At 39.3% G+C, this 1,153,433-nt stretch overlaps 14 protein-coding genes, 1 long non-coding RNA gene and 3 pseudogenes across 17 annotated transcripts; 7 read left to right on the top strand and 11 right to left on the bottom strand.

The window, feature by feature from the left end:
* Positions 1-6,378: 6,378 nt before the first annotated feature.
* gorab (golgin, rab6-interacting) lies at positions 6,379-19,007 on the bottom strand. The gene is made up of 5 exons (XM_042484045.1): positions 18,818-19,007; positions 18,377-18,692; positions 15,795-15,896; positions 15,524-15,664; positions 6,379-9,895 (listed from the first exon to the last, which is right to left on the bottom strand). Exons 1-5 carry the CDS (start codon positions 18,870-18,872, stop codon positions 9,439-9,441), a joined length of 1,071 nt encoding a protein of 356 aa, XP_042339979.1. The 5' UTR covers positions 18,873-19,007; the 3' UTR covers positions 6,379-9,438.
* Positions 19,008-66,043: 47,036 nt separating this feature from the next.
* Positions 66,044-79,763, bottom strand: ntmt2 (N-terminal Xaa-Pro-Lys N-methyltransferase). The gene is made up of 4 exons (XM_042484206.1): positions 79,435-79,763; positions 73,673-73,845; positions 68,739-68,991; positions 66,044-66,644 (listed from the first exon to the last, which is right to left on the bottom strand). Exons 1-4 carry the CDS (start codon positions 79,634-79,636, stop codon positions 66,388-66,390), a joined length of 885 nt encoding a protein of 294 aa, XP_042340140.1. The 5' UTR covers positions 79,637-79,763; the 3' UTR covers positions 66,044-66,387.
* Positions 79,764-85,272: 5,509 nt separating this feature from the next.
* On the top strand, positions 85,273-135,178 carry kifap3a (kinesin-associated protein 3a). The gene is made up of 20 exons (XM_042513200.1): positions 85,273-85,375; positions 87,322-87,453; positions 87,603-87,748; positions 87,848-87,906; positions 89,341-89,482; positions 91,420-91,519; positions 93,370-93,494; positions 93,666-93,764; positions 94,746-94,924; positions 100,055-100,217; positions 105,913-106,013; positions 109,629-109,737; positions 109,832-109,944; positions 111,351-111,516; positions 112,709-112,834; positions 114,647-114,745; positions 115,424-115,509; positions 121,274-121,463; positions 121,592-121,682; positions 132,603-135,178. Exons 1-20 carry the CDS (start codon positions 85,335-85,337, stop codon positions 132,700-132,702), a joined length of 2,367 nt encoding a protein of 788 aa, XP_042369134.1. The 5' UTR covers positions 85,273-85,334; the 3' UTR covers positions 132,703-135,178.
* A 105-nt stretch (positions 135,179-135,283) lies between these two features.
* Positions 135,284-190,043, bottom strand: niban1a (niban apoptosis regulator 1a). The gene is made up of 14 exons (XM_042513191.1): positions 189,909-190,043; positions 162,546-162,676; positions 160,966-161,094; positions 160,750-160,864; positions 154,476-154,646; positions 151,683-151,798; positions 147,129-147,233; positions 146,608-146,770; positions 146,294-146,481; positions 144,566-144,712; positions 143,021-143,131; positions 140,121-140,228; positions 138,738-138,849; positions 135,284-138,649 (listed from the first exon to the last, which is right to left on the bottom strand). Exons 1-14 carry the CDS (start codon positions 189,961-189,963, stop codon positions 137,352-137,354), a joined length of 2,949 nt encoding a protein of 982 aa, XP_042369125.1. The 5' UTR covers positions 189,964-190,043; the 3' UTR covers positions 135,284-137,351.
* Positions 190,044-191,481: 1,438 nt separating this feature from the next.
* trmt1l (tRNA methyltransferase 1-like) lies at positions 191,482-212,124 on the bottom strand. 2 transcript variants are annotated; one of them, XM_042484235.1, is made up of 16 exons: positions 212,064-212,124; positions 210,371-210,478; positions 210,150-210,212; positions 209,239-209,352; positions 207,410-207,474; positions 204,006-204,162; positions 203,585-203,708; positions 203,312-203,391; positions 201,682-201,934; positions 200,593-200,805; positions 200,319-200,509; positions 199,685-199,751; positions 197,270-197,433; positions 197,115-197,180; positions 194,301-194,427; positions 191,482-192,059 (listed from the first exon to the last, which is right to left on the bottom strand). In XM_042484235.1, exons 1-16 carry the CDS (start codon positions 212,122-212,124, stop codon positions 191,876-191,878), a joined length of 2,037 nt encoding a protein of 678 aa, XP_042340169.1. In that variant the 3' UTR covers positions 191,482-191,875. The 2 variants fall into 2 exon arrangements, with proteins under 2 accessions (XP_042340169.1, XP_042340170.1); XM_042484236.1 differs by having other exon boundaries at positions 191,487-192,059; positions 203,585-203,705.
* A 1,169-nt stretch (positions 212,125-213,293) lies between these two features.
* LOC121962858 (interferon-induced protein with tetratricopeptide repeats 1-like) lies at positions 213,294-218,166 on the top strand. Its single transcript, XM_042513179.1, is given in 4 exon segments — positions 213,294-213,370; positions 216,302-216,339; positions 216,342-216,836; positions 216,839-218,166. Coding segments are annotated over 4 exon segments (1,290 nt in total). The 5' UTR covers positions 213,294-213,362; the 3' UTR covers positions 217,588-218,166.
* Positions 218,167-218,446: 280 nt separating this feature from the next.
* On the top strand, positions 218,447-219,764 carry LOC121962781 (annotated as a pseudogene).
* Positions 219,765-221,895: 2,131 nt separating this feature from the next.
* LOC121962853 (interferon-induced protein with tetratricopeptide repeats 5-like) lies at positions 221,896-225,075 on the top strand. Its single transcript, XM_042513167.1, is given in 4 exon segments — positions 221,896-222,050; positions 223,627-224,074; positions 224,076-224,562; positions 224,565-225,075. Coding segments are annotated over 4 exon segments (1,308 nt in total). The 5' UTR covers positions 221,896-222,042; the 3' UTR covers positions 224,930-225,075.
* Positions 225,076-227,237: 2,162 nt separating this feature from the next.
* Positions 227,238-239,459, top strand: LOC121940958 (annotated as a pseudogene).
* On the bottom strand, positions 231,775-233,863 carry LOC121940959. Its single transcript, XR_006105716.1, has 2 exons — positions 233,690-233,863; positions 231,775-231,919 (listed from the first exon to the last, which is right to left on the bottom strand). It is a non-coding gene; the product is annotated as an uncharacterized LOC121940959 (long non-coding RNA).
* Positions 239,460-240,717: 1,258 nt separating the features above from the next.
* Positions 240,718-248,949, bottom strand: prpf38a (pre-mRNA processing factor 38A). Its single transcript, XM_042483733.1, has 10 exons — positions 248,761-248,949; positions 247,195-247,354; positions 246,717-246,838; positions 245,864-245,949; positions 245,677-245,787; positions 242,652-242,764; positions 242,511-242,537; positions 242,324-242,415; positions 241,452-241,500; positions 240,718-241,164 (listed from the first exon to the last, which is right to left on the bottom strand). Exons 1-10 carry the CDS (start codon positions 248,888-248,890, stop codon positions 241,119-241,121), a joined length of 936 nt encoding a protein of 311 aa, XP_042339667.1. The 5' UTR covers positions 248,891-248,949; the 3' UTR covers positions 240,718-241,118.
* A 1,450-nt stretch (positions 248,950-250,399) lies between these two features.
* On the top strand, positions 250,400-270,493 carry orc1 (origin recognition complex, subunit 1). 2 transcript variants are annotated; one of them, XM_042483850.1, is made up of 18 exons: positions 250,400-250,663; positions 252,061-252,188; positions 252,274-252,446; positions 253,182-253,617; positions 254,671-254,935; positions 256,621-256,731; positions 256,995-257,057; positions 259,310-259,417; positions 259,499-259,754; positions 259,836-259,942; positions 260,656-260,757; positions 261,974-262,145; positions 263,550-263,657; positions 265,319-265,468; positions 267,386-267,505; positions 268,435-268,604; positions 268,686-268,773; positions 270,184-270,493. In XM_042483850.1, exons 1-18 carry the CDS (start codon positions 250,569-250,571, stop codon positions 270,376-270,378), a joined length of 2,847 nt encoding a protein of 948 aa, XP_042339784.1. In that variant the 5' UTR covers positions 250,400-250,568; the 3' UTR covers positions 270,379-270,493. The 2 variants fall into 2 exon arrangements, with proteins under 2 accessions (XP_042339784.1, XP_042339785.1); XM_042483851.1 differs by lacking the exon at positions 256,621-256,731.
* Positions 270,494-271,158: 665 nt separating this feature from the next.
* LOC121962773 (NLR family CARD domain-containing protein 3-like) lies at positions 271,159-282,955 on the bottom strand. Its single transcript, XM_042513069.1, has 9 exons — positions 282,926-282,955; positions 280,724-280,824; positions 280,187-280,404; positions 277,674-279,474; positions 277,137-277,310; positions 276,159-276,332; positions 274,917-275,090; positions 273,755-273,928; positions 271,159-271,228 (listed from the first exon to the last, which is right to left on the bottom strand). The coding sequence occupies exons 1-9, from the start codon at positions 282,953-282,955 to the stop codon at positions 271,159-271,161; spliced, it is 2,916 nt and encodes a 971-aa protein (XP_042369003.1).
* Positions 282,956-286,068: 3,113 nt separating this feature from the next.
* si:ch211-247n2.1 (calcium-activated potassium channel subunit beta-2) lies at positions 286,069-316,834 on the bottom strand. Its single transcript, XM_042484193.1, has 5 exons — positions 316,789-316,834; positions 288,044-288,151; positions 287,202-287,372; positions 286,862-287,057; positions 286,069-286,522 (listed from the first exon to the last, which is right to left on the bottom strand). Exons 2-5 carry the CDS (start codon positions 288,091-288,093, stop codon positions 286,238-286,240), a joined length of 702 nt encoding a protein of 233 aa, XP_042340127.1. The 5' UTR covers positions 288,094-288,151; positions 316,789-316,834; the 3' UTR covers positions 286,069-286,237.
* A 112,114-nt stretch (positions 316,835-428,948) lies between these two features.
* On the top strand, positions 428,949-492,678 carry tbl1xr1a (tbl1x receptor 1a). Its single transcript, XM_042513136.1, is given in 18 exon segments — positions 428,949-429,235; positions 453,820-453,885; positions 473,744-473,845; positions 475,713-475,858; positions 476,006-476,231; positions 476,723-476,855; positions 477,797-477,899; positions 477,901-477,939; positions 478,558-478,621; positions 478,995-479,092; positions 480,014-480,026; positions 480,029-480,073; positions 480,159-480,280; positions 480,661-480,735; positions 481,757-481,884; positions 482,495-482,660; positions 483,396-483,497; positions 487,847-492,678. Coding segments are annotated over 16 exon segments (1,545 nt in total). The 5' UTR covers positions 428,949-429,235; positions 453,820-453,885; positions 473,744-473,787; the 3' UTR covers positions 487,874-492,678.
* Positions 492,679-495,340: 2,662 nt separating this feature from the next.
* Positions 495,341-498,199, bottom strand: si:ch211-51h4.2. The gene is made up of 3 exons (XM_042513058.1): positions 498,131-498,199; positions 497,915-498,018; positions 495,341-495,617 (listed from the first exon to the last, which is right to left on the bottom strand). Exons 1-3 carry the CDS (start codon positions 498,197-498,199, stop codon positions 495,407-495,409), a joined length of 384 nt encoding a protein of 127 aa, XP_042368992.1. The 3' UTR covers positions 495,341-495,406.
* Positions 498,200-599,778: 101,579 nt separating this feature from the next.
* Positions 599,779-626,673, bottom strand: LOC121962746 (annotated as a pseudogene).
* Positions 626,674-633,201: 6,528 nt separating this feature from the next.
* LOC121962737 (inactive N-acetylated-alpha-linked acidic dipeptidase-like protein 2) lies at positions 633,202-1,131,233 on the bottom strand. The gene is made up of 16 exons (XM_042513024.1): positions 1,131,193-1,131,233; positions 1,092,773-1,092,949; positions 1,090,720-1,090,897; positions 1,082,977-1,083,138; positions 993,195-993,462; positions 968,778-968,897; positions 959,101-959,233; positions 908,866-909,009; positions 885,995-886,087; positions 872,591-872,778; positions 871,801-871,929; positions 818,264-818,410; positions 747,832-747,921; positions 681,161-681,254; positions 651,073-651,271; positions 633,202-633,448 (listed from the first exon to the last, which is right to left on the bottom strand). Exons 2-16 carry the CDS (start codon positions 1,092,939-1,092,941, stop codon positions 633,202-633,204), a joined length of 2,361 nt encoding a protein of 786 aa, XP_042368958.1. The 5' UTR covers positions 1,092,942-1,092,949; positions 1,131,193-1,131,233.
* Positions 1,131,234-1,153,433: the final 22,200 nt, after the last annotated feature.

The following is a 1,153,433-nucleotide window of genomic DNA, read 5'->3' as shown; positions in this document are numbered from 1 at the left end:
AAAATGTAGACTTGAAGTACAAGTTAACTTACAGTATAGTTCCAAGTGTAGCTGCAGTAAAAAATAAAACTTACACTGTAAAAACATACTATTTGTTTTAACTTTAAAAATTCAATGGCGGGGCTACCTTAAGTTTTTAAGTTGAATCATTAAAAATGTACCTCAACTTGTCTTCTCTAATTAAGTTTACTAAAAATGTTTAAACCTTTTAAAGTTAGAACAAATACTACTACAATGAGATGAAAATGTGTTATGTACTCACAGTTTACTACTCTTCTACTTCAAGTACACTTATAAGTACATTTTTAATCCCAATAGTAGCTCACATATCCACTGATATTAGTATACTTAAGTGTGTTTGAGAAACAAACTTGAACTTTAAGTATACTTAATAGAATGAGCTTGCAGTACACTTCTTTTTGGTAAGAGGTAGTATTTGTACACCGTGTATTTAAAGGGCTCTAAAAACTTCTCCTAGCCGACCTGTCGATCAAACTGGGTGCATTAAAATAATTTGCTGCCTAATGTGCTTCCTCTCTCTGCCAGTTCTGGATCAGCTCAGTCCCTTTGTGCAATCCTGGCCCCGGGCTGAGGATGATGAGGATGATGATGAGGGTCCGGGGCCGCCGCCCTGCCGCCGCCGCTGTCCACTGACCCCTGGTGCTGATTGGAGTAGCGTTTTTGGACCCTGTCCTGTTTTATTTCCCTAATTGGAAGTAAATGGCCTCCTTGTTGACTCTCTCCATCCTGAGCAGGAACCACATGGCGCGGACACGCTCCCTGTGCGCCGCGCTGATTGCAGCGGCTGCGCCGGGATTTGTGACTGCTGCTGAGCTGCAAAGCTCTCACACACTCCCTGAGCTGATTAGAGCTTTCAGAGGAGCCTGGCAGCGGATCAGGACTCGGGACTGGAGCCGACTCACAACACTAACATGTCAACTGCTCAAGTCATCTGATCTGATGGGCTGAGGTTAAACGTTCAGGAAGTCATATCCTTCACTTTTCACATTTTACTTCTGTCTCTTATACTAAATATGTAGACCTATTATGCACCGATATTCGGTTATGTAAATATAAATACATAAAAAATAAATATAGTAATAAGTGCATTTACTCAATGCAGTACTTAAAACAAATTGTGAGGTTCTACTTGAGTATTTTATAATTCTTACTCTTTATACCACATTTTTAAAAAAGCAATACTGTGACTTTAATTCATCTACAGGCTGTTTCTTTTTTGTGTGTTTTATTTTGCATCACAAAACGCGTGATCACATTATTAAATGTTTCACCTAAAGCAGTAAATGTAGTTTAAACAAACCGTAATAGGGCCTAAACAGGCCGAAAATTAACTCCAACTCTTAGCATTAAAATGCCACTTACCTGATTATGCACTCAATATCTATAGGCCTGTCACATTATGATTATACTTCTCCTTAAGTTAAGTTTTAAACGTGGTGCTTTTACTTGTAAACTAGTATTTTTGCAGTTTGATACTTACAGGATCTCAACACTACTCCCACCAGACCTGTCAATCAAAATGGATGCATCTAAATCAAAGCTTTCCTATAATGAGCTGGCCTACTTGAAATACTTAAAGTATTTTTTTTTAATGATTTTTGTAGGACGTTTTTACACTGTGGTATTGAAGTAGGATCTACACACTTTTCCCACCAGACCTGTCAATCAAACTGGGTGCATTAAAATAAAAGCTCCCCTTTGGTCTTAATATCAGTGTATCACAACACTGACAGGATCCTTCTGTATAATGAGTACTTGTACTTTTAATACCTAAAGTATGATACATTTGGCTGTATGCTTAAGGCTTTGAATGCCTACATTTTACTTGTAGATGATTTTATATTGTTTGTGACTGAAAAGACTCCTTTTCATTGCTGCTTTGTCACTCTGATGTGGAAGATCAGGGAGAAACTATGTGCATACTGATTTAAGGTTACACAGTTTATACTGCAGCCTAGAGCTTTGTATTTTTTTTATTATAAATAACTCATTTGTTTTGTTTAATGTAGCTGTGACCTGCTCCTGCACCGACCTTGTTTGCTGTGATACTTAATTGCTTTCTCGTATTATCTAAAATATGCTATAATGAAGAAAAATCCAGTTTGTCTGAACTTGAAAGATCAAGTTAATTCTGGTTCTGATGTAAACCTATTACAATGGAAAAAACAGCCCATTTAAGATAAAAGTTCTTCATTTAAAAAAAGACTTAAATAATAAGGCTAGTATTCATGAGCGTACTTGGTAGTATATGATTGCTAAATGATTGATATGATTGATGCATTGTGATGTATAAATAAAATTAAATTAACATTAAGTAAAATAATCAAATAAAAATTCTCCATAATTGGAGTTAAGAGTTTTCCCCACTTTTTTTAAATCTTGTATCTTGCACATGTTCTCGCGCATCCAGTTAAGTTGATGGATCACGTGTTCCTCTGGACTGACAGAAATAAAACTCTACAGCTGATCTTTGAGATGCATCTTTGTCATCGAGCTGAAACGACGCAGGGAATTTAACTTTTTGGAGGAAACAGCGATGTTTTCTAAACTTATCTCAGTCTGAAAATGAACTCCAGCTGTCAGACAAAAATATGTGTATAAATACTACCCCGCCAGTAATTGTATTTAACTGTGAGTAAATGTACTTCTATCTCTTTCCATTTTACGACTGCTTTGCTGTAGCTGCAGTTGTTGCAGGCGGCTCCCATCACTGCACGGCTGGAGCTGTAAACGGTCTGTGGTGTTCCGACATAAAACAGCAAATCTGCTCCTGATTAAAACAACACGCAGAGTTTACAGAGCAATGGCCGTGTGAAATTAATTCAGCCGCACTGATTCTCATTATTACAAAAGCCCCAAAAGCCGCTCAGACACACCGTTTAACACCGCAGACACACTGCACAGCTCATCATCAGGACGTGGGGATAGAGGCATCTGTTAATTTGTGGCTTTTCTTCTTTGGGATTTGATTCAGTTCATTGTCAGGTTAAAGATTGGCCAATTTTACATTTAAAAAGTGGGTAAAATATTTTCCAAACAAGTCTAACTCTTCTTTTTATTTGTTTTTTTATTATTGTTTTCAGCTGAATAAAAACATCCGCAATTATTTTGGTCGATTGGAATTCATCTTCCATCGAAGATTTAATGAGACGTTAATGAGTCATTACGCCAAAGTCGTTTAAAATTTCGTTTTTTTCCCCTTTCAAATAGTATAGTTTTCCATGTATTGCCCAGATTTATGTATTTCGAGTCAATTTATTGGTTCATATGGAAACCAACGTTAATTCGGCTACAATAGTGAAGCTCTTAGTCAAAAGTGAAAATGAGATTAGTTAACCCTTTCGACATCACTTTTTTGTGCTGCGTTCAGACACCTTTCACAAGTATTACAACCTTTGGGGCCCCGAGAAAATTGGTCTGATTTCTTTTGAATCACGGGGAAAAAAAGACATGGTGCCACTTAGTAAGACATATCCTGAAAATTGCACAAAAAAGTAGATTTAGAATATTTAAAAAATAATAATAATTACATATTTAAACATAATAATTTTTAATTTTAAAGAATTCTTTTCAGGTCATATTCCCTTTATATATATATTATATATATATATATATATATATATATATGATTTTCAGGGACTTTCTTGTTGTTTTTTCTTGGTAATTTGGGGGTCATTTCTTCTTAAATTGCTCGTTGTATTCTTCCCATGTTTTATTAATTCATTTATTTTTTTTAAAAAAAATCCATCGAATTCACTCAGATTTTAAAGGGTTAATTCATTATCCAGCAGCAAATTTAATCAGCGCAAGATTTTAATTGCCTAAGAAAAAAAAGAGGAGGATGAGCGAGTTCCCTGCAGTATTTTCACATTAAAACAACATTTAAAAAATGATTCCATCCCTCCTCTACTTTCTGTCGCTTCACAGTTGCACCGACACCGAGTTCAGAGTTCAGCCGATACGGAGGTGAAGCCCGGCTCCTCCAGATGGCTCAGATTCTCAGCAAAACTTGATTTTTTTGTGTGTTTTTTCTCTCGGCTCTCGGACTTCTCGGGTTTCAGGGTCTTTCTCGACCTGTCGAGGGACGCCAGCGCCACATAAATCACACTTTACTTTATAAACCCTCCGCTCTCTGAAGTCCAGCCCAGCACCCAACACATACACACACACACACACACACACTGCAACCCCAATGGAAATGCATTTAATGTAGAAGCCATTTGTGCAGATTGAAGCCCGGTTGGATGCCTTAATCTCCGCTGCCTGCATCTTCTCATTTTTCTTTGTCATAATCCAGAGTACAGTTTCTTTTCACAGGGACCCCCAGAAGAGCTCTGTCAAAGGATCCTGACTCTTATTATTATTCCCCTTTAGAAATGAAGCAGTGAGCTGGATCATGTGACAATTTAGAGGGTACTTTAAAATCACTTTGCACTATTTTTGGTTGGTTTTCTGCATAATATTTCATTTAGAGGATGGGTTGGTACTAGTTAATCAAGAAAAAAGTCCTGAATGGGATGTTGTCAGTGGTGGAAGAAGTTCTCATATCCTTGAAGTTAAAATAGTAATACCATAAAGAGAACTAATTAATCATGTTTAAAAGATCTGCATTCAGAATCTAACTCAATGCATTTAAGGGGTTAAAAGTAAAAGTGTACATTTTGGTGAATGGCCCTTTTCTTACTTTAGGGACTGTTTGTCATTTATAAGTTGGTAGGAGTGGTGCAAAAGGGGGAAAGCATGTCTAAAATAATGTAAGCACCAGGAAAGTTTTTTTTTTTTTTTTTTTTTTACTCAGGGGAGGGACATACAACTTCAACCCACTGAAACCTGGATCTACATGGATACTCTTGTTCTGTGTTCAGATGCCTTTCATGCCTTTCATGCATATTTCAGGAAATAAGCAGATTTTTAAAAATCATTTTCAAAAAGCTATAGGGAACTACATTTAGAGAATGATCATTTTGTGAGGTCTTTTTTTTAGGTAATTTCCTTGTTTGTTTTTTACTTCCTGTTTTTATTGCAAATTATTAGCTAATTTCTTCTCATGAGTTGCCTATTCTTGAAAAAAATAAGCCAATTTGCTCACATTTCAATGGGTCAAATGATTGTGATTTGTATTTATTTTAAATACCCTGTGAACCCCAATACCCACCAGTTTGGAGGGCATGTTTTCTTAAAGAATCGCCAAAATTACACCATTTATAATAGCCAGAAATAATGAATATATATATATAGATGAACATAGAAAACTTTTTTACTTTTTCAAACTTTCGACAGTCATTGAAGACATCATGTGTGAAAACTCTTCTATGAGAAAAGAAATATAACCACATCTAACCTAAAATTAGTATTATTTCATCAACATCACATTATTCTACATGGCTCATTTAGAAGTGAGACAGCCATTTACCCCCTTTTGATAAGTAAAGAACAGCCCCTTACATGAGACCTTTTATTTTTGATGCATTTACATTTAAGCAGCACTTTAATGTTTTAGCTGGTCAAGCCAAATATTATATTGTAAAGATAAAAGTATTTATCTCCTGAAGACAAGTGAAAAAAATCACTGCAAAGAATTCCTCTTTTTATCTAAACTACTTGAGTGAGGTTTCCAACAGAGTCTGCAGGTTGCTGTATAGCTATTATGAAAATTAAACTTGATTTTTAAAAAATAGTTTAACAAGTTGATTCACACTGAAAAAAAGTCTATATTTAACAAAGTGGAAAATTTTCTCATTTTTTAAAAAGGAAAATTAAGACTTTTATGAACTCCACTGCAGACTAAAACTACTTGGTATTACTACAGTCATTATATGAGGAGTCTGAATCTGCAAAGTAACCACAGTTAACAAATAAATGGAATGGAGAAGATGTATAACTTTGCATAAAATGAAGGAATGTAACTGAAAACATCCTCGAATGAAAGTACTTAGTGACATTCCAGCAGTGGATTTTGTTAAAAATTACATAATCATGTCCTTTTTTATTTGAATGCCTTTATAATTTGGTCACACCTGATGTGAAATCTGCTCCTAGGGACATCAAACGCTGACCTTGGAGGTTGTGTATGAACAGGACGGTGGTCACTCTCCCTCTGTCAGCTTCCACCTTCCAACTGATTAAAAAAGCTGCTTTTACGGCCTCTCCTTCAGACGGCCAGATGTGACCGGAGTGCTGTAAAATCTCAAAGCGCTTTACAGAAACACTTACTGCACTTTTAAAAACGACTTGCAAAAGCAACGAGAGTCCCAAAGTGCTCCCCGTGTAAATTCCTTCCAGGAGCACGAGCTGCAGTCCTGCAGATAACTCATTACTGAAAAGCTAAAATGATGAACACAAGATCAAAATGCTCTCTTAAGAGTTTATTTTAGTAAAATATCATACTGTAATGTTTATCTAAATATCACCTTTTTAAATATTAACCCCGTTTAAATAACTTTTTATAAGTGACAGTCTTCTGCTTCAGAACATACAATCAGGCTTTGGTCAGGCCCACATATATAAAGTTTAGCATCACTGTCATATATTATTTTTGACACCATGTGCAGCGAGAGAAAATCAACTGTGCAGAGAGACATGCAGCTGAAAGCATCTGTACATACATTAACAGATATCGTCTTACCATTCAGGAGGCCCGCTGCAGCTCCGCCGCACTGACAACACCAGAATTAGCTTTGTGAAATGCGAGACCAGCGCCAGCTAACATGTTCATCTACAACACACAAGACAGCAGGCTTTATGTTTGGAACAGAAATGGATTCAGGCCTCTTTCCATCTGCATGAAACTGAGACTTTCCAGGAAGTAAACAGGACCCATCTTTCACTGTTGCCACAAAGAGACGACAATCAGAAACAGTCATCTTCTGAGCATAACCTTTGCTCAGAGAGAGTATTCACATATGATGAAAAACCACATGTTTGGAAGAAGAGCTGTTTTTTGGAAGCACACACATAATAAGCCACCGATCGAGGAAAACGGCTGAAAAAGCTCAGATTTTCTCTGCAGCTGAATGTGATTCTGTCAGATCCTGCAGGTACACGTGTTGAGGGCTGGGGTGGGAAAGTTTTCAATACTAGTACTGATAAGGTGCTCATGTTTCACAAAAACAATACCTTTTTCTCTACAAAGTCTTTTCTTCTTTCATTTCACAAAAGAAGCCAGGAGTTCTTGAATATCAAACGTCTCAGTAAAAGCAGCCAATAAGAAGTTGGCCAAAATAACATACTGTCTAAAATTGTCAAAATTTTGACTCAAAACAGTAAGGATCTGATAAAAAAAAAACCCGTAAACGAAATTATGAATCCGACCCAATATTTGACGGCAATTTTAGATTATTGACAATTCAGTAATTAATATGTTTAAATACTACTGAAATGCAACAACTAATAGCTTTCGAAGGACATGCCCAGATAACATTTTTTTAATCAACACAACAAAGCAATGTTTATAACAAAATCGGCAACAATAAAGATGTACCGATTCAACAGATCCTCCTTGAAACTGATCCAATACAAATGCAAGCTGTTTTCTTAACTTTAAAGGTCCCATACTGTGCTCATTTTTAGGTTCATACTTGTATTCTGGGTTTCTATTAAAACATGTCTACATGCTTCAATATACAAAAAACATGTTGTTTTTCTCACACTGACTGGTTGAATGTACCCGTATACACCTTCTGTCTGAAACGCTCTGTTTAGTGCCTGTCTCTTTAAGGACACCCCCTTCACAAATAGCCCAGTCTGCTCTGATTGGCTACTGTTTTTTTGGGCCTTCCACACTAGTGCTCTCGACAACTTTGCACCGTCATGTGAGCTGGGGTAATGACTGTAGTGGCACTTTCCACCTTTATAGATCATTTAAACTGCATTGCTAGGCAACATCTTGGGTCCCTCTTTACTTCCTGTCAGCTGATGTCATTCACATACACTGTAAAAACCTCCCAACAGGAAATACAAAAGGACCCATTTATAATGTTTATGTTTTAAGTTCGACACCAATCAATATAGTATATTTGTGACACACAAATTATATATACATATATATATATCACAAATTCCTGGAAATCCTGATGGCTCGTTTAAAGGCACACTTTCTGAATACAGAATGTGTGCATTTCTCTGTGGACTGAGCATTTTGACACTTTCACTGTATTAATATCACACCTATACCTGCTTTAAAAAGACAAGGAAATATGATTTTTTAAATATTATGGGATCTTTAAAATCTGTGGCAGCTATGTCACTGTTACAGCTCATTAAGAAAAATGCAACAAAACTAAAGGCTGCAGCCAACCAAGCCCTTGGTTGGCTAAGCACGGACATTCCAGACAATGCTCATGATTCCACCGGGCGCGCCTCAGTGTGTCACAGGAGTGGCTCCCCGCTCTGCTCTGTGAAAGTTTATTTTTGCCGGAGGCAGACAGTAGTCGTGTCAAACCACACGGAACAGATCGTTCCAGGCGGGAAGGCAAGCAGCAGTTCATCCGATCAATTTTGAAAATAAAGCACCTTGCATGGACTCAAGATCATGTCTCATTTAACTAACGTTACATCAACAGTATCTTCTCCTCCTTCCAGCATTCCTCTGTATTCTGTCCTGCAGGACAATTAATGAAGACAGAAGGCAGATCATAATTAAGAACAGCACTGTAGTTTTAACAAAAACAGTTAAAATCTACTACTTACCCATTTCATTTAAAACATACTTATTATTAATCTGTATAATTATTAAGATGGATATGTTTTTAACTATCACAGCCACAAATCTTAAATCAATCCATGGTTTTTGTTTTTTTTAACTGATCTGTATAATTATTGAGACGAGCGTGTCTTTTTGACTGAAACACGGTCAAAATTCTTTGATCTACTTGGTTCCTGGCTAGACTGCAAGCTGCAGCACAACAAAGTGGGTTAAAACATCAATAAACAGAATTTAAACAGACAGAAAAGTAAAGTATATATGTAGCCTACTCTGCCATGGTAGAATCAGAAGAATCAAGGAGAAATTGCCAAAAAAACAAGGGAAAATGACAAAATAAGCACAATCTAAGCAAGTCTAGAGTATCAGCCGGCAGGACACTCTGCTTCTGAGACACTCCCGGTGGAAATAAGAGCCGCGTGGAGGACGGAGCAAAGCAGCACCACAGACGTAATGTCGTCATCATCACGCTGCTGGTGGAATCAAGGCGTAAGAGTGTAATATCTAGGTGAAGAGGGTCGCTTGAGCACATTTTAGTCGGTACCAAAAACATGCTGTTTGATCCCCAGCCCTCGACGTGACAGCACTGACAGACAGCATAACTTCATCTTGTGGATATTATTAGTTTAAACATTAGTGTTTTATATGAATCCCTACAGTGCAGTATGTGTGTAATGTCCAGATATTTTACAGCTCATATCTTTTTCTTCTGAACATCAGGAAGCCACAATTTCACTCTGAACACAGTTTCCTAGTGTTTTACAGTCTTGTTCGCTCTTTGGTGCCTCAGTCATCGGGTGGTGCTCTTGCTGGCCGTCACCTCCCTTGTCCTCCCTCGCAGTCTCTCCCTCTGTGGCTCCACAGTCTTTGGTTGATTGCACTGTTCCCTCCTGATTCTCCACTGCACCATTTCCCTGTTTCCCATTCCTCTGCATCTCCGCACAGCTTCCTTTCTTCCTCTCCTCCTCCTCCTGCTTCTGCCTCTCCAGTTCCTCCTCAGTGGCCTGAAGCTGCAACTGCTGCATCAGCTCCTCCAGCTTGTGGGCTTTGCGCAGCTCGTTCTGCTGGATGATGGCGCAGAGGTGCTCCGTCAGCTGCTCCTTCACTTCCGTCTTCTTGTGCAGGTCCAGCTTGGCTGCTACGTACTCCACCTCTGCCTTATCATAACGCTTTCTGAGAGAATACGGAGAGAAAAAGTAAACTAAACTAAACAACAGGGCCGGACAACTTCACATCCATGCTCAGTGCACACAATATTTCACTTTTTGATATGATTAATTACTTTAAGATTCTGTGACAGTAGGAGTGTTTCAGTTCAATTAGAATATTTGCTGCAACAAATCAAAGTACTCTCGTCTGCTGAGAGTATCCAATATGTTGAGTGCACATCATGCAAAATATTCCTCTTTTAACACCTGCTTTGTGTCAAAACTTAACCACGAGTATAAATGAGGATGGTTACATAGCTGATTGCTATTAAGTCCAAAAGACAGGAAAGAATATTGGATAAATCCACTGAGGTGCGGGTTGGCTGTAGTCTATGTGGGTAGGCATGAGCAGAAAGAATCAATAACGTCAAACCAAACTCATCCAATCAACACTTTGTTTGTTTGTTGTACTGACTTTTTGTTTTTCTTCCTTTTTTTAAGCAATTTTATGTTCATTATTGTTATCACGTTCTTACTTTTATCCAATATCCAATCCCATCTCAAAAAAAAAAAAAAATTAAATTAAATTAAATTTAAAAAAATAGCATGTATTTTCTCCAAATGCCAAATATGGTATAAAAAAAGTAACATCATCAGGTGGAAAAAAGTACAAATGGCAAATTCCAAGGCAAAAGCCCCAAATAACACACAGAAATTATACAAAGCATGTTTTTATGTTTTGATGGCTGTGGGATCAAAAATGTCAATTTGAATGGGTTTCAGTGGAGCATTTTCTACACTTAACAGTCTGACTGCAACAATTTTGTTTTCACGGTGTATTTTTGACTTACTGAAGGAGCTGAGCTGGAAATTCAAAGATTAAACAAAAGTACACAATCTTGCCGAAATTCATGCCATACGCATGAACAAAGACAAAATTATCAAAAACTGAAGAATAAAAAGCACGTAAAATGCACAAAACAGTTCTCAGCGGTTAAAGGTTTGGCGGCTGAAGTCGTGTAATAATGTTTGGGTTAAGACATGTAAACAGGGCATTACAATAATCCCGATGAGAAGTGATAAAAGCATGAATAACTTTTTCAAGATCAATAAAATAAATAATAGATGTAATTCTAGCTACATATCTTAGACGGAAAAAAATAAGACTGAGCAACCTTTTCGCATGGCACTCGAGATTGGGGCTATTTATTTATTTATTTTTTCAAAAATAACCCCATGTTTCTAAACAGTAGGAGCACCGTGTTCCAGTAACAAGAGCAGACAAAACTTGGCCCCAATAAGTACCAAAGGTTGGCATCGAATGCCTAATCACAATTATCTTGTTTAACAAAGTTTAATGAAAAAGATGTTTAACATGTGAACACTTTGGCTTCTTTTGTTAAATGCAGAACACATCTTGATTTAGCAAAACATCTTTAAATTTTGGGGAAAAAAAGTATTGTTTGGCATCTGAATTCAAACAGGGGTATTTTATTGGCACAAACCGCCACAAGTCCAGCCCCGGTGTCTGAACGCAGAAACATTGTTATAATTGTGAAGACCAGAACATCTCATGCTGTTTGGAAAGACTGCAGTAACTAAACAGATGATGTCAAACATTTCACCTCGTGGGGTTTTATGTTGTACCTCGGCGAAATCTCAACAACTGATTATATCAACATAATCATAACAGAATCCAGTGTAATGAGTGTGTGAAGGTCAGGTCCTCTTCCCGTTATACAAACATCTGTAATGAAGAGTGTTCATGACATGGAGCTACTCTCACTACACAAGAGGCTGTGCAGGGAAATCACAGCCACAGGCAACAAGGTCAAACTCAGATTTACTGGATCTGTGCTGCTAAAAAAAACAGTGTATTGTAAAACTATTTATAATCTTTAGAACTTCTAATTTTTATGGCTTTAACTTGTAATCCCCTTTTGTTAATAAGTGTCTGTGTGTTGAAGCAAAGTTTGCAGCACATCTGAGCAGTCTGAGCAGGACTGTGTCTGCTGACACTGCTTCAAAGTGTCTGAGAACACATGTGGGACACAAGTGTTGAAAAAGGTTACATGAATACTGGAAGCAAGCTGCAGGGGGCAGCATTTACAGTGGATGTACAGTTCATTACCTGGACACTTTGCTTTGATGTTTATCTCAACACTGTGTTTTTAAAAGAAATGTAAATCAGGCTGACTGGGTTTTCGGCGTCAATATTAATATGATTTTATAAAGCTCTGAGAGCTTAATGGGCCTTAACTGACATATGTCTCAGTGTGACTAATGTCCAAGCAATCACCAAACTCATCTGTCCACATGTAGAAGTGTCTTTGAGCGAGACGCTTTGCTTCCAAAGCCCAAGCCAGTGCTTTCAGTGAGAGGCATGGTGACGTGCTTTGTCCTGATGAGGAAGTAAAGTGCTACAGAAGTGCAGCCCAGATTATTGTTGCTCTGCCTTCTGTGGCACCAAACGCCTTTTCCCTGGAGTCTATGGGAGGGAATATCAAACTCAAACAATTGCTGCAGTTTTTTTTTAATTTCAGGCACTTCAAAATATGTTGACATGAACTCAATCTGTAGACCTGCTGCAGCCTCAATCAAAGTTTGTGAGTTCAAATTGAACTGTGACATGCCGTCAACTCTTTCTACTTACAGCTACTCAAAGCCTCCTGCAGCTCCTGCAGACTGTGAGATTTTTGCAGTCTTATAATTTCAGTGCAGCTACACTGTGCGACATGGATCTTAATAAACTGGGTATAACACCAAACTTGATGTATGCAGACTGTGTGATGACATCATCACTGAATTTCCTGCTACAACCTATGTGCATTGACATGCATGAACAAAACGTCAACGTGTCATCCATCTACGCCGCTGTAGTGGTAAGAGCAAAATGCAAAAAACAAACGAAGCCCTCGCTGTAGTGACATTTATGTGTCTCAAAGTCATAAAAGAGGAGGAGGAGAATGTGGATGCAGTTGTGGCTGGGAAAAGAGGCCAACTTGGCATGCTGACTTTTTAATGAGAGCTCAAAGTATGTATTAGTATCTACAAGTATTTAGCAGCGTCGCGGTGATCACTGCATCATTTCATGCTGCATTTTCATTGGTTGGTTAGCAGATGTAGGTCAGCATCCACACGGTGAGATGGGCATCAAAAATTTGTGACAGTCAGAATTTTATCCTAGGCTGTCTTTGATCGCACAACAGTGACAACAGCAGAACCTCTCTCACTGTGCCACGTAGGACCACCATTTTAGAGCCTCAACCCAAGATATCGCCATGTTTCTTTCACAATGGTCATCTTTTATCTCAGAAAGCCCAAAATCACACAGTGTATACTGGGCTTAAGGCACTCCCTTCAGGATGTTGTGATGTTGCGATTGTAACAATTACCCCAAATTCAACTAGTTTCCATGGAATCTGAAGGCCCTCGCAATTTTGACCAATTTTTGACCACTGCAATTTTAACGCAAATTTGGCTTTTTAAAACTTTTTATTCACTCATCCCCTCTCTCACTCTCTTTATCATAAGATTACTGCTGGCTCTGGAGCTCTGTGCCTGGGAGTCACACACACAGTGACAGGGCTAAACATCAGCATCACACAGCTTAAGTTACCCAACGATTATTGACAGGTTTAACAGAGTTGAACTGTTGTATAGTCAATGTGACATTAATGAGTCGGTGACGGATGTTAACCGCTGCTGCTGGGCTTCAGCCCAAGATGCAAAATATGATAAGTAGGGCTGAAATCATGCTATGCTGTGTTAGCTCCTGCTAATCTGGCAGAGAGAGCAGTAGCAGAGCGTCTCATGGACTCGGCCCTTCAGCGCTGCATCGATTGGCAGCAACAGCCGATCATCAGCAATCAACTGTTGCTATAATCAAAATCATTATATATAAATTCTATTTCTGTGGGAAATACTGCATATTCAGAATACTGAGCTCAGAATCTGTGACAGTATAACAACTATTTTTTTTGCCATTTTCACTTTCCTGAGTAATTTCATTGCAAAAACAAGAAGAAGCCTATAACCACTGCAACATGCATCACAACTGTTTTGGAAAGGTGCCATGAAATCAGGCGTTTTAGGGCGCAACAACCTCAAAAACAGCCTGCAAAAGCCTAAAAGAACTGTTAAGAGTTCACAGTTATGAAAGAAACACAGTGAAATCTTTGACTGTCAATCCAAAACTAGATAGTAGTAGTAGTAGTAGTAGTAGTAGTAGTAGTAGTAGTAGTAGTAGTCCTAGATCACACTTTGACCCATTTTCCCCAACAGTTGATTGATACCAAAGGCTTCAAAATCTAATGGTATCAGAAATTGCAACCAAATCCTCTGAATGTGTCAGCTGCTACGACCAACAGCTACAAACCAACCATTCAGAATACAACATGAGATCATACAGAATACACTGGTTAATGCTACATTAAGAGCAAATTGTTTATAAGTGGCAGATAGATAGATTTTTCTGTTCTCAAGGAGGAAATTCTTTTCTACAGCAGATGTATAAAAAGCACAGGCAGGTAAGACAGACAGAATGCATATCACATATACATAAGACATACAGAGTTAATTGCATTGGTATTTTATCTTAATGACCACTGACAAAACAAATAATTAAAAAGTGCAGAGAAAGTGTCAGCATGGGAGGAACTTTTACTTTGTAAAACCTCGGGGAGCTATTTTTATTCATTCATTTTTTTTTTAAATTTAAATTTCACCTGACCTAATAAAATAAGTTGCTGGTGACTTGCTGTTTATGATGTTGAAAGTTTCGATTTTGATTAAATATCTGATAAAGGAATTTAAACAAAGTTTTGTGTTGGAGTTTGTTATATTCCAAATTCTAATTATTTACAGAGGGATATTCATTTTTATTGTAAATGCATGTCAGTTCCAAATATCAGTTATCTGTGTTATCGACTGCTAATAATTTGTATCAGTATTGGCCCTGGAAAACCATTATTGGTTGTCCACCAGAGTTAATACACAAGAGACAAAATGGATTGGTATACGACACACCTCAGACTGAAATTCCACAACAAAGAGGGGGGTTAGTTATTAAGAGCTTGAATGGTGGTGAGAACAAAGCTCTTGCTGAAATGAGAACTTCTGCACATGGGAGGTCTATATCTCTGTCCAGAAGGAACAGGAACGAAGTACTGGTGGAGTAGTGATCTGGATCTTGAGTGATAGTGAATGCTTTGGTGATCAGTGATGAGGTGACACACTCAGATAGGTTAGGGGAAGGAATACCTCTGAAATTGCTGCTGGCTGAGTGAATTTTCGTAAAGAGTTGATTGCATCATTTTTTCTATTTCTATTGTAGTGCTACAATTCAACAGGCATTTAAGTCCTACAAACTGATATGTTGAAGTTTAATACAGATTGTAACCAAGATTTTATTGTCATCATCTGTGTGACATGAAATCAACCTGCAAGCTCACTATTATCAAACAGTGTGTAGGGGCCTTGGAGCAAACGTGTTAAATATAAAGCTACCTGTTTATTAATTCACAAGTAACAGTAGAAGCCTGTTTCTCACCCTGACAACTGAGCTGCTGCTTCCTTGATTGAGGGTTATAAAAACAAGATAAGAGCATTTACTATTTGTAATCCCTCATGTTCTTGTGTTGTCTTACTCTACCTGGCAGCGGAGTAGTCCCAGCTGGCTTGTTCTATCTTGCCTCTGAGGATGCCGATATCATTGGACACCATGTCATCGAGGGCCTGGAGCTCCTTCTGGATTCTCTTTAGCTTTACAGCCTCTGCCTGAGTCTGTTTAGACCTGTGGACAATAACAAACTCGTAAAGGTGAATTTTGTGTTTTGGACTGCAGTTTGGCCTTTTTTTAACATTATTACCATCGGTCATAAAAAATATATTGCTTACTATATTACCAAGACAGCCATACTTACTTCTCAGCAATAGTTTTTGCCAGCAGAGCTTTCTTGCGCTTATTCCTCTCTTCGATTATCTTTTGCTCTTGCTGCAGTTGCTCTAGACGCGTCTTTTCCCGTCTGTGGTCAAACACAGAGGGAATTAAATACACACAAATGCTCATCAAATTCAAAAAGACAAAAAAAATCCACATAATGGAAGGAGTTTGATGCAAAAAAACATTTTTAAAAAAGTAAGTAAGTAGGCAGTTATTAAAATGATCACAACACTCATAACATTCAGTGTAAAGGTTAAGTGCAACATGTACCTCAAATTACGTGGGAATGTAAAATCTGTGGTGAAACACTTGCTTATCTCAACGTATACTGCACATAAAGAGTGCAAGCAGCAGTTGAATAAAATATCTGTACATGTCCCAAATATCAGAATATCTCCAAACTTTGGGTTCAGCAAAAAATAGTGATTTAAAATTTTAAAAAATCAATCAATCCGTGATTTGGTGCTGGGCTGTCACTTGTGATTTGTTGTCTGTGACCTGTGGCACTCTGTCCACTACCCTGTGATTCAGTCACAGAGTGCAACATTGTGAGAATAAAAAACATTTATTTATTATGTTTCTATAAACTATTATCTCACTGAAGGGTGCATGGTCAGATGGGAGTTTTGGGATCTCAGAGATGTCTACAGTCTGCCCAAGAAGATGAAATGTTTGTTTGCGGCAAAACTAATTTAAATCCAACATTTGTAAAGAGAGCACCATCTACTACCACAGGACACATACTTCCAGCAAAAAACAGAGCAGTACAGGCGGTGAAAACAGTGGATTTAAAAGCACGGCAGACAGAAGACCTTTCTAAAAATATCTTGGATCAAACAACCACCAGCTGGATAAAAAGTGAAATGATCTTTTTTTCTCGTATTGTTTGCAAAGGTTACAATATGGTACCAAACCATGGAACAACATACAGAGCTGCAGTCACATACAGCTATAAGCCTAAACAAAGTGGTATGTAACTAACATTTAATGAAGTACTTTGTCTGACTGCTTTAGTTACCTCTCAGATTACATTTTTTTTATTTCCTTCCTGTCCAGTGAAAACCACGCACCACCAAATGTGTTGATTTCGTATGTTTCGGATAAACTGACAGATAAAATGTTTCTTCATGAGTTGAGCACATTCTCCTACTTCTGAAGCTAAAGAAATATTTTTTAAAACATCTTGAAAAAAGCTGCAAAATGCATCTTCACAAAGGTGAAAACAGGGCTGTTTTTCTAACACAATTCTTATTTAGAGATCCATGGTTCTCACAGGAAGGCCAAGCTACAAACATTTGATGATATAGAATATAATGGAATGCTGAAGGTTAAACTATCCATCAGTATATAAATGAGAAGTGATGCACAGTAATATTGACATATCATTTGTAGATACTGGCTTTAAATATGAAATATCAGAATTGGCCAACACAATGATTTCTACTGATATCACAAACCAATTTCTTTTTTAAACTGAACAAATGCAAAAAAAAAAAAAAATAAATCAACCCTAAATTCAAGTATTTTCCTTGTTTTGCAAAAATGAATGACATTAAAGAGCATTTTATTTCATGTCTCCATCTGCCAGTGGGCCACCATGATAAAAAACATGATTAATATGTTAATTCCACTTCAGAAGAGACTTGATGATCACTAACATTAGATGGGGAAAAAAGTGTATATATCGAAATTAGTTTCAGTTATTGGTCAAATCAGTCTGTATATATTGGCATATCGGATATCAGCAAAAATCCAATATTGTGCATCTTTAATAAGGAGTTAAAATGAGCACAACCTTCATGCATCTTCAGCTGTAAAATGCAACATACATATTCATGCAGCAGTGATAATGATGCAAAAACAACAGGGAACAGTTTGCTTCACAGTGAATACTTTTGCTTTCATAGTGTAAGTACATTTAGCTGATGATAATTACGTATTGAGGTGTATTATGCTCAGTTTCTTAAGGTTCTTATTTCGGTCAGGCAAGGAGGCCTCGAGGTCAGAGGTCTAGGGATGGTTAGGCCTGGGAGCCAAGTGTGCAGAATACTGGCGCCAGACTAAAAGTAACATGGAATGAGGCTCCTTTCACAAAAGGACATATATGTGGGGTCTTGTGATTGATCACAGCAGGTGAGGAGTTGCTTTACTGACAAATGTATTGATGCCTGAACCTATATACTTGCATGAGCTGTAAGAGCGAGAGATTCGCATTGATCCTGAATCCTCTCCCCAGGCAGACCATGGTGCCTGGTGGATGCTGAACTTTGTTGTAATAAATTGATTCTAATGCAACCAAGTCGGTGTCAGCGGAGGTTTCTTCATCTTCTACACATCATTGCTACTTAAGAAACAACTACAGTATATTTACGTGAGGTTTTAAATGCACTATTTCTACTTGCATTGTGAGTACTGTCTCGGTGTGGTACTAACTGATACTTTTATTGAAGAGAAATGATCTGAACTTTTTTACCACCACTGCTCAATCATGAAAGTAGCAAAATGAACAGTAAAACATCATTGAAGCCTCACTGATGAATATGATATCAAAAACATACTAACAGTGCCACCTCTTGCTTCTCCAGCTCCTTAATGTCCGGGGTCTCCTCCTCTGCAGGAGGCTTCATCTCGCTGGGTCTCTGCTGCACCTCCAGTTTGACAGCCGGAGCTGCTGGTGGAGCAGTGGGCTGAGGAGGAGGCTCTTCCTTCGGTGGCGGCGGTTTGGTGAGCTGTTGCTCGGGTGCGAGGCCAGGAGACCCGACTCCAGCGTTCCTCTGAGCGGCTAGCTGAAGGGCCCTCTCCCGCTGTAGCTGCTGCCGACTCCGGTTGGCTGGAGCCTGTTTACGCCCGCGGGTTGCTGCTGCGGGTACTGCTGAGTCTGAAAACAGCCAGAGTCATGCTTACTGTCAACGAGTTTGATTAAAAACATGTCGACCACTGAGGAAGCTGAGGCAGAGTCAGATGCTAACTTATCCGGCTAACATTAGCAGTCAGGAATGTTACCTTTCTGCTGCATCTTCCTTAACTCCTCCTCAGAAAAACCGGCCCAGCCGCTCATTTTACAGCTTTACACCTATAGTTCCCCAAAGGATATAGCAAAAACCATATATATAGTAAATATAATGCTTATTGGCTTAAGATAACAATTCTAAACTCCTTCATTTACAGAAAAACTCCGCAAAGCTCTAAACGCCACCGCCATCTTTGTTTATTAATGCCACGTTAAGGACCCTAAAAAGACCCACAGGCTTTAAGTTGCAGATATCGCCTGGATAAAAAGCAAACACTAACGTGAAATATAAATTTAAAAAATACAAATTTTGATTCTCCTATACATAAATATTTTTGTTTTACAAATTAAATTTCATTATGACATTTTTTATGCATCCTTCCACATAAATATGACTTCGCGAGTAATCATGCAGAAGGCATGTTTATGGTGTGCTACATACCAGCCCCATAATAAATCTCTTTGAAAGTTTCCTTGAATTAACTGATTTGGCATTCCTGTACCGATTCGGCCTTATATAAACGACGTATTCAGATCCTTTACTTAAGTAAAAGAAGTAATACCACTCTGAAATAAAATACTAATACGTAAAGTAATAGTCCAAAGTCCTCTATTGAAAGTGTTACTCAGCCTAAGTAAAGCATGTAGCCTAAGTATAATCAGGAAAAATGGAGCTACTTCAAGCAGTAAAAGCAATCTATCCCCTGTGACTGTTATACCATTAGGCCTATACATAAGGCTATATCATGAGATGATTATTACACAAGCAGTGGCTTAATGTAAAAGCAGGATTTTACTGTGGTTGGATGAGATGGAGCTAATTTTTCTATTAACGTATAGTGAGTATTTGGGACACTTCTTGAAAATTTGCCTTCTGGAGCAATTTGCAGAATTTTCCACTTATCTGAGCTCCAAACATGATATCACTATATAAATGTCAACCCTTACTACAATATAAAAAAAAAAAAGACAAAATTAGGAATAATTAACCACAGAATCAATTATTCCATCTCAAACACAATATGTCCCGAGACCACTTTTTTACAGGTGCTACTGGCAAAATTGGACAATTTGGGCTAAAATGGGATTATGATGTAATTATGATATAAAAGCCAGAGATATTGAAGAGGTGAAGTCATTTAAAAATGTATTGTCTATGTACCTTTAGGTCACTTCCATGCTTGAGCCAGCAGTTGTAGCTTTGGTACTCGCCCTGCCTCTGATTGTGCTTGATACTCCAAAACTGTCCCTGTCATCCTGTTTTCAGGCCACTGGTTGTACTTCTTTCCTTGCCTTATCCTTGCTGTTGCTTCTCTTTTCCTGTCTTTACTTGTTCCCTTCCCTATGTCTGCCATTGCCCTGAAATGTAAATGAATGTTGATGTTTTTAAACTATTTATATTCTTATTTGCTTACTTATTTAACAAGTTATTTAAAACATTTCTATATTTAATATTTATTAACAATGATATACATCTCAGTTCTGCTCTTTAAGAATTACTGCCTCTCTCCTTTGTAGGGTAGAATACCCAGCTGGAGCTTTTTGAATTAGGCTTGCTAAAACACAACAATGCTAGCCCTTCTCCACTTAGTTCCAGCAAGCTAGCTAATATATTTATCACAAATATATTTGATACATTTTTTATAAAAAATGATTATCTGAATATAGCAATTGTTTATGAACGTCAAGAAACAGTTTTTCCCTCTCAAAATGTCAAAGAGTAGTGTCCCATCTTGACATAAAAGCATGTCCCATTTCAACAGTAGACAACTGGCAAAATAGGACACTATCAAAATAACCTTTTTACAAAATGGGAAAGGGTTTTAGAATTGATACATTTTTAGATTTTTAAAAGCTGAACAAGTTTTAGGTCAGAACACTATGTCATGTCAATTACTATTGTGATTATTGTAACAGGTGTCACTGCATGCAAAGTCAGGCCAACAAATATGATGTCATATCTAAATGACCTTTTTTTCTTAATCATATACCTGCCAAGCAATGCATAGATACCTGTATTGGGTTATTTTGTGTATTCCTTGAAAGTATAAGTCATAGCAAAGTTTAACTGTCTCATTTTGCCAGTGTCCCATTTTGACAATACTCACCCCAATTACTATTTTCATTTTTCATAATAGTGAGAAGAACCCCAAGTTACACCTTCACAATGTTTGTTTCCATCCAGCAGACGGTCGAAACCTCAACATTAATCAACACAATATCACGGCAAAGCGTGTAATAGAACAGCTATTCTAATTATTCCAGTGAAATCAGCAAATCTTTACATTTGTGAAACATGGAACTATGAAATGTTTTACATGAAAAATGAGCTAAACCATCAAAGTTGCTGATTCATTTTCTGTAAATTGTCTGATTGTTTCAGCTGTACTTTCCATTTTTATATGTTTTATGTGCGAAACTCGTAATTTGTAATGTAACCGAGGCTGTCAGATAAATAGTAGAAGTAGAAAGTGGCACAATATAGAAATACTCAGGTAACGCACAAGTACCTCAAATTTACATTTAAATAGGCTGCAGAGCTTGAGTTAATATACTTGGTTATTTTGCACCCCTGAGGGCTTCTGATATCATCCTAAATATTGGCTGATGCAAAGAAGGGTGTTAGTTTCAATTTTTGACCAATTTTCCAGTAATTCCCCATTCACTCTCTCGTCCAGCTTGTTTCTTGTCGGGGGGACTACCCATGTGTCAGAGGGGGCAAAGGTTAATTAAAGAACTACATCATGTGAAAGCAGCATGCAATTTAAGTGGTTGTACTGCAGGTTGGAGGGCTAGACACACCCTGTGTCAAAGTGTGGCTTATTTAATTTATTCCATATTTGCGAGCAGGCCAATTTATATGATACAGATATTAAAATAAACTATACTGAACAAAAATTTAAACATTACACTTTCATTTTTGCTCCCATTTTTCACAGGTTTAAGATAAAGATCTAAGATTTTTTTCATTAACTCAGTACACATACGTCTCACAATTTTGGTTGCAAATTCCTTAAAATCCATTTTAGTGAGCACTTCTCCATTTCAAGATTATCCATCCACCTGAGAGGTGTGGCATATCAAGATGCTGATTAAACGGCATCACAACTACACAGGTGTGCCTTGGCATGGTCACTGTCAAAGGCCGCTCTAAAAAGAGCAGTTTGATCACACAACACTATGGCACAGATGTGATTTTTGAGAGGTCATGCTGTTGGCATGCTGACTGCAGGAATGTCCACCAGAGCTGTTGCCCTTGAAATTAATATTAATTTAACCATCATATGCCTTGATTGGCTTCTGTTCATTTGGCAGTACATCCAACCGATCCACCAATCGCAACAAGTTGGCTGTGTTGTAATGATGTTGTTTATTCAGCATCTTGATATGCCTCACCTCTCTGTTGGATCTTGGAAAAGGAGAAGTGCACACTATCATGGATTTTAAAAATATATCGGTTGAGTGCATAAAAAAAGACTCAGATCTAAACTTAAACCTGTGAAAAGTAAGAGCAAAAGCAACAGTGCTGCGTTAAAATTTTTCTCCGTAGCAGAATTAACCGATCAATTCAGCAGTCAAATTCTTCCTTTTAAAGTTCATCGTTAAACCACAGATTTCCAGCAAGGCTGCAAAATCGGGGCCTTAAAATTGCTTTTTATTTCAAATTTAACATTTGATTTGCTGTGTTTTTTTGAACTGCTGTGCAGCTCTTACCAGACACACTTCACTCTGATTAACCAAAATATGTCTTCTTTTAACCCACAAGAAAAGTTTGCCTGGAGTGCAGACAGTTTTAATAGACGTAGACAACTCTTTTTTATAGAGTGTAAAGTGCTTGCTTCCCATCTCATCAAGAAAAAAGCTGTTCTCTAAAATTTTTTCAAGCTGACTGGCAAACTCGATATGAAGGAGAGGATTAGAAAACACAGTTTGCTTAATAGTATAGCATGTACTCATCCCAAACCGTCGCGTATCGCGGCTTTGCAGTAGACTTCTGTGTCTACATATTACGCTCTAGATATCCTTCCGTGTCTGCTATTGACGTTCATATTGTTATGTTTAAGCAAAAAAAAGCAGGACGTCAACAAACACATGCTGGCATGAATAGTCAGGTTTAGGCAAAAGAAGCACATAGTAATCTGCAGAAAAAAAGGAAAAACACTCTGAGACAGGAAGTGACCACCTGACTCGTGCATGAAAGTCTACAGTTTGTGGAATCCATCCACCACCCCTCCTACCCGCCCAATAGGGACCTTTGCGCTCCTTATATTACATCGTTACAAACAGCATTTCAACCTTCCAGCAGCGTATCATGCGGACATGACAGGTTATGTCCACCCACATTCTCAATTGATGTTACCTGTCCATGAATCACGCTGTCGTTGCAGATGCCATTTGGCTGTCCGGCAGCATACAACAACAACATGAAAGGTTCTGTCCAGCTGCGTTCTCAGCTAACGCCATCCTGCAGTGTATCATGCAGACATGAAAGGTGGCTTCTGGTGTCGAGATCTTACACCAAAGGCACTGCAAAAGCAACGGTATTTGATGACTTCAGAATGAGAACAGGCTGTGGTATACTGCAGAAATACCTCCTTCTTCATGATCTTGATTCATCAGAAATGTGTGACTGCATATGTAAAGCATGTTTTCGTAGAACTTTGTTGATAGTAATGCACATGCACCAATCACACATGCAGCCTGTTCCAGTTGCTTCTGCTCATTTTCTGTCTTTTTCCAACTTCCCAACACATTTCTGATCTTGATTTGCCTCTGTATCACAATGTACCAATATAGTGGTCTCATTGGACTGAATTAGGAGGCTGCATTTTTTCATGAATTGTCAGTCTTAACATTGCTTTCAAACAGGTTCCACCATTTATCACTTGATGGGGTTACACTTTTAAATAATGTCTGACTTTTTAGCAAACATTCTCAGCTACCCAGGAAGCAGTAAATTTCTTATTCACTTTTTTGAGAATATGGCATGAGAGTGTATATAAAATATTTGTATGAATATGTTAATTCATACTAATTGACAGCCGGCTTATCATGTCTGGTGAGTCAGTGGTGGCAGTGGAGGTGGAGGAGGGGTCTATGGACAGGAAACAGGACATAAGGTATTTCAGGACTTTAGAAGGAAAGTTCTGAGTCCATACAATTTGTTTTTTATAGCTTCCTTTACCACTGTCACTGAGCACACACCATCACACACTGCCTTCATTCAGCTCAATATTCCATCATTACCTCCATTTATGTTTGACTTTGTATGGTCTCCTTATTTCATCCAGTAATTGCTCGTCATAATACAGACATAAAGCATGTCTTTTTAACCTTGGCAGTGCTTGAGGAGTTGGAGCGATGCAAAAACAATGACCTCTGCTTGGCAACTAATAAAAACTGGCCTCCACATCTTCTTTGCATCTGGGGGCCAATTATGCGCAAGTTAAAAGGCGAAACACCTCAGGAGGGCATAAATCGCCGGCAGAGTGGAGACAGGGCCAGGCATGGAGGCCAGATGGCAGAGAGACAACTGCTTTTGGTTCAGAGTATGTTTTGCTGCAGCGGCGTCGGGCCGAGGATGGGACGGCCTTGGATCCCTGATTAGTGAGCGCCGGAGGGGACCACATGGCTCATTACTGAGGTGACCTGTGGAGGCACATTGGGGTTAGAGGTGGGGGAAGTGTATAAATCCCCTGTGGGAATGGGTGGAACTGATAGTAGAAAAGGAGGTTACGGTGATGACTGCATTCAGTTCAGAAGTTCAATATGTCAGGGCTGTTGTCCACGTGTGTTGAGACACGTCTTCGAGGAACCGGAGAAAGTTCTTTCTGTCTCCTACACATCAACAAACATCAACATCACCACCTGTTAGGCAACTGAATTGTGCCTCCAATCACATACAATGCAAGCCAACTTTAACCCTTTGAAATGTAAGTAAAGTGGCTTGATTTCTTTCTAAAACATGGGAGGAAGGCAATGAGCAATGAAAGAAAAAAATGACCCAAAATTTAACAAGAAAGCTCTAAAAAAGTACAAGAAAATTTCTTTTAAATTCATTTTTTTTGAAAACATGCTAAAATATGGAAATAACCTGGAAAATTGCTTGAAAATTATCATAATGGTGTAACATAATTTTAAATGTGTATTAATGATCATTATAAAAATAGTTTTTCCCTAGACATTTTTCCCTAGCTTTTTTTTTTGGAATATTTCCCCAAATTTTTTTGCACTTTGTGGAACACTGATTACCAAGTTGCTTATTGCCTTTTGCCTGTGTTTTTGAAAGAAAATGGACCAATTTTCTCAGGATTCACAGATTTAAATACTGAAAGATGTCTGAAAGCAGCACAAGATAAGTGATGTTGCTCCAGGTTTCAAAGGGTTAAAGATCTTAGCTATTGTTTCTGCATACTGTATTCCATATATACGTTGTATTCTGCCAATCATTTGTCCAAGCATAATTATTTTGGACATCCAGGGGTTATATATAAAACTCTTATTGAATCATCAGTAAAAAGTTAAACAACTGTGTGAGAAAATATCTGGTTCTTTCAGATAAGTCAAAGTCTGTGGACATACTAAAACTGAAGGAGAGAAGTCAACTACAACTCTAAAGGTGAAACATTCAATCACAGAGCTTCAAAGTGTCCTGTGCATGGTGCTAACAGTGATTGGAAGCACAAGATCACACTCTGTAGAAACCTGATAAAACATTCAAATGTTGAAATCGGGTTAGTTTGGGATGAATTCAGCAATACGGTGATGTTTGTTTCCACATGCTAAACCCCTCCACTAAATACCAACTGTCCATTTACACCTTAACAACTGTCCAAACTTTGTATCCTTCAAAATTTAAAGGCATGTACTGTACATCAAGCTATACTGTACAATGACTTTTGAGGGTTGTGTTTCCAAAAAACGGAAACACAAAGCAGTCTTTAATGAAAATGGATTAAAAAGTTTCTCCTGTGATGTAAGCCACTGATGTTAGCAAGCTCAAGTTCCCAGTTTCCTATGTTCCCCGTCTGAATATCCTCTTCAGCATTAAGAGGACCTTTCAGTGGGTTTTTGATTCTCATCAATTGTTTTCTCAAGGGCCACATTTAGAATGGCCCAACTAAAAAAGTTACTCCTTTGCATTTTTAAAGAAATCTGCGTTTATAAAACATTGTGAAAATGATTCTCATGTACACAGATCCGCAAAAACAACCAACAAAGCTGTAGTGTGCATGCCAAGCCGGTAGTTGGCGGTGTAACATTGTAATGACGTGCTCTAAAAGAACATCACGCACATGTGTGAAGTGCAGTGGTGACATCATCGTCCTCACAGGATCTGCGTATTGCCAATGAATGATGACAGAAGGGTTGCATTTTCAAAAGATTACATTCTGAAACCCAGCTTCAAAAATTTGTTTTCAAGCCCCCAAAACGCCATTCATATGTGAATGAAAGGCCAAACCGCAACAAAAGTGTGGTTAGCGTTTGGGCTAATGTTAGTGGCTCCATCCTTGCAGTTTTTGGTAAGTTTACACTCCAGCAACCCCAGCTGAACCTGTTACGGAGAGAGAATTACTTTTTACGATAACGATTTACCAACTCAGATACTCTGACCTTCCGGCAACACATGAATGCAGCAATAGTTACTCTGAGAGCCAGAGTTTACCAAAGAAAGAAGCAGATGGTTTCAGAGTCCTGCTGGATAAACTGTTTGGTTATTCAGAGCACCAGACTCCCAGATGGAAGAACATAATTTGGGCACTCTGTCTAAAGGCACCGAGAAGCAGAGCGCTATGTGTTTTGACTTAATAATTGATAAATGCATACAGAAATAAAGCATTATATGAATATATATCCCTGAACAACAGAGCTCTCATTTTAGTGCAGAATGCCAGATTGGATTTACAAATGCGTCTATTGCTCTGAATCTGCTACAATTCTGACTGTCCTCCTCTCTGTGGTAACTGTAGCTGAAGCACATGGGTATTGTAATATTTGTAGCCATGTGCAATACCAAACTGATAAGACATTACTGCTAAGAAATAAAGTTAAAATGATTATCTGATATAACAAAATAAACCATAGTATCACTAATGACCCCTGATTTATGTGGACAGGGGTGTCTATACATTTGGGAGACAGGTTTTTTTGTGAATACAAGGTTGACTGCCTGTGGTGGTGGGTGATTTACCATGTGTAATAAGTGTGTGCATCACCTTTTGCCCTACATGCTATCCATAAAGACACAGAGCCTGTGGTACTCAATCAAACAGGAAGCACTGTGAAAAACAACCAATCTGAGGAGACGTGTATCAGAGTCAGAGCCTGAACGAAATTGAGGATGATTGGGGGTCAGGCCTTCGCCGTGGCTCTGAGTGGGAAGCTGGAGGAACTTCTAATTGCTGTTTTTGAAAATCTGTATGCCGAGTCCATGCTGACCCTCATCCTGGTCAGGGCACCTCCTCTCCCCCTCAGCTGCTGCTCTGAATTTGTTCTTTAATTTCCATCCCTGACCTCTCGTCCCGCCATCTGCAGCCAGTTTGCAGCGCTAAACAGCGGCCTGACATCATGCACTCGATCTCCCTTTATCTTTCACTCTTTTCACCTGCAGCGTCTGTCTCTCAATTTTCCTGAGCATTTCTCCACTCTCCATGTTTTCTCTTAAAAACAAAGCGCTACTTTGATTCAGTCTTTTGTTTTATCTTTGGCCTCTTAAAGGTTATGTTCTCTCGTTTGTAACCTCTCAGGATTTCTATTGATGTTTTTCAGCTCTTGAACCTTGACTCTCCCATTTTACTGTATTTTTTGCTTTATTCCCTTAAGTTGTGTTTTTTCATTCTGTTTGAGAATATCACACGTGACAATGTCAGTTCTAGGTAACATATTGGTATCTTTGAAAGCTCATGGGAAACCTCTTTGTTTAAATGCAGCTTTGGCAGGTTTTACCAAAGTTCAAGGTCAGTGTAACCTTGTGTTATCATTGTCACTGTAATGTCCCCTAACCTGCAAAGTACTAAGAGTACTAGCCCAAACCTTCCAACTCTAACCAAGACTATGATATTTGCGTAACCAAGCAATTTTTTTTGTACCTAAACCTAACCAAATCTTAACGGTTGTCACATTATAAAACTGATTTATTTCTTGACAGTGAACAGTTTTAAGAGGCACACACATATAATGTCCTGCTGATAGAGGTGCCAATTAGAAAATACTTCTACGCAGGCTTTGACCGGCTGGTCTGGCATTTTTGGCTATTGCCAGATGGGCAAAACCCCCCAGAAAGATCTGTCAGCAGCAGCCCACTTGATGCTGGGACAGCTCATCTGATTAGGGGTTACACGGCCCCAAAAATGTAAATAGTCCACCTATGTAAGGCAGATACAGTGGTACCGGCTGTTGTCACCTCCCCCACAGCTTGAAGAGGAGTGGTCCATCATGTAATGTCAGAGGTCAAGCAGGAAGTAAATAAAATCTAGGCAGATAGAGTGATGTGATTGATATAACAAATTAGATGGAGATGGGAGCTAAAAATGAAAAGGTGGAGAACATCTTTGTATTATTAAAGACAAAATCGTCGAAAATCTTCATTAGTGGCAGTAATGGCTCGAGATTGGCATTTTGACCATCACTTTTTTTTTCAGAGCCAGGAGTGACCATATTTGGACAAGAAGGTCAAGCTTTGGAGGAGTGAGGAATGGATCTGACCCAATGTGGCCCATCCTTAAATACGTGTGACTTTTGGCCTCTATAAAATGTGAATGACTGAGTTGTTAAAAAAATCACCCCTGTACAGTTGTCATGTATGTTGAAAGTAGCTGTAGTGACCAAAACCATTTTTTGTACCAGGCTGTAAACATGTTTATTTCTGTTGTAAAGTTGAACATTTTAACATGTATTGCCAGCCTAAATTGGCCGTTCAATGAACAGTGTTTTTGGCACTTCCGCATTGGCTTCATTTTTCAGCCTGGGAGGGTGTCGCTTGGTTAAAACATACACAAAACCACAGAAATCATCACTTAATTCTGCTAAAGCTGAAGACTATGACACCTCAGAATAACTGAACCACCTGAGCTCCTCTACCATCATTACTATTTCCTCCAAACTTGGCTTTCAGTCCATGTCCTGCCAACCCCATGCTAAGCCCTCTTAATATTCTTGGAGAGCGTCCCTGATTTATCTGAACAGAGGTCTGTGCTGCAGGCGTGGAGGAGTCTCACCTGTAAGGGGGAGACACGGGACCAAACAATGCCTCCCTGTCTCACCTGCCTCTTGGCTCTGTTTCCCCTGGCAGCGCCTTTGCTGTGCGGGCCCTTTTGTATGCACCGGTGAGCTCTTTATACAGCGTTCTGGTTTTCAACGCTTTTCAACAGGCCCTTCAACAGTCTGATGTCCAGACGTGCGGGCTCGTCCCGAGAGCCGAGCCCCAGCTGGAGCCCGGAGCAGCGAGCAGGGCGGACGGGTGAAAGTCAGGAGTGGAGCCAGGCTGTCAGTTTGTGTTGAGATGAAAAATACGAGCAGTTAGATAAGACAGACACTCAGACACGGAGAGGAGAACAAAAGGACTCGAGGGAACTACAACAAGTGGAAATAAGGAGCCGGCCTGAGGCAGACATCATCTATCATGGGGATCTCAAACAAACTGCAAGCATGAACTTTCTATGGGCTCCTCTGTTCTTTTGTTCAAGCAAGTATTGAAAATAATGTGGGAAATATGCTTGTTTGGTTTCTTACTGAGGGTCAGATGAAAATATGGACTTCAATTCAGTCTCCATCTGTCCTGTATAGTGAGTGGTCTCAGTGTAGCATATCTTAGGACAAACACAGGCAGCAGGTTGAAACAGCTTAACTTAATCAAAAGTGTTTTTCATCATCTCCATGCTGCATCTTGTGTACATACCACAGCTGACTGTTGGCTGTTCTCATCAAACAAAGGACGAAACTGCTTGTTCCAATGCTAAAACAAACTATTCCATGTCGAGCACCGCCTTGTAGTCGTGAATATTCTGACTGTTGTCACTGACAAACCGCTAGCAGTGTTAACATCTGTTACCTCGTTGGCTCATTTCTGGTAGTTTGTCAAAAGCTTTGTGGAGATTTTCATTGAGAGAAATTAACTTTCTGATCCCATCATGATTTCAGTGTGTACGCAGCCAGCGGGAAAAATATGGGTTTACACTTTGCAAAGTATCCTGTCATAAGACATATTTAACAAAAAAAACAACAACAACAAAAACATAATTAGGCCACCATCGTTTAATACAAATACATATATTGTCATGTATAAAAGAACAAACTCTTTGACAAACCACTTTAATATTTTAAGCAACTTATTTCAGCAGCATTTGTATTGGAACTACTCCATGCTAAGCTTTTGATCACTTTAACCGTTACCTGTTTCCACTGTATCTAGATATGTTGCACAGAAGTACAACTGCAAGATTAAATAGTTATAGCGCATAACACGTTCCCATCCCAACTCGTCACATGGTAACACTGTCAGTGACCTACATGTGATGTTTTTGGTATCCTTCTGCGTCAGCTATTTACGCTCCAGGATGCCGCTACCATGATGTCAATAAATGCACATGGTGGGATGACGCAGCACAGTCCTTATGTTTACACAACAGCGCTTAGCAGTCATCCAGACTATCATGACGGTTAGGATTAGACAACAAAGTCACAGATGGTGAGGTTTAGGTAAAAAAGGCACATGGTAAGGTGAGAAAAAACCCACATAAGAAAAAAAAAAAACCCATACACATCCAAATGCGAAGCAAACTCCCGCACAAAAGTAATTTTGTGGGACCCATTCACCTCACCCCACCCACCTGCCCGCTCTTTGAGCCCACTCATGTACCTTATATGAAGTCATTACGTTACGTTCTCAACTGACGCTGCCCGTGCGCATTGCATGTGGACACATCCAGGTGATGTCCGGCTGTCCGCCAGCATATAATAACAACGCCACCAGTTCTGGCCGAGTGTGTTCTCATCAAGCTACATTCTGGTTGGACACAGAAAGTGGCTTTTGGCATCACGCTTGTTGGCCAAAAGCACTAACGGAGCAGAGTGATAATGGGATGCAAATCACTTTCCCTAAAACCACGAGATGAAGTACAGCTTGTTAAGATAATGATAAGATAAGTCCATTTTAAGTGTTCTTTCGTGGACCTTTTCACTTTGAAAGAGTCAGGCTAGCTGTTTCCCACTGGTTCCAATCTTTATGCTAAGCTAGGCTAACCACATCCTGAAACTTAACAGACAGACATGAGATTGATAGCGACCATTTTACTCCCTCTCAAAGGGAAAGCCATCATTTTTACCCCAAAATGAAATATTCCTTTAAATTCCATCACATTTGGGGGCAGTTATCAAAGAGTTTTGCGTCCTCACTGAGATCTGTGATGGATGAAAACGTCAGAGAGCTGGAAACACTTGTTGATGAAGGCAGGTTATTGGCTGAAGAGGGCCGTGTTTTGAATTTGGATTGACCTTAGCTGAACCTGACTAAACAGAATCAGAAAGTTTGGTACTTTTTAAACAGGCAATCACACGTGATGACAACTGATTCATTAGACTTCTAGCTTTGCCCAGAAATCCCCATAAAAAGACCTCGATCGAAGTCTCGGAGAAGCTCGTTAGGAGGGAAAATGTGGTCTCACACACCAGAGCTCAAATAAAGACACAGCTGTCTCCAGCATGGCCTCGAACAATTTGGCCGCCGAATCAGATTCTTAATCAAATTATTTTTAGCTATGGCACATTTAATCCGCTGTTGTTTTATTCATTAGCCGTTCCACGAATTTATTGTGGCTCTGGCGGCCTCGCTGTCTCTCATCTCAGCCATTTCCCAGAGTGTAACACACGCACATCTGGTCCCAATCAGCGAGAGAGAGATGGAGAAAATGCCTATTAGCAGCCTCTGGCATAGGTACGCGGTGAACAGTGGTGCCCCGTCTCCCCTGGAGTTTCTGGTAGTCCTGCGCTGTATACAAGCTCTCAGTCAGCTCGTTTGCCACGCCCTTATTACCTGATTTCATGAGGAGGGGAACCAAATGAACAGGAGTCATGGATATGGGCTTTTGCTGGCAGTGCTGGAGGTAAGGAGCCCCCGCTGAGAGCCGAGTATAGAAATTTATGGCTGAGAAATGCCGAGCCTACGCTGACTTAATCATATTAAATCCAAGTATGTGTCGTGTTTGTGGATATGCAAAGCAATAATGACTCATTGTTCCAAACAAAAAAAGCTGTGATAATTGCACTAATTTATTACCTTCCCTTTTAAGGCTTGTATATGTTCTTCATTATCAATTACATAAAAGTGAACTTTCTAAATTAGATTTCATTACTGGGATTGGAGATATAAACAATGCAAATTTGGTTAAACAAGAGGTCATACATTTTTATAGAGAACTCCAAATAGATTGATAGAAAGCATTCCTGTAAACAAGCTTTTATTCAAAGTAGCAGCGAGTTGGTAAAAGAACCCTGATGCTGTTTTGCCTTTGAAACATCTGTTAGGATTTGAAAGGGTTTTTCAAAAACTTGTTTTGATTTCTCAAACAGAGAATTGAAACATGTTTAAGTCACTCCAAATAATGAAAGTTTTGATGGTGATGAACTCTTGACCCCCCAAACACCACAGTGACCAAAACCACAACCACCATTACACACATCATTCATTCTCTAAACCTCAGAGGACTTGACAAAATGTCCTCACTTTGCCCTAAAAGTTCTAATTTTCCAAAAATATACACATTCCAAAAGTTTTCACTTTTCAGTAAGTCAACTTTGAAAATAAAGTTTCACTTTTCCTTGTTTACATGTATTTTGCCCGTAAATTCCCAATATGTTAAGTTTTTCAAAAGATGGCCTTATTTTCATGTCCTCCATTTCTGAAAATATCCACACTATGCCATCATTTTTCTAAGATGTAAAAAAAATCCTAATTTTTCAAAATGTCACCACCCTGTCCTCACTCTCTAGATTGTCCTCACTTTCCAAAATATCCTCACTTTACCACTTGTCCTCGTGTACCAAAATGTCCTCTTTTCCCAAATGGTCCCCAATTTCTGAAAATTGTTCTGTCTGTCCAAAGTGTCCTTTAAAAAACAAAAGTCTCTACTGTCCAAAATTGTCCTTACTTTACATTTAGAAAAATACCTTTACTTTACAAAAATTGTCGTCATTATTTAACAATATTGACCCTCTTGGAAAAGCCCTCACTTTGTCCTCATGTTTTTAAAATATCCTGACTTCCTAATACGTCCCCATTTTTCCAGAAATTGTCCTTATATTCATTAATTATCCAAAACCTCACTATGTCCTCATTTGTAAAAACTGACCTTCATTTCTTAAAAATTGCCTCACTTTCAAAAAGTAAAAAAATTTTTTAAAAAAATGCATATATACATTGTCCTTACTTTTCAAAAAGATCATTATGTTCCAGAATGTCCTCATTCAATGTCTTCACAAAGCTTCCTCCCTCTCCAAAAAAATGTTTTCTGAAAATATGTGTCACACTGGACAAAAGCCAAATGTATGCAATATAAATGAAATGCAAAGTCTAAAATAGAATCACACACATCCACTCACTCTAAAAGAAGCACAGTGGAAATTACAGTTGTAATATGCACAATATGTATACTAATATATTATTTTTCAAGTCTTTCATGCCTTAGATCCTAAATCATTGTCTACCAAAACTAGCAAAAACTTAACTTTTTTACTGTTCACTGCAAGTAATGCTATTTTCATACAGTTTACTGCCACACTTCTCAACTCTGACTTGAGTAAAAGAACTGAAAGTGTTTAAATTTAATTGAGCATTTTTATATTTCTGTGTTGCTGCTTGTAGCTTCCATAAAGGAGCACATCTTCCACAGCTGTTACTTGCTAAACAAAACACGAAACCCCAAAAAAAGGGTATCTGAGGGGATGGTACACTGGAAGGGTACATTGTCTCTTTCTCTCTCTCTCTCTCTCTCTCTCTCTCTCTCACACACACACACACACACACACAGAGTCTGATCAAGACATCCTCCCACAAACACACAGTTAATGAGATCCAGGGACTGAGCCGCCAAGCTATTCCCCTCAGAAACCACCTCCATATTTTGTGGGCCTGATTCTAAACATCCTGACGCTTTTTGCTCTGGGTGACACATTCCTGAGCTGCATCATCAAACCACAACAGGCCAGCTGATACTGGAGGACTGGGAACATGGTGGTCTGATACAATGGGAACCAGTTACACACATATTCATGCTGTTACACTGGAACACAATAGACACAAACAAACAGGATCGGGCACCTAGTTTGCTCATGCATTGATATCGCTCTAAGTGGACATCATGTGTACTGTACATGCACTAAACATGCCAACGCGTTAGAGTCAAACCTTAAAATACAGCATGTGTACTGTACTTTTAGGCAGATGTGCACAGTCATTCAACATGCATTCATGCTCTTAGTTAGATGCTGCAGAAAATCAGTTTGTGAAAAAGCTCAGAGGTCAAACATGGCAACAGAATAAAAGAGGAATGTGAGGTTGCGAGAATGTTTTTCATTTTTTTGTTTTCAATGTTTGTTTTCTGTTTGTTTTCTAGTTTTTCTGCTTGTGGGAAGTTTTCTGGGCAGGGATGGTAGGTGCAGTTTGGTTTCTGCTTCTGCACGTCCTGACCTACCAGCCAAAAAATCAGTAATGCAGCCCAAATCAAGTTGTTTTAACATTCAAAATGGGTCTGGTGTTGTGCCCACTGACCGCTGTTTCTCTGGTTGGAGAAAAAATGGAGCAGACCAGACCTTTGCAGTCAAGATTAAGAATGAGGTTGTTGTATATCTGTGCCAGAAACAGAAAAATGGTCAAGTATGGATGATATAGATGCAGCTACCTGCAGAGAAACCAACACTTAAATCAACTTTTTTTTTTTTAAATTGATGTGACAATAGTAACTGTTCCTACTAAACAACAGCTTCTGTCAGCAAAAAAACTCACCAGCTGGAGCAGGTAGTCTCTCACTTCTGATTGGTCAGGGCACAACAACACTCCCCTAACTCTGAAAAAACACCAAGCAGTGGCAAAGTGCGACACAGCCACTCCAAACTGCAGCCGTTTGATTCTGCAGCAAAGTGCTGTCAACCTAAAACAAGGATAGTTTTAGTTTTAGTGGTGAATTGCAGCAACAGAATTTTCCATAACCAATCATTAATCAGAATCGTGTGACTCCTATGACATGCTGACCTACATTGCGAAGTATTTCTTCCTGCCTGAAACCCTGGAATATCCCCACCCCAGAGAAATGGGATTATTGCAGTGAGACACACATTGTCGCTGCTTGGTGTGTTTTCAGCATAAGAAACACAAAAACAGCTAACAAGACCACAATGTCAGACTGAGTAATGAGGGCAAAACAACAACAAGAAAAAACAAACAGCGATCCAGTCTGGTAATCAGGCTACAAGAAAGTTGCTAACCCCAAGGAGAAACTGTTTGTGAGAGTGAAAACAACCTAATCACCAGAGAACAGATACATATATATTTGGTGCTTGGTGTGTTCACAGCATAAGACCCACAACAACAGTGTGTGTGTGTGTGTATATATATATATATATATATATATATATATGTATATGTATACGTATGTATAAATGTATATGCCTTGTACCAGCCCACAGTCAGGCTGACATGGGCCCACTTCCTATGATACACTGAGCTCCTCTCCCCTTCTTTCTTTTTCCATTTGCAAACATTCATGTCCCATTAATCCATGTTACTTACTTCTTTCCCTTTTTTGGAGGGAGTTTTTCCTTAACCACTGTAGAGAGAGGGTGTTGTATGTTGCAAAGCCTTCTAAGGCAAATTGTGACTTGTGATACTGGGCGTTATAAATAAAATTTAATTAGTTGACTTTGTCATTTGGAGGTGGAGGGGATGGTGGATGGCGTGATATGTAGGCAAGATGACCACTGTTTGACACCAACAAACAACAAAACCAGCTGTTCTTCAGTGATCCATTACTGTGTTTCCAACTGGGATTGTGCCACCAAACTGGGTATTTCGAAGTTAAAAAAGAAAAAAGGAAAAAAAAAAACATCTTTTCCGCACCACAACCAAGTGGTTTATGTGCCGACACTGTTCAAAGAAACTATTTGTCTTAACGTACAACATTTTGTGTCAGGGCTGCCTTAAAATTTTAAGTTGACAGAATTTGAGAACTTAAATCATTACATTCCCTCAACCTATCTTCTCAAATTCAGTAAATGTAAAGTTTTAAGGTAGTTTGACACTAACTCTTTTAAGTGAAAACAAAACGTTAGTGTAAACAAAACCACATGTAAACAACAGCATTTGGAAGTGCAAAAAAAGTAAAGTTTAAGCATATCTATCCGCTATGTAATAAAATACAAATGTGATGTAATCACGGTTTGCAGAAATGTACAATGCCAAAATTTACTCTGGTGATTTGATTGTGAAAACACTGTTAGCTAGAAATCAGCTATTTGTTGTTTTGACACATATGATGTTAAGTGAACTGGTGTTGTTCATTTATCATGTGAGTAAATAATAGCCTGCATGACTGATCCTTTTGCGTGGACAGCTTTAAAGAGTCTACCATCTTCACACGGAGCAGCAGTCGAGCACAATAGACAGCCGAGTAATTTGATTTCTGCCGTTTGTTTATCTAATTTGAGTTACAGCCTTATAAATGTATCTGCTGTCGCCACCACAGCAGTTTCTCCTAACGGCCGTCTAAATTTATTCATGAAATGAGGCGTTTGAATCTGTGGCCAAACTCTTTCATCAGTGCGTTTGTTGGTGTTGATCATTTCTCAAAGCGCTTCTCCCTCTTTCTCTCTGTGTCTGTCTCTGTCTCTTGGTGACATGATTACCACGGCACCACATCAGAGCCCCAGTGCCGTTATACGTCCCACATTTAACGTAAACATTAGGGGTTGCTATGGGGAGGCTGGCAGGGCTGCCCGTCTTTGCCCACTTTCTTTCCTATCATCATCATTATCAGGCACCTCAAACGTTACAAAACACTCTGCTTTCCACCACAGTACCCGCCGCAGCTACACAACCCTTACTTATTATTTATGTCAATCAAATACTCCTGATACAGACTTTCTCTGATCCAGCAGGCCTCGAAATTCCCAAATGCCAAAGCTGGATCTGGTATTATCTTGTCCTGTCACTGTTCATGTTAACATGACCTTAGCTGACTCCATCGCATGTTTCCACTCATTAGGGCTTGTCCAAACTAATGCAGACACATTTAGAGATGTATTTTATATGTTACAGTTCTGCATCTCCACATTTGTTTTTCTAGAGATCCCAAACAACTGAACAACAGCTAAATCTCCTCTACTTTCCACCAGCATCTGGAAGAAACATGGCCCATTCCTCGACTTGGTTTCTCAGCAGGACGAAGCTTTGTTCTGTCTCCTCCAACTCTCTGTGATCTTCGTCTGTCTGTGATCTTTACTTTTTAAATACAGCCAATAACACATTACAGGTGTTGTCAATAATGTCTTATATGTCTGTGGTTGACTATCACACACGAGCGAACCCCATCCTCTCCACTGTCTTTGGAACAGCTAATCTTTGTTCCTAATTCATGTAATAATTTAGTTTTTCCGCAAATGCACAGCAAAAAGAAAAAAAAATCCATATGTGCATTTCACACCATCTATACCATGAAAATGTCAATGACGCCAAAAGCCACCTTCCACATCTAACTGGAATGTAGCTGGACGGCTGGACAGCACCAGACACATCCATATGCAAGGCAGACAGGCGGTGTCACTTGAGAACGCGGCCAGACAGAACCTTGTGCCTAAACCTTAACATCCGTGACTTTGTTTCTTAATCCTACTATTATGATGGACCATGTTGGTTGCCATCAGGTGTTGTGTAAACATAAGGACCATGCTGTGTCATTCCACCGTGTGCTTTTGTTGACATCAAGGTAACGACATGCAGGATTTTAAACAGCTGATGCATAAGGATACCTAAAACCACATAAGCAGACGCACATCTGGTCACTGAAATAGCGGCACCATGTGATGAGTTGGGATGAGAACGTGTTGATTATACAGTAAGTTACTTAATCCATTTCAATAAACCACCATTGCTAATGTTTTTCTCTGGATGAAAGCTTCAGAAAGCTAATTTTTAAGAATTATAGGTGCCTGCTTTATATTGAGGCAAAACCAACAACAAGAGAAAAAGATGTATTCCTACATTTATCTGCATTATGTAAACATGGCCTTACTTGCATAGTGTTACACCTTTTTTTCTTTTTACACCCTTGAACATTACTCTCTCTCTTTCAGCCTCTTTTCTCTCATCACGCAGGTCCCCTGGAGCCCCATTAATAAGCATGTGTTTGTAATTACTTCCCTCTAGCCACCAGTGACATAGAGGTGCTCTGGCACAGAATCACTGGCAGCCAGTGCCTCTGCCTTAATGTTTGTGCCCCCTCCCAATCCTCAGCACCCCACCTCGCCAACCCCTGTGCCCAAAATAGTTTAATGAGGAGCTCTTTAATGCCTTTATTATGGCAGAAACTGGCACTATGTACCAAAGCCTAATTCCACGCCGCCCCCACCTCAGCTCGCTAACTAACCGCCAGAGGTAATACTGTGCGAGCGCCTTACCCTCAGAATTGGGGAACATTTAAAGCCTGTGTTGCCATTTTGTTTTTAATATGCTAACCCTTAACCACACACTGCTGCACGCACCTACCTCTGCATTAATCTTGCTTGCACGCAAAAACGCATTCATGCACAAACACACACTTATACAGCTGTGCAATCAGGCATCCTCGGGGGCAGTGATTTACTACCCGGGACTATTTTATTAATTTAATTACACATTTACAATCATTCTTCTCAGAGGAAAACAGGGAGAAAAGTGCTGCCTGTGTGTTTTTTTGCGGAGGCAGACAATCTTGTTTTATTTTATGGCCAAGAGAGAAAGATGTAGTTTTATTTTATGAGTGGCCCCGAGGTTTCCTTAATGTGTTAGAAACACAAAGGGTGTGTCCTGTAAAGCAGGTTTTAAATGCACTTTCTGTTTGTTTGGTTTCTTCTCTTTAAATTTCCACGAGCACGATGAGGGAAACAATCACTCAGCGTAAAACAAACAGGGAAACTTTTTTTTTCTATTTCATTTTTTAAACCCAAGCTGTCTGTCAAAAAGAAACTGTAAAGAAACAATGCCAGGCCTTCATACTGAACCGCGAGAATCTGCTTTCTGTTCCACTGTGTCATTATTTCTTAAACGGCAGATCAAGATGGGCCATTAGTCTGTGTCAGACAGCTTTCCACATGACAAGAGTCAAAATGAGCCTTCGCTAGTTTGGGTCACAGCAGGCTCAGAGATGAAATTTGTAAGTTTTATCCATGAAGGGGAAAAAAACTGTCACAACACTGTTGCGCCAACAGGATGAAAGCTGCATGACAAACCATGAAATAATGCAGCAGCTCAGGAAAGCTCTTTGCCAAAGTAACCACAGATCTTCATGCTAAACTCCACACAAAACTTTTTAATACCCCTTTCGCACCAAAATAAAACTGCTAATTATAGGCTATATCAGGGATACTATACTTGCTTTGCTTGGGGGCCACTTTTGCAAAATGACAGAAAGCCAGGGGCCAGTTGCAGCAGTCTAATGCATGCTGGATTCTATGACATTTCTATGATTTTAGGACATTTCTAGGAGTTCAGTATGCTTTCAGGATTTTTGGACATTTCTAGGATATTAGGATGTTTCTAGGATTTTACGACGTTTCTAGGATTTTCAGACATTTCTAGGATTTGACGACATTTCAAGGAATTTTGGATGTTTCTAGGATTTGGACATAACTCGGATTTTAAGAACATTTCTAGGTTTTCAGGACATTTCTAGGATTTGAGTCTGTTTCCACGATATTAGGATGTTTCTCAGACTTCATGACATGACTAGGACTTACGGACTTTTCTAGGATTTCAAGGACATTTTTAGGATTTTATGACATTTTTAGAATTTAGTACATTTCTAGGATTTCACAACATTAGGGGCTTAGCTAGGACCTCTGCTGCAGGTTGATAAACAAGTTCTATTTTGATGCTGTTTCATGCACTCCTGCACCTTATGTATACTAAATATACAAAACAACTCCCAGTGTGAATCACTTTATTTTTATTGTGAATTTGAAAATGGCTGGGGGGTGGGGGGGCAGTAGACCAGAGCCGAGCACACGGCTCTGCTACAGATTAGTGTGCCTTTGTGTGTGTGTGTGTGTGTGTGTGTGTGTGTGTGTTTTATGTTTCACGTTCGATGTCTTGGCTGGAAAAAAAACAGTTTAGTAGACAGTTGAAAAGCAGCATGGATGGAGGCCTGTGAAAACTTAACAGTGGTTACTTCTTTTTATTTATCTCTTACATATTCAGTCCCTCTATCAGTGCAGACTAATTTTGATCAATTTTAAGGGCTTTTTGGGCAGAAACAGAGGTATATGATGGTTGTGCATCACTGTATTTTATCGGTGCATTCACCCATGTGTTGTGTGTTTATCAATGCTGATCAGAGCCACAGGCAATAAATACCTGTGACCACTGCAGTCATTTGACCTGGGTGTAAATGCAGATCGTTACCTCTACTATTAAATTAAAAAGCCAGATGTGTTAGCGGGTTTTTTTGTGCAGTGGGAAGGGGCTTTAGAGACTCCAATCCAGAACCACAAATTCCGTAAGGTTACAACATTCAAAAGACAACTTCTAATATATGAAAGTCAGAACCTTAACAATAAATTGAAAACATATCAGTGTAAAGACTTGATATAGTTTAGCGCAACACGCTGTCGAGGCCCTGCTCTTGTCAAGTCATTTGACAAAAGCAAGCTCCATTTTCTTGACTTGAAATTTTCAGAAACACTACTGTATTCCCTCAGAGCTTTTAACTTGTTCCTTGTTTCCCCCCCCAATTGCCATTCTAAACCACTCAAGTCACATTAACACATAATGATATTACAACAGGGTTTGACAGTTGAGAGTTGTTGAAGAAGTTCAGACACAAAAGTCTTACGGGTTAAAAAAAAAAGTGTGAGTGAACTTGCGGCGACACTGCTTGTCCTGAAGGCGTACTCTCTCCCTTGTGTTGTAATCTCCACCAAAGAACACACAGTACCAAATCTCAATACTGCACTGCGTGGTGACCTCGAACTGAGAAGTTAGTGGGCGTATCACGCCAATCATCTCATCACCTTCCTCTATAGGGGCCGGTCAGAAACGTCGCCATTTGCATGCATGGATCTGTCGTTAGCATACGGCCGTCAGCTCTCAGGGAGGTTCGTCTGCGGTGGAAAACATCAGTCAGCCGCCAGCGTCTGACAGAGCTCATTACTCACGTTACCGGCTGACGATGGCAAGGAGCCTCGGCTTCAAGTCAAGACATCCAGCATCGCCTGTTATTTGGGCCCTTCAAGTGCCGGGGCAGAACACACACAGACAGGACTAAACACAGCCAGCGTAGCCACCAGGAATGTGTTTTTGCCTTATTTCTGTTGACGTTTAAGAGCAGCGAGGGAGAAGCATCTGTCTTCATTTTCCTTGAAACTCTATATATGCAGAACAAGCCTTAATGCTGTCATTACACGTACTGTCTTATTGCTGCAAATCAAATCCATGGTCATGGAATTGGTAATAGATATGGCTGACAATCACGGTGTGTGTATGTGTGTGTGTGTGTGTGTGTGTGTGTGTGTGTGTCAACTGCAGAGGTGTGTACAGAATCTCAAAGGGCCAAACTGGAGAGGGGCACCTCTTATGAAATAGGCTCAGGGTTACCTTGAGGGTAAGTTAATCTTTGCCCTAAGATCACACCAGAGGGGCACCTGTAAAGAGTACTTGAGCTCACCAGGGGAAGGTTTGTGGTGCTTGGGTTGACCAAAAGGGCACTGAGGCCGACTGGGGGGCACTTGGTGACTTGGTGTATCCAATGGGGCCCTTGAGCCAACCACAGGATTACTAGGGCAAACAGAGGGTCACTATGGCAGGCCAAAATTAAGCAACTCAAGGTGTAAGAGTCAATCAAAGGAGCACATGGCCATGAAGAGCGGCAGTGGGGATGATAAGAGCAGTGTTGATTTTGTTTACAAAAAACTAAGAAAATGTTTGTCAATGATCGTTTTCTATGATGGAAGACAAGATGTTGACAAGCTAAAAATACATGATGAAATGTATTTTGTGTGGGGTTTGTGGGGTTTTTTTGACTAAAATGTCAGTGGTGGGCTATCGCGCTTCCAAACTGAGTTTTAAAAATGAGCTTTCAAAATGAGAAGAGAACAAAATGATATTGATTATTAATGATAATAATAATGATTATTTTATGATACCTGAAAAATGTTTTTAATTAGGAAAATATTCTATACTAGAAAGCCAAGAATATGCGTGTGCTCATGAATTATCCTTTAAACTAGTCAAAAACTCTGTTGGAGAAATGTTTGTAAATACGTATTCCTCTTTGTAGAAAAAAGTCTGAATAAAATTTCAAAACTTGATACAATCTGTTACAGTGATTCTGATTTCTGATACCTTTCATTCATTCATTTTCCGTAATGGCTTGTCCTTGCAAGGGTCGCGGGCGGGGCTGGATTTCTGTTACCTGTATTAGCTTAATTGAATAAGTAAGAAAAAAATTTGACAACAAGTTGACTGAAATTTAATGACCTTTTGTCGACTAAAACTGGACTAAAACATTTTGAGATGTAATAAGCATTTTCATTAAGTAAATATCAAATAGATACCAAAATTAACACTGGATTAGAGGGCCACTAGAGGGCCGAATAGAAGAACCATAGGGACACCTCCAAGACGGGCAAATACAGGAGCACCTGGTCACATAGTTTATCAAAGTGGCAATTTGAATTAATGAAAGGGACTTCACAGCAAGAGTAGTTGGGCAGACCAAAAGGACACAGGGGCCATTAAGAAGGGCACTTGCACTACAAGGGGACACATGGGCTATCAAGAGGAGCATTAGGGACACCTGAGCCAGTAAGTGAGGCACTTGAGCCACCTAGAAGAGCACTTTTTGCAGTCAGAGGGTCACTAAGTCTAGCAAGGTACTTTTTGGCCTCTAAGTTGTCCCTTAGCTGTGACACCAGACAGCATTAGGGAAAAGAAGCGGGCCCCATTTAGGCAAAGACAAAACATTATTTTCAAAAACAAGGCTCTGTCATATGGCAAATTAGCTGCTCACTTTAACACACACAAACACACACAAATGGCACACATAAGCTCCTCCATGACTGAAATAATGATTACACTGAACTACGACACCTGTTAACATTCATGTCTGCTAGTGTGCATGAGCATGGCCTGAATTATGGTGAAAAGAAACAATTTCCCACCACCGCCACCTCCGCTGCCGCCACTGACGCTGCTGAGCTTTGTACAATAAGTTGACTAACTTCTGGCCTGCAGAAGGCAGATTATTACAAGAATTTGGCTTAATGAAAACAGACACACATACATTAAGCCATCACAGGAAGAATGACTTGCAACGGAGATTACAGCATCCTCTGTGAGTCCAATGTGTGATACGCTTCATGAGGACGAGGGAAAACAAAAAACACATGGAGCTACTTTGATTTTATAAATGGAGGATCTGTTGGCTTAGTAGTGTCCAAGGTCGTGACACGCACATGCACAGAACGTATACAGATATACATACACACACACACATATACACACACACTCTCTGAACCCATAATCAGATCTGAAAACCATTTATGCCGTAAAATATTTATGATTGCTCACACAGGCATTTCATATCCAGTATGAGAAACGTGTGTGTGTGTGTGTTTGGAAGAGGGGATGGTTCCAAATTAGACTGTAATTGAAAACAAATCCACATAGTAGTTTTTTTTTTGGAGCAGTAATGAGGTTAAGTCACTGTTTGCCTCCTCCAGTCCGTCAGTCAGAGTGAGGAATCATGTGAGACAGAGACATACGAGTCGCTGCCCTGCGCCTTGGCTGCTCCTCTGTCATGGGAGAATAAAGCCAGCATCACACCTCATCCATCCAACTGCTCGCCAACTAACACACACACACACACACACACACGCACATGCGCGCACGCACGCACACACACACACACACACACACACACACACACACACACACACAGAGGTACTTATTTACACAAAGAAGTGCACACTGTGACAGGGCTGGCCCTGGCATTTTTGTGGCCCTAAGCAACAAAATCTAATTACATTTCAAAAATATTTGTCTTGAGTCCTAAAATTACGTACTGCAACCCTAATTACGTAATTTGTTATTATTCTAAAAACATCCTAAACCCAAAATGTTGAAGAGCACACCTTGAATTTGTCATTTTTTTAATAGAGCTCTTAAAGCCCCAATTTTTTTAAACCCCAATCCTCAAATGTATTCTTTGTTGTACTCCAAAAGTTTATTATTACACTTCAAACTTGTTTTTTTAATGATAATTACAAACTTTTTGGGAAATCTCCAAATCCATAATTTTGGAATATTACTATACTATATAACTGCAAAATTTCTTACTGTGGTCCCTAATCCCAAAATTTTAATCATTTACTATAGCTGCAAAATTTCTTACAGCAATCCCCAAATCCCAAAATTGTTACAACTGAAAACTTATTACAGGAGTCCCCAAATGTAATATTTGTTATAAATTTTCAAAATTTGGTATAGCTTGCTTTGAATTTGTTTTGTCATTGTCTATTTGTTTTAAAATATCATACTGTGGCCCCAGACTTTTGTTGTGTGTTGCAGTTCCAAAATTTGTTATCACACCAAAATGTGGTAACACATATCACATATTAAAATGAAAATATATTGAAAGAAATCTAAAAAAAGGGAAAATAAGAAATAATCCAAAAGAGAGAGTTAACATTCTTTATTTCTGTGGGGCCCCTGGTGGCTCATATGGGTATATTTTTACCCTAATATGTACACTTGATGGTTTGCTGTGCAACAGTGGCCCTGGCCTGAATGTGTTGTTGTGTGTGTATATACACGTGCAGTATATAGTCTAAAGTGTGCGTTGCATGCTAGCCGGAATAAAACCCCAGCAGTGGTAATACATCACACTGGCGGGAGTCTATTCCTCACCACATCTCCTCTGTGTTGGAGGATCCTCTGCTCTATGATATTAAACCCCGGTGCGGTGCGTCATCATGAAAAACCTACAATGTCTGGCAACCTTGCAAAGCGCAGCATTGCCCCCTTATTTTAACAGAACAAAAGCTTTGAGCTGTCAAAAAGCACCCATCTGGAGCCAAAGAGAGAGGCTTCATTGTTCTCCCTCCCTCCACCTCTCCTCCACGACCCCATCTTCCTGTTGTGCTGGCTTGGCGGCGAGTAGGGGATTTTTATTTTGGTTTCTCTGCTGGAGGTCAAAGTTCCCTGGGATGTGGAATCAGAGGAGACGTTGCCATGTTTCCCCTCCCTCGTTTTTCAACCCTTCCCAGCGGTCCCTCTGGAATAGCGAGCAGCGCATTTCATCTTCCATGAGAAACGGCAGCAAGCAGCACAGTGGAGGCGGCGGTGGTGCGGAGCTGCATAATCACACGGCATGCAGAGGTCTGTGCAAGCACGCAATACCACGTATGATGCGTATGCAGGCATGCGAGCAAGCACATGTGCTGCTGCAGATGATTTCACACACATACACACACCCAGATGCTTAGATATTGCTCAATGCTCACTATTAATTTCTGTTTTTTTACAACCTAGGTGATATAGTAATTTTTATCCAGAATTTCAGATATGAAAGAATTTTTTTCTTTGGCTTTAAAGCAGAAACCAGGATTCGATTCATATTTAAAGTCAACTTTAACCCTGTTAATCAAAGCTCTCCCCAGGAAGAACAGTGTCTTGCTCCCCTTTTCCACCAAAGCTAACATGTGCACACAGGCCTTTTAAACAGGGAGAAATATACTAAAAATAAGCAATAGACTCCTTTACCATTGCCAGGAGATGAGTGGGCTATTAATTTCTATGTGTCTGTTTTGGGTATTTTTGGTGTGTCACGTTCAACATCAAGGACAGCTCGGACAACAGGTTGGTAAACAGAAGAAAGCAGCATGGAGGACATTGTAAATGTAACAGTGGTTACATCTTTAATTTACATCTCTAAGGCTGCTTATTCAGTCTCTTTCAAACTCTGTGCTGACTAATTTGGAAATATGTTTCAGCACTTCTTGAGCGGAGGACGGACAGTATTTAGTGGTGGTGCATCTTTGCATCTTGCTGGTCAAGGGGCTAAAATTAGCGTGTGTACGGAAGTTTTTAAACACCGGTAAACCCACCATTGTGTGCAGAGGAGAGCAATGTACACAGTCCTGCAACAGATGAGTTTGCTTTTCTGTGTGTGGGTTGGTTTTTTTTGCTGGTGCAGGGGCTAAAATTTATACATTCACTCAGATGTTGTGTTCCCATCACTGCCGATCGGAGCCAGAGCTAATAAATACCAATGAGTACTACAGAGTGGTTTGATGCAGGTGTGAATGCCGGATGCTGTGAATTGTAACCCTTCCCATTACATACAAAAGCTAGATGTTAGCAGGTGTCAGTGCATTTTGGAAAAGGGGCTTTAAGGTTGTGCAATGCATTTCAAAACTATGGTAGTTATGGTAAGTTAGTGTTGCACCATTGCTCTGAAATCCAGTGGACATGTACACTAGACATTTGGGTAATGATCAAAAGTCCACCTTCATTTGAACCATTAATATCTGTGTTTAACTTAATGGTGTTAAATTGGACCATGTGGCGATGCTCTGTGGACATTGTAAAGCTGTGTTCCTGTGTCCCTGCGATTAAGCTGCTGTGCAAAATGTTATCATAACCAATAAGAATAATAACTAAAACCACAAAAAAAGACCCAAACTTTTTCTTCAAGTCTGGCTGGGCGTGATGGAGCTCTTTAGGGGCCCACGTCAATTACACGATTATCTTAACCAAGCTGACTGAGAGGCCTTGAGACCTTTTTCTCAAAACGCAATCAGACGAACATTCATCACAAAAGCCCTCTTCTTTTCTTCCTTCCACCTCTTTTTTTATTTTTTTGCAGTCTTTCCTTTCTGCACATGAGTCAAAGCGGAGATGTTTTCATGACACACCTCCATGTGATGCCAGGTAAGCATCTGACACAGTGATGAGTGGGCCGCAGATGCGTCCGTCAGCAGCAGCGGGAGCCGCGGCGTTCCTATGTTTCTGGCCGACAGACAGACAGCAGAGATGACTCTCCCTTGTTGTTGCGCGGCAGAATGATGAGTCATTAAGTGTTTTTAGGAGGCCTTTTTAGATGTCTGTCCCCCCCACCCCACCCACTCCTGCCTGCCCGGTTCAGCCCGGCTGTTCACTGCGAGTTAGGGGGGGTTTAATATTTTCCGTGCACTGTGTCCAGGACATTTACAGTTGGCGTCAGGGTACGCTGTTGGTCTGAGGAGAGGCACTTTGGAGTTTTTGCGGTTCCCCCACATCTGCAGGCAAGATGTGCGTAGGGGGCTGGGGGTTCGGGGGGGTTGGGGGCGGTTCAGAAGAGGGGGAGGAGAGTTTCTGTCGGTGCTCCTAATGTCATGTGACAATGAACAACATCCCTTAACTCTTTCCAAGGATTGCTCGGTGGATCGGAGAAGCCCATGGTGGTGCGCTCGTTAAATTCTCATTTCTCATCGGGAAATGTGTGCATGTTTTCTGCTGAGAACCAAATGTGGCAGGCATCATGTGTTTGTGTACACACACAGACAGGGATCCTGTCCACAGGAAGAGGAGGATCGTGAGGCAGGGCTGAGAGAGGGACTTTCCCAACATGTGCTTTTTATGTTGTCAGGGAGGTGTCTCTGCTATAATGTTGATGAATGCCTCACATTACTCCAGCATTTAGCCTCAAAAACAGAACGCCGGCTGAGTTGATTAAATGCTTGTTAGTACAACTTTGCAGGATCATTATTTTTAGTTTGTTTTACACAATCTAAACATAGACCCAAAAAAAAGCTATAAAAACATCAGCATCATGTTTTTTTAAGTCCAACCACAGGGCAGGGGTGAAGCCAGGGTGGTGCCGCGGTGCCCCATTAAACCGTACTGCGGTACCCGTTAAACCCCTCGTCAGACATCGGTTGTCTCTCCTCTTCTACACAGCCCAAACTTCACCCTGTGAGCCGCCAAAGCAAAGTGGAACGTCTCTACAGAATTAAGCCCCCGCCGCAGGGACATCGGTTTAATCATCAGTTTATGGAGCTGGATTTTGCTGAGCCCATAGTCGCCGCGCCCACAAGTATTTTCACATTTCATTAGCTCGCGAGCTTTGCCAGGGTGGCGGCAAAGGAAGAGGGAGGCGGTGAGCTGGTGTTGATCCCCGCGTTGGAATTTTGACTTCTTCATTTTCCACACTTTTATTCTGCCATATTCCTCTCCCTCCCATGCTTCCAGACGCCGGCCCTGCCATTTGCAACCATTATTAAAGTCATATTTCACAGCTTAGTTCATAAAATCGACTCAACTTGCTTCAAATTAGGAGGATTCCCCCCCCCCCCCCCCCCGTTCCCCCTTGGCTGCCCCTGCAAAGCATCGGGGAGAATGATGGGTTAGCACTGGATTTCACACAGTTTCTGCCATCGAGCTGCAAGCTGCCACCTCAGGTCAGGATCTCCTGGCTCACATCAGGTTCAGGTTTGAGTCTTGGCTCCTGTACACATGGAGGCAAATTTCCTCACACCATAAATACTGCAATGATTGAGACTGTAAGTGTGACGGTCTCTGCCTGCACAGACACAGGCTCACTGCTGCACTACTGTTAACCTGCTGCATGTGGGGGAATATGTCTACATGAAAGTTTTCTGCACTTTGCATCATTTTAGTAAATATATTAAGATGATAAGACAGAGGGTTGAGAACAGGTGTTTTTCTGCAGTAGACCAAACTTGAGCTCGTACATATCTAGCCTACGTGAAATTAGCAAGAAAAACATTAGAATTTAATATTCATCTACAGGTTAAGGCCTTAACCTGTAGGCGTTAACTGTTGCACATTTAAAAGTAAATACAACCTCACATTGCATCATTTAGGTTACTTGCAGGGCAAACATGTGAGACAAGAGAGAGAAATGGGGCCCACAGTATCATTTCATAACTCAGGTAGCCATTGTTAAATGGGTCAGATAATAATATTCAGGTGGATGATGATGACGAGAAGGATGCAAGGATGACAGGCTAGCTTTAGAGACCAAAATTGTTTTTTTTTTACCAGGCAGTGAACATTTCTGCTGTAAAGTTTGGCATTTTAACATGGGGATCTATGGGGATTGACTGTTTTGGAGCCATTTTCAAGGATTTTTTTTTTGCACTTTGCATTGGCTTCATTTTTCAGCCTCCGAGGTTGCTGCTTGTTAAAGCCTACTAATTTCCCGGAAGGACTGTTGTATATCCATGTTCAGCTCATTCTTATTTCGACCTTGTAAAATAGCACTGCTATTTCAGTGCTTTTGGCGTAAGAGTATAACACCAAAAGGCACCTTTTGCATCCCCATAAAGTGCTGCAGTGTCAGGTGAGAACACAACTGGACAGAACCAGTCACAGTGCTATTATATCCCGGCAGACAGCCAGACAGCACCTGCCTGATCCACCTTTTTGTACACCTTAGCATATTCCTCTTTCCCATAACTCTAACCATTCATGCCAGCATGTGCTTTGGTTGGATGTCCTGACATTACTTGCCATGTGCTTTTGTTGCCTAAACATAACCACATGCAGTGTCATCCCACCATGTGCATTTGTTTACATCACAGAAGCAGCATCCCATAACGTAAAGAGCAAACGCAGAGGTTTACCTAAGACATAACATTTGTCACAACTTGGGATGAGAATGTGTTGCCATGTTGAGTAAGAGCTTGCTCCACTGCCCCCAAGTGTCTAAAGAAATCACTGAATGCAGATAACTTAAAGGTAACGATGTTCACCATTTACTGTGTGCAGCTGCAGAAAAAAATCACGAGAGCATCAATCTTCTGGTTGTTTTTTTTTTTTTTTTACTTTTTATGTACATTTCTTTTTTCTACATTGACCTATAGCTGTTGCTGCTGCTCTTCAGATGCTGCATGAGTGAACTTTCAATTCCTTTCAAACCCTGTGGGTTTTTAATGATTCTTCCACACATTCCCCTTTTTTTACCAGCACTGGATTTTTCCTTTAATTCTCTCATATGTGTAACTAAGCAAACAAACAAATAAACCTCTTTTGAGTGTTTCAAGAAGTAAATGGTGATAGAAGGCCAAAAAAGGTATTTCCCAATCACATCAACTGAAGTATTTTAAGTGAAACACTTCCATTCATGCTTTTACTTTATCATTAATTACCTTTGATGTCATCTATCATCTCTTTTCCACACAAATAACCTCTTATCCTATCCTCTTTCCTTGGAGCAGTCAGCCCATATGAGGGCCAAATTACTATTAGGTTTGACTAAAAATGTCGCCCATGTGAGTCCAATAAATTTCCCCCTCACATCTTAACCACCGGGGTGTTTCAATGTTCCCCTTGTATACAAGCCCAGGAACACGACTGAACAATGTCTCCCTCCATCATAAACTCCTTTAGTGTGGTCTTAAAAGTTCACATCCTGTTTTCCTCCAAAATGCAAACACCCTGCTTGAGGTTGAGGATCTTCGAATGGCTTAAAACCAGGAGAGGAAAAAAACACACACATAAGAAGCTCAAAGATGCTGCTGCTCTTTCCTGTGTGGGAAGAGAATAAGGAGTCACTTCAGACTGAGAGGTGTTTACTGTCTCTTCCTCTGTCTCACTGCTTGTTGTAGCAGATGCATTAGGAACACTGAGACTGTCCTCACCAGCATTGGTTGTTTGTTCAAATGCCTAAAATGACCTGGATTTATGTTTATCTGACAGGTGACCTCTCACAATGAATTATAACTTTTGTGCTACACAAGAAATTTAGAAGGAAGCAGAAAATATGCATGTGACTTTGACGCCTAGTGACCAACATCAAGATTACTGTAATAACATAAGGGGGGGGTTCACACGGCAACCTTGTTTTGCATGAAACATGAAACTTTTGTCACGGTTTGGTCTTTAGTTTACACAAAAACAGCGTTTATGGGGCCTGAAAACGCAAACTTTAGAAACTGGGTTCCAAAGTGAATTTTTTTTAAAATGCCACCACTTCTGTCACTGTGTAAACTGGCATGTGCAGATCCTGTGAGAACGCTGACCTTACGGCTGCACGCCACGTATGCAGATTATGTATCATGTACTACACTTAAAGAACTCTAACCAGGAGAAGTTGGTTGCAAGTTGGAGTCAGCTAGTTGAAATCGGCAGTCCTCACCACTAGATGTCACTAAATCTTACACACTGGACCTTTAAACTGCAGACCTGTTTGCACCTGTGTTCTTACAATGATGGATACCATTGTCCTCTTAAACTAAAACGGGTGCCAGTCATTTGAACCTAGTTAGATTGCAAATGCATGAACACCTCACAAATACCTCATAAAAGGGCTTGAGACGCTGAGGCATCGCGATTTGGTTAGTTGACTGCCGTTTCAAAGCCTGGAGTTTGGCGTTTTGTCCATCTCCATCTCCATCTTGGTTTGACTCAGGGGTGGATCTGACTCAGACTGAGGCGACGTCTCGGAGATAGTCTGTCACTCAAGCAGCCCCACTGTTAAATGTGCATAACTTTGGCCTTAATACAATGTCAATGGTTGAGTTAAAAAAAAAAAAAAAACGGCCCACATTCAATTGTATTAAATGTTAAAATTAGCTATAGAGACCAAACTGGTTTTGTACCAGGCTGTAAACATGTTTATTTCTGCTGTTAAGTTGAGCATTTTAACGTGGAGGTCGATGGGGATTAACTCTGTTTTGAAGCCAGCCTCAAGTGGCCATTAGAGGAACTGCAGTTTTTGGCACTTCAGCATTGGCTTCACTTTTCAACCCTGGATGTTGCCTATCTATTCTGACACCTCTGTTCCCAAATATACATAGTGTAAGAGTACCTGTACATCTGTGTGTAATCATGTAAGAAAGTCCTGTTAGAAAGGTTAGAGCAGCACTTTTGGCCAGGTTTGCCAATGCACTAAATGTTGCCTCATTTGTGACGCCTTACAAATGAGATAATGGTGCACTCTTACACATTTTACCATGTCTATACACGTCAATACTGAAAATCGTGTTTCTGGAAATGTCCCTAGAGAGAGTTTTACAAAAGGACCATTTTCAGGGCCCTAAAACGCAGTTTGTGTGAGGACAAAAGGCTAAAATGCGTGAATAAACCTGCGTTTTCAAATATACTTACTTTCTTCCTATACTACACTTATTTGAAGAAAACAAAAGCTGCTGAGACCTTTTTGTGGGTTTGACATCATTCGCATTACACACAGTCATTTTGTTCACTGTTAATATTCAAGATTTGATTAGTGAAGTGTTTTTCTTTATGATAACCGCACCTTAACCGTACTGCAGTTGTTATGCAGGAATATCATGGGAATAATTGATTTTATGAAATTGGCAGTAAACATAAAAAACATTGCCAAAGTGAAGTTTTACAGAATCGTCCAATTACATTAGTTGGCAAATGGGCTGCAAGCTCTCACTGTATAAATGGTAACACACACACACACATGCATACACACACACACACACACACACACACACACACACACACACACAGGGCTCTACAGAATGAAATTGAATAATAAACTGTTGGCATCAAACCACAACTTATTATGAAGGCCGAACCCCCACCGGCAGAAATGAGCTCTGCCTCCCAAAGATCAAGAGACAGGAAATACCTGCCGCTGAAGGGCCGGCTCTCTCAGGTCCCTGCAGATTTACTGGAGCAGCTAATGGCTCCAGCAGCGGGGCCTGTTTCTCTGCCCTCCTTCTCATGAATACATCACATCACACTCACACACAGGCCAAACACACACACACACACACACACACAGGGAGATACACATACATGCACACATAGGTATTTTATGCTTAATGTGCAATGTGTAATGCCTGGCCACATGCTCCGAAGAAATGGGGGGCAACATTTCACTGACCTTTTGATCGTACAATCTAAATTTACAGCCACTGATCAAATATTGAAAAAAGAGCTAATTACTAACTAAAAGCATGGTGAGAATACACAAAGTTTGACTCATCTGTCAAAAAAACACTATCATATAATGTTTGCGTGTAGCATTGGCATATAGTTCATGTTACAGCTCGCCAAGCTCAGTTTTAGTAAGACTTAAGTAGCAAGAAAACTGACACATCAAAGCCATGTCCTGACACCATTGGAATGTTTTTCAGTAAAGAATTGTTTTTATGTCATTAGTTGCACTCAAGATACATTTTGCTGAAAAGCCCATGTTGGATGTTTCTTACAGTCTAAAAGAAACGTTAAGAGTTCATTTTAAAACCTAATTTCTTTATACGCAAAGACATGTCTCCAGCATTGGAGAGACCCACCAATGTATACTCTGGTTTTACTGGAATATCTCTTCTCTTTGCTGGCGAATGTGGCAAGTAGCCGGCAGCAGATTGTGACAGAGGTGGCTATTTAAAAAGTTATGCATTTTAAATCATATTAGCGTGGATGTTTTTACTACATAGTGTATAATAATAACTGGATACCAGAACCCATGATAGTGTCTATTCAGTTCAATGGAGCTGCTTGCCTGGGGCATAATACCAAAAAAATGTAACTTCCAGTGGTATGCAGAGCTTTGTGCTGGCATCAAGTTCAATTTTTTTTTTTTGCACTTAACACTTAACAAACAACATTTTTGTTTCCACCGTATATATTATACTAATTGAAGGAGCTGAGCTGGAAATTCCAAGATTAAACAAAAATACAGAAATGTGCCAAAAAATGTCAAATGCATGAACAGTGCAAAAAAACTTACTTTTCTTACTATTACTGATAAGACGGTTTCTTGAAATAAAATTTAAAAAAAGATCTTTTGAGTTCCTATTGCCTGCTGTCTTCTGCATTTGAGCCCACCTGCTCTGCATCTCATGAAAGACAAAATTGCAAAATGGACCTTTTTCACAGCAGACACTTTGACTTGTAGTAAGAAAGGCACAAGTGAAATGGATTACACAAACAATGGCTCAGCTGCATTCATTGTCCTAGTAAGCTATTCCACTAGGCCAGTATGCACAATAAAATGGAATGCAGCCATTATTAATGATGTTGAATATACCTGTGCTTTTTCTGCTATGTTTGTCAAAATTTCTGCTGTAAAAAAAGGTATATCAAAATATAAATGGAAGTGTGTTAACAAGGTGTTAACAAGCATTCATTCATTCATTCATTTTCTGTAACCGCTTGTCCTCGTAAGGGTCGCGGGGGGGCTGGAGCCAATCCTAGCTGTCATCGGGTGGAAGGCGGGGTACACCCTGGACAGGTCGCCAGACTATCGCAGGGCCAACACATATAGACAGACAACATACACGCTCACAGTCACACCTAAGGACAATTTAGAGTCACCAATCAACCTGAGCTGCATGTCTTTGGACTGTGGGAGGAAGCCAGAGAAATATGTAAGGGGCTGCTTAGGTGGGGGCGTGTTGATTCATGTATTAATGACAGAATGACTTTGAGTATAGGAAGTCCAGTTTGTATAACAGTGAGTTTGAAGGTTTATCAGTTAGCAAATACTGCAAGACAAGATTTTAGCGAAGTTATCACAGTGGCACTCATTTAATCTTTCATTACATAAATTCATTTTTGCTGCATTCCAGCAAAGATTGAGCTAGATTTGCCAACTTTTTTGCGGACGACCCTTACTTTTTTTTTCTTTTCAAGATCTCTTCTTGACAGGGCAGCTGGCATGTCAACACTGTGGTCTGTCTCACTGAAATGACAACACATTCTGATCCCAACTCATCACATGTTACCACTCTGTCAGTGACCTTCTGCGTCTACTTATGATGTTTTAGGTATCCTCCTGCGTCAGATGTTTACACTCTGGGATGCCGTTACGGTGATGTCAACAAATGCACGTAGCGGGATGGAGCAGCATGGTCCTTATGTTTACACAACAACATGGACTGTCACAATGGTTGGGATTAGGCAACAAAGTCATGGATGATTAGGTTTAGGCAAAAGGAGAAAGGAAGAATGGAAAAAGGAAAGGAAAGTAAACCAAAGAAGTAAGGAATGATTACAAAAGTAGAAGAGCGAGAGAAAATATCAAGAACAGAAGAAAAGAAACATTTAAGATGAAAATATTGATAAATATTGATAAAAATATTTTATTTGTTTTTCTCATGTTGAATTAAATAAAAAACTTACGTTATCAGATAACTGTACAGGAAAAAAAGTGCAATATTTCCCTTTGAAATTTAAAGGGATTTTTTTTTTTAAGTAATCAAGTAAAATACTTGAATTTAAAACTTGAGTAAAGTTCTAGTTACTTTCTCTGATGCTAAATCGTTCAACACACCCATATACACACTTGACTCCCCAGACACACTTGACTCCCTGCAGACACACAACACGCTCCAAACCTCTGCCTCGCCTGGCTCTCTGCTCTGACTCACGTAGGAAAAAAAGATTTAATCATGGGAGTAAATTGGCTCGGTGGAAAAATGATTCGTCGGGGCATAATGTGCATGTGCGAGCCATTTCGACTCATTACGCCGTGATCTGAAAGGTTATGGAATTGAAACCAGCATGAGGGACGAGGCTTCCAAGGGCACAGAGAGCGCCGGGCCCCGAGAGCGGCTCCACATGCTGTCTGACAACATGCTACCACGGCAACACTGAAGGGGGGCGGCGGCTGCATGAATTGTGGGTAAATCTAATTGGGTGGCTCTGCTCTAAAAACCTCAGTCAGATGAATGAAATGAGGTGTTTGTTGTTCCAAATTGCACTGAATTAATGTATACACTTTCACTTACCACACACACACACACACACACACACACACACACACACACACACACACACACACGGATGCCATCATATGTGGTGTTTGTTTCCAGCTGTTATGTGCTGTGTGTTTGTTTACAGGGGAACATACGCCACATGGCCATGTGGACACCCAGACGTTCCACTCATGTAATAGCTGAACATGTGAGGTAACATTATGAGCATTAATAGGCCGCTAAAACAGCCAGTGCTCCTCTGATGTTAGGCTCCTTATCACATTTTGGAACAAGGCCCCCATATTAAATAACAAAATACACAATTTGTCCTTGTTCTCTAAAAACACACAAGTAAGTGTTTTCTGACCTGACTACCCTATCGGCAGAACAGCGTATGTGCCTTTCCAGAGCACTAATGGAAGCATATCAATGAAAAAAAAATAAATAATTTAATGCAAAAAGTTTTTGCACTTGCATCAAACGATTCAAAAAAGCCATATTTCAAGAAACACTTTTTTGGCTTTTCTAGGTCAAATGATGTTATGGCTATGTGCTTGTCAGTAGGAACTGGCTCCCTCATGATGCAGCAGGCGTTACAAGAGGTGTTATTGCATCAAATAACTCTCCAAAAGTTGAGTGGTGGCTGCAATAGAAATAAACCTGATAATGTTTTCGACATCCATCGCCATGCTTCTTGGAATGTTATTGCGAGAGGAGAAGTCACAGAATATCACTCAATGGAAACGCAGTCATGTCGCAATCAATAATTCTTGCATCAGTTGTTGTACTGTTTTAATGCACACTCGACTTGATTCTCCATTGCACCTTTTGTATATACATTTTCTGTCCTGCATATTCTATTTTTCATTTTATATTTCTTCTATATTCTATCTTATATCTTATTCTATTCAAAATGACTATATTTCTTTTATGTTTCGTCTATATAATTTTTTTGGCACCAAAACAACAAGTTATATTCCTTGTATATGTAAATGTACTTGGCAATAAAACCCTATTCTGATTCTGAACTGTGTGTTATTTAGAAAATATCGCTTAATCTTTTACACATATCTGTAATGGAAACCCACCTACTGTCACCTTCTGAATAGTCTGACACTGGGTGTAACACCAGCACCCACGTTCCCTATGGTGTAACACTGTAAGTAAAACCAACATTCTTGTTCTCTATACAGTGTACCACAAACACTTTTTTATTCTCTACGACAGTGGTGTAGGTAAGTAATAAAGGGCCCCAGTGCAGGCCATTATGATGGGCCCTTAGTAGAGCTGCACAATTAATCGAATTTTAATCATGATCACGATTTTGGCCGCCACGATTAAATTACCCTGATCGTCTGCGATATTTACATTTGAAATGAGGGCTCTGCTACATAGCTAATCAAGCACTTTCTCAATCAGTCGTCAGTCAACCACCAGGGGGCAAACGTATGGTTAAGGCTTCATTAAGCTGCCTAAATAACAAGCGAGCGCACCCTGAGGCAGGAGCCTTTTGTCACACCGTGGACTGACGAAAGTGAGTCATGTTGAGATAAGAAAGTACAGCAGGAATTAGAGAGGAGCATCACGGTGAGGAGCTAGTGCCTCAAAAGGGATCAACATCTGTTGTCTGGACCTGTTTCGGATTCAGGGCAAGTGACGTTAAACAAGTAGTAGTCATATGTAAAGAGTGCAGCAGAGTTGTGTCTGCTCCACAGGGTAACACAACTAATCTGTTCAACCATCTGAAAACATCACGAACACAAACACGAGGAATGCATCAAGGCCAAAGCTAACGTTTCTTCACACAATCCCCGTCCGTGTCCAGCGGCAACCCAGACAACAATAAAAGCGACCCTGCACCGGGCAACACTGTATCCATCTACCTCCGAAAGACACGCTGAAATAACAGACGCAATATCGTTTTATTTGGCCAAAGACATGTGTCCAGTAAATACAGTAAGCAACGAGGACTTTAGAAAAATGTTCAACACACTGGACAAGAAATATGTGATCCCCTCGCGCAATAATTTTCGCCAAAGTGGCACTGTCAGTGTTTCTTTTGTGAAGCCAGTCCTCCACCTGTTCAGCTCCTCCATCCTCACAGTAAGTGATGATGTTCCAGACCTTACCAACATCATCAAAACCAAAATCCTCACTTACTTGGAAGAAAAATACAAGGATGCAGAAACACAAGAACTGCTTGATATGGCCTCTGCTCTTGATCCACGCTTCAAGCTGAACTACGTCAGTGAGGACAGACCAGCACCAATCCAGGCCAGACTCATATCTGAGATGGCTGCTTCTGCAAGCATGGTTAGTAATAATTGTGAATACATAGATACAGAATTTATAATAAATTATAGATATTACATATATTAAATGTGTTAAAAGGTCATTGATGTGCTGTAATCTGAATATGGATGTGTTTCTGCTCTGAATATATTTCATACAACCGATTTTGTTTTTCTTATTTTATTTATCATGTTCTTTTCAAGGAAAAGGGCCCAACTGATCCATGTGGAGGGACTGCAGACAGTGCAGAGGATGGACCCAGTACATCTAAGAAAAAGAAGACCTTGGGGAGCTTCTTCAAGGTCTCTAGGGCAGCAACACCAAGATCTCCACAGCAGAAACAACAGGCTGTAGCCTCTGAGCTTCAGTCTTACCTACAGTGTGCCAACCTTGTCAGTGAAGAGGACCCCTTGGACTGGTTGAAGGAACATCAGAAACTCTACCCACGACTTTTAAAGCTGGCAAAAAAGTACTTGTGCATTCCTGCAACAAGTTCCCTGTCAGAGAGGGTCTTTAGCACTGGGGGAAATGTAGTGACCTGCCTTCGCTCACCTCTCAAGCCAGAAAATGTTGACAGGCTGGTGTTTCTTGCCAAAAATCTGTAGGCCTAAGCCTAATATTATTGCCTTTTCTGTTGAAGCTGAAATTGTTTCCATTGAGTTGCACTTCGTGATTGCGCTCTGTAATAGCATATTTATTCAGTTAGCCCTTGGTAAATTTTAAATTGCTGGGTAATTTTTTATTATTATTTATCATGTATTATTATTTAAAGGTTCATTTTGCACTGAAAACTGTTTACATATTGTTTGTTGAGAAGTAGTGCAATAAAAATACAGATGTTTTCCCTAACATGATGAATAATCGTGATTAATAATCTTGATTACAATATTGATCAAAATAATCGTGATGAACATTTTGGCCATAATCGTGCAGCCCTAGCCCTTGGGAATTTTTAGTTAGGAAGCACACACACACAAGCACACACTTTGATAGGCACATATACAAAGTACCGACCATATGTTTGGATTTTATAGTGGCAATGTGTTTCCTCGACTGTTGTATTTGCAAAGTACAGAGGTCAAAGACAGAGTGATCAGAGGTATGGATCGTACTATGACAGCCAAAGTTCACAAACGTGACAACAAGCAGCTGAAAACAGAGCCGCTAAACATTTCACTGTCTGCTGAATTGACCATAGACTTTTTCAGGTTTTTTTAGTACAACAACCTCATGACAACTGCTCTCCGTCACATAAAGTCAAGAGATGATAGTAAATAAGAGACAAGAGAGCTACAACACCATGTCCTGAAAACTGTCCAGTTATAGCAGCATGCACAGTTTAACCACAAAAGAACACACACACAATGACAATATGTTTCAAAAAAATAACGGTTAGACTATCTAATGCTAGGGAACAGCTAGCATCTACTTGGCTATTAGTTGGCTTACCATGATAATTCATTAGCCAGCTATCCACCTGGTAGAGACATAAATTTATTAGTAGCTTACAATTTAGCCTAAATTATAAACCTGTGCCTTATTATAAAATTTAAGTTTAACACGACAGCCAAACATTACAATTATTCAGACTAGCGTTATTTAGCTTGCTGCTAGCGTTAGCTTACCTGCTACATGTTTTTTGACACACAGAGAGCTGTGCGAGGAGCTTGTCCATGAGCTGGCAACTGCTTGTAAAAACTTTATCCAATTTAGAGATCCTTTCAACCTCCTGTTGCTGTTCTTCTCCCTCCCGTCTTTTCTTGCAACCGCTTTTGTGTTTGAATGCTGGCCTTGCCTGTATTTTCCTAGCTTGTCAGCCTTGGCAGATTTTCGCTTCAACTTGCCCAGTCGCATTGTCTTGTCACGTGATCAAATAGAGAGTTATGATTGGACAACAACATAGACACACACACACACACACACACACACACACACACACACACACACATACCCAGCAATCACCATTACATTCCAATTATCTGTACATAAATACCTAAGAAAATATTCATTTGATTGAATACTTTTAGTAGTTTGTTGACAGTTTTTATAGTTTATGTAGAATGAGCCTATAATTTTGTTAAAGATTAGTTGGTACTAACTTTTCTTGGACACCACAATAAAGATGGCTTTACATAATTGAGGGTATTTAAATCAACTGGACACACTGCAATAAGACAGTCTCAGATATCATATTATTTCTTTTTAATCCAAAATGTGATAACTTAATTTCATTTCAACTGGACTACTGATAAAGTGCTTTAGTTCTCTTACCCCAATTTATACCTAAAGCAATTGATTATGTGCCCCAATCCTTAACCAAATATCATGAAGAAGAGCTTCACTGGAACCAAGAAGCAAAGGGCAAACAAACCAAGACCCAAACTGACAAAAGCACAAAGAAGTAAACTGTCTGTATACTTTTAACTTTTGTGTTTAAGGTTTACTTTCCTAGTTCAGGAAAAAAAATCCCCAAAATCTCCAGTTTTGTTTAGGATCAGTTGAAGAAGAAATAAAAAAGACAGAAATACAGAAATAAAAAAGATGGAACTTCCTGTATGTTTAAAGGGAAGGCAAGTTATGGGAAAAGGGAACAATATGAAAAAAGAACAAGGTGCTGCATGAAGGGAGGATATTCTTGTATGGTTACCATCTTAAAGACATTTTTTTGGTAAAAAAGTTTTATAGTTTAATGCCGTGTTTTCAGTACAACATATTTGAAACAAACAATAGCACATTCCAACAAAAAAATGTTATATACAAAACTGTTGTTTTGTGTTGTGTAATATATTTGGAAGACAAACGGAAATGCACATACATGCGCACACGCACACACATGCGCGCACACACACACACACACATGCAGCAGAAATGTTTCACCAGTCTTCAACACTGTGTAGGCCTCAGGGTCTGGCTCCACACACACCAGTATAGCCATGCACATACTGGCCATTATAGTCATGGTGAGTAACACACACACACACACACACACACACACACACAACAGCTCCAGATGGGAATAAATTCCTCATTTTGTTGTTGTGAGCAATGCTTTCCATCAAACTCTCAGCCGGAAGGTCATTTTTGGGAAGAAAAATGATTCCTCTTCTTGGTATTGCACAGTTTCTTTTCCAGCAAGCACAGTTTCAGAAATCATTGGGTATATTGAGCTAAAGTCTGGACCTACTATGTGGATGTCGTCATTTGTCACCCTTTGCTTGGCTCAGGGATTAAACCTTTACAGTCAGCAGCACCTGATCCAGGCTCCAAACCCACATCGCTGCATGAAATATGACATGGTTGGGGCCGGGCCTATAAACGGTCTGTGTAACTAATCCCTGCCCTCTGAGCTGAGGAGAGCTGAGTGGTGGGGGGGGACCCACCCTCAGACCCTTGACGGCATGCTGAGAGAGAGTTAAAAGCCTGAACGGGCAGCCAAAGAAAAAGCAACCCAAAAATCATCAGTTCTATTTTTTTTTCAGTGACATGATTTACTATGAGAACTGGAGATGAAGAGAAAGCACATTCCTCTTGTGTGGATTCTCCCAGGGAATGGAGGTTAGGTTTACTCCTCTCTCTGTCTCGGTGAAACCATCCCGGCTCCAGAGACCAACTGAGGTTTCTGTCCGAGGCAGATTCCACAAAGACTCAGTGTGTTCAGGATGAAAGGTGCAGGCTGTCTCAGCTGATGGCTCTGCTCTGGAGAGTGAACCCTCTGCTTCTTCCCTGAGGGTGTGTACTATCTACACATGATGGTGGAAGCCATAGTGTGACCATCACTCTGCAGACTGCATCTTCACAACAGCAGGGAAGAGGCTAAAGCTCTGTTAGCACCCCCTACAGGCTGCAGTGCTCACAACATCCCATAATAACAACGCTTTGCTTCCAACACACTCTCATCCCAACTGGTCACATGGTACTGCTCTGTGACCTTCTGTGTCTAACTATGACGTTTTAGGTATCCTTCTGAGTCAGTTTTTTACGGGATGCCGTTACTGTGATGTCAACAAATGCGCATGGTGGGATGACGCAGCACGGTGCTTATGTTTAAACAACAGCACAAGTCAATCAACAAGGACCATCACGATGATTAGGATTAGGCAACACAGTCATGGATGGTTCGGTGTGGGCAAAAGAGTCCCACGATAAGGTGTGTTCAGAAGGTCAGCCATCCACCTTCACAGTGGGAAGGCCTGCACACGCATGCTCCTTGCTTGAAGCACTTTGTGTTACCATTCATTTGTATGAAACATGCTACACAAATAAAGTCTGACTGAATGATTGATTGATATATAATTGTTGTGTATTTTCTGACTGTTTGATATCGAGGTTCAATAAAGTTCGTTATAAAAAAAAATCCTGCCAAATGTGACTTCTGCGCATGCTCCTGTGGAGATGTCTCTTACACCCCTGCTGTGTCTGCAGCCAGGTGCCTCTTGAAGTTTTAGCTGTTACCTTGAGAAACACGTATAGACGACATCAGTTTTATTCATTTTAAAGTGAAGAATTGATAATGCTGATGGCGTACAGAGCACATGTCAGATGGGTCTGGGGATTCTGAGCAATCCAAATTAAGTTTTTTTTACTTTGTTTTCTTCTATAGTTGGAGTTGTGGTTTTAAGTCAAACGGTTCCCAGCAATGTTTTGCATGCTGAGGTGATCACACTTTAGTGTCGGTCACTATGTCCCTTTGTGGTCTCTGTCTTCCTGCTGTCTCTGCGAGCTGTCCGACACACACTCTGTCTGGAATCAGGCCCAAAGCTCTGCTCTGCTGACATGACTGGACAAATTAGTGTTACTCCAGCTAATATATTCAAACTGCTGCCGAGCGGCTGCAGAGGACATTGAGAAGTATTAGAAATGATAGCCTTGACTGTCAGCGACGCTAACCACTCCTGAAAAGGTGACAGCACATTTGGCTGCTATTTGCTGCGGGAGAGGAAAAAAAATACCTACAAGTTTAACTTTGGGGCATTTTGATCTTTAATTCATACGGGATGTGGAAAATGTGTTTGGTCTATTCATGTCTCAAAAGAGTCATTCTGACGAGAGGAACATGCTGTGGAGATCATCTCACGCCATCGCGCCTTCAACACTTTGATGATTTTGTGCTTTCTCAGTGCCAGTCGACTCATTGACAAACTATCCTTTCATAAAAAGCTCAGGGAGGAACAACTCCGCACCGCTCCCGTCGAGCTCTTACGCACGCAAATGCTGAATATTTGAGGCGACTCCTGGATGTGTTTTATGCAGACAACATCTGACAGGCTTGAAATGAAGCCAGGGCAGATATGAAAGCCGGCACTGTCTGTCAAAACCAGGAAATAATCAACCCCCCCATCCACCTCAGGGTCCCAGCTGAAAGTCATTAGCCCAAAACAATGTGCTGCTTCTACTGTTAGTCTGAAAAAAATAATAATAGTAATAATACTTAGGAGAATTACCATAACGATCTGAGAGGATCTCAATTATCTGCTGTGTTTTCAGCCCACTCTGGAAGATTGCAGCGCGGTCACTGTCAGGGGTGTGGACAGCCTGTGCTGTAGGAATATTCAGGGAAAATTGGTCAGCATTTATGTTCCAGCCTTGATTATAATAGCCAACAGTGATTACCCATCTCTAATCCTATTAGCCTTTGTTTGGAACACAGGATGAAGAACATTATGTATGAAAAGAGCACTCAAAAATCATAAAACTACATCCATATGCTTTCCAAGTTTGGCATTTTTTATTTTCGTAAAAACAATGAGGCTAAACTTCTTCAGCTACATTTAAGCAGGCATACAGTAAGATGCACTAAGATGTGTTGACGCTGTGCTGCAAAGTGGAATTTAACCCTTTGATACTTGTCAAACTTGCTCAATTTCTTTTAAAATTATATAAAGAGGGCATCAAGCAACATAACAATAAATGGCCCAAAAAATAATTAGTATAAAGTTACAGTAAAGAAGATTACCTGAAAATGAACACAAAAAAAGAAGAAAAATAAGAAACAAACAAAAACAAAGAAAAAAGGACAACAAAATTACTTAGAAAAAGTGCTAAAAATGTGAACATATGTTTTTTTATTTTTTCTGTAACATAATTAAAAAATGTAATAATAATACAGATAATAATAATAATAAATGTAGTTTTCTGAAATTTGTTCCTCCTGTTTTTTGACATGTAATCTCCCCTTGCTAATTGTCAGGTCAGTTCCTTCTTAATTTCCTCAAGTTCCTTTATTATTTTTTTGTTGCAGTTTGTGGGATATTACTTACTTGTTTTTTTTCCCCATGTTTTTGAAAGAAATCAAACCAATTTTCTCAGGTTTCAGAGGTTTAAATGTGCTTGAAAGGTATGCAAGAAATGTAATGTTGATCCAGGTGTTTATGGGTTAAGCAATTCCAACAACTCATAGTCTAAATTAAAGCAGAAATCAATATAAAAAGTACATATCTATTAACCTGCAATATTACAAGCAAAAGTATTAAACATATACTTACATAAAAACAAATGTAATATTTACACCTGTGCTGAATGCAGTGAATGGACATTATCTCTCCTGCAGTTTAAAGCAAATGCGAACTACATACTGAAAGGTGACATTAAGGCCTCAGCTTCACCTGGTAGTAACATGTGATCTGTATCTGGATACCTGCTGCGCATGTTAATCCAGACTGGTCAGACTGCATCTGGGGGTGTTCTTGTCTAAATGGAATCTGCAGCCATATTCTTAAGAAACAAAATCTGTCGAACAAGTAGAAAAGTCACCTGACTGCCTCTCGTCCTACTCAAGCTGCCTCTCAGAAAGCTGCAGATGAGCTCCTCCTCTTCCTCTGCAAAGACAGGTAGACACATACACTTTTGAGGTATGGGCTAGGGTTAGGGTTAGGTCTGCCAACACAATCACCTGAATAAATATTGGCATTGCACATTTCCATTTTCAGATGAGAATGCACCCGGACAGAACCAGTGGCGTTGTTATAAGACACGGATGGACAGCACCAGGTGCACCCTCATGCAATGCGCATGGGCAGTGTCACTCGAGAATGCAGTCTGACAGAACCAGTCGTGTGCGTATCCAACGCGGAAGGGCAGTGACAACGAAATATAAAGAGCCCAAGTGTGTACATAGGCTGTGCGGGAGGGATGGTGGATGGGTCCCACAAAAAACAGATTTTCATGGGGAGTTAGCAGTGTGCTTCCTGTGTGGCTGTGAGGTTTTTTTCCTACACCTTATCATTTGCTTCTTTTGCATAATCCTAACCATCGTGTAAGTCCAATTTGGTTGCCATGTGCTCATGTTGTGTAAACCATGCAGCCTCATCCTACTGTGTGCATTGTTGTCACGGTAACAGCATCCCGGAGTGTAAACAGCTGACGCAGAAGGACACCTAAAACATCATAAGTAGATGCAAAAGATTACTGACAGAGCGACACTCATGTGATGAGTTGGGCTGAGAACATTTTGGCAATTTTTATCTAATTGGGTGGGCGCCATCTTTGAGTTGACTATCCGGTTCTTATAAAACATCTATATCATGACACAGCGTAGCTTCAGACAGGTGTGCAATGACCTGGGACAAAGGTAATATAACCAAGGCTGACATACACGTGCTCCTCTGACTTAACTGATCACTGAGATCTGATCACAATGCAATTAGAATCAAGACAATAAGATATTATTACTAAGTGTAAATGCACTGGCCTGTGATCAGTTGTCTTTATCCAGATAATGTATCCAGATACAGATCATATGTTTATCATATTTTAAAATATAAATCAGTGTTGTTGCTTTTTAAAGAAATCTAACCTGACACATCATTGCTGATGATATGTTGCACTTATGCTGTAAAATGTCAGATTTCATCAAAAACAGATACAAATCATTTACTTAGAGGAGAAACCTTCTGAATCCAAATGTTATTCCAATGATCCTCCTGGTGCAGGCAGGAACAAGCTCCTCCCACAGCTCCACTCCAGAGGGTTGATCTTTGATGTCATCAAGAAACAAACCCCCCGAGCCCAGAGGTAGTCGGCTGACGATATATTACAGTCCAGCTTTGCGGACGTACAGAGTGCTTCTGTAGAAGTTCAATGTCCATGTAAAAGCTTTATTTCATTTCAGCGCTGAGCAGAGAAAGAACTACTGTCTCCATAAAATCACCCCGGGTGCCATCATGCCGTCCACACCGCCGACTCAGAATTTATCTCCTGATGACATCGTGAAGTTTTCACGTTGTGTTGTGGTTTTCAGATACATGATCACAAATCTGGACTTAAAAGAGTGATAAAATGCGAATTCAGGTCGGTTTCTCCTCCAAATTTAGCATTGATAATCTGAACCTTTTTAAAATAGATGTCACTTCTATTTCATCGCAATCATCCAGACAGGCATGATAATCTCTGGGAAGCCTTGCTGCCTCTCTACATCCAAGATCTCCAGGCCGGCCTTGGCAATGATGACCCTCATGATGTCCAGGTGGCGGCTGATGCTGCTGTCGATGGGGTCCAGCTTACAGCCCTGCCGCGCCATATTGTCCTTTATTATGATGACGCCGTTCGGACGCAGACTCTTCTTACAGCGAAACAGGAAGTTCACCAGGTCCTTGTCCGTTAGGTGGCCTGAAGATAAAGAAGGATAAGTTATGAAGACAAAAAACAACTACTCGCAACTGAGTTTCCTGTACCTGCAAGGATCTTTGTTTCCTATAGTTTTCCTGCTGATGCATGCCAACATTAGTCAATGGCTCTTGACATGAAACAGGTAACAATGTATCTCGTGGTCAAAAACGGAACTGACGCGAAAAAGATTATCTTTTTATTTCTTCTACAAAACAGCAAACAAGGCCGAAGGTCCTCATCCGCAGCTCCTCCTGAAGGATCCAACGATATTCCAGGGCCTGACAAGACAGTATCATTCAGGATATTGCAATCGCAACACCTCACGCAAATTTAACACAACCCCTGTGAATTCTGCACAACCTTGCAATTTTGTCAAACCACCGCCACTTTTCCACAGATTTTCCAAACTCACATCCTTTTTTCTGGTTGTGAAGATGCAGACGTGATGCAAATGTCTCATATTTACAAACAAAAATTACTGCTGAAAGACGTGCAAAGTAATTCCCCAATCTTCTGCAGGAAAGTGGGGGTAAACTGCTTTGCACCAAATGCAACATTGTGTTGGAAATTAAATGAAAGTCATTGATTGATAAATACTTTTCTACCACAAAACACACCTGGAAATTGTCTCAAACTTGAGCAACAAACAAACAAATTACCATGACAGAGGTTGGCTTCCATCTATTGTATGTACTGAAAGAATCAAGATAAGTGAGATTGAATATGCATGGTCTGTGGTAAACTCCCACCAGTGTAGTTTTATTCTCACAGGAACAAGTTGCCTTTGATTTTTAACCCTCTGAAACCTGGATTGACATCAGCTGTCTTGTGTTGCGTTCAGATGTCTATGCTGTATGACCTTTGCAAATCTCAGAAAATTGGCTTGATTTCTTTTAAAAACATGGGGGAAAAGGCAATTACCATCAAGAAATGTCCCACAAATTAATCAACTATTAATATAATACATTTATTTTTAAATTTAAATATGCAAAAAAATATAATGAAATATAAAAACAAATACTTTTTTCAGCACTTTGTCTTAGCTCATTTTCTTTCTTTCTTTCTTTCTTTCTTTCTTTATTTTTTCTTTAAATTTCAGGTCATTTTCTAGTAACTGTTTTACCATTTTTTTCTAATCTGGGGGCCATGTCTTCTTAAGCAACTCGTTACCTTCTCCCATACTTTTGAAAGAAATTGCACAGATTTTCTCAGGTTTCAAATAGTTAATAAATTATGCAAAAAAATGAACTATTTTTTTTTTAAATTTCCACTTGCTCCCACAATGTCATTGCAAAAGAATGCCTAAAAACATTGCAGCATGCATCCCATTTTTTTGAGAAGCTGCCATAAAATTGGGTTTTACAGGTGGCAACAATTTTTTAAAAAATCCTGAAAGTAGTGATTATTTTGTGTTGTGTACTTAGGGATCTGGGAGGTTACCCAATTGGAAGCTGAACAGCCTAAACTGCAGTGATGACAGTAGTTGTACTTCTACTTCTGGTTGTTAGAGATCCTCATTCTGCTTTTAAGCCTGAGCTCAGACGCCAAAGGGAACTTATACTGGCCACTTTAATCCATCTTATGTCTTATGTCTTACACTAACTGAAGCTCTCAACCAGAGGTGAGGGTTGGAACTTAGATCAGCTGGTACATTTTGAGCATCGCCTTCCAGATCAGCTCTTTCTTTATCATGACAGTCCTTTGATTTCATGTTCTCTCTTACCCTCACTGATATACAAAATCCTGATATACTTGAGTTCATTCATTTGGGGTTGCAGCCCAGTTCCAAATATAGACTTTGGGCTGTCAACAATGTCCAGATTATTCCACAGGAATTAGTAAAGTAAAAGTACAATGATGGCAGCTAACTTCTGAGGTTTATCCAGCTACTGATGGAAGAAAGGGGAAGAGGCAATACCTAAAATATTCCATCTCTGAGGAGTCACTCCTGTTAGGAAACTAGTCTGACCTAATGGGAAAGAATTCCTTGGAATTTCAATCACATTGGTCAATTCTGCAGCAATCCACATCCAATTCTAATGAGCGGTGTGCCCTTGTAGTAAGTAGTAAATAATGAGCAGAATATAAACTTACATGCCACCCACTGCATCCAGATGACGTCGTACTTATTTTTTGGAGGTGTGAACTCTTGCAGGTTGTAGCAGTAGTAGGTCTCGATGCGGTCGGCGTCGTCGCCGAGGTACTCCTCGTGCGCATGGAGCAGGAAATGCTCCATCATGTCCGCCATCTCCATTTTCTCAAACACAGGAAGGAGGACGCCTTTGGTGACACGGCCGATCCCGGAGCCGCAGTCCAGGGCGCAGTGTGTGCCAGCCTTACCGGGCCCCTGTGTGTAATAAACAAGGATGAAACACTAACAGCTGGGGCAAAATATGACTTTAAGTTGAGGTAAAGTCAATAACATTCCTCAATTGAAGACTGTCTGTAGGTAGCCATTACTAATTTATGAGATTTTTGTTCCCCAGAAAACAAAATGTATATTTAAATGTCAGCTTCCCTGCAGCATATTATTAGCGTATCTATAAGTCAGGGATCCAGACTTCACTTTTCTGTGTTGCCAGATGTCAGGCCTCTGCACCTCAAAAGAACCAACAGCGCAAACAAGTCGACCTCAGCTCCTCAGGGCAACCAAACTATGAACTTCACCACCAGGGAACAGAAAGTCACTTCTCTTGAATCATGCTGCTTTTTCTTTCTTTTCATTTGGTATTCTGACCTCACTCCAACCCCAACGCATCAGGGGCCCCACTGTGTGATTGTATGAAAGATGGGGCCCTGAGGAGCTCTGAGCCTGTTACAGGAGGCTTCCTGGTTTCAGTGAATTACTGCCATATTGCTCTGTGCGTATGTAGCTCAGTTTAATCTGGATGTATTCTAAATCTTTTCCTTCCCCAACTTGTTTTTAATGGAGATGTCAGATTTAAACAGGAGCTGTTCGCAGCCAGTGAGGAGGATGTGACACTTAGCGCACATTTATGGAAGAGCTGGTGAAAGAAAGAGAGTCCTTTGGTTTATTACTGTCTTCATGCCCATTTCACATTTTTATATCAAATGAAAAACAGCAGTGCACACAACTCCAAAAATCTCAAATGATGTATACAGTTGTGTAGTTTTAGTGAGAATACACAAATAAGCAAAACACAGGCACTATTTTACTTAATTTGGGGAAAAAATTAAACTAAACGGACGCGTTTCAGTTGCAAAAAAATGATCAGCGGTCTAGTTTTCTATCTGGTTTTACTGATTTATTTATTGATTTTTGTGAATTTGTTGTCTTGGCTTTATTAGTGTCATAAAATGTTGAATCTCATACAACCGATAAGTCAGTGTAACATAAAAGGCAATTCTTTAATGATGGAAAGAAACTGACGTAAACCAAAATCTTTAGGCTTTGTACTGGTTTAAGTTTTATTTAAGAAGGTCTTTGATGGCCATTGCCAAAAAAATGCACTGCAATAAGATGAAAATCTGATTTCCCACTGCCTGTCAGGGCTCTCAGAAGTGAACAGCTATATTCCTCTTGAGAAGATAACTTACGCACTCAAGAATATGATACAAATTTTTGTTAAATTTAAAATATGCCAATATTTTATCAACTACATGGAAAATCCCCCCAGTTCAATCATTATATGAGTTAGTTATTCTAATGTAAATTGGTGTTTTTGTAACTGTGTTGTTTATATATTCAGAAAAAAAAAAAAATATATATATATTATATATTTTTAAAAGTCTTTGATTTGTATCTTTATCATTCATCCTGTTTGGAGATGTAAGTATTAGTCAGTAATAACCATTTTAAACTATTAGCAAACTCATTTACAAAGCAAATGTTTTTTGATTCATATTTCTCAAATGGTTGAATTTGCTGTTTCATTATCAGTCATTTTTCTATATTTTCTGATATTTTATAGACTGATTGATCCAAAAACAATGAACAGATTAATCAATAATGAAAACAATTGATAGCTGCAGCTCTAATCATGACTGTAATGATAACTGAATGAAGCACATCCTGTAACCTGAGATGGTTACACGACAGACAGAGCTGAGTGCTGAGAATAGCAAACTGACATTTAACATGTTATATGTGCTGTATTGTATCAACCAGTAGTGAGCAGCTGTATCACAGCTGAGCTGTGTTAAATCAGAGCTTGTTGTGTTTACATTAGTACTAGTGGAAAAGTAGTCCACTTAGCTGCCTGCAGTTTCTTTAAAGCATCCGATCTTAGCAGTTTATAATTAGAGCTCCTGTAAAACTGATCCTCGAAATAACCCCGGCTCTGGGCCAAAGCCGTTCCCCTGAATTAGCACTTGGGCTCTCCCAGCATTTAAAAAGACACCTACCACACTGACACACACTCACATGAACACATAAAGATACATGTGTCACACATACGGAAATAGAGACGTGTGAGTATGAGTTTCTAAAATGCAGAAGATGATACATTAAAGGAAAGGTTACACTTTTTGAAGCATAAGCTTTTTTTTCATGCCATAAGTTGAAATAAATCAACTGGAGTGGAAAAAGTGGAAACAGGAGGAAACAGCTAGCCTAGTCACTGGTTTGGACCAAAAAAATGTCCAGTACGTACCAGCCCATAGAAACTGCAAATTGTTGTGTTTGTGTGGTTTCTGTGCAAATTAACCTCCTGAAGCCTGCACAAATATGCTTGACCTCTTTCAAAAACATGGAAAGAGGGCAAGAATGACCAAAAAAAATTTGCAAGAAATTAGTAAAATGTTACATGAAAATTACCAGAAATTATAAAAAAGAAAAAACACGTGCATAAAACACACACACACACACACACACACACACACACACACACTATATGTGTGTGTGTGTGTGTGTGTGTGTGTGTGTGTATTATTTTATTTAAGCAGTTTTGTTTTTGTTCTTTTACTTTTCTTATTTTCTGATTTTGATAATTTCAGGTATTATAAATGTATTATTATTTTTTATTATTATTATAATATTAATATTTTTTTTCTGTAACCTGTTTCAATATACAATTATAAATGTAGTTTTCTTGGTATTTTTTCCTAGTTATTTAATCATTTTCTCTAACTTTTCAGGTTACCTTTTACAATGGTTTGGGAATTTGTGGGACATTTCATGCCAAGTGGCTGATTCCCCCATGTTTTTGAAAGATATCAAACCAATCATACCCAAGGTGAAAGGAAAGGTTAGACTTGTTGTTTCTTTTGTCTGTGAAGTCAAAACCAAAACAATCCAAGGCACACTGTTTAAAGACACAAAGAGAATTTTTTTCTATTAACCAAAGCCCAAATGAAGAGCTGGACCACGTTCCATATCTGAAAAAAAAATGTTGTGATGTGATAGTGTGTACAAATTGTGTATATTTTATTTATTTATTGATGTTTTGTGTGTAAATATGTGACCTGTATCTGATGATGTTGGCTGTGTGGTGAATTTGCTGCTCTTGAGCACACTTTGTTGAAGATGACCTGAGAGTGTGCTCACTCGCTTCATTGATTGGACCTGTGACAATTATCCGGTGCTGCTCTGATTGGCTGACACCTGACATCAGCCTCAGCTCTGTGAGTTGCCTCTTGTTTTTACAGCCCTGATGGAGACTGTAAGTTGAAAAGTGTAGGTGTCATGCGTATTTATTAAAGGCTTTTTAACTTTTGCAAAACAGTGAGCCTTGGAAATTTTTGGTTTTGACTCATTGAAAAAAGAAATAAGTCTAACCTCTCCCTCTGTTTTTGGTCATTTTTGTTCTTAAATTCCACCTGTTTTTGAAACACATGTGAAGAAGTGCTCCTTGGCCAAACATTTTTATCAAACCAATTCAATTCAAAGGTTTAGGCTTCTGAAAGTCGCCTAAACACAGCACAAGAAAACTGATGTTGATCCAGGTTTCAAATGGTTTAACAAACAGGATATAATGCATTAATTAGTGAGCTTTGGAGGCTTTGGAGAGACATAGCTGATTCCCTGTGTTTTCAGTCTTCCAGTTAAGTTATCTAGCTGCTGCCAAGCTTTAAACTGACTGTACAGACATGAGAGAATCTTCTCATCTAACTGCCAGCAGGGAAGTGAAGGAGCTTATTTCCCAAAATGTCATACTTCTCATGCATCTGCTTAGCTAAATTATACACCACATTGTAGTTTATGAGACTTTAGATATTTCTCAACACAAAAGAGTAAAAATATCTCCTCCTCCACAGTGAACAAATGAGTGCTTGTAAAAAGTGACCATAGTACAAAGTGATTGACAGCTGTTGGCTCAGCTTGTTCTGTTTGGGTGTTTATGAGGCTGACATCAAGGCTGAGCTACTATTAGCTCTGAGGTCTCCTCCCACATTTAAAACAAGGTGGCATTCTTTTTACGCATCCAGGAAAAAGAATTCCTCACCCAGAATAGATTGTGACATGAATATTGAGAGATAGCTATAGCAGTGGATAGCAGGCGGGAGCCACAGTGAGGTGTGTAAATGATAGAGACGTCTTAAAGCCTCTGAGAACCCAAATCACCAAAACCTTTCTAGATATGTAATTAAGGGTCTTACATGCATAATGAAAAGCATAACTCTGGAACAAGCTGCCCAGTATGGCTTCAAACTATGTGACAAACTCCTTCTCCTGGCTAGGAGGTGTATTTTAAAGAAGTGGATAAGTGACAAACCTCCCTCAGTCGCACAGTGGCACCACGAAACTTGTAACATCTTACCATCAGAAAGACTAACAGTGCAAGTCTATTTGGGAGAACTTGGTAACCTTTCTTAATGTATCTGTCTTTTTTGGTATAGATGGTGGGGGTTTTTCCCCTTTACTTTCTCTTTATTTTAATTATTGTCATTTCATTTTTATTATTTCATTCTTTGTCTGTTTTTAATCTGAGATGTATGTCTAATCTGGAGAGCACTGTGCTGTTAGTTAAAAAATAAAAAATAAAGAAAAAGAAAAAAACAATCTGAGTGCTCTTTCCACGGCTGTCCGTTTCAAAAAGCTGAATGTGAACTGGAATGTCATTACCCACCACAAACCTCTTCAGAAACTGCCGGGAACCCTCCAGATCAATGTTGCATATCTCCACAAAATCTCCCAGCATGCCTTCCTCCGAGGCGGGGACGTCCTCATAGAACTTCTGAGCTCTGTAGTAAAATTGTTTTTCTCCTTTGATGTACTCACAGGTGACTGGAAACAGCTTCACTGTTGAGACACACGGACAAGAGAACAGAGGCAGTTAAAGTGTTGATCTAGCAGAAACAGAGATTTCGTCATTTGTATTCAGACACTCTTTTTGTAGTGATAAAAACACTGCGGCAGGTGCTGTAACTGGATCCCAAGTGCCCAAAACTTACAGTTTGTTCACTATCTTTGTTTTTCTTTTTTGGAGGTGTGATCCACATATCCATGGCATGAAAAAAAAGGAAATTTGAAGTTTTTTTGCTGCAGTTCAACGGAGTCTCCACTGTTGGCCACATTGTTTTTTCCTCCAGAGCTTCGTGCCAGTCACATGACTGAAAACTATGAATAGAAATTTGGGCTTCAGGTTTTTAAGCATGGACTAGACTCACAGACCAACTAGCACCATCATCACAAAACCATAGTAACAGATTATTTCCAACAATAGATGAGATATGATAAGAGACTGCTCTGTAAGGAGAGGAAAAGTGTTCACAATCTCAAAGGAAATGAAGAATGATAATTTGATTACCAGAAGACTATAAATAAGAAGTTACTGCTCTACTCTTACACCCTGCTCAGCTGTTACATGCTATAAAGTAACAAGCTGGTTGATTCATCTCCAGTGCTGTGCATTCACATGCTTTTAGGTTACTAATTAGCAGAAAGTCTATATTTACGTGATGCATGTGATTCTCAAAAGGACCCCTCTGTAGCCAGGACCAGTCATAGAAGATATGTCAGTCACAGAAGATATTGTTTTGTAAGTCTTCACTAATATGCTGTAGTACAACACTATTCTTTCCTAATATGATGTCGATGACATACTGTGACATTAAAAAACTTAACAGCTGGCTTCATTAACTATCCCAAGCCTTCACTGGGTCAGCTCCGCTGAGCTGAAATAAATCCTTAAGAATGAACGCAACATTTCCAAAGGCTTAGATGACACGTTCCTGCCGTAGAGGGGGAGGTAGGAGGTGGGGGTCATGGGTGCATGTCCGTCCGTTTGTCAAGGATGTCCAGTGGCAGAATTCATGACACCAAAGTGAAACATTGAGAGGGGGGATTTATTTACAACTGGACTCCTTCCTGCGGGCTAGAAACATTGGGATGAGGCAGGGAGCCAAAAAAGGGAATGAATCATTCAGCACTTAGAAGTCATGCCAAAAAAAAAAAGAAATAGCTGTGACTTTCGTGACAAGTGCAGCACCTGGTTATTAGATGTTTGAGGATCTTGTCCTGGCATCACATTTGATTGGAGCATCTAAAGCTGGCAGTTACATGTCATGTGACCCCTCAAGGAGGCTTTTTAGAGGAAGGGTAATTATAGAAACATCGAGCCAGACCAGGATGAGAGGAAGACAGCGTGACGACACACACGTCTGCCAAAAAAGTGTCAATCCAGTGTCACCATGTTCCTCTATCTCACACCTTCAAAGTGGACCAGCTCATTAGAAGCTGAGACTGACTTTTAACCTACCATGTAACAGAATAACATCTAATTAAACAGTACAGATTACTCTGAAAATTAATGTTTAATCCCAATGTGAAATTAGTTAAGGTTTCCTCCTTTTGTTTGACATTTTCTATATTAAGACATAAGAAAGACAGAATATATGTTTCATTCTTTCATCTAAAGCTGTCACTGCTGTTATTAAATAACCTGAGCACAGCCGTCTGACAGTCATGTATCGCACTGACTGACATGAGTTAGAGCCGTCATGCTTGACGTGCCATGCCATTAATGGTCTTTGTATCAAGTTATTGGTAAGAAAGTAAGGTGTCTCTGAGCCAGACTGGCCAACCGGACAGGGTCTCCTGTTTCCGCAGCCTGAGGTGTGCACACCCTGCAGAGGATTGAGTTCTTTCTACAACCTACCAAGAGTACCTTACTGTCATGATGACGAGCTCATATAGAGCTGTGTGTGTGTGTACATATATATATACATATACTGTAAAACAGGCTGACTCTGTCAACGTCTCTAAATCTCACTAATCAACATGTTTTATCTTGTCCATCTAACTTGTACACAAACAGAAAACAAACACTGTGTGCATCTTTCCAATGTCTCGCATTGCAGTGAGGTTGCCAGCTTTGTTAAATCTTGTGTGCACGGAAGCCAAAATCTGTGGTAACAGACCATATCTGACAACCAGTAAAAGCTGCACACTAGTGCTGGGCGGAGGGATACACTGCTGAGTGTATCAAGAAACAATTCCAGTATGTCATTGCTTCAAAATGACAAACAGTGGGCCTCATTCACTTACTGTTCTTCAGGAGAAATTTCTTCTTAAAACCCACTTATGCACTTTTATGAAGATTCTGACATTCACTAATGTTTTTTATTTGGGATTTGTTCTAACAGAGTCTACACACACTGAAGAGCGCTCTCATGCACATGTAAGTGCTGACATGTTTGAGCAAAATAAGTGTTTATTGCGTTTTCTTCCATTCTACAGTTGTATAATATGAAATTACTTAAATTACAAAAATAATTTTGTAATTTATAGTAATGAAGGCGCTGACTCGGGGCCCAGGTCTCTGTCCGGTCCTTCACCTGACGGCACACCTGATAGAGCCGTCTCCAGTGCTCTGCATCTGAATTTTGTGTGTATGTGTAATGTATTCTTTTTTTTTGGTGTCAGATTTCAAATTAAACAACTTCTTTTTAATCTCATCTGTGCTGCACTCTGCTCAAGATACAGCATTCACAGAGTGAGTGATTGCATATATATGTGTGTGTGTGTGTGTGTGTGTGTGTGTGTGTGTGGTAATTTCAACTTTCCAGGTGCAGGTGTTTACTTATGCTAATTATCATCATCAACCTTCCACATAGCTTTTCATGTGAGTGTCTTCAAAACAACTATAATCATTTCCAATTTTTGGGGGGTTTTATTGCATTTGGTAGTAACCTTGAACACATTCAGTGGCAGAATGACAATAAGTAAATCTACTCAAGTAATGTACTTAACTATGAATTTGAGGTACATATACTTCCCTTGATACTGTTCTTTTCATGCCACTTTATACTGCTACTACAAGACATTAAAAATTCTGTGTTTTTTTTTTAATTTTACTACATTTATCTGAAAGCTTTAGTGACTAGTTATTTTACCAATAAAGACTTCTGCATAAATATTAGACAAGTTGCTTCCTGGTGTCTGACTGCAGTGCAGGTCCTGAGGCCCACTCCTCCATGTCAGTGAATGGGACACAGTCCAAAACTAAAAACTCGAAGTACACGCCAAATACATTATTCCCAAAAATGATTTCTGACACTGAAGGTAGTTTTCATCACCCTGATGTTTGTTCAAGTGTTTATTTTTATGATAAGTTCGGTTTTAATTAGTTATTAAATTACACAAAAGGGGGCTTGTCCGCCATGATTGACAGCTGTGACAGCCAATACGTGTGCTCGCATTCAATGGTGCTGCTCATGATTGGTCGGAAGGGTGTATTGATGGGAACTCCCCCACCGCGGAGATCGCTACTGCGCAGATGTGGGCTCTCAATGACACAACCCTAACAAGGTGGCAATGGCCATGTCCCGGATATTTTAACCTCACTCCAGCATGGCGGGAATAAGTGGTGGGGTGTCAGCCATCTTTAAATACAGTCTATGGATAGCACTGTTGGAACTGGATCAGAGAATATCAACTGACCATAAAATGGACTGAGAAATCACAGTTTAAACCTCTTTGATCTAACCACTGAGTAGACTACAGAGGCCACAAGGGAAAAAAACACACTAACAATATTTAGAGCCTAGTTGCACCCTTGTGGTTCAATAATGATTTAGGGCTACTCATGCTTTTCTGGACTGGGAAACTAATTCAACATCAGTTCTCCCAGGTCTTGCAACACAGTGGGGACACTGACATAATAATAGCTTGAATCATTTAAACTTTCTTCTTTTGGGACCAAAAGTATTTTAAATGTAAATAATAATTGGGGCGGCAGTAATTCAGTCCATAGGGACCTGGCTTGGGAACCGGAGGGTTGATGGTTTGAGTCCCTGTACAGATCAAGTATGGACTGTATACTGGTATCTGGAGAAGTGCCAGTTCTCCTCCTGGGCATTGCCAAGGTGCCCTTGAGCAAGTCACCAAACCCCCAACTGCTTCAAGCAGCCCCCTCAGCCTGGCATCTTTCCATTTAATGCATGTGTATAGGTCCTGATTGTGCGTATGTGTGTCATTTCAGGCCTGTGTATATATATGATAACGAGTGACAAACTGAATTTAAATTAAATGTAAATATTATGCAATAGTTAGCACAAGTACAGCTTAAACAATTAGCCAATTCAAAGAAAATTAATTGGCATTGATTTTTGATCAACATTTAACCCGCTTTCTAATTTATTTTGCATAATTTTTTTGTTTTTCTGTATTGGGTACTTTTGCTTTTTATATTTTTAAGTACATGTTGCTGCTTGAACTTAATTAGTCTTACTTAAGTTAGTAAGAGTAAGTAGGGCTTTCAATATTAACAAAGCATTTTTAACTTTTTGAAACCTATGCAGACAAGTTTAATTTCTTTCGAAAACATGGGAGGGAGGAAATGAGCAACTTAACAGGAAATTGCCCAAAAAATCAGTTAGTATAAAGTTATAAGAAAACTACCTGAAAATCATCAAAAAAGAGAGTAACCCCCACCCCAAATAAACAAAGAAATTATCTGAAAAAGTGCTAATTTATATTACTTATACTATATATTTTGTAACATATTTTCAGAATATAATTTTAATAATCATAATTTATATAATTTTTGTCCATATTTCTCTTAAATTACATTCTAATTTCTCTCTCTGTCTTCTTTTTCAAACGTTAATTTTCAGTTTTTTTTCTTGTAATCTTTTATCAATTTCTCCTTTTCCCATGTTTTTGAAGAGAATTAAACATTTTTTTGCTCAGGGTTCAAAGTTTTAAACTGTGGCATTGGTACTTTTACTTAAGTAAAGGATGTAAACACTTTTTCTCCACCACTTCACACATTACACATTACATTACTGCTGAACACCATGTAAAACAATAATTTTTTTTAGATTTCTATTTGATTTCTATTTTAAAGTATTTTCCTAATGTCCAGGTAGCCATTGTTTTCAAGTAATTTCACTGTAATATTGTCACCTTTGATTAATGAATTGAATAATAATAATTGAATTGAATTATTAATTGAATAATTAATAATTGAATTATAACGTTCTGACATTTTGGTCAAAATTGAATAATTCATATTATTATATTCTTATTCCATGAAAATTTACTAAAATTATGTGAGGTGTTTTTTAAAAGTTATACATATACATATACATATGACTTTAAAAACATGTTTGCTGAGCTGTGAGCTTAAAGCCATGATTTTTCATGAATGGAAAAAAATGAAAAGCCGCTGGAAAGAAATCATTTTACTGCATGTGGTATACCATTCAGAGAAATTCCATAAAATAGTGGGTTCGTACTCTACCAAAACATGCAAAACCGCTGGCATGCTTCTCCAGCTTTGCCCAATCCTTAATGGAGTCAAGGGTCAAGTAAAGGTTGTAAATGTTGACCTCCTGACTGTGACGCTGCTGTGAGGTTGGGCCTCTGTGCGGCCCTTCTTCTTACCCAGAGGAATCTTCTCCACCAGGTACAGGTAGCTGGCGAAGAACTCGCTCCTCAGCGAGTGGTGCAGGTGGAAGGACATGCTGTGGCGACACATGGTGTCATCTGTCTCTTTCCAGCGGTCCCTGAATGCCTGGTGAGCGCCCTTGTATTCTACATTGGGTAATGATGAGCCGCCATCGTCATCTTCAGGTGAAATCTCCATTCTGGCTGTATGTGGCCGTGTAGCACCTCACGGAGCGGTGCTGTTACCCAGAACCAGTTCGCTTGAGTGAAGGCAGAGAACACTCAGTGTGAGACACTGTTACTCCAGCTGCTGCTATATCTGTCTAGCTGAGTGTTCAACACGTCTCTGCCAGCTTTCAAATGATCGGCAGAGATCTTTTTCATGGGGCGGGTCTCAGGACGCCCCGCTTGATTTACACATCACCTGCTATGGACGCTGACTTTGGGGTAGGAAAGGGGGAGGGAGGGGGTTGCGGCTTCTCAGGACGAAGAGGACGACAGAATTTCAGGCTGCAAATTCCAGCAGCACATGAGAGTCCATACGTCCGACCTCCAGGCTCTGTTGCCATATAGTGTGGTCCTAAAATTAGCAGCGTCTTCTCTTGTTTGTATACATGACGCCTGTTTTGTTCTGGCACAGCTTCTCAGACACCAGAGAACAAAGAGTACAATTTAGGTTCAAAGTCATCTTATTCTCTTAGTACACTGACCAAACTGATGCTTTTTTCCACTTGTGTAATAACAGTATTGATCAGATCAGATGCTCCTGGATTTTCCCAGAAGAAGGAAGAAAAACAGTGATGACAGAGCATTTGTGGTGGCTGCCCCTAAACTCTCCAACAGCTTTCCAATACAAATTCAAATTGCTCTCACAATAGAGACCTTTGGGGTGCTACTGACGACCTAGGATTGATCAAAGCCTGACAACTTCAACTGATTTCATCTCAGTTGCGCCTCATCCTTTGTTGTTCCTCTGCATCTGCATTTATCCGTTTTATATTTTATAACTGTAAAGCACTTTGGTCAACTGTGGCTGACAAACAAACAAACACACACACACACACACACACACAAACTCATAGAAAAACATAGTCAACACTTGCTAAGTTGTGACTCTATTTCTTTATCCAAGCAAAGACCTGTATCTCACCTATCCTACTTTAAATTAAAAAAGATGGAGTATGAAGCGCAGAGGAGACACAAAACTTTTGCTTCACAAGTCCAAAGTCAAGTTCCAACCAGTCCCAAGTCAAGTCCAAGCCTTAAACTTTGTGTTTTGATTCCTTGACTGCCCATCACTTAATTTCAACAGGGCAAAAGTTGGCATAGTAAGACGTAATGATTAAACTATACATTATCCTGTTATTCCCTGAACACAGCTACAATTATTTGTCATTTCTAAGCTGACTATTTTACATGCAGAGTCTTTACATCTGAATGTGATAATCTGACATCATGGTTTTAACTGACACACCTTTCTCTATTACTTGTTTGTGCATTGTGACTGGCTGCTGTCAGATTTATGGTCATGAAATTAAAGAGTTGATCTGCTGGAGACTTTTATTTTTTAATCATCATATTCTCAACATACAATGTATGTGTCATGTTTTTTGCATGAGGAGGATATCAAATCTGTTCCAAACAAAAGATTAAAATCCAAGTGCAGTCATGTGGTGTTAAAGTCAAGGTTGAATTGAAATTCTTTTTTAAATTTTGTCAAATGGAGTGTTTATCATGCTCCGATTCAAATGTAATAATTATAGATGAGAGGTGAAAAGTACTTTGTGGTACTTCAAATTTTGTTTAAGCATTTCAGTAACCATGAACTACTTTTCTAAACTGTTGCTAATTTTTGCTTTGAAGCTTCGCCTCAGTTATGTCATGTCTATACTTCTGAGTCTCTGCAGCCACCAGTGTCACTCTTACTGACATTTTAGGTTGACACCTTGACATTTGACCTCAGTATGAGTTACAGTATTTCAGTAATATAGGTGGCTGTTTGTAGTTCCCAATTTTGACTTAACCCTTCTGGCTCACTGTAATATTAGACATTCGTATTGCTCTGTGCACAAAATGCGCTTCACAAAATCGGGATATAAAAAATATTATACATTTTAGATGTTCTACTTTCACTGAGATAATTTATGTTTACCAACATCAGTCCTTCTCATTATTATCAAATATTCATTAATTTTAAGAATTTTAACCCTTTAAATGCCAGGTTTTTGTAATGAGGAGAAAAAAACAATAGAAAAAAATGAATTATTTTCAATATACTGCATGCAGAGTAGATTTTTTTTTCATATGTATATGATTTGCAGCTACACTGATTGTGACAGTGCACCTAGTGGAAATAGTATGTATTTTCTCCATATGCCAAATATGGTAAAAATGATGTCATCAGGTGGAAAATAGTAATAATGAATAGTAAAGATTACAACTTCCAAGGCAAAAGCCCAGAATGACACTCAGAAATAATACAGTGCATGTTTTTTTATGCTTTGATGGCTGTGGGATCAAAAAATGCATGCAATGCATGTTTCAATTGCACATTTTTTGCATTTAACAGTATGAATGTTAAAATTTTCTTTACATAGTATATTTTAGACTTATTGTAGGAACTGACCTGGAAATTCCAAGATTAAACAAAAATACACAACCTTGCCAAAAGTTATGCAATATGCATGAACACAGCCAAAATTACTAAAAAAAAAAAAAAAGAAAAAGAAAAGAAGCATGAAAAGCGTGCAAAATACGTCAAACAGTCCTTAAGGTTTAACATATTAAAAGGACAACTCTGCAGATGTTTAGACCACAATAGCTGCTGGTGTCAATTTAGTGGAGGAAATGTATGCATCTAAATCGTCTATCGTCAAACAAAAACAAACGTGTCCTTGTAGCACTGGCAATCATTCAACCAGTCAACAGGGAATACCGTAGGCTATATTTTTGACCCGCAACACAAATAATATTCTGATCCGTCCATCACGAGCCACAGGCTAAATTTAGTGCGGTGACATCAGCTGTCACTGGTGCTGAGACAAGCAGATAGTTTGTGGGGAGCAGATTTACCATGTTACAGTATTGATTACACCCACTGGTCATTTGTTTTTTTCTCACTCATAATTAACTAGATACACAGCTGGTGCAAGTTCACATGGGAAATTAAACAGGTTTATACAGTTTAAAATTCCCTCCCCCAAAACAGAAAAAATCTTGAAAGTTGTTTGTAATTACAACTAAAGAAATCTGTAAGCAAGCACATAACAAAAAATAAAAACAACACTCGTGATAATGAATTTTCTATAACTGTTATCACTGTTATGTTATAACTTCTATAACTGTTATAACTGTATATCTTGAATTTGGTGTTGTGATCTGCCTTATTCTTCTGCCTTCATTAAAAAATACTGATACTCATTTCTAATTAATTTTCATTTTTGAGAAGCAAAACTTAATAGGACTCACAAAAGGGCTTAGCTGGACTAGATCAGAAAAGTGGAGATTTTTGCAGTTTTTTGCAACCTCCTTCAGTTTGAACACTCAGTTCTTGCTGAATGCATCAACAAGCAAAACCTTAAGTGGAAATGAATAAATATAACAATGAAGTATATTAGAAAACACTTGCTAGAGTCACTGTAAAGCTTTAAATGATGAACAAAAGTCAAGAAATGTGAACTTTGAAAGATCTACTTGTGGGGCTGAAGGTACATGCATAAAGTATAAATAGTCAAAAGAAAGTTAAAACCAGTATCAGGTTGCATAACAAGCACAAAACATCCCAAAGTTCACAGATCCTTTTTTACCTTACATAACTCAGAGTTATCTAACCCCAACTCACCCTGTGGCATCCAGACCATCATATCTGCAGACACAGTCCTCTCTGAAAGAGAAACAACTGCTTTATCCAAACTGCTTTATCTTTGTAAAAACACTGAAAGACTCTCCATATTTTGACAGGAATATTAGTTGCACATAAAGAATTTTAAAAAGTGAGTGTATGTTTGATAATTTGAATATGTGGTTTTGAACATGTAATACTCTCAGTTAGCAATACAGTTAGGCATCGTTTTCTGTTGCCCAGTTGCTTATATTCATTGCCCACCACCGGCAAAATAACAAACCACTCACCAGAAATTAAATTTGACATTATACGTTCCTGGTGACCAGGTAAAAATTCAAGAATGCTATGGTCAATGTGCGGTTAGGTTTAGGCTCAAAACTACTTGGGTAATGTTAAGAAAAGTTGTGTTTTGGTTTAAAATACCTGCTTTTGGCAGCACAATCCCCGCTGGAAAAGCACTGATGTTTCTGTAAAAGGTAACCACATTTTGTACCACTATTACCACTGGAAAAAGAGGATATATCGTTAAAAAAAAAACATGTCTGGTGCCTAAAAAACAGCAGGAAACTGTTTTTTTTTTTTTGGTCATACAGCTTGGCAGGCATCTGGATGAGGTACCACGCTATCCACCATACTCCCCACCTCCTAATAACAATGTCAGCTTATATATAGTATATAGTACATAGCAAATGTGCAAATGTGACTTATTTGTGATTTGCAAAAATGTAAAATAGCAACATTTCGAGTGGGATGAAAATAAATGTATGTATATATATATATATATATATGGGTTTTTGTACTATAGTTAAACAGTTACACATGCCCAACAATATGGGTATTTCTTTGAATTCTTTGTCCATCTTGGTCAGCTAATTTGAGCACAATGTCTAAAGTAGTGGTTAAAAAAGAGCAGCACAAAGCAGCTTGACAGCAGCAGTTCACCCCATAAATAACTGGCTTGACAGTCAGATGATTCATAAACATCCTTCAATTCTCAGCAGTTATCAAAGCATCATTATCTAGCATTATTAGCTAACTTAGCTAACTTAGCTTAATGTCTACTTAGCTAGCTAGCACCAATGAAACGTTTTCACGCAAAATGGCGATTTAAAAAAAAAAAAAGATGTCATAAAAGACAATATACATCTCTTTTCCTCCTCCTCCTTTCCCCCTTTTGCTGAATTGTGCACCTGAAGGTTTGGACCTTTTCATTTTATATTTATATTTTTAAAGGAAACATATATAGCCAATAACCTACCTGCTGACATATATCAAATAGGCTTTTCTCTCTCTCTCTCTTACCATAAGTGTACATCAGTAATTCCTGCTCAGAAAGTGGAAAATACAACGATGGCGGACGAGGGCTCCAGCCAGTGGTCAAATGCAGAGGTTACCTGTCTTTTAAACCTTTGGGACAAAGAAGTTGCCTCAGCGAAAACACAGGGTTTGTATTGACATAAACCACATATAACTATATAGAAAGAAAGATACAGTATTACAGTTTATGGATTTGACTAACCTTTAAGAGTAGATGTAAGCAGGAGGTTTAAAAAAAAATCGGATATAGGCAATAAAGCCCAATTTCTTGAATTGGGCGTAAAGACTTGTAGTGTAAATCCAGCCTTAGTTATAACAGAATGTCATATTTTATAAATTTGCATGTTTTTGTGTGTAGAAATCTGCAGACCAAGTAGTAAAGTAACTCAAGCTGTCTGGTTAAATAGAGTGATGTAAAAAATGGGCTAACATATTCCCTCTTACACATACGGGAGTAGAGGTAGGTACTTAACTTCAGTGGTTTTGTAAATTGTAAGTGCACTGAACACACATTTAAGTAGCTGGGCCATGTCTGCAGTCAATAGAGCAGCCTCACTCTCCGTGACTGCAGATGGCAGCAGCGCTAACTAGCTTAAGCTACAGTGCATGCTGGGGGCTGGGTCGCCGCCCTGGCAACAGGCTGCAGAGAAAATAACATCCGCCCTGTCCTCATCAGCATCAGCAGGTCCCGTTTTGGGAAGGACAGTTTTAAAGAAGGCTGTCTTTCTCATCTAAAATGGACAATAAGCAAACTGAAGATGCGCGGTATCTGAAAAGGTAACGACTGCTAACGCTTGCTTGTTCGCGTTTGTACCGCTAACGTTAGCTAAGTTACAGGTAAATGAAGCCGACTCTGGCAGGGTGCTCAGTTGTTAGCACGACAGAGCACAACAGACCATGTAAATGAATGTAAAGCCAACCGACGACACTCTTACAAAGGTGTATGATAATATCTTTTTTCTGAATACGACCTGCTTCAGCTAACGGTAGCTAACAATAGTTTCATTTAGCCTTATGTTAGCTAACTTGTATGCTTGCGCAGGGTGTGTGACGTTACGTTAATAAAAATCGATACACCAACAGCCACCATCAATTTATGTAGCTGGTAACTACTGACCAGTGATGGAAAAACTAGTAATACTACGCTGGAAAATACTGATATTAGAAAAAAGTACTTTGTATTTAAGTCATAGAGAATGTTGTTGTGTAGGGAGGGTCATACATTTCCCCCAGTCATCAAGGGGACTCAAGAAAACATATTAGAAGCTCGGGGAAGGGTCATTATATATATATATATATATATATATATATATATATATATATATATATATATATATATATATATATGTTCCACTGTCCAAGCATATTTTCTACCGACCAAAATACCAGCAGTGAGCATTAAATCGGTGGCTGGTAATAATTTATTTTAGGTCAAACATGCTTATTTTACTAGCCCAAATGTATGCATATTAGTTATGACTTTAGTTTTTAATTATTTCAAAATACTGTTGTTAAACACTTGAAAATGATTACAGAGATACTTTGGGACCTGTTGAACAAGAATATTATGGGTTTTGCTGTTAAGAACTTGATTTGATTTTTAAAATCAGAATTTTAAAATCTGCCTATGTAGAGGTGAATTGGATATTGTTAGGATTTTGTCATCTAATAATGAAATTGCTCTTCCGTTTTAAACAGCCGTCAAGGCCATTCGAGTATAGATCACTGAGTTTACAAAGTGTACTTGAATGCACCGTAGTCTGCGCTGACATGCTTTGCTGTTGCTGTGTTAAACCCATCTCCAACACACAAACCCACCACAACGGTAAATGACACCAAAATGCCATAGAGACTCTCAGCATATTAAAAAAAAAATATATATATTATTATTATTATTATTATCATTATTATAACTTAACTATTTTTGTACAAACATTTACCCACCAGTGTAGCGGGCAGCCCTCTAAGATTTATTTGCCAAACAGGAAATCTACCCACATTTGGCACTTGGCTGGTGTTAATTTTGGGCCCTGTTTGAAATGCATGTTTTCTTTAAAAATCTTCAAAATCACACCATTTATCATTGCCAGAAACTGTGAAATATTGTTATTTGTGGTGAAGGGCGCATCATGCATTTTCCCCCAGTCGCTCAAGGAAAAATATTTGAAGCTCATGGGGAGGGTCATGATATTAAAAATAATGGTAATAATAATAATTTAAAAAAAAAAAAACGTAGTCACACCCCAGCAACCCCCCACCCGGTTAAAAAAGCACCATCCCTTACTTAAGTGACATTGCAAAAGTAGTATATGAGCATAAAAATTTAAAGTAAAACCAAAAGTAAAAGCACTCTATATTTAGAATTATCCATTTCAGACTCATATTGTGATATTAATGGATTATAAAACATGAATATAATAGTGTTCACTGTAAAATTTGATTAATGCTGCAGGTGGAGCTCATTTTATTCATTTTATCAACTTTACTGTTAAGCTCAATCTACTCAAACTATAATAATATACATATTTTTGTTGGGTTTATATTTTGCATTGATAATCTGACTCATCAGAGCTTCAAAGAGCTTCAAAGCTGTCAAATAAGTGTGGAAGATTAAAAAGTACAATGAGGCGAATTGAACTACATAAAACCTGAATGAATATTTCGTGTAATAATCTTGGGTGAATAAAATGTTTTGCTTCCTTTTGTTTCTGTATGACCAACAGGAAAGTGAAGGGCTGCACTCTTGATGTCCACCCCACTGAGAGAGCCCTCGTGGTTCAGTATGAGGTGGAGGCAACTGTTTTGGGAGAGCTGGGGAACCCGATGGTTGGAGAACGAAAAGAGTGTCAGAAAATGTGAGAAACACACACTTTTAAATGTGTACAATATTACATCAGTCATATTTCTGTACCATGATCTTATTTCATACCTTTCATCTGAAATTAGGTGCCCAAAAGTTTGGCTCAAAAGCAGTAATTTTACGCGTCTGTATTTTGTCCTTCAGTATTCGCCTGAAAAGCCTGAACGGCCACACAGATATATCGTCTTTGGCCCGGAAGGTCGTGGAAGAATGTCGGCTGATTCACCCGTCCAAACTCAGCGAGGTGGAGCAGCTGCTCTTCTATCTGCAAAACCGCAAACAGTCAAATGGTATTAAGAAGTTTATTTATTGACTGCGTTACAAACAACATTGATGTGTTCACAATTAAGTGTTCCTAAAGGTTAAAGAATGCATATTACCTTTCACAGACAACCAAGAGAAGAAACACATCTCACCTCGAGACTTTACACCTTACGCAGGAGTGGAGGTAAGAACAAATGTGTGTTTTTACAGTACAATATGTGTATGTAGTAATGTACAGTATATATAGGGATGGCTTACAAATATAAGGATTTGCCAACATGAAGTGTCTTAGTATGGAGTTAGGCCACCACGAGCCTCCAGAACAGCTTCAGTGCTCCATGTAAAGTCTTTTGAACTCTGTTGGAGAGAACAACATTCCTCAACAAGATATTCCTCCATATTTATATGTACAGCCTTCTTTTAATCAGGTCGTCTTATTAGGATCAAGATCTGTTTTGCAAGTGTTACGCCCCTCCCTCTGTCTTGGAGGCTGACATGGGCGGCTTCATCAAGCAGCATGCTGACACAGGAGGGTCGTTCACTTGATTGCGCTCACTTGGTCCCTCTCCAGCTGTTAAACCTGGCCCAGGTGTTCACTCACTCCTTGTCTCCCTCTCTCCCAGCAGAAATCCACCCTGCAGTGTTGGTTTTGATTTAGTTGGTGTTCTTTTTAGTATATTTTATTATTATTTATTTAAATAATATTTTATTAATTTTACATTAACAAACTGATAACCAGACAGCATAGATCTTGCCACATTACAAAAGAATAATAATGTACATGGGTTACATTAACACACCTTTGATCATATCAAATACATAATTGTTTGCATTAGAGTCATGTCAAAAGAAGAGGTTTAACAGTCTTGACTTATTTGTGAAGACAAGGTGTAGGTGCCCTTTTGCAACAGCTCAACAAGATCACTGGTAAGATAATCAAGAAGGGGTTGCCCTATATTATAGAAGACAAAAACCCAAAATGTTTCTCTGTACCACTGTATAATAGAGGGAGGCCTCTCATGAATCCACTGGAACAGAATACATCGCCTTACTAGAAGCAGAAGTTTACACATTAAAGACAGCTGTGCAGTGGATAAAGAGAGCTGTCCCATAGGTATACTGAGAAGAAACAATACAGAGTCTAATGTCATTGTTCAATTGAAAATTGACCTAAGATCCTAAGCAACTTTTTTTGTGTTTTATCTTAATTAATTATAATAGTTTTTAGTAAATCTCTTGTGTGGACTCCCTCCCTGTCAGATTCCAGTCACATCCAGTTTGTGACACGAAAGACTTGAGTCCAGCAAATCGAAGGAAAAACAAACACAAAAGTGACAGTTGCAGACATCACTAAATAGATATGAAAATGAACGTTCATATTATATTTTTTGGTCTTACATTGAGGTGGTGGAAAATAGCATTGATTTACACGTTGGTCCAAAATTTTCTTTAGGTGTTCAACTCGCTTGAGATCGCATCATTTGCATACTTAGCAAACCATTCAGTGAGCCCCGTCCACAAAAGCATCTGCATTTTTAGGTTATTTGTTTAATTTGTCCCCTGATGCTGAGGACATTTCCCAGTCCTCACTGTGTTGACCCATTTTATTTTCTCTCAGCTGGACGAGGAGGCGAGCATCAGCAGCATCGATGAGTATGTGGAGCTGCTGTATGAGGACATTCAGGAGAAGATCAGAGGGGCCACACTCATCTTCCAACTGGCTCGTAACTCGGACAATCTGGAGGAGCTCATACAGAATGGTACCCTCAGTTCTTAAATAAAGAATGACTTTATTTAGCTTGAGGGGAAGAAAACATATTTCCTTAAAAAAACTCTTCCCCCTTACCCTTAATTTTCCATAATAATGTTGGACTTAAAGATGAACAGATTAGAAATTGGTGGTCAAAGGTCACTGTGACCTCCCAAAAACTGTTTTTGGCCATAATTCAAGAATTTATATGCTAATGATGACAACATGTTACACAAATGTCTAATTTGATAAAATGATGAATGATGAATGACATAACCATAAAGTCAACTTCCCTGTGACATCATAATGTTCTGCAAAAACACATTTCTGTCCACTACTCAAGGTCATAACTCAGGAACAGTGCACAATGCAAAATGGAGGCAAACAGCAGTGGAAGAACTTCTGTTCTGTTATTACAGATATTTGTTTTTTCCCCTAAAACAAGCAGCAAGCACCAACTATTAATGAGATCATGGCACACTTTTTTTTCCTGACTCACTTGACTTCTCCACTGTTGCCTTCTCCATCCTCTTTCCAACCTGTATAATATGACACGCCCTCTGATGTCGTCGCAGTTTGCGCTTTAGGTCAAGAACAATCAATTTTTTGCTCCCAGCTTAGAAAATCGTTTGGATTCTGAATTGATTTTTGGTGGAAATGCCTAGAAAATATGGTGTAGTAACCAGATTTTTTTAATCCCTTCAAAGTCGTCGCAACATATACTATGAGTCAAGACACTGATGTAACCTGCAACTTGACTGGCTGGCAGAAGTGAGTAGTCATCAGTTTTTGATCTCCTGCCACTCTATTGAAAATGGAATACAAATCGTATGCAGTTCTCAAATTCACATTATATTATATTATATATATATATATATATTTGCTACAAATCAACCCTGCAATAATAAGATTGGGCCTGATTACTAGTTATTAGTTATTCAGAATTTTATTCCTGAAACTTTATTTGGAGCCTTCAACAGCATTTCAAAGTCTTCCTTAGCAGACCTGAGTTCACTCAGGTGATCATATAAGGAGGGAAGGTGGTAGCCTCTGGCATATGAATGGCCTCATTGATTTTTCATGTTTTTTTGGGCAGTTTAATGGCTTTAGTTAGTTTCGTCAGTTAAATGGCTTTACTTGCAAGCTATCTGTATGACAACTGAGCCAACTCCAACTGCAAAGGGTGACCTTGAGATGCGATTGACAGCTCTTGAAAGGTTAAGGATGAACTTTTACGCTCTATTATTCAACATGTGTACATTTTCTGAGGATAATCTCTTTCTGTCAAAGTGATTCCAATCAGTTAGATGCAAACCTCAGCCTTATTCAAAATTGTCAAACTTAAACTAGATTTGGATAAAAAGGGAGGTTTTGTTTTGCTTGAGTGTAGAATCTGTTGGCTTTTATCAGCTCGTCCTCTCCGCTCCCCTTTTAAAGAAAACAAAGTTCGGCTCCAGTTCTGCTCCCTTCCGTGACAACTGGCCTGTTTCTTCCACAACAGCACAGAGCCATCATCCTCCGCAGCCGTGGTGAGATGGCACAGCTTCATTTGTATCTGTCACAGTGCGTCGCCGGCTCACTCCGTCTGCCGCGCTGCATCAACCGCTCCGAAGTTGATAAGAGCCGAGCGTTCGTGTGAACCGAGAGGCCTGGGGTCAGTGTGGAAAGAGGAGACGAACCCTGGGACGCACGTCTTTGTGTTGAGAAGCACCCATAGCTCAAAATCCTCAGGAGCCTCCGACCTCATCACATTCCCCCACGCTTCTTTAAATTAACCTCCAGCTGCACCTCTCTCTGCTCACTCTGACTCTGACTGAATTCCAAACACAGACACTTTGAGTTTAGTTTTTTTTATCTCATCGTCATTCCTGTCTTACTGTCTTTTCTGTATCTGCCTTTGTGGGCTTGTCATTACTGAGTTTACTGTGTTTGTGTGTCTGTGGTTAGAGGCGGCCCTCGGAGCCCTGGCCAGAGTTTTGAGGGAGGACTGGAAGCAGAGCGTGGACCTGGCAACAACCATCATCTACGTCTTCTTCTGCTTCTCCAGGTAAACCAGCAGCTCCTAACTTGAAACTCATATAGAGTGCCACAGGTTTCTGCATCTGACTTTGTCTCTTTGTTCCAGCATTTTATTGACATAAGGTTTTAAATCGGGCGATTTTGGAGCCTTACTTCTGTGTTTTATTGCTTTGATCTCCTCATGCTTGTGTGTTAAACGTCATGCCCGTTATGCCCATCATGCCTCTTTTGATCGCAGAATGCCGGGATGCAGTGTATAATCACACACTGGAGCGGTATGATGCAGCCGTTTGGTTCTGTGTGAAAATGCAGTGGCGGTTTAAAGGGGGGACTTTGTTGCAGCCTTATAGCTTCATCTCTGTGTAAAAGCGGCCATAGCATACTATTCCAATATTCGTTTTGTCAGTATTAAATGTAATGCGGGTCTTTTGCTCCAGTTTAGAGTGATGTCTTCTGGGGAGTTTTAAGCTGTATTTATAGTCTCCAATTCTGAATGGCTGCAAGGGCCTGCATGATGTAAGTTTTGTCCTGTGCCCATCCCTGCAAGGACTGTCCACATGCAGCCAAAATGTATGCTCGCATGGACAGTATGTGGTAACACATGAAAGTAATCAGACATCCAGCATAGTAAGTAATGTGCTGTGAGGTCAAAGCCAGGTTAAACCTAATAATAAGTTTCTTCTTTCACTTTATGTACACACGTGTGCACAGGCACGCACACACAGCGTTGGTCAATATCAAGCAAGTTCTTATCAGCGATGACAAAGGATTCACTTACTCTACAAGAGCAACATACAAAATAACTGCTTCTGAAATGTAACTACTGAGGACCAGTTGCTTCTGTCGGTCACATCGGCCAACTATGTTTCTGTCCTGCGTTTAGTTAGCACCAATAACACACACTGGTCAATTCAATATGAAGCCAAGCATAAATGAACACTGACTCACCGCTGTCTGTGTTCCAGTTCATCCTAAAGGTGTTCGATGGGTTTTAGGTCAGATCTCTGTGCAGACCATACAGTCTCCTCCACACCAAACGGGAAAACAGTTCTTCTTTATTGAGCTAGCTTTGTGCACGGGGACATTGTCATGTTGAAATTGGCAAGGGACAAACACAAAAAAACATCATTGTTTGAAATATCACTCCATACTAGAGATTTCCGTTCACTGGAACTAAGGAGCCCGAACAAGGAGAAACAGACCCAGATCAACAGTAATCACAAAATATTTCTACATACCTCTGGCTGTTTAGTTTATATTGTCTTATCTTTTAGGTTCAGATTAGCAGATTAAGTCACTGAAAACATTTTGCCAGCTGTATGGTTGCCTCCTTGTGTGCAGTATTTGTACATTTCAGTTGTAACAGAACTGACCCTCGCAGCCAGTCGCCCCTGCTCTCTTCTGTTTTCACTGCTCTCCCTTTTCCTTACAGTAGTTATCCACCTTTGGCAGCAGACCTAGTACTGAAGTTTCACTCTCCAACTGGGGGTTAGGAAACACTAAAATTAGCTCTCACTAGAATAATACATAAACGTCTGTCAGAGCTGATTTAGGCTGCGAGAGGACGTGTACGTCTGAAAACTGATCGTCACTCTTGGCTCGGGTCCATCGCCATGTTATGCTGTTTGGATTGTGAAACGGTTCAAGTTGGACTGATTATAAGTCGGACCAGGACATACTGTTTGACTGAATGTGTTTTGACTTTGACAGTTTACTTTGTAAACTACTTCAGGGGTGACGGATTGGGTCATTTTAATGACAGCTCCCAGCTGGAATCACCAATCCCCAAAAAAGTGGATTTTTAGTTTTGAAAATACACTTTTGGATAAATGGACGTCTTTTTCTCTCTCTTTCTGCTTCTTAATTTCCCTCCTCTAGTTTCTCCCAGTTCCATGGCCTGGTCACACATTTTAAAATTGGGGCCCTGTGCATGAATATCATTGAGCATGAGCTGAAGAGGTACGACCTCTGGCAAGACGAACTACAGAAGAAGAAGAAGGCCTATATCCTTTTCCAGGAGTCATTCAATGGGAAAATCTTCAATCTAGAACACAGCCTAAATAATGTTTGTATAGAAAGTATGTTATTTAAGCTGAGCACAATAGTCAGTTTGGTGAGTTTTAATGGAACAATAAAGAGGACAACATTTAATATTTTTTCTTGACTTATTTCACATGAAGAATTCTCTGAGAACCAAAATCTGAAGAAAGAACATGAGAAGTCTTTCAGAAAGTACCAGAGCCTTCTGACCAAACAGGAGCAGCTCCTCAGAGGTAACTGTTGAAACTTCTTACTACTTAATGATGTCAAAGTCATCTGTCCTACATTTTCCATCAGGCTATGTCTGCATCTTTTTCTGGCTGTTGCAGATACTGGAGTTGTGAGGGTCAGTGTAGTCTGTTTGTAAGACTAAGTTGGCCGTTTCCTCCAGAGTTAATTGAATATGGTGTGCTCTCAGACTGCTGTTGAATAAGGAGCTATGAGCAAACACCAGTCTATTCCCTGTGACTCCAGGTCCGTTTATTTAACCTTTCCAGCCCCTCTTTCCTGCCACGGGGGCTATCGACAAACTTAAATTAAAATGTTGGTGGAGATCCCAGAGTTTCCAGAGTTATCAGACCAGGTTTCCAAAATCATCAGGCAAACCTTCTACAGTTATCAAAGTTTCTAGAGTCATCGGAAAAAGTTTCCAGAGGTATAGGAAAACGTTTCTAAAATAATCAAAGTTCAAGATATCACATTTTCAAGAGTTATCAGGCAAAGTTTTCACAGTTTTCCAGATATACTGGACAAAGCTCTTAGAGTGACAGGGTTGGAAATTAGCACCAGTCATCAGTCAAATGCTGGTAAAATATGTGAGTGACTGCTCAATTTGCTTCAGTCACCAGCCAAAAATGCGATGGCAATCAATTGAGTGGCTGGTAGATTTTGGAATCTATTTGCCACGGTGGCAAGTGGACAAAAAAGTTAATCTCCAACCCTGGAGTTTTTGGACAAGGTGTCTCGAGTTATTGGATATGTTTGGCAGAATTTTTGAGAAGTTTTAACAAAGTTATGTCTAAGACATTTAGACAACTAGACAAGATGTGTTTAATGTAAATATGTGGACATTTAAACCTTCGCTGGAAAAGCGCATTCCACATATTCCTCCATCTTGAATCCATAAGTGAGTTTCAGCTCAATGACTGTAAAAGAAATGATCATTATGAGTCCTCAGGCTGATCCTGTTGTCTCTGACGTTTTTGTCTCTGTAGTCGCTCTGTGTCTGCTGCTGAACCTGGCTGAAGACACACGCACAGAGCTGAAGATGAGGAACAAAAACATCGTCCACATGCTGGTGAAGATCCTGGACCGGGAGGACAAGGAGCTGCTGCTGGTGGTGGTGTCCTTCCTGAAGAAGCTGTCAATCTTCCTGGAGAACAAGAATGACATGGTGAGACAGGGTGGGATGGAATAAAAGGGAAAGGGAGAGTTACTGGAGGTTTTAGATATTATAGTTAAACTGTAAACATTACAAAAATGTGTACTAAATATTTATTTTTCACAAAAAATGCTTTTAAAACACCTACCTGCTTCTAACAGTGTTCTTTTTTAATGTGCACGATGGCTTCTTAATCGAGCAGACAAGACGCTCAAGCAACTCAGGCAACCCATAACCATAGTAACTCACTCAATCCTGCCCGAGTGCACGAGAGGAGAAGGAGAGAGTGCGGCGTGAGGGTGTGTGAAAAGTGTTGGTTGCGTGTGTCAGTCCTGTCAAGTTACTGTATTCAAAATTTTTGCGCATGTCACACAGCTGCTCCATTAACATGTATCGGCCCATGTAAACACATCGTATTAGAGGACCTCCCATGTGAACAGTTTGCCCAAAATCTTCAATCAGATTAAGAAAAGGTGTGTGTGTAAACGCAGCTCATGTTTGACCTCACTAATGCTCCTTTGTCTGAATGGGAGAAAATCCCTGTAGCCAGGTTCCAAAAACTAGTGGAAAACCTGAATTATAGGGCCCCAATACACCAAGCCAACAGTCGGCTGTCGGTCAATGTCGGCCGTCTCTGAGTGTTCGTTGCTGTAGTTTTTGTAATGCATCATTGGTCGGCCGTCGTTTTTCGGCCAATTCAGCTTGTTGAATTGCACGTTATCAGAGCCGGTGGAGCCCACCATCTAGTGGAATCACTCTGATTGGCCACTCAAAGCAGTACGCAAGAATCGAAACAGAAGTGTTTAGAGGGCATGAGATTGTGTTAGTGTTCACTGGCACACTGTGAACATCGTTTGTTCTGTAATCATCAGGTTGTGTTGTTAATATTCTGACTGTCATTTTCCTTTTTTAATGTCAAGTACAAACTACGCAGCCTGCTGGTACAGAGAGTTATTTCCTGTCACACAGGTACAGAACCTACATGCTGGTTGGCTGTGTACTGCAGTCTTTGCGGTGTGTTCAAGTGCAACTTTTTGGCCGACGCACAGGCGACTTGAAGCAACGCAACAGTCTGCCTTTGTCGCCGCTAGTTCTTTGATGTCAGTTTGGTTTTTCTGGGCCTGTAAGAGTGGAGGCTGTTACAGCAGCACATGCTCTTACTGCTGCTTTTTTGTTTTAGGGCTGGGCGATATGGCTCCAAAGTAATAGTTCAATATTTTTAGGCCCATATGCTGATACACAATATATATCTTGATATTTTAAAAATCTCCTCTAAACTGCTGTTGACTACTATAACACAAAACTATAAATGAACAAGTAGCTGCTGTCATAATAATAAAGTTAAATAAAGTCTTATGACAGTAATTTTGAATAAAATGCTGTCATAATCAAGTCACATAAAATATTGTTATTATAAAATAAGTCAAAGTGGAACCACCTTTAACCACTTTTATTTTGAATCACCCGCATCGCCTTGGGCTGGAAATGTTTGTATTTTTGCAGTGAAGTTGAAGCTACCAGTCAACAGTTTGACGTACACAGTTAGCTGAGAGTTAGAGTGCTGCCTTTCAGCTTGAGGATTTATTCACTGTGAGCAGGAAACACTAACGGCTCTCCAGTTTATACATTAATAGTATTTGCAAGTGGCAGTGGTGCTCTGTAGTTGCAAAATGTAACTAAATGGTCTTCATTAGAGCTCTGCAGATACAAAAACACACTGCCCTGTCTGCTCATGCCAACATTAAACTCATTTAAAGTGCCACTGTCAAACATGAAGAATTATTCACACAATCTTCACTTGCTCAAACACAATCGCCCAGGAGAAAGTGGTCTGGATGTGGGTATCTCTCTTAGTCTCTTTGTGTGTATGTCTGTGAGAGGGAGAGAACCAAAACGCCAAAGCAAATCTCATGCCAGTGACTGAAAAAAAAGATGGGACATTTTATACTTGATGTTTGCGATATAGTCATTTTATGTATCCCGTGTGGAACAAGTCGTGATACATCGAGTATTTTCAATATAGCGCTACCCCTAATTTGTTTACATGAGAATGACATTTTTTCCTTTTGTTTGTTGTTGCTCTTTTTAGTTTCATCTTCAAAATTGAGGATTGTTGTGGATTCAGAATTTTAAACCTTTTAATTGCTACACTGTTGTGGCCCACAAGGGATTTACTCAAGTTCCTTTAACTCAGTGTAATAACAAACATAACATGAATCATGGATTTGTTCAGCGAAATAAGAAAATAATCCTGCAAATATTTGGATTTAATGTTTAATTAATGAACTGCTTGTTGGATTAGCTCACCCAAAGTGTTCATTGTTTAAAATTCATGGCGTCTGTGTGTTTGAGGTTTATTTCCTTCCAGAAGAATCAGTCTCCTAAATTAGACCATCGTTACGTGAATGTTTTTTTTAAACAACATTGTCTTGAGAAATTTAAACTAAATTAGTCAAATTTAGAGGATATAATCATTCTTTATTTGTTCCGTAAAACTCCCAAAGTCATTTCAGTCATCTCGTGTAGAAATGCCAGTTAAAACTGCGCTTATCAAATTTCAATTTAATAAACGCTTAGAAGACTCACTCGGCCACGTGTCCCACAGCGCTCGTACAGGAACCTCACCGCTCCGACTTTCCCTAATTCAGACCCACCTGGTTCCAATCTCACTCCGTTTGTGGTTCTTTATCAAAGCCAGACCCTGTTAGGAACTGGTTTTATCTCCATGTTTCCCCTTCAGTGTATCTTTGATTCAGATTAAAGGACCCTTCAGGGGGATTCGACCCACTCAGGCATGTGCCCAGCAGGAAAATAGTCATTTCAACACTTCCACTCAGTTCAGTTTGCACAAGGGAAAAGGGTTTTTATTTATGGACATGGATGTTTAATTGATTTAAAGAAAAGGCTGATCACTCAGTGATTCTGTACTGTATGCCATCGGGTTTTATTTACTCAGCAAACATGTTGTGATTTTCTCCAAATCAGATAAGATGTCAACACAGTCTGATATGTTCTTTCCCCTGCTGCTGTCACTAATGGAAGGGGAATGTCAGTGGTAATTGACACAGGCTGCAGTTGATTATGCAGCTTGAGGTCTGGTTTGAGATGGTGCGACTGGAGCTGGTTTCGCACACAGTAGCAGCGAGTGCGTTTTTTAACTGGGAGCAGGTTGCGTCACTGTGATATCTGGCTGTGGGGGAGACCACAGGAGAGGGGAGACAGACATGTTAACAAGCAGCACTGGACTCTGTAGCAGCGCTGTGTCACACTGACACTCACAGTGACAGCATGCAGTCTAAACACCACCACGCCGCTCACAACTTCACACATCAGTGATCCCTCAGGAGTCACAGTCACAAGTTTGTGTCTGAGTTTTGTTTGGTGTCATCAGCTCAACACCTCCACCTGCCTGTAGGTCATGTGAACCTTCTCCAGACTTAGACCCCTGGCTTTAAAATGGAAAAGGAAATGTGTCCGAGTTTAACTCAGATGTTTACTAAATGTGATCTTAGTGTTCAAAATATTTCCACATAATCATGACAAAATGACAGATGTGTGGGGTGCCTAGTGGCTTAGTTGGTAGGGTGGGCGCCCCATGTACAGAGGCTACGTCCTCACTGCAGCAGCCACAGGTTCATTTCCAGCCTTGGTCCTTTGCTGCATGTCACTCCCTCTCTCTCCCCCTTTCGAACTTAAGCTGTCCTATCTCCAGTAAAGGCGAAATCCAAAAAATAAATCTTTAAAAATGACAGATGTGTTACAGGGTGGTAGAACTGACGGATTGTAACCCAGTCAAGATTTATATTTGATCCACATTTTCTCATTATTATTATTATTGTTATTTAAATGAAGTACAACTGGTTATGTTATAAATGCGGTAAAGTTATTCCATTACTTTACATTGTCTTGATGTTTTTTCATAAGAAATTACATTAAGAAAAAATCTCAGCAAAATGATTTTCAATTTCAAAATAAAATCGATGAATATGCAGGAAAATTCCTTTTTAGAATTAATAGTGTTGTTCGATTGTTGTTATTAATGCATTAATGTGTAAATTCCAGCATCACAATGCTGGAATTTCTAACTTCCTCAAAATACCTTGAAAAATGTCAATATTTAATACCATATTCAATATCATGGTAAAAAATTGAAGTTGAGGACATACAATTGAAAGTTTTTAAGTAAAGATAAATGTACTAAGGCTATACATGGTAAAGATGACTTTTCTAAGCAGAGAACAGCAGAATGACTGCAGTAAACATTAAAAAGCTGAGACCGCCGTGTTGACACTGCGGAAAAACAATATTAAAACCATAGCAAATATTCAGTATCAATATATGTTGATAAATTGATATTTTTGACAACACTATTAGCTATTTTAATCTTGATAGTTACAGTGTAATTTATCATTAAGATTCACTTTGACCCATTCAGTTTGAGAGAAACATTTAAAACAAATGATGTACAATTTAAGAAAATCAGTTATCAGTTAGAGCGTAACACAGGATACATTATATACAAAAATACAGCACTAAACTGAGATAAATAACTTTTTTTCAAGCCATACAGGTAAATCCATTCCTGCCCCATTCTTTATTCCAGACCAGTGACAAGAAGAAGCCGAGCAGTCTTTCTAAAAAGTGAAACATGTTGCTGTGGTTTAAGATAAATTAATATCTGCTGCAGAACAAAGTATTACAAATTAAAACCTTTGTGATTTTAATAAAGCAGTAGACAGTTGATTTTCCCTTCTCCTGTGGAGTGTGTAAATTGTGCATCATCTTAACTCTTCCTCCCTTATCCACAATATCCGCCCGTGCTCTGTACAAATGTCATCATTCAAGCATTTGGCTGTTAGCTGTAAAAAAAAAAAAAAAACTGGCCTCAGTGTGTTCATGATTGTCTTTGGTGTTCTTGGAAATAGTGTTCATACAGGCTGCCAAAAACAAAATTATTATTTAAACCACAATTTAACATTGTTTTGTAAAGAAATGTACAACCCAGGGTTAGACACATACTATAGTGGACCACATCGGTAGAGGTTTGTTGTGGAGCTAGATTTTCAGTAAAATGTGTTGTTACAGATGTCAGCTTGCACTTGGAGCAGAACTTGTTTTACTTGTTCTGTTTGTTGTCTGCAGGCTGAAACCTTTACCGTGGAGAAGCTGGCTCGGCTGGTCCCCTGCAAGAATGAGGAGCTCCTGAGCACCAACTTGCGCCTCCTGCTCAACCTCTCCTTCGACACGTCGCTGCGCAGCCAGATGGTCCAGGCAGGACTCATTCCCAAAGTCTCCTCACTGCTCGGTAATCAATCTGACCGCGTGCTGATTGTGTTTGTCCCGGTGGATATGTTTCTACTAGTTCACTGTGTGTGTTTACAACTGAGGTTGTATGTATTTGTCTTCGCATCAGGGAAACCAAAGATTTCATGTTTTTACTCACAGAAACAGACAGATTTTGAGAAACACGCATCTCTCCTGAGCCAGCTGCAGAGCCTCTAATTTGTTATTTCTGAGGCGTATGTGCAGGTGCAGTTTTTACACAGCACCCAGGCCTCGAGCTGCCTCTGGTGACCATTAGAGCAGTGACCTCCTGCAAGCTCCGGAGCACTGCAATTGGTGCGTCGTCTCATCCGTGAGGTCGTGTGACACGGTCAGAAGCATCTCTGACGAGCCTTTTGAAGCCTCTCAGGGGGAGGCTCGGGTAACGGCGCATAATTAATATAATATATTTGTTAGAATAACATGCCAGAGCCTCTGCACAAATGTTGTTTTTGCAGGAGCAGGCCGGAGAGGTGGAGAGGTCTTCAGAGATTTCGGGAAGGCTGTTTTTTGGGAAGTGGCGGGTGGGGGTTGCTCACTCAGGAAGCGAGGCGCACACATAATATAAGTTAACACTGAAATATTACGCCTGCTCACAGTTTTGACACTGTTGAGTTTGCCTGTATTGGTGTGTTTGCACGTGTGTGTAATGCTCTCTGTATGCCAGCGGATGTGTCATTAATCATCTCTTTTCACTGCTGACTGTCCTCTTTTCAACGGACACACTCTGCACGAGGACTCTGGTCTTATCTCTAAAGAGAGAGGAGAGTGAGGGGGCGTGTGTGTCAGCCTCCACTCTCTCCATCCAGACCTGACCCGAGGTCGTGACCCCTGGTGATAAGATGAAAGTGGAGAGAGAGCCTCCACTTGTCATCATCACCTTCCACTCAAACCATCCCGCCGCCAGCCAAACTCAATAGAATGTAGAAAATTCCTCCTTATTACCTGCATCCTCATTTTTGCATTTACAGGAAATGCATAAATATTTTTTTAATTAATAGATCAGCAGACTATAACTCATCATGTATCAAGTATATAACGCCAAACACACACTGCTTTCAATATCGACTTTTGCTGCTTTTCTCTGTTTTATATCACAGTAATCTGAATATTTTTTGACTAATTTACATCCGTAGTCCCTTGGCAGGTTACAGACAAAGGAAATATCAAGAAAGAAAGAAAATAGAAAAAAAATAATTCATACATAGGATAATAGTGCAGTAACAGTATCAATGTAAACTGTATGGTATGAAGTACACAGTACAAAGTGCCTTATGTATGTGCAAGGTCCAAAATTCAGTACATGTTGGTTGCTCGCATGTATCATGGATCTGGACAGTTGGCTAGACAAAATGAGACATTTACAGATGTTGCTTGGACTCTGAAAAACTGTTTATCTCTTTTCTAATATTTTATGAACTAAAGGTTCCAACCTCGTAACCCATTCTTCTGATTTAAGTTTTGTCATCTGACCATGTTCAGGAAACTTCTGGCCGAAGTCAGACTTCCTATATCCCCCCCATGTGCATAAACAAAACTCGGTCTGATATGGAGTATGTCAGGGCCATAAAGACTGCAGACTTGAAACATGGAGTATAAGCGCTGTCTGCACATGTGCAGATATTTTTGAGTTTTCCAAAACATGCTTTAGCAGTAAAGATAGAACTGCATCCACTGTCTGTGTCTGCACTCATTTTGGAGTATTCTGGTCGTTGTGTGTGGATTTGAGATGCGAGCAGTTCAACCAGTGTTTCACAAAAATCTGAGTAAAGTCAGAACAAGTGTTAAATCCTTAGCTTAAAGGGACAGTTCGCTTCAAAATCAAGCATAAAAAAAATCCTCTTACCTGTAGTGCTGTTTATCAATCTAGATAGTTTTAGTGTGAGTTGGAGAGTGTTGGAGATATCAGCTGTAGAGATGTCTGCCTTCTCTCAAATATAATGGAACTAGATGTCACTTAGCTTGTGGTTCTTAAAGCGCTGAAAAAATAAAACAAAAACTCAACAGCACTGTGTCTTTCTAAAAATCATGACTAGCAGACTGAGCTAGCAGTAGATGCACGCTTCCTTCTTTGCAGTGATTCAGTTTATTGGTGTAGTTAAGTAGAAAGAAAATAGTTCCCACATGAAACTGCGCACAACGAGGTCTGTGGATTATCTTGAGTAACCGGGCTGTGATTTCTGTGAAGAGACATTGCTGTTGAGTTTTTTCATGTATTTTTTTGGCCATAAGCTAAGTGCCAGCTAGTTCCATTATATTGGAGAGAAGGCAGACATCACCAACACTCTGCAACTACCACCAAAACTATCTAGATTAATAAATAGCACTGAAGGTAAGAGGAAAAAATGCTTTGTTTTTTTTCCAGATTATTTTTGGGCTTTATATACCTTTATTTGATATGACAGATGTAGCGTAAAAGGGGGAGGAGAAGGGGGAATGACATGCAGCAAAGGGCCAGGGTTGGAATTGAACTCAGTGCCCCTGCAGCAAGAATACAGCCTCTGTATGGGGTGCCCATCCCAACATTGGAGCTAATGGGGACCCCAAAAATAGGTATTTTTGATTTGGGGTTGACATGTGCCTTTAAATCCCTTATCAGATTTATGTTGGGACCCCTGTCTGGTACCACAGTTAAATACTAAACAATTAATTGATAAAGTTAAGAGGATTGGCAGATTAGTAGATAATATTGATAACCTTGTCAGTTAGAGAAACGATTAGTCGATCATTTTGCAACAGTTTTGGTAATTCATCAGCTGTGTAGTTTTATTTATGAAGGAAGTAAAAGAAGAAGTTAAAGAAGTACTGAAGATTCTAGTGTCAGCTTTTCAAACTGGTTGCTTTTGTCAGTTTTCATATCATTGTTATTTAAATATGCTTGGGTGTGGACTGTTGTCAGATAAAACAAATAATTTCAAGATATCTATAAACATTTTATAGACTGCATAAAAGATAAAGATCACATATTACTCAAAAAACCTAAAAAACCCAAGAGATTAGCTTCATTGATAATGATGTTTAAAACACTATCATTAGTTGCAACATCAGCTCAGTTTTTTTTTCTGCCTGTGATGCAGTATGCTGTCTGTCATGGTATCGCAAAGACAAATTAGGAGACTTGAGTGGGTAGTGGACCTCTTTAAGAGCATTGTGCCCTATTATGTGGTGTGTGATGTCTCCAACGACCAAACCCAACTTGCTTATTTATCCAGAAAATGCAATAACAATGGAGCGGTGCTGTCCGCAGAGCGGGCCCAGACGCCTCTTAATGTGCGCGGGTGTAATTTTACGAAGGTTAGGCGGTTTTAAATCAGGTTGGGGTGTAATTGGAGTTTAGCTCTCCCACTAACTGCCCCTGAACAGTCTAGTTAATTCTTAACAGCTCCCCTTCACCCTTTTTTTCTCTCTCTTGCCCCAACCTGAGCAGTGTTTTGAACATTTAATGGGATCTCTCTCTTCGCCCATAAAGGATCCTCCATGTTCCTACTAGCAAAGTGAGGGAGTCCACAAGGTCTGGAGGAGCTTATTGCCTGTGTGTGTATGTGTGTGTGTGTGCGCGCGCACTTGGTTGTGCATTTTAAGGTATTGGTTGAGGTAAAGGATAGCTAATGAGAAGCACATGTTCTGGCCAATCGCTGGCTGCGCTGGAAGGTCCAGAGCAGCGTAGCTTTAACTTATTAAAGGCAGTAAAATTGATGCTTCCTCCTGTTTTCCCAATTAAAGCTAGAAGCCGTCTCTCCCTCCTGTGATTCCAGGGCTTCACTGAGCACATCTGGATCTAATACTCGGCGATAACGCTCCCTGTACGGCCAGTGACCGAACACGGCTGGGACCAGTTTTAACTGGACCTGGTGGGGGCGTCTGAAGGCTGGTGGGCATTACAGGAGGTCTGTCGGTGGTTCTGGTCCAGCGACGAGCCTCTCTCTTAACACTTCTCTTAATGAAAAGTTCCTGGGTCAAACTCTGGTCTGAACTCTATTAATTCTCCCTGGCTGGCCCCTCCTCTAGGCCTCCACAAACCCCCCAGCTCTGGTCAGAGGTCAAACTCATAAAGGTCCTGGGCTCACTGACAGTCTAACACTCAATCCATTCTGTCTTTATCTTCTGCATGCTGCTGCTGACATTTGATAAGCTCACAAAAACAGAAGTGGCAGGGAATTTAGGCATTTTAATGGACAAATATTAAAGGGTCAGTTTACCCAAATTACAAAAACACATTTTCTTTCTGCATCTATCTGTGCAGATTGTTTTCGTTTTATTTGTCCAGATTTTGATATTCTTGATCTTTTGTCACGTCACAATACAACTGAGGTGAATAGAATTTATGTAGCACTGTTTAAATCTGCATTTATAAGGAGCAGCTTTTGGGGGGTTTCCAGCATATTTTGCTGCCTCCAAGTAGCAAAAAAAAAATATGAATGCAGGTTTTTAAAAATTCAATATGAATGTGTCTTTCCACAAACAGTGTCCTGGTCTCTAAGGATAATCCACAGACCCCAGTGTCCACAGTTTTCATTGGAACTGTTTTCTACCGTGGAAGGAGAACCTATGTAAAGTGTTCACAGCGAGGTCAGTGGAGGATCCCAACTACCAACTGGATCACTGTTCTTGGAGGCTGAAGAGATTTTTCTTTAAATGATAAGACTGGCTTCATTCTGTGAGTTTCTTATTGACAACAATTCCCAAAGACTAAAGATATAAATCTTTAGATATACTATATGTAAGATTTGCCAAAAAAACAATGTACTGAATCATACAGTAAGTAGCAGTCACTCTCAGTCATCACTTTTGACCCACTAGAAGTGTATGTCTGTGTATTTTTCTGCAAAGTCTGCCCTCTGACTGTTTTTTTTTTTTTCATTTTTTTCTATTTGTTTGTGATGTAAACAGCGCTCAGATGAAGCCGGGGCTTTATAAAAATGTAGCAACCAGGTGCGGGACTGTAAACAGCAGGCATTTAAGAGACACATTGCTGGCTCTAGTGAGTAGTTGTTGCAGCAGGACGATTTATGTGGGATTCAGTCAAAAATAAATTTGTGTGTGTTCATGGTAATAAAGTTACACCTCACCTAGTGTCACTCGCTGATGATTATTTTAATAGTTTTTTAATAAAATGGAGTTCTGTGGCAGAGATAAACAAGATATATCAAGCTGTGATACACAAAATACTTTTCAGTAGATAAGTTGGTTTGGCTCTGCACATGAGATTCATTTATAATGAAAAAAATACAGAATATCTCAAGACTTATCCCTAAATGTTGTGATCAGAACTAACAAAATTCCATTAGCTTCCACTGTTTTGGGACTGAAATCTGGAAATCTCAAGACCTGCGCAAATAAGGTAAATATATTTTTGTAATGCAGCATGAAAAGCTTGCCCTTTTCCAGTCAGTAGCCTGCTGCAGTTCCACATTTAACCTTTAAATGTTGTTTTTCCTCTGGTTAGCTGTCCGTGAGACACGACAAACTGAGAAACTGCAGTCGGCCGGTGCTGAGTGTGCAACGAATGCCATTTGAACTCCAACAGGCATCGCTGTTAAAAAGGCCATTCAGCTCATTAATATTTTCAAAAAACACACAGCTCTCCTAGATGTGGTCATTGGCATCCCGCGGAGCGTTACGGCACAACCAGTCATTCATCCATTGACTTTCCTCCTCCTCCTGTGTTTATGTTGCAGCTGACGAGGGCCAGAGACAGCTCAGCATGTGCATTCTGTACCACATCAGCATGGACGACAGATTCAAGTCCATGTTTGCCGACACAGACTGCATACCGCAGGTAAGACTGGCTAATGTACACCGCCAGCAGACCAAGACAGACACATTAGCATCGGCAGCTAACGGCACCCGGGAATTAATGCATGAGAAACAGAGCAAGAGGGAGGGACGCACGCCACATCTGGACCCAAAAACCACCAGAGGACTGCTGCTCAGTCTTTGCTCTCGTTGTGATGACAAGTCTCCTTTTTCATCTTTCCTTTTTTTTCCTTAAAACAGTCGCAATCCATTTCATCCTTTTCTGCATCTTTTCCGCATATTAGCATCTTAATTAGCATTACTAAACTGGGAACTGTTTCTTTTTTCCAAAATTAAATAGAGTTGTGATCATGAAAACTAAGTTTGCCGCTGATGTTCAAACCCCCTCAGGCTCATTTCTTGGTCAACATTCGATCACAACATTTTTGTCAAGTTGCACTCCCTCCTGATTGAGTTGACCCGGTCAGTCGCTCCTCTCATCATCGGCGATTAGCTAAATGCACGTTGTGTTTGTTTGTTGAGATTGGGTGTAAATGTGGGCCAGATGTGGCCAGGAGAGTCTGCTGTTTGTTCAGTGGGTCACGTCAGCAGCAGATCTGAACCCCAGGCTCCCCCATGGTTGAAAGGATGCTGGCGAGCAGCATGACCAGGATGTGACCTCTGACCCCGCCCTGAGGCCGGCTCACTCTCACTCACTACCCTCCTCTGCCTCCATTTCTCTTATGTTGTCCATCCTTCTTTTACTCAGAGCAAGTCCACACTGAGCTAAAAGTGAAGGTGCATCTTTTTCTCTTCTGCTTTGGCCTTTTTGTTCCACCAGTCCATATTGAATAAATACGTATGTAAATCTAGCCTTGTGTTTTAGTGTCAACGAGAAAAACAAGGCTTTTGGAAAACATACAAGACTGATGCCCGCTCAGTCAAGGTCAGAGTTCGTATGACATTAAAAATAAGAAGGCAACTCTCTGAATTTGAAGAATCTAATAATAATAACAAATAGTTACATTCTACAGTTATATACAAATTAAACAGGCTAATTATGACCTGTTCTAATTACACTGGACAGTTTTTAGGAAAAATAAATAATAAATATTTTAAAAAATAAAAAGATTTGTTGTTTTCCACAAGAGCTACATAAAACTCCTGGCTCCATAATAATTTGGAGCAAGAAAACTTGCAGAAGATATCATTCAAAAAGTAAAATAATTCCAGTAAAATGTCTTAAAATTGTCTTAATACTCTATCTAAATAGGTTGGCATTTTTAAAATGCAAGTATTAGTCTGGCCTGTCATCACTTATTTTTAATCACCAAAGTAGTTGATCACTCATTAACTATAAACTGTAAAAAACAATGGCTGTAGCTACCATGACATCAAACATTTGTGGACTGGAGATTGGAATTTCGGTCATCGCCATCTTGTTTTTTTAGAACCAGAAGTGACCATATGCAGTGGAAGTGGATCTGATAGAAAGCCTAGGACACTGTAGGCAGACAGCCTGATATTCAAAGCAGTCACACTCTTACTTATATATAACTTTGAACTCAAATAAAATGTAAACGAGTGAGTTACATAAAAATTCACCCCAGGTACAGTTGTCATAAATGTTAACATTGTCTATAGAGTCCAAACCTTTTTTTTTGTACCAGACTGTAAACATGTTAATTTCTGCTTTAAAATTGGGCATTTTCATATGGGGTCTATAGGGATATATTATATTTTTGGTTTTGGTTCTTCGTGTTGGCTTATTTTTCAGCCTCAGAGGTTGCCGCATGACATGAACATTTATAAATACTGATTTTATCAGACTGACAGCAGCACAACATGGGCTATGTTTTTATTTGGTAAAGATGTAGTATCTCTGTAGCTGTGGTCAAGTAACTACTTTGTGGTTGTTCAGTGTCATGGCAACCGAAAAATCTGAAGAAATAAATGTCAGTTTGTATAGATGATGATGCAGCCCAAGACTGTCTGTCCCACTGTCCACCAGATGTTTGTTGTGGTGAGCATTTCATTGTTTTCGATTAAAAAACATTTTGAGTGCTATTTTCACACTCAAATAATATTTAACATTTGAGCCAGTTTTATTTGGACACAGTCTCAGTGGTTCATTTTTATTCACCCTCATTTTCACCAAAGTCATTGTCCAATTTAACACACCAAAACCTTTTTTGGCCTTTAACTACATGTTCCCTTCGTTTCCCAAACATTAATTTATTTGTCGCAGATGTCCACAATTATAAAATCTGCCACCACAAATAGATTTTTTATTTTGGGAGCTGGACTTTTTATAAGGAGTGCTGTTGACTACGGTTCAGTTATTCATTGCACCACACTTTTGGAGCGCAAAGAGTAGTCTGGGCACAGACGGAGCAGCAAAACATCAGAAATTATCTGTTCATTCTGCTGGGTCTAAAAGTTTGCATTCACTTGCAGCAGCTGCTCCTCTCATCTATTGACATAAGCTCTGCGTGTGCTGCATTCACTGACCCAAAAAGACCTTAGAATTTAGCGAGGGGACACAGAATGATAAAAAGGGACACACACAGTTTAAAAGGAAAAAAACAGAAACTTTACACTCATTCTGTGGGAAAAACTGCGATCTGTCGTGTTTGTAAAAATACATCCTTAACAAACTGCTTCACCCCATTTCCCACCTTTTCATCCTCTCTCACCTATTTCATACTTTTAAGACCCCTCTGTTTTATCACTTTCCCAAGCTGGTGGCTGACCTGCCCCTTTCCCCTTCTCCAGCTTTTAATGGGGTCACTGTTTGGTGCTAGATGTGGGGTTTCCAGATCGGAGATGTCAGTAGTGAGGGAGGAGAGGAACAGAGGTGGAGGTGGAGGTGAAGAGGGGGGGTGGAGGTGGCTGCGTTGGTTGGACTGCTGTGCGGCTTTGGGCCCTGACTGGGCCTCCGGTGGCTGTCTGTGGTAAATAAGCAGAGGCAGGTGCCAGAGAGTCTAGACGGGGCTGATTTGGGGTGCGGGGCCCCTGGTATGTGATACCTAACCCAGGCCCGGCCCAGCCTTTCTCTCTCTCTCTCTTTCTGATTCCTGGCTCCTCAGAGGGAAGCAGTGCACCTCTGCCACCCCGCCGCCCCCTCTCAGCTCAAAGCTTTTCCTGTTTAATGTTAAATCAGTGCAGGAGAGGGACAGACAGACGGAGGGAAGGAGGAGGAGGAGGAGGAGGAGATGGTGGGTGTTTGGGAGTTTGGGAGTTGAAGAATGATGCTTGCCTTCACTTTATCTCCAACACTCTTTCTCTTCCTTACTCAGATTGACTCTTATTTTTTGAAATGAGTTTCTGATTTTGTTTCCTCGCCCTCCTTCACTCTCCAGGACTCAGACCCCAATGTCTGTCATGATTGGAGTAGATTTCAGGGATGCTTTTTAATTTTGAGGTTTTTCAGTGACTAGACGCACACACACACACACACACACACACACACACACACACACACAAACACACATGTTGCCTGTCTTTGCTTTATTGTAGCTCACATCCGATAAGGTTGAACAAAACAAATCCACTAAGATGCTGCACTGTATGGGTTAGGTTTTTCTAACATGACAAACACATGACTACTTCTGTGGTTAACTGTGGTTAACTGACATTTGGAACTTGTGATTGACAGCTGATGAGGATGGTGTTTGACTGCGGGGAGGAGAAGATGGACGTTGAGCTCATCTCTCTCTGCATCAACCTGGCTGCCAACAAGAGTAATGCAAAGGTCATCTGTGAAGGTATGAGCTCTAAAGAAAGGATAAACACAATATATGTGTAAAAAATATGTCATCCCGTTCTATAGTGTTAAAGTCTTTGTCCCTGTTGTCACAGGTAACGGTCTGAAGATGCTGATTAAGCGTGCTGTGAAGCTGAAGGATGTTCTGGTGATGAAGATGATTAGAAACCTTTCTCAGCACAACGGACCCACCAAGGGCCTCTTCCTGGTGAGTGCGTTGTTTGTTTGTTTATTATGATCCCCATTAGCTTCTGTGTTAAGCAGTAACTACTCTTCCTGGGGTCCTCATTATTTTCATTAACAATATTTCATTGACTAGATTACATAAATACACACTCATACACACAGTTCGACTGTTCAATATCTGTAACTCCTATAGATACATGTAAAGTAACAAATGTTTTGAGCTAAGAATCATACATTTGTCCTTTAAACTCAAACAGTTCTGGGTTTCCTTGTGGATGAGCATTTAAATTCTGTAGCATTTTTGAGAACTTTCTGACGAAATGTCAAGTCTGTATGGCTGATTTTGGAGCATATTCATCTAGATGTTAATTATTTCATGGTTACATTACAAACAGGAACTGCTAATGGTACGCAATAACATCACTTTTCATGATGCAGATTCAAAGAAATACAAGCTTTAGAAAGAAAAAACAAATTTAAGCTCAGGTGTAACCCAAAGTTAACCCAGTGATTCTACAGCGACATTATGGGCCTTTACTAAACTCCCTCCTACATCATCTCCCTACCCACTTCTACTGTTTGTGCATTCACATGGAGGGTTTGCCACATTAAAAAAGTATTTCACTCACTGCTGGGAAGTTGGTTAGTCTTTAAATAAAACTAAGCCATCTCTGCAGTAGAAAGACTCAAATATTTTTGAATGTGGTGCTATATGAAAACCTAGAGAAAACCTACTGATACCAGAATGCACTGCAAAGCTCCCACTGGTGAGTGATGTAATGCGAGCTCATCCTTATGACACAATGGCAGGTGGCTGATAGCAACCAATCTCATATTACATATAAATGGTTTACTAAAACAAGTTTCTGAAAACACTGGAGGCGATAAATATGCAATGCAGTAACAGTACTCCTTGCACTTTTGCAAACAAGGAAATTACATGATACAGAGTGCGGAAGGACAGTTTGGAAGAAGCCCTCCATTTCTTCTTTATATTACTTAAGGAATGAAAATGTGTTCATTGATAAGGAAAAGACACAATACAAGTGATTTAAATCTATGAAAATTAGCTTTGATAGTATTACAATTTGGCATGTCAAGTCACCTTTATATAGTCGCTAGAACACCAACGCTGTTCCCTGTCCACTTATATAATGAGAGGTTTACTCTATAACATAAAACATATGGCATACGTAGTAGCAATAATGCCATGAGCCTCTAGATGAAGGTGAAGAACTGGAAAAAAAACAGCTCAAAGTGTTAGAAAAAAATGACAAGGGAATTAGGCACAAAAGTAAAATCTGTAGTTGAATTGTGTTTGTCAGGTTTGTCTATATCTGTACCTTCATTTTAAAAACTCTCATTAATGTGTGTGTGTGTGTGTGTGTGTGTGTGTGTGTATGTGTGTGTGTGTGTGTGTGCTGGTAGGACCACGTCGGCGACCTGGCAGCTCAGATCAATGAGGAGGAGGCTGAGGAGTTTGTGATCGAGTGTCTGGGCACGCTGGCCAATCTCACCGTCCCCGACCTGGACTGGGCGCTAGTACTCACAGAGTACAACCTGGTACCCTACCTGAAAAAACGACTCAAACCAGGTGTGTGTGAAGAGTTTTGTTGTTACATGGTGAAAATGATTTTGGAATATCTTTAAAACCCACTGTTACCGAACACACAATAATGTTTCCGTAAATGCTCCAGCAGGTTAAACCTGCCACAGTTCTTTCATCTATCTCTTTTTAAAACCAGAGACCAGGTCTCTCCCACGCCCTGTCGTAACCTCTAACTCCCTCTGTAGCACACTATCAGTGAAGTGTCACTGGTGGATGATGTGAGGACAGAAAACCGTCATTAAGGGTCTAGTCTTATCTTCACCTTTGACCACTGACCTGCTGATCCTCACTTTTTGTCTGTATCACAGCAGAATTACAAGTCTAGTGTAACATTAGGTCATTTAATCTACACAGCATGATAGGGAAGAATGACCGAAAAATTGGAAGGACTATTGAGAAAGAAAACTGATTATAGAAAATGAGGGTGTTCAGTGTGGCTGAAAATCACCAGCACAACCTTCTTCTTGTTTTTGTTAAGGCCTCTGGGAACCCAAATCACCAAAAACTTTACTAATATGTAATTTAGGGTCTTACATGCATAATAAAAAAGCATAAAAAAAGATCAGACATTATCCTCAATTTGAATTTGAAATATTGTCTTTTTTTCAGTTTCCTTCAGCTGAGTTGACTTGGAGTGGTAATCCCTGATCCATATCACGTAATATGGATAAAGTTGCTCAAATATTTAAAGCCAGCAGTCAGTTGATACTAATTTAAAGGTACTGCAGTTTTTGGTACTTCAGTGTTGGCTATATTTTTAGCCTCAGATGTTGCTGCTTGGTTTTACACCCATGGTGATGGTGTTCTGCGTAGTAAACCAGCCATCTGTCATCCACCACTGAACCCTTGATGAGTCATTGATTGATCTTGAAGTGAGCCACTGGGAATCCTTTTAAACTAAATAGATGTCTTCAGACACAAATGGCAAACAGCCATTTTATTTAAAGCCTGATATTCTCTAAGCATAGTTTTCCAGATAGCTTTGGCTAAAAGTCAGAAGCAGTCAGAGTCAACTCCATCAGCTGAGTCTGGTCACACACATGTGAACCCATATAGTCAAAGAACATGGATGTTTTCCCTGGCTCAGCACTCTGCTGTTTCGGTTGCTATTCCGAGGCCAGATGTTTGTCTTTCTTTGTCAGTCATGCACTCAGCTTGTACTTTTCCCTGATGTCAGGTTCTGCTGAGGATGACCTCATACTGGAGGTGGTTATCATGATCGGCACCGTGTCCATGGACGACTCTTGTGCAGCCATGTTGGCCAAGTCCGGCATTATTCCTGCTCTCATCGAGCTGCTCAATGGTAAGAAGCAACTCCCGTACTGAAACTTTCAAAAGCATTATGAAATATATTTCTACTTTTTTTTTTACATTTTTTATGCTAGGGACTACTGGTCAGGATATCTTGCCATCTGCTACACAGATATTGACTGTTCTTTTTCAATCTGTCTCTCGCACATCCCTCAACCTTTTGGATGTTAAACAATACATTGCTGGGATACACTTTTAAAAGTTATTGTCTTATGTTCTCCTAAAAATAATAACCTCGTTTAAACCACAGTAAAAAAAATAAAAAACGAAATAAATAAAACAGTGTCATTTTATGTGATCTGATCAAATGATCATGTTGCTCACACCACAGTACTACCAGTACTACATCCACTGTATTTATTTCCTTTTCTTTTTTTCTTTTTTTTTAGTTTAAAAATGATATATACATTTATGTAATTATGTTAATGACAATAGTAGGTCTTGGCCTTTTCCAGGAGAAACATATCCAGGAGACTTTTTAATTATTTTGTAAAAAAATATTCTGATCAATTTATGTTATACATGTACATTTTATTGACTAACTGACGTGATGCACATTATTTTTGGGAATATGCCACATGATATACAGTCTCTAGAAGGGTATGATTCAACGTTCATCTATTGTATATAAAAGGGGAAAAAATGCAATGAAGTAAGACTCTTTGCAGATAAATACACCACCACACACTTCTAGTCATGACTGAGAATGATTACTTCTGTAAATGTATAGATTTATTTTTTTATTTTATTTTTTTCGGAAAATCCTGCAAAGTATGTATCTAAAAATGACAATACATACTGAATCAGCACCCAAGTATTTTTAAAAGTATAAAATCAGGAGATGAGCATATTGTCACACTCCTAGGATCTGGCGAAAATGCGTTTGAATTAGGGATGTGCGATATGACGATATTAGATTAGAAGAATTAGAATGTTGCCACGATCTGCCGTCACAAAGAGATAATTGTATAGTGCTACAGTGCACATTCTGTCTGTTGTAGTTCTATGCTCATACACGCGCGACAACCAAACTTTTTGGCTGGACTGCAGAATGGGGCAGACGTAGTGATTTGGTGGCCTGGGGCCATAGGCACATTGCCTTATTTTCAACCTTTCTCTTAATCTAATATGAAATATCCCTGAAAATATGCCTTAAGTGTACTCAGTGATAGTAAATAAGTCCCTGAAGGAAAAAGGCTGGGAACCACTGTACACGGTCCAGCCATATACTAGGTCTTAACCTAGTCTTGTTTTTTTTCTCAGCAGAAGCACACTATTTGCTAGGGTGAAAATGAAAACACAAACGAGTTTGCCCTCCCCCCCAAAAAAATTCAACATCTATATTATTTTACCTGACAAAATATATGGTTCCCATCAAAACAGTGGAAAACAAAATTGCACACACAGATTAAAGTCTATTAAAAAAGATACTTTGGCTTAAATATTCTGTTATTCTTTTTTACTTTAGGGCTATATTTTTTAAATTGGGAAATTATCTTGGTTGTACTGTTCAGTAACATGCACAAAAGTCTTAAAATCCAAAATGAGAAAGAATTGTGATAAAAATCAGGATCATGATCCTGCCTTAAAAAAAATCATGATATGATATTTTTGCCATATCGCCCACCCCTAATTTGAATACATTTTTATATGTAAAGAAGTTGTTTGAAACAGTATGTTTAGTTGCATTTTATAGCAGCGGTTGATATGACTATACAAACAAAAAACAGCTTAAAGTTTAGTTTCGTTAAACCGAATGGATGAACATTAAATTCTTTTCCCACTCTGCCTGTTTCCCCTTCAGCCCAACAAGAGGATGATGAGTTTGTGTGTCAGATTGTCTACGTCTTCTACCAGATGGTCTTTCACAAAGCTACCAGGGACGTCATCGTCAAAGACACACGTATCCTTCTGCTAATTTGTAAAGAACTGTAGACATTTCTGTTCCATTAGATAAGATAACTTTAGAGACACAAGACATCAACAAAGTGCTACAGAGCTTTCACCACTGTTATTTTCACAGTGGCTGTGTATAAAGTTTTTCTGGCCTTCTCCAGAATTACTTTATTTTCAGTCTTTAGTGTATGTCTCTATGGCAACTCATAGCACTGCCTGTATCTTTCCTCACAGTTTACTCACATCTGCATCTCCATAGCAACCTCTTTTAACCCCTTGATTCAGTTGTTTTTAACCCTCCGGGTATTCTAAGCTGCCTGTAATTGTACACAGTTGTGGTCGGTGGCGGCGGCTTGTGTCAAATTACAAATATGCTCTCTGTCAGCATGTTCTGATTGATGTTTTTCTTTCTGCGGGAGGAATATATAGAACAGGAATATCTGATGTAAGCGCCGCTGTGGGAGGAAAGTGTTCACTTCATCACAGGAAATGTAGACAGCGGTTCCTTCAGCCGCAGGGCACCTGTCTTTTGTCTCTTTCTTTCAGTGAAAGAATAACCACAGGACCACCACATCCCCATATTTCCCCCTTTGATCCATTCAGGATGCACAAACACTTGATTGAAGTGTTTGTGCATTGAAGGAGAGATGATGAAATGTTTTCATTCCTTGAGTCTTGCTCTCAGAAGCCCCAGCATACCTCATCGACCTGATGCACGATAACAACGCAGAGATCCGCAAAGTCTGTGACAACACACTGGATATCATCGCTGTGAGTAACTGATGAGGCCACATAAATAATATTTCAACACTTTAATTGAAGGAATTAAGGCACTGGTCCATTTTCTATTTATTACTTGAATTAACTCTTAGTATGAATCATTTTAACTGACAAAGTTGCAGGACCTCAGACAATAGTTTTAGATAGAAATTCACACTAATTCAGTAGTGTTTTTTCTGCAGATGTACTGTAAGCATGGTTGAATTAATTTGTGTAGGGCCTGAAAGGCTGCTGGACCTTCCATTTTCTATGCAAAAGCAAACAGTATTTATATAACACCTGTCAAAACCGAACTTACAAAATGCTATGGATGAAGGGGAGTTGAAATAAAAACAGAAAAAAAGCAGAGAAGACTGAAGTTTTATATTTTATAGAATAAAGAGAAGCCAAAGAAAACAGCTTGGTTTTATTGTTTTCAAGCATTATTAGTTTTCAGGTTGTCCATCCCTCTTTACGTCCTTAGGTCTATACATCCATACGTCCCATTATCGTGAATGCATTATCTCAAGAACGCCTTGAGGGTATTTACTCAAATTCGTTGCAAAAGTCAACTTAGTCTCAAGAATGAACTGCTTAGATTTTGGTGGTCAGGGCTCAGGGTTACTATGACCTCACAAAACATGCTTTAACTGAGGAATTCATATGCCTATTATAACAAAATTTCATTTAAATAGTTATTAGGATAAGATAATGAACTTATGACATTTAATATCCAAAAGGTCAAAGGTTAGCTTCACTATGACATAATGATCTGCAAAAACACTTTTATGGCCATTATTCAGTGTCATAACCCAGAAACAGAAGGGGAGACATTTTGCAGATACTGAATTGGTGACACAAATCTTGGATGTAAACCTTAAAACTATGATGATTGTGGAGATCTTCTGTGCTTGACAGGAGGAGGATTTGTGCAAAGCATCCTTTTTTTCCACAGACATGGATGTAATATTTTTTTTGTTGATATTTCACAGGTAACATCCATACAACAAAACAAATACACAACTGACCCCCCTCTCCCTACATCCTCTTGTGATTACTGTACAACTTATTCAAGACAAATTAAATCCCTTTCTCAGCAAAATTAGTGCATGCATGCAGGTTTTTAAACACAGGTAAACCCACTAAACCCACTGCCAGTAAAGAGCACTCCAGCACACGAGTCTACTTTTCTGTCAGCTGGCATGTGTGTGTGTGAATCGGTTTGTTGGTGTGTCCATGCAACATGACGGCCAGGCAGGAGAACAGGCAAACAGTAGACAGCAGTTGGAAAAGAGGTCTTTGAAAACTTTTCAGTGGTTCCATCTCCTCTATATATTACATATTTAGTTTCTCTTTTAAACTTGGTGCAGACTAAGTTGGAATAATGTTTGATCGCTGCTTAGGAGGAGATGGAGGGTAATTAGTGATGGTGTGTCACTGCATCTTGCCTGTTGAGCTGAAATGTCCACGTTCAGGTGGATGTTTTGTTCCCATCAATTCCGGTTGGAGCCGGAGGCGATAAAATCCCATGTCTACTGCAGAGTCATTTGACCTGGGTGTGAATGCTGATCATATGAATTTGCATTGCATTAAAAAGCCAGATGTTAGTGTTTTGTTTGTGCAGTGGAAATTAGGTTTTACACCTGCAGTAACTATCCCATTACAAAAAAGACTAAGACAGAGTCATTATCTGTTCAAGGCCTAATCATCACAGTCCATTATGTCCTTAAAATTATTGTAATAATTTGAAAAGGGACTCTATACAACATTGTTTTTGGACTCTCTTCTTTGTAGGGTGTATTTTATTTTAACCAACTTTAAGTGAAACTTAAATTGTTGTGAATGAGTAGTTTTAGTTTTAAAGATGTGCACTGATTTGGTTCCTGTTTGTTGAAGAGAGACAACATAGATGAGTATAGGCACCCCAGCCTGGTTCGCTGTTGCTTATTTGATGAAACACAAATATGCACCATATCAGCTAAAATAATCAAAACGTTGTTGTACAGCAAGATTTTGACACTTCAACACAGGATCTCAAGATCAGTTAACCCCTTGAAACCGGGATAGAAACTTGTTTTCCTGTGCTGCGTTCAGGAACCTTTCGATAGTCTTTTAAACCTAAGTAAACAGGTTAATTTCTTTCTAAAACATAGAAAAATGACAGGCATATGGGTAATTTGGCAATACATTTCCCACAAATTGAAAGAAATTAGTAAAATGTAATAAGAAAATGACCTGAAAGAGAGAGAGAGAGAATAAAAAATATTATAACTTTAGATTTAAAATTGTTACTTTTCTCTTTTTAATTTTAGCATTTTTTCCAGTTCATTTTCAGGTTTGTTTTCCTTTTCTTTTTCTTTTTTTCATGTAATTTACTTGTAGGTTTCACTAATTTCTTGCAAATTTTTGGATCATTTCTCGATAAGTTGCTCATCACGTTTCCATGTCTTTGAAAGAAATTAAGCCAATTTGCTCAGGTTTCAAACGGTTAATAAAGACAATCCTATTGTGCTCAAGTTTTACATATTCCCAAGCAAACTTACAATTGATCAGCTTATCACAAGAGGTTTGGCCCGCAGTGAAACGGATACTGTCTGGGGCTTTTTTGGGGTCAGGAAAGTTCCCCTCTTTATTGGGTTGGTGAGACAACTTTGGATAGGAAGTGTTCAAAAACCTTTTGGAAGCTATTCATTTGCACCCACCCTTGAATAATCCAGCTGCAGGTCATAAAATGAAATGTAAGATAAATCAGATATGAATTAAGACTTTGAATTCACTTCAGATTATTTAGAACAACAGATGGGTCATCCATATTCTTATCCAGCTCGTTTCCATTTCAATACAGACATGAATTGTTTTGACCCCCTCCACAGTCTCGCCGTCTTCTCCTGATGTGCCCGAGTCAAATCTGACATCAGCGATTAACGAAGCGATGAACTCCTGAATCACCTTGTGACTGACAGGTGTGGTCAGCTCCCAGTCACTGCCTGATCACTGCCAGACCTCAGATCAGCGTAATTAGCTGTAGATTATAGCCAGGCAGTGCAGCAGGGCAAAGGAAGTGTTTCATTGAAATTATCAGTGAGACCTATTAAGCTGTGAACCACATGAAAGGCAGCCGGTGGGCTCTGGAGTGTGTCAGTGGCTGGACAGCAGAGGTGAGAGAGAAAGCAGAGCCGTGGACACAAACACACACACACACACACACACACACACACAATCATTACTGCTCGGGTGCTTTTGGCAGCACACGTCTTCAGTGTGCAGTCCTGAAATGTTTCGCCTTTGATCATCGCGGCCCTGCTCATGTACAAACACACGTGGCCTCACACAGATCTTTGTAGATGCTCCAAGTGGGACAGAGGCCTAATTCACAGTGATATTCTTAGCCGGGCCACATTTCCACAGGAATATGTTGAAAAGCTCCCCAAACTGTCGTGCACTTCCTCACCCCCGCTGTGATGAGCTCATGCTATCATGAGCTCAGCTGCTAATAACTGATTAGTCATATTAAACTAATATAAGAGCCAAATTGCTGAGTTAAAACCATAAGTCATGATGCTGTTTTAGCCTCTGATGAATCGGCCCGCTGACAAAGCATGTCACTGTCACCACCAGCATTTGGGGCGGGGGGCTCTGTGTGATGGTCAATAGGCCGGTTAGAGTCCCGGGATCTCGGGGTGGCTGTCAGTGCCCACGGGCCTCTGTTTTGCATCTGAATGATTAATCTTTCAGGCCAGGGCGTCGCAGTCTCAAAGGCTGCCTTTATCGCTCCCCCTTCAGCCCCCGCAGAGAAAAGAAAACACAACTCTGTGGTCGTCCTCCGCCCGAGCTATGCACGCAAACAGTCGAGACAGACGTACGCAGGTTTTTATTACAACACAGTCATACATACGTTTACCTGAGACACTTCTGATATGGAGCTGTCAGTTTTACGTGTATATAACTGTAAATTACTGTCTTATGACATATAGCATTTTTGCCTTGATAAGCCCACATTGTGAACCCTCCCCTTTATATTAACAACAAATCAGAAAAGACTTCTGGTTCACTGCTCTTAACTCACCATGTGTTATGTTGAATTTGTGAAGAAAACTGTTTTTTTTTTTTCAAATTTTGTTTGATTTTCCACATAATTACAAAGTATCAGTTTGTCATTCATTCAGTAAACAATAATTATTATTTATGAACAGCCCCACTATCACCACCGATACATACCCCACAAAGGAAGTACAGAATTGAAATTGAAAAGTACAGCATCAATAAATGAATTAAGCAATAACAATAAAAGTACAAAATTTGAAAAAACATATAAAATGAATAAATAAATTAATTAAAAAAAGAAAATAAATAGATACAACTAGAGAGCAAGACCACTGTGTTCTGTGTTTCACTGTGGTGCTATTGACATATGAAAGAAAGAGATTCCAGGTCTTTATAAATGCATAGGAAGTGCCAAACAGTTTTTTTTTCCAGTTTATGAAAATACAGCACCTCCTTAACCCAGCTAGCATGAGTAGGTGGAACTGAGGATTTCCACTCGAACAATGTCAGTCTCCGAGCTAACAGAGTTGTAAATGCTATCATGTCTGTATCAGCAGAAGAGAGATTAAGCAAAGCACACTAAGACATTTGTTGCATTAAATCAGGAAACACTTCAAGTAGAAATAAACCTGAAGCTATTTCGAAAACTGTAAAAAGTACTTCAACCAAAAATCACAGACGTATTTCCTGAGCAAAATAATAGCTCTGAACGTGGCAACTAATATTCCTCTCGTCCTGACAAATTTAAATATTCCAGTTTTCATATGGGTTATGTAAACAGCATATTCTGTTGGATATTCCAAATAAGGCCTTATTCTGAATTTAATATGAGATATGATATTATCCATTTCAAGGTGCATTGTTGGACATGTATAAAAAACATTCAGAATATCGAAAGACCTGCGGCTCAGTCCCCAGCTCTGCCAGTCTGCATGTTGAAGTAGGCAAGATATTGAACCCCACATTGCTGGGTTAGGGCTGTGCCGTCGGTGTATAATTGTGTATGAGTATGAGGTTTGAATTGTGTAAGTCCATTCATTTGTCTCAAGTGGGGTTTTTACTGCAGTTTGTGACACACTGCCTCTCATCTGTTTACGGTCAGCTCTGTGAGTTGTCATGGATACATTGTACACCATTGTACACAAACCTAACTAGCCAACAGTGTGCAATGCTTTGATAGAGTTGCATTCCCATATAACTCACATTTCCAAATTGAAGGAGAAAGACAGCTACTTTTAAACAATATGAAAGACTTAGATTTACAGATTTTTTTATATATGCAAATACTGCAAAACAGACCATTTTAAAAAAGGCAGCAGAAAGAATAAAAAAAGGAGGCTGTCTTTGTACTGTCCAACCGTTCCGCTACCAATGTAAAACTCTGAATAAATCCTATTTTAATGCAAAGAAGCAAAATAGCCCAATTAGCTCCAGCTGTTCCTCTTTTCTATATTTTATTTGTGATTTACATTAATCGGAGCTTGCACAGCTGCATGTAAACACGATTATTAGAATATCAGTAGAATATTTTTTACTGTTAGCCATGTAATCAGCTTAGTAAATATATTGTCATTTTCTGTATACTGGAAACAAAAATACTAGTGCAAACGTAGTCAGTGTGTCAGTCAGACGTGTCATTGAAGTTGTAGATGCTAAACTCAACCTAGAGTAGAGAGCCTTGGATCTCTGACTCCCTCCTCCTAACCCTTTCTGTCCTTCACTTTCTCTCCAGGAATATGACGAGGAGTGGGGGAAGAAGATCCAGAATGAGAAGTTCCGCTGGTACAACGGTCAGTGGCTGGAGATGGTGGAGAACCGTCTAATGGATGACACAGGAGAGCCCTTCTTGTATGGGGAGGACGGAGACTCCTTCAATGGGGACGGAGACATCCTGGAGAGACCTGACCTTTTCTACAATGCAGGTACTGAGGGCTTTAAAGGAATAGTTTTTAATTTTAGAAAAAAGGATCTGTTGCTTTTTGTTTCTAAGGGCGAGATGGGGAGATAAGTTATTGTGTATATTAAGTCGTGTTTGCGTTGTCTCATCCAGATGGGATCTTGTCAGCAGACGGTGCCATCAGTCCAGACTTCTACACTGACTTCCAGAATGGAGAGCTGGGACAGGCCGGATACCTGAGCAGGTATGGAGCTCCCCATTTGCTTAAGCCAGCACTAAGGGTGGGGTTAAATATCACTTTACCTAATCTGAATCCAGTTCGACAACCTTAATCCTTTTCAGTCATATGTTCATCATTGTTAATGACATATGGAATACACAAGGTTCAGTTAAAGTAATAATTCAACCCCCAAATGACCGTTTTTCTATCAGTTACTCAGCCTTGTGAACCATTGAATTTGTGAGGAAAACTTTGTTTTTCTCGCATTTCTCCATGATGGACAGTGTTTGCCCTAACATTTAATTAAATTATTAATTAAATATGCCTATGTTATTTATCAAATTTATGTTTCAGTCTCTAAATTAACAATAAGGTGCAAATCTTTAAATATATGCAGTGCAAAAATAAACCCTAAAAACCAATCCTGCTGCCTGAATGTTTTGTGTGTTGCTCTTTGCTATAAGACATTTTGTAGCCGCTGAGCTTAGTGAATACAGGCAGTTAGACAGCCTGGGGCTGGATGCAAAACTGGGCCAGCTATCAGACTCCATCCCAGCCCTGCACTCTGTGTGTCTGCATTATGATAATGAATGTTAGTGTGTGATGGAGGCTGTCAGCAGGGCAGGTTGTCTTTGTCCAGAAACACTGGCTGTGTCAAAGAGGAAACACTAAACTGTGAGTGTTTACCCTCAGTCGGCTCGTCCAGCAGCCAGCACTCTGCCCTCTCATATTGTTTTTCTGAATCACTATTCGCTGATGTGTGTTATTGAACCAGGCCAGGCCTGAGTCAACAGGCCTCGCCAATCCCAGAAGGCATCGCTCCACCCTCAACAGCAGTACTCCGGTTTGGAGAACTAACACTCTCCGGCTGTCTGTCTGTCTCCATGTTCTTCTTGTTTCTCTCCCTCTTTGTTTCTCTCTGTGGCTCCAGTATATCAGCTACTTTAGTCCCAATACGCCGCTGACATTCCACAGAGAAACATGAAACTGAAGCCTGGGAATTAAAAATCAATCCTGTTATCACTAAAAAGGACTTTGAGTCTGTGTTTTAGTCCCAATATCGAGCGGCAGCTAATTCGACATGCAGCTGAGATGATGAATAGTTGAGGAAATAGAGAGTTTATAGTGAGTAATTTGTCTTATTTATTATCTAACTTCTCCTTGCGTGCGATAAAGCTCGTGTCGATGGATATTTTTTTCTCCCCCCTTGCCGGCGGGAATGTTTAGTTTGGCTGCTGTTGAGAGGCTGGCTGTGACGGGCTGAATCCACGACATTCAGTCCAACGAGAGAGAAATCCCAATCTGAGTTCCCTTCACTCATTTATTTATTGTCTGTTTCTCTCTCTCTCTCTTTTTCTCTCTCTCTCACTCTCTTTCTCTGCTTTGTAACGGATACCTTTTAAATATACGGAGAGCGCTGGGGGAGTCGGCGTGTGTGAGACTGTTTTAATTTGGCCGCTGTACTCTGAGTGATCCAGGTTAACACAATAATCAAAGCCAGCTCCGCTGCTTATTTTAAACTATGTGTGAAACATGGTGTGAATGGGGCCTTTTGAAAATTGAAGTAACACTGTACAATCACCTGTATCTGAATAAAAATCAGAATAAGCTTTTATACCAAATTTATATAATGAAGAGCCTGATCGATACATTGGACAAAATTACCAGTTAATTTAAGTGTATCATATCAATTCAGTTCAATTATACTTATAAAGCCCATTCTAGCAAATCACAATTTGCCTCAGAGGGCTTTACAGCATAGGACACCCTTCTGTCCTTAGACTCTCACAGGAAGGACAGAAATGCAATAGATGTGTTTACAGAACACATCAACTAATAAAATTACAGTAATCCATATTCCATATGACAAAATGATACAGAGACAGTGAGAGACATTCATACTGTTAAGTGCAAATATGCACCACTGAAGCCCATTTAAGGCACAATTTTTGATCCCACAGTCATCAAAGCATAAAAACATGCATTATTTCTGGGTGTCATTCTGGGCTTTTGCCTCAGATTTTGTCATTTATACTATTTTCTACCTGATGATGTCATTTTTTAACCATATTTGGCGAAAATACATGCTATTTCCACTAGGTGCACTGTTACAGTCAATGTTGCTGCAAGTTATTAACATATCTCTGGCTGTAATTATTAAAAAACTACTTTGCATGTAGTAAATTGAAAATAATTCATTTTTTGTTGTTTTGTTTTGAGGTTTTTTTCATCTAAAAACATAGTGGCATCGTGACAAAAACCTGGTATTTAAAGGGTAAGAATTCTGAAAATTAATGAATATTTGGTATTTTTGATTAGGACTGATGTTAGTTTAAAAAAATGAACTACTTGAAAGTAGAAAATCATTTTAATGTATAATATTTTAATAGCCTGATTTTGAAAAGCGCATTATGTGTGCAGGGCAGTATAAGTGTGAGTATTTGACACTTTTTTGTGTTTTTTTTCCATGTAAAAACATGGTGGCATCATGAGAAAAAAACTTGCATTTAGGGTCAAATTCTAAACAATAGTTTAGGAATATTTGATATTTATGTTTAGGACTGATGTTGGTTAAAAAAATGAACTCAATGAAAGTACAAAATAATATCAATACAGTATTTTTAAAGCTTGTTTTGAAAAATGCATTTTGTGCACAGGGCGATATTCGGTGTGTGTAATATTAAAACAGGCCCTAAGGGTTAATAAGTATTTGTGTGTGACAGTAATAATCAGTTGTAGTAGCATGACTAATAGTCATTAATGTTTAGAGTATGTGCGGCTGCAGGATTTGAGAAAAATATAGGATATGCAGTAAGGTTGAATATCACAATAACAATTTCACAAGTGCACTTAGTTCTACAATTCTACAATTTCATTTAGCAGACGCTTTTATCCAAAGCGACGTACAGCACAAGCAAGAATTTAGACTTAAGGAAAAAACCCTTAGTAAGTGCAAAAAGTGCTTCAGGTGTGATTGGTCACAGGTATTGCCGTCTAGTGGCAGAAGAAGTGCCGCACACCCCCCCCCCCCCCCCCCCTTTTTTTTTTTTTTTTTTGAAACCAAAGTAATAACCAGTAGCGATCGCAGCATCTGAGATTCAACAATCTCAGTATCACTACTTACGATGACAGTCAATATACAACATCACACAACTTTGTCAGTGCTAGATAATCATTAGGTGCTGGGTTTTGGACCATCTGACTTAATCTACCCCAAAGGGCAAAGCGGAGAAGAGTCAGGTTAAGTGCCTAGCTGTTCTCAGAACAGATGAGTTTTCAATTGTTTCTTAAAAGTAGAAAGGGACTCAGCGGACCGCACAGAGTTTGGAAGTTTGTTCCACCATTTGGGAACAACAGAAGAGAAGAGTCTGGCTAGAGATTTAGAGCCGTGCTGGGCTGGAAGCACCAGACGTCTTTCGCATGCAGAGCGTAGTGGGCGAGAAGGAGAGTAGACCTGGATCAGGGATTCCAGGTAGGCTGGAGCAGTTCTTGTGATTGTTTTGTAAGCCAAGAGAAGTGCTTTGAATTTCATTCTGGCTGCCACTGGAAGCCAGTGAAGAGAAATTAGCAGCGGGGTGACATGTGCTCTTTTGGGCTGGTTGAAGACCAGACGTGCTGCTGCATTCTGGATCATCTGAAGAGGTTTGAATGAGCATGCAGGGAGGCCTGCCAGAAGAGAGTTGCAGTAGTCAATGCGTGAGATCACAAGAGCCTGAACCAGAAGCTGTGTGGCCTGTTGGGTCAGGAAGGGTCTGATCTTCCTGATGTTGTAGAGGGCATAACGGCAAGACTGAGAAACTGAGGCCACATGAACCTTAAAGGTCAGCTGGTCATCACTCATGACACCCAGGTTTCTGGCTGAGTTTGTGGGCACAAGTAGGCTCGAGTCAAGTTGGACACTGATCCGAGGCTGAACAGATGGACAAGCTGGAAAGACCATGAGTTCGGTCTTAGACAGATTTAGCTGAAGGTGGCGTTCCTTCATCCATGTGGAGATATCAGCCAGACACGCTGATATCCGAGCTGAGACCGTTCTGTCATCAGGTGGAAAGGAGAGGAAGAGCTGAGTGTCATCAGCATAGCAGTGGTAGGAGAAACCGTGGGAGCGGATCACTGCACCGAGTGAGGGGGTGTACAGAGAGAAGAGTAGGGGACCAAGCACCGACCCCTGAGGAACCCCTGTCGATAGGCCATGTGACCTAGACACCTCTCCTCGCCATGACACTCTGAAGGATCTGCCTGTGAGGTAGGACTTGAACCACCATAGGACAGAACCTGAGATGCCGATGCCTGAGTTCTGCCTTTCTGCTACTTTCACTATACTCCTGAGATACAAACAATTGCTTGTTGAATTAAAAAAAGTAAAAGGAAACACTTTCCAATATTCTTTAATTGAACAATTTGAGTATTGAACTGAACACAAAAGGCAGCAATAAAAAAGGTGATAGTTACATTTTAAAGTTCAGTTTTCTGCTATAACGGACAAATTGACATCACGATAAAGATAAAAAGCGATATATTGTTCAGCCTTAATTTTCAAGAAAAGGTCCAGGAATATTGTCAGAGAACTGTAAAATGAAATTTAAATTCATATGTAAAGACAAAGTGGGATCCCTCCTCAGTTGCTCCTCTTGATGTTTTTCCATTTTTTCTTCATTAAAAGGACTTTTTAGGGGGAGTTTTTTCTCATATGCTGTGATGGTTTTAGGACAGAGGGATGTTGTGTGCTGTAAAGTCCTCAGAGGCAGATTATGATATTGGGCTTTATAAATAACACTGAATTGAAATTGAATTGAATTCCTTTTTTGTGTATAGTTAGAGGACACTAGTCCAAGACACTTGAGGGAATTGTTGGTTAATAGTGAGGCCACTGCCACCATTGGAATAAGTGTGAGGCACACTGTAAAATGCTATCAGTAAAGTGTTTAGAAATCCAGTCCATGTGGTCTTTATGATGACTTTCAAGTGCAGAAATATAGTTTATAATTAAGGTCATTTAGAAAAAGTGTCACTGTCACAACTAACAAGTTTATTTTTTCATCGTAAAGTGTGAAGTTAACATATTTTGGCGCCGTTTTCGTGAAGAATGTCAGTGATCTTTATCAAAAATGTTTATCACGTGTTTTATGTTTAAACAAACAAAAAAAACTACGAAAAAAACATTTGGTCGATACATCATTATATCTGTATCACAATCTGCCTCAGAAATCCAGCATCACCTTTATCCACTTTGATGACATGCTATTTAAACCATTGGAAATTCATTGAATGTTCATTATACTGTGCACTACCTCTACCTGCTAGTATATTTAGTATTTTGTTGTGGTATTTGGTGGTAGTTTTTTTCAAACCAATTTTGGGGCTTTTATAGTAATTGGGCAGTTGATGATAGTATATTGACAGAACAAAAACTCAGTGGAGAGAGACGTGGTATGGCAGGAGCCCAGAGATGTTTTAGTTTTATGAAGTGTATCTTAACCACTTACCACCTGTGTTATACATTTAAAACAGTTTGTTCAGCTGTAAGACATCCAGTTCTACACATAATATGAAGTCCTTGATGATCAAATTGAAGGACTCTTTAACAAAATAACGTCAAATGTACATGAGATTTTGTAAACTCTAAATTTTGTCTCAGTATTAAGGCCTGCTCTGAATAAGTGGGCCAAATGCTGCTGTGTGAGGACAGAGGGACAGATTGTCCAGGTGTGAATAATGCTTTAGTCAGGCAAAGCAGCATGATGTCCAGTAGAGAGAGGCGTGATGGACAGACAGTGTGTGTCTGTGAACATGTGAACAATAGAGTCAGTAAGGCTGACTGTCAGGACGTGACGGGCGCCGGGGAGATAACTGAGGTAAAAATGAAGGAAGTGAAGGAACGCCATCACAGTCAGGTGAGACGTGGAGATACGTGTGGACTGTGGAGGATGCGGGGCCGAGACCTGGTTCTTTACCGGGGTCGGCGTGTTGGTTAGCTGTAACCTGAGCAGTGACAGCGGTGAGAGATCAAAGTGGGGTCCGGCTGGGGGCCCTGGAAGAGACAGATGCTGGGGGGGCAAAGGGTCACGCCAAAGGAGGAAAAGGCCTGATTCCCTTTCCTGTTCACCAGCAAGGAATGTTCTCTGCGGGATGGGACGTGTCCCCGCCGCCTCCTGCGGCCGCTCCTCTGGGGCCAAACCGGCATTTGTGGGAACACCAGGCGCCTTGTCTCAGAGACCCCCACCCACCCTCTGCTCATTTTGTCGGCGTGTCACAACACACACTGACACACATGAGGTGAGGAAGGTGACAGACAGTTTGATTTACATGTTTCAGAGTGAGAAATATCAGAAACTGTGTCAGGCGTCGTCTCTGGTCTCCAGACCTGCTGAGCTTAACGAATATTCATGCAGGTTTTACAATATTAGTTTTTTAATTGCCTTTGTTGTGAAAAGACTTAACTGTTTTACTGAAGAACAAACAAAAAATCACAGAAAATTCCAGATTGACAAAACACCAAAAACAACAAAACTTACATCTAAAATATATAAAACTTAAACTTAACTTAAACTTAATTTTTTTTAAAGAAAAACACATTAGTATGCACAGACTTTTTGTGTAGTGCTACAATTAACATTATATTATTAGTGTTAGATTAGTATTTGTTAGATTTAACCTGAGCTAACTGATGAATACCCCTGATGGTTGAGGATATGCAGCACTCACCTGTAAGCTTTAAAAAAAAACACTACTGAAATTTATTGGCAGTCAAGTGATGTTTAAATCTGTCAGACAACTGACATTTTTACCAACCCCCCGCAATATAAATCTGACAGGCTGCAAGATGAATAACGGGATAGGAAAGTAGAAAAAACACACTTAAGTTACACCAAATTTTTATTATTATATCTCTCCTTTTTCAGGTCTGATATAATTCACCTGCCTATCCCCCCTAACAGTTTTCAGATAAAATAATCTGAGAAGAAAGACTCATGATGTGGTTCCATTTTTCACAACCTGTAGAGTAAGGCCATATTTAGACATGAGCGAAAAACTCTTTCCTTTGTGTCTTTAAAAAAAATCAGTGTTCACATGACAACATTGTGAAAATTATCCTTGTGTACACGGATCTGTAAAAACAACTGAAAACATGGTAGTACTCATGCCAGGCCAGTAGTTGGCGTTGTAACTTTATAACGACACAATAGAAGAACACCAGGTGCTTAGTGTGGCCGTGTCGTGAAGTCACCGTTCTCACCAATAGATCCACGGTTCTCACAAGATCCACAGATTGCCAGTTTACATGGTGACAGAAAGGGTGGCATTTTCAAAAGATTACACTCTTGAAGCCAGTTTCAAAAGTTTGCGTTTACCTTGTTGTGTGAACAAAAGGCTGAACTGCAACAACATTTGATGCAAGAACTGCTGCCGTGTAAACGGCCCCTTAGTCGAGAATGGAGGGACTCCCAAGGCCTGAGGTGACTTCACTGATATCAGACGAACTGTCAGGTCATTCACTCAGTGTCCATCTTCAGTCCAACATTCCACTCTAACCTGTTTCTGTGGGGGAGGGGGTTTCAACTTTCCTTAACTAGCCACCAGAGACCCATGTATCCACCTGCATCTAATGTATCACCACGCCAAAATGCTGGATTTGTCAGCGTTTTAAGAGTAAAGCAGAGTCAAGAACAAGAAACTGGAATGTCAGGGGATATAGAGAAGACATGTCGATGTAGAGCAGTCTCAATAGCAGTGTCTTCTTGTCCCCCGTGGTGCTGATTGGCTAATGATTAGTCTCTCAGCAATGCTCATTGGATCTATTTCTTTTGCATCTGAAAGACTACTGTTTCATGTCACTATACAAGACCAAAAGTCAACTGGCTGGAGTGGGCTGATTCAAAGGGCTGGACTAGGAATAACAATTAATCATCAATCGATTAATGAGTCATTTGGAATGTAATCCAACATGTGAAATGCAATCGATTAATCAATAGGCTATGTAAAGCTATCAAAGTATATGCAACATGTTGCTGTGAGCTTAGATTTAGGGGAAAGCCACATCTGTTATTGTTTGAAATAAGTTTTTATTATTTATTAAAAACAATCGGTTAAATGTTTATTATATTTACCAATAATTCATTAAGGAAAGTGCTTACAATTTGCAACCCTATTCTGGTACCAGCCAACCAGTTGATATCTTTAAAATTGAATTTATGCACCTATTTCTATATAAATGTTTTATAGGCAATTAATGTAAATAAATAAACACCTTAACAGAAGAAAAGTCGGTAGTGCATGATGGATGATTTGCCCCTGATCAAAGCCTAGCATATGCTCAGACATGTTTTGTACAGTGTGTTATTTTTTCACCGTTACAGCTGTCCAGTCGTAAACAATGGCTGACATCAGGACTCGTACAAGTCCAGCACAGATCCTGAAGTCCAGGCCGGGGTGTGACCAGTCAGCTGTAGACACAGGCCGCCATGCAGGCAGGCAGGCAGGCAGGCGGATGGTGTGACTCAGAGCTCCAGTGTTCCTCCAGCCTCCTTTAGCCTGGCTCTCAAATCCCCCCTGACAGCCGTAGCGTGCGGAGAGGAAAAAGACATATTTCTGCCCAGAGAGGAGGGAGAGGAGATGGTGGTAGGGAGGGAGGCGGCAGGGGGTGAAGGCAAAACAGAGAGGAGGAGGAGATGAGGAGGGGGTAGCGGGTGGGGATATGCTGCAAGCTGTGTAACTGATCGCTGGAAGTGATTTGGCTAAAAACAACACGTCATTATAGGCGCTTGCAGGGGCAAAGCAAACAGCTCGTATTTTAGAAGGCCGGGAGAGGACGACGGGCCGGGCAGAGGGGAGAGAAAGACGGGGATACGTGTGAGACGCTGTGTCATCCATCAGAGCCCAGTTTATCCATCAACCACTCTGTCCCGACGAGGTGACCCCAGCACCAGATACAAACTCTCAGCAGCTGGTCAGAAGATGGAGCGTGAAATCAGCCCCCACCCTCTGTATCCACATCCCCATAGTAACTGATTTATACGGTGTAGATACAGGCCTTTTATCATCCCCCGCTACAGGCCCCTGTAGCCGGGCGGAGGGCAGCCAGGTCCTCTAGGTTTGGCCGTCAGCCTCCGCCCTCGTCACGGCGCTGTGTTTTGACATCTCTCCGTTTTTTATGGCTTGGCCGCTCTGCTGTTTACCCCTCCAGCTATTAGCAGTCTGTAACTCACACAGTCATTGTGGATGTCCAACACCTGCACCAGGGCAGATGAATATTACATTAACTTTTATGAGTGTTTTTTTTCTTTCACCCAGTGCTGTGACTGAGTGATTGGTCGGCCCCGGGGTGGGGGGTTTCCACAGACATGTCTGGTGTCAGAGCTCCACCTGCTGGTGGTGCTGGTGTTTTCTGGTTTCAGTCTTTATTCCAGATGTTTGGAGTCCAGCTGCAGGGACTTGCTCCCATTCAGGCACAAGAGCATTGGTGAGGTCCAACACTGATTTTGGGTGATCAAGTCAGTTGATGTTCCAGTTTATTTTTTATTAAAGGTTTTGAACTGGGTTGAGGTCAGGGCTCTGTGTGACCCTTTCTCTACTGTGCTGGCTTCGTATACAAGTTGAAACAGAAGAGAGAAAACGTTTCCATCCTGCTTGGATCTTTGTCAGATCAGAATGCAAAATTGCAAGTAAGTGTGCAGGCATAAACTTCTTCCTCATGGAAGTTTTTTTGCATCTACATGATGTGCGTATAACTACCCTTTTTTCAACAGGAGAGAGATGAAACACAGCTGGAGGCTCACTATTATAGGAAGAGAAAGTATGTGAATGCGTCCCGTCTTACTCCACCTGCACAGAAAGAAGCAAAAATATTACCAATACTGCCTCTGCCATGTTGGTCTGGTGAGGTCATTTGGAGTCAGTAACCACTTTTACACAGAGATGGTGCTACAGGGCCACAACCCCACCACACACAGAACCAAATAATTGTGGCATCATTCTGCTCAAGTGTGCGATTATACACTGCATCACAACATCACGGCATCCTGCAATCGAAGGAGGCATGACGACCGTGACGTTTAACACACAAGCATCCGCCTCTAGCATGACATAAAACATATGCATTAGCAGCACTTTCTAAACTATAACAAAGGCGTAACATGTCAGTCATAATCATTTATTGTCTGTGTTATGCGGCAGCTGATCCTGTGTGGAGGGCAGCTAGAGATTAAAAAGATGCAGGTGTGAGGTTCCCTGGGAACAGAAGCCTCTAAACTGCATTGCTTTATCTAAAACACGTCCTACTAACATGTCTCAGTGAAACACTGTAACTTTGCTCGACCTTTTGATGGTCAGGTCGAGGTTTAAAACAACTTGTAACATGTTACACTTATTGTATATATTCTTATTTTTATTCTTACTTATGTATATTTCTGTTGTTCATTGTCACATTGCACACATATTTATATTTTTATATTACATACTAGTTTTATACATTTTATCATCGCATAAGGCACAATTTTATATTTTATACACGTAACACACTCAGCACTTTATCCATATTATATTTTAAATATTCATACTCGTGCTAATTGTCTATTACTGTATTTCTACATTTTTACACACCTACATACTGAGCATACTTTACATACATTACTTTAAATATTTTCATACTAGTGTTGATTGTTTACAATTACTGTATTTCTATTTCTATTTTTATATACTTGTGATTCTTGTGATAATTCTCTATGCTGGCATCAGAGCGACTGTAAGGAACCATAATTTCCACTCGGGGATCAATAAAAAAAATAGACAATAGTTTTATAAAGACTATTGTGGGTTATATGAAAAAGAAAAGTATACTCTGTGATTCCTCATCATTTTTTTGTCTCCTCCTTATCTCTTGCTTTTGTAATTCTGTCTTTGTGTATCAGATTGTTTACATTATTTTTCCTTTTTTTGTCTTGACAGTGTGTCTGAGCAGTTCATCTCAGCAGAGCGGCCCGTCAGCGCCTACGGCTTCCGCCCCGATGAACCGTTTTTCTACAACTTCAACACTGCCCCCCGGTAAACCTAAAACCCCTCACACATATATGCTGCACAGCTGTTGTGTCCCTGATGTCCATAGCGTGCTGCTAAAACTGCATTTAGATTGTGGACCAATAGTTTCAACACTTGTCTTTTCTTTATGCATCTCTCTGCACTCAGCAAAAAAATGGATGTTAACCATCACTCAGTCTGTTAATGAGGCAAACAATCACAAGTTTTCACTTGTTTTTCTTGATAAATAATCTGTTTTATTTAAATATATGCTGACACTCATTCAGGGAAATCTCCTGCAAAAAGAAACTGAAAGCATCATCCTCTAAGTGAAAGTACGTGACTCATTAATATAGAAGTTTATGTAGAGCTTTAACCCTTACACATCTATAAATTACGGTCAGTCTTAGATTTCATTTTACCTCGACTATGAATTTGTTAATATTTTAACTTTGCTTAGTTGATTCAGGAACATGTTGTGTAACAAAGCTTAGTGTTTTTTTCAGTTTTGTGATAAACTAGGCAGCTGTAGATTTAACACTGAAGTGCACTCAGATTTCTCTGGTTTAAACGGCCAGTTTGATACTACAGAACACATATTTTGTTTCAGTTTTCTTAGTAATGTCCTAAAACAGCTCCTCAGTGTAGTTTTTACCAAACCAAAAGAGCGGGAGAAAATAGTGCATTTGTTGGGGACAATTTCCAGCAGCGAATTAATCGACATTTGGGGCTCTAGTGAATATTTGTTGCAGCAGGACGCTTTATGTGAGATCGAGTCAAAATATTATACAGTGTGTGTTCATAGATATGAAGCAAAATGTCACTCAGTGCTTAAAGTGTTCCTCATTGATGGATTTTAAGAGTTTCTGGACAGACGAAGGAGATATATAACTTATTAGTAGATGCATTTGTTGTTGGTTCGGCTCTTCATGTGAAAACTTTTAGTATCAACAGACTTTAAAGATAATATTTCAATGATTGAAAAAGTGGCCCCGGTCACCGGCTTTTTTTTTTTTTTTTTTTTAGAGGCTTAAAATTTGGAAGTATCCAGTATCTGAAAGGAAAAAGTCCAAAATGAGAGAAAACATCATCTATTATATCTACTTAATCTCTTGTGACCTCTCAGATTTATCTTTGGTCATGATAGGGGTTCCTGCCCACAGTTTATGCTGCAGGTCTGCATTTTCTTTAGTATTTCCCAGAATGTTTAATGATAATAACTCTTATTGTAGGGGAACTATAGACACCGTGATCAACTGTCTCTCAGTTGAATTACTTTCAGTTAATGCTAGTATAACACGGAGAGTCATCTTACAGCACACAGTAAGTCAAGTAGATTTGCAAATATGAAATTTGTCTACAGGAAAGCACACATTTTAACATGTAGAATACAGTTTCCATTAATAAATGTAAACTTGGAACTTTGCTTATAAGGGAATTACAGTTAGCAAGACTTCTGCTCACGTTCAAAACTTAAAATAATATTATTATAGTATTTTGAGAAAAAAAGTTGTGATAATACAAACATGAACTTGTGCATTAATGAGAATAAAGTCATATTGTTTCCAGCAAGAATAGCTGCCCAATAGTCCGCTGTGCGATTTGTTACTGCTTTGCTGATGTGGCAGACGGTCTGACAGAAACAGATTCCTCTTTGGGACTCTGGAGGAGGCAAAGTTTAAGCAGCTGTGTGTTGCTCTTCATCAGGTAGAATACTGAAACGAACTGAAAACACTTCTGTTCAGGCATAATACAGGATCATTTTGCACTGTCCCTTACTGAATCCATATGCAATTTGTCCATTTTTTTTTTTCGTACACAGAATTGTTAGATTTAGGATAATGAGAACGAGATCGCTCAAATATTTGCAGAGACAGTTCTGTATGCAAACCCACGGCCTTGTTATAACCTCTTAAAAACTCCAAACAACTGACAAAGCTAAATTGTCTCAAAGCATTATCTCTATTTACTCTATAATAAGTACCAAATGGCACAATTCTTTCAAGGAAACCTCATGAAAAAAATTAGAAAATTATGGATCATAAAATAAAGAGGAACCATTATTTTGCCTTTGCACACAAACAGTCTCTCACTGGAAGCTCTGCAGTAGACTTGAGAAAAAAAGAAAACTGAGGAGCTGGATTAGGATGTCATTTATCTTTGTTTTTTTGAATGTAATTTAAGAAGAAATGTTAACTGCCTTTATTGTCTTATCTTGAAAAATGTGTCTTAAATATGAACAAATGTAAAATAATGAACTTTTATTCCTTATCTTGTCCGTGATGTGCCTGGAGCTCTGCCGGCCCGCTGAAATATGAGATAGGTTTTTTTTGTGGTGCAATATATCAAATAAATGGAAGGCATATTATCGTAGTCCAACTGTATTTAGTATTTAATGTGTCACACATGTTGGATTACTCGCAGCTCTTTGATATTTCTCAGCACGCTGTGTCTGTGATTGGTTACAAGAAAAAGTTGTGGAGCATAAATAAATAATGGAAGCCTCATGATGTATTTGTTTTATTGGCAAATAAAAGCATTTATTGTTTGTGTTGTTTTCCCGACATTGAAACCAGAGTGAGGAGTTCACACAGAAATCATTCGAGGGTATGTTTGTTTAATAGACTTATTTTATTGTTCATATTTCCACACAATGTTTCCATTAACAAACACTCATCTGGTGGACAGTAAGTGGTGGAATGTTGTTCCCTGGACTCACACTGTAAACTGTCCTACTAACCATGTCTGTGTCAGAGGCTCTACACAGATAAAAGGCACAGGTGTTCAGACTGTAAACCGGTCTCTACGGCAACTGCATCCACATGACGGAGGCTGGTTTCCTTCATCATGTTAAGTAAGACACGTGGAGGCACTTGTAAAGGCACTTTGATGAGCTACTTCTTCAGTTTCCTTTTTAGTTGAAAAAAGTCCTTCAGTAGGTCAAAAATAATCACATTAAGGAGAAAAAATGTGCCTGAATTCCAGCTTTTACATGAATTTGGAAGTGGTCCACTGAATGTAGTCCAATATATTATAATATCTATTATTGTGATTTCTAAACAATCTAAAACTCACTCATTTAAAAAAATACTTTGTGACACAACTGAAGAGGTTATCTCATGTAGACTGTTTACAGAAACAGTTCCACATTTTGGGTGATTATTTATTTATTTATTTATTTATTTTTCCCCAAAGAGTGAGACATTCAAATGGATATCAATCTCATATCTGTTAAAGGCAGAGCAGGATTCAGGGCGTGTTGAGCTGAGATTAGCAGGGTGAAACAGCTAGACTGGTTCAGTCTTAAGTTCAATAATACACCTTATGACACCTCTACTGGTCACTAATTAACATGGATCTTCTTTGTTTAATCTGTAAAACAAAGTGGTCTCAAATATGTAAGTACAGTTACTTCACTTTGTCTAGTATTTTATTATTCTGTATTTATTTTTGCCAGTTTATACATTGTATTTGACCACATTTCAGAGAAATCTGGTTGTTAAAAGTACATTTGGCTGCGGTTAATTAATGTCTGCAGGACTTTTACTTGTAATGCTGCATTTTTATACTGTGCAGGGTTTCCTACACATTTATTTGTGGTGGCCAGCCATCATTAAAACATCTGCTGCCACAAATAGATTTTCTATTTCTGCGGCTGGGCCGTTCAGTAACGCTTTGTAACTTTGTAATACACCACAGACAAACACAACGCGCATGTGCACATTGCCAGTTTACATGGGGACAGAAGGGATGGCATTATAAAAAAATTTCACTCTTGAACCCCATTTCAAAAGTTTCCGCTTTGGACCCCCAAAATGCTGTTCTTTGAATGAAAGGCCATGCAATAACTATTGCCTTGTAAATGGCCCTTATAGAGGGGATGATACAGTTATACGAAGGGACACACAGGCATATAAAAAAAAATAAATTACTGTTATCGTCGTTGTTCACCCCACCACCCCTTTTTTTTTCTTAAAGTTGTAAGCCTTCACCAAGAAATAGTTTCAATATCTAGCTCCCTATAAAAGCTACTTATGTATATATTTTTTTTACATTTCTGTTTGTGTAGAGATTAAAGAAGCATATATTACAGCATGTTATCACTGAACTTAGGTATGGGTGAGCCAGGCTGCTGTCACTCTTCATGCTGAGCTAAGCTACATCCTGACTGCAGCTCATGTACAGACCTGAGATTGATATCCATCCTCACATTCTTCTCTCAGGAAGAATGTAAGTGAAACTTTTAAAATGTATAACTATTCCTTTAAAATATATTTAGAATCTACCAGCATAATGAAATTTCCAGAAACTTCTTCACAATCTTTATAAAACAGTTCCACATCAAGGTTTTTTTTTAAAGCAATTTGGTGCTAAAATAATCGTAGTGTTAAAACAAAAACATCTAGTGACTGAATAACAGACCTGGTGGTTTCCTACACCTGACGCAGCTGATATATTGATTTGTGTAAATGATTAGTATAAATAATTTACCATAATTCATGCATATGTGTTTAAAAAAAGGGTTCATGGAAGCTTTTGTGAATTTCTCAGGAGTCTTTTCCATTTTCTGCTCTGAGAGGAAAAAACTCCAGGTCAGTTTGAGGCAGTGCAGATGGGAGCGACTGTTCTGTTCTGGTAATCATTTGGTTCCCTTCAGTAGAACATCCTACTTATGATGCTTCATTCCTCCAGTTTTGGAATTCCACTTGGGTAACGCTGCACCAGCTCCTCCACCTCGATCACCTCTGACACCAGGTCACGGATCTCCTTGATGCTGTCAATGGGCTGCACTTCTGGGCTGGGGGGTGTTTCCTCTTTGGCGAGCTGAGAGCTTTGACCATCTGCTGCCTCCACCGATGGCCCCACGCTCGCACCTGCCTCAATGTCCCCACCGACCTCGCCGCTCACAGCCTCTGTCTGGGCCCAAGGAGACGGCTCATTGCTTGCAGTTTTGTCCTCGTTGGCATAATCTGAGCTCACGGGTGATATGGTCGTTTCATCCTCTAAGACGTCGGAGGTCGTTGAGACTTCGTCTTCGCTGCTCTGCGTTGTTTTCACACCCTCCATGGACTCCACATCCGATGGAGGCGACTCGCTTCCTACAGACACGTCCAGGGAGTTCGGGTCTGAGACGGTGACTGGTTCTGCTTCCTGGTGCTTGAGGTCCAGGCTGATCTGTGCAGGTGTGAGTGCTGGCGTTTGACCACTAGAGGGAGCCTCTAACTTGATTTCAGAGCTGCGAAAGTGTGTCTCCTCTTCAGTTTGGGAACCAGTGTTTTCTGCTGAAGTGTTAACCGGATCATTAGTAGGATCAGGACTTGGTACAGGAGCTTCTGTCTGTGCTGCTGCTGCTTCTACGTCTGTCTTTATGCTTTCTACGACAGTCGGGCTTTCTGACAAATTGATTTCCGCCTCTTTCGGAGTGTCTGCGCTCTGTATCAGAGACTCAGCAGCCATCCTGACTGTTTCTGTTTTGACAGAAATGGCTTCCTCTTGGACCACAGTGTCTGGAGCTGCTTCTACATTAACTTGCTGTGTCTCATTCTGGTTGGTTGTGTCTGCTACAGCTGGAGTCTCAAGTGCAACCGGAGTGTCTGCTTTCACAGTTTGGACGACCTCTGGTTTTGGTGCTTCCACCTCCTGACTGATGGCGACACTCTGAGCTGCATCTTTTTGTTCAACCTTCCCCAATGGTGTTTCAGTGATGGTCACGTCTGTTGTGGTTTCACTATGCAGCACGCTGTTCTCCTTCTCCTGCTGCTCCTCCTTCTCAGGGCTGGACGACAAACCGTTGACCGTGAGTGGAGATGGGGGCTGGGGCTCAACGGAGGTTTTGGCGGGGGCGGCGAGAACCATGGCGGGACTTCCCGGAGTGGAGACAGGAGGGGAGGAGAGGCTGGAGCGGCTGGACTGACTCAGCAGGTCTCTGCTGTCATTGAACAGGTTGTACTTCTTCAGGCTGGCTGCCTCCTTCACCACTGCAGGAGAACACAGGAAGGATTAGAGGCGTCTCTGTGAGGCACAGTGTGTTCTGATAGTCAGAGTTCTGTCATCTTTGTATCATACCTTTGGTGACCTCCTTGTCCAGAATTTGCAGGAGGATGTTTTCATAGACGTTGTCAACATGGATGAAGTTGGAGTGGTCGCCATCGATGGACTGCTGGAGACTCTGAAGCTCCTGTACAGAGAAACATGCATGAGTCATCCTCTGAAACTCGTCACTAAGTAGATTTCCATGACAGATCTGCTGAAAACGTAAGCAATATTTTTGAAATGTCAATAAAACACAACTGCAAGATGACTGCATTTCCACTGAGTGATGTTATGCGACTTGTTCTCTCGTGATAACACTACCACAATGCAATTCTATTGCAGCCACCGCACTAGCCATCATTATTTCCAATCGAAGACGACATAGGCATGTTTTGTGAGTGATAATGGAAAGGTGGCCCTCTTATACATGAGAGCAGCAACATATGAGGGATTTCTGGGAGGTGATAGTCCACGATTTCACAGAGGAATTGTGGATTCAAAACTTCTGATGTGATCCGCTCAACTTTTGAAGAGTTATGTGATGCAATAACACCTCTTGTAGCTCCTGCTGCATCATGAGGGAGCCAGTTCCTACTGACAAGCACACAGCCATAGCATCATGTGACCTAGAAAAGCCAAAAAAGTGTATCCATTGCAGTTTTGCGAAATATGGCTTTTACCAATTGCCTGAAATACCACCAATTGCGAGCACAAAAACCTTTTTTATGATAAATGGGAGTTGTTTTTTTTAAATTGACATCTTTCCATCAGGCATATTTCATATTTGCAATTTTAATGTGCGCAATTTGAGGGTTGATGGAAACCCACCTATTGTTACAAGTCTTGAGGAATGTCCACTAGAGCTTTTGCGTGTTAACTGAATGTTCATTTCACAACTATAACAAGGCATGTCCACTATATGTGACCAATTTGACTTAATTTGCGTCTGCTCTGCTCCGCTGGTCGCTTGTGTTCACCTACAAGCCCCTGCTACCTGCTTTACAAGCTCCACACAAGAGTGTTTTCTTGGAAAATTGCAGTTGTGAGGTTGTTGGTTGGATGTACTGCCAAACTCATGTTAACAACATTCCAGATGGTTTATGGTAGTGAAATGAGCATCTAGTTCACAGGTAACAGCTCTGGTGGCATGAGTCACTGCTCATTTTTTGTGACTAGGCACACCTGTGTTGCAATGATGCTTTTTAATCAGCATCTTGATATGCCACACCTGTCAGGTAAATGGGTTATCTTGGAAAGCAATTTAGAACCAAAATTTGAAAAAATATATTTATTGAGGGCAGAAAAAGTCTTAGGTCTTTAACATACACCTGTGAAAAATGGAAGCAAAAACAAAAGTGTTGCATTTCAGTCTTTCTTCAGGGTACAAACAGGATGTGTTGTGAGTGTGAGACTCACTGTTTTGCAGGTGGGGGCCAGGTTCTTCTTGATGAAGGGCAGAGTGATGGAGACGAGAGCCTCCCTGGAGATCCTCTTCCTCACTGTGCTGCTGTCATAATCATATTGCTGCAGGACACACAAAGAACAGACAGGACTCATCACTTCATGTTCCAAAGGTCTTTGAAGATTTGTCCACTACTTTTCACAGATAAGACCATCAAAATCAGCACCTAAAGTGACAAAATGCAACACAAAAAACCTCATAGTATAGTATGTATTAAAAAAAAATCGAATTATTCATTTTATTTTATTTATTTTATGTATACACTGTAGTGTACTTTGTAAAAAAAGAAAGGAAAAAAAGTCAAAGCATGTTTTAACAATGCAAATAAAAGTCCATAGTATACTTAGTAATAAAAATCAATCAAAAAATCATATTAAAGCATGCCTTAGATATGCAAAAAAGAACAACAAAAACATTTCATCATAGTATACTATGTAATAAAAAAAAAGAAAAAGAATTCATAGTTTAACATGTCTTAAAAATGCAAAATAGCCCTGACTGTATGTATGAAAAAATTAAAAGCATTGTTTGGCCTTAAAAATGAAAAAATAAAACTCCATCAACACATCATTTGCTATAAAAATTACAAAAAAAGTCAGAGTATGATATGTCATTTAAACAACGCAGGGAAAAATTCATACTATGATATTTCTTCTAAACGCAAAAAAAACCCCAATGTCTTAAAAATGCAAAGGGAACCTAATTGTATAAAATACAAAAACAAAACAAATTCACAGTATTGTATGCTATAAAATGCAACAAAGAGGTCATAGTATAGTGTGTCATAAAAATCTGGACAAAAACATTATAGTATAGTTTTATGAATGTGAAAAATCTCAAATAATGTCTAATGTCACAAAAATGCAAAAAAAAAATGTAATGTATAAAAAATGAAAATGAAAAGAAATGTATAAAAAAATGTAAATGTATAATATATAAAAAAAACTTTGTCTCCAGTTGACCCAGTATAATATGTCATGAAAAAAAAAAGAAGAAAGCCATGGCATAGTATCTTATGTCATAAAAATCAGAAATCAGTTTATGAATGCAAAAAAAACCCTTATTGTGTAGTATGTAATAAAAATGCAAAAAAAGTCATTGTATAGTATGTAAAAAAATGCAACAAGAACATTATTATATACTATAAACTGTACTATTACACTATACTGCTACTAAATATACTATATAATATTGTATAGTTCACAATACAGCTGCTAAAAAAAAAGGCATGTATAGTATGTCATAAAAACTGTCATAGTTTAGTTTGTCATAAAAATGCATAAGAACATCAAAGTGTAGTATGTCATAAAAATGTGAGAAAAAAATTGTAAAGTGTTTATTAAAAATGCTAAAATGTCATTGTATAATATGTCATAAAAATCAGGTGGAAGACATCATGGAAAATAGTATAGTACATCGTACAATGAAAAATAATCACAACAATAATAATAAGGTCACACTATGGTATGTCAAAAATTCAATTAAAAAAAAATCACATCATCAAAAATCAAAAACAAAATCATCAAAATGCAAAAACAGTCTTTGTATAGTATTTTAAAAGTCCTTGTGTACTATGTTATAAAAATATCATCAAAATATAGTGTGTTTTATGAATGCAAAAAACCCTCATAATATGTCATATAAATGCAAAACGAATGTCAATGCATAGCATGTAAAAAAAAAGAAGCATAGTTTAACATGCAATAAAAAAGAAAAAAGTCATAATATACTGTCATAAACATCCCAAAAACACATAGTATTGTATGCCCTAAAATTCAGAAAAAAAGTAATTGTATAGTACGTCTGAAAACTGCAAATAAGTCATGCTATACTGTGTCATAAAAATCAGGACAAAAATCATATGCACGAAATGCAAGAAAGAAAGTCTTCATAGTATTTTTAAAAAGTCATAGTACACTTTGTCACAAAAATCTTCAAAAATCATATCATGTAGTGTCCTAGGAATAAAAAAAACACATCATAAAAATGTAAAACTAATGTCAATGGCAAGTCTTTAAAAAAATGCAAAAAAAGGTTCATAGTATAGTGTATTAAAATGTAAAAAAAAAAAAAAAAAAAAGAAGCACAGTATAGTAAGTAATAAAAATCAGGTAAAAATGTCTGAAAAATGAAAAAAAAATCATTGTATAGTATGTCATAAAAACAGAAAAAAGTCACAGTATAATACATCATAAAATTGCAACAAAAAATATGCTGTAGTATGTTATATGATCAGAGAAAAAAAAATCATAGTATAGTATGTAATTTTTAAAAAGTAAATATAATTATTCATTAAAAATTGAAACAAGTCAGAGAACAGTATGTCTTCAAATGCAATTTTAAAAAAAGTCAAACTGTAGTATGTCATAAAATCAAGAAAAAAAATCATAGAATAGATAGGATGTCTTAAAAATGCAAGACAGCAGAAAAAAGCCATAGTATGCAGTGTCTTATGAACGCAAAAATAAGCACGATATATTCATAAAGTGCAAAAGAGTGTCAATGTAAAGCATGTTATGAAAATGCAAAAAAAAAACGTTACAATATGTCTTACAGTGAACAAAAAAAATAGTACAGCATGCCATAAAAATAAAAAAAAGCTAGTATTTTTTTGCTTAAAAGCCATAGTACAGTATGACATAAACTTTTTTTTTTTAAAAAAAGCTCATAGTATAGTACGTCATAAAAATCTGAAAAAAATCATAGTATAGTGTGCCATAAAATATTTTTTTAAAGTCATACTATATTATGTCATTTAAATCAGAAAAAGATGTCACGGTATAGTATTTTGTGAGGTACTTTGCCACTGTGTGCTCTCTGCAGAGAGTCCCAAAAGAATGAAACAAAAACTGACCTTGAGCACTCTGTGTTTGGCTTTTTCGATGGCAGAGCCGGGGTTTTCTGGGTTGTCCTGGATGGCTTTGTTGAGCAGCTGCTCAAATGTGTAGGCTGCATTCCCAATCAGCTGAAACACACACACACACACACACACACACACACACACGGGATGAGATGAGATCAGACGGTAGTTTAATGCTCCAAATACAGAGCGGAAAAAAGCAGCTGGAAATCCCATTAGTGTGAAATATCATCAGCAGATTCATCTGATTCATCATGTGTTCACACAACTGAGTTTTTCATTATTTTCAACCCTGAAGTGCAGAGTCAATGTACTGAAGGAATATATATTACAATCACAAGTGGGCCATAAATGTCAGCTAATAAAATGAGTCAGTCAGAAAAATCCCTGCACCAAATCTGTCTGAGGAGAAATATGAGAGCTGAGCTGTCTGAAGGAGGACAAAGTCAAAGAAAATGTGTCAGTGCTGTACAAGGTCTATAAAGTACAAGTTTCAGTACAACTACGCAAAATATTGTGTTACAAGTACAAGTAATGTTTCCATAATCTCACTTGAAAGTACAGAAGTATTATCACTTTTATGTAAGTATCAGCAGCACAGGTACAGAGGCAATTTATTCATGCAGTTTAGGCAGCAGATATAAAAGTGCAGAATTATTTTCAATTCAAAATGATAAAAGTACATTTTGTGCAGTAAAATTTTTCCCGTGACAGATATATGATTTTGTGTAACATATTAGATTGTTAATGATGCCTCAGTGTTGGAGCAGTGTGACTGGTGTAGCTGCTCAAATTGGAGCTAATTATAACTAAATATACTATATACATATACTTAATATACAGTGAGGTCAGTCCAGTGGTTCCCAATATAGGGGTCAGGCCCCTCCAAAGAGTCCCCACATAAATCTGAGGGGTCATGAGATGCATAAACTGGAAAGAAAAGATGAAGAAACCAAGGTCTGTTTTTGGATTTTTTTTTTTAATATTTGCTTTTTTTGTAAAGCATGAGGTTATTATAAAATCGATCATTAAAATCAAACCATATGATAAGTTTAGAGGGGATGCGTCTCTTTGGTGGGAATGAAAACAACTTAAGAGACATCTGAAAGTGCTGAGGCCACACATGTTGTGTTTATGTTTTCGAGTTGTCTGTCTGTCCCATTCTTGTGAATGTGATATCTCAAGAACACCTTGAAGGAATTTCTTCAACTTTGGCACAAATGTCCACTTGGACTTAACAATGAATTGATTAAATCTTGGACGTCAAAGGTCCAGGTCAATTTGACCTTGCATCCATTGCATGAACACAATATCTCATGAAAATGTATGTGAGGCATTCATGTTTTATCAGACATGGATGTAAACAATAACTGTAACTTGACTGGTGAGTCTAATTTTTAAGAGATCACAAGCAAAATCTGTACTTCTGTACAATACCTGAGTAAATGTAGTTAGTTACTTTCCACCGTGTGTATGTGTGTGTGTGTGTGTGTGTGTGTTTGTGTGTGCGTGTGTGCGTCCGCGTGTGCGTGTGTGTACCTGCTGCAGGTCAATCTGAGCGCTCTGGATCACTCCTGTGATGTTGGAGAAACCGAATCTCTGCTGCAGGTGCTGCAGTTTCTCCTGCAGGGAGCCGATTTTCTGGTAGCAGCTCAGCAGGTTCGGTCTCGCCATGTCAGTAAGACCCTGAGGAAGAAAGGGAGAGAGAGGAGGGGGTTAGGAGGCTAAAATTATCTTTGTATCAGGCTGAAATTAATGTCAAGCTAGTGTAACAACAGGAACTAAAATTACATGCTTCTGTCTACTTCAGTCAGTAATAAAGGAGCACCCAGGGAGGCAGCTGCTGTGTTCTGGAGCTGAGGTGACCTCAAATACTGAATAAATAGAGAGGTTTTCCTCTTTCTCTGTGACCCCTCCACAGTTTTCTTTACAGTCGTGATGCAATGTTGTTGCAAAGTTGTAGCAACACTGTCCAGCTTTAGCTGCTGTAAATCAGCTCATGCAGCACTGTGGAGACAACTGCACCACAGTTTTGAAGTGCTGCAACACACAATTATTAATATAATCAATTCATCTGGTTCTAAGGACACTGTGTTGTGTGCTGTTAGACTGTAAGGTCTCTTAATAAAGACGACTTGACTTGAATCTGGCAATTATTTTTTCAACTAATCTTTTCAAGTTATTGATTGTCATGTATACAACAGTTACAGAGACAGTCATTAGCAATGAAATGATGAATGAAATAACATGATAAAAATTTAGTAAAGGTTTACGTGTAATGAAATGTACAAAATACATATATACACTTAGTAAGCACGATGTGATCTGTAGAACGTCAGAAAATAATGAAAAATGGTAATTACAGTTTCCTAAAGCCAAAGGTGACCCATTGTCAAAAAGCTTGTTTTGTTCAACCAACTGTCTAAAAACTAAAGATATTCACGTTACCATCACCAGGGTCTCTGCTGGTCCTTAAAAAGGCATAACATTTCTTAAATTAAATTTTATAAATATTCAGCCTTATAAGTCATTAAATATTTTTAAATTGAATTTGAATTTTTCAGGTCCTAATTGCCACGAACATTTGATTTGATTTCTTTTATCATTTGTTCATTTATTTTTGGTAAAACCAGTCAATTTATCAAAAAATCAGTCTTAAACTTGGTTAATAATTACCCTGAAAAAGTCTGAAAAAAGCAGAAATTTCAGTGTCTGATACATATAGACACCTGTAGATCACACAAGACAAATAACTGGAATTTTTCATCAATAATCAATAATCGGCTGATAATTTCAGCTCTGTAACTGTTTCGATTTGTTTTGGGCAGAGATTTACTTTAGATTTCTGTCAGTTAATGCTGTGGTATTTTTGATATACCATATTGTTAGAGCGTAAACAGGAGTGTTTTTTAAAGAACATAAATCAGTCATTTGAATATGATTTGTTTTTCTTTGTTACTCCTGCTGGTCGCCTGCATGGAGGTTTGACACGTTCAGATTAAGCCTCCAATTGAATATTTATGGAATAATATACTCGCCTACATTTTTTTTTTAAAGATTATTTTTTGGGGGCCGCTGCAGAAGCCTGAGGCATATGGGGCACACACTCTACCCAGTGAGCTAGAGGTCGCCCCATAAATTTGCCTATTTATAGAGGAAAATGAAATATTCAGCCAACAGAAAACTGCATATTGATGTGAAGGGATGAGATAATGGTTTCTCCATTCATTCGACCTGCGTAGTCACTCATTTCTTGTTACAACAAACCTTTCTGAGTTGCTCGTTGTCTGCGAGCTGCAGGACGTCCTGACACACCTGATCCATCATGGTTTCACTCAGCTGCCGTCCCTCCTGGAAACCAGAGCTGACCGGCTCCATCAGCTCCTCCAGGACTGAGCCCAGGTACGGCTGGACCGACTCGGAGCACAGCTTCTCTGCTGGCTCCGCTACTTTGGCTAGAGGAGGAGAATAAAGTCTCACAGATCTCATCCACCCAGAGCCACTTTCCTCCACATTTATCACAGAGGAATGCAGCTCATCCTGTGTTTGACAGCACAGCAGTAAAAGTCAGTATCAGTTACCTCGGACTTTTTCCTCCAGCTCCTGTCTGGAGTTGAGGATCTGGTCCATGTCGGAGTGGATGAGCACCTCCTGTTGCCGCACTGATGATCGACATTCCTCCTTTAGAGCTGAGAGTCCCTCAAACAGATGCTCCTGGATCAGGATGTACGCCGCTTCCACCGTCTGGGCACGAACGGTGAATTAATTAAACACACATTTAGAAGTTTTCCAAATCAGCAGCTCTCATGATTTCTTACTGCTTGACTAAATAAAGTTGCTCCATTTAAGATTTACAGCAGAGCCTTGGTTTACTGCAGGGAATATCCACAGCATGAATGCATAATGTATCATTTCACATGCAACTGGGTTAAATCCATGAGCCCATTAAACTCCATTAAATGTCTCAATAAACGTACGTTTACATGAAGTTTAAAATACTTTTCATGTGCAAATGAAACAGTTTCTTGTCATCTGCATTGGTGAGGACACAACAGAAGCAGCATCAGTTATAACGGATATAATATTTAAAAGTGTGACTCACAGCGAACCATACTCTTTTCCTCTCCGTCTTCTTGGCTTTGAGGCGAGGCAGCATGTCTTTCTCAAGAGACGGCAGCAGCTGCTCCATCACCACGTTGGCCATCACCTGCAACCACACAAGCAGACTGATACTAGTTTTTTTTTTTTTCAACAAATCATTCAGTCTTTAAACTGTGTGAAATATTACAGGTTACCAAATTTGTATGTCATTTTAAAACATGAGGTACATGAGAGGGAACCAAACCACATACACAGGTCCCTGGTAGAAGCAGCAATGAAACAGGACACTAGAATCTAACACTAAGAAAGGATAAAAACAACACAAATTTAACAGTGAAAATGAGCCTTACTAAATGTAAGTATAAATAGTCAAGTATTTTTTGCATATAAAGGCCCTAAAACTAGAAGAAAATGCACTTTATAATAGAGCCGGACCCAAAAATTGGCTCCTATTTTATCTTATTAGAAATAAATACATGTTTATAGAACAAGAAACTGCAGCACAGTAATGCTACAGTAGGTTGGACGTCATTTAGAAACAGTCTCCATTATGAAGCTGGTCCACCACACCACACAAGTTTTTGACAAGTTTCTTTATACACTTTGAAATCCCCTACGTAGAATGAATCTTGGTCACTTATCTAAACAAAAACAAATCTAAAGGATCCATATCACAATTGTTTATGTTTCTTACATACTAAGATTACCACTGAACAGTTGTATGCCTTTGCACAACATTCAAGTTGCACTTTCAGTTTACATCTATATCTGTGAAAACATGAATGCGTCACATAAATGTTTCTGCCCACGGCACAGAAGATCTCTGCAATCAGCACAGTTTCAAGGAGGGCACCAAAGATCAGTGTCACCAGTTTTTTTTTTTTGCAGAACATAATGTCACAGTGAAGTTGACCTTTGACCTTTTAGATATAAATTGTCATCACTTAATCATTTTATCCTGTAAGACATTAATAGGACTTTATAAGAAAATTAATGTGAAATTCTTGAGTTATGGCCAAAAACATATTTATGACATCAAAATAACCTTGACCTTTGAACTTCAACCACCAGTTTCTAATCAGTTCATTCTTGAGTCCCAGTGGATGTTTGTGCCAAATCTGTGGAAACTTCCTCAACTGCCTTCTTCAGATATTGCATTCACGAAAATGAGATTAACACAGTCACAGTGAGCTAGACCCTTGACCAACAAATTGTAATCAGATCACTGTTAAGACTAATTGGACGTTTGTGTCAAATTCCTTCAAAGTGTTCTTGAGATATCACATTCACAAAAATGAGACCGACAGGTCCCAGTGACCTTGACCTTTGACCTATGAGCACCAAAATGTAGTCAGTTTATTACTGAGTCCAAGTGGATGTTTGTGCCAAATGTGAAGAAGTTCTCTCAAGAAATTCTTGACATATTGTGTTCACAAGAATGAGACAAAGAAACAAAGGAATCAAGGAGCGGAGGGACAGACATCCCCAAAGCATAATGTCTTTGGCGGCGTCTATCACTGGCATGAAGGTATAAAAAAAATATATCCACATTCCATCACTTTTTGATTTTTGTCAGTCTCAAAATGCAAGATTAAACAACTGTGGGGCCTTGGGGTAAAAACAAGTTAGTCTGGTTATTATTTGATTTGATAACATCAATTAATATGCACTCTGTGAGCAGCACTTGACAGAGGTCAAATGTCTTAAAACTGGAGTTTAACACAAGATAGATTCTCAGGATCCACCTCAACAGTTTACCATTTCCATTTATAACGTGTTTTTCGTTGCGCTAACAAACAGATTTGGAACAAGTTAAGAGAGACTGTCCATGTGCTCAGTGCTGCAGCTGTGGTAACTAAACTCAGTGAAACTGTTCATGTTGTTTCTACTGCCAACATTTCATTCATTCCTCTCATGTCTCAGCTATGACTCGTGGGCGTGTGTGTGTGTGCTTCAGATGAGAGCTATGTGCGAGATTAAAAAAAAAAGGCCGGTGAGTGAGTGCAAGCATGTGTACTTTGGTATGTATTTTTGCTACACGTTTATGAACAGCACGCTTTGAGAAAACAGGAAATGTCTAACTTATTGCTCAAACAATTTGACTTGAATTGGTGTGTGTGTTTGTGTGCTTCCTGCAAATCCAACTTCCTCACCTCTGACTAACTGTGACTTCACACAATATGAGCAGACAATGGAGCATTTACATTATGTGGGAGGTTTCCTGCACCGCTTTAAAGGGTACAGAGGAAAAGAGCAGGAAGCCCAGCAGCGGAGCAGAGAGCACGGGGAAAGAAGAAGAGGGAAAAAGAGTGAGGAGGAGAGTGACTGAACAAAATTTCTCTTTTTTTTTTTCTCTGCTGCTGGAAGATTAAAGCAGGGTGTGAGAGGATGCACATGAGCCATGACTGTGATTAGTGCACGCCCTGTATCCTTTCATCATACATGAAACAGGCAACAGGAGATGCTTTTCTGTTGTTTTGTCTCTGAACAGCAGCAAATTATAGACTTGGAAGGAAACAAAGATGATGCGGTTTTAGGGCTGAGTAAAAACATAGAAAAATGACTAGAAATACCGCCTCAATGTTGTATGCCTCTGTGCAGCGTACAATACAAAACAATACAATACAAAACAATACGATATATATATAATATACAATATGCACAATCCACAACATATCAAGGTGGGAGTTCATCCTGAGTTATGCTGTTCAATAATGGCCACAAAACATATGATATCAGTGAAATTGAGTTTTGACCTTTTGGATATAAAATGTCATCACTGGATTATTTTATCCTATTGGACATTTGTGTGGAATTCTGTCATAATTAGTGTATGAATTCTTGAGTTTTTGAGTCACAAAAACACGGTTTGTGAATTGACCTTGACCTTTCACCACCAAATTTTAATCCCTTCATTCATGAGTCCAAGTGGACGTTCATACCAAATTTTAGGACACCCTCAAGCCTTCTTAATACATACATGAGAATGAGACAGATGTGATGTCACACTGACCTCTGACCACCAAAATCGAATCAATTTTTTCTTGTTTCCAAGTCAACGGTTGTGCCAACTTTGAGAAAATTCTCTCAAGGTGTTTTTGAGATATTGTGTTCACAAGGATAAGACAGATAAGGTCACATTGACCTTGCCTTTTGACCTATTGCCACCGAAATTTTTTTCAGGTCATTGTTGAGTCCAAGTGAACATTTGTGCCAAATTTAAAGAAATTAAAAAGTTCTTGAGATACCTCATTCAAGAAAATGAGATGGACGGATGGATGGATAGATGGATGGACGGACGACCCAAAAACAGAATGCCTCTTGCCAAAGCTATTGCCGGCATGAATGCATTAAAATTAAATAGAAAGAACTTTGCTGGATATCACCAAACAGATGCATTAAAATGTTAACGATTAATAAAAATGTGTGTACAAACAAAGACAGAAAGGACAGTGAGGATAATAAGGCCATATGTAAACAGAATTCTGTGATCACAAACTGTGTCTGGCATCCTGCACTGTGGCCCGAGGACACTGCACAGAGTGGATACATACACTGTTGTTCAACAAGACATAGTTCTAACAGGTAACTCTCCCTAAAACAACAATCTGTTTTTTTTTTTTACTTTTACATTTCTATTTGTGTAGTTAAACAAATGAGATACAACACATTAATCAGTGATCTGTAGCTGTTTGTCGGTTTATTATTGAGCTTTGGACAGAGCCAGGCTAGCTGCTTCCACCTGTTGCCAGTATTTATGCTAAGCTAGGCTAACCACATCCTAACTTTGTACTTTACATGATTATTATTTCACAATATAATAATATTTTGATCTTATCTGGAAAGAGAGAAAATTAGCATGATTTACAAAATGTTGAACTATTCCTTAATCATTATAATCCCACACAATTACATCAAAACCAAACATCTGATAACATCTTAGCTACACAAAGGCTTTCTGTTAAATAAAAGATAAAGAGGGAAATGCTGATAAGGAGTTTTCTCTCTCTGTTTCATCTCCCTTCAACTTTACTTTAGATCTCATTTCACTAACTGATGAAACATGAACTGTCTGTCAAACAGTCAAACTCGATCCTGCAGACGACTGAAAAATTCATGACACTGATGTTAAGCACATTTATCTACGGAGCAGCTCATTAAGGCTGAACTGATGATGATGATCACCATCCTCATCGTCAACATCACGTCTCTACTCTTTAACACACAGATATTAGATTATTATTAGTCCTCTCATCTCAGTCTTTGAAAGAAAGCAAATACTGTGAGGGCAATACCCAACTGTGTTATGTGCTGTATGTAGTTCAGCTTTCATTTGTTGATACAGTTTTTGCTTTTTTTGTAGACCACAGGATTGTTACAGTGACATCTGCTAAGGATCTAAAAACACACACAGAGCAGGCGCCCCATATACAAAGGCTGTGTCCTTGCTGCAGTGGCTGCAGGTTTGATTCCAAACTCTGCCCTCTGCTACATGTGTCAAAAAACTATCTTAAAAAAACAACAACACACACACACACACAAACATTGGACGTACCCTGGCATCACTTCCTATCAGCATGTCCCAGGCCTCGTATTTGTCTTTGTCCTGTCTGTAGAGCTGAATGGCTTTGAGGAAGGCCTGCACCTCACACGTCTTCTTCTTCAGGAAGTCTGACAGAGAGGGAAGACATGGAGAGATTAAAAATATATGCATGCACACAGGTAGGTTAAAAACTAAATAAAGGGACATACGTCTCTGGTGTCTTCTCATTATTTTAAAGCAGCAACACACACAAAAAATCAAAAACACATATTTTTCCTCTTACCTGTAGAGCTATTTATCAGTCTCGATAGTTTTGGTGTGAGTTGCTGAGTGTTGGAGATATCGGTTGTAGAGACGTCTGCCTTCTCTCCAAAATAATGGAACTAGATATCACTAGGCTTGTGGTGCTTAAAGTGCCAAAAATATACATTTAAAAACTCAACAGCAATGTGTCTTTACAGAAATCTGGATCCTGTTACTCACGGTAATCCACAGACATTGATGTGAGCAGTTTCATGTAGGAACTATTTCCTTTCTACCGAACTACACCCCACCAACCGTATCACTGTGCAGAGGGAAGCATCTACTCATAGAAGAGAGGCTCGTGCTAATGACAGCACAAGATGTAAACATTAATGGCGTCCTCTTGGGGTGAGCTGGATCCACGCTTCCTTCAGAGCAGTGATATGACTGGTGGATATAGTTCTGCAGAATAAAATAATTCCTACATGAAACTGCTCACATCAAGGTATGCAGATTATCTTGAGGTCATGATTTCTAAAAAAAGACACATAGCTGTTGCGTTTTTCCACTCACTCGTTTTCCAACACTCGGCAACTCACATCAGAACAAATTAGACTGATAAATAGCACCACAGGTAAGAGGAAAAAAAAAAAGGTGTTTTTCATTTTGGGGTGACCTGTCCCTTTAAACTGCGCTGTGAATTAAATAAAGCTTCATTAGCTCGCTCGGCTGCACAGAGCAGGGATGTTCTGCTTCAACGTGATTATAGAAAAGGATTCGTCTCTGATCCTCGGAGCTGGTGTGGTGAGTCTGTTGCCTTGGTAACTGTCGAAATGGGTTCAAGTGATACTATATAACCCAAAGTCTGTCTCTCAAACACTCAGCTCTGAACAGTTTCAGTTCATTAACTTAGTGAAGTGATGAAGATGATGATACAATGCGGTTATTGCTGCTGCTACAACGTGATACATTTTTACAGATTCTAACACAGGTAGTCAGTGACCACCTATTGAGTTATTAATGTAAGTCATTTTTAATCAATATGACACTATAGGTAGGACAATATTATACCATGCTAAAAATTGTTTAATGTTTTATTAATCGGCCTCTTCTTTTTTATTTAACTAATTAATAATTTAGTCTACAAAATGTCATATAGTGAAGTCCATCCGAAATGTCTTTAAATGTCTTAACTGCTCAAATCTCCACATTTGAAAAGCAGGGACCAGTTTGGCATTTCTGTTTAAAAAATTACACAAAACTGACTAATCGGCTCTATATTACTCTGTTATGAAGATATTGTTTAAAACCAAGAGGTTTCAGTGTAGATCCTCTGTGTGACGTAAATATTTTTTGGTTATCACAGCCTAGATTATGTGAATGATTAGCAGCAACATTGACTTTTTATACATTAGCATTTTTGTGCAGTGTCAAACACTCACACTCAAAACACAAAACCAACATAAATATCAAGTATTCATTTTTAGAATAATTTTCAGAATTTTAACTCTTTACATGTCAGGATTTTGTCATGATGTTTTTAGATGAAAAAACTCAAAACATGAATTAATTTCAAATATTCATACATGCTTTTTTGGTTATTAAAGTCTGGTTTATGTCAACAATTTGCAGCAACATTGACTGTGACAGTGCACCTAGTAGAAATAGCTTGTGTTTTTAACAAATATGGTAAAAGATGATATAATCAGGTGGAAAATAGTAAAAATTACAAATTCCACCCAGAAATAATACAACGCATGTTTTTATGCTTTGATTGCAGTTTGAATGGGTTTCAGTGGTGCATTTTTTGCACTTAACAGTATGAATGTAACAATTCTGTTTACACAGTGTATTTTAGACTTATTGTAGGAGCTCTTGTCAAAATGTATGCCATATGCATGAACACAGCCAAAATGATCAAAAAAGTCCCTAAGGGTTAAAGGAGCTGCATTCATCATTTAGAGTGAATCTATGATTCAGTGTCTGATTGAGATTGTTTGCACTTTGCTCTCAACATGGAGGTGGCCGAGGAGGGACTAAAGGGTGGGAGCTATGCTACCACACTGCTGCTATACAAGTATCAGCACCAACCACAGTATCAGTGCAGGGCAGAGAGGTACTGATCAACTAATAGTGGCATACACACAAACACACACAAACAAGAGAAGCTCAGATTACATCACAGATAGAGGGAGCGTGAGTTCATTCTCTGCTCAGGATGCCATTACTCCACTATATTTTTACACAGCAAATAGTTGTTTGCTACTATATTAATGCTCTGAATGTCGTATAGATATCATTTAAGCAAATTTTCTGCAGATTTAATTTAGTCAATTTGAGACCTTTGGCTTCTTTTGGTAAAATGAAAAAATGATTTTGTAGAAAAACAAGTTTGGAATTCATAAAGCTATAAAAAAAAGCAAAGAACTAAAACTCTGATGTATCACTGTCACCAGTTTCTAAAAAATGTCAAATAATACCCCAGAAGAAGACAGCTGCCATGGTTGTATTGTATCAGAGGGCATCTATTGGATCTACTGTTTTTTTTCCGCAGTGTCTCACCTTGGTTCTGGTGTCGGATGCAGTCTGACAGGATGGAGAGGAAGGCAGCTTGTTTGGCCTGCTGTCTGAAGCAGAAGTAGGAGTCTCTCCTGTAGGGCAGACGCAGGTAGACGGGGAACTGTCCCGGCATCCCCGACAGAGGAGGAGCAAAGTCCTCCTTTACATCTGTTTCTGAAAGCAAGAAGAAACCAGCTTCATGTTTGGTTGGTCAGTTTGAGGGTTTCAGTCAGAGTGAACAATATCACCTATCATACTGGTAATACTACTAATTCCATGGTGAAAAAAAGAGATATTTGTTGGTATACTAATATATTATAAGCATTAGAATGGGACATGGTATGCAATTCAGATTTTTTCTTTCTGTTTTACCATTACCACGAAAGGCCATCTCAACCGTTCAGTAGAGGCCTATATTTAAAAAACTATAGGGTCTGTTTAAAGTAAAAAATATTTTTGTTAATACAGCCCCGAAAAATTAAAACAATGTAATGAAAAAAAAATCCCATTACTTTTTTTCTTAGTGAGGACATGAAAGAGTTAAAGTGATGACCACATTAGTGCAACAATAATTCTAATCCAGTATCATAATATATATATACTATTCTGAAATCGAACATTCTGCATTATGAGTACTTTACTTTTGGTAGTTTAAGCTTAGTTTAATTCTTATACTTCTGTACATTTATTTAAGTAAAGTTTTGAGTCTATGCAACAGAGTACACTGTCATATGCAGTAGTCCCGGTGCTTCTTCCAGCCCTGTATGGTACAAACTGGCCAGTAAGTAGTCTAAATACTGGTTACTGAGTTAAACATGGGCCTACAGTAGCTTACAGTCAGGGAGTGTGTGTTATCTAACTTCTGCTCTAAAATTCTGTCTTCAGCACATTTAAGCATTAACACTTTATTACACATCAGTGTTCAGAAAAGCTCCAGCGGCTGTGAACTTCTGTCTGTAACAGACTATCTGAGAGGAAGGAGATGCACGAATGACTCCTGAGCATTTATACAAAATGTTTCCAAGCTGAATAAGAGGCCCTCAGGTCAGACTGCAGTCTCTCTGCTATATTCCAGTCAGACACTTGCATCAAAGACATTTAATAACGGTTATATGGTTAGATTTGAAGCTGTGCCCTTTGAGACTCAATAAACACATACATGAGCATTAAACGTTAGTAAAGTCAATGACAGCAAAAGCTTCAACACATAAGGAGAAGATGAATGTGGTTGAGAAAGCAAGCAGTGTGACAGTGAATGAATTAGATGATGCTGTGCCTGAACTATCCCTGTGCTTTAAAAAAAAAAAACCCAAGGTATTTTGGGAGTTGTTTTGTTTATCAGTCCCCTCTCATTGCCTTTTATTAAATTTACCTGTTCTGTTCACCAAAAATGAGCTGCACTTCATGAAGAAAATGTGGTCTAAGGTATATGAAATGAAAAAGTAATTATAAGCTGTACAATCTGGGTCTTCAACATGGGGTCCATGACACATAGCATATGCTCACAGTTACTGCAGGGGACCCGCCAAATTAGCCTACCTCTTGATAATGTCATTATTATAATTATTATTATCATTTATTTTATTTTTTTCAAAAAGTGAAATGTGTTTGAAAATATATATAAACATGAATCGACATATTATTGGCAAAGACAAATTCTGTTAATTCACAGCACACATCAACAGAGTGCCCTAACATCTGGTAAAAGTTGTCATTCTAGCACTCCCAGTTCCATCATCTCAAAGTCAATTCAATTTTTTGAATGTTTATTTTGGTCTGAAATAAGGTCTGTGGTTTCGCAAGCTGAACAGATTTTCACACTTTGCTCTACGACATAAAATACATTAGTAAGCGCCCCACTCATTAACTTTGAAGCTGAATGTGTCTTAAAAAAGGTGGTTACTAACAAGTGGCTAAATGGGACTACAGAGCACGTAACATGGCTTCATGGTCCTGTTGTGGTGGCGATGTTAGTTATGCGACCGTAGTGCAATTTGTTTACAGCTTAATATGAACTTTTTACCTCTGTCTATTGCATTTATCCTACAAAAATCATAAACAATGGTATTCATTTTCAAAGATCATCTTGCTGAACATATCATAAACATTTGATTACCACAGAGCTTATTTTCTACAGTAATCGAAAATCCAATGGTAAAATCACATCTTGATGAGGGAACCAGGGTGATGCTGACTCCTGTGTTGGCCTACAGAAAAACATCATTCCTAGAGCACTTCATAATCCAATAAATAACCCCAAACTTGGGGTGAACAGTCAAATTTGAGCCTTTATATTGAAATCTTTCTGAGGTCCATAAAAGAGGTAGTAGTTTTATTATATTGCATTTACTGTGTCTGTCATTAACTACAAACTCCTTAACCAGTTCTGAAAACACATTTAAGAGCATTAGTATATTGCACTCCATTAGTTTATCAATAATTTATTAGGATAACCCTATTATCGATGAAGCCAGATGAAACTGATCAGTACCCTTAGCTCCTTTTCTGTCTCTTGCTCCCTCCATCTGCAAACACTCTTGTCTGTTTAATGCATTACACTAACCCATTTGCCTCTCCGGAGCATTCGTGCTCCCTTGTTTCATAGTCTTCCTGGATCCTGGCTGCAATCTTGGCTGTGCCTGGATCGTGCTGATGGCTGTGCTGGGGACTCTTATCAACACCTACAATATTTGCACGAAACATCCCATAATATCATAGAGTGCATTTAGTAATTTTACATCTATCACTATTGTTATATGACATACTATTGTTACCATTATTTCTGTGCTTCTCTACCCCTCTCTCCCTCTCTCTTTCTCTCTCTGTTTCTCTTTCCTCTTTGTCATTACTGTTATTAATTTACGACATCTACTGCAAGTCTGTCCGACCTGGAAGAGGGATCCCTCTTCAGTTGCTCTTCCTGAGGTTTCTACCATTTTTTCCCCCCGTTATAGGGTTTTTTGGGGGAGTTTTTCCTTAGATGATTTGAGGGTCTAAGGGCAGAGGGATGTCGTATGCTGTAAAGCCCTCTGAGGCAAACTGTGTTTTGTGATAATGGGCTTTATAAATAAAATTGAATTGAATTGAATTAATTAGACCCTAAATTATATATTAAGAAAGTTTTTGATTTGGGTTCCCAGAAGCTTTAAGCACAACTCAGTTTCATACAATATATGTAGTAGGGAGTCCCTGCTCTATCTCTCTTTGAGGTAAGGGGTCCTCGGCCTGAAAAATGTTGAAGACCCCTGCTGTAGAGTAAAATTTTGGTTATGGTTTGGTCATAAGTTACTTAGTAAGGCTGGGCGATACAACCTAAAAATAAAATCTCCAATTTTTTCACATCAAACTTGATTTGATTTTTTTTCCAATTAAATACTACAAACGACAAAGAAATTACCCAAAACAAGCATTGCTTTGCTTTGATTTGATAATGAATTCAAACACAGGTCAAAAAACCCTTTCTAACACAACAGGAGGACAAATAAGCGAATTTATTAATTATCCACTGAGTTGACTGGTATATCTGACCTGCTGCCCTTAGTCTGGTTTGACATCAGGTAAGTGAAAGCAGGGCAGATCAGGTATGTTGACAAAGGTTAATAAAGGTGAGCCCTTTGGTCTGAAGGAGGCAGTATTCGTGGTCTGATCCTGTCTGCCTCACATGACTGGAACTAAACAATCAATCCTTTGGAAACAGACTGGAACAGAGCCAGTTCAAACCTGCCTGCATTTACACAGGAAACCAGTTCTGCAGCTGGGCACTCAGCACACTGATGGGTACGATTTAAGACGTATTCCACCAGAAAACTCATGTTATTAAACACTCGATGTCTGCCAGTTTGAAGGGTGGACCTGAAAACATATATATTTTTTAAGGCTCATTGCTCACTTATTTCTAACTTAGAAAAATCACGTTTTTAAAGGAAAAAATGATTTAAACTGGATTACATGATATATCAATGCTGTTTCATGGTGGTGGAAAACACTGTTAAGTGTCCACAGAATTAAAATAAATTACAGTTAAACTACATGAAGTGCTTCATAAATTCATGTTTTTAAATTTCAGAATTAACAGATATTTTTTGTGGGGCTTAATCAATCATAATGATTAAGTCGTGCTTCGCGCTTTTGTCTTAAATGTTCCTATTAAATTCCTTCAGTCCTCTTTGGCTCCCCAAACTCCCACCTGAGCTGCTTTTAGCTTTGTTGAGCACCCGTGGGTGGGAGTTTGTTGTTGAAGATCACAGTAGGAAACACTTTAGGTTTCTTTTCTCTCAGATTAAGATGCAAGGCTGAAACAACACAATCTAATCAAATATATAGAGATAACAGCGAGTGCCACTTTATGAGCTGCTTTGTATTCTATGTGTGCAAAGAACTACTTGAATGGAAAGTGACGGCGTGAAAATATGTTTGAAGTTTTTCTGATAGATGGTGATGATTAATAAGAAAGTAAACTGCAGCTGTGAAATCGTACATCTAAATTTGGAATTTGATTCTTTGAAAAACTTCGAACATGCATATTTTATGGAGTAGTAAAGAAATATTTCAGGATGATATCTAAGTGATGACACATTTGAATTCTGCTCAGTGTAACAGAGTATCCTTTTCTGAAGGTTAATCTGCATCAGAGTTATGAACATGCGGCGGCTTCCTTTCTTTTTTGTAATCTCTAACGACCAGGTGGATAAAGCAGACAGGGAAAGAGCATGTTTGTGTGCAAACAGCCAAATGTTCCCATTACGTAGGAAGCTCATCCTCTGCAGAGGTTAATGTTTACTGTGAGCACAGGTATACGTCTGTTTTCAAACACCTGAGGCTGAAATGATCCTGACAACTGGGCCGTGGTCAAATACCCGCAGAGACATGTTATGCCCTAAAAAAGCAGATAAAACCTTTTGGACAGATGATCAGGAGTAGGACTCTAAAGCCTGCAGACACATTAGTAGCACTGTAATGGTCCCTACAGCAACAAACAACTGTTGGGTAGATGGCAAATTGAGAGACAATTTCTGTTAGTGAAAACTAAAGGGGAACAGCTCTTAAATTTGAATCCCAATATGTTATTTCCATTGCCTCAGAAACAATAGCTGTATAGTACTGTATCACATCATATATTGTGTCAAATAAATGTAGAAAATAAAGTATTCCCTCTGAGATGCAATGAACTAGAAGTATGGAAGTTATACTGTTGAAAAGTGTAGTGCCAAAGGAAAGGGCTGTGTGATAGCGGGTAAAATAGTGAAAATACTCTCAAAACAGCATCCACTTAGACTGTGGGGATGGGGATCATCAATTTTTTTTATATTTATGCCAGTATCAAGAGTCCTTAATAATCCAAGTCTTTATCGATACCATTATTGATACTTTTTTATTATGTGGTAGAAAGGCGAGGCGGCAATATGTGTTTAACAAAACTGGGTTTGTTTTTATTGCTTAAAAGTCACTTTTTCTTTTATATTGCTGAGAAAACAAATTTCTCAACCAAACAACTGTAATATTTAACTTTCTCGCCAAAAACTAAATTTTCTTTTTCTTGATGTTACATTTGAACACATCATGATGATGTTTTATTGACCTTTTCCTAACAGTAATTTTACTGAGCCGACCTTGAACACATCACAATACATCTTATGGAACCTCTTTTATTTAGCTAAGCAGCTCTTATCCTGCCGATTTAAACTCAGATTTGAACATTGTATTACTATTTTTAACTGATGGGACTTGCTTCAAAGTTTGGATTCTTACCACTGCTGTTGTGAACTGACGATGATGAAGACTGTTTGGCAGCAGCAGCAACAGCTCACAAAGTTGAAGGAGTAGTTTTTGACAGTCAAAGGCACTGCATTTAGGTTTGATTTGATGTATAATCAATGCTAGGGGACCAGTGAGTGGATTTAAATGATGTAACTGGACTTGAGATGTAATGTTACATTATAGGACCCATGGGACTCAACAGCAGTATTTATAAGGTCAAACATTATTGATTTTCGGGTTTTGAAAAAAGCCGAACCGGGTCCTCAATAGAGGTGGGTTTGGATCCCCATCCCTATTAGACTAATACTGATCTTTTTTGGGTAGGCCTTTTTTTAAAATGGCTGAAATACATTTTGAGATCAACCCTTTAATACAGCAGTGTAATGCTGAGCTTTGAAGACGGTTTCTTTAAACAGGGAGCAGGCCAACTGCCAGATACTGTTTGAAATACACTGACTATAGTATCTCATACAGCCCCACATCAAAAATCCCAAACTAACACTTTACGTCTTTTACTCACTGGTGTCATCAGGGAAGCACTTGTCCACCATGGCCATGTATTTCTCCTCTGTGGTGAGAACAGTGCCCCCTGTAGGCAGCAGCTTCTGGCGTGGAGGGATTCCTTTAACAAAAGTCTGATGGAAGAAAAAAAAACCCAACAGAAATGATTTTTTCTTTTTTATGGGAGTGTGGATGTGATCAATGTCACCAGTCTGCATTAGACTGTCACCCTCACCTCCAGACTGTCGTGGCACTCCAGGCAGTAGTTGGCTCTCACCACCACGTACCTGTCCTTCCATTTCCTGGTCTCATCAAAGTAAAGGACGCCCTCTTCGTACAGCACCTCGGCCTCCTGAGGAGCCTCCTGATCAAAACACAGAACACATAACATGAACAGACGAGCTAAAAATGTGGCAAGAATTTGTTCCTGGTCTCTAAAGCCACATTTCCATCAAAAGCTTTCATTATAGTAAATTTGGAAGCAAAAGTAACACCAACGTAGAGGTACCTAGACCCTAGATCTGTGTAGTGTTTCCACAGCACACAGTACTTTTACATGTGGGCGGGGTTGTTGTCACGGGGCCAACGGCTGCTGTGAGAGTCTCTCTCTATGGGATATTTTTAAATAACGGGTTTGTGCCTTGACTCCTTGTCAAGGCACAAACCCAGGCAAGAGTGGGGGTTTATTCTGCCCAAGCACACCAAACGAAGCTGCGACAGTCCAACAGGTTGTTTTTCTCCAAGTAAGGATTATATTCCACCTTAACAGCTGCCAGCAGTCAGCCAAGTGGATTTAACTATTTTTTTCTTAGTCTCCAGCTGATGCTTAAGGCTGAAAACATCATTTTATTTTTGTAATTATAGTTTAGTGATGTTTTGTATCTATATTACCTTTCTCACCAATGATATAGTGGAGTCTGCACCTCGTTTATCATCCCCAAAATGGGGCTGCACTGCAACATTTTCAGAACAAAAAAGAGCAGGCTACAGTGAGTGTCCTTTGATGATAAAAAAAAAGTAGCCTCGTCAGTCTTCCCTGACTGAGAGAAAGTTGAATTGAAATGGTGTGCAGCTGTTATTTCTCTGTTTAATAAGGGAGATAGGTGTTAGTGTGAAAATATAACTTTCCTTAACATTTGGTGGGTGTCTTTTGTGTATTTATAAGTCTGAAAAGCTGAAAGCAAGTGCACGCGCCATCAAGGGAGGACTTAGCGCTGCACACTTAGACAGTCATACACCGTATACCCTGGTGAAATTTCAGGAAGGTATGGAGGTATGAAATATTACATACCCCCCAAGCCGAATCATAAGGTGGATAAAGAAAATGTTTCTGTATTACTTTCATTAAGTTTGGAAGACAGGACATTTGGTCTTGGCAGAGGTCAGCACTCTCGTTAGTTTTTGAGACAACTGACTTCTCTATAAATAGGCGAGGCTGGTTTGGATAACTGGCATAAAGAGTGAGCTTATCATGTTTGTTTACTTTTACTTTTGTTCATCATTTCTGGTGGCTTGATTTCTATTAGTCCTTGTGTTAGTGAGTTTTGAGTGAAGTCCTTCTTGGATCTCATCCTGCTGTTGGTTTCTCTCTAAATACTACCACATGCTCCTAAATGTGTCTTTGTAATTTAGTCTGACTCCTCTCTGTGTCACACAGCTGGATAAAGTCACAGATGTTAGTCACACCTGCATTTGTGCTTCATGGTGCAGTTTTTCTGTCAACCTGTAACCAAACCTCTGATTCATCAGAATTATTTTTAAAGAGTGAATGCTGATTGAGATGACTGGAACCAGTTGAAGCATTCAGACATGTACCCTCTGTTTGAGCAGCTGTGTGATCTTCTCTTTGTGCTGCTCCAGATCATCTTCTACCTGAGAGAAATGAGCCACAGAGAACTGCTTCCTGTAGTACAGACTGAACTCCTTCAGCTCAGCCGCGGCCTGGCCTGCAGGAACACAGAGAAAGAGAATGATCACTGGCTGGTTTTATTGGGAAATTAGATGAACAATAAACTTTAAAAGCACTGGTTATGCTCAAGGATGGGTGTTGATTGCTGAGCCCAAGTACTGAAGTTGGACTCCTGATCAGGTTTCAGCCCAACAATAAGCTCCGGTGTGGGCATGTTGTTACAGGTAGAGAATGAAATACAAACCAGGAAGTCCAGTTTGAAAGATACTCAAACACATTTGTGCTTCCCTGAGACCAGATCCTACGAAGACCATTCATGGTGCAATCTGTATTGCACCTGAACAAGTTACATGCACCAAGGAAATCAATCAACTATTCTGATCACTGATTCAGTGTTTAAGTCAGTATTTATCAAAAGTGGTGTCACACATGACCAGTGGTAAAACTGTGGATCTTTGAGTCATTTGGTAACAATACACACCAGCAAGGCGATGACATTCTCACTTCGTCATTTTTACTGCAGCAAAATGTGTCTAGTGGGCATAAGTAAAAATGCGATCAAACGCATGAAACAAAACAGTGCAGAAGTTAAAATATGGGGAAATAGAATATAAATAGCTGAAAAGATAAAAAGTAATACTGCTTTTAGAGAGAGGGATTTGGGAACCACTGCTTTAAATCCTTGAACATTCTCTGGTTTTAGCCTCTCCAATGGGAGGATTTGCTACTTCTCTCCATTTTATGTTGTTATAATATGAATGTGTTTTGTTTTGGACTGTTAATATCACAAAACTAAGAATTCTTGATCTAACGTGTTATAGACCACTGTAAATGGTTAATAATTCATTATTTCTCAATAAATTGCAGCCGTGCATTTGACCTTGCAGACAAAACAGTTAATTAGTGTCTCCCCCTGCTTTAAAGTCTTTATGGTGACCTAGTTTGACTCCAGCAGACTCAAGATTAACATCCATGTGAACATCTCACTCTCAGAGAGTATTTCCCAGAATGTTGAAGTATTTCTTTAAGATTCAATTGCATAACGAGAATCATGCTCAACTACAAAAACTAAAAACAAACCACAAGAAGTTAGAACTGAATTTGACAAAACTGCTTAAAACTTTTTGGATGTCTGTACAGTGCTGCATTTGCCAAAAAACTCTAAAAACAAAAACCTGAGCTCATCCATACACTGATTTTCCATCTCTTCCTCAGTGCTGAGACGTGCCAAATCTTCCTCCAGCCTGGATGACAAACACCCGATGAAATCATACTGTACCGAGGTGATCTCTGCATCTTAATGTAATCAGGTCACTGAGGCCGCTCTTAGTGTCTCTCTGGACCGTGTCAGTAACTTCTATCCACATTACAAATATCCAATCTGACTCCATGTTTTTGTCCAAGTATCTGAGGCCATTCTTACAACCAGATCCCTTTCACGTTGCCCCCACCCTTCTAGTCCCTCCTGTGGTCTGTCAACCTATGATTCGCTGGCAGAACATCCACATGACTACTGAGAGAAAAGAGAAAACTCTGATTTCACTCTGATTCTGCTTAAAGCAGGCCAGGTTCCTGACGCGCAGGGATTCAGTTTCTTAGGAAAAACAAAACAAAGAATAAAGCTCTGTCAAAGTCACTGAGTTAAGTTCCACATTTCTGTCTCCTCTCTGCACGGCTGCAAACCACATCACCGAGAGAGAGAAAAAAAACATTAAACGAGTATTTACGCAGCCTTAAATGCTCAATATCCACAAACTATTAGAGGTAATTCCCAGTGACACATCCTCCACTTAATGGATCAACATGCCCGAGCATGTGGCTGCTGTTTATCGTCTCGCTCACTGTACAGTCATTTCATGTCGGAGGTCGATGTGCTCTGTCATTATCCCGCTGGGATGTTTTACAGCGTGGCACGGCGCCACAACAACCAGCTCATGTCACTATGGAAACAGAAGCTGTATGTCTGGGTTACAGATGAATTCAAAAAACAGAGTCAAAAAATGAAAATACATGTGGCTCAGTTACAGGGCAGAGAAACATGAATCAAGTCTAATGTTGATAATTATTTTTACCTTAAAATTCCACTATTTTATTGAAAAATAATATTGCATTAAAGTATTAATTGGAAGTTTACTGGGGATAATAATGAACTTTTATATAGTTAGATATCTTTAATTTTAAATAAAAAGATGAATAATAGATAAATTAATACTTACAATGGGACCTTTATCTTTTGATTGAGGCCAAAATTTTCACCCCTTAAAAACCTCTTGAACCATGAAGATCCCTATAATACATCCATGGAAGAGCCAATCTTAGACATATTTTAGAGTGCTGCAGTAATGAGTCACAAAACCCAGAAATGAGTTCGCATTTTATCACTTCCAGTTCCCTTGTCTCAAAGTCATTGGGTTTTTAAATTATGTCTCAAAGGATAAAACTTCGTCAACATCCGTTTTATATAATAAAATAAAGTTTTCAGTCCGTTCAACTCACTTGTTATTTTTTTGGCAGTAATATGTATCTTTTGGATTGAAAAAACAATTGATTTTATTATTCTAGCAGGCTACCAAAAGAAAAAAAAAATATTTGTGATATTAATATTTTGTATGATTAAAAACATTTGATACTTGGCATCCCTGTAATAAAATAATAATTGCCACATAAAAATTTTGCAATACTATGATGTATCTATTTTTTACCCAACCAACTTTGATCTTTTTGTGTCTTAAAAAAGGCCAGTTGCTAATGAGTGTATACATGTGACTAAAGCACATCATCAGTTACATGGTTTTACAGGATTGTTTTGGTGGCGACATTAAATCATGCGGTTAGTTTACAGCCTAACTAGCTTTTCCCTTCTGCCGAATGCATTTACTCTTCAAAAATCCTAAAAGTGGTGTCCATTTGTGAAGATTATTACTGAATAAAACGTATAGTTATCATATAGTTTTATTTTTCCCACAGAGCTTCCTCTGTACAATAATCCAAAATCCAATAGAAAAATCCCACAGGCTTTTTGGCGAGAGAACCAGAGCAACGCCGACTTCAGTGTCCGCCTACAGAAAAACATCATCCCTGGGGCACTCTGCACTCTGTAGTCCAATAAATAACCCCAAAGTTAGGGCAAACATTTGAATCTGAGCCTTTAAATTAAGATCTTCCTAAGGCCCATATTTGAGGTAGCTGTAATATTATATTGCATTTACTGTAAGAGTCATAAACTACTTAAAAAGTCCTAAACTAATTCAGGAAACACATTAAAAAAACATGAATACAGTGTAATCCATTAGTTTATTAATAATTTATGAGGATAACCCTAATTCTGACTAATTATTCCTTAATGTGTCCTAATTGAAACTTGAAAATATTTCAGAGCCTGAATATGAACTCCCAACTTTATTAACATCACAACTTGTGTAAAATTTGTTCATTTGTATATTTAGGGCCTTGAAATTAAGGTGTTTTTAAGACTTTACACCTTTTCAATTAAAAGGAAAAATAAATGGATCTCTGCTCCCCATACCGAACATGTCGTCACACATTTAGATGAATGTGTTTGCTGTGTGTTTGGAGATGAATGAAAGATGAATGAAGGGTATTCTAAAGGGTTGTTGTTCACAGTGAAGCAGAGGGTGAGAGGTTGTTCCTTCTTCAGCAGCTGCAGTCTGAAGCTTAATGGAGAATCTCAGGAGACCTCCTTGTTTTTTCCTCAGTTCTAAACAATGCAACGTGTAAAAGGTTAGCTCCGGGTCTCAACTCCCTGTTGACCCTGACAAGGACACCCCCCTCCCCACTGATCAGCTAATCAGGGTGTATATCCTGTTTCCAGTCATTGACATTTCCATCTCCTGAACAGTTACACTCCAAAAGGGACTGTATTTCAGTGAATGATGATTTCAGAGGGTCCGCTGTTTGTCTAGACATCCAAAGTTCCCAAAGTTTGGGAACCACTGGCCTGAACTAACCCTGTGACCTCTGAGATGTACTTGGTCATGGCACAGTCACAAAATACCACAGGATATGCCAGCATTATATAAATTGGGCTACTCAGAAATGGCATAAATGTACAGTTTATGAAGAAATTATTTCATGCAGTTTGATATTCTCTCAGTTTTTTTATCTGCATGTCCACACATTTTCAATACAGTAAACACCTGCATATGAATGGACAGAAGAGAGTCACTGTAAAGGATAAAAAAAACAACAACCAACAAACTCCAAAATCTGTCTTTTCCCTCCATTTTGGGGTTAACTGTCTTCAGGTCTCAAGGTTGTCTTTGAATGACACAAACAGGATTTTATCAGCAGAAGACGTCAGAGAACCAGCCATTACTGGAAAGAGTAACTCACAATAATTATAGTAATAAGTGTGAGACCTCTGGGTGTTTCAGTTTGACTTATTCATGACTCTGAAAACAAAGCTAGAATTATATTTCAGTAATGATACATGTAAACGACTCTCAAAAGATTGATACAATCAGCACATTATGATGTCAGTGAAAATGACCTTTGACTTTTTGGATATAAAATGTCATCACTTCATCATTGTATTCTATTTGACATTTGTAAAATTTCTGTTGAATGTAGCATAGGAATTGGTCAAAAACATGTTTTTTAACATCACAGTCACATCAGACCACCAAAATCTAATCAGTTTCCTCAAAGAGTTCCTGAGATATTGCGTTCATGGGAATGGGATGCACAGATGGATGGACAACCCAAAAAACTAAAGCACAGCTACAGTTGTCGCCAGCGTGGAGGTATATAAACAATATACTGGGCATCTATAAATAAAAATATAATAATAATAATGAAAGAACAGCCACACAAGTGTTTTTTTTTCTCACTGAAGTGCAGATAGAGAATAGATGGTCCAACCAATGGGCTTCGATTTTTCATGCAAAACACTCAGGGATCATTTTATGCAAAGTTTGCTGCATACTGAAGTCTTGTCTTGCTAATGAGCTAATAGTTTTTTCTGCAGCCACAAACTTTACATTTTCATTACTGCTTCTGGTTGGGATTTAACCTATTAAACCTTGAACCTTGGCTTGATATCTTTCAAAATTATAGAAAGAAGGCAAAGGACCAAAAGAAATTAGCAAAAAAAAGAAGAAGAAAAATGAAGAATAAAAGCAGGAAATTGCCTGAAAAAAATGCTAAAATAAAAAAATATATACATTATATTAAATATAATTACTAAATGGTTTCTGTAGTCCAACTTTAAATATATGATTAAACATATAGATGTTTCTTTTTTTCAATTTGTGAGACATTTCATGCCAAGTTGCTGATTGTATTTTTCTACCATGATTTTGAAAGAAATCTAACCAATTTGCTCAAGTATCAATGGTTGTGAAAAGCATCCAATGCAGCAAAAAGAAACTGATGTTAATCGAGGTTTCAAGGGGTAAAGGAGAAAAAAAATGGAAAAGGCCATTCAACACTGCAAAAGTAAATACCATGGCAGAAAATACATTGTACTGAGAAAGGCAAGAAAGACACCATAAATGATCTCTGTATGCAAACCATTCACCATCCCCACAGACATTTCCACTAAGACAACACCCAGTCCTCCACAGCCTCTGAAACAAAGATTCTGCTTATGTAACCATCAGTGCAGCCAGCTGTCCTCAGCTCAACAGCATACAGCCAGGTTGGAGGTCAACCTTTTTTCCAACAAGCTGTAAGTCACTCAAGGATGATCAGAAACTCTTACACATACTAGACAACTTTTACTCCCCTGTTTCTGCTCTGCAGCTCCCAACTCTGGATGGACTCGGCACAGAAAATGGGTTTTCTTTGTCAGCTGGTTCGGCCCTTCAGAGGCTTGCTGTGCTCTGGTTGCCAGCTGTGAGACACATACGCTCTCTGATATAATTGACTCATTGTCTGCAATCTGAGAAGCTGCTGCTCAAATCCAGGGTGGAGGAGGAACTACTTCTTCTCCAGTGATTCCTCCTGTGAGTTCATATTGGTTCACGCTGCTAAGAGCTGATTTGAATGGCCATGACGTCAGCCCCTCATCTGATCGCTCTGCTGCTGTTTATGCAAAAATATCCCCAGCCGCTGTTTGTTTAATATATTCTCTTTTTCAGGTTAAGTGGTTATGCAAACACAGAGAGGTGGCAAGAGATGAAGTCATCAGACACCTTCAGACGACGGACGAGGATTGTTATTTATTTTATTGATATTGATACCATTATCAAGACTCCTTAATGATCCAAGTCTTATTAATTCAATCAACACTTTTCTATTATTTGGTGGAGAGTATTTAGTATTAAGATGATAAGAGCTTATGATAAGATGTTAAAAGGTTGTAATTCCATCTCTACTATCCATTTTGTATTGCTGGGCAAACAAATTTCTCACCCAAACAACTGTATTATTCAAGTTTCTCGCCAAAAACTTTCTTTCTTTTTCTTGATGTTACATTTAAACACATCGTGATGACTATTTATTGACCTTTGCCTAATGGTCATTTTACTAAGCGAACCTTGAACACATCACAATGAAACCTTATGCAACCTCATTTATTTAGCTAACTAGCTGTTAACCTGCTGATTTCAACTCAGATTCCAACATTTGATTACTATTTCTAACTCATGGGACTTGCCACAAAGTTTGGGTGTGCTTACCACTGCTGAAGTGAGCGGATAACGATGAAGACTGTGCCCGCTGCGCCACAGCAGCAGCTGACAGAGCTGAAGAAGTTTTTTTTTACCTGAAGACAGTGGAAGGTTCTGCATTGAGGTTTAAAAAGACAGATGCAAGGTCACAGTGACCTTGACCTCTGACAACCAAAACCTCATCAGTTCATCCTTGACTTAAAGTGAACGTTTGTGTTAAATCTGAATAAAAATTTGCTCAAAGCATTCTTGAGATATCATGTTCACAAAAAAGACACAAACAAGGCCTCAGTGACATTCACCTTTGACCTATGACCACCTAAATCTAGTCTGGTTATTGTTGAGACCAAGTGGATGTTTGTGACAAATTTGATTCCCTCAAGACCTCACAAATGCACAAATGGACTTGCAATCAGCAACTCAGCATGAACTGGAAATATATCCCACACATATACTGTGACTGTATGATATTTATAATGTAAATGTGTTTTTATGTGTTTTTTATTGTTTTATGCTATGTTAATGGTTGGGAGCTTGAGGATGCAAGATACATTTCCTTGAAAATCAACAATAAAGTATCCTCCTGTCTTATCTTATCTTGTGACATTATTGAAATATCGATTTCACAAGAATGGGAAAGATGGACGTACAATCCCAAAAAATAATGCTTCCAGCCACTCGTGATATGGAGGCAGAAAAATATATAAGATTTGCTTATCTGAGGACCAGTGATATCAAATAAGATCCGTTTTAAGAAACACAGAATACACATACATCCAGGAGTGACTGATATGGATAATGTCCTTTCTTGCAATATAATATGTCATTTTACCATTTAATGGCAAATGTTACACAGAATCAATTGAGAAACTATCATGGAAAAAATCTCTAAAAAGTAGTGCCTGTTTTTGACTTTGTGCTGGTGGGAAGGTTTAAAGTAAATTTTAAAGATGCTGGGGACTGTGAAGCTTTTTCTGAGAAAAAAAAAAAAAAATAGAAATAATAAGTCTATCCCCCCTGCCCACAGTCCATAAGAAATCAGTTTGGGCTCGGATAACTTGATGACTTTATATACAAAACAATCAATTATTCATTGATTACTCAGGATTACTGTTCTGTGTTGTTGCCGTTTTTTGAGGAACAGCTCAGCATTACTGTAAATGAGCCAGTGTAAGCCATCTGCCTGCTTCTTGTTTGCCGTCCCCTGGCTCATTAACACTGTGTGTCATGCAGAGTGGCGAACACACATTGTAAAGACATTATATAAAGCAAAACAGGCAGAGACAAACATGTCATAAAAGCAGCACAACTGGGTCATTCAGAGCAAATTAACCACAGCAGACAGGCCTCGCCTCAAAAAACAGACACATCACACAACAGCAACTAGCACATTAACCCCTTAGGGCCCGCTTGAATAAAACGCACAAAATGTGCTTTTCAAAATCAAGCTATAAAAAGTATTATACATTAATATATATGTTTTTATTTGAAAAAACACACACACACACACACAAATAATTATGTCCAACATACTACAAGCAAAGTAGTTTTTGTTTTTTTAAGTTTGTTTGTTTTTTGATGATCATAGCCTGGGATATGTCAGTGATTTGCAGCAACACTGATTATGACAGTGCACAAAGTGGAAATAGCATGGATTTTCTCTAGATGCCAAATATGGTAAAAATGACATCATCAGGTGGAAAAAATTAAAAATCCCAAGGCAAATCCCAAGGCAAATTCCCAGAATGACACCCAGAAATAATACAATGCATGTTTTTATGCTTTGATGGCTGTGGGATCAAAAACTGCAGTTTGAATGAGTTTGAATGGCGCATTTTTTTCACTTAACAATATGAATGTAACAATTTTGTTTACACAGCGTATTTTAGACTTATTGTGGGAGCTGAGGTTACTAAAGTGATGGAAAGGTGGAACCTAAGAATGATTATGTGGCTGATATCACGTTCACATTTGCTGTCAGATATGCCAGTTTTCTTTTCTTGTTACTGGAGGGCGATCCAGCCTGTAAACACTGTTGGTGCACTGTGAGGACTGCATGTTTTGTTCCAACATGGAGACAATTCATTCAAAAGAAAATTGCTAAGATGCACTTTATCTTCTACTGCATCCCAAAGCCCTATCATGGACAAACACAGCTTTTCTAGGCTTCAAGTAGGTTTTATTTTTAATAAATGTGTGTGGTTTCAAAGATCTGATGGATGCTGAGCGACTTTCTCTCAGATATTTGGTGCTTTTTAGTCACAGTAAAGCCCCATATAGTCATATAAGGTCTCACTGGTTAAAGTCATTAATTCATGTCTCATGTAATTAAAAATATACCCTGTCTACTCCAGGCCTAATAATTAGTCACTCTCATATTCACAAATACAAGTGGTTTAAGCCTTTGAAACCTAAACATTCTGGCTTGATTTCTCACAAAAACATGGAAAGAAGGCAGTGAGTTAAAGTATAATAAATGCTCCAAAAAAAGCAAGAAATTAGTACAAAATCTACAAGAAAATTACCTGAAATTAGCAAAACAAACAATAAAGAAAAATTATAATGATCATAATTCTTTTTTATTTTTTCCCAAGTTATTTGATGATTTTCAAATGATTCTCTCTCTCTCATTTAAAGCTAATTTTCAGGTCATTTTCTGCCATCACATCTTTTTTTAGCAATTTGTGGGACATTTCATGCACAGTTTCTGACAGCATTTTTTCCCATTGTTTTTGACACAAATCAAGGGTTCAAAGATTTAAGTGCTTGTGAAAGGCATCTGAATGCAGTGCAAGACAGCCGATGTCAATCCAGGTTTCAATGTCTTAAAGTTTCCAGTTTATTTCAAGATGGACCTTTAAATCATTGAAACCTACCGGACTAAACTCCCTGACATAATTTAGTCTTGACAGTCAGAAAAGAACACACACTGACTGAAGAAACACACTGAGTGACAGGTAAGTTGTGCCATTGGGTACCCTTAGGGAGAACACAATCTCTGCCAATTTTGGAGCACCAAACTGTAAATGGACATCCATCAACAACAGTTTATCTGGCTAATTTATGCAGCAATCTGTGCAGAGAAAGAAACAAAACAGTAAAACAGCTGAGTTGAGACGAGAGGACATTCTTACTCACTACACCCCACGCTGCTTTCTGCAGCTTTCAGACAGTTTCAGACATCTTCCACTACAAGACATCAACAGTCCAGATTTTAGTTGTAAATGTCGAACATGTTTAAAATCATCTTAATGAGAAAACTGCATGCAAACATGCATTAAGGTCATTTGCGTGGCTGTCATTTCGCAACATACACTTTTTTGAGTTTACCTGCCTCATCACAAGAATCAATTAGCTTGCTTGACACTTTCGTCTGCACATTGTATTGCTGAGATGTGGATGCCAGCTCCTCTGCAGGCAAATGAAACCTGCTGTTACCCATAACACCCTTCTGTGGGTAGACTTGTAGAGACATTTATGTGTATTCTCAGAAAACCATAGCTCCTTTCTAAATACATCCATGGTATTAACTATTAACTCCAGCTATGATTCTTTGTCAATACAGTTCATCACAATATGGGAGCCACCCAACAATCTGATTGCTTGGTGATGGAACTTGACTGTCCCTACTGTTTGTTTATTTATTTCTCAACTTAGGGCTACAAAACTTCAAAGATATCCTTGAGACAGAAGAAGACAGAATTCAGAGAAAGGTCAGAGGTAATGAACTGCTCAACGGCTGGGTTATAACCCCTGAAAATAACCCCTTTTTATCTGTGAGGGAAACCTAACATGAAGTCTGAGTTTATGGTGATGGTTTGTGGTGTTTTAGCTGAGTAACAACATTAACTAGACATACCGCCTGACAATATGCTTCTGCAGAACAGTTGCAGTTATATACATGTCTGTCTAGACTCAAATGTAGCTACAACAGTTGACAATGCTTTGTATATGGATGCAGAGAAGCTACATATTGAGCAGCGTGGATACTTCACACACATCTTCAACCAGGCCAACAACCAAATCTAATCAGTTCATCCTTGTGTCTGAGTGGACTTTTTTGCCAAATTTGAGAACATTGCTTCATGGTCATCTTGAGAAATCACATTGATTCTAGAATGAGACATAGTGACCTTTGATCCCAAGCATTCAAACCAGTTCATTGAGTCCGAGTGGATGTTTGTGCCAAATTTAAAGAAATTCTCTTGATGTGTTTATGAAATATCTTGTTCACAACTAATTTGGCCGTTTAGGTCAGAGTGACCTTGACCTTTGACCACTAAAATCTAACCAGTTCACCCCTGAGTCCCAGTGGACATTTGTGCCACATTTGAAGAGAATCCCTTTCAGGGTTCTTCATGCATTGCGTATACAAATGAGACAGACAACCAGAACACATAACGTCTCCAACAACGTTGATCACCGATGCAGAGGAGTAAAATTACTACAGGAAAATATCTGACTGTGTGCAGTATGTTACACCTGCTGCACATGAAGAAAAACATAAGTCATGAAGAACCACAACTGCAGACTAATCCATGCTGTAAGTGTATCCTAACAGTGAATCCACAGAATAATCCCGCAGTGTGTAAAGGCTTTCACTTTAAATATACATCCTAAAAGGTAAATTACTGTAGAATCTGTTTAAATAAATATGGTTGAAAAGTTAAAAAAGCAAGCTTATTACAAATTTGTGTCTTTGTGTTACAATTCCTCCACTTCTCAGCCAGTATAGACAGAAACAATGATAACAATGACTAATAATTCTTCAAGCTACTGACTTGTAAGTATTATGTTAAGACAAGCTTGAAAACATTGACCTATCCTCTCACTGAAACCTATGTTGGTATGTGAGTGTTTGGTATGTTAAGTATGAGTGAAAGTTGTGTGCGGTGATTCAGCAGCTCGACTACAAACCCCTGTTTTATGAGAGAGACCTGCACTCATTCACCTTCAGCATTTAGAAAGTCAGAGAGCAGAAAATAAAATGGTTAGTGCACTGAAACAGAGTTGCTGCAGGTTACATCACCATATTGTCAAGTCTTCTAGAGATCTTTAAATTGGGCCAATTAATGAAGAAAATAAGGCCAATTTAATCAATGAAGGGCAGAAAGCACTCAGAGAGCTCAGTCTCTACCAAGGCTGCACAGTTCTCAACATTCATTTTGATCATAGAACATATGTAGATAATTTAATGTGAAGCTGCATCAAAGTGCAAATAATGATATATATATATATATATATATATATATATATATATATATATATATATATATAAATAAATATATAACATGGAAAGAGTTATTAATGGAAATGTGCAGGAATTCTCTCTTATAAAGTTAAGAAATTTGCACCAACAACTAATCACTTGTGCTTGGGCTCTTGAATTTCAAAATATTTAATTGAACCATTGGCTGTTGACTGTGGTGCATTTTACGCGTTTTTCATTCTTCATTTGTTGATAATTTTGGCTGTATTCATGCATATGGCATACATTTTGGCAAGATTTCGTATTTCTGTTATAATTTGGAATTTCCAGCTTAGCTCCTACAATAAGTCTAAAACTGTGGAAACAAAACTTTGACATTCATACTGTTAAGTGCAAAAAATGCGCTGTTGAAACCCACTCAAAGTGCAAATTTTGATCCCACAGCCATCAAAGCATAAAAACATGCACTGTATTATTTCTGGGCTTTTGCTTTAGAATTTGAACTTTTTGTTTTACTTTTTTTTCACCTGATGACCTCATTTTTACCATATTTTGCATATGGATAAATTACATGCTATTTCCATTAGGTGCACTGTCACAATCAATGTTGCTGCTAATCACTGACACATCCCAGACTGTGGTATTTTTTTTAAATAAATAAATCTACTCAGCTTTAGTATATTAATAAATAAATCATTTTTTGTGTTATTTTTTCATCTAAAAACATAGTGGCATCATGACAAAAACCTGGCATTTAAAGGGTTAAAATTCTGAAAATGAATGAATATTTGATTTTCATGATTAGGTCTGATGTTGCTTAAAGAAAAGTAACTCAATGAAAGTCAGAAATAATGTAAATGTATAATATTTTTGATAACCTGATTTTAAAAGGCACATTTTTTTTGCGTAGAGCGAACAAGTGTGTTTAATATTAAAACAGAACCTAGAGGTTAAATCTGTCATCTGATATTAAGGACATCCTGCAAACAAACAAAGAAATAAACAGGGCTAGAAATATTCTTGCATTTAGAATGAACTGAATAAAAAGTTTCCTGCAGTGTTTTATCACAGAGGTAGACCCCGTAATAAAACATCAGGAGATGCTACGTCACACAGGAAATGCTGTAATACTGAATGAGTGGAGCTATTCAGGCCATCATCTACTACACTCATGTCAATATCAGATCTGGATGATTCACCAAACAATTCCATTAGGGGAACTCTGAAAAGCACAAACTACATTACAATGAGACACAGCATCTTGATAAGCTCTGGGTCCAAAAATAGTGAACTTATCCTTGAATGCCATTAGTTTTTTGACCTATCCAGGATTTCGCAAACACACGCAACATATGCAGGGCAGATGTGGCACAGCTGGTACTCACACACACACGTAACTTGTATCACACATCACAATTGTTATATGATATACCACTATTGCTGTTCCCCCTCTCTCTTTCTCTTTCTGTTTTGTCATTATTGCAATTTAATTTTTATTTAAGTCATCTATTGCACGTCTGTCTGTTCTGGAGTTTTTCCTAAGGCGATGAGAGGGTCTAGGGCAGAGGGATGACATATGTTGTAAAGCCCTCTGAGGCAAACTGTGTTTTGTGATAATGGGCTTTATAAATAAAATTGACTTGACTTGACACTGACTAAAGAGGTTTTACCTCCAAAAATATGCAGCGATTTCGGTTTGTGGAATATTTTTTTAACACCTACATCAAATATGAACAAATAATTTCTGCATTAAAAATGATTGAAATCTAAAACTGACACACAGATAAATCACAAAAAGGTCAAAAACATCTTTTTATTTTTGGTTCATAAGAGTATGATGTCGTCCCTGTGTTTGTCTGAGGGTGTGTGTGGAACACGGACATGTCAGCACATGTCATTTGTGCTCTGACACACACTCTAACATGCATACACACAATGACAACGTGAACGAGAATTTACAAACAATGGTGGCAGTTTCAGAACACTTTCAAGTTTACACACAGTTTCATTCACTGCAAGAACTGATATGACAAGTCAGATCTCTCTCAAAAGTACAATAAGATCAATAAAACAATCAGGAATACTAATATAATATTTTGTTCATGTATGGGCACTATGTTGCTGCTCAGAGGAGTTCACTTATGAACTTCTTTGTGTTGTCAGTCAGAAAATACCCGAGACACCGAGCAAGTCACTACAAGGCGGAAAAATGTCAGCCAAAGAGACAATTTTGTGTGTGCATGTTTGTGTGTTTGAAGAGGAAGGGGCTGTGTGTCAATGACAGAAAGTGACAGCATTGTGCATTTGTTGTATTTGGTTCCTTGTCTTGTAATTTTAAGAATGCACATGCACAACAAGGTACAGAGCAGAGAGAGTTTCAATGCAATGAAAATCAAACACACTCCTCCAGTTTAGCTTCATTCACTCCCCAAATAATTTCAGGTTTTCTTGTCTTCATCACATTCTCTCTCTCGCTCTCTCTTTATATATATAAATATATATATATATATATATATATACACACACACGTGCATGTGTGTGTGTGTGCGTGTGTGTGTGTGTGTGTGTGTGTTTATAATTTATATACGTAGATGTAGCTGATCCATTATTCATGTGTAAATTATCATAAGATAGAAAAATTTACTTTGGATCTCAAAAGCTGAAATGCTGGCTAACTGAGAGCATCGACCACCAGCTTCTGAATGTAATACACTGACAACCCACAAATATCTTATACAGCCCAACTCCAAAAATCTCAAACTATCCCTTGAAGTTAGCGGAGCACTCAATCGAAAGTAGCCAGCTCATCCCGCAAAGTCTCTAATTCACCTGCTCTATGGGCTGAATTATACAGAAGCAGTGGCAACCGTAATTTCATACTGTGGAAACAGAGTTTTGGCTTCATGCAACACTGAGCACCAATGAACAGGGTCCTGCCTCGATTGCTGTATCCAGGTCTGTTAATAAATCCATAGGGTGGTGGAGGCGTGTCAGCCTACTCAGTGAGAGGTATCACGTTCACACCAGCATTAATAGGATTGAACATTACTGATCAGGTGGGTTCCAGACAACTGAGGAATGAGCCATTGATGGTGAGGAATGATTGAATGAAACTCCTGATGCCATTCATGCTACATTTCTGAAGGTAGAGAATCACAAACACTCATTTATCTGCTGCAAAAAAAAGGAATTTTAACCTGTTTCCCAGGTTACAACTCAATGTTTATACAACAGAATAAATATTGTTTGTAAAATTCTTAAATAAAAATGAAAGTGTAACTGACACTGACAATATAATTGCTAATTACACTTTTTAATTATAATCTCCAGCCACCATATGTTAGGGAAAAGGATAAAAATCTTTTCTTATGGTGCAGCAGATAGACTGGTTTTTTTTCAGTCCAGATGGTTTAAAGGGTCTGAGGATTCTAGAAACTGAAACAGTGTTCAGTGTTGTTAAAAAGGACCATGTGGGTTTTTCACAGATGGTCAGAGATCTATCTTTCAGACAAATGGATGCGCGGCGCAGTGGTTTGTTTGCAGTGAGATTACATAAGAGACACAAAGCAGAGGGGGAATAGTCAATAATGATAGAGAGCGGCACTTGGAAAGGTTACTTCAATAAACATCCCTCATTGAGCTGACAGCTTTTACTGCTGATGTGATTTCACTGACAGTCTCTGCATCTGACTCTCTCTCTCTCACACACACACACACACACACACACACCCTCATAATGAGAATAGAGTAGCTGCTTCAGATGGGCGTCGCCATGTGGGAGCTTTTCCGAAACAAGAAGCTCATCTGTCAGTTAGTGACTTACGAGCTGCAGAGCCTGTTTGACGCTCACATACCATCATACCTGGATGATGAAGATTAATAATGTCAAGGTCTTGACGCCCCGCTCTGAATTTCTGCCTCTATTCCTCATGTTTACACTCAAAATATGCTGTATGCAGATGTGAACTTTCACCTGCAAGAACGAGAAAAACCCCATCTACACTGAGCTGGAAGCACAAAATGTGCCTGATGTGAAAAAACTGAATATAACCCCAAGGACACTGACTGCATCTTTGCAGCTGAGCTTCCCTTTTAAACCATAACACTTCACTTAAAAACAGGCTGACATTTTGGGAGATATCAGTGCCTGAATTGGATCAAAAAGGTGCCACCACTCTAATTCAGAAGTTGCATGGCATGATGATTACGTGCTATATTTATAATTATGAGGCTCCAATCTCCATTTTATATGCTTTATATGCTTTCAGCCAATGGTGCCGTCCTTTCCTCTCACACATAAACATGAAGTTGTTCGAATAGCCGCAGAATTTGCAATTCTTTGCATTGTGTTCAGTCTGAGTAAACAACAGGTGGGTTTCCAGCAGAGAACCAGAGACACAGCAGCAGCAGCTTCCTCTCTTTGTGGAGAGCAGATCTACAGAGAGGAAAGTCTCACAGTCTCTGAATATCTGAGGGATTGTGTAATGGCAGCTGGAGTGACACAGCATGATGAACTGCAGCCTGACAACAAAAACTAAGACAACTTTTAGTGGCCATGACACTGAAATCTAAGTTACAATGATTTTTTTCCAACTAGGAACAAACTGTCTTGCATTTTCATTACAAGCACACACATGATGATGTTTTTATGGATGGCACATATACCATCCAGACAGATGATGAAATGCTGCACACTGAGCCAAATGCTTTCTTTGAAGCCATTGGGAGACTTGCAAACACAGTCACTAGGCGGGTTTCCATTAACCCTCAAATTACGCCAATTGAAATTGCAAATATAAAATATGCCTAATGGAAACACATCAATATGGAAAAAAAACTCCCACTTAATGCAAAATACTTATTGCAAAATCCCTCATCAAGGCCACTCCCACATATGAGGGGTTTACTTTTCTATTATCGCTCGCATAACATGCCTACATCGCTTTTTATTGGAAGTAATGACAGCTAGTGTGATGGCTGCAATAGAAATAAACCTGCTAATCTGAACACTCATCACCATGCTTCTTGGAATATTATCGCCAGAAGAGAAGTCGCATATCATCTTTCAATGGAAACGCAGTCATCTAACCCGCCTACAGTTTCACTCCACGAAAGAATCACATCCATCAGACTCTAAACAAACACAGTGACCCACTGTACTGTTTGTGCACAGGTGGTCAGCTGCTTCAAAAATAAACTAAGACAAATTATGGCATTTAAGAGCAGAAGTTCCATGCTGAATGTTGGACCTCTGGTGATTCATGGAGGGGTTTATTTCCTGCATAAGCACTAGAATGCACATGCATGCTTGCACATGCAGGTGATGCAATACACATTCCTGCATTCCACCTGTAGTTTCATACTACAAGTATCAGTAACATGCCAAGTAACACAGCAAGTCTCCTATAAATATTGACGCATCTATTTGGAAGCTGCTTTATCCTTGAGTGCACAAAAACATAATATCTGAAGTGACAAATTTACTTTCTTATGACACCGAGGTCGTTTGGAGCAAACAAAAAGATCTGATTACTGTTTTTCTGATATATGATGCAGAGTTTTGCAGTGCGGAATCAAGGCACTGCACAGCTGTCTTTCTGTTTGGCTTGAAGCTCAACTGGTTAGACTGCTACGCATCTGCTCAAAGATTGTGGGTCAAATGCTTGAGTCAAGTTTCCAAACTGCACATACTAAAAGAATGTTTCCTCTGGCTGCATCAGACCCCTTTTCACATTTTATCTGAAGAATATCAGTCCCACAGGCTTCACTGGACAGGTTTAAGAACTGCTTTGTTTCATAAGTATGTCAAAGTATTAAATCAGTTTGGGTTCTCAGTGGACCTCAGTGTAGCGACGTCAAACACTGAATGTTAAAGGGAGACATTAAATTAATTGTGCTGCATTCCCTTATTCATATGGTCTGATGTAATATATGTACACAGTATTGTTTTGTGCTTTGGTTAGACGTTGGGTTTTGCATCTCAGTGAAACAACGTACGTCTTGGGACACAATAGAAAAAGTCTGATAACTTCAGATAATTATATTACTTTACTGTTATGCACTTACACTTACAATTCTACAACATCCAAAATCTAAGATGATACCTTGTCTAATATTACAATATGAATATAATATTAATATACTCAGCCATACCCAGCCCTGCACTGCATCCACTTATTTGTAATGTCTGATGTAATTCATATTTGTAGATTTCTATTGTTGTTAGATTCATGATAGTGTTGGGATGCCAAACAAAGTTCAGAAAAAATATCCTGCTAATAAAGTCAAATCAAATGAACCACTTGGATGTATACAATTTTGGACATAGAATATTTTTCTATGTATTTTTTTCAGCTTTGCAAAGGTTTTAAGAAGAAGAATATGTCTTCAACATGTTTATTAGAACTCAAGGCTTAGGTGAGTAACCTCTAAATTCCACCGGGTCCATCGGCATCATGTTACGGCCACGGCATGGCCTCTGAAGCCGACTGCAGACATTTTAAACAATGCTTGTGATTCCACCAGGTGCGCCCCAAAGCGGCCCAGACGTGGCTCCCTGCTCTGCTCTGCAGAAAATACGTGCAAGTCTATTTTTGCTGGAGGTGGACAGCAATGACATCAAACTGCACAGAAAGTCAAGCAGAGGTGTATCCTGTCAGTTAAAAAAACAAAAATAAAAAAAATGCCTTGCACGGACTCCTGATCATGTTTGACTTATCTAATGATACATCAAGGGTATCTGGACCTGCTCTTTCCAGCTGCAATCTGTATTCTGTCCATCAGGAGAATTAAAGCTCCTGCTAACAGCCACTGAATAAGAAAGAGACAGAAAATAGATCATAATTAACAACAGTACTGTATTCTAACAAAAACACAGTTAAAATCTACTACTTATCTAGGTCTATTTCATTCAGAATTTAATTATTAATTATTCATCTGTATAATTATTAAGATCGATATATTTTTTAACTAAAACACAGCCAAAAATCTTTAATATATTCCATGTTTAACTATATTGATCTGTATAATTATCATGAAGAGCGTGTTTTTTGACTGAAACACGGTCAAAATTCTTTGATGTACTTGATTTCTTTTTGGACTGCAGGCTGCAGCACAACTAAGTAGGTAAAAACATCATTAGACAGAATTTAAACAGACAGAAAGGAAAGTGTTTATATATGTCGCTTACTTCGCCATGGTAGAATCAAAAGAATCAAGGAAAAATGACCACAGAATCAAGGGAAAATGAAGAAATAACCACAATCTCATAAAGTCTACAGTATCAGCCAGCAAAACGCTCCGCTTCTGAAACGCTCATGGACACTCCTGATGGAATATAGAGCCATGTGGAGGACGGAGCAAAACAGCGTTGCAGACATAATGTCATCGACACACAGCTGGTGGAATCAAGTGATAACACTGAATGTAAACAGAACTTTAGTCAACTTTATAATAAGTTGTGGTAGTGTACTAGCCTGCAACTGTGGTGTTATAGTTTTAGCTGTGTCCATGCACTTTGATAGTTAGCTCACTCCTGAACGCATTTTAACCTGAATGCTATATTGTCCACAGAATGTAAACACTACTGCAACCTAGCGGCATGATCACAGTTAGTAAAACACTGTACGTAGGGAATGAATTTAAAGTAAATATTTTAAGTACTAGTGAAACAACTCAGTACCAGAGAAGTTTTCCAGATAAACACATACTGCTTTCAACCAAGCAGCAACCTCCACGGCTGAAGCCACCATGAAAGTGCCAAAAACTGCAGTTCTTTGAATGGCCACTTGAGGCTTCAGAACAGAGTAAATCCCTATAAACCCCCTTGTGAAAATGCCCAACAAGTTTTTGGCTATTGAATGCAACGTATGATTGGCACACTACAGCAGCGACAACCAGAACAGTTTAAGTGTGGTGAAGTTAAGGGTGTGGTGTTTGATGGAGTAGGACATCCAGAGATGCCACTAAAGCGTTCAAAAGTACAACTATGGATGGTGTACAGAGAGCAGCTACAACCGCTGTATCTGTATTCTGGTTCAAACCAGTTAAGAAGCCTGTTTGGTACCCATCCCTACACATGACTCACTAAGTGGCCATGATGAGAGAAACAATGATTTAAAAGAAAACGTATCAAACTGTTGAGTGATGCAGAATATCCTCGAAGCAGACAGCAGAGCAGATGTAGCGCCCTGTGGAGCTTCTCTGTTTGCCCTCTTCGCTGAAATATTCTGAGGACAAACATGCGTCACCACTCTGCCAGATGTTAAAGATGCTCCAAAACATCATTGCTGGAAATAACATCTACACCAGTGGTTTAAGTACATTCCTTTGCTCAGGATCCACATGTTCAAAGTCTCTTACAGTTGAACTGTGTCTCACAAGCTGTTGGATTTTAGTGTGGAAAATATCCCCCGAGGATCCATGAAGCCAAACAGACACATGCTGGAGCAATTAGTGAAATGTGGCCCCTGTAACCTCATTACCAAGTATTTAAAGAAGGAGTTGTAGATCACATTTTCTGTATCTGCACAGCCTCTTTCTTTTCTCTGATTTATTTGGAAACAAAATCAGTGCCAAATCAAATTTTGCAAAAAGAGATTAAGAAAAAAATCTGACAATGTTTCCAAGACAGCCACTGTGTTTTCCAGTCCAATAATTGGAAGCTAGGACCACTAGCAGACCAGAGAGTGCTGCATTTAATCAGCTAGGTGTAGGAAAACCATTAAAAGCTAACATACACACTGACTGCAAAGTCAGAAATTCAAAATCATCAGTCAGAGACCCTCAGTCGACTGAGATTCCTTCAAGTTCAGAAGTCTTTTCTTTCTGTGCAGTTTAGCCTACTTCTGGGGATGTTTTGGTCCCCAGATTTTGCTGCGGAGTGAGTTCTCTTGATTTTCACACTACTTTTTGCAGCTGTGAACACACTGCAGTGGCAAGGAGGGAAAGAGAAGGCACCCTAAGGAGACAAAGTGGTGAATTTACAACGCATTACACGTTAATAGAATACAGTCTCTGGCTTTTGTTGATATCATTGTGCACTTGCGATCTGTCATTAGTGCCATTAGCTTGTTTACCATATTATGGGAATGCTGCTGTCACACTGAACATCCCACAGAGCCCATTCAAACTTGTGTGGGAAACAAAATGAATCAGCAAATATTGGTATTGAACAGCCAAATCAGATTTGACTGGCATAATTCTGAGTCAGGTATAGCCCTAATACACACACACAGATTTTCTTTCTTTGTTTTTTTAATGAATGCATCAGTTAGAGGTTTAAAAATTGATAGATTTAAATGTTCCAATTAAAAAGGTTTTCATTAAAACACCTCCTACAGACAGCCTTTCACCGTGTCTGTTTTTTAAAAACCGGTCTTCTTTGTCAGATGGTTAGAAATCTAAAAGAAGGTATATTTTACACCATGCAGCCCAAACACAAAGGGGACAAATGTGTGGAGGGATCAGCCTCCACCAAAACTGGACCGTTGTCAACTCATGAATCATGTTCACCTCATCTAACCAGCCTGCTCAACAAAAACCAGACATCCAACCCAGCCCACTAAACGACCACACATTCAACAAACTCTCCCATACACACAAACCCCACCCTACACCCTGTACACACAAACACGCAAGCGTTTTACTGCTGCAGGCTGAGAGATAGGAATGTTTTCACCATGAGAAATGGATGCACAGTGTCACTGCTTTGTGCTCGCCCTCATCTTAAATGACCAGCCAGGAAAAATTGACAGGGCAAACATGAAAGCACCAACCCGTCCCGCAGTCTGCAGACTAAAGCTGCTGCTGCACACAGAGAACTATCTGAACTGCAGAGATAAAGAGCACCCAAAGGACCACATTAAAAGCTGGTTTCCTCCAACCTTGACCATATACAGCGCGTTCTTTACAAGACCCAGCAAACAGACATGATGACAGAATACACAAAAATAAACACATTTTTCCACTTCGCAGGACACGTTCTTGGCACAGTGTGGCACAGGATCAATATTTTCACTTTTCCATTCTCAACATATAATACTCTGTCCAGTAACCACGGCAACAGCAGAGGCAACTGGTGTCAACATCAACAACACGCATGGAGGTATGTTGGATGATTATTTATCTTTTTTGAGTAACACAATATAATCTAAAAGGGGGACCAGATTATTCTGCGTTCTGTGTCCATTTGTGTCTTTGTTCTCTTTTGTTTTTTGCTTCACCTGTCTCTGACTTTTCACCTCTATTTGTTTGTTTACAACAGTGTGGTGTTACTGAGCATTGACCCTGACTGTTGTTATGTGACCCAAGAAGCATTAGCGGCTATGATTCTGCACACCAGGTTTCTAGACTCATGTCAGACTCATGAATGAAGTGCGAGAACTATCTGATCACCAATGCAAACAGCAACACAGGGCTACTGATACAAGTGCAGCTGTTCAGTATCAAATATTAAAGCTGTTCAGTATACAATCTACCATTTTATTACCCCCCATCCCACCCTAGGGACCCCTTGCCCCCTGTGAAAGTCATGTCAATTTTATTTAATTTCATATGTAGCACCAGATCACAAGGCGGTCATCTAAGGTCACTTTTCATATAGGTCCAGACCATGTTTTTTTATTAACTAATTATGCTTATATTATTTATCTTACATTTCAGTCTCTACTGGATCTCTAGGCAGGCTTCCATGAACCCCCAGACTGCGCAAATTGAAACTGTGAATATAAAATACACCCAATGGAAACATGTCAATTTTGAAAAAAATCACAACTATTGCAAAAAAAATTTTAGGCTCGCATGAGGTGGTATTTCAGGTGATTCGAAAAAGCAATTTTTCGCACAAATGCGATGGAAACACTTTTTTTTGCTTTTCTAGGTCACGTGATGCTATGGCTGTGTGCTTGTCAGTAGGAACTGGCTTCCTCATGATGCAGCAGGAGCTACAAGAGGAGTTATTGCATCAAATAAATCTTCAAAAGTTGAGCGAATCATGTGGAAGTTTTGAATTCACGCAACACTCATGAAGGTCACTTTTGGCCACGCGCACATAGCCCAGCTCCACAACCCAGCTCCACAGCCCAGCTCCACAGGCACTCCGAGCTGTTTTTCCAGATGCGCTTCCAAGGTTTTTTTGGAGCAGTCACGCCTGTCTGCCGACAACCGCATTCGGCACACAGAAAAAAAGAGACTCTGTTTCTAGATTTCTAGACGTGCTGCAGCTGACAAGCAGCTGAGACAGGCCTGAGCAGCACTGCTCACGCAGGCAGTGTAGCTGCTCTAACTTGTTAACGTTGGCGCCAAAAAAACAGATTCCGTGATGCTCATGCGCTGCTCACGCAGGCAGTGTGATCCAGAGAGGAAATACTCCTTCTGGCTCTACAAGACTGAACTTTTTAATTAACTAAATAAATGAATAAGCAAGCCATAGATTTATACAGTATTAAGAAAATGAATGGGGAATTATTTTAGTTTTTTTTTTGGTTGGTAATAGGAGCAGCGGGGAGGGGTTTCACAAGGACAGAGGAGACCATCCTCATCCAGCCTTATTGATAAATAATAATCAGCAATGTGGATATGATGACTAAGTGGGTAATGGCAAATAAAAGAACTAGAACGATCTGATAAGTTCAGAAAATTACATCCCTCTACTCTACTGCCTCCAACCAGGGAAATACAATGATATCCTAAATCTCAGACAATACCTCGTCTCTTATCAGGATATTGATATTATATCAATATACTGCAGAGCCCTAGTCTGATTAAATTCTAAATTATGTGACTCTAGCCCGCACCTCTGTTAGTATTTATATGATGGTCTAAACAGTCTGCTCACTCCTTTAATATGTGGCCTTTGCTGTGTGAATTGGTGCATCTGCTTGTGTCCCTGAAACTCTTAAGTTTCGTACAAATATGAAAATGTCCCCTCACTTTCACTGCAAAGCACCAAAGGAGGCGGTGTACATACTGGCAGACACCTCCCAAATCTCAACAACACAGCTGATCCAGATTTGACACAGAAAAGTAAAAACATGCTCACATTCCCCCTAAATTTGTGCAAGTATTAAACCAAGAGGTGCATGAATGTCTCCAAAAACACCCCTCCACACTGCGTTTTTGCATTAGCCCAAACACTTAGAACACAGCAAACACTTATTGATTACCTGAGAAAATGACAGATGAATCAATTATGGGAGTAATCATTAGTTGCAGGCTACCCAGATCCATACATACTCCCATAAAACACACAAGTACTGTGCTGGCTGTTCAGAGGACACAACACTGAGCTGCATCAACAGCTCTGCAAATGCCTGGTGTCAGAGAGAGGTTTCTGTGCTGCTGGACTGAAACTATTCTTCAAGAATGCCTTTGTGTTGAACCGCCAGTATCAACTTAGTCAAATCAACTTTTCACAAACGTGGAAAATGCATATAGACCAGAACACTCCCAGCCTAGCTCCAGTTTCAGAGCTGAAATTGTGTTTTTAAAGTCAAAAGATAAATAAGAAAAGTGAGAAATAGAGCTCTATTAATCCAAGTGAGGAAATACTGGATTTATGCAACTTGAACCAAAATTTGAAACTTTTATGACCAGGCATGCAGCTGCAACAATTAGTTGTTTATCAGTTAGTCAATCATTATACAATTGATTTGCAATTGTTTTCATACTAGATTACTCACTTTAAATAATTTTTAAAGAAAAAAAGCCAAAATGTTCTCTGGTTGCAGCTTCTCCAGTGTGAGGATTTGCTGCTTTTCTTTGTTTTACATGACAGTAAACTGAATATTCTCAGGTTTTGACAGTTTATCCTACAAGACAAGTCATTTAAAGATGTCACCTTGACTGAGATGAACATTTTTCACTGTTTTCTGATTTTTTTAAAGATGAAATTATTCTATTACCGAAATAAAAAAAAGACACATTGGTACTGAAAACGTAAGTTGCAGCAAGTGGCGTTTCTAGGTTTTGAGGACACTGGGGACTTAGCCTATAATGACAAAAATGTTTAGTTGTATTGTTAATAATTAGTATTGAGTACGGAGTACTTTACAAATAATATAATAAAATATTTATAGATTCAAGCTGGAATTTTTATTAAATGTATGTATTTATGTTTACAGTGCAACTAAGTGCATTTATTCAAGTATGAGTGGAACAACAAATTATTAGGTTTTGGGGATTGTTTTTTATTATTCGACCAATTCTTATTTTTTTAACTTTATAGATTTTGATCCGAGGCAATTTATTAAACATTTCGAGCTGAAGTTTCAGACACCTGGACCTAACACTGGCCGCAGCCCCTACTGTCAAAACTGTGTTAACTATCTTTATGGTGAGCAACACTGTGACTGAAATATGATCCCAATACACCTGCAGCACAGATGGCAGCCAAACAAACTGAGGGTTAACCACATGACTCCAATGACTCTGCTGGTAACCAAACATCCTCCTTATTCATCTCTTTAATGAGCATTGAAAGGTCCAATGTGTATGTATTATGGGGATATATTGACATAATAAGTGTGTTTTCATAAGGGTATGATCACTAAAGAAAATGTTGCACCGCCATGTTTCTGCAGTAGCCCAGAATGAACAAACCAAACACTGGCTCCAGATACAGCCAGTCACTTTTTAGGGGTAGCTACCAAAATAACAATACCAACCACAGAGAGCATCCCTGGAGTTACGCTGTTTGTAGCATCATACTGCTTTATTCAGTGTTTCTATTGATTTAAATCACTGGATCTGTTTGTTTTGGAGAGGAAGCGACCTGTGGATAATCTTGTTTCCGGTAAAAACATCTGGAACATCTAGATCAGAAAAAAATGAGCATGCACTAACTTATGCACAAAAAGAGTTGAGCATGTTGTGGGCGAGAAGCCCGTCTCCAAGATGCCAAACCATGTTGGAGATTTACCTGTTTGTAACATGGAACTGCTTTATCCAGTGTTTATAGCTGTTTTAATCTCCTGATTTTTTTGTTTTGAAGAGGAGGCAACCTTCGCGAAATATTCGGTTTCCGGTGAAAGCCTTCTGAACGTCTTGATCTCAAGTTATCAGAGAAAAAAAGGTGACTTCACATAAGCATGTGCTGGAGTAGCTGACATGCCAAAGAATGTGGGAAATAATCTGATTTTTGTCCTCAAAATGCTTTATTCACGCCTGTTTGTTTTGGAACGTTGGAGACCTCTACGAATAATTTGTCTCACAGTTAAAACTTCCTGAACGGCTGTATCAGAAAAAGATGAGCGCACATTAATTTATAAGAGAAAAGGGGTGTTGTGGGTGAGCAGCCCATCTCCAAACTGCCAAACTGTGTCGGAGATTCACCGATTTGTAACGTGAAACTGCTTTATTTGGTGTTTATAGCTGTTTTAATCGCCTCATTTGTTTGTTTTGGAAAGATAGAGACCTCTGTGGATAATTCGTCTCCCAGTAAAAAAACCTCCTGAATCATGGAAACTTAAGGAATTCTGACCTGGAGAAGTTTTAGATGGCTGCATTTGCAATTCACCGCTTGACACCGACAAATCCCCCTAAATTTTACACACTTCACCATTACAGGCAAATTTCACAAATAAAGAAGCTAAATTAACATATTATCATCATCTTCATTAAAAGCAACTTTCTGCTCTAACTTGGCACCAGCATCCCTGCATGAGCACCTGTTGGCATCTCCACCTGTCTATCGTACTGTGTGTCATTCACACACAATGAAAACAGGAGCAGCACCTTTTGTCCTCTCTCCACATCCACCCAGGGACACACCCAGGAGCAGAGGACACACAAGACAAAAGAAGGGGGACAGGTTTTGGCGTTCTCTCCCATCTCACTTTTCTTTTCCCCTGCAGGACTGGAAAGGCAGGAGTGACCTGATCAGCCCCGCAGATAAGTGAGCTGAAAACACTGACAGCAGCATTAAATCCCCTCCTCAATTTATTATCTGTCAGGCAAACAAAGTGCCAGGGGAACGTGAATTTTTTAGGGAATATTTCTGTGGAAAGATACAAAAAAAACAAACAAACAAACGGACAGGTTCCACAGCAGCCTGCCTGACAGATTCACATCTCTGGAAACAAGTTGGAATTTAACAGCTGTTTGTTTCCACGGAAACTCTCAGCTGTGGGAAATCTCCAAGTGAGGACAAGATTTGGATGATTCCGATCAATCAGGGCATGGACAGAAATTCCTCCGAAGCGTAAAGACAAACGCGCGCTTCTCGGTGTCATTTACAGACCTCCATTCATCACTAACAGTTGAACATTAAGCCCCGCAAAAACACGCAGCTGGAGAAGTGCAAGTTTACTGCTCAAATCGACCCCGACGTGTGTTAAAGGAAACGCGGTGAGAGCGCGCTGCGTCCTCGCCTCTCCGCTCCAAAAAACGCGCTCCAAAAACGTGAATGTCTGTTGGTGTTTGTTTTTTACCTTTGATGTAGTTGGATTTGGTCTCATCTAGCAGACTGGATGCGGAGATCCCCATGGTGCTGCTTCGGGGGAGAGGATCCACAGGTAAGGGTTCAATCCTCAGGTACTAACACCGTCACATCGATCTGCAGCGGCAGAGAAGGAGGGAGGAGAAGGAGGATGAGGGCGTGTTCCTCCTCCTTTTCCTCCCTCCTCCTCTTAACTCACTGTGTCATGCGGTGACGTTTACGCAGAAAACAAAAACAGCTTTTTTTCACTGCTAAAATTACCCATGATGTCATTAGGTGATGTAATTATGCCATTCAAAAATTATTCCACACCATTCTATGTCTTTGGGTCAGGGTGATCAATTATTAAATTACTAATACTATTAAATCACTAATCTGTGCTCTCAGATCAAAGCAGCAAGTATAATACCCCCATGAGTGCCAGTAGCAAAATGTTTTGGTTACTTTTTTTTTTTCTGTTTATTTTACATAATTTAAGTTATTGGGGTGTATGACGCGAAGATGTTTTTACTCAAAAATGTTATCTATTAATATTTTATAGCATGTCCCTCATAGTGGACATCAGTCCAATCTTTGCCAAAAAAAAATACATTTACATTTAATTACAATAGCCTACAGTAAATTTACATTGTAAAATTAAATTCCCCTTTAAGAAATGTAACATTTAAGGTATTGTGCATGCTTTTAATTGGTTTACATTGTTTGTGTACTTATGCGTGAGTGCAAATTAAAAATAATCTTTGTTTACCCTTCCTTGAATGTGCAAATAGCTTTTAACATCCAGCACTCATTTTGGATTTAAGGTAACTTGTAAAGCCTGTTCTGACAAGGAAGTCAATTCAGTTCCCCATTCATGCTCTTGTTAAAGCCACCAAACGCCATTAATAAATATAGCTCTGGTCAGTTACACAACAATGTAAACAAATCCTCTGATCAATGCAGCAGTAGACCAGCAGCTACTGTGTTCAGCAATGTTAAATCGCTGTTTTTCTCAATGGAGTCTGGCTTTGAAGACAGCGATAGGGCTTCGTTTCCCCATTGAAAATCACTGCCAGGCATTAAGGTAAAGCAGTTAAAATGTTCTAAATATAACATGCACTTAAACTGATATTGATTTTTTTAGGTGGCTGTAATATGTTTTGTTGCTGACCCCTCAGTAGATTGTTTAGATTATTTGTTTGACTCCAAATTGTTTCCAAATTGGGGGCATGCAGACTGTCATCTACTGTATGTAATTTACTGTCTATGGATAAGTACCTCATACAACCATACTTCAAAAATCTGACCTATTCTTTTAATGCCTTTTATATCTTATGTTAAGCACTCTGAATTCACTCATTGTTGTGGGATTAATTACTTATTTAATTAATACTTCCATTGAACTTATGCCGTCGCTGTAAAATGAGAACTACTGTGATTGCTCTGCACTTTATGCAACTAAAAAAGCATTGACATTTTAACATTTTATCTGTGAAACAGATTCTGGTGTGTACACCTTGAAAGCTATCTGCACATTTCACTCATTACAGAATAACATGACATCAAATACCTGAGAAAGATAATTCCAGCTTCGCAGAAAGATTTTATTATGTTTTCATAATACATAAGAAACAGACAAAGACAATAAACCAGCTAAAAAAAATCTAACAAACAAAGATTTTCAAGAGAAATCAAATAAATAGAGAAACAGTGGATAAATTGGGCTCATCTGTGCTACAGGATCAGTTTGGTTTGCAGTTTAAATACAAATCCACATAAGTTTTGGTTTGATTAAAGAGTTAATATTTTGTTCTATTAAAAGCGTCCCGATGGAGAGCGGTCGGTGGGTTTGCTTTAGATATCAGTGCAGTCAGAACTTTGTTTTGACAAAAGCAGTGGAGGTAAAGTAGAAACAAGATGAACACACTGATTTTGTTTTCAAAGTGTGGAAAGCTTCATTTGAATCAGCCTTGTTTTATCTCACACCGCCTTCTCCGTGTTCACACTTGTCTGAGTGGCGGTGGCGTACGTGGGGACACTGTACTTGGTGAGGACAGATTTAAACTGCTCCAGCGTGGCGTCGGTTCGAACCCCAGTTGGGTCGAAGTGAGTGCGACTCACCCTGAAGCCGGCCTCCGTCAGGTACTGAAGAAACTTGTTCAGCCTGTAAAAGGAAAAAAAAACATTATGGTGGTATTATAAATACATATATATATATTATATATATATATAATATACATATATATATATATACATATATATATATATATATATATATTTTTTATATATATATATATATATATATATATATTTTTTTATATTTTTATATATATATAATTTATTTTTTTTTAATTCAAACAACAAAACAAACACAGCTTAAACATGGTATCAGTCTCCCATTTCCTAACCATTGGATCATTAATAACTTTACAACCACACAAAAAAGGAAATAAATAAATAACAATAAAAAAGTTTCAATAAAATTAAGAAAATAAATAAATAAATAAAATAAAATAAAGTAAGCAAATAAATATGGGTTAAACAGTGAGGCCAGAGATATAGGCTGTGTTTAAAACCATCGCCTCATTCACTAACTCACTCTTCACTATGTAGTGTGTATTAAATAGTGCACTATATGGGGAAATTTCGGACACTATGTAATTTTTTCCCCTCGGAAATACACAGCTGCATTGCATTGTGGTATACGGGAGTTAAATGTAGGGTACATCATATGTATACTCAAATTTGCTGTGCATTGTGGGTATTTTACAGAGCACTATATGGAGTGGTGAACGGATGACGTATTGTTGTAGGTATGTTTTAAAGGTATTATAAACAGAAATGTACAAGTTCGAGTGCGAGTCTGTAAAGCTGTAAAGGCGGACAAGTGGATTTAATGAGTTTCTGTGTCCAGTGTGATGACGTCTAACATTCCCGACAAACACTGTAGTCCCATTTAGTCACTTGTTCGCAACCACCTTTTTTAAGATGAGTAAAACTTAAAAGTTCAAAAATCTGGTTTAAGCAGACATATTTTATGTTGCAGAACAAAACATCTAAATATCATTTGCCTGTGTAAACCACAGACTTTATTTAGGGCATTTAACCAAAAACCCATTCAAAAACCCCATAGACTCTAAGACGAGGGAACCGGACGTGCTAAAAGGCTGACGGACTTCCGCGTTGTAGGACTCATTACTTCACCACTCTATAGTGGATGAAATTCACCGCTGAGGACTCGAACACCACTACAAAATGCAAACACACTATGTAGTGCACTATATCCGTGATAGGGAACAGTTTCGAACACAGCTATAGTTGCTGTTAACTATTCATATGCATGATGGCTGCCATCCGTCCCTTGCGTCAGTTTGGTGCGTCGACTGTACGAATCTTAAAAAATTAATATGACGCAACCCAGATGCAAGATGCAGTATGTATATAAACAGCAGGGGCAGTGTAGAAGCAGAGTGGATGTGACAGCGTAAACACAGCTGCTGGGGTTACAAATGGCAGAAAGATTAGAAGCTACTGGGGTGCCCAGTAGATCAGTGGGTGGAATGGGTGCCCCATGTGCAGGGGGCCATGTGCTTGCCGTGTCGGCTGCTGGTTCTTTGCTGCATGTCGTCCCTTCTCTCTTCCCCATTTCATGCTCACATCCTGTCCTGTCTAATAAAGGCAAAATGCTAAAAAAAAATCTTTAAAAAATAAAGATTAGAGGCTCTTTAAAGGATATAGGCGATTGGATGATGATTTGGAGGCCTTTTTCACCACCAACATTGTCACCGCTGTCGCCTTTTCTGGCTTGATCCATGTCTGTTGTTTACATCCCACACATCTGGCAGTTGTATATGGCCTGAGCTCTCTCCTGCACCCTCTGGAGGTATCCTCCAGTAACACACGTCGCATATAGGCAAGTATATATAGCTTGGATAATATAAGCTTTCAGGCCAGCAGAGAGCAGAAGGCCATCATATTTATACGATACCCTATGAGAGGAGTATCTGTAGCATCTGGAGTGCAATTAATAGAGAAGGGTCTGCTATTTTTCTACAAATACCAGAAAAGGTCTCAAAGATGGAGTGCCCAAATCTACACAGATTAGGGCAAGACCAGAACATATGTAACACTGTGGCTGTGGCTCATTTGCATTGGTCACATTGTTTGGTCAATATCTGTCATAATATTTGATCATTTATCCTTGGAACAATGAAGACGGTGCACGATTTTAAACTGAATTGCAGCATGCCGAAGGCAAACAGAAAAGCAGCGAATTCTCTGATTCATTTTTCGCCAGATTTCCTCTGGAATCATTTCATCAAGGTCTATTTCCCGTTTATGTCTGAGAGAGTGCAAATGTGATACTTCATATTTTTGAGGATTTCGGAGGTCAGAGGTCACTTACTTGGGCATGTTCATGCCTCTGATGCTGTGACGGTGGATGCTGTAGTAAAAGGGTGGGTGATCCAGTGACGCATCGCATTTCAGCTTCTTCACGACGTTCCCAGGCTCTTCTCCCGTCTTCCTCTTCCCTGCAGAAAATAAAATAAAAATCAAAGATCAGATCTGAACAGAAAACTGAACTGTTCATATCAAACATGTTTAACTAACTTCAAACCCTTGCAGCTTTATTTTAATTCTAATGGAGATCTCAAAGTTGCCAAAGATACCGAATCTGCCAGGCTGAACTAAATTCATATAACATAATGCGCAAGACATCTAGAATATTTCAATTTATTTTGATGCTGCAGCTGTAGAAAAACAGTAAGTTTTTGCACCTTTTAGCTTCAGCAAAGTGTTTGAACAAGCAGATATAAATTGCAGAACATGTTCCTGTCACACAGTGTGGGAAAAATGCTGTTCTGTAAGTAAAGAAACTTACATTGTCTTAGGGGTCAAAAATGACCCGCCACTATGTTTAACAGCATAAAAAAACCCCCAAATTATCTTTTTGAACTTGAAATTCAATGACTTTTCCAAGAACTACCCAACATGAGAAAAAGTGAATCACTGCCTTTGGTCATATTTCCATGAAAGCTGTACACAAACAGAGTAAAAATCTGGTCTGAGGGTTCATTTTTGATCTGCCAGTTATAAAATTATTTTCATATCACACACACACACAAAAAAAAAACATAAAACACACACATACACACGCAAAGAGAGCGATAAATAGGTTCACGCACACTAGGTCCATGCATACAAACTTGCATACTGTCCTCATTGTACAATATAATGTACTATGTTGTTGTTGGTCCTTACAATAAAATGGATTCAAAACTACTTTTTGGACATTTCTTCTACTTTCTTAGGCTACATATTTAGCACCTATACAGTACCTTTAGCAATAATAATAACAACAACAATAACAACAATAATACTTCCTAATTATGACGGGTGTGTTGTAATAAAAACGAGTGGATTCCAGTGATTACATGCAGTCTTTCTGCACTGTGAAGAGGGAAAACCATTATTCACAAAGTTTGTGATGCAAAATAGATTTGGGGTTTAACATTCAATCAAGCTGCTTTATTTTAGGGGCTTAGTGAGAGAGGTTCATTTTTGACTCTTTGGACAATTGGTGTATACAGAAAGTTAAGACAGCACCAGGACTAAGAGGATGAAACTTGAATAAATCATTCAAATGTAGCTTTTCCCTGCAGTTTCTTTAATGTTGATTCTCTGTTGAGGGGAAACAGATTTGGGCTACACTGCCCTCTAGAGGACAGAGGTAGAGCTTCAGTGAGTGGATCAGGTCATTTTGAAACTTACTGTCTTTTATCTGGCTTTAGTTCAGTACAACCCCTGGCAAAAAGGATGCAATCACCAGTCTTCGAGGACCATTTTCTACAGTTTTCACCAGATTTTCAATAGGATTGAGATCTGGACTATTTGCAGGCCATGACATTGACCATATGTGTCTTTCTTCAAGGAGAGTTTTCGCAGTTTTTGCTCTATGGCAAGATGCATTATCATCTTGAAAAATGATGTCATCATCCCCAAACATCCTTTCAACTGATGGAATAAGAACAGTGTCCAAAATATCAATGTAAACTTGTGCATTTAGTGAAGATGTAATGACAGCCATCTCCCCAGTGCCTTTAGCTGACATGCAGCCCCATATCATCAATGACTGTGGAAATTTGCATGTTTTCTTCAGAAAGTATCTTCATAAATCTCATTGGAACAGCACCAAACAAAAGTTCCAGCATCATCACCTTTACCAATGCAGATTCACGTTCATCACTGAATATAACTTTCATCCAGCCATCCACAGTTATCCGTTAAGGTGTTAATGATGGCTTTAGTTTCACTTTTCTGTATGTAAATCCCATTTCCTTTAGGGGGTTTCTTACAGTTCGGTCACAGACGTTGACTCCAGTTTCCGCCCATTTGTTCCTCATTTGTTTTGCTGTCCATTTTTTGTTTTCAAGACATATTGCTTTAAGTTTTCTGTCTTGATGCTTTGATGTCTTCCTTGGTCTGCCAGTATGTTTGCCTTTTTGTACTTGGTCCAGATTTTAGTCACAGCTGACTGTGAACAACCAACATCTTTTGCAACATTCCCTGATGATTTACCTTCTTTAAGAAGTTTGATAATCCTCTCCTTTGTTTCAACTGACATCTCGTGTTGGAGCCATGATTCATGTCAATCCACTTGGTGCAACAGCTCTCCAAGGTGTGAGCACTCCTGTTTAACTGCAGACTAATGAGCAGATTTAATCTGATGCAGGTGTTGGAAATTGAAATTTACAGGGTAATTTCATACTTTTTTCCTCAGAATTGAGTGATTCCATAATTTTTTCCCTCTGCTTGATCTAAAAAAGCAATTGTTATTGACTACCACATTTTTTTTCTTGCTTTCTTTTAGTGTTTCTTAAAGCCAGAAAGTTGCCATTTTAAATGACTTTAGTTTTGTGGCATGTCTGTGATCTGCTTTTTTTCTACAAAATTAACAACTGAATGAACATCCTCCAAGACTGGTGATTCCATCATTTTTGCCAGGGGTTGTATTATTGCTTGGCTCTTATTGTTATGTTACCTCTGCAAGAAACCCTGCTTGTTTGTGCTTTGCCTTGTCAAAGCACTTTGTAAACTAGGTTTTAATGGTTCTTTATAAATAAAGTTATTATTATTATCACCATCATCATTATTATTATTATTATATTTGAACAACAAACCTGAATGTGATTTTGATTAAAACCTGAGACTGACTCACCAGACTGCTCAGCAGGAGCCGGCTCCTCTCCGCTCTGTAAGGTCTTGATGACAACTCCACACTCCACTGTAGAGAAGAAACATGACTCTGTAAACAAGGTGTTGGGTCACACAAACATCAGACACAGGTCACAGATGAGAGGTGGGATGTTTCACCCTGGTTGGTGAGGGCGGACGGCCCGTGGACCAAAGACTTGAGGGTGGTGCACTCAGACTCGCAGATCAGAGTTTTGACCAGCGGCTGGATGTCGTCCATGCTGTGATGCACCGCCGCCGACAGCATCCTCCTCAGGAAGCCCGTGTTAAACAATGGGCCAGACCTGGAGACACACACACACAGCTGTTGAAAAGCTTAAAATCAGCCATTATATTTATGTTTTTCTCCTTTCATTCAATAACAGATATTTTAAAAGAGATAAAAAAAAAAGCATAATTCGGACACCAAGTATGTTATTTGCATTTGAAACAGTTTGGGCACAAATACGACGAGAATCAAACTTCTATTGAGTCCATGTCCCCATCCTCTCCTTTGCACAAAAGGGGAGGATGCTGTTGTAATTTTAACCCTTTGAAATCTGGAGCAACATCGTTTTTCTTGTGCTGCTGTCAGACGCCTTTCACAAGTATTTAAACCTTTGAAGCTTGAGCAAATTGGTGTGAATTCTTTGAAACATGGGGGAAAAAGGCAAAGGGCCTCTTTGTAAGAAATGTTCCATGAAATTGCAAAATATAATTAGATTTAGACAATGATTTCAAAAAAGCGAGGGGAAAAAAGGCAACAAAAAAAAACTATATTTAAATGGTCATAATTACATATTTAAAATTATGTCACAGATTTTTTAAAATACATTTTTTAAATGAATTTTAATTTCATTTTTTCAGTTTTTCCCCAAAACATTTCTGGTAATTTTCTTTTACTCTTTACTAATTTCTTGCAAATTTTTAATGAGTTGGTGCGTTGTTGTGCCCTCTGCAGCCTGCTCAGTGGTTAGATTGAAGGCGTTTAAACTGTGATTGTCAGTCTATAGTCTCTGATTCAGTCCAACAGTAAACCCAGAGTAACCTTGTGTTTCTATTGTCAACTTTGAAGAAGAGCTAAAGCAACACATAGTCTAGTAATTCTAGCCTCTTATAAACATTATTGTGCACCTGACACTGAAACAGGAACCTGCTCCTGTTTAAATCTGCTCACATTTCAATGCTAAGTTTCCAGTTTCTATCACCTATTAATGTTGATATTTTTCTGTTCCCTTTTCAAATGTTGCTCAGAGGGATCTTTGTCTTTCAGCGGCCAGTATGGTTCAACCATTTTACAGTGACTTGTTCTCCATGTGCAACCAAAGCCTTCATACAAAATAACATCTATTTTTAAAGACGACTTTCTACAATGTAAAAGCATCAGCGACTATTCAAGCATATATAGATTGGTCCAAAAAAGGAGGGGGAGATTGGACTTGTTAACTGTGCAATTTATAGGAAATGAACTGTGCAATGTACTATACCAGCAAATTCTACTGTCTTGTATACGTGGTATGATGTGTTTTTTTTTCCCTTCATGAAATCTTTCCCTCACTTTTAATATATTTTTTTCCTTTTTTTTATAGTTAGTTTTTGAAGCATTGTTTTTTATTCATATTTACTGATGTTTGCACTTTACTGTTTTGCATTTGATACGATTTGAATTTCGTTGTACATGTACAATGACAATAAAGATATTCTACTCTATTTCTTCAATAAAAAAAACAAACCTTTTTGTAGAATTGAAAACTCATCTAAACTGAACCGATCATAAAAAACAAAGACTTGAACAAACATCAGGGTAATGAGAACTACCCTCCATGAAAGAAACCATCTTTAGGAAAAATTTGTTTGGTGTGTACTTTGAGTTGCCCATCTCATATACAGTACAGTCTATGGGTGCAATGAATAAGAATATAGGAATATATTCCGGTACTATTTGGGTTTTCGGAGCGTTGTTTGGAGATGAATACAGACCATTCAGGATATGCCTCAAATGCATTTTACAACACACACACCTGATCCGCTTACAGCTGGCTCTCTCTCTCTTGGATATCATATCGGGTTTTTTGATATGTGCAAATATCAGAGAAATGACCTTTTAAAGAAGGTGGTTATAAGAGGCAGGCTGTGTTTGTTTGGTCCAAGTCCGTCACCAGTGGGAAATTTTAAACAATCCTGGCACGACAGCAGTTCCACTTTTTAAAAATATTTTTACATGATAAACACCATATTAGGGCATGCTGATCAGAGTATGCACTGCTGCATGTAACTGGGAATATTAGTGGAAAATTCATTTTCATTAACCATGTAAACAGCTTCGTAGGAATGAGGGCAAAAACAGATTTTTTGTCCATTTAAAGAAGTCAGTGGAAGCATATTTTAATAGTCTTCATTTTTTAAATGCAGGTTTCTGTTTAATGGATATATCAGTTGGTTCCAAAATTAGGTTTTCTAGAGTAGATGCGGCATTCAGTGACCTTTCCCACAGCTCAGTGAAGTGTGCCTGTCTGTGATTTAATCTGCCATGATACGTGGTGCTGAGAAGTTTACCATAACGGCCCCAGCTGCACGGCTGTCTTTCCAGGCAGACTTCCATGGCAGTTACAGGGCAGCGAGTCTGCAGAAAACACAAGAAAGGACATGATTTATTGTCTATATCTACTATATCTAGCTTCTCGTACTCATTCTCTGCAGAGAGGTTGCAGTGACCTTGTCCTCTTACCACCAAATTCTAATCAGTTCATTCTTGAATCAAAGTGGACATTTATGTCAAATTTGAAGAAATTCTATCAAGGAGTTTTTGAGATATCACGTTTGCAAGAATGAGACAGACGAGCTCACAGTGACCTTGACCTTTGACCAACAAAATCTAATCAGTTTATTGTTGAGTCCAAGTGAACATTTATGACAACTTTGAAAAAGATTAACCTTGAGGAAAGTGTTCTTGGGATATCATGTTTACAATAATGAGACAGACGAGGTCACAGTGACCTTGACCTTTAACTTATGACCACCAAAATCTAATCAGTTTATCATTGAGTCCAAATGGACGTTTGTGCCAACTTTGATGAATCCCCTCAAATGCTATGAGATATCATGTTCACAAGAGTGGGATGGGCAGACAACCTGAAAAAATAATGCCTCGGGCTTTGGGTGTCGCTGGCGCAGAGGCATACAAACTCACCGTCCACCATGTTTCCCTGTTTAAGGAACACTCTCTCCTCACACCACTGACAATGGACCAGTTTCCGTAACTTCTTCGCTGACTCGTCAGCCTGTGTGGGACCTCTGAGGACTCTCACCACCACCAGGACGAAATGCTCCAAGGCCACCGCCAGCAGCACCTCGATGCCTTTGTTACAGCGGGCCGCCGCTCTGCAACAGACAACTCCAATTAAACTTTCTTCAGCCTTAGTATCACATGAGGACAGACACACATCAAGAATTTAAAGTCCTACCTGGCCACAGTGGCTACGACCATGCGTGCAGCCAGCTCTTTGTAGTACTCGGTGCGTACGATGTGACAGCCGTAGTGACGCAGGGTGACGTTGGGAGACTTGGCGTACAGAGAGCCTGTGTCTGTAGACGTCACAGAGATGATGCCCAAGTTGCGGACGTTTCTGAAGGCGGCATCCAGGTAGTTCACTGCCGTCCCGAATGGATCCAAGTGACTGCACGAATGAATGAATGAATGAAAGTTTAGCTTTAAGTTATAACTGCATACATTGTAAATTAAATAACCCTATATATGCATGTCTCTATCATTATTTTCATTTTGTCGTTGTTGATAATCTCCGTTTTTTTTCACTTAACGATACATATTCCTATTATTATCGTTCAACTTATCATCAGTCACTTAAATGCGCTGTCATCTGTCATTTATGTTTCTGTCAGCTTTCAGTTGCCAACCAGTAGTCAACATCTGCCACTGCGCAGGGGATTGTGGGTAAGAATGGCCAGAAAAGCATGCTGGATTGCATGCTGCAGAATATGACCGGATGTAGTAGAACGTCATGGTATTTTTGGCACACTGCATTTGTTATACTATGATACTGAATCTTTTTGCTGTACGACATTATGATAGCATGGGTGTTGGAACGCACTGAATGTTTTAGTCCTGTTCTGCAATAATCTCTGACTTCCTGATTGTCTGTGAGCCACAAGCCCACTGGTTCCTACTAAGGTTGTAAATCATAAATGAAAAGTTTAATTTCTAAAAAGGGCTCAGCGATTTCCTAAAACAGCTGCTCACTGTAGTTTTTATAGAACAAACAAGTGAGAAGAGTGTATTGGATGGGGACTATTTTCAGTGGCGGATTAATCCACATTTGGTGCTCTGGTGCTGTAGGAGGAAAGCGCATGTGGAATTGAGTCAAAAAAATTCACAGTGTGAACACTTTTTACAGTTATTCTTATGGACTAAAGGCTAAATTATATTTTCACTCTTTTCCAGCCATCCACGTGTCCGAAAGTATTGATACATGACTCTAATAACCTGATCAATGAGCTAAATTGATTATAAAGTTGATAAAAATCCTACTACTTACATGTAGTCGAAAGACCACAGGTGCATGGTGACATTGGCGTCCATCTTGGCGACCTCCACTGTAGCGATGGGCGCTCCGTCGCCTTCACTGCCGGCTCCGTCAGGTGCGCGGGGGCCTCGAGAGCCTCCGTCCACCCGGATGTGGTTGAGCTCGCAGTTTTCTTTGATCATTTTGACGCATGTGTCACTGATATCCGTTATGGTGACTTTGACTGCGTTACGAAGGTGCTTCGCCCACTGAAGGCCCATAATCCCTGAGAGAGAGAGATGATGGAGGTTTGAGGTTGTGATAAAGATCGAGGAACATTTCCTCAACCAATACTTTCAAGACATAATGTAAATTTATTCTCTCTGCTTCTTGCACATCTCTTATCACTGTAAAACAGATGTTTAACAATTTTCTTTATTGTGTTTTTAACATTTTTCTTATATTTAAGATTCTTGACTTGCAGTGCTCGTTTCCTTTTGCTTTAATTCTTACTTAATATCCAGGAAAAGTCTCTATATGTTGAATAGCTACATGGCAGAAACCTAATTTTGATCGTGATTGGTTAGACTTGATAATCAATCTTCACTGCAAAGAAGCATTAACCCTTTGAAAACTAACTAATTGGCTTGCTTTCTGTCAAAAAAGGGGAAGAGGAGACAATCAACTTATCAAGAGATGGCCCAAAAATTTGTGGGAAATTAATAAAAATTAGAAGAGAACTTCACTCATCTTGAAATAAGTTTTGCTGTTGTTGAAATAATTATCTCACAACAGTAGGAAGACCTTTTTCTGTTTGTTTTTAGAAAATATTTGGGATAAATTACAGCAATTATTAATGAATAACATCACAGGTTTATATTACTGCAAAAAAACGGTGGGACTTATGTCATAGGAAACGCAAAACTAAAACTACTAAAATTAGTTCTTCTAAACCAAGACAAGATGAGGCGAGACAAGATGAGATAAGATAAGATAAGATAAGATTAGCCATTATTGATCCCCAGCAGGGAAAATTTGTGTAACAAATACAAGTAATAAATAGAGAAAGTAAAACACAATAATTAAACACTGTAATACAAATTAAACGCAAAACAGAAAATACAAGAGTATTAGGACATTAAAGTGTCAGTGATGTGATTAATGATGCAATAATCAGTGTAACATATTAACCCCTCCACACCTGGATCTACATCAGTTTTCTTGTGCTACATTCAGGCGACTTTCACCAGCATTTTAACCTCTGACATGGTTTAATTTATTTCAAAAACACAGGGAAAAAAAACATAAAGAGCAACTTGGCAAGAAATGTGCTGCAAATAGCAAAGAAATAAAAAACAAAAAATATGTAAAAGGCGACAAGAAAATTATTGAAAAATGAATTGGTTGGGATTATTTGATATGATCAAAAAGTGAGTTAAAATGTCCAGAAAACTAGATATATAATTCTTTCACTTATGAAAAAAAAAATTAAAATTTAATATTAAATAACATTTAATTAGTTTCAGGTAATTTAACATTTCACACATTTCTGATGTTTGGTTGATTTCTTTTTGAGACAGCTTCTCCCCATGTTTTTGAAAGAAATTAAACCGATCTGCTCAGGTTAACATAATGTAGTATAAAATGGTAAATTCAGTCTCACCTGTGGCTCCAAAAGCGTCCAGACACTCGAGCGGGCTCCTCTCCTGCGCCAGAACAGCCAGCGAACAAAACACCAGCTGTCTGAAAAACACACACACACACACATATATATACACACACACACACACATACATATACACACACACACACATACATATACACACACAAACTATGTTTAAATAAATGTTGGTTGGTTTGTTATCAAAGTTTACATAAATCTGCACATGGATATATACTGTATCGATAAAAACTCATGTCTCGTGAGTGAGCAGACCTGTTGGTCTTCATCTTGCGGTTGAAGTAGGTGTCGCTCTTCTGCGGGGTGGTGTGGTTTGGGAGGAGCTGGACGTTGGTTCCAAGTTCTTTCATGATTTCATACGCCTGACCAGACGGAGCTGCTGACACATGAAACACATTAAATCACTGTGAAGTCATCATGGTATGATTATTTTTTGCTTTTGTTGGATAAGGATCTATAAAGGACTCTCTGAATATGGAGCAACTCAAAGCTCAAAGTGGCGCCTCAACAGAAGGGACGACTGAGGCAGGATCTGAACTACAGAGATCTGGAGCACATGGTTGGAGCTTAACCCAAACAGGAAACTGCTTTAAATTTGACCTTTCTTTTTGAATATGTCTCCACACATCTATCCCAGTGGAGCGTGTTGTACTGAGATGGTGTCAGTGTTTATTACCCGGCTCCTCAAACGGCACGTCTGAGCTCCCCGAGTAGCTGGCTTCAGTCTCTCCTTTGTTGACGTGTCTCTTCAAGTGGCTAATCATGTCCGTCTTACGGGCGATGGTGACAGAACACACCACACAATGGTAGTGAGCCACGTGTCTCCCCGATGCCTGGACAGAAAATATCAGTGAACGATGGTAAATATAGGGGTGAAAGGAGAAAAAAAACTGCAGATACTTTGAGGTATTATCATGTGGCCATGAGTGTTACTAAGCGCACAAATCATACAAAAATCTAATTTTTTTTCAGTGTCATCACAAATGACATCAAACTATTAAATAATAAATGTAGTCGATTGTAATAAGTGTATTGTCTTTGTTTTACATACACAGTAATTACAAAGTTCTTCGTTTGCACCAAAGTACCTAAATTACTAAGAAATAACATGACCCACAGACTGTTAGCTCTTATCCACTTTCCGTATTCAATAAAGGACCCACACAGCTATAATGATTGGATAGCAAACTGTTTTTAGAGAATTGGAAGACACCTGAAGCGCCTCAAGAATAAGAAAGCTACTGCACAGATCTATATATCGATGGTGCATTTGCCTCATTCATTCAGTTGAAACAGAAACATCACCTTTCTAACAACCAGTTTTCCAAGTACATGCAGGTTAGAAATTTAGCTCGAACCAATCTCGCCCAGTTCCCTTATCCACCACATAAAAACTTGTTAGATAGTATTCTGGCTATTAACCCACTTGGAAAGGGTGTGGTTACTCACATACACTGAATTATTTCTCATCTTGATTGTCCTTCCTTGACTAAAATTGCAAATAGATGAAGACACATAGGATTCAGTTCTGAACAGGGACCACTCCTCATGTATCTGCACTCAACATGGACTCATACACTTTAAAATTCTCCATCACCTTCACTCCACTACAGAGAAATTATCAACAATCTAAGCTAATGTGAATCCCATGTGCGCTAAGCGTAAAAATCGAATAGCATCTCTAATCCACACTTTCTGGACGTGCCCTCGACAGGGATATATGTTCAAAACGCTCTCAAAGGTGTTTGCGACCCCTCTCCATCAGTCTCCACTGACAGCAGTATTTCAAGTGGTGGTGGCTGAAGAAGCCAAACTTCCAAAATATAAATTATCACCTTTGCGTCTCTGATTTTTAGACAATGAATTCTTCCTAAGTGAAAGGAAGAGACATCCCACCCACACTCACTGGATTAGAGATAGAATTATAATAATAATTAATAATAACAATAATAACTAGAGAAAATGAGATCCACTCTGAGAGGCTCTACTGACAAATTTTAAACGGTCTGGCAGCCATTCATCCCACATGTTAAGAACTCTAAACTGGATATGACACTATAATTATGTCTGGACTTGAGTGTTACTGGGCTGTGCAAATTTGATTAAGATTTTTTTTAACCTTCTTTCTCTCTCTCTCTTTTTTATTTTTTCATTTTATTTATGTTGTTTTTCTTTTTTGTTGTGAGGCGAGGGTGGGATGGGGGTATTTGATCTGTTGTTTAGTAAGTTTAGATGACATGTTCACTGTTGCATCAGTTGTGAATACTGAATAAAATATTAACAATAACAACAATGATAATAAACAAAAATAAATAAATGAAAAATAAATATTTGTTTATTATTATTGTCATTACTGCTGTTGTTGTTATTATTATTATTTTATGTATTGATTATTAATCTATTTTTATTTCTTTAGGATTTTAATACTGTTATTCTGTGTCTTAAAAATGTTGTCTCCCCCTGCTGGGATGCACTGTTGGCGTTTTCATGTATGGACTAAAAATTAACAGACCTGTGGCCTTTCTTTGTGATATCGTCAAATTTACACGCTGAAGAAGAGCGTCTGGCTGTATATCTGTGAGATGCCTCTCATTTTTACAGCCCTGAAGAAGACTGTAAGTTGAAACACTCAGGTGACAAGACCACTTATGGCTTTTTCACTTTTGCAAAATGGTGTGCCTTGGAATTTTTTGGTTCTGACTTACTGACAAAAGAAATAATTAATCTAACCTCTCCCTTCTTTTTTGGTCATATTTGTCTTTGAATCCAAAGAGCACCTGTTTTTGAAACCTGCACATGTGTAGTAGAGGCCCAAAGCCATGACAAACCAGAGTTGGGACCAGGGTGCTGAGTCGCAGTCTTACACGCTTCTCTGAGCTTCCTCTAGCACAGTCACACACCCATAATGTAAATGTTATAAAAACGGTGTCTCTCCCCCAACCACTTCATTTGTTTAAAGCTAAAATAAACAAAAGGGGAGTTGTACAAGAAAATCTCATAAAAATTAACTCATCTCCTGTCAAACAGCATCATAACAGGAGAATTAAATGCAGACTCTTGAACATTAGATCCTTATCAACCAAGGTAGGGAGGCAGACACCATTTCAACTTTTAAGGATAGACTTAAGACCTTCCTCTTTGATAAAGCTTATAATTAGGGCTGGCTCAGGTTGCCTGGACCAGCCCCTAGTTAGGCTGACATAGGTTTAATCTGCCGGGGGACTTCCTATGATACGCTGACCTCCTTTTCCTTCTCTCAATGCCGCCATGGGAAAATCATGCATGTCTGTTAACTGCATTGCCATTTGCAAGCTTAGCTTAGTAGTTTAGCTCAGTAGTTTAGCTTAGCCTAACATCTGTGATAGCCATGTGGTACTGTCACTACCTTGGATTGCAATTACAGAGCCTGGGTCTGTTGAACTGCACTACACTAATCCCGTTGCCTCTCGGGAGCGTTCCTGCTCCCTTGTTTCCTAGTTTTCCTGGATCCTGGCCGTAACCTTGACTGTGCCTGACCGTGGTGATAGCTGTGCTGATGCTGTGACCCTGCCTTTGGTTGTGCTCGTGCTGTGGCTGCACTGATACTGTGCCCCCCGCTCGCCCTGATTGTGGTCTGGTCCTGGTTGCGCCGATGTTGTGATCTTGCCTTTGGACACCTCCCTATCAGCATATGCATGAGACTGTTATCATCACCCTCAACATCATCATAGAGTGCAATTAATAATTTCACAACTACCGTTATTGTAATATGACATGCATCTGTTTCTATTACTATTACTTCTATTACTTATTTCTATGCCTCTCTCCCACTCTCTCTTTCTCTTGTATTTAATTTGTTATTTATGACATCTATTGCTCGTCTGTCCGTCCTGGAAGAGGGATCCCTCATCATCCTCTACCACTCTTCCTCAGGTTTCTTCCTTTTTTTTTGACTTGACTTGACTTGACTTGTAGTAGCACTCCTCAGCTAAACTTTTTTAAGAAGAAATTTAAAAGTGTAAGGTGATCAACATGAAGCCACAGTGTGCACTATTATTCCAAACTCCAATCTGCAGACAATCTGTGTGTCTAATTCCTCACCGGATCTCCATTGAGGCTGGGCTTCAGGTTTCTGCAGGGCAGGTGGCAGATGCACATCCTCTGGCCTGTGAAAGGTCAAAAGTCAACAATTACATGGTTTAAATTAAGATCTGATGATTGTCTTCACTCTCAGCCTGACTTAATGAGACCATTCATTCATCCTCGTAAGGGCTGTGGGGTGGGGTGGAGCCAATCCCAGCTGTCATTGGGCGAGAGGCAGGTTACACCCTGGACAGGTCGCCAGACTATCGCAGGGCCGACACATACAGACAGACAACATACACGCTCACAGTCACACCTAAGGACAATTTAGAGTCACCAATCAACCTGAGCTGCATGTCTTTGGACTGTGGGAGGAAGCCGGAGACCCCGGAGAGAACCCACGCAGACACGGGGAGAACATGCAAACTCTGCACAGAAGGGCCCCCTTCCAAGGTCAGAACCTCGTCCCAACCCAGGTTCGAACCAGGGACCCTCTTGCTGTGAAGCGACAGTAAGAGGGTCCCTTAATGAGACCAGACCAGACCGTGCCCCCCTTAATTAGACCAGCAGATCAAGAAATGTCACATTCACACAAATATTTGTATGTTCAAAGATTTGTGGGGTTTTTTTTAGCTTTGTTTACTTTTTCAGACATCCTAGACCTGTGCAGGCATCCTACAATACATGGCCAAAAGTATGTGGACTCCTGTACTGTGCAGTGGCTGTGGCTAAGGAGGCAGAGACAGTCGTTCACCATTCATAAAATTGGTGACTTGATTCCTGGCTCCTCCAGTCAAGTCTAGTAGACTCCAAATGTGCATGTGTGAGTGCATTAATATTTAACTGGTGAGCAGGTATGTGTGGTAGTTTTAGCTTATGAGTGAATGTGATATGTGGTGCAAAAGTGCTTTGAAAGAACTAGTTAGAGCTAGAACTAGTTAAGTACAATAGAAATGCAAATTGGAACTGTTGTTGTTAGTGTTGTCACGATGCTGGAATTTGAAACTTTGAAAAAAAAACTTGAAAAATATCAATATTCAATACCATTTTCAGTACCACTGGGGAAAACTAAAATCAAGCGCATACAATTTTAAACTTTCATTAGATAAATCTAACAAGGCTATGGCATATACATTTTTCATTTCTTGGTTAGCAGCAGAGAACAGCAGAATGAAAGTGGTAATCATTAACTATAAGAGAGAGCGAGAAAGCCCAGATGGTGCTGATGCATCCATACTGTGAAAAATGAGTATTGAAACTGTTTCAAACATTCAGAATTGTTATCTATTGATTGATCGATATTTTTGACACCACTAGTTCTTATTGTCTACACTGGCTCGCTAACAGTATGCATTTACTCTAAAATGTATCCATCTATCCAATCTATTCATTGCATTCAGGTTTTATTTACATTTTACACAGCGTCACAGCTTTTTGTACAACAATGTGAAACAAAATAAGCAGAAAATCCAATGAATCTTGACAAGAAAATTACATGATGAACTCATTATTTCAACACTAATTGTCACTGGTAATGTTTGCTGGATGTGAATGTGAATAATTGTTTGTTTTTAACCAGAAAATGTATAAAACCTTCAGACAAACAGTGTTCTTCTAACTTTGTGTCAACAGCTTGTGTTTATTGTCTTTCCTGTTTTAATATGACAATACCACGCTACAAAAGACGGTTCCATCATGTTTTTCTAGTTTGGTCTGAAGGAGCTTAAGTGATCTGAAAAGAGCCTTGACCTCAACTCCAATCCAACACCTCTGGGATGAACTGGAGCTGTGAGCCAGATCTGATTGCACAACATCAGCGTGTGACTGCGTTTTTTTTACATTCCTACCTTCAAACTCCACATAGACTTTCCAGTGGAGGTTCTGCAGGTGTCGGCGGAGCTTGTGGCTATAGCAGGCTTTAAACTTCTCCTCAGGACACAGAGGACACGACTTGCGTCCCGCTGATGAGTGGAAACACAAAATCAATGACATCATGAAGAAGAAGTATTTCAAATGTCAGAAACTGGTTAAGACACTTGTCACAGTTTTCTTCTGACAGATATGACATCTTGATATTTTGTCTGTAAAACACTCCAAAACACAAAGATGTTTTATTTATCATCACATGAAACATAAAAATTCTGAAAACAAAATCACAAACTGAACTTGAGCAGGTTATGTTTTGGCATTTTAGCATAAAAAATGACTTAAACAGTTTATTGATTATCAGTAGTTTCTGATTCATTCTCTATCACTTGACTAACTGGTTAATCAACTAATCATCACAGCTCTAAAGGACAATATGCCTTACAATTCTTCTACTACGTCATCTGATTTCTTTTACCAAAATAAGAAAAACTAGGGATGCAAAATGATATCGACATGTCATCGTTATTGGCAGATTTTTGCTTTGAAATTAAATATAAGAATCTGCCAAAATGCTCATTTCTGCCAATATCACTTACCTATACATATATTTTTTACAAGGTGAACAAAAAATCAAGCCTAAATTGAAGTATTTTTCTTATTTTGCACAATGAATATATACATATTTCATACACTGAAAAGCATTGCATTTTCTGTCGCCATCACCATAATAGTACGCATAACATAATACAAGAGACTTGATGTTCACTAAAATTAGGTGGGATAAAAAGTTGATATATCAGTATATCGGCAAAAAATCTGATTTTGTGCATCCCTAAGAAAAACAGAAGAGAAGGCTGGAGAAGATTTACAAAAAAACAACTGAACTTACCACCGTTGAGGTCGACCAGCGCCTCAAGGCCCTCCAGTTTGGTTTGGATGGAGATGTGTCTCTCTGTTTGGAGAAAAGAGAGCTTTGATGTGAAGTCAGAAAACACCTGCAAAGTTTTAGTTCACCATCTTGTCATTAAAATTTCCTGCAGATGGTATGAAACCATTATTGGTGTTGACCAGTCAATAACCAATACACAGAGACAGCCTTTATCAAATCACCAGTAGTTGTGGTTGAAGGTTTAGCGTCGCTGTCTGCAGCAGCTTCAGTCTTTACTGGCTGTTCTGCAGCTTGGTTCCCAACTGACGGCGCCTCGCCACCATCGCCATCTTCACACATAGACAGGAGGTGAAAAAACAGGATGTTTTAGCCATTTTGATTATTTCACTGAAGGCACCAGCTGGAGGTTGTCAGCTACATGTTTCATTAGAAGAAAAGCAGAAAAACTTGTCAGTTTAGCTTGACTTGTTTAAGGAGGTTCCTGTTTTGGCTTATCGGACACTTCTCAAAACCAGTTTGATTCCTTTTACTTTTAGAAGTTGGAGCTGGGAAAAAGCCAGGTATCAAAGCTTCTGCAGCAGCTTATGATTTATTGATTAAATAGTTCATTTTTCATCTACAAAAAATCAAAAAATAATGAAATGTAAAATAATGATCAACAGCCCAAAACTGAAAGACATTCACTTTACTGTGATATAAAATCCAAGACACTGGAGAGACTTAAATCAAAAAAATTTTAAGACACAAACATTTATTTAGAGCCTCTAATTTACAGGTAATATAGTTTATACTGAGAACATGACCTCTACTATATTAAAACTAGACATGACCCTGACCGTGGGGGAAGTACATTTACTAATATACAATATACAGTGCTAATTGACAATTTCAAAATAATTAAGTTGCAATTTCTTTGCAGACTCAGATTATTAATACAAATTGGGAATAGAAAGATTTACAATGTTGCGATAAAAATGCAATAAGTTGTTTGTGGTGAATTTATTGGGATAATTACAAATATCATGACCAGAAGCATCCAAGATATGATGCCTTTTCAAATAGGTGAACTGCTGGATTGTTACGATCGTTTGCCCCCCCCCCCTTAACCATTTAACCATTACTTCAGTAGAAGATCTGACTAGCCTATTCTTTCCAATATTGATTTTAACAGTTACATGGCTAATAAAATATGGTTAATATTCAACTTTGGGGGGAGGGATTTGGTCTCGTGGCTCCAGTATTTTTAATATAGGCTAGCTACTTACTACAGCCCTTCTCTGTTCCCATTATATATTTACACGACATATTAACATTATTGTTAAGTGAAACAGCATATTAACATAATTTATAGACAATAACATTTTAGTATGATGCATTCACGCACAGCATCTTCTTTTTCTCACACTTTATAATCACACTAGGAAGTTCAACTTAACGCTAGTCGATTGTTGTTTTCTGTTGTAGTAAAACTGAAACCAGCGTCTCTGGGCTAACGGCTCTGTGGATGCTAACCCCTCAATACGCTGCTAGCTACTAAACGGACAGTTGATGTCCAAACTGAACGGCCCTATTGTGCAGCTCCGTGATGAGACCGTGTCATATAAAACGATAGTACAACCCAACTCCTTACACACTCTAATAAAGCCTCTGCGAAGATATACACATTTGTGTGCAGCAGCTAACGACAACCGTTTAGCTAATGTTAGCTTACAGCGCTTTTGTCGCTGTTTTTGTTGACTATTTAGGTCCTGTGGCGGAGCTCCGTGGTGAGGCCCTCGTTTAGTTTAGCAGTTACAAACTCAAATTCTCCGCGAATACACCGAATAGCGCTGATGATGACTACACTACAATTTATTATGCACTTCACGGTCCCAAATTTAGCGTTCACATGGCAAACGGGTACAGTTAACTTACGTTTGATATCGACGTCCTCCTGGTGAAGCTGAACAGCGTCTGCTTCTTTGAGCTCCGCCATTGCTAACTACAACAACATACGCAGGAAATGTTCAGAAGCACGTACTTTACGTAAACTGCGCAGTTTGTTAACGTACGTTTGTGTTGCATTTCACAAATAAAACACATACAACCGTAGGGCTACTTACCTGACAAAACCATCTGCCACATAAAAGGGTGACAGGTGCTTATATTATATTATATTATATTATTATGACGATAATATTTCCTTATTTACTCATTTTTGTTTGTTTGTTTGTTTGTTTTTTAGATGACAGAAAGTGAAGACACACTTCACCTTACAAAGTTAAGGTGTATTGTGTTATGGTGAAAGTATTGCTAACAACTGATGGTCTTCTTTGATTTTATATGTAGCCTTTTTAAATATAGTAGTCTGTATATTTTTGGGCCTGCATTTTAATATTTCTTTAAATATTTCTCCAAAAATATGGGCCCTATATAAAGTCATGTCAGTCAAATGTCATGACAACACACAGTCCCTTCCCATGTGACTTTTACATAGCCCATATAAATACAAGTGTTTAATGTAGGACTTGGTTATCCCTCGGTTGTCCCACAGATATATAAAGGTTGTCCTATGTCTGCAGAATCAATTTTTCAAGTTTGTTTTTTTATTTCTAGGACGCGAAGGCATGACCTGGCCTACTCTGCCTCTGATTGGCTTAGGCAAGAAGTATGAGCCGATCAAAGGGAGCGTGGGCGGGCTATGTCTTCACCATCTTAATAAATAAACTTTAGCAGCGTGGATAACTCGATAGATGGCAGCAGAGCGTTAAAATGCAGGTGTCAGTGTCTGTGTCTCCATAACGACCATGAAAAAAACAGCTACAGCTTAAAGTATCCACACAGAAGTAACCTAAGCTACATACATAAAATATATATTATACATTAGCAATATAATAGTGACACCTTAATATTCCCATTTGATGGGAAGGTGGAATCAAAAGAAATATGACTTTGAATTTAATATTTCACTCAGTGTGGCTTCAAGAGGGGGGATGTGTCTTCCTTTAAGTCATCTTAAGAAAAAGATAGAAAAACTAAATGTGATGAGTTCTGTTTTACTGTTTTTCCAGACTAGTTTGCATTCCTGGAAAACAAAAGTGAAGAGCTGAGAGAATATACAAATGCACACAACGTACCAAATGCCCAATCTCTGATCGCCTCAGTGTGAACACTCAAACTGCGTGCTCAACATCATCACATCAGTTACTGCAAAGCAGTCAAGAACACAGCTGAATGATGAGGTCAGTAATTTTCATATCACTGTATGTGTAAATACTGAGTAGGCTGTGATCTCTTTAATATCTCTTGATGGAGTCCCAGAGTCAGAAATATAACATAATGGATCCTACAAGTCAGAATGATGATGTCCTCAATAACCTCCCTAATGATCAGTGTTCTCCATTTCTTCCTCTTTTTTGCCCCATTCCCTTCTTTCTTTCTACATTTTTTTTTTTTTAAATTTAGGCTGCTTTTCTCTCCTTCTATGTTTATTCCTCTCTCCTTTCTTCCCTTTCAGACAAGGCCACAGTGAATTTTATATATTTGTATTTTATTTACGCCTACTATATTTTTTTTTTTATAACTTATTTTTTATTAACATTTTCTTTGAACAATTACAGTGAGAAGGTGTATCCTGAATAGTTCATTAGACAGTTATAGTTTTCTCAAAGTCCTTATTGTCCAGTGGTAATGGTGGTGTCCTCTTCCTGGCTTCTGTATTCAGTCCATTTTTCCCATTTTTCATTAAATTGCGTCTCCTGCAATCTCAATTTATGTGTCAATTTTTCCATGACAAATAACTCCTCCACAATGCACAGCCACTGCTCCTCAGTTGGTGGATCCACTTTATACCATAGTCTTGTAATTGCCTTTTTGCTTGCCGATAACAATATTTTAAGTAGATACTCGTCCTCTTTTTGTACTATATCCTGTATCAAATTTCCTAGATAAAATATCTTACATGATTTGGGTATCTCATACCCAATTATTTTTTTTAAGGCCTCGCCATATTATTTCCCAATATCCTTTTATCTTTTGGCAAGACCAAAATATATGTGTGTGACCTACATCCATGTGTCCACATGCTCTCCAACATGGCTGCTGGTTAGATAACAATTCCTTCCTAATTTTTGGAGTAATAAAAAATCTAGTCATATTTTTCCAGTTGAGCTCTCTCCAGATCTTGGAGCTGGTGGTCGTGCACTGCGTTTTACAAATAGCAAACCATTCTTCTTCAGTTATTTGTTCCTTCAACTCTTTTTCCTATTTTTCTTTGATATACAAAGAGGAAACCTTTCTACATGTCATCAAACCTTTGTATAGAGCTGAAATCACTCTGCATTTTTTGCCCTCATAGGCTTTCTGAAAAACCTCAATAACTTCATTTGTTGTATCTGTTTTTATCTCCTTTTCATAATAATCCCTTATTTGTAAATATTGAAATCGCTCGTGTTCATCTAATCCAAATTTTTCCTTTAATCTTTCAAAACTCTGCAACTTGCCCCGTTCAGTCATTATATATATTGCCGTGATGCCTTTATTCCTCCATTTCTTAAACCCTTTATCATGAATACCGGGTATAAACCTTGAATCATCTGCGAACCAACTCAAAATCTTCGTCTCCTTTTCCAGCTTATATCTTTCAACCACTGTGTTCCATATTCCAATTGTAGTTTTAGTTATTAGATCTAAATGATTACTTAATTTGCCCAATAATCCTTTATGTGTTATTAAATTTCGTACTTCTATGTCCTTTATCCCTACTTCTAAATTTTTCCATCTTGCATTATACCCGTCCTTGCACCAGTATATTAAAGGTCTGATCTGTGCAGCGTAAAAGTATTCCTTAAGGCTTGGTAAAGCCAGACCTCCTTTATCTTTAGGGAACTGCAGAGTTTTGTATCTAATCCTGGGTTTCTTTCCTCCCCATATAAACCTTGATATCCACTTATCCCATTCTATAAATTGTTTTTGTGGGATCATCACTGGAAGCGACTGAAACAAATACAACAGCCTTGGTAAAATATTTATCTTAATTATCTCTATCCTTGAGCTAAAATCCAAACTAGTAAGTGACCATCTCTCCAAATCTTTCCTAATTTCTTGATTTATTTTCATATAGTTTGCATCATATAGCTTATCTATTCTTTTTGTAATACTTACACCTAAATATTTTATAGAATTGACTTCTTTGGCTTCGTCGTTCCACTCTTCCAACTCTGTAATCCGGCCCTGCGCTTCAGTAATATCTTGCCGCTGTTGTTGTATTTCTGCGATGTTTTGTGTCATTTTTCGGTTCATTTCCTCTTTAAAGCCAGCGAACTCTCGCCTCACGTCCTCTTTGAAATCATCTTTGAATTTTGAGAGGTCCTCCTTCATCTCCTTCTTGAGGTCCCGTATTTCTTTTGTGATAGCTGTGAGTCCCTCTAGCAGCGGGTCGAGTTGTGTGCGTTCGCCATTTTCTTCGTCTGCCACCTTGCCTTCCGACTCGTGTTCTTGGTCTTTGGACATCATTTTTTTCCTTATACTTCTCAGCTTTCGTCCCCCACTCATTTCGTGTCAGTTTAGAAATCGAGTTATCATTCCTTCCCTCCGTTTGGGGGGGATTATTTTCTAGTCGACTCAGGAGCTCTACTCTATGCTGCCATCTTGCTCCGTGACCCTTAAAAGAAGTCGCCTGCTATATTTTTTTAAAGATTATTACGCCCACTGGTCGTTAACGGTCGTTAAGAATTTAATCCAACATGTGGAATTTAATCTCTTAATCAATAGGCTCTGAAATGCTTTCAAAAGATATGCAATATGTTGCTGTGAGCTTTGACTGAAGATTAAACACAGTTGGTATTGTCTGAAGTAAACCAAGTTTGTATGTTTTTTCAAATAACAATTAATCGATCGTTAATTTCGCCAATTAATTGATTATGGAAAGTTGCTTACTAACAATTTGCAACCCTATAAAATATATATATATATATATATATATATATATATATATATATATATATATATATATATATATATATATATAGACAGGTTGTTCCTTGGCAGGTTATAGACAGGTTATCCAAAACAAATTGCACTTCAAAGCATACTGTATCAACCTACTGATGATATGCTTTAATATTTGCTTCTTCTTTTCTTCTTCTTTTTTTTTTTTTTTAAATCTCCATCAGTGCTGCTCAGAGTCAAACAACACTGGAATCCAAACTGGAGGCCTGGAGTGCCACTTCACCTGGGATCTGGACCCCAGCAGGTCCAAGCTTCTTCGCCTCAGGGACAAGCTGGAGGACATTGGCACTGAGGAGGGAAACAGTTGGCTGGGTCACATTTACAACCTGCCGGGGTTTATTCAGTACAAGCTGGGGTTCACCCATGATGCCCAGAGTCTCTTCAACAAGGCTGCAGAGGCCTTCCACCAGATGAGAAACACAGATAACGGTCCCTGGTTGGTGGTGAACTACGGGAACCTGGCTTGGCTGCACCATCAGCTGGGGGACCAAGAAAAGAGTCAAGCTTACCTGTCAAAGGTCGACGCCCTGATGAATGAATACCCATCTCCATCCCTGGAAGAACTCCATGCAGAGGTCTGTGCTGAAAAAGCCTGGACCCTGATGAAGTTCAGCACAGAAAAAAAGCTGCTGGCTGCAGATTACTTTGAGAGAGCCATCAGGATGCAGCCGGACATGGTGGAGTGGAAAACCAGCCATGTCTTGGGTTAGTGAGTGCTTTCAAGCACAGTGAAACAGGGCTGCCAGCTGACCTCTTGGAGAAAATGAGAAGTGCCAAGGAACAAGATCCAGAGAACTTGTACCTTGCTGCTCACTACCTTGAGCAACGTGCTAAAAAAGGAGAAAGAATTGAAGATGAAGCACGTGAGTTAGCTGAGCAGATTCTGAGAAATCCTGTCAGCAGCTACAGTGGTCTGAAAGGGTTACTGAGGGTTTTTGAAAGCCATGTATCAGTTGATGACGCCATTGATTTGGCAGAGGAGGCTCTGAAAAGCCATCCAGATGTACCTTATTTGAAGAGATTTGTTGCACTCCTCTACAAATGGAGGATCTATAGCGACCGCTCACCAAAGCAAAGCATGATAGACAGAGCAATCAGTCTCCATGAGGAGGTGATTTCTCTTTACCCTCATTATTCTCTTATGAAGAAGATATCGCTTGCAAATATTTGCGCAAAGTCAAATGAGAACCAGGCTAAAGCTGATCAGATTTACCAAGAGCTGCTAGAAAGTGATCTGGAACTTGAAGACAAACAGTTGCTTTACAACTGCTATGCAAAACATCTGTACTTCATTCATCAGAGGCCCCAAGAGTCAAAAGAGTATCACATGAGGGTGATAGCCATACCGTACCAATCCCCCTTTCGTGACAACAGCATCAGAGCTCTGCAGAACCTTGCAAACAGAGGCGACACAACACGTGAGTTCCTGGCAGAACTGCAGGAGCCATAAAGCACTTGTAGTGACTAGTCCTATAAGTAGCCGCTACCGGCTGATAGTGGGCATGAAGTTATTTGGACGTGTACTCAGTTTAAAAACCAAAACGAACCGTCAGAAGTCACTGTGATTTTATTCCACTGCGTTTAATTCCACTCATGGTTATTCCTTAGGCTTCCAATAAGCCTTTGAACGTCATAAACACAATTACAAAACAAACAACCAAGCACAGTCGAAAACTGTTGGGCTCCTTCCACTTCAGCACCCTTGCACATGATTAACACAAACTTATAGCACCTGTAGTCACCCTCAACCCGCATCACATGACACCTCACTGACCTCTTGTGGCTCAGAAACCACATCAACCAAGGTGAATACACAGCTCTTACGACACTGGTTCTAAATCTAGGCAAAGATGTAGGTAGTGTATGATGCAAAACAAACAAACAAACAAAAAAAAATCTCTGTGTAGCTCTCAACTTGAAAACAAATACATTCGCAAAACCTGCAGGAAAGATTTAGGGCAATTACCAAAAAGAATAATTCTTAGAATAAAGTCAAAAAGGAAGTGAGAAACTCAGTGCTGAAGACCTGCTGATTGTGTGTGTGGCAGGAAGTAAAATTTGGCCCTATTAATTTCAAATAACTAAAGCAGATTTACACTGTCTCTGCAGGTGAATCCTCTGATGCAGATTCCATGCAATCAGCTTGATTTCTTTGCAAAGTTTTGCCATTATAATTTTCCGCTGAACAATTTAGGAATTTTTGTGATTTTTTGAGAGCAATGTTGCCATTATGATTTAGTATGCAATTCTTTTCAGGTTGTTGTCTTCCTCTATCTTCTTGCATATCTGTATTATTATGAAAAATAAATATGAATCTTAATCATCTTCCGTCAGCAACAGCAATGTAAGAAATCCCTTAATTTTAATTGTTCACTGCTAATACTTCCTTACAGGATTTTGCAGGCTTTTTTGGGGGGATTGTTGTGGTCAAAATGGCTCATTTTATAGCAGTTTAAATTGTGGGAGCAGGTAAAAATGACAAAAAAATAGTTTTGTAGTTTTGGAATGGAAAACCAGCCATGTCTTGGGGTTAGTGAGTGCTTTCAAGCACAGTGAAACAGGGCTGCCAGCTGACCTCTTGGAGAAAATGAGAAGTGCCAAGGAACAAGATCCAGAGAACTTGTACCTTGCTGCTCACTACCTTGAGCAACGTGCGAAAAAAGGAGAAAGAATTGAAGATGAAGCACGTGAGTTAGCTGAGCAGATTCTGAGAAATCCTGTCAGCAGCGGTCTGAACGGGTTACTGCGGGTTTACAGATATCATGTATCTATTGATGAGGCCATTAATTTGGCAGAGGAGGCTCTGGAAAACCATCCAGGTGAGCGTTACCTCAAGAGATGTGTTGCACTCTGCTACAAATGAAAGATCATCTTTTAAGGGAAAGTCGCCCAAAGCAAAGCATGATAGACAGAGCAATCAGTCTCCATGAGGAGGTGATGATTTCTCTTTACCCTCATTCACTTGTGAAGAAACTAGACCTAGCCATTATTTACGCAAAGTCAAACAGCCAGGCCAAAGCTGAGCAGATATACCATGAACTGCTATAAAGTGATCTGGAACCTGCAGACAAACAGATGATTTACAACAACTATGCAAAATATTTAAACTTTAACTGACAGGATCACAACAGGTCTATAAAATATCACATGAAGGCAGCAGATATACCGCAACAATCCTTCTTTCGTGCAAATAGCATCAAAGTTCTGGAGAGAAGATTAAAGACAGAGGCAGAAACAGAATGTGTAAAGAAATAGGGGAGTTTCTGGCAAACCTGCAAGAGCCATAAAGCACTGACCAGAAAAAAATAATATTGCACAAAAAAATATCTGTCCATAGGCCTGCTCATGAATTTGTTTACAAATTTGGAAAAAACTACAAGACAAATTTGTAGAAACTGGACAAAAAGTACTTCTTAAAATAAAGTCAAAATTGAATTGAGAATCTGACAGTGAAGACCCTCTAATAGTGACCAGACAGGCTGTATTAAATGTAAATTAAAGCAGATTTAACCCTCTGAAACCTGAGCACATTGGTTCGACTTTTCTCAAAAACATGGGTTGAAAGCAATGATCAACTCCACAAGACGTGGCCCAAAAAATTGTTTGTTTTTCCATTTTAGAAAAGTTTGAAAAAATGGAAAAATACCTGAAACAAGCACAAAAAGTATACAACAAAAACCTAAAAAAAATCCTTTAAAAATGAAAAAAAGTAAAACTATTCCAATATATAATTATACTCAAATATAATTTAAAAAAAATATGGTTAAAATAATTATACATACAGTTTTCTGGACATTTCTTCCTAGATTTTTTAAATTTTGATTTAATTATTTTCTTGTCAACTTGTACTATTTTCTTGCAATATGCAGGACAGTTCTTGTCAAGTTGCTCATTGCCTTTTTGCCCATGTGTTCGAGAGACATCAACCTAGTTGGCTCAGGGTTCAAGAGTTAAATATTTTGTGAAAGGCATCTCAATGCAGCATAAGAAAACAAATTATGAATTGATGATTAAATCAAATTAATTTAACCATAATAAACGCTAGCATGGTCGTGCCTTAAATGAGACAGCAGGCTTTGCTTAAAGTGCCTGTCAGATAATTTACTTCTATGGAATCGCAGCAATCATAGGACCCGTAGGGGTGACGTAAATCTTATTTTTTCACATTGAGTTTAAATGCAGCAAACTTGGATGCACAAATATTTGTGGTCAACCAAAGAAAATATGAAATTATTAATTTGCTGTATAATTTGAATGTTATCAGCAGATGCAGTTGATTGCATGTGTGTAAGTATGCCTATTGTGGCTGAGTTGTACACAGTGTAGGCCTTGCATGTATTATATATATATTCTCACAGCATCTACAGCTCTCATCATGCCGAGTGCTGGATTGATAAGTTTGTAGGTTGCTATTAAGTTCCCTGTTGTATGTTTTAAAACACAAAAGGCATTTTTTTTTTTGTTGTGTCAGTAATGTGCCTGCTTATGTTGGATATTGTAATATTTCTGTTATAGTTTACACCATCAGTAAGTGGGTGGTTGTGTATCATCACTCCAGCTGTATGTTATCATTGTGGTTTTAAATGTAATGCTTCCTGTATTGACTGGCAATAAAAGGGTGTCATCATATGATAATAATACTGTTCAGTCTTGATCATTGTTACTGCGATAAGCACTAAGAAATCATTTTGATGTTATTTGAGTTGGTGGTATATACACAAGAAATTAGTATTCTGCATACAATTTTTACAGTACCATTCAAGTATGCAGCACTACTATGATGCTGATGGACATTAATCCATTCACAACTTTAAAAAGCAGCAACTGGCAACTTTTTTTTTACTTTCAACTTATTAGTCAACATGGCTGACAACACAAATGACCACAACTGAAGGACAATATCTGAAAGGTCATGGATGTACAAGTGAAAAATGAACAAACAAGCTTTTGTGTAGTGAAGATGTGTTTTTCAGTCAATAAAAAATATGTCTGTGCAGTTGTAAACAAAGACTATATAAAAAGATGATGACAGGACAGTGTCATGGTGTCTGACTGCAGTATAGGTCATAAAGCCCGCCCCTCCATGTTAGTGAATGGGACATAGGCCAAACTAAAAACTCAAAGTACACACCAAATAAATGTTTCCTGAAGATGGTTTCTGTCACTGAAGGTAGTTCTCTTCACCCTGAAGATTGTTCAAGTGATCTTTTTTTTAGTTTTTTTAATCAGTGATACAATTCTACAAAAAGGGGATTTTCTGCCATAACTGACAGCTGTGACTGCCAATTGATGCACTTGCATTCAGTGTTGCTGCTCACAATTGGTCAACGAATGTTTTGGCAGGAAGTCCACCACTGTGGTTATCGCCACTGTGCAGACTCTGGTTAGAGGCATTTCTTCCTTTAAATAATCATAAGAAAAGGATAGGAAAACTAACAGTCATGAGTCACGTTTTAGTGTTTTTCAGATTAGTTGCTATTCCTGGAAAACGAAAGTCAAGAGCTGAGAGAGAACAGACAAAATGCCCCGCCTCCGATCACCTCAGTGTGAACTTTCCAACTGTATAGCAATATAATAGTGACACCTTAATATTCCCATTTGATGGGAAGGTGGAACCAAAAAAATGTGACACCTTTGAATTCAATATTTCACTCAGTGTGGCTTCAAGGGGGGGGGGGGGGGGGTCTTCCTTTAAATCATCTTAAGAAAAAAGATACAAAAACTAAATGTGATGAGTTCTGTTTGTGTTTTTTTCCAGATTAGTTTCCATTCCTGGAAAACGAAAGTGAAGAGCTGAGAGAGAACACACAAATGCCCCGCCCCTGATCGCCTCAGTGTGAACACTCAAACTGCGTGCTCAACATCATCACATCAGTTACTGCAAAGCAGTCAAGAACACAGCTGAATGATGAGGTCAGTAATTTTCATATCACTGTATGTGTAAAATTACTGAGTAGGCTGTGATCTCTTTAATATCTCTTGATGGAGTCCCAGAGTCAGAAATATAACATAATGGATCCTACAAGTCAGAAAGATGATGTCCTCAATAACCTCCCTAATGATCAGTGTTCTCCATTTCTTCCTTTTTTTTGCCCCATTCCCTTCTTTCTTTCTTCATTTTTTTTTTTAAAATTTAGGCTGCTTTTTCTCTCCTTCTATGTTTATTCCTCTCTTCTTTCTTCCCTTTTCAGACAAGGCCACAGTGAATTTATATATTTGTATTTTATTTAGGCCTGCGATATTTTTTTTTTTTTAAAGATTATTACGCCCACTGATCAGTTCTTTTCTAAAAGTTTCATCTCAATGCCAGGGCTAGCGTATAGGCTCATTCTAGTGGAAAGATTGGGGAAATGCTAAAACCATCTGTCTTTTCAGATTTGGATAAGTGAAACAGAAATGAATTGGTGTCTTTTATTTTAATTTTTTTCCCCGACATGCTTTTATTTAACATATTATTGTATTTTTTTACATTGTCTTATTTAACAATTTATTTTACTTTCTTATTGTTATGTAAAGATGTGTTTGTTATTATTACACACACACACATGGCATATAATATTTATATAATATATAGATAGATAGATATTAGGGTTGATTAACCGGTCGTTAAGAATTTAATCCAATATGTGGAATTCAATCTCTTAATCAATAGGCTCTGAAATGCTTTCAAAAGATATGCAATATGTTGCTGTGAGCTTTGACTGAAGATTAAACACAGTTGGTATTGTCTGAAGTAAACCAAGTTTGTATGTTTTTTCAAATAACAATTAATCGATCGTTAATTTTGCCAATTAATCGATTATGGAACGTTGCTTACTAACAATTTGCAACCCTATAAATAAATAAATTTCTCCTGCGTGCTCAACATCCACATTTACAGCAAACAGCAAAGAGGTCCAAGAGAAAAGAATATATATATATATATATATATATATATATATATATAGAGAGAGAGAGAGAGAGAGAGAGAGAGACATCTATTGCACATCTGTCTGTCCTGGCAGAGGGATCCCTCCTCAGCTGCTCCCATTTCCATTTGCAGTTTTCTTCCCCGTTACAGGGATTTTTTTCGGAGAGTTTTTCCTTAGATGATGTGAGGGTCTAAGGATTTATGAGTCATATATTTACAATTTTAGAAGTTTGGACCCCACAGTGTCTCCTTCGGAAAATATTCCCTTGGACAAATGTAATATGTGACCCCTGCTCTAGGGGGATTCTAGGGGCTCCTCCATTCGGATTTCTTTTCGTTGTTTTAACGAAAAGCTCTATTTTGAAGCTTTTCTATGCTCTCTGGCGTATTATGGTACAAATATTAGTTTTTAATGATTAGTATTGAGTAGAAAAACCCAGGACACTGTTGCTTCCTCCACCTGAGATGAAGACAGGTTATCCAAAACAAAGTGCACTTCAAAGCATACTGTATCAACTTACTGATGACATGCCTTTATATTTGCTTCTTTTTTTTTTTTTTTTTTTAAATCTCCATCAGTGCTGCTCAGAGTCAAACAACACTGGAATCCAAACTGGAGGCCCTGGAGTGCCACTTCACCTGGGATCTGGACCCCAGCAGGTCCAAGCTTCTTCGCCTCAGGGACAAGCTGGAGGACATTGGCACTGAGGAGGGAAACAGTTGGCTGGGTCACATTTACAACCTGCGGGGGTTTGTTCAGTATAAGCTTGGACTCACCAAAGACGCCCAAAGTCTCTTCAACAAGGCTGCAGAGGCCTTCCGCCAGATGAGAAACACAGATAACGGTCCCTGGTTGGTGGTGAACTCCGGGAACCTGGCTTGGCTGCACCATCACCTGGGGGACCAAGAAAAGAGTCAAGCTTACCTGTCAAAGGTCGACGCCCTGATGAATGAATACCCATCTCCATCCCTGGAAGAACTCCATGCAGAGGTCTGTGCTGAAAAAGCCTGGACCCTGATGAAGTTCACAGACAAAACAGCTGCTGGCTGCAGATTACTTTGAGAGAGCCATCAGGATGCAGCCGGACATGGTGGAGTGGAAAACCAGCCATGTCTTGGGGTTAGTGAGTGCTTTCAAGCACAGTGAAACAGGGCTGCCAGCTGACCTCTTGGAGAAAATGAGAAGTGCCAAGGAACAAGATCCAGAGAACTTGTACCTTGCTGCTCACTACCTTGAGCAACGTGCGAAAAAAGGAGAAAGAATTGAAGATGAAGCACGTGAGTTAGCTGAGCAGATTCTGAGAAATCCTGTCAGCAGCTACAGTGGTCTAAAAGGGTTACTGAGGGTTTACAGAAATCATGTATCTATTGATGAGGCCATTAATTTGGCAGAGGAGGCTCTGGAAAACCATCCAGGTGAGCGTTACCTCAAGAGATGTGTTGCACTCTGCTACAAATGGAAGATCATCTTTTTTAGAGAAAGTCGCCCAAAGCAAAGCATGATAGACAGAGCAATCAGTCCCTTAAGGAGGTGATTTCTCTTTACCCTCATTCTTCACTTGTGAAGAAAATAGACCTCGCAAATATTTATGCAAAGTCAAACAGCCAGGCTCAAGCTGAGCAGATATACCATGAACTGCTAGAAAGTGATCTGGAACCTGCAGACAAACAGATGATTTACAACAACTATGCAAAATATTTAAACTTTGATCGACAGGATCGCAACAGGTCTATAAAATATCACATGAAGGCAGCAGAAATACAGCAACAATCCTTCTTTCGTGCAAATAGCATCAAAGTTCTGGAGAAGATTAAAGACAGAGGCAGAAACAGAATGTGTAAAGAAATAGGGGAGTTTCTGGCAAACCTGCAAGAGCCATAAAGCACTGACCAGAAAAAAATAATATTGCACAAAAAAATATCTGTCCATAGGCCTGCTCATGAATTTGTTTACAAATTTGGAAAAACTACAAGACAAATTTGTAGAAACTGGACAAAAAGTACTTCTTAAAATAAAGTCAAAATTGAATTGAGATCTGACAGTGAAGTCATAAACCCTCTAATAGGGACCAGACAGGCTGTATTAAATGTAAATTAAAGCAGATTTAATCCTCTGAAACCTGAGCACATTGGTTCGACTTTTCTCAAAAACATGGGTTTAAAGCAATGATCAACCCTCCACAAGACATGGCCCAAAAATTTGTTTTTGTTTTTCCATTTTAGAAAAGTTGAAAAGAAACAGAAAAATACCCGAAACAAGCACAAAAAGTATACAACAAAAACCTAACAAAAATCCTTTAAAAATGAAAAAAACAAAAAACTATTCCAATATATAATTATACTCAAATGTAATTAAAAAAATATGGTTAAAATAATTATACATACAGTTTTCTGGACATTTCTTCCTAGATTTTTTAAATTTTGATTTAATTATTTTCTTGTCAACTTGTACTATTTTCTTGCAATATGCAGGACAGTTCTTGCCAAGTTGCTCATTGCCTTTTTGCCCATGTGTTCGAGAGACATCAACCTAGTTGGCTCAGGGTTCAAGAGTTAAATATTTTGTGAAAGGCATCTCAATGCAGCACAAGAAAACAAATTATGAATTGATGATTAAATCAAATTAATTTAACCATAATAAACGCTAGCATGGTCGTGCCTTAAATGAGACAGCAGGCTTTGCTTAAAGTGCCTGTCAGATAATTTACTTCTATGGAATCGCAGCAATCATAGGACCCGTAGGGGTGACGTAAATCTTATTTTTTCACATTGAGTTTTAAATGCAGCAAACTTGGATGCACAAATATTTGTGGTCAACCAAAGAAAATATGTAATTATTAATTTGCTGTATAATTTGAATGTTATCAGCAGATGCAGTTGATTGCATGTGTAAGTATGCCTAATTGGCTGAGTTGTACACAGTGTAGGCCTTGCATGTATTAAATATATTGTCACAACATCTATAGCTCCCATCATACCGAGTGCTGGATTGATAAGTTTGTAGGTTGCTATTAAGTTCCCTGTTGTATGTTTTAAAACACAAAAGGCATTTTTTTTGTTGTGTCAGTAATGTGCCTGCTTATGTTGGATATTGTAATATTTCTGTTATAGTTTACACCATCAGTAAGTGGGTGGTTGTGTATCATCACTCCAGCTGTATGTTATCATTGTGGTTTTAAATGTAATGCTTCCTGTATTGACTGGCAATAAAAGGTGTCATCATATGATAATAATACTGTTCAGTCTTGATCATTGTTACTGCGATAAGCACTAAGAAATCATTTTGATGTTATTTGAGTTGGTGGTATATACACAAGAAATTAGTATTCTGCATACAATTTTACAGTACCATTCAAGTATGCAGCACTACTATGATGTTGATGGACATTAATCCATTCACAACTTTAAAAAGCAACTGGCAACTTTTTTTTTACTTTCAACTTATTAGTCAACATGGCTGACAACACAAATGACCACAACTGAAGGACAATATCTGAAAGGTCATGGATGTACAAGTGAAAAATGAACAAACAAGCTTTTGTGTAGTGAAGATGTGTTTTTCAGTCAATAAAAAATATGTCTGTGCAGTTGTAAACAAAGACTATATAAAGATGATGACAGGGCAGTGTCATGGTGTCTGACTGCTGACTGCAGTATAGGTCATAAAGCCCGCCCCTCCATGTTAGTGAATGGGACATAGGCCAAACTAAAAACTCAAAGTACACACCAAATAAATGTTTCCTGAAGATGGTTTCTGTCACTGAAGGTAGTTCTCTTCACCCTGAAGATTGTTCAAGTGATTTTTTTTTTGGGTTTTTTTAATCAGTGATACAATTCTAAAAAGGGGATTTTCTGCCATAACTGACAGCTGTGACTGCCAATTGATGCACTTGCATTCAGTGTTGCTGCTCACAATTGGTCGACGAATGTTTTGGCAGGAAGTCCACCACTGTGGTTATCGCCACTGTGCAGACTCTGGTTAGAGGCATTTCTTCCTTTAAATAATCATAAGAAAAGGATAGGAAAACTAACAGTCATGAGTCACGTTTTAGTGTTTTTCAGATTAGTTGCTATTCCTGGAAAACGAAAGTCAAGAGCTGAGAGAGAACAGACAAAATGCCCCGCCTCTGATCACCTCAGTGTGAACTTTCCAACTGCATAGCAATATAATAGTGACACCTTAATATTCCCATTTGATGGGAAGGTGGAACCAAAAAAATGTGACACCTTTGAATTCAATATTTCACTCAGTGTGGCTTCAAGGGGGGGGGGGGGGTCTTCCTTTAAATCATCTTAAGAAAAAAGATAAAAAAACTAAATGTGATGAGTTCTGTTTGTGTTTTTCCAGATTAGTTTCCATTCCTGGAAAACGAAAGTGAAGAGCTGAGAGAGAACACACAAATGCCCCGCCCCTGATCGCCTCAGTGTGAACACTCAAACTGCGTGCTCAACATCATCACATCAGTTACTGCAAAGCAGTCAAGAACACAGCTGAATGATGAGGTCAGTAATTTTCATATCACTGTATGTGTAAATACTGAGTAGGCTGTGATCTATATCTCTTGATGGAGTCCCAGAGTCAGAAATATAACATAATGGATCCTACAAGTCAGAATAAAAAAAAAAAGATGATGTCCTCAATAACCTCCCTAATGATCAGTGTTCTCCATTTCTTCCTCTTTTTTGCCCCATTCCCTTCTTTCTTTCTTCATTTTTTTTTAAATTTAGGCTGCTTTTCTCTCCTTCTATGTTTTTTCCTCTCTTCTTTCTTCCTTTTCAGACAAGGCCACAGTGAATTTATATATTTGTTTTATTTAGGCCTGCGATATTTTTTTTTTTTTAAAGATTATTACGCCCACTGATCAGTTCTTTTCTAAAAGTTTCATCTCAATGCCAGGGCTAGCCTATAGACTCATTCTAGTGGAAAGATTGGGGAAATGCTAAAACCATCTGGCTTTTCAGATTTGGATAAGTGAAACAGAAATGAATTTGGTGTCTTTTTTTTATTTTTTTTCCCCGACATGCTTTTATTTAACATATTATTGTATTTTTTACATTGTCTTATTTAACAATTTATTTTACTTTCTTATTGTTATGTAAAGATGTGTTTGTTATTATTACACACACACACACACATATAATATTATATATATATATAGATAGATAGATATTAGGGTTGATTAACCGGTCGTTAAGAATTTAATCCAATATGTGGAATTCAATCTCTTAATCAATAGGCTCTGAAATGCTTTCAAAAGATATGCAATATGTTGCTGTGAGCTTTGACTGAAGATTAAACACAGTTGGTATTGTCTGAAGTAAACCAAGTTTGTATGTTTTTTCAAATAACAATTAATCGATCGTTAATTTTGCCAATTAATCGATTATGGAAAGTTGCTTACTAACAATTTGCAACCCTATAAATAAAATCAATATATATATATATATATATATTCAGATAGAGAGAGAGAGGAGAGAGAGAGAGAGAGAGAGAGAGAGAGAGAGAGAGAAGAGAGAGAGAGAGAGAGAGAGAGAGAGAGAGAGAGAGAGACATCTATTGCACATCTGTCTGTCCTGGAAGAGGGATCCCTCCTCAGCTGCTCCATTTTCAGTTTTCTTCCCCATTACAGGGTTTTTTTTTCTGAGTTTTTCCTTAGATGATGTGAGGGTCTAAGGGCCGAGGGATGTCGTATGCTGTAAATCCCTCTGAGGCAAACTGTGTTTTGTGATAATGGGCTTTAGAAATAAAATTGAAATTGAAATTGATATAGACAGATTTATGAGTCATATATTTACAATTTTAAAAGTTTGGACCCCACAGTGTCTCCTTCAAAAAGGGGACACTGTCCCTTGGACAAATGTAAAATGTGACCCCTGCTCTAGGGGGATTCTAGGGGGCTCCTCCATCTGGATTTCTTTTCTTTATCTTAATGAACAAGCTCTATTTTGATGCTTTTCTATGCTCTCTGGCATCTTATGGTAAAAATATTTTTTATTTTTATTTATGTTTTTTTTTTCCCTACATGCTTTTATTTAACATATTGTTGTGTTTTTCACATTATCTTCTTTTAACAATTTATTTCACTTTCTTATTGTTATGTAAAGATGTATTTGTTATTATTACACACTCTATATATATTAGTGAGTGGGCCTACACTGAGTACACAGTGTAGGCCCACTTGAGTAAACCCACTTGGGAGGGCAACTGGCATGGGGCGATTATAAAAGCCATGGACAATGGACAGCAGACATAAAATACAATGCTTTTCAAAAGAAAAAAATGTATTGCTTTGTTCATTGCATATTTGAAATAAACATTTCAATCAATTCAATCAATCAATGTCAATCAATGTATGTAATATTCATTCATTGTGCATGTATTAAATATATTGTCACAACGCCTACAGTTCCCATCATGCATGGCGCTGGATTGAAAAGTTTGTAGGTTGCTATTAAGTTGCCTGTTTTATGTTTAAAAACACAAATGGCATTTTTTGTTTAGTATCAGTAATGTGTCTGCTTCTGTTGCACATTGTAATGTTTCTCTTTTAGTTTACACCATCAGTAAGTGGGTGGTTGTGTATCATCGTGCCAGCTGATTGTGATAATAAAAGGCCGTCAGCATGTGAAACTGTTTCTGTCTTTTCCTTGAGAAATGTTTCCAGTAAGCACTAAGAAATCATCTCAAGGTTACTTGAGTTGGTCGTGAATACAAAGGCCATTAGTATACTGCATACAATCTTGCAGTACAATTTACACAGCATAAGTCTGATATATATATATATATATATATATATATATATATATATATATTGTGTGTGTGTGTGTGTGTGTGTGTGTGTGTGTGTGTATATATATGTATATATATAATGTGTATATATATATATATATGTATATATATATATATGTGACATCATATTCTTTGTTTCCTTCAAAACCAAGCAAAAGTTTCTAACCATAAATCAACTTAACAAAAATTTAATCACACAATTTGATGAGTGTATTATGTCAACATACCTTGCTTTTCGTTTCTCATGAATGGCAACCTAAACCCCAAGCTCCAAAGGAAATTTGTTTATACAGAGGAGTTTGAGCACGCCCTTCCTCTTGCAGCTTTATCTACTTCAGCAAGCTGTGAATATGGCATTTCTCCTGCGTGCTCAACATCCACATTTACAACAAACAAGAGCAAAGAGGTCCAAGAGAAAAGAGAGATCAAAAAACAGCCTAATATTTAGAGGAATACTGAGTCAAGGAAACAGCTGAATGATGAGGTGAGTTGTACATTTCATATCATTATAGGAGTAGTCTATGATGATGTATTAACATGGTATTAGAGTACCAGATCTCATAATAGTAACATTATAAACCTTACAGGTCAATGGCCCTATTTTCACTCCCTCTTATTCTTTTGCTTGGCTCTTCTGTTTTTTTTTTTTTTTTTTTGTTCTGGAATTTTATAATTGGTATTTCATCTTTTATTGTTACAGATTGATTGTTGTCTTGAAGTGTACTATGTTTGTATGTTGGGCCCATGTGAGACTAAAGAATGGACCCTGTGTGGGATAATCCAGGGGTTTCATAACCATCACCCTCATGGATGGGTTTACCCAGGTGGGCTCCAGATAAGATGCCCATTTTGGGCTGATACCCACTTCGTACCCAGGTAGCCCGAGCATGCATATGGGGCCCACTTGAGAAAACTTACTCACGAGGGCAACTGGCATGGGGTGATTATAAAAGCCAGGGACAATGGACAGCAGACATAAAATACAATGCTTTTTAAAACAAAAAAAATGTATTGCTTTGTTCATTGCATATTTGAAATAAACATTTAAATCAATTCAATCAATCAATGTCAATCAATGTATTTAACATTTATTCATTGTGCAAAAGAAGATAAAGCATGTTGGTCAATTTTCACAGCCAGTGTTGGCTGATCCCAATGATGTTATTGGTATGATATTGGTATGTTAATATGATGTAATAATAAATATGCATATACCTAATAAAAATTAGTAAAACATAGAAATTAATAAAAATAAATAAAGTACAGATACCACTAAAAATATGTAAATATTGTAATAAAGTGTTATTTCTTAGTTATATTACACCACTAACCAGTATTATCATAGTATGCTTCAAAGGATAACATATTAATGATGTGTTTAATATTTGTTATTTTTGATTCTCCATCAGTGCTGCTCAGAGTCCAACACACTGGAGGTCAAACTGGAGGCCCTGGAGTGCCACTTCACCTGGGATCTGGACCCCTGCAGGTCCAAACTTCTCCGCCTTGGTGAGAGGCTGGAGGACATTGGCACAGAGGAGGGAAACATGTGGCTGGGTCACATTTACAACCTGCAGGGGTTTATTCAGTACAAGCTGGGGTTCACCCATGATGCCCAGAGTCTCTTCAACAAGGCTGCAGAGGCCTTCCGCCAGATGAGAAAGAAACACAGATAACGGTCCCTGGTTGGTGGTGAACTACGGGAACCTGGCTTGGCTGCACCATCAGCTGGGGGACCAAGAAAAGAGTCAAGCTTACCTGTCAAAGGTCGACGCCCTGATGAATGAATACCCATCTCCATCCAGGGAAGAACTCCATGCAGAGGTCTGTGCTGAAAAAGCCTGGACCCTGATGAAGTTCAGCACAGAAAAAAAGCTGCTGGCTGCAGATTACTTTGAGAGAGCCATCAGGATGCAGCCGGACATGGTGGAGTGGAAAAAACCAGCCATGTCTTGGGGTTAGTGAGTGCTTTCAAGCACAGTGAAACAGGGCTGCCAGCTGACCTCTTGGAGAAAATGAGAAGTGCCAAGGAACAAGATCCAGAGAACTTGTACCTTGCTGCTCACTACCTTGAGCAACGTGCTAAAAAAGGAGAAAGAATTGAAGATGAAGCACGTGAGTTAGCTGAGCAGATTCTGAGAAATCCTGTCAGCAGCTACAGTGGTCTGAAAGCGTTACTGAGGGTTTTTGAAAGCCATGTATCAGTTGATGACGCCATTGATTTGGCAGAGGAGGCTCTGAAAAGCCATCCAGATGTACCTTATTTGAAGAGATTTGTTGCACTCCTCTACAAATGGAGGATCTATAGCGACCGCTCACCAAAGCAAAGCATGATAGACAGAGCAATCAGTCTCCATGAGGAGGTGATTTCTCTTTACCCTCATTATTCTCTTATGAAGAAGATATCGCTTGCAAATATTTGCGCAAAGTTAAATGAGAACCAGGCTAAAGCTGATCAGATTTACCAAGAGCTGCTAGAAAGTGATCTGGAACTTGAAGACAAACAGTTGCTTTACAACTGCTATGCAAAACATCTGTACTTCATTCATCAGAGGCCCCAAGAGTCAAAAGAGTATCACATGAGGGTGATAGCCATACCGTACCAATCCCCCCTTTCGTGACAACAGCATCAGAGCTCTGCAGAACCTTGCAAACAGAGGCGACACAACATGTGTGAGTTCCTGGCAGAACTGCAGGAGCCATAAAGCACTTGTAGTGACTAGTCCTATAAGTAGCCGCTACCGGCTGATAGTGGGCATGAAGTTATTTGGACATGTACTCAGTTTAAAAACCAAACGAACCGTCAGAAGTCGCTGTGATTTTATTCCACTGCGTTTAATTCCACTCATGGTTATTCCTTAGGCTTCCAATAAGCCTTTGAACGTCATAAACACAATTACAAAAAACAACAACAAGCACAGTCGAAAACTGTTGGGCTCCTTTTCCACTTCAGCACCCTTGCACATGATTAACACAAACTTATAGCACCTGTAGTCACCCTCAACCCGCATCACATGACACCTCACTGACCTCTTGTGGCTCAGAAACCACATCAACCAAGGTGAATACACAGCTCTTACGACACTGGTTCTAAATCTAGGCAAAGATGTAGGTAGTGTATGATGCAAAACAAACAAACAAACAACAAAAATCTATGTGTAGCTCTCAACTTGAAAACAAATACATTCGTAAAACCTGCAGGAAAGATTTAGGGCAATTACCAAAAAGAATAATTCTTAGAATAAAGTCAAAAAGGAAGTGAGAAACTCAGTGCTGAAGACCTGCTGATTGTGGTGTGGCAGTAAGTAAAATTTGGCCCTATTAATTTCAAATAACTAAAGCAGATTTACACTGTCTCTGCAGGTGAATCCTCTGATGCAGATTCCATGCAATCAGCTTGATTTCTTTGCAAAGTTTTGCCATTATAATTTTCCGCTGAACAATTTAGGAATTTTTGTGATTTTTTGAGAGCAATGTTGCCATTATGATTTAGTATGCAATTCTTTTCAGGTTGTTGTCTTCCTCTATCTTCTTGCATATCTGTATTATTATGAAAAATAAATATGAATCTTAATCATCTTCCGTCAGCAACAGCAATGTAAGAAATCCCGTAATTTTAATTGTTCACTGCTAATACTTCCTTACAGGATTTTGCAGGCTTTTTTGGGGGGATTGTTGTGGTCAAAATGGCTCATTTTATAGCAGTTTAAATTGTGGGAGCAGGTAAAAATGACAAAAAAATAGTTGTAGTTTTGTTGTTAGTTCATTAAAAACCAAAAGCAGCTTTGAGTTTGTGATTTATAATACACTTATGTTCGCATTATTGTAACTTATGATTCTGTTAGCACTTACAGTAGATGTGGATGCTGTGATGTTCTCACTAAAGCGTTTGAGTGTTTCAGCTCAGGGCGAGCTAAACTGCACTCCAAAAATGACAGAGTGGTGTAGTAAGCTTGACCATTTACTGAAGGCTCTTCATTTGGTCTACGGTCATGGAGTAAAAACTGAAAACAAACATAAATGCAACAGTGTGTTACATGCTGTCTTGTCCGGTAAAAACTTTTTTTAACTACTGCAAAACAAACGTTTTAACATTTATTTATGATCTGTTTTTTATCCTTGACTAATTTATGCAACATAAAATGTTACTCACGGCATTGCCTCCTTCGTGTTGGTATTATTTAAATGAACTGAGAGCCGAACAACGATCATCTGATATCTTTTCTGTCTGCACCGCGTCTCCACCACACTTCCAGTTTCTCTAACAGAGAGCCCTTCAAAATAAAATGCCTCCGTGTGGAGCGCTTATCAAAATCAAAAGTTTGTTAAAGAAATGTCTAAACATTACAAAGTTTATGAACAAACATGAAGTAACAACACAGATGCAATAGATGTCTTGTCTGTGGTCAGTGTGTTTCAGGCATATTGCTGGTGTGTTTTGCTGTAGGAAAGTGTTTATCATTTAAAACAGTTTACCTCTGATTTCATTATCTTCATTATCTTACACAGTCTGTATTTGTGCTTTTTGTTGGTAAAAGATACATAGCCTCTTTAAATATCGCAAGACAAACTGTTTTCTGTCTGTGTATAGACCACATGTGTGCTGTGTCTCAACTCTATTAAACATCATGTACATTAAGAAGTCTTTGTTAAGTTTTTTTTTTTCATTATGGAGTTGGCTGTTACTTTTTTATAATATCAGCTGTATTTTTGCTGAAGGGTTTTGAAAACTCTGATGTTGTGTAAATGTTATTCATTGATAGGGACCTGAAGTTTTTTAGTCTAATTTCTTGAGGTGCAGTCATTAAGAAATGGCGGAGTAATACTTTAAAGTGATGAGGAAGGTGTGCTGTCATGCTGATTTGAGTACATTCTGAATGTCTCTCGGTGATCAGATTGCCTGCTCGGAACTATTTGTTGTATAATAGATAAAAATCCATTACTTACTACTGCCAAATTGAATTTATATTTACTTTCAGCTTTTAGTCAACATTGAAGAGCATTAAACACATATGACTGTAAATCTCCAAGGCTACGAGTGAAGTAGAAACGAAGTGTTTTTCAATTAACCCATGGTAACCTGAGCAAATATGCTGGATTTCTATCAGACACATAGTAAGAACGATATGAGCATCGTATAAAGAAGTGGCCCAAAAATTAACAAGATATTAGCAAAAAGTAAAAAAAAAAAAATTCTGAAAATAATACGAAATAAAAGTACATTTAAAAAAACAAAACCAAAAAGACCTTAAAAAATAGGTAAAAATCTGTAATGTGATTTTCAAATATATATTTATACGGATTATAGTTTTTGTATTTTTTTTGCAGTTTGAGGAACTTTTCTTGCCACATTCCTCATTGCCTTTTTCCATGTTTTTTTAAATAAGAAATTAAACCAAATTCCTTTGGTTTTCAGAGGCTTAAATGCTCGTGAAAGGTGTCTGAATGCAGCAGAACCCTGTCAGTTTGAGGCGTTAACCAGACACTAACCTTGTCAGGCCGATAGGTGGCAGCAGTGCGTCATAATACAGGTACCTCCTGGTAACAATGCCACACCCTGCACACAGCTACTGCTTAGAGTGTCCTCATATACTAAAAATGATGAATATGTGTAAAATAAAGCACGACACCTTTATATTTCTATTTATATGTTCACGTGTACATGTCATCATGCACCGTCACTGTGTCTATATATATCCTACATATACTGGACATGGAGCTTAGGTATGAATATACTGCTCATATCCAACTGTTTGATATTTATATCATTGCACCAATTTTAACCTTTCCAACTAATAGAATACAAAAGAAAATATAGCAAAATATACAGAGATATTTTATGTATTTTGTTGGTTATTGGTGCTGTATATACATACTTATCAGTATATCTATACTACTATTTTTTTTCACATAGGCCCCATTCATGTACATAATAGCCTTGTCTGATCGTTATACTATAGCTTCAAGAAGAAATTTTTTCCCCCCAAAATATTAACCCTTTGATTCCAGGATCGACATCAGTTTTCTTGTGCTGTTGTTTGCACACTTTTCACAAGCTATTTTAACCCTTTGAAACGTGAGCAAATTGGTTTCTTCCAGAAACATGAGGAAAAATGCAATGACCACTTGGGCAAGAAATATACCTCAAATTGCAATTTGTACAATGTGACAAAAAAAAATCAAAATACTTAGTTTAAAAAAGGAGGGGAGGATTAAATCATCCAAAATATATGGGAAAATTCCCCAAAATCTATATTTATAATAATTTAATATTTAAAATTAGATTACAGAAAGTGTTTGAAATATATTAACATAGATACTTTTTTGTTGCTTATTTTCAGGTAATGTTCTTTTAACTTTCTCACTAATGTCTTGCAAATTTTTGGGCCATGTCTTGTTAACTTAGTTGTTTCATTTTTTCCCTGTTTTTGAAACAGATCAAATCAAACAAATTTTCTGAGGTTTCATATCACAAAATCTGATGATGATTCATGCTTTATTTTTCAGATATGTGACGGTAGGTTTCTATTGCTGCTTCACACAGAAATGCCCCGCCTCTACAGGTCACTGTGACATCAGTGTGAACATTTAAAGCTGTGCACTCAGCATCTCATTTAGAGCGAACCACTTTAAACCTGCGAACCCAAAGCAGAGTCAAGCCCAAAATCCATCTCAACTATCTCCTATTTATCAAACTACCGAAGGAAGGAAACAGCTGAATGATGAGGTGAGTAGCTGTTTCTGCATTTGATATAATTGTATGAATAAACAAAAGATTCAATACGATTTATGTCTTATTATTAAGTCCCAGAAAACAAAATATTAACATTATGGATCCTACAAGTCAATGATGGTGTTTGCATTCTCTCCCTCTCGTCTTCATTCTTTACTTTTGTCTCCTCCTTTCTTTAAGGTTCAACATATTTTAAAGATATTATATATTGATTGATTGATAGATAAAATCTCCCGTTGTGGAGTCAGTGATCCACCGACACTTTTTTTCCGCAGGAGATGTGCGTGGCTTGCGCTGCCACACAGAGTGTCCCAGGTGTCAAAGCAGACAAGTGCTATTTTGGGGGTTAAGCTGGGTTGGGCTGGGGTTCAGTACTGTGAGAATATGAAGAACTCAAGCCCTTTCTACCTCGAGTCATCCTGTCCTTATATAACCAAAATGAAAGCTCTGTCTGTATTCTTATTGTAACTCAAACATGTTCTCAGTGGGTGTTAGCCTTCGCAAGGGTTGACCCTTGTCACTGGTTCTCTGTGTAATTTTTATGGACAGGATCTCAAGGGGCAGTTGGGGACCTAAAAAATACGTCTCTGCTCTTTGCAGACCATGTGGTTCTTTTGGCTTCATCATGACATGACTTTCAGCACGCTTAGGGCGGTTTGCATTGGAGAGTGAGGCAGTCATGAGAGTTGACAACTCCAACTCTGAAACTATGGGCCTCTGCTGCAAATTGGTAAAGCACTCTCTCTGGGTTGGGAGTGAGCTGCTTGCCCAAGAAAAAGACATAAGTATGTTTGGGTCTTGTTCATGAATGACAGGCAGATTGATGTGGCGTCCGCCTTGATGTTGGCGTTGTATCAGATCACTGATGAAGAGGGATCTGACATGGAAGGCACAGCTTTCTAGTCAGCCACATTCAAACTCTAACCTATGGTCATGAGCTTTGGGTAGTGACTAAAAGAATGAGACTGTGGACACAAACAGCTGAGATGCCTCGGTAGAGTTATTCGGCTCAGCCTTAGGCGTAATGTGAGGATCTCACACATCCAGCCAAGTGTTCTATTAAGGTGGTTCAGTCATCTGATCAGAATGCCTCTTGTATGCCATCCTTTGGAGGTTTTAGGAGACCCCAGGTTAGACCCAGATTATGATGGAGAGTTTTTATAACTCATCTGGCATGGCAATACCTCAGGATCCCCCAGGAGGAACTGGACAACGTTGCTGAAGAGAGGGAATGGAAAATGGATGGTTGTTGTATTTTCTATTTCTATTCCTTTTTCCTTACTTTGTTTAATTTATGTCTATTCAATCCTCCTGACTCCATTTCCATCTTTCATGCTTCCCCCTCTCTTTACTTAGATGAGATGAACTGTGGTTATCTACACATAGTACACTTCAGAGCATAATACATGAACCTGCTGATGATGTGTTTTAATATTTGTTGTTGTATTCTCCATCAGTGCTGCTCAGAGTCAAACAATACTGGAGTCCAAAGTGGACACACTGCAGTGCCACTTCACCTGGGATCTGGCCATCAACAAGTCCAAGCTTTTACGTTGGACTGACTTCCTGAAGGACATCAGCATCCAGAAGGGAAACATGTGGCTGGGTCACATTTACAACCTGCAGGGGTTTGTTCAATACGAGCTGGGGTTCACCCATGATGCCCAGAGTCTCTTCAACAAGGCTGCAGAGGCCTTCCGCCAGATGAGAAACGCAGATAACGGTCCCTGGTTGGTGGTGAACTACGGGAACCTGGCTTGGCTGCACCATCAGCTGGGAGACCAAGAAAAGAGTCAAGCTTACCTGTCAAAGTCGACGCCCTGATGAATGAATACCCATCTCCATCCCAGAAAGAACTCCATGCAGAGGTCTGTGCTGAAAAAGCCTGGACCCTGATGAAGTTCAGCACAGAAAAAAAGCTGCTGGCTGCAGATTACTTTGAGAGAGCCATCAGGATGCAGCCGGACATGGTGGAGTGGAAAACCAGCCATGTCTTGGGGTTAGTGAGTGCTTTCAAGCACAGTGAAACAGGGCTGCCAGCTGACCCTTGGAGAAAATGAGAAGTGCCAAGGAACAAGATCCAGAGAACTTGTACCTTGCTGCTCACTACCTTGAGCAACGTGCTAAAAAAGGAGAAAGAATTGAAGATGAAGCACGTGAGTTAGCTGAGCAGATTCTGAGAAATCCTGTCAGCAGCTACAGTGGTCTGAAAGGGTTACTGAGGGTTTACAGAAATCATGTATCTATTGATGAGGCCATTAATTTGACAGAGGAGGCTCTGGAAAACCATCCAGATGTACGTTATTTGAAGAGATGTCTTGCACTCTGCTACAGCTGGAAGATTTTTAGTGACCGCCACCCAAGGCAAAGCATGATAGACAGAGCAATCAGTCTCCATGAGGAGGTGATTTCTCTTTACCCTCATTCTTCACTTATGAAGAAAATAGACCTCGCAAATATTTACGCAAAGTCAAGCCGCCAGGCTCAAGCTGAGCAGATATACCATGAACTGCTAGAAAGTGATCTGGAACCTGCAGACAAACAGATGATTTTCAACACCTACGCAAAGTATTTATACTTCTATCGAAAGGATAGCTACAAGTCTATAAAGTATCACATGAAGGCGGCACAAATACCACTACAATCCTACTTTCGTGACAACAGCATCACAACTCTGAAGAAGAACAAAGAGAGAAGCCAAATGTGTAGGGAAATACAGGAGTGTCTGAAAAGCCTGCAAGAGACATTATGTTTTTAAAAGCACTGGTTCTAAATTTATTCTAAAAAAAAGTAAGTATTTCATCAGCAGAAGTAAGCGCTACATACATTAATTTGACTAAATACCCATACAGAAAACCAGATTTTTTTTGTTGGTTGATTCAAAGAGCAGCAGCACCTTACTCAGAACATGTAATGTATGATCAGCTCATTTCATCAGGTGTTTTTCTGTACTTAATGTGAACATAGTGTTCGTTATATCTGTTTATATATTTGCACTGTATTTTAAGTTTATGCAAGAACATAAAACACTGCTTTGCTGTAAACTTCAGGGTAATAAAAATAAAACTCTGATTGGTGATGTAATAGTAAATTTCTTGTATGACCTGGATATTGTGGCTAGATGCTGCCGACCGTTATTAACTTGTTCCCACGAGATAATAACGGTCTAAGCTGCGTTTAAGCTGTACACAATAATTTATACTATTACATATACATTACTTACACAGTTGTTTTTTAGTAGTTGCAGTTCTCAAGGACTGTACACATGGCGCTGATGGAAGTCAGTCACACTTTTGAAGCTACTGCTGACATTTAATCTGGAATTTATTAGAGAAGCAAAATGTTAGCTTTATCATTTATTTTGTGATTTCCAAAAAAATAAAAAAAAAAAATTAAAAACACACAAACAAAAAACAGTAACACTTTGTCATGACTGAGATTTCAGAATAATTCCCCAAATAAGTTTCTTGGAAATAATAATTTGGTACTAACTGTACAGGAGACATATGGAGAGCTCTCAAATCCCAAAAGGGGATTTTTTTTTTATCCTGTGCACACAAGATAACTTTTTTCTAGTTTGGACAACAGCCTAAGATTAAAAATTTGTTCCCATACGATAATAACATGTAACCTTATAATAATCAACTTCTGCTTCTACTTATTCTCATATAATTAACTAATTTCCACACAATAATTAACCTGTTTCCAAAAGATAACTTGTTTCCACAAGATAAAAGCATTTTCACACAAGGTAATTGTTTCCACAAGAAAATAACTTTTCTCCACAATATAATAACTTGTCCTAAAAGATAATTCACTTGTTTCCACAAAATAGTAAATCATCCTTCCCATGAAAAAAAGGAATTTCCTTAAAAGAAAAACTTATGATTAATGTATTATTTATTAATTACTAAAAACTCCTTTTGGAGGCATACAGATATCACATAATTTCTCAAAGATTTTTTTTTTTGCATGTTCAGCTTTTTTTTCCTTCTTTTTGACGTGACATTAAAACAAAAAAACATAACTGCAATTTGTTTTAGCATGTGTTATTTGACCTGACCAAAAAAAATCCTAGGAATATCTAACATGACTGGTGGATCCTCAGTTTCCTCAGGAATGACACAAACTTCCAAAAACACACATCTTAAAGAATCAGGGGCTTTATTTCTGACAAATGTCAGGTCAAAGTGTGAAACTCACATACAGACAAACATTTTCTACATTTACACAGATCCAAAAGTTATCACTGATGGTTTTTATCTATCTGAAATTGGGGAGTAAAATTAGATTTCTCTCAGTGTTTGAACCACAGAATGAGGCTGAGAGAATCAGGAGTTAATAATTAGATACTGTCCATACGCACTGCTGAAACCCGAGGGATTTACACTGTAGCATCTTACAGACACCTCAGTGGTCCAACACCAAGACTGAAATGACTTGCAATATAAAATTTCAAAAACTCAAATATCATACAAGTTTTAGAGGCAAGAACTCTGACGGTTTGGTGTTAAAAAAAAAAAAAGGAAGAGATCATTTTAAAAAAGATCACTCGTTTCCTCTCCGACTCTTCTTGTGACTCTTTTTTGAACTCCTGTGAAGTGACAGAAATAGAATAACATTGTATGAGAATAGTTCAGTAAGTGGTGGTACAGAAAATTATCATACTTGTGTATCTACAATTCTATGAAAACTGGGCAGACTCCAAGAAGATGGTCATGTGACACTGTAAAGGGTTCCAGATTGTTGTAAAGACTTTGTGTTATTGTTGCTTTGCTACAGACTAAAATGGCACATATCAAAAACCGACAAGTACTTAAAGTTGGTGAATGTGAATGATTAAAAGCATGTTTTAATATCAGTTATGGCAGAACCACTCACCTCTCTTGGGACTTTGAGTGGCTGCGATGTCTGTGGCTTCTGTGGTGACCTGGTTAAAAAATAACAATACAATAAGTGTCAAACTATCATAAAGGCAAAATCAGAATCAGATATACTTTATTAATCCCAGTGGAGAAACTGTGGTTTGTTACAGTTACTCTGATCCCAAATATAGAGAATGGAGAAATGAGTACCAGCACAATGTTTGCTAAAATACAAAATAGAAATATAGTAATAATAAGAACCAATTAGCACTAATATGCGAATATTTATATTTAAAAAATATAAATATGTATAACTTCTTAAGTGTGTAGAAATATAAAATATAAATACAGTAATAATAAGAAACAATTAGCACTAGTATGTGAATATTTAAAATTATCAATATGTAATGCACTGAATGTGTTAAGTGTGTAGTAATATAAAATACAGATAGAAATGCAAGTACAGTAATAAAAAAACACCAGTATGTGAATATATAAAATTATAAATGTGTATAATGTACGGAGTGTGTAAAAATACAAAGTATAAAACCTGTATTTAAAGTTACAAATAGAACACATGTATGATGCCACAATGTACAACACAATATATACAAAAAGAAAAATAATAATACAGACAATATATACAATATGTGTAACAGGTTAAATTATCCCTACGTTCAAGACTTGAAAGAATACTGCACATTTGAATAATTGCACGGAGGACTGCTGTAGCTGAAATTTTGCAGTTAAGACAGCGCATAACAATGACTGAGCCTTAAAAACACTAATGCACATTTGAAATATAATAAATAAATAATGTAATTATAATTGAAGATTGATGAATTAAATTAAATAATGCCATCATTTACAATAAGGATTTATTTATACCTGGGGATTTGGAGCGGTGGCGTCTGTCTCTGGACCGGCTGCGGTGACGGCGTGGGCTCTTGCTGCGATGGCGGTCTCTCCGTGGCGATGGGCTACATGAGCACAAACAGCACAAGACATCAATGAGTGTGAGCTACAAGTATTATATTTAAATGTAACAAAGGGTGTCACCTAAAAGCGAACATACCTTCGCCTCTTTGGAGATCGGCTCCTCCTGAGAAAAACAACAATAAACCCACAAAAGATTCCATTTAGCGGTGAATTAATCACTTTACAAAAAGTATACATGTAGCTGTTTTTATTACTTTTGGATGAAAACAACACAAACCTTCTGGGTGAGCGACTGCGTCTGTAGCGAGGTGATGGAGAGCGACGAGGTCTGTCGTTGTCTCGGTAACCGTCACGGCGTCTGTGGGGCTCGGGGGTCTGCAGTCTCTCCGGCTGCAGGTGGAAAAAACACAGAGCACATTTATAACAGTGGAGGTGGTTGTGGATTTATAGAAGAACGCAGTGTGAGCCGCCCCGTCCCCCTGTGTGACTCCCCAGTCGACACGGTGGAGTCTTTCCATCATCACCAAGAGCTCATATGAGAACTGATCATCAGCTTCCTCGTTGAAAAAGCTCAGCAGAGGATCTACTTCCTATAGCAGCTCAGCCCGCCAAACCTCAATGATGGTGCTCTTTTACACTTTTATCACTGAGCTCATCCGCACCTCCTCCATCACCCTTTGGTGCGCAGCTGCCACTGAGGACAAGGCTGCATGGCAGATAACCAATATTTGAAACCAATATGCATTTACAATAACAATGAAAATATTTGTTGACATTTAGACTTTGGAATACAACAAATTCCAATGCAAATCTTTCTTTACCTGCACCTTCCTTTTTTTTATAAAGTTTAGTGAATATTTAAATAAAAAATGAATAAATGCAAAATAGCTCCGTGAGGTTTTACAAAGTAAAAGTTCCTGTCATGCTAACACTTTCTTTGCATGTATTGGAGATTGCCTTCTCTAGTGTTGGTTGAGTGTAACACGCATGCTTTTTTATTAATTAATTTTAGCGGCGATCATTTAAATAAAATGCAGGTACAGATTATCGGCAAAATTCCCCATATCGGCTTTGATAATTGGCCTAGCTGCTAATCTGTCGACCCTGCTCTAAACTGTCCGTAGGTGTGAATGTGAGTGTGAGTGGTTGTCTGTGTCTATGAGTCAGCCCTGTGATAGTCTGGCTACCTGTCCAGGGTGTACCACGCCTCTCGCCCAATGACAGCTGGGATAGGCTCCAGAAATGAAGAATGAACGTTCTATTCCATGTTCATGTTCTTGACTGTGTAGCAGTACCTACCTTTATTTTTACTTCCTCTAAATGTTTATTGTATGTTTACTGATGCACCAAACACCAAGACCGATTCCTTGTAAGTGAAACTCTGATTCTGACCTGAGCTCACAGCATGATGATCATTACAAAGTTCACGCATTCCTGTGGAGTGACTCGTCTTTTATCTGATTATGGTCTGAGGGCTGAAATGTTGATTATGAACTGAGTGCTAGTAATCAGCTGTGTTCAGTATTTTTGGCCCTTTTAAATTTCACTGGCGTGTCCGGCCACATCTGAAATATAAAAGGTGTTCTGAACAGCAACACAGGAAAGATGAGAGAAAAGAGAGAACTAGACAGAAGCCAGGTTTCCTTCCACATGTGGCACATTTGACCTGAATTTAGGGGAAATCTGCTAGAGAAGATGTGAATTTATCTGCATTTCAATCTACTGCCACTAAGTGAATATTAGAAGTTAAGCAAGACAGCTGGTGACACCACTTCTCTAGTTGGGCGCCTTTAAACCATAGCAGAATAAGTGCATATGACATTTCATCACAGTGTGAATGTTGGATTCTCGGCCATCACTAAGTTTGGAGACAGGAGGTTTCAGAAGTGATTTAAGCGTTCGACCAGCAGTTCTGACGGAGACAGAAGTGCCACAGTATGCTGTACCTTGTACTGTACTCCAGGTGACACATTGGACACCCCCTATCAATAAACTAGATAACGCAGGTGCGTCATGCTGAACTCATAGTCATTATGATTAGGAATTTGAAACTATCAAAGAAGTGATGAAGAAACATTTCGGTTTTGACACCATCGAAAATCACGAATGAGGAAAGACTGTCTTACTATAACACACATCTAGGTTTCACCCAAGGGAGGAATCCTATGATGTTTTGATGTTTGATAAGTTTTCTTTGCTTTTGAATATGTTTTAACAATTTCAGTTTTCTGTTCTCTTTCATTTGAACTGGTTTCACTTTGACAGAATACAGTCTCTCTAGCTGTTCCACAAACGAAAGCCTAAATCTGGGCTTGTTTCGGATCACCTGAACACATTGTACAGTGTTAGATATGATGCATTATATAATAAACCGGATTACAAGGAGTAAAAGGAAACCAGCACACTTGTATATGGAGGTACAGATACCAAAAACTCATGGTACTATACCATCATGATAATAAGTCCATGATACGATATTCATCAAAATATTAAAATAACAATAATAATTTTTAAAATACCCTTATTAAATAATATATCTGATGTTTACTTTCCACATTTTCTCACTGGCTCTGAGGCTTATTTTTTGTCTCTGGCAGGGATACTTAGGTTGCTTTGGCAATCAGACTTTTGCAAAATTACAGGTGACCATGGACCAGTTGCAAAAGGTCAGGTGTACTCAGGGGCCTTTCTTGCATCAGAGGACATTTGGACTCGGCCCAAACGTCTGTCAGGGATCTGAGGGATCTTCCTCTGGTACTTTTTTTTTGGTAAACGGGGCTCTATTATCATAATTTTTATGCACACTGACACCCTATTTACAACAAAAGTGCAAAAAATATTCTCATGGTAGAACAACTTATTTTCGTTGTGAATTGGAAAATGGTCGGGGGGGCACACAGCGCCCCTTGGTGGACTAGATTTGGCCACTAGTATCACTGGTCCTTGGTCTGAGTCTATTTCTCTTTACTAGACTGCACCCTCTGCTGTCCAAACAAAAATATAATACAAAGCTTGACATTAAAGGGGAACACCACCTAAATCAGTGACTCCAGTTAGTTTAGACGTGTTAATGTCATGTTCTGACCATTTTCACCGGTAAAGATAATAAACAACAGCTAAACTGGTGAAATAAGGATGTAATGTTTTAGCAGATTTGTCACAGTCCCGCAACAGTATCAGGACTTTTTTTTTTGCAATATTGCAAATTTAATATATGGTTAGATCCCTACTTGTGACACTGTCTTGCATATGTAAAAATGATTAACTTCACAGAAAACCACCAGGTTTATTAAATGTCTTACCTTCTCTTCTTCCTCATCTTCCTCTTCACTGCTCTCCACCTCGTCCAGATCTTCCTCCAGAGCGCTGATACGAGGGTCTAACATCTCAGCCTCCTCGAGGACGTGTCTCTTCTGCAACACAGCTTGGTTTAAGTATCTGTACCAGTGATTGTGTGTCTGTGTGTGAACACACGTGATGTAAGCGTACCTGAAGCCGAGGCAGAATGATGTCACACATTCTCTCTGCGTGAAGAAGCCCGTCGATGAACTCGTCCACATGCATCAACTCAAACTCTAAAACCAGAGATGAAGATGAAGAGAAAGAAAAGCAAGATGCATGATTTCATTTTGGACTCACATGCAATTCAGACCAAGTCCAAAAAACGTTTGCTGGAATTTCATTTTGTCTCAAAAAAAGCACCAAATGAATGAAACAACGGTTGTGAAACGAGTCTGTTTTCAAATATAAGTTTATTAAAACTGATGAACCTCTCACTGTACTGAACAGCATGATTCATTTTCACAAAAATATTATTGTGAAGTTAACTCTTTAGTTCTGTTAGTTCTGTGGGCCACTCACAGGCCTTTATTCCAAAAGGCTGGTGGGAATATTTGCATGGCTCTTCTGCAGTTGGGTAAAATACAGCCCCCCGCTGTGAAAACCTTAATCTCCTTAAACCTTATTGTTTCGTTTATTGTTTCATTTCTATTCTCTCCTTTTATTGCATTATCTTTGATTAATGACAAGTTCTAGCGTATTTTTTTTAGAATAGTTATCTGTAATAAAATCTGCAGACTTCCACAAAACACAACCTATTTACAGAAAATAGGCTAAATAACTGGAATATTAAACCCCTTTTACAGTCACATTTTACCTCTGTATGTATCTTACATGAAACATCTTTTTTTTATTGTCACGTGTAAGTGCAGCATGGGGCTGAGCTGGAGGGGTCTGACTGTTTTTACATTTAAACTGTTCTGTTGTCACACGACGGATGTGTTTTGTAACATTGTAAGCTTTGTGTTCTGAGATATAATTAAAATGTTTTTAAAAAGCTTACCTCCATTTCTGTTCTGACTTTTGACTTTTCTGTAATCGTTGTACAGCGGCTCCAAGTATTTGTAGCAATCCACGGCAGTGCCAGTTAGCCTCATGTACATCGCTCCAAGTAAACGAACATATCTACAAAAAAACAGATATTATAGTGAAACAGTTGAAAAACCTGCACAACAAACCCAGTATGAGTAAGCAGGTAACATTCTAGCTTGACATGTATGTATGTTGCTTAAATGGAGAACAGAATTCCAGAATTTTACATTCTTTCTTTTTTAAACTAGAGTTACAGTCAAATAACAACATCATTTAGTCTTCATAGATATTCCTCACACCTCTGGATTTATGATAAGTTGATCCCTTTGTGGCCTGGAAAATGTCAGTCAGTGTGCAGGCATTTTTCCTTTTTTTCTTGTTTGTTTGATGATGGTTAAACAGAACCAGTGTTTCTTTTATTCTCACAATAGGTTGAAAAAGAAACTCACTTGAAATCTTCATTTTTTATGAACTCAACAATGATGTCTTTTTCAGGTTGAATCTGCAGCATCTTCAGAGTGAGGCAGAGGAAAGGAGTGGGCTTGATGTTGCCTCCAAAAACACCACCGACAAATTTCAGCTCCATGGCTTTGTCGACAACCAGCTCGGCTGTGGGTAACACAACACACACACACACACACACACACACACACACACAAACATCATTAACAGTCATTGTGAAACACAAAAGAATATATGTAATGTTAAAATCTCCTTTCACTGTAAGAGGAAAAGAAAGAACACACTAGTATGTGGACAGAGTGTCAAAGAAGTTTTAGTTTTGTTCATTCAAGTAAAAAGAAAACATTAAACCTTCCCTGAATGCAGAAAAAGGTGACAAAAGAGTGGGCCAACTTTATTATAACTTCATCATTTTAGTCTCAACAGCTAGAAATATCAAGGTTATGATGATTACAGCTTTTAAAATGTGGAGGTTTTCTACTTATGTTTAACCCTTTTAAACCTGGATTGACATCAGTTTCCCTGTGCTGCATTCAGACACCTTTCACAAGCTTCACAAGCTTTGACTCTTTAAATCTGACGGAAATAGTTCGATTTCTTTCTATAACAAGGGGGAAAAGGAAAAGACAAACTTGACAAGAAATGTCCCAAAAACTGAGAGAAATTGCTAAAATATAAAAAGGGGGGAAAATTATAAATATATATAATAACATTAAATTTAAAATTGTTTTACAGAAAAACATAACAAATATATACATGGACTTTTTATTGCAAATGTTTAGGCCATTTTCTTATTTGTTTCTGGGTGTTTTTTTTTTTTTTTTTTGCTTAGTTTCAGGTATTTTCTTTTTTAAAATAAGTTTTGGCTAAATTATGGGAAGAAAATGAGTTTGATAAAGAAATCAAACCCATTCGCTCAGGTTTCAAAGGGTGAAATACTGAATACAAAATAATAAATACAATATCCAAACTTGGGGGGAAATTTCCAGAAAACTCTTTATAACTAATACAATTTTATGTTTAAAATGATGTTACATAAAACACTACATTTTTGTAACTCATTTTTTGCGTGCTATTTTGTTAAAATGCTCGTCGCTTCTCCTCATGCTTTTGAGAGATATCAAACCAATTTGCTCAGGTGTCAAATGAATTCATAAATACATCATGAGTAAGGAATCTGCATATCAATACATAGTGAATTTAATGGTTAGTTGCAGCCTGGATAAGTCTGACATTGTTGCATGTTGAATAAATTTGGGTTTTTAGCTTTAGATCAGACAAAATAAACAGATCTGTGAGTTAACTTTGGGCTGCGGTAGCTGCAGCTTTAACACATTTTTTAATTTAGCTATTTCTAAAAGACCTAAAAGAAAACATAACCCAGACTTTCCTAAAGTAACATCTATGGACCCGTTAACAGCAGGGACAAAAAATCGCCACATATTTTACATATACCAAATTATTTTGAGTAGAGAACAGAGGGCTGAAAGCCGCCGAATTGTGTGCTTGAGTTTTTCAGCTACCGTTAGCTCGCTGGCTAACATGCTACTCACCGGTGAGACCGAAGCACTCCTCCTTCCAGTACTTAGACTCGTATATTCGAGTCCGGATGATTTTCTCCACCAGATACTGCGGGTTGGTCCCGTGTATGCTGTTAGCATCTTTGACGGTTCTGTTTGCCATCTGAATAAAGGATGAGTGACTCTATTAGCATGGATGGACACAACAGCAACAGCAAGGGACCTAGCACCGGAAACGTAAATAACACTTCCGGGTTCGTGTTTTTCTTCTTCTCTGAATAAAAGCGTCATTCTCCGGATTGGTCTCCAGGTGTCGCTGAACCGCACACTGAAACTGAGCAGAGGCGCACTGGTTTGAGTTTTGTAACTGTAATAACTCATAATTGTATTTCATCTTTTTAAAAATATGAGGTGGTATTTTATTGCAAAATCAAAAGAGAAAGGAAACAAACAAGAAAATGAGAATAAAAAAGTAAACATGTAAGGAGAAAAAATAAGAGCAAGGTAAGAGATACTGTAAGAGACATACAGATAGAAGCTGAGGATCACGGTGTTTGAGTGTGTGTGGGTTCGGGGTGGTTCCCACGGGAGTAGGCGTGTGTGTGTGTGTGTGTGTGTGTGTGTGTGTGCATAAAGGTGCGCGCTCACCGGGTGGTACAGATGAGAGAGAGAGTCAGGGTTGGCAGCCGTAATTTTTTGTTGAACGCTCTTGCCATTTTATTCACTCATTCATCACATTTTTATCAGTTAAATCCGCTGGTTTCCGTTTCTTCCATATATCCACCTTGTAGCGCTGATAGCCTGATGTTTTCTGCACAATAAATGCACGGAAAAGCGTTTTGGATCTCAGCGTTATGTGTCGTAATAAACTATAGCGCGTCACACAAATACGAATCCAAGGATCCAACCTCACACTCTCCGGCGGCTAAGGTAAATGTTGGTAGCCGCAGCAGATACTAAAAAATAACAACCTAAATGTACATATTTACAGTATTTGGCTTTATTGTTATTTTTTCTCCGTATGTTTTAGCGACTCGAAATAGCTGGCAAAGTTATTTATGAATACAGGCAAAGAGGGAATACATCCTGTCCACTTACACGTATGATTGTGATATTTATCCAAAATAAACACAAGACTAATTTTATCTGAAATGTCCGCATCTAGGTTGTCCATATCTATATCTATAGATAGATAGATAGTTAGTTTATAGATGTCTTTCACAAGTATTTAAACCTTTAAACACTGAGCACACTGATGCCCCCCCAAGAAAAATGATTTTGCAAAGCTGGGAAAACCCCCCAAAATATTTCGGGAAAAACGTATTTATAATAATTATAATTACATATTTAAAATTATGTTACCGAATACCGAATTATTATACATTCTTAAGCACTTTTTCCATGTCTTTTTTATTTATTTATTTTACAAATTTTCGAGTAATTTTCTTGCACTTTTTTCTTGCCAATTTTCTGGTGATCTCTTTAATTATTCGTTGACATTTCCCCATGTTTTTGGAAGAAATCAGGGTAATTTGCTCTGGTTTCAAAAGGTTGTTACCCAGAATATGGACTCGTGAGTGTTATACCCCCTGTACAGTAGGGGGCAGCATATACCTTTCATGTTGCTTTGTTGCCCGCCATTAAAACTGAAGAAGAAGAAAACGGAAGCAACGTAATTTTCGCGCGAAATGTCTCTGCCGTCGTATGCTGTCTGAAGACTTTTGTGTCTAATATTTCTTTTTTTCGATGCGGATAACGAATCACATTCACACGTAAACCGGACAAACAGTTTTTTCATATCGATTATTGTTTGTGTTGTTGTACCTGATCGCGGAAACAGGATGGAGTATTTCACCAGACTGAGAGTCAGACGAGTTTACAAGTGGCGTGGAGATCCTATTAGTTTCAACAGGAAGTTAAAAACCTATGACTATGGGTGAGTCCTCGTTAGCACTCTATAAACACAATTTTCTCCATATACATGTTTAATTTTTGGAATAATAATCAAACATATCACGCACAGAGCTCAAAATCATGTACTACCTAATAATATCGGCAGTTGTTTCAAATGAAAAACTTCATGATATCAGAGGAATTTGTGTGTCCAGATACAGTTAGGGAGGACTAGAAAAATATCATTGTATTACAGTCAAAGAGGTTCTTTTATGTAACAGCTGTTGTGTTTATATACTCATTTATATACACCTACATGCATGTATGTTAACATCAACCCTGTATAAAACAAGGAGAGATGCATTGTACCAGGTATTAGCAAAAATGCTATTTTCTGCTCATAGTCCCTGGGCAGGTAGGTGGATCACATAAATAAATGCCAGAATTTGATTAAATTAAGTATAAAGCGCCAGTTCATCGAAGTTTTACAAACATTATTATCACCCTATCCCAGCCCACCTAATCACGATAAATCGCACATTTGTGCAAAATAGCAGCTATAAAATGATCAGGGCACAGTCATTCTTACATCCTAAAACCAGTTTGCCCCCCTCCCAACCCCCAACATTCACAAATATGCACAAAAAACAAATTTAGTGCAATAAAAATTACACACACAAATTCAAAAATATATACAAGTTTGCCATGACAGTATCTATTTTGTCAAGCATGACAAGATTATACAGTTTGTACATGTTATTAGCTCTGTTGGAAGAATATTCCACTGACTTATGGCCACAAACAAAAAGATGATCTCACGAACAAAATCTAATGTTTTGGAATACAGTACTCTCCTCTGGATGCTGACAGAGAGGCTTTTGTTGTTTTTTTCTGAGCTTAGTATAACTTTTTTTTTTCAAAGGAGGAGCAGCTGTATAATGAAAGATATTCAAGAGTAAACAAACATCTGAGTGCATGATTAAATTTAAAAAATGTACATTATTGTATCTGGTGAGTATATGTCAGAGGTGATGCTGACATGTTTCTTTTTTGTCGTGAATCTTAAGGGAACTTTTATATAATGATCCAAGTGGTCTCAAAGCTGTTTTACATGCCTGAGACCAGCTTGTCATGCAATCCAAAAAATGTGGAAGAATGCATGCATTCAGAGAGGTCTTTGATGCCTCAACAGTGGGAGAGTTTCTTATGTGTCTAAAGTTTGCGAGATTAAATTTGAGCTTTTTGACACAAGTTTTAAAGGTAAGAGTTGGATCAAGGGTTGGACACCCAAATATTTGAATTCATCCACATTTTTGATTTTTGCCAATTTACTAAGAGATCAGGACAGTCCATAAGTTAGCAAAAATATATATACTAAATAAATGGTTAGAGTCTTCTTTTAAAAAAATAAATAAATAAATGAAATAATTTGTGTGTCAGCTCTCTGGCCATCAGTGTGGAGGGCCTCCCAAAGACCACTGTCATCAGCACAGGCCAGCACATCTTCATCGAGGGAGACGATGAAGACAACCCGTACGTGGCCAAAGTCATCAGGCTGTTTGGTGACGGTGAGTCACAATGACTTAATGCTACACTTGACCCTGTCCTCAAAGACCTGCAGCTTAACGCCTTCTCTCTCTCGCCATGTGTCAGAGAGCGGGAAGCAGAAGAAGGCGGTGGTTCAGTGGTTCGTTCGTGTGTCTGAAGTGCCTGTGAGCAAACTGAAGCTGCTGGGCAGAGAGCCTCACCCTCAGGAGGTCTTCTACTACAAGGGGCGCAGCTGTGACGACGAGGTGGACGTCGGGTCCATCCTCAGACCTGTGAAGGTAAAGGACGCTCCCTTTCAAGTGTGCTTTTTTAAATTGCATTTTAAAGGATCAATTCTCCCAATTATAACAACATATTTTCACTCTCACCTCTATTTCATTTTACATGTGTTTATTTTAGGGATCTATGAATCAACACAAAAACAAAAAATTTGGCATTTACACAATGAATGTACAAATCCAATTGCACAGTAACAATAATAATAGCATTACATATAACAATAGTAATAGGCATAGAAATTAATGAATGGAATTTATGATATCATGTATATCATACAAATATTGTAGTTTATGTATGTGGAAATAGCAGTCATATGTGTATAATAATAGTGGAGATATGACTTATAATAATGGCAGTAGTGGCTGACTCTGAGCATCAGTGTAACTATGACCACAATCCAGACGCAGCCACGACCCGAGAAATCTACGCGACAACGGACACAAACGCAGTGAAAAAGCATCACAAATGAATGTCTTGATTTTGTTGCAAATTAGAAACAGAATTATCAAGATATAAAAGATAATGTTTATGTAACCTAAGTAAGCAAGAAAAAAATTCTTTCCTTCTCCAATACTGAAAACAGAGCCGTTGTCGTCGGAGCAGCACTCTGGTCTTTAATAATTCAGCCCATTTAATACAGTTTTTCAGTACCCATCCCTAACTAGAGGTGAGCGGGAACATGTTTGGTGATTTAGGTGAAATAACCCTTTAAGTCTCTCTCTCTTCTCTAACAGGTGAAGCACCTGGATGGAGCAGCTCCGTTCCCGGACTCTAACGACAGAGACACCCTGTACGTCAAGCTGTCCTGGGACTCCAAGACCTTCAAAATAGTGGAGCCTGAATCTGCTCCAGCTTCCCCCCTGCCCCCTCTCCCCTGTCCCAAACCCTCCCCCCCCCCCTCTCCACCATGCTCCCCGCCCGCAGCAGCTCCTGCGACTCGAGGGCCTGCTCGACGCGCCCTGCCGACCCCGGACCCCACCGTCATGCGCCGGGCTGCGTCGGGGGAAGTGAGATACAGCAGGGCCACCATGAGCGCGGGGAAAGCCGGGACCGCAGAAGCCGAGTCGCTGCACTCCGCTACCAAACTGTCGGCCTCCAAAAGTCTGAGCACCAGGAGGAGGAACGCCTCGGCCAGGACGCCCGGCGTCCGCAAGAAACTGGAGCTCAACAGTGAGTGTTTTAAAAACAGACAGCATTCAGAGTGAATTCAAAACGTCATACAGCACCTCTGTAACGGATGTGGTTCGGACGCAGAGGGAGGCCGACACCAAGTCCGCTTACTAGCAAATTTGGTCTGCAGAAGACAAAAATGACACATAAATTACCTTCTGGTCTCACTTTCTGCACCTCAACTCACTCAGAAATGCAGAACAACACATTGTGAGGTCATTTTTCAATAAACAACGCATATGATTTAAAAAAAGACACTAAATATGTTAATTTATTAAATACACAAATTCATTGCAGAGTGCAACCAAAATTCATTGAAACCTTTGTCAAAGGCAATAACAAATGACCTAAAGCATATACAAGGGACAAACAGTGACACCTGGTGGACAAAGCTGAAAGGCACACATGAAGGCTGACTACACAGAAACTACAGAAATAAATAAGTAAATAGATAACATAGCTGCAGAAGACAAAAATGACACAAATTGTCCTCTGGTGTCACTTTCTGCACCTCAGCAACAGATTTTACACATGAATAAAGCTCTATCTCCTCAGCTCTACATTCATCTTGTGACATCTGGCGGCGCAAATAATTACAAATCGTGCCAAAACAGTGATGTGAAAACACTGTTAGAACTCATATTTAACCATCCAGAGCTGCACAAAACCTCTGGGTAACATTAAAATAACTACAGTGAACAATGTTAACCAAGATTTTACATCTTAAAGTATTCAGTTTTCAACATTAACAATCAAATAATGCAGGAGTGCTTTTCCACACATCTTCCCCTCAGCAGCGCAGCGCAGCACTGTGAGGAAAGTAAGCACATGCTTACTTCACTGACCTCTGGAAATCTCAGCACTTCATCACAACAACAGTCATCTTATCTCAGCTATTGTCTTTGACAATAACAGATCTAACAGTGGCAAAAATGGCAACAGTAAAAAACTGTTGTGAACACAGTCTGTTACAGTAAGTTTAGCTCAGATATTAGGTTTTATCTTTACTATTTAAAAACCCACAGGTCATGTTTTCTGTCCTCGTCCTCTCAGGTCCGGAAAAGTCGTCTATGATCCGCGAGGACGTCTTGAAGCTGCTGCTGGACGAGGAGCTGGAGTCGGAGGGGGCGCTGGCTCGCAGGCTGTCATCGTCATCCTCTCCTCCTCAGGCCCTGCCCCTCACCCACAGCCTCACCCCCTCCAGGAAGCCCCACAGGGCCCCCAACGCTCAGGGCTCCTTCCCCCTGAAGACCGCCTCCGTTGTCCTCCACAAAGCGTGTCTCTCTGAGAACAGTCCTGCAAGAGACGACTCCAGCAGGTCAGAGTCCTCTCTCTCTCTGACAGCGACAGCGTCCACTCGGTCTACAGTCAGCTGGTTAGACACGGCTGTGAAGCAGCCATGCTCTGGTCAGGCTTTTTGCAGCATCCTGGTTCTTTGTTTCTGCTACAGCAGGGACATTTCCACAAAAAATCCAGCAGTTATTATAAAACATCATATTTTTAGCCACAGCAGCACCTCTCTTAACCCTTAGACCCTGTGTAAATGTCGTATCACACAAAATGAACTTTTAAAATCAGGCTATAAAAATCTTATACACTGATATGACTTTCTACATTCATTGGGTTTATTTTTTTAACCAACATAAGTCATGATCATAAATATCAAATATTCATTCACTATTAGAATTTAACCCTTTAAATGCCAGGCTAAAAGGAAATATTTTCAATACACTACATGCAAAGTTGATTTAAAAAAGTTTTTTTATTATTACAACCTGGGATGTGTCATTGATTTGCAGCAACACTGATTTTAACTGGGCAGCTAGTATAAGCAGCATGTATTTTCATGAAAATGATGTCATCAAGTGGAAAATAGTAAAAATTACAAATTCTGAGGCAAAAATAGAAATAATGCAATGCATGTTTTTATGCTTTGATGGCTGTGGGATCAAACATTACAGTTTGAATGGGTTTAACTTAGCACTTTACAGTCTGAATATAACAATTTAGTTTCCACAGAGTATTTTAGACGTGGTGTATGAGCTGATCTGGAAATTCAAAAATTAAACAGAAATTCACAGCCAAAATGATCAAAAAATGAAGAATGAAAAGCACATAAAATGAGCCAAACAGTCCCCAATGGTCAGCTAGCAAATGTTGCATGCTAACAGGCTAAACTGACTTGGTAAACATAAAATTTAGCAAGAATAAATAAACAAATATATATAAACACAAGAATACAGAAATAAACAAATCAAATAATAAGGGAATAAATAAATGCCTAAATGAATAAAGAAACAAATAAATCTAATAATAAATTAATAAATAAATGCATATATAAATATGGAAATGAATAAATGAAAATATTAATTGCAATAAAAAATACAAAAGTAAGTAATGGAATGCATATTTAAATAGGCTGAGTTTAAGACCTCTTACCTAATTCATATGCTGCTGCATAAATAAACAAATGCATACAATAAGTACAAAAATAAATGTAGATATGTAGAAATGTAGCTAACAGAAATTACATTTTGTACATTTCACCATCTATATCATATTGAATTATCAACTTTATTCATGCATTTATTTCAGCATCTATACATTCTTTTTAAAATTTAATCTATATATTGATACTTGAGTCATTAACATCCTGTACAATGTTAAGGAATTACGTCGTGTCCTCAGAAGTTCTCAGAAATCAGAATACTGTAGCATGTGAGCACCTGATCCAGGGTTCTGGATCACTGTCAGCCACGTGGACTGATGTGTCATGCAGTAGTTAATAATAGTAATAAATTAGAATACAAATATATGTAAGCAATTCAATAAATGTGTACACACTGGCATGAAAGGTAGTAAAGGTAGTGTGATGTCACAGTCTTCCTCGGTCGCCTAAAGCTCGTGAGTAAAGAGCTTTGAGTTAAGATTATTTAAAGTGGTTTAAAGAGATCACCTGAATCAAAGTCCAGGCTCACTGGTGCCTCTTGTGTTGGATCAAAGTCCTCAGCAGGGTGATGATGTGACGGATGCAGGGTTACCGCCCGGCTCGGTTAAGACACCCAGAAGAAGAAATGCCACGCCGAGGAGGCAGTACGCCATCAGGGGGCAGAAGTGAGTCAGACACTGCAGACCCGGGGTTTCTAATACCTGTGATGTAATGTCTGTGAGTCCTGGAGCACGACAGAGTGGTGTGTGGGAGCCAAGACAGTAACTGTAGCTGACACCTGTGAGTTTGTGGTGATTTAGATTTTCTGAGGTGTGAGTCTGCACAGCCGGGTGAAGTTTTAGCCAGCGTCTCCACAGTGTTTGGGTTTATTGTTCTTTTACTAAACACAGTGATTTAACCCCAGAAAATTAAATGTGTCTTCAAACAGAGCCACCACTCCGTCTCGAAAAAAAGATCAGAAATCTCTGATGGAACCAGCCCTGGGAGTGCTGTGAGTACATACATATTTACTTTAAAAAGTACAAAATAAATAATACTTCTTTTGTTTAGGTATGACTGAGTCATAACTCAGTCATATTCATACTCATACTTTAAAGGATGTTATCTAAGATGTTCATTGTGTAAGAATGTCTGTGATAAATAATTCAGCATACTTTCAAAGGTGACATTTTGGCAAAAGGAAAAAAAGAATGCTAAAAATCATGGAAAATGTAGTTCCATGTAGTACTGAAGCAGTAAAAATAATTATGATAATGATAAATAATAATAATGATAATGTAGTGTCAACAAAATGAATTAATGAACTCTTCAAAATTAAAAAAAAAAAAAAAGTACCAGTCAAAGGTTTGGATACACCTTCTCATTCAAAGGTTTTCCTTTATTTTTATTATTTTCTACATTGTATATTAATACTGAAGACATCAAAACTATGAAAGGACAAATATCGGATTAAATAGTAAACAAAAAAGTGTCAAAGAAACCAGAATATGTTTTATATTTTAGATTCTTCAAAGTAACCACCTTTTGCTCTTATGACAGCTTTGCACACTTCTGGCACTGTCTCCATCAGACTCATGAGACAGTCACCTGGAATGCTTTTCAGGTAACAGGTGTGCCTTCTCAAGAGCTAATTTTTGGGATTCCTTGCCTTCTTAATGTGTTTGAGTTATCAGTTGTGTTGTGCAGAAGTACGGTTCGCACACAGTTCTATATAGTGAATAGCCCTATTCAACTACTGTTCTAATCCATATTGTGGCAGGAACCACTCAACTAAGTAAAGAGAAACGACAGTCCGTCATTACTTTAAGACATGAAGGTCAGTCAATCCGAAAAATTTCAACAGCTTTGGATGTATTCACAAGTACAGTTGCGAAAACCATCAAACGCTATGATAAAACTGTCTGTCATGACGACCGCCCCAGGAAAGAAGAGCAAGAGTTACCTGTTCTGCAGAGGATAAATTCATTAGTTACCAGCCTCAGAAACTGCAAATTAACAGCAGCTCAGATTAGAGCCCTCATCAATGCATCCCAGAGTTCAAGTAGCAGACACATCTCAGCATCAACTGTTCAGAGGAGACGGTGTGAATCTGGCCTTTATGGTCGAATTGCTGCAAGGAAGCCACTACTGAGGAAGACCAGCAACAAGAAGAGACTTGTTTGGGCCAAGGAGCACAAGGAATGGACATTAGACCGCTGAAAAACTGTACTTTGGTAGGATGAGTGAAATTTGAGATTTTAGATTCCACCCGCCATGTCTTCGTGAGACGTAGAAAAGTTGAGCGGATGGTTTCTACATGTGTGGTTCCCACCGTGAAGCATGGAGGAGGAAGTGTGATGGTATGGGGGTGCTTTGCTGGTGACACTGTTGGTGATTTATTCAAAATTCAAGGCACATGTAATCAGCGTGGCTACCTCAGCATTCTGCAGCAACATGCCATCCCATCTGGTTTGCACATCATTTGTTTTTCAAAAGGACAGTGACCCGAAAAAATGTCAGGGCTATTCGAGATGGAGAGTGATGGAGTGCTGTGTCAGATGACCTGGCCTCCACAATCACCCAAAAGGTGGCTACTCTGAAGAATCTAAAATATAAAACATATTCAGGTTTCTTTGACATTTTTTTTTACTATGTAATTCCATATGTGTTCTTTCAAAGTTCTGATGTCTTCAGTATTAAAAAAAAACATTGCATGAGAAGGTGTGTCCAAACTTTTGACTGGTACTGTATATACACACACACACACACACACACACACACATACACACACATATATATATACATTCTATATCCACATTTTTGTACTGAAAAGACTATACTGAGCTAAAACCCCTGTGTAATCACCATTTGTAAGTGTACTTTAGTTACATGTCTTTTTCTAATGTACTTAAACTGATTGCAATTACATTTATTTTGTAATTTGGTTACATGTAACTAGTTACTCCGTAAGCCTGTATATAACAGCAAAAATGAAAGATCTACACAGCCACACATAACTCTGTCAGACAGCGTTTTCAGCGTTTGAAGACATTTCAAATGAATAAACATAACGAATGTGCAACTATGTAACCTAAGACATATTTTAGCTGATTTCTCCAGTTTGTGTGGTGCAGAAAAGTAGGCATACATAACCGACATTTTATCTTGGGTGTTCATCTTGGATCCTATTCTTCATTTGTTTTTTTTTTAATGGCAGCTCTGAAATGTGAAATGACTTGAACTGTTGATGTGTGATGTGAACAGGGCTGAAGTGGATGATGAAAGCTCTCCGATGCTGCCGGTCGCCGCCACACCGAGGAGCTCCAAGAGGAAGTCGGCCCAGCAGGTGTCGTCCCGCATCAGAAAGCAGCTGTGAGTGCAGAGACAGTCATTTTTCAGTCGTTTTCATCGTTTCAGCACTTTGCAAACTAACTTCACTGTCTGTTGGATCAGGAATCTCCTAGACAACAAACTGGATCTGAACTCAGACGGAGAGGACGAGGACGAGTTTGTTCCATCCAAGAAGGAGCTGCAGAGCAGCAGTGAGGAGGAGGATGATGATGATGGGGTAGAGGAGGCATGGCTGGACAGTGAGGAGGAGGGGGTATCTAAAAAGAGCAGAATTTCTGCTACAGCGTCTCGTACTCCTCGTTCGAAGCAGAAAACTCGCTCATCCACCCGAACGCCACGAAAAACTCCAAACAAGAAGGTGTGAGTCCTGGAAATGTGACAGAATCTCCTCAGTGTTTTTCTTTTCATCACTTTATTTACCTCTTTCCTGTTTGGACAGATCACACCCAGCACGCCACGGACTCCTCATCGCGCCACTCCCAGCATCCCAAGCAGGTCGCTGCCGGCCCGACAGCCTGCTAACGTTCTGGAGGAGGCCAGAACGAGGTGAGACGCAACATCAGTCACTTCTAACACTCATATTTCTATACAGCACCATGGCTCCTACTGTGATTTATTCAGTTATAACAATACTTTTTCAAGAATTCCATTATAAAAGATGATAGATAGATACTTTTATTTGTCCCTGTGGGGAAACTGGTTCGCAGCAACAATAACTTGACACTTCCATTTATCCACATAACATAAGTGAACACATCAGTAAACAAACCAGACACTTCCATTGCACCTTGAGTAGGAATGAGATGGAACCGTACAGAGGTAGATGTTTTACCAGACCAGCTGGTCCCACTGCTGGTTATCTGTGTGTAGTTCTTTATTTAACTTCCTTATAACCATGATTTATTAAATGTGATTATAACAGTGTATTAAGCTTAATTATATGACAGTAGCAACTTTATTTAATTTTATTGTAACTGCAGTTGATTCAATAATTGTATATTTTAATATTTAACAGTAGTTTGAAGGACATTTAAAAATATCAAGATTTATATCAGGTATTGCGATTTAGCCTTAAAAATATCCCCCAGCCATGGTCCTGACCATGGTGTAAAGTTGCTAGAACAATGTTAAAAGAACTGACTTCTTTATCCTTCTTTCCAGAATCCATCTGTTTCTCAAAATTTTATCGCTAATGTGTTATAGGCAGCATGAATCATTTGTGTATGAGTGTTAATAATTGCGTGTGTTTGTGTCATCAGGCTGCATGTGTCCTCTGTGCCGGAGTCTCTGCCCTGCAGGGAGCAGGAGTTTCAGGACATCTACAGCTTCGTGGAGAGCAAGATCGTAGACGGCACAGGGGGGTAAGATCCACATCCGCCTTTGTACATCTTCAAATTATATTAGGCAAGGGACTACCGATGAAAACTAGCTCCCCAGCTAACTCGGGTGTAGTTACATTTGTTAAAATGTGCATTAATGCACATTGTCCCTTTTTGAATAAATAAATTACAAATAACAAATCCTGATACTGGTCTTGAAGTCTTTGACTTGAGGCCCTAAAAACCTCCTCACATCGATTTGGGTGTCACACAGAATGTTTTTTTCAGACCAAATCCATGATGTAACACATGACTCTGAGCCGTGAGCAGTCTTTTCTTTTTTAAAATGCCTTCACGCTGATGATAGCTGCAGCTGGAGGCATTATGTTCGATTCCATCGCATGAATGGAATATTCCAATATCTCGAGAACTCCTTGAGGAAACTTCTTTAATTTGGCACAAACATTCACTTGGACGCAACAGTTAACTCGTTTAGAATTTGGTGGTCAAAGGTCAACGCGACCTGGCGTTCATTCTTGTGAACCATGAACTGATTAGATGTTGGTGGGCACAGGTTGAGTTCACCGTGACCTTACAAAACATACGCTAATGATGAAAATTCCAGCCAAATTTCTAGCTGGATAGAATGATGACATTTTATATCAAAGAGGTCGGAGGTCAGCTTCACTGTGACGTTATAATATTCTGCAAAAACTCTTTTCTGGCCGTTACTCAACACCGTATCTCAGGAACAGGAGGGGAGACATTCGGTCAGATACTGAACTGGTGATGTGTTTGTGGAGGCATACAACCACAGCGCAGTACTTCTAGTTTCATTAGCTTTTATAAGAAAACATGGAAAAAAAAAATATTATCAATGATTATCAATTTTTTAATCAAATGAATTAATCACTGACCTTTAGGTTTGGGACAATTTGAAGTAGAAGGTATCATTTCAATAATTCTCCAAACCTAAATTAAGTGATAGAAACTTAGTAAAGCTACAGAGGTAAGATCATCATCTTCTCTAAATTTGCAACCAAAAAATGCAACTATTGATTTGCTGACATAAGCTCATAAGCTCACATAAGGCTTTTATTTATCTCTTTTTAAATATATATATATTTATGTCTACTCTCACAGAGAGTTGAGAGTAATGCAATTTCAATCCTCTGTTTGTCTTGTACATACTGCAGAATTGACAATAAAGCTGACTTTGACTTTGACTGTGTTTCTCCTGCTGTTATTTGTGTCTCAGGTGCATGTACATCTCAGGCGTGCCAGGCACAGGGAAGACGGCCACAGTCCACGAGGTGATGCGCTGTCTGCAGCACGCGGCCGAGGTGGACGAGATCCCTCCTTTCCACTTCATTGAGATCAACGGGATGAAGATGACGGATCCTCATCAGGCCTACGTCCAGATCCTGCAGGTGAGAGCAAGTTTCACAAGGACAGATATGCAGGCGGGCGTTAATGTCGAGAGAAAACAGCTGTTCTGTGTTCATTTTAGCAGCTGTTTTAGATTTAGTCTGAGTCTTGAGACGAAAATGCTTATAAGCTTTAGTCAAATTTTAGTCAATTTCATCCTTCATAGTTTCAGTCTAGTTTAGTCGACGAAGATTTCTGACATTTTAGTCAACTTTTAATCAAGGTGTTATTTTTTTCTCTTTAAACTGATCCAGTCAGGCTAATACAGGTCCCAGGAATTATGATCAATGGGACAGGTTGTATAAAAATGTCATTTAAACTTTCTTTTTGTTTAATACAACTACAAATAATTTCTACACACTCATAAACTTGTATTTCACCAGCAGAGTTTTTTTTACAGGTTTAAAGGATGATTTACAGGAACCACTCACTGATCATCATTTGAAAAGCTTAAAATGTCTATATTTATGGCCTCTAAACATTCTGACACCACAAATAACTAATTTGAGACAACTGAGATTTGTCCCCAGTGTCACTGTAAACTCTGACGCGATCTCACTCTTAAGAAGCAGAAAAGTAACTTTATTTCAGCCTGAATTTTCTTATCTCGTCAACTAAAGAAATCTCATAGTTTCTATTATTAAGATCTATTTTTAGCTTGTCACAGTCTTGTTTTCATCATGGTAAAAAGGTTGTTGACGAATAATGTTCATCATAGTTTTGGTTAACAAACAATGCAGCTGATGGATGTCATTTAATGTCTGTCTTAAAATTCATTAAGCTGAGTGGAAATAATTTGACAGCGAAATAGATATTATGTATCTGTGTATGTATAATATGATAATGATAATAATAATAAACTTTACCTCTTAAGGGACTCTACTTTAAATGGAATGTCCAGCTGGGAAACTGTGTCAGCCTCCTGCCGGAAAGGAATTAATAATGGGCATGACCAGAACAGTGATAGTGACTGGCATCTGAGAACCCACATTGTCTCCAGCAGCTGGTACATTTGGTAAAGCACCACCCTTTGGAGACAGAGTAATGACAAGACTTTTCCAACAAAACTCTCTTCATAATATTGAACATGAAGTTTTTCATTGTAGTTAACATAATTTCTCCCACTCCTCTTCAGTTATACCCAAGTTTCCCTCCTTTTCCATTTTTGTTTTACATTCAATAAATTACATTTTATTAGCTGTAAACCCATATGAAGTCTTTGAAGTTTATTAATTGTCAACATGGTTCTGAACTTGGAGAAATCTGTAAAAATCACTATTATTTAGACCAAGCTGCATCTTCCGATTTTGAAAATTCATCCTGGATCCTTGATGAAGATAATTTCCCAGGTTGGTTAAAATGTCGTGGTGCGTTTACTGACTGTCTGGTCGGTCTCGTCTCTGCAGAAGCTGACAGGTCAGAAGGCTACAGCCGACCACGCAGCAGCTCTGCTGGAGAAGAGATTCAGCAACCCTGCACCCAGGAAGGAGACCACTGTGCTGCTGGTGGACGAGGTAAGAACTGTGCTTCATATTAATGAGATTTTATTTTTTGGGAATGCCTCCTGGCACTAAAAGAAGAATTTCTTCAGTGTTCATTGTTCAAGGGGTTTTTACCGCAAGATGATTTACCACGGAGGTCTCATCCTCTCCAAAACAAACAGTGATTTAACCCTTTAAAAGCCGGGATCGACACCACTTTTCTTGTACTGTGTTCACATGCCTTTCACAAGTGATTAAACCTTTGAATGCTGTGAACTGGTTTGTCTTTTTTAGAAAATATGGGCAGTGGCAGTGAGCAACTTGGTAAGAAATATAAAGAACTGAATACAAAAAAAATAATAATAGTAAATTGTAATCATATATGAAATATAACTACATAAACTAAATAATAAATTATAATTAAAATTATGTTATTATGAAGATATAAGAAAATAAAATGACATTAAAACATTATATATAATAAAAAAGCTAGGGAAACATATCCAGAAAAATATTCTGCAATTATCATGAATATATAATTAAAATTATGTTACAGTATTGCGATTATTTTGAGCATTTTCTTTTAGGTCTTGTCCTTGTTGGCTTTTGACTTTTCTTTTCTTTTTTTAAATTGGTATTATCTTTGCAGAATTTTACTTTTTTAAATGTTTTGCCACTTTTGATTTTCTTCTGAATAAATCAAGCCAATTTGCTCAGGTTTCAAAGGGTTAAACAAGTAAAAATACTGAATAAAGCAGTTTCACCTCAAAATGTTCCTTGGGCACTGTTTTGCACGCCAGGGGCTGGAACAGAGTTGCCCCGCTAACATTTTTGAAACACCAAGACCTAAAAAGTGGGTTGTAAAAATGTGGCTTAAGACTGGAACAAAGTCAAATGACAGATGATCATGGACTACTCCCTAGATCAAAATGGACAGATCTCTCTGTTTTGGATATTGTTGAAACCATTTGGGATAATGTCAGTACACAACTCAACAAAATATAAAAGCAGGTAACACGATACAGAAATGGTGCCAGGCTTTATCAGAACACACAAGTATCTTTTTATTTTATTTTATTTTATTTACAATTTTTTTTCAAAATTTACTAAAAACACAGTTCATATTGACAGCAAAAACCCCACCAATTTACATGACAAAAAAATTAAAAACTAATTATCAGACAATAAAATAAATGTGCATGTAAGGATTCACATAAAAATGTAACCAATAAAATTAAGGACAATAATACAATAAAAGGAAAAAAAGGGGAGACAGGATAGCATTAACCATAATAAAATGGCCTATTATAACACTGGTGTGGTGAAAATAGGGAGATCATGCAGGTCATTATTCAGTCATATGGGATGCGAGATTCTCCATGTAGTTGATAAAAGGTTGATAAAAGTTGCCATATTTTATAAAAAAAATGTCTTTTCTTCTGAGTAAGTTGTCTCTCTAGAGGAATACAGCCGTTCACTTCTGAGAGCCGCAGACTTGTATATGAGTATATATATGAGTGTCGTTTTGATCATGTTGTTAATTCTGTCAATTATAGTCAGAAGAAATTCTATATGTTTATACCATAAGATAAATATGCTGAATGTCTAACAGGATTTTTGAAGCTGTTTTAAACAAGATGTTATCACGTGACAGCAGAGTAAATCTTTTTAACCCTTTGTGTTTTGGACCGCAGTTGGACCTGTTATGGACCAGGAAGCAGAACGTCATGTACAACCTTTTCGACTGGCCGACGCGCCGTCACGCCCGCCTGGTGGTGCTGACCATCGCCAACACCATGGACCTGCCCGAGAGGATCATGATCAACAGAGTGGCCAGCAGACTGGTGAGGGGGCCCGGCCCTGCAGCCCTGCACTCATGGGCCCTTTAGTGTCAACACAGTGATCAGGCTGCTCTGTCATCCTGTTCTGATAAACACATACAGTAGCTGGTGCGTACGATTCTCAGGTTTCACAAAAACAGTGTGAGAAAATAGTGAAAAATGTGGAAATGTCTCATTTGTCCAGCAGTCCAAAACCTAAATAAAGGCAGCAAATTCACACATTTAATGAGCTGAACTGGCAGAATTTTATATTTTTTTAGGGCCATTAACTCTTTGATGTACTAGACTAGCATGTTTAAGCGAATTCCATGCACATTTAAAGACAGTATACCAGCGCTAACATTATTCAACACCTTTAGCCAGCTTTTTACCAGTGGCTAAACAGTCTGTTTGGGTAAAGCATTAGATTGTTTTTGTTTAACTAGAAAAGGCTCCAAAAATGCCTTCACCAAACCCAGCAGACTCCATTTAAAGAAGTATTTCACTGATATACAGAGAGTCTTTGCACAAAACGAGACTGTCTCTGCAGTACAAAGACGCAAATAGCAGAGAAAACATAAACAAAGGGGGCTTTTGCTCGAGAGTTCAAAACCCTACAACTACCAGAATGCATCATGCCTTCCCCGACGCTCCCGCTGGCTGGTGATTTAATGTGGACTGGTCTGAGTGAAACAATGGCTGCTGGCAAACTCAGTGACAGAATCTTGGTTTATATTTGATCAGAGCTGCTTAGTTTTACTCTCTGATCTCAGTTTTTCAGCCCACAGGAAGCAGTGTGGCACCCACTTCCTGTTAACAATCTCTCGCCATCACAGTTACCGTTTCCGTCGACTTTGAAGGAAGTGATTATTTTTAATGGTCACAAAATCACTGTTGATTTGGACAGAGTCTGGTGGGTTTGAGGATAGTGATTTCAGGGCTCTTACTATTTAAACCAGAGGGATCTTACTCTTTAACCCTTTAGAGCCTGGATCAGCATCAGTTTTCATGTGCTGCACTCAGACGCCTTTCACAAGCATTCAAACATCTGAAACTTGAGAAAATAAGGGTTGATTTATTTGGATAACATGGGGAAAAGGCAATGAGCCACCTGAAAAGAAATGACTTAAAAAATTGCAAAAAAAAAATAATAGATAAAAAATAATTAGTAGTAAAGGGTAACACGAAAATGACATTAAATTAGCTGTGGGGAGATGATTACATATTATTCCAAAAAAGCTACATTTATAATTCTTATAATTCATATTTTTAGAATTATGTTGCAGATTTTTTAAAATTTTACTTTTTTGCACTTTCTCAATGTCATTTTCTTGTCTCTGTTTGTTTTTTTCCTCTATTTTCAGCTCATTTTCTTGAAACTTTTTACTAATTTCTTTCCAAATTTTGGTCCTCTTCTCATTCAGTTGCTCATTGCCTTTGTCATATTTTTAAACAGGAAATACAGCCAATTTACTTAAGTTTTAAAGGGTTAAAAAGGGCCTTTTCACTGTAGGGATCCTTTGAATAATGTTGTCAGACACTTATAACCATTTGAGTATTTAAGTGGCGAAAAAGAAACACTTTTAGATGATGTAAATTGGTACAAATACGTGTCTACATTGCACCTGGTGGCTGCCCTCTCCCAGTATTGGACCAGCTTCAGCTGTTGCTCCCATTAGTCCATTAGACACAAAAACATAGGGAATGATGGTGCAAGCTGAAAAGCACGCTCTAACTCTGGATTTTCATATTTTTTATATTTTTATCCACCTTGGTATAAGAGGATGTGACGTTTTGTGGGCGTTCCCAAAAACACCAGCCGTATCACTGAGTTTAAGAGCTGTTTTTTGTTGTAAATTTAGTTAATGATTTTGAAAGATGGGATCGAGATGATAATTTGCACGAAACTTTAACGGTTCAAGTTTGTCTCGATGCTTGCAGGGTTTGACCAGGATGTCGTTCCAGCCGTACAGCTTCAAGCAGCTGCAGCAGATCATCATGTCCAGGCTGAACAAGGTGAAGGCGTTCGAGGAGGACGCTCTCCAGCTGGTGTCCAGGAAGGTAAAACAAGCGGGACATCTTTCACACCTTCTCCCCTGACACGAGCACTTTAACAAGTCCGACTGTCAGCAGTGTAACGTAACTATGTGTATTTACTCAAGTACTGCTCTTGAGTGCAAATTTGAGGTATTTGATTATTTTCCTTTTGTGTCACTAGGCGGCTTTCCATTAGAGATTTATGCAGAACTTTAGTGATATTTCAAAAATGTTGATATCAGAGAATTGTGAGATGTTATGCCGCCTCTCCTCTCACGATAGCGTTGTAAGACTGCTTGTCTGAATATGTTCCAACCCGATCTCTCACGTCTTCAAGTGCTGGCCTGCTTAATTCACCAAAAATGAATTACAAAAAGTAGCGTTCTGTTTTTATGCACCAGTGGCCTGGAACAGACTGCCCATTCTGTAGACAGTTTTAAAAAGCAGCTCAAGACCCATTTTTACTCTTGCTTTTAATTAACTCCACCCTCTATTTATTATTATTGCATGCTATGGCTGTCATTTCTTATAAACTTGTTATACACTTGTTATGCATGTCTACTGTTTTGTCATTTACTGTTTAATATTTCTTTTATATTAATATTTCTTTTATTTGTTTTCCAACTCTGGTCTGTTTGCAGATTATGCTTGCAGAGTTATGGTATCCAGTGCTGTATGATGATTTGATTTGATGTATTGTTTAAATTTTAGCACTCTCAGCTGCATTTTATGTGTGAAAGGTGCCATACAAATACAGATTAATATTGTTATTAATAGTTTAACAGTCACAGTGGACACACTGGATTTATATGCTTTTAATATGTAAACCATATTTTCTGTTTTTGCTAGTTTTACTAGTAAAACTACTAGTACTTACTACTAGTAGTGTACTTTTACTGAAGTAAAGGATCGGAATATTTCCTCGATCATTCAGTCTTCCTCTCCTCTCACAGGTGGCCGCTCTGTCAGGAGACGCCCGCCGATGCTTGGACATCTGCCGCAGAGCCACAGAGATCTGCGAGCACTCTGCCGCAAACCCTTCTACCACAGGATTGGTGGGAATGAGTCACGTGATGGAGGCGCTGAATGAGATGTTTTCTTCCGCCTACATCACCGCCATCAAGTGAGACTCTCTCATTGGTCACATTCATGCTGGAGTTGAAAAGGCGTGATATGATAAAGTAACTAATGTTTGTGTCTTCAGGTGTGCATCAGTACAAGAGCAGCTCTTCCTCAGGGCGGTCATCGCTGAGTTTCGGCGGCTGGGATTGGAGGAGGCCACCTTCCAACAGGTAAATAAAAACACACAGAGAGGAGCAGTTTTGCGAGATTGGACATGTTAAACTATCGTACCAGAGGCTCAAAATAATCATGTTTTGAGAAAAATGATCGTACGCCAGTCACAATCACAAGAACAAATAGGTTCAATTTGTAACTTTAGTAAACAAGTATTTAAGCGACTTTTTGACACATCTACAAATCTACGCATACCCACTGCCTCAGAGAGAAGCTGTTTCTCAGTCTGCACAGCTCAGCCCGCAGCTCAACATGCTGACTGTGCCAGCGGCCGAGTCTTTTCAAAAACACGGCGGCGCGTACTGTTTTTGGGTCACCAAACACACTTGGCTGTAAGGAGATCGTGTGAGAAGTGATGCGTTAAATGAGTTAAAATGAGATGCGTAAACTAAAGTAAGTGCTTAAGTGTCACAATGGTCAAATTTTTGTACATTACAGCAATTTTGAAATTATTGATTGTAAATCGCAAAATTATCTTACAAATAAGATAATTATCGTACATCTGGCGACACTGCCCTGCTGAAAAAACTGCTTAAGATGGTTAAGATGGTTGACTGGCTTTTTTGGACCAACTTAAGCTATGTTTTCTCATTTGGTGGTTTAGCTGGTTCTACCAGCATGTGATCACTCTATCTGGTTTATCCATTGAACTTCTAGTAAAATCGAAATCAAATAAGAGTGTCATGAGGGGAAAGTATGAAAAGCAAAAGGCATAAATCAGTTAAGTCTTCTGTCAAGTGACTACAGGCACCTGACAACATTACATTTCGGCATGTCAAAGGATGATTTTAGTATCTTATGTCCCTTGCTTTATCTCAGAGAAATGATCCCAAAAAATAGTCAGAAGTGAAATACTTTGATATTCACAACTATTTGATCGAATAACAAGGTAAGATCATCATTTAACCTTAGAAAGATCCAAACCAGGCTTTACATAGCTTAGTTAGCTTCAACCACTACAGTTTGTCAGGTCAAATTAGCAAAATGCTTGTACAGGGCATACTGAGTGTCAGGATCCCACAGGTATTTAAATTCGTATCTATCTGTTTGTTGAAGGTTTATTTGTTTTTTATGGGTGTTGTTGCTATTTTGCCTGTATTGTTGCGTGTTCTGGGTTTTTTCTGGCTAGTTTGCTTGCCAGCTTGATGGGTTGCATATGGTGCAAACTATTGATGTGCTTTCTTACTGTACTTGTAAACAATAAAACTTGAGGAAAAAAATGGATCCCACAGTTTTTCTTCCTGCTGATGCCTCAAAACTGCGTCTACTTTTGTCCTGTTAAAAATTAAGTTTTTCGGTTTGACAGATTGTAAAAAAAAAAAAAAAAAAAATGTAGCAGTGGAGTAGAAATATAAGACAATAAATTTAAAAAAAAAAAGATTAAAAAAAGATTTTCTGTGTCCCAGGTGTTTGTGCAGCACCAGGCTCTGTGTCGGGTGGAGGGTCTGCAGCCCGTCAGCGTGTCGGAGGGCCTGGCGGTGTGTCAACGTCTGGGAGCCTGCAGGTTACTGCTGCTCGAATCCAGCCGTTTGGGAGTCCTGCAGCGAGTCCGCCTCAACGTCAGCCAGGATGACGTGCTCTACGCCCTGAAGGCCGACTGAAGGAGGACCCACCTCAGACTCATTTATCAAAACCATGAGACATTAAAAAGTGATATTAAACTGTTTTTAAAGTTTAAATTAGCTACAGATTTGGAGTCATTTGCATTTGATGGTATTTTTTCTCCATACATCAGTTTGTCTTTTTTTTTTGTTATTTTAATTTTTCTTTAATTATTTTTAACATTTTATAGTGCATCTTATTGTTTGTTTCAATACATGAATATGCAATAAAACTCCATCTTTAATGAGAACCAGACTTTAATTATTTTCATTGCAATGATAGTATTCATTCATTCATTAACAACATTCAAAGCTTTATTTAAGAATCAGGAAATCATTGTCCCTCAATGATTTCCTGATTCTTAAATAAAGCTTAATTAAAAATAGGGGTCTCCCTGACCCCCATTTTTAATTATGCTAAACATGAACAAGACATTCAGAACATTAAACAAGCAAACAAATAACAGTTTAAAAAGAGATAGAATCATACAAAGCAATAAAAGCAATGTAAAGAGCTCAAGATAAAAATGCAGGATAACAAACATGTTGAGGTGTAGAATTATAAAGAAAGCCATTTACACTCAATTAAAACAAGATCTGAAATAAGGCATTTGAACAGCCATAATGGTGGAAGTGTCCAAGTTTAAGTTCTTTTGCAGATTATTCCATGTTTAAAGTGCACTGTATGACATTTTTCGCAAGATTATGTGAGTTCAGAGTTAAAAGGGATGATTTATAGGGAGGAAGCATCTGTTTCAAAGCTTTATAGATGAATAAAAACTAGTGCTGGTCCCACCTCATGGCCAAATGTGGCCAGCTGATCTTTTGATAAAGATGGCAGTAGTAGATGCTGTAAGGATCACCAGTTATGAACCATAGGGCTGAATGGTCTACAGCATCCAGTGACTTTAACAAAGAGGCAGCAGCTTTTCCATAAATGACATCATCATAATTTAAAACCGATAAAAAAAAAAAAAAACTGATTGAAGTATTCTTTTTCTGTAAAACAAAAACAGGAAACAATTCTTATTTGCATATAAAAGTCAATTATTGTTCTCAATTTATTGATAAGGGTGTCAATATGTACTTAAAGTTAAGTTTATCATCCAGCCAGATACCAAAGTATTTGTATTGTGTTACTCTCTCTGTAGATGCCATTTCCAGAATGAATATTTAAAGATTCTGAATGATTACAATGATGGGGATGAAATAAAACTGTGTCATCCGTGTAAAGATGAAATTTCCAAGATTACAAGAGCTCTGTTGCATCATTAAAAATAAATCTCAATTTAGGTAAACCAAGTTTATTGTATATTCAGAATTTAAACTGAGTAAGAATCATGTCAAATAATATAATGAATAAATAAACAAAGAAACTTTCAAAACTGTTCAAAATCAGCATGCTATATGTAATTATGATAATAATACATGTTTTTCTTCCCACTAGCTTGTTTTTTTACCTATCTTTTTAAAAATTGTTTTCCGGATCTACATATTTCTTGTAATTTGTGGATAATTTCTTACTAAGTTGCTTGTTGCATTTCTCCTCATGTTTTTAAAGAAATCACACCAGTTTGTTCAAGTTTAAAAAGGTTGCATACATGCAAAAGGCATCTGAAAGTAGCACAAGAAAAGTGATGTCGCTCCAAGTGTCAAAGGGTTAAGTTATTGTAAATATAAATTATACTATCCTATCCAGTAGTTATCTGTGGAGTAATATGCAGCTAATCTGAATGAATCAAAAAAGACAGAAAAAATAAAAGCCAGACTCATGTCCAGGTTCAGGTCGGGGGAGGTGGCTGAGTGTGCGTAGAAGTCTCAGTGTTTCTGCAGAGACTGTGTAGCAGGACAGAGCAAGGGCAGAGCAGCGGCAGAGCAGCGGCAGAGCAGCGGCAGAGCAGCCCATAGTCCAGTCACATCCAGAGCAACACACCAGGACCACATAGAACTGGACATAGTGTCTGAAACATGGAACTGATCTCAGAGCAGTTTCGGTGGTAGCACTGAGCCTTGTCTTCAGTTCTTGTGATTCCCCTGTTGGTCCCCTGACTCACACTCTGAAAGGGGTTACTGCCACCAGCTATTGAAAGAAGAAGAGAGACAACAGAAGTCAAAAATCCAAATGGAAACACGTCAGTTAAAAAAAACCCCATGTATCGCAAAAAAAATGTTATGCTCTTGTGATTTGATTATGATATGATTTGAAAGAGCCATATTTCACAAAACTGCAATGGAAACACTTTTTTCGCTTTTGTAGATGATATGATGTGAGACACCAGGTGGTGGAAATGCAACTTTATCAATGCCAACTGCCATTAAACCCAAAGAAGGAGAAAAAGTACAACAAAGTCACATGACATTCTACAAAACATGGCTAGGTGGACAGAAGAAGAGATCAAAATCTTCTTCACTCTTACACGAGACAAAGAAATTATGGCGATATTAGAGTGGCTTTATTGAGTAACTGCAATAGGAATGAACCTACCAATGTTTTGGATATCCATCGCCATGCTTCTTCAAATGTTATCACAAGAGAAGTAGCATAATATCACTCAATGGAAACGCAGTCATCTAGCAATTGTATTTCATCAAAATTCTGAAACTTTTGCTTAAGTTTTGTGCAGTTTGTAATGGAAACCTTGCTACTGTCAGTCCAACCCCTTTCCCACCAAAATTAGCATGTGCACGCAGGTTTTTTTCAAACACAGGTAATCCCGCTAAATATAGGCGAGAGCCTGCATTTCCATTGCCAATGAACACACTACTGCAGCACATCTGCACGTCTGCCTCTTGTTTGTGTGTGTGTATGTGTGTTGGTTGGCTGACTGGCTGGTTGTTTTGTTGGTGTGTCTGTGTGATGTCACAGACAGGCTGGAGAACAAATAAACAGTCGACAGCAGCAAGAACAGAGGTCTTTAAAAACTTGTCAGTCGTTTCTTGTCTTTATTTGCCTATTACCTATTCAGTCTCTCTTTCAAACTCAGTGCAGATGCATTTGGATCAATGTTTAAGCTACTTAGGAGGAGACAGAGGGTAATAACTGCCACCTCATCATTGCATCTCACCAGCTGAGAATAGTGTGTTCACCTACATTTTGGTGTTCTCATCAATGCCGATCTGAGCCAGAGGCAATAAAAATCTGTGTCTCCTGCAGTCATTCGACCTGGGTGTGAATGCCGACTGTACGCATTAAACAGCCAGATGTTGGTGGGATTTTTGTGCAGTGGGAACGAGGCTTCATTCATGCAGCAAACTTAGTATAAAGGCTCGTGTGGCCGTATCTCATGAATATGGTAAATACAATATTTCCATGTGAGGGCAGCTTTAGTATAATACTGCTAAAACTAGCAGGAAGTGACTCCAACCCTCTACTGACCTCAGAATCTCCAGTCTACAATGTGCACTCTCCACAAGATCAGACAGCAGCTTCACGTCTGAATGCTGCAGATTGTTGTGGCTCAGCTGCAGCTCTCTCAGATGGGAGGGGTTGGACTTCAGAGCGGAGGCCAGAGAGGTACAGCTTTTCACTGACAGCCTGCACCAGCTCAGTCTGAATAAAGACAAAAGGATAGAGATCAAAATCCAATAACTATATTTGTGTTTAGGCTTTAAGTATGTCTTCAGCAATGATCTATAACCTAAAATGAGTTAAGTGACCATGTCATCATAAAGACATCATCCAAACATCACCACAACATTCATACACCTCTTTAACAAAGAGTAACCCTTTGAAACCTGGAGCTACATCACCTTTCTTGTGCCTCTTTCAGACACCTTTCACATCAATTTAAATCACTGAACGTTGAGGAAATTGATGTGATTTCTTACAAAACCAAGGGGAATGGGCAACTTGGTATGAAATGTTTTAAAAATTGCAAAAAATAGCATATTTAAAAAATCATTAAGAACAAATAGAGTAAAATGTCTAGGGAAAAAGAAAAAATGCTAAAGAAAAGCTACATAAAATAGTCTCCCAGCAGGTTTGAGGTCTGTGGATTCTGTAGAGTTTAAAACCCTCTTATTCAGACAAGCATTTGAGCAGCATACAGTGTTTTAATCATGTGCCTTTACCTACTCTCACTTTGTATTTCATCTAGGTTTTATTTTGACGTATTTGCTTTTATATTTTTGTGTTTGTTAAGCACTTTGGGACTGGTGTCTGTGAAAGTTGCTATATAAATAAATTTTGCTTGCTTTTGCTATATTTATAATTCTAAGTGCATATTTAAAATTATGTGACTTTTTTAAAATAAGTTATTTAAACATTTTCTTGTACTGATTTTCAGGAAATTTTCGTCTACTTTTTACTAATTAATTATTATTTTTACCAATAACTTTACCTTCAGATTTAGCAGTGGATGTTTCTACAGTTTCTTGAAGAAACAAGGCCTTTTGTGACTGAATTTAGTACAAGAAAATATTGATAAATGTGAAGTAGTGCACATTTTTATGGATGTATATTGAATTATGTATATACATAAATTAAACTGTAAAGTAAAGATACAAGATGTATAACAGTGACAGAGAAGTGAGCTGACCCCAGAGTCTGCAGTTCGCAGTGTGGACTCTTTAGAAAACCACACAGCAGCTCCACTCCTGAATCCTGCAGGTTGTTGTCACACAGCTGAAGGTTTGTCAGATGGGAGGGGTTTGACTTCAGAGCAGAGGCCAGAAAGGCACAGCTCATCTCTGACAATTTACAGTCCCACAACCTGAAATAAAGAATAAATGATGCAACTTCAGAAGGCTGTGTTCCTGTTTGAAATGATTAAACATTCAGAAATTTCTTGAGAGCTGAAGAAGGTTGAGGAAGGTTTAGGAAGTAGTTGAGAAAAGAAAAGTCAGATCCCAACAAGATGCAAGTCAAAAACAGCAGAACACAAAGAGTGAAAAAGAGCCCTCATTAGTAAAACCAACATACTGCTTTCAGTAAAGCAGCACCACCGGTGACTTCATCTATACAAACTCTCACACACAACAAGCAAAAAAATAATAATTGAAGGTCTGACCAAAAGTTTCCAAAGATGCCAAATATGTCAGGCTGAAATTGGGAAAAAATGTCAAGTCAAGTCAAGTCAATTCAATTTTATTTATAAAGTTATAAAGTCCATTATCACAAAACACATTTTGCCTCAGATGGCTTTATAGTATACGACATCTCTCTGCCCTTAGACCCTCACGTTGTCTAAGGAAAAGCTGAGGAAGAGCGGCTGAGGAAGAGTGGCTATTGAAGAGTGGCTGAGGAGGTATCCCTCTTCCAGGATGGACAGACGTGCAATGAATGCTGCAAATAACAACTGAATTATAATAATGATAAAAAAGAAAGATAAAGATAGGGGGACAGCAATAACAGTAACAACAGCATGTCATATTACAACAACAAAAAGACATTATTATTAAACAGTGTAAGCATCAAATAGTTGAAAAAATGTTAGTAAAAGCAAATACTGTATTCGTTTTTGTCTGACAGTTCAACTACATGTGATTTATTTATTACTTATGTGCACTTTTTTAGTAATCACTTATTTTAGGACCCAAGGGAAAATTAAAGATGAAATCAAATGGTTTACAGGTTTACAGCAATATCATGCAATGCAAGATTTTTCTCATGCATGTTAAGTTTTAAAATTTTGAGCTCAAAATTGCTTTGAACAAAAAAGAGACGCTACATTGAGAAACTCAACGTGGATCAGTTTAATACCAACTTTATGTTTGTGTTTTAGTGTCACCACAAGTTTCACATATTCATCTCAGCACTGGAGTAAAAAGTGGTGTCTGACCTCAGAGTCTGCAGTCTGCAGTGTGGACTCTCCAGGTATCCACACAGCAGCTCCACTCCTGAATCCTGCAGGTTGTTGTGACTCAGCTGCAGCTCTGTCAGATGGGAGGGGTTGGACTTTAAAGCGGAGGCCAGAGAGGCACAGCTGATCTCTGACAGCCTGCAGAAACTCAATCTGAATAAAAAATAAATGACGTAGATAAAAATCAGTGTGATGTGTTCAAGTTTTAAATGTGTTGCTGAAAACACTATATATATATTTACTACTATGTATATATATATATATATAATATATATATATTATATATACATATATATAATTCAAAGCCACCTTCAACTAAAGTAGTAGTATATATATATATATATATATATATATATATATATTATACTAGTACTAGTTGACTTTGAATAATTAGGCATTATTACTCTACCAGTTGTTCAGCTTTTGCATTTCTTAATCTTTCCTTAACTTTTTAACATTTTTAAATTTCAGATTTGTGCTCCACCAAATCCCAAATATGTATTCACCAAAAAATTTGAAAGCTTTGAAATATCACTGATATTTAGACTGAACATATAAAGCTAAGGCACCAGGAGAAAATGTAGGCATTAAACACACATGCAAACCACAAATATGATACATTTGTATGTTTCATACAGATCATAGCAACATTTATAATGTAACACAGTATATAAGCAGACTTTGTCATCAGGAGGTGGAGGATGGAGGATGGCGTGTCACCTAAGCAGCACGCCTGCCTGCTGATGTTCCAGACCAACAAACAACAAAGGTGGTTGAGATTTAGTGAATCATCACTGTGTTTCCAGCAGCTTTTAGGCACCAAACATTGGTGTTTTGTAGCGACCTGACCCTGTTTTTCAAGCAGCTTTTTGGGCATCAAATATGGGCGCCAACATTTATTCTGGCATCTGGGCTGACATATAAAAAAAACACATAACCTACAGCCAGTGAACTGACCTCAGAGACTCTAGTCTACAGTTTGGACTCTTCAGCCCAGAAGACAGCAGTTTGACTCCTAAATCCTGCACATAGCTGTGACGCAGGTCCAGCTCTCTCAGATGGGAGGGGTAGGACTTCAGAGCGGAGGCCACAATTTCACAGTGAGTGGCTGCGATCCCACAGCGAGGAAGTCTGTCAAAACAAACAAAACAACAATTACAAAAATAGTGTTGTAACAATTTATATTTATTTCATGTGATGACAAAACAGTTTGACATGTCTTTCTTCAATGGACTGAAAATAGTAAAGTATGAAAGAAGAGAATTAGAAGTAATTAAAAGTTAATTCATAAAACAATCTGGAGCACACACAAATGAAGATAAATAGAAGAAAACATACAGAATTTAACTGTTGCTAAAAATAAAAAGAAGTACTTTTTTGGTAACTTGGCAGCTATAAACATGAGCCACTAAAAAATCCACATATCTGCACTCACAGCATTCAAAGCAGCAACTAATAAACACTAACTAACAATGTTAACACATCTGGACCTACAGAGCCTTTCTGCAGTTCCTCACAGCGGGAATCAGTCTCAGTTGGCCCCCTTCTGTTGTGTTATATTTCTCCAGGTCAAACACATCCAGAACCTCCTCTGACATCTGCAGGATGTGGGCCAGAGCTGAGCAGTGGATCTCAGAGAGTTCCTTCTCTGAGCGGGTCTTTGACATCAGGAACTCTTGGATCTCCTGATGTACCAAGAGGTCATTCATCTCCAACAGACAGTGGAAGATGTTGATGCTTCTGTCGGGAGATATTCTGTGGGTGTTCATCTCCTTCAGGTTTTTGATGACTCTCTGGATCGTTTCTGGACTGTTGCCTGTCGGGGCCAGCAGACCTCCTAAGAGTCTCTGGTTGGACTGGAGAGAGAGGCCATGAAGGAAGCGAGCATAAAGATCCAGGTGACCATTTTCACTCTTGAGGGACTTGGTCATTTCCCACCGCAGGAAGATATCAAGACATGGATTGTTTTCACACTCCCTTGCATTTCCAAGGAAATCCTCCAGATGTGTTTTCTTCCTGTTGGTGTAACAGTGGAACATGTAGACTGCAGCAAGAAACTCCTGAATGCTCAGATGAACAAAGCAGTAGACTGTTTTCTGGAAGAATACACTCTCTCTTTTAATGATCTCTGTACAAACTCCGGAGTGCATCGAAGCCTCTGTGACATCAAGACCACACCGCTCCAGGTCGTCTTGGTAGAACATGATGTTTCCTTTCTTTAGATGTTCATACGCCAGCCTCCCCAGCTTCAGAAGAACTTCTTGATCAGCCTTCGTCAGCTCCTGTGAACTTGTCTCATGCCCCTCAGCGTACTTCTGCCTCTTCCTCTTTGTCTGAACCAGCAGGAAGTGTGAGTACATGTTAGTCAGGGTCTTGGGCAGCTCTCCTCTCTGCTCTATAGTCAACATGTGCTTCAGAACTGTAGCAGTGATCCAGCAGAAGACTGGGATCTGACACATGATGTGGAGGCTCCTGGATGCCTTGATGTGTGAGATGATTGTGCTGGACAGCTTATCATCACTGACTCTCCTCCTTAAGTACTCCTCCTTCTGGGTGTCAGTGAAGCCTCGTACTTCTGTTACCCTGTCAACACATGTACCAGGGATTTGATTGGCTGCTGCAGGTCTGGAGGTTATCCAGATGAGAGCAGAAGGAAGCAGATTCCCCTTGATGAGGTTTGACACCAACACACTGACTGATGACTTCTTTGTGACATCAGACGCAAACTCATTGTTGTGGAAATCCAGTAAAAGTCTGCTTTCATCCAGGCCGTCAAAGATGAACAAAACTTTACAGACAGCAAGCTCCTCTGCTGTGACTTTCTGTAATGTTGGATGGAAATCATTGAGCAGCATGAGAAGACTATACTGCTCATCTCTGATCAAGTTCAGCTCCCTGAACGAAAGCAGAATCACCAGGCTGACATCTTGGTTTTCCAAACCCTCGGCCCAGTCCACAGTGAACTTCTGCACTGAGAAGGTTTTTCCAATGCCAGCAACGCCGCTCGTCAGAACGACTCTGATGTGTCCCTGTTTGCCAGGTAAGGCTTTAAAGATGTCTTGGCACCTGATTGGAGTTTCATGGAGGGTCTTCATCTTGGAAGCTGTCTCAAGCTGCCTCACCTCATGTTGGTTATTAACCTCTTCACTCAGCCCCTCTGTGATGTAGAGATCAGTGTAGATCTTGTTGAAGAGGGTTCCACTTCTTGCTTCATTGATTCCTTCAGTGACACGTTCGCATCTCCTCCTGAGACTTAACTTATGTCCATCTAACACCTCCTGCAGACCACTTACTGCTGAAAGAGAAGACAAAATGTGACACCGGAGAAAAAGCTGGAGATTATTTTCATCACCAACCATGCTGTAAAACCAACAGGTTCTCATCCCAAGTCATCATATATTGCCACTTTGTCAGTGGACTTCCATGTCTACATATTATGCTCAAGGTATCCTTCTGCATCTGCAGATGACATTCCTGTATGCCGCGACCAATGCCAGGATGTCAACAAAAGCGCATAAAAAGGTTTAGAGAACTGAAGCCCGTGGTTAGGTTTAGGAAAAAACATCCTGGTTTGGCTCAACATTCACACAGAAACAAAGGCCAACCTTCCAGGTGAAAGTCCAGAGTTTGTTGGACCCATCCACTGCCAACTCTATAGGAACCCTCCGCATATAAAGTCATTACAGGGAGCATATCAACCTAAAGCTGTCTGGTGATGTATCATACAGCTACAATTGGTTCCGTCCATCTGCATTATCAACTGATGCTGCCCATCCACCTATCATATAGCCCTCGCAGGTGCCGTTCAGCGGCGTAACAAACTAACACCACCCGGTGATGTTATGATATCGCTGTTGAAGTTGACTTTTGGCCTCGGCATCTTACACTGACAGAGTGGCAGTGTATGATGACTTCAGAATGAGAATGGGCTGGTACAGCACATCTAAGTAACCAAGACAAAAGACTATCAGACACAATCACATCGGCTGTAAGATGTATAGTCTTACTTTGTACAGTGTTGGTCTGACTGGCTGTCTGCAGTTCAGTTTTGGGCCTTTTTCCACACTGGGGACATGAGGAGTCTCCTGATGAATCAGAGGTGATGCACTGTCTGCAGAACCTGTGTCCACAGCTGGTAGAGACTGGATCTCTCAGGACGCCCTGACACAAAGCACAGCAGGACAGTTGTTCCTTCACAGAAACATGACTCCTCTTTTTCATCTCTCTGTGAAGATGAACACAGTCGTTATAAAACACAAGAGCACCTAAGACCTTGTTTTTCTTCAAGTGTAATGCATGCTCTGTTTTTAATCTGGTGTACACGTTAAGAAGAAATAAATAATCATCAGAATTCTGATCACTTGCTTTTTTATTACCAGTGTTTACTTTTACTTTTATGTTCAATACTTGATTACATTTAATTAAATATAACTACTTTTGACACTTAAGTATAGTAAATATTAGGGACCGTATTCCCATAGTTTCATAGTACAAAGAGTTGCTCCTACTGACGAAATACGAAAATTCTGACGATAGTCTCTTACTTTGTGTCTGAAGGTCCAGGTTCATTACTGAAAAATGGTGGATGCTCTATGGAAACATCACTCTTTATAGACAGACAGCTGGATATTGGAGAATCTGCTCTCTGTCTGTGGAAACAACATATTTACACATATCATTAGTACTTGCAAACAGCAGTGGGAACATTAACATGAATGCAGCAAAGATAAGGACAGCACTCCAGTTATAACTTTTGTATTGCCACACAGACATTAAATTCCAGATGCCCTTCTCCATATTACATCCCAGCAGGGAGCCAACATTTGTTCAAGACACAGAATCACAGTAATTTGTCAAGTCATATGTATTTACATCATAAAGAAATAAAAAAAAAATGCGTATATTAGATGAATTAAAAAAAACTATTTAAAAGAAAAGGGCTGTTTCTATGTGTGTATATACTTTTAAATGTGATTCAGTTTTCCTTGGTGCTTTTTTACTTCACTTTATTCTATTGCATGATCTATTTTTATTTAAATATTTAAATACATTTGAATGCTTTCTGTGTGTATGTGTTTGTGTGTGTGTGTATAGCCTAAAAACAAGTCATGACCCAGTTACTCAAGATAATCCACAGATTGTGTTGTGAGCAGTTTCATGTAGGAAGTATTTTCTTTCTACCAAACTACACCTGTCATCCGTATCACTGCCCAAAAAGAAGCTAGTTAACATTACAGCTCTGCTAAAGAGGATGCCATTAAAGTTTACATCTCGCACTGTCCTGACCACAAGCCTCTCTTCCATGAATAGACGCATGCTTCTCTCTGCGCACTGATACAGCGTGCAAGTGTATTTCATTAGAAAGAAAAATAGTTCTTTCTTTTTAAGATTATTTTTTGGGCTTTTATTGCCTTTAAATAACAGTACAGCGCCAGTGTGAAAGGGGGAGAAATGCAGCAAAGGGCTGAGGCCAGATTCATACTCGCGGCCGCTGCAGCAAGGACACAGCCTCTGTACATGGAGCGCCATGCTATCCACTGAGCCACCAGAAAAACGGTTCTTATACGTAACTGCAAACAACAAGGTTTGTGAATTATTTGGAGTAACTGTATGATGATTTCTGGATAGAGGCATGGCTGTTGAGTTTTTCCAACATTATATTGGAGAGAAGGCAGACGATGTCAACGGTATTTCCAAAACTCTGCAGCTCCCTCCAAAACAATCAGGACTGATAAACAGTGCTAAAAGTAGGAAGAAAATATGTATTTTTTTATTTAAAGTTGAACCGTTCCACTAGCATGATACATCCTTATGATTTGATAATAACAAATAATTCGGTTTATTTCTTTCACAACTTAATTATACTCTGCAATGCTTCTTTACTGTTCTCTGCTGAGTTTCTTTCCTGGAGCCTTCTCTATTTGTGTCTAACAATCATATAAGGAGAGAGGCTCAACTCTGTAACACTACTACACAATCACAATGTGTCTGTAGTTCCAACAAAGTCAGAACTCTTTTCTCTACCTGATAGTGCCATATCAATTTCAGGGGTCACATTCTTTTCATTTTAAGTCATATCAGATCAATAACTAAAGCTTATCAACAGATTTTTTTTAAACCAAGATCTTCAGATTGTACATATTTTTTGTGTGCATGTGTGAACAGCAGGTATAAACATAGCTGGCAGTTTCAAATTTCACAAATGTTATTTGGTATTCCTTCCTTTCTGTTTATACAATCTTACTGTGTGTGTATGTGTGTGTGTGTGTGTGTGTGTGTGTGTGTGTGTGTGTGTGTGTGTGTGTGTGAGCTTGGAGCAAGACACAGCTGCATGTTACTGTGTGATCCTTGTATTTTATAACAGCAATAAAGTCGAACCTTAAACCTTAAACTACTGCTTGGATCAAGTATCTCATGAAAACTGAGGTGTATCAGATCAACCTTTGAAACCTGATCCAATTGGCTTTCTCTCTTTAAAAAACACGTGAAGAGAGTGACAAGCAGCTGAACAAGGAATGGCACCAAAATTAGCAAGAAATTCAGAAAAGTTACAAGAAAATTAGGCACCAAAAAAGAAGGAAGAAAAAAAACTACTTCAAGAAAGTGTTAATTAAAACATGGTGTTTTTGTGTAGACAATCAGATGATATTAAAAAGTGTGTCATCTTCAGGTCAGTTTACAGTAGAGCCAGTCTCTTACTTTGTGTCTGAGGGTTTATCTTTGTGCAGGTCACTCAGACGCTCCGCTCTGCCCTCCTCTTCCTCCAAACCACTCATATTCTTAAGTCTAGGAGGTACACCACTGGAGACACAGACACCTGCAGAGTAACATTTAGTCAGTGCTTCACCTACACAGATTTTTTTTTAACACACTGATTTCATACTGTGTGGGTTTTTTTTTCTGACATACAGTATAAAAGACGAAAAAAAATCACGAAACAAAAAGCAGATTAGTCAATAACAAGAGTAATTATTATTTGTAGATCTAGTATTAGCACTTACCCTGTCTCAGACATCCTTTGTTCCTCTGACTGCTCCGTCGAGTTTAAAATGCAACCTGGACTGACTTTTTATTTTCACTTTCATAGCTCTTCCTGTTTGTGCCTCCTCTTATCATATTTATATGCTTTTATGAGTGTGTGTATGTGTGTGTGTGTGTGACAAAGAAAGGGACAATGATCTCAAATTGATGGTCCTTAATAAAAATATAATGTTATGGTTATCACATGGAATGGAATTATAGCCAGCATTTAACTGACAGACAGTCTGTACTCTTTATTACGTATTTAAGTTAAGTTATTTAGTAATAGGTTATGAATATTAATAACCAATTTATTGACCCTAAAGCATTCTTCAATGAACTGTAATTCATTATTCGATTTGTTTGTGCAGATGTATATACTGTAGAATCATCTTCATACATTGCAATGGTGGCATGATCCAAAATTAAAGGTAAATCATTTGTGAAAATTGAAAACAAAAGTGGCCCTAAACAACTTCCTTGTGGCACTTTACACCTATTGCTCTTACCTCAGAAAATCTACCATTGAAATGTCCAGTATATTCCCTTTTGGTGAAATAGCTTTTAATCCATTCAACAGCAGGTGTTTTAAAGCCATAACAACTCAACTTATCAGTACAATTTATACTTATCAATAGGCCTAATAACTTATGATCAAGTATGTCGAATGCCACACTCAAGTCCAACAATACAGTGCCAATTAGTTTTTTGTTATCAATTTCTTTCATTTAGCCATCAGTTATCTGAGTTAAAGCTGTAGTTGTAGAGTGCCCCTTTTTATATGCATGCTGGTACACTGTATTCAAATCATTTTTAGAGAAATATGTCTGAAATTGCTCATAGACTATTCTCTCCATAATTTTATTTAAGGTGGGTATCCTATAAAGTTGTTCACTTCATTACAAGAATGTTCAACACATCCATACCTGCCAATACTCAATTCATGCAGGAGTCTCCCTATTTTTACCATAAACTGTACATAAAAATCTTTATATACATCTTCAATCTTTATATACAGTGTCTGATTTAACCCCTTCTCCTGTCCTTATATTTCACAATTTCTGTCTGGTTGAAGCTTCCTGCTTTCATGAACATTCACCCTGTGTTTCACGTGCCTTTGCTTAAATTTGTTTAAATGTGGATAAATGTACATTGTCCCCACTCAAACAAATAAATTACATAGAACATTAGTTTAATTTTGTTATGAAACACTTACGGGAAATGCAATGTATTTGTCAGTGAGATTAACACTGTCATTGCTACTGTGGTCATTTTCAGCATTTATTGACAGTAGATCAGTTTAAAATGTTGCATGGAGTAATAAAACAGTCAGAAGCAGCCACTGTGAGCAGTTAGATGAAGAGCTGCAGGCCACAGACTACACACTTCTAACTTTCACTCTGCCCTGCTGTCTGCAGAAACATGCCGTGTGCAGCATTAAATCAGATTACAGTTGCTCACAGAATTATGGAAAAATCCCAATTATTGTCTGAATTCCATATGAAAAACAGCAATAGTTTATTTTGCTTCCCTAGAACTCTGTGCCCTATGGTGTTAAACCACATTTGCTGTTACCAACAGCAAATACAGGTGTCAAAAAATCAGCAAGGACTTAAAGCTTCGAGATTGCCATTTTAGGCATCAGAGAAGGACAATATACTGTGTTAAGTGAGCGTAAAGTGGAATAATGCAGCTAATCAGTCTCTTTTTTTCTTTTTTTCACACTTTCTGCATCCAGTATACACACTTTGACCACGTGGTTGATAAATCTTTACATAAACAACAATCCTTTCATCCTGAGACAAGTGCAGTATCAGTAGCCTTTGTAACACGAGGACCCAGAAAGCCCAAAATGCACTTTTTGGTGCTAAGCCATAGTTATAAAGGTTTGACTAAGAATAGTAAAAAGACAGAGTTTTACATTTTGGAAAACACACCTCATTTGCTTTCTTGCATAGAGTTGGTTAAGAAGAAACCACCTGGTATGTTGACATGATGTAAGAAAAAGTGGAATAATTGTGTTAGTCAGACAAAAACTGGACTTTTAAGATATACATTAACATGTTAGTCCGACTGAAATATGACTAAGTCAGATTTGTCCAAGACGGACTAACACACCTAGATAATGCAGTCTGACGTCTATTTACTATTTCATGTAGATGCCTCAGTTGGACCTGAACTGGCCTTGGCATTTTGAGCATGCTCCATAGTCCCTGCATTGGGCTTTGACCCAAAAGTCAAACAGCATAAATTTGTAGAAGAAAACCAGAAAAAAAGAGAAAACAAAACAAGATTATGGAACCAAGTAAAGTGTAATTTATAGACCTGAAAAGTTATCCATGTTTTCACCGTTTGACATGCAACCTGTTTGCTGCTTTCTAACTTGTATGGTATGAGACGTAACAGGTCAACCGGCAGAAAGTCCAACAGCAACTAGCTGAAAGGGGACATATCACTACCTACCGTGGTGAGTTGGACATATTTCTGTCAATAAATTGATTCTTTCCTGGTGCTTGTATACTGGGACAAGGACAGTAGTCCAGTTAAATGACCTAATCAAACTATAAACACAGATCCACTTAACTGTGCATGTAAACTGATTATCATTTCTAGAATGATATCAATCTTTTCATTTTATGTTAAACAGCTTGTAAGGTATGGAAGAATGCAGAATATTACACTTGTATGACCCATTTTCATTTCAAATTACTGACTGGCCAACAAAAACAGTGGAAATATTCATTTTTAAAAATTGTTACTGAGCTGCAAACACCAGCAGGTCAGAAAGCATCAAGGCGTAATCCAGAATAAGCATATATTTAAATTTTGGTTTCAATTCTGTTCCAAACATATTTGCTTCTAGCTCCTTTTAGATTCTCACTGATGCGTGAATTATACCCAGAATTCCAGCTGTGTCAGACAGACCACATCTCTGCTTTCCTTCCTCTTTGACCTTCAGTCTTGGCCCCATGTAGCAGCTTCAGTTGTCCCCACGTTCATTTAAAAGGGAACTTGCTTTCAGTTTACAGCCGTACCTTTCACCTTTTAATGCGGCTTAGTCTCTCGCACATGATGGACAAGTACTGAGTCAGCTTCACCATGGCAATGATGATGGTTCCTCCAATCAAGGTGCAGGTTGGCCAGAACAGAGAGTGGAAGACGGCAACTGGGCCATAGAGCTGTGTCAGGATGGCAGCGTCCATTCTGTCTGTAGGGTCCACAAAACACTGAACTGTGTGTTTAGACCTGAGACGCTCCGAAATGTTCTGAACTATCACATGCGTGGCTGCGTAGTCCTTACGGCACTTTGGGGTGTAGAAGCACTGCAAGAAAGAATAGTAAAAGAGAAAAAGATGTTTTCTTTGTGTACAGCTGCCTGGTCATGTGGTTTTCCAAGTGTTAGGTCACAGGTAGGTACATCGGTCATTCACTGTCAGGACTGGGTTGCAATATCAGTGTAGTCAACGCTATATTTAGAATATAACAAGCTCAATTACCAATTACATTATCTAGGTGTGTCAGTCAGACTTCAAGAAATTCAACTTAGTATGATTTCAGTCAGACTAACATGTTTACATGTATTTTTAAAGTTGGTTTATTCGGACTAACAATAATTGCACTTTTTCTAACATCATGTAAACAATCTATGAATTGTGGTGTACCTCAGGGTTGCTGTCTGGTGTCTCTTCATTGTGAAAAAGCCGTACCACTTTTCCTGAAGAGTTGAGGCTCACATAGACCTGAAGACAGGGGTACCGGGAACTCCTCCAGCATTCTGCTCCACAGCTGTATGAACAGTTCACGTCCCACACGATGGTGGAGTTCATGATCGTGCAGCTAGCCTCGTCTGTCCACACACTGCAGAGAAAGAGCAGTTAATTCCTATGCATGATATAAACACACTCAGTGGTTTGGGCTTAAAATATTACAATGAAGTTACACAAAAAACACGGATTTCTGTTTGCCAAATTGAATCAGTCTGTAGGTGACTTTTTGCTTTACCGGTCGGAGTAGGAGCGCAGTATGGTGATTCCCAGGACAAAGTACATCATGACAGAGAAGAAGACCATGCTGAGGCCCAGTAGTATGGCTCTGTCCTCCCCTGCCCTCAGAGCGGTCACCGTCTTCCTCTTGTCCAGGACTTCATATTCACGGATCTTCTGGTAAATGGATCTGGAAAAAAAACAGAGACGTTCCAATCACTAAATAATGCTGAAGCATTTGATCATCAGTGGAAAGAAAATAACTACATTATTTGATGTGCAACCAGTCAAAATACAGGCTATTTCCACTGGATGCACTGTCTCACTCAATGTTGCTGCTAATCATTGACATGTCCCAGGCTATGATAATCAAAATAAAATGAATAAATAAAATCTACTTTACATTTAGAATATTGAAAATATTTAGCAGTGCTGAAAGAACTAATGGTGTTGACATGAGGAAACCTGGAGGTGAACGTTATGGTTCCCTGACAACACCTTTCGGCTGCCCTCAGTCCTGGGTCGGCTCACTGCACTCTTAGACATATTAAGGTGTAATTTCCAGCAAGTTACTTTCCCTAGAAAATGTTGTTTTTTAAATTTATTTTTTGGTGATTCGTTGATTAGCTATTATGCTACCAAACCCTGGAACAGCCTGATGGAGGATCTGAGAGGAGCTGGAAATATCGATACTTTTAAACATAAACTTAAATGTAGTGTCTCACTATCGCAATTTTATGATTTATACTTATTCCATTTATGTATATGAAATTTTGTATATGTAAATTTGATTGATTCTTCTAGTTCTGACATATTTTTGCATGTACACTGAAACAAAGTAAGCAGGGCAGTATTTAATACCTGTGGTCACTTCTTCCATCTGTTGCTTTACTTCCTGCCCACAGAAACATCCTATCTGAGGAAGATGGTAACTGTAGTCCACCGTTGCTGCCAGGGGAGCTGTCCCACCTGCAAAATATATGAGACAGTTATTCAACTTCTACTCAACTTCTGTTGTCCTGGTGAGTCAAGAAAAGTACTATGGCTCAGATCCAGTGGAGGAAAAAGTACTTAGAGCTGTTACTTCAGTAAAAGTAGTAATACCTCAATGTATAAATACTCAGATACAAGTAAAAGTAAATGTTGAAGTGCTCATAAATTCTCATTATGTAGAATAGCCCATTTCAGAATATTGTATGCTATATAGTGGGATTGTCATCGTTGGTGGGTAGTGCAGTGGTTAGCCCTCCTTCGCCTTTGAGCAGGGGGACAGCAATTTACCCCTTGCACTAAGCCCCGCCCTCAAATGCCTTAAGCCATTCACATTTCGTGCAGCTACACAATGCACTCAAACATCCTGCTCATAGACATTGATTTTTCTGCGCTTTTATTGAAATTTCTGCTGTTGTAACCTAAAAATGGTCAAACAATGTGCATGGGGTACATGCAACACTAATACGAGGTATTCTGGGAGGTTAGAGAATGGAGTGTATTTTATCCTGTACCCTAATGCTGTGTTCCAGTCAACTCAGAAGTGGGATCTTTCCGAGCTGACTTCAGAGTGTTCCAGAGAAAATTAAACAGTGATAATGTCAGCCTTCTGGCATATTTAAATGAAGAAGATGAGATGAAACAACATATAAGGTAAAACGCATACGTTGTATTTGTATTCTCAAACAAATTGCCTTCTACTAGTACTATATATATCTATATACTACTATATATGTAGCTTACAAACACTACTGTAGCATTGCTGTGGCTTTTCAGTGGATGCTGCCATTGTTGTGTGACATCAGATGAGCAAATCTTGGTGAAGTCGGGCTAGATTTTTTTCTCTGACTTTCCGAGTCGGAGCTCCGACTTCATTGGCCGTTTCAGTGCACTTTTTCAAGTCCGACTTCCGAGCTGATTGGAACGCTGCATTAACCTCACAGAAACAGCGCAAAGTGTCTCCCTTGGATTAAGCTGTGTGGTATGTCTAGAAAAAAAAAAAAAAACAAGGATGTCCACATTTGTTCAAAGGTAGGGCAACACACTGTTGCTGTAAAGTCACAAGTATATATACATTATGTCGGCAACATTGTGTAAAACATCATTTTGCATCAAACTTTACTGGGTAACGTTATTGCCAACTTCAGCTTCATAACGTTAGCTCATCATGTCATCTGTTTAATTCAGTCCTAGTATTTTTGTTCTTTGACAATTGGACATCAGTGTTAATTGCAACACAAGGTTGTAGTTAAAGCCCACCCAAATGAAAACCAGTAACGCTAACTGTAACATTACAAAGAAAGCAAAGGCTGGCTAACGCTACCACCACGGCATAGTGAAGACCCTTTTGATGGCTTCTGTGTGAAATAAGTAGCTTCTGACTCTAATAGTTCTGTATAGCATCTTTGGATAATTCTTTGATACTGACAGCTGACATTGTTAGCTTAGGCAGCGCACCGATTGTTTGTCTGAGTGGGCTATGGACTATAAAATGGACGACACGCCCCCACTTAACTCCCGCTATGCTGAAGTGAGGTCAAAATATCCCGGATACAGGCATTGCCATCTTGCGATGGTGATGTCATTGAAAGCAAGATTCTGCGCAGTAGTGATATCCAGAGTGGGGGAGTCAAAACACCCGTCTGACCAATCGTGAGTAGCCCCATTGAATGCATTTGGCTGTCACAGCTGTCAATCATGGCTGAAAATCCCCCTTTTGTGGAACTGAATAACTAATTAAAACCAAACTTATAATAAAAACAAACACAAAAATAGACATCAGGGGGTGAGAACTACCCTCAGTGACAGAACCCATTTGGGATTCATTTATTTGGCGTGGATGTGGAGGGACGGGCTTCATGACCTATACTGCAGCTAGACAGTGGGCGATCCAGATTGAAAAGCTTCACTGTAGGTGAACTGTCATGTTTTCCATCTTTATATACAGTCTATGGAGTGAGCTAAGGGGGCGGGGCTTGGCAATGGGCTAATGGGTCGGGCATAGGGACTACTAGAAAATGTGCATAATTCCTTTCTCCAGCGTTATTGTGTAAAATTGTCTGTTCTTTAGTTTTATGTCATTTGGATTATTGCTCAGTGGTCTGGTCATCGGCTTCTAAAGGTCTTCTCAGAAAACTACAGATAGCTAAAAACAAGGCTGCCAGATTTGTTCTGGGCTGCTTCTACAGGTCTGATACAATAGATATGCATAATTGTCTTAATTGGCTTAATGTTAGTAAAAGAGTACAGGATTATCTTATTTTATCTTATGATAAGTTCAATCAAAGGAAAAGTAGGTTTTAAACAGATATTAAGATCTTATTTATGAGTACAGGACTTATTTTGAGGTTTGATCGTACATGGATCATTTTGATTTGCAGGTTGTCATTATTACTGTTTTAGTCTAGTCTAGACCAAGGGTGTTTCTGGGAAGATGTATTGTCGTCTTTGTGTAGCTGTGGTGTGTACTATTTTCAGTGTAGTTGTATTGTTATATTACTATTACTATTATTATTACTATTTCTTATTTATGTATCTTGTTTTATTATTATTATTATTATTATTATTATTATTATTATTATTATTATTATTATTATTATTTTATTGATTACTATTTATTTTTATTACTTGTGTTCTGTTGTGATGTAATGCCAATGTTGTCTTGGACCCCAGGAACACACATTACATTTCTACCACAAAACACTAAATCTGATATACTGGAGTGCAGACACTATAGATAAGATCAAAGAGGCTAAAACACCCTTGCTGTTTGTCAAAATGAATGTTTGTATGTCATCACTGAGCTGGCCCAGCATGCCTCACAAGTATTTACTACCCAGGATTAACAGGCCCTCACTCTCTCTGAGAGGGTACAGTACTGTCAGCTGTGGTGTGTGTGTGTGTGTGTGTGTGTGTGTGTGTGTGTGTGTGTGTGTGTGTACTGTATATGCGTGTGTTTAGTCTGTACACATAGTTGTGGTTGACTCTGTAGGCTCATAAACAGGCAAATCTGATAACTGTGGTTTTAATATTTTCCTCTCTGAATCACATCTCTGCCTGATGAAGTATTCACTGTCTTGTAAACTTGTGTATTGTCAGATGCAAAGTAGCATATTTCCTGACTGGGGGGCTGCACCACTGAGGTGGCTCAACAAACCCTGAAGCCTCAGTCAGTGATAAAAGGTACCAGGGAGGTGGTCATCAACTGTCTGCAGGCGGGTTTCCATCAACCCTCTAATTGCACAAATTGAAACTGTGAATATAACTGGCTCTCTCATGATGCAGCAGGAGCTACAAGAGGAGTTATTGCATCACATAACTCTTCAAAAGTTGAGCAGATCATTCGGAAGTGTTGAATCCACAATTCCTCTGTGAAATCGTGGACTATCACCTCCCAGAAATTCAAATCCCAGAAATCCAAATCCCACGTATAAGGGGCTCGCCTTTCCATTATGGCAATTGGAAATAATGAGGGCAAGTGCAGTGGCATCAATAGAAATAAGGCTGCTAATGATCTGAACATCACCATGTTTCTTGGAATGTTATCGTCAGAGGAGAAGTTGCATAATATCACTCAGTGGAAACATAGTCATCTCACAAATATGTTTTATCAACATTTTGAAAATAATGCTTAAGTTTTGAGCAAATCTGTGATGGAAACCCGCCTACAGACACCTCATTTTCTCCAGTCACCTCACTCAGCACATCTTCACCACCTGCACATATGGACTATGTAAACAATGACAGCCCTCACACAATCCTTACACACCATGTCATCATAATGAAGCCTAATCATGATGCAGACCAAGATTGCCAAAACAAAATAAAGTAAAACATGATTAGTGTTTACCTATCAATATCTGACTTTCATCTTGAAATGATATCTCAGGTTTGGGGATACCACTGATCATTGCAATCATTTTGGCAAACTGTGAAACAATCGGTCTGACAACTGTAAACATATAAACACCGCAATGTCACTCAGTTGTTACCATGATTGCACGTCTGTCCATCCTGGAAGAGGGATCCCTCCTCAGTCGCTCTTCCTGAGGTTTCTATAATTTTTTCCCCCCATTACAGGGTTTTTTGGGGAGTTTTTCCTTAGACAATGTGAGGATCTAAGAGCAGAGGAATGTCATCTCTGTGGAAGAGGACCTGCTCCCTATGTAGATACAAACGGCTCATTCTAAAGTAACACATGCAGTGTGACAGCATATCAATCTGCCTGTGTCTTCCTGTTAGGGTGGAAAAACATGTAACCTTAGTGTGAGGCTGACACTTTGCATTTGTCTTTTCTAAGAACACGTGTTGGTTTGATTTATGTGTGATGAGTGTGTTGACTGACTGCATTCCTACACGGGTCCACATATGTGTCTTTGACTGTTATATTTGTGTTAAGAGAGTTATCTTTGTAAACTAATGGAACCCCCCCCCCACACACACACACACACACACACACACGAATGCTATGTGGACACGCTGTGTGAGACACATAACTCTCATTCCTTTGCATTTTAAGACCTTTTTAACATGTGGATAGCATGATCAGACAACACAGTCACTGGTCACACACCAACATAACAGCTATATAATGATAACTCCAGTGTGGATTATTAAGCAATGTCTATAAAAAACCCTGTAAAGCAGAAATATGAAACACACCTCTTGCTACCTCCAGCCAAAGCATAACCTTGTAAATAGTAGAGAGAAAGACCACAGATATGCAAGTGGATGGAGCTGCGTTAGTGTGTTTGTGTAAATCTAAGCATAAAAGGGCTGCTAATAAATATTCATCAACTGAAACATATAGTTTTCAAAATCACCTTTGCTTCAAAATCCAAAAGCACATCACACATTCCAAAAAAAAAATCACTGAAAGCTGTGGCCATGAAGTTCAACTCAGAATCTTTATATTTCCTTTGAGCTGTTCAGAGAGTGTATATAAACTGATGTTTTGGAAGTAACAAGCTTCAAACATGAACACGGCATCATCAAATAAAGTTGATATTAACCAACAGTTGCATATTTACACATCCAGCAGATGCTGAGCTGCCAGCCTGTCCTCATTCTGAAGTCATCAAATATGGCCGCTTTTGGAGAGCCTTCAGCGTAAGATCCTGATACATAAAAACCACATGATATGCTTTGATTCTTAATAGGAGCATTTAAAACTGTACATTTTAAAGGTGTCCAGCTGATGGTGCTGTTGATGATTTTGACAGACCCCAAGTCTATGAAACAAGACTTTCAGCATCAGATTCATGATCAGATGTCTCTCTTATATTTGTCAGCCCTACTAAAAACATCAACATAAAAGAAGAAAAATACTTTTATTTGAAGTTAACTTATAATAAAAATAAAGTAAAAATAGAAAGGTATTTTGAAATGGGAAGAGTAACCAAGATCCAGAACCAATACCAAAATGTAATATTACTCTGTTACCAGTAAATGTCCAATAAGTAAAAGTACATAAGTATTATTCATGTACTGGACTACAAGTATCAAAAGAAAAGTTACCTGTTTGAGTGAAATGGCACCTGTGATATTATATACAACATCATTGAAGTATTAATACTTCACTGAAGTATTAATACTGAGCTAGACTTAACCACTTTGTTGTCAGTCTGGAACTGGAGACTACTCAAAAGGATCATAAGATAAAGTTTAGTTACACACACACACACACACACACACATCTTTGGTAATGCATTGTATTATAGCATTAATAGTAATAATTAAATTACAGTTACTTATCAAAATGACGATTACAAAGGCGTTACATGTGATGAAAATCTTCTCAGTAAAAAGTTTATCTGTGGACAAAACATTCATTCTGTTGCTTTACGTCTATTTTTAGCCCTGCAGAACGGCTTTCTCTTGGCTCACTTTTGGACAATGTGGATCAACAAAGCTGTTGAAGGCAACAGCTGTGCACTGATGTTTTTAGGTCTTTATGGTTTTACTGCCTCTTTTGAAGCATGTCTTAGATAAGTACTAAAAAACCAAACAAATGTAGTAAGTTACATTACTTGGAGTAAGGTATCAAAACAGTTGCGTTATTACGTTTTAACAGGGTAACTAGTCATTTGTAACTTATTACATTTCAAAAGCAACCTTGCGAACTCATGCTCATGCTCTCTTTAAGTAAAATCTTCATCTGAAAAGTAACTAAATGCAGTGGAGTAGAAAGAAGAATATCTCCCTCTGAAATGTAGAAAATTAAAAGTACAAAGATCGATACTTAGTGCTGAAATACTCAAAATACAAGTACATCATAACTGTACTTTGGTACGGTACTACAATAAATGTGGGGTACATCCTCACCATGAGTGTTTGAGTGTTCACATGTCCCCTCAATATTTTCAATTTCAATGGCTTTTGAAAACTGTTTCTTATCATCTAACTGCATGGCAAACACAAACCATCAGGTGAGACTTCACAGTGGATACATTAATATGTTAAGGTTAGTTCTTGCCTTTTTAAAAATATTTTCTGCAACCTAGAGTCTCGTGCATGTGTTCCATCATCAAAATAATTATATAAAAACCAAATACATAATCTGTCACATTATTTAGTGACACTCAGTAAACCAATACAGTCTAAAGAACCTCCAACACTCAGATTAATGTTAGATGCTTGTCTTTAAATTCACTGTCAATGATGAGGCACATCTGTTTATGTATAAACAAGGTGCATGACTGCTTGATGCAGTGATCCTCTCTGATATAAAGAATTATCAGTTCACTGAGCAGCCAACACTGACGTTAAAGTATTCAGACAAGATGAAATTGCTGTTACTTCCTTCAGACAGCCTGAGGATAAGTTGGCTTTGGAGTTGAGCAAACATGAGAGCCAAACATCAGGAAGCTGTTGGCACCTGGCTACTAACGCAGGAGCACTCAACCCGACAGGACTAAATATTGACTGAAGCATGCTTCGCTGCACACTCACACACACACACTCACTCGCTCTATAAAAGTATTAGTGGCATGAATGACGGCTGCCTGAGTCAATATTTGCTCATCCTGTGTGTGTGTGTGTGTGTGTGTGTGTGTGTGTGTGCGGGCGCTGTCTGCTTGGTTGTTGTGAATGCTGTTTCAGACGCTGCAGATCTCAGTAAAAACTGGACTTCACTCAAATCTACAACGCTGATAAGATGCTCAGTGGCTCCAAATGTCAACACAAGTCAGGACGAATCAAAATGTAAGACAAAGAAAAAAACTGTATCCTATGCCAATGGTTTCCAACCTGGGGGTCGAGGGCCTTCAAAGGGTCACAAGATTTCAGGTGACGAATAATAACAAGGGAATTAATACATAATTTTATTGAACAAATTATGAACATTTTTTAAATTTTGAATCTTTAAACATGTTTTTTTTTTTTTAAATTTATTTGTTTATTTAGTTAGTTAGCTTTCTATATCATTTTATCTTTTCAAGCCTCTAATAGTTAAACAAATGAAACAAGAAAGGAGCATGTTTGGTTAAATTGCTCACAGCTCAGATGTATGACGAAGGGTTGCAAGCTGACACTTCTTTGTGTCATAAATCTAAAAAAAAAAAAAAAAAAAAGCCTTGACATCACCTCACAGGTTTTCTGGGTAATGAAGTCTTAAATTTAGTTAATACCACTTGTTAGCTTTTTTCTTTTTTAAAAAAGATTTTTGCATGTGTCTCACTTTTTCAAAAATAATTATGTGCCTTCGCTTTCTAAATTAATTGTTGTGAGTCTGCTGAACCAAGATAAGAGAAACACACCGGTGTAATTTAAATGGCAATTTAACTCATAGGAAAAATCATATCTGTATATTTCCCATAAATTGTTGAGCCCTGTTCGGATGTTTGGTCCCTTTAACATCAGGATATCAAATAATGAAAAACAAAACAATAATATTACATGAAAATGAATGCTAATTAAGAGATAATGTTGTATGTTTTGTGCTTTACAGAGGAACAACTGCTCAGTTGTTTTTTTTGTAAACAAATAAATATTATAATGGATATTTAGATCAATTTGCTACTGCAGCAGAGGAAGACAAAAAGAAAAAAAAGAAACAGGTTCAAACAGGTGCACAGGTTCAAATTCTTATTTAACAAATGCTCTTACTCTAGTAATCCTATATGCAATATTTGGTGCAATATTATTTGGTGCAATATTTCAACTACAGCAGTCCTCTGTGCAGTTATTCAAATGTGCAATATTCTTCCATCTCTTGAATGTAGGCTATATGTAACATTTTACACATATTATATATATTTATTCTTATTCTTATTTTTAATCTTACTTATGTATATCCCTGTTGTTCACTGTCACATTGCACACATATTTATATTTTAATATAGCTAGTTTTACACCTTGTATAGTTTTAGGTACAGTTTTATGTTTTGCAAGTGCTAGTTGTCTACTACTGTATATCTTACATTTATATTCTTCCACTTGTACATACTCAGCATATTATACATACTCTATTTTTTTAATATTCAAATACTTACATTCTGTGCTAATTGTTATTACTGTATTTCTATATTTATATCTATATTTTTATATACTTGTGCTGGTACTTTTTTCTAGTTGTGATAATTCTCTACATTGGCATCAGAGCAACTGTAACAAACCATAATTTCCCCCCCCGGCATCAATAAAGTATTTCTGATTTCTGATCATATTAGTAGAGTGGTGATGAAATGGAGCTCACCTGATTTCTGATGGTGGTGTCGGACAACAGTCAATAATCAGACTGTTGGTGCAGTTGTCCTCTAGCATGGCACCATCACAACTCCCCCACCCATGGGCTCACATTTACCTTCATCCAAACTACTGCTGTCATTTAATGCACTTAAAAGTTTGAACTTCTGCCTGACAGCGAGCTCACTAGCCTTCACTTTAATCTGCTAAAGCAACAAAAAAGACATTTTTTGTCGTTTAATTTCCTCGTGTCACAAGGCTACTTAGCAGAATGAAAACAAATAAAAAACAGAAGAAAAAACAGGAAGCAGTCAGTGATGATCCATCATCTGGAGTCATTCTCCTGTTAATAACTCACAGACTGAGAGAAGCCGCTGGTTGTGTGTGTGAGTGTGAATGTGTGTGTGTGTGTGTGTGTGTGAGGTGTCAGGTCTCTGTATGAGCAGTGTAACTGACTCTGGGTCAGCCTCATCAGCATCTGTCAGCGCGGATGTGGGAGGGGGCTGGATGGTGTGGATGAGGTTTGACAGAGGAGAGACATAACCACCACTGACAAAAATAACTAACAACTCTGCAAAACAAATGTTTGTATATGGATAGAGCAAACTATATTTAGTTTTATTCGAATTTGTTTATTTTTTTTTACCCTGGGACAGAGCCAGGCCATGTCTGTTACCCTGTTCCCTGCCTTTACACGAAGCCGATTGCCTGCTGGTTTTATGCATACTGAATATGCATGTTTTGCAGAAATGCTAAATTATTCCTTTAAGGTTAAACAATGGTTAAGGTTTGGTAACTAAAACACTTAATGTTTGGGGAAAATGGTGGTTAATTTAAAAAAAAGAAAAGAAACCAATAACGGCCACCGAGTGAACACAAATTCTGATCATACACAATAAAGTCCTGTATGCATCCTGGCCGGTCCCCAGACTTCACCTCAGTACTTTCCTCTTTGCTACAGAAAAGACACACAGAGGTTTTTATAGTTAACTAAACTGAAAGCAAACACTAGATGTGAACAAAACATTGAAGTTAACCCTTTGAAACCTTTTCTTGTGTTGCTTTCAGATGCCTTTAACAAGTATGTAAACCTCTGAATCAAAAACATGTGGAAAAGGCAATGAGTAACTTGTTAGAAATGTTCTACAAACTGCAAGAAGTTAGTAGACTGTCAAAATCTCCATTTAAAAAAAATCTAGGGAAAATGTCTAGGGGGAAAAAAGAAAAACTCAGGGAAAACTGATTGCATATTTAAAAATTCTATTACAAAATTGTTAATAATTAATAATTTTAAGCACTTTTTCAAAGTAACTTTCCTTTTCTGTTTTCTTTTTAAAATATTTTAAAGTAATTTTCTTGTACTTTTTACTAATTTCTTAATTGCTAATTAAAAAATGTTTATTATTTAAATTAAAATTCAATAAAAGCTAGAGAAAATGTTTAAGATCTAAGTGGGATCAAAGCGTTGTCTTTAATAAACTTGTGTACAGATGCTACCTTTTATCCTAGGGAAAAAAGAAAAATAAGCTTGGGAAAAGTAACATTTATAATGACCATAATTTCATATTTAATTATGTTACAAAATTATTATAAATTTGAATCCCTTTTTGTGGGTCATTTACTTTTATTATTATTATTATTATTATTATCATTATTATTAGGAGAATTTCTTTCTCTTCTTTCTATTTTATTTTTCAAAATGTCAGGTAAGCCAAAAATAGAGCGGGTTGCGCATGCGCACTTTGATCCTGTATTCTACAACATCAACGCCTAGATCCATGCAACAAGCACAGCATCTGTGCGTTTTTACGTAAATATTCCAGAAATGCCGTTTTTTGTATGATACGTATATTCCACATTAGAAACGTACGCAGTTGGACGTGAACGTCACTACGCCAGAGCTCGTTGTAGCTAGTGCACTAGATTAAAGGGCTCTGATTGTAACTAAGGTAGCTCAATGTCAGTGTTCTTAGGGCTGCGGCCGCGGACAGCTCGGAACCACTCCACAAGTTAGGAAACTGGATTTTTAAAGCTAAACAGGACATTAAATATCGAGAGGGAGGAAGTGCTCAAAGTTGTAACCGACCAACGTCAACAAAAGGGACAGAAAAGTGTTCTTAAACGGACTGGTACGAAAGCTAAGCTAACAGGACGCTATTCCACCTGTAAGGAGTTTTACATCGCAGCTTTAGATGTTTTCACTGGGAGAGACCAGGATGGATGAAATTTAAAGTAGCTGACATCCACACATTTGTGAGTCACTGTTCATTTATGTTTGTCTTCATATTGAATTGACCAGTGTGTTTTATTGTCGCCAACTAAACGCATAGAAACATAGTGCCTGTGGTGGATGAAGTACCTGTGAGCCGTACTAGAGTAAGAATACCATACCAGAAAATTACCCAAGTAGAAGTTAAAGTTGCCTAAGTTAAAATTACAAGAGTAAAAGTCTGAAAGTCCTGATATATGCTGTATTTAAGTATCAGAAGCTATTTTGTCATATCGGATGTACTTAAGCATTGAAAGTACAGGTGGGTCATTCCAGAATTGGAGGCGTTTTCTGTCCCACTCATGAATTTTCAAATAATACATGCTCATTATGAAAAAACAAATGCTCTGATTGTGAATGTTGAATATATTTTGGAACACATTATAAATACAATGGCAAAAGTGTAGTCTTATAATATCTATCAAAATAACAAACACCTGTGTACCCCCTAAAATGGCCTAGCCTATTTCTTTTGTCCCACCTTGTTGATAAACAATTAGCATGTCAAATATAATGGGTTGCATAAGTTTTAAATGTCTTTAATCATTTTTTTAAATTGTTAAAACGTTGTTATGATAGTGAAAAATATCATTAACTTATTATAAGTCATTGTAATTATGCATTGAAATTGTGTCCCACAACATGCGCACATGTCACCAAAACCTATTAAACATCACAAAAGAAGAAGAAAACCACCAAATCACATGCCACACAGGTCATGACACCATTGAGCCATTTGCTAACAGCATGGGCAGACAAAAGTTATTTCTGTTCTTCTATTTTTTAATTTTTTTTTCAATATTTTCAGTCTTATCTGACTCCGTCACTCTTACAAACGCAACTCTGTTAATTATTTTATCAGAATAGGAAATATTGAATTCAAAGTTTTCTTTATTTAATTATATAATTCTGTTTGTCCTTTACCATGTCAGTGACATTGCATACCACAGCTTTTCCTGAGATAAAGCTTAGCATTGATTTGCAACCCTGTTACTTCAATTATGTTAACAGGGTTTCAAGTAACATTGTTGTAAACATGCTTATGCTAGCTTTTGCCAAAAGAGACACATATTTGTAGTGAACAACATCCATGTGGTTCTGAGTATATTTGTTACATTTATGTCATGATCTGCTTTCAGAAGTAATGTATTCTTTCAACCCTGCAACTGTGTGCAAACCTCTAATTTCAACCCTGTTACCAAATAATTGTTACAAAAAGTATTTTAAATAAATTGCCTCAGCCCCTGCATGTTGAATCTGTTGTGCTTTTAATAGTGAGGAATCAACATGGTTGTGACTTTTTCAGTCTTTGATAAAGGATTAATTTAAAACAAGGTGATAAAATGCACTTTTTCAGATTCCTGTGTATTGGTAACAGGGTTGCACCCAGCATAATACATAACGAATAAAAACACCTCATAAAAAGTGCACCATTGATGCCTGAGCTGGTTGAAATTAATTTTCCCGATGGTTTATAAGTCATTTTTCCCAAAACATGACCGAAAATTACAAAACAGTTTTGATGTTTAAGTTGTCCTCCAATTCTGGAATGATTCACGTATAATGCTGTCGATAAAACACATGCAATATGAATTTGGAAAAAAAGTTTATATCTTTTAGGGATGCACAATATTGGATTTTTTGCCGATATGCCCATTTACAACAATTTATTTGGCCAATAACCAATACCGATATTGATATATCTGTCTTTTTTCCCCACCTAATTTTAGTGATCATGGAGACATGAAGTGCATTGCTTTTCAATGTATGTAAGTCATTGTAGGGGTCAACAGATTATCGGCCTGGTCGATTGGGTCAGATATTGATATTTTGCAGATTATCTGTATCAGCGTTTTATTGTAGTGAACACGGATAAAAAAAAAAAATCATTAAAAAGTGCAAAGAAAGTGTCAGTATGGGAGAAAATTTTACTTTGTAAAGCCTCAGGGAGCTATTTTTATTAGTTTTTATTTAAATCTTCACTTGAATTAATTGATTTTTAAATTGACTTTTAATTATAAAGCCAAAATCTGCATATACTGATGACATGCCCGTATTATTGTGCATGCCTAATTTATTTGTAACACAGGCCTTCACTACCTTAAAAATGTAGCCTACATTTCACCTGAAGAAAGACAAAGTTTTTAATACAGCATAAAGGATTTAATGAACAAAATCCAATTTTTCCTTCCCTCTCAGTCCTTCATTCATCTGCCCGTCTCCCCCTCTCTTCCGTCTTCCTTCCCTGTTTTGTAGAAACTTACTAAAATGCTTTGATAAATGTATGGAGTAAAGGTACGCTTTGTAGTTTTTTTTGGGAAATGTTGTGCAGTTAAAGTGAAAGTTGGCAGAAATATAAAAACTCAAGTAAAATAGAAAGATTCCCAAAAAATACTTACACTACATTGTAACATAGTATTATTACTGCGGGCTATAGTAGGTTCCATAAAATGAGCAGATTCTGCCTGATAGAGAGTGGGCCTCTGACAGAAAGGTAATAATAAAGTTTGAGGAAGTTACCACCTTCAGAAGTTCTCAGTAGACAAAACTGTGATTCCAAATGGTATATATGCCCTCCAGTGAGCAAACCCATCTGTCACAGTGAATAAAAAAAATCAGTGCTGAGCAAACAATGAGAACATTTCAGGCTTAATTACAACAACTATACATAAGCTATTGAAACTGTACGTTGTTGTCCAGTCTTAAGTTTTTATTTTATCTCGTGACAAGATGACAAGACTCCAGCAAGGTGAAGCGCAAAATAGGTAATGTTGGTCTAAATAATTGTAACGTTAGGCTGTTATGTTAGATGTCAATTTTAAGACATGCACTGTATAGGTTAAGCTGTAGGCTGCTAATAAATTAATGTCTCTACCAGGTGCATAGCCAGCCAATGAATTATTTTGGTAAGCTAACTAGCATTCTATCTGTAACATTTAATTTTTTTTTGGTTGCAGACCTAACCAGTCAGAGACAGAGTCAGAATCCTTCAAATAGGTGAGTAAAAGTGCTTTATTCAAGGGGATTTGGGGTATCTGTTGGGCCACCGTGCCCCTGTTTAAAAGGTTATTATTTGGGAGTCAGGTCGCCGCTGAGCACCTGTGTCATTGTGTGTGTGTGTGTACTTTTGTGGGTAAACTGTGCGTGCTGTCGCAGCTGGCCAGTTTTCTGGAAAGGGTTTTTTTTTTTGTTTTTTTTGTATTGCAGCTCTCTTCTGTCTTATTTACCATAATCTCTTGTAGGCATGGGTGGTATCACAGTATTATAGTTTTATTCAAAAACCTAACAGTATGATTTTCAATACTGGCAACAGTACAGATTCTCATCCTTCTTATTAATCTTATAGAGAGCCTGTAATGAGGATTCTTGCATGTAGTGCACATCTTGCACCACCAGAGGTCAGTGTGGTGCAACTGGCAGCTGAGCTGTCTGCTAGAGGATGTACAGTTGTCTTGTTTTCACATCTTACTCTGTCAGTTACTGGTCAATTAAGGGATTATTTTGACCAAACCAGAGTTAGTGATTGTTGGAAAAGTGGGCTATCTACTTTGCTTTACTATACTATACTGGACTGTATTTTACTTTACTAAACTTAAATGATTCTATACTGTACAGTACTACACTTTACTAAACTGAACTATACTATACTATATTATACCATAATCTTCTCTACTGCACTCTACTTAACCAAACTATCCTATCCTATCCTATCTTATATTTTATTTTTTCCCATTAGGAGGTAGAAGCAGAGCAGAGACACTGGTCTTCTCTGAGTAGTAAAAGTGGTCATCTTAGCAGTAAATGTGCAGTGAATCACTATCAGGTAAAACCAGAATCAGGTTTTCAGTTAATAAATGCTGCTTCCTCTCAAGACCGAGTGGAGCGCCATGTGTTGCTTTCCAGCTGCTGGATAAAGTGAAGGGAGTTAACCCCAAAGTTACTTCGGCCCTGGAGGTAAACAAATCTCTGCTGTACTCGCTGACTGTGGCCGAGGAGCTGAAGCAGGGAGGGTTAACAATTGGTTAGATTAAGGGTAAGAATATTAGGCAGCCAATCAGACACAGAGGAGGGCGGGTCCTGCCGCCTGGTTAGCGCTCTGCTAACTTAACTGTTGATAAAATAATAGAATCGTGAGACTTCTCAAGACTTTCCTAAGTGCATAGATTAATCTCTGATTAGGGCTGGGCGATATGGCCTAAAAATAAAATCTCTGATTTCTTCACACCAAACCCAATTTACAATTTTAATAATTTATTTTCCTTCTTTAAAACAAACTGCAAATGACAAAGAAATTCCTCAAAACAAGTTTTGCTTTTGATTTTAGCAGTAAAAATTAAAGGCAAACTGAATTTCCCTTCTTTTAATATAGTAAACTGAATTTCCCTTTTGGGGTGAAAGTGCAAGCTGCTGAAACTTGTCTTTAACACTGAAGGCTGCAGTTAATTCACAAAACATATTTACATGAGTTCATTTGTATCATATCTTTAGCAATATGCAGCTCAACTGTGTCAGTAACAGCTTTCAGTGTTTATGTTATGCCCTGTCGAGGGGTGGCCAGGACACAACATATAAACCCATTTAGTGATTAGTGTGTGTGTGTCAGCTTGTTCTTGGGTTCTCTTGAGGCCAAAATGGCATTTTCCAATACAAATGCAGTGTATGTGAACTACAATACTGCAGACTGACAAATAATAAAGATGGCAATTGACAATACAGCGTGTGGAATCTGGAGTAGGAGGAGAAAAGTTTCAACCCTTTGAAACCTGAGTAACGTCACTTTTTTTGTGCTGCATTCAGATGCCTTTTCACAAGTATTAAAACCTTTCAACCGTCAGCAAATTGGTGTGATTTCTTTCAAAAATATGGGGAAGGCAACAAACAACTTGGTAAGAAATGCTCATCAACAAATTGCAAGAAATGAGAAGATTAAGAATTTAAAAAAAAAGCTAGGGGAAAATGTTTAGGGAAGAAAGAGAAAGTAAAAGCTAGTAAAAAAAGTCTTAACATTTTTATAATTACATATTTATTTTATTTTATTTTTTATTTATTTATTAAAATCTTGTAAATTTCGGTGGTCTTTTCCTTTTTTCCTCCCATTTCCTTTTGCCCATTGTTTAAAAAAAAAAAAATCAAGCCAATATGCTGAGGTTTCCAAGGTTTAATATCAGAGTTTTCAGCTGTTTTTTTCAGAGGATGGTTTTAAATTCAGATTGCATTGCTAGCCGTTATCTAACGTCTGGCATCAGGCTCCTGTAATGGCGGCAGTCTGAGACACACCGCCTTTGGCCGTTAATGGATGATAGATATTTCAGGTAATAGCTTAGTGTGTATATGTGAATGTGAGACTGGTGTTTTCAATGGCTTTAGTAGCACTTCACTGTACCAAATGTTGTGTCACACTACATAATAACAAAGATGATGTAACTTGTACAAGAATGTAAAAAAAAAAGAGAAAGAAAAGTGATGATTCATCTTTGATCTGAGTGGTGCCTTCTGTAACTACTGGCACAGCAAAGGTTATAACCTGCAGTCTACATGTGTTTTATTAAAAAAAAAGGTGAGCTCAAGGGTTTAAACATGTCTTGATAAAGTACGTAGACACATACTCACAGCTATTTATTCTCGTTTCTTACAACTGTTCTAAAGGTCATGGATAGTGTGTCTTGTGCTGTTAAAACCACATGAGGAATGCTCTCTGATGTGGTTTTACATCCTTTGCCATCAACACATACGCACGCACTGTCCCCTACTGCATCCTGAGACATCAACATAGCCACATACCACACACACACACACACACACACACACACACACACACACATGCACACATGCACACATACTGGCTTTATATCAAGCAGTCCATAAGCTAAACCATTTGTCTGTCTTCAAAACTTAAAGCTCACGGCTTTCCTGGAAGGTGGGATCGTCAGGTGGCATGCTGAGGGCACAGGTGCTGTCGTTCTCTGTGACAGGATTAGACTCACTGACACACATGCGCACACACACACACACACACACACACACACACACACACACACACACACACACACACACACACACACACACAGTGTGTCTCAGCAGTGATGTCATGGTTCTGTTTGTGGAGTGGATGGCATGTGTTTCAGTGTTTGTAGCCTGCAGTTGTGTTGTGCCACCTGACGGGACAGACAGTGAGAGTCTGGCGCAGCTGTTCAGCCTTGTTTAGAATCAAAGAGCTATAGAGCAGTTTACACAATAAAGCTGCAGTAAAATGAACTCACTGTTATGCCTGAGACACACGTGGGGTGAAAAAAACAGCATAGTGCCTTATCACTTAATTCACCCTTTGCCTTCACTGCTGTCGCAGTGCATGCAACTTCTCCTTGTTTTATTCCCAGACAGTATTTTTGGCTGGGAATAAAATAAAATAAAACTCATTCAAACTTTAAACATTAATTTTATTATTTCTGGGTGTCATTCTGGGCTTTTGCCTTGGAATTTGTAATTTTTACTTTTTTCCATCTCTTCCGTCTTTTTTTTTTTTTTTTAACCATATTTGGCATGTGGAGGAAATTCATGGTATTTCCACTAGGTGCACTGTCACAATCTGCAAATCTGTGACATATCCCAGGCTGTGATCATCACAAAATCATCGTTGCATGTAATAAATTGAAAACAATTCATTTTTTATGGGTTCTTTTTTCATAAAAAACATGGTGACATCATGACAAAAAACTGACATTTAAAGGGTTAAAATTCTGAAAATTAAAGAATATTTAATTTCATTTGAAAGCGGGCTCTAAGGGTTAAAGACAGACTTGAAATTTTGTGAATCTATCTTTGAAGTCAAACAAAGAGATGGTGTAACTACATATATGTAATGATATTGTTTAACCAAAGCATATTTACAACCACTCTGTGGTGATTAAAGGAAGCGCCAAATGACATGTTTTTAAGCTTTTAAGCCAGTTGTGTTCCCATCAATGCTGATTGGAGACGGGGGCCATAAAAACCCTTGTCTACTGCTGAGTCATTTGACTCAGGTGAATGCTGATTGTACGCATTCCCATTGCATTAAAAAGCCAGATGTTAGCGGGTGTTAGCCAGTTTTTTGTGCAGTGGAAATGAGGCTTCAATAGTGGCAGGAACCAGGAGTTAGTGGCATCCACAGCTTAATTTTGCCATCTAGTGAGATTAATGTCACAGCACCAAAAACATGAGTAAGAGACATTTGGTGGAACAACTGTCTAAGATAAAAACCATCTACCACAGCATCTCTGGTTTGATTCCAACATGAACTTGAGTTTAACATTAATTTATCCAAAGATAGAAATACCTGAAATAAACAGGGGCTTAATTTCCTTATTATCACTCATGTTCAAAAGTTTGTGACCGACAGTATGGCTGCCAAGCGGTATTTGACATCACCTGAGAGACCACTCTATTGTAGCTGGTAAGCAAAAATATGGTACAACTGACTCATAACACTGACTCATTGGTACAGGTATCTTTTTCTAAAAGTACAGCCACTATGGTAAATTGGCAAACTTTGTTTCCTTTCCCCTTTGTTTCTTTGAGACTAAAAACGGAAGCACATGCAGAGAGTTGGAAAGACAGTGTGATGGACTGTAGATGGGATTAGAGTTGGCTTGTCTGGGACATATTGGCTGAAAGTGTTAGAATGAGTGCTAATGGCAGAGAGGTAGAGGCAGCTGCTGTTAATGGCTCAGACCAGACTTGGTGGCTCCCCACAGTGAGGTACCGTTAATGGAATGATCCAGACTGCTGGGAAGTCATTTCAGTACATTTAATTAAATTATCAGATGAACTACAGTTTACAGTAGCTCTGCTGTAGGTTAACTGAGTTCAGTTTCTGACAGTGTTTCAAGACTGCAACAGCTATTGTTTACAAAACAAACCAACCGAAAGGTATTTGTTTTTTTCTCTCCTTTTGTTGAAAGGGTTGAAAGTGTAAATGAAAATAGCATGTTCTACATATATCTATTTCACACAGACTTTGTCATTTGCAATGTTACATTAGGATTTTGTAAAAAAAATTCTCCACTGTGATTTGTGACCAATCCACTACTCCAAATTTGCGAATCCTAGGATTGGTTTGGCTTAGGTTAAGCAAGTCAGGGTGAGCCTATAAGAGGTAAAGTAAGACCAGCTCGTCTCATTCTGAAGTTGTCAAATACCACCACTTTTGCAGTGCTTTCGGAGTAAGAAATCCACACCAAAAGCCACCTTTCGCATCTGCATGATACGCCACTGGAAGGCATCAGCTGAGAACGCATCAGGGCAGAAGCGTTCACAGTCTTATATGACGGTGGAGGGCCAGACGGCACCTGTTGTAGCAGCATGATACATGGAAAGTTGGCATCAGTTAAGAATGTGGCCGAATGGAGCAAATCGTGTCTGCATACGCCACTGGACTGTGTCAGGCTGAAACACTGCCGGTAACATCGTAACATAAGGAGCACAAATGCCCCTAGGTCGGTGGATGGATGGATCTAACTGTGTCTGCCTCTTGTCTGAATGCGATTTTTTTACCTGATCCTAACCACCCGTGCTAGCATGTGCTCTTGCTAACATCTTGACTTTCATTACCATGTATTTGTGTTGTCTAAACATAACCACATGCAGCATAATCCCACCATTAGCTCCTGTTGGCATCACGGTAGCAATATCCCAGAATGTCAACAGCAGATGCAGAAGGATACTTAGAGCGTAATATGTAGATATAGAAGTCCACTGCAAAGTGACAACATGTGACGACTTGTGGTGACAATGTATTCGTAAGACGCACCATTCCTTCACCATCCAAGGATTCACAAATTTGCTAACTGGACAGCTAGGGACTGCTTCCTTCTTTACTCCTGTCAGTGCTGTGGTCATGCAATCGCAGCCTGTCAAAATACAAGGGTATGCACAAATTACTAGCTCACGATTACGTAAAATATGTCTTAATTTTGGTGCTTTACTTTTTGAAGGAAAATGCAGGAACAGTGTGTGAGAGGAGCCTGAACGGGTAGCTACTGCGCACCTAAACACACGTAAAGGCTACTCACACACACATACGCACACCGGCATGTGTGGCTTTTGATAGCCAGACACAAGTGAAGCAGTAAAGGGTACAGTGGATTTTTAGAGCAGCAAGAGTGAGACAAAACAGTAAAGATGAGGGCCAAAACAATGAGCTGAGAGATGCTAATATACTCAGGTGAGCAGAGGAGGATGATAATTGGGTCATAATTATCTGTAGGATTGTTACTGCTTGTGACCTGTACAGTAATTTGGTGCATTGTCCATAGGGTTGGGGTGACGCGTCCACGTAATTGATTACGTAAATACATGGATTTATGTAATGTGTGTAGAGGTGTCGCAAGGATGATGTAAGTCCCGTTTCACACAGCACGTGTCATGCGATTTCACGATAACAAATCCATGGAGTCATGAGCGCCGAGCAGCAGTGTGTTCTGGTGTGGCGTTCACACATACAGCTTTGTTTTAATGTCGCTGCTGCATCACTGCCTGCTGCTGTAAGTGCTGTATATCTGTATCGAGCACAAGTTCTACTCATTTATGAAATCATGCAAGCTCCTGCACAAACAACAACCTGGTCCTGAAAATGTTTCAAAGTAAAATGCATCAAAGGGTTTTTGTTTTGAAAGGCAAGCTGCGTGTCAGCTACAGCACATCTAGAGAAACGGTGGCTTGCCGTTTTTACCACTTTTTACTGCAGTTTAAAGTCTCTCTGTCACAGAGATGAGGAAATACAAAGATGTTTGTTTTACCTCAACTTCCTTTCTTCCCTTTCAAAACAAAAGCCCTCTGACAGCGTCTCTGTGGACAGAATCTCATCAGTTGCTGATACAATGCATTTTATTTTGAAACATTCACAGGACGGGGTTGTCAGCTGTGCTGGAGCTTGTATAACTTCATAAATGAGTGGAATTTGTGCTTGTAAAAATAGAAATACAGTACTCATAGCAGCAGGCAGTGACGCAGCAGTGACGTAGCAAAAACGCAGCATGTGTGAACACCACACGCATGAAACACACTACTGCTTGGCGAGGCTGATGTTTCGCGGTCATGACATGCGCTGTGTGAAACAGGCCTAAGGCCCAGTTAAGGCTGGACTATTTTGATGCAGAAAGAATGTACTAGTTATCATTATTTCTGTTTGAGAAAAGTTATAGTGTTATTCAAATTGCAATAATTTTACTGTAAGATGTTTTGTTGGACTGCTATATTTGAGGTTTGTTACTGTAACAAAACTTTTTTGTAACTCCTCCTAAAAGTGACTTCAATTTGACATTGTTTTATTTATTTTGCTGTTTGATTGTTAGATTGCATTACATTACTTTTACTTGTATGGAACAATCTCTTGCATTAATTTTATTTTTATATCAGACTGTAAAACACAGATTACCAGTTAAGACTGGGCTATGTTTTGTTGGGGAATAAGTGTATACTCTGTCATGACTGAAGATGATTGAATAAAATATTGAAATATAAATGACAAGAAAAAACAACAACAATAGATTAATCGATTAATCGAAAAAAATAAATGATAGATTAATCGATTAAAAAAGTAATCGTTAGGTGCAGCCTTAATCGTCCAAAATATACATTTATAATATAGCCAATATATATACAAATATTGGTTTGTATCAGCTTTAAAACCAAAAGTCTCCTGTGTGTCCAAAGCGGCCATCTTTACCGATTGGCGAGAACAATGGTTAGTTCTGTGCAAACAGCTTTGCAGAAACATCGTAGCAATGAGCTTTTTAATCATTATAATGACGGCAAAGATAGATGACAGACTGCACTGATTTTGTTTTCTTATTAGTGACTGACAAAGACAGCTACTACACAGCAGAGCTTCACTGAGTGGTGGAACTACTCTTACATTAGTAGTCTTCAACCCTCTCAACTGTTGAACACCAAAATGATCAGAGGACTCTGCTCCACCAACGGGTTTCTGCCTTCTCTCATTTTGTCAAACTGTGAAGCTTACCTTCAAATGCTGCTGATGTCAAAAAGTTCCTGGCTGCAGGTGTTTACATTGTATTTTAATCCCATGGCATGTTGAGAAATGTCCTCGAAGCTGAGCCAACATGTGATATTGTGTCTCTCAGGGACGGAGCAGCCCTCAGCATGCCTCCAATACTGCAGACTGAGGGACAGCCATAAAAAGGACACTGCCCCTCACTGCTCACACTCATAATCAGTGTGTGATGATGACAGTCTGTGGGGTTTGGAGGTGGGGTGAGACAGGGTTTGGTGCAGAAAGGAAAAGAGGAAAGTGAAAAGGAAGGGATATGATACTGTAGGAGCTTAAAAAAACAACAAAAATATCTAAAAGAAAACGCATAACTAGAGACTGTCTTGCGATGGGATCACACCAGTTACGAAAGAGTGACCCACAACTTAAAGGTGAACGCCATGTAATTAATATTTCCAAAATATTGCTATTGTTTCAGTGGCCTAGTAAAGTTCAGTCAATAATTGCGAGCTTGAGCTACTCTCTCAAAAAAGCCATAGACCAGAGAAGGCAGTGTCAAAATGATGACATTATAGACTAGAGTGTAAAGTCTTCAGAAAAAAAACATTTGTTTGTTTTTTTCTCTTAATCAAGTCATTGCTGTTTCAAACCAAACACTTGTGTTTTTGAAGACCTGTTGCTGTTTTTCCAGTTGAAATAGGGCCACAAAAAGCAGTTGTTTTTGACTGAGACATCACTTAATTTTCTGTAGGACTTGTGCCCCACAAGCCGCTCATTCACATTGCAAGAAATAGTCCACTTTCTATCTACTACTACAAACCAAGGAGAGCTCTGCAGCGCTCAGTCCTGACAGTTGCTCTGTTATAATGCTTCCTCTGTGTGGAATTTGCATGTTCTCTCGAGTCAGCGTAAGTGTTCTCCGCATTCTCTGGTTTCCTCCCAGTCAGAAGACATGCGGGTCAACTTGTGACTCTAAATTGTGTGATGTGAGTGTGGATTGTCGTCCGTCTCTATGTTTCAGCCCTGTGATAATCTGGCAACCCATCCAAGGTGTACCCTGTCTCTTGCCCAATATCAGCCGGGATAGCTTCCCCCCATGGCCCCTTAATAGGATTACAACTAATAAGTGAATGTTTGGAGTCTGGTGCACCTCTGTCTTTAGACCTTTATTTATTTATTTTGGACTTATATTCGTCTTATTGTCCTTAATCTATTCCGTGTGTACACATGACCTTGCAGTCTCATGTCCTTTTATGGGGATTTGCGGGCATTTGTGTTTGTAGAGGGTACTGGCATACACTTTTTTTATGAGGACAGTATGATTTTTCATCATATGAACACAGGTGCGAACAATTCTGCGGTTTAAGAACACGTCATGAATCTGACCTTTTCTGAGGTCCTTTCTTAAAAACAAATCTAAGAGGAAAAGTGGCCCATTGAGAGCCACTGAAGACAGGAGACTTCTTTTTTAGTGGCTAGTAGTGACACAAAAATGAGCTACCAGCGCTAACAAAATGTGTTATATTAGTTAAGTTAAGAGTGTTAGGACTTTTAGTGATATGTCTGATTCAGTACCAACCCTTAAACTTCCCCTTTCTGGTCAAGTAATTCATGTAATGGTGGGTGGATGCTTTATTTCCAATTTTTGTTTTGCAAATTATACAGATATCCCTGTGATTAACATTAGACATGGTACTTTGAACTATAGTAGCTGTAAAGTTACTGACAGGTTTGACCTGCACACATACACACACACTCATGTATGCATGCATACACACATACATGTATACACACACACACACACACACACACACACACACACACACACACACACACACACACTCACTAACTACAACTCTCCAATGTAGTGCAGTCCCATTTATGGATCAGGGATTCATTAAAGACTCTCCTGACCCTCTTCCTTTCTGCTGTGGTACAGTTAACTCTGTAATAACTCTGTGTGGCTGGCTGGTCGTCCTTGTCATGCTGAATTACATCAATGACTCCGTTCTCATGCATCGTGTCTTTGGTGGCCTCACAATAGTTATAAAGTACAACACAGACACAGACAACAAAGGAAAGGTCATTTGGATTAATGTTCATTGCCCCACTCGATGCTCCAAACCTTGCTTACAGTCTGCCAAAAGCACCATTCTCGCTCCACACAAGTAGGATTTCCAACCAAATTTGGTACAAATTTTAACCAAATTTTTAGAAAATCTGAAGAACAAAATACAAACTTATGTGCGTTTCCATCCACTACTGTTATGCAAAGCTGTCTCGAGCACTTCTCGTTCGCGGAACTGTTTACTGTACAAGACCTCGGCTAATCATTAAACTATCATCAGCCGCTGGTCTGCTGAGAGCTAACGCTGCGTGCATACTAATGAAGGTTATGAGATATTAAGACAGAGGCCCCGTAGTTTGAACCATCACGGCAAACTCTTTTTAGCTCTTACATCGACAGCAACAGTGCAGTAGCTTCACTTCTTCCATTCTTACCTTTCACAATAAAAGCCCTAGACGGATACACAGCATCACAGCTTGCGAGTGGGTACTCATTTACACACAGAGGCTGTGGTGATGAACTGTTGAGACTTTGCTTTGGCCTCTTCTCTAAGTTTGCATTCATTATGATCTCAAATAGGTTTACTAAAATAAATGTATGTATGTGAAACAAAAAGAACAGTTTATTATTTTGGCTGGTAAAAAATAATTTTGACTGGTAGATTTTTTCTACCAAATTGGCTGGTGAATCAAAAAGTTAATTCCGGACACTAACTGTCACACTGTAATGCCTTTGCAATCTTTCGAGATTTTCAAAATTTTGGCGTTTCTGTTTTTTAAGTACAAATTAAAAATGCACATAAAAATGTGGAATATATATATATATATCAATTATCGCAATAATTTTGGTCACGGTTGTCGTGATATGAAAATTTGATATCATTACATCTCTAACGGTATGTCAATTTATTTACTGAATCTGTTTGCATTGCACTAAGTCACGTTATCCTTTTATCAATATGCCAACCTTTCCACCTCACAAGCAACAAAGCTTCATTGCAATCTTTCGAGATTTTCAAAATTTTGGCGTTTCTGTTTTTTAAGTACAAATTAAAAATGCACATAAAAATGTGGATGGTAACGCTCAGTAGCTCAGTTGGTAGAGCTGGCGCCCAATGTACAGAGGTTAACCCTTAATTTCCAGCTCCGATCTGCCACGGCAGACTGAGCAAAGAGAATACACTCTGGTCTATGTGTTAACTTCCACCGGCTCCACTGCGTTGTGGATTGACTTGGCAGTTCGGAGGCTTGTGGATCAGATACGCAAGGCTCATGTTTTTTTCGGACGCTGGAGCACTTCGCATCAATTCAGCCAAATTTAACACAGAGCAGCGACACATAATTAAAACATCCAGTTAATTTTCAAATAAAAAACTAAGTGTTTATGTCTGATCGTATTTCACTTAACTACATCAACAAAACGTCATAATGAGCAGATCCAGGTCTGGATTCATCAGGTCAGAGGTTTTCAGAGGTCATTACCAACAACATGGACCAAGAGAAGCTAATTATGGAGATGGAAAACCACAAAATTATTTATGGCACCACACATCCTTTTTATAGGAACAACCATAGAAAGGAAATGGCGTGGGAACAACTTACTGGGAGTTATGGGAGTGAATGGAGTTATTGCTTCTTCTTCTGTACTGATATAATGCGCGTAATTCTGTAATTACCGTGGGAATTCTTCGGTCTCACCACTCCAGCTGATCTGGCAATGCTGCGCATTAAACTGCAAACAGTGGGAGTTGATGGATGAGGGAGCACGGAGCAAAACCGCAGTGGAGCCGTAACGCAACGCACATGCCAGCGGTGGAAATCCTGGGAAATTCCTCACTGCAGCGGCTGCGGGTTTGATTCTGGCCTTGGCCCTTTGCTGCATGTCTTCCCCTCCCTCTCCCCACTTTTACACGTAAACTGTCCTGTCAGAATAAAGGCAAAAGCCAAAAATAACCTAAAACAAAAACAAACAAACAAGTGGATGGACATGCACCTAAAAGGACAGTCCAAAGTACTGTTCACGAACAGTGCTGCCCCCACTACCAGGCAGGAAGGCAAAGGGTATGCTGGATCCCCAAGATGAAAACTTAAATGGTCTCTGCATTTCCAAAATTGTGGGAATCATGTGAATTTTCAAATTTTGTTAGGAAAACGGGTTTTGGGATCAGGGCAGGCCATAAAATGACAAAGCAGTGTTCAGAGTAAGTTGTAATAATTTACAGAGACATTGTGTAAAAACCAAATTTACACCTTCTCTTCCCGTCTTCTCTGCATCTCTCTCTCACACACTCTAAAAGCAGCTTTCTCATCAGCAGTGCTGCTTCGCTCAGGCTCTCTGATTTGACCTTTGATTAGGAAAATCTTTTGAGGTCCAACATATTTATATCTCTTCTGTCATAATGTTCTGTTTGAATATTTCCCTCTGCAAATACAGTATGTAGCCTCAACACTGTGTTCTTACAATAAACAAGAGTCCCTTTGTCCACACTGACTTTGTTAAATATGCACCTCTGTAACCTTATGTAAACAAACCATGTTGGTTATCAGCTGTGCGCCTGTGATCATATACTGAAGACATAGCCACTTCAAAGATGGGTGAGTGGTTACTGTCTTTGTCATTTGTACAATTTAAAACAGAAAATGCATGTTTAAATGAGGGAGATTTACTGGAAACTTTAAGCTCTGGTCTGGGGTTCAGGTCATTGATTAATGCACATGTGTACGGGTCGGGTTGGCTTTCATAGCGGGCCTGGTCAGGTTGGGATTTAGAAAAACCTGAACCGTGTATCACTAGTACGCATATAATTTGCAATGTGTGAGTGTCATGGATACTGCTAAACCATTTCACTACAACATAAATTAATAATTATTAGAAGTCACAGGTGGCTTGTGTTTTAACAGAAAACATTTTCTTCCTGTTCAAGTAAAGTGCATCTGGGCAGTCCCATCCATGGATGCCGTGGGCTAAATGAAACTCTGCACAAGTTCCTCTACTTCAGACGCAGTGACTCTATTAACACAGGGCTCAAGTTAATCGTAGTTGCTTCACATTCTTTCCTCACTATTTTCAAAACCACCTGTCTTGAGAATCCAAAGGCACCAGCCCTTTAATGTGTCAGCAAAACAAACTCACTCAAAGACAACAACCATTCGTTTGACATATAGACATTTTCTCGCCATTCTTCAGCAACAACACTTATTCTCCATGTTCTCCTACCAACTACAGGTCTAACTAGGTCCCATCTAGAACAGGAGACATTGGTGGTGGGGTCTGTGTTGTTGGACTGTTGGATTATTTGTCAGTGATCTCTACATTCTGACCCCTTTGTTCTTCAGTATAATAGAGGAGTAACTGTACATTCATATATAAAGATTTTAAGTCTTGTTAGGAGATTAGATCCAGCACTATTTTGCCTCATTTTTGATGCCTTACAGAGGAGATGAAGACACACACTAAACAGAACTTAGGTAGATGAGACACATTCTTAATGCATAAACCTTTTGCTCGCACTTGAGAGTGGCCTTCACTACACTACACTGTACATGATATATTACAAACCGGTATAAATATGATGATGATGATCAGAGCAGTACAAATCTTTGTGTACTAAATCAAGTGGCCTCCGTCTTTGATTGAGCTACAGTATATACGTATGCTGCAGGTGTGGTTTAATGTGACAAAGTGACCCCTAGTGGCAGCTACCTGGTTCATACAGGACACAGAAGCCAAAGTTCAAGCTAAAACACAGCAAAAGCATTAAATTACAGCATCTGAGGACAACATGATGGTGTCTCAGAAACCAGAAATGAAATAATTTGTTCTACATGAATTACGACATTATGAGAAACCTGCTAAATTGTTTTCTTGCCAGGAGTTTAAAAGGAAGATTGATACCACTCTCATGTCTTCATATCTGTAAAATATAAACATTAATTATAGTCAGGTTATAGTCCCTCTGCTATTGGCACTGTGTAGAATATAGCAATTGCAGTTCAGTACAGAGCATTTTGCAGGTTAAAAAAGTTGAATAGATGTTAAAAAGAAATGATTTTTAGAAGTATTGCTCAGAACGGCTACATTTTCCACTGAATGTCTGCCATAGTGTTTTGTAAAACAAAAACCCCGCTTTACTTTTTTCAAATTGTCATTTTCAGGAAAGGTATAAGGTCTAGTGTGTTGGATAAAGCAACCTCTTGTGGTGAGGTTGTGGATTGCAACCAACTGAAACTTCTCCTATGTGCCAAACTTGGAAGGTGGAATTATGGTGGCCAATGCAAAAACACAAATGGCCTGGATATGTTTGGTTAGTCTGTTCTTGGCTACTATAGAGACAGCATGGAGGACTTTGTGGAGGAGGGCCCCCTTCATATGTAGATATAAACAGGTGACTCTGAGGTAACGAAAACACACGAGTTCTTAGTTTCAGATCATTATAAACAAATGAAAATATTGTTATAAATACTCTATTCCATTTCTAATGTATGTCCCTAAATCCTACACACTGGACATTTACGCATAACTCCTTGTTTTTAAAAATCAACCTGCAAGTTGCTCTTTAAGTGTTAAAAAGAAATAGATGACGAGAACAGGCTAAAACAGCTCACCCTGGGGTGCAATGGGTGCCGTCGTTCTCGAAGCTCCTCTGGTGTGGTTCACTGTTGCCTAGTTTATGTCTGACTGTGACTGACTGATTACTGCCTCCACGCGCACACACACACACACACTCACTCACACACACACACACACACACACACACACACACTCACACTCACACTCACACTCACACACACACACACACACACACACACACACACACACACCAGGACCACAGGATGAAGTGCAATCCAGAGAGCAAACAGAGAGAGAATTGGAGGAAGTGCTCAGATTTCCTGGTGGCGGGAGAGGGCGGCTGCCATTAGACCTTTCCATCCACTCAAGCTGTGGCTCAGTTTGAACTTTGACTTTCTGGAGGCAGTTGTTGACAGTTTTCTCATGTTTATTGAAATTTTATTGACACTTCAAAATCACAAAAGGTCATTTACTTTAACCTTTTATTCATGTAGAAATATTTTATTGTAGGTTAATTGTGCAGCATTTTACTGTATTTTTTTAATGTATTTTTTTTAAATTATTTTCAGAACACAAGTCTCACAGTGTTACAAAACCATCATGTATATGTACAGCAGTTAAGAGGTATATTCAGTCAGACCCCTCCACCCCAGCCCCACCTCGCACAGGTATGTAACATAAAAAAAGAAGTAAAATAACACAGAGGTAAAATATGACTGTAAAAACATGGTTAAAATAACAATAATGATATTAAGTCAAGTCAAGTCAGTTTTATTTATAGAGCCCATTATCGCAAAACATGGTTTGCCTCAGAGGGCTTTACAGTGTACGATTATTATAAAAGAAAAGGAAGAAATTAATGAAGGTAAATAAAAAATCATAACAAATTATGATTATCTATTAATAATTTACAGTGAATTCTCAATCATCACTGAGTTACATTTACATTAAGCCAGGGTCGAGGGTGTGGGCTCTACTGGGGATAATGGAGACTTTGCCACCTCACTTTTCAAAATCCACTATTGCAGTTTCCGTTTACTCACACAAATTTGTGTCCAGGGTTTTGCTGTATAGCTTGTAGGTGCTGTACCCAGCCTAACAAAATAATCTGCTGAAACAAGTCAAGTGAGTTTTATTTATAAAGTCCATTATAACAAGTAATGATTTATCTTTAAAGTATATGACATTCTCTGTCCTTGGGCCCTCACAACAGATAAGGAAAAACTCTCCCCCAAAAAAAACTTTGAAATAAGAGTCTACAGCCATGCTAGTAGATTTGTAAAACTTCATACAGGTGCAGTTCTGCTTCAAATGACATGTGAAGTCAGCCTGTTAACATGCTTACTGTCTTTATTCTAATGTGTTAATGTTTAGCAGATATAATGTTTACCATGTTTGCCATCTTAGTTTTACATGCTAGCATGCTAACATCTGCTAAATATCCCTAAACACAAGCTACCACTGAGGCTCATCAGAATGTCTTTAGTTTTGCAGGCATTTAAATCTGAATACTGGACAAATTAAATTTAAAAAAATAAGGGGTCACAAATTTTTTTTATTAGATTAATCATTTTAAAGCTAAACATTAATGTCTGTGCTAAATTCCATGACAATCCATTCCATGGCTGTTGAGACATTTCACTAAACATCACAAATATCAACCTAATGGAGGAGGTAGAGTTAGAGTCAGGCGATCACCAAAGTCATTAGGATTCATCCTCTAGGCACCATGAATATATTTACCAAATTTCATGGTAATTCATCCAGTAGTCACTGAGATATTTCAGTCTGAACCAAAATAGCGGACCAACAAATTGATCGAACAAAAGGACAAATTTTACCATTGAGCTCTTTAGCAGTAAAGATTGTAATTGTTTGCGTTAATTTTTGTTAGCACGCAGTAAATATGCTTTGTTCTTTCAACATCAGGTTGTGTTGTTAATGTGCTAACTGGCTAACTAGCATCTTGAGTCACTCCTGTCGGTCTTCGAGTTTTTTAATGACAAATACAGACTACCGTCATTTGTTGGCACAGACATTTCCTGTCATGCAGGTGCAGATCGTACATGCTAGCTGGCAGTTGTCCGGAGTCTTTGCTGTCTATTGTATTGCAACTTTTTGGCTAAGACACAGGCAACGCGAGGCGAAACGAGGCATCGTGAGGTGAAATTAGGTGTCGCAAGGTGAGGCGACAGCCTTTGTTGCAACTTTTTTTTTGTATGTTGGTATTGTGTCTGGGCTTTAAGACATAATAATAATAATAATAAAGAAGAGGTGCTCTTTTTAGTGAGGTCTCGTGTGCAACTCTACAGATACCAACATAGAAGCAGTGTTGGGAGGATTACTTTTGAAATGTATTAACATTACGTAACTATTTTAATCACTTCATGAAAGTAATGTAACTTATTACATTTGATAACTTTTCAATAACTTTTCTTGTAAAATGTTTTAAACTGAACAATAAACGTAAATGTCCTTAACGCATTATTGCATAAGTGTTGCACTCAAATTTGTCTCAATTTGCCAAAGGAAAGCATTCCTGCATGGCAAAAAGATGCAAAGCAACAGAGTGAATGTTTTATCTTACATATAAACTTTTAACTCAGATTGTATATTGAAATGTAATCACTTCATAATCACCAACTCTTTGATAAGTTACTGTAATTTAATAACATATTTTTTCTCAGTTATTTAAACTGATTACAGTTACATTTATTTTGTAATTTAATTACATCACTTTGTTACATGTAACTAGTTACTCACATAAGCTGCATAGAAGAGATTTTACGCTATCATAAAATGACAGACCAAAGGTTTGGGGAGTGAATTTATAATGCAGCAGTATATAGTCATTTTTAATTCTGTTGTTAGGCCACCATTATCATGACAGCACAATATCCAACTTCACCATAATATGTTGTTTGCAGGACTGATAAAACTTGCAGGTGTACATATGTATGAAGCAAAAACTTTATACTCTACCAATGCAACTGAAACCTTGCATATTCACACATACTGTACTGATGACAGCCAAACGAAAATTTTCTTCAAAAAAAAACTTTTAGTCACCACCAGGTGGGAGCAGAGAGGGGATCTGATTGTGATGTGAAAATAAACTGCGACTGCACTCATGGACAAGGCTCAGCAGGGGGCAGTGTGGAGTTATACATGTCAACATGGAGGGGATAGTGTTTGTCCATAGGAGGCACTGTATCCTTTACCGTCCCCTTTCTCTGTCTCTCTTTCTCTATCTCTCTCTCTCTGTCTAACTCTCACACACACACACACACACATACATGCACACATGCACACAGCATCACACTGAAACAGGGTTCACTCAGGGCTTAGCTTGGCATTCTATTTTAGAACTCCACCCTTAACAGCTCTAAATGGACTTAGTGACTCCACCCCACCCCCATCCTGCTGCGAGACTGTGTGTGTGTGTGTGTGTGTGTGTGTGTGTGTGTGTCTTTTAAAGTGTACAGAGGTGGGAAAAAAGAAAAGACAGGGAGAAATCAAAGTACCAAGGTGCTGGGAGGAAATGTAGGTCATGCTAGATAGGAGGGAGGAAGAAGTGAAGAGAGCAAAGATAGAGGGAGACAAGAAGGACGAAGACACTCAGTATCCCTCATGTGTCCTCTGGCAAATGAACAGCAGGGACAGAGAAAAAGAAAGAGTCACAGAGGGATTGAGAAAGCAGAGTAACACTGAATCGATTACAAGTGTACTCAGTGGGTGTGTGTGTGTGTATGTGGGTGTGTGCTCTGACCAATCAAAAACAACCATTACATTGGGATGCTCCTTCCCTCCTCCCTCTCTGCTTCCACAAAGAGGTGACCTAAATACTAAAGCCGCCAAACTGTTGGGAGAAAAACTGAAGAAACTGCTGTGTGTGTGTGTGTGCGTGTGCGCGTGCATGAGTGTATGTGCATGCATGTCGTGTGTGTGGGTGAGGGTTGTGGGGGGTTATGGTAAATGTTGCATCAGTCATGAAAGCCATAGTACTGCAGCTCAAAGCCTTATTCTTGCCTGTTGGCATAGCAACCACCGAGTCAAACCAGGATGATCAAAGAGGGCCTGATTACCCAGTGTTTTTGTGTGTGTGTGTGTGTGTGTGTGTGTGTGTGTGTGTGTGTGTGCATTTCTGTGTATTTGCGTTGGCTTAACACTGGATATACAGAATATGATATTATGTAGCAATGGTACAAAATTGCCTGAGTTAGACAAGACAGAGAGACAGCGCCGCTACTTCAGCGGTATCAGTTATGCGAACTACACAGTGATGCTAGAACCTTGTATCAGTAGAAACTGACAGTGATGTCGAAGTGGAAAGCACAATGTAGATTTTTAGCTCTGCTGATCCTTGTAGAATGTAGAGCTGATTTGGAAATAGAAAAAATATCATTGGCTATTTCAAAGGGTCAATGTAAAACTAAAGAACAGCTCTAAGTTTTTTTGTAACCCTTTGCAGCATTTCCACCAGTGTTTAGGGCACTGAACGTAGGTGCATTCGTGAAGAGATAGTGGTGTTTCCTAGCAGTATTTGAACCATTCACTGTTGCTTTCTGTCATTTTATTTGAATGTTTGCATTTTTAGCATAAAAAATTCTTTTCCTTTGATGGGTGTGTAAATTATGTGGAATTTATAAATTGTCAAAGTAAACTACTGAGTGTTAATGTATGGATTAGTGAGCGAGCACAGTTGTCTGATGTGTCACATCTAAATTTTAAACAACTAAATTTGGTTTAACGTCAGTGAACGATCACATTTATTTTAAAAAAGAAACCATTGTTGACTGTAAGAGATGGTACACAAGCTATGGTCTTCAGTAATATCAGAGAATATAAATTTTCATTATATATGATATATACATTTTCCACATGGACCTCCTCTTTTAGACCATTTATGGTCATATTACAGCCCTGAAGAAAATGCTGGCATTGTACGTTTCTGCAAACCATGGATATGAACAAATGTACTTTATATATGACACGTACTGTATATTCATATGTTTCATATGTATCATAGCAACATTTCTAAGGTGATGTATCTGAGCTGACATGGTCATTAGTAGGTGGAGGTGATGGTGGTTGCTGTGACACATAGATAAGACACCGGCTAAGCTGCACATCACTGCATATCCCTCCCATTGTTGAGACCCAAAAAAAAAACAAAACAGTGTTTTCTTTAGCAACACAGCATTGTTTTCAGCTGTGATAGTGCCTTGAAAAGCAGTTCTCTTGTACAGAAATATCACATTGTGTTCAGCTGTGATAGTGCCTTGAAAAGCAGTTGTCTTGACTGAGACATTGCTGCATTTCCAGCAGGGAAAGTGCCTTGAAAAGCAGTTGTATTTTGACGAGACATTACTGTGTTTTCAGCCGGGATAGTGCCACAAACAGCAGTTGTCTTTTACAAAGATGTGTTTTCAGCTGGGATTGTGCCATAAAAGGTGGTTATCTTTTACTAAGACATCACTAAATTTCCAGCCGTGACTGTGCCACCAAATGCTGTTGCTTTTAGAACAGTATTATTAAGACTACTGTGCAACCCCATGGAGCAGTCAGAGCAGCAACTTAAAGATGGGAGCTTGCCAATACATTTGAAGGATTCCTTTTGAGTGAAACACTGCTGACCTCCTCTTAAGCTGTTGGTTTTTAAATGGGACACAGCCCATTAGCACATACTTCAAAAAGTTGCTGCAAATATTTTGGCCAGCACCTTTGTGAGCATCTGGATACCATGCCCGTAGACTTGTGGATGCAGAGGGCTTAGAGGTTTAAGACTTAAAATAACTCAGTGGTGACTTAGTGCTTACCTCTGCCTCTGAGAAATGTGTGAGCCATCAATAGACAATCTGCACCAAGGGCATGACTGAATAACAGAAACATGTACAAGATTAGGATGCAGTAGACGTTAGTGCTCAGTTAAAACATGTAGATCTGTTAGAAGTGGGGGCCTTTTCAGATGTCATCATTGACATAGTCTGTCCTTTACCACTTTTCCACCAAAATTAGCGCGTGCAGGCGGGTTTATCAAACATGGGTAAACCCGCTAAATTCTGCATTCCCACTGACAGTGAACACCGCACGAGCCTGCCTTTCTGTCAGCTGTTTGTGTGTGTGTGTGGGTTGTTGTTTTGGTGTTCGTGTGACGTCACAGACAAGTCGGAGAACAGGTAAACAATAGACAGCAGAAGGAACAGAGGTTTTTGAAAACCTTTCAGTGTTTTCTTCTCTTTATATATCTCTTACTTATTCAGTCTCTCTTTTAAACTCGGTGCAGATGAATTTTGATTGGTGCTGTAGCGCTGCTTAGGAGGAGACGGACGGTAATTAGTGACGGCACGTCATTGCATCTCATATGCTGGGGAGCTATAATTATGGCATTCATCTGGGTGTTGCGTTCCCATCAATGCCAATTGGAGCTGGAGGCAATAAAAACTTGTGTCTACTGCAGTCATTTGACGAGAGTGTGAATGCTAATTGTACTCATCCCCATCGCATTAAAAAGCCAGTAGGAATATGGCTCCTGTGTATCTATTGTGCTACTCTACATTGATATTCATTCAATCACAAGGTTGGATCACAGGACCGCAATAACATCCGAACACATTGGCACAGTAAAATAGTATTATTCTTAGTCTTTTGTTCTTACATTACTGTTTCCAACTGACAACATTCCAGCAGTCAGTATTTTGGCAGCATGGCCTCGGTTACATCTCATTCTCTCTGAAGACACTAATGACATAACACCAGAGAAATCCTTTAGACCAAGTGTCTCTGAAAAGGTTAACAGTTTGTCCTTTTCCTCAGTCAGCTAAGAAACCCAAAGTCAGTAAATGTGCAATAATTTGGGTCCATTTTAATAAGTGATTCCACAGATTTGTGAAGAGGAACAGGACATACAGGTTTGTCTCTTTTGTCAACAGGGAGGAGGGCTGAGCTGCTTTTGTGTTGATGTGAGAGAAAAGAAGTGTGTACTTATGGTGTGTGTTTGCCATCATTTCTCAGAAACCACAGAGCTGGTTGCCATGGGAATGCTGCAGGGAGCTCCTCATCCTCCCACCAATAGGCTTCAGTGATTTGTTACCGCGGGAAACCTGGCTTGTTGCCTAGGAGACCAGAGGCTGTGTGCTTCAGCTCAAATGGAGAGTTGTTTCTTCTCGGCTGTTACTGAAGATGAAACATTCTGGTGAAAAATCAGGTTTACGCACATATATACAGGTCTACTGGTGTATGGGGCAATATTGATCTGTAAGCTGATATCCAATCTGCAAAATTGGATATCAGCTAATGGGCACTGTCTGTATCAGTGATAAATGACAGCCTTATTTATTCTGTTTTACAATACAATTTGTAAACACTATAGTCTTTGTATAGTAATATCTGAAAAAAAAAAGAATCCATAAATGAATGTAGCTAAAAATGTACAACCCAGTCAATAGCATAGAAATTAAACATTCAAATTTTGTAGTAAAAATCAAAAGTGTTCCATTCTGTTAACATTGCTCTCAATAGACAGGAATTCAATCTAATCTCAAGATTTATTTGGAGTAAAGCTTAGGACAAACACAAAGTTAAACATAAGAGGACTGTGCAAACTACACATAAAGATTTTTTCCACCAACTTAGACAGGCCGGTTCAGTTGTCACGCCAAATCACATTCATAATGGGCTCTGCAGTCGTGATGTGTGTCACTTATTTAAAGGGATACTTCGCTATGCTATAACTATGTGGGTAGTTTGTGAACTGCGGTAAACTTCCATCCATCTAACCAGTGCCTAGATATCACTGCTGCCCCCCTCGGCAAAACTTTGCCAGATGATGTATTCAGTGTCATGGCTCTCAGGCTGTTGCTTGGCCTACAGGCTGTACCGTTCAGTTTTCATATTGCCTGCCACCCATGCCACCATCATGGCCACAAAGAGTGAAGAGGCAGAACAAGGCGCAGACAACCCCCTCCCCTGTCTCTCTCTTAAACTCAGACCAAATCTGATGACAGGTAAAACTAGGCAATGCTGATAGAAAATACAACAACAATATGATACTGCACTGACTACTTGAAATGTTTTCAGAAACATATTTTAACATGCAGTTTGGCTGTAATAGTGAGAGTTTATGAACAGGAAGTGCACACCAAACTGCATCCTGCACACTGAGGCTGAAAAACTGACACTAAACGGTGAAACAGAGCTACCCTGATCAAATGTAAACCAAGATTCTGTTACTGCATGTTTCTTGCCTGTTTCCAGAAACTGTTTTAGCTTACTGTAATTGTAATACAAATTGGGGAAACCAGTAGCTCAACTGGTAAAGCGGGTGCCCCTTGTACAAAAGCCAAGTCCTTGCTGCAGCGGCTGCTGGTTTGACTGAAAAAATTGTAATACGAGATCATCTGTTTTCAGCTGACCGTCATTGTGTCAAACGGAAGAGTTTGCATTTTGTCACCCATCAGCGTGAGCATTTATTGGTCTGGTGTGGCGCAGTGAATTTTGGTAGTTGTAGGTTTTCTACCTCGTGAGTAAAAGCAAATGCCACAGTGCTTTTTCTCTGTTTTCTCCGATCACCAATGTCAAAAGTATTTGCATCTTTCTACTGCAGAGAGAGACGATTTAAATGTAAGGACCCTCTTTATATCCTTATCTGAGGCTGCTCTTCAAATCAGTGAAATACTTCTTTATTTAGCACAGCAGTGATGACTAAGAAACCACACCGTGACTAACTAGCTACATTTACAGTATATACCATTGTACCTCGCTTTCATTGAAAGTGTTTACTCACTCTCCGTCTCTGCAGGGCTAAATCAATGATTTACAAGACATAATTTCATTAGATTTATCCATTTATTTAGTGTAAGCATTTGTTGGTTTGAGATCAGCGAAAAGTAAATAAGTATTGCATCGTTAGCCACGTAGCTGCGTCTCATAATACAAACTGTAAGAGATGAAAGGTTTAGTCACATAAAGATTTGCCGTAAGTGTATTAAAAACCAAGTCTTGACAGTGCTGACCTTTGAGTCCTAAATGAAAAAAAACTGGTTATGCAGTGCTGTCCACAAAGGTTTGTAGACGGCTATGAGACAGGAGTAAATGGTACAGATACACACAAATGCAATGGTGCGATTAAACTATGTGAACATATGTTCACGTCAGCAACCAAGCAGTTTAAAAGGAGGTTTTCCATTACAGATTTGTGCAAAACATTAGCAGTATTTTCAAAATGTCGATAAAACTGTGTTTCAACTGAGTCATGTTATGTGACTTCTCTGGCGATAACATTGCAAGAAGCAGGGAGATGGATGTTCAAAACGTTATCAGGTTTATTTCTATTGCAGCCACTGCACTAGTCATCATTATTTCCAATCCAAGGCGACATAGGTGTGTTGTGCGAGAGATGATGAAAAGACAAGCCCCTTATAAGTGGGAGTGGCCATGTATGAGGGATTTCTGGGAGGTGATAGTCCATGATTTCACAGAGGAATTTTGGATTCAAAACTTTCGAATGATCCGCTCAACTTTTGAAAAGTTATGTGATGAAATAACACTTCTTGACGGGCCTGCACATCATGAGGGAGCCAGTTCCTACTGACATGCACACAGCTGTAGCATCATGTGATCTATAAAGCAGCAAGTTTTTAGCAGTGTTACTCAAACGGGGACCATTTTTAGCAACAGATTAATCCACATTTGGTGATTGTCTGATCTGCGTGACCCGGAAGTAGGTATTTTTTGCTGGTGTTACAGATTGACTGGTGGTTGAATTAACAGGCGATAGAGACAGATGTGTTTGTAGGCGTGGCCTCTGAAAACAGGCAGACAAATCAGGAAATAAACATTTTAAAAGTTTTGCCTCACTATCGCATTCATTTGACGGTGTCTGCTGAAACATTATGACATGAATCTATTGCTGGGCGTTATTTTTGGTCCCAACAAGAACATATCAGCCGTCTTTAGTATGAAAATATCATTACTTGTCCAGCGTCGACATAACCAAAAGATCCCCGCCTGGATTCAAAAAGGTGATGAATAACATGAAAAGATGACACAACATGCTCTTATCAGATGCACGTAAGCGTTAGCCAATGAATAATATTGCCAGCCAGGTGCCTAAAATCCTCAGTACTAGTGTGATATCCTCATGAGTAAATGTTTCATATGATACAACTTCAATGCATCTAAAATGTGAGCGTATTTAAGTATATTGTGGCCATACATATAGCCTAACACTTTATAAAAACCCTGATAACGTTATCTATGCCCCCCGATCATTTCACTTTACCACACCTCATATTATCCTCATCGCATAACATGCAACATTTTCTATTAGCTCTCTCTGATTGTTTGAAATGCTAAGACTGGGCTTTTAAGCAGAAAGTGAGGACTCTATACAACTTGTGTTCATCCCTGTCTGCTCATCCAGCGATTTTTTGTTGTTGTTTTTATCTTGGACAACAATCTAAGCTTTAAAAATAAAAGTTTAATTTAGTTTTCTTCACAGAAATCAATGCAATGCTGAGATTGCATACTGCATATTTTATAAGAAGTTTTCTTTGATCCCTTACAATTAAGAGGGCTTTGTGAACCCCCCTGAACCTCTGGGGACCCCTACGGGGGTTGGAACCCCCAGGTTGGGAAACAGTGCTCTAGTGAGTGTTTGGGGCAGCAGACAACCCAAATGCCAGAATAAATGTGGCATTGTAGGCCTACATTTCTGCAAACCAGGGATATATTACTTTTGCATGTTATTACATAGTAGATAGGCTGAAACTTTTCAGCAGTGCTGTGGTTAATATGTGGCTAGTTGTAGGTTCCAACTCCACTTATAATAAGGAAAAGAACATGTTTTGGTATGTCAGGAATGCCTTGGTAAAAAAGCACCTTTAGCAAAGAAACAACCACGTTTGTTGGCTAAAAATGAGTTGGAAGATGCAGCGATTACATAGTAAACAAGCCACTCAAGTTGTTGTTTCTTGGTCTCAAACAGTGGTCTGCAACTTGCCAGGTGGCTTGCAGAGGTGACACGCCGTCCTCTTCACCCACCATTGACAAAGTCAGCTCCCATACTGTATCCTGTACACTGTATCCCTTTCAAAACGTCGATATGATTTGTATGAAAGGTACAAATGTTACATCATGGTTTGCAGAAATGTACAACGCCAACATTTGGTGACTGGTCTGCAGCGGGATGGTGTGTGTGGGACTGAGTCAAAATAAACTATTGTGTGTGTCTCCATGGTAATGAATGAACATGTCACCCAGTGCAACAGTGTGACTCACCGGTATGTTTTTAATAGTTTTTGGACAGCAATGGAGCTCTATGGCACAGTTGAAGAAGATACAGACTGTGATACACAAATAATAACTAATAGTGGGATTAGTTCAATATTAGTTTTGCTCTTTTGTGGGATTTATTGACAAGAAGAAAAATATATAAAATCACTAGACTTGTATCCTTTTATCTCAAATCAGAGGCACATATTCTGTGTGTGATGATAACTTTACTGGTGATATAACTGTTAACTGCATGCTAGTTTTAGTTAGACATGATGAGCTGTTTTGACTTTTAATAAAATGTCCTGGAAATTTGCCTTACTGTTAATTTTATAATAATAAATAAAAATAATGATAAAAAAGTTAAGTTAAAAAAGTACTAAATGGTAAAAAACTGTGTTTCCAAGATTTGAGTGACAAAGCTTTCCTGGGGAGCATTTTTTTGTGAAATTTCACATTTTGATGATAGAGAACGAAGAGCAAGAGAAAGTATTCAAAACTTAATGAATTATTGATAAGTGAGCCATCTGGAGATGCAAACAACCTCCTACTAATTCACCAAGGACATCACCTGAGTGCACAACAGCACTGCAATGCAGAGGAAAATATCAAGTGTATTATATGACTTCTTTCTGACGGCATGTCTACTGATGAAATCTAATGTGGGAACAAAGCTCTTTACCTGGTTTTCAAACTTTGGTATCTCAGTGTTCAAGAGGCAAATTTAGATCAGTTAGTCCTCATGAGACAATGAAAATAATAATTTTACACTAAAACAAAGCAAGCAAGCAAAACCTTATTCATATAGCACATTTCATTCCAGGTGGAAGCACAAAGTACAAGGTACAGGCTGCAGGCACAAAACAAAGCTGTAAACTTGAGATAAAAGCGAATCAAATCCATTAAGATTAACAACTCACAAAGTAATGATTAAGGTGAAGAAAATACCAATAAAAGATACAAAGACTTGAGCCAGAACTGATAAAAAGGTTAAAATAAAATGAAGAAATTAAATTGCTAAAAGCAGACCATTAAAAGGGGATAATAAGATTGAATTAAAATGAATAAAAGAACTAAAATTGAATAAAATAAGATGAATAAACCAATAAAAGATGAAACACAGTTTCATCACACAAACAAGTAAAACCAAAAAATAAGACCAAGTGATAGATAATCCAAAAAACAGCAAGAGTGAAAACTCACCTGAGTTAAAACCAATAAAAGAAATAAAATATAATAAAATAAAAGTTAAAATAGTAGGACTAGACTACTGAAATGCAGGGCTAAAAAGAAATGTCTTCAACTTAACTTTAAAAGATGTTACTGCTGGGGCACTTCTAATGTCATCAGGTAACATCAATATACATGATAATAATAATAATGATAATTATGGATTATACTGCACAACTTACTTATATCAAAGGATGACATGTACTGTAAGAAAAAACATACAAACTGACAACAAACTTCAACAGGAGATTGGCCGTCCTTTCTATGAATACTTCTTTTTTTCTGTCTTTTGTCTTTTTGTCTTCTTGCGTTCTTTAATTACAAAAGACTAAAATTTGTCTAAAAGTGGCTCCAGAGGACATTATCAGACTAAGTTGAAAAAAAATAACATCCCAAAAAACATTAGTATAAAATGCAACATTTTCTAAAGTAGACATTTTAAAAAAAAAAGTCATTTCTCAACATAACCTTTTTCATTAGTAAGTGCTTAAAGTCACAGCAGGCTTTAATTGGCCTCAAATGACTCTTGAGCTGTTTGTTCATTGTGCGTATGACCTTATAATAACAGTTTAGCAGCAAACGTGGCACCATCAATGTGCTGTGAATCTTCAGTTCACCCCAGCCTCTCACTGTCACCATCACACCACTCAAACTTCACATCAAACAAAGGACTCGCTGTAGAGTGTGAGTGTTTTGATTGAGGTCAGCAGTTCCAAAGCTTACTTTGTTTTTCAATAGAGCCATTTTTCTCAAACTATCTGCCATAAGTGTGCAATGTCTGGATATATTAAAAAAAAGAGAGACCAGAAACCCTCTGAATGTGTTACATAAGGTACAGTCACTTTTTGATACACAAGGTTAGTTGAACACTGGCAGTTGGATTATTTGTCAGCCCATTCTTACTCCCAACTTGTCAAACACTTTCTCTTGGTTACTGATTTTGGCATCAGACGGTGACGCAGAAAGGTGACTGTCAAGCTGGTATAATCAGCCCATTCTTGGCTTGTAAAATCCAGCTGCTTTGATAGTGCTTCGGCGTAAGATTGTGATACCAAAAGCTGCCTTTCGCATTAAACGCCATTGGACGGTGTCAGGTGAGAACGCGGCTGAAAAGTACACTGGAAAGTGGGAATATGTACTAATATATACTTGTGATGAGAACGTGTTAGTATGATATGGCACTGGGCATAGTCAGTTTTTAACAATGTCAGACAGCGTCACTTTGAAACCCTTCTGGTAACAATGTGATAGAAGGAGCTGGAAAACAGGGCAGACAGGATGGGAGGTTTGATGGGTTCAACAAACCACAGACTTTCTCTCAGGAGCCTGCTCTCTGCTTCCTGTGTGAATGTTTAGCTAAACCTAACCTTCTGCTTTTGTTTCACAAGGAAATAAACATACATATGAGATGTTTTCCTGACATATGTTTATTTTGAAAAAGACTGTATACATCTAATGATGATACAATGCATTTAACAGGCGTAAACTGACACGCCTTTCCACAACATCAACAACAAATGCAGGAGAAAACCTACCACTTCATATGTAGCCACTGACGAAGCAGTGATATTTGACCAGTTGTGATGAGAACGTGTTTTCTTGTTTGGGACCAAACCTTGGAATCCGCCCGCCCCACGGAGTTGACCGATTTGTGCGGCATCGTACACCAAACAGCGGTTTCTAAAAAACAACCAAGGAGCGTTGCAGAGAGAGTAACAAGTATCCAGACAGTGCCATGGGTGGGATCAGTGTTATTGCTAACCTGTTGTCAAGCAGTGCGCTGGAACCACTGAGGGGTAATAACAACAATGGCGACTGTTTTCCACAAAATAGACTCTGCTATCAAGGCAGTTTGAAATCAACACATCTGCTACATCACAGTTGTTTTTACTTCCTTCTGCTCTTAAAACTTAGCGAAACCCAGCCTGTCCTCATTCCAAACTCGTAAAATAGTGCTGCTTAGACAGTGCTCTTTGTATAAGTGCACAATGCCAAAAGGTCCCCTGAGTGCTCGTATGAAATGCTGCCAGACAGTGTCAGCTGAGAACGCAGCAGGACAGAATTGGTTGCATTGTTATTATACGCCGGCAGCCACATGGCACCTGCTGCAATCACATGATATGCGCATGGGCAGGGTCACCTGAGAACGCGGCCAGATGGAACCTGTTGTGTGCACATGAAATGTGGCAGGACAGCGTCAGCCTTAATCACTGTCGATCTCACAAAAAATGGACTTTCAGATGGGAATCCAGTGTTCCCGTTTGAATGTGATGGTTTTTGTTGACACCTTACCATGTGCCTCCTTCCCTTAATCCTAACCATCCATGACAGCATGTGTGTTTGTTGACATCCTGGCATTGGTTGCCATGTGCTGTTGTTTTCTTAACATAACCATGTGCAGCATAATCCCACCATATGCATATGTTGACATCACGATAGCGGCATCCCGGGACATAAAGAGCAGACAGAGAAGGATACCAAAATTGTAATATGTAGATGTGGAGGTCCACTGCAAAGTGGCAATATGTGGCAACACAGGACGAGAAGGTGTCGCAAAAAAAGGTGTCGGCATGGCTACAAGTCAGTGTGCATTCAAATTAATAGATTATGTAGGTCCCTGGTTATTGGTTAGGGAACATTAAATGCCCCCTCATTGAAATTGGGAAATGCAATGTCAGACTGAAGATGGGAATTGATTATACTGAGTCAACAATTCAGACTGAATAGCAGGCAAATTGTTTTGTCCATTATATTCTGAAAAGCATTTTTGCTGCATAGAGGACTGTTTTTGCCACTTTAACAGGATAAAAAACAGGATTGGCGTTGGCCTTGAAAAGCCCATGCCCCTGTGTCATGCATTGTGTATGTCAAGACAGATTTTGGTGTATGGTGCTTGTGGAGTGCTTCTGATTTTATCTCTACAAGAGAAAGAAAGAGGTCATTCTTCTCCCCTGAGTATTTTGTCTGCGCTGACACAGACTCACAGAGACAGAGTAAATGGAGAAACAGGAAAGGAAAGGTTCTGGTTAGGCTGGATCTGCGACCAGTAAGTGAGAATAAAACAACAGAACCTTATGTGATCAGATGGAAATGCTAAATGTTGGAGGGGTTTTTTTCACTGCACCAGAAAATACTACATTTATTTCTCTGTAAATGTATGTAAGGTAATTTATCTTATCAAAGCCATAATTATCCAGTGACATTTCAGGACATCATCTGTTTGCAGTAGTGCCTGTTCATACTAAAAACTGCACAGTGACATTCATTTGTGTGTCAAGTAGAAATATGGCACACTGCAAGTTTGGTTACATAGTGACTGTGGGTTTATACAGATCTTCTGACATTGTTTTTCACTCAGCACGTCACGATTTTACATTTTATTGGGTATTGTCACACAGCTATGAATGTTCTTTGGCTTTTTCCACTTGGGACTCTTGAGTTTTTTCTGTTCTACTCAAAACTTTGATGTTGCAAATAAAAATGGATAGATCAGTAACTTCCAAAGCTCAGCTGTCATAAAAGACTAAACCTGCAGTTACTCTTTTTGGCCACTTGGGGGCATTGAAACAAGATGTCAACACAGTTGTTTTGATGTATCACTTCGTAAGTTGCTACGAGAAACCTGAAAGCAAACAATTGCTTATTTACAATATTGTCAGTGATTTAGCGTTGTGCTAGTGGTCACCTGGCAAAAATAAATATTTCCTCTCATTACAAGTTGTGACAACATCGCAATGGCAGGCATTGTTTACTCTTTGCGTGTGTGGTTCACAGTGAAAGGTGCTGCTTGGCATGCTTATTGTGTTAGAAACTGCAACAGGTACTGTCTTGAATATTTTTCCAGGCGTTTATATTTCTTTTTCTCTGTCTGTCTGTGGACATATTTTATCAGCACGATAGTGTTGCATCTGTGCAAAATGCAGTCACAAAACTTTCAGGTACGTTGATACCAAAAATGGCTGAGTTTGAAGATGGGTGTGGTCCAAGCAAGGGCACCAGAAGTAGAGGGGTAGGACATAGAGCTGTCAAAAAAATCAATACTCAGATACTAATCGATACTAAAATGCGATGTGAAGGATGCGATACTCATTTGCAACAGTATCGATAACAACAGTGCCTCCTCATTGATGCACAACTACTACACAGCCCGGCTGCGGGCTCAAAGCCCCTCCCCTCACTAGCAGCTGAATAGAGTGGTGAAGTAATGAGTCCTACAACGCGGAAGTCTGCTAGCTTTTTAGCACTCCCGGTTCCCTCGTCCAAAAGTCTATGGGCTTTTTGAATGGGTTTTCGGTAAAATGCCCTAAATAAGGTCTGTGGTTTACACAAGCTACAGATATTTAGACGTTTTGTTCTGCAACATAAAATACATCCGCTTAAACCAGATTTTTTAACTTAAGGTTTTACTCGTCTTAAAAAGGTGGTTGCTAACAAGTGGCTAAATGGGACTACAGTGCTTGTCGGGGACGTTCACACTGGACACAGAAACTCATTAAATCCACTCGTCCACCTTTACAGCTTTACAGACTCGCACTCGAACTTGTACATTTCTCTGTTTATAATATTTTTCTTTTGTGTTTCAACGTGTTTTTACAGTGTTTGTAGTGGTGATGTTTAATAAGTGCGCCCGCAATGTAGTTCGTGTATAGTCTAACAATATCTTTTTGCTCCTGGTGATTTAATTTACGCTTCAATTTACACAAAAGTCTGTTAAAATTATTACACTGATCAAAATGTGTAAGTCTCATAAACTTGTGTTCGTCACAGAGCTTATTTTTGGTGATAACTGAAAATCCCATTCAAAATAAGGTTTCCTCGTCAAAAGGTTTTTGACGAGGAAACCAGTGCAATGTTTACTTCCTGGTTGGCCTACAAAAATTAGTCATCCCTTCACCACTCTGTACGTTAGCTGTCGGCACACAGTAACATTAACCATAAGGGATGTAACATTTCGCTCAACTCAGAATTCGATACGATTCACGATACTGGGTTCACGATACGATTTCATTAACTCTTCAGCCAGACACAGTTTGAAGTCCAGATACTGTTAGTAGCACTTAACTGACTAAGTTAGTAGTCAGTTAAGTGCTTTGCTGTCAGACTTGTATTGAATCCAGGAGTTTGTGATGGCAGCATCAAAGAAGTGAATAATAACACGTCGTCCATTTCTTGGTCCTGTTCGAAAAAAGCTCAGCATGTGGTAAGCCCAGGTAATGAAGGTGGAAATCTATTGTGATAGAAAATAACATGATAAATAAGGGATATTCAATGAGTAGGTATGCCTTGAAATGCTGGTGGAGGATTCAGAAGATGAGGGATCCTCTGTAGTGGTACTCAAGAATATGTTGGAGGGTCCACAGGGGTCAGTGTCAAACATGCTGTTTGGTCTGCCAGAAAACAAAAAAAGCACCCCTCAACCTACAAAAAACAAATTCAAACATGAACTATACATGAGAAAATATTATATACATTACATACATTGTACAGTGCCTTGCGAAAGTATTCGGCCCCCTTGAACCTTGCAACCTTTCGCCACATTTCAGGCTTCAAACATAAAGATATCAAATTTAAATTTTTTGTCAAGAAACAACAACAAGTGGGACACAATTGTGAAGTGGAATGAAATTTATTGAGTAATTTAAACTTTTATAACAAATAAAAAACTGAAAAGTGGGGCGTGCAATATTATTTGGCCCCCTTGCGTTAATACTTTGTAGCGCCACCTTTTGCTCCAATTACAGCTGCAAGTCGCTTGGGGTATGTTTCTATCAGTTTTGCACATCGAGAGACTGAAATTCTTGCCCATTCTTCCTTGCAAAACAGCTCGAGCTCAGTGAGGTTGGATGGAGAGCGTTTGTGAACAGCAGTCTTCAGCTCTTTCCACAGATTCTCGATTGGATTCAGGTCTGGACTTTGACTTGGCCATTCTAACACCTGGATACGTTTATTTGTGAACCATTCCATTGTAGATTTGGCTTTATGTTTTGGATCATTGTCCTGTTGGAAGATAAATCTCCGTCCCAGTCTCAGGTCTTGTGCAGACTCCAACAGGTTTTCTTCCAGAATGGTCCTGTATTTGGCTCCATCCATCTTCCCGTCAATTTTAACCATCTTCCCTGTCCCTGCTGAAGAAAAGCAGGCCCAAACCATGATGCTGCCACCACCATGTTTGACAGTGGGGATGGTGTGTTCAGGGTGATGAGCTGTATTGCTTTTACGCCAAACATATCGTTTTGCATTGTGGCCAAAAAGTTCGATTTTGGTTTCATCTGACCAGAGCACCTTCTTCCACATGTTTGGTGTGTCTCCCAGGTGGCTTGTGGCAAACTTTAAACAAGACTTTTTATGGATATCTTTGAGAAATGGCTTTCTTCTTGCCACTCTTCCATAAAGGCCAGATTTGTGCAGTGTACGACTGATTGTTGTCCAATGGACAGACTCTCCTACCTCAGCTGTAGATCTCTGCAGTTCATCCAGAGTGATCATGGGCCTCTTGGCTGCATCTCTGATCAGTTTTCTCCTTGTTTGAGATGAAAGTTTGGAGGGACGGCCGGGTCTTGGTAGATTTGCAGTGGTCTGATACTCCTTCCATTTCAATATGATTGCTTGCACAGTGCTCCTTGAGATGTTTAAAGCTTGGGAAATCTTTTTGTATCCAAATCCGGCTTTAAACTCCTCCACAACAGTATCTCGGACCTGCCTGGTGTGTTCCTTGGTCTTCATGATGCTCTCTGCGCTTTAAACAGAACCCTGAGACTATCACAGAGCAGGTGCATTTATACGGAGACTTGATTACACACAGGTGGATTCTATTTATCATCATCAGTCATTTAGGACAACATTGGATCATTCAGAGATCCTCACTGAACTTCTGGAGTGAGTTTGCTGCATTGAAAGTAAAGGGGCCGAATAATATTGCACGCCCCACTTTTCAGTTTTTTATTTGTTAAAAAAGTTTAAATTATCCAATAAATTTCGTTCCACTTCACGATTGTGTCCCACTTGTTGTTGATTCTTGACAAAAAATTAAAATTTTATTTCTTTATGTTTGAAGCCTGAAATGTGGTGAAAGGTTGAAAGGTTCAAGGGGGCCGAATACTTTCGCAAGGCACTGTATATCAAACTAAATATACAGATTTTTCAATTTTCCAGGCACTGAGAAGTCCCTGGCATTGGATAGGTGTGATGTTGGCTGGGAGATCCTACTCTTTAATGTATTGCAGGTCAGATATGGACTCCATGCCAATACTTGCCAACTTGTTCAGAAGGGACTGTACATTGTCCTCTGGTAGGCTGGGTAATACCGCCAACACTGCTTGTCTTATGCACTCCCCCAGCACTGACATTTCAGTATTTATCTGGGAGGGAGTGATAACATATTATAACTGGTGTGGCATTCAGTTCATACCCCATTAGTGGATAGTAATCAAGGAGGTCTTCTTGCTTAACACATGTAATATCACTCATAGACTGTGAAGACCCAGCTTTGCCAGCTCCCTAGCCAGCTGCTTCTCAACAACAAAATAGACAAAATCGCTGAGATGGATCAGAATCAACTTTATCTTACCCATGTGAAGGCCATGGTAATTTCGTCCTATATTTCTTTTTTGTGTGTTGTCCCTCTGACATTAGTGCCAACAGTAGTGTCATGACTGAAGTTAAGTGCAGCAGTTGCCACCTTAATACTGTGCGGTCCAGTAGGTTATTAAACATATTCTTTATGACTCTTATTTATTTATTTATTTATTTATTAATAATTACCCCCCCATGGTATCAAAACGGGTATAGCATATCAAGTATTTTTCTGAATGTTGGTATCAAGTCAGAAATTCTAGTATCTTCTTTTTTTGCTATTTTTTTCCCACCAGTCACTATATAATGGCTTTCTGTGTCTGTCTCATGTGGTGGGTAGGACTAAATATCACTTTTAGAGAGGACTTCAAGATTAGCAGCAGGCATCCAAGAGACAGAGCTGAAAAACCGCAGATACAGCCAGGCCAAATGCTGAGACTGAATCTAGGTTTGGCCTGTTACTTTCACTTTTGCTGGCGAGCGTGTTTATAAACAGTCACCTACAATCCTGCACAGTAACTGTAACTTTAAACACTTTTAGACTTCACTTGACCCTATGACTGGAACAGTGATTGGGTGCTTTACAGCACGACTTGATTTTTAAAACCCACTAAAGATGCCTTAACAGTTTAACCCCAGATGTACCAGAAAGGCTCTCTAATACTCGCTCATCTCCTCTCCTCTCTCCTTCGACCTCCTTCTGGCTCTCTGCCTGCCTCCTGTTGAATATTTTAGGTTATCATTAATGAAGGAAGTTATCTGTCTCTCACTGCGGCAGGAGCTTTAAATAGAACTGGAACATCAATTCACTGCTAACAATCCCAGAGCTGTGTGTGAGTGTGTGTCTGTGATTCTAAAACAGAGAGAAATGAGTGGAATTATTGAGCATGTGAAATAGATTTTATTTTTTTTCTTAAACTGCCTCACGCTCTGATGATGTATTTCCTACAAGATGAAAACAAGGATGGAAACCAGAGGAGAAATGAGTCTGAAGCTCTGCTGCAGTTAAATGGAGCTCATATTCACATCATCAGGGCTCACATTAAATCTCCACGCAGATGAATATGTTTCATCACAGTCTGGCTTTGCTGTGCCCATGTGCTTCCATTCAGACAGACAACTTCTAACAAGAGTGGCCGAAAATGTGAATCCTATCTAGAGCCAGTGATGGTTTTATCCATTCTGAGCTGTACAAGCAGCTGCTCACTATGTGGATATAATTGGCTCAATCTAAGGAAACAAAAACACATCGGTTCTTATTTTCAGGTAATTATAAACTAAAGAAAACAGACTTATTAAATTATATTCAATTTCTGCCAAATATTCCCCTATTTCTAAAATTTGATCTACAAGGTTTCGCGGAATCTTAATCAATGAAACAGGAAAAGTTCATACTGGTTTTGTTTGCAACAAGGCTAGAAAATGTCAAGGATTTATCAGAAAAAAATAAGATTTATTACATCCATCTTGATTTTTAAAATTATATTTCAGCATAATTTATCCACCTTTAATTACTGTAATATTTTCAAGGCAAGCATTTACCCACATATATTTATAAAATTCTTCTCCTGCAAAAACATTTTATTTGAATAGCATCTTGCTCCACAATGTGTTCTGCAACTTCTCTTTTCTTGAATTATAATGTATTGACCATTTTTGACATTAACATTATCCAAATATTTTTATTTTAAAAGTGCTTTATATGAAAACAGACTTAACCAGAAAATTTTAATATGTTTTTTTTTATCTACAGGTTAACTGTTATCCCACTAGACAAACAAAAAACACTTTATCTACCAATATATCGTACATGTAGAGGACAATACTTGAGTAATGAGTTCAGATGCCTTCACAAGTATATAAATCTTTGAACATTGACCAAATTTGTTTGCATCGTGTTGTATTTTTAACTCTTTATACATTTTATTCTTTTCTTTAGGGGATGTTCCTAGAAAAGCCCATTGTGGGTTTCTACCTCACCTGCAAATGTAAACTTTTTAAAATCTTTTTTCTGTTATTTTTTTTCCTTTATATCGGAATATACAAATAAAGAAACTAAATGAAAACTAAATCCTACACAGTGGACCTTTAAAATCACCAGCACCATCCTGGTTTCACTATGCCATTTACCCCTAAATTACGCAAATTGAAATTATGAATATGAATACACATCCGTAAGTTTTGAATCCACAATTCCTCTGTGAAATCGTGGACTATCACCTCCCAGAAATCCCTCATACGTGGCCGCTCCCTAAGGAGCTAAGGGGCTTGCCTTTCCATAATCGCTCTATAACACGCCTACATGGCCTTCGATTGGAAATAATGATAGCTTATGTGGTGGCTGCAATAGAAATAAACCTGCTAATGTTTTGAACATCCATCACCATGCTACTTGGAATGTGATCACGCACAGTCATCTTGCAATTGCGTTTTATCAACATATAGAAAATATGGCACACATCTGTAATGAAAACCTGTCTAGTGAAATTAAACAACAGTGAAATAGTAAACCTACAAAAGTAAGTGTTCAGTTTAAATCCTGACAGTATATGGAACAAACTTCAATCCTGCTTCTCGGGCCCCCTCCCTCCTCCTCACCCTCAGCTCCTCTCTGGTTCTCCCTCCCTTGAGAGAGAGGGTAAGAGTCTTCAGAAGTGCTCAGTATCCAGCAGAGAGACGAGTTGAGGAGACAGACAGACATATAGAGGATTGCCGGCAAGCAGAGATAAAGGCGGGCAGAGAAGAAAGGATGGCAAGTCTGCAACAGACAGATTTCCAGAGAAAAAAAATACAGAGAGATGATTAAAAGAGAAGTCTGGTTATATTAAAGTTCAAGCTAAGTTAAGAGTCAAAGCAAAGTTCAGTGGAGCTCAGCGAACTGAGATGCCCCAATTTTTTTTCTCCTTTTTATACTGCGTCATTAACTGCAGCCTCACAAGACACATTTGATCACTGCTGTCATTGTACAGTGACCGAGAAATGTGTTTTATCGTTCAGTTCACAGGTCTACAGCCGACCAGTTCAATCAGGTTGTTAATACTGCATTGTCTGTCAAATCATTTATTATCAAATATTAAAAAGTGCCACAACATGGATCCAGTTCAACTAAATAACAATAGCTGAATATGAAGACACAAGCACACAATCTATTCTGAAGCAGTATTTTCATGTGCGTGCATGAGTGTATGTGTTTGAGGTGTGAGCTGTGAGCACTCGAGGCTATGTTCTATTTATAACCGACATTGGCAGAGTTGCATAAGGACACAGCAGCAGACTGTGGAAGACAGTGACAGAGATAAAGAAGGAGACCATGTTGGCAGCAGCCGATGAACTGAGAAAGCCTCAATTCTTCTATGACTCTGTACTGCATAGTGTTGGTAGCTGGCATCTTGTACTGATGGTACCCATCACGATACAGTTTTAATTCAGCAGGTATTTCTCCGAAGCAGAGCAAATGTGCTGCAGAGTAGAGTCTGCTGTAATGTCAACCACTCTTATGAAAATGTGTATTGAGCTTCCTTTTAAAGCTCTGCTAATCAATATATTAATATTTATTAGGTTAACAATGAATCACATCACTATTAGTAATGTGAGAGGATGGTGCTGCTAGCCAGACTAGAAGCTGACATTTTGCTGGGAATCCTGTGGGCCATATAATTCCCGTAGGATTCCCGCAAGATGGGAGTCAGTTTCACTATACATCACATGAGTAGGACAGGACAGGAAAAAACAGGAATCATAACAACATACTAACTATATAAAGTTATTCAGCAGCTAGCTATTTGTTTCCATAGACCATAGAAAACATATGCAAGAGCACACGTCATTTTGTGCCAAGCATGTGAGGTAAAATGGATCATTTCTTAAGATAATACTATGGCGATGGAAATGCTATTTCATGCTAGTGTGTTAATAGGAATTCCCATTATGTTTTAGCATCGAGCTAACAGACTCAGCACTAGTTATTATCAAAATCACAGTCAAATAAGGTTTATTACCAAGTACGCTTTCATTTACAAGGAATTAACCTTATTGTTTGATGCATACAATAAACATACAAAATATTAAGGGGAAATAAGATCAAAAGCAAAGCACCACAACAGTCAAGAATAAAAAAGAGGCTAGAATAGAACATTAAAAAAACATTATAAAATAAATATGTACAAAGGAGCTGTTTCAGCTTTTATGTTTGGCGTTATTTCACCATTATACTTTGCTCTATAGTTGACCATAAACAGCTGTACGTTTATTCAAGGGCATGGCTGCTTGAGTGACAGGCTGTCTGCCAATAGTGTCCCCAGCTTTTCAGTCAGAACCGCCCCTCGCTCCTCCTCCTTGCGAATCCTTTTCAACCTATAATCAATAGAATACACTAAAAGATATTTTTGACCCCCTAGTGGCCAAAGTATGAATGATGCAGCTAGGGCTGGGTGATATGGAAAAAAGTCTTATTATGATTTTTTTCATATCAGTCAATATCGATATATATCATGATATACATCAAATCACTATTTCTGTCAAGCTTAAAGGTTCACTTTTACTCCTAAGTGAGATATGAATATATCATAAAATTAATTTTGGTTTAAATATTTATTTTCTGTCAGACACTGAACATGACAAATATTCTGTAGAACAGGCATCACCAATTTGCGGACCTATTCAACTAAAATTCAAAAGGTCCAGTTACTAAAATTTTCTCCCAACAAAGGTCCGAACCTCATAACTAAAATCAATATCATGATGAACTGAGCATTTTACTTCGATTATGATTAATGAACAATTATTTGCTTTTTGCTTCTTTTTTTTGTGGTTTGTTTGTCACCCTCATAGTTCACTGACACAGTTTCATTTGACCATGTTGTGTGGAGTGTAATAAACATATTATTCATTATAATTTATTAAACTTAATAGCATAATATAAAAATTAAAAGTTCCATCTTAAACAAACTTCAGGTAAATTTAAGCACATTGTGCTGATAAAAGGCTAACCTCTCCAGACTGCAGCACTCTGACTTCATCTTCTGTGCTATTAATCATATTACTCTGGAATTTAAAAAAAATGAGTAGGCCTACTTCTCCTATAGCTGCCAACAGCCAGCCAACATTCCCAGTTAGAGAAAGGGTGAAAATAAAGTAATGTGCCTGTGGCCCCAGGCCCCCAAAACATTAAATCTGCCCCTGGTAATAATAACTAGAGCTCAGCGCAAGCGGCTGGATGAGACACAGAGTGATGCGTCCTGGTGTTTCTAAATGAGTCCATTCAAGGTCTGATTAGACCTGAAACACAAAGTAGTCTGTAGAAGTCTAAAGAAGTCACTTTCCACCTTTGAAAATTTGGTTGTTTTAGACACTTTGGTGCTGTGAGGAGAAGCTGCGCTCTGTTTGTCTGTCTCACTGTGCTGCTGTCGGACCATCAGCTGTTTGATCTGCGATAATGAAACACTGTGGAAGCACATAGGACGCGGTTGTCAAACACTCAGCTGTATTCTAGAGACAAAGCTGTTTGCTGCATTTGGTTTGCGGCAGCGCTGTTCTTAACATTGGCTGTCAAAACATGGCTTAAATGCATTCTATCGACTATGTTTCATATTTCAATCAAGGAAAAGTTATTTTGCAATTGATAACGTCATCTGTTTATCGCCCAGCCCTAGATGCAGCTTTAAATTTTGAAAACTACAACACTAATTTGATTAAGAGTAACAGATTAAAAGGAAAGGATTGGAGTGAATGAAGAGATGCACACTACTGACTCCTAAAGCTGACATGCCACCACAATTCAAACACTTACTTGAATGAATAAAACACTCTGTCTGAACAATCACACTGATGATTCAATGTCAACAAGCAACTGAGACTATTACAGCAGCTTTTATTGTTCTACTTTGACCTTAAATACAAATCAATCCTGAGAGTATCGGAACATAAGTTTTGTGTTCCAAAAATTTAATGGATGTGGACAAGTCTTGTAGAGCTATTGGAGAGGCCGAAAAGGGTCAATTGATTTAAAATGAAAAGCATGAAGGATTTTAGGACAATGACACAACAGTGAGACTTCACTCTCTGTATGAAAAGTAGCTAACCTTGTTTTGTCCTGATCCAGAGTAAGCGTAAAGTGAAAGCTATGGATCTGTTCTCTCTGCGTCCTATCATAGTTTAAGGGTTGTACATGTCAGTACAAACAATTGTAACAATAGTGGCAAGATAATGTTTTGTAAATAACTGGTTCTGTTCCTGGTCTCCACAGGGACAAAGATGAAATGAAGTGAGCTACACTGGGTATTGTTCCATCAACACCTTCACTAGTGTGTCTGTAATTAAGATCCCAATGGGGACACAAAGGGAGGAAGTCAAATTGGAGTGAGAGACTCGAAGCATAGTGGCAAGACGACGGGAAGGATGATCAGACGTATTATCAGTCGAAGCTCTGTTTTATTCGTCTTGAGCTTTTTTATGGAGAGTACATTAACCCTTAGAGACTGTTTGGCACATTTAACGTGCTCTGCATTCTTCATTTTTTGATCATTTTAGCTGTTCATGCATATGGCATACGTTTTGGCAAGATTTTGCATTTTTGTTTAATTTGTAATTTCTAGCCCAGCTCCTACAATAAGTCTAAAATACACTGTGTAAACAAAATTGTTACATTCACCATTGAAACCCCTTCAAACTGACATCTTTGATCCCGCAGCCATCAAAGCATAAAAACGTGCATTATTATGTATCATTTCTGGGTGTCATTCTGGGCTTTTGCCTCAGAATTTGTAATTTTTACTATTTTCTATCTGATGACATCTTTTTTTTCCTTTGTTGTGATGTTTGCATATTTACATGTTGTTCTGCTTGTTGGGAGTTGGAAGGAATCAAACATCAAATATCAGTTTATTCTTTCAACATAACCGAGCTAGAAACTCACTACACCTGAATTCACAGTGCGTCAAGCGTGTCCTCTCGTCCTGTCACCGTCACACTCACACGGAGCAGAAGGAAGGAGGGGGGAGACGGCGGCCGCTTACATCAGTGTTCAGCGGTTACTGTGGGCAGCGTGCATGGTAATAATAGACAGTATATTTCCATCTTGTTCCCTGATGATCTAAATAAGTCGCTAAATGTTTAGCCTGTTGCGTTTTTTTAAAACATGTTTCTTAGAGGGTCCGAATAGCCGCTAAATAGTGATAAAGTCAGCACGTTAGTAGTCCTCTCCTCCTGTCACCCTGGAACCTTAGATCTTCTTGTTCGTTTGCTTTTGGACGTGGAAATGTTGCTTTAGTTCACAACATCTGTAACAGTGTCCCCTACACTACAGTGAAAACACAGATCGATGGAAAATCTTGTCAATGGCGGGGAAAGAGTTAAAAAGAAAAAGAAACAATGGGGGAAACCCTGCTGTTGACTACCATGACATGTTGTGGACTGATCTAGCAGGCGCAGAATAATGCAGTGTGTGTAATACTGGCGGAGCGAAACCATGGGCTAAAACGGGCAAAATCAAAGCAATGTATGCTTATTATTATCGGTTCTTTTTATCGGCCAAAAATTTGAATTTTAAGGAGAAGCAAATATTCAAATACACTTCAACTGATATTAATTTTTTCACGTGGCTAAAATGTGTTTTGCTGCGGCCCCGTCCACAGCAATGCATCGCTTAGCTTCTGTGCTGGTGTTGTGGGACTGCACTTAATTTATCAGAGGAAGGGGGTGGCTGGGGTGTGACTTTTTTATTTAAAATAAATTCAAAATACTTTTTAAGTTGTTTGTCCCTCACCTAAGCCAAAATCTAAAAACAAGACCCTTCTCAGTGCTTACATTTTCTTAAAATGCCTGACCTGCTTTGCAGCACCTCTTCCCCCTCATAAATGACAAACAGTCCCTATCCATAAACACAGAGGGAGGCCGGTGCAGCAGCTAGGAGTAGCACAGAATACCTTGTCCAGCCACAAAAACAATGGTACTCTATTGAGTGGCTGGTAGATTTTGGAGTCCACCACAGTGGCAGGTGGACAAAAAAATTAATTTCCAAACCTGACCGAAATGCTTGCCCACTCCCATATCTCTTCCTAAATCAGAGCACAACTTGAAATAATGTTTAGGTCTCCCAGCGGCCCTGCTAATTCATTTAAACAAATCTGACATGCAGTTTAGTGCTGAGCGAGCTGCAGCCACTGTACGTGTCTGTTCTCTGGGACTCTTTAATATATTTAAAGCTCATTTAGAGGATAATTACAAGAATTAGTACGTGACTTAATTCAAAAGGAAAGGGGAGGAGAAGAAAATGTGGAGAGGAGGAGGGCAAATTAGAATGAGGGGAACAGAGGAAGAAATGGAGAGGAGTGGAGTGGAGAAAAAAAATAAAGATTGAATTACCAAAAAGGACTGGTGTAGGGGATTGCCTTTTTTTTCTCTTTTTTTTAACTTGAGCACCTGTCTGACAAAATGTTAAAAACTAAAAAACAACTGCTATTTGTGCCACTAACCCTGCAAGAAACACACTGACATTTCTGTAAGAAAACACCCGCTTTTCATGGCACTGTTCCCACTGGAAATGCTGTGATTACGTTTGTTGCATAAAAAGCCAACACTTTCTTTTAGCAACCAGGATGGTATTTTCTGTGTAAGAGCCGTGTGTAAATTCAAGAAAATTGTATGTTAAATGTTCATTAAATGCTAACTAAAGTAAGATGGATTCAACAGCTTTAAGATGATATGAAGCCAAAACAACTGACTTTTCAACAACTTTTGGCTTTTATGTCATGTTCACACTGAATGCAATAAAAAATTTTTTTCCATGGTGGGGCTGCCGTGAGCAGCACCGTGGAACATGAGTGCATTAATTAGCTGACACAGCTGTCAATCATGACCGAAAAAAAATTGAACTTATAAAAATGATCAGTTGAACAAACAGGGTTGTGAGTTTTTAGTTCGGTCTATGTCCCATTCACTGACATGGAGGGGCGGGCTTAATGACCTGTACTGCAGTCAGACACCAGGGGCCCATTGAGATTGAAAAGCTTCACTTTAGTGGAGTTGTCATCTCGTCCATCTATATATACAGTCCATGGCCCTGGCACTGAGTAACTCTGTGTGTCCACAAACAGCGACATAGTTTGTCCGTCATTTCTGAATCTCAGTAACATCAGGAGAATCTCAACTAGATCTCAACACTAATTAGCTATCACAACACAGTGTCGCGCAAAACTCTTGCTTAAATTGAAAAATTTGAACTTGTGTGATGGATGTGAAGATGCAAATTTTTCGTTTTCACGTTGGTCGCATCAAACGCGTCCATTATGCCGCCTGCCATGAATTGGTGTTTATTAGCATCTTTGCATTGACTTTGTGCATAAACAGACACTTTAAACCCTTCCAGAGCTTCAACGTCAACTCTATTTTAACAATAGGAGCTAAAGTAAGCTGTGTTCAACAGCTTGATGACGATGATACTGAGGCTGCACAGAGCAATAGCAGATAGACAAGCTGATTGATTCACTTTTCTATTTGTAATTTTGTTCTTTGTTGCCTGGCACACATGTTCACAGCATACTAATGATAAAATTATGACCTTGCAGCAACTACATTTTTGTTTCTCTGTGTCTCCTTGTTTTTGGCATGCTGAGCAGGCTGGAGGTGTGAATAAGGTCTATCACCTGCTGTGACTTCTTCGCTCTCGTAACTCTTACCACATCAACAGTGCAGTGTTGTTGCCTGAGGATGTTTTGTGCCCTCTGTAAAATCTGACAGGCTCTGTGACCTGGATGCAGCACACATTGTTGGAAAAGAGACCACCATGTTTATACTTTACAGATTATCATATCATACATGAACATACAGCGTGGGAGAGGTTGCATGTGTGCCTTCGTGTGTGTGTGAGCTGGTCTTTGAGTGCATACATGTACACACAGTCTCGTGTGTTTTTGTTATCTGTGCAGCTCCACTGTTAATCCCAGGATCAATAACTGGAGCCACACTTTGATGATCGCTTCACAGTGGCCTCGATCTGTCACACAACATCATGTCAGTGTCTGCTTACACACACACACACACACACACACACACACACACACACACACACACACACACAACACACACACATTTCTGTATAAGAGCACACTCGGCTTTATTTATGTTACTTTTTTTTATATCACAAAGGAGATTTGATTCACTGTGTGTTTTTTTCACTTCAAATGTGCAGGTGGACTGCTCTGCTCTTTTTCAGCTGAATACCAACCTTCACTGTCATGCTGGTTCCAGTACAACCACATCCTCTACTACAGTATGCTGCAGCGTCTTTAAAGGCACCTTGACCATAACATTGGAGAGACACGGTTAGTCATTCACTTTCCATGCACACACTCTCTCTGGCAGGCTGAAAATTTGTGCTGGCACCGTTGCAATTTGCAAGTTCTCTAAACACATAAAAGTCTTTTTATTCTGGTCACTTGGACACAGTTGGGAGAGAAGAGCCACCTGGCAGACACAGCATTTTCATTACTTTGCTGACAAATATAAAAAACTAAATACATAATTATTAAGCTACATTAGTAAAGGCATTATAGCAGCTATAAATAAACCATTTGTCAACTGAAATAATAGTTCAGCCTTTTGGGAATTGTTAAGTTATTTCTTGTTAGGCTGCACTGACCCTCATCCGGCTCCATAGACAATATTTGTTACATTACCAGAGAGTCTCCACATATAGGACTCTTCATGTTAAATGCAGATGCTGTACATGTTTTAACCAACCACGACAGTGGCCTCAGTGTGTGTCATCATGGCTAAATATGATCCAGGTGACACTGAAACTACCACAGAAGCTGTTTTGAACATTTTGCCAGCTGTTAATATATCTGTCTGTCTGTCTGCCTGTGGGCAGATTTTGTCGATGAGATAACATTTCAAGGTGCTGATGGGATCGCAGTAACACTATATATTGTACTAGTACTGATGGTGTTGAGGACAATAATGATGATGGGATCACAGTAACACTATATATTGTACATGTTGTACTGATGGTGTTGAGGACGATGATGATGATGGGATCACAGTAACAGTATATATTGTACATGTTGTACTGATGGTGTTGAGGACGATGATGATGATGGGATCACAGTAACAGTACATATTGTACATGTTGTACTGATTGTGTTGAGGACGATGATAATGATGGGTTCACAGTAACAGTACATATTGCACTTGTAGTACTGATGGTGTTGAGGACGATGATAATGATGGGATCACAGTAACAGTACATATTGTACTTGTTCTGATGGTGTTGAGGACAATGATGATGATGGGATCACAGTAACAGTACATATTGTACTAGTACTGATGGTGTTGAGGATGATGATGATGATGGGATCACAGTAACAGTACATAGTTGTACTAGTACTGATGGTGTTGAGGATGATGATGATGATGGGATCACAGTAACAGTATATATTGTGCATGTTGTACTGATGGTGTTGAGGACGATGATGATGATGGGATCACAATAACAGTACATATTGCACTTGTAGTACTGATGGTGTTGAGGACGATGATAATGATGGGATCACAGTAACAGTACATATTGTACTAGTACTGATGGTGTTGAGGACGATGATAATGATGGGATCACAGTAACAGTACATATTGTACTTGTACTGATGGTGTTGAGGACAATAATGATGATGGGATCACAGTAACAGTACATATTGTACTAGTACTGATGGTGTTGAGAACAATAATGATGATGGGATCACAGTAACAGTACATATTGTACTTGTACTGATGGTGTTGAGGACAATAATGATGATGGGATCACAGTAACAGTACATTGTACATGTTGTACCGATGGGGTTGAGGGATGATGATGATGATGATGATGATGATGATGGGATCACCAGGATATATTGTACTTGTACTGATGGTGTTGAGGACAATGATGATGATGGGATCACAGTAACAGTACATATTGTACTTGTAGTACTGATGGTGTTGAGGACGATGATAATGATGGGATCACAGTAACAGTACATATTGTACTAGTACTGATGGTGTTGAGAACAATAATGATGATGGGATCACAGTAACAGTACATATTGTACTTGTACTGATGGTGTTGAGGACAATAATGATGATGGGATCACAGTAACAGTACATTGTACATGTTGTACCGATGGGGTTGAGGATGATGATGATGATGATGATGATGATGATGATGATGATGATGATGATGGGATCACCAGGATATATTGTACTTGTACTGATGGTGTTGAGGATGAAGATGATGATGGGATCACAGTAACAGAACATATTGTACTTTGTACTGATGGTGTTGAGGACAATGATGATGATGGAATCACAGTAACAGTATATATTGTACATGTTGTACTGATGGTGTTGAGGACGATGATGATGATGGGATCACAGTAACAGTACATATTGTACTTGTAGTACTGATGGTGTTGAGGACGATGATAATGATGGGATCACAGTAACAGTACATATTGTACTAGCACTGATGGTGTTGAGGACAATAATGATGATGGGATCACAGTAACAGTACATATTGTACTAGTACTGATGATGTTGAGGACAATAATGATGATGGGATCACAGTAACAGTACATATTGTACTGTTACTGTGGTGTTGAGGACGATGATAATGATGGGATCACAGTAACAGTACATATTGTACTAGTACTGATGGTGTTGAGAACAATAATGATGATGGGATCACAGTAACAGTACATATTGTACTTGTACTGATGGTGTTGAGGACAATAATGATGATGGGATCACAGTAATGAACATGAACACAGTATTGTACATGTTGTACCGATGGGGTTGAGGATGATGATGATGATGATGATGATGATGAAGATGGGATCACAGTAACAGTATATATTGTACTTGTACTACTGATGGTGTTGAGGATGATGATAATAGGATGACAGTAACAGTACATATTGTACTTGTGAGCTATATTGCAGCACTGGCCTGATGATGCTGTATACTACATTGGAGATGGTTTACATCATTAGGAAATGCGTCACCCTGTGTTCAGATTACTGTCACCTGCTCTTTGTTTCTGTCATATTTTTAGTGCTTTATGTGTTTTTACTATGGTTTGACACTTGCTGCAGCACAAATTACCATCTAGGACAAATAATAACATTGAATTGAATTGAGTGAGTGAAAAACATGAGTGTTTTTCAAATGTTCTCATTGTGGAGGGGCTGCTAACAAACTTGGCTGCTGCAAAAACGCAAAATCTCCCCAGGTGTGTGTATACTGAGACAAGCACAGCAGTCCACTTAAATGGCCTAATTGAGCTATAACCGTAGCTCCACTTATCTGTGCATTTTAACATACTGGCTGTTATATAGCTCATATACCAAAAGACAGTACTGTTATACCATACTACTGAAGGTCTGTATAGTTTCCAATAATAATGAAACTGATGATAAGAGTGTGTTTTACATTTCCCTCATTTAAAGGTTTTTTACAGGGTTTTCACATGGTTAAGTCCAATTCAGATGGTTTTCTGATGTCATCTGAGCTGAAGAACTGCCAAACAGCTGCAGCAGCACTTCTCTTTTTCATTCCCCTCAGCTTCCGCTCTCACTGGCTGTTTCTGCATGAGGACTTTTTTTCAGAGGGGAACGAAAATGGAGCTGTAGCCCTGAACTAAAAGTGGCGCTATGGTGAACAAAAATCAACAGCTCACAAATGCCTTGAGCCTTTTCAGATTCGCTGACACAATACAAGCATACTGCCAAAGCACAAATTGTAGATATAAAATTGATTTGGTTACTTTTTATGTTGGCTTAGCTGTTTTGCCATAGCTTCAACCTTGGAATAAATATTGTCTAGTTTGATAAATGCTCACAAAACTCTCTGTTTCTATCATCCACCCTAACCTGGTATTGATACAGATGTGCCTGTGCTGCTGTGACATGGCTGGCTCTAAGCCCATCTCAGCCTCTCTCACATACACAATCTGCTTCACACTAGCTATTTCTGGTCCTTTCATTGTGTATGCGTCTCCCCCTCTCCCACAGTGTTCACCTCTTTGTGTGTGTGTGCGAGTATGTGTTTCTCACACATGCACGCGCGCTCTCAGCTCTTGGCCGCCTTCCTACAGATTCATCATTAATTCATCCAATTTCTTAATGTTCCTCCTCTTCTTCGCCTTCACATGGCCTCAGTGTCCCTTCCTCCTCAGCCACCCACTGGCTCCTCTCCATCTGCACTACTTTTAGATTGAAGAGCTTCTCTCGGCTTTATTGCCTTCTGTGTCATTGAGTCCCTCCATAAAAACAGATGACCGGGACTCTTGTGCCTTTTGGGGAAATGGGGAAAGGATGTTTGGATTTTACTCTTTCTACACCACATGCTTTGCTGTTTACAGCTTCTACTGTATATTGTGTGATAAATGGGCATCGATTTATCTATTGAATGGAAATCACACAAAGTAATTTGCTCTAGATCTCCATATGACACATGCTGATGTCTGTGATACTGGCAAAATAATAACATGGGATGAAGTTTTTGAACACAATAAGGAGACAAATATTCTCCCATAAGGAAACACTCACAGACGTAATCCAAGAGTATTCATTATTTTCACCTGAAAATTATTATTCTTGGTTCACACAGCTCACAGACTCACATGAAAGAAAATTAACATGACTGTCAGTTTTTATAGAGCTATCAAAGCTACCACAAAGTTACCAAGTTAACATAATTAAAGGTTCAGAACACCTGTAAAGCAGAGTGATACATACAGTATAAAGTTAAAAGTCCCAGTGCTCTTATACTCTATATCAGCACTCATGGAATGTGGTCATAACTAACTGTTATATTATATAAAATAAAAGGGCCATTGGGGACAACAGAGGAAAAAAAAGTCTAGAATGAAATAAAATTGAAGTCCAATAACAACATAAAACAAGACTGATGACATTACATTTCATAATAATGGCCTCAGTTAAAAAAACAAATAGAATATAGTTTTACAGTTTATAAATAAGCTTTCCCCCCAATATATGTAAATGGGGAAAGTTAAACTTTCCAAAATCTCGAAATATAATAAAGTCCAGTTCAGTTTTTTTTAAAATATTTTTAATATAGATATTTCTATGTCTGCATACTCAGCATAAAGTCATACATGTTTCAAGTGGGTGTTGACCTCCATCAGGGTTTTCCCTTGTTGCCAATTCTGTTTCCGGTATTCGTGGACAGGATCTCAATGTGCAGCTGAGGGAGGACAATGTCCACTTTGCGAACCTCAGGATTGCCTCTGGGCTCTTTGCAGATGACGTGGTTCTGTTGGCTTCATCACGCCTTGACCTCCCGCATGCATTGAGGCGGTTTGCAGCCAAGTGTGAGGCGATCGAAATGAGAGTCAGCACCTCCAAATCTGAGGCCATGGTTCTCTGCCACTGAATAGTGGATTGTCCCCTCTGGGTTAGAAGTGAATTACTGCGCCATACAAAGAAGTTTGAGTATCTCCAAGTCTTGTTCACACGTAAGGGTGAAATGGAGCGTGACATGGCTAGGTGGACTGTCGTGGTAACAAGGGAGCTGAGCTGGAAGGCTTTCGATTTAGTGGTCTGAACACCTCCTGTTAGAGGTTTTCCTGGTGCATCCAACTGTTAGGAGTTCCCCGGGAAAACCCAAAACACGCTGGAAGGATTTCATATCTCATCTGGCCTGGGAACACCTCGGGATCCCTTTAGGGTAAGATGGAAAGCAACACATAAAAACCTGCCTCAAAATAATTTTTTAAACTGGCAAGAGTAATCAGTTGCACCTCCATAGACTACAGAAAAAAATAGATATATATATATTTGATGTGTGCCTTTAGAGTGTTCTTCTATTGATCATCATGAAGCTGAACGCTCAAATATTGTTATTTGTATCAGCCATAAAAATGCTTTTTAATGAATCCAAGCAGCATGCAGAGGGAAGCCTTCAAAGCACCTTTTTTTCCCAAATTTCACAGGGACTCATATGTGTACTTGCAAGTATATGAACCAAACAAAACAGGAAAGCCTCATACCTCAGTTATGCATAGCAATATGTTGCAGATCCCCATTAAAGGAGCTGGGTTTTATTTTGGCTGCTCGGACCATTGATTTGGTTAATATTGTTGTAATTAAAGTATTTGCTGAGATCTCCGAATGTGGTGGCATAACTAGAAACAGGTTCCACAGGACACAGTCAGATTAATCCAAAATTATTTAAAAGAGAAATATAAAGTGATGGAAAAGCTTCCAATCACTATTTTTACATCACTCATGAAATATTTAACCAAACACAAACAGCATGGCCTATAAATGTGTTTAAGGTTAGGTGAATGTTGGCTTTGTGGGTAGCACAAATGATGTTACTCATTGTTGCTGTTGTGGTTGTGGATAAACTGAGCTGTATTCGTAGGCGTCACTGCAAAACATGTAATCAGTATAATAATACTAACAAGCACAATGCTGTAAGCCCTGGAGTATTTATTAGTGAGTCAGAGCATTTCAGCATGAGCTGTTCGGATGGGATGGAAGGTGAGAATGTAATGTGAGACTTTATTTTCACACCATTCAGCTGACCTTGGCACTGATGATCTGCTCAGAGACAATGAGAAGAGAAATCAACAGAAGGATCATGCAACACAGCCCAGGAGAGTTGGATCATTTTCACTCTAACACAGATTCCCAGCCTGTGTAATTATCTTGTTCTGTGCTACTGAATGTATTATATTGTGTAATTAATGTCGTGTGCAATCTGGTAGCTGCTGTACAGAATGTGTCCTCTCCAGTCTGATTTAGTGTCTTGCACTGTGTAAAAAGTGTCTTTTACCACTATTTGGCTACTTTGGTGAGTTCTCTCCAAAAAACCCTGGTGTTGTAGATGTGCAGAAATGTGACAGGGCAGGACTACTTCTTCCAAATTGAGAAACCTACGAACATATGGCTGAAAAGCACTTGGGGACAGAAAGCTCAGCATGGTGTCCACACCAAGTAGCAACATCTGCAGCTGAAAAATGAAGCAATGCGGAAGTGCCAAAAACTGCAGCTCCTCTAATGGCCACTTGAGGCTGGCTCCAAAATGGAGTCAATCCCTCATACACTGCAAGGCTTCAGTTATCACTTATTTAATGCACCAAAGTGACATTTTGAGCAAAACAGCTCTTTATCAGACTGAGTCTGATGTAGAGCAGTGCATTAAATAAGTGACAACTGGAGCCCTGCAGAGGGCAAACCATTTTTTCGCCTTTTTACTTTCCACTCATGTTTGGTTTAGCACCTTCTCAAAGTCTGGACTGGATGTGCATGCGTACTTTTGCATCTGTAATCCCTCATACACTCTCGCGTTAAATGCCCAGCAGCTGCAATAAACATGTTTATAGCCAGTTACAAAAAAAAAATGTTTTGGTCTCTATACATAATTTTAACATTCATGGCAGCTGTACGGGGAATTTAATTTTTATATTACTCACCTGTTGATATTTTATTAAGGCACAAAGTCATGCATATTTAAGGGAAGGATTGCTTGAGTGACTGTTTGCAAGGTGTCACTATAGTCTGTCAGATAGTCACACCCAGCCTTCGCTTCTCAACAGCTCCACCCTCTTGTCCAGATATGCTCATTTCTGGCTACCAATAAAAAAAGATGGCGATGACTGAAATGCAGAGCTCGGCACCAATCTCTAGAACATTTTCTCTTTTGCTGTTTGCTCATTATCTGACACCACTTTATGTATATATAAGCCATCAGAAAGGATGACGTAAAAGTGGGTTAAGCTGTAGATGCCTTTGTGCAGTGGTCGTTTGGAGCAGTTTGAGATATAGGCGACTTCAATACAGTCTCCTCTCTTTGGAATGTAGACTACACACTTGTGAGAGCATTACATTTGAACCCCAGTGCCACAAGAAACTCAACAATGGACGTTTTTTCAAAACCATACATTTAAGCTTTAAGCACATTTTCTGACCATTTCTTACCATAGACCGTATTAAAAATGAACATAGTTACGGAGACATCACTCATTGGTTTGTTGAATGCCATTTTGTAGCCATGAATTTGGCATTTCAGCTGTCGCCGTTTTGTTTTTTTTGGAGCACGAGATGGTGGCACTGACGAGGAAAGCGGTGGATTTGACTCCCAGACTCCCAGGTGAGGAGACAGACAGACAGCCCGTCACTCAAAGTAGCCCCACTCTTAAGTATGTGTAATTTGGGGTCTTAACAAATTGTAAACAGGTGACTTATAAAAGATCACCTCTGTACAGTTGTTAGGAATGTTAAAATTACATCACAATTATTTTAACATGGCAGTCTATGGGGATTGACTCAGTTTTAGAGCCAGCCTCAAGTGGCCATTAGAGGAACTGCAGTTATTGGTACTTAACACATTGGCTTCATTTTTCAGCCTCGAAGGGTGGCAGCTTGCTTAACACCTATACCTGGCAGCCATGGTATATCAAAGGTTAGACAAATATATGATGTGTCTGACTTTTTCTTAAGGTTAAGGAAAATGTTGTGGTTATGGCAAAAAAAAAATATAGTTAAGGAAAGGTTAGAGCTAGACAACTAAATACTTAAGGTTGGTAAAAGATAGTTTTAGAAAAGGTCAATTGCAGGTATCTAATGAATCAGACATCACCCCAGTGTTCTTTATGAAAGTCTGCAATGGCACTAAATTTTTGAGTCAGAGACAAATGGTGAGGTGTAGAAGCATTCAATATGGATGGAATTTGTAGGGATTCCCAGAAATGGAACAATGACACTGTGTTCCCACAATTTGATTAGCAAACATATTGATGTCTCTTTTACATATTTAGTAGAATGGACCCTAACACTACCATCCAGTGAGAGGCAAAGCAGTGTCATGAGCGTCTGTCACTGTCACAAAATTATTGTTCTGTGTGACCCCCAGGAGCCAATCATCCAAAGACAATATTAGAAGACACAAAAGAGAGACAATGGACTACAAATGCAGACTTGTGAGGTTTAAATCCTGACAAGCACGTGACAAATCTGTTTAAGAGCTGCAATTATGCAGATACAGTAGATTGCTCTGAGTGTCACGCATAGAACTTTTAAGGGACGTTTAAAGAAGACACAAAGAGAAGAGCACTAATATTGGAAGACAAAATCAATAGTCCGTGCTAAAATCACAAATGGAATAATAAAGGCAAAGTAGAGAGCAAAATGGCATTTTACCCTTTACTATTCACTCCCAAAACAAAGCAATTCCTGCCAATTTCATTCCATTCCTTCTTGCTGCTTCCTCTTTCATTATCTGCTAAGAGGGAAGTGAAAAGACTAAGTGTCCTTGAGATGGATTTCATTTGCTGTTATGTGTTAGCAAAGAGATTTCTGTTATGAAGCTTTTGTATTCAAAGTCCATCATAGCTACTGCTGGACACTCTACCACCTGAATCGTAATCATACATTATTAGTGCGAATACATTACAAGGTCATTACTATTACTCCTCCACACTGTGACCATAAAAATACTAAGTGAAGTAAATGAGTAGGTAGTTTATACGATATATTGCATAATATTATCAGCCCCATCTCCAGCTGCGCACCCTCCGTTAGCTCCTACTTGCGTTTCCCAGCCACCTCCCCAGTCCCTGCTGCCATGCAAGTGGGCAGAACCAGGCTTACTCCCGTGGAACGTCATCGCCGACAACCGTTCATCTACTGTGGACAAGCCAGCCATTACATGGCAACCTGCCCCTTTTCGCCAAAAGGCAAGGCTCATCACTGATGGAGAGCACACTGGCGAGCCAAACCACCTCTGCCTCAAGCTCTCCTACTCGGATCTTCCTGCCTGCCTGCATCCGGTGTGATAATCAATCCCTTCAAACTCATGTGCTGATTGACTCAGGAGCCGATGATAATTTCATTGACAAAACCCTGGTGGAGAAAGCTGGTTTCCCTCTGGAGGTTCTGGAGACTCCTAAGACAGTCACTGCCCTCAACCATCAAGAATCCATTCAGCTTTATGTTATCCCTTGCCCTCTTACCCCTTTGGTTCTTGGGTTATCTTGGTTAAAAATTTATAACCCCGAAATAGATTGGCAAACTTCCACCATCACAGGGCGGAGCCTTCAGTGTCACTCCCTTTGTCTCCGTTCAGCTTTCCCTGCCTCCTCTCACTCAGCTCCCCCTCCAGTCCCTCCAGATCTGTCCTCGGTTCCCCCGGAATATTATGATTTGGCTCTGTCTTCAGTAAGGACTTGGCGCTCTCCCTAGCTCCTCACCGTCCTTATGACTGCTCCTCCCTGGAGCTCCCCTTCCCTCAAGTTGTTTGTACAACCTGTCATGCCCAGAAAGAGAGGCTTTGGAAATCTACATTCAAGATGCACTGCAGGCATTCGCCCCTCCTCCTCTCCATTAGGCGCGGGGTTCTTCTTTTTCAAAAAGAAGGACTCCTCCCTCCGCCCTTGCATCGATTTCATCAATATTAAGAAAAAATATCCCTTGCCCCTCATCGATCCCTCATATGAACCCCTGTGTCATGCTCTAATCTTAAGCAAATTCGATCTCCCAAATGCCTTTCATCTCATCCGCATCAAGGAGGGTGACGAATGGAAGACTGCCTTCAAGACTCCTCTCAGTCACTTTGAATATTTGGTCATGCCGTTTGGCCTCACCAACGCCCCTGCCGTTTTTCAAGCTCTTATGAACGACGTGCTAAGAGACATGCTAGGCCGTTTTTGTGTTTGTCTATCTGGATGACATTTTCTTTGGAGCGGTCCTCTCTCAACGGGATCCAGGTACGCAAAAGCTCCACCCTTGAGGAATTATGATGTGAGCAATCGGGAGCTGTTGGCTGTGGTTTTGGTGCTGCAGGAGTGGAGACACTGGCTGGAAGGTACGGAGCTCCCATTTATCATTTGGACTGACCATAAAAACCTTGCTTATCTTGCCAAGCTCGCTGGTCTTTGTTTCTCAGCAGATTCAGCTTCTCTCTCCTAACGTCCTGGCTCTCGTAATACCAAACCCGATTCCCTCTCTCGGCTCCACTCCCCCACCACTGACCCCAGAGAATCGGAGCCCATTCTTCCTGCCACATGCGTGGTTGGAGCAACCTCTTGGGAAATAAAGGTAGTGGTGAGGCAGGCTCAGGATCATCATCCCGTGGTGGACCCCTAACTGTCTGTTTGTTCCGGAGTCTGTTTGTTCCCAGGTCCTGCAGTGGGGACACTCCTCAAAACTGTCAATTCTCTAAATCAGTTCATTATGTGCCCTTACATAAGTTGCCGTCTGCTCTGGAAACAGCTAATCTACTTGTGGAACATGTTTTCAAACTCCATGGAATTCCCATAGACATTGTTTCAGATCAGGGTCCTCAGTTCTCATCCCAGGTGTAGAAAGCTTTTTGCAAGTCGGTGGGTGCGCAGCCAGTCTTTCCTCCGCTTACCACCCCCAGACGGCCAGACAGAGCGGGCCAATCAGGATCTGGAGGTGGCTCTGCATTGTGTCACCGCTCACCACCCTGTTTCCTTGAGCTCCTTTTTTCCCCGGATTGAGTATGTCCACGACTCTCTCTCCTGCTTGGCCACAGGTATGTCGCCTTTTGTGGCCTGTCTCGGCTGTCCAACGGTCAGCGGAAAAAAATAAAAGGTTGGCGGACCTCCATCATTTCCCTGCCCCAATATCTGGTGGAGTGGGAGGGTTACGGTCCAGAAGAGCGCTCGTAGGTCTCTCAGGGGCTCATTTTGGATCGGTCCATCCTCTGGGATTTTTACTACCTGCACCCCCTCAAGCCAGGTGGTCCGCCAGGAGGCATCCGTTGAAGGTGGAGGGGACTGTGGTGCCTTGTGGTTTATGGTGTTTTTGGGGACTGGTTTTTGTGTGTTTCTGCTGGTTTTTCTGGGTGTCCTCTTTTGTTGCAAGGGCTGGGTGTGGCTTCTGGGTGCTGGAGCTCCCTGCACACTTCCTCACCTGCACCACATGCGCTGCCTATTCCCCTTGTTGGTACTGTGTACCGTTACATATAGGTTCTTTTCGGAATAGCTCAATGTGCACATTAGCTGCAGCTCAGGATGCATATCTCTGTTTGAACTCTCCAGATTTCCAGAGAGGAGTTTCTGAGCCTGACCAGAACCAGGCAGGCATTCTGTTTTTACCACCTGGTGGGCTATCGTGCAGCTGCAGAAGGTGATCACTGCAGAAGCAGCAGTATAACCTGGAATGAGAACAAGCTTGTTTTTTTGTGAGATGACACTGAATGCTTCCGAGAGCTCTAGACCTTTCATGTCTTGTGTAGTTTCAACATGATGGATCATACAAATGGGGACTGGTGCACAGATTTCGTCAACTAACAGAAGTTGTAGTTGCCAGTCAGAAGGGCTGCTCGATTATGGCAAGTAACATAATCCAGATATTTTTGGTCAATATTGAAATTCCAATTATTTACCACGATTACCTATAGACTTCAGAAACACATTGCATTTCTTTGAACATAAAAAAATCTTCTATCAACAGTTGAACTTTAATTTATCTTAATATTTTTCCCATAGATGTTCTTTTAATTCCTTAATTCTATTCCTATTCAGTTGCTTTCTATAATGTGTCCTTAACTGATTATTGCCTTTGGTGGATAATGAAGGGTTTGTCCTTTTCTCTTTTTGTTTTTTTTCATATTTGGTCATAGTCCACTTTATGTTTAAACTTAAGATGATTAAGATGATTTGATGTGTTGCCATGTGGTGCAGACACCACCATGTAGCAGATCTTGCATTTTAATCTATTTGTTTCATGGCGGCTGCTTTGTATCCAAAGTGTTCCCACACAACGGAATTTGTTCTGCCTAATTTGCTCACCAAAGGCTGTTGCTCTTCTTCTATCATCTTTCCTCGCGCTGGTACAACCTGCAAGTGTCGAGCTTAGGCTGAGGGAATGAGGAGCAAAAATGCACATGCACGTGTTATTCAAGATACAAAATAAAGGTACACTTGCAAAACGGAATATGGAAAAATCATTGTTTTTTCTCAGTTACATTGTTTTTGTAATTGTTGGGGGCTTGAAATTGAAATTGAACATGCTTGTATGTTGTTCTCATAAAAACACAAATACAACAACACACACATGCACGCACGCACCCACTCACACACACACACACACACACACATACACACACACACACACACACACACACACAGATGCCCCTCTCAACTGAACCGAGTATAACATGAGACTATATTAAGGCTGATAATAGTGTAGGTCCGCAGAGCTGCTAGACTCGTCTTCCTTTGCCTGTTTCCACAGATCTATAAATAGCAGTGCTGATCATGCAGCACAGCCTGCCATTACCCTGCGTGTTCTCTGCAGCTCACACACACCTACACACTTCTCCCCATGCTTCCTCTCTTGTTCTCTCCTGTCTGCAATATCACAGTCATTTTCTCTGCATCCTCACTCCCCCTTCCCCACACTCCTCCTCTGTCCTCCTACTCTCATTTTATCTCAATCCCCTCATTATGCTGCCCCTCATTTCCCTCTCTACCTCTCTAATTTCCCTCCATGTCAGACTTCACACTCTCTCTCTCTCACTACTCGATCACATGCTGTGATATTTTCCATCCACCTCCTCTATTCATTTAGTGTCCTCTCCACCCTTCCTCATGTTCCCCTCTCTCTTTCTCATTAGCTGTTAACCCAGCCGGTCGCTTCTTTCATCTTCACACACACACACACACACACACACGGATGGACAGAGGGAAAGAAGAGGTGGCAGCACTGACTGATTTAATGACAGACAGTGTGATTGTACTGCAGCTGTAGATTCACAGCAGCATTTTGCTGTACTTGGCATTGGAGCATGATGTGCACATGGTCAAAGTTGCCATAGATGTTAAGAATCACCCATGGGTTCCAGAGTTCACGAGTACCCATGTGAGCACCTACAGGTCAGCCTCTAGCTCACCTGGTAGAGTGTGTGCTCCATGTGGCCAAAAGGCCCCTCTCTCTCCCCTTTCCTATCTATGCAACAGTCCTGTCTATAGAGGAAAAAAAACAATAACATGGGGTGACAATATCGAGGAGAATAGTAGCATCGTCCAGTGAAGCTAAAGAAAGGACTGAACACGTTAGGCGGGTTTCCATTAACCCCCAGACTGAAATTGCGAATATAAAATACGCTTTATGGAAACACGTCAATTTAATTAAAAAAAAAACACCCAAGAAAGTTTTTACACTTGCATGAGGTGATATATCAGGTGATTTGAAAAAGCCATATTTCGCAAAACTGCAATGGACACACTTTTTTGGCTTTTCTAGGTCACATGATGCTATGGCTATTTGCGTGTAAGTAGGAACTGGCCCCCTCGGGCATGATGCAGCATGAGCTACAAGAGGTGTTATCGCATGTCTGGGGGTGGTAAGTTACCGTGTGGTTTTGTGAAAGCCTGTTTAGTCTTCTTATCCAACATTTTACTGATTTGACTGTCAGTGGGTTTCCATTACAGATTTGCGCATATATTCGATATTTTCGAAATGTCGATGAAACACTATTGTGAGATGACTGTGTTTCCACTGTGATGTTATCCTATTTCTCCTCTGGTAATAACATTCCAAGAAGCATGGTGATGGATGTTCACAACATTAACAGGTTTGTTTCTATTGCAGCCACCTCACTAGCCGTCATTATTTCCAATCCAAGGCCACGTAGGCATGTTATGCGATTGATAATGGAAAGGCAAGCCTCTTATACGTGGGAACGGCCATGTATGAGGGATTTCTTGGAGGTGATAGTCCACAATTCTGGATTCTGGTCAACTTCCAGGTGATCCACTCAACTTTTGAAGACTTATGCCAACACCTCTTGTAGCGCCTGCTGCATCATAACCGAGGGAGCCAGGTCCTTCATCATGTGACCCATAAAAGCAAAAAGCAAAAAAAAAAAAGTTCAGTTGTAGTTTTATGAAATATGGATTTTTCAAATTGCATGAAATCCCACCACATGTCAGTGCAAAACATTTTTGTGATAAATGGGAGTTTAAATTGACGAGTTTCCATTAGGCATATTTTGTATTCACAGTTTCAGTTTGCACAATTTTGGGATTAATGAAAACCCACCTTGAGAGTACAGTTTCTCCTTCCATGTTGAATACACTTAATTAATTTATCTCAGTTTGGAAACTCATTTGTCTCCACGACCTCAACATGACATCTACCAGGTGGCTCATGCTTTCAGGTTGCTGGTTTAAAATCAAACTACTTTGTATTTATGTTTCACTTCCGCATGTCAATTGGATGTTGATTCAGAATTAACCCTGTGAGTTGCTCATTCTTGGCAAAGATTGACTTTGTTGTCACTAAGTCTGGAAATATCTCAAAATAAAGGTCCTGATTCTTTATTGATGGTAAAAAGAACACCAAATTCTTCTTAAGGTCACCACTTGCTTTTTGCTACACAAAGCTGTAAGGGTTGTATCAGTGAGCTCACATGAGCTGAGAGCACTCCAGATAAATACCAGTCATGTCTAGGTGGAAGTAGTCTGTGGTTCAGAGGGACTTTATCCATTAACCCTGACCCAGCACTCGCTGTCTGGCTGTTGACTCTGCCTTCTACCCCTTCTCTCACATCCCCCTCCCCCCATAAGTGCTGGCAAAAAACAAACCAACAAATCTTTTTAATGTTTGGTAAGTACTGGGTCTGCACCAATATGTAGGCTACTGCTTCCATGAAATAAACATAGCCTCACACTTTTAGTCCAACACTGACAAAAGCTCTCACCTTTGCCCGCTTACTGACTGCTGGTAATGGCAATGGTAACATTAACCCTTTGAAACCTGGATCAGCATCACTTTCACTTTAAAATAACTTTCACATCACATCACTTTGTGCTCGTTGAGAGGCCTTCACAAGTATTTTTAACTTCCAAATCTCAGCAAATTGGTTTGCTCTCTTTTGAAAACATGGGAAAAAAAGGCAATGCGCAACTTGGCAAGAACTGTTCTGCAAACTACAAGAAATTGGTATATTTGGAAAATTATTTTTAAAAATTTTTGAAAAAACTAAAAACAACAACTATAGAATTATAGATTTGAAATTATTTTAAAGAATTATTTTCAGAAAGATTTTATTTATTATCCTTTTATGTCTTTGTTTCCCCCCTAATTTTGAGGTAATTTTCTTGTACTTCTTTTTTTCTTGCTAATTTTTGGGTCATTTTCTTTTAAGTTGCCCAATGTTTTTTTTTTTTCAGAAATCAAGCCTATTTGCTCAGGTTTCAAAGGTTTAAATCCATTAGCAGTTGCAAAATCAAACCAACAAATCTTTTTTTTAATGTTCGGTAAGCACTGGCCCTACACTGATATGTACTGCTTCCAGGAAATAGCCACAGCCTCACGCTTTGAGTCTAACATTGACAAATGCTCTCACCTTACCTCCACCTACTGACTGCTGGTGATGGGAATGAAACATTACTTTAAGCAAGCTGAGGATGACATGTTGTCCCCTCAAGGCTTACCGTAGCTGTATGCACTGTCTACAGAGATAGTAAAGCAACCATATACTAGACTCAGCCTGACCCATATATACCCGCTTCCCTTGAGTCATCCTGTACATTCAAAACGTCTGCCGAAGAATACCAAAGATAAGGCCCGAGAGTGTTTGGGCTTGCTATATTGGTTCATGTACCAGAGTTAGACAGACGGCTCAGTGCTCATTAACCTGTAGATGCTGCACCTGGCAACCTGATGAGTTTGGTCAGGGTCATGGCTGCAGTTTTAGATGTTAGTTGTGGGCAGTGTTAATGTATGTCTTGCCTGTTGAATTCAATGCTTTAGAGTGGAAATCCACCAATTTTATTCACTCTTCATCTCTGCTGGAGGCTAGCGGCTCCAGGCTACATTAGCCACTACTATCATAACATCCCAAATCTCAGACTGAACTTTAGGCAGTGTAGTGGTACTGTGGGTAATGTAATGTAATGTGGATATTGACAAGGAAGACAGATGTGCGGAACAATCTCTGCTTCTGCTGCATGGATTTTGATACTTTTTTCTAACTATCCAAGGAGTCTGGCAATGTTGTGCATTGCTAAATCAGCAATACTCTTGTCTTTTTTTTTTTTTACTACTACTACTACTGTCAAGATAAACGTAGGTACATTTTTGTTAATTTACTTGAAAAATTACAGCAGCATCAAAGCAATTATCACAGTAACAGTGCTATAAAAACTCTAGCACTTTTAATGCCTAAATGCAATATTCTCTCTCTCTAAATATATATGTGTGTGTGTGTGTGTGTGCATGTGTGATTTTACTTGCTTTTATTTATTTATTTTTCTTTTCTTTTACTGTGTTTATACCATGCACTAATTACACAGACTGAATTCCTTGTATGTGCAATCCTACTTGGCCATAAACTCTGATTCTAATTCTTCTGTACTGCAGCGAGTTCTGCTGAGACTGCAGCTGCAGTTTCACATTCTGGAAATGCTGGATGTGATTTGTTCATAAGCAGTGTAAGAGTGTTTATATCATCAGCTGTATTATTTGTCCCTGTGACACTCATTTGTTTTTATTTGTAGCCTTTTTCTCTATGCATCCAGTTACCATTTCATTCCTGCAAAAACCAGCTCTCGCCCCAAAGGGAATCATTAAACATTTATCCAGTCTAATTCAATTCATCCTTCTCTCTATCTATCCATGCTGGCAACGCTCTCTGTCACCCCTCCCCTTCTGTTTAAGTCTTTCACCCCTTTTCTCTTGTGTTCATCCATCCTCCTTTTAACCTCTCCCATATCTTTCCCGCTCCCCTCCCCACCACAGCTCCATTTCTCCTTATTATCACTCCCTCTCTCTCACACACACTCACACCTCCTGTTTTATTAGGACATGCACTTAAGGGAATCACTTTCTTGGACCATTTATGCCTCCCACCCCACTCCCTGAACACTACCACCACCCACCCCACCAGATTCTCACACAAACACACATGCTTTATAGGAAACACTAGGACAGCAGCAGCTGAGGACATCAGGTTAACTCTTTGAAACCCAAGCAAATTGGTTTGATTTCTTTCAAAAACATGGAAAGAAAACAAAAGAAAGTAACAAAAGAAGAAATTACCCACAAGTTAGCAAGAAATAAGTAAAAAGTACAAAATCGCCACTAGCCATATATATATATATATATATATATATATATATATATATATCCTATACATGTTCCCCTAGCTTTTTTTAAATTTATTTTCTAAATCTACTAATTTCTTTCAATGTGTGGATTCAAATGTTTAAATACTTGTGAAAGGCTTCTGAAGCAGCATAAGAACGTTGATGTCGCTCCAGGTTTCAAAGGGTTAAGATGGCTAATGTATAAATCCTTTTAAGTGTTTAAGTATTTTCTGACAAATTTAAGTGTATTCTGACAGTGTTTGTGTAAAATCAGAGTTAAGTTTGAATGTAGTGAATTTCTATAGCTTCCAGAGTTTTATTATCAAATGTTGCTAATGTTGCTCTTGTAAGCTATTTTGAGGTTTAGTCTGATAACAAAAGTCCATGTTAGTTTTAGCCATATTTAATCATGTTTTTTTTTCCATTACAAAACCAACCAATAAATAGTAGCCTTTGGTAAAAGTTGTGGAAGTCAAGACCTCAGGGGCCTCCATTGTAATTGGCTGTTCGTATGCCCTGTAGAGTTTGCTCAAAATTGGGCTGTGAAGTACTATTACTATTCTCTTAAAATTATGTGTACATACCTTATTTCCTCTATGTACATACTTATTTTATTACTTATTTATTGTTATTGTTATTGTTATTGTTATTCACTTTTCTTTTTTCATGCTGCTGTAACATTTGGAATTTCCCCCAATGGGGGATCAATAAAGGAATATTCTATTCTATTCTATTCTAAGTCAACAGCAGCACCACAGTCACTGTTATCATGGAGCTATACGAGCTGGCGGTTTGGTACACTGGCTATTTTTTAGTCTTAGAAACAGACTGTCTTTACACAACTAGCAGCACTAATTGTTAAGACTGACCTTGAACCACCACAGACTAAATCATTGGGGTATTTTGAAAGGTTGAAATGGATCTATACAAAGTTTTGAGTAGATATAGGCAGGTCATAGGCTATAAATAAATATACAAATATTTTTGCAAACAGATTTAAAAACAAAATGCTTCCGCAAAACTCAAGTCGTGGTTACAGTTTACATCCATGTCTTTGAAAACATCTAGACAATCAGCATAGTTTCAAGGTTAGTGTCACCAACTTAATATCTGACCAAATGTCTCCCCTCTGTTCCTGAGTTATGATGCTGAATAATAGCAAGATTTTCTCATAATTAGTGTATCAATTCCTGAGTAATGGCCAAAAGCATGTTTTGTAAGGTCGCAGTGACCTTGACCTTTGACCAACAGATTATAATCAGTACATTCCTGTGTCCAAGTGAACTTTGGTGCCAAATTTTAGAAGTCTCCCTCAAGACCTTCTTGACATACTGAATTTACAAGAGTGAGCCGGATGCAAGGTCACGGTGACCTTGACATTTGCTCTTTGACCACAAAATTCTAATCAGTTTATTGTTGAGTCCAGAAGGATATTTGTGCCAAATTTAAAAAAAAAACAACAAAAAAAACTTCCTGCAAAGTGTTAATGGGATAACCTATTCACGAAAATGACACAGATAACGTCAAAATGATCTTGACCTTTAACCACTAAAATCAAATCAGTTCATCATTAAGTGCAAGTGGACATTTTTGCCAAATTCAAAGAAATTCTTTCAAAGCGTTCTTTAGAAATCACATTCATGAGAATGGGATGAATGTACAGATATACAAATGTACGACCCAAAAACATAACTCCTCCTGCCACAGCTATTGCTGGCATGGAGACATAAAAATCATCCATTCACACTTCGTGCAACATTTGTTTTATGAAACATCTCTATCAAGGCTACAACATAATATGACTCCAAACACTCGCCACTCACTAGGTGATGACAAACGCTATGTCAAAACAAAAACATAAACCTGTGCACTGTAGACCCCCACTTCACTCAGAGTTGTTTATATTCCATGCATAGCAAACATACACACAACACTTATCAGGATTCAGATAATTTCATATGGGGCTTATCAGTTCATTTACATTTAAAAAAATGTTTGTACATTAAAAAACAGGTAATACTGACAAAATCTTTGTGAAGAAGCAATTCTGCTCAATAAGAGGCTTTTCTGAGCTGTCTTTGTCACATGAAGATCATTTTTACTGTAAATTATGATGCACAGTATCTTTGCAACAGAAAAACAGCAACTTCTTTAAACCATTCGGGTGATAATTCTCTGTACATTCCTCACTACAAGCAATCGCTGTCACATTGCCATGAAGGTTTCACATTGTCCTTTAATACATATTGTTTAATGTTAGTTATAGCTGCTTTAAAACATGTACACTGTAGAGAAAGTTGGCAAAGAAACTAGTGATTTATGAAATCATAGCATAGCTGAGAAAAACAACAAAGTAGCTAAAGCATAGAAAAAAAAACAGCTGCATATGTTACCTATTGCAAAAGGTTTCACCTCACACAGTTCAATGTGTCTGGATATTGACCTGAGGACCTAACCATTACTCAGCCAGTTAAAGGGAATGGCTGGAGTCACCTCCCACCATGGATTTATTGATTGTTTCTGTCCTTGTCTATATTATTACATGCAAATAAAACACAGTGCTGCATGGCTGGCAGTGAATAACATATTGTTACACAGAAACATTCTTATGTTCACCACCATCATTTGCACATTGTGGTTAGCACATGTGGTGATGGATGTTTTATACCCTACTGATGCCAATAAGCTGCAGATGCAGACATGACCTCAGTGTTCTTCCTGAACCAATACAGTGCTTCATTAAAGAAGTATTTCACAGCTGGGAAGACAGTCTTTTCATAAAACTAGGCCATCTCTTTAGTAGAAAGACACCAGTACTTTTGAAACTGGTGCTACATAACCAGAGAAAACAGAGACAGAAAACAACAACTACCAGAATGCCCTGCGCTGCACTGGACTAATAAGCACTCCTCTGGTGGGTGACGTATTGCGAGCTCTAGTATACCATAGCGGCCGGCTGGTAATGATGCATGATCTTGCATTACAGTTAAACAGTTAGCCAACAATGCTTAACTCACGGCCTACGGGCCAAATCTGGTGCCTGATAGGGTGCCGTGTGGCCCCTTAACCATTTTCGAATTTACAATAAAAATAAAGTGATTACCACTGGGACATTTTTTTAGCTTTTGGTATCCAAAAGGTGCCAGGGTAAATAAAAGCATCAAAATAGAGGTTTTTTTAAAAAAGTGCGAGTTTAGAATCCCCCGCACCTCCTGACAGAGGTCCTAGTTAAGCCTCCTATATCCTAAAATCCTAAAAACATTCCAAATTTCTAAAAATGCCTTAAAATCCTCGAAATGTTCTGAAATCCTAGAAACACCCTGAAATCCTAGAAATGTCCTAAAATCCTAGAGATGTCCTAAAGTTATAGAAGCATCCTAAGATCTTAGAAATGTCCACAATCCTAGAAACGTCCTAAAATCTTAGTAATGTCCTAAAGTCCTCAAAATTTCCTTAACTTCTAGAAACCACCTTAAATCCGAGAAATGTCCTAATCATAGAAATGTGCTAAAATCTTAGAAATGTGCTAAAATCTTAGAAATGTGCTTAAAATTCTAGAAATATCTTAAAATCGAAGGGGGGACTGCTGCGACTGGCCCCTGGCCTCCTGTCATTTGGCAAGAGATAGCCAACGCAGTAACAGAATCTTGGCTCATACTTGATCAGCACGGCCCAGTGTTTATGTTTGTTCGCCGTTTGAGAGACAGAGAGAGAGAAAGGGATGGGTCTCTCTTGATCAACTTTTATACTCTTTGTGTTCGTGGTGGTGGCATCGATGGCAGAAAAATAGATAAATGCCGAAGTTCAATCCCAAGTTTAAGCGACAGCCCCAGAGCGATCTCAAAACCACCAAAAAAGGGGTTTTGCGCCATCCGGCGGAGATGGGTGGGGAAATGTGGGCGCCGGTAAGATGTAGAGGAGTAAACCACAGTTCATTTATGAATAAAGGTGTCTTGGTGTTTCAGTTTCTTTGTGTTGCCCTTTGTTTATTAGTTCTGTTTTCATGTGCCTATTCCTGTGAGACAAATTGGCCTAAAGTGACCTCAGCCCTCCTCCTCTACCCCCCCCCCCCCACCCCTTCAGTCAGCAATTAATTATCTGACCTAACCAAGCACACAAGCCTCGATTCATTTTTCTCCTTCCCTCTCTCCCTGTGTAAACCTCCCCACCACCTCCTTCATCCCCACGCCTGCCTGCCTGTAATTGTTGATTGTCCTTTCCAGTTTATGCCTGCAGCGAGCTCACGTAGGCGCCCACACACACAAACACACAAACACAAACACACACACTGAATCTTTATCTTTTTATAGCTCTGTCTTGTTAGGCAGTCAAAGCAGCTTTCTCCCCAATGAACAGTAAGTATCCTGCAGCCAAACTCCTCTGTGTTATATAACAAGGGACTTAAAAGTATGTCACAAAAGTAAGAACGGTTCATTTAAACTCCATTTCCAACTCATATCTTTTTTTGATGTTCTCTAAAGAAGAAATAGACGAATGTTTTTTTTTTCCCTTTTCATCAACTTTTTTATTGTGTATTAAACATATATGGACATTAGGGGTGGGACAAAAAATCGATATGGCAATAATCGTTGCGCTGCCTCATGCGGTACGAGAATTGATATGCTGGCACCAAGTCAGTTTTATTTATAGAGCCCATTATCACAAAACATGGTTTGCCTCAGAGGGCTTTACAGTGTACGACATCCCTCTGCCCTTAGACCCTCACATCACCCAAGGAAAATCTCCCGAAAAAGAACCCCTGTAACGGGGAGAAAAAAAAGGAAGAAACCTCAGGAAGAGCCGCAGAGGATGATGAGGGATCCCTCTTCCAGGATGGACAGACGTGCAATAGATGTCGTAAATAACAAATGAAATGCAATTGTGGCAAAAAGGAAAGAGACAGAGAGAGTGGGAGAGAGGCGGAGAGAGGCACAGCAATAGTGGGAACAGATACATGTCATATTACAATAACGACAGGTGTAAAATTATTAAATGCACTCTATGATGATGTTGTGGGTGTTGATAAGAGTCTCATGCGTATATTGATATGGAGGTGTCTGGAGGCATGGTCACAGCATTGGCGCAACCAGGACCAAGACCACGATCAGGCAGGGTCACAGCGTCAGCACAGCTATCACCACGGTCAGGCACAGTCAAGGTTACGGCCAGGATCCAGGAAAACTAGGAAACAAGGGAGCAGGAATGCTCCGAAGAGGCAACAGGATTAGCGTAGTGCAGTTCAACAGACCCAGGCTTCAAAATCGTGAGCCCCAGGTAGTAACAGTACCACATGGCTATCACAGATGCAAGGCTACACTAAACTACTGAGGCTAAGCTAAGCTAACAAACGGCTATCACAGATACAAGGCTAAGCAAAGCAGTAAGCAGTAAGCGTAATGCAGTAAACACACATGCGCAATTTTCAGGTGGCGGGAGTAAGAAAGTCCCCCGGCAGATTAAACCTATGTCAGTCTAACTAGGGGCTGGTCCAGGCAACCTGAGCCAGCCCTAATTATAGGCTTTATCAAAGAGGAAGGGTCTTAAGTCTACCCTTAAAAGTGGAAAGGTGTCTGCCTCCCTGACCGAAACTGGAAGATGGTTCCATAGGAGAGGAGCATGGTAGCTGAAGGCTCTGGTTCCTATCCTACTTTTGGAAACAGATGTACATGCTGGTTTGTCCGCCGGCGACACTACTTTATGAAAATGAAGGTTTTCACCAGATGCTACAATTGCTGGAGCCAAGGTATGAAATACTGAGCCGGAAATATTTGTTCCTGCACTTGACTGTTTTACGACTATTTTCTATTCTCTAGTTAGACATATTTTGTGATGTATAAATATATGATTTTCTTGCAAGATATCGATTATTGCAGAACCGCTGTATCGTGATAATGTCGGTATCGTGGACCATGTATCGTGTGTCGTATTGTATCTTGAGGTATCCTGTGATTCCCACCCCTAATGTACATGTGCGTACACTTACAGTACATTCATATATAAGTTGTTTTTTCTTTATTGATCCAGCTTGCCCAGCCTGTTTCGAAATTGTCAAATACCGCCCCTTTGTCAGTGATTTTTGCGTTAGACACCAACCCCAAAAGCCACCTTTGGCAGTGGTGTAAGATGTAATTCAGCATCTGCAGTGCTGAATCATATTCTCAATTCTCTTTCTCTACTTCGGTTTGATCTCATTGCAGTAGTCTTGTCTCATCAACATGGCAGCAAAGCTGAGGGCTAAGTACACAATGACATTCTGTGACTGACGACATAAGAATGGGTTGATTTTTGCAGAGTGGATAGTTTGATTTGTGATTTCTTATATTTCCAGTAGAATTTAGTTGTGTCAGAGTCACTAGTGTTAAACCAGTGTGATCAGGGTGACAGAGAAAATGTAATTCATTTTTGGTAGTGTGGTCATTTTGGGTATAAATACATGAATGTTCATGCTTTGGTTGTTTGTTCTTTCAGATTTCTTTGGGAGAAAGTTATGAAATCACTCAAAAGGAAGCTGTGGTTTTGGTCTCGCAGTGTTTATTTATAACGCTACAAGCCCAAACGTACAAGGTGTATTCTCATCTGCTTGATGCAAGTGAATAAACACCCCCCCTGCATGTGTAAAGACCCAAAATCCACTAAAACAAAACAAGGTAGCTGTGTTCAGCCAGCACAAGCACAGAGTGCACATAAATACAGGGTATGTTCTGGTGCCTCTAAGAGAATGAGAAAGAGTACATATACTGGCCTCTATCTGTTATTATCAATAAACAGTCAGATAGGGGGTAAACACTGGAAAACTCACAAACATCAACGATACTACTAGCTGAATTTGTGGTCCTATCTAGCCAATCCTGGGGCACTAAACCTAAAAATAAATGCCCTGTTTAGACAGAGCTACAGCAGAGTGTTAAAGCTTGTAAAGAGTAACTTCACTCCCCTGAAACTCTTGTTTTTGCTGACCTCTCATGGTTAACATCTGACTTTCCTGCAGTGATGTACAGGTGTACTCCAGGACCCGTGACATCACTGTTGGGTGTGGTGACACGTGCAACAAAGCATGAACAATGCTGAGCTCTGTGTCATCACTGCTACACTGCTGCTCTCAGAAATGTCATTCCTTTAGCTGTTTAGCATTTAGTTGTTCATATATTAGGATTTTATCTTTCATATGTGATTATTTTCATCAAATGTTGTGGATCCCAGGCGCTACCAGGAGGGTTTGTGAGCTCAGTGACAGTCGAGCTTGTGTGTCAAACTTGCCCTGATTTGTCCCAGAGGAATGCACAGACAGGCCAACCCAGTGGTCAGTGTGGTTAGGTTTAGGCACAAAGACCACTTGATTATGTTTAGAAAAAGATTATGTTTTGGCTATAAATAAAAAAACCAACCCATTTTTTTGGTGCTACCACCTCCGCAGGAAACACAGTGATGTGTTGGTTAAAAAACCCCACAAAACAACACTTTTTGTAGCCTATGTGCACATGAAGCAACGATGGATTGCTAAAAAATACCTATATTTTGTTGCCTATGAGCTGTTGGAAACACAGTGATGACTCACTAAAACACAGCTGTTTTTTTTCATCCCCTCCACCTCCAGTTGACAAAGTAAGCTTATATACTATGCCAAGTTAGAAACATTGAAATAAAACATGTAAATGTTATGTATTTATTGTTTGGAAAAAGGGGCGGCACGGTGGTGTCATTGTTAGCACTGATGCCTCACAGCAAGAGGGTGCCTGGTTTTATCCCGGGTTGGAACAAGGTTCGGTCCGTGGGGTAGAAAGACATACGTCAGGTTGATTGGTGACTCTAAATTGTCCTTAGGTGTGACTGTGAGCGTGTATGTTGTCTGTCTATATGTGTTGGCCCTGCGATAGTCTGGTGACCTGTCCAGTGTGTACCCCGCCTCCCGCCTGATAACAGCTGGGATTGGTTCCAGCCCCCCCCACGACCCTTGCGATGACAAGCGGTTATGGACAATGAATGAAGGATGAATGAAAAATGTACAATGGCGACAATTTATTCTGGAGATTGCAGGGCCACACCACTGAACTGAAATAATTATTGCAATAGAAGCATTTAACTAAAATAGGTTTCCTGCTGCGATGAATGAATTAGAAACTCCTGTTAAGCAGGTCAGATGTATATCTGATCTTGTGCACATGGTTTTTAAAATAGTAAGTCAGTCAGGTTTTTCTCCTTTCTTGACTAACCAGCCAAAAAAAAAAGTACTAGGGTGAAAATAAAAGAATTTCAGATTTGAATCTCTTTACAAAGAGGCCTGAGAGGCCCATATTTAACACTACATACCACATTCACCCAGTCACACACACATTCATACGCTGGTGGCTGAGGGTACTCAGTAGACATTGAAACACACTTACATACTGATAGTGCAGCCTGTGGAACAGTATGGGAGTTCAGTATCCCAGTCCAAGGATACTTTGACATGCAGAAATGAGGAGCCCGGGACTGAACTCGATGTTCTCCCGATTAGTGAATGACCTGCTCTACCTTGTGAGCTACAGCCGCCATATGGAAGCTGTGTTTAGAAATCACTGAAAATTTCCCTGGGGAATACAGAGGGCCTATATGACAGTAATTGTGTACCTTGACCCCCTTCCCAATTGGGGAAAATAAAAACAGAAATAATAATAAAATAAGCATTTTTCACTTTGTTCAAAATCAGATTATCATTGACAACAGTGCAAAAGGTGCAGTGCATCAACAGGTGGTTGCTTTAACATCCCTGAGCTGTCAAAATAATATTAAATAATAAATAACAACAAAATCAAATATGGTACAATTCTAAAATTAAATGTTGACAGCTTTTACAACATACCAATTTGTTTCCTTACTTTAAAACTGAACATACGTCGTTTTTGGTCAAGAGGACCCTATCATACATAGCGCATAAGGAGCATGTAAGCAGCGCTGAGTGTGTCATTTTTTTATTTTGGCGCCCGTGTTATCAAGTTAGAGCTTGCACACTACCTGCATGAGCAGCGCTGGTCAGATAGTTATACTGACTCTATTCTACCTTTTACTCTGTTTTAAATATCTCTCTTTGCTACAGAGAGGAGGAACTGCAAAGATGTTTGTTTTACTCAAACCTTTCTGCTCCCGTTTGGAAATAAACGTCCTCTAACAACATTTCAACAACAATTCAGCCACAACAACAATTTCTTAATATCCTGGTATACCGAAATACGTTGATACCAAGCCCACTGAATGGTAATACAATATAAAAATGACACATTAATAATGTTGCACTTTGACATACAGTGTTGTGTTTTGAACATACTTTGCATACAGGAGCATAATATCAGTGTTTATATTTTCACCAAAATATGGCTAAATACATAACTTTGGAACCACATTTTCTCTCTTTTGACAAGCATGGGTTTGAGCATGAGCACAAGAATCCATTTTTACCGACATGAATCCATCATGCTATTCTCCTTATAGCCACCTTACAAAGCTACAGATGTGATACTGAGAAGGTCTTTGCTCGAGAGTCCAACAGAAACTGCTGCCTTTACTTGAAAAAGTTAATCAAGCAACTTCAGTATCTTTCTCTCTTTCTGCCCTCCCTTCCTCCTCCCACATCGATCCGCCTCTCAACCCCACCCCCTTGGGAAAGATGGCGGGGGAGCATCATGCAGCCTCACTGTTGCCCTCCCATATACATAAACACACAGTCATTCAGAATGAGTTCAGCACTGACTGCAGCTCCAGCTGTCAAGTGGCTCTTGAGAACAGACTTATTGTAATGTGAGGAGATAAGCACATCTAGAGGAGAGGAGAGGAGAGGAGAAGAGACGCAGAGAGAGGAAGAGGACTGAGGCAATAAATCACACACACACACACACACACACACACACACACACACACACACACACACACACACACACACAGTCTGCCTGCCTGGTCTTGTCATGCAGGGTGCAGCAGTGCTCTGCAGTCTGACATGGCTCCCTACAGGAGGGAAGTATTTACCATCTGTCTACATTTACATACTCTCTCTCTCTTTCTTTTCTCCTTTACCCTTGTCTTCCTTTCTCTCCTTTAGCTTATTTTAGGAGTTATAGAAGGCAGAGGGGCAGAGAGAGAGAGAAGTGGAAATGATGTAGGAGACCAGATGAAGTAAAATGAGAGGAGCTGTGTACCATAGTTGGCTGTTGCATAAGCAAAGTGGTGATAATTGACCCTAATATTACTGTACACCATGACTGATGGGCTATCAAGGGTTACACTCATGTATGAAGCCAATATTTGCTTTGTCAAAAATTATTTCTTGGGAAACACAACAACCTGACCATCTATATGGTGACATCTATTGTGTACAGTTTTTATTCAGCACAATTAACAAGTTGTCCCTTGGAGCCTGTTTCAAAATGAGCAGTAGGATCATCTCTGTAATACACCTTTTCCACCAAAATTAGTGCATGTATGTGGGTTTGTTCAACTCGCTGGAAAATAGGCTATAGACTCCTTTTCCATTGCTGCCAGACCAGAGCTGTGTACACAGCTCTGCAGCAGACAAGTATCCTTTCATTTTGTTCCTTTTTTACTGGTGTTTCACATTGGACTGTAGACAGTCCACAAAACATGTTACTAAAATGTAGAAAGCAGCATGGAGGCCAGTGAAAAATGTTATGGTGGTTGCTCTTTTTTTTTTTTATAAATCTATTTCTTATTTAGTCTTTCTTTCAGTGCTAGCTTATTTGAAAGGATGTTAAAGTGCTTCCTCGGCGGAGACAGACAGTATTTTGTGGTGGCCGTTATTGCATCTAGCCGTAAAGGAGCTAAAATTAGGGTGTTCATCAGGATGTTGTGTTTCCATCACTGCTGATCAGAGCAGGGGCTAATTAATACTTGTGACTACTGCAGAGTCATTTGACCCGTGTGTGAATGGCGATTTTAACCTTTCCTATCAAATGCAAAGCTAGATGTCGGTAGGTGTTAGTAGGGTTCTTATGCAGTGGGAAAGGGGTTACACTTTACCCAGAATAAGATGAGTGTTGTCGCAAGAATGGACTGTAAAGGTTTAGTTGTGCCAAAATCACAGCCAGCCTTACACCCATTTTGTATATGAACAGATCTTTCAGCAGTCATGGGTAACATCAGTTTTCTATATATACCTCTACAGTGTAATGATACATTCATTTGAATCTAATTCAAGAATTCATCTGATAATCAGGTATGGTAGAAAGTTTTAAAGGCAACTTTAGGTAGTTTTCAACTTGGACCCCATTTTCCCATGTTATTGTATGTAAGACACTCATTGGAACAGCAGTTTAAATTGGTCCAGTATTAAGAGACTGCATCAGCAGCTAATGCAGGCCACAATGTATGTTATCGCCTGTATTAGCTGCAACTCAGGGCAGGTGTACCCTGTCAATTTATGGCCACTAGAAGTCTTTGTTTTTTGGGGCGGCTGTGGCTCAGAGGTACAGCAGGTTGCCCTCTAATTGCCTGGCTCCTCCAGGCAACATGTTGAAGTATCCTTGGGCAAGATACTGAACCCCAAATTGCTCCCGATGCCACGTCACCACAGTAAGACTGGTGTGAATGGTTACTGAGTAGAACGTGGCACCTTGTACGGTAGCATCGTCCACCAGTGTGTGAATGTGTGTGTGAAAGGGGAGTAGGACTCATGAACCAAAGCACAAATACCTTAAGCTTAAGTTATTGTGTTGACCTTGTATTAGTACACATAAAGGCATGGCAGGGTGACAGCGAAATCAAGCACCTTCAGTGGAACCAAACTGACGGGGTGCACATGCCCTGAGTGGTTACATTGTAGCCAGTTTTTCTGATATTTTAAGATTGATATTCCTTAAACCTGCATTAACTTATTGTTTTGGCCACTTTGGTGCAGCAGAACCAAGCAGTAAACACAACATTGGCGTACCATCACATTTGAGGGTGAATGCATTCGCAAAAAGTTGTTTATTTACAAATGACATTGCAACATGAGCATGAGTCATGTTTTGGTGAGAAAGTCATCAATTTCATATGGGAGCTTGGTTTGTCCTTGGTAAATTTGGACTTCATCATTTCAGTATTTTTAAAACACTAACTAGTGATACAGTATCTGACAGACATTGGTTTGTTGCAGCCTTGAGCACAAGAGAAAAGGTCAAGCACAGCTCATGGTTTTCATCTTCAGATAAAAGGCTCACTGTCATTTTGCTTCTCAATGTTCATTTTCACTTGGTGAACATAAAACACTGTTTAATTATTTGGAGGATATGAAGGCTTTACTGCAGTGCCTCATGGTTGCTGCTAATTGGATTCTGTGCACGTTCTTTGTGCGCTTCTTTCTTTTTTTTTGGAATGATGAAAGTCAGTGTGTAATTTCTACCACAGAGAGCCTCGTCTCTAGTGTGCTGTTGCACAGATCAGAGTCTTCACAAGCCTCTGAAGTTTCTCAGTCTTTCTCAGAGTATTCCAAGTACACAGAACTACAGTAAACTGGATACAGTGAATAGAACTGGGTCTCACAAGGAACCTGTACACAACAATATTTTATCAGTTGATTGTACTGGTTGAAACACCCTTGACCAAAGAAGAATCATCATGTTCAAGTTTTAAAGAAAAAAAAAGTAATAATACATAAAAAACATATTCAACATCTAAAAGTGTCAGAACATACAACATAGTATAGATTAAAGATTATTATATATTTTGCGTAGAAAGTTGACATTAGATTGGTGTTAGGGAAAAGGTTTATCTTCTGAAGAGCATGAGTAGGCTTAGTGAATTGTTATGTCTTATGGAAGTGTAATATATCTGTCTTATCAACAACATTAAGATGGTGATGACAATCAAATAAAGGTATCATCTGGGAGACAGCAAATTCAGTGAAGTTGTTGGCATATCTCACCTTAGATCAGACTTGAAGCATTGCTAGTGGAGCATTTAACAGCTAAAAAAATGGACATTTCCCTCTGGAAGATTGGACTTAACCTTTCATGTTTCCAAATAAATGCTAATGTTGCTCTGTTTCTGATAGATTTTAAATAGGTAGTTGAAGGGGTTGCTTTCAACTTTAGGATGATAGCATGTCACTCAGTACGTTTACATGCACAGTTAAGTGGAGCTACGGTCATAGCTCGATTAGGCCATTTAATTTGACCGCTGTCCTTGTCCCAGTATACAAGCACCAGGGTACAATCAATTTATTGATGGAAGTCTGTCCGACTCCACCAATGCAGGTGGAGATACACCCTCTTTCATTTTGTTGCTATAGACCTGTATTATTTATACAGTCTATGATCTAGACGGAATGACAGACTCATAACTGTTTATTTGCATTAAAACTACTAGAAAACCGCCCTGTCATGCACATATAATCAAACTTCGGTGAGTAAACTCTGCCCTCATTGATTAGTTAAAAAAAATCAATATCAGTATAAGTTTAGCCTATGCTGTATTTAGAATATTTTCACTGCTCTACCTAGCTGTTAGAAAGCGCTTACTGATGGAGATTTGAAGCCGTTATATCAAAAATACAAGACTCCAATGAGAAAATTTTGATATAAACAGTGGAGCTGCTGTGAGGAGAAAATATTCAAATATAGTGCACACTTGAATTGATATTGATTTCAAGGCAGTGCATCACTCAGCTTCTGTGCCGGTGTTGTGGGACTGTACTTTATCAGAGGAGGGGGATGAATGGGATGTGACTTCTATATTTGAAATAAATATAAAATACTACCATTTCAAGTTGTATGTCCCTCATCTAAGCCAAAATTAAAAACACAAGTCACTCTTCAGTACTTACATTTTTTTAACACCTTACCTGTTTTACCCCTCATGAGTGAGTAACAGTCCGCATCCCCAACAACCGAGGGAGGCTGGCACAGCTACAAGGAGCACACACAGAACGCCGAGTCCAGTTAAAGGGTTCTTAAGAGGTATTTACATGAAGGAATAGCTCAACTTCCAATCACATTGTCTGGGTGTTTCAGGCAGACTAACATGTTTGCATGTATTTTAAAAGTCCACTTTTAGTTGGACTAACAATATTTCAGCTTTTTCTAACATCATGTTTACGCACTGACTGTTGTGATTACAACTTGTGGTTGGTTAAAATCCTCAACTTGCTTTCTGTGTTTCTTGCACACAAGTCAACAGAGCAGCATAGGCATTTTGGATTAATGCAGCCTCTGCACACATTTGTCAAGTTTGGCCTCGAATCGGCAATATGCACAAACAGGTTGAAAATTTAATATAAGCAATCATCTAAATGCTGGGTGATGTTACCTGGGGTTGAACAGCTTGTCGGGTTTCATGCCCTGCACATAATAACCATGCGAGACGGTGCAATTTGGAATAAATATCACCTTTTCTCCCTCCTGTCTTCCAGCAGGGCAGCTGATTGTTAGCTCCGTCTTCATTAGGGGGCCTCAGGGTCGGCTGGGACTGAAATTAGACCGTGCTGATTTGGCCATCCTCCACATCTCTCTGGCTCGCTCACTCACTCACTCACACACGCACGCGCACACACACACACACACACACACACACACACACACACACACACACACACACACACACACACAATTATTTCATCCTGCTAAAGCTTCCTGTCAGCAACTTGGAATATACTGTGACTGCATTTAGTAGCTTCCAACTCCTATCTGTTATCACTCTCATTAAGTCCTCAGTTTTCTGCGTTGCGATGCAAATATGCAAACCAGCATCTTATCAATAAACTAATGAGAGTGCATTGTACAAATTTAAGACTGTAAACAGAAAGAGCCCATTACCAAGCAAAGCACCCAATTCTTCATGCATGCAAACGAATGTTAGTTATAGAAGCATTCATAGAATACATAGCGATAGTAACCAAAATAGTAGGAAGTAATTGTCACAGCAGTAGTAGAGGTGGTAGATTTAATCAGGACTATTAATTTGTAAATCCCATGGCATGAATTTATTTATCTAACAGTGAGACACTAGAGTGCACCGGTGGCAATCAGTAAACAGTGATCAGTGGCTGCGGCGCTGGTGAAGCCTGACTGCAGCAGGTCGGCTCCTGTTCATGTCATATTAAACTCCCAAAGCCTCATTTTAACAACAACCACCTCCAGGCTCTGTCATGGTTTAGGTTGTGGTTATAGTGTGAACTTCGTTTTGGGATTTTTTGGTTGAGTTTTCCTTGTTTCTACTCATGTTCTGTTTCCTGTTTTATTTCTTATTTTCACTCCTCTTGTGTCATCTGTGGTTTTTCTCCCTGTCTCTGTGTCTCTGCGTTCCCTGATTTATTTCACCTGTGTTTTATCAGTCTCGTCTGTCCTTCCCAGTCAGTCTCCCCTGCACACCTGTTTCTGTTTAAGTCTTGTTTGCTCCACCCAAGTGTTCCCAGCCACACCTTCTTTAGTTAACCAATCCCTGTGTTTCCCTCCTGCTCCTGTGTCCACCTACCCAGCTGTGTGTTGTTGTCTTGATTAGTGCTCTCTCTATATATATATCTGAGTTTTTCCCTTTGCTCTTTGTCAGTTAGTCTGTTGTCCCTGCTGTTGTCATCGCTGCTTCTGTTTGCCCTGCTGTCGACCCTGTCTCTTGTTCCCTGCTGTATCCTGCTGTGTTCCTGTCCTGTTCTTCACCCAAGTTCTGGTTGGTTTCAGTTTAGTTTTTCTTTGTGTTTCCTTTGTACTTTGCATTTTTGGATACCTGTTTGTTTTTGGATATTATCAGCATTAAAGGCTCGCTTTTTGTTTCCACACCAGTGGGTTATCATATTTGGAATAGAGTGTTATTCAGGTGAGCCCTTAAAAGCGATGTTGTTGCAAATGTTTTAAAATTCACACCAACATTTTTATGCTTGCCAGTGGGGACAAAGCAAACATCGACAAACACTTCAAAGCTTGTTTTAATTCCCAGAGGATCAAATACCGCCACTTTGTCACACCCCTCAATGTGTGATATCAACACCAAAGGCACCCTGTGACTTTTAACTAACTCTACCGTAAACCCATCTGAATGAAAAAATAAATTAAAAAAAACCCCAACATGTTCTCATCCCAAGTTGCCACATTTTGTCGCTTTGCAGTGGAATTCCTCGTCTGCATATTACATCGTATCTTTCTGCATTTGGCTTTTACGTTGGCGCTACTGTGATGTCAACAAATGCACATGGTGGCATTATGCAGCACGTGGTTATATTCAGACTACAAAAGTATATGCCAAAACATCAACAAAGGCACATTCTGCCACAAATAGTTAGGATTATAGTAAGGAGGCACATCGTAGGGTATAGAAAAAAAACATCACATTCAGACGAGAAGTGAACACCAGGCCACCTCATGAAAGTCCGGGGTCTGTTGAGCCCATTCTCCACCCCTCCTGCCCGTCCCAATAGGCACCCTTGTGCTCCATATATTACGCCATTACTGGCAGAGTTTCAACTTGTTGCCGTCATGTTGCATTTTATGCGGATGTGACTAGTTTCATCCAGTTGCGTTCTTAAGTGGCACAGGCCCTACATGTATCGTGCAGCTGCAGCAAGTGCTGCCCAGCCATTCAGCCTCCCGACGTCGTATAATAACATTTGTTCAGCTGTATTCTCAGCTGATGACGTCCAGCAGGGAATCATGAGGATGTAAATGTGACTTTTAGCATCAGGATCTTACGCCAAAAGCGCTGAATATGCGGTGGTATTTGTCAACTTCAGAATGAGACAGGCTGGTAATGTATATGCAGGGTTGGGTCTCAAAACCTGGTACCAACATGGCACTGGTTCCTATACGACCAGTACCTACTGGACTGAATCATGATGCTTCATTTGGTGCCAGCAAGCCAGGGAGCAAGCATGAGTAAGAAAAATAGAGTGAGCTAGAATGTGTGTGTCGATGACAGTGAGCGGAGCAGAGTGTGAAGTTAACTGTAGCAGTGCCCAAGTGAACAGTTGAGGCTGTTTGAATAAATGCTACAACTCCTCATGATTCGAGTCAAGCTTCTGTGTCTCGCTCATTACCTGCTGATTAAGGTGAAGGGGGTTAGCACTAAAGTTAGCAAGCTAAGTTAGCCTCCGAGGCTCTGTTAAGGTGGATTGTTAAGGTGAATCACCTGTCCTCAGTGCAGTGACAGTCTCAGCTGCTTCTCAACAGATAATAGAGAAATGTCTGTCTGTTGAGTCTCTCCTGAGTTTATGAGGCCATTAAGGATCCCAAATCAATATTTATTTTGCGATTAGAAGTCCTGTGACTGTTGGGTTCGGTTTTATTTATAAGGTAAATTTGTTAATGATATTTTTTCATTCCATATTTATGTATTAAAGTATTCTTTTTGGGGCGGCTGTGGCTCAGAGGTGGAGCAGGTTGTCCTCTAATCGGAATCTGAGTAGCAGGTGGCACCTTGTACGGTAGCCTCGGCCACCACTGTGTGAATGTGTGTGTGAATGGGTGAATGTGACATGTAGTGTTATAGCGCTTTGAGTGGTCTATAAGACTAGAAAAGCGCTATACAAGTATAGTCCATTTACCATTTACCAGTTTTAGCTGTTAAGTATACTGTAACAATTTTACAAGTTTAGATTTGCCTTTGCAATTATTTCTTTTTTTTATTTAGTGCCATTAACAGTTTTGTGCTTCTTTTTTTCAAAGTATCCATTCAGGCACTGTTTAGACACCTGTACCATTTTAAAAGTATCATTTTAGCACCCATATAAAAAAAAAACAAAAAACAAAAAACAAAAAACAAAAAAACAAATGATACCCAATACTATGCATATGTAATTTGGAAGTCAGTGAAAATGAACCTTTTCTGTTGTATGAGAGAGTGTTGGTGTGCTTGAGTAGCTGAGCTGACAGAACTGGTGCTGCAAAAAACTCACCTAGACAGTATAAAGCAACAGCTTCAAGGTATGGTGTGGACATCAATGTGGCTCTGATCATGACTAATGAAAGTGATGTTTAATACTGTGCTGAAATAAAAAAATAAGGTGAGGATGGAGACAAATGTGGAGGGCTGTGATTAGCCTCTTGTTGGCTGTCAGTTGTATCCTGCTTCCTTCCTCTCTCCTTCCTTCCTGTCTGCTAAATAAGAAACAACTGAAAAAAAGGGGTTGAGCTAACAAGCTACAAGCTTGTAGCCCCCTCCCTTTTTTTTTTTTTTTTTACTTTTTATGGAAATTTAAACAATCCAGACACATCCTGACCCCAAACTGCCACATAGTTAAACGGTTCACTTAATGAATCTTTCAGTTTGTTGAGATGAATTTGAAGCTGGCGAGTGTGTAAACAGGCGTGATGCTTTGTTTTCCTATCGAAGGAGATCCTAATGATGAATCTGCATTTTTTCTGTCTCTAATGATTCTCCATGTACAACAGCTTCACTGTCAAACAGACAAAATGATTTCACGATCATTGCATTTCAAGGCTTTTATGGTGGTTAACATGATGTAGTAGTAGTAGTATGTAGTATGTAGTATTTGCCCAGGAGCAGATGTGGTAAAAAGACCAAACCATCTGAACTGTACATATACTGTATGCATGTTTTTCTTCCCTTTGATTCTCCTCGAAATAGCAGCCTCATTCACAGCTAAGGTTGCTATAGTGTTGCCAAGGAAACTCAGGATATGTCTGTTATTGGCTCAGCTGTATCCAGGCAGCCTACATTATCACAAACACACACATACAGAAATATAATAATGCCCTCCTTCTTGCACAAACACTGTGCATTATACTCTGGGGATGCAGCAAAATCGACTGAATTCACAGGCCAATTCAATTTCTTCTGCTGCTATCACACACCGAATACATTTTACATGTTGGTCCTCATTGACACAATAAGAGGTTACTATCAGTACACATGCCTTGTATTTCCATTTTCAATTTACAGTCTTGTCACAGTATAATATGTAGGCTTTTAGAATTGAAAATGTAGTTTCTCAGGAGCACAAAAGCAGTGATTTACAAAAAAAACAAACAAACACAGTGACAAAGCCGTCTATAGAGCTCATCATACTTACCTAAAACATTAGGTCATTAAAATGTATTGAGTGTTGAAGTCAGAGACATGTTAAAAGCTTAATATGCATAAAAGTGCGCTCTCTGGTGATGCTTAAATTAAAGAGCATGGGTGCAATTTATTGTGTACCCAGATGATTGATTCACAGCTGTGGTGGTTTAGTGTAGAGTGTCTTATTATCATATTATTGGCACTTAATATTTAATCCATATAAATCCTTGTCCAAGAAAAGAAACACAAATGGTTTCACATTAAAATTGGACTGACAATAATGCCTCTTCAAATCAGATATGGTAATGGCTGCCATCATCTGCAAGGTGTCGGTTATTATTCAAGAAGGAAACCGCAAATTATTTATGATCCCAGCATCTGAAATATCTGACCAGCGCTCCTGCTCCAACAACAGCCATGTTATCTTTTGTAGGATGAGTTAGTAATTTATCTTTTATACTGTTTGAATTGAGGCTGCTGATAGCTGATATTCTCTTTTACTGTTTTCATTAAAAAGCCATTAGGCTACATTAGCCACAAATGCACATTGGCATCTGTTTGTTTATATGTTGGAGGATTAGTAGTTTTATAATTAGGGCTGGGCAATATGGCCTAAAAATAAAATCTCAGGTTTTTTTCTCACCCAACTCGATTTAGGGATTTTAACAGATTTTTTTCCCTCTGAAAAAGAAACTGCAAATCACAAACAAATTGATCAAAACAAGTTTGGCTTTGATGTTAGCAATTAAAATGAACAAAGGCAAACTGAAAAATATAGAGGGCTTTAAGTCAGTTTTGCACAATAGAGTGTTGCAGGTGAAACAATAGAGTATTGAAAATGACTAATTCTGACATTTTACAACTGTCGTTCAACATTATTACCATGTTAACAAATAATGTTATTGGTTGTGTTGAAATGACTGGACCACGGGTCTGTTGTAGTGGAGTCAAAGAACATTTCCTCCAGCTCTCTGTGATTTTTTTCATGTGTGCAGTTGTACAGATGAGGCAGAGCGGCTGGGTAGCACATACCTGGGATGGATGGTTTTCAGTATGTGGATTAACCTGCAGGCTTTTCCACTGTATATATTAGGACTGTGTATTGGCATGAATCTGGCGATATGATACATATCACAATACAGGGGTCAAGATTCGATATATTGCAAATGTGATATATTGTGATTTTTTAAATGTATTTTTTAAAATCTATTTTAGGAAAAATGTCATAGTATAAAGAACACACATAAAAATGAAAAAAAAAGCCTTTTTTACTTATTTATCAAAGTCAGTGACAGTAAGTCAGTAAACATTTCATCTTGCGCAATCTGAGCATATCTGAGGATATTCCTGAATATCAGTAAAACAAATAAAATAAAGTGCCTGCATTCTTTGAGTAAACAAATTTACAAAAAATACTTGCAGTATAGATTTGTAGATCCTGCTTTAAAGGTTCACTTTCTGTTGTATGGCAGTTTGTTTAATGTCTCAAGTAGTTAAAAGAAAATATTAAAAATAGATACTAGCCCCTGGCCTTTAACATCATACTATTTTTTGTGCAATCCGAACAAAGGAAAATACATCTGCCTATATCAATAAAAAAATAAAGTGCTTGCAGATTTCAGAAAGTAAATGTTGAAATGTAAACAAAAAATACAAATGGTGAACATTCTTATACTTTTAACTTATTTTTAACTTTCAAGTGTTATTCCAGTTTGTCAGTTCTTATTTTTGAATGCCAAGGTTTTTGTGGAGGAAGATGAGTTGGTCAACATGTCCAGCTTTGAGGACACTTCTCTGTGCAGTTATGATGTCACCTGCAATGGAGAAAACTCTCTGCAGAGACACTTGTGCCAGGAATGCACAGGAACACTTTGCTACTCTGGAGAGCTGAGGGTACTCATGGTCATGTTGCTTCCACCAATTTGGAGGATTTTCTGGGAGTGACAAGGGGGCTTCCTCACTATACCTGTTCTAATCTCAGCTGCAGCAGCATCATGTGCAGTTTTTGGTGCAGCATTGTCTTTGGCAGAGACAAACACAGCTCCAGGCAAGTCAGCCAATGCACATGAGCTCCTTGGTCTCTTCATGAGGGGCTGGGGGTGGGGGCGGGGTGATTAACCTCCTCTGGCTCTGACTGGTCAGTCTCCTCCACTGGATTGTCCAGCTCTTCTTGCTGCTGAAAAACATCAAATCAAACTAGTATTAATGTTACAGTAAATTTACTTTAACTACCAAAACACAATCTGAGCCCAAAGTCATCCATTTGCACATTTCTCCTCATTTTTCATAATTATAAAAGTCCAACTATTAAAACTGATACTAGACAGATACTTAAGTCAGATTTATACACTTTAATGTATGTCATAAAAATAGATAACCTTATAATTATTTACTTGCATTCTGTTGCTTCTTAATGGCAGCCACCACAGCATCAGTCATCTTGGAGTAGGTCTCTTTGGCCTCTGCTTCAGACAGAAAGGGCAGATCCTTAAACCTAGGATCAAGAGCTGATGCCATGCACAGTGTCTCCCTCTCTTTTGCATATATCTTTTTACCAGATCTTGTGCTATAGCAGCCTTGATGTTCTTCACTGTCTCACTACCATCCAGGCTTTCTTCTGTGCCCATGACAAGCTTGGCATGGAGTGGTGCGATGATAGACAGAGTGGGCATGCTCTCCTCTGACATTCCCAAGGTGGCATCCTTCATTGGCTTCAGTGCCTTTAGAATTCCCTCTGCGCATGTGATGTCAGTGTCATTCAGTGTAAAGATGTCCTTTTCACTTCGTCTGACCTCTAGTGAAAGGAGTGCTGCACAGATGACTGGTTGTTGTTCTAAAAATCGTCCTGTCATATCATAAGGGCTGTTCCATCTTGTGACAACATCTGTGATTATCCTGTGTTTTGGTAGCTGTAGCTGCTCTTGTTTGATTGTTAGCTGGTGGCTGGCTATGGTGCTGCGTCTGGAAAATGAAGTTACATGTCTGAACCTGCCAAGTAGTTGCGCCACTTCTGGCAATTTCAGTGCCTTCTGCGAAGCGAGATTCAGGCTGTGTGCAAAACATCGCACGTGGGTCATCTCGGCAAGTTCAGCCGCTACGTTCATGTTGGATGCATTGTCGGTCACGATGATGGGATCTTTTGCTTCCAACCCCCATTCAGTAACAGCCTCCTTCAGTAACGCTGCGATGTTCTCTCCTGTGTGACTCTCATGTGTTGCTCTTGTTTGTAACACATCCAGCTTCCGCTCATCTGTAATGTGATGGGCTGTTATAGTGATGTACGATTCAGTGGCTCTTGATGTCCAAGTGTCACACGTGAAAGCGACTCTCTTAGCTGAGCTGAGAGATTTCAGCACCCTCGTTTTGACCTCAGTGTACAACTTGGGCACAGCGATGCCAGTGATGTGTTGACGACAGGGTATGATGTAACGAGGCTCCATTGTATTCACCATACTACAGAAACCTTCATTCTCTACGACACTGAGAGGACGCAGGTCTTTGCAAATGAAATAAAGTATGGACCTTGGTATTTTTGTTGCATGAGTTGAAGTCGGTGGAAACTTCGCTGCTTTAACTTGAGATGGGTTGAGACGGATCCACTCGCTTTTTTGCGTTAGCCGTTAGCGTCTCCATTTGCTGTACATCCGAATGGTGTCTTGACAAGTGTGCTGTCAGATTCATCGTGTTCCCCGAATATTTGACTTTGGCATGGCACATTTTGCAAACAGCATGGCTCCTGTCGGAGTCTTCGGTGCCTTCTTTATTGTTCTTCCATCATTGGATAATGCTATTGATGTGCTAACTGGCTAACTAATGTGAAGAAGGTCTTTTGATTTACCTTTTTAAATTAGGAATACAGATGACTGCTGCCTGCTGGTATGGAGAGCTATTTCCTCTCATGCAGGTGCATAAAGTACATGATAGTTGCCCCCCATTGCTAGTTCTTTGACATTGGTTTTGTGAGTCTGAGTCCTAACAATCTAAATGCTAGCCATGCGAGGCTCTGTTAGGCTGTACTTAAACATAGCAGTGCTTTGAACTAAATGCTAATGTCAGCATGCTAACAATGACAGTGCTAAAATGTTGTTCAGTAAAAGTACAGCTGGGACTAATTGGAATGTCATTAGTTCTGTAGGTATTTGGTCATAAAATAAATTATTTAAAACATTTAAATTTTGACCTAATGATGGGACTTTAGGAAAGGCCATCACATGGATGTCTATTCTGAATTTCAGTTGTTGGGATACTGTGTCGACCTGTGCAACTACGTCCACTGTGTACTGCTGTGGAAGACATCATCATGTTGCAGCCACTCGGCAACCTCCAAGACTGAAAAATGAAGCCAGTGTGGAAGTGCCAAAAACTGCAGTTCAGCTAATGACCATTTGAGGCTGGCTCCAAGACAGAGTCAATCCACATTGTTAAAATGTCCAATTTTACAGCAGAAACAAACCTGTTTACGGTCCGGTGCAAAAACAAGTTTTGGTCTGTATAGCCAGTTTCAACTTTCATGACAAATTTTTATATAACTCACCTGTTTACTTTTTATGAAGGCCCCAAAGTTACAAATTCTTAGGGGCGGGGCTGCTGGACCGACAGGCTGTCTGTGAGGTGTCACTACAATCTGTGAGTCAGGCACCCCTTGCTCCTCCACAGCTCCTCGGTCATGTCTAAAGATGGTCACTTCTGGCTCCAAAAAAGCCAAAATGGCGACGGCCGAAATGCTGCACTCAGGGCTTCCAAACAGCAGACCACAAACCAGTGGGTGACATCACATAAGCTACATCTGTTATTTTACAGTTTAAGGTGGCAGCCTATTGGCGGGTTTCCAGATTTGGGCAAAACTTAAGCGATATTTTTGAAATGTTGAGAAAAACACAATTGCACGATGACTGCGTCTCCATTGAGTGATGTTATGCAACTTCTCCTCTCACAATAACATTCCAAGTAGAATGGCGATAGATGTTCAAAACATTAGCAGCTTTATTTCTGTTGCAGCCACCTCACTAGACGTCATTACTTTTAATTGCGACATAGGCGTGTTATACAAGTGACAATGGAAAGGCAACCCCCTTATGGGAGCGGCCATGTATGAGGGATTTCTGTTAAGTGATAGTCCATGATTTCAGAGGAATTGTGGATTCAAAACCTTTGGATGATCTGCTCAACTTTTGAAGAATTATGTCATGCAATAACACCTCTTGTGGCTCCTGCTGCATCATGAGGGAGCCAGTTCCTACTAACAAGCACACAGCCATAGCGCCACGTGACCTATAAAAGCCAAAAAAGTGTTTCCATTGCAGTTTTGCAAAATATGGCTTTTTGGAATCGCCTGAAATACCACCTAATGCCAGCGTAAAAACTTTTGCTTTTTTTTTTTTAAATTGACGTGTATCCATTAGCAGATTTTATATTTGCAGTTTCAATTCGCCCAGTTTTAAGGTTAATGGAAACCCGCCTAATGACACAAAACAAAACTTACAACTGGAGGACACTGGTTGCTTTCCCTTTAGAACAGAGGCAGAAAGGAGATGTTAAAATTCCACAGTTGGACCCTGGGAGAGATGATGTGACATTTGTCTTTCTGTCAAGAGCAAAGGCCAAACAAACACAGTGAAAACTGGTAAAAGACAAAGACATTTCCTGCCTTCCATAGGCTATCTGCTTTCCTTTTTCTTTTCTTAACTCCATTTTAGCATAGTGTGCTTGTTCGTTCCATTGTTTTTCTTTTTTTGGTTTTGCTGGAGAAACCTCTACTAAGAGATATAGTTACTGAAGAGCACAATACTAACTCTCTAAAAATGTAGTGAAATGACCTTCTTCTTGGCACATTACAATAGACCTACTTGTCCATTTGTCCTTGTTCACAGGCACATAAAAGTTTACTCTATAAGAACAAACCAGTACTTCAGAAAGAAGCAAAAGTGTACCATACTGCGTCTCCTCCTGCTGAACGGCCCTCCAGAATCTATTATAGATAATCTGTCTGATTAGGACAATTATCGCTCCTTATTTCTGCCTGTTGTGCTGTTTTCTGCCAGACAGTGCACAGCTTTTATCTGGATTTGTCAACCTTCATCTGTCATCTGACACACACACACACACACACACACACACACACACACACACACACACACACACACACACACACACAGGTGACACTATACATACTCCTGCCAATGGTCGAAAGTGGCCTGAAACTTGAGTTTTGAGTCCTAAAAAAAATTATAACGGGCAACAAAGAAATGCCATTTTAACAACAGAGTAGCATCAAATTAAATTTACAAAAATCATGAATGCTTTTTAAAATTTGTACTTTTTTGTTAAAAAAATATTCATAGGAAATGGTTGCTTATCAATTTTAGACTTGCACGCTTTGTGCACTGCCATTATTTTTCTTGGTTTGCAAATGAAATTAACTTTGGTATCTTTTTGGATCGAGTCATTGTTTTGCACTACTTGAAAGGCGTCTGAATGCAGCACAAGATAAGTGACATCAAACCACGTTTTAAAGGGTAAAGGTAACAAGTCAAAAGGTTTAAGTCCAAATTAGGCTACAAGTTGGTCCACAACTGTGCTGAAGTCCTAGTCAAGTTGCAAGTCTTTTTTTTCTTTTGCAAAGTCTGAAGTAATCAAAGTTGTGACTCATGTCTGACTTGAGTCCAAGTCATGTCTTGATTCTACATCTCTGGTAATAGTCAGTAGTTTCACCCAAAGCCCAGATATGAACCTTGTGGTGGTGTGAGAAGAAGTCAGGATTACCAGGATTGAAGTCATTAGGTCTGGCCTCTGGGGTTCACAAATGCCTCGACAAAATTTTGAGCCATCTTTCAATTTGGTGTTGAAATATTTCACTCAGTTATAACAATAAAGCACTTTAAAACTCCCACCAGAATCTGAATTTAACAGGAAATGCCCCTCCATGAGAAGCCAGTGCCTCCAAGACTTTATAGTTCTGACACTGGTGTGTCTGTGAACACTTGATTAAGTGGAAAACGGGAACAGATTTGTTTGCATACAGAGGAATCCTTAACTGCCCATCCTGGGCTCCAAGCATCAAAGACAATCCCATTCAAGTGTCAAGTGAAAACCCAAGGCTCTCTTTATTATTCGCCTTCAGAGACAGATCTAAAAGTGCACCCTAATCTCCCCAGCACTCGCTAAATGATGAGCTGTTATGTAAAAGAATCCGGAGCTCTCTGGAGATCCTGGGGTTTGTGTTGAAACCAGGGTAGCTTTGCCTGGATAATCTCGCCCTCTCATATTAATGTCAGGATGCTGCAGAGGGGTGAGGGGCTCCTGACAGAGACAAAGAGGAGGAAGGAGAGAAAATCAAGGAGGGCAGGTGGATGGAAGGGAGGCAAATGCTAATTTGGTCAAAGCTAAAATCACAGGGAATATGGGGCATCTTTGTCAGTCACACCTATTCAACCTCCACACACACACACACACACACACACACACACACACACACACACACACACACACACACACACACACACACAGTGCTAAAAGGCTGTTAGTGCCGTGCATACACAAAGGGATTCTCTTGTCAAAGAGAAGGGTGTTGAAACACCTGTAGAGAATTCTCCTAATCTGCCCTTACAGATTTCAAATATTTTCCGTATTTTCCGCACACGCGCGTGTGTGTGTGTGTGTATTCATAAAGAGGCAGCAGAAAGTGCCATGGGTAAGACCTTGTCGCTTCCAGTTTGATGCTGATATTTCACATCCCTCCAACTGAGTGTGTATATGTGAGGATGTATCTGGATGTATTTGTGGTTACTGAGAGCGGGAACATTTGTGTGTGTGTGTATGTGCGTGTAAATACTTTGATCTTCAGAGCTCCCTAGAGTTAAGCTCTCTTGTGCCTGAGAACAGGCAGTCAGTCATGGCAGCCTCTTCACTTAGAGCTGTGAGAGAGAGAGAAAGAAAGGGGGAGGAATGAGTGGTGTAATTGACCAACAGTGCAGAGAGAGAAGGGGTGGGAAATAATAATTTGGTGTGTCCTGCCAAAATAAATTCGGCACTCCTAATGACAGTCGAAGTGAAGATAAAACTTATGAAGGCAAATGAAGTATGGCAGGTCACTACAGGCCATTTTTCCAAAATGAAAAGACTGCTTTGAGGTCAGAGGTTCAGATCACCCACTTAACTCCTGAAGCTGGTGTCATTTCAATGTTTGGACACATAACTTCACCTGTCTCTGGTCTATTCACAGCCACAAAGTAGGGGTGGGGGATACACCAACTATACTGGAGGTATTGAGGCTTGTTCCACATGCAATGTATAAACTGACTTTATTTGAACATGGAGCATAAAGTGTCACGTTTTTAGAAGCCACTAGCATGTTGGTTCTCTCACTCTCTTCTTCAGCTCGCCACCTCTCTCTCTCTCACACAACACACACACACACACACACACACACACACACACACACAAAGCAGGGCTTTTGCAGAGCTCCAGACTGTGACTATTTAGTCACATATTTTGACCATGGATAACCTCTGCGACTTGCAGATACTATTAATATATTAACTGGAGAACTATTAGTTTGTTTCCAACTTACAAAGAATAAGTCATCAGCGCTGTGGTAACAGTCTAACTTAATGAGTGGTAGTGGTGGTAGTGTGAGCAGGTGAGGGGTGTGTTCATAGCTGCAGAGCTCCGATAGCGACTATTTAGTCACATTTGCAACCACAGAGCACCAGTGTGACTTTCAAATCATATCAATATATGAACTGGAGAGCTGTTAGTTTGTTGCCCGTTGAATGAATTCTCACTGTTAGAGGCGCCACGGTATCTGTTTAATTGTGTGCTTATGCTAACATCCAACTGTTGACCAGAAGCTTCAAGTCCACAACAAAAACACTGACGCTTCCTGAGATGAGCAAGGTCCTTCAAAATAAAAGCACCATAGGTCCCACTCTGATTTATTTAAAAATAACAGTACTTACAATTTCATTATAAAAGTACTTTATTCAACTTCCCTATAACCATATTTTATTAAATGTTATTATGACAGTAGGGCTTTATTATATGACAATAGCTACTTTATTTTATTGTAACTGAAATTAATTTAATAATTTTCTGTTTTAGTAGTTAACACACTTCGAGGACATTTAAAAATATGGTATATATGTTGTGTATCGTAATATAGCCTTAATATATTAGGATATTATTTTAAAGCCATATTGCTCAGCCCCACTACAAAGTCATGTTTCTTTATCCCCAGAATTTTCTAAGTAGTTGGAATAAGGGTCATTCCAGTACAAAGCACCCTCTGACTGGAATAATTGATCTCTTGACCTCTTTACGTTTCTTCAGGACTTCTTTATATTGTCATCTCTCTCTAGGTGTTGATGGATATTGGTTTTTCAGGGCTGATACTGATTATTAGTACTTGATATCAATCATGAAATAACTTTTCCTTGATTGAAACAGAGACGTCGTCGATAGAATGTCGATATGTCGAACGCATTCCAGCCATGTTTTGACAGACAACAGCCAATGATAATAAGAACAGCATCGCGGAGAACCAAATGCAGTGAACGACTTTGACTCTAGAATACAGCTGAGTGTTTGACAACTGAGTCGTATCACAGATCAAACTGCTGATGGTCCGACAGCAGCATAGTGAGACAGACAAACAGAGCGCAGCTTCTCCTCACAGAACCAAAGTGTCTGTAACAGACACATTTGCAGAGGTGGAAAGTGACTTCTTTAGACATCTACAGACTACTTTGTGTTTCAGGTTTAGTCAGACTTTGGATAGACTTATTTTGAAACACCAGGACGCATCACTCCGTGTCTCATCCAGCCGCTCGCGCTGAGCTCTAGTTATTATTACCATGGGCAGATGTAATGTTTTGGGGGCCTGGGGCCACAGGCACATTACCTTATTTTCACCCTTTCTCTAACTGGGAATGTTGGCTGGCTGTTGGCAGCTATAGGAGAGGTAGGCCTACTCAAAAGTTTTTATTTTTTTCTTGAGTAAAATGATTAATACCACAGAAGTTTCACAGAAGTTTCACAGAAGATTCACAGAAGAAGTCAGAGTTTTTTATATAATGCTGGAAAGTTTCATAAATAGTAATAAATCTTATGTTCATTACACTCCAACAAACCATGGTTGAATAAAACTGTCAGTGAAGCAAAATAATCGTTCATTAATCATATTCGAAGTAAAATGTTCTGTTAATCGTGATATTGATTTTAGGTTTGAGGTTTGGACTTTTGCTTGGAGGAAATTTTAGTAACTGGACCTTTGTGAATTTTAGTAGAATAGGTCTGCCAGTTGGTGATGCCTGTTCTACAGTATATTTGACATGTTCAATGTCTGACAGAAGATGAATATTTAAATCAAAATTTACCTTATATGTTTATATCTCACTTAAATAGTAAATAATAGTCATTTGATAAATATATATATAGACTGAAATATTATCACGTTAAGACTTTTTTTCCATATTGCCCAGCCCTACTGCCTTCCCTGGTACTGGTTGAGTTTAATACACACACTTTTTCATTAATTAGCTTTATCAGCGACCATTAAAATAAAATACTGATACAGATAATTGGCAAAATGTCACATATTTGCCCTGATAATTGGCCAGGCCAAAAATCTGTTGACCCCTACTCATCTCAAAACAACTTGCCCGTGTTTTTAATTCATTGTACTAAAAAACTGTTAAGAAATGATCCAAGGCCACGGTACACAATTCCATTTTTTGTGGTACAACAGCTGAGGGCAGGGGTTGTGGATGGTCAGATGGTGAGGGAGATATCTGTATATTTTTGTTTGTAGTGCATGTTTGTTATGTGAGCAACTTTGTATGTTTTTCTTTTGTATTTGTTTCTAAAAGGACCCCCATGAAAATTAGCTGCTACATCTCGAGGGGCTGTCCTTTCAATAAATTCCTATAATGGAGGACAAAATCATCCACATTATCCAACACAGTATGTGAGCAATGTATGTTACATATGCTGTATCCACTGAGGAAAGCAGACTTTTTTGCCCTTAATGAACTGAATTTTATGCCATTTATTAATAGTCTGGCTGCTAACACGATGAAACAAAAGAGACTCAACACTCATTCTCTTTTTTAGGCATGCCTTTGCATTCTGAATCTCACACTCTTCTCTATGACTGATTTTCAGAGTGAGCCTTTTGACTGAGGGTGTGTTCACACCAAGCGTGTTGCAGCAGATTATATGACCGCTGACTGTGTTTCATAAGTTTGGTTTGCTCGGCCAAATGGGATCAATGCCAGTGAACTTGGGTGGCACCTAGGACTGTAAGACTGAGAATGATCGTCTCTGTTCACTTCCAAGACGACGTCAGTGTGGTGAAAGGGTTCGAAGGAGTTTGGGTGGAATCATACCAACATACAAGGATTTAGGGGAATCAGGAGACATCTGATAGCCAGGGGTTTGTCATTTTTGGAAAGCCTGGCATAGCAAAATGAACTGAGGGCAAACCACAGTCTGGACTGATCATAATTATCACTTATTCCTTCATATCTTCTTACATTTTAAGAATAAATGGAGGGTAAATCATCACAGCAGGACTGCAGACGAGTGCATTTTTCCAACTTCTTGTGACTTGAATCAGATACGTTTTGACTGAAACAACCTGGCAGGATAACTGGAGAAAACACTCTTCAATAAAAACCCATACTTGTTAGTCCCTGTAATTTATTTTTACCGGGATGTTTGGCTTAAATGTAATTGGAAAGTGTGAAGCCAAATGAATTAAATTAGATTTTTCCACCGGAGCAAAGAAAACAAACAGTAGGCTTGTTGTACCCTCAGTTTGCTCAAATTGGGTCACTGCCTTGTTAAGATGGACCGAAATAACTCTGATGATGGCCTTGGTTTTTAAACTGTTTCAGACCGTGTGTACTGTATAAATGAGCCCCTACTTTCTTCCTAGTTCCGACCAATCACAAACAGCGCTCACGTTGTCTGCTGGAAGTAGGAAAGCAAGTTGAAAAGAAAAAAATTCCATGTGCAGCAGCCCACAAGAACCACAAATCATAATGCCTGAAAAGAAGCAGCTGACGTTTGTTTCCCCCAAATGAGCCACTTCTTTTTAAAGCGTGGGTTCTCTTGAAATTCCATCCAATCCAGATTCAGTACAAGGTGTTCGCTAAAGAGAACCATCTGTGACTAAAGAATGTGAGGCTTGGATAACAGGGCGAGATTTTTTCCCCCCTTTTCCTTGAAAGGGTTTTATGGTGGCTCATGTTCTGCCAAACATTCCTGCCTGCATGATTTCCAGCAAAAGCATTTCCCCAGGCTTAATAACACATTGAAAGTCACCTCTGTTTCTACGTGTTTCCAATTGGTTTAGCTTTTTTTCATCAAGGAACCTTTAAATACCTCCAGTATGTTTGTTGGACTACTTCAGGTATGGCAGACATTGCATAACAAACCTGTATATTAACTCATAGGCCAGCGATTACCCATTAAATCCAGCCTTTCTGTCTAAATTCAATTTAAACCCACCGTACTACAGAGGCCAAGCAGGGCAACTGTACGTGTACAACTATGTAAAGAATACTGTTTACTTAATTTCATAATGTTTAAATTATTATTTTTTATTAGCCTGCCCGATTATCAGGGCCGATTTTGGGACATTTTGAAGATTATCTGATCAGTATTTTATTTTAATGGTCGCTGTCAAAGTTAATTAATGAAAAAGTGTGCATATAACACCCAACTAGCACCAGGGAGGACAGGGAATGCTAATCATGTTTATTCCCAGCTATAGAAGATCATGTAGCTGTGTTAGCCATCATTTGTGTTATCTTATAGACCTCACTGGCACAGGGATTGAAATCTGGTTTTCCAAGTTGCAAAATTCTACCTTGGTATTTCACTATAGGGGTGACACCTTCCAGATTACAAATATTCATTTGAATACAAAAATATATACAGGTTTTTATCAAAACCTTTCATTTAGGGTGATTTAAGCCTGGATGAGCCACAATTTCCTCATGTTAAATTCAGACAAAACTGAAGTTATTGTTCTTGGCCCCAAATACCTTAGAAACTCCTTTTCTAAGGATGTAATTTCTTTAGATGGCATTGCCTTGGCCTCTAGCTGTAAGCTCTAGCTCAACTGTAAAGTCTGCAAATGTAGGATGGGAGCCAGAGCCTTCAGTTACCACGCTCCTCTTTTATGATACCATCTCCAGTTTCGGTCAGAGAGGCAGACACCGTTTCCACTTTTAAGACAGTAGACTGAAGACCTTCCTCTTTGATGAAGCATATCAGTAGGGCTGGCTCAGGTTGCCTGGACCAGCCCCTAGTTAGACTGACATAGGTTTAGTCTGCTAGGGGACTTTCTAGGATACACTGTGCTCCTTTTTCCTTCTCTTGCTCCCTTCATCTGCAAACGCTCATGTCTGTTTTATACATTACACTAACTCGGTTGCCTTTCCGGAGCATTCGTGCTCCCTTGTTTCGTAGTTTTCCCGGATCTTGGCTGCAGTCTTGGCTGCGCCTGGATCGTGGTGATGGCTGTGCTCATGCTGTGGCAGCATCTCTGGCTCGCTTTGATCATGGTCTTTGTTGTGCTGTTGCTGGGGTTCTGTCTGAGGCTATGCCTGTGTCATGGGCCTTGGTTACGCAGATGCCGTGATCCTACTCTACGTGACCTTTGACTGCCATTATTATGTGTCATGCCTCCACTTTTAATAAACGCATGGGACTCTTATCAACACCTACGATATTTGCATGTAACATCACATGCTATCATGGAGTGCATTTAGTAATTTTATGTCTATCACTATTGTTACATGATATGCTATTGAATTGAATTGCAATTTAATGAACCCTTAGGGCCTGCCTTAATATTACACACACTTGTATTGCTCTGCGCACAAAATGCACTTTTTATAATCAAGCTTTAAAAAAGATTATAAATTAATATTGTTTTCTACTTTTACTGGGTTTATTTTTTAACCAACATCAGTCCTAATCATAAATATCAAACACTCAGAATTTTAATCCTTTAAATACCATTTTTTTTGTCATGATGCCACTATGGATTAAATGAAAAAATAAAAACACAAAAAAGAATGATCTTAATATACGACATGCAAAGTATTTTTTTTATTTACTTTTAAAAATAATAATTAAAAAAAATATATATATTATTTTTTATTAGCAGCAACATTGATAGTGACAGTGCACCTATTGGAAATAGTGTATATTCTCCATATGCCAAATATGGTAAAAGACGGCATCACCAGGTGGAAAATAGTAAAAATGATAAATTTCAAGTCAAAAGGCAAGATTGACACCCAGAAATAATACAACGCATGTTTTATGCTTTGATGGCTGTGGGATCAAAACTTGCAGTTTGAATAGGCTTCCTTGGCACATTTTTTTGCACTTAACAGTACTATGAATGAAATTTAGTTTCTACAGTGTATTTTAGACTTATTGTAGGAGCTGAGCAGGAAATTCCAAGATCAAAACATCAAAAACAATAAAAATACACAAGCTTGCCAAATGTATGCCACATGCATGAACACAGCCAAAATTTTCAAATAATAAAGGGTTAGTTGAGCTAGTATACTATTGAAGCATGAAATGCAATTCAAATTGCACAAAAATTCTGCTTTCTCCATTCGCCCCAAAAAAATTTAACTTAAGATCCACTTTCCAGTCTTTTCCAGAGCTTTCAACTGAATCTCACAGTTTTCATCAGCAAATGTAGTTTGTTCAGTTGCACAGAGATGGTTTAGTTGTCATCACATGACCCCAGTATGGAACTTCAGCCACATGATAACATCTAATGTGACAAGATTATTGTTAAGTGGTGTTATTCATAGGCCTACGTAGGTGGTGACAATTGAGCAAATATTGTGGGGCATATTTATTTTGAAAGGTCGGAGCATAGTTTAAGAGAAATAAGTCATGTGAAAATTGGGAAAACTTGTCTTGAAGCTAATATGAAGCCATGGTGGGAAAAATAAGAAAATACAATAAAATGAAAACAGGACTCTTATCACAAATGTATTCTGTATTCTGTATTCTGCACTGCAAAGACCAGCTCGTGTTTTTCCTGATCATTAGAAGGTGCCGACATCTGCCAGTGTTTGAATTCGAAACAGAAGTCAGTGCATATTTCCCCTTATCATGTATGCAAGAAGTAATACTATCAGTGCTGGTTTCATAATGCTAGCACTGGCATAATTTGGTGTGAAAATGAAATCGGTAGAGAATCAGACCATCCTGGAGGAAGGATCTGAGAGGTTGTTTTTTTTTTTTTTTTTAATAGAGAGGGTGCTGATCAAACAACAAGGGGGTTGAAGGGTAAGTGGTGAGAGCTGAGGCGGAGCTCGTCATCAATCTGGCAAAGAAAGCTGGAAACCTCAAACCTGGCAATACCAACAACAAGCTGGCATGCATATCTGTTTTTAAAAAAGGGACATATTGATGTCTGACTGTCATGTAGCAAAGGGCCAATTACCTGTTAATATCAAATAATTATCAGAGCTGCTTTTAGAAAACCTCACATCATCATGGAATGAATGAAAATGAGGAACATCACCTTTGATAAGCAAAAAAATATATATATTTCATCCTTGGGTAGGTACTTAGTATGGTGATGATTCAAATCGAGTCAATTTTATTATAAAGCCCATTATCACAAATCACAGTTTGCCTCAGAGGGCTTTACAGCGTACGACATTCATCTGTCATTAGACCCTCACATCGTCTCAGGAAAAACTCTGTAAACTGTAACAGGGGGAAGAAATGGTAGAAACCTCAGGAAGAGCAGCTGAGGAGGGATACCTCTTCCAGGGCGGACAGAAGCAATAGATGTCCTAAAAAACAACTAAATTACAGTCGATGACAAAATGACATATAAGAAAGAGAGAGAGAGAGAGAGAGAGAAAAGAGAGGGGTCAGATGCACAGTAACACTAATAGTCACAATAACATATAACAATAGTAATAGACATGAAGATTAATAAATGTAATTTATGCTGGCATTTAATATTACATGCAGATATTGTTGTTTATGTACGTGGCAATAACAGTCATATGTGTATGTTAATGATGGAGGCATGACCAGTAATACTGGCAGTAGAAGTTGTCATCAAGAAAGATCATGATGCTTTGCAGTGTCATTCCATCTCTTTTTTAACACTGTTAAAGATTCAAAATCATGCTTAATATTCCACCCAAACAACAGTTGACCCTATAAATATTCTCTGTTTTAATTCACTCATAATGTTGTGTAATCGCTCCCTTTGCCCTCTGTCCTCCAGAAAAACTCACATGCACACACATCCTGTGTTACTCAGTTCCTCCAGTTGGTCCTCTGGGTCTATGTAGGTCACTGCTGTAAGCAGACCATCTGGGCTATCACTGGCTGAGGTGTCTGTTACTTGGCACTCTGTCTGTGTGTGTGTGTGTGTGTGTGTGTGTGTGTGTGTGTGTGTGTGTGTGTGTGTGATGCTTATAAGTGGGTGTATATGTTTGTGACAGTCTATGACTTGTTTCTAGAGGTCTCCTGCTCTTTAATCTCTAAAAGATGACTGTCTTACAAAACTGTCACAGATAATTATTTTCTCATTGACGCTGTGTTATTATTTTCTCATGAAGGCCATGTTCAGACATTACCACTGCGTAAAAACTACCCAAGATGGAGGGCTCCCACTTGAAATGTAGAGTTGTCCAGCAAAAAAAAAAAAACAAATCTGGGTTAACTATGATGCATTGCAGTGCAACATCATCCAGTAACACTCTGCTATTGTCATAAATATGTAATATGTGCAGCCCTGAATTTAAGTACACATTCCTAGTAGTTTACTTTGGAGGATAATATTATTGTCAGCATGATAACTTGTCAAATGCTTCTTTCTGTATTATGAACTGATGTGCAGTGTTTGGGCGTCCGCTAAGCCCTCAAACCTGTGGATAAATGACTCAAACCAGGAGTTCCTGGTAGCTCATGTGGTGGAGCAGGCACCCCAGGTGCAGGGGTTATGTCGTTGCCTCAGCAGCAGCGGGTTCAACTCCAACCTGTGGCCCTTTGCTACATGTCATCCCCTCTGTCATCCTCTCCCACTTTCATGCTAACATCTGTCCTATCATAAACCAAGGCAAAAAAACAAACAAACAAACAAACAAAAACTATGTAATCTAAGAAATTACTGAAACAACTCATCCTTTCTCTTACTTGTTCTTTGTCTCAACAGGACATGCAGATACATCCACTCGCGGAGTTCCTTGCTTTACCAGCACAATGTTTTTGATCTGAACACCTGGTAAGCTTGACCCTTCGCTAAGCTCCACCCCTTCATTTTAACACTGCACATAGGCAGTTTAAATGATAACATTGGCAGTCACTATCATTTGTTATTTTTGAAACAATAGATTTCAAACAGAACTAAAGGAATGCTGGCTTCTCGTTCCTGGCAGACATCAAGCACACGTCAACTAAAATAGTGTTGCTCAACATTAGCCACCGTAACACAGAGATGGCGCTATAGGGCCGCAGCGAAGTCCCCCCTTTATACCGCCCCTGAATTGTTACACAAAACAAAATTACGGCTGCATCATGCTGCTCCAGTGTACACTGCATGGCATCCTGTGATCAAAAGAGGCGTGACAGGTCTGGTGTTTAACACACGGCCGCACTTTCTAAACAATAACAAAGGCGTAACATGTCAATCAGAATTTTTATTGTCTCTGTTATATGGCAGCTGATCTTGTCCTCTGCTTGGAGGCTAAGGAGCACCTGAATCTCATTGTTTTCCCAGTTTGCGGACATTTACGGACACCATTCTTCTTCTTTGAATTAGCCGGCAAAAAAATTTCCTGCAAAATCCAAGAAATTAGTATAAAAGGATTAGAAAAAATATTTTTTTAAAGCAAGGAAAAATGTCCAAAAACTATATCTATTTATTATATATATTATATATATAATATCTATATATATTATTATCATTGTTAAAAACTTTTTTTCTGGTCATTTTCTTTGATTGTTTTTTTTGTTTGTTAAGTAGGCTATGGCTCACAGGTACTCCATCCACCAGTGGTCGCATACAGACGTTAAAGGGTGTGTCTTATAAAAGAAGACTTTCAGCGTCTGTATTAAACTTGAGGGGCATGAGAAAGTGTTGATATTTGGTGACCTGGAATGTGAACGCATTGAGCATCTTGAGCAGGGCTTTTTGTAATGTGACCTTTACAACCACATAATAATATTTTTAGCTAATAAAACGCTCATTGGCGTTGGATGTAACACTGTGTTACCACTGGAAGTAACTAGCCATGCTAATGTTTGCAGCTGACGCTAAAGCAGACAAACACACAGTTTAATCTAATCCTTATATTTCTTCTCTTGTGTTACTGGTTTTAGTCAGGCCAAAAAAGACACCACCCCAGAACTCTACGTTTAACAATTATTCCACAGCAGCATGACGGATTGTACATGGCAAGGTGTGGTATTGGCCTAACAACAAACAGCTTGATAGCAGACAAGTATTAAAATATTTGTTTAGCAGTTCTGACCTCACACACAAGGTGTGACGAAGTTTCCCAGTAGCAAAGAGCAGCAACACCACTCCTTTACCACAAATAGGAAATGACTTCATCTAGATTTATCTATTTCTTTAGCCATTATCTATAACTGGCCAACATGATCACCACACACACCATGTAAGAAGCTACTGAAGCCTGAAAGGGCTTCTATGTTCTTTGATGGTGTCACAGTTGGAGAGATTTTCATTTCACAGCTATGAGATAAGACTCTGCAATATGTGTCTCATGTGTGAAACATGAGACTTGGCAGGTTGAAGAGGTGAACATCACCACAGTCAAAATGTGTGCTTTCTCAAGGTGTTTGTGCCGAGGTTGTACTGATTAAAGGGGGCTAATGCTAGCCTCTATTTCAATATTAGAGCATCTATCCAGTCAGTGTTGTCTTCCTCTGGCAGGATATTGCGCAGGTAGATTGATTACACGGTCACTTTATTGCATAACTGATCAGCACTGCAAGTCTGAAAAACAAACCTTCACCCAGCTTGATTTTAATGTGTCTTTAAATTTGACTTGGTAAAAGCCTTTCATTACAGTTTTGTTTAGCAGGGATCAATCAATCAATTTTATTTGTCACATGTAATCATATATGGTGATGTGGGTGCCAAGGCTATGGGTGGTTCTAGGATCCTAGCAAGCCCCTAAAAGTGTGGAATTACAATGACAAGGCCTAATTAATAAAGTTTAACACTAGGAAACGCTAAGACCCCATTTGGTGGCTTAGGACTGTCCAGCTGTGTGATGGCTGGGCGCGAGCCACAGTTGCTCTCTTTGCGCAGTGCATTGTGGGAAACAGTAGGTGAGGCAGACTGGTCCAATGCATACTGAGGATTTTTTCTGAATCAGTATGACATCCGGGTATTTCTGGCATTCTGTGGATTTCGCTTTTGTTCGCATACTGCATACTGCATACTGCATACTACATTTTGACCAAATCAGTACGTACTGCTAGTGAAGTAGGCGGTTTCAAACACAGCCTTAGTTTCTAAGAGCTTGACAATCACACACAGAGTTAAAATAATGTGAAAAATATAAGATCTAGTTAGTACCAACACTAGAGAGAAGTGGGAGCTAGTTAGCCCAGCTTCTGTAAGTTTGTTTTCTCTCCCATAACTTTTACACAGAGATAAAGCTGCTGGGCCGCAACGAAGTCCCCCCTTTATACCACCCTGCACTTTTACACAGAATCAAACAACAGCGGCATAATTCTTCTCCAGTGTGTGATAATACACTGCATCACAGCATCCCACAATCAAATGTGGCATGATGGGCGTGACGTTTAACGCACAAGAGTCCGCCTCTAGCGTGACATACAATATACTCGTCAGCAGTGTTTTCTAAACAATACCAAAGGCAAAACATGTCAATCACAATCATTTACCTTCTCTGTTATATGGCAGCTGATCTCGTCCTCTGCTTGGAGGGTAAGGAGCTCCTAAATCTCATTGCTTTACACAGAGCTCGTTTTGGGGCTGTTACTACCTGCATTCCTGGCTCAGAGGTGAGACCACTCTGTCCCCCTTTTCCACGATCGGATGTTATGTATGGAATGGCGAGACGGGATAACGGCCTGATATCCCCACCTTGAACAGGCAGAGTAAATGCAGCTTATGTCAGTGGTTCTCAACTGGTCTAAGTCACAGGATTCAGTTTTCTCCTTAGTCATTAGTCAGTCAGTCATGTTCTGTAACCGCTTGTCCTCGTAAGGGTCGCGGGTCGCGGGGGGGGGGGCAATCCCAGCTGGAGAGATCGCCAGACTATCGCAGGGCCAACACATATAGACAGACAACATACACGCTCACAGTCACACCTAAGGGCAATTTAGAGTCACCAATCAACCTGAGCTGCATGTCTTTGGACTGTGGGAAGAAGCCGGACACCCCGGAGAGAACCCACGCAGACACGGGGAGAACATACAAACTCTGCATAGAAGGCCCCCCTCCACGGACAAAACCCCGTTCCAACCGGGTTCCGAACCAGGGACCCTCTTGCTGTGAGGCAACAGCGATGTTTGTCCGTCCCACAAAATTCCACGTTGTGCGCTGTACAGATGTCAAATGGAAGTTAGTTAAGTTTTAGAGGACAGGTTTGAAATCCAGCCTCAGATGAGTCAGTCTGTCCTGATGGGAGACCAGAATAGAGGAAAGAAGAGGCATTTCTATTATATGCAGTTGAATGAAAACAAAAATAAGCTTTAAAAAACTGTCAGCACTTTGGGTACGTTTATTTAGGGTTAAGTGCGAGCCACAAAACCAACAGCCAAAACGTAAATAAATGTCCTATGAGTGTTGACAGTTTTTGTCCATTCCCTCCATATCCTCTGATACCAACACTTGGGAGCTTTACTATTTCTTAATGTCCTTGTTTCTCAGAATTGTGAAGCATAATGTGTGGGTCATTTGTGCTTTTCTCCTCACATAATATTATCAAAGAGTTTTAAGGCTTTGGACCTTGGTTACTGTAAATTAGTGTCAGTGTCTTCATGCATAAAACACAACAAAGAAAAGAAAATGTGAAATATTTTGAGTAAAGACTGTCAAAACCCTGAAACAATGAGCGTTGTTTAAAGCAAACCTGTGAGTACTGCCCCCTGCTGGTCAGGCTGTGGCAAACAGACTTTAGATTGTAGTTTGGTGAATGCAGAGATGAGTGCTGCAGTCTCGGATTAGCAGCTGAGCTCAGGGCAGCTGATCTGACAGAGAAAGCCTTTCACTGGGGCCCCCTGCTATAGCAACATCTAAAGCTTTTTACACAAACACACACACACACACACGCCGCTTCCTGTGTGCAGTGGGACGAAAGCAACACCAGGCTGGAATGCCGAACCCGAGTGTGGAAAATTGATTGGAATGTTGTGTAGGCTGTGTGTGTATCTGAGTGTTCACGTAGGCCAGGGTGTGTGTATGTGTGTATCTGTGAGAAATGGGGGAAGGGCAATGGAGTTATGGCTGAGACACTTTTTGTGTGTGTGTGTGTGTGTCTGCATGTCTGCCTTAAAGGGACCGCTCAACATATTGGGAAGTAGGAGTATTTGCTTTGTTTACACGAATGAGATAAGACGGTGGATATCAGTCTCATGTCTGCAATCAGAATAAAAATGGTGTGAGGATGTGGTTAGACTAGATTAGCACTGAGAGGAAAGCAGGAGGAAAGATCAAAAATACAACACATCTAAAGCTGCCTAATTTGCATAATATGTTTTATTTCTTGTTTAACCTTGTCTTTATGCTAAGCTAGGCTAATCATGTCCCATCTTCAGCTCCATACATAAAGGTTCCCAGGGTTGTTTTGTTGCAAACAACAACAAAAAGCTGTTTATGATCTATATTTCCAACACATTCTCATCCCAAGTTGTGACATGTTGCCGCTTTGCAGTGGATTTCTGCATCTACATATTACACTTTAGTTATCCTTCTGCGTCTGCTGTTTACATTCTGAGATACCATTATTATGATGTCAACAAAAGGCACATGGTTAGATGAAATGGCCTGTACTTATGTTTAGGCAACACAAGCACATGGCAACCAACGCTGGAATGTCGACTAATGCTCATACTAGCACAGATGGTTAGGATTAAGGGAAAGAGGCACGTGTGTGTATAAAAAACATCACATTCAGACAGGAAATGAACACCGGACTCCTTGATGCCAGCAGTATTTCGACCTGATGCCGTCACACGGCACACGTGGCATGACGCGTTCTGTCCAGCTAATCACCGGCGTACAATAACAGTGATGTTTCATGCACACACAAAAGGTGGTGTTTGGTGTTGCAATCTTACACGAAAAGCACTGTCAGAACAGCAGTATTTTAGAATTTCACAATGAGAACAGGCTGGTATTTCTCACCAAAATACATTGTGTCATCCTCAAGGTCGATGTGCTATATGCATTTCCCTCCTCATAAAATATTTGCAGCCCAGTGGTGCATTGGTAGTTGATGAGATGGGTGCACTAGTAGGTAGATGGGAAGATTACACAGGAGGCTCTGGGCATGCTCTCCTTTATATTCCAATGGATTTTTGGCTGATAGGTGGGTATGCAGTAAAACAAAAGAGGTGGGTACCCAAATAGCTGCATATACCTTCCACTACACCACTGTTGTAGCTAATAATGTATGGCCCACCAGATTATTTTGATAATATGACTTTTTTTTTTTCTACCCCCATCTTAAGAATGCTGGTTTTACTTTTATCCATGTTGAGAGTGAGATTGAATGACAGAGACAGACACAGCGGGCTGCACTGTAGTGGACAGAGCCTGGTACTGAAATAGCGACATGCAATGTGTGGTATGAAAAACATAGCAGCAGTTTAGTGAATCATTCAAACGTTATTTAACTTATGTGACTGTGGGCCATGGCGCCACACGTGTGTGAACAGGAACAAAAATAATTTAGTTTAATTTTATGAAAAACACTGACACCAAAATCAGCGCAAAAAAAGCAGAATATGACGTAAATGACACCATGATGTAACTATCTGACGAATAGCCCATTACTGTAAAAATACAGACTATAAAGATTACCCTGGGTTATGCACTAGCTAGGGAAAAGTAATTGGCCTGACTGAGACATTGATAATAACTCTGTGCACAGCATTCAACAGCACATCTATGTGGCGAGTAGCGGACCTCCCATAAAGGGGTACCCGTTTCACAGAGGCAGTGATTCCATCCATTGATTTGCTGTCTAATATTATTTTTTTGCACGTAGCGACAGCTGCACCGCAGTTAAGACACACTGGCTTTGCATTCATGAAACCAGGTAAGATGAATGTATACTTGTCTTTCCATTCTTCAATAATTACCCTATTTCCCTATAGCAGGTTAAATGTTTAGCTAACTTCACTCCTCACACAGCATTATATCATACCTCCAGCGCGCAAACAATTAAAGAAAAAAATGGTCAGTCCAAGTGGTGATGTTCTGTGTGTAAAAAAGAAGCATTCATTTTCAAAAATTAAAATAATAGGCTGCTACATGTTTATTATTCACAATAATAAAAGCAAGCTCATTAAGAGCATTTCATGACTCAATTCTATCTAGGAAATTCACAATTTAATTTCATAATGGGCCATTTCATAATGGGCCTCCATGTCCTCTGTTTTTTCTTGAGTTATTTTTATCCATTCTCTGCATTTCCCACACATGCGTGTCCTATAAGGCGATCTGTCGCAAATTTCAGTTGCTTTTTTTTTTTTTTTTTTTTTAATCAATCAATTTATTAAATAAGCCTTTGATTATGTTCTGGCCTGCCATCTAATTGCTTAGAAAAAAATTGGCCCAAGGCCAAACTTACTTGCCGGCCTCTGATGTATACTATGGTCTTCATCTACATTTCTTGGCACGACACCACCAACTGTCGATCAGTGGAATAGGTTAAACCATCAGCAGGAGTGAGTAGCATGTTACCTGTAACCCTCATGCACGTGCCAGTAGAGCGTGATATCAATAACAAATGCTCATCAAAGCTTGGCTTCATAGCACCACTAGTGGTCAAAACCTCCATATGATTCCTTTAAGTCTCTTCACTTCTAGTTATGCAGTAAATGGCTGACAGCTCTACTACTATCAGCAGAAATGCATCAAGAGATTTGAAGTGGAAGGAGCTGCTAGTTCTGGTGTGTGTTCATACCTCATTTCATCATAATGGAACAAACCAAATATGCTTATGTTTTAACAACTAGTTTAAATGAATTTTTATCCATCCGTTTGGCATGGTGGATGGTTTCACATACTGCAGTACACATGAAGCCATTGCTGCAAAGCTAATCAATGAAGACTGGGACAGGTCTTTGACTCCATGGGAGCTGTGGGGATCACACGTGCAGTGTTACTGCAGCTGTGCTGCTGGAGGGTTACAGCAGACGGCACTAGAAGTATAGGGATGGTGTCCGCCTAGGTCCTTTTTGGGTGCGCTCTTTATGGCCTCCCTGGATTAGCTCAGCCTGCCAGAATTTCTTGGGTATGCTCAAGTGCATGGTGGCCAATATGCGATAGAAATAGATTTTTGTTTATGGTCTTTTATTAAGCACTTTTTCAATAATTGCTGAGTTGTAATTTTCACCCATACCTTTACTTTTCGTGCAAAATATATTCCAAATCAAGGCTGACTGGGGACACCGTGAAACAAATAAATCATTCCGTTCGATGATAGTGCATCAGCTATTGAGCCTTTCGGCAAGTGCAGACCAGATATCACTGTGCATGTGTTGCACCCCAATGACATGAAGTGATATGATGCTGTGATTTCTCCTCTTTTAACCTCCCTGCATTGCTATGGAAGTGAAGCCTGTCAAACAGGCTCAGGTCTATCAGGCTATAAAGCATGCACTGAGCCCTCCCTTTAATATTCTACTTGTGCATCTAAAGTCTCCTTGAAAGCAGTGGGGAGAAGGAGCATGGCTTTTTCCTCTTTCTGGTGATTAGCCCATCTGGGTAATGCCGTGGAATTAACATTAGCATGCTCGATGTGCTTTCATTCAATATCCTACAGAGGTAGAGCAACACCAACACACTGTCCTTGTCATACGCACAACTCTCGCAGGTCTTCCACTTTCTCTGTTTCATTCAAACTCGCCATAGATATAGTGTGACTGACTCCCACACCAATCTGCTTGTGTTGCTAACTTTGGTTTCGCATCACATACATAAATCTACATATTGTGCGTTCTGCGTAGGGCTGCATGCGCTGAACTGTGCCCCCTGAATCCTGACAGCTTTGCACAAACACACAAACTTTTAGAACCCAAGTTACATTTTAGCAGCTGTCCAAATAGCATAAAAATTGATATTTTTTAAACAGTTGGGGAGGCCCAAGTCGAATGCCTCCACAGGCAACTCGTGAAGACAACAAGAGTAACGTTACCTGCAGCAAGTCGTTAAAAAAGACTCCAGCAAAAGCTAGCTCAAAGGCAAGCTATCTAAAAAGGCTAGCTCAAGGCTAGCCTTTTTAGATTGAGCATCTACCACCAGCTCACTCCCGCTGCCTGACGCGCCCAATCTCTGGGCTGTTTCAGATGCATCTGAAGTCACTTTGTTCTGGAACCAGGCCTGCTGTCAGACTAGTCTAGCTACCCAAAAATCTCAGAATACAGCCTACCAGCACCCAAAGCTAACGAATGAAAATGACACAAGTTGTTTGTTATAAACCCATAGGCTACATGATCAAAAAGTATTTTAAAAAAATTTAAAAAAATTTTTTTTTAGGGAGTGATTGTTGGTGAGTGTGTTTACATGCACAAAATAGTTTAATTTTTGCCTTTATTCCAAAAAAAGACAACTTTCATTCCAAGCTCCTCACGTTAAAAATGAATATTCCACAAATACTCCTGTTTTCGTGCAGCCATGCATACTCCAGTTATCATGCCCTAACTGTTACGTTAAAATATGGAAAAATAGAACAGCTGGAGCTGCTGCTTGTCATTTAGCTTCCTTGCATCAAAATAGGATTTTTTTAGCAGTTTCCTACTGGTTGTGGACTTGTTGGACTGTGTGAGCTAAGCCCTTTCTCTTTCATTTCTTAAACTTCCTTCTTGAAAAGATTGGTGTTGTGATATTTTTGCATAGTCTTTCATACATTTTAAAAGCAGGTGTTTCTCCTTTTCTGCATGCATTTTCCCCCACGTATCGTACGACGTATCCATGACAACACACAGAGCCGACCTTAAATAGATGAGAGGCAGTGTGTCGCAAACTACTGGAAGTACTGCCTGTATGTAAGTTCAAAATATACAAATATAAATATGTGTACAATGCCTACTAGTACTAGTTTTATACATTGCATTGTAGCTTAAGGCACAGTTTTATATTTTAAATACTTTATACACTCAGCACATTATCCATCTTATAATTTAAATTTTTAGTGTGTTCTAGCTAATTGTCTGTCGCTGTATTTAATTACATTTACATTTTTGCACACTTACATACTCGGCATATTATACATACTTCATTTTTTTAATATTTAGATATTTACATCTTGTACTAATTGTTTACTATTACTGTTATTTCCATTTTTTTATTATATATTTTTACATATTATTTTTATATTAGTATATATATATATATATACTTGTGCTGGTCTTATTTCTACTTGCGATAATTCTCTATGCTGGCATCTGAGTGACTGTAATGAACCAAAATTTCCCTCTGGGGATCAATAAATTCTTTTTTTTGGGGGGGGGGGCATTTTCCCTTTACTGACAGAACAGTTCAGAGGTAGACAGGAAAGGTGGGAGAGAGAAGGGGGAATGATGCACAGCAAAGGGCCACAGGCCGGACTGGAACCTGGGCCACTGTAGAGGCCTCAGCCATACACTCGACCAGATGAGCCAGCGGTTGCCCCGACAATAAATTATTTCTGATTCTGATTCTGATTAAAAAAAAAACCAAACAAATGTGACTCAAATTCCGAATTGACTGTATACTTGTCCAAATCATGCTATTATAGCCCGAATAATACAGGTATATCACAGGTTTACACAAAAACATGATACCGACCTTCTCATTTTCAGTCTTTGAAAGATTGCAAACTAAATTTCCCAAATGCTAGACTATAATTGCATTTGTCTGTTTCATATTTTGTCTTTGACAGCATAATTGTGTGTATATAGCAGCATGTGTGTGTGCGCATGTAAGTACATGTGATTATGCGTACATGTGCATATTGGGGTGTTCCTCTGTATGTGTATGTGTGTGTGATATGCATCTTGGTGTGTGTATGACTAATACAGCCAGACTAAAACAGCCAAGCATGCTGTTCTTCCCCTCCCCCATGCCGCCATCTCTCTCTCTCTCTCTCTCTCTCAGTCTCTTTCTCTATTTCTCTCTCTCTCTCTCTCTCTCTGCTTGTGTCCGCCTATCTCTACTTCTGCTCTCTGACCTGCATTCAGTCGCTCGGCCCCTGGCCTCATCAGCAGCTCGGAGGATGCTGCTCTCTCTCTCATATGGCTGCTACAATAAAGGCAGCACTGTATCCTACAAAACCAATGATGATGTCAGCTTGTTATTGACTCTCCCAGGTCTGAATGACTGAGCAGAGGATAGGGGGTGGGGTGGAATCTATCTATTGCAGTGAGGTGACCAGCCAGGCAAAAATGAGCTCCAGTGTGTGTGTGTCTGTGTGTGTGTGTGTGTGTGTGTCTGTGTGTGTGTGTGTGTGTGTGTGTGGTGTGGGGGATGGGTGGGATCCTGCAGTCCTCGTTTCCGCAGACATAATCTGTCCCAGTTGCTGCACACCTCTTACAGTTTACAATAAGCTCTCTCTCTCCCTCTCTCTCTACCCCTCCCCCACCTCCCTCTCTCTCTCTCTCTCTCTCTCTCTCTCTCTCTCTCTCTCTCTTGTTCTCTCTCTCTCCTCTTGTGTCAAGATGGATGATTCCATTTGAGTAGGGAGGCAGAGAGACGGACATCATGGCCAGTAAGACAAGAGAAGAAAAACGAAGAGGGCTGGCAATAATAAAGCTTAGAAACCACTTTCGGTAAAATGACCTTGTCTCCAAGACGGCACTCCCAAGTATATGTTGGACATTTGTAGTGTAATATATCTTCATCTATTTCTATGTAAGTATAGGCCAAGAAGAAGTAGTACAGGACACACTTAACTAGAAATAAGGTATGATTAAGTTTAATGAGCTCATATTTTACATGCTAAGGCTAAATACAACACATACAGTATGTATTTTACATGAAAGCAAAACATTTTAATTTATTTTCAGCAATTAATTAGAAAAAATGCTTGCTGTTGTTTACTGTAAGCATTATTGTTACATCAAGGAATTCAACATAAAGTATGCTATACATTACATATACACATATACATGTGTATAAATATATATTTATATACACACACCGCCATACGTAATTATTTGTTTGATTATACAGGGAAAAATAATGAATTTTACATTCCAATAATTGACCTTCCAGTGCTTTTTTTTATCATTGTGTGGTGATTCAACTCATATTTTAAAAAGTCAGTAGACACTTATATTGAATTACCTTATAACAATAACACTGACAGAAATGAGTGTCAACTTGATATTTGCAGTGATTAATTATGCAACCCAAGCATGTTTCAAGACTCTGATAATCGTATGTGAGAAAGTGAATAGAAAAAAATGGACTTTTAGAATAGCAAGAGAAGTACATAGAAATATACACCTGTGAACTATGTGTTCGAACGATGACCAGCAAAGTAAAGTACATGTTTTGTACTCAAATAACCCTCTTCCACTAATATGAGCATCTGCACGCAGATTTTTTAAACACAAGTAAACCCCAAAAAAATAGGCTTTAGACTCCTTTTCCATTGCTAGTTAAACAGTGTTGTGTGCAGAGCTCTGCAGCAGAAGAGCATGCCTTTGTCTGTGTTTTTTTTTGTTTTTTTGGTGTGAACAGGTAAACAGAGGTCTGTGAAAATTTCACAGTGGTTATTTCTCTTAATTCATTTCTTACTTTTTAAGTCTTTCTTTAAACTCAGTGCAGACAAATTTGGATCAATGTCTTAGTGCTCTTTAGGTGGAGACGGGTGGTATTTTATGTTGACGTGTTCTTGCACCTCGCTGGTCAAGGGGCTAAAATTACCCACCCAGGTGTTAAGTTTCCATTAATGCGGATTGGAGCTGAAGACAATAAATACCCATGACCCCTGCATAGTACTACTGCATAGTCATTTGTCCCAGATGTGAATGCTGATTGTACGTATTACATTGAAAAGCCAGATGATAGCAGGTATTAGTGACTTCGATACAATCTGACTTATTTCTGCAACTAATGGAGTCACACCCCGCTGGCCGTTAGTAAGAATGACTTCACTTTCAGATCCGGAGTTAACCCCTTGGTTTCAGTGCTAATGTTAGCAAGCTAGGGTAACAAGCTTCCTCTGTCCAAGTGGAATAGAAACTTAACATACTGGTAGGCCCAAAGCATTGGATTTTTTAGGAGACAGGGACAAATATTGTGGTTACATTATGTAAATGTGCTGACTCTCATGTTCAGGATTTCAAATATCAGTTGAGCATTGTGGTTCTTTCGTTGCAGTTCTATTGTGTTTCAATACAGTCATCATAAAACATTAACAAGGTAACGTGCTCCAGGTATAAAACATCTTAAGTTAGATGGATGGAGATCCACACTTTTGAACTGCTCCCACACACTATTTGGAATTCACCTCAAGGTTCTTGGTCTGGTATCCCCTGCCTCAGAAACCTTTCTGTGTGCTCTTCATTCTCAGGGCTTCTCACCTTATATGTCTTTCAGCAGAGGCACTTTTTTTTACACAAAGGGCAGCTTTAGCTCTGTTTTGTTTAGCTTGTCCCTGAGCAAATACTGCCCTTGTAATGTGAAAACATAAAAACGAAAAAGACTAAATATGATACACAGTATGAAGACATTCTGCATAGTTGGAAATCAATTGAAGACCTTGTATGGAAGAGGTTTTTTTAACACAAAGGTGAAGAATTCATCCTAACATGTTTTTGTAGATGTAATGAGTCTCTGAGTCCTGTTGCTCCAAGTTTCACTTAGTGCTTTAATATGATGTTAGAAAAAGTCTACTTATTGTGTTAATCCGACTAGAGTGGGACTTTTAAAATACATGTAAATGTATTAGTGCAGCTGAAATCATACAAAGTCGAATTTCTCAAATTTAGACTAATACACCTAGATAATATGGTTGGGGGTTGATTAACTCTTTCATGTACACGCATCAATTGGACCTGAACTGGCTAAGGCATTCTTCACGTGCTCCATTGTCCCCACGTCGGGCTTTGACAAACAGCATAGAAGAAAGCTGGACAAAACAAAGAAGAAAGAAAGAAAAAAAATAAGACAAAGGTATCAACATGTAAAGTAAAGCCTAGTGTATGTATGAAATGTACAGTGACGAAAAGATATCCATGTTTTCACTGTTTGACATGCAACCTGTTTGCCGCTCGCTAACTTGTTTGGTATTTGACGTAACAGGGTCAACCAGAAAAAGGTCCAGTAGCGACTAGCTGAAATGAAGCTTAACACCACCTACCGAGGTCGAGTCAGACATACTTCTTTATTAAAACAAATGTCCCCTGGTGCTTGTATACTGGGATGAGGACAGCAGTCCAATTAAATGGCCTAACTGAGCTATAACTATAGCTCATAACATATTTCCATCAAATTGAATTATACACTGAACAGAAATATAAACGCAACACTTCCCATTTTCATGAGCTGAACTCAAAGATCTAAAACATTTTCCATATACACAAAAGACACATTTCTCTCAAATATTGTTCAAAAATCTGTCTAAATCTGTGTCAGAGAGCACTTCTCCTTTGCCGAGATAATCCATCCCTCCTCACAGGTGTGGCATATCGAGATGCTGATTAGACAGCATGAGTATTGCACAGGTGTGCCTCAGGCTGGCCACAATACAAGGCCACTCTGAAATGTGCAGTTTTACTTTACTGAGGGGGTCTGGGGGGGGGGTCAGAAAACCAGTCAGTATCTGGTGTGACCACCATTTGCCTCACGCAGTGCAACACATCTCCTTGGCATAGAGTTGATCAGGTTGTTGATTGTGGCCTGTGGAGTGTTGGTCCACTCCTCTTCAATGGCTGTGCAAAGTTGCTGGATATTGGCAGGAAACACCATGGCCACCATGGCCATGCAAGAACTGAGATGTTTTCAGCTTCCAGGAATTGTGTACAGATCCTTGCAACATGTGGCCGTGCATTATCATGCTGCAACATGAGGTGATGGTAGTGGATGAATGGCACAACAATGGGCCTCAGGATCTCGCCACGGTATCTCTGTGCATTCAACATGCTGTCCCCCATCTGCCCTGAACAGTGAAAACCAGGATTCATCCGTGAAGAGAACACCTCTCCAACGTGCCCGACGCCACTGAATGTGTTTGCCCACTAAAGTCGGTTACGACGACGAACTGCAGTCAGGTCGAGACCCCGATGAGGACGACGAGCATGCAGATGAGCTTCCCTGAGACGGTTTCTGACAGTTTGTGCAAAAATTCTTTGGTTATGCAAATCGATTGTTATAGCAGCTGTCCGGGTGTCCTCCCTTGGAGGTGAACATGCTGGATGTGAAGGTCCTGGGCTGGTGTGGTTACACGTGGTCGGTGGTTTTGAGGCTGGTTGGATGTACTGCCAAATTGTCTGAAACGCCTTTGGAGATGGCTTATGGTAGAGAAATGAACATTTAGTTCACAGGCAACAGCTCTGGTGGACATTCCTGCAGTCAGCATGCCATCTGTGGCATTGTGCTGTGTGATAAAACTGCACATTTCAGAGTGGCCTTTTATTGTGGCCAGCCTGAGGCACACCTGTGCAATAATCATGCTGTCTAATCAGGATCTTGATATGCCACACATGTGAGGTGGGATGGATTATCTCGGCAAAGGAGAATTGCTCACGAACACAGATTTAGACAGATTTGTGAACAATATTTGAGAGAAATGTTTCTTTTGTTTATATTGAAAATGTTTTAGATCTTTTATATTTTTGTTCTGTTTATTTGTAATTATCACAAGGAGCGTAACCAGGGGAGGAAATGCGTGTGAGTAAAGATGCCACCACTCATTCTTATTCCCAGGTCATAAAATACAGATGCTTTTGCCCCTCGGCATCTGATAGCATCTAAAAGGGCACCCTTTAGCGCATATTTGTGATGCACAGCTGAAACACGTTGTAACACATGATTTATGTTTTGAAAAGGTTGCAGTTAGGTTTAGGCAACAAAACTATTTGTTTAGGATTAGAAAAAAGGTCATGTTTTGGGTCATTTGCTCTCAAGTATTGCTGCGAATGGATTTACATTGAAGTTCGCTGAAGGTTCAGTGCATCTCATAGAGACTCTAAAGTTGGCCTGTGTTGTTCATTTCAGAAAGCATCAGTTTTTGACACCTTGGGGATGAGAATGGGCTGGATTTCACCCCAGCAATTAAACACAGCCTCTTGGCTACATCAAATTTTAATTTACTTAGTACTTTTGGTGCAGAAATGTGTAACTTTCCTGTTATGAATGTATGTTAGTTCTGACTTCATAATTTGCAAGTAAAAACACATCTGGATATCTAGTTTCAACTCAACTAAAAGTTATTTGAAATGCTACTAAAACAACTGGCACTCGAGCCGAAACTGAGGGGTTTAGTTCCTCTTTGAAGGCTCGACACCACAATGTAACAGTCAGTGAGTGTGGTTACATGGACATGAATAACCTGTTTATGAGGCTTATCCTGGTTATGATCATGTTCAGGATATGGTGTTCACATGAGCACAGACAAATGGGGTTATTTCCATTCCGTGTATACACCCCAGTTTCTTTCAGCATGCTCCAGCTATCATTCAGGTTTCTCATAAACAGAATATGGTGTTTATATGCTCAAACACATAAACAGAATACTCCAAAAACCTGCTCATAAACAGATTAATCATGTCCATGACTGTTGTTCTACATCCTGCTGACGGATTCCATTAAAACTATCAGCATAACATGATGACTTTTGAACTAACTATACATCAAATAATTTATCATTAAACAAAATTTCTTAAGGACAGAAAAGTACAGTATAGCAATGAGGGTTTTTTTTTAACCCTTTGAAACTTGGATTGATATCACTTTCAGTTTTTTTCACAAGTATTTAAACCTTTGAACCGTGAGCACATTGGTTTGATTTCTTACAGAAACATTTGAAAAAGGGCAATGAGCAAGAAATGTCCCACAAATTACTAGATATAAGTAGATTTAGAGACTTTTTTTTAAAAAAAAGCAAGGGAAAAATGAGCTATATATTTATAATGATCCTAATTATATATTTAAATTTGTTTTACAAAATTATTATAATATTTTAAAAGTTTTTTTCAGGTAATTTTCTCTTCTTCCTCTTGTTTTCTATGTGTCCCTATTTTTTCTTTTTTTTTGTTTTGTTTGTTTGTTTTTTTTTTGTGTTGCTAATTTTCAGGCAATTTTCTTGCACTTTTTACTAATTTCTGGGGTCATTTCTTCTCAAGTTGCTCTTAGCCTTTTTTTCTCCTTGCTTTAAAAGACAAATCAAGCCAATTTGCTGGGGTTTCAAAGGGATAATTGGATTTTTTTTAACGATTAAGTCTGTCAAATTATATTGACACTCAGTGGTTCTACAGTTCATGTTGTCTTGTGCTGTTTGTTAACTGCCATTTCTCAAAAATAAATACATATATAAATCCCTTTGGATCCAAAATAAGCCTTTTCCCAAAGACTGTCATTACAAAATGTATTGGTTTTACCAGATCAAGTAAAGCTATGGTCAGTGGTGTAGTGGTAGTTGATGAGGTGGGTGTACTACTGGGTAGATGGGCAGGTTACCAAGGAGAAATTCATACATACCCCGTATGCCTGTGAATACCCTCCTATACACCACTGGCTATAGTGGCAAAGCCCCTGAGTACATTGAATTGAGCAGTTGAGTTTTATAGCTTATAAAATATCAAGAGGAGAAATGTCATTAAGGAGTGACATAGTATTGCTTTAAGATGCTGAAATTCATTCATATGCCACATTATAGATTTATATGACACATACCTCAGTGTCTAAGATGTAAAGGATCATTGTAAAGTTGTTGAATGTCAGCTGTAGTAACCAGGCGATGTTGACTGTGTGATTGATGGAGCAACAATAGAGTTTTACAGCTCAGTGATAGAGGTCTTGCTACACAAACATTTGATGCATTGGCTGTCTGTTAAACTGAATACATTTAAATCATCTCTGGGCATCTCACTATCTCTGCAGTGTTGTGTGCTATGAGGATCTCTTTAAAAACTAAAGCATATAAGTGGCAGCTCTCTATGTGTTGTTGGGAAAAGTCATAATGCTGCTTTAAATAGCATTTCACATTGTAAAAGGGAGGTTTTGTGGCCTCTGAGTTCTGAGTGGTTTTGTATGAGAGACTTAAAATAAAGTGAACTCTGAAAACCCAAATTACTGACCTTTCAATACACTGTCAGGCAGTCACCATCTTTATAATCTTGACATCATTTCCTAAATAGATGGTCAGCTTTTTGAGAAAACTGATAGCACACAGGAGATTCTAGTGAATGGCTAAGTTAATTCAGAAGTCTACATTACAAGGAGTCAATTATAGTATTATTATACCATGATACTAAAACCTCTAAGAACATTCTAATCTTACCATTCAGCCACCAACATCTAAATGATTTTGACTTCGAGTCCCAAAAAAACCAAGATGGCGACTGCCGAAAAGCCAAATTCGAGGTTATATCCATTATTTTTATATTGTCTGTGGCAGTGGTTCAGAAGCGGTCCGGCCAGAGTCCATTTTTGTCCCTTGTCATTAGTTTGAGGTCCACAAATCAGATAAAATACCCCACTTTCAGTTTTATTCCACAAAATGTAAACAACATGCTGGCTTAGAACACAAAGAAATAAAACATATTGCAAGAATAAGTAGAAATGGCACTTCAAAAAATAAGAGCTCTGTGCTAAAAATTCACTGTAGGCCCACTTCAAAATGAAATGCGTGTTTACAAACTTTGTGACATGAGTCACCAAATTCAGAATGGACCTGTGACCCATTTTGGACCACAGCCCACCTGTTGGGAACTGCTAGTCTGCAGTATTGTATGCAGCCTGAGCATAGATTTTAATAATACCTTGATACCAGACCTCAAGATGGCACCTATCATTCTAATGGAGTTGCTCGCTTGGTGCATAAAAGTTTTCTTTTTTTCTTCTTTCTTCCAGGTTTACTTCCCCATTATGCAGCACACTAAGTAGTGTTTCTCCGGCGGGTCCTGCCCAAGCATTTTCTAACAGCTCATAGACTTAAAATTGTGATGATGTTACAGCTTTTCATTTTCTATTTTTGTCTCCGGTAAAGATTTACAAATATAAAACAAGCATTGCTCAAAAGTCAGAATAGAAAGAGTAATAACTGACCTTGTTTGTAGTCCAAGGTGACCTGTCAACAGTTTTAGATGGGGCTTTTTCAAAATGGTGGTGTATGGGGAAAATGCTTTTTTGGCCGCAGTTTGTTTTTGGTTTTTTTTCCTGCAATGCTGCAAGTAGCCAATGGAAAAAACTGACTGCAAGGCTGAGTGGCTTTCCGGGGGGCCTGAGCCTGAGAGGAATACCTGCAGACACTAGCTTACTTGGGTGTAAAAAAGCCCCATAGTTATAAGTATTTAAATATATGCTAACCTTGTGAATCTTAGCTTACTGTAAAACTTCACTTAACAGCCCGACTATTATTTACTTAAATAACTGAACTGACTGAATGATTGAATTGTGGAGACTCTTAGCTAATGATGTGTGTAGCTAGTTGACAAAAGATTTTAAACATATATATACATATTATATGTGTAATTTAAGCAACTAAGTAACATTAACTCCAGTAGGTAGCCAACAACCTGGTTTTATACATCCAAAGAACTGCTATAAAAATGAACTGCAGGGAGACCAGACCGAGCCTCTAATTGAGACAGGCCTTTATTTGTCATAGTATCGTCACAGTAAACAGGACTGGGCGTTACACTGGAAACTAGGCTTCTATTTGAAGTTCTATGGTATCTCAGCAGAGGTGTAAGGGTCAACCTACCAGCAACTCTAAGGTTTCCATGTTAACATACTAGAGACCGTACTGCTAAGTTAACGGTTTCCTCCCACTGCCAGTCTTTTTGCTAAGCTAAGCTAATTAACCTGCTAGCTATAGCCTTTAACTTATGTGTTTTTACAGGGAAACTACCAGGGTACATCTAACTCAGATGTAGTAAAGCCTTCCAATATATTGATTTATAATAATTATATCAAGGTTACATTTGTCAGGGATCTATATTACTGCTGGAGTCAAATATAAATATATTTTTTTCCTTTGGGGCCTGAAACAGCAGAAAGGGCTTAAAAACAAACTAAACCTCCACTGCACAGTGTTTAGTCAGTGTGATATTAACACTAAATGCTGAGACTAATGCACTCACAGAGTCTGTGTGCTGCAGACCTTTTAAAAGAAGATCCAGTCTGTGGTATGAGGCGTCACACACAGCCTCTCAGTCCACTCTGTCCAAGTGTTCCCCACAGAGCAGCTCCATTTATGGAAGTCAGTCATAATCTGTCATATGACATGACTCGGATGTGTTAGACGGCGAGCAGAGCTGCTGCTGAGGATGATCAGACTATTTCAGGAGACAGCAATTTGTATAACTGATTCATTGTTTAGGTCATTCATCAGATGTGACTGTGTGATTTTGCCACAGTGTTTTAGGTTGTACCGAATTGAATATATTTTGGTCAGATGGTCAAACAAAACCAGCCTTGGTTCTGGGAAGTGATGGGTAAATAATCAGGAACATAATGACAGGTTGATTGATGAGAATAAACATAAGTCTGCCTTTTTTGTATATGTATATTTCCCCCCACAAACACAGTACCTATACTTAGTAAGGTTTACAAATCAATTCCACACATAACTTTGCTGTTTAAAGAACCTCCGAGGAAAGGCAAATACCATCAAGTGTTTAATCCAAATTCCAATAAGGACATGGCTCAAAATTTTTAAATCAGTTATAGAATTGATTACACTGTATGGCATTGAGGTATTGGGCCCCTACTACAAAGTGAGAGGGCAAAAAAGGGGAAAGAAATCCAGTCAAAACCCTGCAGAGTTTTGCAAAAGTAATTTGCAAGTACAAAAAGGAAACCCCCAAACTCTGAATCAATTAAGCAAATATCCTTTACTTTCATTCAAAAATCAAATTCTGGAGCAATGAAGAAAAAGAAGAAATGACTCCAAAAGTACATAGAGATTAGTGAAAAGTGAATTAAAATTACTTGAAAAAAAGAGTAATGAATAAAAAATGAAAAGGAAAAAATTGGGGAAAGTGCTTTAAAAAATATAACAATCTGTAATCTAAGTTCATATGTGTATCTATGATAATTATGAATATAGTTTTAAAGTAATTTCCAAGTACAAAAAAACCCTACACGAATTAATCCAATATCCTTTACTTTCATTCAAAAATAAAATAATAAAAAAATAAATTCAGGAGCATTGAATAAAAAGAAAGAAAGAAGTAAGAAAGAAATTAGTTTTAAAAAAGTACATTCACATTACCTGAAAATTAGTATTAATAGTATTTATATACATAGTTTTTCCAAATCCTTTTGCCCCTGTACATTTTTTTCTATATCTACTTATTTCTTGTAGTTGGTGGAACATTTTTTACCAAGTTGCTCACTGCTTTTTTTCCCATATTTTGAAAAACAAAAAAACAGCACCCATTTGCCTAAGATTCAAAGGTTTAAATACTTGTGACTAGAAAAGTAATGTCGCTCCAGGTTTCAAAAGGTTAAAAAGAGTGACCCTGCCTGTTACCATTACAGCACTTGCTTGCCAAGAGTTGAACATAGAAAGGAATCTTTTCAGCCAGCTGGCCCTGAGGCTGGCTGACCTTTCACCTCCTGACACCACAGACCCCTGCCAGCCTCAGAGCAGTTACATCATCACTCAGAAGATTGGACTAAACCAAATTATGACTAAAGAGACAGTGCTTTGTGGCAGACTGGCTAATCACAGTTAGCAATAAGAACCTGGGTAAGACAGGGACAATGGACAGACTGAGGGGACCATAGTCTGGCATTAGAGAAGGGCAGAAACAGGCAGATCTGGATGCTCACAGAGGACAGACTGTGCTGTCATTGTGATGAGGGAGCTGAAGAGATGGAATAGCACTTCCTAACAGAATGTCCAGAATAATAGCGAGGAATTCTTTCCAAAATGTGAACATAAATTTTGTCCTGAATTCCAAAGTCTAACAGAGTGAAAGAATTGACCCTTTATTCTGAGGGGGGGGGGTCTTAACATGCTGCTCTTAACAAATTACCCCTCAGATCAAGTTTTAATTCATTTGCCATTTATAAATGTCCTACAGTAGGGGAGACTGGGGACAATTGCAACCCTTTTTGCTTTCTCTCAGTTTGGCCTAGTCAGAGACTATTTGGTTTAAACCAACCAAATTTTTATATATTAAACTCATGTCTGCCTGAGATTTACCTATAGTTACCATTTAAACATGATTACATATTACATGTCATTCAGTATTTAATGAAATGGAAGAAGTCAGGTGATACAACTGACCCCATGCTTCATGACACAGGAATGGTTGCAACATGTTCAAAATACATTACATTTTTATCACTTAAAATTTAGGTTTTTGTCTCAGTAAGCTTGCTGAAAATATGACTTGTTTTAAAATTATATTATTTGTTTTGAAATGTATTGTATGTTTTGTGTTGTATCCCCTAGAAAATGAGACACTTCATCTCAAGGGGCTATCCGCTGATAGACTTTCATCATTTAAACAATAATATTATAGTGTTATTTATTTGAGCATTACGTGGTCAGGCTCACACTTATGTGGATGAACTACTTCATACGTAGTCTTTAGCTGGCTTTCTTCAATCAAACATGCTAAGTTTGCAGTTTGTCCCTCGCACTTGTTCTAAGACCTGTGGTGTTCAGGCTTTTGATTCTGTATCACTTAAATTTCAGAATGCTCTGCCTGCACTCATACGGTCTGCTGAATCTGCGGTTTCTTTAAAAAGCCAGCTTAAGAAACCCTATTGGTGTGTTTGGTAACGTGCAGTAGCTTTGTATATTCTTTTTACTGTTTGTTTTTTGTATTCTTGTTGTGTCTGATTTTTTTTTTTGTTATGTACTGTGTAAATAGTTTTGCACTTTTGCCTACCTGGCTCAGTTAGTCACTGCATCTTCTATGTTTTCTTTCTTGTTTGTCTTATATTGCCCTTGTTAAGCACTTTGTGACCTATGTCTGTGAAAGGGCCATAAAAATTCATTTTACTTACTTTTAATAATTTAGTAATATTTATCAAATAACAGATACTACGCTTTGTTTCTTGGGAACTCCTCTCCTCTGTTTGTAGCCTTCTTCCTCACTCTTGACATACTGAAAACAAACAGAATAAAATTTCTACTTTTAGTTTATTTATTTAGTGTATGATAAACAATAATAGCTTACTATTTAATAATGGATCATTACAATAATAAAAGCTGTTGCAGTTGTCCCCAGTCTCCCCTGTATCCTTACCACCACCATCTCCTTTTATAAATGTTTAATCTTTTTTTGCTATTTCATTTTTGGTTTTTTTGTACTAACAGTATTCGATTACTATACATTTTTTATACATTTTTAAATATACATTTTTTTGAAATTTTTCATTCATTTTCAAGAAAAGCCTCTCACTTCGCTCTGTCCTACAGAGCTACAGCACAAAGGATGAGCAACTGTAAATATGTGGTTATCTGACAGAAAGACATCATCATGAATTATTTATATATCACAGCCTCCAGTAGGCATATCTTCAAGATTTTGCTATCTCTTCTTTGTTTTCAGGAATTATTGCTGTTTGGAGTTTCAGTGGAAGACGACTTCTCATTTTCAGCAGCCAAAATCACCAGCACTGACACTGGGTAGGTTTTATAACTCAGGATTGTTTGCACACTCTGGGATTTATTATTGGTGTTTTCCCCTCCTCCCTCCAAGATCACTCCTCTGTCTTTTCATCTCCCTTTCACTCAGGAGAGTCTTTGACTGTCTGAGTTGGATTTCCTAGTTGTAAATGTTAATGTGTAACGAGGTGAGCTGGGATCGATGAGGATATTAAACTGACTCTCCGCTCTTTGTCTTATCAGCCTGATGAGGCAGAGCACACCGTGCCTCATTCTCATTCGGTCACACACAAACACACAAGCGCGCACATAAAAGATACAAGTAATTTCTTGCACTTTTTTCTTCTCCCCCTGTGCACAAACATAAAGCTCCTAACACATGCTCATGCAATATCTGTTTGTCTCTGTCTCCATCTCTGCCGTGCTAAATAATTTAATCATTTAACAGCAACAGCCAACCATGCTCTTCCGTTCTCCGGCATGGAGGGTAAATTATAGCTCCGTAGGTAGAGAACAGCCATTACTGTAAGGCCTTATGAAGACATATTATGGAGCCATGCTTTGTTGAGACCTTGTCATTGTCAAAGCTCTAAATATGCCAGAGGTGGGCTGAAGTATTACATGTCCTCTCAAGTGGATATAGTATAATGCTATAATGGTACGGTCAAGGCTGTTTTTGTTGGATGTGTAGTCACGGGGAAAAAAAAAAAAAATATATATATATATGTGTGTGTGTGTGTATGTATACGTGGGTTTGTGTGTGTGTGTGTGTGTGTGTGTGTGTGTGTGTGTGTGCGCGCAGACACATATGTGTGTGTGTGTATGTATATAGTATATATATAGTTGTTTTTTTTGTTGTTTTTGTGTTTGTTTGTTTGTTGTTGGGTTTTTTGCTAATTATCAGGTAATTTTCTTGTACTTCTTACAAATTTCTTGCCAATTTTTGGATCATTCATTTTAAAGTTGCTCATTGCCTTTTTTCTTATGTTTTTGAAAGAAACCTATTTTTTTAATTAAATTTCATTTTTATGGCAGGTTGCACTACTTTCCATCACGTATGTAATGATCTATGCAATTAAAGCTCCACATGACAGAAGAGAAATCCATCGGTATATTGTCCAAAGGTGAATTCCAGTGTCACAGGTTATAGCTGCGACTGTTCACTGCAGGTAAACATGTGTGAAAGAAACTCTGCTGAGCTGTCAACTGATGCCTCCTGGCTGGATCTGATGACAAGCGTTTGTTGGTTAGGACAAACGACACAAAGCTTAAATGGCACAGTGTCATTCCTTTGTAACTAGTTTTGTTGCATTCCTTTCAGTCATTACTGGAAAACACATCAATGATGTACGTGTGCAAACACATGCACAGGTTGAGTAAACTTAATAAATCTACTGTCAGCATAATCCTGCGGGTTACGCTGTGCATCACATCTCTTAGTATTACCAAATAGAGTTGCTCTGTCAGTGCTTTTGGCGTCAGATGAGAACTTGCTCGGACAGAACCGGTGGCGTTGCCATAAACAGCTGACACAGAAGGATACCTAAAATGTCATAAGTAGACGTGGAAGGTCCTGATAGAGCAGCACCATGTGACGAGCTGGGATGAGAACGTAATGGCAGAACGCTTAGGCCAGTTCTGGTCCGGTTGAGGCGTATACATTGAAGAGTAAACTGACCCCCAACCACATTATCCAGGTGTTAATCCAACCTTGAGAAATTCAGCTTAGTATGGACTTACATGTTTACATGTATTTTAAAAGTCCAGTTATAGTCAAACTAAGAAAATAATTATTTTCTGACACCATGTAAAGGTAGTAACAGAGCTTACAGTGTTAATGTTGGGAGGATAGCAGGGTGGGCATTGCGCTTTTGCTAAAACTCTACAGTATTTGTATTATAACATTGTTTTGTGATTTCATGTACTGAAACTGAAGTGTCGTCTTATTATTTCAGGATTTTAAAATTCCTTCCTGTTTGATGTTATAGTATTCAAATATCAAATTTCAAAGGACATTTTTATCAAAGTAAAAAGTCATTAGTAGCGGTAGTGGAGGCGGTGTGTTTGCTGCAGAGTGAACAGAGAGGAAGAAAACTCTGAGGCTGAGTGCTGCATATAGATGCTGTGTTGTGGTTTCCCAGAGAGTCATTACCCTGACAGTGGACTGCTTCGCCCTGAGGTGCTTCACTTCACTGTTTGCCACACTAAAGCTGGCTGTTTTTTCTCTTCATTCATTCTGCAGAGGTGGGACATAAAGCAGCGATATTACTTACCATGGCTGGGACAGCTGCATTTCTTCCCCATTTTCCTCCTCCAAAACACAGTCAAAAAGTGTTTAAATAAGAACAACGTCAAATGATTGCCGCCATCAACATGGTAGGGCCCTCTTGTTTTACAAACCTCCTCAGGCATGTGAAAGTACAGTCTGGGGAAATACACTGATGCCCCTCCCCCCACCCTCTGTATAAAAGTCATTACCCAACCTCCATTCTCCTGTTACAGCCATACTAATGCTCACACTACACACCACCCGAGGGCTTTCTGTCTGTGTGTGTTTGTACGGCCCAGCTAGGCCTACTCTGTGGTGTGTTTGTGTGTGCGTGCGTATTGGTGATCATATGTTGTCAGTCTATGCATGCATGAACGCCTGAGTAGATATTTTGTATAGTTGTATTTTTTCATTGTTTATGTCTGCACAATATGCATCTCTCTGTGTCTTATGCATCAGTCTAGAAAATGCCTCGCACTCCAGTCTCTCTTTATATGATGTGGTTTACTATAGTCACTTTCACTCAGAGATGGTGCTTCAGTTCTGCAACAAAGTTCCCGCTTTGTACCGCCCCTGCATTTTTACACAGAAGCAAACGATGGTGAACTCATGTCGCTCCAGTGTGTGATTAAATTTCTAACTTCTCGTTCAAATATGGTCATTTCTGGCCCCAAAATAAATTTTAATAAATATTTTTTTTTTTTTTGTTTGCTACTGTTGTTGATTTAAGTGAAATGTAAGCATTTCAAAAAGATCCTACCTTGCAATGAAAAAATAAAAACAGGAATAAATCCAATCTACCAACTGTAATATGTTTCAGTTACTAAGTTATTTTGCAGACAGATTTGTTTCTCTGCCCAATTGGGCTACTTTGGACTGGCATCTAATGAACAACAAAACAGTACAACATTTCAGTTCATTATTAGGCTGAAATTATTTCCAATTCAAATCATCATTGGGTCAAAGCTCAGTGACAAAAGCCTGAAAGGCTGTTTAACAAAAGCATATAAGTGGAGACTTTTTATATTGAATTAACTTTATTTTCACAAAGTGGTGATGATACATTTTCATTGTTGTAACCAATGTTTTTGGCATTACCTAATACTCATAAATCTGAAGACTGGATTTTTTTTGAGTATAACTGGCCTAAAATTCATTTTGATATTTGCAAGTTTAATTCTTAATAAGTTTTGCTGACATGAGATTGCCTACAAATCATACTCCTTTTTTTTAAGACATTTAAAAGCTTCTAAGTTTATTGACCCATTGCTAAGCGCCGCCCTCAAAAGTCACGGGCCAATCACATTTCACGCAGCTACACAATTCACTCGGACATCCTGCTCGTAGACCTCCATAGAAAAGCATAAGAAATTTAGATTTTCCTGTGGTTTAATGTCAATATATGCAATTAGAACTTAAAAAATGGTCAAACAATGTGCATGGGCTAAACTCAATGCTGAAATGAGGTATCCTGAGAGGCTAGAGAACGGAGTGTATTTTATACCATTTCTTAAACCTCACATAAAAATTGCAAAGTGTCTCCTTTTGATTAAGCTGTGGGGCACAGAAATCAGATAAACAAACAAGGATGTGTACATATGTTCGAAGGTGAGGCAACATTGTAAATCTGCTGAAAAATGACAAGTTTATGTAACCTCATACATTATGTCGTTAACATCGTGTATAACGTCACCTTACAGCTGCCATTGTTAGTGTAGGCAGCGCACCGATTATTTGTCCCAGTGAGCTAAGGGGGCGAGGCTTAGCAGTAGGTCAGTTAATGATGTATTTTATGTTGTGAAAGTCTTTTCAGTTTGGGTTGACCACAGACCTTGTTTCAGACTAAATAAAAACCTATTCCAGAAATCCATTAAATTCGACAAAAGAGAACCAGGAGTGCTGAAATTCTAATATTTTTCTGGTTTTAGGACTCATTCTTAGGGCACTTAATTACTATATAGGCCTATTTAGAAATTGATGTCAATTAGTTTGAATACAAAACATCAACAACTACATCAAGCTACATAATTTAGGTGTACAGCTTTAACAGAAATTGAACAAAAATGTATACCTTCCGTTTCTGTAGATTTTACCGTTAACAGCAAAACTAGGATGTCTAGAGCTACAGTCCAAATTAAGCTTTAAATATTAGTAATCATGAAATTGAGCTTTATATACACACGCAAACACACACATATGTATATATATGTGTATATATATATAAATGTATAAGCACATCAAAGTACAAATACAACCCCTCACACAGTCGCAAACTCCCAGACAGAAAATAAAATTACAATAACAGTAATAATGATAATAAAAACAAATTACAAATAACAGAAATACATACTCTTCAAAAATAAAATAATAAATAAATACAATTAATTTAAAAAATAACATAGTAAGTAATAATAAAACGAGATAAAACAAACCCTTCTCTCGCCCAAGACATGTAATCAACTCCTTTTTCTACATTCCAGGTCATGATGGTTCCACATTTTTCTAACATAACATTCAAACATAACATTCACAAAAAAATATTTTTATGTAAAATGTATATTTTATTTTTGAAGAGTTACCGCCATCCTCAGCCCGAATACACCATCCTTTTCCATACTGCGACACCCATTTTGATGTTTATGTGACTGGAGTGTGCTTCCTGCAGCGAGCAGCTCAGGCCTAGCTCATTTTCGCCTGGCAGGTCAGCTGCTCTGTGTTTCAGTCTGAAGCCGTTGGCTGCTACTGAACCGTTTGGCTCTTTTCTCTACTAGCGAGCAAACCTACAATCTAGACCCAACTGTTCATCCAGCTCATTTTTAAGGGGATTTATCATCATATATGCCCGTGTATCCAAAACACATCGGTCATTGGGGATTCCTAGCACCGGTTGGCCGGGTCTGAGGGCCGATATAACGCTTTTTCGAGGTTTAATTAGAGCTAGAAAACAACGGTGGTGGAGGAGGAGGAGATTCCATATTAGGAGCACAGAGGAGAAGGCACCCCCCTTGTGTGATTTGGAGCTTTTGGTGAGTGTTTATCGTCTTTTTACGTTATTATTGCCGTTATAAATTATACCACCGTGTAGCGTGACCACGTAAGAATGTAAATACGAGGTTTTGGCGGGTTATTGCGCTGTTTTGAACGTTTATTTTTATATTTTCGCCCGGGGTGGGGGATGGGCAGCGTCAGCGCGTGAGTAGGCGCGCGCGCGTCGTGCATGTGTTCGTAGGGCAGTTCTCGTGGTCGGTTTGTGTTTGTGAGCGCGCCCTTCCTTCCTGCAACTACTGCTAGCTTTGAATTAAAACCACTTTAGTGATTTTTGATCTCAACCGTGAAGATATCGTTTAGCAAACAGATGTCAGGCTATCAGAATCAACACTGAAAATGAATTTGTTTAACCACTCAATTTAACTTTTTTACTTAACTATTTTGTTTGTTGTTGTTAATTTAAATACTTTTTAAAAAGTGGTTTAATGCTCGAATTTCTCACCTAATATTACTTTATTTACACCGTGTTTGAATGCACTTTGTGCCTGTTTTAATAACTACTTAAATGTTAAAATAAGTTACAGATTTGGCAAAAATCATCAACAGCCATGAATTGTTATGAATCAAAACGGAAACTGTGGTTTCAGCAGTGTTAGCATTTTGTCTCGTAGTTGTACCACTTTGAGGTGTTATTCTCTGCAGGCCCATAGTTATTCCCACAGTTTGTTTCTGTTTAACCTTGATTGTCTGCAGCTTTCAATATTGCTTCGTTTCTTATGCAATTATGATCTACCATACATTATCTTATCACCTTTGTGCCAGTCTTGTTTAAATCTTTATACAGTGCTTTGCAGCTGGTTGTTCCAAAGGCATGGGCAGTGTGGGGGAGGGTTGAATACACACACAACACGCACACACACACGCGCGCGCGCGCACACACACACACACACACACACACACACACACATACACAGAAGGGCCACTTGCCAACCTTGTGAAGCTCAACTCAATGACACAATGTACCAGTCCCAGATAAGCCTTCAGTATCTGTGCTAGCAAGGAAAAGGCTGGTACACACTCTGTTTAGCCAGAGTCAGAATTCACAGAATACCTGGGTGAAGACATTTCAAAAGTAATTGAACTAAACATCAAATATCAATGATTTATTGCGGTTGTTGGGCACACTGCTTCTTCTAAATTCTATTGAATAGTTTCTATTACCCTGTTGCCCGCCTTAATGCCTGTGTGTTTTTTGGTTTTGTTTTGATCCAGTAGTACTGCAGGATTGCCATTTTTTTGTAGGCCGATGAAGTTAGTGTCGCCCTGGCTCCCCTGTCCAAAAGCCAATAAAATTTTTCCATTGAATTTTTTCACTTTTATGATGATGATGGTTTTGTTTAGCAAGTTAATCTTTTCATATTTTTTAAGCATGTTTAATGTCGCAGAACAGAAACCGACAATCTCTTAAGCTTTTGTTAACCATAGACCTTATTTCAGGCATCTAACTCATTCGAAAAAACAGTCGACTTTGAGATGAGGGAAACAGGAGTGGAAAAATGCTAACTCTATTCCACGTTTTAGGACTCATTCCTTCACCACACTGTATTGCGTATCATACTTAATGTAGTTTATGTACCCTACATAACATTGTATGAGGAAGTGTCCTGATGGAGTGGAAGTGCTGAATCCATTATTTCATATACTGGAAAACCTTTAAGTGCATTATTGCTAGTGCTGCATGATTTTGTAAAAATGTGTGATTGCGATTATATTGAACAATATTGCAATTTGTGATTACGATAAAATAAATAAATGATATTATGAGTCTACCTTCTTGGTTATCAAGGAAAATGCAGAGAATAATAATAGTTTAGAAGTGTGTATTTCTCAACTCAGAATGTACAAATATTAAGTAGAATAAGAAAAATACGAAACCTAACGTTTTTACAGTACTGTTTTAAAAATAACTTGAAAATAACTAATATTCCCCCCCCAAAAAATAAGTGTTTTTTTTAACTGGCTGAAGTTTTCCTCTTGGCTTTGGCTGCAGGTGGACTTTCCACATCCAGGCTATACTCCTCCAATAATATGGTGTGCTGTGCTTCAGGCTGCTGCTGCTGGTGAATTTCCATCACCTATAATAATAATGATAACAATAATAATAATGATAAAAATAATAATAACAAGAACTTAATTTATATAGCACACCTTTAAATACATCAAAATCAAAAGCAAACACATAACAGAGAGACAATTACTAGTGACCAAAGAGCTGTTTGGAACTATGTAGGGCTGATAATGCAGTTTCACTTATTCTGAATGGTGGAATAATACTAATTATAAATAAATACAGATTAAAAAAAGAAATGGTACACATGGCAGATAGGCAAAGTAGTGTAGAAAGAATTAACTTACCAATGGTAAGATGAAGTCTATGGCCAAAACAGTGGAATCTTTGCCAGTTATTAAGCTGCACCGCCTTGATGATGTTGCCGCCGTTGTCCGTAGTGATGGTCACCTGCCTCCCCTCACACAGGTCCCACGCTGCCAAAGCCTCTTTCAGTGCTGATGCAATGTTTCTTCGCATGCTTTCTTCATATTTTTCTCTGTGCTGTCTCAGGTGTTGATACAAATTGGTCGTGTTGCTGCGGGACGTGGCGACTTAAACTTTGCAAGTTTTGCACTGCACATCTTTCTGTTCAACGTCAATTGCAAGTAGATTAATTGTGCAGCATTAATTATCGCATATAAAACATTGATTGCCACTTACCAAAAAAAAAAAAAACCAAAAGAAAATTGGTCATCAGTCATAGAGCTTTAGCAATGTTGGATTTTTGAATCTCATACAAGTGTTGATATTTGGTATTTACATAACATAATATGTTTGTGTGTTTGAATAAACACACAAACATTTGTGGTCAATGGTTGCCTGTAGTTATTGTGGTTAATAAGGCATCAATGACTTCAGTTGAGAGCATGTGGAGTATATCACATTCATTTGCATTTTTTTTGCGATCATTTGACGAGACTTTTCAAGTAGGCTTTTTTAATTAGGATCACAAGGTGTTGTCTAGAAATATACCCTCACACAAGTGCAAAACATTTGTGCATGTAAGCTGACTTTGTCCTGTATTGAAGTGCAATCTATGATGTGATGCAACACCACTCGGCCTTTGTTTGTGCTCGTGCATTGAGGGTGGCTCAGCATGTCAAGCAGGGACACCTGCCAGATCCACAGAAACAAGTGTTTTGCATGGTCACTTACCTATGTAATCTGTAGATGTTACATATTAACAAAGTAATCATTTCCACATCTTCATGAGTTGTATGTTTCAATTGTTTCAAGGAACAAGCATTGTGTATGAACACAAACTTCATTGTCATTTGTTAGAAAAGCTCAGTGCATCAATATGTTGTGGAATTGAGGCTAGTGAAACTGAAGCTAGTGCAGGAGCATGGTGTGACTTTGGCTCTGTATTTTGGGTGTCAGTTTGTTGTAAACAAAAATCCAATTCATTCAGACTAAAGGGGATAAGTATCCCATGATATTTCATCAATCGTTTGTGTTTTTGTGCTGTCATGATCAAAGCCTTCACCTGTTTTTCTTTTTTATGTTAGTTTATCAGTCTGATATAGTTATTATGTACCACGATTGTTATAATTGAAGCACTGAATTATTACCACACCAGTGTTTTTGATAACTTTGTTGGTAACCATTAGGATTGTGAATCGGTACTCAGTACCTTTCACAGTATTGACTGGATTAACTCAGTAACTGATTAAAGACAGATTGATTGAATTATACATGATTTGATATAATTTCAATATGATTTGATTTAGCCTAACATTTAGTTGACAAAGATAGCAAACTCTTTTTTTTCCCTTTTCTGTGAAATGCATGTGTCCCTTTTGTATATTCTGAGTCCCATCTTTAAATTCAGGGGTTTTTGAGGGTCCATGAATGCAGCTCAGGTGGAGCTCTCCATGATTCTTTTTTTCCTCAGCAGCAGTTTGTGGCCAGGGAGGTTGATAAATCATCTGTTGACCCTTTCATAGCTGATCAGATTAGATCAATGGCTGAGTGCTGCAGCAAGTGAATGCAACCTTTTAGATTCAGCAGAATAAGTGAAACTTTCACTTTCAATGCTCCTGTCATTCTGCTGCTCCATCTGTGCCCAGAGTACTAGGTTATAGAATGGTACATATATTTTAACAACGCTCCTAACTAACCCCAGAAGTGTTAAGTTTGTTTGTTGTGACAGATGTTTTTTATTTGGGGTGGCTGCCAAAAATAAATGAATGTGTGGGAAACCCTGGACATGTGTTTGGCACACTATTGCAACAGCTACAACCCACACAGTCTGCGGTGTGGTGAAGTCAAGTGCAGCATATTTGATGGAGTTGGTAGTTGGGCATGCCCAAATGTCACCAAAATGTTTTAATGTATAGTATCTTTTGGTATCAGTATCGGTTAAAGAGTACCGGCGTTTGTAGTAGTGTCATATTTTTTCACAATACATAACTACAGTAACTATTCAAGATTTGGAAACCTTGAAGAAAAAAACTACTCTTTGCTGTGCTATTGAAGCCATCCTGTTGTTTAACTTACATCTGATGTGGGCCGATCGCTTATTGTCCTGTGTCCATCATAGATGACCCACATTAACCTCAGGGTCATGCCTGCAAATGTAATGTGTATTGTTTGATAAAAAAGGTTCTCAGCATTGATTGGTTGATCATTTGCAGTATTTATTGGGCTCTTTGTTGTGTTATTTTGCATTAAGCCAAAAGATATTACTTATATTTTGTCCACCCCAAGTGTATTATGTCCAAACAGAAGATGTAGTCCTTTCTCTGCTGAAAACCCTTCTTTTTCTCTCCCTGGCTGAGAGGAGAAAACAAAGCTAAGCTCTACCTCTCTGCCTTATGCTCCTTCAGAGTACATCAGAGAATGATGAAAGTAAACTGAACTGCCTCACCTGGCAGCAGCCATACATAGAACTTTTCAAGTACTGTAGAGATGAACACAGAGCAGAACTGGTACTGGAACTGGCAGCTGTATATTGTTGGCACCAGTGTCAGTAATAGATAATGTTAAGAAAACTGTTACATCAGTAAAGTTATGTAATCAGCAAATGATCTTGTGTCTTGTGTGTGTTGCAATGCTTCTTTTGGATTTCCTGTCATGATGCCACAGTATTGCAAGATGTAAAAAGTGTGAAATTAATGAAGTGCTGAGTGTTTTTCTTAGATGTAGATGTAACAAGCTTGTTATACAGTTTTTAAAGATAAAGTACAAAATATTGGAAAATTTTAAATGGTTTTAATTAACAATTATCTGATCCAATGTACGATAGATGAATGTGTAAACAAAAGCCCATTTTAAAGTGCCTCTTCAAGGCAGGAATATCATGCCGTTATGCTGCCTTGCTGTTCTGTAGAAAAAATGTACAATGGCGGTATGGGGGGGACACAGTTGTCTTGCCTTTAAAGCAGCATCCACATACTCCGTTTTAAGTTGAAGACACATCAATATTGCTACGTTTCAGCCTGGCATTCTCACTAATTTAGTGTTTTAGCAACCCGAAAATGGAACAGTTTGGAAACGCTGCTGTCCACATTTTATTTTGAAAACTGCGGCATGTGTTTTACTGTGGACGAGCAGAAACAGAGGGTTTGGAAATGCTGACGCAGACACCCTTTTTCGCTTTCTTCGGGGGTTGCATGCATGTGGCCAAAAGTGACATTGATGACCTGTGTGACACCGCGCTTTAAGGGGAAAATATTTTAATATGTATGTGCACCCAAAAACTGCCAGAAAAATACGTTGTGCAGCAGCCAGACATGAGTGCTGGCACGCTGTACCATCGGTTTTGCTGGCGCCGATTTTCCAGGGATGCATCTCAGTGTGAGTGTCCTGTAAGTCAGCATTGGAGGTAGTAATAGTACCAAAATGACGTCAACAGGACAGGCAGGACTGGATAATAAGCAACATGGATGTGTAGTTTTGACAACATGTTATGCGTGCAAGATTTAAAAAGTTGCTGTTAGCAGCTAATTCAAAGAACAGCAGCAGGCCTTACCCTCTGAGTGGAGGATAAGAGCAGCCGCCATATAACAGGGACGATAAATTACAGTCATTGTCTTGTCATGCCTTAGTTATTGTTTAAAAAGTGCTGTTATGTGAGATGAAAGGCGGACACTGTTGTGTTGCATGTCACTCCCGTCACAACTCTTAAGTTTCCACGATGCCGGCACACCGAAGCAGCATGATGCTGCTGTTGTTTGGTTCTGTGGGAAAACACTAAGGAAGAAAGAAGGGACTTTGTAGAGGCCCTATAGCGTGATCTCTGTGTAAAAAGGGCCAAAGATACTTGGAAATCTGATTGGTGTTTGCTGATGGCTGTGGTCACATTTTCTTAATAACAAGCTTGTTGACTGTCCTCACATTTGCCAGTTTTTCCTGACTGTACTGCAAGCAAGGTTTCTATTAATGACCATACTGTACCTGACACCAGAATTTGAAATAGGGTATAGTCACTTTTTCTATTGTCACTACACTTGGTAATTCAGACTGAGAAGGAAGCTAGACATGTAAATCTTCTATATTGCAGTTAAGCTGGGACCAGAAAGATATCTGAAATACAATGTAAACAGAGTATATACTGGATTTTCTCATTTGTCCTCAACATTGTGAGCACATTGAGGACACAAGAATATGTTTTCCAGCGCAGGCAGCTGAGTCATGTTATCTACACAGGACACATTGATTAGTTGGCCTTATTAAATCACAGAGGACGAGTGGTGGAGTAGTACAGTTATGTAACCAGTTCTCGTCAGTGTTGTGAATTGGAAAGGGAAAGACAAAATGGACAAAGAAGTGCAGTGAGTGAAAATGTCTGTCTCAGTTAGGTAACGGCCTGACATGAGATGGAGGGAGACACAAATATGGAACAGCCCTGGATCCTTTACATGTGCTGAGATAAGGAGAAATATTTACTATGACTTTTAATATACATGAGTCACACTTACACAATGAGAACATAGTTAATTTTAGTGATGATGGTAATTTGGTGATGGATGACTAAATTGAGGTTGGTGATAGAAATATGATACAGTGTATTGCAATGATGGTGTTTGAGGGGAAGATGTGGCAAAAATACTTTTGACACATAACTATCCAACGCAGTACAACACCACACAACAACCTCAAATCACAGTTAATCCTTTAAAACCTGAGCACATTGGCTTGATTTTTTTCAAGAACATGGAAGAGGGCAATTGGCAACGAAAGAAGAAATTACTCAAAATTGTAAAAAAAAAAAAAAAAAAAGAAAGGAAAATGAGTTTAAAATTTTTAAAAATTAAATTAAAAAAACAACAATACAGACATGACATGGAAAAACTGCTTCTTTCTTTCTTTTAAAAAATGCTTTTTTTAATTAAAAAAACACATGAAAATGCAATGAAAAAAATCTTTTTAAATATGTAATTATGATAGTGAAAAAAAAAGTTTTTCCCCATTTTTTTGTTTTTTTTCTTGACATTTTTCCATAGCTTTTTGGGGTTTTTTTTCTTGACATTTTTCCATAGCTTTTTGGGTTTTTTTCTTGACATTTTTCTGTAACGTTTTCTTTTTTCCCTAGACAGTTTTCCCTAGCTTTCTATAAAAAAAATCTCTAAGTGAGTAAGCGTTGATGGATCAATGGATGAAGCAGGCGACACACGTACAGAGGCTGAGTCCTTGCCACAGCAGTCGTGAGTTTGACTCCGGCCTTGGCCCTTTGCTGCATGTCGTCTCCTCTCTCTCTTCCCCTTTCACACTTACTCTCTGTCCCATCTAATAAAAGGCTGAAAAAATCTCTAAGTTAGTTAGTTTCTTGCAATTTGTAAAACATTTATTATCAAGATGCTTACTGCCTTTTACCCATGTTTTCGAAAGAATTCACACCAATTTGCTCAGGTTTCAAAGGTCTAAATACTTTTGAAAGGCAGCTGAAAGCAGCACAAGGAAAGTGCTGTCACTCCAGGTTTCAAGGGATTAAGTCACAACCTGCTTCCTGTTAAGAATTCATTGAGCTGACATTGTTGGTCTTGGGAGGTCTTTACTTAGAACGCACATTTTACATAAATACATGTTATTTAGTTAGACATCAACGAGTAAAGACCGGCTTGTTTATATGCTACAGCTAAAGGATTATGAGGATACCTTTCAATATACAATATATAATCATATAATATATTATATAATAATATACATTATTACTATGTAGAGCATACCCTAAAAATGTATAGACTCATACAGAAGTAATCCCTCTCAATTATCATCATGTCCCACTAGAAGTAGTAGTAGTATTCATCTACAGAAAGACTGTCCTCACCCTATAGTTTTTAAAGTTTGTTATTTATTTCTCACTTATTAGCGTGTACGCTCACAGCTCCCGGGTGTTGTTAAAAAGGTAATGACCAGGTGCCAGACCATAAGCAACAGTCTTCCAATGCCCATTTTACACTCCCTCGTCAAGGCGGGAATTTCGTGCCGTTATTTTGCTTGCCATACTGTTTTAAAGGTACAGTTGCAGAATGGAGGGGACAGAGTTGTCTCTCCTTTAAAACAGCAGCAGAAGTAGTAACAGCACCAAAACAACTTCTGTGTGAAAGAGACAGCCAGCAGGACAGGATCACGGGCACCAGGGATGTGATATTTTGGCAACATGTTGTGGCTGCAATCCACTGTGGGAGATTTAGAGGCTATTTACACGGCAATTGTTCTTGCATGAAACTTCAAACTTTTGTTGGCGTTTGGCCTTTCGTTAACCTGACAGCAGCGTTTTATGGGACGGAAAGCACAAACTTTTGAAACCAAGTTCCTGAGTGTAATTTTTTGAAAAGACGACCTCTTCTGTCGCTGTGTGAACTGGCAGTGCGTGGATCTTGTGAGGATGGTGACATCATAGCTGTTCTTCTCAAATGTGCAGTGCGTTTCAGACATATAGCTATGCTTGAGTAGGAGGACAACAGTAACAATGTCGCACTACCGAGCTGTGTTTGTGCTGCTGACTCTAATGAGGTTATTAACGCTCCTCCAGCAAAGTGTGGATTTGTTGCACCACTACTGTAGTTCTCTTGTATGTGTTTGCCATCATCTTCTTGTTTGTTTATAGTCACCGCTCTGTATGCGCAGACGTGTTCTTCTATGGTGTCATCACCACCAACTACCAGCCTGGCATGCATACTACAGCATTTTTAGTTGTTTTTGCGAATCCGTGTACATCATGTTCTCACAATGTTATTGTATGAATGCAGATTTTTTAAAAAATGCAGAGGAAGGACTTTTCTGATTTTAGTATGGCCATCTAAACGAGGCCTTAAAAGGTAGTTGATAGGAGTTACCAGCTAAATCAAAGAGGTAGAACAGTGAATGCAAATGAAAAAATTGGCAATCCAATGAGAGTCAGAAATCCCTTACCCCCTGAGCAGAGGATGACTTTAGCTGCCATGTAACTGGGATGCTAAATGATTTTTATTGCTATGTCATGCCATATTAATGTTTATAAAGTGCTGCTTAGCTTATGTGTCACACAAGAAGTTGACCCTATAGTGTTACATGTCACGCCTTATTTGCTTCAGTGATGCTGGCATGCTGTCTAAAATCAGACACTGGAGTGGCATGATGCTGCAATTGTTTGATTCTGTGTCAACATCAAAGGCGGCATAAATAGGGGACTTTGTAGTAACTGTTACGAGCCAGCACCGGCAATAAATTAATATACAAGCTAACTCTAACCTGGAATGGGTGGAACAAGAAAAGAGATAGACAAAAGACAGAAAGGACTGATTCATTAAGGGAAACGCCAAAATAGGCCAACTCACCTACACTCCGGTCTGTCAGGTCTCCGGCCTTGTTCGTGCTGGATTCAGAGGCAGCGAGCCCAAGCTTCGTCAAAGTTCAGATTAAGTTCGGTTGGGATAATAAACAAAATAAAGACTGGTTTCATTCAGGTTCACGAGAAAAGAGTTGCTGTGGATTCTGGTAGCTTCAACAGGTTGGCGTCCGTTCGTCGTCTCAGAATCTGCCAAAGCAGCCATTTACCTGTCCCTGGTGACGTAATTTAAGAGCGACACCGGACACGCTCTGTACGCACCTCAGGGATGGTGCATTTGAGACAATCTGAAATCACAGCTCAACCCCACACATTATTTCCCCCATGAAAACCAGTCCATAGAAACAGATGAGAAAATAAACAAAAGAAGAGGAAAGTGACACTTCCTATCACTCCTAACATAACCCTTTAACAAGATCTCTGAGCAGAGAAAATACATAAATAGCGTGGTGAATCTGGGGTTGGGTTTTACTTTGACTTTAGCTGTCAAACATGTTTACAAACACTAACCCACAATCCTGCAAAATAATACCTATAGCAGTGCCACCCAAAAAAGTTTGAAAGAAGTAATTTAAGTTTTGATTTTTATGTTGAGATATGATGCGATGTGCAATGTGAATGAGTCTCTCAGCAGGAATTTCACATTTCTAATTGCTGTTTTAAGATGGTATGACATCTCCAGGATTTTTTAATTTTGGAGCTCTGAAGCAGCTTGGACCAGTCAGCTCCTGAAGCTCATGCACACATGGCTCTGTTTTTATGATCGGTCATATGCTTTGTCATATGCCAGGTCCTTGTGGAAATGGGCAGATGACCATTTTTTAAGGCATGCAGCTCTTTATGGTGATGCTGATGCTCAAAGTTCAAATTAGACTTTCGATCAGGATTGTTGTTGCTTTGAATCCACTTGGGGACTGTCTGTGTGGAGTTTTCATGTCTTTGGGTTACCTCTGGGTGTGATCCCTGCAGTCCAGAGACATACAGGCTGGGTGAACTTGTGAAATTGCCTGTACGTGTGATGGCTCTCTGTCTATACAACTTGCACAACATTTTGCTCTGTGTGTTGTGGCCTGCAACTGTGCGAGAATAAAATGAGGCACAGTGGTGTTGATAAGATAGACAGGTTGTTGCAGAAATATTCTGCTGTAAGTCTTTTTTGCAAAAATGCACGTAGGATCGCCTTTTATTTTGGTCCATGTGAGTGTTTTTGTGCATGATTTGTAAAAAAAAAAGTACTTAATTAGCTTTGAAGGAGTAGATAAAACTAGAGGCTCACAGTGTAACCATACTGCATAAACACTCAGGTCTGCTCACACACACACACACACACACACACACACACACACACACAGTTGACAGCAGTCACATGGTGTGTGTGGCAACCCCAGGGGTCAAGTTCAACATTGTGAAGAATGCGTCTGTGCTTGGTGGCCCTCCCCCTCTTTACCCACAAGTCTTTGAAGTTTACAGGCTGCCGCCCCTCTTCCCCTCTGCTGCACAGAGAGCCGGGGTGATTATTTGTACTCCAGCTTCCGTCCCAACCTCTGGAAAATCACAGTTCCTTTGCCATGTAAATCAGGGATGTTGGCTCACCTTAGGGCTGAGCAGTGTGGACTATAAAGACGTTAACAGTATTTGGTAGGCTATATCGCAATTGACAGTACATATCTTTATATTTTAAAATGTCCTCTAGACTACTGGAGACTTCGTAAATACTGAGCTACTTAATAAAATACTGTTATAAAAAAATGAAAGTACTGTAAATCAAAGTTAAATAAAATACTTTTATATGATTTTTAGGGGTCGACAGATTATCGGCCTGGCTGATTATCGGGGCCAATATTTGGCATTTTGCTGATTATCAGTATCAGCATTTTATTTTAATGACCACTGATAGAATTAATTAATCAAAAAGTGCAAATTAAGTGTCAGCATGGGAGGTACTTTTACTTTGTAAAACCGCAGGGACCTATTATTATTTATTTATTTTTATTAAAATTTTCACTTGGATTTATAAAAAAAAATGTTGCTGGGAACTTTCTGTATATGATGTTGAGTGTTTCAGTTTGGATTTAACATTTGCTAAAGGCATTTAAACAAAGACTTCTGTTGGAGTTTGTTATATTCACAATTCTATGTATTGATGGAAAGATTTTTATTTTTATCATATCAGTTCCAAATATTGGGTATCGGTCTCCTTATTTACTAATAATTTGTATCAGTATCGGCCCTAAAACACCAACATCGGTTGACCCCTAACGATTTTCATCAAAAATAGACTGAAAATGTTGTTTTAAAAACTATTTTGAGTTTATAACACCTTACTATAGTTCCAATGCCTTTATCTGTCACATAAATGAGGAAATACAAATGTATCTGTTTTACCCAGCTTTACTATTCCTGTTTATATTTGCAAAACCGTTTTGTTTTAGCTTGTACTGCTTCATAATTAAGTAGAGTGTGTGCTTTTAATTGTGGAAATACAGTAGAAATAACAGCAGGCAGCTCTGCAGCAGCGACAATAAATGTTGCCAGTGAAAACACACTGCTCATGCATGCTCATGCATGCAGTGTGGCCCGGGCGTAACCTTCAGGGCACGTGATGCACACTGCATGCAAAACATCCTCAATATAGCCTCTCCAGTATGAAGGGTTTTTTTTTTTTCAAGGATATCATTATTGTTTGTTTTTTTTATTATAAGAGCTGTTACACATAAATAAAATAGTCATAAAATGAAATGCCAAACCGCAAACAAAACAAAAACTAAAAAAAAAATCAACCCAACAGCACCAATAGTTAGAAAAAAAACAACCCAAAAACATTATTAAAGCAGAGGTGAAAAACAGATGATATAGTAGTTACAATGTACAGAAATCTTGCATGGGCTACAACACTTTATATTCTTATGTGAGATTTGATGTGAGACCCAATTTCTGGCTTTTGTTTTATTGACCCTTATCAACATTTTGTTTCAAACAGTCCATAATGCTCCCCCAGATATTTTCAAAAACTGCCAGCTTTCCTTTTCTAATATATGCTAGTTTTTCCAAAGCATCACATGTTGACATGTCCTTGATATATTGCTTTATACTTAGTTTGTTCACATCTTTCCATCCTTTAGCTGTTGCTCTCTTAGCTTGTAGGTCAAGTCTCCAGTATGAAGTTAATGGGAAAGAAGGTTCCATATTTTTATGACATTTGAAATACCACTGTCCGCATTTCTGAATACCCTGGTGTACTAATAATACCATGGTACTGCCATTGTTTAGTTCTTACATGATATTGCCCACAACAAGGTCTGTTATTATATGTGAATCACCTTTTTATGAAGTGTAGTGTTGAAGAGTGGTGTTGTTTTGTTTTTAAAGATTTTTTTGGGGGGGTTTTATCCCTTTATTGATAGGACAGCTGTAGAGGGAGAGGGAGAATGACACACAGCAAAGGGCCACAGGCTGGAATCGAACCTGGGCCGCTGCAAAGGCCCGGCATATGGGGCGCACACTCTGGTGAGGTGAGCTAGAGGCCGCCCCTTGAAGTGTGGTGTTGAATGACATCAGCTGATTTATTCATGCTTCACCAGCTCATTCACAGCTGTGTGGCCATCAGCTGACTAATCACGACCAATCGTATTCATGCAGGTGCGCAGCATGGTCATTATAGCCTGACACTTCTCAATGTTAGTCCACTGATACATTTATGCAGCGGCTGTTTGCTCCTGCAGCTCTCTCCACCACCTTTCTTTCTTTGAGTGCTCCCTCAAAGAGAGAATCTTTATGTATAATCATTTACTATAAACTCTTTGATGCAAGTGCCTCTGATTGCACCGCAAGCATTTCAGCTGATAGTAAACAACGACTGGAATGCTCACTTTGCTCATTGGCTGATGGAAACTCCCGAATACAGCTGGTGTCCTCGTGTTGCCAGAAAGAAAAGACAAAGGGACACAAGAACACCACGCCACAACTGCACTGTGAGTGCAGATTTGATCCTGCTGTGTGAACTGCTGAACTGCCTGTGGACTGCTGACTGTGGCTGTGTGGCCCTTTGCAAAGCTCTTTTTGTCATACATGTTAGATCTCTTCAGTGGAGTGTCATTGTGGGTTTGCAGTGTGACTTAAATCTGAGAATGATATAGGTCTTAGCCATGGCAGTGTAGTAGCCTCGTAAAATTGACATTTCAATGTGACACTTTGCTGTTATGTTGTATTTTAAATTAATTTTCAATGCAGCAAAATATGGCTACTGTAGAATAACTTACTGTCAAGCATCAAATGTTTTTCAATGTACTGCCTGTCAAGCAGTTCATTTTTAAAAAATCACGATTAATCACAGAATTTCTATAGTTAATTGTGGTTAATCATGTTGTTTGTTGTATGTTTACAGCTCCATTATTTTGCTTTTTTAAAAAACAATTTTGAAGTCCATATTTTCAAGGTAAAGCAGTTCTTAGATTGTCTTGATTAGAAATTAAATGACAAAAAAAATGCATGGGACCAGCATAAAGTGGACATATCTGTAAAGGGGGGACTTGTGGGCACCCAGACAACCCATTTTCATTCAGATATCTTGAGCTTAGAGGTCAAGGGACCGCTGTTAAATGGCCATACTATTTTTCCATCACCAGAATTTAGCCTAACTCTGGAGTGTTTTTCTGCCCCCTTACTGAGAAACTAGCTTGATGTAGTTGGTACCTGTGGATACTGTGCATTGCTAGATGAAATGTTAAGTGTTAAGTTATTCTTGATTTGACTGGATTTCAAACATAGTACTGTACCTGCCGGATCTGTTAACTTAGTGGTTCTGTTATTAACGCTGTGTAATTGTTTGGTTAGATCTGATTAAAAATTTTTCAACAAATTTTCATCTGTAATATCATGATACCGTTCATGCCTAGTTCCATCTTTGGTCAGGGTTTTTCCTACATATACCCGTTTTCCAATAAAATTTGCCAGTAGACCCCTTTCCCATTGTTTACGGCTCTGCAGCAGATGATGTTTTATTCTTTTTCTGGTGTGTCAGGTTCAATGCCATGGCCAGCTGGAAAACAGTTTAGGCCTGCCACGACTGAAACATCTGCAACAAGTTGATTTTATTTTGTTTTTTACCTGGACCGTCCCCTATAGAAGCGCTATTGGAATATATATATGTGTGTGTGTGTGTGTGTGTGTGTGTGTGTGTGTGTGTGTGTGTGTGTGTGTAAAACATTCAGTTATCCATTATCCCATGGAAACTTAAGCACTTGGATTGATTTCTTTCGTAGTCATGGAAATAAGGCAACCAGCACCTTCACCTCAATTTCAACTTCAAATTCAAAGAAATGACCTCAAATTGTTTTATCAAAAGGCCTGCAACAAAAAAATTAATCAAAAAAAGGGGGAAAAGAAATAGGAAAATACCTTATGAAATGCTAAAATAAAATAATATATTCTAATAAAAATATATTTTTGCCATATTAGAAATTTAAATACACAATTCTCATAATTTTAGATATAGTTTTCTTGACATTTTCTTGTCAACTTTTACTCATTTCTTGCAGTTTGTTGGGCATTACATACCATGTTTCTTGTTGACTTTTTTCATGCTTCAAAAGAAATCACACCAACTTGCTCACATTTGAAAGGTTTAAATGCATGTGACAGGCGTTTGAATACAGCACAAGAAAATTGTTGTTGATTCAGGTTTCAAAGGGTTAACCTTAACACCTCTTTGCTCTTGGTCTGAAAGTCTGCAGCAGCTCCTCATCTCATCCATTGATCTGATCAGCTCTGACCAGAACCACAGATCAATTATCCATCCCGTGACTTAAACTCCTTAAATTGCCGCTGAGAAAAAACAAACTTATGACGAGGTCTTCCTGCGCTGCATTCATGAGCCTGTCAAAAATGTCCAGATTTAGAGAGGGGACACAGAATGATTAAAAAAGGGACACACAAGACAACAAAAGGGAATTTTGCTAGCATTAGCAGAGTAGAGTTATTTTTTCAGCTTTGCAGATATGGTTCGTAGAATTTGTGATTAATTTACATGGTTAGTTTGTGAGGAGGAGAATAATGACGGCAAGTCAAACCGCTTACATCTTTTCATCATCAGTTCAAATGTAATACTAAATGTTACTGTCCAGATGTGATAAATTTGAAAATGGTGAACAGCCACAAAAACAAAGCACCTTCAGATTTGAAAATAAAATATGCTTTAACATGATACTGTTGATTTTTCCTCAAACATGTAATTATTAGAACTTGCTTTTAAAAAGTGTTTCCTTCAGCCAGTTAAAGGCACAGTACACATGTATGCGTGGTGCACATGATTGGGACAGTTACCACTGCAGGAAACCACCAAGAAAAACAGTGTTAGTGATGGAGCAGCACCACACAGAGGTGCCAGTTAAAATGCAACCAAAACTAAAGTTCTTAAATCACAAGCTCTGTTGACGTCAGAAGCTCTGATGGGGTCAAATCAGTGCCCTGGCTAGCTTGCGCTCCTAAACGTGCTGCTGTGTTTACATTAGTTATTCAGCTTGTGCACTAGGAGATTGTCCACTGATACCTGTAGATAGGACAACTGGCCTGCTGTTATCTGTTCACCCCTGCTCCCTCTGTTCCTGCTCAGTGTGTGTCTTTGCCTTATCTGCTGCTTTTTCTGCTTCACTGACTAACTTCAATTGATTCTATTGTTAAACATGTCAACTTTCCCAGGCTAATGTGGAGCGTAGGCAGTTGGCGATAATAATCAGGGTTCATACATTCATGCAAAAGTCGTGGAGTTTGCAAATAGCAATATCCAGGCCTGTAAAAATTTTGGAACATCAAATATACCCTGGATGTTTTCGAAATCTGTTTCACAAACCTGTCTAATAACACAATGTGTCCAAGGACCATAGAAAATTTGAAAATCTAACAATAATTTCTGTTTTTATAGTTTCTTGCTATGATAAATTATGTAATTTTGGTGATTTTTGTTTTAGTTAATGCTGAATAAAATAATGAATATTTGATTTCACTCAGTAAACAAAAGCAGGCATGTCATTTCCAAATTCTGCTGGCTGGAATCATGTACAGCAGATTTGATCAGCTGTTGCGAGTTAATTAACAAACTATGAACTGGTTCGGTCGGAAACTCCAGCTCAATCTGAATATTTAATGCTTCCAGCTGCATTTTTTTTTTAAAATGAGTAATATGTAAAAGGGTCTAGAATATGCACTAGATCCACTGTTCAAATAAAGCATTGTGAGGGGCTAAGGCCCAAAATGTCCCGTAGCTTCTCTCACCCTTTAACAGGCTCTCTGTGATTCAGTATTTGACCAGACGGGGCTTCCTCCCTCTGATGAGATGCTGCTTTGTGTACTTCACGAGAGAGAAAGGAGGTGTATTTAACTCCAGCTAAATGTCATGGGATCCTCTGATGTATTGTACTGCAGCCGTGCTCAGCGCCGCTTCAGAAGGTGTTTATCAGTAGCGCGGGTTTAAATCTGAAGGATCCGTGCTTTGGTTGCCTCGTGTGGTTTTGGATTGGTCAGTGTGAAAAGAAGACTGATCTCATCATGGATTTATATGTTAACATGTACTTAGGGATACGACCCATGTTTATGATGTGTTGTTGTTGTTGAGTGAGAGGCCTGTGGATCATAAGCTCCTCATAAATACAAGGAAGCAGGTGTTTTATCTCTTATGGAAGGTGTGATGTTAAAGTTGGCCAGCTTATGATGGTGCTTGTTGGATTACAGTCTGTAATGGGAGAGAAAAGAGATTTAAGGGGCAGCTTAAAGAGTAACTAAACCCCCAAAGCACTTTTGTCAGATAAAAAGAGATATATATATATATATATATATATATATATTTGTCAGATAAAAAGATATATATATATGGATATGAAGTGGTGTTGTTGATTGATTCAGGTCCAGCTGAAATTTGAGTGCACAATATTCACAATATTTTTTTGTATTGTCATACACTATACATGCCTTGATATTTTGAAGTCTCCCACAGATTGCCAGTGTATGTGTGGTGGTAGCAGACGATGACGGGGTGGTGGTTCAAGAGTGGTGTCACTCTGATGTCTGACGTTTTATGCGGGACCCTGAATGCTGCGCAGCAGGCGGAGTTCTTTTTAACCCTTCGCAGCTGAATATCACTCATGAGGTGGATAACTGATCTGTTGATACATTCACAGCTGATCAGATTGATGGATGAGAGAAGATATTGCACATTTTTGTAAGTGAAAGACAGTTTTAGGCCCAGCCAAATGAACACGTTTGACATTCTGCTCCCTATCTCTGCCTCTACTGCTCTATAAATAACCCAACAGTGTTTAATGCTGCTCCTTTGGACAGGCAAGACAATGGACAAAAATCGATTATTCGGTTTCACAGTGATGCTCTTTTTATGTCTTGTTTAATTTCTTGCTGGATTTAGTGACATTTCAGACCTTCTAGTGACTTCATTAGTAAAAACAACTCACGGCCACCACGACGTGCAGAGCTGACACTGACCTCTGATAAGAACACAATGTGTACAATCTGAGGCAGCAAGTTTCCTCTTTGTTATTCACGTAAAATGCACGCACTCTGTTTCTTGTATAATATGGTCAACCAGCTAATGTTAGCACAGCAAGCCAAGCCCACAGTGATGGACAAATTAAGAAAAGTTGATGTGCTGGATGGCACCCCGTTCATTCCAGTGAATGTTGCCCGCTGGAAGCATAAGCCAAAGTTTTTCAGGCTTCCGCAAGCATCTTTACTTTTGGGACTCTCTCGGTCAGACACAGTGCTGTGGCAGTTGAGAGCACTTTTGTTGGCGCATGTATGATTTGAAAGTATTGAGTGATGTGGTTCTTTGAGACTTATTATGAAAAAGAGATATGTCTGGGTGTTTGTGATGATCAGAAGGATGTATTGACCATTTTGCTGTTCCTTTATTGGTCATGTATGGGGGAAAAGTCCTTTGGTGTGTAGATCACATGATTGAACAATGCCAATCTAGCCACTTTGCCAAAACTGCACACTCACAACACGGCACAGTTCCTGAGGCTGGCAAAAGCAGCTACGGATTGACAGACTGCTGTGGTTTCTCTGCCTCTTTTCAACCAGAAAAAAACACAGTCAAATGGGATGTATACATATATCAAAGATCTATAAATAATATAGAAGTTAGGCATCTTTCCTGCTCAGTTTGTGTATTGAGTTAGTTCATTGGTCTAAATTTATGCCCATGAATGTTGACTCTTAAAGCAAGGAATGTGCTGTTTCACATTTTTGGCAGGATAGAGACAGGCTGATCTTAGGGGCCAGTGTCTGCAGTTATCAAGACATTAAAAAAAATTTAATCTGTTTTGGCTTCGGCTATAAAGTGTACAACTGAAAGTATTTCTGATCTTTTCTATGTTGTAACCCACTGTGCTCTGGGTATGACAGCTTCACAGCTCTTTTTGGATCAGAGACTGACAGATACTGAACTTGTTAGTACTCACAACAACCACCCATCCCCAGCCCCCCCGTCTAATAAACAGACCAGCTATGGGCCTGCATAGAATTGGCGTCCTTACCGGTCTCACTATGGTCTGTGGAGTCAATTTACAATTTTTTTACAATTACAATTTGGCCGACACCCCTCATCGAAACTAGCCCCAGTTTATCAAAACCTTTTATTTTTACCATCCTGCTCTGACCTAGTCTTTCAGACCTGGTCAAACCAAGGTCTACAAATCCTTGATGAACTATATGTTAATGGTGTTTTTCCCACATTTGCAGACTTATCAAAAAAATTCACTCTCCCTCAGATCTGACATTTCATGCAAAATCAATCCCCTCACTTTCCTAATCGCCCCCCAGAGACCCTGATGCTTTCCCTTCTATTACTCAAAACAATACAAAAAATATTAATTACTATTATTTATTTATTTATTTTATTTTATACTCTATTATATTTGATCTATTTTTATTTTTTTTTATCTTTTTTGTTTTATTATTATTTGTATTATTTATTTATTTTAGTCCATTTTACTTTCTACTATTCCTGTCCACTTATTAAGTTCTATTTCACCACCTGTGATGTGAATGAATGTGTGAATGAATGAGTAGTCTGTTTGGGGAAGGGGGTCTTACCCTCCGTTGCTCTTTATTTCTAAGAGTAACCTTTTTTTTTGTTGTTCAACTGTGGCAAGGGTTTACTGGGTTTAAGGGATGACATCTGTTGTGGCATCCTCTACTGCCTAATGTTTCCTTTTCTTTACCCATTCCAAACAAAGTCAATAAAAATATTTGACAAAAGAAAAAAAAACTGACTTGATTTGTTGAAGCTGTTCCAAAGATAATACTTTATAACGAGCTGTGCTGACTGGAAGGAATTCTGGCTGATGTTACAGTTCTCTTATCTCAATAAGTCAGAGCACACTGTGCCAGGCTAAGGAGTCTTGTCTACTCACTTAGTTGAATTGGTGCTTTTTTCGGAAAAATCTTATTTTATTTACTTTTCATGCTCCCTTAATTCTACCCAGATATTTACACTGTGCATTCCAAAAGAACTGCATCAGTGTTTCTCTTTGGATGTCTATCTAGCAGCATCAGTAGGGTTAGGGGATAGTTTGTTTATATTGGCCTATATTAAAGGTGCAACAACATTCAGAGCATTATTATAGAGGCAAACGACTTTCTGATATGTAAAGATGTAGGGGCCGTTTACATGGAAACAGTTCTTGCATGAAACCATTAAATTTTATTGTGGTTTTGCCTTTCATTCACGTGACAACAGTGTTTTGGGGGCCTGAAAAAGCAATCTTTTGAAACTGGGTTCCAGAGTGTAATACACCACCCTATTATGCTGTGGAAACTGGCAATGCATGGATCCAGTGAGAGTGGTGACGTCACGGCCGTGTTTCACGCATGCGATTTACATTTCAGACAACTAGCCATGTGTGAATAGGAGGACAACAATAACATCAATGGTGGATTACCGAGCTGTGTTTGTGCTACTGACTCTACTGACTTTATTAATGCTGCTTCTCGTGCGTGCGTTCGCCATTGTCTCCTAGTTTGTTTATGCTCACCGCTCTGTAGAGGAATACCTTTATGCGCAGGCGTGTGGTCTTCCTTGGTGTTTTATTACAAAGTAACTACTGGCCTGGCATGCATACTACAGCATTTCGATTCCTGTGCACAAGGATCATTTTCACAATGTTATCATAGGAACACAGATTTTTTCAAAAATACAAAGGAAAGAATTCCGAATTTCCGTTTTTAATAGGGCTGTTCTCATCTAAACGTGGCCTCATAGGAGAATTGGCATCCTGAGCACATAGTGCAGTCCCTCTTTGTGTGTATTGTGATATGAGCTTCTCTGTTCTTTGTTTTGTAGCCTGGCCAACCTTGTGTGCATGAAAGATCTCCAATATGATATCCAAAATTGGCGATATTTATTCTTATGTCATGATATTGATATATTGATACATTTCCTATCCCTATACTACACTAATTTTATTTTATCCAGCTGACATGGATCCTTTCAGCAGTAGATGTTGATGCAACAACTTCTCAAAACGCAGATTCTTATCTTCTTTGTCATCAGTGTGTGTCAGACATTCTGGGTGTGTTTTGCAGTAAAAAAGTTTTTCCATTGATGACTTTAGTTTGTGTTCATCCACAACATAGCACACAGTGCAAGACAGTTGCTTTGGTGCAGAACATCAGGATATTGCCTTGCATTAGGGGTGGGCAATATGGCAAAAATATCATCACGATTTTTTAAAGACAGGATCACGATTACGATTTTATAACAATTCCTTTTTTTAATTCTGGATTTTAAGATGAATGCATGTAACTGAACAGAACAACCAAGCTAATTTCCCAATTAAAAAATATAGTCCTAAAATAAAAAAGAATAACATAACATTTAGGCCATAGTACCTTTTTGAACAGATTTTAATCTGTGTGTGCACATTTGTTTTCCACTGTTTTGATGAAAACCATATCTTTTGTCGGCAAGATATTATTAGGGCTGCACCTAAGGATTATTTTTTTATCGATTAATCTATCAATGATTTTTTAGATTAATCGATAAATATGTCTATTTTTTTAATTGATCTAACTATTATTTTTTTTATTATTCAATAAATATAATAACAAATTTACTGAAAATAACATTTTAAAACTTGTCATTCACTGCAGGGTATTGTTCTCTAACAAAAAAGCCCAGTTTTAACGGGTAATCTGTGTTTTACAGTCTGATATAAAGTCTCTAAAATTAATGCAAGAGCTTGTTCCACTAAAGTAAAAGAAATGTAGTACAATCTACATTTAGCAATCCAACAGCAAAATAAATAAAACAATGTAAAGTTCAAGTCACTTAACAAAACAGTTACTCTTTGTTACAGTAACAAACCTCAAATCTAGAAGTCCGACAAAACATCTTACAGTAAAATTATTGCAATTTGAATAACACTATAACTTTTCTCTAACAGAAATAATTATAACTAGTAATAACACAATGTGTTGTGTGTTTGAGGCTTCTGCGAGCTCCCGTTGAGCAGAGTACATGTTGCCTGCATGTGCGCATACGTGAACGCGGCTCCCACAGTAGAAGCTAGTGTGGGAGCCGCATATCCAGGCATATCCATCCTGTCTGCTTTGTCTACTGGCTAATTTGTGTATATCTGAATCATATCTGATCTATTTCCACATATGAATGAGGTCTGAAGACGAACTGGGAATATCCGATTTCATATGCTTATATCCTGCTTACACGCTCATGATGTGCATCTGATCTGCACCACGTGAGTTGCCACCTAATTGTCTGTTCTGCACTGTGCTCGTACGCCGGCTCAGCCTCTGGTTTTCCCCCAGATTAATGCTGTTAGCTCTGTCAGCACTGTTGCTGTTGTAGGCACTGCTAGCACTGTTAGGACTGTTAATGTGCGCCGTGTGGAGGCAGTCCCAGCCTGGACTCTGTCGTACACAACTCCTTTAAATGCGCTTATTGCCTGTAATTAATAAATACCGCCCTCAGCTCTCCCTCCGGGCGCTGCTGTATATGTGAGTATGTTAATCTTCCCCCTATTAAAATGGTTACTGATGACGGCAGAGATAAAAACACACAGGTGTTTCACAGTTCATTTCAATAATAGAGATAACAGGCTACTTACAGCCTACATTCCAGTCGTGCCAGGGCTGTGTCCTCCAACACGCACTACACAACCTTCAACACTTGACTGTTTCTCTGGCCACACCCAACTTCTGCTTTCTTTGTGGAAACATTATCTTTGCTTCTCCTCTGCAGCCTCTGCCAGAGCCTCACCAACACTGTAGAGAGAGGCAGCAGGGACAGGAGGGAGAGAAAAGACACAAGAATGAAGGGAGAGGATGACTGTAAGGAAAGAGGTACAGAAGGAATCAAGGTTAGGGAAAAAAGGGAAGGAAGCAGTGAGCCAAGAGAGGAGCCAGGAAATGTTCAGTGATTTCCAGTGCTCTTCTCAGTTTTATGCAACACTCTAACACCACTTCAGTCTGCAGCTTTAATAATTACCGTAGAACTGAGTCACAGGCAGACACATGGCTGATTGCAGGGTTTCTGTGGTGCATTGATTTATATTACACAGGTGCTGTGGCCATGTGCGGTAAATGCATATAGTGAACCTGCTCTCATGGTGTGCTGCTGTCTCCCTCTGTCCTCACACTGAAGAGGTGACCCATTGTTCAGCCTTCTGAATGAGTGTCAGTCACATGGTTAGACCATTCAGTCCTCATGTACCGCTGGCTGACGCTTCAAGCCATTAGTCAGGGATTATTTTACATTTTGAGGATTTTTACCAGTGCAGGTACAGGCGGTGAAAATATCTCTCAGCCCTCATCAAGTGGCATTTGCACTGGCTTTAAAGGTGCCTGGTGGAGTAGCGCAGATATGTTTAAAGTTAACATATCTCACCATGAAGCAATGTGTGTGTCACTGAGGTCTAACAAATATGTATTACCTTCTTCATTTCCAAAGTGCGTTTTTTTTCTTCAGAATTTGCTACCATAATTATTTACATCTGTTAACTCCCTTCTTCTCTGCTTTTTGATACAATATTGCTCTGTTTATTAACACATTACCACCACCAACAATCTTAATAAACTCAGTTTTCTCAATAAAAAAAGTCCCAGGTATAGAATAACCACACAACACTCACACTGACATAGAGTTCTGTGAAATTAAAAATAAATCACGTTTAAAATGTGATTACCAATATAACAGTGCTTTTTTTTTTTCTTTTTCATTTTTTAATCTCCTAGGTCTGTGAGCATGAGTCTTTTTCAAATGTCTCCCCTTGCAGTCCAAGACTGTGGTACAATTAATAACGGTATATCTATGTTCCAATAATGCTTTTAATTAACAGTCAATCTCCAAAATTATTAAATCATTACGTGGCGCAGATGTTTTAGTCGTGGCGGGCTGCCACGAATAAATAACTAGGTGGGAAACGCTGCTATAAATAAAGCCTCCAGCTGCCTTTGGAGTTCTGTGAGAAATGCTTTATATATCAAATATCTCTGTTACAGACACTAGGTATAGAATTTTTGTGAAACTGAGGTCATGTTTAGGTAAAATTAGAGTATAATAGATGTTTCTGAATAACACGTTACCTTTGACCTTTGACGTATGCAGCTGTACTGCTGATATCCAAAGCGCTTACCCAAAAATACCTTGTTTGCCTCTCATCTGATTTCCTTAGAAAGCCTCTAACTGAGTGTCCTACCCCTTGTTGCTGCAGGTTCTGAGCCCATGGTACAAGGCCCTGACTGAACATACTGGTGGTGCAGACAGACTTACTACTGTGGTGAGTGATCTATCTGTAAAATGTTCTTCCTGTCTGTTCACATCATAGGTCATGCAGAGCTGGTTTTCTGAGCTTAGACATGATATCTTGAAATACTTCTGACTCTTAAGGCAACTTAGAGTTTGTAGTTTGTCCTTTCACTATTATGGCTTTTGGATAACTGTTGGTCAGTTTATAACCAGTGTTGGTTCATGTTGCTGGATGTTTGTTACTTAAGTTTGTTGTTCATTCTCAAGATAATTTACATCTCTCTTTAAAAAAAAAAAAAGACGTAGTGATGCAGTTTAGGAAGATGTTTTACCAAGATCACCAGAGAAAAGAAACGCATTCTTGACTAAAGTTGTCTCAGGTCTGTAGTTGGTTTGTTCTGCTCTAAATTGGTGGATGAGTTGGTAAACTTTAATTCCTCTGTTGATTTGATTTCTGTTTGTGTTTTTTTTCTTGACTTTGATTAAATGCATGGTCCAGGAGCAAGAACTCAAACGCAGAAGTAAGGATGTCTTCAAATATCAAGAAGACAACGCACTTTGCGTCTTCTCCTGATCAGACATTAATTCATGCTGTGGCTAGTGACAGTTGATCTTACTTATCCTAGTATGAAAATCCCACAAATCTTTTGCATGAATTATTCCTGTACGACATGTAGTTTGGTCAGACCAAGTTTGGAGTCTACACCACAAAAATGGCGTTGTTAGTGCCTCTGCTCCCCCACATGCGGACATAAACTCTGCTGCTTCCTGTATCTCTTCCTCTCTCCGGTGTCTTATTTTACTGACGAGAACAAACATGTTGGAGTTTATTTTTGCACTCTGGGATTTGAAAGTGTTGGTTTGATTTCCATTTGGAGAACGCTGCTCTTTTCCTGTTTTGAGCTCTTAAAGAATCCAGCAGATTTCCTGTGAACTCTGCCCAGCAGTGCACAATGCACAATGCAGGACACGACACATAGAAGCTATCAGTCTCCATGGTGATGGTGGTGTTTATTTACGCTCGGATAGCCAAGGACTTTCTGCCTGACTTGGTGACATTGTTCATTTGGTTCTCTGCTTGAACCAGGATGCTTTGCTGTGACAGCTATGCTAGCGCTCCCGCCCATTTTGGCAGCTGGCTGCGTTAATGTCAGGGCAGCCTTATTGGAGAGCCTTTGTTTTCCTCTCTGCAGAGCCCTCAGCTCTGCTTGTTTATCTCATTCATGATGCTATAACTCAGCACTGAAGTTCTTAGTCATCCAGTGTTGTGTTTACATAAATAGCGTATACGCACTGGTGCATGCTTCACTTTTTCAAAAGTCAACACAGCAAACCAGGAATCAAGTTGTTTTTGCATGAAACACAGGAAATCATTTTCTGTTGTGATATTAATGTGTGACAGATGGATAAAGCTGTACAGGGAAGTTGAAGGAGTGATGTCAGAGGAGACTATTGGTCTGAAATGTCTGTGTTGCTGTGTGATTTTATCCTCCGGTGTTTCGTATGTTTTTGTCCTGAGGAAGGCATGAAGCTAGGCCTGCTCTGGTGTTTTGGAGTAGCTCTGTAACGATAAATTACTCAGTACGTTTACATGATGTTAAAGAATGTTAAATTACTGTGTTAGTCCGACTAAAACTGGACTTAAAAATACATGTGAACATGATAGTCTGAATGAAACCAGACTAAATTTAATTTCTCAAAATCGGACTAACACACCTAGATAATTTGATTTGAAGCGGTTAGTCGCCACACCGGCCTCCCTCGGTATTCACAGATATGGACTGTTCATCACTTATTAGGGGGGAAGGAGTGCTGTAAAATTGGTAAGGCATTTAAAAAAATGTAAGCACTGAGGCTGTATTTGTGTTTTTAATTTTGGCTTAGACAAGGGACATACATCTTAAAAAGGTAGCATTTTATATTCATTTTAAATAAAAAGAGAAGCTAAGTGATGTATTTCTGTGGACGAGTTGCAGCAAACATATATTTTGCCACCTGAAAGAAAATCAGTAACAGGTAAATTGTACATTATATTTGAATAGTGTCTCCTCCTAACCTTCTACAGCAACTGATGGAGGCAGCGGTAGAGCAGCAGCTCCGATGTTCAGTGGAGAAAAATTACCGTATTTCTCAATGGGGTCTAGCAAGGAAAAATGGTAAAAATATTGTAAATATTGTATAGGCTACGCTTAAACTGGTACTGATTTTTTTAAGGTGGCTTAAATCTAACCAATGTGGCAGAGTTTACTCAGCGCCGTTTGATTATATGTATGTGATGAGGTTGTGGATTTCTACCCCGAAAATTACTGTAAATAAACAGTAAGGACTGTGATGTGATCTATAAAAATAGACTATAAATAATCTAGGTTTATTGCAACTAGCTGAAAGGTGGCATATCTCCACCTGCTGTGGAGTAGTCGGACCTACTTCTGTTAATAAATGGATTCACGCCTGATGCTTGTATACTGGGACAAGGACAGTAGTCCAATTATATGCTCTAATGGAGCTATGACCGTAGCTCCATTAAGGTGTGCATTTAAACCAGCTGACTGCCGTTGAATCAGTGCTCTTTCAGATAGGAGTTCAGACAAACAGCACACCAGCTTGTTTATGCCCTGCTGAAACCTTTCGCCCAACTTTATCTTTAAGTTCACACTGACTCCTCTATTGTTTCACTCATTAGACATTTTTTAATGACCTCAGGAGAAAAACAAAATGACAGGAATTGCACCATTTGTCTTTCCTTCTGGTTCCAGGAGAAGGTTGGCAGGCTGTCACACTTCTGAATTGCCAATAGTCTTTAGAAAACATGGCTTGTGATTTTCGGATGTGTTTTGTTTTTTCTTTTTTTTTTTATTCATGCAGTTGTGTGGAAAAGAGAGAAGAAAGAAGTCTTTGTTTTTAAATGATTCAGCCCACAGTATTGATTCAGTAGGGCAGTTTGCCTAGAAATGAGTTTGTGTGCTACGCCTCTTTCAGAGTGTGCCCCCTCTCGAAAAAATACACCACAAATATTTCAGACACTTCTCCACTGGGTCCTGAAGGAAGCCAAAAATTCCACACCTCCAGCAGAGGGTTTGTCCCAGGTTTGTCCCGGGTTAACCCTGAAGCTCAAACCCTCTTCAGTCCCATTGAGGGTATAGTTCAATACAGATGAGGCCTGGTCAACAGAGAGGGAGGTAAGGTTTGCCAGTGCTCTCGTGTCATTTGTCTATGGCAGAGATACAGAATAATATAAGGGCTATACCCAACTCAACGGATTAAACAGATTTGGCTGATAAATAAGAATATTCGCAGATTCAAGTTTTTTTTTTTCTTTCCCATACAAAGTTTTAAAATTTGAACAGGGGCCCAGTGGAACATTCAGTTTGACAGCAGCATGTGTGTTATATAGTAAACAAGCTAACACAGAACAACGGGTCGAAAATGTGAAAAAGCTGGAGATTTCAGCATATGACCTTACAAAGAGCTGTTATCTCGCCACTTTATGCAGAAGAGCGGTCTCTCTCTTCCTCCGTGCTAAGTATCTTCTCCATGACACTGCCTGCATGTCAGCAGCCCTGTATCATAATGTTGTGAAAGTCAAGAGCACTCACTCTGCAGCAAAATCTGGAGACAAATACATCCCCAGAATTACACTGCACAGCATATTGCCTAGCAAAAAACAAACAAACCAAAAAACCCAAACAAACAAATGTTTGTCTTTAAAAGCAATCTCAGTCGACTGAGAGGTCTCCTACTGATTATTGGAATCTCCGACTTTAAAGGAGAAACCCTGGTTACCATAAAACAGAGAACAGGATTCCTCTATTTGTCATTTTGATTATGAACTGACTTGCATAAAGAAAAACAAAATTCCGTTTCCCCCCTAAAATATAAAACAGTGCCAAAATAAATAAATAAATAAAATAATGCCAAAACACTGATGGTAGAGCTCTGAAATTAATTATATTTAAATCCAGATACCTTTGATAGTCATCATCCAATGTGTTTATGTGTGTGACTCACCACAGGAGATTTAAAAAGCAGCTGGTGGCATAGCAGCTAATTCGAAGAAGAAGAACGGCGACCATTAATGTCTGCAAACTAAGAGCTCCTTTTCGTCCGAGCAGAGAAAGAAATCAGCCGTCATATAACAGAAAAGGTAGATGATTGTTATTGACATGTTATGTCATTGTTATTGTTTAGAAAGCACTGATAACGCACATATTATATTTCATGCTAGAGGCGGATTGTGTGTTAAATGTCACAAACACCATGCCTCTGTAGATTTTGTGTTTGGTTCTGTGTAAACATGCAGGGGCAGTATAGAGGGGGGAATTTGTTTTGGCCTTATCTCTGTGTAAAAGTGGCTACAGCGAGCATATTCGTCTGCTGCAGAGCTGTGCACACAGCTCTGGTCTACTGGTAATGCAGAAGATAGAGATGAAAATAACTATAAACTTCATTGTCTGTCCCAGTCAGTGACAAAAAATATACAACACATTATTAAACCCACTAAAGACTCATTCATGCAGCAGTAGATAAAAATATGTAGTGGAGTATCTATTTCATTTTGTTCAGGGTGGAGAAGAGGGAAGAACCTTGTCAGGAGTCACCCCCCCATAGTCTATTGCCTTTTTTTAGCCGATTTAACAGGTCAAAAGACCTCTGCACAAGTGCTAATTTGAGTGAAAAAGCTATATATGAATGAAAGATGATAGAGTGCTGCAGGAATGAGTATTTTAGCACGTCTGGCTCTCTCATCTCAAAATAAATAGGTTTTTGGTTCGATGTTGCTGTGGTTAAAATACGTCAGTAAACAACCCAATTGAGAATTTTAAAGCGAGTAATGTATCTCAAAAAAAGGTAATTGTCTACAAGTGGCTAAATTGAAATGACAGAGGTTGTCAGGGACATTATGGTCATCACGCCAAACACAGAAACTCATCTACTCTCTAGCCCGCCTTTACAGCCTTGTTGTGTTTACTCTTGCACTCTTGCAAACCATTCTCAGACTTTATTAAGATAAGATTTATAAGATAAGATAATAAGATGTATTGATTTATAGTATTTTACAGCTGAAGATTAGTGAAAACTTTGTGGAGTTCATTTATAGCATAATATAGCCTGAGTTTTTTACTTCTGCAGATTGCATTTGCGCTTCAATAAATCGCAAAAGTTTGTGAAGATTTTCTTGCTAAATCAAACGTGTAAGTACCATAAACATTTGTTTAACAGAGCTTTATTTATGCAACAATTTACAAAGTAATGGAACAAGCCCATTGACTTTTTGTCGTGGGAACCAGGGTGACGTTAGCTTCTCGGTTGGCCTACACATCAGTCCTGCTATAAGAGCCAAATATGTCCAGTTCAATCGTCTGTGACAAAATAACAATGAAATGTTGGACTCTGATGGGCAGGGATGCAGTGGACTGTTGCAGTGAATGGTAATGATGGTAAAAGCTTGGAGAATAAGACCCAATTTGAAAATACTTTTTTTCTTTTTAGAATCAGACAGTGTTTATCAAGGCACTGCAGATTCAATTGCTCTCTTTGTGCAAACCTCCTAACCAACCCCTGAGCTCTCTTGTAAATGAATGATCAACTGACTCCCCTCTTAACAGAGCTTGTACTTGACCCACACATTTGCTTTTATCATTTAACAAAGCCACTTTTGTTTTCCTTTGTGTAAAAGTTGTGTTGTGGGCTGGCAGGTCATTATGAGTTTACCATGTCTTATTTTAACCAGAGACTCCAGCCTCACTCACACCTACCCGTGATCACCTAATACCCCCAGCTGTCAATAAATTGGCTCATCCTGTTTGTCTGTCGCACTACCTCCGCTTCCTCAGACTGTTACTGGAAATAGACACGAGCCAGGTTCTTAGGTAAGGGTCTGTGGATTAACAGCTTACTACAATAAAACCACTCAAAACAGCTGAAGTCAAGGCTTTGATTTGGGCCAGCGGCACAGTCTACAGCCTGGACAAACTCCGAATGGAGTAAATTCATTAGGATCTGTTGAGTTTGATGAGATGTTGCACTTAAAAAATCACTTAAATCATATGAAATCTGAAATATTAAAATTTGTGTCAGAAGTATAATGATAATGTATGTTTTTCAGGTTTTTCAGTTCATATTTACTTGTTGTTTTTTTACTTTTTCCTGCTAGTTTTCAGGTGCATTTCTTTGTTCGTTTTTTTTTTTTTACTTTCCATTTTCTGTAAATTTTCATGTAAATTTCCTCATACTTTTTTTTAAACTAATTTTGTGCTAAATTTTGCATCATTTCTTCTCGACTTTCTCACTGTCTTCTTCACGTTTTTGAAGAATTCAAGCCAATTTGCTCAGGGTACAAAGGGTTAATTAACATGTTGATTTAAAGCTAGTTGTGACTAATTCTGTAGATCCTTTGGTCTTTTTCTGATGTGATTGGAGTGATGGCCTGTGTAAACACATCCCACCCTTGATGCTAAAGGGAGAGTTTGGACTTTTTGAAGTGGGCTTGTATGGGCTACATATCCAAAGTTAATATATTACTTACAGTAGATGTCCCAACACCCTTAGTTTGGAAAAACAGGCAAGAGTCTGACACGGAGGCTAAGCGGTTGGCTGCTGTGGATAGGCGTCAGCAGCAATAGTATTTTAGCCACATAAAAAAGTCCCACCTAAATACATCAATATCATTTCAAGTGTATGCTATATTAAGATTGTTTTTACTGCTCTACTTTTCTGTCATACAACATGTTTTAACATTTGAACTGTTAATAGCTTTAGTCCCCCATTCATGCTCTGATCAAGGCCACGAGGCTCCGTTGACAAAAAACGTTACTGTAGCTCGCTCAACACAGGAGCTGCTACAGCTGCTTAAATAAGTTTGTTCATTTGTGTTATTGTGGGACTTTGGTAAACTAAGCCTCTTTAAACACCAAAGTCGCACAACAATACAAACAAACAAACTTATTGAGGCAGTAGTAGTCCAGCAGCTCCTCCGTTCAGCAAAGTTAAATAGCTGTTTTTCTCCATGGAGTCTGGCTTTGAGAAGAACCATGTAACAGCTTCATTTTTCAGCTGCGCAGTGCAAATATTCTAAATATTGCATATACTTAAACTGACGTTGATTTTTTTGAGATAGGACTTTTTATGTGACTAAAATATGATTTGTTGCTGGCCCCCATCCACAGCAGTGCATTGCTTAGATTCCATGTCAGACTCCAGTCTGTTTCTCCACACTGGAGGGTCCTGAATGACATCTACCGCATGTATTATACAGACTGTGGATAAGAACCCCATACAACCCCACTTCATAAAATTTCAACTGTTCCTTTAAGTAGAGTAAATGTGTCCCTTTGCATTTTTTGGGCTGTGGTCAGTGTATATCCAGCCTCAGTAACCATGCCTTGTTCCCGATATGTGCAACAGACTTCACCTTCTAAAGAGATCTTTAAGTGATTGGGATCCTGACTGTGGAGAGGTCTTCTAATCCGAGCCGGCACGGTAGCTTGAAGTGAGATAACCACTGTTGAATCAGTGGCCCTCACTGACCTGCTGCATTCAGATGGACACGAGCTGCCTAGAGCAGGTTTAGCTGCCCATCAAGTGAGGCTAGCTGGCAAGGCCTACATGCTGCCATCTGTCACCGAGAGACAGCTAGCCTCGCTGACCTCACATAGGCCATGTGAGGCAGAGCCGGGCTTGCCAATGCAATCTGTCACTCCAATAGACCAGTAACCCTGGAGAGGGGGAGGGGAGAGCCACATGCAGATTGGAGTTCATTTCTGTTGGCATTGCACCTTACACAACTGCACAGTGGAATTAAACATACTTGACTGGGGTTTGTTGTGTCAAAGCTTACTTATGTGACTTTTAATGTTAATTGCTAACAAAGTCTATATGGTTTGCATTTTTATGTGTTCTTTTTTGATGTTAGGTGCTAGCTAAGAATCAGATGCCTATAGGCCTGCACCTAACGATTATTTTTAAAATTAATGCAAGAGCTTGTTCCACTCAAGTAAAAGGAATATAGTGCAATCTACATTCAGCAATCCGACAGCAAAATAAATAAAACAATGTAAAAATCAAGTCACTTAACAAAAAAGTTACTCTTTGTTACAGTAACAAACCTCAAATCTAGCAGTCCAACAAAAACATCTTACAGTAAAATTAGTGCAATTTGAATAACACTATAACTTTTCTCTAACAGAAATAATTATAACTAGTCCATTCTTTCTGCATCAAAATAGTCCAGCCTTAACTGGGCCTTAAGGCATACCGCTGCCTGCTGATATAAGTGCTGTATTTTCATATTTATAACACATATTCCTCTCATTTATGGAATATGTGCACAGCTGACAACCCCATCCTGTAAATGTTTCAAAATAAAATGCATTGTATCAGTAACTGATGGCATTCTGTCCACAGAGACACAGTCAGATAGCTTTTGTTTTGAAAGGGAATTAAGGAAGTTGAGGTAAAACAAACATATTTGTATTTCCTCATCTCTGTGACAGAGAGAGACTTTAAACTGCAGTATAAAGTGGTACAGAGTCAACAAACGTGAGCGCCATGCGTAAAAAAAACGGTGAGCCACCGTTTCTCTAGATGTGCTGCAGCTGACACGCAGCTCAGACGCGCCTGACAAGGGCATGCTAGGGCGACCAGTGTGCACGCTCTAACTTGATACACGAGCACCAAAACAAAAAACAACATGCCCGGCGCTGCTCACGCTCTCATTACGCGCGCTGTCTGAAACGGGGCGACGCGTCAACGCACATTACATGAATCGACGTATTCACGTAATCGATTACGTTGATAATGTCGGCGCGTTGCCCGATCCCTAGATGCCCAAAGAGGTAAACTTCTTCTACTCTCTTATTACTCTCAATATTTCACAATGAGCAGAGACACACAGAGCAAACCTCTGGGCATCATTCTAATTCCACACTCCCAAATGTTTCATTTTCAAACTTCAAGTCTCAACTAGGCTTGTGGCAGTAGTTGGTGTTACTGGTGTTTTACAGTGTTCAGGCGTACACTTGATTACATTAATCACCCAAGTGTCACTATTGCTGTTACCTACTTCCTTTTTTTATGTGAACCCAGCACAGACTAAAAACATCATGAATTATTTTTATGAGAAAAGCAGCTGCTGCAGACGTAGTGAAAGCAAACTTTTAGACCCAGCAGAATGAATAGTTAAGTCTCACTGTCACTGTGCTGCTGTTCTGCTGCTTAGTCTGTTACAACAGCGCACTCTGTGATCCAGCAGTGTAATAACCAAACAGTATATTCCAATAAAGTTGTGCAGTGGGAAATGTTTGCTTGCATTAGCAATAACTCAATGCAGCACTCTACAGTACTGAGTGCATTGAGTATTGACAAGTTTTGTCACAGCTTAATTGACCAGTGGGAAAATTTCTTCGGCTAATGACGGCTAGTGTGATGGCTGCAATAGAGATAAACCTGCTCGTGTTTGGAACATCCATTGACATGATTTTTGGAATGTGATCATGAGGGGAGAAGTTGCATGACGTCGCTCAATAGAAACACAGGCATCTTGGGGTTGAAAAAATATTGCTTAAGTGTTACGCAAATCGGTGCTGCTGTTCTGCTGCTCTGTCTGCGACAACAGTGCACTCTGCGCTTATTGAGCAAGTATTTCTGAATATCTTTTCTTGTAAAATGTCAAATGTCATTTGTAACACTAGTTTTGTCATATCCTATTTGACCAGTGGGAAAATTTTTCTCAATGTGTTCTCACTTGAGGTGGTTTATCAGACTTCTCACAGCTCCCTCTAGAAACACAAAATGCTTTAAAACTTTTTCATTTCACAAATCCAGTCGGACTCCCAAGACCTTTGATGCGTAAAAGCAGTGGGTTTCCTTAGGTGAGGTGTATTTTCATAGCACAGTTCCATGTTTTGCACATTTGCAGTTCATTTGTCAGGATTATAGCCTGGATTGCTGCAGGCTGACTGTAAAAAATCTCTGGCTATTTGCTCCCAGTATGTTTTACCTGGTTATGATAACAACAGTATAAGTTAGAATCTATCTGTTATGGTTGACTCTAACTGGGGGGACAGGACTATTGGATGGGTTTTAGAATGAGAGACTATGAAAAATATCAGTTTGCCTTAAATAATCCCATCCCCTGCTGCCTGGATTTCTTTCTGCTTTTCTCTGAAAATAGGCGCACACTGCCAGGTCTCAGACAGATCCTTTAAATAGGAATGAGCCCCATTTCCTCCCGCAGAGTGGAATTAGAGCAGCAGCCATCACAGCTTGGGTCTTTGTTACGTATTGATGCAGCAGCGTCTTCAAAGAACATGAAACCTACATGGTGGATATCATTATTACAGATCGGGAGGGACAAAACAACAGTTTGGGATGGCAGTTTGTTATATATATATATATATATATATAATTCAGCACTTTTGTTTTGACACAAAATCATTCGGAAAAGCAAGAAATGCCGGATATATCCCACTTGTGTTGGTAAACTAAGTAGATACCTTTAGGATAATAAAATATGTCCATTGTCTTCCATGTGCGCCACTCTAAAAAGAGTTATTTTTCAAAAATCTCTCATAGATAGATGTAACTTTTCACTGGATAAAAAGTAATGTTTTTTGTTCTACAATAAACATTTGGGCTGAATAAAATAGTCCAGGTTTAAACCTGTCCTTAAACTTAATTCCAACTGGCATTAAAAAGTCTTAAAAAGTCTTATATCTAATTTGCCTAGAGTTGTAGGAACCCTGCTTTTAAGCAAAGTCATTGCTGTCACTGCATACATGTTCATTATTTCCACCAGGCCTAAAACTAGAGGAGCGCACGTGTGTGTGTGTGTGTCTGTCTGTCTTCCATCACATGATGGAAGAAAAGCTTACGTGAAAAACTTAAGCAATATTTATGAAATGTTGATCCAACGGAATTGCCTGATGACTTTCCATTGAGTGATGTTATGTGACTTCCAAGAAGCATGTCGTGGATGAACATCAGCAGGTTTATTTCTATTGCAGCCGCCGCACTATCTGTCATTATTTCCAATCCAAGGCGACGTAGGCGTGTTATGCAAGCGATAACAGAAAGGCAAGCCCCTAATATGTGGGAGCGGCCACGTATTAGGGATATCTGGGAGGTAGCCAACGATTTCAGAGAGGAATCGTGGATTCCAAAACTTCTAGATGATCCGATCAACTTTTAAAAAGTAATGTGAGGGAATAACACCTCTTGTAGCTCCTGCTGCATCACGAGGGAGCCAGTTCCTACTGACAAGCACATAGCCATAGCATCATGCAACCTATAAAAGCCAAAAAAAGTGTTTCCATTGCAGTTTTGCAAAATATGGCTTTTCTAAATCGTCTGAAATACCACCACATGTGAGCAGAAAAACTTTTTTGTAATAAATGGGAGTTTTCTTGATATTAATGCATTTCCATCAGTTGTATTTTATATTCGCAATTTCAATATGTGCAATATGAGGGTCAATGGAAACCTGCTGACGGTCTTCTTGGGATGCGAGAGGGACCACTCTATTGGATGCAGCTGTAATGTATGTATTGTTTAGATGGTTGCTATCAGAAAAATACATTATAATATTTAGCAATGACTTTGATTTGAATGAGCAGTGACTGTCCTATAAGCCTGTAGGTGTTATATAGTATGTAATGATTGTACAGGCAGTACAAACAAGCAGCCGTCCTCTGCCCTAATATCTCCATAAACACCGGCCATGCATGTTATCACTTGTGTTGCAAAGAAGGAAACTTGATTGATATGAAGTTAAATGTGTTGTGACAGCAAGAGGCACATTACCGCATATTGATAAGGTGTTACATTTTTATCACACCTCTTTGAGCGAACTGCCGCCTTTGATTGGATGTTTCATTACCCCGTGTTTGGGTTAATGAATTATGTATGTCAGATGATAACTAAAGGCAAATATGATTTACTTAGTGATATTGATTTCATATTGTGAGGGACGGAAGCTCTCTCGCTCCCATCGGTATGAATTCTCAGTAACACGTCACAGGAAGCAGGTCTTATGCTGCATGTATTTAATTGCCGTGTCCTGATTTTGCTTTGGTGGTGATTGATAGTCTTTGCGGGTCTCTCTCTCTCCCGTGCTCTCTCGCTGAGCTGTGACTTGATTTAAGATTTACTGTACAGGCCAGTTTGCCACTGGCAGCAGTCACAAGGGGAGAGAGAGAGCGAGATGGAGAGGAGGGAAGAAATGCAGAGACAGAGATTCCCTTCTCTCCCATCCCCCTCTCTGTTCCTCCACACTGTCAACACAGAGGACCCTGACTGCAGATGGTGGCCCCACAGCGCCACTGCAGTGGGACGGCGGTGGAGGAAACTACAGCGTTCTGTTTACAAACCCGTGGTCCTCCCCGGGCAGTGCTGCTGTCAGAAGGGATTTGAGCAGAGGGTCCCAGTGATCTGTGACTCAACAGGCTGCAGGTTTTCATTCCAACCAAACACAGCAGCAGGCGATTTACTTCATACTAAGCCTTCCATCTTGTTTTAGGTGCCCTGATCAAAGCTGCTGTTGTGTTTGAAATAGATTTCTGCATGCTCTACTGCTTAAATGTACTCTGCACTAGGGCTGCAGGATTGTGGCCAAAATGATAATCAAAGTTATTTTTTATCACATTTAAGACAGTTAGTATTTCTCACAATAATTCTTTGTTTTTAGGTAAAAACATTTTTATTGCACTTTTACAATAGTAATAGCACTGCTATTACTCCCATACTGTGCTATATTTCTGCTAATGTACAAATCTTTGCATCAGAACTAGACCAGTCCTTATTCACACCCAGAAACTAAATCAGGGTTTCCCACACATTTATTAAATTGTGGCAGGCTGCTACAACTAAAACACCATCCATCACAAATACATTTTTGGAGTTGGACTGGTTACTGGGAGTGCTATTGGAATATATATGTACCACAAAGTAATTTACAGGTCGTTTAGGGCAGAGACGGCGCTGTGAAAGTAATACTAAAACATTTATTCTGCATGGGCCTTATACCAACAAACATCTGCAAACAGCTCCATTGATTTGATCTGATCAGCTGTAAATGGATCAACAGATCATTAATTCAACCAACAAGAGACAAACTGCTGAGGAGGGAAAAAAAGTAAATCACCAGAGCACTGCTTTTACTTTGACTTTTTGCTATATTACCACTAATTAACAAATATTTGCTTCAAAATCAGGCTTAAAATAAGGTTCTCCTGTAGCTGATTTCAGTGTTAATTATCTATTGATTCATATTTGCCGCTGTATACCGCTTTTTTTCAGCGGTCACATAACAGTGTCACGCTGCAGTGCTGCTGTGCTGCTGTGAATTTAGACTGGACAAGGATTAATTTTATCATGGTAATGTTAGTGAAGCTATTATTCCCGACCTTCATGTATTCATTTTACTGCAGAGTGGTGGTTTATAGACTTGGGCAGTATCTTATTTTTCATAACTTCCTGAAATTTCATGAGGGTATACGGTATATGACAATATATGAACACAGTGCTAACCACAAGTAAAAAACATGCCTTTACTCTGCTCTGCTATTGCTGGTCGCCGGCTGTTAGTAGTCCTGTAATTTCTCCCTCCACCACTAGGTGTCACAGTGTCTTTCAACTTAGCTTCATGCTACACCAGTAGAGGCTGGTGGTGCATGCTGTGCACTACATACAATGAGTTTAATAGACAGATGAGTGCCTGTATTTATGACGTTTTTTCACAACATAACTTCAGGATTTCTATATACCCTGATCAGGTAATACCACTCATGCCTTCAGTATTCAGTTTTCACTGGCTGCAGCTGCAGAGTGCCTGTGTAGCGGTATGAGAGCTCCTTAAAAATGGAGGCTGTTAGTTTAGGGAGCGCTATGCTTTGATATGCAGCTGAGTTTTCTATGAGCAGAGCATGTATTTAAGATGTCAGTGTCGCAGTTGATCATGTTCATTTAATTTTGGGAATCCAAAATCGTAATGACGATTTCTATTCGATTCATTGTGGAGCCTTACTCTGCTTCCTCAAGTATAGACCATAAATTAAAATGCATTGCTATAGAAATAAGTTGAGAAAATATATCACAAGCAATGTTATAACATGTCCCAGATTTATTGATTATTTTTCTGAAAACAAGAAAAATATCAGTCATGAGAAAATTACTTTGTGCTTTTAACCTCTATTTCACCGTTTGCCTGTTTTAAGAAGACAAGATATTTAATCTACTTTGCTTAGAATTAAATAATGTACAACTCTGGCAGTTCACACTATTACACTTATTACTGTGCCTGAATGCATCCTGTGTAGACACAGATGGAGGACTGAGGCTGCTGCTCTGCTAATGTCCTGTTTGTACTATGCAGACATGGTGTAAATCGATGGGCCTAGAAGTTGCATGTCAGTCTAGTGTGGATGTGGTTGCTTTAAATTACAGTACACAATTGTACATTTATTGGGCGATTTATGCCCGCAATAAGCTGCAGGCACATTCTACTACCCTGTATTGATCTTTTCTTCCTTTGAGCTGGTTAACTGGCATCCCTAAATAAAACGATAGATAGGGTGAGGGAGTGAGAGGCTGTGTGACTGTCAGGGAGAATGAGAGCTTGCTGCTTTGTTTGTTACGTTATAATTTCAATCTTAATTGAATTTGAACTTATTGAATTTTAGCGTCCTGAATTTTAGCGTCCTGAATTTCAGCGTTTTGAATTTTAGTGTGTTGAATTTCAGCATGTTGAATTTCAGCATGTTGAATTTCAGCATGTTGAATATCAGCATGTCGAATCGCCGTCAGAGGCAGCAGAGCCTGTTGGTGAAAGAAATCCTTCCAACTGGCAGTTCAGCTAAGCGTACAAGAAAAAGAAACATGAGGAAAGTGAGGAAAGCAAACAAAAGGCTAAAGTCAAGAGGGAGTGAGATCAAAACAAACTTGTTATTAAAGTAAGATTTTTTTTCTTTCAGCCGTTGAGCCCTTTGGCTGAAACAGTTCGTAATTGGTTATGGTATTGTTTGCTAGTGCATGTTAAATATTCTTTGTTCCTACAAGATCGGGTTGTGTTGTTAATGCTCAAACTGGCTAACTAGCATCTTGAATCCATCACGTGGGTCATCTGGTTTACCTTTTTGAAACAGACTGCTGTTTCCTGTTGCTATGGAGAGTTATTTCCTCTCACACATTTAGCCATAATGCTCTCCATCACAGCGTCCGTCATCAAATGTTTCCTGTTGCTATGGAGAGTTATTTCCTCTCACACATTTAGCCATAATGCTCTCCATCACAGCGTCCGTCATCAAATGCACCCGTGCCATCCAGCGCGTGAGGCTGCTGCACACTTCTTCTACGGTCAAAATACCCTTTTAGGTGGCAAACATTCACTTTTAGTACCATAGTGTGGAAAACTGCACAAGCAAAAATTAAAAACCCATACAGATCATCATCTAAAATATGCCCATGTTTATGAAGAAAGAAAAAAATATATAGAATTGTCCAGATACATGTATTTTCACCTTCAACAGCAAAAATGAAAAATAGAAATCACACTGACTGGACCAAGTTGGACAATAGACCTAAAAATGTGAGGACCAGCATCAGGATCAACATACGCGCTAGTTGGTCGTTGACTGTGTTCAGGTTCAACTTTTTGGCCATTACACAGGCAATGTTAAGTGATGCAGCAGTTGGCCTTTGACGTCACTACTTTTTTAATGTCACTATCAACAAAAGAAAAACGTATTTTAGTGCTTAGATTTTTGTCCAAAAAGACACTTTTCTTGGCTGGTTTTTCCCACATACGGTAACAGTTAACAGACAACTGTCAAGTGTAGATCAACTTTTCGTGTTGATGCAATGAATTCTGCCTCAAACAGTTGCCAATTCAGCTGCAATAATGTAATTTCTGTCAGTTTTAGTTGAGAGTTTGTGTGTAAATGTTGCCTCAGAGCAAAGTCTGCAAAAAAGCTTGTATTTTTTGAGTTACTTGTCATGCATTTGGTCAAATGTGAGGATGATGAACACTGCCTTAAAGCTAGGTGTGGCATTAAGGCAATGGAGTTGTGGTGTTAAAAGCTGAAGTAGAGTTTACACTGAGGAGAAACATTACAACACATGCACAATGTAACACATAGGCCTAGTTATTCACTTTTTTTGTTTGTGTATTTGTTTACTGCATTCTACTTAAACAGTAATTTAACACATTTTTTAAGTGACCACATTTAAAGATACAACACCGTCTTAGAAAACATTAAGTGCAGTCACAGGTATTTATGTTTCAGGTCGCTCAGTCTATTTATTTCTTCAAGGATGTAACAAGAGATATCTATTTGAACCCATGAAGTATTTTTAAAATTAACTCACTGAAAAAGTTTCAAACAGTTTGTTTTTGCCCTGCTGAGGCATTTTCAACAGAAGCTGCCATAAATTTCTGTCATAAACACACAGTAACCGCAGTGTGGCATGGTTAGCAGGGAGCTGTAATGTTTGCAGTATGTAACTGTTGTAAATTGAAAGTGAAAGCAGCCCGACAGCTGCTTATGATTTAATAATAGCTTGAAATTAGAGTACAGTATGTGTGCAATGCCAGTGCCTCATGGAGCGGCTGCAACAGCTCATTTTAACATCACACAATGTTGCCATTTAGCATTGAGCTACTTTTGTAACATTATCAGTGTTGGGGCAAAAGCATTTTTTTATTTCTTTAATCGTTATGTGTCACCTATTTTAGTTCAGAGGTTTTTGCTGGTCCGTGAACACAGCACAGGCGGAGCTCTCAATTGCTTCTTTTTTTTTCCCTCAGCAGCAGTTTGTGACTCACAGTATGTCGATCCATTCAGAGCTGATCACATCAGATCAATGGATGAGAGGAACAGATGCTGCGAGTGAAAAAGAAGTTTGAGACCTGCTGCTCTGTCTATGCCCCGAGTATGCTCTGTGCTCCATGAGTGTGAAGTAATGCATATACATACATAGGATATACATACTTCAGTAGTGCTGCTAATGATTGGTCCAGCTCCAAAGAATAGTCAAACTATTTGTGGCGGCAGATGTTAGTATCATGTCAGGCTGCCACAAAGAAATTAATGTGTAGGGAATTTCTGATAATAGTGAAGTTACTTCAGAGCTGAAGTCATTGTCTGGGGTGGTTTGCATTTTTTTTGTCTAATTGCTGTATATCTGACTGTCAGGGTCCAGGCACAGAAACATGAGAGGAACAGAGTTGTTGCCTGTCTCTTGGGTGGACAGATCCCCAAACAGCTCAACCATGGCAGCTTTATTCTCCTGTGAAGGTGATGCAACTGGCTCTGTGGAGTCTGCTGCTGCTGCTGCTGCTGCTGCTGCTGCTGTTGTTGTTGTTGTAGCTCGACTGTGCAGGTTGAGCAAATGTTGTCACTGGTCACAGGGGTAGACACACTGAGCCTGTCTTCCTTTACACAATGCCATGTGTGTTGTGTAATTGTATGCTGTTTGCTGTTGTAGTGACCAGCTTCCCCTCAGGTTATCATTAAAGATTAAACTCATCTCCTCTAATTACCTGTTGGAAGTGTATAAGATGATAGCATCCCCATGTGAGTTTGTTGATCATGTTAGTCAAGAAAACAGAAAATATGTAAAACAGTCTGATCCCGAGTGCGTCCCGCCCACCCTGGGTTTGACATTCTGCAAATGTTAAAGTCACAGGTCATGCTAAATGTTTTGCAGTACCAGACAATGAAAATCTAACATCCTGGGAAGTGAAATGTAACCTCAGGCTCACAGTACCCATGAGAGTGTTTCATCCATTTAAATGCCATTAAATGCACAGAAAGTCTCCTTCTCCTGGGAGTGGGGGCTGCAGACACTGAGCTTCAGGCATTACATGGCTGATAATTCTCAGGGGAAATGGGCTTTGAGCTGCTTCTTATTTGGGATCGGCTCCCTGGCTCTTTTTTTTTTAAAGTTGTGGTTCCAAACCGTTTAATTCATGAAATCGCAGAGCAAAGTCATATTGTGATCCACTGACATACACAAAGTGAAAATGTCCTACCTTAGGAGAAATCCTGGTGATTTCTCCTCCCTTGTAAGTTGATAGTATCTGGAACCCAAATGAGTTTATAAGATGATTAAGATGCCAGGTGAAGGAGAAGCAGCTTGGAGAGACAACACACTTTAAAGGTCTAGTGTGTTGGATTTAGAGGAATATATTGGCAGAAATTGAATATAGATTAACTATGTTTGTCATTAGTTTATAGTCATCTTAAAATTATAAATTAAGAATCATTGTGATTTTGCTAGGTCCTCCTCCACGGAGTCCACCATGTTGTTTTTACACGGTATTGCTAAAAATAGGCCTTAGACTTCTTCCTGATTGCCAGTAGACTAGAGTCGTGTGCACAGCTCTGCAGCAGACAAGCGTGCCTTTCTGTTTTTTTGTTTTTTTTTAAACTGTTGTGTCACTTTCGGTGTCACAGGAACGCTGGAAAAAGGTTATGAAAACTGTACAAAGCAGCATGGAGGCCAGTGAAAAGGTTATGGTGATTACTTCTTTTTGGTGCAGACGACTTTGGGACAATGTTTGAGCACTGCTTGGGTTGAGACATTGCATCTCGCCAGCAGTGAAGGGGCTGAAAGTAACACTTTCACAAGAATGTTGCATTTCCATCACTGCCCATCGGAGCTAGAGCTGATAAATACCCATGACCACTGCAGAGTCATTTGAGCCAGGTTTGAATGCTGATTGAGTGAATGCTTCCCCATTACATAAAATAGCCAGTTGTTAGTTGGTGGTAGTGGGTTTTTTGTGCAGTGGGAAAGAGGCTAAACTCCCTCACACAGGAAAAGTTTCAGGTGGTTGAAATTTGTAACCTACGCTAGATGTTACTAAATCCTACCCACTAGACCTAAAAGACAACTGTATTTAACACTATAGAAGCAGAGCTGAAAAATGTTCAATCTGTAAATTGACTGATTTGCTGCACCTCCTGATAAGTGCATACCAGCATACACGTAGCAAGCTCTTTTATCACATGGGAACCGAGAGCACATTTCATCAAAATGTTGTAGTTCCAGCAAAGACGGCCGCCACTATGAGAAAGTGCACCGGCACTTTCTCATAGTGCCATCATAAATCATAAATCATCCAACACTGGCCTTTCAGCAACAGAACATACCCGATTTTGATTAAACAACCTTAAGCTGTTGAGGTTGTGAAGAGTCGTAAAAAGTTGAGTGACGCATTTTACTGTTCATCTGAACCCTGCTGAAACTGGAACATTCAGTATTGTCACATCATTGGTGGGAAATGTTCTGGCTGGGTGAACCTGTTGAGAAACCTGATGTTAGATGGTTATGTCATGTATGGGCCTGAGGCCAGATGGGTCTGAATAGTCAGCCAGGATCTTACTTCCACCTGGTATTATCATCCGATCTGTATGTGGATAGTAACAACAGATTAGGTCAACTTTGCATTTCCACCTGTCATTAGAATATGTTCTTGTTATCTTGATTCTGCACACATTGTGATTGTATCTTAGTATGCAAAAATTGTGGCAGGAGCTTTATCTTTTGTTGTGACGGTTGTGAGGTGATGGTAGATATATAGCATTGACATTACAGTAATAGTAATGTGCTTGCATACATTGGATTGGCCTTGACGTGTGTGGTGGTTGACATTCAAGCAAAAAACAACCTACCTTTGTAGTTAAACTAGACTGGACTTTGGTGTGTTCTGGGTCAACCATGTTTTCTATTTTCACAGTCATTTCAGTGCTTAAATAACCTTTATTTTGGCTGTTTCTTCTAAAGGCCTCATGTTAGGTTCCATACTCAAATTATCTTTACTGTTGCATTGAGCAGTAATGTTAATGGTGAGTGTTTGCCTTCGCTGATGAATCTTTCTTTGTGTTTTCCAGGCTAGGTGTGTGCGTGCTGACCTCATGGTGTAACAGGAGTAAAGATGAGCATTAGCAGTGATGAGGTCAACTTCCTGGTCTACAGATACCTACAGGAGTCAGGTAACATATCCATAATGAACCAACTTTTATAATTGCTTACTTCATTTCTACATAGTGCATAGTGCATTGTCTGATTGTCTAACAGTCTGATGTTACATGCAATTTCATTGTGTTTCCCATTATTTCTAAATGTATGTATTTCTAAATTTCTAAATATGTTTTTGGTTCATCATTGTGAGTTTGGTCTATCAAAAAACTATACATTAGTCAAACAGGTCACCAAAGTAATGATAAGCAATTTGTTTTTTTTCAATCAATACAAATGATTAAAAGTGTTGAAAAGGAAAAAAGAACGAACGTGAGGATGAATTGTTGATATTTTTATCAATGCCTCTGTTCTTGCAGGGATTAGGTTTTCAGGTTGTCCATCTGTCCATTCTCATGAATGGGATATGTCAACAACGCCATGAGGGAATTCCTTTGAATTTAGCACAAACATCCACTGAGACTCAAGGAGTAACTAATTAGATTTTGGTGGTCAATGAGCAAGATCACTGTGACCTTGCATCCATTTCAGTCTTGCAAACACGTCATCTCATTAACATTGTGATAGAATTTCTTCAAATTTGGCACAAATGTTCCCTTGGAATCAATGACGAGCGGATTAGAATTTGATATTGAAAGGTCAAGGTCATTGTGACCTTGCATATGTCTCGTTGTCGTGGACGCAAGAACTGAATAGTGCCTTTAGGAATATTTTTTTTTTTAAATTTCCTTGAGAACGATTGGTTCTATGTATGTAAATTGTGCACCTTCATGCCTCCATTTTACACAGACCTTGTTTTGGGGCTGTTATCTCCGTTTTTGGCTCAAAGGTGAGACCACTCTGTCCTTTCTCTCCGGTATCAGACGTTATATACAGAATGGTGAGGCGACAATACAGCGTGATATTCCCACCTTGAACAGGCAATGTGAGTGCAGCCACTGTCTGTGTGCAGTGTGTGTACTGTCCTTTTCAGAATAAACCACACAGTGAGATAGAGTGAGGGGGTTCCCTCTACTTAATATGTCAAAGATGGTAAAAAGACTGAAGTTATGTAGCAGCTCTACACACATACTTGGAGCTGCCTAAGTAGTGACATTGGGTGCACACGGGGGGATGGACGTGAGATCATTTGGATAAGAGACTGTGCTTTTCACAAAGACAAAAAACCTTTGATGATTAAAATGAGTCTCCAAATATGCTTCAGTGGCCAATAGGCTCGGAGGCTCCCTGCTCTGTAGGTGTGACAGTAACCTTTATCTAACTGAGGTGGTGAGCCATGTAAACCAAAACCCCCACATCACTCGAGGACGAGCTGCCAGGAGGCTCAGTTCAGCTGGCACTGCTCAACTGTTAGGTGTGTGTGTGGATGAAACTTCTTATGCCTCATATCATATTTATTACATCATATATTTTGTAAGGCACAGATGGCGCATGTAAATTGAGAAATCCTCTCACAGATGTATTGTGTTTCCATCTTTTATTGGAGCATGAAAGTGGAGCAAAAAGCAATGAGGAGTCTGTGAGAGAATAGAGGCCCAGCCAGACAGAGGAGTCTCTGCTCAGCTGCTGAAATTTTTGTCAAAATGGTCTTTTAAGTTCAACATATAGATCCTTTTTGTTTATTGAAGACAGATGTTGCAATACAAAATATCTCATCTCTCACCCCCCAAACAAACATGTAGCCAAGTGTGAGAAAATGCTCAAGAAAGTGACAAGAATATAATAGTAGCAGGAACAAGACAGCCTCGTGGCAGTGGACCAAACAACAAACTGTAGTTCTTCAATAAATAACGAGGTGAATAGTATTTCCTGTGATATACAGTCTGTTTTTGCCCGCCAGTGTTAAAATATTTTCTCCTCTCCCTCTCTAATCCTCTCCAGGGTTCTCCCACTCAGCATTTACGTTTGGTATAGAGAGTCACATCAGCCAGTCCAACATCAATGGTGCTCTGGTTCCCCCTGCTGCCCTCATCAGCATCATCCAGAAGGGCCTGCAGTACGTCGAGGCCGAAGTCAGCATCAATGAGGTGGGATCTCCTCTCCTCTCCTTCCCTCTTCTCCCCTCTCTTCTGCTCTCTTCTGCTCTCCTCTCCTCTCGTCTCCTCTCCTCTCGTCTCCTCTCCTTTCCTGTCCTCCTGTCTCCTCTCTAACTGGTTATTTGTCCCACTTTGTAGGACGGCACATTATTTGACGGGCGGCCCATTGAGTCTCTGTCCCTGATTGACGCCGTGATGCCAGACGTGGTTCAGACGAGGCAGCAGGCCTACCGGGACAAAATGGCCCAGCAGCAGGCCGCCGCTTCAGCGCCGACATCGGCCACCGGAGGCAGCATCGCCGGCAACGCCAAGAACGGAGAGAATACTGCCAATGGAGAGGAGAACGGAGCCCATGCCTTAGCTAGTGAGTGATATAGAAATAGAAAAGGACATGAGACGATGGTTAACTGCATGCTTTGAAGAGAAGAATAAATGTTTGACAAATTAGTTCAAAAAATTGGAAGTGTTAAGTTAAGATGCAGTTTTTTTTTTTTTACCTTGGATTCCTTGTCAAGCCAATCTGTTGAGAATTGCTTCACCTTGTAAATATGGACTTCAAAACTGTTTTAAAATGCAAAATAATTGAATTGAAAATGTGATTAAAAAATGCGATTAATCAGGATTAATTATTGAAATTCTGCGATTAATCATGATTTAAAGAATTATGTGACAGCCGTACTTTATATGTATATTTTGTCTAGTAGAGAACACTGTGATAGTAGGTCACTCACACTCTTTGACAGTGGTAAAGAACCTTCCAGAAAGCCTGATGACTATGTGTTTTTGAAACATTTCTGTTATTTTAAACTTGACCTCCTATATTGCTGTGCGTCATCCGTCAAATTCTTTGCTTAGACAACCACGCAGACCTGATGGAGGTGGACGGAGATGTGGAGATCCCCCAGAACAAGGCCATGGTCCTGAGGGGCCACGAGTCCGAAGTCTTCATCTGTGCCTGGAACCCAGTCAGCGACCTGCTGGCATCGGGGTTAGTCAACTTGCCTTTCAAACCTTCTGACACTGATGTTACATGCTTGTTCCAACATGTGTGCCTTGATATTGTGGCAGTGTATGCCTTTATTAGTCAGCTTTCGCAGAGACATGTTAGAAAATGAGGTAGAGAAATGCAACAAAGTCGGACTCAAACTGAGTCTTAACTCCTAAACCACTGAGGAGTCCCTAATTTTTTTTTTTTATAAACTCCAGCTGATAACCAAAGATCATCAACTGATGAAAGGAGTGGCTTAAATGTTTTGCACACATTTGAATTTTCAAAGGAAGGAAGTCAAACAGTTCATTGCATAAAACATTAGATTATTTGCCATAATCAAAGGCCACAGTTAAAGGTGGGGGAAAAATCAAAACAGTGTTGTATCACTATATTTTTGTGTGGCAATATAGTGCCACAGACGACAAGTATCACACTTATTATGTATTATTTCAATTATCAATATTACATATACAAATTAAAACTTTGGTAGACACTAGAATAATAAAATGTTTTAAATTGTTTTTTCAGGCCACTAATACAGTTTGGTAAAATAAGAATTATTAGAGTGAGAAGAACAGACTTAATCTTATCAGATAAAGAAGATGTTGACATAGATTTGCTTCAGGAACATAATTTTTATTTAAAAAAAGGTAATAAATAACAATATATATATATATATCACATGTATATCACATGTTTAAAATAGCAATAATGTTGGGGCTTTTTGTGTGTGTGTGGGGGGGGGGGGGGGGTTGTAAGTTACACAAATGTTCAGTTCATATAAATACCTCAAAGACTACCTCACTGCTACAATTTAAGATGTTTTTGATTAAAAAAGAAAAAAGTCATTAGCATTTGCCGAGAAACAATGTGGAGCCAAAAGGAACCAGCTTTCTAGGAAAATGTGGTTAATGTTGCAATGTGTCCATCTGTGTCAGGTCTGGTGATTCGACAGCTCGTATCTGGAACCTGAGTGAAAACAGTACGAGCAGCTCCACACAGCTGGTCCTGAGACACTGCATACGAGAGGGAGGGCAGGATTGTCCCCAGCAACAAAGACGTCACCTCGCTAGACTGGAATGTAAGCATTCTAACATGTACATATGTAACATGTTGTCATGCTTCACGGCAACCGTATTGTCATTTATTTTCTTCTTCTTTTTTTTTTATGATGGTTTCCAGTTTACATAAAAATACTTTGATTGCTGCTAATTATTTTTGATAATATGAATCCAGACATGGATATAAAGCAAAAAAACCCAAACATGCTTTATCTGTAATATCCTGCATGTACAGTCCTGCTTACAAGAGAAAGGCAAATTGCAACAAATGGCTCATCACTGAGGAACTTCCAGAGCGCTGTGAACATAACTGTTGATGAAGTCCAATGGTGGAAGATCATCAGAGTGGAATTTTCCTTTAGTTCAGCCAGTGGATTGTAAACCAGAGCCAAGGGCAGAGGCAAAACATTTCCTGGAAAGCGTCCATGCTGATGGAAAACACAGAGCTCTCTCCTGAACCCAGCTGAATCACTAAAATGTTCATTGAGTCTGCACTCTGTCAGGATAATTCTGAAACTGCAAAAGACACCGCTGGTTTGTGAGCGTGTCTAAACTGGCCTGGCCTGGCTCATCTGTCCAACACACACACTCTCACTCTCTCGAAGCCACTCTCACACTTCTCTCTCTCTCTCTGACAGAGCGAGGGCACGCTTTTAGCAACAGGCTCCTATGACGGTTTTGCCAGAATATGGACGAAGGACGGTGAGATGACTTTAATCCATTAAACATGAGCATGCATTATTTTGTCATAGATATAGGGCAGAATTCAATATCAGGAGTAACATAATATAAAATTGTATTGATATGCAATTGTTGTAATATTAGTAATATTAGAGAATGTGGAAACATAATGACTGAGCGTGGGTAATGTGTTTTTGCTTATTCTACTACAGTCTGTTTACCACATGGCTTAATTGAACAATCCTTGAACAATGCTGCCACCTAGAGGCAGCTTTGCATATTACTATTCAGGTGTTGACCCATTTTGTGTTATTTCAACCCTTAAATTGCTTGTTGTCATTGACAAATTTGATGCTTACAGTTTTCTTTCTTTTCTGTGTGTTTTGCTCCATAGGGAACCTGGCCAGTACACTTGGCCAACACAAAGGTCCCATCTTTGCCCTGAAGTGGAATAAAAAAGGCAACTTTATCCTCAGCGCAGGAGTAGATAAGGTAAACCTGCATCTGCTATCTGAATCAGCTCAAGGTCACATGTAGAATGATTATGCTCTATGTATGAACTGTCACATCATTTAAAGACACTGGCCTGAGGCTCGCATTGGCACTTCAATTCTTTTGGTATCTGTAGGGCTCCAGAACCAAACTGTTAAGTCGCATTTATTGACCATGTAGCGCCAGTGCAACTGGCAAATATAATTAATATATAGACTGGAGATCTGTTTATTATAACAGCACCTCATTTACCTTAATTATAATAGCACTTTATTTACCCTAATTATAACAGTGCTTTGTTTACCCTCATTATAACAGTGTTTTATTTAACATTAATGTAGCTGTAGTTCATTCATCTTTATTATAAAAGTGTTTTATTAACCTCTTTTATATCAGTACGTGCTTATATGTATTACAATAATGCTGTATTTCCCTTTCTTAGAACAGTACTTTGACTTCATTGAACAGTACTTAATTTACATTCATTAAAACAGTACTTTATTTAAATTTAGTATAGCTGTGCTTTATTAAGTTTAACTACTTTTCTTTTACTGTTAGTATAAACATAACTTTACTTACCCTCAGTGTAACAATACTTTCCCTTTAGTGTAACAATGCTTTATTTACCACACTTTTAATAGCAATTTTGTGCTTTTATTATAACAGTACTTTACAAACTTTATTGTAACCATTGTTTATTTTGTTCTTTAGTATGTTAGTAGTATACAGTAATTTAAAGGAGATTTTAATATATCAGGATATATATGATGTATCATGAGAAAAAGCCTAAAATATCATGATATTATTTATAGGCCATATCACCTAGCCCTATTGCTCATATAAGGTTTTAAAAAGTCAGCCACACAAATGTTCTGTATAGTCATTTGAGAGCCCTAACTGTATGTGTTTCTGTCCTGCCAGACAACAATCATATGGATGCCCATACAGGAGAAGCTAAACAACAGTTTCCCTTCCACTCAGGTATGACAGCGTCTCTTCTTGTCTCTTAGAATTTTCCAGCTCTGCCGTTTGATTTTGCTAACATTCATCTCTCTGTCTCCTGCAGCTCCAGCACTAGATGTGGACTGGCAGAGCAACAACACGTTTGCCTCCTGTAGTACAGACATGTGCATTCACGTCTGTAAACTGGGACAGGACAGACCCATCAAAACATTCCAGGGACACACAGTAAGTGCTTTGAGAGAGCGTGGGTGGTTTGTGATGTGTGTGTGAGTGTGTGCGCATGCGTGCGCCCGCCCACCAGTATATGATAATACATCCATATCCTCATTACTGACGTGTATCTTTCCAAAGCACTCAAAGGAGACAGGGAAAGTGTTACTGTCACTGTTCATTAATATTTGGGCAGAAGTGGCTTGTAAGCATTTGGTTGGACTTTTGTAACATAAATCGGTTTTGAAGGTTTTGAATTTCATAACACCTTCATTTTAAATGGTTTCCTCCGAATGGCACAAACACACACCATACTGTATATACTGTAAATCTTCAGCTGGGTCTCTGTGTTCGTGAGCTTCCACCCTTTCATCCCCTTTCTTCTCTCCTTTCAGAATGAAGTAAATGCAATCAAGTGGGATCCCACAGGGAACCTGCTAGCCTCCTGCTCAGATGACATGACGCTGAAGGTGAGCTGAGACCTAAATCTGAAGAAAAATATTGGACATCTTGTGTTATTATCACTGATAACTTTGCCTCTAAACCTTAATTAAAGTAATGATGTGTTCGTGATGACTGGGGATTCTGAGAAAGTGATGACAGACTGCGGGCAAACTGTATATTGACTAGGGCTGCTCGATTATGGCAAAAATTATTATAAATAATAAAATAATAATGACGTTTTTTTTTTATGGATATTGAAATCAGGATTATCTAACAATTATTTTAACATGATTACTCATGTTGGGTAACACATCTTGCTTATTACTGTAGTTTGTTCACATTCACAAACCTAACCCAACTAACCCAACTGATATAATTTTACAGTACATAAGTTACTGCATCAGTAACAGCAAATACATTTGAATAATGTTTGAACAAGCCAGGAGTCTGATTTCCGTAGTTCTTCCTCTGTCTCTGCTGAAATTGTCAGTTTGACCAGGCATGCTTCGGATATGGAAGGGTATAAAACATGATAAAACACCTGACTGTACATTTAATGTCACACACTTAAAATCTATTACAAAAGGATAGTACAACATCTACATAAGATGTGTATATAGTAAAAACAAAAAAAACAAACAAACAAAAAAAAATATAATATATATATACACACACACACACATAAATACATAAAAAATGGACACACACACACACACATATATATATATAATATATATATATATATACATACATACATACATATACATACACACACACACATATTGTTTACTTATAAACATGGCCATACAAAATAAAAAACAAAACAGGGCAACATTGTTAGACTCATCATGCCGCAAATAATAATTGTATTTTGATTACTTGTTTTGAAGGAAGCTGAAAAAATAATCGAAATTGAAATTTTGATGAATTGCACAGTGCTAATATTGACTTGTGTAAATGGTCGTCACTGCTGTAGGCTGCCTATTAATACACCAGTATTTATTGAAACATTAAAAGCAAGGTTTAAATGTATTTCTTTTTTTTCAGATTTGGAGTATGAAGCAGGATTCGTGTGTCCATGACCTGCAGGCCCACAGTAAAGAAATCTACACCATTAAATGGAGTCCCACCGGCCCTGGAACCAACAATCCCAGTGCTAACCTCATGCTAGCAAGGTGAGTGTGTGTGCGTGTGTGTGCGCATGCAACAACAAAGAGATGCTAGTTTAGCCAAAAAAAGGACATAGGTACAATCTGGCCCTTTAACTTTTCATGTGAATTTCCTAATAATTTAAATAAGTTCAATTAGTATTACTCTTTTTTGTCATCTCAGTTCACCTCTAATAAGAGATGATATTCCAAACCTTTTTGCTATGATGAAAAAAAGGCAGTGGGCAGCTGTGGCTCAGAGGTAGAGCAGGTCATCCTCTAATCAGAAGGTCAGCGGTTCGATCTCTAGCTCCTCCAGGCAAAATGCCTCCCTATGCCCTATGGGTGAATGATTACTGAGTAGCAGGTGACACCTTGTACGGTAGCCTCAGCCACCAGTGTGTGAATGTGTGTGTGATTGGTTGAATGTGACAATGCAGTGTGAAAGCCTGCATTCAGTTTTGAGTGGTCAATAAGACTAGAAAAGCACTGTAAAAGCACAGTCCATTTACCATGTTAGCATAAATTCTAAGTGGGTTACAATATTCCTTGTACGGTACTGATTCTTTCTGCCAAAGTCGTGATTCCCCAGCAGCATGTCTCTAAACCTTCTTGTTCCTGTCTCTTTCTCCCACAGTGCATCGTTTGACTCCACAGTTCGTCTTTGGGACGTGGAGAGAGGCATCTGTATCCACACGCTGACTAAACACCAGGAGCCAGTGTACAGCGTGGCTTTCAGCCCTGATGGTCGGCATCTAGCCAGTGGCTCCTTTGACAAATGTGTGCACATCTGGAATACACAGGTAGTAAGAGAATGGAAGGGTGTGTGTGTGTGTGTGTGTGTGTGTGTGTGTGTGTGTGTGTGTGTGTGTGTGTGTGTGTGTGTGAGAGAGAGAACTGTGGAATCTGTTATTGATAGAAACCAAAACAAAATGAAACCAGTCTTTAAAACCAGTAGTTTTTAGTAGTTAGTAAAAGTTAGTGAGAAATTATTACAAAATAAAAGAAAAAAGAAAAGAAACAGAAAAGAAGAAAAAAAACAACAACAAAAGATCTGGCAAAAGTGCCCCCCCCCGTTTATGGAAGAAATCACATTAAGTTGGGCATGGGGCAGGGGGTGGTCATTAGGTGTCCTGTCTTTTCCATGACTGTAGTTTTTTTAACCCCAGGTGACAAAAGTGGTAGTTAAAAGCTGACATCAATAGCTTTAAAGCCATAATGGCTTCCACCTTGTTCCAGCAGCAGCTTAGGAGGAAAAGTTCTGCTAACCGACTGTATGCCATCTGCTCAGCACCTTAAGAGATTAGCAATTTGAATGTTGGGCTTGAATTCACCATGTGGACAGAAACACAAGTCAACTGCTGCCCTCGAGTGGCCAAAGAAATGAGTAACAACAGTTTTATAGAGTATCTTGTTCAGTTTTATTTACATCATTGGGTTAACTTACTGTTTAAATTGAGGCAAAAAAGAGAAAAAATGACCAACCTTTTGTCTGTCCCTCACCTCTCTGCTTCTGTCTGTTGTCTGTTCTTTTGCAGACGGGCGCTTTAGTCCACAGTTACAGAGGGACGGGGGGAATCTTTGAGGTTTGCTGGAATGCAGCAGGGGACAAAGTGGGAGCCAGCGCATCAGACGGATCTGTAAGTGTTTTTTTTTTTCACTTTTAAGCATAGTATAACATGTTAAAATAAGGACAAAAAAATGCCAGTATAGTGTGTCAAAAAAAAGAAGACTTATGATAGGTTGTAAAAAAAACTGACAAAAAAATGTTGTATGTCAAAAACTCAAACATAGCCATAGCATATATGAAATAAACCCCATCAGAGTATGGTATGTCAAAAACTAGTATATATACCATATCAAAAAAACTGTCAGTAAACGCTATAGTGTACTGGAGGGGCGTGATTCGGAGGAACGGCCTGTCTGATCTGAATCCGAGCGGTGTTCAGATCAGGCACCTTTGTGCCAGTCATGGTTTGTCCATTTTAAACACCATGTTCGAGCACAGGGATGCTCATAAGTGTACTTGGTACCAGAGCTCCCTAGGCCAAAGATTGATGATCGACTTTATGGTTGTATCTTCCGATCTGCGGCCGTATGTCTTGGACACTGGTGAAGAGGGAGCGGAGCTGTCAGCTGATCACCACCTGGTGGTGAGTTGGATCGGGTGGCAAGGGAGGCTCCTGGACAGATCTGGTAAAACCTAACATGTAGTGAGGGTGAACTGGGAACGTCTGGCGGAGGCACCTGTCTGCGAGGTCTTCACCTCCCACCTCCGGAGGAACTTCTTGCACAGGTGTGGGAGGAGTTGGGGGGGCCATGGAGGAGGACTTTCGGTTGGCCTCAAGGAAGTTCTGGCAAACCGGGAGATGCAGGGCTTGTCAGTCTAGTTGGAAAAATCCACACGCATGGGGTGAATTTTTTTCGCCACCTGTTTTTTCTTAATCCTTGAAGTGTCTACTTTAAGATTCTGGGAGGTCCCATGGAGTTTATTTTTAACCCTTTATCACACCTATCCGGAACCTGAAAAAGAAAAAAAATGAAAATGGCATAACAAAGTTAACAACATACAAAGACAAATGAACACATTTTCCAAAACAATTCTGACCCACAAAATTCAATAAAATTACCATTTTTAAGATTGCAACATATCTTGACTCTATTTCGGGGCAAAAAGGCAAAAAACAAGCAGAAAACCTGTAAAGCACATCTTTATTTTCTTAATTTATTAATAATCTGTAAGGCCTACTGTTGTGAAATTGCCACATTTATTTGAAACTGTAGTAGAAACTAGGGCTGGATTATGAAACACAGGATAAGATGTAGATTTCCTTTGGTTATTTTTAAAATTCCGTTAATGCTTCCCCACTAGGATTAGGGTTAGGGTTGGGGTTGGTGGCAGCTATGGAAGTGGGCCTACCAAAAAGTTTTCCAGAGTAAAATGGTTAATAGCACACAGCAGACCTTTATGTTAGAGTCCTGCAGTCAGGAGAGATTGGCCTATTATGCAAACCATGTCAGTGAACTATTACAGCAAAAAACAACCAAAAAAAAGCAAAAAACTATACTACTACTCATCATCAACATCATCATTACTAACGAGATCATCAAAGTCTGTCTCTTGGATCTCCATCTCTTCCTCCTCATCATCATGCTTATTGTCGGCATAATCTCCCTCCCTTTCAAGAGCTTCGCTTTCTTGGCCAGCACCTCAAAGAAAGAAGGAGGGAAGATGGGTCCAGTTGTCCAGACAGGCTCTAACACCCCTCATCCATCTTCTTTTCCCAGTCCATACCCTGGCATTCTCGAATATTTCTTGGTCTGCTCTCTTGCAACAGGCGACTCTGAAATTGGCTCGCTGTCTGTGAGGGGGGAGGCAGGCGTTTGAGGTCTACTTTGGAGTTTGAATCTAGAACTTCATCAGCACCCACTGTTTTTTACAGCATTTTGGCCCGCACAGCATCAACTGACCTCATCTGAGCATGACCATACATATTGGACCTCATCTGTCACAAGCCCCAATGTGCCAAGCTGCCTAAAAGCCTTCTGGAATTTAGGGTACTTCTGGAGCTTCTTGCCCTCACGAACCTTCTGTTGGTAGTCCATGTGTTGATGAATCACTTTGAGTAGCGAAGAGTCCTTCAGGGCGGCATCAAGGTTCTCGTGGCTGCAGCAGTAAATAAGATTGACGAGGGTCACGTGGTATCTCTGGATTCTCCTCATCAGGGAAAACATTGACCAGCAACTGTTGGAGTGCCTCTGTGTTTCCTACTCTGGAAGTTTGTAAGACGCTCAGTCTTGCCCTTGAATTTTATCTCTATCTTGTTACAGAAAATACACTCACTCAAGAAGGAACATTGAGTGCCTTCGGATTGATTCAGGTCTGATTTAGATTTGTACTTGCGTAGAGAATCCTTGATTGATGGTGCTGATGATGATTCACCAGATGTATAGAAGCCTTTGCAGCTTGTAAGCAATCCAAGTTCTTAGTAAATCTCTTTAAACAGTTTTAATGAAAGCCCACTGTCAATGGTATCCGGTCACAGATATCCAGTCTCATGGATAATTAATTTATTGATATGTTCACAGCTGATCAGAACGATAGATAAGAGAAGATATTTGCAGATTTTTGTAAGTGAAAGGCAGTTTTAGGCCCAGCAGAAGAACAGTTTAGTTTCACTTTTAATGCCCCTGATGTTCTGCTGCTCTCCTCTGCCTCTACTGCGTTTTAAATCACCCAACAATGTTTTTAATATAGCTCTTCTCTCTTTCTCTTTCTTTTTGTCATTATTGTAAGTTAATTGTTATTTACGACATCTACTGTATGTCTGTCCGTCCTGGAAGAGGGATCCCTCCTCAGCCACTCTTCCTGAGGTCTTCCATATTTTTCCCCCCCATGACAGGGTTTTTTTGGGGAAGTTTTTCTGAAGGCAGTGTGAGGGTCTAAGGACAGAGGGATGTCATATCATTTACCCAAACTGTAAATTATGTTTGCACTGCCATGCTTAGTGCACACCCTGAACAGTACAGCCCTTTACAATGCAGTATTGTGCAGTGTAACATCCCATCGAGTGCTGGAACACACCACAGCTGACTGTGATTTTGAGTGTGTTCAGAGGAGCGAGAGCCTTGAAAAAGGCCAGAGTTGATGGATGCGTGGAGTTGATCTTAAAGGGTATTTGCATTTTTATGTCTTAATTTTGCAGTTTTACTTTTAAAACGTGAGTTTTGCTTCGATTACAGTAATACCAATTAGATTATCTCAAAGCACAGTAACCTAAATAGGTTCTCATTACACCTAATGAGAATACTTTAACTTCTGAAGAGCACTGCAACTTGCCACCAGCCAGAAATACTGTATGTGAAAGTGGCTTTAACATGCCAATAATCAGGTTCATTCATTTTAACCGATGATTTTAATATTCATGGACTCTTTCTTTAAAGCTAGTTAGCTTTATAAATAAAATTGACTTGAGTCTTAATTAACAGTCCATTTCCGTTGAGACTGTAGCTGCCCATCTTTGTTAATAATGGGAAACACTACGAAAAGTATGGCAAAAAATGTGAAAATACGAACATGTCCAGAAAACAGCTGAAAACCACACAAAATAGCATGTCGAGAAATGTCATAGTATAAAATGTCGAAAAAACATTGAAAACATCATTTACACATTGTATAGTATGACGTTTTTATGCATTTTAATGCCATTTTGGAGGACATAGTATGACATCTTGTTGATAGTTTTTTTTCAAGATAGTATACTAGTTTTTGTTTTTTTTTAAATTTACATACTACACTGTCTTTTCCCAAAGTGTCATATTTTTGTCAGTTTTTTTAACATACTACACTATGGCATTTGTTTTTCATACCAATATAGCATAGCATGACGGCTTTTTTTTGACATATAGTTGTCATGCCTTATGCCTTTTGTTGACATAGTATACTATGACTTTCTTTGAACATAACTTTTTTTCTTCTGCTTTGTTTTTTTTTCTTGAAACATAAAATACTCTGTCCTTAAAGTATTATAATTTTTTTTTGGAATACTATTCTATGACTTTTTTAAAAACATAGTATATTATCTTGCTTTTATCTTTTATATTTTTGTTTGGCACGATAAACTATGGCGTCCTTTGTTGGCGCTTTTTGACATACTATAATATGGCATTTTTGGGCATGTTTTTTTTCCATTGTATACTCTGACAATTTTTTTATGATATTATATGACTTTTTTGGTATACTTTGAAGTTGTTTTTGACACACGAAACTTTTTTAGCATACTAGACAAGCATGTTCTTAACATACTACATATTGTTTTTTTGGCATATTATACCACAGCTTTTTTATCTTTTCACATACTACACACCTTTTTGGTATACCATATTGGACTCTTCTTGCCGTACGTCACTAATTCTGCAGTGCTCCAGTGTGTATTGTGAAAGTTTTTTCGGCAGACTGATCCGTGTCTCCTGTCCTCTCCTGTCCCAGGTGTGTGTACTAGACCTTCGGAAATAGTGCTGCTGTTTGTTGGAAGCCATGGACCGACCATGAATGTGTACATAGCCAAATGACTGTCCCTGCCTGCCCTGCGTACTGCTCACGCTTACGACTATGGCCCCGCCCACCGACAGACAGGAAGCAGGAAACAGGAACAGGAAGCAAGCACCCCGACACAGCAGGTCCAGACACAGGGATGAACAGATGGACGGACAGACAGACGGATGGATAAACGGGCGGATGGAAGCGCCCCTCTCTATCTGTGCAGACTCTTCCAGAGATGTAGAAGGGACGCAGTGAAAAAAAGAAAAAAAACTGATAGAAAAAAAAAAGTTGCAGATCCGTATATGTACCAAAATTTGGAAGCTATTTTGCTTTTTTGATCTTTAAACCATGCTCATCGTCATGAAAATGAAAAACAATGAAAAAAGTGTTGATCTTTGTTACTAGTTGGATCTCATTGTGCAGACATATCAACTTCTCCACCATAAAATAGGATGGCACTTAGTTTTTTTTAAATTTCAGATCTCTTGTTTCAATGTTTTTATATTTTTTATCTTCAGGGGAGGGAACAGGGGTTGCACAGGTCTGAGTTTTATTGATTGGAGAAGTACATGCATTCAAACACAATCGGACACCAAATAGTTGTCAAAAACAGTGTCCTCATCAAACCAATGTGGCAAATGGAAAGGCTTTTTATCCGTGTTTCTGCAGCTGTGAGCGGCTCATATGGTTAACCTCAACATGCAGTAGTTCACGTGTTGTCTTCTCCAGAGGAAAAACTCTGGATCCCCCCTGGCCACATGTGACTGACACACACACACACACACACACACACACACACACACGTGTTCACACACTTTAAAAACAGCTCCTGTGCGCACTATTTGATCTAGATGGATTTACCCACAGTCCTCCTCTCTTAGTCACCTGGACAAAAGTTAAAGGTTTAATTGGCAAGAAGCTAACCTCCACTTGTCCGAATGTTCAAAGCTGCTCTGAGTTTCAGTAATGCAACAGTTAATCAGGTCTCATGTCTCATCACATACTGTCCTCAGCCAGTAGGATTCCAGAGATTTACTCATCTGTAACACGTTAAACATTTCTAACTCGCCAATCAGAAAAACACACAATGGCCTGAGGGGTGGTGGTGAAAAAGCAGAAGTGTTGTTCACATGTTTTTGCAGATTCTCAGAGGTTGATGCTCTGGAGGCAGAATTATTCTCAGTGACTAAAACCTCGGAGGGCAGAGCCAAAGAAACAAACTCAGTCCGGAGCTCAGTCCGGTTGCTGCATTTGCGCGTTATTTTGTGCCCTTTTAAGCATCGACACATCAATCCAATCACTAACAGTAACGCCAAGGAAGAACCCATTACATTTTGCAGTGAATCCTTATCACCAGGCAGAAATATAAATTATTTTTCACCTTAGTTAAAAGAGTGATGGTGGTTTGTGTTCTTGGTTTGCTATATATTTGTAGTTGTTTGCTAACAGCTGAAACCAAATAGTTAGTATGTGTCATTTTATATAATCTGTCAAAAATATACGATATCTCAGACCCTGAACGGTTTTGCTCTCTTGGCTGATCACAATTATTAAATAGTCTAAAAAATACCATGATGAAAACAGCATTAGCAAAGTCAGACTGTGTCATTCAGATTTTTGGAAATATCATCAGTTTTGTGTCACACAACTGTAATTTTTGTGCCTACTAAATGTGGCTTATTGTTTTTAATTATCTTTGAGAGTACTGTACAGAGCATTCTGATACTCGGGACACCCTCTGACTGTATTGAACCACCTGCAGCATGAGTGAGACCACTGGTTTATTTTTTGCAATCTGCTGCTTCCCTCAGCATAAATGCACGGTAAAATATCATTGCAACTTATTTCCCCTAAATCCCCTAAACTGCATCTTCACTACTTCAAAGACTGACACTTTGTCACTTTACATAAAACAAAAATATTTCAACCCAAAACTTATCTAAACCTGTGGTCTGACCCTAACCGTGACAGTTTCACAAGAATAAGCACACGTTACAGTGTGTTTCAACTGTGCACTGCTAAAGCTCAATGTACAAAAACGGGCTAACACCCACGAACATCTGGCTTTCTAAGGCAATGAGAATGACCAACGAGATGCTACTCCGACTCCTCCTAAGCTGTGCAAGAACATTATTTCAAGTTAGTCTGCACCAAATTTGATAGAGAAAGGAAAGAAACCGTTCATTAAATACACACGGCACTGTATTTGAGACAGTGCCGTGTGTATTTAATGAACTGGCAAAAGAATGGGTATTTCCTTGGCTCTGCCCTGTTGAAGGTTTAAGTCAAAAATAACTTAAGGTTATGTTACCGCTCTGCTTCCAAAAAGTATATAATTGAAATTTAACTCGGATGTATTTTTTTACTGTTTTAATAACATTTCTGTGGCGTGGAGAAGTGGGCTCAGTGTGACTTTGGGGCTGCCTTTTCACACATGAAGATAAAGAAACATTACCTTCTGTTTGTTTTCCTCTCAGACAAACATCACAAACTGCTCCAAACTACATGTTCTACCTGCGATTACGCAGAGTATGAAGAATTTTCTCCCCTGTCTTATTGTCTGATCGCTGCCACCAGGTTGCTATTCAGAATCAGGCTCAGAAGCGGACCCAACATTAAAGCAATATCTGGACATTTTCATTTGTGTCTGTTTTTATCGCCTGCTACTCGTCATGATGTGGGGAAGAACCCCGCTGAGGACAGAAACAAATCAGACACAAAAAGGTCAAATGTCAAATCTTTTACCCGCAACATGACGGTGTTGGTGAATTAAAAACAGCAAAATGTCAAACTGTACATTCAGTGTGTGTTGATTCATCTGCCCCTTCACCTTCACTTTTGGTTCTTCACCACCAAAACTCACATTTCCCTCTGAGGTTCCCTACTGACTAAACATTTTATACTCTTTTAAAGACAAATTTAAAGTTACATTTTTGTAATTTCTTTGTAGATTTGAAAAAAAAATGTGAATTGATGATTTATTGGCAGTGTTAATTTACATGTTCTATAAATTTTAAAGATCTTTGTTTTGTTACTTTAAAGGTTGACCGTGTAATGTAAGGCTCGGCGAGCTGAGCCGTCATTCTGAAGGCACCTTGCTGGGGAACACTTTGTCCTCGGAGCAAATCACCACTAAATTTGTCAAAATATGTTTTAATAAAGAAATGTTTTGCTTTTTCTTTTTGCTTGAATGTTTTTGGGAAGATTTGTCCCAGAAAAAGACACTTACACAAAAGACAATTCAAAACAAGTTACTCTTTAAATTGAATAAAGTTGTAATTTTTCAATCAAGCCAAGACTTCAGGGAATCTTTCTGGTTCCCATTTTTTATTTCTATAATTGGGAATCATGCAGATGTTTTGTGGATAAAGTTGCTTTGGGATCAGAAATAATCTCATTGACTGAATATGGAGTTATATTTGTGTCGTGATTTTTAATGTGCAACAGGACATTTTGAACACAGAAAAAAGAACAGTTTGGCAGAGTCTTACAGTGTGCTTCCTTTCAGCCGGCCACGACAAAGCGATCAATTTCCGTTTGGTTGTTTTGTCTCTAATCCAGTTATTACCGTAAAACTTCAAATATAAGCCTGTCCCGATTAAACACCCACTCTCGTGGCAACACAACACATTTTGGCAAATAAAGGGCTGTCTCAATTAGAGGCCCGGTTACTATGCAGGTCATTTTTATAGAGGTTGTTTGGCTCCCTGCTGGAGATTTGCATACAAATATAAATGTTTAAACTTTTGTCAACATGGACATGTTACACACAGGGTTAGTTTAAGATTAGAAATCTGCATGCTAAAGACAGTGTAAATAGCAAAATAGTGATTCTCTATGATTTAATCAGTTCATTTCACTGAAACCATGAATGCCAAAAAAGACTAATACTGGAAGAGTAAACAAGACAGATGCAAAAAAGGTTTTATAAACACTGATTGTATTTCCATCTTTGATGAGCAACAGTTTGGTGTGACAGAAAATAAAGACCCGTCCCACATAGACACCTGTCCCACGTAGACGCCTGTCCCAAATATAAGCCTGTTTGGTTAAAGCAAATAATAATTGAAGTTTTACGGTGGTCACTTAGGAAGCAAGAAAATGTGCACTAAAATATAATTGCGCAGAATATCTTTTTTTTCTGTGCTCAGATTGTCCTAATCCTTATTGGTCAGAGCCAAAGAAGCATTTTAATTTTAGAATGAAAGTCAGTGAAAAGGCTAACAAATCCTGCAGAAATCATCCAGAATCGTTAAAAAAAATTTTAATTGGATTTTCACCACACTATTCAATTTTGAAAGTTGCAACTTTAGTTTGAGGTTTAATTAAAAATTATTACCTCTGCCTCCAGAGCTCTGCTTCCAAACAAGGTTTGTACAACTGCAGATCAGGTTTATTTCTTCCTGTAGCCTCTGTAATTAATAGGAGATTTCTACTAGAAACTTCCAGAGATTTCAGTCCTGTGTACTGTTTTTGTTTTTTCCTCCCTTTATTTAAAGCACCTCAAGCCAAAAGTTATGGAAAAAATCACTGTTCATGCCATCCTTAGGTCTGTGCCACACAGTGTGTCTGGGTTAACATGGCCAAAGTCGCTGAGTCAGCCTTTATCTGTGCCGCCACAACAGGTCAGCATCATGTCAGCCCGGCAGTATTTCCCCCATGGGCTCTCTAAGCCTTTGTTTGTTCGTTTGTTTTTCTGCAACTCGCATCACATCGATCTGTTGTCATTTCAGTCAGATCAGTGAAACAAGTCCAGAATAAAATATATTTTGATAAGAGTTGTGAGTTTTTATTTGCGTGCGTGTGTGTGTGTGTGTGTAGAAGTGCTGAGCTAACACCGTGGAGTACAGAGTACTCGTGTCAGTCGCAATCATGAATCTATGTTTTATTCATGTGAAAACACAAACAAAATGGCTTTAATAAACCAATAAAACATTGATTTCAAAGAGCGTGAACCTCCATCATGTTCCTGTCATGCTGGTGCTTTCACACAGTCAGACTGAAGAGGCATGCTTTATTCTCAGAGTTTGGTTTTTAGGGCAGGGACTCTCAAAGTGAGAAGGATAAGGATAGTTTTTGTATTTCACATCATCAAATAAAGCGAAGTTGCAACCAGTTGGATTTTTGGGTCTCCAAAATGAAACCAGTAGCTTTCTGCTGACTCCACTCAGACCTCATTTCCACAGACATGCAACAGGTTCCACTCTGGTTCCCTCAGCTAACTGTGAACTGTTCAGAGCATTCCCGCCAAAAATGAATCGTTTCAGAATCGGTTCACAGCTTGAACCAAGAAATTAATGAATAATAACATAAACAGGTTCCTCTTAACCTGAAGTGAGAACAATGATGACATCAGTAGGCGTGTTGTATTCAACAGGTTGGACAGAGAGGAAGGAGAAGGCAACAATGGACACATTTAAGCAGGAGTGTCAAACATACGGCCTGTGGGCCAGAACTGGCTCAGCATAGGATCCATTCTGGCCCACTTTAACAGTGAGTAACCTGCTTCATGTAAAATTCAGCTTCAGAATCGGCTTTTCAGTATTATCAGTGAATACTTGGGGGCCGTTTCTTTTTATTTAATGCTTTGCAATGGGAGCGCCGTGTATTTATGCCGTGCTACAAGCGCCAGCGATGCGACAACGTGCTGGTTGGGCATTTTTATGCCTCTGTGCCGTCGATAGTCGAGATCAGTATTATCAGTAACTATATATGTCTGTCCTCTTCTTGCGAACGGGATATCTCAAGATCACCTCGAGGAAATGAGTAGCAGATTAGATTTTGGTGGTCTAAGGTCACAGCTGAGGTTCACTTTAAGGTCAACGTGACCCTGCATTCGTCTCATTCTTGTGAATGTGATTACTCAAAAACACCTTGAAGGAATTTTCTCAGATTTAACACAAACGTTTGAGTCAACTCAAGGATACAGTGATCAGATTTTGGTGGTCAAAGATCAATGTCATGGTGACCTTGCATTCATCTCATTCTTGTAAAAGTGATGTATTACAAACACCTTGAAGGAATTTCTTCCAATTTGACACAAACATTTTTTTGGACTCAGAGATGAGCTGATGAGAATTTGGTGGTCTAAGGTTAACGTCACTGTGACCTTGCGTCTGTCCCATTGTTGTGAACACAATATGTGAAGATGACCGTGAGGAAGTATCCTCAAATTTCAAATCAACAAACAAACAAACAAATGTCAACTTGGACTCAAGAATGTACTGATTCCAATCTGGTGGTTGAAGGTCAAAGGTCAAGGTGACCATGAAACCTGTTTTTAGCCATAACTCAAGAACCTTGAAACACAGCCACAAATATTCAATCTACTTCATGTTTAACTAGATTTTTTTATACTGATCTGTATAATTATCAAGATGAACATGTTTCTTTTTTGTGTGTGACTGAAACACGGTCAGAATTCTTTGATTTTCTTGGTTCCTGGCTGGACTGCAGGCTGCAGCACAAGAAAGAGCACAGCACAGACAGAAAAAGGAAAACATTTACATATGTAGCATACTCAGCCATGGTAGAATCACAAAAAAATCATAGAGAAATGACCACAGAATCAAGGGAAAATAATGAAATAAGCACAATCTTAGCAAGTCCACATCAGTATCAGACACTTCTGGTGGGATATAGAGACGTGTGGAGGACGGCGCAAAACCGCATCGCAGACATAATGCCAGCGACACGCTGCTGGTGGAATCAAGGGGTAAGAACCAACTTTTCAGGATCTGAGCCAATTTATTTTTGGTCGAAATGCTCTCAACAATTAAAAATAGATGCAAGACTAAACAGAATCTGATCCATATTGGTGGAAAATGGGTAACAGAGTCAGATAATGCCTGAATTAAAATGTAGTCGACTGTGTGAACATGCATGTGAACACACTGCTGGGAAGTCTAACTTAATGTTTCAATGTGCAGAGTGGAGACGAGCAGCTCCCCCTGGTGGCTCAGCCGCAGTAACATTACCAGTATAAAAATGGTCCATGGTGCATTTTTTAGACACCATGTGACATTTGACTCAAACAGTATATAGATTGCTCTTAAATTGACTGATATCATGAAAGTCAAGCAAAAGCGAACGCAATATTATAGCACATTTAAATAAACGTCATTTTCATACTGCAAATTACACTGATAGTTATTCAAGCTATGACTCCTTATACAGTATTTAATTAAAACTTCATATTTACAGTTCTACAACACCAGGGAGCAGATGCATTCAACTCTGCAATTCATCAAGTTTACAAAGCAGAGGCCACCAAATCTGAAGAAACAAAGAAAAGCAGATCTCTGTTTGATAAAGTAGTCATGGCAAAGTGGAGTGCAAAAATACAGAAATGGCCAAAGACACTGTCCAAAGCAAATATTACTTTCATTCTAAAATGTTAAAATTGTATCAAGAGCTTAATAAGTGTGAATAGAATATAAAAGCACTTGCGAAGCTTCTGCTTTTTGGCAACTTAAACTCCCACTGAGTGATGTGTCTGCCTGAGGATCAGAGCAGGATGGAGATGTTGGCTGCAGTTAAACTCTCAGTCACATTGTGGTAGAGCAGCTCCTGACTGTGGCTGTAGAAAGGCAGGTAATGAGCCACGTCTGCCAGGGTCTGCAGGACGTCGTAGGTTACTGCAAACAGGAAGTAGCAGGGGAGCAGCCAACTGAGGCTGAAGACACAGTCACCTACTGGCAGAGGGACAGCCAGGTGTCTGAAAGGACAAGACAGAGGTCAGCTGTGCATCAAACATTCAAACTCATTGAAGTTCATGTTTTTCCAAACATACCAAAACATTTGAGCTGAACTTTGGGGCATTTTGCATAAAAATGGTTTGCAAAACATTTACAACTTTTCCATTTGATGGCATGTTGCACAGGAGGAAAACTGTCTGCAGACTTTATTTCACACTTTATTTGACAGGTTCATTTCCTAATGAGTTTCCTGATGATAACTTTGTTATTTGATACCAATTATTAGGAAAATTAAAATTTCTTTTCAATTAAGTCTCAATGCAAACCCACATAACCCAAACTTTATTAACCATATATATTTTTTTTTAAAGCGTATGCTTGCTCTGATTAAAATACTCTCCAGTTAACACTTCTGTAGAGTTTTGCTGGAGTTAACTTATTGGAAGGAACTAATAAACATTAGGCGGGTTTCCATTAACCCTCAAATTTCATAAACTGAAATTGTGATAAGAAATTTTGACTAACGGAAACACATCAATTTCGAGAAATTCCCATTTATTGCAAAAAAAAGTTTTTACAGTCAAATGAGGTGGTATTTGAGGCAATTCGAAAAAAACATATTTCACAGAACTATAAAGGAAACATTGTTCGCTTTTTTAGGTCATAGGGTGTACAACAAAGTCACATGAAATTCTCAGGCGCAGCAGGCCAGTTTCACTCATGCAGAAGTTCTTCTTCTTTCAGCCTTTTTTGGCGTCATCTCTCTAGTCTTGGTCATGGGGCCTTGGCACAAGGCACAAAACCTGCCCTTATATATTGTTTAGGGGGTGTTACCTGTGCTAATAGATGACTTAGGATCAGTGAGATTCAACATTGAGCACTCCTGAGTAAAAGGAGATTTTGATGATTAAGAATGTTTGCTGCATCTGGAGTTGACCTCTCTTATAATTTCTCTTACTAGAAAATTAAAGAAAATATCAGATACATTTCAGAGAATGTTGCCTTGACTGCAGTTCAAGCAAAGATTGACATGATTGACAGCTGCATTACAGACTCCACAGCTCTGATTGGTTGTTTTATTCATTTGTGGTAGATTCTAGAACATGCCACAAGACAACAAGGAGTGGGAGGGGCTACCAGAATTTTTTCCACATTTTATGAGTTGCATATACTTCCGTGTGGATGTACTGACAGTTTCAGCAAATATGACAAAAAGCATTTTTTAAAAAAGTTACTAACTGCTCCACAGGAGTAACAGCAGTAGTTGCAGTAGTGACAAGAAGGGCACTGAGAGAGCTAGACCTCGACCAAGGCCAACAGTCCAGTATTCTATGATAAGCAAATCTGAAAGCCCAGCCTCTATATAAGTCTACATGTATTTCCTCAATATGTCTGGTGATGCCCATTGCAAACAATTCACATTTGCATGTAACAAAGAGCATTATAGCATGTGTGTATTAACATTTCCATTGCCCCACTTTAGTTAAAAAAAGCATTGTTTAAATTGTTCCAGTTCTCCCATGGCACCACTGAATTCTCCATGACGACTGCTTTCTGTCATAAGTTTGAGCAGCTTGTCTGTGTTTTGTCACCACTGAACTATACTACCATCTAGTGGATACTAAGATGCACAACATTTCTTCTGCCAGTGCCAAATGCTCTGTCTTGCAATATTAACTACAGTGAAAAATAGACCTAATTGATCAAATTTGTGATTTGATTTTGACTTTAAAATATCTTTCACACAATAAAGATGCCTGTCTTTATTAGCAATGTAATGGAAGTGGACTTGGACCATAATGATCTCTCTCTCTCTTTTCCTTTTCTCCTTCTACTTCTCCTCCCTACTATTATTTATTAATTTCTTTGTTTATTTTGTTAATCTACTTTTTTAAATGTATCTATCCTTGTGTGTTTTCGCTTGTTTATCTGCTAACTTGTGTTTTGGTTTATACTTTTATTACCTGTAAACACTTGATTTTGTTGTGATTTATTATCACCAAAACTGGCTTGAAGTAAAGGTTTGGTAACAAAAAAAGTAAAAAAAAAAAAAAAAGATTCAGATCTGCTCTTAAACGTTACATGTTCTTCATAAGTCCATGCTACAGCTTTCTACAAAGTTTCATGAAAATCAGGACATTATTCTTTTCCTTTAACCATGCTGACAAACCAAACAAACTGAATACATAAGCTTGTTGGTGAAGGTAATTACAGTAATAGACATACAATATTGTGTTTTGTGCAAAAAAAACAAACAAACAAACAAACAAACCCAAAACCAAACATACATGTATTACTAAAAAACAGAGGAACTCACTGGAATCTGTCTTCTCTGGCCTCTCTCAGCATGATGAAGACAAACAGTCCCACCTCAGTGTTGAGGGAGAAAGACACAACTTTGTCCAACATGACAACGAATCCCTGGAGACAGAAAGCAGCGGTGACTGACAGAATTCAAGGCTGGAGTGCTTCATCATCATTAGTCTCCATCTTCAATCATGACTAGTCGTGTGTGTGCGTTTGTATCACTTACCCTGGGATCACACACTGACACGGTGAAGATGACAAGGAATGCGAGCAGTGACATGAATCCTTTCGCCATGCTGGAAGAAAGACAGACGAAGCAGCATGGAATCAATATTTAGAGTGAACATCTGACGAGTGTTTCACATGAATCACACTTTTCATCTTCATTTATGTGAAGAGAGACAGAAAATAAACTGCAGCTTGTGTTGAAATTTCTGGAGATACAACCAGGGAGAATATCTAGTTTCACTGAAGCTGCATTTATCACAGAGGCTGCTTCTACAGATCACTACACTTCCACACATGCAACTCTGAGAGACATACACTGATCGGCCAAAACATTAACTCTTTGAGACCTTGAGTGACATTACTTGTCTTATGCTCCTTTTGCCTTTTGCAAATATTTAAACGTTTTAGAGAATTATTTTTAAAATGTAGGCAAAAATGTCTTGGGGGGGAAAAAAGAGCAAAGCTAGGGGAAAATTTTATTTCAAATGATCATAATTTCATATTTCAAATGAAGTTCCAAAATTATTTTAAATATTGAAACACTTTTTTTCCAGGTCATTTCCATGGTTTTTATCTTCCCCTTTTTTATTTAATTTATTTAATTTAAATCAGAGTGTCTGTGGGATGTCGACCCTACAATTCACTCAAGGGATCCGTCACCAATGACCTGGTGCACCTCAGGACACCCCCAGAGGTCCTGTGTCCAGGTCTCAACAGGTCATAGCCAAGTCCGATCCAACGAGACCCCAATGTGGATAAGGGGTACCTCTAGGGTAACGCCACATCCCCAAAGACCTTGATCAGATTGGGATGTAGGGAATTGTGAGGTCAGGTCGATACCTTGAGCTCTTTGTTATGTTCCTCAGGCTATTCCTGAGTAGTTTTTCTGGTTGTCTTGAGAGGACAATTGGACGTAACATGGCAGAAAAGCATGTAATTAACAACATGAGAAACAACTGCGCTTCTTTCAGACGCATCAGTGTCAGTGTCCTGCTGCTGTGCTGCTGACACTGAAATGACTCACTGCAATGCACAACCAAAGGCGGCCATCATCAGTGCTATTACTCACACTTATGCTTTCACTGCTTTCACAGCTCTACTGCAATGGCTGAAACTGCACAACATGCTTTGCTCAGGTGGGACATGCTCCTGGATCAACATTCCTCATTGCGATCCTGGACTAACACTGCGATCCTGGACCAACATTGCGATCCTGGACTAACACTGCGATCCTGGACCAACATTGCGATCCTGGACCAACATTGCGATCAACGAATCACAACCCTCTGACATCCTCAGTGTGCTGCTACTGTGCTTCTTTCAAATTCCTTTGAGCTCCTTCAGAGCTGAGCTAGGGTTTCCAAATTGGTTAAAGTGGTACATTTACAAGAAAAATCACAAATTTACTGCCAGAAAGTCAGGTAACATAGTATAAAGAGTGCTTTAAAGAATGCAACTTTCATACATCAGGTCATATGTGAGTCAACACACACACACACACACACACACAACACACACACACACACACACACATATACATATATATATATATATATATATATATATATATATAATATATATATATATATATAAGGGATGATAACAATTCATGGCTGAATAGACACCTCGGTGCTACAGACACCTTGGGTTTACATTTTCACTGTCACAAACTTATGTAAGGACAGCTGATATATAGCTGATAGGGGACCTGGCACTCTGAATTTACACCCAACTCATTAGATCTTTGAGACACTGTGTGTGCATGTGTGTGTGTGTGTGTCCATATTTCCTGACAGTTTCTGACATTAACTTTGTTTCTTTGTTGTGGAGGTCATGTCTGTGCTCACATTCTGGCTGAGCAGATGTGCTCTTTGTTTGGCAGGTTTCTCTCCCAGGCTTTCGACAGCCACTCCAGCCTGCTGCTCCACAATGAGCTCACCAGACCGTCAACTGAAAGAAGCACATCCAGTCAGTCCTTAAAAAACACTTAGGAAATGTGCGGCAGATGAGATGAAAGACCGATACCACTCTACCTCTCTATCAGTCAATATGAAGCTACAGCTAGCTTTAGCTTAAAAGTTTCATATGAGAGATAGTTGACTGTCTCATTTCCAAGATTGTCAAATACAGATGACCTTGGGATGGCTGAAGGAATGAACCATTAACCCAAAGTGTCAGTGATTGATAATTTGTGAAAGAGTCAACAATCAACTATCTGTCTGAAGGCAGAGGGAAACAGGCAGCTTGGCTCTGTCCAAAGGTAACAAAAAATCTGCCAACCAGCATCTCTAAAGGTCACTATTAACATCTCATATCTTTTATTTAAATGTGCACAAATGTCGAAAAACTACAAGTTATGGTTCAATGGGGATTTTGTATGTGACCATATATTTTCTTGGCACCCAGAGAAGACTCCAGGAGGTCCCTTTAGCTCACCCAGGAGATAGCTGTTTCCCCTTCCTCCAGTCTGTATGATAAGCTAAGACTAATAACCATAGAGTGATATCCATCGTCTCATCCAGCTCTTTCAAAAAATCAAAAAGCATATTCCTCCCAATATGTAATTATTCCTTTAAATATTACAATTCTCTAATTATGTTAAAAATTATATAGTAATAACTTGTTTTATTACTACTACTACATACCACCAGTATTGCCATGACTGAAAGTATTGTTAAGATCATTACACTTTTCCCTGCTTTAACAGTTAAAGTGACACTAGCAATGTTCTTGTAATTCTAACCGTCTCTGTGGCAGCGGCATCACATGTACGTTAATCTAATGGAGTAAAAGCACAAGTAAACTTACTGGTGTGTTTCATGGCAGATCCCATCACCAGGAAGGACACAGTGATGCTAATGGCGATAAACACCTGGATCAGCTCAGCCACCCAGGAGTATGCCCTGTAACGTTCATTAATAATCTACATGGGTCGGGGGAGGGTGATGGATGTAGGTGGATGTTGAAAATGAGGACATGACAAGGAAGAAGAAAGGAGGCATGTTTTTGTACTTAAGAGCAACTCAAAGCAAGTTTTACAATAAAGTTTGCACGCAAAAAGAGAAGGTTTTTTTTATATATTAGTATAATGTTTTTACACACAGTATGTTGCTGCTAGGGGTGTAACAACCCATTGATCAGAATCAATATATCGATTCAATGAGCAACGATCACGTATCATCAATGCAAAGTGTAAACATTGATTCATATCATCCTCCTTTTGATATGCCTCTATTTTGAAATTCTGTCACTGTCACACAGCGTCAGGCCAATGGTGGCTTCATGCAGCAACATTAGCTACTCAGTTTCAAAAATGTTCGGCTGAAAAGACTGCAGGCTGAAATTCATCTGTGCTTTTCTGTCGGAAGACACAGTGACATTTTTTTCCAGAAAGGGGTTTCTGACAAATAGAAACCAGATTTAATTATTAACAATTATTTGGATGTTGTTTTTATCTTTTTTTGGCCAAAAGCAAAAAAGAAATAGGGGGTGGCAGCTTCTCTGTAGCTAACTGTGTTAAATGAGCATATTATATTTTCTCACATCGATCACCGACCCTTAAATCACATAGAATCAATATCGGATCCAAGCAGACTTGAGATATCGGCAATATCGTATCGTTGTCCAAAGAATTGATATATCGTATCATGATGAAAGTAGTTATAATTTAGTATGTTAAAATGCATTTTAAAGGGGAACAACTGCCTTTAAAAAAGGAAGATACTATTCATGAGGCTTTATAACATGATGGAAAAAAAATACTAAAACTGGTGGGAAACCATACAGTGGCAGCATCATCACAGTAAACAGAAGCTGCCTGCCAGAATATAGAGCAGAAGTTAAACAACATTTGCAATATAAATAAACATGCTGTTACTTTCAGAATCAACTTTATGTCAACACTAAACACTTATAAAACAGGGAATCTTTGTCCTACTTTTCTAACTTCTTTCGTCTTCCAATAGTTAGTATTTTTATAAGTCCTGTCCTTCTGAACAGAAAAATCTACTGGAATAATGGACCGGTCCATGACAGGATTTCAGTACACGTTGTCATGGCCATCCCACCCGCCAACAGGACATTTGCAGCCTCCAGCGAGCGAGATAATAGAAATTATGTTAGCTATAGTTAATTCCATGAGCACAGCACTAATTTTAGACCTTTGGTGACCATGGATCACCATCATAACATGTACTGAAATCCTGCCATGGATTAGTCCTTTCCAATGGATTTCACAGTTTAGGAGGACAGGACATACATAAACTCTAGCCACTGGAAGAGAGAAGTTAGAAAGTTTCCCTGTCTTACAAGTGTTTAGTGTTGACATAAAATCCTTTCTGAGAGTGACAGCATGTTTATTTATATTGTAAATTGTAAATTCTGATCTCCATTCAAATCACCTCTGGCAGGCAGCATCTGTTTAGCGCGATGATGCTGCCACCTAGTGGTTTCCTCGTGTACCCCAGCAATGTGCATGTTAATGAGCAGGTTGTAGCATCTCCTCCTGAATAATATCATTTTTAAGAAAATTACAGTTCCCTTTTAGAACGGGATGTGTTAAACCACACCATGTTATTTTAGCTGAGGGACTTGCTTTCATCCCTCTGTGATCGAGCCATCTTCCATTATGCAGCTTTTTGTTCTGAGCAAAGATCTTCCTGATTTTCACTGATTATCTCTGACTCTGAAGTTGTGCTCATCACTGAAATCCCCACTTTGGTTGGAACGAAAGCCTGCAGACTCTTGGCTCTCCATTTGGATAAAATGCAATCTCATGACAGAAACGATTAACTTGGGTTCCATTACTAGCAGCAGCAGAGAGTCAGACGGTGGATTTGTTGTGCGTCTGTGTCAGCTGAGCCTCCTCCGTGTGAGTTAGGTTGATAAGACTGTTGGAATAATTTTACCTGGTGCACTTTAATTCTCTGAGTTATTCTCCTGTGATGAAGCTGGCCCGGCTAGCCACTACAGCTAATTGCTGCATGTTTAGGTAGGGGAGGGTAGATGCACTGTTTCCTGTGTGATTAGATCCAAACACCAGCTGACCACATGTTGCTGCTGTTGATTTCTCCACAAACTATTATCCAGCCCTGCATGTGGCTCTGATGTCTTGATGCCACCAGCAGTGTTGATGACATAACATCTACAGCACTGTTGTGCTCTGTCCTCCACACGGCTCTATATCCCATCAGGAGCATCTGGAAGTGTTTCAGAAGCAGCGTCCTGCCGGCTGATACAGTAGACTTGCTGAGATTGTGCTTATTTTGTCATTTTCCTTGAGTTTTGTGGTTCTCCTGTGGCTGAGTAGACTGCAAATATAAATGCTTTCCTTTTCTGTTTGTTTAAATTCTGTTTATTGATGTTCTCATCCACTTTGTTGGGCTGCAGACTGCAGTCTGCAGTCCAGTAGTAGATCAAAGAATTTTGGCTGTGTGTCAGTCAACAAACATGCTCATCTTGATAATTATATTTCTGTCAACATCTAGTTAAACATGCAATAGAGTGAAGATTTGCAGCTGTGTTTAGTTAAAAATAGCCGTCTTAATAATTATACTGATGAAAATCCAATAATTCATTACGAATGAAATAGACCCTGCGCGCGTAGCATTCGACTATGGAGGCTGTGCTGTGGCCGTCACGTGGCTTGACAGCCCGTCATGTCATGTATAAAATGTCCATCCAACTTAATCAAACCACTCTAAAATACAAAAAAATCAAATAAAACTTAGATGAACATCATAAAATTTAAAATATGTAGAATTTTAACAGTAATTTCAAGAACTTACAGTCAACTAGGCAATAGTTACATAACTTATCAGACTTTTATTTCATTTTTATATAATTCAATCACAATAGTACTTTTTTGGTTCATGTAAGAATTACATGACTCAGTTGGATGGGAATTTTTTCAGCTTGAACTACCAAAGCTGCTGAGGACAACAAACGGTCAAGCAGTCTTTACTGGACTGACTCATATCAGCAATTCAGTGGATGTAAATAGTTTTCAAGTGAACTCCATAAAAAGTTCAGGAGTAAGACTGCAAAAAAAAAAAAGTGAATTTAGTTTTACTCACTGTTGCTCTGAATAGCTACAGTGACACATTACCTCAGACACAGGTAGTTTGGATATGGCTGCAAGGCCTGGAATTTATTTGGAACATTTTTCCCCTTTTCCCCCCATTGGCCTTGACCGACTCTCTACTTTGATTTCCGCATCCAAGCAATCAACATGCCTATTAGACCCCATCCCAACCAGGCTACTTAAGGAAGTTTTACCCCTAATTGACAATTCTTTATTATATATAATCAATGTAGGGCTATGTACCACAGTCCTTTAAAGTAGCTGTCATTAAACCCCTTATAAAGAAGCCCACTCGCGTTCCAGAGGTTTTAGAACAATATCTAATCTCCCCTTTCTTTCTAAAATCCTTGAGAAAATGGTTGCTAAATAAAAGAATGCTAGATAAAAGTTTATTCGAGGACTTTCAGTCAAGTTTCAGTTCGTCACAGTACAGAGACGGCACTAGTAATAATTACTAATGACTTACTGATTGCCTGGTCTCTGTTTTAATCCTTTTAGATCTCAGTGCCCCATTTGACACCATTGACCATCGAATCTTACTGCACAGACTGGAACATTTAATTGGCCTTAAAGGAATGGCACTAAGCTGGTTTAAATCATACTTATCAGATCATTCTGAGGTTTTTCACATCAATGATGTATGCACGGAGGATTCTCCGTGCATAGTAAGGTCTGCTTCGGAGTGCCACAAGGTTCTGTGCTTGGACTAATGCTTTTCACTTTATATATGCTTCTCTTGGCAAAATAAAATCACTCTGTAAATTTCCATTTTTATGCTGATGATACGCAACTGTATCTGTCTATGAAACCAGATGAAACTCATCAGCTATTTAGACTTCAGACATGTCTTAAGGACATAAAAGCCTGGATGAGCCGTAATTTCCTGATGTTGAATTCAGACAAAACTGAAGTTATTGTTCTTGGCCCCAAACACCTCAGAAGCTCCTTTTCTAACGATGCAATTTCTCTAGATGGCGTTACCTTGGCCTCTAGCACAACTGTGAGGAACCTCAGAGTTTTATTTGATCAAAATATATCTTTTGCCTCCCATATAAAACAAACTTCTAGGACTGCTTTCTTTCACTTGTGTAACATTAAAAAAATTAGACATCTTGTCCCAAACAGATGCCGAAAAATTAATACAAAAATTGTTACTTCTTGGCTGGATTTCTTTAACTCCCTATTGTCTGGTTGCCCCAACAAATTTCTTATGTCTCTCCAACTGGTGCAGAACAGGAACCAAGAAAAAGGGACCATATTTCTCCTGTTTTAGCTTCTTTTCACTGGCTCCCTGTGAAATCCAGGATTGAATTTAAAATCCTCTTCCTTACTTACAAAGCTCCAAATGGTCAGACTCCATCCTACCTGTCGCAGCTCATAGTTCCCAAACAACCCTCAAGATCACTGTGATCTGAAAATGCAGGGCTGCTTGGCGTTCCCAAAGTCTCCAAAAGTAGGTTTCCTAGATTCCTACATTTCCTGGATCCTGGCTGCAATCTTGGCTGCACCTGACCGTGGTGATAGCTGTGCCGGTGCTGTGACCCTGCCTTTGGTTGTGCTCGTGCTGTGGCTGCACTGATACTGTACCCCCTGCTCAACCTGATCGTGGTCTTGGTTTTGCCGTTGCTGTGGTCCTGTCTGAGGCTGCGGCTGTGTAGTGGGTCCTGGTTGCGCCGATGCCGTGATCCTGCTTGACGCGACCTTCTACTGCCATTATTATGAGCCACGCCTCCACTATTAATATATGCATGGGACTTCAACACCCACAATATTTGCACATAACATAACATGCTATTAAAGAGTGCATTTAGTAATTTTACAACTATCGTTATTGTAATATGACATGGATTTTTTACCATTATTGCTGTGCATCTCTCCCTCTCTCTTTCACTTTCCTTTTCGTCATAATTGTTATTCAATTGTTATTTATGACATCTATTGGCATGTCTGTCCATCCTGAAAGAGGGATCCGTCATCATCCTCTGCCGCTCTTCCTGAGGTTTCTTCCATTCCCCGTCCCCCCTGTGTCAGAGGTTCTTTTTAGGGAGTTTTTCCATAGGCGAAGTGAGGGTCTAAAGGCAGAGGGATGTCATATGCTGTAAAGCCCTCTGAGACAAAACGTGTTTTATGAAAATGGGCTTTATAAATAAAATTGACTTGACTTGACTTTCATGTGTCAAAAATTAATACAGAATTACGATTATTAATGCTTAACATCATATATACAGCAAGAGAATTGTTAATAATGTGTCTTCCTGTCTTTCTTTTAAGTTTGCGAGAGACAGAGGAAAAAAAACTACAGGCTTCTCAATGCACATGCTCAAGAAAGGTCTTTACTTTGCAGTCATATGATAACATTGTAAAAACGATCCTTGTGTATATCGATCCGCAAAAACAACCAAAAATGCAGCTTTAGATGTGACTCCAATGAGGAGTCTGTTGTGCATCAAAATCAGAAATACCTGAATAGTGAGAGAGGTTAGCATCTTTTACTTGCTGGGGCTGTTTGTTAGCTTGTAACCGGCAGTGGCTGACGGCGTTATTGGTCTTGAAACAAACAATAATATCTGCTACTATGTTTTAGTGTGTTCATCCAAAAACTACACCCTACCATGTTAGCTGTCAGAACTTTCGTTATGCTAATGCTAACTCTGCTCTCTGTACTGTAAGGCTCCCACTGTGCTCAAAGTTTCAGGTTTTCTTGATGCCGTTGTGTTGAAATCTGTTGCCCTGTTGATATATGTTTCCTGTATTTGACATCCATTGGCTTTCAAATTAATGATGTACCAAATTAAACTGCTTGCACATTTGACACTCAGATTTTAGGTATGAACATCCCAGTGTGATTGACGGAGGCTGCATAGTCCTTGAAAAGCATTATAGCCAATTTCTGCCAATAAGCAGAATAAGCAGCAGATAGCCAGCATCGATTACCAAAAGGATAATTTTGTATCTGTGGCAGCACCTGCTCAGACACTGTAACACATAACATTTACTTCAGTTTCAAGCAGTCTTTCATTTCCTCCTTCTCCCCATAATGGCAGCGGCACTCGTTCTGACACTGTAACAATAAAGTTTCAGTAAGTGTAAGGCTTGTGTCATACAGACATGGCTAGTCCTCAAATAAATTGATTACGTGATCCTCCCTCTTTCCATCTAAAAGTGCCATTTCCACTGTGGCTGTCTAGTTATCTGTCTAGCTTGTCAATTCCACCATGCTATCATGCTTCACTGGTGACAGAAAGTGAAGAACACATGACATGGCTCAGTCAGCCTGTCAGCACCTTTTTATTTTCAAACAACAGCCAATGGGGAAACAGCAACTCTGTAACGTCATCACTCCCTCAGTCACGGACAGACGCTCATGTTTATAGGGCTGGCTTCGCCTTTGCCCCCAGCCAAAAAAAAACATCTTGGCTCCATGTCTACACATGTTAAACCTGCAGCCAGACACCTGGAAGTAATATGGCTGTATTATCTGTCAGTAACTTATTATTATTTGCAACACAAATTACAAAAGTCATTCAGTCGTGTTTTTATCAGCTGAAGAGCATCTCAGATGTCAAGACTTTTATTCTGTCAACCTAACCTGGAAAAGGTCAGTCGTGGTTTTATGTCACCTCAGTTGTATTATGGCAATTTGCTGTATTCAGGGCCTTTCACAAACTCTAGAAGACCTAAAGCCTCTCTTCACTGGTTACCAGTAAGGTTTAGTACTCAGGTTCAGCTCTGAGGATCTAGGGCAGGCAGATTAACGGATATCTTTTAAATGACTTCTCAAAACTTTTCTTTAACACGCTATGAGTTTTTTTTTTTTTTAATTACTTAGGGTATTGTCTGTCTATTTTAATTTGTATGGTATGATTCTGATTTTCTTTCTATCTTAATTTGTATTAGTCTGATTTTTATTTCTATTTTAATTTGTATTGTTGTATTAGTCTTATTTTCTTTCTATTTTAATTTGTATGGTATGATTCTGATTTTATTTCCATTTTAAATTGTATTTTTGTATTACTCTGATTTTATTTCTGTTTTAATTTGTATTGTTGTATTTGTCTGATTTTCATTTCTGTTTTATTTTGTGTTGTTGTACTAGTCTGATTTTATTATTTATATATCTGTATCTAAGACCATCTTGTGTCATCCATTTCAGAGGATATTTATAAATTATTTCTCTACTCAGCTAGGAGGCTCACAGCTACACTGACTGTAAATTCACAGTACTTCATGATGATAATCTTCCTTCTAGTCTCCATCTCACCATTACAAACAGAACAGAATGGGGTCTTACCTTAGTCAGAGGAATAGTTGCGATCTCTCCAGCTTTCTCAGACCTGAGGGGAAAAACAAACAAACACAGGAAGTTTGGAAAGTTAGTTTATCAGTGATCTCTCATGTCAGCAGCTACTGTTAATGTGTCATTGAGCAACACAAATCTTTACAGAAAAAGAAGAAAGAGCAAAGCATATAAAATAGTAACTAAAAAACTGAAATATAATCCAAAGACAAGTATTAGAAATAACTGATCTTTTTCACCATGTTGTAAATTCATACTGTTTCTGTAATTAAATGTGCTTAATATAAAGCATTTCCAGGAAACTGTGCAAAACAATATATCCATTTCATGTTCACAAAATGTACGGCAAGTTTCTACACAAGTCATCAAATTGGTTATAGGAAAAAACCCCAAAAAACTGCAGGTCAAATACAAAACTCCACTGAGAGTCTCTGACTGATGATTCGAATATCCAACTTTCAAGGTGCAGCCCTGAATCATATCAATCACATTTCAATGTAAATGTTTATATGGCAATGAGGTGGAGACTCCAACAGAGTGCAGGAAACATAATAAACGAAATAGTCTTTTACAATTAAGTGGTTCATGGAGAAATTATGTCGTTTGTGCCTTTAACTTATGAGCCACAGAAACAGCACAAACAAAGCCTCTGCTTACAAAACTGAAACATGCCATCCGTATCACTTCCTGTAAGCTCAGTGGCGTCACGAAGCTTTAAGTTTAGTTTCATACTAAATTCTTCAGTTTTTGCCTTTACTTCTATAATAGATATCATAATTCATGAAGGGCTGCCCTCTACTTAATTAATCTTCATTATGAGTCATTGATATAGAGCCTGGCTCTCCTTGTTTCTCTGGTTGCTGGCCAGCTCCCAGCCTGCACACGGGTCTCCTGGGGAGATACAAGAATACTACACTCGGGGAAAATATTGTCCTAAATATTAAATGAGGCCCAAATGGTTGTAAAACATATGGCAGGCGAGGGCTAAACCTATGAATCAGTGTTTCCATTTTAAAGTCTAATTTTGGCCATTTGTCTGCTGCTGTTGTAAAGTGCTGTAGGTTTGTTTGTTTCCCTCTGCAGATCATGGGGCTGTTCCACAAAGCAAGTTTAACAGAGCCAGACTCTCTTTGACTGAGCTGCTCGACCAACCCTGCAGCCCTGCTCAGAGATAACAGGATACCTTGAAGGTGGTTATCACTTGTCCCTGGGTGGGTTTCCATCCTCGAATTGTGCAAATATAAAATACACCTAATGAAAACATGTCAATTTAGAAAAACCTCCCACTTATCGCAAAAACATTTTTATACTTGCATGAAGTGGGATTTCAGGCAGTTCAAAAAAAGCCAGGTTATACACTGACAATCCACTTAACACTGAGCTAAAAGTTGCTAGATTGAAACAGAGCAAATGGATTTGTGTCCCATCTTTGTATGATCACACAACCTCTTTGTCATGTCAACAACATGTGGTATCCTACAAATGAATTACGTACTTGATCTAAGGTTACTGAGGTTATGTTTAGGAAAAGAAGCATGGCAACGACCTTCAAATTACTCAGATTTCACACAATTCCAAAAAAAGTCTCCTGGGGAACGACTTGTGCCAAAGTCCTGATTTGAGACCCATCTAACTAGGGTTTGGTACCGAAACCTGGTGCCAAAATGGCACTGGTTCCTATACGACCGCTACTGATTGGACAGAATCATAATGCAGACTTTGGTGCCTCATTTTGGTGCCAGATGTTTGAAAAATGTTGCTATAAACCTATTTTATTTATACAGCCCATGATATAGACTGAATCACAATCATAAATGTTTATTCACAATAACTTTGGGGTAGAAAACCGCCGTGTCATGTACATACTATAATTAACAGCAGTGAGCAAACTCTGCCTTCAATGATTAGTGTTAAGCCACCTTAAAAAGTCAATATCAGTTAAGGTGTACATTATATTTATACGTAATATTTTTACAGCTTTACCTTTCCATAAGACAAAACCTTACAGAAGCTGTTATATCAAATAAATCAAACATTGACTCCACTGAGACAATTCATTTTACTCCACTGAACTGTGGAGCTGCTGTTCTACCTCTGCCTCCATCAGCTGTTGTGGAAGGTAAAGAGGAGACAATGTTCATATATAGTGAACACTTAAAATGATATTGATTTTTTTTTTTTTAGGTTGCCAAAATATGTTTTGCCGCTGCCCCGTCCTCAGGAGTACATTGCTTGGCTTCTATACCAGTGTTGTGGGACTGTACTTTATTTATCAGAGGAGAGAGGTGGCTGAGGTGCTTACTTTCTTAATGCATGATCTGTTTTTCAGCACCCCTTCATTTGCATTTTTAAAAATCGTCTTGAACCACAAATTCAAATTAATCGATTAAATCATTTCATCACCCAGCCCTACCATGAAGAAAAGTCAAGATTAAAGTTGCCTAACACATTTTTTTGGTGTTATTAACAGTTTTGGGCTTTAAAAAATCAAAAAATCAAAAAAAGCTTTTGTTTCAGGCACCATTTAACACCGGAAGCAGAAACCCCCCCCAAAACAACACCCAACTCTAACCCCAACCTGCCTCCACACAGCAGATCACAGCCCTCCCAAATATGTGGGTTCAACACGGATTACTAGCTCATGATTACGTAGTCCATGTACGACTTTTAGTGCATTATTTTTTTCATAGGAAATCATGAGAGGATCCACAAAGGTGGAGCCCCGCTTTGTCAGTCTCAACTGTTGTCTGCTCTCAGACCCAGTTTTTGCACAGAAGTTTTCTTTTCCTCTGCTCCTGGCCCTTCAGCTCAGAGATCAGGCACCTAACTGGCAACGCCTTCCACTCTTTGCATGTGGCAGAGCTCAGCCTCTTTGCTGCTCCTTTATATGATCACTCAAAGTGAATCTGGCCCTTGTGATCAGGTTCTTCTCCTCCATCACCACCTCTTTCTTTCGTCAGTCTTGATTCTTCAGGGCCTTTTGCTCATGTGCACTCCTCTCCTCCTGCTTTTTTGCCTCCTGCCTCCTCTACCCCTCAATATTCCCTTTCTGCCTTTGCAATCTTTGTTTCTTTATCTCCTTCCTCTTTTTCTATTGTGCGCCTCTGAAGCACTCTTATAACGACTCCTTCCTTGTGCTCCTTATGTTCCAATTCATTCTTTTGCCTTGTTGCCTTGACATTATGTTTTTTTTTTCCCCGCTGTGTGTTCTCAAGCAGGTTGGTTTGATTTGAGTCCGTCTCCTGTGGAGATTCTAAGTGCTTTATCGTAGGCAATTGGCATCATCAGCTGAACACAAGAAGCCTTGGTGTTCACATGCACCGACGCATGTTAACGGAGCAGCTGTTTGACATTCGCAAACATTATGAATACAGTAACTTGACAGGGCTGCCTTAATTCTGACAGCAGCACAGGAGTGTGTGAGTTACTATGGTTACAGGGCCGCTTGAGAATATTTTTCAAATAAACTTTTCAAACAAATTTTCTTTTGAACAGTTTATGTAAAGGTTTAAACTAGGGCTGAAACAATTACTTGAATAAATGGAAAAATTTGATTATTAAAAATCACCGCTTCGTGTAATGCAGGGGGATCATATAGTGCACCGTGTTTAGCACGGGTGGTTATTTTTGGTGTACAACACGCTCCAGCTTTGGATACGTTATAACGTGAGCAGAGGTTGAGAATGAGAATGAGAATCAGAATCCGATTTAGTGCCAAGTACATTTACATACAGAAGGAATATGACTTGATATTTTGGTGCAAAAAAATTACCATTAAAGGGAGAATAAAAATATTGAATTTAAATAGGACAAGAGATAAAAATATAGAAGCAATTTAAAAATATAAAATGAAAAAACAAATATAAAGAACACAATATGTATGTACAAAAGGTGTCCAGTGTGCATTAATGTAAGACATTAAAACTTTAGCCTCAGGCACGTTGGTCTCCAGACCCCCTACCAGGACTACACATTAGTGAGGTTTGCACAGGATGGCAAACTACACAGTATGTTTTCTCCTAAGGAGGTAGAAGCAAACTTGCCAACCCTCACGTTTTTCCCTGCCCTCTCCTAATGTCCTCCCGGCGTAACATTTCTCCTGTATTTCCAACGATTTAGAGCCCTGGACCACATGCATAATCTCCATGGGGGACTGGGGGTCACAGTGGGGGTCCTGGGGGTCCGCCCCAATATACAAAAAGGGGAAATTTGAGGGAACATACTGAAAATGCACAAAAATAGTTTGGCTATTGTTTTGTTTTTATGAAACCCCGCCTTCCGCCTGATGACAGCTGGGATTGGCTCCAGCCCGAGCCCGCGACCCTTACGAGGACAAGCGGTAACGGAAAATGAATGAATGAATGAATGTTTTGTTGGACTGCTAGGTTTGAGTTTTGTTACTGTAACAAAGACAAACTGTTTTGTTAAGTGACTTGAATTGTATGACAAGTTTTAAAATGTTATTTCAGTAAATTCATTGCTATTTTTATTGAGTAAAAATAATCAATAAAAAAATAATCGTTAGGTGCAGCCCTACTCAGAGGGCTTTACAGCATATGACATCCCTCTGCCCTTAGACCCTCACATCACCTAAGGAAAAACTCCCCAAAAAGAACCCTTGTTACAGGGGGGAAAAAAAGGAAGAAACTTCAGGAAAGCGGCAGAGGATGATGAGGGATCTCTCTTCCAGGACGGAAAGACGTGCAAAAGATGTCGTAAATAACAAATGAACTACAATTATGACAAAAAGGAAAGAGAAAAAGAAAGGGGGAGATGCAAAGCGATAATAGAAACCGACGCAAGTCATATTACAATAATGATAGTTAGTAAAAATACTAAATGCATTCTTTAATAGCATGTTATGTTATGTGCAAATATTGTGGGTATTGATAAGAGTCCCATGCGTATATTGATAGTGGAGGCGTGGCTCATAATAATGGCAGTAGGAGGGTGCGTCAAGCATGATCACGGCATCGGCACAACCAGGACCCACAAAACAGACGTAGCTTCAGACAGGACCACAGCAATGGCAAAACCAAGACCACGATCAGGGTGAGCCGTGGGTACGGTATCAGTGCAGCCACAGCACGAGCACGACCAAAGGCAGGGTCACAGCACCGGCACAGCTATCACCACGGTCAGGTGCAGCCAAGATTGCAGCCAGGATCGAGGAAATCTAGGAAGTAAGGGAGCAGGAATGCTCCGGAGAAGCAACGGAGTTAGCATAATGCAGTAAACACACATGAGCGTTTTCAGATGGAGGGAGCCAGTGAAGGAAAAAGGAGCTCAGTGTATCATAGAAAGTCCCCCGGCAGATTCAACCTATGTCAGTCTAACTAGGGCCTGGTCCAGGCAACCTGAGCCAGCCCTAATTGTAAGCTTTATCAAAGAGGAAGGTCTTAAGTCTACCCTTAGAAGTGGACTAGAGAGTATGGTGATCTGGATAACCAAACGGTACATTCCAACTGCGCTCCGAAATAATGGACGGTCCAATTTGTGCCACAGTGCACTCCAGGAATCAGTGAGAGTATTTCTGAACGTACCCCTTGATTCCGTTGTAGCTGACAGGAAGTAAACAGGAACCAAAGTGGTTGCCCAAGCAACAGAATAGCAATAAAAAGGTCAGAAACACTGTGACATTGCTCTAAAAACAACAATCACTTCTGGGCAGAAAACTGGTCACTGTTTTGAATTGCAGAGAGACATAAGAAAATGTGTTTATTTCTGTTGTTATTTTTTAGCTGTAACTGTAATGTGTAAAAATATACAGTTAAACAAACTAGTACACCCTGTCGGCCTCCACCCACCAGATGTCCTCCTAAATTAGTTTTTTTCTAATGATATGCTAACTCTTGGCCAAAGCATTGTTATTTAACTCTAACAAACATCTTGTTATCTTATCATCTTGTGTTACACAGACATTCCTTACACTTTTGCTTTTGTATTTTTTTGGTTTTGGAATAGCAATTTAAAAAAAAAAAACAACAGACACAACCTTCCAAACATTAAGATACTGAGTACTGCCAAGTGCACTTCACAAGTTGAGAAATGCAAAGCACAAGAGAGATATTTTTTCTGAGTTAAAGTTGCTAAATTATGATTAGACAATTGCTGTTTGACAGATAGCAAAAAGTCAGTGAAGACCGTCAACATGATGCATTTAATTGAACGTTGTATGGATGAAAATGGGCTGGGAAGTCTTGCACCTGTTGCTGTGCTTTGATGGCAGCTGGCTGTCCTGGGGCAAGGTGCTGACTTGCTTGTTTGACCTCTGAGAAGAGCTTCTGTGGCTCATGCCAAGGTGGCACAATTGACACCTGGATTCATGTGAATGCCCTGAATTAAAGTAGGCAATGCTGCTCCTCATCCATCCTGGTGAACAGGGTACAGCTCTCAGGAGTGTGTGGTGTGTTTTAATCAGTCTAACCTTGGTTTTAAAGGTATACGGTGTACTCTGCTGTCAAAAGCAGCGGTTGCAATTCAGATTTTATATCATTTTTTCCATAACACAGACTGACTGACTACTTGTTACTTTTATTTTTCTATGACTCTACTGATTCAGCAAAAACTAAACGACTTCTTTTACTTAACCTCGAGCTGGGTTATTGCAGAAAATCTCTCTTTGAATGCAAGTCGATGAACTTTTTCCTTTGATCTGCCTCAGCCTTGATCAACTCATCATACTAGATTCAATTATGTCTCTTGCCATGAGTCAAACAAATGACACATAACATTTAGGGGAAAGAATGCCATCCGAGGCAAAGCTTTAAAAAATGGTTTGATTTCCAAATAATAAAAAGAAAGCTGAATTCTGCAACATTTAGTGTAAATGTTCACATTCGTTGCTTTCAGCAGGTTCCCCTCCAACATCTCAAAACTTGTTTGATGTTAAATATATTTCAAAAGAATGAGAAAAAGAGGAATTCAAAATTCACACTTCTTGCTTTTGTCACCACATTTAAAGGGGTAGTTCAGATTCTTTTAAGTGGAGTTGTATGGGGTTCTTGTCCATAGACAGTACATTATATACAGTAGATTTCAGTGGGCACACCCTCAGTTTGGAGAAGCAGGCTAGAGTGTGACACATAAGCTAAAAAGTCTACAACAGGGGATGAGGGTCAGCAATAAATCATTATTTAGACTGATTCACCTAAAAAAAGTCCTTTCTAAAAAAAAATCTAAATCAGTTTATGTGCATGCTGTATTTAGAGCATGTAGGTAGCATCAATCACTTAGCCATGTTGCTTCGCACTGTATAATATCAAAGGTCAGGTCCTAACTGACTGAATATACCCCTTCACTCCTTGCACAGGCACTGGTCATCTCTGATCTTGATCACTGTAACATCTGTCTGGCAATGAGAACTCTGCAAATGGTCAACAAGGCATCATCAGGTGTGTTCTTCAACCTTCAACAGCTCAGCCACTCCTCTTGTCAGTACTTTCCCCTGGCTCCCTCATGATGCTCACATTAAAATCAAGTCATTAATGTTCGCCTATAGTCAGACTGGCAAGCAAGCTCAACTCCTCCCCTCAGGTTTACAAGCCTTCTCGTTCACTACAATCTGCGAATGAACAACTGGTCGTTCTGTCACGGTGAGGCAGGAAGTCTCCATCAACCTCTTCCCTGCTGTGTTCCTATCTTTTGGCTGTGGATTGAGAACACATCCTCAACTCTGTCAGCAGGCACTTCAGCTGCTTTTCCACCAAACAGTTTTCATATATTCCCACTGGAACCATACTTAATCCATGCAGATACGTAAACCGTAGATTTGTTTTGTGTTTTCATCAAAGACAGTACTCTTGATGTAAACAGGGCTGTTACTAGATGACAAAAGCCTCATCACTGCTTCAACCAGCTTTCACTGTATTCCCCCTTCACTGACAATGTCTGCACCTTGATGATTTGCGTGCAGAACGGGGTTGCGTGATATTTTCAAAACAGGATGCACAGGATCAGTGCTTTGGAATTTTAAGCAAGGGAGACAAAGTTTTCAAAGTGGGCCCCTCATCCACCCCCATTGGTTGGTAAGTGGGGTCGCTATTGAGTAAGTACAGTAAAGTACTCAAAAAAACAAATAAAAAAAAAAACCCAACCCAATAACCCCCAGTACACAGAAATATTAAATACACTTTTGAAAAATAATAAGGAACTGTACTTTATTTGGCGGCACGGTGGCATCGTAGTTAGCACTGTTGCCTCACAGGGTCCCTGATTTGATTCCGGGTGAATGAATGAATGAATGTACTTTATTTATCAGAGTAGGGATGTAGCTGGGGCAAAATACATGACCCTCCCTTCGCCATTAAGTTACTGCATTTTAGTCTCGGGCTGTAATAAATGGTGTGATTTTAGTAATTTTTTAAAGAGAACAACCCTTCAAAACCAAGTTGAGAGTTTTGAATACAAAGTACAACCCCTTAAAGTTGACTGTCCCTCCCTTCAGCCAAATTAATGCCCTAATGCCACTATCTTCCTGACCAACATTTACAAAACTTTGGAGCTATATATATATATATATATATATCTCAATGTTTCCCATTAATAACAAAGACTATGGTGGACCGTTATGTGTCATCTGTACCTTAACCCAGCCTGTCAGCAGGCCTACAGTCCATTGTACTTGGTCTCGATTGTCAATTATCTACTGACCAATCATAACACTGCAGTGTCTCTAACGAAAATGCAAAAATGACTATTCTAATGTGAAATTAACTAAACCCCGCAGCTCAGTGGAAATGAGGCTTTACTGTGTATATTATTTCATGACTTTCAAGCCTTGTTGAACTTGTGTCAGGTGGAACGTGAAAGTGAGTTTTGAGACATCTGTTTGTCCTTCATCTTCTGTGTCTTGGATTGTGTCTCTACTGCAGAAACACTCATTTATGCCTTCATAACCTCCAGTAAGGACTTTTGCAAAAGCATTCTTTACAGCCTCCCCTTCACTGACCTCCGAAAACTAAAAGACTTTCAGAACTCAGCTGCCCGGTTTCTCACTCACTACTGCTCCAGACAACACATCACACCCATCCTTCAACACCTTCATTGGCTCCCAAACAGCATCGAATTAGCACCAAGATCCTCCTCATCACCTACAAAGCCCTCAAAAACCTTACCCCTTACACCTTACAGACTTGCTCTAACGTCAGTCCCCCACTCGTCACCACAGATCATCTGATGCCAACCTTCTGACCCCCATCACCAGGACCAAGCACCGCACCGCCATTGCTGTCACAACCCTTTGGAACTCCCGCCCTCCAAACGTCTATAACTCAGACTCACTCCACTCAAACCCCAAACTTAACTCAAAACCCACCTTTTCAAAAAAGCCTACGGTACCTGTCTCCAACTGCCCCCCCAAATCTAATCTGTCATTTTCTCTATATCTTGTATTTGTATTCTGTTCTTTGTATTTGTTCCTCTGATTCATGTAAGCATCATTCAGTATTTTTTATTTTTTGTTTTTTTTCATTTAATACAAAGCATCTTTGAGTACTTAGAAAATCACTATATAAATTCTAACAATTATCATTATTATTATTGTTATATGTACATCACTTTGGCCATAAGTTTTGGTCAGATGAATACATGTATATTACAGACACAAACCCCTTTCTTAATCTCAGATATGTACACTTTTCTAATTGTCAACTTTGGTTCCTATTTTTATTTGGAAAACAAGGAAATCATTTCTTTCAGATTAAAATTATACCATAAATGCCCCTGATGGTCTTATTACTGCATCACTAAGCACCAGATGAAAAATCAGAGGACCCATAATTGACAATTAGTGAATATTAAGCTTCAGTTAATTTGAATTTATTTAACTGAGCCAGGTATACTTTCTGTAAAGCTGAAACATTATTGTCCCCTCCATCCTAACACTGCCATAAGTACACGTGCCTCTGTCAGAGACTCAGAGGAAGAGAACGAGGTCAGAGGATTGGGATTAAACGTAGTGTTCAGTAACAGTGTGCTCTGAACAGATGCTTACTTGCCTCTACACAGCTGACAGAAACCCACTGGGGGGCACTGTTGCTCTATGAAAGCCTCACTGTGGCAGGCATGCAGAGCAGAGTACCTGTCGCTGAGGTTGTCTCAGCCATGTGGGTCACAGGAGGTGTGCTTTTTAAATAGATGAGCGATGAGCAGTGATGGGTAGGGGGGGAAGAATAACAGAGAAATAAAAAATTATGCCAAGCAATCAGAATGAAAAACGGTTGTTCTGCAAATCAGTGGAATAAAGGAGGATTTCATGGAAAGGGAATACCTGAGCCAGGGAGCTATTACAGTTCAAAGATGCTTTGAAATAATTAGAGATTCAGTACAAGAGCTGTTAATTGTGCACATTCACACACTTCTCTGCTGATGTATCATCACTGTCACCTTTGGGCGACGATCGTGGTGACAAAAAGCTTATTATCTTACTTATTATCAGAAATCTGGAGCTGTTTTATTATCTCTGGATGGGAAAGGACAATGTTATACCATAAAAAGAGCTCCATGCTGCCAAATTATTAAAGCACTAAACTGATGTCAATTGGTATTATTTGACAATATTTTATTCCACCTCAGATAACTAAAGACACTTTGGAATATTGGCTTTGATAGGCTGTAGTTCTATTTTTCCTTTATAGCAGATAAAACATCACTCTCCATATCTACAGTATACCTCATCTATGACTGTCTGCCTCCTTATGCTGTGCAGCTATTTTAAACTCCAGAACAAGTGAGGTGAGGTATTAGACCTTGAATTGAGACACTCTTGTCAGCTGCTGTTTCCAGGGTTGAAAATGTACAGGTCACAATGAGATGAAAGTCAGATCTCCCGTTCCCCTTTTTGGCTCTCAGAAGTAAACAGCTATATTCCTCTGGAGAAGACAGCTTCTTCCCTATAGGAATAAGACACATTTTATTCTATGAAATATGCCAACCTGGTAACTCTACATGGAGATTCTCCAATCACACATGATTGAATAATGGCCTACATGATCTTCCAATTTTTCACCAGACTAGTATTTTATGTTTGTTGTTATATGGTTAATGTTATCCTGTCTCTCATCAAATTTATTTTATCTGTTAATCTATTTGAATTATTAATAATTAATATTATCTTAATGTAAATTGGTGTTTTCATACTGTCAATTTGAGACTGTGTTGTTTGTATATTTTGAAAAAGAATGTATGGTTTAAACCTCTACCATAAATTCACATAACACACCAAGCAGTGGTGAAGTGCAGCCTGCAGCGCTGTGCTGAGCAACGTCTATGGAAAGCTGCAGTGGTCGCCCCAAGCTGCAGCTGGTTGATTTGCGGTGGGGTGCAGCTAAACTAAAAGCTGGGGATGGTTGAACTGAACGAATTGCAGCCAGAGAATACCTACAGCCACTCAGTAAACAGTCCTGTGACACCTGTGACGTGTCGACCTACAGTATGTTACAAAGAGTTTGTTTCTGCTTGAAACACGTGAACTAGCCTCTTGGTCTCATAGAAATGTATTTGTACTGGCAAGACACGCTTGTCACGATGGTTTGTAAACTGCTTTTTACAAGGTCATAAAGAAACTGTCAACTTATATAAAAAGTTTTTTTAAAAAGTCAGCTCATAGTTTTGCAAGGACCAAGAATTTTTGTTACAGTCTGCCTACTCATCTGTGACACAAAATGCAAACAATTCTAGTGACTGGAGACATTTTTACTGATATCAAAGGCTAAATTAGAACTAATAATGTTCTTTAGACCTTCAGTTTAAAAAAAAAAAGCATTGCTTTACAGTTTTGTTCTACACAAATCAATATCAGTGCTTTGGCCTGGTCCCAAGATCCTGTGCAGGCTGCTTCTCATCAGCCACAGAGTGACCTCTGCACCATTTAGTCCTGCATTTTGCCTTATTTCATCAGGTAAGAGAGATGCTCTACACTGCACTAGGGCATGTACAGTAAAATCATCAATTAATATTGTGGTGGCGTTCATTTCAGTAAGTAAAAATGTAAACTGACTACTAGCGATGTAACAATCCATCAATCCGGAAAAATATATTGATTTAACAATCAACAATCAAACATCACTGATGCAAAGTGAAAACATATCCATATCATCATCTTTAGGACGTGCCTTTATTTTGAAATGCTGTGTCACTGTCAAACAGCACCTCAGACAATGGCAAGCAGCCAAGAGAAAGGCGAAGAGCAGAACTTGTGTTACTCTGAAATAAATCAGCTGAGTGAATATTTTGAATTTTTGAGAAAATATGGGTCAACAGACAGAGTTTTGTCTGTGAAGATTGACAGTTATTATTGAGCTGAATTTTAGATTTTTGTCAAATAACATTGCTGTTAAATCGTGTTTTATGGCTGTTGGGAGAGGTTTGCCCTCAGGACTTTGAGCCAGATAGCCTTAAAGTTTTAGGTAAAAGATTATGGTTTGGGGCTAAAATAAAAAGATTTCTTACAGCTGAAAGCCCTGAAGGTCAACTTATCCCATGTGCTGTTTGATGTGTGTTAGTGGAGTCTATTATCGTAAACTTTACTTCACTGGGTACTGTTATTTATGTGCTGATTTTATTTCTATGGACAAAAGCAAAAAAGAAAAGTGGTTGCAGCTTCCTCTGCAGACATTGTGTCATATTGATCAGAGTCCCCTGGATCAAACTGAAATTACCAGCATTACCATATTTTTGACAGAAGAATCAATATAATATTATATCTGATAAAATGGTGATTTATACTCCAACTAACTAAAGAAGAAGACCCCAAAAAACAAGAATGCAGAAATGGAGATGGATACATCAGTTGTGTAGCTGAGGATAACACAGAGGGGCTGCTTTGTTCTGCACTGACTTATACTCATAAGCAGGGCTGAGAGATAAATTGATTTTATCAATTAATGTGAATTTGTGGCTTCTGACAATTTTTAAAATAAAAATCTAGATTTTCTCTCTAACTTCCTCTGCCGCTCTCTTTGGGATTCAGTGGTTCATAGTTGGCTGCGCCCTCCCTCCACGCTTACCTCCCAGAGATACACACACACAACAACATGATAGCAAGCATTAATGACAACGAAGAGTGTGTTCCCAAAAAAAGGCACAGCCTTGTCAGTCGTTCGGAACTGGCTTGGTTTTGCTGCATCAGATCTCAAACAAACCACAGTGTGCCGCAAAGGCAGCAGCACGACAGATTTCACCATCTCAAACATGCAGCTGAGTAGGAGAAATGTGTCTCAATCCGCGATGCACAAGACCGCGTCAGCCCACACCTATTAAAAAGTAGGCAACATTTGTGAAATAATTTTCCTGTTGTGTCCCGTATGACGGGAAGGTGCAAAGCTGTTACTGATGAAGTCGTGCTGCATATCGCTAAAGATAGGGCGTCCGTACATTCAGTGGAAAAGCCTGCAGGTTTATCCACATGCTGCAAACTATCCATCCCAGGTATGTGCTACAAAGCTGCTCTGCCTCATCTGTACAACTGCACACATGAAAAGATCACAGAGAGCTGGAGTGAATGTTCTTTGACTCCACTACAACAGAAATGTGGTCCAGTCATTTCAACACAATGAATAACATCACTAACATGAAACTAATGTTGAATGATGGTTTGATTTTCACTACTCTACTGTTTCAACAACATAACTGCACAATATGCAAAACTGACTTGTAGGTCTCTACATTTTTCAGTTTGCCTTTGTTAATTTCTATTGCTAAAATCAAAGCAAAACTTGGTTTGAGTTATTTGTCATGTGTAGTTTTAAATTGGAAAAACTGATTCAAATTGTAAATCAAGTTTGGTGTGAAAAAATCAGTGATTTTAGTTTTAGGCCATATTGCCCAGGCCTAATTCATATTAATGTAAAAAGGATACAAGGAACAAAGAAAATGTGGCAATTTCCCATTGGAATTAATCAATCAATCTATAATATCAAAGACAAACCGCTCAGAAGTGAAAGTCTATCGACTGTCTATATAAACATAGTTGAATCAGCTGTAAAACATGTCAACTGCAGGTCACACTGAGAGGTGCCTGACCTCAGTGACACAGAGTATGTTCAAGCAGAAAGAGTTCTGTGACCACGTGACTGTTGGATTTAGTAAAAACTTACTCTTCCAGTGAGATGTTGGAGTACAGCAGTGGGGACACGGAGGGGAGAGGAGCCGACAGGCTGGTAGGTCCCAGCTGGGTGGTCGTCTTAGCTGCCAGCCGTCTCTCTGGTATCGACGTCTGAGGCACGATTTCCAGCACTGCCCAGCACCTGGAAAAAAACAAAACAAAACACACACACACACACACACACACACAGAGTCACTAAGGGCATGGCACGTCAGGACCCCTTAGCTTTGTTACAAGCTGTCTGAGGAGATGAGGCTCGTAGACTTCTTTTAAATCACCTCTTAAAACCCATTTTCATAGACTTTAAATCATGTGATGTTGTTTTTTAATTTCTTTTATTTTTTTTACCTTTTAAATTTTCTTTCATTTGTGGTTGTTTTTTTTTTTTTTGGTCTGTTTCTTTCTGTATTATCTCATATTGACGTTTTACATCCTGCATCTTGCATTATTTGTCCACTGGTTTTAATTTTATCCTAGCCATACCCTAGTTTCTTTTTGCTTATGTTCAATAGGATTGTTTGGCTTTCCGCTGTTGTATCGCTGTCTGTGTATCCCATTTCTGCTTTGCTTTGTTGGTTGAAACACTTTGTAAACACTGTTTTAAAGATGTTATATAAATAAATTTATTATTATAATTCATCGAGCACATATACCTCCACTCATGTCACACCAATGTCAGTTCACCAGTATGCTTTCAGGACCAACAGATCCACAGAGGACGCCATATCTACTGCTCTTCACTCAGTCTTCACTCACCTGGAGAATAAGAACAGCTACATCAGGGTGCTGTTTGTTGGCTTCAGCTCAGCATTACTCTCCCATTAAGCTGATTGGAAAACTTAACACACTGGGCTTCAGTACAACACTCTGCAACTGGACACTGGACTTCCTCACATGCAGACCTCAGAGAGTTCAGACAGGCAGTCTCACCTACTTTACATTAGTGCTTAACACCAGAGCCTGCCAGGGCTGTGTGCTCAGCCCCTTCCTGTTCACACTGTGCACCCATGACTGCACTCCCAGACATCAGGAGAACTCTATTGTGAAGTATGCAGACGACACCACCATTATCAGCCCTATTACAAACAACAATGAGAGTTCATACCGGGAGGAAATCAACAATCTTGCAGAGTGGTGCACAGAGAACAACCTACTGCTCAACGTCAGTAAAACCAAGGAGCTGATTGTTGATTTTAGAAACAAGGAGGCAAAGATACTCACCCCTGGAGCAGTTGAACAGCTATAGGTTCCTTGGAATCACTATCACTGAGAACCTTGGTCATCACACATCACCATCCAAGTTAAAAAAGCACAGAAAGGGCTCTACTTTCTATGGAAACTTAAGAAGGCTAAATTCCAGATGGTCAACTTTAATTTAATTTCTTCTTAAACCACGTTTAAGAAAAATGACACATAAATCTACCTCGTACCTTACATGCAAGCTCCAGCCAAGGGTGCGTTTACACCTGTAGTTCAGTCCATTTGGTCTGGACCAAGGGGGAGAAAAATATTGTTGCATTTAGTCCTGCTCCACTTCCTGTTCACACTGACTTTCTAAAAACAAACTAAGAGGAGGAATCATGAAGTTATACAGACTGACAGGTAACTCGTTTATTGGACAGTTTTGGCAACTGTCATCCTGCATCATCAGGACTCGTGGAAATCACATTCATTCTCTCTCTCTCTCTCTCTCTCACACACACACACACACACACCACCACAACCACCACAAAGTTCTACTAATCTATATATTGATGTGAACAATGGATGAAATGACTAAGTGTCATGTGAACAGGTACCAGCAAAGATTTATCATCAACTCTGCAGTTCTCATCTTTTCTCAGCTCATTGTTGATTTTATGGTGCAGAGCTTTACTGTTTTGATCCAGTCTGACCATACTGCACAGAAGCAGCTGTTTTCAGAGACACTAAAACACAAAACACAAAACACTCTTGAAGGACCAACTTTACACAAGAGGATGACGAGGGAGCGGATTCTATTCCTGTCCTATCTCATTCCCACAAAAACTGCTCTGCCCTCATTCCATGATGACAAAAAAAAATTATTAAAAATAATAAATAAAGAATCCTGTCCCATCCCAATCCCAGAAGAATGACTCTTGTTCCATACTGTCATCATGTTGTGTTTTAAATGATGAAGAGAATGGTGTTTATTCGTAGCAGAACTGCATTTTCATACATAAAAAATAAGCATAGCTATTCAGTAGATAGATCAGTAGATAGTAGCATCTAGGAAGTAGCCTGGGGTGGCACGGAGTACCCCTGAAATCTGATTAACCACCTCAGGTGCACTCCACCATGATCTGCCCAGTCAGTCTGAACTGTTTGACTAGAAACTGATTCTTCGTTTATGGGTGCAGTTGAGTCTTATACCTAAGAGGCAGTAATGTGCCTCTTAGTAAGTAGTGTCTTGCCTGACTAACTATACAAAAAAAAACTGATAGAACTGTTAAATGTTTGATCACACAGGCTTATTTATTTTAATTTTTGGCACTTTAACTTTGTTGGCACTTTATACTTGCAATTGTATTATTTACCTTTGGGTGAATAATTTCTTCAGCAAAGTATGTAGCTTTCTTTTTTTATATACATTTGTGTGGTGTTACTCTGTGGCGTTGTGATTAGTCAGTCTTTTCATCTTTTAACCCAACTACAATAAGTAGTGTAGGACACTAGAATTTTATTAATTAAAGTAGGCATGGGTAGTGGAGACAAAAATGGTCAATTAAAGATATGCCGACACATGTGCCTGCAGCAGCCCTCGTAATTCATGCCATTCATTCCACTTGGGTCACCCCAGTAAAAAAAAAAAAAAAATATAGTTTTATTTTTTTTTTTTTTTTTTTTTTTTTTTTAAAAAAACATTTTTATTGTAATTTTTTATTCTATACTTATGATTTTGACTGTTTCAGTACTTCGCTTTTATTGTAGCTTTTATTGTAACTTCTCTTAATATGCCTACTGTTTGCACCAAACACCAAGGCAAATTATTTTTTGTGAATACCTACTTGGTAATGAACCTAACTGCACAGCGTGAGGTAAATAACAGGCGCTTAGCCCGTTCCCTCGATGCACTCCACCCTTTTCTGGCTGAGAACCATGGCCTTGGATTTGGAGGTGCTGATTCTCATCCCAGCCGCTTCACACTTGGCTGTGAACCGATCCAGTGAGAGCTGAAGGTCACGGCCTGATGAAGCCAACAGGACCACATCATCTGCAAAGAGCAGAGACCCAATCCTGAGGTCACCAAACCAGACCCCCTCGACACCCTGGCTGCGCCTAGAAATTCTGTCCATAAAAGTTATGAACAGAATCTGTGAAAAAGGGCAGCCCTGGTGGAGTCCAACCCTCACCGGAAACAAGTCTGACTGACTGCCGGCAATGCGGACCAAGCTCTGGCACCGGTCGTACAGTGAACGGACAACCTGCATCAGGGGGTCCGATATCCCATATTCCTGGAGAACCCCCCACAGGACTCCTCGAGGGACACGGTTGAGTGCCTCCTCCAAGTCCACAAAGCACATGTGGACTGGTTGGGCAAACTCCCATGCACCCTCAAGGATCCTGCCAAGGGTCCAGAGTTGGTCCACAGTTCCACGACCAGGGCGAAAACCGCATTGCTCCTCCTGAATCCGGGGTTCGACTGTCTGGCGGACCCTCCTCTCTAGTACCCCTGAATAGACCTTACCAGGGAGGCTGAGGAGTGTGATGCCCCTATACTTGGAACACACCCTCCGGTCCCCCTTGTTACAAAGAGGGACCATCACCCTGGTCTGCCAGTCCAAAGGCACTGCCCCAGATGTCCACACAATGTTGCAGAGTCGTGTCAACCATGACAGCCCCACAGCATCCAGGGCCCTAAGGAACTCCGGGCGGACCTCATCCACCCCTGGGGCCCTGCCACCGAGGAGCTTTTTGACCACCTCGGCAACCTCAGCCCCAGAGATGGGAGAGCCGAGTCCCAGCTAGATTTTATATTTGATTATCACAGCCTTGGATATGTCAATGATTAGCAGCAACACTGACAGTGCACATAGTTGAAGCATCATGTACAGTATTTTGTCCATTTGCCAAAATGTCATCATTGAGTGGGAAATAGCAAAAATGACAAATTCCACGGCAAAAGCCCAGAGTGCAGTTGCAGTTTGAATGGGTTTCAATGGAGCATTGTTTGGCACTTAACAGTATGAACGTAAAAATTTTGTTGTGTATTTTAGACATACTATAAGAGCTCAGCTGGAAATACCAAGATTAAACAAAAATACACATTCTTGCTCAAATGTATGCCATATGCATTAACACAGCCATAATTATCAAAAAAGTGAGTAAAATGCACCCAAACACTTCCTAACTCCCATTGTTTGTGTGTATATATAAACACACACACACACAGTTTATCTATTACATATATACATACATACATACATACAAACACATATATGTGTTTATATATACTGTACATATATACATACAAGCACACACACACACACACACATATATATAGGTGCATCTTAAAAAAAATTGAATATCGTGAAAAAGTTCTATATTTTCCATCAGTTATTTAAGAAAGTGAACATTTGATATATTCTAGACTCATTAGATATAAACTTAAATGTTTCAAGCATCTTTCTGTTTTAATTTTGATGATTATGGCCTAAAGCTAGAAAAATATGAAAAGATATTTAAATATTTCATATTTAATATTTATATAAAATATTTCATTTTAAGTTTGAGTAAATTACTATTCAAATAGTAAAAATACCATGTATCTCTCTGCCTAGTTCAGTTTATGCAATCATAATCATAGGGAAGAATTGTGGTTGACAGTTGTCCAGGATACGATCATGAACAGCCTTCACAAGGAGGGTAAGCCACAGAAGGTCAACCTAGCTGCCTCATCACAGTCAAGGTAGCTTAAAGTTGGATATCTGAAGGAAAGACTCAGCAGCATCATTTAACTTTCACCCGACGTTGGCAGTCAGACGGTGAGCTCATTTACCTGCCTTCCTATTTACTTCTGGGGCTGAGACGGAGCCAGAATTGTACTATGAATGGAACAGTGTGCACGTCTACGTGACCACAGGTGTAAGATGCAAAATGTATGTCTGAGCCTTAATGTTCATTCATTGATCAGTGCAAACTGGTTTACTGACTTCCTTGCTTTAAAAAATAAAAGTGAGACTGTTCTCATTAACTGCTTGTACACTTTGCTTTTGCTTTACGAAAAGTTATGCAAGAGAATTCATACATAACCCAAGTAATCCGGAAGGCTGTGATCACATGACCAATGCGCTGAAAGGAGTAGGGAGGTAAGTAGTATATAAACAAAGATTGCTCAAACAAACACAACTTCCCCAGATGTGAAACCAAATTTCACCTGCTCTGTGGTTGAAAAATAGTTGTGATCGGCGCTCTGCAAACACAAACACATACCTAACCTGCTCACACGGCTGCCATTGACACTTAATAAGTTTAAGACAATTATAGCAGCGCCATTCAACCTGATGATTTATTCACTGTAAGCTGGAAACAAGTTAACAGCTCTAAAGTTCAGATATTAATAGTATTTGAAAATTGCAGTTGTGCTCCATGGTTGCAAATGTGACTAAATAGTCACAGTCTGGAGCTCTGCAAAAGCCCTGCTTTGTGTGTGTGTGTCCACGAGAGCCATAAAAGAGAGCAAGAGACCCCAAATGACAGTGGCCTATATAAAAGATGTGACAATTTATACTCGATGTTCACAATATAGTCATTTTGTATATCACAAGCTGCAATATATTGAGTACATTCAATATACCTCCCAACCCTACTGCATGCAACCTGCTGTATGAAGATACTTGGGTAAGATTTTTCTTTCATTACAGTTTCCAAGGCCAAGAATTAATTTACAATGTCATCTAGATTAACACTGCATCACCTACATAATGAGAAATTTCACCAGTTGTTGGTTTCTTATTTGGAGATGTTCATGCTAGAATATGCAAAGACTTAAGTATATCACAACATATCAATATAACTGAGACTGTAACATCAACTGCTATGTCAAATGTGCTATTTTTTTAGTGGTTCAGATATGTGTATTATGAGACATGATCACAGCTGACCTGCAGTCCCACATAGGCCTCCAACAAGGATTTCCCCTTGGAGTGTCAAAGTGTTAAACTCTGGTAGATATCAGTCTGATAATCCTTCAGGGTTCAGCTAGTCTTTGAAGGTTCTCTAAAAACAAAAGCAGGGGACTAGGAAACCTAGGATGAATCACAAGTTCTTTGTTTGAAACCAAAGGCCATAAAGTTAGGCTGCAGGGAGCGAGAGAGAGAGAGCAAGTCATGGACAAGTAAGTTTTCTCCTCTCTCTGCAGCAGCGGCAGTTGGTCTCTTTGAATCGGCAGTGCAGAGTGCAGCTCTGAGAGATTTATCCATTCATTTGTTGTGGCTACGCTCGAATGCACCCAACAACACACCATTTCTATTTTATTCTACTAGTCTTTCACTCTGCTGGGTGGCTCAACAGAATTATGTCCCTGACGATAATTATCAATCAAAATTATGGTCTAAAAAATTGAGGCAGAGGAAATTGCTTACCAGGACATCAAGCAGGAACAGGACCCCAAAAAGAAGGAGTGTGATAACAGAGGGAGGTGTGAGAAAGCAAGGTGGAAAGAGCGAGAGAGGATTTGCATCGGTGCAGTGTGAGCTATGATGATTTCAGTCACCTGACGGTAACAAACTGTGCCACACAACCCTTTTCAAGAGCAAACGGTGTCAACTCAAATGCTTTACATAAACTCCTCAGTGCAGTTATTCCATCACAGATTTGAGCTATTAGATATAATGAAATGTTATGATCTCTGGCAGTCTAAAAAAAGGCAGGTAGCAATAAGCCTTTCCAATGAATGACTGAATGCTTTCTTTTTATTAGTTTTAAATAGGATCTTCCCCTAATAGTCTTGGAATCAACAAATTCTTTAGTGTTTGTGGCTGCAATTTACTCAAATGTCAATCATGTCAATGAAATGAAGCAGAAATTAAAAGGTGCATTTGAAAAGGAAGCGTGAGCAACACTTTATAGCAGCTTCACGCTCCTGTCTGTGTCTCTGCATAGGTGCATTTACACGTGATGTTTGAGAAAGTCTAATTATTATGTTAGTCTGTCTAAAACTTTTAAAATACATGTAAACATGTAAGTTGGACTGAAATTGGACAAAATCAAATTTCAGACGAAGTTGGACTTGCTCCTCCGACATGTTTACATCCCAGTCAGACTTAAACTGGACTCGGTGGTTGCGGTCCTAGTCGCCATGCCAGCCTACCTTTGTGTTTACAGATGGAGACTGTTTGTTATTTATGAGAGGGTAAGGGGTGCTGCAGAAGGGGATGGACATTTAAAAAAATTAAGCACTGAGAAGGGACCTTTGATTTTAATGTTCTTAACTTTGGGGTAAGGTACGGGACATACAACGTTGAAAGGTAGTATTTTATTTTAAATGTGCTTGTATACTGGGACAAGGACAGCAGTCCAATTAAATGACCTAATCGAGCTTTAACAGTAGTTCAACTAAACTGTGCATGGAAACATACTGAGTATTGACTGGAGGTCACGGGCGTTGCAGCAGTGCTCAGAGCCAAAAAAATCACTGTAGTTAGGGGAATGAAAAAAAAAAGAAAATAAACAAAAGCATAAAAGTCAAATTCTTACACTTGCTTACACTTGGATAGCTCATTGAAGTCAGACAACTGAAAAAAAGCCCCTTAAACATATCGTGTATAGACACGCTGTTAGTCTGCACAATGTTCTGAAGTGGTTAATAAAGCCAATGATACTCTGTTATTCTTGTTTAAATCTCACACAGATCCACACACTGAAATTTGAGAGAGGCCAGACAACAGTATGACAACATCTAAAGTCAAAAGTCATCTCTCTCTGAAGGCTTCATGGTGTTTCATTTGTATACGCGAACAGTAGTTAACAAAAGTAATTGTGTGAAGAATGAAAAAGGTCCTGCCTCCTTTCTTCACACTGCAAACCTGGCAAATCGCTACATAAAGTTGGCATGCCTGTCTGATGCTAATGATGCTTTCTAATGCTGGTCGATGTCCCCAACAAGTACTTTATTCAAAGCATAAAAACCACTTAATGCACACTTTGCCAGCCCCTACACAGGTCTGCCAAAATATATGTGTGCACTAATTACCGCATTTACTTAAGTTTAGTGCCTTGTGAAGTGGCAGGAGAACCACTGACAGTGTTCACAGAAGTAAGAATTATTGTGATGTTACATTACTATAGTCACCAAAAGAAAATGTTGGCGAAAATGTTGGCACGTTTCTGCACACCACACAAATGTGTTACATCTGCAATTTTCATGCATATCATATCAACATTTCTAAAGTGACAAAGTATATGAGCTGACTGCCACTGTGTGTAATATTTTTCTTGTAGGTGTCCTTTTTTTCTCTTCTTCTAATATAACTTCACACTATCTGCAGATGCAAATTATCTCTAAACTGTACATGGTCCATTTAAAGGAGGAGACTCCTGCCAAGCTACAGACCACTGTTGGAGACCTACAAACAAAAAAACTTGCTTGTGATTCAATATAAATCATTGCCGTGTTTCCAGCCGGTTTTTAAGGCACAGGCATAGAGAAGGCAAGGGGGTATAATGCCGTAATATTCTTGCCTTGATCAGGCTGTGTAAATTAGACTCTATGCACTTATGAGACTCTATGAACTCTGAGACAAATAACACCACCTTAGTCTGGAACCCTATATTCTCTGATCTTAGGAATCATATGCACTGTGCCCATAGGGTGCAAAGCAAAGACTAATTGGGAGTGGGAATCTGAAAAAAAGTGACAAAGGGTAGACTGATGGTGAACAACTCACCATCTCTCAAAAGTCACATGCACCACAATTCCAATAAGACCTCAAGAGACATCCCAATACATCCATCACATAGAGCTTGATGAATGGGCAACCTCTGAGGAGATCTCCTCATTGAGGATCCATTGGTCGGGAGCTATCAGTATATCATGCGGATTGGCCTGCCTGTCTTTCTTTGGAGCCCCTCGAGGACATAACTAAAAGACAGTTCTTTCTGTCAGATTCTCCATGGTGGGACTGCATCGTACCTCCTCATACTACAGGCGGAGCAGCCATTCAGAACTAAGTGATGTCAGCCTCTCTTGTGTTGTTGCCTAGAGGGATAGAGTGACATGACAGCTAGTCTCATCTCGGTGGCAAGGGAATTTACTTGGAAGAAGCACGAGGACTAAACAGGTGAAATTTGTCTTTCCAGGGAGTGGAAAGATCCCTTCTCGTTTCTCTTGAAGGCTGACGTTTGCTTGGCTGAAAACAGCTGGTCAAGGATGTATGGCTAGTTTGTTTGGGTTCAGGGAGAGCTGCCGCGACGCTCGCTTCTCTTTCAGCTGCTTGGATGTCATCAGACAAGGGGACTCCTTCCAAGCACAAAGCTGGAGGGAGACAAAGCTCAGTCAAACCTGCCATGTTTCAATCATGACTAGAGTGGTGAGTCTTTCTATGGCTGTGACACTAGCCCTGGACAGTGTACTGAACTGCACAGCTGTGCAAGTAAGCTCATTTTGATTCTCTATGGTGGAGGTCTTCAGGGAAACCAGTAAAACACTGAATGAGACCATCAACAACCGGGCCACTGGAAGGTATTTCTTCTTCAGCTATTCCACCACTTCATTGTCGCTACCCATACTTGCCCTTTTCCAAACCAGACCCTCCCTGCTCCCACTCTGTCACAAGTTTAACTCATTACTTTGTCTAGTTACACTTGACATTGTGTGACCATGGAGCACTACTGTGGCTTGCAAATACTATTGATATATGAACTGGAGAGCTGTTAGTTTGTAGTTTGTTTCCAGCTTGCAGTGAACTTCATGAGGGGTAGTGATGGTAGTGTGAGCAGGTCAAGTGTGTGTTTGTATTTGCATTTTGAGACCATGGATCACCTAATTCCAAAAATTAGTAATATATGAACTGGAGAGCTATTTGTTGCCCGCCTCAAGCTTCAAGTCCACAACAAAAACATCCAAACTTCCTGCCTGAGACGAGCCAGGTCCTTCAAAATAAAAGCTCCATGGGTCCTGCTTTGATTTTTTAGTTCTAACAGTGCTTTTTTAATTTTCATTTTAATCAATTTAATTATGACTCTGAAGAGCTGTTTATGTGCTCATAGCTTGTACATACAATATTTCCGAGGAGCATGTGAAGAAAGTACAGGGAGTGCAGAATTATTAGTTGTTGTATTTTTGAGGATTAATTTTATTATTGAACAACAACCATGTTCTTAATGAACCCAAAAGACTCATTAATATCAAAGCTGAATATTTTTGGAAGTTGGAGTGGGGCTTTTTTTAGTTTTAGCTATTTTAGGAGGATATCTGTGTGTGCAGGTGACTATTACTGTGCATAATTATTAGGCAACTTAACAAAAAACAAATATATACCCATTTCAATTATTTATTTTCACCAGGGAAACCAATATAACAGCTCAACATTCACAAATATACATTTCTGACATTCAAAAACAAATCAGTGACCAATATAGCCACCTTTCTTTGCAAGGACACTCAAAAGCCTGCCATCCATGGATTCTGTCAGTGTTTTGATCTGTTCACGATCAACATTGCGTGCAGCAGCAACCACAGCCTCCCAGACACTGTTCAGAGAGGTGTACTGTTTTCCCTCCTTGTAAATCTCACATTTGATGAGGGACCACAGGTTCTCTATGGGGTTCAGATCAGGTGAACAAGGAGGCCATGTCATTAGTTTTTCTTCTTTTAGACCCTTTCTTGCCAGCCACGCTGTGGAGTACTTGGATGCGTGTGATGGAGCATTGTCCTGCATGAAAATCATGTTTTTCTTGAAGGATGCGGACTTCTTCCTGTACCACTGCTTGAAGAAGGTGTCTTCCAGAAACTGGCAGTAGGACTGGGAGTTGAGCTTGACTCCATCCTCAACCCGAAAAGGCCCCACAAGCTCATCTTTGATGATACCAGCCCATACCAGTACCCCACCTCCACCTTGCTGGCGTCTGAGTCGGACTGGAGCTCTCTGCCCTTTACCGATCCAGCCACGGGCCCATCCATCTGGCCCATCAAGACTCACTCTCATTTCATCAGTCCATAAAACCTTAGAAAAATCAGTCTTGAGATGTTTCTTGGCCCTGTCTTGACGTTTCAGCTTGTGTGTCTTGTTCAGTGGTGGTCGTTTTTCAGCCTTTCTTACCTTGGCCATGTCTCTGAGTATTGCACACCTTGTGCTTTTGGGCACTCCAGTGATGTTGCAGCTCTGAAATATGGCAAAACTGGTGGCAAGTGGCATCTTGGCAGCTGCACGCTTGACTTTTCTCAGTTCATGGACAGTTATTTTGCGCCTTGGTTTTTCCACACGCTTCTTGCGACCCTGTTGACTATTTTGAATGAAACGCTTGATTGTTCGATGATCACGCTTCAGAAGCTTGGCAATATTAAGAGTGCTGCATCCCTCTGCAAGATATCTCACTATTTTTGACTTTTCGGAGCCTGTCAAGTCCCTCTTCTGACCCATTTTGCCAAAGGAAAGGAAGTTGCCTAATAATTATGCACACCTGATATAGGGTGTTGATGTCATTAGACCACACCCCTTCTCATTACAGAGATGCACATCACCTGATATGCTTAATTGGTAGTGGGCTTTCGAGCCTATACAGCTTGGAGTAAGACAACATGCATAAAGAGGATGATGTGGTCAAAATACTCATTTGCCTAATAATTCTGCACTCACTGTATTAATGAAATACTTGGTGCAGGAGTCTTGATGAAGTCAAGTGTACTTTGTTATGATGCACCATGGCTACCAATCAAAATAAATGTCTGAATGACAGAATGATATCCAAACCTTTGCTGTTATAAATTCTTTGGTGAGCGAGGCTTCAGTCTGGGCAAAGCAGCTCAGTGCAGCTTATGCCAGATCATCACGAGGACCTGTGCAAACATGTTGGCTGGTTTCCAACCTGGATATAAGATGATCTGGCCCCAAGCAGAAAAGGCACATGAGATGGAGGGTGAGAAAACATTGAAAGCAAGGCTGCCCTTCCCACCATCCAGTGTACACCAGATTTCATCCAGCTTCCATGTGAGTCCACATGGATGAAAAGTTAAATGCATGAAGCTCTGTTAGATCCATGTGAAATAGAGCACTTAGATGAAGGCTCATCTGAGCGTGCGCTCACTGAGCGAAAAGTAAAAGGATAGTTTGGGTGCATTGACCTAAGAGCTGAGTTTATGTGGAGAGAGAAAGTAAAGCCTGTTTACAGCGCACTGAAATAACTCTGAAATGTTATCATGAATCGATAAATGGAGCTCCCCTGTGAAAAAAACCTGCCATTATAGAGCACTGCTTCGCCACGGAACACTGCTCTCATAATCTGGTGTGTAGGTTGGACACAAAACAAAAAAAGGCAGCCTGGAGCTCATAAATCTCCGAGAAGTATCCCAGAGGAGAAAGACTTATTGTGTGGAGCTGCTCTAAGTTGTTTTGCCAGAAGCTGATCAGTAAAGTACATCAAAGGTCACATACAGCCAATTGTTTGGCAGAGCTCAGTGAGATTTGTCATGGCTGTGTATCTCATCCTGCAACAGAGGATTTTCTTGAGATTAAAATGCTTTACTTGTTCATTTTATATTTTAACAGTTTGGCTTTTATTATATGTTTTTAAAAACTGATACAAACAAAGGTGCACATTCTGAATTTAGAGAGGTCAAAGCTCTGAACCAAGACAAGAATAACTGAATTTCATAGATATATTATCATATACAACTGCAGCAACTGGATTAATGTTGCAGTGTTGGTCCATATGTAAGCTCGTGTGCAGTGTACAGTTTGCTTAAAACAGGGTTTATATGGAGGATTTACAATTAGAGTATAAGAGGACCAAAAAAAACCTTATTGGTGTATGTTTTCAGTAAAGTGGTGGTAGAGAAGCAAAAATGGATGGTCAGAAAGAGCCTGAGGAACTGAGTTAGGAGAGAACTGGTTTAAGAGATTTCTGGTCCCTGATATCAGGCTGTACGTTTACATGATGTCGGTAACAGTGGACTTACTGTATTAGTTTGACAAAGACTGGACTTTTGAAATACATGTAAACATGTTAGTCACATATAATACAGTTTTATTGCAACTTGCTGAAAGGGGGCATATCTCCACCTGCCTTGGAGGAGTCAGACATCCGTCAATAAACAGATTCTCCCCTGGTGCTTATATATTGGGATAAAGACAGTAGTCCTGTTAAAATGGCCTAATGAAAGTTTGACCTTAGCTCCACTGAACTGTGTATGAAAACATACTTAGTTTTTTTCTGTCTACCCAATGAGACATTTTTGCCAATTAATATACCTGTCGAATGAAATATTGATATAGAATGTATCACAGAAACACACTCACCTGCATCTCACCAGGATTTACACGACTCAAAGCTTACAGCACAGTAAGTAGAAAGAAACTGACCTGTATCTCATCAACACAGGTTTGACAACACATGACGCAGGTACTCAAATATTCACTTGCATCATCCATCCATGTAGGGGTGGGTGATATATCAAATATACTCAAGGCATCACAGCTTGTTATACGTGTAATATATAAAAGGAACTACATCACAAACATTGACTGTATTTGTGGAGCCGTTACCATAAGCCACCAGTGTTTCAGTTAACTCACTCAACCAAATTTAATAATTTCAGATTTTCGTAGTTAACCTTAGTTTAAAGGAATATATATCATGTACTGCAATATAGCCTTAAATATCGTGCTATTATTTCATTGCCTTATCTTCCAGCCCTATGTCCATATTACTCTTTCCTCCTCTTCACTAGGTGCTTCGGCAATATCCCTGCTGGCCGCTATCTTAGAAACACGCTGCAGCTTCAGCCTACCTTTTCTGATCCACCTTTTATTTTTTTAGCTCATCTATTCATCGTATTTGCATTTTACATTCCAATTACTCCGCTCTTTTTGTCTTAATTTCATTTATCTCCAGCTTGACCTCTCCTGCTTGGCCTCTGACATTACATGATGGACCGACCCACTTGAAGGGATGTGGGGGGAGGTAACGAAGGCTGGTACCACTGCTCCTGCCTTACAGACAGTTTTGGGAATGTGTAATCTCTAATCAGATGGGCTGTCTCAACATCAAGTTCGCTGCAGTTGGCTGGCCTACCTTTTTTAATCCCTACATTTTTGTGACATTGCTGGTGGTGGGGCCTTTGCTCATTTGCCAGATTTTCCCTACAGTCACTCAGAGCCTGGTCACAGTCCTGCACTTTGTATGTTCACCATTCTGTCAAAGAAACATCCTCTTGGAACATAATCCAGACTGCAACTGCACTGTCACCCCAATGTGATTATGAAAACAAATTTAGTAAAATCTAAAATGAATTACTAGGAGACAGGGTTGGCTAAATGATGATGTCTCATAATACCATACACACAGTTAGTAACACAGGCTCTCGATAAAAACTGAAATCTCCTGGGGTTCCCCAGTAGCTCACCTAGTAGAGTGCATTGCATCTAGGCTGAGTCTTTAGCCGTGGCCCAGATATCGATAGATGGTCCCATTTGCCATTAGACATGCATAATAAGATATAATAACACAAATGAATATACTCCCTTGACTTTTATTTTATTTCCAATCCCTACCTGTCATGGTAACACCAAAACAATGTAATGAGGGATAGGTGATTTTCAAGATTCATATGGGGGGGCAGAAGACCAAGGGTTCAATTTAAAACATTGCAGCTATCCAAAGAAAAGGAAGGCAGAGCACCATCATGCCTAATAGACTATTATAAGGGGGCACAGTTAAGGTGGCTAGCATGCTGCTGTAAACAGGAGTATGAAGCATAATTGAAAGCCCTCGAAACCTCACAGTTAGATATACTGTTACAATCTTTACTGGGATGCAACATTTTATATGAGCAGTACTCTGATAATCTAAATTAATGGACCAAAGTTCCTTTCATGATGGTAAATTTGGTCCAACAAGTGTAAATCATCACTATTTGGCATCACTTGAACAATTCAATCTCATCAAAGGGAAGACTGGATTCCTTTCGAAAAATATCAGACACATAGGTTTGGAAAAATGTGATTTTTTTCAGGTACCTACAAATCAGGGCATATTTTAACAAAAAGATAAAACCAATTGAGAACTGTGATACTAATCTAATTGATGTATTCACCGATACAAATGAAAACAAAAACAACAGGAAGTTTGTCTCAAAACACTACTCAAGTTTTCAATCTACATAGACACATTCAACAAATAAGATCAAGCTGAAATGGGAGAAGGAACGTGGACTTATGATCTCAGAGGAGGACTGGTCCAATATGTGTTATCTTCCACAAGCTCAGGCATTTGAAGAGAGTTTTGTTGGAGGAATTTGATTAGATATTTTGTAACCCTTAAGTTAAAAAATGTACAGACAGGTGTGTTGGAAAGAGGTCTATGCTGGAGGAAATGTGGTGAACAGTTGGCAGATCACTTCCACATATCCTGGGACTGCCCAGCCATTCGGTTATATTGGCAGAAGGTAACAGAAGCGATACGAAACATATCTGGTGATGGAATTGACTGCTCCTTTACTACAATCTGTTAAGGCAACATTGCAGCCCCCCTCGTCCCGAGATAAATACCTACTAAAGATATTGTTAGCTGCCAGCAGGATATCTGTAACACGAAAATGGTTACGGGCTGAACCTCCAACAAAGAATGACTGGATACATGTTGTTTCTACTATTCAAGGGATGGTAAGAATAACTTTTCTATTGAACTTACAAACTGATAAATTCATGTTGTACTGGGAAAGATCGATTGTGTATGTGACCTCACAAGATGATCACTGAATATTTCACGTATGAACTGACTTGTATATATATCACTGTAATTTATTGTATAATCACAAGGTGACCAACTGTTTTGTTTGTTCTACAGTGTTAAACTGTATTTCAGTGTCCATTTGAAAAAATCAAGTAGAAAAAAAAGAACACTCAGACTGTTATGACTAATCATAAAACAAATTATTATAATTGAAACAAAACAAAACAAAAAAACTTGCATTGCAACTTTTTAGAAAACCTGCCATGAAATAAGGCATCTCAGGCCGCAACAATCACAAAACAAAGTACAAAATCCTTTTGGTACTGAACAATAGCTGAAGGTAACTCAGATAATCAACCATTTTTATCATTTCTTCTTTGATCTGGACTATGGTGGCTGGATGGTAAGAGAACATTATCCAGAGAAATTTTAGTATGAAAATTGGCCTGAATACTGAATACTGCAATTATTGCCTTGTGGTTGTATGCTTCAGTAAACCTAAAGTTGCACTTACAGTTTCCATCAATGTCTGTGAAAACAATACAATCTGCACCGTTTCAAGGTGGACACTCAGGATTAGTGTCACCGATTCAGCATCTGACCAAATGTCTCCCCGTATGTTCCTGAGATATGACACTAAGTAATGGCCAGAAAAGTGTTTTTGCAAAATATTATGATATTGTTAACCTTTGACCTCTTAGATATAAAATGTCAGAACTTTATCATTGTATTCTTTTAGATATTTGTGTGAAATTTGAGCATATGAGTTCTTGAGTTATAGCCAAAAGCATGTTTTATGAGTTCATCTTGACCTTTGACCCTTCATTCTTGAGTCCAAGTGGACATTTGTGTCAAATTTCAGGAAACTCCCTCTGGGCCATCTTCAGATATTTCACTCACGAGAATGAGATGGATGCAAGGTCATGAATGAACACCGAATTATTATCAGCTCATTGTTGAGTCCAGGTGAATGTTTATCAAATTTGAAGAAATATTCTCAAGGTGTTCTTAAGACATCGCTTTCACTAGAATGAAACAAATGAGAAGTAACCGTGACCTTCACCCTTGACCCCCAAAATCCAATCAATTCATCCTTGAGTCCACTTGGATGTTCATTATTACTATCACAAGAATGAGCCTGACGCCCAGACATTGCTAAAACATAATGCCTCCGGACTCAGCTATCGACTGCACGGAAGCATGAAAACAGCCAAAAATTGTCTCAAAGACAAGTCTGATTCCTGGGTGATATCACTTGACTATTTCTCTCAGACACTTTCAAAGCTTCTCCAGAGCTACATAAGACATCATAAGTAGAGCTCCCTGTGATTAGTGAACTGACTTTAAAATCAGTGGAGAAGAGTTAAATTTTGTCTTTTATGCTTATTTTTCTCTCTCATGAGACTCCCTCTCTCTCTCTCTCACTGAAACAAACACACACAGTCAAACATTAACAAATAAAGCTAAATGTTCTCGACTAATGCTTAAATCTTTTTGTCCTGATATGGTGAGCTGTTGTGTGTGTATAATGAGACAATGGGAGTCTTATGGGTGATTAATTTGGCCTTGTCAAAACACAAGATGCAACCAGTTTACCTCCTGTGCTAATGCATATACCCAAAAACAAACCCTCATAAACAAAATAACAGTAAATATCAGCCTGTATTAGAGGCGGAGGTAAATATCAGCTGTGGCACCCTACATCACTGGAGACACATCTGTTATGTTCATATGGTCACTGATTGCTATCAGTGTTTACTCAGGGTAGTGGAATTTAAACACTTTTACAAAAAGTGCAGTCTCACATTCAATTCCAACCCCTGAGGCTGGTTTCTGATGACGGCAGGAAACAGCAGTTTAAAATGTTCCCTCACATGCACCTGTCTGAGAGTCCTCAGTTTCAAGACCTTTAGGATGGTCTGTGCTCTCGGGTGTATCTGGAGTTCTCTGCTAATGGTTGTTTTACCAGATGGCCTCTCTCTCTGGACTGGATTAGCACTAGCATCCTGGCTGATGATGTAACTGCTCAGGTCACATGTCTGCTCATGGTCTTAGAGAGTCATGCCTGTGCAATCAGTAGGCGGGTTTCCATTACAGATCTGTGCAAAACTTCAGCGATATTCTGAAATGTTGATATAACACAATTGCAAGATGACTGTTTCCACTGAGTGATATTATGCAACTTCTCCTCCAGAGAAAACATTCCAAGAAGCATGGTGATGGATGTTCAAAACATTAGCAGGTTCATGTCTATTGCAGCCACGCACTAGCCGTCATTATTTCCAATCTAAGGCCATGTAGGCAAGTTATGTGAGCGATAATGGAAAGGCAAGCCCGTCATACATGGAAGCGGCCACACATGAGGAATTTCTGGAATGTGATAGTCCACAATTTCACAGATAAATTGTGGATTGAAAACTTCCTGATCCACTAAACTTTTGAAGAGTTATGTGATGCAATAACACCTTTTGTAGCACCTGCTGCATCAATGAGGGAGCCAGTTACTACTGACAAACGCATAGCCATAGCATCATGTGACCTAGAAAAGCCAAAAAAGTGTTTTCATGGCATTTTGCGAAATATGTCTGTTTTTGAATCTCCTGAAATACCACCTTGTAAAAACTTTTTTGCTATAAATGGGAGTTACAAAATTGTCGAATTTTATATTAGTAATTTCAATCTGCGCAATTTGACGGTTAATGGAACCCTGCCTATTGTCGACAGTCTCTGTCTCCATCAGTGTGGTCACATGTGATCATCTGACCACAGTGCTCAATGTCAGTCAATGTGATCTATCACATATCAGCTTGTAAAAGCTTAAATTTCTGATTGTTGTTGGTTTAATTGGTTCTTTTTTAACCCAATCACACCTTCTAAGCATGACAACATTCATCCCAAACAATCAGTCTGACATCTGCGATCCACAAACCAGCCTGCTGTTCTCTCAACTTTTAACTCATCTGGACATTTTACACAGTAATCCTGTTGTTATGAAATCAAACACATGCAGCACGCAAGATTCTCATTGCTTATAGAACCATGCAGTAAAACCTTAATTTGATAACAATCCACCTTTCCCCAATTACCAATCTTTTCCTTGCAAGGATTTTAACATTAAACAATCGAGACCTCCTTCCTGTGCCTAAAACAAAGCCCCCACTCCAAACTTCCTGCCGCCATAATCCCTGCCTCTCTGCCTGTGGAGAGGTTGCGGCAGTTATTCACAGAAACAGCCTGGTGTCCTGTGGTGTTCTCTCTTGACAACACCTGAAAACACATGCCCTCCTGGTGGGAAGTCTGCCATGGTGCAAGAGTACACTGAGAACAACTGGAACATGGTATTTTGTATAAAACAATATTTTCTTGGTGTTTTGGCTGGGCAGGTTTGTCTTAAATTTCCTATTCATGATGCCATTTTTTCATAATAGACAGTGAGGTTATTTTCCCTCACTGGGAAAGGATTACTATACACAAAGACTCCTGATCCATGTCTGGAGGTTATAGAAGTTTGGGGTATAGTAAGTAATTCTGGAGAAAGCTGATTATTGAGTCTTATTTCAAGGTCGTCAAATTCAAATGCTTAAAGTTGGTGGTTCTTGGTTGGGTGGTACAAACCAGAGGATGACATGGGTGTGGATTTCCCTCCTGTCCCATCCTTCTCCTACAAAAAACAATCCCGTCCCAAGTCCCAAAAGCATGACTCATGTCCCGTCCAGTTCTTGTGTCGAGTTTGTACAAAGGATATAGTCTAATATTTGAAAATAGTCTAGTTGAACAGCATATTCATAAAAAAATAAATAAATCAATGCATTCAATTAATTGTAGAGCAAGGCATGCTGAATTCCTTGCTGAATGCTAATTCCTGACAGAACAGCTGAAGTAGCTTTATTGTACAATTTTTTTTTTTTATGTTTCTATAGTTTTTTTTTCATATTTTCATTATTTATTTATTTCTATTATTAGCTTCATGTTGTTCTTGACTGTTGCAGTACTTTGACTTTTTTTTTTTAGCCTTTAATATTTTGTTTGTTTATTTTATGCACCAAACACAACTTCAAATTCCTGGCAAGCCAAAACTTAGTTGTGATAAACCTTTTTTCTGATCGTCATGATGGTAAATAACAAGGGTTGAGTCCTTTAGCTCGATGCTAACATACAAACCCCAATTCAAATGAAGTTGGGACGTTGTGTAAAGTGTAAATAAAAGCAGAATACAATGATTTGCAAATCCTTTCCAACCTATATTCAATTAAATACACTACAAAGACAAGATATTTAATGTTCAAACTGGTAAACTTTATTGTCTTTTTCAAATATTCACTCATTTTGAACTTGATGCCTGCAACACATTCCGAAAAAGCTGGGACAGAGGCAACCAAAGAATAGGAAAGCTGTGGAATACTCAAAACAGGTTGAGAACAGGATTGGGTATAAAAGGAGCATCCCCGAAAGGCTCAGTCGTTCACAAGCAAGGATGGGGCGAGGTTCACCACTTTGTGAAAAAACTGCATGAGCAAATAGTCCAACAGTTTAAGAACAGCATTTCTCAACATACATCTACAGTCCATAATATCATCAAAAGATTCAGAGAATCTGGAGAAATCTCTGCATGTAAGCAGCAAGGCTGAAATCCAATATTGAATGCCCGTGACCTTCGATCCCTCAGGTGGCACTGCATTAAAAGCCGACATTATTCTGTAAAGGATATTACCACGTGGGCTCAGGAACACTTCAGAAAACCATTGTCAGTTGACACAGTTCGTCGCAACATCTACAAGTGCAAGTTAAAACTCTACCATGCAAAGCAAAAGCCATATATCAACAACACCCAGAAACGCTGCCAGCTTCTCTTGGCCCGAGCTCATCTAAGATGGACTGAGGCAAAGTGGAAAAGTGTGCTGTGGTCTGACGAGTCCACATTTCAAATTGTCTTTGGAAATCATGGAAGTCGTGTCCTCCAGGCCACAGAGGAAAAGGACCATCCAGACTGTTATCAGCGCAAAGTTCAAAAGCCGGCATCTATAATGGTATGGGGTGTGTTAGTGCCCATGGCATGGGTAACTTGTACATCTGTCAAGGCAGTATTAATGCTGAAAGGTACATACAGGTTTTAGAGCAACATATGCTGCCATCCAAGCAACATCTTTTTCAGGGACATCCCTGCTTATTTCAGCAAGACAATGCCAAGCCACATTCTGCACGTGTTACAACAGCGTGGCTTCGTAGGAAAAGAGTGCAGGTACTAGACTGGCCTGCCAGAAGTCCAGACCTGTCTCCCATTGAAAATGTGTGGCGCATTATGTAGCACAAAATACGACAACAGAGACACTGGACTGTTGAGCAAGTGAAGTCGTACATCAAGCAAGAATGGGAGAGAATTCTACCTATAAAGCTTCAACAATTAGTGTCCTCAGTTCCCAAACGCTTATTGAGTGTTGTTAAAAGGAAAGGTGATGTAACACAGTGGTAAACATGCCCCTGTCCCAGCTTTATTGGAATGTGTTGCAGGCATCAAATTCAAAATGAGTGAATATTTGCAAAAAAACAATAAAGTTTATCAGTTTGAACATGAAATATCTTGTCTTTGTAGTGTATTCATGTAAATATAGGTTGAAAAGGATTTGCAAATCATTGTATTCTGTTTTTATTTATGTGTTACACAACGTCCCAACTTCATTGGATTTGGGGTTTGTACAATGGTAATTCCTGTTAACAAGCTAGCATGAATTTGCATTGTGATAGTATTATCATACACAATCCATTTTACTTTGCATGCTTGACATAAAATGACGTGTGCTCTTGCATATATTTCCTGCAGTCTGTGGAAACAAATTAATAGCTGTAACATAACTTCATATTGCTTGCTTGCTGTTGTGATTCCTGGTCCCAAAGGCTCCCTACAACATTTTTTCCTGTCCTGTCCTATCCCAGTTACGTGATGGTGGTAGTGAAATTGACTCCCATTCTGCGGAAATCCCACAGGAATCAGATGATCCACAGGATTCCCAAAAAAAAGTCAGCCTCTAGTACCAATCCAGTGTTGTTGGTATTTGATAACCTGGGAGTAGGACTGTACAATCAGCTATCTTTCTCTAAAATTAAATTCTGAGCCTTCACAGAGCAGGATAATAAGAGCAGAGTGAGCTTACCAGAGGATGTTGAGCACAGTGCAGGTAGTCAGGCCTCCGAGCACCGCTCTCCGAAACCACAGGATCTGGACATACAGACAGCACAGTACACTGTGACCAACAAGTTACAGCAGAACTTTGCAAAACAATAAAACAGTATCTTTATTGTATATTAACAGTATATATTACAGTATATTAACACAATACAATAGCAGTGAAACATCATCATAAAATGTATTGAACTGTTAGCTAGCATTAGCTTTACATATAACTCAAACTTTAATCTGGTGCCCCCTCCATTTAAATTCAGTCATGGTGATAATGGCAGTGATGGTGAAACACTGGCTGCTTTTAAACAAAGATGGCACTACAGGTCTGCAACTAAGTCCCCCATTTATACTGCTTTGCATTTTAACACAGAACCAAACAAAGGCGATATCATGTGTGTCTGTCAAGTATAGTGTGTGATTGTACACTGCATCGCAACATCCTGCAATCAAAAGAAGCATGACATAAGCCTCAGCCTTTAGTGTGACACATAATATATATGCTATAACACTTTCTATAAATAACAAAGACACAACATGTCAGTATGCAGGTTTCCATAAACCCTCAAACTGCACAAATTAAAACTGCGGATATAAAAAATTCCAGATGGAAACACATCAATTTTGAAAAAAAAAACCAAAACAAAACAAAAAAAACCCTAACAGATTTCAGACAATTTGAAAAAGCCGTATTTTGCAAAACTGCAATGGAAACGCTTTTTTAGCTTTTATAGGTCACATGATGCTATGGCTGTGTGCTTGTCAGTAGGAACTGGCTCCTTCATGATGCAGCAGGAGCTACAAGAGGTGTTATTGCATCACATAACTCTTCAAAAGTTGAACGGATCATCTGGAAGTTTTGAATCCACAATTCCTCTGTGAAATCCTGGATTTTCACCTCCCAGAAATGCCTCATATGTGGCCGCTCCCACGTATAAAGGGCTTGCCTTTCCATTATTGCACGCATAATACGCCTACATGGCCTTGGATTGGAAATAATGACGGATAGTGCCGTGGCTACAATAGAAACAAAGCTGCTCATGTTTTGAACATCCATCGCCATGCTTCTTTGAATGTTATTACATTTCGAAAACATTACATAAGTTTTGCGCAAATCTGTGATGGAAACCCGCCTGATCACAATCAATCACATTCTCTGTTATATGACAGCTGATCTCGTCCTCTGCTCTGATGGTAAGAAGCTCCTAAATCGTATTGTTTTCCCAGTTTGTGGACATTTATGACCTCTGTTCTTCTTCTTTGAATTAGCCACCAATCTCAATCTCCCACAGTGGGTCACACACAGAAACTGTATATAGAAATGGACAACATGACAGTTCCCCCAAAGTGAAGCTTTTCAATCTGTTTGCCCCCTGGTGTGTGTCTACAATACAGGTCCTAAGGCCTTCCCCCTAAAGATGGTTTCTGTCACTGAAGGTAGTTCTCATCACCCTGCTATTTTTTCAAGTGTTTGTTTTTATGATCAGTAAATTTTAATAAGTCATTCAATTTTACAAAAAGGGTATTTTCTGCCATGATTGACGGCTGTGACAGCAAATCCATGTGCTTGCATTCAACGGGGCTGCTCATGATTGGTTGGATTGGTTGTTGATTGGTGTTTTGACGGGAACTGAACTGAACTCCCCCACCACGGATATCGCTTCTGCACAGACTCCAGCTCTCAATGACATCACCAGTGCAAAATGGCAGCATCCGTATCCCGGATAGTTTAACCTCACTTAAGCATAGCGGGGGTAAATGGGGACATCTTGTCCATCTTTATATACAGTCTATGTTCATATGAATAAACACAGACAAACAAAAACGGTAGACTCGTGCTGCCCGTGGTCACGTCTTTCTGACTTTATATTTTACACAGAACTCAGAGCTGTTACTATCATTGTTCCCGGCTCAGAGGTGAGACCACTCTGTCCCCCCTCTCATCAATCAAACGTTATGTACAGAATTTTGAGGCGGCATAACAGCGTGATATTTCTGCCTTGAACAGACAGTATAAGTGCAGCTACTCTCAGTCACTATACTTAGTGATTCTCACATTGTCTTGTATGCTCTATGCAAAACATCCATTTTAAATGCAAAAGATCCATTTTCATGACAGAGATGATGATACATGTTCAAGTGTTTCAGTTGTGTCAGGTGAGGGTGGTTGTTTATATGAAGCAAGGTATGTAATTCTGAAAGAGACACTGTGACATTGCAGCAGCAGAAAGGCAGTGACAGCAGGGGAGGAGGACATATGCGTGCTGCTTGTTTACTTGTGGAATGTAACCAATTTTTTCTGCATTTTTAACTTGCAAAGAAAGTGGGAAAAACATTTTTATACCTGTCTGAGGCTAAAAAGCTGGTTTATTAATTAAGACAATAGCTATAAAGAGAAAATGCCATAAAAATGTAATGGTAACGGACTTTGCAAATAAATCACAAAATATGTGATGTACACGTAGCTTGTTTTTCACGTTTTTTCATAAATTATGTCACCCAACTGAACAACTGGTGTAACAAATACCGTCCAGTATCTTGATTCACCCAATAGCCAGTAAACAGTAGCAAATTGAAATGCACATTAATTTGCAGCCTTTCACAGCTCCCCACGTTACAGTCTCTTTCTCAGTGTACAAATACAAAACAATAACAATACGGTACCTCAGCAGCCGGTCTATTGAGGTCAGCAGTTGGTTGAGGACATAGAGGACTGATTTTACCTACCTGTGTTCTGTTGTGTGAGATCTGTGAGAAGAGCAGAGGCATCACGTTAACAATCCCTCCTGTTGGGATAAAAATAGAAAAATAGGTTAATCTCACGGATAGTTCTTCTTTACTGCATAAACATAAAACTTTTAAGAAGTTATTTGCAATCTTCATTCATATGCTACATGTGGCAGTGGCCTTCTTCGATGGTTCCACAACTTCTTTCATGTGGTACCAACACACCAGTGTGTCATCACTGTCCTGCATGCTCTCAGTGTCCATAAAATTACAGAAGGTACAATCATAACCACAGTGACAATATGAGAATTCAACAGGTTTCTGTCAATGACAAAGTTCTTAAAAAGATGTTACCCTATTGAAGGTGTACTACATGGTTGAAAAATAAACCAAACGTATAATGTAATAGGCAGTACGCATTTCTGAGTGACCTCATAGTATTCATATTACAATTTCCCATAAATTATTTGAATGAATCCCATGTAAATAAAACTATGCAATCACCTATGGTCAAAGTAAAATCAATTACATCAGATATGAATTAACACTAGAGAGAAAACATTTTAATTGTAATTATAAAGTCCAACATAACGAATGACAATTTGTCTCAGAGGGCTTTAAAGCATACAACACCCCTCTGTTCATGGACACTCAAAGTGGATAAGTAACTCCCCCCACCCCCGATTTGTGTACAAAACAGACCAACACAACAAAATTACTGTACTCGTGTAGTTAAAATAAACTTATAATAATAATAAGTGTCATTTATCAATAGGCAATTGACAAAGTAAGCTGCAAAGACACTAAAATGGGTTATCTTGTACTGGTCTATGTGGTCTATACTAATAGATATCACCATGCCAACAACATTTCTGCCTTTTTACACATCAGCTGCAAAAACATAGTATTCCCCTTTTCCAGCGAAATAAGTGCACATACGCAGGTTTTTTTAGAAATCCCGCTAAAAAAAGCCACAGACTCCTTTCCCATTGCTAGTAGACTTCAGGTGTGTACATTGCTCTGCAGCAGACAGGTCTGCCTTTCTGTTCATTGGTATAACTGGCAGGAAAACAGGATAGTAAATAGTGCAAAGCAGCTGTCATAGAAGACAGTTTGCATGTTCAAATGGCTCTTAAGTCATGAAGGCTGGCAGGGAGTTCAGTCAGAGCAGCCACACACACTAATGAAACACAATGATAACCTATTAGGCTGCCATAAGCTCAAGAGCTGCACTGACTTCAGATAGTCAAAGTACACACACACACACACACACACACACACACACACACACACACACACACACACACACACACACACACCAGATGTACAGGGACCAGCACATACAAGAACAGCTCATTGGTGCTAATAAAGGTCAAAAACTCTAACGGGCATCTTTAACGTCTGTTAAAGGCCAACTCCATCTGTATCGCTTGTACAGATTTTTTAAATTTTAAATGGAAACTCCCACTCAGCCTTTGGCAAAAAGCAGTTACAAGTTATAGTGCTAATGCCCTCCCCCTCCTCAACTCCCCGACACACGCTGTTCAATGACAGTATGACTGACTGTGACTTTATCATGTCAACAGGGAGGTGAAAGATGGTGATTTCTGCAAAACCTTATGTATAGTTGTTTATGTCACCATTTAAACTGGGTCTCTGTCATTTCAGTTTTGTCATGTAAAGCACTTTAGGCTGCATTTATGAATGAAAGTTTCTACATAAATAATGCTGAGTTAAATTGGCCTGATTTTGTCCATTTCTTATGGCAACAGTTTTTTTCACATTAATACAATAAACAATAAATGAGCTACTGTGTTTTTTTTTCTTTTATTAATGGAGCAGTATGTTCTGGCCGCTTTCCCAAATCTGGTTGGCGACTCTAAAGGTGGCTGGTGCAGCACTGGGGACTCAATCCAGCATGGGCCTCAGCATTCATGGCCCAACAAAAAAGGATGGCAGAGGAAAGAGAGACAAAGAGAAACAAAGGTGAAAAGATAAAGACAGACAGAGAGAAAGAAAGACAGAAAAGTGAGAGATATTGTACAAAACTGATTCTCACCCAGAGCCACTGTGCCCATTAGGAAAGGCTTCCCCATCTGACTGAAGTCACTGCTGCTCTGAAGGCCAACCTCTGAACCCACTGCAAATGTCACTGCCACCTGAGACAGACAGACAGACAGACAGACAGACACACACACAGTGTATGAAAGCAGGCAGCAGGCATCCTGTCAATGTCATCAAGTCATTTGTCATGTGGGCAGGTAATTAAACAGCAATATTACACACATTTGGTTTTCTATTCTCAACAGTACATGAGGATGATGATTAATTATTGAGCACTGTGACTGCTGTGGGCAAACAGGCATTTTTGATTCCCTATCCATAACATAGTCTAAGTTGGAGTGTTCCTGTTGTAGAATGCACATCTTTGATTCGCATTAAAGAAAAAGATGGGGTTATAAGAGTATCTGTGTCTTGCAGTCCACACGATGTTATCCCTTTTCACATACATACTGTTTCATAGAGACGTTGTGAAAAACACATTTGAAATCAATAGCTGTATTCAAGTATTTGCAGTTATCTACACATACAGAGCATGAGCTACGACTTCATGGACCTTAGTGGATACTTTGGTCCTTTTCGTTTAGTTGAAGACTCATCACACTTGGAGTCCTCATCTACTTTTAGTTGGTTTCATGTTTTCTCTAGCATGTATCAGGACAGACAGATTATTGAAATAGTTTTTACTATTTTTAAACTTGATTTATTTCGATTTTTTACCTTTTTTAATTTTTTAACTTTTTAAGCAACCGAAATGAGAACTTTCTTCGACAATATCTGTCCATTTCTGTCTTGTGTCAAAGCTTGTAAGAGTGAATATTTGAATTTTGAAGGACTCAATCCACACTGGAAGATTTGGTGAAACCTCTCAGCTACCACAGTGAAGTCAGGAACCTGTGCAACACTTAGGGAGACTATATGTGTGGCCAAAAGGAGAGAGGCAATAAAACAGAGAAAAATAAGAACAATCTCTGTGTTTCAGTGCCACAAGCTACAATTTAAGGTGCTCTTGCAATATCATGTTCACAAGAAATAGAAAAGGTCACAGTGACCTTGATGTCCAAGTAGACATTTATGCTATATATATATGTATATGTATATATATATATATATATATATATATATATATATATATCAGCATGAAAAACAGAGAAAGAGAGGCCACGACATGCAGCAAAGCTTCGTGTGTCAGATCATAACCTTTTTACACAGGCAGCCTGCCCTTCCAGGTGAGCTACAGGGTGCCCCATTTTTGCCATATTTGAAGATATTCCTTCAAGGCGTTCTTAAGATATCATGTTGATGATAATGGGACATGCATACACACTTACGGACCGATAACTGGAAAACATAATGACTACAGTCAAAGCTGTTTTCGGCATGGAGGAAAAAACAAATCATCGTCTGTTTCCAAATGGACAGAAAGAAATATGAGAACTCAGTCGTTAATAATTTCACAGCTACAGGTTTAGGCCTCCTGACTATGAGATTTTAGCAATCTAACCAGTTTAGTGCAGCAACACTATAATAATATGGATCTTAATAAACTTTGGTAAGACATCAACTTTGATGTATACAGACTGTGCGATCACATCACGTACTGAATTGCAGGCAACTACGTACAACCATTAATGTCATTATGCACAAATAAAACCTTATCAACGTGCACCATCCATCTATGCTGCTGTAGTGGTATGTAACAAACAAATCAAGCCCTCACTATAGTGACATTTATGTGTGTTTAGAAAGCCTGTGGACACGGCTGTGGCTGGGGAGAAGAGGCCAACTTGGCAAGCCAATTTTACAATGAGAGCTCAAAGAAAGTATTAGCATCTACTAGCATTTAGAAGAGTCGCGCTGATCACTGCATCATTTCATGCTGCATTTCTATAAGTTGGTTAGTCGACGTAGGTCGTAACAGAAGTCACAAAGTGCGACATAGGACCACTTTTTTAGAGTCACAACTAAAGATATTGCCACGTTTCTTTCATGATGGCTATCTTTTGTCTGAGACAGCCCAAAATCGCAGTGTATACCGGGCTAAAGACATGGAAGTGAAGGAGGACAAAACATGTGATGAGGGAGAGAAAGGATGATACAGAAAGCAAGCGAGGAAAAGGTAAAAGTGAGGATGAAAAAAACAAGACCTAAAATTGTACAAACGGGATGAAGAGGAAGGAGAGAAAAGTGGTTAAAAGAAGTGTTAAGAAAGAGGACCGGATGATTCTCTCAGCCAACTATTGCTTTTGAGATGGACTGAAACATGAGAGAGGGTCCTTTAAAATCCTTATGAAATTGTGCCATCGTCTCACGATGGGCAAGATTCATTGGGACATTGAACGGACTGCATTTTACTCACCACACACACACACACAAATACACACGCACCATAAACCTGACTGCATTATCCTCTTTGGAATTATTTGACCGCCCTGTGCAGGCTGCAATATACCCCCGCTGTCATGGGAGCCAGCAGCATTAAAGGTTCAATGACAACTTTATTAGAGGTGAGGGTCTGGAATCTTAACCAATTATAAAGCCTGAATAAATGTCACGCTAATTATTTCCAGAAAGCCGTGAAATTGTGGTCGATTCTCCGTGAATAATCTACCTTCCAACACAATTCCACAGCTCAGTGCATGAGATTCATTTAAAAAGTGTGTGTTTAGTGTGTGTGTGTGTGTGTCTGTGTGTGTGTGTGTGTGTGTGTGTGTGGTTGATATAAAAGCCATAACATCATTCAGGCCTTCTTTATAATAACTCGAGCTCTTATCAAGGTGTATCAGCTTCATTTGGGCGTCACTGTTATTCTATTTAACCGCAGCCTTTTGTGTAAAGCGATCAGTCAGATGTTGGGGCAAAAGGAGCTGCTGGGGCAGCACACTGATTAGGACGAGGAGAGAGGGAAAGAAGAAGTAAGAGGAGAAGAAGAGAAGAGAGTGGGAGAGAAGAGAATTAATTTTCACTTGAAGAGAGCAGTCCCATATGGGGGCAGCGGGTGTGACTTTACTCTATTTAGCATGCCAAAAATTGTGATGTCCATAATAGTAGAAGAACATTATGTAAACCTCTAAATTCAGAAATATTTAACCCTACTGATAATCCTACCTTTATAGATACTTGGTACTTTATGGTAGATGATATGATAATGTTTTACATTATATTTGATTGATAGGTAAATATTACGAGAAGAATGGCATTGGCAGTACCTTTGTAGCCCTGAGTATTGTTTGCAGGCATTCCTTTCAGGCTGCATATAGTCCCAACAACCTCTACCTAACTGAAGGCAAAAGAGTCCACTATACACAAACTCTTCATTGCTGTGAGGTCAGAAAAATCATTCCCTCCAGGATTTTACAATGTTGCAGTCGCAACTATTTTTGAGAATTCAGGCAGTCCCCGTGATTCACCGCAGCCTTGCAATTTTCTCAAATCACCTTAACTTAATTGCAACTTTGACTCATTTCATTTTCACTGTGCACAGTGTCTCCATCACTCAGCCCGTCACTTTCACTACCTGTTTAAAATGACACTGCTGCAGCACTTGTCACACACACAGTGCAGAGCTTACCATGTAACTTTGGAGCTTTGCTCATGGATCTCTGAGTCCCTCAGGCCCTTATTTGTGCTGTCTCTGTACATCACTGATGCAATATGAAGCTCTGTATGTCCACAGACAGTGACATTTACTATTATATAATATACTATATTATATTGACACTCTATCACAACACAGCCTCATGCAAAATTCTTGCTCAAGTAGAAAAATTTCGACTTCTGTTGAAAGAAGCCAAAGAGCCAAATACATGTTTTCGTGTCCATCGAACTGCCTGGCATGAATTTGCATCAATCTGCGTCTTTGTATTGACTTTGTATATAAACTTGCCCAGCAAACATTCTCGTCCAATGTGAACATGGCATAGGAAAGCCAAAGTTTCCGAAGATTGACTACTATTTTTTTAACTCCTGTCCACACTGTGTATTAAATAAAAATACATATAAATGGCACGTCATTGTCAACAGAATCGCTTTAATTGTTGACATGTTATTGGGAAATATTTGCAGGACCGTGTTGTTGACAATACAGTAGCTTGCACGGCTCCAATAATGAGTGGAGTATGTGCTTATAAATGTGGAAAAAATGTACTAATAGCAGCAGGCAGCCCTGCAGCAACATTGCAGCAACAACGCTGTTAGTGTGAACACCGCAAGCGTGCAAGACCTGAGTTCAGTGTTCAGTGAGGTTGCTGTCTGCAGTGCTCTCCATAAGAAAGAACTAGAGATGGCTACTAGTTGCTCCTCCTGAAGCTGTTTTCTTAGCACCCCCCACAGCGCCTCTGCTTAGCACCTGTAGAGAGAAAATCGTGGTGCTGTGCCTGGGGGCAGTTCTGTCTGACAAACACAGGAGTGCCCAAACTGGCGGCTAAAGATCTTGATAACAGATGTACACACCAAACTCAGACATGTAACTCACACCACCCAAAATGGAATTTCCATTGTATCCATCATTGCTGCAGACATGTAAAGGTTGCGGTAATGTAAATGGGTTCCACTGTTAGTGTCCTAGAAGAAAAACAAACTGCTGACGTGTCTGTCTGTCTGGAGCCATCAGGTTGCTTTCACTGGCCTTTGTTTTAACGAAATCAATCCCAATCAACAGAGCTGCCCCGGGGCTGCTTCCACGTGTCCCACCGCCTCTCCTCAGACCTCCAACAAACTCCTAATTTATCCTCCTCCAAACATCAGTCAGCTTCATAAGTTGTTTATGGCCAAGACTTCACATTTACTTTTCATAAAATTGACTTAAAAGGGGCCGGATGCACCAATCTAACTTTGGCTTTATAAAGTGGTTTCTGCAGTGGAGGAACATCTCCCTGAGGCCAGTGTTTGGAGATTGGAATAAATTATGGACTGCTTTTTTTAGGATTATATTCCTGTGAAGGGAGGCAATCAAAGAGACGCCAGAATTGATTTTGTTTTGAGAACATTCGGGTATCCTGGTAAGTGCTCTAAAGGCCATTTCTAAACATCTTCTGACTTTTAATGTGGAAAAAAGAAAGTTTTAGGACAACTAACAAAGTCACAATTGTAAAATTAATCTTTTCTGGTATAGAGTAATTGAAAAAATTATACATGTGGTTTAACTAATTACTAAAACAGCAGTAATTCATAACATTAATCATTACTTTTTGTGACTAAATCCAACTCCACGCCTCCATGTTTCCTCTTCTGTATTTGAGATGTGGAGAAAAGAGAGAAATGTGGTTTCACAGGCAGACAACCTACGCATCAGAGCTATTTACTGACCATCAACAGCCAGCCTCAAGTCCTTCAGAATCCACATCTTCATTCTACAGGGTTCACACAACCTCCAACTCTGAGAAAAACCCACTTTATTCCTAGCTAACAATACAACATGTGAGGGGGCGACCTGCTAGAATGTGCACCCCATGTGCCGAGGCCTTTGCAGCAGCCCGGGTTCGATTCCAGCCTGTGGCCCTTTGCTGCATGTCAACCCCCCCTCTCTCTCCCACACGTCCTGTCATTCTACAGCTGTCCTGTCAATAAAGGAAAAAAATCCCCCAAAAATCTTAAAAAACAAACAAACAATACAACGTGTGAGAAACAGGTTTGGAGCTACTGAAGGTGTTTTCCTTTAGTCAGAAGCTTGTCCCTTACCCTCTCCTGGAGCTCAGAGACTCTTGAGGCTCTGCTACAGCCTGTCACATGACACAGAGAGAGTGTCAGTGGGCGACTTTTCAACAGCTTTCTAGCTTCTCTACTTGTCAGTGAATCAATAAAGAAGCACAGAACACAACTGCCCTTGAAACTTAGTAAAACTCTCGACAGGAAATGGAAAAATAAAGCAAAACTCAAGTTCAAGTCATTTTTGTTGTAAAAGCTTGATTATGAGAACCATAAACTGAGAAGAGAATTGCAGAATAGCAGTTAACCTTCAACCAAAGTTTGAGACTTTCGTGAGATTAGTGCACGCTCTGTTATAATGAACAATAGAGAGCCGGGTATGAGCTTCTGGCAGCTGTCATGATGTCACTGTGACGGTGAAGCTGCTACCTCAGTGAACTTAATCAGGTATCACAGTCCTCTAAACGCAAAACCCAAGAAAACTTTAGAAAAATATTGGTTGAAGAGTGCTACTTCACATGTGTAGGTTTCAAAAACAGGTGCTCTTTGGATTCAAGGACAAAGATGAACAACAGGGGAGATGTTAGACTTTAATTATTTGGTCATAAAGTCATAAAGCCTTTAATAAATGAGCTTGACGCCTACATGTTTCAACTTACAGTCTTTATCAAGGTTTTATGACTTTTGCAAAATTGTGTGCCTTAGAATTCTTTTGGTTTTGACTTAATGAGAAAATAAATAACAAGTCTAACCTCTCCCCCTTTTTTGGTCATAATATGAACATTATTCCAGCTGCTGCTAACACCAGCTCTGAGCCCTAACAACTAGAAGAGGAGGAGAAGTTGCACAATTTCAATGGAGAAAAATGAGAAACTAGAGAATAAACAGTAGGCCAGGTCAAGGGATCTTTCTGCTTCATTCCATTAATGGTACCTTTTAATTTTACATATTGAATGATTTCATTTATAAATACTGATAGTGTATTCACACCCCCAACACAATGCACATTTTTGTGTGGCAGGATTATCTATAAAGTCAATGCAAAGACAAAATTAGAACCGAATTTATGCTCAGTGACGTAGTTGGTGCAATATTCACACTAGTTAAATTTTTCAGATTGAGAGAGAAATTTACTTGACGCTGTGTTGCAAAAGCCTGTCAGCGTTGAAATCTAGTTCAGACTCTCCTGACACTGCTGAGAGTTGGAAATGAAGGACAAATGTTAATAGCTGTACAGAGACAAAACAAATTAGGACTTGAGGGCTTGGAAATTAGAGAGCGAAAGCATAAGGTTACATGGTAAGTTCTGGAAATGTAGCTGTGACTTATAAAAGCTATTTTGTTGAGTTGCCTTTTAGCAAAGTGCTCTGAGTAATTTAAGTTGGTCTATTATTGTATCAAGTGAACAACAGAGAGCGTAAACAGGTAATGCACTGCTGTGGATGGTACAATAAATCATAAAGAGTGTTACCATCTTTCATACTGCTTCAGGGCATAGAGCCTCTGTGTTTAGTGTTTTGATATACAGCAAAAATTTTCATTGCGTTCGGTGTGAACATACCATTCAGTAGCATGGTACACGCTGGAAACCTATCAACTAGAATAAATGCTGCCGTTATACGTTTCTGTAAACCCACAATTATTCACGTTAAAAATTTGTTTGCCCACCCTACAGTTGCTCTCACGTTCCTTAAATTCCGTCATTTTCAACGGCGTTTCAACCTGACAAACCTGTGTATCATGCGGACATGGCAGTTGCCGTCGGCCAGCATATAGCATCACCACAACCTGTTCTGTCCAGTTGTGTTCTCAGCTGATGTTGTCCAGCAAGCGTATCATGTGGACGCAAAAGGTGGCTTTTGGCGTCAGATCTTACACTTAAAGCACTGACAAAGCGCGGTATTTGATGACTTTGGAATGAGAACAGTCTGGTCTCACCTCAAGCCTTGTTCCCACTGCACAAAAAAACCTGCAAACATCTGGCTTTTTAATGTAAAGAGAATGTGTGTGATTGGGATTCACGCCCGGGTCAAATGACTGCATTAGACACAGGTTTTTATCACCTCTGGCTCTGATTGGCATTGATGTGAAATCAACACCCAGGTGAACGCGGTAATTTCAGCTCGACTGGCAGGGTGCAATGACGCACCATCACTAATTACCATCCATCTCCTCCAAAGCAACACTAAAACACTGATCCAAATACATCTGCAACTAGTTTGAAAGAGAATGAATAAGTAAGAGATATACAAAGAGAAGAAACAACTGAAACATTTTTAAGACCTCCATTCCTAATGCTGTCTACTGTTTACCTGTTCTTTGGCCCATCTGTGATGTCGCACAAACACACCAACAAAATCGTCTGCTGCAGCAGTGTGTTCACTGACAGTGAAAATGCAATCTATCACTTATGTTTAGTGGGTTTACCCGTGTTTGAAAAACCTGGGTGCAAACGCTAATTTTAGTGGGAAACGGGTTTAGGTGCCACAGCATCCATTCCCTCCAACCTCAGATGACAAAGTCAGCTCATATACTACGTCACTTTACAAACATTGATAAGTATGAAATGTTCAAATTTAACAAATCTATGGTTTGCAGAAACATTACCGGGCTGTCAGTAAAAAAGGTAAAAAAAATATGGGATGAACATAATCTTTAAACCATGTTTTGTCTGTTACATTAGCTTTGATGCTTTACAGTAGTTGCTGGCTGAAGGTCATACTTCACCCACCCTTTTATTTGCCATGACATCACCTATTAAATTCCGCTGTCTCTCTCTCTGCCCCCTCTATCTTGGCAGCTCAGAGCCTGAAAACCACTGTTTTCTTTCTAAGTATACCAAGATAGAAACATTAATATTTCAGCCATAAAGAGAAAAATCACATTTGCTGGGCCATAAATGGCTGGGGCTTGACGATAGTGTGTTTTATTCTGGTGCAGTCGGCTTTGCCTGCGCGGCTCTCTCTCATATTGATGCAGAGAACAGGGAATGGCTCTCAGTGCCCTGCTCCTCAACTGAACCTCTAAATCTTAACACCTCCCTCTGTTTGGGACTTAGCTCTAGGACACATTTCTCTCCTGCTGTGTGTGTATGTGTGTATATAAGAACACAAATGAGTGTGTTTCTGTGTAAATGTCTCCATCTACAGGCTGTCATTGAAACAACAACAGCGTCTTCAAAACAAAACCAGATAGAATTTTTTTGGTGTTAGGATTATTTTGTCAACCTCCTCCTGTCTCAGAAATAACCAGAGTATAAAAGCAACACCTCTGTTACACAGACTCTGTTCAGGTTAAAGGGAGAGTGTGCTAGTTTGTGCATGAAAGCTTTTATAGTGCTCTAAGGGTGCGCATGCTATCAATGCAATCTAAAATCAATCTGTACAATTTCTCCATTGTTCTTCTAGGACAGGAGATCCTTTAGGGAGTTATAAAGGTTCCACTGGCTGCCTCGCACCCCGCAGGGATAAAGCCATTGATGTTACCGTACGCAGAGCTGTTCTACAGCCCCAACATCCATTCATTTATTGCTGCTATTGCATCTTTTGACAAGGAATTGGCCTAAATATACATTGCACATATTTATGTTAGTATAATAGAGTAAATGGATAATACTCCTCACTATTTGCTTCCAAATATTGAATCAAACTTAATAAGTGCATTAAGTACAATGTTATTGTAAGTATATTATATTGTAAGAATATTGAGGGCCAACCTCTGGCTCACCTGCTAGAGTGTGCACCCCATATGGCCGCAGTGGCCCTTTGCTGCATGTTAGCAAATTTTTAAACACATCTTAAACTGTACTGTCAACAAGTCTTAAAAAATCATAAATATTGAAAAAATATTTATAAAACATTTTGTGCAGACCCCAAACATGACATGAAATATATGAAGTATATTTAAATCATCTGCAGTCAATTTCAGTACCTTTGCTTTGAAAAACGCTACTTTTAACAGCTTCTCTAGGATATTGCAATTATTCAACAACAACAACAATAAACACAAATTCTAATCCCAACAACTTAACTGCAAACTTAACTATTCATAACGGGTAAGATATCATTTCATTGTAGAGCTGCATGCAGTGTATTGATTTGCTCAGACCCCTCTCTCTGAAACAACTTCTGGAAGAGTGTGAGCTCTGTGCCTGGGAGGGCAGTTTCACACACACAGTAGCACATTTACACTGCCTGTGCAAGGCGGGAATATCACGCCATTATGCGGCTTCGCCGTTCTGTATATGATGTCCGATTGCGGAAAGGGGACACATTCGTCTTGCCTCTGAGCCGGGAATGGAGGCAGTAATAGCACCAAAACAAGGTCTGTGTAAAATGCAAAGCCGGAGAGAAGTGACCATGGGCAGCACAGGTGTGATGTTTTGAAATGTTTATGCGTGCAACCCACCGAAGGAGATTTAAAAACCAGCTGTTAGCATAGCCGCTAATTTTGAGAAGAACAGCAGCAGTAATTGCCCACAAACTGGTAAAACAATGAGGTTCAGGAGCTCCTTACACTCCGAGCAGAGGACGAGATCAGCTGTCATATAACAGAGAAGGTAAATGATACCAGCTGTTTGTGCGTGGTAGATTTTAAAAATTGCGGTCAAAAATTCACTTGTCAAGACAAATTTTTGAGAATCTGCATACTTCACCCAGACAGCACAAAGATGTTGATCATTTGTTTTTAAAAAGGTTGATTTGCTCAATAACTGAAAAAGTCATGTTTAAACATGACTTTTTCCCTTAGACTGCAATAGTTTACATGAGGGCAGAATTCAAAATTATGTCAACTTAATCTACCATGACAGCAAAGGTGTCTTTCTTTTCATGAACTCTGATGAACTTTGATTTCTTGCAAGTATATGTCTACAGCACCATTTCCAGTAAAACATTTTGATGCACTGTAGGCTCAATTTGTTTGATAAATCAAAAATCTGTATATTGTTTGTGTTCATGTCTGAAGATGCCCTGTCACAAGTTTTGTGTCGAATGAGCAAAAACTGTGGGAGGAGACAGCTTTAATAACTTTAACAGTTTTTGATAAAAGCAGAGTAATGTTCTTTATAATTTGTACCACAATGAAGTGTACAAAAGTTTCTTCACAACTGGGCCTACATTTTGGTGTGACTTATTATGAATTTTCAAACTTCTGAAATTTAGACAGCCACTGTTGCACCACCAACAAGACCATTAGCTTGTGTTTTTAGCAGAGGAAGTTTGGCATGGAACTAGACCTAGGCGCAAAGTTTGGTTTATTTTTATTTATTGGAAGTTGGATTTAAAGGGCAACTAAATGACAATGAAGGTAATTAAATAACAAAACAAAAATCTCTCTCAAATAAATTAGATTTTTGAAATGATTCTATAAATCAGTTTCAAGTGAAATAAACAACATCTATTCATTATTGTAAAGCTATTTTCAGTCTATTTTATACCTTTCTAATGAATTCTGAAAAGCAATTTGCAGGCAGGCTTTTCAAAACCTTATTTCACTGTGTCATTTTGCTCCCTCTTTTATTTATTTCATGGCATATTTATTTCAGAATGACTCTTGCATTTCAGTTAACCTCAAGGGGAGTCTCCTATGCTCAGTAGAGATTAATTCAGAGAGCAATTAAAGGCTAGCACAGACTACGAGACCTTTGCCACAATTCGCCCATCTCAGACACGTCTTTGATCTGAGACTAAATCCCTCAAGTCGGCACAGAATCCACGCTCATGCCATTCAACAGTCTGAGACGAAAAAAAAGCAGGATCCAATGAAAGTGCTCAGGGACCCCGAGGCGGGAGGCACGCACGCACGCTTGCATGCGTGCACGCTTGCATGCACGCACGCACGCTTGCACGCACGCACCCACACACGCACCCACACACGCACCCACACACGCACACAGAATTACGTTATTAATGTAACATGAAAGCAACTTCATTGGGAATGAAAAGACGACTGAGTGACATAATAACCAGCTCCTTCTGTATGCTGTTAATCTAATGTCTCCTCACAGTTTAGAAATAAATGTAGTTTAAAAGAAAAAGCAAGACGTCAGCCACAACCTGTAGTGATATTACAATTATTTAAATAAATAAAAAACACAACTTCCTGCCATATCTTCAGCCAGTAATACATAAACCAACACTAGGTGGGTTTCCATTACAGATTTGCGTAAAACTTGAGTGATGTTTTCAAAACACAATTGCAGATAACTGCGTTTCCACTGAGTGATGTTCTGCAACTTCTCTGCTCACAATAACATTCCAAGAAGCATGGCGATGGATGCTCAAAACATCAGCCGGTTTATTTCTATTACAGCCACCGAACTAGCCGTTATTATTTCCAATCGAAGGCGACGTAGGCGTGTTATGCAAGTGATAATGGAAGGACAAGCCCTTTATACGTGGGAGTTATTTTAGCAATAAAATTAACAAAGACAAACAGTCAGTTTTGCATTTTGCACAGTTTTACAGTTGAAACAGTAGAGTTTTGAAAATGACCAATTTTAAAACATACAACCATTAGTTCAATGTTGACACGTTACTGGTTGTGTTCAAAAGACTGGACCACAGGTCTGTTGTAGTGGAGTCAAAGAACATTTCCTCCAGCTCTCTGTGATCTTTTCACGTGTTCATTTGTACAGATGAGGCAGGGCGGCTCGGTGGCACATACCTCAGGGTGGATAGCTTTCAGTATGTGGATAAACCTGCAGGCTTTTCCACTGTATATATGGACACCATATCTTTAGTGATATGCAGTGTGACTGCATCAGTAACAGCTTTGCAGCGGTTACTTTCCTGTCATATGGGACAGAATGGGAAAATGATTCCACTAATGTCGGCTACTTTTTACCAGGTGTTTGAGGGCTGACGCAGTCTTGTGCATCTTGGAGTGAGACACATTTCTCCCACTCGGCTGCATGCTTATGTTTGTGATGTGGAAATAAATTGGTCGTGCTTCTGCACAATGGTTTGTTTGAGACCTGATGCTGCAAAACTGAGCCAGCTCCAAACGACAGACGAGTCTGTGCCTTTTTTGAGAACGTACTCTTCATTGTCATCAACACTCGTCATGTTGTTGTGTGTCTGCATTTCTAGGACAGGGGTATTTAACTAAAATTCAGAGGGGTCCAGTTGCTAAAATTTCCTCCCAGCAAAGGTCCGAACCTCACACCTTAAAATCATTTTCACGATTAATTGAACATTTTCACCTCGATTACGATTAATGAACAATTATTTTGCTTTTTGCTTCTTTTCTATTTCTTGTGGTTTGTTTTTTGCCCTCATAGTTCACTGACACAGTTTCATTTGACCATGGTGTGTTGGAGTGTAATAAACATATGATTTACTATTATTTATTAAATTTTCCAGCATTATATAAAAAAGCTTAATTTTACACAAACTTCAGGTAAATTTAAGTACAAACCCCAATTCCAATGAAGTTGGTAAGTTGTGCAAAATGTAAATCAAAACAGAATACAATGATTAAAGAATCCTTTTCAACCTATATTCAACTGAATACACTACAAAGACAAGATATTTCATGTTCAAACTGATAAACTTTATGCAAATATTCACTCATTTTGAATTTCATGCCTGCAACATGTTCCAAAAAAGCTGGGACAGGGGCATGTTTACCACTGTGTTACATCACCTTTCCTTTTAACAACACTCAATTAGCGTTTGGGAACTGAGGACACTAATTGTTAAAGCTTTGTAGATGGAATTCTCTCCCATTCTTGCTTGATGTACGACTTCACTTGCTCAACAGTCCGGGGTCTCTGTTGTCGTATTTTGTGCTTCATAATGCGCCACACATTTTCAATGGGAGACAGGTCTGGACTGCAGGCAGGCCAGTCTAGTACCTGCACTCCTTTACTACGAAGCCACGTTGTTGTAACACGTGCAGGATGTGGCTTGGCATTGTCTTGCTGAAATAAGCAGGGATGTCCCTGAAAAAGACATCGTTTGGATGGCAGCAAAGTCAGTCAGACCACAGCACACTTTTCCACTTTGCCTCAGTCCATCTCAGATGAGCTCGGGCCCAGAGAAGCCGGCGGTGTTTCTGGGTGTTGTTGATATATATGACCCACCACCAGAAAACTCGCAACAAGTCGGCCCCCCACAAGTTGTGTAAACAAAGAAAAATCTCCTTTATTTTTTCAATTAGTGATTTCGTTTTTTTTGCAGAATATGCAAGTTGAAATCACGAAGAAGCCATTTTATGCTTCAAATAACAGTATTGGGGGGCCTTAAAACCATAAACTTTGTATTATGGCTACTTGAGCAGCCGCTCCTGCATTTAAAGTAGGCTAGTAACTCTTACTGCTACTTCTGGAAGTTGTGTGTATTTTCATCATTGAATGAAGATGGAGCAGGAAAAACGCATTGCAGAAGAACTAAATCGGGGCTGTTACGGTGCAAATCTTTGGCAGTACTTCTTCAAGAAACCAGATATTCTAGTCATGCCAACGCCAATCTCACTTCTGATTCTGAACCCGAACTAGAAGATGAAACTGAAGAAATTACCAAGAGCAAAATGCTATGGAAAAAGAAAGGAGAATTCTCTCCTTGGGATACAGTTGTGTATATAGAATGGATTCTTTAGCGGCCGAAAGAGAGTGGCAGGACATGCAAATGAATGGATACCTTGAGGTGAACAGGCGTACAGTAGTTACTTCTGAGATGACTACATCCACCAAGAAGCCTGTGTCGAAAAGAAAGCACCCCCGAACTTGTTAACTGATCAGAAGCAATGAAGTCTGCAGGAATACTTTCCCTTGCCGTCTGAGGGATTGAAGGTCATGGGCATTCAATGTTGGTTTTCGGCCTTGCCGCTTATGTGCAGAGATTTCTCCAGATTCTCTGAATCTTTTGTTGATATTATGGACTGTAGACGATGAAATCCCTAAATTTCTTGCAACTGTACGTTGAGAAACGTTGTTCTTAAACTGCTGGACTATTTGCCCATGCAGTTGTTCACAAAGTGGTGAACCTAGCCCCATCCTTGCTTGTGAACGACTAAGCCTTTCTGGTCCTTTTATACCCAATCATGACACTCACCTATTTCCAATTAACCTGTTCACCTGTGGAATGTTCCAATCAGGTATTTTTTGAGCATTCCTCAACTTTCCCAGTCTTTTGTTGCCCCTGTCCCAGCTTCTTTGGAGCATGTTGCAGGCATCAAATTTAAAATGAGTTAATATTTGCAAGAAAACAATGAAGTTTATCAGTTTGAACATTAAATATCTTGTCTTTTTGTATTCAATTGAATCTAGGTTGCAAGGCTGTCATGGGCAAATATTACTTTACAAGGTTCTATGTGACATCTGCCCCTGGTAATAATAATGAGAGCTCAGTGCGAGCGGCTGGATGAGACACGGAGAGATGCTTCCAGGTGTTTCTAAATAATTCATCAAAAGTCTGATTAAACGTGAAACTAACATAAAGTAGTCTGTAGAAGAAGTCTAAAGAAGTCACTTTCCACGTTTAAAATGTGTCTGTTTCAGACACTTTGGTGCTGTGAGGAGAAGCTTGGCTGTCTGTCTGTCTCACTGCACTGCTGTCAGACCATCAGCTGTTTGATCCACGATAATGAAGCTGGGGAAACACATACGACTTGCTTGTCAAATACTCAGCGGTATTCTAGAGACAAAGTTGTTCACTTTATTACATGATTGCTGTCGCAGTGTTTTGCTGTGAGATTTTCCTCGGTGTCATGAGAGCGTGAGACAGAGCCCAAAAGCGTGAAACACACAGCAGATGCGTGGGAGTTGGCAGCCCCAGTGGAGAAAGGATTAACAGAATTTTTAAACAACTGAAATAACTGACATGGGTAAGATTACGTTGGTTAGCAGTTCTGAATGTCAGTTTCCATTATTTTATGATCAATTGCCCAGCCCTGCTCCATAAAAATTATTGATCTTATTCTTACATTTTATTACAACTTGGCCACTTGTCTGGACAGGACGATGTTTCAGTCTGGATACAGACCGCAGTTTGCCAGTTGGTGATGCCTGTTCTAGGAGGTACACGCACGGGTGAGGGTGCAGCCCACCATGAACTACTGAAACCCAAATAGAGCAGCAGAGGAAATTAAGGAGTAAATCTTTTATTTCAAAAAACATAAATAGCCATATCCTTTCTTTCTTATTTAAGAAAATAATGCTTAAGTAGTTTCAGAAAGAGGCCGTCAATCTGCTCCTAAGCCAGCATCTCCATAGCAGCTGGCTGTACATGATTCTTTGAGGCAGTGTAACCTTGTGGAATGTGATGTTGTTAAATGTACTTTGGCTCAGGCCTAAAGACTTCCTTCAAGAGCTCCTGCTGAGCAGCAGACACTCCCTGATGTTGGCAAGCACTGACCTGGAAAAGCCTAAAACCACCCCACACACACACACAGTGGGAGCTCAATGAGCACCACGGCTTCTGTGTGAGGGGACCAGCGCACAATGCCACTTCCATCCATTTTAGCAGCATGGCCTCACACGAAAACATGGCAGTCAAGGCAACATGACATCCATCAAAAATGGTCGAAGGATATACACTTTTAGGGAGAGAATAAAGACAAAGCTTAATAGCTTATAAAGTGTGAAGCGTGAAGGTTAGAGGACACTGTTGAAATGTTTCCATTCAGTGTTTTTTAAAAACAGAGAGTCAAACACTCCATGATAAATCATACTACAATAACTTATTTCTTTCATTATTTTCTTTTCTAACTGCCATTTAAGTTCTTTGGGGGAAGTCATATTTTATAAGGACGGAGGTATGTAGTAAGGTAAATTGCTAAGACTAAAAATACAATATAACGCAATATACATAAACTAAACTGACAAAGTACTTCGCCCTTATATTTTCCTTGATGGGAGTTAATGCAGTCTTTCACAACCCCTTATTAATGGCATGATGTCAAATATGCAAGGCCGTCATGGGCAAATATTACTTTACACGGTTCTATGTTTTTGCAAACTTTAAACATGGCAGGGATTTAAATCAAAGTGTACAGGCAAAGAAATGTTATTCAAATCTAGAATCAGCGCCTCACCATTGTATGTTAAGTTGAAGTAACAGTTTACATCCATGTCTGTGAAAACAAGGACGGTTAACACTCATCTTGGACCTTTTTGTTATAAAATGTCATTACCTAATTCTTTTATCCTATTAGACATTTGTGTGGCATTGTGTCATAATTACATATGAATTCTGAGTTTTGGCCAGAAGCATGTTTTGCCAGGCCATGCTGACCTTGACCTTTGAGCACCAAATTCTACTCAATAGGTGGGTTTCCATTAAAAATGTGCCCAAAACTAATGCAATATTTCTAAATGTCAATAAAACACAACTGCGAGACAACTGCGTTTCCACTGAGAGATGTTCTGTGACTTCTCTGGCGATAACATGCTAAGAAGCATGGTGATGGATGTTATAAACATAAGCAGCTTTATTTCTATTGCAGCCACTGCACTAGCCGTCATTATTTCCTGTCCAGGGACACGTAGGCGTGTTATGGAGTGAAAATGGAAAGGCAAGCCCTTTATACGTAGGAGCGGCCACATATGAGGGATTTCTGGGAGCTGATAGTCCACGATTTCACAGAGGAATTGTGGATTCAAAACTTCCAGACGATCCGCAAAACTTTGGAAGCGTTATGTGATTTAATAACACCTCTTGTAGCTCCTGCTGCATCATGAAGGAGCCAGTTCCTACTGACAAATATTTTGGCATAGCACAGTGTGACCTAGAAAAGCCAAAAAAAGTGTTTCCATTGCAGTTTTGCAAAATATGGTGTTTCGAATTGCCTGCAATACCACCTCTTGTGAGTGTAAAACTTTTCTTGCAATAAATTGGAGTTTGTTTTTTGTTTTGTTTTTCTTGAAATGTACGTGTTTCCCTTAGGTGTATTTCATATGCGCAATTTCAGTTTGCACAATTTAAAAGTTAATGGAAAGCTGCCTAGAGAGATAAATTAACTGTCACACAAAGGCAGCACTATTGCAAGAGGCTACATTGTCATAGAAATATTGAAGTTACGTGAAAGATGGGCCCATTAAAATCAATGAGCTTAGTTTTGTCGATTTACTGCAACACACCGATAGCAAATTATATCATATTGTCACAAGTTAAAAAAAACTTTATCTGAGACCTGTAACTGAGACCAGCTGTCCCGAAGCTTTTCTGAACTTGAATTTTTTTTGCGCACCATCTTGAAACTGTGTATTTTGTTTTGTAAGTGGCTGCTTTAAACGATGCAATTTTTCATGTTTCAGTGTTTTTGATTTTGCCTTCTACCTTTTGTGTTAAATAATGAACAGGACTGAAGGAAGATTTAAAGCAATGGAAAAGCCATAGTTCACTTTGTTTATATTTTTTAAGCTCTCTACCTCATTCAGACTTAGAACAGGATGGTAGGATTAAGAGATTTTGATCTTTCAAATACTTTCTCAAATATGGCATTGTGCTGCTCTCAGACTGTAGTGTTTGCATACTGGCTTGGTAACACATTATTTGTTTAAATTGTGGATCTAAAACTTCCAGATGATCCGCTCAGCTTTTGAAGAGGTATGTGATGAAATAACAGCTCTTGTAGCTCCTGCTGCATCATGAGGGAGCCAGTTCCTTCTGACAAGCACACAGCCATAGCACCATGTGACCAAGAAAAGCCGAAAAAGTGTTTCCATTTCAGTTTGTAAAATAATGCTTTTTCAAGTCGTCTGAAATACCACTTTATGCGAGCGTAAAAACTTTTTTGCAATTAAAAAAAAAAAATCTAAATTGACCTGTTTTATTTGGCATATTTTATATTTGCAACTTCATTTTGCTCCATTTGAGGGTTAATGGAAACTGACCTAATGTGGTCTCTCAAGATTTTGTTTAGATACTGTGTTCACGAGAATTATATAGAAAAAATGTAACACTGACCTTGAACTTTGACGTCCAAAATCGAATCAATTCATTTTTGAGTCCAGGTGAAAGTTTTGGGCCAAATTTAAAGAATTCTTTTTTCCCTCAAGGTGTTTTTGAGATATCATATTCAAAAGAATGAACAGACAAGGCAACAATGATCTTGACCTTTGATCACCAAAATCAGTTCATTGTTGCATCCAAGTGAACTTTTGTGCTAAATTTGAGGACACTCCCTCCCACTCTGGAGATATTATTTTCATTCAAATAAGACGGAGGGATGGAGGGATGAGGGGACGGACAACCTGTAAACATAATGCCTCCAGCCATGGCTATTGCCGGCATGGAAGCATTAAAAACGTAAGATAATCCTAAAAATCTTAGTTATGTCTGACCACTCACTTGGTTAAGGCTGAGTAATAAAAACCAACAAGACACTTTTTAAGTAGCTAAAAGTGGATAATCAGTCTTCATTTGGATTTTGGTTTTAAACCGAAAGATAACAAAGTAGGAGAGATTCTGTTCATTTTGGCCAATAGCTACATCCCCGTTATTAAGAACCATTCTCTAAATGAGGGGAACACAATGAAAACAAGATGTTCCAAATGTTGACATAGCTTTCTTTTGGGGACATGATTTGCAGTTGAAAAAATGCAATAAACCACAAAATATGTTATCGAAATACTCAGCATATTGCAACATGTTTAAAAATGCAATAATATTGTATCTTGACTTGTGGGGCCTCTGATGATTTCAAACCCTACTGCAGAGTACAACTTAATAAACACTGTGGGTATGGTAAGAGGAGCTCACTGGCAATAGTGAATTTCCAGTTGTAACACACATACACACACACTTGTATGGAATCAGTTGTCTAATCTGCAGCAGAACTAAACAATTAGTATTACTTAAGAGAATGTGATCCATTATTAGTGATGACACTTACCAAGGATAAAAAAATAAAAGGAATAATTTCAAAAATACTATGATGGTTACCGTGACAATGAGCAGGATTCCTTTCAGCAGGGTAAGCAGTGAGGTGATTGGCTGGATGACTGTGTGGGCCAGTAAGATAGCCAGAGTGAGAATCCAGGTGAAGGCCGGGATCACATAGATGTGTCTGTGGAGAAAACACAGAAGCAGTCAGACATTTGCATGCTTTCATTTACATTCACATTTTATAACAGCTGGGGGACACATACTTATATCCCGATCACCTGCACACTCCTCATCAACAAACAAACATTACCCAACTGCTGGGACATTTTTAAGCTTTTTTTTCATAAAAGCTTTTATTTTTGTAAATGTTACGATTACATCACGATAGAGCACTTCAGAGTCCGTACTAGGGTAAAATTAAAAAAAAAAATCATAGCTGGTCCAAAGTTTTCTTAATCATATAAGTCAGAGCCATTCAGAGGAAAATTTAGAAACAGCAAGGTCAACGAGGATTAAACAGTCCAACCTGACTGTAAAACAGCGATCAGCAGAAAGAAAATGATACATTACAAATGAGGCAGACACAGACCACTGTGTGCTTAACATCTTCACCGTCAGGTGAGGGAGAGTTTGGTGTGCCTCTGAAAGCTTTTTTAGCTGCGGAGACACTTGAGTTTGTAAAAGTTTCAACAGTTATCCAAAACTACAATCTGTGTCCAGTGTTCTAAACATGTTTGCGTTACAAAGCTGCTCGCACTGACACCGAGTGGCTTTACTCCATCAATAAGCCCATTAATAAACGTTGGTTAATGTTAGCCCCATGAGTTCTCCTATCACAGTTTGTGTTAATCAATCCCAGGCGCAGCAGCAATCTTATGATAAACAGAAATAGAAAGAGGGGCTGAGCAAATTAATATGCTGTGTGCAGCTGTACAAGAAAATGAGTCAAAGTTAAAGTTGCAGTGATTGGACAAAATTGCAAGGTCGTGCAGAATTCACACTTATTGGCTGAATTTGCGTTAACTGTCCCAATCGCAGCATCATGAAATCCTGATGGGACTTTATGGCTTCATCCTTTAACACCTGCGCTGACAGCAGCTTTATTGTGCTGCATTCAGACGCCTTTTATTAGCATTTCGCCTCTGAAACCTGAGAAAATGCTTTTGCTTCTTTAAAAAACACAAGAAAAAACATAATGAACAATTTGGCAAGAAATGTCCTGCAAATGTTCTGAAGAAAGGTGACAAGGAAATGATCTGAAAATTAGCTGGGGGGGTTATTAGACATTATTAAAAACAAGGGAACGTCCTGAAAACCACATATATAGTTTTCTTATAATATTATATATTTAAAAATTTTGTTACAGAAAAATGAAAAGCAATATTTTATTTAACACTTCATTGAGGTCTTGGCTTATTTTCTAATTACTAATTACTAATTACTAATTACTAACTACTAATTACTAATACTAATTACTAATTACTATTACTAATTTGATTTTAGGCCATTTCTTGCTCATCACACTTTTCTGATGTTTTTGAGAGAAATCAGGTTAATTTGCTCAGGATTCAGAGGGTTAAAAACTGTTGTTGGACAGTTTGAACACTGACAAACCCAGGCACGCACATGCACTCTCACAGGTGTAGATATCTGACCTCATGTCCTTAACTAAAGCCACAGTTTTGTAATGTAATGTCATTTGCACATAAAATGGAGATTCAGTCCCACTGTCAGGACACAAGTCCTGTACTTAAGAAAAATTCAGAGATACTTACACTTCACTTAAGTATTTCCACTGGATGCTGATTCCAAATTCTACTCAAATTCACTCAAAAGACACATATTCAGCAGTTCTACATTCTGATATTGCTGCTTTGTACTGATTCTATGTACTTATTCCCACACTGACTAAACCAAAGGTTCAGAAGCCACACAGTGGATTAGCACTTATTTGAAATGAGTTTGAAATACATTATGTATTTCTATTCAGTTTTGACTCCTGGTCGTTTCCTTTTCTAAACTGTTGTTGTAGAATTTCAAGTGGCCTGACTTCATGAATTAAGGCTCAGAGTGCAATGTGGGCACATTGTGCGCGGTCCATATAAAACAGTTATTATACTGCACATTATCTGTCTGCAGGCAGGCCTGTGTGTGGATGTGCACATGCTTTTCCTTGTATAGAAATGCATGGAATGTTCAAGTGAATACTAAACATGTGGTTGTGGCATTTTGTAACAATTTCATAATGTGCAGTTGTGCAATGTAAGCCCAGCGCTGAAACCAGGTTCTTCTCTTATTTATGCTGCTGTGTTCACATTGTGGTGGTGCTGAATGTGGTGCATGACAAACCAGATGTTTGCTGTTTTCAGAAGGAGAGCAACAGCAAACTCTGCCCACGAATATATTTTATCAATCCCACAGATGCAACAATAAAAAAAAAAAAAAGCTGAATATTTCTGGCTGTTTTTCCCCCACAATTATAAAGACAACTCCTGTTGAAGCATCTGTGTAAAAAAAAGAAGCCACATATTTTTGTGTACCTTCTCTTTGTACATCTTTTTTCAATGAATACAATGAATACGTTTGAATATATTCTTTTTGGAATCCATGATTAAAGCCTTTGCTGGTGTGGCAAATTTTAGTTTGGTTGAGAAGTTCTGTATGTATTTTTCTTGGAATATTAATAAAATATAGTGCATTACATAATAAAAGTTTTTATGCCTCAATGTAAGCAATGGCCTTGGCCGGAGGGATTAAGTTTTTGGATTGTTCATCTGCCTGTCTGTTCCTCTCATTCTCTTGAACATGATATCTCAAGATCACCCTGATGGAATTTCTTTACATTTGGCATAAAGGTCCATGTTGCCCTGACGATGAACGGATTAGGTTTTTATGGTCAAAGGTCCGTATGACTTGCGGCCGTATGTCTTGGACACTCGGGTGAAGAGAGGGGCGGAGCTGTCACCACCACCTGGTGGTGAGTTGGCTCCGATGGTGGGGGAGGACGCCGGTCAGACCTGGCAGACCCAAACGCATTGTGAGGGTCTGCTGGGAACGTCTGGCAGAGTCTCCCGTCAGAAAGAGCTTCAACTCCCACCTCTGGGAGAGCTTCAACCATGTCCCGGGGGAGGCGGGGGACATTGAGTCCGAGTGGGCCATGTTCCGTGCCTCCATTGCTGAGGCGGCCGACTGGTGCTGTGGCCGTAAGGTGGTCGGTGCCTGTCGGGGCGGCAACACCCGAACCCGCTGGTGGACACCGGTGTTAAGGGGTGCCGTCAAGCTGAAGAAGGAGTCCTATCGGGCCTTTTTGGCCTGTGGGACTCCAGAGGCAGCAGACAGGTACCGACAGGCCAAGCAGAATGCAGCAGCGGCGGTCGCCGAGGCGAAAACCCGGGCGTGGGAGGAGTTCGGTGAAGCCATGGAAAACGACTTCCGGACGGCTTCGAAGAGGTTCTGGACCACCATCCGGCGTCTCAAGAGGGGGAAGCAGTGCTCTGTCAACACTGTGTATGGTGGGGACGGGGGGCTGCTGACCTCGACTCGGGACGTTGTGGATCGGTGGAAGGAATACTTTGAAGACCTCCTCAATCCCACCGACACACCTTCCGGTGAGGAAGCAGGGCCTGGAGACTTGGGGGTGGGCTCCTCTATCTCTGGAGCTGAGGTTGCCGAGGTGGTCAAAAAGGTCCTTGGTGGCAGGGCCCCGGGGGTGGACGAGGTCCGCCCGGAGTTCCCCAAGGCCCTGGATGTTGTGGGGCTGTCGTGGCTGACACGACTCTGCAACATTGCATGGACATTGGGGGCAGTGCCCTTGGACTGGCAGACTGGGGTGGTGGTCCCTCTTTTTAAGAAGGGGGACCGGAGTGTGTGTTCCAACTACAGGGGGATCACACTCCTCAGCCTCCCTGGTAAGGTCTATTTGGGGGTACTAGAGAGGAGGGTCCGCCGGATAGTCGAACCCCAGATTCAGGAGGAGCAATGCAGTTTTCGCCTTGGTCGTGGAACTGTGGACCAGCTCTGGACCCTTGGCAGGGTCCTTGAGGGTGCATGGGAGTGGTGAAGAGGGAGCTGAGCCAAAAGGCAAAGCTCTTGATTTACCGGTCGATCTTCGTTCCTACCCTCACCTATGGTCACGAGCTTTGGGTAGTGACCGAAAGAACAAGATCGCGGGTACAAGCGGCTGAAATGAGTTTCTTCCGTAGGGTGGCTGGGCTCTCCCTTAGAGATAGGGTAAGAAGCTCGGTTATCCGGGAGGAGCTCGGAGTAGAGCCGTTGCTCCTCCGTGTTGAGAAGAGCCAGATGATGTGGCTCGGGCATCTAATTGGGATGCCTCCAGGACGCCTCCCTGGTGAGGTGTTCAGGGCACGTCCCACCAGTAGGAGGCCCCAGGGAAGACCCAGGACACACTGGAGAGACTACGTCTCACAGCTGGCCTGGGAATGCCTCGAGGTCCCCTGGGAAGAGCTGGACGAAGTGGCCGGGGATAGGGAAGTCTGGGCTTCCCTGCTTAGGCTGCTGCCCCCGCGACCCGACCCCGGATAAGCGGAAGAATAATGGATGGATGGATGGATGGTCAAAGGTCAAGGTTAATAAAGCTGCATCCATCTTATTCTCATGCACACAATTGCAAGAAAGCCTTGAGGGAATTTCTTTAAATTTGGCATAAACGTCGACTTGGAATCAAGGGTAAACTCATTAGATTTTAGTGGTCAAAGGTCAAGGTTACTATGACCTTGCATCCATGTCGCTTTGGAAACACAATATCTCAAGAACAACTTGAGGAAATTTCTTCAATTTTGGCAAATTCATCCAGTTGGAATGATTTAATTTCAGTGGTCATAGGTTGTCAAAGGTCACTGTGACCTCACAAAACTTTTTTTTGGCCATAACCCAAGAATTCACACACTAATTATGACCAAGTTTCACCAAATATCTAATGGTATTACAAGATTAAATGAGGATTCTGTCTGTAATTCAAAGCCATAATTTAGGGACAGAAGGAGAGATGTTACACAGCAACAGTTCTTGCATGAAAATATTAACTTTTGTTGCAGTGGCCTTGACTTGCATGACAACTTGACACACACAAGACACAAAATATGAAACCAGGTTCCAGAGTGTCACCTTCTGAAAATGCAACCCCTTCTGTCGCCGTGTAAACTGGCAATGCACAGATCCTGTGGGAATGGTGCCATCACAGTCACACTTCACGCATGTGCGTGATGCTCTTCTATGGTGTCATTACAAAGTTATCCCGCCAACTACTGACCTGACATGCATACTACAGCGCTTTGGGTTGATTTTGCGGATCCATGTACACAAGGATCATTGTCACAATGTTATCATTTGAACGGCGATTTTTTTTTTAAACGCAAAGGAAAGACTTTTCTGTTTTAAACAGGTCCGTTCTCATCTAAACATGGCCATAGTGAAACTAATCTTGGGTGTCCACCTTGAAACTGTGCTAATTGTACAGATCTTCTGTGCTGCTGGACTGAAGATGTGTGTGAAGCATCCATGTTTAAGAGTATATGGCTATGTTGCAGCAACATCCATGTCAACTGTTACAACTGTAACACAGCTACAAATAAGTCTGGACAGACATTGATGTAGACTGTGGATTTGTTGCAGAGATGATAATTCTAGTTTAATATTAGATTACCACTAAAATGATCATGTACTAATCACAAGATGTAACTACAATCTATGCAAAAAGTTTTGTTATGCGCATTTCAGTTTTATACACAATTGACAGATTAATATGATTACCAAGAGTAATAATTGTTACAAGAGGACATATGTATATCAGTTCATAATTAAAAATAATGAAATAAACAAATGCATTTAAAGTTATGGTCAACTGTTCTAAAAATTACAATCAGGAGTAAGATTAAATTTCAGCAGCTGTAGAAACAAAGGCGAGCTTGTATTCATTTTAATAAAACACATGGGATTTAACTGATACTTAATGGTTTATGATTATACTTCAGTTCTCTAATATTGTAAGCTCAATAGAAAATGAGCACTTTATAAACCCCAAACTCTGCAGAAAGAATATTATGAGACAATAATCTGGTCCCTGGGTTGAAATTGAATCGCAGTAATGCTTTCAAGCTTGCAGAGCCCTGACACCCACTATCCTCCAGCAGCGGGACTGAGAGGAGAGTTTTTGTGCAGAAACCTGCAGTAACCTATTGATTGCTGCCCTTGGGGAGGGGGAATAAGGTGGTTTATCCAAAGGAGGCTGGCCAAGGTTTTTTCACTCCAGTAACCCTGCCTTCCCACTCCCACAACGCATCGCAGCATCTCCTCTGGTGCCAAGCAGGCCGATAATGAAGCACCCAGGCGACCCGCAGAGTTTGAATAATATTATTTCCGTTAAGTATTTACTGGGGCATGACAAAATAAATTAGTCCTGTTAACTGATAAATGTAATTATAGGCTTGGGAGAGGAGGCATGTGGTGAGGAGAGACAACGATCACTTGACGGCTAACGGTGCTGCATTGATTCTAGATTCAGTGACTTGAGAGTGCAGTAGGAGTTCAGCAACAACATCAGTTTAGTAACACACTACTCAGTGTAAACAACTTTAGGTTAAACAAAGCAGTATTTATTGTATATCTACACATTATTATAATGAAGACTGTCCTAATGACGTCTAAGTGAATCATTTTTGTGATAAAAGAAAAGTTTTCTGTTGGGAGCATGACAGCTTTAACTCATACTACAACAAGAAGTCAGGTAAGAAACCTAAACATGAGTCCTTTAAAGGTCCAGTGTATAGGATTTAGAGGGATATATTAGTACAGACTGAATAATAATTTTCTTTAGTCTATAAGCACCTGAAAAACAATATTATGTTTTCATTACTTTAGAATGAGTCACTTTTATCTACAAAGGGAGCAGGTCCTTCTTTATGGAGATCGTCATTTTGCACTGCCATGTTTCTACAGTAACCCAGAGTGGACAAACCAAACACTTAGTCCAGCTACAGTCCATGCAGGTGGAGATATTCACAATATCTTTGTGGGAGAAAAAACCATGTCATGTATGTATGATGGCGCTGAGCAAACTCTGCCCTAAAGGGATAGTTCAGGATTTTTGAAAATTTAACAAATTTACCAAAAGAAAGAAAGTATAATGAAAATTTGAAACATGCAATGGCATGTGATTCTGGTTGTGACTGACAGTGCCAGCAACATGATAAACTCATTTTGCCTCCTCCCTGGCACTGAGGAAGAGGATAGTGAGGTGACCGCAGGTGCCAGCAGCAGTAGCAGCAGCAGCCGCAGCACTTTGACCAGAGCAGAATGAAATCTGAGTGGAGGGTGGAGCGATAATTAGCGGAGCAGCCTGCATCGCCTTGGGCGGGCAGAATATACAGCTCCGTGCGCGAGGAGCGGGAGTTATCAAAATCATATTTTAGCATACTATTTAGCTGTAAAATAAGAAAGTCTGCTCTGGCCTACATGCAGTATTTTTTCGGTTCTGTTTCCAACATGGCAGCCGGGTCACATAGTTGTCATGTATTTGAATAACATTAAAATATTCTACATTTATTCTCCTTTCACTGTAAATGCTTCAATGTAAATTTTTCAGTAGGCACGCTTCCATAACAGATTTGCCCAAAAATCAATTTTAGAAATGTCTATAAAACACAATTGTGAGACGACTGTGTTTCCACTGAGTGATGTTCTGCAACTTCTTGTATTTGATGCAGTAACACCTCTTGTAGCACCTGCTGCATCAGGCCAAAGGGATACAGTTCCTACCGACAAGCACACGCCAGAGCATCATGTGACATAGAAAAGATGTTGTCCAAAAGTTAGACGCAGCTAGAGCTACAAAAAAATCTGAGAACACAATGATTTGATTCATTTAAAAGAACACAAGTGCATGTAGAGACAACCATACTCATGGTGTCAATTAGGCCAGTTTGCTGAAAGTATTGGCTGCAGAGTTCAGTGAAGTGAGTGACAGATGAGAAAGCTTCCAGCTAATTATCTGAGTATTCATTAGCAGAGATTTAAATTTCAGAATGGGCTCAGTCATCTAACACAACTTAAAAATAAAAAAATAAATCCTTATAATCTGAAAATGGAATATTTTTGCCTCTGGAAACATTGTGTTTGTATGTGTGTGTGTGTGTGTTTGTTTGGTCTAATTAAAATGAATGCTGTAAGTTGATGCAATGCTTTCTGAGGCTCCCACTCCAGTGGGCAGCGATCCTCTCTCAGGATTACATCAGGTTTTTCAATAAAAAGATTTTATTGTGAGATCATGAAGCCTTAAGCAACACTTCCCTGAACTGACAATTTACTTTCAACTTTTTCATTTGGTGAGAAATGAAAGTGGAATTGATGGAGGGTCAGTCTGATGTGGGAGAGGGTTCTAGTTAATAATCAGTGTTTTCACCCCTGATATGGCAATCTGAAAACCTGCAGGAGGTTTGATTTTCTTTGCACATTGTTCTTTTTTGAGTTATGGTGCTTAGTGCTCGGTGAAGTGTTTTGCTAATTCTTTGTTTGAATGACTCACTGAGTCACACACTCTTAAGAGCTGCTAACCCTAAAAATAATTTCACAGATATATGTAGGAGGGAAAGCAAACTGAGAATGAAAATGACTCATATGGAACAAAGGAGCCAACCTCATCTGCTCTCAGCACACTGTGTGTGTAATATGCAGAGGGCATTTTACTGTGGGTGTTACAATTTACACTCACTGGACTCAGGACCTACACTATGATATTGGTACATAGCAGAATAGAAATAATATTAATGGCAAATTAGACTGAAATCCACTACACACACTCACATCAAGCAAACTGGGGCTGAATGAAAAATAAATAAAAGAATAAAAAGACCTGAATCACCTGAAATATCCCCTCATGCCAGTGTATAAACTTTTTTGCAATAAATGGGAGTTGTTTTTTTTTTTAATTGACGTATTTCCATTAGGTGTATTTTTTTATTTGCAATTTCAATTTGTGCAATTTGAGGGTCAATGGAAACCCGCATAGTGAAAACTGGGGCCGCCTATTAGCTCACCTGGTACAGCAGGCATCCCCTGTAAAGAGGCTGCGGGTTCAACTCTAGACTGCAGCCCTGTCCTTTCTTAATAAAGCCAAAGAAATCCCCAAAATTAAACTCCTGGGTTTAATGTGAAACTTTATAAAACGAATTATAAAGTTTCACAGTGTTTCCATCCTTAAGATTTCCCTTTATCTTTATTTGTTTTATAAAATCAATGATGAGAGGAGTGGCACTGTGGAACTGCTAAGGCATGATTTGGCTAGCCTCTATTTATCCCAGGGCACAAACTGTGTCTGTGGCTATTAAAACACATTCAATTCATTCATTCAAACTCTACAGAAACTAAATAAAACTCACTGAAACCGTTTCGTTTACTCTTGCTAGTAATCTAGTAACAACAATCACCAGCTCTGGCTTGGTCCAAATTAATCCTTAATTCACTAATTTAGATGTCACTACAGTCTCCATGGGGAATAACTGCTACTGGCCAACAGCTGTTTGCGGTCCTGTAACCTCTCCCTCCTCCACTAGGTGTTACTATGTCTTTCAGCTCAGCTGCCTGTTCGACCAGTGGAGACCAGAGATTGAGCTCTGGTGGTGCGTGCTGTGCACTGTGTACAATGAGTTAAATAGAATGAGAAGTACCTGTATGTCTGACGGTACTGGAAAAACATACCTTTGAGTCAGTCTGGGTGATAAAACAAAACCTATAATATCACAGTATTTTAGGGCTATATTGCAATACACGATATATATATCTCCATATCTCCATATTTTTAAAATGTCCTTTAAACTGCAGTTACAGTCAAGTTAAATAAAAAAGCTACTGTCATATAATAAGGTTGAAACACTAATGCTATAATTAAAAAATAAAATATGGTAATAAGTTAAAATACTTTTTAAAGTATTGTTCTAATTAAATAAATCAAAGTGGGACCCACAGTGTTTTTATTTTGAAGGACTAGGCAAGTCTCAGGCAGGAAGTGTTGATGTTTTTGATGTGGACTTGCTCTTCCAGTCAGCTGTTGGATGTTAGCGTTAGCAGACAGTTAACAGTGAGGATTCATTCACTGTGAGCGGGCAACAAACTAATAGCTCTCCTGTTCATATTTTACTAATATTTGCAAGTCGCCCTGCTGCTCCATGGTTTAAAAATGTGACTAATAGTTGCAATCAGAGCTCTGCAGATAAAACACTCGACTCAAATGCTCTCACTACCACCACTACTTATGAAGTTGCACTGTTACCGCATGGCCGTTAAACCTGATGATTTATTCTCTGTAAGCTGGAAACAAACTAACTACAGCTCCGCAGTTCAGATATTAATAGTATTTGTAAATTGCAGTAGTGCTCCATGGTCAAAAATGTGACTTAATTGTCACAGTCTGGAGCTCTGCAAAAGCCCTGCTTTGTGTGTGTGTGTCTGTGAGGGGCAGAGCACTGGAAGAGAGAGAGAAAATTCAAACGCCAAAGTCTCATGCCGGTGGCTAAAAAAAAACGATGAGACAATTTATACTAGATGTTTGCGATACAGTAATTTTATACAACGGACGTGGAACAAGCCGTGATACATTGAGTATATTCAATTTACAGCTCACCTCTAATTTAAAGCTCTTTACACTGCATGCCATATTCACCCTTTCACATATTCTCACATTCATACATGGCAGAGGCCGTCATGCAAGCCAGCAGTCTGCTTCTCAGGATCTAATCCAATTTCTGATCAAACCGTTCCTACACACATCTGCCCAGCAAAGATCACGATTGCAAGTATGTTGCCCAAGAGCACTTCAACATTCAGAAGGGGGGTGGGCAATGTCTTTTTCTGTAGAACCTCTGTGCATGTGAAGACTTACCTGACATTGAGAATAGCAGCATAGGCCTCACTGCCAGCCAGCACATAACTGATTCCAATGGAAATGCTGGAGAGAAATAGAATAGGAGAGGAGAGAGTAGAAAAAGGGGAAAAAAAGTTGTAAGACATTAGGCAGCAAACATCTGTCCTGGTTACTTGTCATCTCTAACAACAAAGTCAAAAGTTGAACAAGCACTCCCGTGTTGTATTAAACATTAGGATGTTGCATCATCACAACACCTGAGGCTATGCACAGCTGAGAGATTTAATTTGAAAATTACTCCCTGTTTGTAGCGCTGTGCCTTCATCCTCCACAACTTCCCTCCTTCAGATTTCCTCAAAAACAAAAGTTGCCTCTGGGGGTTACTTAAAGCAAATGTTGTGGTTGTGTACATTTCATATGTACTTTGAGCATCACACACGTATATCAAGCCAGAAATCTGTTTGCAAAATGTTGTGCCTCTGTAGAGACGCTGAATGCTGCTTAACAAAGTGAGCGTTTTTACTGAAGGCTTCAATCCAACGTGAATGACAAGACAAGGTTTTTTCGTAGCTCAACATCTGTTCCATTCCTTCTAACTTTAAGCCTCAGTAATCTCTCAACAGTTGGTTATTGAGAGTGCAAATCCATTAGCAGCTCCTCCAGACAGCGAAGTGTTAGTTTGGAGAGCAGAGTAACACCCACTCTTTCAAATCTCTTCGCTTTCACATCTTAAAAGGAAATACCAGCAAATTGAGGAAGTTTCATGCAGGCTTGTCCTGTCATCTGCAGCAGTCTGAGCCACATTCTTAAACAAGAAGTACTTTACAAAGCAAAGAACAGAGAATATGTGATTACAAGGAGAGATGATTCAAACTCCAGATATTAGCTACTGATATTTCAATTTAACGGAAATCATCAGGGATTAAGGAGATGTTTTCCACTCATTTGGATAAAAACTCTGACTCCCTCTACTCTCCTATTTGTATCAAACCTTGTCTCCAAAAATGTTCACCAAATTTATCAGCACACAAAAGCCATCCACAACTAAATCTACAGATTTTTTAGGCATTTTTACACACCTGTACTTCCTGTACTTGTGGCTTGACTAAGTTTGACTCAGTGCATTACAACACCTTGGAATTACAAGATTTTATGCAACATTTTTGTCAACATTGAATCGTTGATATATTCTTATTCTGTGACAACTTATTAACATCATGAGAGATGCTTTTTTAAAGGTCCAGTGTGTAAGATTTAGGGGGGGTAAGTTGGCAAAAATAATGTGTTTTTCCTTTACTGTATAATCACCTGAAAATAAGAACCCTGTGTTCTCCTTACCTTAGAATGAGTCTTTTGTATCTACAAAGGGAGCGGGTGCTAGTTTATGTTGATCGAGTTATTGCACCACCATGTTTGCTCATGATGCTCAACTGCAACGAACATCCACAAAGTTACACTTTTGTTACATGAAGGTGCTTTACTTAGTATTTGTAGAAGTTTAAATCTCTAAATCTGTTTGTTTTGGAAAGGAAGTAACTTTATGGATAATTCAGCGGTGAAAACCTCCTGAATGTCTGGATTTTAAGTTATCACAGAAAAAAAGTGACTTCACATTAGCATTCTTTGGACTTGCCACCCACAGTGACATGCCAAATTGCGAAATACATGGATTTTTAAGCTCAGACTTTTATTCATGTCTGGTTTTTTCTTTGTTTTTTTTTTTTGGAACACAAGATACCTCTCTGGGTAATTTGGCTCACAACAGAAACCTCCTGAACATCTGGATCAGAGAAAGATGAGCACACATACACTTATGTGAGAGGGGCTGAGCATGTTGTGGGCGAGCAGGCCATCCCAGGCATGCCAAACAGCCTTGTTGATTTGCTGATTCGTAACGTGAAACTGCTTTATTTGTTGTTTATAGCTGTTTAAATTGCCTGATGTGTTTGTTTCGGATAGAAAGAGACCCAGCTCCCCATGAAAACCTCCTAATAATGAGAACTAAAGGAATTCTAGCCAGGAGAATGTTTAGATTGCTGCAATTTGGAACTCACTGCTAGACGCCACCAAATTCCCCTAAATTTTACTCACTTCATATTTAAGTTGTATGCTTTTTTGGACTTTTTATTTGAAAAATCGAAAAGGTCTATATTACTTTTGATATTTAGAAGAGAAAACTTTAACACTCAATATTTCAAAACTGCTCAGAACACAGTGATTCAGTCCAGTGCAGCACAGCAAGGATCTCCAGTACGACACAGCTACCTGCGTACAGGTGTGTCTCTAGCTGATGAGCTTGTCTTTAAAAAGCAGCGGGCTGATCCACAACTAAGTCTCCCGGTATTTTGCTGCCAGTGTTCCATCACACAGCAGGCAGGTAAAAGTTTACCTGTTGGAGGTGAGCTGATGCAGAGGTGCAGAAAGAGCCTGTTGTCTGTGGCTGTTCCTGCTTTACTTTCCTCTCTGTGGTACTATCACATATTTTTATTAAAAAAAATCTGCAAACAAAGGTTTGCTAACTGGGTGATAAACTTTACATTTAATTCCCTCTAAATTAGTCACAATAAAAGCCCCTTAACTTTGTTGTTTAAAAGCTTTCACTGCAGCAAAAACAGGAAATATAGGATTTTAATCAGCAGTAACTTAACCCTTTGAAACCTGTGCAAATGACTTGATTGAAAATTAGCACGAAAGATAACATAAAAAGTACAACAGAATTACCTAAAAATTAGAGAAGAGCAAAGTAAAAAAAGAAAAAGAAATAAAGTAAATGACTTAAAAGTGCTTAAAAATTTAAAACAATCCTGTTAAATAATTGAATATATATATATATATGATAACTATGATAGGTTGTTTTCTCTGGTCTTTTTTTTTTCCAAAAGAACAATCCAAATCTACTAATTTCTTGCAATTTGCAAAACAGTTGCCAAGTTGGTCACTGCCTCTTTTCCCCTCACAACTGAAAGCAACTACAAAAAAATAAAACAAAGCAGATATCTAAATCTCATGTTGAGAGAAAAATGGTCTTTTGATATGTGGTGTAAACCAAAATTACAAACTTACTGTCTCACAAAGGATAGCTGCAGTGTCGAACCGAATGTGAGGAATAATCTAAAGAAAAGACAAAGATCCCTGTGTACTCCGTTGTGCTCAGGAACATTACATCAGCCTCAGAGGCTAGGATGTTTACTGCCACAGGGTTTGTTTGTTGTGTAGCACAGGATAAAATGAGAACGAAGTCTATTTTGGGGTTTATTGTCATGTCTATGGAGACCTAAGAGATGTACTTTTAGGTAAAATGAGCTCCATATATGTTGCTTTATTGTAGTTGGATGACCATTAAAACTTTGAGGGTTTTTTTTTTTTTTTTTAAAGGAACCTTTTTTCGGCAGACTTTGTTTGCTGTGCCTGGGACAGAAGGCAGAGCTTCTGGGTACTGAGCACTAAGATATCGTATTTTTGATTGATCACTAATAATGTATTGATATCTTGTAAACCTATGATGGTTGAGCATGTTTGTGTGCATGACACAAAATACAGGAATTACTTAATCTAAAATAAAAACAGAACACAAGACAAAATTAAAACTAGCAAACCACAGAGATTCAGCCACAGAAGTACTGAGAGCTGAACACAGAGAGATTTAAAAATGTCTTCCATTCTGGTCTCCTGTGCAGACACAAGCGTGTCTCGCAACACATGCTTATTTGAGGGGGAGAAGGGGGGTCTACATTAGCTGGCCTGGTCAGCAAAACTTCACCTGACCTGCCCTGCTGGCCCAACTCCGGGGATGGTCCATCTCAGGCGTGACTCTGCACAACTCGGTGCATTTAAGCTGATAATGAAAATGCAAATGGATGCAGCATGGTGCGGCCAAAAGTGGCAATAGAAAAGCCCCACTTGTGTGTATATGTGCTGCTTAATTGTCCTCTCAGACCTCTTCATATTTCTAATGCAACAATTCAAATTGAGAATCAGTATGTGTGACAGTACAGTGCTTACTGATCTACTTGGAGACCACAGGACTTCTGAGCTCATGTCCACACGTTACTTTTGTTCTATAACGACACCATCTTATGCCAACAAGGACTACCATCCCTGCATACCTGTGGCTTTTCTGCAATACATAAACCTAATCTGTGTGTAGCCTGACACCAAATCTAAAAAACAGAAGAATAGCCATGTAAGAGTTAACCCATGTCAGGCGTGTTTCCATTCACCCTCAAATTGCAAAAATTTAAATTACATCTAATGGAAACACGTCAATTTCGAAAAAACACACTATCACCCTCCAGAAATCTCTCATACTATCTGCTCCCACGTTTAAGGGGCTTGCCTTTCCATTATCGCTAGCATAACACGCCTATGTGGCCTTGGATTGGAAAAAATGACGGCTTGTGTGGTGGCTGCAATATAAATAAAGCTGCCAATGTTTAGAACATCCATCGCCATGCTTCCTTGAATGTTATCGCTATCTGCTTTTTTTGGCTATGCTCTCGTTTAGAGAGGGTTGTCCCTTTAATTTGTCACCCGTCTGCATGTGTGGGTGAGTATGTAACTGGCTCAATGAGGAAGGGTCAAGTAGGATAATACCTTTTAGAGGAGTGGGAGATATATTGAATATACTTGCTCCACATGTGATGAAAATTACTTTTTAAAATTTTATTATAAAAGTAATCTATTTAACTTCCTTATAACCATACTTTATTACATGTTATTATAACAGTAGTGTATTCAACTTTATGATATTACAGTAGCTACTTTATTTAACTGTATTGTAAATGTAGTTAATTCAAAAATATGGCATGTTTGTAGTTAACATTATTTTAGAGGACATTTAAAAACATCGAGATACATATCATGTATCGCAATATTAGTTTTTAGTCATATCACCCAGCCCTAACGTTTTATGGTTATCTTAAATCTTATTCTTATCTTTATCTTAAATTCCACTATTCTAAACCACACACAAATAGTTAAATTCTATATATATGTATATATGTATTTTTTATTAAGATTTATGGCCCTTAAATGGATAGGACAGAGAGTAAGCTTGAAAGGGGGAGAGAGAGGGGACGACATGCAGCAAAGGGCCGAGGCTGGAATCGAACCCTGCGAGGACCCAGTCTCTGTACATAAGGCACCTTCTCTATCCGCTGAGCCACTGACGCCCTAAATTATATCCTTAATACGCACGCAGTTTAAGTTTGCGGAATACATTTATTGTGGTAAACGATTAGTTTAAGTATCAAACTTCTATAAAGCGCAATATCATGTAAATAATGTGCATTCATTGAATTGAACTCTGTGTGCATATTTGCATGTCTCTGTGAGAGTGTGTCATTATGTGTGTTGTACAACAGATCCACTGTGTAGGCCAGTACATAAAGATCGAGGGGTGGCAAGGGTAAAAGATGCAGGTCATGTTTGGTGTGCTCTGTGTGTGTGTGTGTGTGTGTGTGTGTGTGTGTGTGTGTGTGTGCGCGCGTGCGTGTGCATGTGTGTGTGTGTACGGCCGAGGCTCGGCATTGATCGACCACTAAGCCTCCTTGAACACAATGAGGGAACTATCGATTGGCCAGGTGTTACAGAGCTGCTCGCACACTGATAACAAGACCTTCCACCAGCAATGCTAAAAGTCCTGTCCCTCTGTGCCCGAGAGGACACACACATCAACAAATACACACATCCACACACAACCCTGTCAATGCCACAAGCATAACATACAAACAGTACAGGACCGTACCAAATTATGCTACTGTAGAAATGATGAAAGTATTAATAACACAAATGAGGCAACTGAGATATTATCATCGCATATGAAAATGTATGTAAGTGGCTTTGTCAAAATAAGCTCTTTTTCCATTAAAAAAAACAAAAACACTACTATCAGAAAAAACATAGCATAACAATGCAGAGAGAGGATATTGAGATGGTAAATGAATTAAAATTTTTAGGTGCAGTTCTAGATTCCGAACTCAAATTTGACAAAGATTACAAGTAAAAAGCAATTTAAATTGCTTCAAACATATTAGACAACTGTACATGCATGCAATGATTCTTTCACATATCTCATATTGTGTTGCAGTGTGGAGTATGGATTAAAACCAATGAGATGGCATCACTGTCACACACTGAAGCAGTACATTTTGCTCATTTTCTATCCTCAAACTGATTTTTGAATGCCTTTCAAATTTAGCAATTGATATTTTATGAAAATTTATCAGCAGGCAAAATAGTGGTAGGAACACCAGGGGCACAGCAAGCGGCAGTTGTAAAATCACACCTCATGAGACCTCCTTGGAGCAGTCAGCTTTTTAGATAAAAAGGCTCTAAAATGTGGAACACACTACCAAACAATCCTACCATTAACATTACATTAAGATTTTTTACAAAAGTGTTAAAAATTGGCTGAAGCAAAATCAGAAATGTGAGCATTTTTAATAACTTAAATTTAAGTCTTTTTCTGTAACTGTATATTGTAATTCTATAGTTTTTTTGATTAAATATTTTCCTTTTTGTCTTCTTTTTAACATAACTGATAATAAAAGCACATTTTTGTATTTAAACTTGATATCTTCTTTTTCTTTACTACACCAGTTCCATTGTCACAGGTGTATAAAATTTGGATGAATGGGCAAAAATTCCCATAGACACACTCCAAAATCTTGTAGAAAGCCTTCCCAGAAGAGTGGAAGCTGTTATAGTGCAAAGGAGGGACCAACCCCATATTAATGCCTATGGATTTAGAATGGGATGTCATAAAAGCCCCTGAAGGTGAAATGTGAAGATGCCCCAATACTTTTGTCCATATAGTGTACCTTAGCCTTACTTGAATGGCGATTTGATGCATTGTGATTTGATATTGCCATTTATTGTAATTTTTTGCTCTTTTTAATATTCATTTCCCAAAAAAATGCATGTCAGTCAGTCTGTCTGACTTATATTCCAGCAGCATCATATATTGCAGAGAAAAGTGGAAAATAACTGTTGCAACAGTCTTATTTTTAACTATGTTATTCCAGTAAAGAAGTTTCTGAGCTTACTCTGTGAAAGATTCTTTATTACATATCATTACAGACATATTTATGAAAATGTAGACTTTTTCAAGATAACTGTTACATTTAGCTGTACTGATTTATTGTGGCAGCTACCCATACATCAACACTGACCAAATTGTACCATTTTACATTTTTTTTAGTATTTAAAAATAAGTAAAATCTAATTTCATTCTAGAGCTGCGTGCAGCACATTGATTCACTGAGCCCTTCCCACCTGCTTTCTCTCTGTTTATTGGCCCAAAAACGAGACAAGAATTAACTCAAACAACTCAAATTCACTAACTGATTCACAACGGGCTTGGTCTAACCTGTGTAACCGCAGCAACTTTAAGCTTGCTGCTCGGCTTTATGCAGCACTGAATGAAGTAGAGTTGCTATTTGTGCAACAGAATGTCTGTGTCCTTGGACAGCCTGACATTAGCCACATTTACACTGCATGTACAAGGCAGGAATATCAAACTGTTATGCCACCTGTTCTGTATATACCGTCCAATCCCGGAAAGGGGGGATAGAGTGGTCTTGCCTCTGAGCTGAGAAGGCCGTAGTAACAGCTCCATAACGAGGTCTGTGTGAAATATAACGCCAGGAAGATGTGATCATGCGTGGCGCGGGTGTAACATTTTGGCAACATGTTTATGTGTGCGACCCATCATGTGAGATTTTTAAAAATCAGCTGTTAGAACAGAGACTAATACAAAGAAAAACAGCTGTCATGAAAATCCGGAATCTGGGAAAACAATGAGATACGGGAGGTCCTCAACCTCATTTTGCATTTTTAGTGTTACATAATGAGAACATATCCACATCATTTCTAAACCAGTCAGAGTGGATTCAGAATACCCAGAGTTTAAGGCAACATTTAATTTACTAGCTGTCAGATATAAATAAAGGACAAAAAACAGTGCCTGGAAACAGGCTGCTCATCTTAAAAAGTTGGTGGACTGCAGATGCTGCAGCAATGATCATATTTTATCAGCATTTGGCTCAGGCTTGTAACTCTCAATATCTCAAGACTGTGCAGCAGAAGCCAAAGATATTAAGTCTGAAGCTCAAGGACAGTTTTTATACAAGTGTGTGGCCCTGGTTCAGCTGAGAGGAGTCACTCCAAACACTGAAACTCTGCAGGTTTCTCTCCAGCACTCTCTCTTCGAGCCCCAAATCACCCCAAACTTTCTTAACATGTAATTTAGGGCTTTACATGCAGTGGGGAAGGCAGACCATTTTTTTGGCCATATAAACGTGGGGCTAATCCATACACTGGTGGGGCTCAAATCTATGTCTGAATTTCATTATGATTGCATGAAAAGTAATACCGTACCCTCTCAGCAACAAGAAGTAATACACAAGTTGAGATGATTTCACCGACTCCTCTTTCACACGCAACACCAAGTTCAACAGACGTGTTAGAAGGTCTATTCTGCAGGCAATTATGCACACACCAGCCCCTTATCCCCCTTGATTTGATTCATATAAATATATTTAAACTCACTCACTCTGGCAGGTGGAGAAAGCGGGCTTCTTCCTGTCCTGTTCCTCCTCAGCTGTGGATTAAAAATTATCCAAAATGTCGGGCACGTTTTCTGTCCGTGGATGTTTGAAAATGAAACAGTCCATTTTGACATTTTAATTTCCCAAATTAATTTGGTTAGCTACTAGCTAGTTTTAATGGCAGTTAGCAGTAAATGTTAGCTGGTGAATGCGTGCCCGCACACAAGTGACGTCAGTGACGTGACGTCTCCAAGCTTTCCCACTGATCTCAAGTCAGTGATAACCTTGCGTTGATTACCTACCAGGAAATGAGGGCAATTCTACTCCTGAACTGGGATCAGTTTAATGTGTGAAGCTGTCGCCAACAACATTGCATTACGCTGTGACCTTGTCAGCGGGAGAGCAGAGTGTACAGGCAAACATAGATGAAAATTAAAGGAGCTGATATGGTACTTTTCTTGGTTGTTCAATTGTAGGGCTAACATGGGCCTAAGCTATTTCTGGTCAGGCTATAGCCCAACCAAGCCCTACCCTGCCACCACCTATGTTTACATGAATAATAGAACGTTTTTAAAAATATCAAACATAGCCTCTATCCAAATTTAAAACATTGTCGTGTTTTCACAGTTTCCTGACGCTGGGTTGATTTGGGTGTGGTTATCTCTGATCCATATAATGTAATATAGATAAAGCTAATCAAAAATTCAAAGTCAGCTGTCAGTTGATACCACAGACTGCATATAAAGATGGACAACATGACAGTTCCTCCAAAGTGAAGCTTTTCAATCTGGATCCCCCCCTGGTGTCTGACTGCAGTATAGGTCATAAAGCCCACCCCTCCATATTAGTGAATGAGACAGGCAAAACTATAACTCAAAGTACACGCCAAATAATTTTTTTCACAAAGATGGTTTCTGTCACTGAAGGTAGTTCTCATCACCCTGATGTTTGCTCAAGTGAATGTTTTTTTTTTATAACCTCAGCTTTAATGAGTTATTTAATTCAACAAAAAGGGGACCTGGGAGACAGAATCAAACACATTTTTTTTTTTTTTAACAAATTCCATCTTTGATGTGACATTATTGTAGGAATGGGTACTGGTACTTTGGTAAAACATTAACACAATTCCATTTTTGATCAAAAATCATCAGTAATGTTGAAATAATGACTAAGTGGGTGAAGGCAGGTATTAAGAGAAGAACTGTCTGATAAGTTGAGAAAGGTGCATCACTTTACTGTAATGCAACCCCTAAAATCACGAAAAACTACCAGCACGATATAACAATATCCAATATCTAATATCTAAGACAATATATAGTCTTATATCTCAGTACTATCTAATATGTTTTTATTGCTCAGCCCTCATAGGGTGCATTTGGAAACATCGAATGGAGTTAATGTGTAATGAACTAAACTATTATTTCATGGAGAAATAGAACAATCTGTGGCTTTCAACAACAGCTCTCTCATTTTAGTGCAGTGTCATATTGGTTTTATGAACACAGCTAGAGTCAGAGGGCTGGAACAGACAGATCTGTACCACGCTGACTCTGCTTTGCTTAATGGCTGTCATCGAGGTGACGAGAGACAGTTGACAAAGGTAGGATCAAAGGAGGTATAAATCAAAACCAGATCTGCCACACCCACACAGTCTGGAGAAATACTATTCTCCTCAAAATGCACTGTTTTGAACTTGCTTTTCTAATAGTTGGGAACATTTATTTTCACACAGATTTTTGTAGATGCTTAATGAGACACTTAACTTTGATATAATATGCACATTCTTATTATTTCAAGCACATTTCTAGAAGCTTTAAAGATGCTATAACTAAGACAATGTGATAGAGATCAGGAGTCAGTATTTAAACTTCTGTGTGCACTGATCTGATTATAAAATCAGTGGTATGTTTTTCCACATGCTGTGTGTAATATGATTAAGTCATATATCAGAAAGTAAGTCATAAAAAAGACTTTATGGTACCTTATAATTATGTCTTAATTTATTCTTTAGTACCACTGTAAAACAAATTAAAAGATAGGGGCAGTCGTATTTGAACCAAAAGCTGCAGAGTCATGTGGCTTATATGTTGAGTGAGTTAACAAACTGTTGCTTATTTGCACATCCTGTAGACACAAAGCAAAATTCATGTAGATTCATGTTTCTGGCTGCCTGATGAATGCAAATGCAATACTCGCTCTCAATGCTTCACCATGCTCTGCAGCTTGTGGCTAACGTTCTCTCATGTTTGATGCTTGCTGCAGCTAGAGACAAGTTTGCTGACAATGCTCAATTACATTTTCTTTAGACATTATTAACATAAAAGTATTGAGGAGAACATCAAAGTTGTCTTATGTACGATGCCTTTTTTTTACCATATGTGTGTATTTTGAGGCAGCAGAAAGCGACTGCACCACTGTCCAACAAAAACCTGGTCTAACGCTGCCAGAATGGTGCAGTATTTTGTTGCTTTTTAAAGAGCGCATTATTCAGATAGGAAGATGTGCCTACGTAGGCAGATTCACAACGTGCTTACACGCAGAACACATGGGTTGCAGGAGGGTGTTATAATGCATCACTAATAAGGAAAAAATAATGACATTCTAGAAAATGTGAACACAGCAGAGAGCAGAGCAGAGCTGGCACATGAGGAGCATGGTAGCTTTACTGATTATTTCAGAACTTCAGACTCAAAGTTTAAACTTTAAGTTAAGCTGTTTCCTCTGTCAAGTTTATAACTACAGTTTTTAATTTTGCTGCATTAGGGCATGGCCACACATGCCAGAAATTAACAATTGCAAAAATTTGCCTTCCAATGACTTTCATTCAATGAGAGCATGGGGCGAATAAACCATTCACTTCTGGAGGCAAAGCAAATTTGCATAATGGCAACACGTTTAGTTTAATTCTGGCACGGTCATAGCTTCAACCAATGTACAGGGTTTCCCATACATTCATTTGTTGTAGGGCACCGAAACTAAGTCATCTGCTACAACAACTAGATATCTGGAGCTGGACTATTCATTAGGAGTGCTATTGGAATATACTGTTCGGTCATTATATATAGCACACCTGGGACAGAGACAACCCCACAGAGCATCAGGTACATTACAACTGAAACTTAACTGCTCATTTTGCTATGTCTAAAACATAGTTTCACTTACAAACATCTGCAAACAGCTCCTCTCATCCACAGATCAATCATCTACCCCAAGTGAAAAGGTCTAAACATATCGTTGGGAGACAGTTGTGATCAGCCCTGTTTATAAATGCACATCTTAAATGGGAGCTTCTTCTTTGTGAAAACAGCTTTCAGCATAATAACTAATGTTAAACTCAACATACAGCACAAATGGACTGAAGCAATGGGAAAAACACATCCACCCACATACTCTCTCCTATAGAGTGTTGTTGATTGTGCACATCGTAAATGTTGCATCATTAAGATCCCCCAAAATTATAAGGCTCCGTCATCACCATGGTTACTTACAACTGGAAGAGGAGGATGCAGTTAAAGGCGTGGCTCATAGGCCGGGAGAGGAAGAGGTAGCCGAGCAGATGAAGGTTGGGCTGCAGGCTCTCAGCTTGGTTGTGCAGAGCAACTGCATCCGACTGTAGTAAACCTGTATCTGAAAGACACACAGACACAGGCTGTCAATTCAATGAACCCTGAACTGCTACAAAGGCACAGCATCTAATGACACCAGGCAGGTTTCCATTACAAATTAAAGCAAAACTTAAGCCATCTTTTCAAAATGTCGATAACACAATTGTGAAATGACTGCATTTGCATTGAGTGATGTTCTGTGACTTTTCCTCTGGCGCTAACATTCAAAGAAGCATAATGATGGATGTTCTAAACATAGCAGGTTTTTTTCTATTGCAGCCACCGCACTAGCCATCATTATTTCCAATCTAATGCGACGTAAGCATGGATTTAAGGTCAAGCCCCTTATACATTGGAGCAGCCACATATGAGAGAATTCAAACTTCATGTGAGCAAAACTTTTTTGCAATAAGCAGTTTTTTCAAAATTCACGTGTTTCCATTAGGGCATATTTTATATTTGCATATAAATATGCAAATATCATATGTTTCAATTTGTGCAATTTGAGGGTTAATGGAAACCTGCCTTCTGTCATCCAGACTAGGGATGAAAAAAAACAAGAAGAATACTAGAATTACTGCCTCATGGTTGTATGCCTCTGCAATCCCACCAAGATGCATTTACAGTTTACATCCATGTCTGTGAAAACGTAGATACTTCACACACATCTTCCCCCTGGCAGCGCACAGGATCTCTACAATCAGCACAGTTTCAAGGTAGACACCTAAGATTAGTGTCACCAACTCAGTATCTGACCAAATGTCTGTTCCTCTGTTCCTCGGATACAATGTTGAATGGCCAGAAAAATGTTGGGTTTTTTTGGAACATTATGATGTCACAGTGAAGTTGACCTTTTGGATAAAAACGTCAACTCTTGAGCGATTTATCCTATTGGACATTTGGATAAAAAAATTTGTCACAATTGCACATGAATTCCCGAGTTGTGGTCAAAAACATGTTTTGTGAGGTCAGTGACCTTGACCTTTAACCACCAAATTCTTGTCAATTCATCCTTAAATCCAAGTGGAAGCTTGTGCGAAATTTGTGGAAATTCCCCTAGGGCCTTCTTGAGACAGTGTGTTCACAAGAAGGAGATGAATGCAGGGTCAGTCACCTTGTCCTTTGACCACCAAAATCTAATTAGTTCATTGTTTAGTACAAGGGACGTTCGTGCCAAATTTGAGATATCACGTTAATGAGAACAACACAGATGAGATCACAGTGACCTTGACCTTTGACCTATGAGAACCAAAATGGGCTGGACACATGTACGGACATGTGCACAGATGAATGGATAACCTCAGACATAATGCATTAAGGCAATTGCTGGCACAGTCGTATAAAAAAAATGCTGACCAAATACGTATCTGCTTAAATGTTCTATCTAACTGCTACCACAGTTACATCAGTCCCTCGCCAACCTCAGCTCCCATGTCATTCATTATTTTCACATTCTGCCGTAACTATTAATTGCATTATGTGTTGCTGTTTTGAATAATATTAAAGCTTCCTTAAACTGCTAAGTTGTCTGAACTTGAACAATCTGTAGCAGCAGGTACTACAGAGGGTGCTTTGCTGCTCCTCTTTGTGCGAGATCTCGTGTATGCTGCATGGACAGGCGGGGAGCAGAACCATTCAGCCCATCATAATTACACTGCGCGTTTATGGTGCAATAACTTTGATGTGAGTGGTCCTGGCAGAGTGTACATTATTAAACATGATAGTCAAAACAAGCATGTTAAATTAATGGCAATGCAGGCGTCTGTAATATAAGAGTAGGACACTGACACACATACACCCACACACACATGCCACCGTCACCATCTGTGCCACTGCTTGAGTTTAAATAAAAGAAAGTGCCAGTCGTCAACACCAGCGACTGCTCAGCAGGCACATGCAGCTTTTATGCGTAACAGGTGTTTTTTTCTCATTTGTTTATATAATGTTTGTGGACAAACATTCCAGACTATTATGTACTTTAAAGATGTGGTGAAAGAAAAATACTCTACTACATTCAAAACGGTACTTGCTACAGACATGTTATCGGCAAATTGTCGCAAATTGTGGCAAAGGTCATGGTCACGTTGAACTTGCTTCGACTCACTCAATGGCAAGCAACTTAAAATCTTGGAATGACTAAATGTGCTGTAAATATCCTGCAATTCCCATTTGTGGTCACATTGGCCAATGTTATGCAAAGGTTACCTGGTCTCAAGTTCAAGGTAACTACGGTATGTATCCCTGTTATGACAGTAAGCAAAAACAGCAAAAAAGAAGAAACCCAGAAACATCAGTAGCAACCAGCACAAGTAATAACAAAACGAGGCAAACACTGATGAGCCCATGGGCCTAAAGCCTATCATTAAAAACGAGACATGGCAAGTTACACAGACAACAAATTAGCCATTATTCAATCGAATTTTTCCTGACAGTGGAATAGCCCATGCAGCTGACAAGCGTAACCCTAAGATACAACTACAAATCAGTTCTGAAATCATGGTTTAAAACTTTTGTGACACTTTCAGCATAAATTGATTAATTTACACGTAGGCTGCACTCAAACAAACTGGGCAGGTTAAGAAAATGTTTTCAACACTCACCAATTATCCTGTCACAGAAAAAGTTTTCAGAGTGAAGTTTCAGAAATAAGAAAAAGGAGCTGTTTGACACAGCTCCTGAAGAGATATGTTATGTTTGTGAACTATTGTCCAAGAGTCCACTTTATGTCTAGTGCTGCTTTGTGCATTTGTGTGATTACATCATATACTGAACAACATGCCTCAGAGATACAGTGTGTGACTGTTACATCCTGATCAAGTACGTGTACAGTCTGTTTGTCCACCTTTTTTTTCTATTTCCAAAGTCTGAACATTGTTAAGTATTGGGGTATCCAGTAGCTTACCTAGTAGAGCAGGCACCCCATGTACAAAAGGCTGTGTCCTTTGTACACATGGGGTGTACACTGGGGGCAGCAGCTGTGGGTTCAATTCCAACCCACGGCCCTTTGCTGCATGTCATCACCCCGCTCTATCCCTTTCATTCTTCATGCTGTCCTGTCCAATAAGGGGAAAAAAAAACAAAACAAAATAATCTGTGAAAAAAAAAAGTTTTTACTACTTAGTATTTACTGCCACTGACTGACTTTCTCCACACAAACAGTACTACTAGAGGTCAGTCATAGATTAAGGGAGGGAAGAGCCTGATGCTTCGAGCTAGGTACACACTACACAAGTTTCAAAGGTCTCCGATATCTGTACTGTTCACACTAAACTTCTTGCTGTCTTGTAACTGGGAGTCTTAAAGTCATTGTGGTTTTTACACTACATGACTGGCAAAAGATGGTCACACACTGCAAGATATTTTACCAAGAAGAATCCCAAATGTCACTGGATGTGTGGTTCAAATCCCAACCCCCAGTTGCAGGGGGTATCAAAGTCAAAAAGAGACAAAGCAGCATTCAGACTAGTGGCGTTTTTCCACTACATGGTACTGGTTATACTCTACTTTTTTTGGTTTTCCATTCGGAAAAAGTACCTGGTACCACCTTTTTTAGTACCTGCTCTCCTGCGGTTCCGAAAACAGCCGACCAGGTACTAAGGGGTACAAAAGGTGATGTGGACACAAACTGCAGACCACTCATAGAGAAACGTCACTATGTCAGTGTGTCATCCTGAACAGCTCAAAACCAGACTTCCCTATAATATATCCATGGCACAAACAGCCAAGCTATTGTAGCGGCCACAATTTTGTATCATGTTTTTCCCTCCCAAAATGGCAACCAGAGAGATAGGGGGAGCTAAGGGGAGCCGAGCTCCCCTCAGCACGTTCAGGGGGAGCTCTAAAAATTGTTCACTTTTGTGTTACAGATGATATATTTTCTGCACAGAAAGATTCCTGAAATAATAAAAAATAGAAGTAATATGTCCATGTTGTGTGTTTATTCACTCATTACATTCCCTTTCCGAAAATATGTCTCCAATATTTAACTTCTGTGTCTATCCCTCAACTTCCTACATTTACGAAGTCACCTGAACTCCTCATCATCCGACAGAAGGGTGAGAGAGAGAGAGGAAATGTTACCGGCGGGTATTAGTAAAATCTTGTTACATGTTGTAGTAGTGGTACGTCACCACCACAACAAGGCTGTAAAGTTGTGTTCGGCGTGATGACTTCATCTTATATAGCTGCTTGTTAGCCACCGCCTTTTTTAGAACACATAAAAGCTTCAAAATTTACAGGTGGGTTATTTATTGGCTAATTTTATGTCGTAGAATAAAACAAGACAGTCTCTTAAGCTTGTGTTAACCACAGACCTTATTTCAGGCATTTCAGGCAAAACACATTCCAAAAACCCATCGACTCTGAGAAGAGGGAACCAAAAGTGCTAAAATGCTAAGCCTTTCCTGGTTTCAAGACTCATTCCTAGAGCACTCTATTTAGCTTGCTAGATATTTGGGGAGCATCTATGATGCACATAGACTCGTCCTTTAACTTAAAACTTTTTTTTTTGTTTTAGTTCATACATAGCGCTCAAGCAATTATTTGCAAGTGCCACGCCACCGCCTAATTGTCTCTGATCTGGGGCTTTTGCCGCAGAGCTCCAAAAATAGAAGTCAGCTGGTGGAAAATCAGGGCTAAAGTCACGTGGGGTAAAGAAGTCAAAAGGCATTTTATGACTGCTGAATGAGCTGAGTTATTGCAATAATTCTCACGTAACAAATCCACAGAAATAATCTGTCACAATTTCCACTCTAGGCAGCATGGGGAAGAAATATTATCACTTGTTAGCATTTCTTAATTTATCAGAATCAGCTTTATTGGCCTTTATTTGACTCAGGTCTTTTGTTGCTCTCAATTTACATCGAGAACAAACATTAGCTAAAAACAAAGACAACAAGCTATGATTTTGAATATGTGAAAGATGGGTTTTTTTTCCACATCAAATTGTGAATATTAACAGTTCTATGTGGTGTGTGTGTATAGCTATCCATTCAGAGGTGTAATGAAGAAGTTTGACACTTTATTGGCAAATAACAGGATCAGTCTGAAATAAGCCTCATCACTAATCCACCAATAACCATGGCTGAAAGGTTCTGTGCATATTGTGTGATATCCCCAAGGGCCTGAAAGTGTAAATACATCTATTAGTGTTTGGCCACATTAAGCTTGTATTGGAGATAAACATAAACAGGTGTGGAGGGGGGAGGTGGAGTAAACCTTGACAACTGAATATCAAAATAGTAGTGTTTTGATAGCCGCTGGACAGAAGAGCGATCGAACCCAACCATGCAGTCAGTCTCTGCCTATAATGAAGTCTAATGTTACATAGATACAATGACAATGTATCTATGTATGTATATATCCAAAGGCTTCTAATGTATAAAAACAGCATTACACCACACAGTATTTGAGGTGTGATGATTATTGCATTGCATTGCCATAAATGCAACACCACTGAGGAGAAAAAACACACAAAACCCTCTTAAGTCAGACAGCAGCATTTTCAAATCTCAAAATAATGGCTGCCATTGACAAATAAAGGCCAGCTGCTAATAAAGACTGAAGAGTATGTGGCATTAGGTTCATGTTATATGTAGTATACTTAAAATTTCCACAGCATTAATTCATTGTTCATTAAACACTGTCATTAAATCAATAAACGTTTGGCTACCATTAATGTGACTGCTCACTTTCTGCCAATTCCTCTTATCAAAACAGTGAAAAGGAGGAATTATGCCCTGTGATCAAGTTATGATAAAAAGTCAAGTCTTAAGTCTCAAGTATTTTCTTAAATTCCCTCTTAAATTGCTTTGAAATAAGTGCTTAATAAAACTCTACATCAGATTCATGTTCTTAACAGGCAGAGTTGTTCACACCTGTGTCCTCAGATTGATGAATGCCAGTCTCCCTTGCAAACTGAAAGTGCTTGCCAGTTGTCCCTAATTAGCATAAGTAAACGCCCACAAATGCCCTTAAAAGGGCATGAGACTGAAGAGCCATGTGCAGACACAGACAGAAGTCACAAAGATATCTTAAGGAGAAGTTAAGAAAATGCCAAAAAATATATACAAAGACAGAGCACCAGAATTAAAATGCAAAAAGAACTTTAGTAGTTGTGAAGTGGAGGTACTGCAGCAGAAGTGAACTGCAAACGAGTGGTGATATTTAGTCACGTTAATACTGGATATAAAATCATACACAAAAAAAGATGCATGGGATGCAATCACTCACTCTGTGAATGCTGTATCTGGAGAAAGGCGCAGTACAGATGGAGTTAAAAAGAAGTGGTTTGATTTCAAATATGACACCAAAATTTAAAAAAAAAAAAGTAAAACATTGCAGAGCACTGGAGGGGGGAAGCAGGCAAAGAATTGCCTGAGCTAGACCATCATATCAGGGCCTTCATCGGAGAGACAGCTCTATCAGGTGTGCCATCAGCTGAACGTCTGGACAGAGACCTAGGCCCCGAGTCAGCACCTCCCTATTAAGAATTATTTTTGTATTTTAAATCATTTAATACAAAACAACTGTAACTCAGAAGAAAACACAAAAAATACATATTTTTGCTCAAACATGTCAGCCCTTAAATGTACGTGAGTGCTCTTTAGTGTGTGTAGATTCTGTTCTTACCTAAGAACAAATCCAAAAAAAAAGAAAACATTAGTGAATGTCAGAATCTTTGTAAAAAAAAAATGCATAAGTGGGTTTTAAGAAAACATTTCTTCGTAAGAGTGGTTGATGAATGATGCCCACTGATAGTTCAACGATAGTAGACAAGCAGATAAAAAATAGGTTTGTGAAGTCATGGTGACCTTGACCTTTGACCAACAAATTATAATTAGTTCATTCTGGTGGGACACAGGAGGAGCCCGGAGAAGTTGATGTTTGTGACAAATTCAAAGAATTTCCCTCAGACTGTTTTTGAAATATCCTGTTCAGGAGAATGAGTGTGAAGCAAGGTCACAGTGACCTTGACCTTTAAGCATCCACTTTTAATCAGTTAATCATTGAGTCCATATGGACATTTGTGCCGAATTTGATGGCATTCCCTCAAGGGTGTTTTTGAGTTCACGTCCATGAGAAATAGAGGGTTGCAAGTTTCAGTGACCTTGACCTTTGAACAGCAAATTCAAATCAGTTCATTCTTAAGTCCAAATGGAGGCTTGTGCCAAATTCGATGACATTCCCTTAGTGTGCTAGCGATATCGCATTCACTACTGATGCAAGGTCACAGTAACCTTGACGTTTAACCAACAAATTCTAATCCATTCATTGCTAAGCCCAAGTAGATGTCTTTAAAAAATGTCCTCAAAGTGTTCAAGATATTCGGATTCCGACAAATGGGCCAATGTACAAACCGACAAACGGAAGACACAGCAGGGCACAGAGGCCTTAAAAGAGCATGTACGATGACACTGGAATCAGAGCACCGCAGTGGTGACAATGACATGACCAAATTGTTGAACTGCTGTGAAAACATATATTCCTAAATTTATTAAGAGAACAAATAAGCATGCAAGAGGTATTGTGTTTGAATGACAGCATCTATATCAATCACTTTAAATAACAAGGGCATATGACCACTGTCCGAAATGTACTTTTTGACTGATCGGCCAAAGTGGCTAGTAGATGAAAAAATCTACCGGCCAAGCATATTATTTTATCAGCCAAAATAATAAATTCCCTTGCGTTTCACATGGTGTGTAGATACATCCGTGGATGCGCTGGGACACATCATCAATGATGTATCCTGAGATCATCGGCTGTTTCGGGTCTCTCAACATCAGACACCCTCCCTCAGGCGACCCAGCCGGGGGTGATCAGTTACCCTGACTTGTGTCCCAGCAGCGTTGGCCCACTTCTCAGACCTTTTGATCCAGCTCCACCTAGAGGCTCTCTCTGCAGCCTCTGTGGTGGACCTGATGGCTCTCTTTTTTGCAGCTCCTGTGATGCCAAGCAGGCATGGGAGGGAGTGGGCAGCAAAGCTTCGACATCCCACCTCTATTGGCTCGCAGCAGGCTTTCCGACCTCTCCTCCAGCATTCCTCTGTGAGTTTGTGATACTTGATCTGCTTGCGTTCATTGGCCCCCTCCATGGGTCCTCCCAGGGGAGTGTTAGCTCCAATAAGAGGACTTGTTTAGAGGAAACTGACGTTAGCACCACGTCTGGTCTCAAGAAGGTTGGTGTTATATGCTCTGGGAACTTCAGTTGCCTGCCCAAGTCAACTCGCAGTTCCCAGTCTGATGCCGATGAGAGTAGGTTGGCTGCTGATATTTGCTGTGGTTGTGGCTTTTCTCCAGCTTTCACAAAAGGTATTGTCTTCTGGATGCGGATATGTTTGTTGTTGGCCACTGCAATGGAGATGGTCTCGGCCACTGTCTTTAGTACTTGGTCATGCCGCCAACGGTAGCGTCCTTCACTGAGGGCTGCTGGGCAGCTGCTCAGGATGTGCTCCAATGTGCCCCTTCCTGGACAGAGAGGAAGGAAGGAAGGTCACTCTTTCCCCAGACATGCAGGTTAGATGGACTGGGTAGCACATCGTTTACAGCTTGGATGATGAACTTTATCTGCTGTGGCTCTGCCTTCCAGATGTCATTCCAGGTCAGCTTTCTCTCCAGCGCTCCTTCCAACCTTGTTGAAGCCCCCTGCTGCCGCATGCTCACCATCCTGCTGGTCCTCAGATCCTCAACACATGCCCGCGCCTCTTCCAGGACAAGATAGCATCTGTCCTTGCCTTGGGCCAGGTCGCACCGGCCACCAAGCCCACCAGTGCCTTGTGTCTAAGCCGGGACTTCGCTAGTTCCAGCCCCTCTTGAGCTTTAAACTTCCTGCCCGTCCTCACCACAATGCCTGCTCATGCCACCCTGATGTCACTGGAGTCTCGGTATGCTAGTGCCTCTCTTGTGTGGGAAACCCCGAATCCCTCGATCAGGTTGCTGAAGGGAAGCTGGAGTTTGTTGCTCCTGCTGTACAGAGCACCACTTGTGAGACTGCGTGGAAGACCCAGCCATCTTCGGAGGTAGGAGCTGATCTTTCTCTCCAGGGTCTCTACAGTGGACACAGTCACCTCATAGACCAGCAACGGCCAGAGTACGCGAGGCAGGATGCCATGTTGGTATAACCACGCCTTGAGCCTGCCAGGTAGGCCAGACTTGTCTACTGCAGACAACCAGGCTTCAAGCTTCTTGATGGTAGCTTGGACTGATGCTGTGTTTCTGAGGCTGCAGTCTAAAACCTTCCCTAGGCTAGTGACTGGTTTCTCAGTAATGGATGGTATTGGCACATCGTCCATAGAGAAGCGAAACTTTTCCACAACTTTCTCTCTCTCTTCAGGACCATGGACCTGGATTTTGTTGGTTTAAAACTCATCCTCGCCCAGCAGATGAGGTTTTCCAGGCCCTGAAGGATCCACCTGCATCCCGGCACTCATGTGGTGGTAACCGTCAGGTTGTCCATCGACCCATATGCATTGGCTAGGTCCAGCCAAAGCACTGTCAGATCTCCATTCCCCTCACGTGCCTCCCTGATTAGCTGGGTGACCACCCTGGTGTGTTCCAGGCACCCTGGGACTCCAGGAATGCCGCCTTTCTGTACTGCGTTCTGTAATTCTCCTAGCAAGAATGCTAAAGAAAACCTTTCCCTCCACTCTGAGGAGGGAGATGGATCATAACTCCTCCAGCCTGGTTGAGTTCTCTTCCTTAGGTAACCAGACCTCCGGAGACGGGCGGAGTCTGTGATGAGCGGAGTCTGGTCTGTGATGACTCGCAGCAACTTCCAGAGGATTCTCAGGAGGTTTGGGCAGCGCTTGTAAACCTTATAGGGTACCTGACTATGACCTGGAGCAGTGCTGGCTCTGGCCGCTGTTACCACCTTCTGGACTTCCTTCCAAGTGGGATCTGAGGTGTTAAACTCCACTAGAGGGGCTGGCATGTCCAGGAGAGCTCTCTGTAATCCAAGCTCTTGCTCTCTGTGTGGGTCACTGAGGGTGTTGTACAGGAAGTTGTCTACTTCCTCCTGGGTGCACTCAAGCCGTCTGCTTCTTTTCTGCCAGCTGCTTTGTGAACCAAATGGGTTGGCTAAGAAGGAACTTCACTTCCTGGCTCTCTCCATCCTCCGTCTCCTGTGCCATTCAGATCTACGCAGGGTCTTGAGAGACTCCTGGATGGTTTGTCGGACCTCAGCGAGAGGTGACTTCTCCTCCTCAGTTGCTGCTTTGAACCTCTTTGCCAATATCCGCAGCTCTTTCTGCAGGTGGTGGATCTTATCTGCCGTATGGTTGTTGACCTGATGATTCTGGACTTCTCTGCTAGGCGTAGGAGTGCTGGGCTCTGTGGGTTGTCCCCGGGCCAGGCTCCTCCTGTGTCTCCCAGGTGTTGGTCCTGTGCGCTGTGCTGCAGTCTCCTTCACCAAGCATTTAATCTGGCCCTGATGGACTTTTAGGCCTCGGTCATTCTTGAAGACCTTACCACAGTTGCATGTGCTTGTACGGTCAATGCTCCGTTTTCAAAGGTCGTCACCGTTAGGTCCGTCCTGTTGGGACGGACCCCCCCCCCCCCCCCTTTCCTTCCAGTTATCACCAAACTTTCCTGGTCGTCACCCAGTCTGTTCCTGAGAGTCACTTGATGAGCCAGTTGAAAGGTGTGTAGATACATCTGTGGATGCGCTGGGACACATCATCAGTGATGTATCCTATACATTTGTAAGAAATTATATATTTTGAATGCAAACTTAGAAGAGGAAGCAAAATGATTTAAATTTATGGAACTCATTACCACAGCCTCAGCATGTATTGTGAAAGGTAAGAATGGAGGAAGTGGATCTAATGTGCTGCTCGTTGACAATGAGAGAGGCAAAAAGAGTTTGCCGTCTTGGTTCAAACTACAGAGGCCTCCTTGTTATTATTTTATTTATGCAGGTGTGAGTGTGTGTGTGACACAGACAGCAGAGGAGCAGCATAACAGTACGCTCCTAAATGACACCACAACAGCATAGAGACTCCCACATGTCTGTTTTGGTACAAACATTCCTGCACCAGTGTGACAGACAGACCTCCAAGATCTACTGTCCAAACAGAAAATCTCCTCTTATTTGGCGGGTGTTTATTTTAGACCCCGCACATGACGCATGCCAACAACTACTGTTTGCATGTGAGTGAAGGTATGAGATTAAGCAAACTATTGGCTATTTAGATCAGTACCTAATGATTGACAGTTGGCCTCAATTACTCACATTATCAAGGTTGGACCGCAATGTGACAGGAAGTTCATGTAGGCCCTGATGGGTGGAAAAGTAGAGTAAGAGGATTCCTTTTGAGACAAACAGAATAGAGATAAACATGACTTAAGCACTGCAGACTTCCTCGTCATGTATCACACCGATACCATGGAGTTATTTGTGTACATGTACACATAAGTTAAATGCTAAGGACATGTACATGTCCTTAGCAATTAACTTATCATATTTCATTTAAATTTAGAGACATTCTAGTGTACTGTGCAGGGTTTAGTGACATCTGGCAGATGCTGATTGCAACCAAGTGAAACGCATGCCAAGCCTGTAGGAGAATTACGACGGCCAACAGAAAAACACAAACAGCCCAATCTAAAGCCAGCATTTGGCAACATGACACTGTGGTAGAGGACCATATGTGGATATAAATGGCTCATTGTAAGGCAATGAAAACAACAATTCCTAGTTTTAGGTGATTGTAAACTTAAAAAAAACATAGTTATGAATACTGTAGTCCATTTCTGCCAATATATCCCAATGAATTCTACACAGTGAACCTTAAAGATTTTGTAAATAATTTTGTAAATGGAATAAACAGAAAGATTTCATTTTGAAGAAATGCTTCACAAATGGTTTCTTACCTGCTTCTGCATTTTCACCATCATCATCATCCTCATCTTCCTCTGTGGGGGCTGGATCCTCCATGCCCACCTGATCCATCACGATACACTCTGCCACACCTGTCTAAGATCAACAAAGGCAGATTACTGCAAGTTGGAATGGAGTGTTCTCCCTATTGTCTGTCACACTTATTTGTACTCATGAAACAGTTGTATGATTAGCTAAATTACATAAAATCATGGGAAGAACTCCAGCTGTCAGTGGCACATATTGCAAATTGTAAGTTACTGAAATAGACCTTTTCCACAGCAGACATTTTAACATGTCATAGCAGGAGAAATACAACTACACTGAGCTAGTTCCACTTTCCTAAAGACATCTACCCAAAGATTGAGTTGAGCACACATTAGTATAAAACTATATCCCTTCATATGGACATCTATTCTATCCAAAAGAAAGGCAGGATGGCAGGTTTAGGAACTGGTATTTTATTTTCTGTTTTCATCATCATCATCCTTTAAATGTTCGTTCATTTCACACCTCTGTAAATGAGAACAATCTGTGTTTTTAATTGTCATAAGTGCTCCTGAATGTATTCGAATGGCTTCTACTTTTTGGGGTTTTAAAGGCTGCTCTCAGAGTTAGCAGTGGAGACGAAAAAATAAATTGTAGGCATATGATTTGTCCAGTTGTTTACCTTTAGAGATTCTAGCTGCACCACCTGACATTTCTGAAGAAGTTCCACAAACAAGTAGATGAGCAAGGCCTGCATAACAGAGGATAGAAAACAGAGTTTTATTTCTTAAAATGGGTGAAGCAAGTTTATGCCATGTCATTCTTCATATAACCTTTGCTAAATCATGATCAGTTTGCTCTGGCAGATGTGTTAGTGTCCCCATCCTTTTAAAAATGTGGCATGTTTAATCTGAAAACATTGTGTTGTTGTTGTTGTTGTGCTTTGGTTTCCAGGCTGAACAACATGTTTCCTTAAAACTGTGTGAAACAATATGCAGCGGGCTCATACATTTTCTCTCATTTGATGGCTGTGTCAGTGGTGTTAACCAATCAGCAGCAATGTGTATATAAAGTAGCCTCTGATGGGTCTTTTATTACTGTACATAAACGTTTTGTTTGTGTTACACACTTGCTTTGGCAATGTAAACATATTGTATGTTTCCGGTGGCAATATGGTCCCTCTGAATTAAACTGAATTAAAGCCAGACATGTTAAAAGACAGTGTGGCTCTAAAACTGTGGTCCTACATCGCACAGTGAGAGTGTTTCAAGGATGTCACGGTTATCTCGGTCGTGAGGTAAAATTCAGACACTGTTAGAAATTACAGATGAGGGGCACGCAATAGCTCATTTGGTAGAGCGCCTCATATACAAAGGCTTTGTCCTTGCCACAGGGGCAGTGGGTTCGATTCCACCCTTCGTCCTTTGCTGCATGTCATCCCCTCTCTCTTTCCCTCTTTCACGCTATAGCTGTCCTGTCTTATAAAGTCCAAAAAAGCCCAAAATATATTCTTTTTTTAGAAAAAAGAAAGAAAGAAAGAAAGAAAGAAAGAAAGAAATTGGGGATGAGAATCTTACTGCGTGACTGCTGTAACGGCCTTTGCTCTGAGAGCTGCAGTCTCAAACACACAGGCTTCATATACAGTACATAGAGAAATGGCAGCATATATAAAAACAATCAATCCACATTTTTTAATACAAAACACAAGAAATATCAATATAAATCAGATTATGTTATAATTCTTGGCCATTCACTTATTCTGTTAAGAAATTAAAATCCTCATTTAAACCTGATTGGTGCAATGGTCCTTCAAACTCTGACGTAACTTTCTCTGACTGCCTAATCTCCAATTAACCCCCAGCCCCCCAAGAGGACAGAACATGTTGTAGGAACCTGACATCACAACAGAAACTGAATGTGAATCTCCATTAATCTGACTGCAATAGGAACATTTCAGTCGCTCCACCTTACCAAGCTTTTGTGTTGACCATTAACATAGTGTTGTTTTGTCGATGTGAAGTTTATCTCCTGGACATTTAAGCAGATAAATGACATTTTCTGTACTGCAGGTGATGGCTCCCTTTATAGAAAATCTTTACCCTTATCCTTACAGCGAGACCATTCCCTTGTTTAAGTGTGGCATGGAGATGCTGCTTTGGTTTGGGCAATAAATTGGCTCAAACCAACATTTTTATACAAAGAGTCAGAGTCAGGGTTATTTCCTCGCAGTATTAGCTTGGGATGTAGAAGTATAGCAGGGCTTTTCTTTGCTATCCTTTTTAAAAAGGTCAGATCATGATCTTGACAGGGCCACCTGAGCCTCCTCCAGACACTGAACACTGAGAGGTCCCCGTCTAGGAAATGATGTTTCATCTTGAAAGTTTCTCAGTGTGGGCTTTATTAGTAAAAGAGTTTGCCTAAATCTATAAAATTGGCTTTGCTGTGTGGCATATTTGTAGGGCTGACTGGGCAGCTGATCGATATGCTGTTGTCTGACCAAATTCTAATAGGTCGACAATCACTGGTGTTGCTTTGATAGGGCTGTATATCCACCACAGCGTCCAGCATTTCCTAGCTGAAAATGGCAGTTATTGTTGTACAGCAGTTATTCGGTCTTTGTTGTGTTTGTAATAAGCAGGAAGGTAGGGAGGCTGCGCACATCCAAAAATACTTTTACATGTGCTGGATGAAAAAAAATCAAACCAAGGCAAGAATCAGACAGGAGATCCACAAACAAAAAAATAAAACTTTTGTTTTGTAAATACTATATATATTTTTATGTATATACATTTCTTAGACAAAAGGCAGGTTTCCATGAAGCCTCAAATTTTGCATTTTGAAATTGTGGATATAAAATATGCCCAATGGAAACACGACATTTAAAAAAAAAAAAAATCCTAATAAGCGCAAAAAATGTTTTATGCTTGCATGAGGTGATATTTCAGGTGATTCAAAAAAGCCACATTGTGCAAAATGCAATGAAAATTCTTTTTTGGCTTTTATAGGTCACATGATGCTATGTGCTTTTCAGTAGGAACTGGCTCCCTCATGATGCAGCAGGAGCTACAAGAGGTGTTATTAAATCACATAACTCTTCAAAAGTTGAGTGCATCATTCGGAAGTTTTGAATCCACGATTCCTTGGTGAAATTGTGGACTATCAGCTCCCACAAATCGCTCATACATGGCCACTCCCACATATAAGGGACTTGCCTTTCCATTATCGCTCCATAACAAGCCTACGTCCCCTTGGATTGGAAATAATAATGGCTAGTGCGTTGGCTGCAACAGAAATAAACCTGCTAATATTTTGAACATCCAACACCATGCTTGTTGGAATGTTATCGAAAGAGGAGAAGTCATCACTGAATTGAAATGCAGTCATCTTGCAATTCCCCCCTAATGCCACCAAACTTGGGTACGATAATATACCACCCACTTCTCTGGCGATGATACATGACCTCCTCTCGCGATAACATTCCAATAACTATGGCGATCAATGTCCAAAACACTGGCAGATTTATTTGTATTGCAGCCACTTAACAAAGTCAATCTAATATCGCTGTAATTTCTTTGTCTTGTATAATAGTTAAGAAGATCTCGGTCTCTTCCTCCGTCCACGCATACCAAGCCATGTTTTTCCGAATGACATGTGACTTTGGTGTACTCTTTCTTCTTCTTTGGGTTTAATGGAGGTTGGCATCCATAAAGTCACATTACTGCCACCTGACGTTGCACATCATATTTGCTATAAAAGGAAAAAGTGTTTCCATTGTAGTTTTGCGAAATATGCCTTTTTCTCATTGTCTGAAATACCACTTAATGCAAGCATAAAAACTCTTTTGTGATAAATGGGAGTTTTTTCAAAATTCATATGTTTCCATATGCGTATTTTGTATTCGCAATTTCAATTTGTGCAATTTGTCACACGACCGTGACAACAACCACCCCTGAACCTCTCTCACTGTGTGACTTTGGACCACAGTTTTAGAGCCACAACCGAAAATATTGCTACGTTTCTGTCACAATGTTCATCTTTAGTCTAGGACAGCCCAAAATTGCACGGTGTAATAGAGGTCATCTATTACTCACCTGGACAAAGAAGCCAACAAGAAAGGAGACGAGGAAAGGCAACAGTCCAGCGTGGGATATCGTAACTGGAAGACCTGGAAACAGAAATGATGTAGAACTGTCTGTGAATTTGGTTCCCACCTAAGTCTATTTGAAGGCAGGTGTCAGCGTATCTACCTGCCTGTCTGTCACTGTTCTCCCCCACAGCTCTTCTGTCTGCTCTTGCTCACACTCACCATTAAATTTTATGGATAGTGCTGATTTCAATATGAGATTTAAGTGATTGAACAAGTATTAACTTGGAAGGGTTGCACCTTTGTGGAACTACATGAAGACCCTGCTGAAAACAAAGTAGTTAAATGTAATGTCCCATGTAATTTCCACCTCTACAAAAATCTCTCTGGTGTTAACTACACTTCATAAAGCGCCGTTAAATTTGCTCTGCCAATGACAGCCAAGAGATGGACAGAGCCTTAATTACCTTCCAAATGAATTGAGATTATAAAAAAGGAAGTCTTGTCGGAAGAACAGCTCACCAAAGTTTTACCGTCATATTAGTTGAGTAAAACATGCCTATATACATAGCTGCATAATTGCAATTACTTTAATAACGCCAAAACAAACACGATTGTTAAGATTATGTGAGAAATATGAATTGTCCTCTACAGTACATTTGCAGGATGTAGTGTGTGGTTTTGCACATCTTAGACTGAATTAGAAAGTATGATGTTCCTGTTATTTTGTCCTGTCTAGTAGTCTCTTCATGAAAAGGGAGCCTACAATGTGCAATCTCTAAATTTGTTGAAATGTGTTCCTCATAACCCACCAATCTACTCCTATCAGGTGTAAAAAGACTACATTTTTTTCACATCTGTAACTCATCATCGACCATTTGTTTTCAATCTTATTTGTAATCAAGTGTGTTCCATTAATCAAACTTGTCATCAGGTATGTTTTCTTGAAATCATGATTGACCAGTTTTCTCTGACCCAATGAGAAGTTGTGTCACAAATGCTAACAGAAAGTGCATTCTCCCAAATCCACTATAGTTTAAAGAATGTGTGTGGTGTTGGTGTTTTTGGACTCTCAGTTAAAGGTGCAATATACAACATTCAGAGTCTGGGTCAGGCTGCATACTAATGGCTCTCACCTCTGATGCCACAAGCAAACTGAAACAAACTGAAGCAGGCTGAGCAAAAATGGCTGCGATTAGCAGTAATATCTACCACCATTTCTGCCAACAGTGCTAACAGTGGCATTATAGAGAACCCCAGTAATGCGTTCTAAAACCTGGAAATTAGTTAGCATTTAAGCACCTCCGGTTCCCTTATCTCTCTGCAGCTGTGGCTCAGAGGTAGAGCGGGTTGTTCTCTAATCAGGAGGTCAGCGGTTTGATCCCTGGCTCCTACAGACAACATGTTGAAGTATCCTTGGGCTAGATACTGTACCCCGAATCGCTCTCCATGCCGCGTCATCGGAGTGTGAGTGCGTGTGAATGATTACTGAGCATTATAAGCAGGTAGCACCTTGTATGTAGCAATATAGTGTGAAAGCATTTTGAGTGGTCAATAAGACTAGAAAAGCGCTACACAAGTACAGTCTATTTACCATTCACTCCCTCTTCTGTGTTCAGTTTGTGTTTGGTCTGGGTAGATTATAAAACTGAATTGCCCCTCTGGTATAAATTAAGTTGTCTTAAATGGAATCACAGTCAATTGTTTTTTTCAATGTGTTTTTGGTTAGAAGCCTTAAATAAGCTCTATGGTTGACGCAAGCTGAAGAGATTTTCATGTTTTGTTCTGCGACATGAAATACATCAGTAAATACCCCGCTGTTAACTTTTTTTTGTGATTACCTTTTGGGGATTTTTCCTTTTATTGATAGGACAGCTGGAAAATAACAGGAAATGTGGGAGAGAAAGGGGTAATGACACGCAGCAAAGGGCCAAAGGTTAGAATCAAACCCGGGCCACTGCAAAGGCCTCGTCATATGGGGCGCACACTCTAGCAGGTGAGCTAGAGGCCGCCCCCCACTGTGAACTTTGAAGATTTTATGTGTCTTAAAAAAGATGGCTGCTAACAAGTGGCTAAATGAGACTACAGAGGGTCATCATATCGAGCTGCGCCGAACATGGCTTTATAAACTCATAACAGTGGTGACGCGACCATTGTGTGGTTCATTTAAAGCAACGTTAGCATTTTACTTCTGGCAAATGCATTTAGGCCTCAAAAATCCTAAAAGTGGTGTTCATTTGTGAAGATTATCTTGCTGAAAAAAACATGTAAGTATCATGAACATGTGTTTACCAGAGTTTATTTTCTGCAATGATCCAAAATCCAATGGAAAAATCTCACAGGCTTTTTAACGAGGGAACCAGGGCGATGCTAACTTCCTGTTCAAACAATAGAAAAATGCCATCCCTGGAGAACTGTATGTCAGTATTGCTCAGGCTCTATGAGATCCTTGTTTTCCCCTGAATTCAGAGTGATCTGATTTTATTTCTCTGAATTCTGTGTTGTGCCTTTGAAGCACATTTTGTCATCAGTAACTGTCTAATAATGTGGTGGATTATTACAATTTCAACAGTTTTCAACTTTGGCAGAGGATGGTTTGACCTTAGGGATGCAAGTGATGATGCAGAAACATCATACGCTGCTTCTGGACAGCCCCAAAAGCACAGGAGGACAGGATCTGAGGAGTTAGCTTGGCTAAAAGACTGCAGTGAAGCTAACAGTAGCCTTGGGCTGGGCGCTATATCAGTTTTAGCCATTAAAGCAAATTTGTGGTTTCGAACCATTTTTAAAATGAAAATCTAGATTTTCCATTTAACTTCCTTGCCCGCTCTTTTTGGGCTTCCATAGTTGATAGTGGGCTATGCCCTCCCCCATGCTTACGTCCTAGAGACACAAACACAACTACATGACTGCAAGCATGTTCCAAATGACAGTCTCATCAGTCATTTGGAGCTGGTTCGGTTTTGCTGCGTCAGATCTCGAACAAACCACAGTCCTCTGCAAAGATGGTGTTATGGCTGTAGCAACTAAAGGCAGCAGCCCAACCCATTTATTTCAACATCTCAAACAGAGGCGGCAGCCGAGTTGGAGGTATGTGTCTCACTCCAAGATGCACAAGACCGTGTCAGCCCACAAACACCTGATAAAAACCAACTGACATTAGTGGAATCATTTTCCCGTTGTGTCCCGTATGACAGGAAAGTGCAAAGCTGTTACTGATGCAGTTGTACTGCATATCAGTAAAGATACAGTGTCCATACATTCAGTGGAAAAGCCTGCAGGTTTATCCACAAGCTGAAATCTATCCACCCCAGGTATGTGCTACCAAGTCGCTCTGCCTCATCTGTACAGCTGCACACATGAAAAGATCACAGAGAGCTGGAGGGAATGTGGTTTTATTCTGCTACAGACCTGTGGTCTAACATTATTTGTTAACATGGAGTTAATGTTGATGGTTGTATTATTTCTGACTTGAAGCCCTTTACATTTTTCAGTTCAAAACTTGTTTTGAGTCATTGTGTCATTAGTAGGTTGTTTTAAAGAAATCTATTAAAATCATAAATTGAGTTTGGTGTGAAAAAATCAGAGATTTTATTTTTTGGCCACATCACCCAGCCCTACGTTAGCCGTTAAAAGCATAGTGGTTCACTGCTTTACTGATGTCCTGAATGTCATAAATTGCACCTTTAATGTTTCAGATTTTTGCATTTTAAGAAGATAGAGTTACTCACCTAAGATTCCAGTTCCCAAGATTGTTGCAATGGTCAAGAAGTCTAGGAAGATAAACAGATTTAAGTCAGATTAATCACATTATTCAGGAAAACACAAAATTCTAACCAACTTGATATCACAAATACAGTCAACAGGTAGTCTTCAGAACAGGTAATACAAGAGAGATTAATGTCACCAATTAAGTATCTGACCCAGTGTCTGTACTTCTGTTCCTGAGTTATGGTGTTGAATAATGGCCAAAAAACTTTAAATGTCACAGTGAAGTTGACCTTTAACCTTTTGCAAATAAAATATCATCACTTCACCATTTTAGTCTATTTGACATTTGTTTAAAATTTTGTCATAATTAGCATGAGTTTTTAAGTTATGGCCAAAAACATGTTTTGTGAGGTTACAGTGACCTTGACCTTTGACCATCAAATAATAATGACTTCATTATTGAGTCAAAGTGAGCGTTTGTGTCAAATTTAACAAAATTTCCTTAAGTCATTCTTGAGATATCATTCATGAGACAGATGCAAGGTAACAGTGACCTTGACCTTTGACCACCAAACTCTAATGAGATTATCGCTGAGTCCAAGTTTGTGCCAAATTTGAAGAAATTCCTCCAGGTGTTTTTGAGATTTTAGTTCATGACAACAGGACAGACAGACAGGCAACACAAAAACATAATGCTTTGCCATGGCTATCACCAGCATGGAGGCATTTAAATAAATAAATAAATAAAATAAAAGGGATCTTATTCACTGATATGACTGAAAAAATGCAGACTGAAAAGTGGAAGGTTCTATGTTTCCTTTCAGGAGTGACAAGTCATTATTTGTGTGTCTGCTGTGCGCAGCCAATTGAATCTTTCCCTATTGCTTGTGCAATATGATTGAAAGTTTGTCCTTTGTCAAAAGTAAGACTGAATGATTTGATTAGCACTTCTTTTAAATATTTGTTTTTTCAGTCCTTAAGTTATTAGTCAAGTCAAAGTGGTGTTGCAAGTCTAATGTCAGACTCTCTACCTGAGTACACGAGTCCAAGTCATGAATTTCTTTGATAAATATCAGTAAAATAAATAAATATGTGTTGTCGGGAGTGTGACACAGAGGTGTGGAGTCACCTCTGCAGCAACTATTAAGGTCTGTTTCAAAATGACCACAGATTTTGACTGACACCTTCAATTTCCAGGTCAGAGACAGTTTAGAAAAGCAGATCGAGGCAGGAGTGCAGTAACAAGTCTCCTGGTTGAAAAACCAAACCCTCATGACCCACAGCCAGCACAAACTCAAATAAGTTTAGTAGCAGCCATGATATCTCAGCTGAGCTTTCACTGTAGCCGGTCTCCCTGTACTGCTCCATCTGTTTTTTCAATTTACTCACAGTTGTAGAACAAAATGCTTTTCTCTAAACTGCACAGTGCACACATCATCTCCAAGATCATTCTTTCTCACTCAATTAACGTGTTCTTCCTCACTGATAATGCTCATGGATTCAAAGCCAACGTTACAGTAAATAACTCCAACCACCTACTCAACCTCGCACACCTCAAAACTATGCTCCTCCTGGGTCAGCCTCTAGCTCAGTGAGTAGAACCCCATGTAGGCTCAGTTCTAAGCAGTGGTCCAGGTTTGATTCCAGCTTGAGGCCCTTTGCTGCGTGTCATCCCCGTTCTCTCTCCCCCTTTCCTATCACTCTCTGACTGCACTATAATAAAAGCAAGAAAAGCCAAAAAAAATCTTTAAAAAAAAAAAAAAGCTCCTCCTCATAGGCTTCAGGGGTCTACGTATACTAACACATCAAAAGGCATGATAAAACAGGTTGTTACCATCTGCCACACACACTCTCAGTAGTCAAAATTATCACTAACTCAACTTGGATGATGTTATACAACCTGCTGGGGCTGCCCCTTAAAAGATTCGAATCATCAGTCAGAGACTCTCAGTCAATTGAAACTGCTTCAAGTCGAGAGAATAAGAATGTGTCCATGATCCGCTATCACTTAGAGGTCGTTGTATTGTACTATAGTGCACATTATATCTGTTGTAATTCTATGCCCATAAACGCGCCACACTCAAACTTTTTGGCTGGACCTGAGAGCGGCTGCGGACAGCGCAGCCCTCGCCAGTCACACAGGGATGCTGCAGTGGGAGGATGTGTTAATGATCAGAGAAAGCAGCTCCCCTCCACCGTGTGACTGTGTTTAACATTATAAGTTTATTGTTCTGTATTTTAACATATTTCAGGATTGCTAACTCTCACACTCCTGGCGTGACATGCTTTCACCGTCAGTCTCGTGCTTTCATGACACCAAAGCAAACCTCACGCCAGAACAATGGAACAACAAAAGTGTTGAACAATCATGTAATACAGTGAAGGACTGACTGCAGAATACAGCTAATTATTTAACAACCGAGCAGCATTTCATCATCACAGATCAAACAGCTGATCGGCCGACAGCGCAGCACAGTTAGAGACAGACAGACAAACAGAGCGGAGCTTCTCCTCACAGCACCAAAGTTTCTGAATGAACCAACAGACAAATACTCAGAGGTGGAAAGTTTAGACTTCTGAGGACTATTTTGTGTTACTGTCAGGTTTAGTCAGACTTTGGATGGAAGTATTTAGAGCACATCACTCTGTGTCTTATCCAGCAGCTCGCACTAAGCTCTCATTATTATTACCAGGGGCAGACGTAGTGATTTGGTGGCCTGGGGCCATAGGCACTTTGCCTTATTTTCAATCTTTCTCTTAATCTAATATGAAATATCCCTCAAATATGTCTTCAGTGTACTCAGTGATAGTAAATAAGTCCCTGAAGGAAAAAGGCTGGGAACCACTGTACAGGGTCCAGCCATATACTAAGTCTTAACCTAGTCTTGTTTTTTTCTCAGCTGAAGCACACTATTTGCTAGTCTGTTAAAGCCTTCCCTATAGATACACAGATAAACCAACATAGCAGCCCGTCGAGTTTAAGCTTTCTTTCACCTCCCCCTGTATTTCACAAGTAGGAAGTCATGTTTGTTCCCCTCAAAAATTTAACATCAACAATATTTGAACTGACAAAAGATATCAAAACAGTGGAAAACAAAACTGTACACACAGATTAAAATCTGTTCAAAAAAGTACTTTGGTCTAAATGTTATGTTATTCTTTTTTTTTTGATGGCTATATTTGGCTGCAGTCTTGGCTGCTCCCGGATCGTGTTGATGGCTGTGCTGATGCTGTGACCCTGCCTTTGGCCGTGCTCGTGCTGTGGCTGCACCTCCGGCTCGCCTTGATCGTGATCTTGGTTGTGCTGTTGTTGTGGTCCTTTCTGAGGCTGCGCCTGTGTCATGGGCCTTGGTTACACAGATGCCGTGATCCTGCCTGACGCGACCTTCTACTGCCATTATTATGAGTCATGCCTCCACTATTAATATACACATGGGACTCTTATCAACACCTATGATATTTGTACATAACAACACATGCTATTAAAGAGTTACTGTTATTGCTGTACTACTCTCCCCCCTTCTCTTCCCCTCTCTCTTTCGCTTTTCTCTTTGTCATTATTGTAATATAATTGTTATTTATGACATCTATTGTGCAGGGTTAATAAACTCAGTAGAGTCAGCAGCATTCATTGTTTCCCCTTTATAACAAAGACTATGGCAGGCCGCCATAGTCTAATTTGTCCTGCCTTAGTCTCAGTGGAGCTGAACTATTAATTAAGAGCCGTATTAAAACACAGTTGAGTTATTTCTAGCGCAGTAGAGGCAGAAATGCGCAGCAGAGCGTCAGGAGCATTAAAAGTTTATTCTGCTGGGCCTAAAACTCTCTTTTATCTAAAAAATCTGCAAATACCTCCTCTCATTTATCAATGTGATCAGCTGTGAACATATCAACAGATCAATTATCCACCTCACAAGTGACATTCAGCTGCAAAGGAGATAAAACTCCACCTGCTGCGCTGCATTCACACAAAAACGTCAAATATTACAGTAAATCTTTTTTTTTCTGATGGCTGACTTTGATGCACTGGCTGTCATGCTTACTCTAGATATTTCCAACATGTTCACTCCTACACACTGTAGGGCAGCTGTGACACCCTTTACTGTAATGACAAGAGACGCCATCAAGCAGCCCTGCTGTCACCACATGCTGATGGCTGTATTGATGAGGCAGGTCACTTTTCTGTCACATTCAAATCCATCACTTGCTCTCTCTGGACCTCCCATCATCACTAGAAATAAGCTGTCATTTTGGATGAGCCCAATCGTTTTTCATGATTCTCTTATCAGTTCTCTTCTAAGCTCCCCTACCACCCTCTGAAGATGACTGAGGGACATATGGCGCCAGTAATTAGACATCTCATCATAATCTTTTTCGTATTGTCTGTATTCTCACAGCTGCCGAGGCATGTGATGTAATGACTCAATAACTTGTGTTACAGACAGACAGATGGATGGAAACATGGACAAAGTGACCTTAATGGACATTTAATAGCATTTTGATTTTGACGCCCCAGCTCTTTGTTCATTGTCTTCACACATGCTACAGTGTGGCACTTCTACTCACAAGCCAAAGTTCAACTGCACAACAGCCTTCAGAACATTGCTTATAAGTCAAAAAGTGCCTAAAAACCAACAACCTTTTAGCTTTTTTTCCTCTTTGTCTCACAACATAGAATGTCTTATTTTTGCTGCCACAGGGATGTAACGCTTCACTGATCTGGATCAATGTATCGATTCAATGATCAACAATGCAATTTGATCAATGCAAAGCCTACGCATCAATCCATATCATCATCTTTAGGATACACTTTATATTTTGAAATTCTGGGCCACTGTCAAACAGAGGCAGACAGATGCGGCCAAGGCAAGGTTTCAAAGGATTAAATGTTTTTGAAAGGCTCCAAAAAGCTGCATAAGAAAATTGATGTCAATCCAGGTTTCAAAAGGTTAAATGACCCTGCTGTTAATCCATGTTTCATGGCTGTTGGGGAGAAGTTTGCTTTAAGGACTGACAGATAGCCCTGATGTTTTAGGAAAAAGATCATGATGTGGGTTAAATTGAAAATATTTCTTCCAGGAAGGACTTTCTGGCAGTCCTGGGGAATATAAGGGACAAACATGATCAAGGAGAATAAGCAGAGTGGCATTTTCCCCATTGTCTGACATTTTACAGACAAAGTGATTAATGGATTAATCGTCAAAATATTCAACAGAGTTATCAACAATGCAAATAACCCGTAGCTGCAGCCCAAGGGCAAATTGCACAAAGCATGGAAAGAATTAATGGACACCCAGAGATACATCCAGCGTCGATTACTGCTACCGAAAGGGCCCACATTAGATTCATTTCACACATAGTGATTTGGACATTAGCTCAACATTGTATGAGAACTTTGCATTTGACATTATCTTGAGATGTTGCTAAACCACAACACCATTCCTCCCAACCAGCCATCAGTCACAATCAAACACATTTAACAATACTTTATCTTACTGCTTGTTGGTATGAATGAGTCAAAATGCAAGTGCAGACCTTCACCACAGGTGGAAATGTTTTTTAAATAACTCAATTAGCTTTAATCCAGTACTACTACCATTGCCAAACTCAACATTTGGCCTCTGGCCGTGCGATGTACAAAATGACAGGGCAGGGCTTTTGCAGTGCTCCAGACCATGACTACTGAGTCGCATTTTGCAATCATATAGCACAATTATGAATTACAAATACTACATGAACTGGAGAGCTGTTAGTTTTTTTCCAGCTTGCAGTGGATGAATCCTCAAACGGCCATTACAGTTCCACTATCTGCTAATGCTAACATCCAATTATTGACAGGAAGCTTCAAGTCCACAGCAAAAACATCAACACTTCCAGCCCCAAATGACCTACGTCCTTCAAAATAAAAGCACCATGGGTTCCCCTTTCATTTATTAATTTACTGTAAGTGCACTTTATTTAACGTGATACTATATTAAACATTTTTAACAGCATTTTCTTAAATGTTATTATAACAGTAGTTTATGTAACTGTATTTTATGGCAGTAGCTACTTGATTTGTAACTTTAATTGCAAATGAAGTTTGTTTTTTTGTTACAGTGTGCCAAAAAAATGGCACAGCAAAGGCTAATTTGTCATGAAAAAGTCATTTAAAAAATCATAGTACAGTAGGTAATGAGAAAAGTAATAAAGCTATGGTGTGTTAACTTTTCATGTGCTGCCCTGAATCATATGCTAGCTCCCACAATGCTTATCAGTCATCGACATTTTAAGAATTCCTGATCTTTCATTTCAAAATGTTGTAAAATAGTCAGTATAGCTGTTAAGTTTCTAAAATGAACCCTGGAGGGCTGGGTGGCAGAAGGTGTTGATTGTTGATGGTCCCCCTACATGTTCAATTGGTGATTACAGTCCTGTTATATTATGAAATTAGAACATTTTAGACTTTTTCAAGCCATCAGGTCAGTAACATTACCCAACTAAACTTAGACAATTACACATAAGCTTGTTTGAGAACATTAAAGCAGTTTAAACATAAACTGGCTTCTTAGCAAACCTTCAGAGGTTAAACTGAAGCCTCACTGAAAAGTAAACTTTCACAAACAGTTGACATGAGACATAATGGCCAAAGTAATTTTAAATGTAGAAAAAAAAACAGTTAAAATTTTAGATAAATAAGAACCTCAAGGTTTATTAATGCCGAATTAAATGGAGAGCTAAACTAAAACTAGTCATGGAATTTCATGTTTTGTTAGGTGGGGAAACATTATGTATCCTTACTGCAGCATGAGCTACAATTATTTATTTATTTCACACTATTTCTCCATGTTTGTCCTCGCGAGCGTTGTATCCCGGTCCTCCCCCGCCCCCTCCGGTACACGTTAAATGGATGTTCGGCTCCTCAAGAATGTGATAAGGACACATTTATTGTGTTGCAAGAAACGTAACGTCGGTGAATCTAGTGAGGCAGACACATTTTGCGGTGTTTAGTGAGCGGGCTCGTGCAGCCTGTCACGGTGTTTGGCCGTGAACGTCGTGTTGTGTGTCGGTACTCACAGCACTGCAGGTAAATAAAGCGCAACTTCCACTGTCTGTCCTGGTTTTTCCGCGTGATTTTGATGGACAGAGAGCTGAAACTGGTGTCGGGGACGGGACAGGGGCTTGTTGGGATTCTTATCTCCTCTGCATCGGTCGCCATCATTTTCATTACCCTATCGCTCCCCCCCTTCACCTCCTCTCTCTCTGTCCTCCTCTCCCGCCCCTCTGTAGCAACGCGTGAACGCGCACGGTCCTCCGGTTGCTGCACGCGCCCGATGATGCTCTCTGAGGATGAGCACCGGACAGCTTCAGCACGGTATCATCACAACTTGAGTTTAGCGCACAGAGCAGTCTTTCGGGTAACATGTAGCATCCACAGCTGCAAGTTCGGCAGAAAACTTCTCTGTCCAAAAGCCAGACACACGTCAGTTTGATAAAGCAAAATATGTATAGCTTTACCTAATTGTTGACAGACACAAGTACACGAATTTAGTCCTTTTTATTTAACCCTTTGAAACCGTCAAAACATATGGGTGGAAGGCAATGAGTAACAAAAGAAGTAACCCCAAAAGGAGCAAGAAATTAGTTACAAAAAAAAGAAAATTAGCTGAAAATTAGTTTAAAAAAGTAAAAAGGCAGAAAAACAAGTAAGGAAAACAAAACTTGGAAAAGTGCTCAAAATTATAATAGTTCTGTAACATCATCTTTAACATGACATTATGGTGATTATAAATACATTTTTCAAACACATTTTCACTAGTTTTTTTGAAAATAATCTAAAAAAAAATAATAATCTATTTCTCTTTCAAAAACATAGCAAACAGGTAATGAGCAATGAAAGACGAAATAACCCTCAAATTAGTAAAAAAAAAAAAAAAAGAGAGAGAGAGAGAGAAAAGAAAATTACCTTAAAATTTGAATAATAAGAAAGAACAAAGAAAAAAATAAGGCAAACAAGACTTTTAAAAAGTGCTTAAATATTATAATAAAAAAGTAAAAAAATAAATATGAGATTATGGTAAAATTATGGTATGGTAAAAAAAAATTCCCCAAACATTTTCCCCTAGTTGCTTGAAAAATAATTTTCAAAATATATTAAAATATATTTTTCTTTCAAAAACATAGAAAGAAGGTAATGAGCAACAAAAGATATAACTCCCCAATTAGCAATAAATTAGTAAAAAAAAAAAAAAAAACAAGATATTTTCCTGTTGAATATACATTTTATTTTGTTAAAATTACTGCTTCATGTTATTTGTTGTGAACTAGGCTAGGCTACATGTTGCAAGCAATGAACATCTGATTTAGCCTACCGTAGTCACTGAAATCCCACTGTTGATGTTAGCTTGCTCGGTCATTACATTTTCTGTATTTCTGTATTTGTTATCAAATCAGGGACTAGGCTATATTTTAACATTTTTCTGTGTGACTATACTGTACTGTCAAGCCTCTTGGTTGCATTGCAAAAATGATGACTTGCAACATTTGTTTTAAAACCTGCAGCAATACATTTGCACATGTCAGGCATATGCGAACTCATAGTTGTGTGCCTAAATGCATCATTTAACTGTGGTGTCCCTGACTGCACAAGGGCTTTTTTCTACATTTGCAGCCTTCCGTTCTCACACGTATCGCCATAAATATGGAATAAATTCAACTAAAATTGATAGTGCAGGTGATTTACCTTGTCATGTTGACTCATGTAGCACAAAGTGTGAGGATATGCGGAGTCTTCTTTCACATCTGAAAAGTCATATAACCGAAGGCAAGACAGTTTCATGCCCTTTTAGACTATGTGACAAAAAATTTACAGTGAAGTCTACATTCACTTCGCATGTGTCAAGAAAACATAAAGACTGCTCTAAGGACAGTCTAGTCGCGCCCAGTTGAAAATCCAAAAAGGCAGGTTGTATACAGATTGTTGGGATCCTGTTTACTGTAACATGATTGATTGTTCTTCATAGAATGCAGTTTAAAATAATTTTATTATTTGAAATTTCCTGGCGTTTGGATGCAGTTACTTTACTGTATGTAATTTTATACAGTGTGGCCTCCTCGTTACTTAAATTGTTCAGTGACTGAAAATGTTTGGCATTAATAAATGTTGTAAGGCCATCTCTTGTCTGAGGCATTTCTATACAGCAATGTTACTGTAAAAATTCCATAGTAGTACAGTACTTATGTGCATTTACAGTAAAAACTGTTTTATGGTAATCTCCCATAAACAGTTTACAGTAGGAACTGTAAAATAATGGTAACAAATTCCCTGTTAAATTACGGTAAACTACTGGCAGCTACAGTTGCCAGCATGATACTGTTATTCTACAGTGTACCTACTGTAATATGCAACAACAGTTTATTACCGTAAAAAATATTACAGTATCATACTGTCAAGTAAATATATTCTCTACAGTACACTACTGTAATATCTTTTACGGTAATAGACTGTTGTTGTAGATTACAGTAGGTACACTGTAGAATAAACAGTATCATGCTGGCAACTGTAGCTGCCAGTATTTTACTGTAAATTAACGGGGAAATAATTTACAGTGTAATCTAAAAAAAAAATAATAATCTATTTCTCTTTCAAAAACATAGCAAACAGGTAATGAGCAATGAAAGACGAAATAACCCTCAAATTAGTAAAAAAAAAAAAAAGAGAGAGAGAGAGAGAGAAAAGAAAATTACCTTAAAATTTGTAAAACAAGAATAAGAAAGAACAAAGAAAAAAATAAGGCAAACAAGACTTTTAAAAAAGTGCTTAAATATTATAATAAAAAAGTAAAAAAAATAAATATGAGATTATGGTAAAATTATGGTATGGTAAAAAAAAAATTCCCCAAACATTTTCCCCTAGTTGCTTGAAAAATAATTTTCAAAATATATTAAAATATATTTTTCTTTCAAAAACATAGAAAGAAGGTAATGAGCAACAAAAGATATAACTCCCCAATTAGCAATAAATTAGTAAAAAAAAAAAAAAAAAGAAAGAAAAAAAGAAAAGAAATTACCTGAAAATTAGTAATAAAAATAAATAAAAGAACAAAAACAAACAAAAAATAATAATGATGATGATAATAATAATAAAAAGGAAAAACAACAAGCAAAGTCATCAAAAAATGCCTAAAAATATGTTACTTATGTAACATAACTTAAAATATGAAATTATGGTAATTTATATTATTATTATCATCATCATTATTATTATTATTATTATTGAAAATCATTTTCCAAATCTACTCATTTCTTTTTCTTCCAAAAAACATTGGAAGAAGGCAATGAGCAGTGAAAGAAGCAATGATTCAAAAGTGTTGAATCATTGCTGGTCTGCTCTATTCACTGAGCCATGGTGGCTCAGTGAATAGAGCAGAGCCCCATGTATGAAGGCAGCATCCTTGCTGCAGCAGCCGTGGGTTTGATTCCAGCTCATGGCTGTTTTTCTCCCCCTTTCTCCCCCTTTTTATGCTAGAAAACTTCTGTACTCTCTAATAATGGCAAAAAAGCAACAGAGAAATCTAAAAAAAAATAATAATAATAATAATTTTGTAAAATGATTTTCATGTACAGTTATAAATGTAGTTTTTTCTATAGCTTTTCTCTTTATTCCCCATATATTTTCCCTACCTTTTAAAAATACTATTCTAGATCTACTAATTTCTTGCAAGTTGTAGAACATTTCTTATCAAGTTGCTCATTACCTGTTTTCACACGTCTTTGAAAGGAATCCCACCAATTTGCTCGGGATTCAAAGGCTTAAATACATGTTTAAGTATTGTCAAGAAACTACAACATGGGGGCTTATTAGAGACAGATTTGTATTTATTTATTTTTTCATTCATTCATTCATTTTCAAGGGGCTGACACATATAGACAGACAGCCTTTCACACTCATAGTCACACCTAAGGGCAATTTAGAGTCACCAATCAACCTGAGCTGCATGTCTTTGGAATGTGGGAGGAAGCCGGAGACCATTTATTTATTTTTTGCCAAAATTACATTTCTTATGTGTTCGATTGTCCAATGGTTTGGTATATAAGTGACTAATCGGAACGGCAGTTTCTTTAACTGGTCCAGTATGAATCCAGTATGCTGCAGCTGACAGTCATGAAAGATGCCTGAATGTTAGCACTTTGGGTATTTGTGCACTTGTGTGACTTTAAATCCACTAAAAGTGTTTGTTTTTGCTACTGACAGGCATAGACTGTTATTCTTAGAGTGCTGTATTCAGAGATAGACCTTTTTGTCAAAGAGTAACATCCTTTTTGTTTAACCAGAAACAGCCAAAATTGCTGTTGCCAAACCCACTAAACTCCCTCTAAATAAACAGAAATTTAACCATTATAAAACACAATTTAGTCAAAGTTGACGGAAATAAAACAATACTTACAAAAAGCCATCTTGGTTTTGACCTCCCACTGTTCCACCACTCACCAGCTGTGATTGGTTGAAATAAACCCTCAATTATCCCAATTAAATGTGAAAATATGCTGGCTTGAACACACTAAAATTATAGTTTATTTAAATGGAGTCTGGTTGGTTTGGCAATAGCATTTTTCTGGTTAAAAAAACAAACAAACTGGGTGTATATAGGCCTCCCTCCCTCTCTCTCTCTCTAAGTATTTTTCCTATTTTACACAATTAATGAAAATACTACATTCACTGAGAAGAATTGTGTTTTATCTCTCCATCTGCTGGTGGGCCTTCATGATAAGAGTATAAATAATATGATGTTAATTCCACTCCAGAAAAGACTTGATGATTATGAAAATTAGCTGGAGAAATGGTGGATATATCGATATATTGCTTGGTGTCAGTTATTAGCCAAATGAGTTTATATATCAGCATATCGGATATCTTCAAAAAATACAATATCTGCATTCCTCGTAATATTATCGATTAAAATGAGATTTTATTGATTGTGGGAGGAAATTCACAGGCTACCCAGCAGTGTATTAATTGATGACAAGGTGTTATCACCTGTGTCTGTTAACTCCGGCTTTCTGCTTCAGGCTACATGAGTTTCCACTTAAAACGAGTCACATGGCGCATTCAGCGCTTCATTTGAGATTTCAAAAGGATCGATCACGTGCTGCCTACTTCCGCCTTTAAAGAATATTGAAAAGTATTACTGTAAAAGCCTACATTGTTGCTTCAATTAAGGCAAAAGAGGAACAAGGGCAGAATATTACTAAACGTGTGAATGCACAACTTAATATGACCATTTTAATGCCATCTGTGATTTGATAGAAGCTTCTTGCAGTGTCATTGTTTACAAGAACACTACAGATGCATTCAGCAGTTCACTGAGAGCAACAACCACAATATGAATAAAATTCCAAAAAAATATTCTGGCTAGGATTTTCTGCATCACTGATAAACTGTAGGCTCCTGTGTAAAGAAAAAAACATGACATGATACAAACAGTAAGCTCTGCTGTAACTGTACATCTTCATCTGGAGGTATTCTCATGTCATTATGGCTCATTAAGTTGAGGAACATGTATTTATAACGTTTTCTCGCGGCTGAGAATCTGTATGCTCATATAATGACACTGATTATAGTGTGATGGTATTCAAAGAAGCTGTGAAAGGAGCTTTTCAGCTGATTTCAAGCTGAAACTCAAGAGAGAGAGCCCTTTGGACAGAAACTCTGGTTTTAGACTCACCATATCTGGCTTTGTGGTCCAGCCCTCAGGAGCCAGGACACAGCTAACACTGTAGCTGTGCAGTCAGGCATCAGTTGGTTTATTGCAGTACACATTGAGGAGGTCCGGCACCAATCACTGATGCTGTTGGTTGTTTGTCTAAACAAAGATTGCAAGATATAAAAATTACATTTAACTAAATCTAATGCAAATAAATCACTTTATCTAACGTAAACATTTAGCTGCTCACTAACAAGAATTGACACAATGCAAAATCATTCCAACTTTATATAATAATAATAAACTTTATTTGTATAGTACTTATCTAAACAAAGTGCTTCACAAAGTGCATAAAAATATACAAATACAATAAATAAAACTAAGTCCTCACATAAAACTAGGTCACCTCTGTGGTAGAAAGACACACATACTGGTGCAAAATGACCAGAGAAAAAAGACAGCTTTGCTCAAGAGGTAGAAAACCTACAACTACCAGAAGGCAGCGCACCACAGCAGATCAATAAACACCCCCACTGCTGGATGTCATCACACATGGACTTCATCAGACAGTATCTCCAAATAGATTTTTTACACAATACTTTGAAAACCTTTTACTTTGTTACTTGTTCCTTTCTTTCTTCCTTTCTTTGTGTCCATTCTTATTTTACTTAAGATTTCTAATGATTTTTGTATGAGTATTTAGTTCTTTGTAGGATGTAATTTAGCTCTCAATGTAATTGATATTATCAGCACTCATATACTCTAGTGTTCCCCTTTTATAGAATGGATATAGAAAAATGTAGATACCTCATTGGATGCTCTACGCTTGCCGCAATGTGTCTGCACAGGGGCCATATTAAGGAGGTCAAAAATACAATAAATACGTGTGTATTGACAGATGCAGATGCCATCACAAATTGACTGTCTTTTTCAGTGTGACCAGCTTTCTGTGTATTGCTGTGGGATGAAAGTTGTATGAAAATGCAAATGCTCAAGTAAAGTGCCAATACCCCAAAACTGTACTAATGTACTGGATGTGAATAAACGCACTTTGTTTCACTCCATCGCTGGATGTTGCTTAAGTCAGAGCTGTATGTACTCGTGTCGTGGCTGTTCAAGAGATTTCTCTTTTGTCATAGAGCTGATTAGATTGTCTCCGGTCACTAAAATTAATTCAGACAAGTAACCACTATCATGTTCACTTTCCAATGTTTATAACAAAACAAATTTCATCACAATTGGTTTATTATTAAACGAGTTACAGTTGAGTTTGTGGTGAAATCTGCATCTCTCAGTAATACACATAGCTTTTCTTTACTAGTGGATCTTGACCTTCTCGATATGACGCTGGTGCAGACGGATTGCAGCGTGCTTGGAGCAGCAGCCAATGAGGTATCTACGGTTCCATATCGACGTTTCATACCAGACATATTTTGTACATTTCATTGTTGGATAAATTTGTTGGAAAATAGCAGCTGGTGATCTTGTTTGATGGTTTAACAGTAAGCTAAAACATGTTTCTGAAGTGAGAGGTGGGCAACACAATAAAGAACTATATTTGATCGGCGCTGCTTAATTTTACTCTTTTGTATTTGGCCTGTTTTCACTGTGCAATAAGCAGTATGGCGCACACAACCTCTCACTATTACAGCTAAACAGGGTGTTAAAATATGTTTCGTAAACATTTTAGGAGAGAAATAGTCAGTGCAGTAACATTGTTTGACATGTTTGACAGTCATAGAGAGGGGCGATAAAGCCTCTCCATCAGCTGTTTACTCTTCGGCCTTCGGGAAATATGAAAAAGCAGAAGTGACGGGTGTAGTTCCTAATACATCCATGGTGGTTCGAGCAACAGCCGGAATGCCAACTAAACACTGTCAAAAAAAGCCAAATAACGGAACTGAGTGCTGTTACCGTGGAAGCGGGGTATCTTGGCACTGGTAGATAGAGGGAAATTTACCACAGTTCATCTATGCGCATTTTTTGATGAGAAGCTGGTTAAAAATCGATTCTCGTATCCATTTAAAATGACAAAATTAAAACAAAGATCAAGGTAACTCACATTATTTCAGTCCAACATTGTGGCCAGGAAGCCTAGGCTGCTGCTGCAGGTGGCGAAGGAGCATTCACACTTGAAATCAGTGCTGCAATCAAACCAGGCTCCTCCCCCTCCCTGCTCCTCCTCCAGGCCTACTATTGGCTCCTCCTCCTGTTCGTTGTAGCTGAACCACGCCTTGCCTGGACAGCAGAGGAGAGCAGGCGCCTGCAGCAGGAGGTGGTGACAAAAAGGTGCGATCAAGTCGGACAGACTCTGAGGGTGCGTTCCAAATCGCATACTTTTTCTTTTTACTTTTAGTAGGCACTATGGCTGCCCTTGCAAAGTATGCACTGTTGCATGCAGTATGCACGCAGCCGGCACATACTACTTCTTCATAATACTGCACCCTGAACTTTGACCCTCTTTCTCATATAGGGTGAGTATTGTCAAAATGGGACACTGGCAAAATGGGACAGTTAAGCTTTGCAATGTTTTCTATTTTCAAGGAATACACAAAATAACCCAATACCAGTATCTATGCATTGCTTGACAGGTATATGATTAGGATAAAAACGTTGTCCGGATATGACATCATATTTGTTGGCCTGACTTTGCATGCAGTGACACCTGGTACAATAATCACAATAGTAATTGACATGGCATTGTGTTCTGACATAAAACTTGTTCAGCTTTTAAAAATCTAAAAACAAATGATCACTTTTCATTTAAAAATCCTTTCCTATTTTGTAAAAAGGTTATTTTGATAGTGTCCTATTTTGCCAGTTGTCTACTGTTGAAATGGGACATGCTTTTATTGTCAAGATGGGACACTACTCTTTGACATTTTGAGAGTGAAAAACTGTTTTTGAGGATCATAAAACACTTGCTATATTCAGATAAATCATTTTTATAAATTTTATCAGATATATTTTTTTCTAAATATGTCAGCTAGCTTGCTGGAACTAAGTGAAGAAAGGCTAGCATTGTCATGTTTTAGCAAGCCTAGCCTACTTCAAAAAGCTCTAGCTAGCTATTCTACCCTACAAAGGAGAAAGGCATAATTCTTAGAGTGCAGTACTGAGATATATAGCACTGTTAATAAATATTACACATAGAAATGTTTTAAATAACTAGTTAAATAAGTAAACAAATAACAATATACATTGTTTAAAAACACCAAAATTTATTTACATTTCAGAGGCAATGGCAGACAAAGTTCAAATGTGTGTGACATTTGCAAAAACAGAGGCAGATGCTTCAAATGTTCTTTATTGCATTACAAAAGTCAAGACGAATAGTTTAGAAGACAAAAAACACACAGGGAAAACCCCTCCTTCAGCTACTGAAGTAATTATATCATGCAAACAGAAACCATGCCAGACTGAGTCATCAAATGATTCAAATAATACCTGTTCAATTTGAGAGTCAGAATCAGCTTATGAAAAAGTCACATTTTAAAAACTGTTTCATAGGTTTTCAAACAGTTTCCTGACAGCTTTAAATTGTTTTATTTTTCAGAAAACTCATAATGGAGTCCAGTGTCAGCAGATGTTTGGAGAATTCATCTGAAACAGAAACATCACATAGAACATTCACAGTTTTTGTGCAAATTACAATACAACAGCTGCTAGTATTGTTTACTTCTATTAAGATTTAGATAATATTGCATATTAGATAACCCCTTAACCTCCCCATTTCAAATAAATACGAAACACAGTAAATAGCTCATGGCTCAACCAAGTCAAGTATTTTTCCAGCCTGTGAGATGAGGGTGTAGGCCATGTTTGTGCAAAGATGAATTTTGTACTGCAAATCATCACATTTATGTAATATTACTGCCATTAAATTTCCCGCTAGTCATTATTAGCCAATTTAAAAGGAATAATAAAATGTTTATCGCAAAAATGGCTGAGAACCACCTTAAATCTTTATGTACATATGAACATGTAGCCATAGAACAATAATAAGTGAGTAATAATGAAGTTCTGCAAGGACCTATTATCATGCAAGTATAAAACAAATCAGATGCAGGAGATTCATGCTGTGAGGCAGACTTGTCACACTGTAACACAGCAGGCCAACTCGGATCAGAATCACTTTTCAATATGTCAGAAATCTGTAAAATGTGTTATTATGGTGTTACCAAGTGATGTGCCACATATTTATACCTGTGTCAGTGCTACACAGTGGGCCAGCCCAGTCCCCAGAAAAAAAAATGTTGGCATTGAACGTTTCTGCAAACCAAGAATACACTACATTTGCACGAATATGTCAGCAGCGAGGTTGATGTCAGTCTTGGAGAGATGCCTGCCAAACTGCAGACCACTGTTCAAAACCAACAGACTACAAAACGTACAACAAGCTGATTTAGCGAGTCATAGTTGTGTTTCCAGCAGCTTTTGGCCCCCAAACATAAGTTTTTTTTAGTGACCCATGACTGTCTTTCCAGCCCTTTTTTTGCCGAAAAATGTGGAAGTGATATAGCGACCCATGGGCTGCTTTTCCAGCAGCTTTTAGCCCTTTAACACAGTATTTTTTAAGGTCCTCGTGGCTGTTATTCCAGCAAATATTAATTCCCCCAATAGGGATTTTTTTTAGCAACCCAGGGCTGTTATTCCAGCTACTTTGAGCCCTTAAATGTGAATGTTTTAGTGGACCTATCGCTGTGTTTCCTGCGGCTTTTAAGCCCCTGAACGTGGGGGCTACATACTAATTTGCAAGAGTAACGTATCCTTGGTGTGAGAAAATATACAATGCCGACACTTTTTTGGTGAGTGAGTTGTGTGTGCAGCAGTGTCTTACATGGTTGAATAATGCTGATAAAATACAGCAATGTGTGATTGGAAGACTTAACTGCATGTCTGCAGGGATGAACACTATGTTGACGATGTGCTGCTTACAGTATGTTAAGTTTCGGCCACAATGACAGCATCAATTTACAGTATTTCTTAACATTAGACATACACAATATGTACATTGCTTTTTATAAAATGTACAAAAAAACATGCAGCTTTTCTCTTAAATTGGGAATGTACCAGTTTTAAATATTCAGGATGGTGATCTGAATTCAATAGCAGACATATTACTAACTTGTTCATTTCTGGAAATGTTGACTGATTTATTGAGTTTGCATTCTTATGATTAAATCGAGCTAACTATACACATGGGCTGTGTGTATTCCTTCTATTGACAGACACAGTGTTGGGTAATTGATTTTAATTCTAATTGCATTACATGAACAAAAATTGGAAGCTCATTCATTATTTTGGTACTCCATTTAACACACTTGTAAATTAAAGCTTTTTTTTTTTTGCTAATAAAAGGCACATGATTTAAAGCAATGAACATTTATATTATTGATCCCTGAAAAGCTTTGATTTTCTAAAATCCGTATTTCAAGTCTGCACTATAATAAGAAACTATATGTTTTAACTTCAAAAAGTTGGTGTCTCGGGTACCTTAAAAATTTGAGTTGAATGCAAGAAAGAATGTAAGTTGAGGTCATGTAAATTTTGAGGCAGCCTTGACACCAACATTTTCAAGCCAAAACAAAAAGTCTCTTTTTACAATGTGCCTATTTACAAACTGGACAATCAAATACAAATGAGCGATTTACCATAAAAAAATGTTTATCAAATCTTTGCGCAATTATTAAAAAGGAAAATGTTCTAGACTACAAATTACTGATGTGACAGCATCATTATGACTGTGGAAGCACTAAATACTACAATAAACAGATTATCTGGGCAAGTAAGACGCAATTGTAGCAAAATGCTGCTGGTATCATTCTATCTAAATCATTCCTCAGAACATTTCAAAAGTGTACGGACTCTACAAAATTCTGATTTCATAAGAAATTACAAGCTGCAAGATCTAAGCCCATCCCATCATGCTAAGAAAGTATATCACATTCAAAGTATTACAAATAAGTTAAGGTATGAAAAAAATCTTTTCGCCATATTATAAAATAGTGCTTTACACACTTTTGACACAAACACTACACTAGCAAACATCATGCCTAACTACAAAAAACCCAAAGGCCTGTCTATCAATAGTTTTGATATAAATGTTGAGTCACACATGACTCCTTGGAATTTGGAAGGACTGCTGGAGCTGCTGATCTGCAGCTTTGGCTAGTGAGCCATTTGGTTACAGCTCGAGAACCATTAACCAACTTACTTTATTGCTCTTACTCACAAAAATAATGTTTTCTGAATACAATTCCTTAATATGAATTAGTTATTAAACTAAAGCGTCTTGCTCAGGTCTCTTCAGGCCATTAAGGCAGCACGTCAGCCTGATTTAGACTCCTAAAGCTCTTGTCATGAGCAGAGCAAACTGCTGCACAATGAGAGAGGACGGTGGCATTAATTAGGGAGGGAATGTGAGAAGAATAGAGAGAGATAACGGTGACTATTGCCACTTAAAACATTAAGAGTTTGCAGAGAGAAGCAGAGACATTGAGGAAATGGGAGAGAATGACAAGTTGAGATAGAGAGCAATTGTCAAACAGTGCATAATGATTGTAAATGCATCCAGCTGGAATTACTGTGTGTTTGTGATGCTGTTTATCTTCACTTGTGCATGCTAAAGCATTGGAGTGTTTTACCTCATTTACTCTGTAAGATTGTTATGAATGCTACACAGGACTGGGTTTCTGAGTAGCCCAGTAGAATGTCAGCATTTGACTGTTTTCAAATATTGGCTGATTCCTATTAGAGGAGATTATTCAAACTTTTTTTTTTTTTTTTTTTATCTCAAATGATTACTTTAATAACAGCCATTTATACAGACTTTTGTCAACAAAATATCCCTATAAAACTGTCATTTCCCTCATTCTCTCCCATTTTAAGTTGTTGGTCTCTGTCATTAACCCCGTTACCCTGTGCAGGTATAGATTATCCACCATGTGCCTCCTACAAAGGACATCATGTCAATATCTGCTTCTCTCCACCTAACAGCTCCCCAATTCTAACACTGACTATGTTTGCATGCACAAAATAGTTCGTTTTTTTGCCCTTACTCCTAAAACAGTTTTACCAGTGGATGAAAAGAAAAAGTTGTTTAAAATGTGAGTTTTTTCTTTTTAACAAAAGGCCATAGAAAGCCATGGCTTGCAGTGATTTTAAAACAGCTATAGGGGTTGTTGTTGGGTAGGCTGATAGTAAAATGGCTTATTGCTGAAAGGCCCTTATGATAACTGGGTATTGGTATTTTATGGTTATTAAGTTCAAGAATTCTATCGTTTATCCACTATAGAGATTTAGGAAACATAACTCGAGCAAACAATGTATAATGAAGAGAGGTTCTAGTCCAGTCTAGCTTCTCAGGATACCTCGAGTCAGTGTTGTGTTAAGGTATAACTGCAAACATTTCAATAAAACCACAGGAAAATCTAAATTTCTGATGTTTTTCTATGGAGGTCTATGAGCAGGGTGTCTGAGTGCATTGTATAGCTGCACGCAATGTGATAGGTTAATGGTGTTTGAGAGCAGGGCTTAGCAAAAGGTCAGTTGGCATGGGGCCTTAATGAAGCCCCTGGAAAATCTTCTTTAGGACCCGTTTTTCAGCCCATTTACTACACCCCAACATACAAATGTTGGTTGGGAACCAAGTAGTTCTGTTACCTAAACCTAACATACCTGCAACCGTTTAAAACCTAGTATTTAAAACTGTGTCCAGTGACGGTCATATATGTCATAGATGTTTTTGTGTTGATCTCCCAACACTGCTAATTTCAGGAACACCCCAGGGTCGTATTAGATGGCAGGGACAAACAACCAATGAGGTTGTATGGGTTAGTTATTTTGGTGACTATGGGATCTACCCCAGTAAGCTTTGTGGTTAGCCCAAAAAGCTCGACCAAATGGAACATTTTAGGAGACTGCTTGCCCAGATATGCCTTGTTTTGCTGTAGTTGTGTTTCCTGCATCTCTACAATGTCGTCAGGAGTGCAAAGTTAGCATGAACCATATGCCAGAATGGCCATAATTACAAATATAAGACCCACATTACAAAATTTCCCCAAATTTCCCTAGATGACCACACAAAAGTATGAAAAAAGATGCCCTCACAAAGTTACATTTACAATCCTGGACATGGTCAAGGTCTTTTTTTCAGCTTACCCCTGTCTTCCAGTGTCAACACATTTTAACACTTTCATTCTCTTACACCTGTTAGACAAAAAAAACAATGACATAATCTTATATTTTCCTCACTATCAAACTGTATATCCAACTATACAGCTATGTATCTAACTGGAGCTTTAGTTTTCTTAAAAACCTCCTGTGCTGGGATTTGTTTGGATAAATGTTTTCAAGACAACAGAACTCGTGTCTGGTGAAAAACAAGTTATTATAAAAAATTACCAAATGCCTTTAATTTCTGGTGTGCTCTCATTGGAAGAGGGTATAGCACAATTTAAAGACCCGAGTGTGTCAGTATTATTTGCATATCTAAGAGTGAGTGTGCAACAAGTTTGTCAATACATTCATGAATCAGAAAAGGGATTTTACGTTTTACAAACCTTGACTGCATATTGTCACCAAGTGCGGAATCACTGGACTAAATGACACTATGGGGTGGGAGTTTGGATCTATTTTCTGTTGAGCACTGTCAGTACTCATTTAGTGTGTTGATTCTCCCTGATTCTGAAACTTTCCACGATTGTAGTTTGATGAGACAGATGAAATTTTGGATATATATATATATATAATATATATATATATATATTTGCAAAGTATTTCAACTTCATTGACTTGATCAGTGACAGTTTTTTGCTCTTAAGTGCATCCGAGCTCACTGCTGTGTCTGTCTTAGCCAAGATTATATTGTGTCATTCGGGTAATTTTCAAACAAGTCCAAGCCGAAACAGACCAGCCTCTCAGCTGAGCGGATGGCCCTGAGAATAAGGGACAGAGATTGGTTCATTGTGCTGTGGCAAAGTACTTCCCTATCTGCAGAGTTGTGTTTCACTGTTTTGCTGGTGACACTGCAATGCAGGGCGGCTTCCTGTGAAAACCTGAGGATAGAAAACTGAGGACTCTTCCCTGGGAGGCTGTACAACAGGTTCCTATGGAGATAAAGAGAGAGGAAAGTGTTGATAAATGACTTAGTTCATACAGACAGAAATGAGGCAGACAAGGTTAAAGTGACCTTCACCTTTGACCACCTAAATCTAGTCAGATCATCACTGATTCCAAGTGGACATTTGTACCTTATTAGAAGATATTCCCTCAAAGTGTTATTGAGACATCGCATTCATGAAAATGGGACGGACAGACCTACAGATGTATTTTGTTGTTTCTTGGTTGTGAACTGTGATCTGCAGTGGTCTCTGACCTAGGTGTCACACCATCCACCATCCCCTCCAAAGTCAAAGTCAGTTCAAATACTACGTCACTTTAGAAACGTTGAAATTGGTTAGTATGAAATGTGAAAATATTCATAGTTTGCAGAAACATACAATGCCATTTTCTTCTGGAGACTGAGCTGTCCTGCCAACACAGGCAATGAAGGCCACATTATCAGTTCATCATTATCAATACTATTTGCATCAATGTCTTTGACTTCCTGTGTGTTGTACCGACCAGCATGTACACACATACAGCAATGTACATACGCAAAGACAGACAAGACTTTGGGGGTAGCAGTGTAGTCATTTGTAGGTCAGAAAAGCAAAGACTGCAGAGTGCTGTTCCCCTCTAGGCAGAAGTACATTGATTTCTCTTAAAGTGGCTGAACAGACAGTCTTAGAGAGTAAATGGAGTGATTCTTCATCTGTTAAGATACAGGTCGCCAGCTGTAGGGTGTGAGGGAACACTGACCTTCAGCACACTATTTAGACTCAAAGTCAGAGTGCTGTGAGGACACTGTACCTACTCTTCCATGATATCAATGAGGTTAGTCCTGTATTTTAACCCTTAAAGACTGTTTGGTGCATTTTTCGCGCTTTTCATTCTTCTTTTTTGATCATTTTGGCTGTTCAAACATATGGCATACGTTTTTGCAAGATTGTGTATTTTTGTTTGATTTTGGAATTCCCAGCACAACTCCTATAATAAGTCTAAAATACACAGTGGAAACAAAACTGTTACATTCATACTGTTAGTGCAGAAAATGTGTCATTGATACCCATTCAATCAGTAATTTTTGATCCCACAGCCATCAAAGCATAAAAAACATGCTTTGTATTATTTCTGGGTGTCATTCTGGGATTCTGCCTTGGAATTTGTTGTTTTTACTAATTACTATATATTTTGCATACTGAGAAATACACACTATTTCCTCTAGGTGCACTGCCACTGTCACACAGCCATTGTTGCTGCAAATCATTGAAATTTCCCAGGCTGTGATCATTATCATCCTCATCATAAAAAACAACAACAAACAACTACTTTGCATGTAGTAATGTAGCATATTGAAAACAATTCATTTTTTGTGTTTTTGTGATCTAAAAACATAGTGGCATCATGACAAAAACCTAGCATTTACAGGGTTAAAATTCTGTAAATGACTGAGTATTTGATATGTATGATCAAAAATGTTGGTTTAAAAAACTCAATGAAAGTAGAAAATCATATGAATGTATAATATGTTTTAAAGCTTGATATTGAAAAGCACATATAGTATAGCAGAGCAATTGTGTGAGTTTGTGTATTATTAAAGCGGGCCCTAAGCGTTAGGGGTATTCAGGTTATTGTCATTTGTTGACAAAAATGGCAGTGAACACATTCACCACAGTGTCCCTGTTTTCTGTATTTTCTGGGTGTGATTTTTCCCCCACATATTGTAGCTCCTGAATGAAATGCTACGTGGCAGCCAGCTCTCATAACTTAGATCTGTGGCCTGCAGACGAACAAATAAATCAGCAGCAGACTTTCAAATGAGTCTGCACTTTCAACTGCATTACCATGCAATGATAAAATACCTTGACAAAAAATAAAACAACAAACACTGAAATAAAACAGAATCACCTGGTAGCTGTTGGCACCCATATAATGGGCCCATATAATGGGACTATGTCCTTGCCGCAGCAGCCACGGGTTCAATTTCAACCCGTAGCTTTTTGCTGTATGTCGTGCCCTATCTCTTCCCCTTTCACACCAAATAACAATAATAATAATAATAATAATAATAATAATAATAATAATAATAATAATAACACATTTTATTTATGGGCGCCATTAGGGAAACTCAAGGTCACCTGACAAAAAACAACAACAATAAAACAGCATAAAATCACATATCATATATGTCACCAGCCAAAGTAAACAATATAAAGCAAAAAAGTTAAAAATACATAAAATAAATAAATAACGTTAAATAGTTATGAGCCATAAACCACCCTTAAACCAGCTAAAAGATGCTAAAATGCTCTGGGAGCAAAGGGAACCTACAGAGTTCGGGGATAATTCTCTGTGAGCTACACACAAAGCCTTTCAAATGACATACAGTCTTGTGACCCAGTGTTCATATATTTAATAATGAACAATGAAAACTTTTGAGGTTAGGAGAAGCTTACAAGCTACAGCTAATTAAAAGACTATTAATTGCAGATCATTGATGAGACACAGACCGCAGCAACTTCTGAGATGCTCCACATCCATCTAACACTGCAGCCTCCACACAGTAACTTTCTGTGTCAATGAAGGGAACACCTCTTCCCGGACTAGCTCTGGATGTAAAGTTTGATACATGATCAGCAGTGCATTTGAAGAATAAATGATTTTTTAGATGATAATTTAGAACTTTTAAATGGGCATAAATTCCAGTCTTTCTCTTTGAAAGCCTCTGAAAATGTGTCTTGAAATAGTAAGAATGCACATATTATATCAAAGTTGAGTATCTCATTAAGTATCTACAAAATTCTGAGTGAAAATAAATCGAAGGTAGAAGGTAGATGTATTGGTAATTTTCTGAACAAAGTATAAAAAGCAAAATTACCATTATCCTTGATCCTCCTACATCTTTAGAGCTGAGGGCTGAGTTTATTAAAATCAACAGCTACTATGAAGATTCCATCTAGTTGCTTGGTGAATTGCTGCAGAAGGCATCGTTCCTGCAAATTCCTGCAGTGCATTTTTTGTATTAGCATCAGAGTCTTGTGTCCAAATGGCCTCCACAAGGTCAGTCCATACAGTGCACGTCCACGCAACTTTTCCTGATGCTAAGTGCCGCTCTATCGTAGAAAATTCGTGCTTAAGCAGAAGGGTCGATTGTAGCGAAAAAATTGAATGTAAATTAAAAAATGTTCCCAACTATTAGAAAACCAAGTTCAAAACAGCTCATTTGAGGATAACAGCATTTCTCCAGACTGTGTGGGCGTGGCAGATCACATTTTGATTGACACCTCCTTGGATCCCACCTTTGTCAGCGGTCTCTCATCTCCACGACGACAGCCATGGAGCAAAGCAGAGTCGGCATGGTACAGCTCTATCTGTCCCAGCCCTCTGACTCTAGCTGCATTCATAAATCCAATCTGACGCTCGGCACTAAAATGACAGAGCTGTTGTTTGAAGCCACAGAGCGTGCTATTTCATATAATAAACTAGTTAGGTTCATTACACATTAACTTCGTTTGGCTCTGGCATTTAGAGTGACTGTTTCTGAACACATCCTATTGAAAGCAGCGTTGAGGGATTTCAGTTTGGTATGTTAAATTAGTATCAACTGATAGCTGACTTTGAATTTTTGATTGGCTTTATCCATATTATGTGATATGGATTGGGGATAACCCCGCCTAAATCAATCCAGCTTCAGGAAACTGTGAAAAAACTAAAATGACAATATTTCAAATTTAAAAACTGAGGCTAATGTCTGATCATTTTTGAAGCTTTTCATTATGCATGTAAGACCCTAAATTACATTTTTGATAAAGTTTTTGGTGATTTTTTTTGTAACCTGTTGTTTGTACTCCTTGGAATATTGCATTCAGACTGTGAACAAGAGTCAGCAAGAAAATATGATTTCTAGAAGAAGAATGAGACAGACAGAGACAAAAAGACCAAAAAAGACAGACAGACAGGTGGTTGAGTGATCTTGCCTGTAGGACGTGGAGTGTGTGTGCTGTGGGTCAGTATTGTGCTCACGTCCTGTACAAAGCTGTAACCCTGTGCTCTAAACAACAAATAAATCTCATGGATGGTTTTGTTTTGTTGGGGAAACAGCTCTGTATAAAAAGGAACATTTCGCCCACTGGTTATTGGTGGGTCAGATATACAGCCTGCTGTTTTTTACACTGAGACTATCATCCATCTGTTCTCTGTACCTGCTTATCCTGTTTATGGTCTCAGGCTGGAATTACCTGAGCTCACAACAGACAAGAGGAAGGAGACATCCTGGACAGGTCACCAGTTAACACCGCACAGGCAGAAGCCTTTTACAGACAGGGAACCTGAAACACAGCTGGCTTCTTCTATCGGTTTCAAACATCTTGGTATTCTTGAGATATTGTGTTCACATGAATGAGACAGATAAAGTTAAAGTGACCTTGAACTTTGACCTATGGCCATCAAAATCTAATCAGTTCATCCTGGAGTCTAAGTGGATGTTTATGCTAAATTTGAAGAAATTCCCTCAAGGTGTTCTTGAGATATTGCTGTCAAAAGAATGGGCTGGATATACTGACAGACAGACGGACAGACATCCTGAAAACATAATGCCTCTGGCCTCAGCTGTTGTGCGGAGGGATTAAAAAAATGTGTATTATCTAAACAGTGCTTCCAGGAGACAGAGGTTATTTGTGCTACTAATAAAATAAAATAGAGGTAGAAATAGAGAGGTGTGGAGAGGTGACAGTTAAGAGTTTGAGAGGGGAAATGAGACAGCAGTAGGGAGCTAATGTTTCGTCCGTCTGACAGTTCTGTTTCTAGTGGCTTTCAGTGTTTCAATGCTCTGGAAGATACAAACAGACATGCAGCCAAAATGCAGGAGACAGAGCTTCTTAGGTATTTTAGAGCAATATCTAATGACATTTAGAGGATACTATAGCAATAATAAAGGGCCGTCCACACCAAGCACCATAACTATAAGCATAACTATAAAGATAATGATGTGATCCACACTGATGAAGGATAACGTTCTGTAAACAGCGGTGCAGAGTATGGGCTACGAACTCCTCAAGAAATGGATGTTGATGAGCTGCTGCTACTGTACGCTTAGGAAGCTGAGGAAAAACAAGCTCAAAACTAAAAGGATATGGGTTCACCAAATTCTTCAAAGACGACAGGAATTTGGAGAATCAAATGCTCTATTACGAGAACTGCCTTCTTCTGAAGACAAGTTTCATTTACACTTTGGTCTGAGTCAACATCAGTTTGCTGACATTGTGTCAATGGTAAGAGAGGTCATCAGTAAAGACAAAACCAACTTCAGAGACCCAGTCAGTGCCAGAGAGCGTTTGGCTGCATGTCTCAAGGAAAAATAACCTTTTTGTGTAATCTGCAGCCCAATAATAGGTCATACAGGCGTTGATAGCTGTGATTGAGTAATTAGACCATGTTAAAGGTTGTTCCTAAATCCTAAATGAAAGAGATAAGCTGCATTTAATAAGCTGATATTGTAAGCACTCCTAAAACTTTATTTTATAGAAAAATAACCCTGAAATGTACTGATGACACCCAAATTGAACACTTTAAGTTCAGAGGATCTGGATCTAAATTTAAAATTTATTATGTAGCCTATAAATCATCATCTATCATCAATCAGCACTATGGACTTTTTTCTTTCATCTTCATCTCCTGATAGCAGTCAACAGCTTCGTCTATTGGCCAGAATCTGCTACAGTCAGGAAGACGAATCTGTTATTGATGACTAAATTCACAGGAATAAAAAAAAAAAAACCTCAAACAGTAAAAAAGTCCAAAGCTTCATACATCTTCTTCAACATAAAAAGACAATTTGTGGTCCATGTGACTTCTAAATAAGACAGTTTCTGATTGGCTGTTAGTATTTCTGTCGTTGAAATCGCTCTAGAACAGATCAAAACAATGCCACTTTTGTTGTTGATAGAGTTGCAGTGTGGCCTCCACCACCCACTCGAGTTGGAATGATATTTAAAACTATCTTTTTGTTGTTACAGTTATCATTCTTGGCGTGGACAGCCCTCAACAACATAACAAATGATATTTGGTATTTTAACTTAATCTGGACAAGAACACAGGATAATACTCTCAAAGTAGTTTCATGATTGTAAGAGAGGATAAAGGAGCTAAGAAATGGAAGATGGTTTGCCTCCACTTTCTTAACCATGGAATATACATCTTGTCAGATATTATCTCTAGCATCAACAATTATAAACTACAGTCATCATAACAGAGCAAACATTTTTTATAAAGTTTTAAAAGAGTAAAAAGGGGAGTGATGCACATCAAAAGTGCTTTGGAGAAATAATGTGATCTCGTCCATCCATGTCCCCTAACCAAAAGACTGCCATCTCCTGTCTGTCTGTGAATATCCAGTTATGAAAGAAGTCTTTCTGAAGCACCTCAGGGTGTACATAAAGACATCTGCTATCGATTGGTGCGGCCCTCTGCAGCCCGACATCCACCCTTAATTGAGGCTGCCTCCTGCTCTGCAACACAACAAATTGGGTTTAAACTTTGTCTGCTGCCCTAGATGTCAGTCACAGGGGAGCAGCAGCATCCATCCAGCAGACAGCAGCATGGTGTGGCTGTATGTTCTGCTGCCTCGTTGTGAGAAACAATTTAAGGTTTACCTTCAAAGTGAGAACATTTCGGCTTATCCTATCTTTCGCAACAGGAAATTTGGAGTGGGGTTTAGGTGTAAGGTTAGGAACAGAAATCGGTAACGTGACTGTTTTTAATGGGTAAGTCTGACATTCTGTGAATTTGGAAACGTTTATTTTGGTGCTACATTATATCTGGGAGCACATTAATGGGATGGATGTAGAAGTTAAAGGTGGTAGATCAAACTTTCAGATTCCCAAGGCAGGAGTTCCAAGCAAGCAGCAACCCTGGGGCTGAAAAATGAAGCTAACACAGAAGTGCTACAAGCTGCAGTTCTTTGAAGGGCTACTTCATGCTGCCTACAGAAGTCAGTCAATCCCCACAGACAGCCATGTTCAAATGTAAGCTGTTCTCATGCACTGTTCATACTGTTCACCTGCTTTCCTACAAAGTAATGCACCAACATTCATACACGCACTACCTAATCATGAGCCAGAAATTAATGCATAACGTAACATATTTTGGAAGGCTGCAATCACTTGACCAGTCCACTGATGGGAGTGAAGAGGAAGAGGAAGCAGAATAAAAAAGTTTTTTAAAAAAGTGTCCCGCAGATGGTGCTGCACTATATTTAATGAAACTGGAAGTGAAATCCGAATTGCAAAGGATCACAAAATCCTAAACCTAAATCCATGAACTAACATACTGATATCACAGCAGTACAAAGTGGTTTAGGGTGTTCAGCTGAGTAACCAGCCTCATTCCAAACTTAAAATAACGCCCCTTCAAACCCTTGACTTTTGTGCAAAAGTCCGGTTTCTGATTCTTGCCTGAATGTGATGTTTTCTTAAATATGTCTTAACATAAGCCTCCTTCCCATAATCCTAACCATCAGTGCCATCTGTGTTTGTTGACTTCCTGGCTTTGGTTGCCATGGGCTTGTGTTGTCTAAACATACCTATGTGCTGTGAGATCCCAACATGTGCTTTTGTTGGCATCTTGGTAGAGCCATCCAGGAACATAAACAACAGACGCAGAAGGATTTCTAAAATTTAATATGTAGACACAGAAGTCTAATGCTGTGGTAGTTATTTATGCATTCATGAGCTTGGGTCTGTGGGACACATTAGGTTTAATTTGGATCCATTTTTGGGCACATTTTCTATCACTGAATCAACTGACAACCCCTGACTGAGTGACATATTTTATGGATAATTCATATTATACAACAGTTATTTGGCCCAAGCAATTTGATTGGTTGAAATGCATTCCATAAATGATGATATACAGCACAACATGACTCGGACTGTTAACTTTTAACTGTATCACTCTGCTTGACAGCTGTTCAAAATCCGTTAATTAGGCTCACACTATCAGTTGGTAATTATCTAATGTAACCACAGGATGTGCAGCGAGACAGGGACACACTTGTCTGACACTATCCACAGCGTGAGAGACACGAACAAACACACACACACACACATACTGTCTGATACGGGACTCAAGGTGACGGAGATCACAGCAGTGAGTGGACACACACTGGAGTGACGAACTGTCAGATCAAACTAACTCATCTGAATCACATAGGCTGCCAAAGTGTCTGTTATCACTGAAAACAAAGAGATAATTGTGCATGATACTGAGCATCTGCTCTGTGCAGAACATGAAGACTGAGCTAACGCAGATTAGCAAGCAACATGCAGGAAAATGTTTATGCATTGCTAGGCAACAGCTGTCACTTCCAGCAGTTGCTGAACTATTTGTGTCAGTGGAACCAAAAAAAATCCTTAAATAAACAAATAAATCATAATCTGTTATCACTTTTTACTGTGAGCTAATAAAAGACGCTTGTAGAACTGTTGTATAAAACCAATATCACACTTTAGGTCTGGATGTTGGACTGTATATCATCATGGCTGTGATTATCTTCGGCATCTGAATCACAGCCGTGATGATATACAGTTCGACATCACTCCCTCTCATGTGATATTGCTTAATTATATTCCATGCATAACAATTAAAGTCCAAAACAAGTTTGTGTAACGAGTTTGTGTAAAATGGGAAATTGGAATTATTTTGAGCAATTATTTCCTGTTAATATGGCATCAGAGATGAGTTTTCCTGATAATTTCAGCAACTTCATATACAGTGTTCTGCCTTTCTTACATACTTTTTGATTTTTAACAATCACACAGACTTTGTAATCTTTGTAAATAATTTTTATTTTTTGGGGATGCCTCGACATATGGGGTGCACACTCTAGCAGGTGAGCTAGAGGCCACCCCGTAATCCTCTTTTTTACAAATTTCGTATTTTCTTCCCCCTGACCCTTGGCAATTGTTTTATTAACTTTTTGGTAGTTTTAACTGCTTATTTTTATTCACAGAAATGAATGAGATGCTGCGATATAGGCATATTGTATAATTTTAACAAAAGATTCTTAAACCCTTTCAAAACCAGACCTGCCAAAAAGCTTTGCTGGTCCCGAGTGGAGGTCTGGACACCCAGGTTGAAAGTCAGTGATCCAAATGATCTGATCGGTAAACTACACAATTATTCAGAAAAATATATGTGTATAATGTGTTGTGTCCACTGCAGTGTTCTGTAGTAGTGTACTGATTCTTAGTCAAGACTGCAGTTGCTCAACTTTGCAGATGTATAACTCTGGATACAAATGAGAGTTCCAACCCTTCAGGGCACGCAGCAGGACCACCCAGCGACCTGCTGGTGACCAAGAGCACTTATTATCCTGAATCTCATTCCAGTGTCAGCAGCAGGTGCATCTTTGAATTGAAATATTTACAGCTCGGCCACAAACAGATCTGTACTGACTTACCAAGTACCCTTCACAACCGTGGATGGGATTCTCTAGAGTCTTTCAAGTCTCAGTGTGCAGTTTAATGAGATGTTAGTTATCATGCACATAACCACAAAAATACAAATCACAGGCGTCATTATGAATACGTGTTACTGTTCTACCACACCAAAAGTGTCATAATTGTGTGTTTATGATGCTTAAAAATGTACCTTAGGTTGTGTTGCAAAAAAAAAAACCAGACATAAACCGTCAAAGAAAACATTTTGAAAAGTGTTCAGCGCTCTTTGTCTAATTGTCTCAGTCCTGTGAGGAAATGGTAACTTCCTTTATAAATTAGCGCTATTAAGCCTTAATGCTCTCCGAGCATGATGGAGCAGCTAATTTTAGCTTGGATGCTAATGGCAGTCTAGGACAATTAACATGTCTATTACTGCCATAAACTGTGAATAACACTGAACAGCAGAAGCCATTTATTCTGCTGGAGTCTTGGTGAAGAGTAGACAGCTAAAAAGCTGTGGGGGAAGACAAAGTGTGTAACAGACACTCTGAGGATGCTAAAATCAAACAGAACAGAGGTGTTACTGTTAGGAAACAGAAATATAGTCGCTGAGAAAAAGTCTCCACTATCAGTCAAGGTCAGCCGTCCCCCGACTAAATGTGATTTGATATGATTTATTGTGTTTATTCTTCAGCCGGACAGTTTGACTAAAATAACTTCACCAACTAATCTGCAGCTCCCACTCTCTGTGCAAAGCCAATGAATTACTGCTGCTCTGCCCTGAAAAGCTGCTGCTTGGAAAAAAAATCAGACACTGTTGTGAGTAAATTATTTTCCTTTTGGCTTTTTTGTCAGAAGGAATAAATATGTGTTCACTGTGAAGCTCAAGTTTTCCATTACATTATTGCTGTTCTGCTCCATATGTAGAACAAGCTGAAAAAGAAGTGGATGCCACCAATGTAAGATAGATGGCTGCTGGGGGATTTATATCATGGCTGCTACAGTATAGGACAGCATGTGATTTAGGGACTGTGTGGAAATTGTTAGGGTGGGGAGAGGGGGTCAGAAAAGAGGGAGGATTAAGTGTTTTGCTGAGTCTAACTTTGTATGTTTTTAGATTTATTACTATTATCATGGTCACCATCATGACTTTAAAGTCAGAGAATACTAGCCAGTAAATATGTTGCCACCATTTTTTTTTTTTTTGGACATGTTGGATCCTTGTTAGGGGGAGCACTAAGCTACTATCTGTATGCATTCACAAACATACATTGTTATCAATATTCTGATGTTAAAGTAGGTGCGGTTGTTGCTTCATATCCTGTGTGAGATAATTCTTGCTTGTTCTCATTCTTAAGTCATCAAATACAGCCAATTTGGCAGTGCTTTCTGCGCACGATCCCAACGCCAAAAGCCACCTTTTGCATCCACATGATACGCCACTGGAGGTTATCAGCTGAGAACGCAGTTGGTCAGACACTTTCGTGGTGTTATATGCTGCTGGACAGCACCTGTTACAGCAGCGTGATAAATGGATGGACAGACTGTACCTGTCGCGTCCGCATGATACACCGTTGGACAGCATCAGGTTGAAATGCTTCAGGTGAAGAAGTAATACAATGAGCACAAAGGTCCCTGTAGGGTGGGTGGGAGGGGAAGTGGATTGATCATACAAACCCCAGAATTTCATGCTGGAGTCCAGTGTCCACTATCCATCTAAATGTGATGGTATTCTTCTACACCTTACAATGTGCCTCCTTTCCCTAATGCTAAACATTTGTGGCAATGTGCATTTGTTGACGTCCCGGCGTTGGTTGCTGTGTGCTTTTGTTGCTTAAATATAACCACATGTAGCGTAATACCACCATGTGCTTGTGTTGACATCACAGCAGCAGCATCCCGGAACATCAATAGCAGATGCAGAAGAATACCTGAAGACTTATATGTAGACATGGAAGTCCACTGCAAAGCCACAACATGTGAAGACTTGGGATAACAACTTGTTGACAGTTCTCTACCGATATCTTAAATTTTAGTCTGTTTCATTTTTCCTGTTTACAATAAGCAGAGATCCAGATGAAAATTAGACTAGTTTTAAGTTTTTATTTTTATAAAAAGAAAAAAAAAGAGAAAGCTGCAAACTCAAAAGACAAGCTCTCTCAGCCTTTTTGAGATGCAGCCTAAAGCTAAGGTCACACTACATGACTTCTAAAGTAGTCAGATCACTGCACTGTTCACACTATGCTGCTGGCTGTAATGTAATCTGGAGTCTTGAAGTTGCTGTTGTTTTCACATTACATGACTGCCCGGCCATAGGGGGTCACACACAACAAGACTTTTCACCAAGAGGAATCCCCAAAGAGTAGGGATCGGTACTGAAACCAGGTATTAAACAGGCCCCCGGTGCCAAATTATTAGAGACTGCAGTATTGATAAGCTCTGACGTTAATGGTTCTGCTATCAGTATTGGAGATTTAAAGAAAACATATTTCTTGTTTTTTAAGATTACATAAATGTTATGTTTTACAGTTTTCATCTCACCACCTCAACTTATAATTTGCAACAAGATTAAAACAATTACACACTAACAGAGGAGAGCTCTGCAGTGTGTGCGAGGGGCGGGTGGGGTCAGTGCTGCCACACACACGCATGCACAAACACACACATGCAGGAGTCCTGCTCTCACAAGTGCAAAAACAGTTTTGCACGCACGCATGGAAACACAAGCGATTTTTCATAACATAACATAACATCAAGCAAAACTTCATCCCATACAGTTACCCCATCCACCTCAGGTATGTTACAGTCTTTAACAGTGATTTGTTCAAAAAAGTGCTATTCCTAAACATTTATATACTGTTCATACAGTAATGTGCAAAATCTGAGGCCACCTTAAACTTTTTTATTTTAGCAAGGTTATAATGATAACACATATTTATTTTTCAGTGGTCTCGATACTGAAATACAACCAGAACATACAGGAAATATGTATACAATAAAAATGCAAAGATTTCAGAATGAAACAACTTCAAAAGGTTAACTCTGCAAGTTTTTAGTGTGACCTCCCTTTCCACTCAGGCAGAAAATATGAGATTCAAAGTACTAATATTGTGCTGTATTCATACCAGACTGCCCAAATCTCAGTACTGATTGTCTGAGGTACCTTTTGTTATGATTATATGATTCCATGTTTCACACTAAACATTGACTTCAGTCTAAGGAAACCATTTTGTCTGTGTTTCCAGTCAATTCTAAATCACAGAGGAAGGGGCTGGATGTTTATGACAAATGAGATAAAGTGGGGAGAGAATAACATATTTTCTTCAAAATCTTTTTCATATCTTTTCAGAGTGCATTATGTGTTAATTTCCAAACAACAAATTTGTATTCGTTTGCATGCCTCATCCAAAGTAAATAAAATATTAATGACACTGGAAATGATGAAACTTTTTTCATAATATCAAATATGTGATTCAGCTCCTCTCCTATCCCCATAACTGCTGCCAGACCCTTACTGTAAATTTCAATGTGATCAGCAAATTTGAATTCCAAGGTCTGGTCTCAGGCATTGCTGTCCCAAAATGACTACCGGTGTTCCAAATGTTTCCCAGGCAGAGTTGGAACTGTTTGGATGAGTCATGGCTATCCAGGCTACAGGCCATTGTGTTCAAACAGGTGTAACCTACCACCTTGTTGTTGGTCTGCCAGCTTGCTCTCAATGAGCCAGCTTTCCACTACATTTGTTCAACATCAGTCGGCCACTACTACAATCTCTGGGCTCAATATTGCCTTGTTTCTCACCATTACATCATCACAGTAAAGGGCTTTTGCACACCAAATAGCCAACAAAGGCCTTTTGAATTGCCTAATTGATGGCAGCAGATCAGATTCAAAAGACCTTTTGGAATCAAATCATGAATATAAATAATGCCGGGGGGGGGTTTGCAGGTGCTTACTTTTAACATACCATGTCATCACCTAACTCTCCTTGACTTAGACAATCAACGAATAACCAAACTGTCTCAAAATAATGCAGTGGAAGCTTACTTACTTCAGAATACAACGAACACAAAAGATGCACTACAGAGCTGGTGTGAGAATTAGTTCTTGCCACCATATAAAGTTGTGTGCCTTCAATGTCACACGTGGCAGTAACTTCATGAAGACAAATCACTCTAAAAGTAATGTTTTTTCTTCACTGACTTGACCGGCTTTTGCCATTTTCCCATCATCATATTCCAGCAATCACTTCTAATCACATTACTGCTCGACCTCCATTAAAACACAATTTTTGTTAAAAGTATAACCAAGAACCTGAGCAGACTTTTCTAAACACTTTTCACATTATATCTGTTCAAGGTTCATTGGTCTATTAGATGGTGAGTCAGACAAATGACAAACCCCTTCCAAAAACACGTAAACAGTCCCAAACCTCTATTTTTCCCAATGGGGTTTTCTCATACTAGTGTTGGATTCAACAAACCCTCTCAACTGCCCAATTTTTTTCTCCTGAATTTCTTGTCTTGAATGTGACCTGTTCAGGAGTCAGTGTAACCTGATCAATTAGTTGTGACAGCCTGTCACTACAGAGCTGTACCATGGCAGAAGTAACTCAAAATACCATCATGCAGCTGTATGCCTCCACAAACCAGTAAAGTTGCACTTCACACATCTTCCTCCTGCAGCACAGAGGATCTCAGCACAGTTTCATGGTGGGCACCCCAGATTAGTGTCACTGTCATTTCAGTATCTGACTAAATGTTTCCACTTCTGTTCCTGAGATGTTACGTTAAAGTCTTTGTAAAGCGAATTCAGAGATTTGTATCAAAACACATTATAAATGTTGGAAACTGATTGTTGAAAACATGTTTACTATACTTTATACTTTATACTACTACTTTACTTTACCTTTACTATATAGTACTGAATTGTGGAGTGAGATGGTTAAGTGTTTTGTCACCATTTTCCTGTTTTAAGATTTTTTGGGCGGGCCTAAAACCATAGCTCCATGAAACACTGGAACTATACTCAGCATAACCCTGCCCCTGACAATGTCGCAGTACAAAAAGGAGAAGCATCGTTAGTATAGTCCCACGATTGGGCGTGACCTCCGCTCCTCTGGCGGACATGCCCCCAGCATTTCAGATCAGAGAATACTGTAATGGTCTATACTTGAATAACGGTTTTCTAGTCTTATTGACCACTCAGAGCACTTTAACACTACATGTCACATTCACCCATTCACACACACATTCACATTGGCGGCCGAGGCTACCGTACAAGGTGCCACCTGCTACTCAGGAACCATTCACACACACTTACACTCCGATGACGCAACATTGGGAGCAATTTGGGGTTCAGTATCTTGCCTAAGGACACTTCAACATGTTGGAGGAGCTGGGGATCAAACCGCTGACCAGCCGATTAGAGGACGACCCGCTCTACCTCTGAGCCACAGCCGCCCCACTGTGCATTTTTTTAATGATTTTGAGACCTTCTTTTACATACTTATTTTTTGGTCATTCAACTTTGGTCAGGTGTTTGATAACACATCTTTCTGTGATGTGACAAACTCAGAACACATTTTAATTATCACTATACCTAAATTTTAGGTAATGGCCAGACCTCTTGGATATTAAATGTCAGAACTTCATCATTATGTCCTGTTAGATATTTGTGTGAAATATAAGCATATGATTTCTTGAGTTCTGGCCAAAAACATGTTTTATGAGGTGACCATGACCTTGACCTACAGCCACCAGAGTCTAATCAGTTGATTCCAGAGTCCAAATGGACATTTGTGCCAAATTCTATGAAATTGTCTTACGAACAGCTTCAGATATTAGGTTCCTGAGAATGAGACAGATGCAAGGTCACATTGACCTTGACCTTCAAATACCATATTCTAAATAATTTAATCCTTGGGACCACGTATGAATCGAAGGTCAGTGTGACCTTGACATTTTACCACCAAAATCTAATCAGCTAATCCTTGAGTCTACTTGAACATTTTGCCACATTGATAAAATCGCCAAATGCCAATTTCCCTCAACGTGAATGAGACAGATGCAAGGTCACAATGACCTTGACCTTTGAACTATGACTACTCAAATTAATTAGTTTATCCTTGAGTCCAAGTGAATGTTTGAAATTTTAAAAAAGTCTCTCAAGGTATTCTTGAGAAATTGAATTCACAAAATTTAGGCACACAAGGTCACAGTGACCTTAACCTTTGACCTTTGACCACCAAAATCTCATTAAATCTGATTAGTTCATCATTGAGTCCAAGTGATCTTTTGTGTCAACTTCTAATAAATTCTTCTGCGTTCTTGAGATATTTTGCTCACAAGAATGGTCCAGACAGAAGGATGGACATATAGATGGACAACCCAAAATCATAACGTTGTGGGCTTAAAAAGAGAATGGTTTGACATTAAAGCTACAGTCAGTAGCCTACCTTGAATAAAAAAAAAATAACTTATTGTCATATATGCTTAAACTATCATCACACACACACACACACACACACACACACACACATACTACATCCACACAAAAGTATGAGACGGATAATCTGTGAAGAAAATAAGGCATTTGCCAGAGTTTGCCGTGGCTCACAGAAACAACCAATCAGAATCAGCTCTGGTTGGAGTCAAGCAGCCGTCAGTCCTGTCAATCACTGCTCGTGAACTGCGGTCAGATTGTCGAACTAGACAGCATTGATTAAAAATAAATCAAGATTCTGTTGCTGTCTATTTCTCACCTACAATGTTTTAAGTTTCCCAAAAAAAACACTCAAGTGAAGTACAGATACTTAAAACTGTACTTAAGTACAGTACTGCCCATCACTGTGTATAGGTACAGGTTATTTGTGTAGTTTGTGCAATATTCTGTTAAAATCCCTGCACACATAATATTTTTTCTGTGTAACTGTAATTTTAAAGGGTCCCTATGGACTTTTTGACCACAAATTATGCTAAAGAGCAAAGTTTTAGCAGATTGTGTTTGTATCTTATGCACAAACACACACTCAAGGCCATACAACACTCATTCCTGCCCATGCATTCATTTCATCCCTCTGATCAACAGTTGGTGGCAGTAACACACTTAGAAACCACAGGGAGGGAGGAAGACTAACAGCAGGCAAAATTTGGTGTCAACAAAGCAGTTTCAAAATCTTCAAAAAAGCCATTTTTGCCAATGTTTTGTGATGAAGGAAGTGCATTTGGCGCATTAAACACTGCAGTTTTTGTTTACAAAAACAAACAAATTCAAAGGCTCAACAATTTCCAGAGGGCTGAGAGGGGATGTGAGACTGTGCAAATAACAGAGCCGAGTTAATGGGGAGGCAGGAGGAGCAACTGAGCTAACAGTGGCGAGATGGAGCCCACTGATTAGTGTGCCAAATGGGGAAAATCTTTCTGAGATGGTTGTTGTTCAGGTTACCTGAAAATTTAGCCAGCTCCAATTTAAAACTTTTTAATGCTGATTAATGCTAATGCTTAGACTAATTTCGTTGCTAGAAGAAGGTATAGAAAGGACCTGTTAACCCATGGAAAGCTGTATAAACAGAACACAAAGACAAACATTGCTAGAAGGGACTTGCAACAACACTTTCCTTGTCTTGCTTTCAGATGCCTTTCACAAGTATTCAAACTTTTGAGCAATTTGGTACGATTTCTTTTAAAAACATAGGGGGCAAAAAGGCAATGAGCAACTTGGTAAGAAAATTCAACAAATTAAAAAAAAATTAATAGATTTAGAATATTATTTTTTTAAGAGCTAGGGAAAAATGTCTGGGGAAAAAAGAAAAGAAGCTAGGGGAAAGTATCATAATTTCATATTTAAAATTATGATTAATATAATTTTGAAGCATCTTTTCCAAGACATTTCCTTGTTTTTTTTAACTTTCTTTTTTTTTCTTAACCAATTTTCAAGTAATTTTCTTGTACTTAATAATAACTTCTTACTAATTTTTAGGTATTTTCTGCCATGTTTTTAAAAGAAATTCAACCAGTTTGCTCAGGTTTCAAAGGGTTTGAAGGTTATTATCTTTGATTTTGAAGTCTTGAGCTTGCAACATAATTTCATACATTTTGAAACTGTTCAAACTGTGTGTGTGTGTGTGTGTGTGTGCATGCGCACTTGTGTGTTCCTGGGTTGCAGCTGTGAGACAGTAGCTTGTCTCCTACCTGTACACTCCAGGCAGTGTCTGTGGGAGGATGAAGCTCTTCTCCAGGTCACGGAGCACATCATTCAACATTCGCACGTGGGAGGGGTCACGCTCTTTAGGATCGTTTGCCGGCCGCATCGTTTCTGACTGGAAGAAAGCTGCGTGGTCTCTCAGAGAGGAGGCGGAGGACAGCATGGGCTGAGTTACCACACTCTTGTCTAGACACATATACAGCACAGGGGGGAAAACAGAAAAAACATAAACACCACATGAAAAAACTGACCTGAACTTTAGGCTTTGACTGAAATATATAAGCAATATATTAGCATTAGATGAAAGACCAAAACACTGGTTCCAAGTTGAAGCTCAGTGTGGTCTTGTAAAATCTCTGTGACACAGTTTCAACCAAACTTGTGCAATGTACTTTTATGCCTTGAAGGGCTTTTGGCAACCCAACTCACAAAAACATACAACATGATGTCAGGGTGACAAAACTTTGAGCAATGATATTATTAATGTGGTATAATGAGTGTTTTTCCCATCAGCTGAGATGAGTTTATGTTTTGAGGAAGACCTGGGCAACCTGGGCAAATTGGCTTGATTTCTTTCAAAAACATGGGAAGAAGGCAATGAGTAAGAAAATAGAAAAAAAATACAAAAAAATACCAGCAGCAAAATACATACACAACCCCATCCATCCCTCCATCCATCCATCCATCCAACTATCCACCCATCCATCCATCCATTTTCTTCCGCTTATCCGGGGTCGGGTCGCGGGGGCAGCAGCCTAAGCAGGGAAACCCAGACTTCCCTCTCCCCGGCCACTTCGTCCAGCTCTTCCCGGGGGACCCCGAGGCGTTCCCAGGCCAGCTGTGAGACGTAGTCTCTCCAGTATGTCCTGGGTCTTCCCCGGGGCCTCCTACCAGTAGGACGTGCCCTGAACACCTCACCAGGGAGGTGTCCTGGAGGCATCCTAATTAGATGCCCGAGCCACCTCATCTGGCTCTTCTCAATGCGGAGGAGCAGCGGCTCTACTCCGAGCTCCTCCCGGATGACCGAGCTTTTCACCCTATCTCTAAGGGAGAGCCCAGCCACCCTACGGAGGAAACTCATTTCGGCCGCTTGTACCCGCGATCCTGTTCTTTCGGTCACTACCCAAAGCTCATGACCATAGGTGAGGGTAGGAACGAAGATCGACTGGTAAATCGAGAGCTTTGCCTTTCGGCTCAGCTCCCTCTTCACCAAGACAGACCGGTGCAGAGTCCGCATTACTGCAGACGCTGCACCGATCCGCCTGTCGATCTCCCGTTCCATCCTTCCCTCTCCATCCAACTAAAGTAAGAAATAAATAAATAAAATAAAACCAAGGAAAAGGAAATTACCTAAAAAAATGGATTAAAAATAAAATAATTCTATATAAACAATGTTAAATACATAATTAAATATTCAATGGGATATTAAAAAATAGCAGGTTTGTGCACTGAGTCCTTCTTAGGCAACAGCAGGGGTTTAGTGCTGCCCCATCGCACAGGAACAATGCTCCAATAAGTTTGTTTGTTTGTTTGTTTTGTTTTTCTCCAAGTGAGGATTAGAATATATGTCCTTAACATAATGCAGTCAAAATTAATTGACATTTTTTTAAACATTTGAAAATCCAATCATCAATAGAAGTGTGTCAAATAAAAACGAGATGGAGTTGTCAAAGTTGTCACAATAAAATTTAAAGGTGTGTTGATGGATGATGGTTGAAGCAGCCACAGCTCAGCAAGCAGCGCAGACTGTTGATTCTATACTGACCAGTCAATGGACTGCAGCGTTTCTAGCTCAAGCCTTTAGTACCAGAGCTGTGTGCAAGGTACCCCAACAAAGGGGTAACAAAAAATTGGGGACGTTTAGGACTGGTTTCATTGGTACCATCCACAAATTTTCGTAACGTAAACTGAACTGAACTAGTCTACCTGGTTGAAACGGGGTTCAACAGAATACAAAATAGTTTTGCAGTTCATTTCATATTGTATTATCTTTATTTGAAATAATTCTCAATATATTTTTTTAAAACAGTAAAAACTAATTAATGTGCTAATTTCAAATATGTAATGACATTGATCAAATTTGCTGACTCAGAATTAAGATATGTGGCTGGTGGAATGCCATATTTCCACCCTGTATTAGCCAGCCTCTGTTAGATCTGATCACATTGCGGGCTATGAGTCTGATCAATACCAGGTGAAAGTGCAAAGAACCAAGATCACATATTATTACTCAGATAACATATCCATATGCAGACTGCATGTTAACAACAGGTGTAAATGAGATCAACAGACAATTTCCATTACAGATTTGTCCAAAGCTTGTTTCCATTGAGTGATGTTATCCAACTTCTCCTCTGACGATAACATTCCAAGAAGCATGATGAAGGATGTTCAAAAGGATATGAATTGCCTATTGCCAAATGTTGAGTGAGATAAGTTTAAGTGCCCTCATCTCCTCCTCGTAAACTAGTACAGATTATGGATAGATATGGTAAGTATCATGAAATACATTATCCATCCATCCATCCATCCATCCATTTACATTCACTTATCTGGGGCCAGGGCGCAGGGGAAGCAGGCTAAACAAGTATTCAAGACATCCCTCTCCCCAGCAATGTTTTCCAAATCCTTCTTGGGAAACCAGAGACATTCCCAGGTCAGGGGAAATGTAAATTCCTCCAGCATGTTCCAACCAGTTGGACGTGCCCGGAAAACCAGAGGCGTCCAGGAGGCAAGCAATCTATCTATGGCAGAGAACCGTGGTCTCAGACTTAGTAGTACTGATGCTCATCTGGGCAAATTTGTGCAAACCACCCCATTGAATGATGGAGGTCATGTTTTGATGAAACCAAAAGAACCACATCATCTGCAAAGAGCAGAGAAGTACTTCTGAGGTCCCTGAACAGGATGCTCTCCTCCCCAGCAGCTGCACCTTGAGATCCTGTCCTTGAATATCGAGGACTAACCTTGGCAGAGGCCAATATGGACTAAAAACGAGTTGACCTTGTGTTGGCATGACATAGCTCTCCATCTCTGGGCTGTCCATCATGGTCACATCCTCAAATTATAGTTGGACATACATAAACACTCATACAAACACATCCTTTCTTTAACTACTCATCAATATACTGCACTGGCCTCTACACACGTGTGCGCACACGCACGCACGCACACACACGCACACACACACACACACACACACACACACACACACACACACACACACACACACACAAAAACCACTACTCACACCATGCTCTTCATCAGCCCATCAACACAAAGCTGGCTTGTTTTAAAGTACATTTGGCAGCGCATATCAATTACCTTGCATTTACAGTTAATTGGCCTGTATTCTTGGCTCTATTACATGAATTCTGGCTTGGAAAAGCTGAAATCTGTTGTGTAACTGTGTATAAGGACAAAGGTTCATGTTCAGGTATTCAGCTCTAAATGGTTTACATTCAGTGAGACACCGATGCTTTTGCAGTACATGAAGACAATTATGCCACTTGTGAAACTCTGTTGTTAAATAAATATTCCTACAAGCTGTTTACATCATTGTATAAAGTGAATTCAAGCATGGAGTTGTATCACAGCTCTGAACATGAATGGAGTTCTTGTGGTGTAGACTTTTGATTAACTTTCACTTTACAACCACATTGAAGCTAGTTTTGACATCTGTTGACCTTCAAATAACCAAATAAATGCATACTGGCAATCATTTAATGTGAATGTGTTGTGACAGTAATATTCTTAGTGGCCATTTATTTTCTGTTTTATTGCCCTTTTCTAAACTCTTATTGAACTATATATGCATTGTGTGGTCAAGTGTTCAGTTTTACTTTGCAATGACAGAGGAGTTCCTCTGATTTCAAAATATTATAACTAGATTTCAAAAGCTGTCAGTGACATCAAACTTGTTCTACTGTTGCTCACAATAGGTGGGTTTCCATCACAGATTTGCACAAAACTTTAGCGATACTGTCAAAATGTTCTGTGACTTCTCCTCTGGTGATCACATTCCAAGAAGCATGATGATGGATGTTATAAGTATTAGCAGGTTTATTTGTATTGCAGCCACCGCACTAGCCGTCATTATTCCACTTCAAGGCCATGTAAGTGTGTTATGGAGTGATAATGGAAAGGGAAGGCCCTTATATGTAGGAGCCGTCACATATGAGGGATTTCTGGGAGCTGATAGTCCACGATTTCATTGAGGAATTATGGATTCAAAACTTCTGGATTATCCGCTAAACTTTTGAAGAGTTATGTGATTTAATAACACCTCTTGTAGCTCCTGCTGCATCATGAGGGAGCCAGTTCCTACTGACAAACATATAGGCATAGCACAGCGTGACCTAGAAAATCCCAAAAATATGTTTCCATTGCAGTTTTGCAAAATGTGGCCTTTTGAATTGCCTGCAATACCACCTCATGTAAGCGTAAAACTTTTTTTGCAATAAATGGGAGTTATTTTTTTGTTTTGTTTTTCTTGAAATTGATGCATTTCCCTTAGGTGTATTTCATATGCACAATTTCAGTTTGCACAATTTAAAAGTTAATGGAAAGCTGCCTAGAGAGATAAATTAACTGTCACACAAAGGCAGCACTATTGCAAGAGGCTAAATTGTCATAGAAATATTGAAGTTACGTGAAAGATGGGCCCATTAAAATCGATGAGCTTAGTTTTGTCGATTTACTGATACACACTGATAGCAAATTATATCATATTGTCACAAGTTAAAAAAAAACTTTATCTGAGACCTGTAACTGAGACCAGTTGTCCTGAAGCTTTTCTGAACTGGAATTTTTTTTGCGCACCATCTTGAAACTGTGTATTTTGTTTTGTAAGTGGCTGCTTTAAACAATGCAATTTTTCATGTTTCAGTGTTTTTGATTTTGCCTTCTACCTATTGTGTTAATTAATGAACAGGGCTGAAGGAAGATTTAAAGCAATGGAAAAGCCATAGTTCACTTTGTTTATATTTTTTAAGCTCTGTACCTCATTCAGACTTAGAACAGGATGGTAGGATTAAGAGATTTTGATCTTTCAAATACTTTCTTGAAAATGACATTGTGCTGCTCTCAGACTGTAGTGTTTGCATACTGGCTTGGTAACACATTATTTGTTTGTCAAGCATTGCTTAAAACAGATTTTTATAGGAAAGTGTTTCGTTTTAATGACTGATTTGTACATCTGTGATGCTTAAATTTCGTTTTAGTTCCTTTTGTTCCGTTTTGCCTCAGTGCACATTATCTTAGCGATTACCATTATTTTATCTATTGTAACTATATATTTCTTTGTTTTATTTTTATGTACTTTGTGAAGCACTTTGTAACTTTGTTCATTTAAGTGCTACACAAATTAAGTAATTATTTTTATTATTATTACTGATTGTCTTCTTTTTTTTATTATTTGGTATTACTGAAAGGTGGCAACAGATAATACAAGTACAATACGTCTCTCTCTCTCTCTCTCTCTCTCTCTCTCTCTCTCTCTTTCTCTCTCTCTCTCTCTCTCTCTCTCTCTCTCTCTCTCACACACACACACACACACACACACACACACACACACACACACACACACACACAAACACTATCTGGAGCTCTCTGTGGTTTGGATGTTCCCTGCAAAAACTTGAAGTTTACCAGGAATGAGCTGACCTTTGAACTGGAATAAAATGAAAATATCTATAATCAGGGCTGGCTCTTGGCATAGGCGACATAGGCGGTCGCCTAGGGCGCCATCTGCTGGAGGGGCGCCGCCATGCCGCCAGTCCCCCTTGGCCTCGAGGGAAAATAATAATAAAATAATAATTTTCTATGCACACTGGTGCCCTCACTTAGTGTTTTCTGTCTAGAAAAAAATATATATATTAACATTACAAATAAATAAACAGTGACATGTTCCTAAATTATGTGTGAGCATGTGATGTGTTGTTATTGGGTGCGGAGGTGCGGGTTAGGGTTAGGGCACCTGTGGTGCCAAATTGGGTAGAGCCGGCCCTGTCTATAATCTAGGGTGAATGTCATAAGGTAGAAAGCAAACACAGTGCAAGTTCATGTAGAGATTGCAGTGAACTCATCATGTGGAATGTGTCTTTCTTCAAAATTATGTCATGAGTTTTCTACATAAATAAATGCTGTCTACCAGCTATACCTGTCATTGTTTATGCTGGATATATGTGTGTATACATTGTCCCGAAGTGCAGGTGTTGGATTTTTAACTGTAAACATGGTTTTTATCCAACTCACTAACTGCTGGCACAGTTATTGTAGATGGAAACAAAAGGTTGGCCTTTGACATAATACTGAGTTTGCAGAATTTTCTGATATTTATGCTACATTTGGTGATAAGGTTGATTATTTTGCATGAGAAAGATGCCATGAAAACATTATTAGGAGAAAAACAGAGAGAAAAGATGATAAAAATACAGTATAATAAATGTGAAAGCTTTATGTGCAAAAAAAATTTACTTCAAAATGCAAATATTTTTTCCATATTTTTTTTTACTTAAAGAAGGCCACTGAGGTCACAGCAGGATACGGTGCAAAATGTTTAGGATTAGTTTTTATTTGAATGAAAAAGAGACCATGAACTAATAACATGTAACTAACTGGTCTTACTAAACAGAGCTGAGTGTGTGTGTGCGTGCGTGCGTGCGCGTGTGTTTGTGTGTGTGTTTCTTTGTCACAGTAGGTTGGGAACAGAGCGTGACTCATCTGAGAGGAGAGGGGAAGACAGTGGGGACAAAAATAGACAAAGAGATCTGTTCTCTCCTACAAATTTAAATGGCTCTGGCTCCTCGCAGCCAGCTGGGACTCATGAAATATTGTTTGATTGTTGTAATCCATCACATCTTTTGACACGCAGGGACGCGTGTGAGTGTGTTTGTATTTGGGGATACAGTTGGGACTTGGCCTCCAGTGATAACAGTGGCAGAGAGAGAGAGATCGAGAGAGAGGAAGACAAAAGAGCTTCAGGGTGATGCTTTTATTCGATGGAATATTTCTAACTTTTTAGTTCACCAACATCTAAAGATCTTTACGAATGTTGGTGTTTGGTACCATGTGGGTTTAATTTATTCTTATTTTGCTAAACTATTATTCCCTAAAACTTCAATTAAACACCCAGTCCCTTTAACAAACCCGGTGTGATATACATTTATACAAATAAAGGCCTGTCTCAATCATTGGCCCGGTCTGGGTTCTTTGGATGCATGAAACTGGGTTGTTGGCTACCTGCTGGAGGTAACATTAATTAACTGCTTGGATCATGCATACAGTATGTAAATATCTTTACAATTTTGTCAGTATGGACATGGTACACACATCTTTAATTTGGTAAGATTCTCTACAATTCAATCATTCAGTTAGTTTTCCTGAAACCGTGAGCACCAAAAAAGTATTAGCATAACATACAAGAGAGACACAAAAAAAGAGATTGGTAGTTGTAGAAGACGATTTAAAAAAAGAAAAACTAAGAAAAAATGTCCAGTGAATTCATGATTATACATTTAAAATTATTTTACAAAATTCTCATTATTTTTTAAGCTTTTTTTTTTCCAGGTGATTCCTTGTTTTGTATTTTTCTGGTTGACCTTTTATTTGTTTGTTTTTATTTTTGCTTTGGATTCAATTTTTTTGTTGTTGCAAATTTCCAGGTAATTTTCTTCTACTTTTCACAGATTTCTTGATAACCTCTGGGCCATTCCTTCTTTTGTTGCTCATTACTTTCTTCTCATGTTTTTGAATAAAATAAAGCCAATTTGCCCAGGTCCCAAAAGGTTAAGTCAATAATTTGAGTGGAATTCTATCTTTGCTTCGCAACATTTCTGTGTGAAGCCTGTACAGATGCCAGTCCAAAATATAAGCCCTTTGATTTTGGTGATTTAAGCAAATAATAGCTAACTCTTGTCATACTATTTGAGTAAGAAACAAAAAAAAAAGGGAAATATGTTGAAAACAAAAGGACCATTTATTTTTTTAAAGTATATTTAAGTTGCCATTAACAATTAGTCACACATTATTTATGTGACTCATTTTAATTACAATTTAAAATAAAAGAAACTACAATATTATTATATATCTCACAAGTTTGTGCATCTGGCTCCTGGGATCAACTCTTAAGTAGCATGCCTGGGCATTATTCTAGGTTCAGATTTACATTTTAATTCACACAAGAAAGGTGACCAAAACAGCTTTTCATCATTTAAAAAACATTGCAAATAGTTATGGTCATTCCTATCCTGTAAAGATCCTGAAAAACTTACTCATGCTTTCCTTCCAAAACATTCATTTGAAAAACTTCAAAAGATCAAAAATGTGCTGATCAACCTTAAACTAAAACAAGGAAGAAAGAGCATATTAACTGTGTTTTAGCTCAACTCTACTGGTCCCCAGCACCTTTTTAACAGATTTTAAGGTTTTTTTGCTGGTTTTTAAAGTTCTTTTTTGGGACTGCCCTACATTGCAGACTCTGTCGTTCGATAATCCTTTATGAGCTCTCAAATCTTCTACTGCTGGGTTTTTCAAAACACACAATCGTTCGCACAGCAAAATAGGCAGCCTTCATTCCTTTGTTAACTTTGCTCTAAAATTACAGAATACCTTTCTTAACGCTATAAGAGATGCAGGCTTATTTAAAATGAAAACCTATTTATTTGGGTTTTCTGACTTTCTTTCGTTCTTTTTATACATCTATTCTCTTATTCTTACTGTTTGTATTGGTCTCTGTAGCGTAGTGTCTTACCTTCACTTACATATTGTGATTGTCAACGACTGTCATTTTATTGTTGAATTTTGTTGTCTTTTTGCTTTTGTGTTGCATCTTTAGTATAAAATGCTTGATAAATAAAGTGTATTAGTTGTATTACTAGCAGCTCTATTAGTAAATTGTTGTTATTATTATTATTATTATTAGTATCAGCAGTAGTAGAAGTATTAGTATTGTTATTAGTAAACTTTTATAATAATAATAATTATTGTTATTACATCACCATGTTTACATTGTTATTTTGTTTCTGTAATTCCTGCAACTCTCAAATAATATTTGTAGGAGAAAAAATTAGACCAGATGCAAAACACTTCTAGTTTAATGACTAAAAAGTGTGCACAAACACAGATATGTGCTTAAACATTCCTTCTGTCAGTTTTAATGTACATGTGTGAAGTATTGCATATGCATCTTTCTAAGAAATCACTGTGACTCGTGCACGAGTCTCATTCCTGCTCCTGCACTGAGTCATAGATGGATGAAGAGACACATCTTTTAACACCTTTTCCTTATGAATATCTCTCTTCATCACCTACTAGCACAGAGGGATCTTCACACAGCACCGGGGCTGTCATTCTTACACATTACCCACCAATGTGCTGTTTATAGCACATGCAGTATCAATAATCCAATAGTCATAAATTGCATCTGTATATTCTCACTGGTACAGTACCGATGCTGTTTTTCAATAATCATTATTAATTGTTGGGAGAGTAATCATCACTGACAATGTTTACATGCACACTAATATTCCACTATTATTCCAAACATGACGATGTTCTGACTTTGTTAACAACATGCATTTTCCAATTAAGTCAGTTGGGATATATTGGGAAATGTAGACAGCACATTCGAAATATGTGTCTCATTTGGGATTTTTATTGCAGTTTGTCTTGTCTGTGTGCAGTCAGTTCTGTGCGTTGTCATGGATACCTTGTACAAAACCAACTTGGCAACGCACATTTTTTGGTCTGAATGAGAAACAAACCTACTTGGATTCAAACAGGTTTTTGGTTACACACACATGACACAATGAAACCTTCTCCAGCAGGTCATGCCAGCCTGGGAGGCAGATCTTGGTTAAGAGGCGACTGAGGAGGTGTGGATGGAAGGGATGGAGAGGAGTTCAATAAATGTCAGACTGCAGCTGATTCAGTTCAAGTTCATGCATAGACTACATTACTCTAAAGATATGATTATTAAAATGGATCCTAACATATGTGAAAAATGTTACAGATGTAAAATGTCAAAAGGTACTCAAAATCATACATTTTGGTTTTGTCCTAAGATTGTCCCTTTTTGGCAGGATATATTCTCTTGGTATTGTAAAATGTATGATTTACACATTGAACTTGCATTAATTGCCCTGTCTGGTTGTTCTGAAGTGTCTCTTGCATGTCCACGTTCTGTACAGACAGCCCTGATGGTCAGCATGTTAGTAGCTGAGAGAATCATTCTTGGATGAATGGAAGGCTACCAGTGCTCCTTGTTTCTTGAGACAGCAAAGGGAACTTGTCTCAGGCAGACACTTAGAGAGAACTCATAACAGTGCACTGGGTCTGCAGGACAAATCTAAGAGTACCTGGGGCCTATCTATGTCCTGCAATTCAAACACCCAACTGATACAGTATAAAGTCCTCCATAGAACCCACATCACCACTCACAAATTTAAACCGTATGAACTTCAGCCAAAGCAACACATGCTCACACTGTCCAACCATAACTGATGATTACTTCCATGCACTCTGAGATCCTCAACCTCAGCATCCCCCTGTGCCCCATCATCGCATTACTTGGTGACATTTCTTCATTACACACTCCCAAACACCTCACACCATTCATCTTAATATCACTAACTATTGCTAAAAAGGTCATACTATTAAATTGGAAAGACAGATCTAAGTTATCCATATTTCTCTGGCTCAATTTACTCACAGACCACTCAAACAGCATCTTTGAAAAATAACATCACATCCGATACCTTACCCCCCTTTTTGCAATACCTTTAACGCACCTGATCCCTCTTTGTTTCCATAAATGCCCCCTCATATGCTGTATGTCTCACATCAGCTCTTTTTCCCCCTTAGGTAACATGCCACAAGAAATCACAATATGCAGTTTGTCCCAACAGCCCAATGTCTTTGCCTCTGTCTTGTTAGTTTTGTCCTGTCTTATATGTGTAGTCCCGTTCTGCTTGTCTTGTCTGTCTCGTCTCATGCAGTCTGTCTTGTCCATTTGGTCCTGTCTTGTCTTTTTTGCCTTGTATGTCAAATGTATGTAATTGACATGTGAAAATAGGTATGTATTATGCATTTGCACTGTGTAAGTTTGTAAAAACACAAATTAAAAAAAAAAAGGAAAAATAAAATTGACAACGTAAAGAATAAGGTTGCATATCACATTTGGTCTCTCGGCTTATATTCATATCTGCTTTACATTACCTCTGAAACCTGATTTTTTAAAAACATGGAAAAAACATAATGAACTCTTGGCAAGAAAAGTTGCACAAACTGCAAAACATTAGTAAAAAGTGACTAAGATGTGATGTGAGAAATAGCTGAGGTATTATTAGATATTTTCAAAAACAAGGGAAAATGTACAGAAAACTGTATATGTAATTCTCTTCATATTATATTTTAAAGAATATTACAGAAAAAAGAATGTATATATATATATATATATATACACTATATAGAGAATCATTCTTGGATGAATGGAAGGCTACCAGCGCTCCTTGTTTCTTGAGACAGCAAAGGGAACTTGTCTCAGGCAGACACTAAGAGAGAACTCATAACAGTGCACTGGGTCTGCAGGACAAATCTAAGAGTACCTGGGGCCTATCTATGTCCTGCAATTCAAACACCCAACTGATACAGTATAAAGTCCTCCATAGAACCCACATCACCACTCACAAATTTAAACCGTATGAGCTTCAGCCAAAGCAACACATGCTCACACTGTCCAACCATAACTGATGATTACTTCCATGCACTCTGAGATCCTCAACCTCAGCATCCCCCTGTGCCCCATCATCGCATTACTTGGTGACATTTCTTCATTACACACTCCCAAACACCTCACACCATTCATCTTAATATCACTAACCATTGCTAAAAAGGTCATACTATTAAATTGGAAAGACAGATCTAAGTTATCCATATTTCTCTGGCTCAATTTACTCACAGACCTCTCAAACAGCATCTTTGAAAAATAACATCACATCCGATACCATACCCCCCTTTTTGCAATACCTTTAACGCACCTGATCCCTCTTTGTTTCCATAAATGCCCCCTCATATGCTGTATGTCTCACATCAGCTCTTTTTTCCCCTTAGGTAACATGCCACAAGAAATCACAATATGCAGTTTGTCCCAACGTGGCTTGGCTGCAGCTGCTCGGCCATGGAAACCCATTCCATGAAGCTCTCTGCGTACTGTACTTGGGCTAATCTGAAGGTCACATGAAGTTTGTAGCTCTGTAGCAATTGACTGTGCAGAAAGTCGGCGACCTCTTTGCACTATGCGCTTCAGCATCCGCTGACCCCTCTCCGTCACTTTACGTGGCCTACCACTTCGTGGCTGAGTTGCTGTTGTTCCCAAACGCTTCCATTTTGTTATAATAGAGCTGACAGTTGACTGTGGAATATTTAGGAGCGAGGAAATTTCACGACTGGATTTGTTGCACAGGTGGCATCCTATGACAGCTCCACGCTGGGATTCACTGAGCTCCTGAGAGCGGCCCATTCTTTCACAAATGTCTTGTTTCACAGTCTGCATGCCTGAGTGCTTGATTTTATACACCTGTGGCCAGGCCAAGTGATTAGGACACCTGATTCTGATCATTTGAATGGGTGAGCGAATACTTTTGGTAATATAGTGTATATATATATATAGCGCTTTCTTGTGGCCATTCTCTTTTCATTTATTTTTTGTTTTTGATTTTTTGGCAGCTTTTTACTAATTTCTTGCTAAGTTCTGGGCCATATCTTGTTAAGCTGCTTGCCACCCTCTCTCCATGTTTCTGAAAGATACCAAACCAATTTTCTCAGGTTTCAAAGGGTTAACCTCCCTCTAGACAATGATGTGTTCACCTGCTTTGAACTACGCCTGAGTTGACTGCGTATTCTTCTAAGTTACAGTTAATGTAGGGAACAGTGAGTCCATGGCCCCAGGATCTCTCTCTGTAGTTTTCTTTTTACAGTAGCTGATTTAGGGGCATTATGTCTGAGACTGGGGAGAGCAAAAAAACATTGTGTTTTTATACCATGCAGCAGATGCTTTGACATATTAAATGTACTTCCTCCTGGGCATGACACAAAAGAACCAGAAACAAAGACTCTGCTCCTCAAGGCTTTCTCACTGTGAGGCAACAGTGGTAACTGCACTCCATCAACTTTTTGTACAATAAAGTGCAGTTAATTTAATGATGTCTTTCAGTGGATCCACAGGTTGATTATGTGGAAGTAAAAGGACTTAAAGTAGTAGAAACTTTAAAGATCACATAGGTTACTTGAGGATAGAGCTATCTTAAAGAACACAACTAGTGAACTGATTTATATCTTTTGTTTGTAATGGTGGATGTCATGTCCAATCAACTGACTGGACTGCTATTATTCAGCCAACTTTTTTTTTCAACTCTTTTTCACTGATTACAAGCAGGGACGCAAGTGTTTCCCTGCTTTATGTTCATATAAGTACTATCATTTTCAAAATGAAAAATGTCTATTAAAGAAAAGGTCAGACCATGTTTTTGAGATTCTAAAAGAAACGGACCTCTTCTAATTATATTGAAACTGGATGCATTTCTTTCCCATACACTAACAGAAAGAAATGCATAACAAATAGTTTTAATGTGGCGTCAAATGTAATTCGGCACAAACAACTTGCTGGCAAGCTTGAAAGGCACTCAAAATGTAAATAAAATCTAGACACAATATAACCTTTTCACTTAATAACCATAAAAAAATGAAGTCAATGTCTCCTCTGCACAACTCTTAGTCACAGCATTCTACTGCAGTGTATTAAAAATGACTTGTAAGGGGCAGCCTCTAGCTTACCTGCTAGAGTGTGTGCCCCATATGTCGAGACCGTTGCAGTGGTCAGGGTTCGATTCCAGCCTGTGGCCCTTTGCTGTGTGTCATTCCCCCTCTCTCTCCCACATTTCCTGTCATTCTACAGCTGTCCTATCAATAAAGGGAAAAATACCCCAAAAAATAATTTAAAAAAAACATATTTATGTTACAAAATAGACAGCTTAGTGCAAATGAGGCATAGCTTCTAAGTTACCATGTTCTTAATGCCTTTTGGGGATAAACATGTTCTGTATAGAATATGTTTGTGTTCACTGTGCTCATGTTCTAAATCTAGTTAAGCTAATGCATACTGCCATGCAAATCCATATACATGTTATATGCATGAATGTATGCTCCAAATGCTTTCCATGCAACGTAACCATGTTGACTCCTTTGACAATGACTCCAGCAACTCCTTGCTTTATCATCAGGCCAAATGACTAAGGAACAGCTGCTGCTTTCTCAAGTCTGCCTTAAAGGTTTTATTGATAAATTAGATTTTTAAATACATATTTTCTGTTATATTTTTTATAATCAAAAGCAATACATGCACAGAGCCTTTTATTTATTAAATTAAAAATATTATTGTGAATAAATCATTTTAAAAAATTTGACTGGTCCAAAATTAATATTTTATTCATGTCTGTGAAAGATGTAAGATGTCTGACATTAGGTTACATTAGGTAATGTATTCTTAGAGGGGGGTGGGGGTTCTATCACAGCAGTAGTGGCTTACAACTGACAAACTCACAAAGACAACCAAAAGGCTTGACTGTTACGATAAACCAGTTAATAACTATTGGGTAATATTAGTCATGTGATGCAAACAGTTGCCCTGTCATACCCCTTTTACACCCTTTTACACGTGTACGTATTTTTCTATGTGTAAACCTGCTAAAACTCGGTGATAGACTCCTTTCAGCAAACTAGAGCTGTGTACACAGCTCTGCAGCAGATAACACGTTGTTGCATCTTCACCTAATGTCGTGTTCCCATATATGCTATTTGGAGCCAGAGCTGCTAAATACCCGAGACTACTGCAGATTCAACGCAGGTGCGAATGTAGGTTGTGGCCTTTCCTCTTGCATTAAAGAGCCAGATGTTAGCAGGTTTTCTGCGCAGTGGAGAAAGGGTTTTATTGTGCAGGCGGACCCTGGCGAGGAGCTCACACTCCTGCATCAGTAGTCTCTGAACGGAAGCGGTGGCAGAAATGACTAACAATTATTATGAACAGTAAGAGAAAGCGGGGCAAGTTGTGAGGGGAATGTTCAATATTGGGTGTAAAAAAAGACAAGGATAGTAGCTTATTAATATATACGGATGGCATTTTATTTCTTTGCCTGCGCTTTAAATTAGTTACCTTTCTCCATCCCAAATATGATGAAACATAAAACCAAAAAGTGTGGATCTTTTATTGTTGTGGCATGTTGTTACCTACAGCTAGCTATGTCATAATATTACCATAATGTTAGATTACGTTAAATGATTCTTGAGACACCACCACACAAAGTAACCTCAATCTAAAGCTGATGCACAGCTTTATGTTGCAAATGAATATATTACTCCAACACAAATATTCAGCACTTTACTTGACTTAATCTGTCTGTCCACTTGACCATGAAATATATATATATATAGGTTGTGCAAAAAACTGGCAACCACTTGTACTTCCAAACAACAGTGGCGTGGTAAGAGAAATGCGATGGAAGGAGGGAGTGGCTGATGTCATCAATAGCATGTAGTGGACTGCCTTGGCGTGGTCATTACATTTGTCCCTCTGAGGAACTCCAGAGCTCAATGTCCCCTGGGCAAGTGGGGGACACGTCAAGAGACACTGTTTTACGAACCCAAAACATCCAACAGAGGGTTGTTAATTAACTTAACTTATACTCCCTGGGGATGTCTGCAAACACGCTCTGGCTTCTTAAGCCACGGGAAAGTGTTAGTATCTGACACCCTCCATCCTGACATATGGTGGAAGGTAAAGCACTCCAAAGGCCCCATCAGCATACCACAGGATGTAAGGCATCTGAACGACCTCCTGATCACCCAAGCAATACCAAACAACCATCGTATTGCTTCCCCTGCTGAGATAACCAACTGGTCGAACATTGGGTAAAGCCATTATATAACCCTGTGTTGTGATAAACATCTGACAGAATGACTTGGACCAAGGTTGTAAGTTAAAATTTCCCTTCTTCCCTAATCTTTGTGACTGGGGGTGAGGTTGTCTCCATGCTTCAGTAAGCAGATAGGAGCACCTCCCATTCTTTTCATCTCATGTAATTTGAATGAGTTAGGTAAAGTACGTTTTGTTCCCCTTTGTTATAATGGAGCTATACTGCCATCTAGTGGTCTTAGTTATTAGTAAGCTCGTAACCAACTTTGTAGTTATATCGTATTTTGAATTCATTGTATAATGTTAAAAGTAATCCTATATCTAAGTAATCACAAGTTTCTTAGGATCCATGGTACAATGTTATGTTATGTGTAGTCACATATTTCACAAAATTGAGCAAAGGATCTTCAGAATCATGTGTTACGTTATAAATTACTTTTGGGTCTCCTAACATGCATTTGAAGTTACTGTGATGAGACTATAGTGATGAGGAGATACGTGAATTTATACACCACGGGTTAGATCGCGTAATTCGTCATAAAGTTCAGAGACATAAATGTCTCCTAAATTACATTAGGTCTTTTAGAAACTTATACCAGATGCGCGATCGCTCGGTGCAAAAGTTCGCTAACTCCGCCTTCCATCCGCACCCCCAAATCGAAAGATAAAAACTGAGTGACTCTCTCTAAAGTTAGCTCAGAGCTCCCTCTCTCTCTCTCTAAGCTCACTCTTCTCAAGGCTTCTCCTTTTCTCTTTTCTGAAGTTTTTCTTCGCTCCTTTTTACCGCGGTGCGTCTCGTGCATCCGCGCTCGCAACTTTTCTTTTCTTCAATTTTATAAGCGGAGCCGCAACAGCTCACCAGAGCTTTGCTGAACTTTAACTTTTGAAGCCATTTTCTTTTAAATCTTTTTTTGACGCTTTTCTTTATACCAGTTTTTGGTCAGTAAAGACACTTTTGGTAATTCGTTTTTAAGTAAAATCAAATTAATAATTTAAAGTGACTCCCTCAGACCAGTGGGATTACTTTGATTATTTCTGCGAGTTTTAATTGAGAAGGACACGCGATTCGCCATCAACTCTGCCACGGATCTAGAAGCAACACCTGCTGCACAAACTATCAGCATCCGTTGCCTGCCCTTAAGGACTTTGTTTAAAGACTTTTACCGGTTCGCTGAGGCGAACACCGAGGCCAGTTAAAGACCGCCGCACACCGACTCCACCTGCCCGGCCGCTGCCGCCTTTCAGCGGGTCACCTCGTCTGGAAGACGCGCCGCAGCTCTCCCCTGGAGTGACGCGAGGACCTGGACCTCCCCGGAGAAGTCTAATCAAGTCGACAAAAGTAGGCAGAATAACATTTTCTAGTGATCGGAGTTGATGTCGTATAGCGAAGCTTTAATGCCAAATTTCTAAATTCTATGTCACCGTTCAGTGCGCATCCACGCTTTAGACGGTCACGTATTTCCTCCACTATCATCCATAATTAATTATTTACATCACCTGAACATACATCACGTAGGTTCCCTTTTATGTGTTCACTGTCCTTTTATATGTCATACTATTTCATCTATTTACTCTTCATTTTATTAGTCTAAATAAATTATCCTCATTTATCGCCAAGTCGTTGTCTGTGGACATTATTTCATGAGAGAAACAAGATCAATGTATACAGAATAAACGGTACAGACTATGAGATTGATTAAAGTAATGACATGTCTTAACACTGTCACAATTTAAGATTTAATTTTCTCCTGAATGGAGAATGGTGCCCCTTTTACTTTAACGAGTGCAAAATCCAAATTTTAACGTAGTTATTAATAACCGCTACAAGCACTTTTAATAAAAAACTCAAAAGCTATTTCAACACGCTCTCATCACAAGTTGTCACATATTGCGACTTAGAAGATGTCCGTGTCTGCACACTACACTCTAGGTATCCTTCAGCTTCTGCTCTTTATGTTTCAGGATGCTGCTACCATAATGTCAACACTTGCATAAAAAACACACTTAAAAAAAATAAATGTAGAGAGGAAGTGAACACTGGACACTCGCATGAAAGTTCGGGGATTGTTAGGCGCCCTCATGCTCTTTATATACTGATAGCATTTCAATCTGATGTCATATTGCTACGTAACAAGAGGACACGGCAGGTGCCGTCCAGCTGTCTGCCGGCTTATCATAAAACCTGACAGGTTCTGTCTGGCCATGTTCTCAGCTGACGCCATCCAGTGGGGTTTCATGCAGCCACCAATGGTGGCTCTTGGCGTCACGATCTTACACCAAAAGCAGTTCAGAATAAGAACGGTTGACCATTTGTACCTTTAAGTCATAGCTTGCTGAATTCATTCCTACTTTCCGCACTGTCTGCAAAAATACACTGTCAATGATAAGGGCCAAAATCCACAGTCCTCATTCCCTGAAAAATGCATTCAAAATTTCCACAAAGCCTATATGAGGTGGCTTCTGAAGTCATGTTTGTCATGGCCATCTTGAGTAGGTTTATTGGGTTGGTGCTGTAACTCACTGACAAGCCTTTACATAGTTAACTGTGGTTCTGCAAGTAGAACTCTTGTAAAGAAGCAAAAGGGAATTTCACACAAAAAAACGATATCCACTTGATTGGCTAACTTAGGCAGCTGAAGCCTCATTCTGAATGAGCTTTAGCTGAAATTTGGATGCATCTTTGCACAGAACAAAGCCTGTGGGTTCCAAAACCTGCGAGTGTGAGTCCGCTGTTCCTCTTTATGATGAGTGCTCTCAACCACCATCATCAAAACTCCAAATGAGGGAGTAGAAGAACGCTGCTCATCCCTCCTGACGAGTTCAGAGACTTTGACTATGATGAGAAGCACTGAAGCTGTTCTGGATACTCCTTGTGGCCCAACAACCCCTGGCATGTTTTTTTTTCTTTCATTTGTCACCCATCTGAAGTTAAACTTTTTAAAATTCTGAAGTCATACTGCTGGGCTTCATTAAAGTGGTCACCTTCTCCCCTATCTCCACTGCCATTCTAATTATACAGCAAAATGTGTTTTTTTCAGCTCTGCCACTGAGATATACCTAATTAAACTCGAAAACGTACATCATGCAAAAGGTTTTAAGTGACATCTAGGTGAGAAAAATAATTCACGCGATTGGGCACACACATTTACTTTGATTTCCTCAGTGTATTCTAGTAATAACCAGTGCTGACAATAGCCTGTTCTACCTTTCTGTGGTATTGCAGTGTGAGACCAAAGGCAGCGCTGCTACTGAGCACTATCACTGCACTAAATTAATGGAGATTTATGTCAGATCAGACACAACCAAAGGCAGTTTTATATGAAAAGAGAAAAGAAAGGAGAATAGTGATTTAAAAAGTTGAACAAAAGGTTTTTGGGGGTTTCAATTAGCTCTGGTTGTTTGATCTGAGTCCCCTCCATGACTGCCAGTCATGAATACTGCAGAGCTCCACACCGGCTGTGAAGAATCCATTAAATATCACTGGTCCACTGCCGCAGGGGGCTGCTAAAACACCCAGAGACCAGACACACACACACAAGCATTTTTACTCATACACCCACCCACCCCCACACACACACACACACACACACACACAGCCATTTCACATCACCTAAAATACACTCATACTAATCTTTGAATAGACCCAAAAAACACACGCTTCACTACGCACTCATGTGTAGCATACACATAAAGACATATGCCCTCTCTTAGTCACATCCACACACAGTATACTATACTGGTACACTCATGAAAAGATTGTATTCACACAGACTTCTCCAATACAGGAGGGAGACATGGATACTGTTCTTTTTTCTTGACTTTTACCTAATTTTTTAAACAGTTAGCTTCTGTAATGACAGACTCTGGCCAGTGAAACACGTTTGTTGCATTTTGTTGGAGCACATGCGGCTGAGAGTTTTAGTCCTTCTCCTCAGCCCGTTCTCATTCCGAACTCATCAAATAGCACTGCTTGGTCAGTGATTTGGCCTATGGCACCTTATGTGGCAGTATAATACGCCTCTAAACTGCGTCAGTTTGAAACACTGCCAGTAACGACTTGGGATGAGATGGAAGGTCCATCAGGTCGATAGGAAGGGAGGTGAATGGTCCAACAAGGCCTGGACTGTCACCTGAGAGCCTGCTGTTTGGTTCCTGTATGAAGGTTGAATGCCAAACCATGATGTTTTTTTTCTAAACCTAACCATGTGGTTTTGTTGCAAAAGGAAATAAACATAAGTATGTGGTGTTTTACTGTCTTTATGTTTTTTTTTTGAAAAACACTGAATGCATCTGATGAGGAGTAACTGTACATTTCCTGTAAAAACGGAAGTGTATTTTGAAAAGACACAATGCATTCAACAGACATAAAATGCCAAGCCATCCAGGTACATGAACAACAGATGCAGAAGAACACTAAGCGCATCATATGTAGACGTGAAAGTGACTGGACAAGCAGAAATATTTAAAGAGTTGGAATGAGAATGTATTGCTCTTCTAGCTCTTCTGTAACACAATGGGTTTTCTCTCTGAGGTTTGTGTAACGAGACTTTTCACAAAGCCAAAATGTGAGGTATTGCTTTTCTCCATATCCTCAGCTAAATGTACTTCTCCTAGTGTAAAGTTAGAGCACCTGATCGTGTAAACAGACTAAACAATGATTTTGTTTGCATTCAATAACTTCCATGAGGCTTTTACAAGATGCCTGTATCTTAGACTCTGAGTCACCTACTAGAATACCCACAGGCTTTAATCTATTAATGTCACAGCAGATTCAAAAGGATTTAGCATCATAGTTGGAATCAAACACTGAGGCCTAGTTGTTGAATTTACCTGAATCAGTCTTGACACTGCTCTGACTTTGCCTTCCTCAGACTTGGCTTAAGCGGTCTTGTCTACAGCTCTGCCTCAGCATAGATTAAGTGTTTCCGAAATTCAAAATGCATGAAACTCTCTTTGTTGTTCATCAGTGTAAAAGATGAGCAACTGGGTTAGAAAAGCCAAAGGTATGAGCCAAGTACATCAAATCTTACGGAATTATGTCAACTATGACCAAAGTGCATATTGGGTAGTCTAAGAAAAAGGACCAAGCTTATAATATTAGTAGAAACCAAATCATTTAGCAGTATAATACTTCTGGTGTCAATTTTGGATGGATTTGGCAACAATAGGTGTGTTTCCGTCCATGTATTTTGATGCACAATTTGAATTTGTGCATAAAAAACCAGAGTGGAACGCAAAATTTTTAAGAAAAAAAAATATTGCAAATTTTCACGCTTTGGAGAGGTATAAAAGTCAGTGTGTCAACATGCAATGACGTGCCACCACGAATTACTCTCCGTCTACCTTCTGCTCGTCACAGTGAAATAACTCTCAATATCTGCAAAAATAATAACAATTTATGCTACATTTGGATGGAAACCAGAAAGAGGTGTACTAAATGAGTTCAAGTTCCCAATTAACCTTTCTTCTGAATAGTGCCAAAGGCTTTTGGGTATAATGGCATGCTATCTCATACTGACTGAAGTTAAAATATTGAAATTGATGGCCATGACCTTCACACTACTCAGTAATCGTGTTCTTTGGGCAATCCGGGGAAGCTGTAAACACAACACTGACAAAACATAATCTTATAAAATTGGTGGACCAGATCCATTGTTCACATATCTACAAAAAAACCCCAAAAAAACACTAAGTACAGCTTTGAACTCATTCTATGTTAAATTATCTTGTAGCCTACTCACTTGTGTTTCTATGTTAAGGATCATTGAAGTCATTAAAAGAAAACTTCAAAATGGTAGTTTTCTGTGGTGGCTTTCAGAATTGGTGGTTCATCCTCCTTTTTCTCACACTCTATTGTGCTTTTCTCTTGGAAAAAATTATAAGGTGTTCAAATCTTACTATCTACATGCCAGCTTTTACCCTGCAACCACCGCCATTAACCAACCCACACAAAATCCTAAAACACACCAGGAATTATTTATCATGCCTCACTATGTTACCACACACACTTTGCTGTTCCTCCTCCTCCTCTTCCATCACTCCATCTGGTGCCTCTCTGTATTTTTAACCAACGGAGATAAAAGCTCTCTCCCACCTGTTTTCTGGTTGAACAATAGCTGCTTGGTAAGAAGCATTGAGAGTATCTCCACGTTTTGCTAAGTTAGATTTATAACTTTAAGACGTTTATAATGCCACCTGGAATCAAATTTAATACCAATTTAATAACCACAATAAAGAGCCCAAAATCTGTCACAAGCAGCCTCTTTTTGATTACACACAGCTGATAAAAATAGTAAAACTAAATGTAAGCATAAGGAAAATGACACTTGGAGATGAGGTGTAAGGACATGATGTCCAACTGTGTATTATAAAGCAGCTGCAATTAAAATAACGCCTGTTCCTGAGCGACCTCATTTCTTAACACATGGCCGAAAAGATACCAGCATCACTGCGGTCCTTCTCCTACCTTCCGGTAAAACTACACAGTTCAAGATAATTATTTGTTCTTATTAGCCTTGTTTTCCAATCCTGTGGACGAAATATGGCTAAATGTAAAGACAGCATGATCCTTGTCTTAACATGGTGTGTGAGTATAAAACACTGACATTGCACAAGCATATTTACATATTTTCTGAACTAATTTCTGAAGATAAAGGCGCATACATCATTCTGCACTTTAAAATACTGACATGAAGAAACTAAGCATAAAATAGTTTTTAATGAAAGGGGATGGTTGTGTGGTCAGTGCTATGCTTCAAACTCAGTTTTGGACACTTTGGACTCAACTTCTGCTTGTCACATGCATGGTGTCTTTTCAAAATATATTTTATGTCTGTTTTTGTCACCAAAACAGACATAAAATGAACGCGCATTCATTTATTCACGCGCAATGCTCGGGTACACTCGGGTACACTCGGCCGCACTCAGCCGCGTTCGGCTGTCTTTAATCACTTCTATGCATGCTCTATGAGCCAGTAGATGCGGGTATTTTACACTTTTCTAAACCTGTAAAAAGAGTTTTCTCTGCTTCATGCGCCACTGAGCAGCTCTCATAGGAATGAATGATGCCCCGCCCCCACAGCTGTATCCAGATTTATAATAGATCCATGGTAAATACAGACAGTGCAGGTGGGGCAATTGCACTGGGGCCCATGGAGTGAGGGGTCCCATAGAGACTGGGCCCTCTAACAGCATTTTAGGCAGAAACTACTAACAGTACAGCACTAATTCAGATTGTCACCTCAGTAATATAGCTGTGTTCAGAGAAGAATTCTTAATAAACAAAAAAGATTGCCATCTGCTATACATTTCCTTGATTATGGAAACCCATCTCCAAGTCTCTATTTCATCATTTGTTGAGACGATAACATAATAGTTAGTTTAGGTGCATAACTACTAACAAGCATGCACAAGGGCCCATCATAACTGCATGCAGTGGGGCCCTTTATATAACTTTATGCCACTGATCCTGAGTAACACTGAACTAAATCCTAACTAACTAGGTAGGCTATGCTAACAAGAAGGCTTGCCAAAGGTTAGAATATTAACAAGTAAGCTTACCAACAAGGTAGAATATTTGTGTTAGCTTGTTAACTATGTAGGTTATGCGAAGATGTAAGATTACCAATAAGCTTTAAAAAACAGTTGACCAAGCTCAGACTGAAATTCACAAAGATTCTTCTGTTTACCGCACTTTCTTTATATTTAATTGATAAGTATACACTATTCACAATAGTAGTTTTGAAAGCATTCTTACTTTACAACATTTTCTTACAAGCGCTTAAAGGGATACTTTGCCAATTTTCAACCAACTTTGCATCATAACAGTGTGGGTAGATGAACTGTGGTAAACTTTCCTCCATGTAACCAGTGTCGAGATCTCCCTGCTTGCCCAGAGAAACTCCACTGGATGAGTGTTGCTGGCTCTCAGACTGTTACTTGAACCAAAACATGCCGCCACCACGGACACAGAGTACAGAAGTAGATCAAGAGACTAACCTGCCTTTCCCCCTCTCTCAGACTCAGACCAAAATGAGATAAAACAGTTAAACTATGTATTGCTGGTTAATTTTAAACCAAGACAATGCTGCTGCTCTGCCTATTTCTCCACTAAAATGTTTTCAGAAACATATTTGAATGCCCTGTTAAGCTGTGTTTGTGAACAAAACTGAGATCAAGCTGTAAATCTCAGCAGCACTGATCAAATATAAACCAAGATTCTGTGACTGTGTTGCATATTTTTCCCCTCAAGTGTTTTCAGAAACATGTTTTAGCTCGCTGTTTAACTGTAATGCGAGATCATTTGTTACCAGCCTGCCGCCATTGTGTCAAAATGACAAGTTTGCTTTACATCACCCAATGGCAGGAGTGTTTATTGGTCCCATGTGGGGCAGTACATTTTTGTAGTTGTAAGTTTCTACCTCTTGAGCAAAAGCAAGTGCCACAGTCTTTTTTTCTGTTTTTCTCTGTTATGTGGCACTGATTTCAAAAGTATTCTTGCTTCTTTCTACTGAACACACAGCCTAAATTTATGAGAAGACCATCTCTTTAGCATTGAAGTACTTTGTAAATGACACCACTAAAAATCCCTATTGCAGTTTCCATGTCAACTGAAATGACCTCTGAGGGATACATCACTCACTACTGATTGGTTTGGGCAGAAAAATGGGCTAACATAAACACAATGCCAGGCTGAATAAATAAAGTGAAACAAAATGGAAATTCAGTCTGATTATCATGCAAGGTTGTCTCGCAAAATAGGAGGATTCTGGGAGCAGAAATTGGACTCCTAGATCTACTAAAAGGTTGGGTTGATGTGGTGGGAAGTGGCTGCTGTGGTCTTACCCTTACTGTTTGCGAAAATTCAGTGTTTCTCTAAAGGGCAGGTTACCATTACATATTTGTGCAAAAGTGATATTTTCAAAATGTCAATAAAACACAAATGTGAGATGACTGCGTTTCCACTGAGTAATGTTATGTGACTTCACCTCTCGTGATGATATTCCAAGAGGCATGGTGATGGATGTTCAAAACATTAGCAGCTTTATTTCTGTTGTAGCCACCTCACTGGCCATCATTATTTCCAATCCAAGGCCACGTAGGTGTGTTAGTGAGCAATTACGGAAAGGTAAGGCCTGTATATGTGGGAGTGGCCACTTATGAGGGATTTCTGGGATGTGATAGTTCTCCATTTCACAGAGGAATTGTGGATTCAAAACTTCTGGATGATCTGAATGACATTTAAAGAGCTATGTGATGCAGTAACAGCAATTGTAGCTCCTGCTGCATCATGAGGGAGCCAGTTCCTACTGACAAGCACCTAGCACTATAGCCTAGCGTCATATGACCTAGAAAAGCCAAAAAAGTGTTTCCATTGCAATTTTGCTAAAGATGGCTTTTTTGAATCACCTGATATACCACCTCATGCGAACGTAAACATTTTTTTGCGATTAATGGGAGGGTTTTTTTTGTGTTTCCATTACGCAAATTTTATATTCACAATTTCAATTTGTGCACAATTTGAGGGCTAATGGTAACCTGCCTTAAAATTTTTGGTAAACAGTGGGGTAAGGAATTTAGGATAGTAAATTCCAAGACAGATATAATACTCTGATCTTTATACTATGGACCAGTACTATATATAATCAGAGCACAGATACAACAGAGGCATTAAGTAAAGCTGTATTATACTGTATGGCTAATTAATGGTGTAATTCTGCTTTCTCATTTGTGTTTTGGCTGAATGACGAGGCCTTTTAGCCTCAGTGAAATGATGATCACTTGCAGCACCATTCGTCTTCTCACCCCTAATGTTCACAGTTGCCAAGAAGGTGTATCTTTTATGCCAATAAAGTGCCTTTGAATTGAAATGATGGAGGGAAGAAAATGGGGGACAGACATAGAGGTACAATGAGGGACAAAGTGATGAAGAAACAGATAGAGGCTACAGGCAGGTGTAATAATCAGTCATCTCTCTCTCTTGGGTCATAATCTGTCCATTAGTCTCAGACGGGGAAGCATAACCACTCAATCTAGGCCTTAATGGGATGGTGCTTACATGCTTAGACAGAGCATTGAACCTGTGCCACTGAACGATTGCCTCACCGGCACAATGAATGAGATTTGCAGTTGGAGCTACAGTACATGTGAAAAGGAGCATCTCCTCATCTCTTTCAATCTCCGATCTTATTGTGCAAATGATTGATAGACATTGTTATATAGATTTATTTCATCTCAGGCATGAAGCATTAATTCTGTAGAGGGTGCATTTTCTTATGCAACTTATGTGACACATTTTGATTATACCCATATATCTCATTCTGACAACTCCTGTACTTTTTTCTCTGTGCATAACCAAAGTAGCATGACATTTTATTTATCCTGAGTGTGCAAGCAAAGACAGCGTGCAAGCTAAATGTATCAAAGCCTCTGTTGTGCATCCTCTTCCAAAGGTCATCTTAATATTCAAGGACAGAGTCTTTGCACGCTCTGAAACTGTGACTGAATAAGCTGATTTTGGTTCAGAGGGCCTGAGAGATTGTACAGCACGCAAAGTGCAGAATATTTGGCAATGTAAATTTACACGGGGTTCAATTCAGACCCTGACTATAGCGCTGCATTCTTCTTACTCTGCAAGTTGCACTCTGTGGCTGATAAATATGTAAATCACCTCATGTAGCTCATACACACAGGACCACTTTTCTGAATTTAACACCTGCCTGTATTTGCAATCTATGTCCGGAAAAAAAAAAAAAAAATTGATATGTCATTCCCTTGAGCTAGGTACATCAAACCCTGGTGGCTCTAGCCATGGTTCTGCCTGGGAACTAGACAAATTAGTAAGTCTATTTAGTGGTGTCCATTAGTATTTGGTCTATATGCTTGTTGATAACGCACTTGGAAATCAAAAATAAACTGAGAAGTTCCAGAATAATAAGCCTTTGTAATTTGGTCTGGTGATGTGAGGCTAGCTAAGACAGTAACCTAGAAATGTACAGTACCCTAAATTTCACTATCAGCCTACTGTGGCTGAATTATGAGCGTAGCGTACAGGTGTTGGCAGCCTCTACAGCCCCCCTTCCTGTGCTGGTGTCCCACATCAATAGCTTGTTTGCAGTCATGTGATCCCAATGATGTGCAAAAGTCAGATAGGGGGCAGGAAGTGAAGAAAAGTGACTCCACTTCTCCAGACTTTAGACTGATTTTTTTAATCCATGTCTGCCACCATTTCTCTGTGGGTTTTTTAAACTTCTCGCCTTCATATGTTGCTACTTTGGGGACTCGAAAATAGTTTTTTCCAGATTTCACCAGTTGGCAAAGTTGGACACAGCACAACACTTTGGCATTTTTATGGCGTTTTTCAATGCATAAATTACTTCCTGCCCCCTATCTGCAGTTTTCGCGGTGATGTGATGTCATGTGCAAACAACCTATACAGTGTCCCAGGGATGGCATTTTTCTATAGGCCAAAGTCTCACTTAGCCACTTGTTAGCAACCGTCTTTTTTAAGACTCATAAAAGCTTAAAAGGTCACAGTGGTTTATTTACTGACGTATTTTAGGTCAAAGAACAAAATATGAAAGTCTCTTCAGCTTGTGTTAACCACAGACCTTATTTAAAATTTCTAACAAAAAAACACAAACATTCGGAAAACCTATTGACTCTGAGAAGAGGGAACTGAGGTGCTGAAGTGCTATGGATTTCTGGGTCTTAGGACTCATGGGGTTCTCTGTGGTGAATGTGACTATGTTAGGCCGTACCCTCCTCAAAAACATCCATGTGTGTTTCCTACATTGTGTTATGTATAGCAGGCTGTGTGAACTGACATCAACAACAGCAAATGGAAAAAACTGTAGTGCAATGGACGAAAAAATACATGGATGGCATAGCATCAGTTGAGACATTAGGTTGTGCAAAAGAGTCTACATATTCAAATGGCAAAGAGAGAAACCAAAATGTAAAGCCTATACCTCCTGTAAAAGCATGTGCTGGACATGTCCAAAATAAGAGTGCAGATGCAAAGTGCATTCCATAAATATATTGGGACTCTTTAGTTGAAAAGCATTAAAATGGCTCCCAGGAATACAAGGAGAAATGGCTGACTGTTGAGACTACAATGATGGCCTGTGCAGTTCCTATGGTTCCTTTGCAGGTATTTAAGTGATTCAAGTAAAATTCTACATAACTGAAAGTTGTTGTTGTTGTGATCTTGGAGAGCTTTTCTATTTGTGTCAGCCCCATGACAGCCTATGCCATATATAGCCTTCAACAGTTTTCAATGTCTATACTAATAATTGAATTCACAGGAGGCCTCTGAAGCTCTGAGGTTGCAGGAGGAAACAGGAAGGATGGTGAGCACTTGATTTGAAATACACTGATGCAGAACTAAAGGTCACTGTATAAAAGAATCATGAGAGGAGAGATTGGTAAGTTCAGCTAAATACATAAAACAACACTAAATTATTCTTATGGGAGAGAGGCTCGAGGGGAAAGTGTGTGTGCAGGTGTGTTTGTGTGTGTGTGTGTGCATAGTATGTCATTGTGCTTACTGTGAGTGTTCATTTTTGAGGGGGAGGGTATTAGGGACTGATGCTCAAGCTGGCTGGCTGGACAGTGGACATGAGTTATGACTCTGCATAAAAGTCCAGAACAGCAGCTACGCACAAACACACACACACACACACACACACACACACACACACACACACAAATGTATGCACAAACACAACTCTAGACACACGTACACACACAAACACTCCATGCCGTGCATAATGTAATGTTCTGTCTGGAATCCAAGTCTCTTGTTTGCTGCACAGTGCAGAATCAAATATCGCTGTCAAAAGCCTGCAAAGTCATGCATCTGTTCACATCTTTCCATTTACTTTGTGTGCAACTGCATCAAGGTTTACTCTGAGATTTGAAAATGTGGCAAGGGTGCTAAAAAAAAGGTCAGCTGGAGAAAGAAATAGAAGCCGTCGGATGATCACACAGGTTGTAAACAAACCCAAATGTATTTGGGAGAAAAATCTAGAGCAAATGGCAAAACTGTCACTGCTCGTTGTAAACATCCACAGCTTACAGGTCAGGCCGACTTTCCCGTTCAACTTTGACCTGCCCTGCTTGTGGGCGAATATTTTCCTCATACATTCGACTTACCAAAGTAAGTGATGAGATCTCAAAATCACAGTTACTTCCCCCCCAAAAATGAATTCAACAAGGCAAGAAACACATACATCAGACAATCAAGTTGAAAACAAGGCAACAGTTATACTGGAGGCGCTAATACTTTATATGGAGGTAAAACAAAAGTGGATGCACCCATAGTGTCGCTAACAGTCCCTCACTACACAGAAGTCGAATGTATGAGGAAAATATTTGGCTCTTTGTAACTAATAGACTCACTCAGTATGTTTACATGCTCAGTTAAGTCAAGCTACATTAATAGCTCACTTAGGCTATTTAATTGGACTACTGTCCTTGTCCCAGTAAAAAAGCACCAGGGGAGAATCGGTTTATTGATGCCTGACTTCGTCATGGTAGGTGGTGATATGCCCCCTTTCAGCTAGTTGCTACTGGACCTTCTTCTAGTTGACCTATAACATCACGTTGGGGCTGGGTGATATGGCTTTAACATAATGTCAAAATATGTTTACACTATATTGTGATACACGATATATATATATATATATAAAATACAAAAATATAAACTGAAAAACATATTTTATTAAAGTTTAATAAAATACTGTTATAATGTTGAATAAAGTATGAAGTTAAATAAAGTACTGTTTAGTAAAGTTAAATAAAGGTCTGGGCAATATGATTTAAATATAATATTTTTAGGCTATATCGGGATATGCAAAATATTTCTCGATATTTTGAAATTTCCTCTGAGAACTACTAAAATACAAAATTATTAAATGAGCTACCATTACAAATGAAGTAGCTGCTGCTGTAACATGAAGGTACATAGATCATGGACTCTTGTCATTTGGCCTGATTTGTGTTTTGGATGCTGGTTTCTTGATGTCCGGTCAGACTTTATAAGTTCATAAAACTGTGCATTATCATCACCACTACCATCATTACTGTTGTATCATCATCAGTATTACCTTTGAGTTTGTTTTGAACATCCAGGGCGATGTCCAGAGGGTAGAATGGCAAAACAGGATCATTGACCAGGCGGAGAATGGCTTCTGCTGTCATCTGTATAAACAAAACCAGAAGAGATTTATATAAGGTTATTTTTTATTTATTCTCCACTACTGCATTCATGTATCATGTGGGTCCAACCTAAGCACAAAATAAAAAGTCTGATTATGTTGTGGGTAGGTTTTTTAAAGATGTACCCATGAAGCAGATGCACAGCAATTAATTCCAAGACCAATAAAATGTACGCAGTGGGTGCTGGCCTCTGCCACTGTCGTCCCTTCTCACTGATTCTCATTGTTATATTCATGGACAGGATCTCAACGTGCAGCCGGGGGGGAAGTAGTCCGGTTTGGGGATCTCAAAATTGCTTCTCTGCTCTTTGCAAATGATGTGGATCTGTTGGCTTCATCTCACCATGACCTCCAGCATGCACTGGGGCAGTTTGCAGGCGAGTGTAAAATGGTCAGGATGAGAGTCAGCACCCCCATATCTGAGGCCATGGTTCTCTGCAAGAAAATGGTGGATTGCCCCCTATGGTTTGGGGGAGAGATGCTGTCCAAAGTGAAGGAGTTCAAGGATCTTGGGGTCTTGTTCACGAGTGAGGGTAGAATAGAGTGTGAGATGGACAGGCGGTTTGGTGCAGCGCCTACATTGATGCAGGAGTTTCACTGGATTGTAATGGTTAAGAGGGAGCTGAACCAGAAGACAAAGCTTTCAGTTTACTTGTCCATCTATGTTCCCACCTCACCTATGGTCATGAGCTCTGGGTAGTGATCGAAAGAATGAGATTGCGAATACAAGTGGCAAAAATGAGTTTCCTCCATGGTGTCTGGACTTAGCCTTAGACATAGGGTGAAGAACTCAGACATCCAGGAGGAGCTCGGAGTAGAGCCCCGCTGCTCCTTTGCGTCAAAGAGGCCAGCTGAGGTGGTTCCGAGATTTGATCAGGATTCCTCCTGGGTGCCTGCCATTAGAGGTGTTCCAGGCATGTCCAATCTGGTAGGGGACCCTGGGGAAGACCCAGAACACGCTGGAGGAATCTTATATCTCATTTGACCTGGGAACACCTTGGGTCCCCCAGAAGGAGCTGGAAAGTGTTGATAGGGAGAAGGATGTTTCTAGTGCCTTCCTCAACCTGCTGCCCTGACCCAGCCCCGATTAAACACATGACAATGGATGGATGGATGGATGGATGGATGGAAATGTTCACTGTTTTGCTGCTGTGTGAGCATAACATCACGTACAGTCTTTACAACCCTTTGTATGTACTATAAAATAATGAAAAAGTGACTGATTGTTAGTATTGTCACTACTATTAAATAATATTTTTTTTGATTCATGATTTTTCAATACATCTCTGTACAGGTTGGTTGTTTTTCTTCTTCAAGGATCTGCTGCTTTAGTGTGTTGATATAAAAGCTGTACAATTCAGGCACAATCTGAATTGCTACTCAGTTTGTTTTCTTCTTGAGAGGCTCTTCTCCTTCAAGGATGTAACTCGTATTCAGCAGCCGCACCAACTGACAGCAGTTCTCAAAATAAATGTGTAGATGTGTACCACAGTAACAATAACAAGAGACATCATGTCCATTTATATGCCTTCACTTCTCCTACGTGTTTTCAACACCATTCAATTATGTGCCTTTGGATTCTGATTGGCACTTAGGAAGACGCCTCAATTCAATCAGTCAATTCATGTTGTGTCTTGTCCTCCATGCCGTCGCGGGCCTCAGATCTGATTATGCACCAGACACCTTTGTGGTCCAGATTGTAAATTGAAAATCTGAGAGTCCGTGTAACATTTTGCTTTTCATACTGATTAGACAACAGCTGTCATGTTAGAGAGAATAAATAATTGGAACACCTTTGGCTGCAGTGTGAGCAAACATTTATGGATTTTCCTGCTTGTGCTGGCACCACACACTGAGAGGCATCATCCAAATTAAAGAGTGTCTGTCTGGCTCTGCTCTCACAGCGAACTGTCTGTCATCTCGATGCAAACAGATCCACTAGTGGCCACTCTCTCAGCAGGTAGAGGACTTGGCATGGCTTCGGCTTGGGTTCTTATTGAGGTATAACATCACTGCAGCTCACTGTTTTAACCAACTTCTCTGTATAAAACCACCGCTGAGATTATTGATGTATCGGTCACCTTTTTTCACACTTTGACTGTGCCAATCTCACAGGAAATATTCCCCTTGCTGTACTGCAAGAAAACTGTATTTCTCAGTGCCACACTATAATTGGAATAACCTTTATCATCCAAGGACATCACATGATTTACCCTGAACCATTCATTTCCACATTACAAAGATTCACCATCCTGCAAGATACAGAGCTTACTTTGCCCTTCTATCTTATGTATCCTCTACCTTTTATTCATTTGTGATTTGTTGTTATGCTTTTCTGGTAAAATTATTACTAAGATCATTTTTATTGTCTTCTTCGACATTTGTGCCTTTATTAGACAAAGGATAGAGGAAAAGTAGAAAAAAAAACGGAGATAGTGTTTTCTAGAGGTTCTTGGTGCTTCTGACATTGACAGTAGTATATTGTAATGTTATTGGTGTATTTAAAAAAATCACTGCTGGAAAGATGATATTTTTAAACTAGGCTGTCTCTGCAGTAGCAAGTCTCAATTATTTTTAAAATTGGTGCTCTATGACCAGAGAGAACAGAGAACAAGGACTGTGACATTCACTGTTGCTCAAGAGGTAGAAAACCTACAACTACCAGAATGCACTGTGCCGCAAAATGCTTCTCTGGTGAGTGACGTAATGCAAGCTCATCTGTTTAACACAATGGCTGCCGGCGGGTAACATACTATCTTATATTACAACTAAACAGTTTTTGTTTTTTTCACCAAGCAGGAAACGGTATGGCACCCACTTCCTGTTCACAAACTCTCACTATTACAGCAAAAAGGGCATTAAAATATGTTTCTGAAGGCATTTTAGGATAGAAATAGATAGCACAGTAACATTATCTTGGTTTATACTTGAGAGAGAGAGAGAGAGATGGGTCTGTCTCTTGATCCACTTTTATACTTTTTATACCACTACAGCCTACAGTTCAAGCGACTGCCCGAGAGCCAGTGGGGGGGGGGGGGGGGAAAGGCATCTCGTAGGCAGATGCCTTTGACATAAGAGGCTTACCAAAGTTCAACTAAATGTATTTCCCTGATTGTTTTGATATAAAGCTGGTCGAAAATCAACAAAGTGTCCTCTTATTAAATAATATTACTTCAGGTCCAATCAGCCATCGGGCTGCAGACAGATCCAGCACACTGTATATAATACTCTGATTCATGGTTCAAATTATACAATTGTAAGAGAGCCAATGACATCAACCCAATTGCAAGAAAAAATGTTGGCATTGCATGTTTTTGCAAACCACAAATACGTTGCATTGGCACGTTATAGTTATTATGTATTACGTGTTCAGTGAAACTTTATCTTTCATCAGTGCTGTGGTGTGTGCTTAGGTTTAGATACAAGGCTCAGACTACAAAAACACTTGGCTATGGTAAGTAAAAGATCATATTTTGGCTTCAAATAGATGGTTTTGAGGGCTGGCAAAGCAGCTATGTCTGACTGAAAACACAAGTGCTTTTCATCACACTGACACTGCTGTAAATACAGTGACAGTTGATAAATCACAACCAGTTTTGTTGGTTGGTCTTGCATAGCAGTCTGCAGCTTGGCAGGTACCTCACCCACATAACACATCATCCACACCACCACCCAAAGACAAAGTCAGCTTTTATACTATGTCATATATGAATCATTTTATACAGTATGTATGAACATATTCCTGCTTGCAGAGGAGCACAATGCCAACATTTTCAAATATAATGTATAATGTCTGCAACAGGCATCATGCAACTTGGCATAGTTGAGCACTTGAAGCAAAAGGAAACCTTGCTTACCTAGCTAACCAGTGCTAGCTATCAGTTTTCAGCTGCTGACCTGGGTAATGCCCACTTAGAGCCCTGAAGCTCAGACAATGTAGCCACAAGCACATTTTGTTCAAAAACTGTTTTATCCTCTTTTGAAAATGTGAAAAAAATTGGCTGTCATATCATTACCATTGTCAGTGCCATTATGCATAACACAGAACTGCACATTTAAGTTAACGCTTTAAAGCCTGGATCAACATCACTTTTCTTATGCTGTGTTTAGAAACCTTCAACAAGTATTTAAGCCTTTGTACTCTAAGCAAAATGACTTGAAACATGGGGAAAAAGGGAATGAGCAACTTAACAAGAAATGTCCTGCAATTTGCAAGATATTGTGAAAAAAACAAAACAATTATAATCGAGGGAAAAATGTGCTTAAAACTATATTTAGTATCATAATGCTAAATATGATACTGATGATAAGTATCATAATAATATATTCAAAATTATGTTTCGGAATCATAATTTTTAAGCACTTTTTCAGTTTTTTTTTTCTCTAAATTTTAACTAACTTTCTGTTCAGCTATTTTTGGGTCATTTCTTCTGAAGTTGCCATTGCCTTTTTCAAATGTTTTTGAGAGAAATTAAGCCAATTTGCTCAGGTTTCAAGTTTTCAACCTTAAATTTGTTTCTTATGTCTGATGTCTACACTATTTTATGTATTACTTAATGCCACTTATACATTATGTACAGAACATGAATTCCCCTCCTGTTATATGTTTGCAAAAATATATGAGAGTGATGAAGAGAATGAGCTATGGTTTACAAACAGAGTGCATTTTTTTAAAGTGCATTCTGCTCTCAATAACAACTGAAAATAATAAAAGAAGTGTGCTGTACAAAAAAAAAAGTGTTTAAGAAAAAAATCCCCGCAGTAGGGCCTTTGGGTTCACAGCCAAAGAACAGAGGAGAAGGTAAAGGTCATTATGCAATTCAGCTATCTTTGTGTGTGTGTGTGTGTGTGTGTGTGTGTGTGTGTGTGTTCGTTCTGACCTGCTTCATTTCTGGCCAGTGAGCCTTAAGTCTGTCTACAGTTGAGCAGACGCCTGGATGATAACCTCAGTACCCAGTTCATGCACTCAGTGGCACACAATACACACACAGAAACACACACACACGCTCTCTCCAGGCCATCAGGTTGAATGTGTTGGAGGTTAGCCTGACCAGGACTGGAGTGAGAATGAAAGGCAGACTGCCAGTAACTGGACTGCAGGGTCAGGTGAGGAAACAGCCACAGCACTCTTTCAGGCTGTCACACTCACAAATGTAGCTCGTAGACACCAATATGTGATTTTCAGATGAATTTGTAATATCTTGGTGTAACTACATGGTGGTGATTATTGAGGGCCATCTATGTCTTACTCCCTCCCTCTAGTGCACTGGCGTCCAGTACTTTCCATAAACCCTCAAATTGCGCAAATTGAAATATATAATACACCCAATGGAAACATGTCAATTTAAAAAAAAAAAAAAGTTTGGCTTTTGTAGGTCACATGATGCTATGTGCTTGTCAGTCGGAACTGGCTTCCTCATGATGCAGCAGGAGCTACAAGAGGTGTTATTGCATCACATAACTAAAGTTGAGCAGATCATCTGGAAGTTTTGAATCCACAATTCCTCTGTGAATGTTTTGAACATCCATCGCCATGCTTCTTGGAATGTTATCATCAGAGTAGACGTCGTCACTTCAACCAAATAAAGAGGACATATCTACTAATAAGGATATTACTAACTAAATTCAACATTTATTTAAGGGCTTGAAGAAGAGTGAACTTACAAAACCTTCCTCAGCTGGCCAGAAACCAGACTGAATGTGACTGATTGTTCATGTCTGCTGAACATGTAAAAAGGCAAATCTGCTCACAAATTGACCAAATCCATATGATTATAATTTGTCAATCAAGAGGCTAAAAAAAACATTAATGCAACTTTGACATATTCCGCACACAAAATATTGTCATGGAGTTTTGTTAATTTAAACTATGTTTGACCAACAGAAACATGGAAATGTGCATTGAAGAAGTAAGAATGTGCATATTATATAAAAGTTAAGCGTCTCATTAAGTTTCTACAAAAGACTAAGTGAAAACAAATGTCGGCAACTATTAGAAAACCAAATTGAAAACAGCTCATTTTGAGGATAATGGCATTTCTCCAGACTGTGTGAGCGTGGCAGATCATGTTTTGATTGACACCTCCTTGGGTCCTACCTTTGTCAACTGTCTCTCGTCTCCACGACGACAGCCATGGAGCAAAGCAGAGTCAGCGTGGTAGAGATCTGTCTGTTCCAGTCCTCTGACTCTAGCTGTGTTCCTAAATCCAATCTGACGCTCTGCACTGAAATGAGAGAACTGTTGTTTGAAGCCACAGAGTTCCATTTCTCCATGAATTAACCAATGGTTAAGTTCATCACACATTCACTATATTCGACGCTTTGCTGCTCGTTCGCCCCAGACAGAGTGCCCAGAGTGTGCTCTGACACTCCCAGAGTGCACTGCTCTGGATAACGGACCGGTTCATTCCAACAGTGCTCCCAATTCACCAACAGCACAGTTAGTGTCAGAGTGCACTCTTGAGTGTTTCCGAACGCACCCTCTGAACTTTCAGATAAAGAAGATTCTCAAAATGGTGCATGTCACTCTGTCTCTGAATGTCACTGAATGCGTTTAGAAAATGCTTTGTTATTGATATTACTTTAGCATACAGTTAGCATAACGTAGCACATGCGAAAAGAGCTGAGATGCACCCGTGTTTTATCAAAACTATGAATGCAATGATAAAGGAAGGCACTGTAGGGTTAACTGAAGCTAGTACCAGATCATGAATTTATTGTTATTATTTTATTGCTTTTCTATTTGCTACATACTCACTGGTGTGGATCTGTGTAATGTTGGCCAATGAACAAACACAAACACTGCGTGCTGCACACATTATGTTAGCTGAAGACTTGCCAGAATGACATTACTATGTCTGGTAATGTTACATCTACAGCATTGAAAGGAGCATTGGATTTCAATTTGGCATGTTAAATTAGTATCACTTGACACCTGACTTTGAATTTTTGATTGGTTTATCCATAATACATGATATGGATAAGGGATAACCACACTCAAATCAACCCAGCTGCAGGCAACTGTGAAAATGAAAATGACAATATTTCAAATTTGGATTGAGGCTGATGTCTGATCATTTTTGATGCTTTTTATTATGCATGTAAGAACCTAAATTACATTACATTAAGAATGTTTTTTTGTGATTTGGGTTCCCAAAGGGTTTAAAAATTGCACCAAAACAGGAGGTACTGTGTATTCTGCTTTTACACCTCTGTGCCTATGTGATATCTGGCACCTTACTTAATCTAACTAAGCAGCTGTCCCTATATAACACTGCTTTGCTAGTATTTGTAAAATGGCCTACAGTGTACAGATCTGTTCTGCACCTCTCTGCGCTGTTGTCACTTCCACTGAAATCAATCTGGCAGGGGAAAGATTAGAGCATTGATTTGAGGCCGGTGAGTAATACTACTGCAGAAAGCATACATCAAAAGCCTGTAATGTGGTGGGACAGAAAAGGCCGTTGATTTCTTATTTATGGCCTTATTTCTGGATCGTCTCTTTTCTAGGCAGAGGAGTCAAAGACAGAGAAGGGGAGGCAGCGAGAGGGGAGAGGGAGAGATAATGATGGAGGAAGAAAGGCAGAAAAGAGGCTGTGACATAACAGAAAGAAAAAGACAATCCAAACTAAAGAAAGATGACAGTTGGAGTGGAGTGGAAGGTAGGACAAACTAGCCTGAGCATTTCATCTCATGTTTCCTCTTTTCTTCTCCTGTCATGACCTTCCTTCCCCCTATCTACTCTCCTGACCTGACCTTTTAGATTTTAATGAAATCACTACCATTGGTCTGACTTACATCTCATTGATGAAACAACAAGCAGATGTTGTCACTGTCTCTGTGAATCCGCCTGGCATAGAGGAAGGAATTATTCATTTTATATACATATTCATCTCACCAAGGGTCAAATTTCATGACCACTCCGAATTAAGTTTATGACCAAGGTACTAATAGTCAAAACTAAAAACAGACCATTTTAATCATTCCAAATGGTTATTGTGACGTAAAATATGACTTTTGTGACATGACTTTTTCATTGAGCCAGCCTCAAGTAGCCATTAGATGAACTGCAGTTTTTGGCACTTCTGTATTGGTTTCATTTTCCAGCCTTGGAGGTTGCCACACTTGGCTGTTATGCAACAGCTAGGTACCTATGAACATGTAAAAATGAAGTATAAGGACCAGGTCACACCAGAAAGTGGCACATAGAAGTTCATTCGTGCCTCTTTGAAAAACAGCGTTAGCCCTATGTGCCATATTTTGACACTTGGGCAGCCTGTTGCTCTGCATCTTCACGTTGAAGTGGTTGGTCGTAAGTCAGGTGAGTCCACTCATGTAACTTGCAAGTGGTCGGTGGTTAGGTTTAGACAACTATAGTGGTTAGGGTCAAGAAACATCTGTGGTTAAAGTAGGTGAACTCAAAGTTGACCTTTGCATGGGAAATGAACTTTGGTTTCCTAGGTCAAAGTCCTGTGCTTGGTAAAACCATCCACCTCTCCATGCCCCACACCACAAACTCTTGCACTCTATGCGAATGGGTTTACACTGGTGTTGTTGAAAGCTCACTGCATCCCATACAGATGCTAAAGGGTGCCTGTGGGCTCATTATACTGATGCCATGGACACGACTTAAAGCCTCATTCCCCCTGCACAAAAAAAACAGCTAACATCTTTTTAATACGATGTGACTGCATACAATCGGCATTCGGGTCACATGACTCTGCAGTAGATACAGGTTTCTATCGCCTCTGGCTCTGATCAGCATTGATGGGAACACAACAAGCGGGTGGAAGCGCTAATTTCAGGTCCTTAACCTGCGAGATGCAATGACGTGCTGTCACTAAGTACCCTCTGTCTCCTACTAAGCAGCACTAAAACATTATTACAAGTCATTCTGCACTGAGTTTGAAAGAGACACTGAAAAAGTAAGAGATACATACAGAGAAGAAACCACTGAAAAGTTTTCAAAGACCTCTGTTCCTGCTGCTGTCAACTGTTTATCTGTTCTCCTGTCTGTCTGTGACGTGGCACAGGCACACCAACAAAACACCCCCCCCTCCCTCTTACACACACACACACACACACACACACAAAGGCAGACTGGTCTGCTGCGGCGGAATGCAGTCTATCACCTATATTTAGCAGGTTTACCCATGTTGGACATACCTGCGTGCATGTACTAATTTTGGTGGGAAAGGGGTATAAGGGGCAAATTTTGAGGCTCTAGAAGTCAGGCCAGGCAATGTTAGATTCTTGGTAACAGAGGTAATAGCAAGACTAGTTATATCACTAACTATTTCGCTGATAGGCTGATAGCTACCATGCAGGCAAGCTAGGAAAATGCAAGTACTAGTCAGTCATGATGTCTCTCTGAGTCTGTAGGTACCTGGATGATTACTTCCTTCTCTCGTTTTGCCCTCAGGATTGTACATCATTTTATTAAGTCACTAAGGGGAGAAAATACTCCTCAAGTGAGCTAACCTGCAAACTGTCTGTGAGCAAACTCCTGACAATAAGTTCACATTGTCTTTTTGTTTTGTTTTTTTAAGAAGTATTTGTACCACTGACTCTTGTCAAATAACTGTCTGCAAACTATTGCTCTTTTATGGAAGAGTTTATACCTTATCAAAGTAGGTTAAATAAATTGGATTGTGTAACACAGCTGATTATGTAGAGAATACAGTGTTATTCTAATCTCTACAAAGACTTTGTCAACTTCCAATAAAATACATTAATCCACTGATCCAGGCAAAACTCTGAATTCTCTCAGAGTGCTGGTCAACATGAACTGTGATATGCTCTAAAAGAATAAACACAGGGCACAAATCTGAAATGTCACTTTAACATTTGGACTGGAACATGTTGTTCCATACATTTTTAATATGTTGACATTATGAAAAAATCCCCCACTCAGTTGACCTTTGCCCAAATGATCTTTGTGTTTCAATAAAAGCTGCTGGTGACACTTCCTTTACATCCACTTTAAACTTTCTCTCCATCCTTGCATAGCTTATTTCTATCTCTCTTCCTCTCTTTGTTGAACTATTTCTTCTTTATTACATTCTGTCTGTATCTCAGGAAAACTTTAATTCATAGTCAAGAAGGTGAGATTGTGCTGGATCTGAGTCTGACTGCTGTGGTCCTGTATGGTCACTTTAGCTCAAGGTTAAATCAACTGTGTCTGAAAACTCTGTTTGCTTTGGTGTGGATTGGAAATGAATTGGTACTTGGTTGCATTTATTCTGGTATATTTCAAAAAGCAAGATTAATTCAAAATTTATGAATAAAAGTCAACAGTCATTTCCTCCACTGACCTAAAATTAGATGTGATAAAACATTTACTTTGGGGGACTCACAGTTTCAGAGATGGTCTGATAATCAAATTCTGACCTCAGCCAGCCCTAGCTTTGATCTAAATTTATCAACATGAGTACAGAGAAATCTCACAACACTGCTTTAAACTAACTCAGTTTGAAAATATTTCTCTCCTTCATAGCCATCACAAACTGAGTTTTCTTTAGCTATTAACTATCTTACCTATTGTCAACCAACTACTTCCAGGAAGTCAAAGACCCATTTGTGTTTGCACTTTAACCCACCAGATATAAGCAGGTAGAGCAGAGAAGCAAACAGACAGTAAGATATAATACAAGACTGGTAGGTAAAAAAAAAAGAAAGGCATAGTTGTCTGCTGTAGAGCTGTGTACAGAGCTGTGGTCTACTGGCAATGGAAAGGGAATCTATTATCTATTTCTAGCAGGTTTTCCCATCTTTAAAAAACACACATGCATGTGCTAATTTGGGTGGGAAACAAGTATACCATGTAGTCTCAAATCAATAGAAAAACAATAATTAGAATTCAGATGCCATTCTGTGCAAACTGACGAAATTGCAGGTATTAACATTTATATTTACTTAAGCTCTAGTTGCTAACATTTATATTTGCTGAAACTATACTTACTATATTCAAGAAGTAGAAGCAGTCAGTGAGACTGTTAATCTGTGAAATAATCATATTCCTCTGTTTACTTACTTTACGCAGGGAAATATCCTGAAAATGGCCCTGTAGTGGGTTTTGTATCCACTTTCTTCTTTCCTCTTGTTTACAGCGAGGAGCATTTGCAGCAAATTCTACAGTCATTTTGTATATTCAGGAGGTGACAGACTGGAAGATACAGGGGACAACTGTATCTGATATTGTGATAATGTTCTATGTGTGAGGAAAAGATGAGAATATTTAGTGGAAGACTCTTAAGATTAAAAAAGACAATCACTTCTTTTCAATACTTAAGAAACATAATGATCAGTGTCAAATTTCTTCAGAGTCTTTTGTTAAATTTGGATAAGCACCACACAAATGGTGAGGTCTGAAGATGAAATTGACTGAATAAAGGACACGTTGAGTGGTTAGTACTTCAGACAGCAGAGGGCTCTCCTGTGACATGCTAGCTACCTTAGTTTTTCTCTCTCTTCGTCTCTCTCTCTCTTTCTCTCTCAAACACACACACACGCACAGAAGCTATCATGTATTCTCAGTGACGCACAACTGACACAGCCTCTCAGCCAACTCCTGTCCTCTCCAGATTGGTAGCATCATTTGCAGTGCCGGGGTACATAAATACATTCATGTAGACATCCAGGGGAGCAGCGTTAACTTCGGAGCAGTGCAGCACTTAAACACACACATCGACACACATCCCCACAGGCACATGCACACGGATGAAGCAGGCGAGAAAACGAAATGGTGATGGTCAGATGGGCGGATGGGAGAGGCAGAGCAGGTGACGGAGATCATTTTCTCTTTCTCCCTCAGTGAAGTGGTAATTCTGACCGAGTGTGCGATCTCATTCGCCCGCCTGCCTGTTTCCCCCCCAAGGCCCGTGGAGAGATGGAGAGATTCTCCTCTGATTCAGGACGCCCAGTTCTCTGGGCCAAAATAGGCCTCATGAATAAAGCATAAACTATGTAGTTAAGTTATGTAACGACAGCACATGAATAGATGCAGCATGGTAAAGTACAGTAGGAGTGGGAGGGATGGCGTTCAGTTTTTCTTTTCAAGTTGCACTCAAATGCATAAACAAACATTACAGTACACATGCAGAGCTTCGAAAGCAATGAAATGGTACTCTAAACTTTATTCACAAGGGTTCATGTTTTTTCTATACTGCTATCACTGACAGAGGATACCTGAGGTCATATCATACACCCTGTTTAACACAGTGTTTGATGACGCAGGTCTTCACATGAAGAAATCATCAAGTAGAAATGAATAGTTCACAATTCTAGTAGCAGTGCATTTTTGCATCACATTAGTAGTTAACAGCTATCACTGCTTTTTGGCAACGGTATTGACAGCAAAGGTGAAAGGCAATCCCAGAGTCACATTTGCTATTTTACTATTTGCATTTTTTTAAATCAATCAGTCACTTATTTGTCATATGGAATTATACAAGGTACAACCCCAGTGACATGTGGTTCCATCAGCTCCTTTAACTTATGCTCTGTCATTAAGTCCATTACTGTGTCTTTTTATTCAATTCAGTTAATTTTAATATTTGTCCCAGTGGGCATGTTGCAAGGGTTAGGGTTAGGGTTAGGGTTAGGGTGTAGTGTAAAAAAAAAAAAAGTGTAAAAACATAAAAAACACATAAAGCACAAACAATATGACACAGAAATAAACAGTGGTTGACAGCAATCTGAACACAGGGTGACTTGTGTCCACCATAACTCCATAGAGCTAATAATAATTCAGTGGTCGTTAAAAATGACAACATCTGCTAATAACATAAACCATTTCCAGTGTAGTATACAGCTTCATCAACAGGTCATGACAGTCACAATGATGCAGCATCAGGACCGACACCATAAAGGCTGATGCTGCAACACAGCTCACACGTACAATATGTACTGTTACTGTCACTCTCACATCAACATCGTCCTCAACATCAATACTTCAATTACAATATGCTACTGTTACCCAATCACTGTCATCAACATCATCAAGGCTACGATTACAATATGTACTCTTACTGTCACTCCATCATCATTGTCATCGACACCATCAGTACTACAAGTACAATGTGTACCTTTACTGTTGCCCTGTCATCATCATACTTCTATACAACATGTACGATTACTGTCACCATATCATCATCATCATCATCACAGGTAATAGACAGCTAAAGCAGTTACCTCCTTCTGCTAGTAGTGTTAAAGCAGACTTGGATAAAGAACAATTTTTTAAAAAATATTAAATTGCTGGCTACTGCTTTATCATTGTCCAAGTTTCTGGATGTTTCTGGTAATTCACGGTTTCTGGTTGTGGAATGATTTAACTGTCCACACATCCTCAACCCCCCCAAGATGCTTGCATGGTCACTCACCCTGCAGCATGGGCAGCATCGCGCTGCAGCCTCATCTTTCTATTAAATTTGTAGAGGCTGCAATGAGGATGTTTTGCGTGCACAAAGCACCACCCAGACTCAAACAAGACATAAAAGCCTATATTTTTCATAAATTTAGTGGAGCTGATAGATAGGTGGCGGGAAATGTTATTCGACACTGTGTCTCTGATTTTTGTAGCCTCCTTTTACATGCCTGCTGTTTATGGTCTGGCACCTGATCACTATGTTTTCATAAAGTTCAGACCTCACATAAGAAAAAAATTAGGCAGAGGGCAGGGTAATGCTCTGTATGCGTCTATAGGGAAAGTTTAGTTTTCATTTGCAAGTACAGTTTTAATTTATTCTTCTAAATCCTGTTTTGTGTGTGTGTGAGAAAGAGAGCTAGTAAAGGCAAATCAGACAAACTGGTGTTGTTTTTTTTGATAAGATATCTCAGAGTTTTTAAAGTCATGTTCTCTTTTAATGTGCACTCAAAGGGATGTCAAACTGGTGTTGTTTTATTAATTCAAACCTTTTTCTTTATGCTACAGCACAACAAAGTTGGAAATAACAAGAAACACATAACAAGCAAAAAAGAAACCCTTCAACTACATTGGCTGCTTACTTTGGTAGAAGCACAAATATCAAGGAAAATAACCAAATCAACAAATCTGCAAGTCCAAAATCTGGCAGGCAAAATGCCCAACTTCTGAAACACTACCAGTGTAATATGGTGCCGTGCTGCGGGAAGATCTGAACTGGTTGACAGATGTGTCGTGTGAAATTGTTCTTCCTTACAGATAGGAAGGTGGTGAGGATAACATAACGTGTGATTTATTCATCTGGTATTGTGCCTATGTGGATAACGGATCAGTGTTGAAAATGAGACCGAACTTTCCTATGGACATCAGTTTTTGAGGCCAAAATGTGGCCTGCAACAGATGGTAAAGCCAATTGTTTTAGCTGAGCCAATATCTAGATAACCTGGCCCCTACCAGCCAGTTAGGAAAAATCCAAGATGTTAACAGCCGAAATGCCGAACTCAAGGCAGTCCACAAACTAATGGGTGATGTCACAGAGGCTGCATCCATTATTTATACAGTCTGTCAGGTTGTACATCAACTGCCAAAAAAACACTTTCATGTCTTGTGAATAGATGTGTTTTATTTGTTAATCAGTCCATCTTATTATGAAAGAATGAGCTTTTTCTTTATTTAAACATGATGCTCTTTTTAAAGTGCTCTGCTGTGTCCTTAGTTAACATTTAATTGAGCAGATGAGCTGAGACACTAGGTCAGACTCAGCAGACAGAGGGGCTAAAGAAGCTGTTTATCATTTTTCCAGCATCAGATTTTAGAACAGTGTGGTTCCAGAGACTCCGGCATCCTCTGCTGAGTCCACAGCAGCCTACAACAGAGGGGACAAAGACATCTTCGCTTTTTCTTCCACTCAGAAACACTGTGATCGCAGCAGGGATGAAGTCAGCTCAGGGCCTCGGAGCAGAGGGAATAAAAGAAGCAGAGGGCCGGAGTTGAACTGGGGTTCAGCTGCCGGCTACGCTGCTGTTGTGACAATGAGACGTCTACTGCCTTTAGGCCAAGAGCAATCCACACTGCAGAGCCAAAAGAGAGCTTTTCTCAACACTCACAGTTCAAGGTCCAAGCCTATTTGTAGCAAAATGGGTAATTAGATTTGCCAGGGAAACGTCGGCAGGGTGGACGGCCTCTTGTTGCTTCAAGAAAATGTGCCTTGAATCTCTGTGGAAGGCAACAAGGAAGGGAATAACATACAGGGATACAGTGCTAACTTTTGAAACTATACACTAGTGTTGTAAAAACTTAACACTGAACTGTGTTGATTTGTGTTAAATTTCAACTATTGAGAGAGTTGGTGCAATTCTGCTATAGTGTAAAATACTGAACACTTTCAAAAGTGTAGGTTTGACTCTATGTAGTGTGGACCAATATAGACATTTTAAAGGAGTTGAATTTAACTGTCGTGGTGCTGATTTAACACTGCTGATTTTCTCAACATTTTATTATTTAAAATTTTGAAGCTTTGTGGGTGTTGGGAGTGGAGAGTGCCCAGGGCTGAAAAATGTTCATATCTGGGCAAAATCTCTGTGCTCGTCTCTGTCACTTCGACTGTTCAGTCACAGTGGAGGATGGACAAATGTAGCAAGGACAAACTGTGACATCTGACATGAACAAGTGCTGAACAGCAACAGCAACAATGGAGGAGAAATGTGTTTATATACTGTAATATAGTATATAATGTTTCCTCTCATGAGCCCACACAGACCGGGGGGTCAGTCCTCTCTCTCCCTGCATGCTTCAGCCTTTCTCTCATCCAGAGCAGGATCTCTACCTTCTGCCAACATCTTTACTTCCATGGATATTTTGTGTCATAGCAACCAGACGCATCAGTGAAAGCGTCTCAGCTGAAAAACGCTGAACCTCAAAAGTGCTCTCAAGCACTCACAGCTGGGCATTTCCTGAGGAACGCCTGGTGTTTTCAGCTGTAAAAAAAGCTTCAGAAAACATGGCCTCTTAGAGTTTAAAGGTGCATTAACCCTATTAACAGAGTGTAAAGAAGAAGTAACACCTTTGTTGTTATGTCCAAAATGCCTATGTATTGTATTGCAGAGATATCCACTGTTAACAGGCAGGTACAGGCCATCTCTGCTGCAAAAACACATCCTGGCCTAAAGGTGACAGTGAGTCACTGTAGCCTCTGGTGAGCCGCAAGAGAGCATGAACAAGCTGAGCCGGCCGGAGCATAGAGTCAATGGACACAGTAAAGTAGTCTCAGTGAATTAGTGTGTTTTTATACTTTTAAATGTCAATAAAGTTTGGTTCAGGTGATCATTGAATCACAACTTCATTAAGACAAATAAATGAGGTGTACTTGTGTTTTAATGCAATGGAATGGCTGCCATAAATGTAGAGATGCTGATTTAAAAATATTTTAAAGTTGTCTCTTCATTTTTTCCAAAGCTGCTCTTATTAATGGGAGCTGAGGATAAAAAGAATGCCCAACATAATTTCTTTACAGTCTTGAGCAGTTAAAAGGTCTACAGTTGGTGGACAAAGGAAATCTACCTGGGTTATTGATTTCTTCCTTGGCCATTTTATACTGTCAGGAGCACCCATTTTTGGTATATATTTTTCAATACTGAAAAAATATCCTCCATATGTTTGATGTATACTTGGTTAAAAGCTGATCAACTAAGGAAAACAACAATGCAAATTGCACATATTAGTCAAACTATGTTTTTTAAGGAGGCCAACTTTTCCTGGCAACTCATGTTCCCAGATATGGTTGTTGTGATCATTGTCATTTCTGACAAAGCCTCTCTATTCATGAAGACAAAAAACCCCTCCACACACTGTTTTTCATGCGAGAACTCACACACAGCCAGCACCCATGGCCAGCGCCAGGACTAATATTTACAGACACAAGGCATGCAATGAGCTGGTTTCTGGAAGACATCTTTTTCCTGCTTCAACGAGCCTGAGCTTTAATAACAGATGGTCCCATCGGCAGAACGTCTCTCCAAACATACTGCGTGCCTGTGTGTGTGTGTCTTGATTTTACTGACACCGAACAAAATCGAAGAAAAAATCTTTCTCCCAGAGACAAGCAATTATGAACATACATAATTGGCAAAGTTTTAATTGGATAACCAGAGTAATACCTCCATTACCCGCAATCCACGTGTGGATCTGAAGATGGATCTGAAAATATTTAACCTGTCAAACAGCCCTCAGGCATTCTAATCATTATCATTTTAAGAAAATCCTAAAAAAAAACCTTGGTACCGGGAACTGAAATGATGTGGGACAGTATGTTTTCCATTTATCGTCACACAATTGAAAAAATTTCCCAGGAGAAAAAGTGAAAACAATTCAGCCTGAGCTCATGTGCCGGAGGACACTTTATGGATGCGCCACAGAGTGATTTTGCTTCAGCTTGTGCTTTTTATCTGCTTGAAGCCTTGTTAGATCATACAGCGTGACATATTGGGAAGAAGTGAATGAGAGCCCTCAGACACAGTGCTAATTAATTCACAGTTTGGCGACCATAGAGGCCCCCCCACCCACCCCTTCACCTCAGCCCACCCCCTGCCTGCTGGCTCTGCATGGCACTGCATGACATATGTAGGCTGGGAGATTGATACTGCAAATGGCAGCGCTCAGCCATGCTCATTACAACAGCAGATGGTGGGATCTGTGTGTGTGTGTGTGTGTGTGTGTGTGTATGTGTGTGTGTGCTTCATGAAGGGGTCAATAACCAATATAAGACAAAATCAGACAGCAGCAGACTGACAGACTGCTGTACACCAGGGATACTCACCTTGCTTTACTTAGGGGCCACTTTTGCATAATGACGGGAGGTCAGGGGCCAGTCGCAGCAGCTCTATACATGTTTCTAGGTTTTTAGGACATTTCTATGTTTTTAGGATATTTCTAGAATTTACGCTGTTTCTAGAATTTTAGGACATTTCAAGCATTTACGGGCATTTCTAGGATTTTAGGCTGTTTCTCTGATTTGAGGAAGTTTCTGGGATTTTAGGATGCTTCTAGGATTTAAGGACATTCCTCTGATTTTAGGACAATTTCAGGATTTTTCTATGTTTTAAGGATTTTACAATATTTCTAGGATTTTCGGATGTTTGTATCATTTTTTGACATTTCTAGGATTTTCAGGATGTTTGCATGATTGTAGGACATTTATAGGACTTTAGAATGTTTATGAATTTTAGGGCATTTGTCTATTTTAGGACAATTCTAAGATTTTAGAACATTCCTTGAATTTTAGGAGGTTTCTTAGAATTTAGGACATTTCTAAGATTTTAGGACATACTAGCTCGGACCTCTGTTGGGGGGTGTAGGGGATCCTCCAGTGGCACTTTTTTTAATAAACAAGCTCTATTTTGATTCGGTTTTATGCACTCTGGCACCTTATGTATACTAAAAGTACAAAAATAGGTACAAATACATTTTCTAAATTTACAATTGTGAATTAGAAAATGATTGGAAAAAGGCTGTAAAATGCATATATCTGCTGTTTAATGTACAACAGCGAGCATGCATGTGGTGTGTGTTACTGCAGTGACTGACAGCTTTCTCTGAGGGGAAGATTTGCTATGAACATTTTGTGTTATTTATCAAACAAGCAAAAAACAGTTTTCCATTTATCTAAAGTGCACTCTGCATGCCGGCAGTGAAGTGCATCTTTCTCCTTTGTACGTGTGCATTTAAAGAAAGATTGCATAAATGAAAGGGGGGAGCAAAGATAAGTGTGGTTGGGGGCCCATTCTGCTAAATCTACAAAGCATGGAGCTCTTTGCAGGGGTCACTGAGAAGTAGCTGCAAAAGGCTGTAATACAATAAAAGGTGAATGACAAAGAACCCCTGTTTTATTAAAATTGCAGCAGACACAGATGTACGTGAGGCAGCAGCTCTGAATTAGTTCAAAAATAAATAATTTAGATCCATCAATTATACTAAGAGAGTAAAATGGGAATATTTAAAATGCCAAGCATGTTTGTGAATTGATTCTTATTGTAATCATTTTATTACAAACCATCCAATACAAAATGTTTGATTACATTTGTGTAAGTAACATAAAGGGTTTAAGTGTTTCTCATTCAACAGTTATAGTGCTCTCACTCTTTTTTTCAGGTTTTACACAGTTACTGTAAATAGCTCTCTGCAGGTTCATCCATCGGTGCTGAGTGCAACTGATGAATCATTCCTGGATCACTGGAGTTCATGTTGCTTCATATAGGACAAATGCAAGTGACCAGAGAGGCTTAAGCTCAAACAGATGCATGAGCAGATGCATATGCTTTAGCATATTTGACTGATTGTGCCTTCACAAACATACCCAGTTTTGATGTTTTTGTCTAAATTGTCTTGTTTTGTCTACTCTTTGTCCAGTCTCACTGCCATTTCCTGGTAAACTTTAATGCTGTACATAGATGTCAATGATACAAGAGGCTCTTAAGTTCTGGTTTCTCATGTGCATTCTCCATACCACCGCCACTCACTACAAGAGGTCAGCTTTAAGATCATCTTTATGTAACGTAGGTTAGCAAGAGCCTCTCCAAGAGAAGAGTGGGTGGCAGCTCAGGAAACCAACCCCAATGAGCAACCTGGATCCGACCAACATAAACCCCTGCTCCAGGGGACCATGACCTCTCCAATTCCCAGCGAGCTCAGAAAACTTTCTGTTGCTGCCATTACACAGGCTAGGCCCGCCCTGTCGCTGGTCGCCATCCTGCTGTGAACACCATCCTGCTGTGACCCCTGGACTGGGGTTAGTGCTGGCCAAAATTGAGCCACCACAGCTGCTGACCAAAAGTCTTTCTCCAAAGCTTCTGCCAACAAGGGACAAACTGTCGACAGTGATGGCGAGCAAGGCAGAGGGACTGATTCAACTGTTCACACATTCCAACCTCAACAAGACGACCACATGGTTGTTCCATGAGCTGACAGAGAGGCAACTGGAATTGTTCCCAAAAGCACTTTCCCCACAGACCACCATTGTGAAAGAAACATATGTCATTGTAAGCAGGAAATCTACACCTGCAAACAGGTACAGTTATAGTCTATTGTCTAATTTCCAAGGACGGTTTACTTTTGCACAAATTTCACAGAGCATCTAAAGCCACTTTTGTATGTGACATCATCTTTTTACATATTCTATTTTTGTATAACCCTTTGAAACCTGGAGTGACATCACTTTTCTTGTACTGCTGTCAGACTCCATTTACAAATATTTAACCCTTTGAACTCTGAGCATATTGGTGCAATCTCTTTCAAAAACATGGGCAAAAAGGCAATGAGCAACTTGATTAGAAATTAGTATATTTAGAACACTATTTTTAGAGAGCTAGGATAAATGTCTGGGGAAATTAAAAAATGCTACAGAAAAACATTTTTTATAATTACAATAATTACAATAAGATATTTTAAAAAGTATGTTGAAAATTATTATATTTAGAAAAACTTTTTCCAGATCATTTCTTTTTTTTTTTTTAACTTTCTTTCTTCAATCTATTTATTTACTTATTTGCTTAAATCAAGTCAATAAGCTCAGCTTTGAAAGGGTTAAAAGCAATCCAAGATGATTGATTTTCTAATTATTTAAACTGCATTTACAAATTGTCACCCATCTGCCGTGACATTGGGTAAAACTATTTGCATCAGACGTTGATGTGCGCTGTTGAACTGAACTTCAACAAAGATTAAATGTTTGGATGTTTTTTTTTCTCATGTAAAATTTTAATTTGACCTTTTATTGACCTTAAGGTGGTGAGAACACACACACACACACAGACACACACACACACTCACACACAGGCTAACATTTGCAGTGTGCAGATGCATTTTGGTGGTGCTTTGTGTCTGCACTTGGTGGAAAGTGATGTTGGTAGTTCTTTAGCAGGTGCTGGATTGCTGCGGTGCCCTTCAGTGAGTCACTCAACCTTGATTCTCACTGCGTGGCTTCCAGGCCAAGTGGTTCCATATTGCTGTGTTTGTATAAAAGCTTGTCCCACCGGGGTTTGGATGTGTGTGTCAGCAAAACAATAGCAGGTCTGTCTGCATAAATCAACCTACGCAGAATCCTTACACGTCCTCACGTTACACCGCTCAAACAACTACTCCTGTTTTTCATATCTACATCCCAGAAAAACTGACAGGAACAGAGGGAAAGTATAATAACTGGACAGAGTGCAGAGTATGTACAGTACATAGAACACAGTATAAATATTCATGTTCCATATTTCTATAATAAAGTGTGTGTGGAAGGGTTTCTGTGATACATAGAGGTCATGAATCATGTGACCTGAAAGAGAGAGGCAGGGTGTAAAGAGGAGGGGGTGGAAGTAGGAAATAAGGAAAAGGCATGGAAAATTGATGAGAGAGGGGAGATGGAGGAAGGAAGAAGACACAAAGATAGGAAAGAAGACAGGATGTGAGGAAAAAAGCAGAGGAAGATCAGTTGAAGAAACAGGAAAGGGTGAGGTCATTAGAATTGAGCAAGAAGAAAAGGTGAAGAAAGAGAGGAAATAATGGAGGCAAGACATCAGAGACAGGAGAGAGTGGAGAGTGCCATTAAAAGAATCAAATGTTCTTTGTGCTCCCAGGAAACATATGGTGCTCCTGCTAACTCAAAGAGCGATGCTGACGCCATTGAAGTTTGCATCGCAAAAGGAAGTGAAGAATACAGCAGGTTTTGGGAGAATGTCCCAGATTTGAAGTGAGGAGAACACAGACAACAAAATCACCCCTGTGTCCCTGGTGGATCATTTGCTCTACATAACGCTTGGCATTAACACTCGTCAATCCTAACACATGTACTGACTGCTGGTGCTACCAGTTTATTGTACGAGAAGAGACGCCTATTGTTACACCACAAAAAGATAAGTACAATTTAAGCATGTGCAGCAGCTGCTATGCAAGCATTTAAACAGAAATAGTAGTTTATAATTGCAGATTTTAAATTCAGCAACTAAGAGAAAATGGTTGGAATATATTAAGTCCCTGCATAACACAGCCAGGGGCCACCCACACAGGTGTTTTCACTATCTGCCTGATTAGACCTCACCTCAGGACTGTGTGGGAGTGTGCAGACTGCACTTGATTAACATCAACATAAAAAAAATTGTGGGGGACAACATGACATAACATTGCAACATAACATTGCTCTCCCCAATTCAACCTGAGCAGAGGTCTAATAATCAGAAACAGAAAACACAAGTGGTTTATTTTAGGATTAAAGCAATGGAGTATGCACTAGGGGTGTAACAATCCATAGATCTACAACGATATATCAATTAAATGAGCAACAATCAGGTATCATTGATGCAAAGTATAAACATCGATCTATATCATCCTCTTTCAGTTCGCACAGCGTCAGGCAGATGATGGCGAGCAGCCAAGAGATAGACGATTAGGAGAACACTGTTTGAACAGGAATAAATCATCAGTGTGGAAATGTTTTGTTTTTGGAAAAACTTGGGGTTAACAGACAGAGCATGTTATGTGTGAACAACAGCCATACTCAAAAAACACAACGTCCCTGCTGGACTGTGCTAGGTTCTTGCAACAGCAATATAGCTGCTCAGTTTCAACAATGTTTTGCTAAAAAAAAACATGCAGAAAGCATAGAGAAAGCATAAATAATACATGTAAACTGGTTAAGTTATGGGTAGAGTCCGCTAGTCTCTAAGCTTATTCATGCAATGTAAAATGCCATAGGCTTATGCTAATAATGTCAGCATGTTGTATACGTGGGGGAAACTTGACTTACGAAAGACAGTTGTTTTGTCTACGATCACTGACAGTTATTATTGAGCTGAGTTTTATACTTTTGTTAAATGATCTTGTTGTTCATTCATGTTTTGAAGATTCTGGAAGAAGTTTGCCAGATAGCCCTTAAGTTTTGGGAAGAAGATTGTGGTCTGAGTTAAAATTAAAACAATTTTTTCAAAAAGCATTTTCAAACAGAATGAATCAGTTTTAACTATTCCCAATTATTTATTTATTTATTTTTCTGGCCAAAAATAAAAGAGAGGGGTGGCAGCTTCTCCTATAGCCGACTGTGTTAAATGAGCATATAATATTGTTTCATATTAATCACAGGCCGCTAAATCGAAATTCAGATATTATTGGCAGACTTTGTGATAGCGGTAAATATTGTATTGTTGACTAAAGAATGAATATAATATCATATCATGATAAAACTAGTGATTTAAACCCTTAAACAAAATGTCATCACTTCTGTCGTAATTTTATCCTATTGGACATTTGTGTGAAATGTCATCATTAACAGATGAACCTTTCACTTACGGCCAACAATATGTTTTTTGAGGTCACAGTGGCTTTGACCTAATAACTGCATTCATAATGCAGTCGCACTACTACATCATAACTTCACCTTAAACTTCGCACACAACAGACTAGCTGCGAAAATATAACACCATTATATTTATAAAATCTGCCTTCTTTCCTTTTCTTTCATTCTTATAAAGGACTGGAGACACAATTATAGCATTTTTTTTGCCAGTTTAGGCATATTGAGGATATGAAAGTCACCAATATTGTAAATTCCCCAAAAGTGAAGTTTGCAACTTATATTCTAATTATCCATTTATCCTAAGGTCTGGCAGAAGTGTCTACAGTCATCAACAAGAGGAGCTGATGGAAGGTGTGGTGGGGATCTTATTGTCTCTTTAAAGTTTTCTACCTGTGTGTCTGGGGGGTGTCTGTGTTTATTAAACAGTTCTGTCAACTCAGTTTTCAGCGGGTTTGATGGGCTGTGATCAGATGTGACAGCAATGGAGGCAGTAAGAGGAAACGCACCCTCACACACACATAATCCATGCACACAGATTGGGTCTCGGGGGAGAGAGCTCTCTCTCACATTCATCTTTAATCCTTGGCAAACACAATGAAAACCTCACCTCTCCCCTGCCTGCCAATCATCCAGCCCGCTGATAACTCCTTTTTGACTCCCAGTAGAAATTCTATATTTCAAATGACAGCAAAAACACACACACACACACACACACACACACACACACACACACACACACACACACACACACATACACTGACTCTGCAGCTTATAGCCGGGCGTCTGTGTGTGTGTGTGTTGGCCCGTATCTTTGGGTCTCCGAGGCGTTTCCCATCCCACTCAAACATCTAACTCCTCTCCATCACCAGCACCCCGGGAGCAGCCGCATCACATTTTCATGTCAATCTATTGATTAAATGGTAATGCCAATCAATTTTTTATCCTCTGCATCTTCAGCACTGTTGTGAGAGAGAGTGTGTTACAGAAGGCAGTGATACAGTAGTAGGTATAACAAGGAAAGAGGGAAGAAACAGCCTCGAGAGAGCTGCACAAAAAGGAAAAGCAGAAAAAAAGCATGAAGAGAATAAAAAAACAAGAAGGTAATAACAAAAAAAAAAAGAGTTACACTTGTGTTCGCAGTAAAGAAGCCTTGGGCTGTTTTGCTATGTGTTCATCCACTGGTGTTCCTTGACACCATTGGAGTAAAGTTGCATTATGTTTTGGTTTAATAATTCATCAGACATGGGGTTTAAAAGTTAGAGCGCTATACCTGCCAGCTCAGCCTACAGCGTGTACGAGTGTGTGTGTGTTCTTGTGTTAAAAAGTGCACACACAGCCACACGTCACTCATGATGAGCTCCTTTTATTTCTGTATGCATGTGTGCGATATTAGTGCATGTCTTCTCGGGCATGAGTGCTCCTCTCCATCCCCCCAAAGGAGGGGGAGGAGAGCGTGAACTCATCAGCAGGGTTTAGATTCGCATACATCTTTTAACAATTTCAATTTAAGTGCCATTTTGCCAAATTATAAATTTGTTTCTGGCTCCTTTAATTGGCTTTAGTGGGACTTGTAACACCACTGCAGGGCAGATTGCGGGAGTGACTAATAGAGAGAGAGCAGAGTGGGAGTAAGTGGAGACGGGGCTCACTAGAGTATTCATGCAAAAAGAGGGAAAGAAAGACGTCTTCTGGCATCAAAGCGGCTCGGCTCTGTAAAATAATTAACACGAGCAAAATGTGGAGAGGACTTAGTGAAACTTTGGAGCGATCAAAGGATCCAGGGGGGAAATGGAGACAAACAGGCGGTCAGTTAAGGTGACTTTCAAGAGCTTCAAAAGCAACAAAGTGCAGCCTTGAGTGCAGTTAAGCATGGGCTATAGGTTCAATCACAAGCTTAACTACACCCAGGCTCAATATAATACCTGCACTGTGCCATCTAGCAGTCACTGCATGCTGTTCACACCATGTGCACTGCAGCACTTCACCATGCACTACTGTTCCATCAAAAGTGTTCCATCAAAAGCGCTGCAGTACCACTAAAGAGCAGCATGTCACAGGTCAAAATTGCGGGGACGAATGAGAAGCTGACTTTGAGTCTAACCATGATAGCTAATTGCTCTGGATTAAACCTGGACTGAGTCAGTAATCCTGCCCTGGTGTTGACTGGACTACTTATGTGATGTAAGAGTCACGACACAATAAGAAAGAAAAACTGGCAACATGTAAAATCCTCTGGGAACTCAAATCACCAAAAACTTTCTTAATATGTTATTTAGGGTCTTACATGCAAAATTAATGATCAGACATTAGCCTCAATCCAAATTTAAAATATTGTTGCTTTAGTTTATTCACAGTTTTGTGAAGCTGGGTTGATTTGGCCGTGGTTATCCCTGATCCAAACACAATCAAAAATTCAAAGTCAGCTGTCAGTTGATACTAATCTAACACGCCAAACTGAAATCCCCAAATGTTTCTTTCAATAGGGTGCATTCAGAAGCACTCACCCTGAGAGCCGAAGCGCACTCTGGTATAAAATGGATGGTTCGTATATTGGGAGTGCTGTTGGAATGTACCGTTCGGTCATCCCAAGCGCTGTACTCTGGGAGTGTCAGAGCACATTTTGGGCACTCTGTCCGGGGAGAGGGAGCAGCAAAGCACCAAATGGAGTGAATGAATAGAGCGTCAGATTGGATTTCGGAACGCATCCAGAGTCAGAGGGCTGGAACAGATAGAGCTGTACCGCGCCGACTCTGCTTTGCTCCATGGCTGCCGTGGAGATGTGAGACAGTTGATAAAGGTGGGATCAAAGGAGCTGTCAGTCTGGAGGAATGCCATTATCCTCAAAATGAGCTATTTTCAACTCGCTTTTCTAATAGCTGGGAACATTTATTTTCACACAGACTTTTGTAGATACTTAACAAGACACTCAATGTTGATATAATGTGTGCATTCTCACAACTTCAAGCCACATTTTAAGAGGCTTTAAAGTTGAAATCTTTAATGCATATTATACTAGGGTTGGGCCCTGGGAGTCAAAAATGAAATAACAATGTTGTCTATCAACAATATCTTTGACATTGTTATTTCATTTTTGACTCCAACACAAGAGCACAGTCTTGCAGTGTCACTAATGTTGTTCAATTGGCTCTTAGAAAGCAACAATTCTGATATTTCTACCAGATGAACTGTAGACTGCCAGTTGGCTGAAGTGATACTCTTTTTAATGATTAAGTCTGTTGTACCATCTTGAAGATATACCACTGTCACTGATTAATATTTTCTCACATCCACTGGGCTGACCTAAACATTCTAATGCTAACTTGTTAAAAATCACTGCTTATGTCAGTGTCATTCATGTCCACATTCGACACACTTTTCTATTCACCTGCATCTGTTGTTGATGCTCTGGGACGGGGTGTCAATTTACGCCTGTTAAATGCATTGTGTCTTATCAAAATGCACTTCCATTTTCACAGGAAATGTACTGCTGTGCTGATTAGATGCATACAGCTTTTCAAAATAAACTTCGAATGCTGGTAAAACATCTGGTAATTATATTTTCTTAGAAAAAAAACATGGTGTGGCTCAACATTCTTAAGAGAACAAAAAGCTAGCACTGCCCGTCTTGCCTGCCCAGCCCATTCTTCCTCTGAACTCATAAAATAGCGCAATGTTTTTGGTAAAAGATTGTGATGCTAAAAGTCACCCATCACATTTGCATCAAATGTTGCTGGACAGTGTCAGGTGAGAACATGGCTGGACACAACCTTGTTGTGGTGTTATTATATGCTGGCTGACGGCCAGACAGCACCTGTAGTGTCATTTAAGAACGTGGCCGGATGGAACCTGTCACTTCTGCACGACGCGGTGCAGAACAGCATCAAAATTAAAACGCTGGTGGTAACGACATAAGGGGCATAAGGCCACCTATGGGGCGGGCGGGAGAGTCAACGGATTGATCCAACAAACCCTGGACTTTCATGCGGTGTCCGATGTTCCCTTCCCATCTGATCTTTGTTTTCTATTTGTTACCATGTGCCTCCTTCCCCTAATCCCAACCATCTGTGCCAGCATGTGTTTGTTGATTTCCCAGCGTTGGTTACCATGTGTTTTCATTGCATTAACATCACCACGAGCAGTGTAAACCCACCATGTGCTTGTGTTGACATCACAGTAGCGGTATCCTGAAATGTCAACAGCAGACACACAAGGACATCAATAGCGTAATATGTAGATACAGAATTTCATTGTAAAGCGGCAACTCAGGATGAGAAGGTGTTGGGGATACAAGTGAAAAATATTCCGCATCATTGGTTGTCTCATGAGCTGTGGTGCTGCTAGTGTGTATGGACATTAGTGGAGAGGCACCATGATTGTGATTTGGCTTCACCGTTTGTCCAATGTCACTTCAAAAAGCTTCACAGCATACTAAGGAAATGTGGACGATGAGACTGCAAACAGCCAGCATTACATAACCAACATGAGTTCTGTCAGAGTCATTCTCAATCATTTGGCAAAAGCTGTCAACATGCATAGTCTGCAGATAACTGTATTTTGCCTTGGATGAGAAGCAATCTGTCAACACTTCCATGACATGACAATAAATGTGTTCGAGAATAATATCCCAGGTTTCTTTCATTTCATATAATCAATATTACTTTATCCATGTTGATCCCAATAGCTTTGCCTTTTTTTGGTCAAAGTCACATAACCAAATGTATTTTCATCTTTTCATTCTTCTCCAAAAAACCGCCATAAAAACATTTATCGATAACAATATGCAATTCAATAGGCTGCTTTATGTTTAAATTTTCTGTTAAGCCAACTTTCATAACATCAAAATGTAAAAAATCTCTTTTGGGGCAAATAGCATTTGAATTCACAGTGCCATCATTGCAATCCTCATCCCAAGGACTGGCTCCAAACTGAAGTTTCAGAAGAAGTGACACATTTGCTTTTTAAATAAAATAGAGTTTGCCTGAAGTGGGCGCAGTGAAGCTGTGAAAGTGAAAGCCTTAAATAACACATTTGAGAGGGCATGTCTGCCACTTTCAGGACAAGCCTTTCATATGCGCAAGAGATCGACACTGTGGGCTGTGAAACACATACCCTGTTGGGGACTTTTCCAAGAAGTACCACTTTCACCCCTACTGTCAGAAATTCTTAGAACTCCTGGTACTCTACAGGAGGTAGCTGAGAAGTAAAACTGTAAGCAGGGCTGACAGACTGCAGGAATTCAGGCATAGAGGTCAAAAGACAATTTCTCTAAGAGCTTGGCACTTCCACTTGTCTCGTACAGTGATAACTGTGAAGTGCTTGATTCAAAGACAGAGACAAACACCTGTTTGGATCCATACTTCACTGAACTCCTTCCCTCTCTCAGTTTCTGGCTGCAGTCTACAAGAGTGATAAAGCAGGAAGGTATTGGAATGATAGCACTCTGAAACCTCCTTCTTGAGGTGCTAAAAGATCTGGAGGTGGATGGTATTTATAATGAACAATTCCAAGAGGAAGAAAAGTTTTTTCTAGCTCAAGTTTGGATGATATTATGAGCCTGTTTGCGTTTCAGCAAGCAGCGTTTGCAGATGGTGTTGTTTGCAAAAGGATGCACTGCAAAAACAGGAGATGCACTAGGAAGTGTAGCCAACTGCAACACTTTTCACTCAATGATTTTTTTTCAAACTGGTCTAAAGAGTAAGAACCTCATGAATCATCTGAGTATCATGCCATCAAAACTGTTGCACCTGATACTGAGCATGACATTTTTTAAAAGAGTAGGAGGATAAGACACTGTGCTGGTTTCAAGCTCCTCTCTAAACAGCACTTGATGAAGTCAATGGCTGTCCCTGAAGCTTAAGTTTTAGTATCACCATTTCAAAGCCTCAGAATCTTGATGAAGCAATGAGACAGATGGCATTCAAAATGTGGTGTCTTTTGAGATATCATCATCTGATACTTTGTGGTTTAATCCCTAATGGAAGTCTCCAGTGAAAAATGCTTCTGCTATTGTTTATATGCATGCAGTTGATCTTCTAATGTGCCCTTACATCAGGCGTTACAACTGACCCTTCGCTAATTCCCTCCTAACATACTTTTCTTACACCATTACTACTACTACTACTACTACACTACCATTCTACATATACTACCAATTAAATAAGTATTTTACTTTGACACAGAAATAAACAAAAGAATGCCTCTCATGTCTGTCCAATTACCGTTGTCTTTGTTAGCATAAATGATGACTGTTGCTGATTTGATCAACTATAGCTAGAAAGCTAATTAACACCTGCGTCACTTGTCTGTTGACAGCTGGTATTGTTTTCACCTTGTGTGTCTGTGTGTGTCATCATGGAAAAATGTGGTCCCCATGACACCGCTTGTAGCAGGAACTACCACAGACGCCATTTTGAGCAGACTGTTTTGCCAGCTGTTTGTCCCCCTGTTTGTCTATCTGTGAACAGATTTTGTCAATGCAATAATGTCACAAATGTGCAAGATAGAGTCATAAAACTTTACAGATGTGTAGTTGATAGGGGTGAGGTAAAAAATCGATACAGCATACTATCACAAAACTTTTGCATGTCAACATTGTATTACTACATAACTGGCAAGTATCAATCTTTAAATTATATAAATTATAAATAAAAAACATACAAATTTGTAATTCAAATTATATATTTTTAAATTATGTTACAGAAATATTACTATTATTACTAGTATTTTTTCAGCACTTGCTTTTGCTCATCTTCTTGTTTGGTTTTGGTTTTTCAGATTTTAAACATTTTTTTCCTTTTATTTTTTTACTAACTTGTTTCTAATATATTTTACCTATTTTCAGATAATTTTCATATAACTATACTAACTTACTAAGTTCTTGCTTTTTTTTCTTTTTTTTAGCATTTTTCAGTTAGTTTTCTTGTAAAGCTTCTCATGTCTTTCCAGTTGCCTTCATCTTTGTTACCCTGATTGATGACTATTGCAGATTTGATCAACTATAGGTAGCTATAGGTGGCTAATTAACACCTGCTCTATTCCTCTGTGAACAGCTGGTATTGTTTTTATGAATGGCAAATACACATTTTTTAAATTATATCAGTTACTAATAGTACAGATTCAAATTAAACTTTTGGAAGCCTACTAGAATATTAAACTCAACCGCTTTTTCAGTCCACTATTTACTGCAGTAAAAATATCTAAAGTGAGATTAACAGACTAAAAAATATGGTTGACAAAGGGGACATATTTACATACATACATTTTAAGCTGAATACAGGCAATAAATCAATATATTGCAGTATACATTATCACAACACTAAGCATTTTGCAACACATTCTCAGTCACAGTAATATTGCATTGTGATTTCATTATCGTGATATTATTGTATCATGGGGCCTCTGTCATTTCTGTCCCTCGTGGTTGAGATCAAAATAAAGGCAGTTTAAAGATGAGAAGAAGGTAGAAGGTAGATCTAATGGTCACTTTTAAAATAAGTTTAAAAACCAAAATTACTTTTGCCTTTGATCTTGCTACATCTTGAGAGTTTAAGGATGAGTTGATTAAAATCAGCAGGCACTATAAAAATTCCATCCAGTTCCTTGGGCGTGTTGCTGCTGGTGGCATCATTCAATTCCAGCAGTGTATTTTTTGAATTTGCATCATAGTCCTGTGTCCAAATGGCTCCCACAAGGCCTGTCTATCTAGTACAATAGCTTGATTTGGGATGTTAGGGGTTAAACATGTCTCTGTGAAGATGTGCACAGAGCAGTCTCTGATCTCCCGTTGCTGAGTGAGCCTCAATCACATCTCATCCACTCCACTCTCCTGTGACCTGACATTAGCCAGAAGAAGTCTTGGTGGAGGAACAGCTCTCGGTCCAAGTCGGGTCAGCCTCACTGTGATGCTGGCTCTCCTCCCCTCTCTATGTCCGCGCTTTTGGTTTCATTTCTCCCCTCTGGTCTGACTCGCCGTTTGGCACAGGGATCCTTGTGCAGTTTGCTGCGTTCAGTCCAAAACCCACATAACTTTTCCCGATGTTGATAAGTGGTTCTCTATCGTAGAAAAGTCGTGCTTCAGCAGAAGGGGTCGTGGTATTGAAAAAAATTGAAAAATGCAGGAAAAACAGAGCAAGGATTTGAGGAGCTACTGGCTGTTGCATCTACATGTGCTGCCATCATCATAGCAAAGAGGAAGAGAAGAGGGTGAAGTAACGTGTTCCATGACATGTAGGAGACATGAATAAAGGAGCGACATAGTTCTTGTATTGCAGGATAGAGCTAAGAAGTTTAAATATTACAGTCATATTTGACCAAAATACTGTTTCTGTCAGGAATGCTAAACATACCTCAAAAACTGGATTTAAATGTTGGTTTTTGCTCTAAGAAAAAATATGCTCATTCTGTGCATGAAGTCTGTGAGATCACAAAAATATCTTGTCAGAGAACAAAAACATTTGTATCTCCCCTGAGGTTTGCACTGACAAGTCTTTGTGATTGTGTCACTGAGTAACGTGCAGAGTCCCTAGGTCATACATGTGCTCTTTTTAATCCAATCTTTGAACTTTGGCTTTTGGTTTCAGAAAGACAATCACAAAAGACACAACAAAGAGACTCATTTAGCTCTTACCAAAGCTATGGTTGCCCAATCATGGCTTTGCAACCATAAATAGTGTTGGATTTCATGAGAGGGGTTGCAAATTACAACTGACAATTGAACAGCTTTTACAAAAATCTCCCCTTCCTACACTTTAAATTAAGAAAGGACTTAATGTGGTTATTGCACTGCTCAAAAAATAAGAGAACACTTAAAAGTACATTGAATAATAACACATTTTATTTATAAAGCACTTTTAAAAAGGAACTTTTAAAAGGTGCCCTGTTCTCTTCACAGATGAGAGCAGTGGGAGCAAATGTGATAGGCGTCAAAGAGTCTGGAGATGCTGTGGTGAACGTTATGCTGCCTCTTACATCATCCAGCAAGAGCAGTGTGACGGGGGGTCAGTGATGGTATGGGGAGTATATCCTTTAAGGTTGGCACAGACCTTGAAGTCATAGCCAACAGCCCCCTGACTGCTGTTAGGTATTGGCAGGGCTGGACTGGAAACAAAAGTCAGCGCTGGCATTTTTCCGCCGCACTGGCCCTCTGCTACACCCTGACCTGATTTCATCATACGTTCACTGCCATCTAAGCAGGATTTATTCAACTCAAAGCCTACAGCACAGTAGGTAGAGTTAAATTTGCCTGTATCTCATCAACACAGGGTTTGCAACACAGGACCCAGGTACACTAAATTAATGCCAACAAAGCACAGACATATATTCACCTGCATCTCAACAGGATTTACAGTACAGGAACACTCAAAGCTACCAGTACAATAACCAAGATCATCATAAGCTACCTCAGTGGTACAGCATTTGCAATAGCAGTAGGCTCCTCCTGCTAACTTGCTAGCTCTGTAACTGTACATTATCTTGCTTAGCACTGGCTGTATCAAGTGTTGAGAGATGTCATGTGACTCGTTCTCCTCCTCTTGTCCCTGGCCTGTAACATTACTCTACTGGTATCTGCTTTGTCCTGCCCATTCCGTCCACACTCTGCCAGCTCTGTTCGCGCTGTCATATCATGCATCACCTGCTGGGAGGGTTTCGGCAGCGGCCTGTGCTCGACTACAGTATATTTCTTGCTGCAATCCTCAGCCTGCGGCTGCTCATCTGTCCTCAACTCTCTTTCCTGCTCTGGTGGTGCTGGCAGATTGTTGTCAGAATCACTGCTAACAAAGATTATTGATGCTAATGTTATTTTTAAATAAGTCTGAAATTTTAAAGCATCCTACAGCATCAGCCTTGGGTATTTTTTTTTCTTTGCTGCACGTCATTTTGGGGCTTCTTTTTCCATCTAATTAGTGTTTTTATCCCAACTATGCCACTATCTGTCTAGATTTTATTTACTTCCTGCTTGACCGCTGCTGTTTGACATCTGACATTACTTGATGGACCGATCCATTTGAAGCTGTGGGGGGAAGTGACAACAGGTGCTACCACAGCACCTGCCTTAGATAGGTAGGCTGTTTACATTTTTGGGGCCATGTAACCCCTAATCAGATGGGCTGTCCCGGCATCAAGCAAGCCACTGCCAGCAGATCGTTCTGTCCTTTTTTCTGTCCCTTCAATTTTTTTTAACATTGCTGGTGGCGGCCCTGTCGTCCACAAGGTAGGCTGGCCCACCTGGCATTTGACAGAAATACCAGACTTGCCAGTCTGAGCCTGAAATCCTCAGAGCGATTGTCAGACCTTACTCTGATGCAGTGGGTGCTGGGTTCTTCCTGGAAATTTATATATTTTTTTTGATTTCCAATGTGATTTTGAATTCAACCCTCAGTGGGCTGATGATTTTGGTTTCAACTGACCATTGTTACATCATTTTGTTCTCAACACATTATACAATGTACATCAGTAAAGACTTTCAGCTTGAATAATGCCCAAGTATTCGAATAACTTTTCACCCTTTCTCGCTAATTTTCGGGCCATTTTTTGTTTAGCTCCTCATTGCTTTTGTGCCATGTTGTTAAAACAATAAATAAAGCCAATTTGTTCAAAGAAACCCCACAGATAGCTTAATTTTAGTAAATACTCTTGAATCAGAGTACTTCTAATAGTATGAAAGGCATGCCTTAGTTTGCTCGGCTGCAGGAGCACGCTCGACTCCTGCTCCGCTGAAGCTGGTTCTCAGCTCTGGGAAATATGAAGCAGGGCCTCAGATGAGCAGGGCAGCAGTTTAATCATTAGGCCTGATGGATGAGGGCCCGAGCTGGGCGAGGGAGGAGGAAGAGAGGGATGGAGGAGGAGGAGGAGCATTAGACAAGAAGGATGGTGAGAGATGGAGGGTAAGTGGGAAAGAAAGAGTGGTTGAGAGAGATTTACAGAAGATGCGATGGAGGTAGAGCAACGGAGAGAAGGATGAACAGAGGGAGACATGCAGGCGTCCGCAGAGGAGGATCCGTCTAACAAATTACCTTCTCCTCCATTACAAAGACTGTCAACCTGTACGCCTCTGTCAGCTCTCATACACACTCATGCCTGTCACTGTCGTACACACACACACACACACACACACATATACAGACAAAACCACCTATAGACACAACCTCACACACACCAAACCATCGCATACGGCTTGTACTTGCTTCACTCCCTATCAAAAGTACATCGGCGTGCACGCGCGCAATCGCTCCCTCCTGTTAACAGGTGATAAAAGAGCTTGTCATAGCAGCGATGCAGACTGCTGCTGTTGTAACGTCATAGCAGCTCTGGAGTGTGTCAGACAGAAATGACTGTAGCTGTCAGCTGCTCATGTTTTATAGCAGGCTGTTGTAAACTGGGCAGTTAAGAGTGAGTGTGTGGCTGGTTGGCTGACTGACTGACTCAAGCACTTCTTCTCCGGCTAACTGACTGGAAAAGCTATCACCATTTTTCCTCAAATCTGTCTCCTCACAAACTGTACACATAGGTGTGCATGCATGAGAAAAAATATTTCAACACTGCAATGTTTCTTCCATCATCTTCAAATTATATCTTCTTCATATGAACTGATTTTGTTAAATTAATAGCAGAATGTCAATGTCTGATGTCTACTGTCAGTGAACTAAGTGAAAACCCAATGCTTATTAGCATCATGACAAACCTATGCAAAGTTGCCAAATAGACCAGTGTAAACTCACAATATTATGTATATTTTCCATCTTGCATTTTTTTTCTCAGCCATCATCTTTATTAATTCTAATGAACTTATGTTTCAACATTTTACTAAGTATCATCTGTTTGATTTCCTATTTTTGATGCATTACACAAAGAATTGCTAATCTTGCCGACAGAACTTGTCACCATTGGCGTCTATTAACCCTTTGAAACCTGAGCATATTGGTTTGTTTTCTTTTTTGAAAACACAGGGAGAAGGCAATGAGGTAAAAAAAAACATATATTTATATTTATTTAAAAGAAAATTACCAGAAAGTACAGAAAGAAAGAAAAGTAAAAAACAAAAATGACCCCAAAAAGTGCCCATTAAAAAAAAAAAGTCAACTCCAACTGTCAGTATATCCAATGCCAACTCCCCATTTCTCCAAACTAATTTTGAGTTAATTTTCTTTTAACTTTTTTTCTGATTTCTTTAAATTTGTGGGATATTTCTTTTTCTCAAAAATATTAAATCAGCTTGCTTAGGTTTTAAAGGCTTAAACAGATTGTGAGACGTGTCTGTATGTAGCAAAAGAAAACTGAAGTTGACCCAGGTTGCAAAGGGTTAAAATTGACAGGAACCTGGGGCATCAGCGGCCCAATGGATAGAGCTCACACCCCATGTACAGAGGTTGAGTCCTCGCTGCAGCAGTCACAGTTCAACTCTGGCTTTGGCCCTTTGCTGCATGTCGTCCCCTGTCTCCTCCCCTTTTACACACACTCTGTCCTATCAAATCAATGTGAAAAAAGACCCAAAATATCTAAAAAGAAAAAAAAATTGACAGGAACCTGGCCAACCACCAACTTTTAACAGGGTGTGAATATTACAAAGTTGGAGTAAACACATTCTGAGTCACTTTCAAGAGCTTGGGATATCTCTCCCTGAGCCTGAGATGAGTTTTCCCACAGAACAGGACCATAACAATCCGCATCCAAACCATCAATGGACCATGTCATTCTACAAAAGTGGCGTTATGTGAGGTGGAAAACAGAAAAATAGAGTCTGCACACGACATAATGCTCCATAGTTAATACCATTAATTAACTATGAAAACATGGCAAGTCAAGCCTCAAGCTCTTCAGACAAAGTATATACTCATACAGGCACATCTTTAAATATCAATCAGCCATGTCAGTCTCTCTATCTTTCTCTCTCTCTCTCTCTCTCTCTCTCTCTCACACACACACACACACACACATATTATGCCCTGTTTCTTTTTGCTCAGATGTTGACATTGGGGCTGGCAATAAAAAATATATTATATCGTATTGAGATATGAGACTATATATTGTCTTAGCTACTGGATATTGTTATATTGTGATATGGAATAAATGGTGCTTCTTTCACAATTTTAAAGGTTGCATTACAGTGAAGTGATGCACTTTTCTGAACTTGTCAGACAGTTCTGCTTGTTTTAATACCTGCCTTTACCCACTTAGTCATTATTTCCACATTACTAATGATTTTTGATCAAAAATTGAATTTTGTTAATATGTTTTTTAAGTAATAACAGTCATTCCCACAATATTGTAACATCAAAGAGGGAATTTTGTGAAAAAATGAAACATTTAAAAATTATATAATTTTTCAGGCCATATTGCCCAACCTTAATGACATTATGTCTTTTGGGTAATCTTTTTTTGCTGTGTCACAACAGTATCACATTTTTAGATAATCTGAAACGCTTAAAACGTTACTGATATTCAAGTTGCTCTCATTAGGCTCCATACACCTTTAAGGTCCTCTGAGCTGACAAACCAGTGGATCTTTTTTAAGTGCACCTCGGGGCTTTTTACATATCTTATCTGTATATACAGTTTAATTTCTAGAGACTTAATTTGGCATTTTCACTGTGCACCATTTGTGTTTATGTTCACTATTTTAATCAGAAATACACTCGTGTATTTTTTATGATGGATGTACCTAATACATATATATGTGCTTATTAACCAATATATTGTATGAATTCAATCCAAGGAAGCCAATTAGCAAGGAGAGACCTGACAGGCGCTTTGTCAGGGACCTGGCCTAGCAGGTATTGGTACCTAGCAGTTGGATTTGTTCCGGTACTCATATCAGGCACTATGAAAACTTCAAAAGTACCTGAAGGTGACAAAGAGTGTGTGCACAAACCCACTTATTTTAACCTCTTTTTACTTACTAGGAGGTTTGTCACTGTGAGTGGCAGCATTATAGAAATGCTGGCAACACAATATTCAGTTGTCCTTCATTATTTTTCCACATTTTGATTTTACGTAAACTGTCAAAAAGTATTCATAATTTATACATTCATATGTGAATTTCACCTGTATGTGAGCTGCGAGTGACATGGTCTACTCATTTGTGTAGTGAACACTGATACGCTTAAGTCTAAACAGACACAGTCATATCCAATGACCATTTGAGGTTTGAGCCAAGCGGCAACCTCCAGGGCTGAAAAATTGAGCCAACACAGAAGTGCCAAAAACTGCCATTCCTCTAATGGCCACTAGAGGCTGGCTCCAAAACAGAGTCAATCCCCATAAACCTCTATGTTGACACGCCCAACTTTACAGCAGAAATAAACATGTTCACAGCCTGGTACAAATAATGGTTTTGGTCTCTAAAGCTAATTTCGACATTCATGACAACTGTACAGGGGGTGAATCTTTATATAACTCACCCGTTTTCATTTTTATTGGGCTTAAGGTTATGCATAATTAAGGGTGTGGCCACTTTGACTGACAGGCTGTCCATGAGGCGTCACCAAAGCCTTTGGGTCAGAGCCACCCCTCGCTCCTCCACATGTCCACATTCTCGTGCCAAATTTGGTCACTTTTTGGTCACTTCTGGATCCATAATATCAAGATGGCACCGGCCAAAACTCAGCACATTATTTAACCCAACTAAAAGAAGGCACTGTGTAAATTGAATAAAAAACACCACAAAGATTTGTTGAGAATAAGGTACTTGAGAACATTTTTATCCTTAAGATCCCCTGGAGACAATCACATTCTTTTAAAAACTGCATCCTTGTGCTGGATAAATCACTACAGAAAACTGTCTGTTGCCAGTGCTGTCACAAAAGTGAGAGCCCACAATTAGAATGAGGTACTTTTTGGATATGAAGGTGGACTTGCGGGATGAAGGTAAATAACTCAGAAGCACTAAATTTTTCAAGACATCTGAACCAAACTGTCCTCAAACTGGGCCCAAAATAACTTGCCTCAAGGGAGCGGGCCAGTTTAATTACATGCCCTGTACCTTCACATTCTCCACACATTTAGTTCAAGTGCTTTGAGCTGGAAGTGGAAGTCCCTCAGTATGACTGTGATTAGTGCTCACATTTGCAAGTATGCGTGGGACTATTTTTACACAGATCTTTCATGTCTTTAAATGCATGTATGTACTCAAAGGTATGTGTTTAGGTGCAGAATCTGAAGTGTTAACATTAATGTGTCTGTCCTCTCTAATGTAAATCTACTACAAAGGTCATTACAGAGTGTGGACATAAAGGAAAGGGGATGTGAGAGGAGTACTAAAGAAAAAAAAGATAGGCGAAAAAGGGTGTAGAGAGGTGGTAAGATGGATTGTGAGGTCTGTATTATGCAGGTATGTGGTCATCCTTCAGTGAGTTGTGCCCCCCATAACAGGTGGCAGACCCACTTATGGTGAGTCCTTGCATGATAATAGTAGCAATGCATTTTAATGATTCACAATCCCAAGATGGCTGACAAGATTTGACTTTGTAACCAGGCTGAAAAAGGTCAAAAGAGTTAAACAGGATTTAAATTTGTGCCCTAAAGGGTTACAGTGTAGCTTCAGAGCCTTTGCGTAGTAGGACTACACATAAGGGCTCATGCTAATCATGGTAAAATTCCCTGATTGTTAGTAATGCCATTCAAATTTGAGTTTTCATGATAACTGTGTGTGATTGCTGTGATAAATACTGTCTGAAATACTGAAATGCATCAACCAAAGTTAGCAACAACAATCTCCTACAGATGCAGCAACGTTGAGCGTGCATCCAGTAGCTCCCTCTTCTGAAAATATCCAAACATGCACTGAGCATGCCAGAAGACAGCTCTAGTGAGAGTAATGTTTTTACATGCATATTGCTTTGTTTAGAAGGTTTTTGTGTTGCTTTTATATGCACATTTGTCTAGTTAAGGTTGTGTTCATTTAGAGCTGCACTAGGGAAACGTCAATGCCTCCACATGGTCTTCTGGTCAAGCACGACCAGTATTGCCCAATCTGGAAAAGACTACATGATCATGTGTAGAAATTTCCTTGTGTTTGCAGTTTTCCTACCAGCGATAACTTTTTTTTACAGAATTACACTATTTTAATGTTTATGCAAAAAGTGCCAAGAGTGCTGCTGCTTTTATGTTTGTGTTCAACAAAAAAGTTGGTGAAATTATTTCAGTGACTGTACTTTTTGAACATTTTCCACAAATTTGAAAACAATTACCATAATATCTATGACTGGGATAATTTTGGTCACAATAATTGTTTTTATTAATATAAAAATTAATTAATATTAATTAATTAATTAAAATAAATATAGAAATCTAATCTTGTCACATCTCCAATGGATAACTAGATAGGTGTTACATGGAACACAAATGTGATTTCATCCGTTTTCATCATATTTTACTGCAAAAGTCCTATGTAAAATGTAGTAAAATGTATGTTGATGCTGAGGTAAGAGGGTCCCGCCGGTAAGGTGTAGGCAACAAAACTGCTCGGTAGTGGTTGTGAAAAGATCACAGATGTTGCTACAAGACAGCTGCTTTAGTGGAACAAATATTGCAGGAAAGGCAGTAGTGTGTCACTATAAAAAACGTTGTAACCAATATTATTGTTTGATGGTCTCAAACACCAGTGTCCTGGGTAACTCTAATGTTGGTTGGACCCTTCAATTCAACTTCACACCCACCCTTTCACGCTCTGTTGCTCCGAACGTCGAATAATCATGTGGAGAGTTCATATTGGAGTTTGGTAGAAAGCCTGGTGCGTCTCACACAGACACTGTGTGGTGCCCCAGTTTCATTACAGTGACATCAGGGACAATACCCAGGGCGTATTGTTAATGCCCTGGCCAAGACCTGGCTGAGACCACAAGAACTGTGATCGGTCACCTTGTGTTTTTTCCTACAAGTTTACAAAGTTGAACAAAGATATGCTGTGTCACAATTTGGATACTTCTGTACTCTCACTTGCTTTTTTGAGTGCATAAATACGTTCACACTGAGAGATATGGCAGTGCAGTGCTTGACAAACTGTAAATATTTGCCAAATGCAGCAACTATCATTAACTCAGTAGAACAGCCAGTGATAGAACCAGCCAGTAACAGCCAAGGACACCACACTGTATGGACAATAATGCTGTATTTCAACGTTTTTTCTTTCATTTTAGTACTAGAAATAAATACAGAAGAATTCAAGTGGGCAAAAAAGCAGATACGGCAAGCGTATATTTTGACAAGTGGCAGTTAATATTGATCTAAGCCCTGCCCCTTTGTAATGGTCCTTCAAGCTGTCAAAGCTATGATGAAGCTCAAGAAGCACACAGAAGTGTCTACAAAATGTGTTTGAAGAATAAATCCATGACGTCAACCTCACTCAGCATTAAAAACAGGTTAAAAAGACAAAGTTAAAAGCTAAAGCCTAATTTACAGATCACAGTGTAAAAATCAACCACCACAAAAGTGAACCACCACATCGCCTAGTGATTGAGACAAAGGAAAAAGAAAATAAAGGGAAACCAGCTGTGTGTTGCTATGTCTTATTGCACTGTGTGAATGAACAGTGTTTGGCTTGCCCCCATGCTGCTGCAGCGTCCAGTCCTCCCCGCAGCCACAAGATAATCAGCCAAATGACACACAACTGGTTGAATATTGAATGTTTCTCTGATTCCCTCCAGGCTTTCTGTAAAGCAGGGTGGGAGCTTATTCACTGTTCTAATCATTAAAAAGCAAAAGCAGCATATGTGTACATTCAGTTGACAATACCTTCAGTAGGTATATCAGCTAACTAGCTGATGTTAGCTGGCTAACCCCACTGTTTTCAGAGTTTGATTTTTGTTTTGGAATGGTGAAGAAATGTTTATCATCTTCCAACCTCTCCTGGCTTTGAGTATCATTATTACACGACATGCCCCAGGCACAATGTTTACCCTGAGAATACAGCCTGAAAATGAAGAAAATCTGAAACCACTGCGTGAGAGTCTATGGAGCACAGTTGAATGCTAAGCTATGATTGGCCAATCTGCATTGAGGGGCGGACTTAATAATGGGTCAACTACTCGTCAAAAGTTAGGGATAATGTTTTAATGTCAGTCATCAATTGTACATATCATAATAGTATTATTTCAGATCACTCCCATGTTGCTTTAAATCTTAAATAAAACGATAATAAAGGGCATTACAACTTGCGTTTAAAAACTGCTTTGTAACAAGATACAAAATTTTGCTCTTATCTTTTGGAGAAGATTGATTTTTACCAGGACACAAATGATGTGGGCGATGTTGATGATTCCACGCTTTGGGAGGCTATGAAGTCTGTATTAAGAGGTCACATAATATCTTATGAGGCAGCAGAGAAGAAGAGGTCTAATGAGAGATTAGAAAATAGACAACTTAATATTGAATCTAGAAGTTACTTATAAGATAAACCATAAACCAGAATTACTGAATAAAATCACTGCATTAAGGTATGAATATCACTCAGTAATGTCTAAAAAAGCTTCTCGTGCAGGTCAAGCAAAGGTATTTCGAGCTAAGTGAGAAACCTCACAGGTTACTTGCTCGTCATCGTAGACCTAAGCAGGCTTCAAGAGCTATACATCATATCAAGTTCAGAGATGGTACCTTGCTGACAGACCCTGAAAAAATTAATAAATATTTTACAGACTTTCATGCAAATGTTTATCAATTACAGGGTAAACTAGATTATGATGCCATGGAAGGTTTATTTGAAGTATTAGTTTTACCTAAGTTGTCTGAAGACTCAATAAAGGCACCAGATGCTGAAGTCAGTGTATTCCCTCCTTTTTGAACAACAAGGCTCCAGGGACGGATGACTTTAGCATAGAGTTCTTTCAAACTTTCAGCCCTAAAATAGTTTATTTGTTCTTACGTATGTTAAATAACTCTAAATTGACCTCACTGCTGCCATCTACTTTGTACAAACCAAATGTATTGTTGATTCTGAAACCTAGTCGTTACCTGGGGGTGGTTTCATCATCGGTTAAGTGTTAGCCAATAGACTGAAAGATTGTATTTACTCCGTTATACACCCTGACTAAACCAGTTTTATGCCTGGTAGACATATGTACTTCAATCTGCGTTGTCTTTTCAACATCTTGTATGCCAAACATTCAGAAAAGGTTATCTCTTTGGAGGCACAGTGTGCATTTGGTCAAGTAGAGTGGCCTAATATGCTGCTTACACTTAAAAAATTTGGGTTTGGATGTTTTTTCATATAATGGATCGAAATAATTTATTCTCACCCCACTGCCTCGATGATCACAAATCAAAATATTTCTCCTCCTTTTTCAGTTCGTCGGGGAACCCAGCAAGGCTGCCCCCTCTCAACGTTTCTCATCATACAACCATTGGCAGTTAGCATCAGACTTAGCCCTCAGATTTCCCCTTTCAACTTGAATGGATACAAAAACAAATCTTCCCTATATGCTGACGATATTTTATTATATGTCTCAAAACCAAGAGAATCCTCTACTGACTTTAATCAAAACTTTTGGTAGTTTCTCAGGGTTTTCTATAAATTGGAACAAGAGTGAGTTAATCCCGATTTCAACAGCAGATGAACAACAGCAACTTATTTACAATCTGTCCCCTTAAAAAAATCCTTTGATAATTTTTCATATCTTGGGGTGACTGTAAAGAAAAATCCAAGGGATCTTTTAGGGTTAAATTGGCAAAACAAAAAATTCAACAAGTTAAACGTGATATTGACTTCTGGAAAACACTTCCAATGTCATTAGCTGGGAAGATTAATGCAACAAAAATGATAGTTTTGCCACACTTTCTTCACCTTTTTCAGTCAATTCCATGTTACATTGCTAAGATATACTTCAAACAACTAGACTCAATAGTAAAACCCTTCATTTGGAACTACAAGGCTGTCAGAATATCTAAAAAACACTTATCCAAGTCGAAGGAGGCTGGTGGTTTCACCTTACTGAATTTTAAACTGTATTATTGGGCTGCTCATTTGTCTGTTATTGCATGGTGGAAAAGAGGCCCCCCATCTTCCTCTGGTGCCTGCCTTGCATGGTTAGCAATACAACGGCTGTTCTGTAAGAAGACCTCTCTTATGGCTCTCATTAATTGTCCCACTACCACCAGGGTCTCATATTTTTATGGTAATTTTGTTGTAGGCAATACTTTGAAAACATGAACAGATCAAGTTGTACATTATATATATATGTGGATGCCCCAGTTTGCCAAAATCACTCATTTGTACCAGGTCTTAATGATGCAGCTTTTCTCACCTGAAGTTAAAAACGGATCTGCAGAATTAGTGATCTGTATATAAATGAGCACACACTTTGCATCATTTGCACAATTAAGAACTTTGTACAGTTTACCTACATCCAGTTTTTATATTCATTTTCCATAACCGCTTGTCCTCGCAAGGGTTGCGGGGGGGCTGGAGCCAATCCCAGCTGTCATCAGGCGGAAGGCGGGGTACACTCTGAACAGGTCGCCAGACTATCGCAGGGCCTCCAGTTTTTTTAGACATCTACATTCGAAAACATTATTCCAACTTTGGAGCAGTTTCTCATTTTTATCGGATCCTGCATGGTGTAGGTCCATTGGACACTTCAGGTGTTCAACGGGTTTGGGCAGAGGAATTGAGTGTAGAACTTAAGGATGAGGTCTGGGATGAATGTTTAAAAAGTATACATGGCTGTTCAGTTAATTTAAGACATAATCTAATGCAGTTTAAAATACTCCATAGAATCTATTACTCCAGGGAGAAGCTTCATAGTTTCTTTATTGATGTTTCACCTCTTTTTCTAAATTATCTCTTTTTAAAAAACAATAAATATGAGCAGTAAAAAAAAAAAAAAAGTTAGGGATAATGAACTGCCAGGTGCAATTTGACAAGCACAATTGGGATCGTCATTTCCAGAAGGTAACAGCTATGTTTGTTTTGAGACAAGGCTACCGTGGCAAAATTTGTGTAAGCAGGTGCATGGCGAATATAGTATATCACATATATGTGTACTAACAGAAGTATCAGAAGATTTGAGACGGCATGAGTAACCTTCTCCTTGTCAAAAACACACATAGCAAAGACACCACTAGATACCACTGTAAAGCTGTGAATGAGACAGGCTGTCCCCCTAGTCTTCCACTTACTGCTCTGTCAAGGTGACAAGTGGCAAAACAAGGCGGGTCTTCATTAACCCTCAAATTGCGCAAATTGCTAATATAAAATACACCTAATGGAAGCACGTCAATTCGAAAAAAAACTATTGCAAAAAAATTGTTATGCTCAAGAGGTGGTTTTTCGGGCGATTTGAAAAAGCCATATTTCACAAAACTTGCTTTTATAGGTCACATGATATACAAAGACTCCCAAATGTCTCAGCCACCACAATGTACGCTGCACAGGTAACCAGTTTATAAATAGCTATGGCTGTGTGCTTGTCAGTAGGAACTGGCTCCCTCTTGCATGATGTAGCAGGAGCTACAAGAGGAATTATTACATCACATAACTCTTCAAACGTTGAGCAAATATTCTGGAAGTTTTTAATTCACAATTCCTCTATAAAATTGTCGACTATCACCTCCCATACTTGGCTGCTCCCATGTATAGGGGGCTTATTTTTCCATTATCACTCACATAACACATAACTTTAATTCCTTAATTCCATGGTTCTGTTTCTTGCACTGTTACACTGTTACTTGTGTTACTTGTTTTGTTTTGCACTGTAAGACTCGTACTTTTTATATTTTATATTTTATATTTTATATTTGTATCTTCTATTTTATCTGTTTTCTTTTTCTATATTTATGTTGCACCAACCCACCAGAACAAATTCCTCGTATTGTGTTAACTATACCTGGCAATAAATCTTTTTCTGATTTCTGATTTCTGATTTCTGATTTCTGATTTCATTGCCTTCAATTGGAAATTATGACGATTAGTGTGATGACTTCAAAAGAAATAAAGCTGCTAATGTTTTGAACATCCATCACCATGCTTCTTGGAATATTATCGTGAGAGAAGAAGTTGCAGAGCATCACTCAGTGGAAACGCGATCTTCTCGCTATTGAGTTTTATCAAAATTTTGAAAATATCACTTACCTTTTGCGTAAATCTGTAATGGAAACCTGCCTACTGATACCATGTCGACAGGTGTATTTGTGTACTTTTTTGTGTTCATTTTTGTTTTTATTTATTGGTGCTTTATATGAATTTTTTTAATCATTAACTGATAAGCCAAATTGCTAAAGAACAACACAGCCTGATCACACACAATATAGGTTATCCATTTACACATACTGTACATACATCAAAACCTTTCCCACAGGTTACTACGGTGGGACTGCTGTTATTCCAATTCATACAGGCAAATTCACTGGCTGACTGTCTGATTGCGCATGTTCTCTTGAACACACACTAAAAACAAACTGACAGTAAAAGTACAGATCTTTAGAGTGATCACAGTCAGTAATCACCCCCTCTGACAGATGGACGTAGTCTGTATGAAATGTAGAAGTTATTTAGTCTCAAACTCTAGTGTGAAATTTAAGACTCAGACTCTTGGTGGAAAAAAAACATAACAGTTTCTGTTCTGACCTCCGCAGTCTGCATGCGAAACTGTCTACGCTAGCTTGACTATTATAAATTGTGCTGCTCAGAATGCAAACAAGACAATTTAATTGAGATAGATTAATGTTAAATTAGATCCATGAGGCAGATGTCTGTGGATTATACTTTTCTTTTCTGAAGCTGTAATCTAGTGTAAGGGCAGTGATGATAGCAAAGCACAGTAAAAAAAAAGGAAAAAAAGAAAGAAAAAATGGAAAATGACCAGTACTAATGCTAAAAATAGTTTATTTCCACTTTTTTTACCTCCAATTTATACTGAATGTTCATCTTTAATCCCAGTAACTGTCAAGTCAAGTGGCTAACACACTGGTATCTCTTAAGCATGAAGTCTGACCGTTTAGTAGCCTTGGGTTGTCTGCTTGAAATATATTTAGAGATGCTGACCCTCTAAATTGTTTGTTCACTATTGACCCGTAGGAGGTTGTATAAGGAGGGCAAATCTTATCTCCAAAAAGCCCCTTAGGCCTTACAAGCAACAGCACAGAGATAAATCCAGTCCATCAACACACAAGCCAAAGCTTTGATCTTCGTGGATGGAAAAGCCTCGGTTTTCCCTCCTCCTTTCTGCTCCGCTATAATCTCTATTCAATGGATGCTTTAATGATCCCCTCTTCTTCAGCATTTATAGAAAAGGCAGTGGACAAGACTTGGAAAGCAATTTCATTACACAAACCAGCTTCAGAGAAAAAAATTCAACATATTATTGGAATAGTTATCAGATTAAAAATTTGTTTGTTAAGTGGATGACTATGTTCTGGGTCATGTCTACAGAAGTAGATTGATTGAGTATTGAGATTAACACCAAAGGCATCAGTGTTGCAAATTTGTATCATTGATAGCAAAACTGTGGACGAACGGTAACATTTTGTTCCCGATAAAGCCAAATTCATCCATCCCTGTCCAAACAGCACTTACAATATTGTAACTCTATTTCTATTGGCACAAGTGGTGATATTGTTGCCAAAGCATGGATGTGTTAAGATGATCTTTATACAGCACAAAGGCGGGGCCCTGTTTGAGAGCTATGAGAGCTGCTCAGTAGTGCATGAAGCAAGAAAGCTCTATTTCCGCTGTATAAAAGTATCCGGATCTTCCACATTACTAGGCCTGTGATGCTCGCGCACTAGAGCCTTATGGCGGCCGAATGTAGCCGAGTGGATAACTCCCCCTGGTGGAGCAACTGACTTCCAGTTTAGCACTTCACTAGCTTGAATGGCGGTCTAAAAAAGTTAATCTTGCAGTTCTTTTAGATTTTCCAAATGTTATCAAACTGGATGGCCTAATCTAGAGAGTGAAATGAGTCATTTTGCAGGTATTTGACACTTGAAAAAATTATCCACTGATTTACAGACAATTGTAAGTCAATGGGAAAAAATTCTCTTTGGGCCCATGGGCAGCACACGACGGACCCGGACAGTGTAATTCCACTTTTTGCCACTATGTAAGTTTTGCTTCAAAGCCTGCTGCACCAGATACAACAGGCTTTCAACAGCAATACTTGGCTCTGAGAGCAACTGACAACGTATAAAGAACAAGAAAGTGTGCATAGGGCTGGAAGGAGGGCGGTAGATAGGTAAAACAAACACAGACTTTCACCCAGGAGACTGCATGTCAGTGCATGTGTCCTGTGCCACATACTTTATATATAATCAGAGCACACTGACATGACTCACATGACGTAGCTATGTCACAATACGTTATGTAAAAAAATGTGTTAATTTGAACCAAAACATGATCTTTCTTCTAAACCTAACCAAGTAGTTTTGTTGCCTTAACCCAGCCATGACCATTTCACCACATTACTCGTATGTTTCAATGTGTTTTAGGAGACACCTCTGCTATCTCACATTAGAGGTGTTATAGAGCATTTGTTTTTAACAGCACTGGAATGCAAATGGGTCGATCTGTGGAAGGGTTCCTAGGTCTAGCAATCATTAACTATGTATTCCAGTAATATCAGTTCAAAAATGAAATATTAACAATTGTTATTATTTGCAGATGACATAATTCTGTACATCATGACCCCTTTGCCTTTCCCTAGAAATATCAGGATTTTTAGGCCATATGACAAGCTCTCATGATCATTGCATGGTATTCAAGTTGAAGAAGAAAACAAAGTGAAGTACTTTTTAAAGTACTTTTAGTTGCATTTTAAAATTAATTTAGCTGTTTATCTGAAAAAGTTATGCTTTTAAAACTGTACCTTAACATTTGGATGACACTGCTCTTCAGGTTTTGCCCTTGGCTTAAAATCATGAGAAGAAATTCACCTAGAAAATCCCTTTTAAAATAAAGCTGCATCTGAATTGCCTTCCCTGCTAATTCGTCTCTCACTATCGTCTTTATTCTGTTCATTTTTCATTTCCTGCTCTGTCTTTTTATTAGTTTCATCCTCTATTGCGGTTTCTTCCTGTGTCTGGCTCTTACCACCTATTTACTTGCTTTCTTTTCTTGCCCTCTTACTTTTTCCCATTTTCTTTCCAACCTCTGCCCTGTTTATACCAATCAGTTTCTCTCTGAAAAGGATTTGAGGCATTTAGTCTTCATCACCATGATCTTCATCTTTATTTTCAGGCTTATCTGCTACTTTGTCATTTTCCCTCTGTCCCCGTGTCCATTCCTGGGTCTGTTTACTCTCTTACCATCTGCCACTCTTTTCTGCCTGTCTCTTTTCTCACCTTTTTATCTCCCTCTACAATTCCCTTTGTGCTTCTTTAAAAGACAAGGACATGGAATCAATTTCAATGATACTTGTAAAGTGCTTGTAAATATAGTCTAAATGTCTTGGGACAAGGAAATACCTGCAGAAAATGAATTGCTTGAGGCAGAAGAAGTATTTTGTCCTCCAGTCTTTTGTCCTGAACTCTATTCTTCTGCACTAATGGTCCACCTTGGTTTTTGGTGGAAAAACTTTGTTTTGAAGGCAGAGTCATTAAGGATCTAACTGACTATGAACTTAACACGTTCCATTTAAAGCAACTGGGGATTCAGGTAAGGTAGGTAAAAGTGGCTAAGAAACACTGAAGAAACATATCCATTGCATGCATTGATTGACCAGGTGTGTGGAGATGAGAAAGTCTGCAGGATAAGAACTTTCCTCTCAAGCTTTTGTCATTCCTCACGCAACTATTTCTGTTGCTTTTTATGTGCAAGGCTAGTGACAACATCACAAATTCATTCAAGGAGAGCCTGCCTGAAGGGTATGACGTTATCTCCATTGGTACAATTCACTGGGCCTCTCAATGACAGCAGGCTGTTTGCCCCACCTTCAAATGCAGCTAATTGGAACACGCCTGCCTTTGGACATGTTTGGGGGACACTTCAAACTTGTTTGTTTGAGGGCTGTATATTTATGTCTTAAAAAGGACATGACCTTGGCAATTCCAGAACACCATCTTGATGTGTTTCTTCAGGAAATAATAAGTCCTTCAGCACAGTGGGGAATGAAAAAATAATGTAGACTTGCCCTAATAAAAGGGAATTATTTAATAAATCAATTGCACGCCTGTAACAAATAAGTACAAGCCCCAGAACCTGACAGATAAAACAGGTCATTGCCTTCCGAGGCACTTCTTATTTGGTGCCTCTATTCTGTGGATGACATTCTTCTAAAACTCTAAAAAATGATTCATATGAGTGTTTTCTAATCTGCCACTGAGAAGTTAAGGTTAAGTTAAGGTAACCAGAACTACAAAACAAAATGTTTTCAATCTAGACATCCATACATTCAAACCTTTTCACGTCTAATGTGTATGCCCAGCAGTGTGCCACAGGGACCAGCAAAGGAGTGTGCCAGTGCTATCCGTCATTCACTGGGTTGATCATTCCCAGCCTGGCCTTGCCAAGGCAGGGGGAGCCAACTCGTATGCAATGTCACGCTTAAAAAATTAGCTACACAGAGAACACTGCCCAACAAAGCCAGGGGATCTTTGGGAGACAAGAGGAGAGAGAGAAAAAGAGAGAGAGATGCCTTCTGTAGCCACCTGTCACCCTGAACCCTTCCAACCAAGCTGAGTCCAAAACCGCACTTGACAAATGAGTACAGGGATGGAGAATATAGGCACAGTCCCTGAGCTACAACACTAACAATGCACATACACCACTCCACAGAGAGCAAGGATGTGTGTATGTGCGTGTGTGCGTGTGTGTGTGTGGCAGACAGAAAGAGAAAAGGAGAGAGAGAGCGACACAATGGGAGAAACAGAGAAAGACCGAGGCATGATGGTGGGAAAAGAAAATGACCTAAGAAAAGAAAACAGCGCAGTGCATTACTTAATTAATTCAAAATCATATTTTCTAATCTGCTCTTTTTATGATTTCAGGTAAGTAAAACCTCTTACTCTGTAACTGCACATTAGATGCATCTAGCAGCTAATGTATAACACTTCTCATGATCTCACAGACTAGGGGTGTTTCTAGAAATGTGTTATGGTGCTGTCAGACTAGAATTGGCTCAGTAAAATTTACTTGGAAAACAGCATGGCCTGAATGGACCTCCTAAACCAACGTAGGGCAGTAAAAGTTCATCAGATGACTCAAAAATATAATTGAATACATAAAAAATACCACAGTTGGTTATATAATTAAATGGAATTTTTTAAAAAAGATAAAGCTTTATATTTCCTCTTAACCTCCAGCCAGTTGGTATAAAAAAAGCTTATATTTTTTGTCTTTTATCTCAAATTAGTTAATAAAAAAAATTAAAACCCAATTAATTTTTCTCAAATAGGATGAGAATTTAGAATCATTATTTGTGGGTGAAAGTTAAATGATATGAAGCACTGAAACAGTGAAAAATCTTTTTTTCCCCGAACACAGGAAGTTAATTCAGCTCCCCCTCCTCCTCGCTGAGTGAGTGGAGAGCAATTTTGCTCTTTTTCTCCACGGAGAGCAGTGTGGTGTCAGTGTTTTTGTTCATTGATCCTAGTGGGATTTTGCTGTTAATGACCCACAGTTTTCAGAAACAACATTCATGCTGCATTTGGCTCTGTTGTACCTGGTTGTTACTTGTTATTTGCACCAGTTTCTCCAAAATAATAATCAAGTTGTTTGTCATCTTGGTGTACAAAAACTGGAACTAACTGGAACTTGTTGACAGACAACAATTTTTAAAAAGGGCTTGTAGTCAAACAAAGAAAATGTTGGTTGACAGACATTCTACCTACTCTTTAACAAATCGATTTGTTGATAGGGAAAAAAATCTCCATGTTATCTCTAGATGAACTAAACCACCACAGTGTAATGAATGCACCTGGTAGCTTTGTGTATCCACCAAAGCAATTTTGGCTAGACAGCAGCATGTGAGGCCAGTCCTATGAACGAGAAACTCCGTGAGTGAGGGACTGACTGATGAAGTTGCAGCATTGGTCAGTGTGACTGATGGTCTGACGTTCCTGTTTACCTATCAGCCGTCATTCTTTCGAATGGACAGGAGAGGACACGGTGGACAGGCTGACAGACATAAGTATAAGCAGGCATTTGGGGATAATTGTGCACTTTATCAGTTTTTCTCAAGTTTTATTGTTATGATTTTAATGAAATATGCCATCAGTTTATTCAATAATAGTAAAGAAGTTCCTGAAGGAAAAAGGTTGGGAACCACTGTACACAGTCCAGCCAAATACTAGGTTTTAACCTGGTCTTGTTTTTTTTCCTCTCACAGGGCTACACTTCCCTAAGGCAAGTAAACTCTGTGCTAAGGCAAGTGAAATGCCTCAAGTGAAAATAAATGTGATCTTTAATGTAATATTATCTAAAAAATAGACTGCGTACTGAAATGCTTTGTTCACCTGAGCTGCTAGCACGAGTCGGTCTCACCACTAATTGCTGAACACACTTATACATATTTTATACATTGTTTATATTCTTATTCTTCTTATTTATGCACATATTGCATTGTACATTGTCACATCATACACATCTGCTCTATTTCTAACTTTACATACTAGTTTAATACATTGTACTGAAGTATAACAGGTAAAGTTTTATATTTTTACACACTTTATACACTCGATACATTTTTAAAAAAGTGCTGAGCAAAAACAGCTGGCGGTTTTCAGCTGGGAAAAGGAAATTGTTCGTCCAATCAGAACTTCGTTGGACCAGAGCATATTGACCACCAGACCAGAATAATACAGCTTTAATTTTTAAGCAAGAGGGAAAAAAAACAACTTGACAATCTATTGGAAAAATTATTATTGGCATGATAGTTGTGATTCCAAGAAATCTAAAGTAAGTACCAAAATGCAGTTAATCATTGATCTATATGTATTTTGTATTGCCTGTTTTCTTTCTGTCTTACATAAATCTTCATAGTTCCAAGTACTAGAAAATCATCATACATGTATGACCAAAGTACAGTAACTAAACCCACACACACTGTAGAATTGTCCCTGATAAGTAGAGAGACTGACTGCCATGTCACAGATATACACACAAACCACAAAAGAGGTCACACAGGCCCTCTGCCTTGCTTTACCCCCTCCCAATGTGAATATTTAACACGGGAAATAACATCTCTGCCTCCTCCCATTTGCCCTTCATCATAACATGTTGTGTCAGTGTACCCTTGGCCTTGTGTTTTTATGTAACTGTCATTCTGCACCGCTCTCTCTCTCCTAGTCCTTTTACAAGCTGCACAAATAACATCTGGCACTTTGCCTGATCTCCAAGGATGTGACGATTAAGGCCAAACCATGACCCTATCTCTCCTCTGCCCACCATGGCTGCAACCTTTCTAACAGACAAACTTTTTTTTTCTCAGCTTTTACACATCTATGTCAATAAACCCACTTAATGATGAAAATGACAATGTATTTATTCCAAAACTGGCAGTATACAGTATCTGGCTGATATAACAGAGTATGTTATTATTTTAGCCTATTTACTAGGGATCTACAGATTATCAGCCTAGTCGATTATTGGGGCCATTATTTTGCCAATTATTTGTATTGCTGTTTTATTTTAATGATCACTGATAACATTAACAAATCAGTGTAAACAAAGTGGCAATATGGGAGGCTCTTTTACTTTGTAAAACCTCAGGGAGTTATTATTATTTTTTTTGTTCATTTTTGAATTTAAGTTTTCACTTGACTTTATACAAAAAAGTTAGTAGGAACTTGCTGTATATGATGCTGAAAGCTTGGATTTAACATTTGCATTTAAAGACATTTAAACAAAGTTTTGCATTGGATTTTGTTATATTCAAAATTCTTAATTTTGACAGAAATATTTTCATTTGTATTGTAAATGCAAATCAGTTCCAAATACTGGTTATCTTTCTCATAACTATTAATATCGGCATCGGTACTGGCCCTGAAAAAACAATATCGGTCTACTCCTTCTTAAAACAAAGACCCTCACACAGTCACAGCCACAGTCCACTCACATGAGTGTTTGAAGTTATTTGGCCTTTCTAGACTCTTCTAGGTACAGACCCTCCCACTCCTGAATTGTTGCAACCATGAAGACAACTGACTTGCTTATCATTCCTAAAATGATGCTTGATGTGGCTCAAGCTTGGTTACATCATGTCATTCCCAGCATGGCTTCACCCAACATCAGCCTAAGCAGATATCTCATAAATCAGAGAAACTGCTTCCACCTGAGCCAAGTCTTTCAAGTCAGCGTCGCTGTCCATGGTGCTGAAAAAGTTGCTGAATGAATATAGCATAGCTGAAGTGCAACACAGACTGGCCTTGACACCAAGTGGCATTTTATTTGATGGTGTCATTTGACCTCAGTGGCACACTTCTGCGGGAACATACAGACATAAAAAAAGTTCTCAGGAAGCCAGGAAGTCTAATTCTTCAGAATTACTGTTATAAAACTGCTGCTTTTATGGATGGTTGAGATGTGAAAAATGGGAATTAAGACAAAACTGCAAAAATACTAGGCATAATGGAACAGTTATGGAATAATTAAATTGGGTTTGCTTATTATTTGGAACAATCAGCACTTCCAGATTCCTGAATTTTATGTTAAACACATAAGAAAGCAAGTGTAGTTTGACTAATTTTTCTATTACTTGGGGTATATTTTACCCTCAAGGACAAAATGAGAACTAATTTTAGAATTTCAGATATTTCAAGAGAAGCACTTTTTTTTTTTTTTTTAAACTAGTGCCATTGCTATGTCATTGAGAACATTTTTCAAAAGGGCTTCCGACAAAAACCATAAAGTGTCTAACAAAAGTGAAAAGGAACTACATTTGGGGAAAACTGCTCTTGGTATAACAGAGTGTGTCAGTGAGAAAAACAAGCACTTTTGAAGGACGAAACTCTGCCATATGCAATTGCCCCACAGGATTACATTAAAACTGTTGACGATGCGCCGCGGCTCCTGGCTCAGCTGATCTTCTGGAGCAAATCCGAGACCCATGGTGTACGAATCATTCGCACATCCTAACATGTAAACATAGGGCCCAGGTTGAAAAATACCCCCTCTTATTCTGATATGGCTTCATATGGACCACAAATATCTCCGCCTCCACTCAAGCAAAATCACCAACTCCATCACTGAGAGCATCCAGAGCAGACATGCCTGTGACTATATTGACTGCATTGCCAACAAGGTACAAGAGCATTGTGGAGATGTGAGAGACATTTATACATACATGCCTCACTTCCTTGGGCTGATTGATGGGACTCATTTCTATAATGGCACTGTCTGTGAATGTTGACAGATACATTAGTCAAAACAGACATCTTGAAATATCATCATCGGGGTCTGATCACAGACACTGTTGTGAGTAGGATTGGAACAAAGCATGACTATGTTTTTGGGAACACTAGGATCCAGAGGCATTGACAAGAGAACCCTCACCACTGGTATGTCCTAAGGGACCCACTCTGATCATCACCCTGATGGCAGACCAGTGCAGTGGTTGCACTATATGCGCCAAGAGGCTGTATGTTTTAGCACTGCTGGAACGCATACAGGTATCCTGACTTTCAGCAGTTTGGAACCACCAAGCAGATGTAGGAAGCTACATAGGATGGAGTTTTGGGTCATTTTAAGATGGATTTTAGAAGAGATGGCAAATTCAAAAGTTTAGATTATTTCAAACAATTGTTTTGAAATGTTTTGAAAGTGATTATGATAGGGCAGTCCAATCACTAATTCTGTCGTTTTTTTTAAAAAAGGCTCTGACCCAAAAAACAAAAGCTGCAAAGCTATTACTGATGCAGTTGCACTGCATATTGCTAAAGATACGGTGTCCATATATACAGTGAAAAGGCCTGCTGTTTTATCCTTATACTGAAAACTATCCACCCCAAGTACGTTTGTATTTGCTACCAAGCCTCCCTGCCTCGTCTGTACAACCGAACATGTGAGAGGATCACAGAGAGCTGGAGGAAATGTTCTTTGACTCCATTACAACAGACCAGTGGTCCATTTATTTCAACACAACCAATAACATTATTTGTTAACATGGAACTAATGTTGAACAACATTTGCGTAATTTCAGAATTGTTCATTTTCAATACTCTACTGTTTTAACTGCAAAACTGTACAATATGCAAAACTGACTTGAAGGTCTCTACATTTTTCAGTTTTCCTTTGTCCATTTTTATTGCTAAAATCAAAAAATCTTGTTTCGAGTAATTCCTTTGTCATTTGTAGTTTATTTTTAAGAGGGAACAAAAATTAAAAATTGTAAATAGAGTTTAGTGTGAAAAAATCTGAGACTTAATTTAAAGGGCACATTACTAAGCCCTAACCCTTTGTAGTTTTTTCCCGATAGGGCAAAGTTAGGATAGCTTTGCACTGTGGTAAATGATTCGCAGCAATGTAATAAGGTATTACATTATTGGTAAAAATCATCAATCAGGACATTTCATGACAATATTGGTCAGGGTATTACATTATTGGGTTTTATTATATTTCTTAATCCAGTGAAGTGCAAATTTTATTACATTGTCAGGTGTTATCACATTTTCAGTGGATCAGTGGATTAGAAACTGCCTATACATGTTGTTATACATGTCGTTATGCAAGTGGTTACTAATGATGTATCATCACTGTCATTTAGTTTGAAAGAATAGGTTGATGCATTGTCTATCTAAAAAAGATAAAACGTGGTAGTGACCTACAGACAACAGACCCGTGCCCATGGATGTTAAAGATGGGAGAGATATGTAGCATTGCAACAGTTTGGTCACACCGTGCATGTGCGTGTTGAGTCACAAGAATGACCTGTCCTAAATGTTTTGTCTTTGTGTAGAGGTCATTGCTAAGATGAAGGAGGTGTCGGATAAAAAAATAAGAACATCAAGAGAGAAAAATGAGCTGCCAACAAGCAGCCTTTCAGCCAAGCAATCACCATTCAGCAGGGATGGGATGGACATGAAGGTCGCCTGCACGCTGGACAATAGTGTCATATGCAGCTGATACCAGGAATGCATGCACACACACACACACACACACACACACACACACTCACACACAAACACACACACACACACACACACACACACACACACACATGCACGCACAACTTATAAACCTGTTTTGGACCTACAATAGAATTATGGAAGGTGGAGAGTTTCTAGTTCAAATAACAGCCATGTTTGTGGCCACTGGATATTGACAACTTACTAGAGATATAATGGATATCTTACTGCTCAAAGGAAGCTTTTGCTTGTGTTGAATGCAGTACAGTAAGTAATATTTTCTGTTACCCTTTTGAAATACAACAGTTTCCCTCTATAAACGGGGCCAAACACAACAACTGATGTTACAACCCTGTGCGTGTGCTTCAGCTTTGTATATCAAAGCTACCCTGAGACGTTTGTGACCATGAAGCAAAGTTTTAACCAATAGGTCCCTTTGTTTTCATACAACCACAAAAGTAACACACACATATGCAGCTGACACGATACTTGTAAACATTGCAGGTTTGAAACTTTAAAACTCCAAAGATTCATGGAGAAAGAAATGAGGTAAAAACTCAAACTTGCTTTTTGCTGTTGACTTCAGTATCAGACCTTCTTTCCTTTTAAAGAAGTTGTTTTAGTTACTTTCATAAATGATCTTTCTTGAGTATATATATATGTGATAATATGTGAAAAAGTGTCTTGTGATGCTTATTGACAAAATCCCTCAACGCTAGCTAACATTTAAATGTTTGGGATATTTTACATAAATAATCATACATGTAGAAGGATACTACCAAGACTTAAACAAAAGTTAGGACTCAGGAGGACAAGTTAGTCCTAACATGTATAAACAGCATGTGCTTTGCACTCATGCACTCATGTGCCTGGACAGAACAGGTTCTACACTACATTTAAAGCACCACTAGCTTTCTCTGATTCATACAGGTCCTGTTTGTGCAAAGGCATGACTGGTCACAACATGCATATGTGTCTGCAGTCAGTTTCTACCCATCTAGCAGCATTGTAGTTAATGTGTTGGATTTATGCTCCAAAACAGTGCAGTGCCATTTTTTGCGATGGGGTTGCCCGCAGACATCAGTGTGATTCATTGCATCTGTGTGCTCATCTTATAGGTGGGAGCAATTTAAAGACTGTTTAGGGATCTCGGTATGCAGAAATATTCAAATACAATAGGCAAAAAATACATAGATATATTGCATGCTAAAAACAGCATTGTTTTTGTTCATTTCCGCATGGGAATAGCACAAAGTGATGTATGAAAAAACTGTCCGTCAGTATACATTAATGTCCTTTTAGATGCTTTTAACTCTGAGCCTATGACAGTAACACGCTGAACGTGTTTCAACCAACAGTCTTCATCAGTGTCGTGAACAATAGGCGGAAACAACCCCCTATATGCAGGAAGTGTTCTTACAAAATAAAACATATTTAATAAAAAACCCAACAATCAACACCATTTTAAAAATGTCTCGCAAGGTGGGGGTCGCAACCAGATAGACCATACATTTAATTCAAATAAATACTAAAGCAAGGTCGTATTTAAAAACCTCTGATGTGTATGTTTTTGGTCACTGCAGATTTAACAGGGTGTCACTCCACCAATAACAAAAAGATAGTTATAGAGGAATCACGCTCTGCCTTAACTCGTACAAGAAATGTATCCCTATAGGGTAAATAAATAAATTAGTATACAGTCACAGACTGAATTAAGTACAAGATATCAAGTTACAGCCTTAATGGCACCATCCAGTGGCCAAAAACATACACACATAAAAAACAATACATTTTTATATAAAGTAACATAAGAATGGTCTCTCTTAGACTCCCACTAAGACACATCAAACATCAAACTACAAAGGTTTTTTTAGGATTCACAATCCTTATGATGTGTATGCTGTTGGACATTGTACAGATAACTGGTGTACAGTGCAGATTCACAAAAACCAGAAAAACTATGAAGAATTGATGAAGCTCAACTGTACAAAGTATCCCTGTAGGGCAAATAAGGTCATATAAAGCTACAGCACACATCGAGTACAAGATGTGCTACAAGACTAGCACAAAGTAGGTAAATCTGTGAAGGAGAGACACATGGGTATCCATAAAACCTATTTCATTAAGATCTTGAGGTAGGAGTCAAGGAATCCCTGTGAAAGGCCATGCCCTTTTCCTCATCATTACCTACCCTTCTCTGCCTCTGATTGGCTAGTACTCAGTGCCTTCATTGCTTAGATTATGTTGTAAGAGTGGCGTGGCTCCTTTAGAGAGATGGCAGTGTGTGTATGTGTGATTGTATGGTGTGAGTGGTCGAACAAAAGCATGCAAGCAGGTGATACGAGTGCCAGTGAATGCATTAGAGTGTACGGAACAGAGCAGAGACACTGGTCTTCTCTGAGTAGTAAAAGTGGTCACCTTAGCAGTAAATGTGCAGTGAATCACTATCAGGTAAAACCAGAATCAGGTTTTCAGTTAATAAATGCTGCTTCCTCTCAAGACCGAGTGGAGCGCCATGTGTTGCTTTCCAGCTGCTGGATAAAGTGAAGGGAGTTAACCCCAAAGTTACTTCGGCCCTGGAGGTAAACAAATCTCTGCTGTACTCGCTGACTGTGGCCGAGGAGCTGAAGCAGGGAGGGTTAACAATTGGTTAGATTAAGGGTAAGAATATTAGGCAGCCAATCAGACACAGAGGAGGGCGGGTTCTGCTGCCTGGTTAGTGCTCTGCTAACTTAACTGTTGATAAAATAATAGAATCGTGAGACTTCTCAAGACTTTCCTAAGTGCATGGATTAACTCTGATACTGACATCAGTCATTTTGCATCAGTTGTGTGATGCTCAAAACAATTTATCCTCAATTTTAGCATGGGAATCATAGAATGAAGCCGCAGCAAAGGAGAGGCTCACTGCCTCAAGCTGCAAAGCAAGTCATGCAGGATATCACCAGCAAATCCTGTCAGTTTTCAAAATAGAACACCCTGTGCAGATTGTTTGCTTTACTAAATGAACTACAGCAATCTATGACGTATGGACGTATGCATGTGTTGACAGTGTTGTTGTTTTTACTCTCACTGCCAGAATAGGGGATTGCATTAGGGGTGGGTAATATAGCAAAAATATCATATCATTATTTTTTAAGGCAGGATGACGATCACAATTTTATTACAATTCTTTTTCATTTTGGATTTTAAGACTATTGTGCATTTTATTGAACAGTACAACCAAGCTAATTTCCCAATTTAAAAAATATAGCCTTAAAATAAAAAAAGAATGTAGAACATTTAGGCCAAAGTATCTTTTTTGTTTTATAGATTTTAATCTGTGTGTGCAATTTTGTTTTCCACTGTTTTGGTGGGAACTATATGCTTTGTCAGGTGAAATATTATTGATGTTGAATTTTTGAGGGGGACAAACTCCTCTGTGTTTTCATTTTCACCCATGACTCCCCCCTTGTGAAATAATGGGGGAGGGGACATATAATTGGTGTATCTGTGTATCTACAGGAAGGCATGAAACAGACTAGCAAATAGTGTGCTTCAGCTGAGAAAATCAAGACTAGGTTAAGACTTAGTATATGGCTGGACCCTGTACAGTGGTTCCCAGCCTTTTTCCTTCAGGGACTTATTTACTATCACTGAGTACACTGAAGACATATTTGAGGGATATTTCATATTAGATTAAGAGAAAGGTTGAAAATAAGGCAAAGTGCCTATGGCCCCAGGCCACCAAATCACTACCTCTGCCCCTGGTAATAATAATGAGAGCTCAGTGCGAGCTGCTGGATAAGACACAGAGTGATGTGCTCTAAATACTTCCATCCAAAGTCTGACTAAACCTGACAGTAACACAAAATAGTCTTCAGAAGTCTAAACTTTCCACCTCTGAATATTTGTCTGTTGGTTCATTCAGAAACTTTGGTGCTGTGAGGAGAAGCTCCGCTCTGTTTGTCTGTCTGTCTCTAACTGTGCTGCGCTGTTGGCCGATCAGCTGTTTGATCCGTGATGATGAAATGCCGCTCGGTTGTTAAATAATTAGCTGTATTCTGCAGTCAGTCCTTCACTGTATTACATTATTGTTCATCACTTCTGCTGTCGCAGTGTTCTGGCATGAGATTTGCCCGTGAGATTTGCAGCGTGAGAGCGCGAGACAGTGAAAACCTGTGTCAAACGCCAGGAGCATGAGAGTTGGCGACCATGAAATATGTTAAAATGCAGAACAATAAACGGAACGTTAGACGCAGTCACACAGCGGAGGGGAGCTGCTTTCTCTGGAGCTGTACTGGCTGATCATTAACACATCCTCCATCTGCAGCTCTGTTTAGATAGAATGGGCACTGTAGCACGATACAACGATCTCTCCGTGATGGTGGATCGTGGACACGTTCTAATTGTTCACAATCTAATATCGTCATTTTGCACACCCCTAGATTTCAGATTTTAATTACTGCATAGGGGAAAAGACAAAGGTCATAGGTCAGCTAAATAACCATAGTGCCAACACCTAAAAAGACAAAACTGTGTAACACAACCCAATATTAACTTTTTTTCTCAACTGAGCAAGGGCGCAAAAATAAAGATGGGCAAGGAAAATGATGCTAGGGTGAAATTTTTCTCAAAGCCAAGAAAGATGAAGAGCAGCAGTGGACTCTGCACACTTTAATCATCATTTACTAATATTTTGTAAATTTATACAGCTTGTTCAGGCATCCTCTCCTTGTTGTGTTCACTTTGTTTCAAGTTTTTAATGTAAAGTATGATTTTAAAAAAAATTTAAAAATTGAATGCAAGTAATTAAATTGCTGATCCCATATGCCATCGGACTGAAGCTAACCACAGCAATAAGTCATCCCAGGCATTGCATTTGTTGAGGTCTTTTTCGGTGTGAACCACCGGGTGTGGAAAAAATTCTAGGGGAAACACTGACATGATATCAATATCATCACTTTAGCTTTAGAACTCAGCCCGGTACAGCCTCTCAAAGACTGAAATGTTGGCTTGGATTGTCAGCAATTAACACATTTAAAAGAAATTAACATGTTATGCACGAACTTTAATCACATTGCAATTAACCAGGCAATGCTTACATCCCTAATAAATACATACAACTACACAGTAAAAAAAAAGTCAGATTAAAAAAGTCATGATAAACATGTAAGACTAAACCAGAAGAGAGATGTAAAATCAGCAGCTGCAGCAGAGAAAGCTGCCGGTGTGTTTGGATATGAGGTGAGTCGTAGGACAGAACGGTAGAGTTAACTGGTTATTTTATGCTTTGAGAATGAAAGAGCAGAGAAGTGGAACCTAAGCAAATTGTAGAGGACTCTGCAGTGCATGAGAGTCTCAGAATGTCATTCAGACAGGTGAGTACAACCCACTTTAATAAATGTTAACACAGCACTGCATTACAACATCACACAATAATACAGAATTATATTCATTTCTAAATAACTCAGTACCACTAAAACATTTAAAGAAACACTCTGGATCATACACACATCTAACAGACATACACTACAGACAGAGGGCTACAGGAGACTACATACATTGATGGCTCCCTGTTCACCAGGAGAAAAGCTTCTTTTGTACAAACTCGTTATCGTCGCGCCTTTACATCATTGTCACCCAAATTAAGCGGCTTCTGTCCTCTCCTCCACTCTCTGCAGTACTGAATAAAGTTCTCTTTGTCTATCTATCTGGAGAGGCTGTTAAGGAGTTGAAAATACACAGCAGTAGGCTGGGGTACTGTCCTTGCTAACAGGTTGTACATTTTGGCAGTGCAGTTCTCCTGTCAGGGCGGTAGTTGGTAACTAAGTGTAATTTCACACATATGAGGTGCCAAGGTAAGGACATATCAAAATAAAGTGTGTTCATTTAGAACTGGGCCTCCATAAAAGATAATGAAAATGTCACCGTGCCTTGTAATTTATAAATGGTGACACTGTGGCGAGAGCTGGTGCCGTCGACACTGTAAACAATCAGTGTTCCTCCTAACAGTGAGGGTTATTTTAAAAGATCCAAACTGTGAGTTTAGATTGAAATCCTGATTTGGCCACAACTTGCGTAAGCGGTGTGTATTTATCTGACTCTCACAGAAAAGTCAATGATTAAGGTAATTCTAATTTTTATGGCAACAAAAGAAAAAACGACAACTCTGATTACACAGGATGTATATTTAGCAGTGTTAAGTGTTTTTTTTTTTTTTTTTCTTATTTATGCTGCTTTTGACCTCCAGGTGCCTTGTCTATTTTCCTAACACACATTGCATTTTTTAGAAAACTGCCATGAATGTACAAAGTTGAAAGATGTGCAGCCCAGAGAAGAAAATTCTATCTCTCAGAGGGAGACTTTTTTTAATGAGATGTTCTGTAGTAGCAAACTGACAGTAAGGACAGTTGTGATTGTTTCTGCACAGCTGGCTTCATCTCCACTGAATATCAATAAATGCTATCAGGCTCTGACTGTCACAGCTTAAATCAACGCTGACCTTTTTATACTTTACTTAGCTAATCACCCTGCTAATTTCATCTGCCTCACCAGCTGAGTGACTGACAGCGGCCGGCATTGTGGTTGCCTAGCAACAGCAGAAGGACGCTACCAGTGTCTCTACAGACGTCTCAAAACAAAAGCAGGTAATTGGGAAAGCCATCATGAACCTTCCTGGAGTTAAATGGACCTGCACTTATATAGTGCCTTTTTTTTCAGCCACTCAAAGCACTTTTTACACAATGTGTCACATTCACCCATACACACACACTCACATGCTGGTGGCTGAGGCTACCATACATGTTGCCACAAGGTTCACGCACTGATGGAACAGCCATTGGAAATTTGGAGTTGAGTATCTTGCCCAAGGACACTTGGAAATGTTGACTGAAGAAGCTGGGGATCAAGCCGCCAACTTTTCGATTAGAGGACAACCCACTCTACCACCTGAGCCCCAGCCGCCCGCAGTGTTACTAGGAGATAAAGATAAACTGTTACATTATGGCTCAACAATTAAAATCAGTGATTCAGCCACAATATTAATGTTTGCATAAACTCAGTCACCATCTTCCAGAACACTGATGTTTCAGTCACTTCATGGCTCATAAGATCTGTAATACAAACTATGGATTCATTTAAGGGTATACTGTGCAGAATTTTCCTGAAAATCCTAACAATGTATAAGCTAACACAAAAGTCATCCCTCTAAATTATCTGACTAGAAGTGTGTGGCAGTGTATTTATCCGCAGAAACTCTGCCGACTGCCTGCATTTTCTTCATCAGATTTTGCCGTGGTCATGAGGTACCTGATGCAGCTTGTAGGTGAGGTCTAGACTTTATAAAATGGTAATAAGAAGCCAGACCATAAGCAACACACATCTTAGAAAAGCTAAAAAAAATGGTGGACACAGACACACAACTATAGTGAGACAAAACGCCAAATGGATAAATCTTTTACCCTAATCAAAAGGGAATGTGGTATTGCCTTTTACTTTCACGGTTACTGACAATTCCTGCATGGACATAACGACATGCAGCGTAATCCCACCGTGTGTCTGTGTTGAGATTAAAGTAGCGGCATCCCGAAACATCAACAGAGACACAGAAGGATACCTAGAACATAATATGTAGACGCAGAGGTCCACTGCAGCAATAAATGATGACTTGGAATGAGAACGTGTTGGCTGTTCTGTATGCTGCACTTTGCAGGTAACCTGGACTTGCTCCCTCATCTTCTCTTAATTTCCTGGCGTCTGTTGACTGGCCCTGAAAAACTCTGTGGAGCTCCACTCACACTGTCTCTCTCAGCCAGTGAAGCAGCATTGTTATCAGCAACCACTTTCTGTTCCTTTGTTAACTTCTGATTGACTTTATTTACAAGGAACTTTGTTTTACAAATTCTAGTTGTTTGTTTGACTCTAACATTGCTTCCGCTGAGCTGGAGTCATAACACTTGGTGTGGGTAAATCAAGCTCCTGGCAGTGTTTTTTCCACCATATTACTCTAGCAATCGAAAATGCTTCTACAATCTAGAGATCCTGTATTATCAGCATTCTTATACTCAACTTGATGAGCTGCTGAGAGACTTAAATTAGTTGAGATTGTTGAGTTGAGTCACTCGGATCTGCTATGAGGGCCTGAGATTAGAGTTAGATACTTCAGCTGTGCTAACTTTTGGATAGCTGTTCGCAAAAAACACAAACATAGCAACTTTAATGAGGTTTTAACAAAACAATTGGCAATTAAAGTTGTTTTTTTTTCGTACAGAGGGATTATTTTAGTAGGCCTAATTATACTTTTTTGTCATATCGAAATTTATAGATGACTGAGGAACCACTGAATGTTTTCCTGGTACTTTTTTTTTTTTTTTTAGCAGAATTTGGCCTCTTTCTTTTCCATTTTTATTTTGTTTTTGGTTTGTTTTGCACTTAATGGAAAAGATGTTCAATCAAAGCTGTCCTGACCCCATTGTAATAGTATTTTCAATTGAGTATAACATTGCATCAACTAGTTACTGTTACACAGTGCAATCCCACCAGGTTTGTTATCTCATTCAACCTCAAAGGCTGAAAAATTAAGCCAATGCGGAAGTGCCAAAAACTGCAGTTCATCAAACGGTCACCTGAGGCTGGCCCTGGAAATGATCCCATCCCCAAAGACCCCCGCCACCATATTAAAATGTCCAACTTCACAGCAGAGATAAACATGTTTACAGCCTGGTACATATAACTGCTTTGTTCTCTATAGCTAATTACAACATTTATGATGACTGTATTTGGGTGAAATTTTGATATAATGCAACTATTTACATTTTATTGAGGCCAAAAATGACGGGTATTTAACAGCAGGGCCAGATCCAACCCTTGCTCCTCCACAGCTACAGCCTCTCACCCAAAAATGGTTACTTCTGGCTCCAAAAAACAAGATGGCAACAGCTGCAATGCCAAACTTGAGACTTCAAAACGGCATTCCACAAACCAGCTGGTGATGCTATGGTTGCTATGTCTATTGTTCTTACTCTCTATGGCCAGTAGTCACTGGTACGAGTGTATGATGACTTGTTCTTGCACAGTGGCACATGCTGCCAATACTCTTTTCTGGCCTCTTCATACCATGTTCTCTGGGAGAATCATCATGACCTTAAATGAACTGCATTACCCAGGGTTCACTGGGGGCACAACACACCCATTCCTGTTCTTGGCTGCCGGCTTTATTTGCTTTATCATTTTATTGCTTATTATAAGGTGAGAATAATGTTGACCTGGCTCCAAAATGGCAACACTAGGAGAACACAAACAGAGTCAGAAGATGACACTACAGAGCTTTGAAATTCAAATCCTGTGTTACTAAAAGCAGACCAGAGGCAGCAAAGGGCCTGTTGATCAGGCTGGGTATTTAAAAAATTACAATACCAGTACTGCTACCAGTACCTTTGAAGTGATACTGATAACCCATAATGTAAATGGAGTATGAATTCAGTGGTGTGTATACTGTCACTCGAGAGATGGATAAGGATTTAAGAAAAGAGAGAAAGCAAGGGTTACTACGCCAAGTATGGTAAACACCCATCTTTATCCTCTTAAAACAACCAAACTGGCCACTAACGTTGCTGGACATCGACATTTCTTAAATTTAGGTTTTCACCTCTAGTGACCAGAGAAATTGAAGCTGCAGAGTGTTAGCTTCCCACTGGGGTAAGCTGTGAGACACACAGTAACTGTTAGCATCACAAAGCTTGTTATCAATGGGTTAAACAACAGAGTTGAGCCATTGTGGTGATGGCATGAGTTTGTTGGCACAGTATTGGAGGTTGGCTGCTGCTGCTCTTGCTGTGTGCGTCGTACTTGGTGGGCAGACGAACTGACTGACTGTTCACCATGAGTATAGCGGATCAAGATGGCTGAAACAGAAACTAAGCTGATCCGACAGAGAGATGGGACAGGTATGCAGGTATTGTTTGACTGGATACATTTCGATACCACTTGGTACCGAGTTGTCTTGGTCGATACCTTAAAGGTTCCAAGTACTGAAACTCAGCACTACAGTTGATGTAACTTTAGCGCTGGAAAAACCACCAACAGCTACCGCCACCTCTACTGAGGAGCCCATCTGTTCATTTCAGTAACCCAGTTCATGTTGTTCACCAGCACAGACTCATAAAATGACTCTTTGGTTGACCGACACTTACCCAATACACACATCGACAGGTGAATAAGGGAAGTACTGGCACTTATCATTTTCCACTTCAGGTACTGTTGTTACAGTGCTGATTTGGGAGACATGGCTGCCTCAGTGATACAGAGTTTGTATTGGTAGAAACGGGAGAATTATTGTGGCAATACCTTCGCGATGGTCTCATGGAACTTGAAAAGCGGATCCAGGGTCTCTGGTGACTCAGCAGAAAATTGGGCTTCTGACAGGAAACTGGTATTCTGAGGTGAAAAAAAAAGAAGAAGTAATTTTCACACTGAACACCACAAAGAATCCTTTCAATCTCCTGTTTTTTTCCCCAAGTCAGATCATTATCTTATTCAGAAACAATGCCGCACCACAGCGATTCCAAAATCCAAGCCAAACTGAAATAAAAGCTTACTCCCTTTGTCTTTTTACTTTTCTTATCTGGTTTATTCTAGTTTGTTTTATTCTATTCTAAGAGTGGAGTGACCTGTCAAGCTTTTGACAGGAAACAACAGTAACTGCTCTCAAGGCCACCGAGCTGCCAGGACGTTTTGTTCTGCTGTCAAATACAGACATATAGACTGTGCTTGTGCGCTCGTGCGTGCACACACACACACTCACACACACAGTATAAGATGCTGCTACAAAGTCATGTAACCGTGCGTGCACAGACCCCAGAACTACCACACTGTCACCTCTGCATACTTTGTAATGTACCAAAACAAAGCACCTCTTTGTGACTTCAAAGTGGCGCTGCTGCTTTTGTAGAGGAATTGTTTTTTTGTGTTTTTTTTCATAGAGTCAAATTAAGTAGCAGAGGCAAAGAATCTCAAAGGTTCAAACACTCAAATTCTACTGTTTTTCTCTGGGAAATCTAGAAATACCTGACAACACACACACTGCATAAGTTCCATCCCCAGCCTGCCTGAGTGCTTGAAATTTAGAATCTCCACAATAGACCCAGTAATCATGTATTTATTTGTTATTGGACACAGACTTATGATGTGCTCAGTGTTGGTTTTCCTTTTTATCATCACAAAATCTGTAAAAGGTAATAAAGTTTTCATTCATTAACTCATTTTTGACAGCTGGGTTTTGACTGGTCCTCTCTGTTTCATGTACATACCAATCAGAACCGTCAACTTGACATTTACGTTCTGGTAATAGCAGTCTGTTAGAAGCATTACATTCATTCAAGCCTTGATATGGATATTTAATTAAAAAATCCAGGAGTTTTTCTCGAAAGCTAAAAGAAACAAGATTAAACAGTCTCATGACCTGAGTTTCAATACAACACGGTGGACATAAGTAGGTTGTGGCCCTGTTGTAAGTTTACCTGTGCATGTTTTGTGTATTTATCATCAGACAAGAACGTATGATTCTGGACTTTTCTGCAAAATCATACCATATGTTCAATGACAATGTTTTCCGGTCTTTCGTTTTACACTATCTACACATCGCAACTACTGTATAGGCAAATATACTATGTTTTAGTTCCCCAACTCTTACCATACCTTAACCACTTGTCTCAGACTAAGGAAAATATTATGTTACAGTTAATAAACAGTTGAGCATAAAATTCATCTTTGTACCATAAAATTTTCAATTGCATTGCATTTAAAGTAAATAACGAGTTTAATATTTATGTAGCAGATGATGATTGTGCCAATATTAATGTAAATTATAGGAATACTGGAATGGAGTATTGGTCAGCTTGTCCTCATTCCTTGCTTGGTCAGTGATTTCAGTGTCAGATACTGATGCCAAAGCCATCTGTTGCAGCAATATGAGACTTTATAACATGGCTGGTCAGCAGCTGTTGCAGTGGTATGATACGCCGCTGAACTGTGTCAGTTGCTGGTAACGATGTATTAATAAGGAGATGGAAAGTCCCAATAGGGCGATCGGGAGGGGGGGTGAATTGGTCCAACACACTCCAGACTTTCACTCAGGAGTCTGCTGTTCACTTCACGTATAAATGCTAAACCGAACAGTGACTTTTTTTTCAAACATAACCATGTGCTTTGTTACACTAGGAAATAAAAATAAGTATGATGTGTTTTACTGACGTATGTTTATGTCGAAAAAGACTGTATGCATCTAAGGTGCTGGAACTGTATATTTCCTGTGAAAACGAAGGGGTGATTCGGAAAGGTACGTTGCAATTAAGAGGTGTAAATTGACATAGCATGCCAGGACGTCAACAACAGATGCAGGAGAATACCGAGCGTGTCATATGTAGGCCTGAACAGCACTGATGAAACTGCAATATCTGAAGAGTTGGGGTGAAAGTGTATTAGGGCTGCACCTAACAATGATTTTTTGTCGATTAATTTATGGATTTTTTTTTGATTAATCAATTAATTTGTTGATTATTTTTTCAATTGATCTAACTGTTATTTTTTTGATTAAACGATTAATTAGTTGATTATTTTTTCAATTGATCAATTTTTTTTATTACACAATAAATAAAACAACAAATTTACTCAAAATAACATTTTAAAACTTGTCATACACTGCAGGGCATTATTCCCCAACAAAAAATAGCCCAGTCTTAACTGGTAATCTGTTTTACAGTCTGATATAAAGTCTCTCCAAAATAAAATTAATGCAAGAGCTTGTTCCACTCAAGTAAAAGGAATGTAGTACAATCTACATTTAGCAATCCAACAGCAAAATAAATAAAACAATGTAAAGTTCAAGTCACTTAGCAAAACAGTTACTCTTTGTTACAGTAACAAACCTCAAATCTAGCAGTCCAACAAAACATCTTACAGTAAAATTAGTGCAATTTGAATAACACTATAACTTTTCTCTAACAGAAATAATTATAACTAGTACATTCTTTCTGCATCAAAATAGTCCAGCCTTAACTGGACCTTAAGGCATACCGCTGCCTGCTGATATAAGTGCTGTATTTTCATATTTATAAGCACATATTCCACTCATTTATGAAGTTATACAAGCTCCTGCACAGCTGACAACCCCATCCTGTACATGCTTCAAAATAAAATGCATTGTATCAGCAACTGATTGCATTCTGTCCACACAGACACAGTCAGATAGCTTTTGTTTTGAAAGGGAAACAAGGAAGTTTAGATAAAACAAACATCTTTGTATTTTCTCATCTCTGTGACAGAGACTTTAAATTACGGTATAAAGTGGTAGAGTTGCGAGCATCATCATCAAATGGCGAGCCACTGTTTCTGTAGATGTGCTGCAGCTGACACGCAGCTCAGACGCGCCTGACAGGCGCTGATCGGGCGAGCAGTGTGCACGCGATACCTTGATACATGAGCGCCGAAACAAAAAACAACATGCCCAGCGCTGCTCATGCTCTCATTACGCGCGCTGTGTGAAACGGTGCGATGCGTCAACGCCCCAGAACTAGGGTGTGTTGAAAAAAAACTCCTTGTGCTTCTTGCCCAGGATGTTGGCCCTGGAGGTGAATTGCCAGGTGATGAATAATCAAATAAATATAAATCCTAGAAATACTAGGGTAGACTTTTCAGTAGGATCTTATTGTTGTAAAAAAGTTGTGATAAAGATTCAAAATGATAATTTTCATGAGCCATGGATGATGATACAAATGCACATTAGTTAGTGAACCTTGTGAAAATGTAGTTGTCCAGCCTGTTCTTATTTCCAGGGCTTCAAATACCGAAGCTTTGTCATGGCCCTCTGCATATTATATTGATGCCAAACACACTCTTTAGCATCTTTATGAGACGCACCTGGCTCTCAACTATCTCCTGTATTTGTTCTTCTATTTCATGTACGCGTCTTTCTGTAATTTGTATTTGTATTTTTCTTTTTGCATTTCAGCCCTGTGCATTTCAGTGCTTTATAAGTCCTATCTATAATTATTATTACAGTAAATCCATGTGCAGCAATACTTAACTAAAAGTAACAGATACAGTATAAACAGCAAGAAAGTCTGTGAAGGATGGAGGGAAAAGACTGCAGTACATCCTGTGAGAAACCAAAAGTCAACAATGTTTAAATGGCACGTTATGTCACTATCTATGTCCACTGTGAAAAAAGTCAGTGTTGTGCTAAAGTTATGTGATTTACGTACTTTTGTCACCCACTGATGTCACTCATATGATGTATTTACGTCACATCCCGTTATGTATCAAACACACTTGTTTTGAGCCAAAACCTGATCTTTTCTCTCAATTTAACCAACACATTTTGTAGCCTAAACATAACCCTGACTGTTCATTAACCACATTACAATGTGTATCAGCCATACGTCTCAGATCTCACAGATCTCACAGATACGCTGAAGGGTGTCCGACTATAAGAGGCTTGATAAAGCATCAGTGTTTGATGACTGAGACCACAGTGTGATGTTCAGATCCTTGGTTTGTGTTGTGGTGTCCCTGGCTGGAAAAAACAGAGCTAAGTTTTTCAGAGTTGAGCAAAGATGTAATCAGCAGGATTCTGTATGTTATGTTTCATAGACATGGGTACCCAACGTTTTCAGCCTACTGGAGGAAAAACACTTAAACTTAGGAAATCAGCCAGGTTCAGCAGCTTTAATGTGTGATGCAAGTCACCAACAATCTCAAACAGGCAATATGGCAGTGGCAGTGTGGGCACATATGGGGAATAGAAGTTTAATTCAATAATTCACATATTTACACATTCCAAGAGGGCACTAGCAGAAAGTTTTTATGAAGCCTCTTTGTATGCTGCCTCTGAATAAATATGTGAATTATTGAGCGTAACATCTGCCTCAAAATATGCCCCTGTTGTGGATGTCAAGCTGAATATGTGCAGCATTCCCCAAAAAGAAACCTCACCGCCTACATTCAGAGGAGAAGAATTAAAATCTCACAATGCCAAGGCTTCAAGTGCTATTTGAACCCAGAAGATTTGTGTAGCTGTTGGTCAAGTTGTGTTTCTCTGCTACAACTTGTGATGTGATGAGTGGTTTAACCCTTTGAAACCTGAGCAAATTAGTTTGATTTCTTTCAAAAACAGAGGTACAAGGAAACAAGGAACTTAACAAGACATGGCCAAAAAATTTAGCAAAAACAAAAAAAGGAAAAAAAAAGTCATATGTAAATTACCTGACAATAAGCAAACATAAATAAATAAAAGAATAAAACAAAATAAACAAGAATTGCCTAGAAAATGACCCAAAAATGAAGTATTTATTGTATATATCATGTTTTCTTCCATACCATAATTTAAAATGTAAAAATATTACTGTTGTTAATTAAGTTTTGGATATTTTACCCTATGTTTTTTGGCTTATGGCACTAAGTTTGTACCCAAAAGAGGGGCTCCTTCTGTCATTTGGATGTAGTTTTGGGTATGAAAAGTCAGGCACAGAACTAGGGGTAGGTGAATATAGGAAATATACATAACACAATAATTATAACAACATTTTATTCAACTTTACTGTAACTATTTTTTATTGAACTTCATGCTTAACTTTATTTAAAATTATAACAGTATTTCATTAAACTTTAATATAACACACAGCACTTTATTTGTAATTGTGGTTCATTTAATAGTTTTATATTTTAGTACTTTACAGTAGTTTAGAGATTTCAAAATATCGAGATTTATATATTGTGTATAGCAATACAGCCTAAAAATATTATTTTAATGTTATTATTTTAAAGCCATGCCTTACAGGCCCTATCGCCCAGCCCTACCCTATAGGATACAGTAGCGTTTTTTTGACATGACTTGTTAAAATAATTCCCAATGAACAAGAGTGAATTTTCTTCTCTTCTTTCACCCCAAAACTTACTGTGCTCTCGTATATTTCTGTTAAAAAAAAAAAAAGCACAGAATGAACAAGAAACAGCACTGCAGAGAGAATCAGGAAGTTTCCAATATTGGCTCTTAATTTTCAAGTACTGTTTTCATTAACCCATGTACCATGCTAAATTTGACACTAGTTGCTTTTTAGAAATAAAGTTGCCAGGAGGGTCTGAAAAGTCGCTAAATATAGCAACACAGTCGCCAAGTTGGCAACACTGTGCTAACAAGCTTACCATATCAACCAAAATGTTGTGTTTACAGCTTGTTTCTGCTGCCCCTAGTGGCCAAACAAATCAGCTACTACAGGTTTACTGGGAGTTTATCCCATGCACCCACTTCATACTAGAAATAGACCAATCCCCAACAGTGAGGTAAACACTGCTCAGTGTTACTGGCCTTTGGATTAACAGGATTGTAGAAATGCTGGAGAGTATTTCTAAATACAAGCACGCACGCACGCATGCACGCACATCCTGTACATCAACACTCCACTGCATCCACCTGCTGATCCAATGCCATTAGCCATGGATACGTGGTGCTAAGCAGCGGGCCAAATCAAGCACTCTGCTCTGTACTTCACAGGGCCAGGATGAAGGGTTTTGGAGAGCTAAAGCCCTAAAACAAAGAGAGAGACAGCCAGGATCAAAGACACCAGTTCCATTCACAGTGTACTTAGAGGCCTTTGTAGTGCTATCTACCCCCTCACTTCATCTCTCATAGTACAGACCGTCTGGGCCTTGATCCTGGGCTTGTCTTGCTTTCTCTTCCCATGTTTTTAATGATCATAATTTGACAAAAATGCTATGATGAATTTTCATCAAAGCCATGATTTGATGTTTAATTTGGAATAGCTCAATGAAAATGGATTTTTTTTTTTAAAAAAATCTTCTATATCACAAAACATTTTACTGTGACAAGACCTGCATGCTATGCAAGGTTCACTGGTCTGCACTAAAAAGCTAAAAAGTTTGTACTAATGAGAGTCGAGACTTAACAGGAGTTCACATGCCCCCGCCTCATCATCTGGAGTTCACCACATTAATGATCGCCCATGATTTCTATCAGTAATGAAGGATATTTTAATTAATCATTTGTTCGTCACATGGAATTACACAAGGTACAACTGCAGTGAAATGTGATCCAACTGTTTAGCATTGCTGATCATCAGTAGTAAGTGAATATGCATTTAAATATTCAGCCTGTTCTCATTCCATATTCATAAAATACCAAAACTTTGACAGTGCTTTTAGTGTAAGATCAGACATGAAAAGCCACCCTTCACATTTGCATGAAATGCCGCAGGACAGTGTCAGGTGAAAACACATCTGGACACAACCAATCGTGGTGTTTTTTATACAACAGTGGACGTCCGGACGGTATCTGCCACATCACTGGACGACATGGCCGGGCGCAACCACTCACATCTGCATGCAACGTGGCAGGATGGCATCAGGTTGAAACTTTGCCAATATCGACGATTTAAGGAGAGCGAGGGCGCTTATGGTGTGGATGGGAGGGGTGAGGGATGGGTCCAACAAACCCTGGGCTTTAATGCAGATGTCTGGTGTTAAGCTTCCTGTCTGATTGTGGTGTTTTTTTTCTACACCTTACCATGTGCCTCCCTACGCTTAATTCTAACTGTCTGTGCCAGCATTTGTTGACGTCACGTCATTTGGAAGTATGCATCTTGCTCATGATATGTTGAGATAGAATGGTGGATGGATACATTTTGCTTCAAAAATATCCATTTGATCACACTAGTCACAAGTCTAGTCACAGTCACGGGTGTAAGAGTGCCCTGAAAAATGTCCCTTAAGAGTCAGACTGCTATAGGTGACCACTCTTATGTTTACTCCACCTTTGTTCATATCTGCTTTTGCATTAAGTGTTGTATTTAATCAACTACGTCATCCTTCCTCACCTTTTCTGATTCCAACATCATCAAGTATTAGCAATTTTATCACTGCATTTTCAAGGTGGGAATATCATGCTATTACGCTGCTTCACCATTCTGTTTATATGACCGCAGATAGGGGCAACAGAGTGGTCTCACCTCTGAGCTAGGGGCAGAGGGAGTAACAGTGCTGAAATTAGGTCTGTGTAAAGCCTGAAGCTGGAAAGATGTGACCATGGGTATGAAGGTGTGACGTTTTCATCATGTATTATGTTAGAGATCACACCGCGGGAAATTTAAAAAGCACCTTTTAACTTTTAGCTGTTTAGCATGCTAATTCAAAGAAGAACAATAGCTGCCATAAATGTCCACATGTTGGGAAAACAATGAGATTTGGAGGCTCCTTGTCCTCCAAAGGACGAGATCAGCTGCCATACAACAGAGACAATAAATGATTTTGATAGAAATGTTTTGCCTTTCTTGTCTTTTAGAAAGTGCTTCCAATTTGTATGATATGTGACACACTAAAAGTAGATGCAGTTGTGTTACATGTCCCGCCTGTCATTTTTTTTTAATTGCAGGATGCTGGATGTAGTGTATAATTACACACTGGTGCATCATGATACTGCCTTCATTTGGTTCTGTCTCAAAATGCAAAGGAGGCATAAAAAAGGGACTTTGTTGCTTCTCAATAGCATGATCGCTGTGTAAAAAGGGCTAAGATTTGTGGTCCAGCAACTATCAGCTCTTACCAGCATCTGGAAGTTGTTTGAATTTAGAGTCTTCATTATAAACACTGCTAAATAACTGATTATAACAGGAGTGTGTTGTGACTTGGCTTGTTTGTCGGCTTATAATATAAGCATTTTTTGCATCAATTTGTCCATGGCTGTATAAAATTAGGAGCAGGTTGATGTCAACAGATTTTAAGAGAATTGACGTTAGCAGGTCTTAAAAGTCATAAAGCTTTTTGTGTGAATGCACCTGTGAATGCACCTGCTCTATATGCCGCCATCTTGAAAAGGTTGTACCTTTATGACAACTTGTTTTGGTTTCAGCATAGTCTTCCTATTCAAAAAGTTCAAAATAATCACCTTAAGCCAAAATATTTTTTCTTTAAATGCATGAAAGCTTTAAACAAGCTAATGTTCTAAACTGAGGCTGAAATAGAGAAAACACCAACTACTCTCTTACACACACACACACACGCACACACACACACACACACACACACACACTGTGCCTTAAGAACGACCAAACACACACACACACACTTAGACAAATAAGGATGAGAATGGTGACAGAAGTTCCAGAACACTGAGAATTCCGAGACCTTACTTTCTTCCATCCATCGATTCTACCAGCTCAGTACAGACTTGGCATCCACACTGAACACAGCACGGAGATTATCTGCACTAACATATGAACATTTTTCCACGAGAGGAAAGCAAACCACTTTTACTGAGTAAACCTGATTTACAGAAAGCTCAGAGCAACCCAGCTCATCTGAAAACGTCTGAAAACAGACTGGTAAGTGAATGCACTTCACCAAAGATTAAGCACTAAATTGGTTCAGAGTTTAGAAATTGATTTGCACAATTTAATAAACATATTTAAAGGGTGATAAAGAAGTTTTTTAGTGAAACAGCACCAGTGATTGAGTTTTAGTGTGAGGTAGAGGATCGGTAGTATCTGTTCAGATTTACACAGAAACAAGATGAAAACTCAACAACCAAAAAAATAGCAAAAAACAGAAGTTTTGTTGGTGTAAGGCATATTTTATATGAAAGAACAAGAGTTGAGCATATTTTATGGCATAGTGATCTAAATATCTTCAGTTAATTCACACATTTAGAGAAAAGCATTTCCCTCCTAAAATCCAACTGTTTTTATAGTTTAAACTTATGGCTGTTTTTTGTGGTAAAGAGAGAGGCTTGTATTTGAGGTTTTTCAGATAATACCCTCCTTCAAATTTTATAGCAAGTGAATTCAATGCACTTATTGAGAATGCATGCAAGCAATTTAAAATGTTTGTAGCCACAGAAACATGTGATGTGTCAAACTACTAAGTCTCATGTAGCCATTATGTGAATGTATCACATATGTCATATGGTATCATTGAGAATTAGGGATAGCACATCTACTAGCACAACAAACATTTTAAAAAGTAGAAATTGAAAGACTGGAAAGAAGCACGGGGATGCAAACATCAATAATTCAAAAGTTTCTATCAGCAAAATTGTGAGAGTCATGAACAGAACTATGACAAATCATCATAGCTTTGTTTGCAGCGTCAACACGTTATAAAAACTAATGTTATAATTCATAAAAGGGATAAATAAGTATGTATTATTCTGTAAAGCAATATTAAGAACTAATGTTTGATTCCAAAATTCCTGAAAGGTGATTTTTTTTTTTTGTTGTTGTGGGAAAACTGTGCACACACAAGTTTTTGTGTGTGCACAAGATAATATCTTGATGTCAGTTACAGTGATATCCACACTTTTTTAAAAAAAATGTGTTGAAATTCTCAATACAAGACTTAAAAAGCATGTGTAGCTCTACTTGTTGTGTTTCAAAACACTCTTTCGCAAAGCTTACATTTCTCTAATGTTTATGTTTCTTCACTAGATTTCTGACTCAAGTAACATGGACAAAGAAGCAGAGAACATGGATGAAATCCCCAGCTCTCCTGCATTCTCCATGATCTCGGAGTTCTCTGAGACTGACAACATCCCTATCTCAGAGGACATTGATGAGAATCTTGATTATATTGATGAGCTGTTGCAATTGTATGATCTTCTGGAGGACGAAGAGGACACCTTCCCCGGGCCCCAATCGGCCATCAGCGAGGACAGCAGGTGTCCCTCTCCTGACTCAGAGATCTCAGAGGTGATCACACCATTTGAACTGAATATTGATGAGGTGATCGCAAACGTCTGCCAAAGCTACTTGTATCCAGAGAACCTGGAGACAGAGGCAGATGATTTTGGAGAAGAAGAGGAGGTCCAGACTGTCGCAAGACCTGCCTCCTGTGCCTCTTCTTCCTTCACCAACCTCAAGGTGGATTATGAGGATGTCAAGACGTCGGAGTCCACCGAGGCTGCCTGGACACCAGAGCCCACTGAGGCTGTCCAGACATCAGAGCCCACCGAGGCTGATTTTATTGATGAGCTGATGCAATTGTATGATCTTCTGGAGGATGAAGAAGATGCCTTCCCTGTGCCCCATTCGGCCTCTTCTGACTCAGAGATCTCAGAGGCGATCACACCACTTAAACTGAATATTGATGAGGTGATCGCAAACGTCTGCCAAAGCTACTTGTATCCAGAGAACCTGGAGACAGAGGCAGATGATTTTGGAGAAGAAGAGGAAGTCCAGACCGCTGCGAGACCTGCCTCCTGCGCTTCTTCTTCCTTCACCAACCTCCAGGTGGATTATGAGGATGTCAAGACGTCGGAGTCCACCGAGGCTGCCTGGACACCAGAGCCCACCGAGGATGTCCAGATACCAGAGCCCACTGAGGTTGTCCAAACACTAGAGCCCACCGAGGGTGTCCAAACACTAGAGCCCACCGAGGCTGCCGGGACACCAGAGCCCACCAAGGCTGTCGTGACACCAGAGCCCACCAAGGCTGTTCAGACACCAGAGCCTATCAAGGCTGCCAGGACACCAGAGCCCACCGAGGATGTCCAGATACCAGAGCCCACTGAGGGTGTCCAAACACTAGAGCCCACCGAGGGTGTCCAAACACTAGAGCCCACCGAGGCTGCCAGGACACCAGAGCCCACCGAGGCTGTCCAGACACCAGAGCCTATCAAGACTGCCGGGACACCAGAACCCACTGAGGATGTCGGGACACCAGAGCCCACTAAGGCTCTCCAGACACCAGAGCCCACTGAGGCTGTCCAGACACCAGAGCCCACCGAGGCTGTCGGGACACCAGAGTCCCGTGCCTTGAATCCACTGCTGCAATGGAAAAGGTGTTTTAGTGGACAGCGGAGGAACAGGATTCACCCAGCTCCACTTGTACATTTGGATGCTGTCAAGTCAGCCAGCACTGACGAGGATCAGACACCAGAAGACACCAGAGATGTTTCATCTCCATCTTCCACGGGCTTGAGTCCATCAGATCATCAGGTTGCTGAGGTCACACTTCAGCCTGACTCTGAGCGTCTCAGTAATACCAGCGTTGACGCTGATAAGACCAAGGCCAAGAGGAGCAACCGCTTCTCCAGCTTCTTCAGAAATATCTTCTCAAAGGTATGGAAGCATTAACAGGAAAACTCTAGTCAGTGAGACTATTTTAAAAGTACACAAGAATAGATGAGACCACATCTGACCAGATAAGATGTCAGATGTTACACATCGACAGAGACACTATGGAAGACTCACGATGATCTGTCTCAGCTGGACTTGTTTGTTCTTGTGGATGTTTTATCTCTCATCCAAGAGGCTTCATCACCTTTGAACTTCTTTCCTGCTAACTAACCTGAATTTCAAACTTAGTGCTTCTTTGTCCAGAAGCTTTGTGAGTTGTGAGGTGATGAAGTTTTTCAAGGCCAAATAAGACCAGTTGTTTTTGACACGAAAACATCTTCTGGTTATGTTTTTGTCAAACTGTAGATATTTATTTGTACTGCTGTACTGACATGTTATGTTTGTTTCTATTACTTTAAAAAGAATGAGGAGAAGATGGAGAAGAAGAAGGTGCCTTCAGCATGGGATGTGACCAAACAGCCTCCTTTTTGGATGCGGCTGGTGAGCTGCGGCTCATACAACTCTACATTTGAAGACTAAAGATCTGATCCGACCCCCCTTTTTTATTTCCTCTCTCTTTAAATTTAAAGAGAGAAAAAATAATAAATTTAAAGACATTACATGCATCAAAATTAAATTCATTTTTTCAGTGTTTTAATATTTAATTAACGACTTAAATGATAACCTACGTGACAGCACAGGCTCAGTGAACTTGAGAAAGAGGAAGATAACACGATTAATGCAGTTTAAACAACATTTTACTTGAAACTCAAATATGATGTGGTGGTGTTGTTCATGCAAAAAACAAATAAGGAAACCAAACCAAAAGGGTAGATGGTGACAGAGAGAAAGACAGAATGAGAAGCCTGTCTAAAAACAGTCCAGGAGGAAATGATCAAGTCCGAGGCTCCGCCCATCTCTACCTGCAACCAATCTGTAAAGAGAAACGCAAGAGACGGCAGGAGGAGCACTGATAGGGTCAGGGGCCATCACATTCAGGAGTCTAAAGAAACTGGATTTTTCCCGTTCAGACTTAAGTACAACACATGTTGTCTTTTGCTCATCAGTTGACGGCCACACAGGGGAGCGCCAAACAGACAGAAGTAGAATAGAGCTGAGTCATGTGTTTTATGAGCTTATTTACTGAGTGAATCCACTCTGAATATTAAGTGCAGCTCTCAGCAGGCATTAGTTGGCCAACATTGCACATTCAGGCAAAATCTTCAAATTTTTGCCCTCTGACAAAACACATCCATACAGTATGTGACTCTGACCAAACTTCTATTGACATTTTCACTGTGGTGTAAAAGGTGGCTAGAGGGATTTAGCTAGTTACCTTTATTTTGAGAGTCACAGCAGCAGCAGAGTCAGTGAAATTCAATGGGCATGCCAAGCAGTTTGTCAAGCCAGTGTTTACTTTACTTTTATAACTATAATGCAGTGGTGCGGTAATGCATTACTTGAGTTAACACTGAGTATTTTCCAGGTGTTTTTAAATAAATTTTGTTCAAATTTGAAACAATAACTCTCTTTTTCATAACTTACTATTATGTTGCCTCAAGGCAACTTACCCCAAAAAGTATTCCCCAAAAATGTTTTCTTTAAAATTTCTTTATTTGGTCTATTTTATGACAAAAAAAACCCACTACAACATTTTTTTCCAAATTGGCATCATAACACGTACCATAGAGAGTTAAGCAAGCTTTACGTTTGGGGGAATAATACTGACACACAGGGTAACGGTGTACGCATACGATGTGTCCCTTATCTCACATCTTTTTCTTTAATTTTGATATATTTGGAATTCATAGAACAAAAAAAAAAAAGATTTAGTTTGTTGGATATGGCTTTTCATTTGTAAGAGGAGGACTGAGAAGATTGAGACTGATTGAAAAGTTACACATAGTCTGGTTTCAAGGGGAATAGCCTGGAAAAGTATGATATGATAATATGAGAAGCACAGGAAAACTGCTTCAACAAAGCAATAAAAGCTTGAAATGAACCAAAAGTGATAAAACACTATGAAGGGATATCTTGCCTTGGAACAAAATGTTGGATAGATAAACAGTCCAACAAACATTGACATTTAGGTAAACTTTTAATATCTTGTATTTATGACGTTGTCACAAAAGCAGGTTAAAGTGCAAGTGCAGAAATTCGATGATTCATATCGTTTCAATGAAAATAAATGCCAAAGGTTCAGTTATAATCAGCCAAAGGTTCAGTTATAATCAGCTTTTGTAGGCAAATATTTCAGCTTTCATTTAGAGTATCTTGTTCATCAACAAAGTCAAACCCAAAATATCTCCATCACCCCGGACTATTTCAAGCCGTTGAAATTTGGTTCTTCGTTTGATGTTAAAAAAAAAACAAAAAAAGGGATACCAGTAAGCTGTAGTCTGAATACAACACCCCCACCCTAAACACACACACACACACACACGCACGCACACACACACACACACACACACACACACACACACACAAAACATTTAGTCAATATCAGCCTTCCTGATAAACATCAATGGTGGAGAGCCTTGTGAGCATGAAGGACAGTCATCCACTCATCCAGTCATCACTTAGGATTGTCCACTTCCTAACCAGATGTCCTTGGAAAAAATACTCAGAAATATTCATTCTTCTAGGAACAATAATACCTTCACAGTTCTCTTTGTAACCTACACTGAAAATCTAGTGGGCCCTTTTCCCTCCACAGGTGAGCTATATATGGAGGCCCTAGTTTATTAGTTTTCTGTATTTGCTGTTTCAAATGAGTTGTTTATAAATGTCATTTCTAGGAGTCAGGGCTGTCCTGAAAAACAGCTCAAAATCAGCTCTCTCTGCCTCAGTCTCTGGTCATCCCCAGCTCCTCTGGGGAGAACTACCTGATCAATATCCTACAGTTAGGAATGAAACAAGATTTCAGTTGACTTTAAAGAACATATAGGCATTTGAGAGGCAAATAATCTTGTTTGTGTTGCATTTGATTTCCCCCCTGATGTCTTAGGTTGTCTGCATCTACTTCTTCAATGATGGCTTTGTGCACAGGGGTAGTTTAAGGAGAGCCAGGAGAGTCTATTTAAGATCAGGCAATATAATAGCTCTTCCAAATTTATTGCAGAGATTAGATTTTCCTTTATATACCAAGAATGAGTCTGTAAAATGAAGGGTAAGAACTGAATCTGTGTCCAAGATTTTAGCATAGCGCTTTCAATGGTGTGGGGCTAAAGTTTAAAATGGTGATATAGACACTTATGATTTCAGTAGATCAGGGGCTGTAATCTTAAAGTATCTTATCTTGCCATAGGGAGAAACCCCCACTGACATGAGGAGAACATTCAAATCCAAATGGGCCCACTGGCCTGTGGCTAGGAACCCAAAACCCTCTCTCCCTCAATGTGTTTATCAAATCCTTATTAGACTGTTTAAAGTTAAACTTTTTGGTGATTTAATAAACTCTCATCTGTTCTCATGTTTAGTCTGGCTCCTTTAGGCTGATAAAAATACTGCCAACAAAAGTCTGATATTGACCTAACAACCACACTGAAAATGGCCTACAGGGCACCAAAACTACATGTTGGATAATGCAATGCTATTATTTCCAGCTCAAAAAGCCACTGAACGCTCTCTGGCAGCTGTGAATGCCATAGTGGCACACTCACTTCCCAGCAGTGTTTTTTTCGACCAGAGCTCAACTAAATTGTACTTTGACCCAGATATGCTAACCTCCACAACACACATCTAATGGGAATCTGGCACTGACAAGAGGCGGGATTTTGTGGCAGCAGTTTTGCTGTTGAAAAGAATGGATGGAATGTTCAATTTGTGCATCTCTCTGAGTTATGTTAGTCAATTTATCAATCGTATCTGGGTTTATGAAAAAGAAAAGGAAAAAAAAGAAGAGATAGAGATGACTGGTTGCTCTGTAGGCTTTGGTCATACGTAGGTCAAAAACTTGTGTTGGGTGCTCATGGAAAACTGTAACCAACAGGATAGACAGGAGGGAAATTCAGGCACTCCAAAAATGTAAAAACCGTGAAAACATGGAGGAATTATATTAAAAAGCCTTTCTTATAGTGGCTAAATCATTAGAAAAGCAAACATGTTTCAAACACTGCCGGTCTTCGTCAGGGCTTTACAAGCTCTAACAAAGTCCTCCTTGATTTCAATGGAGTGCCTGGATTTTCTTCCTGTTTCTATCTAAATGAAACTGTTTCTGGTCTAAAATAAGAAATTCAACATGTTATTTAAATATGCTCACCACTTACTGCCATCTTCTTATTAAAAACCTGTCATATTACACATCTAATATATACAGATGTCCCCTATCTAGAATAACACTTTGATTCAGATAGTGTAGTATGTTCTGTGAGAACTAGTGCTGTTCTTTTATGCTGGTATTGGAGTGTCTTCACCTCCCTGTTCTCTCAGCTCTTACTTTCATCACTTGTCATGAGGGCTCTCTGTAGAGATACTGTCTCGCCTCTAAACAATACATTAATGTTTTCACACACTGCCAGAGCCACTTCATCAAAAGAGTACCTCAAAGATCTTTTTTAGTCTTTTAGGTGAGACTTAATGATGTGAGGGTTTACAGAGTGGGTAAAATAAATGGTCATATCAAGGTGCACTCGCAACACTTTCAAGGAATAAGGAGGAGAGTGATCTCTGGGAATCATTTCAAGATGAAGAAAAGTTTTGCATAAATTAACATTAAATAGTCCAATCAGACTTTGAATTTTGAACAACAATGGATGCATTGATATTGTCCCTTGACCTCCTCTGTCTCAGTGCTGTGAGGCTCCACGAGTCAAAGAATTATTATCTACTTTCACAGGATAGTACTAAGTATCAAAGAGTTTTTAAGAGTTACTTATCTTTGCCCCACAGAGGTCAAACATGATAGTTTGGAATTGGAGTTACTACTGCCTTAAAATATTTAACTATATAGTTAACTGTTACTGAATAGTTTGTAAAATGTGTTCATTAGTTCTAATGTTAAACAAAATAAGTCAACTGAAATGCAAGTAAAACGAAGAATTAAGTTCAGTCAACAGCTGTTTATACTGATAAGAGTTGCTAGTTACTGTAAACTTGATTTCCAGCAATATTTATTTTTCACTAGTACAGCAGTTTGATCCCTCATACTTACTCTGCCTACATATTAAAGCTTTTGATGAAGCTTCAGAATCAGGAAAGATCCATGTTTTCAGGTGACTATGCAGGAATGTGTTGAGAGGAAAACCCGGGAGAAGTGAGGTACAGAAACACTAATGTTGCAAATTGTTGCTTTTTTGGTTTTTGCTTGTTTTGAGTATTCTCATTTGACACATAAATGGCTTTGAGTCATTATGTGCAAACATGCATTAAAGCATGCCGTGTTTCTATTAAAACAAAAAATATTAAAGGTTTGTGTAATTGTGATTTTTATACATGTTTTCATGCCAACCTGTTAGTGTCAGTGAACCTACACACCAGCATAAGACAAGCTAGGCAGTTTCTGCTCATTATATGCACTGTGTCTTTTTTAAAATAAACTTCCAATGTATAAGGTAGGCCTAGGCCTGGTTAAAGTGTATACATGGAAGAGTAAATTAACCCCCAATAGCATTATCTGTGTGTTAGTCCAATTTTAATAAATTTTATTTAGTATGATTTCAGTCAGACTTACATGTTTACATGCATTTTAAAAATCCATTTCTAGTCTAACTAATACAATAATTTGACTATTTCTAACATAATGTAAAACGCACTGACAAAGCAGCTACTTTTGACAAGTTGGGAGTGAGAACGGGCTGAATTTTTAAACTAAGACTTGACAGAAGAGAATAACTTGGGTTTTGTGATTCATTGTGTAAATGTTTCTCTCTGCTAAACATCGTCATCTATGTGTGGATTCTGCAAGATTACATTTAGGTGTCTCACTGGACCACAAATCCACATTCTGAGGCATATTTTTCTTCTCATACCACTGATGTGACAGCATATGATGTACTGTATGTCGACATGAAATCTAGTGTCACAAGTGACAATAATAATGTGGATTTCTTTGAGAGTGTTGTCACTCTTTTCCACAGCATGAATCATACATCTTCTACGCTTGCCCTTCCACATGTGAACTTGGTGGTGAGCTCCTTTATGGAGTTTGAGCCGCTTTGATCTCGATATGTGTTACAAAGTCAGAACTTTGAGTCAGAACAGATTTTCCTTCCTATGAAAACCTTTGCCTTAACGAACATCCGTATGCTGTGTGGGTGGGTGACAGGTTGAGTTTCTTAGTTTTCGAGTAGTGTACTCTTCAGTTTATGGTCCTCAATAGGTTCAAAGTTGATTCAACCCAATTAAGTCATTTTGAATCAATAAGTAGGTTTCAACAACAGTACAGCTCCTCACACTATTTTGCACATGAAGCAGCACATTGATTTTCCCCATTTGTTTGTGTTTTCTCTATTTGCAGTTTTCTGTATGTCGTCAAATTGGAGATGTTTTGAATTTGCAGTTTGTTGAGCTCTCACGGCCACCGTATTATATAGACTCTTACCAGAAACTAAAACTCAGGACAGTGATAATGATGAAAAATGATTGAAAAATAACAGATGTGAACAATATCCATTATAATAGTTGTGGGTATCAGTGATACATACTGTACAGGGAGCCAGCCACAAGCACAGGATAGATAAAGCGGTGAGAGAGGACAGAGAGAGCTAATGAGAGGCTGCAAGGAGAGATCGAGTGCAGCACGCAAGTAAGAGAAGAGGGATAAAACAAAAGGAATGAATAAAGAAACAAAACATCCTTGAGAGTGTTGGAGAGGTTAATGTGGTGAGTTCATGTGAAATAAACACCCAGACAGTCATTCACTTTTATCACTTCAGGAAAAAAACAAAAACAAAATGAGTGCGAAGCATAGAAAGGAGCTACACTGTCAAGCTTAGTTCCACCTCAGTTGGATTGCCATTGATTTTCTTTTTTTCTTCTTCAGTCTCCCCTCTGTCTATCTTTTTCTCTTTCTCCCTGTCTTTCTAGGTGCTGGATGTAATTGGATTCCCTCACTGTAAAACTGTGGGTTTTAAACTGTGGAGGTGGAGGAAGGGGTGTACGCGGAGGTGCGGCAGCCAGTCAGGCTTGTAAAATAAGCTGAAGAAATGAACAGCTGAAAGTCTGCTCTACTTGCAGCTTAAATTCACTAACTGTGTCTAACGGGAGCAATAGATATCCAGGGTGAGACTTAGATTCATCAATTATATCTTAATACATACTAGGGATGTTAATGTTTTAACTGTTAACCACTGAAGGTACCTTTGACCAGTTACACAAGTCAGTCTATAGCAGTGATATAATAACTAGATTATATAACAGCCTGTGGGTCAAATCTGGCCTGAACAGGGTGCCAGTTGCCCCCCATCCGCACCATTGTGTGTGATTCACACTCAGAATTGTTTTTATACTTCAAGTATACATAAGGTGCCAGAGTGCATAAAACAGCATCTATATAGAGCTTGTGAATCAAAAAAGTGCCAGAGGAGGACACCCCACACCCCCCAACAGAGGATCTAGCTAAGCACATAATGTCCTAAAATTCTCGAAACATCCTAAAATCTGAGAAATGTCCAAAAATCCTGGAAACATCCCTAAAATCCTACATCATTGAAATGTCCTAAAACCCTTGAAATGTTCCAAAATCAAAGAAATGTCTTAAAATCCAAGAAATGTCCCAAAAATCCTCGTAATGTCTTAAAATCCTAATAACATCCTAAAATCCAAGAAATGTCCTAAATAAATAAAACCAATAGAAGATGAAAAAGTAAATAAATAAGGAAGCAGATAAAAGGATTAATAAATAACATGATAGTACCAATAAAAATAAATAAATAAGTAAATGAGTAACTGAGTAAAAATATAAAAACTATAACAAAAAAGGGTAAATTAAGGATAAAAACAGAAAGTAAAATGAAAATGCAAATGTAAAATGACCCCTAATCACATCGCCCTGACCCAACAGTGTTGCTGTGGAAACATTGTGCCCACCCACAAACCTCTCCCCAGGGTTCAAGGTAATTATGTGGCTCAATTTTGAGAACTAAAATCCCTCAGGTGCTAACGGCACTATGCTAGAGCCTTGCTAGTAGTGCCAACATAGCTAAAAGGGTCAAAATAAAGCCACTTATTCACCACGGCGTCCAGGGGTAGACCAGGAGGAGTGGGCACAATGTTTTGTACAGCAACGTGTTTTAGCACCAGGGCGGCGTTACCAGCTATAATTGCCAAATGAGCAGCGCTACTAGCTACCTGATGTTAGCTCCCAACAGACCCTGGTGGTGTGCTGTGCAGAGCTGCTAGGTGCATGTTTCCCCATGTTAACATGGCTGGCCAACTGTCTGACAGCAAAGTCAGCAGAAAATAAAATTCAAAACAGAAAAATCATAAAACAGTAAAATATCACCACCTCTGAACAGACACTTTGAAGTGCAGCCTAAAGCTCACCCAGTGAATGAAGCGCTGGACTAAAAGGAAAGGTCTGTTGTGTTTCACGTCTTTTTGTAAAAAATTAACTGGTTACCAGTTAATAGGCATCAACCTATCAAAAGCAAAAATAACTGGAGCTGGCATCCATAATACAAACCAATATATCAGAATCTACAAAATTAGATCATCTACAATGGTTCTAAATCTGTAGCTGTTTGACCACAGTTAAAACTTAATCCCTCCCCGATACCTTTGAAACAAACCCACAAAGGAAGAATGGAAATACACCACCTGGTCTCTGCCGGAGCTAGAAAACCCACGGGACGTTCTGTGTTCTCTTATTTTCCAGGGCCAGACTCTGAGGTGTTAGTCTAACTAGCCTCACACCTTACGCTCGTTTCAGACTCCATCTGGGGTTAATGTCCGAATGTGGGAGAGAAGCCAATAACTGATGGGCAACATAACATCAAAATTAGCTTTTGACACTTTGTCTGCTGGCACAGCTCAGTCCCCTAATATGTTTTCTATCTGCAAAACATTCATTGTTAATTTGTTTTCCCTGCAATATCCACTAACTGTAGCCAAAGTGTGATTCATGCTTTTATGATTACATTTAGGCAACTTATAGCACATCTTAAAAGTAAGGAAAAGATAATGCTCTTGGATGAAACTGTAAAATAACATCAAAGATGGCTTAAAAGATGGTGCATTAACTTTCTATTTATATTTAACCACATCCAGAGTCTTTGCTTAGCTGATCTTTGACCACTTGGCAGCAGAGACAAGCTGTAAACACATATTGACGTATAATTACCTTGAAGTCAATATGACAAACTCCAGCTGGAAAAAAAAGACTGATGAGAAGGAACCCAAACAGAGAGGTTTCAGGCCTTAAATCTAGAAAAATTAGCTGAAAGAAGCTAAAAAAAATCTCAGTTGAACTGAGAGGAACAGTAGAGACTGGTGATAAACACCTACAATCTACAAGTGACATGGAAATGTCGATTTTATCCACTTTAAGCAAATGATTTGCCACAGACGTCATATACAATATTTCATATGATATCTGGAAAAAAGTTATACATACAATTCTGTTATTTTACAAATAAGCACTTCTACTGTTGAGGGTAGATTGGGAGTACTTAATGTAACATGGCGATGTGACATACCATGACGTGACATGACGTGACATGACGCGATGCAACGTGACGCAATGTGACATGCGCATCGTGATTTGACATCAGGAGGTATGAAATGACGTTGAGGCTGTGACACACTAAGCCAACAGTTGGCCTTTGGTCAAAGTTGGGCCATTGGTGAGCGTATGTGGCCCTCATCACTGCAATGTGTCCTGCTCCATTAGCCTTGTCGCCCCTATTTGACCCTCTTTGGCTTTTTGTGAGTTGCTGCAATTCAACATGCTGAACAGGTGGCAGAAGCAGCCGTGAAGCCTGTCGATTACTGAAATCACTTTGGTTGTTATTTCAACTCTGTGCACAAGAAAAGGAACAGGAGTGAGGAATCAAAACAACAGGCTAAAGTCAAGAAGGACTGAGTTCGAAACAAACTTGTTATATAAAGAAAGATCTTTTTTTTAAACACTGAGCTCTTCAGCAGAAACTTTTTCTGGTGGTGTGTGTTGCTGTTCACTGGCGTATGGTAAATATGCTTTGTTCTTTCAACAACTGATTGGGTGGTTTACATGCTAACTTGCTAACTAGCATCAAGATGGTCTTCCAGTTTCCCGTTTTGAATGACTATTATGGACGACCATCATCTGCTGGTATGGAGAGTTATGTCCTCTCATGCAGGCACAGAACATATGTTCTGGTTGGCCGCCTGTTTGGTGTGTTCATGTGCAACTTTTGGCTGAGACATGGTGGCGTGAGGTCTTTCGTTCCTGCCAGTACTCTGATATCAGTTTGGTGTGTCTGCGCCTTTAAAGAACGTATGTTACTAAAAATAATTCAATGCTGACTTTTGGTTTCACACTGGACACAAACCCCAGTTACTTGGGTCAAACTCGTGTTTGTTTGAGTGGTCTAACGCCACCTCTCTATGCAGACTTTGTTGCTCTTTGTATTACATCACCTGACTTTTTCCTTTGCTTCCATCATATGACAGTGGGCAGCCCGCGGTCATGTGATTACAGCCTCCTGCCTCACTATTACATGGGTTAGAGTGCATTACTTTGATAGTTAAGTAAGAAGAGTGAATGAGACCAGCCTGCTTCAGATCCGGTAATAAAGCAGCACCCAACTAAAGGTCCTTGTCACATCAGTCTGTCTGATGCCATTTCACTTAAAGTTGTTGCCACAGCAACGTGAAAAATTAAAATGGCTCAATTTTGCAGCATCCATCCTATACAAGGTGATAAATCCCTGGATATATGAATTCAGAAAGAAATAGATGTTGGTTTTCAATTGTATTTGGGTGAAGTTGCAGATTTAGACGCAAATAACAAAATGTTCCTATCAATCAAGACAGGTAGATGATAATCTAGCCTATACACAGGTGTGTCCACTCTGAGTTATGCTTAGACATGTGCCAAGCACCAACAAGCTCTTAGCAAAAAAAAAAAAAAACAACAACCCAAAACTACATAAAATTCAAATTACAGAGTACTGTTCAGCAGCTCGCATGGTGAAACAAAGACCCTGGATAGGAATGATTAATTAGACATGTAACCGAAGGCAAAGCACAACAAAAACACAGTGATTTCATCATATTATGCTAACATCAGTAGTCAAAGACGTGCATGCTAAAACTGACAAGGAGAAGGGCAGACTGCAGAAAGAGATGCCTAACATCAGCAAAAACTTTCTGGGTGATATATTAAGTTATAAAGTGTGCAGTGTTTGTGAAGTGTATAAAATGTGTAGGTGGCTTCAGTGGGGGTCAAGCACAAACACTGCAAAAGTAGGGAGTTTGAAAACTTTAAAGCTCTGGATGAAGTGAGTGGGTAAGCTTCCAACTGTGTCACTTTCTCAAAATCCAACCTTAAACAATTTTCTTTTGTTTTATAGTCTTATGCTAGGTTGTTCATGGATTTTTTAAAAATATTTCTTTACATGACTAGAATGGAAAAATGCCTGGGCAGACATCAACAGAAATAAGTCAATTTAAACCCATCTAATGTCCCTTAATAAAAGTAATTATTAAACTGGGGCTGTCAAATGATTTTTTTTATTGTGATTATTGTTTAATTTCAATAGTCAATTGCAAATAACTGCATGTTTACAATTCCATTATTTTGCATATGACTGGCACAACATGCTAACCTGAGGACATCACCATAATAGGCCAACATAATACACATGTGCAGTGGTATGTTACACCTCCAAAACACTAGTCTGTGGTGCAGTTTCTCTGAAGTTCTGTTAAGTTTAATTGATTCAAAGTACACCTAAAATACACATAAAACAAAATTATCATACACAAGTAGACAAACTGGTTTCAATATACCTTACAAGCTGCACAGACAAAACACTTGTCTTTTGTTGGACACATTTGTCTCACAAATACAACATGCTTATGTTTTTAGCATAAGCCTATGGCATTTTACATTGCATAAAATATCCGAGTGGCGAGCAGTGATTTCCTCTTCTAATATGAAGCCCCAAGCAACAGCAACAGTTAACGTTTAAAAATGCAACTCAATTACTACTCACACTGTCGACCAAGAAATTATTTGTTTTTTACATTAACCACAAAAATACAACATGCTAACTTTATTAGCACAAGCCTATAGCATTTTACGTTGTATAAATTAGCCTTGCGGATAGCAGAGCTCTTTACTAACATGAAGCCAACATAAATCACACACATTACTCAAAATGCAGGTCTGCAGTCAGTTTCCACCCATTTAACAGTGCTGTTGTTAACTCCTTAAGTTTAGTTTCATCAACAGGTCTGTTGCAATTCACACACTCCAGAATAGTGGATTGTCGTCTTTGGTGGTGTGGTTGCCTGCTGACTTCAGTCTGATTAGTTGCACCTGTGTGCTCAACTTGTAGGTAGGACTCACACCTGAAGTACTTTGGTGATATTTTAATTCCGTCTGACCAAAGGTGTATATTACTTTTGATTTGCCAGTGGTGTCATTATTTTCCATCACCGGGGCAACAGGAAGCAGCAAGCCTCTGCCGCTGTTGGACTTCAAGTGAGGGTGCATAGATCAGACAAAATAGCAGCACGCAATTAATGCAAATTTTATAGAAATAACACATTATATGTTTAGACTTCACTTGCATTATGAATAATGCATTAATACTGACAACCCTAATTAAAACCCAAGGATTTGGTAACATTCACTAAGAAAACTTTAAAACATAACATGTCAGGGCACGTTTACTTCCACTTCTCTTTTTACAGAATTCTGCCTTCAATGCATTAATCAATGGACTGTAAACAGGAAGACCAGGATCCAGAATTAAAGCATGTTGTGGAATTGCTGTCTGTTCCCTAACCCTAAACTGGGGTTCTCACTATCCCAGATTGCAGAGAACAGCAAGATCCCAAGATCACCATTTTCTGATTTCAAAGATTCAGAAGTATTATTTTCCTCACTTGACTCATAAGTAAATGATTTACAATTGTTATTGCAACCTTTTCAGCCATTAAAGGCAAAAATTACAAAACCACATTTTGATCCAAACTGACCAAACCTTGCCACACCCCTGACCAGTGGTTTTCTGCCCTCAAATATCGATTAAAAGCAGGGTAGGCTTTTTGTTTTGGCCTAACTGGGAAATAACATTTGAGCACACTGTAATTCAAGTGGTCTGAGAGAACAGTTGACTTCTGCGCCTCTTGTTGGTTCTGTTTTCAGGCTTTAGAAAATCTAGCCAGTGAAGGGAAATCACAGGCCTTTTCAGAGAGAGGGTGTTCCTATTGGCTGTTTAATGAATGCAGCTGCATATGCACATTCCGCATGGTGAAAGCACTTAATGGCAAAGAAAAGTTTCTATTCCAGCATGGTAACCAGGGTTGGAAATGAACTTTTTTGTCCACTGACCCCTGTGGCTGGTGGTTTCCAAAATCTACCAGCCACTCAATAGACAGTAAGCTAGTGAGTGAGGCAACTAGCCACATGCAAATTTTACAGATATTTGGCCAGTGGCTGGTGCTTATTTCCAACTCTAATGGTAACAGCTGTCCACACTGTAAAGCAACCCAAAAAGGAGAATAGGCTTATCAAAAAGAGCATCTGAAAATACGCGAAACAAAAAACTTGTCACTATTAGTAAAGTGTTTCAGAGACGGAGAGAAAATGTTGCTAATCGTTTTGCTTTCTGTTAACCTGATACATGGATGGGCAGCGTCACTTAAGAATGTGACCGGATGGCACCTGCAGCGTCCACTGATATGACACAGAATGGTGTCAGGTTGAAACGCTGCTGGTAACAACATAATATAGGGAGCACGAAGTGCCTATAAGGCGGACGGGAGGTGTAATAGATGGATCTAACTGAATGTGATGGGTTTTTTTCTTCACCTTACCATGTGCCTCCTGTCCCTAATCCTAACCATCCATGTCTGCATGTGTGTTTGTTGACATCCTGCCATTGGTTGCTACGTGCTTTCTTTTTCATAACATAACCACATGAAGCATGATCCCACCATGTGCTTGTGTTGACATCACGGTAGTGACATCACAAACCTAATTAACAGATGCAGAAGGATAACTAGAGCATAATATGTAGACCCTAAGTCCACTGAAAAGCAGCAAATTGTGACGACTTGGGATGAGAACCCATTCGTATGAAGCATGTATATATGCCTGTGGATGTCTGATGGGAGAGGCTTAGGACAGAGAGGGGAGAGTTCCAGGAGGATGGAGTTTTTTCTAATTCTGCCATTGTTTTTTTTTTTTTTTTTTCCTTTTCCAGAAAACTGCATAATCAAGCTTTAAACTGTCAGCGTCTACAGTGAAAACATCTATGGATATAATTTGGGGCGGATTTATTTGAGCTGAAACCAGATGCAGACAGTTTGGAAAGCTGAACCCTTGAATGCAGCAGAGTCGAGAGTCTAGCTTTGAAACCAAACAGTACAGAGAGACGGTTTCTTATGACTTTTCTTTAACTTTATAATGATCCTCCAATGACTTTCCTCTATGACCTACAGTCTCTCCCTCTACTTCCCTCTTTTCTATTTGGCAGCATTTTCTCATCATCCCATTCTTCTTCAGCCCTAATTCCTCCCACATTTTCTTCATTTATCTCTCATTGTCTTTTACTCGTCTCCTCTCCCTCAGCCTCTTCTTCTGTGGTGCTGGTATTACTGCGGCAGGATCTAGGGGAGTTAGTGGCTGATTAGGCAGCAGAACCAAGTAAAGCCTGGTTAATGGTCTCTATTTTTCTTAATACAAACTTCCTCTGAAGGCCTGAAAAACACACGCACGCATGCACGCACGTACGCACGCACGCACGCACGCACGCACACACACACACACACACACACACACACACACACACACACACGCACAAAATCACAGTCTTCGCTATATGGCCAAATACACATCCAAATGCTACAACCACCATTTTACTGCTAAACAAGATTTTTGCTGCAAAAATTTGCTCTCATTCTGCCACAAGCCATGCAGTCCAACTGAAATAAGTCCTAAAACAATGCAAAGGGCTGCCTTGGTGAGGGCTTTCTGCTTCAGGTACCAGTGAGACCATAAAATTCATTCATTCATTCATTCATTCATTTTCCGTAACCACTTGTCCTTGCAAGGGTCGCGGAGCCAATCCCAGCTCACAGTCACACCTAAGGGCAATTTAGAGTCACCAACCAACCTGACCTACATGTCTTTGGAATGTGGGAGGAAGCCGGAGACCCCAGAGAGAATCTATGCGGACACAGGGAGAACATGCAAACTCCAGACCATAAAATAATTTTCCATTTTCACACATAATCAATTTCACACACGAAGCAGCCACATTTATGCTGCCTGTTCAAGGTGGGGTATTACGCTGTTATGCTGCCTCAATGTTCTGTATACAACATCTGATCACAGAGAGGGGGGACAGAGTGGTCTCGCCTCGGAGCCAGGAGCAGACATAGTAACAGTGCTGTATCAAGGTCTGTGTAAAATGCAAAGCCAGAATGACGTGACAAAAATGGAACATTATAAAGTTTACAAAGTTAGAATTTATGACATAAGTGGTCATCAGCCCCCCCCCTCCCCGCGCAGCTCATCGTGAGTGGAGCTCTTTCCTGTAGGTCCTTGTGAAATTCTCCAGGTGAAATTAAAAATCTTCCATAATAAGGACACATTTTAGAAACACAGCAGAATTTGACTAATTTAGAACACTGGAAACATATTGTTTTGCTGATAACTGTGTTTTTTTTTTTTTTTTTAACTTTACAAACTATAAAGTGTCACAAATGCTGTCACACAGTTGGACGCTCACTGGGCTCTCTCTCACATAACACTCTGTATACACACGGTGTCTCTCTTTTCTATGAGGCAAACAAAGTTGGTTTCAAATCTCTAAAGTACAGTGCAGTGTAAAAAGGTCACAGAAGAGACTTTTAAAAGACCAAAGACCGAAAAAAAAAATAATTCTAATCTTAAACCCTCAGCCCAAGCCTGTCAAGTAACCAAGCCCTTGAGGATCTTTCTATTTTTGTGAGGACATTAGGTAAAAGAGCATTCTCCCACACACACGTACACACACATACACACACACACACACACACACACACACACACACACAGTGAACTGCTTGCCAGTTCCTGATACACTCCATCTCTGTGGCAGTTATTTGATTATACCCCGGGGCACCATGTGATCGAAAGACAATGTGAGCAAGAGAGGGAGAGAGAGAGGAGGGGAAAAATGAGACGAATCTGAATTTGACAGGGAGTGAGCAAAAGATGGAGAGACTGGAAGAGGGAGGTGGGAGGGCTGAGATAAACAATAGTGGTGGCCATGTCTGGATCAATAGTGTGTTGAGATATTCATTTGGACTCTACTGGGGTTCCCAAGTTAGCACACACTCTCCGTTTCTCTCCTTGTGTCTCTCTATCTTGCTCTCTTTACACCTACACCTCTCTACACCTTCTCTTCTCGGTCACTGTCTGCCGAGACAGCTCACCACTGGGTGTCACTGAGGGAACAAAAGAGGCAGCTGCAACCTCATTCTGCTATTGAGAGCATCTGGATGGCCAAGCTCAACCAGGAGCAGATCAAAGCTGGGGTCCATTCACTTTTTAATTAAGGCAATGTTGTAAATGAAGGCTGTGCCATTAGCAAGCCAGTGTCTGCTTCAATCTGCATTTGGAGTTGAGTGGGTGGGATATAACTTGACCCCTGACATTGGGACCAATGAATCGCACTGTTTAATTTCCCCATTGTACATCTGCAAGTACATGCTGCACTACTGCAGGGTGGGAGCACTCCACACGTTACTATGACTTATATTTGATGTTGTGGCAGTGACGCAGTCAAAGAAAAAAAAGAAAAACACAAAAAAACATTGGCACTGTGGTATTGAACATTTTCCAAGAGCCATGAGATTCTTTTCTTACAATCGGATGCCAGTCATGTTAAATTTTAGCCAAACCTTGTCTGCACCTTGCACAAGAAGGCCTGCAACTGTTAAAAAATGTTTAAAATTTTTGAATTTTTTTGAACAAGTACACAAAAAATGTCATATTGAGAAATCATATTTTGAGACCTTTAAAAAAAGAACAAGGATGTAAAGTTTTATTTTGGATGACTGATAATGGCAATGCACCATTGTTCCATCCTTTGTGGAGACTCTTCAATATAGTAAGTTGTGTCAATCCCAAACATTAGGGTTCATTTTTTACATATATATCAACATTAAAAACAGCATCTCTTGTATGTATAGCTCTTGCTTGGAAGATGGAACAGCAATGTAGCAAGTAGAACTACGCTCATAATTTTGTTGGATGCTCTGCCTACAATGACAAATAAAGCATTCTCTCTGCTCTCTAGCTATGAGTGACCAAACTCATACTATCATTAAAGAGTAAGTAAACCCCAAAACCACTTTATTCAGTTGAAAAGCGATATGGGTATTTAGTAGTGTTGCCTGATTCAGGTCCAACTCATGACATTTGAGTGCAAAGTAGTAAAAGTGTACATATTGTGAATAAATATGCAGAGGGACTGTCCTCTTAAAGTTGAAACCAGCTATTACAGTTTAATTTCGCTACTGGCTGATCCTCGTACCAGGAGGGTATACTACTAAGTCAGTTCAACAGAACCAGGCTCTCTTAGACTAAGCTGGCTCGACAAACCCTGCAGCCTCAGTCAGGGCTTACAGGGTTCTAATAAGGTGGTAATCAACTTTCTTTGTTAACTCAGGCTATCTGCTTCAAACTCTGTGTGCCTTCATAGAAAACGAGTCAAATGAAGAGTTCAGAACATCATTCAACACAATAATCGATTGCGTGCCACTCTGCCCTTCAAAGAATATTAAAAAAGCATTCTGGCACAAAGTGACACTCTTTCTTCAAAAAAGGGGAGTACCAACAGAAATTGACATCTAGCAAATGCAAGAGTTAATAAATGCAGGGACGTGTCTAGGGAGTGGCCTGGGGTGGCACGGGCCACCCTTAAAATCTGATTGGCCACCCCAGGTGCCACCTTATTATGACTGGCTATCTGCCTAGCCAGTCTGAAATGTTAACAAGTAAACTGAATTTTTGTTTATCAGTGCAATTTAGTCTTAAACCTGAGAGGCAGTCTTGTGCCAGAGTAATGTCTAACCTGACTAATTTTACAAACAGATAAATTGATACAACTGTTAAAAAGTTGCTCTCACAGGATTTTTTTTTTGGAACTTGAATGTTGTTGGCACTTATACTTTCTAGCATACTATCTACTTTTGGAGGAACAATTTATTTCAAAAAAGTATGGAAGCTTTAGTTTGAAATTGTGTGGTGTCACTCTGTTGTGTTGTTATTGGTAGTCTATTTATCTTTTACACTAAACTGTAAACAAGAATGTAAGACACTGCAATGTTTGTGATTAAAGTAGGCATGGATAATGGAGACAAAAATGGCAAATTAAAGCTATGTCAACTCGTGTGCCCGCAGCAGCGCTCGCACTTCATGCCACCCCTGCATATGTCAAAGCCCCACTTGGGCCACCCTAGTAAAAAAACATCTGGACAGGCCACCGAAAATAGGTGATCTATTTAAGCGCTATATCACTCCGTTATTTCTAACATGACAGCTGCTCAATCTGCAGCTCTGAAACTTGAGGGAACGGAATTAAATATCATAATCAAGAACTATATTTAGGTCTGACACTGTCGCATAATGAAGGAGATGTATAAATTACTTTAGTTTTTAGACAAATCAAAGTAAAATGATTTACAGATTGAATAATATCTGTGATAAATATTAAAAGACTGATCTATCAACTGTAATATAACATCAGTGTTAAAACAGACATTATAAAAAAAAAATACTGATCACATTATACTCATGCATAATCTGTGTTTTCATAGAAACAAATTGACAAATTGACCAGCAAACACCATAGGCACATTCAGTAGTTCAGTAAGAGGCAAAAACACATGAATAAGGTAAACAATATTTTGTCTCAGATTTTCTGCATCACTGATAAACTGTAGGCTCCTGTGGGGAAAAATAAAGCTATGCAATGCATATAGCGATAACTGCTTTGCTAGGAGGCATTTATGTAACATTACGACTCGTATGAAGTGTATTATTAATGTTTTTGGTTCACATGCTGACAATGATTATCAAGTGACACTCCATGGAGAAGCTTAATCTTCTCCCAACCAGGTTAAGTTTGACACATATGTTACCATGGTGATCCAGCATCAGTTACCATGGTGATCCAGCCAGGTCTAAAGAGAGCCCCCTTTTTATTACAAGAAACCCTGGCTTTAGACTCCACAGACCTCGCTAAGGCACTAATCTTGCATCGTAGTATACCCCCCAGGGGCCTGCTAATATCACCAACTGAGCCAACCGTCGCTGCCCACTCACCAACAGACCCTCCACCCCCCAACTTCTTGTAAAGATAGCAGGGTCTTCTGACACTCCAAACTGTGAGAAGTAAATTACTTAGTTTGACTTGCTAATTTCAATGCTAAATCAATATGTAAGTAATTTCATTAGTCTTGGTATTTGTTAGTATTTGGCCAGAATAGGTCAGCACTGTTGCTTCCCGACTGCAAAAACACCTTCGGACTGCAACCGGGGACCAAGAAATTATACGCCAGTGGTTACATGCTTTGTGATTTATATATCTACAACTTCTCTAAAATGGCTAGAACAGGGACTTTCTACTCACAAAATCTTACATGCACACGAACATGGATTGCAACTGTCATCAACTTTAAACGGTGTACCGTCTCTCTGTCTTCAGATTGCAAAGGACAGATGGACAAAATTTGTCACCTCTTGGCACACATGTTCATATGAAGCCAGTCTCAATTTATGTGCTAGAAACTGCTTAATAAAACATACTGGACCCCAAGTAAGGTAGCCAGGCTAAAACTAAGAAACAGTGACACCTGCTGGAGTTGTGAGAAAGAAATTGGTGCTCCTGTGTGTTATTTTTCTGTGAACATTTCAAGCTCCAAAAGATGCTAATTCATACTCAGTGTGTTTGCAACAGGGCATGATCAAGTGTTAAACATGTCACAACAGTCACAGATACCAAGCTACACAAGCCAAACCCATATACACTCTATCATCAGAGGAACTAATCAACGAAAATATGCCACACACACAACCTGCCTCTGCAGAGGGACTGGGCTCTCCTCTTCCATTTGCAAATGAGTCTCCTCATAAACAGCTGCATGCAACAGCAACTCCATTTTCACACTTGCTTTGCATATGAATGGATTACTGAAGCTACATCCACACTAATATGTTTTCATGCAGTTTTAAAATAAGTCATCTCCACACACACACACACACACACACACAGTAAAACTGAGTGTTTTAGCACCGTTTCAGTAATAATCTCTGTCCATGCTAACATGCTTGAAAATACATCATATGACCATTCACATACAATGGACCTGCAAGTGCCCGTGTTAACATGAAATTAATTGTTGATTCTGCTGTTGGTTGCTTAGTTACAGAAAATTATATCAAGGAAGAACACCTATGGCCAAAAGTAAGACCAAATATTTCTTTGTCTTGAACAAACGACAAGGTGGGACTCTTACTCAAAGTAACACACTAGCACATAGCAATCAAGGCAGTGGGAAACATAGATTGGAAGTCGCAGCAAATATGATGACACATTAGAGCAGTACCAGGAGCTTTACCCATTGCCAGAGAAATCCATGGCATTGAAAAAGAGTGCTCACACAAGAAGGATACATTCACAAAGGGTATATTTTTAATGTAATCATCCCTTTCGCGCCAAGGACAAAGGCTCTCAAGTGATGGAAAAGACTTTCACACACTAAATCTATGCAGTGTTTCTTTATTTCTAAACTTTTGGTGGATAAAACCTTCATCAAGGCTAAAATTGTAGCCAGTCCAGTGTGAAGGCTTCAAGAGGTCTGCCCGTACAAACATGACTCTTCATGAGAGATTGCAGAGACAGTCAATGACCTTAGATTCTGAGAAATCGCTGTAAAAGCTAAAAAATCAGCTTCATAGTGTGGTGGGGGGTGGGGGGCAAAGTGGTATAAGTAATTTGGAAGAAGGCAAAAGTTATAATACAGTTCACAGATGTTCATCTGTGTTTAATGAGGCTCAGTGTAAATTCAATCAGAGAGACTTTCTTTACACTTCATTCATTCGCAGTTCTCTCTCCATCTCAATCCCACTGCTTCCTCCAATCAGCTGATCAGGGGTGCTTTCCTAGTTAACCAATCAAACTTTGCCTTAATCTCCTTCATCCAATCATGTTACTGCTATCACACTTTAAATCTGTTCTCCTCTTTGCTGCTGTCAGCTGTACTTTTAGTCAGAATTATTGCAAACTCCCCACCCCATTAACCTCCAGTCATAAGCCAAATTTACACTGCCTGATCAGAGTCGGAATATCACTACGTTATGCTGTCTTGCTGTTCTGTGTGTAATCGATTGTGGAATGGGGGGACAGAGTGGTCTTGCCTCTGAGCCAGAGCGTGGGGTAGTAACAACCCCGAAACAAGGTCTGTGTAAAATGTAAAGCTGGAAAGACCAAGGGCGGTACGAGAGTGACGCTTTGACATGTTGCAGTTGTGAGCATAGCGTCCAATTGAAAGAACAAGAATGGTGGCCGTAAATGTCCGCAAACTGGGAAAACAGTGAGTTTTGGGAGCTCCTTATCTTCCGAGCAGAGGACGAGATCAACTGCCATATAACAGAGAGGGTTGGGGCACCCAGTAGCTCAGTTGGTAGAGCTGGTGCCCCATGTACAGAGACTATCATCTCATCTCATCACTACTACTACCACCAGCGTAAATGCTTTTCTGCATGCTTGAAGCTTGTGCCATCTATGGGGGCCTAAGCCTTTGTGTACAAACACAGCTTTGGAGTGGTCCTCAAGCTTGAGCTAATAAACCTTGAAAAGGCACGATGGTTTGGGATTGATTGTATAAAGTATGGTCTCTGAGGTGGACAATGATTGACCAAAACACAAAGCAGCTCATCTAAACATTTGCTCTCTAGTTGATGAACCTTGGGTTAAGGCCTTAACAAATACTGTATTGCTACTCCACTGTTCAACTGATGGTACATTAAGTTTAATTTCTGAACACACAATGCATAGCAGTGACATGTAAATGATGTACAGCAGCAAGAAAACAAACTTGTGATTTGATTTCAGAACTTGGGCATCCTATACCTCAAATGAGGGAATCTGACCAGCTTTTCCTCAAAGATTATCACAAAAACATTGCACACCTAAAACTTAAACCATTGCTGCCAAAGTAGAAACTGCCTTGTACGTAAATAGGGTTAATGCGGTGGCATTTTAGTCAGCATGTTAAGGAATTAGCTCAGTGTTAACCTTTTGAGAACAATTTTTTCTAAGAGGCTTTGACGGTTGATCTGTGAAAGTGACAGAGGTAGGAAACAAAACTGCCCAAATGTAGATGACTGATTGCCAGGCCTTTCAATGTGATTTACTTTTAAGTGGGAAGGATGGTTTTCCATGCCCTTTAGCTCTGTAATATACAATTTGAACATCACACACATTAAAACAGTCCTTGCTGGGTGACATTAAACAGGGGGTTCCTGATTCGCTGACAGCTAAATGGAGGAGAAACTGCAGCTGTCTTCCCAATCTGACAGTGTGGAATCAGTGAGTATTTCTTTATTTACTCTTGTTGTCAATGGAACTCACTAAAGGGCACATTTGTCTCTTTTTTTCTGAAATCCTCTGCTGTTTTTTCTAGCACCTTTGTTTCTGTGTGTTCATTGAGCGCACTTATTTTCCAATGCTCTGCTTCACGTGGTTTGGCCACGGTTCACTGGTTCAGACTGCTGGGAGGCTCTACTGGGGCAACCATCACAAGTTTTACCTGAGGATTTTATGTTGGTAAAATGGTTCTTGATGGAAAGGTAAGAGAACACTTTTTTTTTAGATAGCTTGGGGAGTTGTTCCTCTGGTTTCACAGCAGATAACAGTAATAGGTTATAGCATCATTTCATACACCACCCAAGGTTCAGTGAGTCCTCTAACAAACACTGCTTCTACAGCTTTCCGGCATCAATACAACAGCAGCTGACACAATGCTGCCTCACTAAGCTGCAAAACTTAACTTGCCTTTCAGCTTACATCACTTCTTTACAAGCGCTGGAAATCACAAATGTTAATTTAACAACCTCTACAGCAGTCAGTTGTGTTTCCTTTTTGAGAGCAGCAGTTAGTTAAAAACAGTTATCTACAGCAGTCAGTTGTGTTTCCTTTTTGAGAGCAGCAGTTAGTTAAAAACAGTTATCATATGCTGGCGGATGGCACCTGCCTCGGCAGCATGATGCACAAGCATCGGTCCTGTAGGGCGGGCAGGAGGGGTGGTGTGTGGGTCCAACAAACCCCGGACTTTCAGGCATATTGAATATTATGAGCATTTTCTCACAGTCTTAAACACAGATTTATTTTAAACAGCCCTTTATCATTTCAAAATTGTCAAGTACCGCTGCTTTAGCAGTGCTTACGGTTTAAGATCCCAGCGCTAAAAACCACCTTTTACGTCTGCATGATACCCAGCTGGATGGTGTCAGCTGAAGACACTGTCAGACACAACCACTTGCGGTGTTATTATACTCTCTGGAAGCTGTTATGTCATAAATCTTTATATACAATCCATGCCTGTACGTAAAGAGTTAAACTACATATTCATTCTAAGTTGGCATGAAGAAACACTGGAAATGCAAGGAGACAAACAACTGTGAACAAGTTACATTTCATATCTATCATATCAACGTTTCTATAGTGACGCCGTAACCCTAAATAAAACAACTGTTGCTGGAGTTTCTACACCTTTTCCTATTCATTACCATGTAGTTTTTGTGCCTAAACCTAACCACTCATTAACCACAGCATTGTTCACACAAGTACAGTTTCAACACATTCACTACATAATAATGTACAAATGTAACGTGTCCATGCTACCATTTTTTTCTGGCGATGAAGTGAATAAGTGTTAAAAATGTAAAAATGGTCTTAAGAAGATTTAGTCTTATGTAACTGGGATGTCCCACGAGGACCAAAAATCTCTATTTTAACTCAAAGTCAAAAGGGACTCTTTAGGCAGTTGTCCAACAGCAGACCAGTGAAGTCAAGGCCTTAAACTATGAAATAGATGATGTTCAAAGAGACCTATTTACATTTCAAAGTGATCTATTTACATCAATGTATTTACCACAATGTAGCTTTTGAGGTTTAAATCATTTTCAATTGGGTTGCAGGCAGAGGAACATGAGACTACACAAGCTCAAGAAAAGCCTTTCCAAATTAATTCAAGTTTAAGAAAAATTCGATGCAAGCTGGCCACAGATAAAATAAGTATGTCTGACCAGAAATGCTTTTTTTCAGTTACTTTTCTTGCCATCTCTAATTCCCAGAAATGTTGGATTTATGGCTCAGGGTTCTAAACAGAATGAGAATACTGCAGAGGGCATGTTACAAGAGCGTCATCCTTAAGATCCAAAGCACTACAACCAAAACAACTAAAGGGTATTTAAATAAGCAGTCAATTAGGAAATGCACACTATCACAAGGAGTTGGTGACTTGTTTAGTGTAGTGTTGTGTAAATATGTCTTGTTAATAGAAAGGTTTGATTTGTCTTACAAGTGGATGGATATGTTAGTGTTTACGGGCAGCCAATCCCAACTGGTGTTCAACCATGTTATGAGTGCTACAGCACATTGTCATCAAACTCAGACGCAGTTGTACCTTCAGAAGAAGATCAGTGAGTGGAAACTTGCCAAAGAAGCAGACCATGTGTTGTACAGCCTGTTCTCAGCCCAGCACAGTTTTATAACCACAACTTAGTACATAATAAGTTTTGTTGGCCAAGAAATACAGTATCATATTCTATGCAGCCAGGTGATCATTTCATTTTCTAACATGAACCGATGACAGAGACATAGAGTAGTAGTTTCAAGGATAAGGCTACAAGTAAGATAATTCTATTTTCCTGTTGTATTTTTGCCCATCAGAATAGTTTTTTTTAATAAAGATTTTTTATTTATAGCAACAAGTATGGTTTTATAATGGTGACATATGTCTGTGTAAATGTCTGTTTTCCTGGAAATTTCAGTTTGCTTAAGTTAAACAATATAATGCTAATTCAGAATTTTCACAACATGATCTCAGCCCTTCTGGTCATACCAAACATAACATAATGTCATGATGTGATGACAGGGACAACAGTGGCCTCACCTTTCTGCTGCAAAAGGGTGAATGAGTGAGCTTAGTGCAGCTTTAAGATCATTTACATCAATGCCATTACATCGTTTGTCCACCAGAGAGCACTGACTGAGTTATTTTTTTCTATGAAATACCACACTGAGTGTTACTTAATTTAATGGATCTTTATCATTGAATAGAGCTGCTTTAAAGTCTTAAATATGGATAATGCAGATGTTTTGTCAGACCCATATGGATACTGTCAAGTTTCAGCTATCGTCTTCTGGGTTAAGCCTTCATTTCCTGTTTTCTACAGCGGTGTCCTAGAAATGCATATGTACTGAATCTGTATGTATGGCCATGTGGGTGTATATGTATCTTTGTGCATTCCCTTCAAGTGAATCCCAGCCCTTACAACATTCTCCAGCGAACAAAATTAGATGCATGTTGGCCTGTCAGTCTGTGTTACGGCCGTGTGACAGGACAACACACACAGACAGTGGTGGGACCGGGGCATTTTGCATGCATTCAGTCATGTATGATCCTATTACACTCATTGTGCTAGCTGTAAGGGTGGGGTGGAGCTGTGGGGGGGGGGGGGGGGGGGGTGGTAGGCAGTTCAGTAAAACCTGCTTTTGCACCCTGTATATGACCACATAAGAAGCACAGACTTAAACAAGCATGCAAACATATGCACAGACATGTATAGAAATACACAGAGCTTAAGGATACAGTGATGTAAACATGCCTGCTGACCCAGAGATGCGTATTAAGACATGCATGAGAACAAGTGGAGACTTATAAATGTCTGCTCATGCACACATACGCACATGTCATACACACACAGATATGCAAAGCCAGCTGACCCAGAGAGAAGGCTTGGACAGACACAAGGGTCTGCAGAGATCCATGCTATAGCTGTCAGCCTCCCTTCAATTCACAAATCAGTCACGAGGTTATAAGTATGAACTCTGAATGGCCTCATACCCTCCGTCTCTCCTATTTAGAGACATTTGATATGGGAATATGGTTATGTAATTTCAAACAGAAGAAAAAAATGCTGCAGATTGAGCTACAGCTACAAAGCTGACTCTCACAGAGAGAGACAGGCAGAGATTTTGTGTTTTTGTGCCTGTTGTTTGAGATAATGCGCTCTGACTTAACAGCCTATAGACTGATGAGTCAGTTTGTGATGAACCTTAAACACGATGGAGGTTCCTTCCTGACCACAGCCATATGAAATTGTCAGTAAGACATGTAATAAAAATGTTATTTCTATGCACATTTCTTCATTTCATTGTTAATTCACTGCGTTATTTAATGGACTCGTGTATCTCAAGAGTTCTTCCTACATCCTGATTTAACAGACTGTCAACCACTTAAAAGATTTTCATTAGTCTGGTTTCAGAGGAGAGTTAAGATAGTGGGAATGAATAGATAGTGTGATAGTTTAAATGTTTAATCAGAGGTTGTTTCACCCTGATAAGAAAACAAAGGAAGTACATACTAAACCAAAAGTACTAAGGCCAGAATTTAAATGTATTCTGCAAGTTGCAAATTGTCAATACAGTAAGTACAGGCACAAATCCACATTAATCCCTGGCAGAGGTAGAACAAAAACCATGTTTTAAATAATTCTGTCCATGAAATAGATGGTTGTACAACACAAGGTACAAGGTAAGTTTATTTTCATTTTACTTAAACGTGGTTTAAGAAGAAATGAAATTTAAGGTGATCCTAAATCCTGCTACATCTTTTGGTGTCGAAGGAGGAGTTGAGGAGTCTCACAGCCTGGGAAAAGAAACTCCTCCGTAGTGTCGTGGTTCTGCAGTGGATACTTGTGTACTTTTTCCAGATGGCAGCAGGGTGAACAGACTGTGGCTGGGGTGGCTGCTGTCCAACGGCCAATAATGGTGGTGTTGAATACTAAGCTGAAGTCAACAAACAGCATCCTGATGTAGCTGTTCTTATTCTCCAGGTGAGTGAAGACTGAGTGAAGAGCAGTAGATACGGCGTCCTCTGTGGATCTGTTGGTTCTAAAGGCATTCTGGTGAAGATCGAGGCTGGCAGGGAGGTTGTCTTTGATGTGCTGGAGAACCAATTTCTCAAAGCACTTCATCAGGATGGGGGTAAGAGCCACAGGGCGGTAGTCATGAAGACTAGACACAGCAGCCTTTTTGGGTAAAGGAACGATGATGACTTTCTTGAGGCAGGAGGAACAGTCTCTTGTGAGAGTGAGATGTTAAAAATGTCAGGTATAACATTAACAAGCTCATCAGCACAAGTTTTTAGTAATCGTCCTGAGATGTTGTCTGGGCCTTAGAATTGTTTGTATTCACTTTCAGCAGGAGCTCTCACATCTGCTGTGGTCACTGAGAGTGGCCGGTTCTCTAGAGGCAGAGTAGACTTCACAGCTGAGTCCTTATTAAGGAGGTCAAAGCGAGTGTAAAATGTGTTCAGCTCGTTCGGCAGCGTGGCCTCACATATGATCGGGGCGCTCCTGCTTCTGCAGCCTGTAACATTTTGAATCGCCTGCCACATATCTTTAGTGCTGCTGTTGTTGAGGTTTCTCTCCAGTCTTTGCTGGTGTCTCCTTTTAGCCTCTTTGATGCCAGCTCTCAGTTTTTCTCTGGCGATTATGTATGCCTCCTTGTCCGCTGACTGAAAGGCAGTCTTTTTAACTCTGAGAAGAGCCTTTACCTCCCATTTCATCCAGGCTTTCTGGTTGGGGAATGAGCTCAAGCTCTAATCCCAAACTGTCACATATTGCCGCTTTGCAGTAGACTTTAGCATCTACATATTACGTTTTAGGTATTCTTCTGCGTCTACTGTTAACGTTCTGGGGTGCTGCTACCATGTCGTCAACAAAAGCACATGGCAACCAACGCTGGGACATCAACAAATGCATGGCAAGGATGGTTAGGATTAGGGGAAGGTATCGAAAAAAAACCCCATCACATGCAGATGGGAAGCCAACACCGGACTCCTGCATTGAAAACACTCTCAGCACAGCGTCCATTTAGACTATTGTATTTTCCAGGTAGGCTGTTTTTAAAGTGATTAAAAAACAACCCCTCTAAACAGCTCGGATAATGCTAAGCTGTGGGCTGCACACTGTCTGTTTCTGCAAACCAGGTCTGTTTCTGCCACCCACCAGCTACTGTATGTAACCATACATACGGACCATACATACAGTCATGTGAAAAAATGAGGACACCCTATGAAAGCCTGTGATATTTAATATCGATGTTACAAATACTGAGAGATTCAAGTAATATAACTAAACAATTAAAACTGAAGAAAGGACTTTCTAAAACTTTCTGAAATATGTAATCTTGAAAGAATGCAATTTCTGTTGAGGAATAAATTAGGACATCCCCACATTTTTTCCCACCTAAAATGGCTAAAATCACACACAGGTGTATCACATTATCACTCAGCATTTTGAAGGAGGCTTGCCATATTTAAACCTCAGACATTTAGTTTGGTGTGCTCCTGACTGTTGAAGTGAGAGTGAACACCATGGTGAGATTGAAAGAGCTGTCTGAGGCCTTCAGAAAAAAGATTTTAGCAGCTTATGAGTCTGGTAAGGGATTTACAAAAAGATCTCAAAAGAATTTGAAATCAGCCATTCCACTGTCCAGAAGATAGTCTACAAGTGGAGGACATTTAAAACAACTGCCAACATGCCCAGGTCTGGCCGTCCAACCAAGTTCACCCCGAGCAGACCGCAAGATGCTAATAGTAGTCTCCAAAAACCCTAAAATGTCATCACGGAACTTACAGCAGGCTCTTGCTACTGTTGATATGAAAGTGCATGGCTCTACAATAAAGAGACCGCACAAGTTTAATGGGAGTTTCATGGGAGGCGTGCAAGGAGGAAACCTTTGCTCTCTAAGAAAAACATGAAGGCCAGACTGAAGTTTGCCAGAGAGAACGTATGCAAAGACCGGGACTTCTGGAATAATGTTCTTTAGACAGATCAGTCTAAAATTGAATTATTTGGACACCAGAACAGAAGACATGTTTGCTTTAAACCAAATACAGCATTTCAGGAAAATAATCTTATACATACTGTGAAGCATGGAGGTGGAAGTGTCGTGGTTTGGGAATGCTTTTTGCTGCACCAGGACCTGGCCAACTCACCATCATAGAATCCACCATGAATTCTACAGTGTATCAGAGGGTGCTTGAGGAACTGGACCCTGCAACATGACAATGACCCAAATATGCCAGTAAATCCACCTAGGACTGGCTGAAAACTAAAAAATAGAGAGTCCTGGAATGGCCGAGTCAAAGCCCAGATATTAATCCCATTGAGATGCTGTGGGGTGACTTGAAAAGGGCTGTATATGCAAGAAACCCCTCAAACATCTCACAGCTGAAAGAATTCTGCATTGAGGAGTGGGGCAAACTTTCCTCAGACCGATGTCAGAGACTGGTAGATGGCTACAAGAAGCGTCTCACTGAAGTTATTTCAGCCAAAGGGGGTAACACTAGCTATTAAGGGGTAGGGTGTCCTCACTTTTTCCTCAGTTAGAACTCCCCAAATTCAATAATCAATGATCCCTTTTTGGCATGTTTTTGGGTGTTTTTTTGTAAATAGAACACATTTCTGTGTTCTCACTAAAACCCACTGAGATCTAAAAAATGCCATATGTATTTATATATCCTTCCTCTTATGACATTTACAATGCCTTTTCTATCCCACATCCATGTTTGCTATCCTGCAGCACTTTCCTTTGCTTTTGAAGGTCCTTGCATATGTGTTTCTGTCCTTATAAGTGTTCAAGATACAAATTAAACTGGGACCCAGTCTAAAAATAAAGCTCCATAGTGTTTTAAGTGGTTCAAAACTCCACAGGGTACCTTTAAAAGCAATGTGTAAGCACAGTGTGCTCGATTATTATGTGGGAACTTTATGATTAAACCGCTCTACACATCCATCATCAAGATGCAATATGTAGCTGGATATTTGATCTGGATAGGGCAAAACAAATGTAAATTTACATGTTACAGTCAGAAATGTTAGCCCACTTAGCAAGGTGGTCAAACACTCTATCTCACATTAAAATATGAGGTTATATGTTTTTAAGTAAAGTCCAGCTAGAAAGAAGAAAGATTACTTCTTTACAATTATATAGAGGGAAGAGAGGTCTTTGTAGCCTTTAAACTTTCATGTGTTGTCTGAGGACAGTTTGGACCTTAAGCCAAAAACCACATAAAGCCATAGTATAGTATATGAGGGAGGAAAATACATTTATTAAACAATGTGCAACAGTATTGATTGTAATCTGTATTCAATGTATTCTCAATGTATTAAGCCAAGACTTGTTTGAATCTGCTAATTAATTTAAAAGAAATGTCTCAGCACTCAAACAGTGATATCATTATAAATAAAACTATTATATGGCCATACTGTATTCCAGTATATTATATTAATTATGTTTTTATTATAGTATTATATTAAAGTGCATTGGCAGATGGGTACATTTTTATTATTTTATTTATTTAAAAAAAAATTCTAATAATTAGCAACTGATAATGTGAGAAAATATCACTGGCAGTACAGACAGGCATTCCAATTCTCCTATTACTGCCTTTCAGAAATATTGAGAGAAATAGTCCACCTTCACCTTCTCTCCCCCTCTCTCTGTATCTCTCTTTAAATACAGAAACAGAGTTGGTGAGTTTTGAGAGTGTTGTGGTGCTTGTCTCTGTCCCCAATGCTGCAATGCATAAAGTTTGCGGGTTGGGTGATTGATTTACATGTATATTTGAAGCATCCCATTCATTTTTTTATGCTATTTTATATCCACTCCTGACGCTCCTTGACTGCTCCTTTGGTGTTTGGTACATTTCCATAAAGCACAGAGGTACCAAACACCAAACAAGCTCATCTTCAAAACAGAAGCTTTTCTTTTATGTTTATAGTCCAGTGCACCACCCTCTAGAATTTGTTTGAACAATTTCTCTCAACTTTTTCTTCCTCAGAAAGAAAGGAGGAAGTCCCTGCAGTCTCAAAGCCTTTTATGGGGGTTGGCGATGCATTTACTTATGCTATTCAGGATTGAATGGCATGCACTTTCAATTCAGGAGGACCATGGGATTCACCATAATAAGAACACAGGTGCAAACAATGCTGCTGTTAACATATCATGAATTACACTTAGGACATTCTCAATAAGACATTTAAGAAAATCTTTGGAACGAGGCCCAGAGTCATGAGGAAGTAGTTTATCTCAGTCATATTTATAAGAGAAAAAGTATTCAATTTTGACAGTAGCTTTAGTCTTATTCTTGTCTTATTATTATTATTATTGTGTGACTTATTGATGTTTCATTCAAAATCATTGTGGATTCAACTAGGACCACTAATGTTTATCACTCAGTGTTAATGAACTAAAGACAAACATTAATGTTTATAAATTAGGTTGAATCGCATCAGATCAGATTAAAATGAAATGTTAATTACACTGGGGCATCGAGGATTTTTAGATGCACAGAGTATATTCAGTTTGTTTTGAAGCCTTGGACATTAAGTGGCTTCTACCATAAAAAGCATATAAACCAGCAGCAGTAGCAGAGATGTACGGAGACTGAAAGCCAATGCAAGTTCGTAATTTATGGAAAAAGATAAGGTTTCATCTGGGTGAAGTACAGTTCTAAGCACCCGGATTTTTTTCTGAAAGAATCTCATTATTTCCCAGCTCACAAAATGTTTTAGCAAAATGAAAACTGAAATGAGGAATGTCTCCAAAGGGCTCACAAAAAAATTGCCCTCTTTCGTTTCCATCCTCTCCTCCACAGATTCCAGAGGGTCTGGGAGTTTGGCTTGGGACAATTTTGGCACCGTCTGTTCCTGAGGAGGTAATTGATACCGATACTAAACCCTCTAATCCAGTTGATTGGACTGAACATCTGTTGAGGGTGTGTATGAGAGTGCATGTTGCAGACAGTTGGGTGCTGCTGTGGCAGGAAGAACAGAGAGAGAGAGATGGAGAGAGGCTATCGTTTCCCATTAAAGTGATGTGGGTGACGCACAAAGAGGGGAAAATCCAGAGGAGGACAACAGTGAGAGGAGGAGAGGAGTGATGAAGATTAATAAGTAAGGGATGCAGCTCTGGGTAAACCCTTAAATCAGTTTATCTTCTTTCTTTATTTTTAAAAATATGATTTACTTGCCTTATTGGGCTGACATGAATCTCCATTATCCGTAAATCATAGCATATATCATAACATCTGACATCATAGAGCATACTGCATTTTAAGGGATAAAATATATGAATGCCTCTGGAAATCTATTTTGCTTTGTTTAATGTTCGGCTTTGACAGTTTAAGGTCACAGTTTACCAGCACGTTTATTCTCCTTGTTAAAACAGAATAAATGCTACCTAGATGAAGAGCGAATAGGACAAGACACTGAGGATTAAGAGGAAGAAGACTGTCTGCCAGGGGACAGGACTAAAAAACAAAAGCAAAAAACAGATTAGGCAACAGAGAATGAACTACACGGGAGAAAGGAAGGATTGAGAAGACCTACAAAAATGCACAGAGGCAGATGGATGGGATTTCCTTTCATGGTTCTGGATTATAGAGAATTAGGAAACGGGACCCCATTTGTACCTGGTATTAACATGCGATCTGTGTTTGAATAATGACATGTCATCATCAGGCTTTTGCATAATGAATAAGGGTTTCTGATGTCTTAACTCTGCTTCAGCTGTGATCAGATCTATATATGCAAATGTGACAGACATGATGTGGCACAAATCAAGAGCCTTGTAGGGTACTCCTGAGGGACCACAAAGATGTGCAAGTCAAGGGTCATGTGATAAACAGTCACAGCTGAAGCTTCTTACTTTTATCAATCAAGACAGGCCTTGACTGGAGCTTTATGTGGGCCTATTCAATGGTTTAGTAATTGATGAGGTGGGTGTACTCTTTGGAAAATTGGTGGGTTACCAAGGAGGCAGTGGGTAGACTCTCCAATATATTTCAATGGCTTTTTGGCTGATAGATGGGAATACTGACAAGTATAACCTGTTAACTTATGCATACCCAATACACCACTGGTCTTACTTTAACAAACAGGAAGACGTGGGGTCAGGTAACCTTTCAAGTTCTTGGCTTGACTTTTTCTTAGAAATATGGCCAAATATGTCCAGGATTAGCCTGTTCTCACGCACTGTTTGTACGTTTCACGAGGAAAAGTAATGTAATGATGAGCCAGTAATTTGTGCATAACCCAAGTATTTTGGAAGACACTGATAATGTGAGGGGAGTAAAGAAGAAAGAGAAACTTTATATCAGTTACATAACTTTACATTAATTATGTAACTTAATCATTACTGTACCCTTTATATTAGTGCTAAATTAGCACAGATACATTAATGTATAAGACGTTTGCTTTTTTTGTAGTTGGTTTGTTGGAACCAGTGTATTATTGGTAGTTAAATGTGTATTAATTAATTGTATAAGCCTCCCATATGTTCTGAATGCAAAATCTGAATCAGTAAAGTAGATAGTAAGCATTTTTTTAAACAAATGTACAGAAGGAAAAAGAAATTCTCTATGAAATAGTGTAAATAGTAAAAGTACAAAACACCATGTGGCAAGAAGTTGCCTATTTCAAATTCGTACCATTTAACATACTTGAGATTAAACATGAATGTGAGCCACAACACCTCAGGATGTTGTCTGGTAGAACACAGCACAGCTAGTAGAACACAGCCACATATCTAAGGAAGTCTGATGAGACAAGCAGAAAGACAAGCAGTCCGCTGATCAGACAGATTGTAATCAAATCCCCAGGTTAATCAAACCTTACTGGAAGACAAAACGTAGATGAACAATAAAATAATTACTTAAACTGTTGTGTGTTCTAACAACTACCACTGTGAAGATCACAGCCAGACTGACTTCCTTGTTCAATTCTCAAGTCTTGCTTTGATGGACTCTTTCAGAGCAATGCTTTAGAGATTTGTGAATGTTATTCTATTAATAGAAACAGTGACACCAGCTATTAAAATAGGTTTCATCTTATTAAAAATCAGATAAGACATTATTAAAATATTAATGGGAACCCTAAAGATGAGTGCACAGTTTTGAACCCCTGTAAATTTGGTGTATGGGTGAGGACGCATGAATAAGTGGATCGGCAGAGAAAAGATTTACTTTGTTTGCAACCTTCCTGAGTTCTTACTTTTTGTGATAAGCGTTTTGTGAATCAAAGCTGTATTGGATTTCACATAAGACAAAAGCAGCTGTCAGCTGAGCTGATAAGTAACTGTACATTGTGAGCTTAAGCTTAAAGCAGCCTGTTCTTAAAGTATAGTAGATATGATGAAACATCTGGCAACTGCTTTTTTTAACCACAGTCAGTCACACATGTTCACAGACGAGGCTGTAAAACTTTGTTCAGCGGGGTTTTGACGTGCAGCAGGCTGGCAGGAGGGAGAAGTGACAGCTACGTCTCTGACAGTGATGTTTCAAGGAGGAATCAGTCCACGTGTGTGCAGAATGTGAAACCATCAAACAAGCCACTCCACCTCAAAACACCAGGAGGGGAAATGTCTGATAAGACTTGGTGTTTTGTGGGTAATATCAGTGCAGTTTACAGTAATAAAAGTAGTAGTAGTAGTAGTAGTATAAGAATTACAGCATGCAATATTTTTCTTTTTTTTTTTAGTGGTCAAAACGGTGGATGCCGATCATTTCAACAAAAAATGAGGCAACAGCAAATGGGTTGTTACTCATAGACCCTCTGAAACCTGAACTGGCTTGTTTTCTTTCAAAAACATTGGTCAAAAAGTCACTATTTGTTGATCATTTTAAATCTTTTTTCTTTTTAAAACTATCTGCAGTTCATTTTCTTGTCACCTCTTCCTAATTTCTTGCAATTTGCAGGACATTTCTTGCTAAACTGCTCATTCCCATTTTTCAAACCAAATCAAACCATTTGCAGATTTTGAAGGTTCAAATGCTTGTGAAAGGCATCTGAATGCACCACAACAAAACTAATGTTGATCCAGGTTTCAAAGGATTCATGATGACTAATCAGCAACAAGCGCCACCAAGTTTCTTCAAAGCTGGATGGGTTGTACTGTTGTACTGTCATCTTCCTCTGTGCTGTAGAGCTCCATTTTCAAGATACATTAATAAGCCACACAGTTGCACTGGGCGACAGTGAGGACATGTTCCTTCATTACCATAAAATAGGCATTGTGGTGTAGGTAGACTCAGTTTCATTTACACCTTCCAGCTGCATTAATTAAATTTCCTTTTGCACCACACAAAAAAAACGCTACCACCTGGCAACATCTGAATCGTAATGTAATGGGAAAGGTTACAATCGGCATTCATAACCAAGTCAAATTACTCTGCAGTAGTTACTGGTATTCATCGGCTCTGGTTCTGATTGGCATTTGATGGAAACACAACATCTGGGTAAATCACCTTTTCATCTACATCCTGCCTCATCACTGCCTATACTGTATATAAGTGCTTTCATTTCCTTTGTTCAGGGTCAGCTCACTGACTCAGACCTGTTCTTTGTCTGTCAGTTCACCAGTATGCCAGGATGCTTCAATAAACTCACACCATCCATCCATCCATCCATCCATCCATTTTGCTTAACCTTAACCTTAACCTTAAAATCTGTAGTATATGCCACACTCTATGTAGGCTCTAGAATAAAATACTGAATTAAGTATACCCAAGTCTTGCTTTGTGACAGAAACATACCCGCATATAAAACACAGCTGAGAGAAAGTAGGGAAGGTAGAACACTCTTGATATTACTTTGTAGCTACTTAATAAACAAGTTAATAAATAATAGTTGAGTGAGAAAGAAAACACGCTGTATCAAAATATGTCTACTAGATATAGTGAACAGAAAGTTTATCATTATTAGTGGTCTCCATAGGCGGATCATTCCATTGTTAACAATAGTTTGGTGTGAGATATACATACAATGTGATGAACATAGACTTTAAAATATCAAAATGTTTAAATTAAAATAAGACCAAGAGTGTAGAACAATATGACAGATTAGGACAGATCAGTAGCTTTTAATGTCATAAGGTATCATCTGTTCCATTGGCTACAATCCTAGTACCAGCTGTACTAATCCTAGTACAACTGGTTCTATGTACAATGTCACAACCTAAATTCAACCAAATATCAATGTCTCTACTGGTTATTATTGGCTGGGCAATGGCAACACAACTTGGTGTCTATTCAAAATGGAATGAAAAGATGTCAGGGGTCTTACTACCCTATTGAATAAGTAATCCCTGCAAGTGTAGCTCAGGAAGACCCAAACAATGAGTGTAAGGCAAAAAGATCTCAAAAATGGTGTCCGTGCACCTGACATATTCTGCTGCCTATGACCTCAATGTCAGATGCATCCTCAAGCTGTTGACCAAAACAGCCAAATACATCTGCCTCAATAGTGGTCCAAGTCCAGGGCTCTCATTCAGCTGGTTATACACCAGAGACATACGAGACACCAACTCACACACTGAACCTGGGAGAGTCAGAGTATAATGAGGAATAGAGTCTAAACAGCAACAACTTAAGGATAAGCTTAAAGTCAGAAATACAACATTGTCATGCTGCAATTTTTTTTGCTAGGTGTTTCCACTGAACACAGAAAGGCAGGTATTGTGCCAAAGTTTTACACTACACTTGGAGACAAATTTGACATAAAGATGATAAACTGTTGTTTCGTAAAAAAGATTGATAGCAGTTTTCAGTATTTGGAGAGTTAAATAAAATGCTGGACCAACAGAAATTGCTGCTGATCATCTTTTCCAATAGCATTAACTGGACCAAACAGCTCATCCACTAATAAATCACCTCTGCTGAGTCAGCGACTGTGAGACTGTACTTTATCATCTGCTTACATGGAAATTAGTTGATCGCCCCATAAACAGATAAAGAGGTAAAAATATTTAAACCATGAATATTTAAATAGTCCTGTGGGACTACAACTAGTGTTGCACTCACAGCGTTATGGGAGGTAAAAACACTCAGAGTCAACACTGTTGCCAAGCCCGCACAATGACTTAAATTTGTTATTTTAATCCTATTAATAAAACAACATCTGAGTCCAGTTCTGTCCTAGGCTTCATATCATGGCTTTGATCAAGTTTAGATGTTCTGGCTCCAATACAGGACAAAGTGCCTGCAAGCAGTTCAGCCTATCAAGCTTCACTACAGTATGTCACTTTGCAGAAACCTGTGAAAGACTTCACCGATACCGGGCTCACGAGTGTGGTGATTCAATCTGGACATTGGGAGCACACATACAGTAATAAAACTGGAATAACTGCCTTGTTGTTGTATGCCTCCATGAACCAGTCATGTTGCACTTACAGTTTACATCCATGTCTGTGAAAACATAGATGCTTCACACACATCTTCCCCCTGGTAGCACAGAAAATCTCTACAATCAGCACACGTTTCAAGACCAGTGTCATCAACTTAGTATCCGACCAAATGTCTCCTCATCCGTTATGGCATTGAGGAATGTAGAGAAAAGTGTTTTTACAGAACAATATGATGTCATAGTGAAGATGACCTTTGACCCTTTGGATATATCCTATTGGACATTTGTGTTAAATATAGTCATAATTAGCATATGAGTACTTGAGTTATGGCCAAAAACATATGTTGTAAGTTCACAGTGACCTTGACCTTTGACCACCAAATTCTAATCAGTTCATTCTTAAGTCCAAGTGGAAGTTCGTACCCAATTGAAAGAAACTCCCTAAGGCCTTCTTGAGATATTGAAATCATGAGAATGAGATGGACGCAAGGTCACAATGACCTTGACCTTCACCACCAAATCCTTACCAGTTTATTATTTAGTCAAACTGGGTGTTTTTACCAAATTTAAAAATGTTCTTGAGATTGTGTTTCGAGAATGTAACAGAGGTGGTTACATTGACCTTTGACCTGCAACCACCAAATTCTAATCATTTCTATGAGTGAAAGTGTGTATTTGTGCTACATTTTAAGAGATTTTCTCAAGATGTTAATGAAATGACATATTAACAAGAATGAAACAGATGCAAGGTCACTGTAACTTTGACCACCAAAATCTAACCAGTTCATTGCTAAGTCCAGGACGTTTTTGCCAATTCATTCATTAGCCCTAACTGCTAATTCTCCCAAGGGTTGGGTGGAGCCTATCCCTGCTGTCAGTGGACGAGAGGAAGAGGTGAGGTTCACCCTGGATAGGTTGCCAGTCTATTGAAGGGCTGACACATAGAGAGAGACAACGATTCACATTCACCTACAGCAATCAAAAATTCTAACATTATTATGCCTGATGCTTTATGCTCATGTTGTAATCTACTGCATGCGATTGCATTTGTACAATATGCAATTAAAACTTGGCTCTGAGATACTCTCTATCAGTTTGTAAAATGCCATGTCACTGAGACATCCCCAAGGTAGGCTGTTAAGTTCAACCCAAATATAACATACTGACAGTATGTCTTCTATAAGAATATGTTAGCTGTTTACTTTAATACAACAACTTCATATTTACTTCATGTAGCTTGCTAGATACAAGCTGGTTATGGTGAGCCAACTGTATGAGTGATAACCGGACGACAAATGCAATGAGCAACTCTGAAATCATTGCAGTCTATTCAGTTTGGGGGAGATAAAGCATGTTTAATGACAAAATGTCTCTTTTGCCCTTATATTAAGTTCAATTTTGAAGTGAGAGAAAGTGTCAAGCTTATAATGACATGGAAGTGCAAAAACATTAAAGATCCTACACTTACATAATACCTAAGTATTTGAAAGTTCTGCTTGTTATTCACCACATGACTGGTGCCTCTTTGTGTGTAATGTGTATGCTTTATATGGTAACTGGACGGGTTTTTCTTCCAGGTGCTCAGCCAGGTTTTTTTTTAGAAATGCAGCCATCTATTGCTGTATGTGTCAAATTGAGGGTTAAAAAATCCACTCCCCCACTACCCAGGGAAAGACATAAAATGGATAAATGGATGGACTGCGTGAAGGGACACTCCAACAACTTTTCACAGAGAGATCAGTGTACTTGTCATGGGGAGTAATACTCAACCTGTGAAATCTGTTGTACAATGTACTCTATGTCTTTTGGAGGAGCTTTCTAAAGTCAGATAAAAAGAACCTTGACGACATCATAGGTAAAGCATTTTTCCCTTCTGTGCTTTACAATAATCAAGCAATCAATTTCCAGCTAATACCAAGTAAAATGTGCAGTATAGAGGACTAAAGAGACTGGCAGGCAAATGCACTAAATGCACTACAGATAGAGTAGCAGCCACTGATAGCACCATATTTATTTTCAAACCTGATACTCACTGGAAATGCAATTATTGTGTTCTCAAAGCATTGAATTGATTTGGCATATAATGAATTACAATATTTCCACATCTTCACACTGTACTTTTAATCTGTCCTCTACCTCTCTCTTTCTTTAAAACTAAACTTAAGTTTTATGAGCTCTCTGAGCCATACCTTCAGAGACAGTTTTAAAAATTGAAAGATTCTGTTTTGCATTTTCAATAGAAATGATAAATGATTTACAGTAAAAAAAAAAAAAAAAAAAAGAACAGAAAAACATCCTTCAGTTGAGGGTGAAATCTAAAATTACAATGTGTTGAAATCACAGTAGTTCGCAGGTAAAACACAAATTACCACTTTACAAGGCTAATGCATGAACTTTTTTTTGCCTGGTACACACCGGAAAGTTTTGCACCTGAGTGCAATTTGCCCTTGTTTGGATCTGATTGCAATTATTTGTGTGGCAAAATATAATTATTGCCTTTGCAACAAGAACAAAGCATTCCTCCAAAAACATGACAGAGAGAAACTGTATTTGGGATTTAATATCACAGTATATCAGAGCTGTTGGTGTTTTCAAATTCACACCTCCAGACTGTTAAAGAAGATGGCATTATTACCACCAACTCTCTGAAGATGCTAATCATTTCAGTGTAACTGCATGTGGGTATTGGCGCTGATCTTTGTGAATTGGACTGTTTTTGCATTGCGGCTTATTTGCATATAAAGGGGCCAATTTTGCATCAAATGTATTCATATTACTTCATTTAAACGCATGCAAATAGCATAGGAGCACTGAGACACTATTTGCCCCCGAGAATGCTCTTGGCAGAGGTGTATCAAATTTAACATGGTAATGATTTATTGATGGTAACAACCCACCATCTTCCTCTTAACCACCTTTCTCCTCTTCTCTCACTCTGTTTTCTACATGCACTCCACTGACTTCATTCACATGCCCTCTCACCCTCACTCATCCTCCATCTTCAAAGTTGTTGGTGGAATTACCTCAAGTAAGATGTGTCAGATGGAGATATGTGCAATCACACATGCATATGGGTGTGTGTTAGTGCGCCTCAGCTTGCGTGACTGCTCCCTGGTATCATCACCATTTGAAGCACCAAAGGGGTTTTGGCCTGACAGCTGTGCAGGGGAGAGCTGGATGCAGACGTAATATCCCTCTATCATTCCTCATCAGCTTCACACTTCCAGGAGATTTGGGGGCACCGACAGATATCTACTGCCACTTAACAAGATGTCATTTACTGTGTTTTACAGCCCAACACGCAGGCTGAGGAATGCCATCTGAAATGGACAGAATGTCACTATAAATTGGTGTAATAAAATGGTATTTCTGCTGCAAGAGCCAATAATAAATTAAGACCTGATGTGCTCCACGAGAACTGGTGTGAGGAAATTGCTGCCAAATTCAAAGCAGCTTGTCAAATCTGCAGTAAATGACATGTTTACAGATGTATGTGTAATATGTATCTTACTTTCCACTCCGCTGCCACGTTCTCAGCAGAAAACTGGGAATGCTTGATCTCACTGTGGGCTGGTAAACATCTCTGCAAGCGATACTTCACACAGGTCACACAGTAAAATTAATCCATGCATCACCGCAAAATATGTGGTTCTATTAACTTATTAATGCACTGCTACATCACTACTTGGTGACCACTTGCAGGGTTAGCTGGCTTACCACTGTAGGTAGTGAGCTACAGGCCCGTCGTGAGGGGCAGGCTAGACCTGGCTGGGCCCGCACATTTGACATCTCTGCCCGCCCAGCTAACCTTCGAGTTTTCAAACAGGTATAAACTGGAACAGCTATATGAATAAAAAATCTTGCAATGGCAGTATTCTGGTTTGAAATTGAAAACTGATATGCAAAAGTAGTTTAAAACCAAGGATATTCTGTCCTTGCATCAACAAGGAGCAGTGCAGTACTTACTGGAATGGTGAGTCGACTGTTTTTCTTGTGTCTGCTATTCATTGCTGTCGATGATAGCGTTGTTTTTCTGTATTGTGTGTGTATTTGTTATTATCCATGTGGTCAGCTAGTTGGGCTAGTGTAGGGCCTAAAAAAGCTCTTGTTTTGATTTTTTCGCATTTATGTGCCTTTATACAATGATTTGGGCCATGCTGCTGTTTAATTGTGCTACTTTACACTGTGTTACTGGTCATGCTGTTGGTCAGTTGCTCTTTATTTGTGCCTATTTATGTGCCTTTACGCAGTACTGCTGATAATGCTGTTGTGTTGGTTTGTGAGTACTTAAGCGCTGTATACGTCTTTACTCATTCTTGTTGACTGTTGGTCATGCTCAGCCGTTTTATTTTATCGGTAATTGCACCACATAATTGTGAGCCGACTTGGCGCAAAGAATGCACCTGTTGCTGCTTTTGAGCTTAAAATGTGCATATGTTGTGATACTTTTGTGGGCCCCTACATCTAAATCACATGCCCCCTCCACTAGGGGTGTAAAGATCCATTGATCTCGTTGATATATCGATTAAGTAAGCAACGATTATGTAACATCGATGCAAAGTGTAAACATCGATCCATATCATCCTCTTTCAGACGTGCCCTTATTTTGAAAGTCTGTGTCACTGTCACACAGCGTTGGGCAGATGATGGCGAGCAGCCAAGAGAAAGATGATGAGGATAACGCTGTTTACTCGGGAATAAAGCGTGGAAATGCTTTCTTTTCTGAGAAACTGCGAGTCAACAGACAGCTCACGTCATATGTAAACAAAAGCCGTATTGAGAAAACACAAAGCACATGCCAGGCCACTTCACTGACTTCTTGCTAACGTTACATTAGCTGCTCTGTTTCAGCAATGTTGACTGAAAACATTGTGCATGTAAGACTGAAAGTCATCCATGCTGTTCTTTCAGGAGATGCAGGGACCAGATTCTGGTTCCAGAAACATTTTCTCAAAATCCTTCACATTTCTGGTATAAATCCAAAATTCTACTCTGACCATTCCTTCCGCATCAGTGCAGCTTGCACAGCAGCTAGACTGGGCATCTCGGACCAAACCATCCAGGTCCTAGGCCGTTGGTCTTCTCAAGCATATCGCCTATACATTCGTAATAATCTCAGCAACCTCAGTCAAGCCCATGTTCAACTCAGTTCAGCCTAAATCAGACACTTTTTTGGGGGCTTGGAAATCAGATCGGGTGGACACACGCCGAGACGGTACCCCCACTCTGAGTCTCTCTCTACTCGGCCATTAAGACTTCCTCCCAGACCAGCCTGACAACAGACGTCCCTTTACCACCCTCACCGACCTATCCCACTCAAATCCATTCATCGACCCATGCAACCAAACCTTCACATTACAATAAATCTTTTTAAGATATATTGTTGTGGCACAGTCCTTGTAACCGACTGTGTTAAATGAGCATATAATATCAGCCCATCTATCGTAGATCCCTAAATCGAATCGAATTAAAATAGTTTAGTGGTAGACTTTGTATGTAAGCATCGATATAATATTGTATCAGATGAAACCAGTGATTAACACCAATACTTTCCACAGATATGCCCTGGCACCGTGGCTGGTGAGCTAACTGCTAACTGGACCAATGCAAGTAGTCGTCAGTTATAATAGCTATGCACAGTAGCTAGCCAAATTGCTAACTCTCACTTAACATACAGCTGAGACCAAAATTTCTCAGCCTGATTTTCACACCCTTTCTGCCTTATTCCTTCCTACATTGTTGGCACTGGTTGTGAATACAGATGTCACGTTGGCAGTTAGTTCACTATCTACAGTGTTTCGCAAGCTTACTCTGCAAGTGGTCACTGCTTCAGCAAGCTCAAAGACCCTATAGACTTCATATAAAAACAAAGGACATAACCAACGTGACGTCACCCATGCTTCTGTGGACTCCAATTCTGAAGTTTTGCGTTTTGCATTTTGGCGGGTGCCATTTGGGATTTTTGGAGCCAGAGGTGGCCATATTGAGACGAGGTGTTGAGGAGCGAGGCCTGGATCAGCACAACTATTTAAAAACATCCAATAACTATAATAATAACTATAATAATAATTTCTTAAATTTCCCTCGGGATCAATAAAGTACCTATCTATCTATCTATCTAGTGCAGTATAATAAAGCCTAATTTATCTACTTATATGCTCAGTACTGCCCAAACGTGCAGTACTATGTAATACTACATTTAAAACATCCTTTATATAAGTTGCGCACCATGGTAAGCAAGTGTGTTTGAATTCTGCTCTTGCATTTTATTGAGCAGAGTGCAAACACACGCACCTGCCCAGGTGCTTTGTTTGTCCATGCATGACTGGTAAAGCAGAATTCTACGCGGTAAGGTTTCAGTAAAACTGCATGTGTTTGGAAAGTACTGACATTACCTTAACTTACACATAAACAACTATGGAGATGGGATGTGATGGGATCACAGCAGCCATGATGCCAATCCACAACTTAAAACAAATGTGGGCAAGGCTACTTCCTAACTGCCTACTTCCAGGGTTCCTCAGGGGTTGGTGCTTGGTCCCCTACTTTTCTCTCTGTACACCACCTCACTCGGTGCAGTGATCCACTCCCATGGTTTCTCCTACCACTGCTATGCTGATGACACTCAGCTCTTCCTCTCCTTTCCACCTGATGACAGAACGGTCTCAGCTCGGATATCAGCGTGTCTGGCTGATATCTCCACATGGATGAAGGAACGCCACCTTCAGCTAAATCTGTCTAAGACCGAACTCATGGTCTTTCCAGCTTGTCCATCTGTTCAGGCTCGGATCAGTGTCCAACTTGACTCGAGCCTACTTGTGCCCACAAACTCAGCCAGAAACCTGGGTGTCATGATTGATGACCAGCTGACCTTTAAGGTTCATGTGGCCTCAGTTTCTCGGTCTTGCCGTTATGCCCTCTACAACATCAGGAAGATCAGACCCTTCCTGACCCAACAGGCCACACAGCTTCTGGTTCAGGCTCTTGTGATCTCACGCATTGACTACTGCAACTCTCTTCTGGCAGGCCTCCCTGCATGCTCACTCAAACCTCTTCAGATGATCCAGAATGCAGCAGCACGTCTGGTCTTCAACCAGCCCAAAAGAGCACATGTCACCCCGCTGCTAATTTCTCTTCACTGGCTTCCAGTGGCAGCCAGAATGAAATTCAAAGCACTTCTCTTGGCTTACAAAACAATCACAAGAACTGCTCCAGCCTACCTGGAATCCCTGATCAAGGTCTACTCTCCTTCTCGCCCACGACGCTCTGCATGCGAAAGACGCCTGGTGCTTCCAGCCCAGCACGGCTCTAAATCTCTAGCCAGACTCTTCTCTTCTGTTGTTCCCAAATGGTGGAACAAACTTCCAAACTCTGTGCGGTCCGCTGAGTCCCTTTCTACTTTTAAGAGACAATAGAAAACTCATTTGTTCTGAGAACAGCTAGGCACTTAACCTGACTCTTCTCCTCTTTGCCCTTTGGGGTAGATTAAGTCAGATGGTCCAAAACCCAGCACCTATTGATTATCTAGCACTGACAAAGTTGTGTGATGTTGTATGTTGACTGTTATCGTAAGTAGTGATACTGAGATTGTTGAATCTCAGATACTGAGATCGCTACTGGTTATTACTTTGGTTTCAAAAAAAAAGGGGGGGGGGGGGGGGGTGTGCGGCACTTCTTCTGCCACTAGACGGCAATACCTGTGACCAATCACACCTGAAGCACTTTTTGCACTTACTAAGGGTTTTTTTCCTTAAGTCTAAATTCTTGCTTGTGTTGTACGTCGCTTTGGATAAAAGCGTCTGCTAAATGACATTGTAGAATTGTAGAATTGTAGGGTGCTTGGTTGGACTATAACCATCTTCAAACTCAGCCTTCATTGTGATCTTAGGGAAACACTTGTAAAGTTCCATGACATCTTGAAGGGTTGTGACAATACAGTGATCACAAAATCTGTCCAGGAACAGAGAGACATATAAACATCTGGGAAAATACTTAAACGGCTTCCCTAGCTAGTTCTTGCTACAATATGTGTGTACAGTGCAATGATGACCAACATACACACAACATAAAGCAATAGCAGCCCTGCTGTAAAATGCTGGTAAATATGTGTGTTTTGTGCAGCGGTGGAGGATGTATTCAGTTTCTTTACTTATATAAAAGTAATAATACCACACTGTGAAAATACTCTGAAAAAAGTTACTTTAATTAAGGTAAGTAAGTATAATTAGAACATTTACTTAAAGCATGAAAAATAGAAGTAACCAATGCACCAAATTTGTTTTATATAGACATTTTTTCTTGGAGACATTGTGCTGCTATTGCTCTTTCTCTATTTGAGTCTGTTCAGGTGGACCACATTTTGGATAAGGTGTAATTTTCTTGAGGTATTTACTACTGGGACATTTTGTCTTTTGCGACAAAGAAGGCATCATGGAGCTCAACCGGTTTCACAAAGCACACTTGTCTCAGTTAGGCAGCTACATGACGTGAGGTCACAATGTGAGCAACAGCAATTTAAAGCTACAGGGTGGACTTCGGACTGAACCAACAGAAGGGAAACAGGAATGCACAGGTGAGACAAACTGAGGACACACTGAAGAGGCTGATTAACTGTGTTGTCCTGTCACAGAGAGCATTTTTTAGGGCTCACTATGACAGGAAGAAGTCAAATAACAGTAGCAATTATTTGGGGCTTTGCTTTCTTTTGTTTGAACACAACAAAGATTTGTATTACAGCCTGTCAAACAGCAAACTGTTGTAAAGGCGCATGGGTTCAAATCTACACTGAGATAATTACAGCTGTTGCTGATGTAGCAGGAGAAGAATTAAAAAATTAAATCAGCGCAGCCAGTTTGTTGTTGTAACAGTGGACAGATCTACTGATACCAGTTATTTGTAGAGCTGTTTGTTATGCTCTGCTATGTTTCAGACTAATGCTGTCAAAGAGAAGTTTACAGAGGGCAGGGGATGTCACGGCCCTGGTCCTTACATTTTTGAGAGGACTATAATTGTCTGGAGGGAGTTGCAGTGATGGCCTCCGATCTAAACAGAGTACATGCCAAAGTCAAGATAAAGATCCCTCTGGCTCTATGAATCCTTTGCTCTCCCCACTTGAACTTGAATGTGGCCCTGAACCAAGGAGCAGCAAAGATGACGGGATGTCAAGTATTCTTCTCACACCTCACCGGCCTGTCTCTGTTCTTTTCCAGGTCCCCAAAGCCAATGGAACTATTTGATGACACATGTCAGAGACAGCTCCCACGCTTGGCACAGACGAGATTGAATTTTACTTCCAGATTTCAGTGCACAGTGGCAAAGAAGTTTTACAGAGTTTTGTGTTACATCACAGTGAAAAAATGTAATGATATGATGGCTATACTGATCCACCAGGCCACCTCTGCTTCTGGCCATGTCATTCTTTCATATTAGGCCTTAACCCAATTGGCAGAAAAAATGTTGGCGTGATATGTTACATTAGCATGTTAATATGTAATAGATATGTTGAAACTTTACATTTCAACAGTAACGTTATTATTTATGTGCAGTTAGAGTTAGACATAAAAAAAACACTTGTTTTTGGTCAGGAAAATATCATGTTTTGACTTAAAATATGATTTTGGGGACACAATTCCTGCTGGAAAAAACACAGATAGGTCACTGCGCAACACCCATGTTTGGTGCCTACAAGAAGTCCTTAGAAAAATCCAGACCGGTTCCCACAAAAAGCTTCTGGAAAAACACAAATGGGTCCCTAAAAAAACAGCTGGAAAACACACAGACAAGTCACAACTAAACACCCATGTTTTGTACCTTAAAAACCACTGGAAAAAAACCAGATGGGTTGCTATAACAAGCATCTGGAAACTAAATATACCGCACACCAGTCAAGCTGCACTTACAGTTTACATCCATGTCTAAGAAAACATGGACACTTCACACGTATCTTCTCCCCAGCAGCACAGGCGATCTCTACAATCAGCGCAGTTTCGACGTCCTGGAGTCATGGCCAAAAATGTGTTTCATAAAGTCACCATGACCTTGACCACTGACCTTTAACCACCAGATTCTAATGAGTTCATTCTAGAGTCCAAGAGAATGATTGTACCAAATTTGAGGAAACTCCCTTAAGGCTTTCTTGAAGTACTGCATTCACAAAAAATGAGACAGATGCAAGGTCACAGTGACCTTGACCTTTGATCATCAAATTGTAATGAGTTCATCCTTGAGTCCTTTAACATTTGTGCTTCATGGAAGAAATTCCCTCAAGGTGTTTTTGAGATGTCACGTTCACAAGAATAATATTAATTCAAAGTCACAGTGACCTTGACCTATGACCATCAAATTGTAATGAGTTCACCCTTAAGTCACCTTGAACGTTTGTGCCAAAACTGGAAAAAAAGTTTTTAAGGTGCTCTTGACATAAAGCGTTCATAAGAGTTGCACTGATGAGGTCAGTGACCTTCACCTTTGGCCACCAAAATCTAACCAGTTCATTTTTGAGTCCAAGTGAATGTTTGTGTCAAATTTGAAATAAATCCCTCAAGATACTGCATTCACAAGCATAAGACAGACAAGATCACAACAACCTTAACCTTTGTCCTATACCCACAAAAATCAAATCAGCTCATCATTGAGTCCAAGTGAATGTTTGTGTCAAATCTGAACAAATTCCCTTGAGGCGTTCTGGAGATATGTGTTCACAGGTATGGGCCAGATAAACATATACACGGACAACCTAAAAACACAATGGCTCCAGCCTCTGCTTTCGCCGGTGTGGAGGCATGCAGTTGGCATGCAGTTGGGTCACCAAAACCAGCTGCTGGAAAAACAATAATGGGTCACTACAAAACACCCATGTTTGGTGCCTAAAAAGCAACTGGGAAAAAAACCAGACTGGTCGCTTCAAAAAGCCTTTGGAAAAATGCAGATGGTTTGCTAGAGAACATGTATGCTTGATGCCTAAAAAGCCGCTATCAACACACATATGGGACGCCACAAGAAGCTGCTGGAAAAACGCAGATGGGTCATCACAAAAAGCTGCTTAAAAAAAAAAACACTGACTAGTTGCTAAAAAAGTGCATAAAATACCACCAGAAACACAGCAATGATTAAATAACTACCATTTTTGTTGTTTGTTGGTCTCGAATAGTGGTCTGCAGCTTGGTGTCATGTAATCCACCATCTCCTCCATGTCATTATAACAAAGTCAGATCATACACTACCTCACAAAAGAAATACTGTGAAACATACAAATGCAACATCAGTGTGGTTTTCAGAGATGTACAGTTTCTTCTGGGGACTGGGCTGTGGGACTACGTGCTTCTCTCATTTTTGTGCAGAGACCAAGTTTAAATCAGCACATCATCCTCATCTCCCAAACAGCACACTCTGATCTGCTTCCCCTCTCCAATGCAAATTAACTTCTTTGTGATGCCTCAGCCATCTTAAAACAACCGTGCAAACTTTCTAAAACTAACTTTGTGAAATGATTGCAGGGGGTGAATAATCACAGGACAGTGTTGGGATCATTATGACTGCACAGAGGAGAACTTTCATGTAGTGAGAGGAAAAACAGATGCTAAATGAGAAAACAAATGTTTAACGAACCTCACTCCTGCTACACAACATCTGGTGGTTTCCCAACACATTACCGGCACCTCAACTCTGTTTATTGGGCATATGAGGATGAATGAATACAATTACACACACAGTAGATCACATATAGGGGTCTGTTTAGAATACAGAACTGTGCTGGAACACAGATGCAGAAGTTTCCTTGTATGCTTGGGTCCATATGTATCTGCTTCAATAGATTACCTAAATGAGTTCAGTATGCTCTCCTGTGTCCTCTCTAATCTTTGCCCCTCACAGCTTTCAGTCTCAATACAGCTGAGAATATTCCTGTCTTTTCTTTTTTCTGTATTCAATCTTCAGATAATCTTAAATTAGGAAATAAATGTGTGATATTGAGTGCACTTTAGGGGCCAAATGCATGAATGTAGACTTTAGATCAAAACTCTTGGTGCACAAACAAAAGCAGAAATATGCAGATTTTTTTCCTATCTGGTTTGCTTCTCATGGTACATTTTTATAAATCCTGCTCATTGTGAAATTGAGTGTGAAAATCAGATTTCCACTCCCACAGTCAGCCATGAATACATTAAATAAAATAATGATGAAAATATTATGCTGAAGCCTTTTGTACATTACTTGGCTTGTTGATTGTTACTTGTATGCAAAAGATAGAATTAGTTAAAGGGATAGATATTTTTTGAAGTGGGGTTGCATGAGGTACTTATCCATAAACAGTATAGTACATACAGTGGATGTCTGCACAGCCCTAGTTTGGAGAAGCAGGCTTGAGTCTGACAGGGAACCTAAGCAATGTACTGCTGTGGATGGGTCAGCAACAAATCTGATTCCCCCCCCCCCCCCACCACCACCACCACCACAGAGTGTGGCACAGTGTATGCCGTCCAGTCCTCCACAGGATGACCAGGATGTTCCCCAATAAGGTTATTTTGCACACATCTATGAGTGAGAAATTATTCTATTGGTCCCTTAGTTTAAACAAACAAGTGTGCTTACCCTGTACATCCCCAAAAATCTTTCTAGACCAAGACAGAGAAGAGCAGTTGTGGGGTTCTGCTATCTGACCTCGAGACCTCTTATTGGCCTGGTACTGACCTACCTCTTGCTTCACCAAAAATTCTCTATCAATATCAGTTTAAGTCTACGCTATAATGAGAGTATCTTCACTGCTTTACCTTTCCGTCAGACAGCCTGTTTTGACAGGAAAGCTGTTACCAGATTCAGTTCCCCATCTACGCTTTTGTTGAAGTCACCAGATTCCACTGACAAAAAAAAGTAATTTTAGCTCTTAAAATTATGTTTTGTTGCTGGCCCCCTGTCACAGCAGTACAATGCTTAGCTGCCATGTCAGACTCCAGCCTGCTTCTCCAAGCTGGAGGGGTGCTGACTGACATCTACTGTATCTATTACACTGACTATGGATGAGTACCACTTTAAAAAATCTGAAATGTCCCTTTAACAGTAGGCTCTTAGTAAGACACAGTCCTGTTGCCTGACTCTCTCTCTTTGCTGATAAAGCCTAAAATAAAAACAATATTCTATTTTAATCAAACATTCTACATGCATTTAAACAGGCATCACTTTTAATGTGGGTAAGGCAAGAATGCTGGTGAACCAGTCTGTTTGATCTATAAACATTGAGTGATTCTCACAGTATGTTATCCGCAGCTGATTTATACTGTATGAGAGGCTTCTCCTTCAGTTCATTAAATCCCTGCTGCATCTGAAAGCAGCAGAGCACATATGTTGATAAATCTGCAGGCTCTGACACATGGCTGTTCACTGCATTTACCTCCATTACTGTATATTACATGCAAATGACACCAGGCTCCAAACAACAGCCACACACAGCTCTACTCACATCTGATGTTATAACTCTGGATTGTGCTTTTTAAGGAGAGATGCGGGAGCTCATTAATCCTTTGCATCATGACCTCTTTTCCAACTTTTCTTTAGCATTTTTTTTCCAATCATCCATGTTTTATGCCAGATATGCAATGTGGTGCAAACACTGCTGTTCCACATTTTAGGATGTGATGTGACAGTTTACAAGATGAGCTACAGACTAAAAAAATCTCTGGGATTGATGCAATTATCTGAAGAGCCAGCCTTGTTGATTCTGAAATCGTCAAACACTGCTGCTGTGAGAGTGCTGAGAGTCCTGATGCCAAAAGCCACCTTTCAGTTACGCATGATACACCTCTGGACGGCATCAGATTAGAACACAGATGAATAGAACCAGATGCGGTGTTATTATACGTGGGCAAACAGCCGAACAGCACTTGCCACATCCACTTGGTACACGGACAGGCGATATCACCTGAGGGCATGTACAGACAGAACCTGTCCCGTCCGCATCATATGCGGCAGGACAGCATCAGGTTGAAACGCTGCCAGTAAGGACATTATACTAGTGCAAGGGCACCTATAGGGCGGTGGGTCAAACAAACCCCAGACTTTCATGTAGGGTCTGTTGTTCCCCTCCCATTTGAATGTGATGCTTTTTTTTCTACACTTTACCATGTGTCTCCTTCCCCTAATCCTTACCATCTGTGGTAGCATGTGTGTTTGTTGACATCATGGCAGCGGCATCCCGGAACATAAAGAGCAGACTCACAAGGATACCTAAAACGTAATATGCAGATGCAGAAGTCCACTGTTAAGTGGCAACATGTGACAACTTAGGATGAGGATGAGTTAAAATGGCTTCACCAAATTATTTTATCTTTATTTATTTGTATTGCCATGATACTAATTAAAAAAAGGAAGATGCTTGTGCTGTGTGGTCACGCTGTGCTACAGTACCATTCAGACAACATTATAATTTCTTGGATAAGCACCTATCTTTCCCCACGAGTATATAGATAAAGTATCTATATTACACTTGCATGGCTTCTCCCGCTACTGCTATGCTGAAGACATCAAATTATTCTAGTTACACCCTCATTTCACATTCAGGTGGAGGCACACATCACCGCATGCCTGGCAAATATCTCAGAGAGGCTGCCTGAGCTATGTTCCTTTGGGGGGATGGGATGCCCACAGCGAGACCTTTCCATCACTATTGATAATGTTGAGATGATTCCCACTCTGACAGCCAGGAACCTGTGTGTGACCCAGGACAGGACAGGATTTCCCCTTTCCTCACTTGGGAGGTGGCCCAGATGCTCATCCAAACATGGAATGCTGTAACCCCTTTCTTGCTGGAGCCCCTGCATTTGCCACCACACCTCTGGAATACTGCTGCCTGTCAGACTGCTGCTCCTTTTCACTACACTAGCTTGTTGTTGAAGCTCCCATGAAACTTAAGACTCTGCTGACCTACAGAATGGTGAAGGAAACCACTGCCTGCTTCCTCTTTACACTCCTACAACCCTCGACTCTGGTGCAACCATAACGCTTTGCTTTTGTCTCTGAGTGACTGGCCTTAAGGTCACTCCATGGACCTTGTGATCACTCATCCCAGTCAAGGCTCCATTTGGGCCCCACAGTGGTGGAATGAACTGTCATCTACTGTGAAGTCAGGGCAGCAGAGTCAATGCCCTTCATCTGCCGCAGGCCATAAATGCACCTTTTCTAAACCAAGACACACGTAAGCCTCATCTCTGTTAAACTAAACAAAAACCCTCTAAGCCCTGGCACTGCAGCTCTGAACACACTCTGAATTAAATGTTTTAAATGGATGCATGTTATTTAAACATACTAGGCTCTTGGTCAAAAAATTGTGCATATGTGGGTCTGTAGGTGCACATATTCTAACCATATCTTTTTTTTCTTTTTTGTTTAGATATATTTGCTTAAAGGATCAGATAAATCTGATGGTTGACATGATTACTGGGGTAAGAAAGACGAAAGTATAGTGACACAAATCTCATATTTTTCATTTTTACTTTTAACTTTTCTCCTGTATGTGAAATAATAGATACGTCTTTGACCTCTCCAACACAAATTTAAATGAAACCAGACAGGAGGTTTAGAGGGTGTCACTGATGGAACGACTAACAACAATGTGATCTCAGAGAAATACATTAAAATAACCATGACCTCTAAACACCACATCACATTATGGTGGCAAGTGGTGGTGACACAAATGGGTTCAGGCACCAAAACTACTTGGTTTGATTAAGAATAAGATTGTATTTTTTGCCCAAAATAACTAAGTTTGTTATGCTTGGCCATAATTATGTTAGTTAAAAGAAGTCTCCTCTGACATTTACTTTTACATGAAACAAACAGCAGTTTCCTGTGTGAAAGTCCAGTGTTTGTTTGACCCATCCACAACCCCAACCTTAGTTGAGTGAGAAAGTCCATATATGGACTTTTTTTTCTACCTGTAAGTTGTTGTTTCTGTAGTACTGGCAGATTATTTTAACAAGCTACCTACCACCACCATGTAATACATTGTTAAGAGGTTGTGGTCATTTCCTGTTTTCTTTAAGACTTAGCAGTGGCTGAAACGTGGCAAGGACCCAGCCAGACACTTTTTACTGTGAGGGCTAATAGGCCAACACTTGGAAACACTGGTTTTATCATGTGTTGTACTTTATAATCTTATCATATGTCTTTATGAAAAATCTTAATCTAAAAAAAATCACTTGGAACTACTGCAACATGGAAGGAATTCACTCAATAAAGTACAGGCACCACAAAGTTTCACTTCAGTGCAGTTCTTGAGTATATCTACTTTGGGTTCTTTTTTATAGAGAATCTTGAAATCAGTATTGCAGCTCTACTGCCTCCTCCTTAAAATAAGGGCCATTCACCATGACAACAGCGATAATGTGTCATGGTGGGAAAACCAAAGAGCAGGCCACAATCTGTGTTCATTGTGTGGGAGAAAAACGGGAGATATGACTAATACAGTGTATGACTGTGAAGAAAGTGACAGATACAACTGTTAAAAATAACCGAGGGGAAATTGGGCTAAACATTTCACAAACTGACAGTGCTGTTGGCATTTTGAGCTCCATTTGTGGCATTTGTTCCGACCTAAACAATACCAACTGACAAAAGAAGTTTTATTAATGATTATGTTGCTTAGTGCAAAGACATATGCCTTTCAAAACTTTCCTCTCAGCCCACACAGTGCACTCGCTACACACCGCCGTAGCGACGGAATTCACCCAAGAAGGCTGTCAAATTATAAAAACATCACTATTTCAGCGCGGTGATACATCGCTAGACGCGGCTGGTACATAACTGTCTGTACATTGTAACTTGATGTCATTTAGTAGCTCAAGAGGAGAGGAGACTGTTGTTGCGGAGGGAAGCTATTAATGTGAACATGTATACAGGTCACTCACTCTACGCCTTCAGGATTTTTGACCTTTCTCCTCATAGCTGAGTTCATCATTTAAGATATATACCTGGCCCGTATTCACCAAACGTCGGAGGGGACAAAATCTGTCTAAACTGACCAGAAATTCTCAGAGTGATGCATGTTTGGTCCTACTTTTAGGCCTGAAGGTAAAAGTATTTTATCAACTTTTTCAACTTTGAAAATGACTCCTATCTGTGCTCAGAGGGAGCGCTCCATGTGTCCAAGCCTGTTAGGAGTTCAGGCACACATGCTTCAGATGGAAAGTAGCTTGGAAATAAATCTGATACTGTTCTGTTAGTGTCTTTATCCTTGAGAGGAATGTTTTTGTACAAGTAAAGCTAGTATACTGAGCAACATCAAAACTAAGCCCAGAGCCTTGCAAAATCATGTGCAATACAGTACCTAGGAGTCGCAGCAGTCATTATTTGATTTTCACATCAGATTTTTGGATATATTATCTGAGTAACCTAATCACTGATCACAGAGCCGAATACTTGGATGAAACAAGTATTTGGTACAGATATTATAAAATGTGTTGATATCCGTGCTTGTGATGAGGTAAAAATCCTCATTTGTGTAGGTGTTTTCAGCTGTTAACCTTGTGATAAAAAATAATCTAAAACTCAACTCAGAGATTGTTCTGTCAATAATTTAATAAATAATAAAATATAGCAACTTCTGATAAACCCTGCCCATTCCGAGTACAAAGAAAGATAATTTAGTTGCTGAAGATACAGATAATGGTGTACTTGCTCATCTCTACTTAATCAGCTATCCTATTTCACTATACAAATAAAGCCTACACCTTAAATTTTACAAGCAGCCTCGCTGAGGTTTAGGGGTTGAAGCACTGACTATGAACTACAGTCCTGTGTAGGACCGTCTACACCCACTTCCACTGCATTTCTGACCATTACTGCCCACTCCAGCAGTTAGCAGGTCTGCTCCCACCTGTACCCACTGCCTGGGAGGCTCGCCAAGGGCTGCACAGCATACAACAGTCAGTTACAGGCAGCGTGGGTTGAATGAAATAATATACGCATTTATTACAGCCCTTACCTGCAGAAATGCAAATGTCCATCCCATTCTTTGTCATGCTTTAGGTAAACAACACTCCAGAAATGATCATTATCTTTCATAAATAAAGAAACAGCTGACTTTCACCACAACACAAAGAGGGCCTCAAAAGAGACTGACTTGTTGCACTGTAACGCATTGCAGGACCTGCAGTCGTTTGACCAACTGCCTTCACCAGCAGCAAAGTTAAAACCGCCTGATTCTGTGAGATTCGTGTTCTGTGGGATCCCAATCCCAATACAGTCCACTGCTATGAACATCAATATCCCGCATCTAAGTTCATTATCTTAATTTCTGCTTTGTAACTGGATGACTGCTTGATGAGGTTTCATGCATATTTCCTACATTAAAAATCAGGGACAGACCAGCAACAAAAAGTAGCACAGACAGTTGATGACAAGCACAAAATTTGAACTGACAAAGCACATTTGTCAATCTAGGAATCATTAATTAAAAAAACCAAAATAAAACACCATCTGTGAATTTGTATTGTTGAATGTGTATCCTTAGGCTATCATGTAAAACAATTAAGCTAATTTTCCAAGTTTTTCCTCCCCATGTTTGTGTGTACAGAAATCCAAAATTTAAACGTAAATTAATGCAATGATGACCTTACACCTAATCTGACTTAAAAGCCTGCTTTTTAGAATGACTTTAAATATTGCACAACAGTCGACAGTGTTTCAACACACAACTAAATTAGAACTAACAGACTCTATACACAGGAGCACGTTATATTATTCCAGGGTAGCCAACACAGTGTCTGCAAGCACCTGGTCGCCCACAGAGACCTGAGTCAGCCAAAGGGCAAAAAAATTAACTGCGGTAAAGTTAGCCGTCACTGTAGCATAAACTAACACTCACAGTTAGATACAGTGATCAGACCAGTGAGCTGATGGTGAAAGCTAGCTATTGACTTGGTGAAGTTAGCTGAAGGACACACATGTAGCGATATCTGGATTTCAAAATTGGGTGTTAACAAATGGTATAGTTTGAAAAAAAGCCAGCTTTCACTAAACCAGCCCACCAGGAAAATTTAGAAACTTCCCGCTGGTCAGTCTGCACTTGACAAAATATATATTGTAAAACTTCCTTAAGTCCCACTGTGAGAAACGACTGTTTCAAGTTGTGTAGTTGTGATTCTGAGATACTTGATAAACAACATATTGTATCCTCTTTGTGAGATTACAAAGGGAATGAATAAGGTCAGTACAGAACCTGTTGTCACTCTTCTCTCTCAGTTATTATAAAATCTCAATAAAGAAATGAAATGATACAGGGAATAAGATTACCTGCTGATTTTAACCCTGCAGTTCAGTATAAATGCTATTAGGCTAATGCTAATGTATGCATACTGGTCTTTGCCCTAACAGAGTCAAAGCATATTTATGTATCAAACTCTTTTCAATTCAATTAGGGTTTTCATCTTCCTCCTAAAGCCAGTGTGGTGGATTTCACCCTCCACCACCTATTATTTTCAGGTTGCAAACGTGCCTCGAGGGCGGATAAACATCATGAAGATCTCTCGCACTAATTAAGCTCAAAGTTGCCGTCCGAGCCAGAAGTTCCAAATTTGAGTGGGCCGACTTAGCTGGGGCTAAATCTCTGTTTCCACCCCAAGGCAGTACAACAAACATCAATACTGCATTTTTAATGGAAGTAAATGGGGCATGCATAATTTGTAAGCTCTGAAATAATCCATATTGCAGTGTGTCAAACTGAGTCTGTAAATGATCTAGAAATACTTTATCCATCTAAATAATATTATTAGTGTTATGGGCTGCAGATGGTTATTATCACATCCACTCCCCAATGTGTCAGAGCTGGATAAATCACTGCGGTGACATGCCGTAGGTGGGTGATACCCAATTTATGGCCTGCGGACCAAATCTGGCCCCTAAAAATGAAGTGATTCACGCTGAGAATTGTTTTGTACCTTTAGTATACATAAGGTGCCAGAGTGCATAAAACAGAATCAAAATAGAGCTTGTTTATCAAAAAAGTGCCAGTGGAGGATCCCCCACACCCCCCAACAGAGGTCCTATTTCAGCCCCTGGCCCGCTATGGCCCTAAAATCCGGAACGTCATTGATTCCTGGAAATTTCTTATAATCCTAGAAATTAAGGAAAATCCAGGAAATGTCCAAAAGTTCTAGATACATCGTAAAATCCTAGACACATCATGGGATCTTAGAAACAAGCTGAAATCCCAGAAATGTCCTAAGGTCCAAGATACATCCTCCAAACCTAGTAATGTCCTAACATTAGGTTTGGAGGTTTCTATGATTTATGGACGTTTCTAGGATATGTCCTAATATCCAAAGAAACATCCATAAATCATGGAACTGCCCTGAAGTCCAAGAAACGTCTTACAATCCAAGAAACGTCCTAAAATCCAAGAAACATGCTAAAATCATACGAATGTCCTAAAATCCAAGGAATATCCTAAAAACCCAGTAATGTTCTGATATTCTGGAAACATACATGAATCATAGAAATGTCCAAAAATCTAAGAAATGTCCTTAAATCTGAGAAATTGCCTTAATTCCGAGAAACATGCTAAAATCATAGAAATGTCCTCAAATCCTAGAAACATAAATGGGGCTGCTGCGACTGGCCCCTGGCCTACTGTCATTATGCAAACGAGGCCCCAAAGCAAAGCAAGCTGAGTATCCCTGCTGGAGGTGATTATTCTTTAAAGACGGCGATTTTCAACAACATATGATCCAAAGACATCTGACAGGTGTGCATATTTTCACCGACCAGGAGGTTTTCTTTCTTCTGATTAAGAGCCAAGGATAAACAAGTGTTGGCCTACAGCAAAACTCAGCAGTTTATCCAAATAAATCTGTTCACAGCTGAGAAACAAGGTGTCACTGTGTCTTGCATGTTATTAGAACAGCTCCCAGCTCTGCGGTGAACATACACATTAGCATAAAACTCAAGTAAGGCAATGAGAGATGTTGTCTGGAAACAGAAGGCCATCAGAAGGCAGAATGAGAGCAGTGGAAGTGAAAAAAACTGTGGTGTTTTGGCTGGGTTACCTCCTCTGCTTTGGTTTGCTCAAAGGCAAACTCCATGGTGGGCACAGCCAGCTCGTTGGCGAAGAAATTCACATCTCCAGGCAACTGCAGTGAGCTGACGTTGGGTCCGGGGCAGTTCCCGCCACGAATGCAGCTCAGCAACTGCCTCTGACAGAGAGGACAAAAGATGAAGAGAAAGAAAAACATGGTGGGATGAGAGAAATTCACTGGTGGGAAGACAACAAAGATTGAGACAGGATTTAGGAGGAGAATTCAAAGACACAGAGGTAAGCCAGTTGCTGCTATGTTAATGAATTAAATGAGTTCTAGATAAATTGTGGTTTCTGTGTAGCATTGTTCGGTCATTGCTTGATTTTAAAACAACTGCTTGAAATATCAGACCAGGTTTATATTTAATAAATTATGTTAAAATAAATATGTTAAATCTTTGAGTGGTGTTGTGTTTGGTGTTTCCTGAGAATTCATGCTCTACACTCATGCAGATGCTCAAAGTTTTTATTATGGGTCTGGGTGTGCCAACACATTCTCACCCCAAGTTGTCACATACTGCAGCCTTGTCAGTGGACTTCTACGTCTACATATTACACTCTAGGTATCCTTCTAGCTGCTTTAGACGTTCCAGGATGTAGCTACCGACACCAGTATGTCAACAATAGCACATGGTGATATAAAGCTTCTAAAGCACATGGTTATGTTTTTGCAACAAAAGCACATAGAAGCTAGTTGTCTGCACGGGCCTGAAAATTGAGCCCAAAAACTGCTCATGATGATGATGCAACATTTGAAGCCTGAACCTGAGTCTAAATCTGAATATAATGAAAGACACACGCACACATGCAGCAGCTAAACTATTGTTTTTTAAACTTTGTTTAAAAGATAACCAATAAATTTACCTTCTACCTTATTTTATTTTGTCCCGGTCTTCTTACTATCACATTTTAACATCGTATTGTAATGACAGCAATGCACACTCCCTGTGTACTCTCAGGTCTCTTTCGACAATCAAGTATGAAGTAATGTCTAACGACTGAAATCGACAAAGAAAACAAAAAGTCATTTTTAGCTGTACATATAGAGCGCCAGGATCAAACATTGAAACTTTCAACAAATGGATTTAAATTATGTTCTCAAAAATAAGTAACAAAACTGTTTTTATTTGTGGGGATTTCAATATCGATCTGTTAAACCCTAATAAGCATACCACTACAGATGAATTCACCAGTACAATGTGCAGTATGTGCCTATTTCCAAGAATCACAAGATCCAGTAGAATTATAGCCCATAGTGCCACTCTCATTGATAATATATTCTCTAAAGACATTGATAACAATGCACAGAGTGGGTTGATAATTTATAACATTAGTGACCATTTGCCAGTGTTTACAATTTATGATAGTAATCTTAAGAGGAAAATAAACAGAATTTAGAAGTGTACGAAAAGATGAATCAATAAACTCACTAAAAAACATGACAGAGAAATAACACATAACAGATAACATAACATAATAACATAATAATGTTAAAGGAATATGGAGCAGAATTAACAACATTATAAGAAATGCCTCAAGACAAAATAGTCTTCCTACGTACTTTATCGATAATGACATTGAAAATTATAACATGGCTGATGTTGCAAATAGCTTCAATGAATTCTTTGTTAATATAGAGCTTAACCTTGCAAGAAATATTCCTATCGAGAGACACAAGAACATCTAGTGGACAGAAATCCTTGCTCAATGTCTCTTAAAGCAGTGGATGAAATTGAGATATTAGATATTGTTAATAAATGCAAGAATAAAAAGTCTACTGACTTCAATGACATTGATATGTCACTAGTAAAAAAGGTCACTGAGGGTATTTCCAAACCATTAACGTAACTTTGTAATCTATCATTTCAAACTGATTCATTTCCTAACAAAAGGAAAATAACTAAAACAATACTTCTGTACAAACATGGAAATAAACATCAATTCACAAACTACAGACCTGTCTTGTTATTGCAACAATTCTCAAAAATACTGGAAAAACTCCTCAACAAAAGACTGGACACTTTTTTAGTAAAGCACAAAATACTTGTAGAAAATCAGTATGGAATTAGATAGATAGATAGATCAACAGCAATGGCAATACTAGAGGCTATAGAAGAAATCATAAATGTGATAGATCTCAAACGTGCTATTGGAATATTTATCGATTTGAAAAAAGCTTTTGACACACTGAACCATTGCTTACTGATCAATAAATTGGAAAGATATGGTATAAAGGTAATAGTGCTTGATTTGGTCGACAATTATTTCAGTGGGAGACAGCAGTTTGTGAATGTGGGTGAGTGTTCGTCTTCATATTTGGACATTGCTTGCGGTGTCCCCCAGGGGTCAGTATTAGGCCCAAAATTCTTCACTCTATACATCAATGACATGTAAAGTTTCAATCAATCAATAAATCAGTTTCAATCATTGCAGTTGTGTTATTTGCTTTTTTGTTATTTGAGTTTTTCCAGTATTTTTGAGAATTGTGGCAATAACGAGACAGGTCTGCAGTTTGTGAATTGATGTTCATTCCCATTTTTGTTATTTTTGTTCGGGTAATAACTTAAAAACATTAATGGAGGAAATTACTACTGGAATGAACAAACTAAAATCCTGGTTTGACAGCAACAGGTTATAACTGAATTTGAATAAGACAAAAAGGATGTTATTTGGACGGTGTAGAACAAATGCACAGGTTAAATTAAAAATAGATGGGGTTGAAATCAAGTTTGTGAAACTAAATTTCTGGGGATAACCATTGATGAAAGAATATGAAAATCACATATTAAATGTATGCAGACAAAAGTCTCTCGAAGTATTGCTGTAATACACAAAGCAAAGAAGGCTCCGGATAAAAAAAAAAAAAATATTAAAAAAAAAATCACTCCACATGCTATACTATTCTCTTGTCTTACCATACGTAACAGTACTGTGCTGAGATTTGGGGCAACAACTACATTACCACACTACATCCACTAATTCCCCTAAAAAATGTGCAATAAGGATTATTCATAATGTTGGTCATCTGGAACACACAAATTCATTGTTTACAGTCAAAATTATTGATATTTACTGACATTGTAGAGTATGCAACAGCACAATGATGGTCAAAGCCAGAAATAATCTTTGACAAGAAAACTTACAAAAACCTTTCAGTGATTGGGATGGGGCTTTCAGCCTCAGGAATAACATCAACTTTAAAACGCGTCATATTCACACGACCCGCAAGACCTTTTGCATATCTGGAAGTGGGGTGAGACTATGGAATGGAATTAAAGAGGAAATAAAGCAATGTCCAAATTTAAATGTTTTTTAAAAAAAATATAAAGATTTAATCTTCAGTAGGTATAGAAATTAAGGTTGTGTTGGTAATCACCAGGTGTTATAGGGGCTATTATCGTGATACTTAAATGTGTATTATATCTATATTATATATAAATGTGGTACATGATGCAATGTATTGTTGATATATAGTGTGTACAATAAGAGCACAGAGCCTGGCCCGACCCAAGCCCTTATGATGTATTTAAAAACAAAGCCTGACCTGGCTCTAGCCCGGGGTTGGACCTTGGGTTCCATGGGGCTCAGGTCAGGTTGCGGACCTCTAATAGCGACCAACGTCAGAGTAAAACAAAAGCACATGCTTACAATTAAGCAAATAAGACACAGATGGTTAGGATTAAGGGGAAGAGACGCATGGTAATATGTAGAAACAACACACCACATTCAGACAGGAAGCAAATGAACTGGATTCTCAAAAAACTGGATTCCTGCATGAAAGTCTGGAGTTTGTTGGACCCATTCACCGCCCCTCCCACCCGCCCTATATGGACCTTTGAGATTCTTATATTATGTTGTTACTGGCAGCATTTCAATGTCATGCCATCTGCAGCTATAGGTGAAAAATCAGTTACTTGTCAAACAGTTCTGACTGAGCAGATAGCCAATCTTAATAGGGTGGCACCTGTGGTGGCCAATCAGATTTCAGGGGTGGCCCATCCCACTCCTGTGATATGCCCTTGTTTCTTTGTTGGCAAATAACTGCCTACATGGACATTGATGTCTTAATATGAATTTGTGTGAGTCGATATGACATTCATCAGTTCTCTGTCTTATTTTATTTTATTTATTTAATCTTTATTTAACCTGGTTGGTCCCATTGAGATTAAGAATCTCTTTTTCAAGGGACACCTGGCCAAGACAGTCAGCAGTGAAAAACACAAAATTGCAAACAGTGACACAAAAGGAGACAAAGCACAATTCACAAGCACTAAAATAAGCATTCAAACTATTTATCAGTCAAAATAAATCTATAAATCTCTCTTGTTTGTGTTTGTATGTGCTATGTGGTCCTCGTGATTTAAATGGTGCTGTTGTCGCTGAAATTTAGAGGTGGATCCAGCAGATTTGCGGGCTGTGATAATCGTCAAATGGTCCACAAACTCTGCCAACTCAGGGCACCACAGGTGTACGATAGCATAGAAATGGTGTGGACCCACTGCGTAAAAAATATAGTTTTGAAACCTTGTTAACGCTTTCACACATCTGATGCAACCAAATACTGAAGCTCACACTAATACAGCGCTTTCTTCCCATGAGTAATCAAAATGTATATATATTCCAATAGTGCTCATTATGAATGGTCTAGCTCCAAAAATACAAAATCTATTTGCGGCGGCAAATGTTTTAACCCTCTGAAACCTGATTGATTTTTTTTTTTTTTAAACATTGGTGGAAAAGGTAATGACACACTTGGCATGAAATGTTCCACACATTTTGAGAAATCAGTAAACAGTGACAAAAAAAATGACCTGGAAATTAGTTTTCACAAGTGATAGAGGGATATGAGAAAATTAGCAAGAAAGAGGAAAAAATGTCCAGAGAAAGATATTTCTTATTATAATAATGTGTATTTAAAATCATGTTACAGAACAAAAACATATACATAAATGTTTTTAAAGTATTTTCTTGTTTGTTTGTTGTTGTTTTTTACCTTTGCTTTTTGCTTATTTTTTCTCCGACTTTTTGCTAATTTCTTGAAAATTTTTGAGCCATGTCTTTTTAAGTTGCTAATTGCCTTTTCCCCATGTTTTTGAGAGTACTCAAACCAATTTGCTCAGGTTTCAGGTTTCACACACATTCATTTGCCACAAATAAATGAATGTGTGGGAAACCTGACCTAATAAGGTACAAATATATATAGCCTACACAGTTTTTCAAAAATATGGTTTGATTAATGATCATGCAAACTCAATGTGGCAATTTGCATGTCCTGCTAAAACCTTTAACCATTTAAGAGCCTTCTAGTAAATGCATTCTTGAGGGCCATCTGCTCTCATCTACTGCAGTTACCTAAAAATATAACTTTAATATTAACTTCATTATAATTAATGACTTACAGTGACTCTCATAAAAGCTACATTTGTTTTTTGACTTGGTTTATGTATCTCTACACTATTTGTGCCAGTGAGGGAGAAAAGGCTGACTAAAAGCATAATTTCAGCCACTAAAAATGTTCCAAGTTGTTTTAAAGCTGAATCGTCAAGGACAAGCCTTAATTGTGCTAAATACAGTACATTGCTGAGTGAGGAAGGGGCGAGGCTGTGATTAACATTTGGTATGTAGCTAATTGCACAATTCAAAATTTTGTCAGAGTTCTCCACAGCTAACATGAAGCCCATCACCTGGGCTCACCCCTCACTGCTTTTACTCCTAATTGAAAGAACAAAGAAACTGTTGAGACCAGAGTTGTTAGTAGAAGGAAACAGAATGCAAGCGTCAATCAATTAGAGGCTTATCTCAACTATCCACATCTGCTGAGCCCGCCCGGAGTCACCATGTTCTTCTGTCACATTTCATTTAATTAGAGTTTCCTGTTATCAAGGTCTGTCAAGGGGAGAGAGCTCTGGTGTCCAATCATCCTCGCCACTGTCACTGACACACTGTTGCCAACCTTTTCTATTTTCGTTTTTCTAAAGGCTGTTGCTCTCCGAACATTGACTGCGTCCCCACTGCAGCTACAAAGGGCAGTAAATAATACCTTTAACCTTGCCTCAACCTGTAAGGATCAACATCACAACATTTCCCTTTCTAATTTCACACTTTTCCATTCACTGCAATAAAAAATACTGGAAGGACAAAAACATTTACATGCATATCAATATTCATGAAGGGCCTTTCATTACCCACTTATGGCTAATTGTGGGAGTTAACAGGGTGGGAATAAATGCTTGTTCATGTGTGCACAATTTAAAAGTTGATTGAGATTCATAATAGGGAAGTTGCACACAGAGGACAGACTTATCACAATGTTGTTTGGCGTATCCAGCTTTCTTTTTACTTATAGCAGCCTATTAGTGTGGAATTCAAGCAAAGAGCTGAAACTCATAGTGTTTAAACCCACACACACGGAATGATTCTGGTTAATTCAGAGGAAATTAGAATATACTGCGTAATTAGCCTTATAGCAGTCATAGCTATCATGGCTCAACAGAGAAAGAAACAACAAAAATTCAAACTTCATCAGCATAAAAATGGTAGAATATATTACAGCACAGGAAACGCCTAATTGAAAAATGATGCAATGACAAATAATCAACAGCACTGACTACTTATAAGGATGGAGTAAAACAAGACTCAGAGAGCCCACACAGTCCAGAGCAGGGGTGGGCAATTATTTTTCCTGGGGGGCCACATGAGAAGCCCAGATTTCTGCTGGGTGCCAAAGAAGTCTTGTCATGCCGTAACCTCTCATTTTATCACTAGATTAAATAATAGAATACATACTGTGCACTAACTACTCAGCACATATTCATAATTAACTTAGTCACTCCAAACAGCATCTTATTAAGACAACTACAGGCAAAAGTATTTAAGCTACTGTACAGGACTGACTGTTTGGGGTAAAAACATATCTGTATTAAAAATAAACTAAAAAAACAACTAAATCTGTCAGCATGCCAAAAGATTCAAAGATAATACACTGGAGGTCCATAAAAGCAAGATTTAACCTGATGAGGGAAAAAAATCCTAACTAGTGCATCATCACCTGACCTAAACACACATGCACGTTACTTATTTTACATTTTTTTCAAACATTTATTTGTCACTTTGTATTGTGAATGTAAAAGAAAAATGAAATAAAAATAAAAATGGGGGAGAACAAGCCTAAAAAAATAATGTAAGAGCATCCTTTGAGCTAGTCTTCTCATGTGTGGGGAGCTCTCCTCTGTAAAAGACGAGTGAAATGTTAGTAATGTCACTGATCTGAAACACTTTGCAAGCAGTGCATGAGACTGCAAGCCTGTGAGTTCAATGTCTCATCACTTGGGACAGTGTCCACGTCATATGTATAAGGAAAGGAGACTGTGAGCATTTCTGGCTCTGCTGCTTTTATCATTGCTACTTGCTACATTACTACTTACCGCCAACATCCATGAAAAAATACCTAGCAGTCCATGACTTATTAAACACTCTACGTCCAGGATCTACCTGATTCTTTTTTAAACACTCATTTCGAGTAGCAGGTATCTCAAAATTGTAGCTCCCTGCGTCTGTGACGCACAAACAAAATGAAACTCCAGTACGCTCAAACAAACTGACGCGCCTCAGCCGGATGTCAATTCACCTGATGCTACACAGGAAGAAGCAAACTCATGACAGTTGAACGTTTCAAAATAAAAGCCAATTGTGTGGTTATCTCCTGGGCTAGGTAGAACCATCAGGTTGTGATACCCAGGTCTGGTCCAGAGCAAGTTAACTATCTGAATGAGTTACCTGCTGAAGTCTGGTCGCTGTCAGGTCAACTGAGCATACTGCTCACTTCCACTCTCTGAATGCAGCTGTCAACGCGGAGAGCTGCCAAGCAGAGAGGACTACAGATTTCTCCAGGCAGGATTGGTGACAGGGGGACAGTCAGGGGAATACTTCAGGGAAAAGTAGTAAGCATCTGTCTCTAATCTCTTGAGTCAAATAAACTCTATCTTTTGGCAACAAGGTTTTAAGTGTGCCCTACGGGGCCACCTTGAACTGTCACATGTACAAATGTTCAGACAAAGGAAGTGACTGCCACAGTCCTTTTCATCTGGTCATGCAGCACCATTTTAAAAGTATTTTAAAAGAGGACCTACTTTTTTACTGATGAAACATTTCGTCAATATGTGTCTGTATATCGGCCACTAAACAGACAACGATGTCTTCACAGGTCTTCGAAAAAAAAAAATCAAACAGCTGCAGCTCCTCCCTAATTCTGCTGCCAGAATCCTTACTAACACCAAGAGGGCTGAGGGCATTACCCCAGACCTTGAATAACTTCATTGTCTTCCTGTGTGTTAAAAAATAAATTTGAAATCCTTCTCTTAGTCTATAAAGCACTTTATAGTCTTGGGCCTTAATAAATGTCCTATACACCTGTATGGTAGAAACCATCTAGACCCATCTAGATGATGTAACCATGCTCACTGTGGAGCCTCTGGATGTCTAAACAGGGCATATGTGACATCAGTGGAAAACTTAGATTCCCCACTTCATGTGACTTTTAAAGCATGTTGAAAGGGGCAGATTTAGTTATTTTGGGGCCTGGTGCCCCAGCCCTACCACCTTACTTTGATTTCACCCATTCTCTAAGTGGGAATGATGGTGGGCTGCTGAAGAAGTTATACTGTTGTCTAACTAATACAGACTAGTGCAGACTAACAACACACACACACACACACACACACACACACACACACACACACACACACACGCTCTTGTTTTCATGACATATCAGGACATTTTTATGATAACACACCTACAGTATTAGGACTCCTGGAAAAATGAGGACATTTTTGACGTCCTCATTTTTCCGAGCATTCTACAGTGTTCTAGACCCCCCCCAACATGCTCCCAGACCAAAAATCTCCAATGTCCTGAAACATCACACTTTCATGAAATTGAGTGTGTAAGTGTGTTTATCATTTTTACTCATTTTTGGTTTTGCCCCCTAGTGGCCAGTTTTGGAACTTAACACACTTTTAACACACTGTCCCCATATTTCATTTTGTTCAGACACACTAACACACTCTCCAACATTTGAAGCAGGCATTACTGCAATACACATATCCCATATAACATAAACAATTAATAACAAACAAAATACAGCCAGTTAAGGTTTTCAGTGCTTTTTAAAGGTCAGTTAATATCATCTTGTCCACAGACATTCACAAACACGTTACCAATTATTTTATCCTGAACCTTTTTAACTATGTTACATATATATATATATATATATAGAGAGAGAGAGAGAAAGAGAGAGAGAGAGAGAGATAAATATATAGATAAAAGATATAAATATAGATATAGATATATATCAAGAGAACTCACAGACCAAGTAATACTCCCCCAGTAAAATCTGTCCATTCAACAGCACAGGAGAACACCATCCGCTTACTCATCTGTTAGTTGTGTTGTACCTCAAAGCCATTCCTGTCTGCTGTGAAATGGAGGACCAGATCAAGGGGTGGACAGATGAATCTGTATGTGACCATTTCTTCTACATTGTGCTGTTGGCTGCTCCTCTGAAGATGCAAGGTCCTCAGGAAAAGGCGGGACGGTTGGTCTGTTGTCTAGCAACAGAGATGCAGGTCCTGACAAACAAATAAACCAAATAAATAAATGAAAAAAATCAGATCATATACTGTACATCAGATATATACAGCCCCCCCCAACACACATACTATGAACTGTGAAACAGGTGACCACCAAACAATAAATGAAAAAATTAATATAAAAATCCAATATAGATATATAAATACCAAATATAAAGATGTTTATTAAAACTACCATATACATATTTTCATTTTAATGTCATATATTTAAAATAACTAGAGGACACTTACTGTTCAGTTGGATCAAGTTCATCTTGGTGAGCCAGCTTGTCATCCTTGAGAAAATAATCCGTCATCACCGCCATCAGTAATAAATTTAGATGCTTTTACAGAAGTTTATTTCGTGATGCAACTTTAGAGAAAAGTAGAAATTACTCTGTGAAAACGGAACTCCTCAAACAGCCTCTCTGTGCGTCACTGTGCCACTCCAAAGTGCAGGTGAGAGCTGAGCCCAGCCCTCACATCAGGTGAGGCTGTCAGTCTTCTAACAGGCTTCCAGCAAATCTCCGTGTAAAATATCGAACATTATTTGCATTAACGCTCGTCTGCCCATTATTTTACCCGTTGGTACTGAAGAGGACACGTTTCACGTTATTCCACAGCGTGATGCGCGTGAGATCAATGCTGCGGCACACATGAGAAACACAGCCTCTGGTTGGTCAGCAGATCAGTAACGAAGCCTCTGATTGGTCGACAGACTTAACCAAAGACGTGCAATTCACAGCAGGATAGTAAACCTTCTGACACGGATACTCCCGCAGAGGAGCTCTCAGTGAACGTAACATCCGGGACCTTCAGCGCTCGGGAGGGATCTATCTTGCTGTATCTGCATCCTTCGATGTCTTTGCGACGACAACCACCTGACGAGGTAAAGTCGGCTAATTAGCTAAAGGGAGTGCCGCCAACTCGCAGCGGACTCAAACAAACTGTAAGGCGTGCATGATAAACGGTAATTAATTACTTTTACTCGATTTGTAACAACATAGCAAGGAGAAGTTGTTAAATATGACTGTTTAACTGGCTAACTCAGCTAATTAGCTAGCTAATGCTAATTAGCTAGCTCGCAAGCTAACGCTAGCGAGCGAGCTAGCTAACGCCAATTAGCGTTAGCTAGCTAGCTAACGCTAATGAGCTAGCTAACGCTAATTAGTTAAAGGGACACATGGTGCTGCAGCAAACAAACTTTTTCTTCATCTTCACCTACAGAAACAGTCTGAATTGTTTTTAAGTGTTCTTCAACACAAATTTTATTTCAGCACAAGATGTGTTTTTTTGTGTTTTCAACACAAATTGATGATATTAGTCATCCACTACAGGTTATTTAGTGGAGTGCACCGTTTTATAATGATTTTATAGTAGTATTTATCTTTGAAGATGCTTTGTTAGGATAACATTAAGGTAATTTAATATTACACTGTTAAAATCATAGTTGCACAGGGTTTTCAGTGATCAGCAAATGAGTTATTATTTCAGGCAGAAGACCATTTTCACTGTCCCATTTGATTCACAGTAAGTATAAGTAATTTGCCTGGCTGTCTTTTGTCATTTTCCCATGTAGATGTCAACAGGTTCAGGAGCCCATGGCCAACTGAAGAGCATGTCACAAAGAAGAGCCAGACTTCGTCCTGAAGCTGAGGCTGCTCAGTTTATTTCATGTGGAAGTGACAAGCCCTCTTTAAAGGCCCTGTGGATCAATGACTATAAAGGTATGTTATATATCATTCCAAATGGTTACTGCATAAACATTAGTGCTGCAACTAATGATTATTTTGATAATTGATTTGATTATTTCTTAAATTAATCGACTGATCAGATTAAAAACGTTTTTATTTCTATCACTATATTACAAAACAAAACATTATTCAAAACTGACTATGTTAGTGCAAGGAAGTGCAAAAACAACAGGCATTTTTATGTTATAGTTAAACATCAACTTATTCATTTATGAATAATGATAATAAAAGTAAAAATCCCTGTTTGTGCCCATTATATTAAAGGTTAAATAAAACAACAGGCTTGCTTAAAATGGCAACTCAACCCAGTGGTGAAATTGACCACACTTGACAGGGAGAATTTCTTTTTATAGATTTCCTCTTGACAATGTATGCTCAAATTTCAGTATTGAATTTTAAATTTCACTTTATTTTTTCCCTTTAAATTTCATATTCACGTTTTACTTTTTATTATACATTATTCGTTTTATTTGCTGTTTTGACTTCCTTTGTTGTTTTAGTTTGATTCCAGCCTGATTACACTTCCTAGTATAATAAAAAGCATATCTTGTATTTATATATCTTCTTTGGACTTTAATTTTGACCATCAATATTTTCCATACAGTGGAGCTCTGGGCTCTCTGAAACTGAGACTGTAAATTTCTAAACAACATTCCTGACTGTATTAATGAATGGTATAGTTAAACAACTGCTAAACAAATGGTTACTAGTAATCATTAAAACACGCCTAAAACAGATGAGGAAAGATGAACTGAGTGAGGCAGTGCGTCTGTCTACCTGTAATGAACGCTCACCAAATGTTTGGAATGATTGCTCCTTTTTCCACCCACACATTTAGAAGACATGTTGTGCTTATGGACATGAACATTGAGTACACTGTTTCTCTCGTTAAGTTTACTTGACTTCAGTGAAGTATAGACAGACTTTTAAGCATGTCAGCATCAGAGTGTCCCTCCTGAGTTTGAATTTATGTGAATTTCTTCACTTCAAAATGAAACATGAGGTTAAATGGACAAAGATATTAGCTAATGTAGTTCCTAGTTTTAATCAATATGAAGGCTCACATGCTTCAGTTGTTTTGGTCAAACCATTTTATCTGCCTCCGGTGTGTTGACAGTGTGTTGCCATATGCTCTGCTTAGTTAAAGACACATGATGTAAACAGCTCTTTGACACTGTGAGCAACATCATAATCGTGCAACAAAACAAATTCATAACGAAATTTGTTGCCAGCTATTTTGATAAGCGGTTTTTAATCTATTGCATCCATTTGTTGTTGCAGTCCTAAACATTATCATTCAAATCTTTATCTCACTGTTCAAAAGTATTTTCTTTGTTTATTCTACACAGGTTGTGTGAATAGCTGATCACCTTCAGTTAGTATACCTGATTTGAGTTGAATTACTTGACACTAATTTGTGAATTTTGGTGTATTAGGACGTGGTGTATTTGCCTGTGCACCAATTGAAAAAGGATCCTTTGTGGTCGAGGCAGAAAAAGTATACAGAGAAGCAAAATGCTTTCCTGTTTGATTTTGAATGGAAAAATAGCACATGGTAGTAAGTAAAGGCTTGTGAAAGATCAGTTGTTTTTTACACCATTATGGGTTTAATGGCGAAAACTTAGATATGTTTCCTTGTTCAATTTCAGCATTGATGCCTCACATGAAGATGGCTCCCTGGGCCGGCTAGTTAATGATGACCACAAGTCCCCAAACTGCAAAGTGAAAAAGTTGACAGTTGAGGGTAGACCTCATCTTTGCTTATTTGCAATTGAAAACATCCAAGCAGAAAGTGAAATAACCCTATGACTATGGAGAATCTCAGTGGCCATGGCGAGCTCTGGTGAGTAGATCCTTTTCATAAATTTTATAGTATAAGATCTGTTAAGTATTACAACATAAAAAGATGCTTCTGAAAATGAAATTTGAATTATTGATAGTAATATCAAGGTACAAAGATCAATTTACATCAGTGAGGGGTTTAGAGCTTTTTTTGACAACAACAGGAGAAGTTAGAAGTCAGCAACATGGACTCTACATGTGTGCAGTCGTCATGTCCTCATATTGTTTTAGGCTGTGAGGTACTTGACTGTGTTTTAGGTGACGTCCTCATATGGTCTGACCCTGCGACTGCAGAGTGTGTGTTAGATTGTCCTCATATTGTTTTAGGCTGTGAGGTACTTGACTGTGTTTTAGGTGACGTCCTCATATGGTCTGACCCTGCGACTGCAGAGTGTGTGTTAGATTGTCCTCATATTGTTAGGCAGTAGATACTGTACAGTGTGGCATAATGAGCCCAGATCCTCATGTGAATCATGTCCACTGAACAAATATGATCATCAGTTTATCAACTAGTTCTGATCTATAATTCAGAATACTTCTGACACTGTGTTGTTGTGTTTTGTTGCAGACATCAAGTGTTCAGATCCCGACTGAACCTTCTGCCGACCCAGAGGTGAGCGAGGGAGCCACGTCATCCTTCCAACAGGTCATTACACTTATTGTTTTATTTGGAGTCAAGTTTATGTGTCACTCAGGTCCAGTGCATAAATAAAATGCCTTTTTACTGTATTAAAACATGAGGTTTGTGTGAAGTGAAATTACCGTAATGTATTTGTAAAAACCATAGCAGAAACAAATTAGCCACAGCATTTGTTAACGCTAACGTTCCCTTAAATCATCATATTGATCTTTATTCTCAGTAACTTCCTTATTTTTTGTTCTTTTGCTGATGTTTTTATCCATTTAACCTCCTGCTGATCTGTTTACATAACTGGATTTCTGGGAACATAGATGCATTTACATTGGTGTTGGGTTTTGAGCTTTCTTTGACAACAACAGGAGAAGTTAGAAGTCAGCAACATGGACTCTACATGTGTGCAGTCGTCATGTCCTCATATTGTTTTAGGCTGTGAGGTACTTGACTGTGTTTTAGGTGACGTCCTCATATGGTCTGACCCTGCGACTGCAGAGTGTGTGTTAGATTGTCCTCATATTGTTTTAGGCTGTGAGGTACTTGACTGTGTTTTAGGTGACGTCCTCATATGGTCTGACCCTGCGACTGTAGAGTGTGTGTTAGATTGTCCTCATATTGTTAGGCAGTAGATACTGTACAGTGTGGCATAATGAGCCCAGATCCTCATGTGAATCATGTCCACTGAACAAATATGATCATCAGTTTATCAACTAGTTCTGATCTATAATTCAGAATACTTCTGACACTGTGTTGTTGTGTTTTGTTGCAGACATCAAGTGTTCAGATCCCGACTGAACCTTCTGCCGACCCAGAGGTGAGCGAGGGAGCCACGTCATCCTTCCAACAGGTCATTACACTTATTGTTTTATTTGGAGTCAAGTTTATGTGTCCCTCAGGTCCAGTGCATAAATAAAATGCCTTTTTACTGTATTAAAACATGAGGTTTGTGTGAAGTGAAATTACCGTAATGTATTTGTAAAAACCATAGCAGAAACAAATTAGCCACAGCATTTGTTAACGCTAACGTTCCCTTAAATCATCATATTGATCTTTATTCTCAGTAACTTCCTTATTTTTTGTTCTTTTGCTGATGTTTTTATCCATTTAACCTCCTGCTGATCTGTTTACATGACTGGATTTCTGGGAACATAGATGCATTTACATTGGTGTTGGGTTTAAAGCTTTCTTTGACAACAACAGGAGAAGTTAGAAGTCAGGAACATGGACTCTACATGTGTGCAGTCGTCATGTCCTCATATTGTTTTAGGCTGTGAGGTACTTGACTGTGTTTTAGGTGACGTCCTCATATATGGTCTGACCCTGCGACTGCAGAGTGTGTGTTAGATTGTCCTCATATTGTTAGGCAGTAGATACTGTACAGTGTGGCATAATGAGCCCAGATCCTCATGTGAATCATGTCCACTGAACAAATATGATCATCAGTTTATCAACTAGTTCTGATCTATAATTCAGAATACTTCTGACACTGTGTTGTTGTGTTTTGTTGCAGACATCAAGTGTTCAGATCCCGACTGAACCTTCTGCCGACCCAGAGGTGAGCGAGGGAGCCACGTCATCCTTCCAACAGGTCATTACACTTATTGTTTTATTTGGAGTCAAGTTTATGTGTCACTCAGGTCCAGTGCATAAATAAAATGCCTTTTTACTGTATTAAAACATGAGGTTTGTGTGAAGTGAAATTACCGTAATGTATTTGTAAAAACCATAGCAGAAACAAATTAGCCACAGCATTTGTTAACGCTAACGTTCCCTTAAATCATCATATTGATCTTTATTCTCAGTAACTTCCTTATTTTTTGTTCTTTTGCTGATGTTTTTATCCATTTAACTCCTGCTGATCTGTTTACATGACTGGATTTCTGGGAACATAGATGCATTTACATTGGTGTTGGGTTTAAAGCTTTCTTTGACAACAACAGGAGAAGTTAGAAGTCAGGAACATGGACTCTACATGTGTGCAGTCGTCATGTCCTCATATTGTTTTAGGCTGTGAGGTACTTGACTGTGTTTTAGGTGACGTCCTCATATGGTCTGACCCTGCGACTGCAGAGTGTGTGTTAGATTGTCCTCATATTGTTTTAGGCTGTGAGGTACTTGACTGTGTTTTAGGTGACGTCCTCATATGGTCTGACCCTGCGACTGTAGAGTGTGTGTTAGATTGTCCTCATATTGTTAGGCAGTAGATACTGTACAGTGTGGCATAATGAGCCCAGATCCTCATGTGAATCATGTCCACTGAACAAATATGATCATCAGTTTATCAACTAGTTCTGATCTATAATTCAGAATACTTCTGTCACTGTGTTGTTGTGTTTTGTTGCAGACATCAAGTGTTCAGATCCCGACTGAAACTTCTGCCGACCCAGAGGTGAGCGAGGGAGCCACGTCATCCTTCCAACAGGTCATTACACTTATTGTTTTATTTGGAGTCAAGTTTATGTGTCACTCAGGTCCAGTGCATAAATAAAATGCCTTTTTACTGTATTAAAACATGAGGTTTGTGTGAAGTGAAATTACCGTAATGTATTTGTAAAAACCATAGCAGAAACAAATTAGCCACAGCATTTGTTAACGCTAACGTTCCCTTAAATCATCATATTGATCTTTATTCTCAGTAACTTCCTTATTTTTTGTTCTTTTGCTGATGTTTTTATCCATTTAACCTCCTGCTGATCTGTTTACATAACTGGATTTCTGGGAACATAGATGCATTTACATTGGTGTTGGGTTTTGAGCTTTCTTTGACAACAACAGGAGAAGTTAGAAGTCAGCAACATGGACTCTACATGTGTGCAGTCGTCATGTCCTCATATTGTTTTAGGCTGTGAGGTACTTGACTGTGTTTTAGGTGACGTCCTCATCATATGGTCTGACCCTGCGACTGCAGAGTGTGTGTTAGATTGTCCTCATATTGTTTTAGGCTGTGAGGTACTTGACTGTGTTTTAGGTGACGTCCTCATATGGTCTGACCCTGCGACTGTAGAGTGTGTGTTAGATTGTCCTCATATTGTTAGGCAGTAGATACTGTACAGTGTGGCATAATGAGCCCAGATCCTCATGTGAATCATGTCCACTGAACAAATATGATCATCAGTTTATCAACTAGTTCTGATCTATAATTCAGAATACTTCTGACACTGTGTTGTTGTGTTTTGTTGCAGACATCAAGTGTTCAGATCCCGACTGAACCTTCTGCCGACCCAGAGGTGAGCGAGGGAGCCACGTCATCCTTCCAACAGGTCATTACACTTATTGTTTTATTTGGAGTCAAGTTTATGTGTCCCTCAGGTCCAGTGCATAAATAAAATGCCTTTTTACTGTATTAAAACATGAGGTTTGTGTGAAGTGAAATTACCGTAATGTATTTGTAAAAACCATAGCAGAAACAAATTAGCCACAGCATTTGTTAACGCTAACGTTCCCTTAAATCATCATATTGATCTTTATTCTCAGTAACTTCCTTATTTTTTGTTCTTTTGCTGATGTTTTTATCCATTTAACCTCCTGCTGATCTGTTTACATGACTGGATTTCTGGGAACATAGATGCATTTACATTGGTGTTGGGTTTAAAGCTTTCTTTGACAACAACAGGAGAAGTTAGAAGTCAGGAACATGGACTCTACATGTGTGCAGTCGTCATGTCCTCATATTGTTTTAGGCTGTGAGGTACTTGACTGTGTTTTAGGTGACGTCCTCATATGGTCTGACCCTGCGACTGTAGAGTGTGTGTTCGATTGTCCTCATATTGTTTTAGGCTATGAGGGTCTTGACTGTGTTTCAGGTGACGTCCTCATATGGTCCGACCCTGTGACTGTAGAGTGTGTGTTAGATTAGATTGTCTTTATATTGTTTTAGGCTATGAGACTCTTGACTGTGTTTTCGGTGACGTCTAAACCACTATTATTATCATTTAAATTATAATGAATTGTTTTATCATTGTCTGTTACAGTAGTCTGTAATTCCAAACAAATACTGAATTCTGTCATTTCCCTTTAGGCCAGCCAGTCCACTGGAGTTGTCCCCCTCCACCAGACAGCTACTGCAGAGCAGGTAATACAGCTGCCCTTCCTTCAAATATTCATTTTTTTGACTGGTGATATTTACTATGTGAGGAGTAAGACCTAGGTTCTTTCCATCTGATTCTTGATTTTGACAGTGTAGAGCAAGTAGGCGTATGCAAAATCTAAAGCGGCACCATGCCCGGTGTGAGGAACGTTATGATAAGGCCAAGAAACAGATATCTGAGAGAGAGGGGCAGATGACTTCGAGTCTGATCACCAGAATGAATTGTTCTGTGAGTATGCAAGTCCAGCCCAACATTCTTTTGGTTATGTTCAAATTAATTGGTTGGTTCAGGGCATTTACTGTACAAGAACATTATTTTTATAACATCCATGTGCATACAAATGTAGCTGAATTTCTCTTATTCACTAGTTTTTCCAGTTCATGCACCATGAATCAGAGTGAGTTGCAGGTTGCAACAAATTTTTTTTCTCAAACTATTTGTTATAATATCGCACAGTGAAAAGTATTATGCTTCAGAGATTACTGTCCTATAGTATGTCACAGGTCAGTAAGAGAGGCAAGTGTCAGGAAAGATAATTAATTATTTCCAACATAATATAGCTTGGGTGAAAATGTCTCTTTTGAATTTTAATTACATTATTCATATTGATTTTAAAGGTTGAACATCCCTTGGTTGATGATGATGGATTTCAGGGTGGACACTCTTCAAGCTCAAGTGACCAGGTAATTAATATGACAAAGTAGTTAGAAAAACAACAATTGTATTAAGGAATTCAAATGTTACTTTTAATTTTATGTTTTCAATGACTAATCACTTCCTGGTTGTGTTATGTGCAATCTGATGGTAGTGTTGGGAGAATGATACCTTAGCTATTATATAATGAATGCTACGATGCTTTTTCTCTCCCACTTTCCTTCAGACCTCTGCTGATGAATCCTCAGATCATTCGAATTATGATGATATCGACTATGTTCCAGACTCAGATGGAAGTTCCTCAGACACAAGTCTTTGTAGTCGGGACCTAAGTATTATAGAAAGCCCTGCTCCCCGGAAAGTGTTAAAGGACATGCCACGGGGGATAGCTTCAGCACACACAGTGAGGAGATCACCAGTTCAGAGTCCGATTTGCAGTCTCGCAGGAGGAGCAGCAGTCTCTTACTTCAGAGTTCAGTGATAAGTTACAGTGCCAGTTCATCAGGGAACACATCACACAGTAACAGTTCCATAAAAGTTGCACCATTGCCAGACATGGCAAAACAAAGCAAGTACAATAAGAAGCAATATTGTCTGTATTGTAAAAAGGCCATTTCTAAATTGGCAAGACACCTCGAGTCCGCTCACAGCACACAGCCTGATGTTGCAAGAGCTTTTAGTTTTAATAAAAGGTCCCGCGAAAGAAGAGATTTGTTACGGTCTCTTAAAAAGAGAGGAAACTTTGACCATAATGCTAGCGTGGCAAGCAGTGGTGCTGGAGAAATGGTCGCTTGTAGAAGACCCACTACCACAAGACAGTCCAACGACTACCGCCATTGCAAGTTTTGTCAAGGACTGTATGCAAGAGGTTGCCTTTGGAGACATGTGAAAAACTGTCCTCAGAAGTCCATTGAGGGAGAGGCTCCTGCTGGGCGAAAACGGATCCAGCTGGACTTACCGAAGCCTGCTCAAGTCATGACGCTGTTTGGAAGATTGCCTGTGAAATGAACCAGGATGACATTTCCTTGGTAGTAAGGAGTGAAAGAGACATCCTTAGCCTTGGTGAGTCACTGTACAATGCCAGGAAACCACATGAGAGAAGGAACGATTACATACGCCAAAAAATGAGAGAGATGGCAAGATTATTGATAGCGGCTAGAGCTATAACCCCTATGAAGACCACAGAAGACCTTGTTATGCCTAGTAACTTTCCCCATGTGATCCAGGCAGTTAGAGCTGTTGCTGGTTATGAGTTGGAGAGCAACTCATACAAAATCCCATCCTTGGCTTTGAAGTTGGGGCACAGTTTGGCCAAGGTTGCGGGAATTGTGCAGTGCAATGCCATCATTGCAAATCGCCATGCTGTTGCAGAGTCAGCCAAGCAATTTGCAACTCTGTATGAGAAGAAGTGGACAGAGTCCATTTCAGCTGCTGCACTGGGTACACTTCAGCAAGCCAAATGGAATAAACCACAGGTTTTGCCATTTACAGAGGATGTTTCACTGCTGCACAAGTTCCTTGCTAGCGAGTGTGTGAAGTGCATGAAAGACCTGGAGGAAAACCCCAACAGCATAACCTTCGGAAATCTTGCTAAGTGACTTTGACACAGGTAGTACTATTTAACAGAAAAAGGCAAGGGGAAGTTTCAAAAATGGAGCTCCAGGCTTTCACATCCCGGAATCGTACAGAGTTGAATCCTGACATTATGATGTGCCTTACCGAGTTTGAAAGGAAGCTTGCAAAGCACTTTGACAGAGTTGAGATTCGTGGTAAAAGGTCAAGAATGGTACCGGTGCTCCTCACACCTGACATGATCGCTGCAGTGGACCTCCTTGTGAAAAACAGGAATGAGTGTCAAGTCCGCCCAGAGAATGTGTACTTGTTTGCACGCCCAGGTGTCTTTTCCCATTACAGAGGCTCTGACTGCTTTCGCACATATGCAAACCAATGTGGTGCAAAGTACCCAGAGGCACTCACGTCAACAAGATTGCGGAAGCAAGTTGCTACTTTGTCCACAGTATTAAACCTAAAAGAAAATGAAATGGATCAACTTGCCACCTTTCTTGGACACGACATCCGTGTCCACCGAGAATTCTACCGGCTTCCAGAAAGTACCCTGCAGCTTGCAAAAGTAAGCAAACTGTTGATGGCAATGGAAAAAGGAAAGCTGTCTGACCTGCAGGGGAAAGGGCTGGATGACATCGAGATCAATCCTGACGGTGACAATTACTTTTAAAAATAGTATATAAAGCTTCAAATAACATTTATGCATGTTTAGCTTTTAATTTAAATACTTGACCCTGACTGTTTTTTTTACCCAACCAGATGAAGTTGCCACGAGCGATGATGATTCCAGCAAAGAAACCCTTGCTGACCTACATCAACACAAAGGTATCCTGTTTTGCACAGTTTTAATATTCTCTACTTCTTGCTTCAAAGCTGGGAGGTCCTTTTTTTTTCTTTTTACTCTTTCAGATTCTGGAAAGAATAGAGAGATGGACCCTTCTCCTGATATACCAATGTTAGCAAAGCTAGTCTACTTTGGATGTTTTGTCAGGTAGAAGGATAAAGAGTGCAATAGCCTCCTCGGATAGAATGTGGTTAGCAACTTGACTGACCAGAGGAAATGTAATACAGAGATAGATTTTCATATTGATAAGGAAGCTCAGGCAAACCAATATGGGGCAAGATAGGTCTCAGAGAAAGGAGGAGACTACTTACGATGTGCTACTGTCACCACAGAACTTGAAACAATAGATAGATGCATACCCTGTGTTAAGAGACAGTAACCTTGAGGCATATTCTGTCAGGCTGTGAGACTAGTTTTTCTCAAGGTTGGTATACATGGCAACTAGGCTTTTGAAAAGCAGCAGGAATTTAAAGCAGAAGACCAAAAAGGGAATTCAGTATGTATTTCAGTGCAGACATTTAATTTTTGAGTCAGGCCATATAAAGGGTGCTACAGATTGTGAGATGCAGGTAGATTTGGGATGAAAGCTTGTTCCAAGGGAGATAGTTGGGACTAATTTTAAGCCTGGCTCAGTGTTGTGGTCTGCAAGTCAATGATGGAGGAGGAGGCTTATGAAAGGAAAAGCTTGGATATGAAGATTTGGTGGCAGAAAGTGAACAGCAGGGATGGTTAGAGTCTGTCCTGTAGAAGTTGAATGCGGAGGCATTATAGCATAATAGCATGGTGATGATGATCCTCTATCCGATTTCAAACGATCACATTGTGATGAGTAGTTACATTTATGAATTCATAGTCAGGTTGTTTACATGTAAATACTTATATCTTATGTAAAATTACATACTGCCTGACATTGAGCTTGCTTACAATGCAAACAAAAAAGCAAGCAAACCAACTGCATTCACACTCATAGTTCATGTTAATTTTCAAAGGTTCAAGAACAACGACTTCTGGGGACCCAGGCCACACACTTGACTCAACCACCCTGGACAACATGGAGGGATCTTATGCCTCAGATACACGAGACAACATGGAAGGCTCCTCTGCCTCAACCTCACTGGACAACACCAACATCAGCGACACTCAACAAAGAAATGGTAAAATATACAAGGCACCCAAATACAAAATGTTTGAAGTGAATGTCCATCCATCCATCCATTTTCTTCCGCTTATCCGGGGTCGGGTCGCGGGGGCAGCAGCCTAAGCAGGGAAACCCAGACTTCCCTCTCCCCGGCCACTTCATCCAGCTCTTCCCGGGGGACCCCAAGGCGTTCCCAGGCCAGCTGAGAGACGTAGTCTCTCCAGCGCGTGTCCTGGGTCTTCCCCGGGGCCTCCTACCGGTGGGACGTGCCCTGAACACCTCACCAGGGAGGCGTCCTGGAGGCATCCTAATTAGATGCCCGAGCCACCTCATCTGGCTCTTCTCAATGCGGAGGAGCAGCGGCTCTACTCCGAGCTCCTCCCGGATGACCGAGCTTCTCACCCTATCTCTAAGGGAGAGCCCAGCCACCCTACGGAGGAAACTCATTTCGGCCGCTTGTACCCGCGATCTAGTTCTTTCGGTCACTACCCAAAGCTCGTGACCATAGGTGAGGGTAGGAACGAAGATCGACTGGTAAATCGAGAGCTTTGCCTTTCGGCTCAGCTCCCTCTTCACCAAGACAGTCCGGTGCAGAGTCCGCATTACTGCAGACGCCGCACCGATCCGCCTGTCGATCTCCCGTTCCATCCTTCCCTCACTCGTGAACAAGACCCCGAGGTACTTAAACTCCTCCACTTGGGGCAGGACTTCATCCCCGATCCGGAGGGGGCACGCCACCCTTTTCCGGCTGAGAACCATGGTCTCGGATTTGGAGGTGCTGATTTTCATTCCAGCCGCTTCACACTCGGCTGCGAACCGATCCAGTGAGAGCTGAAGGTCGCGGCCCGATGAAGCCAACAGGACCACATCATCTGCAAAGAGCAGAGACCTAATCCTGAGGTCACCAAACCGGACCCCCTCAACACCCTGGCTGCGCCTAGAAATTCTGTCCATATAAGTTATGAACAGAATCGGTGACAAAGGGCAGCCCTGGCGGAGTCCAACCCTCACCGGAAACGAGTTCGACTTACTGCCGGCAATGCGGACCAAGCTCCGGCACCGGTCATACAGGGAACGGACAGCCCGTATCAGGGAGTCCGAAACCCCATATTCCCGGAGAACCCCCCACAGGACTCCCCGAGGGACACGGTCGAATGCCTTCTCCAAGTCCACAAAGCACATGTGGACTGGTTGGGCAAACTCCCAAGCACCCTCAAGGATCCTGCCAAGGGTCCAGAGCTGGTCCACAGTTCCACGACCGGGGCGAAAACCGCATTGCTCCTCCTGAATCCGGGGTTCGACTATCCGGCGGACCCTCCTCTCTAGTACCCCCGAATAGACCTTACCAGGGAGGCTGAGGAGTGTGATCCCCCTGTAGTTGGAACACACTCTCCGGTCCCCCTTCTTGAAAAGAGGGACCACCACCCCAGTCTGCCAGTCCAAGGGCACTGCCCCCGATGTCCACGCAATGTTGCAGAGTCGTGTCAGCCACGACAGCCCCACAACATCCAGGGCCTTGAGGAACTCTGGGCAGACCTCGTCCACCCCCGGGGCCCTGCTACCGAGGAGCTTTTTGACCACCTCGGTAACCTCAGCCCCAGAGATAGAGGAGCCCACCCCCGGGTCCCCAGGCCCTGCTTCCCCAACGGAAGGCGTGTCGGTGGGATTGAGGAGGTCTTCGAAGTATTCCTTCCACCGATCCACAACGTCCCGAGTCGAGGTCAGCAGTGCCCCGTCGCCACCATACACAGTGTTGACGGAGCACTGCTTCCCCCTCCTGAGACGCCGGATGGTGGTCCAGAACCTCTTCGAAGCCGTCCGGAAGTCGTTTTCCATGGCCTCGCCGAACTCCTCCCATGCCCGGGTTTTCGCCTCGGCGACCGCCGCCGCCGCACTCCGCTTGGCCTGTCGGTACCTGTCTGCTGCCTCCGGAGTCCCACAGGCCAAGAAGGCCCGATAGGACTCCTTCTTCAGCTTGACGGCACCCCTTACCGCCGGTGTCCACCAGCGGGTTCGGGTGTTGCCGCCCCGACAGGCACCAACCACCTTACGGCCACAGCACCGGTCGGCCGCCTCAGCAATGGAGGCACGGAACACGGCCCACTCGGACTCAATGTCCCCAGCCTCCCCCGGGACATGGTCGAAGCTCTTCTGGAGGTGGGAGTTGAAGCTCCTTCTGACGGGAGACTCTGCCAGACGTTCCCAGCAGACCCTCACTATGCGTTTGGGTCTGCCAGGTCTGACTGGCGTCCTCCCCCACCATCGGAGCCAACTCACCACCAGATGGTGATCAGTTGACAGCTCCGCCCCTCTCTTCACCCGAGTGTCCAAGACATACGGCCGCAAGTCCAACGATACGACTACAAAGTCGATCATTGAACTGCGGCCTAGGGTGTCCTGATGCCAAGTGCGCATATGGACACCCTTATGCTTGAACATGGTGTTCGTTATGGACAATCTGTGGCGAGCACAGAAGTCCAATAACAAAACACCACTCAGGTTCAGATCGGGGGGGCCATTCCTCCCGATCACGCCCCTCCAGGTCTCACTGTCGTTGCCAACGTGAGCGTTGAAGTCCCCCAGCAGAACGAGGGAGTCCCCAGAAGGAGCACTCTCCAGCACCCCCTCTAAGGACTCCAAAAAGGGTGGATACTCTGAACTGCTGTTTGGACCATAGGCACAAACAACAGTCAGGATCCGTCCCCCAACCGGAAGGCGGAGGGAGGCTACCCTCTCATTCACCGGCGTAAACTCCAACGTGCAGGCACCAAGCCGGGGGGCAATAAGTATTGCCACCCCTGCCCGGCGCCTCTCACCAGTGGCAACTCCAGAGTGGAAGAGAGTCCATCCCCTCTCAAGAAGACTGGTTCCGGAGCCCAAGCCATGCGTCGAGGTGAGGCCGACTATATCTAGTCGGAACTTCTCAACCTCGCGCACCAGCTCAGGCTCCTTCCCCACCAGAGAGGTGACATTCCACGTCCCCAGAGCTAGCTTCTGCAGCCGAGGATCGGACCGCCAAGGTCCCCGCCTTCGGCTGCCGCCCAGCTCACATTGCACCCGACCCCTACGGCCCCTCCTATGGGTGGTGAGCCCACGGGAAGGAGGTCCCATGTCACCTCTTCGGGCTGTGCCCGGCCGGGCCCCATGGGTAAAGGCCCGGCCACCAGGCGCTCGCCATCCATCGAGCCCCACCCCCAGGCCTGGCTCCAGGGGGGGGCCCCGGTGACCCGCGTCCGGGCGAGGGGAACTCTGGACCATCGGTTGATGTCATCATAGGGGTCTTGTGAGCTACGCTTTGTCTGGTCCCTCCCCTAGGACCTGTTTGCCATGGGTGACCCTACCAGGGGCATGAAGCCCCCGACAACTGAGCTCCTAGGATCACTGGGACACGCAAACCCCTCCACCACGATAAGGTGGTAGCTCAGGGAGGGGTGAAGTGAATGTACTTGTGATAAATAGAAAAGTGTATTCTCCTCAGGGGTGGCAGTATGTGAATGCATGCTTTTTTTTTATCTTAATACATGTTCTAATTCATTCTTTTAGATTCCCAGCAGAACACAGCACTTCAAGGGGAACATCCCAAGGTTCCTCAAAATGCTCCAGTGGAAAACAAGGTTAAAGAGCATTTTGTTTACATTATTATCTACATTATACTTTATCATATCCTTCATTTTTCACATTAGCAGAGCCACTGTTCAAATGTTAAAAGTTTTTTTTTTTCCCATTTATGACAGCTGGGAAGGTGAGAAGCAAGTGGACAGATGATGAAGTGAAGGCTGTTGAACGGCACATGTTTCATTTCATAACAAGCTGCAAAGTACCAGGTAAAAAGAACTGTGATTACTGTCTCCAGGCAGAGCCAGAAGCTTTGAAAGACAGAGACTGGGTTGCTATCAAATACTACATTCACAACAGAATCATAGCATTAAAAAGAAGGATGAATAAATAGAACTATAAGATGTAAACTATGGCCCAGGTACAGTTCAATATCAGTTGAACTTGATTTCATTTTGTTTACCCTTGTTGTTCTGTGCTACCAAATATTCAGATTATTTAGCACAGTTTTTTTTTCAATCCTCCACTCTCCTGGTTTTATTCACAGTACCTGTCATAATGTCTTTCAGAAAATTAAGTTTAAGATGATGGGTTCATACTGTGCTCTCAGTTTCAAAAAGCAATAGAGATGGTTTTTGAAGGGACTGTTACCTCTACAGTTGTCCCTGTAGTTTTAAGCATAGTGTTGTTCTTACACATGTAACCCTAAGTTGTTGAATCTGGGTTTTGAACTATTAAGAAATTGTGTTTGAATGGGAGCTCAATGAAACAGGTTTCATATATATATAGTGGCATGTATTAATGTAAATGTGATGTAAACTCTTTACATAGCTTTATGTAGACGGACTTGCTGAAAAGATTGTTTCGTAGCAGCTGTATGCTTCAATAGAAGGTTAAGTATGTTCTTTTTTATAGAAAGACACCAAAGAGACATTTCCTGGTTCAGTTCAAACATGCTTTGTCTATAGCACTGCCTCACACCTTGAAGAAAAGAGGCAAGATTTCTGTATTGTAAGTGGTCCGCTCTGGTGTTATTTACATATTTTGCCAGCAATTAAACAACTAAGAAAGGCAGAAAGTGCTCCATGTTTTTATTCACATGAACATTTACTACAAAATTCATAAATGCAATTCACTGTGTGGTATTAACCTGTGAACATCTGACATTTCTGTCAGAGGTTTGGGAGCATGACCATTGTTCATATATGCCTATTTATACATCCATCCATCCATTTTCTTCCGCTTATCCGGGGTCGGGTCGCGGGGGCAGCAGCCTAAGCAGGGAAACCCAGACTTCCCTCTCCCCGGCCACTTCATCCAGCTCTTCCCGGGGGACCCCAAGGCGTTCCCAGGCCAGCTGAGAGACGTAGTCTCTCCAGCGTGTCCTGGGTCTTCCCCGGGGCCTCCTACCGGTGGGATGTGCCCTGAACACCTCACCAGGGAGGCGTCCTGGAGGCATCCTAATTAGATGCCCGAGCCACCTCATCTGGCTCTTCTCAATGCGGAGGAGCAGCGGCTCTACTCCGAGCTCCTCCCGGATGACCGAGCTTCTCACCCTATCTCTAAGGGAGAGCCCAGCCACCCTACGGAGGAAACTCATTTCGGCCGCTTGTACCCGCGATCTAGTTCTTTCGGTCACTACCCAAAGCTCGTGACCATAGGTGAGGGTAGGAACGAAGATCGACTGGTAAATCGAGAGCTTTGCCTTTCGGCTCAGCTCCCTCTTCACCAAGACAGACCGGTGCAGAGTCTGCATTACTGCAGACGCCGCACCGATCCGCCTGTCGATCTCCCGTTCCATCCTTCCCTCACTCGTGAACAAGACCCCGAGGTACTTAAACTCCTCCACTTGGTGCAGGACTTCATCCCCGATCCGGAGGGGGCACGCCACCCTTTTCCGGCTGAGAACCATGGTCTCGGATTTGGAGGTGCTGATTTTCATTCCAGCCGCTTCACACTCGGCTGCGAACCAATCCAGTGAGAGTGAGAGCTGACTGAGGTCGCGGCCCGATGAAGCCAACAGGACCACATCATCTGCAAAGAGCAGAGACCTAATCCTGAGGTCACCAAACCGGACCCCCTCAACACCCTGGCTGCGCCTAGAAATTCTGTCCATATAAGTTATGAACAGAATCGGTGACAAAGGGCAGCCCTGGCGGAGTCCAACCCTCACCGGAAACGAGTTCGACTTACTGCCGGCAATGCGGACCAAGCTCCGGCACCGGTCATACAGGGAACGGACAGCCCGTATCGGGAGTCCGAAACCCCATATTCCCGGAGAACCCCCCACAGGACTCCCCGAGGGACACGGTCGAATGCCTTCTCCAAGTCCACAAAGCACATGTGGACTGGTTGGGCAAACTCCCAAGCACCCTCAAGGATCCTGCCAAGGGTCCAGAGCTGGTCCACAGTTCCACGACCGGGGCGAAAAAACCGCATTGCTCCTCCTGAATCCGGGGTTCGACTGTCCGGCGGACCCTCCTCTCTAGTACCCCCGAATAGACCTTACCAGGGAGGCTGAGGAGTGTGATCCCCCTGTAGTTGGAACACACCCTCCGTCCCCCTTCTTGAAAAGAGGGACCACCACCCCAGTCTGCCAGTCCAAGGGCACTGCCCCTGATGTCCACGCAATGTTGCAGAGTCGTGTCAGCCACGACAGCCCCACAACATCCAGGGCCTTGAGGAACTCCGGGCGGACCTCGTCCACCCCCGGGGCCCTGCCACCGAGGAGCTTTTTGACCACCTCGGTAACCTCAGCCCCAGAGATAGAGGAGCCCACCCCCGGGTCCCCAGGCCCTGCTTCCCCAACGGAAGGCGTGTCGGTGGGTTTGAGGAGGTCTTCGAAGTATTCCTTCCACCGATCCACAACGTCCCGAGTCGAGGTCAGCAGTGCCCCGTCGCCACCATACACAGTGTTGACGGAGCACTGTTTCCCCCTCCTGAGACGCCGGATGGTGGTCCAGAACCTCTTCGAAGCCGTCCGGAAGTCGTTTTCCATGGCCTCGCCGAACTCCTCCCATGCCCGGGTTTTCGCCTCGGCGACTGCCGCCGCCGCACTCCGCTTGGCCTGTCGGTACCTGTCTGCTGCCTCGTCCCACAGGCCAAGAAGGCCCGATAGGACTCCTTCTTCAGCTTGACGGCACCCCTTACCGCCGGTGTCCACCAGCGGGTTCGGGTGTTGCCGCCCCCGACAGGCACCAACCACCTTACGGCCACAGCACCGGTCGGCCGCCTCAGCAATGGAGGCACGGAACACAGCCCACTCGGACTCAATGTCCCCAGCCTCCCCTGGGACATGGTCGAAGCTCTTCCGGAGGTGGGAGTTGAAGCTCCTTCTGACGGGAGACTCTGCCAGACGTTCCCAGCAGACCCTCACTATGCGTTTGGGTCTGCCAGGTCTGACCGGCGTCCTCCCCCACCATCGGAGCCAACTCACCACCAGATGGTGATCGGTTGACAGCTCCGCCCCTCTCTTCACCCGAGTGTCCAAGACATACGGCCGCAAGTCCAACGATACGACTACAAAGTCAATCATTGAACTGCGGCCTAGGGTGTCCTGATGCCAAGTGCGCATATGGACACCCTTATGCTTGAACATGGTGTTCGTTATGGACAATCTGTGGCGAGCACAGAAGTCCAATAACAAAACACCACTCAGGTTCAGATCGGGGGGGCCATTCCTCCCGATCACGCCCCTCCAGGTCTCACTGTCGTTGCCAACGTGAGCGTTGAAGTCCCCCAGCAGAACGAGGGAGTCCCCAGAAGGAGCACTCTCCAGCACCCCCTCTAAGGACTCCAAAAAGGGTGGATACTCTGAACTGCTGTTTGGACCATAGGCACAAACAACAGTCAGGATCCGTCCCCCAACCCGAAGGCGGAGCGAGGCTACCCTCTCATTCACCGGCGTAAACTCCAACGTGTAGGCACCGAGCCGGGGGGCAATAAGTATTGCCACCCCTGCCCGGCGCCTCTCACCAGTGGCAACTCCAGAGTGGAAGAGAGTCCATCCCCTCTCAAGAAGACTGGTTCCGGAGCCCAAGCCATGCGTCGAGGTGAGGCCGACTATATCTAGTCGGAACTTCTCAACCTCGCGCACCAGCTCAGGCTCCTTCCCCACCAGAGAGGTGACATTCCACGTCCCCAGAGCTAGCTTCTGCAGCCGAGGATCGGACCGCCAAGGTCCCCGCCTTCGGCTGCCGCCCAGCTCACATTGCACCCGACCCCTACAGCCCCTCCTATGGGTGGTGAGCCCACGGGAAGGAGGTCCCATGTCACCCCTTCGGGCTGTGCCCGGCCGGGCCCCATGGGTAAAGGCCCGGCCACCAGGCGCTCGCCATCGAGCCCCACCCCCAGGCCTGGCTCCAGGGGGGGGCCCCGGTGACCCGCGTCCAGGCGAGGGGAACTCTGAACCATTGGTGTATGTCATCGTAGGGGTCTTGTGAGGTACACTTTGTCTGGTCCCTCCTCTAGGACCTGTTTGCCATGGGTGACCCTACCAGGGGCATGAAGCCCCCGACAACTGAGCTCCTAGGATCACTGGGACACGCAAACCCCTCCACCACGATAAGGTGGTAGCTCAGGGAGGGGGCCTATTTATACAGATATTTTAAATGTGTGTAACAGGAGCCAAGTTGAAAATGCAGACCCCATTCTTACCTGGTCTTTATAAGTCACATATACTTGAAAAAATCTGTGTGTATCCACGGTTTCACAATTCACCTAAACATGAAATATCAGTGTGTAACGTTAAAGTACTTAAACTTCACATAAACCTGACAATGTCCTCACAAGTTGCATTAGAATCAGGTTTGACCAAAATATAGCCCTAGCCAAAATCTCAACAGATAGACGTATTCCTGGATGTCTGGGTAAGAAACACACTGATTCCCAGGCCTCTAGGACCTTGGGAAAGGCACGTCCCCATTTTTCACATTTTTGTCATATGTCCTGAAATTTCATGTAAACACGTATGTGTGCACACACACACACACACACGCTGTTTTGCTGTATGTATCTATACCTATGTACCTGATTAGACTAAATGCACTGTTTTACAGTTTTGTGCATCATTTCTGTGAGCACACAGACACACACACAAGGACACACACACGCACACACATCATTTGCATTTGTATAGCTCACATCATTGTCATTTTCATGTGAAAACCTTACCCAGTCCTAAGGGCTGGGGAGGTGACTCTCTCACCATGATACTGCTAGTCTATGTCAATTCATAGCAGTTTCAAGCAGTTATCGGTGCTGACTGTGAATTCCTGTCAAGAGCTGCTAACTTGAACTTCCACGGCAATTTACAGGGACAGTTACTCCCGAAAATCCCACTGCTCATGCAGTGATAATTTTTGATAGCCATAGTTCCACAAGCCTACAAATCACCAGAGGGGTAATCGTCGCAACTATTCTTACACAGCGAACACCTGTGATTGCATGCATAGATGTGTTGCCGTATCAGAAATCAAGTTGAGGGTGGATGCACTTCATTCCGTCCTGCCAGGACACAATCTGCTGTTGTATGATTATTTTATATACCAGCAGATACTGAGAGCCACCATTATCACTACTGCTCTGTAGCTTTTAGTGACAGAGTGAAAATGTGCAGACTAAAAATGAGCACTAGAATCATAAAATGGTTTGCTCTAAAAGACATTTTTTTAAATTTCTAACATGATGTAATGTTGACCATTGTGCCCTCACAAAAAGTCACGAGATTTGAGCGTCAAATCTGAATCAAGTTGAAGTCATAATGTTTCCAGTCCATCCTGGTGCTGCTAAAACTGTACAATTTAGTACAATCTGATTCACCAGTCCTGCAATAAATCTTTCCATTCTAAGCTTTTAATGTTCACTGCTAAACTGAGACTGTGTGCAAGAGGTGTTGATTAAATTTTTCAGCATTTTTTAACAACATGGTGTTGTTGCATTGTATTTCATACTGGATATATATCCATATTGGATTACACTGTGCAGCTGTGGCTCTTATTGTGTCTAGCATCCACCCACTGTACAGACTCAGTCACCGGCTGAACACAAGCTACAACATTATGTCCTCACCTCTGTACTCGCCGGTTGCGTGTTCAAGTGAAACTCTGCTGCTAAACCAAGATATTGGATGAACTTCATTTGAACTTGATTTGCATGAATGCCTGTGATTAGAAAAGGCATACCACCACTGAGCAATCCAATTTGCGGGCAAGTATGCCATAGAACAAGCACTGACTGCCCCCACCCCTGTATCCATGAGTGAGCAAGTTAAAACAATTTACAGTAGTTTCTCCCAGGGTCACTGCTTAAGAAAAACAATACAGTGCTAGTCACTTCAGATGGGAACATTCAAAGACCCAAATTAGTAATTAATATACAGCTCTCTTTGTGCATGTGGACTCCATTAAATGGGCCACAGCATGAGTGTGACCATGTATAGAACTGGTTCTGTATACTGGATACCAATCTATCCAGTATTGGATTGCTGTGGTGAAGAACCTAAAGACAAAAATGTTCAATTTATCAGTGGACTTATGTTCCAACCTTTACCTTTGTTCATGAGCTTTAGGCAGAGACTGAAAGAATAAGATTGCAGATAAATGCAGCTTAAGTGAGTTTTTGATCACACCTCCAGAGATAGGATAAAACAGACATCCAGAATAACCACTGCTCCCTCGTGTCAAAAGGAGATTTTAACCTTGAAGCCAGCATATATAAGTATTTTAATGGATATAAAACCATAAAGTAGCCTAAATGTCGGACAGCTAACCGGGTAATAAGAGGTACTAAGTGATGTGGACACACTGCAGACCACTGATTGGTCAGAGAGAAAGGTCAAAGTGCGGTACGCACGGAATTCCCTGAACATGGCAAACAGCTAAGCTATTGTAGCAGCCACAGTTTTGTACAGAAACAGAAAGATCATACCAAGGTCATACCTGGTATCATACCTGGTTGCTCGAGGAGGTGCAAACGTTCCTCACTTTGCTGACTGCTAAGCATATCCAGCGAGTGCGAGTCTGTGTGTATGCATGGTTCGAATTACGGGGGAGCTCTCAAAAATGGTTCACTTTTGTGTTACAGAACATATATTTGCTTACATATGTCAACATTGTGTGTTTATTCGCTCATCACATTCCATTTCTGAACATCTGTCTCCACTATTTAACCTCTGTGTTTAATCCTGCTGCGGCCATCTGTGCGTGAAGCGGTGCTGCGCTCAGATTCCTACATTTACTTAGTCACCTGAACTCCTCATCATCCGACAGAAGGGTTAGAGAGAGAGAGGAAATGTTACTGGCAGGTATTAGTAGAATCTTTTTGGCAGTAACCCTGTTATTGAACCAGCACTGCCGCACACTTTATGAATGTTACATCTTGTAATAGTGGTGCGCACTGGAAAACGGGCTCCCTCGAAGTGTCCCACAGCGTCGCTATGTGGACCAGCTGCACTGAGACGGTACTATCCTCTAATGGAAAACGACCCCCAGAAAAGTAGCCGATACCAAAGGCAAGTAGTGTAGAGTAGAGTAGAGTCGGTACCATGTAGTGGAAAAACGCCATTATTGTGAACATCCAAACGCAGTGTGTTGTAATGATTCTGTTTAATCAGTATCTTGGTATGCCACTGAAAAAAATGTATCTACTGAGTGCATGAAAAAATAATTAGATCTTTAACTTGAACCTGTGTAAAAGGGAGCCAAAACAAAAGTGTTGCATTTGAGTTTTTGTTCAGAGTATATAAACAAATCCCTCTTTACTCTTTTTCTATCTTTAATTCTCTACGCCAAGGGAAAACAAAAATGTTACATCCTTTTTCGATGGAATTCTAGCTCAACCTCTTACCCTTGTTTTGATCGAACTAAAAATTTCGAAACTATAACTGGTTTTGAAACAGTGTGGTTGACCTGAGGTTATGGCATTCACTGAATCACTGCTCATGAACTTCAATCAAACTGCCAAACAAGGCAGCGCTGATCGCACATGAAAAACATGCATTCCTCCTCAGCTTGTCTTTGGCTCTCTCTTTCTCTTGCTTCCTCCTTGGAATTTCACGTCTTTACCTAACTAAAGCCAATAATTGTCCTGAGTCATAAAGCTTGTTGGGAACCAGTCTTGGGAACATTATGCATAAAAATATATCTTGAGCACATCCATGCTGAGCACATCCACGACTGTGTGCAAAGGGGAAATCTGTCTACAGTTTATCCAATCAGGACTGTGAATGTCTAAAGACCTGCGAGGAAGGGGTGGAAGATTTGGCTTGGGAGAAGGACCTCTGGGCTATACTGGTTCACCTGCTAACTCTGACCCTGATAAATAGCAGCTAATAAATGGATGGATGAATTAACATCTGTAATTAAACAACAGTATGTAAAACTCTGTCATTTGAAACTGCTGGAGCTCTTTTTCTCATTCACCCACTGCCCATGCCTGTTTAAGAATTACTTAAATAATGTTGACTAGCTGCTTCTTCTGCCCGTGGAGTTTTTAGCAAAATCTGCACCTATATATAGGTCTATGGTCTGCACAAGGTTGTGACACCCACATCCCCTCAAGTCTGCATGTAGTTGCTGTGCACAAATCCGCAGGTATAGACTAGTTACTGTTAAATACTGATGTTGCCATGGTTCCTTGGAATAGCTGGCATGCTCGTGTGGTAAATATTGTGGAGGGCAAGTGATCTGAACCATGACATGTTTAAACAAATCATTTCAGACTTTGCCTGTCTATCTTTAGTTCTCTATACTAAAGGAAAGGGTGAGCTCAACCTCTCACCCTTGTTTTCATCAAACTACGATTTTTAGAAAACATAGCTCGTTTTGATGGAATGTATGTGACCTGAGGTTATGGCATTTACTCAGCACTTTATAGGTCTGTGCAGTCTTTGATTTCCAGCAATAAAGAAAATGGAGAAAAGAGAAAAATACCTCAACTTAAGTCACAAAGTAGGATTATATATAGAGATAGACTATCATTCCATCTGCTGGAGAGGAGATTTAAAGTCAGGCCATGTACCTCTTCTTTCCTTTTCCTCTCTTACAACCAGACACGGTGCATTAAAAGAGACTGTCGGGGGGGGAGAGAAACAGAGACAGTTAAAATGAAAGTAGAGTCCTTTAGAGAGAGAATAATAAAAGAGTGAGGTGTAAAAAAAATAAGGGGGGGTGTGGGGGGGGGGGGGTGGGAGGACAGAGAGAATAACAAGTGAGCAGAGAGGGAACAAGTGAGAGAGAGCAGAGAGAATGGATAATTTCAGCCTGTGGTGCCACACCAGGAATCAATATTTAATTTCTTTGTCTGCTATGATAAGGAGAGAGTGAAATCATTTTGAGATCTCGGCTTACCACTCAATACCACTCAATCTACAAAATCATATGTGCTACACCGAATGGCTTGCTGGACGTGGACGTAAAAGCTTGAAACTAGATAATCATCCGGGGTGAGTATATTGTGGCTTGAAAGAGGCTATGTTGGACTTAATATTTGTTTTGATTTGTGAATAAAAAGACAATAGAAAAACTAACCATGCATGCCCAGAGGCTGACAAAACAACATACGGATGAGCTCAATCATAAACCACTTTTTAAAGGAATCCATGCTTTGTTTTCCTGGAGGCTTAAGACCATTTTCTTTAAACCACATCCTCACCTCTGTTAACATCCTGTTTTCATTCCTGTCTTGGAAGAAAATCATACTTCCCATTTTCCACGAAAAAGTGCCCCAACATTTTGTACACTCCGTGCACATCAGCATTATGACACATCAAATAAGCGGAGGGTGGCAGAGAGTGGCGGTGCACCGTAATCACAATGCGAACCACAGCAACAACAAAGTGCCAAATGACAAAAACAACTTTACGCATGCATTATGTGTATGCTGATAATGATAATTCGGTTCCGGACTGTGGTCTCTGGAAAAGCCATTTGCAGCTGTTGAACTGAAAAGCATGTCCCAGCCATCCAGAAATGAGTGACTGGGATATTAAAGAGACAAAGAGGTAGAGAACGAGGGAATGAGGAAGAAAGAGAGACATGAGGATACACTAAGAGTGGATCCAAATAGTCTTAAACTGGGGCAATATTATCTGTATATCAAAGGCTCCTGTGACAAAGAATTGCTCCCAGTGAATAATTTCTAATAAAATTCTTAGAAGCATGACATTTTCTAAGAATCCCCCTTAAAGTTGAGACTATCCTGGTAAAGATCAAAGTTATTCACAAAGCATCAAAGCCCTTAAGAGAACTCCTAAGGTGAAAAACTGTTGGGAGATGCGCTTACATCTACCGCCAAACGTAATAATGATAATGAACACCAGAATAAAGTGATCATAACACTAAGATGAATGGCAACTGGACAATTGCAACAGTGCAGCAGTATGATCAATCACATTTTTTAAAACAATGTGTCATACCAAGTAATGGCGTCAACCACACCTCCTCACTAAGGTATAAGTTTCTGTTCATTCCTTACTCAGGGTTGCTCTCAGACCTTTCCTAAATCACTCCAAAGCTTCGCTTTTTTTTCTTAAGTTAGGAGTGGACAAAATATTAGAAACACCTTTCAATAACGCAATCCAAAAACACACAACCACAAAGTATTGCCAAAAATAAAGCCTTCAAGACAAAATGGATACCTGGCTGATTTTCCTTTGGGAACATAATTTGCAGCTGAAAAAAGGTAACAGCAGTACAAATAGCATTATATCGCAGTAAATGTTATTGCAATACTCAGCGTATCGCAAAAAGATGTGAAATCGCAATACTATTGTATCATGGCTTAACTATCATGATAATATCGTATCATGGGGCCTCTGGTGATTCCCACACTTTCCTCCATCTTACCATTCCCTAGATCTCCTTTGCTCCCTTCCAATCGAAACTCTGCTGGATGATGCAAAACATGTCATTCAGCTGAGTTTCAGTGGCTCTCAGGCTGTTGCTTGAACTACACTTTTAATACTACACACTGCACTTCCGCATTTTGTCCTTGCCCCCCAATGATGCCGCCATCACAAAGACACAGAATATAGAAGTGCATCAAGAGACAGACTCTCTTCAAACTCAGTTAAAACTCAGATGAAACGGTAAAACTAGGCAGCACTGATCAAATTTGCCTATTTCTTGCCTAAAAGAAAGAAAGAAGATTTTTGTGTTAGGCTGTAATAAAAAGAGTATTTAAACAGGATGTGGACACCATATCGTTTTCTGCATGGTGGAAATGGAGGCTGAAAAACTAAGATCAAGGCAGCACTGATCAAATATATCCAAAGATTCTGTTAATGAGTTGCCTGTTTCTCACATCTGACATTTTCAGAAATAGGTTTTAGCTCACTATCAACTGTAATACGAGATCATTTGTTACCAGCCAACCACCATTGTGCCAAACAGAGGAGTTCGCATTACATCATCTACCAGCACTAGCATTTATTGGTCTGTTGCAGCACAGTGCATCCTGGTAGTTATAGGTTTTCTACTAAATTCACTGGTCATGTTGCATTAATTTAAGTATTTGTATCTTTCCACTGCACAGACGGTCCACTTTTATGAAAAGACCATCATTTCAACAGTAAAATACTTCTTTAAGTCAACATTACCCTGACAAACTTTAACATTCCTTAACACCCAGATAGCCAGGTGAGTCGAGCCAATTGGCTGTGTTCTATGTGCCGTCTGTGCCAGGGGACCAAAGCTCCGGCCCACAGCTGACGTAGCAGCCAGAATTTTACTGTTTGTATGATTGCAAATATGGGTATGATATGGGCTGAGAAACAACTCCATTTGGATGCATATGGACAAATTTAGATTTGTGCTAAATTTGAAAAGTTCTGGCAACTGATTAATCAAATCTCTTTTATTAAAAGCCTGACATTGAGTCTGGCAACCAGGCATACTGGATTAGGGCCAGGCCATGCAGGCTACAGCAGCTGATGCAAACAGTCAAACATAAAGTTTACATCTCACATATAACAGGCATTTTTCACAGCAGACATTTTCACTTGTTTTAGTTAGTAATAACTGCAACAATGGCTATGGCTTCAAGTGCCCCACTAAGTCATGACAGTGTGACAGTGTGTCAGTATGCAAAACACCAGGATCCTGATACTAAGGCAGTTACATTGTATTAAGCCATCATCCATTTTCATAATTTTCACCTGTGTTTTTCTTACTGTGACAAGTGCTTATCATAATTTTGCTTCAAAGTCACAAAGTTAATATCAGTTACCTCAAAAGTGTGTGAAACAAACTCTGGAAATGAGAAAGGCAAAGGTTAAACTCAGCTGCACTATGCTATATGCACACTGAGAATAAATCTGGGAAGTACTGCTTTCTGTGAAGAACTTCCTCATTTTAATAACAACTTCCTATACAACACACAATCATCTGACAGGCTGCAATAAAAGCAGGTGTCACTATTTATCAGACAAGCTGCAGACAGTTCTTTTTATTTGTGAGTGCAAATATGAGCGACCTATAGTAGTTTATATAGTAGTGGGTAATATAGCTCTCAAGGTAAGTGTGTAATTCACAATATACCATAAAATGTACAGTACATCACAACACAGTCACACTCCGAACTTACACACACATACAACAATTTGGCAACTTATAGATTTGGAAAAAAGGTTGCTTTTGGTCAAAGTAAAAACTTTTGCTACATACCTGTACCTGGTAAGGAAGTTAACGAGTATTTCACCTGACACATATGCAAGACAACACAGTAGTCTCCTGGGTGAAAGTCCTGTGTTTGTTTGACCCACCCACCACCCTTTCCTCCCTCCCTCTAATGTAGACTTTCTTGGCTTTTATACTGCTTCACTGCACGGCGGATGGGTTTACATTGGAATTAGTTGAAAGCCTGGTGTTATATATACACCTGTTTAAACCCGGTATTAAAATGTGTCTCAGGTGATCTGATCACAACTGGATGGCGCTCAATACATGTCTAAACTTCCACCAAGATACACTGCAATTGGATCACTGGAAAACTGGCTGAGTCGGTCTGGGACACATTTGACCACATATCCTTTGTAGTATAAGTGCTAACACTGTCTTGATGCATCTCTTACAAAAACTACTTCATCACTGTAGGACGTTGTGATTGTTTTGGTGACAGTGTGCTAATTCAGCAATATCGCACGAGAGTGAGTGATGTTCTGCTTGTATATCATCATGGCTGTTATTCCGTTGTGGGCACGATGCCGCAGGCCGCGTGTTGAATATAATTACAGCCATAATAATATATAGCACAACACACAAACTCAAGTGTGATATTGTTTTTATACAACAGTTCTACAAGCATGTTTTATTTGTTAATTGTAAAAAGTAACAACAGATTATGATTTGTTTATTTAATGATTTTTTTGGCTCCGCCGACACAAATAGTTCCACAAACGCTGGACATGACAGCTGTTGCTTAGCAACACATTATCATTTTCCTGCACGCTGCTTGCTTATCTGTGTTAGCTTGGTCTTCATGTTCTGCACAGAGCAGATGCTTAGTATCATGAAAATGTATGTCTGTGTTTTCAGTGACATCAGAATCTGATAACAGACACTTTGTGTGATTCAGATGAGTTCGTTTGATCAGACAGTTCATCACTCCAGCGTGTGTCAGTGTCTCTCAGGCTGTGGATAGTGTCGGACGAGTGTGTCCCTGGCTCACTGCACATCCTTGTAACATCTGTAACATCTGATTTACTCCCACTGAACGGCGGTTTACCAAAACCCACCCGTCACAGCTGCCCCCTCCTGGGCTTCCTCATAACTTTTAGGAACTCCAGTGCATGTACAGTCAGCTCAAGACACACTTCAAAATTCTTGTCCTTTCTTGCTCACCTCCCAGTCCTCTCTCTCTCTCTTTCTCTCTCTCTCTCCTCTTCTTTTCTCCTCCCTCAACCTGACCAACTGACAGCTACTTGAACGGCGCCAACTAGCTGTTTGAATCTGTGCTTATTCCATGCTATAAACATATCCCACTTTCACTCTTACACTAATTAACAGATTTTGAACAGCTGTGAAGCGGAGTGATACATGCAGAGTTAAAAGTTAACAGTCCCAGGGATGTTGTACTCCTATATCAGCACTCATGGAATGCCTCTCAACCAATCAAATTGCTAGGTTGGAACTAACTGTCGTATAATGCTCTGTAACTTACCCATCTTACACTAAGTTGAGCGGAGTGTTGCGTGGCCATCCATCATTTTGCCTTCCAGAAGATGTGCTGTATTCTACTGACAGTAATATCCCAAACTATACCGACACAACTGCTAACGTGAGTAGCAAGCATGATCATAGCAGCTAGTGAAAATGTGGATGTAATAACTTTGTGTGAGGCAGTAACAAAAACCTGAACGCACAAGGTCAGCTTGAGATGCATTATAGGCACAGGTGTGAATAGTGATGTTTTGGCTGTCCAGATGCTAATACCAGGTCTAAACAAGCTCATACAAATGCCAAAAGGGGCCGTGTGTGTCTGAATCAGACACCGACATTCACTGACAAAGCCATATTTGAAAGACTTAGAATGGCTTGTATATTATCAATTACCAACATGCTTTAAAATGTCTTTTCCCAATCACAGTTAAGAAATCCTCTATACTTTTCTGTCAAGCAGTTGATAAATGTTTGTTGAGTGGGTCAAAAGTCAACCTTGCAAAAGGTTGCCCACAGAAAAGCAGTGCACTCAGGGAATAGGCATTGATTAATCCTAGCAATTATGTATATTCCAGTTCCAAAACTTATACACAAATTAGGCTGTAATCTGTCTTTGATTTATTTGGGGACCATCTATTAAGTAGAAATTAATCTGAAACAGGCTCTGACTGCACATGCCTCTGCTTGTTACAAACAGTAAGTCCCACATGGCACCTGCAGACCAGGCGAGTTACAAACTACTGTTGGACAAATGCATCACAGCACAGCACCTGACGAATGTCACAGCCACGAGTGATGACAAGGCTCATTCTTCATCTAACACAGATTTTCATATTCGTTCCTCTACTTAAATTCTGTCTCTGCGATACGAAACCGTGATGAAAGGGCTGTGCTCATAGTCATATAAATACTTTCCGAGGCCGAGGCAGCTTCTCCTCATGATTATACATATTCATGGAGCCTGCTGCAGTCACAAAATGCCTGTCCTGACAACACAAGAACTGTGATAATTCAAACATATTGCAGACAGTGTGCTTTGTCAAACATTATGCCAAGTGTTTGCTGTCGAACCAGCTTGTATGGTTGCATGGCCATAAAGCCAGAGACGGATTCTGGTGATTTATTGTGAGCTTCGTTTCCGCTGGTTTTATGTGGGAAAACGTATAAATTAGATATATAAATTAGACTTCCTTGCAGTCCTCTAATGTGGGTGATGTTCATATTTACCATTTATGGTGTGATTCTGAAGTTGGCCTATTGTCATTCCTTCTTTATGTTTATAAGCCTGTCATGGTGTCATAATTCAATTAAAATACCTGCCGTTACTTTTCCAGTCAGCCCCTATACTATAGCAGCGAGAACTAGTGACAAAGTGTCACAGCGAATACAAAGTGTGTTCAAAGAACAGCGTGTTGGAAACATGCAAAGATCTATGGCATTTGAGACACATCTTGTGGATTATATCAATCATGCATGGTAATGTGTGATTTTAGAAAAGTTTCAGGTTGAAGAGTTCTGTTTATTTAGATTCATTTAGATTCAGTATTTGGTCTAAGTAAGTGATGGTAATCATAAATATTGGGTTCCTGTTCCCCTACATTTAACAAGTGTTAATGAACCTGTTTTGATTTATTTACATTTTGAGTGATGTCCATAGTGTCTCCTGGGTCCCATGGACACAGGGCCAGCATTTGATTGTTTCACAGCTTCCATGCTGGCGATAGCCATGGCCGGAGGTAATATGCTTCTGAGTAGTCTGACCATCCATCCCATTCTTGAAAACAGAGGATTTTGGTGCTCTTCGGTCAAATGACAAGGTCAATGTGACCTAGTCTGTCTCATTTTCAATAATGGGATATCTCAAGAACACCTTATGGGAATCTTTTAAGGGCACTGCTTCAAATTTGGCACAAGCATCCACTTGGACCTGCCAATGACCTGATTAGATTTTGGTGGTCAAAAGTCAAGGTCACTGTGACCTTGACTGCCTCATTCTCTAGAGTGCCATATTTCAAGTACACAATGAGGTAATTTACTGAAATTTGGAACAAAAATTCACTTGGACGATTAACTTATATTGTATATGTCAGTATTTAGTAGTCAAAGGTCAAGGTCACTGTGACCCCACAGGACATTTTATTGGTCGTAACTATCAAAAAGAAACAGATGAAAAATGTTACAAAAACACGGTTGACACTTATCTTGGCTGCCCATCTTGAAACATTGCTGACTGTAAAGTCCTTTGTGCTATCAGGTTGATGAATTAGAAATGACTTAGAATTTGTAGCTGTTTTGCAGAATCATCTAGGCATAATAAACTGTCATGGCTAAATATAAGTCTGGACAGACATGGATGTAAACTGTCACTGCAAATTGACTGGTTCATGGACGCATACAACTGCAAGGTGATACTTCTGCTTTTTTCTATTGTATTATCCACTTTATGGACTCAAGTTTGGACTGAATGGGAATTGTGGATTTTGACCAGTGGAAACAGCCTGAAAACTCTGATGCCAGAAACAGAAGGGGGCAGGAGGACACTGCCTCCTCCACTCTTCGAGGACAATAACACTGCATGGATAAATCATGAGCAGCAAAACAAACAACTAATCTTTGGCTGATATTTTCATTGATCCATGCACAGCCTACTGGTTCAGTCCTGTTATAGATCTACTTCTGACAGCTCCAACTGTGACAGAACAGAAAGGAAATGAAGAGACAATTAGACTAAAATCTGTTCATTCCTAAAACAGACGACAATACTAAGAGTTGTTCCCTAAAGATACTCAATGAAGAAACCAGATACATCTGTTTTGTGAAACTTGCACTCATGCTTTAATACTAAAAATTTTCAAGAAATTATATGAAATATTAATTCAATTCTAAGCCTCACTTCACTGAGCCAAAACACAAAGTTAACCCAGCCATAAACAGGAGGCATAAATAAGAGGAAAATTGTATTTGTTTGCCTCTAATAACTTTAAAATTACAATCTTAAGATTTTTATTAAATTATATCCAATTTGTTGATGTTTTATTTTTTGATATATACTATATAATTATTAATTAATATTAAATATTTATATTTAACATATGTTGTTTACAATCTGTTCTGCAATAACCACAGAACACATTTACATGCAGTTATTGTCTCTCTATTCAGTAGCTTTTTTTGGCAGTGGCCGTGACTGCTACTTCTGTATCAAAGATGTATTAAGTTACTACTTATGCCAACGGAACATCCTACTGCTACTGCTGCTTCATATTATCAATACTCTCAATAATGATTGTGGTAATAATTATAAACTTTTAGTGCAATGCTCATATGGTTTATTGATGACAGCATTGACTAAGTGTTTTTGCATCACTTTTCATTGGTTTGTTTTTGACATTTGTAGGACATTTTGTCAAAATTAGTGTATGAATTCTTAAATTATGACCAATAACATGTTCTGTGGGGTCACAGTGATAAAAAAGTGGCCAAAAGACTAGCCCATCAAGAACCAGCCCCAAGACTGGCCCACCAAGAGCCAACCCAAGACTGGCCTATTGAGAGAACTCTGCAATTATTTTAAATGACCCAAACGTTGCTCTGTTTCTCAGTCTGAACCAGACAAACCAAAACAAAACATGGACAGCACTCCTGCTCTCATCAGCCTTGACGCACTTGAAAGGACTATGACAACGCCCAGTTATTCCTGAAAGGATTCTGCATCAAAATACTAAGCCTGCTGGACTCTATTAATGTCACCATAGGAGAGACAGGTGAGTATGGGAGAGACAGAGTGAGACACAGCGAAGAAGAGTGAGACAGAATGGGTGTTAAAGTATAAAGCTGTAGATGTGTAGATGATTTGAGAAAATATGTTATATGTTCCTAAGAATGTGTGCCACAGGGTAAATTGGTCACTTTTGGGATACACAAAGGTGTGTGCTGAGAAGAGACACATAGACTCCTCCATCACCAGCCTCTTCCTATAGTGTGTGTTTAGCACCATCTCTGTCTTGGTCTGTTCAAAATCCACAGACCTGGAAAAAGATGTTGCTTTCAAATTTAAAACTATAATATTTCTCAACATGCTAACCTCATTAACCTTAGCATTAACCTTAGCTTAACATTAACCTCCAGAAATCTAAAAGATGGATATCTCAAAACCTGAGAAAGCAAAAAAAATATAAATAAAAAAAAAAACCACCAAGGGCTTCACTAGAGCTTCACTGTGAGGACAAGTCTACTTTTTCAATATTTAACCAAATCAAAAACCTTTCCAGAACATTAACCAAAATGAACTAGTGGTCTATACCTAACAACATGTGGGAACCCAAGTCTGTTGTTTCAAAATTTTGCACAACTAACATCTGTCTCTGACATCTATTCCTGCAAACAACTTTTGTGCAGTAGAGGAATTTAACACTTCATGGACTGGAAAAATCGTTGCCAGTGAACACAATCATGATCCTGGCAGCATTTCCTTCACAACATATTTGGCAAAAGCTTAGTTGTATAAGAATACCACTTCTAGAAGAGAGGGGTGAACAACATTGGAGGTCCTGGACTAACACTGGAGACTTCTTACAGTAGTAAAATGAACAGTCAGAATGTCAATGGCACCCTCCCTCAAAACCTTCCTATGGCATTGTGTTGTATTATCAAACTGCACATTTTAGAGTGGCCTTTTATTGTGACCATCCCATGGCACACCTGTGTAGTAATGATGCGGTTTAACCAGCATCTTGATGTGCCACACCTATCAGGTGGATGGATTATCTTGGAAAAGGAGAAGTGCTCACTGACACGGATTTTAACAAAGTTGCAACCAAAATTTGTGATATTTGTCAAACGCGTGAAAAATTGGATCAAAACAAAAATGTTACATTCAAATTTTTGTTCAGTATATATTGATTACCTATGTGTTTGATAATACTAACACATTTCTTACAAAATTAACTAATTATCTCAGAAATAACAATGAAACAGGGATTTACAGTGGACTTCATAGGAACATAGGAGGCAGAATGGAATCATGAAACAATGACTTAAGGCCTATTGTGTATAGGACACACATCAGCATGCACTATAAAAAACTTAGGTTCCAACACAGAGCTCAGAGGGGTTTAAATCACACCCCAGTAGCCAACTAAATTTGTTGAACGCACACATAAACACAGATTTACACGCTCACACACAGACATAAACGTACTTGTGAACAGACAACTGCACAGGTCCACGGCCAGTTCTTAGAGGGAGGGCAGATGAGGGATTTGCCACTCTGGTCTTTTTTCAGTCTAACAATGCACTCTCCACTGGTGACCATTTGTTTTCAAATGGAGGTACCTGCTACAAGCCACCCACACTCCGACTGGAGACCAGACACAAATACATCTCTGGAACAATACCCAATTAAAGCACAAGCTCCTCTCCATTTATTCTCTTCTTCCAGCCACCAAAGCCTCCCTTGTTTTTCTCTTTCCACCCTTGTTTCTCTTCCCCTTGCCTTCCTTTTGTCCACCAGCCCCCTTGTTGTCCCCCTCTTTGTGTAAATCCCCTACAAAAGCAGAATCGAGTTGTATTATAATTGGTTCCAAAGCACCCATTCCAAAACTATCAGTGCCGCAGCATCTTCACTCGGAAGACAGGTCCTAGCAAAGTAAGATAAGTAGGAAGTATTACGGCCTTTGCTCAAACATGATTAACGACATGCTTAGACATGTTTCTAAATATTGGGAGGTGGGGAGCCTACCCGGGGCAGCTCTGAGACTCTTCAGATAATAAATAGAGCCATAGATGCCAGAGATACAGCTGCCACCCAGTGGACAATTAGGTACAACAAGGCGAGACGAGACATGAGGGTAAATAAAAAGTAAACACTGAGGAGGGGTTCTTGGAGGATTCTTTGGTTAGTATGCTGTTGCTCTGTTGAGCTGTAATGATGCATTTGAGCCATTTGATTTATTAATGTACCAAAACACTATTGGTTGTGACCATAAAGGTTCTGTGCCCAAAGTAGCATGGGCACATTTGAGCACGCTGTTAGAGAGTCTTCCACAAGGATGTGTCACAGCAGCAATATCCAATGGTCTAATTTTAACATCTCTCTACAGGTAATTTATAAAACTTTTCATATTGAACGCAAAGTGTGTGCATCATTTAAACAATATAGTTTCTGCAGAGGATGAGCCATTTTCTGTTTCTACACACCATTTTTTAAGAGTGCATCTAAAACAGAGAGCGATAAAATGAAAAGACAGGAGTGATGTGTACAGTGTCTGCTTCAGGGGGTCTGTCCCACCTGTTGAAATGAACAAATTACCTAGTGTTTTTAACACTGTAGCTTAGGGCTGGACAATATGGGTTTAAAATACCATGATATTTTAAGGCTATATGGCAATACATGATATATATCATGTATTGCCATATAGCCTTAAAATATCATGATGTGTTAAGATATATATCTTAACACATTGAAATCTCCTAAACTACTAAAATACAAAATTATTAAATGAGCTACAGTTACAAATAAAATAGCTACTGCCTTAAAATAAAGATACATAAAGTTAAATGAAGAATTATTATTGTGAAATTAAATGAAGTATTCTTATAATTAAACAAATCAAAGCGGGACCTATGGTGCTTTTATTATGAAGGACCCAGCTTGTCTCAGGTCGAAAGTGTTGATGTTTTTGCTATGAACTTGAAGCTTCCGGTCAATAGCTGGATGTTAGTGTTAGCAAAAAGTCAAATTGTAACGGAGGTGTGAAGATTCATCCACTGCAAGCTGGAAACAAACAAACAAACAGCTTTCAAGTTTATACATTGCAAAGATTTCCAAGTCGCACTGGTGCTCTGTGGTCGCACAATGTGACTAAATTGCTGCAATCGGAGCTCTACAAAAGCTCCGCTTTGTGTGTGTCGTGAGAGGCAGAGATCCAAAGGAGTATATTTGATATATTCACCCACCCCTAGTTTTGTGTTTGACTTTTCATACCCAAACCACTTCCAAACAACAGAAGGAGCCCCTCTTGTCAGTATGAGCTCCTCCTCCTTTTGAGCAGGCCAGTCGGTATCAGTGTCTTTGCTGAATCCCCACGTTCAGTATCGCTTTTCAGCTCCTCCATGTTTGTTTGTTTTGGTGTCATGCACTGTGTAAACGTCCCCTCGGCCTCATGGAGGGATGCAAAGTGTTAGGGCTTGGTATTGTTAAGAACCTTACAATTCAATTCAATTTTGATTCTTTGGGCCACGATTCGATTCAATTTCAATACTGATAATACCGATTCAGTTATGTGTGTTGATGTCAGAAATACCCAGATAATTCATTAGCATACCTTCTGATATGTGTTCAATAAAGCGTGCGTTATCTGTATTGACTTAACAAAAGTAATAAACATTTATGCAGGATTTGTCAGCCTGCATTTGCGTGTGATCCACAGCTTAAACGTTAGCAACAGGCTGCAAAACATCTGCGTGTTATCAGCTCAAATGGTTACGTTGGTTTGTCATATTGTTGCAGTGTTTTAACACTGACTCACGAGGCTCACACACGACGTAACTACTATTGACTTCCTGTATCCAAACGCCGGCTTTTAATGTTGTCGGTGCTGATTTTGATTTTAACACACCGCTACCTCGCACCACTGTCGCCATTTTAATGAATAAACAACAGACGTTGTTTGGGGAACAAGCTGGGCCTCTGAACAACGTGAATCACACTGGTGGCTCTCACACTGCCCCCCACTGGGGCAGGGCGTCATTACAACAGAAATAATCAATTTTAGGATTTTATGAATCGATATTGAATTGGCAAAAAACATTTTGCAATTATCAGATGACATGAACGAAATAAATGATATAGAATAATATGAAACGATAGACTTTCTTAAATCGTCAGACGGTATATTTCGTCATATCACACAGCCCTTCTGTAGTTCAGGTTAGATTTAGGGGTTTTAGGGGTTAGGGGATCTTGTTCCCGACCTCTCATTTGCGTCTAGGGTTAGGGTTAGGACTCACATCTCAGATGTTTTCAGGGATTCAAACAGGTCTAGATTTACACTCACTGATGGCTGTTTTCCAAGTATGAGCAGAGTCAGTAAGTGTGTTTCCATCCACCTGCGTTGCACTCAAACTGCATATGAAAAATCCTTAGTAAAAACACTGGTAATTCAAAAAAACAAAAGTCAAAATTTTCCAAAACAGATCAGCTAAGATGAAAGAGTTGGTGTATCAATAAAGTCAAAACATGAGACAGTGCAATGGAAGGGGCAAATTAATCATATAGTGCATGATGCGTGTCATATCCACTGATGCTTTGGCTCTACAAAAGAGACAAAACAGTGTGGCAGACAAAAACATCAGATCTTTGGAGAGCAATGACAAGACTGTAACATTCCTAAAATGCAACACATAAAACAAACATATATATTTCCATTAAGTTTACCATATAATTTTTGTTGGTTTCATGTTTTCGATATATTTTTTGGTTTGAGGTTTTCACTGAGATCTTATAAATGCATCATCTTGCGTTCAACTTTGAAGAGTCACATTGCAGATGGATAAACTTACTAATTTGCATTTTTTCTTTGCCAGCTTCCTGAAAAGTTTTGGTTTACATTTGTGTTAAATTTGGATGAAAACGGAGTTTTGTAAGTGTGATTAAGTTATTGTCATCGTCCTTTGCAGGGGCCAGAAAAAGAAATGGCAATTCTGTTTCTTAACATGGCAAGTTCAAGTCAAAGTATGACGTTTATTTGTAAGCTATGACTTCAGATCTTTCTCTAAAATACAAAAAAGGACTGGATAATATTGTCTTAAATAGTCCAGTGTGTAGGATTAAGGGGGATATATTGACAGAATTAAATAAAATATATTTTATAAGTGTTTTCATTCGTAATTACCATTACCTGTTGTGGTTACCAATTGTGGTTTTTTTTAACCTTAGAATTAGCTGTTTATATCTACATAGGGAGCGATTTTCGTTTATGGCAATGTACAATGAATGTCAAGATCCAGATGTTAGGTTTAGGCAAGTTACTGTGGTTAGGTTTAAGAAAAGAAACATTGTGACAGCGTACCTTAGAATATCTCAAAGATCACACAGTTTCAAACACGTGTCTCTCGGGGAAATCCCTGTGACCCATCCACCACCCTTCAGCACATGATCAAAGCCTTCCAAAATACGTGGGATAAGTATGCTGTTGAAACCAGAGAGGCAACTGAAGGATAGATAGCTAGATAGATAGATAGATAGATAGATAGATAGATAGATCATAGGGTTCTGTATCTTGTGGTTTTGAGATATAAAACCTTAAAGTTTTTGCATTCCAAATAGCAAAAGTCATGTGAAGCTTTTTGTTTTCTAAAAACAAAGCCCAAAAATGCATATAAGTTTCACAAAAACTTAACTCAAATTTGACAAAAATGTCACGGAACTTTATTGTTCTCAGGTGACAATGTGGTGGGCGAGCTACCCATCTCCAACATTCCAAACAATGTTGGAGAAAACACTGTTTTTCAACGCGAAACTCCTTTATTCAGTGTTTTGTTGTTGTTGTTTTGTTTTTGTTTTTTTGACCATTTTAATGACTAGGTATGTTTGTTTAGGAGAAGAGACCTCTGTGGATACTTTGACTCCTGATAAACACCTCCTGGACGATGAAAACTGAAGGGAATTCAGGAATAGTTTCAGTTGGTTACAATTTGCAATCTTCAAAGCTCTCAAAAATGCTCAATTGACCAACAGGGTCTTTTCAACATATGCAGGCAACAATTGACACCTCTGACAGTTCTGACATCTAATTGTACTCTCTCGATGATAAAAATACAATACAGTATATAGGCAGTACTAAAATACAATCTTCAACTCCATTATACATAACTATAAAGTAATTTCCTTCCTTTAACCAATACTTCATACATCTTCTGTGACTGAATTTCTGTATCTCCAGAATGTCCGGAGCAAAGCCAGTATCCAGACAGAACACTGTAAATTTACAGGTGGGGTTGATGCACCGTCAATTGAAGTGGGCACATAGAGCAATATATAGGCAATTACGCTCTAGGTAGCAAGATCTGAATTGAAAAAGTGTCGAGTTGAGTGAGAAATCGTCCTCGGGCATTGAGGAGAAAGCCAATCAGATTGAAGCACGCTGTGTACAAGCTCCTGTAAGTTTCCTTTCCTACAGCAGTATTTACGGCAGCACTAATGTCTCCTGGGTATTTATGACCGGTAAGAAAGGCGTCTGAGCATAAGGTTTATATAAACCATATTCCATAAAGAAGACAATGTTGGAGCTGCTGCTACAAGCATGAAAAACTGAACACAAAGCCTGACAGAATGAATGAATTTGATAGGAAAAGCAGAGCAGAGTATTCCAAGTGTGTGCACACATTGTCTGAATCTTTTTTTTACTTTTCCTGTGAAAGATATTTCATTAAAGAACATCAAAAGTTACTTTCTCTCTGTCTCCTTTTTCTCTCTCTCTTTATATGGCTTTGGCAGAGGCTGTCTGTAGCTTCATTACAGCTGAATGTCACAGGTAGACTGGGCCAGTTCTGCTAATTAGTCAGTTTATGGTAGAGCAGGGGAATAAAGGGACACAGCAGTGGACGATCTGTTAGCTCGTGACCTCTTGTACTGGCCTAGGTGCCTGACAAGAACATGAATCTTCCCTGAGGTTGGATGACTAACTTAAAGACACAAATAAAACTATTGTACAGCATGACCTGAAGAGACAAAATGAGGAGATGGAGGAGACGCGAAAGGCAGATTTTAATGAGGAAAATGAGAGGGTGGGGAGATGTGGCGCTTGCTGCTGATGAAAGAGGAGATTAAGAGGTGATAGAAGGAGAGGGAGCAAGGTGGGGAAAGAGGGATGTAGTGCTTAAGGGAGAAGAGGGAGAACAAAAAAAGGAGGAGGCGGTGGTGGAGGCGGAGGAAGGACATGAGAGAAAGTGACGATGAGGTGTGCTTTTTTTTTGAAAAGGCAAAAGTTTTCAAAGTTTAAGGAGATGGAGAGAGTTGGGAAGAAGATGTCTGCGAGGGTTGAACATATCTGCAAAAACACCCCCAGGTTGGAATAAAGAGACAGTTTGGGAGGCTGAATCATAGAGCTGCTATACTTAATCAGTTGAATGGCCACTGCAGATTGTGTGTGAATGTGTGGGATGGGGTGAGAGTAAAGTTAGTTCTATTTAGATCACACTTACAGCGCTTTCCTCCCCCTCTCACAGAATAGGTGACACACTTTAAAGAACAGTCAAAGTCTCCCCATTTCTTGTGATTATGCCTCTCTCATTACTGTGTTGACTATCGTATCAGTCGGTTATAGGAGGGAGGATGTGTAGAGACAAATGAATGAACGCAGAGCACAAAGAGAGCATGAGGAGAACAAGGAGCTGAAGAGAGTAAAGTGGAGCAAAATTAGGAACACTGATGGAAGAAAAATAAGCGTGGAACGGGTGAAAAAGTCAGAACAGTGGCAAAATGTAGGTAAGAAAATAAGACAAGAGAAACAGCAGTAAAAACAGTAATATGTTGATATATGTTTATACTATACTTAATTTTGCAGCTCCATTCAGTATCAAATCTGAGCTCCACTCGCTTGAGCCTTATTTCCACTGCACAAAGAACCCGCTATCACCTGCTAACATCTGGCTTTTTAATGCAATGGGAAAGTATCCAATCTGCATTCACACCCGGGTCAAATGACTCTGCAGTAGTCACAAATATTCATTGCCTTTGGCTCTGATCGGCATTGATGGAAAAACAATACTCGGGTGAACAGGGTAATTTCAGCTCCTTATCCTGCGAGATGCAATGATGATCTGCCACTAATTACTGTCCGTCTCCTCCAGAGCAGCGCTATAACATCAGTCCAAATTAGTCTGAACCAACTTTGAAAGAGAGACTGAATAAATAAAGGATATATAAGTAACCACTGCATTTTTTTCGACACCTGTCCATGCTGCTCTCTGCTGTCTACCTGTTCTCCAGCCTGTCCATGACATCAAACGGACACACCAAAACAATCACACACCCACACACACACACCAGTGTTTCCCATTAATAAAAAACACTATGGGGAGCAGCAGAACATCAGGCGCATTAAAAGTGAAACTAAACCATTCATTCTGCTGGGCCTAACATTCTCTTTCACTTACAAAAATCTGCAAATATCTTCTCTCGTCTGTTGATCTGATCAGCTGTAAATGTATCAACAGATCAATTGTCCACCTCATGAGTGACATTCAGCTGTGAAGGAGATAAAAGGAACTGCTGCGCTGCATTCACGGACCTGCAAAAACGTCAGATATAAGGATGAGACCACAAAAAGAGTAACAGAGCCTGCACAGTCACCATGCATCGAGTAACATTACAACTAAACGTACCACCTTAAAAGTTGCCAGCAGGTGGCCCAATTATTTAAATTATTTTTTCAGTCTCCAGCTGCTGCTAGAGCACAGTGTTGATTCTCTACTGAGCAATCAACATACTGTGGTGTCTCTAGCTCCAACTTTTAGTATCTCATCTGTGTGCTTAGGTACCACAACAACAGGCTTATGAAAAATGGGGACTCAGAACACTTCTATTGGTTCCATTCCCAACTTTTTACGATGGAAATGCAAAAAATTACCAAACTGAACTGAACTGAACTGGACAGACCTGCTTGGTGGAAACTGCTTTAGATGCTCTGCAGTAGTACCATTAGAAACATTTGTAGTAGTATTAAGCCCCTTTTACACTGCCTGTTCAAGAGGGGAATATTGCACTATAGTGCACAAGTACACAAGCACATGAATAAAAAAAGCAAAAATTTGTAACAACTTAAAGCACTAAAACAAAAGTACTCAATAAAACTGGGAACTGAGGAAATGCTACCGTAAGTGAGGAAACACCAGAGGCAGGCTAAAACCTATAGATAAAAATATTTTTTTTTAAAAGTAAAATAAATAAATAAGTAAATAAACTTAATAATGAATACTCTAATTAGTAGACGAAAGGTAAATGAAAGGATAAATGTATGTGAGGAAACACCAGAGGCAGACTAAAACCTATAGATAAGAATATTTGTTTTTAAAGTAAAATAATAAATAAGTAAATAAACTTAATAATGAATACTCTAATTAGTAGATGAAAGGTAAATGAAAGGCAAATGAAAGGATAAATGTAATAAATAATAAAATGATATACCATCTAGTAAAACAGTAAAACAGACTAAAATGTATAAATAAATAGTCATTTAATAATTAAATAAATAGGTAAAGTTCAATTAAAAGCCAGACTAAAAAGGTAGGTCTGTTTGCAGTGTATTAACGATATGTTATGCGTGCAACCCATCGTGGGAGATTTAAAAAGTAGCTATTAGTGGCTAAATCAAAGAGGAGCCATGGAGGAAATTTTCTGCATATTGGGAAAACAATGAAATTCAGGAGCTCCTTACCCTTACATTTCAGACGTGTCACGCCTTTTTTGATTTTACAATGCAAGCATTTTGCCCAAAATCACACTCGTACATTTAGTAGTTGCAGCAGTAGTCATGCTGCTAGGTATCACTTAACATCTGCAATGAGTTGCAGTGATATTAGCAGTCACAGCGGAGCGAGAAGTGGTAGGAGCATTAGAAGAAGAGCTTATAGCAGCAGTGAAACTTACTCTCTGTATATCTGAAGTGAGTTGCAGCAGTGTTGGAGAAGCTGTAGCTCTGAGAGTCTCTGTCCCTCTGACTGGAGAGTTCAGACTGACGTAGGCCACTGCACTGCTCTGCAGGACAACGCTGTTATCCTGAAGGGAACACACACAAAGAGGTTATCATCATCACACTCCCAGTGATATTCCTAGTTATAAAATTGTTGTTATCACATTATCATTATTATCATTATTTCAAGTCTACAAAAGAGTCATTTCCACTTCTTAGAATTACATTATTGTCCTTGGCAGCCCGTCTTTGTCTTCTGCTCTTGCTTGCAATGTAGTTTAATATTACTCAAAAGCACCAAATTAAAACCTACATTTTAATTTAGTGTGACAGTTTTATGAAGTACACCAGTATCTCAGACTGTTGCACATATTTTAGTTGAGATGCCTTTAGTCAAATTCTATAGGAAGTCACTGTCAGCCAAACTGTAACTGGGTAATGTGGAGATAATAATAATTAAAGAGTCATAAATGAGTCCTACTAAATTAACACAAGACAGGCTGATTACAGGCGTGGCCGGTTTTAGGACACCCATTGTCTGATTGGCTCTGCTCTTTCTTCTTGTAATTATTACTTGTGCCATTTCCATTAAGTACTACCAGACTTAGCAGTAGCGCATATTAGAAAAAGAACATTTTTCTGAAAAAATGAAAAGGTTTCTTTATGTGTATGGTGACCCCTATATAGCCACAACCTTTGACCCTTAAGATGGCATTTAATAAAACAGATGTGTTTGTGTTTGCTGACCTTTCCCCACTCAAAGGATCCGATGTTTCCCAGGGCTGAGCCTCCCCACGAGCAAAAAACAGTGGTACGATCTGGCACCCATCCTCGTTTGGTCTGCTCTGTCAGTGCTGCAATGAGCTGATTCATGATAGCTGAAGCCCCGCCTCCTTGGTCACTGTCATGACGACTGCCAATCAACACATAACGATCTGAGAACAGATGAAAAACAATTTAAGCATTTAGTTATTTGGTTGTCGGGGACTGTTGTTACTCTTCCATATGAATTATATAGTATGTACATGATAAACAGAACTTTAAATGCAAAGCTTTTGGTTTTGTTCCCATTTTTCACAGGTTGGATGTAAAGATCTGAGATTTATAATGCAATCAATAAATGTATTTCTCTCAAATTTCGTCACAAATGTTAAAAAATGTGTTAGTGAGCACTTCTTTCAAAATAATCCATCCACCTGACAGATATGGCATAACAACATGCTGATTAAACAGCATCATTACTACACAGGTGAGTCTTGGGATGCTTACAATAAAAGGTCACTCTAAAATGTTCAGTTTGATCAGACAACACAGTGCAAAAGATGTCCACAGAAGTTTTGAAAAAGTGTACCATTGGCATGCTAATTGCAGGAATTTCAGATGCAGATTCAGACAACTTTATTTATTCCAGAAGGACAATTCAGTTTAAAATTAAGAGTTTAGAATGTCTACCATAGCTGAGTTTTTATTTCATTATCATAAGACTCCACGATCATTTCCCTGAATTTGGCAGTACAACCAACCAGCCACACCCTGGTGAGGACAACAAGCATGCAGGTGAGCTTCCCTGAAATCGTTTCTGACAGTTTATCCAGAAATTATGCAGTTGTGCTAACCAATTATTGTATCAGTTGTTCAGGTGGCTGATCTCACATGATCTTGCAAGTGAAGACACATGTGGAGGTCCTGAGCTGGTGTGGCTACATGTAGTCTGCAGTTATCAGGTTGGTTGGATGTATTGCCAAATTCACAGAAACAGCTTTGGAGCCGAAACAAAAGTGTTTAAAGAGTAATTACACACCCAAACCACTTTTTTTCAGTTGAAAAGCAACATATACAGGTATTCAGTAGTGTTGTTGATTGATTCAGGTCCAACTCTTGACGTTTGAGTGTGAAGTATTCAAACCCTACATATTGTGTAGAAATATGCATGGTGACTGCCCTCTAAAGGCTGAAACTTGTCTATCACAACTAAATTGCGTTATTGGCTGATCCTTGCAGCAGGAGTCTGCTCTTATCACCAACCGAGCTTCTTGTCGCTGCACTCTCACCAACAGACCCCATCTTCCTACCTTACCCCTCTATCCCTGCCCTCTTGTACAGAAAACTACGCCACTACAAACCGTTGTAAGGATCAGATAGTGCAGATAGCTTTATGGTTACATACACTAGGTTTATACATCCAAATAACTTCTATTTAAATGATTTAGCTTTACTATAAATGTAATTTGGACCAATCCTTTTTACTTTACGTATGCTTCCCCGAGGCAGAGGCAACATTATTAGAAATCACTCTGTAAATTTCCATTGTTATGCTGATGATATGCAACTGTATCTTGAAACTGATAAGTTATCTAGGCTTCAAACATGTCTTAAGGACATAAAAGCCTGGATGAGCTGCAATTTCTTGATGCTGAATTCAGACAAAATTGAGGTCTTGGCCCCAAACACCTAAAAAACTCCTTTCCTAAGGATGTAATTTCTCTAGATGGCATTACAGTGGCCTCTAGCAAAACTGTAAGGAGCCTTGGATTTTATTCGATCAAGATCTATCTTTTGCCTCCCATATAAAACAAACTTCTAAGACTGCTTTCTTTCACTTGCGTAACATCTCAAAAATTAGACATCCTGTCCCAAACAGATGCCGAAAAATTAGTCTACTGTAATTCCCAACAGCATTAGCATTTAGTAATTTTACACCTATCGTTATTGTAATATGACATGCGTCTGTTTCCATTATCGCTTTGCATCTCTCTCTCTCTCTTTCTCTTTCCTTTTTGACATAATTGTAATTCAATTGTTATTTAGGGCATCTTTTGCATTTCTGTCTGTTCTGGAAGAGGGATCCCTCATCATCCTCTGCTGCTCTTCCTGAGGTTTCTTCCTTTTTTCCCCTCGTTATAGGGGTACTTTTTCGAGAGTTTTTCCTTGGGTGATGTGAGGGTTTAAGGGCAGAGGGATGTCATATGCTGTAACGCCCTCTGAGGCAAACCCTGTTTTGGGATAATTGGCTTTAAAAGTAAAACTTACTTGACTTGACTTAATTTATTATTGTTGCCTAATCCGCGCAAAAGACAGAACATTCAGGTAACTCAGGCTGCACCGAAGCAACAAACACTCTCCTAAAATGACAGAGAAATTCCCTCAAGACAGCAGCAAAGCCAAAAAGATTACAGAGAGGGTCTTTTATCTTACATTTTATCGTTCCGTAAAAATAAATAAAAAACACCCCGTTAGGGGACAGCGTGGATGCATGTAGATGTATTATGTATGTCAGATGTTAGATGAATGTCATGAGCGCCAATATGAAACAAGTGTCTATTTTCCAGCTCTTGTCAAAGCAGATGTAATGCTGCACTCCACTGAAAAGTGCAGCAGATGTTGTGTGGCACTGGAACACTTTAAAGTGGTTGCTGTTGAAGCAGATTTGTAGGAATTTACTAACAAAAACGTTAAAAACCAAGGCAGACGTGAACCTTCTAGAGAAGAGACATTGACGGAGAAAAGAAATGGAGAAAAGTAAATGAGGAAATACAGATTTATAACATGAAATGTACTGTATAGCTCTGTAAACATATCACTAAATGCTTTTCACGTACAATGTCTGAGTATGGGTTTTTCTCTGCATTACACTCCTCCATGTTAGCACAAAGACACACACAAACATGAGTGCTGCAGGCTTCTTTGTGTGCCTTACATTTTCTACAAAGACAGAGTGCGGATGCACAAAGCAGCTTCCTGCAGGCGCACAGAAGACTAGAAAAAAGCTCATCACTACAACACAGATCACTGATGACTTTGTTTGAGAAAAGAGGTGCTTAGAGAAGCCTGCTAGCTTAGCCTTAGAATCTGACGACATAGTATCGCAGTGAGAGCAGCTTCCAGGGTAAATCAACCATCACTGTAAACGGCTTCAAATTACTCATACGGAACGACGCCCCGATTTAATCGTATATGTTTTTTCATGGGTACGTTTATTGCTCAGGAATCACACACTAAAGATTAAATGGATTGGTATGAAACATTTATGAATAAAAATAAATAAATAAATACATTATGTCATGTTCTTGCTCCCCTCAGGTCTGGACAAATCATTTATGGGTCAGCAGGCACCAACTGAGGTTTAGTGTTTTTTTAGCACTGTACCTCAGAACCAGATGTTTTACTTTTTTTTTCAGGTTTTCAACTTAATCCCATTTAAACTAACTATTTGCAATAGTCTTTCTAGAAGCACTAAGCCCAGACATTGCTCCACTCTTGGGGAGTGATATCTTTAGTATATAATACCTAAAGAACCCCTTATTAGACAACAACCTGGGAGAGCCAAGGAGGAGGTTTAACTCGTAATGTATCCTACTGCCATTTAGATTCCATGTGTGGCCAGTTTACATCCCTCTGTGCCTCCCTTTCTGATATTGTTTCGCATTATTCAGTTTTTAAAACTCTTTTTAAATCTCTGGCAGGTGCTTTTAAAGAGACAATAGAGTCAGATCCCCTGATTGCAATATTTTGACCAAGGCTTCCCCATTAAAGTTAGAGATTCAAATCATCAGTCAGTGACCCCTTAGTCAAACTGAAATTACTTTAAGTTGAGCAGTCAGTATTTTCTGGGGATGTTTTGGTCTCCAGATTTTGCTGTTCTTTGATTCAAGCAGCTACAGCACAGAGGAGATACTTGGCATAGAGGGACAGAGAGACTGCTCTTCTGCTTAGAAGTGGTGAGATCAAGGGTTAAAGCAAGTTAGTATGTTTTTGGTTGATATCTAGTGTCAGCAAAAAAAAATGTTGCTGCACATTTGTGACTTGTCGTTAGCACCCTTAGTTTGTTTACTATTTTACATGAATGCCGCTGTCACAGTGAATGTCTCGCTGAGCCCTGTTAGAAAATTCATAAGAAAAAAAAAAGAAATGTCTAATAGTAGTATTGAAATTCCAAATGGGATTTAACAGACATAATAACTGACATAATAAAAGAGTTGGGTACAGCCCTAGTTGTGATCTTTGTTACACTTAAGTAGGCTATTTTGGATAAAACTGGAAAGGGCCACACATTTGTAGTCAAACTGTGGATGCTTTAAATTTGAGAGTCTCAGATATAGGGTTGGGTATCGTTTGGGCTGTTTTCCAATACTGGTGCTAAAACCATACTTTTAAAACGGCACAGGTGCCTAAATGATGCCTGAACCGATACCTATAAAAATATAAAGGACCAAGGTTTGAATGAGGGCCAGATTAGATAATATCAATATACCTGGTGGTCAACTGCTTTTCATATCATATAAGTTATTTAAAAACAAACAAACAAACACACAAAAAACAATAGCAAACAAAATAATCACAATCACAATCACATTCAGTGAAAAGTTATAAACTCTCGAAAGCTGCAGCACTCGCTGTCAACTCTACACTTCTTTGCTGTGGCCATGTCTGCTACCTAACAGAATATATCGACTATTAGATAACCCCTCTTTTTGCCTGTCTACCATCTGTTTATGAAGGCACGTTAGTTTTGCCTGTGTAACTCCTATTTGATTAATGCCTGGAAACTATAAGATATTCTTGCCATTGTGAAGTGAAGGGGAAAAACATACAAGTGAACTTGCTTGATTAAGCTATGTTGTGTGGCGGGCCATTGAGGGCTGTTGAAATTGGCCAGACTTTGCCTAAACAGGGGCGTCGTAGTGGGGGGAAAAGTGGGACTGACTACCCAGGGCCCCAGTGGGGAGGGGGGCCCTTAATGGGCCTGAAATAAAAATTTATTTTTTATTTTCATTTTGTTCTCTCTAAGTTATAACTGCAATAAGTTAACTAAAATTGTTTGAATATATAAATAAACATTAAGAATTCCTTTCTGGAAAAAATGTGGAGTCTCTCTCAGAGGCCCCTCTCACCCCTACTAAATGCACAAAATGGTTTAGTCCGTCCTGCGCCGGTTGCCTGGATTGATCTGTCAGCATGAGAGTGAGTGATGCTGCAGGTTGCAGTAGCATGTCTCTCCCCAAAAAAACGATGTGAGGGTATCAAAAAAGGAAAGAAAGAAAAGAGAAACTAAGGAAGCAAAGGTGGGCACAACTGACGCAGGTTAAGAATGGTTTAAGCATATACCAGCAATTTAGATTCAAAGCAGTCAGCCAGCAGGAGTCTAGTTTGGATTATATTTGCGTTTTATATAATTAAGCAATATCACATGAGAGGGAGTGATTCGGTCTCGGCACGAGGCTGCAGTTCTACAAGCGTATTTTATTTGTTAATATTAACAAGAGACAACAGATAATGATTTATTGGTTTATTTAATTATTATTAATACAAAAATAGTTCCGCAACTGCTGGATGTGACAGCCATTGCCTTCCAACCCATAAACATTTTCCTGCACAGTGCTTGCTTGTCTGTGTAAGCTTGGTCTTCATGTTGGTCCCGGGCTTCCTCATAACTTTTACTCCCTCAACCTGACCAACTGGGAGCTATGTGAACTGCGCCAACTAGCTGTTTGAACCTGTGCTTACACCATACTATAAACATATCCCACTTTCACTCTTACACTAATTGACGGATTTTGAATGGCCGTGAAGCGCAGTTGAGTTAAAAGTTAACTGTCCCAGTGCTGTTGTACTCCTATATCAGCACTCATGGAATGCCTCTCGACCAATCAAATTGCTTGGTCGGAACTAACTGTTGTATTAAAGTTGATTTTATTCATAAATTACTCAGCATCATAGGTACGATCTTATATGACATTATATTTTGGAGCGATATTTAGCTAATTGCCCAGTGAGCTAGCTTAACATATTTGATATCAACAGATTCATTACAATCTCTAGATTCATATGATATAACTAGCTTTAAAAGCTAGCGTGATAATGCCTTACAAATATGGTGTATTTGTAAGATTACTTCCAGTTGTGTTAAAGAAGTAAACTAAGAAATGAGGGGAATTCCAATTTTAGGGTCATAGCATCAAGTGTGGCTGAATCTAATTAAAAGTAAACTGTAGTTTTTGGAGGTTTTTCACTTTGAGGGGTTAGATTATACCAAACAAGTCCTTGTTGCTCAACAAGTCACTTGGATTCAAATAATCTTGTTTAAAGAGGTGGACAGTCTGAGGGGCAATATTGTGCATGGAAGGCAGGTAAAAAGCATATGCTCATTATTTCTATGTAAAGGCTGTGAAATTTGGGAAACAGTTTGGTTTTTTTGGTATTCTGAGATCAGGTAAACATATTGTCAATTGTCTACTCCAAACTGACAGCAGGGATGTGATGTTAATGTTAAAATGTGTCTCTGTGTTTGTAAAAATAAATATCAGATCTTGCTCAAGAAATATTAGACTTTTATTAACTTTTGTGATTATTTATCCACAATTGTCAGGGGTGTAAAACAAAGTTATAGTTATTTATTGCTTTTAATGGGTCATTGGGTAATGCAGGTGCGGTTATAACAATTGTGCAGGGTTGGCTTGGGCCGTGGTGATGGGGCCCAATGAGATATGTTTTCATGGGGCCCAGAATTCCTGGCAACGCCCCTGTGCCTAACCAGCACATTATCAGTTTTGTTCATTCATAGGAATTGCTGACAATGACAAAAATGACCAGCCTTACCCCTAAATTCCACCAGGTCCGCCAACACAGCGTTTCAGCCATGGCACAGCCCAACCATGGCCTCTAGGGCGGATCGCAAAAGATCTAGACCGAGCACCTCTGACCTCCAGATTTCCACCGGTTGCATGTGCATTAGGGCCCCACTGGTTGTGTTTTGAGTCCGGCACGGCACAGCACTGCTGGATCAGCTGGAGTGGCGAGACCGAGCGTTAAATCCTGTGTTAAATTCGGCCAAACTAATGCGGAGTGATCCAGCGACATGGTAGAATCACAAAAATCAAAATACGATACAATGCAACCTGAGCAAATCTACAGTATCAGCCAGCAGGACGCCCCTCTTCTTAAACGTCCGTTGGGATATAGAGCCGTGTGGAGGACGGAGCAAAACAATGCCACAGTCTTACTGTCATCGACACGCTGCTGGTGGAATCAAGTGGCTATTCTTTAAATGTAGTCTGCCCCCTTCGTCACATTTTCTGACAATGCCAGTTAAATTCATTAGCGAACACAAAGTCTCAGCATATGCTTCTCTCTGGATGAATAAAGGCTTTAGATCAGCATTGACTGAGGGAATCTGGTATCATAAGTGAAGCTAACTGATGCTGACATGCTGATTTGAAGCTGATGTTTTACACCTCCTCATTCTTTATAATGCAGCGCTTCATGTCAATTTTGATTTCTTGATTCCCTGTTAAGGATTAAAGTGGCCACATTTGAGAATCTATAAATGTTTAGCTAACTATAGTTGTTATCACAAATGTAATGTCTCATTGTGACAAACCCAACACATGAGGCCCTAAGACATATAATATTAAGCAGTATTAAGCAGTAAATATAAAGCAGGCAAGAGCTGATGTGTTTCTTTCTCCCGCTTCTACTACACTGGTAATCTCTACATATGTTTGTACTTTAATCCCATTTTTCAATTTCACTTATTTCTCTACAAACTTATTACCAGGTCACAATTAACATAACGAAACACATGAAAACTCACTCACAAACAACTGTTTCTAGAATAAGTATATCTTCCACACTCCATGTTTGTGATGTTCCATAAACCTGGAAGTAAATAGCATGACCTAGATTAGATATAAAACATAGAATTTATAAAATCTAAAATAATATGTAAAAATAGGAATAAACCAGAAACCGCTATCAACCTCTTGTTTAAACACCCCTAGCATTAAAATGTAACCCATCTTCTTTGAAGCTTCCATGTTGTTCTTACTTTACCACTTCAAAACAGGAACGACTTCACAACTCTAAAACTCACAGCACAGTATTAACGCTGGTACTGCCACATGCATAGCATAGTGCTTACAAAATTTAATGGCAATTTCAATTAGGAGACAACAGTTAGCATGAGGTTTATCCAAGCTACCACACAAACAAAACATAAAATGAACACACGGAATGGTCCTTTACAACATATTCTTAGCCAAACAGATTTTCAAATGTACAGGGAGCCTAACGAAACACAGCCACGAGCCTTTAAATTCAGACATGCTAACATCAAGTTCAATACATGCAGCATGTATAGCAGCTAAGCTAGCTCGCGCTACCGTAATGAAGTGCTATCTATGTTCTTTAATGATCCTCAACATAAAAAAAGTAACAGCCCTAACAGAGAGAGCACTCAGTGACGCTTACCTTCACACCATAACTACATTTTAACAGTCATTTGTGTGTTTTTACAAGTAACTAACTTGTAAAGGACAGAATTAATATTACAGGTGATAGGTGGTGCGTTTCCTTCTCTGGCTGGAGACGCACTGGCACGCGTGCCGGGGTTGTGTCGAAGACTGTTTTGCCCTTGATTTATGAGTGCCTTGATCTAATTCCGATGCAAACCTTTAGTATTTTTATGGTTTGACATTTACAGCAATTATCATGTTATGATTTTATGACTAACCTACATGCATTTAAATTGTTTGAATTACTTTAGCACTTATTTTTATTGCCAAATTCTATTTTTAATTATTTATGTATTTTATTACTTTAATGTATCTTTTAAGCGATATGTAGCTTTTTTTATAGGCACTCCCCCTCTTTTTATTAAATTAATTTCGCTCATTTTATTATATGCTGTATTCTAAATTATTTTAACGATCATTTAACTCTACAATTATGATCAATGCCCACAAACAATGGCAAACCAAATGAGCTACATAGCCTAACAATCCGTGTATCATTCGTTCTTTCTATTTTCAATTGGCAATCAAAAATGAAAAAACAAAACAGTGACAGATTATTTTGTTTTTCGTTTTTTAATCTAACACATAAAACGAAAAAATGCCTGGTTTTTAATATTTCAATTTCAGGATCAGATCAAAAATACGAAATGGAAAAACGGGCCAACTGTATCTATATTTCAACTAGGGGTGTCAACGTTTACAATTTTTTCTACACGTGTAAAGGGGACTTCTAACCGACGTGTACCCGGTTACACGATTTATGATCTTTTTCTATCGCAGTTGCGCTATATAACCACTAGATGGTTCTGTCTCCATTCAAATACCTCCTAATCTCATTAAATCAAAGCCATTCCAGTAGTTAGTTATCGCACAAAAACGTTTATTCAGCGAACAGAACTTAAAAAGTAGGCAATCCATCTCACCATTTAAGGCTTAGACCTACTTATGACAGAAAGTAAAATGAGTTGAAAATAAAATCATCAATTTTGACAGACAAGAAAACGTACAAGTGAAAGCTGGAAAAGGTTTAACCTTCTTTTTTAATCATAGTTAAAACTATGATTAAAAAAGAAACTAAAAATTTTTTCAAGCTCCGCTTGTTCATCGCTTGTTGCTTGTTGTCCATGCGGCCCCGAGTCAACTTGAAGTGACGCGACACTGGCTGTGGCTGCGTTTTTTTTTAATATCAACGTAACATTGCCACCTGTGCATCTATTATGTATGCGGATAACTGCATTAGTGGGAACATTTAAGTGTATAGTTAGTTAATGTTATTATCTTAAGCTTTCAGGCAACATTATCACCCCTAAAAATACTATTGGTGAGAAATGAACGAGGAGGAGGAGAGGAAAAAATGACGTGTAAACGGTTATTGATTTTTCTGAACGGTTATGATTTGTTATCCGTGTACCCGTTTACACGTGTAGATGTTGACATCCCTAATTTCAACAGCACTCCTAATGAACAGTCCAGCTCTAAAAATAGAAAATCTATAGCAGAATATGTTTACCATTGTGGTGTGCTGCCACAAATACTTAAATGTATTGGAAACTTGATGGTAATGAATATATTAATCTGGCATGTTTTTCCACCAGTCATTTGGTCACTGATATTTTCATCTGGCAGACAAATAAATGTAATAAAAAGTTTTTATACATCAACTAGTGTAATCCCTGATTGGGAAAGGGTTGTTAGAAAGACAACGACATCATCCAAATACATGCTCTTTAAATATGCCCTCTTTAAGTAAACCTCTTTTTTAACCCTTAGGGCCCACTTTAATATTACACATGTGTATCGCTCTACACACAAAGTGTCCTTTTCAAATTCAGCCAATAAAAATATACTACATTAATATGATTTTCTAGTTTCAAAGTTTCGTTTTTTAATAAACATCAGTTCTAATCATAATAATATTCTTTAATTTTCAGAATTTTAACCCTTTAAATTCCAGGTTTTTAATCATGATGCCACTATGTTTTAGTTTTGGAATATGTCAGTGATTTGCAGCAACATTGATTGTGACAGTGCACCTAGTGAAAATAGCATGTAATTCCTCTATATGCCAAATATGATTAAAAAAATGATGTCATCAGGTGGAAAGTAAAAATGACAAATTCCAAGGCACTAGCCCAGAATGACGACCACAAATAATATTGATGATTGAAAAATTACAGTTTGAATGGGTTTCAGTGGCACATTTTTTGCACTTTACCGTATGAATGTAACCATTTTGCTTACACAGTGTATTTTAGACTTATTGCAGGAAATTACGGGCTCAAACAAAAAGACATTCCCTGCCCAAATTTATACCATTTGCATGAATGAAAAAAAAATGAAGAATGTAAGGCACGTAAAATGTGCCAAACAGTCCCTTAGGGTTAAGCATTGTTTGCATATAGCAATACAGGTTCATGCAGAATGGCCTTCTGTATTATTGTGGGCTGTGTGAGTCAAAATGTTTGCGAACATGCATGAATATTCATCCTGTTTAGGGTCAAGATAAATGAGCGCCAAACACGCATATGATCGAATGCCAACAACCAGTTAATGCGTCGCACCTTCCAGAGATTTGTGGCCCATATTATCTGCTTTAGTGGCCCATTATGGCCGCCTAATATCACACTGTAAATCAGCAAGGTAATTTTCCACCAGTGACTGGGCAGGACAGGTACAGAGCTACGCATTGCTACAAGTAGAGGGGAGGGCGGGAGACGAGGGGCGAGGGGAGGGCGAGATAAAGGGTCTCCTCTGCACAATGACAATTAAAAAAAGGATGAGTGCAGAGACAGCTGAGCAGAAGGGACTGGGCTGCCATTTAAACATTGAAAGGACATAATCTGTTTGGATATGACCTGAGCTGACACTGGACTGGGACAAGGGAGGAGACCAACCGAGAAAGAAAGAGGGGAAAAAGAAGGATTCATTTAAAGCATTTCCCAGCATGTCAAACCATTTAACCTTTTCTTGGTTGATAATTAAAATGTTTTCATGTTTATGAGACTTGCCACTAAGTACATCTCATGAATTGGCTTCAATAAAGCTGTACCTGAAATAAAATATAAAACACAGCGACAGGAAGTTTGCTGCAGACTTTTTTTTAAAACTCAACTGATCATTGAATTAACAATGAATCAAATGACTACTTGTAATTTCAAAGAGGTCACTCGTAGAATTCAACCTGCAGAGAATCATTACCTAACTTCACAGGTGTACAGAGCTCTTAAGCCTCTTTCAGCTAGTTCTCCTGTATGTGCAGCTTTCACATTCCACTCTCAGCAGTTTTTTTCAAGCAGCAGTTGGCAACTATTTCTAGAGGAAAAAAAACAACAAAAAAAAAAACTACCTGTCAAGGACCAAATGGCAGAGAATTGCTGGTTACATGGTGGCCCAGCATAGCCACATGCTACGTTTTGTACGATTATGAAATGTTCTGCACATGGTTTGTATGATTTTGGGTGAATTCGTGCCCCTTGTGTTAAAGTTAGGTTTGGGAAAAGAATCACGGCTGGGCATATCATGATTTAAAGGCCGCCCACACCAAGAACTATAACTATAACAATAAAAAGATAGTTTTAAAAATTGTTCCAACCTAAGTTAATGGCGGAGTCCACACTACAACTATAATGACAAGTTAGGATAACCCCTCGAGCGATTTCATGAATAATAGAAATTTTAACAGCCAATTAGAATCTGTCTTATTTAGACGTCACATCCAACATAGATCCCTACATCTAATTTGACCATGCAATGTATTTTTTAAGTTGAAAAAGATGTATGGAGCTGTAGATTTTTTCTTTTTTTGGTTTTGGTTTTCTTATTGTTTTTATTTCTGTGAATTTAGTCAATAATTGATTAGTTTCCCTGACTGTAGCAGATTCTGGCCAGTAGATGAAGCTGCTGACTCATATCAGGAGAAGAAGATGAAAGAAAAAAGTCCCTAGTGTTCATTTAAAGACATCACCTTAACATGATGATTAATAGGCTACATTAAGAATTTTGAATTTCGATCGAAATCCTTAGGAATCTAAAGTGTTAAATTTGAGTGTCATCGGTACATTTTAGGGACATTTTTCCAAAACAATAAAATAAAATTTAAAAGAAATAACGTTTCAGGAGTGCTTACAATATTGGTTTCTTCATTGCAGCTTATCTCTTATTTAGGAATTAGGAACAACCTTTTACATGGTAAAATCACCAGACAAAACTATTAACAGCTATATTGCCTATTATTGGGCTGCAGATTACACAAAAAAGTAATTTTCCCTGAGACATGCCACTAAACGCTCTCTGGCACTGACGGGGTCTCTGAAGTTGGTTTTGTCTTTACTGATGTCCTCTTTTACCATTGCCGCAATGTCAGCAAACTGATGTTGACTCAAATTCCTGTCGTGAAATTAAAGAATTTCATGAACCTATATTCTTCTAGTTATGAGTGTTTCTCCTCAGCCTCTGTTTTAAGATCGTTATTGTTAATCAGTGTGGATTCTCACATCATTATAATTATACTTATGGTTATGGTTATAATTATAGTTGTAGTTCTTGGTTGGTGGTTGACGGCCTTTAATTGCTTTGTACAGATTGCTTGTGGAGTTGCCATTACTTTCAGTCAACTTCTATGTGTTAACTGCTGTATATGTACAAATAGGTACAATATTAATGATAAATGTCAACCATTTAAATCATCATAAGGATGTTTCCTATGCTTTTGCTGCTTTTCTGAATGAACACTATTTTTTTAAATCTTACTAAGTCTGTTATGAAGATGGCTGAAAGAATGAACACGCTTATCTTTTTCTGTTACTGCTTAAACACATACATACTTATAAACAAGACGAAACTACGGAGCATTCGTACAAACCTGGGTTCCTCCTTCCTTTCAGGTAGCCCACAACGTTGTAGATCTTCTTGTAGGACAACTGGTTTCCAACAGTCAGGGTTATCTTCTTGCGTTCTAGGACAAAGAATAGACAAACTTTAATATAAGCTCTAATGGAGAAAAGAAAAACATTTTTGAATTTTCCTGTATGTGATTACTAAAAGGGCTGCCCATTGTCACTATGGCTCATTATTTCAAATCCCTAATATCCCGAAAAACTTACCATTTATCAGGCTCAAACAAATGACAGACTCACAAAGCAGGCACAGGCAGAGTAGCAGTTCAGGATCTTTACTACAAGTAAGGTCAGTACACGGTAAATAAGTCCATAGGCAAAGATATCCAAAACAGCAGGCAAAAGGGTGGTCAAAAAACGAACTAGGATCAATATCAATACACAGGAAACACTGGGAAGAATGCTGGAAAGCTCACACGGTGGTAAAGACGATCTAGTACAGAGGAGTAGGAAGACAGAGGCTAAACATACTGGGGCAGGTAAGACAATGACACACAGGTGAAACACATTAGGGCGGGGCAGGCAATCACATGAGAGGGAAACTTGACAGGACGTGAGATGTAAAACGAGAGAAGATGTGAGACACCAAAATAAATAAGGAAGTGCAAGAACTGACTAAAATGATAAATGTAAGGAACTTAACTAAGAGCGGGGCATGACACCATTTGGACCAGAGTCCATTGTTACGATGGCCAAATATCAAAAAACCAAACACGCATTCCTCTGAAGGGCCGCTCTGCTCTGATTGGCTAGTGATCATTGCTTTTGTTGGTTGTGTTGGTTCAGCTTTTTCATGAGGACTAAGATTGGTTAGGGTTACGGTAAGAATATCAGCCAATCAGAGGCAGAGTAAGGCAGGTCACACCTTTGCAATGAAGGTCCAATCATGTCATCCAATTTAATTAACACGTGCCATAGGGAGTGTTTGGGGGAGTGCATAGTGCATATTTGGATAAACTGCCCTTTGGAGCAATGCATACTTGTTTTTGGAATACTGGGCAGTTGAAAAAATGTTATTTGGTCCAATGGGACTTTTTTTCTAGACTAGTGAGGTTTCACGGGCCGTAAAAACTATAACATGACACCATGTCATGTGGGGATGAGCACCATAAGGTACCTCAAGGCTGACATGTATTTAAGAAATCACATTAACGACTCGCTTAAAGAAATTAAACGAGAAAGGCTCCTAAATTTGGACAAACTTTTCTCTGTCATTCCTCCTTGTGTATCTAATTTACACAAGGTGCAAAAAGCTCTTTGGGTCTCTCATTCATTGAATAAAGGAAGGGGGATTCTGTTGTTTCCAATTCTGAAGAATTAGACACCTTGCCAGTAGCCTAGAAAGGACAAGAGCATTGCTTAGCTTTTGGGGTACTGAGGAGCTTCTTGGGACAATACCGAAAAGTGCAGCAACAGCGCACGGGTCAGTGTTTTTATTTGCAACAAAGGAAAAGGTCGTAAAGACAGCCAGCCAACATTATCCTATTTTTATCAAGCCTTGGCCAATGCGATGTATTATGTGAGTTGAGGAGTGACACTGAATCTGAGTTTGTCCCCAGTGTGATGATACAGGAGGATACTGAACCCATGTATTGTTGGTAATCGCCCTGAGAGAGGATGTAAATGAGAAAAAGCACGGCTCGCAGGCTCTGTCAAAGATGCTGTTGCCATATAAACATAAGCATACCAGACAGTAAAACAAAGTGAAATCAGAGGAAACTGGTGGGGAACAATCTGAAAGTCATCCACTGTGTGATTGATCAAGTTAACAACATGCTTTTCAAATGCAAGAAGGGAAAATAAAACCAGCCACCATCAACATGTTAGTTTTAGGATGCCTTGACTGATTCTACCAGCCACTTCAGCCCAAAACCTTCAGAAACATTAATGCAATTTGTTGACAGGAATATGTCCTGGAAAAATATTTCCTTGTTATGCTGATTGATTGAAAACAATATCTGAGGCATCGTGTTTTTTATAAAATATGTTTTCCAACTTCAAATTAGCTGAATATGAAAGGATTTGAGGGAGGCAGGGTTGTATATCTGTGTGCTGGATAGATAAAGGACAAAAAAGTATTTTCTGATTGTGTCCAACATGTTTTTTTCATAGAGGTTTTCTGGCTTTGCTCTGTGTTGTCATGTTGAGAACAATCAATACAATCTGATCAACAACACTAGTGTTGCAGCTGAGTGAAGCAGCACATGAAGGGTAGACCCAAATGCAGGGCAGCAGGCAGGTGGAATCAGAAAAAGTACTTCATTTGAGGAAAACAAGCTTAATGGCAGATGAGATGACCGAGCAGGCATACAGGCAGAAAGAATCAGCAGTCAAAAAGAACACAAGGAAACCACAAGGAACATGACCAGACAATCTCATGCAGCGTTCATGTGATGTCGGGAGGTTGTAGTTTCCGAGTTGGGAAGTCTTTCTTACGACTTTGTTGTGTTCATGTGCTTTGAGATTGTAAAAACAAGCTACAGAGAAGATGGGCTCGATTTTAATTCTAAGATCTTTTAAACAAGAGGTTGATAGCTGTTTCCAGTTTATAAATATTTTTTATATATTATTTTATTTATCAATTTTTTATATACTATTTATACTCTATATATACATACTATAAACTGTTTAATCTATGTCACTTTACATGTGATCAAAAATTGATATTTAATATGTGAATTAATAAAAAGTTTCGTCCCATTGACCAAACATGGACTTTTTCCCGCAGTGTTTATGCATTTATGGTGTCAAGGCCATTGTCATCAATGTTAGTATACTCACCTGACATGCTTTATAGTTCAAAGTTTGCTTACTTGTTACAGCTAATATATACATATACTAAAATGTGCAACTACTAACAGGAAATGCTAGCTACTAGGACCATGTTTCCATGCTTTTCACCATTTCTGATGCCCTGATACATCATGCAAATGTTACAACTTGGCAACTCCAGTTTCATCAAAGTTTTTCAATTTCCCACTCGTAATTACGACTTTGGGAGGCCATTAATGTGCTCCCAACTTGGAAATACGGTAAATACAAAATTTTCAATGAGCCCGTGAAGGCATCATGACAACAAACAAAAGGATCTGGGTGGCAGAAGTAGTGAAACACTAACTGGGGAAGTGAGAACAGGTGAAACTAATAAGGGTAAGGCAGACTGCTGTGTGTGTCTTATTTCCACACATTTCTCTGTGTGGCTTTGCATACTTAAAGGTTTAAAATTTTTAGAATTTTCTTGGTCCAAGAATAACGATGTTCATTTGAGGTGTTTGCATATTAAGAAGTTACAATGAAGTGGAGGGTGGAGGATGGTAAATCCTAGACACCTGTTCATTTGGCTTACACGCCACAGCTACAAGAGAGAAAAAAAAAACCAAAAAAAAAAACCAACTGTTAAGATCTATAAAAACCGAAATGAGATAATGATACAAGGTTAGGGAATAAGTAAAACATTCTGACCAATATTTTCTACATAAGATCATTCCAAGAGAAGAGCAGTGGACAGGTCAAACAAACAGGACTTTCAGCCAGGAGACCGCTGTATGTGTCCTGTGTGGAAACAAAAATCAGTGGAGTTGTTTTATGAATGTGGTATGTCACATGACATGATGCTACTCTATGCTAGTTACCGAAGATACGGAGGCCTTCTTTTCTTTAAACTCAAACCATGACATGATCTTTTTCTAACCCTAACCATATATGTTTGTTGCTTAAACTGAAATAAGACTGTGAAGTGTCTAGCATTACAAGTTTACTTTGAAATGAGACTGTAAACATTTAATGAGTTGAAACTAAACATTTTCTATGAACACAGAAGTTTATTTCGAAAAGTCAGAACGCGTGTAATGAGTGGAACTTAACATGCTGTCCCTGACTCCAAAACATAGACTGTACATAAAGACACACAACATAACAGCTCCCCCAAAGTGTAGCTTCTCGATCACCTCCTGGTGTCTGCCCTACAGGTCATAATATGCCTCCATGTTAGTGAATGGGACATAGACCAAACTAAAAACAAACTAATCACCAAATCAGTTTTTACCAGAGATGGTTTCTGTCACTGAAGGTAGTTCTCATCACCCTGGTGTTTGTTCAAGTGTTCACTTTCTTATAAGTTTGGTTTTAATGAGTTATTCAGTTCTCCAAAAAGGGAATTTTCTGCCATGACTGATTGCTGTGACAGCCATTCCATGTGCATGCATTCAATGGAGCTGCTCGCGACTGGTCAGATGGGTGTTTTGGTGGGAACTCCCCCCACCGCTGATATCGCTACTGCGCAGACTCCAGCTCCAAATGACATCATCAGCACAAGATGGCAGCGACTGTATCCGGGATATTTTAGTTTAATTTAAGCATAGCTTGAATGATTAAGCATAGCTTAAATGAGGTTCGTCAAAGAAGGCCAGGGTGATGCAGGTGTCACACCAAGAGCTCCACCGAGGGCAGTCCTCATCACTCAGAACTGCAGCATGAGAGTCGACCTCAGCGGAAAGCTCCAGTTCCCCTGGTGGATCACCAGCATGAGCCTCCACGCTGACATAGTAATGTGGTCCAGCAGTATCAACACTGTGCTCCTCATTGAGCTAAGTGTCCCATGGGAGGAAGAGGCTGAAGTATTCGGAACTTGCTGTCAAATGCAAGGAGTGGGGGTGGAGAAACAACATATATCTGGTCGAAGTGGAATGCCACATCTTTGTTGGTACATCGGCTGTTTGCTTCATGAGGAACATGGGTGTAACTGGTGCAAACCAGCGGTAAATTTGGTTTTGTATTTGGGGATTTTCAAGTATGCACATAAATGTGCATAGCTTTGCTGGTGACCCATACACGTACCTTCTGACTGAAAAGAGCAGTAATCCAAATGTGTACTGCATGACGCCATGTCACGCATAGACCAACTGAATTATGGTATTAGTAATAAGCCATGGTTTCAAAAATTTACAGAGATGTCTGAAATCCATCCATCACATTTTTTTGGCCAGCACAATATGGTTTGGTGAGAAACATTAAAAGTGTTTTTTTTCTAGCGACTCTTAATTCACCTCTATCAAGAAATAAGGAACAACACAAGATGACCTCAAAAAGAAACAATGTCCATGTGAGGCTCTGCAATGCAAACCGGTTCTTACAAAGATAGCAAAAGAAGACCACACTCACACTCACACACACACACACACACACACACACACACACACCGTACAGTGTCACACGATGCTTACAGACAGTGGAGACAGAGCAGTCAGTGGATATTGTGTCTGCCAGCTCTGCTGCCTTGCTGGACGGCTGTAAGCTCCAGGGAAGCCGATGGCTGGCTATCTGAGGGAAATACAGACGAGGTGCCAGTAAAGATGTGAAGCAGGGGCTCAAACTGTGTGTGACAGAGGTCCCCTGCCTACAGCACAGCACTACAGCATGACAGCCCACTTTTCTAGCTCCACTCCAGTCCTCCATCCCTCCCTGCCTGCCTCCTCGCCCTCTCGCTCCTCTTTAATACATTATAAAAATTCACTGCTTTCTCTCATAGGCGCTGCATAACCCATTTATCACTTTTGACACTGGCACAAATGACTTTGGCTAAAGAGCAGGGATGGAACATGTGGCCCGTTTGTGTATTCAATCTGCAGACGTGCGCACAGAGAGCAGCGAGAGAGATTTGTCATTGAGTAATTCCCCTTCATGATGAATGGGTTTACAGATGGGGCTGCTGCTACAGGTAAGGGGTGACTCTGAGTTAAGTTTGAGAGTTGATGAAAATATTTAAAGGGACTACAGTATGTGGCTGATTCTCATAACCTAAATACACTGTGTGAGCAGATATTTTCATGGCCTCTCTCAGCAGGTTTTGCCTGCATCATTTTCTACCTCCTGCTCTTAAATTAATAATAACAGTAAATATCAGTGTTTGATATATGTGTTCTAACACAAAATGTTTTAAACTAAAATGAATTTTGATGTGAATATGATGACTGGTCTTTCTCGTGCCATTTTCACTTGAAAGACTTCCTGATTTTCCCTGTTAGTAGCAGGGTGGCAGGGTGGTTAGAAAGGCTGTCTCCGTGGGACATAGGTCGTCCCTCTGCACTCTTTCAGTCTCTGAAAAAAGCCTTTCAACAAGATATTTAACCTCTGTCTGCTCCGTGGAACATCACACATGACTGACCCAGAAAAAAATAACTTTTTCCAACAAGTCTTCATAAAACTACAAGATAAATTGTTTGACATTGCCTTGCAAAACAACATACAATTTTAGAGAAATAATTAATATCAGTGTCTACTGATTCACCACCTCTTTGGTTAAGGCACTGTTTATAAGAACAGTGTGTAAGATTTAGGACGATTTATGGTGTCTAACCATGAGGATTGCAAATTCCAACCAACTGGAACTTCTGATCAGAATCCCTCTAGTGTTCAGTGTTCATGAGGTTTTTTACCAGGAGAGGAATTATCTGCAGAGGTCTCTTTCTCTCCAAAACAAACAGATATGCTGATACAAACTGGTATAAACACTGAATTAAGCAGTTTCCCTCAACAAAATAAAAATAAATAAAAATCAATGCTTGGGGATGGACTTTTAACTAAGCTGGCTGACCTGAAAAACCAAATTGCCCTTTCTGGAGCCAGCGTTTGGTTTGTCCGTTCTGGGCTACTGTAAAAACATGGCGGGGACATCTTTGGATGTGAAAAAAACACAACTATTTTTATTTACAGGTAGTAATACACACATGCATATTATACAATAGCCCATATCCAACTAAATCCTGCAGACTGGACCTTTGAAGAGTTATGAATTGGCATTTCTGGAAAAAAGGTTTCAGTGTATCAATTTTTCGAAGTTAGACTGACAAACTAATTTTTTTTTATTTCTGTTTCAACTGAAAAAATAATGTTAACTAGTAAACTGTAGTTTGGTTTTTGGGCACATTTTTTAACATGTTATCATCCCAAGTCACTGAATATTGCCGCTCTGCTGTTCAGGGATACCACAACGAATGCCACGATGTGACCCATAGCGGGTGGATTCGGCAATAAAAGCATGTGGTTTTGTTTAGGGAACAGATGCAAGGGTGGTAAGCTCTACATTCACCAGGCTCCAGGGTGAAAGTCCAGGATTTGTTGGACCCATCAATCGCCCCTCCTGCTCGCCCTATAGGCTCCCTCATGTTCACTGTTGGTGTCCCGTGTAAAAGCAAGTCAACGTTGCCTCACTTAAACTCAAGTACACAATTTAACTCACTTAAGTCACGTCATGTATGCACTCTAAGTCAGCTTGTGTATGTCGCAACTGTAATCATTTGAACCAGATCTTAACCTAACCAATAAGTATCAACATGTTCGTATCCCAAGTTATACATGTTGTCGCTTTGCAGTGGACTGTCTACATATTACATTTTAGGTATCCTTCTCCCTCTGCTGCTTACATTCAAGGATGCTGTTATCGTGATGTCAACAAATGCACATTGTGGGCTGACGCTCCAAGTGGTTATCTTGAGGGAACGACAGCAAATGGCAACCAATGCTGGGACGTCAACAAACACACATTAGGGCATGGATGGTTGGGTTTACAAGACAGAGGCATGACTCCTGCATGAAAGTCCGGGGTTTGTTGGACTAATCCAATGCCCCTCCTGCCCACCCAATAGTCACCCTTGCCATCGTCACATAACATCTTTACTGGCAATGATTCAGCCTGTCATTGTCCTGCCGCTTTTGATGCTGATACAATTTGTGCCGTCTGGCTGTCCGCTGGCGTATAATAACACCTCGGATAGCATCATGATATTCCACCAAAAGCACTGTCAAAGCAGCAGTATTTAACAAGTGTAATGAGAACTGTCTGGACATACATGTCATTTGGGAGTCACTGGCAAACAACCCAGTCTGTTGTCGAGGTATGAGGAAGTGTTGAGATTGACATGTAAACAACTGACACACATTGGATACATTAGAAACGGGTATTTGTAATGACTTATATGACTTAATGACAGCATGAGGTCATTTGCTGGTAAAAAAAATAGTAACAGACATATCTCGCTGACTCATCTGTTTGAAATTATAAACCATTTAATCATTATGACAATTTTTATTTGCGTCTATGCAGACTTGCAAAGCTTGTAGCAGAATCTGATAGTTTTGCTGCCATTAAATCTGTCTACCTTCTAGCACCACCACGTACTCTATTTGCTCATATTTCAGTGGTGATGGCATCAACAACTTTGAAACACCACCTGTTGCTACAGAAAATTAATCACATCTTGCAATAAAGCAAGTCAACTTTATCACCCATGCAGCTATAGATTTAAACCATAAGTGCCACCTAATGAAAAGAGCTGATATATAATCATAGAATCTAAATTCAGAAGCATCTCGGCACCGCTCTCTGCAGGGTATTAAATGCAGAGTTGAGAAGAAAAAGCAGTAAGTGAATGTGGGAAACCTGCGCACAGCAATCAATAGTGGTGTAATTAAAGGGCCTGGGAGTCCTTTCTATAAAGCCATTTCAAGTTGTTCTGCTTGGCTCGCCTCTCCCTCCGCGGCCTCACAATGTAATTGCCTCGGAAATTTGTTACACTTTTGGCATTTGTTCTGAGTGGGAGAGAGAGGGAGACAGAAAGACAAAGAAAGACAGAAAGAATCGCATGTGTTAAGAAATTAAGAGAAGAGGAAACAAGACAAAGAAGCAGTTCAGGCACAGTTGACTTGCTGAAGTAGCGTTCTTCAGCTATAATTTTTTTCTGTAGCATTTATTGGTTTAAGATGAACGTATGTGACTGAGAGAGAGAGAGAGATAAAGCAAGAGAGAGACTGAACAGCACATGCCTTGCACCTCCTTTCACTCACTGTATGATTTAGGATAATGTTAAAAGACCACATAATTAAACTGAAACAAAGTCAACAGTAGGAGTGTATCAGTGTACTAAGACCAACAACAGACCATCACGAGAGGAAAATGTTTGCATTGTATGTTTCTGTAAACTACAAATATGTTACGATTGCATGTTTCATATCATATCAAAGTTTATGAAGTAGAAGCATATGAACTGACATAAGATATCTGGAGGTGAGGGGGGCGATGGATGGTGTATCTGTTTGGAACCAATAAACAAAAAAAATGGTTGCTTTTTCATCCAAACATGGTTGTGTTTTAGGGACCTGTCACTAGGCGGGTTTCCATTATAGATTTGTGCAAAATGTAAGCGATATTTTCGAAATTTTGATAAAACACAATGCCATGCAACTTCTTCTCTCCCGTTATAACATTTTAAGAAGCATGACGATGGATGTTCAAAACATTAGCAGCTTTATTTCTATTGCAGCCACCACACTTGCTGTCATTATTTCCAATCAAAGGCTAAGTCGGCATGTTATGTGAGCGATAACGGAAAGGCAAGCCCCTTATACATGGGAGCAGCTGGGATTTCTGCTAGGTGATATTCCACAATTTCACAGAGGAATTTTGGATTCAAAACAGTTCCTTCATCATATGACCAAGTGATTTTTGTGCCTAAACCCTAACCCTACAAGCTGTTCTTATCCCATGTCGGGACTTTTGGTTTCTAGCTATCATTCAGCATCTACTGCTGAGATTCCGGGGTGCCACTACTGTGATGTCAATAAAAGCACATGGTGGGATGAGGATACGAAAGCATGTGGTTATGTTGAAGCAGCATAAGCACATGGCAACCAATACCAGGACATCAACAGGGTTAAGGTGTAGAAAGAAACCCATCACATTCAAACGGGAAGTGAACACCAGACTCCCGCAAGAAAGTCCAGGGTCTGTTGGATCCATCCATCAGCCCTACAGGTTCCATCAGGCCGCTTCCTGACTGACACCGCCTATCGCACCTCATGCTGTCACAGCAGGGGCTGTCCAGTGGCTTATCATAACACTGATTGGTTCTTTCTGGCTGTATCCTCAGCCGCAAAAGATGGTTTTTGGCTTTGGGATCTTAAGCCAAAATCACTGCAAAAGCAGCGGTATCTGACGACTTGGAACAGGCTGAACCCCCTGTTAACTGCAGTTTGTTTAAATGTGAAGTTTCAATGCGTACGCTACATGATACACTTGCAAATGTCTGCTTACCAAAACTTAACTAAAATGCTGCTTCTGGTCAGGCATTATTTTCAAGGTTTAGTTCCAGTGAGGGGAAATGTAAATGCTACTATAGCATACAGTGGTTCTACAGCATGCAAGAGTGTCCAGTTTTGAGAAGACTCTGTCCTTTTTCAACATGACATTGCATAACGAATATTTTCCCCACAATTTGGTGTAGAAGAACCTGACTGGTCTGCATTGGCCTTTATGCCTAAAATTATCCATGCCCTGATGGGAATAAAGCTTTGACTTTCATCCAATCATACATTAACCATAAAATATCTTAAATGCAGTTGAGTTCATGTGAAGGGTAATTTTCAGGAAATGTGTGGAAATTTGGCAACTCATTTTATTGTCAATCAGGTCTATGGGAGCACAGAAATAAACCACAAATAAAGAACATAATATTTGGGGAACTTCTACGATGTGATTGCCTTTACCTGTTTGCTAGCCCACTGTCTCATTTTGCTCAGTTGGAAAAATCTAAAACCCCCCTCCCACGCGGGTTTGCTAAGGAATGTCATATTCCATCTAAAACTAGGAAAAGGTTAAATTTACTTTAAGGGGAAAGAAGGGAAATATGTATATTGGCATGGCAATTTATATAAATTCTTATAGAATTTCATTTCATTCATCCATTTATTCAGCTGTGCATTGCTTGGGTAATCTTGTTTGTTGGCAAGCTATCAATGCTTTGTTTTATTTTTGACAGTAGCAGCCTACCAGGGTGGTATGAAGGGGTGGGGGGATTAGGAGATGAGTGGGGAAAATTAGTGAGTTGGGAAGGTTGTTTTCTTTCTTTCTACATATGCTGATTTTGTATATTATTTATTTTATTTCTTTTATTTCTTACAATTGTATATTCTGAAAACTGAAAGAGAGTTAAAAAAAATTCTTGTTGATGAGAGATCTTAGCCAATCCTTGAGTGGAAGTTTATAGTGTGTCAACAAGGTGACATGAGACACACATCCTCCAGTAGCAGTCAACACACACCGCACACACTTTTAAGCTTATGACTTCAAGTTTGGTAAAAAATTATGAATATAAACATTATAAGATAAAGCTTGAAGTAGCAAAAAGATGTGTGTGTATGCCTGTGTGTAAGCGTGTTAATGTGTATGTGATCAATCAGCCTTTCCAAGCTAAACAGGGGCTTGCAACACGCCTCAGAGGTAGTGATGGACTAGTTTGGTAATTGTCTGGTCAACAGATTTAGTCAGAGCCAAAAAGGCCTGATGGGGACACAATGTGTTCAGTGAATTAATCAATCTTAAAGGGCTGGAAGATGAGAGAAGTGGACATACTCTTCCAGACGCACACACCTACACATACAAACAGATACAGCTAAAAGACTGCAGACAACACACACAAGGCTTTTATCTAGATGTGTAACAGAAACAGTCACCCTGAAAACACTATATTTTATTTAGGAACCAAACTCCCTGATAGATGGCTTGGGACGGCACTCAATGTAGCCCACACTGTATGAATGCGACAACAGAGTGGAAGGGGGTAGGGTGAGGGAGTAGGGGGTGCTTTAGAGAAGGCCCATACAGGATGTAGGATTACTGATTTATGTACTTGTGTGTTACGCAGTACATAATAATAATTAATGCTATCAAACTGATGGAACCTTTAAGCAAGAGTCTTATCCAGGATTCACAATTGGACATCATTGTTATTATGCATAATGGAAAAACAAATTAAAACTACTGACATTAACACACACACAGTGCGGAGAGAACTGTGAGGTCGGTTGCGTCACCTCGTTAAGGTCTGCTGATCTCCATTGAGGGACCCTGAGCAATTAACCAATGGCCAGCCAATACAGCCAGCCTTAATTGAATGGGAATTAAAAGAGAAAAATAAGAAGAAAAGGAATTAAAGAGAGAAAAAAAAATAAAGGAGGCAGACAGATGGAAACTAATGATAGTTGGATCCCAGGAGTGGTCAGAGGTGCAGCCAATCGATTGGAGACAGATTACATCTCTCTCGCTCTCTCTCTTTGTTTTCCCTTTTGTCTCTCTGCCTTACTCACGCCCATTCTCTCCCTCTTTCGAACTCATTTGATGTAATGGAAACACTTCAAAAAGACACCCGCCTTGCAGAACCATTGGATGTACATTAAGCTCACTCCGTCTACACAGATGCCTGTCTTCAAAGAGTGGGGACAAACAAAAGCAAGCACACACACACAAACACGCTCAAAATGTGCACTCCAGAAACCATAGTGGCTCTGCCAGAGCTGGAGCAGCTTCTGTCACACAAAAAAGATCATGTGATGCATTATGCTTACAATTCTACAAACCTACAAATGGCCAAAAATGTCAATAAAAGACAGTAAAAAACAATCTGACACCAAAACAAACTTAAAACCCAATATCATTGAAATTATCTGAAATAGCACTAACACCATGGGATTAAAATAGAGATATTCAATTTACGGCCAGTGGGCCACATCTGGCCCCCAACATGGTTCCCTGTGGCCCCCTCAACCATTTTCTAATTTTACAATAAAAATAAAGTGATTCACAGTGGGAATTGTTTTTGTACATTTAGTATACATAAGGTGCCAGAGTGCATAAAACAGCATCAAAATAGAGCTTGTTTATTAAAAAAGGGCCAGTGGAGGATCCCCCACACTGTCGAAGGCAGTGGTTAAGACCCTAATGTCCTAAAATCCTAGCAACGTCTAAATCTTATAAATGTCATAAAATCCTAATAAAATCACAAAATTCTAGAAATGTCTCAAAATCATTGAAATGTCCTTGAATCCTAGTAATGCCCTAAAATTTGAGAAATATCCTAAAATTCTAGAATCATCCAAAAATCCTAGAAACGTCCTAAAATTCTAAAAACCTCCTTAAACCCACCAAATGACCTAAAATCCTAGAAATGTCCTGAAATCCTAGAAATTAACTAAAATGCTAGAAACATCCTAAAAAACTTGGAATGTCCTACAATCCTGGAAACACCCTAAAATTCTAGAAACAGCCTTAAATCCTAAAGATATCCTTAAATCTAGAAACATCCTTAAATCTAGAAACATCCTAAAATCCCAGAAATGTCCTAAAGTCCAAGAAATGACTTAAAATCCTAGAAATATGATTAGGGCCGCTGTGACGGGCCCCAAGCAAAGCAAGTTGAGTATCCCTGGCTTAAAGCTTGCAAGTGAAAACAATACTGCGGCAAGTGTAGCTCACACATGTTCAGTCTGCCCCCCTGCACTGAGGGATCGATTGTTCTCATGTCTTTGGCCACCAGTTTTTTGTGGGGGGGCATCATTGATTAGCTGTGTGATTCACTTGGGCAGCATGGGTGCTTACCGGTGACAACCTGTGTGTGTGTATGTGTGTGTGTGACTGTTATCTGTGCAGTATGGGAAACAGCAGAAAGCAGTGTTCCAGTGACTAACCAGCTGCTTGGATTTATTGGGAAATAAATAGAAATGGACAGACCGTACACACATACAATGGGAAAACATGGATGGAAACAACAGACGAGGACTCGCTCACAAACCCCCAAAAAACTGCTGGGTTAGGATGGAGGAAGGCGGGGGGCTGAGAGGAGGCTCAAGTGAAAGACAGATGAGTCAGAATGAGGGAGTGAAGGCTCAGAAGGTGGCAGTGTGGTAATGATGCTGAGATAAGAGGGGATTTACGCTCTCAAAAGCAGGAATTACCTCTAATACTGTATCCATCTCATCTCTCTTTTACACACATAAACACATTCTATCTGCGCACACACACCAGCACACAGAGTCACACAGCTCAGTCTGCAAAGACTACGATCCCTGTTACCCCGAGTGAAGCAGCCTGTTACAGGATCAGGCCAAAACTGAAAGATCATACCAAACATGACAATATGAAGAAACAATATGGACTAACAGCGGAAACACATATAGATGATTCTCACGGACTAATAATTGAGACCAAGAAGTAAGAAAATATGACTGGCTGTGACTGTCAGAAAACAACAGCAACTGTCATCTCTGCAAACAACCTGTGTTAAAGGTTCCTAGAAAGCAATCTCTTGCGGTGTGCAAATACTGACTGTTGTCTCTTATATTCCCAACTTGTTTTGCAAGGCACAAAATTTCAGCTTTTAAGCAAAAAGTTACACAAGATAAATCACAGCTGAGCTGACAGTGCTGATGTCAATCACCAGAGAGAGGTGCTTCAACAGAAAAAGCTCTGACACTGACAGTTCATGTTAACCCAGTTCAGCTCGAGGTATCAAAGAGGTGTCACTTGTAATAAACACCTCTACAGTAAAGATTGAAATGATGAATGTATTGTGTAGATATAATGTTTATTATATATGTATACTATGGTCTGACGTCTGTAACACTGGCACAATGTCCTTCATGTAATTCAGGAGCTATTTACACAGCAGCGGTTATTGTATGAAACGTTAAACTTCTTGTTGCGGTTTGGCCTTTCGTTCACAGCACGACAGTGTTTTGGGGGCCTGAAAATGCAAACTTAAGAAATCGGATTCTAGAGTGTAATTTTCTGAACGTGCCACCTCTTCTGTCACCATGTAAAGTGGCAATGCACAGATCCTGTGAGAATGGTGATGTCACACTTCACACGTGCGCATTACGTTTTATAGAAAAAGCCATGCACGAGTAGGAGGACAACAATAACAATGATGGCGGACTACCGAGCCGTGTTTGTGCTGCTGACTCTACTGAGTGGGTTCTCGTGCCTGTGTTCGCCATCATCTTCTAGTTTGTTTATACTCACTGCTCTGTAGAAGAACACTGTTATGTAGGCACGTGGTCTTCTTCTATGGTGTGTCATTACAAAGTTTCACAACCAACTACTGACCTGCCATGCATACTTAAGCGTTTTCAATTGTTTTTGTGGATCCATGTACACAAAGAGCATCTCACAATTATCTCATGAATGTGTTTTTTTTTTTTTTTTTTTAAACACAAAGAAAAGACTTTCCTGGTTTTAGTGGGGCCGTCCTTATCTAAACACGTCCTCAGTTTACATGCCAAATCTATTTTGTATGCTCACCCTCAGGAAAGCTGAAGGATGTCGTACGATGCTGTTTTGACCGTTCAGTGTGTCTGATGTTTACAAATGGGCTGTATTCAAAACACTGCTATATAGGGCTGAGTACTTGCAAACACTTGGGTGGCATCTCAGCACATTGTACTGCCAACTATGTCAGTTACTCCGCACTAGACTTCACCACTGTTTGGACTGTAGCTACTGCAGTGTGCCAGTCACATGTTGCATTAAATCAAAGATCATTTGTACTGATTGGCTTCAAGCAAAAATATAAAAAATATCTTCTCTTAAATTTGTTCTAGATCTGGGCACATAAAGAATCAAATGCAAGTCTTGTTTGACTGGAGACCTTAACCCTGCAGACTGTGACACACCAAGCTGATAGTCGGCTGTTGGCTCATGTTAGGCTGACAGCGTGTGCCTGTGGCCCTCATCGCTGTGGTGTGTCCCAACTGTTAGCCCTTGTCAACGCTCATTGGCCTTTTTTTGGCTGATATAGCGTGTTAAATCGGCAGCTACTATTGAGCCAGTCGGTGAATGAAATCACTCTGATTGGCTGTTCAGCTCAGTGCATGAGAAGAGAAACTGAAGTAAGGAAGTAAACAAACTGCTAAAGTTCAGAGGGAGGCGAGGTTGAAACAAATTTGTTCTATGAATTTAGATTTTTCTTCTGCCATTTAGCTCTCCAGCAGAAATGTTTCCTGATGGGTTGTGTTGTTCACTGCTACACAGTAAATATGCTTTTTTCTTTCAATACTGGGTCATGCTGTTAATGAGCTAACTAGCTAACTAGCATTAGCTACCTAACTGGCAGTCTTCCAGTTTCTCGTTTTGAGTGATAAATACAGGCGACCACTGTGTGTTGGTATGGAGGGGTATCTCCTTTCACACAGGTGCAGAACATACGTGCTGGCTGGCTGTCAGTGTTGATGTGAAACGTTTTGACTGAGACACAGCAACGTTAGGCAGAGCAGCAGGGGACTTTTGTTTCAGTTAGTTCTTGCATGTTGGCTTGGTGTGTCACGGCCTTGGTGGTTATTTTAGTCCTGAAGGTAACAAATACTAACACCATCTCTTAATGAAGCAGCAAGCAAGCATTTACATGTAAAGACAAAGTGGAGTAACTGCGTCCTGAGCAGATAATTAAGTCACACTCCCTCTGTGTGTGTGGAAATCTGAGCTTCTCTGTTTTTGGTTGGTCTGGTTAGTCTGGCCACATGGACATGTTAATGCATGCGATTCTAAAAATCCATATTTCATATGATGCTATGGCTATGCACTATGTAGACGGGCGTACAGACAGACAGATAGATACATCGAGTCAGAGATATAGTGTGAACAGAAAGGGGACTGAGGCCTCATCAGTCCCTGACCTATCAATGTAAACATATCAAGAGTCGAGTCCCTTTTCTGTTGGTCAACTTTAAGAGGAGTGAGTTCTGTTCTTTTGAAGAGGACTGCATGCAAAAACACCCTTAGTCCTGATTTAACATAATTTTCAATGTTGCGAGCACCAAAAATTCACCATAAATCCCTCCATTGTTATGGTGTGGTGGCAGCGATTTACCAGCTGCATGTGTCAAAACATGAGCATAAAAAACTAAAAGCATCATTACCTTTAGATACCACTCTGGGCATGTCAGATTGCTATTTAGAAATGTGGTTGAAGCAGCCATTGAAAGTTTCCCTTTGCCACCTTTTAACCTTCTTCATCTTCATTTTTTTCTTTTCTGTTTTTCTTCTTTCTCCCTTTTCTTTTTCTATATTTATACCCAGCACCCTCCTGTTTGAATGATGGGAAAATATCCCTGCTGCCCTCTTATCATCTATTCATCTTTTTTCTGCAAAGGAAATTAAACTCTCTTGCTATATATTTTTTCTTCTTTCAGGCTTTTTCCACTTTAATTTGTATGTGGGTTGCTTAAAAAAGAAGACAAGCCTCCCTGTCAACGTGAGAGAAATGACTTTGCTGGTAAAGACACTGCAGCACTTGCTGATTTCTTCCCTCTTTTGTTTCACAGTACCATTTTTTCCACAAGTATTTTATTGCCATTTTTGCCCTGAGGGTCTATGGTGTTCTGCCCTGATTCCCTCATATGTTAGTGTATTTCTTTGCCTTCAAGGAGGACTGTGGAAATCCCAGTCATGAGAAAGGACCTCTTTTATTTAATCCCTCCATCTATCTCCTTTTGTGTGAAGGAAGGTCTCCTACAGTAAGAGCTTGTCTCACCTCATTCACAACAGGTTAATTAACAGCTGCATCTCATTTGTGATGACCTGACCATGAGGCGCACCTAAGAGACGAGTCACATTTCAAGGCAATCAAAAATGTACCGCAATAAAAATAGTTCAAGTAATTAAACAGCAAAAAATAGCAAGAACAAGGACGGCAAGCAACTACAATAAAAAAGGGGGATGTAATAAACGCAGGGTGAGAGAGCAGGTCTATATATAAAGTTCCTATGAATGCTAATCTTTTTAGGGGTCTTTTTTTAGATTGCACTGTCTTAGTCGAGACTTGAAAAATGGAGTGAGAGTAACATTCTGCACGAGTCACTGACCAGCCTGCTGGGTGACACGTACAACTGCCGATAACATATAGACTAAATGATATCTCTGCATGCCTCTTTACTTTTATTCCTCTGCTCTTTCTTTAAACGCACTTGGGGTCAAACCATATGGTCTCTTGAAGCTCAATAACAAAACACTCTGGATGAAGTGGCTGAGAGCTTTAACTTAGCTTGCTTGGATAAATGCAACATTCAGATACACAGGGGACATGACAGGATTAAAATCTGATCACAGCTAGAGGTGGGCAGAGGCATCTGTATCTGCATCTGCTAAACCAACAAAATGATCTGTCTGTATCCGTAATTGGATAAAAGACCAGAAGTAGGCGGGGTTTTTGCAGAGGTTACGTTAGATCTGGCAAAGGTTGTATTTTCTAACGTAATATTTTCTGGCAATTAAATTTTTGTACAGTAAATTGCATTAACCCTTGGGACCCGCTTAAATATTACACAAACTTGAATCGCTCTGTGCGCAAAATGCGCTTTTCAAAATCAAGCTTTAAAAAATATTTTATATTAATGTTATTTTCTACTTTCATTAGGTTCATTTTTAACCAACACCAGTCCTAAATATAAATATCAAATGTTCATTAAATCTCTGATTTTAACCCTTTAAATATCAGGTGCCACCATGTTTTTGGATGAAAAAAAAAAAGAAAAGTGAGCTTTCAAGTCCCTTAAGGCCCACTCCAACCACACTTATTTCACCAAAACATACAGTACCCAGGTGCCCCATATTAAACAAATCTAATTGGAACATTCTTGCCTGTGATCAGACCCTCAGCAAGCTCTCTCTGGATCCACCTATTTTCTCCTACAGAAGAGCACCCTTCATCACAGACAAACTGGTTAACAGCTACCTACCAGCCGAAAAAAAGACCTCAAGACCTCAAAAGACCCATTGGCACCTACAAATGCGGCAAATATTGTGACGTTATTATGAGCCCCCAGACTTCACAAATGTAAAAATGGACCACACCTACCGACACAAAGACTTCATTAACTATAACACCACCCATATGGTCAACCGCCTCACCTGGCCCTGTGGATCTTTCTCTGTGGGATGAACTAAATGCAGACTTAAGGACTGCATCAGTGAACACAAACATGCCATTAAAACATACAATAAGGACTAGCCCATAGCATGACATTTCAACCAACATCACTCAAGCAATGACAATCGGGCACATCAGGCCGTCCACAAGAGGGGGTGACCGTGTCCAAAAACTTCTCCAAAGAGAAACACACTGGATTTTCAAACTAGATGCCATGACTTTTCCAAGCTTGAATGAAAAAACTGACTTCAAAACATTTTTGTAATACTTTTTTTGTGTGGGTGTGTGTGTGTCACACGTCGTACATGTCACGTGACCGGGGATGTCACATGACCACTCAATGAGGAAGGACCCATCTATTCATCTCAGCACATCAGTGCAGTACAACAACACCCTGAGGAGGGCCACTAGGCTGAAATACGTTGGCATTTTTTCTTTATCTATACTTTCGTTTTTAGCTATCCTCTCTCAGCTCAGAGGTAAGCTGGTCCTTGACTCTTTTTTTGGTCTATATTGGGCTCTTACTCGACTCTGTGTCTGGCACGTGCTCTTACTCGCTGCACCAGTCTCCCTCTGTGGTTAGTGGTAGGGACTGTTTGCTACCTATGAGGGGGAGAAGGAGTGCTGCAAAATGGGTAAGGAATCTTTAAAAAAAATGTATGCACTCAAGAGGGACTTGAATTTTGGCTAAGGTAAGGGGCATATAACTTGAAAAGGTAGTACTTCATCTTTATTCTAAAGTAAAAAAGTCACACCTCAGCCACCTCTCTCCTCTGATAAATAAAGTACAGTCCCACAACACTGGCACCGAAGCTAAGTGATGTCCTGCTGTGGACGGAGCCATAGCCAAACATATTTTAGCCACCTAAAAAGAAGATCAATATCATTTTAAGTGTTCACTATATATGAACATTGTCTCCTCTTTACCTTCCACAGCAGCTGATGGAGGCAGAGGTAGAACAGCAGCTCCACAGTTCAGTGGAGTAAAATGACTAGAGTGGAGTCTGGTGCTTTTGATATAACAGCTCCAAATCCCCGTCAGTAAGGGCTGTTTTACGGTGAGGTAAAACTTAAACTGATAATTATATTTTTTAAGGTGGCTTAAAACGAATCAATAAAGGCTGAGTAAACTCTGCCTTCTGCATTGTTTGATTATATATACGTGACACAGAAGTTTTCTACCCCGAAGTTATTGTAAATAACAGTTACGATTGCAATTCGGTCTATATCATAGACTGTATAAACAATATAGGTCTATAGCAGCTAGCTGAAAGAGGGCATATCTGCACCTACTGTGGTGGAGTTGGACATACTTCCTTCAGTAAATCAATTCTCACCCAGTGAATGCATACTGGGACAAGGACAGTAGTCCAATTACATGACTTAATTAAACTATGACCGCAGCTCAACCTAACTGTGAACATAAATGTACTGATAGATTCATAGTTTTGTTACCTAAACCTAACCACTGACCCCTGCATCAAGATACAGAGCAAAAGTCTGCCCCCAGCCTCTGCCCAAAGCTTAAAGCATGACTCGTCGGAATGAGATCACATTAGCAAAATAGTAAGTCTGTCTAACCTTTGAATCAACCTCTGTCACTTACTCGTACCTCCTTCCCTATTCCATACTTAAGCTGTAATGACCCCTCTCTTTTTGTAGGTAACCACTGACCCCACAGCACATTAACAGCTTGCCATGGTGTGCACTTTACCCTCACATTTGCTAGAAATTGCTGCATCATAATCTGGCTGGACTCTGACTCTATTTGAGGTAATTCATCAGTGTCCATTGGACATGTCTCTCGCCCTTTCATGGGATGTTTAGGTCCCTGGTATATGTTTGCAAGTGAGGCACCCATCTCTGTCATGTTCATTCTTTTGTGAATGTACATGTACATTACAAGAACAAGTGGGTTTGATAAGCTTTCTTTGCAGGCAGAGTTTTCTTCAGGGTAATCATTGCTCATCATAAGTTTCTAGGTGAAATGAAAGTTATAGAGAGTAAGAAAGAGAGAGAAAAATACGAAAGAAAGTGCAGTTGCACGTAAACATGTTTTTTTTCTGAAACACTTCGAGGCGACATTCAAGCCGCAGTGGATTTGAGGCACTCAGGTCACATCTGTGACTCAACTAAGTCAAGTTTGCTGGAGATTCCAGGTAATGAACTCGCTGAGTCACCATACAGTGTGACTGATATGCTTGCAGAGGTAGGCGGTGGTGAAGGTGATCCATTTAGATAGAACACAATGATACAACAGCTCTCACACATACTGTAGAGTCAGTACCTCAACCCACAATTTAAACTTGTTTTTTTGTCAATAATTTGTTATTTAGTCAGTTAGTGTATTTTTCTGAGTCCCTCAGTGCTCTCACCTCAATATCCCAGAAGAGTATACTTGAATATTAACAAATACAAGAGCAAGATGCAGGTTGAAAGATATTCAGTTCATATAGTATTTTAACTTGGGAAATAATGATTAATCGATTATTAAAATACTTGCCAATTATGTTTCTGTTGATGGTTCAATCAACTTATTACTTCAACTCTGAATCAAAGACAAGAGGAGCATCTTTAGTGTAATTATAGATGCACAACAGTGACACTCAACATGATTGAAAGGGATCCCTACAAAGCTTGTAGTTGGATTGCAGCAGGGCAGCTGTAGGACAGATGACAATATCATCAAGACTGCTATCATGCCTAACACCTGTAAACTGATATTTTATTTACATGCTGACACAAACAGACAAAATAGACTGTTTCTGTTCAGAATGTGGTGGCACCGAGTCAAGCAGTATCCAGACATTCTGCTTTTTAGCCACGTCCTCCAGCTCTTCCTGGTGGATCTTGAGACTTAATAAGTACTGATATGTGTGCATATCTCCTCCCTGTCGAGCATTCCTAGAATAAATCCACAGGGATGCATCCTGGGGATATCCTTACCAGTTGCCTGAATGACCTCAGCTGGCTTCTTTCAAACTGAAGGAACAGTGGTTTTACTCCAAACTCCTTGCAGCTATCTGAACTCCTCAGCTTAAGTCTTAAGGTGAACCCACCCCACAGTAAAAGCTAATTTCAGCTGTTTGAATCCACCATGAAAACTACCCAAAAATCAGGACTGTAGGAAGGGTTGAAATTAAGATCCGCTGGGAAATTATGGGCATTGTTATCGGGTACAGTTTCTTGTTCATCACAATAGTCCTGTATAGCACCATATATACTTCAGTGTTCCCCCTACCATTATAGAAGTCATCTAAGGACTTTCAATATAAAGTAGGTCTAGACTGTGTTTTTTTTTTTTTTTATAAACTAAATATGCTTATATTATTTGTCTAATTTATGTTTCAGTCTCTACTGTGTCACTGTCAATTCTACTCTGCTCATACACAAACACACACATGTCCACACACCCACAGTCAGACAGAGTAGAGAGGGACAGAGGAGAGATTCTACACGTGTTACGTTAAGTGGACTTCAAAGCACTGCAGCTATTGTGAGTGACACGTCACATGACAGAGACTGATAATCTAAAAGCCAATGAGTAAATCATTGATGGAGAGACGTTGACCCCAACCATCGGAAAAACAAGCAAAAATATCAGCATTTTTTCAACGCACACAACACAAAGCATCAGTGGACAAAAAGAACACTACCAGCACAGGACTCGCCATAGGAGAGGAAATACTCCTCCTTACTGTACAAGGCTGTACTCGGCGAATAAGTAAGTAAATAAATACATAAGCTAGATGAATACAATACATAGAAAATGAATAGTACAGTAAAAAACAGTGTGCATGTAAATGTATGCTGCTGAAGGTAAGCCACAGAACAATATGTAAACTTTTGATTTTTGTAGTTATTTCTTAATTATTAATTTAAAAAAATATTTATTAGTACAATTTTATTTATGCATTTTTTGTTTTTATATTTCAAACAACTGATAAAGAATTTAAATTAGTGACGTTAATATTTTTTATCCTTGAGACTAAAAAATCATGTGGTTGTATTTCATATTTTTTGATATGTTGGATTTGTTGTGGAGACTGATGAAAATAATTCAGCCATGCAGTATTTTGAGTATTTACCTGTGTTAGGAGGCATGGCCAGAGGAATACAGACGTCTCCTTGTCCCGCAGATGGAGAGGACAGTAACGTCTTTGCCAGGAGAGCAGAGATGGGCTGAACCAACAGCGATGTCAGACTTCCTCCAGCCTCCTTTGATACATCAGCTGGAGGGAAATATACAAATACAGGATGAAAATCAGAAGAAACTAAGATGAAAAACAGAGGGAGGTCAGAAGCTTCATAAAAAAAAGACAACCATACAGTTATATAACTGACAGTTTTCTGTTGCCCTGGTGTCATTTCAGTTCCTCCATAACAGAGGTACAATATAGATCTCCTCAAACAGTAAATAACATTTAACAGTTGTAATGGTTCTATTAATTGTTATGCAGTCCCTCCCAGATTTTGCATTTCCCCGTAAATTCTACACAACCTTGCAATTTTGGCACAGCAACTGTATTACAAATCTGACTATATAAATGGGTAAAATCTCATTTAATTGTAGAGGTGCCCTCAGAGTAGGGAAAATAACAATTTATCAGTGATCGATTAATCGGTCATTAAGGATTTAATCAAATTTACATTTAATTGATTAATCTGTAGGCAAAGAAATACTGTCAAAATATTTGCAATATGCTGCTGTGAGTTGTGAGAAAAAAAGCATTTGGTATTGTCTGACATGAGCAACGTTTTTATGTTTTTTCAAACGATTAATGATTAATTTAACCAATTAACTGATTATGAAAAGTGCTTACAAATTGCAACCCTAGCACAGCATATAACACTCCCCATTTATCAAGAAAAAGAGAAAAAAAAAAAAAAAAAAAGTTTTAAAAAAAAAACATGAAAATAACCTGGAAAAAGTGCTTTAAAAGAGCTAATGCAATTTTGTGTCTGCCAGCAGCTTGCGAATCAATGTGAGACAGTCGGGATGAAGAAATATCCCTTCTCTATACTATCCCTCTCTTTCTGCAGTAGTGACAGAAATAATAACAAACACACAGTGGAGTCTGTCACATGATAAGGCTTAAGCTGTTTGTTTTTAAGTTGTTTACTTGGTCTCTCAGTGATCGTTCTGGGCAGCAGGACCTGATCCGCCTGACTGCGCTCTTATTGTAGTGTTGTTAGTTAGCTAGCTGAGATATTGTTTGTCCCTCACAGGTTTTATTTATCCAGGATAAAGGCCCATGTAGGTTTCTGGGCACCTGCTATCTCGCCGTAGTTATTATGTCTTACTTGTCTTACTCTTTCTTTCTCCTGCCCTTCTCTCCATTGAATCTAGTGGGCTGACTGCTAATAGAGATGAAGTCTTCCACATGTGGAAGCATTCAGCCAATATGGGCATTGCTCGAGGCAACATGGCTGCACTGTTTGATTTGCCCTTGTTAAGAGAGTGAAATGTTCTCCCTAATCCTCGCTTCAGGTCCATGCAGGTTTAGTTCATGGCACATCTGTTTCACTCTCCTCTGCAGATGAGTACATACAGTACGTGAGAAACACATATAATGTGCACTGGGTGCAGATGAACATGAAGACCCACAGTACCAGTACGTGATCAAAAGGTTAAAAAATATAAGAGGCTAAAAAAGTACACAGTGACTCGGCAGGTTTCCATCAACCCTAAAATTGTGCAAAACTAAATTGCAAGTATAAAATACGCCTAATGGAAACACATCAATGTGAAAAAAACAACTCCATTTATTGCAAAAAAAGTTTTTACACTTGCATTAGGTGGTACTTTAGGCTAATAGAAAAATATTTCCCAAAACTGCAATGGAAACACTTTTTTGGCTTTTATAGGTCACATGATGCTATGGCTGTGTGCTTGTCAGTAAGAACTGGCTCCTTCAGGCAGTTCCTTGAGCAGATCATCTGAACGTTTTGAGTCCACAATTCCTCTGTGAAATCGTAGACTATCTCCTACCAGAAATCCCTCGTACGTGGCCGCTCCCACAGAGAATAGAATAGAATAGAATAGAATAGAATAGAATAGAAATACTTTATTAATCCTGTGAGGGAAATTGTTTTGTTGCAACAGCAAAGAAGACAGCAGCGTCAATTTATTATTGATTGGAATTCATGAACATACACGTTTCTACAATCAAATCCAGTTTTTCAGCATTCATGAATCCAGTGTAGGTTTTTCGTACTGATGTGTGTGATGTTTTGCCAATATCATATATCTTTGCAATTCAAAACAGTTGCTAGTTTTTTACCTGAAAATGAGTGTTGTTGAAAGCATGATGCCACAGGGATTTGGTCTGTATGACTCCATGTAACCCGCTTGGTTTTATTGGAAAAAAGAGCGAACACAAAGCCAACCAAAATTAAAGGACGCAGATGTATCAGATTTCCCTCATCAAAATTCAAGTGTGGCATCATTCTGAAAGTTCAAATTAAACAGCCATATTTTACTTGCAGACGTAAACAGCCAATCGTGTTTGTTCTTGCTTCCACAGACCATATGTGTGTCTCCAAGTGCATCTGCTCTTTTGGTTGACTGAGCAGCAGGACAAAGTGTAAAAGTCTGGGTGAAGAGTGATGTAGATCACAGTGTGTGGTGATCAAACACGCGAAGCCAATAACATCACTGCTCTCATATTTCTGAAACAGTAGAGCCAATCACAGTGGACAACAAACAGTTTTATAAATGGAAACAAAGTTCTTCATGGAAATGATATTGTCTGAAAATGAAGACGAAAATGAAATGAAGACGCAGCACTGATAATCTGGCAATCAGTTGGTGTAATCACAAAAGAATAAATAAGAAAATTAATTGTTTGCTGAAATGGTTTATATGATTGCATCAATCTGACATGTTTAAGCTGTGACTCTACTGTATCTCAGTCTAAATGTTTGACCCTTTGAAACAAATTGCAAAAAATTAGTAAAAGGTACCAAGAAAATTACCTAAAAATTAGAAGAGGAGAGTATTATTTGAAAATTAGCTAAAAAAAATGTCTAAAAATATGTGACAGAAAAATAATGAAGTATATCTTAAATAAACACATATTCTTTGTATTTTTATACATATTTTATTCCTTTTTCATATATCCTGTTTTTGTTTTTACTTTGGTTGCTCATTTTCACATGGTTCAATTTTTGGAGCATGTGTTGTTAAGTTACCTATTGCCTTCTCCCAGTGTTTTTGAAAGAAATCAAACCAATTCCTTTGGTTTCGAAGGGTTAAATCATGCTGTTTGACACTATATTGTAGCAGCCTGGTGTCAGGGGCCCAAAAGCCACTCCATATGTACAGCACAAAGTTAGCTTATAGTGAATTTAAAAAGGAGCATCATTGCCATGTCTGCTCTCGTGATCAAACATACAGAGGAGACTAACCACTGCCCTCCTCCATGACTCTTAGTGGTCTGAAGATCTTCCTGTTTGATTGAAATTGACAATAAGTGAAGGAAGAACTGAAAGAAGACTTGAATGACTCCTGACAGATCTTAGATGAGAGGAGCCTCATCATCATATTATACTTGAAGAAAGCACTCAAGAGCTTCATACACACACATGGATGGAACACACACACACACACACACACACACACACACACCAGTGCACTGAGGCCACGTTTAGTCGGCCCGACTGAAAACGGAAAAGTCTTTCCTTTGTGTTTTTTTAAAAAAAAAATGTTTTCATATGATAACATTATGAAAACAATCCGTGTACACAAATCTGCAAAACCAACCAAAAACCCTATGCATTCCAGGCCAGTAGTTGGCGGTAATGACACACCATAGAAGACCCTGCTTGCACATGCAAAGTATGGCCGTGACATCACCGTCCTCAAAGAATCCGTGCATTGCCAGTTAACACGGTGACAAAAGGAGTTACAAGATTACACCCTGGAACCCAGTTTTCAGCCTTAGGATGTACATGTTGTCATAATGATGATTATTTGTTAAAAAAACATGATATTTACTTCAGTTTTTGGAAATATGTTTACCGCTGTGATTTTACTCAAGCACATTGCTAAGACTCATATCATAATGAAGGATCTGGCACATATTTGAACTCAAGTTTTCCAATAAAAAGCCATGTACTGCTTATGTTAAGAAACCCTCCTCTCATACTATGTTGTTTCACTGCATCCATATTACACTTATGTCAGAGAGCCAAAAAAGGCCAACACTGCATTGGACCAATAAGGACCTGCTGAAAGCACAAAAAGGTAGAAAAAAGTAAAACTCGGCAAAATGTTTTCGACATAATCAGTAAAACGAAGTGAAAGGTGATTAAAGGCCTCATTAGTTATATTCCCTGTGAAATCATATCATCAATAAGAGTATGTGTTATGGGTGGTTAAATCCAGATTGTGAGGCTGACTTGGAAATCAAATGGTTGTAAGATCCCATAGTGGCTCCTTAGTTATGACCAGCAAAGACCTGCTAAAGCCAGATGTATTAATAAAGTCTGTACATTGATTCTGCCTATAGTATAGTGGCATGCCAAGGTAGAATCTAAAACATGTACAAGTAAATGCAAACTGTCTTTCTACGGGCAGACACACATATAAAGCTGTTGTCTTTTTATCTGATAATATTCACAGCTATGACTGAACTGAATTGTTTTCTAGTATGATTTTATCAGTATATTAGGCAAACCTGTATCACATTCACAGAACAGTCTAAGCATATATATTTAATGTTGGGCTTCAGAAAATTTGCAGCATTTTTCACATTTTTTACCCTGATATTCTATAGACCAAAGCATTAGTGAGTCAATCAAGAAAATATCCATGATAAAAATAATCATTAGGTGCTCAGCCTAAACAGGACACAGTTGATGTAGAGGTAGTCGGAAGAAGACAAAAAAGAGCTAACTGGAAAGAAAAAGCAAATAAATTGTGTCACATATAAATGACAAGAAAATTAAAAAAAAAAAAAAAAATGTGCAGGCTACAGGACAAGATGACAGTAGGCGGGTTTCCATCACAGATATGTACAAAATTTAAAGTGAAATTTTAATAATGTAAATTGTGAGATGACGGCATTTCCACTGAGTGATGTTCTGCGACTTCTCTGGTGATAATATTGCATGGTGATGGATGTTCAAAACATTAGCAGCTTTATTTCTATTGCAGCCACTGCCCTAGCTATCATTATGTCCAATCCAAGGCCACGTAGGCGTGTTATGGAGCCATAATGGAAAGCCCCTTATATGTGGGAGCGGCCACGTATGAGGCATTTCTGGGAGGCGATAGTCCACGATTTCACAGAGAAATTGTGGGTTCAAAATGTCCAGTTATCTGCTCAACTTTGCAATAACACCTCTTGTAGCTCCTGCTGCATCATGAGGGAGCCAGTTCCTACCAACAAGTGCAAAGCTATAAAAGCCAAAAAAGTGTTTCAACTGCAGTTTTGCAAAATATGGCTTTTTCGAATCGCCTGAAATACCACCTCATGGGATCGTGAACATTTTTTGGAATAAATGGAAGGTTTTTTTGATGGACTTTCCATTATGTGTATCTTATATTGTATATTTCAATTTGCACAATTAGAGGGTTAATGGAAACCTGCCCAGTGAGGAATAAATGCAAACCCCATGTTTAAGAAAAGCTGCTCTGATATAATTTAACATATTTCACAGGTTTAATCTAAAGATTAAAGATGAGACTAAGACCCATTTTATGCACTCAATAAATATATTTCTATCAGATTTTGGTTTCAAATTTGTTAAATGAAACGTGTTTGTGAGCACTTCTTCTTTTTCAAGCTAATCCGTCAACCTGACTGGTGTGGTACATCAAGATGCTGATTAAACAGCTATTTGACCTTAGCCAATCTGTTTGATTTCTTTTGAAAACATGGGGAAAAAGGCAATGAGCAACTGAAGAAGAAATATCCCATAACTTGCAAGAAATAAGTAAAATGTGACAAGGAAATTACCTAAAAGTAAGTAGAAAATTTATTTGAAAAAGGGAAAAAGTTCTTGAAGACTATATTCATAATTATTTGGTTTTTTTTTTAATTAAAAATTATGTTGCAGGAAAAAACAAAATATACAAACTATAATATTTTTGGCACTTTTTAAAAGATTATTTCCATGTTTGCTTATTACTTTTTTGTGCTTATTTTCAGGTGACTTTCTTGTAAGAAATCAAAGTATGTTTTAAAGGGTTATACCTCATACTGTCTCTAAAGACTATCTGACTCCAGCTGTTAACCTTTATCGACCATCAACAAATAATTATATCAAGATGTGTTGTCATTTTGCTGCTAAAAATACCAAAAGTCCCGAAATCTCAGTGTGGGTGTTGCGTAATTTTACTTAGTGTGTGTATCATCACATTCTGCGGTGTGTTTTTAAATGACATGCAAATTGATGGCTCTGAAATTGTTACCTGTGCATTAGGGCCTCAAAGGTTAATTGGAAAGAATACACAAAGGGTCAGTTTGTTGCCTGAGTAATGATTCACATTTAGGAACAGACATCAGCAACTTATATCCATCCTAGAAATACCTTTCATCTGCAGACATCTATGCTTACAGATGAGCTATCACATGTAAACTAGTTTTCTAGCACATATTAGTTTATTTTCCAAGTGTTCTCTTGTTCCACCGCAATACTATATTTCACATTATCCTCATATATTTGCAAGACTAATGTTATACTGCCGAGTGTTTTCAGGAAATCTTTGTAATAGGATCTAACTGCCAGGATTAAGGGATAAAAAAGTGTCTGACTTGAAAAAGTCTGCTATTGCATTTTGTCATAGTTAAGCTATAGCTGCAATGTCTCCACAAACAAATGGGAGCTCCGACAGAGACGTAACTCATTACAAAGGCATGCATCCTTTGTCCCTAATATCTCATTTCCTCAGCCAGTTGCATCTTGTATACCCCATTAACTTAAGCATATTGTTACTTTTCTGCTTCTCTTGCAGCTGATCCATACTTTGTCCAAGTTTGTGAATAATCTATACTCTAACCTTAGCTGTGAGGACAAGTTCAGCAACCCTTGAAAAATCCCTTGTGGTTTCTTTGAACCAAACTTCAAGTCAATAGCCTTCTGTGGCTGGTCTAGAGAGTGCCATGTCGGCATTCAAGCTCCACAAGACAATTAATAATCCATGAACGACACGGGAGACAAGACAAGGGGGGAGAGGAGGAGGTGTGGAAGAGATGAGGAGTGAGAAAATTGTGGAGGGGGAAATAAGGTAAAAAATAACGACGAAAAAAAGGAGATGGTTGGACAAGATGTGAGGAAAAGATGAGGGGTTAGAGGAGAGGGCCAAGGCAAGAAGTGAATAGTAGATGAAGTGGCAAGAGAGGAGAAGGTTGAGAGAAGGTGAGCAAGGGGAAGGAGAGGACAAAAGAGAAGAGAAGACATAGGAGGTTAGGGGAATAGAAGGATGCAGTGTTAGGGTAAGAAAAAGGACAACCAGGGGAATATTGAAAGAGGTTCAGTTGGTAGAGGGAGAAACGGTGTAGGAGGAGGAGAAGCGTGATAGCAAGGTTAGAAAAGAGGATGAAATATAGCACAAACTGGATATGCCTCCACACGGCTGTATGCCTCCATGCATTAGTCAAATTGTCAAAGTCAAATTCAAACCTACAGTTTACATTCATGTCTGTGAAAACATGGATGCTTCACACACAGATCTATGCAGTCAGCCTAGTTTCAAGGTGGCTCTTAAGGGTTCTTAAATTATGGCCAAAAACATATTATGTTATGACAATGGGACAGATGCAAGGTCACAGTGACCTTGACCTTTGAACACCAAATTCTGTTTAGATCATCGTTGAGTCCAAATGAATGTTTGTGTCACATTTGGAGAAATTCCCTCAAGGTGCTCTTGAGACTCACTTCTACAAGAATAAGAAGAATTTAAGGTCATCATCACCTTGACCTTTGACCACCAAGATCTAATCAATTCATCCTTGAGCCTATTTGAATTTTTGTGCCAAATTTAAACAAATTCACTCAGGGTGAGTCACAGTCACAGTGACCTTGAACCTTGACCACCAAAATGAAATCAGTTCATCGTTGAGTCTACATGGTTTTGTGCTAAAGAAATTCACATTTTCAAGATTTGGATGGACAGACAGAGACTGAGCGACTGACAGCCTGAGAAATGGACGGACAGATGTACAGATGACATAAGGACAACCACTGGCACGGAGGCATAAGAATAAAAATGTGAGTAAATACCTAAGAAGCTAGCTAGTAATTATTAAATGGCTAATAAGTAATTCCAAATAACTTAGAAATGAGAAGATAAGTATATCTTCATTAATGTATCAATCATTTGTTTGTCACATGGAATAATACAAGGAACAACTGGTGTGAAATGTGATCTCATCAGCTCTTTAACTTGTGCTCTGCTATTTAGATCTTTTTTGCATCTGAAATTGTTGGCTGAAGCTTCATAATTGTCCATCATTCCAAATGGTTTTGGTAATCCATGGCTACTGGTTGCAGAATAATTTAATTGTCCACACATCCTGACCTAAACGAGATGGCTACATGGTCGTTACATCCCAACACAGGCCGCGACTCCGCTCTGCAGCTGCATCTGCATAGTGTTACGTTATAGCAGTGATCCACAGCAGGAGCAGGGGCACCTCACAATCCAATCCGCACACCAGTTCTTATTCACTGTAAAGTACATGACTCCTCTCCTATCACCGTGGTCCTCTGCTCTGTCAGGTCAGCCTAAGAAGAGCCAACTGTTGCATGACCCTGTCCAGGTTATCATCAAGTTTCGTTGATCAAATGATTTTACAGTCTAGAAATCTCATTGGAAACTGATACGGCACAGAGGTCAACCAGTGAATTGTTTTGTACAGTGGTTAACAGGATGCTAGTTGAGCTGGCGCCCATTTCCTATCTTTTCATTAATATTTACTGATGTTTACATTTGAAAATCATGGCCTGGCTAGCTAGCAGCTAGCTAACAGAAGTTGGCAAAAGGGGAATTTACAGACTGGTATAATGATTTCCTTATCCTGATGTTTGACTCACAGCCAAGCCAACCACAAAAAGCAACACACAGACATGCTAAAAGGGCTAGGCGATATGGCTTTAAAATGATATTGCAGTATTTTAATGTCAAATCCCAATACACAACATATATATCTTGATATTTTTTAACGTTGTTTAAACTGATGTTAACTACTAAAATACAAAATTATTGGACAAACTGCAGTTACAGTTAAAGTTTGATAAAGTAACTACTGTTATAATAAAGTTGAATACACTACTGTTATAACATTTAATAAATTTGGTTATAAGTAAGTTCAATAAAGTATTTTTCTTTTGAAATTTAAAAAAAAAGTATTGTTATAATTAAATAAATCAGAGCGGGCCCATGGAGCTTTTATTTTGAAAGACTTGGCTTGTCTCAGGCGGAAAGTGTTGATGTTTTTGCTGTGGAGTTGAAGCTTCAACAGTTGGATGTTAGCATTAGCAGACAGTTTAACAGATATTGCTGCCCCTTTAACCATGAGGATTCATTCACTGTGAGCGGGCAACAAACTAACAGCAAGTTGCACTGGTGCTCCCAAAATGGGTCGCAAAATGTGACTAAACAGTCACGATCAGAGCTCTGCAAATATAAATACATGCCTCACCTGCTCACACGTGATGATTAATTCACTGAAAGCTGGAAACAAACTAACAGCTCTCCAGTTAATATATTAATAGTATTTGCAAATCGCAGTAGTGCTCTACTGTAGCAAAATGTGACTAAATAGTCACAATTTGGAGCTCTGCAAAAGCACTGCTCTGTGTGTGTGTGTGTGTGTGTGAGGCAGAGAGTCATAGAACAGAGTGGGAGAACCCAAATGCGGGTGGCTAATATAAATGACAATTTACACTTGATGTTTTGAAATAGAATCATTGTATATATTGCACATGGAAAAAGCTGTGATACCTCAAGTAGCTATATTCAATATATTGTCCACCCCTACTTGCAAAATAGGCATAAGAGGCTAAATCTAGCACAGATTTAGTGGTACTGACAGAGAGGAAGCTAAAATTATCCATGCCGGCATCATAATATCTATACATGGGGATTGGTCAGTTTATTTAAGTGGAATAGATTACTGCAAAGCATGGATTTGCAAAATGGTTGAGTTGATTAAAAATTTTGCAAATTTGACTCATAAGTTCATGCTATTGACCAGGAAGCATTAATATGCACCATTTCATAGCACTGACAGTTGAGTGTATGAGTAGAGAGTCCCAAAAAAATGAGGCTATCATAGCTTGTTAGCTGTGATGTGCCATTTTGCCAGAGTTGCCTCACAGCAGAGAACTTGTTTACAGGCACTTATGAGACAGAAGTTGATGGTACACATCTCTGACCCTGATCCTTTATGTTTTGGTGTCGCTGTGCTCTGGTTATTTAACCCTTTGAAACTTAAAGTAAATTGTCTTGTTTTCTGTCAAAAACATGGGAAGAAGTCATTAAGCAACAAAAAAAAAAAAAAAAAAAATGCAAGAAATTGGTACATAATTACAATAAAATGACCTGAAAAATTTGTTAAACAAAACAAAACAAATGAAAAATATAGTTTAAAAAAAACCATAAAAACAACACCAAATAAAGGAAACAAGACTTGGAAAAAGTGCTTACAAAATTATAACAATTTTGTAACAAATTTATATGATTAATTATGACAATAATATTTTCCCTCGCTTTCCTTCTTTTTTTCTCAAATTTGTTCCCCGAGCTTTTTAAAAAATCATTTTCTAAGTTTACCAATTTCTTGCCATTTGTGGAACATTTCGAACCAAGTTTCTAATTGCCTTTTTTCTCAGGTTTTGAAAGAAAGTGCACCAATTTGCTCAGGGTCAAATCTTTAAAAACTTGTGAAAGCCGTCTGAAAGCAGCAAAAGAAAAGCAATGTCGTTCCAGGTTTCAATGGGTTAATCGTTCTGATTTAATGGTAATGCCTTTCTGGTGCATAAGCATTGAAACCTATATTAATTGCAAGTCCACATTTATGATCAGTTAATATCTAAAAAAGCATATTTTGACCCATCGTACCACACTGTGAGGAACTCATGATAGCTCTGAGTCTTATCTTGGTGAGGTGAAAAAAAGAGGTAAAACAAACCAAAATATGGTCACCCTTGTTCTTAAAAAAAAAAAAAAAAAAAGATTTTTAGATACAAGTCGAGTACGACTATTTCTCTGAGAGCATCAATATTGAGGTGCACACAAAATATGAAGGAGGTTGAGGACCCTACATAGTAACACTTTGCTCTTCACAGCACTTTGTTACTAGATACTTCAGAACTATCTCTAAACCCTTCATTAAAAGATGCTTGAGACCGACTGTCTTTGATGTTGGACTTTTGTTTTCCGCCCTATTTTTCTTACTCCACATAGACCCTGCCTTGACAAGCTTCTTACATGTAATTAATTAAAATTTATCTCTTGAAGTAACCCAGTAGTCTAGGATGACGGAGGTCTACTTGTGTTGTGTTTTCTGTCAAACAAAGATTGTGTGGCGTTAAATACGTCATCTTTTATGGGTGGAAAGTGGGCATTTATAAAAACAGTGAGCAAATAATTGCATTTTTCTTCATCCAACCCTCCAAATACTTGTGTGCTAGGCAGAAGTTTTTCATTTTGGACTGAAGGTGGTATAACATTTTCATTAAACTGAGGGACTTCAAAGTTCAAAGTCAAGCTCTCAATCTTGAGTTGTCAAATATGACACTAGTCCAGTGAGCCATCATATCAAAATATGACGCATTGGGTTCTCTGGTGGTTGGTTAGGTTTAGAAAAATATCTAATTGTTTCACTAACAATAACTATGCTAGTTACTGATGTTATATAACATGGTTTAGAATGCATCACAAGCGCTCTAAATATACTAGAACACTATGTGATGTTTAAAACAACTCGATTGACTTTTTGTTTCACACTGGACACAAACAGTGGACTCCCACCTGTCCAATGCAGACTTTCTCACTCTCTATACTATGGTTGATGCCTGGAGCATCAACAGATGTCACCGCTCAGGTCATCTCATTCCTCCACTAAAGGGAGCATACCAAGTCATGCACCTACATATTATGTTTTAGGTATCCTTCCGCATGTGCTTTTTATGTTGTGTGATGTCACTACCGATGCGGGGATGTAAACTAAAGCACAAGCCTAGAATTACACAACAAAGGCACGGATGGTTAGATTTAGGCAAAAGAAACATAGTAAAGTGTAGAGAAAACACCATCACATTCAGATGGGAAGCAAACACCGGCCTCCTGAGTGAAAGTCCAGGGTTTGTTGGATCCATCTACCACCCCTCCCACCCACCCAATAAGAACCTTAGTGGTCACTATATTACATCGTTACTGGCAGCATTTTAACCTGATGCTATCCAAGAGGTATCATGCTGACGCGGCAGGCTCTCCCGGGCCGCATTCTCAACTGCTGTAAGTGCCTACTGGCCGTCTGGCGGCGTATAATCACGCCATGACTGGTTCTGACATACTGTGTTTTCAGTTGATGCCATCCAGTGACTAATCATACCACCATGAAAGGTGATTTTTGCCAAAAGGATCTTTTGCCTACATCACTGCAAAAGCAGCTGTATTTGACAACTTTGTAATGAGAATGGGCTGGTTATTCTGACAAAGGCAGTCTCACAAATCGCATTTGAGGAAGCTTAAGGACATGTTCCACATTGTAGCAAATATTGAGCAATCAAATACATTCAGAGTGTCTTGTGTTAGTATACGAGTGTATTAATGGAATACAGGAAATCTGTGAGCTTACACAAACACTGCTGACCAATTTAAAATAACTTCATAAGTCTGGCTTTAAACGGAGAGATATGATTCTTATGATAGTTCTCGCTTCTTCTCCATCTTAATGTTCACTAAAGCGAGAATTCAAAAAATCAATACCTGGACAGCGTCCACGCTCTGTAAATCAGTCTTTCCATTACTGGGCACTGATATTAACTGATAACTGGACTGACTGACTGCTATCAGGCCAGTGTTTCTTTTTTTGTGTGTACAGTATCTCTGTGTGTGTGTGTGTGTGTGTGTGTGTGTGTGTGTGTGTGGACCAGCGCAGGCCTCTGACCAGCCACTGACTCCATGATGTGCAGGCTGGGCAGAAAATCACCAAACAACTTAGATGAAAAACTGTCAAAAAGGAAGTGTTTGAAGAATTGAGAAAATTCAACTGTCATCTATCATTGGCCATATAATGGATGATGCATTGGTAACAGGCCAATACAACACTTTTTAACCTCAAATGTAACATTTTCAGATGACCATCTGAATCTGATGTTGAAAATCTGACAAAAGCTGCAACATTTCTTCTAGGCTGTTTACATGGCAGCGGTTCTTTAAACATTAACCTTTTTGTTACAGTTTAGCCTTTCTTTCACATGACAACATTGTTTTGGGGGCCTAAAACCCAAACTTTTGAAACCGGGTTCCATAGCATAATTACCCCTTCTGTTACCGTGTAAATTGGCAATACGCGGATCCTGTGAGAATGATGATGGCTGCACTGTGCACATGCGCATTGTTTGTCAGACAAAGGGCCATGTGTGGGTAGGAGGACAACAATAACAGCAATGGTGGACTGCTGAGCTGTTGTGTTTGTTTGTGACTCTACTGATTTTATTAACGCCTACAGTTTTTGTGCATGCGTTTGCCATTGTCCTCTTGTTTGTTCACACTCACCACTCTGTAGAAAAACAGCTTTATACACAGGCTCGTGGTGTTCTTCTACGGTGTGTCATCACAAAGTTACACCGCCAGCTACTGGCCTGGCATGAGGACTACAGCGTTTTCAATTGTTTATGTGAATCTGTGTCCACAAGGATCGTTTTCACAATGTTATCATATGAACATGGATTTTTTTTAATGCAAAAGAAATACTTTTCTCTTTTTAGTAGGGCCATTCTCGTCTTGACGTGGCCTTAGAAAAGACAGTTGACTAGTAAAAAAGTCCTTCACCGATACAAAACGAGTCCTCGTATAAAACTAGGCTGTCTATACAGTAGAATGTCCTACCCAGGTAACATGATGAAAAGAACTGTTCTGCAGAGGTAAACCTGGTTCAAGAACATTCTTTAAGACAGTCATGACCTAGATGTTCAAATGGAGCTTTTGATGTGTGTGTGCGTGAGAGTGTGTGTGCATGCATCGGTGTAAAAGTAATTCATGCACCAATTACAATTGTTTCACTTGAAGGGTAGTTAATTTAAAGATATCTGAAAGTGTCTCAACACTGAAAGTACATTTTGTAGTTGTTCAAATTCCAGATATCTATTTACTTTTGCATGAGTAAGTTTGCATTAGTTATTCCTACACTCACAAGCAGAGTTATTTTTAATGTAATCATTTATTTGTTCTGCAACAGTCTGCAAAGTGTGCTGAAGCTTGCCAACAAATTGAATTAGGATAGGCCTGTTAATGAACACTGCTAAGTTGCCAAAATAATGTGATCATTTAACAACTTGTTCTGAGCTACATTGAGATGTTTTGCTCAAATCTAGTAACAACTACAACACACCACATTCCATAACATGAAGAGAGACAGCCAAATAATGTTTGGCCATCACCTCTGAGTAAAACTTTTCCTGCAACAAAATGAGAAACTTTGCCAATTGGGTGAGAATGTTCCACCTATTAGGCAGCATTGTGTCAAATTAAGTCTTTGTTCGCAAGTGCCAGGACTGATTTCTCTAAGATTCTTCAAAGAGAGAAAAAAATAGGAAACTGAGTGGAAATATCTCACCCCTCTGGCTGAATATTTACTTGTTTTATGAAATGTTTTATAAGCTCAATAGGATAGAAGTGTATTATTGAATGAAGTTTTATTATTGATTGACTCAAAGTAGAATGTAATAATGCTGTCATGCAGTAATCTCAATGCCAACAAGGTCCAAGAAACTCAATAACTTGGCTGTTCATTTGTGGTGTGGATATTCATTAATCCCTGGCTTGTTCAGTATGTGGTTCTTGTCATTCTATTGATATCTTGGCATATAGTGCAAGACAAATGAAAAGCTAAAATGGTTGTACACAATCTAATTATTCATCTTGCTTAAGAAATTGCATTACGAAATACACTTTATTGTTTAAAAGCATGTTCTTGTGGAAGAAGTCATAGTGACAACAGTGATGCAATGCTTAAAGGCCTCAATGAGTCACAGTGTGCCACAACTGATAGTGGTTTCAAGAAATAAACTACTGAGACAGCAAAGTTTAGCCAAGAGGTTTATGCACTGTAGCTGAGACAGCAGGAGTCCCCTGGGATGCTAATGGAGTATAACATGTACCTCAACCGAAAAAATATCTTATTTTATGCTTGCATTCATGCTAGTTTTACCTTCTATCTCCTCACTAGCATTTAATTTTTAAGGTGAAAATTAAGCATTATTGATCTATAATAGAAGATACTGTCATATGTGAGGTATCATAAAAAGCAACAACATTGTTCTAGAGCAGAAGGGAGGGGAGGTGGCTGGACCAAACAGAACTTTCATCCAGGAGACTGGTGAAGTGTTGTGCTTGTTCACACACTACAAGAGCTAGCTCAAAGTCTAGTCGTCATTCATGTCCAGCAGCTTTTTTTTATTATAATAATTTTTTTTAAGATAAACTGAATTCATTCCAAAGCCGCTAAGTACCAACACTTTTGTAGTGTATTCTTTTTTTTTTTTTTTTGTTGGAATCTGTAACTTATGGATTTGACTGTAAACGTCTTTCAAATTTTCATATGAACTGGCTTCAACAGTACCAGTAGCTGTGTTGTCTGCCAGTTTTGTGCTTTGTCTTATGTTGTTACATCAGGTGGCAAAAGTCCTAAGGTGTCCAGTACCTTATCTTAAGTTGTTATTGGCAGCATCAACTTGGTGCCGTCCAGTGGCATATCATACTGCTGCAACAGGTGCCATCTGGTTGACAGACTGCATATTATAACAACACAAGGTTCCTTTACAAACTGATGGTGCCCTTACGCTAAAATCACTGACAAAGTGGCAGTATTTGATGAGAACATGCTGAAATATGAGCATGTTCACAACGTCCACACAACACTTGACTGGTATTTGACCAGTGACTGGCTAAAAGACACAGACATAGGCTGAACAATCATCTGACATTGCTAAACTTTAAGTAATGCCACTGGCATGGATAAAAAAGTCCTGTGTTACCACTCTGAAAACACAAGGGAACAGCGTACCATACTAAACGTATTACACCATATCAGACAGACATATACAACATGAAGCCAAATGACTTGGCTCAGTCCATTGTATATGTGTCAGTAAGAACATGTCTGTGGATGTTTAAAAGAGAGAATAGGGGAAAAAAATATGGATGACTGAAAATGTGAGACATGAAACAAATGAGATGGCAGGAAGCATCACACGGTCTCCCATGGTGATCAAAGCAGAGGAGAGGAATGCATTACAGCTAATAAGCACTGCAGGATGGTCCTCTCCTCTCAGCCCTGTGAAAATCTGACACCTCACCATTAGACACTTTACTAAGCTCACACCAGCAGACAGACATGAAGGAGAAACAGAAATGTAACATATCAGTTCCTCTAAGACACAATGCCAAAATGAAATCTGTTTTGTGTTTTTAGGACAGAATTATTCATATTTTATGTTTCATCTGGTCTGTAGTAATTCCTTCCTTTCTTGCCTTTGCCTTTGGTAGCTTGGTCTCCTGGGCCAGGGCCAATTTTTTTTTTGTCTCAATCCAATCATGCAAGTTCTTTGTTTGTCAGTGCTGGCATCAAGATCAAGATCTGGAGATGGCATTGTTTCTGACAAGTTATTCCACAGTCTGAGGCAGATGTGAAATCAAGCAAATTCACTGCGTAAACTACTACCTGACGTCCACCATATCAGGCAACCATAAAGGTGTGTTTGTATTACCGCATTGTATTAACTGTCCACTGCATTGTTTGCGCAGTCTGTGTTTCTTCACCCTAAACAGCCAACGTCGGGCTCACACAGTAGCAGTGGCTAACAACACCCAGTCACTAGAAAAAAACTCGGTACTGCACGTTGCAAATGACGGATCCAACACATTTGCACGTCATTATGTAGCAGACATGTTAAAACTTCATAGATCATAGTTTGGCTTAGAATATCTGGTTTTGGGGGCACAAACCCCACTGGAAAAGCAGCAATGTCTCTGAGAAAACCCTACCACCTTACATGGTTCAATCCCACCTAGAAAAACAGCAAGAAAAAGGTTGCAAGAAAAAAAAGTTTGGGTCCTGAAAAGCCAATGAAAAAAGAGCCACAGGTCACTAAAACACTGATGTTTGGCGCCTGGAAAGCCCATTCTGAAGTTGTCAAACACAGCTGCTTTTGCAGTGGCGTAACATCCCAATGCAAAAAGTCACCTTTCACATCTTCAAGATAAGCCACTGGATGGCTTCAGCTGAGAATGTGGCCAGACAGAACTGTTCATGGTGTTATTATATGCCAACAGATGGCCTGACAGCACCAATTACGGCAGCATGATACGCTGGTGGGTGGCGTCAGTGAGAATGATGTCGGAGTAAAACTTGGCAAGACGGTTTCAGGTTGAAAACCTGCCAGTAACAACGTAATATGAAGGACCCTTAAGGGCAGGAGGAGGGATGCAGGATGGATTAAACAAAGACAAAGACATTAGTTAAGGGATGTAGGACACTTGTGGAGTTGATAGCGCAATTTAAAAGAAAAGCGAGTTGGTTGAAACACCTGATATTCCCTAAACTGTTGTGCAAATGAAAGTTTAAAAACAAAAAAAAAAAGTACTGCCATTCAATCTGCTGTCAACAAGCTGCTGGCTTACTTTATCTGAACAACACAAAGGACAAAATATTACAACATTCAATTTAAAAATATAAGTAAAATTAAATACAATTTAGGCAGTGGCTTTCTATGACTGCAAAGAACACCCAAAAAACTTTGGCTCACACATACAACCTGACCTCAGCCCCAGATGGTCCGGGCTTAGTCTCAGACCCTGTTAACTCTCAGAAACACCCCTGGCTGCTGTTGCATAGATTTTGATCTCTTTCTATTGTGAGCCTCCAAAATGTTGTCAAAGGAGCTTAAGTCCTTTGGCAATGTAGCAAAACACACAAGGAGCGAGCACAGTAAATTAAAAATAAAAATAAAATAAAAAAAGGTTAAAAATAGCATTTAAACATAAACTTTACTGTTGTATACAACTGAGCACTTGGCCCGTTCCTCGTTTTGCTGTAAGGGTTCTGTTTCGATGGCAGATTCTGTTCAGCATGTTTAAGCCTATCAGCATCACCAGCAAGCTAACCTTAACTTTAGATCTGACTGATTTAAACCAGCCTTTGGGAAATCTGTTGATGTCACTGAGATACAGGAATCAGAGACAATCACTTAGTGTCCTTTTGGAGTTGCCTTTACTAAATGCTGGAAACTGACTGTGATACTTTCACTTATTCATTTTTCCAATTTTTTTTTGTCTCAAGTTTTGAGATAATTCACAGGGGTCACTTCTGGCATCTTTGGAATGGCCTTTTTTTTTTTTTTTGCTTTAAAGTTTCTTGAGGAATAGAAGTCACTGTTTATCTAGAACTGTATCTACTAATTTGATTCTGTCTTTCAACTCTGCAAAGTAAAACACGGCATTCATAAGTCAGACAGCTGATATCAGGGAAAGAAGTAAAGATGGGACTGAGGCAGGGGACTGGTAAGAGGACAGCTGAGGTTGAGTTTTTTCTTTTCTCTACAAATGGAACAGAAGGACTGAAATAAATTCAACTTTGCCATGAAAAAGAAAAGTGTTTCACTTGCCCTTCACAGAGCTAAATCTAAATAAAGAAAACTGAATTTAAGTTTTCAAGTTCAAAGTTAAACTCAATACAAACTGCATATCTGATTTCAAGCCACTGCATTTAATGTTGAATTGAGTCTTACAAATGTAATATTTAAAATCATTTTTTCAACAAATCCATTTTCCTGCTGTGTTCAGAAAAGTGTGACAAATTAAATTTGTATAATTGCTCACACTGATCTTTTTTCCATCCACACAATTTTCAAACACCTCTATCCTTCAAAGAGGTACAATGAGACCACCTTTATTCCTGTCTGATCCTACTTTAGTGTTTCTCCTGTGTGAGGAAAAAGAGAAAGGGAGCTGTTTTAATGAACAACATGAAACAAAAATGAAGCAGTCAGTAATTTGGGAGAGTTGCCTATGCTTTGTTTTAACCTGTTCATTCACTGATCTGTGACAGTCAGACATAATAACTGATAGTTAGTACTGACTGGGCAAGCTGTATTTTTTATCACAGAGCTTTACTTCTGTATGAACAAGTACTGAGGAATTTACTGTGAGTCGTTACTACTTAATAATACTTTGTCTCGTCAGTGGCAAGCAACTGTTGTGGCAGGTAACAGCAGCATGTGGTGAGTTTTTGAAGAAAAAACGTTGTGGTTTGACTTACAATTCACATGAGAGGTGAACAGCGAGCTCTCAAGTTAAAGTCCAGATTTGCTGGCAATGTTAGAAATCATACCATACCATAAGGTACCTTTGTGCACCTGTGTTTGACGCTTTTGTCTACTAATAAAGCAGCTGTATTTGACAAGTCAGGTTGTTGCCTGCTGCCTCTTACACTGATGCTCCTGGTGTGAATCATAATGCGAAAGATGCCCCTTTGCATCAGCGTTTGACGCCAACAACACAGAACAGGCTGATATATTCCTCAAAACACTATGCTGCACTGTATCAAAAAAGTACATTTGGCATCAGTATTGATGATCAAGTCCTATTTTAGCACCAAAATACAGCACTATTCATGTTACAGTAATTTTAGTTTTAAAATAAAAGTGCACAGTTTTTCATATACAAAAAAAACAGTAAACTTGTAATCAAACTTTCATTTTTGAAGCAACCTGAAATTTGTCAGATATACTATAAGTATTATCACTTCTCTAAGGTTGATCATAGCACCTCCCCATTCAGGAATATGACAATACAAAAATACTTCAAAATCTGGAGAAAATTAAAGTCTGGAAAAGGTTTTCCGGGTTCTGAACCTCCAGGAGCCTTATTAAAACACTGTATGTTTGTATGTGTCTACGTGTGCGTGTGTGTGCGTGTGTGTGTGCTACATGTTAAGCTCTTTGATCAACACACTTTAGTGTGCGTATGCAGTTTACTCATGAGTTTTTACATGCTAACATGCTCACTGCCAGCATGTTTTTGGCACGGCATTGACAGTTCCAGGTGAATCTACAGCCAAAGTAGACCATCTCTCACTCTGAAACAAACAAAAAAAAGGGGGCTGATGGAAGCCAACTGGTGCTTCTCAGTGGGCTGGCAACATTGTTGTTTTAATAGACTTTGATTGTGTTTTGATATTCCTGAGCTGCTGAAATGGTGGATCCAGGGAATAACTAATCCTTCTCTAATGATGATGGTGTTTTAATGAAAGCTTAATGACACTCTTAACACCCTGGTGTACTTACTCACAGTGTCTGCCAAAAGGAGAAAGATGAGGAGAGAAAGAAGAAGAGAAACAAGTGGTATAAAAGAAAGATATGATGATAGATATATTGGGGTGAAGAGCACTAAAGTGCCCTCTTAAACCTCCCAAATCCAAAGACAAAACTATCACTGGCACTGCTTGACCACCCATGTAGTCTCTACCATGAACTCTACCATGCATACCACAGTCACTTCAGAGAGTTCAGTGCTAGCTTGGGTTTTGGCTCATTATGAGCCAGACAGCATGCCAAATGGCACTTAATGTTTAAATGGAATGGTTAATAACAACTTAATGGGAACTCTTATCCATGACTACATGGACTAGAGCAATTTGAGTTTTTGCCAAAACTTGTTAGTCAAAGACCTTCAAGTTTTTTTTTATCATTTCTGGCTAGCCTCTCTTTAAATGCAGTTTTCCTGGTTTTTTTTTTGTTTTTGTTTTTTTTTTTACCAAGACCAGTAAAAGCAAATTGTGTATCCTCATCTGTGATTGTAGAGAGCTCCACTTCACCAAGGGCTTCTGGTTAGAGACATTTAAAATACAGACTCACAATAGAGTCAGACAGGGTTATCTGCTCCAGTAACAAAAGGTAACAAACAATGCTTACAGTAAGTTTTAATTAAATTTATTTTGTACAAGGTCCGGCTACTGGTGCAGATGGAGTAAAGAGAAAAAATATCTGACAGAAAACATGTTTTAGAGCCATCTTTACTTCTGCAGCCATAAACTGTATATAAAGATGGGCAAAGCATCTCCATTCCTCCCACTGCATAAAATTGAACCCATCATATCTCGGATATGACCGCTGTCCTCTTAAACTGGTGATTTCATTTAGAGTCTATATAGTTGTGATCAAGAACTGGAGTCTCAGTATTGAGTTTCCACCAATACACCCGTGTCACCCTGTTGGGAGCAGTGTGATTGATAGTGAGCACACTGATTGACAATGATGATGTCACAGCCCCTTTTGATAGCCACAAATAAGTGATTAAAACCAAATTTATCAGAAAAATATACATTTAAGTGTGCATCTACATGATAGGAACGATCTAAAATGACCAAAATGATCTTTGGTAGCAGAGTGAGTGGTCTTGACCTCCACACTGATTTTGGGAACAAAGAGATGCAGACCTGCAGGCACTGGCAAAGAGTCTCTGGCTTTTGTTTGATATCTAGAGTCGTCAAAAAATGTTGTTTAACATTTATATTGGTAGTGCAGTTCAAACATTAAAACTTTGTACAGAAAACAAGACAAACCATCAAATATCAATAATGAACAGCCAAATCCGATTAGACTGGCATTATTCTGAGTTGAATACAGCTCTAGTTTCCTTTGAGTTTTAACTCATGTCCACAGACTGAATAAATAATGCATGTAGCTACCATGACGTCACACATTGGTTTGTAGACTGCTGTTTTGGAGCCTCAAGTTCGGCATTTTGGCCGTTGCCATCTTAATTTTTGGAGGCAGAATTGACCATACAGTATTTGGATGCAAGAGTGGAGCTGTGGAGAAGTGAGGGGTGATCTGACTGAGAACTTGAAGACATAATCTGCAGACAGCCTGTCTCTTAAGCTGCCCTGCTCTTAAATATGCATAACATAAAAAATTCAAAAATTCACCAGCTGTACAGTTGCCTTTAAAGTGGAAATTAGCTATAGAGACCAAAAGTGTTTTTGAACCAGGCTCTAAACATAACTTCTGCTGTAAAGTTGGGTATTTGACGATGGGGGTCTGTGGGAACTGACTCTGTTTTGTTGCAAACCTCAAGTGGCCATTAGAGGTACTGCAGTTTTTTTAAATTTTCACATTGGCTTCATTTTTCAGATGTTGCAGCTTGTCCATGTCTGACCCACTAACATGGAGGGGGAAGGGATTATAACCTGTACTTCAGCTAGCCACCAGGGTGCAATCAAAATGTTTTGTTGTGTGCAGTCATTGGGTTTGTGTTGTAGGTTTCCCATTCTCAAGAACATTGACCCTGTTTTTTGCGGGACCAACTGATTGCCCAGTTGGTATTTATGCCAAGCGAGACAAAGCAGGATGCAGCAGAGCAGCGGGTTCCTCCGTAAATCTATCACTGAGATCATGCTATGTATAAATCATGAGGCACATCTTAATAAGGTCAAGGTTTTAATAAGGACAGGGCTAAACAAGAACAAACCTATCACAGGCCTGTGCAATGTACTGAACCACTTATGTTCCTTTCTCTGGTTGTTTCATTACAGGAGGAGATCAAGAGGCAGAGAATCATTTAGGCAAATATTGTTAGATAAAAAACAAATATTAAAAAGGAATCCACAAAAATGTGTGTTTTTTTTATTGATCAGCTCCTAAAAACGGCTCATGGGGTTGCTACCTGCAGGCTGTGAAATTGGAGTTCCAATACAATATTGTAGTTACAAATCAGGTTGCAGTTTGTGGCTATTTAACAAATAATTAGCATGTGTTGCCTAAAATTTCTTCCCATTGGAAACACATGACCACGCCCTCCAGTCACAGAAAAATGTAATTATTGGGCTACGCCGCATTCAGGCTGTTGGCACTCTGCTGCCCAGATTATGTATTGGTACTAAGTGTATGAGGTTCCGGTTAATCAGCCCGTTCTCATTCAGAAGTTGCCAAATACTGTGGCTTTTGCGACAATTTTGGCATAAGATCCTGATGAAAAAGTCACCTTTCGCGGCTGTGTGACGCACCATCGGGCGATGTCAGCTGAGAATACTCACAGTGTTATGATATGCCAGATGGCCATATGGCTGGACAGCAGCTGCCACAGCTGCATGATACGCAAACACACCGTCAGTTTACAATGCAGCTAAACAGAACTCGATGCATCCGCATGATACGCTGCTGGACTGTGTCAAACGTTGCCAGTAACAACGTAACAAAGGGAGCATGAAGATCCCTATGGGGCGAGCGGGAGGGGCGATGAATGGGTCCAACAAACCCTGGACTTTCATGCAGAGGTCTGGTGTTTGCTTCCTGTCTGAATGCAATGGGCTTTTTTCCCCCACAACTATCAATATGCCCTTTTTGCCTACATCCAACCACTTGCTTTGGCGGTGTAATCCCACCATGCAGTTTTGTCGACGTGTCGGCATAGGTAGCGACATCCTGGAACGTCGACAGCAGATAAGGTGTTTAGACGGGGAAGTCCACTGACAAAGCAGCAATACAGGATGACTTGGAACGAGAATGTGTTGAAAAAACTCAATGGAACACCGCTTCAAATTTTCAGACAGTCCAATTTGTACCAGAGTGCACTCCAATACACAGAGTGAGTATTTCTGAACACACCTATAGTTTTTCTGTTGTTAAACGCAGTCCCCGTTTAGTTTAATTCATTAAGAATGTTTGGCTGTTTTGGATTTTTTCATTCACTGAGGAGGCATGTAAATAAAAATAAAGTTTTCTTCAAAGAGTCAAGGCATTACACAGTGAGTAATTGATATACAGATGGTATGTTTTCTTTTTTTGTGGGTGAAGTATTATTTAAGACAGTGCTAAAGAGTTTCAAACTTAAAAATCTAAACAGTTGAAAAAGGGATCATCCATCCCTCTGCCACTGGCCTAATACTCATAAAGTTGTTTTAAGTATGTACACAAAAAACAATCCACTTCTTTATACATCATTCATTGGGTCTTTGTAGCAATAAAACAATAGACAAGTAAGCCAACTAACAAATATAGCCAGTAAGATTATGGATGAGCAGCAGTCAGTCCCCCTAATAAAGATGTTTGACAAAAGGTTGAGACTCCCCTACAGTCAGTGGCAAATATTCAGCTTCCTTGAAGAAACTTTTGCAGCAAGATATCAGTCAATATCAGTCATATTGTATTGTGTTTTTTCTCCATTTGTTTTTATTAATTTTACCTGTTTTATTTATGTATATATTTTTACAACTGTGAGTTACTTTTTCTGATTGATATTTACCTAATGGATGAATCTGTTTCCATGCCACATTTCAGCCAAACTTACAATGCAGGACAAAAAATACTGGACTGAACATTAATAAATGGAATTAATCTGATTACACTGTGCTATTCCTTTTATTGGTTGCGTTCTTATGTTTTACTGAGCAACACAATTTGTCTCATTTAATTTACTACATGACTAAATTCATCAAAGGTCCCACTTATTTTTTTAGAACAGGGAAAAAAAACCCCAAAACAAATCAAAATCCATGGATTCATAGAGAAATTGATTGGTAATTATGTAATTTTAAATGGCTACTGATTGTAAGAGCAACACAAAATCATAGTACATCTTATTTGCTCTAAATAATGTCTGTTAAAAGGCACATTTACTGAGTAAGAGAAATATGTAGGTCTTCTGTAATAGCATATATCTAAATGCATATAATGCAAAGAGTGAAAGATAAATATCGTGCCAGAGGTCTCCGTTCTATTTACATGAGAAAAGAAAACGAGGTATGAAGCCAGACAGAAGTCATCAGATGCCAACAGCGTGCATTATTCAGACTGCAGCGATGTTAATAAAGAGGTTGTGGCCCAGAATTACTTCCTCTCACCAGGAAATGAAGAGACAGCCCCAACACACCAGAGTTACACACAGCTGCATGCATAGGCACACACCACATATACCCATAAGTGTGGATGCACAGGTCGTGCCACTCGCAATTACCTCCACTTGACAGTGTGGGAATATGGCAGGCCATGGCAGCATGCTGCGCAGTGTGCAACCTTGAGAGGAGCCAGGTTAAAGCAGAATTAGCCTGACATAATTTCCATGCTAATATGGAGGAACATATGTGTGAATACTGATTCAAATGCCAAAAATCTTGCCCTTGCATTATACATCAGAGACGAAGCAATGTTCGCCACGCATGTGACTTTTATTCTTGTGATGTTGAACTATGAATAAATGTATAGAATGTATAGAAAAACTGTACAACACATCTGTATTGTGTATGCCCAATGAGTAATATCCAGCAGAGCATGAAAGCATATGTTAGAACATCATAAATTATGAATCTGTGCCACAGTTCAGAACAACAAGTCCTCTATCCCATACAACAACAAAAGTCTTATATTCGTACCTCTGAATACAGCCCACAATAAACCCCTGACTTCCATGCGGGAGTCCGATGTTCACTTCACATATGAATGTGTTTTTAGTCTGCCCTTTACCATGTATCTCCTTCCCATAATCCTAACCATCTGTGCCGGCATGTGCATTTGTTGACCTCCCAGCGTTGGTCGGTATGTGCTGTCGTTGCCTAAATATAACCACCTGCAGCGTAATCCCACCATAAACTTTACTTGTTTTGACTTCATGCTAGCAGCATCCTGGAACATAAAGAGCAGACTCAGAAGGATACCTTGAGTGTTATATGTAGATGTGGAAGTTCACTGCAAAGTGTCAATATGTTACGACTTTGAATAAGAACGTGTTGTTTAAACACATGATTAAAGATATGAAACAGGCACAGCTACGCCAAAATTATGTGGTTAGATTAAGGCAACAGAACAGAACTGAACTTAAAAACATCATGCTATGGCTTAAAATAGTTATGTTTGTTACTAAGGAAACATAACGTGTACAATCTCATGTGACATGCATCACGTGAAATTAAACACATGGCATATGTCATGTGACATGCATCACGTGAAATTAAACACATGGCATATGTCATGTGACATGCATTGACAAATTACATTTCTTTGGGAGGCAAGGTGGTGTTGTGGTTTACACTGCTGCCTCACAGCAAGAGGATCCCAGGTTTGGACCCAGGTGGCAGGGCTCTTCTGTGCAGAGTTTGTATGTTCTCCCCATGTCAGCATGGGTTTTCTACAGGTTCCCCAACTTCCTCCCACACACTCCAAAGCCTTACAGGTCAGGGGAATTGGTGACACTAAATTGAGCATGATTGGTGGTCTGTCTCTATGTGTCAGCTCTGAGATAGTCTGGCGACCTTTCCAAGGTGTACCTCGCCTCTCGCCCAATGACAGCTGGGATAGTTTCCAGTCCCCTGCAACCCATTATAAGCGGTTATGGCCAATGAATGAATGACTGTTCAAATAAATCAGTGTTGACTTTTTTTTTCACAAGGAATGCAAACAATGGTCTTCTGGATGAAAGTCCAGTACTTGTTTGACCCATCCACATCCTCTCCCTTTCACCTGAGGTGGACTTTCTTGCTCTCTATGATACACCAATGACTTTGTCCTTTGCTACTATAAGAATTGATTGGCCACTTGAAGGTCATGCCTGTCGAGAAAAGTAAATATGGGTTTTAATTTCGGCTTGTAAAATGCCCTGTTTTGGATAAGGACAGTTGCATTCATTTGCATTAATGCAATTTCTATGAACTGTACTTATTTATTTCCATTATTTCTTTGGCTGACATGGAATCTTGATCTGGGTGAGTGGTCTATCAAAATACAAATATAGGATAGAAATAAGTTTAGGACTCTATCCCATTATCCCAGACAAAGTCTGACATGTTGCACTGCATTAGGCAAAGACCAAATCTTAAGAAGGATTTTTAAATATCTAACAGTGACACAATTTTCCATAAAAGAGTTCCCTCTTTCTGCAGTACATAAAAGGACTTCATAGGGACAATTTCTACAGTAGAAGGTTAATCTAATGAGTATTGATTCACCCAAAGTTATAGAACAATGTGTTGGAAAAGAGATGTTAATGATGAATTTTGTCAAATGTTTAGTTTATTTTCATTATTTGGCTAGGTACAATAGATGTATTTGGTAAATGGAAGTGCACTTGTATAGCACACATATTCATACACTGGTGGTTAAGGCTACCGTACAAGGTGCCACCCGCTACTCAGTTTTGACACACACTCACACACGGATGGAAAAGCCACTGGGAGCAATTTGGTGTTCAGTATCTTCCCAAGGATAATTCAACATGCAAACTGGAAGAGCCGGGGATTAAACTGGCAATCTTCCAATTAGTGGACCATCCGCTCTACCTCCTGAGCCACAGTGAGGTGGAAAATGTGTTTTGCAATTGGGATAAATCTACCCTTTATTTTTTTCCGAATTATCATGATGAACTATATGAATCCAGTCTCTAGAGGTAATAACAGCCTTGTAGATTCCTGCACGTGTGGTTAGGTTTAGGCACAATAATTATTTGGTTATGGCTACAAAAATATCATGTTTTGGTTTAAAATGCCCAGTTTTGGTGGCACAATCCCAGCAAAAAACACAAAAAAAGTCTATGCAAATAAAAATACCTATTTTTCGAGACTAAAGAGCAGCTGGAAGATGCAGCAATGACTCACTAAAAAACAACTGTTTTTTTGTTTGTTCGCTTCGAACAGTATTCTTCAGCTTGGCAGCTGTCACCTTGGCACCATGCCATCCTCCATCCCCTAAACCTCCAGATGAAAAAATCAGCTCATAGCCAATGTCACTTCAGAAACATTTATATGATTGGTATGAAACAAACGACTGTAAGGTATCCTTGGTTTGCAGAAATGTACAGTACCGACAAACTGTAGACTAAGTGCATGATTGTGGGGCTCCTAAAACTAAGGCCCCTAAAATCATAGAAAATGTTAAAATATTCTTATCACAATTCAATCTACAGACCTGTATGAAAATACATGTAAGCATTACAAATAAAGAGCCACTTTTCATACTCAAAGTAGACATGCAGCAATTACATCGCTCCATCATGACAAATTGGTTCTTCTGTTGAAGGTTCTGTCTCTCTAAATCATGTGTACATTATTTCACATGAGGGCACCACTGCATTGCAATTACAGAGTGGGGCTTTAATCCCCACAGTTAAGACAAGTGGCTACTGTATGGACTATCTCGCCATATAGACAGGCTCACAGTTAAAGTGTCTGACCCACTGCAGTTGGTGTGTAAGCTGGAGGGAAGACATGCTCAGCTCGTGGCTTCAGCTCAGAGTGGTGCTTCCAAAGCTGCTTATTGAGAGAGAGAGAGGGGTAGAGAGATAAAAAGACATAATGACACTGACAGACAGGGGAAATGAGTCAGAGAGGGATAAACACACACTGTTTGATTTGACAGACTTTGTTCAACCCCAAGAGGGAGAGTCTCTTTCCTCCCTCTGGTTGGTGTGTGAGGTTAAGTGTCCCTCCCAAGGATGCCCTAGTGTTTGTGTGTGTGTGTGTGTGTGTGTGTGTGTGTGTGTGTGTGTGTGTGTGTGTGTGTGTGGCTGTAAGGGACCAAACCTTAACCCTATGAGACTGCATTTACCCAGCCTAACTGCTAGACCATCCTATGGCTCTGCTGAAAACTCTCCACTAACATGGACAGGCCCATGAGTGTCCTTCTGGTGCTTGTAGGAGTAATTTATTTTCTCCACATATTCATTCTTGATAGTCGGGAAAAGCTGCTCTGGCTTGAGATTGACAGACAACCTGCACTGGATCCATCATAATTGATAACTCTGGGAGATTTACTTCATTTAATATGGCTCTCAATCCACCTGACTATCATTTCATAAGACCGTAGGAGCCTGAGGTAAAAATAGAGTGTAAGGATTAAGTACAACTGTATAATTTATTTGCTAAAAAAGGAACTACCATCCCTCACAGCCAAAGTTGTTGTTACTTCATCTCCAAACACAATTTCCTAGAAAACAGCTGTCTAACAGGTAAGAAGGTGAGGATTAAACTGAGGATACATTTTTTTTACAAAATGTAGACTGCTGTGATACTGTTTACGGATCCTACTGGGTTCACTGCACTCACAAACAAAGGTCACTTCTCATTAGGGGTCTGTAGAGACCACATGGGACCAGTCATGAAAATCTGCATAGTGGATAGTCATGATCCACTAAGGAGTAATTCTAAAGACTTAGATAATCCCCTGACCTCTCCTCCAGCACCACTAGGAGGTCAGATATTTGCATTTAATGTAAAATATTTCAAATTTTACCAGTTGGATTGGCACATTTGGTACTGATATGCATGTTTCCAAGACAATGTGGCTTTTAATCTAACGTTACCATAAGTTTGACATTTGTGGTTTTGAGAGAAATTCCTCTGCAACTATAGAATGTGGCACAAAATGTAATGTAAACCCGGCATAGGAAGACCAAATTGCAAATGCTAACCAGCCTGGAGCCTCTCAAATAATGTTGATTTCCAAGGCGCATCACCAGTGCTCCAGGCGCAATTGGACGGATCCTCAAACAGAACTTGCAACAAAACATGATGCGGCAGTGAGCCTTGGAAAAATGTAAACACACTACAGTCTGGACAGACTCACATTTTCATCCAAACTCATCAAATACTGCTGCTTTGTCAGTGGACTTTCACACCTAAATATGACATGCTAGGTACCCTCCTCCATCTCTTGTTTATGTTCCAGGACTAGGCGTCAATTTTTGCGCGTTACATGCATTGTCTTTTCAAAATAAACTTACATCGCAGGTCAAACATTATGTTTTTATGTTGATTTCCTTATGCAACAAAAGCACGAGGTTAGATTTAGAGAAAAACATGGTTTGGCTCTACATTCTTAATGTTTCGGAAGCTAACAGCTGGCTCCCCGAGTGAATGCCCACGTTTTGTTGGACCCTTCTGCCTCCCCTCCTGCCTGCCCCAGAAAATCTTTCTGGCTCTTTAGATAACGGTAGTTGCCTGGTGTGTATCATATTTCCACAAAATTTGATTATCTCAAACCTACTCTATGTTAATTACACAGTGGCAATTGGCTTGAAGTGGGCCAGGTAGGCTGGAAACGTGTTGAACGAAAGAGGACCATCTGCTATGGCAAATCAAACATTAGCTCATAAATTCAACTGGTTCCCAGGCTAACACAATGTGCTTCTTCACAGAAAACGTATCCTTTTTGTCTTAAGTATTTTGCTAAAAAGTCTGGAGTGTCTGATGTGGGCCACTGGAATCAAAGCCAAGAAGATAATGACCACACTGCAGAATGACCACCGTGTGCACACAGGACAGGAAAGAAGACAAAAGGAGAAGACAAAAAGACTATAGGAGAATGTCTTTGACAGCTGTCGGCTCCCATCAGTAATCCTCTTCTTCCCTATTGCACATTCAAACAGGAACTATGGGAGGGGGCTGCACGGTCTTGGTCACAACAAATCCTGGATGGAAGAAACACTTTTGCTTTTGGCCTGACTTAAGTGTCTCTCTCGTCCCAAATGAACTGCAGGGAGCAGGGCCCAGAAAAGATAGAGGCAAAGCGAGGAGCCGGAATGGAAAACAGCTTAATTGGCCGAAAGAAGCAACCGCAGTGAAGACAGAGGGTTTGGTTACTAATTCTGCTTCAGTGCTTATTGCCATTCAATCTAGCTTACTTTGTAGGGAGAGAAGACTAAACCCCATGAAGGAAAAACAGACTTGTTATAGGCTGCTGAACTGAAAAAGGAGAACAATGGCTCCAGAGAGAAATTCATAGAATATCAAGTACAAAATCCAATCCATTGTTCATGTATTCATGTCATCTCTGCTTGTCTCACTCTGTCCCATAGCTCTGCTTTCTTCATCACTGGGAAAGAAGAACCTGAAATTTTTTAGAGATTCATCTCTGTGGACCCTGCCTTTCAGACGTGTTTTTCTAACTCGCCGTGTCTCCAGCTTTGGTCAACAGCTGATAACAAGACAAATACAAAGTCCCACTGACTGCAAATAAAATGACTTATAGCAGTAAAGCTGCCAAGGTAAAAATATCAGAAATGTTTGTCTGTCTTTTACAAAACTTTGTCTTTAATGTAACAGTACACATTCCTTTGACATCAGTTTGCATTTTCTGCTGACTGGGGTCTATTTTCTGTGATGTGATCACAGCTCTAAAATTTAGTTTTAGTATTTCAGGCATGTGACAAGGTGTTAAGAACTGTAATATCCTTTTAGCTGTGACCCACACAGGATCATTTTAACCCTTTAACACCTGGATTGACAGCATGCCTGTGCTGTGTTGGAATTTGGTTCAGCTTTTCTCTAAAATATGGGGGAAAAAAAGCAACACTGAAGGAAACTGCAAAAATACAGTTAAAAAAGACATGGAAATTATATGACAATTACTCTCTCTCCCACTCTCTCTCTCTCTCTCTCTCTCTCTCTCTCTCTCTCTCTCTCTTATGTATGGCTCATGAATTAGCAAGAAATTAGTAAAAAAAAAAAACAAAAATGTAAAAATAAGCAAAAAAAAAGGGAAAAACAAAAAAGGAAATAAAAAAAGGGCAAACAAAGTTGGTTTATATATAATGTTTATATTTAATTATAATAAGAAGAAATATTGTTTTCTGGAAATTTTTCCAATAAACTCCTCTCCTCTTTATAAAAACAAATTTTCAGGTCATTTTTACTCATTTCTTGCAGTATGTGGGCAATTTCATTCCTAGTTGGTCATTACGTTTCTTCTCTTTTTTTCGGTTTGTTTGTTTATTTTTAGGTTATTTTCCCCACCACTTTCTACTAATTTCTTGCTAATGTTTCAGTCACTTTTTGTTAAGTTCCTTATTGCCTTTTCCCCATGTTTTTGAAAGAAAACAAGTCAAATTTCTCAGGTTTCAAAGGGCTCCCATAATCTGGAGCATCTTGGTACTTGGATGGGGAAGTGGATGGGCATTACTCTAAAAAATGAAACTGAGCAGCTATCAAATGTGGAAAAAAAAGAAAAAGATCTAGATTTCTATAAAACGTTCTAACACCCACACATTTACCCGAGCTAATTTTATCAATAGAGTAAAACTGATAAGTATAGAAACCATGAGACTGTAGATCACAAAGTGAACAACACATACAATTTGCTCATGAAGTCCTACAGTCCCAGGAGGCTTCAAATCAGCCTTTGATGACATAATGTAGTAAAACAAAAAATAGGCTTTGTTTTAATATATTTCATAAAATGACAAATTTCAGAGCGGTAACATTTTAAGCAATGGCCTGCATCAATCATCAAAGTTCCTGCCCCAGCACTGTGTATCCTCTTGGGGGAAAAGATGTCAAAAAAACACTTTACCAGACTGCAACCAGCTGGTCTGAGAACAGCTGAATGTGCCCTAAAGGGAACCTTTTCTCCTTTTTATTACTTTTTTAAAAAGTGTTCTCCCATGAAGGACAACATAATTACTGAGAACAGTTTTATTCATGTGTAATGAGTGCAAGCTGCAGCGAAACAAAAGTAAAAGTAATTGCCAGGTTAACCATATGTTATATTGTCATTTTTTCTTTTGATATTCTACCTGCTGAAGCAGATTCCTCATGGGCGAACCATCTATTTTCAGCTCTCTCCTGGGCATAGTGAGACTGTGAGACACAGATGTTCAAATTTCCCACTGGACTCTATTCTTACACACATGCACTTCAAAATGGCACACAAAAACCCTCTTCAGGCGGAGAAATTGTCTTGAGAACGGCAATAATTATGCCAATGCAATTAAGCAAACACGCTCCACATAAGCCACATCTCAATCTGTCACCCTTTTAAATCTGAAAATCAACAGGACCAAGGCTGGCCATGGTAAACCATTTACACCGTCCCTTCAAGCAAGCCTGCGACGTTGCGTTGAAACATGCTTGACTGAGAAATAAACTGGAGGAACTCAATTAAGCAAGTGTGCTGTGGATTAAAACCGCAGCATGATGTTGATTTTGATAAGCAATTAAACCAGACAAACAGAAACTTTGACAGCTAGAACAGAGAATGAGAGTGAAAATTTGTTTGCACACATTTCCTTTGGTAAATGGAGTAAATGGAGTAAACAGTGAAAAGGAGTGTAGAACTTTGATCACTTGTACTCTCTACCTCTCCCGATTCCCTACTTCTATGGTACGTCTTCCTCTCTCCGCCTCTCCCTCCCGCTGTACGCTGTGATACAGTGTGTGACAATACAAACACCTCATTCTGTCACTGTCGCCGTGCTAACAGGCTCATTGGACTGCCTTGTTATCCAACTCAAACAGTGCGACCCAAAGAATCCACGGCACATTTCCATAATGTTATTGACCGAGTGCCGAGACGCAATGGCGCCTGGAAATATAAGCACACACCCCGTGTTATTTGCATGTCTATTACCTCAGAAAACTGCGGCTCTCGACATGAGGCAAGGAGAGCCAATTTGAAGCTCTGCTGCACATCCAACATTCCCAACCACCCACACCCATGCGCCAGCCCCAACACACCACTGTAGAAGCACGGTGAACACTGGAGAGCAAAGCATTTTGGGAGTCAGGAAGTAGCGTAATGAAGGCCAAACTGTGTCCTTTAGAGGGTTAAACAGACACACTTGACATGCATGATGGATCAGCCGTGAAATAGGCTGGAAGGCAAAGTTCAGCAAAGCCAGTGTGACAGGAATTTCAAACAGGATGTACCTGTCTATCTTTCCAACATGATGTCAGGCACCTCCAGTGGTGTTTAGATTGTAAAGGGAAGATAATAGGATCGTGTATGACACAGGTGGCAGATTTAGCTGTTGTGACAGTACGAGAGGATTAGTGCGCAGAGTCTGAGGATGTGAGGGGGATCCTGGTGGCTCAGTGAGCTGAGGGCTGTACACGATGTGTACTTGCAGCATGATTAAAAACACAGATTATAGCGTGTATTTATAGCTCAGGTGCCTTGCTCTTCCATTCCAGCGACATGGGATACGCTGCTAGAAAGACCTTAAAACACCTCTTTCTCACTCTGTTCTTACTCTACACAGATAACACAAGTTTACTCCGTGTACTTGGTGGAAAACTTTTAATTTGGCTGTAAATACCTACTGATGACATCGTAGTTATTTTGCCCTGGAGACTACAGATCACATGTGTTACAAACTGGAGGGGGGACCCAGGTGTGGTCAGAGGTTATACTTTTCAGTCCATACTCAGCAGGCAGGGAACTTTACCACAACACTGGCTAACGTTACCTACAAGCTGCAATAATGTTTTAAAGAAAACATTTTAATGTAATGTTCAAAGAACTTTTTAAGGGTGTTTATACTTTCAAATAATGTTCCTAGAAGATTAAATGCTGACTAAGACATAACGTTTTAACTGCAGCACTCTGAGGATGTTTTGGTGATGTTGAGAGGTGACAGATCATAGAATGTTCTTTTATAAAACATTCCCACAATGTTACATGAGAGCCAAGGAAGAACATTTTCAAAGCAACATTCACATCATGTTATTGAGGCCTAAGATTACAGACCATTTTTTAAAGGATATGTAAGGTAATGTGATATGTTAACTGAAAAAAGAAAACAAAAGTAATAATATTTTTTTATGTTTATAGAGAATGTTACCCTAACTTTAAGAGAAACATTCTGGGAACTGAAAGAGAAAAAAATTGCAGCTCAAAACATTACTAAAACCTTGCATTGATTGTATTGTACCATTCTCAGAACATTTTTAGAACCAAACATTGCTAGCTGGGTAAAGGCCAGTAATTTCTACTAAATCCATACTAGGCCAGTTTCCATTACAGATTTCCACAAAACTTAAGTGATATTTTCAAAATGTTGACAAAACACAATTGCATGATGACTGCGTTTTCATTGAGTGATGTAATGTGACATTACCTCTCACGATAACAAGAAGCATGATGATGGATGTTCAAAATAGCAGGTTTATTTCTATTGCAGCCACCGCACTAGCCGTCATTATTTCTAACCAAAGGCCACGTAGGCGTGAGACTCGAGCGTTAATGGAAAGACAAGCCCCTTATACACGGAAGCGGCCACTTATGAGGGATTAAAGATTGCATTCATATTTATGTTGTGTTGACATCATAATCACCCTCTGATTATGATCCGAGAAAATGTTATTCGAACACTTCATCTATGAAATGCGCTGCACTCACAGGGAGGTGGTCAAGGTGGATGGTGGACAAACAAAGTTTAGGACTGTGCACCAGAATCTCAGGTCCACATCCAAACTCCTGTCTGGGGTATAGGTTTAGGAAACAAAAGCACTGTGGTTGAGGTTAGGGAAAGATTGTGACATGTTATTTTAAAAAAGGTAATAATAAAAAAATAATGCTCTATTTACTACAAAGGAATAGTGTATGGCAATATTTCCTATTCTGGTGAAAAACAAATTGAATTTGTTGTCAGTGAACATTTTGCTTGTTTAGTATCTACATTTTTGTGACTAGCCAGGTACATTAATTTGCAACATTCATAACATAATGATGTTAACAGAAAATGAAATTTGCTCATCATTACGATTCTCTGAAATGTATTTGCTGTCTCAAATTAGCTGTTTATCATCATAGTTTCTCTGAGACAGGGCTGATTATACATAAACCTTCCTAAATGTCACCTGCAACAGATTATCAAAAGAATTATCAGTGGATGCATACAGATTATTTAGATTGAATTATCACAACCTGAGATCCTTGTTTTCACTAAGGTTCTGCTCATGTCATGACATATCTGGTCCAATAATTACCCGGTCAACATGTGTATGAGGGGACCATGTGGGCAGAAAATGGGCCCTATCTGGGATTGTCCGGAAGTTGCATATTGGCCCCATCCCAATTGCCAACATCTGTGGGTTTACCCAAGTGGGCCACAGGTAAGATGCCCATTTTGGACCCATACTCACTTTGATACCCAGGTAGCCTTGGAATAACTCATTTAGGGCCCACCTGGGTCAACCCACCCATGTGGCTATTTGGAATGTGGCCATTATGCAACCTATGGACAATTCCATTTAAGTACTACCCACATGGGCCGCACTTATAAATGTTGGCTCGGTACTGCCTGCATTGTTTATAATGCTCCTAACCAAGTTAGACAGTGTAACTGATCTTTTATAGGTCATTACCCGTATAGTGACATTACATTTAGTGCAGCTTTTGATATCAGCCAATAGTGGCACTACACGCTGCCCCACTTGGGCCACTCCAGTCAAAACAGTCTGGACACACCACTGGATCAAGCAGTGCTATGACATAAAACAGTTGGCTTCAGCTGGGCTAAACAGAGCTGTGACGCATCTGTCTGCCCACAGTTTTGGAGTCTGTCTCATACACAATGTATGAAACTTAAAATTCCGTGAGCACCCACTGTTTCACAAATGTTGGAAGTCGACAGAATAATATCATCATTCTGGCTTTGATTTCCATCCGGTTTTGTAACAAAACTCTGCCGTGACCATTGTGAACGTGTCATCGTTTGGTATCCCTGCCGCAGACCTAATCCATCCCTATCTGCGAGCAGACATTAATAAATCATAAGGAGAAGCTTTCAGAAGCTTTAACCTCCATGCATAATTCAGCCCGCACTGATGCTAATGCTACAGCTGCAGCTCCCACACTCAACTGTTCAGTAGTGTCCCACTAAACAGCCAATTAACTGTAATGAATCTAGCAAAGTCCAACTCTCAGCAAAATGAACAGAGAAAGCACTTTCTGCTGAAAACTGTGGGAGCTAATTCCTGATGAGAACTCACTAAAAGTTTGTTTCCACCTTGAAACAAGATAGGAGGTCAGGCGCTGTGTGATAGCTTCAGTTCACACTGGATAGCCTTACTTTGAGCAGGCTGACAACTGTGTGGGCTAACTCCAATTGTTATCCTGAATAAATTGCCTTCAAATTGGAACAATTTGTGTAAAGTTTGACTTGATGGGATGCTAACAGCTATTCCTGTCACTTTGAGATTGCTGCTGCAGGGGTATTAACACTTAAAAGGCTAACACAAAATAGTGTTTCAGTGAAAAAAAAGGACAACAGAAATGACTGTATATTTTACTGGCAATGTTCAATCAGCTTGCAATAAAACATTTCCCTCAGTGATGATGCAACCAAACTCTCCACTCACCATGCAACATTGTTTGATCATAACTCAGGCTTCAAATGAGCCAAAAATGACTCATAGATTAAAAGAATAATGCTCTGTATTTAACCAGTTTTTGTAGATGAACTGGGAACTTTCCAACATTTAACCAGTGCCTATACCCCTGCTCAACTGATGGCAAAACTCCTCCAAATTACATCATTTACACAATTTGAAGGATTTTTGCTGGCTTTTGGGCTGTTACTCTGACAACAAGCTGTACATCCGCATTTTCGTATTGCCCGCCACCTGTGCCGCCAACAGTGCGATTAAGAGTATACAGCTTATCAAGAGAGTTACCCACCCCTTTCTCGTAAACTCAGACCAAAATCTGATAAAATAGTAAATTTAGGCAGGGCTGATCAAATTTAAATCAAGATTATGTTACTGCACTGCCTTGTTCTCTCATGAAATGTATACAGAAAAATATTTAAAAGCCCTGTTTTTGTGAACAGGAAGTGGGCGCCACACTGCTTTTTGCACAGTAAAAATGGAGGCCGAATAAATGGAGATCAAACGGTAAAAACTAAGCAGCGCTGACCAAATATAAACCAAGATTCTGTTACTGAGTTGTATATTTCTTGCTTTGTTTTCAGAAACATGTTTTAGCTTGCCACTCATATGTAATACGAGATTACTGGCCACCAGATTTCACTTGGACCAGTCAGTGCGTGACATCACCCACTAGTGAGAGCATCTAGTAAGGCCAAACGTATTCTGGTAGTTGTAGGTTTTCTAACTATACAGCAAAAGTGTTTATCTGGTCATGTAGGACCAATTTCAACAGTGGTTGTGTCTTTCTGCCGCAGAGACAGCCTCGTTTAATGTGAGGGTCTTCTTTATATCGGTGAAAGACTTCATGAAATTATACCTAAATCTAATGAAAAGTCATTGGCCACAATCACTTAACTAGCGCCACCTATCGGTGTATCATGCTGCCGCAACAGGTGCTGTCCGGCTTTCTGGCTGTCCAGCAGCATATCATGGCTGCCTGGCAATGTCTCATACAGCTGTGAAAGGTAGCTTGTGCCATTGGGATCTTATGCCAAAATTACTACAAAAGCTGCAGGATTGGACGACTTCAGAATGAGAGCTGGCTGCTGGAGAGAGAGACTTTAATGCAGGAGTCACATACCGTCGAAAGACCAGCAATTAACTGTACCTTCCCCAAACTTTGGCAAGAGTTTTGCCTTACCTTATTGGTATCTGAACCATGGTTGGCTGACCACACTTACTGACTGTCTGTATTTTTTTCCTTCTGCATCCCCCCCCCCCCCCCCCATTTTTGTTTTATTTTTTTTTTGTTTAAAAGAAAAAAATACCCCCCCCCCCCACCCCCCCCCCCCCCCAACAGCACCACCCCCCCAAGTATGGAGAATGCAGACCCCTGCTTTGAAAAGTCTTTGTGTTACACTGCCCAAGTTCTGTGTTTTTTCAAGAGGGTTAAATTTTCTGGACTGGAAAAGAAGAGCAGTTGCAGGAATATAATAATGTGTTCTTCCTTCACCAGAGCAAATAAATAGCAGAGATACTCATATATTCTGGATCAACTGCTACTCCTTTCCTCTATTCACATAACCATGGTTATGATTGTCCATTTAAAGGCAAAAAATAGATGTTTTTGTAGCAACCTTGTATTTAAATCAATATGCTAATGACTACATGTTCCATTCATTGGGTACATTTGAATCCAGCAGAGGTTTTATAAATAACCCAAGGGGACGCAGTGAAAAGACTGGCCTGTTAACCAGTTCAAACATGAACACGTGGGAATGGTTTGAACATTCTGTTTGGAAACATAAGGGGAGTGCTGGGAAAGAGGTGAAGCATGTTAAAGGTTACACAATTACGCAATTGCAGCTATACATACAACCAACGGTGTATAATATCAAAGACAGCACGCACTGAGAGCAATCACAAGCTGATGGCCAGCACTTCTCATTTGTTAAACACAGCGAGAGGAAATGGAAATAAATCAGTGAAAAACAAACCACACACATGGCAGCACCATTCAAAGGACAGAGGAAATTGCCTCCCTACCAGGGGCAACAACTTGGCAAAAAACATGAGGCCTCTGATAAGTAAAATGTGCCAGAAACAATTTATTTTTCGCTTTTTCACACAAAAGGGAACACAGTTTCTGTTCCCTCCTGTGTTCTGCTCTCTCATGAGTCTGGGACATGGCATGTCTTTCAGACAGATAGCCTCATTGTTCTGATGGACAGAAACATGTCCAAGATCAGCATCTGCACCATGACTAATGCTACACCAAAAAAGGGCTCTCTAACCCTCTTTCTATCCAAATAAAATCATTCAATATATTGTTATTTCTCTGTCTTATTGTCAAGACTATAATCGTTCGTTCAAACAACCCTGAGTTTTTACTGCTCAAATCTGAATAAGGCTGTCTTCAGTCTGCCAGTAGACACTTCCTCATTCATTTCAATGCATTCAGCCCGTCCAGAAAAAAAAACCCAACTGGCTCAAAATTTGCTGTATCACAATCATAGTGTGTTTAAGTAATGGATGTTGCTACCATGAAATATGATTGCAGTGTCAAAAGCTACCTTTCTTGTGTGCATGAAACACTACTGGATGGCATCAGGTGAGGACATGGCTGGACAGAACCATCTGTGGTGTAATGATACACCACCCACAGCCGGACAGCACCTGTTGTGTCCACATGATACGTGGCAGGATGGCGTCAGGTTGAGGTGCTGCTGGTGACCACACAACAGAAGGAGCACGATACCGCCGAAAGGGTGGGAAGGAGGGGTGGAGGATGGGTCCAACAAACCCCGGACTTTAAATGCAGGACTCCGGTGTTCGCTTCCCATCTGAATGAGATCTTTTTTTTCTACAACTTGCCATATGCCTCCTTCCCCCAGTCCTAACATCCATGCCTGCATGTGCTTTTTGTTGACATCTCAGCATTGGTTGCCATGCGCTCGTATTGTCTAAACATAACCATAAGCTGCCTCGTCCCACCATGGGCATTTGTTGACATCACAGTAGCGCCCTCCTGCAACAACAAACACAGAAGGATACCTAAAATGTTGATGCTGTGCTATACCCAGTTGATTTGTGGACTACTGTTTTGAGGCATCTTGGATTTCTGGAGCAAAAGAGACCATATTCAGATGACAGGTTGGAGATGTGGAGTGAAGGGTGGATCTGACTCACAGACAGCGGCTAACCCTTACAGACAGCCTGTCACTCAAACGGCACCAACCTGTATATGTAACTGTCATGTAAAGATGACATGGGTGTCTGTGGAGATTGACTCTGTTTTAGAGCCAGCCGCCAGTGGGGATTTTTCGCAACTGCAGTTTTTGGCACTCACAATCCACCAAAAAGATGTGAGGATGACAAAAAAAAAAAGGCTACTCTCTTAAAGGGACTGACACTCTCCCAAGACAGGTCAAGCACAGGCCATACATTGGGTTGATTTTAATAATTTAAAAGAGTCATACTGAAAATTGGACACTGTGCAGCTGTATTTACTAGAAAAATAAACTAAATAAATAAAATCGTATTAGGACTTAATATCAGCAGACACTCAATACTGAATGGCTAGGATCGAAATGGGGGACAAAAAAAAAAGTGATTGAGATGTTCCTATTCCTAACTGTTGTTATAATAAAACAATATACAAAATGTAATGCAGCTATGTTATGTCAGTATATTAGTATGTACAGCTTGCACAGTATACACCAAACATTAGCTATCTTTCTGTTAATGACTTAATCACATGCAAGTTATATCACAAGACAGTTTCTAGTGGCAAATAATCAATGTGTCAATTCTTGACAGTAGCAAAATTATTTCTGCATCTGTACACACAACAGCAGGAGCAGAGAATCTGAGTGCAGCACAAAGAAAGTGAAGCAGGGGATTGAAGCAGTATGACATGTTCACATGATGAGCTGGACCCTATTGATACTGGTATCTATACTCAGAACAACACTAATTACTGATGCTTTGCAGATATTCATCAGCCCAGCACGGATAGTCCTTCAAATCGGTGGGTGTAATCATCAAACTACACTTCCTCCATCATAGTTTATTTTCTCACCAATACTACCAATACCAATACTACAAACATGACCACACCAACGCAGCTCCTTGCTTTTTTTGACTGCTCTTTTTTTCTTGCTCTCTTAGTTTAAGGGATTTAATGAAAAATGGAAACAGGCAATAATTCTCATTGGCACTGGTTTCTCAGACTTTCCTATAAGCTTTGCTTTTTGTCTCGTGATTATTGTGATAAACCAATAGCATCACATCTTTTGGACATATTTGTGGTTGGAGAAATGTGAGGTAGCAATATTTTCTTCTGGTGACTGGGCTGCAAAGCATGTAGTCTAACCCCGTGAGTGTGTTTCTAATTTTCAAGTGTATGTTTACCTCACATTTCACTGCCTGTGTGTGGGTGTGTGTGTGTGTGTGTGTGTGTGTGTGTGTGCTCTTCTCCCCCCCGGCAGGACAAATCAAGTTATTCATTAAGCCTGTCTTCCTTAAATCAAGCTGTTCATTGATTTTCTCTCCAAATTTAAACATCTAACCAAGGTTTTATACAAAGTTACAGTCATTAATGTTTTATTAGTACGTAATTTTCTCCAAGTAGCATAGACTTCTCTGTTGGCACTGGTTCACTTCTATACCAAGAGTCGAGACAGTTACAGGGCAAGCTAGAATATCCAAGCTGTGGCATCTCTTCCAAGAATAAATGAATGCTACAGCAGCATGGTGCATATCAAACTAGATGAATGCTGGAGCAACGAGGAGCAAACCTGACAGCAAACACCTGCCGATGATATCTGACCAAACACTGTGGCTCTGCAGGAATCTGCACAAAACTTTTTTTTTTTGCTATTTTCATTCACAATGCAGCACTGCATGTCAAATTTAAAGTAAGAAATACATGAAAAACACACACATGAATAGATGCACATACCCACTGAACACACCAACAGACTTGCGTCATACACACACACTTTTTCCCTCCTACTTATTTTTTTTAATGCATGCAAAACACCGTCGGTTCTCCTTGAAAGCACATATAGACAACCCACACCTACGCACTGACATGCATATTCATGCACAACATACTACATAAGAGAATTGGGAGCGATGTATGTATGAGCAGGCAGAGTCTTTGATTTGCTGTGGCTGTCTCAGCAGGCGGTGTACGACAACGCAGCAGTGATACAACGCTACAAGGAAGAGTCAAATTAACAAGCTGAGGGAGGGAGAAGGAGAGGGGGTGGAGAGAGGAAGACAACAGAGTCCAAACAATAAACTGAGAGGTGGAGAAAGTCTGGGGAGCATTACACAGAGCCCCAGCAGACAGTGGAATTACACTGACTCTAAACAGTTCCTCCACTGGCAGCATTTTCACCGGGGAGCACTCCTGACAGTTTCTTGTGTCTTATTTTTTCCATTTGAAAAGGGAGACATTTTTGACATCGCTGAGAACTGAGCATGGTTTAAAGCTCTTAAAACACCAAGGGCCTGAAAGGTAAAATCATTTCAACCTGAGCAAAACAGGTGCAATGCTACAGTTTTTTCAAACACACACAGAACAGCAGGGGGGCACGTTTTCCGTTCCTGCAACGTAACTGCACATGAAGTGTGGGAAAAATGGCCTACATTTCACTAAATTGCAAGGGGTTGTTTTGTAGCAGAGTGTGTGTGAAGTACAGCCCCACCCCGATATATGACTGAAAGTCTCAGTGTGCTGAATTCATGTCTTCTTCTCTGCGTTGCCACCAGGAGACGCAGTGACGCTCCCTTTAACACACAGTACAGCATGTCTGTGTGATGAGCTAGGCTTTAAAACTACACTGCAGGATTTTAACACACAAAACATGTGTAATACATTTGTAGTAGGGGACTTTTAAGAATATCTCCTTGTAGGAAATGGCTGCAGTTTGCATGGAATAATGGTGCACCTTACTTTATTACACTAATAGATCCAATTTCCATCTTGAGCCAGCGAAGACTCATTTGACGACTGAGTTAACTCTTTGAAACCTGCTTTCAGAAGCTTTTTACGAGTATTTAAATCATAAAACCCTGAGCAAATTGGTACAATTTATTTCAGATATATAGGGAAAAAAGGCACACAGCAACTTGGTAAGAAATGTTCCAGGAATTGCAAAAACCTAGTAGATTAAGAAATCATCATCAATTCAAATCATGTTACAAAACTATTATAATTTTTCAAGCACTGTTTCTATTTTTTTTTTTTTTTGGTTGTCTTTTAACTTTCTTTCTTTTTTTTTTTTTTTTTAATTTCCCAGGTAATTTTATTGTACTTTAAACTAATTTTGTGCTATTTTTTTCACATGTGGAACACCATTTCAGATGCAATACATTCACATTTCAAAAGATATGTATATAATCAGAGACGTTTCTAGGTTGTTAGACACTGGGGGCTATACCCAGACCTCCGTGGAGGCGTCTTGGGGTATCGTATAGGGTATACGATAGATATTTAAGGATATATATTTAAAAATAATATAATATAATAATAATACGAGTGCTGTAAATGTTCGAGTGCCCTGAAAGAGCATAACTGACTGTTGCAAGAGTGAACAATGCTCACGTTCAAGTTCATAAGTTGTAAACTGATGTTTTCATTTTACCATTTACCAAATATATAAGCAAGTTGAACGCAAAAGACTGAATCAATAGATCATATTTACCTTCATGATGTATTAGATCTTTAGTTTTATAAAATTTAACAGCAATGCTAATGCAAACTTGCCATACATCTGAACCTGCAAAGGGTTGAATTGAATATATTTGACAGGGATGATGCAATTCAACATAGCTCCGTTACAGAGCATGAAACTGATATGCTGCACAGAGAGTTTAGAGTTGTTGCTGTTAGAAATGGATATGTTCATCTTTGCACAAGTAAATGAAGACATATGTTTTTGGTGATAACCACGTTTGTTAAATTCTCTCCCATAGAGTGGCCCTCTCTTACAATAAATTCACATCAACACTGTGTGGCTGATTGTTATAATGACGGGTAGCACTTATAGATGTACATTACACAGATGTACACAAATACTTACATTCTATGACACAACAGCAATCGAATGTGATAGACACAGACAAGAGCTTTGAGTCTTATTAAGCTGGATGACAAATATAGCAGAGCTGGTCCCATCTCTCATAGGAATTACATTCTGACACTGGGGAGAAATCCACATATGTAGCACATATGTAATTGTAAACCTGGGAATTGTGAAATTGTGTGTGAAATGACTGAAATGATAATGATCGTGCAAGACAATTTATGGAAAAACAAACAAATAATAAATCATCCTTTGCAGGAAAAGACCAGCGAAGGCCATTTTCCGCATTGTACTATCTATTTATTTTGTTGTTCAAATAAGCAAAGCTTATCAAAAACAATGTTCAGATATGAATGCAACATATTTTTCTGCTATTACTTTCTGAATTATTTCTGACCTTTAAATGCCACCATTATTAGAAACCTAATTAAATTCGGCTGGAACAAATCAACAAACACGACCACGCATGTATTATTCAAATGCTGATCAATTACAGGCAGCGCATCAAAAATGGCTCCACCTGCATTTGATGCTTTGAAATAATCAGTTTTGTTGGATATATATGAAAGCCTATGTTTAGGATGCTGGACAGGATCATTTGCAGTGCAGGAGCAGATTTACAAACAGCTTCTTTCTACAATATAATCTGCATTCGTAGCAAGTGACGGCACATAGAGTAGATTTACCATCTGTGGTGCTCAAGTTGCCATCAGAGAGCTGAAGGCTGCAGATTAAAGCAGCTGTAATAACTGACTTTTACTACAGTATATATTCAAAACATAACAATGGGAGCAAACCACATTTTAGCTCCTACTGAATGCATTAAAAGTTGAGCTATATGCAAAACGTTTCATGCCTTTTAAATTCAACATCTAGAGTGGGAATATATTCTGTGATTGTATATTCAGTAATAAATCTCTCTCTCACACACACACACACACACACACACACACACACAAACACACATTATTTTCTTCTAGCTTTATGAGGACTCTCACTGAGATAATGCATTCCCTGGCCCCTTACCCTCACCTTAACTATCACAACTAAATGCCTAACCCCAGACCTTACCTTAACCTTACCTTAAAGAAATATTTTGCCGATGTAAGGGCGGGTCGTCACATAACACTAAGCTGCCTCTGCAGTAGAAAGGCTGACATTCTTTTGAAATTGGTGCTAAATGAACAAAGATGAAAGAGACAAAGGACAGTTTTGCTCAAGAGGTAGAAAACCTACAACTACCCGAATGCACTGCCCTGTAACAGACCAATAGATGCTCCCACTGGTGCGTGACACAATGAAATGAAACAATGTTAGTTAACAGGTAAAACAAGATCTCATATTACAGTTAAACAGGAATCTAAAACATGTCCCTGAAAACATCTGAGGTAAGCAATGCAATAAAGGAATCTTGGTTTATATTTGATCTGCGCTGTTTTACCTTCTGATCTCTTTTTTCTCGGCCACTGTTTTCAGTGTGAAGGATACAATATGGGGTCCACTTTCTGTTCAAAAACTTTTGCTATTACAGTTAAACAGGGCATTAAAACACATTTCTGGAAACATCTTTGTTGAGAAATAGGCAGTGTAGTGCCTTAATCTTGGTTTCTATTCAATCAGCACTGCTTAGTTTTACGGTTTGATAGGACATTGGTCCAAGTGTAAGAAAGGGCAGGAGGTAAATTTCTTGATTCAGCTCCATGCTCTTTGTGTCTGTGGTGGCGGCATGGGAAATACACAAATGCTGAAGTACAGCCTAAAGTTGGAGCAACAACCCGAGACACAGAGAAACTCTGCTGGATGACATAAAATACAACATCCAGCGGACATGGAGTGAAGGGGGGATATCTAGGCACTGGTTATATGGAGGGAAGTTTACCGCAGTTTATCTACACATACCACCCACACTGTTTTGATTTTAAAAAATGGTTGAAAATGGCAAAACATCCTTTAGCCATCGCCACTACATCCCTAACACGAACCCTTACCTCAACCCTGATTTAAATGTTATTCAAAGTGGAACCCCAAAAACCAAGTCTTAACCATCAAACAGCCCTCACTCTGTAAAATGCATTCTTTGCTACTCACTGTGCAGCATGCGCACACATACACACACATACACACTTTTCTCTGCATGTTATCAATATTTAAACAGTATATAAATCTGTGTGTGCACTGCATTTATTAATTATACCTGGACTAGACACCAATATTTATATAATGAGGAGTATATTCACACAATATTGGCACAATACATTTAAAAAGTTTAAGGTATTGTATTCTATATAATGTATGCAGCTTTTTTTAAAACGTTCATGGAGGGGAACGTCATTTGCAATGCTTAACAACCAATGTGGTCTACATTTTCACATGTAGATAAAGGTTTCATAGATTTAAAAGTAGATTTCAGACAACGCTGAGACTTTACTTAAAATGTCAAACATGCTTTTACCACAGTAGGAGGTGCAAAAAGCTGAGATCTGGTCGGTAAGCATTGCAAATTACCTTAACTGTCCCCTTAACTGCTGAACAGAAGGCAGAGTTGGAAGCCAACCTTAGCATTGCTCACTTGAAGTAGCTGCACTGCACTTTAGCCTTTGGGGGGAGAAGCTGCTTTGTTGTGCTGGCCCTCTGTAAGGTTATATAACTTTACACTTGTCTTGAGCACACAAATTAACCAAATTGAGAGAATCAAATCATTGAAATGAGGGAATAAATAGACTAAAACAAGGAAATTAATTAAACAAAGCCAGGTAACGGAGTACTCAAAATGAGCTAACAAAATCTATGTCAAGGCCATGTGATAGCATCTTGTGTGCTTGATTTAGTAAAATGTAGCCACAATATATTTATTTTTTCTCTCCACTGCACTTCCCAGCTGGTCCAGTCATACGGTCCAAACTTTTCCTGAGTCATTAGTTCAAGGTACATACATTATATTACCCTATATTCAATTTCATTTCACATAATGTTAACAACATGTTGCCTTACAACACAAAGAAATCATTAAAGAATAAAAAAAACTACACTTCAAAATAAAAGCTTTGTGCCAGAAATTCACTGTACCTCATTATAAAGGTTATAAAGGATTCAGTACAGACCCATAACCCACTTTTGGACCCACCAGTTGGGAACCGCTGGTGTAGAGAGGTTTGAGGTAAAAGTGTGCTTGCATGCATTGTGTCCTATGTCCATGGTTAGTTTGGCAATCTGAATATGCATGCGAACGTCACCACTGCCAATAATAAAAAATATTTAGAATTAATTAACAAATATAACTAAATTATTCAATAATTTCCTTTTTAATGGGAATAACACACTAGTTAGACATTTCTACTTATTTTGAATTCAATGAAATACTTTTCTGTCGTAAAAAGATCGAGTTCTAACTTAGGCCTACTCTGGCAGTTGAATAAAGTGTGGTTGATATGAGTAATGAGGTGTCCTTTCACATCTTCTGTTCTTCTGAGCTGTATTAGCACAGGGGACCTGAGAGCATTGCTATTGGTGAGAGACCAGACAGCCAGCATCTGTCTCTCCCTCTCTCCTCCACTTTAACACATCCCCCCACATACACGCTCACACACTCTTACACATGCTCACACAGCAGTCCAGACATCTGGCGGGGCTCTACTGGGTCTTGCCACTGTGGTACTGGGACTCTTACAAGGACTAAAGATACTTCAGCGGTAATGACATGTCCCTATTGGCCAGACCGGGCAGAAAAACAGGAAGTGGGGACAAGACTGAGGGTCGGAGAGGTCGTTCATCTTGGGAGGGTGATTTAAATACAGTAGACGAGAGTCACAGAGATACAGAGAGATATATAACGTCCTCTGCCTGGAGCCAAGGTAAGAGATGGAAGTAAATTTCAGGAATTTACCAGAATCCAAAGAGAATTATAATTGAAGCATACTTAAAATAAGTAATAAGTAATAATAAAATGATCTTTTATTGAGGTTAAAACTTTGTAATATGAGGTAGTGTCTGTTTCCACATAATACAGTGGAGACGTATTGCATGGGAATTTATAAATCTCGTAAAAGAAGAAATGTAGATTGGGCAGCCTTAATACAATCTCAGTTTTCATTCATTTCTTTGTTTTTGGTAAGCATAGTGGAAAAGGTTTCTTAAAAATTGAGTAAAACTATTTCTTTGTTTTTGGTTTCACAATAACTCAGAATTTAGTGTAGACTTAAAGGGCTTACTTCTAAAAATGCAATATGATGACTGTAATGTCTATTGATATGTGTCACATTTATGTTAATCGCACAAGACCCAGTTTTCACCATTATTATACTGTATGTGCTATTGAGATATTTGCATTCAAATAAAGATTAGAACATTGTGAGAGGTATATCTACTGGTAAAATACATTCTCTGGCATATTAACATATAACTGCAGGGTCATTGATGTTTTTGGTGTCTGTCAACACATGTTTTGTAGATTTGGTTTAGGTATGGTGCAGTCTCTCCACTTTCAAGTCTTGGCATTAAGTCATACAATTTGCAACAATCTTGCAGAGTGGTGCATAGAGAACAACCTACTGCTCAACCTCAGCAAAACCAAGGAGCTGATTGTTGATAAAAAAGCACAGAAAGGCTCTACTTCCTACAGAAACTTAGGATGGCTAAATTCCAGAGCAAGATCCTGGTTAACTTCTTCAGAGGAGCAATAGAAAGCATCTGACTAGAAACATCATGGTCTGACATGGTTCATGCACGGCCCAGGACAGGAAGGCTCTGCAGCGGGTGATAAAACTGCCCAGAACGTCACTGGTTCCCATCTACAGAGCATCAGTGACCTCGGAGAAGTGAGGTGTCTGCACAGAGCCCAAAGGATACTGAAAGACAGCAGCCACCCCACAGTCTGTTCACCCTGCTGCCATCTGGAAAAAGATACAGAAGTATCCACTGCAGAACCACCAGACTACAGAGCAGCTTCTTTCAACATGCTGTGAGACTCCTCAACTCCTCCTTTGACGCCTTTTTTAAAAGATTTTTTGGGACATTTTTACTTTTATTTGAGACAGAGCGAGAGGGGTTTAACATGCAACATAGTACCCATGCTGGAAATGATTAATAAAGTACAAAAATTATAGGAGTCATTCTTGAGGTAAAATGTATGTGGGGTGCTAACCTGCCCTGTAGGGGTCACTGTGTCATGGGCATCTGTCAACATAGGTATGAGCCATTCATTCAGGGACAGGTCAAGTCAAGCCAAGCCAGGGGTACACTGCTAATCATAGTGGTGAAGTATAGTTCTTTTAGATGTTTATTAACACAGATTTGTGGATTTTTGCATGTTTTCACTGAAGACTACAATGGTGAAAAATAAACTATGCATCAAAGACAAGAAGGAGAATTGTGAGTCTTTGTTTCCACTAAACAAACAGCAGCCAGTTATGGTGAATGGATTGTACTTGTATAGTGCTTTTCTAGTCTTTTGACCACTCAAAGCACTTTTGCAATACATCATTCACCCATTCACACATTGGTGGCTGAAGCTACCGTATAAGGTGCCACCTGCTACTCAGTAAACATTCACACACACTCACACACCGATGACGCAGCACCAGAAGCAATTTGGGGTTCAGTATCTTGCCTAAGGATACTTTGACATGTTGCCTGGAGGAGCTGGGGATCAAACCGCTGACCTTCTGATTAGAGGACGACCCGCTCTATCTCTGAGCCACAAACACCCCAATGGTAGGCAAGCGAGTCAATTAATAGCCAATCAATGCAGCCCCTCAATCACTTTAAGTTTACGCTTAGCCGCAAAAAAAAAGATGTTTTTGGTAAATAGTGAACTAACACTCTGTCGTAGTACAGAAATTGACCTATATAGCCAATGCTGACATTCAGAACTATATTCCCATACTTGAACAGATTTAACAAAAAAATATGGACTCACCATCGGCAGGGTTTCCTCCAGGGTTGAGAGTTACTCTGAAGGCTTGGTGCCAGGTATGGCGGCCACGGGGAGCGTCACACGGGTCAATGTAAAGCAGAACACCTCCAAAACCCAGCTCAGACAGTAGGGATAGCTACACGCACAAATGAAAACATACAGAGGTATAATGAGTAACATTTGACACTTACAATGCTTCAATGTGTATGGGAAATAAACAGCGACTATAAAGCATGCAATTTCAGTTGTCAATCTTAAAAACTGCAGACTAAGCAGGGAATCTTGGTGTAAATCATCGACTCAAACCTGAATTTCGACAGCCATATGAAGACAATTATGAAGTCATCTACTAACAAATATCAAGGATAAAAAGACTTTTTCTCAGCAGGATTTGAAAAAACTGTGCATGCTTTTCTTTCAGTAGACTTAACTACTGTAGTGGTGTCCTTACAGGTCTAACTAAAGCCCCGATCAGAGAGCTGCAACTGATTCAGAACTCTGCTGCGCGAGTCCTCACTAACACCAAGAAAGTAAATCATATCACTCCAGCTGTGAGGCCTTTACACTCGATTCTTGTCTCTCAGATAATCGATTTCAAGATATTACTATTGGTTTATGAAGCACTGCTGATGTAGGGCCAAAATATATGTCTGACCTTCTGCTACAGTATGAACAACTGAGACCTCTCAGGGGCCTTATTCACCAAAATTCTGAGAATATTCTCAGTAAGGAATCCTAGCTTAGGAGTGGTTTAGGGAAGATCTCAGAGCAACTCTGAGTGATTAAGGGACAATAACTTTTATCTAAGTATGGAGGTGTGGTTGACCCTGTTGGTAGGTATGACATGTTTTTTTAACAGATGTGATCGGTTGTCACAGACACAGCCTATTGTGAGCCCAGTGGAAATATAACGAACATTGCAAAGACTGTGAGAGTGTTGTCGTTGTTTGTCATCATTGCTGCACAGTAGCATTTTTCCATTTCATTTAAGGCGTCATATTGTTATTGCGTTGGATGGGAAATTAATGATTGAGAGGTTTTGTGAATAACTTTTATCCTTACAAGGACCTAGTCTTAACTTTAAGGGGAAATTCTCAGAAAACGTATTAAGGGTAAGAATTTTCTCAGCACTTTGTCACTAGGAGAAATTCTTTGCACTAGGAATCTTTATGAACATGGAACCACGTCTTGTGGGACAGGTCTGCTTTGTGTCCTTCAAGTCAAGACTAAACATGCAGAGACTGCATTAAGTTTTGATACACCAGATATCTGGAATGAAAAAAACTTCCAGAAAATTGCAGGGGCTGTATTCACAAAGCTTCCTTGTACAAAGACTTGCCACGAGTGACAAAATTCTAAGAAAATTCTTGATGATTACGTTTTATGATTAAGAATTTTGCCCTTAAAGTTAAGACTAGGTCCTATTCACAAAGCATCTTGGCCCCAAAGAGAGGTCCTAAGGTGAAAAAGTGATCGGAGTAAGGAGGAGGACTTTTAAGTGACCTCAAAGTTTCTTAAGACTAAATGAGAAGAAGGTAGATTTTGTGGTAGATTTCATCAGAGATGCAATCACATCTCCAGCAATTACAATAAAACACCAGTGATCACAATACATAAATATTTGCAACTAGAAACATGTTACACTGCAGCAGTGTGATCACTTAAAAAGTACTTGCACAGTCTTACATTGTGACGCAGTTCCATTAATTTCCACTGGGTGTCCACACCTTGCAGGATCATAGAAGGACATATGTAAGTGGTACAACACCTAATATTTACTCGAAAGTTTTTTAACTTAACTTTAAATTCTGTAGTTCAACAATGTGATCAAAGGACAAGTTGGCAGTGCTTGTTAAAAAAGGGGGACGTGGCTCTACAGCAGTCCACTTTAGATGATGTTAAACACTGTGATTGGCTTAGAGACATCCTATTAAATAAGCTACAAGGTAGATTTATTTGTCATTTTTTAAACTTTAAATTTGTCCATAAATCCTGCTGCATCTTTTGGAGTTGAATGAGAAGATTGTGAGATTGTGCTTTTTATGTTTGGAGTCAAATGACAGTCGGCATGGATCTAGGCATCCTAGAAAAGGTACATCAATTGGACTGGACGGGGGATCTAAGCAGGTTAGGGCATACTTGTTTGCAGAAAACTGCCAATTTAACCATACAGTACATCTCCATCAAATCCTGAGGTAAATATCTGGTTCTTTAGTGGCCACAGTAAATGCTTTGCTATGTTTACTATAGTTGCTAACTCTGTGTGTTTGTCTCATTTGGTGCTGGGCAGGTTGAGGATAGTTGGTTTTGCTGCTGGAGACAGGATTGATGAAAAACAGCAGACAAGGGGCCAGAGAAACAAAACAATGAGCTGCCTCGGAGAAACCCACAGAGCTGAGGGAAACGGCAGAGCTGGATGATAACTCTCTGTGGCTGCATCTCCAAGACCCTCTTTTCCTTCATTAATTTATTTCAGAAAAGCTTTGTGAATTTGACTTATTGTACTTGAGATCATCTTATTGCACTGGCAGACGTGATATTTACTGGCTACACCTGCAAATACTTGTGTTATAATACATACTTGCTAATGCTGAATATGAATTGTGGGGAACTGATGCAAAGAGGACTTCTGCTCTGTCAATGTGAACAGTTACTCCTGACACTACCCTACAGATCATAGTAAGTAAAATAAAACTAACATATTTTGTATCAATATTCAGTGAATACAGTCTGGCAATATAACGATATTGAGACATTAATCTTCACACTGTGTATACTGTGGGTAGCTATCACTTTGATGTTTGCTGGTGTTTTGGGCTGTTGCACACACTGTTGCAACCACTGAGCAGGGCTGCTTTACACCTGTATTGGATTTTCATTTGATTTTGGCATCAATTTGAAGAAGCACATTGATTTTTTTCAGGAATTTGCTGAATCACACATTCCCATCTGGTTATTCTACCATTAAACTGTTTCTCAATTGATTTTCCAGAAAAAAATACTGTATGACAATGCACAGTATATTGATATCATGATATAAAAACACATCCAGGATGGTAGAGGACTTGATATTGTTTTTATTTTCCATTCCAAAATGTACAATGTATTTGGCGGATTAACTGTAGAAGTTATATTCTACTGGACGTCAAGAGTTTACAAGGGGTCCCACTTTCAGTGATAGAATAGAATATTCCTTTATTGATCCCCCATTGGGGGAAATTCCAAATGTGATTGTCTCTGTACTTTAAAAAAGTAGCATGTAGTATGTTTTTTCATGCATATCTGGGTAGTAAAATGCAATATTAAACACTCTTTCTACCAAGAGGGGTTTTTAAAGGCAGGAAAACCTTCCTAAAATCGGCCATAGACTCCATTGCCAGTACATCAAAGCTATGTACACTGCGCTGCAGTAAAAAAAACATGCCTTTGTTTTGTTTTTGGTTTTTTTTGCTGGTGTGTCACATTTAATGTCATAAATGTGTCCAAAAATTGGGTTAGTAAACATCAACCCTCTCTCCTAGAAATGAAATTCATACACACAACTAATATGAAACAATTAATACGTTTTAAAAGAAACACAATACAGAGCAAATTACGTTTTCTAGTTACATAATGAGGACATGTTGCTTATTAACATACCTGGCAAGCCACCAAAATATTAATTCTGAATGTATCAGCTAAATGTTCACTAAAAACATTTTTTATTAATTGGCAAAACATTCACTGCAGCCACAATGAAAGCCAACCCAAGATTCACTCCTGTTTGGTGTTTAGCCTTGCTATATTTGCTTTAGTTGGCGCTGTGTCTCTTGGATGTGTGATGCTTACAGTCTAGCAACACTTTGCTACATTTTTATAAAGCCCATACTTCACCCGAGTGCTATGGGCACATGCACACTAATTACCCAAACACAGAAAATAAGAGAAAAATGGGAAATTACAAGCAGAGGGCAGAGTCTGCAGATAAATGCACCGCCACACACAACAGGGATGACTGAGTGATATTTATTCCCCATTTACTATTATGTGCATATGCACGTAAGATAAGTGCACCTGCAAAACTGCCGTCAGATTTGTGACACTTGTGCATCATGTGACTTTGGTCTTACCGCCTTGTGTATATTGGTGAATCAGAGTCATTTTAAACTGACAGGCTGGTGCCCGCTGTTGCAATGAGCATACTGACATGCCCTCATTTCTCCTTATAGGGAAATCTGTTTGCCCAGAGGTGTATCATGGAGAAAGCGTTCAAGTTGTTTTAAGCCACACACATACTGGTGTCAGATGTCAGTGGGCGTCTGTGAATGTAACATCGGTCAGAAATGGCTGATCAGCCGTTTGTCACTCTCTGCAAATATGTTCAAACATGTCGCTCTCTGACACACTCTGCTGAAGGAACAGACTGCAATTTCTCCCAGCAAGGATAGAGATGACATCTTAACAGCTTAAGCGGTAGATCAGAATTTTTAATACACTGTTAATAATAATAATAATAATAATAATAATAATAATAATAATAATGATAAGTGCATGCATTAGTAAATGAATGTTTTTTTTTAAATATCATCTGTTAAAGCCTTTTTAATGAATGTATTTTTAATATGCTCTGTATTTAGTTAAAATTGTGTGTTTTCGGAGACAGTCAGGCTGATATCATGTGTATGTATGCATGGTCTGAGGCAGTTCTACATTTGTTTACAGGGTACGAAAAATTTCATGTAAGACCATATTGATGAATCATGTATTTCTGCTAAAATGTTTGTGTGCACAGCGTAAGCACAGATTTGTGTGTATGCACTGTTTGTGATTGAGGCCCAATATTTAAGACAGTCCTGCATAATTTACCATTGAGACTGAAGTTAAGTAACATATGAACATAATTTCTAGGAGACAGGGTTGAAAGAGGGAAGCAGCAAGGAGTCCAGTGCAAATGTTACAGCGGTTACCTCTTTAACAATAAATAAATACATTTTTAAAATCTGTTATCTATTCAGCCTTTCTTTCAGACTTGGTGCCAACTTATCTGAAACAATGTTCAAGTGCTGCTTGAATGGAGATGGACACAGTTTGTGGTGGCACATGATTGAATTGCACCAAAACAGGATTATAAATTAACCCGTCTACCCAAGTGTCATATTTGCATCACTATGTATCGAAGCCAATCCGAGGTGTAGACCAGTGGTTCCAAACCATTGGGTCATGGTCCAAAAGTGGGTCGCTGATCCACTCTGAATGGGCAGCAGGTGACTTTTAAACTTGTCAAGTTTGTAAAAAAAACACACCCTGTGTCTGAGCCTTTTCCTGATGTTCAGCTACTATTTTATTGCCCCGTTCTTGATACTATTTCATACATTAATACACTGTGCCTTTGTAGCGTTTTTGTGTCACTGATCTTGCAGCAATAACATGTACTTTTTTGGTTTCAGCGCTATTTATTTACCAAGTTTTAAATTATTGCACTTTATTCTTGTAGTACATTTTATTTCACTGCTTTCTCAGCCCACATTTGTGAAAAAAATGAATGTGGTAATTTATCTTATGTGTGGACCTTAAAGTTATGGCTTAGGACAAAATCTGGACCCTGTGGCTGGACCAATGGGGAACCGCTGGTGTATAAAATATATGCTCATAATTACTGAGTCATTTGTCCATGTAATGATGACACTAAAGACGAAAGCTAGATGTAAGTAGCGTTTAGTTGGTTTTCTGTCCAATAGGGGGCTTTAGTTTGTTGCTTAGTGTGTTTGTCTTTATAGCAAGTTAACATTGATACTTAACTGACTTCTTATTTATTATAATTTTGAGGTAATGTTTTATTCATATGAGTGGTTGTCTTCCTAAGTTGTGCGCTGTGTTTATTTAGCATCACTGGTGATGATAGAGAGTAGTAGTTTCGGTGGGAGGCAGAGTGTGCTGCAGCTGCCACAGTGCACAGCAGTATTTCATCGTTGTCCATGGGAAATGTAGTGTCCTTGTTTTTCATGAGCGTGGATGACTATTTTATTGAATATGTGACACCAACCACGGTCATTCTCCTCTCATCACAACTCTGTCCTTCACTGGGAAACAGGAACACCACACCCACAGACAGACACACACACACACACACACACACACACACACACACACACACACACACACACAGTCACTTATATGCAGACACAAAAGACATATTTTCATGCATGTGCAAGACATACACATACTGTTTGTAAGCCATGTGGTCTGCACACACTTTTGCTCACACACATTCAATTACGTGGGAAAATTCAAGCTTTTGGACAGTTTTTTTCCTAAGAATATGTTTACACACGCACATGACTAATATTCACACACGTATGCATTGACCTTTTAAAACCCTGATAGTCAATATTTTTCTCATGCTACGTTCAGATGCCTTTCACAGGCTTTTGACCCTTTCAGAAACAACAGGAAAAAGGCAAGGAGTAACTTGGCAAGAATGTCCCTCTTATTGCGAGAAATTAGTCCAAATAATCAAAATTTGAATTTTGTTTTAAAAGAAACTGTATTTATTTATTATATATTTTATATTATTATAATATAAAATAATAGGCCATTCAACCCTTTGAACCCTGAGCAAATTAGTTTGCTTTCTTTCAAAAACATGGCAAAGCAGAAAGCAAAAAAAAAATATTTTTTCAAAAACATAGGGAAAAAAGGCAATGACCAGCATTGCAAGAAATGGCCCTCTTATTATGATTTTTTTTTTTTTTTTTAAATGGTGCCAAAAAATGACTCAATTTAAAAAAAAAAACAAAACAGCTACATTTATATATTGTTTTAATCATATATTTTAATTTAGGTTACAGAAAAATATACATACATTCAATTTTTAGCACTTTTAGGTTAATTTTCTTTTTTGTTTTTGGGTTTACTTTTCACTTCTTTTTTTGGCTTATTTTCAGATTTTTTGTAACTTTTTCCTTATTTCTTGCTAATTTTTTGTGCTATGTCTTGCCAGGTTGCTCCTCATGTTTTCAAGAGAATTCAAACCAATTTGCTCAGGTTTCAAAAGATTAAATAAAGTCATCACAAAATGTTTATAAATGTTGATGTAAAGTCATTGGAAGTCAGAGATTATAATAAAAAAGGCAAGTTTCAATATAATTACTATAAAAACTGTACTGGAATATAACCATATACTACACTGGGTGATTCTGAAATGAGTTGGTACTAAAGGGAGCAAATGACTTAAGCTAACATGGACAAAACATGTTTTTTTGTTTGTGTATCAAATGAATGAACTGCAATGAATGCAGCTGTGTGTGTAACATTGGGCCTGCAGTCACCGTCACACACTCATTAGTAAGAGTACAAGCCTCATCAATCATTCTTTCCCATTTCTATAGAAAGGGCGATCATTTCTCTCCGCCGCTGACACACAGAGGCATTATGAAGCACACATGATCAAATTTGTCACAAACTGTGGGCGAGGAGGAAAAATGGGTCAGCCACCTGTTGCTAGCAGGGTCCCATGTGGCAGGAGGTGCCGTCTGATTTAATGGCTTTTTAAAAGTCTAACTGTGTGAATGTAAATGCGGTATGGTGACCCCTCTTTAAACATTTTCTCTGCTGTTTTTGGAAACCTCCATTCACTCGTGTTATGGCTCATTAGCCTGTCATTTAAAGCTAACCTCACATTCTGAAGGAGAGTAACGCTCAATGAATAAAAGAAAGGAAATGGCTTTCTGGTGAAATTAGGGCCTACTGTGTATTTATTAAACTACTTAAAGTGAAATTTTGGACTTCAATGAAATAAGAGCTCACCATTTGACACTTGAGCAAATTGGCTTGCTTTCTTTTGTTAAAAATAGAGGAAAAGGGCAATGAGCGACTTATGATGAAATGACCAAAAAATTGTAAAAAAAAAAGTTTTTAAAAAAGTTTTTTTAAAAAAAAGAAAGAAAATAATCTGAGAAAAAAAGTTTAGAGGAACCTGTAAAAAAAAAATAAAAAAAATATATATAATTGTGATAACTGTAAACATAGCTTTTTGTGGTCATTATTCCTTATCTCTAAGTAATTTTTCAATACTAATTTCTTGTGATTTGCAGAACAGTTCTTGCAAGTTCTTCAATCAACAACACTACTAAACACCCAGATAAATTGCTTTTCAACAGAAAAAAGGGCTTGGGGGTTTAGTTTCTCCTTAAACTAACATTCCTGTCAAAATGTGTTAACATGCAATTGAAAAGATGCTTGATTTTTGTTCACCCTGTTGCACCCTGATGAGGACCTTACGGTCCAAACCAGTCAGTGTAGTTTTAATGCAGATCGTCATGTTTTGAATAAAAGCTTTTGTAACTTAATTTCTGTTACTGCTATTTGCATGAGTGCCTGAAGTTAGTTTTTTTCCTCCCATGTACTGACCTTTTTCTTCACCTGCACACTCCCTTGAGTTTCACATGATAAAAACAGTCCAAACTCTTCACTACCTCGCTCTAACAAAGTTAATTCTTGACCTTCAAAAATAATGGTTTGAAGGACAAAATTCCCAAGTTAAGTTTCTTTTCTAATTTCACCAAAGCTTTCAAGCGATAACTTTATTCTCAAAAGGTTTTTCTTTATAGGCACAGGATTTTTAGTGCTTGTGGTAAAAAGTGAAAAGTGAAACTTTTTGGCAGATTTATTTTCAGGATATTACACATAACTATAACTATTTATTGTTGTTAAGTTACTCACTGCCATCTTCACTTTACCTGCACCTGCAGTTTGTCTCAGATCAGGACTGTTCATCACAGCACAAAGCAAGAGGCATTGGAGGTGAAGCTTTCAAATTTTCACGTAGAAACAGGTTTTGTACTGGTCTTTGCTGTATGAGGTTATCAATCATATGATATTATATGATATAATTCACTGTCAAAAATTCTATTCTCAATATTACACTTAATATGACTACAGCATGTTAGTATTTATTGAGCCAATTGACATCCAGTATCAGAAACCACTTACAGAATAAATTCCACTTTACTCAGTCAGAAATGCATCAAGTCCACATAGAGTTTATATTTTGTATAATTAAATTAGTTTTAATTTAATGGAAACTTTAGATAAATTTAACAGTAATCAACATGTAAGTAGATGTTTATGTTTTAATTACCAAGATTGGAATTTATATTTTCTCTGTCATGTGCTAATTGATGGGAGAACAGCTTTGAGCAGAATGTGGCACCCGTCCAGGCAGGAACAGGCCTAATTAATCAATGCATTGCTAATGCTATTCCTTATTAAGGCAGATGGATTCAGACATCTTTACACTGAAAGGCTGCGGAAACCCAAGTCAGGTATGATGAATTTATGGCAAAAATAATATGAAGAATTAGTAATGCATCACTAGCTATTTACATTAGGCCCTGTTCAGTATGAAAATCCCATTGCAGCAAGCTGTATTTAGTTTCTTTTAGGGCCAGTGACCTAATCTGAATGCAAGGATATTAAAATACCCAAGATCATTTTTGAATTTTTTTTTTCCTCAAAAATCATACCTTGCACTTATTTTTTAAGGATCAAAAGATGCCATTGGTCAGTTTGGGTGGATGTTTCTTGCTGCAGCAGGATTATAGTATCAGGTACATCTCAAGTATAGCATTAAATCACACGTGTGATTCCCTTATCAGCAGAGTCGAACGGCAGCACTTTGCAGAGATTTGATTTGATCTTACCTTGTATAGCAAAGGTGCTTGGCCAAGCTTGACCACGGCAATCTGGTTGGTGAGGTTCAGGCTGTCTTTGGCTCTCCTGAGATCGTCAACGTCGGCATACTGCACATCCACCACCTCCCCCTGGTGAGGAGAAAGAGGCTCAGTGGGGTCAGCAGTTACTGAAATCATTAAACACCTTTTAATCAAATGTTTTTCCAAGTTGTTTGGGAGTAATACGCCAGCCAGGTGGCAGGTAACCCATGTTATATGTGTTTATTTGCCCCTGTCAGCTGCACTGGCTTATCAATGATCTGTGTATGACCTTAGTCTGCATCAGGGCAGAATGTTTCAACTCAGTCATTTCTGAGAACTGTAGTACAGAGGGCTGAAAACTGTCCAGTCCAGAGAGTTAGATCGAGAGGTTTCATCAGATTTGGTTGACACTGAACCTTTCAAAACTTGGTTCAACATGGGTGTCATGTGCTGCATTCACCTTTCACAGCTATTTAACCCTTTGAAACCAGAGCATGCTGGTTTGATTTCTTTCAAAAACTTTGGGCAAAAAGGCAATGAGCAACTTGACATGAAATGTCCTACAAATTGCAAGAAATAAGTAAAAGGTGACAAGAAAATGATGAAAGAGATTTATTAGAAAATTCTGAAATTAGTGTGTGGAGGTTTACTTGTGTTTTTTAGAAATGGTAATTTTGTGATTCATCCAGAAAACATTTATTCAATTTATTTAAAAAAATAAATACATATGAATTGAAAAAAAATCGCTGTGATTCTGCCCCTAGAAAAAATAGTGAACTCTAGTCAGCCTGTGAAAACTGTTGTTTCATGTCATCTGTGGCTCTGGAGAAGCTTTTTTAGAGTCTGAGAAAATAACCCGGATTATCATGATCAAATCACTATAGTTATCTCTGCTAGAACTCAAAGACAAAACTCAACAAAAAGCCTCATTACAAACGTGTGTTGCAGCTGACTGAAGCTGCACTCACAGGGAGGACCAAACTGCTGGACAGCAGACAGGCAAGGCAAATCAGAAAAGATACTTTAAATGCAGAAAAAACAGCTTACAGGCTGATGAGACCTATAGAGATGGGCAGGCAAAAAAAAAACTGGAAGATAAGCAGGCAGGATCTCTCAACAGGAACGTCCAAGAACATGAGCAAAACACATAGAAACATGAGGAAATGATCTGACAAAGAACAAAAGCAACTGGGCGGGTAAAAGTAGGGAAATACTAATTGAGGAAGGACTCGTAAGGGGCAGGTGAAACTAATCTGGGCAGGGCAGAAAATTTATGAAGGTGGGGAAATACACAACCTACAAAATAAAACAGGAAAAAGATTAAGAATGAATGAATAAAATAAAAAACAGAAAAGCACAAACAGAAAACTCAAAAAACAAAGTCCCAGAGATGAGACAAACAAAAATCCAGGATAAGAACAACTTATATGTGTGAAGTTTAAAGATGATGTTTACCAGGGGGCTGCACTAGTTCAACAGAGCCAGGCTCACTTTGACTGAGCTGCTCAGCAAACCCTGCATCCCTGGGGGGCGTTGGTTTAGACCGCTAATCTGTGGTCTAATATCCGACGCTTTTTGTGGGTCGGTGAATGCAGCGCAGAAAGTGGAGTTATTTTTATCTCCTTGGCAGCTGAATGTCACTCATGAAGTGGATAATTGATCTGTTGATACGTTCACAGCTGATCAGATCGATAGATGAGAGGAGGTATTTGCAGATTTGTGTAAGTGAATTTTAGGCCCAGCAGAATGAACGGTTCAGTTTCACTTCTAATGCGCCTGATGTCCTGCTGCTCCTCTCTGCCTCTACTGCGCTATAAATAACCCAACAGTGTTTTAATACTGCTCCGAATTAACAGTCCAGCTCCAGTGAGACTATGGCGGGACAAATTAGACTATGGCAGCCCACCATAGTCTTTGTTATTAATGGGAAACACTGGAATGTTATCACCAGAAGAGAAGTCATGTAACGCAATCACTCAGTGGAAGCGCAGTCACCTCGCAAATGTGTTTTATCGAAATATTGCTTAAGTTTTGCGCAAATCTGTAACTGAAACTTGCCCTCTGTTAACTCAGGCTTCCAGCTTTAGGCTCTGAGTGCATTCACATAAAATGAGTCAAATGATGCGTTGAATGCATCATTTAAAATGATAGAGTGCTTGTCCCCTTGTTCCGCCTTTGAAGAAAATTTAAAAAGTATCACAGTAAAAAGCTACACTTACTAAATGTGTGAATGCACAACTTAATATCACATTTATTTTATCACTCTTATTTCTAACAATATATACATTCTAAACAATAATTATGCTGCACTTCGACAGTAATTATAGACATATTTACATAACTGCAATTACATGAATGTGCTACAGTGCATGTAATCCATCCTGATGTAGGAATTATAATCAATAGAGTATCACTACAATAGAATCTGCTTGCAGGACTCTGGGACTACTTTGGCCAAGTGTGTTTGTGTGTGTATGCATGTGTGTCTCTATCACTGAGCGGCTGACTGAGTTATCATCTTCCAAATTAAAGTGACCTAGAAGTTGTTGAGGAAAGTCAAAGCATTACTTTTTGGGGTCTCTCTGTCTCTCTCTCTCTCTCTCTCTCTCTCTCTCTCTCTCTCTCTCTCTCTCTTCCTCCTCTGTTTCTCTCTCTTTGCCCCCTCTCTCCCCCCTCCCCTCCCCCCACTGCATCACCTGGGCTTGATTCATTTTTCATGTGGCCAGGGGGTGAGTGTAGGCGCGATGCTGCAGCAGAGAGAAAGTGAGGGAGAGAGTGCAAGATAGCGCCTGAAGTGTGTGTGTGTGTGTGTGTGTTGTGTGTGTGTGTGTGCGTGTGTGTGTTTGAGAGAGAGAGAGAGAGAGAGAAGAGAGAGAGAGAGAGAGAGAGAGGAGAGAGAGACAGAGAGGAGAGACAGAGAGAGAGAGAGAGAGGAGAGAGACAGAGAGAGAGAGAGAGAGAGGGAGAGGGAGAGAGAGGGAGAGAGAGAGAGAGAGAGAGAGAGAGAGAGAGCACATCTTTTGCATCAGGGGAGCCCAGGAGAGGCGAGCTAGGGAGATTTATCGCTCCTGCCTGCATTTGCATCATAAAAGTCCTCCATTTAAACTGCAGACCATGGAACAGTACAAGATGCAGCAAATTGAAATATAGGAGAATCTCTATACGCGCTTTGATGGCGCTGCTTGAACTACATCCATCTCTCTTTCCTCTCTCCTTTTTTTTCTTTCATTTCATCTCGCCGAGGTAATGAAATTAACAGTGTAAGTGTCCTCTGTCTGGCTGAAGCTGTGAGCATCATTCACATGTTGAGATGATGAATATTTCCTCTTAACCCAGCCAGACATTCAGACAAGATTTGGGTTGAGTTTTTGAAGGATGAGAAGAGGGCCAATATATCTTGGACTCTGCCGGTGTCCAATATCCTTGACCATTTTCACTGTATAAAATTATACATATTGAATGTGTGTGCCCCAATATCATTCTGGTGTTTTTAACAGCATTTAGTCCACCATGAGAGATTAAAACTCTCTGGTGACAGCCTTGCTAATGAAATGCTTTAATGTGAGTTTGTGACTTTTAAGGCCATTCATCGAGCATCTTAAATAAGTAAATCAGCTCTAACTTTTTCATTTTTTTTAAACATTTTTTTTTTTAAATTTTCATCATGGTCACTACGTCGAAGAGCTCTAGGGAACTCCTAACCTGTCAGAAGCTGACAGGAGTTTAGAGACAATCCAGGAGAAAATAGTGGTCTGGGACAGCATGATAACAATGAACATATTAAATTACTGTTTCAAAGAAAATGTAACAATTACCTGCCAGAGTTTATGAAGCTACAAACAAAACTATAGACATGATGTTTCGACAGAAACCCATGTCCTTACAAACTCACATTTAAGCAATATCACATGAGAGGGAGTGATGTTGTGCTCGTATATCATCACGGCTATGATTCGGTCGTAGGCACGAGGCCGCAGGCCGTGCTGATATACAGCACAACACACGACCTCGAGTGTGATGTTGCTTTTATACAACAGTTCTACAAGCGTCTTTTATTTGTTAATAGTAACAAGCGACAACAGATTATGATTTGTTTAATGATTTTCTTTGGCTCTGCCGACACAAACAGTTTTGCAACCACTGGAGGTGACCTCTGGAGGTGACCTCGGTTGCCTAGCAACACATTAACATTTTCCTGAACACTGCTTGCTAATCTCTGTGTTTTCAGTGAATTCAGAGTCTGATAACAGACACTTTGTGTGATTCAGAACCTTTTAAACTGTTACAATTTTATCAGAACTCACAATTTCTGCATCAAAGTTGCCTACCAGACACATTTTTTCATATAAAAAGTTTTCTAAAAAATGTAATAAAGGTTCTGGAAGCACTTGTAGTCTTTCTCCCTCACAAATTCTAGACTTGTCCTCCACCTTGCCCATGATCACTGCTTGTGTCAGGTTTACTTTTTGCTTTCTTCAGTACTGCTCTGGCTACAACAAAGTGTGGAGAAAGGTTTGGCTATTTGGCTATTCTAGACTCGCACTAGGTGACCACTGACTGAGTCCATGTCATGGTGGCTAACATTAACATTAGAGGAAACATTGGAGAGATTCAGCCATATATATCTGAGCCTCAGTCAGACTCTGTTGTGAACCAAAATCTGTGATGAGCTGACTTATCAGAACATACTGAGGTAGGTATCTTTTATGTGTTCATGCTGTTTCTTCAGCTTGTTTCATGCAGTCTACTCAGCCCAGTCCCAGGCAGGAAATGTTGCCATTTATGTACACCATGAATACATTACCTTTGTACATTTCATTCATATATCAATATTTCTAAAGTGATGTAATATATAGCAGGCTTTGTCATTGGGAGGTGGAGGGAATTATGGGTGGCGTGACCCCCAAGCAAGACGCCGGCTAAGCTGCAGACCACTGATCAAGACCCAAACAAAACAAAACCTGCTGTTTTTGGTGACCTGTAGCTGTGGTTCCAGCAGCTTTTTAGTCACCAAATGTGGGTAATTTTTAGCAACTTGTTGCCATTTTTCCATCAAGGATAGATACACAACAAGCTTTTTACTGAGACATCAGTGGCTTCTTCGGTTGTAATTGTGACACCAAAACTACTTTTTAAGCCCAAACATGATCTTTTCTTATTATAGCTGAGTGGTTTCTGTACCAAAACTTTAGCATGCATTACCCACAGTGTTACTGAAATGTAAAGTTTCAATTTATATGCTACAGTTACCTAAATTATTTGTCTATACACATAAAGCCTGCACATAAAATGTTACTATTTTTTGTAATTTAATGTATAACCCTAATCTAATACACCAAACTGCAACTGCCAGATATATTAAGACTGCTGCTACTACTACAGCTACTACTACAACCAAATTCCCCTGCTGGGGACCAATATGGATGTATCTTATCTTAATACTACAACTGTCGTAAAACAGCAATATCACACGCTTTCTTAACAAAAGTCTCCGTCCTTGAAGAAAACTAAGGAAGCTTTATACAGCTCTACTCTGAGAAAGCTTTTTAGTCACAAGTAAACTTTAATTAATATTGGAGCAGATATAGGAAAACCCTAATCCCCACCAAAATGACTGGGAGGACATTAAGCTGGGTATGAAAGAAGGTAAGAAGGTGCAATGGGCAAAAAGGAAAGTATGATTGTGCCTTCTCTAGTCTCTCTTTCTAAACACTGAGTGTGTAAAGGGAGGGGGGGGTGAAGAAAAGCAGAGCAGCCGTGCAGCGAGGAGGCAGAGGAGGTCATGGATTGTTTCTGCAGTCTACTGATTGAAGGCTGCTCAAATCCACCCTGTAATTAACTCTTATCACATCAAGTAAATGAAGTGGCTTCACAATCACACTGTCATTATGTCAGACAACAAGGAGCAGCAGGCTGGAGGAGGGCCAGTGCTGGGAGACATTTACAAAGCCTTCACAAGCTACCAGCTACTGCACACAGCAAGAGAGTTAAGATACAGTATACCTCAATGCTACAGATATAATGTTATTGAAAAAAGACAAAAAACTTGCTCAAGTGGTCATCTCATACAAAATTATAAAACAAAAACGCAGCAAACAAAAGAGGCTGAAAACGTGAAACGGGGGAAAAGAGCTCTATGTAGAAATTTCAGGCAAAGATGTGCATAATGTGTGGAAGACACACCACTCATCCACTATTTGGTGAACCTGGAGAGAATTCTCATAGAAGAATCTGATTCGTTTCATTATTACATCAACACTAACAAAGTAAGCAGCTGCACAATTGTCAGGAATGTTGGCAAGAGAGCGGGTCTCTTGATGTAGACAATTCCCATGTTTTTTAAAACTGTCAAAAAAATAATTGTATTTTGGGAAATGGTATGTAAGGAGCTAAAGCAAAATACTAGGATATGAGGTCCCTAACAGTTGTTTGGTGCTTTATCTATGTAAATTCTCTGAAGAGGATGATATTGCCAGTAATAGAAATTTGATCAAAATACTGCTTGTGGCAAGCAAGAAAGCTCTCACTACGAACTGGGCTGAGGAAACACCACCGAAGGACAAATGGCTAACAATCTGGTAAGAAATGGAAAAATTGACACACATACTGAGACTACAAGGAGTGCACCTAAAAAGAAAAAGTGAAAAATGTACTCTATACAAGATTCAAAAAGACATCACTGGACTGGAACAATAATCAAAAGATAATCTTGCAGGATGTAAAAATGTATACGCCCCCAAGCAGTTTTTGTTTTGTTATCTTTTGTCTTTGGGTTTATTCTGTTGTAACTGACATGCTAATTTTATAAATATTTATGTTAATAAAGATTTAAGTGAAAAAGGGGAGGCTGGAAACATAAATGGGCCTTGTCTGGCTTGGATTAAATTTATGAAAATAGCCTATTATGTATGTTTATTGTGGCAGTGATCGGCTGCTATAGAAAATGTCCAGATACTCCATCATAAAAATTTATTAGGATTCATTAATATGACAGCTTCTTACTTTGAGGACAGACCAGTGTGAGAGCCACTGCCCGTCCATCAACATTAAAAAGTAATGCTCCATCAAATTTTTCAAAGCACATTTATGCCGCCCTTGAGTCATTACGTGGGTACCTGTGCTGGAGCTGGCAACAGTTTTTCCTACAAGAGGCTCTGCTGGTGTGGATGTTGGTCTTTATGAGGAAATATGAAGCATGAAATGGATGAGTGTAGTTGGAGACAGGATGAAACTGGTTGGTTTATCAATAGTAATACAGTATTTGGCTTTAAGTATCAATATATTGTTAGATAGTGGAACTATTAAACAGACAATTCCTATAGACTGAATCATACTGTTTTTTTATAAAAACTTTTAGGCAGAAAATCCTTGCGTAACATACATAAAATCAAACGGTGCTTAGTGAATGCTGCCAGACTTAGTTTTTAACTACTTACTGTTTAGCCTCTGTGCCAGGAGATTTGGTTTATCAAAGATGATAGCAAAGCACCAAAGTCCTTAAAATAAGCACAGCAGGAATGTCAGGTTGGTAGGACCACCTGATTTAACTATATAATTTTTAAGTGTACAGTTATGACTGAAAATAACAAAAGGAATCAACAAGTTTGACAATTTAATATATCTTTGCGATTGTAATTAACTGCTTGTTTTATACCTGGACGTGACTGTTGTTGTTAGTGCAAGGTCACTGTGATTTGGTCTATACAGTGCTTTCTAGCTTCCCTTAAATAGCTAAAATAAATTCTGGAACAATGACTTTTGTAGTTGAAAGCGGGTAGTTATACACATATCACCTAGGTGCACGGCTATCAAAAAACAGCGAACATGAGGAAGGTAATGCCTGCACACTTACTTCATGTAACATTACCAACGTTATCATTCTACTTGGATGTTATCTTTTATGGATAAATACAGGTCTGGTTTCAGCTTTTCAAACATATTGACCTGACGAAGATCTGAGTCAAAACGTCTTAAATAGTGCTGGGCCGTTAACGGCGTTAACGTGCTGCGTTAACGCGGGATTCTTATCGCGCGATAATTTCCTTATCGCGCGATAAACTATTCACTAAGTTGGGTCTATACAGTGAGCAAGGCACCAATTTCACTTTGTTGTTTAAGCGCGGATGTATACCTGGTCGAATTACGCGGAGGGGGCGTGAACAAGGCGGAAGCTGGTCTGCCTGAGTGACCGGAGTGATTGGCTCAAGCCGTGTCACAAAGCTGCTGACTGTTAATGGTCTTCTTCATGACCTCTAATGTAGGCCCACAGTTCAGTTAGGGTCATGTTATCAGAGGCTGCGCCCTCTGCTGTTCATTCCAGTTAGCAGGAAAAAGCTTTTTCCACATGGAGACAGAACCTGTTCCTAAATGTCTGTGTTTAACAAAATAAAAAAAAGTTAAACACCAAAGTAAATCTTATGGAACATTATTTTTCTTTACCAAATATTATAGTAGAACAGCTTTCTCAAGCATTTTGTGATGCATTTTCATCATTTAAATAGATAGATATTATTTTGAATGTCTTTGGCAAAATTCAAATCTATAATTTTAATCTAGATTAATCTAGATTAACTACAGGATTGCAGTGAGATTAATCTAGATTAAAAAAATTAATCTATGCCCAGCACTAGTCTTAAATAAACTTGTGTTGCATGAAGTCAGAGTGCAGGCGTTACCTTTTTTCCTCAGAGTGACTTTTGTATCCATATACTTGATTTGTACATGAACTGAAATGCAGTTAGAAAGAGATACATAAACAAAATAAATATAATTTTAAATAAATTAGAACAATTATGTTCCTGTAGATGAAGTGTATTGTCTTGGTAGGTATTCAGCGGTGATTTCTACTGTATTCCTTTGCTTGCCTTTGCATACCATTACTCCATACATAATCAATCAAAAGGCAGACAATACAAAACTAACAAAAACAATCTTTAATGATTTTAATCCATCTTGTTAGTATGTGGCTTGGATGTACAGAATGACAAATGTGGACTAATGATTTTTAAATCAGGGAAAATAAATTACAAAATAAGTGCATTATATAAAAAAGATAAATGTGTGATATGATGGCACCTGTATGGTTTAAGTACGGTTTAAAAAGTGTAAAATGCTTAATTTTTTGTTTGTTGTTCTTGCTGCACTTTAAAGTGGCAGTAGAGGTGATAATATGAGTTACACTCACAGCACTAAAAAATGTTAAAAGAAACAGAAGTGCCACTAAGCTGCTGCATAATGTGGTTCAGCTACATTTTTAAACTACACTTATGGGATGGTCTTAACTCCTGTTCACGGGGCATGGCGGTTTAACACAGTAAAAAAATGATCCAACTGGAAGACCTCCACCACTTTAAATGGGAAAATCATTATGCTATCATGATGTGTCTGTCTGTGTGTTTTTGCCAAACCTAGTCACAATCCTGTGAATTAATTCCCGTGCAGACAGAAACTGCAGAATATTCATAATCACACTGCAGGCTGGCCTTATAGAGGAGATGGTTTTATTAGATTCTGGAGCACATGTGCTTTCATTTGCATATTAATGAGGAAAAACATTTTTTTCTTGAAACTGGAGGAACTCCATTATGCTCTAAGAGGCAGAGTTCATATTAATAGCAGCCATGATTTATGTGGAGATAAGTATGATGACATAGTACTCGTTTCTAAATAATGCTAATTACCTTGATTACAGATCTTATTACTTAGCTTGTTATGTTAAATGATTGCAGTTGATGAGGGATTAGGCAGCTCAAGTGTCTTGTTAATTTAAAACCTGGATATTAATTTTGACACTATTTAGACTGGAGAGCTGTTTAATAAATGCAAAAGATATATTTTTGGTTGGGAGGTGAGTGTTAGAATACTTCTGCCTGTATACTGCCAACAACTATATCTTACTACTGATTACATTTTTGCCTATACTGACAGCAAAAATAGAATCCCTGACAGAAAGTTGCATTCTGTATTTAATAATTCACTACTAAAAGACAAGTGAATACCTCGACAAAAGCCAGATAATATAGCACGGCTTCCATATTAATTCAGTTATTATATGGTTTATTCTTTTGGGATCTCATTAATCATTCATTAACATATCATTTTTGATTGTTCCAACAAGGCTGTTAACAGTTTACACAGAGGAGGCAAATCCTGCAAATGTTTACTCTGTGATTATGAATGTACAAATGCATATGATGCACACATACTGCTAACCTTCTGTACAACTTCTGAAATATACATAATGGTCTATTTATAATGGCCTGTTTATAATTGGTAGCGTGGGCTGTTTGTGTGATTGGATGTATATGTAGGGGTGTTTTTATGCCTGGCTAGGTGGGTGGTGCACCTGGAGGATGTAGGGGGTATGGGTATGGAAAGTAAGGAGGTGTAAATAGGGAGGGGACATGCTACTGCTACAGCTACTGGGGATGGGATATAATGAGGAGGGGTTTACTCATGTACCTTGGATATAGTACCAGAGATGTAGTGAGGAAAATAAAGTAGCAACTTTCCTGGTATGATCATGTTCTTGGTAAATCCAGGTGTGATGGTATTAATACAACAATAAAGAGCATTCCTCTCATTGCTACTAATACATGTTAATGAATGAATGTCTCCTGCATGCAGAGGCAACTTTGCTTAGCACCACAAAAACTACACAAGGTAGCCTGAGGAACATTAAGTTTCATTGCTGTATCTTGTTGGCTCACTTTTTGGCAGTTTGTCAAAAGCTTTGAGGATACTACATTTATCATCAGGAAAACATTACTTTCTTTTTCCTGTAATGATTTCAATGTGCACGTGGCACCAGCCTTATGTAGAAGCCGAGTCACCAGGAGAAAACGCTGGCATTTTATGTTTTTGCAAACCACAAATAAGTTACATTTTCCCATTTAATACATATGGAATCAAAATTTTTAAAACGACAGTGTATTAGCTGACTTTAGCCTCATTCCCACTGCACAAAAACCCTGCTAACATCCCGCTGACATCTAATGCAATGGGAAGCATATGATCTGCATTCACACCCAGGTCAAATGACTCTGCAGTAGACACGGGTTTTCATTGCCTCTGGCTCCGATCAGGGAGGTGGAGGAGTAGGTGGATTGCATGGCACTTAGGCAAAAGGCCTGTCAAGCTGTAAACCATTGTTCAAGACCAACAAACAACAAAACTGGTTGCTTTATGGCATTGCTTCCTTTTCGGTGGCTAATTATGCACTAAACATGATGCTTTTTAACAACCGGTTGCTGAGTTTCCAGCCAGAATAGTGCAACAGAAAGCTGTTGTTTTTTGACCATGATGTCGCTGCATTCAATCTGTGATTTAGACATGAAAAGCAGTTGTTTATAAACTGAGTCATCACTGCATTTCCAGCCGAAATGGTGCCACCAAAACCAAGTCATTTTCCCTAACCAACCACTTAAACTGACTGAGTATTGTTCCCCATAACCAGCCTGATTTTGTGCCTAAACCTAGCCATATGTTAACCACTGCATTGTTGAAGCGTAGAGTTTAAACATATCTGCTATAAGGTAACGTGAAAAAATGTAATGCATCCCTGGTGTGCACAATACCAACATTAATTTCGATTGGGTTGAACTGTTATCACACCGGTTCCTCCACAATCTCCTGCATTCACCTTTTTTTTAAAGATTTTCTTTTGGGCTTTTTATGCCTTCATTCCACAGGACACGTTGAGCGTGACAGGGGAAGAGAGAGAGAGGGGATGACAAGCAGCAAAGGGTCGAGGCTGGAATCAAACCCACGGCGCTGCAGCGAGGACACAGCCTCCATACATGAGGCACCTGCTCTATCCACTGAGCCAATAGGTGCATTCACCTTTCTGGGCTGTCTTCCAATGAGATCCATCAGAGGTCCATCAAGCTACCTCCTGATGTCAAAAATCTTTAAAGTTGGTAGGGAAACAATAAATTGTGCTGCTCCAAACAGAGTCCTTCTGTTCTTTGGTCCAAACATTTGGCATCCAGAAACCAGCTCAGTTCTGCGACAAAGGTTTCAAAATGACTGGACCTAGCTGGGCCTTAAGATCTTCCTACAACAGGAGGCCTTTCAGGAGAGATTCTGACCAAATCATGACCAGCTAATGTCCTCTGCTTCAACAGGAGCAGTATCCAGTTTATCAAAAACTGATTGACAGTCCAGGTCTTCCTCTTTTTTATTCCTTGCTCATGAGTCTGATAGGAGCTGAGTGGATGACCCCATTAGTTCCTCTTTCTCTGACAGCAGAAGTTTCTGATAAAGGGCAGCACTTTATACATCACATCTTTCCTCAAAGAGTAAAGTTTCTAACCTCTCAAATTCACTCTAAATCTGAGGCTGGCTCAGTGGAGATGTCAGCTGTCGCCCAGAGGCACCACACCTGCATGAGGTGCATTATGCTCCTACCAAGTGTTAATTTTGACACTTATTTCAATTAGGGTTAGTCTATGACAGAAAATACTTATTGGTTTTAGTCACATTTTAGTCTTTTTTAGTCAATTCAAAACATTTTAGTTCAGTTTAAGTAAATTAAAAGTCATTACTTTTTAGTTATATTTTGTTCATTACTTGTCTTTTCACTTCAACCCATAGGACAAGCTGTAATATTACACACTCGTATCACTCATGCACAAAACGCGCTTTTCAAAATCAAGCTTTAAAAAAATATTATACATAAATATTATTACCTACTTTCATTCATTGAGTTAATCTTTTAACCAACATCAGTCCTGATAATACATATCAAATACTTTTCATAATTTTAACTGCATTAAATGCCAGGTTTTTGAAATGATGCCACTATGGTTTAAGATGAACTGAAGTAATCAGGTGGAAAATAGTAAAAAAATGACAAATTCTAACACAAAAGCCCAGAAGGACACCCAGAAATAATACAATGCATGTTTTATTCTTTGATGGATGTGAGATCAAAAATTACCATTTGAATGGGTTTCAGTGGTGCATTATTTGCACTGTTAAGTATGAATGTAACAATTTTGTTTACACAGTGTATTTTAGACTTATTGTAGGAGCTGAACTGGAAATTCTAAGATTAAACAAAAAGAGACAATCTTGCCAAAATTTGTCATGTTCATAAACACAGCCCAAATTATCAAAAAATGAAGAATGAATTAATCACGTAGAATGGGCCAAACTATCAGGTTAAACTAATATGGGTAAACTACAAATAACTACATATCTACAAACTTGCTTTTCTCCAGCAGAGTTTTGACAGGTTTAAAAGATGATTTACAAGCACACACTTAATGATTATCACTTGAATATCTGAAAATTTTTGCTTAAAAAAATCTCTACTGTGGATCAGTGGCTAAAAAGCAGAGCAAGCTGGTAACAGCCACTGATGCAACTAACAAACTCCACAAATCATACAACAGCTCTTCCATCATCCACAATCAGACACAGTCTTGTTTAGGGTAGCGAAACATCATGGGCATACCAAACCCATGGCTCTATGAATTAAAAAAAAAAATGCTTGCACAGACGTTTTCAGCTCCCTAGTTTAAAACTTTTCTCTAATTCGTTTTAACACAGCTCCTACCTTAGGTAAGGTGACAAAAAATAGCTAAATCTACTGCATTCCAATATCCTTACCATACTATAACAGTATGGCGAAAAAAAAATTAAGGGCATGTTTAGATGAGAACGGCCCTACTAAAAATTTGAAAAGTCTTTCCTTTGCATTTAAAAAAAAAAATCCATGTTCATATGATAATATTGTGAGAACCATCCTTGTGTACATGCATGTGCAAAAACAACCGAAATGCTGTAGTGTGTATGCCAGGCCAGTAATTGGTGGTATAATGAACACCACACGTATGTGCAAAGTGCAGACAGAAGAGGCTGTGTTTTCAAAAGATTAGTAACTTAGATAAGTTCAACATTTCATGTAAAACATGTAAAAACCATTATCCTGTAAACAACAACAACATCTGGTTGGATTTTGCTGTGCGCAAGCCAGCATGCTTTTTTGGCTGTTCTTACCCACAATCCTCTGCGCAGCAGAAGATATGTTTTATCTTGACAGCGGATTAACAGCTGACAGAAGCTGCAATGGCAGATGAAAGCGAATTCAAGTGACTGATGATCAGTCGAATGATAATATTTGGGAAGGAATATTAATTGTTTAGGTGAGCAAAATAATCATAGAGATTATCACAACAAAATGAAAATTATGATAACCGAGAAATGCATATTATGGGATTATTAAATGGATGTAAAATATTAGAATCCACAATGTATGCAGATATAAATTAAAAGTCAAAGACTGCAAATTAACAACAGCAGAACTCTCTGGGTCAACCTCCATCTGTGCCGAGTTTGGTGAACGGCCATTTGTTTTATCTGGACACAGATATATGAGAAAGAGGGTCAAATATTAGGGAGCAGTGTTGTAAAGAAGTAGTACATCCTGACTGTGCATACTGCATGCAACAGTGAGTGCATACTCTGTAAGGGAAGTATCTGCAAAAAGTAAAATGAAAACGTAAGTGATTTAGAGCCTCTCCTTCTCCTCATGCTTCATAGGTTAGAGGTGCTACTCTTCTTCTCTTCATTACCCGACAACAGGTGTGGGAGAGTGCCCTCTGATGTCCTGTGTGCTCTTTTTGGGGTTAGTGATTTTCCTTGTTTCATTCTTTGAATTTCCCACGAGACTGTGAATTCAGCAATGTTGATTAATCTTCCTCCTCGACCACGATGAATAGAATTTACACGGTCAAAAATATGAGATTCCATTTGTTAAAAAAAGTGGTGATGGAATACTTTTATAAATACGGGAAATTTAAAAGAGTACACCATTTTATATGTGAGTTTTCCAAAAATCAGCAGACTTGTAAAAGCACAATACTGGGCCACCATTTTCTCTTCCTCCCGATAGCTGATGGATGATGCAGGCTCAGCTGGGAGTAAATTGTGTTCTTTACAGCTCTTCACCCCTTAAACCAGTTGTGAAGCTTGTTACAGGGCAGAGCACACAAACTAGAAACAGGCTGTATTTCTCACAGAACTGCAGTAAAGCCAGTTCTATATGTGTAACTTTCTGCATGCTGCCCAGTGTGTTCAATGGGAGTTCAGAGGGCAGTTGCCCATGTCAGTGTCGCCAGAGAGTGCAGTGATCTGATGATAAACCATGACAGGGAGAACCAAAACCTGTCAGAGCCACATGAATTTATAGATTTTCAATTACTATGTGTAATAACTATATATGTCTTGAGTATTAAAAATTAAAGAACTGTTCTTCAACTGACTGTGATGGGAATTTATCCAAAAGAAAGGAGAGAGATAAAAGGTGCAAAGGAGAAGAAGACAGTGACGGGGGGCGAAGGGGGGGTGAGGACAAGTACGTTACTATAGCTGTGTTGAATTAGTCAGAGGCTTTTCCCCACAGCCTTGGAAGGCTTAAAAGAGAGCATTTATAAAGCATCAGTGAGCTTTTGGATGCTGTGATGTTGAGTCACGTAATGAAGTCTGTGCCTTTACCCAGGCTTACCTTCCACTTTGTCATTTGCATCCAGCTGGATTTGAAGGGAATTGAATTTGTCCTTTTACACCAAAAATAGATTCAAGAAAATAGGAAAAGAACTGAAATCTTTTTTCACAAGTAGATATGAAATATATGACAGCAGAGGTCATTATTTTCCATGAAAACCAAAGGGCAGTTTGCAAAACTACATAGAATATAAACTGCTGGTAATATGTTAGTTTCTGAGTCTGTTTTTTTCTTATGATCTAGAATTCATTGTATTTTTTTCAAAGAATGTTTTATGGACTAGCTGTAGTAGAATTTTAAACAGTGCTTACACCAAGCCATACATATTTTTAGGCATTACTGCATGTACAGTGCTAATGATTCCATGGCTTTTTCTTTATAAAATAAATACATATGACTGCCCTTTGAAGGAAACTTACAGTAATTTTATAAAAATTTCATGGGCAATTATGAGGAAATGAAAGAGCCCATGAAGTTATTCATTCTTTGCTATAAAATGTATTACATTTACAGCGGAAGAAGATGATGATGGGGCTATTGAATGGAGTATTATAAATCGACTTAAACTTTATACCATTTAGCAGTAGATTGACTACATGATGACGACTTATTCATGATTCCATCTTATGCTCTGCTCAGCACGTGTAACCAAATATGTAACAATGCATTTTAAAACTAAAATAACTGATTACACTATCACTGACTGGATCAGTAGCTTTTAGTAGTGCAGCTACTCTCACTTGAACAATCATAAGCTGACAACAAAATGTCATAAATACTAAACTTATTGGTCTTGTAAGTTACAGAACTATGTTAGTTCTAAATCAAACAGCTTGGACTAGCAGCTGACTAAATGCACTACTGAATTCAGGAAAGTTCAGGCAATACATTTGCATATGCTACTGTTGTCCATACTGAAGAGCCTTTGTGGTACTATAGGAACTGTGGTGGATAAGATGATGCTTTGACTTACTTATGTACACAACATATTGCATTTGAGCACAAATGCATGTGCATTTCTTAGGGTTGCAAGAGACAACCAATGTTTGAACTAAAAGCAAAGATCTTTGATTTCCACCTCCAGTCCTTACAGCTGTGACCAAATGGTCCTGTGGCTCTACTGGGAGGCTGCTCTCTCGCTTCACTTGATGAATAATAACCTCTGGTGAATGTGTATGGTGCCAGGAGGATTTTTTTTTTTACTTCATAGATGTTGAAGTCACCTGGGATGCTTCTTGTGTATGTTTTCAGTGTGCTCTCAGTGAGCTCCTCTGACAACTGGATCTGTCTCTGGTGTCACTTTCAACCTTCCCTTCCAGTTCTTCATTTTTGTTTTTCTCTTTTTTCTTATATCCTAAAGTATAACGATGTATCCTGATTTCTGTGTAGACACTGTTACCCAAAAGAAAAGGTGCAACTAAAACATTCAAATTGACTTTTAAACTAAACCTTAAAGGCAACAAAATGAAATTATTTCCTACTGCAAAAGACACGTGTGAAGAAAAATTACCATCTGCTGGGATACAATTAGCATTCAAAAACTGCCCTAAAGCAACAACAGGATCAAACCCAATCATATCCGTTCTGTCTTACAGCCATGAATTCGATAGAGGGGTGGCTCAGTCATACTTAAATGCAACAACCCATTGCACCCACAGTCCAGTTTAGGTTTTAAGCTGTGTACATGAACCCTTGATTTACCCTGACTGAGCCGCTGTGTAACCATGAAAAAGCAACGTAACAAAATATCATAACTCCCTGTCTCACTCATTAACTACTGCTATCTGCATAGTGGTGTTGATATAAAGACAGTGTCCACGTTTGCCAATTACTTTTTATTCTGATACAATTGTACAAAAGTTGCACAAGCTAACAATTAATTTGACAAATCACTTTGCTCTTCATTGGACTGCTGCTGTCTCTGACTCGTTACAAAAACAGGCAAACAGGATTTATAAGACTTGGAATCACTTTAACAGGTCTCAAACTTCCTCTGCAGTTTGCTGGAAAGGCACTAGCATGTAACTAAATTACAGTTCAATATATATCAAGAATAAAGTTTCCAATCTTGAATGAAAAACAAATAAATATCACTTGGATTTTCTTACAAAAAAAAATCCTTTTAAAACAACTAAATTCAGAGTACTGTTTCAAAAGCCTCTATTTGACCTTATTGATACCAATGCTCATTCCAGGTAATATCAAAATTGTAAAGCCAGAAAATAGGGACAAACTACTGTATGACAAAAAGAATTAGCTTTCAAGTCTCCAAACAAAATCTACTTGTTAATCCACACTGAAATTGGTTTTGTCTTTCTTGTTTTTGAGCAAAGTAATTTCAGGCATTCATAAATACTCAGGGGAAATGATAAAATATAAAATAAACTACACAGACAACAAACTTACTGCAAAATGCCTTCCTTTAAAATTATGTCTTGATCAGTAATTTAAAAGAAGTTCCAAAACTGCAGGGCTCTCAAAAAGAATTAGATTTATTATATCCAAGGTCATTTACAGCCAACAGAATGGAACCCAAGTGTCATGGGAAAAAAAAAAAAAAAGATCATATTGAAAAATTCTGCTGTAAAATTAGTAGTTCGTTTGTGCAAGTTGATCTCTAATTACTTATTTCTAGGATTTAGGTTTAGGAATTAAAATTTGAAAATTCAATACTACTGCTAGCATGTAATACTGGCTTTAATTATTTGATGTTCAGGAACCATGAATTTGAGGGCAATGTCACAGAACAATTTACAAATTCAAGGAACATAAATGATTAGTTGGAGAGCACAAAATAGCATGTTTATCAGCAAGCAATAGTATTTTTTCTCCATGACAGCTAATTGGCTCTGTAAAAATGCAACTCCAGGATAATCTCTATACAGTTACCTAAGAAAAAGGTAAGTTTCTATGCAGCTCACATATACAAAAGTAGAAATTACTTTTTGAAGGTCTTGTCTCGTCTCAAACTCAATCACGTCTTTTCTTGGCCTCTTCTTGGTCTCAGACAAAGAGGACTCTGGATTTTATTTCAAGGCCAGTCAAGACCATGCCTGTAGGTTAACATCATGTTCATTAAATGTTCTATACAAAAAGGAGTGTTGCATTAAGAGGATTAAGTTGATTTCAGCTCTTTATGTTGGCACTTGATCACTCAAAGAAAAAATCCTACATATAAAATTCACCCCTGCAATGTGTTTTGGATTATTTTATCAAGACATTCTCATGCTACCCTTACAAAGACAGACATACATAAATATTAGAAAAAAAAACATGAATGAAAATGAATCTCCATCTCTTTTCTGTGAATGATTTTATGGGAATCTGGGACACTTGTCACAACGCTTCAATGAGTTGCTCCTAGTGGTGAAATTCTAAGAAAATTCTTAGATTGATAATGTTTCTAAGAATTTCCACTTTAAGTTAAGACTAGATTCTGGTAAAGATAAAGGTTTTCCACAAAGGATCATAGCCCTCAAGAGAGCTTGTCTTTAGCAGAGAAGACAATGGTAACAAGACAAAGAGGTAGGTGAAATATTCTCCAAACACTACATGACAGTGAGTACACATTTTCCAACCAACGCAATAATGATATAACAGCAAGAATAAAGTGAGCACAACACTAAAATATTTGCAACTGAACAAATGTTACATTGCAGCGGTGTGATCACACAAACAGCACTTTCAAAATCTCATATTGTGATGCAGTTAATTTCATTTCCACTCGGTGTCCACACCTTGCAGGCTCACAAAAGGGCGTGTCTTTGACAACCAATCACATCTGTTAACAGAATGCATCACACCTAGCAATGGGGTCAACCACACCTCCTCACTAAGGTATGAGTTTCTATATTAGTATACCTGTGTCATGCAGGGTGAAACTCAAACTGGTCTTGGTCTTGACTCAGCCTCAACCCCTCAAAGTCTTAGTCTCATCTCAGTCTCAATGCACTCTGGTCTTGGTCATGACGAGGTCTCGGTTTAAGTGGTCTATGCAAGTTTGATTGACAGAAAGAAGTATTGGCTTCTTCTATTAACATGCACGTGTAAGTGTTCTTTCTCGGTGCAAAAAATAAGTCTGCCTGCCAAACTCGGATTCATGACACAAGCACACCAGCATATTTTGTACTTAGCACCATGTACAAATGTTAGTAAACAGAACCATTTTAAAATGACAGGCTTGTAACCGCCGCCTGTAATCAGCTTACTGCCTGTCCCCTCTTCCTCCTTCCTACAAGGAAATCTGTTTCTACAGAGGTGTATCATGGAGAAAGTGTTGAAGTTGTTTCTGCACACATATTAAGGCCACACACACCAGTGTCAGACCGTCAGTGAGTGTCTGAATGTAACGACAGTTAGAAACAGCTGATCAGCCGATATCTAGTCCCTTCAAACATGTTGGTCTCTGACAGGCTTTCTGCTGAAGGCACAGGCTGCAGTCTCTTTCAGCAAGGTTAGACATGACATCTTAACACCTGCTTGGAGGTAGAATCTGAATTTTAAGTACCCTATTAATAACAACAACAAAAACAACGAAAAACAACAACAAGTCTTATAATAGTTTTAAGTCACTAAAAATTGGAAGGAGTAGCCATTGTTAAAAGCAGATTTGAGTCTCATACAGTCCTCTGTAAGTTGGACTCTGACACTTGGTGTTTGTTGTGGAATTATGTTAATTATGACAGGAATTGATGAGAATGAAAGGCCAAAGATAAATAAGTGCATGCATTATTATTTTGTGTCCATGTTGTCTATTAAAGCCTTTTTCAATGAATGTGGTTTTAATACGCTCGGCATTTAGTTAAAATGTATGTGTTTACATTTTATATGACAGCCTGGCCTTCATCATTTCCGTCTATTGCATGAAAGAATTAAGGTAAGAAAATATTGATGAATCCTGAATTCTAACTACAGGGTTTTTGCGCGCAGTATTAGCACAGATTGGATTTCTGTTTGTGAATGAGGCCAAATGACTTGGAAGAAAATACAACTGTCTCTACCTATACAAGCTAAATTAATCTCCACTAATATACCATGACTGCATGCAAGTATGTCTTTAAACATAACACAGCATAATTTTGTTACATCTAAAGGGGGAACAGAAATGCAAGCGGTCCCTATAACTACATTTACAATGCAGAATTGGTGTAATATGTACTAGAATCTGCATATTGCAGTACTACATACAACAAACATGGTCACATCATCTTTCTATGGCCAACGTTGAGAAAATAATGCTACTTTTTTCACTGGATCTTTCTGTCTTTGAGCATGTATGTGTAGGTGTGTGTGTGTCAGAGCAAGGCTCCCACAGCACCAGAAAAACCATGCCACCAACAGCAGGACTTATTAGCCCAGTATACTTGCTCTGGGCCGCCATCCATCCATCAAAAACGCCATATTTAATTGTCTGAAAGCCATGTTTAGATCCGGCAAACTGCCGCTTAATTCAAGGCAGCGTGCAGGAACGGAGCTAGGAAATAATCTGGTGATGGATGACTATGACCCTCCTTTGGGTAGACTCCGACGAGTGGACAGCTGGATGGATCGAGCAGAGCGGAGAAAGGAGAACGAGGAGAGAGGGAGGGAGAGGAAAAAGAGGAGGGAAACTTGGTATTCAGAGAATCACTCCAACTTTTCATCTGCCCTCAGGCCGGCAGGGGCTCAAGGGAATAACAAGCGTCTCCTTCAACCCCTTTCTCTGTTCCCAGGATACAGAGAAGTACAACCCTCTAAAAATAGTGTGACTGTATTTCTTTGCATGTGTGAGTGTGTGTGTGTCTGCTGGCGAGCGTGGGCAGACTACATGCATAATGACTTCCATTAACCTTCATACTCCTGAATGATGGTGGAAAAGTTTAACAGTGCATCTAGCATGTTGGAGGTTTTTATGGTTTCTGCGTTGAGTTTGCTGCTGTTGTTGTAATCTGAAATTCTTTTCTTAAATAAGGGTAATGTATAATGTGTGTGAACTACCTCTTGTCTGTAAGAGATGGCCTGAGGCACCCTACCAAGGAAAAATCTCCTTCTGTTCTATTTATGAAAAAAGATCCTGTTGAGTGTGACCCATTTAAATCCAGAGAATATAGTTTCATTTTAGAGCATGCATGTGTGCTATATGAAGTGCTGCATTCAGAGGCACTCCATCTTTCTTTCTTCCAATGATATTGGTTTAAAGGGTGTAATTTTGTGAGATTTTTGATTCAGATAACTCATTCGAAGTTTTAATTTAAAGGTATTTTTGGTAACACTCTATGATACTGTGATCTGATTCTGTGGCTAAAAACTCTGACTTCTGACACATTGTCTCTAGATGTCAGACAGTGTCAGACTTAAGTCTTTCAAATGAATTTGCAAAGTATTCTAGTGAAAGGTATTAATCACTAATGATGCAGCATAGATTCTTATAAATTCTTGTAATTTTGTTTATATTGCTTTTTATGTCCGTACAGTGTCTTTGAGTTCCTTTTAAAAGTGCTTTATAAATAGAATGTATTATGATCACTATCATTATTGTTATTATTATTATTATTATTATTATTATTATTAATATTATTATTATTATTATTATTATTATTATTGGTATTATTATTATTTATGTTTTCGTATTATGATTATTATTATGCATAATTATAATTTATGAAAATGTGTTACACTCTACCTCACACCAACAATGAAACAATATGAATGCATATTAATTCACTTTGAATGCCATCATAATCCAATACAGATGTGGTCTTCATGGAAAGTGTTAGCATATTTTATTCTACTATAGAAAGCAGTTATTTATTCAAATGTATTTATTCAAATGTATTTGAAGGGACAGTTCACACCAAAATAAAAAATACATATTTTTCCTTTTACTTGTAGTGCAATATATCAGTCTGATATAAATAAGTACTGGCAGGTGTAATTTGGCAGAAAGAAAAAAGTTCCTGCGTAAAACTGCTCACAGCAAGGTCTGTGGATTATCTTGAGTAACCAGGTCATGATTTCTGGAAAAAGACATTGCTGTTGAGTACGACTCACACTAACTATTTACACTGACATATAGCACTACGGGTTCACACCATGATTTTGGTGTGAACTGTTCCTTCAAATACATTTAACTAAATTACAGCCTTCTACAGTAGTAAAAAAATATCTCAATCAAAAATCTTATAAAATTACATTTGAAGTTTTTCAAAAGTGCTTTTTGGGGCTTTGAGCATCGCCACATCAAGAGTGATAAATAGCACTACAGGTAGGAGGAAAAATATTTAGTTTTGATACTGGGGTGAACTTTAAGGTGGTGACACCTGTTGTCACCATCATATACAGTTCTGATTCGGGACCATTACAATTGACTAGACTAAGTTGGATCAAGCCTTTTCCAGTCTGGGTCAGTTGGTGCAGACAGTCAAAAGATTTGACTTTTGGAGTTCAAAAGTTGTGTTTGTTATGATTATGTTGTAAAAGTTATTACTGTATTATAAAAGCTGTCTGAAAACAGTGGTTACAAAACCAAGGGCATGCCCTCTAAGAGGTTTGGAGTCACAAAAGTGGGAGCAGGATGAATGTTAGGTTGAATGTTGGTAAAACGTATGTCCATCTTGTGATTTTCCAGTGAGCTTCAGCCTCACCTACAGTGCTGTCTGTGCTTGTTTGTGCTCTACAGATCCCAATCTAAATGTGACTGGGTGTTTCTACTCCTTCAAACGCATGCTAATTTAATTTTATGGCAAATTTAAAGGGATAGTTCATCCCAAACTGAAAAATCAGTCATTATCTACTTCTGGGTAGCATGTAACACTGATGTGCAGATACCACAAGCTCTCGGTCTTGAGCAAGTGTTAATACATGATCACAGCTCCCACACTAGGAGCTACAGGTTACACGCTCCAACATGGCTAAAAACATTCCAGTGATGTGTCACCTTGACACGTCGGGGCTTCGGTACACTTGGATAATTTCTGATGGAAAGTATGGAGGCATTTTGTGTTTTTATTATGTATTTTTTCAAACATTTGAATCCTGTTTACCATCTGCTTCAATTGTTTGGGAGATGAGTGTAAGTTGATAAGATAATAACTGAATTTTCATTTTTGGGTGAACTGCCCCTCCTTTTTTTAAAAAAGATATTATTAGGGGCTTTTTTTGCCTTTACTAGACAGGACACACATAGTGTGAAAGGGGGAGAGAGAGGAGTCGACACGCATTAAAGGGCCGAAGCTGGACCCAAACCCGCGACTGCTGCGGCGAGGAAACAGCCTCTACACATGGTGCATCCATAACACCAACTGAGCTACTGGGTGCCCTGTGAACTATTCCTTTTAACACCATAAAAATCATTTCATTAGTTTTAACGATGCTAAAGTAATGATTTCAACAATAGGTGAAACACTGAGGAGTGAGAGTGCAAAGACACATGATGTGCATACAGTATGTGTTCACATATGCACTTCGATAATACCGTAAGTTGCAAATAAAATAAACTACAGCAACCTTGAACCATGCACCTCTTTAGCACATAAGCACATTGTCGGTTTTATAAACTAGCTGCAAAAAAAAATGACTGTAAGAACTCTACTTTCTGCCACAAATCAATCTGACATCCAACCAGAAACACAAACAGAAACATCTTTATCCTTGCCTGACTTGTTGAAAATAATAGCAGTGACACACCTCTGGACCCTGAACTGTGGTTGGCAGAGCTGTAACATTTAAAGACACAACCTTTGGCTATGACCTTTTTACTGATTGATGACCCCTCAGTGGCCGGGGGCCGGAGACTTAGACAATCTGAAAACACGAAGGTGATGAAGGGGAGGACGAGCATGAGAAGAGTTCAGCCGCCAGGACAGTGAAGAAACCTTTGCTTTAGAAAATGTCAACACAGGGTGATGGTACAGTACCTGCAGACTGCCGACAGCAGAGTAGGCTGCGTAGGAGATCTGCTGCTTGGACAGGTTGTTGGATCCACGCTGGTCGCAGGGGGTCCCGTTTGGCAAGAAACACTGGTGACTGGACCTGTCGGTGATGGTGTTGGGTGTGGAACCAGGCAGGCTGAGCAGAACTGTATGATTGGACAGGTGGACATCAGTCAAGCCGAGTCCCACCCACTGCCTGTAGAGGTACCGGGATCTGGCTTCCTCGCTGTCATCTGACAGGATGGAGAAAGACCTGGAAGCAGCAGACAAAGAGGACTGCTCTTTATATTCCATAAAACAGTATTTCACTGCCACCACACAGCTGGCCTCAGGTCTGCTCTGTACAGATGGCCATACTTTCCCATATAAACAGTGGAACATTAGCACTGATCACACTGGGTTTTTTCTACTTCTTATATACTGAACCTTTAAAGGGACTGAAAGAATATCATAAAATCCATTTTAAAAGGAAAAATAACATTTTTTTTTTTAAATAACTACCATTTATGTTTTAAAACAGTACCCTACCAATTTAGCATTTTACCCCAAAATTAAATGATTACCAGTGTATAAGTAAAAAGGTTAAAAATTGATGCAGTCGATTACCCACATTTGCAATTCAAATGCAAACAGCTCGGTCAGGAAGTCGGTCGTTATGCTAGTAGCAGCTAATGTAACCTCGATCAGAAAGAGTGAGATCAAACATTGACTAAAGAAATAATGGAGAGTATTATACAATGAAATCATGAGTGAACACATTAATTTATTCTTAGTTTATTCCTTCAATCTTGAGGGCTACATTAATCAAATACTGGTCAAATTGCGTGCAGAGCTGAAATAGTGTATGTAGTATTGATGTCAACTCTCTGTTGTCCAGTCATACCCACTTTAAGCAAGTCCAAGACTGTTCAGGGACCCCAGTGCACAGAAATATTAAATACACTGTTTTGAAAAATGGTAAGGAACTGTCCTGTATTTATCAGAGCTGGGGGGTGGCTACGGTAAGACTTGTTTTTTTTTTTTGTTGTTTTTTTTCATGACCCTCCCTGAGTGACTGGGGGAAAATGCAAGACCGTCCCTTGACCATCAATAACCATATTTCATAGTTTCAGGCTGTGATAAATGGTTTGATTTGGGAATCTTTAAAGAAATCATGCCGTTAAAAACCCACTTGTAGGTTTTTAATACAAAATACAACCACTGAAAGTTGACTATCCCTTCCCTCGGCCAAATCAAACTAGATATACTGCCTTTCCGATGTATGCCTCTATGCACCAGTCAAGTTGCACCCACAGTTCACACCCATGTCTGTGAAAACATGGATTTCACACAAAGAAGATCTATACAATCAACATAATTTGGTTCTTGAGTCGTGACTAAAAACATGTATGAGCTCACCATGACCTTGACCTTTGACCACCAGATTCTAATCACTTCATTCTTGAGTTTGAGTGGACGTTTTTGCAAAATTTGAGGAAAATCCCTCAAAGCCATCTTCATATATTGCAATCGGAAACATGAGACAGATGCCATGGCAAATGTACAAATGGACTGACAGACAACCCAAACACATGCTGCCTGCGGCCACAGCTGTTGCTGGCACAGAGGCATGAAGACGTAACTCCATCCCCTGTGTTTAAGAAAATATCTGAAGTCCCTCCCCCCTTTTGCACCACCGTCTCCCTGCATATAAACAACAAACAGCCCCTAATGCCACGCTGTCCCTTGCTTAAATTTAGTGTAACATTGGAGCATTATTAACCACCCTTCCTGACAAGATAACATGACATGTTTGGTACCAAAGCATGCCTTAGGTCATCTAGTTTAATATGGTATCTGTGTCTTCTGGACAGCTTTAAAACTGCGTCGGTACGGCAGCTTTTATTTGTCAACATTAGTCTGCCCAACTCCTCACCTCCAGCTCCATTTGGGTATGACTTTATGACTATAAGTTCAATGTAGACTCTAAGATGACAACTCCTTCTAAATCTTACAACCTATGATGTCAATACTAGTGCTGCACCTAACGATTGTTTTTTTATCGATTAATCTATCGATTTTTTTTGATTAATCGATTAATCTATCGATTTTTTCCGATTGATCGATTAATCTATCGATTTTTTTAAAATTGATCTAGCTTTTTTTTTTATTCAATAAATATAACAACGAATTTACTGAAAATAATATTTTAAAACCTGTCATACACTGCAGGCCATTATTCCCCAACAAAAAATAGCCCAGTCTTAACTGGTAATCTGTGTTTTACAGTCTGATATAAAGTCTCTCCAAAATGAAATTACTACAAGAGCTTGTTCCGCTCAAGTAAAAGGAATGTAGTGCAATCTACATTCAGCAATCCAACTGCAAAATAAATAAAATAATGTAAAAATCAAGTCAGTTTTAGGAGGAGTAACAAAACTGTTACTCTTTGTTACAGTAACAAACCTCAAATATAGCAGTCCAACAAAACATCTTACAGGAAAATTAGTGCAATTTGAATAACACTATAACTTTTCTCTAACAGAAATAATTATAACTAGTCCATTCTTTCTGCATCAAAATAGTCCAGTCTTAACTGGGCCTTAAGGCATACCGCTGCCTGCTGATATAAGTGCTGTATTTTCATATTTATAAGCACATATTCCACTCATTTATGAAGTTATACAAGCTCCTGCACAGCTGACAACCCCATCCTGTACATGCTTCAAAATAAAATGCATTGTATCAGCAACTGATGGGATTCTGTCCACAGAGACACAGTCAGAGGGCTTTCATTTTGAAAGGGAAGCAAGGAAGTTGAGGTAAAACAAACATCTTTGTATTTCATCATGTATTTCATTTCATCTCTGTGACAGAGAGAGACTTTAAACTACAGTATAAAGTGGTATAGAGTCAACAAACACGAGCGTCAAGAGTAAAAAAAACGGCAAACCATCGTTTCTCTAGATGTGCTGCGGCTGAAATGCAGCTCAGATGCGCCTGACAAGCGCTGCTCGGGCGAGCAGTGTGCACGCTTTAACTTGATACACGAGCGCCAAAAAAAAAACAACACACCCGGCGCTACTCAGGCTCTCATTACGTGCGCTGTTTGAAATGGTGCAACGTGTCGACGAATGTTACGTGAATCAAGGTATTCACATAATCCATTACGTCCATTAGATCCACTACGTCGACGCGTCGCCCCAGCCCTAGTCAATAGGCATGAACAAAACATAATCAGCGTGTGTCATTGATCTACGCCACTCTAGTAGTAAGAGCAAAATGTAAAAAACATGAATTGAGCCCTCATTATAGTGGCATTTTTGCATGTCGAAACAGACAGCAGAGGAGGGGGAAGAGGTGAATGTGGATGCTGTTGTGGCTGGAGAAAAAGAGGCCAACTTGGCATGCCAATTTTACAACAAGAACTCAAAGTAATTTTTAGCATCTACTAGCATTTAGCATTCACTGTTTACACTGATCAGTGCTGCATTTCATGCAGCATTTCTATTGGTTGGTTAGTAGACGTAGGTCATCACAGCAGTCATACAGTGAGATGGTCATCCCACATTCGGCCACAACCAAATACGATAATTCTATGTTTCTTTCACAGCCCAACATTGCTAAGTGTATACTGGGCTTTACCCTTTGACCCACCCTGATGGCGGGCCTGCTTAACGTATCCACAGTGAAGCATTTAAAGCTCCTGAAAACCCAGCTTCAAAGTCCTTTTCTATAACATTACATATTCATGACTAGATACAATGAGGAATATTGCTGGAAAAAATATCTAAAAGGAAATGTCTTACAAGATCATTTTGAAACATTGTATTTTCAACAATGTGTAGTTTCCCCAAACTGCTTGATAACTGAGAAAGGACTCAACTGAATGGATGCAATCAAAATAAGACAACAACCCCCCGCCAGCCTGATACAAATGTTATCCATCTCACAATAGGGCAAGCAATAGCTGTAAATCAAGGGAGACGACATGAATAAAAGACATACTTAATAAACTCTTTCAGATCATCTGAGGAAGTGGCTGCTGCAAGAGAACATGCAGAGAAAATCTGAACATTGTGTGTACAAGCTGAGTAAAACCATCAGCACAGGACACAAGATTCTAATTTTTTTCTCTGACTTTTTACAGATATGATTAAGTTCATAACCATGACATCTGTATTCAAATATCAAGGCTTTTAATGAAATGGCATTCTTTTTATTTCCTTTAATTTCACTAGAGCTTGCTGAGTGTTCACCATGAACTTCTTTTTCTTTGCCTTTCTCTCTCTCTTTCTCACATAAACACCACACACACTCAACTCCTCAGAGGAGCTGCCTGTCTCTGTCAATCCCGTTTTCCTAATTGCATGAAAGATATGTCAATAAAATTTGATCCAGGCCTTATTTAAGCCTCCTCTGCTGGTTTGTTTGCTGCTTGATGTGTACTCTCTTTATTGTTCTGACTCTGAGAGGACTGGACTCCAAAGTTCAGCAATAAAGACGTTTCCATGGGCAGGCTGGTTTTTCAGCCTCTTGGCGAAGAGCAAACATGCCATCCAGCACTGAACAACACCTGAGCCTGAGATAAGATATCTCAATAAAATATATGTTCTCAAATATGCAGTTCACACAAAACCACAAAATGATGCAATTTTCATTGTGAAAAGAAAAAAAAAAGCTAAACAATTGCAGTCTTCAAAATGTCAGCATTTCCAACTAATGGGGCCATAAAAGCAAGAAATAGCAGAGTAGGTGTTTTATGACTCAAATGTGTGAGTTAATTTTTAAAGCATTTATGGAAAACTGAGGCCATGAAAGGTCTTAGTGTTTACTGTTTTCTCTCTTTTTTCATTTTCCAGTTCCATTTATCCAGCCCATCCTTTCTCTCTGGCTAGACTCCTTTTTGTGATTTTTTCAAGTAGTAATAATAGTAATAGTTTGACAGTATTGAAAATACACTTTCATAGAGTGAGATGAAAAGATTGATCTCAATCTCATGTCTGTGTGTTAGTACAGAGCTGGAGTCGGGATGTGGTTGGCTTGGCTTTGAGTGAGATAACAGCTACCCTGTCCAAAGTGAAAAAAATAAAACTTCATATGTACACCAGAAAATCATGTTATATTAACTCAGGTGTGTGCCGTTGTTTAACTCTGCTGCCAACCTTGTTGTTATGTTATTAATATAGTAAATATTTATTTATTTATTTTTATTTAGCTGTGAAGCCATTTGTTAGACCGAATAAACAAATTTTGTAGAGCTCTTTTTAATAAGTTGGATGAATTGTATCTGTGTAAATATAAGATTTGTTTTATTTAATTGCAGTGCCATGCTTACATGCAGAAGTGAAAGGTGGCTTTGGGCATCGGGATCTTACGCCAAAAGCACTGACAAAGTGGCCATGCCTGAAGACTTTGGAATGAGAACGGCATTGTTTGGGGGCGTTATTGTCTTCATAATTTATTATGTCTTACCCCCTCTTTCAACTGATGGAAATGGTCCTCAGCTTTCAAAAATACAGAAGTCTGGGTCAAATACACAAAGGTCTGGGTCAAATACACAGGAGGTCTGGGTCAAAAACACAGAGGTCTGCGTCAAATACACAGAGGTCTGGGTCAAAAACACAGAAGTCTGTATCAAATACACAGAGGTCTGGGTCAAATACACAGAGGTCTGGGTCAAATACACAGAGGTCTGGGTCAAATACACAAAGGTCTGGGTCAAATACACAGGAGGTCTGCTTTGCTGCAACGTGTAGTTAAAGAGAGCACAAGTATGAATGCCACATTAGGCCACCACAGAGGAGAAGTAGGAGGCCCCAGCCAAACCCATTTGGTAAGTAAACTGACTGGATGGAGTCATGACGTAACCTTGTAGGGGTCTAAAGACAGAAAAAAGTCAACACAAGCTTAAGAGACTAAGATTTTGTTCTATGACATAAAATACATCAGTATATACTTCACTTGCTAACTTTGAAGCTTGTCTGTCGCTCAAAAAAGACGATTTCTGACAACTGGCTAAATGAGACTACAGAACATCATCATACTGAACCATGCCAGACACACTTTAACAGCCTCTAAGCTGTAATTAAGGGGGTGCAGCGTAGTTTGCCTAGCAATAGCATTTTACTTCTGGCAGTTGCATTTATGCTTAAAAATCCTGAAAGTGGTGCTTATTTGTGAAGATTACCTTGCTGAACAAATGTGTATGTAAATGCGTGCAAGTACCATAAATGTCTGTTTACCACAGATCTTATTTTCTGCAATGACCCAAAATTCAATGGAAAAACTCCAGAGGCGTTTTGACCAGGGTAATCAGGGTGACGTTAGCTTCTTGGTTGGCTTAAAGAAAATGGTGTAGCATGTGTGAGATATAAAGCTACAACATATCTGCTACATAATATACAAATGTGACGTACATGACATACATACATACATACAATGCCAACATTTATTCTGGTCATTCATTGCAACAATCAGTCTGTTCAATTTAATTACACCCAATGTCAGTGTATATGCAACTATGCAGTCAATTAGTGTTTTTTTTTGGCATTTTTGCCTTTATTGGATGGGACAGACTGACAGCATGAAAGGGTGAGAGAAAGGGGACACATGCAGCAAAGGGCCGTGAGCTAGAGTTGAACCCACAGCCACTGCGGCAAGGACGTTGCCTTTATATATGGTGCGCCTGCTCTATCCACTGAGCCACAGGGTGCCCCATTAGCTGTATTTTTAAGCCTCAGGTGACCGAGTCAACTTTTTCCAACTCATCTGCTTGTAACTACAGTCTAAACACTCACTCTCAGAAACAAAGTAAAAGAGCATATTTCCTGAATTTTTGGACTACTCCTTTAACTGTCCTGACTGAGAAAGGGCTGGCTATAAATAGAACGGGGCATAAAGTGGTAATAATCATCATAATGTTTTTTTACGTGTCTATCTGCAAGTGTGCACATAAAATGCGTGTACGCCTGTAGTATGCGTCTAGGGTGAGAGTGTGTGTGTGTGAGACATCTATATCAGTCTCAGCAGCAGATGGCCCAAACACACAGTTCTGCTATTCTCTAGTCAGCAGGCCACGTCTCATAGCTCGCCAGGAGCAGCAGCAGGAGGCGGTGTGTGTGCTGCTGTATTTTCATGCGTGTGCGCGAATGTGTGCATCTTCGTATGTGTGTGCTCGCAGAGACCTTCATCTATAAGCCAAGCTGCTGGAAGGACTCCCTCTGGTTTGGGAGACATGCCCAACTCTGACGACGCCTCATGTCTCAAGTGAGTTTGGATGTGTCTCGGTTTGCATCCGTGTGTTGATCCACACAACTGTGTGTTTATGTATGTCTTTATGTCTCTTTGTCTTTTCTGACAAACCTGGACCCACAAAGCCATGCAGTGACATTGAAGATTTCCTACCCCCCCACTCTTCCCCTTTCCTCAAAGCATGTATCTGTCTCTGCAAATGTGGTGGTATTGAGGGCTTGTAGTTTAGTAAGAAGCCATACAATATTGGAAAATACATAAAAAGTAGAAAGTAATGATCAAAACCATTTAAAAGTAGGGCTGGTCGATTTGACTTTCATTTAATATCACAATATTTTTAGGCCATAATATGATACACTATGCATATCTTATATTTTGAAATATCTTCTAAACTACTGTGAACAACTAAAACACAAAATTTTTGACTGAACTACCATTAAAAATGAAGTAGCTGCTGTCATAAAATAAAATTACATAAACTACTGTTGTAAAAAAGTTTTATAAAATACTGTTATAATGTTGAATAAAGTATAAAGTTCAATAGAGTACTGTTATAGTAAAGTTACACAAAGTATTGCTATAATTCCATAAATCAAAGCAGAACCCATGATGTTTTTATTTTGAAGGGCCCGGCTCTTATTAGGCCAGAGGTGATGATGTTTTTGCTGTGGACTGAAGCTTCCAGTCAACAGTGGGATGTTAGCAGAGAGTTTAACTGTAACATGGGTATGAAGATTTATGCAGTATGAGCTGGAAACAAACAAACAGCTCTCAAGTTCATAGACTGCAAAGATTTCCAAATCGCACTTCTGCTCTATGGTCGCAAAATGTGTCTAAATTGTCGCAATCAGAGCTGTGCAGCTATAAAAACACACGCCTCACCTGCTCACGATACCGCCACCATCATTCATTAAGTTAGACTGTTACGGTAGCACCAGGGAACAAACTGACCGCTCAGCAGTTCATTTATTAATAGTATTTGCAAACTGCAATAGTGCTCCATGATCGCAAAATGTGACTAAGTAGTCACGGTGTGGCGCTCTGCAAAAGTCCCGCTTTGTGTGTGTCTGTGAGAGGTGGAAAGCTGTAGGAGAGATTATTTTGTTTCTAGAAGCTATCATTTACTTTTAGTAGTTGCACATTTTATTGTATGCATCTTTTAGCTGTAGCAGGCAAGCAAACTTTTAACTGAAAAGCATGCCAGGTGAGTATACTTACATTGATTACAACGTTAACTTTGCTAGCTAACATTGATTACAGCATTGATGACGGGGGGGTCAGGAACATATAGTTAGCTAGATAAGCAAATATTAGCTAATTGTAATGGCTTTTAAGCTGATAAACAAATTAAAACGTTAACTACATACCCGACACATTCTATGTGGAGCTCTGTGCTTCCTGCTTTTGGTTTGCTTTTTCTGACCAGAATACTTGAATTTATGTTGTTATTACGACTGTACAACTGGGAAGTACAATATTTTAAAAAATTGCATGTGAAGGCAGCATTATCTAACTGCAACCCAATCTAAAGGTAAAGTAGAGAGAGCATGTTTCTCTGTACAGCAATAGGGGGTTATGATGATCTGTGCTCAAAAATGAACATAGCTGTAATGGGTTTTGAAGCCTACTTGCAATCATCAGAGGTAAAACATAACGTTAGGCTATAAACAAACTACACCATGGTCACATGACTTAACGTCAACACCATAACAAGGCTGTAAAGCCGTGTTCAGCGTGATAAAGTTCTCATTTAGCCACTTATTATCAAATGTCTTTTTTAAGACACATGAAAGCTTCAGAGTGGGGTATTTACTGAGGAATTTAATGTTGTAGAACAAATCATCAAAGTATTTTAACCACAGACCTTATTTAAGGTTCCTAATCAAAAACACACACAAAAAAAAAAATCACTGACTTCAAGACAAGGGAACCAGGCTTGCTAAAATGTTGACTCATTTCTAGATTTAGGACTCAGCTCCATCAACCAAGGGCCATCTATGAGTGTATAAATGGGATATCAGTAGCATAAACATGCCATTTACTTGTCCCCCCTGCCTCCTTGCCTAGACCTCCGAATCCCAATGGAAGTCAGTCGTGACTTTATTGCAGTATCTTGATGTTTAGTACAATATGCATATTTGTGTATTTTATTTCAATTTATCAAATAAATCAAATCCCATTTAGAAGGTATCAGAGGTAAAAAATACATCCTCAAAGTTTTAGCATGTGTCACCCTATTGTTTTGAGCCCAGTCAGTGCCATTTAGGAGATAGTTGGCTTTCTCTTCTTGTTTGTCATTTCATTAATTCTTGTGCGGAGAAGATTTCCCATAGGAGTCGAAGCCTGACACCTGAATTCATCAGGACAAACGGGGAGAATGTATGACGTCTCGATTCCTCTGAAGGACACTGGTCACTCGGCACAGAGGGCCACAGTGCCATTTTGTGATTTAGTTTATTAAAACTTTAATGGATCCACGTTCCAGACTCCACTAAACCTGTCATTTCAGAAGGTTACCATCCCATCTTTATCATGTGCAGATGGATCCTGTTATAGAGCAGAAGAGTCTACCTCTTGACATTTTCCTGCAGCTAATAGTATTGAGCATGGATATCATGTACATCATCTGTACTTATTTTGGGGGAATTATTTTAAAAAGCAGTTCACTGACTTCAAAAACGAGGAAATCTGTGTTATTGCCATGCTGTGTAACCTTTCCAATGCCTGCAGAGATGCTCTGATTGTTTTGAAGTGGTAACAGGCTGCATTTGAAGCCCTGGGATTGTCTTTATCTGATGAGTGGATTGAATCCTCTCCCTACCCCACAGAGAATGATAAAAAAACTGTTTATCCAAACTTCAGCCAGCTGAAATTGTTTCATAAAAGCCCCCTTTTTTAAATGTTTCATATCTTGTCTCTTTGGCATCTAAGCTAAATTCTTTATACTTAGTATCACTGACGAATGGGGCGAGGAAAAGAAATGTCTCTTCATCGTGATTTGAAACAACAGTTCAAAGTCTGGTCCCTAACTCCCAAGCTGAAATTTCTGTGCGAGTCAAAAGCTTTTGTATTATTAAAGTTGGGAGAAGGTAATGTTGCTTCAAAGCTCATACTTTAGCATCATGGCACCACCGCCTTTGAAAGACAAACAGACAAATTAACTTTGGCAAAGTATGTGTTTCTGGTCTGCAAGTCCACTTTAAAAAATCCACTTATTTCTCTTTGCGTAGCCACATTTTTATTGCATGTTTTATGCTTGTTATAATAATAATGTGTAAGGGCTATTAGAGTGAGAGCAGGCAGATAAATCACATGTTCTGCTCATGCAGAGCGTGGATATAATTGCCTTAGTGGGAGCTCTGTGTGCATTCTTGGGCCAAGCCAACTTGGAATATGAGCCGCTGTTGCCTCTGCTGGCAGCTGCTGAGGATAATATATTCCTGTAGCACACAGTCATTTTAATAGCTCATCCATTTGTTCAGGAGACAATTGATTTTCTCTCTTTCCATACACGTTAGTCACATTTGATTTCTCTCGTCCCATTTGCATTTGTCACATCTTAAGAGCGTGGCGCCTGTGCTTGGGCTCCATGATAGGAAATCTTTACTCAGGTGCCAGGGCTGGTGTTAAGGTGGAATCTAAGTGATGATGGAGGCTGCCAATAAAGAAGATTCAACACATAACTGAGTGCTCTGTGCAGAGCTATATAGTACAAAACAGAAGGGAGGAAATAGGAAGGTACATCATTGGGGAGTTCAAACACTGGGACCCTGACAGGAGTCAATTCTGGTGCAGTGTTGCTCAAGATCTATGCCAAACCACCACAAAGTCTTCCATGGCATTTCAAATGTGAGTATTACTGGGGTGACAGTTATCTCACCCTAGTGATTCGGCCTATATTCAGTTAATGAAAAATGAATACATTTTTTGTTTAATTTAGAATCAGAAGAAGGATAATGTAAGCAATGAAGTCTTCTGGGTGTAGGAGATAAGAGAATAAAAGGGTATCTTTCAATTACCACCTCACCTGTTTAGTCACTCAGAATGTATCTCTACAAATCACTCACACAAATATGTGCAGATAAAAATAAACCATACATACATTCAAAATAACTGGCATATTGGTCATATGCAAGACATTTTTACCCCAAATTGTCACGTTTCCACTTTGTCAGTGGACATCCCTGTCGACATATTACCCTAGCTATGCATCTGCATCAGCTGTTGACATTCCAGGATCACGCTATTGACGCCAGGATGTCAACAAAAGCACATGGTAGGATTATTCTACAAAAGCACATGGCAACCAATGCCAGCACATTCTTAGGATCATGCAACAAAGGCACTGATGGTTAGGTTTAGGCAAAACGGGCACATGCTAAGATTTAGAAAACCGATCACATTAAGGGGCTGTTTACATGGCAACGGTACTTGCATGAAACAATAAAGTTTTATTGCCAGAGTGTAATCCTTTGAAAATGGCATCCCTTCTGTCGCTGTGTAAACTGGCAACGGGCAAATCCTGTAAGAACAGTGACATCACAGCCACACTTCACGCATGTGCGTGGTGTTCTTCTACGGTGTGTCATTACAGTCACACCGCCAACTGCTAACCTTGCATGCATACAACAGCGTTTTCTGTTGTTTTTGCAAATCCGTGTATGCAAGGACCATTCTTACAATACATTCAAAGGAGATTTTTTTTAAAAAAGGCAGAGGAAAGACTTCCATCTTTTGTAGGGCCATTCTCCTCTAAATGTGGCCTAAGAAGGGAAGCGTTCACCGCTCTCCTGGGTAAAAGTCCAGGGTTTGTCGGACCCATGCACTGACCCTCCTTCATGGTCTTTATATTATGTTGTTACTGGCAGCATTTCAACTTGATACCATCCGTCTGTGTACCCCACTGACGCGGCAGGTTTCATCCATCCAGCATCCAGACAATGTCATCATCTGTGCCTTTGTTGCTTTTGAATTGCTTTTAAATTTGAATATAACTGACTGTTGGGGAATTTCACCGCAATTACCGTGATAACTGGTAGCCGTTACATCCCTAGTATATGATAAAGTTGAATACATTACTGTTATACAAAAAAAAACAACAACTAACAGGTCTCCAGTTCATATAATATTAATATTTAAAATTCACAATGCTGCTCTGTGGTCGCAAAATTTGACTAAATAGTCAAAAATAGTCACAGAGTCAACAGAGCTCTGCAAATAAAAACACACACCTCAAACGTGCACACCACCGCCATCTCCAATCATTAAGTTAGACTGTTACTGCAGGGTTATTAAACTTGGTAATTAATTTACATTACACTGAAAACAAACTAACAGCTCTGCAGTTCTTATATTTATAGTATCTTCAACTCGCAGTAGTGCTCCATGGTTGCAATCTGGAGCTCTTCAAAAGCCTTACTTGATGTGTGTGTGAAAGGTGGAGAGCCATAAAGGAGAGCGAGAGAACCAATATGCTAAAAACAATGTGACAATGTATATTCAATGTGGAAGAAGCCACGATACCTTGAGTATATTCGATATATGGCCCACCCCTCATTACAATTATACAAAAATGCATTAATGCAAATAATTATCATATTAGTTTGCACTACATCCCTGAACATACACTTAACATACTGCACATGATCACACACTCAATCTGACTGTAAATGACAATGTGAAATGATAATTCAGTGTCTTTGTCGTGGCATACAGGGTTCACTGTTTCCTCTTTGTGGTAATGTTTTGGGTTTTGTGTGTGTGTGTTTGAGGATAGTGTGGCTTGCCATAGTGGCAGTCATGACTCTAACACAGCAGTGATAAATGAAGACAGAGTTCACAGACAGACTGATTTTGAATAAATCAGCAGTTAAAGAGCTGCTTAGACCTGAATGTTAAACAGGTCCAATGTTGCTGCGCCCTGCTACATTGCTGAAGAGCAGTGCACACAAGCAAACGCACACATACACACATATACAAAAGAAAACTGTACAATTAACCTTCGACACCCCTGAACAAAATACTACATTTTGCTCTCTGAGACCTGGTAATAAGGGCAATCAAGAGATTAGAAAGAAGGAACATTTTGAAAAGAAAGGAAAGCTGAGCAGTGTTGGCCATGCACAACCATCATGATCCTGGTTTTTACAAGTCTAATATTATGTTGGGACCTCATCAAAGTAATTAATTTAACCCCATACTCTGCCTTTTATAAATCCAATTACCATGCAGTAATGGAATTTGCTGAACTCGGAAAAGCCCCAAAACAGCTGCATCTCAGTCAGGAATACATGTTATCAAGTTATATTATTAGATCTGAATTACTGGACACTTTTATTTGACAGGAGACCTGTGTGAGGGCAGAATTATTTTGCTGCCATAGTAGGAAGCACAGAGGTGTAAACCAAAATGCACAGTGTTATCACTTGCACCTATGCCTTTTCTGCCGTGACATGTCAAAGGTTAGTAAAAGGTCTACAGAGAATTAATTCTTAGATTCAGTAGGAGGTATCAACAAAATAGTCATACATATTGCTTGCTTTAGGAAGTTTAAGAGCCTTCGAAACAGCAGAAGTGGATGCAACACTCAACACCTGTAAACTTAATATTACTAAAGGTTTACCCAGCCATGGCTCAAGATGGAAAAATAGCCAGATGGCAAATTGATGGCTATTTGATGGCAAATCGAATAGCCAGAGCAAGGGTTTCCTCTGCAGTTCTTCGGGAAAACAAGCTAAGAAGTAGTTGCTAAGCATACAGCAACACTGTTTCCCTTGACCTGTGATGCACCATGTTGACTTCAGAATAGCAATGACCTGGGTGGCAGAAGGAAACTGAAGAGAAAGACCAAAGACTACCTTGAGGCACAGTTGAGAGAGAAAGAGCAGAGGCAAACTAGAGGAACAATACGCTGACCATTATAGCTGACCAGGAAAGGTGGAAACGCTCTCTGAAGGCCGAATGCACCACAAGGCATGAAAAGACAGGCAACAGATAAAATGGAGGAGCTGAATGGACCTGTACCTCCTCACATATAAGACTACTCTGGTCCCACACCAATGGTGGACTACTATTTTCAAGTAGCCCTGTCAACTTGAAATTTTCGGCTGACAAAATGGATCAATCACGTTATCAAACTGGGGATAGTTTTATGGTTTCTGAGTTGATAGTTAAAGTTGTGAGATTTCACAAACAGAAGACAGACCAGTATAAACTAAAGTGGCAAATGTATCCATGAATGCATTTATATGGGCACAGTGTCTTGGTTTTCAGTCTTATCCCATTTGTACCAAAGTAATCATAAGTATCAGAATTGACCTATTCCTAAGCCCCGCCATCGAACGCCACGAGCCAATCAGCAGCCAGTCAGACCAGAGAGGAGAAACAAAACCGAAAGCGCCAGACAAAGAGAGGGAAGAGAGACCGAGAGCTGTTCCTCTACCAAGCCTCCTTCTGGTATTTGGTCACAGGAGAATGAGGTGGATGAGATGTAATTGAGGCTCACTCAGCAACGGGAGATCAGACTGCTCTGTGCACATCTTCACAGAGACATGTTTAACCCCTAGCATCCTGGGTCAAGCTATTGCACTGGATGGGCAGACCTTGTTTGGAGCCATCAGGACACAAGACTGATGCAAATTCAAAAAATGCACTGCAGGAATTGAATGATGCCACCACAGCACCAGCATGCTCAAGGAACTGGAAGGAATCTTCATAGTAGCTGCTGATTTTAATCAACTCATCCTTCAACGTCAAAGATATAGCAGGATCAAGGACAAATAATTTTGGTTTTTAAACTTTGTTTAAAAAAATGACTAATAAATCTAACTTTGACCTTCTTCTACCTTCTACACAATTCACTTAGACATCCTGCCCATAGACCTCCATAGAATAGCATCATAAATTTTGATTTTCCTGCATTTTTTTTTAATTTCTGCAGTTATAACTTAAAAAATGGTCAAATGATGTACATGGGGTAAATGTAACACTGACACAAGGTATCCTGAGAAGCTAGAGAGTTGAATATATTTGATCCTGTTCCCTAAACCTCACCTAAACAGAGCAGCTCAAGGTAAAGAGGACAAACAAGGATGTCTACATTTGTTCTAAGGTAACACAACATAGTGTTAGCAACATTTGCTACAAAGTCACAAGTAAATATAACCACATACATTATGTCTGCAACATTGTGTACAGTGTCACCTTGCAGCAGACTTTGCTAAATGACGTTAGCTTCGGTTAGCTAAGAGCCGCCAACATTATTACTAACTTCAGCTTCATAACATAAGCTCATCATGTTATCTTTTCAACTTTATCTTCGTAGTTTTGGTCTTTGACAATCGAGCTCACCTAACTGAGAAACATTTATGTTAATTTAACTGTGACCTTACAAAGAGAGCCAAGGCTGGCTAATGCTAACATCACGTCATAGTGAAGACCCTTTTAACGGCTTCTATGTGAAATAAGGAGCTTCTGTCCCCAAAAGTTATGTATAGCATCTCTGGATATGCCTTTGACACTGACAGCCACCATTGTGAGATGAGGCAGTGTGCAGACTGTTTGTCTGAGTGAGCTGAGGGGGGCGAAGCTTGTCGAAAGGTCAAATGTGCCCAGGTTTCTGACCATCTGCCTGCAGATTTGTCTTAAATTCTCACTATATGAGACACTACTGTACATTCTGTACCAACAAAGAATCAAAAAATAGCATGAGAAGTTCATGGTCTTATCTAGGTTTATGAAACCAGAATGATATTTACATGTGCAACAAATTACCACAAAATTGTACTGTATACTTTATTAATTAGTTCTAGAAACCCTAATTTCTACAACTACTGTAAGTAATACCAAAGCCATAAACAGTCTTGATTGGCTTGTCCAATCACATTACATGTGACAAGTTTTAACAGCAACTGATACCAATAAATAGAATATATATATATATATATTTATGACATAAACAGTTTGAAAACTGGGACTTCAATATAAAATGTCCCTGTTATATACACCAACTCCACAGTATAACAAGGTTCACAAGAGAGCTCAATTTAAAAAAATGACCATCACACAATGGATTAACGGCTATAGATTATGAGCAAATGCAGGCAATAAATATTGCATTTCTCAGCCACATTACAGTTCTTGTTAGTCTGTTATGACATAAACAGTTTGAAAACTGGGACTTCAAAGATTCTTGTCCCTAAATTAAGACACAACTAGCATATTTGTTGTGTGTGTTTACCAGATCTCACCTGTAGACCCCCCCGATCTTCTTCAGTGGATTCTGCTGCTCTATGTACCTGTTGCTCATTCCCTCATTAGTTCTGCGAGCCTCTGCCTGCCTCCTTAGCTGCACTTCATCCTCTAATTAGACTGTTTGTATATTGAAAGAAAGAAAAGGAAAGCAATTTCACAATTTCATTTGCTGCCTGCTTTAGCATCCCTGCCCTTTCTTGTTTGCCTCCACATTCACAGGGCAATTAATTTGGTTATGGTTTGTTGGGTGTTATCAGACTGGTGCCGCCCACAAACTTTAAAGAAAAAAAAAGTAGTACAGACAAAAAAAAAACCCCTAACAAACTACTAAATTAGAGATAGTCATCAAGTGTACTACCAGCATTTTGCTTGATCAAGGTTACACTATAAGAGCTATCTGATAAGGTCATCTGTTTTCACAGAGACATTGATTTAAGTCCTTTAGTAAGGTTTGTCTTGTTTGCTAAACCTGTGTTTAGGTCCAGATATGGCACCTCCACATACAGTATGCATATTGTACCTGTCCTGTATTGAGCAAAATAACATATGGCAGATTTTTCCATAACTGCTGACAACGCCTGAGGGGGTTTAGCGAACATTCAAGGACACTTGCACAAAACACATGGTGGCTGCTGGACACAATGTTCACTTTTGGCCAAAAATAAAACCTGCAGACATTTACTGTCTGTTAGACGGAAATGACTTTTTACATGCAATGATTCCAGTTTTTATGCTATAAATTACAAATTGATCATTTTCGGGTAATAATGGGTAACATTGGATTTCTTAGAATGTATGCACAGTTTTTTTAACAAACAGAATAACTATTTTAAAATGATCAGTCATGTTTCCAATATTTGCTGTTGTTGCTTCTCCCAAATGTTGCGATCATAGAGACTGGTAAGCTTTCTGTGACACTGTTAGCATATTTTACAGATACTGAGGGTGCTGTTCCCTCGTACTTAAGGTCGAGGTCCTGCGCTGACCCTGTTCTGTACCCTAAAGACTTTTAAACATGACTAGTGATCTTTTCAACATATAAGGAGATAATGTGACATGCACATAAATAACTGATAACAGAATAAGTAATATAAAAATGATAAAGGTGTAGACTTTGCTTCAGAACTTTTTTGGTATGAGTGATAGTTTAACATTTCTGAATTTACAAATAACCTAATTAATGCCATAAGGTTAAAATTAGGATAATACTGACTTACATACAGTATGTGGTATTCTGTGACTTATATAAGTACACTGTGTGCTATGCCAGCCTGTTCTAATTCTTGCATTTGCATTGCTTTTGACATATGATCCCGACGCCAAAAGCCACCTTTCGCATTTACATGATGCGCTGCTTGACAGTGCTGAGAATGCAGCCGGATAGAACCAGTGATTATACGATGGTGGATGGCCGGACAGCACCTGCCACATGACAAGCAGACAGGCACCGTCACTTTAGAACACCTCTGGACGGAACCTGTCGGGTCTGCATGCTACGTCGCAGGATAGCGTAAGGTTGAATTGCGACAAGTAAAAACCTGACATAGGGAGAGTGAGGGCGCCAACAAGGCGAGTGAGAGGGGTAGTGGATGTGTACAACAAACCCCCCTTGGTGGACTTTCATACCGGGGTCCAGTATTTGCTTCTTGTCTGAATCTAATGTTTTTTTCTAAACCTTACCATGTGCCTCCTTCCCCTAGTCCTAACCATCTGCGCCAGCATGTTCATTTGTTGACATCCTGCCATTGGTTGCCATATACTTGTGTTGTCTAAACATAACCGCATGCAGTGTAATCCCACCATGTGCATGTGTTGACATCACAGTAACGGCATCCCAGAATGCAAATAGTGGATGCCGAAGGACACCTAGAGTGTAATATGTAGGAAGTCCACCGCAAAGGGACAATATGTGATGACTTGGGATGACAAAGTGTTGACTATGCATTTAGGAGATGAACAAATAAATAATTAACATGATATTTTTCCATGAAACACAATTGCCATGGTTCAGCATTTTTAGGTCTAACCTTAAAGATGAGATAATAAAGTATATGAAAAAAACATTATAGGATTTATAAGGTCAATACTCATTGCAAGCAAGGCATTGCATTGTAAGTGACTACTCTGAGGAAACATGAATCTTGCAGGGAGGTGTCCTGGAGGCATCCCAATTAGATGCCCGAGCCACGTCATCTGGCTCTTTTCAACGCGGAGGAGCAGCGGCTCTACTCCGAGCTCCTCCCGGATGACCGAGCTTTTCACCCTATCTCTAAGGGAGAGCCCAGCCACCCTACGGAGGAAACTCATTTCGGCCGCTTGTACCCGCAATCTTGTTCTTTCGGTCACTACCCAAAGCTTGTGACCGTAGGTGAGGGTAGGAACGAAGATCGACCGGTAAATCAAGAGCTTTGCCTTTCGGCTCAGCTAATTTCTAGGCGCAGCCAGGGTGTTGAGGGGGTCCGGTTTGGTGACCTCAGGATTGGGTCTCTGCTCTTTGCAGATGATGTGGTCCTGTTGGCTTCATCAGGCCGTGACCTTCAGCTCTCACTGGAACGGTTCGCAGCCGAGTGTGAAGCGACCAGGATGAGAATCAGCACCTCCAAATCCGAGGCCATGGTTCTCAGCCGGAAAAGGGTGGCGTGCCCCCTCCGGATCGTGAACGAAGTCCTGCCCCAAGTGGAGGAGTTTAAGTATGAAAAATACAGCTGAGTATATATTTAAAATTGATTAAAATAAAATTGAAGGCTTTTACTATGTTACATTTTCAACGGCTGTCGTTGCAACAAGCAGGCACGATGCATCTGGCTGGTAGTCACCTGTTAACAGATTCACCCAAACACTTGACACCATTATAAATGTCATGCTTGTGATGCTGATGTGGTCATTAGGTTTCCGTAGTTAGAGGCACTAGCCCTATACTTCACAATAACACCAGTGATCGAGTTCATTAATTCCAAGTGACCAGCTTCTAGACAGTGTTTTAGTCCACTAATATTAGCCAGTGGAACACTGTTAGTTGATCTTACTTGTTTCAACCTGCAAGGCTAAGCAGCTACATGCAACTCAGTAACTTCACATAAAAGGTAAAGATAAAGGTAGAAAATTGTACACTTCTTATGACAGCTTGCATTCAAACTTGAGCATATGGTAGGGAGACACCACTGCATTAACAGCAAACTTGTTTACTTTTAGTAATTCCCTGGATTTGTGTAAATATATCATTCTCATTTAAGATGAAGTGATGCTTCATGTACAGAATAAAATGCCCCACAGAGTACTGAAAGGGTAACATTGAAACCTATTAATTGATCTAAATTACCTGATTAGATTGAATCAACTTTAATATATTGAGGACCGTATGCTAAAGAGTGCGTTACTTAAATGAAAAAGAAAAATATTCAACCTGTCACCCACCCACACAGCATATGTTCATGAAGGTATTCATGCAACTGGGAGTTCTGACTTTGTAACACAGCTCCAGAACAAATCAGAGCAACTCACACTCCATAAAGAAGCTCACCACCAGATTCATATGTGGAACTGGAAGTGAAGGAAATGTTTGATTGATGCTGTGGAAAAGAGCTATAGTTCTCAAAGAAAACCAAATTACTATTGTCAGTTTGTGGGACTAGATTTCACGTCGCCATACAGCACAGTATATGCTGTAGTGTCAAAGGCGTGACAAGATGATAAATGCAGATTTGTGGTCCAGTGAGAAATTTTGCACCTAACTGTAATCTTGCAGGAGCCACACTGACAACAATGTTAAATTTAAGTTGCAGATCACTGTATCGCTGCCAGATTGATCCTATCACAAAATGATCTCTCCTTTTGTTTTAGTTGAAGTCTAAGGCTAATCAAAGCCAGAAACTATCCACTTACCCTCAGCAACCCACTTGATTAATCTAAAACAAAAATGCATTGAGATCTGGTAGAAATAAACTGGCTTCTCTCTTTTATATCCAACCAAAAGTTGGTTAAGATTCACTAATGATACCACCTGTGCTCCATTAACTTCTGGGGTGCATCAGGGGCCAACTGTTGGACCATTTTGATTTCATTATATAAGCTCCTCTGAGGGGACCAGATGTATCAGTTTAGTATTATGTCTTCTGCTTGTTATCAATCCCAGGGCGTCAAATACTGCTGATGAAGGCGCCCTTGAACGTCTTTATGAGACACACCAGGCCTTTAATTAAGTCCAATGTAAACCTATCTGCAGCAATACATGACGTTACGCCCCTCCTACTGTCTTGGAAGCTGACATGACTTGTGACATGATGTGAAGTGATGTTATATAAGAAACACTTTAACCCAAAACACAATCTTTTATATTAACCTGACCAGGTAATTTGTTGTCTTAATCTAACCACGGCTGTTTAACAACATTAGCCATGAGTTACAATGTGTTTTAGCTTTGTGTCACATGGATATGCTAAAAAAATTGACACAGCGTCAAATCAAAATCACAAATCAAATCACAATGAAATTGAAGCTCAGGTTTTCCCCTTAGATCAGGTCTTAATAAATTCCTCCACCACATGCTACTTTCACCTGAAGAATATTACAACAATTGTGCACACTGTAATCCAGCCGTTCGAAAAGCTTATCCATGCTTTTGTGTCCTGCATGGATAAGACTACTACAATGCTGTTTATTCCTGCCTAAGCTTAGACACTGTTACCTCATTACAGTTATTCCAAAAACTATGCAACTACTCACCAAGACCTCTTATGGCTCTCACATCACCCCCGTTTTACTTGCTTCTGATTTAATTTTGGATTTGATTCTTGATCCTTCCCATTGTCTATAATGCTCTGATTAATCTTGCTCCAGAGTATTTTACTGAACTATTAATGACATAGACCCCTGCTAGGCCCCTCTGGTCCTTTCAACAAGGCCTGAAAACACAAGGGGTCTGTACATTTGCTGTCCTGGGTCCTGGGCTGAGTCTGGTCAGCAAACTCTCGAGTGCTTTATGTCATGGCTGAAGACGTTAGTGTTTTGTTGCTTGAGTCATGTACTCTACTTTAAACTGTGATGCTAAAATTGCATTTTAATTATTGTTTTAATTTATTCATTATCTTATTCTGACCCTTTTGTTCTTCTATAAAGCACTTTGTAACCTTGGTTTTGAAAAGATGAGATAAGATAAGATTATCTGCAGCTATTCACATATTCACACCCATCCTTTTGACCAACTGCTATAAATAATGCTGTGACTGGCTTGTGCTACATGATGTGCTTGGCCAGAACTACATGCTGTGATTGGCTAGAAGTTATCATATTAATGTGTAAAGGAGGTGGTTAAGGTTAGGGCAAGGAGGTCATGACCATGGCTAGAACTAGCAAAGTGGTAAATTTATGAGAAAAATAACTCATGTATACTGCCAGAAAGTCGGGTGACAAAGTCCATGAAGGGCTTATTATTTTCAGTCGTTGGGATGTATAAATCTGCTTAATGTACATGGTGTATTTTGCATTGGGATATATATTCACACAGCTTTAAATAGCAAGATTGGCTATGCTACCCTGAGTGCAAAAAGCATTATTGACTATGGAAACCTGGATGCTAATAGTATGTGCCACAAGAACATTTCACTTGCATGCTGGCTTATTTTTTTGTTCGCATTAAAATTGAGGAGTCTTCATCCACCGAGGGTTAGAGGCAATGCAGTTTAAAGATGTGCCAAAGGCTCATTAAGTGGCAGGGCCTTCTTCTCTAAGTCTCTAGCCTTTAGAGTCCAAGCCTAATTGACTTGTAAGTCAAAAGTGAATATTTTTGTCAATAATGCTTGAACATTGCAATGCACAGTTCATGGTCAAAACAAGAACACTACTGTGTTAACCCTCCAATTATTTCTGGGGTCAATTTGACCCCATTTAATGTAGCAGCACTGAAGTAGTGCAAGAACTCGATAGTTCATGAGAAATGGAGTAGAGGAAAAAGTCCTACAAGTAATATATATGCTCTGGGGGACGGGAAATATGGCTCCCATAAGGACATAACATAAGAGGGGAAACCATATAAAAAGATTGCACAGGAGTCCTCTAAACCAGACAACAGAATGTCAGTGTCTTCGTTTGGTAATTTGTTGATTGGCTGAAACACAAAGGGTCTGTCTGAGGGTGGGCACTTGACACAGCAAGCATAAGGAGACAGAAAAAGCATGAATCTTCCTGCTTCTCAGAGAAAACAATCGGCTTTTCATTATGATTTTAAGTGGTATGACAGCTTTAAGGGAATCCCACTCAGTTCAACAATGAAGCCCCTGAAGTCTCATTACCCCTTCAAATGAATGTGCAGAAATTAGTCTTTAATGACTTATGAAGGGAAATCAGCACCACTCACACACGACTGAAATGCAAATCAAAGACAAATACTCTTACAAATAAACTGCTACATTGACTGTAAGCATGCATTCATGCATGCAATGGGCATGTGGCTGCTCGGCTGCATAAAGTCTTCAAATGCAAATGCCAGTGTTTTATTTATGGCAACAAACATGGCAGGGACATTGGTTTGCACAGAAGCACATAGCAGAGAAATGAAGGCAGAACAGGGATAAAAGACTGATAGAGGACTGAGTTTTTTTGTGTGTGAGGCATTTCTACATACTTTGTAGTAATTTATAAATGACTAAGAAATGTTCTTGACGAGACTGGCTGGAATATGTTATGAACTGAATTAATCCATTAATTTAAAAAAAAAAAAGTGATACTGAGTTTAAGAAAGAAGAATATGTGCAGTCCTAAAAGCCTTTACCCTCCCCAGTAATGGGAGGCTATGATATAAATAACTATTAATGGCAACAGGATGAAAGCTTGACATGCTGGCAGCACATTTTGTGTTTAGTTTTATCTAGGACTTCATTGATTGGAGCTTGAAAGATATGGGACCGGTATCTCTCTAAGACTCCCTTGTTTGCTAAAGCAGACAATTTCTTATCAATTACTTAATCCTTTGGATCTAAACATTTGTTTATTGGGGTCGTGCCATTTTTTGGCACTTTGATTTATCTTTGTTGATATAAGCAAGAAGCAAAAAAAAGTGCAAGGAGAATGTCAAACCTCAAAGGACATTCTTATCATTTCACTGTCTATTTTGATGTCAGGAAATGTCCACATTTGATTTTTGAAAGCAAATATGAGCAAAGTTGTAGGATAGCCATCCCTGTAACACAAGCATACACTATGTGACTCCTCAGAGTAGTCAAGACCTGCAGCCTGATCTCGACCATGCTCGTGCTCTTGAGCGATTGCTTGTGTTAAAAGGAAACTTTGGTATTTTCGACCTGGACCTCATTATTTTGTGTCTAACTGAGTAATGGTAAATGGTAAATGGACTGCACTTGTACAGCCCTTTTCTAGTCTTACGACCACTCAAAGCACTTTAACACTACATGTTGCATTCACCCATTCACACACACATGCACACACTGGAGGCCGAAGCTACCGTATATGGTGCCACCTGCTACTCAGTAACCATTCATACACACTCACACTCCGATGGTAAACATCGGGAACAATTTGGAGTTTATTATCTTGCCATACATACTTCTAAATGTTGACTGGAGCCAGGGATTGAACTGCCAACCTTCCAATTAGAGCACGACCCACTGTGCCTCTGAGGCACATCCGTCTAATGGGGACAATATTTTTTGAAAGTGGTCCAGTATTGAGGGAATGCTCTGCAGCTGGCAGCAGCTGCAATTTAATCTGGTGAGTCAACTGCACACCATCAAAGTATGTCAAGTGAAAGCGTTTGTATTTGTCACTGACAGGCTCTGATTCTTTTAAGTCTCAGTTTCAGTTTGTTATGTCTCACAGAGTCTCAAATGAAGTGAAATTTTGCACCACAATGGTGCAAACATAACTCAGAGGTTGGAGTACAGAAAACAATAGCGTTACAAAACTTGGGTCCATTAAATTACACCTCACAAGGTCCACAAACAAGACAATTGTCTAATAATAGATACGTTTTCCCCATGTGTACAACCCCAATTCCAAAAAAGTTTTTACACTGTAAAACGAATAGAAAAACAGATTACAATAATTTGAAAATACTTTTTGACCTATATTCAATTGCATACAGTGGACTGCAGGCAGCCCAGTCTAATACCCGCACTCTTGTACTTTGAAGCCATGCTGTTCTAACGTGCAGTATGTGGCTGGGCAGTGTCTTGCTGGGAAATCCCTAAAAAAGATGTCTTCTGGATGGTAGCATGTTGCTCAAAAAGGTGTGTACCTTTTTGCATTAATGAGGCCTTCACTGATGTGCAAGTTACCGATAATGCCATGGGCACTAACACACCCCTATATCATAACAGATGCTGGCTTCGAACCTTGTGCTGGTAACAGTCTAGATGGTCCTTTTCAGACCACAGCACACTTTTTAACTTTGTGTCAGTCCATCTCAGATGAGCTCGGGTTCATGAGAAGTCGGCAGTGTTTCAAGATGTTATTGATATCTGGCTTTCACTTTGCATGGTAGAGTCATAACTTGCATTATTAAATGCAGAGACAAACTCTGTTTATTGACTATGATTTGTTGGATTTGTTCCCAAGCCTGTCATAATATCCTTCATTACAATCATGCTGGTTTTTAATGCAGTGCAGCCTGAGGGATCAAAGGTCAGACGCATTCAATGTTGGTTTTCAGTGTTGCCCCTAATGTGCAAAAATTTCAATAGGATTCTCTGAATCTTTGGTGAGATTATGGACTGTTGGACTCAAACTGTGGCTCGCAGTTTAGTTTAAGCTTTTGAGGATGTTCCTTTCATACCTATAATAACACTTAAATATGTAACAGATTAACCTGTGTGAAGTGTTTTTTGAGCATGCAACAACCACCCCACTCTGTTGTTGCCCCCGTGTATAAGTGAATATTTAACAAAAAAAATGTGTCAGTTTGACAATTAAATATATTGTACTTGTCTTGCCAGGTATTTAAGATAATATGCATCAAAAAGGATTTGCAAATCATTGAATTCTATTTCTATTTAAGTTTTACACAGCATCTCAATTATTTTGAAATTGGGGTTATACAACATGCTAAGACTTTTAGCATAAGCCTGTGACATTTTGCATTGCAAAATTAGCCTAGCAGCTCTACTCATATATGAGGCCAGGGTAAATCACATACAAAATAGCATAGTCCTGTAAGGGCTTTATTATCCTTAAAATGTATTGTATCTTATTATATATATCTTATTAATAAAGGCTAAATAAAAGTTTTGTTTCCACTGAGGGACATGTTTTTTTACCTTACAAAAATAAACAGGTCAATGTCGCTGCAACCTGAACATTATATTTCTAGGGAGGTTCAAGTCAGGCTACAGCTTAGAGTGTGCATTTTTGCAGAGCCTAGACCACAGGTATAACAATGATACAATGCATACAATGCAAGTATAAATGCTGCTTCTTGGTATCAAGGAGTGAGTTTACACCTGCAACTTGGAGAGTGATAAAAGTTGAAAACAGGCAGAATGTGAATAGTCTTCTTTTACAGATGTCATAGTAGGAAAAGCACAGGTCTATCTGATAACATTAAAAACTACTTAATCAGTACCTCTCCTGTAATTTCCTCCTCTAGCCAAGCCTCCACCTCACCCCCCTCCCCTAGCCCATACCCTCATTTGCAGCTCATTTCCCCTATTAACCCCAGTACAGTATCTACTATTGCAATTTCAATTGCCACTTGTCTGATTGTCTAGTGTCTTCACACCAAGCTTTCCAGTATTTTCTTGTTCCTGTTTTGCCTAACCTCCTTGTGTTTGATCCTGCTTGCCTGATTCCCTGACCTTGTCTCCTCTGCCTACCCCTCAATGGATTTGTTTGCCTTAGTGACTGACTGGTTGCCTGGTATTTGATCCCTGCACATTTGACCCAGTAAACTGAACTTTGCTTGCCACATTGTCCATCTCACTGTTGTGCTCTTGGGTTCTCACTTGCCAGTTTCCTTGGTAACGTGTCAGAATAAGTGTAAAGTAGAGTTGGGCAGTGAAGAAAAACACCTAGGCTTTATGAAACTAACACAGAATAAAACTTCCCTACATCTTACATGTTAAAGCACTGGGACCAATTCCCTTGGCCCTGTGACATCACAAATCTTCTTTGGGTATCAGATGTGTTTTCTGTAATCGTGTTACGTGTTGTGGATGTGAGCAGGGACCTCTACTGAGCTCAGGGCCTGACCACCCAAATATTTGCAGCATTGCCCAAATATTTACAAGGGCCAGGTCTACCCTTTAGGATGAACCTCTTGAACATTAAACAAACTCAAGTTGGTGTCTTGAGGAATGGCTGAGGGACAATTAGAAAGCTCTTCTTGTTAGAACCAGGGTTACAATGTGTAGCTTTTTGTTATATTTCACATAGTTGCCACTCCAAATTGAACGTCTATGAGTTTAGTGACAAATGCCAAATAGCTCTTAGGAGTCGGTCATTAAGATGAAGTAATTTAAACAGAAGAACAGTCTCATCCCCAATAGCAGTCCAAACTGCCAATTCCACATTCAAAATGGAGGTAACAAAAACATTGAACTTTTTTTGTCAGACAGATGTTAACCTTTGGTGAGAAGTAAAACTGAGATGACAATTTTCTAAATGGCGAACATCAGAATTTCAGGTTTTGTGGATGTTAACATTACAACGTTTTGCAGACGGGTTACATCTTATGCCAGAAGTAAATGTTATTATACGATGAGATGACGTTGGCAATTCATTTGGAAGATGTTAGATTTTGGTAATTTAACAACAAAATATCTACGTCATCTGTCATCAGTATTCTACATAATATTGACGTTGGCATTAGACATTACCCTGACATTAAATTTTGGTCACCTGATGTCAGTTCAACAAGATATCAATTGCTAACAACATTGGTGGTCAACTGGAGGGGCTCAAACACCACACACCTATATTTGCAGAAGTGACATTTAAACACCCTCACACTGAGTTGGGACAAAGCAAAGAGGGAATGATTAAAACAGTAAATTCATCTAACCTTATTAACTAGAAAACATGCAACATATCACTGCAAGTACTCTGTGAAGAGACACGCAAAAATAAATAGAGCTGAAGCCAAAGGGCAACTGCATTTAATGACCACTAAAGAAAAGCCTGGGTTGAATACAGAAAAAAGATATGATACGATACAATATGATACGATGTGACAAGATACAATATGAAATGAAAACTCAAGGGAAATCCACATTTTACAGCAAGCCCAGGAGTCAGACAGAAAATTTAATTTAAAAGGATAGAATATTACAAATTACAAATGAGATAAAATAAAAATAAAAATAAAATTATATAGAGTATAAACCCTATATACACTATATGCACTTTTGACTTAGATTCATGTGTTGTATTAGTGTTTTGTCAGACCCATCACCTTTACTACACTACACTGGCTAAAGTCAGAGATTAAAGCCTGTATCATACTCTTGTGGTGTTCACTAAATAATAAGCTACAATGGTGAAAATATAATGTTAGTGCTTGCTTCCTATGAGCTATAATATAAAAGGTTCAACACTAGACAGCACAAGAAACAAAACTTGAAACAAGAAAGGCCCCAAATTCCACTTAATTCCAACTAACACTGTTGGAAATTAAGCTACCACAGTGCATCTGATGACATAGACTTTGGGAGAAGAGAGCAAGTCAGAGACAGAGAAGATCATGTTGTGGACAAATATCTTTTCTGCAGCGTGTTTCCACTCTGATTTCCATTGTGAATTCTGAAGAGAGTTTTGATGTGATGAGTTTAGAGTGTTGAGGCCAGTGGGGATGTTTTGTCAGATCAGATCAAAGATGTCAGGCCAGTGTGGCTGTAGGTCACTGCAGGTTACACTAAAGTGTATGACCTCAGCTCCTGTAAAATAGATCACTACACTGCATTACTCAGGTCTTTGAAGTCCTTTTTGGATCAAGTTATAACAAGCTGGATACAACATCCATAAAAATGTAGGACCAGAGAAAGAAACCTGCTTCTTGGTACAGGTCCCTGTCTAATAATTACAAGGATAATGGATGATCCAAATAGAAACCAAATGGTTTATGGATTACACCATCAAACTTCAAAAGACAGGATGGTGAGCATGCAAATGCCAGCAAACAAAAGAAATTGGTCTTCAAATAGCTGGGCTGATAAAAAATGATAAAATCTTGCAAACTATTGGACCACTCAGCCTAATATTTTGTGTGCACATTGACAACTATATGCTCAATGACCTCTCATGGTTGTGGTGATACACAATTGTTAAACCTGATTCCCCTGTTTTCATCGACTGCTAACTCCTCGCTCATCTTAACAGACTGGTAGCGGCTGCAGGTTTTCCGGAAAACCGGCTCGCCTAAAACCAACAAGCCGTATTGTCTATATGATACAGCCATGTTTGGTTATTGTCTCTGCTAAAAAAATGACATTCACAGAGAAGTATGGTCATGTTTTGAATCAGGGGATCTACAGATTAATTACATATTGATGTGGTCTTTTAGAAAAAAAATACTGATACTCCAGATACTGTTTTCTTCACACGTTTTCAGCTCCCAAAAATTATATGCGCCTTTAATCCACTTTAATTGCTTATGTTTTGTTTTTACCTGAGGTTATTTCTACTGGGCCTTTAATGGGAATTTAAGGAGAAAACTGTAACGTCACTTTAGATGGACAAGGTCATGTTTGCTGTTTGTTGACTTTAGATCCTAAATCCATCACAAGGTGTTTACAATAATGGTTGACACTGAAAGGATTGAGCAGCACATCCTATGAAGTGACATTTGCAGATTTTCTGTCTCTTTGATGCAAATGCAGTAACATCTTTAGATACAGATATCTGAAGGAGAAAAGTTGGTTTCAGTTTTGGGTTACACCTACATGAAATTCTGACACCATAGATACATGGAGACCATGAAGTTTGCAACAGTTGTATTTTCTAGCTGAAGGAAAAGAGGTTGAAAAGGCACAAACGGTGCTTTGTTTACTCTGCGGAACAAACACAGACTTTTGCAAATTGTTGCAAATGAAATCTTCAATGATAAGTTTAATTTTAAACTGCAATCAGTAATTTTATATGAACATATGAATGGGTCAAATGACTGTAATATAAAAGGGGTTACTAGATGAATTCTTGAAACTATCATTTGATTCTGCAGTTCCTCTTAGGAGCCACGTAGTCTTTTTAGTCAATTTTGGGTCATTGTTTTGGTTCTCTGGCTGACATTTCCTCTCTCATCCGTTCCGTTTCCAGCCACAGGAAGTAGAGTTCTTAACAGGCCGAAAAATAACAACCCGAATCGAATTGGCCTGCGTAAGTTTAAGCCTGAATCCAGCCTGTCCAGCCTGTCACAGAAAATACTGAGCAAGAGCCTGAGCCAGCTCAACCCCCCCCCAAAAAGCACGAGACACACCAGCCGTGTGGCAGCACAATCCACACCTGTCTCTAGTGGAAAATGGACCAGCAGGGAGAGAGAGAGAGAGGTACTAGCTGTCTGGTTCTGAAACGGGAGATGATATTAATTTTATCAATGAATAGACTATAAAACATATTTTGATAATAGCCTATTGACTTTACATTTTAAATAGAGAATTCAATAAATTGAGAGTGCTACGTTTTTTTGTTTTTTTTTTTATTCTATTTTTTCCACAGCCCGAGCCTTACCCAACCCAGCCAATTACATTCTTGGCACCAACCACCCCAACCCATCAGTTTTTTGGGACCCACAGGGACCGTTTGAGCCTGGATTGAGATTGAGAACTCTACTGGCAGGCAGCTGTTTTGATCTAACAAGTTCTGATGAACTCACTGCACACAACCTACCCAGCACCAAAGAATAGACAGGTGAAATTAGCAACACATAAACATTCAGCTGCGTAAGAGACAGATAGTGACTGAGTTCTTTGAGACCAAATCAAAGTTAAACAGGACTTTGTCTTTAGAGTATATTTTTTTGATAGCGTGTTCTCCATTACAGCTTTGTAGCTAATATATCTATCTCTCTCTCTCTCTCTCTCTCTCTCTCTCTCTCTCTCTCTCTCTCTCTCTATATATATATATATATATATATATATATATATATATATATAATATATAGTAAAAGTATTTTATTCCAGTTTTATGTCAGTATTTTTGTACTTTTATATCACTATCATCCATTATTTGGTTACTGAAATATAAAACAAGGTTTGGTGTATCAATGGTCCTGGCTTTCAGGTAAAATGATGGATTGATCACATGAGGGCAAGCTGCAAAAAAGTGCTCTCAAAGCTGCACTGATGTTTGGATTTCTTTGTCAGATCAGATGCTACATGCTAACGACTACGTTCAACTCATGACGGACACAGAAAATGATGTCCCGCAGCAGAGAGAATGAGTAAAGATCCAAGGTGATAAAACTTTGTGACATCTAACTGCCCTAAATGAACCCCTGTAGTCTGTCAGTCCTGGAGCTATTTTTTTTTTAATCAAATCCTTTACATTTTGGATAAGACCCTGTTTTTCAAGTGTAATGTACACTTTTTTTTTAAGGTGGTGTACATTTGAAGAAGAAATAAACTTGCCGCTTGCTTTTTTACTATCAACATTTAGATTAATTTTGATACTTAGGTACAATAAACATCAGATACTTTAAGACTTTTACTCCAGTAACATTCTAATAGATTACTTGAACTTCTACCAAAGTCATTTTTAGGTAAGATATCTGTACTTTTGCTGAAATATGGCTTTTAGGTACTTCATTCACCACTTTTAAAAACATCATTGTAGAAATGTAAAGTTTCAATGTATCCGCTACATTGTAACAAAAAAAAGTATAACAAATAGTGGATAATTAAAATAGATTTGAAATGAAGTCCATCATGCAGTCCACCCACCTAATGACTTTGAACAACAGCAACAGGATTTCACTCTTATTTTCTCCCCTTTCTGTTAAGCTAAAGGGAACAGAAAATCTCTGTGCTTTATTCAGCTGTGATGGAGCGAAGGTCATACATGCTGTGAAAGAGCTACATTCCCATCGTTGAACAACACCATTTTTTCCCACTGCCTGGGCTGCCTGATTGCCCAATTTAAGGAAGACTATTTAAGAATAACATCATCAATTCAACACAGGCATTTTCTTCTTCAGCCAGATAGTGTTGCAGCTCCGTGCAAACAAAATCAATCTCTCCCTCTCTCTCACTTTCTCTCGCTTCATTTACCAGGTCATGGTGGCTCTCTAGCTGTGTGTTAATTGGCCAGGCCTGATGTGTTGGCATTGATTATTAACCCTTCAGAAAATCCCAGCAGGATGGCTGTGAATATTGAGTAAGATCACACCTCTAATACATCGCTCACTCTACCATGTGCCTCTCGCTAATTTGCATCTCCTCCCATGCTTCTTGTTATGTTGCCATTTTCTTCACCTTTTTCCTGCTTGCTTGTCTGCTCATCCATTTTCTTTGTACGTCCCTCTGAGTTTCCTATATATTTACTTTTTATCAATATATTTTCTCTCTTTTGTCATTGTTGTCTTTCATCCGCACCTTGTCTCAACCTCACAAAACAAACACAAGAATCTGCTGTCTGGTAACTTGGAATACACAATTGTTGACAACAGAAAATACAGCCTCTTACTTGCACACACTCTGTATGCACATAAAATATCCTAAGTAGGCACAAAGGGTTTCACAAAAACCAAGGCAATAATAACCACTTCTTCGCTTTTATGCCTCCTGTTTCCTCCAAATTCCCACCAGGACAAATTTGCACAGCACGCTAACACATAAAACAGGACGCAAAAAGTACTAAAAAATAACTGCCTATCAATTATTACAATTTCTTGACATATTACTAAATGAATAATCTATGACATTATTGATGCTGAGAAATAGTCTACAAAAATAATAAATAATATAGTATTTTACTGTCATTTCTCAGCTCACCTGTCAAAGCCTCCACATCCACTTGCTGTATGTTCTGAATATACCACATGCAGACATTGAAAACAGAACATTTAAAAAGCAGCCGACCTATGGTTCGGAAGAGGTGTTTGGAAGGTTACTTTTAAAACCTATTCCACTGCAAATTACAGAATGCATGTCCTAAAATGCAGTTTTTTGAACATATTTCATTAGATTATTATTCAGTTATTATTATTATTATTAATTCTGACAAAACAATCTAATTGGTCAACAACACATTGTTTCTTATTGTCATATTTAGAAATGACCGACAATATAGCCAACAGCAAGTAGCTTAACATTAGCTTGTATTAGGCATTGGTCATTTACCTCAACAGAAACTTTCAGCTTCCTGGCAATTTCCCTCCAGCCAACTGACACTGTCTTTAAGTTTTCATCGTGAAAAAAAAAGGTGGCTTTATAAATAATTTCTAATTTCAGTTTTATGAATGTCCTCTTCCACTGCGGCGCTTTCACAGCCAGCGCTAGGATAGGACCACAGCATCTGATAAAAGTTCAGCTCAAAACAGCACCTGCAGCCAGTAACGACAGCTCTTTCTTTAGCTTCAAATCCAAAATGTTGTCATATTGGTGCAGTTTTAGTAATTTTATGAGAGTTACTCATCAACCTTAAAGTACACAAATACAGCATGATGTGTGTGCCACTCCCACCTGTGTGACACTAGCTGCTGCATTAGTACATTAACAAACATAACATTATATTTATCACACTATCACAAATTACTAATGAAATTTAAGTTGAATTTAGCACTGTGATTTATGCTACTTTTAAAATGGCCATAAAGCGACATAATGACAAATGCCGGTTCAGCCAGTTTGCATGAATTAAACCAGTTAAAGCTTCTACACTAGACCAGCCAGCAAAACCACACATCGATCCAACTCTATACACCATGTAAAAAAAAACCCATCAGCTGTGCACTCGACTGAAAGTACTTTATCTTTCTGTGTGCTTTTTTCAAACAGCACATTTTTATAGAGTGATATTTACAGAAAATCACGTAGCCTACAATATAGCCAGCTGCAAGTAATTTTTCATTATCATTGGTCATTTACAAGAAACTTTCAGCACCCTCCTGGTGATGTTCCTACAGCCAGCTGCCACCTTGTTTAGGTTTTTGTAGTGATATAAGGAAGCACCGTATAGATAGTTATTAATTTCAACTTCAAAAATTAGCCGTTCCTCGTCAATTTTGGAGCTTTCAAAATGACTGACAGGAATGAACAGAATGAAGTTGCCCGAGACAAATTCACCTCAAAACTGCAGCACTATGTCACTGACAGCCCACTAAGACATTTCAATATCATGCGGTGTAATCATGATTGTGATGTTGACACTCAATAACATCGCATTAAATAAGAACACTGTGTTAGAGTAAAACAGGAACCAATAAAATAATCCTTTCTAGTAATCCATTTGGTGACTGTGTTTATAATACCACCAATAAAAAACTATAACTGTGATGGAAAATAGTACTCTGTTACTCCCCATGTTTTGAGGTATTTGCTGACCATCAGGTGACTGATGCACAAACTCTCACATCTGAACAAGAGTGGTACATGTATCAATGCCATGCAACCCCTCAACTTGAAGTCTGATGCTGCATTCATGTGATGGCAGAAGGTCGGAGTTTCTAAGCTGGGAAGTTGTTCTTCTGACTTTGTTGGAAGCTACAAAAAAGATGCATTTTAATGCTGAGCATTTAAACAAGAGGTTGATTGAGGTTTTTATATATTTTATGTTATATTTTATATATTTTTATATTTAATCTAGGTCACTCTACATGGACGGCAGTTAACATGAATACCATAATACACTTTCATTGATCAAAAATGTATATTTAATGTTTTAATTATAAGGTTTCTTAAAATTAACCAAACATTGATTGTGGTTTATGCATTTATGATGTCAAGTCATACAGCTAATAGATGCATACACTAAAATGTGCAACTACTAAAAGTTAATGATAGCTACTATGAACAAACCAAATATCTTATTTTCTACCATCAATTGCTGACACTGTTTCCGTGCCTTCTGCCATTTCTACCGCCCTGAAACGTCACACAAGCGTCACAACTCGTAATTACAACTTTGGAGGGCCACGTAAATACGGTAAATACGATATTTTCCAGGAGCATGTGGAGGCAGCATGAGCCTCACTGGGGTCAGCTCCTTCATTTGAGGTGCTCCATCAGCAGCTGTGATTAATTTTAATCTTTGTTTTTAAAAAAGAACTTCTTTTAAATCTTTGGCAGTGTCACAACATCTCCTCATTTAAGAGGCTTGTTTAATCATTCCTGCATCATTAACTTTAAAGACCAAAGCTGTTATTATAATCTCATGAGCAATAGATGCACAAATATTTCTGCTCACGTGAAGCTTAATAGCTGCCTTTGCAAACATTTTAGAATATTTGTTAATTCATTAATGAACATTTCTATGAGAGCATCAGGCAACATTTTGATGTCTTTTATGAGCTTGTTACTCTGAGCTGAATGCATAATTAGCCATTGCCTTGGTAAATCAAATGATTTCACACACACACACACACACACACACACACGAGTGTGAGTAAAATGAAAGGCAAATTTGTGCCGCATTTTCATGTATTCAAATTCAACCCTGAATATTTACAGTGTTGCTTCATCTGTCAACAGTGAGCATATTACACTTTACATGCCCATATGTAACGCTATATTGGACATTTGGAAGTAAGATGTTTATTATTCATATGTAAGCAGTAAGAGGAAGAAGACTGCAAATATTAAAATGAAAAGGTGTGAAAGAAAATGACTAAAAACGAGTTGCTATAATGCTATAAAATTTACAAGTGACAAATATTTTCACATCACCAGCTGGTTTTAGGCTAAATCACAGCTTTTTATTGCATATGGTGGAGAAAGACAGACGTGCCACTGTTGTAGGAAAATGTCATATATCATCACTAGAAGCAGAACACATACTTTTGCATCTATACACACTGCCATTCAGCTGCAATGTAGCAGCGGGGTAACAGGTAATGTGAAAGTCAGTGACATTTTAATTGCTTACACCTACTCTGCAGGGAGCCACCTTAATACAATACTTAATACCTGTGCTGTTCTAATGGCTGTGTTGTACACCTGCTAGGTCTGGGTAAAAAAATTGACCCATCAGTGCATTGCAATATGTTTTTGCCAATTCAACATCGATTCATAAAATCCTGAAATCGATGGTAATGACGGCCCACTCCCGTGGGGGCAGTATTAGTGCCGCAGGAGTGTGATTGACAATGTACAGAGGCCCCGCTTGACCCCCAAACAATGTCTGTTTATTCATTAAAATAGCTACAGTGGTGCGAGGTAGCAGTGTGTTAAAATCAGCATCGAAAACATTACAAGCCGACGTTTGGATACAAGAAGTCGATATTAGTTACGTCGTGTGTGAGCCTCGTGAGTCAGTGTTAAAACACTGCAACAATGCGACAAACCTACATAACCATTTGAGCCGATAACACGCAGATGTTGTGCACCCTGTTGCTAATGCGAAAGCTGTGGATCACACGCAAATGCAGGCTGACAAATCCTGCATAAATGTTTATTACTTTTATTAAGTTCGGCTCAGGCAAGAATGTGCACTTTTCTGTACTTTAAATGTTTTATTTTTTGTCTAATAAGGAATAATGTAGTTGTAAAATAAGTTTTGGTGTCAGTAAGTATGCTGGAGGCTTTATCAGTACTGGAGAGGCAGTCATAGCAGGTTAGAGTAAAACCATAGCCTACAGAGCATGTTGGAGGCTCCATATCCAGGGGTGTGGGGCCACTGGGGGAGCTCTGACCTCCCATGATCCTTCTGGTTCTCCAGCATGCTCCACAGGCCCTGGCATGACTCTCAGTCACCTGGCTCTGTTGCATAGCCGCTAAGCAACCTCCAGCAAGCCCCACTGACCCAGGCTGTGCTCTGCTCCTCTGCCAGAGAACCAGAGGGAGGGCAGGGTCTGTGCCCACTGCCGACAGCCCTCTATCACTGTTCCTACAGTGTCCACATATCTGTGGATATGGAGCTGTGGATGACCGGCTTCTACTATTGCATTCAATCACAAGGGGGCATTGAGGCAATGAGTACTAGCCAATCACAGCACAGTAGAGTGTGGGTAGATTAAACTTGCTTTAGAAAAAAAATATAATGCAGTGTGACCAAACCCTCTTATAATTCTTGCCACTCTGCCAGTGTACCTACACATGTAGAGGAAGGTCAGCTAACTGTCCTTTTTTACCTTGCAACATAACACTTGTCTCCTTATTTGGCATCTTTCTTTTTGGTTTTTATTCTTACACATTTTATCAGGGCTTTATCATGTGACGTGTTCTTACACTATAATAGTTAAAATGCAGTGAACTTCTACGCGTAGTAAAAAAAAAAAGTATATATATATATATTATATTCACAAACATATTGTATTTTGGGACTACAGAGAGAAAAGAATAGTTTCTAGCCTTTGGAGTTTATCAAGGGGCTGCTGTGACCTTCTGAGGATCCAGCCCATTGTCACTCCGAACGTGTCTTTGTAAGTGATCTCTGCGTCAGACACCAACACACAGAGGTACACTACACAGGGGTATGATATGCACCCAGCTGCAGCAGCTTTTGATGCAGCTGGCGAAACCACACAACTCGTCAAATATTGTAGCTCTTTCAGTGGATGTCTGTTAGACACGGAAAAACAGAGGCACGCTTTGCGGTGGTATTATATGCATCAGGCAGAGGCGGTGTGTTACACTGCTGGCAACAGCAATCGTACACAAAACAAGAGGGGCTGCATAGGGCATGCAGGAAGAAAGGTGGATGGGTAAAAAAAAAAAAAAAAAAAACTTTGCCCAGGAGCTTGTTATCTGTGTCTAGTGTGAAACCTAAAGTCATGGAGTTATGTTAAGAGCAAGGGGGTGCTAGTTTGTTGCAGCATGCTATCCTATTGTAATGTCGCATGACTTTACATTGGAAAAAAAAAAGTGCTTATTTTCAACGAAACCATGTATTTTCAATATAAAATCATAGACTTTTGTTGCAGAAACTTGAGGAAATAAACCTAAAAACCAAGTGTTTAGGTATGTTATAAGTTTATTTTGACTGTAAGCCTATCACCCTCCATGGCAGTGTGATACACTGCCAGGCAGTTTGTATCGCAGTATTATGATATGCTGCCAGTTGCTAAGACGACACCTGGCGCTACAGTATGATAGGCTGATGGGGTGGACTTGGTCCGACGAACCTCAGACTTTTATGCGGGAGGTTGATGTTCACTTGCCATCTGAAAAACCATGATGTTTTTTTCCTAAACATAACCACATGCATCTGTTTCTTCTAACCTAAGCTTGTAGCCTTATCCTAACCATGAGCTTTTGTTGATGTCTTAGTATTGGCTGCCATGTATTTTTGTTGTTTAAACATAACCACGTGCTTTTGTCACTTAATCCTAACTAAAATCCTTGTTGACATCGTAGTGCTGGTAGTGGTAGCCCCAAATGTCAACAGCACATACAGAAGGATACCTAGAGCATACTATGTAGATGCTACAATCCACTGACAAAGCGGCAATATATGACGACTTCAAATGATAATGTGTTAGAATTTTTTTTTTTTCATTATCTGTATGATTTTCTTTATTAATGGTGACACATTTCAGTAGTAATTGATAAATTGCTTTTCCAGTTCTGAGAAACTAGAGATTATGTTAGGATATTACGTGATATTTTGGAGGAAGACTGGCTGCTATCGGTATCTAAGTCTATTTCTCTCTCATTTTAAAAATTACTGCACGGATTACATTCAAATTATAGACACTGCTTTGCCAAAACTAAAAATGTAAGGAAGTTTCACAGCAGGTTGATAAACCACATTTCTATTGCTGGGGTTTTCCTCATTTTTCATAGAATGTTGTGTGCTATCTGAGCCCACTTAAGAGTGGTTTTATTCAGACAATGACCATTTTGAAAACTGCAATTCCCTTTGAAAAATACAATACAGTTCTCCTGATGAATGCAATCCCTGCCATCTACACACACAGAATTTCACAAGTTGAAAGACAGCTTCCTTTTGCATAAAACCCTTTTCGGAAGCTGTTACTCATGCAATTTTCTGACTTAATCTAAATGAATTGGAAATAACTGCATTTGCTTCCACTTTGGTGTAATCACTCCAGAGCCTGTCGAGTATACTTGTCTCCGTTCCTCCCTAAATCTGTTTATTAACAGGTTCATTCACTCTGACAGGCAAGAGAAGTCGACAGAAACATATGATGAAACAGAAAACACATCATTTACAAAGTTGTTGCAGTGAGTGTGTGGGCTGGATGTTCTTTGCATGATATGAATGCACTGTATGATTTTTACCCCGAGGAGTGTGTTGTTGCTGCGGCACATGCACTCACATCCCATGTAACACTTCACCCTCTGCTTTGCCTCCCACTGATGCACTGTAGTCACTGCTCACCTGGCTCTGTTTGAAGTCAATGCATCACCTCAGGGTCATGGAAAACATTAGGCATTATGATGAAACCTGTGCACATGTGCACGCACGCCCGGATATGCAAATGCTTTTTGAAGTCATTCTAGCTGCGGGCATTAGAGAGACTGATAGCAATGCAGCTCTTTAATCTTTAAAATGCAAGATGTTATGCTGTTTCTTTGTAGCTCATATTCACACTTCACTAACACCAGCTATCAATCTCTACTCAGCTGCTGCTAACATGAATATCCAAGACACTGTGAGAGCTGAGAAGTTTTGGAAATCAAATATAGTGTGGAGAAAAGTACTTGAGATCATAAACTAAAAAGGAAGGGGGTTGAAAGAACAAGAACACTGGAAAGGAACATTAAAAAAGCACACACACAAACACACACATCCCTCATAACTTCAACTAGAAGTTTGGTTCTAAGTGTAGATTCCCACAGGATGAAATGTGATGATACAAAAGACAGTGATCATAACCTCTGACACTGAAAACAAACCTAAATAAGCCCATAAGACCTTTGACTGTAAGGAAACTACAACACTTTAGACTGCAGGTTCCCTAGGACATGTCACTGTCATCCGGTTTGCCTGTTTGTTGCAGCAGTTATTAAGACAAACACTCTGCAATCATTCCCTTTCAAACTATCACAAGGGAATTGTGAATTGAATAAAGGCAAAGGTATGTCACCATCAGCTGCTGCTGTACTTTTTGTTTGCTGGTAATTGGCAAATGTTAGCATACCACCACACTAAACCATGGATATATTGAGAGAACTGGATACAGGGATGGGCAGGGGACCTCGCTTATTCCTATGAGAGTTATTTAGTGCCAAAATGGTTGAACTGCCATATTAAAAATTACCATAATGATCCAGGGATGATCATCACTACCTTTGCACTGTGCATAATATGGATGTGGGGTTAATAGTTTCAATTAGTGGTGCAACGGATCATTGTTGAGCCGTGATCCATACGGATGCCTCTCCACGGTTCGGCACGCAACGTGGTCCGCGGACTGGTTGATGAAAAAACTTCACATGAAGGCTGCATGTTCACTCCACACTCACTAGTCAAGCGAAGCGGTAGTCATGGCTGGCCGAGGAGAAGGAGAACTTGAAAAACCTCCTGCATCATTTAAGTCGCATGTATAGGATCATTTTGGTTTCTCTGTAAAATACAGTGATGACAAAAGTAGGTTGGTGGATAAAACTATTACAGTATGTAGGCATCGTGTCACAAGAAAGCCGTATGAGAGTGGAAATACATCAAGCATGGCCACCCATTTGAAGCGACATCACCCTAGTGTGTCAGCGACAGGAGCCAAGACGAAGGCTGCTCAACAACCGCTTATCACTGCGGGATTTAAGCAGCCCTTTGCTGCAGAATCCAACCGGGCTAAAGCTATTACAAAAGCGATTGGGGTGTTTATTGCTGCAGACATGACGCCATACTCCGTTGTGCAAAACAAGGGGTTTAAACATATGCTGAATGTGCTTGAGCCACGTTATGAAATCCCGTCGTGCACCCACTTCAGTGAGACGATCGTGCCAAGTCTTTATGAGCAGGAAAAGACAAAAATTGTGGATGAATTATCCCAATTATCCTCTGTTGTGCTCACTACAGACAAGTGGACTACCAGGGCAACCGAAAGCTATGTAACTATCACTGCTCACTACATCACAGCGGAGTGGGAGATGAGAAGCCCTGTGCTGCAGACACGCCCCCTCTATGAAAGTCACACAGGCACAAATCTGGCACAGGTAGTGACAGAAGCAGTGGCTGAGTGGAGACACCAATCTACCCATCTACTGCACTGGATCCCAGGTCCAAGTCCCTAACTCACCTAGACCCTGCCCTATGCCAGAAGACATACAGTGACCTCATCACTGAGATTTTGAGCAGTCTGTGCATTGAAGACTGTGATTTTGGAGAGACCTTTGCGATCAAAGACATGGGTAGCAAGACTTCTGCTGATACCATCAAAGAGGATGTGGCGTCTTACCAGGCAGCCAGCGGCATTCCAGTGGATGGTGATCTACTGACATGGTGGAAAAGCAATGAGTGTAAATACCCTCACATTGCCATGATGGCAAGAAGCTATCTCGCTGTGCCTGGCACTTCAGTGCCTAGTGAGAGGGTGACATAGTGACACACATAGTGACTGCAAAGAGGTCTATACTCTCCCCAGACAATGTGGACATCCTCATCTTTTTGAAAAAGAATTTAAAATTATAAGCTCAGGTATGCTTGGCTTTCTTTATTTTCTTACTTTTCAATGATATGGACATAGGCTAGTTTTTAAAGGAAGACGATATGCCTTAAATTGCACTTTAAGTTGTTTTTCATTAACAGTCCATGTTTAAAAGAGGAAGGTATCATGCCTTATACTGCACTTTAAGTTGTTTTCATATAATTTATATGGCCATTTTGGACATTTTGATTTGAATGTTGTTTTTATTTAATGGGCAAAAGTGTTTTACAAAATAAATGGAGGACAAAGTTATATTTGTCTTGTCTTCTTTCTTTTTTGCTGATCCAAAAAATGATCTGATCCATGACTCAAAACCGTGATACGATCCAAACCGTGAGTTTTTTGATCTGTTGCACCCCTAGACTGGACAATTTCACTGACAAACACAAACTACTTACAGACAGTCAATATGGATTCAGAGCACACAAATCAACATCATTGGCTTTACTGGAATTAACTGAAGAAATCACTAATTCCATAGAGCAGAAAAAAACATGCAGTTGGAATATTCATCGATTTAAAAAAAGTATATGATACAATAAATCATGACACATTAAAAAAAAAAATTGAACGGTATGGCATTAGGGGTATAGTTTTAAACTGGGTTAAAAGCTACTTAAGCAACAGGAGACAGTTTGTGAAGTTGGGAGATATTTCCTCTTCATGTTTGGACATAACTTGTGGTGTCCCTCAGGGGTCAGTGTTGGGACCCAATTTTTTTATACTGTGTATCAATGACATATGCAATACATCTAAAGTAATGAAACTTGTCTTGTTTGCTGATGACACAATATTCACAATAATTGAATGGAACTATAATAATAATCACATTAAAAATATGGTTCAACAGTAACAAATTATCATTAAACTTAAACAAATCCAAAGTAATATTATTTGGAAACAACAAAATAAACACACAAATAAATATTCAAATAGATGGGGTTATTACTGAAAGACTTAATTACTTAATTAAACTAAAATTTTGCAGATCTGGTGGACTTTGTAACTGCACAGATATTGTTCAAAGCAAAAAATAATCAACTACCACAAAATATTCAAAAAATGTTGGGGTATAGGGATGAATGTGATTAACCATCTTCTTTGGTTTATCATCCATTCTAATTGTTCGGGGTTTTTTTTGTTTTTTTTTTTTTGGGGGGGGGTCCTTCTTTTCTGTTCTATTAGTAGTAAACTTTGTTTAGAAGCATATAGAACTAATAACTAATTGCACTGATAATTAATTGATTTAATAACTAATTTATATATTTAGAGTAGTTTAAGTTATAATTAATATGAGAGCATATCTATAAGGAAGCTGGATAATTAATTAATTTATACTGGCTTATGAAGAAGGGGTGGAATTAAATAAGTTCTTTTCACTTCAGCCCACTCCTTTTCGGACATGTGAACTCAAAACGGCCAAATGCATCACTTTAATTATTATTTTTTGCTGTTTGTTTGTTTTTTGTATTTTGTTGATATTTATATTATCTATTTATTTTTATTTTGTGTGTAATTTTGTGGCATTATACAAGTGTGCAGACTGCACTTACCATAAAATTTCAATTAATAGCCTAAGCTATCATTTGCTCAAACCACTGAACTCAACAGGCTTACATTAGGGACAGGCGTCCATATTGGACTGGCTTTTAATTTCATTTCTTTAATTTCTTTTCACACAAAACTGTTAAACAGCAAAGATGGACAATACAGTCATATTGTTTATTACTGACTTTTTGGTGCTCATGGTTTCGGTAAAAATGAACTGAATGCCTGAATTGCAGAGAACCTCAGCAAGCTAACCATGTATGAAGCATATCCGCATTGACAAAAAAGTTTAAAAATTTACATTTGTATATTTGTGATCTAAGCTAAATAATATTCGATCCTGCAGGAAGCCAAAGAGCATCTACAAAAATGAGCTGCATAGTAGGCGGACCTCTAACTGAGACAGAGGTTTATTTGTCAAAACTTTTAGCCACACAAGGCTAGCAAAGGCACAGGGCATTTACTTGGGACAGTTTTATATTTGAAGTTGTATGGTAATTAGCATCTCCCTCTCTGTTCTTGCACCTGTTTATGTGGTACGCATTACACTTCTATGATTTTCAGGGTACATTTGGAAACTGCATTTAATTCCCAGTGTTTAAGTATAGTTCCAACCAGCTTTATTCTCAGCAATGATCTGACAAGCCATGAAAAACACCTGTCTAGGAGTGGCCTGTTAGCTGAAATAAGGAATCAAACTGTCAATGTAAAGACTTTCAGCACTTTCCATCTTCCAAAAACACTCCTGATCCTCGTTAATTCCTGGTGTAGCTGCCCATTGTTGTTAAAGGTGTTTAAAACACAACCGGACTAGTATACAGGGACCTTGCAATTTTTTTTTCTTTTCACTATTAAGATAAACACAGTGGAACTCAGTAAACTCCAGAGTGTATATTGTATATTAAGTGTGATTGCTACAGGCTTTTTAAAAACTAAATGACTATTCTGTGCTTTTGTGTTTAGCTTCAGTAAGCCACCTGCTCATTTACAGACTGTTACGACAGTTCCAGGAGGGTTCTAGTTAGACACTTAAAATAGGCCTATACCATAAGCTTATTACCAATGTAGGTCTGGACAATGGAATTTCAGGACTCTATAGCACATGAAATATGATTTTGCCAAATACCTATGTGTGTTTATCCATATTATTTAGATTTATAATATACATGTATATCTATGAATGATATAACTAATAAAGATTCAGCTGTTCAGTAAATATTGGGATTCACACATCTGGCAGCATACAGCAGAGGTAGCTCTAAGCTTGTTCCCACTTGTTCTGCTGTGAATACAACACTAATGTTTTATTCTGGAGTCATAACCCTGGGCCTTCAGGTGGGGAGCTCTAGATGGATTGGTGGCGCTCTACAGTAGCCACGGAGGATGACTGGAGTACAGGGTGACTGCAGCTACAGTAGCGAGGCTGCTGTTGAAATTTGCAGCGTCCGAACAGTGTGTTTGTGTGGCTCTGTGAAGAGAGAGCTAGATGAGGCGTCTGGCAGAGATTCATGGCCAAAAGATGACTGTGTGTTTATTGCTGGGTCTCCCAGGGCATCACACACTGAGCTGGAGGGGTAAGGCTATCAGTCACTGTGACATGCACACAAACACACAAATTTGTGTTACTCTGCAAGTAAACACACGCTCACACACATATACACACATCGTTTTGTTAGCACCTGTACAAAAGACTACAGAGAAACAGTGCCTACACCCTAACATTTGTAACTCTTCAGATGCCTCCCTGTTTCAAACCAAAAGGCAATGATTGGTCAAGTATATCAGCCTGACTCTGTTTGTTCAGTCGCCTCAACTGGTTTTCATCTATCAGTTGTTTTTCTGCCAACCTGTCACCCTGTCCTCTCTACAGTCTGTTGATTGATTCAAACAGCATGACAGGTGTCGGTAATGATGTACCAAGAAGCACAACAACTTGATTTAGTCTAGAAAGCAATTTCCACTCCATCACATAATGTATGAAGCCACTTTGTCAGATAATCTAAAGGTGTTTTCACAGAAGGTTCAAGAAGTCACATCAAAGCCCTGAGGCTTTCTTTCCAGTTCAGTTCATTTTAGAGTACAGTAACTGTACCAGACCAAGATCATTTTGAGATTTCTCCTGATGCTGTAAAATTAAGCTTAAAGGTACTATGCAGGGTTTTCCAAAAAACAATATAGATGCTAGACTTGGGCTGTATCACAGGATAACAGTATACCAGGGTATTTAGAAATGCCATAGGTCGGCCTATGTTTTTCATTACATTCATAAATACAGGGGGCTACTTTTTATATGAATCTCCCTGTATGTAGTGCAGTCTCTACTGGTGGAACATGCAGCTGAAGTGAAAGACTCCGCGACACCTTGGGATAGAGCATTAAGTTACAGGACTGTAAACAGCTGGCAGCCAGCAGGCAGAGAGAGACAATGGGGAATAATGGCATGTTTTTCGGATCTAACTTGGTAAATTAATGATTTCTTTCAACCAAACTGGAGATGGTGACTGTTGGAACAGTGGACTTACTAACTCTATTACTAGCAAAAGTAACCAAGGCAGTTTGGGTTTATTTTCTTTCTGTTGAGTCTGAAGTGTGCTTTACGATGCATTAACAAGACTCTTAATCATCACTTATGACCCACTGCGAGTGTGTGGAGGCAGTGTTTCCCATTATAACAAAGACTATGGTGGGCTGCCATAGTCTAATTTGCCCTGCCATAGTCTCACTGGAGCTGGACTGTTAATTAGGAGCAGTATTAAAACACAGTTGAGTTATTAAAAGAGCCGTATAGGCAGAGAGGAGCAGCAGAAAATCAGGCGCATCAAAAGTGAAACTTAACCGTTCATTCTGCTGGTCCTAAAATTCTCTCACTTACACAAATCTGCAAATATCTTCTCTTATCTATCGATCTGATCAGCTGTGAACGTATCAACAGATCAACTATCCACCTCAGGAGTGACATTCAACTGCAAAGCGGATAAAAAGAACTCTACCTGCTGTGCTGCATTCACGGACCCGCAAAAAGCATCAGATATTAGAGTGAGCCCACAGAATGTCATTATTGTAAGCCACACTCTCTCACTATGACATCCAATTCTTTATACTGCTAGATATATTGTGATGTGCTGGTTTTGATGAAAGAACCTTTTGATTTACTGTATCAAATGTCCTTTCTTTAATCAATAAATATGGCAATAACTCCTGCATAGTACACCCTAAAAGCTTTGTTTGCAGTGAAGCAACAAACTACTGATGGATATCATTAAATGTACAGAGGAGGACATCAACAACCACTGCCCGGCAATGAAGCGTTAAGTGCGTGCACTATGCAATGTGTGAAAACTGCACAGTCTCCCCTCTGCTTTAATATGTGTGCTTGTGGCTACAGCTGCTGTGCAGTTGATGTTTATATCTCTGTTGTCTACTTTGGTGATAGTTTATTCTGCTGTCAATTCTATGGGTAATGTCAAGGGTTTGTTTTTTTTAATTTAAATGTCTGGATAATGCATGTTGCATATACTGTTGATCTATAAGCCCTTTTTGTCTTGGAAAATGGTTGTATAATTGATAATTGGTTGTAAATATATTAGGCAAATTCGCATCTATTAGAGTGGAACTTGTTGTTGGTTTGGACATGAGGGCTCATGTTGCTGGTGTTTTTCCAATGCATTTCATTTTGTAGCCCAAAGGTGTTGTTTAATTCAACAGTAGTATTACATATTTGCAGTTTTTATTTACTTCCTATTTTTAAAAATGTTAATATTTACATAATTCATTTTAACTGAACTTGTTGCTTTTATCCAAATAGATTTTTACATAAGTAAAATGTATTTAAAGAACACCGTAATAATAATGTTCTTCCTTTCAGGATGTTAAAGTGCACCACAAAGCCAGTATACTCTAAAAAACAGATTAAAACTGGCTCACACATACTTGAGCTCCGTGTCAGTTCCACAATTGAGTATTTATTGGCTGCAGCTGGCTGACTAATATAGGAAACAAAGAGATGAATATGAATGTTATAAATGGAAACACGAAATTCAGCTTCACTCCTGCATTATTTTTGTCTCTGTCTGGCAGCCAGTTCAATGTTGGAAGTTTCTTTTTCGGAAGGGAGCGAAACAAAGCGCAAGAATAAAACTTGGAAAAGAAAGAGGAAGGGGAGGGCTGCCAGGTGGACCAGTCAATGTTTTGACAGTTTACCCACAGCACAGTACAGTCGTGGCAGCAGCCTGTCACTCTCACATACTCTCCTGAGGCCCATTTAGGCTTGTGTCTCTCCTGTTTTCTCTCTCCTAGTTTGTGTTCCTCTCCTCCTTTTCTCTCCATCCTCACACTGGCTTTTTTCTGGCTTATTCATCACACAAATTCCTCCCTTCTCTCCCTCCTTCTTCCACCTCTTTCAAGTTTTAAGAAGAGACAGCTAGAGAGATAGAGAATGAGCTCCTGCTATGCTGTTTTTCTCACTCCTCATCCAGACCCCCTTCTGTGCTTTGGAGTTCCTGAAAAGGCTAAAATATCCAACATACATTGTCATCATTTATCTCCAGAGATGGTCTCCCTGTCTCTGTTCTAAAATAACATCTATATTCAAGGCACAATGGTTGTTTGATGCTGTTCTTGGTCAGTAGCAGCCAGTAAATTAGCCCTAAAGAAAACAGTTACTTAACATTGGCAAATCTGGTCCTTCTTTTCTTTGTTGCAGTTTCCTTTTGTGCAATTAGTGGTGCAAATTGACACAATAAAATAGAGCTTTCATACAATTTAATGCAAAGTACATCTATAATGAAAGCTTTCACCCAACAAATATCATTATTGTCTTAAAACAACCTGGTGTTAGCATGAGATCTGTTTCTGGACATAATGAGAAAACTCTGCAGGGTACTTTTATGCAGATGTAATGTACGCCCAACAATTGAGTGAGCAAGCTATATGTGGAGATGGTGTGATTACTGTAGATCTCAGCCAGGTGTAAATGCAGTCTGTGCAGTTTGGTCTCAAGATGAGAGGTCATCTTAGTCCAGCTTTTCATGATATCCTGAGCTGCCAATCAAAACACAACAAATGGCAACTACCTCAGTAAAGGCAAAATACAGCCCTTTGTCATTCCAAAGTCGTAAAATACCACTTTTGCAGTGCTTTTGCCGTAAGACCCCAACACCAAAAGCTACCTTTTGCCACCCCGTGACATGCAGCTGGATGGCGTCTGCTCACCAGGTGAGCTCAATTTGCTTCAATTTTAGGGAGCTGTTATGTCGTTCATCTATATGCTACAGTCTATGATTGTAGTCTGATCAATGCTGGAGTCTTTAGATAGCTAGCATTACTGAGGCCATTTTTTAAATTTTAAAAATGGCCAACATGCACATTAGTAAGGTTTTATCTGCAAGGATTTTACAAGTTGGTTTTTGATGGACTTACGATGGTCTCACAGAATTCTAGTTAGCAGGGCTTCATAAATGTTACCCTCACCTTGCATGTTGCATTGGTTTCTCGTGAGTGTCCATGTATAATCATACTTCAATTCTGTATGAAACTCTTCACATGTTGGAAAAAAAACAGCCACACATGAACGGGGCAATACACATCTAGACTCGGTCATGGGCTATTTTACCATTACCAAATTTTAACAATATAAGGCAGTAGATTTAATGTAAAATCTGCCACTTTTGCCCCTTTTACATAGCCTTTTTTAGCTCAGGTGTCCACACTATAATGCCTCTGTGCAGGCTGCAACCATGGCCCAGATCAAAACTACAGTACAACAGCACTTGGCTGAGGTCGGGGTTAGCTCATTTACAACAGCAGTGTAAAATGTTAGCCAGTGAAGGGCTATGAGCTCAATAAACTTTTTAAAGTGCATTTTAGAGCCTTACATTTGAGAGAAGGTTGGAGTTGGCCTAATAATGCGCTGGCATTTTTCAGTCCCCCTAATAAACTGACCATGTACAGTAATATAAGTAGTTCATTGTTGGATTTCAAGAATCAGCTGGCTACTTTATGCAGTACTTGTATGTGTCACCAGTGATGTGCATTTATTATTTGACCATAAATACATAAATGTGCACTCAATTTTTACTTAATAATGCAGTTGACAGTATTTGCTTTGCTTGTTGTATTAAAGGCCTATGTCTCTATGTATTTATGTCTATGTGCTTTGTTGCACTTTTTTGTGTGTTTACTTTTTTCTTCCAAACTATGAATCTACAAAATTTCAAAGAAACCATTATCTAGTAACTAACATAATCTAAGTCAAAAGTTTAGCTTGTGAAATATCTGGTTAGACAAAGGACAAAGGGTCTTTGTGTATCAGCCAACTTGAAGCTCAATGTGGAGGCTGAATAGACAGGACAGAGAGACAGGACATAGAGTGATGAGATCTGAATTACTCTTGGCTGTTCCCTGTAATTAAACTGCAACAGTGTGTTCCCTCCATATTGTCGTTAGTTTGACCTTACATTCATTGTAAATACTGTATGAACATAGTATTCAGAATTTCCAACAAATTAATTTATTTGTAGCACACGATTTAAACATTTGCTGCCACAAATAAACTCTATTTTTGGAGCTGGCCAGTTCATTAGGAACGCTATGCTCTTCGATTATATATATCACCACACTGTCAGACCACAGAGCGTACTGCTGTCGCAGACAGAGTAGCAGAACAGAAGGCACAGTGAAAGTGAAACTAAACCATTCATTCTGGTGGGTATAAAAGGTTACTTTCTCTCACTATACAGCTGCTGCTCCTCTCTTCCAGTGATCTGATCAGCTCTGACCGGAGAAACTGATCAACTGTCCACACCCTGACTTAAACTGCTGCTGAGGGGTAAAAATAACTGCTGATGAGTTTTACCTGTGCTGCATTCATGGTCCCACAAAAACGTCCGCATTTAGAGAGGGGACAAAGAATGATAAAAAAAAAAGGGACACCTGCACACAAGAAAACATGGAAAGTTTGCTGACCCCAGCTGCTACACACGCAAGCATATGTACGTGCACGCACGCACGCACACACGCACACACACACACACACTAGACCCTCGTGAAAAATTTCAGCCTCCTAGGGTTGAAACTGTAGCTGCTGAAGGGTGGGGGAACCTTTTGGGACCACAGAAATGACCAACAGATGGACTTAATGAGCTGATGTTTGCTGCTAAAAACACATTACAATTCCACAGCATCACAAACTACAGCCTCTTCAAAGACCATAATGTTAAATCAAGAGATCTTGAGAACAGTATCAATAAAAACTGAGCATGATAACATCTGCAAAGGTCTTGTTATTGGTATCACTGCACTGTTCTACTGGCTATAATTGCTGTGGTATACCAAAGATAAGAGACTGATGGAATGACACCATTGATACATTTTACACACACACAAAAAAGTTCTATACATTTCTCTCCTACAAATTCCATGAATTGCATGAACACCCTTCATACAGATGCAATATTATAACTGATCAAAACATATATAATAACAGAGGGGCGGTGAGCATGGGAGCAAATATCAATAAATATAGTATTAGAATGCCTTTGTTTTAGCCTTGTGGGCTTGATAAACTGCCAAATGAGTGCATGGTAATATGCATTTCTTGAAACAAGTCCACTATATTATATAGCCATACACTGGCAACCAGGAGCTCATGCCTTTCCATTACTACTTTCAGACCCACCACCCTCCTATAAAATATATAAAAAAATATAAAGTCAATACTAGATTAAAGAACTTGTTTAGAAAGATATTTTATAATGATTTCCTTCGTGCGATGAGAGTCTGTAAGAGCCCGATCTACTGTACAGCTTTAACACAATCCCTTGGGGAAGTTAACTTCACTGTATAGAGCTGCTAGCACCGGCTGCTAATACCAGTATTGATCAGAGGGACATTGCTGTGGAAGACAGCACAGCGGCAAAGTAATTACCTTTAGGCTTCACACTCCAAGGAGGTGAGTGTACGTGTATGTGAGTGCGTGTATAGCGTGTCAGATGATACATGCACGTGCACGCACCTGTAATTGAAAGTGGATGAGTCGCCTCAGCACGTTCCACCATAGAGAACTTAAACTACATTAATGTCTCAGTCCCCAGCTTATTACAAGCTCTAGTAATTACCCAGCCGGGGAGTCTGAGGACGCGGAAAACTCAGGGGGGGGGGGGGGGGGGAGTAGAGTAATGGATGCATACTGGTTAAGGAATCCTTGATTAATGCCTTATAGGTATAATTCTAATAATGAATAAAGAGAAACAGCAGAAACTCATTTATCTGAATGTCACACAGCCGACCTTTCAAAAAATGCTTTCATGTAAATATAGTGTAATGGCCTCGGATACATAGGACATTTACAGATATGTAAACATATTCCATATTATGTTTGTTGATGTGTAACACAGATTATCCCATAACAAGGCAATATACTTGTATAAGAGCAGTATGTGTTTGTATTACATGTGGCCTATGGGAACTGTTTTTGATACGTTTTTCATACATTAGAACATTACGACGGCATAATAAGGCCATTGCGGTTACAAACAGAAAAAGGTTAATAGGGAGCTGTAAAGTAATATCTGTAATAAAAAACTCAGTTTCATGTAACGGTATTGTTCCGGACATATACAAAACATTCATTTTGGAACTATTTTTAAACCATAACGAAACATCTTGATTGGATCTCAAAACAACAGCCAAAGACACAGTTTAAGTTTACACATTGAAAAAAACTGAAAATAATAAGTCAGCCAAGTCTAAAAATAATAAGCCATCAATGACATACACTGAGCACAAACCCTGGTATCCTGGGTGAAAGTCTTGTGCTTGACCCATTCATCCACTATCACTTTTTGGCAGTAATATGTTGGAGTTAAAACTCTGTTTGGGCCTAAAAACTCCGGCTTGGCCAGTTTCTGTCAAATGGTCTTTATTTAAATAGTCATCTTGTGCTCAACAGATTCAGCTTTGCTTGCTGCACCCCTTTGTGCGTCTAGTGCATATGGCGATTCGTGGCGATATGATATGCAGATGATGATCAGTGCTCTTCACTGCACGTTACGCACTTCTCTCACTGTCCAGGAGACAGAGGCAAAGACTGCTAACCAAGTCACCTTGCATCCTCTATCTCTCTTTCTCTTGTTTTCCATCCCTCACTCATGTGTGCTCTTTCTCCCCCAATTCTCCTCTATACTACTTGGTTGCACCATTCAGTTTTCCTTGCAAAAATGGCAAGAACCTAACCTGATTAAAGCCTGGGGGCAATACTGAGGAATGAAAAACGCAGCCTGGCCTGAACCCGGTGGATTGGGTCCAATCAGGCTCAGGCAGATAATCAGAGCTCCATCTCCCATGCTGCTGTTGAAGCAACGGCCATTGACTGGACCGACATTCTCATTTTGCAAACTGTACATTAAAGTAACAGAATCTTAACTCATATTTGATCAGCCTAGTTTAGTAGTTTTACCGCAGTTCACAAGAAGTGAGTGACAGCTGCATTGGAGACTCCTTGGCTCTGAATGGTTGTTTTCGTTCACATGGGTTTTGTTATCATTCAGCACATACATGAAAAAACCTCCGAAATGATTTAAGTCAAGCCCTGACTCTGACCACTTTTAAGACAAAGATGAAAACTTGATAATGACTGCAAATTAATTGGTTAACTTGATTTTAAATCATTTTAATTAATCTTTTTATCTTTTTTTGCTCCTGTCTGCAACGTTTCTTCTTTTGTGATTTTTAAATAATTTTTTTAACTGTAAATCATTTAGTAATTTATATGAACATACATATTTTTCGGATTACTCTTTTATTGTAAGTTTCTTTCCTTTCAAGTTTTATATTTTGTAACTCTGTAAAGCACTTTGATTTGCCCTGTTGTATGAAATGTGCTATACAAATAAAGCTGCCTTTCCTTGCTATGTGATAATGGCTTTACGAGCAACTCAAGAGAGCTGAGGAACATATCTTCTTTTTTGTGTGTAAATATGGAGACAGTTTCAGCAAATATGACAAATATCCATTTGTATTAAAGTTAGCAACTATTGCTTTAATGCTAATCTCATAAATACATACATTTAAACTGAAAAGACATGTTAATATTGTTTTACTGAGTTTCAAACAATTGCAAGGGCAAAATGACTGCCCATTAGGGCTACACGCTCTTCCCGTGTAAACTCAAGTGTCTACCAAATGGTACACAATCTACTCGCGCCTCATATGTGAGCATTTGAATGAGTGAACGAGTCTCAGCCATCTAAACAGCCTGTATTCCCACTGGCTCCAGATAAATGACTTCCCACTGTAATTTGCACTGAGCTGTGCAAAACGACTGTACTGACTTTTTGTTTATTTATGCTCTGCGAGCGTGAGGGCAGAAATTACGCCAGGGAAATTCCAAATGCTTTCTAAAAGAAAAAAAAGACTAATGACTGTGAAACTTTGGAACCTACTTTCTTTTACAACAAAACAACAACCAGCGGCCTTCCAACCGCTGCCAGCAGTGGAACGTGTGCCTGCCCACCAGCAGCTGAGCATTTAGTAGGAACGTGTCAAGCTATCGTCACCAGCCATCAAAGAAAATGGTTTGATGTAGGTCTACATCGAAATGACAGGAAGCAGAGGCATCTGTTCTGATGGTAAATGACGCACACACACACACACACACACAGAGACACGCTCCCCGTCGAGCGCCTCTAGCACCAGCCCTCATCAACACTGCTGATTTGTTGTCATGGCAGCTCTCAGCCATGTTCCAGGCTGATTGGCCATGTAACCTTTTAGTTGATGTCTGACTGTCTTGTCACATCTCGGCAACAAACACAACCCCCCCCCCCATCAACTCACACAACATTGACATTTGTCTGTCTTGTCATCTATTCGCACAGCGGTGTAAGAAGTGATGGATGTTGGGTGTTACATAAGGAGTAAAGTGGGATGGGATGTCTTGAGTAAAGCAGCATGAACACAGAGAGCAACAGAGACTTCTGACATCCTTAAGTGAAAGATTCCACGGTCGAAGAGGGGAATAGATTGGAAAACAGACCAGACACCCCCTCCAAACTGTTAAATCTATTCCCAGATGCACACACAAAGCTCGTCTGAAGCAGTGGAAGATATTCAATCCCCTGTCTGCATTACTGCATTGTGTGTGCTCGCTCTAACAGCATTATTATAAACACAGACTTGGCTCAGATTGCTGAACATGACATTAGAAGGGCTCTTTAACTAGATTTCCTTTATTTTCTTTCTCTCTCTTTCAAACACATGCTGGCAATGGGCTTTTGCCAACATGGCAAAGACAGCCTGGATTAGTAAGAAGTACATACTGCGTAAAATTAATTGGATTGACATTCTAGAATTTAAACTGTTTCTTTTTTGAATTAGACTGCTCAGTTTTGGGCTTGCATGGGGAATTTTCTTCCATTCACTGCGCTCTGCTAATGGGATGTCTTTAAAACATAATTTCAGTCAGTTTTAGTTAGAGTGACATTGCACGAAAATTGCATCAGAAACTTGTTCACGTCTTCACTATATACCTTTTAAATGTTCATGGAATGCTTTCCCCATTCCTAGAAATCAATTCTGTCTGTTGGGTCTGTTCAGCAGTGGAAACAAAACACTGCATTAGCCTAGCCCAGCATTATGTGGAAACTCTGCAGATACTGAAAAATGCTATTTAGTTTGACTGCTCATTACCAAACACAGTAAAGGAAGCAGTGGGAGCCAGAGGCTGAGATACTCTCGCAGCATCTATACAATATCCAGCTGACACACATCTGTGGACTTACATATCTTGATCTGTCAAAACTGCCTTAACGCCAAACCCTTCTTCAATGCTTCCATCAATGTCTGCAAGATAAATCCTTAACACATGTATTTTTAATTTGGCAAAATATTGTCAAGGAGTTCTAGACATACTTCAACATTTTGGGAACCTGAAAATATCAACATAAATGTGAATTTACAGTGTGAATTTTAAACTTTTTGGATTACAGTGTGAGAGTGATGGCCTAGTCTAAGTATTATGTCACATAGATAGTGATTCTGCAGGACACATTTAATGGATGAATTCTGTTTTTCTTATCAACAAATCCAATAAAAAGACCCAAAGTAACAATGTGCAAATGCTTCTCTCAGTTCTTTTAGACTTACCTACCCTGTCTGTGACACTCAGCCCCAAGTCAATTTATTCCTCCTAACTCCGGAATGTAACCTACAACTCTAAAAACTGCTCACAAATATAATGTTTTATGTTAAAAAGGGCTCACTTTATTCCAGAAATAGGTGGGCTCAAGGTTTGGACAGTATTAAGGTATTGTAGTATACCGGGGAATTTACATATCCCGAGGGTATGATTTCCAATACAGTCAAAAATACAGACAATCTTCTCTAAACTCATACAGAGATGCTGTATTGAGAGGTCAGTCTCTACGCGTACAACAGGCAGCTTGAGCTGACTGTGATTGTGGCATTTGGGATAATATTACAGGACAGGTTAAAGAAATGGCTCTGTCCTCTTTTAGGAATATTGCCACAAACATTTTTTTTTTGAGTTGGCTTCCTAATACTACAAAAGCAGTTTATTAGCCATATGATTTCATTCAACACATCATCTCTGTTCAGCCCACTGATCGGTCATTATCTGCTGCGGTAACGCATACACTGTCATTTACTGTATACCCCAGTGAAAGGTCGGTATGAAGGCATGAAAAAATAGAAACCACCCGCGCCAAATGGGCATCATTCTTAGCTAATGTTATTTAAACAGGAAGAAATAGTGAATGTGTTGAGAACTATTTTCAGTGTTGGATAAGTGCTCTACTGTAAAGTGTTTGCTCGAGTATTCCTAGTCCCAGGACGGAGTATACAGGATCAAGTCTTAATGAATTATTGTGAAAAAAATTCATGGTTATGAGGAAACATGCCACCTAGTGCAATAGTGTGGCTCACTATGGCCCAGAATAATAGGATATACCTCTATAAGGCTTTGAAAAAACAGACAATACCTTAGTAGGATACATTCACACTGTCTGACCTGAAAATAGTAGCCTTTACTTAAAAAAAAGTACTGTATTGCATTACTTTCTCGATTTTGTTGCACTACTGCTCTCTAACAGTTCATGATTGCAGGTTAAACCCGGTCCCCTCTGACTTCGATTCATCAAAAATTGTCTCTAATATAGGATTATTTGTTCATTATGGTGCCATGAGGAAAAACAGTTTTCTTACAGCGTAACATGGGGTGACATATACATGACTTATGGTGATTATTTGGGCACGAAATATTCCTTAAATGTAAATCATAAAATACAGCTTTAAGAATCAAGACAGCACAGACTGCACTAGGCTGTAACTGCCTGAGAGTAAAACTGCCAATATGAAAGAGTATAAAAGAGGTTGGCCTTTCTTAATACAGCCTAATACAAATGTTAATTGCCAAAAATGAATGTATCAATAGGTCCAGGTTAATTGGACTAGCTTCCTAACACCATTTGATAATGGCAGACTAAATAGGGGAAAATATATATCTATATTTAACTTAATTGTATATGAACTGCATTTAACAGGCCCAACACACTAAAGCAATGCTCACATTACTATGGGTTTACAGTAGACTAATTCAGCTTCTTTGACATGTTATTCACTGAAGCAGCACACTGGTGGCTGCGCTGTTGTCTGCACATTTGCTGATATTTCCTTCTATTGGCTCATTATACAGATAATTAAAGACCTTATAAAATGCAAGTAACAACTTATGTGGTCTGTTTGACATAATATCAACGAAAGAAGCGTTATGTCAGTACGTGTAACTGATTTGGTGATGCAATACATTAACCATCTACCTTTAATTAGTCTGATTGCTAAAATTAACAACATGCAAACTAATTTCATGGTAAAACACAGCTCATATCACTGCAGTAATAAGTGTGCTTTAGTGTAAAACAAGAGATTTTTATAGAACACCCTTATCACCATGTGAGACTGTGCTCTGTGGTTATAAGTCATATTGGTGGTAATGTTTGTTTCTGCTCTGTTCAGGTCTGTACGTTTTTCTTGAGCACAGTTTTACCGTGTGAAGCCTCCCTAAACTTTACATTGAAAGTGGATTGTGAACTATTGACCTTTTTGACTGGATTGAGGCTCCTTCAACCTGGCATTATGATAATAAATTGGATATGACACATGTCACTGATGCAGCACAGCCTCCTGCAGATTGTTTGGATCAGCCATGACATTTGACCTTAAACAAAACCTTTCTGTCTATCACACATGCACACATGCATACATGCACACACACATACACGCACACACGCACACACGCATACACGCACACACAGGATAAAAAATAAATACACATCGTAAGAGTAGGCTAACATTTTCCTTCACAACTGTGAACACAATGTACCATTAAAATACAAGTACTTTCCAATGACTTTCAGTTTGCAAGCCAGTGATTTATTGAACTGTGATAGTATCTAGCCTATATATCCAAAATAAAGCCTCACTAAAGCCTTGTGGATCATTTTACAACAATCACACTAAGGTTAAGTGGAACAATTTGAATTTGGAGCAGAACAGTCAGGACAAAAAGATAAATCTATCAATTTCTGTCTGTCAGTTAACATATTCTGTCATGTGATAGCTTCACTACCATGCAAGATGCAGTCACAAAACTTTACAGGTGTGTGGTTGTGATAAAAGTAAAGGCCAAGTTCCAAGATGGGGAGCTGAAATAATCCTTTCACAAGGTGGTCTTGAGCTAGTCATCTAAAATAAAAAAAAGTATTAGTGTCTAGAGTGTGTATGACTGTGAGCATAGTGTGTGCATGCGTGCATGTGTGTGTGTGTGTGTGTGTGTGTGTGTGTGTGTGTGTGTGTGTGTGTGTGATGGGGTTGCAGGACCACATCCAAAAAACAGAAGGAGCACTGCCCACCTCAGCAGCGTGTGAATCAGGGTTTAACATTACATACAGTATTGACCCCCATAATAACAAAGTTCCACTATAATTGTTATTACTGACGCAGGCCCTATCAAATTAACACATCAACATGGTATATTACAGGATATTCTAACTATGATGCTTATTAAAAAAAAAAAAATCAGCTTTATAAGAAGATGTGTGTTTACATTTTTTAGTTATCTGCACATCAATCTATATTTTATATCACAGCACAGCAAAGATACATCTTGTGCTGGGCTGTAAAGGTATCCCTGAGCAGGGCTGACAGATAAAAGTTCCCACTCACATTCACACAAAAGGCAATTTAAGAGTGGACGATTAACCTAACATGCAGGTCTTTTCAGGACAAAATCCATATAGGACCAAAAAGCACATGCAACCTCTAAACAGAAAGGTTTTTCTTACTGTAAGGCCGAAGTGCTAGCCACTGTACCACCTTATCACTTCATGCAGTTAGGCTACAAGCCCATTTTCTATATCTGACAAGAGCAAAATTCTCAAAATCTTAACAAAAACCCAATATATCTTGATATTAAGACAACTATCTTACTTATCTTACTATCGTAAATCATACTATGCATAAATGCAAAAAAGGTTGTGACACTGTGGAAATAAAAAAAAATGCAATGATTTGAAAATCCTTTTCAATCTACATTAAACTGAATATAGTCCAAACAGAAGATATTTAATTATCAAATTAATAAATGTTTACTGTTTAACTTGAAAAAACACACTCATTTTAAATTTAATGCCTGCAACACGATCCAAAAAAGTTCGGACAAGGGGCAGGATTACTGTATTATATTGCTTTTTCTTTTAACAACGCTTAGTAATCATTTAGGCACTGAAGAAACTAATTGTTGAATTTAAAAATGAAAATCTTTCACATTCTTGCTAGGTTCAACAATTCAGCTGCTAAAGAATCTGGACCCTGGGAGACAGGTCTAGTGCCTGCACTCTTTTACTAAGAAGCCACGCTGTTGCTGCATATGCAAAAAGTGGCTTGGCATTGACTTTCTGGAATTCACAGGGGTGTCCCTAAAAGAGACATCTGGATGACAGCATATGTTGCTCCAAAACCTGTATGTACTTTCTAGTATTCACGGTACCTTCACAGATGTGCAATCTACCCATGATGCCTGGGCACTAACACAACCCCATACCATCACAGATGCCAGCTTTTAAACTTTGCACTTACAATCTGGATGGTCCTTTTCTTCTTTGACCAAAATCAATGTGAAATGTGAATTTGTCAGATAATATTATGGATAACACATGGTGAATTCGCAACATTCTTAGCAATTATGTGTTGGGAGATGTTGTTCTTAAACTGTTGGACTATCTGCCTACACAGTTTTTCACAAAGTGGTGAACCTCCCGCCTCCCGCTTTTGAATGACTTAGCCTTTTGAGGACATCCCTGTCATTCCCAATCATGATACTTCAATCTGTTACTAATTAACCTTTTTACCGCTGGAAAGTTCCAAACAGGAGTTTTTGAGCATTCCACGGAATTAAATTCAGAATAAGTGTACTTTTAGAGAAACAAACCAAAAAACAAACAATATATATATATATATATCTTGGTTTGAACATCAAATAACTTGTCTTGTACTGTAATGAATTAAATATGGATCAACATTTTACAAAATATCCCGACTTTTTTCGAATAGGGATTTTACATTCCCTGTGGCAGTACAGATTGTGTTCTTACTACACTTGTACTACATCTACTGCAACTGTCTCTAAGCCTTGAAACAAGCATTCATATCACACACATTGCTACTGGAGTTGGAGCCCTATTGCAGGGCATTGGATATTTGTTGATTTTTGATTTGGTTTTCATTCAATGTCATTTGATTTGTTAAAAAAAGAGTAAAAAAGAGCAAATGCTGCAATGTACTGACTGTCTTAGTAGGACAAAGCATGTACCATGACAAAGATGACATCTTAGGTTTGCTACTAATCTAGGACCTTTGTAGAATGTCATCCACATTGATGGTGTGAAGCAAATTCACATAAAAAAACACAAAAAATGTTTTGTGTAGGTGGAATCAATATAGCAGCATATGCTGTAAAAATGGATATAATAGAACAGACATTTATACGACTCCAGTTGATTGCTAGGCCTCACAGTTTTCAGGTAATGTATGAATCCTCTCTACCTCTGGAGCTTCAGCTGTAAATCAGAGGGTATTTTCAGTCACTTGACCAAGTTAAAGAGAAGTTAAGAACCTCATGTAGAAAGACTTTCCTTGAAGTGTGCTAGCATGTGTAAGGAAGCATGTTTCATAAAACCCACCCTGGTAAATCAGACCATGTTAGTGAGTCACGCATGCATCCCATGAGCGATGACATACCCACAGCAGTGATGAGAACATCTTATACGCATGGAAATAAGATGTCTAACTCAAGGACATCGAAACATACATTAAACATTTTTTTTTCTGGGCCAGGGTATTGAATGGGTGCTAAATCCTTCAAAGCCGTGAGAAATGACACATTTCCCAGTAAAAGCCAGCATATTAAACATCACAGGCAGGAAGTCATTCATGGCTTTTTATCAAGCTCAAACGCTGACTGGAAAAGCTTGGCTAGTGGTTGAACATGTTACAGTAATCCAGTAATCCAGGTTCTACATAACTTCAGTACTGATGAGTATACAAACAATTTTCAAATCAATAACAAACCAAATGACAGTGAAAGTATGCAGCCTTTGAAAAAATAAAAGATGGGGTTTTCTAGCATTGCCTTACAGTTAATTAGGCATTTTTATCCAGACAAATCTGTGATGACAGGTGGCTCTCTCTGTCTCTCTCTGTCTCTCTGTCTCTCTCACACACACACGCACACACGCATACACACACACAAACTCACCTCCTTTGGCAAGACGCAAGCCTTACCATAACACAGGCCCAGGTTACCCTCAAGAGTCACATAGCCATATAGGTAGTTTGGGTTGGTTTGCTGTGGTTTGGCAATATAACTTGCTACAATATGTCTTTTAGAAATTCTGTTTATATACTATGAACTGGCAACAAAAAACAGGTTTTGAGTTGCATTGCATTCTGTCTAATGAAGACAATGTTAATGAACATCTTGCCAAGTGGCAAAATGCTGATACTAAGAATAACAATACCATTTCCCCCAGTCATATCACTGTCACAACTGTTTTCCTACAGCACCTGCTGTTGTAATATACTATATGCTCAAAGGAACCAAAGAATAATTAAGCTTTTGTTTGGGCATTCTAAGCACATGTGTAGTACAGAGTAAACAGTCTTCATGTCTTTAAAAAGAATGTGTTTTATAGAATTAAAAAAAAATAATTGAGATGAAGATGTTTAAAAAGACATTTGTATATGTTTAAAATATCTAAAAATAAATATTGTTGGAACACCTATTTATGACTGAATGGAGCTAATAGTATAGCAACAACAATAAAGTTTGGGGTGGGGGTCAGCTGCTCTTCTGTTCTCTGAGAGAAGGCTCACTCTCCCACACTTAAAAAAAAAAAACCCTGTCCTGGCGCATTTTTGCTTGCACAGTGTAGGATAGCTCTGGTTATCCAAACTATCATCCACACTGACCACCAAAGTATATATTTACCAACTGGGATCATAGTGCGTACCATAGAGGGATATATATATATATATATGTATATATAATTAACATTCAAAACATGATTGCAACAAATAAATAGAATATTAACATATTTCCGAGGAGACAGGGCTGCTTTTCAGACCTGGTTTAAGACCATTTTCATAAAACTGCCTTCTATGAAAGAAATAGTTCCTTAAAGCCTGTAGATAGTGTGATCTAGGGGATTATGCAGAGTAGCAAGGACATTGTTTGTGGACGCAGAAGTAGTCTTTGAAAATTTAGGAACATATTTTTTAAATGACTTTAGCAATATAAATGAAACCCCATTCACCTCTATAGCACTGAGGAACAGGTAGAACTCTCAGAGACAGATATCTCAATATCTGGGGCAGATCAAACCAAACCTATCCAGCATGGCGAGATGTCACTGAAGGTAAGCGAGAAAATATGTGTATGTCATCAGAGTCTCAGCATAGAGACATAAAAAGACTGAACTCTGCCTCTCTGTCACTTTGCCTGTTCTTTGAAAGGCTGCAACTGTTCTCTTTCTTTACAACATCAGAGAGACACAAAGATAGAAAGAGATTTTCAAGTAAGTGATCAAAGCTGTCTCCTGGGTCCCTATACAACCTTACTTACTCATTGAGCAAAATGTACAGCCATCACTTTTAACATTACAGCTGCCAAAAAAAAAAAAAACTACAACTCTGATTTATACTTTTAATGGTGACAAGGACAGAGGCCTGGCAATCAGAACTGTCCAATTTTTAATCAGGACGTTAAGCAACGGTAATGCTGGCTAATCAGCCAATAGAAATTGGAGACAACATTGTGAAGCAGATGAGTGTGTGGAGGTACTGCGGTTATGCTGGTACCCTTCGCCACATCACAACAAACCAGTGAACACAGCAAACATGAAGAGGGTATAACAAGGTATCCTCTGTGAACATAATTTAGGGAATTAACCACATTTCCCCAACATCTACACTACTACAGCAATACTATCCTGTATTTATCCTCTCTTCTATTCTTTTCATTTGCATATTTATGTTTCTAATGCATCATTTTAAGGACGAGAGCTGCTCTTGTGTATGAAATGCAGTAGGCAAATAAAATGCCTCATTTTTCACTTTTCTTTAATTACATTTTACCTTTCACAATTATTAGGAGGTACATGTACATACATAAATTGGGTAACAATTATTTGCATAGTTACTGTAACATTATGACCACTTTTGGGGTTTACTGGGGGTTAGATGACCTTTGCCATGATCCAGTATAGTGGTAAAATCTGCTTGTAATTCTGTTTGTTATATTATGAAGGCAGGCACTTTTATTTTTAAATGGTAGTGCCAGTTAGATTACAAAGCCGGGGGCTTTAATTTTGAAATGCTGGTTGCTGGTAGCAGGACGGAGATCGTATGAATGTCATTTACAGCTTAAGTACCTCTTCAGAGCAAAGGATAAAGCCATAGTTTTTTTAAGCACCTGGCTTATAAGGTCCCCTGGTTTGCCAATGTTTCATTTCAATTTGTCTGCATTATGATAACATTAATATATATCATTAAATCATCTTTTTAATAGTTTTTCAAATTTTAATAAGCATTTATAAGCATGCAGAATGCGATATTAACATCACCAAAATGCACTAAAATTCAGTCACGCTCAATCAGAAGTAAACACTGCATGGTAAAATTAAGTTTGATATTTCGAGAAAATGCATGCCATTAAATTTTTTTTTGAAGTGGCTGCAATATCAAAAAAGTTTGTATGTCTAAATATGGAAGATGGATGAAAGCTACATTTTATGTTTTATTTTTGCCAAATTCATATGCAGTATTGTGATATCATCTGAAAGAGTGAATAAATATTTAAGTAAAATATGCTTCCCTATATTAAAGCACTTCATTGGCGATTGTCATAAGTTAAAAGGGTTTAAAGCTGTAATTTCATGCCTGTGTAAATTGTATAAATAGTTAATAGTTAAGGTTAATTCATGTCAATACCAACTTCATAGAATAAGGTCTTTGAGTTGTAGTGAAACATTATTAGAAGACTAGAACAGGGGAATTAGCTATAGAGACCAAAACTGTTTTTGTACCAGGCTGTAAGCATGTTTATTTCTGCTGTAAAGTTGGGCATTTTACCATTAGTGTCTACGGGGATTCACTTTTTTTCTAAACTAGCCTCAAGTGGCCATTAGAGGAACTGCAGTTTTTGGCACCTCTGTGTTGGCTACATTTGTCAGCTCTAGAGGCTGGGGCTTGGTTATTCAGACACAAAAATTAAACGCTGATATGTATTTGCTACAGCACAAAATGTGGATACTAAGCATATCAGTAAAATGTTCACTTGCGACATATTGGGTTTTTGTTTTCCTACAGAATCCATGCTTTCAATACAATATCTGCTAATAGCATGTAAACTATTGATATGGTTAGGTTTCAGCATTGATTTGTAGGACATTTAAATAAAATGCTATTTTTTCTCACTGTAACCAAAGTGCTTTTGTTGCCTTTTAACAAAACCATGCAGGACTTTGGATGTGAACTTCATTCTCTACTTTCCATACACCCACCTTCCACCTCCCCCCTATATGTGGAACATAACTATGGAGCTGCCTACAGTGGAAAAAAAACAAGATTTTCAGGCAAGAAACTGTAGTGAATATGTTTCCCTACAAACATAATTAGTAAAATAAAGAACAATTTTGGGAGATGGTGTTCAGATGCCTTATAAAAATATAATGCTTTATTTCTCTGTCTTTCTATGTGACAAGGTCTCTATGTATTGCATGTTTGCTGTTGATTTTTGCCAGCTGCTCATACATAAATCTAGAAATATAGCACAGCATCATCCCTAATTTATCATGTGAATTTAATTTTGCAATGTTAATATAATGATGTTGGCATGGGTAATGTGTGATTACTGCAAGTAACTGAAAGACTGGAAGAATAAAAATTAAATTAAAGTATGCCACAAGAACACATGCCTTCTCACTTCAAATTGTCCCTGCTGATATCATAGCTAAGAATCTGAGAATATACATTAAGTATTAAGTGACTTTTACATTCAGCCAAAGATCGCTACCAGTAAAGTTTCAACAGTTCTTCATATACACAGTTTCTGAAGACAGATACAAACTGTCTATCAGGAATTATTTTTTTGCCCTTCAGTAAAATTTTGCCCAGAAAAAATACTTCAGTCCATATCTAAAACTAGCACAGTTTCACGGTGGGCGCCCAAAACTTGTGTCACCAATTCAGCATCTGACCAAATGTGTCCCCTTCTGTTCCTGAGTTATCATGCTGAGAAATGGTCAGAAAAGTCACTTTGCCTGACCTGCCCTCTCCTTTGATGATGCCATCATTTTATTCTTCTGCAATTATTTTGTGAAATTTTGTCATAATTAGAGTATGAATAATTGAGTTATGGCCAAAACATGTTTTGTGAGGTCACAGCGATCTCGACCTTTGAACACCAAGTTAAATGAGTACATCCTTGATAAAAGTGGACATTTGTGCTAAGCTGGAAAAAATTCCCTCAAGGTGTTCTTTAGAAAATACATTCACAAAAATAAAATGGATGCAAGGCCACAGGGATATCAGCATTTCACCACCAATTTCTAGTCAGAACATTCTGAAGTCAAAGTTGGTTCTTGAGATAGTGTTCTTGGGATATCATGTTCACAAGAGTGAGGCAGATGAGGTCACACTGGACTTTGAGATATGACCGCCAAAACCTAATTCGTTTATCATTGAGTCAAAGAGAAAATTTGTGCCAAATTTGAACAAATTCCCTTAAGGGGTTCTTGAAATATCACCTACACAAAAATGGGATGGACAGATGGACAAGCCAAAAACATATTCACTTACAATCAGCAAACACTGTAGTGTTTCATACACTAATATGCTGTTATATTCATTTAAAAAGCAAAACACGAGTAAGGATTTCCTAAGTACAGCCTAAAACTGGCTACCTGTGGCAAAGCAGAGAGCAGCTGGCTGTTACAGTACCTGGTTTTCAACCGTTCTCTCCTCTCCTCCACTAATTTACATACAAGGTAAGAATTCAGACTGAGCAATGTAAATAAGGCAGGTATCTCACACTCACAAGGGAGAGTACAGCTCTGTCTTTATCTTCCCGACTCAGATACACACCGAGGTACGCACACTAACACACTCAGAGACAAAAATACAATTAACTGCACTCAAACTTATTAGAGTGTGAAACTCCAGGTACTGGTTTGTAAAAAGCCATTAAACTCCAACACACTGTGTGTGGTCTTTGTGCTCCTGTTTGTGTGTGTCTGTGTGTGTGAGTGCCAGACAAGAAGTAAAGTGGCAGACAGAGAAATTACAGCAGTGAGCAATGAAGTGTTTCATTGCACCACAGTTTTGTCTTCTGAAAGTGTTGAGTATGAAGTACATTTTTGTAAATATCGACATAAGCGGAGTTCTTTCTTAATTTTGGTATTTTAGAATTACAAATTAGAATTATGATTCTGCACCTCAAGTGGCCTTTTGCTAATGCTTCTGCCAATAAAGTACAAACAGTTACACCCCTGTCTGTTGGGTTTTGTGAAGAATTGGGCTGGACAAGCAGAAGGATCAAGGTTAAAGGGATTGTTTGGGATTTTTTTTAAGTGGGGCTGGCAGTCAACAAGCTCCCCAGTTTGCAGAAACAGACTGGGTGTGCACCCCAAAGCTCAGCATAACTCTGCTTTATAGAGGGGTTAATATCAAAATATAGTTCAGCCACTTTAAAACTGACAGGTTTTGCTTGTTTGTTGTTGTTTTTTTTTATCTTTGTGTGTGTGTGTGTGTGTGTGTGTGTGTGTATTTTAAGGTAATTTTGTGGTAACTTTTTGTTAATTTCTTGCTGTTTTTTTTGGGCAATTTCTTATAAAGTTTTTCATTACTCTCTTTCCATGTTTTTGAAAGAAATTAAGCCAGTATATTCCGGTATCAAACGGTTAACTTACATGGCATTTCTAATCGGGGTGGGGGAAAACATCGATTCAAATAAGAATCTCGATTCTCGTTTTTAACAATTCAGAATCAATTCAAAAATCCTAAACATCGATTAAAGACTATATTTACTAAACGTAGTCTATTTATAACCCTCTAAAATTTTTATCATTTAGAAAAGTCTTAATAATTTTGAGATGGTTTGTTGGATCGTCTTACTTTTTTTCGCCAGTGAAAGCTGCCAGCTGTGCCATTCAGAGGGATGTCTCCGATGAATTGTAGCTCTTTTAGAAGCCCTAGTATCCAGCCTGGGAATTCTCGTGTTTTTACGGGACCTTGTTCAATAAATACATAATGATAGATGATATTGGGTGTCTTCCGTCCATATTTTAGCCATATTTCGTTGATAAATGTACACTAGCATCCATGCTAAATGCCAAATTGGTTTCCCATGGTTCCTCTGGAGAGGTCAGAGGTTTGTTTCGTTCCAATCGGAAGACGATCCGACGCTTTGTATCCGCTTACGTATGCCACACATCATCTGGAGCAAACTGCACTGTGATTGGTGTAATCCTGCTGTATCTATCGCTCTGTGTTATTGGCAGTGCCTCCTGCATTAGAATGAACGTTGGTAGCCCCTGTAATAATAATAATAATAATAATAATAATGAGACAAGGGTAAATCATGAGACAGTGTAACAAGCAGCAGGGCCTCATATGGATGTAAACTCTGTGTTGACTGCAGGCAGAGCAGGCAGGAGAATCAGCCACTCTCTGAAGGGTCAGGAGTGTGATGTGGCCCTCTGCAGCATCACAGAGAGGAGCTGCTTTGCAGAATGGCACAGATAACGGGACACACAAACAACTGCAAAAAAATGACAGGACTTTTTTTGGAAAAGTGTGTCCACTTTTTAAAATTATAATAATTACAATGTTTATTTTTTTTACCTTCTGATTCCCAACACTTGAGAGAAGTTTTCTACAACAAAAAAGCTTGTACATAATAAAACCTCCATAATTTCATACACACTTTGCTTTCATAACATAATATGCCACTGGCAAAACAGTCTGGAGTAGATCCTGAAACCTCCTATATTTAAATTGGGAATCAATTTTGAATCGGAAATCATTTTGAATCAAGAATCGAATCATGACCCCAAGAATCTAAATCAAATTGAATTGTGAGATACTGAAAGATTCATACCACTAGTTTTATAACTATTTGAATTCCAACATGATGGAAAACATACTAACCAATAACATCTGAATGCCATTATGTGATATTTGCCTAAAATGAAAGCAGTGGTATGTATGTGACTAATATAGAAATACCATTATATTGTGTGTTTTTATATCATTTTTTTATTGTTTCAGCTGTTTGAAAATCAAACAGATAAATGTTGACTTGGCCTTGTAAACAGACTGCAGTCTATAAAATGCAGTGACTTTAAATATAAGATTGAGCTCAATCCTCTGCTCAGAACCATTGGCTGTTATTGTGCCTTTCTCAGCCTATAAAAGTCTATTATTATTTCACTATTGTTTCCAACCTTCCACGCTTGTTAAGGTCTGAATCTGGAGCAGCTATCTTTGAAGTTGTGTGCATGAACAAGCGCTGCACGTCTCTACTGAGGCACAGCTGCATCTATCAGCCTCCCAGCAGTTATGCTATACCTTCAAAGCAATCAACATAATGTAAATTCACATAGTGAATAGTGAGCTCTACAGTGTAGAATTCAATTGTGGTATGCATTTCACTTGTTCATTGAGTACTTTTGCTCATCCCATTCAGGTTTACTATTATTCACAGTGCTGTTTGAAGTACTAGGAGAATGGATGCTACATTCTGACTCCTGCATTCTTCAAAATAGGATTTGGCTTGCTGATGTATTGGGAGCAATACAGCTTCACAGCTTAAATCAAGCTCCACTGTGTAACGGCTACAAAAGAAAATGCAAAACCACACTGAGAAAAACCATGAGAAAAATATCACAACTGTGCAGATGTTTTTTGTACTTTATCCACGGTATCACAGGACACATTTAAAGCTACACATACATTGAAGATCTAATCGTGGCTTTTGTGTGCTATCTAGATAATAATATCATTATGACATGCTTCCCTTTAACCCACAGGGTACTAATTGCTATGTTCTACATCCTGTTTCTGCTACGGAAGACAATATGAGCACTTCCAACTCTATTTCTACTACTCAGCAGTGGGAGCATTACATTTTCTATGGGTGTGCAGCTAGCTCATCCCTGATATGTAGTCTGACTTAACCCTTAGGGCCCACTTTACACACAAACTAGTATCACTGTGCACAAAATGTGCTTTTCAAAATCAGGCTTTAAACAATATCAGAAGTTAGCATCACTCTGGTTCCCTTGTCAAAAAGGTTTTGTAATTTTTCCAATGGATTTTTGGATAATTGCAGAAAGTAAGCTGATTAACAAATGTTAACATTTTTCAGCATTTTTTTTTCTTCATAACACCATTTTCAGGATTTCTGAAGCCTAACGGCAATGGCCAGAAGTATAACGTTAATGCTATAAACAAGCTACACTATAGTCACACGACGTCACAATGCTACCACAACAAGCTATGTTCGGCTTGGTTCAGCTTGGTGACGTTCTGTAGTCTCATTTTGGCAATTATTGACGACTTCCTTTTTTAAGACACATAAAAGCTTCAAAATTCACAAGTGGGGCATTTACTGATGTATTTTATGTCAGAAAAAAAACTCTCTTGTGTTAACCAAAGACCTAATTTCAGGCATCTAGCCAGAAACCAGTTCACTGATATTTTGTGACAAGGGAGCCATGAGTGCTGAAATGCTTACGCATTTCTGGGTTTTAAGACTCATTCCTGGTGTAATCTATATATCTGCTAAAGAATAGCATGTTAGCATTGTCAGGGCGGGAACAGCATAGTAAAGCATGCTGATGTTAGCATTAGCTCAAAGCACCAATGTGCCTTAGTACAGACTAACTTGGCCATAAGCATAGCTCTACATATTTAGTCATCAGTTTTTGAACAGTACTAACAGAGCAAGAGACAGTTTTTCATTTATCAGGTGACAGCCACAGTCACCTGAATGAAGCCTTGCAATCATTAACTATTGATTACTGACAGACATCTTTTTAAAATCAATGTAAGTTTGTTTGGCTAGGCTGTTAACAGATATATTAATTGATCTTTGTGCTATTTAAATATAATAATAACATATAAAAAAAATGCTGCTCAATGGGTGTCTGCTGTAGTACTAGTGTGCTTTAATGTTAAATAATGACTGGTGTGACAGTGTGAATGTGAGGTGCTGTCCTATTTTTGCTTGCTCTGCAACACAAGTGGAATAAGCACTCTGGATCACTGCTACACATAGTGCAGATGCAGCTGTAGAGTGGAGTTGTGACCATGTGGCCATCTTGTTGAGGCCAAGATATGCAAACAAACTGTGAAGCATACCCTCCATTGACGTAGGGGATAAAGGCAATCAGTACAGAACAGAGACAGAGAACATTGAAGGGCACAGTCAAAGTCACCGATAACATTCATGAATTCACTAAGTCTATGGTGGATTTAATTTGTAAACCAAGAGAAGCAACTCTACCCAAAACAACAATTTAAATATCCCACAACCAGACACCATGGATCACCAGAAGCATCCAGAGTTGCCATTAACACTCACGCTACAGCCAGTCTGGAAAGGACAATTTTGACGTTGCAGCAAAACATGTAGGAAGATGCGAGGACTTAATTACAATGATTAAGCTGAAGGACCTGACAGGATCTGGCATTATACATTGTGTGACCTTTTGTGACAAAGAAACGATTGACTTGTTGTTATCCTTGTAATCAAGAGTGTAGCCAAATCAACTAGGACTGAAATCTACACAATGACTATGACAATATATATATTGCACATCGGTCTCTTAGGACCCTGACACACCAAGCCGACAGTTGTTCAAATTTGGGCCGTTGGTGAGTGTCCATTGTCCCGTCGCTGCAGTTGTCTCGCACCATTGGCCCTTGTCTGCTTTTTGTCCACCAATTCAGCATGTTGAGTCAGCAGAGGCAGAGCAAATCAGTAAATAAAATTACTCTGATTAGCCGTTCAGGTCAGGGGATGACAAGAGAAACGGAAGTGACGAATGTAAACAAACGTCTAAAGTCAAGAGCAAGTGAGAACAAAACACACTTTTTATGTAAGGTAAGGTCTTTTTTTTAGCCATTGAGCGATAGATATGCTTTGTTTTTCAACATCAGATTGTGTTTTTTATGTGCTAACTGGCTAGCTAGCATCAAGAAGGTCTTCCAATTTAGCTTTTTGAATGATAAATACAGACTGCTGCCATCTGCTGGTATGGAGGGATACTTACTCTAACACCAGCGCAGAATGTTCGTGCTGGTTGGCTATTGGTTTGGTGTGCAACTTTTTGGCTGAGACAAAGCAATGTGAGGCGACGCAGCTGGGAGGTTTTGCCACCACTAGTTCACTGATGTCAGTTTGGTGTGTCTTGTCCTGTAAGGAACTTTGCCTTAGCAGGAAACACCTTCATACCACACAGTTTCTTGAAAATGGAGTTCTGATCTCTTGTACTAACCACCTGGAGACATAAAAACAATCCTCAAGAAAATATCCCCACTGAAGTTGTATCTCTCAACAGAATATCATAGATCAGAATCTCACATTTCAAGTCAACATGAATAATAGCCGTGCATGTTAACTGGACACTAAAATGCCAAAGTCAGAATCAGATTAAAAGGATGTTATTGAGATGCTGATCATGGGCGTATTGAGCCTGAATGGGGTCTCAGTCCATCAGGACAAGCCCTCCTGACAGCTCTGACTTGTTATTACCAAGGGTGTCGGTTCGTTATACAACTCTCTGCCTCTCAGTCTTTAGTTTGCAAAGTCAGCGACAGCTTTTAAATCATTTCTGAGATGTACTTTGATTTCATGACATTTTTATAATATGTTTTTTTTTTTTTTTTTTTGTTCTTTTATGATATCATCATCTACTTTTATCATCATTGTGCTATACCAATCTTTCTTGGGGCCTTTTTATCATTGTGCATTCTGTTTTGCATTGTAAAGCACTTTGTAACTTTCTTAAGTGCCATGCCAATAAAGTTTTGATTAGTTTTCTACCAAGCGTGATGAGATTCTTAAACTCAGTGATGACTGTGATGATATTTTGACTCCTGGTGGTGATGCTGTGTGATGTGTAGTCATGCTATGATCTGTGATGGTGACATTCCTGCCATGTTTAGCTGAAACAATCAATACCAGCATTGATGACATGTCCACCTGCTGCGATGTCAGCTCTGGGATGCAGCGCCTGTTGAGTTGACATTTCTTAGCTCTGCAATGCGTTCCCTAATGAGTAATGATCATGATTGTACTTGCTTGGGGTGATAACAACTCTACCTTTGGGCACTGATGAGGGGAATTGATGTCATTAATTACCAAATGCTGTGATGACATGTTCAATCAAGACTAAGTGAAAGAAAGTGAGGAGAGATCCTTGTCTTGAGATGGTAACACCCTTGGATGTGTCTGGACTCTTCCTCTTGGTGGTACAGATGTAACCCTGCAGTTTAATCCATTTGTTTCCCACAGATATGTTATTTTCCTCTGTGTCTTACTGTTGCTTCACTGCAGCTGTTCCACTGGAAGTAAGGCTGGGTGATATGGCTTTAAAATATTATTACAGTATTTTTAGGCTATATATCGTGATACATGATATATATCTTAGTATTTTGAAATCTCAGCTAAACTACTGTAAACTACTAAATTGCAAAATTATCTACTCTAATTATTTAGCTATTATTATTAAGTAGTTACAGTCTGGAGGGAAACTGGAAGAACGAAACACCAAAGCGAGTCCCATGCTGGTAACTACAAAAAACGACACAATCTATACTCAATGTTCTGGATAAAGTCATTATATACATTTTATTTATTGTAATTTATCTCCCACTCCTAACTGAAAGTAGCATATTTCGTGGTTTATTGGTAAAGACAACATTTGGAACACACTGTTCATATGAATCAACAGTAGAGAAATGTGGCCTTAGTGCAGGACTGGCTTATTTCTAAAGACAATGATGATTGCCACTGGAGTCCATTAATACTGCTGTAAATCCAAGCAAATGACAAACATCCTTGCAAAGGACCATTTTAACCATAACTTTTCAAAGCCACATTTCAAACCTACAGGGCAAGGTATTTTCAGCTGAGTATTTCTTTAAGGGAACTGTATGTAACATTCAGAGCTTATGATCCACAGTCTGGAGCAGGGTTGTCTGCACATGGCTGTCAACACCCAGGTGACTGACCCGGCAATTTAAAGCCAAAGATTCTAACTCCATAAACCTTGTTACAGTGGCAAAAGCGCTGTCTTGATATCAGCAATATCCACTGCAGAGTGGTGGCTATTACGTAGCTAGCTAGAGGGACACACAGGGACTCACATGCATGCATGGTTAGATAGTCTGGCTTCACACTGAACTAAGAAGCACACTGATTTTTCATGGAGCGCCAGCTACTTGCTTTGGTGCCTATGTTGACCAGTCACACCATTAATGCTGCTCGTTCACGCTGCTCGCTTGTCCACGCTGCCACAAGCTCTGCTGCAAGCTGACAGAAATGATATAAAAGACATATTACATGTGTTATACATGCTCTGATCATGATAAATGATAAAATATGCATCCAGTGCTTCCATAATGCTTGTCAGTTGTGTCTTAACTTGTGTCTTAGAAAGGGAGAAAAACAAGCAGACACACAGAGACAGACAGGCACACGGAGACACAAGCACATATACACACACAGGCAAACGGGCAGAGAGACAGGGAAACAGCTCTCCATGTGATTAGACAGAAGCAAAGAATGTGAACTGCTGCTGACTGACACAGTCAGTGGCTGTTCTCCTGATGTGAACAGCCAGGCGATTGCTGACTGTCAGCTGCGTAACAATTAACATATCGAGACGCTTCTGCATCCAGTGTGAATTTGGTGTAAGAACAAACAGAGAAGCTTGGATTAAAACACAGAGAGAGAGAGAGAGTTTTCATCCTCTACTCAAGACACTGTTACTTCTCTACACCTTTACATAGCAAACTGCGGTTTGCTGCTATTAATGCTCTAAATGCTGCTTCTAGATCCTTTAATATAAATAGGGCAAACATTCACAGTAATGCCCCTCAAATAAGGGCAGAGAAAACTCATCAATGTGAAAAAGCAAACATATGAAAAGTCTTCCTGACTCAATTTTCACTACCCATCACCTCTACCAGCGGGCTGTAATGATATTTTCACCAGTGGCAATGAGCATATCAATAAGGTTCTTGGCCAGGATGAAGATGTCTCCATCATTCCCATTGAAATGCAGGCTGCGTGAAGTAACACATGCTTAGAATAAATTCAATACCGGGGTTAGATAAAGTCATTGGTGTTTTATGTTCTGTCAAAGCGCTGTGGTTTTGACTGTTATGTACAGTTTTGTTGAGGATTCAGGATTGACGCCTTTTCCTGTGGTTTCAGCCTCATAGGTATGATTTAGAAGGGACTACACTATTAGGTTAAATGGCCGTTATTAGCCCACTGAATGGCAGTTTGCATATACATCATTATATTTTATGATGTTAGCCATTTTCACACATAGGGTATGTAAATGGTCTAATACGGAGTCCTTCTTTTGTGCTTCCTTTGCATGTTTATACAGAAATAAACAATGGCAGCATCATGCTGCTCCTATGTAATTTTAAATAGCATCCTGCATCACGGGACACCGGTTTGGTGCTGTTACTAACTCTCATGGCTGCCTAAAAGCGAGACAACTCTGTCCTCCCCTTCCACTATCATAAGTTTACCTATATACAGAATGGTTTGTAAAGTAACTACTGTAAAACAGCATGATAGCTTCACTTTCACTTTTGTTAGGTTTAGAGGCAAAAACTATATAGCTAAGTTAAGGAAAACATGCGATGATAAACAACTGTCTGTCTAAAATAAGTCAACAGTGACTTTTGATTTCAAACGGGACACAAAACCAGCTCTCCTGGGTGAAAGTCCTGTGTTTGGCTGACCCATTCACCACCACTCCCTCACAAACATCTGATGTGGACTTTCTCTTGAGAGGTCACTGCCTAACACCAAATGAAAACTGCGATTTCCTGGTCCAATAATGGCCTTCTGAACCAAAGATTAGGTGTGGCAGGCCACTTCTAACCCATATCTATAATGCTTATAACCACTGATAACTGCTACTTAATGTCCAGCCAAACCAACAGGTTTTGAAACTCATTGTACTGTTACACTGATTCACCTGTAGGATGAAATGGATCAAATGTGTGCAAGATACAGAGAAAGGGAGAACTGGAAACAGGATAAGTGGACTCGTCCTTGAAAGGCTCCCTCATTAATCACTAAAACAGGCAAAGTAAGTGACCACATACACACCCCCATAAAAAAATCCACATACAGAGCATATCACTGGCACCCCGTGTGCTGTAACCACAGATCTCAGAGTATGTATCCTCATAATGAAGCCCAGCCTTGACTGAGCAGTACACATGCAAAGTCAGCAAGAACCCTATCCACACTCTCGCTCAGTCTCTTTTTTATTCCTGCTGTTGCTTGCTCTTTCTTCTCTGTTCAAGCTGCGATACATAAGCCATATTTTACACTATTCAGATGATCAGTCCTGCCATGAATTTTTGACTTCTTGCCCTCAGATGATTTATTCCTTACTGTTTAATTTGCACACCAGTGACAGAGAATTCTCCATGAAGACAAGATGCTTCAGTGCTTTCTACTGAGGGGTTGGCCTTGCAAATATGATGAGACCTTTGAGGTGCTGGTGGACAGCCTTGTGTAAATAAATGATATGAAATAAGAAGGCATTTGGAGTTGCTGACATCTGCTACCTGCATCATTATGGTTCCATTCAGCCAAGGAATGATCCACCACACTCTCCTTATGAGTGGCTAGTACCCGTTGCCTTCATTGGTTGGATTGGTTAGTTTAATGCAAGAAGGGTGAGAATGGTTAGAGTTAGGGTAAGAATGTCAGAGTAAGTCAATCAGAGGCAGAGTACGACAGAGTAAGGTGGACCATTAATTTGCCATTGGCAAATCTGCATCCTGATCAAAGACATTTCCAGCCAACCTGGCCTGCCTCAGTCTCATCACTTATCTAACATAAGGTGGGTATGATACGATTTCTGACAGCTCATGGAGCCTTCATGCTTAACACAAAGTACATGATGTCATTTTTGACTAGCACATTCTTGCGTAGGGGACACTGCAACAAGGACAATCTTTGCTAAGTAATCAGGAATGCTGTTGAGTAACCAAGATGGCTGCAGCTGATGTGAAAGTTTCTGTTGAAGTAATCTTTTTAAATTCTCATGGCAAAAATGGCTACAATCTCTGCATACCGTTGTCCATTTCTCAATGCTACTTCAAGTTGTGTTGCTCTGATTGGTTGCATGTCCATCCAATCACACATTCTGACGTTCCAGATTAACTCACATTTATGAATTGGTGTGGCATTGCCAATCAGTCCACCAGTCAAACAGCACAGGTCTACCTCTTGACATCTGAGTGCAAGGAATTGAAATTTTACATATTGTTTTAGAAATGCTGCTGTTGCAATTTGATTTTGCTATTGGCAATCAATCAAGACCTCTGTTGCCGTCCTCTCACCAACAGACTACTTTGTGTGTATGTGTATGTGTTGTGTGTAGGGGGGCAGGGAGGCACTGTGGATCGAGAGAAGGCACAACTGGTTGACTGACATGAAGAAAAATGATTTATTTCAGTGTACTTTAGTGTAACTCTGGTTTATATTATCACAAGCAGGGTAGAATATCTGAGAAAAACACATCTTAAACAAATGCTTGGTTTATTTTCATCTTGTTTTGGTGCGCTTTGGTTAAATTGAAATTCTGCTTTCTTAATTGTCTCATTACAGTATATCTATAGACAGACTAACGACGAGTACACGCAATGCACTTGACTGTGTTTTCAGTCATCTGCCTCACTGCATCACACAGATACACCAATCTAATTAATCCAGTTGTCCACATTATGCAGCATGCGGTCAAATTTTCAGTGTTTTATGTGCATAACTACAGTAATGGTGCATTGGTCTCTGAGTGCTACAGAAATGCAGGTTGTCTATAATCAATAACATGTTTGAGCAATGCTGCTCCTCTGCTAACATACATCTCATACTACGCCTCCTCAGATGATGTAAGTGTAAATGGGGTGTATGTGAGGTGAGGATCTAAATAACTTTTTCATATCTCTTCAAAACAGTTTGGATATAGTAATCAGTAGAGTTCACTGATGACCTTGGAACTAATCTTCCAGAACTGGAGGTGGAGATGACCACTTAGCACAAACTGTGGTAGGAACTTCTAGAAAAAAAAAGTATTTGGTTTGTAAAAGAAGTTTGCAAGTCTAGTCTATATATTTGACAAACCATTTATTAAAGCAAAAAATAAAGTCAGTGACAGAAAACTGGTCTGGAAATAAAATGTTCAGAGAACAAGAAACTTTTCTATCACAAAAGTGTTAATCTACCATGTAATTCATAATGCTTGTCACCAGTTCCTCTCCCTGTTGCAACAAACACTGCCAGTTTACACTGCATCAACACAGTGCGTGTATATCATGGCCTCGAATGTGCTTGTCTTCTCTCTCTCTCTATTTGTATTCACTCAGTGATGCCTGCTCACACTCTCCATCTTCATGTTTCTCTCATTCCCCTCTCCGTGTATACACTACCTCTCTGCTCTCTCCCCCCTCCCACCATCATTTTATATCAGCAAGAAATCATCTTCATGAGAATAAAATATGCCTCCTTTATATTTCAACACCAAACACTGGGACATTGAACATTAGAATAATTCAAATGTAACTGCTGCAAATTGCATAATGTTTCCGTTCCGATGTTGTCATACTTACTATGCAGTGGATTGGTATTCATGTATTCAGCATCATATTGCTATTCACAGGCTGATGTTATTGGGAACACAAAACACAGTGTTATTGATATGGCTGTCATAATGTCACAACGTTATTTTTGACAAGGACTGTGTTTCACCACATGCATACAAGCACCAGGCACAGAGATGCAGAAATATGGAAATCTGCATGCTGGCTGTATGTTAGTTACCAAGATTAACATGATCATAGAGAATAATGACAAGTATAGACAACTGTCAATTAATGTAACTATAAGCGAATAAAAGAGTGTTAAATGTTAAACGGACCCATGTTCTCTGCAACCCTTCTTCACCTTGGCTTTAAAAGTTCCCATTTGAATATTTGCTACTACCACCAAGATATGCGACTTGTTGTGGTGTAGCCCTCAAGGCTTCGCCCACTACTCTAGGATTCACAAAGACTGAAAAAAATGAATGTAACTTTTTGTTCTGAAACCAAAGGCACCAAGGTGCAGTGCAAATTTGATTGACAACTAATAGGATGGCAAAGCACCTATTGTAGAAATTGTGCTAGACAGACATCTAACTACTTCTGCTCATTCTAGCTTCGCTCCACAGACAACAACACCTGTTCATTCATCTGAATCATGGCCAATTAAACAACCCATTCTCATTCCAAAGTCGTCAAATATTGCTCTGTGAAAACATGGACACGTCACACACAGAAGATCTATACAATCAGCACAGTTTCAAGGTGGTTCTTGAGGGTTCGTGAGATATGATCAAAAGCATGTATGAGGTCACCATGACCTTGACCTCTGACCAGCAGATTCTATGAAGTTCATTCTTTAGTCCAAGTAGATGTTTGTTTCTTATTCAAGGAAAATCCCTCAAGGCAATCCTCAGACATTGCCTTGACAAAAATGAGATGTATGCAAGGTCACAGTGACCATGAACTTTAAACACCATATTCTAATCAGTTCATCCTTGAGTCTCCACGAACGTTTGTGCCAAATTTGAAGTAATTCCCTTGAGGTGTTCTTGAGATATCACATTCACAAGAATGAGACTGATGAGGTCACAGTGACCTTGACCTTAATGACCAGCAAAATCTAAACAGCGCATCGTTGAGTGAATGTTTGTGCAAAATCTGAAGAAATTCCCTTGAAGCGTTATTTTGATATTGCATTCGCATGAATGTGCCAGATGGATGGACTATCCAAAAAACATAATGCCTCTGGCCTCTGCTGTCACCAGTGCCGAGGCATAAAAAGACTTCATTTGCAATGCTTTGTGAAGAAGGGGTTTATTGATTGTACATTTATTTGTGGATTTTGAGGTTTGTACCCTAGTACTGAACAGCCTTGTATTTTCTTTGATTTCTTGAGATAAATGCTTATCCTCTGAGGTGTGTTCAACCAAAACCTACATTTGAGCCCTATTAGCACTAGACAATTATAACTTCGGAACCCCAGAGAATTATTAATAATTGCAGACGCTGACGGTGATCTTAATCCCACGCAAATCTGTTATATCTGTAATTTTGTCAAGCAATGATTCCATTGCAAATTACCTTCCATATTTTTTTTCAAACACATAGGTTATGTGATAATACGAACATAGGAGATTTGCATGGAATGAGAATAGGTTGGTATATGAGTCAGATCCATCCCTCGCTCCACCAAAGTGCGATCCTCTCATCCAAATTTGTTCACTTATGGTTCCAAAAAACCAAGATGTTGACAGCCAAAATGCCAAACTCGAGACTTTAAAAATAACAACAGGTGACGTCATGGAGGCTATGTCCATATCACTGGATGTTTTTTGGGTTTTTTTGCATCAGAGCCACCCCACAGTTCAGTACAACTCAGACTCTAAAGGAAGAGAATGTAACATCAAAAAGACCGTTTTGGATGGGGTGGTTTGTGAATAGCATTTCCTGTAGGTGTGTAGCACATCTCCTGTAGCTCTGATTCGATACTGTGCCTCAGCATCCCTCTGTTTACAGGTTCTCATCTACCTTCACTTCACTGCAGCTCATTTCACTGATTACTTCCCTCTCTTGTTAAAGTAGTGTTAATCAGTGAAATCAGCTACTTTAGCGACTGATTGCAATGACTCTCTGGCCATGATAGCACAGGCACTTTTCTACATCAGCCGTTTGTTGTTGGAGTAAAATGAGCACCTTCTTTTCCAAGGCCTTCACCTTATTTTGTTACCCCTTCTGTGCTGTATGTACGTCAATAGTAGAATGTTTTATTAAACAGCATAACCATGGCAACAGCACTTATCCTTGATATAACACTACTCTGGGGTTAAATGAAAAACTCCCAAACACAGTCTCAACAACATGTTGACCATAATGAGCCTCACCTAGTGTTTATTTCAGGGCTGTTTACATCTAACTCCATTGTTCAGCTGTTCATTTTATTGTGTCATCTCCCCTGTAGAAGTGGACTAAGTGCTCTATATTAAGTTACGTAGATTAAAGGGTATTTCCACACATTTAAAGTATAAATGCATTCACAGGTGTTGGGGAGTACTACTGCCTATGTGAAAATGCTGTATAAAACCAGTGGAGCTGCACATAATCCAATATATCACCTCAAGTCATGCCACTTGACATCAGGTATCAACATAAGTTGGGGCTGAAGAAAAGTTTAAAAATGTTAAAGAAAAATCTGGAGGTGTGGTTAAGTTTTATTACCAGAACTCCGGAGCACGCTCGACACCTCAGCTTGATCTGCCACTTGATATTATTTAGGCATTTTAGTGGTCATCAATAAACAGAAATTGGTAACAGATCATGCAAATTACATTAATTAAGAAAATACCAGAAGCTCAGAAAGTTAAGTATTTCTCTTTTTTATGTTGCTGTTTTGTATTTGACTTTAATAAATATTTTCTGACTGTCTTCCTTAAAGTTGTTTTTTAGTTTTTCTTGCCTTTTTTGTATTTTGAGTAAATTTAGTTCTTGTTTTATCATCCAAACAGTAACAACACGCAATTACAATGTTTACATTAAATATGGGAGAAAACGAATAGTTTATTTGTTGATGGTAATGTCACGGGTGTCAACAGGAAATGCTTTTATTTCGAAATGCAAGATATGACCTGTTGAGAGTTGTTGTCCCTTGCTTTAGCAATTACTTGAGCACGAAACAAGATGCATAAGTCTGTTTGTCTACTCCTCTTTGTAAAATTGAAGCATATTGGTCATAATTCAAAGTTACCACTTCACGACAATGTTGTACAAGAACAATCCAAAAGCAGACTCTAAACAACATTAGTATACATTTGTTAAGTGCCTGACTACTTGGTCATTCCTGTATCCACTCTCCTTTTAGCTCTGTTTTGGTCTCCACCAATAAGGAAAGAACAGTATCTGGCTCTTTAGCTGCTTAATGCTTAACTATGTTCACTAGTCACTATTTCTTTCTTTCTACTGTCTTTTTTTATCAAATTGTCTGCCTGCTGCTGCTGGAAATGGGATCATAAGAGCAGCATGGTTGAAATCAAAAGAGTGAATTTGTTAAAAATGTACAGCTCTAGTGTGTACACGTTCTTATGTGGAATCCAGTCAAACAATTGAAATAAAATATTTATTTATCTGAGTACATTTTGGAACCCTCATGTTGGAGGTGGCCATCATTAACTTGTTTTTAATGAATGGCAAACAGAGCTTTTCCAAGGCAATATCTGGGTGAAAGCTCAGCTGTAATCCTCAATCCTCTGAGGAAACAAGCCGTTTGATTGGGGAGGACTCTGTGAGGAATGAGGCTGGAAGCAGAGGCTGGGCATTTATCATAGCTCCACCTCACTGATTAGTGTCTAAGGCAGCTCAGACTCCATAAAACATTCCAATGACTTTACTGAGACATGACTCTTGTGACCAAGAACTCCTACGCTCAGCCCACTTTCAGCTGCTCTATCTCTGCAAGCTGTTTCCAGGTGGTTCAGTTTTCTAGCACAAAAACTCCTAAAAATCTTCTCTTTTACCAAAGAGTTCAGCTCTTCTGAGAGCCTAGTAATGCAGGAATAAATTACAGATTTTTACTTTAACCTAAACAAAGTGAGTTAGTGGTGTAATCACCTGGAGAGCATAAAACTAAAGTGAAATAAACAGTTTTCCACTGCAAGGCTCCTGAACAGGCAGTGTTCAGTTATGTCTTCTGTTTTCTTTGATTACCGTCGCTATATTAACATTTCTAATTCCCAAAGCTGTTCAGACATTTTCATATAAATATAAGAGTAAGAAAACTGGCACATCAATGCAGTGTGGAAACCTTCAAAATTACTATCTTCAAGTACTGCACCAGCATTTAACTGTAACTGATCTCTCTGAGCTTTTATACACACTACTGAGCTGTTCCAAAAGATTATCAGAACTCTATTTTTGTTTGTCTAGTGATAAAAAAAAAAAAAATTTGTTTTTCTAGTTTTAACCCTGAGTCCCTGTGTTAATCCATCATTTATCTCCTATGTGCCAAATAAACATAAAAAAATCAGTATTAAAGTATTTTTCTTTTTCTGTTAAACCAAAACCGTTTCAAATGTCTGATAAGTTGTTCTACTCTCAGGGGTGTTTACAAAAGTTCATCCAATGAGATTAAACTTTGAGCAACTAGTTGGCCACACTTGTTATACAAAAAAAAACACACTTCAGTGTTTGTGGGATATAGTAGTTAACAGAGCAACATGGAGAGAGGCAGAATGGGATGTGTGTTTGGATGCAAGGGGGGGAAACATTTGTTTCATTTTAAAATCAATGTGGTGGAGGTCTAATTCTTCTCCCTATCAACCTCCTCCTGATCTAATGGCAAGGGAGATGAGTGTGGAGGTAACAGTCTGCTCAGCAGCAGACTGCACTGGAGCTCTGTACAGAGAACCACAGGAATAGTTAGCATTTTAGCATCGCCGGTTCCCCCGTCTCAAAGTCAGTGGATTTTTATGGGTTTTTGATTAGAAGTCTGAAATAAAGTCTGTGGTTAAAACAAGCTGAAGAGACTTCCGCGTGTTGTTCTATGATATGAAATACATCAGTAAATACCCCACTGTGAACTCTGAAGCTGAATGTGTCTTAAAAGAGAGGGTCGCTAACAAATGGCTGAACAAAACTTCAGAACATCATTTCAGCAAACACATCTTTACATCCTCGCTATGGGGACAACATCAGGTCATGTGTCCACAATGTAGTTCATTTTTAACCTAACATTACCGATTTACTTCTGGCAATTGCAATTAGGCCTCAAGTAGTGTTTATTTGTGGAGATTACATTGTTGAACAACTTCCAAGAAACATTTGTTTACTACAGAGCTTATTTTCTGCAATAATCTAAAACTGAACAGAAAAATCCCATAAGCTTTTTGATTAGATAACCAGGGCGATGCTAACTTCCATGTCAGCCTCCAAAAATAACATCACTTCTAGGGCAGTGTTTAGCGCTAAACTCTAAGCCCGCCCACTTTTTTAGCCATCCAATTAAATGCAAAATATATATTTTTAAATCCCTCTTGTAACTGTACACCAGTCAGATATTCAGTTTCACTTCAGTTGCTAAATAAATAATGACTCATATTTTGTATATTAACTGAATTATGCTTATTCGATTAAAACACATAAATAATGCTTTTCAAATATGCAGAGGAGGTGCAAAATCAGTGGAACTGATGTGCATGCTAGCCACCTCTCCACTTTGGAAACCAGAACTGTTTTCAGTAGCTGCTCCATTTCCCCTGAAAAATACTTTTTCTGTATCATCTTTCAGCATACACACCCCAAAAAGTTATTCTGAAATTTTGCAAGGTCTCCTCAGACTTAATAAAAGGAGTCTGAGATCCTCCACAGTTTGCCTGTTTTATATTTTGAGTTAAAAAATAAATCAACAAGAAGCAGTCAGCATCAGCAGAGTCAGCTGCCTTGGCTAAACAGTCAACGAAAAAAGTAACATCTGCAAAATAAACATCTTCAAACTTAACAAACACAACATGGTTTCCCACACATCCATTTACTTGAGGCAGACTGCCATAATAAAACATCTGTCGCCACAAATATATTTTCTAGAACTATTTAATTTTATATACCATGGGATTATTTATTAGACCAAACTCTCGGAGCGTGAGCACATTAGTGTCGCAGATAGAGCAGCAGAATACCAGGCGCAGTTAAAGTGACACTTAACCTTTCACAGTGCTGGGTCTAAAAAATTGTATTCAACCACTCTGCACTCTGCTTTTCCTCTTGTCTATCAACCTGATCAGCTCTGACTATATAAACTGATCAAATATCTATGACGCGACTCAAATTTCTGTTTAGGCTCTAAAATTACTCATGACGAGTTGTGCCTGTGCTAGGTTCACAGACCTGCAAACAAGTCCAAATTTAAGGAGGGGGCACAGAATAATAGTAAATCAAAGGGCACATACTACAACCACACATAGATTCTGTGGAAAACACTGCACAAAATAGTTACAGAGACATTGCTTTGTTAGTAGCAGTCAGAGCTAGGTAGATGACATAGACATGCAAATAGGTATCTTTATAGAGATATATGAATATTTCCATTTGAAGCAGGATTGTTTAACAGTTATTGATCAATCTAAGTATATTTCAGCTCATTCTCACCTCCAACCTGTCAAATACAGTCACTTTGTCAATCATCTGGAAGTCAGACTCTGATGCACAGAGGCACTCTTCATGCACCAGGTCTTATGCCAAACTGGACTCTGTGTCTCTTGTAAACCACAAGTCAATGGAGTTATTTTAATAAAAATGCAATGTGCTAGTACGTGGAGTATGCAAAACTACTGACATAAGTTCCATGATGTTAAATGACAACAGTACTTATTTTAAGCCAAACTATAATGTGCTTTTTTTGCTAAACCTAATCTTGTGCTTTTGTTGCCTTAATCTCAGGAAATAAATGTGAAAAGGAAGTGTTTAACCCATTTTGTGAATATGCTGAGAAGAAACATTTCCTGTGAATGGAAATGTATTTTGAAAAGACACAATGCATGTTACAAACCTACACTGACACTCTATCCCATAACGTCCAAAACTGATGCAGGAGGGTACTTAGTGCGTCATGTTTAGATGTACTGATCCTCTGACAAAGCAGTCATATTTAACGAGAGGGAATAAGAAGCTTTTGGTTTGGACTATACTGTCTTCCTAGAGTAGTAGTAGTTTTCCAAAAAGTTTGAATGCTCATGTTGAAGCACAATGTCAGTTTGATTTGGTGTAAAATAATAAGTACAAAATAATAAGCATGCGAAGGATAAAGCAATATGTGTATCAAGCATTAAGCTGCATAAGCGATCTTGTCATTTGTCAAATGAGGTCCAAGTTTAGTGTGTCTTAATGTTAACAAACAAACAAAGAAAGAATGCTCAGCAGAAACACTGCAACCACAACAAGATAGTGATCCATGACGCCAGTTGTCCTGGTGCCAGCACAGAAAGATCCATATCAGTTAGATAAAGATTTGTCACCCCGAGACATCATTCAGCCAGAGTCAGTACAGCCAGTGGCTTCAAAACAACAGCTTAAGCATCACCCTTTAAAAACACTCTTAAAACTCTGAACCTATATGTTCTGATTTAAGATATGTGTAGGACTATATGCAGTGTACAAAAAGCCATAAAATGCCCTGATGCACTTCCCTATAGCTGTGAGAGCCAATTTGTTACAGTAGTATAATTAGCAGGAGAGGTAAGTATTAGGCAGGCCAAGATACTAGCAATGAGAAACCATCTTTAGGGATTTGAACTTAATCCAGTTTCCCTCAAAGTAGTTCTACGTACTTACACACCTCTTTGAAGTTGAAATTGAAAAGAACTGGATGCATAAAGTTTCCTCTGCATAAGTCTGCTATGTTTTGCCATGACACCACTATTGAGGGAAAAACACCGGAGGCCCTTTGGCTGAGAGACAAGGAAGAGTGTGAAATATAAAATCATAAAAACAAGCATAAGTCATCTATCTGAGCTAAAGACAGCCTCTCTATTCAAAACATGTGAATTGTCATTTGTAGAACACAGAGCCACTCAGGCAGGTATGGCAATGACTTAATGTACTGCGTATTGAGAATCTCAGAAAGCAAATAGCAATTAATTCACTCCGAGATTTCCCCTATCTACTCATGCAAAACTGTTGAAATATGCTTCCCCACTGTCTCCTTAGTCTCCCTCTATTTCTTAGGTCTCTTGCTGTCTTCATAGCTCCTTTTATGTGTCTGTTTCACTTTCTCTGCCACTGTCTCGCTTTTGCTTCTCTTCTTCCAGACTCAACACAAAGTAAGTCGGGCTGCTTTATTTCTTTTATTTTCTGTGCCTGATAAAGTAAATAATAGAATTATCAGGCTAAAGGAAAATGTATAGCTTTGGCTACAGATGAAAATATGTTGAAAGTGCCAGCCCATTATGAGATTTTTGTCAGAATTAGGCCAGGAGCACTCATTCACTACAGTAGCTCCAACACATTCCCATTCCAGTTCATCAAATGGTGCCGGGTGTACTAACGAACTTTCAGGTATCCTTCTGTGTCAGCTGTTTACGCACTGACAGAGCAGAGGTGTTTGACGAGTTCGGGCTGGTAGATCCTAAGCTATGGCTGAAGTCCACGCATAACATTCTTTGTCTCTTTCTAATTACATGATCAGACTACATTTCTGGGAACACAATGAAGACATGACTGAGGATTATTCAGTGGATAACTGCCAACCTGGAGAATTCATAAAAAAACATATGTTTTATGTATTTAAAAAGTAATGAGAATCAGTGGACACACTATTCCCTACTTCTATTAGTTTTAATATAAGTTATATACACATGTAGACTGGATCTCGGATCAAATTCTCTGGATCCAAAAGGGTTCCAGTCTATCATTTTGAACTGTGAGGACCTCTAATGTCATGGACCCACATTGGGAAATCCAATTTTTCTCACTGACTTCAAGTAATGCTGGACTTAAATGATACTTATGTGTATATTTATGTTCCCTGATGCCACACAGTTCAAACAGATCCAAAAACTAAGGGCAATACCCAGCCCAATGCAATTTGTCTGGTTTGATTTAACTGAATCATGCAAGTTAGTTATGACAACACTTAAAGACAAATATTTCTTGTGTTATTAGTATGAATTCAGGAGTTAAACAAAACTAATATGTTCAATTTGTCAAGGGATTATGGCAAATGTCAAAAAATAATCTCTCAAGATCTTCCTTTGGTGACCTTAGTGTCATATACATGCATCATCACAAGTGCAGGGATTTTCCAGAATAAATTAAAATGGATTTAAACGTGTGCAGTGCTGTATCCCACACTATATGTCTAAATTAAAAGGTAAGTAACACTTGAATAGGGACCTCAATCATTATTTGACAGCAAACATTTCCCCTAATTTGTACAGCTGTGCAAAAGGCTTTGTCTCTGTTTCTTCCTTCAGCATTTACTTATGACAGACAAGCTCCTATTTTAGTCTCAGCTAATAATGTGCACAAACTGCTATGATTTTTCTATGACACCAGAGGCAGTAGACGCAACAGCAGTGAGGGCTTGCTGTCAGTGACCAGCATTAACTTATACAGGAGATAGGTCTTAATTTCTAATTTCCAGTTGCAAAGTCAACATAAACTCAAAACCTTCACCATGTTTACCTTTTGTTTAAGTAAGTATAATGTCCATTTATCAAACACTTATTCCAAAAGTCATGTCAGACAATCCACTTTGTCTTTTTCACAGAACTGAACAGTACTGAGCTGCCATGAGACTACAGTTTAAGTCCTGCAGCCTTCCCTTCATAGGTAGGCTTTTAATGTGACCAAAATAAACGCAGAAGTGTTGAGTTTTGTGGATGGTAACTTCGACACCCTACTGTTACCTTGTTTTGGCTGCAAAAAGCATCAAGATTTACTGTGTTTAACTGTATTTTGTAACATTATTATTAGAATTTGGCTGTATTTTTACACAGTTTTTTTTTACATTGCAAGCTTGGACGGATGTTTCTGTTGGATCTCATCTATGATTAGCAAATTTATTCATCTGGTTTGTGAAGATGTGGCTTAATGTAAAGCAAAGGTTAACTGGATGCCACAGAAGCTCAAAAGAAAAGGATCATGAGGGGTTGTATCTACCTTAGTAACAAAGGTAGAATTATCTCACAGTTCATACTTGTCTCCTACAGACACAAAGTACCAACGGTCACAGATAAATAAATAATTATTGCTCCAATAATTAACTGAGGACTAGAAGGTGCTAAAATAACCCTCTAATTTAATTAGTGGCTGACATCTACTGAAACAAAAACTCAATCATCCTCGCAGATGGTTAAGATGTTGTATGTGTGGGTCTTTGGCAGTTGTGGATGGATGGGTGGGGGTGTTTCTGGCAACTTGAAATACAAATGTGAGAAAATAAATAATGAAAAAGCGTGGAAAGCTCAGCGAGAGAAACCATGGTGACATGATTGTCTCAGTTCAATGGCAAAGCCAGTTATCTCACAGAGACACATACACCCAGTCATCCTGTGATCCTTTGGCTTGGAGAAGGCAGCGTTCGGGTTGACAGAGGTTTGTATCAGTGTTTAAAAAAAAAAAGATTTGCTACCTGGTGGAGAGTCTTTATCTCTCCTATCCGCTCTGTCTCTCTGCTATCTCTGAGTCGCTCCCTTCCGCTTTGGATATAAATAGATCTGCGCCTGGCTAGAAGGCAACACGTCAGACTGGTGATAATGGTTATCTTTGACTTAGGGGGCATCAAACTATGATCCTCTTTGTCTGTTCTGTCTGTTTCCTTTGAACATCAATTCAACTCAACTCCATCATAACATTGCCTTTTATTTTCAACAAGTCTTTCTTAAAATCCTCTTCTATTCTACTCTCTACTCTTCTTTTAGCACCTTCATCACAAGTATACACTTCTAAATGTATCAATAAGAGCAACAAGTCCACCATCCAATGATTTAACCACAAAAGTGACCCTTATCAGTATTTTCTGAATTGAAACCCGTATATCATATTAACATAATTTATAAAGAACAAGGACAAATTACTTTGGAAAAATTCAATTATGTTACGGCTTACAAGTCGGTAATGGAGACATTAGGGTCATAATTCAAAGAGGAGAAGATTAGCTGAGGTTTGGGAAAATCTGTGGTCATGATTATCAGCGGAGTGGACTCAAGTCAGAGCTGAATCACAAATATGATGACTTTAGACTCATCTTGACAAAATCAAAAATACACCTGCAACCCAGCTTGGACTTAAACACCAATGACTCGTGACTTTACTTGGACTCAAGCCTTTTGGCTTTAAAATACTTGATACCTCTCCTCAACCTCAACGATTAAGAAGTATGTTATAAAAATAGTGTAACATTAATCAATTCATTTCCATTCATTTCAGGAATCAACAAACATTAATGCTGTTAATTCCCAGCAAGTCTACACTTGTGTTTTTAGATCCACTTGGTTTGAACCAATCTAACAGCATCCAATCAAGTCGCCAGAGAGAACCATGAAAAACTTCCATTAGATTAATAAACATCATTTGGAGAATATGATACCGAAGTTCATTTCATCCGTGTAAAACTACATGGTTGCCAACATAGAACTAACTGCAGTATGCAAAATGTGGGGGTCAAAAATGTCAGAAAAAGATGCAACAACTCACATTTCCTTTGCCATTTGTTGCTGCACAAAGGACAGTAAGTTGTGGCTTATATAAATATAGTTTGTGAGCAAATACTTAGCTAACACTGGCTGAACAGCTACAAAACGTGTTTCAACCAGCAAACTCAAATTTAAGAATTATTCACAGTGTTTGCAAATATATTATTGGCCTTACATTTGTTGAAGAGCACATTGTGACTTATTTAGGACTGATTTTTTTTCAGGAAGATGAGGGGACGCAAACTGTGGTATTCTCTGTCAAAATTCTAAAACAAAACGATTAGTAAAGCTACTGCTTGCAGGAATGTTCCTACATCTAAATACCAACTATAGTTGTAGAAAAATATTCATCTGAAGATAACTCTTAAATTGTTTTTTCCCTAAATCAAAAAAAAAATGCACTACAAAGCAATTACTGTACCCTAAAAAAAATCACCATATTGAGCCTGTTTTTTTTTCAATCAATCTTGGCTGATTTATGCTTGTGGAATTTGTAAAACAAATACAACAATGCGTTGTCTAGACGCTCTGTTTCCTCTGTCAGCTCTCCTTACCACCATACATATTAAAACAGGAACAACAAAGAGAATGGATAAATTAGTTTGCAAAATCCATCCATAGTACAAGTTATTATTTTGCACAGTTAAGGCTTATTTTGTGCCTATGTTCATTATTCAACAAGTCTTTGCAACCACTTAGCACCTCTCTCTTACTGTGAAGCCAGAAGGACTAAAGAATAGCTTTTGAGTGGGTGGATCTGTGCGATGTCACACGCCTCTTACTGCCTTTGTTCTCACTTTGTGTCCATGACAAAAATGTTACTCTTTCGATAAAATACGTTTTATTTTGGTGCAAGTTGGGAACTTACCTATGAAGAGCGTTGATCTTGTCGGCTTTGATTCCTCTGAGCAGCTCCTCCAGTAGGTCTGAGCTGTCAGATGGAGGGACAGGTGGTTTTACGGTAGGTGTGTGAGTGAACCAGCCAATCAGGAGACCCACGACAAAAAGCCCCACTCCTGCCAGGAAGTACCTTGAAGAATGATGCAGAGGTTAGAAATAAATGAAGATATTATAATAAGTCCACTTACTAGCTTATAAATTTGAAGTTTGAAATTGAAGTTTCTAACAGCACTTCACAGTATTCCTCAGTCGATGAAGTACTACTGTATTAATAAAAGCTCTGGAAAAAAACAGAGTAATGCTCCAGAAAAAGCTTGAAAGTGGACTTAGAGGTTGTTGGGTTATTTTTTTTTTAACAAACTACTGTACCAAGGTCAAGAATGAACCCTGTTTAAGAGATTATGTGTGTAGTGGACTTAAGAAAATATTTCACCAATACATAGAGTCCTCACATAAAACTAGGCTGTCTCTGCACTACAAAGATGCAAATACTTTTGAAACTGGTGCTATATAAGCAGAGTAAAAAGAGGAAAAAGAATGTGGCATTGGCTTTTCCACAGAAGGTAGAAAACTTAAAACTACCAGAATGCATCTTACCAGTAAACGCTCCTGCTGGAGGGTGACAAAATATGACCTTGTCTGTTCAACACAATGGTGGCCCACTGGATCTCGTATTCCAGTTAAACAGTTAGCTAAAACATGTTTCTGTTTCAACTGTACGCACCTTGTAAATGCAATGGCAGAGGAATGGGTGACAGGGAATACGAAAATGCGAAGGTACAGCCTGTAGTTTGAGCAACAGCTGGAAGAACCACTCAAACACCGCAAAATGACATAATTCACGTCAATAGGTGGTGTTTTCCCAGAAGGAAAGGATGTATAATATCTAGGCACTGGATGAAGTGAAGTTTAACACAGTTCATCCACACATACTACCCACATTGGTTTGATACAAAGCTGGTTGAAAAACATCAAAGTATCCTTTTAAGAATCAATTTCTCTGGTACTGTGGAAAACTGACCACTTGTGTCTCTCAGGAACTTACACATGGTGAATGGACTTGTATTTGTATAGTGTCTTTCTAGTTGTCTAACCACTCAAACCTCTTTCACACTACACACCTCAGTCACCCATTCACACACACATTCATACAAGGTGCCATACAAGGTGCTGCTCAGTTAACCCTTTAAAACCTGGATCAACATCACTTTTCTGGTGCTGCATTCATATGCCTTGAACAAGTGTTTCAGCCTTTGAACCCTGAGCTAATTGATTTGATTTTCTTTCAAAAACATGGGATGACAGGCATTGAGCAACTTGGTAGGAAATGTCTGGCTTGGCTTTGGAATTTAGAATTTTTTATTTTTTTTTAAAGCTAGGGAAATATCTAATTATCATAATGAGCATATTTTTGGTTTGTTTGTTTGTTTGTTTTAATTTCCCTTTGTTATTGTTTGTTTTGTTTTTTTATCTTTTTTGTGCAGATTTTCAGGTAATTGCTAGTACCTTTTAGTGATTTCTTGCCAATTTTCAGGTAATTTCTTCTTAAGTTTTTCATTGCCTTTTTCCCATGTTTTTGAAAGAAATAAAACAATTTTCCTTGGTAACAAAGGGTCAAACATTCACACACTGAGGAATTAGGGGTTCATTATCTTGCCCATAGAAAATTTATTATCCTTGAGCATACTTGTGAGCATGTTGACTGGAGGAGCCTGGGATTGTACCGCCACTCTTCCAATTAGTGGATGACCTGCCCCCCCTACTAAAGCAGAGCTGCCCTCGAAGGTAAGTCATTGCCTGTGCTTCATGTGCAATTTGACATTTGATAGGCTGCTATTACCTTTTCATAACAGCTGAGTCAGTATTGGTGCTAGTGGCTCAATGCCTAAGGGCACCATTCAGACCTTGACTTCAAGCACCCTGCGCTGGTGCTTTTCTAGATAACATGCAACCTTTCCATCCTGGCAGGTGCTGTGTCAATGGAATGGGGTCCTGGAAATGTTCTTGGGGTACTTAGGCCTTAGTCTTACCCTTTTTGATGCAGTCCCTTAATGGCAATGAATGGGGTAATAGAAATATACACTGATACACTGACAATGAGAGGAAGAGGCATTATCAAGTACTAGTTTCAGGTTAGATGGTAGGTAGTAGCAGTGAGGACACAAAGGAGAGTACTTCAAGTACCTGCCAATTAAATAAAAAGGCCAACATTTATATGTAAAGCCATGCTGATATGTGTAAAATGGTAAATGGTAAGGGGCAGGACGTTCATTACAAGAACAGGATCTATCATCCACCTCAAACATCAAACAACAGCAATGTATCATGTGTCTAGGGCTGGGGCAAAGCGTTGACGTAATCGATTACGTAAATACGTCGATTCACGTAATCTGCGACGACGACTTGGACCGTTTCACACAGTGCTCATGAGAGCGTGAGCAGCGCCGAGCATGTTGTTTTTTGTTTTGGCGCTCATGTTATTAAATGAGAGCGTGCACACTGCCTGCTCAAGCAGCGTCAGGCATGGCAGGACATGTAGAGAAACGGTGGCTCGCCATTTTTTTTATGCATGACTTGCATTTGTTAACATGAATAGACAGTGAATATGGTGTTTTGATGATTATATTAACTCTGTACCATTTTTTACTGCAGTTTAAAGTTAAGGCTGGACAATTTTGATGCAGAAAGAATGTACTGGTTATAATTATTTCTGTTAGTGAAAAGTTATAGTGTTCAAATTGCACTAATTTTACTGTAAGATGTTTTGTTGGACTGCTAGATTTGAGGTTTGTTCCTGTAACAAAGAGTAACTGTTTTGTTACATTGTTTTATTTATTTTGCTGTTGGATTGCTAAATGTAAAATGCACGACATTCCTTTTACTTGAATGGAGCAAGCTCATGCATTAATTTTATTTTGGAGAGACTTTAGATCAGACTGTAAAACACAGATTACCAGTTAAGACTGGGCTATTTTTGTCATGATTGAATACAATATTGAAATATAAATGACAAGTTTTAAAATGTAATTTTCATTTAAATTTAATCGTGTTAGGAAAAAAAATAAAAGTTAGATCAGTAAAAAAAAATCGATAGATTAATCATTTAATCGGAAAAATAATCAATAGATTAATTGATTAAAAAAAACAACTGTTAGGTGCAGCCCTACATGTGTCTATTTTAATTCAGAGGACACGAGAATGACTTTTTCAACAATAACACCAGGGGACAAGCCACTCAGTACAACAGATTAATCACGTTTTGCGACCATGGAACACCAGTGTGACTTCCAAATATTAGTAAAATTTGAACTGGAGAGTTGTTAGTTTGTTGCCCGCTCACAGTGAATGAATCCTCACTGTTAATGGTGCCGCGGTATCTGTTTAACTGTCTGCTAATGCTAATATACAACTTTTGACTGGAAGCTTTAAGTCCACAGCAAAAACACCAACACTTCGACCTGAAACGAGCCTGGTCCATCAAAATAAAAGCACCATGGGTCCCGCTTTGATTTATTTATAATAACAATACTTTCTGACATTTCATTATAAACGTACCTTATTTAACTCCCTCATAACCGTACTTCATTAAATATTATTATAACAGTAATGTATTCACCTTTATTATATGGCAGGAGCTATTTTATTTAACTTTATTATAACTGCAGTTCATTCAATAATTTTGTACTTTAGTAGTTACCATTAGTTAAAAGGACATTTAAAAACACGAGATATATATTTTGTATCCTGATACAGCCTTATAATACTGAAATATTAATTTAAAGCCATATGGCCCAGTCCTATTTGCAGGTTTTAGGACTCATTGCTGGGGTTCTCTATGACTTTCTCCTTTTTCACAATGAGTTAGACTTTCTTAGACTAAATGCATTAAAAGTGGCTTCAAGTGTCAAAAATCAAGTTTCTCCTAAGATTGTCGCTGTGTAAGTATATACCACTAAAGCAAAACTCGCAGTCAGGCAGCTGGTGGTTCAGCCACACAGGAATAATGCAATCCCTATACTCGTGCCTTTAGAGTTTTATCAGATTCAACCAAGTGAGTGAAAGCTTCAAAACCCTGATGAAGCCAGCTTCCAAAGCTGGCATGGGAGCCAGGAAAAAGTTGGAGGAAATTATACAATGGAAATTAGGGCCTCCCGTCATGCACTGCTGCCACTAGCCTGACCCCAATATACAGCAGGAAGATACTGCATGATCTTGTTTGGTCAGTTTGTACTTCAGTTTTGTACTCTCCTCAAAGTTAGGAGCCAACCTAATGCTTCAGAAGCAAGAAATGAAGCATGAAAACTTCCTGGAATAAGCAGAGCAGGATTTAATTACACCTGTTGGCAACTGCAAGCCTGATTACCCATGAATCAAAGGCTGAAAATGGGGCAACATCTGAGGTCACATCAACATAGTGGTGGGAATAACAGGGTAACTCACAATATGATACTTTCCCAATTTCACCATCCTGCAATAATCAATATATTGCAAGACAATAAATCTATAATATATCATGATATCTGTGACTAAATAAGAAAAAATACCCCTCAAAAGGCAAATAGCTGTATTTATGTATTCATTCACTACATTGAGGTATCAACTTTACAGAATTTGACAACTGAGATGAAACACACAACAAAGTGCATAGTCTTGGTATAGGGCCTCTTACATCCACACTCTGAATTTACACAGAAGTCACGCTAGAGCCAAAACAAAGTCACCTGTGACACTTGCCAACATAATAACAGCCCACAAACATAATAAACCACAAGCGTAATACAAACCTGCAGCTTTTAATGTAATAATCCCACAAATGTAATACATTTCCACAAACTTAATAGCAGTTGCCTACTACAAACACAATACATAATTTCCTTCAGTGGAATAGTACATTAGCAGGGATTTGCTTCGTTTGTGGAAAGGTGAAAATCTTCAGCTTTCAAAATTGTTATAACTTTCTACAAATGAAATATGAAAATGAAAAAATATCTTTGTGGTCATTGTTGTTGTTTATGTTTATTTCCTGGTTATTCTACATAATCTCAAAGGCTATGCCAATGACACATCCATCTCTTATCACCAGTTAGTTCAGCCACCAGTTAATCTGGAACACCAGTGTTGTGTTTTACAACAGTTTCCCAGTTGACATGTGTTTCCCCCCACCATAACCTGACTCAAATCCTTAGATTTTTATTGCTTGATACTTTTAGCACTTATCACTTTATGGTGTTATTACAACCCCCCATGGGTTTAATTATTTCAGCACTTATTTTTACTTGAACACTTACATAATTCTATTTCCAAATCATTTATATGTTTTATTTATACATTTAGTTCAGCTTTTACCTATTTTGTAAATATATTCCTTTCTTAAAATTTTAATATCCCATCTCCTTATGTTCTATATTATAATTAATTTTAACTGTCACTTTCGCACTAATACTTTGATCAATGCTCCCAACCAACAGGAGCAACATAACTTGTCCTTCCCCTGCCCATCCTATGCATCTGGAACTAACCATTTGTATTTATTTTATTATGTTTTTTAAATAACCATTAAAGTTTTTCATAAGGAAAACTTCAAAGTATTTTTCACTCACAGAGTGCTCTTGTGCCCTTGCCCCTACCAAACCTAACCACAGAGGGGTGCTCTCGGCTCTTCTGGGCAACATGTCGAAGTATTCTTGGGCAAGACACTGAACCCCAAATTGCTCCTGATGGAACGTTATCAGAGTGTGAGTGTGTGTGAATGATAACGGAGTAGCAGGTGGCTCCTTGTACAATAGCCTCAGCCACCAGTGTGTGAATGTGTGTGTGAATGGGTGAATGTGACAATGTAGTGTGAAAGCGCTTTGAGTGGTCAACAGGACTAGAAAAGCGCTACACAAGTACAGTCCATTTACCATTTGCTGTCAGCATTAAAAGGGGTATCACTTTCTGATGGTGGAACACACTCTGACACAACACAGCAGCACGCAGAGCAAACAGCAGTCGCAGCCTCAGGTGGAAGCAGTTCTCCACAGTCACAAATGTCAGTCACCTGAATCGAATAAATCAGCTACGCAACAAGTCCAGAAGCTCTTTCATGGTGAGCTAACAATAGCTTTCCTTGCCCAGTGTCTATAAGTATAGAGCTGACGGTATAAAAGCAAAGCAAATGGCTGTTATGCTAATAGTAACCGCTACACGCAGTTAGAAACACACTCCTTTTTTTTTTGTTACTATACAGAAAACAGCACACACACAAACTTGTTTTTACCTCTTGCAGATCACAAACATCCAAACTATAGGATAAACAGTCGTCAGCCGCTAAGTTATGAACCTAATTACTCTCCTATAATTTCTAATATTCACTGGACAGTGATAGTTGGCTACTGTATTTTTCCAAGGTCAGGGACCTGCAGCCTACTACTAAGCCCCGCCCCTCTACCTGAAAAGAATTGGATTGGCTTTTGACTCAGACATTCCAGTTAAAGCAAAGAAATACAGAGAACCATGTTTGGTTGTTGAACTGATTACCTATGCTGGCTCATGGTTTAGATATCAAACAAACCACACTCTTTCGCATAAACTTCACCTTTTGAACCTTAAAGTGTAAAGATTATGATGTGTTCTTAATGCATTTTAACCATACATGTAGTTATTAATTCATGTTTATACATTTCATATTTATTTTTTACAACAGAGGATTAGGGCAATGTTCAAAGAAAAATCTTAACTATGGAGAATAAAGTCGTAATATCACGAGAATAAATTCACAATTTTAAAAAAATAATGTATTATTAAGATAAAAAACATGTACATTTATGAGAATAAAGTCAAAATAATACAAGATTAAACTTGTAAATTTATGAGAGGAAAGGCTGCAATATTACAACATTAAACTCATATATTTAAGAGAAAAATAGTCATAATTTTATGAGATTAAACTCATAATTTTATGAGAAATAAAGTCACAGATTAAGACCAGAGAGTCAGGTGCTATGGTAGAAAAAGTTAGAAAAAGTATGAATAAATGATCAGAAGTGGTGGATGAATAGATGAATTGTCAAAAAGTGGAAATTATGGACGGGGGATCTTACCATATTACCCAATTCTCGGGTCTTGATCTGTGACTTCATTTCTTATAAATTATGAGTTCAGTCTCATAATATTACAACTTTATCCTCTTCAATTTACCAGTTTCCTCATAATATTCCTTTTATTTTTTTCAGATTGTATTCTTGTAATATTCTGACTTTGTTCTCAAAATCTAACTTTTTTCTTTAACTTTCCCTAACTCTTCCTCCATCTTTATTTTTCAATTCATAATTGTAGATTTGAAGCAACTTTTTACATCTGATAGTAAACAGTAGACAGCAGCAGGAACAGAGGTCTCTGAAAACTTTTCAGTTGTTTCTTCTCTTAATATATCTATATTCAGTCCCTCTTTCAAACGCTGTTTTAGCTGCTTAGGAGAAGACAGACAGTAAGTATTGAAGGCGCGTCATTGCATCTCACCAGTTAAGGAGCTGGAATTAAAGTGTTCACCTAAGTGTTGTGTTCCCATCAATGCCAATCTGAGCCCGAGGCATTCAAAACCTGTGTCTACTGCAGAGTCATTTGACTCGGGTGTGATTGCCGATCGCATGCATTCTCATTGCACTAAAAAGCCAGATGTTAGCGGGTGTTAACAGTGTTTTTGTGCAATGGGAATGAGGCTTAAAATTACCTGAGTAGGAAGCAGTGGAGTCGTCGTTGGCCTTTATGACCTGGAGCCCTGGTGAAGTGGGAAATGTAGTTGGGATCTTCCTGGAGTCGTTCAAATCGTCCATGTGGTGAAACTGAGACAGATGGCTGGATGGGTTCCATCAGCTCAGGGTCAGGGTCAGGGCCGGGGTCTGAACACCCTGGAAGTGAGAAAGGTGAGAAAAAGAAAAAAAAGCTCAACCATTTTGTTGAGAATTATTTAAATAAATAATATGATTGGTTAAACTGACCCATGCTGTCTTCATGCACTCTGACTTTTTCTAAGACAGTTGGAGTTGGTTACTGGTAACTTACTAACAACCAACTCCAGCTGTAATGCTGAAAACAAACTGTAAATAGGATATGGAATAAAACTTAATACTTAGTTTAGAAACGATCACCCCACTTTCTTGAGAAGGCATTTGTGGGGATAGAAAACTACTACAGATACCGAACTCCGGGCACAATTCAAAACAGAGTCCTTCAAAGCTTAGGAACTCAAGTCTAGCGTGAGGGTACTTATGAAGTTTCTCTCTTTTGCAGCTGCTGGCAGTGGCAAACTTCTCACATTAAAAGCAGCTTTTTTTCTCCAATGTGACAGGTTGTTTCAAATTATGTGTAAGAGTTTCTGAAGAATTCTGTGCAAAACACATTTATATAAGATCATCAAAAGCAGGAGGCAGAAACTCACCCAACCACAAGATAAATTACACAAAGAACACTGAGTCATATATTTAAATAAGACTTTATAAATGAGATTTAGCATTGTTACCAGCTGATTTGAGTAATATATTTTACTACTCAAACTGTCTTTTTTACACTTATGAGCTGTGGGATTCTCATTAATGGAGCAAAGAGTTTATTAATAATTCACAAACTCATCATGTTAACATCCTGACATAAATCAGACAGTTTTCATTTGCATTTAATATGTGTTGTTAGTGGAGCTAAAAGTAAGTAAACTTCTAAACAGCAGAGGACACTAATTACTTCTTCATTAACAAAAGCATATTGCTTTCAATGAGATCAGCTGCATGACACTCTACAATATGTATCTTGTGCATTATTAGTTTTAAAATGACTGTAGTGTCCTAAGCACTCGTTAACAAAGGATTTCGGTTCATCTACTATGTTGTAATTGTGTCAGGTCAGCTGAAGTGAAATTCGTGATGTGCTGGTCACTGGGCCACACTGTTGGAGGTATTTCACTGGCAATGCAGCCTGTTCTCATGCCTACATCGTGAAATACTGCTACTTTTGTAGTAACTGTGGCGTAAGATCCTGACACAAAGCCACCTTTTGTGGATGTCCGATACGCCACCAGGGGGCATCAGCTGAGAATGCAACCTGACAGAGCCATACAAGATGTTATGATACTCCGCTGGATAGCTGAACTCCACCTGCAGCGGCAGCATGATGCGCAGACGGACTGTGTCAGTGGAGAGCCAGATGGAACCTGTGGTGTCCGCATGATACTACACTGAACGATCAGGTTAAAACACTGCCAGTGGCAACGTAATATCAGGAGCCTGACGATCCCTATAGGGGTTGGAGGGGTAGTGGATGAATCCAACAAACCCCGAACTTTCACGAGTCTGGTGTTTGCTTCTCGTCTGAAGGTAATGTTTTTTTTTTTTACACCTTACCATTTGCCTCTTTTGCCTAATGCTAACCACCTAATCCTAAGCACGTACTTTTGTTGACATTCCGCATTAGTTGCCATGTACTTTTGTTACCTAAACATAACCATGTACAGAACAATACTATGTGCTTTTGTTGACATTCCGATATCGGGAGCAGCATCCCAGAACATTAACAGCAGACACAGAAGGATACCTAGAGTGTAATATGTAAACACGGAAGTTCACTAAAAAGCGGCAACATGTGACGATTTGGGATGAGAACATGTTGGATATTATAACAAACTTGGCCAGATCTTTTTTTTGTTAATTTGTTTGTACCAAATTAGCAAATATCTTAACAGCAGCAAGAGTCAAAGGACATTGTGAGTGTTTACCAATCAAAGCAAAACCTACCCGATCTCTGGCAGTCTACGTGTTGCATCTGCATGCGGTCCATGCTGGGTCCTGGTTCCTGTAGCTCTTCTTTGTCCAGGTCCCAGTCAAGATTCAGGCCTCCAGAGCAGTGCAGAACCTCACTGACCATTGGGCCACCCTGGGCGTCACACACCTTCCTGTATGCCATGTTGTCTCCTAGAATTCAAAAGCATCACATTTTCATTTACACAGTTTCCACATTTCTTTTTTTTTATTTCTGTACTTAACATTACCCCCCTTACAAATAAATATGAAGTTGTAGAGTTACATAAAACCTTAAAGGAGTCATATTGGAAACATTAAACCCAAGGCCACTAATCCCAAAGCCAAACCCTAAACCTCAGGCACTATCTCTTAAACCCTATTTGTGTAAGGAGGTGCAAAAGTTTAATGATATGCATCAAAGAAATTGAAAATGTATCCTTAGTAGTTTTGAAAATAGCCAACGTGGGGTATTACCACAAATGGTAAAAATAATGAATCAAGCTACCGTGACATCTCCCATTGGTTTGTGGTCTGCAGTTTTGAAGCTTTGAATTCAGCATTTCGACAGTGCCATCTTATTTTTTTGGAGTTATCGTATTTTGGATGACAGGGTGGAGCTGCTGAGGAGTGAGTGGTGGATCTGACTCATAGACTGCAACGACAGCCTGCCACCCAAGCGGCCCCACCCTCAAATATATGTAGTGTTGGGCCTTTATAAAAAATGAAAAGGGGGTGAGTTACAGGTGAAATTAGCTATAGAGACCAAACCTGATTTTGTACCATGTTTTAAACATGTTTATTTCATCTGTAAAATTGGGCATTTTAATTTGGATGTCTACAGGGACTGATTCTTTTTTGGAGTCAGCCTCGAGCTGCCAGTCAATGAACTACAGTTTTTGGCACTTTAGCACTGGCTTCATTTCTCAGTATCAGAGGTTGCCCACTTGGGTATAATACTTACCCTTAACTCTTTCCCTAAACTGAACCTTTGTTTTTTGCTTCTACTCCAAAACCAAAAAGTAACTGGAATAGCACTGTAATGTAAGAAACAAATGTCCCACAACCAGTAAGAAGATGAAATAGGATACAGAAAGTTAACTTTGAGCAACAGATCCATGAGTTTGAAGGCATGTCAGATGGTGAAACAATTTATGATACGATGAGGAAGAAATTTACATCACTGGAAAGATTCTGTGTTGATCAGCCATCAATAAGTTCTTTCATTTATTTGTTTGCTCAGTGCAGTGGCATTCATTGCATTGGTGCCAATGTTAAGCCAATTGCAACTCTGCTTTTTTGCTAGCTTTAATGAAATGATTTAAAAGCTGGACTGTATGAATGGGTCCCAACTAAACATCAAAATATCGTTAACATATTCACTTGGTAGAGGATTCTTTTCATTTCAGAGATTTGTTCATTCCATACAGATCAATGGAATATTAAGATGAAGGGACAATTTGCTTTGTAAAGGTATGTATAATACCTAAACTTAGCAGGACATCAAACTAAGTATTTATAATCAGCAAAGTGCATGTTGAGATTTGCAATCTGTTCTAAGAGCACTCTGTGCCTGACCCCGCCAGTGTGTGTAGAAAGCCTGGTATGAGCCACCTGGGTCAGATTAAGACCTCTGATTTGACTCAAGGTAATGGACGTTACTTTCGTGCTGGATATAGAAGAAATTGTGTGGTCATTAGCTACTTGGGCTAAGTAACTGGCCAGGACCTCTCAGACTAAAAGCTCCGTAGGGTGCTGCCATGCACTCACACGTGAATGACAGAACGCAAGTTAGGATGAGGCATAAAGTTAAGTACTCGATTGAGTGTGTGTGTGTGTGTGTGTGTGTGTGTGTGTGTGTGTGTGTGTGTGCAAGAAGAACTCAAGCTTTGGGAGTGTGATGAGTATGTGTGAACTGGGAGACAGTGAATGCGTGTGTGTGTGTGTGTGTGTGTGTGTGTGTGTGTGTGTAAAACCAGCTCTGCGTTCAATTCAGCTCCTAAACAGCATCATTCAACATCACCAGGACCCGAGTCAGATGCATGAACACGACTTTGTGTTTGTGCGTGTGTTTGTGTGTGTGTGTGTGTGACATCTGACTGGGGATCAGCTATATAAAACCTCCCAGGTAGTGTCTTAGCATGTCATCAAATTTAACCTTCCCTTTTACACGCTCTATCATCAAGTCCACCATGAACGGGCAAATGAAGTGCCCAGTCAATATCCACTCTTTGGGTTAAAAAAACCCAAATAACCCCCACGGTTGAATAAAATAAAATGCCTCAAAACTGCAGTCAAACTTCTATTCTGAAAACTTGTCACTTTACAAGAAGGTTTATTGGTTTATTCAAATAATTGAAAGGTCAGACCACCTGGAGTCAAAGCAAAGGGAAGAAAAAGCAAGCATGAACAGGAACTCTGGTGAAGCTCAAAGTGTATCATTTAAGTTTATCTGTAAGGAAGACGTACGTTGGTTCAGCTTTGCTTGTTGCAACAAAGTCCCTACGGCTGGTATTGTTTTCACCTTGAGTGTGTTTGTTCATCATCATGATGAAATGTAATCCTGCAGACACCCAATGAAGAGAAACTACTACAGAAGCCTTTAGAGCACTTTTCTGGGTGTTAATATGTCTGTCTGTTGACTGATTTTGACACCACTATAGCATCAGAACCATGAAAGACGCTGTCACTAAACTTAATAGGTGTTGAGTTGAAACTTATGTTAGTTAAATCAAATTTGGCTGCAATATAAATACCTGTTCCTTTTTTCCCGTTTAGAGCTTGAGAGTTTAAACTGGGTTTGGCAGAAATTTTGTGTGGCAGGGACATTCAAATATTATACATAAGCTAACTATACTAATAATGGATTGGAGATGTGAAACTTTTTAGCCGACACTAGATATCAGACAAGCCAGAGACTAAATCATTTTTAAGTTGCTGTGAACATTAGTCCTAGTTTGGTGAAAGAGAGAAAATGAAATTCTGAGAGTGTACCGTTGTATTTCTCTGTTTAACCCTTTGAAAGCGTGATCAGGCCTGGATCAAGAGGACAGGGGCCCCTGGGCACAAATTCTTGGAGCCCCCCCCCCCGCACCCCCCGAGACCCTCAGCTCTGTCTCTCTCCTCCTCAGCTCTGTCTCTGTCCTCCTCAGCTCTGTCTCTCTCCTCCTCAGCTCTGTCTCTGTCCTCCTCAGCTCTGTCTCTCCTCCTCAGCTCTGCCTCTCCTCCTCAGCTCTGTCTCTCTCCTCCTCAGCTCTGTCTCTGTCCTCCCCAGCTCTGTCTGTCCTCCTCAGCTCTATCTCTCCTCCTCAGCTCTGTCTCTGTCCTCCTCAGCTCTGTCTCTGTCCTCCTCAGCTCTGTCTCTCCTCCTCAGCTCTGCCTCTCCTCCTCAGCTCAGCTCTGTCTCTGTCCTCCTCAGCTCTGTCTCTGTCCTCCTCAGCTCTGTCTCTCCTCCTCAGCTCTGCCTCTCCTCCAGGAAAGAGTGTTTATGGATGAAGGAGAGGGGGTAAAAAGCAGAGGGAAGAGGTCTGGGAGTTCCCTGGCATCAATCTTCAATGCTCCACCACACTTTCATTACTTCTAGCTCAATGCAGATGAAGGATCCTCTCAGTAAAATGGAACAAAAGTTCATTTAACTGCTGACCTCCTGTTCCGGCCTCACACACTGCAGTGGGCTTTCAGCCTGATACCTATCACTGATGGAAAGAGAAAACCCTGTAACTTGATTTTTTTAAGTCAATATAATAAATTTAAATATCAAATATATCCTTTAAATGTAAAAGAGGTGCTGTATTATTGTATACAACACAATTTCCATACTGTGGGCACTAACACACCTTCATATCACCACAGATGCTGGCTTTAAAGTTTGAGCTGGTACCAATCTGGATGGTCCTTTTCCTCTTTGGACAGGTAGACAATTTGAAATGTGGACTTGTCAGACCACAGCACACTTTTTCACTTAGTGCCATTCATAGATGTCAGATGAGCTCTGTGCCGTAGAGCATTTAATTTGATATTTAGATTTCAAAAAAGCTTTTCCTTAGAGATGACACAGCTGCATCCAATATAAAATATGCACAAAAAAGCTATAAATGACTCCTTTCCACTCTCTCCATGTTCTGTCAGGACGCAACTTTAGATAATCACTTCAGACTTTTGCCAGGGTCCAGGCCTTTGAATCTGCCCACTCCAACAAGTTGACTAATTGGTCTGGCATTGGTATATGAAACAGCTGTTTCTCAACTGAAAAAGAAATTGATCCAGTGAGTGCCTAGGGTTGAATAACGACTGGCCAATCAGCACAGTGGGCAGGACAAACTGTCTTTGTCAACCTGTTGTCAAGTTGTTAACCCCCAGTTTCCACCAGATCTGTATGCGGTCCGGCTCCACTCTGCCATGGCAGATGGAGCAGATAGATTACACTCTAGTCTGTGTGTTAATTTCCACCGGCTCCACTGCGTTGCGGATCGACTCTGTCTCAACTCTGGCAGTCTGAAGGCTTGAGGATCAGATACGCAAGCCTCCTGTTATTTCCCGACAATGGATCACTTTACATAAATTTATCCAAATTTACAACAGAGCACACAGGAAATCAGACAGTGATATAACATTAAAACATCCAGTTACTTTTCAGAATAAAACACTCCGTGTTTACGTCTGATTGTATTTCACTTAACCACATCAACAAAACGTCAAAATGAGGTCAGAGGTTTTTAGAGGTCATTACCGGCAACACGGATGAGGAAAAGCTAATTTGGGAGGTGAAGAACCACAAAATTATTTGTGACACCACACATCCTTATTTAAGGACAACCATAGAAAGGAAATGGCATGGAGCAATTTACTGGGTGTTATGGAGGTGAATCGACATCACTATAATTAATCCACGGAGTGAATAGAGTTATTACTTCTTCTGTACCAATATAATGCGCGTGATTCTGTAATTACCGCGGGAATGCCTCGGTCTTGCCACTCCAGCTGATCCTGCAGTGCTGTGCCGTGCCGGACTCAAAACACAGCCAGTGGGGCCGTAACGCAACCCACATGCAACCGGTTGAAATCCAGGGTGAACCAGTGCAACGAACCAGGGATACATAATAGAAATGACGGCCGCTATTGATAAGGCGCTGTGACTGAGGCTGTTCTAAATCAACAAGTCTTCTTTACTTTGCAACAGTTCAGTCTTAAAACCCTAAAAAACAGTACTGTATTGTAGTGGACTGCCTTGGCGTGGTCATTACATTTGTCCCTCTGAGGAACTCCAGAGCTCAATGTCCCCTGGGCAAGTGGGGGACACGTCAAGAGACACTGTTTTACGAACCCAAAACATCCAACAGGGGGTTGTTAATTAACTTAACTTATACTCCCTGGGGATGTCTGCAAACACGCTCTGGCCTCTTAAGCCACGGCAAAGTGTTAGTATCTGACACCCTCCATCCTGACATATGGTGGAAGGTAAAGCACTCCAAAGGCCCCATCAGTATACCACAGGATGTAAGGCATCTGAACGACCTCCTGGGATCACCCAAGCAATACCAAACAACCATTGTATTGCCTCCCCTGCTGAGATAACCAACTGGTCGAACATTGGGTAAAGCCATTATATAACCCTGTGTTGTGATAAACATCTGACAGAATGACTTGGACCAAGGTTGTAAGTTAAAAATTTCCCTTCTTCCCTAATCTTTGTGACTGGGGGTGAGGTTGTCTCCATGCTTCAGTAAGCAGATAGGAGCACCTCCCATTCTTTTCATCTCATGTAATTTGAATGAGTTAGGTAAAGTACGTTTTACTCTCCTTTTGTTATAATGGAGCTATACTGCCATCTAGTGGTCTTAGTTATTAGTAAGCTCATAACCAACTTTGTAATTATATCGTAATTTGAATTCATTGTATAATGTTAAAAGTAATCCTATATCTAAGTAATCACAAGTTTCTTAGGATCCATGGTACAATGTTATGTTATGTGTGGTCACATATTTCACAAAATTGAGCAAAGGATCTTCAGAATCATGTGTTACGTTATAAATTACTTTTGGGTCTCCTAAAGTGCATTTGAAGTTACTGTGATGAGACTATAGTGGTGAGGAGATACGTGAATTTATACACCACGGGTTAGATCGCGTAATTCGTCATAAAGTTCAGAGACATAAATGTCTCCTAAATTACATTAGGTCTTTTAGAAACTTATACCAGATGCGCGATCGCTCGGTGCAAAAGTTCGCTAACTCCGCCTTCCATCCGCACCCCCAAATCGAAAGATAAAAACTGAGTGACTCTCTCTAAAGTTAGCTCAGAGCTCTCTCTCTCTCTCTCTCTAAGCTCACTCTTCTCAAGGCTTCTCCTCTTCTCTCTTCTGAAGTTTTTCTTCGCTCCTTTTTACCGCGGTGCGTCTCGTGCATCCGCGCTCGCAACTTTTCTTTTCTTCAATTTTATAAGCGGAGCCGCAACAGCTCACCAGAGCTTTGCTGAACTTTAACTTTTGAAGCCATTTTCTTTTAAATCTCTTTGACGCTTTTCTTTATACCAGTTTTTTGGTCAGTAAAGACACTTTTGGTAATTCGTTTTTAAGTAAAATCAAATTAATAATTTAAAGTGACTCCCTCAGACCAGTGGGATTACTTTGATTATTTCTGCGAGTTTTAATTGAGAAGGACACTCCGCGATTCGCCATCAACTCTGCCACAGATCTAGAAGCAACACCTGCTGCACAAACTATCAGCATCCGTTGCCTGCCCTTAAGGACTTTGTTTAAAGACTTTTACCGGTTCGCTGAGGTGAACACCGAGGCCAGTTAAAGACCGCCGCACACCGACTCCATCTGCCCGCCGCCGCTGCCGCCTTTCAGCGGGTCACCTCGTCTGGAAGACGCACCGCAGCTCTCCCCTGGAGTGACGCGAGGACCTGGACCTCCCCGGAGAAGTCTAATCAAGTCGACAAAAGTAGGCAGAATAACATTTTCTTGTGATCAGAGTTGATGTCGTATAGTGAAGCTTTAATGCCAAATTTCTAAATTCTACGTCACCGTTCAGTGCGCATCCACGTTTTAGACGGTCACGTATTTCCTCCACTATCATCCATAATTAATTATTTACATCACCTGAACATACATCACGTAGGTTCCCTTTTATGTGTTCACTGTCCTTTTATATGTCATACTATTTCATCTATTTACTCTTCATTTTACTAGTCTAAATAAATTATCCTCATTTATCGCCAAGTCGTTGTCTGTGGATATTATTTCATGAGAGAAACAAGATCAATGTATACAGAATAAACGGTACAGACTATGAGATTGATTAAAGTAATGACATGTCTTAACACTGTCACAATTTAAGATTTAATTTTCTCCTGAATGGAGAATGGTGCCCCTTTTACTTTAACGAGTGCAAAATCCAAATTTTAACATAGTTATTAATAACCGCTACAGTATAATAATGATGATTAGAAATATTGTTTTTGGGATATTTTTAACTGAGCATTAAAAAAAAATCTACCAATTTCTTGCATTTACTGAACATTTCTTACCAAGTTGCTGTTGGGCTTCCCCCCCCATGTTTTTCAAAAGAAATCAAGCCAGTTTGTGCGGGTTTGTGTGGGCGTCGGAAAGCAGCACAAGGGAACTGATGTTGATTGTGCTCTCAAAGGGTTAATACTTAAATATTTGCACCCAGTGCCATCACAGGAAGTTATGTGGTCGCAGTAAAAGATGAATTAAGAGTTTGGGCATTGGTAGTCATGGCCATGGCTGTACTTAGTTTTAGCACTATGCTAGCGCTGGAGAAGTGACTATAAGACAAAAAAAAAAAAAAAACACACTGCGTTGTTTGTATTTCATTTGTAATATTCACAATCGTCTTGGGCATTGCTATGCCCAGGCTGCAGTGACAGTGCCCTTGCAAAAATAGTGTTGAGAGATGGCGTGAGGGCAAGAGAAATCTGTCTGATATAAACAGCCTGTGGCAGACTTCTATGCACAGTCTGCATCTCATGAGTTGGACTAGGGCTAAAGTGAATGTAGTGTTTTCAGCCTTTATGTCAGGGACCAGAATTGAGCTGCACTCTGACATCTCTCCACAACAGTCACACATGCCAACAGGTCCTGAGTGTGACTGTATGTATTTACAGCCACAGTTTTTTTTTTTTTTTCTTAATTTGTGTAGTTTCAATTTTTTTCTGACCCTGGCCCACTGTTGCCCATTGGATGAAAAAAAAAAACTAACTTCATATGGAGTTTTACAGACTTGTGCTTTTCCACTCCCCATACCTAAAATGTGACTCATAGCCTGTGGTGGTCAATACCTGAGTGCGAATCTATGTATTACGTAATTATCAAAGGAAAACATGCATCTGCAAGTCCTCATCACAAACTCACAAACAGCTTGTGCAGTCCCTCCCCCTCCAAGAATCTACAGTTTTAGTAAATAAACGAATTCCTGCATCAGTGCGGTGTGGCATGGAGGCGGTCAACTTGTGGCACTATTGAGGTGTTATGAGGCCAATGTTGCTTTGATAGCTGCCATCAGCTTGTCTGTATTTTTGGGTCTGGTGTTTCTCATCTTCCTCTTTACAATACCCTATAGAGTCTCTATGGGGTTTAAGGCGAGTTGGCTGGCCAGTCAAGCACAGAGATATCATGGTCAGCTAACCATTTGGAAGTAGTTTTGGCACTGTGGGCACATGCCAAGTCCTGCTGGAAAAGAAATCTGCATCTCCGTAAAGCTTTTCAGCAGATGGAAGCATGAAGTGCTCTAAAAACTCTTGGTGGACAGTTGCATTAACTTTGGACTTGATAAAACACAGTGGACCAACACCAGAAGATGACATAAATCATTACTGACTGCAGAAACAAGCTGTACTTCAAACACTTTGGATTCTGTGCCTCCCCACTCTTCCTCCAGACTCTAGGACCTTGATTTCCAAATAAAAAGAAAGAATTGCTCTTATCTGAAAAAAGGACTTTGGAGGACAGAGCAGCAGTCCAGTTGTTCTTCTCCTTGGCCCGGGTAAGACGCCTCTGATGTTGTCTGTGGTTCAGGAGTGGCTTGACATTAGGAGTGCGATTTCTTTAGCCGTTTTCCCGAAGACATTTGTGTGTGGTGGTTCTTGATGCACCGACACCAGCTTAAGTCCACTCCTTGTGAGCTCTCTCAAGTTCTTGAATTGACTTTTCTTGACAATCCTCTCAAGCCTGCGGTCATCTCTGTTCCTTGTACACCTTTTCATACCAGTCAACTTTCCATTAATATACTTCAATACAGGACTCTGCGAACAACCAGCCTCTTCAGCAATGACCCTCTGTGGCTTACTGTCCTTGTCAAGGGTGTCCTTGTGACCATCTTCTGGACAACTGTCAAGTCAGCTGTCTTCCCCATGATTGTGGTTGTGTATACTGAACTATATATATATATATGTATATATATATATATATATATATATATATATACCTGTTTTTTTATTATTAAATTTAATTCATAATATTGCATCAACAATATGTCTGCCCTGGTTTTCTACTTCCTCCTCTTGCCAGTTTTGACACAGCTTTGCCATGTAGGATGTAATAAAAGAAAATATCAATGTTCAGTCACAAATCACAGGATGACTGTGTTAGATCTTTATAGTCCTACTGCATATCTCTTGATGATCTACTGCAACTTACAATAAGACAGTCATAGACTGTAAATCCCATAATCACCCTTATACTCAATGTGCCACAGAGTAGGCTAATGTAAGCTTAAGAAGATGGAAGGAGAGAGCTTCTTTAAGGATTTACTGCAGGCTGTACCTGTCTCAGAATTATGCCAGGCGAAACAGATCTGTCTATTCAATACCAACATTCGACTGTTCATTTCCTTTTTTCCATTTAGAATTTGAGAGTTTTAACAGGGTTCAGCTGGATGTTTGGTGTGACAGAACATTAACATAATATAGTATAGTATAGAAGCTAGCTATACTGACAAGGGATCAGAAATGTGGAAAAAACAATTTTTTTGCCAACACTAGATTTCAAACAAACGCTGCGCTAACATGAATGAGGTTAAATTAATATAATTATGCATCTCTGCTAGACTTTTGAACTGTCATAAGACTAGATTGATCAAATCATAACAGTAGTGAAAAAAAAAATGTATCCACATATTTTGAGACATCTCTTTCACAATGTTAGTCTGTGGGGGAAAAAAAACAACTTTTAGTCCATATGGCATCACGTGATGGACCTGGATGGTGTTATTCCATTTTTGGTTACTATTAAAATTGGCTTCAAAGCCTTGTGCAGTTCTTGGAGACTTGAACAAACATGGTTACATGACATATAATTTTTTGAGCATTCTCGTACAGCTTAAGAGAGCAATCAGCATAGCTCCAGCATTACATTTAAAAGTAACTTCTCTGACACCAAAGCAGCAGTTCAACACTATTTTCACAAATTAAGTCCCTGGGCCAGCTCTAAACTAAGGTATTTGTTCGTCTTCACTGAATGCTGCTCCACTGCCTCCTTGTCATATCTACTTAGACAGTGTTGACGGCTGATGTCTGTGACCGAAACATCACCATACTTTCAAGCTCTTTTTCAATAAATCATGTGGTGAGGGGGCGACTTGTGCCTGTCGTCTCAGCTGCATGGGTCACTGAATTTTTAGATTGCATCCCTTATCGAGGTTTTGGGATAAAAACACAATGTTGCTCTTTGAGCTCACAGCTCCATTTCAAAGTGCAACAACATTTGACACTGCTCGCGTGCTGCTATCTGTACACCTTTTCTGACCTGATTTTAAACAAGGTCTGAGGAGGACTGACAGACAGAGCAGCAGTGCTCCTGCTAAGAATCTAAAGCATTCGTGTTAAAAAGTTAATAAAACACCAGAACTGCATGTACAGTGACTGTTTAACTCTGTGCACTTATGTGAATCAAATTATTTTTTTTAATTTTTATTGCTTTATGTCCGATACCACCATCGTTCCCTAATCTGACAAGAGTATTAAGTACTTAATCTTATCTAAACCATAGAGGAGACAATATCAATCATTTTTGTGACAATCACAGGGGTCTTTTGGATGGCAGTTACAGCATTATTATTTTGAAATGAGGACCCATTGTATAGAAGTCATTAAATCTCCATCTTTTGAACTAATTTTTACTATTGTGATTTAGTGGTGTTGTGAGACTGGATATTCTGCTATAGTTATCCATAGAAATTCAGTTTCTGCCTTGGAATATGAGTGTCAAATGCTCTTACAGAATGAAAGCACAGTAGCAGCTTTCAATATATCTTTGATATTTGACATATCAAAATGCTATCAAAATTGTTCCATATCAAACTTTCCCTCCCATAGATTGTTAAGTTGTAACCATGGGCTAATTTAAAACAAATCTGCGTCCACCTCTCTGCTGTGCCATTGTGGTGAGAAATATACATTTGTAGACGATAATTGGACTCATGGTAAAAACCTCCTTAACGTCTGGATCAGAAATAAGGTGAGCAAGCGATAACCTCTCATAGAAAACGGGTTAGCACATAACAGCATGTGGAGGGAAAGTTGCCTGTCTCCAAAATGCCAAACAGTGTCTGGGAAACACTGATATCAAACGTTAAAATGCTTTATTCGATATTTTTAATGGTTTGGATTGGACAGGAAGACACCTCTGCTGATAACTCAGTTCCCGATAAAAACCTCCTGAACACTTAAGGAATGCTAACTGGGAAAAGTTTTCGCTGGTTGCAACTTGACACCATCAAATCCCACTAAATCTTACACAGATCACCTTTAAAGGATAACATTTCTCAAAATGACATGTCAGATGAATTGGCTCACAGGGCTGAAGCTACGGACATCTTTTCCAAGAAGTTCAATTATTGGTGAACTTTGACAGGGAAATTTGCAGCACTGTAAAACACCAAATGTTCTTTGAAGGATGTGAGTCAGAGGCAGCCATTTTAACTAATACTGAGACATGGTTATTAAACTGGAGTGGATGGTACAAACACATTTCTGTCTCCTCATCCATGTCACCAAACTCTATAATCATCTAATTCAACAGGATACATGGAGGAACTTCTCAAACTTCTATGTCAATTTAACATCAGGGTTCCCGCAGATCCTAATAAAGTCTTAAAATGCAGTGAATTCAATAATCTAAAAATAAAGCCTCATCTGATATTAAATGACTTAATTACTCTTCCAAAGGTCTTTCAGTGGGATTTTAGGAATCTTTTTTTCTGACATTGCATTGTAAAATCTCAAAATAATTTGTAACAGCTAATTTTTTTATGAAATTATTGAATAAATTCCTCTTCTTAAACTCGTTGTGATGGGAACCCAAGTAGTGCAAACTCACATGTAGAGTGACAAACACAAAATTGCTATGAAAGCCAGATATTTCCCAATTCTGTTGGTAAAACAAGTAGATACTTTTATAATATTAAAATATGTTCATCGTCTTCTATGTGTTTCACTTTTTAAAGGGTTGTCTTTCTCAGCAGTTGATCTAACTAGTTAATTGGGCACAATAACATTGTGTTTTATGTTACAATAAACCTTTTAGCAAAATAGAATTGCTTTCAGTTTTGGTCATTAGAAAATTAGTCTTAAACTTGCTGGTTGACATTAAAAGTTGTAAAAACTCTGAAAGCTAATTTGACAAGTGGCAGGAATATTCTTATATATATTTATGGTCTTGTTAAAGTTTACGCTACATGTATGAAATATGTGTAATATGTACTGTACATAGCTAACATTGTCTGTCCTTAGGTTGGATGCTGCTTTATATTAGAGACATTGGAGCTGCAGTTGTGCTAGACAGTGTTTCTATATGATTTACAGTGGTGTAGGAGACATAGTGGTTGTCTTGTGCTGTGCATCGATACTCAATCAATATGTTTTGGGCAAACATGCCAATAATACAGGAATTGCAGAACTGCCACAGTTAGAGAAAAAAAAAAGCTTAATCAATTACTGAGTTCATTCAATGAGTCGTAACTGCCTCCATTATATGCAATTGCAGATCAAAGTAGACTTTTTTTAAAGCTGTCATTTACAGAGCCAGACCTAAGAACAAATTCTGCATAACAACTACAAAGTCTGACGCAACAGTATCTCTGTTTGACCTTCACGGCTCTCCATAATCATAAACAGCTCGGTGGCTTTGAAGAGGTGACGAACAACAGCACTGGTATGCTGCAACAAAGACTTCAAATCATTGCTCTGATATCAGACACATGCACATGTGGACACACACACACACACACCCCCCCACCCCCACACACACACACACACACACACACATCTGTGTGAGCCTACTACTTATAGACAAATAGAGTTTCAAGGAACAAAGTTGTCCTTCATCTCCTTCACTCATTCACTGCTCTCTGCTCACTGTCTAAGGAATTCTATTTAGAGGTCTGCATAGTAAAATTATCAGAAAATGAAAGAAACAAAACTCTCTAAAAGGCTGCATTATTAGAAATATTATCAAAATGGCATTATGGCCAATTATCATATCCTAATAGCATGACCCGCAATTCTTTTGATGAAGGTAAGATGTCTCTCAACATACTATGGTAAATGAATCTTTGTAGCACTATATAGATCTATAAATCATATTCCAGATGTAAGGGGACATGTTTTGTACAGACCACAACAAAAGTCATCATTTTAACATTTTTTTCAGTGAAAATGAAATGCAAAAATGACTGTTCCCACTAAAATCATGAATATCACAGACACAGTGTCTGTCAAATCAATCATAATGTGATTCCTTGTCCATATCATGCAGTTCTACTTTGGGATACTACTCAGGTAACTTTCTTTATGCTGTTGATCAAAACATGATATTATACGGAGCAATATTTTTCTGTATCTCATGTGACTCTCCAAGGTTTTTTAGCTATTTATGAACAAAAAAAATGGCAATTATTGTACAAAAGAGGGCAAGCTAATAATATAGAGCTTGAGTTGCTAGCTGGGTTGCTAGCGTAGATTTGTGCTGTACTGGGCAGCCCATTCTCATTCAAGAGTGTCAAATACAGACACTTTGTACAGCCCGTTTTCATTTCCAAATCATTGAATACCACCGCTTTGACAGTGCTTTCAACGCATATCCCAACACCAAAAGCCACCATTTATGTCTACATGACAGCTCCTGGATGGTGTCCGCTGTGAATGCACCAGGACAGAGCTAGTCGTGTTGTTACGATACACATGATATGCATCAGGACCTCGTCAGGTTAAAATGCTGTCGATAACATAAGGAACGAGAGGGCGCCTATAGGGCAGCCAGGAGGGGCAGTGTATGGGTCCAACACACTCCAGACCAGAAGCCTCCTCTCCCCAATCCTAACCATCAGTGACTTTGTTGTCTAATCCTATCCATCCATAACCGCATGCGACGTCATCCCACCAAGTGCATTTGTCGACATCATAGTAGTACCATCCCGCAACGTTAATGACAGATGCAGAAGGAAACCAGGTGTTACACTGTGTTTCAGCTGTGCGTCATATAGATACTCTAAAGGGTTCCCTGTGCGTCACCATGAGACACTGAGGGGCGTGATAAAGAATAAAAGAATCAGACTGGGTTGTAATGTATTACATGACTAAAAAACTCTAAAAATAAAATTCAATATATTAAAAGTTAAATGCTCTCTCTCCTCTTATCCAGATTCCAGATTTCTCCTTTAGCACAATGCATGATGGTTTTTCAGTGCTTGGTTCATCACTATTGCTTGTATTGCTTAAGATCCCAACATGCATTGTGGAAAACTTTGAGTCCTCTATATAGGGTATTATAATTTTCTCTATACATTTGGACAGCACTATGGTGAGGGTACTATATAGTGGCCTATATAATGAGTAGGACACAGGCCTCACCTCTTTTAGCTCCAGACAGACTGACAGGTCAGCTGCTATCTCTGCTATCTTCCACCACTCTACAGTAGATTCACCCCTCATTCATAAATTAGGCACTGGCGGCCTGCTGGTGAGATTGTCGAACACATTTAGTGTGATCAGGGCAGAGAAACAAAGAGCAAGAGCGGGAGAATATTTCCCTAAACACTTCTCCTCACCAGTCATTTCATTTGACACAACCTTGTCAGCTGCTGTGGTTACAGAGCATGAAACGAGCTGTCAATCATGGCTTTTCCTGCCTCTCTTCCACAGAGAGGCGCCGGGAGGGCAGAGGGAAAGTGAAGAGCACAAATTATTCATAATCCCATATAAATTATATATTCAAACAACCTCAAAGTTACCATCCATTGTATATTTTCACATCCCAGAATAAAACACATGCAGATTACACCATAACCCCCACGCCCTGATGGATCTCCCAGTGGTGTTTAAGATAATGGAAGAAACAATAAGAACCACCGGGGACAAATAAGAAAAGCAAACGGCAGTGTGATGAAATTATTGAGTGTGTCTTCAGCAGTGAAAGATGTACCTGTCAGTCTTTTTAAGTCATATTTAGATAGACAAGGTGACTTCTATTAATCACAAGAGAACTCCCTTCCTGTTTTTAAGTGAAAATCCTACATCTGGATTTTGGACTTCTATTGTTTTATTTAAACAAACCAAATTTTTTCACCACATGCTAAAGTACTATATATATTTAAGTTTAAGTCCCATTATAAAAATACATTTTCACTTTCAATAGAAATCTTCGATGAAAACTAGTTTTGACTAAGTTTTGACTTGGTTAAAAGGTTAAATGAATGCAGATTACATCTTAAATACAAACAAACCACAACATGCTCTCAGTCTACAGACAATATTCTGTGCCAGCAACTTTTTTCTTTTGCTCTTGATAGAGCCAACGTCAGCCAGCCGGTTCTCATTCCAAAATTGTCATATAATGCTGCTTTTGCAGTGCTTTCAGCATAAGATCCAAATGCCAAAAGCCAGCTTTGGAGTTTGCATGATGCGCCGTTGAATGGCATCAGCTGGACGGCCGGATGGTACCTGCTGGGGCAGCATGATGGGTAAATTGTTGGTGTCAGTTGAGAACGTGGCTGAATGGAACCTATCACGTCCACATGATATGCTGCTGGAAGGCGTCAAGTTGAAATGCTACCGGTAACAATGTAACATAAGGAGCACGAGGGTCCCTATAGGCTGGGCAGGAGGGACGGTGGATAGTAAGAATAAACACATACTTTCATGCAGGAGTCCAGTGTCCAGCATACCGGAATGCCAACAGCAGACGAATATTCTGTAAAGCCAGGACTAAAAATTTTAAATTTAAAATTTAAAATAAGACGGAAACCCACTGCCCCAGACCTCGCCTTGTTACTATAAGCCTGTCATTCATAATTTAAGTCAGGAAGGAAAAGTGGTCTTACTGAGTAAGACCAGAGTGCTGTTGACAAGCGTTCGCACTTTGTCATCATGCCTTCACGAGCTTTAAAATTGTATTTATCGGCTGAATTTATATAACAGTTTAATTTTCTGAAAGCCAATATTTTGTTTATTTTAGGATGAAACAAAACCCCAAATGACAAAAAGTCAAGATGTTGACATTAATTGATCTAGAATTGAGGTGTTGCAACTTCTGATTGATTTTGAAAGACCACATATGTATAACATCATTGCATTATAGTTATTTATGTATTAATCTTTCAGCACTTAAATTACAGCTGGAGGTGGGGGGACCTAGATAAGTAAACATGAGATTCTAGTAACTGAAACGTAACTTGTGGATGGGACACTTTTGGTGTTTGTCATCCTGTATCATTGGTGCATCATCAGGACCCACACTGGGAAATCAAATGAAGTGACTGACAGAACTTTAAACAGCAGCACTTTAATGCTTCCAAAGTGTTTCTATTTAAATTCTTGGTGTCACAGAGATCTCACAGAGAAATAACTGATTGTAAGCATTATTAGTTGGCTATTATTAAACTGCAAATCCATCACGTTATCAGGGCTGCTGCTGGCCACGTGTACACCCTCAGCACATTGCTTTGTTGTTATGCTCACAGGTAACAGAATTTTTTTTTTTTCAGCTCTGCATATATGTTCCACTACAGAGGAACAGGCATTTTTCAGACACACGTCTGCATTGTGTGTAGTGAGGTTCTTAATGAGGCTTCTGAATGAGTCCCTCAGTGACAGAAAGACCATTTAAAAGTCCCTGTCCCATTGTTAAATACATATATGTTTTAATACGCATACGTTTTGAAAATATTAACTCAATAGAGGCAACTGACTGGATAGATAACTGTTGTTATTAACGTAAATGTGAGCTTGCACTGCCACTGATGTACATGTCCGTAGCAGCTGCAGTGACCTTTAACAGCATTGATTACTATGTGTTCGTGTTATTAGTTTAGCTGTTGAAATCATGCTATCTGTTATCATAAAATTGTATGGTTGTTTCGCTTATTTTAACACCACAAACAAACCTAATTAGAGTCCGTTTGGGAGTGGACTGAGACTGCCTAAAAAGATGGTTCTCTGTTGTTTGGTCTGCACCACGTACCGCACCAACTACACAAACAAACTAGAGTCTATTTGAATCAAACCAAACAGGGTATGTGTGAAAGTACCCTGAGGCTCAACGATTGGTTGAAGCCTCCTCTTAAGCACCCTGAAATAAACTACAGGGGACTCTGAACAGTGTGCTGCCCCGATAATAAGGAGCACATCCTCCCATCCCCTTTTAGAAAATGGGAACCACCACTCTGGTATGCCACTCCACACAGGCACTGTCCCAGGCACTGAAAAGGTGAATCAGCTGAGAGAGCCCAGCTGAGAACTCTTTTTTTTTTTTAAATACCTTAAAAATATATAAATATATATAAATAAAAAATTTCCTAAGAGAACAAATAAAGTTTCTATATAATTAACCATTAGCGTTATTGATTGCTTACTAAATTATGAAATATTCTTCCATCACAAGCTAGAGTACAGACTATCCTGTATATGATATGAAATCTGGACAAAAAGTCCCAGACTTAAATACATGAAAATAGAAAATGATGAGTATGTGCAACTATCAGACATGTCTTTTTGAAAGTGACATAAAATGCAGTATTACCCTCCTTGTATTTCAGCCTGCTGTGGAACAAAACTTACAGTCTGTTCATGTATTATCTGGCTGTCATGTGTCAGTCTGCCGTCTGCAGAGAGACAGAATCAACACGCAGCTTACTGGAATCCATTTAATAGCTCAGCCAAACTTAGACTCTGTTCATTTCCACATAAAGTATAACCTGGGTCTCACAAGCCGATATCCATCCATAACCACAGCATCAACATCTGCCCGCTGCCATGTTGCTGTGAGAGTTTGTTACAGGCTGCAGGGCCTTCAGAGAAAAACCTTTATTTTTATAGTGTTCATGAATTAAAGATGGCTTCCCCTGGGGTGTTGAGGGAGAGTAGATGCTTTATGGATCTCTCTCTCTCTCCTCTGCATTAAATCTCCTGAATACCACAGGCCATGTCTCAGGATGTTAGACACGGAAAACAATAACAGCCAAACAGTCTTATCTAGCTGTTTGTTTGTATTTCTTCCACCAAATACGCATTTTCTCTCTTGTTTCCTGCCCGGCTTCCTGCCCTCACTCTCACTCTCGCTTCATTCCTGGCTCTGAAAGTTCAAGCCAGTCTATTAAAAACTGCATTACCCACAAGTCAACAGGTTACGCAGTCCATTATGGCTGAAGGTCAGGTTTTCTTGTTCTGTGGTGGGTGGATTTTGGGAGACAGAACAGGCTGATGTGGATGGCATGACAAGGTCTGCTTCAGGAAGCATCAAAACACCATCTGAATGTACAATATCAACCACAACCTTTACAGCGGGGTTTCTGTTTGGCTGATGTCAGATTCTGTTTTCATTTCACGCTGCTATCAGGAATAATTAAGATTGGTTTGTTGGTGAAAACTGGAGTGAAAAAAGGACTGATGGTAGTTGGCAATATCTGTGACATGAAAAGTTATTGATTAAACAGGAGAAACAGACATCAGCTTTCAGAGACCTGTCCGTATGTGAACTGGGAAGGGGTCAAAGGTCATCAACCAGTGGATGACTGAGGCTTGATGAAACCACAGAGGCCTTCTTGAACAGAAAGGGGATTTATGATCTCAGCCATAGAGAAAGAAACGTAGATACCGCATTCCTGTTCGACAAATGTCTGCGCAAGCGCCATATTGGGAAAGGTTAAGTTCTGCTAGTAAACAAATACATGTGTATTGAGAGATGCAGAATTCCCTACAAAACCGACTGTAACTTGTTTAATTCGGAATCGATTTTCATGACAAAACAGTAATCTCTTGACCAGCCACAACACTGGAAAATGCAAGCTGCGACTTAAGTAACTTCCAGTGATGGAGTGTAATAAGTACATCCATTCATGTGCAGTACTTTAGTACAGTTTTAAGGTACTGGCAATTTACTTGAATATTTACATTTTATGCTACTTTAAATTTCATATAACATCATTCAAGGCAACTTTATACTTCCTCTACTTTTCAGAAACATTTCAGAAATGAGCTTAGAGCAGCAGCTAATGAGGTATCTATGTTTTGATATCGATGATCTTATCCACATGTACAGTTTGACCACCTGTCGTCATCTGACTGACAACTGAACCATCTCCATGTCAACTGAATACAATTCATCCACTGATCAGGTCTGTTAGATGTGTTTTAATCTTAGATAAAGCCTCTATGTGGGTCTTGAGTTAGGGTTTTTGGTCAAATTATTGTTTCCACATGCACAAACAGCCCTTTCCACTCTCAACATGCATTGAAAAAATAGTCTTGGAGTGAAGAAAGCTTTAAAGTTTGATCCACAAATAAATGCCTTGTATGGTGTTAGCTGGCTAATTTTTTTTTTTTTTTTTTGGCATCATATTGCCATTCCCAAATCCATTTTATGGGAGAACAAACAATTAAGATAATTGTTAATTAAGATAAAGCACAAAGAATAAATGCAATAAATTACAGTTACAGTACTGTTTTCACAACCCTTTCTCATTCCCAGGTCATCAAATACTGATGCTTTATCACGACTGTCGGAATCTCATAGTGACGCAGGGGCACACTTTAGTGATCTATAGCCCCTTTTACCCTGGCTGTCTAAGGTGGTCATTTTAGGCCATTCTTACAATAGTTATGATAGTGGAATAGGTGGACAGAGTTGTCTCGCCTCTAAGCCGGAAATGGAAGTATTAACAACGCCGCATTGAGGTCTGTGAAAAAGGGACACCTACCAGGACAGAACCTGGGTCTTGACAAGTGTGATGTTTTTGATGTTGCGTTATATGTGCAACATGCAAAGACTTAAAAAGCAGCTACTAGTAGTTAGCAACTAACTCAAAGAAGTATAGCAGCGCCCAAAACACGTCTCCATATTGGAAAACAATGAGGGGAGGGAGCTCCTTACCCTTCTGAGCAGAGGAGGAGATCAGCTGCCATACACTGTAACAGGTATGATAAATGACTGCTATTACCATGTTAACCCTTTGAAACCGGAGCATATTTCTCACAAATACATGGAAAAAAAGGCAATGAGTTGTGATCATTATAATTATAGTTTTCTTGATATTTTCCGCTTGTTATTTAATAGTTATTCACTTTCTTTTTTAAAGCTAATTTTCAGTTAATTTTCTCCTAACGTGTCGCGATTTTTTCGCAATTTCTGAGAGATTTAATTCCAATTTGCTGATTGCTTTTTTCCTCAATGTTTTTTTTTTTTTTTTAAAGAAACCAATCCAATTAGCTGACATTTCAATAGTTTAAATGCTTGTGAAAGAAGGGTTAATGCCATTGTTATTCTTTATTAAGAGCTGCGGATGAGTATCTTGTATCTATCTAGTGTTACACTAGAGACTGACACCGTTGTGTTACTCACCTGTCCCACATCTTTTGTTACCACAATGTCTGCATGCTGTCTAATATCACATGCAGTAGCAGCATTATGCAGCCTCCGTTTGTTTCTGTGTAAACATACAAGGGCAGTGTAAAGAAGAGACTTCATAGCGGTCCAATAGTGCCACTACTGTGTCAAAAGGGCATTTGTGATGCATAGCTAAAAATTACACTTGTAACACTTAGTAAATGTTGTGAAATGGTTACAATTAGGTTTTGACAGCAGAACTAACTGGTTAAGTTTAGAAAAGAGAAAATGTTTTGTGTTAAAATGACTCTTTGTTACATAATGTGAGTAGTTATGTAAATACATCACAAGTGATGTCAGTACATGACAACTGCAGGTAAAATATGTAACGTTGCATTAAAACAACACTGACTTTCGGTTTCACGCAGGACACAAACTGCGATTTCCTGGATGGAAGTGCTGTTTTGTTTGACCAGTTCTCCTCCCCTGCCTTCTGCCTCTCTCACTCTTTGTATACATTGGAGTTAATCTAAAGGCCATTATTCAAACAATCTGTTTTGATACCCTAAGAACTGGAGCACGCTCTCCAGTTCCCCTTTTTAAAAATGGGAAACAGCTATCCCGTCTGCCACTTCACAAACTCTGTCTCTGACCAAAAAGTCAGTCAAGAGAGTCCAACAATGTCCGAAGCCGTTAGCATCTCCACATCTGACAATAGGGCCAGCATGTGTTAAATGTTGAAAAAGGTCAACAAAATTTTGAAAAATAATTCTCCCAAGAGAACAACTAAATACAAACCTTAAAAATTAAAATTCAGCTATTTATTCCAAACTTGTTAACTCACGGTAGGAGACAGTGAAACATTTGCAAATCTAGTCATTAAGTTGGGGAGACAAGGAGACATGAGAGAAATCAGTCTGTCAAGATTCCAGTGTTTTAGATCAAACGAATTATTCATGGAAAAATCCTTTACTTTTGTGCTTATAATGACCTCTATCACTATGGAAAAAATATTTCGAGTGAAACTGCACCATAGCTCTGAGATGTTTCTGATTCTCACCCCAGGTTATCACATTCTGTTGCACTGTAGTGGACTTCTGCATCATCATATTACTTTTAAAGGTCAATGTATCTCATAGAGATGCTAAAGGCTGCCTTTGGTGTCTATATCATAGGCGTTACAAAGAATCGGTATTTGACAACCTGGCAATGAAAACTGGCTGGTTTTCATTTACATAGCTCGTGACAACAATTAAACATCCCACTGTCTTTTTCAACCTCTTGTTTCCTTATTTCTTCAGAATTGGAGTCTGATACAAATTAGCCCCTTTAAATATGATATCACATGTGAAGTTATCAATTCTCCTCTTGTAGTGTTTATACTAGAAAATTGTGATTAAAGTCTGCTGGTGTACCTTTAACATATGCATAGACTAAAGCACGCACAGAGAGAGGTCTTGTTTATTTCTGTTTTGAGGACCTTCCACTCAGCAAAATTTGTTCCAGCTAATTGCCTCTTTCACCAGCGTGTTCAAACACACATCATACACATCATATTATCATGCTTTGGAGTGTTTGACAGCCGTGATTCATTCTGACAGAAGGCAGCAGGTAAACAAATAGTCTGATGCTTTTTTATAGTCACTGCAGTCTGATCTAATATCCATCTACAACTCACAGATAGCACGTGAAATTCCATGTTAACAACCATCTTTTGCAACATTTTCTGTAACATCAAATATGAAAGGTCTTTTTGAGCCCTTAGTTTGAGAAAGTAATCTTCAACTAAAGGTCCACTTACTGGATTTTTTTTTTCTGGGGCTTTCGGCATTAGACATTGGCTTGATGAGTAAATGGAGAGTAACATGCTAACATGGGATCGACACTTCAACTCACACATCAAGTACACTAGAGAGCTAACCACCACTAACAATAGAAAAGACCAGCATTAAGACCTTCTTAAACAGAGCACAACATCTTTACAGTGAAGAGAAGAATAGAAGGAAAGGGGCACTCTGGGCCAACAGGTACAAGGACTGGCTGATGAGAATTTAGGTCCATGATATATATATATATATATATATATATATATATATATATATATATATATATATATATATATATATATATATATATATATATATATATATATAAAAAAAACCATCCAGCGCCAAATGTGATAAAATCTCTGGAGGTTATTTGCCATTTGTGCGTGACTCTGCTGCTCTGTGCAGCTGCTCCTGTGCTCTCTGTGTCACTGTCACTCACACACACCTGTGTGGTGCAGGTCTCATGTGCAACTTGTTATGCGTGTGCAACTTGTTATGCAGCTCAGTTTACAGCACCAGACATCAGCTGATCACTAAACTGATGAAGGTTATGAGATATTAAGACGGAGGCCCGTAGTTTGAACCATCACGGCAAACTCTTTTTGGCTCTCACATCGAAAGCCCTAGATGGATATCCAGCATCACAGCTTGCCAGAGGGAACTCATTGACACACAAAGGCTGTGGTAATGAGATGTTCAATATATTTAATACTTCAGATTTTGCTCTGACCTCTTCTCCAAGTTTGCATATTATCTAAATTAAATTTACTGAAATAAATGTATATGTGAGGAAAAAAAGGCGATTTATTATTTTGGCTGGTAAAAAGTGCGCTTGGCTGGTGAATCAAAAAGTTAATTGTAGATACTAACTGTCATATTGTATTGCCTCCACTGAAGTTAGCAGCAACAATCTCCTACAGACGCAGAAATGTTGAAAGTGCATTTTCCAGGGGGTAAATTATCGCAATAATTCTGGTCACGATAATCATGACACGAAAATGTAATATCAATACATCTCTTATTATATATACAACTCTTATTATATATATATATATATATATATATATATATATATATATATATATATATATATATATATATATATATATATATATATCAGGGCTGCAACAACAAATCGCTAATCGATTCATTGTATCGCGGGGTTATTACGTCACTCGCTGTGTTGTGAGACTGTTTTCGTCACATGCAGACGGGAGAAGCCAGTGTTTATAGAGGCATGGCGGAGGCAGAGAGAATGTTTCGTACAAAAACTTCAAAAGTTTGGAGCACTTCACGTGCAAAAACCTCAGTTTACTTTTCTACTTTGGGACAAGCTGATGTCAGTAGGTGATGGATTTCTTTATATGGTAATGTGTTCTAGGCATGCTACTGCAATTGAAAACATTACATACACTGTCATATGTAACTTCATGCTAACGTCAGAGAAACATGTAATCTTGGTTGCAAATGTTTTAATTTCTCCTTGATTCCGGATCACCTTACGGCTGGAAATATGTCCCCTTTATTGACGATTTGTTTGAGGGAGAAAGTGCTGCAATTCCTTGTAATAGTTCAGCCTGTTCTTATTCCGAAGTTGTAAAACAATGCCACTTTTGCAGTGCTTTTCGCATAACATCCCATCGTGAAAAGCCACTATTTGCATCTGTAGAATACCCCCCTGGACATGGTCAGCTGAGAACACTGCCGGACAGAACCAAACGCAGTGTTATTATATGCTGTTGGACAGCTGGATGGCACCTGTCAGAGCAGCATGATACACAGATGGTTGGCGTCAGTTGTGAATGTGGTTGGATGGAACCTGTAGCATCCACATGATGCACCACTGAACAGCATTAGGTTGAAACGCTGCTGGTAACAACACTACGTAAGAAGCACCTGCAGTCCCTGTAGGGTGGGAGGAAGGGCCGGCGGATGGATCAACAAACCCACTTCCATGAAGAAGCCCACCAGTGTATACCTTGTGTCTGAATCTGATGGTTTTCCTACACCTGCTGTTGCCTTAACATAATCACATGCAACGTCATCCCACCATGTGCTGGTGTTCACACCATCCTTGAATGTAAAGAGCAGACACAAAAGGAGACCTAGAGCATAAAATGTAGAAGTGGAAGTCCACTGCAAAGCAACAAGACAGTATGAGGAAAATAAAGTGTCAATGTGAACATAAAGCAGTTAAATATGTTCTTGTAGAAACCCAAAGTAGAAGTTAAATAAACATAAAAGGTCGTCTTTGAGTCAAAAGGAGTCAGCACGAAAACACATTAAACACCTTTAGATCACTGCAGCTACATCCCAAACACAAGAGGTTGCAGAAGGCATTGTTCAAAATGTGATGCTTTGGGTACTTCTAAGAGATGAAATACAATTTAGGAAGTCAAATCTGAGTAATGGATCCATGAATGTGAAGGCTCATCAGACACAAAAACATTGTGCAGGCATTTGTATTACTAAGAAAAAGGACTTTACGATTCTGGAAAGTTATCATGGTGGCACTTATTTTTTATTTTACCACAAAGAAAGCAAGGTAGAAATACCCTGCTGACATAACAAGGATATGTACTTGCATGTGTTTGTGTGCAGCTGGGCAAAAGGTGAGTCAGGGTCAACTTTTGGTCACATGATCTCGCTTTTTTTTTTTAATGCCAGAGGCCTCTGCTCTGTCTCCCCTGCTGCATCTACAGACTGGCCAGATGAAATCAATGAGAGGGCTGTGATTTTCACACAGGGCTGGTGGTGATATTTACGCAGCCAAAAAGTGTCCTGACAGTCAAATAAATTCATTGAAGCACATGCAAGTAATGAGTAACAACAGTAGCTTAACATCAATATTAGCTCACTGAAGTGAGTAAATTGTAATTTAATGTCGACCAGTCACATCTTCATACCTGCTCTGCTTACTAAGGCCAGTGTTGGGCATCACTTCCATAGACTGGATTGGTGCATCCCAAATTATCACTGCAAGTCTGTCTCCTGACTGTGCAGTTAAAATCTCCAGAAAAAAGCTTGGAGATGGAGTTTGGGTTAAATTCATCTTCTCAAACTTGGTGAGGACAAAGTGAAAAAATTCAGGCGATGTCCTCACCATTTGTTGTTTGAAGCAGCTCCTCCCTTACAGTATCTTCATACAGATGGGTGTGAATGGTGTCATTCACACCCACAAACTCATCAAGCGCAATGCTAAAACCGCAAATTTCCTGGTTTGTGTGTCCACCCCTTTGTGTCATTATGTATCCCCTCTCTACATTCAAACCTTTTTGCAGGTCTGTGAACACAGCACTGGCAGAGCTGAGTTTTTTTTTCCCCAGCAGCAGTTTGTGGAGTTTGAGGAGGAGTGGAGGAGCAGCTGCTGCAGAGGGAGTGAAAGCAACATTTAGAACCAGTGCAATGAATGGTTAAATTTCACTTTAACTGTGTCTGGTGTTCTGTAGATCTATCTGTGCCCAGAGTATATTTACAATCGATAAATAAACGGTAGGCCATATATAATCCATGTATCCTCATAGAACGGTTCGTATGATTTCCTACAAAAATGCACACACAAAAGTTCCTACAAATTTGCCACCCTCACTGTATAGTTGTGTAATTAATGAACAGTTACTAAGGTTAGGTCTAAGAAATAAAAAAAACAACACGGTGAGGACGCACCTCAAAGTGACTCAGAATTCAACCAACTTATATGATTCTGAACATGCATCTCCAGAGGAAAGTCCAAGGTAAAAACTAGATTTTTGTGACCCATCCACCACCTAAACCTGCCTCCTGATAAGTCCACTCAAGATGTTTCCTTGTTTGCTCCCTTTAGCTTATTGGTACAAGATGGCAGCCTTTCAAAAGACATGCATGGATTTGGGTGCATTACTTTTTGTAAGAAAACATACGTTTTACGACTTATGAGGACCCCTGATATATTCCAACAGTGCTCCTGATGAACGCTCTGGCTCCAGAAAAAAAAAAAAAAATCATACATGGGGGCAGATGTTATCATGCCGAGTTGCCACTAATAAACAAATACATGGGAAATCCTGCACTTACGGATGATAGTACATTATGCTGCCTAAGCACAGCGGTCACACCTGGATGTATCATCAGTGCATTTCAGAAACTTAACAGGAATCATGAACAACATTCAGAGTAAAATACAAGATTTCAACACAGTGCATTAACCCTTTAAAACATGAGCAAATTGGCTTGTTTTCTTTTACCAACATAGGAAGAAGGCAAAGAGCAACTTGAGAAGAAATGACCACTAAAGTAACAATAAATTAGTAAAAAATTACAAGAAAATTACCTGAAAATTAGCACCGAGAAAGAAAGGAAGAAAGACAGAAAAAGACAAAGAAACTGTCAAGTAAATGACTTGCACTTTGCACCTGGACTACTTGGTCTGCACTTAATTGATAACTGTCATTTTTATTTTGTCTTACTGTGAAAATTCATGTGCATATGCTATTTTTTTTGTAAATTGCTTGATATGTTTTTTTGCAGTCTGCTATTCTTTTATCCATCCTATGTTCTCAGACAGATGCCCTGCTGTTTTGTTTTTATGCAATGACAAAAGAAATTCTATTCCATTCTATTCTAAAAAGTGCTTAAAAATTATAATAATTATGTAACATCACTTAAAATACACTATATTACCAAAAGTATTCGCTCACCCATTCAAATGATCAGAATCAGGTGTCCTAATCACTTGGCCTGGCCACAGGTGTATAAAATCAAGCACTCAGGCATGCAGACTGTGAAACAAGACATTTGTGAAAGAATGGGCCGCTCTCAGGAGCTCAGTGAATCCCAGCGTGGAGCTGTCATAGGATGCCACCTGTGCAACAAATCCAGTCGTGAAATTTCCTCGCTCCTAAATATTCCACAGTCAACTGTCAGCTCTATTATAACAAAATGGAAGCGTTTGGGAACAACAGCAACTCAGCCACGAAGTGGTAGGCCACGTAAAGTGACGGAGAGGGGTCAGCGGATGCTGAAGCGCATAGTGCAAAGAGGTCGCCGACTTTCTGCACAGTCAATTGCTACAGAGCTACAAACTTCATGTGACCTTCAGATTAGCCCAAGTACAGTACGCAGAGAGCTTCATGGAATGGGTTTCCATGGCCGAGCAGCTGCAGCCAAGCCACACATCACCAAGTGCAATGCAAAGCGTCGGATGCAATGGTGTAAAGCACGCCGCCACTGGCCTCTAGAGCAGTGGAGATGCGTTCTCTGGAGTGATGAATCACGCTTTTCCATCTGGCAATCTGATGGACGAGTCTGGGTTTGGAGGTTGCCAGGAGAACGGTACATTTCAGACTGCATTGTGCCGACTGTGAAATTTGGTGGAGGAGGAATTATGGTGTGGGGTTGTTTTTCAGGAGCTGGGCTTGGCCCCTTAGTTCCAGTGAAAGGAACTTTGAATGCTTCAGGATACCAAAACATTTTGGACAATTCCATGCTCCCAACCTTGTGGGAACAGTTTGGAGCGGGCCCCTACCTCTTTCAACATGACTGTGCACCAGTGCACAAAGCAAGGTCCATAAAGACATGGATGACAGAGTCTGGTGTGGATGAACTTGACTGGCCTGCACAGAGTCCTGACCTGAACCCGATAGAACACCTTTGGGATGAATTAGAGCGGAGACTGAGAGCCAGGCCTTCTCGACCAACATCAGTGTGTGACCTCACGAATGCGCTTTTGGAAGAATGGTCAAAAATTCCTATAAACACTCTCCTCAACCTTGTGGACAGTCTTCCCAGAGGAGTTGAAGCTGTAATAGCTGCAAAAGGTGGACCAACATCATATTGAACTCTATGGGTTAGGAATGGGATGGCACTTCAGTTCATAGTATGAGTAAAGGCAGGTGAGCGAATACTTTTGGTAATATAGTGTATGTAATTATGACAATTATATAGTTTTCCCTTGTTTATTTCTTCATCCCTTAACGTTTTTATTTCTACAACTCCTAATTTTTTGCAATATGTGGAACATTTCTTACCGAGTTGCTTTTCCCCATGTTGATAAGAGAAATTTCACCCGTTTTTTTTTTTTTTTTATTTTTTTTTCAGGGTTTAATGGTTTAAATAGCCTACTTGTAAAAAGTCGTACAACAGCAACACAAGAAAGTGATGCCAATCCAGGTTTCAAAGGGTCAAACATGACTTTGACACAAAATGAGTGAAAGCTGTAGTGATGTACGACTGTGGCTATGGCTTATTTTACATCAAAGTCATGTCCAGTGTCAGATTTGATTTCCGCCTTCGTTTGGCTATATAAATGGCTATATAAATATAAACTATGAATAAAATCATATGTGGCATACATCTATGATTTGGTTGATGTGTCATTTAAAATATCCAAAAAATTGATGACAGCTATCAAGAGTGTCTTTGTGAATTACCAGCCACCACCACCACCACCAACACGTCACATACAGGGAATATGTAATTTTGAAAAGATGGCATTTTTGCTCAGGATGCTACATCCTGAAGAAAACCTTAGAGGGACAGGTGAGGGTGACAGGTGATTAAAAATTATGTAAATTTGAATTAAGCTTTAAGATTTTTAGCCTAGAGTAGAAAAAATGGCTCAATAAGGCTGCATTCCATACACATAAAATATTCTATAAACATTGCTTCATCTTTGAATGCATGCGAGGATACTTTCAATATTATGTGAGCAGGTTAAAATATATACATGTCTGACTGTTCCGACAGGCAGAGCCTCTCATGTATTACAATGATGCAATCCAAACAGAGCACATTCTCTTTCCTCTTGAGACTTTCTAGCTGACAATGACATGTCTCCCAAGGGCCACTATACAGTAATTACAAATCTGTGTGCATCCTCAGAAATACACACACACAAGTACACACAGGAGTGCTGTCGTTTTTTTGTCATCTGTTTCTGACAGCTGCCATCAGCCCCCTCTGCTACCAATCCTTTTATCTGACAACAGCATCATGCATGGCCAAGGGGAGATCTACACCCACATATGCATACACATTCACCAGTGTAAACACCTCCATCTCCCCATCCCTCCAACCCCAAACACCTCTGCCATTTGATCTCTCCCACCCATCCCCCTGTTTAATCCCCGTTTCTCCCTTGGCCTCCACCAAATGAAATGCAAATAGCTCGGTGTAACCTGGGGCGTCATTTATCTAAATTAGAGCGCCGAGTGTGGATCCCCATGGGGCACCCATATGCTAGCGCAGTTAGCGTCATTAGCTTCATTAGCCCGTGTCAGACCATTAATTACACATCAAGCCTATCAGTTAGCTGGGGCTCAGGGTTCTCATACACTCTGGACTTCAGTGGGCAGGCAGGAAAGAAAGAAAGAAAAGCCTCATCAGTGGGAGAGCTGGGAAAAAATACTCTCTCAGCATCTTTTGTTATGTGGGAATCTTTTGAAGAGGACAAAAAACAATTATGAAATATGGTTATGTTTTCATGTCAAGCACCAAAACATAAAAATCCTTATATACACCATTTAATAAGCCTCTGTTCTTTTAAATACCATCTGTTAAATTTAACATGTTACTATACACAATGAAACAAAAACATTGAATTATACCTCAAAACAGTGGTATACAAGTCAAGTGGCTCTTAGAGGATAATGGCACATTGAATTTACCATCATTTCACAACATTCTCTTCAATTAGTTTTAAAAATATAATCATAAGGTGACTTCAGTGGGAGTGCAACCAAACATGAAGAAAACATGTGTAAGCCACTGATGTGTTACTTTTTAATTGACTATTGTGATAAAACTACTGCCAATATTTGTCACTGTTAAAATGTAGTATTTTGTTGCACTAAAGTAATAGAGTCAACAAACTCAGTTTTGCCAGTTATACTACATGTTCTAATCCCAAGTCATCCCATATTGCCGCTTTGCAGAGGACTTCTGCGTCTACATATTACATTCTGGGTATCCCTATCTATCTGCTGTTCATGTTCCGGGATGGTACTACAATGATGTCGACCAATGTGCTTGGTGGGATGACGCTGCATGAGGTATGAATGATTAGGATTAGGCAACTAAGACACGGATGGTTAGGATTGGGGAGAGGAGGTTTCCGGTCTGGGGTGTGTTGGACCCATTCACGGCTTCTCCTGCCCTCCCTATAAGTGTCCTCTCGTCCCTTATGTTGTTATCAACGGCGTTTTAATCTGACTGTAATGTTAACACAAACCCATGATGGGTGCGCTGCACAAAGTAATGTTTAGGCAAGATGGGCACATGGTAACCAATGCCAAGACATCAACGAAAGCACATGCTGGCACAGATGGTTAGGACTATAGAAAGGAGGCACATGAGAGGGTGTAAAAAAATACATCATATTCAGACGGGAGGCGAACACTGAACTCATGCATAAAAGTCTTTGTTGGATCCATCCACCGCACCTATTATCCACCCTACAGGAACCTTAATGCTCTCTATACTTTGTTACCAACAGTGGTTCAACCTCACGCTGTCCAGGCAGACGCAACAGGTTCTGTACATTCACATATCATGCTGCCACTGCAGGTGCCATCCAGCTGTCCGGCAGTGCATCATAACACCGGGTGCATTCTCAGCTGACGCCGCCTAACAGCATATCTTACAGCCGCAAAGGTGGCTTTTTAGGACCTTACCCCGAAATCACTGCAAATGACCCCTGAATGAGAACGGGCTAGTTATACAGCAATGTCAAGCTAAAGTTTATTGTTGTCATACCAGACCAAGTAGGCCTTTGCACACCATGTCTGTATTTTTAATGTTTTTTTTTTTTTTTTTTATTTATTTTAAAATCCATGTTCCAATACAAATTGTTACACACAGTCACCTTGCACACCAGGTCAGTGAGATTGTCTGTGTGTGCTCCTCATCCTTTATTACATCCTCCTCCTCATCATCATTTCTATCTCACCTGTAGAACGTAGGCTATCTTGGTCATGAAATAATACTGTGTGCTCCATTCCTGTATCTTGTTGCTAATGCATCCTGCAGGCTATGCTAAATTTCTTCTTCATTGATTCATTGTCAAATAACTCACTGCAGACTTTTGACAGATGAATAAAAACACAAAACACAAAAACACAAAAAAGCCTTCACAGTTTTTCATCACCTGCAGTCAATATGTTTTGGACCTCAGGCCTTCATCAGGTAAAATCTGAACGTACAAACAGCACGGTTTCATATCTATGTACATGTAATAAGCCTGGGCTTTTAAATTCTGTCATTTTTATCAAAAAACCTAACCTTGAATTTCTGACTGGCAAGCAGGTAGAATGGCTGCACAATGATCCGCCGCATGACTGATTCAGAAACTGATTATGTACATTAGGAGCAAGCTGGATGGCAGACCCTTTTCATTTTGACATGTCCTCGTGGGAAAAGTACTGGTGTAAATAATAACATAATAATAATGGCTGGATTCCAATTATCTGTTCAGATTTAGGGTCCTGGTGTTGTTCATACTGACTCACTGTCAGAGTGGCAAGGCTTACTGGGAAACCTAAACAGGACAGAGCCATTGTTAATGTTATTAGTAACACCTGTGCTTTCTCTGCTGTGGAAAGGGCCAGTTGGCTGGTTATGTAGCTACAAATTTTCCAGCCTGGTTTTATGAATGGCTGGCTGCTGATATAGTCAACAGATGAAAGCATTATCCAAGAACTAGTGGCTGACATAGTGACTGCTTGGCATTGTGAGATGCTCAGGTTCTTTGCCCTGAGGTGAGCCTTTCAGACTGCACTTAGGGCACTTTCAGACTGACAACAACCCTCGGGCAAAACAACACAAGGGTCGGCATCAATGTGAGCATGTTACAGCTACATGGTGCTGATGAGATGATGAAAAATGAACCAGCAAGTCCAATTTAAAGGCTTCTCAAACATATGCACCATGTAGCGTTTCATACTCCTTCGAGTCAGGATTGAACAAGTTTGGGAAGTATACAGTGGTAGTAATTTGAGCCAGGAATAGCTTTTTTGTTGGACTACCCTGTTCTTGGTGCTATACTGGATGCAACTTGATTTGCTTGAGTTTCTTGAACATATTTCACCTCTCATCTGAGCTGCTTCTTCATTTCTGAACTGAAGAAGCAGGACAAGAGGTGACATGTCTTTTGACAATCATTCGTTCTGTTGCCTTCATCACCCTGTGACTACTGGTATGCACAGGGGTGGTTTGAAGCTGAGTGTGAAGAGGTCAGGACAAAAGTCAGTACCTCCAAGTCTGAGGTCATGATTCTCTACTGGGAAACTGTGGATTGCGTTCTCGGGGTTGGGAGAGAGTTACTGCCCCAAGACGTTCAAGTATCAAGTAACTCTTGTTCATGAGTGAGGGTAAAATGGAGTGTGAGATGAACAGATGGTTTAGCACAGTACCCACAGTAATACAGATGTTGTGCTGGACTGTCATGGTGAAGAGAGAGCAGAGTCAGAAGGCAAAGCTTTTCATTCACCATCCAATCTACGTCCCAACCCTCACCTATGGTCATTAGCTTTGGATACTGAGCAAAAGAATAAGATTATGGATACAAGCACCTGAAATGAGTTTCCCCTGTAGGGTATCTGGGCTCACCCTTACAGAAAGGGTGCGGAGCTGAGACATACAGGGAGGGAGCTAGGAGTAGTGCTGCTGCTCCTCCACGTCAAAGGGGGCCAGTTGAGGTTATTCAGGCATCTGATCAGGACGCCTCTTGGGCACCTTTCATTCGACTTGTTTTGGGCACATCCAACTGGTAAAAGGCCCTATGCAGACCCAAGACATGCTGGAGGGCATGGATATCAGGAGTACTTTGCTCAGCCTGCTGCCCCCTTAACCTGGCCTAGTAGATGTAAATGGGGAAAAACAATTTGAATTTGATTCTTTAGGTACAGTAAAAAATTGAAAGTCTGGAAGAATCATGTGATTTAATCATTTTATCTTATTCATGTGTGTCTGAAATCACTGGGAAGTCATCTGTCTTGAGAGAGTTGAAAAGTGCATGCTCCTAACCAGCTAGTCCAGAGAGATGCTTTAGTGTACATGCTCTATGGGCCCAAAAACACAGCCACATGAGGAAGCCTGAAAGGCTTTTCAAATGTATGCCTTCACAGAAGTTAATGGGGTGCCATTTTCAAACAGTGTATCCAGTTCCTACTGTATCCATGATGCGACCCCAGCTTTACAGTAAAAGTGTTCATACTTAATCCAAAAGGCCAAACTCTAAGACAGAAAGAACTACTCCATACCCTCCTCTGGCTCCATCCCACAGCCTCAAAGAACTCTATCTGAGTAATCCAGACACAATGAACTGTACAATTGTAACAAATGGGAACACTTTGGGGCAGTCTCTCGAAGGCGTCTGTAGTTTCAGTTGGTATACTGCACCACTAATCAATTGGTGATGCGTACACGATCAGTTAAGGTGATTTAGGTTAGGGTATGTTTAGCAAAGGACACTGCTTTTTTACGCAGCCTGACAGGAAGTAATACTTGAAAGGCCTCTTTAGGGCAAAAAAAAAAAAACCTTGGTCTCACAGGCTGACATATTGACTTGCTGGCAGCACTTTAGCTAGTTGGCTGGCAGGACATCCAGCTGTGGGAGCCAAAACTAGAATCTCGGATAGAAACATAATGGCTAATGGCATTAAAATCATGTGTATGTAGAAACTGTAATTGAATGATGCCCTGTGCTCAAACAGAAGTCAACACCCATCTGTCTATGAAAGCCCACAGGCTGGTAGGGAAAACATAATTTTCTGAATAAGGTTGCTGTTTCCGATAGTAAACTTTGTCACTATTTTGTGACAACTACATTTTAAGCACAGCTCTAAAAGGCCATGAATGTCAGGTAAAATGACAGGTGTAAAATCCCTCTCTTTAGCCAATATTATACACTTTAGCTTTGAATTCTGTGGCAGTGACTGTGACAGAAGTGGCTGTACTTGAGTGAAAAAATGTTTGCAAATTTACCATGGCAGGCAGGTGCAGTTTGATGAAATTACTATCATGAGGGTTGAGACACATAAATGCACCTGCCCTGTAGTTATATGAGAAATACATTATCACTCTGACAAAGAATTAGCTTGACATACACCTGAGAAAACATTCCACCCCCTAGAGTTTGGGGGTGTTTTTCATTATAGCATATTTCATATTAACACTAATGTATTCTATAATGTGCTTAGATATCCTGCAAGCAACACCCATATTTACGCTAAAAATGTCATGAGGAAATCAGTAAGACAAATGGGGTTGTTTTGCTCAGCCACCCTGTGACTCACATTTGATGAACTTGTACTTTGTTGAAAGTCACACCATCTCGCAAGCCCTCTGTATACAAAAACACAATCAGCTCTAAAAATAGCCCGGATCATGCTGCTGAACAACTAATGCACATCACTCATTATCGCCTGCCACTGTCACAGCAGCCACACAGAGACACACACACACACACACACACACACACACACACACAAACACACAGTGTCACCTTCCCCCTCCTTAAAGTGACACTGAGTCACAATGTGTTGACAGTTGAATGTATGTATATACAGGGTTGTAATGTTGAATGTGAAAACATGTTGATAGCAGGTGTATGTATCATAATGTTTAATATATACAAGTGCATTGTACACAGCATGTGTGTTTGTGTGTGCATGCATAATACGTGTGTCGTAAAGTGATTGCAGGTGGTCAGAAGATAATGCCCGCTTACACGTGCATTCTCCCCACAATGGGACCTGTCACTGTAGCCTTTGCGCTGACCTCAGCTAAGAGTGTGTGTAAACTAACTGCTTTGTTGGTGCACTCCAGTTAGTTGCTGCTTTGTGGTGACCTCTCTCAGACCAAATCCTTCCTTTGTTGCCAAGAACATAAGAAGTTTGTTCAGGTCATGAGTAATACAGTCAGATGTTTTTTGTCCTCCAACCCATGACGGGAACAGGAGGACATAGTTGCATCTGCTCCGTCTAGTTTGTGCATTGGTATGTTTTGTTGTTGCACGGCCTCCATTAGAGCCACTGTACAGCTGTTTGTGAAGTTTGGGGATTCTGTGACTGGTAAAGCCCTATCCAAGAAATGCCTTGCAGGCAGGCACCCTCTCACTGTGTTCTGCTGTACATGCAGTGTGTAAGTGTCAATGACCTTATTCAGGGAGATTAGTGTCAAACATATGTACAGAAGTGTCATGGTCTACGCCATGCCCGTTTATGTAGTTCTGTATCTTGGACATGTCAAGCTCATTTTTGGTGGACTGGCGAAGGGTTGGGTGTGTATCAGCTGTGTTGCACCTGACTCCCCAATGGGCGTTATACACCTCCATGATTCCATGCCCCTTGATGACCTGGGGAATGTGGTGTGCAGGGTCTACTGATACTAGGGGGTTAGGGAATGGCTCCATCCAGTTTGGCTGCATACTTCCTGTAGTAGCTTCTCTGCTGTGGCAGCCTTAGCTATACAGAAGTAGGTGGGCTCCAGCTATTAACCTTTAGCTGGTCAGAATCAGCGCAGCTGGACTGATGTCATGTCACTACTGGGCGTTCATTATCAGGCTCCACCCACTGTGCTCATAGACTCCAGTAGAAGGCAGAATGATATTGCAACCCTAGTTCAGTTCATTTGGCACAAGCAGAGCCCTCAGACGTCACAAGCAAATAGGAGTTAGCTAAGTTTGGGGAACTTGCGTGCATGTCATATCTCTTCCTTTCTCTTCCTGATTCCGCTGTCTCCACAAACAATTTAGCAGGAAAATAATTCTAATGTAAGCTCAATTTAAACTAAAACATGGGTTTTCTGAGATCCCAGCCAAAGCAAATTGGGCATGGAAGCACATTAGCATATGTGCATTTTTGAATGAAATATTATGTAAAACAAGCATGTTAGCAATCAGCCGATAACCCCGGTAACAAAACAGGCTCTATTTCTGTTCCTGCTCTATAATAAAATCCTTCCACTAAACCGTAATTCAGTTTATGTTAAGCAGCAGCAGCATCAGATGTGATGCTAGAAATGCTAATAGAGGCAGCAGTGACAGTCTGCAGCACTTTTTCAAACTTCATGGTCATGTTAAGAGGAGGACAAACCTGAGGACTTGCTGAAACCAACAAAGAATGAGACCAGTTCACGTACAAGCTGCTTCCACCAACATACACAGACTTTGTTTAATTCTTAGCAATTAGAAAGGGGCATAATTGAACTAAATATATTTAGAAAACTCCTTGAGTGGTTAATAGGTATGATTACAATTGCATTGTTAGGCAATTGCTAAAATCCCACAAAAACATGAGTTATTTCATGTTGCTGTACCAAAAGAAAAATAAACTTCCATCAAAAATAATTTGCCTTGGTAATTTAAACCTGGATCAAGGAAAAGGGAACAGAAAATGGAACAAAATGGCAAAATGGAAGGAAACTGCATAATTAAGACAGTGCCCACAATTTACACCCTGACTGTCAACAATAACTGAACCAGACTGGAACCTTATTAGACAAACAATCTGATCAGTTGTCATATCAAAATCATTTTATTTGCTGCTCAGAAATCATGGTGTCTGTCTCTGCAGCACATTCTCATTCCGAACTCATAAAATACTGCTGCTTTGACAATTCTTTTGGCGTAACATCACAACACCAAAAGCCACCTTTTGTGTCCGGATGAAATGCATCACTGCAGTGTCAGGTGAGAACATTGCTGGACAGAACCTGTTACGATGTCACTATATGCAGCTGAACGGCCACACAGCACCCACCACATCACTTCAGAATGCTGCCACAGACTTATTTTTTTTGCCCTGGAAAAACAGTAGTGATACATCCAGCCTATCACAGAAGCTGTGTAGCTGTTTCTAGGAGCAGCCAACCTCACGGTTACCACATTCATCGAAGAAATATACTGATTTAGCAGCTGTTATTCCTGTTAGTTATACTTGGACAACCTGTACAGCTGCTTCAGTTTCATCTATGCTTGTTTTTTGAAGCAAGTCTTTTTCCTCCAATTCTCTAGCTCTGTCACAAAATTATGACACCCTTATTCTTAATCCCACCAAAGCATCATCTAGCTTAATTGTTTTTCTAACTGGTGAAACAGCTGTTTGATCAACACAACAGACTTAAATGAACTGGTGAAAAATTCGGGGACCTGGAACCCAGCTATAGGCTCTCTTACATATAACTGAGGAAGGCAACATGTTAGCCTACAAAGGCAAAAATCCCACAATAAACATACAAATGTTCTTTTTCTCAGTTTCTCTTTCATCTCTTTCCTGCTGGTGCTCATGCCACCTCTAATTTTACTGCATTTTTCTTCTCAGTATATTAACAGCACTGCAGTCAGGCTGATGTTAAGGTTGTGGGTGTAATTATCTTTAACCATGCTACTCTAACCGGTAGCTGAACCACTTGGCTGGGTGAGATGCCTGATGGCCTTCACCATCTGTACCTGACACACAAATGGACACATTGCACGCCCACTAGCCACCTTATCACACTGTTGCACACGTGTCACATTAGCAGAGATAAACACATGCACATGCATACTGCACTATGCAGCCATGTATGCTTAAACACAGAAAAAACATAAATGTACATACACTGCCCAAGGTTTTTGTCTTCAGCTCTTCTTGCTCCAATTATTCTACATCTCACATCTTACTGCTGCCCAAATCTACCTGGCAACCCTTGAGGCTGTGTGAGTGCCTGTGTATGAGTGTTTCCCAGTGTGTGTGTGTGTGTGTGTGTGTGTGTGTGCATGTGTGTGTTTGTACCTGGCAGAGTCCTCGGCCAGCCTCAGTGAACAGATGGTCCTCCAGCAGGTAATAATGACCCAAGACAAACTCTTGAATTGATTATGCCTTTGTGAGGGCAGGGATACAAAGTATCACTGCCACTGAGAGAGACAGACAGAAAAGAGAAGAGAAGAAAAGAACGTCTCAATCCAAGCATATGATGTATTCATTTAGAAAAGCAGAAAGAGACTTGTGAAAAGTCCTCGGATTAAAAGTTTCCTAAAGATTGCAATATTGTTGAGCTTGCTGAAACTATTCAAGAGCAATGAAAAACAAAAATGTTATAATGGGCTTAGCATGACTGGTCCAATGTCAATATCACCAAGGTCATTTCACATCCTTCCATTTGTAACACACACACACACACACACACATACACACATATATATATATGTATATATATATACATATGGAATAACCACTTAACTTTTTAGTAACACTCATTCAGTTTGTAGAGAAAATGGCACGTTAACAAATTAAAATAATATAAGACATGAAAGCACAAATCTTTACTTCAGTAACAGTGATGCAATCATACAAAACCAGCCGCACAAAAAATAAATACACAAGTATGAACACACACAGGAGGTTACCCAATTAGTTATGAAGTTAAGATTTGCTAAGATGTGCAAATATTATTTTTTTGGTTAGGTATTTATTGCACATATTTAAGTTTGATAATGTTTTAAGATATGTATATTATCTGTTTTTTTGAAAGTGGCATATGAGGACAATTTCTTTAAAAAAATCAATTTCTGAATGTAATATTTAGCTAAAATAATGAGGAAATGAATTATACTCTTCATTCTCGGAGCAATTTGGATTTTTGAATATTATTAATAACTGAGGTTCTTTGAGTGAAATGTTCTTTGACAAAATGTCTTTGGAGATCAAACTGAAAATCAGTCCAGACATTAGTCACATGTACACATTGAAAACAAGTCAACAGTTCATCCAGACTGGCTAATCCACCTTCACTGGTTTATCTGTCTGATTCATCAGCGGGTAAAAGATCTTCTTCTTGTGTCTCATTCAACTCTTGTTTGAGCTTTTTTTTGCATCCTCTCTCATATCAGTGAAAGCTTGCTTTGTTTCAAACTCATTTCTTTCTCAGATTTTCCAATTTGTCTGTAATTTCTCAGTGTGTCATTGGATCAATTGCAACCGCTTCCACTCCTCTGAGTTCTGAATTTTATTGTTTGACTTCCTCAACAGCTGAGCACCATGGTTCAATTTCTTTGCCTGCTGCAAACAATTATTTTATAGTGATGTTTGTTTTTATCCCTTAGGGCCCGCTTCATGACTCACACTCATATCGCTCTGCACACAAAATGCACATTTCCAAATCAAGCTTTAAAAATAGTATATATGTATATTATTTTCTACTTTCATTGAGTTTTTTTTTTTTTTTAACCAGCATCACTTCTAATCATAAATATTAAAGATTTATTAATGTTCTGAATTTTAACTGCTTTAAATGCCAGTTTTTTTGTCATGACTATCCTAACCCATGAATATACTGTCCACTATGTTTTTAGATAAATACACAAAAAATGAACCATTGTCAATATACTACATGCAAAGTACTTTTTTTTTCCTTTTCATCATCACAGCCTAGGACATTTTGGCAGTTTGCAACACCATTCATTGTGACAGTGCAGCTGGTGGAAACACCCTGTATTTTCTCTGTATGCCATATATGGTTTAAAAAAATGAGGTCAACATTTTTTGCACTTAACAGTATGAATGTTACAATTTTGTGTCCACTGTAGATTTGAGATTATTATTGTATTATTGTAGGAGCTAAGCTGGAAATTCCAAGATTAGACAAAAATACGCAGTCTTGCTAAATTGTATGCCATATGCATGAACACAGACAAAATTATCAAAAAAAATAAGAATGAAAAGTGTGCCACAGTCCCTAAGAGTTGATCATATTTAGTACTTTATCTGTACTCCCATTGCCTATTTGTTCCCAGCATTCAACACAAAAATCATCTTAACTATTTTATTTATTATAAGAAAAAAAGTGAGCTCGCCCAAAATATCATTAATAATACCTCATTGCACAGAGAAAATTGATGAGTACAACTTAACCACAACTGACAGAACCAATTGTCAAACCTGTACATATAATCCAAGTTGCTGTACACCAGAATCATCCTTTAAAACACAACTATGACTTGTTCAAATTAATATACATAAAGTGTATAATGAGATTTCCCAGTATTTCTCTCTTGATGCATAATTTTAATTTGACATTCAGAATAATTCTCTGTGTTCTAGTTGGTAGAAATCTTTTTTTTGTGAAATTCCTCTGCACAATTTGCTTGACAGCTAGATGGAAAACATTGTTGCTCACAGCAAGCAAGAGAAACAAGGACAGAGGGATTTTGAAAGCAAAGTAGAAAAAAATAAGTAATACCAAGGCTGATGGACAGAGCTAGCAAAAGAGAGAGGTGGCTGGATGTCAAAATCTCAGTCAACCCTGAGGCAACGGGTAATTTAGATATGAACACTTTCCCTCACATTCGGAACAAAATGAGGCGCGCACACAGCAGGCAGAGTGCCCTTACTGCAGGGCCTATTAGTCGCCATTGGCAGTGTGTGCAGTGCCTGGGCTGAGTGCTCATATCATGGCCAATGGCTCAATAAAGAGGCTGGGATGATGCATACTGACAAAGAGACAACTTCATAAATGAGCACAGAATGCAACAAGGTGACAATAATGTCTTTTCTTTGGCCAAACATGGACTTAAAAAGTGATGATATGCAAACCCACGGGCAGCAGTGGCACTATTCATGCTGCCCATGTACAAATCAAACACACAACTCCAAAATCCACTGCAGTAATGTTTCAAATGAAGGAGATAAAAGCTTAAAAAGGCTTTTAAAGATTCAACATGGATCATGCCAGTGGGTCTGCAGTTCAGACTACAATTTTCCTCTTGCCAATGTGCTTGAGAGTGTTTCTGTAATCATATGATAAATGCATTAGCTTCCATACACTCACATGAAGTGAGTAACCATTGGTGGAGATGATTTGTTTGTACCACAGTGTGAAATCACATCTAAGTGATTGCACACTTTGCCCTCATGGCGCACAAGAAGCTGTTTTTAGTGAAGAAGCTGCTCAGCACGAAACACCAGGCAGACACAGTTAGAGACTACCTGGTGAACATAGTGAAGCATTTCAGAGACAGATGTTTTCCCTCAGCAGTACATCAACTTTACTCATGAAGCAACTTTCAGAGCCAGAGTTACAAGGTTCTTGCAGTGCAAACATCCAAACATTTGAAAGGGACTTTTAGTTTGGAGGAAGCTCATTTCAGCCGCTTGTACCCACGATCTTGTTCTTTCATTCACTACCCAAAGCTCGTGACTGTAGGTGAGGGTAGGAATGAAGATCAACGCACCGATCCACCTGTCGGTCTCTCGCTCCTCACACATGACGAGCTGACATGCCACGGCTGAAGAGTAAGTGGCATATATTTACTTACGGTATAAGTTAAATAAAAATACAAATATGTGCATGGTTAGTGTTTGACTGTGAAATCTGTAGTAATTTGTTTGTTTGAAATTTGGTGGTCGTCTGTTTTCAGACAGTGTGGGGGACTGGGCTTTCACCTTTGTCACTAGGTAGACTTAGGTAACAACCTACATATCCATTGCGGGTGTTTGGGGGTCCTTTGTTCTACACAGCCCCTACACTGTGTGTGGGGGGGGGGTGGACAGTATCAAGCAAGCTCAACCATTATTCTTACATGCTGTGTAAGATGAGAAATACAAACACACTATGTTTTTATTTCTTTGTGTTATAGTGATGTCAGTGAACAAGTAGAGGAGCCTAGCACCTCAGCTGAAACACAGCAGGCCTGTCCCCCCTCTTCTCCTGAGCAGGATGAGGAGCCCAGCACTTCTGCTGCAGCAAGACAGCAGTTACCCAGACAAGGGCGGTGTCATGGACAAACACGGCAACAGACACACTCTGTACCACATGGCAGATCTAGATCGAGATCAAGGTCAAGGTCCCGTCGTGCCATTAGTTTGTCAAGAGGCTCTTCCAGATCTCGGTCCCCTCTTGGGCCACAGCCAGCAGCCTCAAAATCAGCCTGGAGATCAGAGAGAGACCCAGATGTTTCTTCACTCCAGAAAAGGTTTCTCCCATCAAGACAGCCGGAACATCAGCTGAACTGGTTCTCTTCAAGTTGTTTTTCAGTGATAATGTAGTATAAACAGTCTACAATAACACAAACAAACAAGCGGCAAAAAATATCACCAAAAGAAAGAAATATTCGTGGAACAGCATTGATGTGCCAGAGTTTTTCAGATTTTTAGGACTAACATATTTCTTTGCGTTAGTGAGATTGACCAAATCAGGGATTATTGAAGAAAAGGTATTATTTTTAGTTTTCCTTTTCCACCCAATATAATGCTAAGAGACAGATATCAAACAATATCATGGAACATCTGCATGAGTGACCACCACAAAGATGCTGAAAATGACAAAAAGAAGGGGACACCAGATTATGACCGCCTGTTTCGACTGAAGCCCCTCATGGACACCATCACGCAAGCATGTAAAGCCTTTTACCACCCCCGGCAGAACCTTTCTATTGATGAGAGGGTGGTTGCAACGAAGGCCCACACTGGCATGACACAGTACATGAAGGTGAAGCTGACCAAGTGGGGCTTCAAACTGTTTGTTTTGGCCAACAGCAGCAATGGCTACACTCTGGACGTCACTGTGTACACGGGCAAGTCACAGTTTGCCTCAGGTGTAGGACTAGCTTACGACTCGGTGATGTCCCTCATAAAGCCAGCACACATGGGAACTGGTTATCACCTTTACGTGGATAACTTTACACAAGCCCCAAGCTCTTCAAAGCTAACAGCCTAGCTGTGTGGTGTCACAGCTAGCATCCCTGCTGTCAGGAGACAGTCAAACCATGTACCTGTGCCTACCTCATTACAAACTGAGAAAAGCAAGAGGGCCTCATTTGGACGTAAATCCTGTGTTCACTGCAGGCTGACCAGGCAGGTGAATCAGGCCACTCCCTGGATGTGTCAGGAGTGTGATGTGGCCCTCTGCATCATCACTGATAGGAACTATTTTGCAGAATGGCACAGATAATGTAATGTGTCACATAAAAAAAAAAAAAGAAAAAAAAAAAAGCGGTTGGACTTTTTTTGGAAAACTGTTTCCATTTCTGTAACTATAATATGTATAATGAGTTTTTTTGATATTCTGCTTCCCAACACTTGGGAGAACATTTTCTTCAGTGAAAAAGCTTGTACATATAACTTTGGTGTGACTTATCAATAAATATCTGAAAGATTCAATTTCCGTTTTTTTTTTCTCGTCTTGATTGTCTCATAATTATTTGTCCATCCAAGTAACATCACTGCAGCCTAAATATTCTGATAGCCCAGGTTGTCCTGAAAAAAAAAGATGCATATATCTTGATTGTGGATTGAGGGACTGAGGTTTTAATTGAATTATTACAAAAAAAGTCCAGGCGAACCAAGACTAGGTAAAAACAGCTTAGAGCTCAGAGGGTTAAAAAGAGGGACCACCAACCTGGTCTGCCAGTCCAGAGGCCCTGCCCCCGATGTCCACGCAATGCTGCAGAGACGTGTCAACTATGACAGCCCCACAACATCCAGAGCCTTAAGGAACTCTGGGCGGATCTCATCCATCCCCGGGGCCCTGCCGCTGAGGAGCTTTTTGACCACTTCGGCAACCTCAGCCCCAGAGATGGAAGAGCCCACTCCCAAGTCCCCAGGCCCTGCTTCCTCACCGGAAGGCATGTGGGATTGAGGAGGTCTTCAAAGTATCTGGAAAGACTGGTTCTAGAGCCCAAGCTATGTGTCGAGGTAAGGCCGACTATATCTAGTCAGAACATCTCAACCTTGCGCACCAGCTCAGGCTCCTTCCCAACCAGAGAGGTGACATTCTACTTCCCTAGAGCTAGCTTCTGCAGCCGAGGTCCCCGCCTTGGGCTGCCACCCAACTCACATTGCACCCAACCCCTTTGGTCCCTCCTATCAATGGTGAGCCCACGGGAAGGAGGTCCCACGTTGCCTCTTCGGACTGTGCCCAGCCGGGCCCCATAGGAAAAGGCAGAATAGGGGTAGCAGAATAGGGGTGCATGCGGCAGACAATGGCTTTGAGCTCTTTTAATCAAACTGGCCTAAACTGGCTCGATAGAGCAACATTGGACAGTCAATGCCAAGGTTGCCGGAAGGCAATATTTTGAATGTCAGTAAACTAATCCACAAAAAAGGATAAAAACATGTCACAGTCATCATTTGAAAAGACTGGTGGAGTGGGAGGGGAAGAGTCAAGCAATTTATCAATTGTGCTACACAAAGCTTTTTCTTTTTGCATTCAATCAATTTGGAACTGTAAGCAGTATGTGATTCTTCTGCTTTCTTATTGAAAGACAATGGTAATCCCTGTATGTGAATGAAACAAAACTGCACTCAACCTTTCTGCACTATATTTAAGACAGCCATGGTTCAGCCAAATGGCTGAGTCAACAGTACAAATGGATCTGTTGTTAAAAGGCACAACAGCTTCTTGGGCTGACAAACAGAGGTTGTTCAAGGCCATTTCCTTCCTAAACTCTGCAAAACCAGAGGCAAAGTTTTCAGCTGAGTGGCTATTGAGAGAGGGAGAACTGGTTCTGCATTTGATTGTGTAACTATTAAAGGCAGGAACAAAAATAATACATTTGTGATAAGACATGAACAAGTCATCAATGCATAGTGCATTAAGGGCAAGACCCAAAGTCAAAACCAAATCAAGAGTATTACCATAACTGACACATGTTGCATTGTGCTCAGAAACTCAGCAGGAAATGTATTTGATGCATCATCAACATCTGATGATCACAACTAACAGAAAATCAACCCGCTTCACCGCGCTTATGCATCAAGCGTGAACACTAATGTGTTATAGTAGTGTTAACCAAGTGACAACCTCTGAGGCTGAAAAATGAAGCCAATTCCTAAGTGCCAAAACCTGCAGTTCTATGATTGGCCACTTGAGTCTCACTCCAAAAAAGAGTCAGTCCCTACAGAACCCCATGTTAACCATTTGAATAATTATGAATATATGTTTGTAGTTTTCTTGATATTTTTCCCTTGTTATTCAATAATTTTAAAATGGTCAAAGTAACACATATTTAAGGGTGGTGTCGCTTGGGTGACAGTCTGAAGTGTCCTCTATTTCCAGTCAGATCCACCCTTCACTCCTCCAAAGCTCCAGCCTCCCATCTAAATGTGATCACTTCTGGCTCCAAAACAAAAGATGTGAGAGCAGCCATGCTTTACTCAAGACTTCATATTGAGTGATGTCACAGTAGCTACATCCACTATTTATACAGTCTGTGGTTTTAACCATCAGTCCCATAACTTTTGATTTAAGGCCATGGTTACTTTGCTGGAACCTGAGTCCAACAGGATAAGGAACATGGAGATGGAGATTGTTGACAATCCCACAATGTAGCCATATTATCTACAATAAGGCAGGTAATATAGTGGCAGTAGATCACACTGTGCAGGGATGATGTTGTGGCTGATTTTAATCTCATTATCGATTACTTCACAGTTCTCTTCCAATAAAGTAAATCGCTTTCGCTATTTCACAGTCTTGAATAATTTAATTTCCACCTGCAGCATGCACAAGAAGCCAACAGCAATTATGGATAAAATGGACTTCCTGCTAATTGACTGGTTGCAGTAGTTGCAGTTCAGAGTTGTTTGGGTCACATGGAGCACATATCTGCATCATCAGCAGCCCATAACAGCCCTATGAAATCACAGTCAGAGACCTGTGATCAACCAATAATAGCACAACAACTAGCAACGACCACCCCTCCTTACTTCTCGCCCTTTCCTTGCTCAGAGTCTTCTCCTTAATTACTTCTAAACTGGGTGTCCTTGTGAGGAACTTTTCGGCTAAGTTAAGAACTCTGAGAGCATTCTCAGGAATATGAATAAGGCTCTCTTCTTTCATGCTCTGTAAAACTACATTGATATTTTAACTGCGACGTCTTCCATTTCCCCTTTATTTCATTAGAACTTTGCCTGTTACTTGTTCCCTATTTTGTCATATTTCCAACACGTTCTCATCCCAAGTCGTCACATCTTGCCACTTGGCAGTGAACTTCCATTTATACTTATTACACTTTTGGCATCCTTCATTGTATGCCAGTTATGTTTCTGGATGCTGCTACCGGAATGTCAATAAAAGCACATGGTGGGATTACACTGCAAGTGGTTATGTTTAGGCAACAAAAGCCCATGGCAACCAGCGCCGGGTTGTCAACAAACGCACATGCTGGCACAGATGGTTAGGATTAGTAGAAGGAAGCGCATGGTAAGGTGTAAAAAAATGTAAAAAATTAAAAAAAAAAAATAAACCATCACAGTCAACACCAAACTCCCTCATGAATGCTTGGGGTTTGCTGGACCCATCCCCCACCAGCTCCGCTCATGGTATAGGCCAGGGGTTCTCAAACTTAATATTCATGGGTCCAAATCTGATTTCTGTTCAAGGCCTGAGGCCAGGAGCGATTCGTAATACGCATCTGACTTTGCACATTTGCATCAGGCCTTCGTCACCACGTTGGCGACATAATGTACACTGACAGAAGACGCTGAAGTCTTGCTTTCTTGTACCTGCAGGACAGAACGTGAACACACGTTACTTGAACTCTGATACGTGATGACTTAAATGTCATATGCTTGCTGCCTGTCAGTGTTGCCATGACAATGATGTCAAACAGGGAAATGATTACATTTAAGGTTTTAACTCAGGACAAATAGACTATATTCTACAAAACTAATAATTTAATGTTAAGTTAAAAACATTTTTTTTTCAAAGTAAGAAATATACACTTCATTACATTGTATTATTGCATTCCTATTATGATGTGTGGGCTGGGTCCAGGTTGACTTGTCTGGTCCGAATCCAGACTGGATTCACCCAGGGGGGTATCATGTGGACGGAAAGGCAGCTTTTGGCATCGGGATCGTACACCAAAATTATTGTCAAAGTGGCAGTATTTGATGACTTCAGAATGAGAGGGGGCTGCATATTTCACACTGCAGAAGTCAGTGTAGAGGTCCAGGTTATGCATGTAGTATGGGGTTTCTGCATATTTTAAATCACACTCACTCTTGACTCAATCATGTGCATTTAGTGCCCCCCTACACACACACACAAAAGATTGTCAGAAGACAAAAGGCTCACTCCATCACACCAAGAGATGTGACCTTTCCCATTAATGCTGGCATATGCTAATACACATACACACACCACAGAATATATCACGTGAGTGACATTTATAAACACGTATCTCTTACGACCAGTCATTCAACATTATGAGGGTGATGTGTCCCAAGAGGAGGTAACATCTAACATCAGCAGGAAAATACCACAACTCTGTCTTTCTCAGTTATCGTGCATGGATGCAATCAAGCGTGTACATCCTCACGCACAGACATGCTCACTGTCACAAACCTTAACATACTACACCCACACACACACACACACACACACACACTTACTCCTGAATATTCCAGGAGGTTAGAAAGGGTCCCATAGTGAACTGAAAAGGTGGCAAACTGCCATCTCCACGAAATGCATCACCACAAGTTGAAAAAAATGCTCATATGAAAAAACACAACTACAAAATCATTTCACACTTAAAGGAATAGATCTAGGTTTTTAAAGAGGGGTTGTATGAGGTACTTGTTCATAGTCATTGTACTACATACAGTTGATGTCAGTTAGCAAGACATCAGTTTAAATCACTGTACACTATTTTGGGATGCCCACTAGTTTACCTGGAGGAGTGGGAGCCCCGTGTACAAAGGGAATGTCCTTGCTGCAGCGGCCGTGGGTTCGATTCCACCCTCGGCCATTTGCAGCATGTCTACCCTCTCTCTCTTTTCCCCTTTCACACTATAACTGTTCTTTCTAATGAAGGCCAAAAAAAGCCCCCAAAATAATCTTAAAAAGAACAACTATAACTAAGCTATATAGAGCATATTTTAACCACTTTACATTTCAGTCAAACAGGCCGTTTCAACAACAGGATATTAACTGCTTCAATTGCCCATCTATGCTCTTTTCAAAGCCACCAGACTCCTTTGAAAAGGAGGGTATTTTAGCCAGGCCATTTTAGCTTGTGTAACACAGGAACCACTGGTCTACCACTGACATGATGAGTTAGTTTGTATTTTAGTGTGAATTTTAGTTAATCCAAACCCTTTTAAATGCCAAGTTATGCAATAACACAAACTAAATGACTAATTGATACAGCTGTAGACCAGTAGCTCATGTTTTCAGAGACGTTAAATCAATGTTTTTCTCAGTGTTTTTCTCAGTATGGCTTGAGAGTGATACAACGACTTTATTTTCCTGCTGGAATTTACTGTCTGACATTGAGGTAATACAGAAGTACTCTCATTATAGAGCATACACTTATACTGATGTAATTTTAGGTGGGGCTTTTTTTCAGTGGCTTAAAAACGCTTTGTTGCCGATCCCCATCCACAGCAATACATTGCTAAGCTACCCTGGCCTGCTTCTCCAAACTGAGGGTGTGCCAAGTGACATCTTCTGCAGGAAATACATTGTCTGTGGATAAGTACATCATATATCCCCCACTTCCCAAAAATTTAGGTTGAGTTGCTAAGAACAGTAGTGTCAAATTCATGTTACCGAACAAGCTGGCTCACAAGATTGCAGTAGAAACCAGCCCTGATTTGCTACATTGCCTACTCTAAATAGCTCCCACGCTAGAAACAGTTTTGCTAAATCTCTACTGGTGGACACATTTCCAGTTTCACACTGTACATACTGACTTATCACCTAACCCTTGACATATATATATATATATATATATATATATAACTCACTGTATATAGCTTCACTTATTTTCAATCAGCACCTACCATTGCAATGCAGATATTTCGGCAGTGTCCTTTTCAACATAAGGTCTCACCACAATCGTCTTGAACGACCCTCTTGGAGAAGGGACGACGGACAAGTCCTCACTTTGAAGGACTGTCCCCAACCATTCCTTCTTTACATGCTTGTACAGTGAGTAGCTACAACAAATACAGATTTCTAAATTTTGCCGTTAGACAGTTAGAAAAAGCTCCAGTGATCAGTGAGAGTAGAAAACTATGAGGCTGTGGTTAATGAAATGAACGGAGTCAGAGAATGAGCAAGAGACGGGAGGATGTGAGCTGTGGGTTCAGAGAGATGTAAGATGCTAGGATGCATAACAAGTTTTGAGGTTCAAGGACTTTGCATCCGCAGTTACTCATTATAGGATCCAAAAGGCCAGACTCATGAATTCTACAACAAACTTTCTCTGAATACAGGCTGTAGATCAGCATCTCTCCCACACTGGTTTCCTGGCAGAGTGAAAAGGCCTCTGAAGCAGCAGACAAAACTCTCTACTGAAACCAATACTAATGAAATTCTCTGATACCGCATCTCTACCACATAACTCCAAACTGTCCACTGAAACCAGAACAAATTAAATTGTATGAATCAACATTTAAACTACATGGCACTAGAGCTGCCCAGTGAAGCCAATACTAATGAAATCCTCTGAAACAGTGTTTTGACCAGTAACACTCTCTGTTGCAGGATGCCAATTTTTCTGGATAGCATGGCTCTTTCTATCCCTTCAGAAGAGAACATTGCAGTGGACTCTAAACAAAAGTCTTATGTCTTTTAATTTAGAGACTCTAATAAAGAGAAAAATTCAATGTGATGTTATCTCATCAACGGAGCGGAACATCCTTAACAAGCATTACCAAAGTGGCAAGAATGGCAAAAGACTTTACAGTTTACAGACAGTACGATTAAACATTCTGACTTGACAGTAAAAAGCCGAATTGGGTTGATGAGGGTCAACAGTGGGACACACTGTAAAAACTAGGATGACAGAGGCTTTTGGATGGCTCGGCATTGACAAATGGTTGAACGCTGGCTTGGTGTGTCAGGGCACTCACACTGGTTAACACTGGCCTCCTGAAGCTACTGTCTACTTAAGGTATGGTCACATATGAGCAAAGTGAATATTGGTAAATATTTGCCTCCCTTTCACTTCCATTAAGTACAAGCAAAGAGATGATTAATAATTTCACTTCCGGTGGCAAAGCAAATTTGTGTCTCCACACTACTTGGTGTTTAACTTTTTCATACTTTGACAAGCAAAATTGCAGCCTATAATAATGGCAAAGAAGTATATTTTGATTTTTGTCAAACAAAGAGTATTAAAATGAAACTTAAAATGAAACTATAATATTTCATGGTATTTATCAGCAAGCTAGCTAACATTTGCTAGCAAGTTAGTGTTTTTTGTGTGCCCCAGATCCTGCATTGCCAATATTAAGCACAAAAATCACCTCAGCACTGATCTTCACTTGCCTGCAATCACTCGTGTGACCATGCCCTTAGACTAAGTAAAGCTGTAGCAGCAAAACCCCTTGGTGTATTAAAATAAACAACGCTGTGTTATTACTTATGAATTCAACTTTTCATTTGTCAAAGGAAGTTTAATTTATCAAGTTCCATTTTAATACTTAATACCAAGCACCCTGAGACCTTGTGTTTACCTTTTTAAAATATTCACAACACACCCGCCTGTTCAATGTGCCTCCTCCTGACAAAAGTAAATTAAACAAATAGGCGGGTAACTGAGAGCAAATTTGGGTCTTTGAACATAAGTCAAGGGTCTACGACAGAACGTGGCGTATGCTGTACAAATTGTAAAGCCCTTTGTGGCAAATTTCTAGTTGACAAAACTGACTATATGACTCTTTGTCAGGTGCTTATTTGGTATTTCCAGTATTCATTTTATTCAATAAGCTACCTAATTAAAAGCTTGCATAAAAACTTCAATAAAGTAACATTTCTTCAACAATTAAAGCTCTATGTTTTTACTTTTCAATGTTCAGTTGCCAATTGTACATTACTTTTTTGATGCAATACTGCATCTGAGTGGCTGCTGACTGCTGAAAACTGCATGCATCTACAGCGGTAATTTCTATCAGTTGACGAAAAAGACATATGATGTGCAAAAGTCCCAAGCAGCATCACACTCCCAAGCAGCATCAAACTGAGCATGCCTGAGTTGGTCTGACCCATTTCCCAGACTGAGAGGAGCTGGCATTCACAGCCAGCCTGCTGAGCTCTGGGGTATTTGGCTGCTGGTGAGACGGCTCTGTCTGGTAATGTGTTGGCTGGGCCACTGTTAACTTGGGCTGGGATCTGTCTCTGTAGCCATCTGGACTGCTGGTCCATCTCGTTCCCCTACTTTGATCTCTTCATCTCCATCTGTCTCACTGACTTGACCCAATGACTGACTTTGTAAGCATCCGTCTGACTGACTTTAGATCTCTCTGACTGACTGACTGACTGAATACACGTCCTTCTAGCTGTCAATCTGACCAAGTGATCTGTCTAATAGACTAATGAAATGGTCTATCTCCCTAAATCACTGAGTGTTTTATCACCATACTATTGTAAGAGCCCCATCTTCAAGATGCAAAGTAAGTTCACAGGCAAGTTTTTCATCTTGCATAATGCATTACTAAAAACCTAAACAAATGAAGCCTTGTGGGTGAAATGCATTTGTTGCATAAAATGAAAACAGATGATAAACAGAGAAAGATTTTGACATTTTGACTTGTATGCATTGTTGCGAAGAGGGACTTCTAAGTTTTCTAATGATATCAGTATTGTTTTTGTACTCCAAATATTAAGCAAAATATGTCACATTCTTTCACTGTATCATAATTTTGAGAAGAAGGCCTTCAAAAGGCAGGAGTCCATTAACCTTCAAAATGCGCAAATTGAAATTGCGAATATAGAATACGCCTAATGGAAACACGTCAATTTTGAAAAAACAAAACAAAAACCCTCCCTTTTATCGCAAAAAAGTTTTTATACTAACACGAGGTGGTATTTCAGGCAATTCAAAAAAGCCATACTTTTAAAAAACTGCAATGGAAATACTTCTCACTTTCTTAGGTAACATAATGTACAACAAATAGTTGCATAACATTCTAAAAACTGAACTCGCTCCCTCGGGCATGATGCTGCAGGTGCTACAAGATGTGTTACTGCAACGCATAACTTTTCAAAAGTTTTGAATCCAGACTATCACTTCCCAGAAATCCCTCATATGTGGCCACACTCACGTATGAGAGGCTTGCCTTTCCATTAATGCTCGCAAAACACGCCTACTTTGCTGTTACATGCTACATACTGCATTTGACAGCAGTTTGCAGTATGGATGTTCGGTTCAATCTGTTCTGCAGTATGCTGAGCCGGGCATGGCTGGTTTCCGGTTTTTGAAAGTGGAAGCAAACAATAGTAAAACCGCTACCACGTAGCATCCTTTTACGGTTTGAAATAGATGAATAACATCTTACGACTAGAAGTTACCAGATGTACCGCCGTTACATTTGCTTTACTGCCAAGTTCCTGTCCCTTGTAAACTTTCGTATTGTTTGTTGTTCATGTAAAAGCCCAGGCTGGTTTGCCGGCGACATCTCATTTTTCTCTTGAAGTGAGTAGAATGTGTGCCTCCCACATGAGCTGATTTTGTAGCACTGGCTCTGGTTCAATTCCGGCTTGCGGTCCTTTACTGTGTGTCATTCCTGTTTTCTCTCCCCCTTTTCTGTCACTCTAACTGCGCTATAATAAGACATGACAAGCCAAAGTGGAGAAATAATATTTAGAAAATAAAGAATTACTTCGCTCATGTCTCCTGTATAATTATACTCTTATTAGCATACATTGGTATATGGTTTAGCTGATAAAAGTCATGTAAATGACCTTAAGAGATAAAAATATGTTTTTGACAAGGCCTAATTAATAAAGTTTAACACTAGGAAAAGCTGAAGACCCCATTTGGTGGGTTAGGTCTGATCAGCTGTGTGATGGCTTGGCGCGAGCCACTGGTGACACAACATCAACAGTTGCACTGTCTGGGCAATCAGTATGACATCTGGATATTTCTGGCATACTGTGAATTTCGCTTTTGTTCGCATACGGCATACTACATACTGCATAATGACCAAATCAGTAAGTACTGCTAGTGTAGTAGGCGGTTTTGGACACAGCCAATGACAGCTAGTGCTGTGGCTGCAATAGATATAAACCTACCAATGTTTTGAGCATCCATCGCCATGCTTCTTGGAATGTCATCGCGAGAGCAAAAGTCACATTATCACTCAATGGAAACACAGTCATCTCGCAATTGTGTTTTATCAACATTTTGAAAATATTACTTACGTTTTGTGCAAATCTGTTATGGAAACGCACCTTAAGTTTTTAGTAGCCTACAGTGGCTGCAAAGATACATTCCAGAGCCCACTGGCCTTCCAAACTGCAAGCACATGCTGTACTGCAGGGGCTGTTCTGGGTGAAAATACACAAAAAAGCTTGGAGACACTTTTATTTTGTATCAATCAAGGTAACCAAAAAGCATACCTACCAACAGTGCAGGAAGACGAGAAAATATTGTTTATATCAGAAGAACGGCAATCTGTTTGACAAACGAGTTAGTTAGCAATGGACTTCACATGACAATACTGACAATTTGGATCAAATTTATGAAAACCTCTTTGACTCTTTTGATCAGCTGACCATTTCAGACTACAGGCATATAAATGATTGGGGAACGGACACATATTTGGACTTTATGACAGCTTTAAAGGTAGGGAATTGGCACTTTTTTCATTCAATTTGTTTAACATGCGGGTAAATCTGAATAAATTATACTTTGGTGTTGATGGTTTCCGTAAATTGAACTAAGCGACTGTATTGTGGACAATATAACTGAGCTAACAATGTGTAGCATACTGACAAAGGTCAAATCATTTAATGCTATATTTTGATGCGTGATGATCAGCCACTTAAAACTAACATGAGCTCAAGCAGGTTGCCACCAAGTTTTAGGTTGTTGAAATATTCTGAACGCCAAGAATTTATTGATATCTTTGAAATCAGACAAAAACCAACTGTCCCTGACCCTGCTTTGTAACTGTAACATTAAGCCTTTTATTCATAATTTCAGGGAGACACAGAGGGAGGGAGAGTGGCATTGATTTTTACTGTGCCTTTAAGACATTCAAAATACCACAGATAACTATATTCAACATGGGGCAGGGTAATATGGCCTAAAAACAAAATCTCTGATTTTTTACCCAAATCTGATTTACGATTTTAATCAATTTTTTTCCTTCTTTAAAACAAACTACAAATGATCAAGAAATTACTCAAAAGAAGTTTTGCTTTTATTTTAGCTATAAAAATTAAAAGCAAACGGAATTTCCCCTCTGTTTATAAAGTAAAATGCATTTCCCCTTTGGGGTTAAAGTACAAGCTGTAAACTTGTCTTTAAAAGTGCAGTGAGAAGTTTCAGGGGAGTGGGAGCTGTTTACATTTGCATTGAAGGCTGCAGTGATTTCAAAAAACATATTCACATTAATTCATTTATATCATATCTTTAGCAATATGCAGCACAACTATACAAGAGACCAAAAAGGAAAATGCTTCCATTAATGTCGGCTGCTTTTTACTGGCTGTTTGTGGGCTGACGTGGTTTTGTGCATCTCAGTGAGACACATTCTCCCAGTCGGCTGCAGCTTCTGTTTGACATGTTGAAATAAAGCGGTCGTGCTGCTGCCTTTAGTTGCAACAGCCTTTAGCTTTAAACAAACTTTTGCAGCGGTTTGTTTCCAATCTGTTGCCGCAAAACCGAAACCCGTTCCCGACAACTGACGAGACTGTGCCTTTTTGAGAGTGTATATTTCATTGTCATTGATGCATGTTGTAATGTTGTCGTGTGTGTATCTCTGGAGGGGAGGCATGAGGATGGGGTGCAGCCCACTTTGACTACAGAAGCCCAAATGGAGCAGCGGAGGAAGAAATCTTTGCATCTTTTTAAAAAATCGCCCTGAACGACAAATCCGAATTAATCGATAAAATCAATTTATCACCCATCCCTTGTTCAACAGTCAAAATGTCCGCATTACTCCGCACCTGTAAAGGTTTGTCAGATCTCTGACTCCTCTGGCATGCAAGGGATCAAAACAAACTGCGTGTACACCAAAGACTTGAGGTGCAGATTTGATTACATTTCATGTAGGAAGATCATTAGCTGTCTCAGCTATGATAAAAAAGAAGCACAGGGAGTTTAATGAGATGACTGTACTGTCTCCCATAAACTCCTAAATAGGTCTACATGCAATGTAGGATTCTTTTATTAATACATGTTTCTAACTGGCCACTTGATTTTGTGTCTCTAAGTTTTGGCAACCCTGACTGTTTTTCAACAATACAGAGGTTGACCACTGAGCTAGAGGGCCGAGAATAGAATCATCATAATAATAGTGAAGATCTCTCTTCTCACATTGGTGCCATTAATTTTCTGTGGCCTTAATTAACTGTGACAAAACTGTAATTTATATATGTGCTGGATCCCTGGAGGGGAGAAAAAGAGGAGGGGAAGGAGAGTGATGGTGGAGGAGAGAAATGAGGGGCGACAGGAACAAGGAGGGGTGGATTGTTTGTTGGGTGGACTGGTAAACAACACGGCAAAAGCACAATTTGACCAAGGACTTTTTCTTTTGGAAATTCCATCCATGAAATAATCACCCCTCACTCTGAGTGTGATAAATTTGGCCTGGCCCTGTGATTAATCACTGGATTTAGAAACCAAATACAGTTGGCTAAATTAAATTATAGTGCAGTGGAGTTTATTTCCTCCCCTTGTGCCTTATTGGCTGGCTATAATAAACCATTCAACGATAACAAGGAAACAAAATATGACGCAACAAGGAAAATCCATTTAATTGATGAACAAATTAGTAAATGTTGGAGGGAAGTGGATGTTGGTACTTTGTTTCATGTAGCAACACGGTTGTTAGTTAATTAGCTGTTCTGCTGTAATTAACATGGGAATGATAAACAGTAATCCTTGTATATCGCAAATTAAGAGGCTATTTAAAATGTGGCCGGAGAAAATGTCACTCAGATTAATGAACGCACACATGTCACTGATCATCAGCATCATCCATTTATGTGTGCTGATCATGTGGATATCCTCTTTGTGTTTGAGTGGCATAGCTAATACACTGTTGGGTCAGTCTATAAACAAACAACATGCAAAAATGATTAATTCAGAAGGTCAGAGTATTTCATGTTTACATCCTTCATTCTTTGTTTAGCCCTTCATCCTCTCTCTGTGAGATTAAGACCACTTATTTTAATTAAGACCACTGTGACCTTATGGCATCACTTCCTGTTTACCAATCTCCCACATCCCTTAGGTTTTCTATGACAGATGAGTATGAGAAATACCTTTAGCCCTTAATCTCTGCCTTTTCGTCATAGCAGCAGAAATCCTCTGAGAGCCATTGACTGGATGGTCCACAATTCATCTTGGTGGTAATTGGAACAAACACTGTTAAATGCCAGTAAGTGCCAGTGGTTAGCAGAACAGAGAGCTCCTCTCTCAAGAATGCAAAAAAGTGCAATAACAGTCATACAGTTAGATTGTGAATTGGTTAGGACACAATGAAACTGCATAGAGGAAATCTGCTTCATGTTATCTTAAATACAACTCCCCACAAAGATGTTGCAGTGAGCTAAACATAATGAAACTATTTTTCATTGATCTGTTGATTGTGAAAGATTGAAATGTTTGCCTGATATGGAATCTCACATTTTTTGGAAACCTCTAACTCTGTACTCCTTAAATTTAAGGATATAATTTATTATTATAATCCAGACAATGCAGCTCTTGAATAATATTCAAGAGTTGCATTATTATAATTATTATTATTATTATTTATTAACGAACAGAAATTCGAAATCACTTCATACATTCCTTTCAGACCACCCAGTTAATTACACCAAAACAACTAAAAAGCTTTATGAATTTATATTTATTTTTTTTTAATTCTCCAATTGACTATATATCAATACCTCATTATAGTTTGTATGTACCCCTTTTTCATTTCTGTTTTTGTAATATTTTTTTCATATTTTTAGTTTATATTCCTCATATATAATTGTGTCATTGTGTATACCTCTGCAAGGTATATTTATTCCAACAGTACTCCTTATTAATGGTCCAGTACTTTATGGTTGTACTTAAATGCCATACTTGGGTAAATGTTTCTATTGTTTTGTGAAATACTCATCCTCATTAGGGATAATGTTGTCAATTTGTCTCTGTGCTCTTAGTAAGTATCATCAAATCAAGGACTTATTTGACACAGTCATCTCTCTGTACCTTGCTTTACAGGAAGGGTGCTCGTCTTTGAGAATTCAACAGTTTTGCACATAGCAAAATGTCAGTCTAGTCCTGAATGTTAGTTGGTTAGAGAATCACGTTAGCACAACAAAGCTTCATTCCATATAATTATTTAGGGTTTACAAACCCATGAAAGGTTCTAGATTTTTATACCCTATTGCTCTCACTTCTGTCATACATCATAAATAGTTCGACAAGGCCATGCATCCAGTAAGACATTGTTTTCAGTGTGGAAAAAAGAATGGAGTGGCTCACTGCAAGTCAGTGTTAAGACCTTGTACAACTACGGCATTGTTTCTCTTCACCCACGGTGAAATCTGGGACCTCCGGAGATCCTGCTGGCTATTGAGCTATCGATCACAAGGATCATGACCCTGACTTCACTGCCAAGGCCCTAAAGCAGCTATGTGTGTGTGTGTGTGTAAGCAAATAAAAGTGGGTCTCGACCTTGCTTAACCCTGATATATTCAACACTCGATTGCTCGCACCACAGAATGCCGAGCAGAGAGCGGGCACACTGACAAAGGAGAACAAAGTCGATGTGTTGCAAATGTAATTACATTTGCTCGTGCACACACGTCATCCTCCCTGGATTTAGATACCCCATAAGTCATACCCCACAAGAACATAAGTCCTACCATAAAATATTCTGAACTTGGGAAACCATTCTGTAGTTTATCTTTATTTTAAATCTATGAACAAAGAGACTGATAAATGCAGCTTAACGAAACCCATAAAAGTAGTTGACTGTGCACCAGTTTGTTCTACCATGCTAAGATAAATCACTAGCAGCCAAACAAGACTGTTGTACTGTACATAATGCTGTATATTTATAAAGGTCAATGACAGGCTTCCCATATTTATGTATTTCCCTCTGAGACACTATGTAGCATAACAAAATGACATAATAAAATGATGACTGTTAAATAATGCAGGGGGATTCGCACAGGGTTAAATATAGGTCACTAATTGTACATGTATCGAACCTTGCTCTGTATTTTGAAGGCATAAATAAGGCATAAACAAACGAGCCAGCGGATGTTTAATGTGGCTACACTGGGACTTTTCCTGTGATAAATGGGCTTTGAATAATGCATGCAGGTACAACTGAGGGGCTACAACCTTCAGGTTTGCCATCTGGTGTCCCACACTAGATACTAAGCAGCAAACACAGGAGGAGAATTCGCTGTCAACGTATGCAAACTGTTTATCCTGCATGCAAGATGTATGGAACAACGTGTTAAACAGTACGCAATTATACTGAAAGGAAGCATATGAATTGATCATTGGAGGCACTATGCACAGTGTTGAGTTGTTTGCTCATCCAAAGACATTTTTGAGCCATGAATTTGCACATGTGAAGTTAAGCTTTTGGTTTTGTTCATTTTTTTCGGGTGAGTCGGGTAAGTCATTTTTAACTGTGGTTCAAGTAACTATCCTGATCTACAGAAAAACATGTTCTGGACTTCCATTTTAACTGCAACAACTTTGAAAATGAATACTTGCTTAAGAACATAATCAGATGGCAAAATAATTTGTCGAATTGTGGCACAATATGAGTACTTCCTGTGAAAGTGAACTGCATATATCGAACTATGTACTGACACAACAGTATCATGAAGTCATTAACTTGATTGGGCACATCACATGGCTAATGTTACTAAATAGTTATTGGCGGGTTTAACAACAGAGTAGAGGCATTTGTTTGATGTTGGTGTGACTTTGTTAGAAGTATTTAACGACTCAGTGTTGGATTTTAGCTGCTGCTGCTTTGTTAGTTCATGCAAAGCAGGCAGACATTAAAATAGGCTTGGGCAATATATCGAATATACTCGAGGTAACATGGCTTACTTCACATGCAATATATAAAATGACTATATCGTGAACATCAAGTATAAATTGTCACGTTGTTTTTTGGTAAGCAACCTGCGTTTGGATTCCCTCGCTCTCTCCTAAAGCGCTCTCTCTCTTTATGTGAAACACACATAAAGCAGCACTTTTGCAGAGCTCCAGACTGTGACTATTTAGTCACATTTTGCTACCATGGAGTACTAGTGCAAATTGCAAATACTATTAATAAATTAACTGGAGAGCTGTTAGTTTGTTTCCAGTTTACGGAGAATAAATCATTGTGTTTAACGACGCTGCATCGTTAAACAGTCTAACCTAATGAGTGTAAGATTTAGGATTGACCATTTATTTGTAATTGATATATATAATCGTCTGATAATCGGACTCAATATTTAGGATTCATCATTATCGGAATTGTTGTTTTTTCACTTAATAGCAAGATAAAATAAATTACTTGAAAATTCACTACTATGGCTCTGATGCCAACGCCTGCCTCTGTCTGCAGCCTCCACTGCTGCCTCCCTCTGTGTCATCTGACTGGTTACAAGTCACAAGTAACTGCCCATCAGCTACAGGAGACTGCTGTGCTACAACCAGAGATAAGCACAGACCCAAGTGGAGCTGAATGTCAAATGTATGCAGCAGATATAACTTAAGCTATGAAACCTCACAATCCAATACAATGAAATTGCAAAACACCCAACAATTGTGCAGGTAATGTAAAGTAACTGTATAATACTTTAGTACAAGAACTACTAGGACAAGGAGAGGGAGTGAGACGCCAAGTGAGATGTAAGTTCATCATATATTTAAAAACTACAAAAACAGTTGATTATTGTGATCACACCAGCTGTATGCAACACAGACTTGCTGATACACAGTCAATCCATGATGAACCTGTTCATATGCGTTATTGTCCCATTTGCCTCTGTAAGGATGAATCTGCAAGCTGCAAGGCTAATTCATACAACTAAATGACATAGACTTGTGCTAATGAAGTTA

This window comes from Plectropomus leopardus, chromosome 3, assembly GCF_008729295.1.
Source record: "Plectropomus leopardus isolate mb chromosome 3, YSFRI_Pleo_2.0, whole genome shotgun sequence".
Lineage (NCBI taxonomy): Eukaryota > Metazoa > Chordata > Actinopteri > Perciformes > Serranidae > Plectropomus > Plectropomus leopardus.
This window is presented reverse-complemented; position numbering and strand designations above follow the sequence as displayed.

Bases quoted from the DNA above. Each gene is read 5' to 3' on its own strand.
- gorab (XM_042484045.1), bottom strand. From the start codon at position 18,872: ATGAGCGGCTGGGCCGGTTTTTCTGAGGAGGAGTTAAGGAAGATGCAG. The intron at 18,693-18,817 runs GTAACATTCCTG...GGCTGTTTTCAG, and splicing joins AAGGAAGATGCAGCAGAAAG to ACTCAGCAGTACCCGCAGCA. The intron at 15,897-18,376 runs GTTAGTATGTTT...GTTTGACCACAG, and splicing joins GAGAAGCAAGAGGTGGCACT to ACGGGAAAAGACGCGTCTAG.
- ntmt2 (XM_042484206.1), bottom strand. From the start codon at position 79,636: ATGGAGATTTCACCTGAAGATGACGATGGCGGCTCATCATTACCCAAT. The intron at 73,846-79,434 runs GTAAGAAGAAGG...GTGTCTCAACAG, and splicing joins GGTGGAGAAGATTCCTCTGG to TGAAGCTGTTTCCAGTCACC. The intron at 66,645-68,738 runs GTAAGTTTATAT...CTTTATCTTCAG, and splicing joins CTGGATGCAGTGGGTGGCAT to GCCACCTAACGGACAAGGAC.
- kifap3a (XM_042513200.1), top strand. From the start codon at position 85,335: ATGGACAATAAGCAAACTGAAGATGCGCGGTATCTGAAAAG. The intron at 93,765-94,745 runs GTAACTGTTGAA...TTGTCTCTGTAG, and splicing joins ACAGGAGCAGCTCCTCAGAG to TCGCTCTGTGTCTGCTGCTG. The intron at 109,945-111,350 runs GTGAGTGCGTTG...GTGTGCTGGTAG, and splicing joins CCACCAAGGGCCTCTTCCTG to GACCACGTCGGCGACCTGGC.
- niban1a (XM_042513191.1), bottom strand. From the start codon at position 189,963: ATGGGGATCTCCGCATCCAGTCTGCTAGATGAGACCAAATCCAACTAC. The intron at 161,095-162,545 runs GTACATGTCTGA...TGTTTTGATCAG, and splicing joins CACAGCTGCTCAAACAGAGG to GAGGCTCCTCAGGAGGCCGA. The intron at 138,850-140,120 runs GTGAGTCTCACA...TTCTCTGTACAG, and splicing joins TGGCCCCCACCTGCAAAACA to GAGCTTCAGAGTCTCCAGCA.
- trmt1l (XM_042484235.1), bottom strand. From the start codon at position 212,124: ATGGCGGAGCTCAAAGAAGCAGACGCTGTTCAGCTTCACCAGGAGGAC. The intron at 207,475-209,238 runs GTAGGAATGTAA...GACCTTTCACAG, and splicing joins AGTCTATGTGGAGTTTGAAG to GCCAGAGGATGTGCATCTGC. The intron at 194,428-197,114 runs GTGAGTCAGTCT...TATTTTCTGCAG, and splicing joins GGCTCCTGCTGAGCAGTCTG to GGAAGAGGAAGACGGGAGAA.
- prpf38a (XM_042483733.1), bottom strand. From the start codon at position 248,890: ATGGCAAACAGAACCGTCAAAGATGCTAACAGCATACACGGGACCAAC. The intron at 242,538-242,651 runs GTTTGTGTTGTT...TGTTTTTCTCAG, and splicing joins CGCAGTCGCTCACCCAGAAG to GAGGAGCCGATCTCCAAAGA. The intron at 241,501-242,323 runs GTATAAATAAAT...TTTTTTAACCAG, and splicing joins CCACCGCTCCAAATCCCCAG to GTCACCACAGAAGCCACAGA.
- orc1 (XM_042483850.1), top strand. From the start codon at position 250,569: ATGGAGTATTTCACCAGACTGAGAGTCAGACGAGTTTACAAGTGGCGT. The intron at 253,618-254,670 runs GTGAGTGTTTTA...TCGTCCTCTCAG, and splicing joins CAAGAAACTGGAGCTCAACA to GTCCGGAAAAGTCGTCTATG. The intron at 259,418-259,498 runs GTGAGTGCAGAG...CTGTTGGATCAG, and splicing joins TCCCGCATCAGAAAGCAGCT to GAATCTCCTAGACAACAAAC.
- LOC121962773 (XM_042513069.1), bottom strand. From the start codon at position 282,955: ATGAGTGGTTTGGAGGAAGAGGAGGGCAGA. The intron at 276,333-277,136 runs GTCAGTTCACTG...TTTTTTATTCAG, and splicing joins TGTAGACTAGAGTCTCTGAG to ATTGAGTTTCTGCAGGCTGT. The intron at 271,229-273,754 runs GTCAGTAGAGGG...TGATCCTTACAG, and splicing joins TGTAGACTGGAGATTCTGAG to CATCTACTACTGCCATCTTT.
- si:ch211-247n2.1 (XM_042484193.1), bottom strand. From the start codon at position 288,093: ATGTTTCTGTGGGCAGGAAGTAAAGCAACAGATGGAAGAAGTGACCAC. The intron at 287,373-288,043 runs GTATTAAATACT...TTTTTTTTCCAG, and splicing joins GATGGAAGAAGTGACCACAG to ATCCATTTACCAGAAGATCC. The intron at 286,523-286,861 runs GTACACCACAAT...TCTTTCTTGCAG, and splicing joins CACCAGACAGCAACCCTGAG to TGCTTCTACACCCCAAAGTG.
- si:ch211-51h4.2 (XM_042513058.1), bottom strand. From the start codon at position 498,199: ATGGCGAAAGGATTCATGTCACTGCTCGCATTCCTTGTCATCTTCACC. The intron at 498,019-498,130 runs GTAAGTGATACA...TTCTGTCTCCAG, and splicing joins TGTCAGTGTGTGATCCCAGG to GGATTCGTTGTCATGTTGGA. The intron at 495,618-497,914 runs GTGAGTTCCTCT...TTGTCCTTTCAG, and splicing joins GCCAGAGAAGACAGATTCCA to ACACCTGGCTGTCCCTCTGC.
- LOC121962737 (XM_042513024.1), bottom strand. From the start codon at position 1,092,941: ATGGCATACAGGAAGGTGTGTGACGCCCAGGGTGGCCCAATGGTCAGT. The intron at 886,088-908,865 runs GTAAATACTCAA...TCTTTGTCCTAG, and splicing joins GGCCATGCCTCCTAACACAG to AACGCAAGAAGATAACCCTG. The intron at 818,411-871,800 runs GTAAGTTTCACT...CCTCTCTGTCAG, and splicing joins TCACTTCAGATATACAGAGA to AGGCAGTTGCTGAGCTGCAT.